This window comes from Microplitis mediator, chromosome 5 (assembly GCF_029852145.1).
Source record: "Microplitis mediator isolate UGA2020A chromosome 5, iyMicMedi2.1, whole genome shotgun sequence".
NCBI classification, from domain to species: Eukaryota; Metazoa; Arthropoda; class Insecta; order Hymenoptera; family Braconidae; genus Microplitis; species Microplitis mediator.
This window is the reverse complement of record NC_079973.1, coordinates 21630529-22769278: the sequence shown is the minus strand read 5'-3', so window position 1 is coordinate 22769278 and position 1138750 is coordinate 21630529. Positions and strand designations below refer to the sequence as shown.

Sequence of the window (1138750 nt, the reverse complement as noted above, 5' to 3'; positions counted from 1 at the left end):
ATATATATTAATATTGTGCTAGTCGAATTGCACTGGAGTAAGGGGTACTTGTAATGAAATAAAACACACTAGTGTAATTAAATTATCAATTGGATTATTCGCAGAAAGTCTTTCTCGAAACTTAATATATTGCATACATATATGTGTTGTTATATAGTAATGCTATGATAATTATTATATCCTATGTATTTACAAAATATGTGCTGATGAATCAACGGATAGTAGTCTGATTTCTCGTAGCACGGTAATTCAACCGTAAAGAGTAAATTGTAAATAAGACTATGTAATATATGAGCATACACTTTACACATCTGAATACCTATAGCTATATCTATACTGTACTACATATATAATACTCATATCAGTATAGATAATAATTTAATAACAATTAATTACAGCAATGATTCTTGTGAAATGTCTTTTCTTATTACTTTCAACCTTTCATTAATTCATTTTATCGTTATTATATTTACTTACCTCTGATAATTATTATTATTATCATTATGTTATAAACATTATTAAATAATTACAATAAGTAAAAAATAACCACTACCGATGCTTATTATTAGCGCAATTAAATTTATAAAAAATAGAAATGAAAATTTATTCAGTTCTCTGTAACTATTTTTCACACAAATAAAAAATGCTCCGGTACTTTGATAGAAAATAAATCGACAGTTGAAATGATTTGACGCGTTAAATAATCATAGTATTTATTGATTTATCGTACAATTAAATAAATACATACTTTTACGATCCACCTGTCATTGAGCCTGTCAAAATTGAGTTACAAAATGTGTGCAAGCTTTCACCTGACTATCTCCTATATTTAATCGTCTTACAGCACAACATATATCACCACAAACTTACGTTACCCATCCTCGACGCACTGCTTACACACACATCCACACATTCTCACTAATATTTTTTTTTATATCAAACAAAACTCCGTTTACCAACAATCATAATTAGAAAGTATTTTTTCGTACTAAACACTAACGACATTATTCCTCATATTTAATATATAGATAATACTCTGCATGCCCGTAAACACACATACATACATATACATATATATGTGTTTTTTTGTATAGTTTCTTTGTTTGCCCTTTTCACCTGACTTCCGTTTCCTCTAACCACGCGTCTTTAACTTCCTTTTCTCACATACCTCCTTCCTCTATATATCTTTTCTCACAATTCCGTCCTTACACGTACACATAAACATACTTACATACTTTTATATATACATGTACTTATGTATGTTCAATATTTTTACAACAAGTATTTGTATTCAACAAGTCTTTGAGTCTCTAAGCCACGCATCCCCTTTTCGTGTCTTAAAACATTTCCCTTTCACTCATGCATTCGTACATACATATATATATGTATATACATATCTTGGGATCCAGTTTGACGGAGGTAAAGTTGTTTGCATCGTTGTCTATAGTACTCTCTTTATTTTCCCTTTCGTTATTTGCCTCTACCTTTATTGCGAATCCGGTTTTGCAAGTCACTATGTACTTCTCATACACTCTTCTCGTCCGAACTATTACTCTCAGCAGGATGAGGACCAAAGAAAAATATATAATACGCATATGTAAACCGCCTGGTAGCGGTTGTATATAAATACACCGACGAAAAAAAAATAATAAAAATTTCCTTATAAACGAGAGCAAGAGTAAAAATAAAAAAAAAACAACGTTCTCTTTTTAAAAATTATTTAAAGATTATTTTTTGCAATAAAACAGTGTATGAAGATCCTCGGAAACACTTAAATGCATGAGAATATACGTGAGAGAGTAAAGTTATAAGTGTAGAGTGTGGAGGTGACGAGAGCCGATACGAGAAGGTGGAGACGGTGGTCAGTTTCAAGGTTGCCTACTCGCGTATTGCAACCGCGCACTGTCACGCGTATTACGTGTAAGTCCGATCTACTGTCTGTACACACCACAACAACACACTGCATACACTAGATATATATATATATATATATATATATAACATATATATACTCACGGTCGTACTGAGTATATAGCAAGTAGTTTTAGCCAGACTTGGGTTGTCTTATTACCTTTACTTAACTTTATTTTATTTTTGTCTTTTTTACTACAATGTAATGTGTATATGCTATATTTAACGTGCATTACATTACGTTTGCTTCCGATCAGGTTTAATGTGTGTGGATGAGGGATAAAGAGAGAATGACCGAGTATGTGACTGAGGGAGATAAAAAAGTAAATGTATTGAAAGAGAAGAATGGGGGCGAGGGGAGTTAAGAGGAGTGAGCGAAAGGCAATCGAGCGAGACGTGATTGCGATCCAATCTGAATTGCTTGTCGAATGTGCGCACATTATTTTCAGCAATTAGCTTTCAATGAGTACGATAATATCGTAGTATTTTCAATTTGCTTGTTATTGAATAGAGTCAAGTGTATAGGCGACATATATATTTCGTATCGTAATCTAATGTTATGAGCATAAGGATTCTATTTGCTTTATTATTTTACGGTCAAAAGTTGCAAGCGTTAACTAATGTATTAAAAAATTCAATTTTTATTTTGAGGATGAATTTATTTATGATTAATGTAATTGATAGCCATGTCACGGTTCGACCATCGATAAATCGATCGTATTCTCTTGAGCTCACTGACATATCAAGAGTGAGACGATGAGTTGATATATGAGTAGAAGGTATACTGAAGGTGGAAGAGCTTGAGAGGCTAGTTCGTAGTGTGTACAAGTAAATTGTCGTACGAAGCGACAATGTTAAACTACTTTTTATCAGTGGCTGTGTGGAGGTTCTCGGAATATCAAACCCACGGCAAAGAAGAGTGTGCTGGAAATTCTGTACTTGCTTGCTGGCGCCTGTCAGTGATTTCTATGAAAAACTTTATGCTCTCTGAGAGTTGCTGTGGATATCTTTAATAGGCGTGGTTTCACGTGTACTTAGAACTTATTCTTTTTTTTTTGGTTTTAAATACTTTGAGAAAATTGAAAAATTTAATTATGAACAAAAAAAAAAAACTACTTAAATTTATTCATTCAAATTCCGCGATCGTTAAAAAAATTTTTAATTATAATAAATTCTCTTGATTTTAATTTATTTGTTAAAAAAAATAAAAGGGTAACAACTCGCCGGAAAATTTGAGAATTTCAAAATTACAATATGGTTAATAAAAAATTTTAGAAATTTCTTAATTACAATAAAAATAGAATTTTTTAAATATTCTATGAGAGAAAAAAATTCTTCAGACTTCTGACTCAATATTTAAATTATATTTCTATTGAATGTATATATGATTCTGATTACAAATAAATTATTGAGTAATACACGTAATATATAAAAAATTAAAGAGAGAGGAATTATTTTTTTATTTCATACAAAATATTTTTAAAATTCAATTTTAAATAAAAAAATCGTATCTTATCCTACTCCATATTTTTAAAGTCAATGTTCTCACAGTAAAACTTGTTCTGTCATATATTAATAATATAAAAATAAATGAAGTTATATTTGTTATAGATATAATGATACTCCATCATTATATTATTACTCGGCAATTTTAATATTTTATATATATATATACACTCTTACGCAATGAAACAGCATAATAACATTATGCGAACATTTTATATATTCGATGTCTCGCACTATTGCAATTTCAAGGTCTCGGCATTGTTGTTTGTGCATCTAGTTAGCGTTGTCGTCGTTCTTCGTCAGCATATCATAGATTTCTCATACATTTGTAGTTATTGCAATATTCCAGGGACACTCAGTGCATACGCCAATATACATATATATACAGATATCGAGACATATGTGTCAATACATGGATATTATCGGGAGAGCCTTCTCTGTCGACCCAAGAGTGTAGGGAAGAGACATCAGACTAGTGTGAAGAAAGTCCGAGGACATATGATAATTTATTTATCACATGTTAACATAATCAAATATATGTATCACTCCATTATCTTTTAACGTGGCTTTTATTGTAAACAAAAAAACATAAATGAAGCAATAACAACTTACGAATAGAGCTGATCATGATAATCATTTGATAAACTTGTGATTCGGCTAGATTTTTTTTTATTTTTTTTGTTAGATATACTTTTTTACTTTTATTTTTTACCCTCTGATTGAACAAAACCAAACAATGAACCTTCATGCCCGGTGAACAGACAGATATGTCAATAAACCAGTGAAAGCGAGTCATTGCGCGAACACGAAAGTTTCAAGGTAATTTTAAAAACCTTTCGCTTTCGATAACACTGCAGTGACATAAATTTAATATATTCTAATATTATTTAATTTTGTTATTTCGATTAACTCCATTTATATTCATTTTTTTGTTTTTAATTAAAAAACAAAATTTCGTTTGAATTTAAGTCATTAATTTTTAAGCTTCGATATTTTATTAAGGCCATTCTCAGACAGTGCCCCCACTTTTTGAAAATTTTTAATGACTTTCAACTGTCATTAGCGTATCAAATTTTTATCAGTTAATTAAAAAAAAATTAAAGCATTAATTGAAAAAAGAACAACGTAGTCGTAATTTCGCTGGTATATAGATTTTTAAAAAAATTATTAACACTTAATGTCAATTAGGAGTTGAACCAAATTCGTTAAATAAATTTCAGTAAAATCATCATGTCAATTTTATAATTCGAATTTTTTAATTTTGGCGGCTAAAATTTATTCAACAAATTTCGTTCAACTCCAAATTAATAACAATTGTAAGTAAATTTTTTCAATTAAGGTTTTAATTTTTTTTTAATTAATTAATAAAATTTTAATACGGTTATGACAGTTGAAAGTCATTGCCTATTTTTAAAAAGTGGGGGAGGGGCACTGTCTGAGAATGCCCTTAAAAGCAATTCTACAATTTTTTAAATAGAAACTAAATAAATTAAAAAATATTATAACGATTTATTGTTGACTCAATTAAGAATTTATTGAACAAAATAAAATTAAAATTCATTATTAGGTTTCTTAAAAGTAAATGACGGTTAAAAACTTCAAGTTACGAGACATTTAAAATCCAACCTCTATTTCCATTGGGACAAAAAGTCTCCGTTTATTAAAAAATTGAAAAGATATCCAAGAGATATGGGCTCAGTATATGCGCCTCTATATACATATTCACAAGCGTATATAGAACGAGGAGGAAAAAAGGGCTAAAAGAGTTGAAGATGTGAAGAAAGGAGTAGAAAAGGCTTAGGTGTCGAGTGGTTTCTGAAAACCCTCGACGCGGAACGCACGAGCCCTCTCGCCTAAACACGTCACAAGCTCACATGAGGCATAACCATGAGCTATGAGGACACAAATATACATACAAGCCAAGAACAAGAATAAAAAGGAAGAAAGAAGCTGAGGAAAAAGACGAGAGGAATGCTTTCTTTCATCTTTGACGTTTAAAAAAAAAGAGAGAAAAAGATGAGCGAGTGAATGAGGTAAAAAAAACATCGAGTGGTTTTACAAATCCTCAGCTCTTATTCACGCGAAGCTTTACAAATTCGTGTACGCGTGGGAAGAGCTCTCTTCGGGATCATATGAGTATACATATCAGCGTGAAAGTATATATATATATATATATATTGATATGAGTATAAGTATTATAAAAGCGAGCAACTATAAACCTATGTGTACATACGAATATAACGCATGTATATATTGCTCTTGCTCTCTGATAAGGCCTTATCGTGTGAAAGCACCGTGGCCTACTTACTTCAATGCATATACAACATCTATGAATTTATATATATGTACATATATATGCTTATGTATCATATAATACACACTATGTGTATTTTATCCGTTTCTCTTTTTATGCCGGCTTATAGTTATATTACACGACACGTGCGTCTTTGTGCCTTCAAGTTACACTACAGTAGTTTTTTTATTTTTTTTCTTCTTATATTTTTCTATATCAAACACATCAAGGTGCTATGCGCAGTTTATATTATGTACCATCACGTAATTTTTCTTTCTTCAGCGGCTCCTTGATGCAACTGCGAAAATAAAAAATATCATAAGACAACATGCTTATTTTTTTCACATTGCATACAAACATTTTTAGTACCAGGCTTACAGTATTCACGAATATAGATAGGATAAACTTTTTTTTACAACTTAAAATTGTGAGTTGATAGCTGAGAAAATTTTTTTATCAAAACGTTGTTTAAAAAAACTTAATTACATAACTCTTATTTTCATTTCTTGGAAGATGATAAATAAAATTCACGCAGAGAATTTCACGGTATTTTTTACATAAAAAATTTATAGAAAAATTACTATGTCATAGTAACATGAGGACAGTATGGAATTATAATACAAATTACCGATACTGTAGAAATTTTTAAAATACATCGAACAGAATTTACAAGGTCCATTGTAATTTTGACAAAGCAACAGATTAAGAAATTTAAATTTCTTGGATAAAATTTAATCTGTTGCTTTGTCAAAATTATAATGCATCTTGTAAATTCTGTTCGATGTATTGCACGCCTCGGAAGCGAAGCGGAGAGGTTGTGCTTTATAACCGACCTGTCAAGGTCACACGATTTCCACTCATTAAAGTGCATATATTTTTTTTCTATTACTCTTACACATTATGAAAAGCACATCAATATAAAGCTGAAACACTAATAAATAATCCTGATACTTTTTCTAATTTGTCTAATATGTATTAATATAAAAAAAAGTTCATTAAAAAAAATTTATCGTGGACGTCCATTAGTCTGTGGTTAAAAAAAATGGCGTGGTACGGATATCTCGAGAGCGACTTGACAAAACTACTTCATTTTTTTTTCAAAATTTTCAGAAATAAGCAAAGAAGGTTCCTTTCGAAAATCACTACTGTAGGCCTTCTCGTTTTTTTAAAACTAAATCATTACGGTTAAAACCGGCAATCTTACATGTAAACAAACACACACTGCTGCCATTTTTTATTAGGAATGTTCTCCTTATTTATTTTTTTTTTTTACTTTTATTACCGTATATTTACCATGGAAATTTCTATGGGAAAAGAGCGGGATATTCAATTTTATTCGAAATTTAACTTTTAAAAAAAAACATAACATGAGCTTTCGAGGCGTGCACTTTTGGATTTTCCAAATTTTTTTAAAAATTTCTACAGTATCGGTAATTTGTACAATTATTCCATACTGTTCTCATGTTACTATGACATAGTAATTTTTCTGTAAATTTTTGATGTAAAAAATACTATAAAATTCTCTGCGTGTAATAAAACAGAGTCAAAATTACACGGAAAAAAATGAACTATGTATTTAGGGGAAGGGGGGGGGCAAAAGGAGGTAGGGTAGGCAAAACGGGGTACCCCCAAAATTTCATAAAAAAAAATTTTATATTCTAAATGGTTTTTAAACATTCCAAAATCACTTCTGTAAATATAATTAAGCGTTACTTTGAATTTTTTTTAGTAAACTTTTTCAAAAATTAATTGTCAGTTGAAAAATATTAATGACGTTTGTTTTATGATAAAAACTATTAAAAATTTGTTTTCTTCTTTCGTCTCCAATAAACATGTAAAATATAATTTTTCTTCACGTAAATTACTTACAAAAAAATTCAACTTAATCAAATTCGTTTAAAATCCAGAAATTTTTTTTTTTCACCTTTTTTAGGGGGTACCCCGCTTTGCCCGCAGAAATGAAAAATTTTTTTTTTCAACGGTAACTGAAAGTTTTTTCTATTTACTTTGAATATCATTAAAAAGTAAAAGATTTAGCGTATTTGAGTCCTCAAAAACTTGGTATTTCCTTAAGTACCTCCTTTTGCCCCTCCCTTCCCTAAATCATGTGAAGATAACTCAATTTAGTTGTGAAAAAAAATTAATAATATATAAAAATATATATTTTGACTATATGTCCAAGAGAGATTCGGTTCGGCGATTGAGATAATAGAGCATAACAAGTGTTTTCTTTTCTGTTACTCGATAACATTGATTGTTCCATAAAGGTATACATTGTAGATATATATATATATAACATACATTTTATTTACGAGTATACTTATGTAGGTGGAACCTTGAGGCATTTTCTATGACGACTGTCGAATCGACGGTTGCGATAAGAAATCACTGAAAAATGTTCTACTTTAAAATAACAATAGTAATGTAACCAGTACTAAAAACTATACTTTCCGTAAAACTGATAATGTCGTCATGTTTATTTCGACATATAAATGTGTACACAAGCGATTTTTCAATTATTTTTAACGGATAATAGATAGCTCGCTGTTATGTGATGCGTAGATATCAATACATATACATTAATATAAATAAATAGCCTTGACTTTTTGTTTATTTTATTTTTTATGAAACATATTATTCACATTATTAGATATATAGTGGCGTAATATTTTCATTTTATCAGCACGAACATCAACTTATACTACATCATATTTATTATTTATTATATTTATTGTTGAGATAATTTAAAGTTATCCACATTATCGCCTAGACTTTTGTCACAGTCTCAATAGAATATAAAGAGAGAAATTACCCAACTGTTTTTATGCACACAACAAACAATAATGTATACAATAGTCACCATTGCTCAATGTGTATTATGTACAGTTTTGAATAAACTTTTCATTAGTGCATGAATTTTCCACGCATTTATGATATTTTATGTTATTTCCTATTCTCGGCGTATTTTTCATTGAGAAACAAAACAAAATCGTTAAACAATATTTTTTTAATGGTTGATGTTGACTAATAAACGTTTAGAGAAACTATCATTTTGTTAAATATCAAGTAGTTTTTTTTAATGCTTCTCATTGTGAAACTGGGCCGAAATTCAGTTGACATAGATTTTTAAGTTTATTTTATTTAGAGGTTTCTCTTGTTTCAGTGAGTAAAATAGACGGATAGCTAAATGTAATTTAATATAATGTATTGTGTAGGTAAATGATAAAAGTCTTTGAATACAGATGCGTACATATCATTTCTTTAATCGGGTTTTCGGTCAAGGTATCTATATCGTTTAGGAATTATTCCATATTCTATTGAGGAAAGAACTCAATGTTAAGTAAATAGAGGATACTCATGAATATATTTACTGTTTTTTTCTTTTAATGTATTATTTAAAATTATACACAGAAAAAAATATTTACTTGGTTCAAATAAAATATTTTCTTCAAAATTTTTTTCTTGAATGAAGAAAAAATCGTTTCTTGATTTAAAAAAATTTTTTTGTTGCTTCAATAAATTTGCATTTTGGTTTGAGAAGTTTTTCTTGTTTCAAAATAATTTTCTTTTTTAGAGAAAATTCAATTTCTGGAATTAATTGATTTGATCTTCATCATAGAAAATGTTCTTCTCTCAAAAAAATTTAGTCTCTTGCTTCAAAATGTTTTTATTTTGTTTCAAGAAAATGTCCTCCTCTCAATAAAATTTCGTGTCTTGCTCCAAAATATTTTTATAAACTCTTAATTTCACTTTTCAATTACTTGCATTAAACATATGGTATTAAAATTTTTTTTTTCAAGTGAAAGTTAAAAATATTTGGCAAATGTCTAATAAAAAAAAAAAAATAAGTAAATACATGGGACCGTAACCTGTCGCAATACTTTTGAGATTAAGTCAATATCTTACATCAAAAGTTTAATTCTGTATACATATATATATGAAGAATTATGCAATTTATCAACAACATATACTCCAAAGAAAGAATTTTTTGTCGACAGTTAATCGAAAAGATCTTCATGTCTATCTACGCATAAAATACACAATAAAATATATATACATTTGAGACTATCAAAATTATAATTCATCATTTCGACACAACTTGACCTATCAATGAATCACCATAGCAATCAATAAATTTTCAATTGACATTTACAAAAAAGACAAAATTTTTTTGCAATTCTTTTTTTTCATATTTAGTAAAAGAGAAAAAAAATATTAGACACACGGCAGTAGTGAGAGAGTTAAAAAAAATATAAAAAAAAGTTGGTGTGTAGATAGTGCTCAAAGTTGATAGATATAAATCTTGTAAAATGTATATAGCCTCGGCCAACTTACACGATGCCATAAAAGACGCAACGCTGACAGTAGTAGAAGCCGTGAATAGAAGAAAAACGAATAGAATATAACAGTCGAGAATAGTATGTATAGTATAGTTGTTGAGAGAAATTTAAGTGGGGATGCTAAGAAGAGTAGTAATGCTTATGTAATCGGCTCAATAAAATTAAATGCAGATGCAAAGATCAAAAGGATGCATTCTTGCATTTGCAATTTATCCTCTGTATCCATTAACAGCTCAGCATTTTTTTATTTTATACTACATTTTATATATTTATTATTATTATTATTATTATTTTTTTTTTTATGTCGTTACGGCGATAATTAAAAGCTATTGTAATTAAATATATCGTTATAATCCCAAGAATTTATTATTTTTATTTACATAAACATAATAAGACAATTAAATAATTAATCGATGCTTAAAAATTTATTTTCTTCAATCTTTAAAAATTAAATTCTCGGAAATTCCAGTATGAGTTTTATTGCTCATTTTTTTTATCGTTTTTAATTAGAGTGATTTTTAATTATCAACTATTAATTAAGTTCTAATTCACAAATAATTAAAAATTTATTTTATACATTAACACCTAAATCTATAATTGAACCATTTCCAAAGAAAAAAATTTTTTACCCTCCGGTGGATTGAGTCACAGTAAGAATGTTTAAAAAAAAAAAACTAAAAAAGGCTAGAATAAAAAAAATAAAATCTGGTTTTTAAATTTATTACTATATAACAGAGTTGCGGAAGTTATCCTTAAGGAGGTCTCCAGAGCATCGTAAAACGTCGAAAAACATTGTCGGTATACTTTGATTGTCTTCTGTATACATATATCTATATATTATTCTATATCTGTATTCAGCGGCAATGCCATCTTCCACTCCACCCATTCGTTTTATTTTGTAACATAATTTCAGAGAAAAGAGAGAATAACCAAGAAAATAAGACGATAGATGCGACCTGCCGGTGTTTAGATGCTTCTGCTGTTTCCTCGAATACCGGAAAACCTCTTCATTTTTTTTATTCTCTTTGCGTGCATACTAACATACCACAGTTTTCATTTCTCGAGGTCACGATATCTCAAAAGCTCTTCTCTCAGAGCCACACGGCATTATGACTTTATGGGGCCTCGTGAAAAATTATATTCTCTTCTTTTGCTCGGCTCCCTCAATGACAATAAGAGATTATGAGGATATTTTTTTTCATTTCTTCTTTTAACTACCATGCACCTACAATCTACAACCTTATACCTACTACCTACTACCCTGCTACCTTCTCTATCTTAAATTCTCTCTTGTCTTCATTTTAACATAAAACAACCTCACTTTGTAGTCTGTGCACCTGAAAATAACCTACACCTCTGGGAATGGGATTTAGAGTTTTAAAAATTTTTTTTTGCATCACCAACAGCTTAAACCCTTTTCAAGTCGACCCGAGAGCCGTATTTATTTTTTCAATATTTTTTTTCGCACCGCGTTTACCCTTCTGCGTTACCTAAGATTTTTTTCTGCCGTAGTTTCACCGGTTACCAAGGACTGTCGTCGTTTCTCTATCCTTGAGCAAGCAAGGATTAGAAATTGGCCTTCAACATGCTTTTATAATACAACTTCCATATTCGTCAGTTTGGCATAAATAGGAATACAAGTTTAAGTATCTGAGGAATATATTTGGGGCTGCAAATGTGTTCAAATAAAGAACACTTCTTCCTTCTTTATTTATACTTGTCCTTCTAAAATTTTTAAAAACAGGACTACTCTCTACAGATTTTTCGAGAGAGATAAAGATTAGACCAGATTTAACTTGGTTTATTTTTATTTAACTAAAAAAATTTAAACACCTTTTAATCATTAGTGAACATAAGGGTGTTTTAGATATTTCATAATTATTTTCGACACACTAATAAATACTTTATGACCTTTTACAGATGACAAAAATTTTTAACGCCTTTGTCTATTAGAAATCACTAATAATTTTCAAAGAAAAAATTCATTTTTAAATATTTAACTTTCAAAAATTCATACTTTTCATCAATCATAACAGTAGTTATATATTTTTTTTAATTACAATCTTAAAAAAGTCGCCAACTGATAGAATAAAAATATAAACTTTAATAATAATAAATAAAAAAAAAAAAGAATAGATAATTATTTTTTGTTAAGTAATAAGTAGTTTGATTTTTTCAAGTATACACGCACACATATAAATGTACTAGTGATGTAATAATATACAAGCGAGCTAAAAGATCGTTGATTGGCATGTTGAATTTAAAAGAGAAGTCTCAGGGACATCCTGATTGTTCTCCTATCGTTATAAAGACTGCTCCTTTTTTTCCTCGATATTTTTTCCTTCAATTCTCTCTCTTCTTTTTTCTCCAAGCCTCCGACTGCATACTTGCATACTCACTCGGTTTTATTATGCCATATGAGTCTCACACAATGACATAAATTAATGCATATACATATATATATATAGACGGCACATCTGAGTAACAATAACAATATATAATATGTACAACCTCTTTCTGATAATCGTTATGGACAACGCTCTTGGTCGATAGTGGCATAGTATTGTAAACCGCTTTCGAGGACGTACGCCGTGTAAACGTAAGAGATTAGGTAAGCACAATAGAAGACTAGATAGACACAAGACCATCCGAAGGACAGGTTCGGAAAATTCTCGATAAAGAAAAATAAAAACTAAATTCTTAAGATTTTACGCAAACAAATAAAAGACTTGCCGCTTACTCTAAGTTGTGAAAATATTTTTCAAATTTACGGGCTTGTAAATTAGCTAATCCGGATTACTCGTGAACCCTTTTATTTTACTTTCAAATTTTCTCAATTACATAATTTTACGAAATGTTTTCTCATGAATATTTCTGATGTTTATCTTCTTAAAATATTTTTCTTTAGACGCCTGAAAATTTTTGGGCTTGAAAATTTTTTTTATGGGTAATACTGAGAGGCTGAAAAATAAACGCTTAGCTAATGAATTAATTTACAAAAGTGTAAGAAAATAATTGCAATAAAGTGAACTTTAAACTGTCATGTACTAAATATAAGTGCGGAAGTGGCCCTCGTAAAAAAACCTTGAAACTGTTTTAGTTGAAACTAATGTTTCCGTTCAGCTTGTGAATAACTTTCTACTTGGCACACTCAAAATTCATCTATATATATATATATACATACATTATACATACGTACATATATACATAAATTAAATGTATATATGTATGTTCTATTATACATGATTATCACGACGAGGAAGGATGTTAATAATGCCGAAATAAAATAACATTGAATATTCATTCGTTCTTGTTAAACTTAAAAAAGAAAAGAAAAGAGTGAATCAAAATCTTGGCATGCCGAGGAATAACTTTATTATGTGTGTGAGTGTGTAAATAAAAAAGTTAAGAGAGAAGAGTTTGGTAATAAATGAAATATATTTCGCGTGCCAAAAAAGCGTCAGCAAAAGCCCTTTCACACTTCAGAGCATCGAAAGGTCGTCTGTTAATCCGAGCAGCTCTCGACCACGCCGATCCAAAATGCTACGACCGACGTCGACATGAGGTAGTCACATTCTATTTGTAAATCTTGCCTCGAAGAGAGAAATGGGAGCAAGGTCCGGAGAGTTAGGAAGAGTCTGCTAAGGTGCAATAGATGGCAGTTGGCCAACGGTTAGCCAAGTTATGTGACTTAAGTAGGAAAATAGAGCATCGTTGTATTTTTTTTTCACTCTGCTATTAATCCAAACAAGCGACAATCGTTAGAACCTACTCTTCAATTAACTATTTATTGCATATTAATTCCAAACAACTTCTACAAATTCGAAGATAAATTACTTAAGTCGGCTCCAATTGAGTTTTGGCACACGAGCGCCAGTTTTCAGCTCGACTTATTCTCCTTTTCCCATTACTTTGAATTGGCTAACAACCTTTTATTTGGTTACCTTACTTTCAAATTTATTTTATTTTATTTCGTCGGCTGCTGAGAGTTCTCAGTTCTCTAGAGCAGAGAGTGTGGATCGGAGAGTCTGTCTTTAATTCTCAAACTTGTCTTGTACAGTAAGTAGAATATACAGCTTAGCAGTAAGAGCTCTTGTGTTGTGCTCCTGCTTGCGCGCGTGCTTACTATACGAGTAAAGAGGTGAGTAAGTAAGCAAGTAAAGCAAGTAACCAAGAGATACTTACGTAAGTATAAGCCAAGTTACCGCCGCCGCCGTACAACAGTCGACCCGACCGTTGAGAGTCGAGTTGTGTCGAAATAATGGTGGCCACTCTTATTATGTACCTTACGGCAGGCACCGCCTCGTCTACTCTACTCTGCTCTACTCTTTAACCATTTGTTTTATTAGTATTCCACTGGGACATAATAAGACGCACCAACTTAAATACAATGCCTCTGATATGATTATTGTTATGTTGTCTTTCGCCGGCTGTTTTATTTTGGTTTTATTGTATACAGATCTCTTGTATACCTGTCCACCTTGCTGATGATAATTCGCTGCCAGCAGCTAGTGTATAACGTCAACTTACTATTCTAACCAATTTATTTTACTAATTTTAATATAATAGGGGAGACTACTAGTATGATTGCCTGAAAAAAAAAAGATAATTTTTGGGAATTTAAAAAAAATCTACTGCATGGAATATTTTAATGTTTTAAGGATATATTTGGGGATATATACACTGTGAAAAATTCCCAAAAAATTTTACTATGGGTGCATAGTAACACCGGACTATAAGAAAACTGATTCAAAATTTACAAGTGTCCCATAGTAAACGTATGCGCATAGGCCACAATTGTGTAGTCTGCGCATACGTTTACTATGGGACACTTGTAAATTTTGAATCAGTTTTCTTATAGTCCGGTGTTACTATGCACCCGTAGTAAAATTTGTTGGAAATTTTTCACAGTGTAATGAATACATGATAAAATTTTTGGACTAAAAAATTCAAAATTCATCGAGTTATTCGCAATTACCTAAGGCTCTAAAAAAGTCCCCACTGTTGCAGTGATAGCAAAAAAAACCAAGAAGTTTATTAAACTAGAAGGTGAATCCCGTACCATGAACCTCGGGCTAAGAGAAAAAATTGAAATTTAACAAATGGGCGCGGTTTTTAAATAAATTTCAAATTTTGCACGAAAGTTTGATGATTTTGGGTCTGCCGAAATTACATTTTTGATTTGATTGGAAAACTGGAGGTTCGTGGTACGGAGAAACACGAATAAAAAAAAGCTGCAATTCGAATCAAATGGATCGGATGATTTGTCTTCGAGTTATATATATATATATAACTGCAGCAATTTTGAAAAATGCATTATCAGAACCGATAAGCGGCTGTTCTTCTGATGGCTGTAACTCAAAAAAACTATTTGAGAATTTCACGGTATTTTTTGCATTAAAAATTTATAGAAAAATGACTATAGTCATAGTAACATGAGAACAGTATGGAATTATTGTACAAATTACCGATAACCTAGAAATTTTTAAAATACATCAAACAGAATTTACAAGGTGCATTGTAATTTTGACAAAGCAACAGATAAAATTTATACCAACTGCATAGTAAAATTTATTAGGTTAAATCATAATATTTAGTATGCAGTTGGTATAAATTTTATCTGTTGCTTTGTCAAAATTACAATGCACCTTGTAAATTCTGTTCGATGTATTTTAAAAAGTTTCTACAGTATCGGTGGTTTGTACAATAATTCCATACTGTCCTCGTGTTACTATGACTAGTAATTTTTCTATAAATTTTTGATGCAAAAAATACCGTTAAATTCTCTATGTGTATAGACTATCGCAATATGCAAAAAAAATTGATTTTTTCAAAATTCCACACTAGTGGTCCCCCTCAAACTGATTTTTCCACAATGAAATTTTCAAATAATTTTTTTTCCCAAAAAAAAAATTACCTTAATGCAGATTCGAACGGCGATCCTTAAATTTGTTAATATGCCACCCCGTAAAAGCAGTTAAAAATAAACAATTTCATCATCATTGAATGAATAAAATAAATTTACAAATTAGCATAATAAGTCGTAGGATCCCTTATTTAAATAACAATAAAATAATAAACCAGATAAAGTACTTATCAGATTATCCAAAAACGTAAAGGATGTTTGTATTAAAATAAACTATGATCACAACATTGCGTAAGAATTACCAGCTTAAAAACGTTTATATGCCGTCACATATTGATAATAATCTATTTGTTAGAAATCGATAGGCCCCGAACATTCATATCCTTTTATTATTACATGTATACATACATTGTACATGTATATAGAGGAAAGAAGATTTAAAAACGATTGGTGAATTATTGCGTTACATTTTTTTATCCAGCTCAACAATCTCTTAAACTTTATTTTTCGCTACGGAAATTCGTTACACCGGGTATTGTGTTTACCCGTGATAAATCGAGCGGCTCTCTCGATATCTCGCGTGTATTATTGTGTACAGGAGTATGTACGTACTTTACATTCAATACAATCCACCGGCAAGTGAAGTCTATCTAATCATTTAAATCTAACAATTTGCGAATAGGAGTCACTCCACACCAACTCAAACTCTCTTTCTCCAAGTATACATCAGTAAAATCTTCTTTTTATCTCATTTTACCTCATGTATAATAAACAGCACAGTACAGTATTACTCTTACTTGTTTTCGTAACTCTTAAACTCTAATATGTTTGCGCTGAATTACCTTGTTCTCTATTCCTTACATTAAACATTATATTAGTGGAGACGGATTATGGATCATTCGGTTCGGGCCCTCTCGTTTCTCGATACAAGTAAATTCCGACAAAAATAATTGCCGCACCTCTACAACATGTGCATATATACGTACTTATATACTGTGTTACCGGCGATACTTATCGATCCCAATCGATTGTTTTCCCGTGATAAATTTATGAGATCGTTTAATGTCGCTTAGCGACTTATCCTTCTATTGAAATAAAATTTTTATATTTTTTTACTTTACTTAACTTAATATTTTTTGTCAACTTAACTGTAAACATAAATCCCAAAGGCACGGCCTTTGATTTAAGCCATTGTCACTTTTTAAAAGAAGTTGAAATTCAGGTGAGGCATAAATAAGAGACGCGACGATCGTATAATGTGCCAGACATTGTTACATTAGAAAATGAAAGACAAGTTGAATTGTCATATTTAAATAAATAATAGCAATATATTTATGTACATGTGTGTACAATAAATATGTGAGTATAAGAGAGATCGAGAGTTCTCGTCATCACATCATCGAGAAAGCAGAATTTTAGATTCTTTCTCTCTCGGTATTGTAACAAAGAGTCCAATTGTTACGGTGTCGTTGCTTCAGGGCCGTATCAACGACATGGCCAAACTAGAAAGTCAGAAAAATAACGAAAAAATTATTGTGATGAGAAATGAAAAAAAATATATATGTATATAAAGATATAATGTAATGAAAGAAACAGAAAGTTTTTTTTTGTGACTGAGGTCAATTGAGTTTGATGATGATGATGATGATAGGGAATGAGAAAGAATAAGAAGACGACTCCTCCCACGTGTATACGCGTCTGTATGACGTTTATGTCGCAATTCCATGCGGTCTCGTCGGCTGTTGCAACTGTGCTGCTTAACCCGCGAACATCGCGGCGGGCCCTGGCCCACTAGTGCGTGAGTTAACCGTATATATATTTTACGTATATATATGTGTAAGTATTTATTCATACGTTTGCACGAATGGACAATAAGTATATACGTTCAAGATGCAAGTTACGACCGACAGTGAATATATATGTATATATTTATAAACATACTACGTACATATATACACATGTGCGATGCGTGTATGTGTGATTTTTATTTATAGAGAGCAGCGCGAGAAAGGAAGAAGGCCACAAAGAAAGCCCATCGGCCCATTTTTTAGTCTCGCTCCTCTTTCTCTTGTTCATTTACTCCCTCATCTGATGACCTGTTTCTTCATACGCTTTGATATCGAGTTATAAGATGATGAGAGTTACGTATTATTATTTTTGTTCATTCAATCCCACGGCATTCTTTCATGTTATTCTTACTTAACATTTTGCTTTAAAAAAAAATTGAATTAAATCATGATTTTAATTTGAAATTTTGAAATGGAAATCATAATATATTGATTGGTACATATATCGTCTTAAGTATAATAATGTTTAAATATAGACCGTAAATGTGTTTGTTTGACATTTATTTTTTATTCTTGTTTTCTATCAAATTTAAATAATCGGACGATTAATCATAAATTTAAATAGTTTGAATAGAAGCACCAAATTTTGATACAATAATAAATAATTTAAGAGCAATCGAAAGTGTAGATTTGTATCTAATTATGACGATGACGGAAATTACGGAAACTGTCATTGAGATAAATTTTTCAAATTTATCTATCAGTGGATTAATGAAAGAATGGCCTGATTTTTTAACATCCGACTTATTCGATCTGAAAATGAAAACGAAAAATTTTTTCAAACCAAGGTATTGATAAATTCGTAAACAAGCCCATTTTCTTATATTATCATCTACGTAAAAATATACACCGGATAATAATACTGAAACTAAACGTTCTTTTACCCCAACCCAGTAGTTCTGTCTATTTAAAATGGCCTGTTGAAAACATGACGCGGCAAATAACACACGTCGCCGATCGTCGTCACACAAGTCACTCGATATTTTTAGACGGAGGCAGAAGGTCACGAAGAAAGTGCCAGGGTCCGTGTTTTTCTTCACCATTATTTTTATTTACCACGATTATCATTGCGTATCATTACTAAAGATATATTCATATGTTGAAATATAAATTTTAACCCTGACACTTGACCTGTTTCTATTGAATCGACCCGATTCTTATTTATTTGCCACCTTTTTCTCGCTCAGAAGAAAATAAGTTAAAAATTTGACCTTGTAATTTTGCATCACACGTGCAACAACTACAGACGTATTTTTACAGATGAAAGAGTGCCGACTCTTTGATTTTTATTGTTCAAATAGAGAAACTTTCACGAGCACAAAAGGTGAACTAAATTTCCACAAGGGTTAAGATAATTTTCTGAAGTGCATACCAGTAACAATGGACTCGGACTTCAATGTCAGTAATAAATTTGCGAAACTAAAATATTTTATCTGTATCTGAATGCAAGTAAACAAAACCAGTGACCTTGTTTCTGGAGCAGTAAGGCTGCCTAAAATGCTTTGCTAAATGCTGAAACGATCTGGCGACTTGAGCGATTGTGAACAACAAACGTTACTAGTAACTAGGGTTAAAATTGATTTAGAAGTTAAAATTTTGTTTAAAAGTAAGAAGAAAGAGTAGAGAAGCAAAGGAAAGTTGTATTGATATATGCGTAAATGCTTGTAAACAGAAAAGTGTCGAAAATAAAATGGTTAACTTTTGAATGATGTACTTTCCCGTAAAGGTGGGTTAAAGTTGTAAATCAAGAGCGCGTGGCTTTGGCGTATTTTCTTCAATATATTATACCCGAGTTGACGTTTCATTTTAACACCGTACAAAACACACTGCAGAGCAAATGCACTTCAACCGAGTTTTACTGTACATTTACTTGCGCCGTAGGGGGTTAATTGTGTTTTGTCGACACAGGTAAATACTCTGATGCTAAATTTAAATGCTACAGTCAAATATTTATAAACATTATTTTTTTTTTCAATTAAATAAAATCTATAAATAAATAACATTTTTATTTTAATTACAAATACGATTAAAAAATTATTCTTGAGGTGAATAAAAATTCTCATCTCAATTTTAATTTAATCAACTGATTAAAAAAAAAAACATTAATTACCGAAAACTAAAAAAATTATCATGCAACAAAAATTAAAAAATAAAACAAACTTATTAAAAAAAAGTAAAAGACCATTAATCCACGAATTACTGGTTAAAATACATCGTAATGTAATAGGTATTAATGATAATAATAACATGTTAATTATGAAATTATAACCGGCGTTGATGTCAATATTCAGCCATACAAGCGGTGTAAAAAATACTCTCTCTCCGTTTTCGTCGTTTCAAAGCCATGTAATATATAATGTAATGTAATGTTTATACATGTACATACACACACAGAGTTATTGCATATAAACATATACATGTTTAAGAATAAAAAGTAGTAGAGGCAGCAGTAGTAGTAACAGCCGCGATAACCAGGAAAGTGATGGTGGCTGTAGCGGCCCGGGAGACTGGGCCGTTTATTTATAAAGTTTAAAGACGTCTTTGGTCTGGTTATAGCCTTCGAATAAGACCGTCGTTGCTGTTGGTGCTGGTATATATATATATCTATATACCTATATAATACAACAACCAACGCGGTTTTATGTGTAGTGAGTTAAGTCTTGTGCATTGAGTCTTGCTGCTGTACTCGTATTATATCGCAGTAAAGTACATTTCCCAGGCAGTATACAAGACAAGCAAAGGCAAAGTGTGGCATAGCAAGCAGAGTATAGTAGAGAGAGAAAGAGAAAGAGAGAGAGATTACTGCAGCGTGGCATGGCTGTAGATCGCCGGCAGCTTTCTTCTGACATAACCGAATGAAGGCGCGGGTTGCTCTTATGCAATTCGAAAGTGCCCGCCTTACTTTGCTTCAAGTATATCTATATACATGAATATATACAACATAACTAAAGATACTCATATTTTTAAGAAAATATATTTATTTTAGTACATTTTATGTCTAATGTCTAATGTCTAACGTCTAATGCACTCTCGAATTATTTACTCGGCATTACTCGACTGCTGATTTAAAGTCACTTGATTTATTTAATGGCTCTGAATATTTTATTCATTATTTATTTAAATATTTATATTTTTTTAGTCCCCTGATATTTAATATTTGTTGGGTGAGGACTGGGGGCAGAGTCAAAGGCCTAGCGATCGAGTGTCAGGAAAGTCGTGCTGAGGCTATTATAGAGGGCACTCCCTTTGTCTAAGGCTCGATGAAGGCCCTAGTCTTTTACTTTTACGCTGTACTAAGAACCACACACACTTACATTAATAGATGTAGAGTATGGGCACGGGTATTGATGTGACTACGTGGATTCCGATGTATAGTGACAGAGAAAAAAGCCACAAGTTGATGTGAGTCGAAGCTGAGAGTTTAATCGGGTCTTGTGGTATTACATACATACATATATATGTATATATTTACACACAAAGAATATAAGTAAAGTAAAGTAAAGGTACATTGCACGGGTACTCGACAGTTACGAGAATCGCGACCACGCACACGCACTTATTCGATCGCTAGGCGACGAGAAATGGATGGCATTCAACGAGTCATTTCACGATTCAAATATTTTTTCTCTTTGTTTTTAGTTTTATACTTAACTTCTTTTTCTTAACCTTTTTTTTTACTTCTACAAGATCTTTTATAGCCGAGTATTATACTACTTGACCATTTTACACGCTTTTGTTTTAGATTTTTATTTTTAAATGCTTTCGCTAAAGGAGAACAAACGGCCGATTGTGCTTGTTCATTACCATTTAATATTTATTCAGTTTTTTTTCTAACACACCAATGAGTGAGTTATTTTTTGGCGATAAATTTATTTTTATTAGTCATGAGGTGGGCGATGAAGGTCAAAATATAATTAGTACATTTTTTATTATTAATTCTGAAACCAAAATTTTTTTTGCTATTAATATTTAAATTTATTCCCAATAATTTGACTCTCTTATAATTAAAAAAAAAAAAATTTTTTTTAATCACTATTTGTTGTGCTAATGGATAGTGAAATTAAAAAATGAACTCAGTGGCTATTGCACATGGACAAAGTTTAAACAATGGGTACTGGGCACACAGGACCCACGACCCACTGGAAGAAGTTGAGTACGAGTGCAGTAGAGTTTAAGAAACGGTGAAAGTGAATGTATACCGACTTTAAACTGCTTTCCCCGCGTGAGCGTGCCGCTCGCGCTTTAGCCCCGGTCTCTTTTAAACGTATGCATTATGCCGTCGTTATGTCATAACCAACACAACGATGACTCACAACACATCACCATCGTTACCAGAAAAACTACGTGCTGGTACACTGGCATGGTTTGTTCCCCACACATTGACACGTAGACACATCACTTACACATATTAAATAATATGAGACTTCTTGATACTTTCACATGCCTAAAGACTTTCTTGGTTGACCGTCAACATGACAAGCCAAGATGTATAATGTATCTCTTGTATTTATGTTATGTAAAAACCTGAATCGGTTATGAAAATTTTAAATATTCATTTATTCCGCGTTTGTTAATTTATACCACAATTATATCTCTTTATTTTTTCCTGCCCGAAAATCTTTAAAGAAAAAAAAATACTCCAGTTAATCATTTTAAATTTTATTTTTTTATCATTCATGCAATATAAGTGCTATCTTGGCGCACGCTCTTTTGTTCGCCAAATAGCTGTTTGCCCATTCAACTGTTTCCACGACATTTGTGTGCGTTAAACGATTATCTGCGTGCGACAAGTAAATTTGAGTGCGACAAGTAAACTTGTCGCACTCAAATTTACTTCTTGTCGCATGCAGATTATCGTTTAACCCACAAAAATGTCGCGGCAACAGTTGAATCAGCAAAAAGCTACTTGGAGAATAAAACAGCGAGCACTAAGATAGTACTTATATTGCATTAATGATAAAAAAAACTGTGTTCAATTCGTGCGGTGTTGTCGATTACCCACTCGAGCGAATGAGCGCACTCACTTCGTTCGTGCGCTCAACTTCGCTCTCGTGGGCAATCGACAACTTACCGCACTAGTTGTACAATATACTATTATCGCTAAGTCACTAAATAAATTGTTTCATTAATTATTAATTAAACACAACGGCTATAATTTTTTCAAACACTAAAACTGAGTTACGTTGTAATTTTTTTTTAAATTAATGAGCAATGACTGTCTAATTAATTAACGATAATTGACAAATAGGAAAGAAGAGAGTAAGAAGGGAACCACTGGGCGCCTGTTTATGTCGCAAACTCTAAACTTTTCACGTAATAAGTATACAAGTTTGTAATACACTCGATAGGTATTGGGACTGAAGTGACACTCAAATATATAACTTAGAAAGTACGTTTTTTTAATTTAATTTTTTTTCTTCGTAAAAAAAATCTTAAATTACCAGGATAAATTTTAAAATTCATTGCGGAGGAAAAAAAAATAATTTATATGAGCGGTAATGAATAAGAGTAAGCTATGCAGTTTAATAAAACTAAAGAGCGATGAAGTATTTAGAGTGATTTTAAAAAATTTATAACATATATAATTCAACGAATGATAAAATAGCTAAGCGATGGTGAAGAATTAAGAAAATGTTGTTTGTATACTTAAACACGTGTAGCATTATTAGAATTTGCAGGCGCATAAGTGCGCTAGTTTTTACATCTCGGTCATGCACCTGCAACTTTTAGTTGAGTTGCTTTGCGTATGCGTGTAAGTAATGTTGTGTGGATATATAGGAGTAGTGATACCAAAACAAACTAGCAATCGTAAGTTGGAGTTGAATCGCGGGTTTTACAGCTGCTGAGTGTATGATACTGTACGCGTGTACTTAAATACAGCAGGAGCAGAAGTAGTAGCAGTAACGACAACAACAGCAACATTTATCACGGCGTGTGGTATAGATACACAGAAGATAAAAAAATATAAGTAAACGAGCAAGTAAATAAGTATGTGTATAAGTACGAGTATAAGTATGTAGATAAAAATCCTGAAGTATTTATAAGAGAAGTGGATAACGAGCGCAACGTGTGCGCTTCTGGATGCTGGTGCAAAAAAGTACGCGAGATGATGATACGCCCTTCAGCGTGCGTGGCACGTCCATAAATCTTCGACAAGTGTCTGGGACAAGTCCTGCCGAGTGTGAGAGACTCCGTATACTATTCATGGCGATTCAAAAAAATACTTATGGATAATGATTAAGGACGTGAACTAATTTCACTTTAAACATTATTATTAATTATAAATGTCTAAGGCTTTACTCGGCTGCCTTGTTTCGAAACCCGGTAAGAGCAAATGTTGACTTTTTCAAAATTTGGTTTAAAAAAAAAATAATCAAGCTAAAGTTTGAAGAAAAAATTCAAATAAGGGACGTTTTTATCAAAAAGGATCAGAGATTCCCATACAAAAGAAAGAATCGGCTCATTATTGGGTCGCGAATGGCTGCTAATTTTCAAGCCGGCCGAAGATCGGCTAAATATCGGATGATAACGGTATGCCAAGCATTGGCCAATCGTGGCAATCAATCATTGGCCAAAGCTTGATATCAAAAGCATTCGATCAAACCGTTGGCCAACGAACGGCGGTTAATTGTGCGCCGTTTTTATAAGCAAAAAGACGGCTGCCTATGATTCACCATGCACGGGCCAGTATAGTTAGCCATTTATTGGCCAATCATTGCAAACCAGGCATCGGCCGATCTATGGGAAAATGTTGAAGCTCGGCGACTTTGTATGGGTTAGGCAAAGGACATCGAGTGTAAAAATTGAAAAAAAAATTGAGTTTGGTTCTTACTGATGGGTTTTGAAATTGCACAGCAGTATCTACTTATTTAGTAAATAGCAATAAATAATTTAATACTTGTGAAAGGATATCAACTTGAGTATAATCAGTCATCTAAAATTACTGAAAATGAAATATTTAAAAGATGACAATAGATTTTCTTATCGACTCGGAATACTAAAAGCTTACGAACTGCTGCCAAGCATAAATAAATATTTATTGCCGGTATTAAATTATAGGGTCCTTGAAAATCAAAATTTTGGGCAATGTATGACATTAGTAACAACAAAGACTGAAATTATTAACTTTATTCTTATCAATTTGTCCTTATTAAATAAATCAGAAAAAACTATAAACAATAAAGAAAAAAAACCATAGTAAAATATTTAAATTTAAAAAAAAGGTCGATCAATCTTCAGTAATTATAATAAAACACCCCAAGCGTGTCAATGAGAAATACTAAAAAAAAAAGTACAATCCAAATAAGCCAGGTTATTTCCAGCCATACATTAACAAATAATGAATAAAATATTTTCCCCACGTTCTTAAACGTCGTGTTATCTATAATCTCATCCTTGTCCCCTCCAGCTCGAATCATCCATTATCCGTGAATCAAAAGATCGCATAGAACAATAAAATCGAAAGCCAGCACAGCGGTCCGGCCGACGATACAAGTATCTTTCTATACTACTCGAATAAGTAACATAACACACATAAGCATGGCATTAATATTGGGCAATCTAACGCGTCCAAGGCTAACCAAGCCTTGAGCCACCTTTCCAAGTTAAAGTGTTTCACTTTATAAAATAATACACAACTATAAACTACAAATACTACTACTACTACCACCACCATTACCAACCGCTCTGGTATATCATAATAACCAACACCGTTTACTTAAGTGTAAAGATGCTTACACTGCTTACTATCTACAACAAATAATTAAAATAAAACCATTTAAAAATATACATCATTACAATGCCATTACTTAAATTACAATTATTAATTTAAACTATAAAAAAGCTAAACGAATTTATATAAATATATATATTTTTTTTACACATTTTTGAATATAAAAGAACAAGAAAGCCGATAAAAGTCTACGTATAATTGTAAAAAATATATATATTCGCCAAGTATACATACACTCATTTGTCCTTATTATCCATATACATGTATGTGCATATATATGTAAACTATAAACAAAAAATATTATGCGATTTTATTTACTGACACCAGTAGTCTGTCCTTGAGAGTCAAATACACAAGTTTTTTTTATTCCACTTAAATATAATCTTTCCTACTCTTTCTCATTATCTTTTTGACTCTTCTTTTTGATACTTGTACACACATTTGCTAATATAACACATTGCTCTCTCGGTTAAGTTAAACTTAACGCTTTGTGTTGACACAGTAGTAGTATAGTGAGATGTGTAAATGTGATAAAAGTGTTAACTATACATATATACATCCACATACACACTGAGGAAAATGATTGCATATATGACAGTAGATGTGCCGTGTAATACTTTTACACGCAGCCAAGACCAGCCCATTTAGTAGTCAAGTTGCAATTTCATCTCTATACTACATACTCTCCGATGTGTAATGTGTAGTGTGTAATGACGAACGTCGATGAATTGCAGTGTAAGAGAGAAGCTGTTTACTAGTATAGTATTTGTATCTGTGTTTTATTTATATTTGTATCATGATGTATGTTATGTTAATGGTGAGTAAGCGAGTGCCGCCAAACCCATCGAGTTACGTAGTATCTGGGTAGGCTATTCATATGGGCACGACTATTAACAACTATTATCGTGACATTCGATTGTTAATATATCTTAATTGGGAACAAATTTTTTTATCATTATTTTATAATAGATACACGTCGGATTATAATGTTATCATATATGTTTTAATGTCACATATATATATTATCTCTTAAATGTTAACATCAATTCTTATTATTATTATTATATAATTATAGACTAATTAACAATTAAATTATGTGTATAATGCACTTGTTTTAAATACCACATTGTTATAAATATATGTGATACAAAAACAGTAGTAACATAAATAAAGATATAATTAAATCTTATTATGTCTCATATATATTATCTACGTGTAGTATTTGTTGATCGAGGACGGACGTATAGTCTCTTACTTTATTATATATATGAATATTATGTAAGATACTTTCGTTGACGCCTCTCACGTTTCTCGACCATGTGCTCACCAAGTGATGCTTACTACACTACATAAACTTATATATATGTATATGATACACACCGATTCTCATGATCATGACCATCGTCACTCAACACGAAATTACTATTATTGTTATTATTGTAAGTATGTAAATTTATTACAATCTTAGTATTATTATCAGCATAATTTACTTGCTAAGTACGTATGCAAAATTGTTTTTAAATAATTATTTATTTATTATTATTATTATTATTATTTAATTTTTATTTATTATGAATAATGATTGGGATGAACTTTAGATGATATTATAAATTATTAAATTTAATTTAAACTTTATAATTTTAAAAATAAAATTATTTAACGCTGGCATTTTGATGTGAAAAAAATATTGAGTGAGTTACAGACCTTTTCACGATGATGCCTTTTCATTAAATTTATCCGCACTTATTTTCATAGTTTAGATATAAATCGAGAGACACACCAACACAAAAGCTTAAATATGTTGTTTCATTGTATGGTAACTAGTGAAACATAGACTTAAAATGTTATTATTACATTTTATAATAAACTGAGCAATAAAATCTCGCAAAGTAAATTTATATTTCGTGTAAATTTATATCGGGGTTTGTTGATATGACTGGCGTGTAGTTAAGCAGATTGATCGTGAGAAATAAAAATGACATTTATGGATATAAATATATATATAGATATTAAACCAATATTGTAAATGAGAAAAGGTGAAAGTCTTCGGGTGGCGTTAGTTTATTTTTATTTAAGTATCATAATGTACTTTAACGGCTTTATTCATCGGTGAAATGGGGAAATGTTTAATTTAAATATGCTAAATGATAACGTCACTTTTAAATTCATTGGGAATACAAAACATAGTTACAGTACTTGCTTTATATATATTTATATCCATACATATATATGGGTATTACATATCAGTATTATGTTGAAGAGAAATTTTACCTTTGTCTTTGACGAACAAAAGACCAAGTACACGGCGATAAATTTGATTAGGCTATCAAATATTATCCGTTTAATAAATTATCAAGAAAGTTAAGTGACAAGAGATAATTTAATAAATTTATTCCTCAAACCAAAGCTTATTAACTTTTCTCATACATTTTAATTTATAGTGCATACCCAATCAACTTCACTCAGAAAATTAAGTAATTGTGTTTATTATGCTAAATTTTTTATTCCAATCGTCTAGAATGATTTGTGTTAAAAAAATTATTCGGTTAAATTTTTTGTGTTGATTTTTAACACAGAAATCTGTTAATTCAACACAAACCGTTTGTGTTATTTTACTTGAACAGATTTTTTATGTTAAATGATTGGAAAATCTAGAATGTAACACATTTCTTGTGCTATTCCTCATACGAAAAAAATATATATCCGGATATATCCGGGCAAATCTGCATATATCAGACATATATTTATATATATGTTGCACATATGCGACATATTCCAGATTTGCCCGGATATATCCGGATATATATTTTTTTCGTATGGGTCAAAAATTAACACAAAATTTGTGTTGTTTGACTAAACGTTCCCGCGCAATTCTTCATTACTATAATTTGTCTGAAGGGAAATTTGGATTATAATTTATTTACAATTAAATATATACATTTTACAATTTAATTTAGATAACTTTCATATCTTTTTGACCCGGTTCAATTGTTCGCTAAATTGACATAAGTTCTACTAAGGGTAGATTAGTATACTTGAGTTGGTTAGGTTATGTGCTTATGTTTATTAGTTGATTTTAACACGAAAAATATGTTAAATTTACACAAATGTTCTGTTAAATGTACACAAATTTTCTGTCAAAAGAACAGATTTTATGTGTTCAATTTTATTTAACATAAAATTTGTGTTAAAGATCAACACAAACGCAATGTGTTGAATTAACACAAAAATTTGTGTAGACTGTTTGCAACACACGATTTGTGTTTCATTTAACACAAAATTTCTAACTGGGTAGTAAGTGTTATAATTTTTTTTAATAGAATTAATAATTATTGGATGATAACTTCTGCACCAAATTTCGTAACAGTTACTGTCAGGATGGTAATATTCACTATCAGGATGATAATATTTACTTCTGCAATAAATTTCACAGCAGTTACTATCAAGATGATAACAATTATAATTTCTGATAGTAACTGTAACCATCTAGATTATAAATATAACTATTTAGAATAATCATAATAATTAACTCTATAGTTAAAATACAGGATCGTAACAATTATTATTAATATGGTGATTATAACAATCTAGATAATTTATACAATTATCTAGATATTATTCATTACTATCGGATTGATAGTAAAAAATTTTGCCGTAACTAGATAGTAATTCCTATTATTTAATTTTCTGAGTATAGATATTTTTTATAAATTATTTTATAATTAAAACAATAATAATAAATAACATTAATGACAAAATAGTTTAGAAATAAGTATACAACAATTATCATTGTAATGAGCAAACAAAAAAATTCAAATAGTTGATTCGTTGGTACGTCGTATTTTACGCTTCGTAACAATGCTCAACTTTCCCCGTCACTTTCGTTTTCGTTGGTCGTACTTGGTTGGGCCGGTTGTCTTTCATCTATATATATATATATATATATATATATTACATTAAACATTTCCCTCTTAAACACTTAGTTAGATTAAGAAATAATGCGTACTGTATTACCAAGTCTTTCATATATATTTTCCCACCACCGCGTACTTAACATTAAAACAACTTAACTTGTTAACTAAACTTATCTTCAAACTCCTTCTTTACTTAAGCAATATTATATACATAGCACAGAGACCTGTATACAGTACATAGTTCAGTAGCAATAGCTATTACGGTTTTAGAAAGGGCTACTTATCTCTTTTCTACAGTTCTTTCTTTTCGTTATATTGTTGTATATTATAATATAATAGTTATAATAACAACATAACATAATGTCTACGCAAACCGAGAAACAGCTAAAAAATTACAGTATACAATTCTGAGGATCAGGATTATATTAGAACTGAGTATGTTTTATGTACATGTTATATACCTCTGGTGTTTCTACCGTTCCAGAGAGATTTGATGAGGAGATAATCGGGGAAGTGGTGAAATTTTGTTTAAGACTTTGAAAGTAGTTCATAGTTGACCGTATTAAATTAATCTTAACTCTTATATGTATACTTTTTAAATCTGCATTGTATATCATATATATTTTTCAACACCTTTAACACCTTTTACCGTTTGATAAAACTTTCTAATGTAATTCAAGCAATAATTGTCTTATTTTTTTTATTGAAACTTTAAAAAATTTTAACATTTAAAATTTTATTTTTAATTTTTTTTTAACAAAATTTAACTTTTTTCAAATTAAGCGGTTGACATCTGAGTGTCGTCATTACATTGATAAATAAATGCACAGAAAAAAGGAAATTTTATAATTTAGTGTTTGAAATTATAACCCGGAACTTAGGTATCGATATAGGGAATTTTTAAATTTCAAATAATAAATTTTATAATACGCCTCATAAATTTTTAACGATCTTGAAGTTAACAGACAGTTAATAATTTTTCCGATTTTTGTTTCAACAAATCAATTATAAATAAATAAAAAAAAAAATAATATACATGTAAAATACGAAAAAAAGTACAGGTGCAGTTTAAAAAATTTTTTTTTTTATAATGTACACGGAAAAAAATGATGCTCAAAATTTTAATAGTTTGTAGTTCATTTTTGACTTAAAATATCAAACCAGGATCATTATATATAACAAAATGGCTATTATTTATATTAAAATTTGATACAAATAGAAGAGCAAAATTTGTAATTTCGTATATTAAAATTAATATGAAAAAGAATCGATAAATTGGTATCTACGGTTATTTATTACTATTCAAATAAACAGAAAAATTAAAAAAATTTACCACTTATTCGATTTATGTATATACTAAATTAATTTATAATAACGAATAAATAACATTTTATATTAATTGTTAGTCGATGAGATAGAATTTTTAGAATAAAAGTTAAAAAATTTTCGGTATTTTTATGAGCAAAAAATCAGTATCTAGTATACTAATTTTTCATTTTTTTATTTACCACTTATTCGATTTATGTATATTGTAAATTAATTTATAATGATGAATAGATGATATTTTAAGCTAATAATTGATCAGTGATATCGAATTTATAAAATAAAAGTTTGTAATTTTTGCAATTTTCTGCTGGGAAAATCAGTATCTAAGATACCATTTCTTAATTTGACGTATCATTACTTTTTAATAGATGTATGCCATAAATTAATTAATTATCACTAATAAGTCACGTATTATACCTAAAAGTAATAATATTTACTTAATTTTTGAAATCATTGATGGTAGTTTTTAGGAATCTACAAAAATTACTAAACTATTTTGCATAGTACATAACAGTACTAATTATTGATAACAGATTCCACTTTTTACTATTATTTATTAATTGTTAATATTCTGTTTTTCCGTGTATCCTTTTAAAAAAAATCCAAAAATTATTAGATGTCGGCTAAATTCACTATTACAATTTTTATTGTTTAAGTTACAATTTTTGAATTTCAAATATTATTTTTTCTTGCATAAACAATAAATTTTAATATTTATGCTATAATTGTTTACTTTTTAATTATAAATGAAATAACAACTATTTAGAACGATAGTATTGACTGATCATTACATTACTTGTCGTTTTTAAATTTTCATAATTCATTATTTCCATGTGGAATAATTAATCAAATAAAATATAAAAATATTAATTTTCAACACGTATATTTTATTTTCCATTAAAAAATAATGCCATACATACATATTGTTATAATATAATACATATACATATACATATACATATATATATTAAGAAATAATAGAATCTGCACAAATCAACTTATTATTTTTTAAATTTAATTAATTCGGCGCATATCACTTTATTATTCGCCATATCAGTTATTTACAACGTACGTGGAACAGTCTTTTTACATATATAATATTACATAATAATAATGATAATAAAAATGTATAAAAATGAGTAAAAATAAATTGTGGATTTTAAATCGATCGAGAAATGGCGGAAGAAAAAATCGGTTACATCCTTTTCTCATCGATTTTATTCTGTTATCTCTCGTGGGATCCCAAGGTCAAGCAGCCAATGTATAATAATACAACATATCATATAATATATAATATATAATATAAAATGTACTATTACGATAATAAAGAAAATAAATAAAAGAAGGGAAACATGCGGTTTCCACATATACAAAGGTGTGTAGCGAAAAAAGTGTGCAGCCCTAAACTACCCTGTTCCTCCATAAAAAACATTCACGAATATCATAATAATAATAATAGTCACTTATAAAATACTTATGTCGTAGTTACAGTTTTGACTTTTAATTTTCATTACTTATTTATATTTTTTTTTAATTTTATTTTTAGTCACCTCACTAGTGATTATACTCAATAATTTTTTTTTTACTTTACTACTGAAGATAAATTTTCGAGTAGGTGGTGCGGGGGATTTAATATCATGGCTTAGCACCAAATGCAAATAAATAATTAAGAATAAAAAAAATTATTTTCATTTATGAAACTTGTTTACCAAAGAATGAAATTTTACATTGAAAAACTCAACTATTTATAGGAAAAAAATTAAAAAAAGTTGCTCTGCGAATTTTTTTGTATAATTAGTCGAAGCCAAAGTGCAGTGATAAAATTTTTCAGAGTTCATTTTTCTGTAAATTTAAAAACAAGTGATAGAGATATCAGTAGATTTAATAAAAAAAAAAAAAAAATTAAACACTTTGCATCCTTGAATTTTGTTCATAGAGATAATAAAACAAAAAAGTGCAAATAAAAAACAATAGAGAAAACCTTGATACAATGTCGCCACACAAAAGAGCAACCGAGCGTGTATTCAATAATCCTTGACTATTATAAACTTATAAATTTTAAATTTATACAAATGCGAAGAAAAATTTAATCACGAAATTACATTTACAATACGGCAGTGTCTATTGAAATTTATTTTTTTGCTTAGAAATTTATTGAATATTTTGCGACAACGTTTTTATCACAAAATTACTTATACAATGGGCAGTGTCTCTGGAACATTAATTTATTTATTTACTTTTTTTTTATCAATAAATTTATAAAGTTACTTAAAATATTTTAATCACGACATTCCTTTTACAATACGGCGGTATCTCTTAAAATTTTTTTATTATAAAATTATCAAATACCTGAAAATGTTTTGTTAAAAAATTTAAATCCCAAAGGTTTACAATCCGGCAGTGTCTTTTGAATCTACGGATAAATTTTTCTTGTTTAAAATTATAGTCTCATAGCAACACCGGAAGATATTGACCGTTGGCGCAAATTGAAATAAAAATTTTCAAAAATTACAATACAAAAATAAGTATTTAATGCCGTAAGAAGGACGGTGGTGATTTGGTTGTCATCCAGGTCATAAAGTACCAGGTAGCGTACTTTGTGGCACTGTAAATTTATCGGACTTGTAGAGCATGGGTTCGAGCCCAGTCCTCGAACTCATCGTGTGCTACGATTTTCTCCGATTCTACGTAAAATTTCCAGTAAATTGGTGTACTTTTTTTTGTTACTGTAATTTACACTGTAAAAAATTAGCAGTGAACGCGGAATAAATCCGGAGCGAATGCGAAGCAGATAACTGTCTATTTATTTAATCTCCTTAGAGTAAAATTCACTCCGAAGGGAAGTTTATTTTAATATTAAAACTTCGAATCAGAGTGAATGCAGATTCAAATAAAATCTGTCATCACTCCGAATTCACTCCCAATTTTTTAGTGTACAATTATTACATCACAAATCGCAAATCAAACTTTCATTGTAATTCGTGACATAATTATTACAAATATTAATTTTTTATGTACGTTAAGATCGGAACGTTTTTCGTGCAACGAAAATAAAAAAATTTATGTAAGTTGACTGCTTTAAGATGACTAAAGGAGTGATTGGGAGTGGCTACAAATTTCGGTTGGCATACTGGCAGTAGATTTTTTACTTTTCATTTCGTTTCTTAATTTTCGTTCCGCGAAAACGTTCCGATTTTCAAGTACATAATTTTTCTCTTGCAATTCTTGAAAATTTTTACTCCAATTTAAATTAGTAGCCATCATAGCCCAACATTACTAATGAAACCATAGCATGAAAACTTAGTGTACTCTTTATGTTCATAAATTTTACCAAATACCTAAAAACGCTTTCTCGCTTTCCGAACTCATTGATACCAGAGAATTCTAGGATCCAATGTCTGTGCGTGAACGAGTAATTAAATATACTTTTACACAATTATTTATAGACTTACAAAGATACGGGTAACTATTAGTTAATTAATCGTTTGCGCAATTATTTATGATATTAAATACTCACAATATTTATGTATATTCATATATATTCGAAGGTCAAACGACAATGTAATTTACAAAGTATGTTCTCTGTTAAAAGAGCTTAACCGTGTTAGCGACGAACGCAAATAAGTAATACTGTGTATATATTTAATTAATATATACATATAGATTTATCTGTATAAATTTAAAATGTTTGAGTTAAGTCTGTTAGAGAGAATAGTAAATCTATCTCTACAGTTGGTCGCCATCATTGTCGTACAGAGCAGTACTGAGTGCTGCTTGCAAATATCCGAGTTTCGTAATTGAGGACAGGCGCTTCGATGGAAAGAAAGATTTACGTGAGTCAAGAGCGATCGAGTTTCGCATTTATTGGCCTCGTTCCCTCTACGGAAATCAACAAGTCGTTTAACAACAACTATTCACTGATTCCACTCTCAAGTGATTTTATCAATTGTCTTTTATCCTTACCCACTAGACAAGATTTATCTTATAACTTATCCTCTTCTAAATATACATCTATATGTATACTTATTTATTTATTTATTTATTTATATACTTATATTTATTTATACAAGTCATTCATGTCATATCGACTTATTTCTCGGCGTTTAAGCTAATAATAAATATTTTTTATGATCTGTACGCTCATTATTATTATTATTACTATTTAAAATATACAAATAACATGAATATATATATATATATAAAGTATAAATGTTTGCGCAAACGCACGGAGAAACTTTCATTAGTAGTGTATTTAATATTTATATACATATATATGTGTATATATTTTTAGGAATCGAGAATCAAAATTAGATAATTTCACTTTTTATATTGATTGGTTATAAATTTATTCATCATTGATTTGAATAAATTTTTAAATTCATCTTTCAGTTAATTGAGCATTAAATTAGTTACGTAAACAAATAATGATAATAATAGTAATAGTGAATTTTAATATAAGTAAAAAAAGTATTTATCTATTTTTGATTCATGAATAAGTATTTATATTAGTTTTCAATTCCGAGCTATTTGATTTATATTATTACTATTTTCTTTTTAATCTTTTTTTGTCAGACTTGAGATACGGTTTGATTAAAGCAGCTCGCGGTTGAGCGTCAATTATAAATAGCACAACTTTTACTTTCAGCGTTTGGAAAATACCACCCGGATTGGGTCAATATATATATATATATGTTTATATATATTATTAGTATATAATGGATTTTGTTAAATAAAATCCTCAAACATCATTTACATCAATATTCCACGTGGATCGTGTCAATTTTTTCGTGCCCAAGTATTTCGCACCTAATCTCCTGACGCCTCTGTATATTTACCAACTCTTTTTTAACAAGTTCGAAAAAAAGAACAAATAAAATAAACTCGACATGTATGGAATTATTTTTGTTTTGCCATTCTATTCTATCAGTACACTGAAAAAAAGATTTATTTGAGCCAAAGATATCGATATTTGAATATGACCAAATAAATATTAAATTCTGAGAAAGATATAATATATTTGAGTAGTTTAATTGCGTGAAATAAGTGATTTATTTGTGGCAAAGAAATGATCCAATTGCTACAAAAAAAAAAGAGCCATCCGGCATTACCCGGAATGGAGAGGTAGATTTCTTATGTAAATACAATAAAGCTACAATAGTGTAATTAATACTTATTTTGTAGGCTTAAACATGAATTTCAAGGAAATGAGTTATGCCTTATCATTTAGAAGTTATTAAAAAACTAAGCTGCAAAAATAAGCTTTTTTTATTTTTTGTTAAATTTTCGATATCATCAAATTGTTAGAAAAGATGTTTAAAAAAAAATCTAGTATTACAGTGAAAATTTTAAGACATTTTTTTACAGAATTGAGTCATCATTTTCGGTTCAAAAGTTATTTAAGGATAAAGCCAGAAAATTCATTCTTATGAAAATCAAAAAAAATTTCAAACACCCACAACTTCCAAACTAATCGACCAATTGGGATCATCTTCGCACTTGATCAAGGTAATCGTCCAATAAATAAGTCTATAAAATTTCATTAAGATCCGTTAAGAATTGCGGGCGCTATCGTGATGACAAGGCGCGTTATATCGTATATATATCTACATACATACATATATAAACTTTTGAGTAGATGGTATTTTTTGACTCTACTAGGTAAAATAAGATATATGGTGGCAAAATTCTTTAATAATTCGATCATGAGACCCATTGCAATAGTCCGATTTCTAAAGAAATCTACCTAATAAGGGCTTCAAATATATGTATAGTATCGCCAAATTTTAGGTTATTTATCACAAATTTAATACCTTTACCACAAATATATCAATTACTTACCACAAATAAATTATATATTTCCGTCAAATTATAAAATTATTTGAATCAACTGTCACGATTCGTTGTACCAAATATATTTATTCGTCATTAAGAAATATTAAAAACAAAGCCACAAATAAATTGATTTATTTGGGACAAATATTTATTTTTTTCAGTGTATCAGCTAAATTTTTGATCCACTTTTTTATGCCTTGTTACTTCTTTGGACCACTAAAGCGCCACTCTCAAGACGGAATTTATAACTCACCCTATTTCGCCATCATCCTTTCCTTTAACCCGTGCCTCTCACTTCTGGCCAGTTGCCGACAACGTGTGCGGTATTGTAGCAAATTGTCTTGAATAAAAAACCGTCAATTCTATTTTTTATTATGTTCTGTCCCCTAGCGCCCGCTTTTCCACTCATCCCCCTTTCCCTTATCCCTCACCAATAAAATAAGATAAGTACCGAGTATCAGACTCGGTAATCTTATGGTTTATTTCGTCTTCGAATAAAATCTTTTGAGCATTCACGACGTGTAGAAAAATAAATAAAATATTATTGTACAATAAAAAGACTAGAGAAAGACTTATCGTTATTTGGGCACGGAACAATCCACATGATCGTTTGTCATATATATATATATAGAAATATAATACAATTATAATAGATACCTATACTATAATTTAATAATAATAAAAACCAAATAGTTGACCCTGAAAATTGAATATTCCTGGCTTTTTATATCAATACAATTTAATTTAGTCCTTAAACCAGTAGAATAGTTTTTAGTCCACTTCTAATAGTATATATATAAACACGATTCTCTCGCCATTCTCGGATTATAAGACACCTCAGATGAATCCACCAAGAGCGTCATGAAATTCCTGGAGATAGGCAAGAAGCTGGGGCATAGTTGGTCTGTCTCGAGCCATTCCCAGCCAGCACACTGCCATCACAGCAAAAAGCTCATCTGGACAAGGGCGGGGTTGCACAAGTCGGTAGCCGTCTCTCAGGCAAGCCATCATTTCGAAGGGATCCACCTCTACGTAGGGTTGTCCGCCCATTGTTGCCAATTCCCAGAGGAATACACCAAACGACCACTGAAAAATATATTTCGTGTTCATTCATACACAGGACGCATTTTTTTTCCTTTTCCTTGGAAATAAAACTTATAATTCTCATTATACTTCTTAACTTAGATTAAATAGTTGGAGAACTTACAATATCTGTGGCAGTGCTGTATTGATTGTGTTCGAGACTTTCCAAAGCCATCCATCTAATTGGTCGGTTTTCATTATCACCAAGACAATGATAGTCTTGCGGGAATAAATCCCGTGCTAATGCTGCGTCTGCTAAACGTACTCGGAAATTATTCGGTTCTATTAAGCAGTTTCTTGTTGCTATATCCCTGTTGTAAAGATAAATAACAATAATAATTTTGTTAGTTAAGAGGCTTATGGAGAACGCAATTTGTTGCAGGTGATGACAGGATCTTACCTGTGCAAAAGACCGCGACCGTGTAGAAAAGCGCCAGCACGAGCCACCTGTACACCGACGTTGACTAGATCGCGGGTAACTGGATGATGAAGGCCATCGGTAAGGTAGGTCTTCAGATTGAGCTCGCTGGGTGAACTGGCGTAAGCCAACAGCGGACATGGACTGTCCAGACACGCTGCCACCAGTGATGCTATGTTTCCGTGCACTAGACCAGCTAATTGGGAACCTTCTACTACCAAAAGTGATGCCTGGTAAGCCGATGCTACTTCTGTTAAATTATTTATTCATCATCATTATAAATTTCAAAATTACATGAGAGTAGATAAGTTATTGTTATGGATCACGGGTTCAAGCACACGCGGTTCCTACTTTACCCTAAGCAGTAAAGTTTGATTATGGATAAAGATAAATTTATTATGAGGTAATGTTCGAGGTGATTTATGACATTACTGTATCTCAGGAGTTAAGCGATATTGATGCAGTAAAAGCTGTAAGTTCACCTGTCACAGTTTTGATGATAACTTCTTGTTCTCGCCCGGCAATATTCAGTGAACCTTTATAAACTCTTCCGAATGTACCTTCTTGTACAACACTTCGGCAGTAAAGTGCCGATCTAGGAATTGCCATTGCTCGGGCTTTATCACATGGATCGGTTGTCTGAAATTTGAAAATTAAAATATGTTTTATCTATTTAAATTTTTTAATGTCAACAAATTAAATGAAAGATGAATGACGACAATTTTTTACGGTAATTTTTTATTAGGGGAACCTCGGGCACGGCGGCCCCCCTCAAAAATTTTGTTAAAATTTTTTTTTTCATTTTCGGTCAAATCATGATACCTCTGATGTTTTAAAGATATTTTAAGCTGATCTGCGATATCTGGGGCAAAATGGACCACTAAAAAAAATTGCTACAGAAAACTTTTTTTTTTTTCTAAACTAAAATGAATTAAAAACAATTATTGATTAAAGCTCTTTTAGGTCAACAGATTATATTGTGGTTAAAATCTAAAAATAAAAATTTCAATAAAACTGGTTATATCCGCTAAATAAATTTTTTTTCTAATAAACTTGAAGTTCATGAGATTATAAAGGTACGGAAATAGTATATTCGTGGTTAAAATTTTTTTTTTCAATAAAAAAACAAACAAAAATTTTTTTTAAGCTTTTTTCGGAGGGGGGCCGTCATGCCCCAAAAAAAAAAATTTTTTTTTGGAGTTTTGGTAAAACCTTAATGGATTTGCTTAAGAAAGGACTAAATTAGGTTGACCTATTGATTAAAAACCATAAAAAATAATTACCGGCGTAAAGGGGCCGTCGTGCCCCGGCCTCCCCTATAATAAATCCAAGCAAAAGATTACGTCTTTTTTGGTTAAAGGATTGGTTATTAAAAAGTTGTATTTTGAATCCTCGGATAGTAGATTGGATTAATTTTTAGTTAAATAAAAAAAAATTCAAGTAAAAGAAGTATATAATAGAGACGTAATAATAATTTTGTTACTTTTATATAAAATCTCAGAAAATAAACCGTAATAACGATAATACGTTATTAAAGCTTCTTACAACAATGTCGTGTATCCAGAAGTATTATTATTTAGTCGCTAAGGCTTCTCAGCAGATACGAATCCAGAGTGTACTGTGTATAGTATATATATATATATATAGTAAAATAAAAGTAAAGCTTCTAATAGTAGCAATAGTACATTTCATCCTCGGAGGATATCAATCCCTCTTTGTTGAGAGCAGACGAGGGTTGTAGTACTGGCATCAGCTTGCAGACCAAAATGAGGAGCAAAGAGTGGATGGGAAGACCTGGTCATTCATTAATTTCAATTTTACGGAGTTTTGCCTTTGGCATCGAGTCCATCAGCATTGACTCTTTCCCTTGACGTTATTCTGTCTTTTGTGCTCTCAACAATCTCCGCTCGTTTCCATCATTCTTCAAGTACACATCTATATACATTTATACATAAATGTTTGTAAACGTTTTTTTTTTTTTTTTTCATACTCTTTAGCTTTTGTAAGAGCTTAAAAAAGTTGAAATGCATTAACCGAGACAGGACAGATGGATTGAGAAGCTGTTATCCATTACCCTCCTTTCGTATTTTGTATGATATTGAAATCAACAAGGGGGATTTTAAATATAATCGAGGGTGAGAAAGCTTCTCTCACCGCGCACTATTCTGTTCGTCACACCGAGATTCCCCTGCGATGCGCGGATTTTTAAGGTGGTTTATTAAAAAACTTTATACGTGATAAAATACGTGCTAAAAGTTTTATCATGTTTTTTTTTCACGTTTTTCAAGTACCCGTTATTTATATTTATTTTTACTTGAAAAACCCATTCAAATATCTCGACATTATTATAATTATTATTATTATAAACATAATGCTGTTTTTTTTTCCTGTTAGTTAGTTTATTATTAATGATTGCACGGAAAAATTGTTCTTGTTTTAAATGCTATACGGAGAAAAGTGCAGGTCAAAATTAAATAATAATTACAATCACAATAAAAAATTTGCTATCTCAAATGAAAAATTACAATCCATAAAATTTGTAGAAAATTAGTTTTTTATTTTAATTATTACTATCTAGATTGTAATTTACACTTATCATATTAATTACAATACAGCTTCGGTAAGTTTTCGTTTGGAAAAAATCAATATTTATTTATTCATATGAAAATAGTTCAATGTTACAGAAAGTAGAAATTGTTTTCAGAATTATTAAAAGTTAGTACATTAGTCGCAATTTTTGTTTCGTAGTTGATGAATATTACATCTCCAATGTAACTCTACGTAGGTTACTGTACATTTAGAATATCGGTAAGACAAATCGCTACTTTAGAAGATAAAATTACTATTTGAGATTGTAAAAATTACTATCTGGAATACATCTTTCACAAAGCGCGTTAACTAATATTCACTAAGTACAATCCCGGGTCAAAAATAGAACTTGATTTAGACTTGGTTTACCAAGTCGAAATTTGGAGCCGTTTTTTACAAGACAAACTCGACTTTTTTCTACGGAGATATGAAATACATTGAGTTTTCGCTTTGGTTTAGACTTAACTGGCTTACTTAGTCACGATTTGAGACGAAAAAGTTGAAATCAAGTCGGAATTGACTTGGTTTAGATTTATTCGACTTAAAGCATAAGGCGAAAAAGTCAAAACTAAGGTGAAATAATTTTTATATATTAAGACGAAATTAAGACTAATTAATAATTTTTTTTCGACTTGATTCAGCAAGTCAAAAGTAAGGTGATTGACTATCGTGCTCGAAGTAAAGACGAATAAGTTCAAACTAAGATAAAAAAATACGAATAAGTTGAAATAAGTCGAAACTACGATAAAAGAAGTTTAAAAAGTTGAAAAAAATTTAATTTAAGTCGAAAAAGTCGAGATCTTATCGAAAAATCGTCGGCAAATCGATAACTTCAAAAGAAAATAAGGTGAAGCGAGCCTGAATCAAGTTTTATTTTTGACCCGGGATAGTACAAATTATTGGTACATAATAATTTTTATTTGTCGTTAGTAAATTTTATTTTGAATGTAGTAATTTTTATAATCAATAGACATTATTATTCTAAATAATATGTTGTAATTTTTACTTTGAGTTTTGTAGAAGTTTTGATTTTGTTTTTAACATTTCAAGATTACCTTCGGATTGTAATTTATTTTTCAAATTTAGTAAAAATTACTTAATTTTTTTCTCCATGTACGGTGTCATAGCAAAGCCGGACTATATTGACCACTTGATATAAATTAAAATAAACACATTGCAAAAATTACTATGACTGTAGTAATTTTTTCAACATATTAATTTTAATTTCCGTCAGGTGGCCAACATTGTCTTACTTTACTATGACACTATAGCATTTAAAACAAAAATAATCTCTCAGTGGTTATTATAAATTAAATACAATAGTCTAGTTGAACAAAGCAGGAAAAAATAGGAGAGTAAATATAAAAAAATAATAGTACTACATAATCGTTTGTTTGGACACAATAGCATTGAAATAAATTGTTAAAAAGTTGCTTGCGGAAATAGATTATCGTTGCTCAGCCCTCCAGGGACTGAATCGTCGAGTGCATTAGCATGAGAATGAGGACGTGGAAAAATAGTTTCAATTTCGCTGTAAAATTCTCGATAGTTGGGTTAACTATAAAAGATACAATAAAAAATATCCTATAAAAAGCAGGAAAAGAAGGGGAGAGGAGAGGAGAGAAAAAGAAAAGGCAGAAATAATAATAGCAGTGCGGGAGAAAAGTGAGTGTGTTGGCAATACGCAATCAGCCGGTCCAATATTGGAATCGGAAATAATTTACGAAGCTACGTAGTAGATTGAACAGAGTAGAGTACAGAGTAACAACCAACAGCACTCGGTAGTTCGCACGAGCTGTCCCGCGTGGCGTCGAAACGCGTTAAATGCAAATACGCTAATTCCACGGGCTTATCGTGGACTCGAGGCCTGTAATTATTAGAGAGCCCTCGTTATGCGCATTCACGCTTATATATTGCCGGACAATATTAATGGACATTTATATGTACGAGCTGTTAAATCGAATAAACACATTTTCATCGTCGTACTCTAAAATTCTACTGAGTGAGACTTATACATCAAACTTTTACGACACATAATTTTTAATGTCAAATTTAAATAGACTAATTTTAAATTTATTAACTTACTTTCCGTTTCTTGCACATCAACGCGTTAGAAAAAATAAACATCGTTAAAGTTTTTAATGAAAATTTTAGCTCTATTGTTGAATATTCTGTGTACATAATAGTATTATATTTTATCAAAAGCAATAAACTCTCGAGACTAATACTCAGTCAGCGTCTGAAAATCATGTCGTACATTTAATAAACATACATACATACATACATAGATACTCACTCATTCACTCACTCACTGGTGCTTGGGATTTTGTTGCGCGAAGCTCGAGAGAGAAAGAGTAAAATACATCAGACTAACTTGATTAAAACTTTGTTCATCCGTCAAGCACCACGGTTTATTCACACATGAATAAAGTAAAGAAAACATAGCACACTAGTGCTGTATCAAATATATAAAAGCAAGGTATACAAATGTCTATGAATTCCCTTGAGACTTGTGAGGTTCGAAGAGATGTTAGAGAATATGCTAGGACGAATGTACTCAGTACTCAGTACTCTGTAGTCTGCAGCCATCATAATACATTGATAAAATCGTCTTGAGTATGCCAAGCGTATCATTTAGCCCGAAGACGTGTAGCATCAAGTAAACAAGTGGATTTTAAGATGAGGGGCGACGGTAAACTGGGGGAGAGTATTTTCTGGAAGGACGATTACGTTCGTGTTTCGGTAGCAAGCTGAAGCTTTACTTCAGAGAAGACGACATCCAAGCTTTGGAGGCAGTATAAGAAGTGTGTGTGTGAGAGAGAGAGAAAGAGAGAGGAGTACAGTAAAGGCATACGCGTATACCCGGTAAATTGATCCAAGATCAAAGCCAAAACAATCACAGGACCCACTTGCAAGCTTCCTCATACCAAAACCGTTCCTCTTACTCTATTACTCGTGTACCCTCTTCTAGTCTCTCCACCCTCTAGCTCTTGCACGACCTCTCTGTATCTCGACTTTCATCCGTCCGTTAGACAGTCTCTGTCGCACCTCTGTACACTGGATTCACGCTCTTGATCGAGGGATTGCTCAAGAGAAGCAACCGCGTGTGTAACCTTCCATCTACCCCAACTCTCTCCACCACTACTATATGTCGGCTACGACTACTACCACTAGCTTGAGAAAGTTCTCGGCTTCTATGGATCGAGTGTACTAAGCTTACTCGGACGAGATGTCCCTCTGGGATCTGAAGCCGTGTAGTCAGTGAAGTAGAGAGTCACAGGATGGCTACAGGTATACTATATACTAAAGACATACAGAGGAGCAGTAGAATATCCAGGATTTTTTTCATTGTTGCTGAAGGAAATTAATATAAAAGGTCTTGGTGCGGTTGGTGTCAGTGCTTTGTCGCTTGAGGAATTGTTGTTGTGGCTCTAGAAGTGTAACTAAAAGAAGAGTGAGAAATGGAAAATAATAGTAAGAAGATATTAGAGATGCTGGAAAAATAAATGCTAAAATGAGAATGCTATTCGGACCATAAGACGCACGTGGTGAGGAAGTGGAGAAAAGATAAAAAAGAACGAGGAAAAAGGGTGGTGGTAGTAGCATTGAGGAACAAGGAGAGGGAGAGGAAAAACGTGAGTGAAAAAAGCAGAGATGAAAGAAATAGTCGTAGGGTGAACTGTAAAAGTAAACGTGGCTTTAGTTTTATTTTATTTTTATATTTTTTGTTGCTTTATTCTTTTCTAGTTGCAATGCTATATACCCTCGACAGAGCATCGTCGCCGCGTCTTTTTGCTGGAAGCCCGCGTATGCTTTTTTTTATTCTTGATCCCATTGCTCGCACGCGGTGCTTCAAAGAGAGTGTATTGGAGAAAGAGTACAGAGTAGTGTGGAGTACTGAGCCAAACGTCCGGATCGCTCGTGGAACTTTGAGAAAAAAATAAAATGGATTTTTATGTATATATGTATACATACATAGGTAAGGTATGAGTATAAAAAAAAGCGAGGTCGAAATTTGGGGAGTCAAAGTTCTAAAATGATAAAAAAGGGTTGAAAAAATCGTAGAAAGAAGAAGAAAAAAAAATCGAGAAAACATATTGACTGGAGTTAGCGGGTACGCTATGCCGAGTGGCTCGTGTCGACGATCGACGGGGGTTGAAATGGCTGAATAAAAGCCGGAAAGTATGCGCCGAGGATGGACAGAAAGAAATCCGGAGTTTGAGATGAGAGAATGCGGGATGAGAGGGAGTGGGGGTAGAGATAAAAAGAGCAAGAGTAAACGAAGGGCAAACGTAGTAAAGGAAAAGTTGTTCGTGGAAAGCGATTCACTCGACCACAAACTCGATAAACTTTTGAGCCACTACTCTACTCTGGCTCGTGGATGTACGTCTCGCACGGTTTCCGCTTCCGGTGCGCACTCAGCAAAGAAAAAGGATCAAGAGACGTTGAACTGTTTGAGAGTTGAGGGCTGGTAATACTACCGGGGATACGAGAGGTAAAGAGCCGAGGAGGCGAGGTAACTTGAGTACAAAAGTTGAGCTCGGGTTAAGATGGAATAAAAGCTCTGGAAGAGCAAAAGCTGAAATTGCTCAGTTACAACGAAATCGGATTTTCCGTTAGTGGAAAACAGCAAACATGAGTGTCTGTTTCTTGCACTTTTAAGCTCCATGTTCTTTTACTTTACTCGGGATCTTGTTCTTGCGATGATACACATCATAAGTAGTAACAGCACTCTGGAGCGCTGAATATTGTAGCGACAGCATGTGTGGTGATAGTACACGAGTAGTGACTGCATTTTAGAGCCACTCAATAATGTACCAGCCATGCGTAAGTAGTCGCGGCCTTCTAGTGACACTAAATATTACAGCACCAACACAGTAACGTTATTAATAACGACAATGCACATATACAAGCATCAGTGCATTCATATATATATATATATAGTAACAATATAACTTTCCTATTACTTAGAATGTCTCTTCTTACTACCCCACATCACGTCTTTCACTTCTAACGTCACTTGGACCACCTTCCGGCATCCGGTATAACGTCGACACCGTCGTCGTACCAATGTAGTACTCAAGAAAACGTCTTTGAGTCTGTGATTTCAATGGCAACCGAGACAACGAGACTCACAAACCTGCACAATAGCTTCTCGAGATATGATACGAGTTCCTAAGTATATATACATACGTACATGCAGTATACCCAGAGCACATAGAGTACCTACGGCGGTACTAGAGTCTTGTAATGCAGTGGAGTATGCTGCAAACCAAATGTGGCTGTTTAAAATTCTGACATTTGCATATCGCGATACCGGGAATGTCTTTTGATAGTGTAGTTAGTCTGGTGTATGAGAGCCGAGCGGAGAAAAAGAAATAAAAAGTAAGCCAGCGGATTTGGTCTTATCTTTGTTCACTTGAACTTAATAATACTGATACTACTTTGATACTTTAATACTTTGTTCTACGAGCATTGTTCGGATAATTATTGTTCTTGGGTAATGATTATTATTCTTGTAGGTAATGATTGTTCTTTGGGTTAATACGGATAAAGGAAGTGGATGCTTTTTGTTTTAAAGTTGTATGCTTGTATGTATGGATGGTTCTCACCTGGCTTATGTTGGTAACGTGACTGGCTGCGTAATAACTCGCTCGGGAACCGCAGGGCCGCGCGTACAAAGGCTCGAGGTCTGCGATAGTCGCGTAACTTCCTGAGTTGGCGCTTCCTGGCCTTGGGTCTACCCTTACCAGTACTGAGCTTCCGGTCAGTCCACCCGTACCCGCTGCTGAGTAGCTGCAGCATGGCAACGTTTTTCTGAAATCGCAAGTAATTATACAACACTTACATATTTTATACTTTATTACTACATTATTATTTTTTTTAAATAATTAAATCTTTTGCTTCTTGTGAAACTAAAAGCTATTTACATAAATTTATTCTCTCATTATTTTATTTTTCTACCGTGTGGCTCATTAAAAATTCATTAATTATATTTTTTACTATTAATCACCCAAAAATAAACTTAAAGGAAATTTTTAAATATCTTTATAATAAATACGTTTTCAAGGAAAAATTAAAAGAATAGAAAAATTTTTCAATAAATCTTCATTGTTGAAAATTATTTTTACGATTAAAAAAAATCTTGACAAAGAATCGCATTAAAAAATAAAAATGAAACTAAAATTTCAGCCATTAAAAATTTTAGGTCGACTAGTTTCTCATGACGTAGTTGTTTGATAAAAAAAAAAAAACTCAACAGTGAAGAGTAGAAATAACCATCAAGTCTTGTAACTATTGAAATAATTATAAAAAAGTGTTAAAAAATAAAAATGTCTTTGACACATTTGGATTCAATTTTAAGCGTTTGACGAGGGAAAAAATATATAAAGAATGTTCATTGGTTTTTAACAATCCTCTTGAATATGGTGATGCACAAGCAGTGGTAGCAGCAGCGAGGGTGGATAAAAAGAAGGCGAGAAAGACAGGAACAAATTTCGGCTCACCCTTCTGTCGTCATCTCCATTCTCGAGCTCACACCCTCATCCATTTACTCATACCTATAAACCCCCACCCAAACATATCTGTACATATATCATATACATATATAAATATACATATGTAGGTATATTATGTTGGATTCGATAAGAGCGAAGACGGTTGTCGTGTGATATTGTCGAGTAATTTGCATATTGCCCCGAGGGTCGGAGATCGCCATAGCAAACGAGATCCCTTGCTTCGTCTCATTTGATGGCTTCAAGTTGCTTCACCGTCTATCCTATTGCTGGCACATCTTCGGGCATTGTCCTCCTCCGACCTCCTTTATTCTACATCCTACATCTAACCATCTACCACAACCATGACCAAACGTCTCTGTATCTCGTGAGTTTCCTCCGTAACGAGGTTCTACACTTTCTCTATCTCTCTCTCTCTCTTTCTCTGTATATACATATATATTCAACGTTGAGGTTGAGATGTAGGGAGAGACTAAGTGGATCCTTAAACACGTTAACTCGTCCGCTTTGTACAAGAGGGGATTGATGCTTATCAACGATGCTTGCGACGTACTTGTGATTAACGGAGATCCAATGACCATAACAATGAATTTGATTTCCCACGAGTTTCACTCATCATTTATACGGAAATTACATACCTCATGCCTCGCATATACCTTGTATAATATATTGTAATGTATATTGTTTTGCGAGACGTTTAATCAATTCGTTTACTAACTTTCGTCAGTCGGAGACAAAAAAAAGTTTCATGAATACTTTTATTTTAGTTAATTGAATTTACATTTTTTAAAAATAATAATCAACGCATTATTATTTATCGAGAATGTGATGATTGAAATTTATTTTTAGTCGTAAAAAATTTGAAAGTTTATTTTAAAGATGGAGCATTAAATATTTAACTATAGAAGTTGTTTAAAATTTGATGTAAAGTAACGTGAAAATTTCCACACTATGCACACTCAAGATCTGTTGAAGAACACTTGTATTTGAAATTACTGCTTTATCCCCTACGGCAGAGAGATTTTCATACGAGGGCTCCCGCGCCCCTAGTTTAGTGCGCGTTTATTGGAATAGAGTGGCCAGAAAGAGAGAAATGGAAGAATGGTACGAGTGAGCGAGACAAATGTCACGGGGGAAAAATGCTTAAAATATTCCGGCTCGTATATATGTATATGTATACACGATTCGATGAGACTGATGGTGATATAAAAAATATAGATATACAGATCTATCTATATGTAATTCATAAAAGAGCGAATTATAATCGATTTGTCATCAGTTTTGGGAGTCCATAAAATCGTTTCGCAGTCGATTATATTGCAATCGGAAAAAATAAAAAAAGATCAAAGGCGTTATGCTGGATTATTACGAGGGAGAATAGTCGTGTACAAATAACTATTACATTCCCTGAAACCACATGGGAAATACCAATAAAAATTGCTCTTCATATCTAAAAAATATATTTTTAAACTTTTTTCATAAAAATTTTTTTTCGCTTTTTAAAAATTAAATTCATATTAACATCAACTAGCAGATCTCTTTAATTGCATAAATAAATTTTTGATAAAAAATGATAACTCATAAAAAATTAATAAATCTCTTAAAAGTAATAACTGAAGCATAACCCTCTATTGTTCTCGGTAACTCATCTACAATTGGATCAAAGACAACTTGAGAATGGCTAAGTACCAATACACGTTGTTGCGTCCGAGGAGATGCTTCATAACAAGTACCATTGTAAAATTTGCCGCTTTGTCGAGCGTACGAGACTGCTGTTCGTTCTGCTCTGCCAGTACTTGTACTTATAGCTCTACCGCTGCCACAACTGCAAGAGGGGTTGCGCATCGCCCCGATTCAGCTAACCCTTATCCTCGTCGCCAGAACCGCTAAGGCGTTATCCCGTCGGCAGAGTCTCAAAAGAGCTAATATATCCCGTGAGAGACAATCGTTTGCTTCCCTCAGCGTATAGCCTACACGGCCTCTTACCACACTTTTCCCATTCTCCTCTCCTCTAACGTTTCGTGAGCCTGCCTTCAACACTGGGGTCTCAGAACGGAAAGTTACTCAACCTCTTGTTCGTCTCCTCACCAAGAGATCCTCGTCCCGTTATCTTATACTTAAAGGCCATATCCTATGGCCTTATATCCCGGGTTGAATCCACCTCGAAATCCGCCCAACAGCATTGCAGCCGTGTAATAAAATGTCGGGAGCGATGCCAGCCGACCGACAGATCACCCAACTTATTGAAAGGATATTTCATCCGCTCGGAGGACCTATCCAGCTTATCCTACCCTACACTCCGCACTTTTCTTACTCCATGCCTGACTGTGTGGCTTTCTTACTCGTTTTCCTAAAATATCTTCCCCCCTGGCCCCTTGAAACTCTTACGCTGCACATGCCGGGCGCTTGGCTCCAGTCCTGGAGAAAAAAATCTAAATCTTCCCCCCATCTCAACTCATATCGGGGTTTCCTTATATTAGCTTTAGCTACTGTACGTTTTCCATGTCATTTATTATTATTTTTTTATTTTTTATTACTGAAGGATTCACAGGGATTCACACCTCTTTTGTTGGCAATTGATTTTTTTCGAAACCTTTTGAAAGATCTCACGGACCCTCTCAGAGCTTAACGGTTTCTTTTTATAATGACTTTTCTTCCTACACTATTTTTCATATATTTTAAATTTTATTTTACCACTGGATCAAAGTATCGATAGAGAAAATTGTTTACTCGCGTTTTATTACCATTTTTTACCCAAGTTTTTTATATTTTTATAATTTTTGTGTCACGGGTAATTACGAAGTTAAAATAAAGATGATAATAGTTAGGGAAATTTAAAATTCTGCTAGCTTATATAATTGTTATAATAATCATTATTACTATGTAATTAAACTTACTGTGATTCTTGTACACGAGCTTTGCTATTACGTATATACAAAGCACTGGCAACACTACCAACAACGAGGATAAACGCACATGCGCAGGTTGCTGCAAGGTAGAGTGCACCTGTACCATTAATGAAAGGGCCAGCTTCTAAACGTACTGAATCGTTACTCGGAGGCGCTTCAACACCTGTAAAAAAAAACAAATTATTTTTATTTGAATAATTATTAAAATTGTCTTTCATAAAATTAAATCAGTTTAATTTCCACTAATTCACTCCCTTAACATGAATCAGTAAAAAGTTCTGCAAATCAGTGAATATTCACTGCGAATCAGTCCCAAGTATATCACTGATTTAATTAGTGATATACTTGGGACTATTAGTGCAGTGAATATTCACTGATTCGACTACTTTTCACTGATTCATTTTGAGAGAGCAGGTATTGGTTCCTTTAAAAAAATGTTTTACGCTGATTTGTGAGTGACATTGATTTAGTTACTTACTCTCTTCAAATGAATCAGTGGAAAGTATTGCAATCAGTGAATATTCACTGCATAAATAGTCCCAAGTATATCACTGATTCAATCAGTGATAAACTTGGGACTGATTCACAGTGAATATTCACTGACTTGCAGCATTTTTCACTGATTCATTTTAAGAGAGCAGGTATTGGCTCCTTTAAAAAAATGTTTTACGCTGCTTTGTGAGTGACATTGATTCAGTTACTTACTCTCTTAAAATGAATCAGTGAAAAGTATTCCAATCAGTGAATATTTATTGCATAAATAGTCCCAAGTATATCACTGATTCAATCGGCGATTTACTTGGGACTATTTATGCAGTGAATTTTCACTGATTGGAATACTTTTCGCTGATACATTTTAAGAGAGTACCCTCTAATAATAAATTAATGAAATTCACTGCGAATCAGTGGGCAGTCACTATTTCTACAGCTATAAGTATACCACTAATTCAACCAGTGGAATGAATTTCACTAATTCATTTTTAGAAAGTAGAGATCAATACTCGTTAGCATGTTTTATTTTAAAATCTGACAGTTAAAAACAAAAATTTCAAATCTGATTAAAACTTTTGACTTTACCTTCGCAAAAAAATACGAATTTTCGAGTCTTTGGAGATATCAGACGTCGATTGAAATAACGCTAACTCACAAAAGTGCGAAAAAAAAAATATTGTTTTGTGTAAGAGCAAGTGAGTCTCGATTTTTTATAGAATTTCTATAGACTTTCTTAGACGGCGATCCTGGCTAAAACCACGGCTTCGATTAAACTCAGAAAATTAGACAGTAATTATTGTTATGATTTAACTACTTAAAAAACTTTGATAACTTTATCAAGAACAAACATTTGATCAATTGGCAGTATCCGATAGAGAAAGATATACTTTATTCCCTTAGGAAATTCAAGGATTTCTTTTTGATATTTTTTTTTCCGTCCCCTAGTGAGCACACTTTTATTCGATATCTCGCTCGAGCTCTGCCAGCCTTTATCCTCAATGATTTTTCCTGCTTTTTTTGTTTCTCATTTTCCTTTAGTTGCGCTCCTGCTCTTTGTTCGGAAACTCAGGGTTGCTGCAGCTGCCCAGCTGCCCGAAAGCCCCGAGAAAGTCGAGGACTACTGTATTATTTTTTTAATATCTATTTTCAGTGGGATAAATACGCCGTAGATAAACCACCGTTGAAGAAAAAAAAAAAATAATAAAATAAAATAAAATAAATAAATAAGAGAAAAATCAATGCAGCGATTTAGTTCACATCAATGACAAAATTATCAATAGTAAATATTGTGTTTTATCTCGAAAAAATATTGTTAATAAAAAAATAAAAATTCAATTTGGTAGAAAAGTTGTCGGGGACAGTAAAAAATATTTCTTTCTACAACTGCCTATAGGTAAACAAACGTAAAGTGGTTATTTTATAAGTAGAAAGAACATAAAATATAAAACAATGGAAAAAGGGTAAGTAGGACCAAAAAAAAATAAATACATAAGACAAAACGGTAGTAAGAAAAGACAAGATAGGTTTGGATAAAAAGTCTAAAGGGTGGGAAAAGGGGAGAAGGCAACAAGAACAAGTTAGCGAGGGCGAGTTTGTTCGGGTGTGATGAGGCGTGTGCAAGTGAAAAAAAAAAAATATATAAAAAAGGAACAAGTTAAATAAATCACCGGGCGGATCTCGTTGTTCGTATTCGGGTAAACTGTTCAGACTGAGGCACATCTCGAGTCTACACTATAGGACACTAGCGCACACAGAATCCAAGCCGAGTAAAGTGTGGCAGGGGATCTTATTTTGTTTATTTACGTCGACTTTCCATTCCAACCCATGTACCCAAGATCTTGCCCGGAAGGCTTTTCAACTTTTTTATTTTCATTTTATACCATCATATTTATTTTTTCATTCGCTTTTTTCCTTCTTATTTCAATACCTTATTTCTATTCTTTACTTGTTCATTTTCTCGCTCACTCTTCAGATATCAGTTTCATGGCAGACGCTTGCATTAAACCCAAGAGCGAGAATTCTTCTTGAGAGCAACTCATTTTTAGTTATAGTGTAGTATAGTTGGCTCCCTCAGTATTTCCACAGGCTTTCTTATTTGTTCCGCTCACTAAGATCTTGTTCGACCGCCTCGGGTGCGGAACTCTTAAGAAAGTTTTCTCGAAACTGTGCCAGCTTGGACGTTATATCGTCAGTTCAGCTCAGTACAGTACAAGTAGACAAGTCGAGGTATAAAGATATTCCAATTCTTCGATATTGTTTAATAATACAAGTAAAAAAGTTTTTCAAATCTTATCGAGCTTCAAACGCGACTTGTTTGTTAACTTATTTGTTCAGTTGCCAAAGTATAAGCTGCGAAGTTAATAATAATAAAAATTAAATTCCCACGATCAAACTTAGTTTTTTTTTTTCCAACTAAAATAATCATTTTTCCGTTTAAATTATAAGTTTGTTTGTTTAAAATTAAAAAAAAGCATCAAGCAAATTGGGGTGGATTTTTTTTAAAACGGTTTAAATGAAAAAAATATAAGCTTTAAATATTTGCATACAATCTGCTGGTGCACTCGTTTATTTTTCGAAGAGGGAAAAGAAAAGTAGAGCGAAATTGGAGCAATCTAATCTCGTATTTTTCATTCTTTTGCTCCTACATTTCTCAGTACTTGTACCTCAAGATCTACTTGAGCTTGTATATCGTCATTTTATTGTCCCGACGCTGGTCTTGATCAGAGTCTTACCTGGCTGGACATTTTGTTCTGAGTACCTACCAGATAAGAGAGTCTTAAAATGTGAGTGAAGCGAGGCGAGGAACGAGAAAAGAAAAGAGGATTCGATTCGGTCGTATAAATTGGAACGAAACTCGTGCGCTGTCTAGCTCATGTGTCCCGTGTACGTGACTCAACTTCACTTCAAAACGAGTATTACAAAGTGCACCGAGACCGATAAAATCCTTCGTTTTCTCAACAAGTCACCGGGGAAAATCTCGTATCATCTGAGACGTGACAATTGACAAAAAAACACAGCAAATAACGAATGAAAATACGATAAAAAAAACTTATAACAACAGTAAAACAAAAAAATTTCAAAAATAAAACAGACTAACTTTGAGAAGTATTGATAAAGTTTCTTTTCCAATTTAATGTTGTTCGAAGTCAAAGGCTGCTCAGCATTTAGTTTGAATACTCGGCAAGTTGTACCAAGATATTGTCAAGTTTCAATACAGAGACAAGTGTCGGGGACAAAGCCAGAGAGGCGTTAAGATCATCTGGGCTGTTACAAGTCTAGTGCGACGTCTGGTATCACGTAGTCTTGTTCCACTTGCACAATAATATTCTCTTTGTCTTCTGCGCTGGTTTATCCTCAACTCTATCTTCTTATTCTCTTTAATCCTCTATTCCTTTCTTATGCTCTCGGACCTGGTCTTTCACTCGACTTGGCCTTTTCCTTTTCCGTCCAATGGGAGTCAGGTTTCCAGCGTCCTCGTTGAATAGCTGGCCGAAGTGCTAGTGGTAACGGCGGTGAGTGGTCAGCCACGATCAAACAGTCACTAACCGAGATTTACGCTTGACCAGAATTAAGTCCTTTGGGATCAACGGCTTACCGTATAAATCACACCGCGTCTCTCGTCTTGCCTTATAGGTGAGTCCAAGTGTTGTGTGTATGTGTGAGAGAGACTGTGTTTCTTGGATCAACTAATTTTCCAATTTACTGAGGATTACTTTTTCTTTCTTACTTTAATAGTTATACTTAATCAAAGATTTTTATTTATTTTTTTAATGAAACTTGTGAAAAATAAAACAAGTTGATAAATTTGATAAAATAATTTTATTTGTACACTTGTGATAATAGGGAATCTTATTATCCGCATGATAAAAAATAAAATTGACTGTAAGCTTTAGAAAAAAAATTTATGAAGGATAATTAGCCTTTGTTCTTGGGTAATTGACCATTGCTTTGTCAATTTGTATATTTTTTTTTTTTATTTTAATGGAATAAATTTTTAAAATGGGGACTGAGATTATAAATTGAATTTTTTACTTTCTGGATATTGATTTAAGTCGAGTGTTTAATTCAATTTTATTTTTTTAAAAATTGAATCAAGTATCGAATGTCATGGAAGATGGCTAGAAAGTGGGAAATGAGGAGACGAATAGAAGAAAAAGATAAAGAGGTAGAAATATAGGAAGAGAGAGAGAGAGAGGACGAGAGAGTAAATAAATAAAATAAAAGAAGTGATTGTCGTGTTGCATCACCCGACGACATTTTTAGCTCGCGAAAGAGACTCAGCAGAAATGGATCCGGTTACAAGGCGAGATGGAACAGGGAAAAGCAATCCGTGAGGTAAAATTGAATCTCGTCGGCGGGATTTAATGAAAGAGATCCGACTCTCGGAGCCATCGAGCATCAAGATCAAGGGGCGTCGTCGTCGGAGATCAAGAGAGCCAAAGCGAGGAATGGAGTACTAGTAGCGGGTATAAGCGTAAATAACGTCGGAACATCCTGGTGAGGGTTAAGACGCTGCCGGGGCAGGAAAAATTTAAGGATTCTTAGCTTTCTGGACCCTACTTATACTTATAGTTATACACCACCGCTACTCCCTCATACACTAAAAGTATCCGGGAATACCCCGGAGGCTTTTGTAAGTAATTGAAAAGCTTCAGATATTTCGGACAATATTTACACTTGATCGATTACCTTTATAAACTTATTCTACAAACTAATAATTCATCTTAAGACTTACCAACTCAAATATTTACTCTTATTATACTTATTACTTATTATTACACTACTCCCATTTACTCAGGCATGCTTTTTTGCTTATAAATAATAATACATTTAATAACTGTTGATCAATAACTTATACATTAATCTTAAGAAAGTGAAAGAACCTAAGGCAAACTGAGACATTAGTTTGGAGTAAATAAATTTCTTTTGTTTAAAAATATCGATGCCTGGAAAAAAATGGGGCAAGTTTGCTACCCCACAGTGCAGCCACTCCAATAATTGTAATAAAAAGTTTTTTTTTTTCGAAGATTTAAATATTTGAAATATTCTATCGATCCGAAATAATCGATTCCGGAGTAAAACGAGCGATTCTAGAAAGAAAAAATGCTGGTACACGCTAAGAAATGCATGGCGTTCAACAGCATGCTGGTATGGTCTCAAGACAGATATTAAAATAGTATGCGAAATATTTTAAGACAGTCCCAGTAACGAGGCCCAGAAGTATGGCGTTATTTACTATACTGTATAGTACTGGAGATATTGTATTGCTCACACGCATGCATAGCAAGCACGGCGAAACAGCAGGGCCCTGAGACCCATACTACAATGCCGAGGGCACAATGCTACTAGTTTTTCCCGCCATAATTTCTGGCGTATCTATCAATGTATACTATTGTATTACCACCAAAACTATATAGATATCGTTAGACTAGGTTTATTGGCCAGAAGCATTGTGAATACGGCAACGCAGTATGGGCCTGACGGCCATAATGACATTGTGGCGTCCGCGACAACTATTGCCAATGTTACTATTCCCGCTATGGTCGAATCATCTACACAGAAAAAAGGATTTTTTGGCGCTAGAAATATTGTATTATGAATTGAAGACAAAAATTTTTCTTGGCTCAAGAATTTTTTTCTCGCCTAAAAAATTTTTTTCTTGTTCCGAGAAAAATTTTTCTTACTCCAAGAAAAGTTTTGTTTTCAGTTTATAATACAAAAAATTTCTTGGGTCAAGTAAAAATTTTCTTAGAACAAGAAAAAATTTTTTGCGCCAAGAAACCCTTTTTTTCTGTGTATGCATATAATTTTACAACGTATAAAATTCATTGATACCATACAGTATGGCGTTCACGCCCATACTAGCATAGTGATATCCACACAATATTTCTTACCGTGTATTCTGTCTTTAATAACTGTAATATATTTTTATCAAATTAATTATTGTTAGCAATTATGAAAGTAAACGAATGACAATAAATTTTTATTTATAAGCTCATTTTAACTTAGAGCCTCTCATGGTTCCAAATTTCTCTATTTTGAAAGCATCTCCAATAATACTGATGATATTAAAAATTTTGGAGTGACCACGTTGTTTAAGGTGCCCAACTTACCCCACCGTTTTCTAGACTGTATAGATATTTTGATGAAAAAGAAAAATTCCTCCAGATATTTGAAGATTTGGTGTTTTATTTTGCCCTGGATTCAAAAAAATAAAAATAATAATATCGTTACCTTTAAGACAAATTTTGTTACGCCTAAATACCAACGTGGTATCGTTGTACTTAGTACCAGGAGGCGCCGAAATATTGAGCCTCAAAGCCATTGGTATTTCAGCACTAAGTAAACCTGAACATGGAATACGAATTCTAAAGACTTGAAGTGTCGTTGGTACTTGGCCTTTGGATGAAACATTAACTTGCGGTCGTAGTAGTGCAACTGCCTCGGGATTACCACCTTGCACTCCCACGACATCATAATCTAGTTCCATGGAGTAAGGTAGCTGTAATAAATAAGAAAAAATATATAAGAATAAGTCTTAGTGCCATGATTAATGACTCAATTAAACACTATCAGAATTTATCACGAATAAAAATAAATGCGGGAAAAAATAGTGAAAAGAGAAAAAAATTTAAAAAACACTTTTTTTATACCCGTATCTCTTTGGCATTAGCACAATACAACAATGGTCTTTATTTATTAGCTGATAAACATGTCGCTGTGATAAGAAAAAAAAATATATATATATATATATATATATATATTTCAGGATTTTATATTTACTGTACGTATACGCAGGTATAAATGTTAAATTACAGAAGCATTCTCTCACATGCTTCAACTATCGCTGCGATTATATTTTTCTACAGTCCTTCGGTCGTAATATAGTACGTTAATTTTAATTTTTTTTTACAAGTCACGTATGAAATAAAACCAGAAGAGATGGAGAAGAAAAAAAATAATTAATGCTTACTGGTTACGAATTGTTGCACGAGTTTATTTTAAAAGTTAAATAAAAATGATTTTTTATTGACGAAACTCGTTGGCTGACTCTTGAGTTTATTACTACGACAACTCTGTATTACGACTGACGGTGGATTGTAATTTATAAATGTGTATATAAATAAGTTGGTACATTTGTGTGGAGAAGAAAATTCACGACGGTTGTGTTGACATCACAGAATAGTCTGAATTTAAGTCACAAGTAAATAAGAAGAGGAGAGAGAAAGAGAGAGAGAAAGTTAACGACGAGTATGAGCTCATGACACGCCACAAGTTTTACGAGGTGACATAAATAATAGAGTTAGGGGTGTATGCTGATACATTGTCAATTCTGCATTCAAATAAAGTCCATGCAAGTCTCCCCTTGTGTGACGTATTTTTTATTATATTTCGTGACGTGTTTACATGTCGAATTGAAACAATGCTGAAATTGTTGGTGATGTTTGATAATGCTGAATTAAATGTTTGCTAGGCTCGGGGCTGATGTAATTATTTTCTTCAATTATGCTTTGATATTGATCAACACGCATTGTGTTTTAATTATGTTCATAATATAATATTGAAACTAAGAGATTTAATTGAAATTTTTTCATGCATTGTATTGGGATAAAAAATACTGGGGGATATCTTGAAAATTTGGCAAGAAAAAAAAATTAATTTTAGTAGGAAATTTTTAGGCAGTTTGCTATTGTGGTGTTTTCATAGTGCTCGGAAAATTAGAGCTTTTTGAAAAATTCAACAAAATAAAACAAATATTATCTTTAGGTACTCAATTTTGCTCGAAAAAAAATATTTTTTTCAGTAAAGATACTGAAATTTTATTATAGATCTGTTCAAAAAACAATACTGCGTACAATAATCAAAATCTGAAAAAAATAGGATTTTCCACGATACCTGGAAAAAAATTTTTCCGATGCTTTTTAGGGTTTTTTCTACTAGGGTCACTACAAAGATTTGAAAAAGTTTATATTGTGTGGAGTTACTTTTTTATAAGAATACACTCTGTTATCTGCTTTAAGTGCGAACGGGTGCCTGTTGTCAGTAGATTAAAAAAAATTTTATTGAGAATTCTTAGGGTTTTTTTTATACTAAAGGACAATATGAAGGATAAAAAATTATTTAGGGGAGGGAGGGACAAAAGGAGGTACTTAAGGAAATACCAAGTTTTTGAGGACTCAAATACGCTAAATCTTTTTTTTTTTAATGATATTCAAAGTAAATAGAAAAAACTTTCAGTTACCGTTGAAAAAAAAAATTTTCATTTCAGCGGGCAAAGCGGGGTACCCCCTAAAAAAGGTGAAAAAAAAAAATTTCTGGATTTTAAACGAATTTGATTAAGTTGAATTTTTTTGTAAGTAATTTACATGAAGAAAAATTATATTTTACATGTTTATTGGAGACAAAAGAAGAAAAAAAATTTTAATAGTTTTTATCATAAAACAAACGTCATTTATGATTTTCAACTGACAATTGATTTTTAAAAAAGTTTACCAAAAAAAATTCAAAGTAACGCTTAATTATATTTACAGAAGTGATTTTGGAATGTTTAAAAACCATTGAAAATATACAATTTTTTTTTATAAAATTTTGGGGTTACCCCGTTTTGCCTACCCTACCCCATTTTGCCCCACCTCCCTTCCCCTATTACTATATGTAGTAAATTTCAGTAGTTGTCACTACTCCCATTAATAGTAACTTAACTCCAGCTGCTGCAGAAACCAAAAATTTTTTCCGGATACAAGCATAATTATCGTTCGAATGATCTAAACTGACAACTTTGCCATTAAAGACAATTTCCGTTAATTTTCCGGCTAGAAATTTATGATGGTAATTAACTTGGACCATAAATTAAAATTATTGAATCAATAATCGAAAATGGTTACGATCATTGATCACTTCAGCCATTAAATTATAATGACAACTATAAAAATGAAACATAACCTAAAACAAGTAATTTAGTATGACGCAAATCCAATTGAATCAGTCTTGAATATCCAATTACCGCAATAGTAAATGATGAATATATAATGGGAATAGCCATTGAAAATTCGATAACTCGTTAGCTTAAATATCGATCGATAGTGAGTAATGTGTCGACTGGTTGAGTTATTATCAACCGAGTATCGATTGTGTTCGCTTCCATTTCCAAGTTATGTATATATATACATAGAGACACACACCAACAAAACCGACACTAAAATGTATTACCCAAGACGACACGTGAAGACGTAAAATTTATATTCCCCGAGAAAATAACTTCTCGAGAAACCTTCAGGTTTCTGTCTCGTTTGGAAAAGAGACAAAGAGACAAACTACTTTTACTAAAAATTCTTTTACATAAAAAATAAAAAAAAGTTTGAACCATATATTACACTTTTCACTCTGGGTTTTTTTTTTGACTTCGTAAGCATTTGTTACAAATCAAATTATAAAGTCATTTAAAATGCTGCTGGGTAGTATCATCACGTATAAAAATTGTTGAATCCTCGAATCGATTTATGGCGAGGAAAAGATTGAAGGATTGCTCGTACGCGCTGCTGGGTGATTTTCTGCAACTCCAAGCGTTTGCTTAATATCCACTCTCGAATTCCAGTAATAGCGTAAAAATGTTTGCTCGCTGAGGGTCCATTCTACTACCACTTTCACTACTGCAACAACTACTACTACTGTACTAGTATTACAACTACTTGCACTTCAACTTCGTCTACTACCTTCTTCCAGTACTCACACTACTTTTATAAACCCTACCTTTTCCGGCGCCCGATGAACAAGCTTTCAACCTCTACTTTCACTTCAATCCCCGCCGCTCACCTCAAAAATTACCTCAACTACCCTCCCATGTTGAGCTTCCTCTCATCCTTTCATATCCATAACATCCCCTCGAACCTCTCTGTTTACTCAACAAACTTCCTACGCTGCACCCAATGTCATTATTGTTATTATTTAATATTATTATCAACTTGACTATCACGGTTTTAAAAGAGACCTTTTAATGAGATAGAAATTCAGCTATTGAATACTCGTTTTATATTTGCTTATAAATTTTCAAATTAATTTAACGTTTAATTTTATATTTTTCTTTTAGCGCAATAGAATTTTATTATATGGAAATTTTTAACTTCCCGCTAAGAAAATTGACGATTTTCGAAAAATTCGGGAAGTTATTGTTTTCACCCCGATTTGCGAAAGTCGAAATTTCATCAAATGTTGACGTTTTGAGGTCCAAGGAAGCTATTCTGACTATTTTCAGAATGATGTCTGAGTGTCTGTATGTATGTGTGTGTATGTATGTAAACTCTTTATAACTTTTTATTTTTTTTTAATTTGACGAAAAACTTGGACTCTTTTTTTTCATTTTTATATTTGCTACTGCTTTAAAAATATATTCAAGTCGTGATAAATAAAGATATAATTTAAACTCAAAATATATTTCCATCGGAAAATTTTGACATTTTAAATTGTAATAAAAATATATTTTTTATCATTCTTATTATTATTATTATTATATTTTTTTTTTTAATAAATGTCACTGACAAACTTTGATATTATTCACGGTAGGAGAGCTTTTAATACGATTTCAGAAAGTAATTTCTGACAGAATGGGATCAGAGCGAGTGAGAGTCTGAGCGGGAGTATGAGTGAAAGCGAGCCGTTGTAGTCGGTAATAAAAAGACCAGAATCATTTTACCCCATTTCGGACAGCGGTTTGTCCGTGGTTGAGTCAAAAAATAAAAAACATACAAAAAAAAAATAATAAAAAGCGTAAAAAATCAAGTTGACAAGGGGGAAGCAAAGGTTTCCCTGTTTTTTTGTTTTATTTTTTTTATTTTCATTCTTTAACTCCCTGTGCAATAACGACATGCCATTGGTTTTTTTTTTATTCTCGTTCTTTGTAAAAATGGAATGAAACTTGCGAATTCACGCTTTGATTTCATTTCGCTCCTTCTCTACTTCCCTACTTCTTCTCCTTTTCGTCCCTCATTCCAGCCCTTCTTTCTTCTTCTTTTTCTTATGCTTGTTCATCTTCTTTTCCTTCTATTCGGCGAGCTTTTACCTACAACTGTAACGCTATGACGACATTCCTCTCTCAGCCCTTGGAAATTTAATCGAGGTGTCTTTGACATAAACGATTCGGAACTAAATTCGACACGCCTGGAATGTGACATTCAATACTTACTTTTACTACTTTACTGTAGTCTTTAAAACTTATTTTATTTTTCATTTTCCTTCATCAAAGATACTCTATCATAAAATATACTTGAAAAATCAACTCACCGCATTTTATTTCCAAAACAACTCAATAAATTACTTATCTTCAGCATAAATATCACTTTTTATAAATCGTAAATTCATAGTAAAAGTTATTCCTCCGTGGCCGCTTAGTATATAAGTGGACGTATATAAATACATATATACATTTTTTTTTATTGATACTGTCAGTTTATACCGAGCTACCTTGACATCCTAATACGCTAAAATCACTAAAACTCGTGTATTATATACATCGCGTGACACATGCGGCCTACGAAAAATTAAGGGAACTGAATTCTCCGGGGCCTTCGTGTGCTTCGGCATCTCTTCGCGGATTGTTTAGGGACACGCGAGAGCTAAGAACGACGTGCATACTACACTTGAACCCTACAATATTTCAATCAAATATTTATTCTTCAATGATTATGTACTAGTACTCGCATTTATATTTTCTTCCACTAAAAAAATGATTGAATTGAGAGAAAAAAAGTCGAAAGTTAATAAATCAAGAAATGCAATAAACAATCCGAGCGGATGTTTTGGTATCGATTAGACAAACGAGAATAGATAAATCATAGAAAATGTATCATACAGTTTGGCAAATAATAATAAAGTTAGCATAAATTATGCGTGCACTGTCCCCTATATCTCGACAGTACTTTATTTGCATATACGAAAATTTCCGGGATTTATTTAGAGTAACCCTACGGGCAAATCAACTGTGACCGCAGTCATCGGATGACGTGTATTAATTATTGTACTTGATACGAGTGTATTTATGGAGGTATAACGAGACCGCACTTTTCGGTTTGTATACAATGTCATTGGCATTGATTTTCCCATCAGGCATTTATATAATCCAATTTATTTTCGAACTTATAGCTGGTACATAAAATATATAAATTTAATTTAAAAATCTAGATTCGTTTGGTACTCGGATTATTTGTTTATATGTACTTATACACGCTGCCAGTGCGAATTTATAATTTCGCAACAAATCAGCTAATCTATATTTACATAAGCTTTAGACTACTCGTAGAGTAGAACTCGATTGAACCTCAATTGCTATTTGAGTCATTACCGTTTGATTATTAACAATAAAATATTCCCTTTGATTATCAGCAACTCTACTCATGTCAGTATAAATAATTAATATTTTTCAGTCATATCATTAATTTAAATAAATTAAAAGCTTATAACGAAACATTATCTGATGAGCTTTTGACTAGGATACAGAAAATTTATTAATTTAAAAAAAAAAAGTTATTCAAGCAAATCGTATCAATAAAAAATAATAAAATGATTTAAAATAGAACGAGACGGATTTTGTGAGATGAAAATGAAATAGAAACTGACGCGCTTCACTGAGTACTTTTAACGGTTTAATTATTAGCTCGACTGTACTCGAGAGACAAGAGGTTGTTTGCACCCTCGGCGCTAACGCAATACACTCGCACATCGCTGAGAGACAAACGCAGGATCACGTGGAGTGTGAGACCGGTTAGCCGACGTGGGAGTGAATCGAGTCTCATCTCCATAGTTTTAAACTCTGTCTCAGTCTTTGTCACTTGTGTGCGTTTACGACTCTCGTTATGTGTCTCTATGTCTACGTCTATGTCTGCATCTACATCTACATTTATATTCGCGTCTATTCTAGTCCTCTGAGGTCGTCTGCAGTCTCACAACATCCCTTCATTCAGCTTGCACACCAGCCTTGCATTGAATCTCCCAATTCACCTTCTCTATATCCTGTATAACCCCGATTTTGGATTCTCTCTCGACTGGCTGTAAGCAAATTCGGTCCTTTGTGGCGACGAACGTACTGTAGTGGGTTAATACGCGACAATCGCAGACACCCCTCCTGGCACACTCGTGATAAGCAATAAGCTGTCGACCAATCATCCTCCGCTCATCCATTCTCTATTTCTGTCTCTTCTCTATTCTCTACACTCTTCATCGCACTCATGAGAATACTCTGCGTTATACCTTTCGCGGTGCAGCACTCACGTTTATATTTATACACACATCCACACATGTACATCTATGTCTGTGATAGTAATTCGTTTTAAATGTAAAGCACGTACGATAAAATTGGGATCGGAAAATCATACTTGCTCAGTGGAATATTAAAATACGGATTTATTAATAGTTCTGTTTATTTGATAATTTTTATTTTGCCGAAAATTAAAATATTTTATTTAAATTGTTTTAATTAACTTCATTATTTACTTAGCGATCGAATACTGAAGTAAAGATTTTTTTTTAAATTTATCTGCTCACTTCTTTGAAATGTAAATTATGAATACACGTGATTTTATGGTATGTAATATCTGTTAAAATAATTCATTTAAAATATATATATTTATTTGATAACTTTACTTAAATTTAAATAACAAAGAGTTAATGAAAACGAGCAACCTACAGTCACTACGTGACTGCCTAAATATCACTATTAAATTTATAAAATACGCATAAAAAAAGGATATCTTGCCGCAAAAAATTTTAATTCGCACCAAGAAATTTTAAGCATTATCAATTACATACAAAAATTGTTTTGGGGCGAGAAAAGATTTTTTTGGTCAAGATAGTATATTACATACCTAGGCCAGTAAAATAAGAAAAGTCTCAGAGCACATGTAATTGTTGGTCGAGGCGAAGCCGAGGCTGACAAACATGTGGTCTGAGGCTTTCTTTTTTACTGGCCAAGGTGCGTATACTATTTTTCTGCTCGACGAAGCCGGAAAGTCGCAACTTCGTTTGGGGCAGCGGCCCGAAAGTTGCCACTTTCCGGCCGGAGGGCAGAAAAACAATTCCTTGTACCAAGTAATTTTTTCTAGTTCTAAATAAATTTTTGTTTCCAATTCATAATGCAAAAAATTTATTGGGGTAAATAAAAATTTTCTCTAAGCGAGCAAAGATTTTTTGTGTCAATGAATCCTTTTTTTTCTATGCACACTTTTTTGGGTTTGAGAAGCTTCCTAAAACCAAAAAAGAGTATGAAAATCTGTCATTTTAGTATAAGTAACGTGATATAAATAATATAGGTACATATTTAGTGACATTCAATCATATTTAGTGACAGAATAATTAAGTATTAATTTATTTAAAGAAAAAAAATACACGGAAAAAAAAATATTGCTCCTCGAACGATCTAAAGTATAGTAACTCGTAGATCGTTACCACAACAATACGTATGCTTATGGTAACAATACCGTATCGTTCCAGTAACTATCTATTAGATAGCTGTGAGCCCTATACGACTTTCCGTAGTCGTCACCTCACACGGCACCGTCTAACCTAACTAAACATCCATTTTCGCGCCAACTTTTGAATATTGTATAATTGTTGCTAGCAGACGTTTAATAAAAAAAAATAGTGTAAAAAATAATTGTGATGTTGAAATATGGACCCACGGGTAATTAATAAATTAACAGAATAGAATCTCCATAACTATGTTGATATATTTATTGATTAGTGTTTTTTTATGCTTTTTGTAATCAAATATACATTCATAACCAAAAATCTAAATATTATATATAGTCGATGTTTTATAATTTAAATGTGATACGTAAATAGAAGAAAAATAATTAATAAACAAATGAGATCTGAATTATTATTTAATTTAAAATTAAATTACTAATAAATAAATTCAAAAAATTAAAAGATATATTTATATTTATATTTAAAATTTATTTAGACTATAACTAACTAATCAATCAGTTTTATAAATTATTTTATTTAATTAAAGTTATTTGCTTATCATTTATTTATGAATGATAAAGGTTTTTAAATATCTCATATAATTTTCAATGTGCGTGACGTCAAATAGGGCTCAGAACGATACAGTATAGGTCTCAGAGCTATCTACCGTATTCTTGTCAGAACGATACAGTAGATCATTGCAGTAACAATCTAGTAGATAACTTTTTCGTATTGTTACTGTAACTATACAGTATACTTCTCAGAACAATATTTTTTTCTCCGTGTACGATCATCTTTTTCCCGCGTAATTTAAATGTAATTCGAATGATATACATCAATCTATTTATCTCAATACTTGACAATTAAAAAGAGTTTAAACTATGAAAAGGTACAAATTCCAGTCAAGACCTATCTAATGATACTTATTTCAATAACATTAACTAATTCTATCATTTAGATATGGCGGGAACAAAATTTTCCTTATTCTCTTAATAATATAGATTATTATTAATTTATAGTTAATTAGTATTCATATGAAATATGGCTTTCGATAATTTAAAATTATTTTAAAAAATGAATCAAATTATGTATTCAGTGTACGCGTTTGTGTAGGTGGATAAAATAAAAAAATTGACCAATAACATTGCGACAATAGATCGATAGACTTAATTACGCAGCTTTTACTCTATTTAATTAAATCCCATTTAACTTTAAACGTAATTAAAATTTTGATTAAATTCGCCGGCAACTTTTATTAAGTGATCCAAACGAGATTTTTTTTTTCATCATTTATTATATTCATTTTGTTCAATTTACCTTGTCGCAGTATTTTAAAAATTAACTACAGCCGAATTAAAAAATATTATTGCTTTTTTAGTTGGTCTATTTGTTTACGTCAGCGATAGAAATTTAATTAAAATAATAATTATAAATTAAAATTAAAATTTTATTTTTAAAATAAAATCATCAAGTAGTAGTGAAATAAATTAGACAGAGAATTTACCAAGTGCCAGAGCATCAGCTCTACGTCTATTGTTTTAGTTAAAAAAAATCAATTAGCTGCTGTCGATAGAACAATTTATTTTTTTTTATTTAAGGTCTGCTGAACTTCTCGCACGATAGTCAATTCGTTGACCCAACTCTCTCTTTAACAATTTTTTATTTTCGTTTAACCGCGATAATGGAAATGTTGCCATGAAAAATACGAAATAAAAAAAAAATACTAGAGAAATACAATATCCCAGTCATGTTATCCTTCGTCAATACAAAATAAAAATAAAATACACGAGTAAAATGGAGTAGGATTGAGTTAACGTTGATAGAGCAATTTACTAGAGTCTATTTGTAAAAGTGTTTTGTATTTTATAGGATAAAACCAAAAGTAAATTAGGACCATAATTTTAGCAATCAATTTACTTAGCGACCTTTTATACGGTTCATTTTATTGTTATTGTTATTATTATTGTGTGAAAATTAACTGAGTGCACTTGGCTGTGGTCTATGTTAGTTAATTGCTGACAAGGGACGCATTAATAGAATGTCATGGGTTGATTAAAGAGGAAAATAAGTGTTGCCGGGGAATTCAAGGGTAGAAAACTCGGTGTTATTTGCTGCGTAATGTGAAAACATTATAGTGGGATACATAAAAGATGTGTGCTCTATTTGTGAGGTATAAATAAAATACTAGTGTACTAAAGTCTCATGTTATATAAAAGTTATTCTAGACTTACAACTTTCAGCTCGCACATCTATCTATATATCTATACATTGCTAGGCATAATCTTTTAATCCTCGTTTCTGCGTCACACAACTAACCCATAGAGATTATGAGTAACACGTATAGTCAATTAATCCACTGGATTTATGTAACTAAATTGAAATCAATTGGTGTTCTCACCTAACCATAACAATTTGAATTTCATTACTTGTAAATCTGTACAAATAGTTTAATTTGCCGGAGGTGATTTTTAAAATAATAATTCTCTAAAGAATATTTATACCACTAAAAATTAAAATAATTAAAAGTAACACACGATTAATTAACTAAAAAGGTAATTATATTTATAAAATAATCAAAACAATCTATTAAAAAAAAAAAAATAAATAAACAGAGATAACTAAGCGACAAAACATCACGCGATATATAAAACACAAGCAGTCTTCAACACACATTTCTTCTCGCACAAAACATATCTCTAAATAAACATCCGTGTCTTATCAAAATCCCGCACCACGAGTCGTGTAATTACTAACACGTATCCTCTTACTCGGTTGCTCACACTCCTCCTTATATTTTCATTCGCATCTCACTTCCGGAAACTCTACGTTATTTCATCTGACTCAAAGCCATTCACACAAACTCACATACACACAGCAATGATGTTAAATATATTTGAAATGGAAGCAGCCAGCGAGTAAGCCAGCCAGCCAACCAGCAGTGTCATATACTGGTAGGAGTGTCATTGTACATATAACTTGGTAGCAATTTATTAAATGCAGTTTAGAAACGTTTATCCTCACACTTACGTACATCTAATACGTTGTGTACTGCAACTGAAGCAGCTACACTAAAGTAACTTTGAATGTACGTATATACGTGTACTGTACATTGCTTTGCGATGAGTTGAATTTAGTCTCTCGTTCAAGTGGCTATGGAGTGAGAGAGAGAGATGGATAGAGAGAGTACATGCACTATATGAGAGATAAAGGATAAGGATCATCGTGTAGACAGTTGGAGTATAACCTGTGAGAGAAAAAGAGAGGGAAGAGTGAGTAGATACGAAAGCAAATTGAATGGAAGGGGGTACGTAGGGCAATTTTCGTGTAATTCGATGGGGTGTGATCGTCATAGCAACCCCCTGTCCATCCTCCCTCGAGGCTGGAGTAGCATCAGCCTGTTCAAACAAGCTCTAAACTCTGAGCCGGGCCAATGACTTTATCTCACTTTGTTTCTGTTCTCAATAATATCTTTTGTCTTTCACACTCGTGTTATTTCTCCTCGTCCTCATTATCTGCAGACACAGACACAGATATATCCAGACACCATAGAGATATGTACTGATATACAAATACTAGTGCATTTATGCATATAAGGTACGGAGAACAGAGTACGCTGTTGTTAAAAGAAGTATAATATGAACTCATGGCGCTTGCCACGTACGAGAGAACAACGCGTGTGACGGCCCCCTGGCGGCATAAACTTGTAATGAGTTGCAGAGTAAAGGTGGGATGAGAGTTAAATAACCTGTATTTCCATTTCAACACACGACACTCTGTTATGTCCAATCGTTTTCGGCTATAATTACGAGCTTGTTAGAGAAAAGTTTCGTCGCCGGCTTTGTTTCCTTTATAGACTATAGAGTACAGAGTATTACAAAATAGAGAGTACAGCGGAGTTATAGAGCACAGAGGAAGGAGGAGACTGCGGTTTCACGTCTACTCCCTCGTTGAGATCTCGAGGTCCAACAGATTTGACCCTTGTCGCTTCGTATGGATCCTTGCGCAAACACGGGGGATGCAAAGTGACGTTGGATTGTTGCCACCTTGCGTTGTGTTAACTGTCACATCTGATAATCCTACTCGTCGAATCTACTCTGTTGTTGGTGATAGTGGTGGCTGTGGTACTAGTGGAATAATAGTTGTAGCCGTAGGAGGACTGTAGTTTGAATTTGACTAAGTCGGGATATTGTGATATTTACTGACTCTAAAGTTTGTTTAACGTCAGTAATTGCTTTTTCATTATTAAATCCTTTGTTTATTTCCGTATTATTTATATCTGCATTAATGCAAACAATGATATTTACCCATGGATTTATTGTGAAATTTCGATAGGTGAAAAATTACGTAAATAAACGATTCAATATAATTTTATTTTAAATTGACGAATTAATGGAATTATGTTGGTGTATTACAACGATACTCATACATTATACACTTACACTATATATAGACACCCACAGTTACATATATATATTGTAACGAATGTGAAACTGATCTTTTAAAATATTTTAATATCTTCTCTTGTTTTATAGATGCGCGACTACACTGTTAAAAATTTCGGTGTTAAAATTGGACCCGGAGGACTTTACACGGCCGTGTAGTGTGAAATGTCGGTGTAAAAATTCACTTGGTGTAAATTTTCCCTCCGAGTAATTTTAACACGGCGTAATCTCCTTTTTTTACACCGTTCCGTGTTACTCGATGAGAATGTGTGCGTTTGTGTGAGTGTGTGTGCATGTGTGAGCTCGCATGTGTGTCAAGATATTTGCACGTTTATACATTTACACGTTTGGCGGTGTAAAAAATAAAAATTGACATCACCTAAATTTTACACGGGATTCGGTGTGATTTTCGCACCAAAATTTTTACACCGAGGCATTTTACACTACACGGGTCCATCAAATTTTTTACAGTGTAGAGTCAGTCAGTCTTATATTGACAACATAACAGCATACATCTGTATTCAATAAACTATACCTTTGATTGCCTTTCTCTTACTGCTGTTAATTGTGGTGTTGTTATTTCTATTTTAAGTGTGTTATTATTGTAGTGTATAAGTGATATTCATTATAAGTTCGGAATACTACAATATATACAGTTTCCGAAAAAGTGTGTATCTAGAAAAGGGAAACTTTACAGCCCTTAGGTACTCTCTGTACCTCTTTTGTGAATAGAGTCAGTGTCTATCTATGCTTCGTATCGGTCAGTTCAGGTCATACTTATAAGTGTGCCGTATACATATACACATTCATAAGGACATTCAGTGTTGTCATTATTCAAGTTCATTTTGCTGTTAAAGTGTATTCATTTATTACTAGTTTCTGTATTAATAAAGTGTCAGTATTGTATTTATTATCAACCTTATTTAAAAAATTCCAGTATACTGTACATTTTTGTTAATTTATAATTTTTTGACCTTATATATAATAATAAAAAATTTATGAAATATTTGATATTTATAAAGCTCGAAAATCTTGTTCGCTCATGAAATATTGCAGTACAGTCTTACACAGGTAAAAGTCATGATGAATGACAGTAAAGCTCTGTGCAGAACGTGAGTGAGTTAAGCTTCTTGAATTTTTAGTGCAAGTCTCGTAGCTGCGCGTTAACTCGAACATTTGAGAGTCTCAGAGAGTCTTGAAGATTCAAAAAGCGGCTAAAATTCAAGCAAGTTACATTAATCAATATGCGACGGTAAATTACCATCTCTTAATACTTTTGACGTTTTCTTTTGACATTATTTATCGCGGCACCTACAAAAGGTCACGGTGACGAACTTTTTTTTGTATTACTTTACAGAAATGAGTTCAACAAAGAGTGAAATAAAATAAATAAAAGAACAAAAGAGAAGTGGTAGGACGTAAAAATAATTATCGCGGTTTTCACGAGGGATTGGAATTGTAATTGGAAACTACAAAATCCGGAGATTACTTTCACAGGCTTCAAATTAAACGGTGCCTTTTTTTGTTTGTTTGTTTGTTTCTTTTTTTTTTTTTTTGTGCATTTTTTTCTTCCAAATAAATACATGTTCTCATAATTTTTTATAATAAAAGACAACAACAAAAAAATTACTAGTGGAGAAAATTTTTCTCATCATTTTATGCTCAATAATACGCGACGTCTCGTCGTTGTGAATTTAATGTGCAGCAAGCCGAGTAAAAGATATAAATTAAACGAGAGTTACTGTACGTTATTTGGAAGGCAGTAGCAGGGCGGGGTTCGGATCCTGCTTAATTATAAAACCGATAAATTTATCCTACCGAGACGTAGGCCAGACATTCAAAATCCTTCAGTTGATAAATGAGCTACTGATCCTGAGGAATATATACTTACATACATATTTATGTATATACCTTTAGATATATGTATATATATCAGCAAGTGCTCTGTTGTTCATCCAAGCTGCAACTAATTTAAAGCGTCTAAATTTTCGCAACCACTCGATTTCCTCCAAGTGCTTCTGTGAACGTGGTTTACCCGCTATTCCGTTTATGTTAACGTACGTTGAAACAGGTGTGTAATTAGATACAGCGCTGTCATGTGGATCGTCAACAGACACTCAAAACTCCAATATTACTTAACTTTCATAATTTGAATAAGACGTAGCGTAATAATTTACGACGTTAATTTTTTTGCAATTAAAATTTAATTAAACATCTCTTTATTTAAAAGAAAGTTATTAAATTGATAAATAAAAATATTTAAATTTAAAACAATTACGGGAACGATATATTTATTAGAACGAATTTTTTCAGCCATTATTCTAAAGAGTGTGAACAAGAACAAGATTTAAAAACTCGTGACATAACTCAAGGTACAAATAAACGTTGTAACAAAGTACGGCACACTATAAAAAAGTACAATAGCCTGGAAAGCCTTGACAAACGCACGCCGCCGAAAAGCTTTTATATAACAAAAATATAGCATCTCTCCCTTCGTCTTACACTCGGTGTGAGTTAGCAAACTATCAGCAAACCTATCGCGGGGACAAATTTCCTCATCTAACTTTCCGTCGCGAGATGAGATGATCGCTCAATGCCACCTACTACAGCGCAATCACCCGACGTCGAGTGCGAGACTACACCCAGCTTGAGTTGAGACTACCAGCACTACCACCATCACCACCACAGCTTGCCTCCACTTGCAAGACCAATCTCTCTCACCTCCTCCCGCCTCAACCCTAAAGTACTCTCCTGAGGAAAATTAATGAAGGAATGCACAACTTTTCTCAAATCCACTCACACTTAAATTTTTTCCTACCCTTTTTTCCTCACAAATCTTTTATATTAACTCGTTAAATTTATTCCTTATTTTCATTTTTATTTTATTTGATATTCAGTAACTTTTTAAATATTAATATTAATGGAAAATATATTATAAATATAAACAAGTAAGTTGTAAAAAATATATCAAAATATTTTAAACATAAGCTTATCTTATTTAAATTCTCGTTACGTTTTGTATAGGACAGAATAAAAAATCGTTCGGTACACGGCTGGCATTTCTTCCTCTCCTTCATCCCCTCTTTGTTTTTTTCTTCGTCTTCGTCTTCTTTTCTACTTTGTAAGGTTGACGTATGGTGTACGACATACAAGGACGACTAAGAGAAGAAGAAGGAGGACGAAGACCAAGACGAAAATCTTGCACGCGTACATGGCATAATGCACCCTCTATTATGTTAAAGTATACGCGGACACCTTCCCGGTGGTGTGGGGCAGCACATTTCTCTTTCTTTGTCGTCTTCTTCTTCTTTGACAAGAGGCTAAAAAGGGAAAGATACATTATACAACGTGGCACGTAGTCGTTGTAGGTCTTACGAGGTTTGTGGACACGCTTGTGTATGCTCTATATACATATATATGTGTATAGATGAAGATAGAGTGGATGGGGCGAGCCTTCGATTACTCTACACGGCTTTGGCAACTATCGAGGACGCTGAAAAGGAAGCATGTGGTGTAGGGGTGTCAGTCGCCACGTAACCACCGATAGCAACTTTAAACAAGAACCAATATTTTCAATTTTCCCGCTGATTCGCTCGGCCTGCCAAAACTATTTTTTTTCGATCCTGCTCTCATTTTTTTTTTTCCACCTTTATTTGTCCTGTCTATCGTGCCGATGAAGTTTCTTTACACAGCCAGGCGTCAACAAAAAAATAAAAACTGCCAACAAAGTGACATTGACGTGAAAAATTAAGGGCAAATATTTTTTTTAATATAACAGCAAACTTTTTTATCGTTGAAATAATTTAAAAAAAAAATTCAATCAATTAAAATTTAATATTTTAAATCCAACAATTATTTTTGATGATTTATTAATCCGATTTCAGGAAACAAATATTTTATACTGGGGTTATTAAAAAAAAATATCGGATTGATATTTTGAACGAGTTTAATTTCAGTATTCACACTCGTGATCTGGCAAAAATAATAATCCGTGATATGGTATTTTAATACCCAGGTATTTGTCGTCTCACACTTGGTAGATAAATTTTAACGGATATTTCATGGGAATTACGCCGAGGTCTCGGGTTTCCAGTGATTATGCTGTATAATCCGTTAGGGTTTTAGGAGCCGGGGGTGTTGAACTGGCGGCGGTGGCGATGGTGGCGGACGACGGCCTCTAGACTATTCGCGGAGGGTCGGAGTAGAGAAATGGCATAGCAGTAACAGAGTGTTTGTCACGGCCACGACGCGGTGTGTTTCACGGTGTCGGGTGTACCGTGATATTCCCTGTTATCCGAAACACGAGGCTGTTATCCCACAGGACTTATCGCAGCTAGCTGCCGCCACGCTGATGCCATCGAGCATCACGGGGCTCTCTAGTCTGCGTGCATTAGCGCCACTACTATACCACGTCCTACTATATTTGTATCTACTGTGTTCGGGGACTATAACCCGTGCACGCATTGCTGTGCGGCAACCTTGGGTGTGTGTGTGTGAGTGCTTAATCTCTATGTGTGTCGTGAGAGCAATGTGATGATGATGGTGGAAGTAGTTAATTAATCACTTTGCGTCACTAGTCGCGATCTCAGTAAATTCCCAATTAATTTCAAATTGCTATCATCATTGCTGACAGTTATGATGATGGTGGTGTAGTCTCGTAAATGTCGAGTAGACACATTGCGGGCTGTAAGCCATAATATTATAGGAGTTAGTAAGGATAATGATGAAGGATCGCAGCACATATGGGCGTGTCTCGAAAGTCTATTCCTCTAGCAATTTAGTTCACTTTGTGCCATTAATATGTCATGATACTGGGCAACTGATTTTCGACTTAACAAATAAAAAATGAAATTTGACTCTTTTGCATTCAAATATTTATTTTTAAAATAATTATTGTAGGGGTTTCTTTTAAAATTAAAAATTAAAATTTTGATCTCAATGTATATATTTAGCGCTATATCCCATTGAAGACGAAAAAGTAAAAGTGTTGAATAAAATATGAGTGATTCATGATCATATGTTTATGATAATCCCTGTGAATCCTCAGAAGTCCTTTTCTTACAAGCCTAATAATCTGCAAGCAGAATAAGACGAGCAAGTAAGTAAGTAAGTAAGGGTGACCCGCCTGAGGGTCCCGTATATAGACAACTGTCAACTGAAAGACACTACTAGGATCTCTAAAGCGGGAGCGTAGTGAATAAGAGAGAGCAAAGTCCTCGGTAATATCTTTTTTATCGAGAATACGCCCCATCGAGTCTCCATCACCGCTGGGGGCGACAGTATTACAAGTAATTGTCGCCGTAGGGTAAGTTAACTCTCACACCACCTAACCATCTTCTCTCTTCTCCTCTCTTCTCTCTTCTCTAGTCCCTTACTTACCATTTGGCCCCCCGAGGCGTCGAAAACACCCTCCTGCTCCACAGCTCGTCTCCGGTTCTCCTTTGGCTTTTCCTCATTTTTTTTGCTCCCTCACCGGCCCCCGCAATTCTCACACGAAAAAGGCCAAGAGCGGGGTGGGAAAATTTACTCCACTGGAAAGTGGAAGCAACTTTCGTCTAACAAGTGGATGATTCACAAATCATCCCCAATTGCTGTTACTCCTCTGCTCTGCTTTGCTCACAGCTTAACTCAGTTCTCCGGTGTCTCGAATAAGATAAGAGAGAAGAACTAAACTAGACGTTGCGAACTTTATTCGCGCCCGTATTCATTTGCCTCTTTTCTATACTAAATGTATACACTCAAATACTCTTATCTCAACATCATATATATATATATATATATATTTTTTGATTTACCCTTATATAAGCGTTTACAATCTCGTTAACGCCTCTATTCGTGTTGTACGTATTTGAAGCACAAAACTTAACTGGATCGTGACGATGTTCAATGTGGGAAAATTAAGGTGACAAGTGACTCACGATGCTGCAGTATCAGAGAGCTTGATTTGCACTACACTAGTCACAGATGTGACAATTGATGGACAGGGGACTTTTTCAGGGGTGAAAGTATATTAAAGATTAATATAGATACTGGTGCCCTTATATTTATATCAAGCAATTCGTTTCTCTTATTTCAGTTTTAGATGGGCGTAGTCGTCTATTAAATAAAAACCACTACGCTCGATGGTAATTACATCAAGTGTCTCAAATAGCTTTTTAAATATTTATCAAGGACTAAACCTACTACACAGTTAGAAATTTTGTGTTGTGTGAATAAAATTGAACACACAAAATCTTTTCTTTTGACAGAAAATTTGTGGATATTTAACAGAACATTTGCAGACAATGCTGCTACAATGCTTAGCTTGGTTATAGTAATAAAGAATCGCGCGGAAACGTTTAGTCAAACAACACAAATTTAGTGTTAATTTTCGAATAACACAAGAAATGTGTTACATTCTAGATTTTCCAATCATTTAACATAAAAAATCTGTTAAAGTAGAATAACACAAACGGTTTGTGTTGAATTAACAGATTTCTGTGTTAAAAATCAACACAAAAATTCAACCAAATAAATTTTTAACACAAATACACAAAATTTCTAACTGTGTGATTGAACGCGTCTCAGTACTCAAATTATATGGAAAAAATTTAATGTATTAGAAATATATGTTATAACTTTTGATGTGCATATGCAGTTTTGAAAAAATGTTATATATTTATTATCTGAAAAATCTTGAGGTATTCAATTTATATGAGTATTGGAATAATTTATCATTTATTATCAAAATAAAAAATTAATCGTCGAAACTGAGTCATAAAAACGGGTTGGAAAATTCATAGAGTAAATATATGAATATCATAAAATAAAAAAGCAATCAATGAAATAATAATAGATGATAAAAATATATGAGAGATAGTAAATATATCAACTGCTTATAAATTGAGATTATAAAAGAATTGAATAAAACTATTGTATTAAATATTGAAATATTACCACACAAAAAAAATCATTTGTATCTGCAAGGAAAAACAGCCATAAATTTAAGATTTTGATAAGATATATTTACAGTTCACAGTCCAGTTGATAAATAAAAATTTATAGACTGTTTATATTTTATTGTGCGTGTAACAAATGCATAAATTTTATATGTCCAGTCATAAAACAATTGATCAAAGGAAGGTCCACTGTCGAATTTAATTTTATTGGTTATGTTACAAGACAGTAAAGTAATTTATCGATACGGGAGATAAGGATGTTGATGGGTACTAAAGTAAAAGGTCGGCGAAGATTAATTGAAGGAATGACTCAAGCTTACTTACTTATAAGTCATGACATGTTATGACTTTTGTTTATTAGGAAACTTTTAAGACGCAACAAATGACGATGACTCAGCCGGATAATCACTTGAAGAATCTTTACCATAATAATAGAATACAAGAAAACTGCTGAATGTTTGTCCCACTATATAAAACTCTACCTATAGATTTATGTGTCTTTTATATATATATATAGATATATTTATCAAGAAAGAGGAATGACATCTATAGTTATCAATAGGGAGAGCAAGAGAAATGGTTGTTTCAGTACTAGTTGTCTGAAAATGTCTACAGGGGTTGTGAAAGTTGCGGATTGATCTTGATAAAGTCAAATAGCTTGTGACTCATTGCAGTTGGCGGTGGCTTTTTCGTTGCTTCCACTTCCACCTCCATTTCCACCGCACTACCGCCGTGACTGCCAGTGAATGTACGGAAAGAAAAATTTTCTCGAGAATGCTAGAAAAGATAATATCGCCAGCTGAATTGGCGGATGGTTTGGAAGATAAACCAAACGCGAGGAATGGGCTTAAGGATAAATCAATGTGGTGTGAGTTAAACCATGCCGACGTGCGAAAGCGCACATACTATCCCCCTTCCAGCTTTTACTTTCTCGAGACGTGCTCGAGACCAAGAATTTGTGAGATCAAACTCGATAAACCTGGGAAACAAATCCCTTTCGTTTATTTTTAACATTTTTTTGGTTGAGGTTTTTACTTCTTTTTGTCTACAACAAGAATACTTGAGGCAATGACGTAGAATAAGCTTTTTGTTACGTTTTTATAGCTTTGAATATAAATGTTGTAAGAAAATTTTGAATTTATTCCGAAATGTATTTTCAAAAAGTTTTGGTACAAATTCTTATTGAGTAGTTTTTTCTTGTGGAATAAATTTCAAGGGTAGCTTAATTTTAAAAACATTTAATTTTAATTTGGGAGATTAAAAAATGTGCGAGGAAAATAATTTTAATTTCTTTAGAGAATAATGTTTGTATACATAAACTACGTATACAGCGAGGATAAGTAAAGCCAGATTATATGCGCCTTGGAAAATCTCCAAGAGACCTATATTTTCCTATTTTCCGAGGCACTTGAGTGTTACAATAATAAACGACAATAATCACACCGATAAATTTATGCTCGAAGCTACAGAAGAAAAAAAAAAAAATTAAAACATCGTAGAAAACACAATAATAAAAGACGATGCGGCAACAAAAAGGGGTTGGTAATAAAACGAATCGCTGCAACCCTCTTTCGTCTTGTCGCGGACAACGAATTGGAAAAAAGTAACGAAAAAAAAAAAAGTAAAAAAAAAAACGAATGCGAGTGACTCGGAGATTACCATCGGAGAGTACTGCGGTGGTCCGGGATTTGAGTTCTGAGCATTTCTCCATTTCTCCCGTCGGACTAACGAACTCAGTTGGAACGAGAAATCCCACAGATAACGGGATGGAAAATGCTCGAATGAAGCTTCAAGCTACTCGGTAGTATCCTGGGCTAGTGGTATGAGAAAAACCAGTACTACCAGAGGTAAAAGAGACTGGAGAATGAGGATATAGATCTATTTCAGTGCAGCGTAACAGCACAGGATAAACATTTGGCTGCTACCGTTGCTCATCTGAACGTCCTTACAAATGCTTTATATATATACGTATATTTATGTGTATACATAAACGTATAGAGAAGAGATATGAGGCAGCAATTGCCATTTTAACCCTCCCATTTCAGCGCCCCTACGCCACGTACGTCCATATATACACAGATCTGATCGAAATTCTCTGAGTGGGCTCGGAAAATTAGAGTAATCTGGGAATTCCGGTGGCCAAGATACTCTCTTCCATTTATTTACGGTCGGCAGCTCTCAAATGCATTTGCCTCGGTGCACATAAAGCCTTTTTAACTTCGAAAATTCGCTGATATCATTGCTTTCAAAATTCCATGCTCGAAATTATATTCATTTCAACTTATTTTACTTTTTTACTCAAATTATGTTCTTCAGTAATATATAAAAAATTTTAGTACCTAAATAAATATTTATAAGCTTTCAAACGGTAATGGCAATGGAAAAATACAATTTGAATCCAAGAAATTGAATTTATTGCACAAAAAAAAATAAAAAGAAATTTATTAGTTTAAATGCGTAATAATTTTGAGTATAACGTTAATTTAATTTTTATCGCAACATAAACCACAAGTCCAGTGAAAAAAACGGTAAAATATATGCCGCCGTATTTTATAATTCGTAAAACCATTATAGGATTATGATAATATACTTTTATAGCTTGGGCTATCGGAATGAAATTTAGCTCGCGGTTTAGTCGCTAAATTTAGGTGAAACCAATAAATATATATATACGTATATATATAGATGAGTATCAAAAACTAAATTTCAACGTTTACGAGCTCCCATTCTGCTCAATTTTTGTGACCAGATCGTGTACAATCCCACTCATTATTTAACCATAACTCCAGAGTCGCATCGTTATTCATTCCATTATCCCCGAAATTCTTCCTGCTACTAAATAACGAGCTTTTCGTTTAAAATTTGCTCACTTTCTCACTCGACCTCGCTTCACGCATAATAAACCCATTTAATAAACTATTTTTATTACAACTACTACTATTATTATTGGCTACATAATTAGCAGTTTTCATAGCAACTACGGAATTTCGATCTCGGCTGAAACTTCCCCCAAACTTTCCCCATACTTGCAATGTCACAACAGTTAGAGCTTTTTTTTCTTTTGTTTTCAAAAGTTACCCTCGCCCTTAAATACGTCTCGTTGATTTTTTCTTGTATATAAAACATTTCAATTATCACTCCCTTTGAGTCCTCGAGCAAATTCATTTTTTTCTCCCTCATCGACTTTCCCCATTCCTCAATTCTTTTCCATCGTTCCTTTTTTTTTCTTTCCATACTTTGGTATTTTCCTTTTTATACTTTAACTGTTTTCATCATCTTTTCTTTATCTCAACTTTCACTTCATCATCACAAGAATCTTACACAGCAGCCCCCGAGTTTTCTTGATCCCCCCACTTTTCTCGGTTCTTTGGCAAAGCAAAAGAGCCAGCTTGTAGCACGATGTAGCGGAGCGTCAATTTCCTTGTCGTTTAACGTTTGATTGAGGGTAAAACGAGAGAAAACGAGTGGTACATTTGCGACGCGGAAGTAAGACAGACATTTGGGGATGGGATAGGGCAGAATAGAGGTACGGGGGTCTTTAGGGTTGACTGAAAATAAAATAAAGGGAATGAGAATTCAAGAACGAGTAAAAGTATTCGAGTTGGAGGAATCCGAAGAAAGAGTGAGAGTACAGATGAATAAGGGACTGAGGGAATGAGGAAACAAGGGATGACGTCGGTTCGTTTCTCTGTGGCGTTACCAGAACGTTTGGTTTCCTTGACGACCGTAGCGTAGTCTGGTGGCAACTCAAACCCTACTCCAACCCTGCCGAACCTCAGCCCCCAAACTAAACCACCGTCACGGCTGTTTGTATTTCATATTGATAGAGTATTGATACTCTCCCTCGACGAGAGACCGACAGGTTTTGCTAACCACCCGATCTCTCACTCGCATACACCCACTTGTACACACTAACTACACGTTAGCCTTCAATTTCAGCTCTCTCAGCCCCACAATCGCTGGTCGTCTCCACACGGTCTTCAGCAGTCTCCAATTTCCAATCTATACCAAATAATCCAGAGCAACAGCAACCCATCAACCATCAATATATACAGACTACAGCAGCTTTTAGGCTCCTTCAGCATCACTTGGACAACACGAACCAACATTACAAACTTTTGTTATACTGTTGTCACAGTCACGTGTTTACTTTGTTTTCCATTGTCACGAGTGTGTTAATACGAACCCTCGTAATATTTTTTTTCTTTCTCTCCCTCACACGATACTCTCACTTTTCACCCCTCTATATTCATGCCATGTGTATATGAGTCGTCTCTATATATAGATTTGAATGACCCGCGAGCTCTATTTTTCCGAGGGGACGATGTGATTTCACGATTGTTTATCTCGCCTCAATTTGGGTTTGAGATTTTTAGGGATTTGAATTCTATTATTATTCTATTTTATCATGCTCACGCCAGACTATTTTATTAAATATACTTTTTTCACTCCCTAAAATAACAACGTGATTTTTTTTTTGCCCAAAAAACAATTATACAGTCGCATCGACAAAAGTTTATTTTATGCGATAAATATTTGAGTGAATTTGGTTATAATTTTTTTGTTCATTAATAATAACGACCTTATATACATAAATAATATATATAAGAGTTTCATAGACGATTATGTAGTTGCGAAAAGTGCAATCAACCGAAGCCAAGTTTCCCCTGAGAGCACTCGTGCACACGCCCCTTAACACGAGCCAGAACCTGCCAGAATCTTCACCCCATCTACTAACCCCACTAACTATATAAATCCAAATTTTTTGCATTATATATTGCCTCTTTATCTATCATTATCTTCGCATTATTTTTCTCAATCTCTCTTCATCTAACCACTCCCCAACTAACCACTACATTATTAATATGCATTAATAATGAATTTACTTACTGGAACACCAGCTAAACTCTGCCAAGAAAATTCCAAGTCTGCAATATTCGCCGGCACAGGAACAACGAATGTCATTGCGTATGCATTCACTACACCTTCTCGTACGTAATATAGTTCAGCTTCCAAACCTGCAACAATAAAATTTAATTTAATTAAATTTACTAATCGAATATTGGGCAGGAAAAAATAAAACCAAAAAATTATAAAATAAATTAACGGACGCTTAAATATCCATTTTATATTCGGTGAATTTTTAGAGCAAATTGCTCTACAACGGGCATTCGTTTTGTCCCATGAAATCACAGTGGAAGATTCGCAGAGAGAATATCAAGTGGGAAATTTAAAGGGATACATTGTCTAGATATAAGGTGTAAAGCTTGATGTTCGTGATAGTTGAAGGTTCAAGAGAGGACAAAGAAGAGAAGAGAAGAGAAGAGGGAAAGAGTGGGAGGCAGGCTACTATCAAGTGTAGATATTTTGAGGGAACGAGTTTATGTATGTAGAGTACAAAAGGTAGATATAAATGATGAGAAGGTGTGTTCATGAACCATCGCCCTTTATACAGTAGCTATCAGTGGCACATCCGGTGTCTGGTCTTTTCACAAGTGCCGAGTGTCTCCGACTGAGTTGTTCATAGCACTGGAATGAGATTTGTAATGCCGATCATGCGAAAATTTCACAAAACCAAGTAGGGAAATTCCTAAGACAGAAATATATTTGAATGTTAAAATGTAGAGTTGAATTTTCCTCGGGATATCTTGGATGAAACATATGGCTTTATGTACACATGTATGTATATATATATGGTATATTTTCATGCTCACAAGTGTCTTCACGTGTGACTACGCAATTCGATATCATGATTCGAAAATGTCGAGCTCACGTGGATCTGCGACAGTCAGACGTTTCTAACACCTCTGGATATATAAAGAGACAAGTTTAAAGAGGAAAATATTTCAAATGGAAAAGAATTGGTATCCTGTGTGGACTTAGTATTTCTTACTTTTTACGAGCGCGTATTTTTTTATTTTAGAATTTTTATTTTTATTTTTCTCGAGATATTTCTCTCGTGAATGGCAACAAGGTGAATAAAGCGACTGGTGGAAGCGCGACAAATGCGAATACTCGAGTCGTATATGCTACTAACCAACTTGAATACGCTACAGTGGTAGTATAAGTACTGTACTGTACTGCTAGGTAGTATGGGTGGAACACACTTCTTGCTTGGTGTACTGAGACGTTCGCTGTCGAGCAGAAAATCGAGTCTGACTTTTCAAGGGGTTGGACTACTGAAAATACTATTTTATACGGATGCTTATATAATACATATCCAATTTACTTTTTGAATGGAAAAAATTTTTAAATATCATTACACGAGGATATAAATTTTATATTTGAATTATATTGTTAAACTCTAATGCACTTTAAATAAATAATAAAAACTTGAAAATTTACGTACTTGTATTTTTAATTTAAAACTAATATTTCGCGTCCCTAATGCCAAAAAGGCATATAAATTTTTTTTTTTTTTGCTCAATCGTTTAGAAATGATTTGAAACGAATATTTTGATAATAAAAAAAATTAAAACCAAAAAGGCCTATAAATATACATAAGCCTTTTTGTTTTTAAGCACAATGATCATTAATGCCAAAAAGGCATATAAAAAAAAGTATATTACCATGAAGTTAAAACCGTGAATTCAAATTTAAATATACTAAGTCAAAAAAAATTTCGAAATTTTTCAGTGATTTTTGAGTAGCTGTATTTATGTGGATAATGGTCGTATTGTGAATTTAAAAAAAAAAAAAAAACATTTTGAAGCTCGACGATTCTAATTTTCAAATTTTTGGTGAAAACTTTTTGGAGCCACTTATCGCTTTAGAATCACGAAATTGATCAAAAAAAAGAATTTTAAATATTAATGCCAAAATGGCCTATAACAGCAAGCATATGCCTTTTTGGCATTAATTTTTTTTTTCACTTTTTAGTTAATGCTAAAAAGGCGCATAAATAAAAAATCATTAAAATATTAAATTCATTTATTTTTTGTTAATAAATATTTAATTGAACCAATTCGTTGATTTTGTTGATTTTTTATTTATACGCCTTTTTGTCATTAGCTAAAAAATTAAAAATAAAATTAATGCCAAAAAGGCATATGCTTGCTGTTATAGGCCATTTTGGCATTAATATTTTAATTTTTGTTTTTTGATCAATTTCGTCACTTTGAAGCGATAGGTGAATTAAAAAAAAATTATATGCCTTTTTGGTATTAGGGACGCGATTTATCAGCCGGAATGATTTTGTTTATTTAATAATTTTAATAATTATTATTTTAAAAATAATTTATTTGCTCTGTAGATCAATTTTGTTTACAGTGTCTGTATTTCAGTAGTAAATCGAATGATAAACATTTTAGTAACACAAATATTGGGATAATGGTCCTTTATAGCGTAGAAATAAATCAATGGGATTGTGTCTCGTGCATTGGATCGATCATCCGCAGAAGTACCCAAGAGGTTGGTGAACAGCCGTCAAGTATAAAGATGGCAGGGTTACGAAGGTCACCCTTACTACTTTACAAAACCAAAGTGCTGCAGCGGAAAGCCATTAAAGAAAGCATATTATCTACCTACTGCTCTCAAGTATATATAATAGTTCCGATCGCTCTTATTCAACGAGTCTCACGGGAATATTTTCTTCTTTCTTTCTTCCTTCCTTTCATTCATTTTTTCTTTATTCCTCCTGCTATTTTATCTTTTTTTATCAATATAACCGGGTCCATCCTATATAGATAGGTATTTGGTGTCGGACGTCATGCCATCATCGGCTCCACGTGCTGGATGTGGCTCCACTGCTAAGTAGAAAATCGTGTCTAGCGTATGAAGAGTTCCTGCCAGAACCAGACGACGCCAACTGTTAATGCCAGTACCAACTACTACTACTACTACTACTATGACTATTGTTATTATTATTATATACTATAGAGTACATAGAACTCCTTAAACATAATCTTGCGCACAAGCACACCCCAATAATACGGCCACACCACTAGCCCAAGTACGTTTCACACCCATAAGCAAATTCAAACTCTGTCTTTGTCTTTATCTTTAGCTGACTACCCAAACTCGTGTCTATTCAAGACACACCTCCACGACATTGGGATGTGAAACTTTGGTAAAATTTCCTTGGCGCACTATGCGACATGCTAATGAGCTGAAATTAGCATCGAGGGATTTCACTAATTCGAAGACGATGTACACACGTGGCTTCAAGCTATAATGCGCCACACTACGATGCCTTCTCTGGCAGTAGAGTTGAGCTCTAAAACGACAGACTAAACTTTCTCAAACTGTTGCCTGACACTTTTATTTCAATTTGGAAACAACACAACCCGGATAAACTTTTCTTAAACATCTTAAATACTTGTTTGATAAACTTTATGGATACTACACGGAGAGAAATTAATTATTGTATCTACAATACAAAAATTGTAATTTTAACTATCGAAAATAGTAATAAAATTTTTCACCGGTAAAATAATTAGTATTACTATTGAAAATGATAACAGTTACAATTGATGATGGTAACGGTTACTATCGAAGATGCTAATTGTATTTATTAAAAATTATAATTGTTACAATAGAAGATGATAACTCTTATCATTTAAAGTTGTAAAAATTCTTAACTAAGAATGTGTGTGTGCATGAGTGTGCTCGCGTGAGTGTGTGCATGTGTACGTGCGTAGGTATATGTACGCATGTGTATGTGTGTGTGTGTGTGTGCGTGTGTGTGTGTGTGTGTGTGTGTGTGTGTGTGTGTGTGTGTGTGTGTGTGTGTGTGAAATTAATCACTTCCCCAGTTAAACAAATTACACATAGACAAGCGTCAGACTATAACGTTTATATTTTAATTTTTTATTAGCTTAGATGGTCATCATTATTTTGGCTGATAGTAACCATTACCATCAGGTTGTTAAGAATTACGATTTTTTATAATAGTAGTAATTATTTAAGATAATAACAGTTATAATTTCTGGTTATCATAAATAATTGTAAACTTTACCATATAGATGGTAGATACTACCATTCAGATTGTTTATTTAATAATTTAAATGATATTATCAATCATAGAATTCAGTTTAAAAATTGTACTATAAATTGATGGTAACTTTTACTATAAAATTCTCTCCGTGTATTTATACTCGTAATTAGATTGTCTATTGCTTATAATTTATGTTGTTTTATAATTATAATTTGAATTAAAGTTTTAATCAATGGTAAACTTAAACACTTGATTATTGTATATACAAACATATTGTCTATATTCCCTTTATAGAGCAAGTATCTCTCTAATCCCTCGGTAAAGGCTAAACGGATCTTTACGACATCGGCAAAACTACTCCCTTTGGCGTGTGTCGACGACACACTAAACACAATCTACGAGATTGTATAGTAAGTAAGTGAGCGAGTGAGGAAGTGAGGGAGTGAGGTAGTAAGGGAGTAAGTGAGTGTGTAAGTGAGGCAAAGAGTAGTGTAGTGAGCTTGAGATCGTAAGGCCGTGGGGGCTATCAAAAGAGCCAGCAGCGGTAGTTCGATCGGGGTTAGAAGCCAAGGTAAATACATTAAGGATACAACATCCTGCGGGAGAACATCCTGTCTAGGGACGAGATTCGATGCGGCTCTGCGGGCTACTTTACTCCGGGCACACTCTCTGTCACTTGCGATATCGAAGGATGGAAAATTTTAGGGAAACTCGACGCAACTTTTACCTTTTATTTATACTATTTTATATACAACACATATACATACAAATATACATATATATACAGCACAGAAGGATACAAAGTTACTGAAAATTTTTCCATCCGGCAATTTTTTATTCGCTCCGTTGAACTTGAAATTGAATCGTCCAATTTAATTTCTCTCATTCACAAAAAAAAAAAACAATTCGTTTAATTTCATATTTATTTATACATATCTCGGTGTATGTGAAATTCCCTTTATATGGACTTTATATTTATTTTTATCATTTAAAATAATAAAACAAAAAATACCACCGCACAAAAGCTTTTGTCTATAAATCTCTTTGTCCGACGTCCCACTTTCATTAGTTGCAGATATTTTTTTATTTTACAGTATAAAATAAAATAAAAAAAATAAAATAAAAATAGTAAAAGAGTAAAAGTAAGATGGAGAAAGAGATAGGATTATTTGTCTTTACGACACAGTGGGTACGTGAGGAGTTTACGTAACACGAAAGGTACCGTATAAAAAATAGCGCCAGTAGAAAAATCGTTTATCACGTTCGATCAGAAACAAGTTTACCCAGTTCACCAATTAATTTCGAGCATTGCTTCTATTTATTTTTCTTTTCAACTGTAAACATAAGACAGTTACAATCTGCGAGGACACTCATGACTCATTTGTTGCATTTAGCAAAGCAAGTAAACATTTTTTTCCCTTTATTTTCCTCTACATTTTGCTTCCACTCATGACCCCTTTGAGTCTTGATATCGAGTGTTGAAGAGTTTCTATACACACACTCTACAAAGTACCGCCGAAAGAGATAAAATTCACAGTATAGTGCCTTGATACTGCTGTAAATTATTTTAAAAAGTACCTTTGTCTATGATATTTTTATATTTTTATTTTCCGGTCTAAGTTATTGTCACCGTAAAAAGTCTCGAGGTGGTTTTTTGTCTCACTAATTTGGGTCTTCTGCAATAAATTTTAAAGCCTTTTTCTTCGGTACACAGAAAATTCCAGCCTCGAGTTTTGTTATAAAGACTGCACATGAACTAGATTTTTTATAGATTAACGTTTTTTTTTTATTTTATTTCATTTTATTCTAAGCTGAGTAAATAGTAAAATGATGGAAGAGGTTGAGAAGAGAAGAGAAGATCAGGAAGAAGAGAGAGTTGAGAATCTCAAAAAGGAGCAAGTAGAACGTATTGTTTTCACGAAGCGGTTCAGCTGGAAGCGCCCGTGAGTTGTAGAAAGATGATGTTTGTCTTTAATTAAAATCAACCCGTTTCCAGTTCGCGATTCTGGTGAGCTACCCTTCTTGTACGAGATAAACCAACGGTAGATTGAGAAAGAGAGTGGAGACTAGAGTAAAAGATAGACAATGGAGAGGTACTACTTTGTCAAGCGGAGTTCTTAATATTCAATTATCCCGGCGAGCTTTTAATCATCAACACAATTTTACCAGCTCTCTCACTCCTCTCGGGTCTTCTGTGTTTATGGTGACACTTGTTTGTTGTTTGTTAATAATGTACTCCAGCTTAATTAATTAATGCTCACCGTGTACGCAAAACCGCTATTATTCGTTACAAAAAAGTAATTAATATCCCAGCTTATATTATCATTATCGTCTCCAGTTAATTATCTATATTTTAATACTAAAGAAGAAATTATTCTCTCATCGAATTGGATTTTGATAATTAATTTTTATTGAAAATTTCATTTATAAAATTTTTATTGCAAATTTTTAAATAAAACTCGAACAGTCTATTTTTTTTTTCACGACAAAAATATTTTCGAATTGAATCTAAATAGTGAAATTTATTTTATATATTCCTTTTCAATCAATCATACACTGCGAGATGAAAAAAAATTCAACGCGAAAATAAAATTGAAGTTAAAAAAATAAAAAAAACATTTTCTGCTTATGGCATTGAAGCTTTATGACAAGTATATATATATATATATTTAAGCATACATTGAACAATTGTGCAGCGAACAATTGACACGTTCGACGTAAATCAATCGCCGTTGAATGCCATTGAAGTGTCAGAAAAGCCCATGGACGAGAAAAAGAAATAAATAACATAAAAAAAAACTAATGAAATAAAATTATCTATAAAAAAGGTACTGTAAAAATAAAATGAAAAACCGTTGAATCAAAAGGGTGGCAGAAAGTTAAACTGCGACGACAGCGACACAAAACGAAACTGTAGCCAGGGTTGCGCTAATTATCATCGGTCTGTTCTTTCACTAGCTAACAAACGTTCACAACCATAGACACTTTTGCACACACACACATATATATATATATACATATATATATATATACTAGTTCATACAACTCGTTAACGTGTACTACTGTGGTATTGCTTGACAGTCAGTAACGACAATTGCACCCGACACCTACGATTGTTTGTCCCACACGATTCAAACAACTGAATATTTTCCCTCGTCCTCTAACACTTCTGCCAACAACAATATCCAACATCCCTTCTTTACTACACTTTTATTTCTCACAAAAAATTATTCTTGTAATTACACCATCACTAAATATAAAAGAATTCTTGGTTTTTATCTTTCAAATGTATACAGAGTGAATTTTTTTTATGATAACCTGGAATTAAAGTTCATTATTACACTCATTTTAACAGATAACATGCAGTTAGAGATGAAATAAAAATTATAATACGACAATTTAAAAAACAGAAAAAAAATAAGAAAAATTTTTTATTTTTTTAATGACATGAATTTTTTTTTAATTTAACGTATACACGTTCTATTAAAGTGGCTTTTATGAGCTGGTAATAACAGTCGGAAACAAACGTTGTTACAGCGGATATAAAAATAGTCAGATAAAAAATAAAATGGGTGAAATGGGTACAAAGGGAGTAAAATCTACAGATGCTTGTTTTTCCAGCAATTGTTTATACTCTTTTATTTTTACCTTACATTATTGCCAGTTAAGAGAAAACGCGTATAAACGAATGGAAGTAAAAAAAAAAATAAAACCAATGGTTCGAGAAACTTGTGGTATCGGAAGTGCGTTCTGTAAAAAGGGAAATACGAGTGTAATTGAATTAGCGAATAATACCCGAGGGTATTGACAGTGAGAAAAATCGTATCGTGGTCTGATTACATTCAAAGGCGCTTACAGACTGATAGATAAATGTTTATGAATGTAATTAATTAGAGAAATAATTAATGATGGGTTGTAAAGGAAATGAAGAACTGCATGAAACAAGTAGTTGATAAAAAATACTCGAGTATTTTTAAATCTTGTGAAATATTTAAAAACAATGAAATAGATTAAATAGACTTGACATGACGTAGTTTTATAAATTTTTCCAAGTGAAATAATCGCGGTTGCTTATTATAGAATACAGGCTCGGCTCATTTATTTACTTGGGTGGTTGACTTGTTTGGTTGAATGTAGAGAGAAAAATAATTGAAAGGAGACGAAAAAAGTAATTGCGACATTATTTAATAAGATGTTATAATGGCACTTGAAGTATAAAGATATTCTTTTTAAGATTTCCGAGACTTATCTGATTTCTTGGAATGTAAAATGTTAAGTTGAAGGTATGAATAGAAGAATTGAGAAAATGAAACGTCGGAGATGAGCTGGGAAATAAGAAAAGAGTTGCTAGCATGAGAAAAATACTTCAGGATTACCGAGTCTCGCTGTAAGAAAATGCGAATAGAATTAAATTAACGGCTCAGACGACGAAATATTTGTATATTTAAATGTGTGATATTAAGTGAAGAAAGATATATGAATGATAAAAACTCCGGGCTTGAGTGATATATATATTTACAGTATTAAATATTATTCATTTTATGTCATATGTATTTTATGCGGTGTTCTGATCTGTTAAAACGGTGTTAAAACAATGATAACCATCTTGCATTAGGAAATTATCATCTCGAATAAAAATGGTTACCATCTCCGATAAGAAAAGTTAACATAAGAGAATGAGAATCTTTCAAATATAAAGATAGAAACACTCGGGTAAAAACATTTGGTCAAAATCATGCCAGAACCATAGAATTTTATTCAAAGAGGCCTAAGTTTGACCGAAATTTCGCTGAAGCTGTAGAATTGTCTTGGACGAAGGCAAAATTTGGCTGAAAACACGTCGAAATCTTATTGTTCTTAATAAACAGGCTGAAAATTGACTGATCAATGAAGTCAGCCTATTTTCGTTATTTTTTAGGCCTAGTTATCGGCCATTTTTCGGCCTAACAAATTTTCAGCCTTGCGTTCGTTACCTTAGGGAATTTACTTCGTTAGGATGGGAAATATTACCACTTTTTTTGTGCATGAATTATAACACAACACGTCTAACACTATTGTACAATTACAAGACAGACACTATACGCCTCTAATTCATGTTGAAACTGCATAGTTTCATAGAACATATTTATATAAATTTAAATTTCATAGATGTTATGCTAGACAGTTTCTATTTGGCGTACATTTAGATCTCATCAGAATACAGCTTATGCACACCTGCTATAGACTCTAAAAATAAATTAGCGAAATTTACTGCGAATCAGAGGATAATCACTATTTCTCTATCAGCTCCACACTGTTTCAACCAGTGGTATACTTATAGCTGAACCCCAGTGCATATTCACTAATTCGCAGTGAATTTCACTAATTCATTTTTAAAGAGGACTGTTTATTTATTCTAGTTTTAAACTTTTTAGGTAACAACTTAAAGCTTGAATGAGTACTTAATAAATGAATTATTTAATAATTAAAGGTGAAATTCAAGATTGTTGAGATCAGTCTTGAGAGCGAAGGATCAAGCCTACGCCCTTAGCTATTTATACTATCTGATATTTCACTCCTCGCGGACTTATTACGGATACTTAGTGAGACTTTAAAGACAGAGTATCTGCTTCATGTCTATCTATATATACTGCTATACCTTGCTATTACTTTAGCTCTTGCTCGTACTCTCGTTCAGCGATTTTAGCGCCAGGCAAACTCGATTACGTTGCCTTCGATCTTCCACTTTACTCAACAATTTTTTTTTTTTTTTCGATATACTCTCAGTGATGTTTTTTCTTATTTTTTCAATAATGCGCGAAATTTTCTGGCTTGATTGAAAATTTAAGTGCACAAATGAAAATCTAATGTTAACAAAAAAAAAGTAAATTCGAATTTTCATTTACATTATATTTTATTTTTATTTCTTTATGAAAAAACAACAAAAAAAAAATTCCAAGCATTATTTTGTTGAAGTGCCCACTTCATCCCAGTCTTCGGTATATATAAATATATCTATATAGATTTCTTAATTAGAAATTCGTTGGCAATCACGCAGCGTACTTGGTCGCATCGATATCGCGTTTAAGAAGGAATTTTTTTATTGAAACTCGCGGGGTTATTTTTTTCTCATTCTTCTTCTCTTCGCCTCCCTTATTTATTTATTATTATTATCATCATTTTTTTTCTTTTTTATTTCTAACCCAAACGACAAAACTTTCCGTTATACAGTATTATAGTGTAGTGCGAGAGCGAACGATCACAAGGAGGAGCAGACTCAGCAGTGAACGGGATGAGAATGCGAGGATGAGGATGAGGATGAGGATGATGAGAGATAGAGCCATCGAAAAACGAAGCAGATGACGATGAAGATGATTGAAGCTTTGCTTTTCCACGGCACGCAGACTACTCAATATTTATTAACTCTTCCGTGCGCAGTGAATAAATAGTGAAAAAAAAAAAAACAGAAATAAAAAAAATATTTTAAATTATCATTTCAAGCAGACACAGGCCGTCGGGAGTTGAAGATACATACAACGATAAATAAACAAAATAAATTAATGAATGAAAATGGATAATGTGAAAATATATAATATTTTAAATTTGTATTAATTTTTCTTTCTTGTATATGCACTTAGGTGCGCAATCCCTTGAGTAATTGCATTTTAATTAAGAGGGTGTTCTTAATTAGAAGGTTCCAAAACACTGTTTTTTCGCGATTTTTCTCGAAGGGAAAAAATAAATCTACCCATTGAATATTGAGGTATATTCCTGTATATATTGAAAGTATATAAAAAATTTTTTTTTGAATTGAAATAATGAATTATAGAAGATTTATTAGTCTATTTTATGAGCGTCTTGCCGCTGCAGTCTTAAATCGGCAAGAAAGATCCAGCTCGTAATTCTAGACTGAAACAAAAGAACCTAAATAGCGGTAAATTGTTACATATTTTTTTTTGGTGAACTAGAAAAAAGCCGAAAATATCGCGATCTTGAGATTTTTTGGGTTGGAAAAAGAAACACTGAGGAGCCATAACAATCATTTAAATAGATTTTTCGATCAACTTTTGTGTTTCACTCAGAAGAGAATTCAATACTGTAGAAAAAAAAACTTCGGTTTGATTCAATAGGTCGTTTAGTTTTTTAGTTATCACACGTAGTAATTAAAAGAGATCGTGAAAATAAAAAATGTAGAAAATGCACTTGAGTTTCAATAGGAATAAATATTAATTTTTAGTTACTCACGCAAATGATCTACTAATCAGCTGTTTTATGTTCCTATAACACTTCCACAAGTAAAGCCACATTAGGATTCAACTCAACGCTTGTATAGATTATAAGTATTGTATTGAAAGACCCTTCAACCTTTTGCAGCTACGAAATTTTGAATAGAAAGTCGGAGAGCGGGAAGCGCTCGCCCTTCTGCTCGACACTTCTCTGCTTTTTACTTCATATTTTTGGAAATATTCAGAATTGGCCTCTGATACTTTGTAAATATATTTTTCGATAGTTTATCTATCTTTAAGCAATAAAAGAAAAAAAAAAAAAACGATTTTTTGGACTTTCCAATTCTGGACATCCTTTTAAATCAAAATTTTTTCCTTATTTCTATTGTATTTTTCCGATCAATTCGACCATCAAAAATTTAAAAAAATATTTGATATAAGAATAAATGACTGACATATCAAATATATTTTAATTACCAATAAAAATAAATAAGAAAATCTTCGAATTATTTTTTAAATCTGTTAACAAGTTTTACAAAAACACAACATTTAAAAAAAAATATCACTGGATAATAATTAAGGAAAAAATTTTATGACTAAGAAAGTTAACGAGATACTTAGTGAATGAATTTGAAAAAAGAAGAGAAAGTAGTTTATGCCGTCACGGGACAAGAAACTCAACTCTGAAATGTGATTTGCATTAAACAGATATTATGCAGACGTTTCTCGCGGTTGCGGGAGTACTCGAGTTATCATCGGCGTAACCGCGCATCGTTACACCTGTAATTGTCGAGCATTTGCATCCCCAAGTGAATAAAACGCTCTGCATCAACAACTTGGTTTACAACCAGTCGAGCTTTTAAATATATTTTCATCAACTACTCAAATAGTTTAATCAATAACTGAATATTTAAACGTTTTATTTAATTCTCGGTTCGTTAATTTTTAATGTCACAGAATAACGTTTTTTTAAATGGTGAATGTTACATCAAATATTTTATTATCTGATCAATTAAAGTCGGAATAAAATAATTATTGTAGTTAAATTAAAATTTATGGTACATTTCGCATTGATTTATAAATATTATGAGTCAATTTTGTGGCCTAAAATAGAAAGTACTAATTTTTTTTTTTGATAAATTTTATTAACCCTTCAGTATTCCCGTGTTTTTTAGTGTCTCTTGCACTGCAGCGACATCCTATAATTCGAATAGTATCCTGTGAGCAAAAAAACAATTTTGAAAAATTTGTCCCTTACTGTGTTTTGAAATTGGGCAGCCAAAATATCGTTGATTTAAAAAAAAAAAATTAGAGTTAATATGACTAACGACTTATGTACTTATGGAATTGATAAAAAATTAATGAAGAATTTTTCGATTTAAAATTTTTTTCTTAATTTCAAAAAAAATTATATCATAGGCAAAAGGGGATAGGGTAGGCAAAACGGAGTACCCCCATAATTTTATATTTTAAATGGTTTTTAAACATTCCAAAATCACTTTTGTAAATATAATTGAGTGTTATTTTAAATTTTTATTGTCAAAATTTTTCAAAAATAAATTGTCAGTTGAAAAATATTAATAACATTTGTTTTATGGTAACTATTAAAAATTTTTTTTTCTTTCTTTGCATCTAATAATCATGTAAAATATAATTTTTCTTCATGTAAATTACTTACAAAAAAATTTAACTTAATCCAATTCATTTAAAATACAGAAATTTTTTTTTATCTTTTTTAAAGGGTACCCCGTTTTGACCGCAAAACTGAAAAATTGTTTCTATTTACTTTGAATATCATTAAAAAAAAAAATATTTAGTGTATTTGAGTCCTCGAAAACTTGGTATTTCCTTAAGTACCCCGTTTTGCCCTTTCCTCCCCTATATATATATATATATATATATATATATATATATATATATATTAGGGTGGGCCAAAAAAAACTTGTAATTTTTTTTTTTTTAGCTACTACGAAAAAATTGTTCAAGATGACGTAAAAAAAACCCTGGTAAAGTTTCAGCCCTTAATATTAATATTAAGAGGTCGCTCATTGTGATTTTTGATTTCCCATTTAAATAACATGGAAAGAAAAATTTTTTTAGTTTGGAATTTTCTACCTCGGCAATGGCTCATTGTACGAATAAGCCCAGCATATATTTTTGTAGGGAATTTAACGCTCTACAAAAAAAGTCTCTTATCATTTTTGGATAAATCCATATGTTCAAAAGTTATTGGAGCTCGAAGTCAAGTTAGAATAAATTTCGAGATTTTTTTACTTTTTCGGCGAAACTATCGGACTTATCATAAAATGTTATTGATACTTTTTTGTAGACAATTTTATTTCCTACAAATTATTGTTGACAAATTTTTTCCAAATTCTGCATTGTTTTCTAGTTATTTCTATTTTAATGCCAAGCTCTTAAAGTCGATCAGAACACTATTTTTATAGGAGCTTGGAATTTAAAAGGAAATAACTCGAAAACAATGCAGAATTTGAAAAAAATTTATCAACAATAATTTGTAGGAAATAAAATTGTCTACAAAAAAGTGTCGATAACATTTTATGATAAGTCCGATAGTTTCGCCGAAAAAGTAAAAAAATCTCGAAATTTATTCTAACTTGACTTCGAGCTCCAATAACTTTTGAACAGATGGATTTATCCAAAAATGATAAGAGACTTTTTTTGTAGAGCGTTAAATTCCCTACAAAACTATATGCTGGGCTTATCCGTACAATGAGCCATTGCCGAGGTAGAAAATTCCAAACTAAAAAAATTTTTTTTTCCATGTTATTTAAATGGGAAATCAAAAATCACAATGAGCGACCTCTTAATATTAATATTAAGGGATGAAACTTTACCAGGATTTTTTTTTCGTCATCTTGAACAATTTTTTCGTAGTAGCTAAAAAAAAAAAAATTACAAGTTTTTTTTGGCCCACCCTAATATATATATATTTGATATGACATAGCAGCATATCAAAATCGTTAACTCAATATACGCGTCATTTTGTATATCAATTTCAGAGCAAACGAGAGCCGTTAGTGCACTCGTGTTCTCGTTGCTTACTGTTGCAAGTGCTGTTGCTGTTGCTGTTGATTTATTCGGTATCGAATCGCTTTTACGATGAAGCGTTCGAGCAATCGATAATTGATATGCTATGATGGGCACTAACGCGAATCAATTCCCCCGAAATCTACCTGGTACTTTCGCTCGACAAATCGCATCGCATATATGCATTCGCTGCATTCCACATTCTCTCGATCTATAAAAAGTTATGCATTAATTTACCGACGATAATCCATAGCAAATATTCAAATGAATTTAAAAAAATGTTTCAATGTTATTTATAGTAACAGGGAACAAAATAAATATTTAATAAAACGGAAATAGCATAATAATAAAGTACAAGAGGCGGGGCAACAACAACAGCAACAACAACAACAACAACAGCAAAGATCTCGACCTTCCCAGGTTTTTAGAGTTTCCGGGGTTCCCAGAAGGGAAGAAAAGCTTGCGATGGAGACATTTATTATTTATCCCCATTTTACTCGGCTCCAAAGCCGAATGAATAATTAACGAGCTCGTGAATACTCGACTTACAGTACATTATATATATATATACATATTATATGCATATATAACTCTTGGCTTTCGTTTCGTATTCACAACTTCTTAAAAAAATATATTAAGTATTAAAGACAATGGAATTTTATTAACATTATTTTTTTGGTAGCAAAAGCTTTTAAATAAAATAAATATGAAAATAATTATAATTATGATTAAAATAAATAACTTTTAAAAATCCAAACAAGAATTGATGAAAATAAATGAAGAGATAAAGGTATAGATGTAATTATAATATGAAAGATTAAAATTTTTTATGAAAAAGTGTAACAGGAGACGATAAATTTAACCGACAAACACACGTCGGAGGTGGTGAGTTAGCCAAATTGCAGTAGTTCGTCGACTAGGGAGATCCGCTCGGGTGATAACGTAAACCGGCGTGGTTTATGGCCTCCTGGACATTTGTCCAGAGCCCACTGCTGTCGGTTATCCTGCTCATCCACCGACCACCTCTTTACATAACTACAAATATCCATACATACATATACACATGTATAAATATATATACAAGCACCTGATCATATATTATATATTCAATACTCACAACAAATGTCTGCTTTCCTATCGAGTTATGTCTCATGACTCCTATATTTCAACATAATCCACCGGTAATAAATTGATCGGGACATCCGTCATGGGATTGACACGAGGACACAACTACGGATCATTAATTTACGACCACTATTTCAACGTCATTTCAATCGTAAATCTAAAACCTTATTTATTAACGGTGATAAAAAATTTTACATATACTGTAAAAAAAACTGGTGTAAGTCCACGCGATCCCGGTGTGAAGGTTATCAGTGTTAAAATTTTTTCCGGTGTTAAGCGGCGCTAAAAAAAAAGTCGTTTTATTTTTGAAGCATCAGAAGTCGAATTGAATCTCGAATGCAAAAAAAAATGACAGATGTCTATTAATGGTCAGGATTTGTCCTAAAACATTTATACTCACACACTCATACTCAAATCGGAGTTAATTTACTCCGAATGTAGACCGATAAGTAGCACCGCTAGTCAATTTACTTTGTACTTAAAAAGTAAATTGACTTGAAAAAATATTACATGAGCGTTCAAGGTTTTGATTATTCGATTTTCTGAATGCTTTTTATTTATGTACCTGAAGATCCGAACATTTTTCGTGAAACGAAAATAAAAAACAAAACGAAAAGTAAAAAATCTGCTGGATCTAAATTTTTGAAATCTCTCGCATGCGCGCTAATATGTCAGCTGGAAATTGTAGGCCACTCCTAACTACCCCTTCAGCAGTCAAATTACACAAATTTTTAATTTTCGTTGCGTGAAAAACGTTCCGTTCTTTAGATACATTTTTATTTATTAATTAAGTGTGGACACTTATAACAATGTCTGTTGGCAAAGTATACATTTATATAGCAAGAGAATGTCTCAGTAGGAGAACTGTAATTTTAGCTTTGATTTGGCTTTTAACTCTGATGTCGACGGTTCTCTTTTACTTGTTACCGCCTCTTTGTGTGTATAATAGTACTGATGGCACAAGTTCCATCGTCTAGTCTAGTCAGCCTCTAGTCACATCGAGAGAGCGTCGCACTTGAACCCTGGTACTGTGTCCATCCAGACAGAGCAAATAGTGACGCGAGTCCAACGTTTCATGATTTGCTCCCAAAGCAAATGAAAAATCAATTCAACTTTCACCAAGTGCTGTCGCCCAACACTCGCCGTCAAATAGATTTTTTTTCTCACTACACACAAGAGAAAAAATTTAAAACCTGAGAGACACATCATTTTTTTAAAATGAATTCACGTGTTCCAATGCAAATATTGCACTCAATTTTCGATAGGGTATTTTTGGTTTTAGTTTTATAAATACACTCTGCTATTCCAGAGCCCAATAGATTGTAATTTAATTTGATTTAAATTAATATTAATTTGATTTATTACCGCTGTAATAATAATCTGTAATTCGAATATCTACATGATAACTCAAAGTACTCTAAATAATTGTGGTGTTACTAATTGGTTTTAGAATCAGAATTACCACATCATTCATCGAGTTAACCACTAAATGCAATTACTGAATTTCAAACATGCCATTATATAACAGTAATAATAACTATAAACTTTTTTTATGATAAAGTTAATTAATATCTGAGCTAACGGTGGTAATTATTAAATACGATATTAAAAGTAAATTTAATCGTAATGGCAATGAAATAAAAAATTTAAATAATATTATTATGAGACTGAAAGAGTTGAAGAGTTTAAAAGTTGAGAAAAAAACTCGAGGGACACTTGGCCGCAATTTTACTTTGAATAGTTCCAATTAATACGTTGAAAAGAAGCAATTTTTACTCAAGAACCATTTTAAATCCTATATATATACACTATAACTAATATTATTTACATTGCGGCGCTACATTAAAGATGCCTCATTTTATACTTTTTATTATTGTTATTATTATTCGTCTGTGAATTACGAGAACGTATATATGGCAGATCCATTCTATGCCGGCGTGGCTCACGATCCATGGAGAAAGAACTTTCCATGGAAGTAAAGTCATTTCACCAGTGCAATCTAAGTTAAGTGACTTCCAAGAGAGACTCCACAGGCTTGGCTGTGTACTCTATATATATATACTCTCCAAAACTCGCTCAGTCTTTGAGATTTTGACCTAGAGTTTAGTAACGAGACGTTCTTCGGACGAATGACTTTCTTTAAATTAAGCTAAGGACATATACCTGCCAAATTACTAAGTAGTCAGTTACTTAAAAATATTAAAATCTATCATGATAACTGCATCAAAAAGGCTTTCATTTACTATAACTTCTATCTACACCCAATCCATTGGCTTCCAAGTAATTAGTCAATTACTAAAATTAGGTATCAGAAAACAAAGCAAACAAACAAAAAATTATAATTGAAACTCAATATAAACTTTATTGTTCAGTTTTCAATTCTCCTCATCTCCAGAGATCAGAGTTACTCGCGCTTGCAAGAGACACGAAACACAAGTCGTGGAAAACTTTTGTTTCAAAATTCATTTCCCCGCTCTTTAACTTGTAACCTGTTAGCTCAATCCAATCCGGAAATTGAACTGCTTTCTACTCTTTGATAGCTTCGATGAAACCCCTAAACCTTTTCCTCCACATCCACGTCACCGCGAACCCAATTTCTTTGCAAAAGCTCACATTACATCTCTACATAGTTAATGATAAAAAACAATGTTTTATGAAAGTTAAATTTTTTTTTGCTCACTAAAATATTTCATTACTCTGATGGATTCAATTCGCGGTATCTGCTTTTACATTTGCGGCTAAAATTCAGGATTAAAAAAAAACGAGTAATAATAAAAAGATGACGAGTTTAGTTTAGGGTGTGTCGGCACGTGCTATTTCAATAACGATATTTTGTTTTCATTTAATGAATAGCTCTCGTCGCTTTAAGTCCCCGCCCTGTGTGTACCTACATACATTTAACTATGAATTATTACCTCGTAAAGTAAAATATACATACACTACTTTATGCACTGTGTTATATGAACATGTATATATGTGTACATCAACACTTACATCTACATGTTTGTATATTTTATTATTATTATATTATATAGTCGAGTAACTGTTGGCTGTTTTGCTCATATCACGCGCTCTACTTATATACACTCTGTTGCAGTCGCTACCACTTCCGACAGCAAAGTACTTCTATCTCAACAATGTTGTACATTTTTTTTTTTCTCGATAATTTTATAAACTTTTTAATGTATTTTCATATATTCATGGAAACTTCAATAGCTGTTACGTATTGTTGCAACTTATTTTTATATATAAAGTAAAAATTTTTTTTAGTCGCTCTTGATATTAAAATATTTTTCATCCGCTCATTTTTTTAAATTTTACTTGATTATTGTTTATGTACTCAAACTTTTTTTTACGTAAAAAAAAAAAATAACAATGATAACTGAGCATTTCTATAACACTAAAGTTAGCAGACATTTGAAATTTAAATAAATTTTTTTTTAACAGATAAATAGTAAAAAAAATATATTTCTAAAAAAATGCACATACAGAAAATTTAATAAACTATAGGTGCAATTTTTCAAAATATTTTTTTTAATATTCGTTTTTTTGTTAAAAGAATCCAAATATTGTTAAATGTCTACTAACTTTATTGTCATAGCATTTATTTGTGTGATTGAGTAATTTGCAACTTAACACAAATTTAAGTCTGTTTTTGAAAAGTGAAAAGTATTTTATTTTTGAAAATTAAATGGACGAAAAAACAGACGCAAAAATGAAAATGAGAAATAGCGATGACAAAATTGAGGAAAAAAAAATTTTTTTCGCACTGCGGCGGAAGTTGACCCGTGACACATACATTTGGCAGTTGTGGTAACGATGGTGGTGATATTTATTGAAAATAAAGTTTTCGCGCGTAGAGACGGATACCCAAAACGTTATTTCAAATGGAACGTAAAATCGTTTTTCTCCCATCCTTCCAATACCATTTTACCTGCGTCCACTTGTCATTCTGTTGTAAATTCTACAGTTCAATAGAAAAAAATTGTTATTGTATTATAATTATTTTAACTTTGTACGACACGAATAAAAGTTATAAAAAAATAACCTTTGGTCAATATATGATTTTTTATATTTTTTTTAAAAAAAGATATTTTATTTTCACGTCAATTGCCATTGACATTTCATCAGACTGTGTTGAAGCGTAAAATTAAAAATAAAAAAATAGAGTGAACGTTAAAAAAGAAAAAAAGTCGTTTAATTTTTTTTTACTTGGCATGGAAACTAAAGAAAATAAAATTTTATCTACATGACGAACTCGGACTAGCCTTTTGCCTCGACGATAAATTAATAAAACAAACGAAGAGATGAACAAACAAGAATCCCGGATTTAATTTTGTATTCACAGTTTGCACAATTCGACGTACAAATCTACAATCGATATTTATAATTGATCAATAAAAATCATCATGGACTATAATCATAATTAATTCCACCTTAATATTGATACCATTGTAAATAATCCGATAAATTGATATTGTCATATAATTTGTCATTATTATTATTATTAAAACAACGTTTACAAAATTGCATCACTTGTTATGTTTAATTATTGAATGCCATGAATTAAATTTCGAACTAATAAATTCAGTTGTATTATTATCTGATTAAATTTTATTCAATTACCTTTGACTCTTTGCGTATCAATACATGTTTTATATAATTAAACATATATATCAGTCAATCATAAAACGTATTATTTATTTAATTAAATGACATTGAATGTTATCACTAATTAATTTCCATAAAAAGTCATCATTATTCAAATTTTTTTGAACAAATCTCAATATTTATTTTGTATCCATTCAGACAAAAGATGAGGAACAAAAACATTTTTAGTATTTATTCAAGATAAATAATTTTGAAAAATAATAAAAATGATAACATAAACTTACCTAATAATTTCATAACTTGTGATTGGCTGATAAATATATTAAGATAGCCATCACTGCACCCAACAATAACTAGAAGAAAAAAAATTCCAAGGCGAAAAATTTTAACGGGACTCCACTGCATTGTCACATCCTTCATTGCCCGATCCAATAAAGGATCTCACCTCTTGCACTTTTTAATTCTGTACACTTACGCGTCCGCATTTAAAACTGTAAATAATCAACCAGCCAAAATTACGTGTCATCTTCACCGTTTTAACATCAATGCATTATTAAATAAAAAAAAAAAAAAACAGACATATATGCTTATATATATTTTTTAAAACAGCGTCTAAGAATGATTGTTGGTAATAAAAAAAATATAAACGTGTCACGTGGTGAAGTAACGTGTGTAGAAAAATGTAAAGGGATGCTGGGAGATTGCGTACAGGTCGTCGACGTCGGTGTCGAGACACAACTGAAACGTCGCCCAGCGTGTGGAGTTTTCGACGGTATCACTTCTAGCGCAGGCGTCGTGATGTATATATGTATATAAAACTACCCTCTTTTCGGTCTCACTCACCGTCCCGCGGACTGGAGTCCGCTCCCAGGGGCAGTTTGGTCGGGGGATGAACGGATAAATGACGAATTTCCGGAAATCGTGCGTACGTGACTTCCCTACTACCTCAACCACAACTCCGACTCCTACCTACACTCTACTATATACCTGCTACTGGATAACCCTAGTCCCACATAAGTCTCTCTAGGTTTGTCATGTCTGCATTGTATACCTTATCAATTCAACCGGGTAATTTATTAAACTTCTGTCAACATTTGTTTCATGTAAAAACTTACTTTTAGTAATTAAATCTCACCTGTTATCAAATCTATTCAACAATAGAGAATGAATATTCAAATTTTAAATAAAAATTTAAATATAAAACAACAAATAATGACAGTAAATAATAATAAAAATAATAATAAATGTGGGAACTTTATAGCCAGCCATCGGAAGTGAATTTAACCAAAAATACGGTCGTCAGTATGGAAAACACACAGTCGTATATATTTTTTATTTTCACTTTATTCATTTTTTTTCATACAACCGAACGTCCACGTGGCGCGCGGCTAAAAGCTTGCGGTTGGGTGTGAACCAGCTGGCAACAAGAGGCGCAATCAAAAAGCATCGCGATTAATGACTGGAACAGAGACACAAAGAGACAAACTATAGATAAATATCCATAAGAGTACGCCAGAGATACGTGAGGTCCAATAAAAATAATAAAAATAAAAATAGTCGCGGTGTAGGTATAGGGGAGGGTGGGGCAGAGCGGCCCCCCTGAAATTTTGATAAAAAAAAAAATTTTTTTTTTTCGACTAATACTATAAATTCGATATGTTTGCACATTTTTACCCCTACGCATGACATTTGGGGCACAATGGACAACCCCAAAATTTTGAAAAAGTGATTTTTTCATATTTTTATCATCAAATTAAAAAAAAATTCGTATAATTCCACATTTCTAGCCCTACCTATAACACCTGGGGCAAAATGGACCAGTCGAAAGTTCCAAAAAATTTTTTTTTCCATATTTTTCGGCCGTTTCTCTATGTAAGAGGCAAATTTGGTCACTAAAAATTTATAAAAATAAAATTTTTTTTTTTAGTTGATAAATTTTTGAAATAAAGTAAAACTATAGAATTGATTTTTTTTTTATTAAATAACAATTATTAATTAAGGTAATCGAGAGTGAACAATTTATTACACTTTAAAAAATTTTTTTCGAGTAATATAAAACCAAAAGTAGTTGTCAAGAGAAAGAAATACATTCTTAATGATAAAAACAATTTTAAAAAAAAAAAAACGAAAAAAAAAAAATTTTTTATCACTTTTTGGAGGGGGGCCGCTCTGCCCCACAAAAAAAAAAAATTTTTTTCAGAATTTTGGCAAAATGTCCATAAATTTGTTCGAAATAGGACAAAAGTAAAGTGATCTTATGGTTGAAAGCCACAAAAAATAATAATTGGCTTAGGGGGGCCGCTCTGCCCCACCCTCCCCTATACATAAATCGGATACATATAAAATATAAATACAGTGGCTGTCGCATTAATTTATCGGACGATCATGGATTTTCAATCTTGCGGGAGTAACGCGCGCGCCCGTAAGCACAAAGGGGTTTACGAATGCCAGAATTTAATTAAAATAGACGCGCGCGATCCCATGGTGACAATCCGTACCGATCTACTTTCTCTCTCTCTCTCTTATCTCTTTGATTTCTATATATTATATAACAGTAAATATATATATATATATATATATTTGGGATAGCATGGGGTATTGAATGTGTATACTCTGGTGGTATTACCCTCAACGATATCCTCTTTCTCATTTAACACCCTCTACTCTACTCGTGATGTTGTGGACAGTTGGATGTGTTTTGTCTGATAGTCTGTCGCTGTATTTGGCTGAAAAGGTCTCTGTAGATACGATTTAGTTTAAATTACTGGCAGAATTATTTTCTCTGAGCAATTGGAAATAGTTTGGAATATAAATATATAGATATGTATAGAGGAAGATGGGAAAGAGACGAACGAGAGTTTAATTAGGATTCATTTGGATAACAATTAACTTAATCAAATTTAATGAAATATCACCAAGTGTCGTCTATACTTGACTGTGATCGGGGAATAATTACCGCTCGTTTTTCTCATTACACAGTCGACAAATTAGCATCCCAGTGACTGGTAAATTGATATAGGTAATGGAATTTGTAGTTTTATTGAGTAACGATGACTGTAAGACGTTTTATAGCATAAAAAAGTTTTATAATTAAATAATATAATAAAATAAAAGGATTACAAACTAAACAAGTTTCCTTAAATTCGCCAATTAGACACGTTAATTTTATCATAAATGAATTCTGTTAAATAGACTCTGTGCTAAAAGTTTAACTTTTACCGGGTGCAGGTTTAAACTTGAGCCACTGGAGTGCTCTGAGTGTATAAAGTAGTCACGAGCTCACGAAAACGAGAATTTACATAAATTTATTGTTTCAATGAACTTAACGAAGTACTCGATAAATTTAGTAAAGTTTAAGATGTTATTTCTTAAACTTTTTGACTCTTAAGTTTTTTGCTGCTGCTTTTGCTTTCCTTTCTCCTGTTATTCGATTCTATTTCATCGACTATGTATGAGACAGCATTTGTCTCCATTCGCGAACAAAAAAAAATAATATAAGTAACATAAATTTATTCATTAGTTATCTTGTGAAAATGTTTCATAAGTATTTTAAATAATAGTGAATTTATTAATCTGAATTTGATGAATATATTAATTTTAATTGTAAATATTTGGTATTTATTATATATATATTGATAGGATCGATATTTAAAATATGCATGTTAATTCAAAGTCATGAATAATTATATGAAACAACATATAAGTAGTAAAGATCAAGGGTGTTGGACAATCACACACTTGTTAGGAGCTCAAAATTATTATAAACCTTTAAAAAATATCGTCAAAATTTTTCACGCTACGGGTAACTACCGTTCTGACAGACCGCTATTCAATGTAACTCCTTAATTTTTCTATCTACGACATTATTCTCTGAAGTAAAAACCGTAATTTTGTCATAATAACTCGGAATTCCTAATAATCATTATTTTAAAAAACACTCGAATCAGTCCGAATATTGTAATGCTATCGACTACATTATTACGTGAGTGCGATTATGATGCACTTCCTATTAAAACGTAGAAAAATTTTTTGTCATATCAACGGCGAAAGTTGAATTTGAGATAGAAACAGTCAAAAATGTTTTAAGTCGTGTAGGAATGTAGAGACAGATAGAGAGAGAGAAGATACTTTTCGATACAAGTTCGAGGAAAGTTAACCAAACTATAGATTGCCAGAAATCGTATAGTTTGCGCCCTCTGCATGTTGCTTGAAAATCCAACTTTCGCGGTTGATATGACAAAAAAAAAATTTTTGTTTGATACTTTATGCTCAAAGGTAGGAACCCTGACAGACTTAAAGTGCAGGCCCGCGTTTGAGGCTACATTCTCATCAAGACCTCGTACTATATCCGGTCTTGATAAGAAAGCGCCCATAGCCTCAAACTCGTGACGTCATTTCAAGCCGTCAGAATCCCTATCTTTCGGCATACGTATCGAAAATAACTAATGTATACGGTATCTACTGGTCTGTCAGATCGCTACGAATTTTTTTTTTTTATTTATTAAATGCATAACTACAATTTATCTATTGACAATAAATAATTGGGATGAAAGAGTAAAACGTGGTGATTAGAGCTTCACCCAATGGCAAAATACTCTAGTGCGGACTACGAATTTGAAAAAATTTATCATCAATTGAATAAAAAATAGAAAATGCTGATTATCCATTCAAAATTAAATAGTTATATAATAATATAAGCTACTAAAAAGTTTAAGTAGATTTCGTGAAATTAAAAAAAGTTCTGGTGACTGAGTTTGATTAGCGGTCCGTGAGACCGTTGTTACTCTTTAAAGGTCAAAATTTATGTCATACTTCAGGCAAAATTTCGTTAAGCAAATATTGAAGACTATTAGGTTTCAAAATAAAATGAAAAAAAAAAAAAAATCAAGTATGAAAGAAATAAAATATAAATCATAAAACAGTGACATGTGTAGACATTGATATCTACTTTCATTTCTATTTTTTTTTTTTATATTTTTTTATTTTTAGACTATACAGTGTATAGAACCACGGGGCTATCGACTTCTTGAGGTCAAAAATACAAAGGACACTCACGACATACATATCGATCAGTTGGCGCGTCGGACAGTCAGCCCTTCGTTCGTGTTACATTAATTATTTAAACTTTTCTCATTAGTCGATAGTCATTGATTCGAAGAGAAGAACAACTACTTCTATGTCTGTGTCTATGTCTACCTCTATTTCTGTCCCTACATCTACATCTACGTCTCGGAAAACTTTTGTTCGTCGACAGAGGCAAGAAAAGGAATAAGGAGTGTGTTACTAAAGATGAATTTCTACTTTGGAGTTTATACAGTCTATAAATTTATATAGTGTCTATATACTATTATCTATATTATTGCAGAAACCCGTTGAAAGACAGGCGAAGAAAGCGTAGAAGAACTAGACAAATTAAATCGACGATTGGCGACTGTTCTACGTAATTTCTTAAATGTGAACAAAACATAAAATTATAAAGGTATAACTGAGTGAAAGTTGTCTTCACTTTTTGCACTTGTACTTGTATTTCTACGCCTTCCTGTTCGTTTTCATCTCCGCCTTGGTTTCCGTCGTCTAGTTTCACTTCCCTTTAATTCCAGAGACAATTAACACCGTCAATCCATCAATTCCACTCTGACGAGTAATCAGGCCAAATGAATAAAATCAACGCGTTGATTAACAACTTTAGCTTCTTTTGATTAATTTATTTCTTCTCCTCCTTTCGTCAATTAACACAAAGAAAAAGTTTATTTCTTTTAATCGTTGACGTTAAATTTGTGGTTAAGACATTTAAATTTGTGTCTCAATTGCGTGTAGTTGTGTATTGGGTGGGTGAATTTTGATGAGGGCAAATGATCAAGCGGATGTAGATTGACGAGTACACGAACAAGGGCTGCAATGGAATGTATACACTTGAGTAGAGAGAGAAACTGACCTTCGATGCGAGACTAACAAGATCCTCGAGACGTAACGTTCTGCATAGCACTCAATCAGCTGGGTCATTAAATTCTATAATTAATATCGATCCCAGATCAATCATCAATTCTAGTAATAATTCCCATTGGTTAGTCTACGGTATGTATGTAATATATGTATATGTATATGTTGATACGATTCAACGCGTATACGTATATGTAATAACATATCCACTAGAGAACATTTCAAACGTACGATAATTAGCCGCAGAATTTCGCTGACGACCACCTGGAATTTGTGGCAACCACGAGCGAAGTGGTTGCACCCACGTTGTTATCGTCGCGTTCCGATTTTCTGGTTTGTAATTATTGTACTCTTTGATACAATTGCTACTGACAGGAATGGATTTTAATATATTTTAATTTAAATAACCATCATATTTAATTTATTTATTTTTCCACGTTCTAATAATAATCATATATTTTTTTTTCTTTTTAAAGCGTTAAATATTAATTAGACTCATTATTTTATTTCTTATATGCAGAATTAGCATATTTTTATGAATATATATATATATATATATATATATATATATATATATATATATATATATATATATATATATATTTAGGGAAGGTATAATGCGCATTATTATTCGACATAAGATTCAACGTTAACGTAGCGTTAACGAGGGTCGAGTGAATTTTGTAGAAAGCGACGGATCGAGAACGTCGAGTTGAGTCCTAGTGTTCACAGATTGTGTTTATGAGTATATGTAGATATAGATGTAGTTGCTGTGAATGTATGGATGTATATTATATATTCTTTCGTCTCTCTTTACTTACTGAAACGTGTGGTACACATAGCTGATGCTGTACACTCCTTGCCCGACGGTGCGAACGACCGCGCGTCAAAGTTTTCCCCGGTGACGTTATATACGGAATGCCATTTAATCGCGCACGCCTCGCTGAGAAAATCGCCTCCAGGCAAAATAAGAGTGGAGAGCTACCGTCGGATTTTCTCTCTCTTTCTTTCATCTCACGGGCAGAATCAAAGCGCTTGTTTTTCCCTCTGTCCCTTTTACTAAGTCTCAAACTACTTATCCTTCATAATGTACAAACCACCAAGAATTAGCACATTTCTACCTCCAATTAATATCTGCCGTCCCGCAACCCGAAGTTAATGAAACTCTCATTTACCCGAATGTAATATCATTTTTGTTTACTTTACTTTCTTTATTAAATATTATAAAACTTTTTTCTCTATTTATTTATATATTTTTAGTGCAATTTTTTTTTAAATAATTAAAACTACTTCTAATTAAAATTGAGGTTCTGTCAAAACTTTTTTTAATAACAGTTTGAATTTGTTTTCACTGATAATAAAATTGATGCCTACTAATTGAAAAAAAAAATCAAAGCTTATCAGAATAAATTTTTGTCAAGAAAAGTTGAATCAATTATTTTGTAAAACTTTATATTTTATTTGTTACGATAACGAGAACAAAGCAATCGCTGAAATTCATATTCACTAGTGCCCCCTGTATTCATTGATGCAAGCTGTCGCTCATCAAAGTTTCGTTCACGAAATGATATATATTCAATTATTTCGTCGAGTGTATAACATACATATCGTTTTATGTACGCTACAACCACTTGAATAGTCTGCCGCTCTATTTCTGTCGCTTTATCTCATATTTATTTCTCCGTCTAGCCTATAGTCTATTGCAACTTCTGTTGATTGATATCATTGCTAGGTAATTAGATATAATTTTGAGTTGGACTGACAACACGTGTATACATAGGAAGAGAGGAAACCAAAGTTATATACAGAGGAGCGACTGAGAGAAATAGATAAATATCAGTAAAGCACAAACCATATGTATATATTTACCATCACCAATACAACGGATACATTATTCTCGTATGCGAACTTAGTTTCCATTGCGACAAATATTTCCTAGTACAGTAAAAAATATTGTGTTAAAATCAACACAATTTGTGTGATAGAGACGATCCACACAATATTTGTGTTATTTTTAACACAGACTTATGTGTGTTATAATTTCAATACGAAATTCGGGTACTACAAGAAGTGAATTCAATATTTTTCAAATGTCAGTGGTGACACAAAAAAGATGTTAACTTTTACATTTTATTTTTGTACCATGGATATTTAGTAAATATAATTTATGTATTATTTTGAGGTCATCAATAGTGACAACATTTTTTATTTAACATTCAACTATAGTTGGATTAGCGAGACTTTGCGTTTCGGATATTTTCGGCATTTTACCCCCACTATATAGACATGTGCCTTGATGGTGGGGGTAAAAATCGGAAACGCAGTCTCGCTAATCCAACTAGGGTAGAAGTACCGTTTTTGGCCACTTTAGGGCCAGTTTTGGACACTTGAAAAATTAAAATAAAATAATTTGTAAAAGACGCAATGACAAAATCAATTTTTAAAATGTATTCAAAGATACTTTTAACCAGCTATTAAAGTGGAAATTTAATTTGATACTTTTTCATTAATTAAAATAAAGTATCAAATGTCCAAAAATGGAGCAGTGGCCACAAATGGTACCTCTATCCTATATTTTTTGACAGTGAACAATATTTTTATCAGAGTCAGGATTTAAAAAAATCACGTAATATTTCATACCAGATGTAAATAGTAAATCAATTAATTGCTTAAAAAAAAAAAAAAGCACATTTTTATTTAGCGAAATAGTATATTACACACCAGGGAAGGAGAGAAGTACATTCCAAACGGTGTGTGTAATTACCTACCTCAGCTGAAGGTGGAGGTGGCGAACACGCGTATTGGAACGTTCTAACTTTCTCTGTGGTGTGTATACTATTTTCCACCAGATCTGCACCTAAAAGTTGAAATTCTTGCCTCTGTTTGCAGAAAGAGTAGCGCATGCGATAATTTTTATTATTCGTTTTCTCACAAAAAGAAAGAAGGACTTTCTTCCCTCTAAACAGGGCAGGAATTTAAACTTTCGACGCGGGTATGGTGAAAAATAAAAAGTTTACTCTGATTAATTTAAAAAAAAAATTAAGTTGAGTATCTGCAAGTTATTTTACTTAAAGACACTGCTCGAAACATCTCGTTCTTTATAAAAACTTCTAATTGTCGATTTTATTTCTTAAAATCTATACTTTACTTCATGGATATGTTTGTTCATGATAGGAAAGAGGATATTAATTTTTTAAACATGATGATTATTAACCGTTAATTCATTTTTTTATTTGTAATACATTTCAGTATTCAATAATTGAACAAATAAAAATTATTTTTTTTTTTTGACAAGAAAATTTCTTGCAATCCAGAATAGGAAACATCAACCGCTTGGAAATATGTAATAAGATCCATATATATTTCTTTGATTACTATACACGGCATTTACCCTCGGTGAGACCGGTGCCATGAGGTGTACATGTCATCGTTCCGCAACATTGTCCTCTTTTCCAATAGTTGCACTGTGATAATAAGAACATAATTACATAAAATTTTTTAGAAAACTGGACATTTTAATTGCTAATCATATTTATACGAATGGAATATATATTATATTGCATATCGTTTTGCAATAAATATAATCCAACATGGTAATTGAAAAAAATTTTTAAAAAATTAAAATTTATGAGAAATCAATTTTTCTTTAAGAGGGGTCTGAACTTTTTTCTCTATCACACTCAAGTCAACAAACGGAACTATCCTTGTTGCACTTGAGCAGTAAATGGAAACTTTGTCCATGTTTTTCTCTTAAACAAATGAATATTTTTCAAAAATCAAAACGTAGACTACTAGTTTATAGAGTAATGCATTGAGCCTCGTTCGTAGTTTTGCGTTTAGAGGTTTAGTTTGAGAGAAAAGTTTGGACTAAAATTACTATGGACCCTCCTCAAGTGGTAAAATGTTTGCCCGGGTCAAAAATAAAACTTGATTTAGACTTGGTTTACCAAGTCGAAATTGGGAGCCGTTTTTCACAAGACAAACTCAACTTTTTTTTACGGAGATATGAAATACTTTGAGTTTTCGTCTTGGTTTAGACTTAACTGGCTTACTTAGTCACGATTTAAGACGAAAAAGTTGAAATCAAGTCGAAAATGACTTGATTTGGACTTATTCGACTTAAATTATAAGACGATAAAGTCTAAATCAAGTCGAAAATGACTTGATTTGGACTTATTCGACTTAAATTATAAGACGAAAAAGTCAAAACTAAGGTGAAATAATTTTTGTATATAAAGGCGGAAGTAAGGCGAATAAATAACTTTTTTTCGACTTGGTTCAGCGAGTCAAAAGTAAGATGAATGACCATCGTGCTCGAAGTAAAAACGAATAAGTTCAAACTAAGATAAAAAAACACGAATAAGTTGAAACTAAGATGAAAAAAGCTCAAAAAGTTAAAAAAATTCAATTTAAGTCGAAAAAGTCGAGATCTTATCGAAAAATCGTCGGCAAATCGATCACTTCAAAAGAAAATAAGGCGAAGCGAGCCTGAATCAAGTTTTATTTTTGACCCGGGTGGTTACATTGTAAATTCAGGCATTAAAAAAGAAAATCCCCTTTTTTCAAAAGATATAGACTATAGAAAAATTATGAATTATGAATTTACCGTTTCATCGTATACTTTGCAATCTTCGGCATTAACAATGAATGCCAATAGTGCAACGACGACAAAAATCAAAAAAATTTTCTTCAACATTTTCAAAGAAATTCACCACCAACTTAAACACACAAAAATAAATTCAAATTATTGTAAAAAAAATTATTTTATTATTATAAACAATTAATTATCAATCAATAAAAAGAAAAAATAATGAACATTCATAATATTACTTACCTATTTATTATAACAGCTTGGAAATTATTTCTTACTACTGATGACTTTATACTCCGAACTTACATATTTATAAGATTCAGTTTTACAGTAACCTTGGATTAACAATGTGACGAATAGCTCGCCGCCATTTGTTAATAACAAAAAATTATCTTCTGCCTTCCAGCACCCGCTTTTTATAATCTCATATTTTTTTTATTATTATTATTATTATTTATTTAATTACCAACACGGAGGTCTCATCACTGATAATTTTTTATTAATTTGATATCGTTTTAACGAATAAATCGTTATAAAAATAACAATAAATAATATTTATGAAAAAAAAAATATATGTATATATTTATGTAAAGAGAAATATAATTAAAAAATATTACAAATGTATACGTTCATATACTCTGTCAAAAATCGAGAGTGAATTCGGAGTGATTAAGGATTTTATTTAAATCCGAATTCTCTTTAAACCGGAGTTTCAAAATTAGAATAAACTCCCCTTTGGAGTGAGTTTTACTCCAAGGAGATTAAATTAATACGCAGTCATCCCTTCGGCATTTACTCCGGCTTTAATCCGCGTTTACACAGAAATTTTTTTACATTATAAGATAGCCATGCAATTAAAACACTTAATTATTATTAGATTAAAAAAAATACTTCCCAAAAAAATGTTAACATATTCAGTGTAATTTTATTTATTACAAAAGAGAAACCCTCTTTTTTTTCACAAAGTTCATAGTAACAAATAATTAAATTTTTAATTAATTTTTATTAAAATGAACATACACCTTTCCAAAAACTGTCCGTTATTTTACATGACATACTGCCGCAGCATTTTCCTCTTACCCAATAATTGCACTGTAAAGTTAAAAAAAAATAACTGATAATGAAGTCACCTTATTAAAATACATAATAGATTGAATATCATATTATTATTATAAATGAAATTTTTCCGATTTAAAAACAATATTATTTACCGTCTGCATCCACACTATGCAATCTTCGGAATTAACAATCAAAGTCAATAATACGACAATGATTAAAATTAATAAAATATTTTTCGACATCTTGAGATAAAATTGATCACCTCCTTAAACGAAAATAATATTATACATACACTGTAAAAGATTTCGGTTTAAAAATGAACCCGGATAACTTTACACGGCCGTGTAGTGTAAAATAACGGTGTAAAATTCTCTCGGTGTAAATTTTCCATCCGTGTAATTTTAACACAGTGTAATCTACTTTTCTTACACCATTTCGTGTTACTCGTTGTAATTTTGATTAATGAGCAACAAACGATCATTGGATATTTTCAACTACTTAATCAATAACTACATTAATTTTATTAAGATATTAAATAGTATTTTGAATTTTTGAATATTTTTATGATTAATTTTATTAACGCAAAATTATCATGAATTGTACATTTACACGTTTGACGGTGTAAAAATTTTAAATTCACACCCACTAAATTTAACACCGAATTCAGTGTAATTTTCACATGAAAATTTTGACATCGAGCAATTTACACTACACCGGGTCCAAAAGTTTCTTACAGTGTATTAAGGGTAATGTAGTTCTATACATACAATTGCAATTAATTTTCAATACATTGAAGAAACAAATTTATTTTAGTAATGTAATAGTTTACTTACTTATTACGGTAGTAGAATTAAGAAAATCATCTGATAGATTTGAAGTACAAGCTGGCGTATTTATAGTAGAGTTTTACTGTGTCTACGCATTATAAAAGTTATTAATAATAAGTTGATAAACTTTATAAATTTATAGATATAATTCTTAATTGTTCTATTTTTTTTTTTTTTTTATTTGTAATAAAATCTTTTCATATCTTAAAATAAACTCCTATAAAAAACAATTTAACAACGGGAATTCCTGAATTTCGATATCAAAAATATTTCAAGTTTATTTATAAATTATAGAAAACAGATTATTTAAATAAATTTGACTACGCTAATTGTGTTATTGTGAATTTATCTATAACGGAAAAAATACTTTTTTTATAATTATTGGATAAATTAGATTCAGTTCATATTGACATTCATTATTTTTAAAAAACATCATTAAGACATCAAGGAATTTGTGATATCGCTCTTTTTGTGAAATCGATTTTTAACGACAAATGTGTTGTATGATATCAAAAAAATAAAGCATTTAAGTATTATCATTGACCTTCGAGCTCTTAGGTATTTATTTTTCTACACAATCGCTTCTGCCACGTACTCCGACCACGTATCACAAAATAGAATCCAGTATTTTTTAAAGAAATGATGAAAATATTATTCGAGCAGTATGAAACGATATATCTTATATTGAAGTTATTTTACTTTACTTCAGTTTTAAATAAATTAATAAATCTGCTGACCTAAAGAGTTTTTGAAGACTTTGTTTTACTTTTAAAAATATAGGAGATTCATTTTATTCATTTGATAGAGCTCATTGTACTTCTTTTCCTTTTTTATCTATATATATATAAATATATGTGTACAATAAAATATTTTTGTATATATATAAACATATACAAGAAGATTTGTACCATCAAGCAGATATTGATGGTTCTCTTGCCTCAATAATATGTAAATATATTCCAAGGTCGAAGAACTCATTCAAAGAAAAATGTTAGACGAACAGCAAATCGATTTTCCGGCGCACACAACATTAAAAGTCCATTACGTAAACTCCAATAATGCTTATATCTATTCGCAAAGATTATATTAGATACAATACTCTTCTAATTTACATTTTTCAATATCGCTTTATTGTTTATCCATTATTTATACTTTGTTACTCTACGACCTCGAAGTTAACAAAATACTCAATTTTTGTTAAAATAAACAATAGAGGTAAGCGAAGGACGAGCAGAAAGGGACCGAGTGGGCATAACAGACCACCCCAAAAATTTGGTAAAATTTTTTTTCCAAAATTGTTAACTGTCATTTACGACTCTCATTATTTTTCTACAATTTTGAGTGTCCCAAAGTTTTTTATCAGGAATTTTTTAGTGGACTCAATGTATTGGCATATTATTGACTACAAAAAATACATGCGGTGTCTCCTTCGCTATATTAAAATTTTATATAAATTATTTATCTTCAATAATTTTATTTTCTGCGTTTTTATTTACTAGTTGAATTGCAAATCTCTTTTTTTAATACAAGAAAGTATGTGTTCAAGTTTGTTTACTTTGGGGGGGGGTCCGTTTTGCCCGCCCAGGGAAAAAATTTTTTCTATTGCAACTGGAAATTTGGTTTAATTACTTAAAATGGAAGTCAAAAAAAGATCCCCCGAATTCAAAAGCACAAAAGTCCATTATTTTCTTAGCGGTCCCATTTTACCCGCCTTCCGCCCACATTAAAAAATTCCAAGTGGATTCTCAATTAAAACATTAAATCACTCATCAATTAAATTCCACTTTTTTTACGCTGAATATAAAATAAAACTATGCCCTGGGGATTAATTAAAGTGATTAAATTTTGAGTCCACAAATTTACTAGTATAAAAATTAATTCACACCTATTTAATTTTCATGTCTCATCAACAGTTCATTTTTGAAACTAAAAAAAAAAAAATATTGATATATTCCGTCTATATTTTTTATTTTTCACAATCAAGCTGAATTTTTTTAGACAACTGAACGTTAAAATAAATATTCATCACATCATATAAATAAAATTGATGAAGATTAAAACTCCTACAATTCTCCCAACGAGTTTCATATTTTTCTTTAAAATTTTTATATTTTTTTATAAATAAAACTCATACACTCGAATGTTTACACAGATCCAAGCGTCGAGCATTTTACTCGTTCGATTCCATTCGATTAAGTTCCCAGAGCGTCTCGACACTCGGGACATTCATTAACCCCATTCATTAGTGACGAACGGCTCGTTTAGAACTGTGTTTGCCCGACTACCACTGAGGTATTCTCCTAGTTATATATATATACACATATACATATACATATACATTAGGGGTTGATAGTTCCGAGAGTATAGGGAAAAGATAAAAAGAACAGATGAGTAAGTGATAGAAGGAGAGAAACGGTACGTAGTGAGTGTGAATACATGTCCAATATATATATATATATTTATATATGTATATGTATAACCACATAGACAGACTTCGATTGGGATTCTGTACGTTAAAGATAAGGGTGGCATCCCTACTTGTACGAAGGATCGGACAATATGCTACCCCTAACACCCCTTAACAATCGAGAGTTCGCTTTCTCCTTTCTCGCGCTGTCAAACTCTATTGCACTGACAACTGCACACATACACACACACGTGGATATAGACTCTCGCGAATTCAATACTCTGTAACACCAATCACACGGACGTAGTCCAAAGATATGTATATATTGTGCGAAATGTGTCTGCATAGACGGAATGGGCGACTGTATTATCGGACAACCCCCTGGTAGGCGCACGGGATAGCTGCCAGGAGTTTCTTATCGGTTTGCGCCACGTTGACTAAACGCCTGAAATACGATTCCGTGATGCTTTGTTTCCTTTATATGTCGAGAGAGACAGATAATTACAAGTGGTATTCTGGACGAGGGTAGCAGTAGTTTGTCTATATATGCATCAGAGCCCCATTCTTCGTTTGAGGGGTTCTGAAAATTGTCTTGATCTTGTGCTTCACTTGGCTTACGTGGGTGGGTATTAATTACTGAACATACGAGTCTACTAATTACTTCTTACTAAAGCTATTACTTGGCGATGCTAAATAATTTATTGCTTATTAGCTTAGAGGAGTAACTAATAGTCGAAATACATTTTTGTACAAGATTGTAATGAATGTATTTTATGAACTCTTTTGACGTTTCATTGGTTTCATAAATATCAAAGTATGAAATCTTCGGAACGAAGTAAAATTTATTAATTTCTTAAGGATTCAGTTATTAAATTTTATTTGTTGAAGGTAAGAGTTATAATATACATATATATTATTTCCATTATTATTCGCATCCAAACCACAAAATTAATATGAAAAATTCTCAGGTAATTGGAAAAATAAATGACAAAACTTAAACAGTCATGTTATTGTTATTATTGCGACGTTTCGACTCTTTATTGAGTCTTCATCAGGCTCTGAAAAATACATATATAAATTTGTAAACAATCCAATTCACTTATGCTCTATTACAATCTTCACAACAACTATAAAAATTATTTCTTACCATAACCAGTACATGAAAGTAGTCAATTAATAGTATATTGTGAAACAAGTGCGACAAGTTGTCGATTGCCCACGAAAGCGAAGTTGAACGCACGAGCGAAGCGAGTGCGGTCATTCGCTTGAGTGGGCAATCGACAACGTCGCACGAGTTGCACATACTATTTTGTATTACAAATGCGGTGATATATGTGGGTACAAAATTGGGGTCCAGGGGCGAAGCCCCGGCAGGGTCCAGGGGCGGAGCCCCGGTGGGGTCCAGGGGCGAAGCCCCGGCGGGGGGTTGGGGGGGCGGAGCCCCCCCAGTCCCTCAAAACAAATAAAAAGTTTAAAAAGAAGAAAAAAATATATTTTAAACAATAAATAAAAATTAATTAATATTAATAAACAAAAAATAAATTTTTTCAATTTTTTAAAAGGACAAAGCCTTTTCGGACCAGAAATAATAGCTGAAAAATTAAGCATTCAAAAAAGTATCAATTAATTACAAATGAATATAAATTTATTTGATCAGAACAAAAAATAACAAGAACAACAACAGCAACATAAATAAGTTACTTTTTTTCAGTGTCATTTAAAAGAACTGAAATGTTTGTGCAGTTCGTAAATGTAATATTCAAATTCATGGCGTTTTTAGATGAAACCTGCTCTAAAATTTCGGATCTTTCATTTTCTTGATGCATCACAGTGATGTTCATCGGTTCTTCAGAAGTTTTTCCAAAAATTGGGTTGTTTGAGTCTGAATGTTCGCGTGAAGTAGATGGTCTCGATGATATGGCACGTGCAATTTGCTCACTAATCCGTTTTTTATTACCTACTGAGTCTTCCACGTAACTTTCAGCAACGGGATTGGATTTCCATCCTCCGTGCCTTTTTATTGTAAGAAGATCAGCACCAGAATCCGCTAACAGAGTAGCTGATGTTCTTCTAAAAGTATGGCCTGTGTAAGACTCCGGGTTTGCTAAATTCAAATATTTCGCTACTATTTTTGGCATGCTACCGAACGTATTAATGCCAATATTTTGCCTCGTACACCTGCCGTTCCGATAACCCACGAAGAATCTCTTGGTAGCTAAGTTTGTTGGGCGTGAAGAAGAGTATTTTTTATAAGTTTGATAAAACGCATCCGTCACGACAAAAGATCTTGCTTTGCCGGTTTTAGTTTTTGGAATTTTCACCAACAACATGTCACCTTTGTCGATTATATTGTCCACTGTTAAATCACAAAGTTCATGACGCCTGCACGCACCTTGAACCCCAAAAATCAAAGCCACCTAAAAAATAAAATAAGTATGAAGTATGTTTATGTATTTATTTATTCAATGATAAAGAGTGATCAAAAGTATTAAAAATAACTAACCTTAATTGCCAAGAATTGATTATCAGGAGCTTGGTTCAAAAATTGATTTATTTGCTCAGCGTCTAACGTTTTAGCTTTTTTTGGTTTAAAACCTTTATTTTGCTGCTTTAAAAAAGCGATCAAACCCGAATAATTATAAATATTAATTTTGTGTTTGATGTCAATCATACTTCGCAACATTGAGTAAGTGGCCCACAAAGTTGACGGTAATTTGGTTTCGGCAAGTTCACTAAAATAAGTCAGAAGAATGGGTTCAGAAAAGCTCTTGACCTTTTTATTTCTTCGCCATTCCATAAACTTATTGTAAGCCGCTTCATATTTGGGTCTCGATACTTGAGGAACTAAATTATTTCTTACTTCATCGGCTTTTTTCAGAATTTCAGGTGGTGTGGATTCGTCGCTCGAACTTTCTGGAGTTTCCGGTATTATTTCCGACTCCATATTCGTTTTTAAACTAATTTTAATTTAATTACAATTTTATTTATTAAATTAAACTGTCAGACGCGTCAACCTCAATTCAGTTTTAATATGTCGATTGTGTTTTTTTTTGTTATTATTTTTTTAATTTTAGCAATTTTATCTAAATTTGCGTGTGCCAAGAATAATTTACGTGCGACAAGTAAACTTGTCGCACTCAAATAACAGTTTTATTTATGAAAAAACTCACGCATAATTTTAAAATGGGCAAACGGCTCTTTTTCAAACGCAACAGCGAGCGTCAAGATACTACTTTTCTCGCATGAGTAATACAAAAAACTATATGTTAAAAAATAGTTGATCACGAAACACATTATATTTCTTATTGTAACTAATTTAAGAAATAATTTTTATAGTTGTTGTGAAGATTGTAATAGAGCATAAGTGAATTGGATTGTTTACAAATTTATATATGTATTTTTCAGAGCCTGATGAAGACTCAATAAAGAGTCGAAACGTCGCAATAATAACAATAACATGACTGTTTAAGTTTTGTCATTTATTTTTCCAATTACCTGAGAATTTTTCATATTAATTCATATATATTATTTTCGCAATTGGAAAAAAATAATTTAGCCGCAAGCTCTGTTGTAAGTGATACCGGAAAAGTAGTACAAATATCTCGATAAATAAAGCGTCTGAGGGATATTAATTTGATAGAGTCGATCTACTCGGAAAGTACTGGATACTGTAAGGACAAGCCAGAGTAGAGCAAGAGGAGAAACAGGAAGAGCAAGAAGATGATAAGATAGTTGTGTTTGCGTCTAAAACTCCCTGCGTGACTTCCTACAACATAGTCGGCTTACTTCCGTCCTCGACCAATCACGCGGGGCAAATAGTCGTAATGCAAACGCGCGTAGAAAACTTCTGACATTCATCCTCCATCGTATCCTCTCTTTTCTTGTACGTCTGCATCTCACTCCCACTTTTGTACACTGAACGTACTTTCGTGGGTGACTCTATACAAATTTCCCCGGATATCTGTATAAACATTGGAAGCAGTTTCTCCTTATGGAGATTTACGAAAACTTGAGTAGTCGCACAGACTGTCGAGACAAATTTCCATTTTCGTTCAATAATCCTGGCTCTACATACACCCAGCTCTCCTCATTTTAGTTTTTTATTAATAAAAATACTCAAGTAAATTAAATGTAATATAATAAACCATGTGATAAAAAATAATAATAATAATTATAATTTAAGAAAGTTAATAAAATAAAAAAATTTAAAGGTCTAAAAGCGCTGGTAGATATTTCTGAAAAGACAAACAAGAGTAATAATAAAAATAAATATATATGCATAATAAAAGCAGTAAACGTAACTTTTTCATCAAGATTATAGCGCGAGTGAGTAGTCGAGGCCAATGGAAAAGTGACTGAGGGTTAACAAAATATCATAAAGACTTTCCCGTTATAGTGTATCCTATACAAAATAGAATGAAAAGGGAAGGATTTATTGTTTATTAGCTCTCGGTCCCAGGCGTATAGGAACTCCGGACTGTTAAGCAAAGTCCATTGAAAGTTGTCCCCCAAACCACCAAATAAAATAGAATCACAGCCTCGTAAGAGTACCAACTCAACAATATAAAAAAAAGTTGTCCGCGTAGCAAAGTGTACAGTGAAATAGCCCTGGCATATATGTATGTATGTATATATGTATATATATGTAAACTGAGATACACATTACACAAGGTCGGAGATGGCTGGTATAGCTTTGGCAAGGGGCGGTTTTGCCGGCAGTTGGGGGTTTTTTTGGCTTTTACGAGCTCTTGGCTCGCGAAATTTGTCTGGATGCCATCGGAGTATCCCTCGTCGCTGTACTGTGATGTCGGTGGGCAATACACTGGTACTATACTGAGAAACAGGGATCTCAGTCTTGGTCTCGGTCTCGTTCGTCTCGGTGTAGTGGCAATAGCAAAGAACGTGGACGACAAAAGGCGACAAGAGTTGTATATAGTTGTAGGAAACGACAACTAAACTTACTAACATACGACTATTACTACGACAACCATTACACCCATTACTAATACTACGACTGTGACTTTTAAAATTCCTCTACCCTAACATACTTGCACACGTTCTTGGCTGCACGTAAGGGAGCTTACCCGCTCGCTTGATCCACGTCACTTGTAAGAGCACACAACTCTACTCACAAATCCTCTCGCCGGACCTTAAGTAACTGATCTTTCTCGTCGTTACGTCTCTCTTGTTTAGTTCATGCCCAGATTTTTCCAAATAATAAACTCGCGTAGCTTATCGTCGAGACGTTTAATAAAAAAAATACCTACCGGTTGTAAACTTTATTCTTCGATTTTTTACTTATCCTCTGGCTAGTGTTTTTTACTTGCTTCCCATTTTTTGTCATACTGCTATTTATGCATGGGCAGCGTTTTTTTTCAGGGTTCATCGTTCAATCGCTATCGCTCATCGGCGAATACTCCGACGTACCCTAGAGGTTGTGCTGCGTTTTTTCCTGCTTACACTTGTGCATTCCGTTTATCTACGAACAAATGTAGGTATACGAAGCTTGGGTTATTATGTTTGTTATCAGTTTTTTTTTGCTGAAGCTCGATACTCCGAAAATACATACTGTATACCATGTCCAATGATCAAGCTACGAGGATTGCATTTTATTTTATTTTTATTTTTCCGTTAATCCAAGAGCGTACTATCTCGTTTTTTCGTTACCGGTTTTTATATATTTTTTTTTAACAGATAGTTCGAGCATAACGATATCCAAATGTCAACTGCTATTTTTTGCAATATTTTTTTATTACACGTACGTATATTTTTTTTTGGGAGTTGAAAAAAAATACATCAATCGAAATACGTCCAACGGTTTTTATTACACTGACCACTTGTAAATATATATATGTTTTTTTTTTTTGACTTGTTAACTTTATCAACCACGAAATTTCAATATGTTATTTTATTTTAGTAGCGGAATTGTATGATTTATTGGGGACTCGTGTGATCATTTTTATTGCGAATAAAACGTGGATTAAAAAAAGTAAACATTCCCGTATGTCGGAGGAGAGTTTATTCTCTTAAATCTCCAAATCGTTCTACTGTTATTGCAACTCTCTGGCTTGGGACTCGTATACCATTTTTATCATCGGTTTTGTGCACTTGGCATACTTCCGAGCATTCAGAAACAACAATAACTAAATCTGCGATTAATAAATGTTTTATACAAAATATATACGCTGAGAATTTTACGGTAATCATGAGGATTACAAGTTGTTATTTAATATACCCTCATATGTCCTTAAATTTACTTATGTATGCCCGGGTCAAAAATAAAACTTGATTCAGGCTTGCTTCACCTTATTTTCTTTTGAAGTTATCGATTTGCCGACGATTTTTCGATGAGATCTCGACTTTTTCGACTTAAATTAAATTTTTTTCAACTTTTTTCATCTTAGTTTCAACTGATTTCAACTTATTCGTATTTTTTGATCTTAGTTTAAATTTATTCGTCTTTACTTCGAGCGCGATAGTCATTCACCTTATAAGGTGAAAGTATACTTTCGTCTTAATATATAAGAATTATTTAACCATAGTTTTGACTTTTTCGCCTTATAATTTAAGTTGAATAAGTCTAAATCAAATCAATTTCGACTTGATTTCAACTTTTTCGTCTTAAATCGTGACTAAGTAAGCCAGCTAAGTCAAAAACAAGGCGAAAACTCAAAGTATTTCATATCTCGGTAAAAAAAAGTCCAGTTTGTTCTGTGAAAACCGGCTCCAAATTTCGACTTGGTAAACCAAGTCTAAATCAAGTTTTATTTTTGACCCGGGTGCGTTAGATTTTTCAGAACTACTAGAATCTGCATAAAATTATTTTTAATACTCAGTTTTTATGGAAAAAAAAAAAATGAATTTTATCCCCATCTCACCCTCAGTTTATCTCTGTACTATTGTGAATAATTCAAACATACATACAGATCCATATATAAGCGTTTATGGATTGCGTAATTTAATGTGTCGAATTAGCAAACGACGCAATCCACTATATCCACTTTATTCATATACATAAATAGTTAACAGTCATTAAAACACGTTCTACCGTGCAATGTGGATGATAATCGCAGGATAGTACGATACGATGTAGCATTCACCGGGTTCAGTGGAAATAGCCAACGGTTTTCACTGATGATCGTGCGGCACGACGATAATGACTCGAACCAGTCATTTGGTTCGGCTATCATCCCGTTTATACATTACATAACATACACACTTATACTATATCCCAGTAGAATTAACATGAATATACCTACAGTATTCATAGGCACATAATACCCACTCTTTACACCGACATACGCGCCAGTGCGACGCTGTTGCCGTAGATCAGGAGCAACGATCCATGAACGAGTGTCCGCAGCTGGAGAAATGGACCGTATTTAATCGTTATTAAAATTTTCGCTTTAAATAACGACATTTATAAACAGATAAAATTCAAGTAAAACTAAAAATTCAGTTAATTCTGATACTACACTGTAAAAAGAGCGGTGTTAAAAATGGACTCGTTTTAACTCCGCCCGGTGTAAAAATGAAATTACACCGGTGTCGGAGGAGTAATACACCGGTGTTAAAAATACCGGTGTTAAAGCGGGGTAACCGGAGTAAAAGCGGTAAATTGCATCCGCTTGAAGTATTAACTTTAAAAATTATTAAACACAAAAAATGTCAGTTCTTTATGAAAATTAATACAAAATATCATTTATCAACTAGTATAGTGATCGAGTAAGTAAAAATATTTACAAAATAAAATATTTGGACACCGGTAAAGAATATCTACACCGGTGGCGGCGTTATTTTCACACCGCTTTCGGGGGTAAATTTAACACCGATAATTTTAACACCTACACCGTTTGGACTTACCCCGGTGATTTTTTACAGTGTATATCTCTATTAGGTAAAAAATATTATGCTTGCTTAAACGTTTAAATTTAGAATGTCATGCTGCGTGATAATAGTTTTGATAAACCCCCCGGAGATGTCGAAGTTTATAACGTAAACTTTGATTAGAAGATGCTGATAATGACAGGAGATCGAGCGACAGCTTAATCGGATATCGAAAACTGTCTAAGCCATCCATTGGATATAAGACATATATGTATAGATATATACTAAGTGGATAGGAATCTTTACAGCTTGGATTAGTATATCAAGCTCAATGAAGATCTCCAGCTTTGAATAATGTCAAATATCTAGGATCTAGTATCTATGAGCGTTGAATTTCAGTCTGGGATGATGTTTGTATGCAAAGAGACTCGAGTTGATGTTGAAAGTCTTATCCTCGGTGCCTAGTGTTTACTATCAAGCTAAAGAGTTGATCCAGCTTAGCATTCTGAGTCTTTCACCCTTTCATTTTCCTCATATTATTCCTTAACATGCAATGTACATAAATGTGCATCCTTTTAAAATGCTGAAAATGCATACACACGTGCGGTGTATACGGGGATAAAGATGTAATGTGATGTGATGGGTGTGTGTGGATGTGTGTTGGGTAAATCGAAAGACTGTCGAACAGCATGTGCAAAGAAGCTTGCGAAATGAAAGTGGAAAAAATAAGTGAGAAAGGATGTACAGTAGGTTTTGTAATAAGTAGATGTAGATGTATAGAAGAGAAAACGCGTTTGCGGACGCAAAATCTCATCTTGGCAAAGTGCTCCTGCTGGTTCGAAGAATTACTCGAGAAGTAGCCAAGAAAGGATATGAGAATAAAGTGAAGAGTGGATGTAGAATAAGCTGGTGGTGGTGGCGGATTTGACGACGGCGGCACACCACCAGTCCAGTGTGTGGAGATAGAAAATGATTACGATGAGCGAATAGAGTTGAGCTGTTAGATTTTATGTTTATCTTTATTGAGGTTCTCGCTATTAGAGTGTCCGGGTCAAAATCGATCGTGATATTGGCTCAATTGGACGCTATAAATAATGGATTGCTAATGATAAAATATTTTTTATGGATTAGTAAGTCGTTAAAAATTCATTAGTTTTATATTGCGCTCCAGAAATTTGTTCTGATAACTATTTATTACGCTAGCTAGCAGAAATTTATATAAAATTTTGGAGGCAGTTATTTGTATGGAAAAAAGGTTTAAATTATTTTAAACTTTAAAATTTAAAATTATTTATAGATAAATACAGAAGTGGTAAATGTTAAGACCTTGTTATTGACATATTTATGTTTGATAATTTTTTTTTATGAATAAAAAAATAGTATGAATGGTTGTACAGAATATCAAGTAATAAAAAATATGATTTGCTGTTGCGTATCAAATATAAAGAGAGAAAAAATACGACGAAGATGTGCAATAGTAAAATATAAATAAGCAAAAAAATGAGTTTAGTGGGAGAACATATAGAAGGAGAAAACACGCCAGAGTGCAAGGGTGAAAAATTCAAACGACGAAAAAATATCCACATGACTTACGATAAAATGCCCAACAGAATTTTTATGATGCACCTTTATCGTGTCGTTATTGACTCAGAAATACTTTTACGGGCGCGTATGATTTTACGATACCGATTCTTCTATTAGCCATTATACGTCTCCACGTCCCGCAGGAAGTCATCCTCGTCTCCGTCGAACCATTGGGTGGTCTGTCTTCCATTATTTCTCATGTATAAAAAGAAAAAAGACCACAACCCTAGGTTACTTCCTTGTGTACCTTTCGCCCCTCTGTTCTACTTTCCCTTCTCTGCTATATACAGTAACTTCTTTTTTACATCCTGCAGTAAAGTGTCCTCTCTTTAACGATAAATTGGTCGCCAAGTGCACTGTAAAAAGATTTTTCGCAAATGTTCCGCCACTATCCGTTGAATTGAACGAATTCTCGTGTCTCTTATTCTTTCTTTATACTATCGTTATTATTATTATAATATTAAATATATATATATGTTTATATATATATATATATCTATTGGAAAGCATATAAATATAAAATTCAACCGCGTGTATAAAGCGAATTTTCAACTGGCCGACCGAGTTATATCAATAAACCTGAAATTGAAAAAGTTTTATTCAACAAAAGTTCTTATCAATATATTTTTAGCATCCATTATCGTATGAATAAATAAAGTTTTTTTTCAGTCCATGATCATTATCATTATTATTGGCATTGTTAATATTATTATTATTATTATCATTATTAATGATATTAAAATACATTAAGAGATGATAAAAGTAAAAAAAGCTGTAAAGTGGATTCCGATTACATGAACACGTCTTTTACGGACAATCTCGGACAGCCGCGAGTCTTGTCTCGCCGCGTAATCCTCATTGGTCGAGGACACCTCCAATTACAGGATCAAAGGATGGCTCAGCCATTTCGCCAAGGACTAGACGCCTGAGGGCGTGAGAGAGAAAAATTATCAGGTGTGTCCTTTACATCAGTTACGCCGCAATTTTCTCTTACCCGGGTCCTCCTCGTTAATTGGACAATTTTTTCTTCTTTATTTTTTGCTCCCAATCTACTCACTTTTTCTCAAGTTTTAAAAGCGTCCTACACACCTTTGCACAATATTCTAAGTGAGAATTTCCCTTTGATATACCAACAAAAACTTTTTTTTAAGTTAATTGATGTCGTTGAAAATATTAATAAAATTTAGCATCAGTGACCCGTTGGGCATCTTGTAGTTTAATTAATTTTATATCATATTTTTAGTTTTATTTTCACTGCTTAATTAAAATATTTTACACAAAAAAAAAAAAAAACAAGTTTATGATTTTATTGTGAATAAAGCTCGGGAATTACGGAAAATAGTCACACGTATGTCGTTTAATTTTGTCAAGACTTAATTTAACTCGAGAAAACCCGTATACACATATTTAAGCTCTGATATCTGATATTAATATTTCGGTATGGTCCTTCTACCATAGCTACGATATATATGAGATATATATTATTTATTAAAATTACACATTCAGCCACATAGCGCAGTAATGGAAAACATAAAGCGGCCTTAGAAAATGAAGTTTTAGACGTCAAATAGGCGGAAAATATCACATTCTATGGTAATGTGTCGCCATTGGAAAATAAAAGATCCACTCGACAACAAATATTACTACTTATACACGGAAAGAAAATTATGGAAATTGTTCCCATAATTTTGTGAAATTTTTTCCTATATTATAATAGGAATAACGACCATAAATTATGGGAGCAGTTCCTATAATTATAGAAATGTTTCCCATAATTATAGGAATAGTTCCTATAATTATGGGGATGATACCCATAACATTATAAGAATGATTCCTCTAATTATAGGAATGGTTCCTATAATTTATAGAATACTTTCTATAATATTATGGGAATCATTCCTATAATAGAGGAAGGGGGGGTAGGCAAAACGGGGTACCCCCAAAATTTGATAAAAAACATTTTATATTTTAAATGGTTTTTAAACATTCCAAAATCACTTCTGTAAATATAATTAAGCGTTACTTTGAACTTTTTTTGGTAAACTTTTTCAAAAATCAATTGTCAGTTGAAAAATATTAATGACGTTTGTTTTTTGATAAAAACTATTAATAATTTTTTTTCTTCTTTTGTATCCAATAAACATGTAAAATATAATTTTTCTTCATGTAAATTACTTAATAAAAAATTCAACTTAATCAAATTCGTTTAAAATCCAGAAATTTTTTTTTTTACCATTTTTAGGGGGTATCCCACTTTGCCCGCAGAAATGAAAAATTTTTTTTTTCAACGGTAACTGAAAATTTCTTCTATTTACTTTGAATATCATTAAAAAAAAAAAGATTTAGCGTATTTGAGTCCTCAAAAACTTGGTATTTCCTTAAGTACCCCCTTTTGCCCCTCCCTCCCCTATATAGGAACTAATCCTATAAATTACAGGAACCATTCCTATAATATTATGGGAATGGTTCCCATATTGGCATAGGAACTATTCCCATAATGCATAGCAAAACTTCCTATAATTTTATTTCTGTGTACCACCTAACTATTACTATACTACTCTACCAAGCTTATTCCCAAGATAAAATATTTTTTATTCGCTATTTCAATTCCTGTCACACATAGAAAAGTGACCGCCGAGTTAACAGGAAACTATTTCTGCGGTCTTATCTGCAAAAACTTTTGACCGGCATCTAAATCTAGCTCCTGTTGGGTGTATATTGTGTTCTATGTTACTGAACTGATGTAGGTATATTATTTATACCCTAGCGGTGAGTTATGGATGACGATAAAAAAATATTAAAGCAAGTAAAGTGAGATGCGTGCACGCACGCATATAAACACACGCATGAGTGCTAAAAGAGTGAAGAAGAGAGAGAAAAACAGAGCAGTAGCGACCCTTTCTTTTATTTAGATTTTTTTGGTCCTTTACTCGACAATCACTGAGAAAAACTATTCCGCACCCCTCGTGATGGCGAAAACCATTCAAATGAGTGCGTAGCAGTTGCCACGGAAAGTGAGTCAGAGTATGGAGTCTATGCCCGAAAGAATTCTCGGTATAAATTATTACATCCTAAAACATAAAAAGATCTATAAATATAAGCTCAACGACTAGCCAGCTCCATCAACCCAAGCACTTTATTGCTCTATATCTTTCTCTATGACGGCGAAGACTGCCATGTGATTAACCTAAAATCTTTCTTCATACTTTTCAGTTATTTATTTTCTTCTTTGTTTGGATACTGGTGTAGTTCGTCACTTTTTTTCGACCTTGATCGTTTACGAGTGATGCTCACAGCCCTCGCGAACCGTTTAAGAAAATGACACGGCTGCTGTAAATGAAACTGCGGTGAATTAAAGTGTTTTTTCTTTTATTCTTTTTGTTTCCCATTCTCGGTTTAATTTATGGTATCGTATTTTCTGATTAAAATTTTGAGAAAATAAATCTATGGAGATACGTTTGGAAAATTTTTAATATTTTAAACAGGTAGAGTGGGTCGATGGAGAGTGATTTTAAAGAATTGAAAAATGTATTCAAAATTTAAGACAATTATTTTGATTTTAATTCAAAAGCAGGAAGTAATTAAAAATCTTGATGCATACCCTGATAGCCGGACGTTCTGATGACAAGTTGTCGACAATTTTCAGCTTTTGTAACTGTTCACTACAAGTTGTCATCAACTCTTTGAGAAAATTGCCATCAACTTATGGAAATGCCAATTTTTGCGGCCAACTTGGCGACAGGTTGTGGCAGGAGATTGTCACCAATTTGCTGCCAACTTGACTATTAGGGTAGAAAACACTTTTTTGACAAACTACCGATGGAAAAAGTGAGTTCATACCCAGATAGCCATTTCGTTCGCAACTTGACGTAAACTTGAAGCCAACATTCCGGCAACTCGTTGGTGAGCGCAATAGTTGACGGCAACTTGTCGTCGAGTTGAATGCCATAGGTGGGCGAGTAAAAAGTTGCCAAAATCTTGACGAACTTTCGCTGTTGTTGCCTTCATATTGTGGCTGCAGATTGTCGCCAATTTGACAGAAAAAGTTGTAGCCAATAGTTGGATAGTTGCGGAGAAACTGTTGTTATCTGAGTATATACAGACGCTGATGAAAAAGATACCTACCGAACGGAGCCTCGATAACATAGAATCTGAGTATCTCATATGTCCTGTGATAGCCAAGATGATGACAAGTTGACGGTAATCTGCGGCTCAACTTTGACGTCATGTTGATTGCAAAAGCTTGAAGTACAAATAGTTGACGCTAACTTGTCGTCAATTTGAAAGTTACTTTTGTTTTTTTTCTGTAAAATTGTCTTCTCAAAGCGGGCGTTGATTTGCGCCAACTTGTGGTTTGTGTTGTCCTCATATTGTAGTCAAAATTAGACAAAGCGAACTTGACGTCAAATTGTCCGTAAACACTGAACAGCAAGCCTTTGAAGAAAAAATGTGGCTACCGGGGTCAAAAAATCTTCAAACCAGAGGTAATCATTTAAGATGCTAATTTTCCCATAGATGAGTTTAAGTAAAGTTGAGAAAAAGTTCTGGCTTCAAAGGAATGGTAGGAAAGGAGTTATTAATGATTAATAATCACAATAAAAATATTTTTTAACGATGGATTTTATTATTATAGATTGAAATTTATTACAATCGTTGTAAAATTGAAAAATACGGTCCTATTTACTTGATATACTGTTATACTAGTATGAAAAAAAAAACAATAAATTTATAAATTCCATGATTACTAATCAATAGTACGATATATTCTCTAACAACTGACTATAAAACTTGCGTAGTCACATGCTAGACTATAAATATTATAAACGTTTTGCATATACATATGTTTGTATAAATATGATTGATAATGATAATATTGAACGTGCTAAAATTCGAAAAAAAAAAATGTATAATTATAATAAATGTGTTAATATTTTATCACTGGGAATGTTCCGCAATGGCTACGATAAATCACGTCTTAAAAAAAAATCATCAACTACCTGATTTTTGGGCATTTGATTATCACACAATATAACGATAGTGCAAAATTAATTTTAAAAAAATAAATTCTTTCGACTTACATATCAAGATCAAAAATTAAATCATTTTTAAATTCCGCTTGATTTAAATTTTGATCACGATTACCGCTGACTTGTGATTTCATTTTGTTATCACACTTATTGTTATAATTATTTTCCTGGTCGGATAATTTATGACTCGATAATTTATCCCGATTAAGAATTGACTTTACATTATTATCTACAATTTTTTCGTCTTTGTTATTTTTGTTAGTTGCGTTTACTTTGTATTTATCACGATCTTCAGTCTCGGAATTTTCACTCTCGCTCATACGTCTCTCGTGTGCTTGCTTCTTCTTACGTAATTTCCGTTGGTTTTTTTTTCTCCGTCCCAGGATACTTGAATTAGACCTACAATTATATTTTATTTTTAATATCAATTATATTAAGGCCGTTTTTAGATAAACCCTCCCTCCTCCTTTTTCCAAATATTCAATGACTCGATTGTCATAATTCTATTCAAATTTTATTAATTAATTAAAATAAAATTGAAACTTTAATCGAAAAAAGGGCAACGCAGTCCTAATTGCGCCGAGATATAGAAAAAAAAATTACTTACAGTTGTGATCAATTAGGAGTCAAACGAAATTTGTTATATAAATTTTAATCCACAAAATTTGAAAATTCGAATTTTAAAATTGACGTAAAGATTTTACTGAAATTCATGTAACAAATTTCTTTTGACTCCCAATCGAAAGCAATTGTAAGTAATTTTTTTAAAAATCTATACCTCGGCGAAATTACTTCTACCCCTGGTAGCCACCTTCGTCAGCAAGTTTCTGCAGTGAAACATTTTCAGCCTTGGCTGGATAATACTTGAGTGCAAGGATGTCAATCTCCGGCCGTAAACTGAATATAATTTGACAGAAAAACTTGCTGTCAATTTGAAGTGAAACTTTGAATCAACTTAACGTCATTATCTGACAGTTACATTTTAAGTAAAATTGAATTCAAGTTATAGACAATCTGCTGTCAACTTAACCGCAACTTTTTGCTCTCCAACTTTTTGCTGTTAAGTTGACTTTAGATTCCGGCCGTAACTTGAAGTTAACTTGCGGTTATGATGGCTATCAGAGACGTTGTCGTTTTTTCAATTAAAATTTTAATACAGTTATGACAGTTGAGTCATTGAAAATTTTAAAAAAGGGGGAGGGACACTGCCTGAGAATGGTCTTAAACTTGCAATCAGCTTTCGTGTTCATTTTAATATTTCTGATAAAAAAAAAAAAAATTACCTGAATAATTGTCGTGATACAACATCATTAAACCTGACCGTCTTTTTCAAACTGCAACAATCAGACTCCGAGTAATGTTCTTGTACCGAGTCATAATTAAATTCGATTGACGATACCAATCCAGTTGTATCATCAATACTCGACTCCGAAACAGATCTAGAAAAATTATCCCGTCTATACTTCAAAATACCCCTCGATTTATTACTTCTTCTGCTGTCTGGAAGCTCATCGCCGCTGCTCTCCGAAATGGACCTGCACTTCTGCAAGCAGTCTCTCTTCTCTCCATCACTCCTCGTCTCCGAGTACTCATCATCCGAATCCATGTGATCTTGATTGCTGTTATTATTTTTAATATCAATAACAACCTGCTTACTGTCGTCATTCCGATTCACTTGAACACTGAGATTATTATCATTTGCTTGCTGCTCCTCATCCTTAGTTCTCAAGAAAGCCTCATATTTTTTAGTAAAAGATATTCTATGCGGCACATCCCGTGCCTCCAAAAACTCTTGATTTAATCCTACAAAGTAACGTGTCATTTTGTCAGCATCCTTCATCGTAATACTGACAATAACGTTGTTATCCCAGGGCTCAACATTGATACTTTCCTCATTAAACGATGACCCACTGTCGAGTTTTAAATACAACGCGTAGTGGACAGGAAAGAAACCCGCACCGATTGATACCAGTACGATATTTATTGCCGTGTTATCATTCAAAAATTGATAACAAATTGAATCAGCGTCGACATTTTTGACATCTATAACTAGTGCTATTGTGTTATCATAAAAATTACAATTTAAATGCGGAAGTGAATACGTAATATTGGTATTGATAATAGATTTAACGGTTTTCGTTGATGTAATCGAGTTATCAGTGGTATTTAAATTTATTTTATCACAATCCACTGATGTGATTTCGCTTATCAAACCATTGGAAGCCTTGATATTATCAACATTGCTGATAATTGATTGAAAGTCATCTAAATGAATCTTTGATTCATGAGTATCGATGCTTGATGACTCGGAAATAGCGGGAGAATTATCGCTCTCAACTCCACTGTCGTCTCTGGTGAGCTCTGTGAGTTTAACGACCTCTCTAATAACTGGCAGTGTTACTGTTAATTTTTTTTTACTAGTATCAAACTTAGCGCTCCCATGATCTGGGTCAACGCGATAAGGCAGCGGAAGCTCTAGTCGATACTGTGCTGGTTTCTCGCTCACTACACTCAGCAACCGTTCCTGTACGTCTAAGGTCGCATCATTTGCGCCACGTAGCAGCGGCAAATCAATTATGATAATCAATTTTTTAGGCGTTGCCGCGTAAATTTTCGAGTCCTTCGCGTTCCTAAAGTCCTGAAGGTCCAAATCCGTCTGGTGTTTTATTAAATATTTTGGAGTCGCGTATTTAGTATCCTCGGAAATTGACGTCTTGTTATTTAAATACTTTGTGGCTGGTGTTGGACGTGAAGGTTTTTCTTGTGCTGATAATTTTTTTTTGTATTTCTCCCGAGCTTCGTCGTAACTCGAAATTAATTTTTGATAAATTTCTGGTTCAAAATCTTTCGATTCCTCCGATTCTGATGATTTTTCGCATTCTCTTCTTATGACACTTGACTGACTTACTCCTTTGAAATTAATCTTTGGAAATCTTATATTTTTTCGATCTAATTTAACCTGATGACAAAAAAAATTTATTTTTTAATTATAAAAAAATAATCGCGTTAAACTCTTGGATTTCAAATCCAAGTTGAAATCGATCAAAGTTATCAATAATTACATGCTCATTACTGATAAAATTAAAAACAAACTGATAAAAAAAATATCAAGTATTATTTTCACGGTCACAGATAATAAAAAAAAATAATGACAGCAACTACATATAGTAGAGAATAATTCTAGAAAATTCGATGGCGGCTTGGCAACGCCATCAGTGCCGGCTCTAAAACTCGTGAGCAAAATCATCTCGGAAACAAGACTCGAGGTCACTCACCTTAAAATTATTTTCGACGCTGTCCAAGGCTGTGTTATTAACAATGTCTCTAAACCTCGGGTTTTTCGATGCCAAATATAGAGTATCGGGATTAAAGACAACATCGAAGACAGTGCAACGTGATTTTTTTTTATCGAGGTCATCCCGCGGCGGGGCAAGAGTATGCGGAATAGACCATTGCAATCCACGGTGTCCATTGTCAACATCATAGGATGGCTGACTTGTCGGCTTGCCAACACACTCGTTCTTACTTATATTTATAAAACATTTTTTATCACCATTTAAACTAGTCTTTATGACGTAACCCGGCTCGGGATTTACGAACGTAACATCAACGCCACGTTCACGTTCGAGTTTTATAATTTCTTCTTGATATAATTTACGGTTTTCGGGTTTTGACACTTCTTCGGCGTACTCGATAAACAGTTTACGAAAATCCTCTTTCTTTAAACACTCACTTAATTTATCAAACTCTTCTCTCGTCACTTCTAACTCGTCCCAATTATCTTTTTGTATGTCACAGGCGTCCATTTTCCGGGTACTGTTTACAAAATATAACACTCAATAACACACAAGTACTGCTGTTACTACTCTTTAAATAAAATGTATAATCGATACCTATCGATATATGTTGCTCACGATTAATCGATTCAGCTGTTTAGCCGCAGACTGCGCACGCGCGGGAATTAAAAAAATCAAGCATTCAAAAATACTCTCAGACTGTAGCTCAGACTAAATAAAATGTTTTATTATATGGGTAATAATGTTTATTTTTAATTATTTTGAATTGGGAATTCAAAAATATTCAAACCACAACTATATTTTGTGAAAATAAGTGCGTTATTTATGACGAAATTTAAAACATTGCTAACTGTCAGCTACATTCGCGCTCATTTTGTAAAATCTTATTGACAATAAATGGTTACAAAGTAAATTTTCAGCAGTAAGTGAGTACATATACTTTAATTAGAATAATAATTACAATACAATGATAGCCGGTAGTAGTGCGGTGGTCAAAGATAAAGACAATGTTTAAAATCTGCGCGTGCGCATTAAGAAGGGGAATGGATAAATGAGTGTGTGTAGCAGACAAGTGGGAATTTAAAAAATTTTTGAATAAATAAATAAAATGTAAGAAGAATAAAAATTAAAAAATGCGTATTTAGGTCAATGAAAAATAAGTACGCGCGTTTTTTTAAATTTCATCATTTCAAGGAGGGTCTATAGTAATTTTGGTCCCAGATTTTCTCTCAAACAAAACCTCATGCATTAATCTATAAACTAGCAGTCTACGTTTTGATTTTTGAAAAATATTCATTTCTTTAAGAGAAACACGTGGGCAAAGTTTCCATTTACTGCGCAAGTGCAACAGAGATAGTCCCGTTTGTCGACTTGAGTGTGACAGAGAAAAAAGTTCAGACTCCTCTTAATTAATTTATTTATTTATTCAAAATTTATAAAATTTCTCATGTCTGCTACATTCTCACTCATGGTGGATAAAGATTTTAAAAACTAGGTGTCTACAATATCTGCTGCGCTGCCAAACAAGTGAAAGTTTATAACCAACACGGCAGTAGGGTCTTGTTCTCAAATCTTTATGTTTAGTGTGGGCTCACATGTCCCACGAAAAAATAAAAATCCATTGAAAATTCATAGAAAATCTATAAAAAAATCCATAGAAAATCTCCAAAGAAAGCGACCATTTAAACGGTCAAAGCGCGCGAAGTTTGAAATTGCCTGCGCATGCTCTCAATATAAAGAAAAGTAAGCGCAACTCTCGGTAACAAAACCGACTAATCCGTCAAGTAATTCAAAAATAATTACTAGATGGCACCACATAATTTTTTATCCACTTTCCTGCTACACTTTTAAATAATTTACAAACACATCCACGTGTGCACACATAAACACACTGACTCTCCTTCCAATTCGCCAGCTCGCCGTGAGATGTCGCCCCTCAGCTGTCAAAAAATTCCAATTGTGTAAACAATAATCTTTCGGCCTGTCATGGCAAAGAAACAGCCCATTGTTTATAAACAAAAGTTAAACAAGCAAATAACTAAAATAACCAAGTGAAAAAACAAATAATTGAACTTTATTACCAACAGTTGAAATAATTAAACAAACGCCAGAGGCGCTGTCTACATGATTAAGTTAGTCCTCGTGGGGGGGAACCAACCATCATACATTCATACCATATACCATCAAGCCCAAAACCCAACTAACAAGTAATATAACAACCAAGTAACCAACCAAGTATCAAGTATATAAACTATCCAAGCAAACTTTCAAGGCCTCTCAAGTTTGTAGAGACCCGTAGAGAGAGACAAGACATCAAGAGAAACACACGAGTACGAGTACGAGTCAGTACACACACAGTTGATCAGAACGTCAGCACTGGGAGCAGGAATAGACACTAGGACATTTTAAATTACCTCCTGGCTGGGTCTATCATCGTACATGTCGTTATCAATTCCTGCGGATACTCTGCCGCTGCTGGTGCTAGTGCATTTAACTGATAGTGTGTGGGGTTTTAATGCGATTATTCGCCATGTGCTGCTCCGGGTGTGACTTGGTGCGGCGTTCACCCAGCATCCAGTATCACCAATGACCAACATCATCTCCGTAGCACCGTCGCCGTCATCTGCAAGCCCGGATGTCATCAAACACCCAAGTGCGCCAAAACATTAGCGAGATTTTTTAAAAAATAGACACGCACACTCACACTCACACACAACAAGTAAACGGAGTTTACTTTTAGTGTTTTTAATTTATTGTTTAAAAATATTTTTTATTGTATCGAGGCTCGTGTGTACATGTCTCAGTTGAGTGTGTGATATCCTACGAGATAGAAACAACGGGGAGATTGAGAGAGGCTGCTGCTGGTGAAGAATATAGAGAACGGACAGACAGCCAGTGTTGTAGAGGCGGGGACGAGGCCCGTGCGCGGTATTGCCCGTCACATTTTATACTGAAACTAAAGAAAAAGGAGTCGAAAATAATTATTCTAAAATATAAATACTCTTGGGCCCTTTTGCGGGTGTGTCGGGCGTGTCTTATATTATATACATATATATGTATGTATATGTATGTTTAATATTACAAACGTGTTTTATTAATGTTTAATAGTAACCCTCATCACGGGTTCTACTTACAAGACGGTCTTGTGTTATTACAATAATTATTACTTGAGTAGTGATTTTTTTACCGTGCAGTGCGGGTGTATAGTTGTGTGGTAGAGATTTTTCGGTAGATATTAATCTAGTGGTAGAAAAAGAGAGAGTGGGAGAGAGAAGAAGTACACTGAGGATTTAACACAACAGAGAGAGTAAGAGAACACGAGTCGTGTATCAAGATGGCGCATAATTTGGCACCGAGCGTTAACTGCTCGCTCGACGACATCGACTTGAATGCACTCAAGGTACATTATATTTATTTACATGACATTACAGATTATCCTGGCTCATTTTACTCTTTAAATCGACTCGGCAATTAAACAATTTTAATATTTAAAGTTCCTCATCTATTTAGATTTTTCCACACCGTAGACTTGCACAGACATTTTCTGTCACTACATTTTTGTTTTTTTTCCTTCAGTATTTAATTATTAGTTTTTATTTTTAATTACTTTATCGGAGTTGTGAGTAATTATTTACGCAGTTATCTGCTTCGGAGGGGAAAGTTTTTTAATTGTTGTGATAGTCCGGTTTTTTTATTTTTATTTTTTGTTTATGTTACGGCTACGCTAATTTCTTATTTAGTTTCATTTATTAATTATATTTGTAAATGGTAATGGTGGGTTTCGTATGTACTAGATACTAGATACGTGAAAACGTCTTAGGAATGTTGAATTTCATCAGTACAGAGTTAAATAAGAATCTGGAGCAATGGTGATGATTGGAGTTAAAGAAGTTGATGGTACTTGCGATCATTGTCATCTGGAATCGTCATTGACACGGATGATTTCTCCTCTACCCGCATTATTATTATTTTATTATTATTATTATATAAATATATATTTATAAATGTAGATATGGAGTATGTTAGAGTGTATATCCTATTCTAGATTAGATACAAAGTCCGGTTATTCACGAGAATTGTCGGTTGAGTTAATCAGAATAATGTAGTAGTAGAATCAAGCAGCCAGGCAAGGCAAGTGTTAAGAGACACAGTCATTCTTTGGTAATGCGTCATCAATATGTCTATGAAATATGCCTCTGACTTGCTGGGATACCATGAACATGCATTTAACATAATAAATATATATATATATATATATATATATATATATATATGGCTGCGTGCATTCATTATGTATGTTAATGTTAACAATATATAAATATTAAAAATAAAATTTGTCCACAGGATCCAGCTGGGATCTTCGAGCTCATCGAGGTCGTTGGCAATGGAACTTACGGTCAAGTTTACAAGGTGAGAATGTCCAATTTTTTTTTTATTAATTCATTTTTTTTGTAACTTATTTATGTGATGCAGTTAGCAGACAATCAAAAATTTTAGGATTTTTTTTAACGAATGAATTACAAAAAAAAAAATATAAAAATATGCACATGTAGAAAATTGAAAAAACTATAAGTGCAATTTTTAAAATATTCTTTGTTATAAATTATTGCTTGGAAAAAAAATTCCAAATTATTAGACGTCGGCTAACCAGTATCGTTAACTATTTAGGTGATCCTGCAGTTAGTATGAGACTGAAATAACCGACGTCTAATAATTTTTAAATTTTTTTTTAAAACGGTAAATTATTTTTAAAAAATTGCACTGATAGTTTTTTTAATTTTCTACATGTACATATTTTTTTTTTTAATTGAGGTATTAAAAAAGAATCCAAAAATTTTTAACTGTCTTCTAACTTCACGATCATCAGTTAGTAGACAATCAACAATTTTCGGATTTTTTTTTTAACGAATGAGTAACAAAAAAAATAAACTAAAAATATACACATGTAGAAAATTCCAAAAACTGTAGGCGCAATTTTTTCAAATATTTTTCGTTATAATTTATTGCTTTGAAAAAAATTCCAAATTATTAGACGTCAGCTAACCAGTATCGTTACCTATTTAGATGATCCTGCAGTTAGCAATCAACAATTTTCGGATTTTTTTTAACGAATAAGTTACAAAAAAAAAATAAACTAAAAATATGCACTTGTAGAAAATTGAAAAAACTATAAGTGCAATTTTTAAAAATATTTTTAAAAATAATTTATTGCTTTGAAAAAAAATTAAAAAATTATTAGACACCGGCTAACTTCAGTATCATCTATTTATTAGTTTCTTTTAATTGTATAACTGTATTAAAAGTATTAAATTGTTATAGTGGTACTTCCGGTTTGTCATACCGCGATATTTTGGAGCGTTTGTGCGTACGCGTGTTAAAAAGTTCCACGAAAGTTGCTTACTACTCGAAAACGTGTCTGACGAGTTGCTTATTATTATCATTATTGTTATTTATTTATTTATTTTTTTTTTTTTACGTAGGCGATTCGCCGGTCGATACAATATGCAGGTTGAGCAGAGATTTTTTTTTATTTTTATCATATATATGTTCTCTTTAGAAGCATTTGTACCGGGTCGTTTGATGTATAAAGAATAAAAATTGCTCTCTATTTACCGCTCGGCTATAAAGCTTTTACGCGAATGTGTCATTCATAAAAAATAAATGCACCGTATGATCTGTGTGTCATTCATGGATGTCGCAACAGTAGTTCAGTGGTATTAAATTTTTTTGCTTATCATTTTTTTATCTTTCGACATTCATTTTAATCACTTTATCTACTCTCGACAAATAAATCGTTCAACAGTTGAATTTTTTTTTTTTTTTTTCCATTAACTTCTTATTTATTAATACGGAGTTAGGAGACAAAATAGACTTTTTTAAATCCAGATTCTAGAGATAATTTTTTGTGTAACCAAGATTTCGTTTGATCGAGCAGTTTAATAAAAAAAAATATAAAATATCGTATTGCCAAGTCGAAGAGAAAAACTCTGGCATGCGGTATAACTCCCACGCGAGTTTAGTACCACAGAGACGCGGAGAGAACAGACTGAGAGAAAGAAAGAGAAAAATTTATATAAAAGTAGCTACTGCTCTCGCACGCACGCATATCGTCGTCGTCGTCATCGTCGTAGTCTTTTCGTTGGCTCTCTTATGTCTTTACTTGCTCTCATGACAGACTTAGCCATCCGTACTAGCGTACCACCAGCACTGGCAGCTGAACCGCGAAACTTACTATCCAACACTACGCAACCAAACACCATTACACCGACTACTTATTATATTACTACTTGAAATCTTGTCTTCCTCAACTTTAAACTGCACTACTGTACTCTAAATTCTACACTCTTCATTCTCATTCTACCGCGAAACTTATGTTTCGTTGGAGACAGTTATTACCTCTTGTTCTACAGTTTCCTCTTCATAATTTTCCTCAGCATGTTCATCCAAAATTAAATGTAGAAAAGAATATCAAAAACGACAGGTATAAAAAAAAAAATACTTTATACACACAAAGAATTTTTAAAAGGCAACAAAGTAAAGCATAAAATAATCGATCGACCTAAAAAAATATAAAAAAATTTTGTTCAAAGGTATATTTTAGTTTTGAGTGTCATTGCGAGTAGAGTAGAGCTTGCCATTGATACTTTTCATATTGTGGACCGCAGCCCACTCACTCTCTTTCTTCTCCTCTTTATTTTTCCTTTCCTTACTTTTCTTTATTCTTCATCCTCTCTTTTTCTCCACTTGTACTCTTACGACGTCAAGTTCGCAGTGCCCGTGGTCGTCGCGTTCTATTTCCGTATATTTGCGAGGGGCAAAATAACTCGCATGCATCGTATCATGTGTGCATATCCACATCACATATTATGCTGCCCGCAGTATGATGAGAAATACAAGAGAAAATTTTCCTCACCCCGACCTCTGCCACCGTCTATTTAATTAAAATCATTTTTTTTATCCATCTACATTTACATACATAAATATATATATAAATTTATATTTATAAACCGTCGTCAATAATAGTTAGTTTTTTAAAATTCCCATCAATGTCAACCGTATATATATTTATAACTAAACGAATGTTCTGGATAATTTATAATAATCAACGGCTAGATATTTTAAATAAAAAAGACTTTGATCGATCGGTTGAAAAATTACGGGGGCGATCATTCGGTCGATGATGACTAATAATGTAAGTCTCATCTGAGGATTAAAAAAAAACCTAGTCTTTCTCACGTGTATTGTGTCGTATTAAAAAGTATATAAAATAAAAAAAAAAATTTATATATGTATAAATTTATTGTATAAGGAATAATATGTATGTGAGGTATGATGATTCACCTTGAAAAAATTCTACCTTGTGCTTCTCGTCCTTGTAATGCGTGGGGACGACTCAATAATATATAAATATATATATGTATATATAAAAGTAAAGACTTAAAGACAGTAGTCAAGTGTATATTGTGCATTGTAAAGCCATTATTCTTAGGGCTTCTTTGAAATATAGCAAAAATACACAAGGAGTTTCACGTTGCACATTAAAATAACAAAAATAATGTCTCAGACGATATATGTGTTTATGACTCAAGGAGTATCTTATTAAATTAAAGAATAATAAGCTATGATAAATTCAAAAAAATAAAGCGTGGGCATAATTCTATTAGTTAGCAAACGATTTACTCGGCGAACATATCATTGGCATGGGTTTTATTTAGTGTGTTGAGAAGATGAATAATGATAATAAGAAGAGGAAGAAATAGCGGAGGTGGTTTACAAGGCGTTTGGGAAAATTTTAAGTAAAACAAAAGTAGCGGTGCCAAAATATAAGTCAACGACCTGACAACCTCTATCCGGTCTATTGAAACTAATGATTGTTCTCAGGGGGAAGTAGAGAGGCATGAGAGAATTTCTCGTAGCTTTCGCTGTACAAGACTTCCGATTTAAAGTAGAGCTCTTTTTTTTTTTTGTCTTATTTTTTTTTTACTCGAGAAGTTTGAAGTTGAGTCAAGGAGTTGATTAATAAAGAAAAGAATGAAGAATATATTTTTTTTCGTGGTTAAATTATAGTACTATGTATTATTAATTTATTCATTTTACTATCAAGAAGATTAAAATTTAAATATTCATATTTTAATATATTCTTGAGTATTAGATATTTTAATCTACTGCAATTTTTTAATTTATCATCAAAAAAAAATTATTAAAATAAAAAATTCTACAAAAAATTTGTATGCTTCAATTAAATGATTTTATTTAATTTCTTTTTTTTTTTTTTTTTTTTTTTTTTTTGAAACTTGTTAATAAAAAAAAATTAATTTATCATTTTTCCTGTATTCAACTTCTCTTTTACATCTCTACACTTGAAACTGCAGGATAAAAAAAATTAACAACGTGGATAGTTGGTGAATATACACTTGAGCCTGAAATGTTTAGTTTTTAAAATAAAACGAGTTGAGACACATTACACATTATGTATTTTATTTGATGATGTGATGTGTAAGTGATGGACTTGAGTTTTACCGCAGTACTCGGGTTTATCAGTGAGGAAAACCGGGAGGAAGGACGAGTAGACGACAAGAGGAATAATATAAAGAGAGAACCAAGAAAATAGAATACGTATGATAGAGCAAGACCAATGGAGAGAAAAAGAGAGAACGTAGGGAGATTGGAGCCCCCCTAGACAGTTTACACCGTCACACGTGTGTGTCATGTGTGCATGGATGTGTGTATGTGAGTATTGTGTAGCTTGGGGCCGATGACACTGTGTAGTGTTTGACGGCAACGAAGACGACGATTCAACGTTATATGTTACCGCGACAACGACAGTGATAGCAAATATATATGTATATAAAATACTTTACATATATATATATGATACTTTGCGCTTGCGCAAACTTTTACACGATTTCATTTATGACACACGGCATTTAGATGCATCGGTATGATATTGTCGGCATATCATTGCACAAAATTCCATATGTACATATAAATCGTTTTAATTAACATACTTTTATCATATATTATAAACATATAGTTTAACGAACGATTAATAATATCAAAAATATATTATTAATAGTAAATATAAAAAAAGTAAAAAGGACACAACGGAAATCGAAGACCTAAAAATGTATCCTCATTTCCTCTTGTTACGCTTATTTGCCTTCGTATATAAAATTATATATGAGTATAGAGTTTATTTGCACATAGATGTATGTAATAAATATATACGAAGAAGGTTTCGTTTTAAAGCAGTGATAGACTGGTATATTATATACATATATGACAGGCTACGTACATTTAAACTCGAAACCGTTGACATACAGGCGCGTCTGACATCATGATGGTACTGAAGAGTTTACGATGAATGAAAACCGATATCACGTCTGCTATTATACGCTTTGGTCATATATTTTGGATGTGTTTACTATCATATACACATATATATTCATACATGCATACTTGTTATTATTCGACTCCTTTCAACTACTCATGCATTTCTGTTTTACATCACGTAGACACCGTTAGATTGGGTGTATATAATACACTGTACCTGCGTTTTATCAATCGTATATATATATATATATATATATATTTTGCTTAATAAAAATATTATCAATCATTTTTTTTTATATTTATTATTGCTATTAATTTTTTTTTTCAGACATTAAATCTAAATTGACAGCAATAAAATTACTAAGGAATTTGTAATTTTTATTACATATTATTGGGCATCATATTTATTATTCAAATCTATTTTATTATTACCAGATAATTTATTTTAATAGAAAAAATTTCTACCAAAAAAAATAAATTTTATTTATCGTTAAAAATTAATTAACTAAAATAAATTTTAAATCTGCTCCAATAAAAAAATGACAATTAATAAAATTTCTATATTTAATAATTATTTTAATTTTATTTTACAGGGCCGACACACCAAAACGGGCCAGCTGGCGGCCATTAAAGTTATGGACGTCACGGAGGTGAGGACCTTTGTCTAACCAATATAATAATATCCAGTCAATGAACTTTATTCCATTTTTATCTCTCTATCTCTTCACCTTCTTAATTACCATTATTAAAACCCCATAAAAATACCGATAATTATCGCGTTTTAAAAAATTAAATCATTTAAATTTTTCCACTAACATGATTACAAACACTTAATTACTTAGTTAATCTTTATTTTATAAAAAAAATTTACTCAAACTAAAATACTAAGATAAAAAAAAAATAAAGTTAAATGCAATTGTATACATTGATAGTAGAGAAACAATAATTTACTGTAATGACCCAGTATATCTGATTACTCATACTCGCGATAAAAATTTCCGAGAATCCCGTGAGTTTGCTGCTGATTACCGAATATCTTAACAGAAGTCGCTTAACTTGCTTTTATGACTCCATTCTTCCCTCCCCCTCCCCCCCTTATTTTTTTTCTCTTTTCTCAGACAGTCTCGATTTCCAATTAATCGCGTGAGATAAAAAAACCCGATGATTATAAAACATCGCAACGGCAATAACGTCTACACTACGATACTGTTGAATCTGTACACAGCGATGACCCTACTTACACATCAAATAAAATATTAACATGAGTGTGCATTTATTTGTATCCGGTATGCGTTTTAAATGAACGATGACGAATTTTATTACGAATCACTTGATCGGAGAGTTGCTAATAACGAAACTAATCATGGCAATCAAAATCGAACACTGAATCCATTAATTATTTGAATTACAGTAACTATTTATTATTAATCCATTTAATGAGATTAATGTAAAATAAATTATCGGGTGCTTAGACATATAGATAAATAAATAACGGATTTAAAATTGTATCATTTAGAGAGAAAAACTAAACTCTTGTTTCATTTTTATTTGATATAACGCCTGAGCTAATCTTGACTCTACTTACCTACTTAACGGTCGATACGCAATATCGTTTCGTGATATTTAATACTACAAGTACACCAACATACATATACATTTTTTCTTTGCTTTTCTATTTTAAATTCCTCTAAAAAAGGCTCAAATTGTCTTGAAATAATTATTAGTTTTTAATAAAAAGTATATATTATTTATAAATCCCGGTCTGTAATTAATGCATCTGATGCTTGTAAAAAAAAATAATTAAATTTTTTAACTTAATTGCAGGACGAAGAAGAAGAAATAAAACTGGAAATCAATGTCCTCAAAAAGGTGAGCTACGAAAAAATTCATATAATGATTTATCATATTAGTAAGCGTTCGATTGATTAATCTAATGAATGTCTATGTTTTTTTTTTAGTATTCAAATCACAGAAATATTGCGACATATTATGGAGCTTTTGTTAAAAAATCACCACCGGGCAAAGATGACCAGCTGTGGCTGGTCATGGAGTACTGCGGTGCTGGCTCGGTTACTGATTTAGTTAAATCAACAAAAGGCCAAAGTTTAAAGGAGGAGTGGATCGCTTATATCTCGCGAGAGATTTTGAGAGGACTCAGCTACCTCCACAGTAATAAAGTCATTCATAGGGATATTAAAGGACAGAATGTCTTATTAACAGATAATGCTGAAGTTAAACTAGGTATGATTATTTTTATTCGTACTCTATAAAAAATCGGGAGTGATTACGGATTTTATTTCAATCCGAATTCACTCTATCGCTCGGAGTTTCGGAGTTTTTACAAAAAATCACTCCGCATGTGGAGTGAATAAGAAGTTTGTTCTTTTATCGGAGTGATTTGGATTTTATTCAAATCTGCATTCACTCTGATTCTGAGTTTTCACTTTAAAATAAACTCCCCTAAGTAAATTTCACCCCGAGGAGATTTTTTACAGTGTATTATTATTTTTATTAATTAATTATTCAATGAATTAATAATTAACTTAATTTAATTTACAGTTGATTTCGGTGTAAGTGCACAGTTAGATCGTACAATCGGTAGAAGAAATACATTTATTGGTACGCCGTATTGGATGGCACCCGAAGTTATCGCTTGTGATGAAAATCCAGACGCAACTTACGACAATAGAAGTGACCTTTGGTCTCTCGGTATCACGGCACTCGAAATGGCCGAGTCACAGCCTCCTCTCTGTGATTTACATCCCATGAGAGTAAGTATTGTACTCTTCAGGTAGTTTTAATTAAATTACAGACAATGGTACACGTCTATGTAGCGATACTTACATTATCAAATTATTACAGGCTCTATTTTTAATTCCACGTAATATGCCACCGAGATTAAAATCTAAAAAATGGGCCAAGAAATTTCACGGTTTTATTGAAACGGTCCTAGTAAAGGATTATCATCAAAGGCCGTATACAGAGCAGCTACTAAAGCATCCATTCATCCGGGACCAGCCGACGGAGCGTCAAGTAAGGATACAGCTGAAAGACCACATCGATCGCTGTAAGAAACGTAAACAAGAGAAAGGTAAGATAGCTTTATCGGTTTATCTATTTATCATAAACCAACCATCCCATCCAAGTCCCGTCTCCATCCATCTATCAGCGAACTTGATAGCTATTGAGTAATATTTACTTGCTGATTTATCAAACAATCACTAGCTCTTGTCCATCATCATCATCATTATTATTATAAAATTTATTCCTTATCAGACTTCATGTTTATCTACTTTTGCTCTTTTATATATTTACTTTATTTATTATTTTATCGCAGAACGAGATGATTATCGATACAGCGGCAGCGAAAATGAGGAAGACGAACCAGCGTTGGCTGGCGAACCATCCTCAATAGTTCAAGCACCCGGTGGAGATACACTGCGTCGTAATTTCCAACAGATTCAAGAGGGTAGAACGTTGACCCAGGACATTCCCCAGCAGCCGGCGCATCCGAACAAAGAAAAACCGTCAAGTAGAGGCCAAAGAGAAATTCCAGAACCCGGCCCTCCAGCACGGCCGGCTATTCCTCACAGACTTATTGGTAAAAAAGAAACGAATACACTCATACTCATTGCAATTTAATGACAAAATAAAAAAATGACAGCATTTGCTGACGGTTTAAATTTATTCGGGTCAAACATTTATTACAATAGAACCACAACCGCCTTCTCGACCTCTACCGCCGACTCCAAGAGACGATCCAAGACAGCCGCACAAAGTATCAACTCCACCGTCTAATCATCATCCAGCGGTTAATTCCGGTGGAGCCGGCAGTGGCGGATCAGGCGGTCAAGCTGCTCCTCAGCGAAATAGTCATATTTTTAAACCTATGGTAAGTAATGCTTGTTCACAATAAATATTATTATTATTATCATTATTATTGTCAACTAGCTATTAAAGCAATACAATAAAAGACAATAGATAAGTTTTTAAAAAAATCAAGGCGACGTTGCAAGTGCACGTTTACTTTTCCGATGCAAACCGCCGAGCGTTTAAATGTATGATGCAGACTTAAAAAAAAAACAATAATCACTATAATAATATGTTCTATGATTCTATCTTTATATTTTTAATTCACACACCTCTCAGTATTTATACGCTAGACAATAAACTTTTCTAGTTTATTTGTTCCTATATGCAGTGCACGACCGATTAAATTCCAACTCTGGCATAATATATAATTAGCGGCTGCATGTAAGCGACTATTTTTTTATTAGAGTTACAATTACGTAGCCCTCGCCACCTTACCCCACTTACAAGCCACATACATTTGCATCAATTATATCTTTTTCTGTAATTGTTGATGTTAAATGTATCTGGCTTTTTTTTTATTGTTTTATTTTCTTTTTTTCCATGTTCACATGTAATCTGTAGCTGCCACCAAGAAGGCCGGAGGTAAGAGCACACTACACTATTCCTCTCGCTTTTAATTATTTATTTTATTAAATTATTTTTACACTGTAAAAAATTATCGGAGTGGATGCAGAGCAGATGTCTATTTATTTTATCCCTAGGAGTGAAATTCACTCCGAAGGGAAGTTTATTTTAATATTTAAACTCCGAATCGGAGTGAACGTAGATTTAAATAAAATCCACATCACTCCGTTGAAAAAACTCGCTATTTACTCCGTATGCAAAATAATTTTTTTTAAAACTCTGGGACTCCGAGTGACGGAGTGAATTCGGATTTAAATAAAATTCTTATTCACTCCGAATTCACTCCTAATTTTTTACAGTGCATTAATACACGCTAAAAAAAAGTGGTAATACTTCCCATCTTAAGTAACTATTCCCATCTGTAAATTTTACTGATTCTCATTCTTTTATGTTAACTTTTCCTATCGAAGATGGTAAGCATTCTTATCTGAGATGATAATCACTACTATCTCGGAAAGCAAAATTTAAAAATTTTTCAGGCATAAGAAATATTACTATCGGCAATAGTAAATATTACTATATGAGAAACGAATACACAGTTAGAAATTTTGTGCATTTGTGTTGAAAATCTATTCGGTTAAATTTTTTGTGTTGATTTTTAACACAGAAATCTGTCAATTCAACACAAACCGTTTGTGTTATTCTACTTTAACAGATTTTTTATGTTAAATGATTAGAAAATCTAGAATCTAACACATTTCTTGTGTTATTCGAAAATTAACACAAAATTTGTGTTGTTTGACTAAACGTTTCCGCGCGATTCTTCATTACTATAACCAAGCAAAGCATCGTAGCAGCATTGTCTGCAGGGAAATTTGAATTATAATTTATTTACAATTAAATATATACATTTCACAATTATATTTAGATAACTCATACCTTTTTGACCTGGTTCAATTGTTCGCTAAATTGACATAAGTTCTACTAAGGATAGATCAGTATACTTGAGTTGGTTAGATTATGTGCTTATGTTTATTAGTTGATTTTAAGGCCATTCTCAGACAGTGCCCCCCACTTTTTAAAAATTTTCAATGACTTTCACCTGTCATAAGCGTATCAAATTTTTATTAATTAATTAAAAAAAAATTAAAGCATTAATTGAAAAAAGGGCAACGTAGTCGTAATTTTGCCGACATATAGACTTAAAAAAAAATTATTTCCACTTGATATCAATTAGGAGTTAAACAAAATTCGTTAAATAAATTTCAGTAAAATTGTCATGTCAATTTTATAATTCGAATTTTTAAATTTTGTTGGTTAAAATTTATTCAACAAATTTCGTTTAACTCCCAGCTGATATCAATTGTAAGTAATTTTTTTAAAATTCTATATCTTAACGAAATTACGACTACGTTGTCCTTTTTTCAATTAAGGTTTTAATTTTTTGTTAATTAATTAATAAAATGTTAATACGGTTATGACAGTTGAAAGTCACTACCTATTGTTAAAAAGTGGGGGGCACTGTCTGAGAATGCCCTTAACACGAAAAATGTGTTAAATTTACACAAATGTACTGTTAAATGTACACAAATTTTCTGTCAAAAGAACAGATTTTATGTCAAACGCAATGTGTTGAATTAACACAAAAATTTGTGTAGACCGTTTGCAACAGACGATTTGTATTTAATTTAACACAAAATTTCTAACTGTGTAGTTAACATAAAAGCATAATAATGATTATCACATACAGATGATAATCATTCCCTATTGCAAGATGGAAATACAGTCGGACCTCCTTATAAGACTATTATTCTTTTTTATAAACCAGGTATCGCGATAGTTTGAGAGAGAAATAGTTTTATAACGAGGTCCTAGTAGTTAGAATTTTTTTAGCGTGTATATTAATTGTCAAAAATTTATCTACAGAAAAATAATTTTAATTATTATTATTATTTTTATTTATAAATCTTTTTAATATGACCTGCATGTTACTAGTAATAATTTATTGCCACGTATCTACTTAAATGTATATAAATTCGTATTTATATTTATATCTATATATGTACGATGTCCACACTATTATCCAACGCTTTATGCTTCGCTCTGTATAAATAACAAAAAAAAATAAAAAAACGGCTTTCACTAACAATTCTTTTAACGATTTCCAATAAACATTTCACGACGTTTTAAATCAGTCACAGCCATGCTTTTTACCTGTTGATAAATTTAAAAAAATATTAACATAACTTGCTTAGCTAGTAGAGAGCTATTGAATACATAATTAACAAGATAAAAAATATATATTGTAATTATTAAATTTAGTATAAATCTAAACTGTTTAATTTTAAATCAACCGCTTTAATAATCAGATGATTTAATTTTTATTATTAAATCAGTTTTACTTAACAGAATATTGCTTTTAAATAACTTTGGCTTTCTACTTTTAAAATAAAAATATGGAGGCGGCTAACAAATATTTTATAAAAATAAATAATAAATCAGTCAATGTGATAATTAAAAATAATTTAAAAAAAAAAATATAAAATTGGTAAAATGACATTGTGACTAACGGGGTAACGTGTGTGCGCGTTGGGTGGTAGGACTTGGACATGCTGTGTGCTCAACTCAACGAGCTTGGTGTGTCACAGGGCCCAGAAGCCCCGCCGAGGCCCAATCGTCAGCACAAGAGCCCCGCACCAGCACAATCGGGAAATGCGGCAACACACTCGGCTCAACCTGTCGCCAATAATGAGCAAAACAACAAACAGATGCCTCAGTCCTCCAGTATTCTTGATCAAGTAAGCAAGCAATACAACAACAACATCAGCAACTGAAAAAAAGAAAATAAATAATAATAATAATAATGATAATAATAATAATAATAAAAACAAAGAAAATGCTGCCCACTACTCGAGACACAAACAAAAAATCTACATCCCATTTAATTAGTTTCTCTTTTTTATTAATACCTTCTTACTATGGTATTTGTTATATTATATTTATATAGATATATCTTTTATTGTTCTTATATGGGTTTTATTTTTCACTGTCAGCACCACTATTTTTAAAAATTTTTTTTGGGTTTCTTGTGGATTATTTGTGTACCTAAAGATCAGAACGTGAAAAAATGAAAAAAATTTGTGTAATTTTACTGGTAAGAATAGTTCCGGGGTTGGGGGTGGCATAAGATTTTTGGCTGAATTACCAGCATCTATAAGCGAGTTATTTTAAAAATCCAGTCATCAGTAGATTTTTTACTTTGAAATTTTTTTTTTCATTGCGTGAAAAACGATCCGATCTTCAGGTACATGACTTTTATTTTTTTATATTACAATTTGTTGTTCTTTGTAAATTCACTATAGCTTTTTATTATTAATTAAGATTATTTATTATCTATAATTATAAATATTTTCACAATATAATTTATGAAAAAAAAAATAGATGTAATTATTTATGGAAAATAAAAAAAGTTATTCAAAAAATTTACAATTTTCAGGCGCTATCTGTTGAGAGTGACAGCGACGACGACTTTGAAGACGCCAGTGGGAATAATGCACGTAATGACGGTACACTATTGGCTAGTGATCCACCGAAACCTCTGTAAGTTTCATATCCATATTCACAATAGTAATGGTGATTTAAATAAAATTTTAAAAAAATTTCATAACTCATCTTTCATTTCTAATCACTCATCAACTGACATTTGACCGACCTACGGCATCGCGTTCATACTATTTGCCGTACATACATCATTGAAAATCATCATTTATCGTCATTGTCCATCGTCTCATCTCTAATCGCCGATGAATTATATATTTTTGTGGCACGTCTACCAGTCCTGAATTTGCTTTCAGACCGTCTTCAGACTCATCCTCATCTTCTTCACACAATGCCCAAAACCACCATGAAGGTAAGACTAATAATTATTATTATTATTATACAAATACAATAGTAACAATAGTAAAATATAAACAACGAAACCATTTACTTTGTTTTACACACTAAAAATAACCGGGGTAAATCCAGGCGGTGTAGGTGTTAAAATTTTCCGTATTAAATTTCAACACCGAAAGCGGTGTTAAAATAACACCGCCGCTAGTGTAAATATTCTTTATCGGAGTTATATCGGAAAATTTCCCAGTGTTGAAATATTTTTCAGAGTTGAAAATATTTAACTTTGTGAATATTTTTACTTATTCGATCACTGCAGTTAAACAGTATTTTTATAATTTAATTAAATCGTTGGTGATTTAAATGCTGGGCTTAAAATTGTGTAATTTTTAAATAAATTACATATAACATAAATACTTAATTGTTTAAATAAGTATATAGCAAAATTTTAACTTCCTCCAGATAATATTCATTAAATTTATATATTTTTTCGTATGTAATATAATTTTTTTCTAATTTCTATACGTGAAATTTTTCTTACACAAATTTACCACCGGTATTTTAACACCACCAAATTACACCGGTGTTATTTCATTTAAAGACTGCGTGGTTTTAAACTGAGTCCATTTTTAACACCGTTCTTTCAGTGCATGATCTGAAGTTTTGTTTTCTAAATGTTAAGAATAAAAATGATCGATTTTCTACCTCTGCCCAAGTAGCACAGAGACAACTTTAAGACGTCATTTAAAAGGATGACAAATTTTTTTTGTCTCAAAGCCAAGTTTGTTTGTATAAATAAGACATACAGATGTTGGTCCTAGAAGTCATAATAAATTTGTCTTCTCTTTTCCATCTTAGAAAAGTCATTTCCTTTAAAAAATGGACTTATTTAGATGACTTATTTGTAATTTACTTTTTGCCGTCACTTGTCTCAAGTCTTTTAACCAGATATTTTTCCGGTGACAAATTTCTGATCGTTTTGTCGACATTTTGGTGGCTTATCGATAGATAAAAAAAAACAGTCTCAAAACTGCTATAGATGCCACAAAATAAAGTCTGCAACTTGGGTATGTTTATATAAATATAAAAACATTTATTATTGTTATTATTTTTAAAGGAGGCGGCGCGCCAAATCGACCGTTACCACCAACTCCAGACGAAGAAGAATCTGGTGACCGTACACTAGTCATGAAAAGAGTGAGTAGTTTATCTTTATCAGTAGAGAGTGCAAGTATAAATTTAATTATCGTAGCTAATTTTTGCATACATATATATGTATATATATATGCACTATTGTATATGTATCGCACTGCAGTGTATCATTTTACACGTTACTATTACGTCGTATGACCGTTTATATACGTAATTATTTTTTATTTACTTTTTTTTATTATTATTATTATTACTGTTATTATTTTAAGTACATAAGTGACGATAGACTGCCATTAAATTAACGGTCCACGAAAATTTCCTCTTTTTTTTTTTTAATACATTGCAAATCATCCAGGCGATGCAACCAGACGCATGACCGAGTATTTGTCATCATATCATGCGTTTGAGAAGCCTTTTTCCAAGGCCTAATTTCTCACGATCATCTCAGATGCCTGTCAAAATTACCTCTTTCTTTCGTTCATTTTTTTTCATTCCTTTACTGTAAACAGTACACGAAAAAATTTTTTTGTTATTCCTTTTACATTCGCAATTAAAAAAATATTAAATTATCATTGAAGTTTATAATTTACCACTAAAATAAATATTACATTAACACGTAGAGTAATAAAATTATTTATGTGAAGTTTTACGTAAATAGTTTATCAAATATTTCAAAACTAAATACTCCAAATTATGACAACTACGAAATTCAAAAGTTTTATTTTAAATTCTTCGAAAATAATACGCAGTTCTATAATAAAATTCCATAAATTCTTTTCAAAGCAGTTTGCTAAATAACTCTCGACAAAAAAAAGTTAATTTTCAGTTACTCAAAAGTATGAAAATTTCATGAATAATTAGTTTCCACTTGATTTAATATTTTACCGATGAAATGAAATAATATTTAATTGGTGACAAAAAAATATATTTTTTCGTGTCGGCTCTTCATACATCACAGTCTCACTTGCTGTATGATACTTGCTCGAGCCTATATGACACTATATATATATTTATATAAATATATATATGTATCACAGTTATTGGCAGATTAACTGCGAGCACTCTACATACATCAAACCACCAGCCACCACTTTATAACCATCACCGGCCATCACAACTCATCCATTAAATTACATTGACTAAAAAAATATTTCGTTGACATGTCACATGTTTAATTAAAGCACTCAACCATTCGCAATTTCTTAAATAAAACACTCTATCCACTCGTTGATATTAAATCCCGACAACTCGTTTACAATAAAACATACGTTAACTAAAATAAAATAAAACAACCGATTGACAAAAATACAATACAGTAATCATCCATAAGTAAATTAAAAAGTTTAATAAAATAATGAAACATCAATCATATAAAACACAACACAAACTACGTATCGTTTTTTTTGTTTCTTTTTTTTTCTTGATCACTGTTTCATTACCCGACCATTCGATTACCGTCTTCTCTATACGTTCGTCGTTGTCGAGTAGAAATTAACACCAATCACCACAATCACCATAACTACAACAACAACAGCAACAACAACAAGTACGACAGCAATGACAAATAGCAACAGTAAGACAACAACGACGACGGACGATAGAGCGGTAGTTGCGAGCAACAGGCACTCCGAGATTGACGAGCAGCTGCTCCTCAAGGAGTGGGACTTTACTCGCTTCTTTCAAGGGTGTAACGAAAGGTTGGATAAAATGAAACAGGAGGCGAGCAGCAGCGGAAAATCTGCTAGTGATGAGAGGTCCTCGTCGTCCGGGGATAGGACATTGAAGCGCTACGAAGCCGCTGGTTCGAGACGTAAAGATCAACAGCCTCAAGCTCAACAACCTCAGACCCAGTCTCAACTTCATCATCAACATAAACAGAGTAGTCATAAATCCTCTCAACAGTCACAGTCGTCACAACTTAAAGCCGTGCATCGACGTCAGGAATCAGATTCGAAATTAGGAAACTCTAGTGCATTTGCACGGGCATTCAGGCGGGAAAATTCTGATTTTTTTCCATCAACGCGACACTCGGCTTATCTGCAAAAGTCCGAACCACGGTCTAGTATATTTTCCAATGGCAATAGACGTGGGAGTGAAATAAGTGTTGCCGGTATATTAGGAAAAAAATCCAGCGGATTGGCTCCTGGTGAACCGGTATTGACCGAATTCTCGTATGGACGTGAGCCGACGACCACGAGCACTAACGCTGGTAGTGGACTACTCCAGCGGCCAAGACGAGAGAAAACAGAGAGTGAAATTGTTTTTGGTAGCAGTAGCAGTAGCAGACAGCAAGACTTTTTACGTGAACGTCATGAGGCTAGATTATTACGCGCTGCTACTGCTGCTGACGACTCGTCGTCAAGAAGACGGAGTTTTAGACCCTCGGGTAGCCCAACGACAACAAATTCGCTGAATGCCACTAATACGACAATTTCTTCCGATGATGGAGGGACTATTAAATCTACGGCTAGTACAACTGCTAGCGAGTACAGCCCGGTTATCAGTCAGGTCAGTCTTGTCGACGAGCCCTGACTGCCTGTCCGTCTGCCAGATCATTGGCTCGTCAACCTAGAAACCTAGTACCTCATCATTTTTATTACTCTTTATTTTTTTATCCTATTTACTTATAAATATAATGCCCTCATTACGCTATACTTTATCTATCAACTCATTTCCTATACTTTTATTTTTTGATAATAACTTCCCGCATCTACGGATATATAATATTTATTTACGAATGACTTTAATATATTAATAGATTATTATCATTATTATTCTTACTTATATAGTCGAGGCAGTACAAGGTAGACGCATTTTATAATATAGATTTTTTTTTTTATTACTGTTATTGAGGAGGTTTTTAATTTAAAATAATTAACAATTTCTGATTTTATTTCAATTTATTATTTTTAGTAAAAAGTTTCAAAAAAAATTTTAATAACTTATTTTTTTACCCAAGTAAAATAATTTGGTCATCATTTATTGGTATTTTATATATTTAAAAATATGTGGATAATTAATAATCAATTTATACTGTAGGTTTAAATTATCGAGAAAAACCTCCTTGGTATGTTAATTAAAAATTTTATTATACGAGTAGTGAAAATTATGGAATTTATTATTAATAATTAAATAGTTTATTAAATTTGCTACTGCTATCGTATCATTTCACTGTCATTTCCATATTAGTTTACTTTAAAATCAATATTATAACTGGTAATTAAGTGCAATACCATATTTATTTAACATTTTAATTCCAATCAATTTAATTTTACTTAAAATTTCCATTTAGAATCCGTAGAAATAAAAAAAAAAAAATGAAACCATTAGACTCTGATTCGTGTATTTTAGCAGTTGATGTGGGAGACTTTTCCATCAATTTTCAATATCATAACCAACATAACAATCTTCAACATTTCACATTTAAAATCCTCTCCATTCAAATCAAAAATAAAATTAAAACGCTGAATATAAATCAATCTCTCCCTCTACTTACTCATTTCCATTATTAATTATACTCTTGCTACTTCACGTATAACCGCAGATGAATGCTGGGATTCGCTTATCGCGATTGTCTAAACTGTAACTAATAAAATAAAAATTTAAAAAAAACAAACAAACAAAACTAACAAAAGTGAAAGCTAATCGCATGAGGTTCGCGATGCTTTCGTGTACGCTAATCATCACTGCACGCATTAACTACTGACAAAGCTGGTGTTTTAATAACGAACGGTGAAAAAAAGTAATTAAAAATCCCTCAAATTATTTGACTAAATTATTATTTCATCCAATTAAAATTTAATCCCTTCATTAAAAGAAAAAAAAATTATAAAAATTATTTTCCATATCCACTAACCAATTTTATTTTTTTGCTTCAATCAATTTGAAAAAAAAAAAAATATATTAAAATAAATGATTTTTTTAATTTCCCAATTATCTTTTTTATTCATACGCGTCGACTGAATAGTCAACGTTCAATCACAAAGTAATAATTATAATTATCATAGCAATGATAATAATAGTAATAATAATTATAACTATAGTACTAAAATAATTAATCTATATTTGGTTAGAGCAGTTTCTCATTCAACTAGTAACACAAAGACTTTTGATTATGTTTCACGAGTGATAAATTAATAACCATGTGTGTATTGTGCTAACATATATGTTCTTCATTCATTCAACCATATGTTCACGTGCCTGCTGCTGCTACGGATATATATATATATACGTAAATAAATATATATATATCTATATATGAAGCGTGCATGAAGCCATTCTTTAACGAAGGAACTGCAACTTGACCACAAATTCACGATTAACTGCCAATAGAAGATACTCTTAAAATAAAAAAAAAAATTACAGCAATCAGTAAAAAAATAAAATAAAAAAAGCGACGTCTGAAGAAAAAGTCTAGTGAGAAGATCAGAAGAAATAGCGTGAATGTGAATTTTTTTAAGGTCTCATCGGCATCGAATTGTTGTAATTGGCGTCTGACAAATGGCCAAGAATAACAATAATAATAACAATAATATAGTTATAATGATAATAATGATGATCGTGAAGACCGTTGCATGACCTGCTTTATTTATCATTTTTTTTTTTAATGCCTAAAAAGACGATGTTATTGCAATTGATTGTTATGTTATGATACAATATACTTTTTCACATCGTCGTCATCTCAACCAGCCATTGCCTTGCTCTTTTATAAAAACATTTTACAACATATATGTATTTATATATATATATGCGTATGTGTGGATTATTATTATATGTGTACATGAACATAAACATGAACATGAACATAAAAGCATGCTTTGAAAACTGGCATGAGGATGACGCGAAATAGTTGCACGTTTTCATTGTGGATGGAGAAAAAAATAAGTATATGTAACAATGTGTATTTGTATTTGCCTCATTTAACGTACTTATACATTTAAATGTATACGTATAGAACGTGATGATCAGCACGTGTATATCAATTTATGTGACGTTATTATACGTTATTGTGTAAAGTAGAAACTTGAGAAAAAAAATATTACATTAGTTTGTTTAAAAAAAAAAACATTTTATCCTACACTTTATACATTTATGTTATTGTTATTATATATTTATTTGTATATTATAATATATACATATATTTTTTTTACATTTATGTCGCCCTTTACGTGCAACCGTCACTCTGACAGTTGAACAAAAATGCACCGCACATTTTTCAGCCTTTGTTGCTAAATTTTTTTTTTGTTGATGTATTTTTTTACTCTGTGTTTTACATGTTAAGTGTATCGCTAGCGCTTGATATGCGCGCTTGTGGATGTTATTATTTTTTAGTTATCGTGTTTGTTTTTTTTTTTAATTTTCGTATCGTTTTTAATTAATTAACTTTTTTTACAATTTAGCCTACAAAATGAATTTCTTTAGTACTGCAGTTTATTACGCTCCTAATTCTACAATTTTTTGTTGTTATTTTTTTCAATTTTTTTTTTTTTATGACCGTACATTTATAGTGACTACTCAATGCAGCGTTGGTATTATGAAAATAATAATTATTTTAATTGTGATATATATTTTTTAGTATACTTCAAATATTGTAGGATTTTTACGGTATTAAATTTTATATATTTTATTCGTTAATTCCAATTTACAGTAGTATTATAACTTTCGCAATAAATAGTTTTATTATTTATGTAATAAAAAAAACTGTTAAATTTATTTACAGGCTTCATACATTTTTGGTCATAAAAAATTTTCATTACGTTTTTTTTTTTTACTTTTACTAAGAATTGGAAAAAAAACTCATAAGAAATTACTAAAGTTTCGCTGCAGTAACAGAAAAATGAGTTTTTAATTTTCAGTCTTTTTTATGAATAAGTTAATTTTTTAAAAAATTCAAAGCCTAGAAAAATAATTAAGATATTCAGTGAATTTTTTATAAAATTCTACGGATAATAAAATATAATTAAATACCTGGGCGAATTAATTTTATGACCGAAAATCCATTAAGTCTGGCGGTATGATGATAAAAAATATTTTTTAATCATGAATGAATTTAAATCGATCAATAAAAAACCCATAGTATCCATATTCATTTATCTAGTGGCGGTTTAAATTTTTTTTTCAATCTTAAGCTAAAATAATTTGAAAAAATAAATTTATTAGATTTGTAAAAAAAAGTTGTTACGTCTGAACTGTCTTAAAGTTAAAATTGCTCTGGCTCATCATGAAAAATGAAATATTCATATAAAATGGTGACAGAGAAGTATAAAATATGAAATACATATTCAGAGAAATGTATAATATTTACGAAGTTTTAGTAGCGACAGGAAAATGGAAATAACTTTAGTAACTCAACTCAGTATTATTTAGCTTCATATCTTATATATGTACTCCTATATATCCTTATAAAATAATACAAGTCATAAATACCAGCATTGGAGTAGTCATTTGCTTCTTCATTTTTTTCCTTGTTCTTATTCTCATATTTATTTGTTCATTTTTTATTTCTTACATCCTTTTTATTATTTATTAATATTTATTTCCCAGTAAATAAAATAAAACCCCGTATTTTTATTTATCATCACGCATATTAAAAATGATAATCAATAAATAAATTATAATTTATATAATTATATATAAATTTACAGAATCGTGAAGGTGAGCGTGGAAGAAGTAGCGGTGGTGAGTTCCAGAGGTCAGATTCGTCACCAGGTTCACGACCGAGCTCAGTACTGCCGGACCTTTTGACCTCGTCACCAGGTCAGCGACAGGACAAATCAACCAGCGAAGAGGTCAGACATATAAGCTTATATATACATATATATTTAATATATATTTTCAGCATTATCGGTCGTTCGTGTATTACCTTATTACCATTTACACCTACACTCATTTTACCCAGACATCAGCCATCAACCACAAGCTCTTTCCTTAAGCTCTTTCCGTCCCATCACTCGCCGTACCTCCTACCAGAAGAATAAGTCAAATCAATTCGTATAACTTTGTTGTATGTACAAATATATGTGCTGATAGACTAAAAAGCTAATACTCTGTGAGTTTAAATTGAAATTTCTATTTTAACGATTTGACTCGACATTATTCTCTGGCTTCACAGATTACACGAACGTTAAAGTTTCATTCAAACGTATTACTCAATCTATTTAATCAATTATTATTATAATATAGACTCGCTAAAAGGATTTTGTACGTTTATTTAAATCCGGAAATATGTCCAGAATTTTAAATTCACGTGCTATAGCTTTTATCATTACGATACGCTCGTAAATCCTTGTGAGTTTCATTTTGTTTTACTTTTTTTTTGTGCATAAAATTGCATTTCATCTGTATTAACTCGATTTATTTCAAATAAAGCTTTGAAGTTTTAAATCGATTGATATTTTACGATACTCGTCAATTTATTCAACATTCAATTCGTTTGTTTTTACTGTTTTTATATTTTTAATTTAAATTGTTTTTTAATTATACTGCGTAGCTTCATATATTATTCTGTAAAAAAAAAATTTTTTTTTTTTTCAATCGGATTTACTCATTTGCAGATTAATGAAAGTATATAATAATTCAAACTTTTATAGAGCGCAATAGCTTTTAATTACGAACATAAGATATTTTAAAATTATAAATGTCATATTTTGAATTGTTTACAAGTCAAACTTTTTTTTGCACACCTCAAGCGCGAAAGCGCTGGTGTGCTTTATGATCGCTCTATTTTTTTTTAATTGCGAAGCCAACAAATTCTTATAATTTTCTGTCATTATGCAGCCGTAATAAAACAATTTTTAGATGATGATTTAGTTGACAAAAATTTTAATGAGTAACAATTAAAATAAGTATTGTTCGACATATGTACATATACACAGAGAATAATGGACTTAAGAAATCTTCGAATTGCACACTTTGAACGCGAAGCGGTCATGCGATTTTCTCACACTAAACTGTATATATTATTTTTATAATACACTTACACGTTAAGAAAAGCACATCAATATAAAGAGGGAACACTCAACAATAAGCCTGATACTTTTGTTTAAATTGTCCGATACGTATTAATATAAAAAATTTATCGTGGACGTTCATTAGTCTGTGGTTCAAAAAAAGTCGCGGTATGGATATCTAGAGAACGACTTAATTTTTTTTTCAAAATCTTCAGAGTCATGTCGAGAAGATTCATTTTGAAAATTACTACTGTAGTCCTTCTAGTTTTTCTACATTTTACATTTTACATGTGAACAAACACACACTGCAGCCATTTTTATTAGGAATGTTCTCTTTATCATATTTTTGTCGTTGACTTTTATTACCGTATAACCATGGAAATTTTTATGAAAAAAACGCGGGTGATTCAAACTTTTTTGAAAGTTAATTTTTAAAACACAACACTAGTGTTCGAGGTGTGCACTTTTGGATTTTCTCAATCTCTCTTATGTTGAGTTGTCAAAAAATTATTATGCTACACTACAATAAATATTATACACTTAAAAATTACTGATAAATTGTAATGACTATCATTTGTCTAAATTAAAAAAAAATTTTAGAGGCTCACAATAATAATTAAAGTGCAGAATAATAATTTTTTGACGACAACTTCCTGTTTAAAGTTTGGTTGGCAGCTTAATAAAAATTCGTATATTTTTTGTCTTCATTTTTATTCTATACATTTTTTTTATCAGTCTGCGGATGCGTAGATAAGATTTAAAAAAACCTGAAAAGATTTTTTACGAGTAAAAATATACTGGCTCGTAAATCTGCATAATTACCAGTTTCTAAAATCTACAAAATCCTTAAGAGTCATGAGTCCTGACTAAGAATAATTAAAAATCGAATTTCTCGCTACGAAAGTTTAATTTAAATAATGTTGTTTTAACATATAAATTATATTAATTTTATAATTAAACAAAAATTTATTGAGCGAGAAATTTAATTTAAAAATAAATAAAATTGATAGACTTTTGTACTTTATACATTATAAAAAATAATATAAGTTATTTAGAATAACGTTCCGCTCTTGTGCACTTAATTAGGTACGTGATGAATATAGTGGGGCCCGCATTAATGTTTTAAAGATTCCATTATGCTTTAAATATATAGTGTGTCTTGTGAAAAGTTTTGTCTTAATTTTGAATTCACTTCAATTAATTGATAAAGATTTTACTCTCTCACTCTCGCTATCACTCTGTCTCTCTCTTCCTTTCTTTTACTCTCTTATCAGGGTCAAAATACCCTCCACCCACCGCTGCTGCTCAAACTTTTCGTGCTTAAAATTAAGATTTTCCAGTCAATTTAATTATTCATACAAAGAACTTACGTTAGAGCAAAAGCGGTTCACGAAATCTTTATTATTATATCTAGCTTTAGTTTAAGCTTCAACTTGTAATGTCTATTTATGTTATACTCGTTATTTTATACCTTTATCATTCATTTATTTATGTTTTTATTCATTTTTTAAAGTTACATTTTTTTTTTATTTTCTATAATAGAATCAAAATTTATCATCTGCTCTTTATATATTTTGCAATAGCAGTTATTTTATAGCTTTTATGTGTAATTTTAAAAAATAATTCGACAAAAGGAAGAACGAAAGGAAAAAATGATTATTTATATTCATTCTCCCTTTTTATTATTCATTAGCTTTTACAATAAAAAATAAAAAATTTATAATAATTTTATTTTATCATCAAGATCTACAAAATAAGTGTCTGAATAATTAACAATCCCACGACTTAATGCCTTAAAATACTCTCGGTATTTTTAAAATAAAACACCGCAATGAGATAATCTGCTCTCAATGCTAATGTAGCCAGAGAAATATTTTAAATTATTCTTAAAACTCATTTAACTGCTTTTTAAAACCTTATAATATCACTTTTTATTTCTCTGACTACATTTAAATAACCATTTATATAAATATATATAAATAAATAAATATATACACAGAAAAAAAATAAATATTGTCAAGACTAGAAAAAATTTATTGACGCAAGAAATTTTTTCTCACCCCAAAGAAAATTATCGTTTTGACCCTAATCCGGTGTCGCTATTTTCGCACCCGTAAACGTTGAACATGGGTCATTAGCGGTCATATTCTGTAAGGAAAAATCTGAATAAATTCGTAGACCTTCTTCGGACTTCTAACTACACGGAAAAAATAATATAGTACACGAAAAGAATTATCTAATAAATTTTACTCGTCAATTGTGAGTAAAACTGGGCCTCGATTAATATTTACTCTTCCGATTCTACTCTCTTAAAATGAATCAGTGAAAAGTGCTGCAAATCAGTGAATATTCACTGCATAAACAGTCCCAAGTATACCACTGATTGAATAATTGGTATATGGACTTCGCTAAGTGATATTTTAGTTGAGTCATATTCTATGATGAATAAAGATTAGATTTCAATGATAAAAAATATTAATTTTTTTTTTTTTTTTTTTTTTTTTTTGTATACTTGGGACTGTTTAAGCAGTGAATATTCACTGATTCATTTTAAGAGAGTAGATAGTGTTCAATTTTCGGGTAGAAAAACCCAATTTTGAGTATTTATTTTGTTTTTGGCCCAGGTTTACTCTAAATTGCAGGGTAAATTTTATCGAAAACTTCTCACCGTGTACTCTCTAAAAATGAATCAGTGAAATTCACTTCAAATTAGTGAATATTCACTGGGAACCAGCTACAAGTATACCACTGGTGAATTAGTGGTATACTTATAGCTGTAGAAATAGTGACTATCCACTGATTCGCGAGAATTTCACTAATTCATTTTTAGAGAGTAGTGGCAACTCTCTGGGATAGTACTGAGTACTTTCTGTAAAAATAAAAATTCAGACAGTACTGTGTGCTATCTAGACTGTATCCACTATTATCTAGATTATATTCATACTGTCCGGGATAGTACTCAGTACTATCGAGAGAGTAGTGGATACAGTTTTAATAGCATACAGTACTGTCTGAATTTTTATTTTACAGAAAGTACTCAGTACTATCCCAGAGAGTTGCCACTACTATATTGTTTTTTCCGTGTATGCGATAGAGTTGTTTCCAGCCCCGAAAATCCCTTTTTCAATAAACATTTTCATCAAAATTCGGAGGCATGTAGGCTGTTTACAGTAGAAAATTTTGACACAAACGACCCGTTCAACCGATTAGGGTTAAATTCATCCTGCGAAAAAATTCTTAGGGCAAATAAAAATTTTCTTGAGGCGAGTAAAAATTTTTAGCGCCAAGAAATCAATTTTTTCTGTGTACATATATATAAATAAAAATAATGATGATAATATTTAATGATATGACCCTTGTTAATAATTTATTACCGTATATATCCATCACGTGTGACTAATTCACGATTATTGTGTGTTGTGGGACACGCGGGAGCTCTAACTTGAACGCCAGGGCCCTATCTACTGACCACCCCCATCCCAATACTAATTACAATGTAAGTATTTATCCATCTACATCAGATCAGTGTCGCTTCCTTATTTCTATATCTCAAGGGTCACTTTTCATAAAACTAAACAACTACATTAACTCAATTCACTATAATTTATTTTTTAAAAATAATAAGTAATAAAAATAAATAAAAATATATACTCTAAAAAGTTTATAAACGGGAATAATTTTTTACTCTCAATTTAAACTATTGTAATTTATCTGGGGCTTTTCTTTTATCTCCGTACTCCCTTTGTAATCAATTTATTTTTCTATTATTTTATTTTTATTAACTATTTTTTTTTTTTTATTATTTTATTTGCGTTATTTATTTTTATATTTTCTTTTGTATTCATTCTATCATAAACCTTGGGGCGAAGGAAAAAATATATACTATTTTCTTATTGTTTTTTTATGATTATTTATACTTTACCGGATGTGTGTACTATTTGTCTTCTGCAATTGGCATGAACTAAAAAATAATAAAAAAAAAATCATTTTTTAATAAATAAATAAATAATATAAAAAAAAATAATAATAATAATTATAAAAATGTAAATTTCGCAACGAGTACTTATATTTTTTTCTAATTATCATACACTGTACATCGTATTTTTTATCATAAGTCATTTTTATTTCTTAAAGTTTTTTTTTTTTATTATTATTATTATTATTACTTATGTGAAGACCCTCCTTATTACTACTATTTTATTTTTAGTGAGGTAGTAATTGCGTGTATAGTGATTGTGTTAATTAAAATTGGTGTTACTGTTATTGGCATTTGTTCTTACTCTCATATTATACTATAATTATTATTATTATTATCATTATGTGTTGGTTGTTGCTTCATTTACGGTACAATGCATACAGTAGTAAACAAAATAAATAATAAAAAAATATTAACAACTTAATTTTATTTTAAAGTTAAGAGTAAATAAAGTTAAGTCAAAAATAAATAAGCTCATGTGCAATTACAGTAATGTAAGAACAAGTACTACTTTTTTTTTATTTTTTTTTTCTCGTATTTAAGTAGAAATAAGTATTGGTGCAACAGCCATAACGCTTTAGAGTGTAGTAATTCTTAAGTAATTGAGTAATCTGATTTTATACTTATTGTTTTTACGCTCTCTCTAACTCGATGCCGAGCTCATTTTTTTTATATTTTTTTTTACTCAGTTTTATACTCCTATAGTATCTTTTGCTCATTCTTATTTTTACGGCATCCTTTATGACATTACCGTGGAACTTGTTAATTCACAAAAGTGACTCTGTTACAGCAGTATCGACAAGCTGTTAAAACACCCGCGCCTCTTGCACTCCAACAGAAACAGCGTTCATTCCTGACGTTTGGTTTTGGTGCCGGTCCTGCACGAAGAGAATCACATGTTAATGTCAATGTTACGCCAACGAGTCACGATTTGTCGTCAGATACACCGGAGATAAGGAAATACAAAAAACGTTTCAATAGCGAAATACTTTGCGCTGCATTATGGGGTAAATATTTATTCATATTTATAATAATATAATAATTGTATTTGAATTTAATTAAATCATGTATTATTTTATTTTTTATTCTGGTGTAATTTTTTCGAATTATAATATTTAGGGATGTGCGAATCGTATTAGAAATTTGAATCGAATAATTTTAAAAAATCGAATCATTTTTAATCACAATTAAAAATGAATATTTTAAATGAATGAAATAAATATTTACTGTTGCTAAGAATGCTATGATGGTAGAGAATATAATTATAGAAAATCATTTTCATTTCCGTGATTATTTTCCGATCTTGAGTTTTTTCCGATATCGAAATTTTGGAAACTGTGAATAGCAAATAGCAAGTAGCAAGTATCAAATTCAAATACCACCGTCCTTCTTACGACATTAAATCATTCAAAAATTTTCAAATTATTCGTAACTTTTCAAATTACTCGATACGAATCGAAAATTCTGATCAGCCTTAAAATATTCAATTTTTATGGAATGGAGAGTTAAGTTATTTAAATAACCAGAAATAATTTTTTCATATATTCGTGTCTGAGCTATATTTACTTCTGACATAAATTTGAATTATTGGAAAAAATATTACAATTTTAAGTCGTTCAAAAAAACTTTTGGATTATTCGAAAGTTCGATCTATTCGATTTTAAGTACAAATCAAATAGTTCGATTCGATTCGATACGAGCAATTCGTAAATTCTAATTATTTTCACACCCCTAATACATATAGCATCGCAATTATTGTCATTTTACTATTTTATTTTTATAATAAAAAAAAATAAATAATGAAATAAAATACGAAAATCTAAATTAAAAAATAATTTTTTGAAAATTTTTCTTAATTAAAATTAATTAAACCCAATATGAAAAATTAGCATACTTATATTATTAGCGAGTAATATTCTTTCCAATAATTTTTAATATAAAATATTATCCTTTTAATAATTTAAATTAGTTTGTTAATTTATTATTTTAATTATTCTTACATTCCGATCGATAATTCGGAAATTAAAAGTTTTTAAATAAAGTTTAATCAAACTTTCAACTCGATTAATTAATATCTGGTATATTATTGACTTAAAACTTGAATTATCATTATTTGAAACTTTGCTTAAGCGGTGTCCAAAAATTTATTAATTATTCAACAAATGGTCATTTATTAAATTAACAAAACCAGAAGTCACAATTAATAATTAATTAATTAATGTTTTTTTTATAGAAATAAATTTATAATTTATATTAGAAATTATATTATAATTAAAAAATATTTACAAAGTCAAAGGTACGGAGTAAAGTCTAATTTGTCGCTTCAGGAGGAAAAATAATTTTTTTTTTCATTTTCATTTTACTATACATATAAATTTTAAATTACTTTATAAGATACAAAGAAAGTTATAAATATAACGATAAAGAGAACGGTAATAATGTAAAGATAAAGGGAACGTTATCAACAGCGATGCGAACTGTATAAAAAAAACCCGTTAAAGCACGAAATTAGTGTCTTTATGGTATAATATTGAGGTAAATATTGATCGCAGTAATTAGTTGTGGCTTTGGTAACCGTGTAAATAACTTATAATTATACGCGTTACCTTTCTCCACAAAATTTGAATTCTCAAAACAATTTCAATGAAATATCCCACATTTATTACCAAAACATATTTAAGCTCTAACTTTATTTAAATTCCATCCCAATACTATTTCATCATGTTGGAAAGAATGATAAAATTTTTTAAATTTATAATTTATCATAATAATTTAAAGGAGATCATAATAATTGCATTATAAAATTTATTATACCGATGAAAATTGAATTAAAATCTCATTAAATAAATTTATCATAATTACTTTTAACAAAATACTGTAATAATAATAATTGTAATAATAATAATGATGATAATTCTAGGCGTGAATCTACTAATTGGAACGGAGAATGGCTTAATGCTGCTAGACAGAAGCGGACAAGGGAAAGTCTATCAGTTGATAAGTAGAAGACGATTTCAGCAGATGGAAGTACTCGAAGGACAAAATATTCTAGTTACTATTAGCGGGAAAAAAAATCGTGTCAGGGTTTACTACCTTTCCTGGCTTAAGAGTAAAATATTGCGGACCGATGGTCACAGCGACGTAAGTATTTACAAATTTAAATCTCAAGAGATGATTCTTGTGAAATAGATCAACATAATCGACTAAATTTAATTTTTAACTCCCCGCTATGAAAAATTATAATTTTCGGGTGGACGTCCGTATGTGTGAGTGTAAACTAATTTTTGTCGTACGATATCTTTAGAATTAATCAACGAATTCGGACGCATTTGGTGGCAATCGAAAGTACTCACCAAGACTTAGATCTCATTAGATTTTGAAGTCGATCGCTCAAGTAGTTTACGAGTTGTAAAAATTTTAAAAAATTTTGTTTTTGGATCTTTCTCGTATAACTCATAAACCACTCGCCTGATTCGCCTCAAAATGAAATCAGTTCTCAGTCTTGGTAAGCTCTTTTGATTGCCACACTGAGAGAACAATTTATTTGAGCCAAATGAGATTTGTTTCAGACAAATAAATCCCATATTTGAATGGACCCAATCTGAATCTATTTGAGACAAAGATATAGTTCATTTGAATTAAATAATGATTTGTTTATAGTCAACAAATCTTTATTTGGATGGTAGCACTGTAGCACCACCAGCCGTAGTGGAATTTTTTTCAACCAAGATTTGTTAACTATAAACAAATATGTATTCAATAAAATAAATGATTTTGTTCAGTCAAATAAATCTATTTATTTGGCTCAAATAAATTGTTCTCTCAGTTACTGTGCACCTTAACTAGGTACAATTTTTTAAATATAGTGAAACCTAAACTCACAATTAACCTTCTCAATAAGACAATTTATAGATAAATTGAGAAAAATATAGATAACCCGAACTGGGAATCGAACCCAGATCATGTCGATATCGCGCCGAGTGCTCTACCAGTTGAGCTATCCGGTACTATACTATATTCCGTTCAATTTGATCTATATTGAGCCACACCGTCCATCGTACGGTAATAAATCAATTTTTAAATATAGTGAAACCTAAACTTACAATTAACCTTCTCGATAAGGTGCACCAAGAACTATCGAATCGGTTGATTCGTTCCAAAGATATCGTTAGAAAAAATTATGTTTTTTCAGTGAAATGTATGTCCCATCGTGTCTAACAGTTTTTTGCTAACGTTCTTCCAAAAGCCTGATACCCGCGAGGTTTTCAAGCATCCATCGGACCCTTTTATTTTGATGAGGATCGCCCTCTAAGAATTCTATAGAAATTCTATAGATAATCTAGACTCAGCTTCCTGAGCTCGAAAATAGCGAGAAGTTTTGGGGTTTTCCCGCAGGGTCAACCGTTTTTCAGATATTTTTTACAATATTTTTTAGATGTAATTCTCTACAGAAATTGTTCAAGTTCTGGCGGTTTATATGAGTGTCGATTTACATTTTAAACTTATCCGAAACACAAAATTATCCCCAAACTTTTCCATAATAACTTTAAAACTAATTAACCAATTTAGATTTATCAAAGCTTATTTTTAACTTTTTTTCAACTTGTAAGTAATAAGTAATTAGTTTTGTTTAACTGAGTTATTAAATTATCACAAAGAGCATTATTAAGAAGAACTTGAACCATGAAAATTACAGAGGGTTTACTTCACGCTTCGTTGTCTCATATTTATTATTTTAAAATTAAAATTCCATAAACTCATGTTCAAGTAGCAGTGAAATGCTTCAAAATCGAAAGCCTCCGTTTATGAACAAAAAAAAAAGTTTTTATATTTTGTTTTCCGTTTGCCGAGAGCGCGCGCTAAATTTTAAATTCTAAATTCAAATACTACATCGATTAAAAAAATAAACGTTATTTATTTATATATTTTTTTTTTTGTAATTATTCAACAGCAAGTAGAACGACGTAACGGTTGGATAAATGTAGGCGATCTCCAGGGTGCCGTGCACTTCAAAATAGTCAAGTACGAGAGAATAAAGTTTCTCGTCATCGCTCTTAAAGACTCGATAGAGATTTACGCTTGGGCACCCAAACCCTATCACAAATTCATGGCCTTTAAATCGTTCGGTGAGCTAGCGCACCGTCCACTACTCGTCGATCTCACTGTCGAAGAGGGTTCGAGATTAAAAGTTATCTACGGCAGCGCTGATGGCTTCCATGCGGTTGATTTGGATTCCGCGACTGTTTACGATATTTATCTTCCAAAACACGTGAGTTTTTTAAATTTAATTAATTATTTATTCACCTCTACGACATGTTTGGCTCCAATTAAATTAACAATTGTTATTACAGACTCAGGGACCCATTTGTCCACACTGTATTGTTGCATTACCGCACAGTAATGGCATGCAATTGTTGTTGTGTTACGACAACGAAGGCGTTTACGTCAATACCTATGGCCGTGTGTCCAAGACAATGGTCTTGCAGTGGGGCGAAATGCCAACTAGTGTGGCATACATTGGTACTGGTCAAATAATGGGATGGGGTAATAAAGCTATTGAAATAAGAAGTGTCGAGACTGGTCATCTTGATGGTGTTTTCATGCACAAAAAAGCTCAACGGCTCAAGTTCCTTTGCGAACGTAATGATAAGGTAAATAATTGATACTTTATAACCGGTCTTTTCATAAAATTATGGATTACCACTGGCATCTGAAGCTCTTGTAAATTTTTTATCTTTTAAAATTACATGTCAATACTTGTCAGCAAGTTTGTTATAATCCTTAATTAAATTCTCGACAACTTTGTAGTTAGAAAACAGAAAAAATATTAAAGAATCATCAAAGTTTTTATGTTACATGAATTTTAATTTTAAATTAAAACTAAAAACAACAAATTTTTTATGCTAAATTAAATTTTAACAAGTTTAACTCTAAAAAGAATTTTTTATATGCAAACTAAACTTGTAGACAATTTAATTATCTACAGTATCTCTATATTACCGAAAAATAAATAGATAAAAAAAAAAATATTTCCACAAGCTCATTTTAACATCTGGTTACTCATAAATAATTAAGTACACCCTGTAATACTATTTTAAAGGGATTTTAAAAAAAAGCTGTACCTGGTAATCCATAAATAAAAAATTTAATCGTAAATATTTAACAGCACGAGTTATAGAGCGTGTTAAATATTTAATGAACATGATTATCAATAATAAAAATATAAAATACTGATAGTAATTAATAATAAATTATTTATTTATCTATCTTAGGTATTTTTCTCGTCAGCGAAAGGCGGTAGTTCATGTCAAATTTACTTCATGACGTTAAACAAACCGGGTATGGCTAACTGGTGATCCCGAATGAGGCCGAGTATGGCCCCATCATCCCACGTGCAAGTACCGCCATCATTAACAACATCATCATCATCGCCACCAGCAGCACAATCCTCATCTTTATCGTATAATTTGCCAAATATCACGGGTTATGGCCCAGAACATTCGTTTATTCGTTCTCCACTGCCACATACGAGTGCCGGGGATGCCCGTGAGTGTACACACCGTACTCCTCATCATCATCAACACCAATATCATTACCAGCAACAGCAGCAGAAACATCAGAAGCAAGACAAACAGCAACAAAATCATCAGTTGTATCACCAACAGCATCAACGTCGTTATTATTATCATAACTACCGCAATAGTAATATTATAGAGCGTAATAACCGTGAGTACTCTGTAAGTTATAGCAGCAATTTAGTGGACAATGATAACCATAATAATACCGAGCAGTATCCAGGAAGTTTGTCCTTACGGAGAATTAGTTCTGGACCTTTGAGCGGTATTAACATCTTGGTAAAACGATTGCTGTGCTTTCTCGCGTGTCCAGCTTTGAGTTCGTCCTCTTCTTCGGTACGTTATGGTCAGGACTGCTAGTGTGTAAACACAAGTTGTGGGAGCGGTCATCCGTTAAGGAAAATAACCGACAAACAGAGATAAAGTCAAGTGAAAAAGAGAAATGAGTCGAGTAGAGTTGAGTTGAATTTAGTTTAGTTTAGTTTAGTACTGAAAAGAAGAGAAGAGTTGAAGTAACATATATATATATTAAGTCTAAGAGTTTATAGTCTGCATTTAAGCTTGACTATCGACTGTTATTTCAAAGCGACCATCAGTGAGTTCACATTCGCGTGAGTGATCCTTTTAACGTTGGCTTATTTTTTTAAACTTCCTGAATCGTAACAGACCCAAACGGATTATTGACTTACTGGCGAATAACTTTAAGTAAACGGAAATAAAAAAAGTATAGACGTATATTTAAAAAAGAAGGACGAGACCCAGTGGTTTTCTCTAGTGTTTCCTAATGTAATTCAGTAATCACAGAGTTAAAACTGATACTCCAATGAGATGGTTTTAAATTTATGGTTTTCAGGGATTAAATTAAACCGTTTCCATCAGCATCGCCATCAGTAATACCGATAGCTAAAGAACCACCAGATGTTTAAGCATTTTAACCAGTAGTTTAAGTTGAGTAACAAGCTGACAGCTCACCATCACGTATCCTTCATTCCAATTAAACTTTTTTTCGTTGATTAAACGAGCTCAGGGACTAAAAACTCGGCTACAGGTGTTTCATTTAAAACACCATCGTCGGTAAATTAAAATAGTAACTACGAGACTTTGGATAAATGAATACATACGTATACATATGCCGCGAGTGTTCAACCGATGCTCAACCATTTTACGCCATTACCGAAAAAAAATTATAAAAAAACGTAAATGAATAAAATAGAAGAGCGTAAAAAAGGATAACAATAAAATGAACCCATTGATGTTCCGTGTTTTACGATATTCGATACGCGTCAGCATGTCAATCAAAGACTCGATACAAAACTCAACTAAAAACGAAAAAAAAATACTATTGTGTAAGCCGAGTAAAGGAAAAGTATGGTAAATTTTTTTTTTCCCAGCGTTTTAACTCGGAATTTTATACGCGCAAAGATTGTTATCGAGTACTGGCGTATATTTTCAATTGGAAACTACTCGTGTATATCTATATATATATATATATATATATATATATACCTGGTAGCATTTTTGGTATTGTTACAATAAAATAGAAAACGATAAACTAACACCTATACTCGACGCAATATTCATATAGATTTTAAAACGAGTAATCGCTGATATTAGTCACCTGTGTAGCTGAGTAATAAATAGTACTCTTTTGAAACAACAAAAATAACAAAAAAAAATAACAGAAGTAAAATTAATCGCGTGTATTGCGAGCTGAATAATGACACTGACAGTGATTGGTGATGATAGTGATTTGTTCTTGAGGAATAATACTAGTAATGATTAATGGTCGATGATAATGATAATGATGATGATGATGTGAGATTAATCGCATTTTTACATGATGAACAAAAATAAAAAAAAATAATTGTGAGCGATAACAAAACGCACGTGAGATGAAGTGGTTTAATGAATTTATAAAAATTAACTAAATCATTTATTTAATTTAAAATAATTTAAAAATAAATACTCCCTTTTTCGTACGTCCCTCTTACGTCTTCGTAAATATTTAACTTTATCCGGCGTAAATGTTATTGAAAGTTTTAAATAACGCCTATTTTTTATCACTCATTCGCTTAATTATTCAAACAAGTGATTTTATTACTATTATTTTTATTATTATTATTATTTTAGTGATTAATATTTTTGTTTAATTGACAACTGGTTGTGCAATATCGCTGATAATTGACTGTACTAAATGACTGCTTTCATTTATCGAGGGCCAGCGATCCGACGACACGATTTATATTCGCGTTTAATTTTTTAAGCTTTCAAATATAAAATTTAAAAAATTGTCGAGTTTTTTTAATACGAAAAATGACTAGTTATAGAGATGAGATGAGAGGAGTTTGAGGCGGAGTAAAAAGGGAAGAGGGATGATGATAATAAAAAAAAGAGATATGTCTCTTTTATTCTCGTGGATTACTTGTATATATCATACTGATATATGTATGAGCACGTAGCGTCGGGACGCCGCGCACCGTAAGTAATCGATCGGAGGCCCATACCTCGATACCTGATACGTAGTAGTAATAGAAGTAGTAATAGAAGATGACGAAGGGGATGAATAAAAATAATAAATAATAATGAAAATAAAAATAACACATCAAGTTTAATATAAATGATAAATAAATAACGGGGAATTAAATTTTAAACTTTTTAAATAAATAACAACTCCAGTGGGAATTTAAATAATTAAAATTTTATAGTAAGTAGTAAGACTCCGTATCAGTCGGACATGACCGGCGAAGTGAATGATTTTTTTTTTAATTTACTATTTAATTAGATGACATTACGTACGTAAAATTATATTTATACGGTGAATATAAATATCGTACATTTAAAAAAAAAATTAATTAATTAATAATTAAATATAAGCGAGCGGAATAAGAGGGACGCCCGGACCAGGGACTCTTATTTTGGTGCATCGATGATACAATGAAAGACTGTTTTATAACGTGAACAAAAAAAAGTAACAAAATAATAAAAAAAAAAAAAAAAAAGAAGTAAAATTAAAATAATACTTTTTGCGCAAATGATTATAAAAGTGGCTCGAATGAGAATTATTGAGGATTAACACTGAAATTATCGTTACAATGTTGTATGTATGAATTACCGTGTAAGCACTATCTCGATTTCCTCATTCAACCCCAAATTCATTTTTATATCGCAATAAAAATAAAAAAATACCTTTATAACTGCCTTTATACGATAGCCAATTACCATAATTTGCTCTACTTTGCTTCGAAACCGATCCCCCGTCCCGTTCCCGACCTCTTCCCAACCTCCTCATCTCAATTACATTATCTGGCCCCGTGCTCTTATTTTCAATGAATTAACTTCATCATCCTGTCCCGTTTGCCCCCAGCATCCTTTAGCTCTTGAAAAAATCTTAAAACAAAAAACATAAAAACGCCTTTTCTATATTATATTCTCCCAAAGATGGTAGTGATGAATTTTTTTATATATTGATTATTATTATTATTATTATTAATATTAAGTTGATAATAACACGTCAATTTATTGAATGTATTATTTTTTTTTATTCATGTGGTCGTTTGTCACAATGAGATATGATTATTATTATAATTATTATTATTATAAAAAATATTATTAATAGATAGAATAAGGTCAAATATACGACGATTCGTAAAATGTGTCGAGTTAATTAATTTACTTAACCCGAAAATCATGAGCCGAAACCACGACAAAAACACTCAACCATTCCCTTCCCTCAACACTCCTCACTATTATATACATTTTGTTAATCTTAAGCTAATAATCTCATAGAGTAACATTCAACCACATGGAGAGCAGTATTTCTCCCGGTTTAAAACCGGTGCACTAAACTACTTGGCTGAGCTAATGAGATATTCGTACTGTAATTTTCGTCCTGCTGTTAACAAACCTTCCTTTGTATTTACGTGTAAGCGTGTTATGTGTGTAAGTGGTTAGCACTGAGTACAATGGAATAGTCGCACGACATTTACTAACACATCTGAATGCAGTCTTTGCTATTAAACACTAGTTGAAGCAACAGCAGCAGAGGAAGAAGAACAGAGAAGTCAGAGGTAGAGGTAGAGGTAGAGGCTACTGGAGGAGTTGCTTTTAAAGTCTGTGTAGTTGAGTATCCTTTTAATAACCAGCGTGATTCGTTAGTCGGCAAGTGGAGTTAAAGTTGGTGTTCGAGTCCACGATGAAGGTAACAGAAGGTAGCAGTAGCAGTAGCTAAAAGGTGGTTTCAGTGGTGGAGCTAGAGTGTCGGGGTGTTATGAGGTCTAGGAACGTGAGACGATAGTTTATACACAGTTGTTGGAAGAAGAACGAGGGGCAGGGGAGGGAGAGAAACTGGTAGAGAAGTAGTAGAAGAAGGCGGCAGTTGAGCTTGTGCACGAGAGTATGCTCGACAAGAAGCGATACACCGATAGCAGCAACCCAACCACCAGAGGGAAGTTTGGTCGACCATAACGGATGTACGAGAGCTTCGGTTGGTTCGAGTTACGCGGGCCACTCTGGACTTGAGCCCGGAGAGACTCCCATGTGAGAGTAAAAGCGAGAAAGAAAGAGAGAGAGGTTGACCTACGGGAAAAGTTTATCGAGTTTATCGTAAGAGATTCGAGCGACCGACAACGACCAAAACATCGTCCAGACGTCCACAAAAGCATTTCGTGAGCTAACAATAAGAAATGCACCAGCAGAGGACTTTAGGCTCTTGTAAAATAATTCATTCCTTTAACTCGATCCGCTCACTCATTTTATCCCATTTGCAATCATCGTTCTTCATCTCTTTTACTTTCTTCACCACCACCACAACCACTACAACAACTACTACTACTACTGCTACGACCGCCGGGAATACCGACTCATTCCACTCCTCAATCACTCGTTTTATTTTAATCCACGAAAACTACTCGAGCCAATTTACCAGGGGTATTGAGTTATGCATCCGCTAATTGCGAGCGACCTTCTCTCTCCTGTAGCAACTTTTTCGATTCTTCATAAAGCCAGAAAGGATCTCTGCCCGAGGCGAGTTTGCTCCGCCAGTATATTTCATTTATTTTTTCATTATTATCATTATATTTTTTTTGGCCCGGATAAAAAAATATATATGTATTCTTTAATTCCCTTTTTCACGGAACACAAACCCCTGCGACAACCAATATATATCGGTAAGCCATAATTTCTTTAAACAACTTTTATTTTTTCACTTTCTTTTTCTTTATTTTATTTTTCGACAATCGAGTAGTCGTTTGTTGAAACAAACGTGGCCCCAGTATCTAAACAGGATCACGGGCTAGTAAAAGGACTTACCGTACTCTCTGCTCCGTCTACACATTCATTCATATATATATCTATATAGATATATTAAATAGAAAGAGCGGATATAGTAAAAGAGAAAGACAGGAAATGAAGTAGAGTATGAGGTGCCTCAAGCGCTTAATGTGCGTATGACGATGGCGATGACGACGAGTCGAGACCAGCACATTCTCTCCCTGCCTGCCTCTAGCTCTAGCTCTAGCTCTGCCTTTGCATCCGATCTGCCTCCTCTGTAGTCTAGTGTAGCCGCTCGTTGTAGTCGAAAAGCGAGTGGTTAAGTGGGGCGAGAAGTGGTAGAGCTGTATCGATGTCCGGGGTTCACCGCCGACGGGGGATACCACCAGCAAACCCAACAGCACCAGTAGCAACACTACCAGCAGCAACCACATGGACATGAAAACCATCTAGACCTTATATATATATATATATATATGTACATGTATTATATTAGATTCCGACATAGACATAGAGTAAGAACAGTAAGTTGAGGCAACGGCGAAGGCAGGGGCAGGGGCCGAGGCTGAGGCGGAAGCAGCGGTATCTATATGAAATGGTATTACGCGCCAACGAGCCAAGACTTTGGCGATGACGCCGAGAGTACAAGTAGAGGCGGTCTGGTTGCCTTATGGCTTTCCACTTGTCCTTTCTATTGAGCTCGAATGTGCGACACATCCGGATATTGGATATGTGCTGGTTATTATTGACGTTGCCACTGCAGCTTCCACAGTTTAGCTTCCCCCACACACCTTTAGAGCCTTTATGTCCCCTCGTTGTGAAAGTGAGCTCATGGATTGTGCACACGACAGCTTAACATACCAAGTGTCTCGAGAATACCTTGAAGCTGTGGAGGTATCGTCGTTCCAGCACCAACATTTTAAGCAATACCATTTAACCACCACCGCTACTGCACATGATATGAGGAAAGAGAGCAAGTAAGTATGAACAAACCCAGCGAACTGGCTTGCTAGCTTTGTAGAAGCTTGGGAATGGCAGTATCACCATCAGTACCACCAGCAGCAGCAACACCAGCAGACGATCACCGCCGATTCGCTGCGGTCAGGAATTTACTGCCGGTACTTGGATCCGCGCACTGAGCAGTTTAATCGCGGCATCTTTTCCGGGTTTATGTATTTACCTTTTCTTTTATTCCATTTATTTTTTACTACCGTTCATTTATTTTATTCATTCATTTTTATTTAACTTTTTTTCATCGCGTTGTAAGTTATTTATTTAATTTTTTTTTTTATATTTCCCGATGTTGGTGTAGGTGTTGGTGTTTCAGTTTGTTTATTTATTTTACCGCCGGTTCAAGTAAGATAATAAAGTTGAATTGAGTATACGTGGATGAAATAAACACAGAGTCAGCTGTGTTTTAATAGGTACACTCCCTCCCTCTCTCACTCTCTCAATTTCTCTCTCCCTTTCTTCCGCACTCTTCACCCGACTATCCACTGTTGTGTAAATTATCTGGTGAATCCATGTTAATTATACATGTCTTGATTGAATGCAATTATCCTTCTATCTATATGTATGTCGAATCATCTCTTGAACTCAATTAAAGCATCAGAGGCTAGTTATAAAGACGCCCAATTTCTGTCGAGTTTACCGATAAAATATTAATTATTATTATTTGTATTACCTTTCACTCAATTTATTGCTTTTAATCATATTACAGGTGAATACTAATTTACTTTACAAGTATTATTAATATTTAGTTTACCGACAGAGTTAATTAGAATGTTTTTCAATCAACCGTCTCAAATATCCTCCATAATTAATTTAAATTTAATTTAAAAACCAACCAATTTATTTTTTTTTTTCTGTACATTTTATTTTAAATCACTCGAAACACAACAAACATTATTTACCCATAAATAATCACAAGAGCAATATATATATATAAATATATATGAATCCCACCGTAATACAATTTTTTATCATTACTATTATTATTATTATTGTATTTAAATATAAAAAAATTCAATCCGAAGGATTCTGAGGCAGAGATGATTACTCAGCTGTTGCCATAAATAAAATCATGATACTCATAAATAAATGCCACCATAAATAAATAGATAGCATCATAAATAAAAATTAATAAAAAAACAAATAATAAACAAATAAATTCTGGATAGACAAAGATATTTTAAAAAAGGGAGGAAGCCGCGAGGGGTGCCCACAAAACCCACTGTATTTTTTTATTATATTTTTTTAACGTCCGCATATACATACTGGGTATAAAAATGCATTGGTAGTTAGACGATGACAGACGTGGGAGACGAGTAGGTAAACAGGAAGCCTCGTGCCTGTCATAGTTGACAGGCCACCGCTGGTCCGAGTGACGTACGACGAGCTAGTGTGGATGGTATACAGTAGAGCAGAATGAGATGTGACTACTGCTGTAGGTGGTATGGTTATAGTGGATGCTAGGTAGTAGTTTGTGGGGGTGGGTATACAGTGCGGCAACTACTGTAGGGTAGTGGGTATCAAAATGACGACATCGCACGTTATATACTTCATTGTCTCTCTTCATCGTGACTAGATGATGAATGTACACTCTATGTATACACATTTATGTAGATACATGTTGTATATTATTGGTTGTATAGGGAACCACATGGTTACACATCGCACTATATATATCTGTATATATAATATATGTAATGTGTATCATTGCATGACGAGAGAACGATTCACTGTTATGTTCAAATTCACGAGCTTCTCCCACTATTCTATTCAGTTCTACCTCTATCGTATGTGTATATATATATATATAAAGTGGGAGAGAGAGAGAGAGAAAGAGAAATAACTGATCAGATAGAGATAGAGTTGGCAGTGAATAGGGCGCGGAAACTGACCAATCTAGTGGGAATCCAACTGTCATACGTAACAGCATTGGCTGCAGTATAAAGCTAAAGCATTCGTCTGCACATTGTTTTCTTAATACTAAAAGCCGAGTTTGTTGCCGATTGCACACCTAGAAGGACCGAAATAAAAAGACACCTCTTTCCTGAGTCGTTTGGCTTGAGGCACTGGAATCGGAAATCCGAATCTCTCCGGCAAAATCTATAATACTCCAATACCCCCGAGCACTTTTGTCCTTTCAAAAGTCGCCTCGTCTTTGACCTCGGACTAACCACACAATGGGCTTCTGTCAAGTCGTTCCCATCGGTCCGGGAAATTGTATATCTCTGAATTCGTGTCGCCAGTCGAGCAAGGAAAACGATAATAAAAAATAAAAAAATAAATAAATTGTAACGTACTGTTCGGCTGTACACTATACTTTAGCCCAATAATTCAATCTACCGATCTATTATCATTTTTCCAATCCGTCTTTTTTAAAGTTAATAAATAAATATCGGAATTTTTTTTTTTTTTAATATCAAATGTATTTAATTTATTTCCTCGTAAATATTTGTCGGGATTTAAAAGTAATTAAATTCATTATTTACCTTAAATTGAAATGTCAATTAAAATTAATTAAAATACTAAATATACATGATTGACATAATCTTTAAAATAGAGCAAGCAGTAGAGTTAAAAAATTATTATTCAACCGGAAAAATAAATCACATAATAATAACAATAAATATTTATGTAGAATAGATTTTATTTTATTTTTTTTTTTATGGTGGCTGACAAAAGTCAGGTTATACTACTTTCTGGTGGTGACAAACACGAGAAAATTGTTACTTGTGGCGTAGTGTACGGGTCTTTATATCTCTGGTAAAAAATTCAATGATAATGCCTGAATAAAAATTCCACTTTGGTTGAATGCATTCTTCTCAACATAGAATGTCATAAATGTGAAATACCTCGGAGCTATCGCATCACTTACAGAGTATTGTTTAGTATGACGGAAAAAAAAAGGTGATAAAAATATATTGGAGCAAAAAGTTGAAATACCTCAGAAGAGCTCAAGATCAGGGGTAAAAAATAATTGGTCAACAAAATAATGGGATACAAAATATTGGATGGACGTTAAAATGTCGGGTGGTATGCGGCCTCGTGTGATTTATCGGCCCTTGGTGCCTCCCCCCGAGGGAGAGCTGCTCTTGGTTGCTCGGTCGCATTGCCGCCCGTTTTCACCAGTCACAGCCTTCCATTCCATCAGTCCGGCCTGTGTTGCTTTACTCTACTACACTACACTACCCTGTGTATGCATAAATAATACTCTCCACTCGCAAGCTTGCTCTTTCGCGGGCAAATGCTGCTGCAATAGTAGTTATCTCGAACCGCTGCACGTTGTTTTATCCGCTTGTTTTACTCTCTTGTGCACTGTAGATTACGTTATTGAATATAACCTACACTCTATTTCTTTTAACGCGATCACATACACAAACCTACTAAAATATTTTTTTACATTAAGCTCCATATTATTTATTATACATACCCAAACAAATCTCTATAATCTTGAAACCTCAGCGTTTTTATATTTTTTAGGTCAAAAGTATCACTATATTAATAATTCAAGATTTTTCATACCCGCAAAAATTGATAAATTATTTATTAATTGCACAGAATTTTATTTTCCGATGACTTTTAAATTATAAAACATTTTGTAGATTTAATTCAAACTAATTAAATTTTTTTCATCAAACATTAATTTTGAATTCATGTGCTAGTTATATGAAATTGAATGTACAGTAAAAATATTTTTATTGAGACTAATTGAATTTAAAGAGTACAATCTTCAAGTTATTATTACAGCTGTCATTTCAATAATTTTCAGTACTCAGAAAATAATTAAACCTGTCTAACATATTTAATATTTTGCTGGATTTAAATTACAATTAAATTCTTGACATCTTGAGAAATAATTCTCATGTATTTTATTTTCGCGATTTAAATTAAATATTAACACAAGTATATTAAATTTTGTAATAGAATATTTACACTGTGAAAAATCACCGGGGTAAGTCCAAGCGGTGTAGGGTGTTAAAATTGGCGGTGTTAAATTTCAACACCGAAAGGGGTGTGAAAATAACGCTGCGGCCGGTGTAAATATTCTTTACCGGTGTTAAATTGAATTTTCCGGTGTTAAAATATTTTACTTTGGGAATATGTGCATATGTGTGTGCGTGTAAGTTTAAGTGTGTGTGTGTGTCAAGATATTTTTTGCGTTTTATAAGCTTTCCAAAGTTAATACTCTGAGCAGACGCATTTTACACTGGTTTAACACCGCCGAATTACGCCTCCTACACCGGTGTAATTTTATTTTAACACCGGGTGGAGTTAAAATGAGTCCATTTTTAACACCGCTCTTTTTACAGCGTATTCGTTTATTGACTAACTGACTGACCGGGAAACCTAAAATAAATAAATAAAAAAATAAAAATCAGCTGCAGTAAATTTGACTGCGAAACGTAAGAAAAAAAATGACGTGAAATAAAAATTTAAACTGGCTGCTTAAATCTGCAAAAGTCTGATTTATTTTTAACATTTATTTTTTTTTTACATTTTTACGTCCACCAAACTTATATATTACAACTTATACTTATATACATATATATTTATATGTATATGGATAGATAGATATATAGGGGAAATAAATCGAGGTAGTTATCAAAGTGTTAGTGAACTCCATCTTACTTCTCAACAGTTTCATGCGGCTGTCCGTTGCAATAGCAGCACTCTCGAGTGCCAATACAAGGAATGGAACCTTTCCAAACTCTCTTCCTCTTCACCACCTTCTTCTTCTTCTTCTTCTTCTTCTTCTTCTTTAACCCTCTCGAGCTCGATCTCGATCTCGGTCTCATCCTCTATTATTCACTCCCTCACCATCAGCCAGATAATTTTGTTCTGTCAACTGGCTGTTTCTCGATAAAATTAACCCACCACAATGTGTCTATACTTAATGAATAAATAATATAAATTATTCCAGAGAGTCCTGAAAGACCTAGAGTGCAGTCCCCGTGAGTTTTCAATGTTAATTGACAATTTAACTTTCACATTTTCCTCAAACCTGCAATAAACTCTCCAACTATATACTCTATTACGAACGAACGAACGGTGGCATGTCCATACTGCCTTGCTTTTCTCTCGCTGTCAGACTATTCCATGGCACAGTCACTTTTTGTCCCTCGTTTCATTAGCTCCGGTGTATCCACAGATATCCATTACTCCCACACATTTATGCTCACACATGGAAATAACGGGTACATAAAATTCGCATTTGGTAGAATTCCACAAGCGAACGCATCCGCAGATATTTCCATGCATTTACATGGCTCGCGCGACCGTAAATCCTCAAGATCGTTCAATTTAAAAAACTAAAAAACGCCAAGCACATAACTAAAAAAATACCGCGCTTTCGTAAACGAACATCGGAATGAGTTGGCTGAAAAAACAGTATAAAATAAATAAATATAAATAATAAAAATAATAGATTAAAAAAAGTATAATAAAAAAAAAATCTGTAAGCTCTAAATTACTTTCTGAAGTAAAAAATGAAACAACAAAAGGACCTGGACTATATTTATGTACTTTCGTTGCATACTCAAGGGACGTTACTGTCCCGTTTTACGATATACCAGTAGAGGTATGTATATATGTATATATGTATAAATACTATACACAAGATATACATCCTCCCGTCCATTCCATTTGGTAGAGCAGCTACCAGCACCTCTTGCTTCCCGTGGCCTCTTCCTCATCCTCTTTCTCCTGCGCCTCCTCTTCCTCCCCCTCTTCCTTTGCTTCTGCTGGCTCTTCTGCCTCATCCTCATCCTACTCGAGCTCCTTCGTTTTCTCTACTCGTTGTTTCGGTAAACGCTGTAGCCTGGGATGGGCTAGCAGCTCGTTTATTTTTTCCTCTCCATTCCACCCAAGCTCCCCCGTCGGGTATTTTCCCTCGTTCTCTCTTTCCCTCTTGCTAAACAACACACAGGAAAGCCTCTCTTCAAGCTCTCTCAGTCACCACAACAACAACAACAACAACAACTACTACTACTACTTCTACTACTACTACTACTATCTTAACTAGTGTATATCTGTATCTCGCTCTACTTGACGCTTGGCAAGCGTAGAAAAGTCGCTAAGCGAGTCCTCGCGCACGAGTGCCGCAGTAACAAAACTAATTCTCTCCTTCTTTCTTTCAACTTGACTCTCTCTTCCTCTCTCTTAAGACTCGAGACTAGAGACTGTATATAGAAAAGGTTGCTGTAGCAGTGGCAGGGCGGTGGTAGTGTACTTTGTTGTGGGAGCGCCGCGTGAAAGATGCCCTACAACGACGGTTAGTAAGTGAGAAGCGAGAAGTGTGCTGGGTATGCTTGGAATGAGAAAGCTCGAGTGCAACTTTAAGAGGACTACGAGGCAGGAGTCTGCGAAGGAGAGAGGGGACGAATTAAAGAGGAGATAGAGAGAGAGAGAGGAGGAAATTGAGAGAAGCTTCCGCGTACTTCAGCTGCTGCCGCTGCTAGTGTTACTGCCACTGGTACTGTTACTGGCGTTACTGCTACTTGGAGCTATATAGAGCAGCTAGCGCTTCTGGACCAACACGTAAAGCACGTACGAATAGGTACGCGCGTAATCGGTAATCGATATTGAATTCTCCACGGAACAACGATAGTCATTACCGCGAAGGTATAAATGCTAGCCCGGGGTTCGTCGTCGCCACCGCTACCACCGCCGCCACCCGGTGCTCGCTTCAACGGAATGCGATTAGGCTGCCGGGTTTCTACTCTCGCGCACGCGTTTCAATCTGACAGTATATTTATACTGGAATGTACATGCAATCTACATACAACTGACAAATATATGTATCTATATAAATATATATATATGTCTATTAATAATACAGCAGGTATGCTATTATCGTTTGAATTATCGTCGTCTCTTATTTTTACCCGGCATCAGCTGATGTATACATATTTAGTTGGGATTACGGAATGTAATAACTAATTTAATGAGAATTACGCTACTCCTCGTTGACTTTCAAATGAAAAGCTATTTAATTTTAAATTTATTAATGACAACATTTACTTAATAGAGATAAAATCACAACAACCAAGACGACGCTGTTCTCATTACAATGTTATCATTTATTTTTAATACCGCAAGCTTATATATTATTTAAAAAATTAGAATATTTTTTTTTTTTTGCTGTTAATAATTATAAATAGCTATTAGCAGTTTTGTATTAAATAGAATTTTGAGCATTCCCGTTTGCTGGAATGTATAAATTAATAGATGTTTAGTGTACAGAAGTGATGGATACGAAGCTCGGGGTGACTCTCGGCGGAGTGGCGGAATGACTTGAGCCAAAAGGGTACTAGTAAGGTGATAACTTGATCGATCGTACTAGTTGATAGATATACCCGATGAAACGACTAGGATTATCCGTGCTTCACAAATAACTATATATATATATATATATATATATATATATATATATATATATATCATCTCATCCACATTGGATATCGAGGTATTTGCTATTAGTATATATATGTATATGTATATTAGTATAACCTCGAAATCAGCCACTGGGATTGTCATTAAATCGCCGGACGGTGACGAATGTTCTGTGGCCCGACGCGTACCATTTTACCTTTCTCGTTCATACATACATACATATATATATATATTTATCTATTTCCCTCTATTACGTATATACATATATATACATGTATAAATATAAATTTACTATCTCACTCTACATTACTCACTATCTGTCTAACTCTCCAGCTCTCCGGTAGTCGCATTTCCATTTCCCCATCTCCGTTCCCGCTGTATCAACGCAAGGGTGCGTTTAATTTTAAATGCTGCAATTATCTACTGAATCGCACAAATTTATTCACGGTACTACTCTCTATCCACTTCATTTACATTTTGTTCATCTCATTCATTTTTCATTTTGGCTTCAGCTTTAAAACAGCTAAAAGTCCAAGAGTCACTATATGCGATGTGCACTTGATACTGCAGTCCTATATTATATTAAATGAAATAAAATAAACAGATACAAAGGGAGAAATATATATATATATATATTAGGGTGCTTTAAAAAAAAACTTTAATTTTTTGTTTTTGCTCTTACCCCCTAAAACGTTAGTGGTTGCCGAGAAAAAAATCCTCCCAAAAGATGGGCTCTCTAGCTCAACTCTAAGAGGTCGCTATTTTAATTTTAATTTCCCATCTGATTAACACGTAAAAATTTATTTTTTTATTCAAAGTGTAATTACTCGTACGCTGCTCAATATTTTTCAAATTTATACATAGACCTTTAAAGCTGAGTCCTCAAGCTTTCCAAAACCCTGTGACAAGTCATAATTATCCCCAATTGAAGCTAGCAAAAAAAAATCGAAAATTAACGATTTCATTTTGAAATACAAACTCGATATTTTTCAGATAGCTTCAATTGACATTTGAATACTGGTAATCATGACTTATCATAGGGTTTTGGAAAGCTTGAGAACTCAGCTTTGAAGGTCTATGTATAAATTTGAAAAATATTGAGCAGCGTACGAGTAATTACACTTTGAATGAAAAAATAAATTTTTACGTGTTAATCAGATGGGAAATTAAAATTAAAATAGCGACCTCTTAGAGTTGAGCTAGAGAGCCCATCTTTTGGGAGGATTTTTTTCTCGGCAACCACTAACGTTTTAGGGGGTAAGAGCAAAAACAAAAAATTAAAGTTTTTTTTTTGAAGCACCCTAATATATATATATATGAAGCAGGTAACGATATTATTGAGAGATAGACGGGTGTCGAGGACATTCTAGAGAGTAATCGTGAACAAAGCAATAGCTCACAACATAGTACGTAATGTACCGCATATCTAAATTAGAGTGCATCAATGGTGAGACCGATGGAGAGGATGGGAAGCGATAAGGAAAGTCAAAGCACAGCTATCAGCATCATCAGCTTACTGGTTGCATGACGCACTAGCTTCAATACACGCTGCACAGATATATCTATCTATATACGCAATATACAAATACGACGGATACCTACGCAAAGACACAGGCGGAAAACACCTACACAATGACGTACAGACACTGTGACCTATGCACGCATTGCATTTACTAGCCGAGCGATAGTAATGCCACAGCAAGTGAGACAACAGACAGGGCTATATCGTATTTTAGGGCCGCATATACATATATGTGTATATGTGCGTGACATAATCGGTAATCGATATCGAAAATTTCCCGCTGAGCAACGATCATCGTTATCCAGTCAGCAAAGTTGGCAACCGACGAAACCACGAGGTGCTTAGAACGACGGAAAGCATCTATACCTATATCTATCTATTCACCTATCCGCCTATTACTGGGAAGCATGGAAGCTACCGCCGAGGGAGGAAAGAGAGACGAGTAGAGGGACATTTGTGGTTAGCATGATAGACGTGAGACAAGGCAAAAGAGAACCAGCGGATGCTAGTTACAGACACATCGTCAACGGTTTGTACACAAAGAGTGTGAGCATGAAACAGATTATTCCCTCACCGTAGCAGTAGCAGTAGCAGTAGCAAGAGCACAAACAGGAGCAGGAGCAGGAGCATAAGCAGTGGTGGTGATATCTACAGTTAAAGAGAACGTCAGAGACATTTCCTGTTCGCGACACTGTAAATTCCGCCATTTGAGAAACGTTATTACGCTTCCGAAATGGAAGCTATGTGGACACATTCAATCCTCGTTCAAGCGTACAATAATATTTACCTGATTGTCGTTGGATTGTTCAAATGCAAATGAATTTGAGTAACCACTCTCCAGAGGGATTGCGACGACGACCAACTTGGATCTATACTGGCATGCATTGAGTTTTAGCCACATGTTGTTGCCTATATATATATACATATAGGTTGTATATATATGTGAAAACAGACAAGTGGCACAGTAGTCGCAATGCAGTTGAGATATACTCCACTAGTACCTGGGCTTAATGTACGATCAAGTTGGATTATGTTGAAGGTAAAATTGAAAATGCAAGAGATACATGCGAGTGTCATTGATCAGACTAACGGTGAGTAGCGAGTTAAAGGACAACGACAACCAGAATGTCGACGTACGACGGATGGTATGCCGCTGCAGACTGTCGTCGTTACTGCCACGGCGGGCACTCTTGATAAAGAGATTAAGGGAGCAAGCAACAGGTATCGATAACGTGGCTTCTATACTACATTCTGTATAGTGTTTAGTGTATAGTAAAGTAGTACAACAACAGTTTGAGGCCTGGTCTACTACTCTACTCTACTCTATCTACTAGTCACTCGTTGGTTGACTGTTACATTACAGTTAATGCAACTGCAACTACAACTGCAACTGCTACTAGTGCGTATACTTGGTACAGAGAGTAACAGAATCATGGCCTCCATCCTGCCGCACGCCATTAGAATTCGCGATGTGACAAGTTCACCTCCGGCTATAAAGCAGCCGACCAACCTACGTCACATTCACTACAAGCATGGAAATCGGGTCGTCGCGCGACTCTCGTAACCCTAAACGAGGATAAATTGTTGCTCGGCCAGGCTACGGAATTCCTAGTGCTTTTATGCAAATATCTATACATTGCCTTGCGTCCATGTATATATAAATATATGTATGTGTGATGGCTTTTTACTAGTTTAAATATCTATGTACATGTGTATGTGTTAAAGTTCCCGCTGAAATCTGTCCTCGAGCCACACAGACGCGGAATAGCTGGCAGTAGTAACTGGCTCAGCATGAAAAATATTAGCCGCAAGGTGTTGTGGTTGTGGCTATCAAAATATTTAATGAGAATTATTATTAAATCATGAGGGCGCTGAGTAGTTTAAACTACAAACTAGACCGAGACCGAGACGATATTACTGCCGGCGTATACCCATGATTTTAGATGAGTTTTATGATAAATATGTGCGAGTGTAATTTTTTTATGTGAAAAAGATGAGGTTTATGCGAGAGGGTGGTGGGGTTAGACGCGATGGTATAGTACGTAGGTGTGTAAGTGTTTTTTATATTGAGTTTGGCGTGGGCGGGCGGATGGGAAAATAGATATCAAAGTGGAATAGTGTGACGACGGCTAAGAGAAAAATTCTATGCATCCTTGAGTGTTTTCCGCTGTGAACTCGGTGTACGGTGGCAAACGGCAGCGAGAAGAAGGCTCTGGCAAGTATGTAGACTGGATTGTGTGTATGATATTATTTTCAAGAAAGCGTTGTGAAGTATAAGCTTGCAGTTCCTTCCAGGTACCAAGTTATAGCAGCTTTGATACATCACAACACGTGTGTGACGGGATGATTGAGATGGAAGAGCGTACCGCTTCTGGGTATTTGTTTTATATATATACGGGTACGTTATGTTATACTATGCTATGTTTTATTCTTTTTATTTACTTTATTGTAGCGATAGATAGATTGTAGGACAAGCGATTGTGCTTTGCAGCAAAGCTACAACTTTCAACACTCTACAGGCGATAGATCATTTGATGAAAGGGATGGTTCGATACGCCAATCGCACTCGCTCGAGCAAAAGAAAATCAAAGAGAATTTAAAGGATTTTTGTAATAACTATTGGGAAATAAGGATTTATATAGAATTATAAGGAATAAAAATGAAAAAAATAGAGAAAGAGGAGGAATAAAAAAATTATTGGAAGAGAAAGATGAAAACTGAAGCGCAATAGCGAGATGGAGAAAGCAGACGAGATATATATCTCGGCTGGATTGAAAAGTTTTATTTCATCGCGACTCTGTATAGGTGTAGGGGTAGAGAAAATTGAGATTTCTCTTTTATTACTTCAACTCAAGTGTCACAACTAATAAGAGAAATCAAAAATTTATTTTTTAACAAATAAAATTCCTCTGTGTCGATTATAAGAAATGAAATAAAATAAATAAATAAACTAAGAGCTTTAGTTTATATGAACAAAAGAAGGAAGGAAAGACGAAATACTTTGACAAATATATTTTTCACGCGATGAGTTGCTGAAGAGTTTCCCCAAAACTTTTTTTTGATTTTTCGTCAAGAGTATACGAAACTTTACAAAGTTTTAATGCCATCTGGTTCTTCCGATAATTTCGAATCACTTGCAACTTTTACTTTTCCTTTTTTACATTTTATTTTTATTTTAACTCTAAAACGTACACTCGAGTTTCCAGAATCGATTCGCCGACATTTTATTGCTTTTCAGAGTAAATGAACTACGATAAAACGACTAACGTCTATACTTCATTATATACGCTACCAGTATTTTTAAAACTTTTTCTTATTTAGAGATTGCAATACTATCAGATTATACGAAAAAATATAAATAAATTTATATACATTAAAATATTAGCGTGGATTTAAATTTAAATATTTATAAAATTATTTTAATCATAACGGATAAAGCTACCAAACATATAACACATAAGCAGCTTTTAATATTACGTAAACGGATATAATAATATTTTTTTTTGTTACTATCAAAGAAGTTGATTTTTTTAGAGATTTCGTTGATGTAAATAAAAAAAAAAAAAAATTGCGGAGTAAATAATAAAAGAGAAGTCTCGATGCGAATAGATATTGAATTTGATTCCAGACATTCGAGTTGATTTAAATAAAAAAAAGAATTAATAAGACTACTAATTAATGCACATATCGAGTCACGGATTGCAATGAATAAAATTTAAATGATATTTAAAATTCATGACGATATTGAAGCTACGAAGTATCCAATATTTCTGCTAATAATTTGACACTTCAGATAAAACTGCAGTTATTAGTCATGGGATGATATTGGATCTTTCTGATATATTTTATTAAATGAAAAACCGAAATTGAATCGAGTCAGAATTTATATGAAATAAATATAGCCGAGTGTAATTTTACTTAATTATTAATTTATGTATTTTCATTGATTTTCTATAGGAGGGTCAGCCCATTGGGACACCAAAAAAATTTCGGGGAAAAATTTTTTTAATGGTTTTCAATTGTAATTTATTACTTTTGCGATTATTTCAAATAAATTTAACCTCCGGAAATTATTTACAGAATTTTTGTTTCGAAAATTTGTTATTTTCGAAATTCCTTTTCAAAATAGACCTAAAATCGTATTTTTTACCGAAACTACCGTAGATATTGCGCTTTTATTAAGACATATTTTTTAAAATCAGCGGAGTGAACGCAGAGTAAATTCGGAGTGAATAAAATTTACTCCAAAGAGGAGTTTAGTTTAATATTGAAAATCTGCTTCGGAGTGGAATTCACTCCTAAAAGATGTTTAATTTAATATCAAGTTTCCGAAGTGGAGTGAATGCAGATTGGAATGAAATTTAGATCACTCCAAAATCCCTCAGCTGAAAAGACAACCTCCCGATTTACATGCAGAGTGATTTTAAAAACTCCAAGTGACGGAGTGAAATCAGATTTAAATAAAATCCGTAATCACTCCGAATTCACTCCCAATTTTTTCCAGTGTAGATTGAACGTACAAGACGTTGAAAACGTACATTCAACCTTTGAAGACGTAAATAGTCGTAAAACGTATTTTGTAGTTGACGAACGAAAACGTAAATAAGACTTGCGTAATCGTCAATCGTAGATTCAATCTTTCAAAACTCGCAATAAAACAATTAAACTATGTCGGAAACATTTCATTGCCAAAAGTCATGTCTAGCAGCTAGAAGACAAGAAATAAAAATTCTAAGCAGCTGTAGAAAAATATTTTGGGCCTTGCAGGAGTTAACTCTACTGATGCCCAGTTTCTCGAGCTTTTTTGAGTCTTACGGACTACCTAGAAGCTTGTAGACAAAAATGTTTCCGATTGTAAGAAGGACACTCTAATATACTTCACTTGCTAGTAGATAGAACCAAATATTTATTTAACAGTTAAACGTTATTAAACCCGACAACTAATCGAATAATATGGACAGTTAATAATGAGTAATATAATATGGGAAAGGGAGAGAGTACAGTCGACTCTGCCTAAAGGTTCCCGCTGTCTATAGGTTCCAGGATACATTGCTTAAAGGTTCCCGGATATTCTCCCACCCGCTTTCTCGAGTGACGAATCACAATTCAGTTTTCGAGCGCTAACTTTAAATGCACGTTTTTTTGAGGTTATGTTTACTGCGCAATGTGTTCGTTTTAGCGTGCGCCTCGGCGCTCGAGGGGAATATATTGTAGGGGAAGTGCTGATGGTGGGGAGGGAACTTTTAGACAGAGTCGACTGTAGCTAGATGACGTTACGTTGGGTCCTCTCGGAAGGCCCCGTCAGAATGCCTCTTCTTCATCCGCCTCAATATCCTTTTCGCCCTTCTCTAGTGCGGGTGATTCAAATCTTGTCACAGGCTGGGGGTAGCTCCTGACGTCAGAGGCTACGGGCCTCAAGATCATACCGATTTAATTGTTTTATTGCCAGTCTTGAAAGGTTGTATCTACAATTTACGATTACGCAAATCTTATTTACGTTTTCGTACGTCAACTACGTCTAAAATACGTTTTACTATTTACGTCTTCGAAGGTTGAATTTACGTACTCAACGTCTCGTACGTTCAATCTACGATTTAAATTTCGACTTGGGTAAGGAGATAGTAAATAATTTAGTGTATTAATGATGAAAAGCGTGAATTTTCTCTTTGATAGATTATTCTGCCGACATTACTATTATTATCATTGAATTATCAATAGTTTAATTATTGAAGCATCAAACACCTGACACCAGCTCGTGAAACTCATGATTTTACCGGCTCTATTTACATAACTGTCAGTTGTCCATTTTAATTACTTACTTTATGTAATTTTTATTACTCCACAACTTTTATAAACTAAATTAGTAACAGCACTGACAGTTAACAGTAAGTTAATAGTTTTCAAAGCCTCTTCACTAATCTCCATTGCTTGATCGTGATAACTACTGCGTCCTGTTAAATGCACTCGAAGTAATTTAAAAATAATCCATAAATCATTTGAAATTTTTGAAAAAATTGTGAAAGTTAATCTATGCTTTAATAAAATTTTCATGGCCGAGCTCAGTATTTCTAGTGTCGAATTGATATAATGGCTTAAAAAACAATAACCTGGAGCGAAATATAAAACGCATTTAAATTTAATAAAATGAATAATAATATATATTGTTATTATTTTTTATTACAATCCAAATATCATGTTTTGACTTGTCATTTTTTAGCTGGTAGTACATACAATTTAAATCCTCATAGTTTCAACCAAATATTATCCTAAAGTCGGAGCAAATACAGCTTGAAAGTGGTCGGTGGGAAGAAAATCAAGTGAAAGAGATTGAGGAGAGACAGAGGATGGAAAAAGTAAGAGAGAGAAAGAGAGTAAAAGCTTATGCTCGAGGAAGCCGCGCCTCGATTCCTCATGTAAATTGTGTCGTTTCCGGTTGACGGATCACAGCCAGCCGGAGGGAAATATATAGTACTATAGACATAGACATAGATGACACAGCAGCAGAAGCGGCAGCAGGAGCATGAAGAGAAGGAGATAAAAGAGAAAGAGAAAAGAATGAACGGTGGGTTGGCGGCTCTTCGCGAGTATTTCAAGTCTTCCTGTGTCTCCACCTTTTCAACCCCTCTTTCACTCTCTGTCAACTCTCTGTTCGTCTGTTCTTCTTATATATCTCTCTGGCATCACTGAGACGTACTTTCAATCGATGCATCCTCTGTGTGTGTGAGGGAGCAGGGTGTGGGGGCTGGGGGTGTTTCTTTTTATCCTCAGTAATCACTCGATCGATATCCTCTCACACTGCCGCCCGGCGAGTGCAATGAGAAGCAAAAAAAACGAAAAGCAAAATAATAGAGGAAGAAAGAAAAAATGTAAAGGAAGAATAAAAAAGGAGAATGTAAAAAAGGTAAACGATGATGACGACGACAAGCAAGAGACGGCTCGCCGGCAGGGCCAACAGTAAAGAGACGAATTCATTGGCAGGTGCGCAGCTGGCTCTCGGAGCTCTCTCTCTCTCTCTGGCTTTTTTATTTTTTAATATATATATATATATATACATATATATGCAGCTCTATAATTTTTCTCTTTTCCTATTATGTATCCCGTCTGGCCGATGAAAAGAACGCCATTTCATTTCTCAAAACAACGAATTTCTCCATTCAGGCTGTCCAAAAAATTAACAAAAAAATAAATGCTACAGAAAAATTTTAATAATAAAGAGAAATATAAAATAAAATGATTGAGGGATGGTCGAGACTAAAATATCCTGGTGGAGCGTAACTCCGCTGGAATAAAAGATTTTTCAATTTTTGTTTTGTCAAAGTTGAAAATTTTTTTTATTTTTCGCTAACAATAAAATTTTCTATATCAACAATAAAACAGAATAATTTTTGATAAAAAATTTAATTACTTTTGGACAAGCTCGAATCAGAAATAGTTCAAAAATAATAATAAATTTATAATAAAAAAAAAATAAAAAAAATGATTCTCTGTCGGGAAAAAAATTCTTCAGCTTTTTATTGAGAATATCTCTGTTATTAATTAAAATTATAAAAAAATAAATTTAATTTTTTTCTTTTGTTAACTGAATCTCTGGGATGATATATCCGTAATACCGCAAATGCTTAATTAATCCGTTCAACTGAATAAATACTCATCTCATCAGACGCCAAATCACGAATGGAGCCTATACATTTCGTTGCCGCAATATAAATTTCCTCTTTTAAATAGAAAATAATAATAAATATCTGTATGAAAAGTTCTATCCCCGCAATTACTTGAGCTATCAACAAAAACCAAACTAAAAAGTTAAAAAAGTAAAATTAAATCACATTCCGAACTAATAACGTAAAAGAAATGAAATCATGAATTATCCCGCCGCGACAGAGAAACGACCCGGCACGTGATATATAGTCAACAGAATTGGATAAAAGGACGTCGTAGACTAAAGCGAACAAACATCCGTACGACGCAAAACAACCTGGCTGGCCTATACCTATTACTATACCTACTTTTGGATGTGAGCGGGAAATGCTCAACTGAAATGTATAGACGTAAGGCACGAAGAAGTTGCTCTGGAAAAGTTTCTTCAAGAGTTTGTCTCCGGTCTTGGTCTTGGTCTTGGTCTTGGTCTTGGTCTTGGTTTTCTTGCCGCATCTACCAACAACGATTTATCCAACTTTTCACGAGGCCACGATATCGTCACGCGATCCGCACCAGTCTATCTATTCATCTTCAACTCGTCCGCGTATACTCTATATATATTTATATACAAACCAAATTAAACCAACTTTGCTTGTACATTTACATCTACACTTTAACACAAATCAAAACCTATATATATATATATATATGCAATAATACAAAATCAATCCGACAATTTACTTCAATACACAACGAACTTTGTATACAAACCAATACTATATATATAAGGGTAAGTATAGCCTGCAGTGTACACATATACTATGACACTTAAATCCCGTTGACTACTATGTGATACGACGAAAACCGGTAACACATGCCCGCGGCGATGTTTTGTCCGATCGAAGCGCAAAGATAACACCGGCAACAACGACGACCTCTTGTCCACACGCCAAATCGCATCTCTCGGGCTGCACACGCATATCCACCTCATTAAATATACAACTAAACCATTGGAGCATATCCCAAGTTGTTACGAAACCGCCGGATGCTGGATACTCGTGATAATATAGGCGACAGATATTAGAGGCAGGACACAAAAGACCCAGAGATGATACAGGAGATATGAGTGGATGTTGAAAAAAAAGTAAAAAAAAAAAAAAAACACGAGTCGAGAGGACGAGACATATAATAAGAGTGCACAATATGGCTAATGCCTGACATAAAAGTCCTTCATTCCCCTCAATTGCGCGCACTTGACTCTCTTTTACATTTTCTATACTCACAACCCCGTACTCCACACTATTTATATTTACTTTTTTTTGTTTATACAGCAATATCCCATCCTACGTCACGACCGACACACGGATCCCCTTATAAAGCGTGACTTCCAGTCCTTTTATTACGAGCTTTCCCATCGACTCGCTTTGTCCCCCGTTACGCTTGCCCATTCTGTTGCCTCATTTTATTTTAAACCTTTTTTTCGTCATTACTACCTCATGCAAACTTTCTCCTCCTCATTCCTAGTTTTGTTTTACTTCTCTCTTTATATCTCTTTAGCTCTCTTTTATACTCATTCGCTACTCTTCTCTTCTCAGCCCTCGAGCTATATGCACATTTAATTTTTTTGCACACCACTCTCTTAGCCCACTGGTATTCTCTTCTTCATACTACTTTGCCACTACCAGAGCTTACTATCCCTCTTTAGCGCTCGTTTTACGATTTAATCTCATCTACATATCGGAATATCTCTCAAGCCGGATTCAAAGCTAAATTGAGATCTGAGGGCGACACACTCCAAGATAATATCAAGTGGTGAGAGTTGAATCACTGAAGAAAGAGGGATAGCCGTTGCCGAGACTGAGACCAAGAAGGCGACGAAGCAGGACTGAGGGCTGGATGATGACAGAGGGTGCGGTCGAGCTGAATACGGGGCTCAGATTACTTTTCCTAATAATTTTAGTGTCCTCAAGCTATATAATCGTTATAGGGGAGTATCTATGTAACAATATAGGTATTGTAGGTATATATAAAATACTTAAACGCCAACGGACGTAGGGTAGCAGTCACCAGTGGGTGATGATCGCCCGGGTGTGCTCTAATTTCAGCAGTCCAACCGCAGCGACACTGCAGCAAAAGAAGCTACTGGTGATACGTGGTCAGGTGGGCGGTTTATATTGACGGCAGTGCTAACTGCTTGAAATAAAATGGATTTAAAATAATAATAATACACTGTAAAAAATCACCGGGGTAAGTCCAAGCGGTGGAGGTGTTACAATTAATGGTGTTAAATTTACCCCCGAATGCGGTATGAAAATAACGCCGCTACCGGTGTAAATATTCTAGGCCGGTGTTAAAATATTTTACTTTGTGAATATTTTTACTTACTCGATCACTATACTTGTTAATAAATAATATTTTTTACTAATTTTCATAAAGAACTGACATTTTTTGTATTATAATCTTTAAAGTTAATACTCCAAGCGGACGCAATTTACCCCGCTATTACACCGGCATTACTCCACTTTTACACCTGTTACCCTGCTTTTTCACCGGTTACCCCGCTTTAACACCGGTATTTTTAACACCGGTGCATTACTCCTCCTACACCGGTGTAATTTCATTTTTACACCGGGCGGAGTTAAAACGAGTCCATTTTTAACACCGCTCTTTTTACAGTGTAATAATAATAAATATAAAACAATTCGCACTAAGTTGCGTATTATTACTTTATAAATGTAAGAACAATGTTGATGATGATCAAGCAGCTTCAAAGCTGAAATGAAGAGTCCCGATGTTATAATAAAATCCTCTTATACTTTGGTCATTTTTATTTTTTATTACCACTTTAGTCCTTTATGTTCTTTAATATCTTTATCCTGGATTGGATAAATGGAGAAATGGGTATGGACGTAAAAAGTAGTGGAATGTTGGAAAACGTATATGTAGACAGACGGAGTTAGAGGTAGAGGTAGAGGTAGAGGTAGAGACAAAAAGGGTGAAGTGAAGTGAAGAGGAAATTTCTTTTATTTAAACTCGAGCGCATTTAGCTAAATTACATTTATAGGATAAAATCACATCTATTGAACGCGACACGCGTGAAATTAACGGCTAAATTAACGTTTTTTTAAAATTAGTATTGTACTAATGATAACATTACTAATAATTGTTAATACTGATAATAATTATTTTTAACTGAGATTAATTACTACTTAAAATTTTTTTATAAAAGTAAAAATGTTTTTTTTAATTTAACTAATTATTTTAAAAAATAACTCAATTATCTTGCAACACGTAAGTAATTAAAAATAGTTTTTGAGAAGAAATAATTGGAAAATAAATAAAGCCTGATTATTTTTTTCTAAAAATAACTCGAGTCTAAAAATAAAATAAAATTTAAGTCTTGATCCTGGAGACTGGACCAGACGCTATAATTATTTATTTACAGATGAACCTTCTTTACTTATTCTCAAAGCGAATTGTTTTACACAGGAAATGGTATCCACTTAAATACATAATAATGTGTACAAAGATTTCATCTCATAAAACTTATTTAGCAAATTAGCAACTGGGAACAGTGTAATAAATTAAATTTATGAAAAAAATGATTAAAAAAATAAAAGCGCTTTGTATAGTTATATATGTATTTATGCATATTCGAGTATAATTAAGTATAAGAGTTGATTATGTATATACACCTGTTAACTTCTTTAAAGAAAAAGTTTATCCAAGCAATTAGATTATTCGATGGTGAAGCAGCAACTGCCTCAGCCTTCTCTTTTACCTCTTCTTTGCTACCTCATTCCATAGCTCAGGCAACTTGCTTCTAATTACGTCACTTTGACCTTATTGAAATTTCAGACTTCATACACCTATTTATCGCAAAGCATCAGAGATTCCGTTGGCTCTACCGAAGTCGCTTAACTGACAAAAAAATAACAACAGTAACAAAAAAAAATATTAAATTGTACACTAAAAACTAAAAAAAAATACAGTAAAACGGGAAATTTGCGAAATTCACTCGCTTCGCCCAGTCATTCGTTTATTCCCGAGAAACGTTGTCTCCTACATAATTGCTCACGTAGACACGATTGCACGCGACTCTAATGCCCAATTAAATGTCTCGTATCTTTCTTAACTTTTCATTCTGCTTCGTCTCGAGTCCGGTCTCATCTCCCTCAGTCTCTATTTTTTTTTTCGGCTTTTCAATTCTCTTTTCAATCCTTTTTAACTCATAACCCCTTTTACTATCCACACAATAAGCTCACTTTAATAACCCGACTCTCATTACACGTATTTCGTCAGAAAGCTCCGCGTCAACATTAATTACGTACATAATTAAATCGGTAAAATGTTATGTTCATACTAGTAGATAATCCGACATCATACTGCGTTGTGTATATCAATTTCCAAACAGAATATTCGATTATATATATGTATATATATATTTATATTTCTATGTACAGCAAAGTGTACTTGAATGTATAATTTGTCGGTACAAGTTGGTGCTTCCCATACACTAGTACACTCTGCTAACTAGCATCATCCCTTGGCAACTCAAACCCTAAACCCTTTCCTCCCGTCCCATCCAATCCAATCCCATTTCATTCTCTTAACTCATTCCATTCCATCCTAGTCGTAATCGTGGTGCTAGTAGCCGTGGTAGTATCAGTAGTAGTCGTCGTCGTCGCCGTAGTCTCACGAGCCGTCTAATCCTCCTTCAGGTGGCACTAGGTATATACTAGGATGTCGTAAAGCTTGGTAGTTTGTTGGTCATGGTTCGCGATCTCACGGAAGGTCGGTCGAAGCGTGACGTTACCCTCTTGTCGTTCCCTCACTTCGTGTTCTCTGTCTATGTACTCTTCTCCTACGAGTACTCTTCCATTCTGGGTACACTTGTGTGTATACACAATATCTATCTATATATATTTATATCTACATACTCTGTAGGATGAATATAACAAGACTTGTGTGTCGCTTAGTAGAGTAAGTAGGTGTATGCACAGCCTCGCGTTAAATCCGTACTCAAACCCCCTGGATTCTAGTTCGGGACGCTGACGCCAGACGCTACAGTATATGCAGTCAAGTCTTGTGACTTAGACTTGACTGGCTTCGAGACTACAAGCTACAAGCTACAAGACTCGGAACGACTTCCAAGCTCACTACTACCTTCCAACACTGCTGTGATGTCACTAAGAAATGGAACTGTGTGGTAGAGTAAGCTCGAGGCTACAGGCAACTCTCACTAACGCCACAAAGACTCTATTTATTATTCCACTCTGTCGTCTCAGTTGCGATCAATCGGGCCCTGGAGAAATGACGCCAGATGGAAAAATACTCCGTGAGTGAGGCAGCCAGTAAGCTATATGCTGATATAACGGCCCGTTTATAGTCAGACTTGTTAGGTTTTGGTGTTTCATGTTTGTATATATGGGGCTTTTACATATTGAGTGTAAAGATGTATAGATGGCTTTTATGCTCGACAGCTTGCATCCTATCAAAGACTGCTGATGATATATATGTATACAGCAGTTGAAGTGAGACAAGCTCAAGACTATTGGATTACAGTTGACAGGGTCTATAATGCAGGCAACCTATCAATTTCAATTACCAAACTTCTCATTGTTGTTAAGTCAATAATAGTGTTGTAAATGTCACCCAGATACAATTGATTTTATATTACAACTAACAGGAAGATGTATATGCATTAAGTAATATATTTATTCATGTATTCAATTTTCTTAATTAATAAATTCACTAAACTAAAATTTTAAAATGATATTTTTAGAGCTTAATATTTTATCGAAAACCATTTCCGGTGTTTGATAAATTTCTTAAGTGGTTTTATATGCGAAACTTTTTAAATAATATCGAGCAGTACTGCTGCAATTATAATATATTGATTATTATTTAATAACGTCTGATTTTTCGATCCCGATTAAGTAACTTTTGAAAAGTTTAACTGGTTCTGGTGACCAAATACCATTTAAATTATCGATGTAACTGATTTACTTATAGGATATTATTTTCGTAAAAGAATTTAAGGTTTCATGGTAGAGCGACTGAGGTAATGTTTAGTTATTTATAAAATGTCTATTACAAAATCTCTGACCCAAATTTGAACACTGATAATTAAATTTTCTATCAATAAAGCGTAGTCCAATCATGACTGAACATAAATTTTTAATTTTTCTAAAAGATTTTAAGATATTAAAAATTTTAATCTATTCAATAGCGTATTGGACTACTGCCTTAGTTGGTATTATTGTTAAAAGTATTAGCCAAAAAAAATATAAAGCAATAAAAAATAAGGTGTCGTGATATAAATTTAACTGGATTGACTGTCTAAATCACAGGAAAAGCTTTAGGACAACAAAGAGATTTCATTGTGGTTTAAAAGTGTAGGTTGTAAAAAAAAGTGGGTTGGGAAACGAGCACGGCATCGCCATCGTATCTCCTAAAGGCGTGTTAAACTAAGACGCCGTAATACAAAGCGATATTGAATGAAGAGGGACAAGAAACCACAGGATAGAGAGCAAAAGCGATAGCAAGGAAGTTTGTGCAAAGCCAGGGCGATCGGCGAGGGCCACAGAGCGGAATTAGTATCGATAGACCGCGAAACTACTTCAGCGGCTTTGTAGAGCTTCCATCTTTGCTCTCCGTCCCGCGGCAGCCGGTCTCAACTCGAAAGAGAATGAACGAGTGAGTGAACAAGCTGCAGAAGAGAGCCGAGCCTGAGGGTGCCGAGGTTGATTCACGAGCGCCGTCTTCCGTTTCCCGTTCAACTCCCGTTTATATTCTCACCAGCTCCTCTGAAGTAAAGGGACTTACACACTTACGAATTCACGTAGATCCCACACATTTACATTTATATTTACATATACATATGAACACATTCCCCATAAATACAGGCGTCTTTCCCAACGGAGGAAGGAAGGAAAAGGAAAACTCGTTATTGGTAAGTTGGTTGGTGCACTAAACTAAGTAGCTGGATGTTTAATGCTGCGTTTTCCTCTGACGAGGATGAGGTTTTCATGCATTAACTGTTGGTATATTCGTCGAAATTATAAAGACGACTCAGAAGTAGAATAAGGGGACAATAGAGTGGAGAAAATTAAACAGCGTTAATTCTAAATAAATAGCTGCTTAAATAATAGTACTAGGAAGAGAAATAATTTTAAGCACTCGATTCCCACATTTAGATCAACGTAAACTTACATCGATAATAGAATTACAAATTTATTGTCTACAATAGTCTTATACACACTCGTACATGTACAATCTACAATAGTCTTACACAGACGATATATACAAGAGCTAAGACATCGAAACAATACAACTGGGGAGGTACCGAGACAGCGGTAGCACATGCAGCTGCTACGATATCAGTGGGTTTGGGTTCGAGGTTCGTAGTTCGGGTTCGAGTTCAACTCGTGTGTATCTTCAATACATATATATACATATATACAGGTATACAGAGAACTGAGTTGAATGTTCCGGTCGGAAAGGGTCTGGCAATTACGATTCTAACAGCGCTTCGCAGTGACCCAACTACTCGAGTTACTCCGCGTCGAATACGACCGTGATACAACTACAGAATTTTCAGTGTATGTTTTGGATGCACATACACATGTATACACTCAAGTCATGGATGTGGATCACAACCTATATATGTACATATATATATATTTGTACATTAATAGATGGCATGTGTGTACAACAATAGTAGAAGAGAGATATTGTTTGCGGAAAAGGAGGGTGTGCGTGGTGGACAGCAAAAGCGAAGAGAAGAGTATCCCACTCGGACACGAGCAATCGGGTTGCTTAATGCCACGTATCGACAATGGAATTTCAAATCCGTACATAGGCTTGGAGCCGGGTGACACGTAGGAATCCATAAGAGAACACGTAGAAGTTGGAACTCTGATCGTGTGCTCGCAGTCCCTACTGCTGGTCACTGTCGTTGCAGAGCTTATGGATTACGATGAGTACTCTATAGGATTTGAGGACTCGATTTATATGGATATACATGTATATGTATAGACAGATAAAGCATTTCCACAGGAATTTAGTGTGTCGAGTACTGTACAGTGTACGTAGGATTTCTGTTGGGAAATGGAATCGAAGCGGATGATTATCTCCAATGTCCACTCTCTGATCTTACGTTCTCGGTAATACTCTGATCGGCTGAGTATTATGGTAGTCGTGATAATGATGATGATGATGAGTGGTGTGAGTTGTGATAGATTTTGTGGGAATTAATGGGTATAATGCCATAAAGTAACAGTCGAGTTGAGTGATAATAGAGTGAAGTGAAGTGAGTAAAGTGCGCGAGTGAGTGAGTAAGTAAGTAAGTGAGTGAGTGAGTGAGTCGTTACTCGTTCGTGCTCAATCTCTTGGACAAGTCAATCTATTTGGGATCGACGTGAACCCGGATACGGGACTGCCAGTCACGACTTCCTTCCTGTCCTCCGGTTCAGTACCAGAACGACAGGATTCAGAGCAAATGAAATAGCGAATGAGTAAAAAAGAGAGCAAGAGGAAGGAACTAAGCTGGCTAGATGGAGAATGGACTTGCATCTTGGACACAACGAGTTTTACTAAATATATGTGTGTGTGTGTGATCGTATGAATGTAGATCGTTAAAGTCAACGCTGCACATTTGCTCGGTGGTTGTGCGATGCTTCGGCGTTACCACAATGACAGGACAACCAGCGAGAGTGTCCTTGATATTCCGGTGAGCAAAAGCATCCGTGTTCGCTCATCCGACGGGTGAAGCTGCTGCTGCTTCTACGATCCTTGACGCCAGCGTTATAAACGTGTAACTTTTGCGGTGGGTATTCTACTGCTTTTGCTGGTGTTAGTGGTAGTCGCGGTAGTAGTGGTGATAGTGGTGGTGGTAATGGCGGTAACGGTGAATTCTCGGCCGCTGCTCGGAGAGATATTCATGAATCTAAATTTTTGCTTTTACTAATTTAACCGAGGAGATGAGTGACTCAGACGTCGGGGGAAATGAATGGCCGTGTCCTGGACGAGAAACCCCGCTAAAGCTGTAAAGCAAAAAAAAAAGAACATTTTATAAAGATGGAGATTAAGATTGTGATAGATAAAATTAGGAATAGGTATAAAAATAAAAATAAAAAAACGATGAAGATGGAGTAAAAGAAGAATAAGTAAAAGTAAGAAAAACTTTTAGATAAAAGTAAACCAAGTAAACGTTTCTAATCCGTGTAAATTCCAAGAATAATTCCCCCGGGAGCATCTCGAACATCATTCTACCTTTCTTTATTTTCCTATTTTTCTCTCCTCTTTATCCAGGATTTGCAGCCGAGACGACGTTAACTCGCGCGGCCGATCGTCAGCCGCGTGTAAGTAAAAATCTCTTACCGCATCGGGTATATGTGTGGGCTAGAACCTCTCCTCGTACTGGGCCCGCAAAAGTAAACCAAGTAAACGTTTCTAATCCGTGTAAACTCAGAATAATTCCCGAGGGATCTACGTCATCGTACAGCGGTTCTTTCTCTCGACGTTTTACTCTGCTGAGAGTCTCCAAGGGAATTTTAACCTGCCGATCCTCGATTTAATTTAGAGTAGTCGTTTAGGGACGTGGGGACGAAAAAAGGCCTCCAGGTTACGTCTATCCCTGTCTATTTATTTTTTTTACTTTTACTATATTATTATATATCTAGATCTGTACATCCATATCCTCGATCGTCTCTCTTCATGTATATATATATATATATTCTCTGTTGGGGTGTTCCAAACGCTCAACTCCTCGCGACCCGGCGTGTCTGTGCGTTGTAACGAAACTTGTTACGGCAGAGAAGAGATTTGTGAACCTGAGAGGAGGCAGCGGTGCCCGGGCATCAGGGCACCATTCCGGGCGCACGCGCTCTTTTCTCTCCTTCTCTTTCATTCTCGTATGTACATACAATATCACCGTCGTTTTAGTAGTATTAGTACAGTAGTAGTCAGCCGTAGTAGTAATAGTAGTAGTATTAGTACCAGTAGTAGTAGTAGTAGTAGTAGTAGTAGTAGTAGTTGTGTAGTGATAGTTGTTAGTATGTAGTAGTGGTTACCGTCGCAAACGTCCAGCGAGAGTTGCTGAGGGTGATAGAGCGAGAGAAACAGACAGCAAGTGGATGCACTGAGTGTGAACGAGTCTGACGCTAAAGCGGTACTACTACTGGCATTAGATAGAGCGAGAGCATCAGTAGCGTGAGCTTTACTGGCGGGACCCAAGAGCTTGGAAGAAGATGAGAGTAAGTTGTCTGAGTGTGTGTATGGATGTGTATGTGTGCTTTGGGGATGCGAGCAAGACAGATGCTAGTGTTGGCGGATAAGAGGGGGAACGCCAAAGGGGATGGATAGAAGAGTAAAGAGAGCTGGTGGTGCCGTCGAGCGATTCGCAGGGGACACAAGGGAGTGGGAATGACAGACGAACGAAAGCGCGAGGCGAGTGGGATCTAGTGGTGGGAGACGCACGGGCATCCTCTCTCTGTACTGCGAGGGTTTCCAGGCAGCGGCAGTCCACGGCCCGGGACAGCGGAACCAGGACCAAGCCTGGCTACTGCGACCAAGTTGTTACCGACACGAGTGTGATTGATACGCGGGTTGTCGGTGGCGCTCACCACGCACATTTTTCACTCAAAAATTAATTTTATTGTTAGTCAACTATCATTTCATTTTAGTTTTTTTATTGTGTTTTCAAAGGATTTTTTTTTTCACATGTGGGTTCTGTGTAATGCCAAAAATTGATGGATTAATGTAGTTTTGAAATTATTTTTTTCGTATGGTTATTTTTTTTATTCTTACATCAAGACGTTGGATGTACGAAAAATGAAAAAAAAATATACCTTTAGTTGGCGGGAAAAAATAAATAGCCGGGATGTAGTAGGTTAAAGAAAAATTGATAGTTACATCCCGTGGGACGTCAGGCAGTGCGGAAGCGTGGATATTATTTGAGTTTTAAAAAAAGTGCGGAAAAGTTGAGCCCGGAAGAGAGTCTGGAAGAACTGGGAAAAATATATGTATAGACACACATAGATATGAGAATAAGAGATAAAATAAAAATAAAAAGACTCGAGTAAGAAAAAAGCAAGAGGGTGGATAAGAAATAAAGGGTAAGAAGGTGGCTGAGGGGTTTGAGAAAAGAACAAGCGGTGTAAGATCAAGCAAAAGTGTAGAAAGCGATCAGAGAACATGAGAGACGTGGATACGATCATCACGAGCTGCGGGCGCACGTGCGCCCCACGAGGAAGTTACTACTACGAGTTGTCGAGGCATCGCTTCATCCGCATTAGAGTGTAGTCAAGCCCCCGAGGTTTCACTCGTTTGTCGAGCGTGCAATTTAAATGATTTCATCATTTATAATTTTACTACCCTTATCAGTGTCATTGTTATTATTTTCATCACCACCGTCTTTGTTTGCTCGCACAAGAGGTTACAGTAATCGTTACCCTCCCACTAAAATTACAACCCTCTTGTCACCGTATCCCGTTGCAGACTTTTGGTTAATTGTCATCAACAAGTCTCTCTGCTTTTGACGACTAAACAAAAAGCTCCTAAGAAAACGTGCCAGTTTATATTTAAAATAAAGAAACAATTGGGATGCAATCACGACTATAATTATCATTATTATAATCATAAGTCATTAAAAATTAAAACTAAAAATATATTTTCTACAATCGGCGGAAAAGTGGCTTTTAATGCACGGACAAGGGATGAGAGACATTCGCCGCGAGGCAGGATTACCGCCGGTCAACAAGACACTCAACGCCGCGGTATTACTCAGACGATCCTTTTGTGTCCTTGTACTTGGCCTTATCGGACAAGCCATCGGATATGGGAGCCCCAAAACCCATCCGTATCAAGGTAAATCTACTCAACTCTACTCTGTAGTTTAAATTATAATCCGTTTTACTTTTAATTAATTTTTTTTTTTAAATAACTGTAATTTTTTTTTCCCAAACACTTTTCCTCGCGAAATTTTTTCTCGTGCTTCGTCTGCTAACTTCTTCAAGATTTTTTTTTCTATCTCATTATTCCGGTAACTAGATGAATGAGTTCCCTTTCAACGGCACTCGCGCGCAAAGTCTTTTTTCCATTTGGATATAGAGATTTATATATTTTTTCCAAATAGATATAGGCAGAGGAGTGTAAGAAAGAGTGAGCGAGAGATAAAGACAATGTCATTAATTTTTAATGATCTTTCCAGCAGGATGATAGCGATGCTTACTATTCTATACTAGTATAGTATCCGAGCAATTCAAACGAGTGAATTAACCCGGTAACATTATAATTATAAATCTACTAAAGTTATCCGTCAGATAGAGCTTTTTTATATAATTTATACTATGTAACTTTATATCTTGATATATATTTTCATACGCAGATTATTATATTACGATGATAATAATAATAGTAATTACTATTATCGTGATGTGTATTTTTTCTTTCTTTCATTATTTTACGCTAGGGTAAAAAGTTGTTGGAGTAAAAAACCGTTGAGGGGAGGGGTATGCTTGGAATTTAGATGATATTAAAAGTGGATTGGATCTTCGTCTCTCGTTGGTTGGTTGTCGTAATTTGTTTTTGCTTTTTTTTTTTCCACTTTTATATTTTTCACTCCCCACGGGTTACACGCTACATTACGTCGACGAATCGTAACTGAAGGGATCGTCAAAAAATAAAACATATCCTCGATTTTTTTTTCCACCCAATTTTTTTTTTCTTTCCCTTTTTCGGGATTTTTATTTTTATATAAGGTATTATATATTCCGATACCAATAGAATTTTATAAATTAAATTTATCCCTCGATATTTGTCACCGACTATTTTTATTTCCACATAAATTTTATAACAGAAAAATCACTGACTAATTTTATATTTTTATTTCCACGTCCAGATTTTTTTTTTTATATTTTTATCTGCTTTCACACTTAATTACCGTTTAATGCATTATTTTATCGAGCTAATGGCTCATCAATATTATTTTTTATCACTTCGATCTTAATTTTATTTCGATAATAATAATAAAAATAAATAAATCTAATTAACATTTTTAAATTTATTCCTCACAACAAATTGAGTTATTATGACAATAATCATAATTATGATTGTAATAATAACAATAATAATAAATATGACTTCACTGTTAACTAGATTACGTATAATGTGAATAATAATCGTATTGTATTTGTAATAACAGTAACCGCTACAATTTATCTCATCACGAAGAAGAATAATTTTAAATTGTGTTTATTTACAAAGCTCATTATGTTTCCAATTTAATAGTAAAACTTTTCACCCAACACAGACCTTTCATATACAATTATAATACCAATTGTGATATTTAACTGTCATATTTACGATATCTCACAATGGACATAGTAAAAAATATAGTGAGTGTGTTAAATATTCTGTGTTGATTATTTCGTGTTAAATAAACACATATTGTGTTATTTGAAAATTACCACGAAATTTATGTTAAAAAAACAATCGATAGTCACGAAAAAATAAAAAAAATGAAAGTGAAACCAACATTTTATTAATGTTGATTTAACTGAAAAATATTCATTATAAATATATTAAATTTACGTTTTACTGAGACCGCACTGAAAAAAAGATTTATTTGAGTCAAAGATATCGTATATTTGGATATGGCCAAATAAATATTTAATTGTGAGAAAGATATAATATATTTAAATAGTTTAATTACGTGAAATAAGTGATTTATTTGTGGTAAAGAAATGATCCAACTGCTACAAATAAATAAGGGCTTCAAATATATGTAAAGTATCGCCAAATTTTAGGTAATTTGTCACAAATTTAATATCTTTACCACAAATATATCAATTACTTACCAAAAATAAACGTTATATTTCCGTCAAATTATAAAATTATTTGAATCAACTGTCATATTTTGTTGTACCAAGCGGTGTAGGTGTTAAAATTTTCGGTGTTGAAAATATTCAACTTTGTGAATATTTTAACTTACTCGATCACTACACGAAGAAAAGAGCAGTTGAAAAATTACAGTTTCGTAAAGTAGTAAAGCGCTCTGAGTCTGAAACTGTAAAAATTACATTTTTTATCCAGAAATAACAAATATTACAGTTTCAAACTCGATATTGTCGATTTAAATTGTAAAATTTGCTGCTTAAAATTGTATTAATTTTATTACTATAATAAATTTCTAAAATTACAGTTTAATTTTTAATGTTTAAAAATTCCGCCCGGAAGGCCTATTTTTACTGTAGAAACTGTAATTTTTCAATTGCTCTTTTTCCGTGTAGTTAAGCAGTGAATTTATTAACTAATTAAATTACTGGTGATTGAACTTTTGAATAAATTATGTACTCTCTAAAAATGAATCAGTGAAATTCACTTCGAATTAGTGAATATTCACTCGGAACCAACTATAAGTATACCACTAGTTGAATTATTGGTACACTGAGAAAATTAAATAATAGGAATTACTATCTAGTTATGGTAAAATTTTTCACCATCAATCCGATAGTAATGAATACTATCTAGATGATTGTATAAATCATCGAGATTGTAACATTCACCATATTTATAATAATTGTTACAATCTAGATGATTCATACAATCATCTAGATAGTATTCACTACCCTAGTAGAAATGTTCAATTTTTTACTCGATTAAGTCTAGTATCTGGCTAGCGTTCATATCTAGTAACTGGCCAGCAATCTTATCCAGTAACTGGCTAGTGAAACTAGGTAAAAACTGGAAGTTGCGCCACCTATAACTGAATCGTAAACATTGGTCACACTGATGTTCTACTTATACTAGTGTATGTGTATGTTTATTTTTTCACTTTAACCTGTAAGTTGAATAATATTTAGTAAACATCAAGAAACAATACAAATAATTAACAAAAAATAAAAATTGTGTCTTTCAAAATAAAAATAATCGGTAATATATTTTAAAAAATGGATGAAGTTAAAAAAATCGACACAATAAACGAATTACGGTTGTGGGCAATCAAAACAAATACTCCAGATTGTCATCTGGACGAATTATTAAAAATTTTACGAGGAGTTATCCCAGATTTGCCAATGTGTGCAAAAACATTTCTAAATAAATGCAGTGTATCATTTGAAAAAAATAAATATCATTTTTATTGTTTTATGTTATGAATGTTTCTCGTTTTATATTTAAAAATATAATATAATAAATTAATAAATAAATTTGATAACTTTTCCGTGTATTATTATTATTATTATTATTATTATTATTATTATTATTATTATTGTTGTTGTTGTTGTTGTTATTATTATAATTTTTAATTGTAATAAAATCAATATTTAAACTCAATAACCTCAAGATCAACAAGAGTCGCCATGTTTTATTTGCTATCTAGTAAAACTGGCCAGTTACTAGACAGTTACTGGATATTATACTAGCCAGTTCCTAGCTTAAGTCTAGTTAAACTAGCCAGTTACTGGCCAGATACTTGATAACGTTTCTACTAGGGTACTATCGTATTGATGGTAAAAAATTTTACCATAACTAGATAGTAATTCCTATTATTTAATTTTTTCAGTGTATACTCATAGCTGTAGAAATAGTGACTATCCACTTATTCGCAGTGAATTTCACTAATTCATTTTTAGAGGGTACACGGACAAAAATTTTGGCTCGAAACCTAGCAATTTTTATTATGCTGTCGACCAAACTTGAAATAGGAAGTGAAGCATCTAAAAAATTATTATGCTCGTACGAAAAATTACTATGCCGCATCACAATTATTATAATGTATGAAAGTAATTGGTACACTGAGAGAACAATTTATTTGAGCCAAATAAGATTTGTTTCAGGCAAATAAATCGCATATTTGAATGGAACCACTTAGTATTTATTTGAGACAAAGATATGATTCATTTGAATGAAATAATGATTTGTTTATAGTTAACAAATCGTTATTTGGAATTTTTTTTCAACCAAGATTTGTTAACTATAAACAAATATATATTTGAATGAAATAAATGATTTTGTTCAGTCAACTAAATCTATTTATTTGGCTCAAATAAATTGTTCTCTCAGTGTATAAAGGCTTATCGATAAGTTTCTCGCGCGTAGTAAGTGTTGTAGTACAGCATAATAATTTTTTGTATGAGCATAGTAATTTTTTGGATGCTTCAGTTCCTGTTTCAAGTTTGGTCGACAGCATAATAAAAATTGCTAGGTTTCGAACCAACATTTTTCTCCGTGTATAACACAGAAAATTATTCAAATAAGTACATAGCAAAATTTGTTTTTACACGGAAGTTTTTGACAGCACGCGGATTATTTTTGACTCAAAATTACCCATAAAATTTGGTACTGTAAGGACATCTAGCTAGTAACTAAATTTTTACTATGTTGTTAGTAGAAATTGCACTTCATTTACATGCTATCGAGTAGTATATTTGACAATGTGCATGGGAAAAACATATATTTACTACATGACCTCAGTATCAAACTTTTTAGGTAGTTTTTACTAAAAATTTCCCTGCGTGAGCGCATGTTACAGTGGAAATGTTAAAGTTGACATTTTTTTGTGTCGCCACTGACATTCAAAAAGTGTTGAATTGACTTCTCGTAGACCCGAATTTTGTGCTGAAATTTTAACAATGATTTTGTGTTCAAATTAAACACAAATAGTCTGTGTTAAAAAAAAAAACATAAATATTGTGTGGGCAGTTTAAAACAAACAGATTGTTTTGACTTTAACACAATATTTTTTACTGCGTATTATTACTTCTACGATTTTTTAATATTTTATCTATTTTTCCTACCGGATATTGATGACGTATTCACCTTTAAAGTTATTTAAAACGAATTATCGATTGCTACATTTAAATAAATAAATCCGTGAAGCTAAAATATTTATCAGATGAACTTTTATTTTACTAGTCTCTGAAATAGAACAAAATTCTTTGAATTTTATTTTAAAATCAATTTCTATAAAATTTATGAAGATGTTGACAAAAAGGAAATGAAAAATTATTAATTAATCGGAGACGTGATTTTCGGAATGGCGGTAAAGTGGTAAGATAATCCCTTTTAATGTAATGACACTCATTCCAACTAATAACTCGTAGCTCAAAAAAGATAATATCATTTAATTAGTGAATACTTGTGTGTGCTTATGTGGCCAGTCATTTATTTCTCTTCTATAAAAAACTTTAATTTTTTTTTTTGAGATACCACATTTAATAATGTGTTATTACAGATGACCAATGTTCATTCGAATAAATCGGGAAGTGGAGAGAAAAATTATCGCCGTTAGTTCGTATGAAACAGAATGAAAGATGGAATTTTCTGTTTTTTTTTTCACACATTAGATTATTCGCCCCAACGAGTATTAATTACTATTATTATTATAATTTATTAATACGATTTGTATAAAAAAAAATACTTTTAGTAAAAAAGAGAACCAACTAAATAAAAAATCGTGAAAATATGTCAGTAATGTTTGAAAATTTGAAAAAAAATTACATAATGTCACTAGATCAATTTTGTGTTACTTGTAATTTATAAATTCATATAAGAATAGATCATTAAAAAAAAAAATCGGTCTATCGGTTGACCCTGCGGGCCAGCTCCGAAACTTCTATCGTGGGAGAAAGAAATGCTAAAAAACGGTTTTTTTCTAAAACAATGGCACACAAAAGTATTTTCGAGCTCTTCGAGCGGGAAGTTAAAAAATAATAATTCACAAATTGCACCGGGAACTTCGTTGATATGATAGTTATTTAAATTAATATTTAAGTTCTCGTCCATGATCAAAATATTTCAAATAACTTAATCTTGGGAATTTTGGAAAATAAGTGAAGATGTTATATTATAAAATTTGCAACGTTTCGCTGATTTAATTCAGCTTCATCAGGCGAACTAACAATAAAAAAAAAATTTTTTGTTCATATAAATAGTTGACATATGAAACAAATATTACTAAAAATAACAATAGTTACTCTTATGGTTAACATCCTTGTCTAATCCTTACAAAGTCAATGGATTTTAATTTTTTAAAATTTTTCAATTTTTTATGTTCTCTAAATTCATATTATTTTGGGGCTCTAGTATTTTTAATGATAATTTTTTATTGCAATAAGCAGACCGAGGCTTGAAATAGATTGTTAACATACAGAGATTTATTGTTCTATTAACCATTGATTGACTGTTACCAAAACAAGATACTACAAATTATCGGTTTCGTTGATATGTATTATGCTAACTATCCAATTAACAGTACTTGCTTTTATATTACCCCTATTGAGTATTACAACAATACTCATAATTTAGTAATAAGCTGTTCTTAACATACTAATTGCTGTAATACCTCTTTATACTTCATATTACAATAGCTTTGTTGAATTGTAATATTTTTAAAAAATATTTTAAGGGCAATAGTAATGCTTTATACGAAGCTTAAAAGTGGTAATGAGAATAAAAAATAATAAACGAGAAGAATTTAAAACAAAACGGTAATAACATATTCCAAATAATTATTGCAAACAAACGTCAGTAATTGCAAAATATTTAAACCGGGAAAGTAATTGGTATTTTAATACTTTAATAACTTATGAATACATACTTTACTTTTGTTATCGAAACTAGAGATTAAAATTCCGAATGAAAATTAATTGTAGATTGAAAAATATAATTTGAATCAACTAAATTACGAATAATTAATCAATGATACAATTTGAAATGCAATTAGAATTTCAAACCTCAGAGCATAATTAGTTTGTCATTTACTAAAATAGGATTTTGGCAGGAGAGCTATCGAGTGTTTAAATATTTGTTATTTATATTGAATATATAAACTGTCTGGGTAAGTTTGAACTCTAAAATTCAATTTTTGATTTGCAAGTTTATGTTTTTCGACCAAATACTAATTCACCCAAGTATAATTATGGTAAAATTATGAAAGCTTTTATACGTCGTTTCGAATGATTGAGTAGGGTAGTAGCAAGTAACTGTTGAAGTATTTAATTTTTTTTATTTTGGTATTATGGTAACGTTCACTGGATTTGAATTTCGTCTGTAGTTATTTGGAGAAGAAAGTTTTTTATTTCAATTGATAATAAAAAAATATGTAATTTCATTTTGGAATCATAAACCGGAATAAATAAATTGACATCTGAACTGATTATCGTGTCTATTCGAATCTACTCAGATCCGTGCAGATTTTCCTAGATTTTGCATTCTCCTTTATCATGATTCGAAATTTCTTTGAACTTTTATAATTTGAAAGTTTCCATTTTAGCTGTAGCCTACATAAGATCCAGAATTTCGAATCTTGATTATTTTTCCAAGTATATTGAATTGTTTCGTGAACTGTAAACTTTTTATGTGACACGGAAATGATGATACTTATAAATAGTCGTCTTAGAGTGTTAATTTAATAGGAAGAGGAATGAATGAATGCCACTCAAATACTAATGGATTATTTGCTTAAGATTTCTATTTTGGTCCAATCTACCTGATAATTGAATTTTCAATCAAAAAATTGGGTTAAATTTTATATACACAGTTAGAAATTTTGTGTTAAATTAAACACAAATCGTCTGTAGCAAACGGTCTACACAAATTTGTGTGTTAATTCAACACATTGCGTTTGTGTTGATCTTTAACACAAATTTTATGTTAAATAAAATTGAACACATAGAATCTGTTCTTTTGACAGAAAATTTGTGTACATTTAACAGAACATTTGTGTAAATTTAACACATTTTTCGTGTTAAAATCAACTAATAAACATAAGCACATAATCTAACCAACTCAAGTATACTGATCTACCCTTAGTAGAACTTATGTCAATTTAGTGAACAATTGAATCAAGTTAAAAAGGTATGAAAGATATTCAAATTTAATTGTAAAACATATATATTTAATTGTAAATAAATTATAATCCAAATTTCCCTGCAGAGAATGCTGCTACAATGCTTTGTTTGGTTATAATAATGAAGAATCGCGCGGAAACGTTTAGTCAAACAACACAAATTTTGTGTTAATTTTTGAATAACACAAGAAATGTGTTACATTACAGATTTTCCAATCATTTAACATAAAAAATCTGTTAAAGTAGAATAACACAAACGGTTTGTGTTGAATTAACAGATTTCTGTGTTAAAAATCAACACAAAAAATTTAACCAAACAATTTTTTAACACAAATACACAAAATTTCGAACTGTGTGTATACTCTGTAAAAAATCGTGAGTGAATTGGGAGTAAATACAGATTTTATTTAAGTCCAAATTCATTCCGTTACTGGGAGTTCCGGAGTTTGAAAAAAAATCACCTTGCACACAGAATAAATAAGGATTTTTTTTTTTCCAGCAGAGTGATTTCGGCATAATCTGGGTTTTATTTAAATCCGCATTATCTCCGATTCGGAGTTTTAATATTAAAATAAACTCCTCTTTGGAGTAAATTTTACTCCGAGGGAATGAAATAAAACACAGTCATCTACTCCGGATTTACTCCGCAAATTTTTAAGTATATCATGTATGTGGCCTTTTTAAGTGTCTGAATTATTAGACTGTTATACATAAAATATACTCTGAGATAATTCCTTAGATTAAATTTATAATATGAGTTGCCACAATGAAAGTTAGCGTGTTTTATTATTTCTTATTTACGAAAACTACTATAACACTCGAGAAACTTTATGAATTTACTAGAAATTTTCTCACGTGTAATTAAAATGAAGAGAATTCACACATATACTGTACATTGGCCGCAACTTTGGTAATTATTCTGATACAGGGTTCATATCATATTGTAACGATACTCGACATACAATATCAGATATATCCTTTCATCTCTTCACACATATTCGAACGCTGTTAATGAAACACAACACAAGGGCCATAAAATATAAATCTGATCGGATGCATCAAATTGAAACACGAGACATATTTATTTTCAAATAATTATCATTGCTATCAAAATATGTTAATATAAATTCAATTATCATTAAGTATCATAAAATAAATATGCCATTAATCTAATTAGTGTATGATCGGGGGGTATTTTCATTTCACCGACTGAAAATCAATTTTATATTCGATTGTTATTTTGAAATCGTCTAAAAGTGAATACATGAATAAGTTTCGAATAATTTAAAAAATAGTTTGAGGTTCAGCTGTAGTTCAATGGTTCAAATAAATTTTTATTTTTTTCTGAAAATATTTTTTTTTACTTTACTACATAGGAAAATATTTTTTTTCTCTCAGTGCAAATGAAGTGGATGCAGCCCGGACTAGAATTTTTTGAATAAACTAAAAACTGTGATTTTTTTTTTTTCGTCGATGTCGAGAAATGGCCCACAAAATTTCTTTTATTTAAAGTAAACGCAGTTTTTTTGTCAATAACGAAATTATTCTAGTTTAGGATATAGCTACAAGTGTTCGGACCATAAATAAAATTTTGTTTTCGTTTCTGACAGTCACAGCCAACTGACAATTCGCGCTGAGGTGGACGAATTTACATAAATTGCTATCGCTTTTTATATTTTTAAGAAAGAGAACACCGTTACTTAACGTCAATAATGAATTAGTATAACGTTATACAATATTTGTAAATTAATTTATTAATTAAAATTAAGTAAAACTCGTTAAGTCAGTACTAAATTTCACCAGTACACGCAAAGTAATTTGTTATGATTTAAAAATTAAAAAAAATATTTTTTTTCGTTAATCCTACAGTCGGTTATTTTATAGTATAATTATTTCAAGCTCAATTACGTGCACATCTCTTGACGCAGGGTTTAATAAAATAGTGAAACGATGTGTAGAGTAGCACTTTGATGATGACAACTCACTAATTCCATCACACTGTACATACATTTAAATAATATACAATATGAATTTATATATATATATATATAAAGATAACTCCAACACAACATAGTAAAGTGAGAGCTAAAGCAGATGGCGGGTAAAATGTTTAATTACGTCGACTAGTTTCGGTAAAAATACAGAGAGTAACTTGACGAGCTAACGATTATCGAATGAGGTCGACGAGGTTTTATCTCCAACTGTTTTATTTTTGCTACATTTATTTATTAAATCGCCGGGTTTTATTCAGAAAAAAACTAAAAAATATAACTGAGTGAGTCCACAGACTCAAGAAGGATACGTACCCGACGTTGTCGTAGTCGGTATCGTTTACAAAAAAACGATTTGATGCGGGCACACTAATGGGTTAAATTCGTTTCCTGGGGAAAACCCCATTTCGTTAGAGTCTCCGTTAGGGGACGCGAAACTAATGGAAAGGTGGTGGCGTTGTACTAAAAGTCCCACTGGGCTTTATCTTTTTTTCTCTCTCCTTCTCATTCTTATTCTCATTCTCGGTCTCTTTATAATTTTTTATATACACTTACCCTTTTTTTCTCATCTCTGTTTTATATACGTATCTGTTTCTCTTTTGTTTCGACGTTACTTTTTCACCTTTTCTATATAATCCCAGTATCTTTACTTCTGTCGGTAAACCCTTTTTTACTTAATTTTATTTTTTTCTCTACATCCTTTCGATTTCATTGCTGAAGGGGTTGGCTTTAAAGAGCGCTCTTTACTTAATACCCAAGACGACATTCGTTGTTACATTCACTAACGCTAAGTGGACGAAATTACACGAATAAAGGCAAACAAAATGATGTCAAAGTCAAAGGGATGAGATTAAAAATAAAAATGAAAATATTAATAATAATAATAATAATGGTAAAAATAAGAAGGCTAAAAATTGGAGATCAAAAGCATCATTTGCAGTACGTAGAAAAGTTACGGACAAAGATACGACAGATTTCAAAGCTTATATATTTGACGGTATAATAATTTATTGATGAATACTTTACCATCACACACTCACATACACAGACACGGCATATATGTGTATACATTTATATATATATATATATATGTATGTAGATGCAAATATATGTGGGCGACATTTTAAAAAAGATAAAAAGGGAATACATCTCTCTCAATTAAACGTGTGAAAAAATCACTGCGATACGAAACGCGCTAACTATGATACATTTTTTTTTTTTTTTTTTTTTTTTTCATAATTACCGCGCTATATGCATTTATAAATGAATTTTTTATGGATTTGTAAAAATTATCCAAGTAAAATATTCGCTATTTCATTTATATTCTGAAATTAATTGATTCAAACTTGACGATAATAATTTAAAAAATTATGAGAAAAAAAAAATAACAAAACGTCAGAGAATCGGATTATTATAATGGGTGCTCTCATTCGTCGGAACAAAAGCTGATAATTTCACTTAACATCAAAGGATACTTTTTTTTAATGCGATTACTTTTTTTTCATTTAAAAAAAATCATTCTAATTGTTTAAATTTTTTAATTTATATATTTATCTATTCACTGTATCAATCGCAAGCAATTGTATGCGGAATTAATTTAATTTAATTTCTGTCCGAATATTCAGATAAATAAATAATTGCACTTTTGTATCAGTAGTCATGAAATAAAATTTATATTTTTTTAATTAAAAACATATTTTGGATTAAACAAATAAATATTGACCGGAATGAATTTCAATCATGAAAAATTTAATTGATAAAATTTAATTTTCCAATTTATTTTTAATTTGTAACAAATTCCGTGTTCATTAAAACGATTTAATATCGATTAATAAAAGATTATTATTTGTCTTTTTTTTTTCATAAAGTAGATAAAAATTTTATTGCGTACCTGATGTTTAATGAACTCGACAATATGATGTGTTTGTTATAGAGCTGCAGTGCATAAAATATAGAATGTAAAGTGAAAATTCCATATGAAGGACATGAAGAGATCCAGTACCCAATCAGGGAACTAGTACCCGATCACTCATGTATTTGTATATCTATATTTCCTAAATTTTACTAAATCGGTTACTAGGTCTTTTACCTTATGGGTTACATTTCGGATAAGCATTTTTACATCATCCAATCACAATCGCGATTTCGGTATCATACCTATAATTAATTAGGATGTTCTCCTAGAAACCTGTGAAGTTTAATCCATTTGTCAGCGACCTGATCAAAATACAGTAATAATGTAGAATACATATATATACTGTAAAAAATCTACGGAATGAACGCGAATCAAATCCAGAGTGAATACGGAACGGACGACTGTGTATTTATTTAATCCCCTTATGGAAATTCACTCCGAAAGGGAATTAATTGTAGTATTGAAACTCCAAATCGGAGTGAATGTGAAATCACTCTGCTGGAAGAACAAACTCCCTATTTACTCCATACCCAGAGTGATTTTGTTTAAAACTCTGGAACACCAAAGAAGTGAATTCGAATTTAAATAAAATCCGTAACCACTTCAAATTAACTCCCGATTTTTCGCAGGGCAGATATTGATTAATTTAAAAATTTATTGGTACATAATTTTAATTAAGCTCTGTCCGAAAATTCCATAATTAATTAACACAGGTATATTTCACGTAATTAAAAAAATAATAATTACTATAATTTTTTCATGCGAAATAAAAATGAAAATTAATACCATGAAAAAATAAAAAAATAAAAAAAAAAAATAAAAGTGTAGTAAATTCAGTGTACGCGTCAGTATTTTTTTCGAGAAGCGGAACAAATTGTTTCCGGTGCGTAAACGCCTGCCGCGGATTTTACTGCGGAATTCCTGTCTCTCACGTTTTACTCACTGCTCAACAAACTCACGTGTCGACTGCAAAAAAAAATAAATAATAATAATAATAAAAATAAAAATATAAAAATAAACTACACAATTTTATTTTTATTTTTCATTCTGTTCTATTCTGCAGCTGAGTCCCGGTAGACGTGTCCGTTTTACAACGTTCTTTAATTAAAGACAATATGACGTCATTATACAAAAATATATAACAAAGCGTTAAATTCGTACTTTCCACAAACTCCATTGTAAGATATATATATATATATATACTCATATATTCAAATATATAGGATGTAACTGCAAAGCGACTAATCAAAGTTTTAACTCTCAGATAAAAATAAATTGCCAAGTAAAAAAAATGATAATTAGTTTTATCTTATTACGTAGTTTGTTATTTATGTACTTGATATTAATTTAACAAATTTTTAAAAAACAAATTCCCGCATTTAATTTCATTTAAAAAAAAAATACTTTATTATTTTTTAATTAAATTTTTTTTCAAACCAAAGCGTTGCCAGATATTAAACATTTTTTTTACTGCAGTTGCAGTTATAAATATCTTCAAAATAAAGTGTTTTAAATGTTTATAAGCTCAAACACTTTTAAACGATTATTAAATTAAACATTTGACAAACAGTGAAATTGATGAAAAATAAAATAAGCTTATTTATTTATATAAAATCCTTTGAACTCGCTTCATTCCACTGCTGCGACTCCGTTTATTATATTTATTCAATAATCTCACCAGAGAATATATTAAGCAATAATATAAAATGCTCCCAGAAGTATTACTCGAGTTTACCGAGAGCCAATTAAAGCGAACTGAAGAAAGACAGAGAAATGACAAAGAGCTAGACGGGCAACTATGGGAAAACGAACCGACACATAAATAACAAAAAAAAAAAAATGAAAAAAGTAAGTAAAGCTTTTAAAGCAATTACAGAGTAAAGTTGTAACGAGAGTATTATGTTAGTGGTGAAGTAGAAAAGCCGCAGTCTATTTACGTAAGATGAAAGGCGATGGAATCAAATGGCTTCCGCTGACTATTTTGTTAGATTTCATTGTTTTTACGGTTGAGCTCGAAGTAGTCGCCAAGTACAAAATTAACGGAAAACCTGTTGCCATTTCATCAAAATCCGATGTTTTATTTTATTTACTTACTCTTTTATATTACACTGTAAAAAGAGCGGTGTTAAAAATGGACTCATTTTAACCTCGCCCGGTGTTAAAATAAAATTACACCGGTGTAGGAGGAGTAATTCACCGGTGTTAAATCAGGGTAACCGGTGTAAAAGCGGAGTAAAATCGGTGTAAAAGCGGGGTAACCGGTGTAAAAATGGAGTAATATCGGTGTAAAAGCGGGGTAACCGGTGTAAAAGCGGAGTAATACCGGTGTAAAGGCAGGATAAATTGCGTCCGCTTGGAGTATTAACTTTAAAGATTATAAAACACAAAAAAAAGAATATTATTTATTAACAAGTATAGTGATCGAGTAAGTAAAAATATTCACAAAGTAAAATATTTTAACACCAGTGAAGAATATCTACACCGGCGGCGGCGTTATTTTAATACCGGTCTAGAATATTTACACCGGCAGCGGTGTTATTTTAACACCGGTACAGAATATTTACACTGGCGGCGGCGTTATTTTCATTCCGCTTTCGGTGTTGAAATTTAACACCGCCAATTTTAACACCTACACCGCTTGGACTTACCCCGGTGATTTTTTACAGTGTACTCCCCTCGCTCTTCAGAGTATGACCTCTTTGCTGTTTGTTACCTCATTCCTAAAATTTTTTTCATTCCGAAATTCCGTAAATTCTATTTGTATAAACATTCATTAACAATGACAAATATTTAGTACTCAGTAATCGATCCAACATCTAGTTGATGTATATCTTTGTGTAATATATTTTAAGTGACATATTATCATAATGATATATAAGTTTAAGTCTTGCACGCAACAGTGCAACACAAATTTAGTTCAACAGAACATACTAGATCTAAAATAACAGTTAACCATTAAAACTTACCAACTTTATGGTAATAATAATAACCATAGCAATAATATTAAAAGTGAAAATATTAATGATGATTAAAACAATAATAATGCAAGCAAACAAGTTTTATAAAAATTTAAGCGAATGCATTATCACGATAAGTCGCTATTAAGTTTAGCGACTATATTTATATCGCAAACATTTTAAATGTTGTATCAGTAGGTTTTACATTAAAAGTATAACGTCTGAGTAAAATAAATATGTACAGCAGGAAAAGAAAATAAAGTTCTGTTATATATATATATATTATATATATAGACGAGTTGGAAGAACAAACAAAAAGATAATCGATCAGTTTCGAAAGAACTGACGTTTCAGTTGTGCAAAAAATATATGAAATGTGGAATAAAGACGTTGAAGATCGCTGAAGTAGAGCTTATAACTTATAATGATAATAATAATAACGATAATAATAATAACGGTAATGATAATAATAAAAGGTAGAGAATAAAAATGAGTATAATAGAAGCTTTTAGGCTTTCTCGAGAATAGAATTGTATCTCTTACGCATATGTATATTTTCCTTTATGGACGTGAGTTATCGAGGGATTTATCGGTTTTATGACTTAGATGCCTCGGTAAGTCTTATAGAATATAGATAGATAGATAGATAATAAATTTTATTCGACCATGAGATCTTGATCACCTGTGGCCGTTCAAAAAACAATATTTACATTAGTTTTGCATGTATAATTATAATATAAACAATAAAAATAAAAATAAAAATAAAAATAAGAATAAGAATAAGAATAAGAATAAGAATAAGAATAAGTTCCACTGTCAACTCGTGTTTTCTGTCTCAAAAAAGTAATTATATACAGCACTGCGAAATTCAATGAACGTAGAGAGAGATGTAATGCTCGGAGGAAGTGTATTCCAAACGCGAATCGCAGATACAATAAAAGATTTATCATAAAATGCAAGATGACTGGTAGGTAGACGTAAATAGTCCTGCCTTACATCTCCCCTACGCAGCATTGGCTGTAGAAAAACTAATTCATTATCGAATAATTTAATATAAAAGGATTTATCGAATAATTTAATATAAAAGGATTTATCGTTAAATCTCAGATATCCTTTTGTATAGTAAATTCACGAGTATTCTAGGACCTAGTATTCCACTACGTCAGTGCTATACTCTCTCGATCTTTATATTGTATAAGTCCTGAGTAGTAAAGGCTACAGTTTAAGTTACGTATGGTAGATTGTTTGAACATATATATATACATATACATGGTTGGCGTTTGCTCTGTGTATCAACCCTTTGCACCGAAGAACTGCGAGGTGCGTCGATGCACGAATAGAGTCCTATATACATACACGTCGGGTATAAAATATATAATAGTGTAGATGGTGAAGATAGAGGAATAGAAAGCTAGAGCTGAAAGAAATAGTGAGATCGATCGAGGCCACTGGAATCTGAAAAATACTCCCAAAAGGGAATTTTTACCTCTTTTTTTTTTTACTTTTTTACTTCTTTTGCTTTTGCTCGTTCGCCGTTTCTTTCTGGTAAAGCATATATGTATATATATATATATATATATATTATACTGACACGTGCATTTACACCTATTCATTCTTTCAACGGCACAACCACTACTACACTTACAACTACATGCTATGTGTACTTTTATGTACATTTCTTCATCCGATATCCTGTGGTTTTTTTCTTTTTATTCTATATCTAGTGTGTTAGAGCGAGAGTATACTGTGATAGTTGTGTAGCGAACTCGCGAAATCCGCGGCATTAAGAATTTTTACTCGCGAGTACTACTGGGAGTAGTGTAGTAAATACATATGTTGAAACGAGACGTAGAAAAAAAAAATATTAAAAAATATGTAAAAAAAAAAAAATAGTAGCAATAATAGAAATAGTAGCGTAGTGTTCTGTAGTGTGGTTTAGTGTAGTTTGGGGTAGTGAGTGAGATGAATGCAATGGAAAGCTGGAAGAGAAAGAAGTTGGTGAAATATCGGTATAGAATTGTGAGTAAAAATAAAAACAACAACGAAAAAAATAGTTGTACGTAACGTTTCTCGCAAGAGTTATTCTCGACGTTATCCCGTTGATTTTTCGAACCGGAAAACTCACGGCACTTTTGACAATATGGCGAAAATCCTTTTCCATCGGTGAGTTTAAATCTTTTTTGACGAGATTATAGTTGTGTAAAGTGTGTGTGGCTGCCGATATTATTTTTTTTTTTACAAATTTATTTTTTTTCGTGAGACCAATGTAACGATTTGAATAAAAAAAAAAAATTGATAAACGTTAAAATAAGGCTTTGGAGTATAAAAATAAAGCTAACAGAGTATGTGTCACGCATTAGATTAATTGGCGACGCGATGGATGTATACTATTAAAAACGGGTAAAAATAAGTAAAAAATTTTATAAAATATTTTTTTGTGACAAGTGTCACGAAAAAATAAATTGCTATTTTTTTTCCTTTGTCGTATAAAAAAAAATTTAACGTTCTATCAATACAATAACTTTTGTAAATATTCAAAGAATCGAGTCTCCACAAATAATTTTTATCACCGTAATTTAGAGTAAAAATATTATGCATTAGTTTTATTGGTTTTATTGATCAGAAATAAAAAAAAAATCTTTTCTTTTTCAACTCCATCCATTATTATTAATTTTAAGATTTCTCTGCTCCACCAAGCCTAATGACGTGTAAAAATGTATAAAATATGAATATTAATGCATATAAATTTAAAAGTAATGAAATGCTGTGTTAAGTGATGCTTAAGTGATTGATTTTTATCGAGATGACATTAAGCGCACGAGAGAGTGAGAGGGAGGGAACGAGAAAGAGAGAGAGAGAATGAGAGAATCTCAGAGAACTCTCGTAGGTACATTATTGTTTCTGTCCAATCCTGTGCATCAACGGGAAAGTTTTATTCCCCCGGCGATTTGTCGTCCGCGAAGCTATCTCGGTCGAGCTAGGCAACGTTAAACCCCTGCACCGAGGCAATTTGGATATTGCTCGTTCTCGGATTTAAGCCGTGCTGTCACTCGTAGCTCGAGGCATGCCTGGTATGCTTCGTGATGGGTAGGTTATAGAACAGTAAAGCATACACACAGTGTATATGTCTGTGTATGCATGTATAGAGATGGCGCATGAGGGTTAGAGAGCATCAGGAGCACCAGTACTGGCACAGTACTGGTAGCTAGTAGGATGAGCAAAAGGATGGGTCGAATGAGGTAGCAGTGGATAAAGAGAAGGAGGAGTGAGAGGCACAGAATACCAACGACTGCCACCACCAACATCGTCCCAAGGGTATGAGAAAGTCGAGGATCGACCGAACGAGCAAATTAATGCAGAAGATGGAATATCGCGCGCGAGAGCTAAGTGTGGGGAATGTCAACGATGCTTCTCTGAGCATTGCTATTTCCCAGGATTTATAAAGCACCCTCGCTCGTATATTAGTGATAAAAAAAATATCATCACATTCTCGACAGAAAAAATAAATAAAAATAAAAACTTTTCTGTTTTATTTTATTTTTATTTTTGTTTGCGTTAGAATTTTATTTTATTTTTTATTTTTGCACAGTCACTTGACTATTTCCCAAATGGCCATTCGCACCTCGCGTCCACATCAATTCCTGCGTAATCGCTCTCAGTCCATGGACTTTTGGATATTGATTGCTGTAATTCATTATTAATCTGCAACCACAGGTGTACAATGTTCATTCACACCAGTTTCATTACTCCCATATTTTACTTTTGAATAAATTTGAATTTCTCCCTGCATATGTATACTGTTAATACAATTCTGTATTTATAGACATTAAATTTTAAATCAACTAGATGACAGCGCACTATATTTGGGCTTTAATCGATAGATTTGCATAATATATTATATATGTATTATAAATAAAGTATTTATTTGCGTTGGCAGGAAGTTAACGTGACGATGTCGTAACTAAAACCGTATTTTCAGCAGCTTTTGAATAAACGTTCGCCGGATATTTTCTTATTCTGTTCTGAGATTTATTAAGAACAATCACGTCCCTGTCATTTATCCCAAGAATTAATGCTCCAAATAATCCTTCCGTAATTAATGTTATTGATTTTGTTGATGAAAGAATAAAAATATGTCTTATATATAATTTATGTCAATTTCAAATATTATTATTACTTTCGATTAAATTCATTTCTAAAATCTATTAATAATTTTATCCAGTATTTATATTAATATATATCATATAGGGGAGGGAGGGGCAAAAGGGGGTACTTAAAGAAATACCAAGTTTTCGAGGACTCAAATACGCTAAATCTCTTTTTTTTAATGATATTCAAAGTAAATAGAAGAAATTTTCAGTTACTGTTGAAAAAAAAATTGGGCAAAGCGGGCAAAGTGGGGTACCCCCTAAAAACGGTAAAAAAAAAAAAAATTCTGGATTTTAAACGAATTTGATTAAGTTGAATTTTTTCTTAAGTAATTTACATGAAGAAAAATTATATTTTACATGTTTATTGGATACAAAAGAAGAAACAAAATTTTTAATAGTTTTTATCATAAAACAAACGTCATTAATATTTTTCAACTGACAATTGATTTTTGAAACAATTTACCAAAGAAATTAAAAGTAACGCTTAATTATATTTACAGAAGTGATTTTGGAATGTTTAAAAACCAGTTAAAATGTAAAATTTTTTTTTATCAAATTTTGGGGGTACCCCGTTTTGCCTACCCTACCCCCTTCTGCCCCCCCCCCCTTCCCCTATATATCATAATATATGTGTCCCATGAAATATTTGTGGTATTTTATTATATATATAAATTGACAGATAAAAATTCGGACGATCAAGATAATTTATAATTTTAAAAAAATATTTTTTTTCAATATTTCACTCACCGTTTCATCCATTTCAGAGTATTGTAAATATTTACATTGATAAATGTTTACATATAAAATCACATAAAAGATTTATAAACATGTATATATTTTTATCAAAAACATATGAGGCATTTATAAGACGAATGGTTAAAAAACATGTGACATATTTTTTTAAATATATTATTCTAAAGCCCTAATACATTAAAATAAAAAAAAAAAACATTTTTCATTCTAAATATAAATATTATTCTTTTCACTTAAAAATAATTCTACAGGATAAAGTTCATCTCCCGTAGCTTCATACCCTACTTTTATATTAATTGAATACCAGACATACCAGACTTATAGCATTAAATCTAAACTTAATAGCTCATTCATCGGGATATCAACGTTCATTCAGACTGGAATACCATTAAAATGTATAATCCATCATAAAGATATAAAGAGATGTCCGGCTTATTCTGTATCCAATTAAATTTTATGATAAACAGACAAACAGACGAACGAACAAAAATTTTCAAAGCCTTGTCCAGATCATTTAATTACTAAAAAAAATATCTGGCTCACTAATAATTTCCTGTAAATCCGTCTAAATAAAATCCGAAAGCTCTCTTTGAACTGACGAAAAAAGTTATATAAAAATAAACAGAAAGGAAAAACTAGGACAAGAATAAATCGAGTGATTTGTTATTTTTAGAGACATTCACTTCGGGTCCAGCATTCGTCCGGCCCGTCGGCAATCAGACAGCAGCAATTGGACGTGAAGCTGTGTTTTCTTGTTACGTCCGTAACATCGGAAAATACAAGGTAAGAAAGTTTAAAAATAAAACTAAGACTAAAAAGATGGTCATCAAAACTAAAAGATAAAAACAAAAGATAATAAAAATACGGGAGTAAAAAATAATAACAAAAAAGAAGTTACTCGACATCAGACATTTCACTCCTTCATCATTTGTCCGAACGACAAGTGATGCCGGGGGCGTTGAAAGAATCCATTATTCCTACTCACAAGCCCGCAAGGTGATACGCTTGGAAAACAAATAAAACCCCTTTTCTTCATCCTTACATCAACAAGATAGCCATCGGGTTAACCCACCTTTAGTCTCTTTTCTTCACCACCATGCTGCTATACTATCATTGTTCCTTCTTACATCATTCACTAACCACCACCACCAACAACAACAGCACCACTTCTCATACCTTTCATTCACTCGGTTTTCAACAATCCTTTTATGAAATAGTCACGTTTTACGTAAACACGCTCTTGTACCGTCAAAGTGTAAAGTGTCTTGTTCACTATCCCAAAAATAATCTCTCGTATGCATGATAATAATAATAATAATAACAGAAATAATTTTATATAATGTACTTATTATTAACAAACATTTACTCTCTTAATAGATTGCAATTATAATAGCATCAGCTGTGTTATTTCTCGATTGTTCTATTCATCAAATATTAGGGTGAATAAAACACGACAGAGTATATAAGCGGGTAATTAATTATTATGGATTTGATTATCAGACAACCAATTACCAGGCGCAATTTATTTTCATCTACTCCAAACAAAGCCGCAATCAATTTATAAATATTTTTAGATGAGAATTTTTATACCAAAGCACGAGAGTGTACCAGAAAAATTATGTCAAGAAATTTCACCTATACACTGCACGCTGATAATTTTATGGTTATGATTATTATCTCATGGTGGTAAAATTAATTTTTTTCTCGCGATATTAATTAATTTCATAATTATGATAAGGTTCAAAATATGATATGTTAATAATTAAAACCCACGATGGCAATAGTTATTATCGCGGGTGTTAAATTAGTATAATAACCATTATCACAATAATAGTAGCTATTAACATATCACATAACAAATATTACAATCACTCGATGATATTTTTCACAATACAGTGATGGTAGTTCGCGATTGTAATCATTACAAATTTCTATGGCATAAAGTCTAAAAACTCAAAAATATTCGACTAAGATACACGGAAAGATTGGAACCCGGCTGATTACTGTTCTGCACCCGACTCAGTACGGTGCTGGAAAAAAATGCTAGATTGTGGTGCAGCACCACACTTATTACTGTGCACTGAAAAAACAATATCTTTATAGTTAAGAAATTGGCGGGAAGTTTTAATAATTTTATAATTACAAGCTATCCGTTTATATAAAACAAGAGCTTGGATTGAAAGTAAATAAGATTCCTAGTTAATATTAATTGATATTTAATTAAATAGAGTAAACCAAGTATATACTCGAAATATATATTTTATTTGAATTAAATACTTGAAAAAATCGTAGTATTTGGGATGACTGTGATATTTCTTTATTGTAAATAAAATATCTTTAATATTAATGTGAACTTACTAAAAAGTCTCAACTCTATTAATATATTTATTATAAAGATATCGTTTTATCAGTGTGCGAAACCTGACTGAGTGATATATGCACACGACTCTGATTACCATCGCGGTATAGTAAACATTGTTACCGAAAATTATAAATATTGCTATCTGTGATGTGAGTGATCACTATTATTGGTGAGAGTGATTTTATTCGGGGATATTAATAGTTAGTATCATATTATGGTTTTTAATAGCATTATTGTATAAAATTCTAAAATTACTATAAAGTATGGTAACTATTAAAAATACTCGCTGAGAATCATTATCATAAAATTCTCAGCGTGTGTCTAAAATCGGGAGTAATTTCAGAGTGGTTTGAATTTTACTTCAATCCGCATTCACTCTGACTCGAATTTTTAATATTAAAATAAACTCCCCAGAGTAAATTTTACTCCAAGGGGATTAAATAAATAAACAGTAATCCGTTTCGTATTCACTCCGATTTAATTCGCGTTGAATCTGAAAATTTGTTACAGTGTAATGAACGAATCTACAAAGAGTTCTTAATAATTCTAATAAAAGTAATTTTTTACAGATCACGATGATGTAACATGAAAAAAATTTCCTTTTAACTGTAAATTTTTTACGCTCTACCGCCTCCTGTACATTAAAATATCTTTCAAATTACAACTAAAACTAAATTTTCAACGGTTATTATTAAACAATGAACAAAAAATCATTGTTAACAACAACAACATTAGTAATTTCGTAAAATATTATAGTTGATAGCACTTTTAACTCTTTCCTGTCATGCATTTGATATTTTAATTGCAAACACCTCGAACTATTTGAATACATAAATAACTCTCTCATAAAATAATAACAACAATAATGAAATAATCAATTAAAGTTTGAGTAATTACATTAAATAAAGCATCTACATCATATTATATCTTAAACTAAAATGCCATTGTAACTTGCACGGTATAACTTTGAATTTACGTAATTGCAATCATCTATTTGCAATCAAATTGTATGCAAAGGAGTCACGGAGAGTAGTAAGAGAGTAAGAGATGTGTCTTCTATATATATGTCTATGAATAAATATAGATATAATAACAGTACCTGTATATATGCGCGAGTAGTAAGAGGAACCGAGAACTGTGTAAATCGGATTAATTGTAGATTATTGGGTGAATGACGAGTTTCGCGGTGAAACACGTTGTATTGAGTAATTCAATAGCAGCACATTTCCACCTAGAGACATTATGGATAGAGTATGAGCATCACGTATACGTATACCCTATATATCTAATATATGTGTGTGTGTGTGTGAGTATGTATATATACCACATAATATACATAACAAATCCGTAAGCAATGTAATGCGGTGTTGAGGGAAATCAGTACAAGTGAATGTGTCTGCTTTGCCTCGAAGCTGGCCTATATCACTACCAGCACTGGCTTTCTCACCGATTGTCGTTGCATATCAAGCTAAATGGAAGATTGTCATGCTAAAAAGTCTTCTCATCACATCCACCCTACACCTATTTACATATATATTTACATATATACACATAAAAAATAAAATATATGTGGGTATAAAAAATGTATGCTCTGTACCCACAAGCTAGCGAGTTAGCAGTTTTTTATTTTTTTTTTAATTAAAAATTTTTCGACGATATTTAATTAAATAGTGCGGTAACTTTTTAGTTTCCTGTACATATTTCGCTTGTAACACATACGTATGTAGATGTGGATACACGATACTCGGGGCAATGGATAAAAAAGTTATTAATATAATATCGTTAATAAATAAATAGCGGAAGGCGTTTCTTGTATGAAAGAGGAGATGAAAATAATAAATTAATGGTCGCTGTGGTTATTTTTAGGTAGGATGGCTGCGAGCGTCTGACCAAACTGTTCTCTCGTTGAACACACGAATCGTGACCCACAATAACCGTATCGCAGTTTCTTATGAAGCCGGTGGTTGTGCTGGCACGTCCAATGGTATCTCTATGGGTTCTGGAAGCACGGGTAGTATTGCCAGTGGTAACAGTGGATCGGTACCAGTAATAGCGGCAGCAGTAGCCGTACCAGTTCATGGCGTGATTGGGAGCAATCAGGTGATAGACGAGGGCGTCAACTGCACGTGGCGGTTGCATATACGGCATCTGAAAAAGGCTGACGAGGGATGCTATATGTGTCAAATCAATACATCACCTATGATCTCTGAGCTCGGATGTTTATCTATTTTAGGTAAGAAATATTACTGACAAACAAAGACAATCAATCTTTTGTTTTGCTTTATCTAATTTATCGTGATTTATTGCGTTTGCTATAAAAACTTTGTAAGAGGAAAATAATACTTTGAGGGATAAATCATGTTTCTGATTCCATAATGGACGATAATTAATTATGCGTCCTCTAGGAGATTTTTTTTTTCCTTTCAATTTTAACTTCAGGTACAAATGCAAAAAATTTATTACTTTTTAAATTATAGATAAAACCAAAATTTTTTAATTTATCAACTAATCTATCTCTCCCTTTCTCTATATATATGTATATGTATATATTTATATACCATTATCAACTTTATGTATGTATAAAAAACAAACAGATTTTATGATGTGCCCTTATGACCTCTGGCTCTATCTGCTATGCCTTTATAACATCAGCAACGCAGAAAAAAATGATAAAAAAAAACAAAGGACGTAATTTTTGAGTAGATAAAATTTTTATGATACACTGAAAAGCAATTTAAAATTTTATGGCTATTGATTTTTGGTTGAATCAAGTTTGAAAAGGAATTTCAGAAATTACAGACCTGGGCAAATATAAAACATTGACAGATTTTATGTGATTCGGACTGAGAGTATCCGCATATATGCATAGCGGTTACTCTCCCGCTTTATATATAGTACTAGAAATTCCAATATATGGTATTCAGTGAGATGGGTAAAGAGAGTGAGAGCATGAACCGCATGAACGTGCAATGAGTTGGTAAGCAAAGGTGTAGAATGAGACAAAATACGAAGAGTAGAGTAGAGAGTAGAGAGAAGAGAGGATCTAGTATGGAGTAGTATGATGTAGATATAAAGGGGGTGCTGCCGTCGAAGCGAATCTGCGACTCACATTGATTGGCTTCGAGTCTTCTCGGCAAATCTCACCAAACAAATATATCCCCTCACTCGGTATGTATATGCACATTGATGTACATCTGTAAATGTCCACAGAAGCATCTCATTCAGACCAAATCTGGCTATTGAGAGTAGAAAGTATGCTACCACTGATAGTAATATGGAATATTTTGTTTGATTGCTATGTCCAAACTTTTTTATTTATTGTTTCAATGCCTACACAGAAAAAAAGTATTTCTCGGCGCGAGAAAAATTTTTCATTATGAAATTATTATTATTATTACTTATTGTTTATTGGCCATGAAGTCGTCACTCCTTGCGGCCATCTAAAACAGATACATTTAATTGTATAGTATACATTAATATAACTAACAATAGACGATTATATACATTTATTTAACATATTTAACACATTAATCAATCTACCCTGGTCAAAAAATTTGATCTGATTTTAGTCTAATTGGACTATTTGATCTGTTTTTGATCTTTTATAAAAATTTTAAGCTGTTTTTGTCGACAGTTAATGAAAGTTTGACAGCCTTATGTTTTAGTTGTCTTGACTGAATGTTTATAGTATTGAATGAAAGTAATTAAATAACTCTTAAAATGTCAAGAAATTTTCCTTATTTTCTGGATAAAATCGAAAATATTTTGGCATTAGAAACCATCAAAATTCTTGTGACATCTTATAACGGAAGCGCATTAGCATATTTCAAATATCAAGAAAATTAAAATAAATTTATGAATCTATATTATTATTATTATTTATATTTGTAAAAAGTCTTGTTTTTGGTCTAAACGCGATTTAAAACAGACTAAATATCATACGAAAATAAGTCTGATATTGGCCTGGATAAGAAATAGTACGGGCAAAAACAGATTTAATTCTTATATAAAATAAATACGATTTATAAACAAATTCAAGAAAAAATATTTGAATTTATCATTTATTTTAAAACAGATCTAATTTTTTGACCCGGATAGTCTCCATCCCAATCATCAAATCGTAATCCACACAAATAACACACGATAATTAGTTATTATGACTCAAAAAATATTCATATCTTGATTTACGGAATTCCAAAAAAGTTGGCTGATGGGTACAATTAGCTGGTAACTTATTCCAAACTCTGATAGCACTAACCAGAAATGACTTATCATATTTAGCACTGTGACTATTAGGCAGCTCGAGATAATCTTGACGAATGTCGCCTCTGCGAAAATGAGGCTCTATAATAGATAAGTCATTTCTAATTAGTGGTTTTTGATTTAGATACATATGAAAACAAGAATTTTCTTAGGACTAGAAAAAATTTCATATCACCCGAGAAAATTTTCGTTTCAATTCATAATGTAAGAAATTTCTTAGGACAAATAAAAATTTTCGTGGGGCGAAATAAATTTTTTGTGAAATGAAATACTTTTTTTCACATTGAGTTGTGCACTTTTGGATTTTCCAACAGTTTTTGTTTGTTGATATTTTTAAAATCAAAGAGCATAAAATATCAATAGGTATATTTTTATTTTAATAAATGTATAGGATTTTAAATTATCCATAAATATTTATGTGGTTTTATTTGATATTGATGTATGAATATTTTTTAATAAATAAAATTTCACATTACCGACAAATGAACTTTGGATACTGTATATTTGTTTGGCACGTATTTACCGTTAATTTTCAGTATTGGATTTAATATTGAATAGTACCACACGTTTCTACATGTGCACATCCTTGTATATCCATATATATATATATATATATATATTCGATAATAATAAACAGAGTCCATACTACCATCATTTCCTGGTATTTAAATTTTTTGCATTTATATTATTAGATTATTTAAAGCGAATGAATGATTACATTGATTACATACAACTCTAAATAAATACAAAATCTCTTTACATTTATATATCTATATGCATATTTAATACCTCACATCATAGCCATGAATTTTAAATAAATATAATTTATTCAGATTCAAATATTTATTTCACAGTTTTAATAATTCCTCAAAAGCTGAAGAGCTACGGAATAAACATTTCAATGAAAATGGAAGTTCAGAGTAATTTATTATTTGTATAAACGATTGTGATTAATGAGTAGTGCGATATTTTAGAATTAAAAATAATGCCTACATTCATATGCGCATTTAAAAAGGTATTATTCATAATACGAACGTCATGTGTCATGCGATGTGTTCATTTGTCTGACAATGGACATAAAATTGAAATTAAAGCAAAAAAGTAAATAAATACAATAATGATATATTATTAAGTAAATTATCTTATCAGTACTGTTGCAATGATTGCAGTTCCACCGGACATTGTTTATGGGGACGAAACGAGCAAGGACTTGTCAGTATCGGAGGGGGAAAACGTCACGCTCAATTGTCAAGCCACAGGGACACCGAAGCCGAGAGTTTCTTGGCGACGGGAGGACGGGCAGCACATCCTCATCAGGAATTCGACCTCGTTCTCGAGTTCCTACAGTTCGTATCTATTGTCTGTCTACTATATACATAAACCGTATACCCTATTCCCTACACCCTTCATCCTACAAATTTCTATATACTACTCATCTGGCTGCACGAAATTTCTACATCAACTAAGCCCCAGTCCAAATCCAAACCCACTCTCTAACCCAGACCAGAAATAGAGACAGATAGCGAGAGGAAAGGAGATAGCAGGAGTAAGAAGATTCAAATCTCTAGCTTTTCAGCCCTTGATTCCCACTCCAAAACATCGAGCAACCCACCGCGTGTTATATTCCAGGTTTACCCCCGTGAGATTTCTAGACGACGGACTAGTAATTTTCGCTTGTCAACAGCGAATCAAATCCCACTACGGGATCGCTATTTTACGACTTACCCATAAGCTTTAGCTCCTTTCCTCCTTCCTCCTTCTCTTTCTTCAGCTCTCTCGCCTTATTTTCTGGCTCCTACATCATTTGGCATCCCGTTACTCGCATCACTACTACTGTTACTACCTACTATACGGCCTCATTCTTCAGCAGTTTGATCTCCTCGTGTCGCGTCTTTACTCTTTGCTCTATTCTACTTGTCTCCGTATATATAATCGAGCATCCTGTTCATACCGCGTGTGCCACGTCGACAATCTCGCTCCATGACTCTCTGGAGTCTCTGCTCTGGCTTCCCAAATGGACCCTCTGCATGCACAATTTTCACCGAGACATTATCGTTATTTTATGGCTGACACGAGACACAAGGATCGTTATATATTTCATTAATGCACATGATGTAGGAAGAGATATATATATTAGTGGTGCCAAAGTTGCCACTCTTGGAACATTTTTCATTTCATTTAAAACATTAAATACTTAAAGCTCCAGTAGTTATTTTATGGTGGGTTTTTTTTTTTATTCCGTGGTCTTAAAACGAGATGTGTAATTTACTCCACGGAACGTATTAAAAATTTAAATTGAGTCTTGGCAGAAAATGTAACACACATCTCATGTTGAGAAAATTTAACCGGAAATATACATATATACATGTACATATGTACTTAAATATATGTATGATAAAAACTCGTCCTGTGTGAATTTTCAGAGTCACTTTGAACTTCTGGACGATTCGCGGTGAGTTTGGGTGCGAACTGCTGCGGAATAGCGTCAAGTTGAGAGCGCGGAAAAGTTAAAAAAAATAGAAAAAAAAATATTAAAAGGGGTTGAAGTAAAAAAATAAAGGGAAGAAGTAAAATAAAAAGAAATAAAATAAAACAAAGCAAAAGGAAAAAGTCGATTGTGAAGAATAAAATAAAAAGACGAAGCAGCAGCGTGTGCCAGAGCGTCGTCGTTCCCGCTGACTCATCGGGCATGCACGGCACGGAAAACCCCGTGCGGTTCCTCTACCGCCGTAGATTTCTCTCTCGTATTCGCCGAGAATAATCGTCGGGAGATCGGTACCACCAGAGGTGTGCACATACACACACACATCCACCTTACCCACATATACATAAACACACACCTTGTCTATTAACAGTACCGCACCATTCGTACTGCACCATTCGTGTCCAGTATACACACAGCATCCATACCTGTATTTATCGACCTGAATTTATATATTATTTTTTTCTCGCTCATCCTCAATCTACACTCCACATCCCTGGGCTTTCTTCTTGTTTTATAAAGAAAAAAATAATAACGACAAAGACAATGACAAAGGCAAAGACGACGAACAAAGAAAAGAAATGGCGTTACCGTTATTGAAGACTCTCGATTGAATAATCCTCAGCAGTCTGGTCGTGCACAGCCAACTACTACGACACCTTCGACATTTTCATCTCCCGAGCCATCCTCTTTCTTTACTCTTCTCTTCTCTGTCTTGCTTTATTTTTTCTATTTCTCGCTCTCTTGAGATAATTGAAAACAAAAGGACGCGCTGAAGTTGAAGATTTTAAAATAAAATCAAGATTAACTCTCTACACTCGATAAATACCCTCTCCCGTTCCACGAAGTCGAGTTCACTTGGTACAGATTGCTGGGATATCTTTACAAATGACGTAAAAATAAATGAAAAACCGGGCGAAGTAATGCAAAACAAGTGAAGCGTAGACGAATTGCAATGTGGGTTCTTATTATATATATATATAAGAAAGTACGATGGGGGTGTAGGCCATAGTCTAGAGTTTAGCAGAAGTCTTTTCGTAATAAGGTATATACATAAAGTCTACTGGTACGTATATATATGTACATACCAGTACAGGAGTAGTATTACATAGTAAGGAGAGTAGATATAACGAGGAACGCGGATGTTGTGAAGTAACCAGTTTCTCTTTGAACAGAAGTTTAGTAAAGAGGAAGCTCCTTATAGGCTGCCTTCCTTCGCCTCCTTGTTCGTCGGCCCAAACGGATTCACTGCGCCCAAACTACTTTATATCTCCTCCCCTTTCCTCTTCTCCTTCTTCTTCTTAGTCTCAGTCTTCATCTTCATCTTCGTCTATCTACTCCCAGCACATCCTCTTTATCCTCAGTAACCTGTACGTGCATGTATACGATCGCCAAGTTTACAGTCGGGGAAAAGTTGGATGTGGAACAACCAAGTAGGAGTAATAGTGGTCTTACTAGATAGTGTTTGGTCGTTGACGTCCACGAGCGAGGAAAAAAATGGGCTGGGAGGGTGAAAAAGGGCTGATAAAAAGGGAAGGAGAGTAGTATATAACATAGAAATACATAGACACGTTGAGTATAAGTAAAGCCAAGTTAACTTTGAATTTGTTTTCGACTACTGCTGTGTACATCCGCCAGCTCTTATTTGGCGTTTGCCTTTACTTACAGTTTCACTCGGGACTGCAACTTACGTAGTGCTTGTACTTATTCCTCGGTTTGTTTATCTTGATCGATCTTTCACGCGAGTCTTGTACTCAACTGAGGCCGAAATAACACTGCCACCGAGTATTACGCTTCAGCGTCAACACTGAGCTCTATAGATGTATGTATGTATGTATGTAAAAGTATACGAGATGAGTAAGTGAACAAGCGGCGAAGTGAAGGAAGTTTAAAGTAGAAAAAAAAAAAAAAAGAACCCGGAGATAACGAGAAAACAGCTCATGGGTAAAAAATAGTTTGAAACTCGTTAACCGACGCATATTTATTTTAAAATTTTTTAGTTTAGTTTCATTTGTTTTGTATAGACGATTCGGTATAAAAGACACGCGCTTATGCAAATGAACAAAGTGTACAGAAATAAAATGTATTTTGAAGGATGTTGGGTATTGAAAAAGACGAGAAGATTTAAACGTTTGTTTGAATATCATATTTCTTTGCCACCGATACGGTTTTACTTTATATATTTTTTTTTTTTTAATTTATTTGTGTCGTTTCAAGAAAAAAAATATTTCCTGTACACTTTTCCGTACTCAAATTGCTGCCACTGCATTTTCCCAGAATACGAGAGACACTACTGCTCTGCTCAAGTGTTTCGAAAAGTTTGCGCTAACTCGATACACAACTGTTGACGCTCCGACTGATTCTTTTTTTGCTTTTGAGATCTTTACTCTTGAGATTCTTGAGTTAATAAAAATAAAATAGTTTACAATGATAATAATAATGACAACGACAGTGACAATAACAATAATAATAACGTTGAAATTGAAATAAAATATAATAAAAAATATATGGAATAAATTTATCGCGGATTAAAGTCGACAAGTACGTACTTGTGTTGATAATAATCTTGACTGTGTGCTAGGTGGAAAAAGCTACAATTTTCAAAAAGTTGAAATTTACAATGAGTCAAAGCTGCATTTTTATCGAGTGGACAGACAGCAAATGGGTGTTTATATGTGTATTGCAACCAATGATGTTCCACCTACTGTCAGCAAACGTGTCGCACTCGAAGTAAATTGTGAGTTGATTTTTATTTCCAATTATTTTTATTTTCACATTTCACTCTATTTATATTTGCACAAGTTTATAGTGACTATTTTTTTACCTCTTTCAAGTATCATTTAGTTTTTTGTTTCAAAATTATTATTTTTATTCGCGTAATATTTTATTCAAAAACAATTAATATAAAATACTTTTATAGATTTAAAATTCTATTCTTTTCATTTTGACCTTTTCAAAAATTAACGTTACTTAATTATAAGTAAAATTACTTGATATATTAACTGACGTTACTAAATCATCATATATAGAAATATTTAAAAGCTTTAATATTTATCGAAAAACTGTCTTTGAATGTCAGTTAATTTTGATAATAATGTTATCAAAAGTATAATTACATTGAATTCTATTTAAATAAAATGAATTAAGTGACTTAATGAGTGCACACTAATAAATTTAGAAAAATTAAACTGAAATAACTTTTAACCTTTCGTTACTCGCGCTTTGAGCGTGATGCCGCCTTTTTGACTAAAATTGCAATAGAAATTACTGTATGGGTATTTGTGACTTTATACTTAACCAATTCTCTTTTTGAAATCTATATTTTCGTTAAATATTATTATTAATTGATAAATGTACATTTTAAATATAAAAAAATTTTAATAAATAAATAAATAAAAAGTATAGGGTAGAGGTACCATTTGCAGCCACTGCTCCATTTTTGGACATTTGATACTGTATTTTAATGAATGAAAAGTGTAAAATAAAATTGCCATTTTAATAGCGGGTTAAAAGTATCTTTGAATACATTGTAAAAATTAATTTTGTCATTGCATCTTTTACAAATTATTTTATTTTAATTTTTCAAGTGTCCAAAACTGGCCCTAAAGTGGCCAAAAATGGTACCTCTACCCTATTTATGTATTACAAGAATGTGAAAAAGTGGCACAGCACTCATTATGTGAGTCAAATCGTCGATTCAATTTTTGTGACCACGTTGCCAAACTTACTGTTGTTACTGTAAGAAATAATTCATTATCGCATTATAATTTAGCAACGTTGCATTTCTTTTAGCATGAGTGGACGCGAGTAACGAAAGGTTAACATTTAGTGAAATTTCTAATCGAATTTCGATAGCAGTACGATGATGTCAATAGCAGTCAAATAAATATTTGATGATATGAATTTCATGTACTGACTTATTATCACTGTTATTATATACTTTTGGAAAGGTTAATTTAAACGCCTGAGTCGTTGTTCTTCAATTATATTCTATCTATTTCTCATCTCGGGGGGGATTCTGTTATACAGTTGCACCGACGGTGCAAGTTCGGAGCCAGCTGTTGGGAGCACCATTGGGTACTCGAGTGCAATTGGACTGCTCTATCGAGGCACATCCTAATACGATAAACTTTTGGGAGAGAAACCGAACGGAAATGCTGGTCGACGGGTGAGATGTGCAGCTTTCTGTGTTAACTTTAGATTTATTTATTTGTCTTTAGAACTCTAATTATTTATCTTGATTTATAGCTGGTTGTTCAAATATTTTTTTACTCGAGAATTTCATTTTATTTATTTAGCGTTTATCAAAATTAACTTGTTTTTATCGTAAAATACTCGTTTTAATTTCAACACTTTCTGTTGCACTTAAATTGGAGATGTAAAGAAAAATGTGATACTTTTTTTTGTAAAAAAGATATTAGAGACTTTAAAGTAGTACCCATATGTGTATAAATCTTTTAGAAAGTAGGTCTATTCAAAAGTTATGTGTGTTAAACTGTTGAAGTTAAAACTTGTTCAAAAATGTGATATGTACTTACGACAAGAAGCTGTTAGTATTCCTATCCACACTTTCTTACTTTATTTCATTTTTGTTTTTATGATAAAAAAAAAGATTTCATAGACTAGATTTACAAAAAATAAAGTTTTAGTTGTTAATTTCTTTTTTGGACTGAGTTACTTTCTTACACTGTAAAAAAACGGGAGTGATTACAAATTTTATTTAAAACTGAATTCACTCCGTCACTCGGAGTTTTGAAGATTTTACAAAAAATCATTCCGCTTACGGAGTAAATCGGGAGTTTGTCTTTTCGCCGGAGTGAGTTCGGAGTGGTCTGGATTTTATTCAAATCTGCATTCACTCCGATTCGGAGTTTTAATATTAAAATAAACTCCCCAGAGTAAATTTCACTTCGAGGGGATTAAATGAATAGTCATCCGCTCCGCATTCCCTCCGTATTTAATTCACAAATTTTTTACAGTGTATAATATTGTCAGTAACCTTGGGAAGAACCAGACAAATTCATTTTTTTTTAATTGTTTAAATTTTTATTAAATTATAAAAACATAAATTAAATTGTTAAAATTATAAAGAAATAAATTTTTTCCGAAATTCTGATAAAAAAAAAATATTTGTGCAGTGACAATTAAAATTTTTTTCATTTACTTCAAACGTAAACGTAAATTAAAGGATATGTCGTAATCAGGATAAAAAAGTTGAATTTTTTTCTTGGCATCCTCATTTGCCCGGCTCTCCCTTATTACTGGCTTTCAGATTTGACTTTCTGATTTTTTAAATAGAATTTAACTGGATATATTTGTAAGACCAGTTAGTAAAAAATCAATAGAGATCTATTCTCTTAAATCCGTTGAATGCCACCGAAAATATTAACGACATCACCAATTTAAATAAATAAAAATTAAAAAACTAACAAAATAATTGATTTTAAATAGGCCAAAGTACGAAATCCATGAAGAACGTTCTGGCTACCAAGTAGTAATAGCACTTGTGATAAAAAAATTTACCGAGCAAGATGTGGGTACTTACGTCTGCATTGCCTCGAACATTTTAGGAAAAGCCGAGGGTACTTCAAGACTCTACAGTAAGTATTATTAATAACCCACCGCCAAGCATCCAACGTACCAACAAACTTACCAACTAACTAACTAAACCTCCTCATATACACATACTTAATTCCACTTACTCATTTAACACCCGAATAAAATAAATCCATTCACAAAATAATATTTTTCAGAAATAAACCTCACCGACGACGTGTCAATTATCGGCGGTAAGTACTCGAAAAACAAATGGATATTTTTTCGCCCCTTCCCACCCTCTATTTGAATAAAAGCAACCAAACAAACAAACAAGTAAATAAATAAATAAACCTCTTTAAAATAATCGTATGAGAGTAGAAAAAAATGTAACGATAAAAAGAACAGTAGAGTGAAAGTAAAAAAAAAGTATTTTTGTTTACAATTTTGTTGTTGTATCAGGATTGGCAGAGGCAGCTCGTGGCTCGAGATCATCATCGAACACACGGCCAAGCAGCCTGTTCTTTATATCACTCGGAGCGATATCACTATTCTCCCATGGCCTCTGTTCACTGCGGTGAACAGAGTACAGTAGCAGTCGACCTTTATTATCCTGATGAAAGTGTGTGCACGGCTGGGGTGCATATCGCGCTAAAACAACGGCCGACTGATCAACCACCGAGTGAGCGAGCGAGGGAATAAACCAACCAACGAGTAAGTCAGCAAGCTCCAAGCTACACTGACTCTACATCAAGAGTATGCACCACAAACCAGCTACTCATCTACTCATCTACTCATCCACCGCAGATAGTAGCTGCTCTCATACATATATCCAGCATCCACTGTAGAGAAAACAAAACAGTTGTGTGCCAAAGATCGATCGGAGCCTCATCATAATCATCGAGGCTCCTCTCTCGTGCACCACCACCAGCACCACCAGCATCCCTTTCAATCAATCGGCATTATATGTATCTCGCCTGTGCTTCGCGCCTTTTTTCTCATCTCATCTATGCCTCTCTTTACGTTACCTATCGTCATTAAACACACACACTCACGCACGTGTTAACACACGCGAATCTATTTATAAACGCATTAATTGCCGTCACACTTTATCAACAAAGATTTTTAAAAAAAGTTATCGACATCAGCATGTGCCAAAGAATAAATAAATAATAAAATAATAATGATAATAATTTAACGACAAAGGATAGAAATTATTTCATATCACGAGACGTATCTTTTCTAAAACATATCGTTTGTCTTACAAAGTGAGTAAATAAATATAAATTATATTATGTTAAATAAATGGTATAATGGATCCTCTTTAACAATCGGTTTATACGGGAGTACATAATAAATATTAAATGATAAAAGTGGTGGTCGGTTTGCTCAGAACTTACGATCCCAGAGGATTGCATTTGTTAGAATAATTTTACGTGCGATTTAACGTTAATACCAAAGCCGCGGAAGTTTATTTGTAGCCGCAATATAAGCTATCGCAATGTAAAAGCGACACATTTTATTAATGTACGGTAGAGTTGGAGAGGACAATATGTATATGTTGCTGTGTAATTTAATTGTATGGATCTGTATTTATGTATGTAAAAATTTTGTATGTTTGTGTTGTATAAGTGCGTGTATATATATACATATAATAATATATAAAATTATTTTACGTTAGTATAATGGTATTGTTTGTATATTTATTGAGCAGAAATCTCCATTACAACGTTATGTTATTTTTCTGTGTTGTATGCTCGAGTATAGTCAACTGATGAACTTTCATATGTATATATATAAACATATAAATATATATATGTATTGATGTTCTCGTTTGAACATTGAGATATCAGCTCTCTATTTTATTTTCGCTTGCCCAGTGTTCGGCATACGATGCACTCGACTGATACTATCAAACTGAATAAAAAAACTATAATAAATAAATAATATACAATAAAGTGAAATAAAATGGAATAATAATAATAATAAATGAATAATATAATAGAATATGGCTCTGCCTTTGTGAGTGATGCTTCTTTTTGAAATAAAAAATAATGAATTAATAAAATTCAGTTGATTTAATAATTTTAATTTTAATAATAATAATAATGATAATAATAATATAAGTATATTTATTAATGTATGTAAAAGAATATAATAATAAATATAAAAACTAACGAGAGGATAGGTATGATAATTAGAATTAAAATTGATGGTAAAAAAAATTAAGATTAAATTTTGAAAGAAAAATAAATAATGAGGATATGTTTATATATATGTATATATTAGGGTGGGCTGAAAAAAAATAATTTTTTTTTTGTAGTTACTGTATTGTTAATATTAAGAGGTGCGTCTTTGTGATTTTTGATTTCCCATTTAAATTACGCGGGAAAAAAAATAGATTTTGAAATTTGGTAGCTCGGCAATGGCTCATTGTACAGATAAGTTCAAGATATATTTTTGTAGGGAATTAAACGTTCTACAAAAAAAGTCTTATCATTTTTTGATAAATCCATCTGTTCAAAAGTTATTGGAGCTCGAAGTCAAATTAGAGTAAATTTTGAGATCTTTATACTTTTATGGCTAAAATATCAGACTTATCACGAAATGTCATAAGAACTTTTTTGTAGACAATTTTATTTCCTACAAATTCTTTGTAGTAAAGTTTTTTCAAATTCCGCATTGTTTTCTAGTTATTTTCATTTCAATGTCGAGCATTTGAAATTGATCAGAGCTACTTTTTTAAAAGCTTGACATTAAAATTAGTTTTTTTTTTTGGCCCACCCTAATATATATACATAGTATGTATATGCAATTGTCGCTTCTTTGGCTTTATTACGTACGTACCATACGGTGCATCTTTTCTTATCCATCGTTGTAATTTAGGTAAAGAATAAAAAATAAGTAAGAGAAAATAATAATAAAAATAGTATTTAATTAAAAAATAATAAAAAGAGAGAGAATGATAATTCAAAAAATAAAAACAAAATAAATCTACTTTTTCCACTGAAAATTTGTGCAACGTTAATTGCGGGTAAACGTAGAATGAGAGGAAAATGTGCCGGAGGAGAAAGAGAAAAATAAAAAAATTATAAGTAAGAAATAATAATAACAATTATGATTAAAAAAGGAAAAAAAAAAAATTAGTTTTTACGGAGTGAAATTTTGAGTGGCGAATATTTTATTCGTTATTTTCTTTAATATAAATAATTGAAATGGACGTCTATAATTGGAGAAAGTTTTCATTGCTGTTATTGTTCATTATAAAATTGTTACTTTGTAATTTGAAAATATTAAATTATTTATTGGTTTGCGACAATATAACGAACAAAAATAATGATAATTATAATAATAATAATAATATTTAAATAATAAACAAGACAATGAATTCATTTTAAAAACTCCCGCCCTATTTTTATTTTTACGTAGACATGTTTAATTAAGTTGCTAAATAATTATTTGTTCAGTCTACAATTTGAAGGTAAGCAAATATTATTCTATACTAGAAAGAAAAACAAATCTTGTAAAAATGAAAAATATACTCCAAGTTATAATTTAATTTTCATTGAGAGTCACACTATTTATTTTTAATTAACTCCACGTTTAATTAATTCATTAATATCTGTTTGGTTTCGCAATTGCGCAAATAAAAATTTAAAAAAACAGGAAAAATTAATTAAAAAAGTATTTAAAAATTAATTATAAGAGACCGGAAATTAAAAAAATTTTAATCAGAGTTCTGCGAACTGCAGCTCTGATTTCGGATCCCTTTTGAATAAAAAGGATCTCGAGGGTTTTTTGTCGCTTGCTCGGTTGGTAAAACAGATCAAGATCTCGTAGATCATAAAATGGGAACCACTAGAGACATCTAGTTGTGGGTGAAAACTATTACGTGGAAACAAGAATTTTCTGCAGATGTCAATGAAAAAACAGAGTCATGAACAGCTGTACAGATTCTACACATATATATCTATATATTAGTACATATATATATATAATATTTGTAGTGCATCTGTCTGTCGTTCAGAAAACATAGTAAACTTTTGTTGTTACAAACTCTAGTCTTTTACTACTCTACGTTATTAATAAACTTAGTTATTAAAATTTTTTTCTCATGCTGTTATTACTATTATTATATTGCAATAATAATAATAATAGTAATTATTACTTTTCACGTGATTCGCAAACTAAAATAAATGTCATTGTGCCAGTGTTGAATTTTATCAAACAATGTGAATAAATAAATAAATATTTAAAAAAATTAATCAATTTATCTGACCTAAAATAAATAATTTACACTTAAATTATGGAGTTTATGTTAATAAAAATATATAAAAAAAATATTGTAGATTGTAGTAATAATAATAAATAATTGTTTTATCAATGACGTCTTTATTGGATTTAATAAAATAATTACTTATCAACCGATTAATTAAAATGGAGCAAAACTCTGGACCGAATCAGAGCCAGTCTACTAATAACTCCAATAATGATCCTGACAATGTCGGAAGGTACGAGTATAAATAAATATTTTAATATATAATTAATTATTTTATCGAATCAAAATGTAGTTACTTAATTAATTAAATTATTGTTTAATTAATTAAAAATTCAATACTATAAATATTTTACAAGGTATAAATTGGAGTAGAAATTTCTTATGTCATTTTATTATTTATTTAATCACTAGTGTATTGATTTAATAAATATTTTAAAGATATTGCTTATGAATTTTATCATTAATACTAATAATTAAATTAAAAAAAAAAAAACTCATTGATAAATTTATGTTGAGTTCATTGAAATGCAATTAATGGATTAAGTAAATTCATTTAACAAAAAGTAAGGACTGAAGATAAAAAATAAACTATTAAAAATATATTTAAAAAGCAATTAACTTAATCTCGCTGATAATAATTATCAGTTAATTAATACGTATGTACATAAAAATAAAAATATGCAATAACAATTTTTAAATTAATTAAATATTTGTTTTTTCTTTTATGTAAGCATTAAATATTAATTAATTAATTGCAGTTGCCTGTTACTACGGTATGCGAGCCAAAATTCACTCGACGAAAGTTCTCAAAAGCATATTCCCAGGGAAAGTGGTAAAGATAAACCACCTTATCGTAATCATCATCATACAAACCGAGCTTTTGACGTGATAAACGCTATGAGAAAGTAAAGAAAATTTTATTTACATTATTATTACCATTATCTTTATTATTATTGTAATCTATATTATCAGCAATACATAATTCATAACAAGTTATTTAAAGAAAAAAAAAAACAGATTTTATTTACTGATCGTATCATCGAAAATTGCCTATTACTTATTTATTTAAAAATCCAATACTGTGTTGTGTTTTATCTGTTTGCGATTAAATATTTTTTACAACCAGTCATTGATTAATCAGCATTTAAAATGAAACTGATTTTGTCGTTATATTATTTAACAGACAAAACCTTCTGTGCGATGTGATACTGGAGGCTGATGGTGGTAACGATGTACCCGCTCACAAAATGGTACTGGCGGCATGCAGCCCCTATTTTTACGCCATGTTCACCAGCTTTGAGGAACGCGACCAGCGGCGTATTAAATTACAAGGGGTTGATCACGCAGCCCTGGAATTACTTGTTGATTATGTCTATTCGGCTGAGGTCCATGTTACTGAGGAAAATGTCCAAGTTTTATTACCGGCAGCTAATCTACTCCAGCTGACTGATGTACGCGATGCATGTTGCGATTTTTTACAAGCGCAATTACATCCATCTAACTGCTTAGGAATTCGCGCATTTGCTGATCTTCATGGCTGCTTAGAACTGTTGGTGCACGCTGACAGTTATATTGAACAACATTTCTCGTAAGAATTTATTTTATTTATCTAATGGATTTTAATTTATTTTTTATTCATTCTTGTGTTCTATTAGATTCATTTTCTAGCCCAAAATACTTTTTTTATGATCAATAAGAAACCATCCCAATTAAATTTTCTGCATCATAAATTATTCGTTTAATTGATACTTATGTTTATATTTTTGTTTTTAGGGAAGTTGTCGAAGGTGAAGAATTTTCAACGCTGGCACCTCAACAAGTTGCTAAACTAATTTGCAGCGATCGACTTTCTGTACCGTCAGAAGAAAAAGTATTCGAGTGCGTAATATCTTGGGTTCATTCTGATTTAGAGAAACGTCAAAACTATCTTGCGCAGTTGATGGAACATGTGCGTTTGCCTCTTCTATCTCAAGATTACCTGGTCCAGCGAGTCGAAGAAGAGCCGCTTTTGAAAGCAAATCTTCAGTGTAAAGATTTTTTAATAGAGGCATTAAAGTATCACTTACTTAAGGGCGAGCAAAAGTCGTTATTTAAGACGCCACGGACGAAACCGCGGCAGCCGCGTGGTCTGCCAAAAGTTCTATTAGTAGTGGGTGGACAAGCGCCCAAAGCGATACGGAGTGTAGAGTGTTACGACTTTAAGGAAGAAAAGTGGTATCAGGTAGCGGAATTACCTACACGACGATGTCGAGCTGGGATGTCAGTTCTAAATGGACGAGTGTATGCCGTAGGAGGGTTTAATGGTTCTCTCAGAGTACGCACAGTGGACGTTTACGACGGGACGGCGGACCAGTGGTCAGCATGTGCCGGAATGGAAGCACGTCGTTCAACTCTGGGCGTTGCAGTCCTCGGTAATTGCATCTATGCCGTAGGTGGTTTTGATGGCACAACTGGATTAAATTCAGCCGAAGTTTACGACCCACGTACCCACGAGTGGCGCATAATATCGTCAATGGGCACCCGACGTAGCAGTGTCGGTGTGGGAGTCGTTAAAAATTTACTGTACGCCGTCGGGGGTTACGACGGTGTCTCTCGACAGTGTTTGTCGAGTGTAGAATGTTACAATCCGGAAAAAGATAAATGGAAACCAGTTGCCGAGATGTCTGCGCGTCGCAGTGGTGCGGGCGTTGGAGTCTTGGATGGTATTCTGTATGCAGTCGGTGGCCATGATGGTCCACTAGTCCGTAAAAGCGTCGAAGCCTATAATCCGGAAACGAATCAATGGACGGCAATCGCTGACATGGCTCTGTGTCGACGCAACGCGGGCGTCGTTACTCTAAATGGTCTACTGTACGTCGTGGGTGGTGATGACGGGACATCTAATTTAGCTTCAGTTGAAGTCTACTGTCCACGGACAAACACCTGGACTACGCTGCCAAGTTGCATGAATATCGGACGCAGTTATGCGGGAGTTGCTATTATTGATAAGCCACAAATACTGGCGACGACATTGTGAGGTTTACAAACCGCTGGGCATGCGAAAGATCAACAGAACGTTAACAGCAGTGCGTCTTTGGACGCTGAATCGTCAGTTGAAGCCGCGCCCAGCGGTCCTAATGCTCCAGCTCAAGGCCAAGTTCCTGCTGATCAAGTGGCACGTTATCGAGCGGGGCACGATTGCGAAGGCTCGAGGTGTGTTTGCCAACGTTACGAGAACGGGGAACTTGCGGTCGTCGCTATGGGACGAATGAATCGTAATGCAAACAATAATAATAACAATCAAGAACAACGTGATGATTATCAAAATTTACGTATTTATCAGTATCCAAATAATCGCGTATATCAAAATAGGCCACCTAATCTGAATCCGCATTATCAAAATCCCGTTGACTTGGTAAGAATACACGAACGTAATCACGGATCTCAGGAAAATATTTATGAACGATTAGACAATGATGAGGACGATGACAATAATAATGATAATAATGAAGCAGACCCTAATGAAAGAGAGGCAGTGGTTGTGAGAAATGAACCAAATGATCAGAACGAACGTGATCATATGTACGAACGCATCGACAATCGTCCCTGGCATCGCGGGGGTGGTTGCGGCAACAACCATCACCATCGTGCGCCAAATAATTTCCCGGCATCCTCAGTGTTTTGGAATGCGATTGAGAGAAACGCAAATCGTTATGATCCACGCGATATTTATTCTTCTAACAACGCATACTTAAACCGTCTAAGTTTGTCGCGCAACTGTTTCTCGACAGACAACGTAGCAATGGCGAGCAACGGCGGCCGTTATGTTTATCATCTGGGTCACAACTGTATGTGTCAATTCTGCATGAGGCTGCCATTTATACGCTATCACATGTGTCAGCAGTGCAGCAGTAGTTTTCATGACAGACTGCGATGTTACGACGAATCGGGAAATCCCGCGGGAGCTTCTGGCACCTCGAGAAACTACATTTATCAAGTATCAAGAAGCTGTCGCTGTGCGTACTGTCGCGGTGGGGATTATTCGTACTCAAGATTTCCCATCAGTGCAGCTAGTCGTCTCGTTGATTCACTGAGACGTGATTGTCATCATTGTGGTAGAAATCCTGCGCAGTGTAATTGCCGAAATAGATTATTAACAACAGCAGCAGCTACTTCGAATTCGGCTATTTATATTGGTAGGATTGATAGAATTGGATTTGTACAGACAGTTAATAACCCGTTGTATGCCAATCCAATGATTTATGTCGGTAGAATTGATAGATCACTAGCCAATCAAGATACAGGTAATGAAGATCCGTCAACTTCGGCTTCTGCTGCTACTGCTGCTGGGGGTGCATCGGCAAGTGGAAGTGGAAGTGGAGCTGAAGGTAATGATAGAAATTTAAATCAACCTGGACCATCAAACCAAGCTAATGACAATGGAGATAATGCTGCTAACAGACAACATACATGTGATGATTCTTGTATTCGGAATAATTCAAATAATGCTTCGGGTATTTGTCAATTTACTAACAGAAATGAAAGATCCAATACCGAGTGCAATAGCGGCAGAGTTTCTTATCATTGGTGGTTTGTCAACAGGTGGTTACCACCTTGGGGATCGCAAAATGATAGAAACTCGGATACTGGTTCTACTTCCAATGGTAATTCTGGTACTAGTACTGCAGGTACTAATGCCGGTCCAAGTACCAGTGCCGCTGGCTCTGGAGGAACTACCAGTGCTAGTGCTAATGCTAGTACCAGTAGTGCAAGCGCTTCTCGAGCTGAGGAACCAAGAGATCCCCAGGGTAGTGACAGTGATGAACCTTAAATTGAAATCTATTCAATGCGGTCTGTCGTAAAAAAAGTTTAATATCAAACTGGGGAAGTAAAATGAATTTTCTTGAAGCAGCTACGGATAAATCATTCCAGTTATTTTTTTGTATGATATTTTAAGCGGTTGAGGATTATGGAAAGGAATGAAAAGGGCAAAAGGAACAAGAAGAAATAAGTTTTTCTTCAATCGGATAATCATTATTGAAATCTACGGAATCAATTTTCAAAGACAGCTTTCGGGAATAGGAGCTTTGTGTTAAGATAAGAATTAAGAAATAAAAAATATTTTAATAATAACATACATTATTCATTATTTTTTTAAAAAACAAAATTTAAAATATTACCAGTTAAATTTATAATTATTTTTCGCTTGATTACTTTATCAGTGACATGAATTATAAATTTAATTTTAAATAAATAATTAAATACAATTTAATTATTTATTAACGTACTACTTTAAATTTAAATAAATGATTAAAGATTGAAATTTATAATTGTTTATTTATAAAATTTTATAGCTTTTATTCAAAACTACTGTGTAATTTAAATTTCCGTACTGAACGAATTCAGCCGCAGGTTCGCTAAATTTGTAATTAATTAGTCCATAATTAATTAGCTAGTTAATTAATAGTGTTTCACTTTATTGTGATTCGGATGAATTTTTAAAAGTGACACTACTGTAAAAAATATGCGGAGTGAACGCAAATTAAACCCGGAGTAAATGTGAAGCGGATTACTGTTTATTTATTTACTCCCCTTCGGAGTGAAATTTACTCCGAATTGGAGTGAATGCGGATTAGAAATAAAATCCAGATCACTCCGGTAAAAAAACAAGTTCCAAATTTACTCCGTATGCGGAGTGATTTTTTTAAAAAAACTCTCTGACTCTGAGTGACTTCGGATCTAAACAAAATCTGTAATCGCTCCCGATTTTTTACAGTGAATTGTTTATCAAATGCAACTAATTTTAAATTAAAATTAATTAAAGACTGTCTAAAGTATAATTAGGATATCAATAAATTAATATTCAGTTAAGATAATAAATGATATCAATAATCATTTAAAATTATAATTATAATAAAAAGTAGCATTTGTACATATAGATAAGAAATTTAATTTTAATAATTAATATCAATTGACAATATCGTTAGTAGTTATGATAATAACTATAAACCAATTAAATAATTTTCATTGGATCCATTATGATCAGTATTAGAATTAAATTAATTAAAAAAAAATTAAATTAAAATAATAAAATATCTTAATTGATTAATTAAATAAATAATTATAAGTGGCTGTGTATGATTATGTATACTTTTTTTTCTATAAATGATGCGTAAAATAAAATTGTGTAGGTATGGAAAAAAACGATGAATAAAATAATGAAATAAAAATTTATGGAAATTATTTAATATACTGTGATGGATTTTAATTCCGAATTTATCATTACGAAGTTATATATGCGTAATATATGATTGAGTAATTAAGTAATTGAATAGTATTGTTGAACTGAGATACTGAAGTAGATCGTTTTAAAGTTTAATTATTCACGTATGCACGCTTGCTTTTGACGTGCGAAATTAGTTTACTTATCAAGTTCATTAAATCTATCACGATCTTAAATAATAAAGGCTATTTATGGCATGCTAATTACTAATAATTTAGTTCACTGTTTTTCGATTAAATAATTAATATAAATTCATAGCTTAACAGTTCACAAAGACGACTAATGAAAAGATAGCTATTAAATTATTAATTAAAATTTTATTTATTTATTTTTTTAACTTTTCGCTGTGAAAATTTTCAAAAAAAGGGAAGTTATTGATTTTGGTCCGATTATCAAAAATTGAGTTTTCATCAGATTTCAACATTGAGGTCCTAGAAAACTTTTCTGACCATTTTTTGAAATACGTCCACCCGTGTGTGTGTGTGTGTGTGTGTGTGTGTGTGTGTGTGTGTGTGTGTGTGTGTGTGTGTGTGTGTGTGTGTGTGTGTGTGTGTGTGTGTGTGTGTGTGTGTGTGTGTGTGTGTGTGTGTGTGTGTGTGTGTGTGTGGATGTCTTTGAAACTAATCGATCGATTTAGACCTGATTGGCGGCAATCGAAAGCCCCGAACGAAAAAAGTATCCATCCGGGATATATACGGGCGAAACTGAACATATATCTCATGTATGCGGCATCTATTCAGATTTGCCCGAATATATACGTATATATACTTTTTCCGTGCGGGGGACTCGCCAAGACTTAGTACTGGTTAGAAATTTTGAAGTCGATCGGTCAAGTAGTTTACGATTTATACAAAAAATAAAAATTTTAAAAAAATTTTTACCCTGAGACTTGACTGATACCCCGAGGCCTTCAAACATCTCATGGACGCCTTAATTTTGATCATCTAGACTCAGCTCCCTGAGCTCGAAAACAGCGGGAAGTTTTGGGTTTTTCCCGCAGGGTCAGTCGTTTTTTAATTTTGATCTTTTTATGGACTAAAAATTTTTTCTTATTGGCATGATTAAATTCCTTTCTTTTTTAATTACTGTCGTAAAAAAATTTTTTGATGTTAGAAATAAATACTTTAGGTGAATATTCAACGGAATCTAATTGTGAGTGATTAGAAAAAAAAATTGATTATTTATTTATATGAGGTAAATTCAATAATTATAGAGGTTTACCTACAAATTAAAGTTAAAATGATTATTTTTTAATACAATTTATTGAAAATAAATTCCCGAGAAAAATTTGGAAAAATGTAATTTTTCAACAATAATTTCCGGACCCTTCCCTATACATAAAATAATCAAATTGATAATTAATCTTACTAAACAAAACCAATTAATCTTACGATTATTACGTAATATAGATTTTTTATTTCACTAATTAAAAAAAAATAATAAATCATTACGATATTTTTCTATCGACGAATGTCGTTTCTTGTATCAATCATCCGTATATATTATCGCTTGAATAGTCCAAAATAATGAGTATTATGTATGTAAAAAATTTAATACCGATTGAAATAAAAAATTAATAACATATAAAATATAAAATTTAAATATCAGCAATAGTTTGAATCTTAAATTTTATTCCACTTCTCTTGTCACATATTACACTTTCACCAGATATAAATCAACGTAATAGTTCGAACGTACGTTTACATCTAGTTTTATCTGAACCTTTTGGCTATTATACTCACAAGTATCGTATGTATATTCTCTCTTATACAAATATGTCTATATATGTATATATCAATTCAAACATCACTAGAATGTGTCTACACAAATCCGTCATTTACATATTATTCTAATGCCTAAAAACCGTTGACTACTTATGTAATATAGACAAATTATATATGTATATATATATATATATATATATGTATGCCTGAGATTCATCCATATGTATTATGCACAATATAACACCCTCTACTATTAGAGAATCCTTATATGACATTAGGCAACGTTTAATTTCTATTCACCTTCAGTTTTATTACTTTTTTCTCACTTTCAGTTCTATTATCCTCAGAACAAATAAGACATAAATTAAATTTCTCAATAAATTTAAGCTTAAAATAATAAAAATTCAATGGATGGTTGAAATATTTCAAACATACACTGTAAAAAATTTTTAATCCGCGGTGTGTGTCAATGATTTAGTGTAAAAACTTTCAACACCGCTGGTGTGAAAGTTACACGACGCACGGTGTCAAATTTTGGACCGTGTGAATTAGATCGTCCTCAACACCGATGGTGTAAATTTATGTTAGTTATTTAAAATTCTTAATTAATTCAACTCTACACTGTAAAAATGGCCTCCGAGAACTTTATACAGCCATGTAGTGTAAAATAACGGTGTAAATTATCCATCCGTGTAATTTTAACACACTGTAATCTGCTTTTTTTTACTCATTACAATTTTGATTAATGAGCAACAAATAATCGTCGAAAATTTTCAACTACTTAATCAATAACTATTAGGGTGGGTTGAAAAAAAACTTTTTTTTTGTTTTTCTTAGCATGGGGGTAGAATTTGTACCTTATAAAAAAAAAAAAAATTTTCAAGAAAAATAAAATTTTTTACTCAACATTTTGAGGTAGCCCACTCGTTTTTAAAATAAATAATTGATTAAACGGGGTAGTTCCAACGAAAAAAATTTTTTTTTGTCCAAAATTGTGGAAAACATCTAATAATTGTCGAATGTGATTTTTTTTTTTACTTCACTTTCATTTTAATTCAAAAGAAAATGCTTTTCATTTTTGAATTTTTTACTTAAATTACAAAAATAATAGGAAAAAATTTTTTTCAACTCCTGACTTTCAATTAGCTTTTAAGGGGACACCCTACAGATTCTAGAACACCATGTTTTTTTTTTCATTGGGACTACCCCGCTTGATCAATTATTTATTTTAAAAACGATTGGGCCACCTCAAAATGTTGAGTAAAAAAATTTTTTTTTTCTTAAATTTTTTTTTTTTTTTTATAAGGTACAAATTCTACCCCCATGCTAAGAAAAACAAAAAAAAAGTTTTTTTTCAACCCATCCTAATAACTATATTACTTTTTTCACATTTACACGCTTGACGGTGTGCAAATTTTAAATTTGAACCGCCTTAATTTAACACGATATTTGATGTAACTTGCACACCGTCATTTACACGACACCGAGTCCAAAATTTTTTACAGTGTAAGTATTTTTTTAATTTTTACTTTAAAAAAACCCGCATGGACATTAATAACGATATGCTACAGCTGTACCCTATAATTATTTGATAATTTTTAACAACTGATTATTTTATCGGACAATATTTGAGCTAGTAACACCAAACGGCGTCAAAGAAAACACTCATACTATGTTAACAGTACACCGCTTGAAATTTCACACCGTGAGTTCACACCAAGCAGACCGTGTATAGTCTTCGGTGACCATTTTCACGCCAAAAATTTTGTACAGTACACTCGACTCTTAAATTTTATAAAAATGCAATAAATGTATTATTTTTAAAATTTATAACTCTAATATAAATTTAAAGATGTTGAAAAATACCTTAAACGCTTAACCAGTGAATCACTGGTATATGTCAGAGAATTAGACACGTGTGACGTTAAGAAATTATGAAATCTCTAGAAACTCGTTTGGTCTACAAGTGATATAAAGAGAGCAATTATTTATTTATAAAAAATGTATCAAGAATGGAACCTTGTCTTATTAAATAAATATCACCAGTTAATAAGACTATTGTGTTATATTGGTGTATTGTATTGGACAAGTGGTGAATAACAAGTTACGGTTGAATTATTATCAGCCGGGGTTGCTATATTAATTGACATAAAGACAGTACATAAAACCTGTAATAAGAATTAATTAGTTTCCAATCCTCAGGTATATGCCGTGTCTCGGATCTTGTTTATCTCGAGCATATAATAGTTTTATTTTTCCTTTTATTGTTATCTCTTTTTAAATAATAAACTCCACCCGCTGATCGACAATCGATTGTGAGCCCCCGACAGTATTATCTCGAGCCACTCTCCACTCTCCACACCCCACACTCAGCACTCAACACTCCGAACTCCATACTCTTTACAAACATAATATAACATTCAACCGGATCTACTTTCATTTCTTTTATTTTCTTTTAGAAATAAAAAGCTTTCATGTCGAGGACACGCACGCACGTTTTGCGACTATGTTCGGCACGTTTTTTTCGCTTTTTTAATTTTTATATTTACCTCTGACAAACCCAGAGGAATTAGGTAAGTGATTAAAGGTGAGTGAAGTGAATTAGTCTTGTTATTATTATTTCAAGAGTACATTTGTTATACTTGTCACTATTATTAATTTATATTGTAGCCTTTATTTTTATCCAGCATGCCAATGATTGATTTTTATATTTATTTATCATGATCGATATGTATCTATATCGACCAGTTTATAAAACCATTAATTTATTTAAATTTAAAAAATTATTATTATTTAATAAAAATAATAATTTATCATTTTATTAACCGAAAAAAAATTGGCACCCGATACTTGAAATCACGTATGAATCTTGTCGTTCTCATACATTTCCTTTTGTTAAATATATATCATATTTATCATGACTAACCACATCTATGAAAAAAATTATAACGGAAATCCTTTTCCATAAATCATTCGATTTATTTTTCTAATAAACGACAAATATTTATTTATGTACTTTTTTCATATATTTAATGGAATTTCATAATCGAAACGAGATTCTCAGGTACTAATGAAGCTGCATACCTTCGATATGGTAGAAAAAATTTTAATTAATATCGAGTAAATACAGTAGCGCAATGCAATTAAATTTGAACAAATGAAAGAGGAGAGTCTGTAGGCACTGGGCTGTTAAGTAGGGATTGGTAAGTTGGAGGGGCCGAGAGTGAGAAGTTTTAACTAAAGGTGAGATAAATATATGTATTTGTATATAAATATATCAGTATATGTGAGTATTATGCCGAGAGACAGGAAGAGGATGGGTATATAAATATATGTGTAGTGATGTGTTCTGCAAAGCCAGGAGCCTGGAAAGTATCTACACTAAAGTTAACTCGTCTTTACGATCAAACGACTCTCTGGAGACACGTCTCTGGGTCTCTCTTATCCCCGTTCGCCGTGGCTGAACTTCCTTCAGTTGTCGTTCGCCATTCGAGCGTTACGGGTTATCAGTTTTGCGGCTCACTTGGCTTATACACGCGATCCAATCACCGTGTCAATCAAATCCCGAGTACCCATTACATCACCGAACAACTTGGCATCTAACAAACATCAACTGCCACCTAAAACCATCAGCCGGCTCGCAGACATCGAACGATTAAAGATCTATTAGGATCAATCAAGGACTTGATTCAATATCCTCGATAGAATTGTGTAAAATTGCTGCTATTGATACACCATTAAGTTTTTTTTTTAATATCATTAATTTTACTGTTTAATTAAAAGACCCAAAAAATATTTAACGCCATTAAAAAAATAATTGAAAGGTAAAAAGTTATTTTTATTTATATTGCATATTTACGTTTTCATGAAATATTTAGACGTCTGGGAAAATATTTAAATGTCTTAATAATTGTCGAGCTATCAGTCAATGCTAAATGTATAAATTTGTTGGGCGGAATAATTTAAATGGGTTTATAAATATTTATGGATGTGTGGACGTAGTAGTAATACATCAGGAATTACATAGGCTGTCAATTGACTGGTAGCTCCCGGTATAATCATTTAGGACTCGATAAATTCACATACAAACGTGCAAAGCGGATGGCGTGTCCGGAGTCGATTAAAAGTATGTTCGAGTGTGTCAAAAAATGTTTAAAGGAAAAATAAGATAACAGTAGACGAGCCGGTGCATGTATGAAAATTGGTCTTTTATGCATAACATTTCAAACAGCAAACAAAGTTGAGGAAATTTTCGTCGACGGTTAAATTTGTTTTTATCGAATCATAATAATTTTTTTTTTAAACTTTAAATAAAACGTGACTTTGAAATGCAAAGTTTAGAGTCCAGTTTGGGTAGGCAAGTCACGTGAAAGGCCTGCAAGAAGAAAGTAACTTACTTCTTATTGGTGATGTGACGTCTACTTATTTTGTCGATGTATTTTATTATACAAGTGGCTGCTCGTGCGTCAAGTACATTTTCAAGATGTATGTAAATAGATCACTGAGGGTTTTACCCATGCCAAAAATTAATATCATTATTATTTTCAAAATAATCATAACAATAAAAACGTTCAAATTTACGACGCTGTTAATGAACTCTTGTATTTTTTAAACAACAAAATTTTATTATACATCTATACTCATATAAAATTTTTTTCAATTTTTATATCAAAGCTGTATTTATTTTGGCTGATGAATTTTTTTTTTCAAATGTTTAGTTGAGTGGACCAAAGTTTAACGAGAATTTAAAAATTTTTAAATGATTCGAGCCAAGATAAAAAAAATTTTTTTACCATCTCTTTAATCATCGGATAAAATGAATCGTAAAAAAAAAACAAATTTATGAAGCCCACAAAATTTTTTCGAGTCGAAATTAGATGCAGCGAAATTTTTCATTCTTCTATTACACGGAGAGAAATTTATGGTAACAATTACAATATATTATGGGCATGGTTCCCATAATGAATATTAACCGTTTTTTTGAAATGTTCTTTATAGGAATGGCACCCATATATATTATAGTTATCATTACCATAATATTATGGTAACCATTACCATAATTCTTTCACATGCGATATGGGAACTGTTACCATAATGATGGGAATTTTTCCCATACTTTTACCAGAGAGTATGGGCCTATATCCCATAATTCCAAGTAATCATTACCATAACAGTATGGGATGATATTTCATAAACGTACTAGGAACGGTTACCATAAATTTATCTCCGTGTATAGACAAAAAAAATTGATTCGCGGGTGATAATTAAAAATACTGAATACTGTCCTAGCAGATTAAAATATTAGACCCTTCCACACATAATATTTTTAAACATTAATTTAACTTGTGCGTCAAGCTCAACCCGACAATGTTCAGCAATTAATTACCATCACAATAATTAATAAATCACGGGAATATTTCTCTTGCCGTAAATATTTTTTTATCAACCATTGATATATTATTTCTGTATTTACATTCATCTGTATTTAAAAAATGAATAAATTAAGCTTTAAAAAAAAAAAAATTAATTTTTTTCATTCACTGGTTTTACAGATCTCAGACGTGGATAAATTTCTGGCGCCTGTAACCGGGGATTAATCTTAATATTCAACAGTCACGATACTTTATAAAATTCAAAATAAATGTATTATGAATAATGGAATACGTGTGAACAAAAAAATTGCCAATGAACTTGCAATTATAAAATTATAATGGAATTTGACAATTACCCTCAAATTTATAAATTTAAATAATCAGACAATTAAGCATTCAAATAAATTTAAATGGCAATGTCACTAGTCTGCTATTAAAGTAATTTAAGTGCAAAATAAAAAAACAAATATTTTTTTATCTCCATAAAAAGAAAGAAGAAAACTTTTAAAACAAAATTATCTAGTCTTCAAAATGTCATTAGCAAACTTTAGCCTGCCATTTCCAGTGGCCACACCGTCGCCTTACTTATACACACCAAGTATTTCTGAGTCTGTGAATAATTTACCATTTAATGGAGTGTTACCGTCACCTAATTTTAATGAACAGAGTAACTATCATAATCAACCATATCTACCACCTGCTTATCAACGTTCACATTATCCAGTGCAATCACAAAACCCAAGACGAACTCAATACTATAACAATATAAATAATAATAATAATAATAATAACAACAATAATGATAATAATAGTAATAATAATAAAAACAATAATAATAATAATAATAAACAGCATCAATATGAAATGCAAACAACTCAAGATTATTTATCCCAAGACAATAATTTTGATGATTACGACCAAGATTATTCAATAACACAATCAAGTAGAAAAAATGACAATAAAAATAATCCACAGCAAGAGATAAGGCCACCCCTGTTAGAAATAAATCAAGACGATAGAATTGCTAATCGTAATGCCCCTCGTACTCAACCACAAGATCCACATAATCCTCAACCTGACGGGTGAGTTTTTAATCAAGCTAATTGTTAATTAAAATAAAAATATTTTATTAAAATAAATAATCGCAGTTTATTTATTAAAAATTTATAAGAAATATATAAATATACGAAATTTGTTTTCCATTATTTTGAGTAATTTAACATTTAATGTTAAATTAAATGGTGGATTAGTAATGAATTGATTTATTATCTATAAAGTATGTGTATGAGAATTACACATGAATTTTATTACACGCGCCGCAAAATCAAGATTGACGTTAATTATTATCGTAAATGTGTTATGCGCTAATGATGATAGACATTCATTATTTTATTTTTTTTTTTGTTGATCTAATGGTTTTAGGTGATTGAGGTTTTCTATCTTTTTCGAACAAATGGTGTGAGCTGCTTTTATACTTTGCCGTCATAATTGTTTTTTATTTTTCGTTATGATCGATTGTTATCAACCTGTAACATTAAGTATTAAGTTAATTAACTAAAAACTTATCAAAAGCGACATTTTGAATTTTTACTGTACAAATTAATAGATTTCAGACACATTTCGAAAAAAACAAATTAATTTGGTGAAAAATATTTACTCCCCGTATTTGGAAGAAATATTTTTGGACAAATAATATTATTTTTCAAAATGGTGTCTTATCTTGCTCCGTTTCTACTAAAAAAATTTCATAATTATCGCATTTATTTCATTCAAAATTATTAAATATATTAATTATTTATTATTAAATAAACAAAAATTTTTGGAACCAAATTTGAGTTTGCAGATTTTTAATTTATTTCTGAGCTCATAAACATATTCAGAAAATAATTATTTTAAATAATGAGCAAATTATGTTTAAATATTAGTTTTACTTAATAAACAGAAATACATTTACGGAAAATATTTGAAAAGGGATAAAGTGAATTCAAAATATCAATAAATTTGAATAAATATTTTTCAATTAAAAAAAACTATGTATATATTATTTAATTATTTATATGAAATTACTACTGACCTTAAATAATTTTTTTTTTTCGTATCGCGGAATTTATCATAACACTTAATAAGAACATATTGACAAAATTTCTGAATAACTGCATGAATTTTCACAACAATCATTTAGTAATTCCATATTCATTTGAGAACTTTCACAAAAATTTTCTAACATTTCAAGTAACTTGTTTTTACAATGGGGTTTTGAATTATAAGGTGGAGCCATTTTCACAATTTGTAGCATAAAAAAAATAGTAATAAAAAATATGATGTAGCTCAACTGTGATACTTTTTGTTTGAACATTTTTTACAGTAAAAGATAAATTCCAATTATTGAAATAAAAAAAATGTTTTTCTAATAATCGATGATTTTTTTTTTAATTAAAAATAACGGAAGTCGAAGAAGTCGATTGTTAGAATGCTTACGATTCACTAAAAACAGTCGTTAAATACTATAGTAAAGATAAGAAACCACTAATATAATATCAATATTACTATGGGGAGGGAGTAGTTTATCGTTTTTCATAAATATTTTAGTAAAATTTTCTTTACATAATATCATTATTTTAACAAAATGAAATAATGATGTAGGAATAAAAATATGACAAGAAAGTATATCGATACAATTATAATTTATTAATAATAATATAGAATATCAATCTCTCTTAAAATTAATCAGTGAAAAGTACTTTGATCAGTGAATATTCACTGCACAAATATATCACTAATTAAATCAGTGATATACTTGGGACTGATTCGTAGTGAATAATCACTGATTTGTAGGTCTTTTCACTGATTCATTTTAAGAGTGTAAATTTGAATCCATACATAAATTTTATTGATTTTTTTTGCAAGTGTAATTTTTAATAAATCAAAATTAAAATAATATATTATATATATTTTTCTATAAATAAATTCATCAATTGAAAAATTTTCCACTCAATGTTTTGCGACGTTTAGTACACGTTAAAAATAGACGTATTTACTGTCAGCGATACAAATGTGTTATTTCAACATTGATCCACAATTGAAATAATTTTTTTTTCTAATGAGACATTTTTTTTTCTTGTGTCAAGTTTAAGAACCGACCTAAAAATATTAGTCTGATAGATTCGTTAATAATTTTCATCTGAAAATAATTGTTCAAATAATAAGATATGAAAATACATTTAATAAATATTTTATTGAAAGCTTAAAATAATAATTAAAATTTTTTTAATTGCGTTCATTTAAAATCTTTAACTTAACATTTCCTTGAGCGCGATCTTTTATAAATGGAATTGTATTGGGCAAAAGCAGCGAGTGAAAGAAACGGGAGTGCCTAATTGAATGTATACTCATGTAATACACAGAAAATTAATTGACAGAAATTTTTTTTCTTTATATTTATTTTTACTAACAGTATCCCTGTAAACTTAAACGCGAACTTATGAAGCTCTTGAGATGTTAAAATAATTGAGCGGTTAATTGACGTCTTTTATATCAGGAATGTCCGGGTCCTTTTTACCTGTTAGTATAAATTTTATTTTTTAAATCTATTTCTCTGAATTTATGCAGGTATACGAAAGTTAATTCGTATGGAACTTCCGGTGCTAAAACTTCAGTCCATGCAGTACTTGATTATGATGACGACGATGACGATAATAATTCCAGCGATGAATACTACGACGAAAATGTTCCACGTGACCCGCGCGTTACACCTATTCAAGGACCTATTTATATAAAAAATGGATCCGTTCCCGTTGTTCCACTTTACTCATATCAACAATATAATAATGGAAGTTTTTTACAAATACCTGTAAGTACAATTTAATAATTCAGTTATTTTACTTACCTCAATATTATCATTGTTATCATTTTTAAATTAATGCCCCTGTTATTTCTTCACGTGTCACTAATCTTTTTCCATGCCCGCAGGAGCTAAATAGATATAAAGATAAATATAAATAACTAATAAATTATTGTCATTGATGACTTTATTTTATTTTTCAATTTCAAATCTTTATATTACGGTTAGATTATTTGAACACATACGTAAATATATATGCAGAAGTTTACGAAAAATATTTTTAGTAAAAATTTTATTTTGATTGTTAGTTTTCGCATAAATAATTTAAAGTTTAGTAGAAAACAATTCTTTTTCAAAATTTGTGGCTAATATCTTTCATTAGAAAAAAAAGTTCTTATGAAAAATAGTGAATTTGAAAAAAAAAAAAGCTAATATGCGCTACACAAAAAAAATGTTTTCTTTTTTTTTTAACGGGGGTGGTTGAGTTGCCTTAAAGTAAGTGAGTATTGTTTGATAAAAAAAAAAATTTCGTCAAAATGGTATTTTATTTCACCACAATTTCCCTTATATACATATATATATAAGGTCAGTAAAAAATAGTGACCATTAAATGTAACTCGAGTCTTCCGTTGCCTGAAGGTCGTAACACCCGATGACATTGGTAAACAAGATCGGTTCTTTGGCCCTTTCGCTCTTTAAACTCGTTGTCGAGATTCAAAATCTCCAGATACTTTTTATTTCTTCGTACAAATAAAAATAATAATGACATTAATAAAACTAAAAAAAATTATATGTTCCATTAATGTCAAGCCGTGGACATAACAAGATATTTTTTATTTTATTTTTATTTTTCATGACAGGAAGGACGTTATTTTGTATGGATAATTAAGTACCAAGTGTTACGGATCAGACATAATTATCTCTTATTTTAAATTCAAATATTTTTTGTCAAAATAAATAAATTTTATAAAATCAATATTAAACAATAGAATTTAGTTGAAACAAATTTTTTTTCCCTTACAATTGATCTTTTTCTTTTTTTACATATTTCTTTTCAAAGATAATAAAGTGTATTCATAAGAAAAGAAAGCGAGTGTGACCTTACTTTTTTTGTACTCATTTTTCAGTAATTTCTCTGCCGTCTCTTCTTCCTGCGCAATATAAAAAAGTTAAATAAAAAACCTTCCATTAGTCTTGGCACGAAATCAGTTTGTATAGAATTAATGAAACAAAAAATATAAATCAAATTTATATATATACTTTTAGTTCAGATTAATTTGAGCTCACCGTTATAATTTTTAAGCAATCATCAATTAAAAAATTTAACAAATACCCATTATTTTATGGGTGTAAAAAAATTATTATGACAAATATTAATTTATGGTTTATTGTCAAAAAATTATTAACGCGTTGAAAGTGTTAAACATTTGGCGCCGCCGATCCCAGATGTCTGAGCGAGTAATAAACTATAAGCAATGAAGTATAACATAAAAATTTATTTATAAATTTATATCTATATCTGTATAGTGATAAAACACGTTGTATAAAAAATATATATATATATAGATCACAAACAAGAGCACGAGAACTACCAAGCAGATCGTCTAATCGGTTCAATGTCGATTTCGATTCCATTCCCGCGCTTTTATCCTTTCACCATTCGGACCAACTTGTAAGCCGATTTAATAGTATAAGCCTTTCTACCTGATATTACATGTATCATATCCACTGATCATATCATTTTCACCAGTGGGTGTTGTATTATGCCTCTACATTTCACTATAATCTAGGGCCGCACACAAACAATAATAGCCCTAACCCACTCGAAATAAATTTTTAACGACTATTATTAATTAATTATATTTTGCATTATTACATAGGCGGGAAAATATATATATGAGTCATTGTTTATAATTTTTTATATCAATGCAAACCCAGGAATGAAAGAAAACATATAAATTTTAATTAACAGACTAATGACCAGATTTATTCATTTTTAAATTCAATTATTCAAATTAAATGTTCAAAATATTGGGGTTTATATTTATTATTCATGCAATAAATTGTGATTATGATTAAAAATCAGATAAATCTAAATTGACAAAAAATTGGGTTTTTTTTTTTTTTTTTTGATTCGATCCATTTTTTAAGGGAATATGAAAAATTCTTGAGAAACGGGTTTCTGTGTTTGAATTATCATTCTTGTTGCTTATTAATTTTTATTTCATTTCTAAATTACCTGATAAGTGCCAGTAGCATATCAGCAACGTTTTTTTTTAATACTTATTATAAAATATAATAATATATAATAGTCTTATTTATTTATTTTTCTTAAATTCGTAAATTATGAGTTGGAATTTTTTTGACTAATATCAAGTGTCTAGAATAAATTTAAAAAATATATAATAGATGAAGTAGTAAACAGAAATAAATTATTCATTTTTAAAATATGAAATGAGTAATATGATTTTTTTTGTAACCAAATATTTAGCCGTTAAAATTTTACTTTTCGAATGTAGACGTGAGATGTTTTTCGATCCATTATAAAAATGGAATTACCCATGGCAGGAATTATTGTATACAGTATAGATATTTTTTAATACTCAATGCTTTTATACTTGTACGGGTACTATCGATATACGTCAATGACTCATTATATATGATGATGAGACTGGATAGATACTTTGGAGTAACATTGATGTATCCCCATGTAAAGTAGATTTGTGATTGTGTACAAGTTTGTTAGTGTAGTGTTTGCATTTGCGTGTAACGTGAGAGTAATGGCTCGCCCATTTATCAGTTTGTACTCCAACTATTAACTTAATTCAAACTATAAATGGCGAGTTTAATTTCTATTACCTTCACTTTGGAACATTCATTATTTTAAAAACTTTTAAATGTCATTTAAATTTATGTTGCGCCATTTTTTCGCAGCGGTCTATACATTTTTAAATTCACTCGCAATAATTTTTATTGTTTTGGTATCATAAAAGTTACATTTAAAATTTTTCTATGCTCGTTTGAACCAAAGTTTTAATTAAAAACTATTTTCAATTGTAAATCAAATTTTTTTGACATTATATTATATTTTAAAAAATAAACATGTTCATTTTAAACAAAATTCCATCTTAAATTAAAGTAGAAACAGTACTTGAGTCTTCATTAAAAAAATTACAAAACGTATTGAGAGTAAAAAAAATTTAATAAAACAATACTAAGTAATAAATATATTAATTTGTTGTAAATATTGTTTAAGTAATCCCACAATGTATGTAGTAACAATTTTTCAAAGGATGTATGCACAATATGCCGCAATATTCTCTCTCAATTTATGAATTCTCTATACGGCAAATGAATCTCGCAATAGGGTCATTAACGCTCGCCGACAAAATTAACCCACCAGTATTTCTTGCCCATCCGTATGTATATATAAATATAAGTTAACATACAGCGCATATTAATGTGTGTATTCAGTTGATGGTAAAAGTACCGACATTTCTATTACTCAAAGTCGAGGGCACATGACATAAGTCTTTCACAAAAACTTTTTTAATCATTTACTTACTTCAGCTATAAATTATGTTTTGAAATTCATTTTTAATACCGATCTTGAAAGATTTTATTATTTATTTTTATTATCCGATCAGTGAACCCGGAATAAATCAACATTTTGTTAAGCTTGATTGACTCTAGCCTTGAAACAACTTGTAAACTTATGGTATATTTACGCTCATTTCTTTACTCGAGGGTCGCATAGGACAAGTAAATATGGATTGTACCTACGTCCATTCATAAATGTCACCTTTATTTACAATAAATTACATTATTTACTCACATATACTTTAAACAATTACTCTTTTCTTATATTTATAATTTATTGTTTCAATAAATTTTTTTTTAGATCCTATGGACCGCATTGTCAGTGGCCTTAGGAGTAGAATTGCATGGTGACGTTGTCAAAGGCACACCTTGTATCAAAAAATACCATCAATTATTTTGCCCAACTGCTGGTAAAACATATCCAAAGTACGATACAGCAGACAAAACCGCAAATAAAATTTAAAAAAAAGTACTAATAATATTATCTTTGTAAAAAATTTTACAGAGCAAGAATTGAACTTTTTATTGATGAAAATAAAGCTTTGATGAAACGTATGTATGGAGACTTTGAAACTGACAAAGATCATGGTCCAGTGACAAGTTCAGATTCCAAAAGAAGAAAAAGATCTTTTGACCCGGGTCTTCCTGACGGTGGACCGATACTTGGAAATAAAAATATGAGAAATTCACAGTTTATCCACGAAGGTGATTCTTATTTTGAGCATATTCGTAATCCTCGTCAGTTGCCAAAAAATAACCATAATGACAGTGGAAGGTAATTTTATTATCTCGTATTAAGGAAAAAAAAACTATAAAAATCTTTTACAGTGAACTTTAAAATTTAAAAAATCGGTCTATCGGTTGACCCTGCGGGCCAGCCCCAAAACTTCCCGCTGTTTTCGAGCTCCTTGAGCTCGAAAACATTATTGTGAATACATTTTCAAGCTCTTCGAGCTCGAAAATACTTTTGTATGCCACTGTTTAAAAAAAAAAAACATATTTTACCATTTCTTTCTCCCACGATATCTCGCGAACGAATTAACCGATTTTGATGGTTAAGGTGGCAATCGACGCGCTTTATTGTGTTCCAGATCTAATTAGATTTTAGAATCGGTCGATCGAGCCGTTTCTAAAAAATTAAAAAAAAAAAAAATTTTTTTTATTGTATTTCTTCAATATCTTAGAGTCTATCTAATCGATCGATCTAAAATTTTCAGGAAAGTTGACGGCCAAAAAACTCTTTCGATTGCTACCTCAACCATCTCAATCGGTCGATTCATTAAAAAGATATGCAGAGTTTACATCCATACATACATACATACACACACGCACACACACATACATACATACAGATAATCGGACATCATCTTGAAAATAGTCAGAATAGCTTCTTAGGACCTCAAAACGTTGACATCTGATGAAAATTCGATTTTCGAAAATCGAGTTGAAAACAATAACTTCCCGAATTTTTGAAAATTTACAATTTTCTTAGCGGGAAGTTAAGAAATAACTGATTTAATAAACGCTTGTGCGTATTTGAATTTCTATATAAACTACTTTCGAGTTCATTCACCCAAACGTTATTTTTTTCAAGTTCATTGTCATAAACATTTTTGTAATTAATTTTTTTACACGTGCAATTTTTTGTAATATTTAATTTTGAATTGGCAAATAATTTATTTTTTATTTTACTGCATTAGACTTGATGTCTGTGAATCAAAAACTGAAGTTGTAACTCCTTATTGGGCAAGTAATAGTGCCGGAAAAGTAAGAGCTGTTGTTAATACACAACATTTTGAACAGGCTATTCATCAAGAAGTTTGTTCGTAAGTATTTGTTTGTAAAAAAAAAATTAATTAAAATAAAATATAAGATAAATAATCGAGATATTTTTGAAATTACAAGGAAAACTCAAACAAATCGTTGCACAGGAGGCTGTGGATGCGAACAAAAGTACAAATGGCACAGACTGCTCGCTTATGACCCGGATGATGACTGCAAAGGTATTTTTATGGACTGGTTTCTCTTTCCGTCCTGTTGCGTTTGTCGCTGTGATCCACATGCCAAGTTTCCCGGTACTGGGACTGACACTACCACTAATACCGGTACAAGCGCGAGCACCAAACTAAATTCCAACACCAAACCCATCACTAATCGAAGCGGTTAATTCGACTGTATTATTCACTTTTATCAACTCCAATTTAAACTTTGGAAAACTTTCAGAAAACGGTTTTCAACCCAAAAGTTTTTCAACTTCTATAATTTCAATAATTTTCAATTTCACCATCACAATTAATTTTATTTTTTTTTTATTTATTTAAGGAAGTAATTAAATACTGTAATTTTTTTTTTTTAGTCTAAACATTTTTTATGCGATTGTTGTCATTGGAAATTATTTTGCCACTGATAACATCGTGATTGCGAGTCGGGAATGATGCAATTAATCATATGCTAGATAATTTGTATTATAATTGTAAGAAATATAAAAATCATCCATATTTTTTTATAAATAATTTTTAAGTAGAAATAAAAAAATTCGAATTTTTAAATAAATAATTTTGTTTTTGTAATTAATAATTCATATGTATATAATTATGATTATTATTTACGTTATTTTGATACTCTAAAAATTTTTGATAAATAATAAAAAGTAAATATTAATTAAAAAACTTTATTTTAATATTTGTTTTTTTTTTTTTTTACCAATGTCTCATTTGCGTACTCAAATTATTGAAGTAAAAGTTTCGTAACTTTTTTGTTATAAAAAAATCTGAAAAACGGTTGACCTTATGGGCCAATTCGAAAACTTTTTACTGTTTTCAGATTCGAATTTTCTTTGCGGTAATCGATGCGGTTTCTTGAGACTTAGATTTGATTCAATTTTTAAACGAATCGGTCACGCGAATTTCGAGTTATGTAATAAAAGCCACAAAAAACAATTTTTTTTTAATATCTTACACAAAAAAAAAAAAAAATCTCGTCTGAAAGTAAATATTTATGATTCAAAATTTTTTTGACAACTTCAATTTTCTCGGATAAAGTAGAAATCTTCCTTGAGCAAATAGTATATTACATACCTAGGCATGTAATTGTTGGCCGAGGCTGACAAACATGTGGTCTGAAGCTTTCTTTTTTACTGGCCAAGGTGCGTATACTATTTTTCTGCTCGACGAAGCCGGAAAGTTGCAACTTCGTTCAGGGCAGCGGCCCCAAAGTTGCCACTTTCCGGCCGGAGGGCAGAAAACAAATTCTTTTGGCTTCAGAAAATCTTAACTTGCGCGGGAAAAAAAGTGTAGCTCCTCGAACGATCTAAAGTATAGCAACTCGTAGATCGTTACCACAACAATACGCATACTTATGGTAACAATACCGTATCGTTCCTGTAACTATCTATTAGATAGCTGTGAGCCCTATACGACTTTCCGTAGTCGTCATCTTACATACCACCGTCTAACCTATTTAAACATCTATTTTCGCGCCTATTTTGTGTATCGGGTATAATTGCTGTTAGCAGACGCTTAATAAATAAATTATTTTATTTAATTAAAATTATTTATTTATCATTTATTCATTAATGATAAAGATTTTGAAACTTCTCATATCATTTGCAACGCGCGTGACGTCAGATAAGTTTAGCTCTCAGAACGATACGGTATAGGTCTCAGAGCTATCTACCGTATTGTTGTCAGAACGATACAGTAGATCGTTGCAGTACCAATCTAGTAGATAACTATTGCGTATTGCTACTGTAACTATACAGCATACTTCTGAGAACAATATTTTTTTCTCCGTGTGGTTCCTGAAAACGTTTGTCTTCCAAAATAATTTCTTGATTCGATAATTTCATTTTTATGCAGAAAATGCTCGACTGATCGATTTAAAAATCGAATCAGTTCTAAGTCTCGGTTGATTCATTTCAAAAATATCACCGAAAAAAAAAAGATTACGCACACACACACGCGAACGTCTATCTGAAAATGGTCAGAATATCTTCCTAAGACCTCAAAAGGTCGACATCTAATGAAAATTCGATTTTCGAAAGTCGGACCGAAACCTTTTATGAAAATTTTAAATTTTCACAGCGGGAAGTTAAAAAATATGGATAAATTTTAAAGTGTCATTACTAGGACACAGAAAACTGTTGATATCAGTAAAAGTTTGCGGAAATATAAATAACTGAATTTATAAAAAGATCAATAACGTAAGAGAAATTGTTTTAAAGTAATTTTGTCGGTATCGAAAACTTGGTCATGTACTCAGAAAATACACTCACGTCTTCGTAACTCAATGAAATTTCAAAGCTCCCTAGAGTCTGAGAAATCATTTAATAACAAACTAAAACTTTAAATCAAAGTGTCCGAGAATAAAAAAATAAAATAACTTAATGATGTAAAAAAAACCTGATGACGTAAGAAATAAATATAATAATTATTGTCGTTAAAAAAATTAACTCGACAATTTTTTCAATGTCATCAAAATTCATCAAGTTAATAAAGTCTGATCTCGTGTATTGTTTTAATACACGGCATTGTATATATTTAATATGTCAGGACATATTTCTGCGTTAGAAGAGAGAGTGATGTGTAAATACCTGGCTGTCAACTCAACAGATGAACAACTGTCAGCATGCCAGTGTAATTTTACGTAGATGCCGACTCCCACGTCAGCATTTGGCTAGCAGAGAGTAGAGTACACACATATTATATATATTATGTGTATATATAGAGATCGTATCAATGTAATCGACGCTATTGCTTTTGCCAGTGGCCTTGGCACAAAAATTATCATATATATATAGATACTGGCTAGACGCGCAATTTCATTTATATTAACGAAAAATTTACAGCTACGATCTATGACAGCAATAAATATCATGATATTTATTATTGCTATTGTTATTATAGAATAATAAATATGAGAAATGTGATAGTCGATTTTTGTTGGCTTGTGTGAGCAAAACTTTTCGATATCTCACTCAATTCAAATTATTACTTAGTATTTAATCTGGAAAGTGCTTTATTTCGTAAAATTTTACAAATATATTCTTATTAAATTATTACAATCCTGTAAATTAATACTTTAAATAAAATTTAATTTATTTAAATAATAAAATAAAAAATTAAAAATAAATTTAAATTATTAGAATTTTTTCTTCGATCCACGGACGAAAAATTATTTAAGAATTTCGTAATTATTTGGCCCGCGGTTTTACTTGGACGGATTTCTGATAAGCCACATTTTTATATATTTTTTATTTAACTTTAGTTTTGTTTCGTTTTATTGGCATGTTGTTTGGTTATTTATTTATTTATTTTCTATTTCACGCATAAGAGCACTTTCATTTTATGTGGTGGCTGTTACGAAAAAGGGCGTCGCGCAGGTGTTGTAAACAATGTCATACGGAGGAAGTATCAAATATACATATATAAATATAAAACAGTCTACAGTAGGGGTGATAATATAGAAGACTAAAAAATATAAAGTTTTATTATTGTTATTATTTAATGTGAAAAAAAAAGAATAAAATAATTGTTGTGTTAAAGTTTGTACCTGCGGTGCAAGTTTGCGCCCATATTTAAATAATAAAATAAATTTTTGGTATATAAACATACATAAAATAATTATTTTTAGTGTCAAAAATAATTTTTTCTAAATTAAAAAAAAATAAACATTAAAATGTACAATAAATTTTCCATAATTTTCTTATTGTAATAATTATAATATATATTCAAATGACGTTAGTGATTAAATATATGTTATATATTAAATACTAGACTCGAGAAAATTTATCTACTAAAAAATATAAATTTCCACAAGTCATTTTTATGAATTTCAAATTTCTTAAGCTAAGTAACACTCGGTAGGTGTAAACGCATTTGGAAAGATTAAAATTTATATATAGAGAGTGACGTTTTTATTTTGTCATTCGTTTAAAGGCTGAATGACTTTAGAGCTGGCACAAAACGAGACCCGATAAAAACTGCTGCGGAAATTAAGAAAACTTTTGATCCAGACAATGAAGTTGCTGAATTGCAGAGATCGGTGCTGCAGATGTGACAAGACACCATGGTCACGTGGCTGTGTGTTGTGTCGTGTGCGACACATTTTCCGTCTTTTATGTCACGTTCTTCCGGTCCGGGAATCTCGCACGATCTACGTACAACTAGTCTTCCGTTTTCTGAACAAAAACGTTATTATTATTATTATTATCATTATTATTATTATTATTATTATTATTATTATTATTATTATTATTATTATTATTATTATTATTATTATTATTATTATTATTATTATTATTATTATTATTATTATTATTATTATTATTATTATTATTATTATTATTATTATTATTATTATTATTATTATTATTATTATTATTATTATTATTATTATTATTATTATTATTATTATTATTATTATTATTATTATTATTATTATTATTATTATTATTATTATTATTATTATTATTATTATTATTATTATTATTATCATTATTATTATTATTATTGAAACAATAACACTGAGAAAAAAAATACTATTTTCCAAACAAGAATTTCTTGGTTCAAGAAATCCGTTCAAAATATTTATTTTATTATTATTAATTATCAATTTCTTGAGAAAAGAGCATCAAATTTATTTTTGTTATTATATGAATTTGATATTATATTATGAGTAAACAAAACAATAGCTTTACTTGAATTAAATAAAAATTATTTCCTTCAATTCTACGAATTCTTGAGACAAAATTATATATTCTTGAAAATTATCAAGAATATAGCATGATACTGAAGTTAGCCGACGTTTAATAATATTTGGATTTTTTTCAAAACGATAAATAATAAAAATTAAAATATTTCAAAAAACTGCACTTATAGTTTTTTTAATTTTCTACATGTGCATATTTTTAGTTTTTTTTTTTTTTTGCATTTGATTTATTAAAAAAAAAATCCAAAAATTGTTAATTGTCTGCTAACTTCAGGATTATAATATATCGAGGGTTTTCTGACGCAACCTCGTATCTCAAAAACTACGACTTCAGGGGAGACAAAAAAACGTTTTATAATGAACTTCTGGCATTTTTTTATCAATTTTTTTTACAAATCTAAAATCAATATAATATATCGTTTTTAGATTTGTAAAAAGAATTAATAAAAACAAGCCAGAAGTCCATTATAAAACGTTTTTTTATCTCTCCTGAAAAGTCGTAGTTTTTGAGATACGAGGTTGCGTCGGAAAACCCTCGATATGTTCTTTTATCAAGTAAATGTTCTTAATAAAAGTATTTTTTTTTTCTCAGTGAAAACTAAAACTAAAAATAAATTTAACAAAATATTTTTTTACCAACAAATTTTAAAATATTCAAAGAAAAATAAAACTAGAATAATCATGTTCCAGGGTGTGGCTGAATCCTTGGGAAGACATTAATTACTAATATAATCTAATGTAATGTACTGATGAGTCACTCTAAGAACGCAATAGTTAGTAGAAAAAAAAAACAATGTGGTTGTGGTTCCGGTTGGATTGAACGATTCTAATTGTTAATAAAACACGAACCTTTTAGATAGGATATGTAGTCTGAATAAGTTAATAATTAAAAATTATAACAAGTGAGTAAGAGATATTATGGAGGATATGAATAAAAAAATAAAATAAAAAATCCATTTTGTCGTAAGCACATACGAGATGGATGCGTCATCCTCGGAATTAAATTTTCTCACGTTCAAGAGCAGTTATGAGACAACTCCCACATAATATTTATTGAGACGTGTTAATTACTAAAAATAGTGGGTTCAATTTTAAAGATAAATAACAAGCCGCGGTCTTTTGTACATATGGAGACATTGTTTACAGTACAGCAAAATTTAAGAATAATAAATTAAGCAGGAAATTCACTAATTGTAGATGATAAATAATAATGACACAAGACATTATTATGTATTAAGTTTTATAGGTTTAAATATTAAATATGATCATTTGCATTGTGAAGGCTAAAGTAGTTACGGCTAAAATGGCCGGACAAATTTATTTCGCAATTATATTTCTTAAGTTATATTTATTTATTATAAATGAAAATATTAATTAATGGTTTTTATGTTCTTTAAGTATCGATAAGTAATTAATTTAATGATTAAAATGATTTACCTCTTTGGACGACTTTTTTGCAGACAAACTTCTCGTTGTAAACGTAAGAATTTTGATTGGCGGTAGAATCGCAATCACGAGTATGGAAAGTTTGATGATGGCTGGTAATATTCAACGGGTCGCCACAGGCTCCAGGCTGGTCGGAAACGCAGCTCCAGCATCGCAAAGACTCGCCTGTTTAGTTTAAAAAAACACCCAACGTCTTAACTTTATTACTTCATCTACTTTATAATTAAAAAATTCTTAACTAAATACATTCCATTGAATGACTCCACGGTTCATAACTTCATTACTATTATTTTTATTATTGTTTTGTTTGGCAAAAAATTTTACCTCGAATTCCAACTATTTATCTTTTTAAAAGTTTAACTTATACTTCTATACACTTTTTATTTTCATTTTATATTATTTCAAAAAAGTAATACGGTGTAAAAATATAATAAAAAACTGTAACGAACAAAAAACTTTGAAATACCCGGTGTTATGCAAGAATGAATACGTCGAATGCAATATAAATTTAGTAGCATATATATATATATATATATATATATATATATATATATATATATATATATATATATATATAATGTGGAAGTCAATAGTTCACTAAAAATCCGGTAAATGTTTATGGTTGAAAATTTTGATATTTTAAGAAAATCATTTTTTCGTTACCTAATAATTAAAATTTATCATTCAAGTATATAAATAATTATGATGATAAAAAATAAAAGGAACAATTGTATAATAATGTCATGTATATTTATACGCAATAATGATGGCTGCATTAAAGTGGTTTACCTTTGCGTAACATTTTTGCGTTAGCTACACCCGATTGCTACGCCTTTGGTATATAGAAATATCTATTATATACATAGATACACATGCACACATAAGTATATATGTGATGGTATATACATATATATGTGAAGAGAGAGATAGAGATAAAAACTATTTCTGCGGAGAAGCAAATTGTCTATGAGTCATATTTATTTTTCTTCTTTAGAAGGTCTACTATTCTTAGTTATTTTTCAGCTTATTGTTATAAATATTGTATATTTTTATATATAAATGTTATTGTTTTATTTTTTGCTTTCATTAAACTCACGGTCTGGCATTTGAGTTTATAATTATATACAAAAATATAATAATAGTTTAATGTACCAAGTATTTAAAGTTACTGTCCTCGCGCTCGATTTACATCAATAGTTTTGTAAAGATAGAAAAAAATGTTAATACACGTAATATATATGGTATAATAGTGAGTAAAAAAGTATATGGTTTTTTTGTTGGCTTTATATATCCAACCGCAATCTGAAGTATTTTATTACTTTTTTTTCCGTTGTAAATTTTCATTTTTCACAGACATTACGCTATGGATTTTTTTGTTAACAGTATTGACTACTTTTTACGAGGATTTTATGATACATGAGATTTATGTTTGAATAATTTTTGAAAATTATATTCAAACTGAATTGAATTATTGTGATTAAAAATAATCAATAAAGATTTAATTTTTTTTTATTGGTTGTCAACTCAACTATTATTCACGGTTAACTATATCAGAATTACGAGTGATGATGAACTGGACGTAAAATAAATCATAATCCAATTAAACAGTAAATTTAATTTTAATTAAAATTTATAATTTACTTGTAAATAAATAAAAAAAAAAAAAAGGATAATTTATCGCCGAACAAAACAATATTTTACAATTAAAATAAATAATGATAGAATGTATAATTACCTGACTGCACAAGGAATGCAAATGCAACGACTGCAAAGATCCAAACGTAATTTGATGCCATTTTAATTCAAAAATGTTTTATGCACACAATAAATATTTAAATAATAATAATAATATTATTATTATTAAATAATCGACTGCAGATGAGACCGAATGTTTAGTAGACAGTGGTCACGCTCGTACTGATGCTATCCGCGAATTTGAACTGTCTGTAACTGGACGCGACAACAAGTAGTATAGTAGCAGAAGCTAAACCAGGGACAGGGATCAGACAACTGCAGCGTGGAGGAAAGCGCAACTCACGACACTCCCTGCCTTCTACGATGGTCATTTACTATTATACCGTAACACATATGGTGGTGGACTATAGTATATCAAACTACTACTACTAAGTTGCTACTACTACTACTACTACTTCTTCTACATAAATACAGCCCCTCTTCTTAGTAATCAACAACCACCACATTCGTTTATTCACGATCACGTTGGCCTCGACACCAACATCTACCACCATAATATAATTTCATAACATCATATTCGTCATACTCTTATATTTATAACAATAATAATAATATGTAGTACGATACGAATTATAAGAATTGTGAATAAAATGTGATGATGGTGAAGAAGAGTCTACACGATTTCAGATATCCGTTGATACGCTGCTAGAATTAACTAGGAATCGTCACTGACGGAGCGGAAATTTTTCAATCGATGCGTCATAACTAAATTGATGATCTGTTCGTTCTACCATCATACTAGATGATTTATGAAATTATAAATTTGTAATTCTTAATGCATTGTGGAGTCGTTTGAAAGAATACCAAGATAATTTGGGTTTACGATTTATATTTTTATTTTTTTATTTATTAAATAAACAGAAAGTAAACGGGAAGAACTGGATGTTATTGATAGCATAAAAAAAATATATTATATATATGTATATGAGTTATTTATGTAGATTGGATACTTCAATTTATATAGAGTGATTGCGCTGAACGGTTTGATGAATAAATTTTGGTTTTATAAATTTTATTATTTTATTTGCTGTAGTAATTAATTTTTAGTGATATTTGTTTGTTTAATTTTGGTTTTCATAAAATTTTAAGAGTAAAAATTATTTTTGATGTCAAAGTTGTTGTCTGAAATTTTTTTATTTATTTTTCGAGTGAAAAAAAAAAGTATTTTGTTTAAAACTGTCAATAACTTTTTTTAATTCACTTGAGTCTGCCCTATCGAATATTAATTAGTTTATGTAAGTCCATTAAATTACAGGCAAGCAATTACGAGAAATGAATAGGGAATAAAATGGGAGTGCTATTGACCTTTAGAACTTTTGTTTTAAAATAGCCGACCTATTAGTACCGCCAGAGTGTATTTAAGTTTGTATGACATTTAATTATTAAACTAAATTTACAAGTTATCGATCCAAATGTTGGTATTCACTGTTAATTAATTTTATTCAGACAATTAATTAAAATAATACTTAAATATTTTCATTTATTTTCCTTTACATTTTTAATTTACATAAAAAAATATTTATCTTTTTATAAAAATTCATAAATTATTATTAAATACTTTCGATAAATTTCTCACATCACGTTAACAATACTACTGACTTTTTGTTTATAATATATAATTAATTAATTAATTAATTAATCAATTAATAACAAAGTACAATACAACAATAAGGATTAAATAAATCACCGAGATTATAGCGACTCAATAAAGTTAATAAATAATTAATAGGAATCAGCTAAATTCGTATACAATCAGTAGAAATATCCATTCATCCCCGATGCTTAATTCGAAATAATTAGACACGTAATACTAATTCATGCGTCGTCTCTCTACTATATTTGACTCCCATACAATTCTCATTTACTCGCTGGCATCCATTAAACTCTCTACCTCACACTCACACATCTCTAGCAGATATAGGCGACTAAGCCCATTAATTAATGTAAATTAATGCACGTAATCATTGAAAAAGATAATAATTATTCAAAAAATTTCTAACCCATTTTTTTGAATGCACTCGTAATTTTTATAAATTAAAAAATAAATAAATAAATAAATAATAAATAAAAATATAGAAAAATAAAAAATAATTTTAATCATCAGTTGGCTATACGATGTTTAGGTCTCAGTAAATATATACACATATATGTATACGTATGTAGAAGTCCTCAGAGAATTAGCCGACTTATATATGAGGGTCACGATGTATTTAACCCTGCAATGTATTATCAAATTGACTTGACCATTTGACCTCTTCTACAGTTTATTTGTGGGCTTACTTGAGAGTTGTCTTAGTTAACTTAAGTTTCTGTATGTTACTTAAACAATAACAGCGTCTTTATCTATTCATCTTCTCTGTCTTCATTATTTTCATTATTATTATTATTATTGCCATTATAATAATAATAATAATAATAATAATAATTATTATTATTATTCTTATCAAGTCTCTACACTTTACTAAACACGAACACAAAACTTGTCGGGCTGTGGCACTCAATTTATAACTCCTGCAGAGTCAAATGGTCTTTCCGGTCTAGCCTTAAATGTCAATACTTTGCTTCCTTCATTATTGACCGATGACATTTAGAACAATTATAAATATAATTACAATTAACGGTTAGTTAAAAAACAACTTTGCATTAAATAAATATAATTTAGGATGTTAAATTATTCATCTCTCCTTCAAGAGAATGATTGATAAAATATTTAACTTGGATAATGTCACAGTTTATGTAAAGTAAAGGTAGCAATGAGTGTCCAAAGTGAAACTATTGTCAGTAATGTTGACAAGGGTGCTTCAAGACGCGGTGATCGATTGCAACCATTTCCAGAACAAAATAAACAAGTGACAAGGGCCCCAGGATGTGTTGTTTCAAAATTACAGTAAGTACTTTTAGATCGTGATGGCACGCAACCTCTTACCGTAGTGTGAATATTTTTATCTAAAAAAAAAAATATAAAGTAAAATCGAATTGGGTGATATATTTATATGTTAGCATTGGGTAAATATTTAATAGATATATGCTATTTATAAGTTAAGTAAGAGGGATAATGTTATTAATGTCTATATGTATATATATATATATATACTTGTATAGGATGTAAAGTAATTTGACTTGGGGATTGTCACGCAAGAGTTTAATATTTACTGCTCGCGTCAACAACACGGAAAAGGAGTGATTAAAATATATGATTGTTGGTATGTTTGTTTTTACTTATTCGTTAGTTCTTGTCAGAAGCTAATGAATAATTACTAACTCAAAACACCTATTTATAATGATAAAATTCATTTTAATTAATTAATTAAGTATTAATATTTTGGTAATTTTTGAAAATTGAGCTGTGACACCTGTCATCTGTCAACTAATTGATAGTGCGCGAGTAAATAATAAAAGTTATCTATGTAGTACAGTGAAAAAATAGATAATTAGTATGAATGACAGAGTTGAGTTTTGAGAAAATGTCATACACTGAATACGAATAAACTTTTATTTTTAACCCACGTTTATTCAAACTATTTTTTCAATGCGTGTTACTTGCGTCACGTAAGAGATAATTAAATGTTACATATGTATATATATATATATATTTAAATATATAATGTTTATCAGATACTGGGGTTCACGATGTGAGATAAATTAAGTTATATATATGTATATATGTGTTATGGAGTAGAGAACAATAAGAAAGAATTTAAAAAATTTAAAACACGTGTATGAAGGTAATTCAGTTGACACTGAACAAATATAATTCTCACTAATGGGAGCTACAGATATGAATAAATAAAATTTAGAACACGTAAATAGTTAACAAAACCTACACTAAAACGAAGTTATAGATATATTAACATATGGAGTAGAAGTGTTGTCTCTTTATCTTCAGTTTGAGTCACTTTGCACGTTGGCGAGAACTAAAGTAAAATATGCAAAATTGAGTAATTCTCTCTTCCCGTTTCACAAACGTATCTTTCATTCTTCATTTTTATTTCCTTATTATATAGTTTTTTTTTTTTTACAGAGTATTTATTTTTCACAACACGGAAGTTTCATAAGAATTTTATTGTTTGTAGATAAAATATTTTGCTAAATTTATAGAGTAGAATTTTCATGAAAATATTTAAAGTTACGACGGATATTGAACTTCTTCCAAAACTCCCACGTTATTTATATTTATAACACTTGTCCATCAGAAACTAGGATGATTAAATTATTACCTGGTTTCCAACTAAAAATTTAATGACACAAAGTTAACTTTCGTTGACACTACATCTAAATAACCCGCACTTAAACTATTAATTTTCTCAAACTACAGAGTAATTACCAAAAAAAAGATTTCTTTCTCAAAAAATTCTTGATTAAAATTTTCATAAATTTTTTTCTTTTTTAAAAATTCAATGCCGCAAAGTAGATAAAAATTAAATTAAAATTACGTACAATATACAAAAGCTTTGAGACAATAGTGTGACTCATTGTCAGGACAAGCGGCAAGATCGATTGATGGTGCTGGAGCGTACGGGTCATTGCAGTCCCTTTTGTGCCCCATCGATAAATCTGCATTACATTTATAACACCAAAGCTTTCCTTCGCACATTTCCTCTACTTGGTTAACAAAAAGACATTTAATTAATTAATGATAAATTATAATTTAGCCAATTACACATACTATTAATTATTCAATTAATTTATATATCTACACGATATATGATTAATAAAAAACATAAAAAATTACTTACCCGATATCAAAAAAAGAAACAAATAACAAAAAGTATAATAATATTCCATACTCTTTGAGTTGGAAGTGAATCAGTTTTGTACATTAAAGAAATAAACACGAAGTGGCGTCTTGTTACTTACGTCGCGAACTGATAAGGTATCACACACTGGTTAATGATTCAAACATGGACCAACCTTCTGACGAGGATAAACAAACACCAGGTGGGAGAATAAAGACGACACTTTAATGTTCTCTGTTCTGTTGTATGTGTAAGTAAGTAAATCTCACACACAGAAGGCAATTTGAAAGTATTAAGTTTTCTCAAGCTTATATACCAATACCTATATATATAGGGAGAGAGAGAATAGTGGAAATCCTCTGGAAATTCCAGAGAAAGTGCAAAGATAACTCCCGCGAGACGTTACAAGTTATTGATAAATGTAACTCGTAATCGTGATTTAAGAATAAAATAAAAATAAAACACAATATCATGGGCATGGGTAACCATTTTTTATTGCTTGATACAATCGTCTCTCGGTACACTCAGTACAATATTGTAATTGTATATATTTATATTTATTTAATCGTTATATTTATAGTTTTATCAGAGTTTCAAAGTTTTATACTCAATAATATATTTTGTTATGTAACTTTTATTTATTTATACATGAAAACTTTATTTATATTCCATTAATTGTTATATATGTACCATCGATCCTTGCACAAGATGTTTTTTAAACGCGTAGGCTATTTTTTAGGCACGTATTTATGTCATTTTTTGAATATATATTTATTATTCTTGGTATTCAATAAATTGTTTACGTAATTTTTATATTTTTGAGTTATTTGTTAACAAGTTTATTATTTTTTTTTTTAGTTATTTACTTTTTTTATTGAATACAAAGAACAGAAAGTTTTACTTTATCGGAGGATATAATGGAAGCTGTGTGTTGCGAATTTATTTGGAAGCATAATTGTTTGCTATTTGATATTGATAATGATAGCGATAACGATAACAATGATGGTGATGATGATGATGATGATGATAATGATTTTTATAATTATTTATTTATTTTTTTTTTTAATGTCTACCTAGTGTAATAATAAATAAGTTTTAACTTATATCAATAATAATACAAAAAAGGTATTTATATATATTTATAAATATCAATATAAAGGCAGGAGTATAATAGTCATATAAGTGCGAAAATATATATTAAATAGAAAAATTATTTAAATGTGAGTATTACGTATTTTAAAAATATTTTTTTGTAAATAATTGTTTAATAAATTTCATATTTGTTTTGTCTGCTTGACCAAAAAAAATTGTTTTTTTTTCTGAGGGAATTAACGATTGTTATGACGCAGGATTATGTAAACAACGTCGTCATAATTTTCGACATTTTGTTTGTAACAAAAATTTTTTTTAGTGATAATAAATTTATGAACGAAGCAAGCACTTTTTTTTTATTTTATTTTTTTTATTTCCAAGTTAACATATTATTGTTGTTGTTATCGTTGTTACAAAGGCTCGTTTCGCATGCTGTTTGTTAAAGGCGTCACAATGTGAAAAAAATTATATGCCGGCAATTAGATGTACAAAGCCAAGTACGAGCCATGGTAATTGAACATGAGTGCGGACAAGAAGCAGGCTTCAGAAATAATATTTTATATTTTTTTAAATGAGCAGACTTCCTTTTAACAGCTTTTGCCCGCATTCATGTACATAATTTTTGATTACTTTTTTTTTTTTTTTTTTCAAATTTTAGTGGTTTAATGGTGAGCACTGATTACGTTACGCCATCCGGTAAAAGAGACCTGTGAGAGTTGAGGCCAAGAGAGGAAGAAATATCGCGATAAATGTTGCCGATTTAACACCAGAGCCGTTGCATTTATCGCCTTCACAAATATCACATGATAATACTGATGCAATATTACGATAATCTTTTCTGGCTTTTTCTTCCATTACTTGACAAGGTTTTACTGTCTCTGTTGGTGCTGACTGGCAGGTTCTCACCATCACATTTTCAGCTTCAACTATTTTTTTTAAAATTAAATAAATAAATAAAAAATATTATGAATTTAATTAATGGAGCTATTGAGGGCATCCATTGAAATCACGTCACTAAATCCAAAAGGACATATTTATTAGGGTGGGTTGAAAAAAAAAAAATTTTTTTTGTTTTTCTTAGCATGGGGGTAGAATTTGTACCTTATAAAAAAAAAAATTTTTTCAAGAAAAAAAAATTGTTTTACTCAACATTTTGAGGTGGCCCACTCGTTTTTAAAATAAATGATTGATCAAACGGGGTAGTCCTAACGAAAAAAATTACATGGTTTTCTAGAATTTGTAGGGTGTCCTCTTGAAAGCTAATTGAAAGTCAGAAGTTGAAAAAATTTTTTTCCTATTATTTTTGTAATTTAAGTAAAAAATCCAAAAATGAAAATCATTTTCTTTTAAATTAAAATGAAAGTGAAGTAAAAAAAAATCACATTCGACAATTATTAGATGTTTTCCACGACTTTGGACAAAAAAAATTTTTTTCGTTGGAACTACCCCGTTTAATCAATTATTTATTTAAAAAACGAGTGGGCCACCTCAAGATGTTGAGTAAAAAATTTTTTTTAGGTACAAATTCTACCCCCATGCTAAGAAAAACAAAAAAAAAGTTTTTTTTCAACCCACCCTAATATTTATACGCCCTTATGAATTTAGTCACTAAGTTTAAAAAACAAAAGGGCGTGTAATTTAAGCTGCATGCCCTTTTAGCTTTCGAATTTTGTTTCGATTTTTAGAAATAAAATAAGTCCACAAAATGATCGGCCATGAAAAAAAAATTATGAGACTTTTTGGAATAGTGACGCGATATTTTTATTTAAAAGTTTACCTTTAAGACGAAGCTTGAGACAAGACATTGGCATTTTAGTTTGTGATCGATGCTGCTGAGGCGTGTCAACCGCGAAAAGACTTGAAATCTGATTCAGTGTCGGATTATCTTGGATCCTTGAATGGAACGCTTTCATTGTTGATAAATCGCAATCCACGACGACATTTTTGTCGTCAGATTTAACTACAATGTCACCCTCACACTCGTCAGTACCTGAACCTACGGCTATACATTCGTAGCATTTTAAGGCTTCACCTGAAGATTAAAAATAAATAATCAGGATAAACTTGAGCGTCTCGGCGAAACCTTAGATAATTTACATCCGGAATGGACGTTTAATAAAAAGACAAAGAAAGATAAAAAAAGTGTAAACAAACCTTAAAAAAAATTAAACCGTTAAAACAAAATATGTAATGTTTTTATGAATTGAAAAAAAATATTTTATAATTTTGATTCATTTCATTTACATCTTGATAGCTTTGCGTGATTACTTTATATCAATTCATTAATGATTATCATCAGCAATTAATAAGGTATATTTATGTGCATACCCATTTGATTGTCACATTTGATAAAATACTCAGGACTGGTGATAAGTGTGGGGTTGAATTATTTTATTTGAAATTATGTATATAAATATATATGTATATTCATTGGTCACGATAAAATACTCGAGTATATTTAACTCATGGTATGAAGTTAAATAATTAATTAATTAGCTAATAATGATATTTTTTTATTATTTTTATTATTATCGCGATTAAAATTATGTTTTGATTTTTTTTTTATTATGGTAAAAAAAGTGAAATTGCATTGGACACAAGACAATTTATTATACTCGGGTTACCGTATAATTACCAAAGTGAAACTAGAGATGTGTAATGTGAATCGCAACAAATCTGCTTTTTTTTTTTCAATGATCATAAGTAAGTGAAAAACGATACAGTGAAAAATTATATCATAGGCATATGGGAGAGCTAGAAATTTTATTTTTTAATTATATTGAAAAATTTTTAATTGCAATGAAACTTAAATTTTTTTTTAATTTTCGGACTAATTGACGTACACAGAAAAAAAGGATTTCTTGGGACTAGAAAAAATTTCTTGATATAAAAAATTTTTTTTCGCCCTAAGAAGATTTTCGTTTTAATTCGTACTGCAAAAAAGTTCTACGAGTCAGTAAAAGTTTTCTCGCGGTGAGTTAAATATTTTTACGCCAATAAATCCATTTTTTCTGTGTAGCCTCTAGCAAATGATATAAATTATTTTTATAACAATTTACCAAAAATGAAAAATGATAAATAAAAAATATACGAAAATAAGCATGTACCTGAAGATCGGAACGTTCTTCGCGCAACAAAAATAAAAAATTTATGTAATTTTACTGCTTAAGGGGTAGTTGGGGTGGCCTGCTATTTTCGGCTGACATACTAGCGCATGTACGAAACATTTCAAAACTCTAGATCCAGTAGATTTCTTATACTTTTCATTTTGTTTTTTGATTTTCGTTTCACAAAAAACGTTCCGAACTTCAGGTACATAAATCAGCTTTGGGTTGATCGAATTGCTTACAAATAATTATCAAAGTAATAAATTATGATTTAAAACCCTTTTGAAGGTAACAAAAAATTTTATTCAAATTTTTGGATACTTAATTCTGATCGGCCCTTTCTTAAATATATATGAACTTATAATAGTTGTTAAGAGTAATAACAATAATAATGATAATAATAATAATATAGTTAATAATGTAGATGACAATTTTCCAATTTACATGATGCGATTACTTAAATGTCAATGAGTTTTAATCCACCACAATAATTGCAGTCCATAGTGTGTGACAAAACCGCACACATTCAATTGTGGTTTATATAACGTGCAAATGTTAACGATTTAATCCATTTTCGGTATTACATATAGCTTAGAACGGTACTTAAAACTGTCTTGCCTAAAGTTAATGGCAATTTAGGGACGTTAAATTACATCTGACAGCGGCCTATTTAAAAGAGCGTCAAATACACGTGAGTGAGAGAGAGAAAGATGAAAAGGGTAAAAAGAAGAAAAATCAAGAGTCACGAGAAATAATTTTTTTTAATTATCGTTATCGATTTTTTGGTAGAATTATTACTGTATGAATTTAAATAACTTTGTAACGATGTTAATCAAGCTACGGGTTATAGAGGTTTTAATATTCTGAAAGGTATTCTTGTTTTGAAAATATGTATAATGGAGAGTATATAGAGAGCAGATTATAGACTGTAAGGTAATCTTTATTATTGTTAAGTAAATATAGGGGAAAATGATATTGTAATGAGTAATATATATATGTATATATAAGTGAGTGAAGATTCGTTCCCCTTTGGCTTTATTTGATATAAAAAAAAAAACAACGCACTCATCCCGCGACCTAAGCTGTCAAATGAGGCCCACGCGAGGGTTTGAACTAATCGATAATGATAATAATCCATACGAGCACTGAAACCCCTGGTCGAAGATCTCACCAACTTCAAACCATATTATTATCGCTCACTTTTCATGTTCGTTAGTCTTTCTATTGTGTCACGTAATTATTTATTTATTTTTTTTTTTTCATTTGAATTTATAATTTTTCTTTACGTTTAATTAAAGATAATTAATCACATCAGGATTCGTTAATGTAAATCTGTTGATTTATATTATAATTTATTCCTGAATTTTTTTGATTAATAAAAATTTTTTTTTCGAGTTAATTGTCATTAAAATAAATTTTGTGAAATTTGTAATTTAATTGTTATGTTTAGAACGATATTTAAATTTATCAAGTTTAATTTGGAATATATTAACGGTAATTTTGTTTCGACTGTTTAATTTATGGATAAATTTGAATCTCACAAATATTTAATTAAATTGATAATTTTGTTAGGAAGTTTATTAACTGACAGCAATAAATTTACTAATCACTTTATTTAAGTTTTCGTGGATAAAATTTTGTTTTAACAGAAAAAATTTATTTTTACAGGTTTATTTTAACACACAAATGAAAAAAAAAATTCAAGCAGCAAATAACTATCAATCCACTTAATATTAATAAAAAAAAAAAAAATGCCAACAATTAAAAAAAAAAAGAAAAGAAAAAAAAATTAGCAAACATAAAATGTGAAAATGTCAGAAAATACAAAAAAAAAAGTCACCTGAATAAACGGCGAGTGTAAACACAAGCACAAAACTGAGTAGAACTTGTGTAAATTTGGATTGCATGTCTATCCTCGTGTATTTCCCACAGTCGACTATGAAACTAGCGTCCGAGTTCGAAGGAGGGTGAACAGCGTATATTCGTGGGCGTCGCGGTGGTGGCGCGGCAAAAAGAGTCTTGGTCGACAAGCCGGCGAGGGGCTGGAAGAGCGGCCGCGGCATCAAGAAGCGCGAGCGTGATAGCAACTGAGAAAGGGAGCCAACACACTCAATAAAAGGGAGAGATGCTGTTTCTTACTTACATGCATATATAAATACATACGTATATATATAATGTCAAATATATAATTCGCGAGTGCTGTCATCGCTTTTCGCAGCTCAAAACTCAAAACTACGCGCCACTTTCCTCTTTTACTAAATCTCAAAATATTTATTTTTTACTTGATGACCGTTATTATAATTATTTTTATTTTTATATACCGCTTGGTATCAATGCGTAGTAGACAAACGAATATTTATATCCAACGTTTTTCACTAAAAAATCTCCCTCATTTTCCCGCTTTCCCACCCGATATTTTTTTCTTGTTACTTACACATCACTAACTTCTTCTTCTTCCTCTTCTTCTTCTTCTTTTTCTTCTTTTCTGTCCATTCTTTGCTTGGACTATTTTTTATTTACATATCAAACATTTTCTCCCCAACTACCACCATTTTTGCCCCATCTACATCCCCCACACATAAACCCGCCTACAGCGGATGCTCTTATAAGCCTTCCTCCGCCGCGTGACTTAACAACTTCAGTATAAACACATAGGTATATGTACTCAGGTGTCGCACACGCAACAGAGTTTATGTTCCAAAATCCACTGCCAACACACTCAGATACTTTGCTCATCAAAATCATACTCATGTTCATACAAATATGTTACACAAACACGAGACACGAAATTATGTACTGGATTTTTGTTAACCAGCCAACAGACTTTAAGTATTAATAAATTTATTAATTTATATCAATTCAACATTTCCATCAGGATTTTTTTCGACATTTACGGGTGGGGTTTTACTCCCAGTATGGCTTTTAATTTTTTTTTTATATTTTATATAGACTATGAAGTTACTCGGTGGTTCTAGTGAAGTCTTAAAAGCCAATAAAAGTAAAATTAGATTTTTAAAATAGATTTTTTTTTATTTTAATAAAATAGTTGATATTAAAGAGTGACTCGGTGAAGAAGGATAATAAAAAGGAGTCAGAAGTGTTTTAACAAAAGACTTTAGAGTAATGCTGAGTAGGGTAGTATAATATATACATCTATCTGAGAAGAAAAAGACCGGAATTTAAAAAAAACAAGGAGCTCTAAGATATTTTTATTCACTAGTTCACTAGACTAAATTTTCTCTAGTACTTTTTAAAATATATGTGGATAGAATTTCTGTTGCTATATATTTTATCAAGCATGTGTATTTTGTGTGAGAATAAAAAGATACGTTGACGGCGCCGGGACGTCCAGCAATCGGAGCGTGACATACATACACACATATGTCGGTGGGTTGAAACGTTAACAAATGACAGAATTGCAGGATAACGTTCATTTTGTTAGAGGGTCGTGCGAGTGGCAATAGTGAGTATTTAATACCGATGGGATATTTTGTTTTACGAGTTAACTTACTTTTGTGTGCCACTAAACTTAATGCACATACGTAAGCACCGGCATAAGATTGCAATGGAACGAATTGTCTTTTATTTCATTTTTAAGAACCCGGTCTTTGTTTGTTGTTCGCTATTGTTTCGTCAGTAAAACGATCAGCGTAGTTCTGGTACAATAGTTACTTTTAAATCTTTACGAAATTTTAAATGTAATGGCGTATGCATAAAAATTTAATTCAATTCCGAGTAACCAGTTTTTGTAAAGTTTAAAATAATGCTTTTAAATTGCTTTACATGAATTATTCATATATATATTTTAATATTTATTATTTTATTTATAAATATTAAAATTAATTTAATTTCTACTTTTACATATAGATGGATTTAAATATTCAACATTTAAAAAAAAAAAACAAATAGATAAAGTTATTTTATATATATAAAATATATACTTTTTTTAAGTGATGAATGAATAGAGTTTGACGAGTGAAAAATAAAAAAAAATTGTTTCATTACGTCTATGTAAGTCTAATTTAGCTGACGGTACACTTCCTTCTGTCAATGAATATTCTATTTTACTTTATCCAAAAAAAAAAAAAATAAATAAAAGTCAGCAAAGGGATGGAAAAAAAAATGGTCAGCTGTCAGGCTTAAATTTGAGTAGTTGACGCCGCACGATAGCTGGTGAGTTGGTAGACGACAGCCGAGCAAGACAAGAGCGTCAATGAAAATTTTATGACCCCTGCAGCTGTTGTCCTCATTTCGCGCGTTTGCAAAACTTAAAAGATCGTTACTTAACTATATCGCGAGCCAAATGAGGACAGCGACAGCTATCACGATGAGGACGAATAGAAAGAGCCAGGACAATGATAAAAGGACAGACCAAGGAGTCGTGGTCATATGGACGAATCCTAGACACGCTGCGGTAATTTAATTTATATACATACTCACATATCTTCACGTATGGATGGATGTATGTACGTATGAAGACATAAGTTTAAAATAAATACCCGTTTAAACAAGTACATAAAGTTTATGTAAACCCGTATCATGCGCAAAAGAAGCAATTACACTCTGAGTTTAACGAACTAAACTACTGTCTGCAAAAGAGTCAACGAGGCTAAAGTAAACTAGTAACCGTGAGAGTTACTTTGGCAAGCTTTCCAATATATAATTTAAAATTCAACTGAAATTATTTATATAAATATATTATGCCAATATTACAAGTGAGCTGATGTGTAAAATATGCATTAAAAAAAGCTGCAGTTTGTCTGAGATTTATACAGAAGTAAAATAAATGTATCTGTACATCCGTATTTATCATTACTTTTATTATGCATTTTTTCCAGATAGCAGGCTTGGAAAAGTAATTCCATTAGCGGAAGGATGATTCATCGAGGGAGGGGTTGTTCCGTACTCCCCTAGACTTCCGCGAGGGCAAAAAATAAGTAAGCCAAAGCCAAAGGGAGAGACGAGACACGAGTCGAGTTGTCGACCTAAATCGAACGGCGATCGGCATTGTTGTAGTCGTTCATGTGTGTATAATATTATTATTACAGTTGTAGTTGATATAGCCGTATAGTAGGGGCTCAATGATGTACAATGTGCTCGTATGTCATAAGGACATGCGAGAAGGGGCTGGCTATGGGTTTGGGTACAAACAGTTTCCATCCCCAAACCTATTGTGCTTTATATAATGTAGATTTATGTGTATATGTGTATTTATATATGTGCGTGTGTATGTTTGTGGGTATGTTTACATGTATAGTTTTGATGATATCACGCGTAACGGCACTCAGCTTGCGAGGGTAGGAAAAAGACTTAGATATATATACCAACTGGCGCCAACGTGACCATTGACGCTGCTATTGGGCGCCGACGCGCTGGACTCGTTTAGTTAGTATTATAGCTATCCTACAACGTGATTTTTCATTATTTTACGAATTTGTCCTTTTAGTTTAACGAAATTAAATAAATTGGTTAGAACTCGATTATTTACTTTTTTATAAACTCTAAAAATAATTAGATTTTTTATGATGTGCTATCACATTTTCACTGGGGAATAGTTATTTTTTTTTTTTTTATGTACGTGGTATAGAGGAATTAGCGGTAAAAGTCAATTATTTGTTTTAGGTTTCATAAAATTATTAGGTAATAAATTTTGAAATTTTTATTGAGGTCTTAAGGAAGTAAGGGGAGAGTCAGAATATTTGCGTAGGATTTGTTTGAAGATCGGAAAATGTAATCTAAGAAAAATAAATTTGATGTATTGATAATAAAAAAATAAAATGATGTAAGCATTCTAGAGCAATATTCTCCAATAAAGCACAATATATAGATATAAATCTTGAACGACAGCATATCAGCTAGACATTAGGGTCGACTATTATTTTTCTGAAGCAATGTCCCTATTGGCCCGCCGAAAACATCTAAATGTTTGGCATCGATTCAGAAATACTTAATATTTGCACCTAAGATGAGATAAATTGCGTCGAAGACGTCGTGTTGTCGTCATATTTTATGCAACTATATAAATATAGTTGTATATATGAAAAATATCGATGGTAATAAAAGTAAAAAAGAATAAATAGAAAATTATAATAATGGATTTTAAGATTAATAAAAAATTTTCAAGGCGACTTAAGATTTCTCAGGGGGATGTTTGTATTGCACGAGTAAAGATGAGGAGACGAGATGAAAATTCTTTTGAATCCTGGGGAATTCAAGTGTGCGCGGTTCTGTAGTGTGGGATATACGGTTTTGTAACAAAAGGGGACAATGAGAAAAATACAGGCGCTGTTGCAGTGGGATAGAGTGTAGAGCGCAGATGACTGCTGAAAAGGGCGGGTTCGAGAGAGACAAAGACAAGGGCGATATCCAAGCGTCGAGACGCTTGGCGCCACATTGCCGCGACCCAAATAACAATAATACCCAATGGCGAGTGCGTCTGAACATCCATGAAAAACTATGAGAAGATAAAATATCAGACATTGTCTTCTGTCGAATCATAATAATATTATTATTTTATCGGTATTCTTCAGTGCAACAGTAACCGAATTTTTGTAACAATAACAATAAGTAGGACAATGACCTAAAGACTTTGTCTACTAACTCAAATATATTTTTTAATTTATTTATCAATTATGTTAATTAAAAAATTTTAATTTTTCATTTGTTGCTACACAAATTTATATAAAATTTTTATACCTCAAGATGCAAATAAAAATTTTTATTATCAACAATTAAATAGTAAATTTTTTTTACTAACGAATAATTTTGAATTGCAGTTAAAAATGAAAATAATCAAATTCGATCAATTGAAAAAAATTTATGCTTTATAATTGAATAGAATTTTTGAAAAAAAAATTTATTCAAAATATTGAATCGGCTATATAGAGGAAGGGGGGGGGGCAAAAGGGGGTAGCCCCAAAATTTTATAAAAAAAAATTTTATATTTTAAATGGTTTTTAAACATTCCCAAATCACTTCTGTAAATATAATTAAGAGTTACTTTGAATTTTTTTTGGTAAACTTTTTCAAAAATCAATTGTCAGTTGAAAAATATTAATGACGTTTGTTTTATGAGAAAAACTATTGAAATTTTTTTTCTTCTTTTGTATCCAATAAACATGTAAAATCTAATTTTTCTTCATGTAAATTACTTACAAAAAAAAATCAACTTAATCAAATTCGTTTAAAATCCAGAAATTTTTTTTTTACCTTTTTTAGGGGGTACCCCACTTTGCCCGCAGAAATGAAAAATTTTTTTTTTCAACGGTAAATGAAAATTTCTTCAATTTACTTTGAATATCATTAAAAAAAAAAAGATTTAGCGTATTTGAGTCCTCGAAAACTTGGTATTTCCTTAAATACCCCCTTTTGCCCCTCCCTCCCCTATATTTTGTGTGAGACAATATATGAGTAAAAAAAAATAAAGTATCTTCTAGTGATAAGATAGAAAAAAAATTCTAAGTAGATGAAACATCGATAAGTCAGCCGGTTTACTTTATCTACTTGCGCCATCTGCGTAACTGGTGTAACTACTGAATTTATGGTGAAAGACCGATAGTAGATACAGAGACAGTAGATAAAGTCTTAATCATCAGACGACCTTACTAATTTATCACTCGTCATAAATCACGTCAATAAAATAAATTTAATTCCCATAATCTCCCATTTATTTGTAATTCATTTTAAAAATAAAAAAGTCTATATTAAAAATTAAGTATTTCAAATAAAAATGTTTACATTTATATTTCAAACTCTTTACTGCTTATCAATTAGCAGCTAGATAAAAAAATAAAAATAATTAGTTAGTATATTTAGCGATCAGGATTTAGCAGTTCTTATCAGATGTCCTTGACCGATATACTATCAATTATTAAATAGCTTTATTTACTTACTTTGCTAACGTATTTCTCTATGGACTGACATTTACTCAGCGATTATTTTATGTCATTTTATAGTTATACAATAAATTATAAATAAATAAAAGGATTTTATAAAAATTATTAAGCAAATATTTCTTAGTCAATTAAATTAATCTGGTTTGTTACTTGCATCATCTTTAACAATAATTATAGTAACTAAAAAAAATACAAGATAAAAAAACTATCTTCAGGCTAAAAGTCGACTAACTTCTGTTTTTTTAATAAATTGATAGATAAAAAAAAGTTATAAGAAGTAATTTACATGGTCATGAGTAAAAGATACCGCGATAATATCAATTGTACAATTATTAGCTCTAGTCTATACAAGATATATCTGGAAAGTTAATTAATATTATTTAAAATTGTAAAGTAAGCAGATTAAACCCGAAAAAACCGGCTAACGTCAAGCTTACTAGTTATGTTACTCAATAATAACCTAAACTGCTTATTGTTTGTATCGCTTATTCTCTACAAAAGTAAGTTATGGTCAATGAAATATGAATTAACAACATTTAAAACTCTATTTGAATATTTATCTTCCAATCTACGCAATTGTTATTTGTATCAATTGAGAGCGCGTCGTTTTTCAGAATTTTTTCATACAGATAAAAATCATTTAGTGAGAGTAGAAGAAAAATTGTCGTCATAACCTTTAATTAAATTTAAAAAAGGTCACTCGAGTTTTGTTTTATTTATTGCAATTATTACTGTCTAAAAATATTTTACCTTTTTATCGATTTGCTGTACAGTTTTTTACAACATAGAATTTTATACTCGAAGGAACTTTGAGTTTCAGAAACCAAAACACCTGACCTAAGTATTTATATATTTAGTTCAGGTGCTCAGATGGGCGTTTAATGCCGGAGTAAATTCGGATTTTTTTGGAGCGGTGATTTCGGAGTGACGCGGATTTTATTTAAATCCGCAGTCACTATGATCCAGGGTTTAAATGACTAAATAAATTTATATTTAATAGAAATAACTGTTAATAAGAAACATTATAATTTTAAAAAGTAATTTTTTAGGTATTAATAATAATAATTGACCATCTTTTTAATTTATAAAATGTTTCAGTAACCCACTAAATTATAATTTCATTTAATACATAGTGAAAACATTAAAGTATTTAATAGTTTTTAATGGGAATATTTTATATTTCAGCACAGTATAAAATGTCAAGTTTAACTTCGTAAGCCAGAAAGTTTTTATTATTAGCTGCTTATAGTTTTTGAAAATTATTTCGCGTGAATATATGAAAAGGGAGCTCGTAATTATTTCCGTACTCAATATAAATCTCAAAATATAGACTAATCTCACTATGTATTAGCAAATTTGTTTTTTAATAATATTTTCCAAAACTCATTCCCGGGTCAAAAATAAGACTTGATTCAGGCTCCCTTCACCTTATTTTCTTTTGAAGTTATCGATTTGCCGACGATTTTTCGATAAGATCTCGACTTTGTCCTCTCTAAATCTGAAACAGTGAATATTCACTGTTTCACAGTTATAAGTATACCAAGTGGTATACTTATAACTGTGAAATAGTGTATATGCACTATTATTCAGTGGTTTTCACTGTTTCAAATTTAGAGAGTCGACTTAAATTAAATTTTTCGACTTTTTGAACTTTTTTCATCTTAGTTTCAACTTATTTGTATTTTTATATCTTATTTTGAACTTATTCGTCTTTACTTCGAGCACGATAGTCATTCACCTTAACTTTTGACTTGGTGATTCAAGTCGAAAAAAAATTATTTCACCTTAGTTTTGACGTTTTCGCCTTATAATTTAAGTCAAATAAGTCTAAACCAAGTCAATTTCGACTTGATCTTGACTTTTTCGTCTCGAAATTCAAGTCGAATAAGTCTAAACCAAGTCAATTTCGACTTGATTTCAACTTTTTCGTCTTAAATCGTGGCTAAGTAAGTCAGTTAAGTCAAAAACAAGGCGAAAACTCAATGTATTTCATATCTCCGTAGAAAAAAGTCGAGTTTGTCTTGTGAAAAACAGCTCCAAATTTCGACTCGTTAAACCAAGTCTAAATCAAGTTTCATTTTTGACGCGGGTTCGGAATAAAATTTACTCTGAGAGAATGGAATAAAAAAACCATCTACTCCACAACTCCGGATTCACTCCGCGTTTACTCCGAAAATTTTTTACAATGTATATTTACATTTTATACATATATATATTTTTTTATGTAGCCTGTCACAGTATTAAATGCTATCAATGCAACAGTTTGGCCAATTTCGACTGTAACATTGCACCGGTCAGTAATAAATATCTGCGAGATTGCCCTGCAATTTTCCATTGTTGCCGCAAAGTAACTTCCGCATGTAATATCACTTATTTAATCACTGATTGAATTAATTATATAAAAAAAAACGATTAATAATTTATTTTTTTAACAACAGTTTATTTCAAAGAACCGACTCAATACGTTACGATAAGAGAATGCGCATTTTTGTTGACGGAAAGATATGGGTGCTACAAAGGAAGACAAACCCAAGGAAGCAGTCAGACGATTTGTGAATGTAAAGACCAAGACGGCTGCAATAAATCTAGTGTTACTTTTTGTAACTTATTTATTATTATTATCATTCAATTATTACTCGTGTTTATTAAATAATCGGGTTAAAACTTTTTTCTAAGTACACTCGTAAAATAAGTAGGACAGATTTAAATTAATTCGAATCATCGCGATAAATTGAGAGCAATATTTCGTACCGTTTATCCAACCCTTAATCTTTCAAACTTTTTTTCGTCATAACTTTCAAGTTCATAGCAATTATAATATCTTATCTTTTACGCAATATATAATAATTATTATGAAAGATAATAAATTTATTTTTTAAAATAAATATAATTTATTTTTAATGGAAATAATTCAATTTAATTTATTAATTATTTCAATTTAAAATAATGCGCATTTTTTTTAATTTATCACTGTAATTGATTAATTAAAAAAGTATATGATATAAATTTAAATAAAAATACTTATTAATAAAATAATTTTAATTTTAATTAATTAATTTATTGCTCAAATAAATATTGAACAGTAATGTTATGATTGCATGTTTCGAGGTCATATTTATATATATGGTACAGAGGGTACATCTTTATATATATATTGTCATATAGTAAAGTATCTACCGGATCCATTTTATTTTGCGTGAGTAGAATTGGCATTGACATAAAAATGAATCTCGGAAGATTATTGTATGTTGTATTATATCTACAATAAGTGTTGGGGGAAAATTGTAGCATAAGTGATTCAATAAAATAATTCAATAAATGATTCAATCATCACAATTTATCATTTTAAAATATAATATATTTACACAACTGTATGTTTGTGTGGCCCGTGAGAGTAAGTGGGAACAACGATGCCGATAAATAAAAAATCAGTGGAAAAATAAAATGATTTGTCGTAAAACCTATAAGTTGAATAATACAACTGTTGATATAATACTGTGACATAACGTAATACAAGACGCGATAAATGTTGTCGGTGCATTCACGGCACTCAGATGAGAGGATCAACGTCGTCGCTTGGTCATCGTCATCAAGTACGCAGCAGTAACAGAAGCATCTAGCCGTCATCGTTGGGTTCCATGTCACAGGAAAAGAAACATTATCCACTCAGAGCTCTGTCGGTTCTCTCTTTCGAGCAACCACTTTACTTTGTGCTCTAGTTTAGTTGTGTATATTCACCACCTACCTATTTTAACCCCTCCCACTCTCTCTTGTCTACTCATTCGTATATATCTATCCATTAACAATTTTCATAATGTCACTTGTCATATACCCATCCATGTATTTTCAATATGATTCTTTTCAAAAAGTATAAATTTTAAAAAATCAAATTTTTTAATCTGCACTGATAGAAGGATTTTTTAGCATTTAAAAAAAATTTCTTAGTATTTAAGAAATTATTTCTTAAACATCATTTTTTTGTATTTAACAAATATTTTTTACTATTTAAGAAATGTTTGTTAAATACAAAGAAATGATGTTTAAGAAACGGTTTCTTAAATACTAAGAAATCCTTCTATCAGTGTATTATAAGAATTATTTTTTCTAATTGCAGTATAAAGCTCAAATAATAAAAAAAAATTCAACGAAAATGTCATATTTTTTTTTGATAAATAAATAATACACTGGAAAAAATTGGGAGTGAATTCGGAGTGATTACGGATTTTATTTAAATCCGAATTCACTCCGTCACTTAAGAGTTAAAAAAATCACTCCTTATATGGAGTAAATTTCACTCCGAAGGGGAGTAAATAAATAAACAGTCATCCGCTACGCATTCACTCCGGATTTAATCCACGTTTACTCCGAAAATTTTTTACTGTGTAAACCATAACTATGTACTGAAAAATAATTATTAGTAATATTTTATGGTAATTAAAATTATGTAATACTACACAAAAGTAAAAAACCTTCTTCAAGTCTTTGACGTACAGAAAAAAGAAAAATTGCATTGACAAAATGTATGTTGTATAGTGCTGGTGAAATGAATATTCATAGAAAGAACTCAAAACAAAATATCGATCGACCTTTGGGTCTGACTTGGTAGCAACGAGATTTGAGATGATCCCCACTAGCAGTAGTAGAAGTACAAGCAGAAGCAGAAGCAAAAGCAGCATAGAACAATATAGTTCCATCTCTTTTACCCGCATTACCTCATCCCAATGTTAATGTCTGCGTCGGTTCCTAGTTCCTGTGCACACACCGTTGGCTGTCCCATGCACATTAGTCCCTCGATGTGGTGTGGGTGTTGGGAAACGTCGGTCGTGGGGTGGCAGAGCGGTGCCAACCAGTGCCGACGACATCAACAGTTCTGTCTGAGCTCTCGAAGTCGTGGGGTCGCTCGGTCGGTAGGTCGGCAACCCCGCTTTGAGAATTTAAATCTCTCTCATTCAATCTCGAGTCTTCAGCTCGTTCTATTCGGTTTTCATTGTGCTACTCTCAAGTACACTTAATCCTCTTGTGATACTCGATACGTCTTTCGTCGTAAGTACAATACTAAACTGTCGATAACACACTCTTTTATACTGTGACAAATACTTTTATTTAACGAAATACGATTTTGTGCTAAAGGGTAATCATGAAGGCCCATACACTTGTCGTGGGCGCCTGCTTCTTACTCAGTTTATCTGGTAAGTTAATAAATTTAAATTAATCTAAATAATTTTTAGCTTGATAATGAAATTGATTTAAAATAGTTGTCGGTGTTAAATCAATTTTATTGTTATTTTCCTTTGTCTTCCGGGTTGCTAAGTCGATGTAGAATCGTTTTTATTTTTTTAAATTCGACTTTTTAATTAACCCACGTACATAATTTAAGTAGGATGTTATTGAGTCTAAAAAACAAAATTTTAATTTCGTTCGGGGTTGATTTTTATCTGATAAAGTTGTTTAATATCTAAAAATATATATTTTAAGTAGTTTGAAATTATGAAATCTGACGTCCCTTTGTCTATATCCGCACCCCTTGGCGACAAGGGCGCAAGCGTCTGTCGGATCGATGACGATGTTTCGTGCGCGCGTCCCGGCGCGGCAAACAGAATAAGACATGTCTGTACCGTATAACTGAAAAATATACATATATGCATACATGTCCTTTTACTCAATATTACATAAATATACATTTATATATATTTATAAACTTCTGTGTCTTTGCAGAGGAAATATTGAATTGCAGACAATGCTCTTGAAATGTGTTATCACATAGATGTTTATTATCACACGATTGTGATTATAAACGATGCAATTGTGCTAACTGGAGCGACAATTACTAATGTAGTGTCTATACTAAACCCAACGGAGATCCATAAGACGGTTAGAAAATAAAACTTACTTATAAATAGACGGAATAAAAAAATGTATAGAAAAAACAAGTCGGGTGGAGGATAAGAGTGGAGGCGGGGATCAAAGAGGGGAAGTAAAATAATCTAAAGCCAATGGTTTTATATATTTTTCATAATACGGAAAAAGTAAAGAGAGACAGAGAAATATCGAGTTTAACGAGAACGAGGCGATCGCTTCGACGTCATTGATATACCGACTATACATTTTCTAGGCCACGTTTGTAGGTATACACCTAGCTACATTGATTTTCAAGCAGACCATGGCCAGGGAATCATTGGTGATCCGGTTCGTTCATTCAACCCTCAACTACTTATTTAAATTATCAATAAATCGTTACGTAATTTTCTTTCGCTGACTAACTACTTTTTTATAGACTAGAAAATTTATACCGGCAATGAGGACTTTTGTAGACTTGGTTTATTACGGGCTATTTTTATCTCGTCGTTTGGGATAGTAAATATTAATTTTATTGCAGGGAAGATTAAATAAGTAAACTCAGGAACTTTATTTGTTATTTTTATGACCTTTTTTCTTGTAATTTTTTTTTTTTTTTTTGTAGGCATTAATGCACTTGAGTGTTACGTTTGTAACAGCTACACTGACAGTCGGTGTGCTGACAAAGAACCACATCCAAGTCTCATTCAAAAATGTGACATGCTCTCCAGTGGTGGTACCAAGTACACGATGTGCAGAAAATCTGTCCAGTCTATTGAGTTTGTAGTAAATGGATGTATGTATTTATATATATATACTTTAAATAATGATCCTGAAGTTAGCAGACAATTAAAAATTTTTGAATTTTCTTCTCAACAATTTAATTGAAAAAAAAAAACTAAAAAAATGCACATGTAGAAAATTGAAAAAACTATAGGTGCAATTTTTTAAAATATTTTTTTTTTCAAATTTATCGTTTGTAAAAAAATTCAAAAATTATTAGACGTTTGCTAATTTCAATATCATCTTTAAATAACCATTTTATGGCGATTGAATGTAATAAATAATTTTGAAAAATTCTAGTACCACCAGAGGTTCGAGTAATAAGAACCTGCGGTTACGACGAATCAAACTACAAGGGCCGATGCTACCAACGAGGAGGTTTTGGAGGCCGACAGGAGGTCTGCTCGTGCTTGACTGACCGTTGCAACGCAGCGACGCCGATCTTTGATAAAGCACCTCACTTTATTTTAATGCTTTTGTGTATTATCGGTAGTGCCGTGCGCACCATCGGCAATTAATTAAACACAGCTCTTGAGCTTGTCGTAAACGGGCCGTCGAGATCCGGCCGATAATGATGACGCCGGACTTAAAAACGTAATGTCATCATCATCGTTTCGGACTCGTAGAAATAATTTAAATAATAATAAAATTATAAATTTAACAACCAGAGTACCATTTAATAATGGCAACGAAAAATATTTAAAAATAATTTTCGATCGCGTCGAATGTTCATGTTGTTGATTGCGTTATTGTTGCCGGCGTGACGGTAAGTCCGCGCCTCTCCTTAAATACAATCTCATTGATACCAAAAAATAAAATATACTAAAATTATAATATAATAATAATTAAAAATTAAAATTAAACAGATAAGATAATGATATTGATATTAAGGAGAGATAAAATGTGTATGTATAAATGACCGTATGAACACGCTTAAAATTATTATTGCCGTATAAAATGCACAATTGAGAGGTGGTTGGGCCCTGGTGGAGTATTCGAGTCATGTGAGGCAAGTGTGCGCAGTGGGTAAGTGCGCCAACCCATGCATTTCCGTCCGAAATGAATGGATTTGCGCGCGCTTACACATCGCGCACACTTGCCTCACCACTCTGTCATCAATCGTCACTATTAATTAATAATTAAATATTAATTATTAATTACGGGCCAATTCGCATGCACGGGGAATTTAATTGTGGCCCCGTTGCCTCGAGCATTACTCACACTGCCTCGAAAAAATACGATTCTCTTTAAATTACTCTTTATTGTTTATTATTTATTTTTATTTTTTCCTTTTTTTACGATAATAAATATTAATTTGTTCTTGATCATCATTGTTTTTATCAAATCGTTGGCTTAGCTGACTTGTTTAAACATACGCGGTAATATAATTATTAGCTTAGTATGTGATAAAAAAAATTGAGTATAATATTTTGTATTTTTTTTTAACATTCCGATGATGCTCGAGAAAAAATTAATGGAAAAAAAAAAAATAATAAAAGTAAATTTAATTTAATAGGGAGTCAGCTCGGGCACTGTTCACACTTTATTAAATAAAAAAAAAAAGTAATGTTCTGTGTGTAGAGCTTAATTAAAATAAAAAATACAAAATGAATGCGTTATAAATTTTAAGAGAGATTATTGATATAAATAAATATAAAAATTAATAAAAGAAATTATAAAATGAATAAATAAAATATAAATATGACTAGAGAAGTCTCCTTGTTCTAGTGGAATCAATGTGTATCGTGGGTATTGTCATCGCGATATCTCATTATTTAATTGATTAAATTTAAAAAGTTCGAACAAAATAAAGAGTATATTGTGTTAATAGATAAATCCTTTAGAGATTAATTTATTTTTTTTTCTAGACCTAATATTTGATTATTTATTTTCCTGACCACTAGTATAAATTTAGTCTCCCAAGAAGCACATTTGCCTTTGTGACATCTATAAGATATCAGTTTTTAGGCTACTTTTTGACGTCAATAAGGCAAGGCACCAATATGTTGACAAAACAATCAGAAATTCATGTCACCGAAAAAATGTCTACTCAAAAAACTTAACACAAGTGATGTCAAAAAGTAAATTACAAATAGTGGTAAAATAAGTCATCTAAATGACTTTTTAATTTAAATAAGACAGGAAAAACAACACAACTCTTCTCTGTCTTCGGAACCAACATTTACATTTCGTATTTATACCAAAAAAAGTGACTTTGGGACAAAAAAAAATTTGTCTTATCCTTTTAAAAGACATCTTAAAGTTGTCTCTGTGCTACTTGGGCTAGTTTAATTTATTTTATTTAAATCCTTGAAGTTGTGGATTCTTCGAAAAAGAACAACGTGATTTGCGACTCAATTGTTTTGTTATTAAAAAAAAAAATAATTTCATTTGTTATAAATTTAAAAACACATTTATATATAATTTGTTGATTGCATAATCTCTGTCGTGTTTTTTTCTCACGCCAATGGGATTTATAATTTAATATCTAGGAATTAAAACCAGGACTCCGCACAAGATCGTGAGAAATAATTTATTCGAATTTAAATATTTAAAAATAAAAAAAAATAAAATCACTTAAAAATTAACTTCCGTACATTTTATGTAAATTGTTTGGCTCAAGTTAATTTTAAACTGAAAATGAATTTTAAAATTACACAGGCGTCTATGAAAACTCACCTGATAGTGAGGTAAATAAAATCCTTGGACTTTTACAAAAGGTTAAATGTCAAGCTGTCAATCGATAAAATAAATATACGTAAGGTAATTTTGACTAACGAGATTTCTCATAGGTTTCTATTATTGCTCTAGATGATTTACCTGTTGGAGTAGAATAGTAGACGATAATTATCGTCTGATAATGGTCTATCCTGTCCAACCAGCCGACTCGTCAAATCGATCGTATCCTAATGAAACTTACGCTTACTGTCAAACTCAATCGCCCTCAATTTTTTTAAATCAACCACAACAACAGCCGCAGCAACAACAGCAACAGCAATTAATTTACACCCATTATAACTCTATTCCAACTTGTACAACATCAACAATCCCACAATATATTACTCATACACGGAAACCTGGATCCCTAAATATACGCGACCAAGGTTAGTTTTCCTGATGAAAAATTTTAAAAAGCATTTCAAAAAATAAAGAACATACATATATATATTTTTTGTTATATTTAGATAATTATCGTGGAATAAAAAACCAAAAATTAAATACTAAAACAGTCAGAATAAAAGAATTGTCTGGCCCTATTCAACCATTAGCTTATGCGCCACCACCACTAGTTATATATGACCCAGTTCAAAATCACATATCATCTCCCCTAACTCCGGTTTACTTTAGTCAATCATCGTGCTTCAATCATGCCCCTTATCCCAGTGAATCATACGGCAATTATAATCACAATGTGGCCTCGCAGCCTTACTACAAGACTTCTGAAGTACAAAATTATTTGATACCTGAGCCGAAACCTCCCGCTCAATTTACCGCAGTCCCACATAATTATTATGCTGCAAATGTACAGAAATCCGTTTTTCCTTGCTCTGTTTACTCTAATAGTATCAGCGAAGCTCAGTGTAAAGCTCCAGGACAATTGTTTACCAGCTCTAGTCTGAATTTGAATCCAAATGGGAAATTGATACCTACATTATCAATCGCAAATGAGGTGACCAAGTATCCGGAGAAAGTATGTCAGGAACATCGTCTTCCTTACACAGAGACTCTTGTAGATAGCAGAAATATTTCTAAGCCACATTCAAAATCTGACGTCAGAGTTTTGAAAAATTTCGGGAATGAAGAAAAATATTCAGATGAGTCATTGAATTTTGATTTTACTATTGAAGCTGAGAAAATGGTGTCTGCTTTGTGCAACACTTCTGCTCATGAAGATAAAGATGAAGATAATAAAGCTAAAAATCAGGATAAATTAATGACAAATGACAGCGAGAGTGATAAAAAAAAATACAAGCCCTGGTATTTAGAAGAGTATGACCAAGAGACAACGACTAAATCAATTGGTACTCAAACTTTTGATTCCTCAGAGGAATCTACTTGTCCAGAGTTCATTCGTAAAACAGTTAATTGGGGTTGCAATGAGGCAGAGACAATCTTGAATGATTTATCAAGCTCACGACAAAAGTGGCTTACTAATTTATCTTCAGCGACTAAAACAGCTCTCGCCAAATCATCAACATGTTTTCCTGTTTTTGCTGGTGACAAAATTTTTTCGCAGGATTTAATAAACTCACTTTTGCGTATCAGCAATGGCTGGCTGATTCTTGATCATTATTTAAACAAACAGCACCATGCTAATTTAAATGATAAATATGACAATGATTTGCTGAAATCCTTCAAAAATTGGGAAATATTTACTGGTGATCTTTTAGAAAATGTTATCAAGACTTTTGTAAAACTAGATTCTAGTTCTAAAAATGACGACGACTTTTCTATGAATCCTAATATGCACTCATTTCCTGGCGATGTTTCTCTATATATAACTTATGGACTTTTTGGTGATACATCTGCTGTTGGTACTAAAAATAATTCTCCTTCAGTAAAATCTGTTAATCGTTCCTCACTTAGGAATACTTTGAATGACAATGAACAGAAGGACAGATTGTCAAATGTTGGCCGTGAAAGTAAATTACGGACAAGATGGACAATAACTGAGCAAACACGTTCCAATGATTGTTTACAAAAATCTAACAAACCTGATTGGAATTTATTTACAAAGGAATTACCGACGCAAATTGATTCATTGAATAGTCAATTGTCGCAGCAAAAATTGCATTACAATTTTTTAATAACTCCTGAAGAATCTACAGACATTCCCACGCAGTTTTTTCAATTTAAACAGACATACGAGAGTCAACCGTGTGTACCAAAATACACATTTGATTTAACTTCCAGTATAACAGAGAGTAGTAATTTAATTCAGCCAATTTTAACAAATGAAAATCGTACATTTTGGAATTCATGTGTTACTCCTACGCCTATTTGTAATACTTTTCCATACAACAGTGGAAGTTTGAGTAATTTAAATAACAAAATGACGTTGTTGAGTCAAATTGAAACTAAAAAAACAGAAGTTAAAAATTTAAATGAAGGAGAAACAATAAATTTGTCTGCTTGGTTCGCGAGTATGAGAAACAAACGTGTAGGAAATTCATCAGAAAATTCATCGAATTCAACATCTAATTGGTGGAAATCCTCAAATAGCATTTCATCAAAATTTCGCGAAGAGGCGGCTAAATGTGGAGCCAAAAATACAGATTCAACTTCAACATTACGAAATGACATTAATCGTCAATTGCGTACACTAAAAAATATGAGGACCATTCAATCTGCTCCATGGACGGCTAATCATCTGCTAGATGATTCTCCAAAAACAAAACGTCACGATGTTTATGACAGCTGTGAAGATTTACGAGTTTACATGAAACCCGGCAGTTACAATGTCCCGAAAAAAAAATATCAGAGTCGCCGCAGTCGTCGTGATAATTCAAAGTCGAGCAATACTAAATCAACACAATCTTTGGAATGTGATGTTGTTAATAAATCAGTTAATAATGCTTCGTCGTCTTCGTCGACGTGCTCACAAGATATTTCAAAAGATTTCGCTTGGAAAGCTGCTTGCGCTTCGGCAGAACTTCTGCTGGATGCCTTAATTGTCAAAGAAAATTCTAAAATCAAAGACAATGAAACATTCTCTGGGCTCGTAAATGACAAAGTTGTTGAAGAAGAAGTTTGTGAAGAAGTTAAAGTTGATAAAATAATTGAAGACAATTCTAATGAAGTTAATGAAGAAAAAATAAATGAAATTGATTATAGAGATAATAAAGTTTCTGATGTAAAGTGTAAATTAGTTGATGCAGATTCTAGTCTTGTATTACAAGGCCATCAAAAGACTAATGTTAAAACAGATTCTTGGTTGATTCGCACCCTGAGTAACGCAAATGAAGCAAAAAATACTGGAGACGAGGGAGAAAAAATGAGTACTGAAAAAAATAATGACAGCGTTGTTTTGTGGAAAAAAGACGACAACAAAGAAAGAAATTCCGATTTTTCACTAGAAACAAGTCATACTATTGCGGTAATGGCTTTGGTTGATGTAGTTGGTAAAGCAACGTACTCAGAAACTGTCAGAAGATTTTCAAATTCCGGTAAACCGTGTGCTCAAACTACCCCGAAGTCTGATGACAAAAAGAAAGCCAGTAAAAATTTAAATGGTGGACTGGGCGTAAGTGATGGGAAAAACGAGTCAGACATTAAGAAGGCGGTGACAGTAACGAAGCAGGAAGCTTTGAAAGCAAGGTGCGATAAAGTAACAAAGAATAAAAAAAAATTAAATAAAAAAGAAAATGGTCAATCCGTCTGGTATAGTTCTCGAAGGAATAAACAAACGTGTAATAATAATACGCCTGGATTTAATTATCCAGTACCACTTGATTGAATACTAGTGAGCATTCATCGAGCGCTGTGGCGGATGGATGTAACTCGTGTATTCTCGGTTATTTATTATTTTTCAAAAGCTTACTGTTGCTTTTTTTCAAATTTTTAGAATTGAGTGTCGAAAACCACCAGAAAGCCGAAAAAAATCAGCTAATCCACCACGGAATCGATGGATACAAATTAAAAAATCATGTTTACTTTAAATTTTACACTTGAGTATTGATAATTTTTATCAATATTTTTATATGATTATTTATTGTTTTTAATTTCAAACGTTATCACAAGGTTTAGATTTTATTTATTTACATATATTGACTATAATTTATTCATTATTTTATCATAATTTTTTATTTTCAGAATGATAAAAATCGATAAAAAATATTTAACTGATGAATTGTCATGAGAAAATTAATTTTTGCCAGTTTAAAATAATAATCGACGATTAAGTTTTCTGTTAAAGTTTTAAATAGTTACAAAAATTATTAAAACTGTAATCACAGTCGGGGATAAAATAATTTTGTTTATCATTGGAAATTATCAGCGACACTTGTCAATGATAATTTATTTAGAATGTGTCAATTATAATATTTATAATTATTAATGTCTTATCAGACAATTCAACATTATTACAATTATGTCGTAGGAAAATTTCTACGAAGTAATAATGTAATTTATTCTAGATTTAAAAAATAAAATATTTAATATAAATATTAATTTTTTATGAGATAAAATGATAACTTATCTCGTGAAAAAATAAAAAAAATTACGACAGAAAAATAAATAATTTAGAATAAAAAATTTTGAACAGATAATTGAAGAGTAAAAATCGAGTTCTTGATTTTTAGTTCGTCTAATTATTAGAGTAATTAATCTATAATTTCCAATCCCAAGGAATGCAGAGAACACCATCACTCATTACTGAGTAGTAATGTGTTATCCAGAGCATTACTCCTTCTAAAATAGGCCCTAAAGTTGACTTATGCTTGAGTAGATTCTCGCAGCACTTGACCATCAGATCAGGAGTAATGCTGTCGTCTTTGTTTAAAGCTAATAACCCTAGTTCTTTAATCGTTCTATCATGCAGTTCACGTTCTACATGTTTTATTCTGCAATAGAATATATTATTTTATATTAATCCATTTACATAAATCAATATATTGAGTTTTAAGTATAAAATAAATAAATAAATTCTATACTTATTGTAATGATTTAGTCTCTTTGTAGCTTCATCTAAATTATCAGTTATAAAATTAACAAGAAGAAATCCAGGACACGATGATGGCACAATAAACTGCCCAGTTGGTGACAACATGAGAGGTCCTGCCTCTCTAAATTTATAATTTTTTTTTTAAATAAAAATTGTTTGCGTTAATTTGCTGGAATTTTTTTTAAAAACTTACGCTTCGATTACTATTTCGTGGGAAGACAAACTAGGAGGCCACGAGCTCGGGTACTTGGATCTACCGCGATAGTCTGATAGTGTTGTCGTCAATTGTCTCAGCTGAGATTCGTACTGGGCGACCATCACTTTCGGCATGAACTTCCTGCACATATAGAGCACTCTGAGCCTTACCATTACTCTGTAATAATTTTAACTATAGTACGCACCGTCGGCCGATTTTAATGTCCAGCAGAACACGTGAGACTGCCTTCTCAAATGCTGGAAGTCGCAGTAATATTGGATCATATTTTTTAACATTTTTTATTAACTAAAAATAAAAGTTTTATATCAATATTTCGTTTCTAAAAAATGTTTTACTCAAAAAATAATAATAAACCTGTAGCTTTCGTGATCTATAATATTTTAATAGACACGTTTTTAAAATTCATTCTTTTAATTTTTCTATCCTACTTTTTTATTAATCAGCCTTTTGATTATTTTATAATCGGTAATTTATTCCAGATACTTTTTTAATAATTACGAGTCTAAAAATCTCTAAGTAAGTTATAATTTATATGTAATTGTTTAATTAAAAAAATTTACATCGAGCCAATTATGTCGGACTTCTCCAGAATTCAACATAACACTTCCTTCCAAACTGATCCCCGTCCCATTGGCAAAAACCAGCGTTCGATTTTTCAAAACATCCATTTGCTCCGGATGATGTCGAGCTAAAGCTTGAAATGCCAGCAAACATCCACGATAGTGTGCAATATTCCACCCGCAATCCCAAGTGATATCTTTGAGACCTAAATCTTGGCACAGTATTTTTTCTAATTTTTTGACTTCTTCTCTGACAGGTCGACATGCTTCCAATTTAATGTGGGCTTCGTTCACATGTTTGTCCACGTATGCCCTTTAAAAATTATATATTAATCAACAATATAATAATTAACAATACTTGATAAATTTAAAGAGTATTATACTTAAAAGTGTCAGGCTCCGCATTTATTTTCCGTCTCATAAATATCGACATAAAAAATGGATCATCTTCTAAATCTGAAAAATTAACCCCATCCCTCTCGACCCGTGGATCGTACCGGTATTTAAATTTATTATCTTTAACCGGGTCTTTTATCTTGTCTACAAACGTCGTTGACAAATTACATGTTTTCAAAATAGATAATATTGTTTTCTTAACATCGAGTTCGTTTAGTTGGATTTTAACCAGAGTAAATTTACCAGCTTTGACTTCTTTTTCATCTTTGGATCTCAAGTAAAATGGTAGCGTTGTAGGTTTTATTGGTCTCTGTTGCTGAAGAGATTCCAACAATAAACTCAATTGTTTCAATGAATTTTCATTGACAGTCTGCAGATAAATTTATAAAAATTAATATCAATAATTGTTAGGGTAAAAGTACCATTTGTGGCCACTGCTCCATTTTTCGACAATTAATACTTTATCTACTCTGTATTATTAAGAGAATAAGGAAAATTTTGTTCCCGCCATATCTATATGATAGAATTAGTTAATGTTATTGAAATTGGTGTCATTAGATAGCTCTTGACTTGAACTTGTGCCTTTTCATAATTTAAACTCTTTTTAAATGCCAAGTATTGAGATAAATAGATTTATCTATATCATTCGAATTACATTTAAATTACGCGGGAAAAAAGACGATCAGATTTATTTTCTTTATATAAATTAATACTTTAATTATTTTGTCACTGAATATGACTGAATGTCACTGAATATATACCTATATTATTTATATCGCGTTACTTATTCAAAAATGACAGATTTTTATACTCCCTTTTGGTTTTAGGAAGCTTCTCAAAGCCAAAAAAGTCTGCATAGAAAATAAAAGGATTCATTGACTCAAAAAATCTTTACTTGCCTAAAGAAAATTTTTACTTACCCCAAGAAATTTTGTTGCATTGTGAATTGAAAACAAAAATTTATTTAGAACTAGAAAAAATTACTTGGTGCAAGGAATTATTTTTTGACCAAAAAAATCTTTTTTCGCTCCAAGACAATTTTTGTATTTAATTGATAATGCATAAAATTTCTTGGTGCAAATTAAAATTTTTTGCGGCAAGAAATCCCTTTTTTTCTGCGTATTTTATAAATTTAGTAGTAATATTTGGGCAGTCATGTAGTGACTACAGGTTGCTTGTTTTAATTAATGAAAAAGTACAAAAGCAAATTTCCATTGTAACAGTGAGATAAAAAGTATCTTTTTATACATTTTCAAAATTAATTGTGTGATAGCGTCGGTTACCAATTCTTTTATTTAAATTCTTAAGTATCCAAAATTGGCCAAAAACGGTACTTCTACCCTATTTAAAAAACAAAAAACAAAACAAATATATTTAAAATTTGTACTCTTTGAGTAGGAAATTGACCAAATAAATCTGGATGAACAGTAAAATAAAAAGGCCGAAGTGCTGTTGAAATTTCTCCAGTACTTAAAGCTCTTACTGCATCATTTCTGCACAAACTAATTAATGAATGTAATTAAGTATTCTCTACTATTTATTAATAATTAGGAAATATTAAATATGACATACCTTTTTTTAAGTCCGCACAGCATTTTATGATAAATAAAATAACATTGATAAGTATAAAATAAATAAAACACTCTTTGTTTTACTAAAACACACCGCACTTGTGTATAAACTGATATCTGAACTGTATTTAATTTACTGAATGAATAATTTTCTTGTTTCAACTGTGCGACGGTTAAAAATAATAATCGTCATACAAAAGAAAGAAATTAAAATTAATAACTACTCATGTAATTGAAAGATACGCGATATGAAACGCAAGACACAATGGATTATCGCGCCACTGTTGAATTTATTTTTAGATGAATACTGAGGATTATTTTGTGTGTGTATATATGTATATATAGATGAATGAAATCAAATGATTGCGAACGTCATCAACAAAGTAACGTACGATTATTGAAATTTTTTAAATTTTTATTTACATAAGCTTACAGTCGATTGGAGAATTAATACTGGATCGAGTTAATTGATGATAATGATAATAATTACATTGTAATTAGTGTAAAAAATACTAATTATCACATGATTAATTACTGGGATTTTAAATATAAATAACCTATACTAATAAATAAAATTAATTGAATGCCAAATTGAGAGGATTTTACTGCTCCCTTTCATGATTTTATTGAACTAGAAATCACATGTTTATCAGCTGATTTACGTCAGCTGAGTAAAGTTTTTTTTTTAAATGTCATCAATGTGTCAAGTTGAATGTCAAATTGATGCTCCAAAAATTTTTGAATTTTTTAAATTCATAAAAAATTTTTTTTTTAAATTAGATTTTAATTACAGGAAATTTTTTGAGATTTTTAAAATTTTTTCTGTCAAAAATTAATATTTTTACTGAATTATACGTTGCCAGTAGATGAAAATATAGCCAACTTTTTGATCAACTCTGAGAAAGTTGTAGAGGGCGCAACTATAGACGTTATCTGTCAGTTTGACAGATAAAAATATTGGAGTATTTTATTTAAAAAGTTTATGGATCAATAATGTGAAGAAGTTTTTAGTATTTTTTAAAAATTAAATTATGTCAAATAAAGCTGATGACCCGGAATATGTTTTGGTTGTTTTAAATTCTCTGGGTTTTATTAATGTCACTGCGGAAATGTTAAAAATGTTTATGAAACGTAACTGCATAATTTATTATTTTGATTTAATATTTATAAAAAATAATCTATTTAATTATTTATCGAATTTTAGAATTAAAGATGCATCGTAAATTAAAAAAAAATAATCATGATAAATGGAAAGAAAAAATGAAAAAAAAAATAATTTCGAAAAATCGAATAGATTTAGAAAAATTTTTAAATAAAATTACACGTGATGATCAGAATTATTTACCAGAGTCTGGTAACGTCAATGAAATTAAAACTGCAAGTGATAAAAAATATTCTGTACCTTTTAAAACAGAACGTCATCATGAAATTGAAGTAAATAAAAAAAAAAGTATTGATAATAATAATAATAATGATAAGTCGAGTTCATTTATTGAGAAAACTATAAAGCAAATCCACCAAGAAGATACAGAAAAAAAAATTTTCGAAATTAGTAGAAAATATACAAGAATTACAATCGACCATAAAATTCCTGATGATTCGCGTAAAGAAATTTCAAGCTCTTCTAGAAAACTTCCATATGAAAAATCGGCAGATCAAAGTAACAAAATATTTCCAGTTGACAAAAATATTTCTGTAAGTAATAAAACACAACAAAATATGAATTTGAATTTTGAAAGTGACGGAGACACTTCTGATTCTTATAAGCAACTTCCTGTAGCGAACAAAAAAACCAGTGTAAAAAATAAATTTAAACCATCTGATGAAAATGAAATTCTTTCGATCGAAAATTTATATCATGATAATTCTGTCAAAAGTAATTCAGATCTTTTAAATTCTTATCAGCAACTTCCTACAGCAATAAACACAACAGCTGTAAAAAATAAATTTAATGCGCCTGATAAAAAAGAAATTCACAAAATAGAAAAAACGAATCACGAAAATTTTAATGAAAACAATTTAGATCTTTCAGATTCTTACAAACAATTGCCTGAAATAAAACCAAGAGACCAACAAACAAACAAATCTGTTCCATCTCAACAGATTCAAAGTCAACGGAATAATGCCGAAAGACAATCTAATGATAATGAAAATTTAATCGACAGCAACTTAAATTATTCAGACTTCTATGGTAATTTATCTAAATCAAACTTCAAAAGTAGTTCTCTAGAAAGAGTTAGTCTGAACAAAACTCCTCCAGAACAATATACTCTAAGAGATATAAGAGAACGCAGCCATTTGTCAAGTAGTTCAGACAGTGACACTGAAACTGATTCGTCTTATCAACAGTTTACACGAGCGACAGTGAAAAAAACTTCAATGACAAATGATAAAGCAGCTGGTGAAAAAAGTCATAGACCGTTAATATCTCGTGGATTCAACGAAGTCAGTAATTTACGGTACGGCGATGCCAGTACCAGTGAATCCAATGATTCGTACCAACAAATACCAGATCCGTCTAATAGACAACCTAATAAAGGAAATTTGATAAATAAATCACAAAGTTCCGCACACAGTGCCCCTGATTTTAAAGAACGGAGTGTACTAAATTTCAATAGTGACAGTAAATCATCTTCCGAACCGCTTTCTCAGTCGAATGCAAACAAGAGAAAGGAAGAAAACACAAAAATTTATAGAAAACCAACTCGCTCTGAACAATTGAAGCGAAACGACATCAAAGAACACAGTGTACTGGAATACTGAAACTGATGAAAAACAAACCGATGGCTTTAGATTATTGATAAAGATTGAAAGGGCTACAAATAAGGATTAAAATTAATAATTACGCTTTTAAATTACTTAAAATATTTACCAATGCAATAAAATGAAATGAGTTAACATTCAAATGAAGTTATTTATTTTTTATTTATTAAATCATTGATATTTTATGCATAAGCTCGTACGCTCTGAAGAAGCCGCAATAGTGCGGCGGTAAATCGTAATAAGTAAAATACGTAACGAGCGAGTGTAGCCTAACAAAATTATTATATCGACACATCGGGTTTCCCGAGTGTGCTGAAAGTACGTTTATTTTTTTTTTTTTTTAATGGACGTTTTCCCCGACTCATTATGGTAAGTAAAATCCAAAATTCATAGACAATTAAATAAATATATAATCTTTACTCAAAATATATCTACTAATTAAATTTAATTGATTAAACAAATTTTCTGTTAGAAAAATGTAGAAAAAATAAATCGATTAATCTTGTAATTCAATTAGGTATTTCGTCTGATTGGGCAAGTGGTAGTTTTTATTTTTTACGGACTTCTAGTAGTAGAGTGTGATGTAATTATTCGAAATCAAGACATCTGTGGTGTCCATAACGGGCGTCGGGTGTACCTGGAGCTCGGGGAACAGGGAATAGTTTACGCTAAAAATGTGTCATCCGTTAAAAATTTGCCAAGACAACAGCAACCAGGTTCGCGATTGTACGCAACAAACAGTTCTCACGAGCAATGCAGCTTGGAGCTCGTGACCTGTCCGTCCTGTGCCATCACCGTGACGTTCAAGAGCCTGGCCTTGCCTCATTCCTGCGGTGACAGTGGCATGATGATGGACAGTCCGTGCAGGTGATGCCCTACGACATTATCATTTCCAACCAGCACCAAGAATATTCTAAACCTTCAACCTTTTCCGCAACCACGACCACGACCACGATAAATTTTAAAGTTTACTTTATTTTAGGTGCGACTATGTCTGGATCTCAGAGCCACCTTACGAAGATATCTCAGGAACACCGTACTGCGGATTGTATGCACCGATCACTTATAGATCCAGCACTCGAACTGTTTCCATTACTCTGCTATATAGTCAGTCACATAATCACGCTTTCACAATTGAATATGTCTCAGAGAGTATGTTTGTTGAAGACTAATTGGTTATTGATTATCCATTTTGAATTACATGTACGACATTAAATTACAGGAAATAGAGTTAATTTAAAGGGCTGGGATCCTACGGTTACTAAAGGATTTAATGGAACTGTTGGTGGTATTCTTACGTCTCCATTTTTTCCTGCTAGATATCCAAGAGATTTAGGAATGGAGTACGTAATTACTTGCCCAACTGAAGCACCCTTTTGCCGGGTCCGAGTACTTTTTAGTGACTTTCAATTGGCAACTGTTTCTATCATCGAGGTAAAAACAAAATAAATATATAAATAAATAAATATGGACATCAATTGATCGTTTATTGTATAACATTGTAATTTTTTTTTGCTGCCAAGTTTTACGATTGGAATGGACAAAGATTGGACGTTAGCAGTGGCGCGAGATTCCGACCACCGATAATTGTAAGCTCTGGACCGTCATTGCTGATAAGATTCTACGCTAACGGAGGAACTGGTCTTGGTTACAAGGCTTTCTATTCTTATGTAATTGGACATAGATATGACAAAGCCATTCAGCCAATTACTGATTGCGGCGGATATGTGGAAAACTTGGGTGGCACTATTACGATGATTGATATGGTAACTGAAGGAGTAAAGACTTATGACTGCGTTTGGCTTATCAGGCCCCCAAAGAATTTTCTTCACATGAAAACACACATGTATCTCAAAGTCATCACATTCGCAGACATGGGTAAAAAAATTGATCTGTTTACTTTATCACTGAAAAAAATAATAATACCTAATTTTCGTTAACAGCTACCGATTTTTTTTCGGTCGCTGGTACCGATATAATCGGTAGCTGTTACCGAAAATTAATCGGTAGCGGCTACCGAAAATTAATCGGTAGTGGCTACCGATTATTTTTTTCAGTGATTGATCAAATAAAATTTATTTTGCTCTTTTTGCAGCTGGAAATACCGAATTGATAATTAGACAAGGTCCGACATCAGCATTGCTGCCGTTGGAAATACTGAGGCACCCAGCAAGTCAACTTCTACCTCCGAGAATGAGGGAACATATTACTCCAATAGTCAATGGGTTCCATGTCAGCTTACGAGGAACGTTTGGCGCTAACTCTAGAGTTGCGATCGCTTACGCAGCTTTTGGTTACATGGGTAAAAAAATCTATTTAATAATTTGATGAACAAATTTTCAGTCAGTTGAGCTTGAAAAAAATTCTAAAAAATTTTAGACTGTTTTTCTGGATCTGATTTTCTATGTCAGAATCATAGATGTATTCAGAGTCAATTGAACTGCGATGGATTTGATCATTGTGGTGACAATAGTGATGAGCCAACAACTTGTCTGAGAGGTAAACTATTTATTATAATTTAATTAACAACCACTAGACTTAAGAGATGAAAATTATTTTTCAGATTGGGGAATAGAACCGCGAGACGGAAAATGGCATATGAATAAAGCAAATTACTATTTCCCTAAAATAGATCGTTATCCAGATTTAAAAACTGCTACACTAGTATTTGTAGCCAGTAGTTTAGGATTAATAATCCTAATTTCCGCACTGATTGTTTTGCTGTACCGAATGGGCGCACGGTCGCGTCAGCAACGAGAACTTCAGTCACGTCTGCAGACAATCAGCGAACTATTAGGTATTTTATATCAAGTAACAATAATATAGAGGACAGTGTTCCAAAGTAGGTGGAAATTATTTCACCCTCAGATCGGACAGTCTTCGATATTGCAGATGGCGCCCGGATCGACGAGGTCGCTGTTCACGACGAACCGCCTGTTTACGAAGCGCCGCCGGGTTACGACGAAGTCATTAAAGTTGGCTTTGAGAACGAAGGGGTTAAATGCAAAAAAATACGTAACTTTTTGTGGGGGTCAAGAAGCAGGAGCTCCCCTCAATGCTCGTAATTTATTACTTTCTATAGATGTGTTTACCATTTAATTGTGATTATTTTGTATTTTTTATAATTATTATTCAAGGCAAGAATTACCTACATCATCAAGTTTGGTCGTAGACCTCGCAGGAGCGAGTAGAAATCGTGAAACAATACCAACAACAACCACGACAGTGGCACCAACTATTACGACAGTTAATCCCGTTGAGAGAATCCCTGAAAGTCCACCTCCACCTTATGTCACACCTCCTGGAAGTGTTCTAGATAATTACAGAATATGTCTATCACGACATAATGTCACTCGTAAATATTAAGCAACATTATTATTACATAATATAGATTCAAGTCTTATAATTCTTTCTTTTTAACACTCGAGGTATTTTAATTACATTAATAGTCATTAAAAAAAAAATTTCAGACACTTCAGTACCACTAAGCGTCCGAGGTGACCATACGCGTCGAGCCTGGAACCGAGCTACTGAATTACGTCGTTCACTACCAGATCCAGACGAAGTGGCGGCATTCCAACCTGATGGATCTATTGACTACGAGGCACTTGGTGCGTATCTTCGGAATTACGCTCCTCGAGGGAATGCCTCTGTTGAACCGTTTGATTCACAGCCGAGGAGCTTGCCAGATGTTGGTCTAATCACGAGGCCAAAATCCAACGGAGACTTCGCAGAGCGAGGGGACGAGGATGCGGACAGAGGCGGGGACGGGGACGTGGAGGACGAAGTAGAAGCAACTAGCTACGACAGTCGTTGTACCAGTCTCAGTCGTAGCAGTGACAGTACCCAATTACATGGATGTTCTTGTCAAGGAGCTTGCGGATGCGCAAATGACCACAACACAGTTGGATCAGAAACCAAACAAAGGAGAGATGATAAAAATATTAAAGCTAAACGTACTATTATGAAACTACTGAAGTCTACATCAACTTCACAGACATCGACGAGCGTGCCAGAAGCTAGTGGACCCGAGCCGTCTACTGAAGAGTTTGAAGGCTGCAGAAGACCTTCAATTTGTTCTGGAGACACTTACTTGTCTCTAGGGACAATGTTTAGCACTTGTAGCAGTCCTTATGAATTAGAAGAACACGATTTCACGTCAGAAACGAATAGTATTATGGAAAATATGAGTATACTTTCTAAAACACCATCTCGCACGCCCGTAAGAGCTACGAGAATCACCATAAATACCACGAGTGACTTTAGATTTAAAACACGCAAGTATGTACGTAAATATGCGAGTTGTGATACTGACAGCTTTTTTGAGAGTGTCAAGGCCTTGGATGCTTTTTTGGAAAGACGTAATACCACAGTCGTGCAACCGAGAAACACGTCTACGGTTGCTACACTCTTTGGCACGCCGGGACATCATCGACGCAGAGCTTTACGATCTCATGGTAACCAAAATGGAATTTTTAATTGCGTGCGCGGATGGAAATCCAGTGATGACACTCGTTCTAATTGACTTTTTAAATATTTATTTAATCGATGGCTTTATTGTTTTAACTTCAACTGAGAGGAAAAAGTAAAATTTATTTTTTGTTTCGAAAAAATCTATTACTATTATTTATTTTTTGTTTAATTTCAATAATTACTAATAAAATATGAATTTATCCCACTATTATTGAGAAACAAATTCAAATAGACTCTACTGTACCTCGAAGAAATAAAATTATAGTTTATTTTAAAAAAAAGTTAATTGATTAATTAATTATATACATTTATACTGAAGTAAAGTAGTGACCTCTTGTAAATTAAAAGGCAACATACGTTTTCACCTTGGCTTCATCTTCAGAAGTTTTCAGTGACTAGCATTTATCTTCACGCTTAACTGTAATTGAATTTATCATTATCCAAATGAAGTACTAATAATAACTATCAACGATGCCATACATTATTATTTATCATATGCAATTAACGATAAGCTTATAATGATAAGCGTACCCATGACAGTTTGAATTACACTGTAAAAGAAATTATTTGAATTTTCAAAGATTGCATATAATGCAATAAACACATACATTTGTGCTTGAAATTTAATTACTAATTTCATATAGAATTTGAAATACACGTTTTTGAATTTTCAAATTAACACTTTAGATTTTCAAATACTTTTTTTTGAATTTTCAAATAAGTATTATGAAATTTCAAATAGAATTTTTAAAATTCAATATATGTTTTTAGAATTTTTAATACTTGCTTTGAAAATTTAAAAATCAAGTATAAATTTTAAGTACGTTTATTAAAATTCGTATTTTTTCCTTAATTTTGAATACCAGCTTGATAATTAAATTACGTATATTAAATTTAAAGCTTTTTTCATTGAAAATATAATTCAAATATCTAGTTATGAAAATTCAATTCCTTTTGTATTGTAATTTTCAAATTATTTTTAACAGTGTACGCACCAATTACTCACAATTATGACCCAACAATTAATTTATTCAAGTAAAATAAAAATATTCATTTTTATTGTCTATCACGGAAGTAAAAAAATCTAGTATTTTCAAATCGTCCTTCATTTTCTTACACAACGATCATAATTACATATTTTTTTATTTATTAATCTCGCTCATTTTTTTTTTCTTTAGTAATTTTCTTTTCCTCTACTCCTTAATAACTTCGCTCATTGTATCCAACAATTTTTATTCATCACCTACATGTGTACATATTTACATATATATGACAGCAATTACGAATGTGCATCAACAAGTCGAGACATTAATCATTAACTTGTAACTTTGACAGTAAATTTGCATTGTATTAATAAATAATTATTTAACTGTTCATTGTTTGATAGTTTTTAAATAAAATAATAAAATTTTTTTTTATTCAAATAGAAAAAAATTGCTATTATCTATCACTTATAGTGTCAATTAATAATTGATTGTATTTAATTTTATCGAGTATTGTAAGATCTTCTATTTAAACAAATAAATAGCTGAGTGTAAATACCACAATATAAAACGTCAGGCCGTTCATCGAACATCGCAATTAAATCGTTGCCACAATAAACGAACGTTCGTGATCAACAATTTTTTTTATTTGCTATCATTATTTTTTTTTCTGTTTAATAATCTAGTGATTTATTTTTTTTTAAATTTTGAATTTATTATTCTTGATGACTGTTAAAAAAGTATACGCCAATGCTGTCTATTTATGAACATAATAGGGAGAGGGGGGCAGAGTGGGCCCCTTAAGGAAAATAATTATAATACTATTCATTTTTTTTACGCGTTTACTTTTTTTTAGACCCTTGATACTTATTTTAACTTCATTATGCTGCGTCCATTAAAATTGAAAAATCGAAAATTAGGGGCGAAGTGAGCCCTCCAAAAAATTTTGGATTTGATATTTTGTAATCTTTACACGTGTGATAATTGCAAATAACTATAAAACAATTGTATTTTAATAATATAAAAGTCATTTTAATAGTCTGCTGCGATATAACTTTAAAAAGTAATTTTATTATATTTAGTTTTCTTAATAAATTATATTTAATGAACAGTTTTGGTGGTCTATTTTAGCCCTCATTATATGAGAAATTTCGATAAGCTTATTGTCCGTCCGAATTTATTGGCGTATAGAAAATTTTGAGGGCCCACTTTGCCCCCATATTTTTTGAAGTTTTGAAAATTTTAAGGGGCCTACTTTGCCCCCTCCTTCCCAATTTAGTGTCCCACGTGCACGGAAAAAAAATATTAGTAAATATTACTGAGATTCTCGTCAACAGCGCGCCTAGATCGAATCTCAGCAAATATTATGGAGTAGAACGTAAGAAATTAATAACAGATGCATTTTTTTGACAAGTGTCTTGTAATTATTGAAGATTTAAGTAGTAATTTTGAATAGTCAAGCAGTATATTTCAACGGTTAACTGTTAATTATAGCAGTTTAAACATTAAAATCATAATTTTACTGATTGAAACGACATTAGTTATTGAACATAACATAAATAATTACAAGTTGAACTACAATTATTGTCAATCATTTTTTTCCGTGTGGTGTCATCACACGGATAAATTATTCTTGTTTGAAATGCTATGGTGTCATAGTAATGCCGGACGATGTTGGCCGCTTGTCAGAAATTGAAGTAAACACAGGCCAAAATTACTATGGCCATAGTAAAATCAACAACGATTATATCACAAATTACTGTAACCATTGAAAATTTTACTATGGTCATAGTAATTTCTGAATGTGTTCATTCCAATTTCCGACAGGTGGCCAACATAGTCCGGCATTACGGTATGACACAATAGCATTTCAAACAAGAATAATTTATCCGTGCATAAAGTATTGGCACAGTACTCATTAGCGCCATTATTACAGATTCATATTTAATATATACTCATATAATATTTTATTGATAAAAATTTTATCACCTCAATCTAATATTTTGTATGTGTGCAATAGCTTAAATGAAAATATATATTTTGTTTAAATTTAATCAGGCAAAACACTGCAAATCCAAGTGTTTTGTTTTAAAACACTTTAAGCGTTTAAATACTTGTAGTCACTTACTAAACACTTTTTAGTGTTTAAAGTGTAGTAAACACTTTAAACGTTTAATTTTAACACACATAAAGTGTTTTAGATAATAAGGCACTTAAAGTGTTTAGGCATTAATACACACTTTAAGTGTTTAGTGTCATTAATTAATAATATAAATATTTTTAAAATAAAAATAATAATTTTTCCATTGAAGTACAATCAATTGAATTTTTATAATAATATTTCTAATATTAAAAATAATAGTTGCCTTTGAATAAAAGTCGTTATTGATTGTTGTCATATCCTGGAATAATATTCTTATCATCAGAAGATTCAGATAATTATTGCATCACACATTCAGCATAAAAGAAGAAATGGAATTTAGTATAAATTAAAAATATATTTGTATTTTTGTCCAAAAAAAAAGCTCTAAAAAATGTTTACACTTGAAAAAAATTAGAAACCATAGAAGTAACTTTAAAATAACTGGTTATTTATTGAGTTATAAAAATCATTCAGAATCTGAAAATATACAGTATAATACAAATAATTAATTACAATAATATAATAAAAGAACTAGAAAAAGATCGTCAACACATTTAATAAAAATTGGTTAAAATTTGAAAAATTAAATAAATAAATATTCATTTTCTTCCATTAAGTGTAACATAAATTTTATAATATTGTTCGAATGTTATTTTTAAATTATGTCCATATTACTGCCATAGCATCTTCCAATTGTGACAGTCCTTACAAATTTCCGCATTTGTTTTATCCATCTTAAGAACTGGAATAGAGATTGAATAGTACCATTAATAGTCATAAAATCTACAATAACAGAATCTTAGGTTGATGAGCAAATTTTATTGTAGAGAAATTAATATTAAAAATTAATAATTTAATTAAATATTTAATTTTCATGATTATTTAATATTTAATTATTTATAAAAAATATTAAATTTGGAGAATAGTCAATATATATTATATATGTACTTTATACAAAATATTATTAGATTATTAATTTTAAATATTTATTATTTTAATTTAATATTCGATTGTAATTTTTATCACAAATTTTGTATTAAATTCATTGATTTATTTTTAAAATATTTATTTATTTTTCCTTAATTGTACAACGTTACGTTTTTTACAGGTTATATCTTACGCATATTTGAATATATTTTTATAATTTTTATATTTATTTTTCAAATATTAAATAATCAATAATAAATATTTTAAATTAATAATTTAATAATATTTAGTAGAAATTAGATTAAATAATACTATAATAATTTATATCAATAAATAATACATACGGATAGTTAACCTTAATTATGTTGGAACACTTGAAAAAGTATATAAGCACAATTTTCTTCACTAATATTTACAAATAAGTAGTAAATAATATTTATCAAAATGTTCAATTTAAATCACTATAGTGATTCAGTATACTGAATATAATTATTAAGCACATATACAATTCGCACTTTTAAAACACGTGTTGTGTATGTAGCAACTTCAACATTTAGTTTTTGTGTAAACCCTGTGCGCGCGCATCGTAAAGATGCGGATCATACATTAACATATATGATAGTACATTTAGTAATGTATGGCCTAAGATTAAAATGAAAATAACTAGAAAACAATGCAGAATTCGAATGAACTTTATTTAAACTAATTTGTAGGAAATAAAATTGTCTATAAAAAAGATCCTATAACATTTTTTGATAAGTCTGATAGTTTTGCTGGAAAAGTAAAAAGATCTGAAAATTTATTATAGATTTGACTTCCAGCTCCGATAATTTTCGAATGGATGGATTTATCAAAAAATGATAAGAGACCTTTTTTGTAGAGCGTTCAATTCTCTACAATAATATGCTATGGACTTATTCATATGACGTGCGAATGCCGAGCTAGAAAAATAAAAAAAAATAAAATTTTTTTCCCATGTTAACTTTGAAGATATAAAAAATGTATTAGTTCAAGAATATCTCTATCGTCGTTTAAAATTAAAAATTTAACATTTATTTTAATAATAAATTAAGATCGTTTAGAATTCATTGGATGATATGAACCGAGTTCAATCATTTGTAAAATTTTATTTTTAATACAAAAAAATACGTTTTGATACATCTATATCGTAATGCATAAATATATTTGAAAATTATTACACTTTTATATTTTGAAATTGTTATTTGTATCATTTGTCGATTGACAAAATTGGTAGAATTTTTTTAAACTGTTTAAGAAATTTAAGCGTTTTATAATATACATGTTTTTTAGATTAAACGTTTTTTCTGAAAAAGTGTTTAATTCCGGTATATCTGTTTTAATTTAAAACACTCGATGTTTTTTTAAACGTTTAATGTAACAGTAAGCGCTTTATAATAAAACACATAGAAGTGTTTTTTTCTTTAAACGGATAAAACGTTTTCGGATTAAACACCTAAGTGTGTTACGCGAACCTTTAAAACACTTTTAATGACTTATGCGATTGTTTAAACGTTTATACCGTTTTACTTCTAAGCGCTTAAGTTGCAGAAAACACTAACGTGTTTTATTTTAACACACTAAGTTAAACACTTGGATTTGCAGTGAAGAATCTTTTAATATTCAGCGAAGTTATTTAGAATTTTATTAAAATTTTTTTTAACATATCACGCGATCTAACCAGCTCACAGTCGATAAATATCACGAAAAAATATTAACTGCAGTTAAATTTATGTGTGTAATAAATTAACAATTAGAATTATTTTTAAAATGTTTACACGGATGTATCTGTGTACTGGATATTGTAATGTGTATGTAAGATGGTGAAGCCAGTGGGATGTATTATTAAATGATTGACGAGTAAATTATGGTGGTTGTTTAAATATTGAGGTGAATTACGAAAACGTGAGTTTTATGCTGATCTAACGTTATACATAAATTTTATAGCAAATTATAATCTTTCAAATTCTATTGCTTTTATTATTTTTTAATTCTGTTCAAATTCAAAAATAAAAATTAACTTTAACAGTAGATTATTAATTTAAATAATTATTAAGTACGAAATAAATTACAAGTCAATTTCAATATTAATTACTACACGAAAAAAAATAGGTGCTGCAACACGACGCAGTCTTGTGGGAGCAACAGGATTTTCATGTTACAGCAACAGGATTTTCATGTGACAGCAACAGGAGAAATCCTGTGAGAGCAACAGGATTTTGCCTGTGGAATAAATAAAATAAGGAATAAGTTTCATGTACTCATTTTTTCGTCCGCATAATGAAATTTCCGAATTTAAAAAAAAATTCAAAGTTTGGAAAAAATAAAAATTTGTTTTCGAAGATGATTTTTTTTTAAATTGAAATTTTTTTCAAATTTTGAAATTTCATTATACGAACAAAAAAATTAGTACATGAAACTTGTTCCTTATCCTATTTATTCCACAGGAAAAATCCTAGTGCTGCAACAGGATTTTGTCCTGTTGCTCCCACAGGACTGCATCCTGTTGCAGCGCCTATTTTTTTCCGTGTATAGGAGAGGGCTGGATTAATTTAGAACTATTGAATTATTTGTGAACTAAATCTTACGACAAAAATTAGTTTACACACACACGCGCGCTCGCGCGGACGTCCACCCGGAAATAATCAAAATAACTTCCTAAGACCTCAAATCGTCGCGATTTAATGAGAACTCGATTTTCGAAAATCGAACCGAAGCCAATAAATTCCCTCTTTTGTTTGAAAACTTTTAATTTTCATATCAGGAAGTTAAAAAAATTTTGTATATTAAAAAATAAAAATAAAAAATATAATTTTTTTAACGTCGCTAATTTGCCCGACCTTCTATATTTTTTTCAGAATAATAATTTATGACCAATTGGTACATATTAAACATTTAAATATTTGAAAGTTCAAATAATTAATAAGACACCTCTATATTTTATTTCGTAATTTTTTTAATTGGTTGTGTAATAAAAGTAATGAAATAACAATTATAAAAATCTATCATAATGGAATTTAATTACGTAAAATAAACTATAATTCATAAAAAACAATTATTCATACTTTGCAAGCTCATCGCTGCTGTATCTAATGGTAATTAAATACTTTGTTAAATATATATACCATTACTTATCGATTACCGATTTCAAAGTATAACTTTCGTGAAAAAAATAATGAATAACGAGCATCTTAGCACATTAATAATTATTAATGCTAATTTATATATTTTTACTCCTGTCATAATTTCATAAACTAAAAAGTATGAAAGAACATATTAAATTAATTAACAATTAATAATTATTATTATTTAATAAAATGTCACAATGATTTAATTTACCTATGTCCTATTATGAAATCATCGTGTATATAAATGTATTATATAAAACGTGAGCGATATATTTACATCTTCGACTTATTTATCGAGTCATTAAATTGCGCCATGAATGAATAGAAGGATAAAAAAGAAGAATAAGTCAAGACGATAAATGGTCAGACGGATTTTTTGTGACCTCAAGTGAGTTTCGGGATGGGCAAACATATCAAAGTAAATATTTAAATATTTTTTAACACATTTAAGGGCTTTGTTGTGTTTCTCAACAAAATATCTACTTTCTTTATTTTACATATCGTCTTTACTTGAAATTACAGTCGCGTTTTAAATTTTTCATGTTTTAAAAAAATAAACGTCATTGCGCAATTGAAATTAAACTAATGGTTTTTAAAAATAATAAAAATTAAACTGTGAATTCGAGATGATAATTATACGCGAGACCTCTTTTAAATTAAGTACTAAATTTATTTTATTACAATATTTATTAAGTTTTTTATTTTTTTATTCAAATGAATATTAATTCCGGAGCCTATGTAGCGAAATATACAAATGACATGAAGTGGAAAAAAAAAAAATAGTTTACCCCGAATTGGTTTCAGTCAAGCTCATGTGGCAATCGTATAAATTAAAAGTGATTTGGATGAGGCTAAGGTTGTTGCTTCACATTCAAAAGATATATATATATATATATATATATATATATATATATATATATATATATATATATATATATATTTTTTCATGTTTGGACCCATCCCAAAATTATGTAACAGGTTTCTTGATCACGCGAATTTTATTTGTAAACACGTTAATTTTTGAATTTTAAAATGAACTAAAAATATTTTATAACACTTTTTTTATGTTATTTATGATAAGTACAATAAAATATAAATAAAATAAATTATCCTTTAAAATTTTAAAAAGGATAATAATTAAGAATATTATTAACTATTACGAAAAATTAATCAATTCGTTAATAAGGTATTTAAATTTATATAACATTTTTAAATTCATTTTATGCAATAAATTATTGTGAGCTAAAGGTATTATATTATTTATTTAAATTAAAAAAAAAAAATTGGCAAATCAATTTCTATATGAAATAAATTATTTTAAGTAAGTATATATTTATTGACCTCGTCGACATTTGTTATTCAGTATTTATAAGAAAATAATTGCTTATCCCATCACAATAAATTTTATTAAATTCGCGGATTTTAAACTAAAAAATATATAAATTTAACCTTCTCAATTTACTGGCCGTCATAGCTGGAGGCTGAAGAGTAACAATTATAATGAGAACGTCTGCTGCAAAGCATCTTCAGTACCTTGCATTGCATGATTATAAGGATTTGATTGGTTTGTTTATAAGGATCAAGTATTATGAGGCACTCACGCACTTTAACGAATCCGTGGGGAGTCGGAGCAAATCTAGTTGACTATGAAAGCTTATTAATAGGGCCAAGATTTTTGCGTTGATTTAAAAATAATTATTAATCAGAGGTGTGAAATTTTTTATATTACGGGGAAAATATTGGTCTTATCAAAAAATTTTTCAAACAAAAGTTGTAGGAAATTTAATTTTCTAAAAAAAATGTCTCTTATAACTTTTTCTTAATACTAATAAGAAAGCCGTAATTTCAAAAATAAGATTTTCATAATTAACAAAATTTTGAATCATTCATTATGAATCTTAATTTTTGAATTACAGTGAAAATATTGATCGCATAAAAAAATCGTAAAAGACATTTTTTTTAGAAAGTTAAATTTCCTACAACTTTTGTTCGAAAACTTTTGTAATAAGACCAATATTTTCGCCATAATATCAAAAATTTTAACAACTCATTTCAAAAATAAGGCAGAAATCTTGTCCCTACTTATAAATGTTGTGATAGATCCATGTATTTATTTAAAATTACCAATATTAATTGATTAAATAAGTAAATGAAATAAAAAAAAATGATAATGAGTACACTGTAAAAAATCGGGAGTGAATTCGGATTTCAATAAAATCCGTAATCGCTCCGTTACTCAGAATTTCGGAGTTAAAAAAAATCACTCCGCATACAGAGTAAATAGGGAGTTTGTCTTTTCAGCGGATTGATTTCGGACTTCTCTGGATTTTATTTAAATCCGCATTGACTCCGATTCGGAGTTTTAATATTAAAATAAACTCCCCGGAGTAAATTTCACTCCGAGGGGATTAAAGTCTACTGATATATATGCCGCGGAAGGAAAGGAAGACGCGTGACAAGCAAAAAGTGAAGCTTGTATTGAGTGAAATTATTATTAGTACTCATTTAATCGACGCAGCTTGTAAATACTCGAACACGAATCATGATACCGCAAATATATGAGTCATGTAAAAAATGAATACAATATACATATATATCAATAAGAGAACAGGCGTGTTTGTTTTATCGAAAGTTAATTTGCCAATAACTTTCCGGTACTGTATATCCAGAGCCGAATTATGTGGAATTTAAAAAGACGCCGACTTCAAACGATTATAAAAATAAATGTAGATGAGAAAAAAAAAAAAGTTTAAAGATAAACCCTTCACTTGAACCGTTACCTTTCGGATATTCTCTGGTATAATGTGGCTGGGGCTTGTACTCATGAGATGAAAGAGAGTCTTAAGAAGAAGAATTGACACGCTCACGCATAATCAATTTTATCCTCATAATTCTTACGACGTACAAGTACACGCGCATATAGAGACACACACATACAGACACACACACACACACACCTGTCATTTGTACTGCGTACATTTATTTAATATTTAGTACACTCTCTCTTTCTCTTTCGCTCTCTTTGATAAGACTTACGACAAATATTTCTTCACAATCACCCAAACTCATCTTTCACTAAATTTTACAATCTTATGAAAAAAATATAATTAATGACCAACTGATTATTTTATTATGCACCGATGAGTAAAAGTTAAGTTTAAATTTTACTGTAATATTTATTTTTAATAAATAAATTGATGTCTTTTAATTTGTTATTTGATGAAGTTTAATTTTTTTAATCATAATTATATTTTCAAATATGTCTCTACTTAAAAATAATTTGAGGTAAAAATGTTGTCAGTAAATAATAAAAAAATATTTTTTAATTAAGTAAAAATAGATTTTAATCGTTAAAATAAACATTTAAAATATTCAATTACACAAATGAATAATAAATGTTTAATAAAACAATACAATAATTTTTTTTAGCAATCAAATGTATAATCCATTAGTTAATTAATTAATTCATTTAGAACCGACGCCCGTAGTTGGGTTTAGCGAAACCCTGGGATACTTGAGGAGTTGGAGCAGTTCTGACAGAACTTCCTGGTTGGAAGCTTCCGCTCAAAGTACCATCGTTTTCTTCAGGGTGAGCTGCGTTGTATTCAAGAGCGCGGAGGATTTCTTCAGGTACTGCAGGAGCCACTGGAAGATGAGCACCTTCTGGGTGGAATCCAGTCTCGTCAGCGGTGTAAGTCACTTGGTAGGGTGTACCGTCAGGGCCGGTGTAGCTGAATGATCCACGGGCAACGATTGCTGGGGTTCCTTCTTCGCCTACTGGTCCAGGTTGTCCTTGTTCGTCAGCGTGGATTCCGTTCTCGGTATCGTAACTGAATTGGTAAGCACCGTCGGGCGATATATCCTGGGATTGACGTAAAATGGCAATAGGCACTGGTGTGACATGTTGGTGTTGAGCAGCAGCTACTGCTACCAAAGCAAAGGCAACGACCTTAAAAAAAAAATTATTATTTAATAATCAATCATCGAATGGATTTTTATTTGCTGATTAATGAGTTTTTTTTATTTTATTATTATTGTCATTAAAATTGTTGGCTAATTTAATAAAGAAAGTAACGACTTTCATTTTTGAATTTAATTTTAATTGTTTTTTTTTAAATCGCGATTTTTTCTATCACGTGTGTCGTAACAGTTTACTTTCTATCCACGTTTATCATCAATTGAGATACGAAACTGTCAAGATTGATAGGTGATAGCACACCCTGAGTACGGACCCAATTGTGAGCAACATTATGTGCAAATTGAGTTCAATGTGTAGAGATCGCGAATGATATTGTCACACGTCTTAACGATTAGATGTTTAGAATTGTAATGATGTTGCAACTAATAAATTATCTATGTCTCTATTATTACAATTTTTTTTTTTAACTCATGACCACAAAAAAAATATTAAATGAATTTTTCTTAAATGACTGAATTATTTTTTGAAAATAAACTCACAAGGAATTTCATGTTGACGATTGTATGAAGATCAACAACAGACTGTGATTATTTTAGCTGCTAAGTCAGGGCTATTTATACAAAAACTTTCTCATAACTTATGAATAGGCGGATTACTATAAAGTCAGAAGTTTTGGGAATGTCACGCATCTTCCCAGATTTACACGATTAACGAGTCTGGTATAGGCAGAGGGAGTGGGAGGAAGGAGTTACAGTAACCACCTGATAATATGAATATATACAGTAGACTATTTTGACATTAAGGAATTTATGCATACGAAATTATCAAAAAATGAATGAAACAGAAAAAGGAGATCAAGTAAAGTTAAGATTTGAGAATGAAAACGAATGCGTTCTTGTTATTCCTTAATTAATTTCAAATTTACGTTAACATAAAATTAAACTTTCGATTTCGCGGACCTATTGGCCAAAACAAATTATTATTCTAAATAGACGAGCTTCATTACAGCTGTAGTTTTCACTTTCAAAAACATCCTTGTTAGTCATTAGTAATTAATCATTAATCATTAATCATTATCTATCGCACTAAATACCCGTACAATTAATGATTGATTGCTGTAATTTTTAAAATGTCAAAACTTATTTGTCCGAAAATAAATATTTAAAAATGTTATTAACATTTAATATGTATTATTTATTATTTATGAAATAACTTAAAATAATTTTACTCCTACCGCGACCATCTCCGACTGTATGTTAATAATTTTTTATGCAATATTTCATAAAAAAAAAAAAAAAAACAAGGTTATTAAAAAATTAACAATCTTATTTTTTTATTTTATTCGTAAAAAATTTCAAAAGTCACTGGGATATTTTTAATGTTACAGGTAAATGCGAGGGTCGTAAAAAATATTCATTTATTTATCAGATGTACCGGAGCCGGTCCTATGATTTAATAAAAGACAAGTAATTATACATACATGTGTATGTATATGTATATGATGATGATGATAATAATAATAATGAAGTAGCAGAGAAAAAAAAATAAAAATTTCGGGTGAACTTTATATAACATCGACTAGATTCTAAAGGTCATGGCAATAAAAAATTCGGCATCCCCACTCTTAGAAAATATCAGATCGCTTCTTTTCGTAGCTGTCTAATTTTAATAAGTCCCAAAAGTGGGGTCCACAGGCTTAGTATAAATAGTCACGGGATTATTCTACGAAATCAATCTTAGTTGAAAACTCATCTTAGTACGGACTTGTTTGCTTTGTAATTTTATAAATCAACATGAAGTTTCTTGTGAGTTTTTTGTGGTTTAATTTTTTTTATTAATTATTATATTTACTCATCTATTATTTTTTTTTTTAAGTTTGTGAAATTTAATTTCTTAACAATATATCGAGTGCAGAATTGTTTAATAATTATTTTATTTGTAATAATAATTTTTAAATAATTTTTTAGATAATTTCATTGGCTGTCATTGCCGCAGTATCTGCACAGCAATACAACCAGCAGAATCAGCAACCGATTGCGATCGTAAGACAATCCCAAGATTCTTCCCCTGATGGTTCTTACGCATACAGCTACGAAACTGAGCATGGCATCAGCGTTGACGAACAAGGACAAGCCACCGCACAAGGCCCAGATGGACCAGCTGTTGTCGCTCAAGGAGGATACCAGTACGTTGGTGATGACGGTGTTAATTACCAAGTGAGATACACCGCTGACGAGAATGGATTCCACCCAGAAGGTGCCCATCTCCCAGTATCTCCTCCAATCCCAGAAGCTATCGCTCGTGCTCTTGAGTACATCAGCAAACACCCCCAACCACAAGAACAATAAACCGATAATCCAATTCTGTAAATTTATTATTGTTAAAATGTCACGTTTAAATAAAATTTTTTTTTATAAAAAAAAATATACATGTCATTTTTATTTATAATTTATTTAATTAAGTAATATTTTAGTAAATTAATTACCTTCTCGCTGGTCTAAATATTTATAATAAATTCACAAACCTTTAGTAGATAACTCACCCATACTTACCATCCATATTCAAGGACACCAAGTTTTTGAGAAACAAAAAAAAACTGGTAAAAATATCGGGTTTTTAAAATCCTCGGCACGCGTAATAAACTGGTTAGTATTCAAATTTATTTACTAAAAATCACTTCCGGGTTTATGGTAAGATCAAAAATAAATTTTGAAAAATTTTGATAGATCTATTAAATATTTAAATGAAAATGAAAATTTAATTTCAACACAAGTATATATATATTATTAATATTCAATAAGAAAAAATAATTTATTACAAATTGTTTCTAACACTTGTAATAAATACTTCGTGGGTTATAATAAGCCAATAAAATATATATACAATATACAAAACGTAATTCGCGAGGAATTCAGCCCACTGGATTATTTGTGTCGCAAGAAACAATAGAGGAACCCTGTACATTATTATGAATTCCTTGTACCTTACGCACGCCACTTATTCTTCATATTCATCAGCTTCTTCGTCTTCGTATTCACATATATACTCTAAATCAATTTGTGTATGAGAGATTTACACCTTTCAAAATTATAAGCCATTATTATAATATTAATATATACAAACGAGAGTCGTCATATAGACATTCCGCCCACGGATTTATAGACATGATTAGAACATCGAGATGTGTATTCTCCATAGGTCATATACACTTTAGAAAAATTATCATTTCCCTCTACCACAGAGTACCTATTAAAAAGTACAAAATAATTTTATTTTATTTATTTATTTATTAAAATTTTAGGCCCTGAAGCCTTAGCTCCTTAAGGGCCTTACAATGAATACAAAAAGATAATTTTCATAATAATATCGTTAATAACAAATAAATAGTAATAATAATAACAATGACAATAATAAGTTACACGGAGAGAAATTTATGGTAACCGATCCTAGTACGTTTATGAAATATCATCCCATACCGTTATGGTAATGATTACTTGGAATTATGGGATCTACCCGAGTCGAAATTTAGAGCCTATATAGGTCCCTCTAGCCCTAAATAGATCCGATTTAGAGCCCTGTAGTCCTGTAGCTCCGACTTTGAACCCGGAGGTCCTAACATTCACTGAGAGGTCCGATTTTGAGCCTTCAAGTCCGACAATATTAGTCCCGTAATAAATTTGGATTCATTATAATTGAATAATTTATGATGATTATTATTAATATTATTATTATTACAATAAGCCAGGGCTTACAGGCCCTAAATCGGACCTAATTTTAATTTTCATCAGGTCCTAAATTGAGCCCGCAAGTGCCGAAAACGGAAATTTGTAGCACCTCAAGGACCAAAATCGGACCTAATTTAACATAGAAACAGACTCTATTTAGAGCCTCCAAGTCCGAAATAGGTCCGACTTTAGAAGGCTCTAAATGGGCTCTAAATTTCGACTCGGGTAGGCCCATACTTTCTGGGAAAAGTTCCCATAAGTATGGGAATAATTCCCATAATTATGGTAACAATTCCCATATCGCATGTGAAATAATTATGGTAATGATTACCATAATATTATGGTCATCGTTACCATAATATTATAGTAATCGTTACTATAATAGTATGGTAATGGTTACCATAATAGTATGGTAACCATTACCATACTATTCTAGTAACGATTACTAGAATATTATGGGAACGATGACCATAATATTATGGTAACGGTTACTATAATCGACATTTCAATAAAACCGGTTACCATACATTATGGGAACCATTCCCATAATTTATTGTAATCGTTATCATAAATTTCTCTCCGTGTACGTTGTCTCAAAGCAAAAACGATCAAAATTATAATTTGCTGAGAACAAATGACTGTAGCTCTTAAAAAAAAAAAAAAATTTTTTTTGAATGTACAGTAATTACAATCATTGATAATCTTTATCTATAAAAACATGTAATATTAAGATCAAAATTCGTTGTAATAAATAATCGTAACAATCTCCTCCGGTAATTTTATAACCTGTTTATAAAAAAAAAATCTAATTATTTAAAAATATTTTTGACATTTAAAGTGAGTGAATGTTAAATAAAAATATTTTAATTCATAAATTTCCTATTCAATAAATTTTATTTCATTTAAAATTAATACACTCTAATAATTAATAAAATATAAATTTTAATTACCCATTAAACATTACAGAGTATCAGTAGCATGTTTTCAAACAAATTATACATTAATGCACTTACATTATCGTCTAATGTACATGCATTAAGATAACCATTGAAATGGACTTGCAATTTATTTACTGAAACGATAGTGGCTGGATTTGAAACGTTATTTATATTAAATTAAATTACATGCAAGCAGAGCACAGGATCTCTTGCAAGATTATTTCTGATGTAGATTTTGAATAAGGGCACATTTGTCTCGATGAGTATTGCTATTGAGTAACCAGAAACATTACTGGGAGGTTACACCTCGCGATTAATATGATGGCTTTTACTCACTCCGCCTCATCGCCATCGGTGGTATAGCAGCAACAGCAGGAGCAGAAGCAGGATCGTAGTTCTCATCCTCACAATCATCATTATCTACATGCTATATAGGATAGTGTAGATGTACCAGCAGGTATGGCCAGAGGAAATACTTTTTAATGTCAAGGCACCTTTTATTGTTGGAGGTTTTTATATTCAAATAACCAACAACAGCAACAACTTATGTTACATACTTTTATAACACATGCAACACAGCTTTGTTTTGTTGTTACTCTGGTCGGGATGTTTTATTTGGCACGCGGGGTACGTCCCTCTGTACTGTACTGCACTAGTACTGATATCCTAGCCAGTTGGATACTATCAAAGCTGAACAAAACACTAGACTACACTCTTTCTATGGAAAATAAATATACACATGAGGCTTTGAGCAATCTCTATCTTTTTATTTAACTTTTTTGAATTAGCCAATAGCTCATGGACCGTGATAAAGTTACTATTTACTCAAGACCGGACATATGAATTCGGAGCCTCAGACAAAAACAATTAAACTGTGATGGTAATCGATGTCGCAAAATTTCATTCCATTGGATTTATGTTTGCGAGATGGCAGAAAAAAAGTTATTTTTTTAAATTTATATATCCCGGAAGGTTGGCGGTCAGCACGAGTATTTGTTTCAACAGTTGAATTGCTCTCGATTCTATTATAAATCGAGAGTAAGATTGTTATTTAAATAAATACGTGATGAGACTCGGGAACATAAAAACTATTCGACCGACCTCGAGGAGGTTTCTCGCTCAAGACAATGGTCGCATGATTATCTCTAGCACGCATCTTGGCTTCATTAACATCGTCTAATCTAATCGTTTGGTTAATTAAAAAATATAATATTATTTACAAATTATTTGCTAAAATAAGTATCGGGTAATAGTTAATAGTTAATGGCCAATAAACAATATGAATGTACGTATTAGTAAGCCATGTACGACAAATTATAACACCTCGTTAACTAAAGGTCACGTCGATGAGTTTATTAATCGGGTGTGTGATGAGAAATAGACACATCCTTTTTCATGTTTTATGATTTGATAAAAAATATATGAATACATTTTTTTTTGTGGATTATATTAATGATTATAATTAAATTTTTTTAATGAAAAATGTTAATAGTGAAAGGAATACGCCCTTAGATGTAGCATCGATCTAAATCCATTCTCGTTGGATTGTAAACGGAAAAAAATAAATAGTAAATGCAACATGATGCAGTCTTGGTAAATAAACATGATGAAATCATGTTGCATCCACATGATTTGTCATGTTTCGGCTACATGACAATCATGTTGCAGTAGCATGAGAAAAATCCTGTGGCAGCAACATGATTTTCATGTAGCCTTAATAGCATAAAATTAAGCTGCAACAACTAAATATTTATGCTTCAGAAAAATGATTCATTATCAAGCAACAATCAAGCAAAAAATCGATTTTTTGAAAATCCTGACTATCCCTAACCCCTTAAGCAAAAATATCATTTCTGAAAAAATCTAGTTGCTCGATAACAAATCATTTTTCTGAAGCATGAATATTTAGTTGTTGCAGCTTAATTTTATGCTATTAAGGCTACATGAAAATCATGTTGCTGCCACATGATTTTTCTCATGCTACTGCAACATGATTGTCATGTAGCCGAAACATGACAAATCATGTGGATGCAACATGATTTAATCATGTTTATTTGCCAAGACTGCATCATGGTGCATTTACTATTTATTTTTTTCCGTGTAGTAAGACATGGTAATTAGAATAGTAATAACCGGGGTCGAGATGGAGATACAGACGCAGACGTGGACATATAAATATAAATGTAGATATAACCCCTCAAGAACCGGGTAATAGAGCTAGATGATATTATGTTAGACGTAAGATTGTTATGTGTGGGTCATAATAATAATGAGCATGCATGGCTCATAAAAGACCTGGGTACCACCTACCAAGCCCGCTTACGTCTCTTACACACAATGTCCAAGGTGCATTTACTGCTGCGTGCACCCCACTTTGAATTAACAACGTATACTTATATGTGTATATTGTAATGCACGTTTTAGTCCTTCCACCTTGTTTTGTGTTGGTTAAATCCCCCACTGTTGGCATAATCGAGCCACCAAGAAGGAAGAAGCTGCATAAGCCCTCGCTGGTATAAATTCCCTACGGATAACCGGCATGAGGATACTTGATTCGCGGTAGCTACTAAGTTTCGTCTCTTGTCGAGTTACTCAAATTTTATAAATTAACTACAGACATGAAAGTACTCGTGAGTGTTACTATTTATTTTTAATCTAATAATTTTTTAAATAAATTTTTTAATTGTGTTTTTATTTAATTCATTACTAAATTTTTTTTTTTAAATATTACATTTACAGTTTGCATTTTTGGGTTTGGCGACAATCGTAAGCGCGCAATTGAAATATCCTCAATATAATCCAGATTACTATGGACGTCGGTACGCAATTCTTCGGCAAAACCACGATCAAAATATCGACGGTTCTTATGCCTACAGGTAATTTTTTTTTTTTTTTTTTTTTACAATATTATAAAAAAAAATTGTTTTTGTAATACGTCAATTTTATTGAGACATTGGACAGTCGCAGATCGGACATAAGATATAGTAATAATAATAATAATAATTATAGTAATGCTCGAAACAATAGTTAATTAATAACGTGTTCTCATGCAATAATCTAATCAATCTTTTCTTCCTGTTCGCGAGCATCATCGTCAAATAATAATGAAAATAATTAAATGCAGTATCATTGAATATTTAACCAGCTACTGTGTAAAAGACATGACACTAGTAAAGACAAATAGACGTAGAGTCATAGATTATTGCAATAGGTGTGAAAAACGTGAGCGAATGAGTTAAGTCTCGCGACGACTTGTTTGTCGCGTGTGATGAATGAACTGTCTTTCACTTTATCCATACAAACTGACTATTCTCATATAAATATCGCATACTCAAAGTGATTTATTGACTTGTTAACAATGTTTATTTGTTTAAATTATCTTGATATTAATTAAATTTTTTGTTTCGTTATTAAGATCTTGACTTTATTTTTTTTTAAATACTAATGTAAACTGAATTTTATCACGATCGGACTTTTTTATCATTTATGGTAACGTAAGTACTTGAATTAAGATTTTAAATTACGTGTCTACACTTATTCACAATACAGTCGTGTGTAAACAATTTTAAGGCGCGCGTCTGTGTTTACGGCGCTATAACACTAACAGGGTAAGACAAGAACGAGAATAAAAAATATAAAAATTGAGTAAAAGAAAAATTACATGCGAAAACTAAAATCAACACCTAGTGTGGAAATAATTAACATTGATGTTAATCATCCCGGGAATTACCGTATGTTGTTACGTAACCTACAATTAACTTCATTCACTAGCCGCTATTTTTGTCTATCTCAGTGTGTTTTTATTTTTACATATTCAAAATATTGCAATCAAATTTATTGCCTGCGAATTTTTTAATTATTATCCCCCATGAAAAAAATTTATAAAAAAAATATATGTTAAAATATAAAAAAATATATATATAAAAATACATAAAAAATATATAAATATGTATAAAAAGTATATTTTAAATAGCTAACTTTTGGCCGATTTTCGTATATATTTTATATATTTTTAATATATCTTTGAATATATAAAAAATACATGTATAAAAATATATAAAAAATATATTTTTTTTTTATATTTTGATAATTAGATTTTTTAAAGATTTAAAATATACTACTAATATATTTTTTTAATATTTTTATACATGTATTTTTTATATATTCTAAGATATATTAAAAATATATAAAATGTATACGAAAATCGGTCAAAAGTTAGCTATTTAAAATATATTTTTTATACATATTTTATATATATTTATATATTTTTAATATATTTTTTTTATATGAAAAATATATTTTTTTTATAAATTTTTTTCACGGGGGATATTAAAATTTAAATCATTGTCTTTATTTTTTATAAAAAAAAAGTTTAATGAATTTGAAAATCTCATTGATTAAAAAAACTACTTTCTAGTAAAAAAAAAAGTAAATTTATTCCGATTCCGAGACATTAAAAAAAACTATTTATCAAACTAATTTGTCAATGTTTAGAATAAAAATTTATCTGTGATTCAAATCTACCAAACAACTTTTCTTTCGAAAGTAACTTAATCATCATTGAATTTTACGATTTAAATAAAAATGAAAAATTTTTAAAGTGATATTTAACAAAAATAAATTAACTATTTGTGTAGTTACGACACGGAGAATGGTATATCTGTAGCAGAGCAAGGGAGCCGAAAAAACTTAGGCGTGGGAGGTGAGGCCGAAGTGGTAAGAGGTCAATACAGTTACACAGCACCAGACGGTACTCCGATCTTAGTGACTTACGTGGCGGATGAGAATGGATTTCAAGCAGCCGGTGCCCACCTGCCAACACCACCACCCATACCCATCGCTATTCAACGAGCCTTGGCCCACAATGCGGCCCATCCCGAAGAGGAAGAGCCGTACAACCGAAGATACTACGGCCAGAAAAAGTAATCCGTCGAAAATGAAATATAAAAAAAAATAAACTAAATAAAAAATAAAATAATAATAAGCAACAAACGACGACAGAGGCAACGACTTATTTCCCGTATAATTTCCGTACTACAATAAATTAAATTATTTTATTAATTGAAAAAAAAAAGTTTTATTCTGTAACATTTATTGATTGGGTTGTAATGAAATTTGTCAATTACGTCTACGGAAAAGTTGAATTAAGTATAATTCAAATTCAAATAACCCGGAACTGATGATTAAATAATTCAAAAGATTAATTTCGCAAGTGATTGTTTGTTTATTTACTGCACACCATTATTACTTATTTATTTAGTACTTTAGTTTGGCATGTCAGGTGTTACCCCACTTCCGTGTCTTATTTTTATTCTACACCCCAAAAATATTATTACAGTTTGTAGGAATAATTAAACGGATTAAAATCCTTTGAGGAAGTGACATAAAAAATATTTTTTTAACGGGTTTGAGTCCTGCTGATGAATACTCCAATCTATAGATGATCCATGAGACAAACAAATTAAAAAAAAAAAAACCAATTACTTCAGTACGGATAAAAGTACGGGAAACTTGTCTTAACGACTTTCTTTAACCGCGGATCGATATAATAATATATCTGATTTGTGGTTACTCTCAAAACATGAAGTAGTGAAGATAAGTGAATATTCACTGATTCAGGGCCAGTTTTTCAAACCGAGGTTATTTTTATCCGGGTTTTAATTATCATTGCTGGTATATCTGGTATATTATTAATATATATATATACTAGCAATATTAATTAAAACCCGGATAAAAATAAACTCGGGTTGAAAAACTGGCCCTCAAAGTGCAAATCGAACCGCTAATTCCAAAAAGTGTTTCGATTGGGACTCAGAATTAGTAAATATTCACTTATTTCACTAATTCATGTTTAGAGAGTAGATTTATACACTTTTCCATCACTATTATTCTCCGATACGCTTGCATATTTCCATCTTATAATAACGAGAAGACTTTTTGCGCATACATAACCCCATGCAATCATCTTCATGCTGTTGCACATAAATTAAAAAATTTTAACCTGCATATATATAGCATTTAATTAATGATATTGATAATATAAATTTACACGAATAACTAAATTATTAAAATTTTTATATTATTATCATTATTATTAGTTATTAGATGCTGGTATAAGGAAGACACTAAATTAAATAATTGGCTTTACATCCACTTGGAATGTAACTCGATTTATTTAAAGGAAGAGGAAGATCAAAATCACGCAGTTCAATCAATATTGCGGAAATAAATTTCCTTATGCTAATAACTATTAAAAAAAAAAAAACACAACCAGTACATAATGGTATATATTTAATAATTATAACAGACTATATTTTTTTACATTATAAAGTATACATGTTTCTTATTGTATGTAATAAATTAATAAATTAATAAATAATCAAATTGCAAATGTTATACTTACGAAAGGTTTTTTTTTTATTTTAGCACTATTCAAACACTTATCTATATTATTAAGAATAAGGAAAATTTTGTTCCCGCCATATCCATATGATAGAATTAGTTAATGTTATTGAAATTGGTATCATTAGATAGGTCTTGACTTGAATTTGTGCCTTTTCATAATTCAAACTCTTTTTAATTGCCAAGTATTGAGATAAATAGATTTATCTATATCATTCGAGTTACATTTAAATTACGCGGGAAAAAAAGATCGTATTTATTTTCTTTAAATAAATTAATACTTTAATTATTCTGTCACTAAATATGACTGAATGTCACTGAATATTTACCTATATTATTTATATCACGTTACTTATTCCTAAATGACGGATTTTTATACTTCCTTTTGGTTTTACGGAGCTGCTCAAAGCCAAAAAAGTCTGCATAGAAAAAAAAAAGATTCATTGACACAAAAAATCTTCACTCGCCTAAAGAAAATTTACACTTACCCCAAAAAATTTTTTGCATTGGGAATTGAAAACAAAAATTTATTTAGAACTAGAAAAATTTATCTGGTGCAAATTAAAATTTTTTGCGGCAAGAAATCCTTTTTTTCTGCATATTTTATGAATTTAGTAGTGATATTTGGGCAGTCACGTAGTAACTGCAGATTGCTCGTTTTTATTTATTTGAGTAAATAAATATCCTTTTTGTTGCGGTTAAGTTTTGTAATACAGTTTTAATAAAAGGATTTAAAATAAGCACGCGTAATTAAATCGATAATAAACTGATGGAGAGATAGATGTATTGCTCATAATAAAAATTAAAATATTTATAAAGTTCTATAGTTATTTTTATGATGGTAAAATATCAAGATGCTTCGTGAGAATCGCAATCTAATGCTCTTAAACTAGCAATTATAATTGCACTGACTTAAACGTCTGGAAATTGGTATTTACATATATATATATATATATATATATATATATATATATATATATATATTTTATTATCATGAGATATTCTTTTTGTATTGGAAATGAAGAAGTAGAATAAAATATTTTAGTTCGATTAATTGTAGAGATTACAAAAAATAAAGTGGAATAGTTTTTTAAAAAAATACACAATATATGCATACATATAAATGTATATACAATTATACATGTACATATATATATATATATATATTATGAAGGTGTGACAATTTTGGGTAAATTTATGGACACTCGAAATGCCAGTGGGATCCACGAATGTTTTAATGGGTAATCGTAATAGTGTATAAAAGGTGAGCTGGTGAAAGCAAAACTTACAAAGCGGCTCTTTTATTCATATATTTATATTATGTGTGTATACAGATGTAAGAAAGTTGTGTAATAAGTGTATGTTGTACACGATACAAGTCATTGGTGATACTATCCCATATCTCTAGGCGTTGTAATGCTAATTGTTTGTGTAATATATGGCTTTATCAGTTTATCTCGCGATTAGATTTATAAATACATTGACATTGCTACTACATTATTTTTTAGCTTTATTTAATTGCAATTATTCGTTACCCAACATCAGAACATTTTTTTTTAATAATTGAATTTTAAAAAATAATTGCTACTAGGCTCTGACCTCTGAATCCTAGTCACTCTTTTTTCTGTCGTAGGCTCAATCAATACTAAAAAAATTTGTTTTCTAAAATAACGAGTCTCATGTTGACATAAAAAAAAAAAAAAAAAAAAAAATGTATCAATAAAAAAGGCCATCTTAAATCATTTTGACGTCTCGGCACACGTCAGAACGCAATAGTTACAAAAAATGAATTTATTAATGATCTAAAAAATACTATGCTGCCAAGGTCTTATTTAAATGTTGTCTATATCTGCGTCAACAAACTCCGAAGATGTGAAAACAATTTTTTATTAGCAAAAAAGTTCAATGTGCCTTTGTCTGACTTTACGCTCCCACATCTCGACATTCATTCAAAATTTAATGTTCAAAAAAATTGTTTATGACTGACAAATTAGGGCAGTCAATGACAAAATAAATAAACAATTTGTTATCTATATTATATATAGGGGAAGGGGGGGGGGGCAAAAGGGAGGTAGGGTAGGCAAAACGGGGTACTCCCAAAATTTTATATTTTAAATGATTTTTAAACATTTCAAAATCACTTCTGTAAATATAATTAAGCGTTACTTTGAATTTTTTTCGGTAAACTTTTTCAAAAATCAATTGTCAGTTGAAAAATATTAATGACGTTTGTTTTATGATAAAAATTATTAAAAATTTTTTTTCTTCTTTTGTATCCAATAAACATGTAAAATATAATTTTTCTTCATGTAAATTATTTTTAAAAAAATATAAAATAATAACAAAATGTATCACCAATCAATGAAAATTATTATTAAAAAAATAAGTATGAAATGGAATAACGAAAATGGTCACGCAAGAAAAATATTGGTCAAGGCGTCAACAAAATAAACACCGGACAGTGTAATACCGCACTCTAATCCCGAGCTTCCGATGTGCTAATAAAAAAAATAAATAACAAACAGCGAAAAATAAAAAGTTGGTCAAAAGATTTTACAATCTATCACCAAATCGCGATATCTGATCTCGTTTGGACTGAATGGAAGTTGCAGAATTTACGGGATACGCCTTTCTTTATAACAGTATTAGACAACAGGAACATCAGTACAAGAGAATGTGCACCGATGCATTATTCTATTCAAAGATATCTTTCTAATCTCGACATTGCTATTTACCATCTTAGTTTGAATCTATCCGTGGAAAATGCGTGGGTCGATTAACATACCCAGTTGACACCGCGGATAAATAATAATCTTCATCGCAACAAGAGTACATTAATCTTTTTAATACTTATTGCCTGTAACTTTTAACTCGATTCGATTATTTATCGTTACTCAAAATAAACAAGGCCACTTTACTCTATTCCATTCAAGAAAATATTGCAGAATAAATATTTTATTATTAATTATGACATTTATGACTTCTAATACTTTATAAATCAGTGGTAAGAACAATAAATTTTTTTTAAACATTTCAAACTTTAAAAAAATTCTAATTAATCATTAAAAAATTTACAGACAATTTCAGAAATAAATTATGAATAAAAATAATGAAAAATTAAAAAACAGATAATTAACACTTGTTAATTATTTTTGATTAATGAGCATAAAATATGTCTAAATGAGTAATATAGCAGACTAAGATGATAGTTAAATTATTTATAGTAAGTTAGATGACTTATTGTTATCAGCAAGTGAAAGATATTTCTGTACTCTCGACATTTGCGAGTAAATATTTTTTTCATCACGGAAGAAAAGAAGAGCCAGCTCTTTGGAACAAAGCTAGTAACATTCCAGCCTGATTCCGTAATCCAAAGCTGTAATATAAATACATATATAAGTATAAGTATATATTTATATTGCTTGACAGAAGGTAGGGTATCCCATTGTAGAGCTAGACTGCATCATCATCATCCATCAACCACGCCTGTTGTCCAACTAAAAATACACATGAGCTGATCTGATCCTTCAAAGAATGTGATAGGCTCATCTAAATAATTACGGCGACTATACTCGCGAATCTATTCTAATCTACCCGACTATTTATTATTCGATAAATTATAAATTAATTTATCACACAGAAGAATGACAAGTTGTGAATGGTCTTTGCATAACTTGACAAATTTATACAACTCTGAATTAAAATGGGTGGTCTACTTTACAAATTATTGTTTTACCGAAATTATGCAACAAATTTATTGTTTTTAATAAATAAAATTAATGATGATGATTTATGAAGATTTTTAGTCCTCCAATTGACTAATGGATGTCAGTAAAAAACAAAAAAAAAAAGCTTTAACAAGAATCTACTCATTATCATATCCGTAAAAAGTGAACTCAATTTAATCATCAAGCGTTAATTTAATCACAATTATTAATTATTTTGAATATATATATATATATGTGATAGTAAATTATAGTAATGAAATAGTGGCCACATAAATTAGACAGAGAATCAGTAGGTCGATGAAAGTAACCTGAAGATTTTATGTAAAAGCTATAAAAGAGCCCGATTAATTGCCTCATCGTTGTATAATCTGGATATTCAATGAATTACGAAGTTTATTTTATTTATATATTTATTTTTATTTCTATTGGTTAATAAAATTCTGCAGGATGACGAGGAGATTTAATTGATTATCGGTTGTCCTTTCGCGTCGTACAAGACAACTTCGATATGATAATTGGCAGTCAGACTGCTACAAGGATTCATTCATCGGAAATTAAAAATAAATGTGTCTTGATGATGCTCTTGCTCATGAATCAATTAAATTAAAAATTTTTAAAAAAACTTTATTGCAAACATTTCACTTTTATTTAATACCAGTATTATTTAAATTTTAACTAATTGATTTGAATTGTCAATAAAAAATTTTTTTAATTTGAAAATAAAGCTGCGGGTGATTTTGTAAATATTTTAAAATATTTATATTTTATAATTTATCGTATTTTAAATTTTTAAATTAATAATTTTAGTGTTTTGTCACGATTAATGATTTTTTAAAATTTTTAGTATTAAATATCAAAATTGATATGATCAATAACTTGAATGGGTTAAAGAACAATCAAAGAATGAAAGGCATGTAACTACAAGTTATACTTGTGAAATTATACAAACTCATGGAGGCATGACAACAGACTTATAACTTAGACTGGAGAACAGACGGTAACGAAGCTCCAGATTATAAAGACAGGCGGTCTATCTCGAAAGTAAAGTCACTTGAACCCGGGGATGACCTTTCTCGTTTTACGGGCACTCGGGCAAACCTCATCTATTATTATGATCGTCTGCGTCATAATCACAATCATACAATAATCATATCATAATCGTAACCATTGTATTAATAGTCATAATAATCATATCACTAACAAACTACCGCTTTATTTTTTTTTGACTCGACGATCTTACCTCACTGTACAATCATCCGATGTACTGTAATATTACATCTTCCAGTTATCGATTTATATCGTATTTATTTTTAAAATTAAATACTGACTCGATTATCGATCTGATCTATACTATAATGGCATAGAAAATCAGGGCAATAGGAAGCATCGCACTGATTAAAAATTAAAACCTGTTACATCGGCAATAGCACGTACAGGTTGTGTGTTAACGCGAAGAGTTCACTTTAATTATAAATTATTACTTGTAGTCATGAAAAAGTATTGGAATTATTTTGTTAAATTTAAATAACTTTTTTTTTTTTTTAATAAAACCTTTCAAAATGTATATAAATATATTTATAAGGAGAAATTATGAATAATATTAATACGTTAGTGTCTGCTGGATATTTTTTGATCCATTAGATAAAGATAATGAGTGATATACTGGGGTTATATAATTATCAAGAAGATTTAAAGTATAATAATTTAGTATACTTGTGAAATAAATAAATGTTAGGATGTAAATTTATAAATTTTGTAATGTATACTGTAGTATGATATTATATTACTGGGCAATCAATCTAATTTAATTAGGCATTTTAGTCAAATAACTGTCAAATGATGAAACAGCCAATGATTAGTTTAAGTATATGACCAAGTTAATGTGCTTGTTATAAATAAAGTGCAAGTTCTATCCTATATATTTATAAATTTTCAAATAATTTTTATTTCTTATTGTTTAAGAGATGATGAGAAATGCGAGTATCCTTAGAACGTATTCTTCCCTCAGGCGAACGCTGATTGCGCATGAAAAGTTCAGTTCAAACATTCAAATCTGAATTATGGGAATAATTCCTTACAAGTTTTTACTTTGTGAAGATCGAGTTTATTTACGCGCGACATCCTTTCATATTTATTTATTATTAAAATTTTACGAATTTTTACCGTCTAACAAATTTATTTCTTTATCTACATGACGAGCCAGTCAAAAATGACCTCGAATCTAAGGTCAATATTCTTTCTAATTCTAAATCGCAAGAGCCCGAACAAAAAAAAAATTATCTATTCTTGTTCCTATAATTTTTATGTCCTACACGTATTCGCTGCTAGACTTTTTTTTCCAACAGACAAATAGACGCTCGTTAAAATATTAATGAGCTAAATATATTATTTTGCTAATGTTATTCAAACATCAATTTTTTTTTATTTTTGAGCGGCAAAAATAAAAAAATTATTAATTATTTAAAATTCGGGGCTAAAAATTTTACTCGTGTATTTATGAAGCATCTCAACCTTTAGTAAATAATAAAAATATATAAATAATAGTGATATAAGTTGTTACTACTTACGTGAGCTGTCTCTCTTACGCTAATCACTCACCCTTGGTACGGACACGTGTCTGAAAAATAATAGATACTTGTCAGCTTATGTCAAGGAATATATATGTATATATATCTATGTATGCATATTAGAAAAAAAAGATAAAAAATGTTAAATATAAATAGCTGCATTGAAATTTTCTTAAGTAAATAAGTAATAGCTCAAAGTATAACCTTATGATCTAGACTCGGGAGGTTTGCGGGAGTATACAGTTTAAAGTAGTGGCAAATAAAAGGAAGAGTGGTATAAGAACACACCAGGGGTGGGGTATGTAACGATCTTAGAACAACTGATCTTTACACGAGAAGGTGCCCGATTCACACACACACACATACAAACACTAATACTGACGACAATCATCATCATCATCATAATCATCATCATCACCAACACAGCTGGCGTTTACACACACACTTGAAGTGGTAAAATTACAGATCCACTGAGTCTGTATACGAGAATGGGAAGGGAAAGATCGGGACGTTTTCGTATAAATGCTGGCGGTGCTCGTCTTCGAGATGCAGATTCTATCTTACCAATTAGACTTGGACGAAGCCACATCGCCATGAAGTTTTTAGTGAGTGCCGTGTTTAATATAATTACTTATGGATTTATAACAAAAAGTTTTATTTGATATTCGAGAAAAATATTTATATTTTTTTTATGATCCTGGAGTTAGCAGACAATTCAAAATTTTTTGATTTTTTTTAAACAAAACAATTACAAAAAAAATAAAAAATAAAAATATGCACATGTAGAAAATTGATAAAACTACAGGTGCAATTTTTTAAAATATTTTTTTTTTATAATTTACCGTCTAAAAGAAAATACAAAAATTATCAGACGTCGGCTAACTTCAGTATCATTTTTTTAAATATTTTTTTATTAATTGAGACTAAGTGTTTTTGTGTAATTACAGATCATTAGCTTTGCTATCATTAGCTGCGCATTCGCTCAGTACGGCGGTGGTTTTCGGCCGTTTCCAAAACCTGCTATTACCCCAAAGCCATACCCGATTCCACAACCGCAGCCGCAATTTCCACCCCAGTTCCAACCTCAGCAGCCTCAGTATCAACCACAAAATCAATTCAGGTAATTTTAACATATATTTATTGAGTAGAAAAAATTTTTAATGTTACAGTTTTAGTCTTTTGCTTCATGATAAAATTTTTTTGAATGTTTAATTTGAACAATAGACCAAGTGGACCAATAATTCCAATCCGTAGTCAATCTCAAGATTCATCACCCGATGGTTCATATCAATTTAGTTACGAAACTGATAACGGAATATCGGTGTCTGAAAGCGGAAGTCCTAAAGGTGTTGCCACTCCAGACGGACAAGCTGAAGTAAATATTGAAATAAATTATAAATATTTTTGTCTAATTTTTGGGAAAAAAAAAAAAAATTCATTTTGATCCTATAGGTTGTCCAAGGACGTTACTCTTATGTAGCACCTGATGGCACGCCAATAACAGTAGAGTATTACGCCGACGAAACTGGATTCCATGCAACAGGTGCTCATATTCCGACTCCACCCCCAATCCCAGAAGCAATCCAGCGTGCAATTGCTTCACTTCCACCCAGTAATGAAGGCCAGTACCAAGAAGAGCAATACAATAATCGCCAATACAACCAAAATCCTGGTGGACCTTTCCGAAGATTCTAATAATTAACGTACTTATAATAATTACTCCAATATACATTTAAAGCACGATCAACAATATGTAAAAAAAAATCTCTTTCTTAGCAAATTCGTATATTTAAATTTTTGTGTCGTGCTCACCAATTAACCTGTGATTAATTCTATTATAAATATACATTTATATATATATATATATATATATTTTTTTTTTTTGTATTCTTATTCTAATGAGACAAAGGATTATAATGCAAATAAATAATATTGCAATAAAAATATTTAGTTTGTGTAATTATTCCATTTTTTTTATCAGTTATAATTCTATGAACCGGAATCATCAAATTTAACACTAACTTCCTGTGGAGATGGAACTGCATCGAATTTATCTGTTCTCCAATAATTGTCTACCACATAAAGATAATCCAATATTATTTTTGTGTACTCCTTAATTTTAATATGCAGTGAATTACAGCCGTCATTATTCATTAAAAGCCCTGTTAGGAGATATTTTCCTGGCGTATGTTGACTTCCACAAAACAACGTACCTCCTTCATAATCCTATGATAAAAAATATCAATTGTGAGAAATGACTAATAGGATACTAATTTTTTTATGTTTTAAGTAATAAATAAAGAAAGTACTTACATTGCAAAAAAATTTATCTGTTTTGACTTGTATAAAGTAATTTGAATCAGAGACACTTATATCTTTAAATAATTTATCGTTATAATTATTATCTTGTATAAATGCGTTATACTGCTTTATAGGAATAGCTTGAAATAAAATATTAATTATTATAAAATAAAATTTTTTTTTTTTCTTTGATAAATAGGTCACGCTTAAATAACCGCGACGAAATAACCGACGACAAAATAACCGAATGATAAAATAACCGACGACAAAGCACACAAAAACCATGATACTGAAGTTAGCCGACGTCTAATAATTTTTGAATTTTTTTTTAAACGATAAATTATTAAAAAAAAAATATTCGAAATAATTGCACCTGTAGTTTTCAAAATTTTCTACATGTGCATTTTTTTATTTTTTATTTTTTCGTAATTGATTTGTTAAAAAAAAAAATCCAAAAATTGATAATAGTCTGTTACCTTCAGGTTCAAACAAAAACCATGATAAAAGGGCGGTTATTTTGTCTTAGGTTGAACTGTTACGCAACCGATAAATATATCATAATTTAAAAATCTTGGTAACTATATCCAAAAAAAAAAGATTTCTTGGCGCAAGAAAAATTTTGAACTATGAAATGAAAACCAAAACTTTCTTAGAGCTACAAAAAATTTTTTCTCGCCCTAAGTAAATTTTCGTTTTCAATTCATAATGCAAAAAATTTCTTAGGGTAAGTAAAGATTTTTTGCGCTAAGAAATCTTTTTTTTCTTCTGTGTACATTTGAAATTAATGAGTGTGAGCGTAGCAGACATCAGACAAATTTTAAAGTATAAATAAATAAAGTAAATAATTAATAAAATTGAATTTTTAAAAAATGCGAATTTAAATTATTTTGAAATTAATAAGTGCTTTTTATACAAATATTATTTTTTAAATTATTTACTCTATTTATTTATAATTTTGAATTTGTCTGATGTCTGCTACATTGACACTCACTTGACACTAGAGTTTTTCAAATTTTTTTTTAATGTCTAATCCACTGAGTAAAATAAGCTACTGAAATAAGAGAAAACTGAAGCTACAGAATTTTTTTTTTACAAACCAAAATCGGTGAAATCCGACTGCAAATTTACCCCTTTTTTATATGTAGAAGATTATATTTACCTTCATTTGTATTTTTCATATGGACAATAACACATTTCTTACTATCGATTGTATCTATTATATCTTGACCATCAAATGGATAGTATAACACAAAGGGTAAATTTTTTTCAATAAGTAAAAATGATAAACTATTTGATCTTTGTTTGTAGTTATTACTATTTGACATTGAATAGTGATAAATTTTCAGCACTCGATATGATTTGAAATTTGAAGGACTTGTTGATTTTTGATCAAGTGCCCAATGGTAAACACGTATTACATAATCCATATTAGGAAGATCACTAGAGCAAGTAAAAAAATGTGGAAATTCATTTATTTTTATTTTTTATGAGTTTGTTGTCAGAATTATACTACAAAATATATATAATACCTGTCTAGGCATGATGAAGGAGCAAGAACGACTTTGTAATGAATTACAATACCTTGACACTTGTAATAAAATAACTTCGGGTTTAATACAGATTGTGAATAGATACCAACTAACCAATTGACGTCATGAATTGGAATTTCTGAATTTCCTTCAGCCAATAAATTAAACCATGGGTTCAATGAAGTGAAAATGAGAATTTTTAAAATTTTAATCCACATTTTTTGAGAAAAATCTATGTTTTAAAAAAAATAAAATAATATTGCTTGCCCGAAAAATATTTATTTTAAAGCTTTAGCTCTCGTGAAATTACTGACACGGCAATATATACTTGCAGACGATAAAAAGAATTTTAAATGAATAAATGACAATCTCAACTGTTCTTCAAAATCTTATATTCTTACGTACAAAAAATTAAAATTCATAACGCGCAATTCATCTCGAATATTTTTAGAAAAAAATAATATTGTTTTACTTCATATCAATCGAAACTCGTGACTGGGAATAAAAAATAAATAATTTTTCTAAAATTTTCATTGTATAATATCTATAGATAAATACATACACATGCACCTAACACATTCATATTTTTTCTTCTCAACTCTCATTTTCCGAGTATTTGATTTTCATATCTGACATGTAGTTTTTTTTCTGAGAATCTTATGAAAACATTTAGAGATAATTACAACTAATCTTTAGGGAAACGATAAATAAATAAATTTATTTGCATAAAAATTTTAATTATGCAATAATACTGTCAGTATGAGCAATATTTCGAAATTTACAATTTTAATGTAAAGATAAAGATTATGCCATTAAAATTGAACTGATTATAATAAATCTGATATATCTAATAAAAATTTTTCGACGTCATACTAAATATCTATTATCAATTACTGCCCGAGTCAAAGAACAAATTCTATTTTAGTCTTCAAAAGCCTCAATCCTTTTGATGTTTTATTTGCCGTCCAGAAAGTAACTTTACTTTAGTACTCAAAATCCTCAATGAGAACTAAGAGGTCTAAATGCGAATAATTTATCGATTTTGAATTATAATTAAGACCTCAAAATCCTCAACGAATGAAAAGTTATACTTCGGACTTTGAAAAATTTTAGATAGAAAAGGGAGGGGAGAGACTTTTGAGTCGAATGAGTCTTTTGAGATTCTAATGTGGATAAAATTATTCCTGTATGTTTGAGTATTCTGAGGCTCAAATCCAGATTATGTTATTCTAGTTTAGTCCACAAAGTGGTAAAATTGGTCGTAACTACTACTTTGAGGACTAAACTAGAATAACTTTCTGTACTGTTGTAGATCTTAAAATTCTAAATTGATCCTCAAAAACCTGATTGAGAACTTTGAGACTTAAATCCAAATTTGTTTTTTGACTCAGGTGATTATTCATAATTTCAAATCAATCATTTTTTACCATCAATGGCTGAAAAATTATCAATGAATAAAAGAAAAATATAAAATTAAAATTACACGAGTAATTAAAGAAAATAATATTAAGGGGGATAGCCACTGTGAAATTTCAAAAAAAAAAATTTTTTTTTTTTTATTAAATCATATATTAAAGTTTATATGTTCAAAAATATGTATCTAGAGTTTTACATAAAAATTCCTAATATTTTTCAAGTTATAGTCATTCTTGTGACAGCACGTCAACTGACCGTTGCATCGACTAAAAACTTTAAACGCGTTTTTCTCGAAACTACTTTTTTTGAACTGGTGTTATCTGTAATTTTCATAAATATGAACCGATTCGCAACTTTTTTTTTTTTGTATTCGTCTATTCAATAGCTAAAGTTGCACGTAGGGGATTTTGAAAATTTTGATTTGTAAGATTTTTTAGGGCTGTTTGAATCCAAAAAAATGAGAAAAAAAAACGAAAAAATTTTTAATATATCGCCATTTTTTTTCAAATCCAAATTTTCAAAATCCCCTACGTGTAACGATAACCACATGCATACAGATTAAACAAACGCCGTTTGGTTTTTTTGTTTCTGATAATCCGTTTTTAGTAGAGTTAGAGATGACATCGTGGTGGGGGAAATTTTTTTGGTGCTCCACAAAAATGCTTATAACTTTGTAACAACATGATATTTTTTAATAAAAATTTAGGAGAATTATCTTCAATGTATACTTTAGAAAATAAAAAAAAACCGATCCCCAAATTCCTTTATTATTCCAGTCAAAAAATTCCCGAAAATCACCTATTTTTCGATCCTCACAGTGGCTATCCCCCTTAAAGTGTAACTTTTTTTTCACAATTCATCAACTAATTACAGGCTTTCTAGTCCAGTTAACTAAAAATTACATAATCTTCCAAGTCTTGAATCTAAAATTTATTTCCTTTACTCTCGACATAACTCCTCTATCGACTTACTCTGCTATAAGAATAAACCAATATATCGATACATACTATCGCTATTATTATAAAAAAAAATATTTACCAGGTCATAAAATAACCAACTGACTAGCCAGCAGGTCATCCATTGGCACTTATGATTAACTCTAGCTTTCCTTCGCAAACCAATTACCAGTGTATGTTTCTATCAGAAACATATCTATACATCTATACACATATATCTACATTTATTTATAACTCGTAATCCCAACTTCAACTTGACTACCATACACTGATACTTTACCATTACGTTTGGCAATTTATCTAACGTTTAAATTGTGGATCCAGCCAAAGGAGGTCCCAAAATGTCAGTGAGCTACTAAATTGTATACATCACTACAAATTAAATGACTCACGCAATTCAGACCTTTTGAAATAATTATTAAATAATAGTTATAATAACAAAGTTGTTAGAAAATTTCCAATTATTATTGATTATATCTCTATAAATATTATGAGTAATACATCGAACGCACACAAACAATTAAGAATTTTAATGATGGATTTATTTAGAGTTAAAAATTTATTTAAAACAATGCATCGGGGCAATAAATAGATTGGTATTTTAATTAATTTGTTTCATAAATAATAAATAAATAAATATATTGTTAGACCTTATAATTAATATTTAATTATAAATATTAAAAAAAGTTGTAATGAAATTAATCGATTTTAAACTAAAGTCAGTGTACCGGTACAGCTCATCCTGGCTTAAGAAGGCGTAGCTTGGATTGACGCGTGAGTAAAAGTGATAGTGAACATAATATCGTTTGGATAATATACGAAATAGCCTATTGGGGATGTGCTAGTGGCATTTGCCATGCCCTGGCATCTCAGACACTGCATTGAACGACGTAAAAGGGCTATTCTCACGCACACAGACGAATATCAATGACGTTGCAATAAAAAAAAACATTTGTCGTCATCAAATGTCATAATGCGTAACTCGGTCATTGGTATTTTTTTTTTTTATTGTTATTCATAATTCTTTGTTCACCTGATTAAAATTCCATGCTTGGGGCGTAGTGTAATAGGATCACAATGTACTGATGGAAGTATAATATACAGAGAGAAACAATGGGATTGGAGGTAGTTCTGCAATAAAAGTTGACGCTATCTCACGATGCTCTGGTATTAAAACCAGTTAATTATTGTGAAAATACCACACCTTTAATGGGCTAATACTTATCCTCCTTAATTAATAGAGCATTTAGTTTTTTTTTTTTTCATTATTGTGACGTATTGTAGTTAAATTTGGGATTCAATTATTTACTTTTTTATAATCGTAATCGAATTATCAATCGTTTAATTTTTTGAGCCGGGTTTAAATTTAATTTAGTTGATAAATTTCTAAAATTAGCACAGAAACGAGAACAGGGCGTAGAAGGTAAAAGTGCACTACGCATCCTGACTATCTGGCTGTTTAGTTGTTTTTTAAATTTCATATACTGGTCAAGGACTCGAGGAGAAATATTATATTACTCGATGGTAAATATAAGTAGGCGTAGGCAGTTACCTATATTATGTATAATAATATATATATGGAGATACAAATAAAAGGTTATTGAGCAATCTTTCAATAATTTAATTTTTATTCTGATTTACTCCCAGTAAAATCTTTTGGCGCGACAGATGATGCACCACACGTACCACAATATAAAACTGACATTTGTAAAAATAAAATATCTCAAGCTGGCCTTTCAGATATTGTTCTTATATGCCTACTGTCAGACAATGAAACATTCCAAACTGTCTGTACTACTGATTATATTATTCTAATCTAAAAATTTTCGAGATACGAGAGATCTCGGGGAGAGCTGAGCCTTGGGAGCCTGCCGGAGCCTATCATCAGTGTCGTAAACTGTCGGATTTATGAGCTTTTAAATTATTGAGATTAAATATTATGGCTTATGACAGATGAATAGGGATATTTTTATTTTTTATGGCTTGCAGAAAATTAAATGTCGGCTGAAAGGGTAGATTTTTATTATTATTATTATTATTTTTAATGGCTAGATGTAATCTTCGGAGGTTTAATTGTGAGTTGTAACGATACCTCTTTTTATATCAATCGTCTTTCTACTAATCATCACATCATCAAATTTAATCACCAATAGTTTGTTTTTTATTTTAATTAAAATATACAATTTTTATTTAATTGATCACTCTGTCCATTAAATAGAATGAGAAAAAAATTAATTTAAATTATTCATTGATTTTAAATTTAAAAAAAATTATGAAAATACGTAAAAACTAACAAAAAATTGTACTATTGTGTGTAGTTATTCCCAAAACGGGCAGAGTTATGGACTACTGTGCATGGAAATAGTCACAGAGTGTCTAGAGGACGAAACTGGACGAAACTCCGACTGTCACCCACCCGAAAAAAATTAATTCTCTGGAATTTGAGTTTTTCCTGCTAGAATACGTCAAAACTAACAAGAAATTGTAGTATTGTGTGTAGTTATCCCCAAAAAGGGCAGAGTAATGGACTACTGTGCATGGAAATAGTCACAGAATGTCTAGAGGACGAAACTAAATAATACAGTAGGACCTCGTTATAAGACTATTAGTTTCTCTCTCAAACTATCGAGATACCTGGTTTATAAAAAAGACAGAATAATAGTCTTATAACGAAGTCCGGCTGCACATACACAATACAAGAAAACAGAAGCTGCGCACTGCCTGTGGCAGTGCCCTCTCTCTCACTCACTCTTTTTCGCCTTTTCGTTGCATTTTTTCATGACGTTTCACTTTTTCTTATCAAAAGAAAAAAAATCTTTGTCCTGCTGATTTTTGTACTTGAAAGTTCCCTGCCGCCCAGAAAGATATGAAACATAAATTTCTCCATTTATCACCCCATCAAAAAATGACTGCTGCTAAAAAAACCATAATCATTTAAGCCCGAATTTAATTTATTCAATTATAATTCGTAAATTTAATTCATTCCACTTCATCTCTTTCTAATTATCAATAAATAGCTTTCTCTTTCAAACTTAAAAAATTCAAAAAATACCGCGTCATTTAATTAAAAATTATTTCAATCACCAGAGCGCGCTCTAGGATCTTTCCCTCCAGGTGTCTCTTAGATCGCATCATTTTCGCTTGTAATGAATAAAACGTTTAACCTTAAACACTAAAAAACATCCGTGTCATTTACTATCAATCGTCAAAAAATAAATTTATAATTATTAATAATTAGTGATCCAATAAATAATTCAAAATGCCAGACCACTTAGGAGACGATATGAGAAAGATAAAAGAAGAGGAGAAAGAAGAGAAAGAAATAAAATGTAAGTAAATTAAATTAACAATTACAACAATAACAAACTCATTTTAATTTATTACTTTTTTTAAATTATCCAGCTCTTGACGAAGGAGACATTCAATTATTGAAAACTTACGTAAGTCCAAAAAATGAGTAGTAAAAAATTAAACAAATTCCCGGTTGTAAAAAATACTTTTTTTTATTTAGGGTCAAGGGCAGTACACAAAGTCTATCAAAGGAGTAGAAGAAGACATCCAGACAATAATCAAACGAGTTAATGAACTTACTGGCATAAAGGAATCAGATACAGGACTGGCACCTCCAGCTCTATGGGATTTGGCTGCTGATAAACAGACCCTGCAAAATGAGCAGCCGCTCCAAGTTGCCCGCTGCACCAAAATCATCAACGCGGACTCAGATGATCCCAAGTACATCATCAATGTCAAGCAGTTTGCGAAATTCGTTGTCGATCTCGCGGATTCCGTCGCGCCAACTGACATCGAGGAAGGAATGAGAGTCGGCGTCGACAGAAACAAATACCAAATTCATATCCCACTTCCTCCCAAGATCGACTCAACTGTCACCATGATGCAGGTCGAAGAAAAACCTGATGTCACTTACAGTGACGTCGGTGGCTGCAAAGAACAGATTGAAAAACTTCGAGAAGTCGTCGAGACTCCTCTATTACACGTAATTATTTTTTTTTTTTTTTCATCTATAATTTAGAAATTCTTTTACTAATTTATTTTTATTTAAACAGCCTGAGAAATTTGTTAATTTGGGTATCGAACCACCAAAAGGAGTTTTATTATTCGGGCCACCTGGTACCGGTAAAACTTTGTGTGCTCGTGCTGTCGCTAATCGAACTGATGCTTGTTTCATTCGTGTAATTGGTTCAGAGTTGGTTCAAAAATATGTTGGAGAGGTTTGTTATTTTTCAATTAAAAAATTTTTCATAAAATTACTGCCTTTTAAATACTTAGGGCCAGTTTTTCAAACCGAGTTTATTTTTAAGCCGAGTTTAATTATCATTGCTGGTATATCTATATATTATTAATATATAGATATACTAGCAATATTAATTAAAACCCGGATAAAAATAAACTCGGTTTGAAAAACTGGCCCTTAAAATTTTTTAAGAATGGAAATTTAAAAGGTAGTAGTTTTTATTTCGTGAGTATGAATGTAGCAGACATCAGACAAATTTAAAATTACCAATAAATAGAGTAAATAATTTAAAAAATAATATTTTTAAAAAATGCACTTATTAATTTTTTAATTTTTTAAATGCGCATTTTTTAAAAATTTTATTTGATCAATTATTTATAATTTTGAATTTGTCTGATGCCTGCTGCATTTACACTCATTATTTAAATTAAAAAAATTTTACTAATTATTAATTAATAATTAATTACAATAGGGTGCTAGGATGGTGAGAGAACTATTTGAAATGGCAAGAAGTAAGAAAGCATGTTTGATTTTCTTTGATGAAATTGACGCTATCGGTGGCGCAAGATTTGATGACGGAGCTGGTGGTGATAATGAAGTGCAACGTACTATGTTAGAACTTATCAACCAACTTGATGGGTAAGTTTACTTATTTATATTCAAATACTTAAGAATACAAATATTTATTTATAATATTTGCCCTCAGTTTCGATCCACGTGGAAACATAAAAGTACTGATGGCAACAAACAGACCAGACACTCTGGACCCGGCGCTCATGCGCCCGGGACGTCTCGACAGAAAAGTTGAGTTCGGTCTACCGGACCTGGAGGGCAGGACCCACATCTTCAAGATCCACGCGCGGTCGATGAGCGTCGAGCGCGACATTAGATTCGAATTGCTCGCGCGTCTCTGCCCCAACAGTACTGGAGCCGAAATAAGGTCGGTCTGTACCGAGGCTGGTATGTACGCAATCCGCGCGAGACGTAAGGTCGCCACTGAAAAAGATTTCCTCGATGCCGTCAGCAAAGTCATTAAGTCTTACGCTAAATTCTCAGCCACTCCTAAATATATGACTTACAATTAAAAACTCACAAACAAACAACACATTATTATTATATTATTTTATTCATAATTTTTGCTACATTACTGAACATTCATTGTCATTTAACATATAAAAATATATAACAGTTCACGTGATTAATTAATTATTGTTTCTTGGAGTAAATTGAATTTTAATTGGTAAATCTGGTTTATTTATTAACAGTGATACGTTGTCAAGTAATCCTCCATCCCATTTTAAATTATATTCTCTAAATAACTAAAAAAAAAAAATTATTTGTCATTTTTACTGCCGTGCTAAGCGCAGAGGCGGTAACTTGTATAGGAATACCATAGTAAGTTACCGCTTCTGTGCTTAGCACGGCAGTTTAGTAACTAGATTTTTTTATGTTCCTGAAAATCATAACGTTTTTCGCGCAAGGAAGAAAAAAGTTGGAAAGTAAAACATCTACTGGATGACTAGATTTCTTAAATGTTTCGCAGATAAATGGGCGGTGTTACAATTCTACTCACTCACAACTTTACTCAGCCTCAACTCTACTCACAGTTTTTTTTATTCAGGTTTAACTCTAGTCTGTTATATTTTTCCTGATAGCCAGAGTTTCTGATCAGAAAGTTGGTGTACATGAGTTGCGACCAATTTGACGACAAGTTGTCGACAACTTTCAGCTTGTGTAACTGTTGACTACAAGTTGCTCAGAAACTTGTAGGCAACAGTTACACGAGCTGAATGTTGTCGACAAGTTTTTCGGAAAGTTGCCGTCAATTTATGGATGTGCCAACTTTTGCGGCCAACTTGGTGACAGGTTGCCGCCAACTTGACTATCAGGGTTTACTCAGCTACAACTCTAATCACAAAGAATTGCTTTTTTATCGATAGACTAAAATACGTAAGTAGAGTTGTAGCTGAGTTAAAGGGTGACCAATCAAAATATCCATCATAAAAATATCCATCGTAAAAATATCCATGAAAAATGTCCAATGCAATAATATCCATTGAAAAAATTATCCATTTATGCAGAACATTAATGACTTATGGATATTTTTGCACTGGATATTTTTACATTGGATAATCTGGCCTAGAACCGAGTAAAGTTGTCGCTCAGTCTAGTTGAATTTAAGTAAAGATATATAACTGAGTAGAGTTAAACCTGAGTAAAAAAAACTGTGAGTAGAGTTGAGGCTGAGTAAAGTTGTGTCAGCCGAAAATCTTAGGCCACTTCCAATCCCCAGAATTACTCCTCAAGCAGTCGAATTACATGAATTTTTTTAATTTTCGTTACGCGTAAAACGTTCGGATCTTCAGTAAATTTTTTTGTAGTATTGTAATTTTTTATTCTTTCTACTTTACCCGTAAGAAGACCATTTGAATATTTTGTTCAGCCAGTCTGCGTGCGATGCATGATCTAGGACCATGACCGAATGGTAAAACCAAATAAGGATTTACAGAGACTCCAGTATTTATTTTATTCATATTTGACCGTAACCACCTTTCGGGTATAAATGAATCGGGATCATTAAAATATTCTGGTAAACGACAAGTTACTTGATTTTGTGTGACCACAACTGTCTGTTGATAAAAAACAATTTTATTAAATTAAATTTAACCAATAGATTTTAATTTTTTAAAATTTTTTTTACTCCAGCGGGAACGTGGTAATTATTCAGCACAGTATCCGCAGCTAAAATTCGTCCAACACCAACGGATATTGGGTTCATACGAAAAGTTTCTTTAATTACAGCCTTGGTGTAAGTGGCATCTCGCAGTGTAGTTGCGGTTATCGGATCATCGTTGGGGAGAAGCCTCGAAGCTTCGCTCTGAAGTTTTTCTTGTACATTAAGATTTTTTGCCAAGTGATAAAGTCCAAAGGCAACGCTGTAACTCGTCTAAAAGTATAATATCGAGGGTTTAAGAATAGAGAGCATGTTAAAATAGTCGATTAAGATTATAAATTTAAATAAATTAGTTTTGTTTTTTTTTTTGTTTTTACTGTATCAACTCCAGCTAGTAACATATCGCAAGCCATTCCCACGACATCTTTCACGTCTAAATTTTCGTTCTTAAGATAAATTTCTAACAAAGATTCATTTTCAGACGCTGGTTTACTCTTCATGTCATTTATTTTTTTATTCACCAATTCAATAGCAACTCTGAAAAAAAATTTTATTTTTACTTACATATGGAGATAATTGATGATACTAAAGTTAGCCGACGTCTAATAATTTTTGAATTTTTTTCAAACCAATAAATTATAAAAAAAAAAATTTGAAAAAATTGCACCTACAGATTTTTGAATTTTCTACACGTGCATATTTTTAGTTTTTTTTTTTTTCGTAATTGATGTGTTGGAAAAAAATAAGAAAATTATTAATTGTCTGATAACTTTAGGATCATTGATAATCAAACCTACTCTTCCATAAAATTTTGACTCGAACACAATTTTTTATACAGCGGAGTATTTACATATCTCCAAAGCTGCAATCCATTGTCTAGTTTTAATATTACGCTGTTACTAGTCAATGCCGCGTCAATTAATTTAGAACTACGAGAATTTTCCTTCATTTCAGCCTCGGAAAAACTGTTCATCGATACGTCAAATGCAACTAAACATGTTACTAGAAAACAAAATCATTATCATCAATAATTACACAAATTTAATTAGAGATCAATTTTTTTACGACTGATGCATAATTAATAGACCGGTAATTTACATTCTAGAAAAAGACGTGATATTAATGGTAAAAGGTCATCGTATTTTTTATCCCCGCATAATTTAACAAATTGTCTTACAATATCATCAATTACATTGACGTAATTAACGATATTTTGTGGTTTACTCAAAGCTTTTTGAAACTCTTTCCTTATTCTCCACCACTCCGACCCATTTCTATGTAAAAAAAATTTTTTGTTAGCAAAAAATAAAAATGTTTATTAATTATGGTAAGTAACAAATATATTAAATATAAATATATAATTACGTTGGTAGAAGACCTCCAGAATTATAAACATCACTTCTGTCTTTCCTATACTTTAAAAGCGCTAAATGACTGCGCCGTTCTGGATGTTTTCCACTTTCAGATTTAAATATTTCAGCAATATCTTCCGGTCGGTAGACCCAAACAATATTAACACCAGGTAATATTTCTTCTTTTACCAACGGCCCGTACTTATTTAATTTTTTAAAACCGTTTTTATGCAATTTAGTAAAATTGTATTCACCTGGTAATTTTTTAAATCACAATTAATTTAATAAACTTATTAATTTTTTAAATTAAGAAAAACAGTACCTATGTAAGGTAAATATTTGTATAACGTCCCAATAATGGGCAGTGATTTTGGTCCAGGAATATCCTTAAATGGACGAGGATTTAATTTAAAACCGGTTGTAGTACACGAGCTGTAATTTTTCGCTCTACCGAATAATCGTTGACACGAGCGTTTTAAATGCATATTTAAATTTAAAAATTTGAATGTTACTTAACGTATACACTTTTTATATTATTTACACGTATGTAATTATTTATCAATAAAAATTTATCACTATTGATTTGAATAGTTATATAAAAAGTAACTAAATTAAATAAAAAAAAAATATTAACGTAACTAAGATGACTCTTTTCTGGTCCTCTCAGATCAAAAACTCAGTGTAGAATGAACGAAATTCAAAATAACGCAGGTAAAAAAATACCCCAGGAAAATATGCGCTTACATTTTAGATTTTAAAACTCGATACGAACTAAATTCCAGTATTATCTGAACTGATAGAAAATACAGTGGTTCGAACGTTTTAAAATTTTCGTCAGCTAAAATTTTATCAGTAATTTTGACTTTTGGAATTATTATTATTTACATTTATCGCTGCAATTAAATTTTATTTTATTAATAGAATTTTTATTGACAAACTAATCGATTAAATGAACGGGTTAAATATTTTGCTGTCATCAAATTTTTTCTAAAAAAAAATGATCGAAATTTGGATTTATGAAATAAATAAAGTATAGTAATAATTAATAAAAAATATATATTTTTTGAATCAATACATGACATACATAAGAGTAATTTATTTATTTATACCAAAGATTAATGTCAAGTTCTGCATGACAAACTAGTACAATAATAACTTTAGTATATATATATATATATATATATATATATATATATATATATATATATATATATATATATATATACATATATATATATATATATATATACATATATATTAGATATATTTGTTTTTTCAAATTCTTTCGTTCAGAAAAAAAATGAATAGTAATTATTACATAATTGTTTATAAGTAATTAGTAATATTTTTATAAATGAAAAATATATTAATAGATAAGGTAAGGGCCTGTGATTGGAGATTACTTTCCTGATGTGGTTTTCCCCTTCTAGCAAACCACGAGGAAGCGAACCACTGGAAACCACACAATCAACACTTGGTTAGTGTGTTGACCATTGACGTTGCCACAATCCACAATCCCATAGCCATAACATTTATAAACATCTAGCCAAAGCAACAAACCTCCCACCCGGTACATTGATAACGGTACTCAGTACAGCAAGCAATTCTTATTCCTTCATTACATTAACAAGATATGTGCAGTGCAATATAACGGGTTTGTAAATAATAATCTTTCTATGACAGTTATGCTTGTAAACTTTTAGTTGTCAAGTATATCATTGTCACGTACATCTAAAAAATTTTAAGTATAATAATATAATAATTTATATACTGTAAGATACAAAAAACGGGATCAAACCATGTGGCCATTTAGCCGTACATGCCAGAGTAAAGTACGTCTCGTTGGTAAAACTGTCGTTATCACTGGAGCCAATACCGGAATTGGCAAAGAGACTGCGCGAGATCTTTACAGAAGAGGTATTTATATTTATTTCATTTTTTTAAATAATATGTCGGCACAAGATCTTTGATCAGGACATTTTTAAATTTATTATTTATTTTATCTATCATCTGATATTACATTGACTCTATTTTAAAATTCCATGACTAGATTTCAAAATATTGAGACTAAATCAGATAAATTTTAAATATTTTATGAATGATTAATTATGTTTTAGCAAAGATTAATGGTATTTATTGTTAATTGTTCAAGTGCTTATTGCAACACAATACACAATTTAATGCCTGGAATGTCATGTTTTTTTTTGTTGGATCAACCAAAATTTAATTTACACTCAATCAATTATTCAAATTAACGGATACATTTTTAAAATTAATATTCAACAGAAATTATTATTATTTTAAATATTTAAGAGTGAAAATAAATTTTTTAATTACTTTACATTATTTTAAATGAGTAGAACAAATGAAACCGGGTAGCAAATACGACCTTGAAAAATGTATTGAATTAACTACCGGCAGTAGCGAATGAGTGTTTAATTAAACTTCTGCTTATATTTTAATCACGTCTTGAATTATTTTATTTTTTTTTTTTATTTTCCGTACTGTGTTACAAAGTACAAATAAAAATATAAGCAGCTTTTATGTAACAAGTAATTAATATTTTTTTTATTATTATGGTTACTTGAGGTGCGAGAGTTATTCTTGCATGCAGAGATCTCACCAAGGCCAATGCAGCTGTTGAAGAATTAAAAAATACTCCGCCTTCGAAGTAAGTATTTAATAAATTTTTTTTTTATTTTATCGTAAAATTGAAAAAAAAATTTATTATCATCAATGAATACTTAATGAATTTACTAGGAAGTATTAATAAATTTTTTTAAAAAAATAAATTGACGTAATTATTTTTTAAAGGCCGGACCGAGAACAGTTTCAGGGAGAACCAGGTGAATTGGTCGTATGTAAATTAAATCTATGCAGTTTTTCAAGTGTAAGAGAATGTGCGAAAACACTGAACGACACCGAGCCAAATATTCACATTCTTATAAACAATGCCGGTGTTATGATGTGTCCATTTGGAAAAACAGAGGACGGATTTGAAACGCAGCTTCAGTCTAATCATCTTGGTCACTTTTTGCTTACACTTTTATTGCTTCCAAAAATAAAAAATTCAACTCCTGCGCGAATTATAAATGTTTCCTCTATGGCGCACTCTGGTAAAATAAAATTTTCTTTTTTTTTTTCATCATAATAATAATTTTTAATTTGGAATGTCGAGGTGACGCTGGCTTGTATGCGGTAATGTAATTAACATCATGTCATTTCAATTAACTTTACTCATTGTTTAACAAACCAATTGATGTTATTATTATCATTAATCACAAATCATTGGTTATTGTAATTAACTATCATTATTATCATAATTATGATTAATGGAATCTCAAGTGTCCTTAGGAAAATTGAAATTGAATCCAGCAGACCTTAGACATTTTTTTTTATCGATGGACTTTTTTTTACAAATCAAGTTCTAGGTGGCGATATTCATTTCGATGACATAAATTTGGAAAAATCTTACAGTCCATTAAAAGCTTATGGGCAGAGTAAATTGGCCAATGTTTTGTTTACTACTGAACTTTCCCGTCGATTGAAAGGTTTGGAATTTTTAATAATTTTAAAAATCATTTATTTGTACACTGTAAAAAGAGCGGTGGGAAAAATGGACTCATTTTAATTCCGCCTGGTGTTAAAATGAAATTACAACGGTGTAGGAGGCGTAATTCGGTGGTGTTAAACCGGTGTAAAAGCAGGGTAAACTGCGTTCGCTCAGAGTATTAGCTTTGGGAAGCTTATAAAAGCAAAAAATATTTTGACACACACACGCACTCAAACACACGCACACATTCCCAAAGTAAAATATTTTAACACCGGAAAATTTCTTTTAACACCGGTAAAGAATATTTTCACTGGCGGTGGCGTTATTTTCACACCGCTTTTGGAGTTAAAATTTAACACCGCCAATTTTAACACCTACACCGCTTGGACTTACCCCGGTGATTTTTTACAGTGTAGTAGACTGGGTATTTAAATGATCATTTATAAATTTTTAGAAGCTAAAATAGAAGGAATTACTGTGTATTCACTACACCCAGGTGTGATTTCAACGGAGCTAGGTCGTCATTTAGACACGGCATTTGTTCGTGGAGCCCGGGTCTTTTGGAAATACGTATCAGCTCCTTTTGTAAAAACTCCGGAACTCGGAGCACAGACTACGCTACATTGTGCTTTGGATGAAGCCGCCGGTAAAGAGACTGGAATGTATTACAAGTAAGGATTTAAATTTACATTGTTAAAAATTAAAAAAAAAATTTCTTGTTTGTTCGTGTAAAATAAAACTTTGATTTTATTTATGAAAAGGGAATGCGCGGTCACTACTCCATCGGCACGAGCTAGAGATGCTGAGCTAGCACAGAAGCTGTGGGATGAAAGCTGCAGAATGGTCGGCTTAGAGCCGAAAGAAAATTTAGCTGAGATGATGGCTATGCTTGGACGTGATGCTTCTGCTAAATAAATTTTGATATTTCAGTATTTACCTGCATGGACTTTTTAAAAAAAAATTACAAAAGTATTTTTGACTAAAAACATTTTTATATTTTATAATTCCATATTTTAATATAAACGCACAATTTTTTTTTTTATGATTTAAAATATTTATATAATAATAATTTTACTGTCCAATTAAATTTTATTTATCTAATTATCTATTTATCTCAATTTTTACAACTTTATAATTTTCATTATTTTATAACTTTATTAAAAAAAAAAAAAAATGAATAAACTCCAACATTGAAAACTAGACATAAATTGTCAATAATTTATCCATATAAATAAAATATATTTTTTACTCAAATTTTTGTAATAAAAAAATTTATTTTTAATTATTAAATTTTTTTATGAATATACTTTTTTTAATGATAGATAATTTATCATCAAAAGAGGGTCTAAGTATTGTTAAATAAAAATACAACAATAAAAATATTTATACAGGTAAAAAAAAAAGTAAAATAATTACTGTATTGTTGAAATAAATTTTTAAAGGAATAAAAGATAGATAAAAATTTTTCACAAGCGTTTTTTATTACGTGATTTGTGAAGCCCGTATGTATGTAATGATTTATTAGATTTCCGAAAGATTCGTCGTGTCAGTTCTTCAAAAGAGATAAACGTTTCTCGCGATGATGATGCACAAGGCGTTCTTGAGTTAAAAGTGAGACTGAAACCACGGCCACCCAAATCACAAGAAAGATCACGCAAGCTCTCAAAGGTTTCATTTCATCTTTTTAATCTTTCTTTTTATTATGATGCTTATTTTCTTCTTCTTCTTCTTCTTCTTCTTCTTCTTCTTATTCTTCTTCCTACTTGGCTCGTCACAGACTGGGTAGAGACGTCAGCAAGATCTCGACGGATAATAGTGGGACATTAGGGAGTGGATAAAACGGCGAATTCACTAAAAAGGTGAGTAGAGGTGCAACGCGTGTTGACAGGACCGTCTTACATCTGGTAACACTTTTGAATAAGTTCACATTTAAATGATGACCTCACAATAAAAGTTAACTCACGCTCGGAAGTTTGAATGATGATATCATGGGAAACTACATAATCAACCCTCATTAATCAACAAAAGGATTTTAAAAAGTTATAAATAAATTTAAAAAGCTCGTAGGTCACCTACATTCATTTTAAAAACCGTTATCCTACTTCTTTAGTCCTCGCGCATTTAAATAAAAATAAATAAAAACAAATTTATCCGACCATCTTAGAGTCAACGAACTATATTTTACGAAGGCGGAAATATCTTGCTTTTAAACTGTTACGTCCTTTGATTTATGAATTACAATTAATTAACACCCAGTTTCACGGGACAATCCGTTAAATTTTTTATATTTTTTTTATAAAAAAAATAATTATCGTGTAACTGTTGTGTCATTTTTTTAGTGTAAAAAAATAAAAAATTTTTATTTCTATTGTGAGATGCCTTTTTTTATGCCTAATTGAATAAATTTATTTTTAAACTATGACACTACACTGTAAATAATTTTGAGTGAATTCGGATTTTATTTCAATCCGAATTCACTCCGTCACTCAGAGTTGAGAAGTTTAAAAAAAATTCACTCTGCATTCGGAGTAAATAGGGAGTTTAATTTTTCAGCCGAGTTATTTCAGAGTGATCTGGATTTCATTCCAATCTGCATTCACTCCCATTCGGAGTTTTGATATTACAGTAAACATATTTTAGGAGTGAATTTCACTCCGAGGGGATCCCGGGTCAAAAATAAAACTTGATTTAGACTTTGTTTACCAAGTCAAAATTTGGAGCCGTTTTCATAGGACAAACTCGACTTTTTTATACGGAGATATGAAATACAATGAGTTTTCGCCTTGATTTATACTTAAATGGCTTACTTAGTCACGATTTAAGACGAAAAAGTCTAAATTAAATCGAAATTAACTTATTCGACTTGAATTATAAGGCGAAAAAGTCAAAATTAAGGTAAATGACTATCGTGCTCGAAGTAGAGACGAATAAGTTTAAACTAAGATAAAAAAATACAAATAAGTTGAAACGAGTTGAAACTAGAATAAAAAAAATTCAAAAAGTTGAAAAAAAATTAATTTAAGTCGAAAAAGTCGAGATCTTATCGACAAATCGTCGGCAAATCAATAACTTCAAAAGAAAATAAGGTAAATCAAGTTTTATTTTTCACCCGGGATTAAATAAATAAACAGTCACCCGCTCCGGATTTACTCCGCGTTCACTTCGCTAATTTTTTATAGAGTAGACGAAAAAAGCCATTTAATAATATATATATAATCCACAATGTCCGGTCGCGACGAAAGTACATTGGGTCGCTTTCTCTGTGGGTGATACAGTCGTCGAAAGTAATATAATATAATATTATATTATATCGGCTGGGATCAAGGAGAGAAAGACGATCACCTTGACTTGAATATTTTCGCATCGCACTTTGTTTCCTTGTAAACACTGCCGCCCACAACATAAGATGAGGTGACAATAATAATGATTATAACAATAAATTATCAAAAAACAAAAATAAAATTGCGCTTTTTTTAAGCCCAAAGCTTTTTCTGTAAAAAAATATTTCATTGCATTTTTGAGCGAAAAAAAAGTCGAATTCTCGAGAGAATTTTTTATTTTAACGCAATGAAAAATTGGTATTTTTTTATTTATATTTTTTGTATATTGTTTTTGTTATCCTGCTGAATGTTTTATTATATTATGAGTATTCTGCACAATGAAAAGATGATAAATTGCAGTAGGTTTTGTAATACTTTCGACACATCCTTCCTCAGTTGGCCACATGAAGGCATTGAAAATATTAATTTCAAGTACATAGACCAGTTATGTAACTCGGGGTTTCTATTTATTTATTCAAATATTTTCTTGTTCAGATAATCAACTCATAACTAGTAGCCAATTGCTTATCATTATCAGTAATCAATCATTACTAAAACCAGATTCTTATAAATTTAAATATTTATAAAAAATAAAATAACAAAAAGACTTCCGGCTGAAAATACTTCCGTATAAAATATTGTGATTAAAAAAATCAGTTTCATCATTCGAAGTTACGATTGTTATAATAGGAATTATTATTTTTTTGTTGGGATTAAAAATTGAGATGTCCGCATAAGTCGGCACAGACGGACAATACCTGAAGAGAGACATCACACACTTTATTATTTGTCTGTTTATTTTTATTGTTTTTTTTTTTTTTTATTTTAACTTTAAACTGAAAAAGGAGAATTGCGAAGGCGTGAGGCCAGTTCGGCCCTCCTGCCAACTACTCACTCACTGCCCCCGTAAAAGAATCAGTTCTGCAATCCGGCTTTTAATGTGACTAGTCTGTTCAGTGCTTCAGTACGATTAATCCACCATATGACAGCTTCTCATTCTTTAATAATTCCCCAATCATATTTTACCGAAAGTCTTCTCAAGTGTCAGTTTAAAAAAAAAAAAATCTCTATATAAATAAATAGACAAATAAAAGTAATTATTTTTATTTCGAAATAAAATACGTGTTAATATCAACTCAAATGTTCAGACAAAAAATTAATTTTCTAATTATTATCATTTGATAAATTCATATAAATTCAAACATGTATTTTTTTTTACTTCTGGTAAGTGATTTAATTTTTTATTGACGATAATTATTTTTTCATTGATACATCTCTATTTATATTTATATGAAAAATGGGTTAATATTTATTCTCACGCTATTGCACTGAAGTACAAGAAGAATTTTATTCTTTATTTTCTGAGACTGTAATCCTAATCGACGGATGTAATCAATGCTCAACCTTTCGTCATATATACATCTATGCACAACATAAATATATATGAACTTGAGAATTTTATTGCAGATCATACCCGACAATAATTTATAAAAATAATAATACACCTTCTGAATACGCAACACATAAATAAAATTATTAATATGTGATTGTAATGACGAGTTTTTATTATTTTATATCGACGCGATGAAAACAATCGATTTATGTTATGTAATTTATAAATAATAAATAATAAATTATTTTTCAAAGGCTTCGATAAGAAAAAAAAAACGGTAATAGGTAATGGGTGTGAGAAATTATTTTAATCGTAGAAGGTAAAAATATATTTAACAGAATGGACTTCTTGGTATTTATATCACCTTACAAGTCAAAAACTACTTTTATTTAGGTCTGTGCTCCCGTGAGGCCTGAACATTTTAAAAGACACACCCATTGGTTATCCGAACATTCGAATAAATTGTATTTATATATAGATATATATATTGAGAAGTGCACCTGTACCTCTCAATTATATTGTGTCAGAGTTGTATCCTACAAATCAAATGTACATGCATTGTCGTGTTGTTTGGTATGTCATTGTTTGAACATCATTTAAATTCGGTCAAAGGTTCATATTCACTATAATACGCGTGACGTACAACCGATACGTCTATTGAATTTAAATCAATCGCCAAAATACTTTCAAATTTATTTTTAGATTTTTATAAATAAAAATTGTAATTACAGTTTATTTTATATGGGAAATAAAATTCATCTTAAATTCACTTGAGATCAATTCAATTATTTTTTTATATATTGATGAAAAATACTTCAATTTTTACTCAGAGTTTTCTAATTTGTATATGTGACTCATAAATAAATATAAGAAAAAATAAAATTCCCATAACATAAAAGACTGATTATTTAATAACTAAAAATTACACCAATAATATGTATATATACCCAATGTTTAAAACTAAAACTTTCTCTAGATCAAGATCACAAACAATCTCCGATAATAAATATAGCAACAAAGTATGTATATTGACCACCCATTAAAATTAGTGAATGTGAAGCTTTCTTTTTGTCAAATTAAATAAATGTCATAATAAATACCCTCGGGTGTTACATTTAAATAAAATCTTGCAAAGTTTGTCTATACTTTAGAAAGATGCCGAAAAATAGCAAATCCTGACATTGCGATACTTTTGAGACCCAAAGCAACGGCCTACTACTGACACTGTGTAGCATGTATCCGCAGATTGTATATCCGGCGCCTCGTTATATTTCTCCCAGCATCTACACAGAGTTTAAGTTTATTCTGCCGCTCGTAAAAGTGAAAGCAATTTGGTGTAAGAGTATATATATGCTGTAGTAAACGAAGGAGAAAATATGTGTGCAGAACCACGACGCACATGCGTTACATCAAATGTTTTTTAAAAATCCTTGAAAATAAACAAATCCTCCCGAGATGCTGTTACCGATCCTTAAAATTTTTAAATTAAATTTATTACTCATTTAATTCATTTTAAATTTATGTCCTTCCCGCTATCTTCCGCTTCATCATTTTTACTGCGGTAAAAAAAATAGATAAATAAATAAAAAGTGCAAGGAAACAAGTTCCAAGGGTTTTACGATCGTACATCGGGTACACGCGTGCACAGTTTCCTGCAAGCTAAAGACAACTCGTGGGTTTCGCTTGCGGCTTAATCGTCCCCGTACATATAGGAGTCTAGTGTTGTTGCATAGACAACACTAGTGTGGTGTAGGTCTTTGTTTAAAGAACAAAATAAAATATCCAAGAATCGAGCACACTCCCACGCGTCTTGCGAATCTAGCGGATAACATCACTAACCGTTCTTTTACTTTTTATTTCATTTTTTAAATTTTATTACGTATTTTTTATTATTTTTTTCCTATATAATCTTCGAGATTTTCCGCAAACTTCCGCTTTTCATTGCATTATAAATTACGCACGCTTACTGTTGCTAAATGTGACCACACTATCAATAAAAGGTGCGTCGCTATTTACTAGCACTATTATCATTATAATTATTTTTATTGTTAATGAAAAATAAGAAAAAAAATAATTGAAAATTTAAATATAAAATTAGCACGCGATATAAAATATAATTTGCGCACATTTAGATGTATAACGTTGGTTAGTGTATAAGTAGGTATGAGTAAGAAGGTTATGACGACCGAAGAATAAAATACAACAAACACAAGTTTCTGCGACCACGTACCGGATAATAAGCGCGAAAGTTTATTTAAATGCGTACTCTTTTACATTGTATTCAAAAGGGCGTGTATAACTGTCTGTTTAATTAAATTTTTAATCTTATAAAAAAATAAACAAACAACTTTAATAACTTAATTAAAGAGCGTTTAATCAAAACCATTATTCAAATATTTAACCTTCATAATAAAATTATTTCCTCACATTAAATAAATGATATAATTAATTATCAATTAAACGCCTTATAAGTCCTTAAGCACGAATAATGTACAATCATTTGATGATGACGAAGTCAAAAAAAAAATCTATGATCTAATCAAACGCCTGAGATGCCCGTGTTCTTGGAATATAATGAACGTATGTGACAGTTTGAAATACCGACAAGGTAACGCGTCGACTTAGTCATTAACCATCTAACTCTTTTAATTATAATGCTCGTCACTTGCCGTATCATTTTATTACAAATAAACAGTCTACTTAATTATTTTATTCCGCCATTTAAATTTAATAATTAAAAATAAATATCACAAATGCTCTATTAAATTTTATATAAATAATCGGTAAAAAAAATAATATACTGAGTATATGAGTATACTAAAATATATGAAAAATAAATAAATAATGTTACAAATAGTTGCCATGAACTCTCGATATTCTTATGGCCAAAGATATGCTCCATAAGCAATACAAGGACGAGCATTACAATTTATCATTTACATCACTTATAATTCATTTTTATCTAATTGTTTTGTCATTATGCTTTTAATATCTATCAGAGTAGAGTAGAGTGGCTGTGAGAATTAAAATTAATAAAGTAAAACTATCGAATGTAAGCGTAGGCCGTAATCAGAGGACACCTAATGTAGTGTAATGTAATGTAAGCATATTTATTTATACACTTCTATCTATTTCTTGGAGTCAGTTATACACAGAAAAAAATTGATACTGAAGTTAGTCGAGGTCTAATAATTTTTGGATTTTTTTTCCAACGGTAAATAATAAAAAAAAAAAATATTTAAAAAAAATCCACCTACAGTTTTTTTAATTTTCTACATGTGCATATTTTTAGTTTTGATTTTTTTTTTAAATTCGAAAATTGTTAATTGTCCGTTAGCTTCAGGATCATGAAAAAAAAGGATTTATTGACGCAAGAAATATTTTGCACATGAATTGCAGACAAAAATTTTCTTGTCTAGAATTTTTTTCTCGCGCCAAGAAAATTTTTGTTTTCAATTTAAAATGCAAATTTCTTGGGGCAGGTAAAAATTTTTGGCGCCAAGAAATCCTTTTTTTCTGTGGAGGTATAAATTAAAAAAGAAAGGGATTAACTTTGCTGGTATCGGACACCCGGTGACTTGGGTTGCTGACTGGTATGGTACCAATGCCCATCTAGTTACATTATATTACACTCTAGAGTCTAGTATATACATATATAGCACCGTAGTAAGCTGGAGACCAAGAAGCGAAGGTGGAGGCAAGCTAAGTGTGCAGCCAGCCCAAGTGATAGCGAGGAAACGTTGTCGTACCTCAGTCTCTCTCGGTATCGCATCCTCTCCTCGTGCTACCACTTCAACATAAACTTGTAACTCTATTAACCGGTAGCAGAGCATAGACTACACTGTGTTATTATTTATTTATTTTTTTTTTTTTTAGTGCATTGTTTGCTTAGTTCTTGTGTCAAATTTAATTATTTTTATTATTTTATTTTTTCTCACCAATAGACTTCCTCGTGACCGCTGTACAAAAGAGAAACTTAACGGTCTTATTTTGAATTAAGAATTCGCGGAGTTTACTCTGCATTGGTATTGATAATAGAAAAAAAAAAAAAAGGTAACTGAGGAAACGATAATCATGAGATTGATTTATTGTTGAAGAAATAGAACACAAAGAAGAAATATTTCTGAGGCCAGTGGGAAATTATTTTGTGAAATGTCGAAGGTTTGGATAATTGCGGCAATTTATTTAACTAGGGTGAGATTATTATTTTAATTAATTAATTATTTATTTATTAAGTTAAGAAAATTTTTAAAAATTAAATTTCTGGAAAATATTATTTGTAATAATTTTTATATTAAAAAGTAAAATCGTTTGATTGTTATAGTAACGAGACATTGTCTCTCACAATTAGTCACGCGAGAATAAAAACTTCTACTCTTACTCTTCAACACTTAAAATATCCGTGCTCAATCTAGTCTGCTCATACTTACACTCGTGGTTTACGGTACATCGATTACAAGTCTATGAAAACTTGATAACCGTAATTACAATAATTAAAAATTTTTAGTCCCTCGTAAACAAACAACCAAGTAAATAAATAAATACACAAGTGCATAAAGTAAAATTACTCGGTGTAAGTACAATTAAATACATATTAATGGGCTGTATTTTATCTGATAGAATCATAGGTATCAATAAAACCGATGAAAGACGACATGAAATAAAACAAAACGTTATTGAGTTTAAATTCACGTGAGATCGTGTTCACTTTGAAAGGATCAAATTCCATTGCCACACTGATTTACTGATCTCACTTCATTATAAACAACGATCGCCACTCTACGCTAGACAAATGCATGAGAAAATAATTCACGTTTAATAATTGAGAGTACACCTATAATTTATAAATTATTATTTTAATAGAAAAAATTAACCCTGTATTCAATTATGCAAATTTCAAATAATTATTTTAGAAATTTTTTTTTTTTTTAATCAAACGATTATTTTTGGAGGCTCACGTGATAGAAATATATTCAAAAAATCGGTCTATCAGTTGACCCTGCAGGCCAGCCCCAAAACTTCCCACTGTTTTCGAGCTTCTTGAGCTCGAAAATACTTTTGTATGCCGTTTTTTTCGAAAAAAAACGATTTTTACCATTTTTTCTCTAACGATATCTCTCAAACGAATTGACGATTGAGACTGTTGAAGTAGTAATCGACGCGTTTTATCAATTTCTAAAGTTGATCAAGTTTTAAAATTGATTTATCGTTTTTGAGAAATTTCAAAAAAACTAAAAGAAAAAATTTTTTTTATTTCTTTCATTAACGGTTTCTCTTAAACGAATGAACTGATTTCGATGGTTAAGGTGGCATTAGATGCGACTTATAAAGTTTTAGAGTTGAATAGATTTTGGAATCAATCCATCGAGCACATTAAAAGTTATCCAAAAAAAACATTTTTGAAAAAATTTTATTTTTGGAATATCTTCGAACGCACCCTACCGATCAAGCGCAATTTTTCACAGCTTTTAGATATTAACAAGTCGCGTCGAATGACACCTTGGCGATCAAAAACGGTTCATCCGTTCAAAAGTTACAGATACTTACATACGTACGTACATACATACACTCGGACATCATCTTGAAATAAGTCAGAATAGTTTCCTAGAACCTCAAAACGTCAAGATCTGATAGAAATTCGGTTTTCGAAAATCGGACCGAAACCAATGACTTCCCTTCTTTTGAAAATTTTCAATTTTCTTAGCGGGAAGTTAAAAAAGTTATATAATGATATAGTAAAATCTAAATTAATTTAGCTCGTCGTTTTTAATTATGACATAAAAAGCGTGACTTAGTTGCTCGAAAAAAAAAAACTAACTATCATTATCGAGTAAAATACAATCATTATTTATGTCTCGTTAAAAAAAAAAATTGTTGAAAATCGTAAAAACGTACTGCAGTAAAAAACCGAGTGATGGTGCGTCTGTGGCCTTTAATTTTCTAAACTGACAGGTTTATTTTAATGGGGTCTTAAATCTAGTCCATCGCATCGCGAATTTGCAAAAAGATTCATGGGTATGTAGAAGATCGTGTATGAGTTTACTCGCTGTTGGTACTTGAAAATATACGTGTGTTGTATTGGTTATTTGATGTTTTAGTCGAGTAGTAATGCAAGAACAAGCGATCCGAGCACTCTGGTATCGTTCCTACCTCGCGTAACCCTTGACCCTCTATACGTTGACCGGCAGTAACATTTTTTATTGCCGATTTACGGCACGATTTCTGCCGCATACCGTTGTTATTATTTTTAAGTTTCCTACCACTAAAATTGCCACCGATCCTCGGTCTCTATTTGCAAATACAACCGGTCTTTTATTTTTATTGACAGTTTTTTGTGATGTCATTTTCTTTTTATAAATTCCTCTATGCCTGCAAATAAATAATGACCGCGGTAATATTCTATTTAGAAAAATAATTATGATAAAATATCGGCAGTTTATTTAAATTAATGAGGAAAAATAATTATTGTCAATTAAAAATTAAAAAAAAAAATATTGGAGGCGATAAATCACATAAATTTTTAAATTTCGATAATACGTTCAAGATACATAAATTTATTTATAATGATACGTGTACGTCTATCCGCAAAATAAATAAGACCTTAACATTGAACTTTAAAAAAATAAATTCTCTGAATCTTGATAGTTTTTCAAGGTCTTTAAAAGTAAAGCCTTTATATTCAAGAATGTGAATTAAATGCAAACATATCAGGCAATTGCGCCGGCTGACCGGTAACTGACCTCGACAATGAATTTTATCCTCTCGTCGCGTGCCTTCTCTGAGTAGAGGGCTCTTTATTTCCTTTACAACAGCATATATATCTCTATATTTATATGTACACTTTTCTTTATACATCCTCTCGTCTTATTATTGTGCAGTATATTTGAACCCTTTCTCTCTCTTTCTATACAAATATCTATATCTATATACACATACATTTATGCCTAAGACATAATACCGTGGATCTACAGCGTGACGATTCATGATCGTAAATCACGCTCGTGAATCTGAATGCCCTGGGCAAAATGTTGAGTGCATACTTATGTTTAGAGGTCGACGGTGTTACGTACTGCTGCAGCATCAACAGGACCAATCGCAAATCTACTTGTATGTACTTTATACATATACTTAAATACTGTATAAAACGGACACATTAACACATATGCAAAACGACTCGCTCACTTCCAATTACGGTTAGGCCGTTGCAATCGAGAGTGGGCTTTCAATGTATATGTTACATATATATAAACAAATATACATACATATGGTCTTTTAGTCCATGCTGAGTCAGAGCACATCGATTCAATCGATTAGCAATCAAGTACCTTTACTTTTTTTTTACTCATATTATTTAATTTGCTATCCCGAAATTAAAATTAAAGATATAAATTTTTTAGTTCAATAATAAATTGAATGAACAATAAAAAATTAATTTAAATAAGGATTGAATGGCGACATGAATTTAGTGTGTGAAAAAACGGATATAAAGGAGCGATGGATTTTATCTCGTTGATTGCACAGCGAAATAAAAAATAATGCTTTTAGTGCATCCAAAGATGGTGATTATGATTTACAGTCTTTTAAAAGTGACAGTAAATGATTCGGTTTTGCTAAAAAGCTATCATTTGTAATTATCGGTTGACAATAGCTATATAATTATAAACATCAAACGTGTTAATAATTATTTCAGAAAATTTTTTTTTTTTAATCAAACGATTATTTTTGGAGGCTCACGTGATAGAAATATATTTAAAAAATCGGCCTATCAGTTGACCCTGCGGGCCAGCCCCAAAACTTCCTACTGTTTTCGAGCTCAAGGAGCTCAAGGAGCTCGAAAATACTTTTGTATGCCGTTCTTTTCGAAAAAAAACGATTTTTACCGTTTTTTCTCTAACGATATTTCTCGAACGAATTGACGATTGAGACGGTTGAGGTGGTAATCGACGCGTTTTATCAATTTCCAAAGTTGATCAAATTTTGAAATTGATTTATCGAGTCGTTTTAGAGATATTTCAAAAAAACTGATTGCACAGCGAAATAAAAAAAATGCTTTTAGTGCATCCAAAGATGGTGATTATGATTTACAGTCTTTTAAAAGTGACAGTAAATGATTCTGTTTCGCTAAAAAGCTATCATTTGTAATTATCGGTTGACAATAGCTATATAATTATAAACATCAAACGTGTTAGTCGCTGAAACACGTAATGATATTAATAAAAAAAAAAAAAAAGTAAAAGGAGATGTGAAAAATAAGAGAAAAAAATGAAAAAATGTGACACGTAATAATGAGGCGTAAAAGTAAGATAAGAGTAAATTGTACGTAGATCTATTTATGTATACGTCTTATTGTGATTGAGACATAAGAAATGTATTTTCTCATGATGAATTATTTTTTTATTAATGTATAAAGGGATAGTTATCGTCAATTATCCAGCTTACATAATCATTTGATTATTTGTATGTAAATGTGTGAAAGAAAATAAGACATAAGACTATTTAAAGTCTTAATCATTAGCACAGTATGATGATCATGATTATGATTACATTATTTAATGTATATTACAAGTACAAGACATGCGCAATACTTGATTCGTTAGATTGGATTTTATGAAATAAAATTAGCAGATAAATAGAAATAGATTTATAATGATGAGAAATAAATTATTTGTAGATTTGAAATATTTACATAGATATCTTCTGTCATGTAAATAAAAACAATAATATAAAAAACTATCGTGATTTAAAATTGTTATTCTACCTCGGCATTCACCTTAACCTGGAAGCCACTTCACCTCTAACAGCTACGTAATAAGCAGTTTAGCTTTTTTTCGCTGCACTAGAGTACAGCCATTCGGTAGTGGTTTTGTCAGATAATAGTCTCAACAAAAGAGAAATCTTACGGTGCTGTGACTTCTAGGTAAATCGTTTTGTCATTTTCATCGTATAGCTCTTCACTTCTCCCGCTCGCTGATTTTACTACTTGACTTTTGATTTACTGACGGAAGGCGTTGCTTCAGCAAATAGGCAAACTTGTCATCTCAAGCTGTTTAAAAATTTTTTTTACTAGTTCGTGATGTCAATTATTTTATTTAACAACAAATTACTGTAATTTTATGTTTCCGGTTACTTTTTGTTTTTAAAAGAATCTAAAAGTCATCGAACGAACAATTTTTTTTAACTAGACAAAGAAATAGTTCGGTGTGACCAAATATCCCGTACTTTTAAAAAACCCTCCGACAAACGAACTTATAATCCGTTCATTTTTATTGAACAAATTTTTTTTTTCTCCATGATGGCGCACTTTTGTAAAAAAAATCGGTCTGTCAGTTGACCCTGCGGGCCAGCCCCAAAACTTCCCGCTGTTTTCGAGCTCGTTGAGCTCGAAAACACTATTGTGAATACATTTTCGAGCTCTACGAGCTCGCAAATACTTTTGTATGCCATTGTTTTGTAAAAAACCATTTTTTAGCATTTCTTTCTCCCACGATATCTCGCGAACGAATTAACCGATTTTGATGGTTGAGGCGGCAATCGACGCGTTTTGTCAAGTTCTAAAGCTGATAAAATTTTGGATTCGATTTATCGAGTCGTTTTTGAGATATTTCAGGAAAAATAAAAAAAATTTTTTTTTTTAATTCTTTCGACAACGGTTTCTCTTGAACGAATGAACCGATTTTGATGGTTGAGGTGGCATTCGACGCGGCTTATAAAGCTCTAGAGCCCAGTCTATTTTGGAATGAATCCATCGAGCACATTAAAAGTTATCCAAAAAAAACATTTTTGAAAAAACTTTATTTTTGGAATATCTCTGAACGAGCCCTACCGATCAAGCTCAATTTTCTCTCGGCTTCAAGATATTGACAATCCGCGTCGAATGGCACCTTAAAGTTCAAAATCGGTTCATCCGTTCAAAAGATACAGGTATTTACATACGTACGTACGTACGTACGTACGTACGTACATACATACATACATACACTCGGACATCATCTTGAAATTAGTCAGAATAGCTTCCTAGGACCTCAAAACGTCGACATCTGATGGAAATTCGATTTTCGTAAATCGGACCGAAACCAATAACTTCCCGAATTTTTGAAAATTTACAATTTTCTTAGCGGGAAGTTAAAAATTTGAAAATAAACCCGGTTTGGCATATAGTAAAAATGTTGTAAGCGATCAGCCGATCACTAATTAGTTAATTAATCAATGTACATAAATTTGACATAAGACATTGATATATTCGTGATAGTAACAAAGGCCGTGAAAATAAATGATACTAATTTATTCATAGTATTATGTTTTACTTGAGAATGCAAACTGACACTGTACGAATGAAACAATGAATTGATTGCCGGAAATTAATTAATTGTTCAATCGATCTTCTTGCACTCTATTGAATACAAAATGACCTAATGGCCTTGAGCCAATCATGGGTGCACTTCGTCATACTCGAGTTACGTGCTCACATTATATATATATATATTCATGCTACGCAAAATACTAACAATAAAATGTGCTAAGTAACTAATATTAATCATTTCGATAACGAACAGACGATAATAGATTACAACGAGTGATTGATTTCAGTTAAAAATAGAAATTTATGAGAAAGATATTTTAATTTTAATCACCAATAATTTTCTTGTTAAAATTTTTACTTATTTTATTCACTCCCTTCGGAGTGAAATTCACTCCGGAGAGGAGTTTTGAAAATATTATTAATAAAAAATAACTCCACTCAATAAAATCGAAGTAAAAACTCGCGTATTACATTATTGATCAGTTGATACGCACACACACGCACACACATATTTAGACACACACACGCACACGCAATCGCGCACTCGAACACACACATACACGCAAAGACACACTCGCACACACACACATTGTTTAACAGTTTAATATAAGTTAATATAAATTTATTTAAATATTAAAACTCCAGACCGGAGTGAATTGAGAGTGAAATAAAATCCAGGACACTCTGAGATCATTCCGCTAAAAAAAAACTCTCAATTCACTCCGAATGCGGAGTGATTTTTTCTAAACCTCCGGAACTCCGAGTGGCGGAGTAAATACGAAGTGAATTTGAATTGAAATTAAATCCGGATTCACTCCGGATTTTTTACAGTGTATTTGTGAGTAAAAAGTTAAAAAAAAAATATACTGTCATATGGAAATTTAAATAATTATGTTGTGACCAAAAACGTATCATATTCACATTAGTGTAATTTGCATAACCAGTAGTTTCATTCATTCATTCACAACCAGATTTATTCAAAATTAATTTGTAGCTAGTTTTTTTATATAGAAGAAAGTTTATATGATAGATTTTAAAAAAATTATATAACAATAAATTAAGAAAAGGTCAAAAAAAAATGTTTTATTAATTTTGAATGATAATAAAATTTCTCGTATTTAAATAATTATAATAATAATAAAAATTTCCCACACAGAGAGTAAAAAATTTGATTAAATTTTTACGGATAAAATTGACGATTGTTAATGATTGTTGAGTTACAGAAAAAAAATAAATAAATAAATAAATAACAAGATTTATGATGAATGAGGAAAAATAAAAAAGTGATGAATGACAAGACAGAAAAGTATTTCTATTCGACACATCTTCCATCAAGTGCAATGAAAGCGTGTCTACATAATCACAATCTCAATTGTCAGCATTCCTAAATCTTGTCTGTCTACTACACTCTCGGGCGAGTTGCTACATCCCGTTGGTTGTTACACTCACTCAGTTATTCCGTCTAACCGTCTTAGTCATTATCTGTATAATTATATTATACCGGTGACAATAGTCTACTTCCGTTTTAGAAAGTGAAAACATTATCAGGCTCATCAGAGCTACTTACTGATGTCAAAATATAAATAAAAACAAACAAATAAACGTATTAATTTTATCTCAATGTCATTTGAAAAAATAATGATTTATAAAAAATTATAAATTTATTATTTAACACCAGAATTTTTTTGCCTCAAATGTTTGGAAAAATCCGAAAAAAAAAATTCGATGCAATGAGATGCTGAAGAAAAAAAAATCTATTTTTAAAAATTAATATAAAAAACGTGAGTTTAAGAATTCAGAAAAAAAACTATTTTATAATTATCAAGAAAAAATATGTGTCCGTTACCTAACAACGTCAGTAAATCATCAGAAGTAATGTAATCATTATCACCTAAACCGCAAATACGACCCTTTCTCTTGATATAATACACAATAATTCTTCATACCGGCAAAGACTAAGACTGAAAAAGTAAAAGATTGAAGTCCAAAGACTATTCCATGCCTTTATAGAATGGTCGTGGGAAGTGTTCAGGATATTTAACCACCCACGCTGGCGTCAACCGCTCGATAATGAAAAAAATAAATAAATAAATAATTTTTAAGTCTCCGCGCCAAATGACAAACCGTATAATGGATAATCATCAAATGATGAGACCTCTTCGAAGACCAACGACCGCGTAATTGACAAGTGTTTTTTTTTATTCTTAATTTTCTTCCTAGTCATTCTCTATTTTTAAAATGTGACATTTTTTCCATCCACCGTTTAAACTTAATCACATACTTGACGTCATAAACAAGAATATGTTAGTGCATTTAAAGGACTCAAATATCCTGAGAAACCTCATATATTTTTATTTATATCACCGTTAACCCGCCTCCAGATGATAAAGATAAAAAATAAAATATCTCAATAGCTCAGCCAGTAGCAGATCACAGATAGAATATTTAGTACACTATTTTCTCATGTAATACTTTATCTAGATAATAAACATCATAGCATTCATATTTTTTACACATATATAGCAGTCGCGATGATGAAAACGCGATAAAGTAAACAAAAACAAATGCTCGATATTTTTTAGATCTGATATCATCAAAAATTCTAGACATCAAAAAATTTTTTTAAAAATGAAAATTTTTATTTAGTTACTTATAGAACGTTTAATCTAGATAACAAATCTCATAATATTTATATCATTTATACAGATATAGACGTGATTATAACAAAGGTGCGATTAAGTAAACAAAAATAAAAACTTGGTAATGTTTTTTTTAAGTTTAATGCTACAATTAAACTTTTTATAGAATTAAAAAGTACTTTGCAGTACATTATAAATACTGTAAGAAAGCTTCAGCACCTGAAGAAAAATTAAATTGATAATTTAACATTATTAGTAAATGAAAAGTAGAGGTACCGTTTTTGGCCGCTGTAGGGCCAGTTTTGGATACTGCAATCATTCAAATAAAATAATTTGTAAAGTACGCAATGACATAATTAACTTTTTAAATGTGTTCGGAGATACTTTTATCCCACTGTTACAGTGCAATTTTTTTTTCTTAATACTTTTTATTAATTAGAATAGAGTATTAAACGTCCAAAAATGGAGCATTGGCCACAAATAGTACTTCTACCCTAAGTATTTAAAAAAATTAAAATACCTACATTCGTAAATGAATCGAGTGACAAATCAATAACGTATCCGCAAGTAAAATAAACTGGTTTAAGTGTGTATGACATCATTATCACAATCGATTTTCTATTATGATTATCGGTAACATACCACAAGCTATGATAGAGCGCATTAGGAACGCCTTGAAACTATCAAATTAATTGATTAAAAAAAAAAAAGTTAGAATAAATTAGGAGTAAAGCAGGAAAAAATTTATTAATCCGCATAATGAAAAATATGTACCTGAAGATCGCATCGTTTTTCGCGCAACGAAAATGGAAAAAATTTATGTAACTCGACTGCTTAACAGGGGTTCGCACTTATCTTTCTGTTACACACAAGTCCACGAACGGTACTATCTTTGTTGCACTTGTGCAGTAAATGGAAACTTTGGCCGAGTTTTTCTCTTAAACAAACGAATATCATCAAATAATTGAAGCGCATTTTGCTAGATTAGACAGTAGTACATCGATGTCCAGTTTGTATTTTGTATTTAGAGATTTCGCTTGCGAAAAAAACTCAGCCAAAAATATTTGATAACTCCTGCTAAGGGCAACTTAAGGGGTAGCTCCGGAAGTCGGAGGTGGCCTTAGATTTTCAGCTGACATACCACACTCAGAAAATTAAATGATTGCAGTTACTATCTATTTATGGTAAAATTTTTTACCATCAACCCGATGGTAGTGACAACTATCTGGATGATTGTATAAATCATATTTATGGTAACTGTTACAATCATGTATGTTAATTAGAGATAGTTACAGTTATCATTTTAAATAGTTGTATTTACGATCTAGATGGTTACAGTTACCATCAGAAATTGTAGTAGTTACCATTAAAGATGATTAAAGTTACCATCTAAGACAAGTAGACTTTAAACATCAAATTATGGATTTAAATAATTGTAAAAAATAAATAATTGTCATTTTTTTGTAAAAATTTTATAAATAAAATTTAAGTATGTTTGTCATCATATTTGTAATCAAAAATTTATAATTTTGCACCAGTACTTGAAAATTATTGAATTTTTGATCAATTTTTTTTATAGCATTTAATAATTTTTTTTTTTCTTTATCAGTGTTTTTATCAGTGATAAATTATCACTATCCTTGATAGGAAACATTATTATCCTGATGGTAAATATTACCATCCTGATAGTAGCTGTAATCATCTTAATGGTTACTGTTATCATCCTGATGGTAACTGTTACTATAAAAAATGGTAACTGCAATTATAACAAATTGTAGCACTAACCATCTTTACACTGAAAAATTTTTTAATCATCCTAGATGATTGCAGCTACAAATTTAGTATGATAACTCCAATCATTTATTTTTCTCCGTGCAGTATCTATATGCGAAATATTGCAGAAATTTAGTCATGCAATCAGTAGATTTTTTACTCTACAATTTTTTTTCCGTTCCGCGGAAAACGTTTCGATTTTCAGGAACATTGAAAAATAGTAATAAACTATCACCTCGAGAGTTATTTCATTACATGTGATACAAATAATAAATAATTCAGTCATCATATTTAACATGTACAATATAATTGAAAAAAAGTGCGCTGAAAATAGTTCAACTTGCAACACATTGTAAGCACTTGTGCAGAAAATAATAGATCCCACAGAATACTGATACAGCATTATAGATGAAAATAAATCTTTTACCGTATTGAACAGTCTAAGAATTATTTCAATTTTAAATCACCGTAAAAATGGATAATAAATAAATTTATATATTTCGTGAATAACAATACCTTCTTATAGAAAGATACGTTTCAACGCAATCATTGATTGTTTTTTTATCATTTTCTTTTTTGGATATACATCGTCGTTTATCATTGCACGAATGATAATATTCATCAGAGAATGTTATTTGTAAATGATATTTAAATATATTTATATGAGCACATATATTAAACATAATACCTGAAAATAGTAAAATAAAAACGGTATAAATAATGGTAAGAATATATATTGTTAAAACTTGTCCTGTTGTTGTCATCCAATAAGCCATGGGCTGTGAATAATTATAAGGCAGCCAAGCACGATAAAATAATATATGTTGTGATATATTTTGAGAGCTTGCTACGTAAACCATTAGAGAAACTCCAAATAATGCAGTACATAAAAAGGATCTATTCATGAATCTTAAACAATATACATATGTACATATATATATTGATCGATAAATAAAACAAAATACTTACTTGATCAAACGAGTATAACGATCAATAATAATAATCTCTTCATTGTCCCTAATCTTCGATAAATATATTTTTAAAACATCAATAATATCGGTAATTATTTTACGATGCCTGATAATAATAATTGTTTTTATGAAGCTTGAAATTACCGCCGACATCATAAAAATATTGTTCGTAAATTCGACAATATTACTTGTGACGAAAATCAGATCCATCACTTCAGTTATCAAAAATGTGCTCGCCATTATAACAATACAACTTGTATACAAAGTGTATAGAATGGACTTCCATCCGTGCCAAGTTGCTGGCTTCCATAGGCCCACGTAAAATAATATTGTGAAGATGTCTTTTAGAACAACCATTTGGTGACAATGGCTGTCAAGCGAATGTAAAGACGGTCGGTTGATACGGAGTTCAAAAAACTATTCTGAAGGGTTGCGGTACCTTTACGTTTGCAGTTAATTGTTTCTTTATTATGCACCTGGTGTAATTTTGTAAATTGCAAACGTTTATGTTAATAATAGAGAGTTTTAGGCACAGAGTAAATACAACAGAAATTGACTTCAGGGAAGTCCATTTTGAATTATTAAAATAATAATTACGGAAAATTGTTTTGCTAGAGAATATGTTGAAAATTGTCACGTGCATTATTTATCCCTTCCGCTATTAGAGTTTCCGATCGATTTTGAATAATAAAATATCTACTAAGGACAGTTTTACTTGTGCTCGTACAGATAGTGAATCTGTCTAAGGGTGACTTTTTTTTTCTATACTATTTTTTTGAAAATTTGTATTTAAAAAATCGTGAGCGAAGATAACGAATTGCGACGAAGTTAATTTATCAACGATGTCTTGTGAAAATGATATATTTAAGTACGCAAAATAATTACACGCATAACTTTCCACCGCTGTGTTAATTTCTGATGCATTATAAATATTGATATCTTTTCAAGCGTAAAATTAGTAAACGTAACGAGGGTACGTGCAAAAATTAGTGCAATACATCATTTAATATATTTTATTATGTATGTCTCTTGGCATCGTAAGCCAACCAGGTGATATGGGATCTCTTAATATGGACCGGAGGCCAGAGACTTTCCCAATCCCACGCACGCCTATCGTAAAGAACCCGGAGAGACGTATAGTAGTAATGTAACATAACATGTAAGTTCGTATTCGCTTACTCAACTTTACCGCCATGGAAATACTATAGAAATACATACATAAATACGTATGTAATATATGTATACATAAATATAAACTCATACGAGTACAAATGAAACTCAATATTAAAACTCCGTGATGTGACTTCAAGACTTAAGATGGAGTAAAAAAGAAAATAATCACTGTGTTCTCGTAATTTTTTTTTTTTATTTATTACCCTCAAATTAAGTCAATCTTTCGTCATACACGAGGAGCAATACTTAATAAAGCAATGAGAGAAATCATCTTGACATTGTTTTTTTTTTTTTTGCATTCTTGACATCAATCGAAATGCATTCTGAACTTAATTTGTATTGCGTGAGATAATTACAGAAATATAGATTTAATGAAAAAAAATTCACACATAGGTTCGTAATATTAGTTCGTTAGATATATCATCTAATATAGATGACCTTGAATTAAATAAAGGACGTAGAATTTTTTCATGATCGAATCAAGGTAAATAACATTTATTATAATTTCGAGGTTTTTCATACGCCCACTAATTTTTACGAGTCAAATTAAATTATGATACACCTACGAATTGTCTCCGATATTTATGTACATATTTTTTTAACTTTGTAAACACCTTTGAATGAATAATTTAAATAAGCGCGTGCACTTGATCTCGATACAATATTTATTAAGATCGATTCTTGTTGACGCCTCTTGATGATGATTCTCCTTGACTTAATGGAACAATCGATGCAAACATAAATATGCTGATTTTTAATAAAATCATCATCGTCATCATCATCAATAATTATTTATCAGTTTTATATTAATAAACTGTAAGGTAGACAAAATGTTGGCATTGATAAGTCCTCAAATAGTCGATGACATTGTTATGTCACATTAAATTATTATAAAGATATCAAATTTTTTTTCCATCCCACGTGTCTAAAAAATAGACTTAGCTTAAATTCATAAACTTTTTCACACCCAGTTGAATATATAAATAAAAAGTATATTAGCATTGAATTTAAATTCAAGGTGATTCATAATGCTACTGAATACCTGAATTAATTAAGTTTTTTGTTTCAGATTTCGGTATTTTGTCTGACACCAGACGAAATCGAAGCTCAAAGAAGTGGCTGGAATGTAAATCCAAATACCCAATATCACATTCAAACTGACGAGGGACCAGAGAGATACTTTCGATTTCAAACACTCAATGGGCAATTTCGTAAAGAGAAAAGACTTGAAGACGGTACTGTTGTCGGTACTGAAGGATGGCTTGATCCTCTAGGTTATTTAAGAATTAAAGATTACATCGCCGATCGCGAAGGCTTTAGGATACTTAAGTAATTTTTTTTTACTGTATAATTTATCACTCAATAAATTAAAAATATCTTTCTGTCAAATCTTCAATTACCTAATCAACTTTAATGACAATAAAGTATCTATAATTTTTAGCACACGTTATTTGCTGGTCATTAAGGTCACAAATTACCACAAAATAACCGCAAAACACACTGACTAAATTACCGTTACAATAAAACAAAAACTGTTATGAAATACCTTGGGTTTATTTCCGTAGGAAGACAAACATTCTCGTTGTTATTATATTATTATAGTCGTTTATTACTGGTCATTAAACACTTAAATTATATACGCGACCGTGACGAGTAAAACAAGCAACTAGTTGGCACAACAAGTCTCATTAAATACAAAACATAATTATATTTACCTTAATAATTTGAATATTTAGTTAAATTAAATTTTTTATTTCAGGTCTAAGACGGTCTATGTAGGAATAAATAGACCTATTGAAGACGCTGTTGCTGCCAGTAAACGAGTACCACCTACAAGTGGAATTCTAGTTAAACCACGGCGACCTCCTAATCCATTTAGGTATGTTTTAATCAGTACACGGAAAGAAAATTATGGAAAATGTTCCCATAATTTTGTGAAATTTTTTCCTATACCATCATAGGAATTACGACCATAAATTATGGGAGCAGTTCCTATAATTATAGGAATGTTTCCCATAATTATAGGAATAGATCCTATAATTATGGGAATGATACCCATAACGTTATAGGAATGATTCCTCTAACTATAGGAATGGTTCCTATAATTTATAGAAATACTTTCTATAATATTATGGGAATCATTCCCATAATATATAGGAACTATTCCTATAAATTATAGGAACCATTCCCATAAATTATAGGAACCATTCCCATAACATTATAGGAACCATTCCCATAAATTATAGGAACCATTCCCATAACATTATAGGAACCATTCCCATAACATTATAGGAACCATTCCCATAACATTATAGGAATGGTTCCTATAATAGTATGAGAACTATTCCTATAATATTATAAGAATGGTTCCCATAATGGTAAAGGAATAATTCCTAAACGATTACGGGAACAAATCCCATAGTATTATGGGAACCATTCCTATACCAATATCGGAACCAATCCCATAGTATTATGGGAACAGTTCCCATACCATTATGGAAATGGTTCCCATAATGATATTGGAATGGTTCCCATAATACTATAGGATTGGTTCCGATATTGGTATAGGAACTATTCCCATACCATTATGGGAATGGTTCCCATAATGGTATAGGAATTGTACCCATACTATTATAGAGTTGGTTCCCATAATATATGGGAACCATCCCTATAGTAGTATGGGTACAATTCCCATATCATTATGGGAATTATTCCCATAATGAATAACAAAACTTCCCATAATTTTCTTTCCGTGTACTAATTAATAAATAAACAAAAATTGAATAATTAAATCGATTTTTAGACAACCAGCATTACAAGATTTTTCGAGCAACAGTATTGAAAGCAACACAATAAAACCATATCGAGCGTATTCACCATCAGAAAATTCGAGAAGATTCATTGTACCATCAACAACATCCTATCCACGTTCAAATTATTACTCAACGACAATAACACCAATAGCAATTGCCAATGAATTACCAAAGCCCATAACAACGAATTATATACGACCGTATCGAGTTTATAATCGATCTTACAGAAGATCTCATCCTTACATTGGATCACCGACTGTCGAAATACAGCCGCCAGAAGATCCTAGTAATAATCTTAATGATAATAATAATAATAACAATAACAATAACAACAACAATGATAATGACGAAGCAGTAAAAGTAACTCCAAAGTCAACTTATGGACTTTATCGTCTAGATAATCGAAGATATCGCGCAGCCCTCGCGTCAGGACGTTTTAACACGACATCAAGACAAATACGCACCCGTCGACCCAATTACACAACTGAAAAATCTGACAGCCAAACAAAAGAAACATCAAGTCCCGTTTACTACAGTCTACCAGCGAATCCTCGAGCTCGACAACCTCGACTTTCTCAGGGTATTTCGTCAGCCCCAGCAGAATACGAATTTCCACAGTACGACGGGACTCACACAACAGCTGATGGTTTTCAGTATTATCTTAAGACTCACTATCACGAAGAAGAACAACAACCTGACAAAAGTATCGGGTCATTTGGCTACGTAGATCCGTTTGGTATCAGACGAGTCGTTTACTACAAAGCTGACGGACAAAACGGTTTTGTCCATAAAAAAAATAATCGTTACGTAGGTTTCGATGCCACTCCATACGATCCCGTGCCACCTAAAGCGAACTGATGTGTTATTAATTAATAATTTAAAAAAGTAATTATTTTGTGAATTTTTAGTCAAGAGCCTTCGTCCTAGATGCCTTACTCATAAAAATTAACTCGGCGTGCCAGTCGATAGTTTTACGGTTGAGTTTGAACGACAAAATGTGTGAATGTGGTCCATTTATATTTAAAAAATAATTTAATAATCTACTCCTTTTTTCGCTTCAACTTCACACAATCATTTATTTATACGGCTTCCATAACTTCATAATTATTATTATTGATTTTAGTCAACCATCTTTAAATGGAGATTAGTATGAACGAAAAAAAAGGTGCTCCAAGTCTTTTGATGTCATTTTAAAAATACTGACGTACCCAAAAGTTAGTTTGACACAAGCGTACATAGCGCGAAGTAAACGTAACAGGATTATCAATTATTATATTTTTTTTCGATCAGGTAGAAAGATAGTTGACAAGTAACAAGTAACAAGTAACTCGACATTCAATTCCTACTTGTCAATTTTTTTTTTTACACGGCTACTAATTTTTTTTTAGTCAAATATCTGACAAGGAACGCGATTGAGTGCACGTTTGAAAGGATAATGAGTGTGAATGTAGCAGACATCAGACAAATTTAAAATTATAAATAAATAGAATAAATAATTAATAAAATTAAATTTTTAAAAAATGCGCATTTAAAAAATTAATAAGTGCATTTTTTATAAATATTATTTTTTAAATTTTTTACTCTATTTATTTATAATTTTAAATTTGTTTGATGTCTGCTACATTAACACTCATGAAAGGATAAACGTTTAAAGATTTGAGAATGGAATATTTTATAATAACTCATAATAGACAGAGATTCAATTGTCTTTAATGGAAACTCGTAACATCCGGATAATAATTATTGCGTGCGATTTTCTCTTATGTATATAAAAACACCGGAAGACTGGTATTTCCTACGCACATATTTATTTAAGTAATACGCATTGTTTTGGATTAGTGACCTAGTAATGAGAAAAATTATTTTATAAATATTCCAAACATGTCGAAACAATTGACATTTATTTCTCTACCAAACTTTCTTTCAAACTGGACTAGAGGTTCATTACCACTACGTGCTCCTCATTTTTATGAGACTTTATGACGTTTAATTTTTTTATTCAAAAAAAATGTCAATTCAAAAATTTAAAATCACTCGATAATTAATTTTAATCATTAATTATAAGTGTGAATGTAGCAGACATCAGACAAATTTAAAATTATAAATAATTAATCAAATAAAATTTATAAAAAATGCACTTGTTAATTTAAAAATTTTTGAAATGTGAATTTTTTTCAAATTTTATTTTATCAGTTATTTACTCTCTTTATTAATAATTTAAAATTTGTCTGATGTCTGCTACATTCAAACTCATAATTAATTGTGTATGTGATGCGTATCAATTAATATTTTATAAGTATTTAAAAAAAAAATTAATCAACAAATTTACAAGATTTAATTGTAAATTAAATAATGCTATTAATCAATATAATTAATAATTAATTAATTGATTAATAAGGTGCTGTCGTTGCCCTGATGATCACAGTGCATTTACTTAGTAAACAATTTACGCATTAAAATAATTAATAATAATAATAATAATTAACTAATTAAATATTTTAATGCACTTTGTTCGCAGGGCATTAATGAAATTGTGTACCGGTAAATTAATTACAATGTATACTTTTACAATTAGGCAGCTCTCTCTCTCTCTCTTTCTCTTTCTTTCTTTAACTGTCTTTGTTTTGTTTTACTTTATTTAGATGTACTTACTACCTCTTCTCTGTACTTAATATTAATTAATTTGTTGGAGAAATCAAAATTTTTTTTTAAATAAAAATATTTTTTTTTTTTAATTAATAAGCGATCTCGATCTCGTTATACGGGAAAAAAATGTATCCGATTCTTGTAAGTTAATCTTATCAAGATCTCGTATAATAATAATAAATATGATAGTAAAAACAATAATTATTATAATATATATTTAAAATTGTATTTAATCGAGTGGATATAGATACTCACGCAAACGTTTTATTCATTACTATCAAGATTTTTAAATCTAAATAGATTTATTTACGCTCGTGCGCCCAATTTTTTAGTTTAGTTGAGGTAAATTAATTTTTTTTTTAATTTATAATAAAACCCGTAAATAAAACGCTTTATAAAATATATAAGATATTGTTGATTTATTTTATTACTATTATTTATGTTTTATTTTTTGATACCGAAATTAACCGACGTCTAATAATTTTTTTATTTTTTTTTAAACAATAAATTATAAAAAAAAAATATTTTTGAAAATCGCATCTGTAGTTTTTTTAAATTTTCTACATGTGTATATTTTTAGTTTTTGTTTCTTTTTGTAATTTATTTTTTGGAAAAAAAAATCGGAAAATTACTAATTGTCTGCTAACTTCTGGATCATTTTATTTTATGAGTTTGAATGTAGCAGACATCATACAAATTTAAAATTATTAATGAATAAATAAAATGAAATTTTCAAAAAGTGCGCATTTAAAAAATTTTGAAATTGATAAGCGCATTTTTTATAAATATTTGATTTTAAATTATTTACTCTATTTATTTATAATTTCAAATTTGTCTGGTGTCTGCTACATTCACACGCATTTTATTTTTATATATTTAAGTAAAAGGTAAGTAATAATTTTTTTTTTGTTTTTCATAAAACTCTCGATATATGAGAACAGTATTGAGTTTCAGAGAATAATAAAATCAGGATCATGATCACTTTTACTGATTTCTACTTTCAATTTAACGAAAGTGATATTACAATATCCAAGTATATGAGTATAATTATTAAATTTATAAATAGATTGTTATGAAAGCCGGTAACTTTGGTCGTTTTGTATCGTTTTATCGGTTGATAGAATAATAATAATGATAATGATGAATAAATAAAATCTTACTCACCGGTCGCTGGTTTTTCCTGGTAACTGCAGTGATGATAAAGTCGTTGGTTTCTTCAGGTAATCCATTAAAAAGGCCACTGAGCACTGAACACTTGTTTACTTATTTAGTTTTTTTAATTAAAATTTGTCAATTATTTGAATTCAAATATGCGATTAAAAATTTTTTTTAATAAATAATTTTTTTATTTTCATGGCTAAAAAATGGATTGTAACTGAAATTTAGTGGATAAATTAATATAGCAACTCAATAAACGTAAAAATAAAACAATTTTTAATAAATTATTGGTGCAATAAATGTAATTAGTAATAGATAAGTAATTGATATTTTGTTTATTAAATTATTATTGTACTCATGAAGCCGCTAAGAACTCAGTCGTCATATAATTCTGCGGGATTCATAATTTAAATTTTGAATTCAAAACTAAGATTTAAAAAAAAAAAATTGATTCTAAATTATACAGCCCAAATTCTTAATCACTCTCTATAAATTTAACAATTGATTTTTCTTTTCAAACTGTACTTAGTGAAGACAGTATTACAGCTATCGAGCAAAAGATAAATAAATTTTGAATTTACGCGGTCATTATTTAGCAAACAAGTTATAGAAGTTAAAAAAAATAATTTTGTCTTTACGTTTAATTAATTGTTGCTTAATAATTTCTTTATGTTATCACTTAAATTTGATTATCAATAAGTACTGATTGTAAGAAAAATAAAATAGAAAATAAAAAAACGGTTATTTATTAAATTCAAAGATGGCGATTTGTCTCGGCGACAAGTTCCCGCTTTTTTCGCTACGCGTAAAAATTTAATTAAACACTTTTACACACTGTAAACATTTCACTATTCAAAATATTCACTACACTCACTTGCACTTATTAATTTGTATGAAATACTACCGGTAAAAAAAAAAAAAAACCAATAAATGAATTACCGGGAATTAGCACTGACACTGCACTTATCACCACCACTAACACTTTTATTTTTCTATAATTTACTAAAATAAATTCACGCACTTAATTGTCATTAAATAGTAACTATTTATTATATAATTAATTTGATATATTATTTATTCCAACATAGAAATGTTCACTTCGAAATCTAGACCATGACTAGCGTCTGCTAAAATTTTAGTTCTCCCAAAAGCCACCAGAGTCGGTTACAAATTTTCAAAAACTTTAAATTTTATTGGCAGAAATTTCACGAATCTGAAGTTAGCAGACAATTAACAATTTTAAAATTTTTTTTTAACAAATCATTTACAAGAAAAAAAAAATCAGAAGTTTGCACATGTAGAAAATTAAATTAACTATAAGGTAAAAGATCTCGCACCCGACCAGAGAACTAGTACTCGATCACTCCATGTATTTTTATATCTGTAGGTAGTAAAATTTAGTAAATATAGATAAACAAATACATGAGTGATCGGGTACTTGTTCCCTGATCGGGTACTGGGTCTCTTACCTTCGATGCAATTTTTAAAAATCTTTTTTTTATAATTTATCGTTTCGAAAAAAACAAAAAAATAATTAAATGTTGGCTAACTTCCGTATCATTAAATTTCGCTAACAGATTTAATAAGAAATTGATTAGGTCATTTCAAAATTTAAAAAAAGGAATAAAACGAACAAATGAATTACCGGGAATTAGCACTGATGCCAGCACTCATCACCATCAACACTTATATTTTTTACTTTTATTTGTATCACTAATTCACGAATAAATTCACTCACTCCACTGTCATCAGATAATCTCTAATTATTCAATATCTTATTTAATTCAACATAGATCAGTTACAATGTCTTTAAAAAATTACGATTGCCCGAAATATTCACTTCGAAATCTACACCATGACTAGCGTCTGCTAAAATTTTGATTCCCCCAAAAGCCACCAGAGTCCGTTACAATTTTTCAAAAACTTTGAATTTTATTGGCTGACAAATCGCTAACAGATTTTCTAAGGAATTATTTGATTGGGTAATTAAAAAAATTTTAAGCCAATCACTTCAATAGAAATTTAGAACTAAAAATATTTATCACTCACTTGCATTTATTAATTTATTCGAAACACTATCGAAATTTAAAAATAAAACGAACAAAAAAATTACAGAGAATTCGCACCGACTCCGGCACCTCTCATCACCAACACTTATTTTCACTTTAATTTGTATCACTAATTCACTCAAATAAATTCACTCTCTTCACTGTTATCAGATTATCACTTCTTCGACAATTAAATTCAATATTTTATTTATTTTAGCGTAGATCAGTTCCAATGTCTTTAAAAAATCACAATTGCCCGAAAGATTCACTGCGAAATCTAGACCATGACTAGCGTCTGTTAAAATTTTGATTCTCCCCATCGCCACCAGAGAGGGTTACAAATTTTCAAAAATTTCAAATTTCATTGGTCGAAACTTCGCTACAGATTTAATAAGAAGTTATTTGATTGGGTCTTTTCAAAATTTTTAAACCAATCAGAGGCTTTGTTCAAAAGAAAATTTGCCAAAAAAAACTAGATGCTTCTCCTACCAAATTCACTATTATTCTCTAGTCATTAGTGCATTTTCACAGCCATTGTTCGCGTCTACGTGCTAGTTTCATTCAAAATAATATTAAATAATAATTCAATGGCATTTTAAATTAATGAATACACTAAAATTCTTTTTTTTAATTGAATTAATTAAAAATGATGACATATTATTAAATAAAATATAAGTACAGTGTAAAAAAAAGTGCGGGAAGTAAACAATAGCTTCCAAATTTTAATATAAAAATAAAGTGTTAAATAATTAAAAAGTTTAAAAAAAAGTGATATTAAATCAAATAAATTATTAAAAAAAAGTGTCAGTGAATTAGTGAAGTAAAAATTTTATTTTATTTTAGCGACTAAGTGAAGTAAAATCGATCGATAAATTCTTGGAATGAACTGGAAGTTTAAGTTCTCGGAATTTCTTTCTTCTCTAATAGTTTTATTTTTATTTTTAACTGCCTCAATAATAAAAATAATCAAATGAATTTAATCGTTTATTTCTAAATCACAAATACATTAATACTAAATATTTGTTTAATTTTTTTTAAATAATTAATTAATAAATAATGATTGTGAAATTAAAAGACAATTAACAATTTTTTGATTTTTTTTCAATTAATCAATTAAAAAAAGAACTAAAAATATGGACATGTAGAAAATTTAAAAAACTATAAGTGCAATTTTTTGAATTATTTTTTTTTTATTTTGATATCAGACTAAATTAACTTACGCATCAAGTTCTACATTCTTCGGCCATTTTGTTTTGTTGAAAAATATGATCCTGAAGTTAGCAGACAAAAATTTTTGAATTTTTATTTCAACGACTTAATTTTAAAAAAAGTAAAAATAAAAATATACACATGTAGAAAATTCAATAAACTATCAGTGCAATTTTTTCAAATATTTTTTTAAAAATAATTTATTGTTTAAAAAAAAATTCAAAAATTATAAGACGTCGGCTAACTTCAGTATCATGAAAAAAATCAATACCTCAGTTTGATATTCAAGATATCGGAAATATTGGAATCAATATTTCAAAATCGCCATAATCGTTGTGTTTAAATAAATAAAATACAAATTTAATGAAATGCTAAGTAAATATTTATTAGCAAGCAAAGTGTAGAAAATGAGTAGTGTCATTTAATGATAAGTAATAATAATAGAGAATATTAAAAATAAGTAAACAAGTGTTGAGTGTTCTCTTATATTCGACTTCTTGAAGAAATCAACAATTTTGTCAACAACAAGACAAGTCATCGACCGGTGAGTTAATTTTTAAAAATGAATTAAAATAAGACGAGTGTGAATGTAGCAGACATCAGACAAATTTAAAATTATAAATAAACAGTAAATAATTTTAAAAATACACTTATTAATTTAAAAATTTTTTAAATGCCCATTTTTTTTTAAGTTTTATTTTATTAATTATTTACTCTATTTATTAACCATTTTTAATTTGTCTGATGTCTCCTACATTCACACTCATGAAATAAATACTAAGCAATATTAAAATATAAGATAATTGCTCTTCATAATCCAGTTTATTACTATAAAAAAAATACATTACAAAATACAATACATATACAGTAATAATAATATAAAAATAAAAAATAGCCGATTACAGATTATTATTCAGTACCATCATCTCAATAGATGAATTAAAAAGACGTAAAAAAATATGATACTGAAGTTGGCAGACGTCTAATAATTTTTGAATTTTTTTTATAACGACAAATTATTAAAAAAAAAATATTTGAAAAATTGCACCTACAGTTTTTTGAATTTTCTACACGTGCATATTTTTATTTTTTTTCTTTTGTAATTAATTTGTTGAAAAAAAAAAAATCCGAAAATTTTTAATTGTCTGCCAACTTCAGGATCATAAAAAAATTAATAATCATAATGATATTTACCATCACAATATTAATAATAGTTATAAAAAAATATTTATTGAAATCGATCTGATAGTCTGACTATCGTAGTCTCCATCTCGCTCTATTTGATAAAACAATTTAATTATTTAACCTTATCATTAAATTTATTAAAAACGGTATTTTTTGTTGTCTTCTTGTCGGTCGAGACGTTGTTGGCTCAAAAGTTGCGTTTCTTTAGGTGGTTGCTGATCATGTGCCGCTTCCTCCTGTCAATCAGCGACAAAAAAAATTTAAGTACCGTAAAATCGAGCAGTATATAATTTAAAATAAATAATGTGGAATAATAATAACCTGTTGCTTTTTGATACCAGCGTAAATAAGGTCGAGTCCTTTTTGGATTTCTTCACTGACAGGTGGTGGTGTTGGGATATGATCACCAATCGCATGGAATCCAGTTTCGTCAGCGGTGTAAGTTACAGAAATTAATTGACCTTCAGGACTTGTGTAAGAGTAACTACCCGACTGTACAAGAGTATCAACCTTGTCTTCGCCCTCTCCTGTAGATCTTATGTATCCACTCTCTTCAGCAATTATGTTGTTGCCGGTTTCATAGCTGAGTAGATTAGATAAAAAAATTATAAAGTCAATAGGTTACTTCAGGTAACATGTAACATAAGCCGAGTAATGAGTAAAGCTTATGTCGGTTTGTACGGAGATAGGGATTGTTTAAGCTATAGTTCAAGGATCTTCTCTTCTTTTACATACAGAGGAGTGGTATATAAACAAGTAAAAGAAGAAGAAGAAGAAGAAAACACACCCATTGACTTTTACCTTGTTCGGTATGTTCCATCATGCTCCTGCTCTTTGTTCCACTGCAAAATTGGAATATAAGTTGTTGTAGAATATTGCCTGTCATTTATCTGTGACCTTTGTTGTTCATCGTCTTGATATTGTTGTTGCTGTTGTTGACGGCCCTGATTTTGGTACTGATTTTGGGCTACTGCTGCACCAGCAATTACTAATAAAATCTAAAAAAAAAAAAAATTTATTGAGTATTCTGAAATTATTTTATGATACTGAAGTCAGCTGACGTCTAATAATTTTTGAATTTTTTTTGAAACGATAAATTATAAAAAAAAATATTTCAAAAAATTGCACCTCTAGTTTTTTTAATTTTCTACATGTGCATATTTTTATTTTCATTTTTTTTTTTAAATTAAGTCGTTTAAAAAAATAATTAAAAAATTATTAATTGTCTTAACTTCAGGATCATAATTATTTTCAAGCCTTCTGGAATATTCGTAGAGAATTAATAAATAAATTTTTCGAAAATGAAAACTACTTAATATCCACAGCACTATTTATTTAAATTTGAAATATTTAAAATAATAATAATTAATAAAATCTACTTAATTTTATTACCAAAGTTAACTTGACGTAATAAAAATATAATAAAGGGAAAGTTAAAAATAAAAATATTTTAAAAGCTTTAAAGAAGATTTCAAAAAATGAAAGTTATTCTTGATGAGTAGTTCATATGATCATAAAAATATGCAGAGGGGTTTTAAAAAAATTTATATGTAATATATAATGTTTAAATTGATAATAAATAACGGAGATAAATAAATCCGCTCGTTCGCGGATTCAGGAAAGCTCAGCTATATACTGCACTGTATTAAACAAACATAGTAGAGGATATATAATAGGATTATGTAATATACATTATGGAATACAAAGTATATGGCATTATAAATGTTCCGCGATGACTCGTAACCTCCTACTATGACTTCCCGGTTGAGTTTGGGTAGTGCAGGGTATTAATCTCTGCAGGCCACACCGGAGATGAGTGAAAGTTAGAAGTAAATGCCAGCGTGGGTCATTTAACTCGTGACCCGCTAACCCATCGGCCCATAGCCATACAAACATACATCCATTTAAATTGTCTTGTATTTACCCATCCCTTTTGCTGAAATATTTATTAGCTCGTTGTTTTTTTTTAAATTTAAATGGCTCGCCGCGTAATTCTTATCTCATTACAAGTCTTGTTAAACTGTTGCCACTTAAACCTCTAGATAATATCAAATACATGGATTTATATAAGAGAATTGTATTTGTATTGAGTGTGATTTATTAATGGAGAAATGGACGAAGTTATCACGCGAAACCATCTCCTTTAATCAAACGCCGATCTGTATGTTCATTTACATTCTATTGTTTTTATTTTATTTTCCCTATTTTATGTATCGGATTTATGAATCTATTCTTGCTAACTCTCACTTTCTTTACTGATTAATTATTTTTTTTTTATTAATAGAATATTTATTTAAATTTAATCCGACAATTAACAATTCATCTAGTGTTAAATTAATTACGACTGTTATTTAATTGAATTTATAAATTAATCAACATAATTATTAAGTAACAAATTTATACAATTGATTAAATTTTTTTTCGATAAATAAATAGTATTTTTTTTTGTAATAAATTCATACAATTAATTGAGTATTTTTTTTTTAATTAAAATTTTAGTTGAAGTCAAATTTTTTAGTTTCAATACAAAATAATTTTATTTAATATGAATAAAATTAAAAAAAAATGAACTTACAAAGAATCTCATAGTGTATCCTCAGAGCTTGATCCCACAAATTAAAAAAAAAGACCGTGAGTAGGCTGTAGTAAAAATAAATAAAACCGTGAGTTGATACGAAAGATCAGTTTCGTAACAAAAAAGTAACCAGCGAACTGCAAAGAAGCAACACTGAACTGTGTTTTTGATCAGGAAAGAAATCACCTTTTATACTTACTCTCACTTTATCCCTTCTTCGGAAGATCCATGAATTACGAAGGTAAATGTATATGGATTACATAGAGGTCGACGCCTATGTGTGCTCTTCTCCCATCCCCGGGTTATCCCTCTACTCTTATATTCTCATCCTAGATGAATAATTTTAGCCATAAGGATAAACGCCTCTGTAATTTGCAGCATCATCAGTCCCAACATAAACAGCAGCACAAATATTTATCGTTACTCCAACGCATACTTGCAATACTTAGCATTTTCCAGACCCGACCACCTTTAGGCGCATCAAATAAAATCCATCGTCAATCAAATGTCTCGTTATTATTCTACATCATTTACTTTCATATATATATGTATATACATATAACTCCATTTATTACTTATGTCTAAACCATCAATTAAATACAAAAGCTTAAAATTCTATAGACTTTCCTCAGCATCTTGTACTCTATTACATTTAATTAAAGGTCACTTTCTTTTACATCTTTAAATAACGTCATTAATTAGCTATTAAATAACTAATTAAAAATTCATAATCAAATAATTATAATGATGCTAATTAAACATATTTACACAAATTATGAAATTTAATGCCAGACATAGACATTAATCATTAAAAATTTAATATGACATAAGTAAATTTCTCTAAAACTATTCAGATTTTATTTGACTTGTCATATATTTTTTATATTTATTTATAAATAATATAATGTATTGCGCAGTCATTACAGATTCATGTCGATGATTATTCTATTGATGTTTTAAACATATAACAGTTAGGTAATTATTTATCAGCCATCTTATTTTCCGGCACAATTTCCTCTGTAATAATCATTATCATAATTTAGTATTTCAAAAATTAAATTATCATTCAAAAAAACATTTTAAAAGTTAACTCATCATCAACTCATTTATTATTTTTTAAAATTTATGTGCGTGTGAAGTATCAACAGAACATAAATTGTGAAAAATATGTGAAAACATTTCGATAGAATCAATTAACTCAGCAACGGAGATGACCTGATGGTACCAAAGCAAAATGAAGCCTTTACTCTCAATCAGTATAATGGTCTCATCATCGAATACCATATATATAAATCATATCTACCTTTCCACAAAGGTTCAGTACACTTAGTCACACCGTAATAGTCGTTGTCGTCTTGTTCGTAATATATGTAATGATATTTCGTAACACCGACGACGATGCTGAAGAACTTACACCAGAGGAATTGAGTTAAGTGCGAGGAAGCGACCGTTACTTTCACATGGCCTTCGTAAATGTGGATCCATGGAATTCAGAAGCTGACATAAATGACTGATCCTCGGGTTCGCTGATACCCTGGCCGACTGATACCTATTGAGTATCTATATTTATAGATTTTTTTTTAACCTGCAACGATCCTCTGCTAATAATATATCGTTTGGCGGCTTCAAATCTCCCGCTTCGTTTCGCTTCACTTAAAGACTTATATTTTTTTTAACCCTTTATTACACAACATTTATAAGCCTGTTAAGCCTCCAATCTTCAGCTTGGCTTTTTCTTAAAAATACTTTTTTAATTTATTCAAATTTTATTTGTTATAAAAAAAATATGTATATTTAAGTATAAAATATAAATGGATAGACAGCAATAAATATTTATAAAAAACTTCATCCGAGTCACGACGAACATGCTGTAAAAAGAAGTTTTTAATAATAAATGTAATTATACTACATATATTTTTTTTTATTTTGTCAGTAAAAAATGAAAATTATTTACCTGCAACACAATAAGAATGTGGAGGAACATTACGCGTATCTGTAATTATTTAAACAATCAGATAATTTCAAAAATGAAAATAAAAAGTCGACCAGAAATTTAAAAATAAGCTGTTTAAATTTTACCTTGACCCATGTCTGATGGCAATCGAGGACAGGGTTGGTCACACGGCAAAGCCTCTAAAGTACCTGGAGGTATGTAACTGAAAGTTCAGTTCATTTTTAAAATCATTACTTTTTACAATAATTGAATTAAAAATAATAATTATTAAACAATTTATCACTTGATTACAACATGAATAACTGAATAATAAAAATAATAAATCTAATTGTCAGTGGACAAGTTGAAAAAAAAAACCTTTGGTTGTAAATGGTATTGTCTTCCATAGATGTGAGAGGTGGGTGATACTCAGTACGTTGGGCCCACGGTTTTTTTCGCGGTAAATAGCAATCCACTGGCTGGTAACTCAGTCGCATGATTGTTTCACCTTCAAAAGGAACATCGGGCTGCCGATATCTATTTTCCACTGGGGGTTTGAATGATTTATTTTTCACCAATCCATTAAGATCATTGGGATAGTACGACAGTTTATGTGTAGTACAGCCTACGAAAAAATTTATATTAAATTTTTTTTTTTTAAATTAAAAACCAAAAATATTCAAAATTACACTCGAGGGGCATAGATGAAAATCCAAGATTATCTTCTGGTTTAGAAGCCATTGGCCCAGGTTCGCTGCACTTCCATGAAAAATCATTTTTCTGAGTCGTTGAATTCTGCATCGGTCCACTTTCAAACCAATTTTCAATAGAGCTACCAGGTATTATTGGTTGCTCTGGTTTTACTCTATAGTTTCCCAAATAACTCAACTAAAATATTTTTTTAAAAATAATTTAATTAAATTCCCTAACAAAATTATTTAGGGGAGGGAGGGGCAAAAGGGGGCACTTAAGGAAATACCAAGTTTTCGAGGACTCAAATACGCCAAACCTTTTTTTTTTTAATGATATTCAAAGTAAATAGAAGAAATTTTCAGTTACCGTTGAAAAAAAAAATTTTTCATTTCTGCGAGCAAAGTGGGGTACCTCCTAAAAAAGGTAAAAAAAAAAAAAATTTCTGGATTTTAAACGAATTTGATTGAGTTGAATTTTTTTATAAGCAATTTACATGAAGAAAAATTATATTTTACATGTTTATTGGATACAAATGAAGAAAAAAAATTTTTAATAGTTTTATCATAAAACAAACGTCATTAATATTTTTCAACTGACAATTGATTTTTGAAAAAGTTTACCAAAAAAAATTCAAAGTAACGCTTATTTATAATTACAGAAGTGATTTTGGAATGTTTAAAAACCATTTAAAATATAAAATTTTTTTTTAATAAATTTTGGGGGTACCCCGTTTTACCTACCCTACCCCTTTTTGCCCCCCCCCTTCCCCTAAATAAATAAAAAAAGTACTTTATGCACAGTGTCATCAGCCAAAGGGCTTTTTGATAATTCACTGGGTTTAGCGACCGGTTTAATTGGTTTTCTCTGAACGTTATCTCCGCACGCAAAATAGCTGAGCTTGTATGTCGTATTTTCGTCAAAACCTTGCCCAGTGTTTAATAAATTATTCGTTTGTCTAGCTGAATGGCTGAATGGTTTTCTGACACGCTGATTGTTGGGCCAGTAACTTAATTTATATATCGTAGAGTCATCCAATGGCGTTAAAGGCTCGTGATATTTTATTTTTTGATTCCATGGATGAGTTTCCTAATGAAATATTAATTTAATAAAATAATAATATATTACAATTCTCATTAATTAAAACAGAATATATAAAGATAAATCCAAGTATAAATACTTTGCAAGGTGTTTCGTAAGGCCAGTAACTGAGTTTATAAGTGGTGCATCCATCCATTGGAACGTCACTCTTGGTGTAAATTTTCTTTGGCTTGAAAGATCGCGATACTGGAATGCCACAGCCTGATTCGTAATAGCTTAACTTGTATGTTGTATTATCTTGAGATATAAATAAAAAAAAAATATATATTTTATTTATATTAGACGAGGAAATTTAATGGTCGAAATGTCAAAGCCACGTAAAATGTCAATAATATAAATATATTTATTGAAATGTACATAGAAAATAAAAATTTTATTGGCGCAAGAAATTTTTTTACGCCTCAATCAATTTATTCTTGGCTCAAAAAAATTTATTTCTTACCCTAAGAAAATTTATATTTTCAATTCATCATACAAAAATTTTTTGCGCCAAGAAATTCTTTTCTGATATTTTTTTTTTTTACTTTATTTGATAAAGATTTTTTTTTTTATAATTAAATTACCATCTATAGATGCGCAAGGACAGTACAAGTTGTTAGATACTTTGAAAGGTTTAGATCGTGCAATAGACTTCCATGTATAAGCATCTTTACTTGTTGTATTATCTTGCATTGGTCCTGTACCTAGCCATTGTTCGACTGTTCGCCGAGGCGCAGATTCATTTTGAATTTCCCGCTTCACACACCAGTTGCCTATATAACTCAGCTTAACAATATAATTAATTAATTAAGTCATTAATTAATTAACTACTTCATTCATTGTAATTTACTTTGTGAACTGTTTCATCATTAATGTTCCCATCACCAACTGTCAGAGAATCTTCGGGTAAAATCGGCTTGACTGAATTTCCACTCGGTGTCGGTCCATCCCAGTAAGATAATTTATAAGTTGTGTTGGCTTCAAATGGAATATCATTTCTCCAGTAATACTATTGATTATTAATAAACATATCCATATAATTTAAATTTACAAATAAATTAATTATTTTAAATAGTTAATTATTCATATTACCCGAACGGGTTTGAATGATTTTGGAACGGGAGGTTGAACATATTTCTAAATTTTTGAAAAATGTTTGTAGATAAATAACGTAAAATAATTGTTAGAGAAAATGTATTTAATGATTTACAAGATATGCCGGTTGAGGATTGGAGCAACAGCAACAATTGCAAGAGTCTTCGTGACCTAACTGCGTATGAAAAAATAAATAACTAATTAAATTATATATATATTGAGAAATACTTTTTTTAAACTTACGCAAATCGTATTTTTTATTGTAATTATTGAACGGGGAATTTTAGATCGCGATACTCTGTAAAATAAAATTATTTTATTTTATTTATATATTGATAATTATTTATTTAATTAATAAATAATTACGCTGGAGGACAAATTTCCATATTTAATAAATTAAAGTAAACTTTTTACTGAAAATAAAATATTTAAAAAAATTTAGGTGTTAGAAAATCATAATTGACAATTACTTGAAGTGTTCGCTGATTTGTTCACATAAATTATTAATTAAAATATTAAAATAAAATAATACTGAAGTTAGCCGACTTCTAATAATTTTTGAATTTTTTTAAAAACAATGAGCGTGTTCAGAAATACACTCTGGAGATGAAAAATTACCTATCCAGGTGTGATTAGTACCTTTGTAATGTTAAATCGCATCCCTGGTTCTACCAGAGGACATTTCTGAACGCAGGAGTTGAATATTTCTCTTCCAGAGTGTGTTTCTGAACACGCCCAATAAATTATAAAAAATCGTACCGATAATTTTAAAAATTTTCTACCCCTTATTAAGAAAAATAATTTGATCCATGTTAAAAGTATATTTATATATTAGTCAATTCAAATTGTTTTAAATCATTTCAAATCATATTCCTTAATCAGGGACGTGCATATTTTCAGTTTTTTTTTTTTTAAATTAAAAAAAAACAAAATTCGAAAATTTTTAATTGTCTAATAAATCCAGGATCATAAAATGAGTAGAGAAAAACAATCTCATATAAAAAAAAATTTATTGTAGAATAATTATACATATTTATTAATGAATATCATTAATTTGTGATTTTAAAAAGCTACCAGCGCATATTTACATATAATGAAATTTATCCCCGAAGTAAGTCCCTGTATATAAATATTATTTAAAAAATTTTTATTAACTCTGACGGCAAACTTTTTTTTTTAATATTTTTTTACAATAAAAATTTATCATCACAATAACATCACCTTCATATAAAACTATCACTCAGCATCAATAATAATTTAAATAATCACATCATTAGTATTTTTAACTAGATATATATGAGAGCATTAATTTAAAATTAATTTCCATAACTAAAAGTATTTTATTCACAGCGATATTATTTAAAACCATTCATTCATCTTAATCATTTAAATAAAATAGTATTATTAATTATATTTATATTTATAACTATAACAGTATTAAAATGTTAAGTAAGCGTAAGTCCGAATCGTTGCGCAATTTGTGGTGAATGAGTTGTAGCAACAGCAAGTAAAAGTGGTATATCGGCAGCATCAAGGTCCAGAGTATTTGTTAAATTTGACAAGTTCATATCGCATACATCTCCAGTCATTAATACTTTAGCCAATGCTTCACTTCTTAACCAGATTTCACGCATTTTATTTTCCAAAATATTCAGACACTAAAACAAAAAATAATAATTATCGGATGTAGATTCGGAGTAATTACGGATTTTATTTAAATCCGAATTCACATGTACCTGAAAATCGGAACGTTTTTCGTGGATCCAAAATAAAAAGTAAAAATCTACTGGATCTAGATTTTGGGAATGTTTTACTTAGGTACCAGTATGTCAGCCGACAATTACAGCCACCCATATTACCCCTTAAATCACCTTTAAATACTCAAACTATGTAAATTTTTTTCATTTTCGTTGCGCGAAAAACGTTGTGATATTCAGGTACATGAATTAACTCCATCACTCAGAGCTTAGGAGTTTTTACAAGAAATCACTCCGTATACGGAGTAAATAAGGAGTTTATTTTTCAGCGGAGTGACCTGTATTTTATTTGAATCCGCATTCACTCTGATTTGGAGTTTTTACATCAAAATAAACTCCCTTTCGAAGTAAATTTTACTCTGAGGGAATTAAATGAATAAACCCGCTCCGCATTTACTCCGGATTTAATCCGCATATTTTTTACAGAGTAACATCAGTCAATTAAATAAATGAATAAATAAATAAATTAAACATATATGTAAATACTTACATGACCAGGTGATTGATATTTACTCCATAAATAACCAAATGCCTCAAGCATATTAGATACCAAAGCAGACATACCAACTGGCAGCAAAGGACTCTTGATCGTCGAGTTATTCGATACTATTCCAACTTGCCAATTATCAACATCAGCAAGTATACACAATGACTCCGATATCGCGTGATCAACCATTGAAAATTGTGAATTAATACTTATTTCTTCTCTCAACTCATCAACCAAACAATATATTTTTCTATCTCTTTCACCATTAGCTTCACGCTCTTTACAGTCCTCTTTTTTTCTAACTAATCCCTGTATGACTAGACCAGACGTGTAACCCGAATCAAATGTACAATTATTCATAACTTTAGTGACCGTTCTACGTAAAAGTGTATCCGTAAAACCCGTAACTTGTTCAAAATTATAGCTATTGTTTGATTTATTTGCATTTATTATTTTTGATCTCGGCATCGGTAGTTCAATTACATTATTAGCTTCTAATAATTCATCGAGCGTATAAATTCGTTTTGGACGGGCCGCAGTTGCAGTTGCAGTAGAAGCTTCTCTACTATTTCGACTATTACTGCTGCTGCTACCAGCACGTGTACTAACAGAGTTACCACAAGTTCTCAAAACTTCAGTAGCATTCGTAGGCGTTTCTAACAAAAGTTTACTGCTCTCATAATTACCACTTCCGCTGCCATTGCACTTTGGACAGGAGCCAAGTAAATTAGTACGATCTTTGTACCCAAATGATGTACCTGGTTGCCGTTGCTGAATACTTTTTGATGACTCTGGAAAATTTCTTTGCAAAATTTTACGCAATACGCCCTCTGGTAACTGAGCTGAGGTACTTGGTACCCGATTAAATGCAAGTGAACATTGACAATTATTATTAATGTTAATATTATTATTATTATTATTATCATTACTATTATTATTAAAACTAATATCTGTACAAGAAATATTGTCACTAGTTGTCTTATCTTCACCGCCAAGTGTAAAAAATACTTGGTTTTGTTTATTGTCATCTTGTTGCTGTGTATACTCGACCTGCGAATAATAGACTTCAGTTGTCGCATTAGATGCTGCACAACTTTCTTGAATACTATTGTGTAAAAATGAAAATTTGTGTGACAATGACGTCGATTCGGGATCTCTCCAATCATCTTTTTGTTCAAAATCATCAGATCCCAGCAACAATCCACTGGATAAATTTTTATCTGCATCCAGTACATTAGTTTGCGGTGCGATTTCACTGACGACTATTTTAACCGAGTTTGAAGTTTCTTCTTTGTCAAAATCATTTGAACACATTGTAGAATAATCAGCCGCTAAATCATCCTGAAATGACTCGAGCTTCAATGGTAGTTTAGTTGAATCGGTCTTTAAATAATTTGACAGATTTGAATTAAGATTTTTGTGCAAACTAACGGTTTTACGTAATTTTGGAATGTTCAAATCAACACATGTTTTATTAATACTTTTACTAGTGTTAGCTTTTACTTCACTGGCAAGTGAACTATTTTTAGAGCCATTAGAACTCAATAGCTGAGATAAATTATTTTTTTTACTACTTTTGGTTGGAGATTTTCTTTGCAAAATTTTTATAGCGTCTTGTACTTCTTCTTCAGGTGAATAACGCACTTCATAACGCTTTTCAACTATTGCGCTGCGTATGAAGTACGACAGAAATGTCAGTATTGCATTTATTAATGTTTCTTTTTCGGGGTCACCAACAATTACCGTATTGACGAATTTAACTGGATTGCCTAGTGTTCCATACAAATCACCTAATTGTGCCCACAGTGGATTGTACGGATATTTCAATTTAATATTTTCTATCTGAAATAAACCAATAAACCATTTATTAATTTACTTATAATAATATAAGTTAATTAAATAGATCAAATTAATTAACAAAATTCCATAAAAAATCTATCAGTGTAAATTCTTTTTTACTATTTTTATTCATCTCAAATAATTATCTCATATTAATAACTGTCATTAAAAAAAAATTGGATGTGGGGTAAAATGGCCCATTGAAAATAATAAAGAAAAAAAAATTTTTTTCAATTCACAATTCATTTATGCAAAAATACGAAAAAAATTTCTACTAAAAATTAAATCATTAAAAAAAAGGCCATTCGTCATCCGAAATGGAAGTAGATTTCTATATATATATAGTTTAATAATCACTTATCAAAAATTTTCAAAGATAAACAATGGCATTATCACCATAACACGAGTCAATTATGTGACTTTGAACCCTTAATAAAAGTGGAACAATTATCGTAAAACAATAAATAAAAAAAGGAAAATATAGCTTTTTCTATCGGCTATCAAGTTTTTTTTACATAATAAGGATATATATACTCGTCAAAAAGTTATTTACGAAAAAAACCGAAAAAGTAGGATTTTTTGTTATTTTTGGAATTTCAAATGTCCACCATTTCTAAACTAGTTGACCGATTTTGCTCATCTTCGAACTTAACCGTGATAATCGTTCATAGAATAAGTGTGCCAAGTTTCATTAAGATCCGTTAAAAATTGTGGCCACTATCGTCGGAACAAAGCGCGTTAATTTACATATATAAACTTTTGAACCAATGGTATTTTTGGAGCCTACCCGATGAATTATGATAGATTATGGCAAAATCCTTCAAAAATTCCACCATGAGGACAAATGCAAAAGATAGATTTCTACGACATCTACTAAAAAATTGAGTTGTCTGAAGATTTGAAAATTTTTCATTAAAAAGTGGCCCAACTTGCCTGATTTTTTTTTTCTTTACAAACCACTTGTATAAATTATAGATTAAATGAATGAGAAAAAAAAAAGTTTTATGTTACCAATTTTTTCATGGTAATAAATATAAAATTTTTTAAAAGTCATTACCAATGTTTTATCACGTGATGACATTATTGTATTGACCCAACCAAGGTGATAAGTTAAAACAGCTGTTACAAGTGTACTGAGAAAGCTAAAAGCAATAAAATAGTTTTACTTTTATTTTTTATTTAATATTTATGACAAATAACAATTCTAAACCAATATAAAAAAAAAAAGACTTACAAGTTTGTAGATTTAGTGTCAATTTTATTTAATAACAGACACATTTGATGGAAACTACGACACAACATATTAACTCGTATTTCTCTACAAACAGACGAGTTTAGCAAAACGTGATGCCATATAGATGGTATTCCAATGTTGTCTGTGGTCATAAGTAACCGCAGTAACCAGAGTGTGCACCGTAATGCGGTCTGATGAAGTCTCACAGTCAGTCCTTTACGTTCTACATTCATTTTTCTTCTCGTCGGTTTGATGCAGGCGTAACACAATCGGTTTAACATGGCCTCAAGCTGCGCCGCATGCTCCAGCAGTCTTACTTCCATCAATCTGCTCCCAAAAAAAATAAAATTAATAAATAAAACTAGTGCACAAAAATGATATTTAATATTTATAAATATATACCGTTCTTGGCCAAGTGTTAATTTAATTAAAATAGCCAGCCCGAGTCTTGTTTTGTGTCTCCGTGTATTAAAATCACAAATGTCACCGGACGTATCACCGCACGGTTGAAATCCAAATATTTCATCTGACTCAGTGATGCTTAGGGACGTCGACATGGCTCGTAGCCATCGTCTACGTAGACTTGATAAACTACTAAAACCTGACGAGGAACTGCTGTCTATTGACTGAGAACCTGTTTTAAATACAAACAATTAAATAACTCATATATTTTATTTATAAATAATAACTTACTTCCCAATAGAGGTACATCTATATCCCATCCGCTACAAGTACTTGAACATGTTGAACTTTTTCTCAAGCTACCCGATGAAAAATTACCTGAACTCGGGAATGAAACTAAAAAATTTAAGAAATAATTAAATAGTCAACAAAGAATTTTTTTAAAAATAACTAAATAAATATAAATACTTACGAGTATTGCGAGTACTTCCGTTGCTAGAATTCGAGTCATGATTTGACGTACCGAGAGCTTCATCTGACAGAGTCCCACTGGATTATAAAAATAAATTATTTATTTATTTATGTAAAATGATTATCGAGTTTAACAATTGATACAATAAAAATATATTACTTTTGTTTATGGGGATTATGGTCTGAAGCAGGGAAAACTTTGCAACACATAATACATTTTGAAGTGTCAAAAGTATGTACTTTGAACAAAGGACCTCTGTATGTCATAGCCACTGTGCCGAATATCATTTCGCTTAAAAGACTCACGTTATCACAAGGATCCTTTTCACTCTAAATTAAGTAATAAATTTAATTAGTCAAATTAATAACTCAGGTAAAAAACCTCGTATTCGATCAGGGAACTAGTACTCGATCACTCCATGTATTTGGATAAATACTAGCAGATCCCGCCTGCTTCGCGGGCAATAAAAATGTATTATATATATGTATATATAAAAAAATTTTTATCAAAAATATTGTCTGCCCGACAACACAGTTTCTCAAAATTAAAATTACTGTCAGACATTTAAAATAAAATTGTTTGTAGTTTTAAACAAAAATTTAATTTTATGATGATAATGATTATTATTAATAGTATTTTTAGTAGTTTTTAAAATATTAATTAGAAAATGAAATAAAATTATATCAAGCCAAAAAAAAGGACAGACTCATACATTATGTTCTTTTGTTTCATTTGAAAAAAAAAAAGAACAATATCTATAATCGATCAAATTTATTAAAATGAAATTTAAAAAAATATACTTTTTATGATCAAAATCATATTAATATATAGATAAAAACCTTCTTTGAAATACGCAGAATTTTGAGGTATAAATTTAATGTCAAAATGTTCAATACTGTTTACATGATGCGCGTTCAAAAAAAAAGACCTATCATTTTATAGGTATAGATATTTAGTAAACATAGATATAAAAATACATGAGTGATCATGATACTGAAGTGAGCCGACGTCTAATAATTTTTGGATCTTTTAAAAAACGATAAATTATGAAAAAAAAAATATTTTAAAAAAATGCACTTGTAGTCTTTTAAATTTTCTACAGAGCATATTTTTAGTTTTTTTTTTTTCTTTAAATTTAATTGTTAAAAAAAAGATTCAAAAAGTTTTAATTGTCTGCTAACTTCAGGATCGTGAGTGATCGGGTACTGGGTCTCTTACCTTATCTGATTATTTAAATAATAATTAATAATAATAATAAATTTTTATTAGCAATCACTTTACCTCCTGAGGTAAACCATTTCCGTTTCGCGGACATGAACTGTCATCATGACACTTGATGTTATTTCCGTCATTTTTAACAGACACTGAATCGAATAATAATTTTCTTCCTCGCCACTCGCACTCACGGAATAATAAAATTCTCACTTGATCGGCTCCAAATTTTAATTTATTTTTGCTGAAGTATAAATAATGAAATATATCAATATCAATATCAATTATTAATGACTTTTTTGTATTTTTTTTTTTTTATTTCAAATATACATCAATGTGTTGAGATAAGGCAGTGACATAAATCAATGAATACGAAACATATGAATGAGATTTAAAGATAACTTGAGAAGTAATAAAAATAAATGACTATAGTAGTATGGAGAGTATCGTCGAGCTAAATATAACAATGAAAAACTGTATAAAGTAATGCATAAATAACAAGATAAATTAAGCAGACTGATGACAAAACTTGATGTTTAAAAAATAGATATATACATATATGTATATAATATTTATAATTCTTACCGATCACGAGTAGCAAATTCAATCTTCAGCGGTAATAAATCATCGAAATTTTTGCTGTTATTTTTTTTACTCGCGAATAATTTATCGAATAAAGTCATTATAAGTTAAGGATAAATATAATATATTAATTAAAATTCCGCATCTCGTTATCAAATATTAATTTACGGTCTATCACCGCAGCAGGAAACTGTCCCATACATATTCACAATTTATAAAGTCAACTGTAAATAAAGTCACGTGCATCACAGTCATATGATTCTCACGAGATGATTACATTACTTTCAGATAATATTACCACCACACTTTCGTTTTACTGGTGTAAATTTTAAACCACCAGATAATTATTTATCTTCTGATGCTGACGTCATCAGGTAAAAATCAAAGTACTATTCACGTGATTTAATATCTCTTGAGTAAACGATCTGGGTCACTTTATTTTATTTTATATACACATGTCTGTATAGTAATACAGATATATATTTTATATGTGTATAAATAATACGCTAATAGTTATTATGATTTAGGATGGAGTATAAATAAAAGTAACTGTAAAAAGTATAAGGCAATAATGATTACTCCTGAGGCTTCTGCTAGTACAGTAGGTTTTATTCGTACCGAGTGTTAGTACAAATTAATTTTTTTAATAAATATAATTTTAATAAAACGGTTGTAAAAATATCAGGTAAAATTTTCACGATCCCAAAGTTAGCAGACAGTTAAAAATTTTCGGATTTTTTTTCCAACAAATCAATTACGAAAAAAAAAAAAAAAAAAAATATGCACGTGTAAAAAATTTAAAAAACTACAAGTGCAATTTTTTCAAATTTTTTTTTTTTATAATTTACCGCATAAAAAAAAATCCAAAAATTATTAGACGTCGGCTAAATTTAGAATCATAAAATTTTCCTCACTAAAATAATAAATTGATGAGAAATAAAATTAATTTGATGTAAAATAAAAAATTAATGGGCACTGACAATGTTTTTATCTAAAACTTAATTTTTTATTTTTACATTAAATTTTTTTCATAGAATTAAAATTTAATGGTCAGTAAAAATTATTAGGATAAAAATTTTAATTTAATAGTTAATAAATATGTAAGTACATTTAAAAAAAGTATTAGGGTAGAGGTACCGCTTCGGCCGGTTTTGGAAAAATTTAAATAAAATAAATTGTAAAAGGCGCAATGTCATAATTAATTTATAAAATATGTACACAGATACTTTTATCACACTATTGCTATGAAAATTTTATTTTATACTTATTCATTAATTAAAATCAACACGGAAAAAAATAAACTTTAAAAATTAGTGTTTGAAATTATAACTCGGAACCCGGATGTCAATATGGGGAATTTTAACTTTCCAAATAATAAATTTTATAAAACGTATCGTCAATTTTCTAGGTATCAGTTACAATTTTTAAAGTTGAAATAGTAATTTTTCTTACATAGACGATAAATTTTCATACTTATCCGGTAATGATTCACGTTTTAATCATAAATGAAAAAGTTACTATTTAGAATGATAGTATTTACTGAACACTATCATTATATTACTTGTCATTCTCAATTTATACAGTTCATTTTTTTCCGTGAAGTATTAAATGTCCAAAATTTTAGCGGTGGCCACAAATGGTACCTCTACTCTACACTATTTTAAACTCTTGAATTAATTGAGATAAAAATTCTTAAATAAATTTTTTCATAACTTTTTATTGATTTACACAATTAATTAAATTGATAAAAAAATTTAACTTGTATTTTTACGAATTGGAATATTATCATCGATACTTTTTAGTGATCGATTGGATGAAAAAAATTTGTCTGAATATTTATCATTATCATTATTGCTGTTATTATTTTCTTGATTAGTTTTTTCGAAAGCTTTTTCAATATATTGTTTACTTGCGATCGGTAAATAAACTGGGAATTCAATTTTAAAATTTATTACAAGGTCACCGCGTTCTTTTATATTTTTTACGAGGGGCAGTCCTTCGTTGGGTATGCATTTCCGATAGTCTGGCCTGTAAAAAAGAGAAAAAATTTTCCGGCACTTTATGACCCTCGTAAATTATTGAAGCGATTCAAATAGATCAAAGATTCGCTGTTATGTATTTTATATCAATGCACTTAAAAAAAACAAATAAAAAAATTTTATTTCTCTAAAATAAATAATTCATTTTTCATACGTTATTATCGATGTTATCGGCACACGAATAGTTCTGTCGTCTACAGTATTTACAGTAACAACAGTACCAATAAGTGCATCCTTTAAAAAAATTTCAACCGTCATTAACAAATTATCACCTTCTCTTCGGAATATTTCGTGAGGGCTGTCTTCAGTGACAAATATTATGTCCGCTGTAATAAATAATACAAGTCTTAGTCCACACATTACTCGTGTAATCTCAAAAATAAAGACCACAAGTAACAGAGATAACAAAAATTTTTAAGTAAAGCTACAATCACTTGTACCCACACTTCGAAGGTCAAAAATGATTCTTAAAAAATTTAATTTAAATAGTTTTTGTTGCATATTCCAAACAAATATAATTTAATTACCCGGTAATCTATCAACGCTTTCATCACCCTTTTCCCGAAAAACAATTTCCGTTCCTGTCGGAAGACCCGGTTTTATAGGTATTGAAATAATTTCTTCTTTAAAAACTGTATTCATTTTTTCCGAGTCTACAAATACCTTTTTTTTTATTTTGACTTCTTTTACACCGCCAAAAAATATCTCAAAAATACATACAAACATGAATAACATTTTTAGAAACAAACTTTTTAAAAATATAAAATAAATAAGTACTTCTCGTAATGTCAACAACAGAGATTTCTTAATAGGTTCACCTTTGACTTTATTTGCTGTATGCATTTTACAAATAATTTCCATTGTCTGAGGGTCACTGAGAATATTAACCAAATCACCGTAAGGATTATCCGTTCCAAAAAAATTTCTAAAATATTTGCAATTCAATTATCACCAGTCACATGAGTGTTACATGACGGCTTAATGTATCAAGTAGTTACTTATACGTAAAAAAAAAAATATATGTACGTATGTGAAAGTGTAATAGCCATGAAAGACGTTAAGATGTCGTTACAACCCATAAAAATATCTCACAAGGCGTAACAGCTTTTATAGAGTTACAATAAAGAGAATAGAATGAGAGCGGAGTTTAGTCATAAAAGCAAAGCTGAGTTAAAGCTTGATACCTAAAAGTACGTTGCGGTTCCCCGTGGAATACGTAGGGCGGTATATGGCCATTTGGTCCTGAGATTCCTCTTTTCAAACCCGTCTCACCGTACTGGTCATAGATAGCTCGCTTGAGAGGATCCGAAAGGACTTCGTACGCTTCGGCTATCAGAGCTAAAACTTCTTTAATATTCTCATTCCTCTGTCTCGAGGGATTCTGATGACGTATTGCCAGACGACGGAAACTAAAAGAAAATGTTTTGTTTTTAAATATTTTTCTTTTAATTATTCCTTTCTTCAAAAGATAAAAAAAAGTGTTAGTGAAAATATTTTTTTAATTTAAGGGCATTCTCAGTCAGTTCCCCCCACTTTTTAAAAATATTGAATGACTAAATTTTAATACGGTCATTCAAATTTTGATAATTAATTTAAAAAAAGGCAACGCACCCTGTTTAGAAAATCTCATAGAATTCAATAGATTCTCATAAATTTCCATAGAGATTTTATAAGAATGAATGAGTTTTATGAGAAGTGCTATAGTTAAATATAGGGCCTTATATATACAGCTATAAGAATCTATCGGATTTTTTAAGCAGGGCAGTTACAATTTTGCTGAGATATAGATTAAAAAAAAAACTATTTACAGTTGATATCAATTAGGAGTTAAACGAAATTTGGTAAATAAATTTCAGTAAAATCTTCATGTCAAATTTTTTAGGCTAAAATTTATTTACCAACTTTCGTTTTAACTCCTAATTGATGACAATTGTGAGTAATTTTTTTTTAAATCTATCTCCGCGAAATTGTAACTGCGTTGCCCTTTTTTAAATTAATTATCAAAATTTTAATACAGTCATAAAAATTGTCATTTAATATTTTAAAAAATTGAGGGATCCTGTCTGAGTATGGCCTTAACAGAAATTAATTTTCATAAAAATATCATATAAAAATTTAATTGGACATGTATTGTAGCAATTATTGAACATAAAAAAATGTAAAACAAAATTAAAATTCAATTGTCATTCATAATAAAACACAATGTTATTTACGCTTTTTTTATTTCCAAGTCATCGCAATCTCTATTCAACTCTAATACCCCATAATAATCCGTTTCGAATGTCGGTTTAATATTCGCGGCGTTGCTCCTGTGCATTGTGTCGTCAAAAAATATTTTCCATACACATTTTTATTATTATTTTATTACACAGCCATAAAACGTAAAAACATAAAAGTTTGATATATATAAAAAAAAAAAGAAAAAAAAAAGGCTGCCGTAAAAAGACAAAAATAGAATTGAACACAGCAGCATCATAACTACCGACAATCGGCAGTCCTTTGTCGAGAACAATCGGAAGTGTAGCACACAAGAGTGAGATACCTACAGATAGACTGAGTGAGATGGAAATATTACGGAGAGCTTTTTTTTTCGATAGTACAGAGAAAAACAAAAGAGACATTCGACGTTAAACACAGAACGCTTGACAACCGAGAACGATCCATTGATTTCCTCGCGAGATTGTTCAATATTTTATAACAACCGCGGATTATTATTTGGATCCACAGTTACATTTATCGTCATTTAAGTATATACACATACATCTGTCAGTAATAACATCAATTAATATATTTTTCTATTATTATCTATAATAAAATATTTAATCAATTGTTATTATTATAAGATATATTGGACTCATTGTCCCAGTCCATACAAAATTAATTGAACTGAAATCAACAACAACAATAATGAGTAATTATCAATTTGTCGTATTCTCAGGAAAAAGTGAGTATTTTATATAAAATTAACCGCTTAATATTTTTATAAATGGATAATAATTAATTGTTTTTTTTTTTTTGTTTATAAAAAGACAAAAATAAATCAATAATAAAACAAGAGGACGTAGAATCAGAAACTGACGAGTTATTATCAGAAAACCAGCGTGAGGTAGACTCGCCATCGTCCTCATCCCTATCAATAGCCTCATCGTCGACTTCATCAACGTCTTCCCACAAACAGCTGATAGTTTTAACGACGTCATCAGACAACGTTAGCAACCGCGCAACAATTGAATGCGACTCGACGAAACGTAAAACTAATAATGTTGAGAAACAGCAGGCGTCCTCATCACGCAAACGTGAATCATCCGGTAATATTTTCCAAGTTCACATCGGACAAAATCAACTATCTGTCGACGCAGGCGCTTCTCAACTTGGCGGGAAGTACACCAACAGTAATGCACCGGGTAAAGCTAAAATACCCCGTCCTGCAAATGCGTTTATGCTATTTGCCAATGAATGGCGAAGAAAACTTGCTAATGAAAATCCACGGGAATCTAATAAGGATATCAGCGTCAGGCTAGTTCCCTTAATTAATCCTTCTTTATTTATTACTCCTTTACTCTAACGGTATTTAAAAAACCTTAACCACTATCCTTAGCCGTCCTCTATTATCCTTGATCCTTTGTATTCAGGTTGGGGGTGCTGTGGAAAAATATGGAAAAAGATGCTAAGGAAAAGTATTTTTCTCTAGCACGTCAAGTTGACGCGGAGCATAAAAGAAAATATCCTGGTAAGAGTTTTCTTATTAATACTTAATTTTAAAATATTATTTATGGGTAAGAGTGATAGTAAAATGGAGTTAAATTACGTTAAATATTTCGTAAAAAAAAGAAAAAAGCTTTTTACGGTTATTGAAGAACTTCTGTGCTTAAAGTATAGATAAAGACTAAAGAGCAGAATAGCCAATGGAGGTGTATCAGAGGACAATTGGGTCGTTCGACAAGCCGGAGCCGTGCCTAGATTCCGAGTCATGCGTTATCTGTACCAGCAATATATATGTATATATGTATTTTGAAACGTGCGCGCGGCGAAAAAATCGATAGGGACATGAAGAGGAATAAAACGCGGTTGCTCTTTCAAAAGCTCAATGAAAACTACAATAACATCAAACTATATCTTTAAATCTTATTCATGATCTATACCGAATACCGCCGTAGCATACCGCGATAGCGGTTTATCGTAAAAAACGTTTGGACTCATTCCAACCGATAGACATACATATAGACAGTCAGCAAAAGTAAAAGGATAAAAAATAAAAATAAAAGTTAAGTTTAAATTTATTCTGGGATAATCACGTGTGAAAAAACATGAGTCTGCGTGAAACTGAGCCCCTCATATCAGTGGTGTGGATAGCACTGTCTCCATTGTCATTAGAGGAAAATCCCTCGCGGATCACCGATCAAGGCGGCGATGAGACATACAAGACTCACTAATGTACAAGCGAGACAAAGACTACTATACGATTGAGAGTAAAAGAGCAAAAGAGGGTTTATCGACACACAACCGACACTTTAGGGTCGCCAGGCTGTTTCCCCACTTGCGCGCGAAAACCTTTTGAAACCCTTTACCCTTTACACATACACACACACCCATCCGCGGTGGTGTAAATCGAGTTAAAGGGACCGATCGATTTATTTATCCCCAAACTCTGTACCCACTGTGACGTGCTTTTAATAGTCCTGCCGTTGTTCCACCGTTAAGCAATGTCACGGCCTCATTCCTCGTCGCAGTCGCCTCCCCAAACTCATCAAACTCTCAATTGAAATACTCATCACGTTAATAAATTTCGCCAAAAGGACAAAGCTTAACAAAAATATAAAAACTCACTAATTGAAAGTAATTCCATTCAAGTATCAGTATAAATTTTATCAATTGATAAATAAATAAGGCAATTTTCTGGGGTAGTTTACAAGCAATTGATGTGCTGGCCCGTCACCAAGTAAAAAAGTATTTTGAGATATATCTCCCCCTTCTCTTTCTCTCTCTCTCTCTCTCTTTATATATAAGGGATGAAAAGGTTGACGGCAGACTGTTGCCGTCGTCGTTTAGTTTTCTTCCTCTTTTCTCTGTACATTTTGCGGTGGCGGGTATAAGAATAGACGAGATCGAACGCCGAGGGAGTACATCCACGGTAGTGAGCATGTATAGTACGTGCACGGCTCCAGTGAACAAGCAGAAGTTAGCGGGAGGGCGTAGATGGAGGCTAAAAGAACCAGCACACCAGTACCAAAGTACTGTGAGTATAACTCAGGCGGGTGTAAAGAAGTAAAGTGGTGACGAAGAGTGTGTCGTGCAAGGTTTTTCGAGGGCCGTATACAAAATAGTAGAGAGGATACAAGGAAAATGGCATGGAAGAGAATGAGAATGAGAATGAAAATGCAAGAGTAGGGGCCGTTCTCGAGGAGATTGGCGGCTTGCTGGCAAGTGCGGGATAGAAAGAAAATAAAAAAAGCTAAATAAAAATGAGGCAACAAGAGGGGAAATATTCTCTCTCGCAGAGAGGCAGAGGTTGTCGGGTGAGTGACGGGGGTCGGGGACCAGAGGTATTGATTGCGACGCGACTACGGTCATGCTACTTCTCTCTTCTCACTCAGTAATTCTCCTGCTCGCTCCTCTGACCGACAACTACCAGCTACACCATATATAACAGGGCCAGGCGCTCGATGTGGCGGGCACGATAAAGCGCGAGCGCGGTGGGAACACGTTGCTTTCCATCACTGCACTAATATCCACAATACCTCCAGGTGTTGTTTTACAGATGGATTTTACACCTACTGAGCCTATATACTGTCTATCTTATATTCATCTAAGTCACACATATATATATACCTTACTAATGTGTACTAAAAATCTAAGCAAGAGTACTAAAGAATTTTAAATTAAATTATTGTGTACTTATATTATAGCATTACGGTAGATATTATAGATGATTGACTTGCACACAACGGTAACTGTCTCCTCGAATGATGGATTAATATGAAGATCAGCCCGAAAGAGCTGCTAGGGATTATTATATATGAACCAACAGAGCCAGTATAGCCAGTAGCTGTAAATATACATGATATCAGGGACGATGAGCGATCGGTAGAGCAATATAACACATGTATATAGATATAGATATAGATAGCTGGATAGATGACCGGGGATAGGTGAAGTAAGGGCCGGTGAATATATTATTGGGTGCTAGGCTAATATACGTGTGGTGCGATGCGAAAAGTGAGAGACAGACGGAGAGAAAGAGAGATGGAAAGTTTCATCGAACAAGAAGTAAAGCGCGACGGCGCCTAGTGTAGCTTGCCATTCGATCTGTCTTGACTTCTCTCTCGCGCCGATGCAAAAGCGCATAGACTACAGTAGCATTCTCATATATGCACTCGGTGATATGTATACAATTGCATATGCATATATATATACAGATAAATAAATAGATATAGAGTACACGCGGTGTACCAACGGCGACAACGCATCGTCGTCACTGCAAGTGAGAGAGTGTCTGCTGACACTGGCCGGGCAGTATGCCCCGTATGGTTCTAAGCCAGTATAGTAGTCTACTCGTGACAGTGCTGTCGATCGAGCAAGAAAGAGGTGTGTATACAATAATGGATGTTAAAGCTAAACAAGTATAGAACTACACATGTATTATACTACCGGAGATAGTCCGAGTAGCGGGACAGAATAAGAGAGACAAGCAGAGAGTTCTACATGCATATAAATATAGGAATAGAATAGAGTGAAAGAGTGAGGGAGTAAGTGAGGGGATCTGGCGCGTCATCGTCAGTAGCGGCGTGCATGCGTCGCGACGGTTAGACATTGGCGAGGTAGAGGTAGAACTGGTAGAGCAGAGGAGAGTAACGTGGCGGGCTGCGGGCAGCAGAGTGTAAGAGTAGTGGAGAGAGAGAAGCCAGCGAAATGTCAGGAAAACTACCAATGTCCTCCTGGTTGTCTTGGTCGTTGTCGCGCCACGACGGAGACGAAGGTAGTGGGCGTTGTTATCACAGCAACAGCAACATCAGTACCAGTAGCTTGTTGTCATCGTCGTTGTCATCATCTATATCGACGGCGACATCATCATCATCATTATCGCCAGCGGTGACCGTTCAAGCGAGAGACTGTCGACTTGCCAGGACGTCAAACCCGAATTATTTTGCGGTCGCGGTGGAGAGAAGGTGTCGTTGACCACCATCCCACCGTACACTACATCACACACTGATGAGAGACAAGATGGGAATGTCGATCTCAATGTTCAGTTATCGCTGGCCGAGGCTTCGACATTGATCGCCTATATCACACATCGCACATTGCCTCACATCACTCAGTATTAGCTGTACCACCACCATCGCTGCGACCAGAGCAACACAACAATAACAATAACCACGAGTACGTTACCACGACGAGTTTGAATTGTAGACGAGGTCAAAGATTACATCAAAATAAACGACCAGTGTGATTTGTATATAAAATGAATAAATAAATAAAACGGGATATCGCGAATGAATAAAAATTTATAAAAAAATGACACAAGTAAATTACATACTAGAAATATTCTGTATGTGTGATGACTAAATTAGACTACTGAACACCTCAGCGGTTATCGTTCCACATGTGCAGTGTGTTGTTGTTGTTGTTGTTGTTGTTGTTGTAATAGAGAGGAAGAAGAAGAGAAGGGAAAAAGACATATCAAGTAAAAACAGCGATTGAGAAATAAAGCAGATCTTTAACGGATTGATTCCAGCCAATGACATTCCACGTCTGCGACAAAATATATAGACCTTCTGTCGCGGGAATTTGGATTTAAGTGACTCCGCGCGTGTGTGTGCCGACATCCTTGGATATAATTTATTTTTGCTTGGTCTTGGTCTTACTGTTGGTGATCTTGGTCTCGGTTGGCTGTAGCACCTCGTGTGCGGGTTGTTCACACGGAACTCTCGTGACGACGGGGTTAATCCTTTGGACACAAGCAACGCGACGTCGTTGATCCCGCCACCGTTGACCTCGCGCAACGCGGCTACAGCATCTGGCTGGTGGCTGGCTGGTTGGCAGGCGAGAATACCACGCAGCCAGCTCTGAGGGATTGGAGTAGAGGGAGATCGATGCCTCGAAGACTCCTACTGCCTAGTTGAAGAGAATCCACCACTCGCTCTCGCGTCAATCTGTCAGGCGTTGAGCGCCAATTCACATCTAAACATCTAAGTGTGATAATGATCCGTTGGAAAATAATGCCGCCTATTTTTAAAAACATTATTAGTACAAATAATAACAATAATAATAATAATAATCATTATCATCATAAAATAATTAACACTGCAATAAAAACAATAATTATTACATCAAAAACAACAACAATAACTGTTATTATTTAGTTTTGGCGGGTTAATTTAATAAAATGCCGGTAACAACAAGTCTTACCCGCGTGTTGTAACACCAGAAAACGTGATAATAATTTTAAATTATTTAAACAGGATATTAAAAACAAACAAAGATAATAAATAATAATAATAATATCGTACAGTGGCCAATTTCCTCGTATCTTCCATTGATAAAAAGTGTTCACGGATACGGACGTTGGAAACTGTATACGCACTTCCTGTGTTAACGAACAACAATAATAATAAACAACAGATAAAACAAAACAATAACAAAGAAATACCAAGAGCAAGTTTAAGGTTTATTATAAAAATAAATAATAATTGAAGATAAAGTTTGTTGTTGTAATACAAGAAAGATGGATTGTTGTAATTACGTGCAACCGTATCACCCTGGACACGGTCATTTTTATCAGCAACAGCATTTTTGTTATGACAACATGAACATGAACGGGTACGCGACAACGTCGACGGCCTATGCCACAGCTCCGATTTCCGATTCGATCGAAGCTAATGCCCGATACGCCAGACTCCAGGCTGCCTATCCGACAGGTAGTACTACACAACATTATCAATAGCATATATTATATATTCGCATAACAACTCCTTACTTATGTTTGTTTTACTTGGTCTTTCTACTTAAAACTTTATACTTCTCAAGCACTTGGTGCCTATACATGTGCGATAGTTAAAGCTCTGGTACTAAATAGTAAGTTATTAGTAAGTAGATAAAGTCGGTAAAAGACAGACAGACAGAGGTATAGACAACACCTCAGGGCACTTGCATTTAAATCGCAGTATAGTTATGTGTACTTTGCTACTTTGTTAACGTTTACTTAATCTATCGATCACTATTTTACAGTGTGGACATAATTTAATTGTTATATTATTATTTTATGTATCATATATCCTATGAAATCCAGAAGTCCGGCAAATGTTTAAATAGTTTTAAATTATATCTACATTATTGTCGCTATATATATATATTTATTTAATACAATATATTTAGTTATTGTATTGATGAAGGAGTTAACGATAAATAATAATTCTAAAATCAATATCTTTTAATACAAAGTCATGGAAAATTTTAATTGTTAATAAAAAAAAAATATATATATATATATTTGTATGTAATTACTTTTTTATCGATTTTGTTGACAGTGATAATGATTAATATTAATTTTGTCGGATAATTGTTTAGTGTTAAAGAAATAAAAAGTAGAGTAGTGTAGTATAGATATAAGTAATGATCGATTTGTTGAATAATATTTTACAGACTACGTGTACAATCCAAAGGAGGCAAGAATTCGAAAAGCGATGCGTGAGCAGTGTCGTGAATTGTCGCGGCAATCTATTCTTCAGAGTACAGTTACGGCGACGAACGGCGATGCCTCGGCAACTGGTGCAAATAGTACTAATGGAAATGTTGAAAACATTGCTGGAGAACGTGGAGGTCCAGGAGCTGGAGGAAGAGGAGGAACACCAGCAGGAACAGGGGGGAGAGGGGGAAGTAGAAGTGGAAGCGCGGGAGGAAGAGCCAGTGACGGCGGTGAGATTAGGACGGGTAATTTTCTAAGTCATCCAACGTCTTATGCGTCACCGGCACCTGCAGCCACCAGCTCTTCGTTGCCTTCAACTTCAGGTTACGACAGCAGGATCATCAACCCCTGGTTCCCGGTCGGTCACACGCCACCTGCTAATCACCCAATACACTCGCATCGGGTCAGTTTTATTTACTCATTACAATTAATCAATACTTTTTTTTTCTCAGTTAAAACTTTTTTTTTCGACTGGAAATTAAATTTTTTCGTTGCAATCGAATTTTAAAAATCGAAAATATTTTATTTGAAAAAAATTGTTGCGTTGATAAAAAAAAAAGCCAGTAGTTTTATCTAGTAAATATATATAGCCCGTTATCAGTGCGATTCCGTTTGAACGTTATAGGAGGTTTAATATTAGATTATCGATTCCAGGTCATGCAGGCCCACCAGCGAACGTTCGATAAGAGCGAAGAGGTTTTGAGAAAGCGAGCCAAGTGCGCCGGTGCTTTTTCCGCAGCCTCCGCCGCGGCGGCGTCGAGTTACCCCGGTGATTTTACTGTTCACGGAGCGCCCACGCAAGCGGCTAGCGGCACGAGTGTCGGTGGCCTCGAGAGCAACGATTATCGTGGTGGTGGCGGCAACGTTAGCGGTATCGGGGAATTCTCCGATGCCCAGAAGTGGCATCCTTACCAAGTGAGTGCCACTAAAAATGCGAATATATCGATTCCATTGACATCATTATGTATTACTAATCCTCTTTCTGCTTCTTCACTCACTCACTCTGCACTTTTCGCTCGCTCACTCACTCACTCATCTACAATAACAATAATACGTCACTCGCTCAACTATTTATTTATGTTTTACTTAACGAAATTCAACAGAATGCTGCTGCTGCTCATCATCATCCCAGGATACCACTGACTAGAATGACAAGTCGTCATCCTATACAGAATATCAATCCACAAAATCATGGACCCTGGAATCAACAATATTTCGGACTTCCATTGTGTGAGATATTTTTTAAATTTATTATTAACTGTAGAATATCAAGCCTCCATACTTTACTTGATTATTTACTCATTGATTTATTGATCTTAGGAGGTTTCCACTTTGATTGCTTTATTTTAATTATTGTTTTTTAATTCCTTTGCAGATCCTATGGCTACTCAGAACCAGATGGTTCGCAGCCCGAGGCACGTGGTCTTCGTTCAAAACCAACAAGAACGACACAGTGCTGGATATCCTGATGAAATGCCGATGAATTATATGACTAATAGAATAGAGACTAGTCACCGATTGCAGCCTAGTTATAGCCAAAATAATTACCAAGTAATTACTTAATTTACTTACTCTTTTTTTATGTGAGACTAAATAATTTAAATTTTACTATTTAAGTTAAATTTAATATAAAGTTTCGAGCTTAAATTTTTTATACGTCAAAGATAAAAAAAAGTAGCATGGAAAATTGCAGTTACAAAGTTTAACATTTAATAAAAAAAAAGTCTATCAACTAATTTATTGTTGAGCAGCAGCATTAATTTTTAACAAGATAAACATCAAGATTTCTTAAGCTAATTATAAAACTTTTTTATTTAAAGTTTAAACTCTTTTCCTTGTAGCGACCTTTGAAGTCTAGTCAATTTTCATGTAAACTTTTTGTCTATCGAAAAAAAAAACGAAATAATTTAATAAATAAAATAAAAAATCAGCGAGGAAATAAGATAATGAATTTAAAAAATTATCAGGAAACTGAAAAATGCATCGAAGACGCACCGAGGTGGGAACAACCGTCGACTTCTGCCGAGCCGCCGATAGCCAACTTAGTGACGTCTCCTCGCGAACCCGAGCGAGTTAGAGAAACGCAACCGCCGAAAAAAGAAGAAACTACCAAAGAGTATCAGAAGAACGTTGAACCCCAACCAAGAACTCAAAGTAACCAACGTCTGCCGGGTTTCCCTCAAGCATTTGGTTCAACAGAGATCGGGAGATTCTCAAGAACTCATAATTTCGCAGACATGGTGGTCCCCGACAATAACGTCAGCGACGGGAGTATTTGTAGCAGCAGTGGATCTGGAATTGTTCCTGGTAATAGTAACGGAGTAAGTAGGAATCGTAATTTTAGTAACGATACGTCATCAGACATCAACAGTCAGTCATCACGAGTTGATTCAATTGATCTTGAGTCGTTATCGAACCCATCAGATGACGTTATTGCGAATGACGATCTTGATAATGCGTCAACGGATAATGTTAACAGCTTGTCCAGTCTATCGACGATGACGAGCCACTATGACAGTGTCAGAACGACTATGCCCAGGTGGCACAGTCCCTACGTCAGTGCTGTAGGTAGCCAAATTTAATTGTCATTTGTTAAATTATTATTATTAATACGGCTATGGTGGCGTTGAAGATAATAATAATAATAATAATATGGTAAGAGATGTAGTATAAAATTTATGCATATTGCATTTTATTGACATTGATATATGAGTTGTCTTATGTATCCTAGACTTCTCATGCTAACATAAAACTAAGAAATAATAAAATATATATAAAATACTGTCTTTCTAGACACGGAACTGTGAGTTATATCATGTGAACTCGATTCCAATTAGGTGATACAAGGAAATATATATATATATATATATAAATATATGTTTCGTTGAAAGTTTATGTGAGACAGACAAAACTTATATTAAATATAATTTTATTTAAAGACTTTTATTTTATATTTTTCATTGGAAAGTAGGAATGAAAATAAAAGATTTTTATTTTTTTTAAAATTCTATTCTGCCAGTTAACGAAAAATAGATTATCGAAGCTTTTTATCTCGGCTGTAGAGCTTTGACTCGGAGCTTTCACCAAAGATATTTATCAACTTTTATTTTTTTTTTCAAATAGAAAAAGCCTTTCAATATTTTTTAAGTAAAAGGCTGATTTTTATTTATTTTAAAATTAACTCGGGATTTTTAGTGACTTTTTGAACTCGATACGAGGTTGTGAGTGTTAGAAAAAAATAAAATTTCGTTATAGTAAAATTGGTTATCAAAATTGTGCCTTTCGATGGACTGGATATATAACTAAGTATTAACGATAGTTAAGGTGAAAAAAAATATATATGAAAAAAAAAAATGTTTAGAACAAAAAGTAATTAACGAAAAAATAAATAAATTATCATTGTTTTTTAAAAATAAAATGTCTGTCGTTCGTTTGGTGATTACACTTGATTTTAGTTACTGAAATCTATACATAAATAACATATAGTTATTCAATAAATCAAAGAACGTGAAAAAAGTTTTGAAATATCAATTATCACTATTAATATTTGTCTTTAGATGCTAGTTATTCTGAGTAATGACTTTTTCATCGCGCCTGATTAATTTTTAAATATTTAAAAAAAAAAAAGTATATAAACCAAATAAAACAAATTGCTGATGTTGAAAATATATACAAATATATTATTTTCGAGCAGCAATCTAAATATATATATATATAAATATATGAATCTATATGTAAGTAAATGAATTAGATAGATCAATTACGATATCTATAAATAAAGTGGATATTTAATTGAATAATAAATGAAATTAGAGCCATTGGGTTTCTCTGTCAAGTGATGTCTATTATATGTGATCTTTTATTAACCATAACATAAAAAAATATCACGATAAATTATAAATAACACGTAAGGTAAGACCTAGTACCCAATCAGGTAACCAGGACCCAGACACTCGTGTATTTGTATATATATATTTACTACGTGTGACTAAATATAGATATTAGGGTGCTCTGTTTGAAGAGAACATTTCTTTTTGTTCCCCATCAAAAATCTTATACATGTAGAAATAAAAATTCAGTACGATTTTGAGCTCTTGATATAAATTTTAAGAACTGGAACAACGTGCTGAAGTTTTCCTATGCTAAAAGCATGTAAGTCGATTTTTTTATTTTTATTGAATAAAACTCAGCCCCATATTAATGTATTCTCATTGGTTCAAAGTTTTATCTGAAAAGAACTGTGTGCTCTTTGAAAAAGCCTGCACGTGCTTAGCGATACTTTCAAGTACAGTCCACGTGGAAGCCTTGCAAGTCTGATTTCCTGTGAGATTGCTGGTTTTTTGTTGTTAACTTTCAAACAGTTGACTTTTAAGAAAGAAGGGAATTCAGTTTTCTACTAAAAAGTTCACATAAGTCGAATCTTGGAAATCAATATTTGAAATTTATATGAACTTCAAGTATTTAAAATTCAGAATTTTAGATAAATATCGAAATTTTCGGATAAAAATTTGAATCAATAAGAAACTTTAATATGGAGCTGAGTTTTATTCAATACGTTGTTCCAGTTTTGAAAATTTATATTAAGAGCTCAAAATTGTACTGAATTTTTATTTTTACATGTAGAAGATTTTCGATGGGGAACAAAAAAAATGTCCGTTTCAAACAGAAGTACCCTAATGTATATTTAGTCACATTTAGTAAATATATATATATATACAAATACATGAGTGTCTGGGTGCTGGTTACCTGATTGGGTACCAGGTCTTTGACCTTAAGGAAAAAAAATTGCCAAAATTATGAGGTAATTTATAGAAAAGCATATCGAATAAAATTGGATCCATTAACTAACGACCAATAAAATTAATTATCTGAGAAAAACAAATAAATTAGAGAAAAAAAATTAACGGAGGAAACAAAACTTGACATGAGAAATTCCTTGGTGTTATATTATGATTAATTAATTAAAAAGACAGCATGAGTCTGGTTCAATAAAATAATCAAAAATATTAAATTCGGAGCATCATATTATATATAAATAAATATGTTAACAATTTATTATTGTTAATAAGTTTAACTAATATTTATTATCAAAGAATTAAATATGTGATAAAAAAATATAATTATAAGTATACTTATGAATATAAGTCTCTATATATATATATATATATATATAAATTAGCAGAACAGACGAAGAAAATTTTAGAGTGAATATATAATATTAGCGAAATGTTACGTGCATAGAGAGCGGAAGGTGAGAGGGTAAAAAAAATCAATTTTACCTACTTTAGATGTAGAGTATCATTATAAAATATTGATTTCAATTCTGTATAACCATTTACGTTCAATAACCCATCGTCTACTTATAATGGGACCAACTTTTTTATTTACGTCTGTCGCTTCACCATTTATAAATCAATAAATAAAATTTAAAATTTTTAATATATATATTTATTAAAATAATAAAATAATTGATGGATTTACTCTTATTGGCAATTTTATCGATTGACACGAGGGCACGTGAAATATTTTTTTTTATATCTACGAATGAAGTTTTTAAATAATTTATTTATGTTTTATAGCAGTAGTTATTTATTTAAAAAAAAAATAGACAAAGTTTTAAAAACTGTAACTTTGATTTTAATTGTCGTATCAGAATTTGAAAAAATAAATATCAGCTTTGTATTTTTATTCTAAAATATTTTCAGTTAATTTAAGAAAAATTTGTAATTTTATTTTTAGGCTATTGCCCCGAGTCGAAATTTAAATCGTAGATTGAACGTACAAGACGTTGAAAACATAAATTCAACCTTTGAAGATGTAAATAGTCGTAAAACGTATTTTAGACGTAGTTGACGTTCGAAAACGTAAATAAGACTTGCGTAATCGTAAATTGTAGATACAACCTTTCAAGACTGGCAATAAAACAATTAAACTATATCAGGAACATTTTTGTCTACAAGCTTCTCGGTAGTCCGTAAGACCCAAAAAAGCTCGAGAAACTGGGCATCAGTAGAGTTATCTCCTGCAAGGCCCAAAATATTTTTCTACGGCTGCTAAGAAATTTTATTTCTTGTCTTCTAGCTGCTAGACATGTCTTTTGGCAATTAAATGTTTCCGACATAGTTTAATTTTTTTATTTAACGTTTTAAAAGGTTGTATATACGATCACGCAAGTCTTATTTACGTTTCCGTACATCAACTACGTCTAAAATACGTTTTACGACTATTTACGTTTTCAAAAGTTGAATTTACGCTTTCAACGTCTTGTACGTTCAATCTAGGATTTAAATTTCGACTCGGGGCTTTATAATAAAAAAAACAAATTTTAAGAAACTCAGGAAAAAAATTTTTAAGTTATGTTTAAGTTTCAAAAAATGAATTGAGTCTCCATTTGGAAATTAAAAAATAACTAATAATTTTTTTTCTTTATTTAATTTATCAAAAATTAGACGTCTAATTTTAGTATCATTTTAAAAAAATTTCCTAAAATTGCGATACGATGCAATAATTTTAACCAAAGTTACAGCCTTCGAAAAATTGAGTAATTTTTTGAAAAATAAAACTTTTCTTTTAATTCTTGATTAAGTAATTAAATCATAATTGCAACATAATAATTATAAAAGCTCAATATCAATCAACGACCGTAGAAAAAAAATTTCTATTCCAGATTTAAAATAAAGTCGAGCTTTTACGAATTTAAGTAAAGAAATGAATGAATAATTGTATAGTCTGTATCCAATCATTGATAAAAAAAATATTAATACAAATATATAAAAATAAAATTACCCAATATATTAAATATCATATCAGTCGCGGTTTTACAAAAAATATATATAATTGTGATACGTGATGTTTTTCGATCGTAAATTAATAAGTAACTCAAATATAAAACTCATAATCAAAATTTTTACAAATCTACAACTTAATTAAAAAAAAAAAGTTTTTTTTTACTCAAAAAAATTTATCTTACAATACGTAGCCTCGTGTGAACGATTAAAAATATTTACAAACACAAAATTAGAACCGAATTTAAAAATAGTAAAACATTTCGATTTGCAAATTAATAAATCTGCTTAATAATCATAAAGATAAAATTAACAATTAATGGCTTTTATTAAGAATAAAGGTGGAGCTAATGGACTACCTGAGGTGTCCCAGCATTAAATATACATATACATAAAAGAATTATTATTCCTCCGATAAAAAAAGTATCAGAACAAATTGGTGCTGTTTAATTTTTTTCAAATTTGATATTAAATTCAAAATAATTACAACCAACCAATTAATAAAAATTTAAGTTACTTTCGTTGTGAGTTATTTTAACAAATTATTTTTACCGGTCGTTATAATAAATATATTTCTCTTATCATTTATTATTATTGTTAATTAAATCCTAATTACACGATCTATCCAATGAATTTATAAAAGGCGCATGACGCATTAATTATACATATAGATAAATGAATGAATAAATAATTAAAGTTAAAGTAAATAATAATAATAAAATGAGAGGATAACCTTCCTCCAAATCCGTCCAGTGTCTGATTTGGAGCAAGGATTGATTGGAAATTTTGAGCGGCTATCAAGAGATCTTCCATAGATTAGAAAAAATAATAACAATAATTAATAAAATTTTTGTTGGCAATTATTTTTAAGGCCATTCTTAGACAGTGTCCCCACTTTTTTTTAATTTTCATTGACTCAAATGTCATAAGCGTATCAAAGTTTCATCGATTAATTAAAAAAAAGTTATTTACGTACAGTTGATTTCAATTTGGAGTTAAACGAAAATTGATAAATAAATTTCAGTAAAATCTTCGTCAATTTTATGATTCAAATTTTCAAATTTTGTAGACTAAAATTTATTCAAATAAATTTCGTTTAACTTCCAGTTGATATCAGCTGTAAGTAATTTTTTTTTTTAATTCTATATCTCGACGAAATGTTTTAATTTTTTTGATTAATTGATAAAATTTTGAAACGCTTATGACAGTTGAGTCATTGAAAATTTAAAAAAAGTGGGGGCACTGTCTGAGAATGCCCTTATAATAAATAAATAATAAATTCAATTGTCAATAAGCACAATCGAATGTTTACTTAAAATAAAATGAAATTTTTTGGTGCCACAAATTTAAAAAATAAATTAAAAAACAAATTTATAAAATAAAAGGAATAAAAATGTCATCGTTGCTCCCACAATTTAAAAAAAGTATATATGTAACAAAAGAAACTATTTAATTATTGAATATAGATATTCAAAATAATACAGCCTAGTTTAGTGTCTCAAGGAAAAATAATTAAAACTTACGAGTCCAAATAACAGAAATAATTATCGAAAGTTAAGATAATAAATAAATTAATTATAAAAATATGAAAAAATCTACGTCACTATGTCATTACTGTTTGTTTTACTACTACACAGTCAACGATATAATTGTGACAAAATATCAAAATAAACGTTTATATATAATATATATAAATAATATCAATCATTAAAAAAAATATATATATTGTTTACTATAATTATTTTGAAAATATTTTCCCCGTCAGTTGATACCCGATGGATACATTCCTGTTTCCATGTTTCCGTTCCATCCTGCCTCCTCTAATAATTTAAGAAGTAATGTCCCAATTACACGTGGTCATCCGTCGGCTAAAGAAATTATTTTGCCTAATGATTACTACTGGATTGCACAAAATATTGGATACCCTGTCACTAATATGTCTGATCCTAATTCGGTAATTATTATTATTATTATTATTTTTATTACTATAATTAGCATTATTATTATTAATAATAATACTAAATTTATTTGCCATATATAGTAACATTAGTAACTTTTTTTATAATTTTGCTCTTTATTTTTTATCGTGATCTTATCCGATGAAAAAAGATTTTATACAATTGTATAAAATTCTATATAAATTGGATAGAAAAAATGGCCCGGTCCAATTGTATACAATCGTACATAGTTATATCTAACTGTATACAATCATATACAATCGTATACAAATTGTATACAAATAGGGGGGGGGGGGCAAAAGGGGGTAGGGTAGGCAAAACGGGGTACCCCCAAAATTTGATAAAAAAAAATTTTATATTTTAAATGGTTTTTAAAGATTCCAAAATCACTTCTGTAAATATAATTAAGCGTTACTTTGAATTTTTTTTTGGTAAACTTTTCCAAAAATCAATTGTCAGTTGAAAAATATTAATGACGTTTGTTTTATAATAAAAACTAATAAAAATTCTTTTTTCTTCTTTTGTCTCCAATAAACATGTAAAATATAATTTTTCTTAATGTAAATTACTTACAAAAAAATTCAACTTAATCAAATTCGTTTAAAATCCAGAAATTTTTTTTTTTACCTTTTTTAGGGGGTACCCCACTTTGCCCGCAGAAATGAAAAATTTTTTTTTTCAACGGTAACTGAAAATTTCTTCTATTTACTTTAAATATCATTAAAAAAAAAAAAGATTTAGCGTATTTGAGTCCTCGAAAACTTGGTATTTCTTTAAGTACCCCCTTTTGCCCCTCCCTCCCCTATATACATTTGTACATAATTTTATTATTCTTTTTTGCATTTTTATATAGAATTATATACGATTGTATATAATCATATAAAATTTGTATATAATGATGCATCACCTCTATCCAATTGTATATAATTGTATACAGTTTTATAAAATCTTTTTTCATCGGGTACCCCCTCATTGTACGTTACCGTACCCAATTCGGCACCACTCAATTTTTATCCAAGTGTACTTGTGTCTGTCAATATTTCCCACTTCCCTTATGTATCTCGATGATTTTAATCTCGTACTGTACATGGAGCTTAAGATTCTCACATCTTCCTCCGTAATTATTTTACCCTGAGCATTTGAACCCTTCATCTCGCCTTTCCGCAATTACTCTGCTCTCTTCTTTCCTCCAAATTCTTCTAATCACTTAATTTCTACCACAATCTTTTCAAATGTTTTTCCCTCTTGGATGGCCTTCCGTTCAGAATTCCCATGGATTTTTGCTTGAAGCAATTTTCGTCTACAGTTTTTGCTCTGCATTTATAACGTGTCTGTTAAATATTTACTCGATCTTTTTTTGAGAAGCATCCTTATGTTTTGTATGCCTGCTTCATTTCTCCATAAATATTTTGGCATATTCTTTGCCAGACCCAGTCCCAGTGCTGCCTTACAGTCTCTGTTATATGCTGCCTCTAATTCCTTGCTTCCTTCCCAATAACGTCTCTCCCTTCGATATAAAAGTTTCTAACTTCACTGGCGTATTAACATACATTTTATACCTCAACATACTTCTATTCGTTTTTTTAACGAGTCTCTAAACTGCGTTAAATGCTTTTTTTGCTATATCTGTTCTGTTTCTTCTCGCTATTATTTAGTATTATTATAAAATATATTTTTATTCAAATTAATGATCCTGAAATTGACAGACAAACAAAAAAAAAAAACTAAAAAAATGCACTTGTAGAAAATTTAATAAACTATAAGTGCAATTTTTCAAAATATTTTTTTTTTTATAATTTATCGTTTGAAAAAAAATTATTAGACGTTGGCTAACTTCAGTATCATTCAATTTATCGCTAATATTTTATTTGAACAAGTAAACATTGAATAATACCAAATTTATTTTTAGAATTACGTAACATTTCTGGAAGTACCGCGAGTAAACTGTGACTGCATCCCTCATTCAAATCCAATACAAGTGTCTCAAAATTTTTCAACACCGACTTCAACAGAGCGGCCGACTTTTATATATCACGATACTCAAGTTCCAGGAGGATTGAGACAAGCCAATCAATCACCCGAGAAAAAATCTTCCGGTAGTGACAGTAGCAATTTAAGTGCCAACAGTTTGACTTATTCAGCTTCCACAGAATTGAAGCCCGTTATAAATAAAAGTGCTGAAGTCGGACTAAAAGAAACTCAAGTGAAAGAAGAAAATGATAATGATGACGATGAAGAAGAAGACCAAGACGAAGATGAAGACGAAGACGAAGACGAAAATGTCGAAGACGAAGATGAAGAAGAAGATGACGATGAAGATTAGCAAGAATATTCAATTAATATTAAAACTTAATTTTATTTTATTTATTATTTTCCTCATTTTAAAATAATATTTACTTTTATTGCATTATATTTGTTCCATTAAAAATAAAAATAGTTATTTTATTTTATTGTCTCCAATACAAACGTTACTTTGAATTTTTTTATTTTGTTTCTAAAAAGTTTGTGATTTAAAATAAAAGCCGACGGCCGAGTCATCGGCCACAAGGAAAAGACGATAGAGGATTTTATATGATACGGCGGCATACTTCAAATAGAATAGACAGTATAAATGAAAAGTTGGTTATAGTGCCCACCCATTATCATTTAGAATTACAATCATCAACGACATTATCATCAGCATCGAAATATACAACTGTTAGCTCCAGCGACGTCTTAATATATATCAGTTATCTCTGTTTAATACATAAAAATATAATATTATACATTGAAAAAGAAGACCGCCGTGGGTCGGTCAGGTGTTGTAAAATTTTACTCGGGCACTGCGTAACATTAAACACTGATTAACCCAAGAATTTTTATTATACAAGCCGAAAACCCACCGTATGCATACACAATATTGTGACGGGTTTATTTTTTCTATCTATGCACAGATAAAATTTTTTTATGTTTACTTTGAAAATTAACATTTTAATATTTACCATACAACAGTAATAATATATTTTTATATTTTTCGAATTTTTAAATTTAAAAAAAACTATCAAGTATTTTTTCGTTAATTTTTTTTGTTTAATAATTCGTGGAAAGTTTGTAATATCACTGCGATTTCGTAAAATTTCTAAATTACATGAACAAATATGAGGGTACAGTTAAAAAAAAAAATAAATAAATAAATAAAAAATAATTTTAACCAACTGGTCACGGCCAGTCAAACATCTAAAAGATACTTTACTTATACTTAAATTTAATATTCTGTATGTTGATTTTTTTCATTTATTTCCTAAATTTTTTTTAATTCACTTTTTTACTTCACACTTTTGTATTTTTTTAAAATCCCAATACTCATTTTTTAGTAAATTTATTTTTGAAAATACGTCCGCTCATTTTTTTTATTAAAAATTAAATAGTTACTTTACTTACTCATCATTTTTTTTTCTTTTTTTTATTATATAGAAAATTTTTCAACACTCGTCACTGACTCATAAGTTAGTTAAATAAAACCGAAATAAAAATAGCTAAGGAAATATTAAAAAAAAAAATATGAATGAATCTTATTCACTAGCTGACGAGTTTAAACTGCGTAAGACCAAGAAAAACTGTCAGCTAAAACAAAATCTCCAAGGTAATAATTTCTTCTTCATCTACATATCACTTTTTCGCGAAACTTGTACGCAAAATATTCTCACACATGAAATCCACAATCCATCAAAAAACGCAATTCTCTATTTAACAAACATATATTCGCAGAGATTTAAAAAAAGTAAAGTTTAAACTTAAACATCGAGTTAACTTAATATCAGTAAAGTAACAGTAGTAAAATGGGCGGTGACCGGGACTTCCTGGTTTATTTTTCCTAGTACCTTTGCAAGTAAGTTAGTTTTTGTAACAAAGTATAATCCACAGGTACTTTATTGGTTAAAGTTTAAGAGTAGAAGGCGTGTCAGGTTGCCTGTTAAAACGATCTTTCATCCAATCCAAATTCCGTTGAGTGTAGCAGCAGGTGAGGACCAATGGTCTAGCAGGTCGGCCATACACGCAGGCCCTAAATGATCCTAATAACCGGTAATTATCACCTGTGTATCTCGGTCTCTCGGCTTAACTTGACGATCCCCAGAGTGGGTGGCTGATTCAGTGAATATGACACGTCGTACGATCTCTTAGACTACTCGGGAGTCGTCGATTGTTCACCAGCTAGTGTGAAATATCACGACCAAGTGTTACAAGTGTATCTTGGTTTATATTCCATCTCACTTGGACTCGTTCTGTGTTAATAGTTACTCTCGACTTTTCTATATACGTTAAAGCGAGTCTTTCATCTTCATCTTCATCATCATCATCATCATCATCATCATCACCATGATCAACAACATTTTGTGATGTACTAGAAGACATTACTTGTTGATGATGCTCACTACCACGTACATACCCACACATATCTATGTATAAATATATATATATTAAATATATTTTAACAAAGTAAGCGACAACTGAGGAGTAATTATTTTGTTTAGTCAAGTGTTAGTGTCTTGGCGTAAAACGAGCCCGCAGGCAATTATTAAATCACGTTTCTAATTGATAAATTCATCAAATAATAATATTAACATTATTATTATTATCATTATTATTATTATTGTTGTAAGATACGTAATATATGTGACTTATCATTAAGTATATAATTGTAAATATACATTGATAAGAGATATTTGTAAAAGAGGAAAAGAAAAATAATCGTGGGTGTGGGTGTTAACGTGTGAAAAAAAAAATATTTATATATAACAAGTTTTTGAAATGCAATCGACAACTTCGACGTTAGATCTCGATGGATCTACGGGGAGGTCGTCTGGGTGCTGCGGTGATGCTGATCATCATCGCAATGGTGAAGATGATGAAGAACGATCCGAACGATCGAGATCGTGTCAATTATCTTTGTCGTTGGAAGATCGTGAACTGTGGACTAGATTTCAGACCATTACTAATGAAATGATTGTCACTAAAAATGGAAGGTATTGATGTTTTTTTTTTTCTACTCTGTTACTATTAGTTTAGTTTTTGTGGCTGTAAAAATGTCGAGTGATAAATATTTTTTTAGGGTTTATGAGTTTTATTTAGTGAATGTGTTATTTCTTAATTGCAGACGAATGTTTCCAGTCGTAAAAGTTGTTGCGAGAGGTCTAGAACCCGCGGCAATGTATACTTTGCTTCTGGAATTTGTACAGATTGATCCGCACAGGTAAAAAATATTTTAGGATACTTTTTATTATTTTAGAAAAAAAAAAAAAATATCAGGAAAAGACAATTTGCCACTAAAATTTTTTAAATCTTTAAAATTTTTATTTTATCCGTATTTGCGATTTTTAATTATTCCTTTTTTGCATCAAATTTATTACGGTCAATTTTTAATTGCCGTATGATTCATTTGCTCATGAACTCTTTGCAAACTTTTAGAATTTTAATCACACAAATATATTTGAACATCTTTAAAAATATTAACTGATAAAAATTACAAATTTAAATTCAAAATTAATAACTAACTTGTTTTAAATTTCAAGTGCATAAGGTTTCGATAAGAACTGAAAAAATAAATTTTAAATTATAATTTTTATTCATTTCGATAATTATTTTGAATTTAATATATATTGTAAAAAATCGGGAGTGAACGTGGATTAAATCCGGAGTGAAATCTACTTCGAAGGGGAGTTTATTTTAATATTAAAATTCCGAATCGGAGTGAACGCGGATTTAAATAAAATCCGTAATCATTTCGAATTTACTCTAGACTTTTTACACGGAAAAAACAGAATATTAAAAATTAATGAATGATAGTAGAAAGTGGAATCTGTTATTAATAATTAGTACTATTATGTACTTGATGCAAAGTAGTTTACTAATTTTTGTAGATTCCTAAAAACTGCTATCAATTATTTCAAAAAGTAAGTAAATATCATTACTTTTAGGTATAAATACGTGACTTATTAGTGAAAATTAATTAATTTATGGCATACATCTATTAAAAAGTAATGATTGGTCAAATTAAGAATTGGTATCTTAGATACTGATTTTTCCAGCCGAAAAATTTCAAAAGTTACTAACTTTTATTTTATGAATTTGATATCACTGATCAATTATTAGCTTAAAATATAATTTATTCATCATTATAAATTAATTTACAATATACATAAATCTAATAAGTGGTAAATAATAAAATGAAAAATTAGTATACTAGATACTGATTTTTTGCTCATAAAAAATACCGAAAACTTTTAACTCTTATTTTATAAATTCTATCCCATTGACTAATAATTAATATAAAATATTATTTATTCGTTATTATAAATTAATTTATTATATACATAAATCGAATAAGTGGTAAATTTTTTTAATTTTTCTATGTTTATTTGAATAGTAATAAGTAACTGTAGATACCAATTTATCGATTCTTTTTCATATTAATTTTAATATACGAAATTACAAATTTTGCTCTTCTATGTGTATCAAATTTTAATATAAATAATAGCCATTTTGTAATATATAATGATCTTGGTTTGATATTAGTATACAAATATACTAATTTTAAGTCAAAAATAAACTACAAACTATTAAAATTTTGAGCATCATTTTTTTCCGTGATGGCTTTGATCAAAATTTCAACCATTTTTTAAGTTAAATACGAAATTTAAATATTTTGAACTCTTGAATAAAAAAAATCAAAAATTAGCTTTAATTTCTTGTTTAAAAAATCTAAAATAGATGGAAATATGTCAATGGTGAATGGGTACCAGGTGGTAAAGCAGAAGTAGCACCACCAAATCCTATCTATATACATCCAGAGAGTCCAAATTTCGGCGCGCACTGGATGAAAGAAGCAATATCATTCGCTAAAGTTAAACTTACCAACAAATCTAATGGTAACGGTCAGATAATGTTGAATTCTTTGCATAAATATGAGCCCCGAGTACATTTAGTTCGCGTAGGTGCCGAAGAACAGCGGACTGTAAGTTTTCAAAAAAATAATCTCAAGATTAAATATTTATAATATATAAAAAAATTAATATTGTCTCCTTCGTATACTTGTAGGTCCTAACATACAGATTTCCAGAAACTCAATTCATTGCTGTCACCGCGTATCAAAACGAAGAGGTCACAGGACTAAAAATAAAATACAATCCCTTTGCAAAAGCATTTTTGGACGCTAAAGAACGCCCGACTGATCAGCAAACTTATCCGCAATGTATTTTAATATTTTTTATTAAAAATTATCTATCAATTAATTTATTCATTGACATGATAAATATTTTATTTTATTTAATTTAGATACAAGCGCTTGGTTTCTTCCGCAACCGGCAATGAGTTATGAATACGCTCCACCGTCGGCAATAGCAATGACTCAAAGTCAAGTATCTAATTCATCGTGTAATCTGTCAAATACCTGCACAGTATCACCAGGAAGTCATAAAAGTTCATGTAGAACATCACCTTATACTATTAGACATAAATATCTCCAAGAAGGTATTACATTATTCATTTAATCTTCACATTAATAAGTTTTTTAAATGTTTTATGTACAAATATATCAATTAAAATTCACAGCCGCTGAAAGTATATTAAATCAGCGGGAAAATTTATATCTATAAAACTTGAAATTTTTTTTTTTTAAAATGATAATTTTTTTCTTGAATTTTCAAAAGTAAAATTTTATAAAAAATTCCATCTAAATTCTGTGACATTTTAATAATTTATTTAAACTTATTGCTCATGTATTTTTTTTATAAATATATAGAACAGAGCCGAGTAAAATGGGTCTCTAAAACTAAATATCAATATTATGGGTTTAAAATTTTTCTTACTTTTTTTCAATAATTAAATAAATACTTGATATCGATTCTTTGCAGTCATAAAAAAAATTCATGTGGGGTAGAATGGGCTTTTAAAAAAAATTTTTTATGCACAAATACACTAATATGAGCAAAAAAAATAAGAGCTGATTTGATTTAAAAATTTTAATAAAATTTTGTATATTTAGAAGAAAATGTCGATCCATATGGTACAGTACCACTACTTCATTCAGCGTACGTAACAAGTAATTGGTCACCACGAAGTCCAGAGCCGCTGCCTGCATTAAATCCATCATTACCACAAGAATGGCCAGCATCGCCGCTACCATCACCAACTTCATCGTCACCGGCACCTTACACTCACTTGTCGCCACTTGGAAGACCTGGTAATTCCTCAACAGTACCAACAACCTGTACATTCTACATCCCCCAAGCTCCATGCAACACAACTCATGACCACGAATCATCGAACTGGCTGCATCCCGGGATATCCGACCAAGTGACCCAGCAGCAGTCATACTTGAACCTAAATCTCCATCTGCACCATCAGTTACCTACTTACTCACCCCGCGGTACGACTCTCCAGGTGCTTCAGCAACCCAACGACATCACGCAGCATCCAGTCCAGGAGCACGGATACGATCATCACGGTTACCATCAGTCTCCTGATCATACTCATCCAGATCAGACTCATTTGCTCGAATTACATTCACATAGTGAAGCAACGTCGACAGCACCCACTGATCAGTATGACCCCAAGAGCCAGGGTCACAATCACAGTCACACTCTAGCTGTGTATCAAGACACCCAAGAAACTGAGACACGAGTCGGCGAAGCGAGACGTTACATTACCAGTGTTATTGATCATCGTCATTCAATCGTTTCCACTACGACTGCTGCTGCAACTGCTGTTGGCAATCAAAGAGATCCTAATGCTGGAGACAATCAAACCTGGACTCCACTTACTCCGCCACCAGTCACACAAAACACCAGTATTTGACGGAATAATAAATATAATACATTACAATATACTGTTTTGTGTTTTTAAATAAAAGTTTAAACAATCAAGTTGTAGAAAATTTCAATATATATAAATATTATTTTTTTTTGGTCAATAATTAATTGTAGAGTTAACTGATCTACATTCCGTCCGTTAAAGTAAATATTAATAATTAATAAATAATTGTAGTCTTTAAGTAGACTTGTACATAAAAATAAGTAAAGCAATAAATAATAGTGCGTTATAATTATGAATCACTTTAATTATTAATTTTAATAAAATAAATAATTTATTTTCTTATAAATAAATTTTTTAAAAAGATTTAAGTATTTTATTTAAATTATTAACAATTAATAAATTATATTAATTAAAGTAATTAAAATTAACCGAACCAATGATTCCCCATACAATCACGAGTCCAGGGTGTTTGGCACATCCAACACCACTGAAAGCCACATCCGGCGCGTGTGCAAACCATGTGCATGCATCCGCCTAAAAAATAAATGAAAATTTATTTACCATAAGTAAATAAAATAAAATATAAATAATTAATAAAGCGGCAGAGGCAGCCATTCAGCACGCTTGTGACTTGGGCGATCATCAAAGTTAAGCAGCGTCGATCATGATTCACCGCTTAGCCACGCGTCGGGCTCGAACGGAGGTCTCTGTTTTAGGCGCGGGATGAAGATCTAGTGATCGGTAAAATGGGAATTTTATCGATCACTAGAACTTCGTCTCAGCCCTGACTCAGCCGCACAATGAAGGCAGAAGGGAGAAGTAAGCAGTTTGCGAGATAAAAGGCAAAAGTGTACAAGGCCAAAAAGGCTATACACTGCAACTTCTGATATATATATTAGGGTGGTCGTTAAAAATTAAATTTTCTCAGGCGCCCCATAAAAAGCTTCTCTTAAGTGAAAAAATACGGAGGGAATTTGGTTTTTTCGGTTTAAGTAAAAAGAACACGTGCCGAAGGACGATCAAAATTCATTTTTCGATACAATCGCGGTTTTTTTCAAATATCTCATGAAATATGCAGATTTAAGGAAAAAGTCATAAAAACAATTTTGTAGGAAATTGAATTCTTGATAAAAAAGGTCATGTTAATTTTTTTAATAAAACGTGTATTTATGAAGATATTTTAAAAGAACTATTTTTGATTTTGTGATGAATTGAGCGTTTTAAGGATTACAAATTTCGAAAATAATATTTTTCTAAGTATATAAAAACTGTAACAAGCATTAATGATTGATATGTTACGAGTTACGAAGTTGTCTATATTTAAGAAAAAACGTTATTTTTAACATTCGTTATCCTTAAAATGCCCAATTGATAAGATCTAGAAAAGTTTTTTTAAAATATCTTCATAAATACACGTTTTATAAAAAAAATGAACTCGACTTTTTTTGTCAAGAATTTAATTTCCTACAAGATTGTTGTTTTGACTTTTTCCTTTAATCTGCATATTTCATGAGATATTTAAAAAAAACCGCGATTGTATCGAATTATGAACTTTGATCGTTCTACGGCACGTGTTTTTTTTACTTCAAAACAAAAAACCAAATTCCCCCCGTATTTTTTCACTAAAAAGAAGCTTTTTATGGGGCGCCTGAGAAAATTTAGTTTTTAACGACCACCCTAATATATATATATATATATATATATATATATATATATATAAATAAGTAATAAGTACCATCACGTTCTGTTGGTGTACGACATTTAGGACATGGCTTAGTTGATTTTTGAATTGTTTTTGTACTTGCGTCATCCCATTTAGCCTTTAAAAAATTTTTAAAAATATTCAAGTATAGATTTAAAAGAAAATAAATAAAATCAAATAAATAAATAATTTAAAAAAATAAATTTTACATCTTTGGCTCGCGCGGGATCAATAGAATAACCAGACCGTGACTGAGAGCTGGAAGCAATAGATTGCTGGGTATCACATTCTCCAAGATGATAACCGCTTAAACATTTCATACAAAATACATATCCACAGCCGCCGATACACTGAATTTTCCTGCAGTCTTCTTCAGTTAAATGATCATTTGGAGTCGGGGGTATTATTCCCATACCGCAGTCTGGCTGCGGACATAAGAGACCACCAGCTCTCAGTACGTATTCTTCAGCTCCAAAACGTTGATACTGATCATACTAAACAACAAAAATGGATTTAGATTTTTAAAAAACATTATTAATAATTATTAAAATTACTTGAGCTGGTGTTAATAATCTAAAGTGATGAATTTCGCGTATAAATGAATCATCACATCCAGCAGGACACGGTAGCGTATAGTAACCGGTACTATCGTCAAAGTTAAACTGACGTTCTGATAGTTTAACATTACAATACTCTTTGAAACAATCCAGACAAGTGACATGAGCTGCTTCGCAAGGAAATACCAGCACTGTTTCTCTGTTAAAATTCAAAGAAAATTGTTTGATAATTGAATGCTTTAAAGTGCAAGTACAAGTATTCAAGTAAAAAATATTAATAATTAAATGGAGCACCTTACGTCAGTGCAAGCGAGACAAGGAATTTTTCTGAGATTCGGTCTTATGAGATAAAGAGGAACCGCTTCGTCAGTTTCGCCTCTGCTGGTGTGATTCGCGCACTTGAAATAAAAGTGCGCATACGGAACTTGATTGTCAGAATAATTATTCGGTCTATCTGTTATACAGTTGTCGTTTTCGCAGTGGACTGTTATACGATTTGGTTGCATTACATCCGGCCATGACTGAGGGTCGCGATCTACTGTGACAGCTCCACTACCACATAAAGCACAACGCACACGTAATTTTCCTGCTTCTACTGACTTACAAGGTGTCGAACAAAATACGTAAAAGTGGGCACGTTTTCCTTGATGCTCTACAACAATAATTAATTAAATTTAATACTTGATTGTAAAAATATTAAATTGACAGCCGTTAGTATTTTTTTTTAAATCGTTAATTAATTTTCTGTTGATTCGATGATTACTTAGTAATAATTAAATAAATTTTAAATAAATAAACTGCGTAATAATAAAAAATTAAATTTTAATCACAGGGTAAAGTACCCAATTGTCAGCTTTTAAATATTTAATTAATAAAATAATTGTTTGAAAAAAGTTGTTCAGAAGTTTATAGAAATTTGTAAAAAAACTGGAGACTAGGTAATTTACCCTAAAATAATTATTAACAAAACCTTGATCTGAAGACTTTGATTCAACTTTATCCCGATCATTTTGATGAATTTCGTTAAAAGAAAGATCTGAAAGTGTTTCGTTCATTGGTTTGCTGCCAGTGTCATCATCTAACTCTTGAATTGATGGATTCACACCATTGTTATTAACAGGCTTACGATTTCTACGAGGTGCTTTTACTGCATGCAGAATACTCTGCTGTCCTAAATCACACTCCTGTAAATTAGTTTAAATAATAAGATAAATTGGTTACGTGCTTTAATATCCCCGACAAAATATCCCTGCGACAAAATATCCCAGGAACAGTATATCTCTATGACGAAATATAAAAAAAAAAAAAATAGTTTTAGTATTAGATTCGGTCCATTGCATTTTAGGTCCAAGATGGGAAATTTCAGGGATGGCCTGCAGGCTTTTTTATTTTTATATAAATAAAAAATTTTTAATTAATTTAAAACATTAGTAGAGAACATTAATTAGCTTATTATCGTGCTGTGCCCTTTTTTCACGGATTTTGTGTGTGTTTATTTGAAAATAGGCCAACACATAATCTTGTTATCGTGCTGGGCATAATATTTTGTCGAGGGGATATTTTGTCGGAAATATTAACGCGTGTCACCGATAAATTATATGTTTATCATTAAAATTAATTATAATTATAGTTTTAATAACCACCTCAATAATTGTCGAATTATGTAATTCCTTGCCAGCAAATATTATTTTTATATCCTCAGCTGGCATTCCCATCTGCGGCGCCAGTATTTCCTTAACATTTTTTATGTCCCATTTAGGATCTAAATCAACAGTCAGTGTACTTCCAGTATTTGTTTTTATATAAACACTCAATGAATTTGTTATCTTTCGTTTCCCGAACCATATCAACTCCAACATTTTTAATATCGCATTTCTTATTATTGACAATAAAAAATTCATTATAATGTCACTTATTTATAAATTATTCATTGCTAAATAATCTGTAATAAAAAATTTAATTACCAAATCAACCAATAATAATAATAATTACGAAATTAATTATTAATAATTACCAATAATTAAATCATCCTGAAGTTAGCAGACAATTAATAATTTTAGAATTTTTTTTAAACTAATTAATTACTAAAAAAAAAAAATTATAAAATTATACACATGTAGAAAATTCAAAAAACTGTAGGTGGAATTTTTTTAAATATTTTTTTTTTTATAATTTATCGTTTTTAAAAAAATCAAAAAATTATTAGACGTCAACTAAGTATCGTATAATTAAATAAAAAAATAATTGTTTTTGTAAATAAATAAAATATATATAAACCTTAAGATATATTTTTATGAAAATAATACATAAATTCTTATTTACAATTCATGATTATTACGATTACGTATAAATATATATATATATATATATATATATATATATATAGATTTAACAGTTGACGTAATTTTAGAATAGACAGACAATTCCACTGTAAAACAAAATAATTAAATATTATTTAAAAAAAAAAAAAAAACACGTATACACTCAACTAATTATCTAAATAATAATAATAATAAAAGTAATAATAATTTCTAAATATCACATAAATAACTTGACGTTTGTAAACAAAAAAAAAAGTGTTACGTCGACTTAGAGGTTATTTGTAAAAATGTCTTTCCATAAATGACAACTGAAATATATGATTGTAATTAAAGAAATTATTTTTTATTGAACCACACGATACCTTCATTAATATAATTATTATTGTCATTGTTTGTTATTATTTAATTTTTTTAAAATGGCATCTGGTGCTGGTAAGTTTTTTTTTTTTTTTTATTTATATTACATATTTATTTACTTAAACAATTTCATGACATAAACATTGAAAAGTATTATAAAATTAATGATTAATTAATAAGCTGTGGTTTTTTTATTACAGAAAACACAACTGATGAACGTACTGAGGCAGTGCCAATTCAAACTGTTAGTAATTCAAGCTCCGAAACTGGACATGTATGTACTTATATTTATTTGCTTAAAGACAATTAATTTAAATTAACTACCAGTATCCAGCTGCTTTTTTCTTCTTATATTTATATTTCATTAATGAAATTATTTTAAGACAGGTGATGACGTCAGTAAAAAGTTTTACTCCAAAATTTTGACAGAATTATTTTTTTACATTTTTTACCTCCAATTGTTATAATTTATATATATATGTATATTGTTTAAAGATTTTATTTGAAATTTTATTCATAAAAATCTCCGCACAAAAATTTTCATTCCCAACACCACCAAATTTAAGAGGACCAATACCGCAAAAAAATTTCAAAAAAATTTTTTAAATTTGCCTGTTATGTAATTAAGTTTTATCATAAGCAATATAGTATATTTATATAAGATCAAATTTTTTTTTACAAGTGAAAAAAAAATTATTTTATGGCTCGGCAATATTTTAAAAATTGGAAATTTTCTCCTGAGGCCGTTAGTACTTATTGATAATAATAATAAAATTTTTAAGGAAAATAAAATAACAAATTAATGGTTAAAAATTTGTTATCGTTAATGCAGCGTTTCAATTTGACAATTGAAATTTTATCAACCTCTAAGAGAAATTTATCAATACCATAACTGATAACAATATTAATAAAAATATTCACAAAGATGTTACTACGATTTTTTGTACCCTCTTGTTATTATATATATATATATATATATATACGTAATGATAGCAATTAATGTTAAAGGATATAATCATGTCAGTAAGTGAATTATTTTATAATTAATTGTACGTTTTTATAGAAAGGAATTGGAGATAAAGAAACTGAATTGAGTGGATCAGTGCAAAAAAAATCACGTGCTGAAGTTCAATTATTACCAACGAGACAGTACTTGGATCAAACAGTGGTACCGATTTTGCTACAAGCATTGTCGAGTTTAGCTAAAGAACGACCAGAGGATCCAATAAGTTACCTCGCTTCCTACTTATTAAAGAATAAAAGCCAATATGACAACAGTGGCTCACCACCAGCCAGCCAGTGAATAAATAAATAACGATTACGATAAAAATAACGATAACATTGACATGTTAAATTTGAAAATAATATACATACATAAAAAACTTATTTATATTCTTGTATTAAAACTAAAAACTTACCGTCTTCTAACCACTCAACTGATTAAAGGTGATTTTTATTGCCGGTAATTGATAACGATAATAATAATAATAATGAAATAAAACTTGTTGATTAACTGTATTAATTATTTTTTTGTCAATTTATATACATATACATATACCTTAAGATATATTGTGATGCGTAAATAACTAATTAATTGAAGTAAAGTGACTTGTTTATTTTACTGATGGTCACTTCATAAATTATTTGTGATTTAGTTTAGAAATCATTTTTTCCAATAAATTTTTTTAAATTAAAAAACCGATTTGTGAATTTTAATTAAATTTTTTGTATTTAAGGTAAAAGCCCCTATACCTGCTCACCTTTTATTGGAGTGAGATTAAATCACTCAATATAAATTAATAAATAAAATGAAAAACCATATTTTCTTTTATAGTTATGTTTTGAAGTTTCGAGTATTAGAATAAAATTTAAGTTTGAAGAATAATGTTGATAATTAATTATTATTAATTTTTAAAATAAGGTCCTTGAGTGTACCCATAGTCGCTCACTAAAAGTTGTGATGTACTATTACTCGATCAACACATGGCCCTATAGTCGCTCAAAGACAATATCAATTAAACTATGATAAGTTTATTGATTTGGACAAATAATTTATAAATTATACTACTTTATTCTTTCATAATATAAAATTTCATAAATTTTAAAAATGTATTTAATAAGATATATTTATAACAACGTTCAGAAAATTTAATGTAGCCTAAATTTAATCTAACGAATGAACGTTTAAGTAAAAAATGCCCGGCTGAGCGCGATTTTGAAAACAGTCACTTAATTTAAATTTATAATCTATTATAAAATAATTTGATACATCATATTTTAATATATTTAGATTCACAAATAATTATTTATCAATAATAATATTTTTAGTTGTAATTTTTTTTTATAAAAATTATAAAAAAACGCCTTAAACAGTTAAAGTGAGCGACTAATGGTACTGAGCGGGTATAGGGGTTTTTACCTTATGTGATAGTTAATTAAAAATAAAGTTTTTGAATCTTGAAAAGTAGGTTCTGGGATCTTCACAACAACAAGTCTTTGAAAAATCTCCGGGCATCCCCTCCGAGTGTTGACTGGTTACTTTTTTTTTTCATTCTAGCTTCAAATATTCATTCCACGAAGGTTTTAAAGTTCTTCCAAAGTTAGATAACAGAAAAATTCTCATTGGCCCTACAACCTTCACATGAATATATATATAATTATAATTACACACTTAAATATTTTTAAAAATTAATCCTTTATGCACATATGACATAAAATTCTGTATCTTACAAATATAGCGGCTTTCAATGCTCATTTTTCATTATATTTAATCTTGTGCTATATGTAAAAAATGTAGACAGCTAATTGCTTAATAATACTTTGCGATCAGTACGTAATTGCTATCATATTCTGCCGCCATTTTATTTTGATTTTGGTTTTTAATTTTTCTCCCATTTCTAATAAGTTGTTTTTCGAATATCTAAATTTACCGCGCAAGTAATAAGAATAATTGGGGGCCAGAGCCATTGTCCAAAAGATATTCGTTCGATGCGAAATCTCTGAGATGCGACAAGTTGTCGAGTAAACAATCTCGTCGAAAACAACTATCTATGACTAAACCAAAAGTTTAAAACTTCAAATCTGTAACAGTATAAATTTACGAAACAGAAAATTATCGAAAGAAAATTGTAAAATATAAATCACATCGAAATATGATTTACATAAAATAATTAGTATTAGAATAATAAATACTTGAATTGAAATAAATGAAAACATTCATTGTCATCGAAACAGAGTATATATAAAGTTCTATTATCTACAGATCGATTAAGTTCTACATTACCAACTTCCGTGGACAGTCAATAACACCAAAAACTATAATACCGACGACAGTTAATTGTACTCTTTATTGTTAGCAAAAAACAAAATCTGTTTTGAAAACAGATTGCTGTAATTAAAAAAGAACTAATTAATTAAATTTGTAAATTAATTGTGTAAGTTTATTTTAAATTAATAATTTAAAGATAAACCCTGGTACACTGTAAATACATTTTTTTTCTGTTTTTTTTTTTTTAGTTGCGATTTCATGTGTTTTAAAAAATAATATCATATATCTAACCATCTCTTCACATACAAATGTGCACTGAGTGTGCCAATACCTTATTTTAATTCAACTAACTATGTTTTCAAGTTTATTATTTAATTTCCATTTTTTAATTATGTGTAATTATAAGCACGAACATTTGGTCTTGAAAAATGTTTACATAAAAGAATTTTTATAATAATTTTCTAATGTTCAATTTTTTTATGTATCTGATTTATTGAGAAAAAAAAATATCTACAGAATTTTGTATTGATCATTTCTTATGCGATAGAAATTGTTATAATAAAAATTATCTTCTCTATAAATCTAATTGAATTTTTTCATTATTTAAACAAATCAATTAGTTAGATATATGATATTATTTTAAAACACATGAAATCGCAACAAAAAAAAAAAAAACAAAAAAAAATGTATTTACAGTTTACCAGGGTTTATCTTTAAATTATTAATTTAAAATAAACTTACACAATTAATTTACAAATTTAATTAATTAGTTCTTTTTTAATTACAGCAATCTGTTTTCAAAACAGATTTTGTTTTTTGCTAACAATAAAGAGTACAATTAACTGTCGTCGGTATTATAGTTTTTGGTATTATTGACTGTCCACGGAAGTTGGTAATGTAGAACTTAATCGATCTGTAGATAATAGAACTTTATATATACTCTGTTTCGATGACAATGAATGTTTTCATTTATTTCAATTCAAGTATTTATTATTCTAATACTAATTATTTTATGTAAATCATATTTCGATGTGATTTATATTTTACAATTTTCTTTCGATAATTTTCTGTTTCGTAAATTTATACTGTTACAGATTTGAAGTTTTAAACTTTTGGTTTAGTCATAGATAGTTCTTTTCGACGAGATTGTTTACTCGACAACTTGTCGCATCTCGGAGATTTCGCATCGAACGAATATCTTTTGGACAATGGCTCTGGCCCCCGAATAATTCATAAATTATTAGTGAAAATAAAAAATTTCGCGCCAAGATGGCGCTACTGCGTGTCACTGTTCAACGTTCAGTTCAAATGTTTGCTAAAGTGGGGGCGGTCGAATGTTTACAAAATCGATTGCTATGTATCGACTGGCGGTCGAATAGCGGCAGTCAGTATCATCAATGGCAGTAGTGGTCCAGATCTTTTACGTTTGAATTAAAATACAGTATTGCAGTTAAGTCGTGTAAAATTGTGCAGTGATTGTAAAATTTATCTTTTATTAATTTAAATTGTGAAAAGTGTCTATAGTGTAGTTAAGTGTTGAGTGTTCAGTACTAGTGTAAAGTGTCAAGTGATCAGTGCTAGTGTAAAGTGTTGCGAATGGCTGATGCTGATAATTTCCAAGTTCCTGAGCAAAATCATCTGGCATCGTCTGGTGGGAAATAGCAGTTAAGTGACGTTTTTTAGCTGGGATACACTTGGAGCAATTTAATTTAAATCTCTAAGTGTATTAGGATACCCTTCTGCATATTATTTCCCCACCAAGGTTTGTTCAAACACTTGCGTGTTTTTTTTTTATTTTTTAAATATTTTTCTATCATATTTTGCCGCCATTTTACTTTGACGTACGATTGTTAGTTTTCTCCAATTTCTAATAATTGATTTTCCAAACATTTAATAAAGGAAACATGTAAGTAGTAATTATTTTAAAAATAATTACAATAAGTACCATAAGTATTCATGGTTGTAGGGGTTGTGGGTACTCGTTCCAGAAGATTATCGATTTCCTACATCTTGTCAATATATATAATAATAAAAAACTTCTTATAATTGCAATTAAAAACCTTTAAAAAATATTTTTGCACATATTGGAAAATTTTATTTCACTAACAAAAGTAAGTCATTTGTAAAGTTTACATAAATGTCTGATATCTGCTTCTTTCATAATCATAATAGGGTAGAAGTACCATTTGTGGCCACTGCTCCATTTTTAGACATTTAATACTTTATTTTAAGTAATGAAAACGTATTTAAAAAAAATTTTCATTGCAATAGTGTGATACAAATATATTCAAACACATTTCAAAAAATTAAATGTTTTTGTGTATTTTACAAATTATTTTATTCAAAATTTCTAAGTGGCCAAAAACGGTACTTCTATTATACCCTATGTCTCAACAAAAAATACTCTTGTCATTTCAACGTATTTTTAAAAAAGTCAACTGTAGTCTGATTTTTTTTTATCACTTGCAAAAAAGTTCTGCTTTTTTCTTTGTATTCCATCGGAATTTGTCTCGAACAAGACTTCCGATATTAAAGACTAATTATATTTTTTTAAATTTATTTATTATACTAGGAAAGGATTATAATGAATTAAAATATATAAATAAAAACAATTGTTTTTAATTTCCGAAATTTATTAACAGTATTATATATATATATCAATTATGCAGTAGTCATTTTTTCTATATTCGTTTACAATAAAAATTTAAACTTTTAATTTACGTCAATCATTAATTTTTTTTCTGTCTAGTTTAAACATAAAATTTTATCGATTTTACATACTGTAATTGCTAAAATATATCCACTCAACATAACATAATATATATACTTATTCCTATATAACATTACTTTACCATTAATATTTATAAATTTTCATATTTTTTATTTTAATTAATAAATCTTTATAGATTATTTCCATAACTTTAGATAGTTAAAATAATATCCTCGCTATATAATAACTATTTCATTTGTATATCTCGTAATCAGATCTTTGTAGTTAAAAAAATTCAAATTACATTTGTCATTATTCATTAATAATTGATATCATTTTTTTTTACGAATCTATAATATTGCCACATTGTATCCTGCACTCACTTTCCACAATGGTACGCGCTACTATTTATTATAATTATAATCAGTGAACAATATAATTATAATTATATTGCTCAATGATGTAACTAATAATAATAATAATAATAATAATAATTATCAATACGATAATCGACTATTAACATATTTAACATCAGTATTAATAACCGACATACGAGAATCATTAACGAAATTGCCCATTAATTATTTATATAAATTTAAGATGTTACTTTATTATATATCTATTTATATATAAATATATTTATATAAATTTTTCTTATTAATTAACATTACAAGTAATAATAAACTTTATTATTATTATTGCTTAAATTTATTAAACCAAACAGAATTATATTCTACGATTTGGCTTAATTATTAACATAATATTATGATGACAATTATTTATTGATGTACAATTCAATTTATTTATATACTTATATCATTAATATTAAGTAAAAATTATCAAGGACACTTTTCAGATCTGCTTTATATAAATTTATTGTTTTTCTTATATATATTAAATAAAAGTGCTGTTACTTTATTATGAAAAATTTTTTTTTTCAAATTTTTTGTTTGAATTTACAAGCAGATATTTTTTATAAATATATATTATATATACCAAACATTGTTTTAAGTAGATTGCAGAACACTTGTTTGTTCACGATACTTATATATTATTTAAATAATAATTATAGTAGTAATTTATTTATTAATTAAATCAAATGTTGTTATATACAGGCAACACGAGTTACAATTCAAATCATGCCTAAAAGTTTCAGTTATATAAATTATATATAATAGTATTTCGTTAATTCAACGTAATGGGCACATGATTTTACTTGTTTTTTTTTTTTTGTTATTATTAATCATAATTAAACGTATAAATATAATTCTTATAATAATATATATGGCAGATCTAAAAAATAAACGAAAATATAATTTAATATTTTTCATTCTTTGTTTTACACACATATATATATATATTTATATGTATGTAATGAATTAATGATAATAATCATTTAGTAAATCTCTCATACAAGCTCTCATACATTCATTTCTTATATTCGTTTAGTATATATGTATATATATGATACTAAAGGTAACAGACATCCTACAATTTTGATGTATTGCTATCGCCGACATTAATCGATGTGAGATAGAAATATTGGAAGAGAATAAATCCTCAATATTTAATCATTTTTATAAAAAAACGTCTATAAATAAACAATTTCTATTGAAATTAATATTTCCCAAAATCACATTCAATTGCATAATAATACAATTTTTAATTGTATAGGGTAGAAGTACCATTTGTGGCCAGTGCTCCATTTTTGGACATTTAATACTTTATTTTAAATAATGAAAACGTATTAAAAAAAAATTTCATTGCAATAGTGTGATAAAAATATCTTCAAACACATTTACAAAACAATTATGTTGCTGCGTATTTTACAAATTATTTTATTCAAAATTTCTAAGTGGCCAAAAACGGTACTTCTACCCTATATCTGATTGTAATTAATAATTATGAATGTAGCAGACATTTGAAAATTATTATAATTTTTTTATAAAGGGATGTAATATAAATCGAATAGTTTATAGAAATAACAAATATATGTATGCTGCTATCCAAGTACTATTTCTAAGCCTGACAGGCTAAAATAAAAGAAAAATATATATATATATAAATCGAATAAAAAAAATGCATTATTTATAATTTATATAAATAAATTTTTGAAATTTTTATAGACGCATTTTAAATTTTTTTCCTCAAAGGATTTAATTTTTTTATTTAAAATAAAAAAATGATTAATGTTCACTACTTTCAGTATCATATATACGGATGTACTCTAATAAATTTATGATTAATAATTCTCGTATTGCAATAAATGATAACAACAGATTGATTTTTTGCTCGCAATAATAAGCAATTAAAATGAAATCGTGATGATAACTGTCATAAATACTAACAACAGATCTTTCCTCTTATATTTATTGTTCATTTTATTCAATTATTATAATAAATGTCGAAATTTATTTATTTTATAAAACACTTCACAAAACGTACATCGAATTTTACACGATAATTTATTTAATTATTTATTTATCTATTAAATTATGACAGATAATTCCACTAGATTTTTAAAAGACAAAACTAATCAAAGAATGTCATTTATATTTAAATTAATAATAATAAATGATTGAATAAAATAAACGTCTAAATATAATTACAATAACAAAATTATTGAGAGAAAACTCAAGTGAAAGAAAGTGGATATTTCTTTATGAGTTTTTAAACAATATTGCACTTTTTACCTCAGCCATATTGCTGATCTATCCTCAAATAGATTTATTGACAAATAGATTTTATATTTCATTAGATAATTATTTTAATTATAGTTACGATAATTATAATATTAATGAATTAATAAAAATAGCACTGGCTAATTTTATTAATACCTCTCTTAATCGTCTTTGTAATTTATATACGCAAAAATTGGTAATATATTTATTATCTATATAAAACTTATTTATGTGTAAATATTATATATTTATATATATATCGCCTCACTAATTCCAAAAGGACATATTTTTATATGCACATCTGGTTTTGGTCACTAAGTTTAAAACCCAAGGGGCGCAAATTTTTTTTTTAATTACTAATCATTTTGTAAACTTATTCTAAAGCTCAAATTTTTTTTTAAATTTTCAGTTATAAAATAAGTCTACAAAAAAAGATCCTGAAATTAGCAGATGTGTAATAATTTTTGGATTTTTTTCAGACGATAAACCATAAAAAAAAAAAATATTTGAAAAAATTGCACCTGTAGTTTTTAAAATTTTCTACATGTGCATATTTTTATTTTATTTTTTTGCAATTGATTTGTTGAAAAACAAAAATTCAAAAATTGTTTAATGTCTGCTAACTTATGATTATAAGTTAGCAGACAATTAAAAATTTTTTAATTTTTTTTTCAACAAATCAATTGCAAAAAAATAAAATAAAAATATGCACATGTAGAAAATAAAAAAAAAAACTATAAGTGCAATTTTTTCAAATATTTTTTTTTATAATTCATCGTTTTGAAATAAATCAAAAAATTATTAGACGTCGGCTAACTTCAGTATCATTACAAAAAGATTGGTAATGAAAAAAAAATTATACACTTTTTTGGCTTTAGTCGCTAAGTTTAAAACCCAAAGGGAGAATAATTTTTTTTAATTCCTAATCATATCGTCAACTTACTTAAAGCTCAAAATTTTTGGCTCTAAAATAAGTCTCCAAAAAATTGGCATGAAAAAAAAAATTATACGCCTTTTGGCTTTAGAAAATTTCCTGAACCCAAAAGGGCGTAAAAAAATATGTCCCTTTGTAATTAGTAACGCAATATATAAATATATATAAAGAAAAAATATAAGAAAAAGATATTGTAGACGCCATATACCCAGTTGAAGTGTAGCTTATCCACATCAAGACTTGAATGGTATGAAGATTATGAACTCGAGCCGATTTAAAAGTTGTACTTCTTGACGTAATTATATTTTCAATTATTGTTAATATTTAAACAAATTATTAACTTGCTGCCATTTTTTATTTATATATAAGTACTCTAGGTCGCATTTACACGACCTAATGATTTCAATATGATTCTGATAATTCGGAGCCAAATAATTAATTGGTACCAAAAAAATAATGAATATTAAATTTATATGCATTATTTTTTTTTTTAAATTTAAATTATTGATTGATTGATTGATCTACTGAATAAGTTTTAATCAATAAAATCATATATATATGTTTGATTAAAAATATATAAATTATCTTTAGGAGACAGGATGGATAAGCTTGAACGAAGAGGGCTGGTGACGCGTGGACGGCGAATACTCTCAGCTGGGTGGCGAACCATTACGCGGATGCTGTGTCCAGAGTCCAGGTGTTAGCACGGGGCGAGTGGATTCCATTGTTAGCACTCCAAGCCTACAGGCCATCGACAACCAGGGTTAACAAGAAAGAAAAAAAAAGAAAAAAAAACAGTATTGTTAGTAAATTATGATTTTATTGAAACTATTAAATATTAATATTATTGTTTATTAATTTATTAATTAAGTATTAATATTTTATTTAATATTATTATCACTTTGTCTAATAGCTTGACAGCTTGAAAAGGAATCGAGTTAATGAGAAGCAATGATTTGTAACATAAATGCTTATGGACAAGATTTTTTTTTTTTTTTAAATTAATTAATTAACAATTAAATAAATTTGTACTTTTATAAAAATGCATTGCTTTACACTATTTAATTATTAATTAGTGTGAAGCAATTTATTTATATTTAAATATTTATAAATAAAAATAATGAAAATTTAATATTTTTTAAAATAATTAATTATTATTAATAATAAGACCTGCATTAGTTACTTGTGTTTAGCAGGATTTAATAAACACAATGAACAGTAATTGATAAAAAAAAAATTTGATTATGGCTCGTGTACCCTCCCCGCGCATAGGACAGGCAAAGAGACTAAAGAATATCTAGGCTTAGTTAGTTAATAAAAAAAAAATCTATTATTATTATTTATAAAAATGATTAATTAATGATATAATTGAGAAAAAAATAGTAAAATAAATAGTGTCATTCGTGAATATTAGATTTATAATAATAGACTTATCTATGAGCTGCATCCAGCTCACAAATGGATGCATTACGCGATATTATTCAGTTTTTATAAATTTACATAAAAAATTATTTTTTTTAAAATTAATAAGAAGTGATTTTAATTGAGACATTGTTATTTATTGAGTTATTTATAGTTCCGAATATTAAATAATTAATAATTTTATTATATATGTTAACCACCGAATTATCCACCGATTTTAGAGGCAGCTTGGGTGTGCACCTGCCACCAACATAGCAGTGCTATATAAGTGACATATTATTATTGTTTAATTAGACATTAATTTAAAAATTGTTATTACCTACAGCACATATTATTAATTAAAATATTAATTGAAATTATTAAGATGATAAATACCATCAGCAAGCGGTTGAAAAAGGCTTTCATAAGACACGTGCCATGTAGGACAGATTTATTATTATTATTATCATGTATTATAATTCAAGTTCCAGGCATTTAGAAGCGTAATTTTATAATTATTTATTAATAATAACATTGTTTTTTAATGAGAAAAAAATTATTAATAGTTAGTGTCAACTTGGCCATGTGGAGCATTTGTTTGTTAGTGTAAATAAATAAATTTATTAATTATTATATATATATTATATTAATAAATATTAACATAAAGATGGTGCTTTGTGCAGTTAACTAATTTATTTAAGATTAATTTATATATAAATATATGTGATCTATGAATGATAATTACTTGCGTCTATGATTATTTAAGGAAGTAAATGAATAATTATTAATAATTTATAATTTGTTAGTATAATACGTTAATTAGGATGGGACGCCAGCTTTTAACAACAGCATCAAACAGCTAAAAAAAATTTTTCTTTTTCATTAAACCTTTCACTCTTCATCAATTAATCATTAATTTGATTAATTATTTTTACAACTAAATTATTTATTTATTAAATTCTAAAAATTTTTGCACTATAAAGTGAAAGCAAAAATTTTCTTAGTGATAAAAAAATTATTGTCAAAAAATTTTTTACAGGCATAAGAAAATTTTTTCTTTTCAATTTCAAGTGCAAAATTTTTTTTTCCGTGTAGTAGAGAATATTAAATTAATTTAAAATTTTTATTTAATGTACAATTCTGATTGTTAGATATATATATATATATATATATTTGTGTAAATAAATCAATAGTGGTAATACATACATGATTAATTGATAAATAAATAAAATGGTTGATCAAGTAAAAAGAAAACATTCGCGTCACACCACGTAACCATCCCTCTTAAATCTGTTTTATAAAAAACATTTTTTTTTTTTTTTTTTTTACTAATGTATTCAAAATAATTCTTCATCATTAAGTATTTTTATTTCATATAAATATTTATTCAAATATAATAATCATATAATTATAATAATAATAATAATCAATAATGGTAAAATATTATTATGTATATAAATTTATATATATATACAAATTAAAATAATGGAAGGGCAATAAGTGTTCCACAGGCACAAGTTGCCAAATAATAATTAATAAAAATAATAATGATAACAAAAAATGCAAAATAATATTAAAGATATCCTGGAAAATTTATTATTTTTTAAATCTTAAAATAATAAGCACCAAATAAATATTATGTTCTGCCTTTTTTTTATACACTGCCCAAAATAATTTAATTGTTGGTAAATAAATAGTATAATTTAAAATTTAAATAAAATATCTAAAACAATAATTTTTTGTTGAATTAATGGGCAGTGTTGGATCATTTAGTGGGGGAGGTGCGCACCCACACGCAAAATAATCCTCGTGACAACCTTTTGTGTATATAATAATAATAATAATAATAATAATAATATAATTTTATTATTTTTAATAAACGTTTTCGTCTTACGGTGGCGGTAAAAAAACAAAAGCTAATAATCGAATGACCTCTTCTCATACATCCTAATTAATTATTCAAATAATAATAATTAATTGATAAATAAAAATGAATTGCTTAGACCTAGGAGCGGGGAGTTGCGCCAAAGTACGATAAATAAAAAAAAATCTTGTGTTGTTAAATATTTATCATTTTCATAGTAAAGATCACTAGTATTCTCAAGTTTAAAACACCTTCTTATAAATTTAGCTTTCCCAATGTATGACTTAAAAAAACTTATCATTGTATCTTCTCAATCTACAACATTATTTAAATAGCTATAGTTTTATCGAGAAGACTCAATGGTTTGAGTTATCGCGAGCAATAAAACAAAAATATATGTTTTTATATAATTTTTTGTTAATAACGTAATACTGCTGGCAACCGACTCCCGGACGTTATCAACCATAGAGGAAGCTGTCCTTAATTGTTTTTTTTTTTAAATTAAAAACTGACAGCGACAGGTACACAAACGTAGTCCAAACTCTTTTTAGTTTAATTACATGGAAATAATTTAAAAAAAAAAAAAAAAAAAAAATAGAAACAATAATAATTATAATATTTCTCACGCTTGTAAATTATTTACTATGAGCATTACGTAAAATTTTTTTTGTGTGAAATTTTATTGCCAACAAAAAAAATATTTTAAAAGAGTGTTCGAAGTCAATAATTAAGTGTGAGAATTTTAAGTGTTTCAGAATATCAAGTGACTCATTTAAGTATTTTAAAAAAATTTTTACACAACTATTTTATCAGTGCGAGTGAGGACTATCTCATACATTGGTTAAGCGAGTATGAAAAAAAAAATAGTAATCATATATATATGTATATATATTATATAATCTATTATCTATTGTATAAACATAGTAACATATTATAATGTATAGGCTTGTGCAAAACTAACCTTTCCCGCGGTAGGCGCGACTCTGTGCTCAGTATTCACGAGAGAGCGCCTGCCCTTTGATAAGGGTGCTCGCGAATTTGACCAAGGTGCCTACGCTGCTTTGCAGCGGCTGCTGCACCTGTTCCCAACATACAACATCGTCAGTAATTTTACACGCATTATATATGGCCTTTTATTTATTATTTTGTCCATTGCTGGTCGGTAGAGCCGCAATCATGCACTGGATAAACTAAATCCTCTTTATTTATCATAATTAATAATAATTATTATTATTATCATTATTATGATTTTTTTTTAAATTAAATTTATTATGCTTGTGGATTATCGCTAATTGCAAGAAATAATTATTTTTTAAAATAATAACTGTAATTATTCTCTTGCAGTTCGCTGATAGCTAGAATACTAACACTCATAATCTTAGAAGCGATACTTTTATAATTAACAACTTAAATTTTTGTTTGAATACTGGAATTTTAAAAAAATGGTAATTGTTAAATATATTAATAAATAGTATATGCTGTAGTTTGATATCGCTTAGAAAATATGAGTGATAGAAAAATAAAAAAACAATTTATTAAGTCAACAAAATATTTTTAAAAAGTTATAAATATAAAAATCTATATAAGTAGTGTGATGTTTAAATAAAAAAAAAATATCTGCTGCATATTGCGGTCTCACTTATATTTATGTAAAGTATATGGCTAAAAAAAAAGATAAAACGTTTGAAATGTCTCCTATATATTTTGATTCTCAAATGAAATCAGGTAATTCATAGTACGCAAACTTAATTTATATAAATATATATGTATATAACCAGCCATTTACACTCATACGTAACAATAAGTATTAAAATAAATTTTCTATATCCTGCACTATAACTTCAGTAATATAAATACGTATATATGTATACATACATATATACATATATATATACTTATTTGATTTTTATATTTATTACCATAAATTACTGACGTTAACTTGAATTATAAAAAATAAAATTAAATATATCTATAAAATAATTTACATATATATCTTGCGTGATAACGGTACATATTTATATATTATAAATATATATATTTGATTTTTATTTATATACCGTCAAAGACTAATGATTAAAAAAAAATCTGGTCTAATGAGTATCATCAATAATTTGTCGCTTGCTCATATTTTTTGTTTATTAAATATACGCTATAATTTCAACTAAAAAAAGAAAAAAATATCGACGTGAGCGTAAACTAATCAAGTCTTTCGGATTATTTTCACAAGATATCATCTTCAACGTCTAGTTTTCGTATCGATACATCATATATATATAAACACCTACAAGTATGTGCTAGAACCACACGCAAAAAAATAAATGATAAATTTTATTCGGATTTTCAATTGATTTTAATTGTTTGAACAATAAACCCACATCAAAGAAGGTAATTCATAAATAATATAATATTGAAAGCGAAAAAGTATAAGAATGATTCTCTAAAATATATTGATATGAAAAAAAAATAGTCACTCTTGGTCTTTAAATTTCATTGTTTGAAATGATAAAATACGTCATCTTGCCATATAGATATAGCCGCGCATCAGTAATACTTTGGGTTAATTCTTTCACATACATTAAAAGCTTACAAACACAAGTAAAATATTATTGTTTCAAACTATAAAAACTGATGCGCTTAAGATATACTTTTTAACAATTTCAAGAAAGTAATAATTATATACCGTACCCTGATTAAACAACTGAATTCGATCGAATTAAACAGAATTAAATTTTTAATTCTTCTTAATTCAGATAAATTCTGTTAATTCGGTACCTAACTAAAAAATGAATTCTGTCTAATTCGGCAGGAAAACCAGAATTTGTCCAAATTAAAACGAATTTAAATAATTCTATTCGGTTTAATTCTGATTAATTCGGAAATAATTCTCCAATTTCTGGTTCTGAATCCGAATTAAACTGAATTTGAAATTTTTAAATCAGTTTTATTCTGTTTAATTCAAATTCAAATTTTCAATTCAGTTGAATTCTGTTTTGTAGAATTCGACGGAATATAACAGAATTACAATTTTTAATTCGGTCGAATTCAATTGTTTAATCAGGGTAGTACATAAAATCAATTGTTAGACATTTAAAATTTTATTTATCATACTGAATATTTTTTTACTTTTTTACTATGAACTTAAATGATCCGAACATCTAATGTTGAAGCTGAAACGTTAAATTATTATAATTTCATTTTTTTATCTACCAAACAGTAATTTCTATTACTTGTAACATGATTTATTTACATACAAACTTGAAATTTCAATATTTAAATTAAGATTATTATAAAATATTCAATAAAACCACGAAATTACTGTTTGAAATGATATTAAATTATGACCACATTCTGAATTTTTAATTATCAATTACTAATTTTTATAATTCATTTTTTTGCGTGCATCAGTCCTCATAATATTAACGCGTTTTTAGTTTTTTGTTTGGTCCCTGGGTATCCTTTATTTATTTATTTATTTTTCCCACCTACACCTATGGTTTGCCTAAAACCCTACGTACAGCCTACCTATCACCGACCGATTTATATATTTATATATATTTTAATTTAATTTATTTATTCATTTAAATACATTTTGTCTCGGTCTCTCGTATCGATTGCGTTAATACTCAAATAAAATCTCGTTAAATTTAACAATTAATATTTTTTAATCGGGATTAATTTAATTAAGAGAGATTATTAATTATTTTGATTAATTTGGTGCCGGCATTTGTATTGTAGTTTTCTTATTAAAAATTATTAGAGCGGACAGCAACGTGGGCAGATAAAGTACAGAGATTTGGTAATTAAAATAATACAAATTAACTGTAATGTTAATTAATTATCGTTGTTGTTATTAGGATTATAAAAAAAAAAAAAAAATTGTAAGGTGTAAGCAAAAACGCGGGGTCAGAGTCAAAGGCGAACCAATAAAGTTAGTCATCGTTGTTACTTTTAAATAAATTACTTATTATTTTTTTTAGTCCACGTGTTAGACTAAACCCGGGGAGTTCTCACTCGAGATTCTAGTTATTACGTTGTAGTGTTAATTCGACGCGTCTTAGAAAAGATAAATTAAAAGAGCTACAAAATCGCGTAAATACAATTAATTAATTAATTAATTTGAAAAAAGGATCAAAAATTTATCAATTAAAAAATAAAAAAAATAGAGAATGAAATAATAAATTAAACTTTAAGCGGAATTTTTGTTTCAAGGCAGGATTAATTTATTTAATTACCTAACGAACATCTTTAGTTTTAATTAGTAACGGAAACGCGAAGATAAACTGTAAATAAAAATCTATAATACTCTAATATATACTCGTAATCTATATATCTCTGTATTTTTTTTTAAAATCTCATTAATAATTAAAACATAAAACTATTTAATGTCTAGCTAACAAAAAAAGTAAATTAAAATAATAAACAATGAATGGCCTTTGATTATTGCATTGAGTAATGCACGAGAATGTGCCACATGACTGGACGCCCCGCTTGTGGATATGTGCGAGGATCCGTTAGAGAGAGTATATTTTCGTTTGGTATGTTATGTTAAAACAACGTACTTACAGTTACGATGTAAGTATGCGGACGCGTATAGTGCTTCTGTGTAGAGATTGCTTAACGGGCTAACGGAATACTTTATACTATTATATCTTACTACATTTACATATATATTTATATATATAAATGTATGTGTCAGAGTGTGTAATGTGCTCTACGCCGGAAGAGCAAATATTATATTATATATATATAAATTTAACTACAATATATTCACAACTATTAACTACTATTAATTCAATTTATACTCATACTTTACTTTCTTTATCCTTAAAATAATTCTGGCTCTATTTATTTTTTTTATTTATTTCCTATCCGTAATTATGCTAGAATGCTAAAAATTGTACGATTGCCTAAAGTATTCTGCTGCCCTCGTACGCACATGGCAACTTCACGATAAAACAAAAAAAAATAAAATAAATAATAAAATAAAACAATTAAAAAAAACTTTGCTCTTTTTTTCGACTAGTATTATCTACATCCTCGCAACAACATTCACGAACACCTGGGTAATGTGTGTACCGAGTGCAATAAAAGTTTATTTATAATTCTTATTGATAATCGAAATAATAATTAGAAATATAATTATTTATTATTAATAATAATAATTATAGTAATAAAAAAAACTAGCGTCTTACGTGTCGTCAAAAATTGACGCTCAAGAGTGAAAAAGAGAGCGAGGGTGTATAAAATCTCTAAAAACAATTACGACGCGACTAGTAAATGACTGATCCAGCTATTTTTGTTCAATCCTACGTACTACGCCTACGTCCTAACGTAAAAGACACAATTAAATTTAATAATATCATTTTAAATTTATTCGTTATTATTTATTCTTTCTTCTTTATCTACTGCTTATCGCTATATGGCCCACTCGTCATCATTATCATCATCATCATCATCATTATCATCATTTCTGTACCGATTTAACTATTATACACAGAAAAAAATGTTATCTTGATTCAAGACAATATTTTTTAAGACAAACGTTTTCGGGAACTGTCAAGATTTTCTTGAGCCAAGAGAATTTGTCTTGGTCAGAGATTTCAGGAAGTCTACGGTTTCCGTAGCGCCGCCAAATGACCGCGAATTCTTGTAGAACTCGATGAAAAAAGACTTTTTTTCAAATATCTATAACTTCTCCAAAAATGCACCAATTCAGACATTTTTTTTTTTCAAAATTTGCGTCTTTAGTACATCCCAGAAAAAAAAAAAATTTAAGACATTAAATTCTATGAAATTTTTCAGTTTTTTTTTAAATCGAATTTTTCTCGAAATCTAACCGAGATATCGAAAAATTTTATTCTCTAAAAAGTATTTTTTCCTCGAGTTCTTTTCCCCGAGATTTCTACTTCATCCGAGGAAATTGCGGTTTTAAAAAAAATTTTTTGACAAGAATATTGACTTTCACTCGATAATTTTTTTTTCTGTGTAGTGATAAAATAAAAATTTATCTATCCTTATTAATTAATGCGCGAGTAATAATCAAACAATGACGATGCCGGTAGTGGATTAATAAAAGCTAGATAAAGAGAAAGAAAAAATAATAATATAATTTAAATTAACATAAGAGTGCAGATAATATTGATTTCTGTTTAAAAAAAAATTTAACCGAGCTCGTGGCCTAGCGTCAGCGAGCAAACAACCCACCAGAATGGTCAGCGTACTCGGTGAGAAGAGGTGATGCTGCCAATGCCGCGTAGTTTGCGTAATCAGCGTAAGGTGTGTAAATTAAACCATGTGGATCACCAGCAGATAATATTGATCCTGGTGGCCCTGAACCATTTAATAGTGAGGCTGCTGTTGTCGGGACGGATATTCTTGGCGATAATATTAACGGAGCACCTAGTGGTGCATTTGGTGATCTCATTTGTGATCCTAAACCAGGAAGAAGACGTTGAGTTTCAGCAGCTGCTGCTGCGACACGTCTCCACTCTTCGTCACACGCTGCAATGTCAAACGCTGAAATTTTAATTATTAGAATGTGTTCTTTGTCTTTTTCATTAGGCTGGATATTATTATTATCAATAATATTATTTTAAATCAATAAACATCAACTGTCTTTCAAGTACACTGGGCATTAGTGTTTTATTTCTTCTTAAAACAACAACAATTTTCAAATAAATTAATCTCCAATAATTATTAACAATTTAAATTACAGTAAATTTTTAAAACATTGGAGGAAAAAAAATTTATAGATTACATGCATAATGATCAAATATATATAGATATATATTTATACTTATGTGTATAATTTATTGGGCTTTCATCAACAGAAGTACTGTTGAAAGTAATGTAATTTAAAAGTTTTTAAAAAAATTAAACGGTTTATGAGCTTGTTTGGGTTCACGTTTCACTGAAGCTGAGCGCAGTATACATCAAAAAGTCTAAAAGTCTAATGTAAGATTAAATTTGATTTAGACGATAGACTTGGCAGCGTACTTGAAGATTGCGTGTACAAGTTAAGCCTGTAAAGCAGCAAAGTCTAGCTAAAAGTACTCTGCATCGAACTCACCGAGGGCATTTTAATGAAATAGAACTGTTTAAGCTATATAGAAAATGTGATTTAGAGTTTCGCGACCGCTTTGGCACTCTTACAACTCACCATGTTGCTGTTAATGAATCCAAATATATTTTTATTTTTATTTATTTATATTTATATTGTCATTTATTATAACGTCATAAATCTTCAGCTAACTAACAGTATAATTCAATTATCGGCGTCTTTGAGAATATTATTAGTACATACGTACGAGGAAGTTGTGTATCGGTAATAAAAATAGAAACAGAAAAAAATACGATTCATTGAACTTTTAAATGATTTTATATGCGGTAACTACTAACGATAATATACTACCGTTGATACAGAGAATCTCTATTGTTTTCTGGGTTTAAAGATGCGCGGTTACGTTTTTATGTCTTGTGTAGATGTATCTACATGGCGCATAGCAGTGGCTCGCGAATAATTTACCATTACATCAAGAGTATCAGTTTCCCATAGTGTCTCTAGTCTATATCTATAAACGTGTAGTTTCCTCGTTATCGCCCGTGTAATCACATTATAGGAACACGAGGTTGGATAAAACACGAGCCAAGTAAAGAGAGAAAGGCTGGCACTAACGGATAATAATATTCTCTTGATATGACAATCGATTTAAGAGAGAAATAGGTGTGTATTTAAGTTATGTCAAGCAAGCTCGTGCGTTTCTCATTGATAAGATCTGTTATACACTTAATTTTATATCGTGAGGCACAGATAATGATAAATATATAAGTATACATTGTCTTTGATTTTGACAATAACTGCAATGTACTGATTTCTATATATATAAAATAGTAGTAATGAATAACTACAAGTAAGATAAACATGTTATGTTGTTAGATGATGTTGCTGTTGTATTGTTGTTTATTAATGCCCAGTGACTTAAGAAAGACATCGATGCGACGTGTCGATGTACCTGCTGCTGCTGCAACTTTTGTATTTGAGTCTCGATAAGTCCCATTTATTATTGCAAGCTCCATCAGTTGTCTCTTCTTTAATTCGTCCTCCCCTTCAGCCTGCTAACAATCGATATTACCGTCAGTATCTAATTTACATATTTATCGAATAATAATTAATATATTTATATTATTTATTTTATCTTTCTCTCAGGATTTTTAATTACACATTAAATATTTAATTGTTCAGACGTATTATTATTTAAAGATTTATTTTAAAATCTATTTATAAATTTCAACTGACAATAAATTTATCGTGTCCTAATTTATTTAATTATCAAATAATATTGTCATCATAAATCTATTTTATTTATTATTAAAAATTAAAAATTTTAATTTATTTATTATGTACTATCAGTTATACTATTATATAAATAAGAACGTGACCTCGTGTCGACTTAAATTATCAAGAGAAAAAAAAATCAGATTGTAAAAATATCACGATTGCATTATTTTTAACTTTTTAAAATGAATTATTTATTAATTTATAATTTATAATTGATAAATATGTTTAGAGAGTGAGTTTTCGAGAGTAAGATTAAGTAAATATTATAAATGTATATAAATAATCAGAACTCTCTCACCACGGGCACTAGAAGCTTTTTAACTTCCTCAACAGCACGGGCAAGTTTAAGTGTCGCACGGTTTTCAGTGTCCTCGACCGTCAGCAACACGTGCAACTCATCCGTCAAGTGTTCCCAGTTTGGCTTGCCTCGATTTTGCTCCTCCTGTTTAATTTATTTACAATTATTTATTTATTATTTTACTTATTTTCTACTTACACACAAAAAAAAAAAGGATTTCTTGGCATAAAAAATGTTTACTCGCCCCAAGAAATTTTTTCAATTATAAATTAAAACCAAAAAATTTTTTTAAGAGAGAAAAAATTTTTTTCAGTCCTAAAAAATTTTTAACTTCCCGCTAAAAAAATTGAAAATTTTCAAAAATTCGCGAAGTTGTTGGTTTCGGTACGATTTTCGAAAATCGAATTTCTAAGAGATCTTGACGTTTTGAGGTTCTAAGAAATTATTCTGACTAATTTCAAGATGATGTCCGAGTGTATGTATGTATGTGTGTATGTACGTTTGTGATCATCTGTAACTTTTGAACAGATGAACCGATTTTGATCGTCAAGGTGTCATTCGACGCGGCTTGTCAATATCTAAAAGCTGTAAAAAATTGAGCTTGATCGGTAGGGTGCGTTCGGAGATATTTCAAAAATAAAATTTTTTCAAAAATGTTTTTTTTTGATAACTTGTAATGCGCTCGATGGATTGATTCCAAAATCTAATCAGCTCTAAAACTTTATGAGCCACGTCGAATGCCACCTCAACTATCAAAATCGGTTCATTCGTTCGAGAGAAACCGTTGTCGAAAGAAATAAAAGAAAATTTTTCTTTTAGTTTTTTTGAAATATCTTAAAAACGACCGGATAAATCAATTCCAAAATCTGATCAGCTTTAGAACTCAATAAAACGCGTCGATTGTTACCTCAATCGTCTCAATCGGTCAATTCTTTTGAGAGATATCGTTGGAGAAAAAATGGTAAAAAACGATTTTTTGTTCGAAAACAACGACGTACAAAAGTATTTACGAGCTCGAGGAGCTTCACAACAATGTTTTCGAGCTCAAGGAGCGAGAAGTTTTAGGGCTGGCCCACAGGGTCAACCGATAGACAGATTTTTTTCTTCAATTCATAATGCAAAATATTTTTCGCGCCAATAAATCCTTCTTTTCTGTGCAAAGATACTCAAATGTCATTTATTTAATGAATAATTTTATTATAAATACATATATAATATAGTATACATATTACATATATTAACAACATAATAATAAAATTTAGCGACTCATTTTTCATAGAAACTGATAAACCAGCAAGGCCATGTAATAAATAAAGTAAATAAAAATTAATCATGCATTGGCTAAGTAAAATATAAACATTAATAAGACAATTATCATAAGTATTGTAAATATAATAATTAATAACACATATATTATAATATTGTGTGTAAATGTATAAAGAATATAAATGCATTATAAATAATTATTATGCTCAATGATTAACAATATGAATTTGCGGTAAACTTATTACATAAAATACTTACAAGAGCTTTCACACGATTGCCATAAGCGCAGCTTGAAAACAATTATTTATATTTTATGCATGTAATATTTTATATTTAATATATATGGTGTTTATTTTATCATTTTTTTTCTTTGTTCACTATATTCTGTTTTGATCGAGATTAAAAATGATGAATGAATTAAAAGTAAAAGTGTATGTGATGAGTGATGGTTAATTTTCAAAAGCAAAAGTATTGCTGCTAATTCTATTACGCATCTTCAAAATTATTACTTTTTTTTTCACCTTCAATCTTAACAATATTGCAGACAAGTAAAAATAAGCAGATGTATATAAATATCTGATTGACGTATGCTTAATTTTTCTTTTAAATTTTAATATTTTTTTTTTCTCGTACGTTCAATATATTCGTATTCAAAGTGATGCAAAACATCTGTCCCTCAAGCGAGATAGGTTTGACGTTGAAAAAGAGGCAATTTGTCTGATTGACAAGACTTATTATAATGATTTGCAAAAGATCGTGCTGCAGTACTCATACATATAATATATATATATATATATATATATATATATATATATATATATATATATATATATATATATATATATATATATATATATATATATATATATATATATATATATATATATATATATATATATATATATATATATATATATGAATGATTACTTAGTTGTATAATAAAATAAAATAATGAATTCCAAAGCATAAAGTTTTATGATAATAATAATAGTAATGATGCAAAAGTAATAAATAAATGGTTACCGGTTATTAGTATGGCAGAAGCTAACATTTATGTAGGAGGGGGGCAAAATGGGTACTCAAGGGAATACGAAGTTTTCGAGGACTAAAATATGTTAAATCTTTTTTTTTTTAATGATATTCAAAGTAAATAGAAAAAATTTCAGATACACGGAAAAAAAAAATAGTAGTAGCTACTCTCTGGGATAGTACTGAGTATTTTCTGTAAAAAAAAAATTTTAGACAGTACTGTATACTATCTAGACTGTATCCACAACTATCTAGACTATATCCACTACTGTCCGGGATAGTACTCAGTACTACATAATCTAGATAGCATACAGTACTGTCTGAAATTTTTTTTTTACAGAAAGTACTTAGTACTTTCCCAGAGAGTAGCACTACTATTTTTTTTTTCTGTGTACCGTTAAAAAAAATTTTTTTTGATATTAAATAAATTTAATTAAATTAAATTATTTTCTAAGTAGTTTACATCAAGAAAAATTCATTTGCATAGTTATTGGATCCAAGGGAAGAAAAAAAATTTTTAATTGTTTTTGTCATATATCACTGAAAAAAAAAAAAAAATATTTGTCCCAAATAAATCAATTTATTTGTGGCTTTTTTAAAATATTTCTTAATGACAAATAAATATATTTGGTACAACAGAATATGACAGTTGATTCAAATAATTTTATAATTTCACGGAAATATATCATTTATTTGTGGTAAGTAATTGATATAGGGTAGAGGTACCATTTGTGGCCACTGCTCTATTTTTGGACATTTAATCCTTTATTTTAATTAATGAAAAAGTGGAAAATAAAATTTTCATTTTAATAGTGGGATAGAAGTATCTTTAGACATATTTAAAAAACTGATTATGTTATTGGGTCTTTTACATATTATTTTATTTGAATTTTTTGTGTCCAAAACTGGCCCTAAAGTGGCCAAAAACGCTACATTTACCCTATTTGTGGTAAAGATATTAAATTTGTGACAAACAACCTAAAATTTGGCGACACTATACATATATTTGAAGCCCTTATTTAGTTGTAGCAGTTGGATCATTTCTTTACCACAAATAAATCACTTATTTCAAGCAATTAAATTACTCAAATATATTATATCTTTCTCACAATTAAATATTTATTTGGCCATATCCAAAAATACGATATCTTTGGTTCAAATAAATCTTTTTTTCAGTGTAAAACAAGTCATTAATATTTTTCGACTGACATTCGATTTTTAAAAAAGTTTAACAAAAAAAATTCAAAATAATGCTCAATTATATTTACAAAAGTGATTTTTTAAATAAAATTTTGAGGGTACCCCGTCCTCTGTAAATTTTTTTTAAAAATAATGTATAATGTAATGAGAAAAAAAATAGTTGAATCATGAATAGACATTTAAAGACATCTGAGTGGTTTAAAAGCCACCCAGAGTATGGTTCTAGACTAGGAGTGCGGATGGGTTATATAGAGAACCGGAGAATCCATAGAAGGATTACACGACAGGGATATAAAAAAAATAAAAGTACTGAAAGTCAGTGACCACTTAAGTTTGTTCCTTCTCTATACTCTTGATTCTCTTCTCTTATATTTTATCCATTACATTAATACACTAGTCTTGAGTACAGAGTATAGAGTAGTTTAAAGCAATGTAATGTTAGGTAGTGAAGCTCGCCTTAACTGGCAACATTTTCCTGCGACAGGTATGATGAGATTTTATATGGGATATGAGATATTTGTTTGCCCATGTGATCACATGAGTATGAGCAAAAGTATGAGTGTTTTGTCCGTATCTAGCAAATCAGCAGATCAAGTATAAGTCAGCAGCTTTTGAGTGTTAATCTTTTATGTATACTTAGAAAAGCAGCACAAAACCCGAGCGGGTCATATACTCATACATGCGGGTACATATATGTGTATTAAACTACTGTATGCAGCAGTATTAGAGTTGCATCAAGTTGTGTCGAGTGTTTAGGCCTCGATTCCACGAGCATTTAAAACCGAATATGGTCTTAACTCAAGATTGCGACACTAAAAATGTTGATAGATTTTAACTCCTGGATTTATCTCAGGCATCTGGAATAGTGATCTCACGGTGTTACGGGTATAAAACTTTGTTGCCCTACCGCTTAATTACGATGTCATGATATTTTATTTATAATATAGGTAAGGTAATAGGTTACAAATAAATATATATTTTTTAAAGTTATTAAGAGATTATATACTGAATAATAATAATAAATATATTATGGGCGTGGTAAATAAACATTTATTTACCTTTTTCTTATCCCTCATGGAGCCTTTTCCGCGGACCATTATTTTACATCCTGTCTCTTGCTCCAGCTGTTTAGCTGTCATACCACGTGGGCCCAGAATCCTTCCAACGAAATTGAACTGTAAAAAAAAGTAAACCGTCAGTTATATTGAGAATGGATGAGTGCGTGATAAGATTAGATTGTGGGTGACCAATGGACATTTTTAAATATAAATCAGGGATGTCTTAAGATGAGATAAATTTTATCAGTCCAATAAAAAAATTTTAGATAATTGATAAAAATCACGTTAAGTTTCGATTTATATATTTTCCATTTTTAAATATCTGAAAGTTTAAATATGTTATCGGATAGGTATTTATATAGCATACACTTGACACAGAGTTTAAAGAAAGTCTTTTCAACCCTGAGTTATGTAGTGAAGACATTTATGGACGACATAAAAGGCTAGGTATATAGTTCCGGACAAACGAGTGGGTGTGTCGTCGCATTTAACGGTGTTTCAATACACAATATCTACGCATATATGTATATGTATATATACAGAAGAGGAGTTTCAAATATTTTTCTACCTATAAATATTGTATAGTTGGTATAATTCATATGTACGGATGGATATACACATATTTGTAGTACGTTTGTATTATAACCGTTTCCCTTTTTGCCTCTTGTTAAATATTTTGCGCGACAAATGTACACGTTCGATTCCCACACGAAGCCGGACACGGGCCGATGCGTAGGAAGATACGTAACTGCGTCCCATTCAGGATGTGAAGTAAGGCTCGCCGACTCGCGAGGCCAGCTTTGAAAGAAGGAGCGCCCGTTGTCATTATAATAGGTGCCGCCGTTGTGTTCCTTGCTTGGAGAAATCGCGCGACCGCGAGCAGCAAGCTTATAAATCAAATCAACTCTCTGTGCATATAATACTATGGCTAAACCGTCATTCTTATCGCCTTCTTCACAATCTCCAATGCATTACTCTATGTCTGTATGTAACAGTATAGTATAGATTGACCGTAACGTAATATTTTAATAACTCATTTTTTACTCCCTTCATTTACTTTATTTAGTTTTTATAACTAAATTGTTATTATTATTGATGGTTATACTGTGCAATTATACAATCATTAATAATAAATTTCATCTCGGAACATTAAATCGTGCTTAATGGCGGCATTATTCTGATTGGTTCACATCTTTTCATAGATCATTTGTCACTTGGCCTTTTTATTTATTTCTCACAGTTAAAATACCTGTTAGATTGTATTTATTCAAGTTTTATTACCTACTATAAAAATGAACCAAGAGCACTGATACGAAATTATGTGAATTCAATTATTTTATAGCTCATGGAAAATACTCTTTTATTTTTCTAAAATTTTTAGGTTATAAATTTAAATTTAAACTTTAAAGAAATTTATTCTACTGTTGTATTAAATGTTTTTTTTTATCCTTTTAGTATTCATGCATGAGTTACATATTTATGGTTGCGAAAAAAAGTACATCGGAAAGATTCGCAATCGTGACATCCGGTGTAAAATATATACTGCCCTTTAGTAATTGCTAACGTACAATTAACGGACTGAGGGTTTGAATTTGTATATATATATTTTTAAAATATTCTTTTTGCAACGCATAATAAATACATGCATATATGTCTATGTATATATAATAAATATTGTAATATAAACTTTAAGAATAATGGTTCACTGGGCAATGCATGTTAAAGGAAACTAGGGTTGGATAGTTATTTTAGTTTTAATACCCAGTGTAAAATGTTTTTACAAAACAATTAAGTTTGCTATTTGAAATACTTGTAACTCGTTCAGGCGTTTCTCAATCACTGGAGTTAACATAAAGAGAATTCCTCAACGAGTCTCTGTCGTAAAAATTTTCGATCTTACACAGTACGCGCCGATTACTTTCTAAGTGGTTTCTTATATATGTTACGTAGGATTTAATACTTTTATACTCGATATATCTTTCTTACACAGAAAAAAGGGATTTCTCAGCGCAAAAAATTGTACTCGCCTCAAGAAAATTTTTGCATTATAAAATGAAAACTAAAATTTTCTTGGGGTAAGAAAAAAGTTCTTGCACCAAGAAATTTTTTTTAGTCCTAAGAAAAGTTGTCTCTTCCCAGGTCAAAAATAAAACTTGGTTTACCAAGTCGAAATTTGGAGCCGTTTTTCACAAGACGAACTCGACTTTTTTTTACGGAGATATGAAATATATTGAGTTTTCGCCTTGGTTTAGACTTAACTGGCTTACTTAGTCACGATTTAAGACGAAAAAGTTGAAATCAAGTCGAAATTGACTTGGTTTAGACTTATTCGACTTGAATTATAAGGCGACAAAGTCAAAACTAAGGTGAAATAATTTTTAAATATTAAGGCGGAAGTAAGGCGAATAAATAACTTTTTTTCGACTTGATTCAGCAAGTCAAAAGTAAGGTGAATGACTATCGTGCTCGAGTAAAGACGAATAAGTTCAAACTAAGATGAAAAAAGTTCAAAAAGTTGAAAAATATTTAATTTAAGTCGAAAAAGTCGAGATCTTATCGAAAAATCGTCGGCAAATCGATAACATCAACAGAAAATAAGGTGAAGTGAGCCTGAATCAAGTTTCATTTTTGACCCGGGTTCAATTCATTCATTAAATTCATAGTGCAAAATACAGCTGCCCAATTTCAAAACACAGTAAAGGACAAATTTTTAAAAATCAATTTTTTAGTATTCTCAGTTCCAATGGAGTCTTGTGAACATGACTCGATTCATATTTCAAAATTTTATTTTTGTAAGTTACTGTGTTTTTAAATTGGGCCGCCAAATATTTCTTGCATCAAGAAATCCTTTTTTCTGTGTAATATCTATTATCCATTTATATATATATGAATACACGTGCTCAACTGATATGTATATTTAAATAGTGTACATGTGTGCATGTAGCATGGACAAAAATGTATATGTGTGTATGAAAAGGATTAAATATAGAATTTGTAACAATAACCAGCAGCACATGAGAGTATGAAGTGTCTATAAGTCTTGAGGAAGCATTCTGGGAAATCTAAAGATGAATAGAATTTAAAAACGTTTAATATATCTCATTATCAGAATATATTCCTACCATCTGGATCTACATACATTTAAAATAAACTAAAATTATTTTAATAATTTATTGTAATCAATATTCATGATTTAATAAATAATTAAATTTAAAAGTAATAAACTAAATTTTATTTTCTTACTTTAAACTATAAAATGTATTTTTAAAAATAATAATAATTTTTACAACTGCATCTGCAATAAACCGCGTAAAGTCACCGGGTAAAGAAAGGGAAACCCGATCATGTGGAATCCAGTGTAGCTTTTTTTAGAATAGTTCCACACTATACAAAAATAAAACTCGTGAGCTTCTTGAATTTATTTCACTGTTTATTTAAGAATTTCAAAATAAAAAAAAAAATGTATTTTAAAGTTAATTTAACTTTACGGAATTTTAAATTTTTATTTTTGATATCGGATTTTATTGTGTCTGAATAAAAAAGTAAACTATGTATCTACGGATTTGGTTAATTTAACACAAATCTCCGCCAGACTTGGCGTAATTATTTTCACTTGTGATACTGCGTTGTATTTTAGAGATTAAATTGTGTGAAGAAACACGAGACGCATGTTTTTATCTTAACGTGATCGTCGTCGCAGCCCCGATCTGACTATTTATGAACAATAGATGAGGTGCGCCACCGTCCGAGCATTAACCCAAGAAATTAATGGACCGTATAGGCTTCACTACATATAGTATCACCCAAAATGTCTCGGTTATTTTGAATTCAAATCTTCTACGAGAACTACAATTTCTACACGAAGAAGAAGTATAGTAAAAATTACAATACTATAGTAAAATTTACTAACAGATATGAAAAAATACATTTTGTATTGTAATTATTACTAAACGTTTAGTAAAATTTACTAGTTAGTAATAATTACATAATAAGATATTAAAAATTACTATACGTAATGTATTTTTTGATAAGACGATTATATTTTTTGCTATTTGTATAGTAAATTTTACTATCAAGTAATATTAATAAATACAAATTTAAGAAAGTAAATTTTCTAATACAATATAGGATTTGTTACTTTACAAAATATTAAAAATTACTATACCCAATGTATTTTTTGCTAACACAATTATATTTTTTTACTATCTGTATAGTAAATTCTACTATATATAGATAAAATTAAAAGTTGGTAGGAATAGCATATGCAAAGATGTATTACAAGTTCTGAACCTTTTGTTCAAAGGACACATCGGGCCGTCAGACATTGGAAAGGACTCGCGCGCGGGAGATCAAGGTTCGAATCTCGGTTGAATCAAGTGATTTTTTAAAAAACAAAAATCCACACCAACACCAATACAGATGACAAAAATAATAATAATAATAATCAATAATAATAAAAAGTTGAAAAGCTTATAAAAGTTTAATTTAATTTCTTTCCATTCTAATATAGTAAAATTTACTAAACGGGATAGTAAAATTTACTAAACTAGAATAGTTAAATTTACTAAACGACTTGTAAAATATGCTAATCTGTTTATGAATTTTTCATATAAATCATAAGCGATTCAAAATTACTATCCAAATTTAGTAATTATTCTCATATTTTTTAGTAAAATTTACTATATTTTTTTCTCCGTGTAAATAAAATTAACTAAAAATAAAATACATGTACAAGACAAAAAAAACAAAGAAAATTCTTAATAATCCAAACTAATGAGTTCTGGGTTTAAACGAAACTAAACCAATCTAATAACTACATGTAGTAGATATATATCATTTGAAACGTCATGTTTTATATCATCAATCAATGCGTTATTTATCTCTACTGTATTAAGAGTAAGAGAAATTATTCACGTCAGAAAATCTCTTGTAGTGTATTAATTAAAATGCTTGGTATATTATGTATATACTTGTATATAATGAATGGTAATGAAAAATAAAAAACAAAATAAATGAAGATTGATTAATCATTGATAGTTGTTACCGCTGCTGTTGTTGTTGTTAACGTGTGTAAAACACCGGGATATTATGTGCTGCTCTGAATATTGTGATTATTAATAATACGCGTACATATATATATATGTATGAACGGAGTAAATATAAATAAACAAATGGCCTGAATGCATGTATGCGTAGGTGGGAAAATATAATACAGATCTCGGAGCTTATGACCAATAATATACAACACATTGGGTTAAATTTCATGACAATAATAAAACAACGAGTGGTGTTCTATCTTGAGGAAAGTAAACGAGGTCGGAGTAATAATTGCAAGATGAAAATTTATTTAAAAGTAAATATATAAAGTATAATATCATATTAAAGTGTATCGCTAGCTGACGTGTGTATATATAACGTCCAGTAGTGTGTCCAAACATTAACATCCTGCTGATGGTAAGATGAGAGAAAGACATTCGGTGTAAGAGCGAGAGATGAAAAGTCTACGGCCTCGTTATAATAACTTGGATGCAGAATACACTACAGGATATGTGTCTATATATATTTATGAGTATATATATATATGCATATGTATGTATGTATGTATGTATTTAGGGATATGAGGAGGTAGTGCGTGTTGTACGGCAGTTCTCGGGATCTATTCTCGGCATAAGACTAAAATAAACGCCTGGCTGTACACACATTTCTCTTGGATGCTGCTGGCTCTCCTTTTCGTTTGCTCTCATCCCCTTGTTGCTGAAGGCTACTAATGCACCTTTGAGAACCTCAAAACCTCGATCCTTATTATTTATTACTTCTAACATTTATCTATGTCCCTTTTATTTATTTTTAAACTACTGTTTTATGTAAATCAAATTATATTTTTAAATATATATGTATTGTATGTATCGGTAAAAATTTGTTACTAGAGATCCCGAACATGGAGAAAACTTATTGCAAGTATAAAAATAATTTTTTGTGTCAAGATGAAGAAAAAAAAGTTGAAAATTATTTATTTGGTTTCTTCTGAATGATCATTGAGGCGTATCAACATGAGGATTATTATCGAAGCGATTACTAGAGACGGCTTCAATATTCTACACACTCGTAGGCGGACAAGTATCCAATCACCTAGACTTTTTTTTTGTTAATTCATTTCATCTTACATCAATTACAGTTTACTGCTGCTGCTAACTCTTGATAATTTTTTTTTCAGCTTAGATCAACTGGTATTATTTGAACCTCTATTTCGCTTCATTAATTTTATTATACGCGTGAGTCAAGCTGATAGAAAAAAATCTAGGGGAACCAATTGATTCAATTTGCGACGGTCTTATCGATTATTAATACTCGTGATATTAGCCGTATATGGTGATAATTAATTTATGATTGAAAAAAAATTTTGAATTATAGTTACGATTAAACATTAATTGTAATAAAGTTAAGTAAACTAGTGGGAATTATTATTTTTAAATAAATTTATAGTACTTACATCTGGATGTTCTTTTACTGGTACATAAACTTTTTCTGTGAGTGTAATAATATCTCCTTCTGGCTCTGGTAATGTCAGTGGCTCTTTCTTGACACCACTTATTTGAAATAAACTTGCTCGTACTTTTGCAATTTCTGCAAACAAAAAAAAATTTATATATATTTATAGATTTTTTTATTATCAATTAATTGTAAATGAAATTTTAAAAAATTTATTTTTATATTTTAATTGCCGGGGTAGCTGCAGTAATTTTGGAAATTCAAAAATGCACACCTCAATCGCTTAGCATAATTTTAAACTTTTTTTTCATTATTAATTTTTACTAAACATTAAAATTTTTCAAAAATATTCCGCGTTTTTTTTATTAGACGTCACTTTTTTTTTCCCAACCCCACTGTCACACTAGTGCTGCTGCCAGTAGTTGGTGGAGAAAAAAAAAAGTAGAAATAATAATAAACAAAAAATAAAAAATGGCTGCTAAGTTTTTCGTGAATTACCGGTTTTGTTTTTTATTAATTACAATTGAACGAAAATTTGTCATGTACCTGAAGATCAAAACGTTTCTCGCGATACCGAAATAAAAAAACACAATGATAATTAAAAAAATCTACTGGATCTAGATTTCTGAAATGTTTCGCACAGGCGCTAGTATGTCAGCCGCAAATTTCAGTGACCCCTAATTACCCTTAAAGCAGTCAAATCACAAGTTTTTTTCATTTCGTTACGCGAAAAACGTTCCGATCTTCAGGTACATAATTTGTCTTTGTACTAGTATACAATTTAGCCCATTTTAGTCCAATCAAAAGAGTGCAGAGATAATTTAATGTGGAGAATTAACCAAAAAATAATTTCAATCAACGCACACAGCGCTTGTGTTTTAGGTGTGCAGTAAAAAATAAGTATTTATAACTATAATTTATGCATAACGGTGCAGCTTAATGAATTAACGAGATTTCATTCAATGATCCGAGTCAAGATCTCAAGTCACATGTCAATTAATTTCAAACATATATTTATATAACAGATAATCTATAAGCCATGTCAATAATGTATAACAGCTTTCATGTGTAATAAATAAATGTCTGCGTACTCAATTATTTATTCAGTTATTTTGAGTCAAGAGCAAGGAGAAAATTCAGAATGCGATGATTTTTCCAGTTACGCTATTTTTTTATTTTTTGTTATTATCCATTTCACGCTTGAAGCCGTATAAAGTCGACCAAGATAGATATGAGTAACGCATGTCCTTGACACAATGCTTCGTGCATTTTTGCAGGTGCAACAAGGTGTTACGTGTTTAGATTTATGTCGATTACCTCATTGTAGGCATTTTAAAAAAAATTTTTATAAATAAATACATATGTTAATTGGTTTTAAAAGAAAATATCTCAACTGGTTATCATCTAGATCACAAGTAGATCATTGAAAACATTTTTTGTCTCGTTATTTACGAACATAATTTTTTCTTAATCATTAATTTTTTGATTGACAACAAATAATAATTAATCTAGTGGTTTTTGAAGTACATAAAATTTAAATTAGTAAAAGATTAAATTTTTGTTTTATCGACTGGCTCTGAAAGATAAGAAATTTTATTTCTATAGAACTGTCAAATTTTTCTTCAATTTATTAATAACAATCAGACAGATTTCATTTTGAACTTCGACAAGTTTCTACTCATGAGTGATTAAATCTATTGAAATAAAAATTGACAATCAATCAGATATTTCGATCGTTATCGCTTTTACATGCATTCGAAATAACGAACAGAACAATGACACCGAAATTAAACAATTAACTTTGAATTTTTTAAATTAATTAACTTGAAATTACATACATTTTGTTTATTAAAATGTTTTCGGCAATAGTTTACTTTTTACATCTGTTTCCTGTGGACTATATGGTCTGTAAACACATCTTACAGCAAGTGCAGCGCGTTTCGCGGGGATAAAAAAAATAAATAAAAATATACAGGACAAAATTAGTTTGTGATTTTCACGCAAACGCGCCGACAAGATCGCGTCATATATTCAGCGAGGGCGTTTCTGTAATACTCAATTTCTCAAACAGTAACCATCGCATCATGCATCATCACATCTTGCTTTCTCACATTGGCTTGCTATTATTTTTTATTCTTTTTTTACACTGTCTCGAGACTGCGCACGAGAGGCCTTGCAAATCTAATGACTGGGCGTGGTCCGTAATGTACCTAGACTCGTAATCGTGGAAATTTCATGATACTGCAGGTCTTAAGAAACCGTGGAAGTCACTTGTTCTCATACCAGACAAATTACATTCATACATACCCATATCTATCATCTAAAGCGTATAAAAAAAATACGTTTTTTTTCTTTTTAATTTTAGTATGCAAAAAAAAACAATTATTGTTTCAGATTCGTAAGAAAAAGTTAAAAATAAATGATAATTAGTTGAATTTATGATAATTACATCTTTTGTTACTGTTAATGACCTCCGGAAGTTGTTTTATATTTAAGTATAAAGAAATTAGGTGCTTTTAATGACCCAAAATTAAATTTAACTGCAGTCTGACGTTATTATGATGTAATGATAAATTTAAAGTTACTCATACGACTACTGATTTATTTGCCTAGACTGAAAAAAAAATGACTAATAAAACTCACTATTAATTATTAACAATTAATTTTAAAATAAATAATTAAATTTTACCATTTGTACTCAATTACTCAGTCAAGTTATTTAATTTATAAATTTAACAAATTAATTTTTTTATACTCATACAATTAATAATAATCAATTTGGCATTCGATGGTAAAAATTGTAACTGTTTTTTTTTTTAAATTTATCTTAATTTAGTTCATGTCACACATGACATGTGCGACAGTCTACTCTAGACTCTAGTGTAGACTAATAGCACACGTTCACGTGTGTGTAGATCAGCACACAACCCACAAGACTACGCTACCACCAACAAGATAATATTACAGCAAAGGTTAACGTTTCTACACTGCCCCACTTTCTCGCATGCCTGACCTCTTCGTCCCGTTGTTGTTGTTGTGATAATGTTTAATTTGAAAATATTTATAATATAAATAATGAACGTACGTGAAAATCCCTCCGCGACAATAGAAATACTTTTACTACACCACCATAAATATATCTGATGGTAAATTAATTTACCAAGAAAAAAAAGTTTCTCTTCTTCTATTCATACGTGTAATTAATACGTACATCTATTTTAAGAAATTAATTATTTGCTAACAATTTTAATTAAATATCTTTGTGATTCAATCTTTTAATTGATTAGTCAAAGTAATCAAATAATAAAGATTGAAAGATATAAATAATATAAACTTTCTCTTCAGTATGTATACTGACCCCGATGGTGCCCTGTATATAGATATACATACTAATATTATTATTGTTGTGGGATTGTGGAGTACATAAAGATATACAATATAACCTTATCGCCATTTGTCCCCATGGATGCGTGACTACAAACAAGGAAGTGGATTCGCGAAGGATAATATACGCCGATGGACCCAGCTAGATAATGACCGGCAAACTCAACAAAGATTCGTGACTCTTGACTTGACTCTCTACTCGATATCATGTCCTCGAGGAAGAAATTTGAAGCTCACGAGTATTCACTTTATAATAACAAAATTAAAACAACAACAACAACGACAAAGAGACTGTAACAAAAACATATTAACCGTCAAGTTTGATCGCCATTGGCTGACCTCGAGAGAGAAAGTCTTGTAATAGTCCATAATCAACAATACATTATTATACATTTTTATATATATCGATCAAGTTTCAAGTAATAGAAAGAGTTATTTGTGGAATTTTTATTTTAAAATTAACAAATCATCATTTTCATTGGGTTACTTTAAAAGTAATAGCTCAATTGTCTAGTGAGTAAAGGGTAACAAAATAAATAATAAAACGGAAAAGATCATAGCTACATTTAGCAGATAAAACTACTGCGATAAAATAGGATAGAATACTGTCATCTGAACTGAACGAAGCATGACATCAGCTGACTTACTCAGTACCACACTGATCGTTGGCTTTTTTCCTCTCGTCTCTCCTCAATATATCTCTGGTTTACTCTGCCCTACTCTACTCTTCTACATATATATATATTATATATATGTATATATATATGTAGAAGAGTATATACTTCACTCCCTTTACTTGGCTCAATAACAAGCGCATCATGCCGACCTCCACTCTCTTTATATTATGTCTGCACGAGAAAACGAACACACCCGTTGATTGTGACAGACGCCTGGCTGACTATCATTGCGGTTTTACCTAACACACTCCCACATCTATGCAAACTGACATATGTCATTTTTTGATGCTGTATAATTAATCATCTGAAACTTTTAACACAGCCTTTAATGATCTGTTAACTTTTTTCTTAGTAGTTATAAATAAAATATTTTCAAAAACACGTATTGTATTTCGTCCTATAAATACTCTAAGATATTTTATTGTTTATGGTAATTAACTAAAAAAAACTTTTAATATATGTAAAAATATTTTATATGGAGAATTTAAAAAATCAATTTATAGAGTAGACTAAACTATGACATGCTTAAAGTATTTTTTTTTATTTTTATTTTTATTTATTACGTCACTGCTATGCGAAACTACTTAAAACACATTTAACTCTTTTTAAACTCGCTGCTTGTGTTGTTTCATTCATTTTATTTTATTCGATTTGGTCTCTGGAGGCAGACGTCTGGACCCAGTAAACCGTGTATAAACGAATAATGTAAGGATGAGTTTAATCGATAAGACCAAAGACGACCATCGGGACTTCTGAAGCCGAGGCTTTGGACACGAGGTAAATGGCCCCATTTATTAAGGAATTTTTTACCGAATATTGATGTAATGATAAAATATTGTCAATTATTATTATTTTTTCTACCGGTAATTTTAATAAATTCATTTTAGAATATATATATTTTTTTGTACACGGAGAGAATTTTACGGTATTTTTTGCATCAAAAATTTATAGAAAAATTACTATAGTCATAGTAACATGAGGACAGTATGGAATTATTGTACAAATTACCGATACGGTAGAAATTTTTTAAATACATCGACCAGAATTTACAAGGTGCATGGTAATTTTGACAAAGCAACAGATAAAATGTATATATCAACTGCATAGTAAAATTTGTTAGGTTAAATCAGAATATTTAGTATGCAGTTGGTATGAATTTTATCTGTTGCATTCTGTTACTTAAAATCACCGGGGTAAGTCCAAGCGGTGTAGGTGTTAAAATCGGCGGTGTTAAATTTCAATTCCGAAAGCGGTGTGAAAATAACGCCGCCACTGGTGTAAATATTCTGTACCGGTGTTAAAAAAAATTTTCTGGTGTTAAAATAACGCCGCCGCCGGTGTAGATATTCTTTACCGGTATTAAAATATTTTTAAAGTTAATCTTTAAAGTTAATACTCCAAACGGACGCAGTTTACCCCGCTTTTACACCGGTTACCCTGCTTTTACACCGATATTACTCCGCTTTTACACCGGTATTTTAACACCGCCGAATTACGCCTCCTACACCGGTGTAATTTCATTTGAACACCGGACGGAGTTAAAATGAGTCCATTTTTAACACCGCTCTTTTTACAGTGTATGACTATAGTAATTTTTATATAAATTTTTGATGCAAAAAATACCGTAAAATTTTCTGCGTGTATAAAAATTATTTATAAATTTGAATAATTAAATTAATCTACGCATTTTTAAGATTTTATTATCTTTAATGATTCACTCTCTGAAGACGCTTGAACAAAAGATATTACGTATTTATATTATAATTTATAAATAACTATATATATATATATATATATATATATATATATATATATATAGTTATTAAGAAATAATTGTCATGTATTAGGTAATTTGTGAGGTAGTAAATACATAACTACTAGTCATAAATGCTTTTAATTTATAAATCAGAAGATTATTGAAAAAAAATAAAAGACTTTTACTGCAAAATATTTTTCAATGCATTAATAATTACTAAATTAACTTTAATTACTGTACTTATTTATTCCGAGGTTTTTTATGGCTGCTATAAAACTATATTGAGTCAAAGTATAATGAAAAATTATTTATTTATACCTTTTAAAATTTTAATTGTAAACGAGAGCATTAAAAAAAGATATATGGTCTGAAATATATTAATAGTTAAATAGACTTGAAGTAAAAAATAATGATGATATAATGATAGAAAATGGTAAGTCATTAATTTGTACTTTTACGAGCGATTCATTTAAACTATTCCTTATTTTTCTTGTTTTATTTTATCTTGTTATTTATTTTTTTTTTTTTATAAGTTTAAATGGAAATATGTGTGTGGTAATGATGTAGGAGTAAAAGATCAACGTGAGATCATCGATTTCATAGTCACGAGTAAAGCGGCGTGCCGTGACACAAATGCACGTTCAATTTTTCTAACCAATACTATTTTTCATGTTATGTTATATTATATTATTATATTTATATATTTATTATTTATTATTAAATGTAAAAAAAAGGGGAAAAAGTTTATGCGTAGAAGAAAATAAAGAAATTGATGGTAAGATAAAGTCAATCGGTACAAATTGCGGTTATATATCATCATCATAAATATATGTTATAAATAAAAAAATGTAAGAAAAAATGATGAAAGATAATACTTGACTGAATAACTTGAGTTCTTGTTGCTACGCAAAGCATTTTTATATTTATATTTTTCTTTGAGAAGCAGGAAACGTTTCGAATTCTTCATGTACTTGGTGATGTTTTTAAAACTACTGTACCAAACGTTACTGAGTTGTCGTATGACATAAACTAATTTTTAAATAAAAAATTAAAATAATGAGATAATTTATAATAATAATAATGACAGCAACTGGATTGAGAGAGAAAAAATATCTGAATATTCAAAAATGGATAATATGATACGTCTGCGGGGTTTTATGTCTGGATTTATTTTTACGTTAGTCAAGTATTTTTTATTAGACTTTAAATAGACTTTTAGAGAACGGGAATTTAAATTTAAGTTTAAACACACATCTATTAGATTAAAAAATAGTCAATTAAAAAGCCTATTAAGAAACAAAATTTAGCTAGAAAATTTAATAATTTATTATCTGTTTCTTATGATCGTTAAAAAAATCTCCGCGCCATGTTTTAATAATAAAAATATTAAATTTTATGTTAAATATATAAACTGGAAAAAAAATAATTTATTTTTATACATAAAAATAAATCAATTTTTAAGTTAATAAAATCTAAAATTAATATAGAGTTTTTTTCCCCCATAAATCATTAAAATATTTTTCAAAGTATTTTTTTAACGCCATCTAAAAATATATAAACATAAGTACGCATGTACATTTAAAAATAAAAATGAATTTTGAAAGTCATTGTAAAGTGAAAGAATCCACTGGCAGGAAAATATGTATTTAAGTTTTGTCACCCTTGTAAAACAACTGGAAAAACCGACAGCTGTAATTAAAATCGATGGTGGTGACAAATGAACAGTAAAAGAAAAATAAAATAAAAACACAGCTGAAGAATGAGTATAAGGTACAAGAAGAAAATAAAACTACACATACACGTGGGTGATGCGAGAAAGATTAATCGAATGAACATATGTATAAGGATTTAGTGCACGTTTGAGAGTTGTGTGTACGTCGTAAAAATTGCGTCACGTTTTAGTTCTTATACAATAAGGGAGATATTTTATACAGTAAATATCTCGGAGGTTAATTGGGCTCATGAGAGAAAAAGATAGATCGTATTGCCTTAGTCGTGAACACACACCTGAGTGAAATTATTTTGATTTACTGATATTGGAGGATATAGTTATGTAGGAAGAAGAGAAGATGTGCTCGTTTGGTCGCGAACAAACTCGAATTACTAAAATTGATTCTCCCTTAAGCATCAATTTATTTATTACTACTCGGCCTGATATCAATAAATATTAAATATCTCACATTTATATTCAATTTAATTTAATATTTATTATTTATTAGATGAAAGGGATATGGATTTTTATTTTAATAATATTCATTAATTTATTACCTTCATATGAGTAATGCATCTATTGTATAGAGATTCAAAGAGATTTATTGCCATTAATGTTACTGTGATTATTATTATTGTGATAAGAGGCCAACAAAAGTTGAAAAATCTAAACGTGCGCAAATCACGTGCTCATTCAAAAAGTAAAAATAATAATATGTAATTATTACAAAAAGCAAAAACTTCCGTATGTTCATTAATAAAAAAAAAAAAGTTGGTATAAAGAAGTGATCAATAGATGGCGCTCCTATGTAAGAAATGATGAAAATCCAAATATATATATAAACTTTTGAACCAATTGTGTTTTTGGAACCTACTCGATGAATTTTGATAGATTATGGCAAAATTCTTTGAAAATTCCACCACGAGGACAAATTCAAAAGATAGATTTCTATGAAATCTACTAATTAAACAAGAAACATTTGGATAGCGATTTTCAAAATGGCTCTTTTATTTGAGAATTTAATTGTAAAGAAAAAAAATATGTCGATTGGTTATCTTATTTTGAAGTTATTTTGTTTATCAACATCCGTGCAGATTGGCGGCTATCACAGGTTTTGTTTACAATTTTTTTGTTTTCAATCATTATTATTAAAAAATTTACTTAAAATAATATTCATTTTATTCCCTAATGAAGTATCTTTCAAATTATACAAATTTCGTTCTAGTTGAAAATATTTGAACGAGTGTAACTATGTTTTTTACGTGGGTAAATCAGCTGGGACCGCGTAAGCGTTAGTAGAGCACATCAATACTTCGCGATTAAGTTGTGCAATTGATGATATAAATAAAAATTTACTCTCTAAACATGAATAAGTGGAATAAATGAATATTCACTAATTTTGAGTGCCAACCGAACCACTTTTTGAAATTAGTGGTTCGGTTTGCACTTGGAATCAGTGAATATTCACTTATTTACACTTATTCATGTTCAGAGAGTAGTTATTTTTGAATTAAAAATTTTTGTTCTGTCCATAAGAATATTTTATAGATAAAACTGTATAATTTTGTTTTTAAAATTTATGTTAATTTAGATAATAGTCTGATATGGAGAAGTGCTTTTCCGAAATCTAACCAAAATAGAATTTAAAATATTCAATTGTCAACAAAAGTTTTGAATTGGCCTGTTATTGTTGTGTAAAAAGTATTGAGATATTGATAGTGGATATTTTGAATGTGATTTGAAACCACAGTCTCACGATAGAGTAATGAGTGTAAGCCGCAAAAATTCGAATGAGTGGGAAAACAAACCTCAAGGTAATACTTTGATGTTGAATAATTTTAACAAGGCGATAAAAATCGTGGGAAATTGTGATACATTTGTAAATATGTTTGTTGAACATCGATTCGGTAGATCAAAAATGCTTTTAAGATACTTAACATTTTTATTTTAATTATAACAGGTTGTTAGATTACACAGTATTTATATCAAAAGTAATATATGTATCATATATGTAATTTCCGAATAAAAATCAGGTTTATATATTTGATACTGCAGCAATTAAATTTTAATTTATTACTGAATTGTAGAGTGGTAATAAAATTTTTATTACTTTATAATTTATACAAATTATTTTTTTTGTACTCAAGTTGAAGTATTTTTTTTTTTTATGACAACGTATTTTTCATTTTAATTTAAAAAATATTAAAAACTGTCTGTAAGACTTTTCAACTTCAAAGTTTTTGTTAAATAAAAAAAGTAACGTGTCTATTTTCATAAACTTTAGAGAGAAATGCTTAAGTAACGATTACTTTATTTTCACCCAGTGACTCAAGATTCGTATTTATAAATCCGTTAGTGTGTCTGAGAATTCTGCAAAGCTCATGTGCGAATTTTATTCTATCCTCTATTAGTTCTTGTGATCTTGACGGAAGCGGAACTAGTACATTGTAAATTATTTTTTTAACAAATTGTTAAGTAAAATTTAGTTTTAAAAAAATAAACTAAAATGAGGTTGGATATTTCTTTAAGAAAATAATTTATTCTAATGTAAATTTATCGAAATAAGTATTAGAGCTTCAATAAAATTGTGGAAAGATGCAGTATAAGTTAAAAAAAAAAAAAAAGAATAAAAAATACACAAGAGGAATTTCAAAAGGGGGAAAGTCAGATCGAATAAAGTTGGGTGAACATTCGGGCAGGTCCAAAGAATTCCTAACAGGTTTACACTTTAAACCACAATTGCTGGTTTCTCAGGTGCCTCGCCCTCTCGACAGGTCCCATTCATTTCATTCCCTATGGTACCATAATATTATAAGTAATACACACACACATATATATGTATAATGTATATATAGATATAAATACATATACTTGCGTGAACTTGTATCCCTATTTATGTGTTAGATATAACCAGTCGCATATGTATACAATATCTATGAAGAAAAGAACCGAGAAAAATACCCTCCCATAAATGTAAGCGGTTTATCCGATGATATCTCAGTTCAAACGTCAATTTTAATACTCAGGAATACATCTAATCACAAACTATAAAAACCTGCATCGATGTAAAATAAAAATCATATTTTCCCACGATTAAATACATTAGCCATAAAATTTTTTTTTTTTTTTAAAGAATATTTCGAAACTACTGGTAGATTTTTTTTACTTTCATCACTCGTTATGCTGGTACTATAAATTTTTTTTATTTATCGATTCTCTTATATACTTATTATGTACGTATATTATTTTTCAAGAGCAGTTGGATTTATGGTGGTACATGCGTAGTCACACTAAACATACGAGTAATTAAATTAACCGTAAGATGCATCGTCACTAAATTTTATTTAATTTAATATTTTTAAATTTATTAATAATTTAAATTTAACGATTCATTTTCACGTTATTGAAGATAATTATATTTAATTAGTAAGTTAAATAATTATTTAAGAATGGATTTTATTATTTATATAAATTTTTTGTTAAATTAAATTTGTTATTAAAAATTACTTGATGTCACGAAACGTGACAAGTCTATAAGAATAATTATTAAAAAAATATTTAATTTATAAATTATTATAGTTGACACAGTAAAGTAAATATATACACATGCGTAGATCAAAAATTAATGCCGTTTTATTATTTATTATTATCAGTTTGTGGACAGTGACAGTAGCAGTGATATTTGACCTGCAAACAAATTATAAGATAATACCAATCATAAATCCAATCTTTTGAAAAATACATATATATGTGCAAATAAATCTCAACTCATAGGACATACATTTTAAAATGAATAAGTAATATGAATAAATATGTATATTATTTAAAAAAAAAAAGTTATTTTTAGCGAACAGAACTAAAAACTCACAAGAGAAATATATATATATATATATATTGACGTAAGTATAGTGTTAATTATCTGTCTTGGTATATTTATCTGCATATTTATCGTGTATCGAGGGTTCAAAACCGGTAACGTCTTGTCTCTCCTCAAACTTAACCAATTTTGTAACGGCATATAGTGAATACTTGACTATTATAATACTCAGAATTAAAAATAACCGTAAGAAAAAATTAAATAATAAATATTTAATAATGAATTTAATGAAGCGAATGAACGAAATTGAATATATTATTTTATTTATACTTTTTATAAGTATACCCTAAAATTTTTATTTTGAATAATTTCTCTACTATAAAAAAAAAACATTTTAGACTTTCCAAAGGTCAAGAGTTTATTTTAAAACACTTAATTGAATAATGAATTTTTCAATTATTAAAATATAATTATAAACTTTGCTTTCTCCAATTATTCTCATTTGCTTTTCAAATTTAAAAAAAGTTTTTTTTTTTGCTTTTATAAAATAAAAAAAAGTTAATCTTGTAATTATCTAGTTCCAAGAATGAACAATTACCGTTGCAACATCTCAACTATTCGTATAATCGAAAAACTCGTCCCTACAATCCTGAACACCTTGAAAAAAATTTTAAATAATAATAATAATAGCAATAGTAATAAAAGGTACTAAATAAATATAAATGTCCCGTATGAAAAAACAATATATAGTTAAAATATATAAAATCATTTATGTTTGCAACAAAAAAATATATGATATATTATATTGTATATTATAAAAAATCATATAAAGATTTTCGCCAATTTAATATAAAATTATATACAGTAGTAAATATATGTATTCCATATATGTAACATATGTTTTTTATATTGAGATGTATATACATTTGCATTTACCTTATAATATATTGTATCGATAGATTTTTTTTTATATTCAAAAAATATAAAATTTTTATATGAAATGAAATATATGGTAGCATATAATTTATATTATATATGGCACCATATATTTTCTTTGTTATATTTAAGCATATATTTTATTTGGTCTATGTATATGTATATGGGTATATATATTCGCATTGAATTATCCGATTTTGAAAATTTTAACTGCTATTTAAAGAGTATATCAAAATTTAAATCTGATTCAGTTAGAGTTGGTCATAATAGCAAAAAATTTTTTTTACCATATATATTTTTATATTTAATAAAATTGTATTTTTCTTATATGATAGAAATATATATTTTATATATGCTAAACATATACGGACTCGTATATGATAAATATTATACTCTTTAATATAAAAAAAAAACATCAGAAAATATAGTTAAATTGGCCACATATATTTTCTGATATTTATCATATATTTTGACCATATATATCATTTTCATACGGGGTTTGAATAACATTTGTAATAAAATTGTAAATGTCCTTTTTTTTTAACTTAAAAGGGGTCTGCAATTTTTCTCTATCACACTCAAGTTGACCATCGATACTATCCTTGTTGCATTTGCGCAGTAAACGGTATCTTTGTTCACGTTTTTCTTTTAAACAAATAAACATTTTTTAGAAATGAAAACGTAAACTGCTAGATTATAGAGCAATAGATCGAGCCTCGTTCTTAGATTTTGTTTAAAAGAAAAACCTGGACAAAAATTACTATAGACCCTCCGTAAAAAATATTGACACATTTTGAACACGTGGTATTGAAGTGGAAAACACATTTTTCAAAGCAGATCCCTGAGAGTTGCAGTATTTTCTCATGGTGATTAGGAGATGGAATAAACGTTTTTGAGAGTTGTAGTATAGAGAATATTTATTGTTAAATATGTGTAGGTATTTTAGTATACATATGTATATAGTTCTGTACAACGCCCTTCAGAAATAACAAACATGACACGCGTGAAGCACATGGTCTTTTTACATGAGTGACTAATTTTTAAAAAGAATTTTACTAATCATATCAGTCTCGTCAAAAATTAATAACGATTAAAATGAATAAATAATAATTTGAACAATAAAAATAATGAAGAGCGTGAAAAAAATAAATTTTTCTTTAAAATTTAGAAAAATATTCTCAATACCCCACGTGATTTTTCCAATGATCCGTTGGCATAAGGACCAAACGAAGGGAAAAAAGGGCCTGAGGTATAAAACATTCAAAAGAATGAAATATATAATAAGAAATACAACACTGTTGTGTGTTTAGTTTTTAAAGACTTCTGCCATTGGTTGTTCCCTTCTGGTTTTAGCACCCACGCATTTCCCCCTCGAGGATTGCCTGAAGATGGTACCAAGATAGAATTTTAAGGCGCGTTCATGGTCTCTCTTTCGTTTATACAGCCTTATTTAACTCAACTCTGCGGGAGCAAACACTATCATTTTAAAAGTAAAACTATCCCTTTTAACAACAATGAAATACTATAAATATATTATATTTACTCCGAAATCTTTTAAAAATCGTCAGAAAACGCTTGTTAATTAACGTATAACAAAAAAAAATTAATTAGTATAAGATAAATAATTGAATCTGTAAATTGATATATTTACTACTAAAAAAATAAACGATAATAAAAAATGAACCGTGAATGGAACGAGGAAGTGAATCTCAACGAAAACGTCTTCGGGGTTCTTGGAAGATATAGAGAAGCAAGGGAATAATTGCGGTTTCAAAGTAAAGGTTGTGCATCGAGCATCAGGCAACAAGGCAAAATAAAAAGACGTAAATAAAGAAAATAAAAAAAAAATTTAAGAGAAAAAGGGAGAGCGAGAGAGAACGATTGTAAGTAAGTAAGACGCGAAAGATGCGAGTATTGGTTAATGTAATGTAATGTAAAAAACAGAATAAAAGAACTTTTCCCTTCTATGTACATGAACTTTTATACACACAACTATATAGTATTCCTGTGCACATACATATGTGTATATATATAAATGTATAAAATAAAAGGGCGCGAGGGAATCAAGTACGAGAGAATGGAAGAGAGCTACGGATGGGAGTTTACTCTTTACTCGTATTGTGTATGGTATAGAAGATAGTCGGCAAAGTTTGCTGTCGCGGGTCAGCACGGTCATCGGCCTCCAAGGGCCCTCTTCTGCTTCTTCTCCTTCTTATTCTTATTCTTCTTCAACGTCTTCTTCTTTTTCACCGTATCGTCTTCACAAGCCATCTTTTTTTCTCTTTATTTTATTTTATTATTTTTTTTGTTCATTTTAACTTCGAGGGCCATGATGCCATTTACCAACCGCGACTCGTTTCACTCGTTTGCGCCACTCACACACACGCCAGCCGGCTCAAATTTCCCAACGATATTCATCATCACTGACTTTTACTTTTTACTGGAAAAAAACAATGTATATTTTGTTTTCATGTGTATATTGTATTAAATACATATTTATATGTACATGTAGAAAAATACTTTTAAATTAATTATTTTAATTAATTTCGTATACTGTATTTTATTTTCGTTGAATTTTTAATCAAGAATATTTTAATTTTATATATATATATACATACATATATATTATTTGAGTGTAGAGAGACTTTTATGTATTAGGTCTGTAGTATAGTAAATGTGAAACGTTTTTTTTTATTTTTATTTTTTTCTCAATCAACCGCCTCAGGCAGTACGCTCGAGCATTTCCTTATTTAGAAATGTGCTGGAGAAACGTCTACGAGTCTGATGCCGGCACCGCGAATAAAACGCACCTTAACCAATGGACAACGGCACTCAACACTCGACTCTATACTGGTCGCAATACAACCGATCGACCATTGATCGCCTATATGGCTGGAGATAGACAACAAAGTCAACAACATAATCACTCGCTAAACCGTTTTATATATGTATGTACTTATATAAAATTAATTTTATCCACTAGATAAATAATATAAATATATATAAGTACAACTAAAAAGGAGTTAAATAATTATTTTTACTCTAAATAGTCATAGTACAATATGAATGGATGTAATTACAGTGACATTAAATTGTTGAGCTGAGAAATAATTATGAAATCCATTACATTAAAACATTCCGGAGTAAAATGTTTTTTTTTTTTTCTCAACTTGCTAATCATGGTGTAAAAGAAAAATGTTAAATATTTTTAAAACAGGTAAAAACAAGCGGAAATTTACGAAATTTATTGAGGACCTTTTTTTTTTTAGGTGAGAAAAATGTGTGTCAATTTTCTGAGGAATGTGGCGTAAGAGAAACGGAGACCCAGTAGGTGCGACACCAACTTTTTAACGAGGATTTTAAGAGAGTTTCTGTAGTCTTGACGGTACATTAACTTACACTTTAAAATTTACAACACGATTTCAATGGTTTTTCTAGTGTTTAAGGAAGTTTATGTATGTATACATATATATATATATATATACATATTCTATATATGTGTACATAGAGTAGAGTAGGTATTCCTTGAAAGAAAGTATGCTGGTGTAATTGCTGTGAGAGGGCACTTAGTTTACTACTTTAAAAGAAACTTAAACTTCTCTTTCCTATTTTATGTGTACGCTAAGAGTTGAGAAAATTTTTCCGGGTGGGTCAAGAGATACGAGAACATAATTCACCATCTTTTATAAGTGTTTACATTGTATAAGAGAAAGTTTTTTAAGTATTAAATATGTAATGCTAAAAAATATTAAATCAACTGAAGAAAAAAAAATACATTACAAGTTTACGCTAAAAAAATTCAATTTACGACTGATTAAATTTTTTTTAAATTCATTGTAATTTTCACTGAATTTATTTCTTACTTTGTAAGAGTCGTAGAAGCAAAAATATGTTGAAAAAAAAAATTAAATATTTATAGCAGTAAAAAATGACCGAAGCCTAATGTGATTTTAATTTTCGTCATCATTTTCATCGGATAACCTTCTTTGTATGTACACTGATTACATGTATTATTGCACACGATTAGTCTTGCCCGAGTGTAATCAGTGGTAAAAATATAATATGTGCAATAAAAATAATAATAATAAAATAAAGAGAGTGAGGCAAAGGCAAAGGGAAAAAAAATTGGTTAAGCAGTTATGACAAGTAAAATCGATTCCCAGCAAGATGAAACGAGACCGTGCGAGTGCAAGATGAAGAAGATGATATTAAAGTTGTTATTTTGCATCATGCAACCGAGTGTGTTTGGTATTTGTGCCTCGGGCACGCCACCAACCGAGTGGGAAACGTTATCAGCATCGTTGAAACACTCAATAATAGTTACGGTTCGTCGATCCACAACCGTCCACGATAGATAGATACATTTAAAATGATATATAAAAACATATGAGTAAATAACTGCAACATAATTATCTTCGTAAAAAAAAATGTCAATTTTAAATTGATTGCTTGTAATAAACTTCAACTATAGTTTCATCATTATTTATATTTTATCACTGACAGTCAGTAATAAAAATTATTTGACTATCATACATAATATAAAGAGACTCTAAAATTTGTCGCGCTTAGAATGAGAAACTAATTTATTCGGTCTCGTTAATATTAATTTCAAGCCGCAGAGGTTCAAGGAGCTGGCAAGTGTACGTGATCAGACTTTAACTAAGAGTACAATCTCTTGATTACGTTTGTATGCACCTACACATTGTATATATATATATATATACTTTCTTTTCTCTACCATTGAAGATACATATATCTATCTATATATATATGGCTGGTTAACTCCCGGTGCTCATGTGTCTTGTCTCTTTGCACTTATAGCTACCGTTCTCTTTGAATCTTCCGTTCTCGAGGTTCACAACAATGTATTAAAAATTCATTGGCCCGAAACAAAAAAATTATTCACATAATTATACTTATTCACTTTTTAATTTTCGTGTCCATATGAAATCAATTTCATCCATTTTTATATATACTGTAAAAAATTTGCGGAGTGAATGAGGATTGAATTCGGAGTAAACGCGGAGCGGATGACTGTATTTATTCAATCCCTTTGGAGTGAAATTCACTCCGAGAGGGTTTGTTTTAATATTCGAACTCTGGTTCGGAGTAAAATTTACTTCTAAAGGAAGTTTATTTTAATAATAAAACTCCGAATCGGAGGGAATCCGGATTTAAATAAAATCCGTAATCAATCGAGTCCACTCCCGTTTTTGACCGGATTTTTTAATTTATTTATTATTATTATTATCAATAAATAAATAAATAAATATACATATTCATAACAAGAAAGTCAACGGTATTTAACGCCCACCGAATATTCATTCATATATATTTTCAATAATGTTAATGTGACAACAATTGCGTCAAGAGTGCATATAAAATACACATATACATATTTTCTCTTCACCTTTCTCATGTATATGAAAGACAACACGAAAAAAAATGAAATTAAATAACAAAAAAATAAATAAATACATAAAAATAAATATTTTAAGAAAGAAAGCTCATAAGTGAAGAAAATAAATATAAAATACAAAAAGAAACAGGCTTACAACCTTTTAGGGTAAACTACTGTACCGCTGCCAGTTCGTGATAAAATTCGCAAAAGTTACCGGTACCAAATTATCGGATTTTTTTTTTCTTTTCTTTTTATCCATCCTTTAATTCACTGCCCATTGAGCGTTTATTTTATCATTGGTAGTAATAATAAGTATAAGAATACCATCAATATTTATAGTGAAAAAAAAAAAAATCCAAGTAAAATAGTTATAAAATAAAATGAAGTAATAAACATGCTGAGATATGCTTTAGTAAAAAAGACATATCTTGAAAGTCATGATCAGATGATGTTGCGAGGAGCACACGAGTTGCTTTTGCCTGTCCAGGGGACATCATATATAACATATGTATAATGTTAAGAGTATATATGAGGGACGTACAAATACACTTGCGTGTACGCGTGGCAAATATAATAGTTGGGTGTGTGCCTTGGTTACACGACGATGGCGGGAGCGCTGGTACTTACATTACTGCGCGGCATACACACTCTTTCTATACATAACATACTCGCCAGTGGCTCAACCTCAACCGGCCTCGGTTTATTCTACACTAGCATACACTAGCAATACAAGTAAAGGGAGCCACACCGCGCCGTTCACGAGCAACAAGGAATGCGGCCGCGTTGGCAGGGCCAACCTCTGTTAAGTTATACAGCTACAGCTATATAGATACACTACTAGTATATTACATGTATGTATATATATATATATATATATATAAATATATATGTATGTTGAATGTGTCTGTGAGAGGAAAGGGACCGACCAAGTCTCCTCCTCTCCGCAGGGGAGAAAAAAAACGACGCGATGGTCTGGACGGTGAGTGAAGGGACCACGTGAGAGGGGTAGGCACTGACTTCTGGACATGACATCCAAGGGTACATATGTGCTACAGATACTTTTGTAATCAAATTTTAAAGTCATTTTTCATTGGATAGTCAATGAGGAGTAAATTTTAAAATTATTTACACTGGTACCATTTACGAGCAATTAAGAGATGGTACTCACTTGTAAGTGTACTAAACTCACTTGAAAGTAATACTGTAGTATTCCAGTGGCAATACAATGCTATGAGGATCACGCGTGTGGACTTGATAGACAAATTACTCTGTCGGGACTTTGATAGGGACCAAACGTACACTTGACATTCGCCAAATTCATCGCAAGCGCTTAGTCTTCTTTTTTAAATGGTTAATTTGATCCACATGCGTACATACATACATTGATGCATATGTATATGGATGTATGTGTGTATGTAAAATCGTCTCAATGAGAGTTAACGAGAGATCCTTGATAAAATTTTAAACATAATTAATATCGTACACAGTTATAATCATTCGTTTAACTGCTAGTAAAAAATTTTTCAAATGAGTTTTTTAAATATTTTATAATTTTTGTGAGTGATCAGAAAAATATTTATGACAAAATGTCACAAAGTTGATTTATTTAATTCTTGTTTTAAGAGAAGACACATCGAGATAAAAAAATACCATTGCTGAGAGATTTTTCTTGAGACAAGAATATAGACTTTCGATAATCATCAAGAATGTGTTTTCTTGTCTCAAGAATTTATAAACTTGATACAAATAATATTTGTTTTATTCAAGTTCAGTAATTTTCAGATTTATCTTAACATGTGAACTTAGTAATCATTTTCTTCTCTCAAAAAATCATGTACATGAAGATCGTAACGTTTTTCGCCCTACGAAAAAAAAATTTGGATAGAAAAAAATCTACTGGATGACTAGATTTCTAAAATGTTTCCCACCTAGATGCTAACATGTCAGCCGAAAATCTTAAGCCAACCCTCAACTCCGAAACTACCCCGTAAGCAGTCAAATTTCATTATTTTTTTTCATTTTCCTTGTTCGAAAAACGTTCCGATCTTCAGGTACATAAGAAATCCTACTTGTGAAAAAATGTATGTATAGTTCATCTAAGAAATTATTGAATAAAGAAAATCTATTCTGAGTAATAGTAATTTTTTCTCAGTGTAAAAAATTATATAATATGGCGATAAATTGTATGAAAGCAAAAATAAGTTTCCAAGGTGTATTATTAAGAGAGAGCCTATCAATTTAGGGCGTTACACGGACCTCCAAGCACATCATGATAAAATGCATCACAGTATAATATTTGGGAGCGATGCCAGAGAAATACAGTTTAATATTCTGTGAAGGCAAGTGGCATTTTTCGCGCTATATAACTGCCACTTGGCGTAAACACCAGAACCGACCATGATGAGATATTTCCGGGCACTAATTTTTATTTTTTCATCAACTCCCTGCTCTCTTTTTTCTACAATATACATATGTACGTTAAAACTATGGAACTATTTGGCTCATCTTCCTACACATCACCGGCCCTAGTTTATAATCTAAACCGTAAATAGACCGTATTTAATTCTATTATATTATTATTGATAATAATTAGTGTTGACATCAAAATAAGATATATAAACTATACACTGTAAAAAATTTTTTGGACCCGGTGTAGTGTAAATGTCTCGGTGTCGAAATATTAGTGTGAAAATGACACCAAATTCGGTGTGAATTTGAAATTTTAACACCACCAAACGTGTAAATATAATTCATGATAATTTTGCTTTAATCAAATTAATCATAAAAATATTTAAATGTTCAAAATATGAGTGTGAATGTAGCAGACATCAGACAAATTTTTAATTCTCAATAAATAGAGTAAATAATAAATAAAAATGTGCATTTGAAAAATTTCGAAATTCACAAGTGCATTTTTTTCAAATATTATTTTTTTAATTATTTATAATTTTAAATTTGTCTGATGTCTGCTACATTCACACCATGTTCAAAATACTGTTTAATATCTAAATAAAATTAATGTAGTTATTGATATTCCTGAAGATCAAAACGTTTTCCGCGCAACGGAAAATGAAATTGCAAAGTAAAAAATCTACTGGTTGCATGACTAAAATTATGAAATGTTTCGCATATAGATACTGGTATGTCAGCTGAAAATCTACGGCCACCTCTAACTTTCGGAGCTACCCCTTAAGTTGCCCTTACGCAGTCGAATCACATAAATTTTTTCCAATTCCGTTACGCGAAAAACGTTTCGATCTTCAGGTACATAGTTATTGATTAAGTAGTTAAAAATATTCAATGATCGTTTGTTGCTCATTAATCAAAATTACAACGAGTAAAACGGAATGGTCTAAAAAAAGTAGATTACACTGTGTTAAAATTACACGGATGGAAAATTTACACCAAGAGAATTTTACACCGTTATTTTTTATATTATACACGGCTGTGTAAAGTTCTCCGGGTCCATTTTTACACCGAAATTTTTACAGTGTATAGTAAAATAATATAAATGTAATAATTTATGTCTGAGTAAATTGCTCATTGACAATTTATAAAATACCCATATTATTCTTAAATCTCAAACGTGAGAATAAAAGCCAAAACAATAACAGTGTGTCATATTTGTAAGTAAGAAAATACAGATTAGTTTGAACTTATTTAACCTTTTTCATTGTAGATAAAGTTAAATTGAGTGATAAAAAAAAATCAATTAAGTCTTTGCATTATTAATAACTATAAAATAAAATAAATTAAGTTTTATTATTTTAAAAATTAAATCCTTCATCTGTTAAATTTTTTAAATATTTTTTAAAGAGACAACTTATGTTGAAAATAATATTTTATATTTTTATGCTAATATTTATTCTTGTGTACAAAGTGATTAAATTAAAAAAATTAATTAAAGATGATATCATACTTTTTTTTTTCTAAATGAATATTTGTTATTTTAATTGAAAGTGACTCTATTAAAGACAATAAATACATTGTATATAGTAATCTGTTTTACTAATAATTGTTTACGTTTTATATATATTATACAATACTCAGTCATGATTTTATGAAAGAACATTCATGTGTAATTAATTCTTATTTAATACTAAAAAGGTAAAAAAAATATAAAAAAAAACTTTGTGTAAAAAACGCTCAAGTTTAAAAAAAAAGATTAAGCAAAGCCAGGTAGCACCTGTGACGTTTCCTCACAAGGTGTATATTTACTGAGTACACAGACATTTCTAACACAAACGAACCATGTCGTCCATATATTCTCCAGCCTACATTACCTATCATACATTAAATTCAAATAGACTTTAATTACCAAACCGACTTAATAATTTAAATATCTCTATCGTTATATATTATATATTATTAATAAAGTAAATAACTTTTAAATAAAATGATAAATTTAAATCCATGGTAATAATTCTGAGTGCACGTGACTCGAGGCCAAGGTTTACTGCTGGGCTTCGACACTTTTTTACAACTTTTTATTTTTTTATTTTATTTAATTTTATTTTAACCGACGTTGCGGACGACCTTGTAAGCAGATTCTCTACTCTCTCTTTTTGATGGAATTCTCATCTTGCTCCGAGATTTTCACACCCAAATAAACGCCATTGATATAAATATAAATATAATTGTAAATACTAAATAAAAACCACGTGACTTTAAATGATAATAACCGAGTCGTGATGACGACGACGACGACAATAGCACGTTAACGATAGTTGCTCAATGACTCACAACAAAACCATTAAATGTCTTTCTTTTAAATTTTTTTTTCTTAAATTATTTTATAAATGCATTACATTGGGTTGTAAAAAATGAAATTTTAAATGACTAATTGTCAATAAGAGTAATTACTCTTACCATTGACCTTGAATTAGCAAAATAAAATAAGGAACGTAAAGAAATGTCTAGGACACGACCACGTGAGAGTTTCACTTACTCCAAAATCACAAGTCAACTGATAATTTTATAAAAAAATAAAAAATTGAATGCACACTTAAAAAATATCGACTCACTTGGTGATTCCTCGTACGTGTAATGTCACATTGACTATTATCATAAATAAAAATAATAAATTAACGAGTATGTAACTCACCTTCATCTAGAAGCCGTTCGACATGTATAAAGACATTTGGAAATGCCGCAAGTTGTTTTCTGTCTTTCAATAATTGTGACAGATAGTCCGCAATACTCTGAGTGGTTGGATTGGTAGTATCACACATATTTGCTGTTTATGTTTACGTCAAAATCACGATTTATTTTAAATTTCTCTTTACAGAGAAATTAAACCAACAAATAAATTATATTGCTTTAAATTTAAAATCCACCGTGTATTGTCACTTGTGTATATGTATATATATATATATATATATCTATATATGTAGTTAATACTAGCCGACGATTACGTATATAGTCTCTTGGATATGTAGTCGTTGGTGCGCAAATAACACGTCCGGCGCGCGTGTGGTCTATCCTCGTTTGATACGTAAACTTTATCTTTATCTATCTTTCTTTCTTTCAGTTGGCTCGTTTTTTTATAACTTATTCTCTCCGGTATTTTTTCTCCGCGATTCGCGAGTAAAACGGACGGAATCGTTGTGTCAGAGACAAGAGACCGAGGGCACAAGTCCCTCGCTCGCGCCTCTTGTTGACGAAAAAAAAAAAAAAAACCTCCAAATATTTTTTATTTTCACAACTATTTCTTCTTGCTCTTCTTTTTTAATTATTTTTGACTAAATAAACCGCCACGTTCTGCAAAAGTGACACCGGGTTGTCTAGTTTATGATAAAACAATTGTTATAACAAGCAGTATTACAAACCAATCACGTTTTAAATAATATTTTATGTTTTACGAACAAGTAAATGTGTAATTAACAATAAAAAAAACAGAACACACACGCACTACCGGAGTATCGAGTCTCAACTGCACCGCTCCGCGTGTACTCGATCGTGCCGACCTGTCGTCTTCGTTATTTCTCCGTGTCTCGAGACCCTCTTTTTCTCAGTATACAACACAAACTTATTTCTATACTCACTGGTTTACTCTTTAATCTTCCTCCTCCACTACCACTACCACGTCGTCGTCGGCGTAGCGAAGTCGTACCCGTTTAAACTTTTCTAACTATATCCACCTCCACTCACTTACGAAACACTGCTGCCGCCGTACCAGCGATTGCAATTCTGTGACGTCGCGCCTCACTATTGCGCACGCGCGACATTCAAATTGCACATGCGCGCCACCTAAATATGCGCGCCTGCGCTGTAGATCATTGAAGGCGCATGCGCATGTAAATAGTGCGCAAGCGCGCAATACAAATTACCCGAGATATGCAACACACTTGAGAGAAATCTGTCCACCATGTCTTCCCGCCCACTACCATATACGGCCTCCGCGTGGCTACGGACCGTGATATGTACAAACGATGGTATAGACACAAATACAAATATACTTGCTGCTGTTAACGGCGAGAGTGAGACAGAGGTAGATTGTATGGGAAAGAAAAAGAAGAATAAATAAAAATAAATTTAAAAAACTGGTGAGTTTGAGAGTGTGAAACTAAACGGAATTCATATGTGTGCTGTGAACTGGGATTCCTCTGCAACGATACCCAACATAATGAGAAGACTTGTATATATAATCTGCACCAGAAGAACTGAATAACTCTTTAAACGACCTTCAAGTACTCTTTTAACTGTACAGCAAAATTATTTAATTACTTTCAAGCCTGGAGGAGCAGCCGTCTATTAATATTTATTTATAATTTTATTTTATATAATCCAGAGCATGTAATTGTTATTTCAGACGTTTAATGTTAATAGACAATTATAAACCTCTTATCTTGTTGTAAAAAGTATTTGTTTATAAATTTGGGAAAAACTCGGTTGATAAGATAATAAATATTTGCACAATTGACAAAATAAATTTAAAAATTACATGTTTAGATTGTTGGTATGCTTTTTAAATGGAGATTAATTTTTAGTCAATTAATATGCCAGCGATAAAAACCGATGGAAACTGGAAATGAGATAGGAGATGGTCCAAATACATAAATATCAAATGACCGTTCATATAACATATTACATATAGATTGATTGCATACAGTACAGCACAATTTTAAAAGAGACGTATATATCTCACGGTCGGTGAGGCGTGACGTGCCGGTACTACGCTTGTTAGAAAACGAACGCGAAACATCCACGTAGAAATATAATATGGATGATGATGATGATGATAATATAATATTGAGGATAGCGAAGGAAGCTCCCGCCTTTGGATGACCCAAATCTATACCGATAAATGATGTTTTGTTTCCTCCTACATAACATCTTGCAGACTCCACCTGTAGTAATATCACGTGTAGTGTTATAGGTATATATATGTAGAAGAAATACGAGGTGAACATCTCGTAAGATAACGCGAAAGTACTTTATTTCACAATTTCATACCACTAGTGTTATATGTACATAGATAATAAATGATGACAGTGATAGGATTGCACAAGCAGTATCTAGGGTAAATTGTACGTATAATTATAATTTAATATTTTGGATGAACGTCAGCATAGATAGAATTTTTAAAAAATCTGTAAATTAATATCCGTGTAAATTTTCTCAAGCTGTTTTTATGGTACCATAAAGTTGTTCGCATTTATCTGTAAGATGATGTCATGACATCTACTACTTTTAGTTTGTATATGCCGTTAACTATTTTTGCAGTTAACTGTGGAATTTATTATTAATATTACATCAACGCACATTGCACTTTTAACCATAAGTTAATTTCTTTCAGTGTAATAAATTATTATTGTGTTTAGACTTTAAGTTAAAATTAAAATACGAAGATAGAGTTTAAGAATTCTTGAAATGACAATTATTATTATTGTAATTATGATAATGATGATGGTAATGGTGATGAAGAAAAGGCAACAGGATGATTTGTCAGAACAGGTAGAACCCATTGAGACGACGCCCGTAAGTTTTTCTCGCTGGAGAATAAAAATCTAAATGCCAGAGTCCTTGATTATTCTTGAATATATTACTTAACGCACTGTTGTGTAGTACCTCATCATAATCACAGTGTGATATGTTTCAACATGTATTATTCATAGAGTCAACCTACTCATAAATATATACCAATATATATTTATATACCATTTGTGTATACATATGGATATGAATGCATGCGTGTATGGAAATACAGCATACATTTAATACAGAATTTTATTTAAACCCGTCCGAGGGTGCACAAATAAGTAGTAAGTACGGTCACCATCATGTACATATAGCTAACAAAACAGACACTGAGACAACGTCAAGTCGGTCAACAAGCGAAGGAATTTGCCATTTCTTCATGTAATGCACACTCGATTAAATTACACCGAGAATAAATTTACTTATACGTATGTATGTATATGTACAAATAATAAATATGAGCTGAAAAATTACCATAAGAAATTACATACGGAGAAAAATAAAAAAATCTTAAGTAATTTTCCGGATTATGTCGCTGAATGCCGATCATCAGATCGGTCAACTAAAATCACCGCTGAGCAATTGTACCCATATATTGCAATACAATGATAGTTAAAGATCTATATGACTGACTAACTGACTGTCTGTCTTTCTACCTATTCGAGTGAATGATTTAAATGATGTTTGATGTTTTAAAGAGGGAAAGGAAAATGAATTACTCGAGTTTCTAGATTCGGTGGCATATAAGTATAGATATAGTGATAAATTGGAATTGATGCTGTGTATAAAACCAATACTAACGTACTCAGTCATTCGACATTAGCAATCTAGTCAACATTTTACCTTTTACAGCTATTGAAAACTATATAATAAGAACTTACGAGATATGCGTGGGCACTTGCCGTAGTCGCAGTTGCCGATGTAGTTACGTATCTATAGGTTTTTTTTTTATTTTTTATTTTCAAATGAGTATTATCCTGAGAAATCTGTCTAAACTGTTAACTGTACTGCGCTGCTGAGCTCTGTTCCCTTCGAACTTTTTGAGAAATGACAATTTTCCGTTATAGTACATGTAGACACTTTACTAAGATTAGATTCATTAAGAGACGTGTTTTCTACATATTTATCTGCAGTTGTAAGTAGCAGTGTGTAATGCTTATAAGCAAGTACCTTAAAGTAACATCCGGCCAATCCAGTTTTACTTAACATCTTGATGCTCATGATTCTTGTGTCTCTGTATGGTATGACCTCAATGACTTTGCTCTTCATCGCGTTAATTTTATTATTAGGTATTGCCGTTTACATATATACGTATATATACAAACGGCACATATATAACTCATCAAACTCATCATTACATTACATTATTATATTTTTTATTTCATCATTTCAACTAATCGACCGCAACTAATGTTTCATATTAAAAAATATATATACATATATTTATGTATAATAAATAATCAAGACAAATGATTAATGTATAAATGATTCATTTTGTCGATATATATTTATGAATAATTGCAAATGTATAAAGTAATTAATAAACTTAATGAATAAAAAAAACTTGAGAATTTTAAATAGAAAATTAAAATATTATCTTTTGATTAGCATTTAACGATGCAATTTGTATAAATGCACGTGTTTATGTCTCAGCACATATTATTTTATCAAGTATAAACGATTACTCGTTCAGCCTTAAAAAGAAAAGTGATATTAAATATTTTCCACTAAACGACGAGTCATAAAATAATAATTATGCAACAGTATCTTTAAAACATCATCTTACTTCTTAAATATATGAAATAAAGAGTAACAGTCACTTGCAAAAAAATATTATGAATAATGTTGAGATCACCGACCGCATTATCCTGCACACTACCGTCATCATCATCATACAATTTGCGCATTACCATACGCTAAATTTATTATATTTAAAAAATAATTATAAGCAATGACAATAATCATAAGCAGTTCTTTCATGTCCATGAAATTCAAAGTTGCTGATTATTTTTATTTCCACATTCCACACGCAGTAAAATACCAACTTCAAACTTTGCTCAATGCACACATTCATACATATAAACATATATATGCAAGAAATTCAAAACTTATTATATTGCCAAGAATATTCAATCAAGTATGACAATTAAACCGACCAAGTGACTATTGCCCTACATACAAAACTGATATATTGTCAAGTTGTTTTGATACTGTCATAAAATAAGCCCGATACCTTTCGCTAATTATGGCCGGAAACAATTCAAATATCTTATATATAAGATCTATATATCTTGTACACATAACTAAACATTTTGAAATAATAAATGTCGAAAATCGGCGCCAGATAAATATTCTATCAGTGCCCGTGATAATAAATAAGATTAGTAGCAATATTAATTTGAATATTCCAACATGATTAGAATATTATATGCGCCGCAATAAAACGTCGTAGTTGTCGTGATTCAGGCTGGTGCCTTTACCTTGGGTGTCTTCAATGATCATAACATCATAAGAATAAAAAGAGTATGTAAGTAAGTAAGTAAGTAAGTATAATAAGAGCCATATATATATGTATAATATAGCTCCGCTCTAAATCGCACATATAATGTGCGTGTGTATATTACTTATACATGATATGTAATTCACGTAGTGTAGAGTATGTAGTTTAGTTTAGTAGATGCATGTGGGCATCGATTGAGCCTGGTTGATCCTTGAGAACCGCCTCGGTAATATCCCACGGGCGTTACCTTCTATGCCCCGTCCGGCGCCTACACACATATTGGTTAATGTAAAGTTACGTTGACGTCACATTCTATGACCGTAAATGGCTGGCAGTAAGACCACGTGGGCGCGACTACACCAGGCATAAGTTATAAATTATATGCCTATTTTCCTAAACGACATTCTCTTACTTTATATATTTATATACACTTTCTTTCTCACTCACTCTCTTTTACTTTCACAGTACTTGTTATTTTACGTATACATATATAACAATAATAATAATAAGGTGTAATAACTTGAGTTAGTCTCAAAACGAATAGAAGTAAAGATATTTCCTCAGAACTCTGATCGTATCTGATTGAGCCGCGTGGGTGCTCGACAGTCACTTAAGCCACAGATTCTTCACTTAAAACTTTCAATTTCCGTACTTGTATACTTTACTCACAAGGTGTTAAATGCAGATAAGATTAATACGTGTAATTAAAAGTAAAATCTGTAATTATGTGTTTGGAGGATGATAAAAAAAATTTCTTATAATTAAAAGGTGATAAGTTTAAAAAATAATATTTCAAATGAAATTACAATTAATTATTTATAAAATTTAGTTGTTAAAGTATTTAATTGTTTTATGCATAATGAAATTATTCGACTACAAATTAATACCTTGAAAATTTTTTCGAATTATTTTTCTTTTCTACTTGACGATATATTTTACTCTTTGTTACTTCTCGTCCGGCTTTTGGGTTGTTCATATTATTTAAATATCCATATCCACCACCGCCGAGTCGTTTCCGTGGTCTCGATGCTTTACTCACTCCCACTTCTATAATAAAGTCGTTAAGGAAAAAAAAAAAATAGTAATATGCTGAAAAAATAAAACTAAAAATAAAATATACGATTTAAAAATACAAAAGGAAATTTTTTATCTTATAAAATATAATTTGCGCAAGTTCATGGTGAGAATTACCAAATTTGGAAGTGCCCACACTAAAATATCACTAATAAATCAACTAAATAAATGGCGCAGCGCTATCTCGATGATATTATTTGAATAATAAACGAAAATCATGAGATTAATATATTAATGTGTGACTATAAAATAATTTAAATTAATGTAACAAATAAATAAATAATAATGTGAATAATTGTACGATTGTTTCATGGGTTTTGGCAAATATTTTGGCACTGATATCAATAGCTATTAGTTTAAATGAACGGTGCGCAACGACTTTGTCACAATGCATAAGCATTATTTAAAAAGGATACTTAAATCAACTGCAGGCGGTGTGGCAAATCCAAATGATTTGCCAACTTGGAAGAGATCCAGTGTTTCTACGTCAAATATCTGTTTAAGATGATGTGAATCGTAAGCTCTGACGTACGATTTGAATGCTTCTTTAGCCGAACAATTCAAGTGATAATTCTTCGATATTATTTGCTCCAACTGAAATTATAAATAAACAAACAAACAAATAAATTAATGATTAAGGTCAAGTACCTGATTACTAGTCTCTTTTGAATATCCAATTCTCATATATAATTCCATGACTAAAATAATTATATCAATCAAACTGTAATTGAATTGATGTAAAATCTAATAAAAAATGTCTTAATTTTTTTGAAGTAGAAATAGTATATTGTGTGACAAGGGATGAAACAAAACGATTTCAGTTCAGAGTGAAGTTGGCCGTCCGAGTTGTAGGTAAGGACTGACCGGCAGTCTAAAATCGTATTTTATTCTTATCTGTGTTACACACAATATTTTTCATGACTACCTGCATTGGAGCTTAAAGTTTCAGTGCCAGCAGTCAGTCGGAAACAAGTTAATTTAAGACCAATGGTGTGATCAACTATTAGCGTAAGCGTAAATTGTCATTTGCGATTTATAATTAAGCAGAAATTATAAATACCATCTGCCATTTACACTCATTTTTATAAAACTTAGGGCCAGTTTTTCAAACCGGGTTTTAATTATTATTGCTAGTACACTGTATATCTATATGCTGTTAATGTATAAATATACTAACAATATTAATTTATACCCGGATAAAAATAAACCCGGTTTGAAAAATTGGCCCTTAATCAGAAAGTGATAACTGTCATTTACGCAAGTAAAATTGATGGTTTGAAATTTTTATTGAACAAATGACAAGTATCAGAGTTTAGATTACGAATGCCTTCAGTCAGCTGGTAGAAACATATCTTCACCATACCTGCACCGAAAGTTTAAATTCCTGCCCTGTTTAAAGGGCAGAAAGTCGTTCTTCTCTTATATAAGAAAACAAATCATAAAAATTGGCGTATGCGCCATTCTTTCCCCTAACAGAGGCAGAAATTTAAACTTTCAGGTATAGATCTGGTGAAAAATCTTATATACATCACGCGTGTTTGCCTTCAGCTCGGGTAGACGATTATACACGCGGTTTAGAATGCTCTACTTTTCTCCCTTGGCGTGTAATGTACTACATGTTTCTGCTCGCTGACAATGTATTCGCAATTTCCGCGTTTTCTATTTGTTCGCGGCGTTGGACGGAAATTAGCTTATTTCGACTGGCTGTAGACACTAAAGCTTCAAGTTTCGATGCTGTTATTATGAAAACTACTATATTATCCTGTATGTAAAGCATATGACATATTATTATTATTAAGAAGGATTGTTTGTATTCCTGTAAATTAATTCAGTAGATGATGAATCTCAACACGGAAGTAATTCGAAATCCAAATGCGTACACACGATGTGCGGTTGCTCTTTTACAGCTATCAAGTCGTCAAGTTACACGGTTGAAATATAAATCAGACGAACTGTTATCACTATACAATAATTCTCTTTATAAGTAGGTAAAAAGATAAAAGATACTACAATATTTGCATTAATAAATTTTCCATACTAGCAGCCGATACAATAAGAATTAATGATTCGAATAAAAAAAAATGAGGTAAAAAAACTAATGAATAGTTATTGAGATTAAACTAGATTTATCACGTGTTTCGATCGCTTACAATGTTAGTAATTTATTCACAAATAACGATTAATACATTCTCACGTAGGCTGTTAAATCCTTGTGGTTGTCTAAATAATAATAATAACAGTAGTAAAAATACATTTTTTTTTCATTATTTAAATAAACCAAAAAAAAATTACGATGTAAAAAATATTCAGTAGTTTAAAGTACTGTGTACCCTACTAAAACTACTAAATAGAAAAACTTTCACGTGAGAAAATCACAAAACTTTCTAAATAATATTATCAATATAAATATTAACTATCAACCGCATATTACAATTTATATATTTATTATTAAATTTAAATTGAAGCCCTTGTATAGAAATATATTTTCAACCGAATCAAAAATTGTTATTGTTTTACTAATGAATGATTATTACTATAAACGAAATGATAAATATTTTAGTGACAGATTTAAAATAATTAAATCTGTCACTAAAATTTTTTTTCAATAAATTTGACTACATTCATATACAAAATAAAAAAACGCGTAGTTGTAATTTTAACTAACGATTTTTTTCAACACCGTGCATTAATTTGACTATAAATTGATTATTTTAAAAATAAATATTTATGAAATTGAGTATAGCTATTAGATAAAAAAATTCCATGTGCAAATATATATATTTGACAACCAAGACTACGAAGAATGAGAATAAAAAGGGGAAAGAGAAGACAAGAAGAAATGAGATTAACAGTTAGGCAAGTACTCTGACAAAGTTGACCGGGATATTTGTGAGATATATGTCGTGAAAACGCATAAATATTCTTAGCTATCTCGACTTAGATTAGCATCAGTTGTGCAGTATATCGCGCAATTCATAAATTGGCCTTTCGCCGAGAGCGGCAAAATAAAAAAACAAAAAATATATATATATATAAATATATAAAGGGAGGTAGATCCAGTGGAACCGGTAGCTTGCGGGTACTGATTTCACATGTATTGGTACCTCGTCAAGTACCATCACACAAGTAAATATATACATAGTCTACAGAATACAGTATGCGTAAAGTAAAAAAAGAAATCGAACAAGAAGTGGATCATGAACGGATCTTCACGTGCGATCGCGAGGCAATATAATCTGATCCTCGGGCTCAACTCGACTCAACTCTCTGCTCAAACTTTACTCAATCCGTATCGTCTTTATACGTTGGATGGATTATGTGTGTTGATTCTAGAGTGAATCTGGTGCATTAAGTGAAGTAGAGGGAGTGGTACTATCTTCTTACTCTGTTACTTATCCAGCATACAGTGAATCATTCGGTATACCGTGTGGGCGCTATACTCCTCTCATCGAATTTTCTTAAATTCTCATTCTTCATCTCTTATCTTAACTTTGCTTCACTTATTTTAACCCATCATCTCATTTACTGGCTGGCTAAAACACGAGACACTTCTCGGATAAAGCATAACGCAATATAAAATTTACTTACGCCTCGTTTTATCTAAATCTTAAAAATATTAAAATAAATTCCACTACACGCGTATACATTTTAACACTTGATCGCTGATTCATTACTATCGTATACTACGTACACATCAGTAGTAAAATCTATTTGTCTGTCATGATTGCTTTTGGCACGCTGACTTTAAATATCATTATATGTTTTGATTACATTAAAGATTATTCACTCTTTCATATAATGATCCTCAGTACGATGTGCAACATGAATAATTTTTATCTCTCTAGTAATCGATACTGTTCATATTAGTAACGGACTACTGTATAAAGTATTACTACTTATAAACATTGTTTATTTTATTTTAATTTAATTTAAAGATTCACGATTACGTTATATTATTTATATAAATTTCAACATTCTGTACAAATAAATCTTTTATCAACATGTGGATTAAATTTCAGCGTGTTTAACTTCATTTTTGGCCGCACATGTTCCCAATTTAATGCAAAACCAATAGAACAAAAAGTTTTAAAACGTATATATATACATATATTGATAATTAAAATAGTAGTAATTGATGACTGTCTTGCAACACATGCCTTTTAAAGAATCCTTTATTTTCTATTTAAGTTTACAAGTATTTATTTATTTTACTCAAGCTTTTATCCAGTACACGTGCCAGTAAAAGCTGCGGCAGTAAGTGCACATTTATCCAATGAAAGAATCGATTCACTCATTACGCGGTTACTCTCCCTCTGCATCGTAATTAACGCATCCTCATGACTGCTATCAATTAGACACCACTGGCTAATAAGGTCAACTAACTCTCCGTTGGCAATGAATTTACTTCTTCATTTATGTATATATATATTATATTATACTGTATGTAATCTTACTCATCCAACATCCAACATCCTCAAAGTTAAATAAATTAAATACTCAGTTGTAATACGCAACAGATCTCTTGCCTATCACTCTATTAGTCCATCAAACTGTACATAGGTACTATAAAGTAGCATTACATCATTAAGATTAAATATTATCAGTAACTGGTCATCTCAAAACGCTTCCGCAGACTGAAATAAGGCACGTGACTTTTACTATTCAACAACAAAACAAGTATGTGCTGTATATATAAGTATGCTATCATTACATGTGAATATGTAATTAGGATAATAATTTATCTTTATATCAAAACTAGAAATAGACAATCTGTCTGTTTTATTTTATTTTTACCGGTAATAGAAATTCAAGAAAGTACTGTAGCAATAGCGGAAACAAATACATAATAACAAAATTGAAGATACAATTTCAGGTAATAAATTTTTAAATTATCTCTAATAGATTTTTATAAATATTTTCTAATTTCTCGCTATGAAAATTGAAAAGTTTAAAAAAAGGGATAATTGGTTTCGGTCCGACTTTCGAAAATCGAGTTTTCATCAGATCTCGACGTTTTGAAGTCCTAGGAAACTATTCTATTTCCGAATGAATGTCCGGCCGCGTGTGTTTGTGTGTAAACTTTTCTTGTCCGACGGTATCTTTGAAACGAATCAACCGATTGGCGGCAATCAAAAGAGCTCACAAAGACTTAGAACTGCCTAGATTTTGGAACGAATCGATCCGTAGTTTACAAATTGTACAAAAAATAAAAACAAAATTATTGTTGCATAACTCGTAAATCGCTCGACGGATTTGTTTCGAGCTCTCTGAGCTCAAAAACAGCGGGAAGTACTTGGGGCTGGCCCAGGGTCATCCGTTTGTCAAATTTCTTATTAAAATTTTGTAAATGCATTCAATGTAATTTTTGCCTCTGACTTTATATATTTACTGAAACTTAATTCAAAGATTGCAACAAACTGTCACATTAGATCAGACATTATTAAAGTTTATGTTTATTATCCAGCTGCTGCTGTTGCATTAACGAGCTTCCTGAGTAATGCGAAGAATTTAGATATATAAAATAAGACACATGTGAATATATTTGTCCACTCTATTCGCGTTGATTTCAAGGATAAATACTTAACTCAGCGCAGTATATTTATTTTTTAGAGTGTAAGTGTATAAATATATTTATAAGTATGTGTTATGAATTTTTGATTAAGAAAATGCGTAGTATTGAGCTATTGTGTTGTCTATTTAGTAATACCTGACAATGACGAATGCCTAATTGAATATATCGATTACTCAATTAAGAATACTTATGAAGAAATTTTAAATGCTAATTAATTTATCTTATATTGAGTACTTAAAAGGTAAATTATTATATACTCATAACTTGTATTAAATAAAGTTACGACGTAGTAATTTAAAAAATATAGGGGTAAAATAATAATTATGTTATTGCAACAAGAATTGTTATACTTGTGACTCAGGTAATAAAGCGTTGGCGGGCTTGGTATGATTTACTGCGCTTGTTAATAAATTATTTAAGTACTTAGTATTCATAGGCACGCATTTGTGTGTTGGAATATTAAGTAAGTAATATTTAAATAATTAAAATTATAATAATGTAATAAAAATTATTACTCACTTGGGGTTGGATGTTTGCGATTTTGTTCCACGAGAAATCAAATTCGTTTACAATGACACGGGCTTTCTTTAGATAACGAAGAAAACCAAGTTCTTCAGGACGAAGAATTAAGAGAGCACGACCACTGCTTCCTTCACCACGTGCTGTACGACCAACACGATGAATGTATTCCTGGCGGATTAAATTAATTCATTTATTTTATTAATTACTAAATTATCAATAAGACTCAATCGTAAATATCTTTGATATATAATATGATAAATTACCTTGGGATCATCTGGAGGATCATACTGTACAATCCAATCAACAGAAGGAATATCAAGACCTCTTGCTGCGACGTCAGTACACAAGAGAATTCCTTCTGTTGCACTACAAAATTGGTAGAAGGTAGTTGTACGTTTTTGTTGTTTCTGTTTACCGTGAATGCACATTACGGGTAAATCGATATAGTTGAAGAGTTCATTAAAATATTTAACGGCCATACAGGAACTGAAGAAAACCATTATCTTCTTTTTAAGATTTTTTTTCAAGAATGTAAACAATAGAAGGTTTCTTTTTTCGCTGGGACATATTACGTAACCCTGCTCTAAACCATCAACAGTTGCCTGGTCTTTGTCATCATCAACACCAATATAAATTGGCTCTTTTTTCAATGCCAAAGCTGTTAGTGTTTCAGTTTTCTTTGTTTGAGTTGCACTGAACAACATGGTTTGTCTTCTTTCTGTAGTAGTTTATTTAAATACTCAATTAATATTAAAACAAATAATAAACATAAATATATGATCATTTATTTATTAACTTACTCGGTAGGATGTTAATAATTTGTTTAAGATCTTCTTCAAATCCAATATCAAGAATACGATCAGCTTCATCAATAATAAGACACTGAAGATTTTTGAACAGAAAATCTGGAGTATTTTGTAGATGATCAATTAATCTACCGGGTGTTACTACTAAAATATTTACTCCTTTAGCGAGTTTTTGTGCTTCTGCTTGTCTGCTGGCGCCACCCATCAGTAAACCATAAGTATGGTGATGATACTTCATTAATTCTTTGAGAACCTCATATGTTTGTATTGCCAACTCACGTGTCGGTGAAATAATAATGCATCCAGCACCTTAAGCAATAAATTATTAATAAAAATAATACATATAAACAGCGATTTATTATTATAATTTATAAAGCTATACAAACCATTTCGTGGCATGAATTTTAACTTATATATAAGTTCTAAAGCAGGAATAAGAAACGCTAAAGTTTTTCCAGAACCAGTTTTGGCAGCACCGACAAGATCGCGGCCTTCAAGCAGAGGTGGAATTGCTTTGGCTTGAATTTCTGTCATATTTTCAAAACCCATTTCTTTTATAGCTTTCAAAGTATTTTCACAAACTTTTCCAGTTAACGATTCGAAAGATTTGTCATTTAAAACATCGAAGCCAACTGAAGAACCTGGTACTGTAAATTTTAAAAACAAATTAATCAATTGCTTGAGTTTTATTAATAAATTTTAAATTTATCTTACAGCTTTTTGTAGCTTGGTCATCTTCAACATCACTGTTATCTTCTTCTTCTTCTTCATTATCATCATCATCATCATCATCATCATCATTACCACTATCATGGTCTTTTGAATTTGAATTATTACCATTTGTAACTTTATTTATTTTTTTCTTTTTGGTTGTAACTTCAACCGGTACTTCATCCTCTTCTTCATCATCATCATCCTCACTCTCGCTTACCCTGTTCTTTTTTCCTACAAAACAAAAGCAAAATGATCATAAAATATCAAAACAATTATAAATCACCTGTATTTGAATAAATATAACCTAAAAGACACCATGTGGTGCTAATAATAAAATTCTTACTTTTCACTGAACCATCTTCAGTATGCGATCTTTTTCCAGCTCCATTAATGTTATGCGTCACTTTTTCCGTTTTTCCAATACTAATTGCCTCTATAAAAAATAATAACTTAATTAATTTCAACACATTCTGTAGTTAACTAACCAACAACTATAATTTACCTTTCAGCTTTAACTTTTTTTCATTCAACACTTCTTTTTTACGTTGAATTTTTTTATTTATTTTACGCGTTAAATATTTATCGGGACCAGACATCGTGATAATTTAATTTTTAAAATTTTGGATTATTCAAACAATTATTACACAAAACAATTACAATACATCACAATAATGTGATCATACACATAACCACCAATAACCACGTGTGAAATTATGGAATGGAGAGAATATGGACATGGAGTGAGAATTTTTTAAAAATGTTTCTATAGTGTACCAACATCAAGTGAATTTCCCTATCGTCTAGTGATTTTTTTTTCTATTAGTGTCATTTAAAATATTCATTGATTTAAAATCAATTCAATAATAAATAAAATATTTTATTCGTAAGTTGCACTAAACTTTAAAAAAAAATCTTTACGTAAAAAATTATTTATAAATTTACACATACATTTGCTGTGATGATAAATTTTTAACTTCATATGTCTAATTAGCAATTGCTGGCCCATACTTTTTATTAAAATTAACATAATTTTGATTTTCAAATACGATACTGAAGTTAGCCGACTATTAAATTTTGAATTTTTTAAAAATCCATAAATTATAAAAAAAAAGTATTTTAAAAAATTGCACCTGTAATTTATTTAATTTTCTACATGTGCATATTTTTAGTTTTTAAATTAAATCGTCGAAAACAAAATTTGAAAATTTTTTATTGTCTGCTAACTTCAGGATCACTTTTTAAACGAGTTCTGAAAAAATTTCAAATTTTTAGTTTTTAAATTTCGCGCCAACTTGGCGTCACCATTTGAAATGTACTGAAAAAAATAATGGCAATCGATATTTCTGTAATTAAAAAAAATATTCAAATAAAAATAAAAATAAATTAGGCAATATTTAAAAAAACAACATTTGGCGCGAAAAATTATTTGTAAGATTAGACACAGACGATGTCATTGTTTATTTTTTTTTATCATTATCTGTTGTTAGAGAGAAGAAAAAGAGGCGTGATTGCAGATAAAAGTTATCGAATCACGTCGGAAGTGTGTGATTGTGTCTGTGTACATAAAACCAATACAACTAAATAGTTTATGAGTTGTCAAATATCGTACTCGTGTCATACTCATCACTTTAAAATCATACTATTTTCTATAAAACAATTAAACAATTTTATTTAAACATTATGGAGTCTTACGAGAGTGTGCTTTTAGTTAAATCCGAGGTTTTTGTATTTAAAATTCCTCCAAGGGCATCCAATCGAGGTCACAGGTAAGAAAATAATGCTAAACATTTGTTGAAATCGTAGATTTATTATTTCTCTATAACACAATCGTAAAAGCATTAGTTTGGTGACCCATATTTACTTTAATTGCCAGTGACTTGTTTTTATTGATGACATTTTAAAATAAAAGAATAATAATCATAAAAATTTTAATCGCGATTGTTTGAATTACTATAGAGCAGCAGATTGGAATCTCCAAGAGCCATCATGGACAGGAAGGATGCGTTTGGTATCTCAAGGTGATACGATAACGATTAAACTAGAGGATAAAATGAGTGGGGAATTATTTGCCAAGTGTCCTATTGACACTTATCCTGGTGCAGCTGTTGAACCAGTAACTGATTCATCGCGTTACTTTGTGCTGAAAATCCAAGATGACAATGGCAGAGCAGCTTTCATTGGTGTAGGATTTTTAGATAGATCTGACAGTTTTGATCTCAACGTTGCTCTGCAGGATCACTTTAAGTGGCTAAAAAATCGTGAACAAATTGAAAAAGAAAAAGAGCAACCTAAACCTGAACTAGATCTCAGGTTCAAAGAGGGAGAAACTATTAAAATAAATATGAAAATCACCGTAAGCACTACTACTATTCATTGTTTCTTTTTTTTTTAATTTAATACAATAATTTATACCAATTACTTTTCAAACAGAAAAAAGATGGTAGTGAAGTTTCATCAAAGTCAAAGCGTCCTCAAGTAGGATTAGGTCTTCCCCCACCTCCAGGAGGTGTCAAAATAGCACCACCACCACCAAAAACTCCAACTTCCTCACCGGCTCATAAACCAGCCGGAAATGCACAACCAGGTTCTGAATGGGGTGAATTTGCTAGTGCATCACAACAACAACAGCAGCAGCAACAGCCATCAGCTGCATCTCCAGGTTCCGCTTCCAATGCCAGTTGGGTACAGTTTTAATAATTCCAATGTACTAACAAAACATCGTAACTAATGACAAAATATTATAACAACGCGAACGTTATCTAACGCTAAAAAATACACATGTGTGTTACACACTAATAGAAATATCCAGTACATTAAAACGTGTTCGCTAGTTGATGTATATACTTATTATATATTAGCGAGGGAATAACGATTTACGATATGCGTACTTTTTTTTTATTGGATTGGGTACAGATTGACGATAAACTTGCATAGTTTGAATTTAATTATCAATCAACTATCTACTTAGTTAATTAACTAATTAAATAATTATTGTTATTATAATTATTATTTTTTTATTATTGTTGTTGTGAGCATGACAATAATTATTTACGTCCATGTTGTGCATTTTTGATAAAGAGTTATCAGTATTAGTTTTAATTAATGTTTTAATGAACAAGAGAGTAGAGAAGGATATCGATCTATTGATTGCATTAGTTTTAATTATTTTACGTCCGTATTTTTTTTTTAATTATTACATTGTTGAATGTATTGTTAAAGAGACATGCATGTGTGTCGAGATAATTAAAAAGACGTATAATTATTATATTAAATTTACTGTACCCAGTCTAATTGCTGTGAAATAATGTTGTATGTAAGAACTAAAACTTTTTCTCATTGCGCAAATTTACATTTTATTTAAATTAAGTTATTACTAATTATTATTTTATTTTATTTCCGGTGATTAAAGACTTCTTTTTTTTTTATTTTTTATGGTTTAATTTTTAACGAACAAAAATATGATCTTGAAGTCAGCAGACAATTTACAATTTTCGGATTTTTTTTTCAACAAATAAATTACAAAAAAACGAAAACTAAAATATGCACATGTAGAAAATTAAAAAAACTATAGGCGCAATTTTTTGAAATATTTTTTTTTTATTAATTATCGTTTTTAAAAAAATCCAAAAATTATTAGAAGTCAGCTGATTTACGATCTTGAAGTTAGCAGACAATTAAAAATTTTTGGATTTTTTTTAACAATTAAATTTGGAGAAAAAAAAAAAACTAAAAATATGCACATGTAGAAAATTTAAAAGACTATGAGTGCAATTTTTTAAAATATTTTTTTTTTATAATTTCTCGCTTAAAAAAAATCCAAAAATTATTAGACGTCGGCTGATTTTAGTATCAGACAAAAATTTATTTCGTATTTTTTTTTTTTTTTTTAAATGATTGAAGGGAAAGAGAACGTGATTGCATTGAAATTAGATTGAGTAGATAACACACGTCGTAGGGCCTCAGTGAAAACTGGCACTTGTACATAAATAAATTAGAAGCAGTAATTAGCTTCTAGATAAAAGCCTAATAAAATAAAAAAACATACAAAGAAAAATATAAAAAAAAAAAAAAACAAACAAACAAAATGTAAGTTATGTTAAATTTAAAATCTTAATCTCAATCAATAGTTATTATAATTATTGTTATATTTTATTTTCAATATGCAACGTAATAGTAAAGAAAAAGTTAAATATTAGATATATATTTTGAAAGCGCATGCTTAGGTTTTGCCAATGCAAAAAATACTTTGATTTTTTTGTAAATATGATGTAATATTTCATTGCACTTGAATTTATTTTATATTATTATTAATATTATCGCGAATTATATTGTTGATTATGATGACGAACGTAATTATAATTATAATTATGATTAATAAATTAGTATAATAGATCAGAGGTTGCGTGATAGGATCGTGAATTACTAATTTATTTTTCTAATTAAAAAACTTCGAGCAGTAAAAAAAATAATTATCGGAAGCAATAAATCTTTTGTTGAAATTTAAAAAATCAAAATATATTTTGATTGATTTGGAATTAATATATAAATTAAATAATACTTTAAATATAAAATAAAATATTTTAATATTTTAAAATTAAATGAATAAAGTTTTCAAAACAATTAACTTACTGTTCGATGAAAATTAAAAATACTTAAATTGATAGTGCAATTAAACAAGATAAAAAAAAAAGAGATATTGGATTATCATTAAAAAATAATGACCGGCAGTTCACAAAATGTTATATCATTCTCATGTATATTATTTTCGAATAAACAAAACGAAATATTTAAATAACAACTTTATCATTAATAAATTATTTAATTATTATTTAAATCATCACCTTCCTCATATCTTTAAATAAAAAAAAAACTGTCTATTTAAAACAGTAATTAAAAATTAAAAAAAAATGTATTGTAAAATTAAATAAATAGAAATATTTTTGTTAATTGAAATACAAAATAAATGCCCCCATATCATATATCCTATTTTTGAATCGATAAATTATTAGATCGTCACTAATGTTGAATAATGAGCTTAACAAATATATTAATGGCATAGCCAATACTTTGTGTATGTAAATAGATTTAATCGATCTCGTTCAAAATAATTAAAATAAACTAGTATCAAATACTGTCAGTTAATCAACGATACACATAAAGTGTACAATTTAAAAAAATATATATATATTTATCGTCTATGAGATTATATATTTAGAGATGTATAAATAATCAAGTAAATGGAAAATGTAAAGTTATAAATGTTTAAATAAATGGTGGATTAGTGAATGGGTTTAAAAAAATAAATAATAAGAGTATTATTAATTGCTATCACATTCTATTGTACTGTATTTTTGGTATTTTCTTTTTTCCATCATAGCATTGTTAGCACACTCAAATACATAAGTCCTTACTTATTATATAAACTTAGTTTACGAGTCACGGCTGCTCAAAAAACGTTTTTATTTCTATCACAATCATCATTGGGTAATTAAATTCCCAAACGTAATATCATTTAAAGCATGTTCAGAAATTAACTCTGGAGGAGAGAGATGCTCTGAGAAAAAAAATAACTTTCGTAAAAACAATATCCTCTTGAGTAATAAATCGATATAAATTATTGCATTATTAATTTCATATCTAACGCGAAGAATCATTTTCTTGACAGAATAAAATCAAAATCAATTTACAGTTTGGAGCATTAATGCCTGGTCTTTGGATCTAGTCTAATAGACATTTTAAAGACCTGACATCAATTCTCCAAGCTGTACACTATTGCAAAAAAAATGAAGATCATATCTTGAAATAAACTTGGATTACTTCGATTAAGAAAATTATTTTTAATGAAATCTTCAAATTTTTGCGCCAAAAATATATTAGACTTAAAATATTTTTCTCCTCGACGGGCGGAAAGCGTCAACTTTCGTCCCGCTGTGCAAAACGAAGTTGGCGCTTTCCGCCTCCGTCGAGGAGAAAAATAGCATACACTCCTCGGGAAGTAAATAAGAAAGCCTCAGATCACATGTTTGTTGACCTCGGCTTCGCCTCGGCCAACAATTACATGTGATCTGAGACATTTCTTACTTTACTTCCCTCGGTGTGTAATATACTATAGTATAATTTCTTGCGGTAAGACTAGACAATGATCGGAAAATATTTTTTTTCTCTCAGTGTCCAACTTTTGGGTTAATAAACATTATCTGGTTAACCCAGAGGAACAATTCGACTACCATAGTGCCTTTATAAACTCTGCGGAAGGTAAATGCAGTATCTTCCGTGCCTCTAGTTTTAATTAAACCACGTGACTTTTCATTTACTAAGCACCTGGTTAGATATTTATCACTCTCCAGAGTGTTTTCCTGAACACGCTCTTGAGTGATTAATTAATAATTTATTACTAAAGAAACAAAAAAAAACAGTATTTATATATTATCAACAACAAAATTAACAACGTTTATTGCGAGGTACGTTCAAACGTAGACTACGCATTGATAATGTTCGATTGAAATTACGCTGAACAGGTCGCTGAAGCTGATCACTGTTCAGTGTTATATTATCATCGCATTCTATAGTACTGAGTACTACGAGTAGAACGCCCAAAACCTACGAAAATAATTAACGCGATTAAACAATGAATTTTTTTAAAAATAATTCAGACAATTAAAATTGATAACTTCTCTTACCAAGCAAACAATTATGAGCAAAGTATACACATGTATACTAGCAGTTGGTAGCGATTCAACTTCTTTGAGTGCCTCTGCAGCGTCTATGAGGTCTGGCTTTAATTCTAAAGCGTGTCTTAAATGTACAGCTGCTTCTTGAAAATGTCCATATGCCTAAAAATAAATAGTCATTTTAAATTACAATGGTTTTTAAGTTTAATCAGCTGCCCTGATAGCCAAGTTGGCGAGAAACTGGCGTCAAACTAACAGCCACAACTAGACGCCAAGTTGGCCACAAAAGTTGGTACTTCCAAAGTTAGCAGACACTTTTTGAGAAAGTTGGTTACAAAAGTTGACAATCCATAAGTTGACGGAAAGTTGCCTTGAATTTTCTCAGAAACCTGCTTTCGAATTGCGGCTCTTCCCTGGCGTCAACTTTCTCAGAAAGTCGGCAGTAACTTGTAGCCAAAAGTTGCAAAAGCTAGAGCTGTCGTCAAGTTGGTCGCAAACTAATGAATACCAACTTTTTTACGAGCAACTCGTGCTATCAGGGTGATTAAAGTAATAAGTAATGAGTTAAATTTAATAATTAGTACCTTAAATATTTGTCCAAGTGTAAGATACTGTTCCCATGCATTACGATCAGGTGGTTGTAGTTCTAATGATCGTCGTGCTAAGTACGTAGCATCATCTAAATACTGTAGAACCATCAGTACCCTTGCTAAATTCAATAAAACTTCAGCATTGTGAGGTGAAACGGCAAGTGCTCGTCTAAAACACTCGATTGATCGCTCAGCATTGCCCTTTATACGCCAGAAATTACCAATTTGATTGTACAATTGAACTGACTTTGGTTTCTAAAATAAATTTATCATAATTAATTAAGTAATTAAACTTTTAATTAAATACAAATAAAAATTTACCTCTCGCTTGGCTTTCTTGAGTCGTCTCTCCAGTAAATCAATATCAACATCCTCGACTTTAGTGCTGCCCTTTTTGAACATGAGAGCCACATGTGGTTCTGGTACCAGCGGATGTTTATTGCGATTAGCAATGCCAACAAGATTGTCGTAGTACGTGTAATTAACTGGCTTCCCACAATCCAATACAATGTCCTCGCACTGCTGGCCAGCAGTGCACACAATCTGTTGCTCCTGGGATGATGTTGATCCAGCAGCAGAGGTCAGTGTGTCCGTTGCGTTTGGTGGATCCGCCATGGTGTAGGAAACAAAACGTCTGCACGAAATTTAACGCTGTCATAATTGCTGTAATGACAACAGCAAGCCACACACAAACACTAACTACGGGCAAAAACAAATATACTACTATTAGAAATAAAATATCACTAATTACCACACAGCATTCTCTGGACAATTTTTTAAAAATTCTTTAACTAAAAAAATTTTTAAATTTACTTAAATAAAAAAAACATCAAGCCAATGAACATCAATGCATATAATATTATTTTGCTCAGCTAAAAAAAGCACAAACATTTATTTATAACACAAATATTTAAAAACAAACAAGCTATTGATGATGTCATACATAAAACATAACAGTACTTGTGAATTAAAAAACAATTAACACAAAAAAGTGTGATACTGAAAGTAGCAGAGTTTTAAAAAATTTATTTCTTTTAAGTAAACAAATAAAAAACCGAAAAATATTTTTGCGCATATTCGAAAAATTTTATTTCACTTACAAGTTAATTGTTTAAAAAAATTAAAAAATTCTGATGTCTGGTACTTTCAGTATCATGAAAAAGTAACATCATGCAATAATGAATAATAACAATAGTTTACCTGTCATTATTGCTTGTTATAAAGCTATTGAATTCATTACAATAAACTTGTAATTTTTCTTGATTGTCAGTTGACGCACTTTTGCTCCAACCCTGTCCATTAGATGAACTCACCGTCGAAGTGAGAATTTCAAAAATCGGATCATCTTCAACGGGTGATGCGAACTGTGTAGCCTTCACAACTCCATCAGCACTTAGTCTCCAAGAAGTCCGTGAATTAGACAGCCGTACTTGGAATACCAGCAAGCAAATAGCATAGCTGGCTATACGCCTGTCAGTCCACATGACACCTATATCTTTTATATCAACAATTGCTCTCACTTGTAATTCAATATTTTATTTATTTTACTATTTTAATTACCAACTTTTTTTTGACGTAACCTTACCACCGACCTCAACAATACTAATGGAACCACTGAATAAAAACAACAAAGATGGAGATTTGGATTCCAGGTGACAACAGACATTGACTACATATCCTGAAGACGTCTCTGCTGTATTGTTTTGAAATTTTCAACTTTGTCTACTCTCTTGCTTATCAATTCATGGTAAAAATGGCTGACGTATTAACTGAAGACATGTCACACTTCCTTGATCGTCTATTAAATTTTTTTCTACACACAGGCATCTATATCTGTAATCATAAAATCGCTCTCGTGGCACATATCGTATCCATTTAATTAAACCCCGAGAGTGATCATGTATTTTGGCCAAAGTTTATTTTATTTTCTCTGCATTTTCACATTTGCAAATGCCGGTGGACGTACACTTGTTCTCCTTGATAATCTTGGAATTAAGGAAACACATTCAATATTTTTTAAATGGCTCCAAGGTAGTTTTATTTATCATTATCTATCATACTCAGCTTCATTTATTATTCTAATTAATATTCATTGTTTATTTAATTAACTTATAATTAATTAAAATAATACATAAAGATATTTATAATCTGTCATAATTATTTATATTGTTGAATTAATTCATGAGAAGTAAATTCTTTGGTATACTGTAACCTACAATTGACATAATCGTTGAAAACAATTTTGTTTCAGACCGTGATTACACGTTGACATACAAGCTAGCCGATGATGCTAATCTGGTTCTTTCAAAGTATGGAAATTATTCGTACGAGCATTTAATTATTTTTTCACCGTCAGTTGAAGAATTCGGGGGAGCATTAAATGTTGAAACGATAACTGAATTTATTGACAATGGCGGTAATGTTTTGGTATCTGGTTCATCTCAATCTGGTGAAGCTCTGAGAGAATTAGCAAGCGAGTGTGGATTTGAATTAGACCAAGAAGGCGCCAGTGTTATCGACCACTTGAATTACGACGTGACTGACGATGGACATCATACAAAAATAGTCGCGGACCCAGAAAATCTTATCAATGCTCCGGTTATTGTTGGAAACAGACAAGTTGCTCCATTGCTTTATGAAGGAACTGGATTGATTGCTGACCGGGAGAATCCACTAGTTCTCCGCTTACTCACAGGATCCAGCTCGGCATACTCGTACAATCCTAAGCAGCAGATAAAAGATTATCCCCATGCTGTTGGAAAAAATACTCTACTAATTGCTGCACTTCAAGCGAGAAATAATGCTCGTGTTCTATTTACTGGCTCCCTTTACTTCTTCAGTGACGAAGCTTTTACTAGTGCTATTGAAAAGGCTCAAGGTAAATTACTTTACTCTAAATTAAAACCTTTAGTTTTATAAAATTTATGTATTAAATTCATTTATTTATTTATTATTTTAGATGGTAAACGCTATGAAAAATCAGGTAACGAAGAAGTTGCTAAAGCAATAACTCAATGGGTCTTCAAAGAAAACGGTGTAATTCGTGTATCATCTGTTAACCACAATCGTATTGGTGAACACAGTCCACCAGCAGCTTATACCATCATGGATGATGTTATTTACACAATTACCGTTGAAAAATTAGTGGGTGAGAAATGGGTACCCTATGAAGCCAATGATTTACAGCTTGAATTTGTAAGAATTGATCCATTTGTCCGTATGACCATGACACCATCTGGATACGGTCGTTATGAAGCGAGATTTAAGATTCCTGATGTCTACGGTGTCTATCAATTCAAAGTCGATTACAATAGAATTGGTTTGACTCACTTGTACAGTACTACCCAAGTATCAGTACGTCCACTTGAACATACTCAGTACGAACGTTTTATTCCAAGTGCATACCCATACTACGCAAGTGCATTCTCAATGATGTTTGGTGTTTTCATATTTTCATTTGTATTCTTGCACTACAAAGACACTAGCAAAACTAAAGCTGAGTAAATTTATTATCCACATTTTTTTTACCTACAATTTGATGTACAGACTGAATTAAAATTACAGTAAAAAAAAAAAAATGTGTGATTGCATTCCTTTTTTTTAATTTAGTATGAGCTTTCATACTTTTTAAAATCAAATATTTTGTAATTGTTAGGAATATTTAATGAATAAAGAATAAATTTTTGTCTAACATTTCTTGATATTTTTTATTTTGCAATCGCAATTTTTTAATTAAATATAAATTATTTTTAAGTAGAATAAAATTACGCGCTAATTTTTAAATTAAAATTTTAATAATTTGATGGCAGTGAATGCCTGTTCTTACATCGTACTTCCTCTTACTGAAGTCAAAAATATTTTTAATAAATTACTTTTTTTAATATTTATATGAAAGATGTAATTAAAATGATTTGATAATATTTTGATGAATTATAATGAGTCAGTTTATTAATTAAAATCTTAGTAGCAAGTGATTTATCTTTAAATAAAAAATTTATATGGAAGTAATTTTACTATTTTGAGGTTCGCTTTTTTACCATTTTCGTCGTTTTGTCTTTACGTTGATAAAGAACATGACGGTTTTGGCGACCCGTGCCTGGCTAGCTCAGTCGGTAGAGCATGAGACTCTTAATCTCAGGGTCGTGGGTTCGAGCCCCACGTCGGGCGTTTATTTTTGAATTTTCCCACAAAATTTATTTTTTTTTTATTTAAAACAAATAGTAAATTATCCTTTACAATTATTTACTGAAATTTTTCACAATTAACTTATAATTACTTAAAAAATAATTATTTTATTCACATGGGATCTGACATCTGTTTACTTGAACTTGCACTGACAATAAAGTTAGCAGACATTTAACAATATTTGGATTTTTTTAACAAAAAAATAAGTATTCAAAAAAATATTTTGAAAAATTGCACGTTTAGTTTATCAAATTTTCTACATGTGCATTTTTTTAGAAATAATTTTTTTTTATTATTTATCTGTTAAAAAAATTTATTTAAATTTCAAATGTCTGCTAACTTTACTGTCATGAACTTGCAAGTGATTTTCATTTCCAAAATTCTTAGAAATAAATTATAATTACCCAAAGAAAGTAGCGTCTCATTATTAATTAACTTCTAATGAAGTTCGTAAAAATCTTCAATTAATTAAACAAATGCTTGATTATTAACTAAATGATGTCATTAAAATACTAAACAAAGTGACAGGTGTCGTAGATCCGAACATTTAAGTTGGTAGTGAACTGAAAGAAAAAAAAATGGTTTTAAAAAATAAATAAGATGTAATTATTTTTAAACTTTGATAATTTAAATTTTATTAAACCAATTGATATTAAATTTTTTAATTTCATGTTTTAATTTCTTTTTATACTTGAATCCATTTTGTTGAGGTTACTAGAAAATATATATAGTGAAAAAAAAATTTAGAAATTTAATTTCCATCAAGTTACTGAACTTTTTAAGAACTGTGCCAAGTAGCCAATCAGGAGTATAGTTTTTAAATTTGAAACTGTAGCGTCCGTTACTAGGACAGTCAGTTGCCATCCGAAAAGACGTTAGTGAGAGCTCATAGTTTGTAGCAGCTAAGAACATTCCGAAAAATTTTTAAGTTGTTTACGTTATTAATGTGTTTTTTTTGTTAGTTAATTATTGACCACCATAACTGACTTGTCTTGAATTAAACTTATTTACTATAGTTATTACTTTGTTATTTAAAAATTATTTATTGCTCAGTTGTATTGACAACTTTTTTTTATCCCAAAGCATTTACAAGGTAAAAAAAATATTTTCTTTTGAATATTTCATTCATTAATTTTCTTTGACTGACAAAAAAATAATTGTCATATTAATTTATGAAATTACAGTTTTTTTATTTGTATAATAGTATTTTTAAAAGTAAAATGCAGGTTATATATCACGCGAATTATTTTTATTTACTATCATTATTTTTAAAAAGATTTATCATGTGAGAATTAAAGAAAAAATATATTTGTTTTATAGGTACGAAGTAACTACTAGGTTATTACATAAATTGACAGAATGAGTGGATTACCTACAGCAAGCAGATACGAAACAAGTGCCCCTCAGTGGGTTGATTTCGATGCTATAACTCCGAGTGCATGCCCTGATGACGGTTACTTTGACCACTTCCATGATGACCTTGAATCAACTCCTTATCTACGCCAAATGCAACCTGTTACTCCGGATGATAATACTGAAAAATCGGAAAGACTTCGCAGTGTCAAAGCATCATCATTATTTTCTGACATTGATGATTCCTCAGGTGATTCAAATTTTATAAATGACATCAATCAAATGTATATATCACCGATAAAATTGAATTCACCGCGTTGTAAAAACCAAGATCCTGGTGTACTCCAAGAATTGTCCGTCGAAGATGTACTCAACGACGCTTTGAAAGGTATGGAGATAGCATCGTCTATTACAAAAAAACGTCAAACTCCTAAATTAAATGCAACAGCGTGTGATACCACATCAACAACTCCAAATAAGCGCAAGATTCGTGTTTCGAAATCAATCAATTTCAATGGAAATAATAAACAAACACCTGTTGCTGGTTATCGTCAAAGCGCAAGACTCAAAAATACCACCGATAATTCAGAAAAAATTACAACTGATGGAATGTCTGAAGATCAGATGAATCATTACGTCAATGAAGATCAAGATGAAGATGTGAATAAAGGAGTTACTGCAGGTACAAATAAAGGCGGAAATCGATGCGTCGTTGCTGTGAATGAAGAGTATAAAGAAAACATGGTCAATGTTAAAGTACCAAAAATAAAAATAGATCAGTTCAAAACACCGACTAAAAATGTGTTATCACATCATCGTACTCCGTCAGGTCGTACGGCTATTAAAATAATAACTACTCCTTGCCGTATGAATTTACAGAACTCAGCGACACCATCAAAAAATACTGAAGCTTATGATGTTGGTATAAATGAACGAGAGTTTGATGCTGATAACACAATGATTGCTGAAGAGGAATTGGAAGATGAGATTGATGAAAATATTAAGTACCAAGAAACAAAGAGTCCTGGTAAACAAGTTGATCATACAAAGGTCCAGTCTGATGCTAACATGACGATATGCTCAGACAATAATTATAGATCTAAAGAAAAACGTAAAATACGATTATCAAAATCTCTTCATCATCCGTCTCCGTCTGCTTTTCGTAAGCCGAATAAAATAGTGATGACACCTTGTACTGTTAAACTTGAAAGACTAACGACACCACTGCAAAAAATAAAAATTAATAATATACATTTGTTTGATAAGAGTGTAAAAGACACAATGGACATTGATGATGATTTGCAAGCTGAAATTGAATCGGCTAATAAAGTTTCAGTAAAACAAGAACTTATAACACCAGCAGCTGCACATACAGAGACTAGAATCACTGATGAACAGCCTGGATGCTCAAAGAACATTCAAGATTACGATGATAATGATGGGGAAAACCTCGATGTGGATCAGGTGAGTCCTAACAAATCGTCTACATCCATTGAAGCTCCGGCTAATATCAGCATTGAAGAGCAAGATGATGATGTATTTGAACCACTTGAAGATTTCCGTAAAAAGCTCGACGGTGAAGAAGATCAAAAGTACTTTAAAGTCCATCATAATCGTCATCCTATGAAACGTCAGTCTTGTCAAGTCAAGCCAAAAGTTTTAACAGGTACGGCTCGAAGACGTAGCGACCAGTATCAACCTTTTAATAAACCCAACACCAAATATGTGAGTCTGGCAGAAGGGGTCTCGACATTCCACCGCAGTACACCAACGCGTTTCCACACAGTGAGCACGAAGAAAGCAGACACTAAAGCCGGGCCAGTTCAAAAAATAAAGCAACAAACTTCCAAGCGAACTATTCCAGTATCACCTGCATGGCACGGTAGAACACGCACAAGGCAGCCACTGCAAACGCAATCAGAACGTGAAGAATTAGCTCGTCAGAAAACTAAAATTCGCGCTAATCCTATACCCAAGGGGATTTTAACAGCTCCAAAAGCATTGAAAGCTGTTCCTAAAAAACCCCCTACTGAACCAAAGCCGTTCCAATTAACTGGAACTAGAAAAGTTGCTACTAAAAAACCCACTAGTACGTCAACAGCAACCACCAGTACTGTAACTTCAGCAACATCATCAGCAGCTTCCACGTCAACAGCGAATGTTTCCGCATCACGAGTTGCTTCACAAACAAGAAAAACAGTTTTAACACTTAATGAAGATGGTGTAGCACAGCAACAACAAGTTTTACACTTTGGAATACCGGTTGTCACTAAAAAAAATATAAATGTCACTGGAACGAAAAGAACTATACCACAGCCATTCAGTCTAGAAGCGCGTAATCAAGAATTTTTAAGAAAAAAAGAAAGGAAATTGGAAAAATTACGGGAAGAAGAAGCTAAAAAACTTAAAACTGGTTTTCATGCTCGACCAGTCCCTAATCTTGTTAAAAAACCAATCAGTCAGGAAATAAATAAAGAAAAAGTTAAGAAAGCTCCGGCAACGTCCAAAGTTATGCCATTTAGTTTTGAGAACCGCGATAAGATGTTGGCTAAAAAGAAAGAAGAGTTACGTAAAAAAGCCGAAGAGGAAGCTAAAAAAGTTAGAGTATTTCATGCAAATCCTGCACCAACATTTAAACCAGTTACCGTGAGGACAACTTCGAAAGAAAGTATCAGAAGCGAGACCCGTGAGAATGCGGAACTTAAAGTAAGAGCTCCAGTACGGACAGTGTCGGCTGATCGTTTGATACGCGGGAATTCAAACGATAAACTCCAGTGTCAAATAGGCGCTCGTGGATTGTCTGCACAAAATTTGAGATCTAGACAAGACAGTTTTACAGCAATAAATTTCATCAAAAAACCACTTGGTTCTTCTAACTCATCCATCAAAGACAGTCAGCTAGATCAAGAAAACGATTCTTCCAACGCACCTTCTACTTCATCAATGCCAGCAATGAAGCAAAATTTAACGACTCTGCCAGTGGCGCTACACAGCGATCGCAGAGCTAAAAAACGACGCGAGTACGATGATAAATTAAAGCGTCAAACAGAACAAGAAGAAGCGTTTCAGCGAATGGAGCAACAAGCTATCCTAGCTAAAGAGCAAGCTGACGTTGCTAAATTACGTAGAAATGGAGAAATTAAAGCCAGACCAATGCCCGTTTATAAACCGCTCGTTGTTGTTAAATCCAGTAAACCACTTACTGAACCATCAAGTCCGGCCTGGTCTCGACCTAAACATTAATTTTTACTTTCCTTATGTTTATTTTTATTTAATATATAATCTATTTTTATTACAATTGTCATGCAGCTTGCAGTTTTTTTATTGTTATGAATTCAATATTTCTCTATATTAATTAATATTTAAAAAAAAAGTTACTATTTAAAATTTTCATGTTTATCGTATTAATTGTTGTATTGAAATAAATTTGCTTTAATTTTTCGCTGGATTGTACGATGAAACCCAAATTTTTTTCAATAAAAAATACTTAAGTGATTCCATAACTATAATAATAATAATAATAAAAATTTTATATCATTAATTAGTTAATAATATTTTTTGATTGTATTTCTATTCAACCATTATTTTTAAATAAAAATTATAATTACAATTAAATACACAAATTTTTTTAAATGATTTACAATATCCAGAAAAAAAAGTATATTGCAAAGAAAGTGTAAAATAAAAAGATTTAAATTAAAAATCTAAAAGAAATGCGTTAATAATTTTTTAATTAATTAATTAATAATAGTATTTATGATAATTAAAATTACAATAGAATTTTTTTGTAATTGTAAAGCGATTAAACTAACAATTTATTTATTATTTATTTTTTTATTTGTTTTAGAGCCACATTGGTAAGTAATAAATACGAATTAAACAAAGTTAAATGCACTGACCAATTGAAAACAATTGCCGATATTAACATATTAAATATTTCCTTTCCCTAATATATGTATATATATTTATATAAATATGAAAAAAAAAAATTTGTTTCAATTGTATGGCAATGAATCATCTTCAGCATTATCTCGATTATAATTTAGTAATAAATTTTTTTTTTCTTCACTTTTATCATACATTCAAACTTTGTTTGATTAAAAATATTTTTTTTTACAAAAAAACTTCAAGTCTTGTATCTTATAAATGTCCATAAGTTTTTTTTATAAAATGCTTGCAATTGAGAGTATTAAAAAATTTTTAACAGACAAGACTTTTTATTCAATTGCACAACTAAAAAATAAAATAATTTTTTTTTTATTTTATTTATTTACATGATTCTGAAGTTAGCAGACAATTAGTAATTTTCGGATTTTTTTTCCAACAAATAAATTGCAAAAAAAAAATAAAAATATGCACATGTAGAAAATTTAAAAAACTACAGGTGCAATTTTTTCAAATAGTTTTTTTTTTATAATTTATTGTTTAAAAAAAAATCAAAAAATTATTAGACCTCGGCTAGCTTCAGTATCATTTATTTATTTTAAATACTGATCACGTGTTCTAATATCATTTGTACGAGTTGAAAATCTAAGTACGCACCATTATATAATTATATTTTATAAGACAATTAATAAAATCATATTTTTTTATAATAATAATAAATAACATTTTAAAAATTTACACATCTGTTTTAAAGTTGGATCTATTGTTAATTCGATGTCTGTTGTTATTATAAATAATTAATATATAAATGTAAATGTAACATAACATTTTAAATAAATTTTGAATATTTATCTTTAGGCGACTGAAATTTATGATTATTAATTATTCAGTAATATGCATATATATAATTAATAAAAATTTTATTTTATAAATTTTCATGCACAAATCACGTAATCATAATTTGTTGTTTGTGTTTCAAATACAAACGGTTCAATTTTAACGACCGCAAGGTCTCAGTACAAAGAACCGTCTAATTATTTATAAAAAAAAAGTCTATTCAGCTATTTTGATATATATAATATATTTGTTGTATTAAAAAAAGTCTGAGTATATTTTAATTCATGCTGATTAAATTATAAAAAAAAAAAAAAAAATCTAACGAAATAACGCGTAAGATGGTGCTATCAACTGGTTGCACAATGCCAGGGTATGAATTAGATAATTATTAGACGATTTAAATAAATAAATCTGATTGTTTTCTTCTTTTTGTTTCACTTGTTTTTCAACAGATTACGAGTTAGTGAAAAATGATGATTTTTATGTTTTGTTTTGTTAGTTATTATATTTTTATCATCTTTGTATGAAAGGTACAAACCACTAGTATCACCTTAATTGTTGTAGCAGAAGTAAAATAATAATTTTATCCGGTCTCGCCGGGATTACCGTCGCGTCAGAGTTCTTTTAACAACGCGGACTTTGCATTTTTTAATTTATCTAATCGTCTTTGTAAATGTGAATTTGCTGTTTCTAATTCTTCAACACGACCCTGTGACTCTCTTACCTATAAAATTAAATTTAAAATGATAATTAATAAATAATAATGAGAATAAAATTTGAAATTGAATTTAAATGACATACTTCTCTCTGCAATTTTCGTTTCTCGACTTTCAAGTCGTCTTCAGCTTTTTCAGAAGCTTCTGCCGCAGATTTGTAACGGATAACTTGACTCTCTAATCTCGCGACAGTCGCTTGTAACGTCGACATATCTTGCTCGGCTTTTTGTAATTTAAATTTGTAATCCGCCAATAATTTATTCGCTTCCCTTTGGACGTCTTCTGAGTCTGTTAATCCTTAATCACATTAATAAATATACTAATCATATAATTTAATTTATTATCAAGGGCATTCTCAGACAATTCCTTCCCCCTCTTATTTTTTAAACATAGTCAATTATTTATTTAAAAATAAAATGTTTGACTACCTATTAAGTTTAGACTTTAAATGAAAGTAAACAACAATTTTTGTAAATTAGCAAATCATAAATCAGCTTAGAAATTGGATTATACAGTAAGAGTTAAATCATCTATTAATATTCCTTTACAAATTGTGACTTTAGGTAATTTTTTATATGAAGAATTGAGTCATACAATGGAATACGGGATTGTTGTGAGTTGGGATCGAACCCAAGCTCTCAACAATCTGACTCTCGTGTACAAGTACATAAAGTTCCCGACCTGAAACTTTATGACTTAGATGAACCTTTTCTACCGCCACCGTCCATCTTACGATATCAAATTAAAGGTAATTTTATGTAATAAAATTTTAGGTAATAAAATTACTTTTGTAAAAAATTATATTAATGTATGAAATTACCATTTGGTCTGTGCCTTGGCATAAAAATTAATAAATAAATAAAAAATAATAATAAAAGGCGAAATTGTAACGAAATCATGACAGTTGAAAGTAATTGAATATTTTTTAAAAGTGGGGGGTATTGTCTGAGAATGACCTTAAATAATAATAATAACGATAATTATTTTTAAAACTACCTAATACTGATCCAGACGATCTTTCGGATCTTAATCGACTTTTGGCTTCTTCCAATTCTAATCTTAGGTGTCGAATTTCATCTTGTAGTTCTTTTTTTTCCGCACCAAACTTTTTCAACCGAACATCTATGAAATAAATATATTAATTAATAAATAATACGTGAAAATATAATAAGTAAAATTAAATAACTGGACTAACCCAAAGATCCTTCACCAGCATTCTGTAACAATTCAGCAGCTTCCGTACTGACTAGTACTTTTTTTTTACGATTTACAATTCCATTGGACGTTCCTGCATCTTCGTCATCACTGACCTCATCCTCAATAATAACCAACCCATTTTCCTTTAAGCAACAATTAATTGTCCAATTAACAAAAAATTTAACGAATTTATTTTTTTATAAACTAAATAAGTTAAATAATTACTTCTATAAGTCTATCTCTTTCCTCCAGCAATGTTTTGCACATTTCAAAATCCTCCTTCAATCGTTGACAATCGCGCTGAAGTAACTTAGCCTCACTAGTTTTTTCCCTGAGTTCTCGCCGTATTGTAGCAGCCGATTCTTCCGATTCTTCTAGTTGATCTTTCAATAAGTCCACTTGATAAACATAAGACGACTTTTCATTATCAAGTTGAGCGTTGGCAATCATTGCTTTCCTAAATTTCTCTTCGAGCTCTTTAAGCTCTAACTATTTTATAAAAATATTGTTAACAATTAATTTAAATAATTATTTATCTTAAAATAAATATTTGAAACTTACTCTTAAATCTCTACTTTGACCAGCATCCTCTAAGGAATCTTCGGAAGACCTACGACTTGACTGAAAATTATTTGAATTTGTTAATAAGCGTGAAGCCCTTACAGGATCTGGCGTTACCCTCATAGTCCTTGTTCCATCAGCTAAATAATTAATCATTTATTCATTAAAATATCATCTAATCAATCAATTGATATTATTTTCATGATATCAGCATCGAAACTCAGAGCTTCAGTCTCTACAGCCAGTCGAAACAAGCGAATTTCAGTCCAATGCCGCAAACGAATATTAGCAAAGCGTAAATTGTGAATACCTTCAGCCACCGGGCAGAAACAATAGTGCATTACATACCCTGATAGCCACGCTCTAAATACAATTTCTTAGCAAGTGTTTGGCAAGCCTTGGCTGGATAATACTTGCGTGTAAATCTACTGCCGTCATCTGAATGCAATTTGACAGAAGAACTTGCCGTCAATTTCAAGTGAAATTTTCAATCAACTTAACGTCATTGTCTGACAGTAACACGTGTAGTCAAATTGAATTCAAGTTACAGACAATTTACTGTCAATTTAAAGGTAACTGCTTGCTCTCCAACACTTTCCTTTAAGTTGCCTTCAGAATACGGCAGTAGCTTGAAATTAACTTACGGTTAAAGTGGCTATCAGGGTACCTAGGCCAGTAAAATAAGAAAAGCCTCAGACGACATGTTTGTCAGCCTCGACCAACAATTACATGTGATCTGAGACGTTTCTTATTTGACTGGTCTAGTTATGTAATATACTACAGTCGGAGCTCGTTATAAGACTACCATTGTCTTTTGCATGCCTTAAGCGCAAGCGTAGGTATGCTCTACTCTCGCCTAAATTTTATAAACCAGGTATCGCGATATTTTGAGAGAGAACTAATAGTCTTATAATGAGATCTTACTGTATTACGTAAATAACAGTTCTGACTGTGATTAAATTTTTAAAAAATTAGTGTGAGTAATAAATAGTATTTATAGTTTCAGCTGAATTATAAATTGCAAATGACAATTTAATAGTTGATCACACCATTGGTCTTAAATTTTGTTTCTGACACTGAAACTTTAAGTTCCAATGCAGATAATCATGAAAAATCTTATGTGTTACTCAGAATAAAACACGATTTCAGGCTGCGGGTGATGTCAGCCAACTTCACCCTGGTCTGAAATAGTTTTGTTTTATCCCTCGTCACACAATATACTATTAATTTAATAATATCTACCATTACACATATCATAAACACGATCAGCGTTTTGTTCAGCTTCTTTCTGCTGTTTCTCCAACTCTCTCATTCGTATTTCTCGTGCTTCAGCTCTGGCTTGTCTTCGTGCTGCTAATCTCTCACCAGCCTGTAAATAATCGTAGCAAATAACATCAAGTTTAAAGCAAGTAAATAAAATGAAAGATAAATATTTACAATTTATTCGAATCACATAAAATACTAACTGTATATGTACATTTATATTGACGCCGTTATGCCTTATTTTGGAATCCACGAATAAAAAAAATAAAATAAAAAAAAAAAGTATCTAGTACATACACAATAATATATATACAAGTGACAGTATCGTAAATACAATTAAATGTTAGCGTTTAAAAATAAATAGCATACCTCCTTTGCTATTTGATCAAGAGCCTGATCCTCAGCAGAATGCCGACTAGCAGCACGTCTTCGACCAGTTATCGCTGACTCCATCGTATTCATTTTATTATTATTATTATTATTATTATTATTATTAATTAATTAATATAGTAATTATCATATAATTATATATTTATCTTTTATTTAAATATTTATCTCTGATTTATTCCAATAACAACACGGATGCCCCTTATTTCACCCAACTTCTCTGTGACCTCACAGAGACGTTAACCACCAACACTAAAGACAAAAAAATACACAAATATAAACAATACATTTCAACATATACATAAAATATCAATTATTAATTAAGAGAGTTAATTAATTGGAAGATAGATATGATTTGAGAAACAAAAAAAATTAAAAGCCATGCGATTAAATTAAAAAGCTCTGATTAAATTAAGTTTTAAATCACACACAGAAAAAAAAACTCTAACACTTAGTGTCCGAAATTATAATCCGGAACCTGGGTGTCAATACACGGAGTTTTTAAATTTTGAACTATAAATTTTATATTGTCAAATTTTTAATGTTCAAGTTACGATTTTTAAAGTTCAAATGTTAACTTTCCCTGCAGAGATACATTTTGATAATTATCCTGTAATTATTTACGTTTTAATTATAAATTTAAGAATTACTGTTTGGAAGGACAGTATTTATTGATCACTTTATCATTATATTACTTGTCGTTTCTCAATTTAGTTCCGTGCATAAAATTATTTTTACTATTTTTGGAACAAGTGTTTTTACCAGGTCTCTGTACAGATGACTTTCCATCTCTATAAGTGCAAATATATATATTTTTATATGTATGTATTTATATATGTTTGTATCCTGGTAAATAAATAAATAAAAAAAATCTTATTGGATAAAATTGTCGGGTGTAAATCTAATTATGAGTAACATAAGTTGTGATGAAATCAATTAGATAATTTATGACCATGAAAGTAAGCAAGTCAAGTTCATATAAATGGTTTTTTAATGAACTAATTAATAAATCATTGTAGTAATAATTAATACAAATGATTATTAATAAATAGATCATTAAATAAATTCTTAGAGCACTTGAAGCAATGGCTGGTGATAAAAAATGAATAAGAATGTTAATTAGCTGGATAATTTTAAAAAAATTACGTTATCAGACTGGATAGAATAAAAAAATAGTTGGATATTAAAAGCAACACATTTTAATATTAAAATATTTTTAAATGCACAACACACCCACACATTTTGACGACTAGAGATACGACATGCGAATAAATGAGTCACAAAAAAATGAAAAAAAAAAAAAAAAAATGAGTAAGAGAAGTAGTTGACAATTATTTAAAATGCGATACATTTACTAAACATTAAATAAGTTGTTATAAATAATACTTACTAAGAAAAAAAAAATGAAAGAAAAAAAAAAAGAAACAAATCCTCAGCCGGTAGTAGATTGCATTTTTATATCTTTAGTCTTGTTAAATGTAAAAATAAACCGGGATAAACTATAAATACTATCAATGGAAATTGGATGACTTGATATTCTCACAATGATGATGTTGACGATAGTGATGATGATGATGATGATAATAATGTTGATGATAATAATAATGTTCATTGACCATCTGTAAATTTTAATATATATATTATGATAATTAAATATTTACAGTGTTAATTTAGTCTTTCTTTTTATAAATAATTATTCACAATTGTTTAGTGTATACGCGTAACCGTTAAGCCGTAATATTATTTTACAGGCACCGTGCCACGATCAAAGTTCGTGAAATCGCACACGAACACGGTGCAAGATCCATTTTTCGATCGAGTAACTCACTCCTCACTGCTTTTGCCATATATACCTATATATGTATTCTTATATATGTGTGAATGTATAGGCACATAATTTATGTAAGCATATACATACTTATATAGATGTATATGTATGGAGACACATACATGTGGGGGACAATTGTAAGCAAGCAGCAGACGGCAGGTACAATATCGGTCATTAATTCTTGCGCGGTAGCATAACATCGGGAAAAAAAAAACTTCTCTAAAGGAAAATATGTATCACTTTTTTATACAAATATTATCTATAAAAAAAAAAAATTGTAAAAAAAAAATACAATATTTAAAAATATATCTATATTAATTAAATGTAAAATTATAAATATGAATTGTAAAATAAGTGAATAAAAAAAAGTCCCTATAAAAAAAATCTCTAGATTTATAAATCACTAAAAAAAAATTACAATAAAAAAAAAAATTCCTACAAAGAAACATTTGCATATCTAAACATCTACTTAAAAAAAATATATAAAAATGAAAATCTCTACAAATAAAATATCTATAAAAAATCGGCTGTTTTGGAAAATCTCTATAAATCATCACATGTACAAATAAATATCTGAATAAAGTATAACCTCGAGAACTGGAAGCATTGCCACCACGTGCTCATAATCATGAATAAGTTCGTGTTGTAATATATAAGTATAAATAATAATAATAATAAAAATTATGGTTATTATTATGTTATTAAGAAAAATATAATAAATAATTTTAAACTTATAATAAGTGACTTCGAAAAACGTGAAAGATTCAAATCTGATAACTCCAAAGCACTGAGCCTGTAATAATTCATATAATTTTAATTTTTTTAATTTTATTAGTTAAACTTTATTTGAGAATATCATAAAATTATTATTATTTATTTTATAATTTTTAATTTTGTTTGACTATCAAGCCGTATGCCAGGATTCGATGAACGGCCAAAAATCACTTTTCTTTTTTAACTTCCCGCTAAGAGAATCGACGATTTTCGAAAAATTGGGAAGTTATTGTTTTCACCCCGATTTTCGAAAGTCGAGTTTTCATCAGATGTTGACGTTTTGAGGTCCTAGGAAGCTATTCTAACTATTTTCAGAATGATGTCCGAGTGTATATATATATATATATATATACTAATGCAAAAAATTAAAGGAGCAGAAAAATTTTATAAATTTTTTAGTGATTTTTGGAAGGCTGTAACTTGGTGAAAAAAAATCGTATCGAAAATTTAAAAAAAGCATTTTATAGCTTGAAATCTCTAGTTTAGGTGTATTTTTTCAAAATTTTTTAAAAGCTCCGATTATTGCGCAAACATGAGAAATACCGCGAGCCAAAAAATTTCTAAATTTTTTTTTTTTTTCGAAGAGCCCACGGACCGCGGAAAAATTCTTTCAACTAAACGAATGCATACATCGTTTAGCAAATTTATTCAGCTTCAATTTGGTTTTTTTTTTAACCTCGTAGGTCGATTTGTCGCAGAGATATCAGCCTTCAATTGATTATGATTACACAATTAAAGGAACAAAACTTGCTCCTTTAATTGTTTAGCTAAACGTTGATCGATGATTCCCAAAAAACGGTACGATAGATCAATTCAAAAATTTACAGGGGTCTTGGGGGTACATTAAGCTAAAAAAGTCCCTGGCAACATTATTTTTTTTATCGATATATGCAGAGTAGCGGTTGATTTACTAAAAAACCAAAAAAAGTCATTTTTTTGTACTTTCTTCTAATGGATGTTAAAAATAAAAAAAAATTTTTTTTTTTAAAAATGATGACAGGATCTTGTAGGGAATTTATTCAAGTTTTTAACGCCACCCTTCAACTTTCTGTGCGATCATTGGTACCTGAAATATCGAAGATCAAAGCCAAAAGGATCACTTTCTATTTGAAGGCTGATATCTCTGCGACAAATCGTCCTACGAGGTTAAAAAAAAAACCAAATTGAAGCTGAATAAATTTGCTAAACGATGTATGCATTCGTTTAGTTGAAAGAATTTTTCCGCGGTCCGTGGGCTCTTCGAAAAAAAAAAAAAATTTAGAAATTTTTTGGCTCGCGGTATTTCTCATGTTTGCGCAATAATCGGAGCTTTTAAAAAATTTTGAAAAAATACACCTAAACTAGAGGTTTCAAGCTATAAAATCCTTTTTTTAAATTTTCGATACGATTTTTTTTCACCAAGTTACAGCCTTCCAAAAATCACTAAAAAATTTATAAAATTTTTCTGCTCCTTTAATTTTTTGTATTAGTATATATATATATATATATATATACACTCGGACATCATTCTGAAATTAGTTAGAATAGCTTCCTAGGACCTCAAAACGTCGACATCTGATGAAAACTCGACTTTCGAAAATCGTCGATTCTCTTAGCGGGAAGTTAAAAAAGAAAAGTGATTTTTGGACGTTCATCGAATCCTGGCATACGGCTTGAAAGTCAAACAAAATTAACAATTATAAAATAAATAATAATAATTTTATGATATTCTCAAATAAAGTTTAACTAATAAAATTAAAAAAATTAAAATTATATGAATTATTACAGGCTCAGTGCTTTGGAGTTATCAGATTTGAATCTTTCACGTTTTTCGAAGTCACTTATTATAAGTTTAAAATTATTTATTATATTTTTCTTAATAACATAATAATAACCATAATTTTTATTATTATTATTATTTATACTTATATATTACAACACGAACTTATTCATGATTATGAGCACGTGGTGGCAATGCTTCCAGTTCTCGAGGTTATACTTTATTCAGATATTTATTTGTACATGTGATGATTTATAGAGATTTTCCAAAACAGCCGATTTTTTATAGATATTTTATTTGTAGAGATTTTCATTTTTATATATTTTTTTTAAGTAGATGTTTAGATATGCAAATGTTTCTTTGTAGGAATTTTTTTTTTTATTGTAATTTTTTTTTAGTGATTTATAAATCTAGAGATTTTTTTTATAGGGACTTTTTTTTATTCACTTATTTTACAATTCATATTTATAATTTTACATTTAATTAATATAGATATATTTTTAAATATTGTATTTTTTTTTTACAATTTTTTTTTTTTATAGATAATATTTGTATAAAAAAGTGATACATATTTTCCTTTAGAGAAGTTTTTTTTTTCCCGATGTTATGCTACCGCGCAAGAATTAATGACCGATATTGTATGTAACCAAACTCCATAGGAAAGACCGTATCGCACTCGCACACATGTACAATTACACACTTTGCGCCGCCGCACCTTTACGAATAATCAACTAGTGTCATCTATTGATCATTTTTTCTTTATGTTGTCAGTAGAATATCATTCAATTGACATCTGTCATCAGGCGATAAAATTAAACTCAATGACAAATAAATTATCGACTTTAAGGGTCGGCAGTACTAAACGAATTTTCGAACTTTACTTTTCTAATTACATTTTGAATAATTACGTCACTCGAATGATGAAAACCTTCCGAAAAAGTTTGTCTTTCACATTTTTTCGGAAGCTATAAAAATTTATGTGATGACAATTGATTAATAAATTAAAAGAAAAGTAAAATTCAAAAATTCGTTTAGTACGGCCATGCCTTAAATTATATGAAATTGTAGCATGAGTGTGAATGTAGCAGACATCAGAAAAATTTAAAATTATTAATAAATAAATAAAATGAAATTTTAAAAAAGTGCGCATTGAAAAAGTTTTGAATTGAATGAGTGCATTTTTTGTAAATATTATTTTTTAAATTAATTACTCTATTTATTTGTAATTTCAAATTTGTCTGATGTCTGCTACATTCACACTCATTACTTTATGATCCTGAAATTGACAGACGATCAAAAATTTTTGGATTTTTATTTAAACAAATTAATGACATAAAAAAACAAACTAAAAATATATGATCCTGAAGTTAGCCGACGATTAAAAATTTTTGGATTTTTTTCTTCAACAAATAAAATAAACAAAAAAAAAATCTAAAAATTTACACATGTAGAGAATTTAAAAAACTATATGTGCAATTTTTTGAAATTTTTTTTTTTTTATTATTTATCGTTTCAAATAAATTTCAAAAATTATTAGACGTCAGCTAACTTCAGTATCATAAAAATATGCACATTTAGAAAATTCAAAAAACTATAGGTGCAATTTTTTCAAATATTTTTTTTTTTTTAATTTATCGTTGAGAAAAACAATCCAAAAATTATTAGACGTCAGCTGACTTCAGTATCATATTACTTTAGCTAGAAGTGTGAATGTAGCAGATATGAGACAATTTGTAAATTTTAAATGAATGTCAGTTAAAAAAAACTAAAAATATGCACATAGAAAATTAAAAGAACTACAGGTTCAATTTTCTGAAATATTTTTTGCACACCTCAATCGCGAAAGCGTTATTGCACACCTCAATCGCGAAAGCGTTAGGTGTGCTTTACTGTCACTCTCTTACTCTCGGCCCTTTCACTGACTTAAAATCCTCTCTACTTTCTTTATAGTACACCAAAGTTGTTAATGATATATACCATTTTAAAGGAAATTTATTAAGGAACATTTTTCAATGCAATCCTTATTTGATTAATGATGTGATTAATTTAAAAAAAATGATTTAGTCCGAAGCCCTCAGTGCGTCAATTGTGGTGTTCGGACTCGTCTAAACACGATAACTTTCGAAAAACAAGACTTATCGACTTAGTTTTTTTTTTATTATCTGTGTATTTCTGATCACAAGAACCCTTTCAAAAATTACTATCTGAATCCTTTTTGTTTTGGTGTAATTAATAAAAAACGTGAAAACTGATTCTTCGTGAAAAATTTAGCTGCTATTTTTACTGTTGTTATTATTTTTTTCATTGTTTCTCTCTATCAACTACTGGTGGCAGCACTAGCGTATCAATATGTTTGAAAAAAAAAGCGACATTTAAGACAAAACAAGGCGGGATATTTAGAAAAAAATGTTAGTAAAAAAATATTAAACTGATATAACGGTGGGCCCTGGCTACTCCGTGTCTAGTAGCCACGGACCACAGTTAACTTCTAATTCCCGGTCTTTGTTATTTATTAATTTTATTCGCGATCTCGTTCGATTATCGTTGGTCCTGAGACTCGGGAACTTCGAATTCTCGGGGGTGAGTCGGCTCGTCCTGAGCCGGACACGCGGCTGAAAATAACTTAATTCTAAAGGACGCTGGTGATAGTTTATTAAATAATGCTCAATTAATAGGAACTAATGTATTTTATTTAACCAAGATTCCCATTTTTATGTACAATATTCCCCTTTTACTTTATATATGAGTATAAGTATGATAAGTAGCTTGAGTAAATTTATTTAATGATATGCGCGGGAATGAATGTCAAATTAGATGAGAAAAATTCACGGGAATTGCCGCGTTGAAGAGAGAGAGAGACATTACACAACATTATAGATTATATATATATTTATGTGTGCCAATATCTGGACTTACTGCTGGTATCGGACGACGTTGCATTCTCGTAGCCCTTGGGTGATCCACGGTAGGTGAAAGATCCCGGTAAGTACAGCCGTAAGCCTCCTTAGGTGGAAAATCAAAAGGCAGCACAACACTTGGTTTATTTAACAACCACAACCACAAATGGTACAAATCACTGGAGAAGTTAAACTTTGGCAAAGTAGAGAAAAGAAAAGCGACTAGTCGTTCAGCGCACTAGAGCACAAGTAAATACTTTTGCAAAATAAAAGTAAAAGAAACGACTGATCGGTTTGCAGTCTAGAGTTCAAGTGTCGTCTCTTGATTAATTGTCTCGGGTCAACACCTCGTGTTGACCCCACCTAATTATGCGCAGTGACCGAAAATCGCTCACCTGCTGCGCTAAGACTAGCGCTGAGACTCAGCGGAACTCGCAAACGAGAAAATTATACGAGAGAGAGAGAGAGGACAAATAGAAGCGAGAGAGCCTCACTCTCACGTCTTAAAATCGCTGTTGCACGGTTACACTCCCCGTCGCCAGACTTGAGATTGGGGCTCGGAAGCTGAAAAAGATTAAATAAATTTTCCATTGACTCGGCGGTCACTCTCTTCTCTTGGCAACAAATTAAACGGTCTTCATCAGCCTCTGACTGCGCCTGGGCAATTTCAAATCTGGTACATAATGATTGCCCAAAATTTTCCCAGTATCTGATTTTAACTCAACAACTAAAGGGCTGATGATTTTATTGACAATGGCTGGTCCCAAGAATTTGTTAGCCAAACTAGACGAATATTTATCAATTTTCTTACTCAATTTTCTGTTTGGGTAATATACCGAATCACCCACTTGTAATTTAGGTGGCTCTTTAAGTCCCTTATCATGATATACGGCTTGTTTCTCACTCTCTACTTTCATTATAGCTTCTATTTTGTGACGTAACTGATCAAGACGATTAACCCGATCGCGCCATGAATTATCATCTGAATCTAAGTCATCTATTTCTAGTTCGGTTATTTTACCCGACAGCCGTGGTTCTTTACCATGAACCAAATAATATGGCGACATATGTAATGAAGCATGGTAACTACTATTGTAGGCGAGCTGGAACTCACCTAAGTGCTCATCCCACGACGTCTGATCTTTCGAAATAAATGCCCGTATCATTGGTTTCAGAGTACGGTTAATTCTTTCAACCGGGTTACTTTGCGGGTGCGCGATCGCTGTAGGTACAGATTTTATTCCCGTTTCCTTCAAATAATCTTTAATTTCATGATTAATAAATTCTTTTCCATTATCTGTGATTAAAAATAGTGGATATCCCCAACGTGAGAAAACGCGACGAAAACTTTTCTTGACATTTAATCCAGTCTGCTTACGAAGCCTAAAGACCTCAATAAATCGCGTATATAGGTCTTGTACTATTAACACATATTGATAGCCCGTTTTAGATCGCGGAAATGGGCCAGTCACATCAGCTGCGACTATGGCCCAGGGTTCAATTGGTTGTCGCGTGCGCATCGGCGCTTGAGACGAGGTCTGTTTATATTTGACCTTTTTACACGTCTCACAATTATCTACATACTCGCCGACATCGCGATACATACCAGGCCAATAATAACGTGTACGTATCCGATGGTACATTTTATCGCGACCCAAATGTCCCGCATCTGGCACATCATGGTTTGCCTTCAAAATATCTGGAATCTCGTTTTCAGTTAAAACCAATTTCCACGCGTCTTGATCATCTATACATTCTTTTAGATAATCGGGTTTATAATATTCTAGTTTATCCTCATTATTTATTCGCCAATCAACAAAATTTTCCGGGTATTTTCTAACATTTGCTTTCTTTACGTCGTACCACGAGCGGACTTGAATATGTACAAAATCTACACCTTTATTTTTAATTTCATCGAGGACTTCGGACCACTCCACGGGCTCCTGGTCCTCGTATAAGCGCGATAAGGCATCCGGGCCTTCGTTCTCGGTCCCACGACGGTGTTCAATCGTGATCTGGTGGGCCAAAAGTTCCATTGCCCAACGGGCAAGCCTACCGTTCGGGTTTTTTAGTGTATGGAGCCATTTTAACGAAGCGTGGTCAGTAACTACGACAAATGGAAATCCTTCCAAGTAACATCTTAATTTTCTTACGGCCCATACAACCGCCAAACACTCTTTCTCGGTTGTGGTATAGCGTGTTTCGGCGCCTCGCAACGGTCTACTTAAACATATAATAAGAAACTCTTTCCCGGTATCTGGTTCTTTTTGAACCAAGAACGCGCCTAGACCCGTATCACTCGCATCGGTGTATAAATAGTACGGAAGATTTGGCTGAGGTACAGCCAACGGTTTCGCGTTAACAAGAGCTTGTTTAAGATCTTGGAAAGCCTTTTCTTCCTCATCTCCCCACTTCCACTCAGTATTCACGCTACATAATTTATTTAGAGGTCCTTGGACCTTCGCGACGTTTTGTAAATGCCTGTGGTACCAGTTAACTAATCCGCAAAAACTGCGTACCTGTTTTCTAGTCGTCGGACGCGGGAAATTCGCGATAGGTGCTATTTTCTCAGGGTCAGGTCGTAGACCCTCCCTATCTACTATAAAACCAAGAAATTTTACCTCCGACCTCGCGAATTTACATTTACTTGGATTTATTAATAATCCAGCCTCGCGAAATATTTCAAAAACTAGAGTTAAAATAGCTTTATGTTCGCTATAGGTCTCGCTTATTATTACCCAATCGTCCAGGTACGCGAAAACTTTGTCAATCCAAGACCTCGGTAGATTACTTTCATGTACTCTAGCTACAAAACGTTCACGGAGCTTATCCATCGCTTTTTGAAAAGTCGATGGTGCACCCGCGAGCCCATAAGGCATACGGACCCATTCAAATTGCCCCCTACCCTCTACGGAGAAGGCAGTGTAAGGAATGGACTCCGGTGCCATTAAAACTTGATGGAACGCCTCCTTGAGGTCCATCGTGGTTATATATTTCGCATCATGTAAAGCACTTAGAATACGTAGCATATTTGGAAGAGGGTGAGCGGGTAAAATAGTATATTTGTTGATTGGTCGATAATCGACGCAAAAACGCCAATCACCTGAGGCTTTGGTCACCATGACCGGAGAACACGACCAGAAACTGTTACTGGGCCTTATATAACCCTTCTCGAGCAGCTCGTCTATTTGTTTATTTAATTCCGCCGATATAACGGGACTACGCCGATATGGACGGATTTGTATGGGTTTTATTCCCGGCTGTAAAGTAATCGTATGCTGCACGAGGTCAGTTAGACCTTGGTTCGGTAACTCCGCGAATTTTGACATTTCCGATTTTAAAAATTCATCAAAATCTTTTTGTTCATTGGAAGTTAGTGATTGACAACGGGTTTTATTATCATTACAATTTATTAATTGAAAAGGATGACTTTCATCAGTGCCTTTAAATTTCCAAGTTTTATTAGCACAATCGATCAATAAGCCAAATTGAAGAGCAAAGTCCATACCCAGGACTACTGAATAGCTCAGGTCCTCGAGGACACTCAGATACTGCTCTCCGGCTATCGTACTGATTTGAATAATGAATGGAGCCCCGCCGATAGTTTTACATTCGGTGTGATTCGCGAGAAGAACTCCCCGACGGTTCGTATCGTCTGATTGTAATTGACCAGAGCTTAGCTCACGTATTTGGTCATAAACTCGCCGATTGATATAGGACCTTTCACTTCCCGTATCAATTATACCGTTTACTTGCACCCCGAATATCCAAATAGACACAGGTATTCGTGCTGTAATTTTAGGTGGCTCTGGACCAGTACCGGAATAAAATTTGGTCCGAGATGCAATACGATTCGCGATACGTGAGGGTAATATTTTATTTTTAAATATATGTGGTAAATACGACGCGCGTGGGGATGAAGGACAAGATGGTGGAGAGTCAGTTAACGCTGGATCTTCAGGTTCAAAACCTGGATCCAATTCTTCCTCCCACGTCTCTTCGGTCTCCTCATCATTTTCGAGTGGCTCCAATCCACATAAATATGGCATCCCAGGAACATTAACGGAACCTGGTTCCTCAGATTCATCAGAACCAATTGACTCAATAAAATCACTAACTTCAAAATTTTCCAAAAGATTTAAGGGGATTTCGTAAGAATCATCTCGATTCAAATTTTCATAAATATCTTCAATTAAATTATTAGAATCTGGTAAATTAACCGTGGGCTGTGCTTCTTCCCTCAAGCCTTCCCATCGGTTAATTTCGTCAGTATTTAAAACAAATAAATTATCTAAAATAGGGCAATCTTTATTTAAGACGGACAAATTATTAAAAACCGATAAACCGTTTACGTTATCGTATATTTTACAGAATTCCGAGAAAGTGTCTTCTTTGGCACACTCGTTCTCAATTCTATCATCTTCATCCTCATTCTCGAAGCTAATTAAATCTTCTACCTCTAAATTAGAATTATTTTCGACCGTAACTGGGTCGCGTAGGTCAATTAGATCGACCTCAGTCTCAAAATTATTACTATTAAATATATCGGAGCCAATGAAATTTAAATTTTGATTTTCTAAAATTATATCACCAATTTGTTCACCACTGGTTAGAACAACTTGACCGACAGTACTCTCTATGCTGTCAGGTCTTACAATTAAATTTTTCTCAATTAAATTTTCCTTAATAATTTCCTCAAACGAACCGACAGTACGCACCGAGCCGCCGTCTGGTTCTAAATTTAGATTTATTAAATCTTGTAAATCATTTTCTTCAATCGGGTCGACAGTACGCACCAAGCCGCCGTCTGACTCCGGATTTGAGTTTATTAAATTTTCAAAACTAAGCTCTTCAATCGGGTCGACAGTACGCACCAAGCCGCCGTCTGACTCCGGATTAAAATTTATAAAATTTTCTGAATTAAATTGAACATTCGGACCGACAGTACGCGCAAAGCCGCCGTCTGATTCCGTATTTAATTTATTTTTACTATTTACAGTATTCTTAAATTTATTTGGTTTGTTTAACCAGTTCGCGTGTGAATTATGGCTACTAGGACTCCGATTTCCCCATATTATTTGTTCCCTAGATCTTCTGGATTTCGCGCCCTTTCTCCTCGGGGAATAGGAGGGCGAGATTAGTTTTTTGACGACTGAGGGTAACTGGCATCGCCAGCACTGGTCGACTGAACTTCGACGCAATTAGAGGGGTTATTATGACGATTATTATTTAAATTATTATCGCCTTGAGAATGAGAAATTGCCCGATTATTCTCATGAAACTGATTACCGATATCATTACAGTTTTCATTTACTCTAAAATTACCCGGGATAAAATTCGGGTTTGATCTGTTCGCGTTATTAAAATCAGATTGCCCACGATTTTGATTAAAATTATTTCTATTTACATACGAATTATTATTATAATTATTTCTATTTACATTTGAATTATTATAATTATTTCTATTATTATTATTATAATTATTTCTATTATTATAGTTTACTTGGGCAGGACCATTCGACCGACGGGAATTAAAATTTTGGTTAAACCCTTTGTTGGGTGAACCACCGTTTGCTTGAAAGCAGTTTTGTTTAATATGCCCTGCTCTAAAACAAAAATTACAGACATCAACTCTAATGTTGTTACACTGGTCAAATGTGTGACCATTTTGTCCACAATTGTGACAGAAATCTTGGTCTAAATTCCGACCAGCAGTAACTTCACTATACGAGCGCGGTGCGACGTTAAAACTACCGTTGTTACTCGCGTTATTTGAATTTCGCGCTCTATTATTTTGAGGACGATAGGATGAAAAACTTTGTTGAGGAGGTTGTACCGTTGCTGCCGACGCGCAAACAATAAATTGACCGTCCTCACCCTCACGAATTTCTTCAATAATCAGTGGTTGTTTCCCGTTCATCATATCAACCAAAATAGAGTTACGCGGTGACGTATGTACTGCTGAGAAACGCGATTTTTCTTTCGTTTTGGAACTCGACTTCTCGGATGACTCTAACGTGCGTTTGTTCTCCTCTAATAATACGGCAGCTTCATGTAATACCGATAACAGGTCATCATAATTATTTACTAGCCTAGAAAATACCAACGTTGATAAGTTTCTAGGTAGATGGTTACGTATACACGTCACCTGTTCAGATTCGGGAGGAGGGTTGCGCATTTCACCGTATTTCTGTTGTACTCGGAAAACAAAGTCGGTTGAAGATTCACCGGCTTCTGGTCTTAACTGACCAATTTCCATTAAGAGTTGCGTATCTGTTTTATGTGAGCCAAATGCTCGTAAAAATTCCCGCTTAAAATGGTCATAATCTATCCAATGCCTACTGTAAGTATCGTACCATTTATTAACTTTACCGACAAAAATATAGCCGAGGATTTTTATTAAATCCGTAATTAACCAACCCTCGCGAAACGCCATGGCTTCAAATGAAGCCAGAAAACTATTGGCGGATAAATCGCCTTGCGGGTATCGTACAGGCCAAGATCTCACGATTTCTCTTATATCCCGCCATTTACGTAACGAGACCGCCGCGACATCTGGTAACGCTAAATTATTCGCTCTGGGTTGCTCGAAAAACCCTTGGTATCTCTCACTGCCATTATTATTTAAATATCTGTCATGGTAGCCACCGGTTCCTAAGTTTTCCCCCAATATATCATAATTATCATTACCGTTATTCCCGTAATTATTCATCGGGCGATAATTATTATTATTTCTTAGTTCGCAATAATTATTATCGTTTACATTATTAATTTGTGGCCCGATCGGGTGATTATTGTTGTTAAAATTATTATCTACATTAATATTATTGTTTAAATTGTTGTTTTGTGGTGGGTAATTATTTGGATTTGCATTCGAATCAATATTTGAATTATTATTTATATTATTATTTATTCCTGCTAAGTTACTGTGGACATTCATGGTTCCACTGGTACCAGGTTGTTCGTACGCCGGGAGGGCTGAAGACGTCATAGCCCTAGTATCTTGTGTCAAGTGTCCTGTACCACACTCCCCGTCGCCAAAACTGTGAGTTACGGTGCGAACAGTTTGTGTGTTAAGTTGTACAGGCACTTGTAAAGTATTTTCCCGCTGCGAGTTTAAAGCAAGGGTCAAATTTTGGATGCAACTCATAAGTTGAGTTATCGCTGTTTGAGAAACCCCTTGTTCAGCTTGTGCGGAAACTGAAGCGGTGCCAGGATAAGAAACGAATCCCGCATTAGGCTGAATCGGTGGTAAATGTACCGGTGGGGGGTTTTCAACAAATACCCCGTCCACAGACGCTTGTGAATTATTATTATTTATTCTTTGGTTTATTTGCGCATTCGAATTTATTGCCGGTGAATTATTCGTTCTGACTAACCCCGATACAGTAGTAGTTGTTATCGGTGGATGTATTGTTGTAACCGGTGTAGTTGTTACTGTACTCGGTGTGGTTGTAACGATAGTTGTGGTCAACGTGGTGACCATTGACGTGGTACTTGGTACCGTCGCTAAATTATTTCCTAAACTACGCCTGACTGGTGGTCTGTTTTGCAGCGGCGTGCCTGCAGTGACAACCAAGCTTGGTATACTGGGTACCGTGGGAGGGGGAACCGACATTGTCGAGTTCGCGGACGAAACGGTAGTACTCGAAGGTGGTGAATGTACTACCCTGGATTGATTACTCTGGTTCGATGAACCAACCCCGTCAAATATTACCTCCCCGCTATCCTGCCTATTCTGTTGTTTAGAATTTTGGCGCGTCAATGGTCGCGTATTACTCATTTTCTAACAACTTAATTCTCAATTATTTATTTTTACTCGATGGCTATTATCAGCTTACGAGCCCAAATAGACTTAAATTTAAACAAATAATGACGAAGCACAATTATTAATATATACACGGATAATTTTTATTTCCGGATTAAAATTTTATTTTATCTAAACCGATGACTAATATTTAATCCCCAAATGACAGCTTTAGTTTTATTTGTTCTCAAGAAAATTTATTATTTTACCGGAATTAACTTCCGGAGAACGTTTATCCGATTACTTGGATAATTATTGTCAATACTAGGATGACAGTATTGTCTTTATTTTAATTATTTATTTTATACTAAATCTAATTATTCTTTTAGAATAAACTTCCTCAAACAAATATCTTAACGACTGTTCTCGACCGGTAATTACTAATTTTAATTTATTATACTAGAATAATTTATTTATGGTGACTCATATGTCAAATAAATTCAAATTACCGGTTACTCGAAAGAATGATTTATTCTAAACCAGTATAAACTAAATAAGTAATGATTTATTTATTTAAGATTTTATTTTTGAATAATATTTTCAGCAAAATTTTATTTATTCTTAAGATTTTATTTTGACTGACACTGTTACCAAAGAAATTTTTATTTTCTTTATTAATTTACAAAAGAATAGCTTTATTTTATTTTCTTTTATTTTCCGGTGTTTACTGTTTGTCTACTTGAATTTATCGATTTCTTTTTTTTTTTTTTTTTTTTTTTTTTTTTTCGTACGCGTTAAATTTTGAATTTTTTTTTTTTTTTCCAATTATTTATCTTGATTTTAGTAATATTGTATAATGTTTTGGGCAACCAATGCAATTAGCACAATTTCTGGTTGCAAAAAAAAATTTCTCTCTTCAACGGTTAATAAGGGAATATATAGAAGAAAAAATTTTCCCGAACTTCTTTGTACTTTTTATAATTTTTAAATTAATGACTATCACCAGGTCTCAAAATTTCAGGACGAGGAACACGAGTTGGGCGCCAAATATAACGGTGGGCCCTGGCTACTCCGTGTCTAGTAGCCACGGACCACAGTTAACTTCTAATTCCCGGTCTTTGTTATTTATTAATTTTATTCGCGATCTCGTTCGATTATCGTTGGTCCTGAGACTCGGGAACTTCGAATTCTCGGGGGTGAGTCGGCTCGTCCTGAGCCGGACACGCGGCTGAAAATAACTTAATTCTAAAGGACGCTGGTGATAGTTTATTAAATAATGCTCAATTAATAGGAACTAATGTATTTTATTTAACCAAGATTCCCATTTTTATGTACAATATTCCCCTTTTACTTTATATATGAGTATAAGTATGATAAGTAGCTTGAGTAAATTTATTTAATGATATGCGCGGGAATTAATGTCAAATTAGATGAGAAAAATTCACGGGAATTGCCGCGTTGAAGAGAGAGAGAGACATTACACAACATTATAGATTATATATATATTTATGTGTGCCAATATCTGGACTTACTGCTGGTATCGGACGACGTTGCATTCTCGTAGCCCTTGGGTGATCCACGGTAGGTGAAAGATCCCGGTAAGTACAGCCGTAAGCCTCCTTAGGTGGAAAATCAAAAGGCAGCACAACACTTGGTTTATTTAACAACCACAACCACAAATGGTACAAATCACTGGAGAAGTTAAACTTTGGCAAAGTAGAGAAAAGAAAAGCGACTAGTCGTTCAGCGCACTAGAGCACAAGTAAATACTTTTGCAAAATAAAAGTAAAAGAAACGACTGATCGGTTTGCAGTCTAGAGTTCAAGTGTCGTCTCTTGATTAATTGTCTCGGGTCAACACCTCGTGTTGACCCCACCTAATTATGCGCAGTGACCGAAAATCGCTCACCTGCTGCGCTAAGACTAGCGCTGAGACTCAGCGGAACTCGCAAACGAGAAAATTATACGAGAGAGAGAGAGAGGACAAATAGAAGCGAGAGAGCCTCACTCTCACGTCTTAAAATCGCTGTTGCACGGTTACACTGAAAATAAGAAATAAAAATAAAAAAATCAAATTGATAATTTGTAAGTTGAATAAAAGTTCATAATAAAAAAAAATATATTAATATTATATAATAATAAAAGTAATGATTAAAAATAAATTGAGCGATTGAGGTGTGCACTTTTGGATTTTCCAACATTTTTTTTTTTTATAATTTATGGTTTTTAAAAAAATTATTCGACGTCGGCTGACTTCAGTATCATCAGCAACTTCACTTAGAGTTAACTGACGTCTAATAATTTTTCGATTTTTTTCAAAACAATAATTTTTACAAAATAAAATATTTTTAAAAATCGCACTTCCCTGATTAAAAAAGTGAATTGAAAAGTATTGAAAATTATCTCAATTCTTTTCAATCCCTCGGCGGTTTTGGAAAGTATTGAATGGAATTGAAATTTCGATCGTTTGAATACTTTCCAATTCCAAAGTGGAATTCGAAAGTATTGAAAAGAATTCAATCTTTCATCATTTCAATACCTTCCAATATGGAATTATTTAGGTATTGAGAAGGATTCGGAAAGATTCAAAAATTTCAATTCATTTCAATCTTTTTCAATCCCACACTTGATCGAAATATCGGATTATTTAGGTATTGAGAAGGATTCGGAAAGATTCAAAAATTTCAATTCATTTCAATCTTTTTCAATCCCACTCATGACCCGAAATGTGAAATTATTTAGGTATTGAGAAGGATTCAGAAAGATTCAAAAATTTCAATTCATTTCAATCTTTTTCAATCCCACACTTGATCGAAATATCAGATTATTTAGGTATTGAGAAGGATTCGGAAAGATTCAAAAATTTTAATTCATTTCAATCTTTTTCAATCCCACACATGACCCGAAATGTGAAATTATTTAGGTATTGAGAAGGATTCAGAAAGATTTAAAAATTTCAATTCATTTCAATCTTTTTCAATCCCACACTTGATCGAAATATCAGATTATTAAGGTATTGAGAAGGATTCGGAAAGATTCAAAAATTTCAATTCATTTCAATCTTTTTCAATCCCACTCATGACCCGAAATGTGAAATTATTTAGGTATTGAGAAAGATTCAGAAAGATTCAAAAATTTCAATTCATTTCAATCTTTTTCAATCCCACACTTGATCCGAAATGTCGGATTATTTAGGTATTGAGAAGGATTCAGAAAGATTAAAAATATCAATTCATTTGAATTTTTTTCAATTCCTCGGAAGTTCTGAAATTCTTTTATTATTTTGGGATTGAAAAGTATTCATTTTATGTCAAAATGAATTCCTTGGGGGATAGAAAGTATTCGAAAGGATTCATTTCTCATCGTTTTCAATCCTTTTCAATTCACTTTTTTAATCAGGGAATTATGTTGAAAAAAAATCGAAAATTTTTAACTGTCGAATAACTTCAGGATTATTTAAGAATTATTGTTATTTTTAAAGAGAAATGTCACAATTTTCTTTCTCATAAAAGAAATTAATGGAACTTTCTTTGTTTCACTCATACAATAAAAAAAAATTTCTTCTGAAACGGATTAAAATTTTTTTAAAAACTAAATTAGCTTTTTAGGATTCCTCTTTTGATGGTTCAAATCTTCGTAATGAATTGTCACTCCTTAAGTCTAAGGTGAAAGAAAGACGAAAGAAAATAAATTTAAACACTACAAAATGCTCAACTTCTTATTATCAATAATAATTTAAATACTTAATTAAAAAATATTATTAATTCGAAAAAAAGTTAAATCACATGAAGATCTTTTTGATCATCTTGACAAAAATTACATGCCTGTAAAATAATAATAATTAATTTAATAATTTGCATATAATTTACGAAACTGAAATTAGCCGACGTCTAATAATTTTTGGATTTTTTTTAAACGATAAATTATAAAAAAAAATATTTGAAAAAATTGCACCTGTAGTTTTTAAAATTTTCTACATGTGCATATTTTTATTTTTTTTTGTAATTGATTTGTTGAAACAAAAATCCGAAAATTGTCAATTGTCTGCTAACTTCAGGATCATATATAATTTATTGTTAAAATTTTTTATATGTAATAAATTGCTTTACTTTAAATCCAGATTGATAACATGATTTATGACAAGTATGACCGCACCCTAGTTTACGATGTTTTAATTTCGACTTAAAATTTTTTCCACATACTGAGCACTTATTTTTTTCAAGACCTGGTTCGTAGGGTTTACTAAAAAATTTAATCGATTATTACTATCAAAATATATAATATATATTTGATAAGTTGTATACCTTTTGTTCTTTGATTTTTTATTTCTGCTGATTAAGTGGTCTATACTCAAACATACGACATTAATAGCGAGTTCAATTACTAAACCACCCAGATGATGTGCCATTGCAATATTTATTTATCCCTCAAATTATTAGTATTGTTAGAATATATTTTGAATTATTAATAAGTCGATACTTTCAGTAGCAAATAAAATTATTAACTATTGCAGATTGACATTGAAAATAAACTCATCTTACTGACTCATGTTGGAGCAGCAGTTAAATGTTTGATGGTAATTGTAAGCAAAGTTAAAAATGTTTTATCACAACGTGCAATTTATTTATTAGATAATATATAATATATATGAAAATATATGTTATTTTATCCGTGTAACAAATCGTTATCTATAATAATAAGTTCTTATTGTATAGTGAGATAAATAGAACTTAAAAAATTCATTATTTTCTATCGCTCATAATAATTGAAATAAATTTATCTTAAAGTTATCTACATTCTAATCAGACAATTAATTATTAATTATTGGTCGTGAGATACATGTGACGGTAATTCCGTTTCGTCTGCAGAGTCTGATGAGTCACCATTAAGATTACAAGTCCGGCACTAAAAAAAGTGAATACTGAGTAAAAATAAATAATAGTTATTAAAATAATAAATTTAATAATACCTTTAATAATTCATAAAAACTTTTCATGCACTTTTCATGTGCATAATGACGACAATTTGGTAATTGTTTATTAGCAGCAAGATTTTCTATTGGAATTCGACAGTACGCACATTTCGAATCTTTTGTTGATGATTCAAAACCAGGTGATGGAGTTTTAACTTCAGTAGCCGAAATATTTTTAGTTTCACTAGATGTAGTCGGACTACCAATTGGTTGCGTAGTTTCCTGTAATCGTGAAGTTGATGATCCTGAGACTGAACCTGATGTTGAAGTTTGTATCCCAGGTGTCAAAACGTCTCCAGTTTTACTAGATCGAGCTGTACGATTAGTTCGCTGTCTAGTTTCTTCATGTAATCGAGAAGATGATCTTGATACCACTTCATCTTGATTATCATCGTGACAAAATGAACAATTCTAGATAAATATAAATTTATATCAGTTACAAATACATAATGACCAATGTTTATTGATTTAATTATTATACGTACATTTCTAATACTAGGAGGTCGACTTCTGAAACAAATTACATGACACAAGTGACCACATGCTAATGGATAATCATTGGCTACTGTTGGCCGTCCACAAAATGGACAAGTAAGGTTAACATTTCTTGCTCGTTCAGATTTTTCACTAAAATAAAAAAATAAAATCAGTTCAATACATAATAATTGATATAATTAAATTGATATTTAATTACTATCGATTGTTGTCATATTGATATCTATGATTATTGTGTTCCTGATTTCGTCTTATGAAAAATATTGCAGATGCTGCTACAACTCCAACAACAGCACCCAACACCATTATTGGAATTCCCATTGGCACCATATTTTATACTTTCAAGAGTTTTAAATAAATTAAATTACGAGCTATAATATTTTTAATAATTTTACTTTTCTAGACGATGCACTTGGCCATTTTAATAAAACTTGGGCTGTCACTTGTCGTTTTTGTTTTATGTTTCAATTCAGAACTAACGGGCTTAAGTTGTTGTATATAAAATTATTATACATAAAAACGAAGGATTCCCAGAAAGGTATTTTGTCAATAAACATTTTATATATTTATATATAGATCAATACCTTATCAGCTGATGAAAAGTATTTACTTCAGCGCTCCAAGTGGATTAAATGACACTTCGGTAATTTAATTTTGAAAACACAACAAACTCACATATAACCTACAATTTTCAACGTTTGTATGTAATTGCGTTTGTGTTAAAATAATTATAATCATCAGTGATTATTAATAAATAAAATGTCTGTAGTTATTGAGACAACTATAGGCGATTTTACAGTTGATTTATTTACTGATGAACGTCCGCAAAGTGAGCATATTTATTAAGTTTTTGTTTAAATTTTTAAGTACAAGATCCAATTATTGACAGAGTACCGATTATTGATGATACTGAAAATACCAGACATCGACAAGTTTTTTTTTTTTTATAAATAAATCAAATATTATTTGTAAAAGTAATAATTAAACAAAAGAGTAATTGCGAACTCTAGAGTTTTTATGGCCTACCAATAATTTATGAGTGCGAATGTAGCAGACGAGAGACAATTTATAAATTTGAAATAAATGAATTAATTAAATGAAATAATGAAATCTGAAAAAATTCATGTACGGATTTTGAGTTTATCTAAATATGCATTTTTTAATTTTGACTTTAATTAGATTTTATTCATTTATTTTACACTTTAAAAAATTGAAAATTCTCTGCTACATTCACACTCATAATAATTTACACATTAGAGGTCATAGGAAATTTTATATTTTTAATGGAATATTATATCTATTGACAATAAAAGCGACTGATATAATTAGTAGAAGCGCAAAATCAAAGAATGGGTTCAAAAAATCTATTTAATAATGAGTGTGAATGTAGCAGACGTCAGACAAATTTAAAAATATAAATAAATGGAGGAAATAATTTAAAAAATAATATTTGTAAAAAATGCACTTTCTAATTTTTAAATTTTTTAAATGCGCATTTTTTAAAAATTTTATTTTATTAATTATTTACTCTATTTATTTGAAATTTAAAATTTGTCTGGTGTCTGTTACATTCACACTCATATTTAATTTCAATATTAAGTACAAATAAATTTCTATATTTATCATACTTTTTTTGGTGTCAATAATTGGAACTTTTATTTTAATCGAATAATTGGCAAAATATAAATGACACTGAAGTTACCTGACGTCTTATAGTATTTTGATTTTTTTCAAAACGACAAATTATAAAAAAAAAATATTTCAAAAAATTACACCTTTGGTTTTTTAAATTTTCTACATGTGCATATTTTTAGTTTTTTTTTTCGTAATTGATTTGTTGAAAAAAAAAATTCGAAAATTGTAAATGTCTGCTAACTTCAGGATCATAAATTTAATTAAATTTTTTGGTAAATAAATTATACTAAATAGTTTGATATTTTTCAGCATGCAGAAATTTTCTGAAATTATGCAAAATAAAATATTACAACTGGAGTTTGTTTCACACGATAGAGAGAGAATTTATCGCGCAAACTGGTGACCCTACAGGAACTGGAAAAGGTGGAGAAAGTGTCTATGGAATGGTGCTAGGTGAAAAAGCCCGTTATTATGAAGCTGAACAGATGCCGAAAATAAAACACGACCGAGTAGGTTTGTTATCGATGGTAAATTGTGGTGATAATATGCTCGGCTCGCAATTTTTTATCACTCTTGGCCGGAACCTCCAGTCCCTTGACGGAGAACACTGCGTTTTTGGTGAAATTGTTGAAGGGATTGATGTGATTTTAAAATTCAATCAGGCCATTTGTGATGATATAGGCCACCGTCCTCTTCAGGATATTCGTATCTCTCATACTGTTATCCTGGAGGATCCTTATGATGATCCTAAAGGTTTGGTTATTCCTGATCGTAGTCCTGGACCAACGGAAGAATTTTGTAAGAGTGATCGCATTGGTGCTGATGAAGCTATAGATGATACAGCCGGAATGACAGCAGAGGAAATCGCTGAAATGAGAAAAGACAAGGAAGCTAAAGCAGCAGCGACTATTCTTGAAATTGTTGGTGATATTCCTGATGCTGAAATTGCACCACCTGAAAATGTTTTGTTTGTCTGTAAATTAAATCCTGTAACTAATGATGATGATTTGGAAATTATTTTTAGTAGATTTGGAAAAATAGTTGGGTAAGATATTTTTTAATATTATTTTTTATTTTGATTTGTTGTAAATATGTATCTCATTAAATATTTTTAATTAAATAATGTAATTTATTTGATTTTCTGTGTTATAGATGTGAGGTAATTAGAGATCATCATACAGGTGATTCACTTCAATATGCATTCATTGAATTTGCAGAACGTAAGAGCTGTGAAGATGCATATTTTAAAATGGACAATGTACTGATTGATGACAGAAGAATTCATGTCGACTTTTCTCAATCGGTATCTAAAATGCGCTGGAAAGGAAAGGGAAGAGGATTTTTATACAATAATGATGATCGAGCGGAAAATCGTAAAAATAAAAATGATAATCGTGTGGATAACAAAAAGGAAAATAGAAATTCTAAACCGGTAGAAAGGAAAGCACGAGACAGGAGCCCAGTCAAGGATAAAAAACGAGCAAGAAGTCAAAGCGGAGAAAGAAGTGAACGTAGAAGAAGTAGAAGTAGGGAAAAGAGAGAACGCAGAAGAAGTAGAAGCAGAGACAGAAAAGAAAGACAGGAACGCCGCAGAAGTAAGAGTCGAGAAAGAAACGAACGTAGAGAACGGAGTAGAAGCAAAGAAAGAAAAGAGCGTAGACGAAGTCGCAGCAGAGATCGACGAAATAAATATGCTCATAAAAAAAAACATTAATCATTATAATAACTTTGATTAATAAATTTTTTATAAAATTGGAAACTGATAGAAATATTTTGACGTCAACTCTTGATTTTTTTTTGAAATTTATTATCTTTCAATATGATCCTGAAATTACTAGACAACTAACAATTTTCGGATTTTTTTTTCAACAATTTAATTAAAAAAAAACAAACTAAAAATATGCACATGTAGAAAATTAAAAAAACTATAGGTGCAATTTTTTCAAATACTTTTTTTTTTAAATTTATGGTTTTAAAAAAAATCTAAAACTTACTAGACGTCGGATAATCTCAGTATCATATTTCAATTAGAAGTGAATGAAACAATTGAAAATTATTAAATAAAAATAAAGAAATTTAAAAATTATTTTTATAAACATAAAAAAAATTAAGTGATAGTCTAGTATCACGACTGGTCTTAATGTTACATGTAAACTGTCTCCTTTTAAAAATATTGCTTCCGGATTTTTACTAGTATTGAACTATAGATTTTTGTTTGTGTATTTAAATTATAAAATATCAATATATATTATACTAAAGGACGCAGTGATCTAATGAAAACTTTTTATTTCCACATCAATGACATTATTTTCCATGTACATTAGTACCAGATCAGGCTGCAGCTTCGTCTCGAGTACTTCTTCAACTCCCCAATAAGGACTTTAGATAAACTCTTCTTTAGACTGTCCCTAAGTTTCTAATATCTAATTTTATAAAATTAAAAAGTGACCAGTCGCGATTATAAATTATTAAAAACTTAAGTCGGTTTAAATTATTTAATTTCAAGTTAGGATTTGCAATAAGTGCATAAGCAATAGATTTTATTGTTTTTTTGTTCGTTTTAATATTAATAGTAATTTACAGTCGTTATACATCACTCGACAAACCATCAATGTTAATTTTAAAAAATAATCAGAATAAAATCACTAAATTTCGTTCATTTATCACAAAGCTAACAAATATTACAGGTGATTTTTTAAATAAATTTAATTTACGTAAATAATTTATATTTCTTTAGCTCTAAAACAAATATATTATTGACAATAACCACAGGATTAGTGAAAAGATTAATAACTAAATGATTATGAAACATTTAAATTTACACGGTTGGACCGCTCAACACTTTTCAAGTGCCACAACACATCTGCCCTCGTCGTCCACTCAGAAGAATAATTACTTTAATAAAAAAATAAAGCATAAGCAATTGAATAATAACTTAATCAAGTACGTAAAGCAAAGCTGATATGTCAGTCACAATTTTTAAATGTACGTCAACTAGAAACTCAATTTACGCCGATGACGTTTATTTATTATTATTATGATGATTATTACAGATGATGTTAATAAATAATAATAATAATAAAATTATTGATAAATATACATGTATATACATAAATTTCTATATGCATTTTAGTTATAAGACTTCACTTCATCTTCCTTCACTTAAAAAAATATAACTCGACGAAATATTCATTAGATAAATAAAGTTACACTCTATATAGCTTTAGTTTGTTTGTTACTTTTTTTTGTATTTATCATTTAGTAGATAAAGGGCTATTAAAAAAATACTATTAAATTTACCGATATTTCATCTCGGTATCATATTTTTTATTATTTATCAGTCATCCTTGGCTTAGCATCCAATATTCTTCATCTGAGTTTTTAATTCTACTTTGTTTAGTTTATTTTCCTTTATTTTTATATATTATTTATAAACAAATTTAAGTTAAGTATCGAAGAAATTAATTGTCGTTTAGCATTTGATCGAATACTTTTTTTTTTTTAATCATTATCGTGAGAAATAATGAATTTCATGTGTGTATTAATTTTAAATGTTTAAATATAAAGGAAATAATTTCATTAAAAAAGATATGAGATTTTACATTTAATTTATAGCACAATTATTATATATATATAAATATATATATAGATTTTATAATCTTTAAGATATTAAGAAACAGTTTTTTTTTCAATTACATTTGGCGTACACGGACAAATAATAACTTTAATTTAAGACGATTCTATCTCTTTAGCTGCGTATTTTTTTGTTTGTTTTATTATTATATTACCACATATAATAAATTAAACAACGAGCTTTATTATTTGAATGAATACAATGCAAGATAATTTTAATTAAATGCATATATTTTTTCAGCGGCTAAAATTAATAAAAAAGTTAACTACTTTTATACTTAATTTATATTTTAATTTTATATAAATTTCATTGACAAATTCAGTTGCATTGTATTCTTATATAATTTCACAGAGGTATATGTAGTATGTTAAATGTTTGTAATAATAATTAACGATTAAAATAAATATAATATGATTTAATCACACGACACGTACGTCGAATTTATTTTTAAAATTAAGCCCTTCCTAAATTCTATAGATATATTTTTTGTATTTATAATTTATATATATTAAGTTATATATTATATCAAACCAGTAATTTTTGGTAATTGTCTTGGCGCTAATATAATTAATAATATTAAATATTCAAAATTTAAAACAGTGCCATAAAAATTTTATATTCTTTTCGAGTATCAAATTATTGTGCGTTTTACACTAAAATTGTATGGTGTTGAAAATAATAGTCGAGTTAATAAATGATTCAAATTCAAAAAGTATATAGAGCAAACCTTGAATGGAAGTAAGTTAATTACTGTGTATACTCAAAGTTAAATGGCCTTAATTAATAGATTTTAGCCAACCCATAGGCATCCTTTGATCTAGATAATTCTATTATTAACGTAGTTAGAGCTTGTATGTCGTTTTGCTTATAGGTTTCATTTGATTATAAATTTTCCATATTAATCATGAACTAGTTTACAATTTTCGAATATCTAATTAACTCTATATGACATTACTGTTGTTGTAAAATAATATTGTTATAATAAATTCATGCTGTCAATAGATAAAATGAAGTTAAAACTCGTACTGTGTCGTGTGAAATTTTAATCCAACTAATAAATTAAAACAAAGTTTAATAATTAACTTTTATAATAATAAATAATAAATTATTTAATAAACGTATACTTAAATTTTGTAAATCAGTCATATCATTTACTTCATATATAATAATTTGTATATTTTTTAATAATTAATTAGTAACATGAATGTATTTATTCATTTCTTGATCCTTAGTCTTTCTTCCAAAAATCACGTTATAAATTTAAGACACACCATATAAATATTTTTTGTAAACGTAATGTTTTCAATCTTATTTTAAGTCAGAAATCTCCAGAGCCGCGTTATCATTTTTTTTTACATTGGTAACGATAAATGAAATTAAAAATAAAATATATTATTTGTTTCTGTATAACTTGTTAACGTTAATCTGAAGATACCTGGACTTATGCAAATGAATCATAACTCATGACCATTATTTCTTGTTTCTTGTTTCCAACAGAATCGTAGAGTGACGATTAATTGAATTAATAAAGCATGCGTTGAGGATAATTGAGATATCTTTGAGATAGTGAGTTCATCATCGGGGAAAACCTTACGAAGTCATCGCCGTTGTGACCGGTATAGAAGTCGTTCCCCTGAAAGATTTATTATTTTTATTGATTTTTGCTATTCCTGATTAGGGTAGAAGTACTATTTGTGGCCATTGCTACATTTTTGGACATTTAATTAATGAAGATGTATGAAATAACATTTACATTGCAACAGCGTGATCAAAGTATCTGTACGCGTTTGAAAAATTAATTTCATTGTGTCATTGCGTCATTTACAAATTATTTTATTAAAATTTTTCAAGTGTCCAAAACTGGCCCTAAAGTGACCAATAGTACATTTACCCTATATTAATATTGATTAACTCATAAATATAATACCCAGGAAAAATATAAGCGCAGATTAGAATTTTTTAAATCTGTTTATATTTTTATAGCAAAATTTTTGTTGAAAAATATTTTTTATCTTAAAAAATATTTCCCGCCCGAGTCGAAATTTAAATCGTAGATTGAACGTACAAGACCTTGAAGACGTAAATAGTCGTAAAACGTATTTTAGACGTAGTTGACGTACGAAAACGTAAATAAGACTTGCGTAATCGTAAATTGTAGATACAACCTTTCAAGACTGGCAATAAAACAATTAAACTATATCGGAAATATTTTTGTCTACAAGCTTTTAGGTAGACTGTAAGACCCAAAAAAGCTCGAGAAACTGGGCATCAGTAGAGTTATCTCCTGCAAGGCCCAAAATATTTTTCTACAGCTGCCAAGAAATTTTATTTCTTGTCTTCTAGCTGCTAGACATGTACTTTGGCAATTAAATGTTTTTGACATAGTTTAATTTTTTTATTTTACGTTTTGAAAGGTTGTATCTACGATTACGCAAGTCTTATTTACGTTTTCATACGTCAATTACGTCTAAAATACGTTTTACGACTATTTATGTCTTCAAAGGTTGAATTTACGTTTTCAACGTCTTGTACATTCAATCTACGATTTAAATTTTGACTCGAGCTAGTACAAAAATTCTTATCTTCACCACATTCTTAATAGAAATTTCTGTATTAATCCATGCTTAATTTATTTATATGGGGGGGGGGGGCAAATGAGGTACCTCTACAATTTTCCAAAAAACCTTCGTTTTTTAAAATGTTTTTTAAACATTTAAAAAATCCCCCCCCCCACACCTCCCTAAATAAATAAAAAATAATTAATGTATTTATTATACCACAGAACGTTTCCGTGCGACCATAAACCTTTTCTCAGATGGGTAATAACTGTGTTGAGGATACAATGAACCATATTGAGCTGCTCCGTACTGCGTATTCTCATAGGGAGGTACATACTGAGTGTTGTATTGCTCATAAGGATTAACTGGGTGAGTTCTTGGTATTCCAATTTCCGAAGCTACAGCATCTGAGTTAAGATTAAAGTGGTGCGGAGAGTAAACAGGTTCTTCTAACCATGTACCAGCTAAAAAAACATTAATTTAAAAACTAATTAACATCCGCACTAAGATAATGAAATCTAAATTTAATTATATAAGTAATTACATCGTGGATCTTCATCATCCAGCCCCGCAACGCTGCCATCATCTTCTATGTTTTCGTATTCATCATTGCCGTAGTTCCTCCAGTTCCTAATGCAAATAAAAGAAGAAAAATAATATTATTTTATGTTCCCAGACCTTTTAGTAAAAGATATAACAAAAAAAATGTTAAAAAAATGGTAATTTTATTTTATCTCATGATAAATTGTGATAAGAAAAATTAAACAAATATTATTTTACCTGTTACGGGAGCTGTTTTCCCAAAGGGACAGCAAAGCTAAAAGATCTTCACGGTCTAGAGCTCGTTTATACCTTAATTCTGAATAAACAGGAGGGCTGTGAATAAAAAAAAAAAAAAGAACATATTAGAAATAAGTAACAACTTTCTTATTTATTTTTTATTTTAAAAAAATGTACGACTATAAAAACTTTATGTCATTTATATTTAAACTTAAAAGTTTCTTGTACATATATATATTATTTAATAAAACGTCAAACAGACTTTTAATGTATATTTTATTAAATAAGTTTTAATATATATTTATATTAAAATAAAAATGTCAAGACTAAGCTGAGTCTTAAATGAAAGTTATAATCACATATTAATCTTTTGATATTTTTCTAAAATAAAAACAAGAAAATCTTATAAATTTTTATCTACAAGAGCTAAATTAATTTGCAAAGAAATAGGAAATAAACTTTCATTCTCTCTGGCGACTTAATATATATGGATATTCCCAAGAGAAAGATTTTCCAATAACGATTTGTTGCATTAAGCAAATTTTAATGGTGAAAATATAAAGACAGAGCAAACGAGATAATATTAATGCATTTAGGGAGAGAATAATGCAGTACTATCTAGTATCTAGCATCATCTAGTTTATAGTTTGTATAGAAAAGCTGTAGAAGAGGAAAATTGGTTAATGTTGTTATCTGGCAAACTGCCGAGTCATCAGTAGTTCTCCTCTAACTGTGACCTAGTTTCCCTGGAAGCTCCATTCAGCTTTTCGCAGCAGACCATCCAAGTTCTATATAGCAACGAAGCTTAAAGCTCTCTCCTATTTTCCCTTTCTCTCGTTCTATTTCCTTTGCGTCATGAGTATCGAACGCTCAGCCGCAGTATGCGGACTCAAACAGGATTCTATATACCTGTATACATCTGTATGCATTACAGCTACATAGCTTTCATTCTGTGACGAAGTTATCGAGAACAAGAGTGAGAGAGCGGAAAAAAGACCGAAATAGAGATAGATAACGTAAACATTCATATAATAAATTTTACTTTACTGTTTCAAGTATCAAAGCCCACTACATTACATTCAATTTACTACCATCCTGGACCTGGTTGATGATGAACTACTCCAAAACTCTAGACGAGTTTGTCATCAATAATATTCGACAAAGTAATTGGATATTCAATTTTCATGAATGACGAGCACTGCGGCGCGCCAAGAAATTGACTTTGTGTAGTAGAATATATAGCGTGAAACTGATGAAATATGAGATTCAATTGAACAAGGAAGTAAAAATGATTGATAAGTTTACCCACAACCCCACGAGTATTATTCGCAGTTATTTCTATTTATATGTCTGTTGAATTATTAAGCCTGACCTCCTGTTGACTTACTCTACGTGTCTCGTTGTCTCATGACGACCTCCCTGATGGGATGTTAAACATCAAAACTATCGAGTTGTCATTATATAAAATTATACGAGCTGATATTTTTAGAATATAGTAATAAATAAAAATGTTTGCATTGATGAAATAAAAAACGATGATTTGATAAATTATTGTTATGGGGGTGAATAAGTCTGTCGAATCGTCATCGTAACTTTAGTAAATGTCATGTTGATTCACAATATTGTTTTGTCAGGATATTAGCTGGTGTATTGAATAAAAAACATGTGGGAAATTCAATGGACTGACTTCAAAGAGAATGATGAAGGAAAACAAAGATAGAGTTAGAGTTAGAGAGAGAAGGTTGTAGTAGTTGACACAGTTGACAGATGATACGGTCAAAGCGAAAGGGCGGTGGCAGTAAGAACAGATCAATCGACCTCTCTACAAATTCAAACGACCGTGCAGTTGAATGTCAATCTACAGGTGGGCTTCTGCAAAGACTATTTTTACTTGACACTTACTAAGCATGACAGTAATGTTCATTAACCATAAATGAGATGTCGTTGAGAATAAAAAGGAAAAAAAACTCTTAATGGCTTTTACTTTGATTCTTATTTAATAGCTTTTCAAATTAATTTCCCTTGGCTTTTGAGGCTTTATTATTATTATCATTATCATTGCCGCAATAAATTTTCATTTTTTTTACTGTATAATGTAGTACATAAAAATAAGTACTTGGCAATAATGCCAAATGGAATAACAAGAAAAATAACTTACCTTCGTTTCGCTTGAACTAAACTGGTACGCTGAGTACTCCGGGTGGTTGCGGGTGGAGGAGAAGCTGTTGTTGCTGATGAAGGTGGAGTTGATTGCGTTGGGCGGACTGTAGATGAAGGACTGGAGTTATTGTTACTTCCGGTTTTCTCGGATCTTTTACGACGGTCTTCGCCGTAGTTAAAGTACCGTGGGTACGGTGGAATTTCCCAGTTTCTTGGTAAATCATCGTTGACCTCGTTCATCATTACCTTGCCGTATCTTTATTAATTCAGCAAACAACAAATAGAAAAACGATTTATTCAATATTAAGTCTAACAAATCAAGTTAACATTACAAACAATAATATTCAATCATAATATTTACAGATAATTTTTTTCGTAGGGTGAAAGATTGTCACGTTCAAACAGTGGGTTCAGGGGTTGTTTGTAGTCACTGAATCCCTCTTCATCCGATAAAGCTGCCTTTACATCTTCAAATCCTGAAGCTCCAAGTGTCCCTAAAAGTAAATAAAAAAAATTCAATTTCATTTTATACTCTCAGCTAATTATTTAATTAATTAATCAATTAGTCAACTAACTTTTTTCGACATTTGCTGACGATGCTGCTGCTACATTGTCGATTCGTCGGTTTTGTTGGTTTCCGAACATCAAAATTTCTTGCGTTCGCTTTGCTGTAATTCGTTATACAAAGACATTTAATTTAAATTAATTAATCATCACTGAGGATTATTATAAGCTGTTCTGAAATAATTACCTTTAGGTCGCATAATTTGATCAGCTTTGGTAACATCTTCCAATAATCCAGTAGCTAATGATTCAACTGCTACGACAACGATTCCCACGCAGAAAAGCCGCGTCCAAGAGAAGGTCATCTACAAAATAATTCATTAAGTTTTAAACGTATTTATAAAAAAAATATAAAGTCATATTAATATATATCATGAATAATGAATAACGATGGACAAACAATATGTTAAAGAATTCTCTTTGTTTTTGTATTCATAATTATAATCCGTTTTAATCTAGTGTATTTAACATTCGCATATATTTTATATTATTCAGAGAAATATTGAGATCAATGAACCGACTCGAAAAAAAAAATCGTACGAGTTTAAATGCAAAGCTTGAATTCAGACACTTGTTGCCTCGAATAAGCCCATAGGCAATTGCATGAAAAAATTATTTACGAATGACTACTCGGCTAAAAAAAAAATCAATGAAACTTTTATGAAAAAAATAAATAAATATTTAAAAAATAATAAAATGATTAATAAATATGAAAATAAATATAATAAATACCTCGTCGAGTTTTCTGAAGAGTAAAAACTAAATAAAATATTAGTTTTGTTGTGATACTTGTTTGGTTAAAATTAAATTTTGTCGAGATCACTGAGTAGTTGGTGGAGTATCTCCGTATTCTACGGTGGACAATCCAGAAGTGAGCCAACACCTCTCGTGATACAAGTCCCGGGTAGCAATGGGGTGCTCAGGGCAAATGAGAGGCGGAAGCCGTGTAGGTGGGTACGGTCGATCAACCATCCCTACTCTGATATCCCCTCCAGTCACCAGCATTCATCGTCATCCCCCTTTTTTTCTATTTTATCTCAATTTTTTACTTTTTTTTTAATTTTCTTTTTGTTGATATTTTTTTTTCTATATGAAAAGAATGTTAAGAATAGCGAGAAAAAATACCAATATATATCCTTGACTTGGTACAATTCTATTGTATTCTTTCAACACTTATCATCTTGGTACATTCGTATGTCAAAAAAAATGGATACGAGATATAAAACATTTTTATGATTAATGTATTATAAATATAAGTAATCGCACTTAAAAGCTTTGAGTGAAAAAAAAAAAATGCAAAGGCTTGATTTTGAAAGTTCATTAAAGCAAAAGTCAGCAATTAAGAGTGCATATAAAAGGCAATGTATAAAGATCTTGATTAAAAACTGCAGTGTAAAATTATTTTTCACTCATTTTATGGCTACTTAAGCTGGTAATTATGCCCATAACTAGAGGCATTAATAAAAGTATATAAAAGAAGAAATATTGCGATCAATTAAAACTGAACTAACATTTTATTAAAAAATTATAGCATAACAAATAAAATTGCTGACGTAATTCAAGTCAAATTGAATAAATCTTGTTTAATATGAAAACTATGAATTTATGTGATTTAAAATTTGAATATGAAACCAGTGAGAAGGGGGGATAAACAGAAAAGGAGGGAGATAAATTGATTCAGGAGTAAAAACAAAGATTTGACCCGACCTGAGTTCCCCTCAATCGCTTTACTCAGTATACCGAGTTCTACTTGTCTTGTTTTGTAAAGACTAGCTCTCTTTATCTTTTACTCCCTTTTTATGTTTCTTATACCGCCTAACAGTAATATCACCTCTACAGTGAACTAAACGCCCACGTGACTCGACACACAACTTTAACGCCCACGTTGTCGCCACTCTGTTCTCATGAGCCGAATTCGGTGTACATGAGTACACAAGTACACATATCAAGAGAGAAAAGCTCCTATTCTTTTCCTGTACACCACGACAGCACATACTTGTTTTTTCATTATACATGTACACCATTTTTTATTGTTTTCTTTTTCATTGATCCTTCTTGATTAACTTCTCCCTAAATTACTTTCTCTTGAGAATATTCTTGAAAAAAAAATTATTTTATCATTTAACTTTAATGGATAAAAATAATTCAATATTCTCCATTATTTAATTTGCGTGTTAATAAACGATAACTACCATTAGTTAAATTTAATGAGTATTAATTTGCATGAACAAAAATCATGCAAAATAAAAAGTCATAAATAAAATTAAAAAAAAAAAATTGAAATTATCAAAACATTATCAGAATAAACGAAAAGACTTTAGTGGGTATTATATAGATCATGTGATGGTCTGCAACAAAAGATGAAAAACTAAGAGGGAAAAAATGGGGTGAAAAAAAGCTTGTGGAAATTTTGTATCTCCTGATTTCCCTAGCATCAGAGTAGCATAGCCCAGTAGTCCCGGTCTTTGCGTGGGCGCAAGCACTACAGAATACGCAGGTGCGAGGAAGAGCAGAAGAGAAGAGAGAGATAAAGGGAGAGACGATGAGCCTGAATAAGAGAGAAAGAGTAAAGTTGCGTGGGCTCAGGGGGTTGTTGAGGAGAGTTGAGAGTGGAGGCCAGAGGGTAGACGGAGAATGGAAGAGGTCGTTGGATACGAGGGGTGAAGTAAGAGGTAACCATTGACGTCACCCGTTGAATTGTTGGGTAGCGAATCAACGTTGCCACATGTTTTGTATTACTTCAAATCATCTTTGCTCGTCAAAGGACTCTCTTTCTCCCTGATGCTTCATTGTATTGTTCGAAGGGTGCGATAGGTGAAGGTAGCGATGAAAAGAGTACCTTGGCTATATATTTACTACCGTCTTAAAGGCAAGAGGAAATAAAAAAGACGTAGGAGTATCATCTGTAAGACGATATGAGAGTTTACTTGAAGGAGCTTGAAAATGTCTTTCCTACAGTGACATGATCCTTTAGTAATTTTTGTCGACAACTATACGACATTTTATTTACCCTCTTACTCTAAAGGGATCGTAGTTTACGTATCTCATATTACTGTTGTTTGACACGAACTTGACGTGGTCATTTTTTTTTTATATTGAATTCCACTACTCTGTTTTATGACATTCCCTCTTCTCTTAGACTTCCGTATTACTTTTATAGGTTTAATAAAACTATATATAATATATTTTTTTACTTTTACCTATACTTCTACCTGCATTAATTTTATTCAGTTTATATAAAAAAAAAAAAAATTAATAAATATCTTTACTGCTTATTTCTCTCTTCTTTTTTTATAAGCTATAATTGAATACTTGGGCTAATAACTTTTTTCTTGAGCGGATAAATAAATAAATTTTTTAAAAAACTAATTGAAAATATACTGGTCGCAAAATAATAGGAAAATATATGGTTTTGGAAACTCGTGAGCTTTTGTTGTTCTCATGAGAGTTGTTTATAGTTGAATATTTCTTTGTATTATTATTTTTTATCTTCTGGAGCATAAAGTACAAAATGTAAAATATAATGAAGTAGAAAATTTTCCAAGTACTTGCGCACAGTGTACATTCATACTATAGATGTTAAGTTTCAACAGCCATGTCAGATGGCCTTTGAACGTCAGCATCACCAGCAGATCGATGAAACAGTCCACTAGCTCTCAGGCTGCGTAGTAAAGGCCGCCTGTTGATATGAGGGCTGGGATTCATTCATAAAATACTGTAAAATCCTCTGCCAATTATTTTGCGTCTTATTTTCATTTTATCATGATTAATAGCTTTTTGTTTACAACCATGGACCAGTAAACTTTTCATATTTGATGAATGTTGAAAATAAATAAAATTTAAATCTAGGTCAACAGAAAAATATTATTTATTTATTTTCATAAAAAAATATTATAATAAAAAAGCAAACAAGAGTGGAGAGCTAAAACCGGATGTATTTTCAAATGAGATATGCTGATATGCTCTATGTAAATGCTAAAAGTTTTTTGTTCATTTTTATTTTATAAAATGACACACGCTTTAACCTTATGAATATATATAATATATATAATGTTGGATATTCATATGAAAATGAAAAATGAACAAATTTTATTTCACGAATAAAAATAACATTTTTTCGTTTTTTTTGTTGTACAATTTTATTATTTACAAAATCGAGGTTCTTTTTACTCGTGATTGTTGACTTATTATTGTTATTATTAATTTTTTTTATTTTTCATAAAAGTTTATTTAATGTATAGGTTTTTATGACACAATTTTCTAGAAAGCTAGCTCTCGTATTTTTTAATGAATTACAATAAAGTACATATATATATATATATATATATATATATATATATATAAATAAATTGAGTTTTATTTGCACAACCTTTGGTTTTTTACAAAATTTCTACAATAGTTTATATATATATATATATATATATATACATAAATTGAGAAAATGTGAACTGTCTTCTTCGTCCTCAGCTTTGCGGTTCCCATTTTTCCCCGTCTCGTTGCCGTCTGAAACTACACAAGTCGTAGTGCCGTGGTCACATTCCTGCTTAAAAAATTCGATAGATTCTTATAGCTGTATGTATAACGACCTATACTTAACTATATCACTTCTCATAGAATTCATTCATTCTCATAAAATCTCTAAGGGAATTTATGAGAATCTATTGGATTCTATGAGATTTTCTAAAAAAGGTTAAAAGAAGTGGTTTCTTACGTGTTTCAGGGTGGGGACTATCGCATGGAAATATAATCGCACTTGGCAAGACCCCACAATTTGCTCCAAAGTCGACCAAACCCGAATGATCGGGATGATCATACACTATAAAAAATCACCGGGGTATGTCCAAGTGGTGTAGGTGTTAAAATTATCGGTGTTAAAGTTACCCCCGAAAGCGGTGTAAAAATAACGCCGCCACCGGTGTAAACATTCTGTACCGGTGCTAAAATAACACCGCTGCCGGTGTAAATATTCTAGACCGGTGTTAAAATAACGTCGCCGCCGGTGTAGATATTCTTTACCGATGTTAAAATATTTGACTTTGTGAATATTTTTACTTACTCGATCACTATACTTGTTAATAAATAATATTCTTTATTAATTTTCATAGAGAACTGACATTTTTTGTGTTTTATAATCTTTAAAGCTAATACTCCAAGCGGACGCAGTTTACCCAGCTTTTACACCGGTATTACTCCGCTTTTACACCTGTTACCCCGCTTTTACAACGATATTACTCCATTTTTACACCGGTTACCCTGCTTTTACACCGATTTTACTCCGCTTTTACACCGGTTACCCTGATTTAACACCGGTGAATTACTCATTCTACACCGTTGTAATTTTACTTTAACACCGGGCGGAGTTAAAATGAGTCCATTTTTAACACCGCTCTTTTTACAGTGTAGTAATGATCGGGATGCGTATTATCTACCTCGTTCATTTTTTAAATTATTTTCTATTGTGTTCTTTTATAATTTCTTCGAGCTAAAGCTTTTTCGTTTTATAGTTCCAAGCAATTTTCTACCCTCCATTTACGTTTTGGTAAATAATATCTATATCTAAAATCTGATTCGTATATACGTTTGCTTATAATTAGATTTTTCAGTATTTAAAGTAAATCATGCATGAGGATGAGCTTTTTTTGTGACAGTTATCGCCCTCTAAATGCTGGAAGCTAAAGTTAGGAGAGCAAAACTCGTCTGATCAGTCAATGGAGATAACTCGAGTAGAGGGTTGTTTTCTCGGCAAGTAGATAAGGTTCACTGTGGTCAGACTAGATGGCACTGACCTTCGGGCACTTTTTAATAATGTCCTTTTGAAGTTATAGTTATCATTTTTTAATTACTATATCAGAATTAATATTTACTATTAAAGATATAAGTTATTCTTATACAATTATAGAAATGGGGCAGACAAATTGGAAATTTTCAAGGAGATTTAACTTTTATTATGAGCATACTTATAATTTTACTTTACGTTTTTATTTAAAAAAATTAAAAATATGAGGTCTCTGAAGCTCAAACTATTTAAAATTCATTAATAAATTATAAATACGATTTAAAACTTAAAAAAAAATGTTGGTAGCCTTTTTTGTCAGGCCATTTTTATATAAATAATTATTAAAATAAAATACTATGACAAAAGATAAATATACATATATTTATCTCTAGAATAGCTTAAATTTTAATTTATAATTATGCAATTAAAGTTATGAATTAGTTTTGAATACACTGTAAAAAATTGAGAGTAAATTCGGAGTGATTTCAGATTTTATTTAAATTCGAATTCACTCCCACTGGGAGTTCCGTAATTTTTAATACGATCATTCCAAATACGGAGTCAATTAGGAGTTTATTTTTCCATCGGAGTGATTTGGATTTTATTTCACTCTGATTTGGAGTTTTAACATTGAACTAAACTTCCCTTCAGAGTTAATTTAACTCCGAGAAGATTAAATAAAAAAACAGTCATCTACTCCAAATTTACTCGGGATTTAAACTCGGTCGTACCTAACAAAATCTCAAATTTAAGAATTCTAATTACTTTGTGAATATTTATGGGACTCGGATGATGAAAATCTTTCGAGGAAGTTCGGCTTCTGCTTTTAGTCGGAAGCTAAGAAAATTGCTGTTATGATAATTATTTAATAAATAATTAGAATTGTTAAATTCGAGATTTCGTTAGGTGTGGCCCAGCCTTCTGCTTTCACTCCACTTTCAAATTTTTTCCAGTGTATTAAAAAGGATACTAATAATAAATAACAAATAGAACATTGAAAAAAATTTTAAACTTGACGTGTTAATGATTTATTAACTTATTTTTTTATTTTCACATACAATAGTATTATGCGTGAACGATCAAACATTGTATAAACAAAATTTACAAAATAAAGTATAAGTCTTTACAGCTAAAAGCTACTAATTAGTAGTAGATCACATAGCTTCATACTTTTTATTTATTTATTTATTTATCATTCTTTTCTTTATATCTGCGTACGACTCACGTTTATCGCGTCCGACACACTCAATCTAATTTTATTCATTTAAAATTTATTTTTTACGCTCTAAACCTTAACTTCTGATTATTAAATAAGGTAGCCTTTATTTTAACTAATTCATCTAGTAATATATATTTTATATTTATATATTATATAAATTGTATGTAGAAGGGGTGGGGGTTTGCTTCTTTTTTTTCTTCTTCATTTTACACCAGTATATTACACTCATTATTCATTATAATAATTAAATTAATTTTTTTTATATAATCGTCTACATGTAAATATAAAATTATTTATCGTCATCTCTTATCATTACAACATTTGATAATTCATACATACATATGCATATGTATATTTATATATAAATATCTATATCCATATATATGCATATATCATATGTAAAATTGGTTTTAATCATTACATATTTTTATATTTCACTTAATTATGTACTATATATATATATATTTATTTAATTCAATGAGTTTGTCATGTTTCTAGATATTAAATAGTTTTTTTTTTTTAATGATTTTAATTATTCACTGTAAAATATCTTTGCACTACTTTTAATTATTATGAATTATTTTTTTATGGCTCATATTTATTATTAATATGTTTGTAAATATTATTATTAATGTTATCTTCTTTTTATTACAATCATTTGTTGTCGGAAAAACTCGTCAATATTTTTACTCAGACGTCCGTCCTAACTTTTATCTTAGAGAAAAAAAAGGACAATTGGTTGAAATTTTTTAATAGTTTGTGAAATAAGTGGGTATTTAATTATGTGATAGTTTCCAAATAATTTACTTCAATTATTACCCAGAAAAAAAATGATTTTTTGACGCAAAAAATTTTCACTTGCTCTGAGAAAATTTTTATTTGTCCCAATAAATTTCTTGGGGCGGAAAAAAAATTTTTTAAGGGAAAAAAAATCTTGCGGCAAGAAATCATTTTTTTCTGTACACTAAGAAATGAAATAAAAATTTTTAAATTTATCAACGAGATTGGAGTGCGTATTTATTAAAAATATTATTTATTATTCATTATTTGTTATTGTTATATTTATAGTAATTATAATTAAAGTATACTATGATTATTACTAACTCTGATCAGTTATTTTAAAGTTTATCATAAAAATCACATGCAATTGACTTGAGGTCAGTGATAATAATTATATATTAAAATCATTGGAATAAACTATCGTACTTCCAATCTCGTATTTTTAATTCGTTAAAACTTTTCATTTGATATTCCGGTTAAAACGTCTGTTTTACGCAGCTATTAAGGCGCATCAATTTACATTTCTTATAAATAAAAATATGTAGAAATACAATATTCAAATTTGTAATTTTTTTTAAAACGTTTGATTCTGATTGCATATATATATGGTGGCAATGGCATTACTTGTTATTTTTTTTCTTGAAATAAAAATGTTTTTTTTTTTTTTCAAATTAACAAAAGTTTGTACAAAAGAATTTGGCCGGACGTCATTCTAAATTAAGAAAATTTTGTTAATAAGGAAATTTACTGATATTTCCCGGCGATATGTACACAATCCATTTATTCTTGATTTAATAATTACTTAATTATTAATTTTAAAAAAAATTTACCGGATTAGCAATAAGCAATAATTAATAAACGAGATTTTTGATTTTTATTTTTAGATTAATTCTTTTAAATTTATTTACAAATGCGCTGATAAGACTGTAAATTATATAGTAATTTAAAAAAATATATAATTAATCCTTTATGGTCACTGTTTTTTTAATCATGACAAATAACATTTGACTTACTCTAATTACTTTGTTTTTTTTTTTTTTTGGGAAACTGAACTAATTATTTTCTTTTATTTTGATTAAGTTTTTATCATCTACCCAACATCAATACTAGAGTAAGTAGAAAAAATTTTCTAAAAAATTAAAAAAGGCTTCACACAATTGAAATTTAAAAAAAATTCTATTTCCTGTCTATTTATACTCTGGAAAACTTCAGTAAATTACATTTTTTATATAAAAATAAAACATATCTTGAAAGTCAACATAAAAAAATTATTTGAGATAGTGACCAAAAAAGGATTAATTATTAATTACATAATAAATTGTACAGTGGAAGTAAATTTTTGATATTAAATTGTTTATTGTCTGTTATATGTTGATGTAAGCCAAGATCCGGTGTACCGTTTATTTAAACTTTTTAAATATTTACTCAGAGACTTGTGCTCCGTTTACGATAAATCTATTACTAGCACCATTGTATCATTTTGTCATAATTATTTAAAATTTTAAATTACTCAATTTAAATTTATATTCTCATACAAATAACGCAGAGCCAAATTAATTTCCATTATTACATTTGCTTTTTATTTTGTTTGATTAAGTTTATGATTATACGATATCCATTTTAATTTTTATTTTAACTTTATTCTCAATAAAAAACCTGAGTCTCATTTAAGTCAATTAAAATTGTCCACGCATTCGCTACACGAGATTGTAGTCATGCAGGTCTAAAATTATCTGTCATCATTACTATTATTATTATTATTATTATTATTATTATTATTATTATTTTATGTTTACAATATTAATTATTATTTATCCATTTAATTAATTATTTAATAATAATATTTTAATTATTGGTCATCAATGATCGTCTGAATTTCTCGTTACTATTCGGGTAAATAATTGTGTGCAAAAATATTATCATTATTAGTTATCAATTATTATAAATATTATTATAAACATCATAAATATTAATTCGTTTACTCACGATTATTTGTGGGAAGAAATGAACTGGCAAGACTCGAGTAATCGACTATTGTTAATTTAATTACTATTTACTTCATTTCAAATAATTAATAAAAGTTTTTTATTTCAGATTAAAATTAAACTAATAAAAATATAAGTGATAATTATCGTCAACGAAAAAAAAATAACATAGTCCTTAATAAACAGTATATATAAGGGAAATATGTTGATAATTAATAAATAACTGCGATCGTAAAGGAACAAAATTGTCGGACATAAAATTCAAAATAATTAATTTATTTATTTATTCATTCATTAATTAGCATTCCATAAAAATACTATATGTTACCCATAAATTATGTCTATAGGTTTGGAATAAATTATGCGCCTGTGGTACATAAAAAATGGCTAAATTATTATGCTTAATTTGTCGTTAATTAATTATGTTAATCTTCATTAACTAATTTAATCTATGCCATTTTTTTCGTTACAAAAACTATAGTGACATGATTATTCAGACTTGACAGGAATATACGATTGATTGATTAATGATTGATTAAAGTTACCATTTTTGAATCCTCTAAAGCCCGAGGCCTATTATTTTTTTACTCCATTTATTATTAATTTTTCCTTTAATTTTATCAGTTATCATTATCATTGATATTATTATCATAATCATAGTCATTACAATGAATTAATTCACAATATATATTACAAGTAACGTAATCACATAAAAATGGGAAGCAAGAAGTGCAAGAAAATTCATCATCAGAATTTTCAAATTGCATTTTATAATTTTATTTATAATTCTACATAATAATAATAATAATAATAATAACAATAATAATAATAATAAAATTGGTCAAAAATTTTGAGATACAAAATGAATTTATATCACTGTATTTTAAATAACTTTTTTTATTATTTATTAGACTACTAAATAATAATTATTTATTAATAGATTAATAATTATATTAATTAATCAATAATTAATATTATACAAACTCATAATATTACAATAATATTAATTATATTATTAAATGATAATATATATTTACAAATACAAATATTAATATCACCCCCACCCAATTGTTCATTATCAACCACAAAATTTTTATTTATCATTTTATTTATTTCGTGAGTATTATTCCCATTATACTAACGGAATTATCTCCTTTACACTTATCTTAGTTCATTACCATAAGAATAATAATAATAGTAGTAGTAATAATAATAATATTAATGATAATGATAATAATAATAATAATATTTATCATTATTATTATTATATATACAGTTTTAAAAAAAAGCGTTGAAATAAAACGCACTGATACACAGAATTACGTTTATATTATTTTCCGTAGCAATAATTATAATTATTATTTGTCAATAATTATAAATTATTAAAACTGTTATTGATTATATTAATCACCGACAAGTCGGCTACCGTTTGCTGCTGAGTTAGCAGATTATTTTGTTACTTTTTTTATCTTGATTCAAATTTTTGACGTTGCTTGAAACTGACGATGCCTTTGATGATCTTGCGCTCTGTGCAAATTGTTTTCGAATTTTATTTGGAGTATCTATATCACTTATGTGGTCCAATTCGGCCATGGCTTCTTGAATCGCATTCTCCAGCTGCATATTCAGTTTACGATTTCTATAGAGAGAGAGGTTTTCAATCATTTTTTTATTTTAATACCAAACCTTATTTATTTTAATTGATATTCAATTATGTCTAAATATATAAATCATACATTTATCAGAATGCACGACAAACACGACTACTGATTTGATAAATTCAACTGCAGGTTTTATTATAAATGCTATACGTTAGAAAAAAAATGATAATTTTAGCATTTGAATATTCAAATTATTAATTATATAATTGGGAATATTATAAATTAATTATTGGAATATTCAGAGAAGCAAAAAAAAATAGAGACTACGATAAAGGCAGGTACAAGAAGCTGTTACAGTTACGAGTATAGCATTTATAAGTGTGTTAGTATAGATTTTTATTTATATTATTGTGAATATTAATTGACGTTACTATTAATTTAACTAAAGGAGTACATAACTTCAGAGTTACAACAAACAACTAACTTTAGAGACCTTATCAGCGGCGAAATGTTAATTAGTCTTTGACCTATATTTGAAAATAATAAATTTTTTTTTTTAATATAATTACTGTACCGAGTTGGTTGGAAATTTCCTTCTTCAGATCGGCTGCCTAATTTCATAACACAGTAAGGGATACATTTTTCAAAATCGATTTTCTAGTATTTTTAGTTCCAGTGGAGTCTTGCGGACATGATTCAATATAAATTTCAAAAATTGTATCTTTGTCAGTTACTGTGTACTGAAATTGGACAGCCGAGATGACTTGAAATGTATAATCAGAAAAAAAATATTAGGGATAAATTTCATACATTTCTTTTTATCAAAAATGAAAAACTAAAATTATTAATTTTTTGTAAAAGTTTGAATTCACGCGGTCAATTTTTCAAAAATTTCTACGAAATTTAATTTTTAATATGAACCTCTTAATGCTTAACTTGATTGGCCAAAATAATAGACAATTCGATTAATGACCGGTGATTTGGCCTAAAATGTCTTATATACGGAAAAAAGAATAGTGAAAAAATCAGTTTCAAATATCAGCAGTCCCTCTACTTCAAAACTGTAAAAATTACATTACTTTTGAGACGTAGTAATTATTACAGTTTCATATCGACGTTCTAATTAGCAAATTGTCTAACTCCATTCCAGAAAATCCTCCATTTATGAGAAAAAAAAGTAATTCAAAAATTTTTTTTCATCTAAAAATCAATTCCACATCTAGTATATGTATAATATTTGTGTCTAGGTTACTCAAATAATATTTTTTCTGACTATTATCATCTGAAAATTGCACATAATCACCTACTAAAAAATATTAAGTTAGACAATTTGCTAATTAGATGGTCGATATAAGACGTTTTCCATAATTAAGTTTCGTTCAACTACAAACACATTAGAAACTGTGAAATATGGTATCTATACTTTTGTAATAACTTTATTAAAAGAAGTAGTCTCAATTATGACAGTGCAATCTGTAATACTTGAAGTTTTTCATACGAGGGCCCTGTTTTTACACTACACGGAAAAAAGAGCAGTTGAAAAATTACAGTTTCGTATGGTAGTAAAGAGCTCCGAGTCTGAAACTGTAAAAATTACATTTTTTATCAGTACATTTTACACTAATAACAAATATTACAGTTTCAAACTCGATATTGTCGATTTAAACTGTAAAATTTGCTGCTTAAAATTGTATTAATTTTTTTACTATAACAAATTTCTAAAATTACAGTTTAAGCTTTAATGTTTAAAGATTGTTGCCCGGAAGGCCTATTTTTACTGTAGAAACTGTAATTTTTCAGCTGCTCTTTTTTCCGTGTAAAAACTGTAATTTTTCCACTGATCTCTCTCCGTGTGTACTATCCCTGATTTCTAAGCTCGCTAAAGATATGTACTCCTCTAATCAACTGATCTATTAAAAAATAGATCTAGAAAGATTGATCATAAGATCATCCCTGTCGGGTATGCGACTCACTTCCTAAAACGTTTTCGTGCTCGGTGATGTGCTTCTAGGCCGTCGGATAGGGACTTGAGATTCTTGATTTCGACATTGGTTAAGGTCTCACCGGCACCGTACCACCTCACACACACGGTTAAACTTCCTGGTGGTCCAAAAGACTCGACTTTACCCGGCCACGCCGGACTCCCCAGCGCCGCACCCCACACAAGTTCGCCGACTTTCACTTCCCAGTTTCCTTTATCTCCCTCAGACTCCGATACTAATCCAAACAATTCAATAAACATTTAGCTTTCTAACCCTCATTTATCATCATCATCACTTATCAGACAAATATTTATCATCTCCCCTCAGTTATCCATTCAATTTAAAATATACAATTTAATTACAATGATACTATTTTAATGATTAATGATTCATGATAAACCTTTGCCCCATTACCGTAATATACACGTATTATTCATTATTTCATGATGAAATATTTTTTTTGTTAGATTTTTATTTTAGTGTTGTTATTAATATTTAAACAAAGCTATTATTTTTCTGTGCTATTTATGATAAATTTAAATATATCATAATTATGATAATAAATAAATATCTCATTCAATTATAATGAGATAACGTTTCAGTGCACAAGCAAGTGCATTTTGCAGTGGAATTATTAAACATACATATTATTTATTATTATTATATTTCTTGAATTTATTACGCGATCAGTCTTATATATTTTTTTGAATAAAATGAGTACGGCTTTACTGATCTACTTTATTGACACGAAATTATTCCAATATGGTAACATTTTGTTAATTGTTATTAACATCTTAAGACCCAACATCTAAATGGATAACTTACCAATATTAAGTTAACAATTTTTTTTACAAAATTATTTTCTGATATGTTTATAGTTAAGTTGTATAATTGACGTCACTTGTATGGTGTAAGTTTAATAGTTTTCACTAACCAAATTTATATATGAGCTACTTAACGTCTAAAAATTGTTAATGAGTTGTATTGTTAGAGTTTCATAATTTTTAAGTAGAATTCTTTATAGATTTTTTATTATAGTCTTATAAGGTAAAAGACCTACTTTCTGGTTATAAAGTATTGAGCCTAAATTTAAAACATAAAAAACTTGTGTTTAAAAAAATCGCATTAAAACGTGAAACATATAGATCGTTAGATTAAAGTCTCTTCTACTCCTATCCAAAATTTCATGAACCTGAACAATTTTTTGTCCGTTATAAACAATTAAAGGTTTAAAAACGTGGTTTTTGAGGGGTATAAATTCAAGCAACAACTTTGATTGTGTATAACTTGGTAAATAATTGTTCTGTTGCTATGCTGATTTTTTTGTGTATAGTGAATCATTTCCGAATAGAATTCACGGAAAAAAAAAATTTTTTTTTACAACTCATTGTTATAATTTATCGTCACGGACTATCTTGGGATCTAATTAAGATACGAGTCTTTATGACCAGATAGTAGTACCCGATCACTCCATGTATTTGTGTATCTATATTTAGTACAAATTAGTAGATATAGATATACAAATACACGAGTGATCGGGTACTAGTTCCCTGATTGAGTACTAGGTCTCTTATCTTAGGTGATTTAATATAAATATAAATACTAATAGTGTAGACTATTGATAAAATTTAATATTCATATTGATACTATTAATATTGTTTATATATATTTGCTATTCGGCGTAAGCCTTGGCATCAGAGTTTAATAAATAAAATAAAATATAATTTTTACATCTTTTATTGTATTTCCGTTTAGATATTGGGTCTGAAGATGTTAATAATAATTAACAAAACTTTACCCATATTGTAATAAATTCATGTCAATAAAGTAAATCAGTAAATCCATATTTCCTTTATTCAAAAAAATTATTATTATTATTAAATTTTTTTCATGCGACTTTAATAATTTATTTTAAATTCCAACATACGTGTAATATTTATATACATAAAAAATAAAAGGGTGAAAATGATTTGTGAGAATTGTGAGCCACACCCCGACTGAAATGAACGCAGACCGAAGCAGATCCGCGATAACCCAATTAATGTCATAATATAATTAATAATTACAATTTCGATATTTATTATCACCTCAAAGACTCATGTCATGATGTAATTAGGCGTAATACTTAATTATTTACATACGTATTTACATATATGTATATATATCTATTTATACATTATAATTAGATGTTATTAATTAATAGTAATTTATTTATTTGTTCAAATTTAAAAAAGCGGATGACGTTAACTGTGTGAATGTTTTAGTGCATAATTTACCTACCTGATGGCATTAAAAATAAATTAACGGTATTTATTACCAAATAAACCGCTTACTTGGTTTATCGTCATATAATTATAATATGAACATTTAGTGGTAATAAATACATACTGCACACTATTTACAAGGCTATAATTATAATTATAATTGTTAATAATTACAATTGTTTATGATACTGGCAATTGCAGTTGTAATTATAATTAACAGTGAAAACCATCACCCAACAAGCGTTTACGCAAATTAAATGAGAATGATTCATGCATGTAAAGTGAGCGTTAGCATGCTACCGCGAGTGCAACGAGTACGTTTAATGCAAAGCTTATGTATGTACATACTACGTATATATACACATATTACATTATATTGCAGTTATCGATAGTACAGATAATTAAATGTGAATTTAATTAATGTATAAAGATATGGAAATTCATAGAAAGTATATGCCTGTATTTAATGCGAGTTGCTCATACAATTCATTTTATTATCTTGTATTTTTTGATAGAACAATGTCGTTTTTTTTTGTTTTTCTCAATTTACGCTAATGAGCAGATAAAATTGGAAAAAAAAATTTGATAAACGGTTAACCCTGTGAGTGAACCCCGAAACTTCCCGCTGTTTTCGAGCTCAGAGAACTCGAAAACGTTAGTATTGGTAAACTTTTGAGCTCTTTGAGTTAGACCGAAAAAATATACATTTTGATGAAAAAAGTAATTTTTATCCGACGGTATCTTTGGAAAAAGTTGACCGGCTTGCACGTGCTTGCGGCAATTAAAGAACTTGTTGAGACTTAGATTTGATCAAATTTTTATTTTTAGTATAATTCGTAAACTACTCGACCGATCGACTGCAAAATTTGAGTTCTAAGTCTTGAGCCCTTTTAATTGCCGCCAAAAATGTCCAAATTGGTCGATTCGTTTCAAAGATATCGTCGGGCAAAAAAATTTTAGACACACACACGGAGAGACGGACAGACGGACGTCTGAAAATGGTCAGATTATAATTCGACATCTGATGAAAATTCGATTTTTGAAAATCGGACCAAAACTACTAACTTTCTTTTTTTAAAAAATTTTCAATTTTCACAGCGGGAAGTTAAAAAAAAAAGAAATATTAATAAAAGTCATGCTAGTAATTTTTTATGACTAGAAATAAGTAATCATTTGAATAATGGACAATTTAATTATCAACAAATAGTTATTTTTTTAGAATTAAAAAATGAATTTATCAATAACAATGAATGCGACTTGATAACCGACATTGGAACTTGTATAAACAAAATAACCGCAATAAATTAAATTGCAAACAATAGTATCAGTGGAAATTGTAAACCGAAGAGGATGTTTATTGTCGAATAGTTTCTATTAACCGTAAACGTTATTGCGAGTGATATATTTGGATTAATGGTAAATGATTGTAGTGGTCGATAGAATAAAATTGATTTTGTAGTGAGCAACACGCATTGAGTTAATGGCTATATAAAATACAATACAAAATACTGACCATCCTGGTCTTCATGCAGAGTCGAGTGCATAGAGTGGATGGAGTCCAGCTTTCGTTTGATTCCCTGACCGAGGGTATGCTCCCTGCCCTCACACCTCACCGTGCTCACCACACCCTCGGTTTGCTTCAACGTCTCTGGTGTATAAATCTAACAAATATAACTTGGTCAACTCATACTATACACTCAAACCATATACATCTATATATTTATATACCGATAGTATTAGTATCTATATATTTATGAATTACTGATGTGTAAAACGCATGCCGTTTCTTTTATTTTTTAATTTATTTAAGGGCATTCTCAGTCACTGCCCTCCCCCGCCCCCACTTTTTTAAAGCATTCAAAGAGTCAATTGTCATGATTGTATTAAAATTTTATTAATTAATTAAAAAAAATGGAAGCATTAATTGAAAAAAGGACACCGTAGTCGCAATTTCGCGGATATAGATTAAAAAAAAATTAATTACAGTTTTTATAAATTGAAGTCAAACTAAATTCGATAAATAAAGGCCAGCTTTTCAAACCGGGTTTAAATTAATATTACTAGTATATCTATACATTAATAATATATAGATGTACCCGTAATAATAATTGAACCCGGTTCGAATTTGAAAATACGAATCATAAAGTTGACATGAAAGTTTTACTTAAAAGTATTAATTGAAAAAATCTAAAAACAATTGACCCTGCGGGAAAACTCCAAAACTTCAAGCAGTTTTCGAGCTCAGGGAGCTGGATCTAGATTTTCTGCAGGCTTTCTTTGGGATTTCTGCACAGGATCCAATAGAATTGTATTGGTTTCTACACGGCTTTGGCCCATATGTGAATTCCATAGAAACTTTTAGATAGGGAACAAAATTTGTTAAGAAATTTCAGTAAAACCTTCATGTCAATTTATGACTCGAATTTACAAAATTTGTATGCTGAAATTTATATACCGAATTTCGTTTAACTCCTAATTGATAACAACTGTATTTTTTTTTTCAATCTATTTCTTGAAGAAATTGCAGCTACGTTGTCTTTTTTTCAATTAATGCTTTAATTTCTTTTAGTTAATTAATTAAATTTCAATACCGCTATGACATTTAGTCATTAAATATTTAAAAAAGTGGCGGGTATTATCTGAGAACGTCCTTAAATGTAAATGATTGTTGTCTGATAGAGTTAAGTTTATTTGAGTATCCAATATGCAAGTAAAGTTTTCAAGTATTGATTGTAGTAATTTGTAATTGTAGTTGTAGTTGTAGTAGAATTTATTTGAGTTTTAAATGAAACAAAATTAATTAAGTGTGAAATTAATTTTTAAAGAACCGTTAACTCTTTCATAATAAAAATTTACCGGAACACTATCGAGATTTATTTTTCTTTTTAATATTTAATATACGGAAGTAATTAATTGCTGATATAAATATAATCAATGCGTAACATCAGCGGTAATTGATATAAAATATTTTTAATCAGTTTATTTATTAATTAAATTTGCTTCAATAAACTCAAAAAAAATAGATAAAAATCCACGGTAAAGAAAAAAATGAAATAAATTTAGAAAAAAATTTCATGCAAAATCATTAACCAATTTTTTAAAAAAACAAATCACGTTCACATGCTCAAGAAGGGCCGCGAGCAATAAAAGTTTATCTGAAGGATAATTATATATTTTTTGAGCATGTATTTATTTATTAATTCATTTATCCATAATAATAATTAATAGCTATTAATTTTTTAATTAATAATAATAATATCAATAGATTGAGTCATTTTTTAAATTCCCCGTCACTGGTCTAAATTACAGAGTACATTTTTTTTTTCTCCTACAAATTAAATCGAATGAAAATAAAAAACTTATTTTAAATAAACATTTAAATGTTAAATAATTACAAACTTAATCGCTAATGAAAGTATAAAAAAAGTTGTCTCAATTATTGATGACAAAAAATAATATAAAAAAAATTACAAACAATTTTTTAAAATTTCTCTAAAAAATATTAACGTATGAGAAATTTATACAAAAAAAAATAGTACGGTAAATAATAATATTTTATATAAATATATATATAACTGTATATATATTTATTAAATATCACGTTGATATTACTCGTCATCAGACGAGTCATCGCTATCGTCCTCAGACAGATCATCATAATTGTATTGATTATTATTACCAACAACAAACAACGTTTTATTATTAGGATTAGGATTGTGGTGATGATAATGATGATGATAGTCAACAACAGCAATGGCATTGGGATCAGACCGGCAATTTACGTCGTACAAGTGACGATAAAGACCTGGGGTGCTCGAACTCGGAGGAACTCCCTCGACATTGTTAAAGTTGATAACTTTCTGACTGGTAACAGTTGCCGGCAATAAATACGTCTCCCCATTGCTAACTACTGTATTACGGCTCATACTATTCATGTTCCCTAACTGTCTTTGCTCCAGCAAGTTTTGCTGCTGATGCTGCAACTGTTGCTGGTGGTGGTGATGCCGCTGCTGGAACTGGTGATGATGCTGGTGGTGAAGCTGCTGGTGTCTGGTATCATTTCTAGATTTGTAAGACTGAGGATTAAGCTCGAGAGTAAGTTCACGCGGACCCTCAACTTCCATAACAATTGTTTCACCCTCAGCAAATGAGTTTAGCGAACGAGGAGCTGAAGTTTCTTGAATTTCCCGCGTCAATTTATTTCCACCCGGTAAAAGCGTATAGTCTGCGTGGTCTGGCACCAATACCTGCTGCTGTTGTTGTCGGTATACATTATCATTATCAGGGGGGACAATATAATTATGTTGGTGATAAATAGCGGAGTGATAATGCCCGGAGTTGTTAATAAGCGAGTGATTATTATTATTCGTTGCTGTTGTTGTTGGTGTTTTGGTAGTAACTGTTGTAGTATCGGAGGAGTGGTTTGGTGATGAGGTGTCCATGTTCTCCTGAGAGTCAACGTAAGTTTTTTCGAGGTGTGTCGTATCTGCTGGCTGGTGCATGTCTACAGTTAAGCGATGAGTGACCGGTGATACGCGGTGATTACCAACCTGAATCCCAGTCGTTACTGTCGACTCGACGTAAGTCTTCCCGTGCTGCAGACCGACCTGACTCATGGCTAGTTCTTTAGTCGTTATTCCTTGGATTCGCCAGTCGTCATTGGGGTTCTGGATGTCGCCCGAGTCCGGTTCGCTGCTTGAGATACAGTGAACCATTGGCTAAATATTTAAAAGTACATTAGTACATGAACATGAACCAGAGATTTTTAATTTTAGAATAAATATATAAATAAATATAATAATTACCGTTGATGAATGATGTCGCGCAGAAATAGGCGGCGCAGGAGATGCCGCTCCGTGGGAGGTGGTGTCAACAGCTGGACTGTTAGACCGTTGGCTATTACCTGGACTGTGTGTGGTAGTATCAGGCGGAGATCCCTGTCTCATGATAGCTGATTGAGCATTGTTAGCCTGATTGCCAGCCGTCTGAGTGGATACTGAATGCCTGACCATCGATGGACTCAGCTGATCAGCTTGCTGGCCATTCTGATCAATAATAATACCAACACTACCACTGCTACTATTATTATTGTTATTTTTATTACCACTTGTACTAGTCAGACTGAATTGCTGCTGCTGGATTTGCTCAACACTCTGCTCGGAGGACGGTGAGCTTATCGTACTTTTTGGCGAAGACGGCGATTTACCTTGTATCATTCCCGCGCTCAGTATATACTGGTTGTGGTCAAGATTCAACGACTGGTCGACATTCCCGTTGCTGGTCGCGACCGACTGAAAGTCCGGAATCTGGTTATTGGAGACCATGGTCGTCTGTTGTTGAACGATTGTCGTGTTCTGCTGTACAAATGTCGTGTTCTGCTGATTAGAAGCCGACGAGACGGCGATATTTTGGGCCGTACCACATGGTACCATCAGCGTCTGTCCGTTCATTTGTATAAACTCCTGCTGGCCTTGAATATTCGACGGCCTCACCTGCGACGTATTGAATGTCATCTGCTGATTAGGGCTCACATTAGCGACTATCGGACTCAGTTGGTTGCTAAAAGACGTCGTTCCATTCACTAAAAACTGTCCGCTGTTTGATGACAGAAACTGCGTGCCGGGACTGTGCTGTTGGATTAGTTTACCACCCGCAGCTTGAGGCGCGCGAATTACCATCCCCGCGGGGCCCGCGGCAAGAATACTTTGACTGGGACTAAAAATTCCACTGTGACTTTGTATAGGCGTCAGTACGTTTTGTCCATTTACGTTTTGAATCTGCAACTGCATGCCCAGATTGCCTGTATCTTGGAGTAAAGTCGCAGTGCCGTCAGCAGACATCACCATACTGCCAAGACCAGGTACAATAAATTGCTGGATAGTCGGGAAATTCTGTACCATACCTGTAGCACCGTTCAATAAATTTACGGGCTGCAGTAGATTGATCTGTTGTGTTGGCTGAGGATTAGTTATTATCTGCTGGGTATTGAATTGCGCGGAAGTGGCACCTGTTTGTCCATTCATAACCAATTGGGCTGGCGCGCCGCCTTTGCCAGGTACTATTGTCAATGCCTGTAACATCGGTCCGCCGATGCTCTGAGTCTGGAAGTTCTGCTGAGCAAAGTTGGACTGACTCTGCATCAGCATCCCGGTGTTTTGTTGGGACGAAGCGATATGAAGCATTGAGGCAACTGTCTGTGAATTATTTTTACGCTTCTTGTAGACTTTTTTCTTGGTGATAGTCGACTCAGGACTCAGGAGATTCGCCTGTCGGTTAACGATATTCTGGTTGTTAGTAACAGCGCGGGTGACATCTTGATTAGCTTCAAGTATTGATTGGGCGTTTTGTAGTACGTTGCCAGTAGCGACAGTTAAGTGAGGAATCTGTACATTTTGCCCGTGAATGCTGTCCATAGTCATCACACCGGGTTGTATTAGTACGGGAGTTTGAATGGTATTGACCAGTACGGTGGGCTGTCCGATAACTTGTTGCGCTACTCCAACAGCTGGTATGACTTGACTTACAGCCCCAGTCACACTAGTTACCATTGGCGACACTGAGAGAGGTGGCATAGAACTGCCATTTGAAATAATTTTTGGCGGAGGTGGTGCCATTACGCCGCTTATACCAGAACCCGTGCTGGCCATTATCAATTGTCCACCGCTGGACACAAATATATGACCCGGCGGTAGAGTTGAACCGCTCGAGTGCTTCAGTACTCCACCAGAAGCAATGACGTTGTGTACTTGAACGTTGGACTGTTCTTGATGATTATGCGGCAATGAAGATCCAGTACTCACAGCATGAGGAACTTGGATACTACTCACGACGCTCTGCACCATTTCCAGCGGTGACTTGGACACCATAGTTTGAGACTGACTGTGAATTATTGGGGTCATGTTCGAATGATGCGCCGACGAGACTACAATGCTCGCTGTTGGTGTTGATAACGTGTTACTGTGGGACTTGCTGGACAAAATATTTGGTATCACGGAGTTATGAATCCCAGAAGGCGTGTTGATGGACACTGTAGCTGTATTAGCTCTACCCGCAAGCACGGAAGTTATTGTATTTGAGCTAAAGGTATGCCCACTTGCCATAGTAGTGATTACAGTCGGGTTTCCACTGTAGGGGATCATAGAAATCCGTTGAATTGAATTTATCGTGTGAGGATGGGGCGCGTAACCTTCGGGTGTCGTCGATTGTCTCGTTTGCGAGGCTGACTTGTGACTGATCGAGTGTGATGTGCTTTCAGCAGTAGACCCTCCTCCTAAAATAGACGTCTGAGAAGGCGATGAACTCGGTGATATTGTACTTGATGCTGTTGTCATCGACAGACTTGATGCTTGACTTTGATCTTGATTTATGTTATTGCTATTATTAGCACTGGTGTTATTTATTGTAATAGATGATTGCGAAGGCTGCTGACCGGGTGTCAGTGACTGCGGTGGCGGGGCCTGAGAGTGTGAGTGAGGCGTAGGTGGCTGGGAGTAACTATGCGGTGTCGATGGCTGTGACGAAATAAGACTCTGCGGTGTCGCTGGTTGTGACAATGACGACACCGGAGTTTCCGAGTTCGCCGGACTGTTGATGCTCACCGGTGATCCGTGACTTGTGCTGATAGTCCCGCCTTGTATTGGCCACGAGTCCATTTGTTGATTCGCCGCGAATCTGTCCCCGTAAGTAGACGACGTCACCGGGTCATCACGCTGATCTGAATGCATGACGTACTGCCGGTGAATTTGCTGGTGCTTGAACTGATCGGTCATGTAAGGCTGAGTATCTGCACTTGTCACACATCCATGGCATGACCCAGTGTCGGAATCATTTGCGTTGCCTATCGACGTGGGCGTCATGCTGCTGTGCACTACAACCGGGGAAGTTGCGTGATTTTTACCCGTGTTACAAATCGACGAGCTTGTTGGACTTGTCGCCGACGAGGGCTTTTGATGTATAATATAACTACTATTGTTTCCATGAACTTGTTGAGATGGCATTTTATTATTATTATTAATATTATTAATCATTATTTGACTACTACTAACACCTGTTTGTCTTGATATTGTACTATTTAGTAAAGCCGTTTGTTGGGCAAGATATCCACTGGGATCATCAAGAAAACTAGGACTACTGTTATTGTTGATGCTATTATTACTACTAGTATTACTATTATTATTATTATTGTTAATGTTATTATTAACCGTAGATCCAATTTGATTAGGCTGTGATTTATCACTGAAGTCATCTTCGGAACCGGGACTGGGCTGCTCGATGCTCCTGATTTCGGCCATATGATGACGTTGCTTTTTAGCCAGAGACTTGCTGGGCTTGGCTTTTTTACGTGCGACTTCGTCATTCCAGGCGGCCGCGGGAGGAATGTGGTGATGGAGCGGCGGCACGCGGTCCAAACTATTGCACGTTATGTTGTGGATAGTCGCCGCGGGTGATGACTGATGTGAAGGTACATTAGTACGGGTTTGTTGACCCCACATCTGGTTCCTTTGGTTAAAGAGATGGCCTGGCTGCCCATTAGTGACTATTGATTGAGTATCGATGCTGTTAATATTTGTGGGACTCCTTCCCGCTTGACTGACCAGCATATACTGCTGCTGCTGCTGTTGTTGGTGTTGTTGCTGCTGCTGCTGTTGTTGCTGATGGCCACTCTGTTGCTTCTGCTGTTCTATTGTAATTTTATTGGGATCACAGTTTCGTGTAAATTGTATCTGGTGCTGATACATTCGTTGCATACTGTCATGATTTATATTTTGCATGTTGCTATTTTGTACGTGATGCCGCACGTTGTGGTTATGCATCATCAACTGCTGCTGCTGATGTTGTTGCTGTTGTTGTTGTTGTTGTTGCTGTTGCTGAGACAACTGTTTCGCATTCATATCATCATCAGCACTTATTGACGGAGTGCGATGCCTTTGATGCTGTTGCTGGCCATCGGAAGTATTCATTGCCGAAATAAGTTGTCCATTCGACTGCTGCGCAATATCATTCAAGTGATGCGTCATACCCTGATGATTGAATTGCATTGGCTGCTGGCAAACCTGAGACATCTGTTGCTGATGTTGCTGCTGCTGTTGTTGTTGCTGCTGTTGTTGTTGTTGCTGTTGCTGCTGCTGCTGTTGAAGCATGTGAAACTGATCAATCTGATTCTGCATCATGTGCTGTTGATTCGTTTGCTGCTGCTGGTATTGCATTGAATGCTGATGCAGGGGATGCATCTGCTGATGCATCTGATTCTGTGAATTTTGCGGCTGGATGTGATGAATAAATCCATCGTGATGGGCATTAAAATTAACTTGCTGATCCTGATTGTGATGCTGTGTGTGCTTTTGCATTTGAAGATGCATCTGCTGCTGCTGCTGCTGGTTGATGTGTTGCTGCTGCATCGCCTGCACCGACTGATCATTCAGCTGGTTCAGTTGGTAGTGCGGTGACTGCTGGTGAGACAACTGATTAGCAAGAACATTTTGATGATGTTGTGTCATATGTTGCTGCATCAACTGCTGCTGCTGTTGTTGTTGCTGTTGCTGTTGCTGCTGCTGTTGTTGCTGCTGCTGCTGTTGCTGCAGCATCAACTGTTGCTGCTGTTGTGTCATATTATTGATGTTGTTAAAATTATTTGTTTGTTGATTCATGATCAACGGGTTGCCCATCAACATACTCGTCATATTGTGGGAATTTAGTCTCTGCTGTATATTATTATTATTATTATTGTTGTTGGTATTGTTGTTCCTCAGAACGCAACTATTAGTGTCAATATTTTGTGAAGAGGAATTGATTAATTGATGGCCAATCTGTTGGTTATTCTGCTGAACTGGTATACCAGTCATCGGCCAAACCTGCAGTCAAATGATTTATTAATTATTTTATTATAAAAATAATAAAGGCTTTACTGAATATAAATAAATCTAAATTACCTGAGAGCCATTGGGTGACGGTAAACCATGGACTCCAGTAGCGCCTGCAACTGCAATAGCTCGTTCACGTTGTGCAATTAATTGTGATACTGAAACACCTGAGTATACGTTTCCCACACTACTGAGCTTACGTTTTTTCTTTTTACTCAGGCCATCTGTAAGGATTATAAAATTTTAATTAATTACGTTATATATTAAATTATTATTTTTATTGTCAGCGAGTCTTTGTTCAAGGGATGAGTTGGCAAGGAGTTATATTGAGATAATATTCTCGTTGGTATTCATAGTACATCGGAAAAGCCCTTTGGTGTAATTAAGTTTACGCATAAACTCTGGAATAATCGAAATTCCCAGCGCCTTGAGAGCTACCAGCCGCACGTACTGTAATTCTCGGTCCATGTTAAAATCACGATCCCACTTTATTGTATATAATACAGGATGGTATCTAGCACACCCTTGTATTCCTTGTGTCTCCTGTACCACCCTTTTGTCACCGCCATTCAAACAATCCCCAGAGATTAATTAGACTCCGAAAGACCTGGCGATTCGTGAACGCCGTATAATTAACTCAAGCGACAAAATTACAGGACAACAGTGGCTTATAATAATAATTACTACTTCCGAATAACGAATTTATATACAGCAAATACTTAACGACACTAATTAATTGGCTTAGGTATTTTATTTTATATAAATTCCACGAAATAAAATAATTTCATTCTCTAATTAATTATGAAAGCTCTCGAGTAAACTTTTAAATAATTTTTAATTAATAAAATTTAATTACTTAAAGTCAAAGTAAATATTATGAAACAATAAACCAATAAAGTGAAAGAAATTAAATGAGGCTTTATTTTATTGATACAGTTAAGTCATTTGAAAGCGATTATTAAAGGCTCTAAAGACCAGTTGAGTGTCGACACTAAAATGAAGAGGATCTTGATAAGGTATTTGCATGTACCAACTACATCTACTACTACTTATACTACTACTACTACTACTACTACTACTACTACTACTATTATTATTATAATAATACGTAGAGAGAATGAGTAACAAGAGGGAACTCAACGGTATCAGGGGAAAGTCGTCTTTTATCTGGCAGCCTACGGCGAATAATTATTCTCCGATGTGAAAGGGATGATAACTAAGAGCGAAAACCGGGAGTCAGGAAAACCTTGTTGGTAAAATGAGGGTAAAGCTCAGCGTGAGAATAAGGCGATAGAAGTGGAGGAGAAGGAAGAGGAAGAAGAGAAGGAGGGAAAAGAGGTTTTTAAGGAAAAAGGGGGAGTAATGAATCTCGTCAAAGAGGTACAACGTCATCCGTACTCAGTTTTCTCTCAACGAAATCTAGCTTGCGAAAGCAACCCTACCTCACTCAGTAGTATTTCTCTGGGGTTAGTAAAGATTTACGTTTAATCTTGGGACCAATTTGTGGCCTGACATTAAACGTCTTGACTCCGTTATAATAATAAATTAGTAAACAAACAGTCGGTTGGATCTTCGAGATGAATTATTAATTACTCTTCAACACACACTTTAACTTCATTATTTTTATTACAATAAACTTTTTAAATAAATAATTAATTGACAAAATAAAAAATAAGCTACTTATTAATCACATTGTTTAACGTTAATTAAAAATTATGGTATCATTTTAAAGTTAAAAGAAAAAAAAATAAAATCGAGTGGAAAATTAATTGGATACTAATTCGAGAGTAAATATTTTGTCGAGCTCCATGAGTTAATCGTATAACAAGTGTTATCCTGATGATGCGGTGGTTGAGACTGAATGAAGGTAAATGCGAGAGCGCAGGCGCGTAAATCGCGCACGGAAGACGCGCAGGAATCACAACTAAACCAACTAAACTGATATGAACACATAACACCAACAAAAGTGCCGACTATACTGAGTTAGCGTTGAGTAGGAGGTAGGAGAACTCTCGTATGTTTTCGTCCAAGCATGTCCATCCTACAAACGACTTGCCTTTTCATCCTCGGCACCTACACCACCCGCTCACCGGCTTCTCGAACCCTCTGTCTCTCTTCAGTTCGCCCGCCAATGCCAACGCCAACCTTTTCAACCCTCGCCTCAACAGCGCTCCCACCCGAGCAACCCTCGAGAGGATCACCATCACTGCTACTGTAAGCTTCAACGCTGCTCCTATCCAAGTACAAAATTAACCCTTATCATCGTGTCTTGTCACCCTCGAGTGACTCGAGCGTCTTTACAAGACATTCACTTTTCTCCAGAGACTTTTTTTATCCTCTCTTTCAATTACTTGTCTCCAAAACAGTTTTTCATTTTGTTTACAAACATCGCTAGCAAATAATAATATATCATATAAATTTTCATAAACTACTGATTCGATATCTTGTGTCATCATTAAATTTAATTTTTAATAATTCGATAAATTATGAGCGGATTAATTTTCGATAAATTAAGAGAGAAAGAGAGAGGGAGAGAAGAATGTGATTAGATAAATGAATGATAAATGATGTCAAGTGGTAATTGATACGCTAATAGTAAAATTAATGAGTTACTGATTAAATGAAACCACAGACACATCTTATTCTGTCCGACCAATTGTCAGGACTGGAACAAAAAGGTTGTGAATACGCATGCGTTTAGTTTAAGCGCGCAGAAAACCGCGCGCAGGAATATGGATAACTACGAGAACCGGACATGCGGCAACCGCACACTGGCACTGTAACTCCGGCAAAGCTAAATTACATTACATGTACCTGGGCCACATATACATACAAGTGTATGTAGTAAGCATAATATAGTATTGAGTGTATGACTATCATTCTTTCTATTCCCCTGGTTCAGTTTTACCATCCTCTATATCCATTTACCCACACAACCTTCGGCGCAATGGCACTTCATAAGGCTCAACGACGCTCATATTCTCCTACAAAATTAACCTTTATCAGCGTATCGTGGCCGGACTGTTCTCTCACCGAGAAAATCTCCCACCTATTACTTCTACTACACCCGCTACTGGCTGGCGCGGTATTTGTGTGAGGGTGTGTGTGTTCAGGAGCAATCCCTTCTCTGTAATATGTTAAAAGAGGGTAGAGTAGCTACTTGATCCCCCGCGGAATCCAGCGTTCACCGAGTTGAGTAGAGCGGATTCCTTCCTACTCCCGGGACTTATTGATCGCCCGGTGCGATAAGAAAACGCGAGCTGGCTGATTGGTCTCCTCGCCAACTGGCAAGATGTGCGCGGGGGTTGAAGGTGGAAAGGGACCGCGTTTGCTCTGACTATGACGACAACGTTACTGGTTTGGGTGGGTGGATTTATATCTCTGTATAAGTGAATGTGAATGTGGATGTGGATATGGATGTGGATAGAGGGATGGAGCGACAGAGAACGAAGAGTGTAAACGGTGGATAAGGTATGTCGAAGAGCAAAGAGGGATGAGTGCAACGGCTTTTGTGCTAGATGTATGGATGTATTCAAGTGCCCCGTAAAATCCAACCGCCAACTATCGACGTTGAAATTGAGAGCCCCGAACAACGGGATATGTGAGAGATAAGAAAGATCTCAAGGGGTGGAATATAAACGGACAACCGACAAAGCGATCCGATAACGGGTGAAAGCTTTTCATGAATTTCCTATTATAGAAAAATAATGTCTCTTCTTTTTTGTGTTGGAGTACATGTTAAATTGATTTATGTTAATTGAAATTTTATTTTATTTTATTATTGTTATTATTATTGATGTTTCAAATTCTTATTAATTTTATGGAAAGTAAATTTAATTTGGTGGATAAAAACAATTACTGATGTTTGCCAAGGATTGCTATTCATTCAATTATTTTGTTTAATGAAACGCTAATTTAATTACGTAAGAGATGAAATCCAGCGGAATTTAATTAACAACGACAGTTAATTAAAAGTAATAATCAAGTCAGTGTCATGTTCATTATAATATGAAAATATTTTTAATAATAAATCTATATTTGTCAGTGTTTTGGAATAAAACTTTGAAGAATAACTGATTTTTAATTACAACCTATTAAAACTGAACGAAGGATATTTAATTAATTAACCGCTTTTATCGGGAATCAATAGCTGAAGAATTTAATTAAAAAAAATACTTTAACCCTCTAGTTATTCTATTAAATGTTTTTTTAATGCAGTTATTTGTTTTAACAAATTTTATAGTTTGTGACAAAAATATATTTTTTATTTTTGCAAACCTCAAACACGAAAGCGCTGAGTGCGCTCTGTAGAAACTCAATTTGCTTAGGATACTTTACTCACTATGCTTTCAATTATCTTTACATTTTATATAGTGCGTTAAAATACTTGTGGCAGCACCAGTAGCGTGACAGTAAGATTAAATTTAAAAAAAGGGACATCTAACAAAATACGTGGGGTTAAAAAGAAAAACCCTTGGAAAAAAATTAATAATTTGAAGGTAAATAGAAATTGATAGTAAGAAGAAGATAAACGTGATGATTAAAAAATAAAGTAAGAAAAATTGTGTACCTGAAGATCGAAACGTTTTTCTCGCAACGAAAATGAAAATAATTCATATAATTTGACTCTAAAGCTGACTTAAGGGGTAGTTGGGGGTGTCCTACAATTTTCGGTTCACATGCGAAACATTCCAGAAATCTAGGTCCAATAGCTTTTTCACTTTTCATTTCTTTTTTTTTCATTTTCGATTCGCGAAAAACGTTCCGATCTTCAAGTACATGAAAAATTATGAGCGACTGAGGTGTGCATTTTTGAATTTCCTAAGTTTTTTTTTTCTTTATCATAAAAGTGTATGAATTTTTTATATTTGTTTCTTTAAAATATGAAAATTCTAAAAGAGTCATCTTCAGCAGGATCTTATGACGTGCAAGAGTTTTCCGTTCGCCACCGCAGCGGCTGATAAATACAGCAACCGTGTGCCATAAAATGGCATAAACCGCTTGTCCTCTGGCTTTTATTTCACCCGTTGTATTTTTCTGAAGGGAAAACATGAAAACCCTCGTGCTCATAAGTAGTGTGTATACATTTCATTCTATCGCGTCAATCCTCTTTTATTTATTTCTATTTTGCTCTCACACTTTTTACTATTATTATTTTTTTATTTAACTATTTTTTATTCTCCTTTATTACTCTTTTTCTTTCACTTTTGGCTCACACAGGCGTGGCCAACCGGGTTTTTTATATCGCCGGGAAATTGGAATTGAAGCGACAGCGGAGTGAGCCCCGAGGGCACTCGGTAAAAGTTGAAACGAGCCCATAAAACATCGTAAATACTGTCGCCACTACTTTATACTGTACACTAAACTGCAGTACGTTGTTATACATATACATACATCTATATATGCACCTACTATTCGTGTGAATAATAAAGTGTTACCGTCATATAATAAAAGTATAAAACTAAGCGTTCTTTTTTTTTCCTTTAAATACTATGGCGATAAATTTTTTTTAACTGATAAATAAATTGTGAATGTCTCTTATCAATTACTGAAAAAAAAAAAAAAAAAATGAATGTAAAAGTGATGGAGGTAAATAAATAATTAAATAAAATTTCAAAAGTAGATTGAAATGAATGAAAAAAAATTTGCGTAGGTGTGAGAAGTAAAAGTAAAATGTGTAATTAAAAAGTTGTAACGACGTGATAAATCCCCCGAGAACTTTGTGTTTTAATAGTAGATTCAAGCATGACGATGAAAAGGATTTGTGAGAACATTTAGTGAGCACTTTTGAGAGTTTAACTCTGGCGGTGGTGTCCTGGAGTTAATCGACTTGCCAGTACGGTCACTTAAGCTCACTCAATTTATATATCTATATATATTTAAACAAACCTCTATTATTAATTGATATATATCAATACAAGACTGACGGAAAAAATATGAGATAAATGCTTATACTAATATTTATATTCGTAAATGAATGAAAGGCATAATTAATTAATTATATAGTAGTATAATAAATGAACAGACAGTTTACGGGGAGGAGATTTGTGTAAATGATAGCGTGATGCAATATATAATCTCTCAGGAGAGTTTTGATTGAATTAGCGGCGTTTAAAGTAATTACTGGTATTTAGCAATAACGCGGAATAACCTTTTCCGTTGGCGGGTTGGCAAAGGCCGAGTTGGGAAGGAAGCTGAAGAGGGAAGAAGAAGGAGACGGAGATAGAGGTGGAGAGAAAATTAAAGCAATTTCGAGGATGGCGTAAGGTAGTTACAACATTGTTGGGGTAACACGGCGGTCGAGTGCGAAAGTGACTATGTGGCTGTACTCTACTGTTACTACTACTCCTGCTGGTTGTTGCTGTACTGCTTCGGCAAGCTAACGACACAGCAAAGCTATACTAAAACAGCTAAACGTTTAATCGAATCAGTAAATGTGAATTGAAACTTTAATTAATCTCCTAATCTCACTTATACTCTTGTACTAACGTTAATTAGTGTCGTTAAATAAAAGATTATTTTATTATTATTAATATTACCAGAAAAAAAATAATCATTTTTTGCTTCTTAATGACTGTTAATTAAATGAAATTATCTTGGTTAGATTAGGCGGTTCGTTCTGTAGAAAATGATAAGTTAATTTATGACAAAGAATGAGTTGAGAAAATAATTTATTAGTTTTGAATGGTCGTTAATAATAAATTATAATTATTTAAGTGCAGAGGGGAAAAAAGTTTTTAAATGGCAGTATCGTTAGAGATTGGAAACAGATGGGATTGATTGAAAGCAAATTAAGAGAGTATAGAATTTGTGGAGGTAAGTAAAAATAAATGGAAGAGAGTGGGATGTAGGTGGTTTGGAGTGAGCATTTCGCAATGGAGAAAAGTTTGGCTGACTGCCTGATACTGCTGTTACCGGTGGTACTGTCGCTGCCGACCTGATTGAAAATAAAAATGAAATAATAAAAAATATATAAGGGAAAGAAAAAAGTTGAGTAATTTCCGACCGCTGAATTCTATCGGCACAATAAGGGATAGGATCGAAAGACTGGGAAAAGAAACGAGAAGAAATTACGAATTGGATTTCCGTTGATCGAAGTATCCATTATTCGAACGGCGTTGGGTGGCTATTCAATCTGCAGTTATCAAGAGCGACGAACTAAAGAAAGGTCGCTAAAGCGGAATCGCGTGGAACGAGTTTACGCTCCTGATGATCGTTGTAGTAGTAGTGGAAGTAGTAAAAGTAGTAGTAATAGTGGTAATAGTAGTGTTGGTGGTGATACGATGAGTAAAAAGTTAAGATAAGGGGATGAGGGCCAAGGGAACGGTGGATGTTAAAAAGAAGTGCCTATGGATAAAGAATAAAAGGGAATGGAACCAAAAGAGAAAAAAATATTTCGTGAATTAGGGTGTACGTTTAAAAATACTTTTTGGCGTAAGAACCGAATTGGGATGTCGACTACTTACATTTCTTTACCTTTTTTTATCTCTATCTATTTTTTATTTTTTGTAACTTTATTTTTTTTTCTCACTTGCCCCCAGTACGCCCAGTTTCTCTTCTATCGTAATAACATTATGACGCGATGAAAGTTTAATACCGCTCGGCCGGAAATTTAATATCCCAGTGCTCTTCTTATTTTTCTTCGTTACCGCACACTGGAAATTACGAGTGATGAATAGGATTTTTACGGATAAAAATCCAGTGAATAAGAGAATATGAAAAAGATATTATTATTATTTAAAAAAAAAAAATATAACATTGAAATGTCTGAATGATGAAAAATTGAAGACTACTCAATTTTCACTGAGTCAATAAAATTATATTTATATTCATCACTTTTATTATAATAAGCTTCTTTTCAAAGAGATAAAATTTTTTATACCATATTTAAATTTAAAATTTTTTCCATAACATTTATATTTAATATTCTCTATTAAATTTAAAAAATATCACCGCTCTCCAAACAGTTTAATTTATGGATTTTTTAATTAATTAAAATTAATAAAAAAATTTAATTTTATGGAAATATTTGCAGCTTTTCATTTTTTTTCATAAAGAGTATTTATATAATAAAGCAAAGAACTTTTTTCGCTGCTCAACTGTGGAGTTTAAAGTTAAAAAACGATTACCCAAGGCAATTCGATGGCACGACGATCAACTTCATAAATTGTACTATACCCTCATGAAATCACGAGGGCGTTTGTTAAGGAAGTTTAAAGGGTCTTTGCGTAAAGCAGCTTTACTGAAAGGTGAAACTCCGAAGCTTGCTGACGTTTCGTTTGCCACAACGACTACATACTTCTTAAACTACTACTACTACCACTTCTATTGCAACCAACCAATTCAAGGCATACACACTCTTTCAACTCAACTTAAAAGCGAACCAAAGAATATAACCTGGCGACACGCGAGGGCTTTTCCCTGCTGCTGCTTACAATTTCTTTCAGATTACACGCGCGATGTCCTGAGGCAAGGAAGTAATATAAGAAAAAAATATAAAATACTGGGTCAAAAGCAAGAGGGTTCGCTCCAGCGCTTTTTCATAAATTTGTAACGTGGGACGACTCATTCTACCCCTCGGCGCGTTAAACAACATCAAACATTACCCAGTCAACGCTCATAAAAGTTTACCTCTTACTATAAATTCTTCACAATTTATACCGACTTTTTTATTTTAAATAAAAATTACGTTACTTGATTCGTTTTGTTCCTTTCCATTCATTCTATAGACTCGAAAAAAATCTTCGCTGGATTTTTTATCTGTAATATAAACATTTTTTGCAATAAAAATGTAATGAGCATTTTTTGCCGCATTGATTTACGAGTACGAGTGGTTAAAAAAAATATAAATCATCCACCGAGTTTAATGGGATCGCGGGGGTGGATGCGAGCAGTCGGAAGTGAAAACGATGAGGGGTGAAGGAAAGGGACCAAAAGCTGGTGCAAAACCACGACATGCCCACATTTGAGTACCATATCGTCACTACCACAGAAGTTGTCGCTAATGCCGCCGCATATTCCCTCGATCCTCTTTTTTTGTCTACAAAACTTTAATTTTTTTTCTGTGTCTTTTCTTTCCCTTTTTCTCAACCCCCCTCAGTTTATTCAACTTTTTTCCCCAGCCGTGATTACCAGAACGTCCTTTCCGCGGTGCGACATCCGTCGGACTGTAACTTTTGGTCCTTGTCCAATAAAACTTGGCACATGGGTTCTACCGATGGCGGATAAATGTCCGGAAGATTATACCAAACGACCCTGAAACATTTCTACAGAACGCCAAATCCTTTATTTCAAGTCCATCCACGTCGTTTTCGTCCTGGTCCTCGTCTTCGTACTCGCAGTTCAACGGTAATAGTAATACATACCTAACCCCCCAACATTACATAACTTAAATAGTAAAATGGATACTCTTACAGTTGAAATGTCTGAAAAAGTTACCCGCTGAAGTGGAGATGAGAATCATTGAGGAGTTGATCAACCTTAGACTCTAAAGTTTAACAACTACCGCTTGCTAACCACTTGGATTAAAGCCATATTTTCGCCTTGAATTATGTATACACACAATTGAATAAAACAGTTTCTGAGTGTATAAAATTGTTGAGAGTTTTGTTAACAGAGATAAATGGACTGAAAGTTGTTGGCTGGTCGGTTGGCGGTAGGGATGGTTTAGTTGGTTGGTTTTGAATTTAAATAATGGGAAAAGTAAATGACAAGTCTGTTGTGTGTATTTAGTTAACGTGTTTACTGTTTAGTTGCTGCGGCTTTTAGATAAATTACCAACCTTTTTTCGACTTGTCTGATGAAGTTGGCGAGTCAGCTCGTGCATTAATTGCGGGCGGTCCTGGCACAGGTAAAGTTGAAGATGAGACGACAGGTGTACAAGAGGCAACTGGACTAGCCGCGGCAACGGGTAACAAAAGTTTCCTCTTATGGTTGCACAACTTTGTCATCTCCCGTGTCTTCCCCTGCTCCGGACTCCAAGGTCGTGTCACTACCTGCAACATCAGACAAAAATTTGTTAACAATATTATTTATAAAAAAAAATAAAATTTGTTATTTATTACACAGAAAAAAACTGTACTTGTTACAACAGTATCTGTAGTTGAGGTTACTACAAGTTGGAGTAACCTCAACCACACTGTAAAAAAATTTTTGGACCCAGTGTGGTGTAAATGTCTCGGTGTTAAAATTTCAGTGTGAAAATTACACCAAATTCGGTGTTAAATTTAGGCGGTGTGAATTTAAAATTTTTACACCCTCAAACGTGTAAATGTATATAATTGATGATAATGTTACGTTAAGAAAATTAATCATAAAAATATTTAAATGTTCAAAATACTGTTTAATATCTAAATAAAATTAATGTAGTTATTGATTTAGTAGTTAAAAATATTCAATGATCGTTTGTTACTCGTTAATCAAAATTACAACGAGTAATACGGAATGGTGTAAAAAAGTAGGTTACACCGTGTTAAAATTACATGGATGGAAAATTTTCACCGAGAGAATTTCACACTACACAGCTGCGTAAAGTTCTTCAGGTCCATTTTTACACCGAAATTTTTTACAGTGCACACATGCAGTAACGCCAACTACAATCATCAATGTTTACTACAATATGTAGTTGTCTGTACTATTTATGTAGTATTTTATACCACATATAGGAGTACTCGCTACTACAATGTTTGACTACAATGTTGTGGTTGAAAGAACCACAATTTTTGTTCCGTGTAGCTCATATACAATAAAATTAAAAATTTGCGGAGTGAACGCAGCTTAAATTCGGAATGCGGAGCGGATGACTATTTATTTATTTAATCCCCTCGGAGTGAAATTCACTCCAAAGGGGAGTTTATTTTAATATTCAAACTCCGAATCGGAGTGAATGTGGATTTAATTAGAATCCAGGTCCTTCTGAAATCACTCCATTGAAAAGACAAACTCCATTTTTACTCCTAATGTGGAGTGATTTTTTTTAAACTCCGGAACTCCGAGTGACGGAGTGAATTTCGATTTAAATAAAATCCGAATTCACTTTCGATTTTTCACAGTACATTTATATAATTTTAATTAAAATTATTAAAAATGATTAAAATTAATAAATAATGATTAATAATAATTTAATTGTCAGATTATTTTAATCTTTATCGTTTAATTAATACTTTAATTTATTGCATATTATTAATATATTGTTATTTTATTAATTATATTCATAAATTTATTTATCAGCATGATAAGAATACTTTGTGCGCATTATTAATAATAATTGTCATAATTATTATTCATAAGTTGGTTATAGTTATCGCGTAATACAAACTCAGCAATGCAAAACATAATAAATATAATCATTTATGATAACAAATATTATGAATAATATTATCGCTTTGTGGTTTTTTTTATGACGCTTTAAAAATAATAATAAACCGACAACATTTTTTAAAAATATTAAATAATAAATTTACTAATGTTATCATTTTATTGTACAAATTGTTTATCATTCACTGGAATTTTAAGAGTTGATAGCTTTTAAATTCAAAATAAAATTAATTATAAAATGTATTTATCCGCGAGATTGTTTGAATAATTTCATAAAGTTCTGAGATGTATAATTCATGAGTTCTCGATTTAATAATTCTAGTTTATTAGCGAAGTAGTTAAATTGCTACTAGAATAATAGGATTTAATAAAGAAAGAAAGATGAGATAGAGATGGCCAATGAGAACGAGAATAGAAGAGGTAAATTGAGAGCAAGTACGATCAAATTAAATTGCTTGTCTTCCGGGTCTTCAGAATAATACTCTGACTTGTACAAGTGGATTTTAAAGAGAGATAGTAAATAATACGAATGGATTTCTGTTAGTGCAACTGAAAACCCGTCTGTCTGTCACTCGATTCATGAAATGCGATAACTCGTCAAGTTTATTTATATTATTTATATTTATAGGATGGATAGATGGATAAATAAATAAATAAATAAATAAGTAATGGGAGAATGAAAAATAAATTAAAAAACCTGAGCACATATATATAAAATATATAAGACTACAATAATGATCAACTGTAATTGGCAGCCAGACTCGTGATTCTGAGAGCTAAGGAATCTCTCACGACGGTATACTCTCTCATGAATCTCATGATCGATGCGCTAACTTCTTTGATCGGCTTGTCGGTGGATACACACGCAACACCCCTGCCATTTCGTACCTTTTTACTTTATTTTAATTCTTACTTGTTCAAATATTTTCTCGTTTCAACTCGTTTTTTATCTCTACGAGAAAACATTTCGCGCCAATTTAATACTTAATCATGATCGTTATCCCACAGCTAGTAGAAAAGGCTCTTAAGAGTCAGACAATACATAATTACATAGTATGCAATTATTTTTAAATAATTTACTGGACTAGTAATAAACAGAACAGGAAATTATTTGTCAACAGAAAATATACTCACATAAAATCTGAACCCTTAACTTGTAATCCTATTGTCGGATAAATAAACCGTAATCTTGATACCACGACCTTACTACAAAGCTGGTTGCTTCTGAACTGACCTTCAAACCTACCAAGGGTTTACAAGCCCCCTTTTTCATCCCCCAAATATTCTCTGCTGTGATTGGTCCGTCGCTCTTCTCTCCCTTCTTATAATTTTACATAAAGTAATTAAATTTCAAGTGTTTCTTATAAATACCTCTTATTTGAACTTGTCCTATTCAATTTTAATAACTTTATATAAAACCATTGAGAAAATTACTGACCAATCAAAGACAGCTTATAGAGATGGAAAAAAAACAGGCACGATTTTAAGATCGCAGTGGAATTTAATTATTATTAGTGATCTATCAAGTAATTAATATCAAAAAAATCGATATTAAGTATTTACTGCTGATATTTTCAAAACTATTTGAGAGAAAAAATCAATTATTTTTTTTGATGGATTGAAAAACAAAAAATATCAGATGAAAAATATCTATATAATTTAAAAATAATTTTATTTACAATAAAAAATTGATTACTGTAACAGCCGGTTAAAAAATATAAGACTGCGATAATAAAAAATTAATTTGAAATGTTATAAAACATTATAACGATGATTGATTAGCGAAAAATCAAGTAACTATCGTGCACGTCGTCGTCATGCATCGTTAACTTTAATTTACCCAAACATTTATATCACATATCAGTAACAACACTGTGTACACGTACATTAACGTCGATCTTTATTGTTCCCCAGTACTTTGGTAAGAATTGCAAGCACGTAACGAGGTCGTTTATTTCTTCGGAGGCTCTTCTTTTATCTTTAACGAAGATGAAGACACGTTGACGATCCAGACAATGCGCAAGACACCAACAACTCTACACAATCTTACTCAACTCATTTAACTCTTTTTATTTTTATTTTCTTACCATAAACTTATCCGCAATACCGTAAATCTACGGTCACAAGATTTCTAATTAACGCAACACGCGAGTCTGCTCCATCACCGCAAAAACATCCAAACAGCTCCAATTAAAAAATTAAAATATAAAAATAAATTCACCTGCTATCCGTCTTATGTTCATTGTATCGATCGCTCCCGTAAACAAGAAAAAAAAATAAAAAACGAAATAAATTCCCACGAAACTTCCAGTGATGACCGTAAGCTCTCGCGTTCTTATTTATTATTTTTCCAGGGAATTAACTGTCAGTAAAAAATGGAACGAGGCGATTATTTAGTTACGCGTGGGTGCTCTCATAATTTTATCTCGAGGTGTATAAGCCAGCAAACTTTCAGAGAGTAACCATATTTTCTTAAATGAAATTGAAAATAAAAATAAAAAAATGAAATAAAATAACTAAGAGGGATTAAAATTATTATGTGAATAGGAGGGAAGAAAAGATGCTCCAGAGAATGAGAAGTACGTAGAAGACAACTAATGTAAGGACTACGATGGAAGTGGATACGTGCCACGATGTTTTACGATTCTCATTAATAATTCGAGTAATGTTTCGCTCAGTATGCGCCGCGTATTCGACCTATCCATGTGTACGTCATTTTGTCGTCTCTCTTGTTCCCTTGTCTTGTCTCAATATTATCATCTTCTCCTTTTCTTCCACCTTCTCTACCTTCTTTTTCTTCTCGTCCATCGCCTCTCTCTCAACTCCTAACTCACCATATCGACTTGCCATTCTCACATTATACGATATTGCTTGCAAAGACGATCGCATTAATTATTATGAGCAATATATACAATAATTTATCGCTTTTATGCCTTATGCGCAAATAATTTTATCCTCCTCAATATATTTATTTAAATATATGTACAGACGATAATAACGTTATCGTAAATAGTTTAGCGATTAACCCATAATTAATGCACTCGATAAAGTTAATTATACATGTATTAAATACCGTACTTGTTGTTTCAAATATTAATATTTATGTCAAGCTAGGTTTTGTTGCTTTGAAGTTTATACGAAAATCCCGCGCTTTGTTTGTAATGATAATAACTGTGAGAATTTGTCATGTGGATTAAATAGGCATACAATTATTACAGAACACTAATTACAAATGCGTGAGCTGAGCAAGTTACGAGTATTTTGTTCTGTGTTCTGTACTCTATCTATCCTTTCCTCATATTAGTATTGTTATATTTGTCTGAGCAGTGTGAGTGTAGCAATGAATTCAAATGACATAAATTAAACAATTCACAATTGAATCATCGGTAGCACCCCCACGCTATTTAGACGGTTGCTTGCGTGAGCATGCTAATGAGCCACGAGTAATTTACATGCTGAAGATGATAAGCCAGCGACGACGAGAAAAAGATTGCGGGAATAAAAAAATGTAACATTACTAATTACTGTGTGTGCTTGGTAATTTATGCCACGAGGACTTTTTTTTTCTCACTCAATAAAAATATTACTTATGCTGTGATAGACTAGTTGGGATTTATAGTTTTTTCTGACTTGTAATTACATTTATACATGCAAATTTTTTTTTATTTACGAAGGAAATTAATTTTATTACTCGTGGAATCGCGCAGTTATTATCACGAATGAGGTCTAATTGATTCGAATTATTAATATGAATTTTTTTAATACTTAAAAATAATTACTGACAGTAGAAAAAGTATATTAAGATAATTGTTTTTAATGGTATAATTAAATTATGTTGAATAATAAATTTAAATGATCATTTTTTCTGTTTTAATATTTCATAGATTATTGCAATGAAGTAAAAAAAAAAAAAAAAAATTTATGATTTTAAAAAGTTCTGATGGAAAAAAAGTGTTCTGAATCGTATTAATTTCATTAGTCGGTATAACATTGAATCCACGTTTATTTTAATGAATTTCCTGGTTAACGAAATAAAAAAAGTAAATAAACAAAAAGTTAATACACGAAGCTCGCGAGAGTGCTGAAATAATAAAATAAAATAATAAAACGGATATATAAAAAAATATTGCACTGGAATATATACTTCTGTGGAAATGCGGGCGATGAGTACGAATAAAAATCAACAAGAGTATGAGAGAAAAAAGTTAAAACAGAATAACGCATGAGATATTTTATGCATTCACGTGTACATCGGATAATCTGAGATTGCCACGTTAGTTTATTATTTTTTCAATTTTCTTTAATTATTATTTTTTTTATTTTATTAGTATGTATAGATTTAAAATTCGCGAGGAGTTTGAGCGCAGATAGAAGTGAACTAAAAAAATAAAATGTGAAATTGAAAATAAAAAATTTACATGACGGTCGTTATTAAGTTTCGCAGTGAGGTCCTGTGAGTTACGAGAATTGGCTTTACTCTGCTCGTATGACCATTTTTATATATGTCCAGAAACTTTGGAATAATATCGACCATAAATCATGGACCGTTAGTAACCAATGACGAGCTTACTTTCCATTACGTATTTTGAACAATTATTATTATTATTATTAATGTTATTTATCTGTTTTTTTTTCCCATGCAAATGAGAATAACATTTTTAAAATTTATTTGAAGGCATTATTTTATAATTCACGGATGAATTATAATAATAATAATAATAATAATGAAAATATAATTTCTGTACAATACAACAAGCGAAACATAAATCTGTGTAAATTAAAACGAGATACTCGTTAACTCCGAAACGAGTCGTCGTATCTCGTGACAACGTGTCTTATGCGCTCGTGCATTACATGCACCAGAGAGATTCGAGGTATTGCACACACCATAAATTCATGATAAATGTGTGTACAATTCAGGACTTGACCCAAGTAATGTGCGAGACCACTATTTTTTCATGATACTAATAATTATTTGTAATTAAATTTTAATGATAAAAAAAATTTTACTACAGAAAAAAATAATTTCTTGGCACAAGAAATATTTTGCATGATTAATTGAAGACAAAAATTTTTTTAGAATTAGTACAAAATAAAAAACAAATTTAACCAGTACTTGTCGTCGAGTGAATAACACAATAATGAGATATGGAATAGAAAAAGAAAAAAGATGGCCAGGAAACATAGTTCTCAAAAGTTTAGAGTAGTTTGTTAGTAGTTTGTAACCTAAAGACTATGTAATGTAAAATATGTAAAAACTAGCGTACATGTTTCGCGCGCGAGTAATTTTTCATATATTTATTTTAATGTATATTTTCGTGTCGTTTGCATATATTTTTTTGCTTTCGACCAATCACGTTACGAATAGTTTGGCTTCACATATATTTCATCTAAATTTTATTATAGGAACTAAAAACTGTAGAAAACGGAAGTTATACATGTAATATCGAAAATAAAAAGAGTGTACGCGCAAAGCGAAGGTCATCGGTTAGTATTAAGTCTAGTTGTAAGATTCTATGTCTGGAGTGTGGGAGTGCAAGAGAGAAAGAATGAGAGTGAGAGAAACAGAGCAAGAGTAGATGCGAGGTATTTTAGGTATGATTCTTGAGGGAGGCAAGTACGAGGAGTGGGAAAAGGGATGAGTGTCGAGGGTCAGTTGACCTGAGTGTGAAAATTTAGTTCTGTACGAGCATTTGACAAAAGACGTGCCATTTGTCTTGTAATACATTGTTTAATAAACTTACAATATCTTTAAACCTGACCAACTACTCATCACCTCTAGAAATAAGAACCTTATCCTATTTATTCCTGTAGGATATCACATTTTTGGGGGCTCGTCCGGGATCTAGAGTGCAGTGACAGTTTGAGTGTTAAAGTTGAAAGTTTTGACAGTGTAACCGGGGTAATATGGCAGACAACGGGGTAGCCAACGGAGGGGTAGGTTTAACTGATGAGGAAGTGGCCCAGATGACCATACCAGAGCTCAAAGCTGAGCTCAGAGGAAGACGCCTCAGGTTATCAGGTCGAAAGCGGGAACTTCTGCAGCGGTTGATGGCCGCGTTGAGATTAGAGCGGGAGCACGGTGCACGGGACGACGAAGAAGACGACGGCGACGACAACGAAGATGAAGACGAAGAAGAAGAAGAGGAGGAACCCCAAGGCATCCTGGAAGACGCCAGGGCTGGCCAGGAGGTGAACCCTCGAGACAACGACGAAGTTGGAGCTCAAGGAGACCGTGCAACCCCAGTAATCCGACGACCAAACAGACCCAATCGTACGCTATTGCTCTTAAAAGACGTGGAGAACTCATTGGAGAAGTTCAGTGGGGATGATTTATTAAATGTTTCCCGTTGGATTGAAGATTTCGAAGAAATGGCAGAAGTATGTGGGTGGACTGACGTGCATAAAGTCGCATTCGGGAAGAAGATGCTGACGGGTTCAGCGTTGGCTTTTGTGCGGCAAGAAAGGTGTGCGAAGACGTGGGCGAAGCTCAAAAAAGCCCTGAAGGACGAGTTCGAGGACGAGGTGACTGACCAGCAGATTCACCGAGAGCTGGCGCAAAGGAGGAAAAAAGCTGATGAGACCTTGCAACAGTACATGTACGCTATGCGTGAAATTGCGGGGCAAGGAACAGTGGATACACGATCATTAATTGAATATATCATTCAAGGTATCCCCGACGAAGTAGCGAACAAAAGTGCACTGTATGGTGCCAAAACGATGCAGGAATTAAAAGAGCGTTTCAAGCAGTACGAAGCGATGAAAAGAGATATGAAGGCGAAGCCAAAGCTTATCGAGAAAAAGGATGACAAGACGAAAAAGCCGGAGGTGAAAGGTCATCCGAAGAGGCGAATAGCTGGTGAGAAAAGTGACAAACCGAAGTGTTTCAATTGTGGTGGTGAAGATCACGTAAGTGCGGGGTGTCCTGATAAGGAAAAAGGTGCGAAGTGTTTCAATTGCAATGAATTTGGGCACATCGCGGCGCGGTGCCCAAGCAAGAAAAAAGAATCATACGTGATATCAAGACCAGACATGAAGAAGTACACTAAGGAAGTGTCAATAGATGACTCTAAGTTTGTAGCGTTAGTGGATACGGGGAGTGATTTAACGTTTATAAGATCAGATGAGTATGCAAGATTGGGGTCACCACCATTAGGTAACCGCAAAATTGAGTTTGCAGGCGTTGGATCCACTGGCAATGAAACTTGGGGTGATTTTTCTAAGGTAATTAATATTGATGGGCATAAATTGCCCGTAACTTTGCATGTAGTATCTAATAAAGTTTTGACAAATCACGGTCTGTTGCTGGGTACTGACTTCTTGGACCAGGTAGAGGTTAGAGTCAAACGGGGCGAAGTTACTTTTTTGAAGTTAGACGAAGCTGAGATTAACGTAGATGCACCCGAGATTTTTAATATAAATGTTGTAGATAAGACCAAGGAGGTAGACTTGTCTCATATCGAAGATGAGCATTATCGAAAAGCAGTACGGGATATTATTAACGGGTATAAGCCGGAAAAGACGCGAGATGTTGGTTTGACAGCTAAAATTGTTTTAAGAAGTGAGAAGCCAGTAGTTAGACGGCCGCGAAGACTGGCTCCGTGTGAAAAGAAAGAAGTAGATGATTTAATAAAGACGTGGATTAATGAAGGCGTAATAAGACCGTCAAATTCTGAGTACGCGAGTCCGATAGTCGTAGTAAGAAAAAAGAATGGCTCTATTAGAGTTTGTGTCGATTTTCGCGAATTAAATGAGCTTATTGAGTGTCCGCATTTTCCATTGCCGTTGATTGACGATATTTTAGACGCGTTACAAGGGTTCAAGTATTTTACAACGCTAGATTTAAAGAATGGGTTTTTTCATGTGAGAATGCACGAGGACAGTCGTAAATATACGTCCTTCGTCACGCCAACGGGACAGTATGAATTTTTAAAGTTACCATTTGGTTTAAAAATTTCTCCCATTATATTTCAAAAATATATTACTATGATTTTTAAAGAGCTTATAGATAAGGGTATTGTTATAGTTTATATGGATGATATTGTTATTCTTGCGAGAAATTTGAAAGAGGCATGGGAACGTTTACTTATGATAATAAAGATAGCCGAACAACATGGGTTGGTAATAAACTGGGAAAAATGTCGTTTCCTATTGACAGAAATCGAGTATTTGGGATACGTTGTTTCGGAAAACACCATAAAACCGTCTACTCATAAAACTAAGGCCGTGGCTAATTTTCCCAAACCAACATCTGTTAAAAAGGTTCAAAGTTTTTTGGGTCTCACGGGGTATTTTAGAAAATTTATTAGGGGTTACGCGAAGATTGCTAAGCCGTTAACAGATTTGTTGAAAAAAGATGTAAAGTTTTATTTTGGGGACAAAGAAACCGAAGCGTACGAGGCCTTGAAGACAGTACTTACCAATGGTCCTGTGTTAAAATTATACAGAATAGGGGCTAAAACTGAGTTGCACACAGATGCGTCTATGGAAGGGTACGGGGCAATATTGATGCAATTAGACCCAGATGACGGGAGGTTTCATCCGGTTTATTTTGCCAGTGGAAAAACAACTCCTGCGGAGTCTAAGTATACAAGTTATGAGTTAGAAGTGCTAGCTATTGTAAAAGCATTAGTTAAGTTTAGAGTGTATTTGTTGCCTATACCATTTACTATTGTAACTGATTGTCAAGCGTTTGCGATGACGATGAGAAAGAAAGATTTGTGTTTGCGTGTGGCCCGATGGGCATTGTTGTTGGGTGATTTTAAGTATCAGGTACATCATCGGCCAGGTAAAAATATGCAGCATGTTGATGCTTTAAGCCGAAATCCATTGCCGAGTATCATGTATATAACTGAGAGTGAAGATGGGCTGATTGCACGTTTAAGAAGCACACAAAACAAGGACAATGAAGTCCGTAAACTTATAGAGGCCGTAACGTGCAGCCAGGCCAGTGGGTATGTAATTAGGAATAATATTCTGTACAAAATCTGCAAAGACGATTTGTTGATTGTAGTACCTAAGGCCATGCAGACTCAGGTAGTCAGGCAGGCACACGAACGTGGCCACTTTGGGGTCACAAAAACCGAAGCAATTGTCAAGCAAGACTTCTGGTTTAGGGGACTGCGAGAAAAGGTCGAGCACGTAATAGCAAATTGTTTAGACTGCATTTTAGCTGAGCGAAAGTTGGGTAAACAAGAAGGGCATTTAAATCCGTTAGACAAAGGAGACACGCCGTTGGATACGTACCATATTGACCATGTGGGCCCAATGACGGCTACAAAGAAAAAATACGCGCACATATTTGTAGTTGTGGATGCGTTTACAAAATTTACGTGGCTTTATCCTACTAGATCTACTGATGCAGCAGAGGTATTAGACAGATTGACGAAGCAAGCCACCGTGTTTGGGAATCCAAAACGAATAATCTCTGACCGAGGAACGGCGTTCACGTCCAATGCGTTCAAGGACTATTGCACCGAGGAGAGTATTCGGCATTCCCTAATCACAACAGGAGTTCCTAGGGGGAACGGGCAGGTAGAGAGAGTTAACCGAACTCTCATCCCATTGTTAACAAAGTTGACGGCGCCAAATCCAGATGATTGGTATAAACATGTAGAAAAGGTGCAAAAGTTTTTGAACTCTACGGTCAACCGAAGCACTGGGAAGACGCCATTTCAGTTGCTTATTGGAGTAGATATGCGGCTCAAGGAGGATGCGCAGATCAGGGAGTTAATTGAAGCAGAGTGGACGACGCAATTTGAAGAAAACCGGTGTGTTTTACGTGAGGAGGCAGCAAAGGCGATCACCGATGCACAAGAAAGAAACAGAAGAAACTACAACAAAGGAAGAAAGGATGCTAGGCAGTATGAGAGCGGTGACTTAGTGGCCATAAAAAGGACACAGTTTGGAGCGGGTTTGAAGCTGAAAGGTAAATTTTTGGGTCCGTATCGTGTAGTGCGAGCGTTGCGGAATGACCGCTATACGGTTCAAAAGGTTGGGGAGCATGAGGGCCCAAACCAAACATCAACGACTGCTGACTTTATGAAGCTCTGGGTTGACAACGACGGGGACGAAGATTCAAGCAGCAGCGAGGTAGAAAATGACATCTGAGGGCAGATGTGCATGCAGGGATGGCCGAGTGTAATATCGAAAATAAAAAGAGTGTACGCGCAAAGCGAAGGTCATCGGTTAGTATTAAGTCTAGTTGTAAGATTCTATGTCTGGAGTGTGGGAGTGCAAGAGAGAAAGAATGAGAGTGAGAGAAACAGAGCAAGAGTAGATGCGAGGTATTTTAGGTATGATTCTTGAGGGAGGCAAGTACGAGGAGTGGGAAAAGGAATGAGTGTCGAGGGTCAGTTGACCTGAGTGTGAAAATTTAGTTCTGTACGAGCATTTGACAAAAGACGTGCCATTTGTCTTGTAATACATTGTTTAATAAACTTACAATATCTTTAAACCTGACCAACTACTCATCACCTCTAGAAATAAGAACCTTATCCTATTTATTCCTGTAGGATATCACATACATTTATGATTGCAACAATTAAAATTAAAATTAAAAATTAAAAAACAAATTTGATAAATGAAAAATCCTTGTAAATAATATTTAATAATAATTTTATTGACTTGTGTTGGGACATATGTAAATTTAAAATAATGTTTTATTAAAATTTTATTCAAACATTAAGTACATAATAATTCATTCTTGGCGAGTTATAAAAGAATGTAGACACGAGCCAAAAAGCAAAAGAAAATAAGATTGAGAGGATTAAATAAGTTGAGTGCGCAATTATGTGACGACCAGAGCTCGTAACACAAACTATACAAAGCGAAATAAGTGACGGATAAATGATGTTAAATTACATCTCAACGAGGGCTATTCGTTTGGAAAATGACCGCGATACGTTAAATTGGGAGTGACGTTAGTTTTAACGCCTCTGGGTCTGTTACGTTCTCTCGATATTCGGAGAAGGTGAACGTCTCCTCAAGGGGACGGGAGATTACTTGCTTGTGCAACAATTTATAAAGTACTTGGCGAAAAAATAAAATAACTCGAGGAAGGGAAAAAAATTTTTAATAAGAGACAAAAAAAAATAGATGGAAGACTGCTGAAGCTATCAATATTTGTCAGGATCGAAAAAGCCACAAGGGAATTAAACCAACGATGAGCTTCTGCTCTCCATCTTCTACTGCTCCGTTTTCCACGGACGGTCTAATTAAATTCCAGGAGAATCCGTGTCAGACCAATAGAAGACTCGTTGTTGTCGTCGTCGCGTGGGATCTATTCCCTGCAGACTTTATTCTTCATTTTTTATGTGTGTGAATGTGTGCGAATGATAGCTGAGTTATACACGTGTGAGAACAAGAACAAGAGAAGTGAGTTAGTGGAGAGACAGGCGAATGTCGTTAATAAATTTTTAAAACAATGTATCAACCCTCGAAGGTTGTGTGTACTCTTGTTGATTGGCAAGAAATCGTAGCGTCACCCGGATGTCCGAAAAACCAGACTCGGCTGCATGAGACACAATGTTAATGCTGTGTCGAGTTTGATGATGGAACGAGAGATGAAATCCTTGAATGATCCACGTCCAACTTGGACTTCTTGGCGTCCGGTTCTTTTTTTTAGTTTTAGTTTTATTTTTATTTTTTTGTTTTTTAGTTTTGTTTCTTGATCTTTTTTTGTCGTACCACATATGCAACCACGACAGGCGGTTCTCGCGCATTTGTCGCGCTCCGAGAGCAAATCATTCGCATAACTTTGTGACCGTTGTCAACATATCATTCACTCTTAAAATAAATGCTAATTTTTGATATTTTATTCTCAAGCCAATTTAACTTTTTACCACAATAATATTCGCTCGTAAATTTATTAATAAACTAAATATAAAAAACTGAGACAGATAAAAAATTATTTATAATAAAGTAATTTATTTATAATGAGATTTCATTTCAATAATTTTTTTTTTATTTTTAAAAACCAACTGAAATATCTCTGGTGGCATTTCAGTATGAGTAAATTTTATTCCCGTCACTTGTTCCAAAAAGAGAGAAAGAAAGAATAACTCTTTACCCGGCCAGACTGCATAATAAAAACTTTAAAAAAAAAAAAATCAAGTAAAGAGAGAGTTAAAAAAAGGGGTGTTCGGCCGGATTGCGCGAGTATATATATATATATATATATATATATATATATAAATATATAATATATACATTCCCATCTCCTCGTTTGCTACTACCTCGGTTAACCGTTTCGCCGACTTCACATTTTGCGAGCCAACGTCGGATGAGAATCCAATTAATTTAACCCCTATTTTAATTTTACGCGCAATGGTTTGGCCAAATGCCCCACCACTATCATCACTACTACCCACCATTGCTGCCGTCCTTTCTCCATTACCGGAATTTTTTTTTAATCTTTCCTTTTTCCAATTTCTCTTGGCAAAACAAATTGTGAGTAAATAACCAACACAAGGCGGTTCCATTCACTCTTTGTAGCAGTAGTAGTAGTAGTAATAGTAGTAGTAGTAGTAGTAGTAATAGTAGTGGTAATAGCAGACGGAGTAGGAGTAGGCTCGACTTATGTTGCTCTTGATTTATATCAATTAATTAATCAAAAGTGAATTAAATTAAATTCAATAGACGTTAGCGATTCTTAATGAGGCCGTAAGTTACATTATCAAGTGTTGGATTCTCAATATACTGGCGTGGATAAAATATCTTACGGCAATTTAACCGCGTGCGTGCAATTAGCAGTTTAGCGTTCACAGCAGCAGCAGCTCAAGTGCGTCGACATCGACTATTAAACTGCATCGGGAATGGAGTTATCGGCAATGACCGGTTGTTACCACGATGTGTTCCTATTTACACTGGGGTCTCTTATTGAACAAGCGGGGCTGAGAAAATATCCAGGTATCCGCAACTCTCGAGGATCAGGAACCAGTTACACTGCACAATACACTAGTACAGAATAGTGTATATAAACCCAAGCAACCAAGAGCCAGCGGATGTTGCAGGCGTAAATTGTTGGCGAATCGTTTTATTGCATCCAGCAAACGTATTGCCGAGTGCAGCAGTACAGTAACAGCCATCGAGAGAAATAAAGTAAAAAAGTTAAATAAAAAAGTATAAGAAGAAGAAGAAGAATATAAAGGAAGAATAAATAAAAGAAGAATGAGAATAAATAAAATGGGTATATGGAGAGGAGAACTAAGTGGAAGCAGTTTCGAATGAGAGAAGTGCACACGAGGGAGGTGAAGAATCTGCTGCTGCTGTTGTGTACCAGCATCGCCTTCGTGAGCATAACTTGCGAGTCTTTTCTCTCCTCGCTGGTGCTGCTGCTGATGCTGATGCTGATGCTGAATCCCGAGTGGAGAACTTGGTACAGCTATACCACTGACGATGTAAACCTTTTATTTCTGTCTCTCCTTTTCTCACTCATACTTATATACTTATAAATACATATATATATGTTTATGTATATGTACATCAACTTGCTATTCTGTCCTTTTTGCTCACAAATGTATACAGAACCACGTAGCAATATCGTGTGGCTCTGCTGCTGCTAAGGAATCTCACTCTCCAGTGGTACTCAACCGTGTGTATATTATTGCAAGGCAAAAAATAATGACAGCTTGTCTGGGTGTTTGGATTATAATGAAGACATTACTTCATAGATCTCAAGGCTCTTTAGTTGTCAGAAAAAAAAACTAAGTCTTTTTTTTAATGTCAAAATGATTATATCTGATGAGTAAGTTCTGTGAGAATAAACTATTTTTTTTTAAATTTAAGTATTAACTTTTTTCCCGCAGCCTGTGAATAAGGATTTTTTGTTTCTTTGAATATGTTTGTTTTTTATTTACGAGAGATAGTTGGTGTTTTTTTATTTATTTTTTTTTTTTTTTAGGGTTTTTTTGAGGAGATTGTGCGGGACACATAGGCACTGCGAGAGCCATAAATATTCCCAGAGAGACGGGCAGAGAAAAGACTCGAGGCGTATGTGCGTGCGCGATCGGTCTCGCTCAGGGCGGCGTGCCACACGCATCGTTGAATTCGAGTTATGCGCGAACGTGCTAATAACAAGCTGATTCTGTTTCTCTTAAGGATTCTGTCATTCTATCGTATCGTATCGTATCGTATCGTGGCTGAATTAAATGCAATGGGGACACTCGCGAGCTCGGCACAAGTTAACACTGGGCTGGGAGTTGGGAGAACAAGAGCAAGACTCGGATTGTTTTAAAATTTATGGAACCTCGGATTTAAAAAGTTACAATCTATAAAAATGTTTGCCTGGTGTTCGTATGTATGCATAATTATTATTCAAATTTATTATTTTTTCATTTATTTTTAATATTTATCAGGCTGTTTCTCATACAATCTGATATTAAAATAATAATTTTGTGTATGTAGGTCGAGGAGAATATAAAGTATCGGAAACCGATCGCGTTAGATTGAAATTGAGGATATTATTAAAAAAAAAATAATAATAAATGCAGCAAATAAAGATATCGCGAACAGAAAAACCCGAGATTGATTTTATCGACAAATCACTAGGCCATCGGGTTGTTATTAAGCACAAATTGTTATGATAAATGGCGGCAATATGTTTTGTCAAGTCACATTAAATTTTAGCGTAATCATAACACAACTCGGGTATATTTCAAGAGGACTCACAATAATGACATTTAAATGCCAGCACGTGAAAGAAAGAATAAACATAAAATCCACTGCAGCCAATGCGAATCTCAATAACCAGGTTTATGATATATAAAAGAAACAAATAAAAAAGGAAACAAAACCGGCTATCAAATGTAATAATAGCACGACAGTTAAATTAAATGACGTGAAATTTAAAAGAGTCAAATAAATGTCACAGCCCGTCATGAGTTTACTATATTTAGCAATACGACAGATCTTTTATTTTTTATATTTATTTAATTACCTGCACTCTGAGTTGATTTATATTGAAAAATATTTACGCATATAAATTCATTTTTCTTAAGCTTTTTTTAAAGCCTAGTTTTAAGTTTATAATAAAAAATACTTAAACTCTCGAGGTTCGTAACTCGGGATGCATAAATGGAACCGCTTAAAAAATTTACGAGCAATACAATTTTAAACACTTAAAATCTATTGTAAAAGCAGTTGGTAAAAAAATGGTTACAAAGTAAAGCGGTTACATATTTTTGATAAAAAAAAAATTTAACGGCGAATAAATAAAGATATACACTGGTCACAAAAATTAAGGGATATAAAAAAAATTCCAAATTTTTGAGTGATTTTGAACATGCTGTAACTCGGTGCAAAATGGTTGTAGAGTAAAAATAAAAAAAGCAAATTGTAGCTTTAAGTTTCTAGTTTTCAGATCTGGACAAAATTTTTTATCATGCACGGTTCCGGAGTAATCCTAAGAAAACCGACGCAAAAAAAATTTTCCAAATTTTTCGTCTTCAAAAAAGTTTATGGGCTTCAATAAATTTTTTTTGATAATCTGACCTTATGACTCTTCTAGTAAATTTTATGCCCTTTAATTCGCCGCCTTCAAAAAGTCTCTACGACGATTTGGCGCCGAGTTATCATTGATCAAAGCAAATTTCACCGAGTTACAACATGTTAAAAATCACGATCCTGAAGTTAGCAGACAATTACAAATTTTCTGATTTTTTTTTCAACAAATAAATTACAAAAAAAAAAAAAACTAAAAATATACACATGTAGAAAATTTAATAAACTATAGGTGCAATTTTTTAAAATATTTTTTTTTACTATTTATCGTTTTTAAAAAAATTCAAAAACTGTCAGACGTCTGCTAACTTCAGTATTATTAAAAATCACTCAAAAATTTGGAATTTTTTTTGATATCCCTCAATTTTTCTAACTAGTGTATATTTATAACTTATAAGCTGTTGACAACTTCTCAATATCACGATCATTGACCTTTAAGTATTTTCATTTATTCAAAAGCACAATACTGTTGGTCATAAATTAAAGATGTGCGCATAAAGGTATGAATATAAACATATTGTTAATGCATTGAATAGACATTTCGTTAGACACTCAGTGGCTTGTCGCATGTCCCGACGTGTCTATTAGCACCTAATAACCCGGCCTCAAGTACACTGAACACACGTGTGGGTGAGCAGGTTTCTCTCTACTCAATGAGTAACTAAACATAAACTCTCGTGTCATTCGTAAAAGACCCATGTGATGAGCACAATGTCCATAAACACACACACGTGTCCCGTTCGTTGGCTCCATCGCCCGTAAAATATTTAAATTAAACACACAAAAGAAACTTACTAACAATTCTGATTATTAAAAAAAAGTTATAAAATTACCACATGCATTATTCTACATATCTTTGCTTGCTGGTGAATCCTCAGATGACCTTGAGTCACGCATGGACGGCTGAGTTCTCGGATGAGCCAAGTAGAGAGAATAAAAAAAGTTTAACCAAAGGGAAACCAACGAGTATAAGATAAAATATATATAAATACGTGTATAGTGAATAAGAAGAGGCATTCCCTTGTGTAGTGAATGCACACACGATACTCTGAATATTTTCTCGAAGCACTCTTTGACGCAGTACATATACGACGACGGCATTTATGATGCACCCAGCTGCATAAATGGACATGCAAAAATCAAAACATCCATCCAAATGATATTTATAGAGATATACAAGAGCCATCATCCGGCTCATCCTTCGCGTTGTATAAAGACGCATTTGTACACCCACTCGCGCATATGTAAACATCATTTTTATTTATCGAAATGTAAACGTATTTGTTTGCTTTGTCAAATGAGAATGAAAAAATAAATATACATCATGAAATATATGAGTAACCACCCTCGGCAAACGCGCACTCGCATGCTCGCGTTTGTATCTACAATAAAGCTTATTTTATTTTTCAATATATCTGAGCCGTTGGATAGTTCACCGAGTGGAAAAGAACGTCAGTACAGTGAACGAGCATAAAAAATGTGAAAAGTGTAATCATGATGGAGGATCTTGGTGGGAAGATCAGAAAGCTATCATCAGTGTCGTGGCAGGAAAACGAGTCAGCGAGTAAATGAGGGAGTGAGGTAGCGAGGGATAAGAGTAGTAGTACTGGTATAGAGATAGAACGGGCTTTTTCTCTCGTGAGTTGGCTATGAATCATGTTTCTTCGTGAAACGACTATATACCTCACCTTAGACTAAAACTCGACTCAACTTAAGCTCATACTGTTTATTATAACGTATAAAGTACTATTACTTGTCCGAATACTTGTACTAATACTGCCAACACTGATACTGCCGTTGGTTGTGCTGGTACGAGCTCAAGAGCTCGATTCGCGTAAGTGCTTGAGTCCTAATTTGGGCTGTAGGCTGAAGACTAATGCCGTAAGGCTAATTGAACGCGAGTAGACTTTGCCGTAAGGAAATAAGATTATTCTTACGGTTAGTCCTCATGCTAATGCCTGCTGCTGGTGCACTTTCAGCACTGGTATGGGTACTAACCAACGCGCTGTATACAATACGATATACAATGCTATAGCATACCATACTGAGAAGAAAAACGTTTCATCTTTAATGGCGGCTGAGGCTCTTGTTCATTATTTTATTCATTTAATTTCTTTTCTTCCTTTTAGTTTTAGTTATTATTATCACAAGTATTTTTCTCTTACTTCCATATCCTTTACTCTGGCATTTAATTTTTTCAGCATTAAATAACTGATCCTTCACTCAAAACACAGAATTACTCCTGCAGTTGAATGAAAATCACCGGCGGGAAAGTCATAATTTTATAACATTTAAAATTTATTTTGCGTTACTACTTTTATAACAGTAATAGTTTTTATATTTGTTCTTAACTGATTGGTAGTTGAGAGTTATTTTAGCAATAAAAGTATTTTAAAAGTGTAACAAAAGTGTAGTGTAGGTTTAACGACTTGGAAAAGGAACATTTGAACTGGGTACCATTTAAGAATCGATCCGTCGCGCAGAGGTATAAGCAGTTCAGCAACCTGCTGTGGCAGCAATAAACATCGAGTTGTTTCGATAAGATCCGCTCACATATAGGAGCATACTGTCTTGGATGTAAGAAATAAATAAAAAATAAAAGAGTTTAAAAATTTAAAATAAAATAAAGCTCAGTTGAGCATGTCCTCACATAAATTTGCCATTCTTCGGTGATTTACAGTTCCATACGTAACGAATGTCGTGGTGAATACAACCTCGGGACTTAGCTGAGACCAAGACCAAGACCAAGACCAAGACCAAGACGAAGACGAAAACGACGGCGAGATAGTCACAACGATGTCGTTTTACTGCAGTACACTCGATTGTCGTTGTCGGCATTCAAGAGACAGCGACGCTCGGTGGTGCATTAAAGACACTCGGTGGTTCACTTGATCGACTTTACTTGAGAATCGTGAGCTTGTACATTAAACACTGTACGTCTTCTTGCTATCAAAGAGTTGACTCAAACTCTGACGACGACGAGGGAGACGACAACGACTACAACGATGACTGTAAGTAAAGACAACGAGTAGTTTAAAGACACGATTTCAAAGCCAAGCGACTTTGGCATCCACACTGAATAACCCTGCACGTGCACACACGAGACACACACACACGCACACACCGACGAGAAACAACAACATCAATACACCTTAAATCTACATCATATATACAATAATACGTGAGCAAGGAAGATGCAGCACATGAGTAGGCTACGGAACAGTGGAATGCAGTCGTAGTGGCGCTCAACTCGATCCCTTTTAATTCACACGTTCCGCGTGTTCATCCTCGCCACACTAGGCTATCCTCCATCATCATATTATCTCAACCGGGACGGGCTTCTTCTCATCATCTGTCGATTATCAATATATATATACATATAATACATACTTCGATCAATGTGATTGAAAGTCATACATACCAATCATTCCACCGTTAATTAATAACTACATTGATTATGTTATTATGACCCACTAGAATTATTTAATTATCTAGTTAATTAAAATTCTATTTACGGGGTAAAGTTTAATTTTGTTGATAGAGTAGTTGATAGAAATTTTGAATAAAAGTTTTAATCAACGAAAATATATATGATGGAGAGTCCATGCATTATCCTTGAATTGTGACTTGGAGCTCAGTTGTCGCGGTTTACTTTGAGTATCTATACTAAGGAAAGGACGAAAAAAAACAAGTATAAGAAAAAGACAAGGAGAAGATATGTTTAAAGTACGTGTTTGCTGCGTGTATAAACACGCGTTGAGCTTTGCCGTGGCCGTAGCCTGCGCGATCACATCCGTGTCAGCAACCCTTCGAGGACGTTTTATTTCAATTTTATTTAATTAAATTGAATTAGCTTCAGTTATATAATTTTTAATTACTCAATTAATTTGTTTCTTTAATAAAAGTTAAATTTTTATCCCGTTAATTTTTTTCTCTTTGTTCTTTAGTATAAAAAAAAAAATTTCGAGAGACTGTTAAAAAGATCGCAACAATTTTTCTTGGCTGACGAAAGAGTACAAGTTGTTAAGCGAATCGCCGGCTTGGTGTCGCTCAAGTGAAGCATAAATAAGAGGAAGTGGAAGATGAAAAAGAGGAGACGGATTGAGGGGGGCGAGTGAGGTAAGGGGAAGAGCTTCTGGCGGAGCTCGGTAGAATGTCGTCGAGCAAGATTAATTTAGCACGTCAGCGTGCTCGGTGACACGGGACTAATACATTAAACCTAGGCGTAAATCGGATGACAATGTAGAAGCATAGTTTCCAATCATGTTGCAGTACCAGCAGCACTACCGGAGTATGCATATACACTATCGCACACTGGAGTTGCTGTCCTGATAACCACGCTAATCGTGTGCCAGTACCTCGACCTATACGCTTAACAAGTCCAATCCGTATACCTACATCGATTTAATTAAGACGAGGAATGCAAATAGCTTATGTTCACCGACACACTGGAGCGATCGATCGATCGGTCTTTACTCCCGCCCCACTGATCGCTACTTCGCCTGCAATCTCCTCTATGAGATTAATTGCATAAGCTTACATTACATTATGCCGTTTTGCTGAGCACGATATAATATACTGTGCGCTCCATGTCTATTAAATTACCACATCAAATGCCCATGTCTTGGGGTTATTTTTATTAAATTGCTTTCAAACAATATATCAGGCCACTAAAATTTATTAAATTATCTCATATCGGTACTTTGACTTTTTGATATTTTATTTTTTATATTAATTATAATTAGTAAAGAAAACTGGTAATTATAGATGGCGTTAGTCTGCTCGAAACTGCCTTAAAGTTGCGATCACTGCTGCCACAAATACCACGATAATACCACACCAGCAAAGAGCAAGGTTAATTGCGGGGCCATCGGGTGAAGCAACTATCCGAGAATATATACCGCAGTATATATATGTATATGTGGATAAACTATAGCTATCATACAGTGAGTATACCGAGTATTGGTGTGTTTGCCGACTTTGCGCTTCCACTTACTTACTTCGCTCCCCCATCGACTCATCATCATCATCTCCACGATCATGATCATGATCATGACCATGATCATGATTCTCATTGTATAGATATACGAGCACTCGGGCGTTTGTTCAGCAGATCGCATTGCGAGGGAATATCTGGTGGACGAGTATGCATCGGTCCGCACGACTGAGATCTGTGGGCAATCACGGCCCGTACCCGTGATCGCACAAATTGCTCTCGAGTTGCCGGTTATCTTCGAGTCCTTTTGCTCCGAGCTTCCTATTATCCATTTCACATGTATACATAAATATACAGATGTGTAAGAGTCATTAACAATTTACCGTGTTAATTGATTCTCGCAATCATTAATTAACATTGCAAATAAAAGTTTAACTGAAATAAATTCGCGGAGAATGGAATAAATAAATTTAACGACTGTGATAGTTGAGGATAAATTATTACTATTGCTATTATTATTGTTATAGTCAAAGGACATTTTATTTTTGCTCAAATGATTTATTCATCTTAAACGAGAAATTGTCTGTCTCTGAATGACGTGACGCCAAGTCGTTCGCGGTTTGAACACGAGATCGTTTTATTATTTCCGTCTGACGGGCACACAGAATCCTGCGGTCGTGACTTGCCGAGACTTCTTACATTTTTTTTTCTCCTTACTTTACTTTATTTTATTTTCTCCTCATCCTCTTTCCCTTTTCTCTTTTCTGTAATATTTTTTTTTATTATTTTTCGTCTCCTTTTGACTTCATTATAAATATAGAGTATTGTGCATTGGACGGGTGAACAACTCGAGAGTCAGCTCGGGAGTCGGAAAAGAGACTAAATATATGTATATGTATATGTACATGTATATATAAAAGAGACAACGAGGACAAAGACGAGCAGGCAGGAAAGAAGAAGCAGAGACGCGTGTCGAGAACATCGTCCCATCGCCTTTCAAATCAAATGCCACGTTTTTCCATCGAGACTCGAGTCAATGTTGTTCGTTCGATTGGCGAACGAACGAACGAATGAACCAAAGAACGAACAACCAGTAGCAAACGTCGTGTCGCTTTTACGAAAGAGCTTGATAGGGGAGCCGCAACGACTGAATAATGGATGTTTGTACGTGCGTTAAAACTCTTATAAGAAAATAATGATAAATAAAAGAAACGAATTCATAGCAGCACAAGAAGAAACATTTATAAGAAAATATATATTATACACACATAAGTAATGGAGAAAACAGAAACGAAATTTGTACATGAGAATGATAATAAAAAAATGAGATGGGTAATTTTTTGACATGACGTTTGTAAAAACACTGAGCGGCTTTTTTTACTCATATCGATTAAATTGAAGGATTGGAGGAAGTATGTCAAGATAAAAAAGGGAATTGGATTGAGAGTTGAGAGTCGGGGGACAAAATAATGGGGGTAAAGGGATACCCAATGAATATATTTTATTAGAGCGAGTGTGGAGAATGATGAGAAATGAATGGCAGAACTCATTAATAGCCGGCGTCGAAATCCAATCGCCGCACACACTGAGAATAAATCAATTGGACAGTAATTAAACGTGGATAGGGTTTAAAAGGGTGAGTGGGTGAGCTAGTGAGTGAGTGAAGTGGTAAATTGAGTTTGGAGTTATGTCCAAAGAGCAGTCAATATACACTATAGTATTTAACGAAAAGCAAACTCATGTATTCACAATTGTACTGCTATTTCATTTGTACATATATGTATATATGTTCGCGTAATAGAGAAAAACGTTTTTATTATATGCGTGTCGATATAATTCCTTTTTTTATTGTTATTATTATTATTATTATTATTATCCAATCAATCATATAAATTGAATTCACGACGTAATATTTATTATTTCCTACACTGCTGTACACATACATTTTTTTTTATTTACGATCACAGTTATTGACATGTGTAGACATCAATCATTGGAAAAATAATATCTATTATCGTTTCACAAATACTTTTATATAAAACTATTTTTACCAGTAAAATTCATTTAATATTTAAATTAAAGTATCGAGTATTTTTTTAGTTTAAATAAAGTTGAGTGGTTGATGATAAAATAATTTAATAACTTTATCATGAAATAGAATTACCGTCTTTACACTTGATAAACTTTTATTAAGCTACATACTCTATTATCAACATTGTCTTTATGATTATTATATAAGTACAAGTACACAAGTATTAAAGTATGATCGATGGAACACGACGTACTGTAATAAAAAATATAAAACCCAAGTACACTATTTCAAGTGATTATCGATCGCTATTTAAATATAACCACAATTCCCGTCTATTTCTTTGTTTTATAACTCTTTGTAAAATAATACGTTTCTTTATTCTTATCTACATGTATAAAAATAATAATAATAACAATAACAAAATGAAATAAAACAAATTTCATTTCTATTCAAAGCGTACTCTGCAATCAGATAAAAATATACCGTCTTAAAGAACGTACAAAGTATAAAATAAAAGACTAAAGCTCCAGAAAAAACGTAAATAAAATAAAAAAAAATAAATAGGAGCAATTTATAAGCGTTGCAGCTGGTCGTAAGTTGATGATAGGATGCAGAAGCGTGCTCTAGCACTGAGACAAGGGATCATGGCTGTGTAGAGATCGAATAGTGTATAGAAATGGGAATAGTGAGGGTGGTGGTCGGAGAGGAAGTAAAAGGAACCGGCAGCAGGATGAAACAAGGATGAAGCAAGGTGGGAATCGGAATAAGCGAGACTGCTGTGGCACGTGGGGCGGGTGCCAGTGGTACCGGGTCTTCTATACAGAGCTAGTATAGTAGTACAGAGGGCACAGTCTCTCTGGTGGCTCTATACTACACTAATACCGTATTCAGTTCGGTTCCGGAGCGTGAATCGTTCTAATATGCATTGAGAACGGCTCTGAAATCTGAATGGGGTATCTATCTTGATGCAATAACCATCTGGCGCTTCCAATATGGCTTTTCGAGCGCGAACCCGTGTGTGCATCCGTAATAGCTCCGCCGCTTCCGTCCGATTATCGAAGAAATGCTGTTGCTGTTGCTGATGCTTCTCTTCTCTGGTGCCTCTCTGTCCTCACACTATTTCCTATCTACTATGAAAGAGAGCAAGTATTCCAGGCATCAGCAAAAAAAATAAAAATAGATATGATGTATATACACGACGGGTTGCCATGGATTTATCGGAAAACCGATTGACAGCGAGAACGACATGAACATGAAATGGAATTGAGGAATCAGAAAAGTGAAATATTACTATCTGACTTTGACTATTTATACTCACATGAGCCAAAATTTGTACAGTATATATGTAATATTTATAATATTTAATCAATTTTTTACGTACCATCCTGGTGGTATTAAGTGCAGGTTAGATTTATTACAAGCTTACCATGACAATTGATCAATTGGCTAATTAATCAATCAGCATTGAATAGGTACTAATGTGGGTTGATAGACAGGTTAATTCACTTACCTGTAACAATAAAATAGTGGTCATGAGTTAATTAAAAAGTAAAGTGTTGGAAGATATGATTAATGATATTAAATAAATTACAAGTTATTATTTATTATTAAATGCTGATTGATGTAAATAGATAAGACATGTAACACGTAGATGTCCGATGCATGATTAAGGTCGAGTCGAGTAAAGTGTAATGGTAGCTAACAATGTGTTCGATAATTAATGAACAACATTAACGGTTGACAGAGTTTAATAATCTCGAAAGGAGTGAAGTAGCAATTGACACAAATCTTTGGTCCACGGGGTTCAATAGGGCACACACAAAGGTCGAGTATCTTGCTGAGTAATCTTAACAACTACCCTCACTACTTTACTCGATACCTCACTAGTAGCTTATTTAATCGCTCTCTATCTTACTCATGAAAGAGACAAAACCTATAGATTGTCTTTCTTGTCTCTCCCTCTTTCTCTTTATCTCTCCCTGTCTCTCTATTCCCTTTACTGGCAATTAATCTTCACGTAATTGCGCGAGTTAATTAATGATATTGAGCGCAAGCGACGAGGCCTCTGACGTGTAACACTTAGCTCCCGTTATCTTTACGGAAAACTATATATATTATTTAATATATTACTTTGCGATTCGGTTTCTGATCAAAAGGAATTTATCTTTTGATCTTATCTATTTCTTTCAACGATTAATTACTTTTAATAATTTATTTTTCCGCTTTATTATATACATATATGTAGGTTAGTCGATAATTAAAACTTTTATTAATTAAAATACTAATTAAAACATTTTCACTGACAATAATAATAGTAATAGAAAAAATAATAATGGCTTTCAATAAATATTTAAATTAAAAATAAATTGAATAAAATTTTTTTTGTTCAAACTAAAGTACTATTTAAAAAGTACAAAACTAATTATTTATCACTGATAGAATTTACGTCATGTATCTCGCGAGTTTAATTAAATACGGCTTGGCCACAGTAGCGCGGTTGATCATTTTACTCATTCTCTTTTTCACATACACATACATATATGTACACATACATACATACATACATTCATTGTTGATTGGACTATAGTATTAAATGTACGGACAAGTGCACATTTCATCCTCAACAAATACACTAGTGTGCAAGCACATGTACTAGTATACATTTACTATTTGTGAGACCACATATTGCTCAGCCACGTACGAAAGCATAAACACACATTTGCGGGTGTGCACATCGACGTGCCGGTACGTACCAATAAAGTTCAGCGGTGGCAATTGCCAATAGGTTTGAGAGAATCGAATGGACAACTACGGATACAATACACATATATGTATATCACTAGCAGCAGCAGATGCCCAAAGGGAGTAGAAGATGTCAGTATACATATATATATAGGAGTGTGATAGAGAAATGTGCTTTACATCACTCTCTGTACTAACTGTATTGTGTGTATGTATCTAGTAGTTCAATACCGCAGGAACGTCACCCGCGCCGCCACTATTCCACTCAATTCTACTCTCTGTTGGTCAGTCTATCCTCTGCCTTCAACCCTCAACCCTCAACCCTCAACCACTATCCCGGGAACCCGGGCGATACCACACACACTGTGTTCCAGGCGTGTTCGATAATTCGATTGCCACTCGACGAGCTCTCTCTATCTCTCCCTGGTGTTTCCTACTAATTCCTTTATTTCGCTATTGCTACTCTCAAGTTACGACAGTTACGATGCACCAGTGATTCATTTATTCATTTTAAAACTCTAATCGAATTTTTTTACTGTTTTCGTACTGCGTTATAATTTATCGTCAAGAAGAAATATTTTCGTTGTCAATTATCGAGGACGAAATTTATTTTGCTGAAAAATAACCTAAAGAATTTTTGCAGCGACAGAAACGAACGAATGATAGCTACTTTAAATATATAAAATAGAATTATAATAAATTTAATAAGTATTTCTTTGACGGCTCTATTTTCTGTACTCCGAACATGAATATCATAAGTATTCGTATCTATGTAGGATAGATTTTCATTTACATTCTGCGTAATGTTATTCGTGATACATGTTCGTACATATATATATGTATATATTTACCCGTAAGAAAGCGATAAGAGAGCTGCGACTGTTCAACCACAGTGAAAAAGTATAAAAGATGCAAGAATAAGCGGAAATACTTTTTCTGTCATATATATTGTAGTGTATATACGAATATACAGTGTATAATATAAGATAGAAAAAGGAGGAGCAGTAGGAGTTGCAAAAGTATGGGATAGAAGGTGAATCGAAGATATTCCCCGGGCACAATGGACTAGTCGAATATGCGAAAAACGTATATATTGAAATATTCCTCAAATATATATGGACGAATATAGCCTGTCAGCGGCTTTCACTATATTGTATTTATACCGCACATAAATATATACATATAGATTTTTCACGATAACAAAAAAAAGAATTTATAAAAATATAGTGTGTAATATACGTTTTTCAATCCTCATACAAATATAAATTTTCATCCACAAAATATACAACAAATATTACATTGTCGGTTTATTTTGTTAAGTCAACATCAATGTCTCCGTATATATATAAATAAACATATAAATATTTATTTATATTAATAAAACTATATTTGTTGTTCGCAGATAAATAGTGATACGCTATGGGATTTAAATTGAATTTAAATGAATGACAATATGATTGTTTAATCCGTTTTACATTTAAATTTACATTTGGAAATACATTGAATCCACTTGGGGGTTTCCCTCATCTCTGTTATATTCAGCTCTACGGTGTGTATACAGTGTAACAATAAACTCGGAAATTTACCATATTTCTAACGAAGCTTCACTCGGAAAATCAACAGTCGCCAAATTGTTACTCATGCATACTTACGCCATGCACACCACACTCGGCCAGTGCACACCCATCGAGCAATTCATCGTCCACCCTCAGTCGTGCCGTGTTGCCGATGTCTGGCTCCTCATACATAACAAAAACATACGGAGAGACATGATAAAATAAACATGTACGTATGCATACACGACAAAGATCGTGGCCAAGTTCTCTTGTTATGTGGTCGTGGTCATTCTCCCTATTTCTCATCTCTCTGCTCGTTTACTCACTGACTCACTCACTAAGTTGTGTTTTCGAGTGTGTATGTTGTATAGAGAGGAGATGGAGGAGAAGAGATGAGGCATCAGTGCCGAGAGAACATAAACCCACAATGTACAGCCGTACAAGTGCATAGACGTGCATAACCAAGGCGTTTGACCTCGACTTTGGTGTGCCACGAGAATTTAGCCGACGCGCGGGTTATTTACACGCGCATACTTCATACTTCACTCAACGTATACATACATTTGTATATGTATATTTATACATATTAAGGTATGTTGTATATAAATGAGGAAGGTATGTACACAAACACATGTGCCTAAAAACACGTAACCGAGAGCTGCTTCAAGTGGCGCAAAAGCAAGTGGTTTACGTTATACGCTCAACGTTATTCTCTGCTGTTATTATTCGTGTTTCCCCAACGTTACTCACTTTTACCAAAATAACATGAGCGAATACACAAGCCGGGTTAATCCACTGTCGACAGAAGACGAGGACGTCACTCAAGTAATAAAAAAATAATTTTGGGGCGAACAAAAAATATATTAGTGCGGTAATTAAATAATAAAAAATCCAGAATATAATAAAAGCAAAAGTTGGAGTAGAAGATAAGAGAAAGAGGTTAAAGGTAAAGGCTAAAGAGTATTAGACCTTTGATGAAAGGAATTTTCTATGAATGAACGAGTTAAAATTCTGGGTGAGAGGATAATATATAAAGGATAAAGGATTTGCCTATTGATCGTCGACGACTTTGTCGCGACACAATGCTCGTCGACGACGTTCGTCGCTGGTTGTCGTCGTCTCGACATTTGTGTCTTTGTCTTCTTTCTCTTCAATTCCTTCAAAGTCGGCTGAGAATTTCTACTGTACTACTGAATGTTCTACTATTTAACCATTTCGCTCCCTCTCTAAGTTAGTCAGTGAGTCTGAAATGGCATTGGCAGTGCCATTTGTATGGAACATCACTCACACCCTCGCACGTTCTGTTTCATCGTCTCACGTTTTACGCTCAAACGACCGCTCTCTGTATCCTTTACTTCTGCATTTTACAGTACGGTACTGTCCTTGTAGTCGTATTGAGGGTCCTTGTGTGTACTCTGTATCTAATGTCTACGAGTGTAAGCCACAGCCTTCAATTCATTTGTCTTGGTATACTACCGATGCTTGTACACAAACTACTGTGTATATGGAGCTGCACTACACTGCTCTAGATATGGGAAAGGGAACAGAAGAGTGAATAGAATAGAATGAAAGCACGAAACACCCGCAAATTGAATAGGTCGACGAGGAAATACCAACATAAATGAACAACTTTCTGAGGATTTATTGCTGCTGAGCTTAATGCCGCCATAAATATACCAAACTCTTTTTATAATATTATTATTTGTATACAAATATGTCTATCAAATGCTAAATTTTATTTTATATTTCATACGTCATTTAAATACGTCTGGAATTATTTTGCTAAATCAAAGACTTTAGAGTTTTTTATATAAAATTTAAATTGACAGTTTACAAAAGTATCAAAGTGAATAATGCAAATGAAAAGTAATTTATTTATAATGAAAAAAAAGCCTGGCGAATGTTATTATTAAATGATGAAAAGTATAAATGAAAATAATTACATTTTCTTTATTGCTTTCCTTTTAATGAGAAAAGAGAGTGAAGTTTAAAAAATGTATATTTACAAAGCCACGACATTTAATTCTAAATAATTTTATATCTGTCTGGTTTGAATTAACGATGAGAGACGGTATAATTTAACAGTGTCAAAGAATCTAAAGACTGTGAATTTTTTTAAAAAATAACGTGAAACAAAAAAGTTGAATAATATAGAGCGGAAGAAAAATGCAGCCGCGGTAGAACGAGGGAATTGAAAAATAAAGAATAGAGTTGATGGAAATGAGAAAATGGAGAATGTCTGTCCGTCGTTGGACAAGCTTGGCCTGGCCTCGGCGACCGTGGCTCTCTGGAAAGAGGGAAAAAGCGTAGAAAAAACAATAAAGAAATGAAAGAAAGAGCTGGAGAAAATAAAAAAGAAAAAGAAAGAATGAAAGAAAGGGCTTAATATCGTGTAACGTAATTTAAAAATGTAATTGCTCTTGTCATGGCTACACGTTGCTGAAGTAGAACGCGCGGGCGTATTATAACAATGGCACACAGTGTGCTGCTGTTGGTGCTGTTGGGTGCCAGCGAGCAACCGGGTGCTACTGTGCGGAGCTGTAATAAGTTTTCATGTAAAGTGAACGAGGATTATCCAACCGTGAATGTGCAGGGAATTATATTTCACAGCGGAAGCAGACTGTTACTGTTTCACAGTCCTACTCTCTTCATTTAAATTCTCTCTGTCTCACTCAGCTCCTTTTCATTGACACACCTATTTCATATGTATATTTTAATTCCATCTCTGTCTCTCACTTGGGCCCATCGTAAATTATCTCAGGCATTTCAGCTAGACCAGGCCAAGGGGACTTAGTTCTCGACTTCTCTCACCAAGCGGTTGGAACACGGATCTTTCGAGCACCAGCTTTCTATATACCACACTCTCTTTATGCCAACCTCTACTACCACCATCACCGATACTCATACGCCATCAGATTATACAATACCCAGTGAATCACCATATAACTAGAACCACGCGAGAAAATTTTCACGTTTAAACGGGAACACGGGTTCGCGGTGATTTATGCAAAAACGATGAGAGAGAATCGGATAGAACCCTCACCCTCGCTCTCACTACTACTACTGCTGCTGCTACTTTTACTACACCACCATATCAGCAGCTCTGTTTTTCTCTGCTTGTTTGTTCGCGTGAGTAGAGAGTGCTTTGAAGACTGAATTGAGCTTGGAGAGAAAGTTTTTGGTAAATTCCATGGCTGTTGAACTTACGGATGAGCTGGTGGAATTATGTGTACATACATATATAATATAAGGCTATGCAGATAATAAAATTAAATAGAAAATATGGCTGTCGAAATGTTAAACGGCACTCAATTAAATCAGTGTACGAATTGCCTACTCACTAGTGATAAACAATTAGCGGGTCTTTGCTGCGTAAACTTTGCAAGAGCATTGTCTAAATTCTGCTGTTCATCATGATGCTTGTATATATATTTAGATTTATGTCTGTGTATATGTATTTATTATGCAGAATATATAGGTAGGGGGTAGGTGTATGTATAAACTTGACGGAAATGTACGGCACAAACTTCTCGGATATTGTATCGTCGCCGGGTTCGCACCGGATTCCGGGCCGAGGTCATATTGTTCCAGACAACCCACTAGATTGAAGACGAGTCTCTGTCGGGATAGGGATGAGAGAAAGCGCAGCCAAGGAATAGAAGAGCTCTCTATGTAGTAGTCTATGTACATATATAGGTATATAAATACTGAGCATGTACTATTGTAGTTGCACATATGTACTGTATCCAGTCGAATGAGCGAGAAAGGAGAGCGAAATCCAGATGAAACCGGAAAGGGGGTGCGAGACACTGACAACTTCGTAGGAATGAAACGTTCGGGGGGTGCAGTGATGGCAGTATGAGGATTTCTTGAGAGTACGCGACGGTTCCAAGCTGCAAAGGGTAAGACGAAAGGATACCGGCGGATGTTACATCAGCATGCAGGTGCAGGCTAAATCGCAGTTGTGTAGATAAAAAAAGAACGGGAGGAAGAAGAAAAACGAAAAAAAGAAAACTAAAGCAGTAAGAGGTAAGAGATGGAGGAATAAATGTGGGTGGGAGAGCATGACAGGTTGCTAAAACGACACGAGAAATCGGACGAGTTGAACCGTATGAAACAAATGTCGTCTTGAAGAAGACTGAGAAAGATGAGATAGTTTGTGAGCTCGGGCAAGAGCAGGGGGTAGATAAAAGAGAAAAAGAGTTTGCTAGTTGTAAGAGAGAAAGAACCATGAGAATGAGAATAAAAAACATACACAAGGAGTTTTAGAATGCAAAAAAAAAGACTTGGACAAATAGAGAAAGCTGGTAAATATGGTGAAGGGGTGAAAGACGTGTGGGGAGTGAAAGAAAGACGTGGTGGAGCTAAGGCGTGTAGGGGGTTAAAGGGGCCAAGGGGATGAGGTCGACGGCTCCAGCGAGCCAGGTCGATATCAGCCTCGAGCAAACCAGACATCTACCGACCATTCGCAAAACATTCACCTCAAGTGTCCCTGGCAGTACTTGCTCGGGTTGCCCACCGTTTTCTATTCCCCTTTTAAGCTCTCTTCCACCCCGGCCGCAAGTCTCATCCCCTTTCTTCTTTAGCTGGCTCTCACTTGACTCTCCACCGCCTCGATACGCTGCAATGCGCGTCGCGGCATCACCACCCGAGCTTCTACTGCTACTTCTACTCTCTACTTTATTCTCCTTTCCAGAAACCGGGGAGGAAGCTCAAGCCAATCCGACTTGATCCACTCCAACCAACCACCCACCACTAGTGAATAGCTGCACCAGAAGTGAATCCCTGTCCAAAATCGCGACATTCTCAGATGAATCTTCAGCTTGGGATAAAATCGTATTAAAGACTTTCTTTAACCATTTATTTTTTTGACATCACCTCTTATTCTCCATTTCATTTTATTATTTCTGCTCGGTCTTTTTTCATTATTTGCGACAGTAGGGGAATCTCGAGTAGCTGTGCGAGACATTTAACGGAGATTCGATTGGAGACAGTAAGAGAGAGGAAAAAGGCGGTTATTTGAAATTGAGGGTTGGTTATTTAGATTGCAGGTGACACAAGTCAAGAATTATTCCGTAGCTCGAGGGGTTTTCGTGTTTAGCATGAATAAAATAGACATAAGTCATTGAGAGGGATTGAGTGAGTGAGTGAGTGAGTGAGTGAGTGAGTAAGAGTGGTATGAATGAGCACGATTGAATTGAAGGGGATTATGTATGAGCATTTCAAGTTCGAAGGTTCTGTACCAACCAGCCACACGAGAGATAAATAAAACCCGCGAATAACGAGTGAAGGAATGAGTGTTATTGCATGCAGCTTTATGTACGGATTTATTTGTGCTGGGGTGATGCATAACATGTAGAATCATTTCGATACCGTAATTCTAATACAAACACCACCACAATTTGAGTGTGTTTCATATATATATTTATATGAACCAGCAATACCAGTATCCTTATTCAGCTTACACACAATCGTATTAAGGTTTATAAACTTTGAACGTATTCGATGCCATAATTCAAGTTAATGAGCGCAATAAATTTATACGTCCCAACCGGCCGACAAAGTCTGCGAGAGAAAGAGCAATTGGATGTGAATGAGAGGCTGAATAAATGAAAAAGAAAATAATAATAAAGTGGGAGGTGAGGCCAAAGAGTGAAGAAAAATAATTCAAGCAGTAAGAGAGTTTATTTAATTTTTTATCTCTGTAGTAGTAGTAGATATTCTGTGTATCTGGTAGTATGGTCTGAGTTTGCTTTTGCTGTATCGGGGGTTGAAATAAAAAGAACAGAAATAGATATAAGGAAGGAAATAAGAGCGTGAAACCAGGCGATACAATTTTTATCAAGAGAAATTCAATTTCAACAGCAGATCCAAGTTGTTCTGCTACCGAGAGCTACTCTCTTACTATACGATTCTCAGCAAATCGAATTATCTATTGAATTATCGGAAGTGGTGAATGAATTCATGAGAATACGAGTTAGAGAGAATACCTGCTCTCACGACTTATTTTATGTCACTGTATATTATTATTATATGTACACTTACACACAGTCACACATAAAATCATGGATATAAAGAAACAGCAAGTGTTGTGACTTGAATATTAAACATGCTTTCTCGGCTACTCGACTTAATCCTCTGGTATCCTGCCGCCTGGTAGATACTTCTTTTATTGTTTTATCGGAAAAACCTGGTTGCATAAATTTTCATTATATTATAAAATACTCAGCAATTAAAAATACTATTCACTTTTGTTCGGATCTTAAATTGCAGGATATTTTAATGTGCTTTTAAATTAACACTCGAGTCAGCGCCAGGAGTATTTTAAGATAATCATCATATTTTTACGGGGCTCGTTTTTATGTCATAATTTTTATCCAAGTGTCATTAATAAAATAATGAGCATTAGTGAGTGTACTTTAATTGACATATTTTTATAAAAATTTAATTATTTTAAAACAAGTATTATAAATTCACGATTGAATTATAATATTTTCATTAAATATGAAAAGAAATTGAAAGTAAAGCTTTGAAAAAATATAAAATATGAAAATATTTTAATAATAACAATTTAAACTGGCTTTGTGCTGAGGAAAATTATTTCAAAGAATTTTATTCCTTATAAAGGAGTACATTAAATACCTCGATAGTTATTTATCCAAAGAAAAATATTGAGATGAAGAAGAATTCGTTTTAGCTCTCATCGGAGATATAAAAAAGCATAAAATAAAGGGGAGTAATAAATAAAAGTGAGGAAACAAAGATGAGGACAAGCGTGTAAATACTTGTAGCGTTCATTTGAGTCTATACATCAAAAGTTTTCTTTCTTTTTAGATCATCGAGTCTTTTTTAGTCTTCTTACCAACAGTAGTGCTAGCAGCAGTCGAAGCACCAGCACTTGAATGCTATTCATTGTCGGGTGTGTGCCAACCCTCGCACAATTACAAAGGGTCGACGTCGTATACTTTCAGAACCCTAAAAACTCCACTCGATCTACGTCGCGGTGTCCTCGTCTTCGTTGTATTATAAACCCCAAAGGCTTTTTTTTTTTTTTTTTTTATTTTCATTCCCACAAACTCCAGCGAAGTTGAGATCTTCTTCATTCTCAAATCCGATTGCTTCGTGGCAAACTTTCGACGCTTTCGTCCAAGTTGATTTCTTCCGGACTTGGTCCGCTAGATTACATCTCTTTTTCCGAAAATATCCGTAAGTCGTTTCGCCGTCGGCAATTGATGTCTTTTCCTCCTCCATCTTCTTCTTATCCTATTTCTTTTTTCTTTTCCCTCACTAGCCCATTCTTTTCTATTTTTCTCTCAAGTGAGAGACTTACAGTCAACAAAAACCCACACCAAAAATAAATCTTCCTCTTCTTCTCTGGCGTTTATTATTCTCGGACAATAAACATAAAAAACACACAACTCTGTCGAACAATTTTCGTAAAGTTTTTCCAATTATATCCCACAGCTGCCCATAAACAAAATTTATTAACTTTCTCATAAACCAACAACTTATGATTATACTTTTTTAAAAACAATCCATCATTTCTTTTTATCAAGTCTCCTCCCTAGTTTATATTTTAATAAATATATCTATATTAATATATGTATATATATATAGATTTTTGAACCTATAGGGCAATAAAAAGCCATGTGTCACGCAAACAATCCATAACTTTGAGCTAATGGCAATAAATAAAGCGGATGCTTAAATGAGCCGAAGCACAAGAAGAAGAAGAAGAAGAAGAAGAAGAAGAAGAAGAATGAGCACAGGCACCATCAGCAGAATGGGAAGCAGGAGGTGGATACGACAAGAAAGAGGAAGAGAAGGCGAAGGTGGTTGAAAATCCAAATTAAAAATACGATATCTCCATCATCGATCGACGTGATAATTATTTTAAAAATAATAATGTGCACCTGACCAATAAGCAACCGCAGAACCGGGCATGCCAATTCGTATTTATAATTTTTTTTTCGTACACACGATGCAGATGTTACCGGGTTATTTTATTAAATGTAATGTAAGATCGTTCCGGGGATAGTTACGGTGGGGTGATTGATGCTAAAGAACTTTGGTACCAGTTAACTGTCCGGCGAAAACTAAATAAAATAAAATGAAATGAAATATAAAAGGGCCCACGGGCGTGGGATGTCGAGTGCCGGATAAATGATAGAGTCGTAAGATTAACATAATAATGTATGTGATGTTTTATGTGGTGTGTAAAGTGGAATAAAGATTGTTGATCGCGTGTATATAGGTATTGTACAAACAAACAAACAAACGTATGTATAAAGTGGGTTGAGCCACCCGGGACGTTTCAATCGGTCGGCTCACTTAACTTTTAAATTTCATTATATGTTATTCGTTTTAAATTTTTATTTTGTTTGTTCTCTCAGTTTGTTCTCTTTATTATATATTTTATAAATGACTGTGCCGGAGCAGAGATCCCCTTATCCGTTTCTCGCTCTTTCCATGCCCTCGTCGTCGATTTTCCCGGTCTGTCGAGCATCTTGTTTTCATTGTCCGTAACCGCTGCCAGTCGAGAGGATAGAATGGACAGTATGAGAGAATAAGAGAAAACCCAACCAACAGTTGAGGTACCACGTAGCTTTGCATTGCAGATTTGTGAGATTTAATCGGTGAGATGCGGTGGTGGAAAAGGCTGAAGGGATTTTATGTATATATACGAATATATTTTCAGAGAAAAGTCTCGTGCTATAGAGCATGAGGAGGATGAGGGTGGAAAGCATCAAGCGGCAAAATATTCACTCACAGCTACTCGTTTTACGAGTCAAGACACTTGTAACCAACCGAGCCTTTCTCACATCCGTGTGCGCAGATATTCAAACACACAATCCACCGGAATTTGTCCGCGAAAACGTGACCACTTGGATTTACGAGCCCAGAAACTAGATACCAAATCAGAGTTCCGTTTATGTATCTCTATATATTTGGTTTAATATTGTTATTTAGCTCCCGCTTGAGAATTTGTACAGGACTATTGTACAACTGAGCAAACCCTGGAAGTCACGTTATGATAATGCGATGACGCTGATGGTCGTTATACTGTTAAGCTAAGTAAGAGTTATCGTTTTGTTGTAAGTCGGCTGTAGCCCACCGTTTTACGATGTCTTAATTGTTACCCTCTGACCGGATGTTTATTTTCGACAATAAATATTTTCGGGCATTAAAAAAGTATCTTTATTTGCGTCATGACAGGCAAAAAAATAATAAATGTACTTGGCTTATTTATTTGCTCTGAAATATTTTTGGCAAGCATTAGTGCTCAGCATTAATTAAAATATTATCGTGAGACATTTTTATGACACGGTGATGCATTTGTCATGTGTAAGAAAAAAATATATGCTTTCTTCTATATAGAATTATATCGGTAGCCCTACGTTATGATAATGTAATGACGGTACGGTGTAGGTCGTTAAGAATAATCACAGTGTTGCCAATTATAAAGCTTTACGGCGGTTTAATTGGTGCTCCCTGACCGCGCCGGACGTTATTCTCTTCATCTCGGCATTTTGTATGTACTTGTATATATATCTACTGGTATAAAATGTTACAGTGCCGCGCACATGACAATAATTCATTTGGGATGAAAAAAAAATTTATGCATTCTTTTTCTCCAACGACCAGACAAGAGTATGTGTGCGAGTGTGTGGATAGAGAGCAGGTGCACAGACAATTATACGCTCTCTCGACGTCGTCGTCGCCGTCGTTGTCGTCTACGTGGTGCATAAATGAATTTTTTCTTTCTTCCATTCTGTCTTTTTATCATTTCTGGGTTCACATTTTTTTTTTTTTACAACTCGCTCGCTCATTCGCGATTTTTTTTTTTTTTTTCATACTCATCTCCATTTGAGAACGATTTGGTGATTCAAACCAGAGAGAATGATACGACTACGGAAATTTTAAAGATACCTCACGTTCCCATTTCACATTCATTTAATTCTCGAATCCCCAAGTGAATTCCCAGGTATCTCCTCCTCCATCTAGTTGGCTTTCTCTAATTCAGTGTAATTTTCTCGATGGGATAAAATAAAGAAAAGAGAAAGACAAATTAGCAGGAAGAATGAATAAAAAAGAAATAAATATTTCAAAGAAGGAAAAAAATATAATTTAATAGCTCTGTGAATAACCAGAGTTCACACATGTCACGATCATATTGAAATAGTTCCACATATCTCCATGGAGATTTCTCTCGATTATAGAGCAGAAGGAAGAGGAGCTCGAGAGAGTCGATAGCATACTGCTGATTTGCCGGATTTGTCAATTGATGCATGTAAAACCACGCTCGGTCAGCCTCGCTCTGCGGCTTAACGCTACAAATCGATTATTATCGCTATACAGCTCCGTAATTCGCGTTCTGGTTATAAATATATATATGTATATTTGTGTCGTTGTGTATTGTACCGAATATTGTAAATGTGATACATATTGTGTAAAGTCAACTACTGCTGGCATCGTAAAGCGTGTCAGGCTTATCACAACATGACAGTAATTGTGCATTGAATCCTTATTATTAAAATACCTCACTGTGTACCTTATACATATGTCTATATATTTATTTGAATGTATGACTAGTATAAAACCAAGGCACATCCTAGGTTAGTCAATTTTGCAATGTTTGGCCGATGGTTTATGTCACTATTACGTTTTTAGATTGACGTAATGTAAGTTAAGATCAAAGTGTTTTTTTGATATTTACAGAGTAAATTAATCAGCATTTTTATTGTGAGAAGAATGGATGTCAACTATAGGGATAAATATAATGAGTGACTTACCTTGGGATCGAAATTGAAGACTTGTTCTGGTCTAAGCGGGCACTCGAGACCGCACTTACAAGTGCCCGCAGTTGTCAGGTACTCCTTGAGCTGATCGAGTGAGCCCAGCGCGGTGCTGCTTGGACTAAAACAAACAAAGGAAGGCAAAGTTTAGTTACTCGGAAGTATATTATGTGTATTATGTATGTATCTATACATCTATATATTATTGAGTGGAGGATAGTGGAGTATAGGGGAGAGGAGAGTAAAGTTACCGGCATTAGAGCAGTTATAATACGATGGGGGATTTCACGACGTTAAATCGAGTCAAGACAAGTCAGGAGTCCCGGTAGTAGTCTCTGAGCAGAGTTTATTAACCAAAGATACGGTGGTCTTGTCCCAGCTGCCAGAATAAAGGGAAGAGGGTTTTAGATCCTGTCTGGGATCATTTGCGGGTGGAGTTTGTGGGGTTAAAGTCGAGCTACCTACGATCGCGGGACAAGGAGATCGAATAAGGATAGAGACCAAGAGAAGGAGTGAATTTTACTCGCATATTGATTACCCGTGAGAGATGCCGTCGTTGAGACAGAGACTTTGTTTCAAGGTACTTTACAGTTGCCTCCTAAACTAATAACCCGGGGCATTTCATCCTTCAGCATCGCACAGCCTGATTTTACCTCCACTTTCTAATTTCCTCTCGTAGTAGTAAGGCAACCCCAAGCCGAGCCGAATGTATATCGACTCGCTGCTGTAACTGGGGGATGATTCCGAGCCAGCGTTAATTATCGGACGCGATGATAAACCGTCAAATTCGTTGGCTACCTACCGTTATGGTAGTTGTAGTAATAATAATACTAGTAGAATACTAGTAGTAAAGTTCTATTGGTCTCTGTTCTCTCTTCAGGCAGTGCAGCGTCCGCCGCGCTTGTACTACTACTACTCTTATTCGTTTGTTAACTCGGGAGCCAATTATCTCGGACCAGCTCGATTCAACCATTATTTGGTCTTGCTTCTCTCATTCGTAAAAATAAAACGACGACACAAATCCCGAAGAAGAATATCGAGCCAATTATCGGAGACCCACTATACCACCACTGCTATCACCAGCAATACTTTTACTACTACTACTGCTGAAGCTCATTCTCACTTACTAGCAAACTCTTTAATGTTTTCCTTTTTCCATCCTCTCTCGCACAATTTACCCTCTACTATTTGGTAATGACACATGATCTCTCATCCATTTTAACACACGTTTTTATATACTCCTTCTCTCCAACTGTCCATATATATTTGGCGTGTATATCGTTGTACGAGAAAAATTGCCCGGGCAACTGATAATTCTCATCTCTGGATTTTTATTTCACGTTTTTAACAGCCAAAAATAAATAAAGAGGTAGAAAAAAGAAAAAAAAAATGAACAAGTCCAATAGGCCATTTCTGCTTCACTCGCCTCGCGTAGTGCGGCCAGTCCATTTTATTCTGACGAGCGATTCAGAGCGATGAGTGAGAGGGTGAGTGAGGAGAGTTGAGGCAGCAGCAGTGAAGGGTGAGAAGCGATGTCGACTCGCCCCATTTCCGCCACACCAGCAACGCTCGCTTTTCCGAATCCGCATATACAGCTGTGATTCCATAAATAACGCTGTGCACGAGCTGTACTCTCTCCTTCTCTCTATATTTATCTCTTTCTCTCGAATTAGATAGGGTGAATAAGAGCTAGAAAGAGAGGATGGGTTGTATAGAGTAGATAGTTGGTTAGAGCGATGAATTATATTTAGGAAGGGCGTTCCTAAGCTGCTTGTCCCATCCCAGCACAAAAGTAAAGTACTCGTGTAGCTAGCACATAAATGACATAGACATGCTAGCTAAAACAGCACGACTACTACCATCAACAGACACAACCGATGTAAACCCTTTTTTGGTTCCAGTCTCTCTCATTTTCCGCGACTTTTCAAACGCTATAAAGCTTATTCACCACTTGCTTTCTCTTGATATTTTATTTCTTCAGAGTCTACTGTCACACTGATTCCACACAACTGTAAGTTCTTTTGCCCTTGCCATCTCCATCGCCGAGTCTCACTCCACAACGACACGACTCATCTCTTTACTCTCGCGGAATTATGTAATCATCCTTGTCCCAGACTGCTCCGGGTCGTTTCCCTCGTCTGGGGGCCATTCTTCTTCACTCAGTCGTCCGTCTACGACGTGCAGTATATAAAACGCCTCCAAGATTTTCACCCTAACCGGCCTTCATTAATCCAGCAGGGTGCCAGCCAACCAACCACTGCCTAACAATTAAATTATGCAACTCAAAGGCACCACCAAGAAGTAGTCTTGTGACTTTTAATCAACCTCAAAGTGTCCATTGTCGTGAGTTTAATTTCATCGTATAATTTATCATATATTTTTTCTTTATTAAATTCATTTTCTCTCAAACTCTTTAGCTTTGATATTTAAACCTAAAAATTTATAAATGTTTAATTTTATTTTAATTCAATTATTTTTCCTTTCATTTTTATTTTTTACTATTTTTTAATTCAACTCAACATTAATTAATCGAGCTTTAATGCCATCACGTTAGAGATAAAACATCGCTGTCAATTATCTCGCCTACTTGCCCGCCAGTTCGCACAGCTATCGCGCGCCGACATTATCGATCGTGTCTATCGATCGGTACACGCAGCGAGCAGACATGCATCACGAGCTGTATATATGTGCAAAAAGAGTGAGCAAGCGAGAAAGATAAAATAACTTACGGCACAAGCATTTATCCTCCTCGCGACCACCCAATAACATTACATTATGCGATGTTCACCAGATATTAAATCTGTCAGCGCTCGAGATTATTCTCTGTACTATCGATACGTGAGGATTAGAAAGTATGTACACTAGGAGACTTACTCATATATTTTTAGGTCCATATAAATATATACATGTTTAAGATATACTGGTACATGTACAAAGAAACAAGGCACGTTCCAAGTGTTTCTGATATATCGAATTAGATTGAACGCTCGATTTAATGCAATGTAACAGTTGAGTGTGTGCGCGAAAAACGCGACTTGCATACATACACCGCACATGAGATACATACACGCTTGTATTTGTCGAGTACGGGTCCCAACTAATGTTCACTTCTCACAAACTTTATTCTATTCTATATATATATTTACACATATAAAGTTTTCTACTAAAATACTTAAACCACGAGCAGTCGATCGACAGTATATAAATATACGTTTTCGAGTCGGGGAATGCCGACGTCGCGCGAACTATACTTATCTGTTGGTCATAGTTATTCGCGTGCGCCTTTAGACAGTTTTTTTTTTTAACTTTTATTTCAATTGCATGTGATATGTTATCTCGTAAATTATACATTGTTAATATTGAAATAGATACAGCGTTTAGAAAGACACAGTGTAAATACTGATAAAAGTAATATTTCAATTTTTTTATACCTCCCCATGATGAATAAATGTTTAATGTTGCAATTAAAAAGCAATATGATAACAAACGTCATAAATAAACCTTTAATGAGTATTTTAAATATTTAAAAATTAATTATTCAACAATCGCGATACATAGTTTTAGTTAATAGAAAAAATTGTAATATAAATTTCAATTTTAATCTCACGGCAATCATAAAGTTCAGTTTTTCTTTTATCTGATGACATTTTTCATTTTAATCACTGGCTTTTTATTAGGAAAAACTTAAAATTAAACGGTATTCATTAGATCATTATTTTGGGTTCGGGTTATTGGTAGATTTTGTTAATGGTGACAATGAGAAGATCACGAGGGAGAAAATCGAGTCGTTAAATTACCGAAATTGCGACCAGGCTGTTGGCATTACCTACAATAATATAATGTAGATATGCTATTCAAGTACTTGAATACACTCAGAATACAGGACGAAAATGCCAATTGAAACTGTCCCACATACAACTTGCTATCCAATGAATTCCGATGATAAATATTACCGCGCACAATAATTACCAATCGAAGATAAATTTATGACAGCAATAATTTTCACCGTTATGTTATAAACGAGAAATGCCATGTTAGTGTATATTTATTAAAGTGTATATATGCATATATGTATGTGTGTGTGCATGTGTGTATATATATTGCGCAGTTGTGACAGTATGTTAGCGTATGACATCAACGACGACTACGACGGTACACAGGACGATAAATGCCAATCGAGCGTAAAACGCGATGAATCGAGACGGTTTGAGCGTGAATTCTAAAATGTCGATCTATAAATTTAACCGATGAATCGCTTTGCCGATCCGCCGACATGTCAACCAACATTTACCATTTATCTTATTTATTTTTAGCGATTCCTTTTAATTTATTTAGTACACTATAAATGTATGTATATTTATAGATTGATAAATTACATCAAATAATCGTATCAGAAAATCGATTTGTATGCAGATAAATAATTGATTTATTTTTTTTAAACTTATAAATCGCTTTAAATTAATAGGTCGGCGTAATTATACTAAACAAGATATTATTTCTCGTTCAGGAAATGATTTGTCAACTTCAATTATTAAAACTAGAATCATTTAAACTGGATACTTGAAGCTATCACCGACAACTGGAAACTCATTCACCAGCAATCTTAATATGATTTACATTCATAATATGTATATATATATGTAGAAGTGTCAGTAATTAGCAGGCGTCGAGAGCAAAGTTATAGTGATAATTATTATGAGATTAGAAAGTGACTTGGCGTCGTCTTCTTCTTCTTCTTCTTCTTCTTCTTCTTGAGTTTAATAACCGGATCAAAGTGTTATGTATATTAAAGATATGCATATATCTACAGAGTTGAGAAATAAGGATACATATTAAAATATCTTGCAAAACGACAAGTTGTACTACTGAGAGTGAAGGCAAGGAATAAGGAGAGTAATATTAAAGCCTCATGGCTGACTATTCGCACTCACAGAAATGGATAACACTATCGCTTTTATGTTCTCCCGGCACAGATAAGCTTGTGTGAGACTCTGCCGTTAAACTTGCTCGACATTACATACATTTATTCATCTACATCTACATACATACAAGCATAAACATATGCATATACATATATATCTCGTGCTCGATTGTAGGTTATGCAAAGTACCTTATTCGTACGTCGTTTCGATAAGACAAGATACAATTTGAATCACCGTTGTAGAGTTAGTTAATACGATATTAATGCATGTCAGAAGCGCGTTTATCATCGAGTTAAATTCGTGAATGTGTTTATCATTGAGTTTAAATTTTAAAATTACACACCTCATATAAATTCCGGTTATCACACAACATATACAGGGGATTATGCACCACAGATACCGACAGAGTTAACGAGTGAATTATAGATCTATCAGCGAAAGCAACAAAACAACAACAACAACAACGGAAACCCTGGACTCGAGAGTTATTTGTACTTAAACGATAAGAAAAATCAGGGAAACCGGTTCTCACGCCGTCAAATATACAAAAGTCTCTCACGAAATCTAAGAACGTTAATAATGACGATTTTCGATTCCCTAATTTTTTTATTTTTTTTCTGGTTGGATAATTTAAACTCTGTTGTTCTTCAACACATGTATGTACTGTACACACATAACGAGAAGCTAAAAGTGAAAAGAATAAAGATTGGGGAGATGAAGGAGAAGATGGATATCGTAGAGAGAAGAAGGATCATCGTGAAGGTTAGCAACGAGCAGCAAGTCGGCACGAGTATGCGTTTCATCAATAATCAAAGTGAAACGGTCACGCGAGAGCCAATCGGCCAGACCACAAATTACTATCCAACACGATTCGGGTCTGCGCCACTACACAGTAGATTGTACAATACTGGCAGCATAACAGTGTGTATCGAACTTGACGGCGTGCACGAATGACCGCTGTTCCACAATATATGATGTTACGTACATCACTTGTCCGCCGTCTATCTCTACTTTGGCTGTTATCCGGTTCAGCTATCGGGCTCTCGGCTCGCAACCTCTATTTCCTGGTGCCGATGAGCGATGTATGAAGGGCCAGGGGGCCATCAGTGAACATGACCAACACCGGCAGTCGATTCAACGACTCAATGGATGCGCAACCTGGAACAAGAGCAACCGCACCGTACCGTCCGTACCACTCCACATATCCCGCCACACAATAGACACGTCGTTATTCAAAATAACACCCGAAACGTCAAAATGTCCGGGGCTAAACTGCCAACAAATACAAACTCACTATTATTCGATTCAATTAAATTATCACCATTCAGATATTTATTATCATATTATTTTGATATTTTTCACTGAGGGGAAATTTTTAGGTTGCCAAAAGGAGTTTTAGTCTGATTGAAATTGGGCTAATGAAAAAGACGGAGAAAAAAAATTCAATCAACCATCGGTGATTGAGTCTCTTACGAAATCCCTGACGGCTGTATTAGTGTTTGTTCGTATAAATGTGAGAGTGGAGTTGAATCGATAATGAAAGGTATTATTTGACATCACAGAGGCTTCGAGTGAGTAAAACGCGCGTCGGGCATGGTCCTTTTGTTTTTGGAAACAATAGAATACACGTCCGAAAGCCTACAAATGAGCGTCGTTTACGGGATATGTTTCAGAGAGTAGAAGAAGAGGTGGGGAGAAGAGAGATGGGAGAAGATCAGGCCAAAGAAGAAGTTGGTATGCTGATGCTGTTAATGGTGAATCGTACAAAGTTAATTCCACATAAGTACGATCGTAGCTTTTGACGAGTTTTCCTCCCCCTAACACGTCTTGTCTTCCTCTTTCGTTCCCTGTTATTACTGATCCAGTGTTTTGTTGCAAACGAACAGAGACGTGATTACGGGTACTTATTGTCAGTGTTAAGATGTTTTACTTTGTGTATTTTTCAGGATAAAACGTGTCTGGAGGGAACAAAAATAGTTAACTTGCTAATGAGAACCCATGGTAACCTTTTGTGCTGTTATCTAATAAAAATTTCTATTTTATTTCATTCGTCATGTCGTTTCTCGATATATGTATACGCGTATAAAAATATATCGATTTAAAAGTTAGTCTCATCGCCAAATGACATCGAGCAATCGTCCATCAAATAACAGTGGAGCTTTTATCGGTATTTACTGTCTGTATCATGCTTTTTATAAAATCCATTATTCATAGTCGTAAATTTACAAATGGTGGTATTTTACATTTGAAATGGTTCAATTTATATACACATATATATTTTTTTTTGTTTCAAATATGCACTGCTGTTAACTCTGCTGATTGTTTCATAACTATTGATCTTTTGTTTCAAATTTATGCTAATTTAACACACAGAAAATTTAATATACTCGTGTCGAGTTTACAAAAATAGATATTGGCAACTTTATATTTAGATGACTGAAATTTCGATAAAAATAAATTGGAAATTGAAAGCGATTGAATTTTTATTTTATTACCATTCGATTCGAGAATGTACATAACGTTTGCTCGAAAGTTTAATAAATTTATAGTTAAATAAAGTAATATCATAAATATTATAAACTTTCACAACACATTACATCTCAGATTGTTGAATTCAATATATATATGTACTTAAAGTTTGAAATCGTCAATTGATGGGTGCAAGTAGCCTGTTAAGAATGAGTGAGAAAGCATTTATTTCAAGGTAAAAACCGACGATTTCTGAAAGGGTCATAAAGTTAATGGAAGGATTGCGTCCCAGTTCTCCCAATATATCTGAGGCGACCAACAATACAACAGCAACAACGACAACAAAAACAACGGCAACACAAATGGATTTCGAACACTTGGTAGGAATAAAGGCGAAAAAAATAAAACAATGATACCCGCAAAAAAGCAAGCAAACAAACAAACAAACAAACAAACAACTATAAATTTAAACACATTCGAAAATAAAGTAAAGTCTGAAAACTGACTGTTGCAACGCATTAATGGATTACGACACTTATGTACACGATTACGTGTCATTTCTCGGTCAATGGGATGTGAAATACAATAAAATTTAAACCGAAACCCGAGAAAGAACGAACGGTAAATATATTCAGCTTTCTGGTCTGCCAACAAAAATAATTATGTTGAGAGTTAAGTGAAAGCCATTTCAATTTAAATCGATTTATCTGATCTACAAGATATACATCCTTTATATATGTATCGATATGTATGTATGTATGTATGTATGTATGTATTTATTTATAAAAAATGAAATGAAATTTCCTCCTCAAAGGTACTATTACACTATCATTTTATCTAATCTATGTTGTCTTATCGGGTAAATTAGTATTCTGTCAATGGGTACATAATGTGAGAACAATATATTCCCACATGGTGATCAGCCAACTTGTTGATGCTGATAAATTAATGAAGCGATAGTTATAATCCAACCGGTAGCTGAATCGTAAGCAGTTTAAGTCGTTGGTGAAGCCTACGGTCACAAATTATAACTGTAAAAAGACTATTGAAGAGTTGACGCACACGAGAAAACCTGTTTATACTTGATTCTCTTATCGGCAAATCAGCAGTATCCGATGAAGGAGAGAGTTAACTAGTCGTAACTATTGGACTACAATCTAGTACAAAGTGAAACATGAAAAATGTAACCGCAGTAACTTTATCCGATAAAAACCCCCATCCTTATCATTTGCGTCCAGTTTGTACATTACATTGAGTGATTTTTAATGAATAAATTGAGCCCATTCACTGCTAAATACTTAAATAAAGTATAAATTAACCAAGTGAATTGTAATTTATGATAAAATATTTTTATGTTAATCATGTATGACAAGCGCGATGACAATTATGTTTTAAATTTCTCGTCGTCGGAATATAGATGCGTTATATTTTAATTTCCAGTCGGTTTAAGCTTACGTTTGTTAGTTATATAATAAATTTATCATATCTGTTTTTATTATTATCATTATCAATATCATTACTATTCAGATTGTTCAATTTGACAATGGTGAAGGGGCTCTTGACGCTGATGAACGGATAGACCAGCAACACCAGCTGCTGAGGGAATAAGTAATGCGAACGGACAGCCGTGTAAAAAATAAATAAAAATAAATGGTGTAGAGGTGCAAAAAGCCAACAGTGATAGTGAGATTGTGGCGATGGTGGTGGCGGCACCAGTGACGTTGGTATTCGGCACCAGGCGTGTTATGCGGGATCCATGAATATGGATCAAGACGCTCTAGATCTCATCCTAGTTCTACATTCTCAACCCGACCAGCGAATGTTTATTCAGTAACTTATATATCTACGGATAATAGAGACCTCACTGTCTAAAAATCTCCAAGGATATCACGGTCTAATGATCTGCAGCATCATGAATCATAAGCAACAATAATAATAATAATACTCTAATGTTTGAATAAATTATGGACTAATATACATATATTATTATTGTTAAGCAAATAAAGATCTTGAGTGCGCAGGTGAATGGTTTGGCCATCGATCGACTGTCCAACTGGCCCACTGAGGGTAGAAATAACCCAATAGATGGAATGATACTGCTGAGGAGGAGGAAGTACAGGAAGGAAGCCACTGAGAACGTGTGGTAGCCACAGAACAATGCATCGAGCGTGTCCACCACCGGCTCGGCTTTGTTGTATATTCATGAATCTTTTCACCCTCTTTGCGCCACCAGCGCTGCAGGATCCTCTTTGGTTAGAGATACGGTGTGCCTTCTCTACATATTTACGAGCACAACTGTTACCTCAGAGATCCTTTATATACTTTAACCTAGTCTGCTACATACTTCTGTTGGATGTCACGGGGGGTTGCTGCACCAGCTTTATAACATTTTCGCGTCTGCATAGCTATTAGCATTGTACTAAGTTACTTAGATTTAACATGTACACACGTACCAACTCAGAACCAAGACAAGGAGATTGTCGTGGTGCAACTCATTCGCCCGAGACTACTGTATACAATTTGCATTATAAATATATAAATCATGAATTTCACGATTCCGAGAAAACCACTTGGGTAACTGTGATAAAAGTTTAGTTTTGAGAAGTAATCCCAAGACAATCTGATTACACAACTATAGCTCCTAGTACAACTACAACAAACAATGCCAGCATTTATTCAAGTGTACTGTACAGTATTAGTATTACTCTTGGTTCTTGCTGCTTGTTACTCACTCGAGATATTGTTGGTGTGTATACTAAATTTATTTCCACCATGTCTGCAAATGTTTCATTGCTGCTACTGCTGCAGTTGCTACGATTCCCAACGTAATTTCTCAACAGCTCAAAGTGAAACATAAACGATGCGGACGTTTAATTATAGTTGAGATCGAAAACGAGGAGTTTGCTAGTATACCGTAGCGATGCTAGTCGCCGTTGTCGTTCCATTTCGTTTTGTTTCATTTATAGAACGAGATAGGGAGAATTAACAACCATTGCAAGAAGTTTATACAATACAGGGGGTATATGTATACGTATATGTATATATATATATATGTATATATAATTGAGTAAGGTGGGTTTTGGATATTCAGGATAAAGTTTTGGATATAAAGTTTGACAGTTTCACACTGGGCAATATCATTTGTAGAATATCTAGGTATATATATATTTATATATTTCAACAGCGGTAGGTAGAAGAAGAGGAATTCACCGAGAGGGATGATAAAGGGAGAATGAGTTATACGAACTAAGCACACGGGGTATAATGCATATTTATGGGGTCTGGAGTCTCAACGGTAAAAGACAAATGAAACAGATTGGTTTCCGTCAAGGCTTATACACAAACGACGACGACGACGGCTACGGCTACGGCTACGACTACGACGATGGGGTTATAGAGTATATATAGTCTATAGTATATGCGCAAGTCAGACTTGTGACGTTACTCGTCGTCACTGACGAGGTGGCAGCTGCATCAGCACCAGCACAACCGGGGTCGGGGCTTCCTCGTATATATAGTGTTTGTCACAGAAGGCAGGAAACGCTTGCACCCGTTAATAACCCAATTAAAATGGACAGGAAGCGCGGCTATATCCGTCTCTCTCACTAGTTGTGCTTCATATATGCATAAGTATATATATACACCTTCGTAATCGTGGCAAGCACCAGCAGTGATGCTTGCACGCCGTCACTGCCTCGTAAAAGCTCATTTCACTTGACTACATTAAGCGCGTCATGTCCAGCATAATCTCCTGTCGTATAACTTTGATTGATTAAATTTAATGCCTTTTTTATTTTTAACTTTTATTTTAACTCTACCACCTCGCACATAACAAGCGTCTCTGACGAGTCATTAACGTCCCAGAGTGCTCGTAGTGGTAGTTGTTCGTGTCTTTAAATCAATAGTAATGTGCGCTTGACATTTAACTAGTCGCGGAATATATTACTATTTAATGTATATACGGTGTCATAAAGAATTCACATGGTTGATGATGGTGTTTATACATAAATTACGTCATTTCCGGGTGGCAAGGTCTATTGCGGGATAATAATCGGCACATTAGTTGCACTTCTGTGTTTCAAATGTGCACGTACAAATAAATAAATACATGTGTGTATGTATATATTTTTATATTTGGTGCAGAGGGTTCGTTTGGATACGGCAAAACGATAACGCACGTGATACGTAAATATATACATATATATTTGAAAATAAAAAATACAAAACTAGGCGGTGGCTGACTAGCAATGCGAGTTAGAAATGAAATATAAAAGTTGCTCGGTCAAAGAGAGTGTCGCGAAATGGTCACGACTCTGTTTTGATCGCGTGAGATAGGCTTTTGGTGACTGAGTCATGTGTCAGAGTCCACGTGCTACTATTACTATATGTATGAATAGGGAAGGAATAAGAGCTCGAGTAATGCTTTACTAACCACTTATTATTTTTTATTTATTTATTTTTACCAACAAGTTTAATACTCAATTTTTATTTTATATTGTTTATGAGTACAAAGACTTGATTTGTGAGACTTTAATGGTCTTTTATATAACGACTGTTTTTCATTAAACCGTGGTCTTTTAACCGCGACTAAAACAGCTCAACGTGAATATATGATGTAGAAAATCAATTTATATTATTTATTAATTGCCGGTGTCTTGTTCGACGACTTAAATTGACTATTTTCAATGTATAATATCTTTAATTATCATTTAAATATCTCGCGGATAATTATTCATTCTGAAAGCTGGTTCGCTCAATATATTTATGGAGTGAAAATTTAATTTTATTTATGTCCTCTGTACGTACCCGAGGAAGAAAAACCAACAAAATGTAAATCAGTAGAACGCGATACGTTATCAGATAAAACAAAATGAGTTATGGTTAAGGTGCAAGCAGTGAAGTCGTGGGCTTGCTGGTGGACTAAACCGGCCGGTCATATATGCAGTAGAGCAGTGAGTAACTCTCCCACAATTTATCGAGTGGTCGATACCAAGAGTAACAAAACGTAATAAAAAATTTAAAAAAAAAAAAAAAACGATCTGAGTATATAGAGTAGAGTTAGTTTGATTTCTCGACTAAGACATAAGACACAAGGCGTTTCCGTGTGAAGGCCAGAGGCTTGTTAGTTACGGACATCTGACAGGACAAAGCCCAAATGTCATGGGTTCGAGTTTTTTTTTCCACATCACATTAGATAGAGATATATATTTAGAGGTACACAAATATATATACTTGAATTGTAAATAAAATATTTATGCGTGTATATAAATTGTGAATGGATAGATAGATAGATGGATGGATGGATGGATGGATGAATGTATGTCTTGGAAGCACTTGAGTTCTCAACAGTGAAGATGAACCGAATGGATGTATGGTTGGCTGGTAGTCGGCGGCGTCGATCGGCATCCTATCGCAACGCGAACACAATTGCCCTCGAGATGTCTGCTGCCACCGACGTTGAAATGGACACTTGACAAGTCCGTGGGGACGTTAAAGTGCGGATGTTGCGAGGAGTTTTTGTATTGTCATGGCGTAGCAGGTAGTGCCTAAAGGCCCTTGGAGACTTCATTAGTACGAGACTTGTCATTACATACCGATTGATCACCACAAACATCGATCCTTTATTATCATCATTATTCATATCAAACGACATTTGATATTTATTTTATTATATTCTTTTCTTGTTATGAATTTATATTTATTTTTTTGCCTGCTTGTACATTTATTTAATGCCAAGTTGCCTGCCGCGAGTTTTCATATTTTATTTATGATCAAGATGGAAAAGTTTTAATAGCGGATGCTGTATAGAGTTCTTTGTTGACGGTATACATATTTGTGTGATGAATACCTAAAGAGTTAGTAGTTCCTCCTCTTGTGTTTGTGTATGTACGTGTATAAGAGTGTGTGTTTATTTATTTATTTATTTTCCTCATGGTGAGACACGAAGCGAAGCCACAAACTACTCGAGAATCATAAAACTTTTAGCAGCCCGGAGATTTCATCACACCCATCTACAAGAGCTAAATATAAAAATTATAATTTTAAATAAAATATGAACTGAATTTTTTTTTTACCCGCGGAATAAAAAAGAGATTCATTAGAAGGAATAAAAGGGAAAATTATAGTAAATTGAGGATGAATAAAATATAATTTTAAAATACTCTGCAGACGCCGACACTTTTACACATCGGAATTTTATTATTGAATAAAGAAGAAGCCGAGAAAAAACCCGACTGACTAATTCACGTAAATGACATCATACGGTGTGTTGTCAGTTTGTCATCGAGTGAAATGGACGAAAAACATAAAATTTAAATGAGCAAGAAAACGTGGCTCTGGCGCATATATTTTTGGACATATCGACCGCAGAGCTCGACTGATGGAAACGTTAAACAGCTCATCGAGACTCGAGTCATCGTTAAAGCCCGCATCGGCTCATAATCCGCTGGCAAATTCAATGAGTGATCTTTTAAACATGAGACTCGCCACACTCTTTCAACCATTTAACATCAGTCTTCACTTATTATCTTGTTTGCCTGCTTACTTGCAGATCAAATGATAAAAACTTGAATAAAAAAATAAAATAAAGAGGATTTACTAAAATGAATTAGCGTTGACTTTAAAAATTTTGATTTGTTTTTTTAACATGCGACCTCATTTTGACGGGCAGTTCACACCGCTGTCCTCAATTTCTGTGCTGCAAGTTATACACTGCGGCACAATGAGGGGTCGACGAAGGTCGAACTTAAAGAAATGAAATTAAATGAAGAGAGTAGTCAACTGGGACTGTCTCAGACGGACACTCCTTGAAACAGTCTCGCGACCTTACATTACATTGATCCAAGCAGAGTCAAGTTGATTTGAGCCGAGTCGGGCTGAGTAAAGTTGACTTGAGTTGGGTTGAGCCAACTTTTAAAAGCAGATATGACAAAGTATGGTACTTTTTTTTCGTCACGCGTCAGAAACTTGTGTGACAATGAGGTGCGAGACTCTGGGGAACATTTCTCATTTAATTTCAATCGTTCTTTTTATTTTATTTTTACTGCCTTTAATACAGTAGACTCGAGGCACTTGGGAGAAAATGTTACGCTCCTCGCGTCAAGCAGAATTAAACTTATGACTTATAACTTTATATTACGTTACCTCGCTATAAATATGGGAAACATTAAACAGGTAAAATGAGTCAGCCTGAAATAATGAAATGAATAAAAAAAAATAATAATAATAAGAATTGTGATGATGATGAAATGAAAGTCAAGGAGAATGTTCATTTGTCGGGAGAATTATTGTGGAGGTTGTTTGTCGGGTGTAAAAGTACGAGCGTAAAAAATGTGTGCGATGTAGGGACAGTAGACCCGAGTGAAGAGCAAACAGTGACCTCAAAAATAAATGAAAGGACAGAGAGGACAAGGGAAAAGTTTCAGTAAGACAAAAGGTGGAAAAAATGTAATGTTGTGGACGCTAATTTATTAGCGCTTGAGCTGAAAGGTGGCTGATGTCGGCGCCTGGTTATGTTCTTTGTCGTTTTAACTTATTTATATTTATTTAGTTTTTATACCCATTGTTTTTGTTTATTGTTTTTTTTTTCGGTTCAAGCCCTCTTTACCCTCGACTTTGGCGTTGTCGGTTGCTGGTGTGTGTTGTTGGTCGTCGGACAACCTAAACGCATTAGTCACTGGTTCATAATTTGTTCATTTCTATATTTAGAGCCGGCATTTTGCGGACGACACGCGCGGGTTAACATGAAAGTGAGACACGCTAGCAGACAATTGATCACCCTTTGATCTTGAAATAGAGATATTAAGACAATTCCTTAGTGACTCGTTTAAATTATTCTCTAATTAATTTGCCTTTGAATTCTTTATTTTCAACAAACCCATTTTTTATTTTTCTCGGGTGATATTAATTTTTTTTCTTGTAACTTTTTTTTATAATATGTATGGCGAAAAAATGAAATTTACGATAAGCTTTTGTCTGATAAAAAATTTATAGATCTAAGTAAAAAGCTTTCAACTTTTCTAAAGTATAAAAGCTCAATTTTTAATAAGTTCTCTGCCTCGAATCTTTTCTTTTTCTTGGTTTTTGGTTAAAAGTTGAAGACTGTTGTTGAACGCAAATGGAAAAAAATGATTTAAAAATAATAAAAGTATAAAAATTCTTAGATCGATTTTTTAAAACGCAGGCTATCAGAAACTCTTTCTCTTCCTTAAGTCTTCATTCGGAGTATAAAAATCCCGTCAAGCTGAGATTTATTCGTTTTTACAAGAAGGTATCCTGAGCGATAAATTCCTCAGGAAAGCCTCGGAAGACGAGAGAGAAGACGAGGACGAGGACGAGGACGAAGATGGTTTCTCGAGGATTCCCGGAAAGGATAAGACTCCGTACACGTCCTCTTTTCTTCCTTGAGAAGATCGACAGGGCTCTTCTGAGTAGAGAGCAGAACGGATCGAAAGAACAGACAGACGGTCGGTCGGACGAACGGACCAAAAAAAAAACGAAAAAGATAGATATACAAATACGAGCGTGGCTCTCGCGCGTCGATCTCGAACGATAAATCTCGTCGTGTCGAGGGTACTCACCGCCTCCACGAGATCGGACCGCACGTTCGTTCCCCGTATTCAAGACGGTAAACTTGCTCGTGATCGAGCGAGCACCCACCCACGCGCGCCAATAGCTTATTTTATTTTCTTCTTTACTTTTCCACTATCTCGCTTTTGCGTCTTTACTTGAATCCTGTCCCATCCCATCCCATCCCAGTAGTAACGTCGGTAGTCTTGATCGGTGCGTGACGTGCGTACCAGTATACCAGTATACCTTTTACCAATCGATGCTCATCTCGTGGAAATAGCCTTTAATATTGGCTTATTCTTCCTTTCTTGCTTCTTCCTATTGAGGGAAAAATATTTGCTGATTCATTCGATTAGTGCTGATCGCTACACGATTTATGTTTCCAATTCAAGATTATTTATTTTTATTATTTTTCCTACCAGACGTTCGATAAACAAACCAATAAATACTTAAGTTACGAACGAAACAAGTAGCAGAAATAACAATTTTTTTAATACAACTAAATGTCAATAGAATTTATTTTCACCATTCTGTACCGATATTAAAAGCTTTTATTATTTAAAATTAATCATCAAACCGTTTTCGTCGGTTATTTGCTTTGACCATGAGCTGTTTGATGTCGGGCACCCGTCATTTTCATATGTGAAATGATTAAACCCTTCGAATACATTGAAAATATATATTTTACAGTATCGTCATTTATTTACTCACGAACACAGCGCGTAGGGTAATTTATTTGATTGATTGACAACTAAAAATAACGGTATTATATAAACTCGTCATCCAATAAACAGCGGATGTTAAATATGTTAATAAATAAATGGGAGAAAATAAATGAATTAAATAAAATAGAATAAATAAAAATAAAAAAAAGGTATTTTGAGATAAAAAAAACGTTAATGGAAATTAGAGTGCTTTATTGGCTGTAAAAATAAATGAATTACTGTCTTTGGGATTTCAATTACCGCGAGTCATTTAATTTGTACGATAATGGACTACTGCCGTCGCCGTCGCCACCACCACCGTCACTACCACTGCGCCACGTTTATTCAATTCAGCAGTCGTCGTTTAAAGCCGATACCATTATTACCGACGATTGATATGTATCATCACACAAATAAAATTCACATTATCATTATCCTGTTATTTATTGTGTCTATAGATACACACATACACTGGATACAAGGGACTAAATACACAATATCAATTACACACAACATTAACAACATAAATATACGACAGCTATCAAGCCATATCAATCTACATTGACAAAATAACTTAATAAAATTCTCATCACAGTCGCTGTACAAGCATTACTATAAACATTAATATTATTATCGTCATCGTCATCATCATCATTATCATCAACATCAACATCAACAATATATCCTCTCTACTAACTGACGTTTAGTATTCATGTGCTGACAATTGCCCATGTCAAATTCAAGCATGACACGACTAAATTCATTTACCGCATTTGAATAATGATCTCTGATGTGAAAAAACTGCCTTTTTAACTTCCCGCTAAGAAAATTGTAAATTTTCAAAAATTCGGGAAGTTATTGGTTTCGGTCCGATTTACGAAAATCGAATTTCCATCAGATGTCGACGTTTCGAGGTCCTAGGAAGCTATCCTGACTAATTTCACGATGATGTCCGAGTGTATGTATGTGTGTACGTACGTACGTACGTACGTACGTATGTACGTACGTACGTACGTACGTATGTATGTATGTAAATATTCATAACTCTTGAACGGATGAACCGATTTTGATCGTTGAGGTGTCATTCGACGCGGCTTGTTAATGTCTTGAGGCCGTAGAAATTTGAACTTAATCGGTAGGGTGCGTTCAGAGATATTTCAAAAATAAAATTTTTTCAAAAATGTTTTATTTGGATAACTTCCAATTTGCTCGATGGATTGATTCCAAAATCTAATCAGCTCTAAAACTCTATAAGCCGCGTCGAATGCCACCTCAACCATCAAAATCGGTTCATTCGTTCAAGAGAAACCGTTGACGAAAGAATTCAAAAAAAATTTTTTCCTTGGTTTTTTTGAAATTTCTCAAAAACGGCTGAGTAAATCAATTTCAAAATTCGACCAGCTTTAGAACTTGATAAAACGCGTCGATTGCCACCTCAACCATCAAAATCGGTTGATTCGTTCGCGAGATATCGTGGAAGAAAGAAATGCTAAAAAATGGTTTTTTACAAAACAATGGCATACAAAAGTATTTGCGAGCTCGAAGAGCTCGAAAATATATTCACAATAATGTTTTCGAGCTCAGCGAGCTCGAAAACAGCGGGAAGTTTTGGGGCTGGCCCGCAGGGTCAACTGACAGACCGATTTTTTTTTCTTTTTTGGTCGTATTTCCTTCAACCACTACACGGAGAATTTATATTTGTATTATGTATGACGACTGATGACTGACGTCAGACGTGATGAGTGTACACAAGAGGATTGTACTCAATGATTATCAAACAAACTACTTCTATTACTGGTACCTACATCTACAAGAGCCTGAGCTGGTGCACAGATTGAAGGGTCAAAATTTAGTACGCGCAGAAAACGGTGGGATAACTGACGTGCCTCGGTGACTAGACGTGACAGGAAGTAGAGCGAAACGACGGGCATGCAGAGGGATGAAGTCGCCGGATGGAAGTAGTAGTAGTTGGCAAAAGGATAAGGGATGAGGCTCCACAGAGAAGCCGTTTATAATTTGCGTCAGTAATGAGACACAATGCTTAATATGTAATCGAGTATACAAGATCATTAAAATGTTTTTGAAACATAAAATTGTTGTATATATGCTGTTATTATTACTATTATTATGACGATGGTAAATTTAGTTTGCAATCACGTTACGAGTAATAATAAAAGTTCAAGTATCAGAGTATAATCTCATTATAAATTTATAACTAGTTTACACGGCGCTGCTCACTGGTGCATTTATAATTTCCTCGTATGACATATTTTTCAATCTCACTCACTGAAAGGTTAAATTAAATTACACGCTATTAAGGATTTAATGCTCCACTTGGCACGATTAACATACTTGCGAATAAAAATTTCAATGAAATCAATAAAAAAGTGTTTCAATAAACTAACAAAGTCTTTATATATATTTTAGAAACAGTGTTGGGAAAATGCAACGATACGGTTACCGAAAATAGGGTTTTATGACCCTTTTGTGTCCTCTGAACTCAGAGGTCCACCAGAGAGGCCTAAATAAGCCAGTATCCTTCTGACAGTTTTGATGATCACTACTTCAATATACAGTCTTCATAATTATTGTTTTCGCACAGTAGATTAATAATTACTGCTTATTTAATAAAGTGACTGCCTACGTAATAAAGCTAATAAACTTGAACCTTGAATATCATTATTCTCTGTTCCACATACTCCTGCTACATACAGTCTGATGGAAATGATGATAAGTGTTGATGTTAAGTAGCGTAACAGCCAAGTCAAAAACTTTTCAATGATAAACTAAAAAGATTTCATAGAATTCGAAGCCACCTTTTGGGTCGAAAAATTAGATCTGTTTTAAATCAAATAAAAATTTTAAGCTACTTCTATTCAATTCTACTTCTTTGCATTTAATTAACATAAGGAATTTAATAAAGTTTTGCCCGTACTATTCCTTATTTAGACTATTTTTAGATTTGTCAATAATTTTTGAGAACAAGTTCAAATTTTAATAACAATTTAAGATCGACTAGTTCAAATACAGACCAAGTAGTTCAAATACAGTCTAGTTAGACTAAAATCAGATCAAATTTTTCAACCCGAGCTATGTACCTGAAGTCGGAACGTTTTTCGTGGAATGAAAATAAAAAAATAAAATGAAAAGTCAAAAATCTACTGGATCTAGATTTCTGAAATGTGTCGCATAAGTGCTCGTATGTCAGCCGAAAATTTTAGGCCACCCCAAACCTTTGGAACTAACCTTTAGGCAGTCAAATTGTATAAATTTTTTTAATTTTCGTTGCTCGAAAAACGTTTAGTGCAACGAAATAGACAATAAGTTGAGTTGAATTCAGTAAAGAAAAATGACACTTGCTCGAGAACGACGTAATTATTCTCACGCCTTGTAATATCCTTTAGTTAGTTTACTTGGATTGTTATATTCGTATTAAGCGCGATAGCCGCGAGTAAATTCTCCAGCAGTTTACTTACACGACTATACCTACAACAGCACCAGCACAGAAAATAATGACGACCTGACTCTTTTCCTTTTTCACCCTCTCACTTATACTCTCTTCTCTTAGTTATTAATAACGCAGAACCTCTACTAAACTTCACTCTACCTTTACTCTGCCTCTGCACGCTTGACTCTCGGTCCGTTGTTACTTGCCGCGAGTATAACGTGATATAGCGCGCTTCGTCGACCGTAATAATTCATATACTAGGGAAACATATAAAACACGTATCCCATACGGTCAACTGTCCAGTAATATATGATATGACTATATACACCGATATAACACGTACATCGGTGGTAAAATTCTCAAGCATTTATCTTCCAGCATCCTCAACCCCTTTGTTCTAATTTTTTTCCACGATTTTACTTTATTACGTTATTTTTTTTTCTTTATTTTTAATGACGATAAATTGCTCTTGAATTTACCCAAGAAATTTTTATTGACGTAGAAAATTATGAGATTAAAATTACCCTACTACATATTTTTTATATCAGATATTAATTATTTACGATCTATAAAACGTAATTATAAAAAAGTTTGCTCGATAAACTTTCGTTTTTAATAAAAATATTTTTTCTATGAATTAGAAAAAAAATTTTATTTTTAAATAAAATAAAGTATGGAATAATTTTAGTGAAATTATTTGTGAATAATTGAATTGCGTTTAACAAAAAAATTTCTCAAGCACAACGAGGAAAATAACGTGTATACGGTATAGGTTTAATTGTCTGATTGACATTATTGATTGCCGGCGTGTCAGGATATGTCGCTGGCCTTCGCCTTGAAACGTTTGCGTCAGTGTCAACGACCCACGTGGGCCCTAAGCGACGTACAACAATACGTAGGCGGAGACTAATAGGAAAGTATAACAGTTCTATAACCATATACACACTCTCCGTGTATACAGACATATATAAATATCTATTAGTTAATACTACTATATATCTCCTTCTCTCCCCTGTCCCTCCCCATGTATCCATTATCGCTGGTCACGTATTTCTATTCTTCGCAGGAGGACTATACCATAGTGGGTCTGATGGCCGGATCAACCGAGCGTTTCAATGATATCACTCGACACACAACTTCCGGTCCCTCGGTAGCTTCTCTCGGTAAATTGACCTTGCCAGTAATCCGAGTTTATCGACACAGTATTATCATCACGAGTGCTTACTTAACAAACACCCAGCACACCATTTAAAGTAATGCCCACTCATGTATTTATTATACAGCTATTATGTACAAAACATATATTTTTGGTCTTGGTCAGTGAAATAATAAAAGTCACGCCTGCTGTATTGGTATGATGAGACGGCTTTTTTTGCTACCGAGTCGAGTCATTTGGGCGGTCAACGCAGGAGACAGAATACATAAAAAGAATAACGAGGGGCGAGAAAGAGAGATGAAGAATACACTGGAATAATTGCACGGCATTCCACAAACTCTTCTCCGAGGATCGTTGCACCTGCACTCGTTCCCGTAGACTTATACACCAGGTGCATAAAGTGCATAAACGCGACTTCTCATTCTCTTTCAAGACCCACTGACGAGCTTGTGATGATGCTGAGATGAAATAAACTCTACTCTATTATAACTGCATGTATGTTTATTTTTAATAAGATGAGGTCTCAACCTCAACATCATCCTTTTAGCTAAATACTTGCAATCTTTAACCAACATCTTGATCTTAACTTTATTACTTTTTTTATTTTATTTTATTTGTATTACCGGTTTTTATTTAATATAAGAATGAGAATTCATTTTGTGTTTTTATTGCCCATAAATATTGACGGAGAAACAAATTTACCATCCGATTTTCCATTTTTATAATCCATAAATATCGTTGTGCTTAAAAGGAAAAAGGGAATAGTATATAAGCTACTTGATAAATATTTTAGCTTGATTCATGCTGTTTATTTCCGCTTGACAAGCTGCAATGATTCAAGGCCGTCAGTGGAAAATACGAGGCCGATTATTTAACCACAACGATGATCGAGCTCGGTAGGAGACAGCCGGTCTCGCTAACAGGGTGGTCCTCAACTCTTTCTTCTTACTCTCATTCTCTCATACTTTTTCACTCTATCTCATATATATCGCCGTTATTCGTTGGTACTCGTCGACTGGCATCCAAGCGAGATAACTTGGGCCAGTCACGCTCTCAGAGTTCCATACCGAGCGTCTGACGCGATTACTCTTGAACACCCTCGTGCTCGGGCGCTAATCAACCGCAACTGAACCCGTCACTTAGTGGCATCCACTCGCTATTTATTTGTACAAAATTGCACACTCATACTATTCACACATACACACATTCTCACTCACATAATGTAAACCGATATTATTAATAATAAGTAATCATAAAATATCCTTTAGTGGATTATCCCCATTTAATTTAACATTTATCAATTTTTTTTCTTTCATCAATAGCAATATTAAATTTCCCATTTATTTTTAAACTCGCAATTTAATCTACCAGCTGTCATACAAATCAACTACCGACATATGAATATAACTCGTGGCTGCCACTCACACTATAAAATATATTACTAGGATAGTCGTCAGTGCATAACCAATTAGCAACCGGTGCCCTTGTCTTTCTGTCATCACATCGCAGCAGTCGAGAAGAAAATGCTACGCTAGTTAACGACGCTAATATCGTTTTCTACTGACGGCCGTGAAGTTTTAAATACTCATAACATAACACAAACTCTTAAGTATCTCTACGATATTTTGCTTGTCTACTTATACCTCACTACTACTGTTTCTGTTATTATCATGATTCATAATTCATAATGATAGTCATAATCATCGTCATAATTATAGCCGTAATTTCATAAATATTAATATTATTATTGAAATATATATAATAATAAAATGCTGACTAATGTCGCAATAAAAAATTTATTATACACAACACGATTAATCCATTTTACTCACACAAAACAAAAATTAATGACGAGGAAAAAAAAAAGAATAAACATAAATAAAAGAAATATTTAAACTTTCGAAAGGCGTATAAGCAGTTAATTGAAAATAATCGGTGAACCGGTTCTTCGAATCGGAACACACGGGACTGGGCATAAATCTCCGGTTATTCACCACAGCGAGTACAAAGAGAAGCCGCTGTGTAAGGATAAAATGATACTACCTACAACGATTCCTCTTGCTGGCTGCCCAAAGACCCTCGATTTATATATATATATATGTGTACATAAGTTGTAAAAAGTAAGATAAAGAACGCAAAAAGGAGGTTGATCGCCTACCGCGCGTGGGTGTGACGATTCTCATCTCTGCTGCTGTTACCCTTTTTTTTATTTAATTTTTTTCCCTCCACTCACTCTGTTATGTTGCCTGTTATGTTACGTTTTCATATAATACTTGGTTTAATATAATATATTATACGCATTGGCTGTTGGCTCACACCACCAGCGACCGATATCATACCACATTGAATACTAACGAATCGATTATACGATCCTACCGGAATATTGCCTCGGGAGCATTGCTCTACTCCCAACGCCGGCATTCCCGCACCTATGCCGCGTCAAATATACCCCGTGATAAACATCAAATAAACGCCACAACGTGTACGAAAAAAAATATAAATATAAGATAATAAAATAAAAATAAAAATAAAGAAATTACTAATAATAAAAATAATGTATACGTCCCATCACATTTTTTATGCCCATGAATTAAATCATGCAAATTTATCGATTGAATCTGTAATGAGATCTTTCTCAAGTTGAATCAGGTTTCATCACTCCTGTTTTTTTATTTTTTTATCAAGGTCAGCTTTTTTGTGGTTATCAATATTACAACTTTTTTTTCATTGCCTGGATTATTCAAATGGATTTTTTGCTGTTGTTTGGAGGGTTTAGCAGCTTTTCTTGTTAGATTTGTTTCGGTTGACGCGACACGTGAGGCAAAATAAACATGTCTGTCCATCACTTGGAACAGATTACTGCTGATAAGTTGTTGTAATTAGTAAGCTGGATATATCAAGCGCGTTAACGCGTGTCACCGTGTGAGTTGTCGTATTAGTAGCTGATTGTCTCTCGAGATACACAACATTGTACAGTGTATAGCAGTGATGTTTAACTATACGTGCATATGTAACACCAGGTAGACTTGCACGCTTTACTTGCTCCGCGGAGTCATCACCCAGTGCAATCATTTTGTTAGGATAACCGTCTAGTCGTGCTTGCTTGCTGCATTACGTACTTCTATTACCTTTACTACCATTATCATTATTATAAGTAACAACTCCAATCAAGTTATTCTGTTGATCGTGACATAACAGATTGCGCTTGTTTGTTTAATACATAATTTGCTTCTCTAATAAATTTACATGTAAATTATTTTTTTTATTTTTATCTCCGCCATTAAATCGCCCAGTAAATATTTGATTGATCAATAAAGATTTCAAATTAAAAACTGATCAAAGTTATTTGTACGGTTTATTTTTAATGCTGATTAATCTCAAATATTGTGGGATATTTTTTGTTCAAGTGAATGGTTACGTAATTGACCTATAAAACATCTCGTCTCTCCCAATCGCACAGGTAATTTATTTAAATAAAATCTCGATGAATGACATTGAATGACGTGGTACATCTAAGAGAAGACGCAATCATAATAAAATAATGAAATCGTTATGTATAATATTACGGGTGTATAATATAACTCTTGTCAGTTTAGAGGTAGAGTCTAGACTATAGAGTGGAGTCAAGAGGGTATCAAAAAATTTAACAAGTCAGAATGATGGAGGTAAATAAATGAAAAGTAACGATAAAAAACATATGTTGATATACATATTCTTTTTTTTTGTTTCCTGATATGACATGACGGACCAATCTCTAAGCAAGAATAAAAGGGATATATTTTTCACGTGAGAATAGCTGTCATGTTGATTTTATTATATTTTTCATTTGAAATCGTGAGGCCACACCCCCGTCATCTCTCGTCTATATCACCTCGTTTGGAGTGATCTCTTGGCATCGGTGGGTAAGCGAAAAAATTGCCACGGCGTGCACGCGTGACTGGAAGCGACAAGGCGCAAATATCTCTTTCACGGCGACATAAAAAAAATGGTGAAAAAAAAAAAAAAAATAGAGGGAAAAATGATAAAAGAATAAACGACATTAGAGTGGGTGAATGAGGAGGAGAAACGGTTGATGGAGGAGATGATGGAAAAAAATAAAAAATTATGAGAGGTAAAACCATATTGCTTTCATGTCTGTGTGTATGTATATATATATACAATATAACTTTTTATCCCCGAGAGTAAACCACTCGCTGAGCTATAAACATCGACTCTCACAGCGATTTAATTTTATTATCTCTGAAGCATCACAACTGCGCCGATTATATTCGCTCGATAATTTCCCCCTCAGATTTTAAACCATAAGCCCATATAATGCACACATACTCATACATATATTGCTATATAAATAAACCAGTATAGCAGTAATACATGTATAAAACAACAATATCATGAGCATGATCGCAAGTAAACCATACCAAGGCCACCAGACGTTTCTCGCCTTGTTCACTCTGTCCTCCGTCACGACTAACGATTACTCCTCGTCTCTGCTATACCACCGGCTATTTTTCTTAAACTTCTCATGTGTCGCAGGATAGTATACACGTACATCGTAGGTACTCATGAAAAATTAAATTATCAAGGTCTAAAGCGAGGCCACTTCTCCGTGCCAACTTCATGGGCACTTTCTCGGCATCATTATTATCATTATTATTTTTTTCTCTTTCACTTGGGCTCTAAAAAACAACTTTGAATAAACATAAACATAAACATGAATGTAAACATAAATATAACACGTAAATTAATTTTTAACGTGGGATTAAATTTATTTACGTGTTGTAAAATGTGTGAGGTCATGAGGAAGTTGGTGAATGGCTTTTAGTTTAATAAAATGATGTACACAGTATAGTCCATCATCGCATAAGTTAAAAGCACAATTTGTATCGGGCGATACGGCTGTGCCAGCGATACAGGATAAGCCGTAGATCCTGTTGGCTCGCGGGTAACTTTTCTTGGCGTTATAAGATAGGAGATGAGGGATGAACAGAGAGAGCTGGAGATAAAGAGTAAGAGCTTTGGAGCAGCAGACGAGATACGATCGAACCTTAAGATATACGGCTCACGATTGGCATGCACCGAGCGTTACCACTTACGGATGAGCCATTTCTTCTTGTACTTGTATCTCTTATCCATAGCTCCCTTCGACTCTTTCATTTTATTTTCCCTACGTCTCTTTATCCTTCTCAGTGTATACTCTACTCAGTTTACAAGACTACGTTCGGATTCCCTTTCCCCCTGGCTGTCCTTCGTGCGTAGATCACGCGAGCGAGATCAAACTGCCTGAAGGTTATAAAACCCCCGATCAACGAGATTGAATCGTTTCATCTTGATAAATAAAATTACGATGTATTAGAATATCAAGCGATTTATGTACTGTTCAACTTGGATAGAATATAATAATAAAAAATATATATATTTATATTTTTTGTTCACTGATTCGTGTCAGTCTATACTTGCTCCCCTTGTTAGATTATTTATTTTGTTGTTTTTATTACTTTCTTTTTTTTTCGACTAATTTTTCACGTCAACGCAGCTGGCGAGTGGGTTTTGCACCTGGTAAAATTGAATTAAACAGGCTAATAAAGAAAATGGAATGAGAATAAATGAGGGGTGTAGGACTGGTGAAAAAAGAGGGTATAGTGTAAAGTGTAGAGACAGGAAGGGCTATAAGACTATGACGATGATGGTGTCACGTGCCGCAGCCCATAAGCCACAATCTACCCCAGAACTGTTGTGTGCTGGTCTGTTTTGGTCTCTATAAGTTTTAACGTGGTGATGTCGTGGTAGAGTAGGATACGAAAATGAGGAGAGCCAAAGGGCAAGGTGGAACAACGACGTAACACCGCCACCGACTACGACGTAATTACTCGTATCCAGGAGTGCCCCGATTCCCCTTGTTGACGATGTTGTAGCTCGGTTTTTGTGTCTTGTTCCAATCACTCGGCCGGGTGTGTCACCTTTTTCTATAGTTTTTTTTTTGCTATAATATTTATTAGCAGGTTATTTGATGCTTGATTATGGGTGACATAATCCTTAATTTATTTCTCGTGGTTATTTTACTACCAATTTACATAAAGATTTTATAATGAGATTTCATTTTTTTTTAAGTTAATTATTTTTAATGAAAAATTTTAATTATTCAGAGTAAAAATAATTAGCAGTTTATTATCGAAATTTTTTTATTGACTCAACTATTTTTTTTCCACGCCTCTTAATTACTTTTAAGCACGGAGAGAAAATAATGGCAACCATTTCTGGTAAGTTTATGAAATATTAACCTATAACTTTATGGTAATAATTAATTGGGATATACGCCCATAGTTTCTGGAAAAGTTTCCATAACTATGGGAAGAATTCCTATAATTATGGTAGAAGTTTCCACAGTCACATAGGGACAAATCCCACACCCACATTGGAATGGTTCCTATGACATAGAAATTATTGCCAAAATTTTATAGGAACTGTTCCGGTCTCGTATAGGAAAGAAGCCCATAGAAAAAAGAATGGTTACCATAATTTGCATGGGTGCCACTCCTATAATATATCACAGTTGTTACCATGAATTTATTTCCGTGAACTGCATTAAATAATCGTATGCATAAATATATATATTTTTATGCTGTCAAATTGACCTGATATTAGGTGTTGAGACCACGAATTTCCGCAAGTTTGACCCAAGAGGATGTGGCGAACCGCAGCAAGTGCCCACTAAAACCTCATAACCGATTCTCTAATGATTTATTACATAAACTAATACACATATGCTCCATATTTTCATTTTCAACACGTTATCCTTTGAGAGCAATAGCCTTTGACCCTTTTCCGACCTCATGCTTTATACGTTTAGTGCATAATGAAATAAAAAAAAGTAAAATAACATAAAGAAAATAAAATGAAGAAAAAAATGTATATAAAATAAAATAAAAACGGCTTATCGTAACAATTATAATGAACGATAAAATAATTAAGCTAATTAAAAGGAGGAAGAGGAAAAATAAATAGCCGACGATAAAGAGGTAAAACTTGGTTATACTTGAGTTGGATATAACTGCAAATGACGCGCAATTAGTAGAATGACGCAAGCAAAATGGTTCCGCGTGCAATTTCACAGAGAACAGTGTGTTTGTTTAACTATGTACTTGTATACATACATATTTTCGAGCACAAATCGTGTATTCACGTGACCGAGTTGAAAAGTATATACTGACATATATATATGTATATCGAAAAATAACAATAATTCTATTGGTTTATTATGCTTCTGCAATACGTACTAACAATGGCATTGAGTGGCTCTGCACATTATAATCACAGCATTGGATCGATTGCATCTACAAGTAAGACAATGCCAATTATCTCCTGAATGACGATCGCGAGCTATTTTCAACCATTCAAAACGAGTCAATTGATGTCTGAATAAAATACTACATGCTTATTATTGTTATGATTATTTTACCCTTTTTTATCTTTATCTTTTTATTATAACGTACGGATCGTTTCAATATTAATATATAGCCCGTATTGATTCTTCGGGCTTGTGTATATAATCATTATTATTATATTTATATTTATAGTTGTTATTATTATTGTTATAACCGTAGGACACGATGCATTTCAATCTATAAACTTTGTAGCTACTCTATCATTTCAGCGTTGGATTGGAGAAGTTTATGATCCGGAACTTGGATTTCAATTCAATTGGAGAAAGAGCGGGATAAAAAAATATGAAATAAAAAATAAACGAGCTCTAAGTCAAACACGCAGTTTATTCACGAGGAAATTCGTTTCATGCACTCAGTCGATAAAATATGCGGATTTATTTGCTGTTTAGTTCAATTCCACGTTATCTTTTAGTTTTGGCCATAAAGATAAATATAATACTTATTATTTTTGTGGGTACAAAAATATATTGTTTCAGGATATTTCAATATCGGTTTATTAATAAAATAACTGCTGAATTTCTTATCAATATTTTTTATTTCATTTGACTTACTCTTTGGTGTAATTATTTTTATTTTATGAAACGGCGGAAGAAATTTAATTTGTCACAAAAGTTTAATATTTAATTGTTTAAGGCCATAAAAGATAAGTTTATTTGAAAAAGTGGCATTAAAAGTTTAATGGCAAAGTAAGTGTAAGAGATGAAAAAAATAATTTCTTATTTGGCGCTATAACCTTTGGCATTAATAATGTAATATAGCTGGCGTTAAATTTAATGAGATAATTTTGAAAATTAGCGCTTAGTTACGAGACACAAATGAATAAATGAGAAAGACAAGAAGATCAGATGGGTCTACTTATACTTATACTCTGTACTCTTTACTGGTATAGCACTATACTGAGTGCAGAGTATAACGCGTTGTTGAGATGAGAAAATGAAGAGGCAAGAATGAACAAGGTGCTACAACTACTATGTACGTGTTACCATGGTATCCAAGTTGAGTCTCGACGAGCTAATGGGCCATTTATTTTCACTCGTTGACCCCCTCGGAGACTAATGTGTCTCAGCTCGCCTTTTCGCGTATATATATATATATATACATTCCCTTTTTCGCGATGATACATTTTCTTGAAAATAAAAGCCACCGCGAAAACGCGAGCTCGCTCTTGTTCCTAGTGTATTGTCAAGAAAATATAATGTAGAACAACAACATCACCTTTTTGTTTTTATTATTATTATCATTTCTTTCTTTCGTTCTTTGTGCATATATATTTTATATTTTCCTTTTTTTAGTTGTTGTCATTTTTTGTAGCAAGAGGAAATGATTAAAAATGTAAAAGAAACTTCAGGTATTTTACTGAGTTCCCGAGTAGCGAGTTTCCCCCGGGAACTTGAATGGGGCTTTCTCTTTTAGCATTCTCGACACCACTGTCATCGCGTTCTCTCGTGTGTACATCGACCCTCTGCTGTTATCTCGACAAGGGTAAAAGGGTAAAAAGTCACGAAGGGTAAAACGAAGAGATGAAAGAGCGGGAAGAACCAACCTCGAGGATAAAACGACAGCCACATACGACTATACACCCACTTACTCTCACGTACATGCATATGTACTACATAGATTTATGTGTGTATTGTACATGTCTTTTCATCTACCACCGAGTCGTCATTTTCCGCCGAGTCACCAAGAGTGAGCGCTTATAGCTCCTGGGAAACGTTTGTGCTTGCGAACTTGAGTCGCATATCTCAGTGTACTTTAGTTCATACTCGCTCACATATTTTTTTTATTATATATGTAGATATGTAATACATATACGAAGTGAATGACTCGATTGCACCCTCTCAAGTTCTTTTTCCGTACACAGAACATCAGTCAACCATCTTTGGAATTTTTCTTCAGTACTTATGTACACGTCTGGTTGATGGCATTCGCCAAATAAACTCTCCATACGTCTTTTTGACATCCATTTCTATTTTCTTCTCTTCATGTTTATTGATATTGAATAAAAGCAAAAATAAACATATCTCATACATTAAATTCGTATTCTATCTTGTGTACAATATATGTGAGCGATATAAATAGATGTGGACTATTTGTAAAATATATATGAACCAGATTTAACCAGTCATGCGATGTCCATTGAACGGAAGATGAATTTCAGCAAATCAAAGATGGGAAAACGGAGTAAAAATAAAAAACTGCTGTCTGTTCAATATCCAAAGTGGACAGTCACGAGGGATTGGAAAACAGGGTCTTGAGGTAAATCTAAACTAAAATATATATAAATAATGTATCTATATAGATGTATAGATTTATATATATATGTATATATAAAACAGGGGGTATATAAAACCGTATTGCACGATAAATATTCAGTGGACGATTCATCTTCTCCCTGTGTAGCTTCTCTTGGGTTTTTGGCGCCGCAACAAAAAAGGATCTTACGGGTTGGGTTTGAGTTTGAGATACTTTCGGGTCTATATTCACGGTATGAACGGAATCTTGGCTTTGATCGTAAAAATTGGTTGAAACTCAGTGCGATAAAAGAACGAGAAAAAATATAAAGAAAAAAAAAATAAAATGGAAGGAGACTCTTGGGAACAAATTGTATATACTCTCACCCTTTTTTCACTCTCTGAATTCTTCCCTTGCAAGCAAATTCTCTCCCATCTACACAAGCTCGCCCACTCAAAAATCGCAGAGACCCAGGCATCAGGAGAAAAGCATCTTAGTCGTCGACCGAGGGGATGGAGTCGAGAATTGGCAGCACATTTTTCTCCTCAACGTGGTTGAACCCAAAAGGGTTGAGTCGAGAAACGTTAGTATTACTGTTGGTGGTGGTGGTGATGGTGATGGTAGTGGTAGTTGTATTAGTAGAATCGAAAGAAGTTGTGAGAAGGGTTTTCGTGGATTTAACGCGGAGAAAAGCCGTACACGGTTGTTCGGTTGGAAGCTGGCCAAATGCACTTAGTGTTCTATCAGTTTGGGGATTTTGTATATAAGAGTTCACATTCGCCAAAACAACCGTTGCATTCGCAGTAGTAACAGCAATATTACTCCTACCGTACCATACTCTCACTCTCTTTCTACCATCACAAAAACAAACTATGCACATACACACACGAACTAGAAGAAACCGGCAGACTATCCAATACCAGTAGCAATAGCATTTTACCGCGCCACGAGTCTAGATAACCTTGTATTTACTGCCGGAGATACGAGGATCCTGTTACTCCCCCAATCTCGCTCGCAACGCGTAAACACAAAAACAAACGAGTATACTACGTGTATATATACGTATACACCCCTTATAAAAGCTTTTTTCCGGCGGCGTAACACGGACAATCGGCCTCCCGTCGCTTCCGAAAGCGCGAGGAGCTTTTGCACACGAAATATATTTTTTTTGTGTTTTTGTCTGGCAACTCTTTCTCTCATTGCGTCTACTTTATTTTCTCAGTACATTTCTATTCTATTCTGTTCTGTTCTATTCGTGCTGGCGTCTCACAAAATCGTTCCATTATATTCGTTGGATGATTCCGTGCCAAGAGAAATGGTTGCTCTTGTTTACAGTGAGCGACTGTTGGAATGACAACAAAATGGCAAATGCCCTATGTCTGATTTAAAATTTAAATTGTCTGTGGACCAAATGAATCATTAAGCTAAAATAATACCGACTATTTCCTGAACATAACTATTCTCGGTTTGACTTAATTTTTATAAGCTTTTTATTCATCTTCAATGTCTTTTAATTTATTTTATCCATCTCATTTTACGTTCTTTGTTCTTCGTTACTTGGGTTTTAAATTAGCCCCGATTAAACTCACAATCTCTTACAAAAACGTCGTTAAACGACGGCAAACCTTAAGTGACTCAACGCGATGTTTTTATCTCGATTTTCACGAGGACCAATTTGAACCGAACTACCCACTTGTCCTCACCCTCAAACTCATTCTACTACTTTTCCTTATTCACTCTCTACCCACCCGCAATACTCTATTCCTCCACTCTACCTCTCCACTGCTGCTGCTTTTACTCAACACTACACTATATACTCTTTTCTTCTTTATTTATTTTTTTTTTTATTCCTCATTCCTTTTACCGACGATTTATTTAACGGCGCCCTACTACTCTACTCTCATCTCTTTACTTGTGGATGAGGAATTCAGTACATTAGTATATATACATACCTATATATATGAGTATATAAACCCCGAGAATGAGTGAGTAAAAAGAGGAAAAGAAAACGGGACTTTGTTATGGGTATTACCCGGACGACTCTTCCGTGTAAAAACCTCTTCTGTTCCCAGAAACTGAAGGAACGCTGAGAGGGAATAAGAAAAGCGGATGGCAAATGGAACGCGACACTTATAATCTTCCTAGCATCGTCAACTCAGGCTACTTCTTCTTCGACCCGTCTGACGTCAACGGCGACGGTGACGACGATGACGAAGAAAAAGACGAAGGTTGGGTAGCGCTGTGCCTTCACTCACCCACTCGTTGTCGTTTTGACGGAGATAAAAAAAAATTTTAACCTTATTTTTCCTACCCTCAGAGCTTTCCTTCCATCAAAACCTACCCCTTATCATTTTTACTCTTATTTCCACGTCAAGAGTTTGTTTTCATTAGTTTCATTCCCTCGTAAATGTAATCTCGTTTATTTTACTTCCTTTTTTTATCGTCTTTACTTTATTTTATATTTCTCTTATTTTGACCTCTACCACCACCGCTACCACTACTATCTACTTTATATGTTTATTTTTTGCGGTCGCAAAAACTAACTTGGTAACGTGGTCACGTGCGAAAATTACCGTCGGATAAAAGCATCTTCGAATTTTCCACCGGCGATTATGTTTTAGATACGTTACCCCCTCTGATAAGCGTGAGCGCTTTTCCTGGAATTGGAACTCGTTTTTTTTTGTGAGCTGGTGATACATACCTGGAAGCAGAAAAAAAATAAAATACATTAAATAAATGAATACTGCTCTCTAAACAAAATAATAATGATAAAATCAGAAGAGAAAAAAACATAAACGATTATTAAATTGTCGAGTACAAATGAAAAAATGATTATTTGTACAGCCTTTGTGTTGACGAGAAAAGCATAAGAGCGTCGAGAGTTGGAAAAAAAAATAGTGAATGAGGTACAAGAGCACGAAAGGGTGGGGAGGGCGGGGGTGAAAAAAGCAGCGTATAAAAGCACAATAGCGTTGAGCGTGAAAAATGAAAATTAAAGCGAGAAGTGGAAATAAGAAGGAAAGCCAGGATTCGGGAATTGTACTCGCTAACATTTCTCCAACTCTTCGTCGCCCAATTCACCGCTGCTACAATCTCCAACGTCAACCCAACCTCTTTGGCCCTCTACTTCTTTTCCAACAACCACTAGTACCTCCACCACTACCACTCCCATTTACATTTAAACTCCCCAAACTCAGCTTCACCCTCCATCCGCAACCCATTCCCAGTAAAGTGGAAAATCTCTTTTGTAAGCCGTTGCATGTTTCCGCTTCTCTTGCTCGCTCATTTTAATATTCGAGTAGACTCCGTGGACCTCCGCTGAAAAAGCGCTGAAAGCACTACTAAAAGGAACTTTACTCACTCCTTACCCTTCTTCAATGTACATCCACCCCTTTCCCTACTCCCTGTCACAGCCCAACTGCTGCTGCTGTCGGTGCTTCTACTACCTCAGGTTTATACACTCGCTGACGTGATATTCAACGTAAACTACGTACCAATGTACCTATCAACTTTATTACACTTAATTCACTCTTTCAGAGCAATAACAGCAAAAGCACCAGCAAAAAGAGTTCATTTAAAAATGCGATGCGATTATATAGATGTATATATAAAAAGTAATCAAAAAGTTGGCATTTAAAATTTTTTTTGTCTCAACTCTAGAGGAACGTTTTATCCACTTTCTTTGGCATGACGTTAAAGTAAAGTTAAGTAGCAGTAGTATTATTATATATAGCATTCCGACAAATTGAAATGGATGGAAGTAAAAACTGTTTTACTTCTTATATTTATACGTTTAGTCATTTTTATTTAGTTTTTCAAACTCACTGAAAACAAATTCCACAGGTGCACTTTAGAACTGCATAATGCACAAGTATTTAATAACTCGAGAAGTACGCGGGAATGCGGAAACTCTTGTAGTAAACAAAAAATTTGAAATATGTATTATAGTGAGTTTAAGAAAAAGTACTAAAAAAATATGCAAAATAATAATAATAATAATAATAATAATAATAATAATAATGATAATAATAATAATAATAATAATAATAATAATAATAATAATAATAATAATAATAATAATAATAATAATAATGATAATAAAACAAGAGAATTGAAAATGTGAGGAAGCTAAGCAGACGTGACTTTAGGATGGTTCGGAAGCTGCCGCAGATCCGCCTCGAGGGAAATTCCGAGATCCAAAATACAACTTGTTAATTGTTGAATGAAGATGAGTAGAGTGAGAAGAAGCCGGAGCAATGTACCAGCGGTAGTAAGAGTAGTGGGTATTCCAGATTCAACTTGGCTTATCCTGCACTGTTACCTCTACTACTCCACTCTATCTCCATCTCATCGTACCAGTACGGGTGCTGCTGCTCAGTTATTGCTGCCAACTTCCGCCTAACTTTGCTCTTACTCTCTTGAGCGCCCGTTGTCGCTCTTTGCCTCAAACTCTGAATATTCAAGGAGATCCCTGGAGGGTGGTGTGCAAAAGGGGCCATGATAAATGCCAGCTTCGTTCATTCTACTCCTTCACCATCCCACCGTCCGACCATCCATCTCCGCTGATGCTGCTGCTACGTTTTATATTTCGTACTTTTTTAAATTAAAATAACATATTATTCTAGCGCCCAGTATACGCTATATATACTCATTCATCAGCAAATAAAAACATGCTAATGCGTTAATTCAATGAACGTCCTGCTGAATAGGATTATTTATTTCTTTCCTGGTATCAACCATTTCTGCTTACAAATAAATATTAATGAAAATGTTGGGGGATGAAAGAGCTATATAAATTTAGAAAAAAAAAAAGTAACTGTATATATATTTAAAAAAAAGGGGGGAAATTTAATAAGACTATAATGGACATTGAAAAATTTGCCAGAAGGTTTATCTTGTTTTAATTCGCATCCTATTGTTGTGCGAGATTACCCAGCGGATAAAGCTCTATATCAACTCCCTTCTGTCGCTTCCGTATATACCACCATCGCACTATCACCATCACCGGCTAGTAGCTAACCAGCCGACCACCACTTTAAACTCTCCAACACAACCGTATCTTTCTTTTTGACCATCACACACACAAACACATGGACACACATACACCACCCTAAATGTTAAAATATATATAGACCATTGAAACGAAACAAAACGAGCGGCAGGTGATTCACTCACTCGACTTCCGGCAAACCGTTTGGCCATCCAATTCAGCACACGATGGAACATCACGAAAATGGCAAGAGAGAAATGTTTTAAATGAAAGAAGAAGAGAGTTGAAGGCTTACTCGTGCCTTCGTCTGCTGCCCGGTTGCCGGTATATATATATATTGCCGACAAAACTCTCTCACAAACGAGCCAGACCGGGAACTGCACAATTTAATTTCGCTTTTGTACTTTAGTTTGCTGTTCGCACTTGTGCCTTCAAATTAAAGTTTACGCTATATTTAATCCCATGGCTTTTCCTCGTGCGCTTACATTACTTTTTATTTTATTTCAATTCATTTTACTTTTTTTTATTATTCCTAAATTCACTTTGTTATTCGTTATTATTTATCTTCATTCGCACGCAACGACGATATACTTTAGCTTATTCGTTTGTGTTAATTAATGCCAAGCAAAAATAATTAAGCGACTGTTAGATGACGGGACGTTAAAAAACCAGATTAGAGTTACTAAGGACACATATTAATCGTTTGCGTTAAGTCACGTATGTAGCATTTGACGCACACGTAATCCTTTTTAGCTTCTCTTCTCTGTGTGGTACTGTCTGTTTTTGTTGTTGCTGTAAGTCTTAAGTGTGCTGTATGTAATATATTTAAACATACGGATACAAAATGAGGCGGATTTAAATACGCGTATCGCAAATATTACGTATCCAATCTGAACAGTTGTTAAAGTTAATCGTGCTGTGTCACGTCGTCGTTATGAACGATAAATCACTCAAGAAGTCTTCTTCTTCTTTATCATCATCATCATCTTCTTCATCTTCGTCTCCGTCTCCGTCTTAGTCTTGGTCTCAAACGACTTTTACTTATTCTTCATTATCTTGTTTTATTCTTTATACTGTTGAACGCCCGCGTGTACGTACATAGCCCATCTTGTTCGTTTGCCAGTTGGCAGTTGTTGCCAATGTATAATATTAACTATATATATTATATAAATCGATGTACAGATGTATAGGTAAAGAGAAAAAATTGAAGAAAAAAAAAGAAACAAAAATAAAAAAAGCAACTTTGAGATTTAACGTTTAGCTGGAGATATGAGACGAGAAAGAAGCTGCGGACTTGACGATGGGTAGGCGTTTATACGACCGGCTGAGCGAACACGCATCTCGTTAAGTTTAAACAAGCGCGAATCGAGCAACCACGACCACTACTACATGAACAAGATTATATCTCTTGTACAAGCTTGACGTTATTATCGTGAATATATATATATATATATATATATATATATATACATATGCGTCGAGTCATCAAATATTTCAAGATCTGTCAAATTAATTAAGTCAAATTTTTAGACCTTTTTTTTATTTTCTGTCCGACCAAGAGCTGGATGCATGAACTTAATAAAAATAATACTCGGACTGTCAACTCGAGGAAACGATTATTTTATTTATTTCACGTATTAATTCGCAATGGCTCGTCAATTATATTTAAATATTCACAGCACGTGAATTTTTGAATTAACTGAGTAGAGCTGGATGTCTATATATCTGTTATGTACATATATATGTGTGTGCACTTTAAGAAATTTCCATCTTCAGTTCAAGGATTAATAAACCCAGCTATTAATAAATTTTTAAGTTGAATTTAATTTTAAATTATTGTTATTATGGCGACAGTTATTAAAATTTTATTTGTTGAAGTGCGTTAATTTATAATCATGAAATGTTATTTTAATTTTTACCCATAAATTTCCATGGCTTGTAATTCTTGTTTATTTATTATTCGTATTTAATTATATATAAATATTTTATTGAGTAATAAATTTAAAAGATCTCGAGTACTAATTTTTTTTTTATTTACTTTAATATTGAAAATATATTTATAAAAGCTTATATTAATTTAAAAGAGAGCTTGGAGGGATTCAGTTTATTTTATATGCGCGACTTGCAGCAGAAAATAAAATAAATGTTGCCGTAGCGCAGATCAAAGAGGGACGGGAAAGATCGAAAAAGAGTGAGAGGGCAGCCTGAGAAATCGAACGCGCTCTTGGCTAATTAATACAAACGAGCGACTTTGGGTAAGTCCGATAGCCATCTTTGCAACAGCAGCAGTAGCAAGAGTAGTATAAAGTAGAGTTAAGTATAAGCATTAGTATGTATTTTTTTTTCCTCACGAGTGGCGAGAGAACTTCGCGGCGAGTTGTCGTCCCAGGAGACGGCACGTTCGGACATTGTCCGAATATAATAAAATATGAACGCGCTGAAGTAGAGGATGTTCTTTCTTATGGTTCATTTCACCCCACGAGCTTCTATTCGTTGTCCTGTGCTGTGTCAGATCCCGCTCTCACCGTCACCTCGCGACTTTCTTCAAGGTTCCGGAGAACTTCACTCTCAAATTTAATTTAACTCCTAATACACTTAACTATATGTATATATATACAACCTCTTTCCCTCGTTACTCGTTTATTCCGTGCACGACGCGGTAACGTGCCGCTTGCAGATTAATCGAAATTCTTGTTACCACAAAAGGCTATGGGAGTGATTTTAAATCCGTACTCTCTTTTATGTATTTATTATTATTATTATTTCTATTTTTTTTTTTTTATCTTTCTTTCCTTTTAGTCCGGTTTTCTTCACTCGTGAATGTCCGCGGTGACAACAAAAACATGAACTTGGAATCGAAGTGAATGTCAGGAACGCCGAGGACGACTGCAAATATTTATGAAAAGCTGTTGACAGATGGTCACTTTATATAGCTATGCCGACCTATGAGGAAAAAATTAAAGTTCTGTACCCTCAATACATCGGCAGTGAGTTATAAAAATATTTATTACGTCTTATATCCATTTCCATGCCTTATAAAGACATTCGTCGATTTATAACTTTTGGTAAATGATAAATTTTCGGTTTAAAAATTCTAATAACCGAAGAATTGTAAAAAAATTTTTTTCATTTTTCATAAATTCAAATATTTTTGTTATATATTTGCCTGTGTACTATGATACGAATGTTAAATAAATTGAAATTGATATTATAGAGTACATGTTTATTAATAACGGACAGAATAAATATAGAAGGAAAATATATATAAAAAAAAAAGTAAATATCAATATTTGTATTCGATGAAATGAAGATATAGGAGTACGAAACTGGCGTAATGTAGGCGGCGTTAAAAACAATGAATGATCACGTGAGGAAATTTTTCGAGAGATAAAGATCTATACGACTGAGAGTATCAAGAGTTGTAAGTAAGAGTAAGAGTTAAAGAGTAATACAGACGCGACGAGAGACAAGCAAAATGTCTGGTAAACAAGAGTTGAACACGCAACGCTGTGAATATTCAATTAATTAACACGATATAACTACGATGATTAGCATAATGCTGCGACTGTAACACCAACAGCACCAACACCAACAGTTGTGCCAGTAGCCACTGGACTATGCAGACCAATGAGCAATCAACACTTATATGGACTATAAACATTTTGTAACATATATATGTGTACGTATATATAATTATAAATATTTATACATGCACAATTAGCTGGGTTAATATATCAGACCTGGATCTCAAACTCTAAACTACTGTAAATATATATGCATGAATAGTATATAAAAACACAAGTCAAGTCCAAGTGGCGCAATATCAAGCAGCGAATTTTTTTCTCAAGTACCTCGTTAAATTTTATCATCGTCGTCCAATCATCGGGACCAGCCATTTGAGACCGTGTATAGTAAGTATATCTACACACTACTCATATATTTTTTTTTTTTTTTATATAACATTATACTTTAATGCACACTTAAAATATCCCCTCCCAAATTTAATCGTTAATAAACTTTAACGTCGAGCGTAAATTAATTAGAGATAAAAGCGTAAATAATTTGAATATCATCATCATCAAAATAATAATTAATGTCAATATTTATAATATATTGCGAGTAATATTCATCAGAGTATAACAGTGAGATGTTATTATGATCGAGCGTATTGCGTGTAATTACGTAGTAAATAGGTGAGTGAACAATAATAAATGGTTTTGGATGATGCTGATCAGCCCTGAATAATTCCATGCCCCGAAGCGACTAATCGGACTATATCACCCATAATACTGCAAGTGAAACGAGATTACTATCGATTGTAAGATCTCATCTCGGGAGTAATATCAATTTCACATCCTGTCTTTAATAAAACCACAAGTTATTAATTATATTTTTTGAAAATAATTTTAAAATTGAAGCGGGAAATTTAAAATTTATAAAGTTTAAGAATATATGTTTATTTGTAAGGTAGTTTAAAGTTTAGATAGATTGCCTAAGTGAGTTAGTTGAAGGAAACAGACAGGCGGAGGATTAGACAGTGGAAGACAACAACGCAAGTAGTTATATACCCAGGGGGGAAGAATACGAGTTGGCGGACTCAACTCGTCCTACGCTCCTCAACGACTCGGAGCGGATAATGTGGAAAGGGAAAGGAAAAGGAATAGTGGACAGAGGGTGGACGGATCCAATTATACCCTTTACAATGGGATTAGAGTCTCCGCTTTCTCTAGCGAGCTGGCTGAAAACGTCTACTTGCATCCCCAGTGGGAAAAATACACCACTTTTACTTCTGTTTCAACTTCTACTTACACTACCAGCTAGTAATGTTAGTATTACTTCTGCACAGTTATAGTTTTAGTGGTATAATAGTGTTCACGAAGAGACTCAACCTATCGTCGTTCTCAACGGACGGACGGACGTACAGACGGGTACGACGTAGGTCGTTGTCTTATCGCAACGACTCCGTCGAGATCCATTACCTTCACGATTCGCCGTTGTGATTAGACAATCCTTTTTTTCTCAGCGTGACAACCCCCGAGAGATCGTTGAAAAGTTTCTGCGAAGCCGGAAATTCGACAATTAAACGAGGATCAAAATGACGTTATTTTTTTATAATTTTCCAATGAAATTTATCCCCGTGATATAGTAAGCGGAGGAAAAAAATCGATATAATAAATGGAAATATATAAAAATAAATATGTCGAGGATGTCAAGCAAACGATAAATTTAATAAGTTATTTATTATTAAACTGCATTATGTAAATTGCCGCGTAAGCAACGACCGCAAAATTGGCGAAAATGTCGATGTAGATTGTGCAGTGAATCATCGTCATAACGATTTATGTTTTCGCAGCGATAGTTCCTCCTCCTGTTTCTTTTTCGTTGCAGAAGACGGAAGATCTCAACGAGAATATATCTCACAAAATATCTACTACTCGGTATCTGGACAAATGCCAAAGAGGCATAAAGAAAACATTGAATGTCTCAGAAAAACTTTTGGATCGTGGCTTCCATACGCCTTTGACTTTTTTTATTTATAATTTTTTATCAATCCTAAATCTCTTTTCACGTTAATCGCAGTGAGATTTTAAATGCCAATAGTACAGAGAAGCCTGGAACAAGTGCAAGCGGCTTCGTTGAGACTTGAGACCTGTTATTAGGATCCGGTATGAAGTTTAAATGTTTTTAACCGTCATGCTTTTTACGATAAACACCGCGTGGTCCGCAGACAAATATCCACCTTTCGGACCGACAACGATTAAATCTCTGGCTTTACTCTACACTACTTTGTTTGACTCTATATTATATATTTTATTTGTTCTACACACCCTGCAGTTTTATGCGACGGTGCACTCTACATAATACACTTAAGTGCATCACTGGCGCACATTGATGTAGATGGCTTCCGCCAAACAACGATCCTCGATGATCTGAATGTACGCGGTAATTGCCGATAATCACACCCGTCGCCGTTAGGCCGCCAACGTGCCAGAGTAATTCAGTCAGTATAGCAGGCCACTGAAGAGAAAGATGTAATAAAAAGTGAGTGTATAAGTATCAACGGGGGAAGGAAAGAAGGGAAGAAAGAAAGCAAAAGGGATGAAGAGGAGAACACACGCCTGGCAGATGCACTTTTTTTTCTCGATCCCATTACGCATTTTCTGGCTGACGGCCGTCCAAACGGAGACCAAGGAATGGAACCTTCGCCTTGAGGCTAATTGTAAAAACTCTGTTTCAAAGCCCACGGTTGCTGGTACAACAACCACTGACGACAACGTAATATACTTAATATATTTTATTTATTTTCTTATTCTTCTTCTTCTTCACTTTTCCCGTTTCTCAATTTCATGCACTTAATTTTTATCCGCTTTGTAAATATATATAATGTATAAACAATGGAAAGAAAATAATTCCGTAAATATTTTGAGTAACTTTATTCAATGGAATTCCATTTGGTTTATTTCTCATTTCACTAATGTAAAGTGTACGTCTCTTGTTAAAGTGCCTCGTTAAAAGTTCACGGAGTTATATTTAATTGGATTACAGCACGCGAAGGGAAAAATGAAAATAAAATAAAAGAAAACAGAGGGAAGTAAAAAAAAGTTAAATAAAAACAAAATATAAAAGAAAATAAAAAATAAAGAAGGGAAAGAGAAAACATTTTTGTGGATGGGCAAAGATCTCATTATACTTTTGTTTCTATTCGCTGCGTCAACAGATAAAGACAACTACTCGAGTGCAGTTGCTTAATGAGGCGTGATATGAATAAGCGTCGAGTCCACCAAAGTGAATGTCATTAAAAAAAAACTAACAATCCAGATAAAAAATGGTGGGTAGAAAAAAAGTGCTGAGTAATACGGGTCTTGATAAAATCATTAAATCACCGTGTTTAATTATCTGGGGCACATTAGCGTGATTTTTCTCAGTTACTAATTTCAGGTATAGTGTACGGTGCAAAATATATTACGTGGATGAGTTGTTAGATATTATATTGTTGGTAATATATCAGCCTCGATTCTACTCACGATTAGATCGAATCACAGCGATGAGTTTACCCGGCAGATAAACGCGTCTTTCCTACTATTACACACTACTAGTGTAAATAGCTCTTAAATAAACACGAGGACAGCTCCCGGTGCGTTTCACGCTCAATGATTGCCCGCATAATCGCCACGTGATTAATATCTAATGACACAGCAATAGCTGCAGCCAGACAGGGCGAAATGATATAAGGATTCCATCGGGATCCATTAAAACAATATAATAATCCAAGTGGATGGAGTATAATAATAATACTAAAATATTATTTCCATCATCATCATCATCATCATCATCGTAGTCGTCGTCGTCGACGGCTTCAGACTCATTACGACGAGGAGTAAACATAAATGAAAAAACAGTATTAAGTGGTGCAGAAGATGCAATAGCTATTATCATTTAATGTAGGAATATACAAGAGTAGCTGAGCAGAGGCTATAATATAGAACCTGATTACTAAGGGGCAATTAGTCGGGCCGATTAAATGCTCTCGCGAGACAACTCTGCAGCAGGGTTGAATCGTTAGCTAAACCAGACGTCGACGAGAGCTCAGTATTGCTGTGGTACTCACGGCTCCACTTGGCAATTATATCACTTCGAAGAGGGATGAAGGAAGGTATTATATATAGTGCATTGTATATATATATATATATATATATATATATATATGGATATTAAGTGATACCGAGAATCGCTTATTCACTAATTGGAATCTCAGTAAGAACAATAATCTGGTATAATTATTTTATTGCTCTACTTAAGCTATTAATCTTCAATACACCCAACTTTCTATTTATGATAATTATTGTATCGCATAATTTATTACTGTAAATATAATTATCTTTTTAATGACAAGTTAAAAAAAATGTATTTTTTTTTTGAATTATTTAAATAATGTAATAAAATAAAATGTTTTGAGAATTTGAAGCGTAGTTTAATAGGCTGAATAAATTTACAGTGGGCAATAATCTGTGGGAGAGACGACAAGCGACAGCTAAAATCGTGACAAGCACGGGCGTGAGCTCAGATAAAACCTGTTTCTTATAAGGTTTAACCGACCTCGTGTTCGATGAGGTTCCCCATTGCTTTATTGGGCTACCAGTTATTATGATAATACCTACTCGAGGACGCTGAATCGAGCGTGGAGTAAAAAAAAAATATATATGTATATATATACGCAAAGAAACGAGACTAAACCTGAATCCGATTGTGATACAACGACTTTTGAAACTGGGAGATGAGATTGTCGTCGGTCGATTGTGTCCTGTGAAAGGGTTACTAGTAAACGGTGCTTCTCGACCATACCGGTTTCGTTGGAACCACAAAAAATTTTTAAGAAGTATACGAAAAAGACTTTCAGGCACCAGATTGTTTTATGTATACATTAAATATATTTATACATACGTATACATGAAATCATAATCGCGTTTTCCATCTTACAGAGACCCCGCGGTAGTACATTAATCTTGTTCATTGAATCGGGCTCATTAAAGAAGAATCAACACCTTTAGTGAAACTGTATCCCAGCAATTAATTTACAAAACAATTACGAAGATGTTAAACTATGTGTACCGGGGACAGCGATAGTGAAAGGATAATTAATTATTAATGAAACGCGAAATGTCGTCTGAATTAGTAAGTGTGTGAGTGTAAATGTGTATCTCATCTAAAAGTTAGGGCTGACGATGGAGAATGGAAAGATTGTATGATTCTCCCCTGGATGTCTTAAGTTGTCTGACTTGTCTGCTGTTTCTCCTGGCTGTTTTAATTCTAATGGAGCTACGCGATTGTGCCGAGTCGGAATGGGATCAGATAGACCGCCCGCGGGTTCTCCTCACTGGCTTACAATCACAAATAAATCCAGACCCTTATGTGTACTATACATAGATAAATATATATATAACAATTTCAGAGAACCCGTTCACTCTCGCCAGCAAAAGTTGTCGCTATTGGGGGATCTCGACACGTTCAGCATCTCACCCTGTCCCAGCATACACCAAAGTACCACAGATATCTTCCAGTTACCATCGATCCTTTTTCTTCTGGTTCTTTTAACATTTTGTCTGGTAGACCTGAAGGTTCTACTGAAGCTTCCACTTCTTCAAGAGCCTGCTTATTATGCAGCAATCGCAGACGAGTACGTTTTTCCCGTTGGTATATCGCATAAATGCTTAGTCATCACTTGTACGGTGGGATATATCAACTACAGTAGCAATGCAAATCGTTAAAGCAGCATCACCTCTGACGCTACTTGTACTATAGTTGTCCACATTGTCATGCAGAAATTTAGGGAACGCTGAATCGATTGTTAAAGCGATAAAATGTTTCTGTGTGTGTGTGAATGATGTGGTCACACTGTGAATTATTTATTTAAGAGTCTTTATGGATAACATGGCTGATGTTGAAATGTCACACGTCTGAGGCAACGGAAAACTTGATGGGCTGGCAGTAAAATTTTTTTTATTTCCAACACGACTTTGTACTCACGGTGATAATACTGTTTGAGCTATTACTAAAGCTGGTGCAATGTATGCTATTCAAACGTTCAGACGATGATTGCAGTGGTTAGGTGTGTGTGTGTGTGTGTACGTGTGTGCAGTCTGTTTGTAAGCCGTTTGGAGAAATATGTGACAGCTATTAAGCAACCTATTGACACCGACCTGTCGTTGGCTGGCGTGTTGTGTTGAACTGGTGCTGCTTGTATTGGATCCCGGAGGCGCTTGAACTAACCAAAGAGTGAATAGAAGGAGTGAAGTGTAATCACTTGACGAGAGTGCTCACATATGTTCACTAACGTAATGACCCAAATACATCTGATCTGATCCAGGATGCCGTGGAAACCTGATACGAGTGTCGGGTATACTGCTGTAACTTGAAACCCTCGACGCACGACCTCAGTCTACACTTACGTTTTTTTTTATTTTCATTCAATGGTTTCATTCTAATCTTTATTTTTAGACTGTTGATTAACCTCCAAAGATACTTGTTACACTGGTTAGGTGTTACTTAATTAATTTACCCGTCACTAATTGGAATAAAATTAGTATCTTTTGTCTCCTAAAAAGCTACACCGGAATTTGAACTCACGAAATTCTGGAGTTTATCTGTGGGATGTAAATTATTATTTTTTCGTTGTTTATTTTTAATTGTTATTCGTGTACAAATGAACAGAAAGAAGGAGGTGAATTATTTGCAAGAATGAAAAAAAATAATTGGAGGCGGAGAACGGAAGTACTTGATTTGGGAATAGCCGTGGAACGATGTACTTTAAAGTTTCGATGGTGCGATAGTATCGTAAATAAGATAAAGATCGGGTGTATAATATGAAGAAGCCAATGGAAAATAAGTTCGTGAGGTTAAATTAAGTACGAGAAGTAGGTAGATATAGAGTGAGAATAAAAATAAGGTAGTATAGGTGTATAGTTAGTTAGGTAGGTGGGAATTGGACTGTTTAAGTCGAAATGTACAGGTGCGAGGCCCAAGACAAAGGGAGAGGATCAATTAAGCGACTATCCTCTTGTGAAAGGAAAAAAAGGTCTAAAGAAAGGCGAAAACCCCCCGAAAGATAATAATCTCTCCATCCGAGCATATTGCCTCCGCTGTAATTTCCAATGAAATTCTCATGACTTTTAAATTACACGAGAATTGAATTACTTTAAGTCAATTACACACAATCAATTATTTAATTGGGTTTGTCGGGTGATTTAGAAAGTTTTTTAACAACTTTATTTAATCTTTGTACACCTATACAATAGTGTACCAGTTTGTTGAACATGTTTACTTATTTTTAGTACAACTATTGTTATTATTATTGTTTTTTTTTTTTTTCATCTCTAGGTGTAATGACCGATTAATTCGAGAAATCTAGTATCTTAAATTACTCAGTGAAATTACAAACGTTGAAATAGCATTATTTTTATTGCTTCAACAACGAGACAGCAGCAAATTATGCTGCGGAAATTATATCCCTGCGGTTCATTACATTCTCACTTCATTCTCTCTTGTTTTATGATCGTCGCGTGTCAGACTAATATGACGAGACGAGACTAGACTCTGCTTATATTAGTTTAACTCATATATCTGCCGAGCTAAACTGAGCTGAGCAACACTAATCAAACTATGATTCTCTCTTCGCTATTTAAAATAACATTTTTTTTTTTTTTTTTTTTATTTCATTCCTCTAACAAAAAATTACCAAGCTCGTTAAACTTAATCACGTGCTATAGAAATACTGTTGACTCATTTAAGTTTCACGATTTTCCATGAATAAATTTAATACTTTATCCATGAGAAAGTTTAAGTGTGTAAGGGGCGATAAGATAATAATGTGAATATCAATAAAAGTTACACATACTTGTCGTTTTTTTCTTTTTTTTTCTTTTCATTATTCTAAGCTATTTACCAAAGTGATGATTATATATCATTTTGTGAATGTGCGGGTGTGCGTCCCTACTTGCAATGGTTACAAAACAAATTAGTACTTTTTTTATATTCCCCTAGCAAACGAAACCTGTAACTTAAAAGCTATATTTATCTTTCTTATTGCCTCTGCTTTTTTAGTTCAAATACAAACGACGTAAAAAACTTTAAATCGATTGAATATACAAAAACTATTTCAAAGTGCTCTCTAAATACTGTTTTAAATAATTCATACTATTTTTATAAATCAAGTGAATACATATTTAATGAACATTAAAATATAATTATCCTAATTCCCGAGTAAACTTTTCTTCTCTAAAGTCCTAAATATACATTATTATTTATGTATTTATAAAAAAAAATTACAAAAGTACTTTTTGATGTGTTCAATTTTTTATGTTTTTTGTTTGCGGTAATTAAAAATAATTTTTTTACAAATTGAGGTGAATATAAATTTTTTTTTGTGGTTTATGAAGTGACTCATAAATCTTAAGTGATTAATAATTGTATGGCCATTCACTACGGCAAATAACAGTCATGATATTACATAAAAAAAAAGAAAATACGGTGAAAGATAAAAGAAAGTAACCCACAGTACCATGCAACAAATCTCTCAAGTTAACACCTACATATAGTAATATCATATGACTTGTCACGATAGATTTGTGATAGCTCAACAAACGAACCGGCGTGCGATCATATTTATCTATAACCACGATGTTTATCCAGGTGTATGAAACGATGATACCCATACTACATGCCTATCCACACTTTACCCGTATATTTATCAAGTGACATACATATACTTGTATCAATCTAAAGAGTCCGTGATATATTTAAAGTTGAAATACAGACATTCTGAAACTCGATCACGGAATATGAAGCACAGAAAATAAAAGTAAGAGATAATTTTAACTCAAGTGTGAAACGAATTTGTCTTGTGACAGGATACCTATACTATTTGTGACAAAGAAGAATCGATAGTTCTCGAGAGTTTGCCAGCCAAGCAAAACTACTCTGTCGAGAGAAGACCGACCAGAGATGTATATAGAGATAGAAAAAGAGTGAGAGAAAGAGAGAAACAGAAAGATAGAAATGGTGGGTTATTGGCCTCGGGTGAATGAAACATAGATCGGTGACACGGAGTAACTGATGGAGTTAAATCGCCGTAGGCGTTCGTTCGGATCTATTGGAAGATACAGAATTCAAACCTACGCTATGCATACTTGATCAAATTTTTACATTTACATTTTTTTTATTATTATTATTTGCTGTGTAACAATATAACTTTTATTTATTATTGTTATCTCATATATCTGATACTTTGTCGTACAAGAATTATACCGTTGTCGTTTTGTCCTAATGCTTTTATCCAACGACAAATCACGATTAGATTTATAAACTTTTATTTGCAAACTCTTTCTAGTTCGTGCGGTTGTTTAGTTTTCTTTTACTTTTTTTCCAAGCAGCATCAGTGACATGGACAATCTTTCTTCCTCCAAGAAGAAATCTTCAAACTTCAAACTCGCACAACTTGTATTGAATTTGTATTTTATTAAATTTCCATTGGCTTGCAGCAGAATGATTTAGTCTCAGACTCTCACAAGTTTTGTCGTGTCCCATGCACCGCGGGTGAACGTACGACGATCCCGGTAGACTCCAAACGTAACGGATTTTCACCGCGGCTAATGACTCATGGGTCTCTCTATCCTAGTATAAACTAGTAGTATAGTGGCTGGTTAGAGTGCAGGAAAGTATACAGAGGCGAAAGGAGCTAGGCGAGACAGGAATGCGAGCGTGTTTGCCGATCGATCGCGAGTCTATGGCCGTGGGATAATCGCCCGCAATTTCAGGGCAGATATGCCAGAATATAAAATAAAATGAAATTTTATCTAATGCATAGAATAAATATCGCGAAAGCAAACACTCGATTTATAATATAAGTTAAGTAAAGAAAGCTTTTATTAAAATAAACTCTTCGACACTCTTTGTACTCGTAAATTTGTTTTTAATTATTTTTTTTTCTTCTGCTCTACTGTGTTTATTTAAGCTTTAATTTTTTGTTGGCACTGGGATATTGTGTAATCCGTTGGCGAAGAGGGGTGCAAGGAGAGACTGCGACAATAACGAAAAACGGGAACGATATAACGAGATCTATAAGCGACGACGAGTGCTGTATACAGAGGAGTGTGAGGAATGAGTTTGAACAAGAGCAGGAGCAGAAGCAAGAGCAAGAGTTAGAGTAAGAGGGCGACTCGAGGTAAAAAGAAAGATAGAGTAGTATATCGAGGAAGAGAAGAACGGGTGAATAATAGGAACAGAACAATATTATCGCGTGATACGATCTGAGATGGCTCCTCTTGCCGGGCTCTTGGGCATGTCACATCGCGAACGGTGGACAATGAGACTATTGTTGGTGCATAATGGCCGCGAAGCAAGCTCTCGACCTTACGCTACTCTGCTTTGGCCTCTACTTTCTGCCATTCGTATTCCTATTATTATTATTATTATTATTATTATCATCATTATTATCATTATTATATACACTCCCTTTTGCTGTCGGTATATAGGTACCTCTGCTTGAAGCCTCCAGCTTTAGTTATAGCTGTAGCTTATTCACTTGCGGTATTGGTATGTGGCATATAGCATCATCAACACAACACGAGACTCTTTACTTAAGTTGGCTAGCTGGCTGGCAGGCAGGGCACTTGGACCATGACCACCGACGTTAAACTCGACGTACATATTTCCCTTGTCTCTCACTCTACTCACTGTCTATCTATCTATATATCTATACATCTATCTCGCTGTCATGTACTTAAGCCGGTACATATAATACATAATGTGGTTGCTTACTACAGAGAGAGAATTGTGAGTAACGACGACAAGGGCTCTTGAACTTGGCCGTAGAATGAGATCTCTTATGAGTTGTTCTTGAGCTCCACTATAACCACTACTACTACTATACAGCCACAATACTGAATCCCAAATGACTAGTTTGTGTTAACTAAAATGTTGTTATGACGTGACGTGACTTGACCTTTTAAAAAAATAGGAAATAGAGATGTGTTAATAATTAAATGTATTAGTCAAACATTTATCTTGATATCTTAATGCTTTGGTAAATATTATTTTTAAATTTATCCCGCGGAAATATGTAAATATTTAAGAGGCTGAGTTATTAATACTATAATTAAATTAACGTCCAGACGTGTGAAATGACGTTGGAAAAAATTTAATTTGTTTTAATGGAATTTTAAACTTTTTCTTGTCGATCAGTTATTTTAATTCAAACACAATTTCGTATCCCGGTGCAATATTAACGTCATGGTAATTTAATTAGCGACATCTCGCCTGAGAACGCATTTCCGGGAAGAAATACATCTAGGTTGACTCGTCATCGTTCACGGTCTATAAAAGCACGCGACCGAGTATAAGCAAGAAACGTGCCAGAGTGAGTTTTGTTTTACGACATCCATTAAAGTGTTTGTCATTTACTCAGTCTCTCGGTTATTTACTTGAGCAAAAGTATTGCGGTGACTGCAGGATATTCGATGAATGCCTATGACCGCTTTCTTTTCTGTTCTTTTCTATTATTGTATTGTGGAGTTTATGTTACTATTCATCCGTGAAACAACAATACAATACACAGTATACGGTACAAAGTTTACGATAAGATTAAAATACTATAACAAACATATATTTATTTAAATGAAAATACTCTTCGCTGTTTATTTATTATTCTGTTTAACCGCAAAATAAACCAGCAAGTAAATTATATTTTCAAAGGATTAAACTCTTCGTAAATTTTCTACCATTAATTTACATCACTTTCAGTGGGGTGTGACTGAAGAGCAACATCAACATCAATATCATCAGCATCGACATCAGCATCAAGTAACTAATGTTTCCTACGGAACTTTCAATTGCTAATGGACCCAAAGAGCATTGCTGAGCAGATGAGAGCCAACTTTGTGGAACTGTGATTATGCACCATCGACTCGTCGCGCCCTATCGAGCACCCGGCACTTTGCGGTAGACCATAATCCGGCTTAACGGGCTCTGGTAGTGTAGAGCAAAGTATTCCTTCTTTTGCAAACGTTGTATCGCTTTTTTACATTTCACAGCAGCACCAACGGCGATGGTACTGGTGGATAGTTTACCACTGGCACACCACGATACTCAATAGGAAGCAACCGTATTTTACTTCCTTTTTTTTGTTATATATTCACGCTCGTTAAATTTCCCTTTTTGTCATCTTGAGTGTTTTTACTCATTTCTCTTGAACCTTTTTTATTTTCATAAATTTTTTGTTCCCATTTGAATAAAACCAACTGTTTCATTTTTATTCACGAGTAGATTTTTATAAACGTGAGCTATACGCCTGAGTGTACTCGTAAGATTGCCATTTTATGGAAATCTCCGTGAGTTTATGGTAAAGCTGTAAGCGAAATAAAGGGGACGTCGGTGGTAGCAGTGAACTAAGGGTGGGTGGGTATAAAAGAGTGACATAGAGCTCCGTCGCAGGTGGGCTTACCCACTTGCCGGATCGCGGTAGATTCAGTGGCTCTCTCGGTGTCTCGATGTCGGGTTTTCCCTTGCTTGCTTGCATCTCTTCAGAACGGTTCTTCTTGTCTCGGGGGTTGCTTGGACGCACTCGTTCGTCGTTCCTCGGCCCCCATGACGTCGGGGCTTCTCGGGGAATTACTTCGGTAAGCCTGACTTGGCAAGTAGATCCCGTAGGTTACAGTTAATTGGCTTCTGGCCGACCGCACACGCAGTAAGGAGGATATGTCCCTACTGTGTGTACTTAGCTTCTCGTTTAAAGAAGCTTTGCTACTCATTTATGTCGTCGTCGACGTGGTTATACTTTATGCCAAGGGAAGAAGGTTTTATGACTAAGGAGTCCCTTAATGTCCGAGATTAAAAAATTTTTTAATCATATTTAACACATAAATTTAATTATACAGCCTGTTTTTTTTTATTACTTCATTTTAAACTGTTTTAAAATGTTAATAATGATTCTCATTATATATGTAAAGCCTTAATAAGGTATTTTAGAATGGCTGTTAAATGTGTAGTATTCATTTAAATGGTTCGTGGCAATTTGTGTCGTGCATCGACAGTGCAATCGTGCACCGATCTGGTCGACTCGCATGACCGCAGAGAAATCTCGAGAGATCTAAATCTCTACTACCACTTGAATATAAATATATATATATCTATGTATATATGTACTAAGCAATCTTATAAGCCACTTGTTAGATTTATATCCCATTAAAACGTTTGATGATTTACAAAGAACTTGATTTCTCCCAATTTGTGTAATGCAAAATCTACTGTGGGAGCTGTTGACTGCCGTTAATGCTGTTAATACTGCTGTTGCAGTTTGGCTTATAAACTCTGTTATGTCTGTATACAAAGGTGCATGCAGAACTGCCAGCCAGCACCTCTCACTTATTCCAATAACGAATGAATTTGCGTAACTATAACTGACAGGTTTTGCTTTATCGACGCGAGCATATACATGCATATATACAGCTGATATAATTGCCATACAATGTATTTGTGAGGATAATTTATGTAATTGAAGAGATGGATTTGTGAGCAACAGAAAAGCCTGTTATGCCTCATACAGACCTATGAGTGTGTATTAGTTGTTTTTCATACTGATGTTGGTAATAATAATAATCACGATAGTTCATACACGTTAAACTTTTAACTTAATACAATAAGTCACATGATGGATTTAACTTGAGGGCATATAGAAAGCGCCGCGAGACGCGATGAGAAATCGCATGAGAAAGCGATTGGTTTTCTTGCATAAACTTTATACATGTATATATATATATAGACGTTTTATTTACTTGGTTATTTCGATGTGAACTCGGTAATTGAGGCATCAGAGAGATCGGACTAATTTCGTTTAGTAAAATTATCGGGATATAAAATAATCATCAAGACAATTAGCTAAAGGTCAAATGAAATGTAACATCATGTTTGTTAAAGTAAAAAGTTGCAGAAGCAAAAAAATTAATTGTTGCAATAAAAAAAATTACAATGGAAGCAAAGAGTAAAAAATTGAAATGTCAAGGAAATAAAATATGCTGATGTTAAAAAGAGAAAAATTATTGCTGGTATTGATAGTTGGCTACTGACTTGGTTATAATGGACCGCGACAGGAAAATTAACGACCGGAAGTGGAACAAGGAAAAAGAGAAATTCCGGTACACGAGGCAGAGTCGATGAATCAGCGGTACGAGCCATTACCGCTCTTTTTAGTCAGCTCACTACTACTATGTGCCATTATATACACATATTTTATGCAGTACACACTTGTGTGTGAGCGAGAGAAAGAGAAATATATACAGCTGGATATTTTATAGAGACGGTTTATTATTCGTGTTGTAGCAGCAAGCGATTCCTTTTATGAGGCTGTTAGGAATCAAAATGATGATACACGTAGTCTATTACGACGGCGTGGCATGATCGGTATCTAAATGCTTTAGCATTATAACTCCTTTTATACTCATTGCTCTTCTCTGTCTCGTGACTGCCCGTTTATGCTGAAGGAGAGTGAGAAGGATAGCGAAGCAGATTAAATGAATATAGAGGGCTATTTCGCGTCCCTGTAGAACGAAATGCAGCAATTCGCGGGACAAATGTAGAGAAACTGAGGCTGGACACTGGGTTGAGGTGTATTACGACTGTGAATGTACTGGTCGCGGGCGTTTTGTCGTAGTGGTGAGGCCATACGTGACCGGCGATACGCTTGAGAAAATACTACAGAGATACGGCGGGCCAACTGGGACATCGTGGAAAGTCGACGAGACTATTTTGCGGTTCGTTAGCAATCTCAGGTTATTAATCTTCAGATTTAGTCTCTCATGAGAAACGTAAGCCAGTTTATTATTTTCAGCTGCGACAATGTATGCTAGTCATATGAATGCGTTTATTTGATTAATGGAGTTTACATTCAATTTTATTTGTACCGTTCAGAGCAAATAAAAAAATTTTACAATTTATTTTTTATTTTTTCACTTTACCAACAGTTAGAATATTCATCTGTTAAAAATAAAACCGAGCTGAAAAAAAATTGCTTTGCACTTTTGATCACTTTATAAAAATAAATAGCCTTTATAAAGAAATTGTTTGAGTGTTAAAAAAAAAATTAAAGGTCTGTAAAACTCTACTGTGGTTTATAGATTGGAAACAAAAATACAAAACAAAAAAAAAGAAAAACAAATAAATAAAAAAATTGTACTTTGTGTAAAAATGTTTTTATATGAAAAAAGAGAAAAAAAATAAACGAATAAAAAACGCGAGTGCTTACACACAGCGAGCGGAAGAGTATAAAAGTTTTTTCAAATATTGCTTTCGCGGTGGTTGTACGTTTTCTTGATCGCGGAAAGAGGATCAAGCATTCCCCATGACGACAACAACAACAGCAAACTCGTACACAGAAATCGGGTTAGAGTTATAGTAAACCAAAATGGGGGATAAAAAGAGACACAGAGACATAGAGAGAGAGAGAAACAGTGAGTCGAGTTTTCCCCACTTTGAAGTAATCCACAAAAGTTAGCAAAGGGAGGAAATCCATTTAATGGGTCGCCTCGGTGAATATTACGAAAACAGGAAATAGTATGTTTGCGTTAGCAAAGCGTGCCACGCGCACATAAATAAGTACGATAAGTATAATAGTACCGATACTAGTAGTAGTAGCAGTAGATGTTTAAGTTTTCATGATCGATCATATTACACACAATTCTTATTTTTAAGAGCTAAACTTTTCAACTGGAATAATACTATAGTATACTTTTCGAATGGTCTTTCCCATTCTCAGGTTGTGACTGTGCTCATAAATAAGCTCAGAAAAGGTGCCGGGTCTTTTGGCAGCTCGCCTCTTTACGATTTGCACTAAATTTTACTCACATAAGTCTCCACTAGCGTTGTCGTAATCTATTTACTTCTCATTCAATGCTCTACTATTTCAAAATTAAACGTTATAACAACTTATACTTTTTTTTTAATCATTTTCTCTCATTACATTAAACCTAACAACTTTAACATTTATTTTCAACACTCCCAGTAATTCTCGTAACGATGTAATTAACTTATATTACGTTCTTCAAGAGAAAATAATTATCCTTCCCAGAGATAATCCACTCTCTCATAAGGCTCAAGAGAGAAAAAAATTAATTTACATTAAGTGCATGCTGACTATAGCTACATCTGTAGTACAAACGTTCAAAACGTTTAACATTGACACCAAAAAAACCGGGTATTAAAAACTTAGAAAACTAGAGACCCGGTGGAGTGAAAATAACAAGTGATAGGATGATAACAATGACGAGGAAGAAAATGATTATAATGGCGATGCCAGGTTGTAAAGCAATGACTTACACCAGAAAAAATTTTCCATACGAAATAGCAGTCGAGAGTATAAATGTTGGAGTAGACAAAAACAATGTTGCCCTCGCGGTATTATTGCTGCGTTATTGATATGTTTTGTTACGATACGTGAAGTTGAAATTGCTGTTTTCGACTGCAATTCTACCACTGAAATATACAATACAGCTCCTCGACCTCCTAAAACACCAGTACCATCTAAAATTTTCACTGTTATCCCGGTCGTTCTTTCCACGCATACCAGCCAATTCACCGTTTTCCGTTCTCGTAAAGCTCGCGTATGGCACTTTCCTTTTGTTACCATTTCTGCGCCATGATTTTCAATGGCCATTGCCAGTAGCGCATAATATGAAATAAAAGACAAGACCAGAGAATTAAAAAGAAGTAGAAAATACTCTTCAGTGAATATACGCATGATGAAAACGATTATTCCATTTAGTTGTTGACACCCGTTAACAATGTGAGCAATTCATGCGGCAAATGGTCTTTAGCGCATGTCGCGACAAAATGTTTCATTGTGATGTATAAAGCATACATATACATATACATTTATATAAAAATATCAATCAATGATCAAGGTACGTCTATAGTAAATGCAGTTGCAATTGGGTTCTATATAATGATAAAAATATTATAAAAGTATAAAAGAGAATAAGTATATAGAAGTGGATCGATTCTGCATTGAAAATGATGTATAGTGAGAGAATCATAAAAGACGGCGATGAATAAGGCATTGAGGGCAAGACAAATATTGATAGAAGATAGGTGGAATAAAGAGTGATATATACAAAACGTTACGTTATTGATAATAACAACAATGATAATGGTAATAAGGCGAATAAATGGTTCGAGGGTAAGAAGCACGAAGAGGTTAAGGGAGGAAACGATGGGGGTGGAGAGGCAACGGTAAAGCCTTGAAAGAAAAATAAAGTGGCTGTGTACCCCGACGGTGCACGTACATTGTTCTATCGATCATTGAGATAGAAGTAGGTTAACCCGGCGGACTACTCTCTTTCCCTACCGCCACCGTTACAATTCCACCCGCGTTACTTACTTCCCCCCGTTCGCCGCCTCGTTTCTCTTGGCTTTAGTAGTTGAAATGAAACTCACTTGATCGTTTTTACGGTGCAACGAGCAGTCTCACAAATCTTCTATTGGATTTTGCGGTTGGCTAAAAACGTCGGAGAATTTTTAACAAATTTTCAGTTTAACTCGACAAGTATAAACCCACAATACCGGGTACTTTTTTTCATTTAATGGAATGAGAAAAGAATCAGTTTTTTTTTTTTGGATACTGATGTTTTTTTGATTATTATTTTTTATTATTGTTGGCGTTTTTTTTTTTTTATTTTATTTAGTTTAATTCAGAAGCGAGTTTGCGATTTTAGAGAAATAAATGCGCTATTGAATTTCAATGAAGCACACAGAGAAACTCATCGGCTATATAATAAATTAAATCATTTATTTTGCACGAGCTGGATTGAATATTGTGTGTTGTTGAAAAATTCAATTCATCTGTCTATATCGTGTGACATGGAGAATATATATGTATTTATAAATAAATACATATTTATTTATTTATGTATGTATGTATGCATGCATGCATATATGTATGTATGTCTGTATTTATTTACTAATAGCGTTGGATTGGTTGTAGAGTATTGAACTAATTGAAATTCCATTATATCTGTCGATAAAGGATGTAACGTACAGCCACGACGCATGACCGATCACTGTGCTCTGCTCACGATAAATTAGCGCGGCTAGCCAACCGTAAAAAATGTAGAATGATGTACAGATTGATGAACTCTACAAGCTATACTCACATTTATATATATAAATAATACAGCAAAAATGAAAAAGGGGAAACGCGGGGGAGAAAAAGATAAAGAGGAGAGAGAGGAAAGTAAAACGTCCATCAAACAGATGGAGAAACTAATAAATTAACGGTGCATGCACTTACGATCAAATGTTATTCTATTTACATGTGCGAATAAATTAACACTGTTGTAAATAACGCGTACGTGTAAATACATTTATATGAACACGTGTACTCGTAAATATAAAACGGATGAACGATAAAGCTGAAATTATTAGTTTATTATTAAATTGTCAGTTTAAATGCAATCAAATATATTATTTGTATTACGAGGGATGATAAATAACTTTTGAGTACGTGCATTATATACTGAGTATAATAATAACTATGTGCCTATTATATATATATATATATATATCAATAAATAAATAAATTCAACAAAAATATTATTTGACAGTTGAATGAAAAATTTAAAAAGTTGAAACGTAAAATACACCCAAAGTGGACATCGAATCGGTAGACAGAGATGTATGCAGTATAGGTTGGTGGTGAATATATAGAGTGGTATGAAGGTGGAAGTTTAAGAGAAGGGGTTTACTGGAGGATAAAGTTGAGAAAAGGTCTGAATCACTTTGCCACAGAGACACGTCACAAGGGTGTTGTATTTTCGTATCCAGTGGCCTTTGGAAAAACCTTTTCTCATACTCCAGCGCTTTAAGAATAGGGAGTAGTGAATCCTCGAGAAGAATACACACAGATAGTCTTGGAACGTGAGACAAAGTTTTAACCACCCCCGAATGCTCTTCATCTTCATCCTGTCTCTCGGAGCTTTTTTTTGCTCTCTCAGCTATCGCAGTAACAACTAGTCGAGGGTCGACGGCCCTTTTCTGGAATCTACTTGGCTAACTTTTTTTTATTCTTTTTTGTTCCCAACTCAACAACCATACTGTCTTGCTTTCTCTCTCTCTTTTTCTCTTTGCTTGCCAACAAAAGTTGCTCCGATATGTCTATTTAAATAATTTAATTGAATATAAATAATGATTGACGATAAAATGAACCGGATAAGTAAGTAATAAAATTTCGGTAACAAAGTATATAACCCTAATGGATCATGTACATAAACATGCTAACGTGGATGTTAGCTGTGTAGCAAGACAAAGAGAGTATGTATAATGTGTATAAGTAAGAGTGATGAATAGACATAAGAAAGTTAATTTAGCGTTGAAAAATCCCCGTCGCATCACATCATCGTATCCCTTGAGTGTCGTAACCGGGTTCTTGAAGCCCAACCACCACGTCGATCGGGCAATTTCACTAGGGACAAAGTTGATCTTCGATCGTCTCCTCCACGTCGGCCACCCTCATTGTTTTTACGAGGTAACACGCCCAAGAGTAAGAAAACCGAGGCAAAGAGAGAGAAAGGGAGAGAGTGAGTGAGTTAGTTAGTTAGTTAGACGAGAATACGAGAGAGACGTTGAGAAAGACGACAAGAGTGTGGGGTGACGGTGGTCTCAGCTCACGATGTCGTCTTCGTCATCATCTTCGTCTTCGTCTTCTTCTTCGTCTTGATGTTCGTAAACGACGACATTGTTGAGGGAGCAGGAGAATCGAGACGGATAGCAAAGACGATGGCGTCAGTGGCAACAGGAGTTGAGTTAAGTTGAGTTGAGTATAGTGGTATTAGAGTGTAAGGAGGTAGAGGCGGCAGACGAGGGGATGGTGACGCCACGGCAAGAAGTTATTGATTACCAGGCAAGTTGAGAGAGAGTGAATAAGAGTGAATGTCGGGGTAATGCTACGAAGGAACGAGACGAAGGTGGCGAAGGAGTTGGAGATAAGACAAGGGTGGCGAAGCGAGCCAAAGTGAGCTGGCACGATTTTGTCGCAGTTGAGACCAAGTCTCAGTCGACTGGTGCGGTAAAGAAAACAGCAAAGGGATGAGAAAGAGAGCGAGAAAGTTAAAGCTGGAAAAGAGAAATGTGTTTGCTGGTTGAATAAGGTGGAAGAGTGGCGCGGAGAGGGAAAAGTGACGACAAAGTCGTGGCAAACTGAGTAGTTGAGAAAGACAAGAAAAATTGAAGGCAAGAAAAATTGAAAGAGTTACTACCCCTACTGCCGCTGGAACTGATGTGTGTAGAGAGGAGGAGTAAAAAGAGTTTTGATGTTCGTAGAAGAGAGGAAAGGGGTTTGTTGGATGGAAGGATAAAGATCAGACAATATTGTGATTCAAACCGGGACGCGAGAGACCGTAGAAAAGATTAAATAATAAAAAAAAAATAAAATAATAATAATAGGAATGATAATAATAATGGTGTTATATATTGCTCTGGTGTATTGTTGGCGGGCGTTGGCTTTATGAATTTTGCGGGAGTTTCACGCGAGGTGTGTGCGGTTGTGCATAAGCTGAGTCAAGCACGATTGGAATTACGGTTGTCGAGTCGCGATAAAGGGAAACAGCGGCATTGCTATACGGGTGGAAAACGCCCGGTGAAGCACGTAGTATCCTCGTTCGATATAATAGAGGTGAGCAGGCGATGCAGGATGCAGAGGACGGGGACAGGGAAAAATAGAGAAAGAGAGATGAGTGTATAGAATAGAGTGCGCGAGCGGGCCACGCCAATGATAAAGGAGCACGAAAATACTCGGCTTTACTGAAATGCCGACTGGGCTGGCTGCGAGGGTTCTGCACGCCAATTTTTTTTTCTTCCACTATTTTTCTTTCCTTTTCAATTTTTTACTTTTATTCCTACGTACACCCACGTTCAGCTGAGTCGCCGTATATGGTCTGCAGCGGTAACTTGACGTGCAGCCAATACTTGTCGTTTTCTCAAACTTTCGTCTAGCCTTGGGTCGTACTGAGTACAGCTTACGACGAAAAAAAGCTCCCTCAGGATATTTCTTGAAAAGCACAATTGAGTCTCGACATTTTACACCAAATCATTTGAGAAAACGAGAAACACCGAGCATCGCTCGTAGCTTTTATGTTTTCTGGGAGTTTATTTCTTTATATTATTATCATTTTTATTTTTTTCTGCCGAAATATTATATCTCTGGAGGGTATGGTATGAAGTGTGCTGTTATCAAGGTGGCAATTTCACTGATATTCAATTTCATAAAAGTCAACTCTCGTATTTCAGAGTTTTAAAATCTCATAAAAATCTTTGTGTGTTTGCTGAGTCAGCATTTTATTTAAAGTAACACTTCTACTGTCTCTATATACCGGTCGTTGTATTAGATGAAATTTAAACTGAAAATAAAAGTGGGTAGTTTTTATATACACACACAAATAAGCAGGCATCTAATGCGACGTGTATACCAAGAAAAAGTATGAGGACAAAGACGGCGATGAAAACAGGCATTCGAGCTTGCGATGGGATTTTATCGACGTGGTTCTCGGCTGCTACTACTACGTCTGCTACTACCACGACTATTACGAGTATACTTTTTAAGAGAAGGGTAGCAGGGTGTTTCCCTCGAGCCACGCGAGATAAGCGCGCGCCCTGTTTACCAAAGGGTCGCTCGCCCTTCTTCATACCAAGACGATTACGTCCCTCCTCACCCACTCCACTACCCTCTTCTCATCCCGATTTCTCAGCGTGATATTTTTTATCGGATTCGACGCAGTGGCTTGAAACAAAAAATACAAACACACACACACACACACACACACACGTATCAAGTAGCAAAGCGTGAGCTGGTATTAGCACGACAAACAGCAGCCAGGTGATGATTCATTGAGGAATAAAAATAATTTCCAAGCCGCATTAACAATCTCCCCTATTATTATATTATTTATTATATTTATGTCCGGTCAAAAAATATTTTTTTTGTTTCCCCAACAATAATTTGGTAGATTGTATCTCAATGTTTGGCTAGTGCAGAAAAAAGTGTACGGTAGATTAAAAAAATACATTAAGAATGGAGAGAGGAATAACAGGCGATTAAGTTGTTGGACGTCAAACCCCTTAATGGAGGTGAAAAAAGCTCGCTCAGTCTCTGCGTGATGTAGAAGTAGCAGGTTGATAAATAGCATTGCCAGCGTTAATGGATGTTCGCGGTCACTCGCACTCAACTCTGGCGATAATTAATCCTCCATGATTCCATTTGGGCCAATAAAATCCACTTGGTCAGCTTTGACACCCCAATGAAATAAGTCACGATCTCCTTCTCGATCGACTGGTTATTATTGTTACTTGTTTACTTAATCTTTCCGTCTGGCTTTACGTCTTGCCAACAATTCCCCAGTGTGTGTCATGTATAGCGCAGCGGGATTTCCCATAGTCCTCAGCAAACGCCCTCCGTACAACCCGAAATCTGCTAGCAAGTTACATCCGACCCGGATACTATTACCAGTCTGCATGTAGGGGTTGACCAGAGATACTCCAATGTCGATCATTGGTAGTAGAATAGTAACATCCTATTAGTAATAGTAATACTAGCCATAGTAGTAGTAGTAGCAGTTGTAGAAGTAGTAGTACTAGTAGTAGTAGTAGTAGTAGTAGTGACGAGACTGAGACACACAAACTGTCCTCGAATCCCGTGATAGCCATTTGCATGCTTCCGGCAGTAGCTTTCGGGTTCCCAATTGCCATCGAGAGCTATCGATCTCATTGCAAACCCAATACAACTCCCTGGTGAATACAAAAGTATGCTTTCATGACATTCGACAATTGCAGATTGACAAATTGCAATGAGAATTGATTTAAAATACCACCGTCTATGACCTTTTTATCCTTCTTCGTCGTTGACGTCAGCGTCGTTATCATGTACAACGGGTAGTTTTCGTAGTAGTCGTTTAATCATCGAAGAACTCTATTAAGCAGATAAAATATTTAAACAAGTCACCACCGCTGTTTTTTCCCTCTTCTGCAATTCATCGAAATTAAATCTTTGACGACGATAATAATAATTAACAAACTTTGACGTTTGGAACAAGAAGCGAGAATCTGGAATGGGCTCCAACCCCATCGCAGTAACCAGCCATCAGAACTTCGGTGGTCCGTATCTCATTGTATTAAAATGGGATAGACACGTAGCGGAGCGTTGTCCTCTATTCACTAATCGATACGACTCTCTGGCTTCGAAGCGACGAACAAAGGAGCTTTCTTGCTAAAACTCTGTCTCGCTCATTTTCATACTGCTGCTGTTAATCTCGTTCTTTTTCTTGCCGCCAGGCATTAAGTGTAGTGGATAGAGTAACAGACAAGGGGAGTAAGAAGAAACCGGCAGGCTCTCGCGAAACGGAGGATAATTACGTTAAATAATCGAGCCAAGTGAGAATGAACCGAATAAACGGCAGCTCGTGTCTCTTTTACTTTCCTTCTTATTCTTTAAAGTTAAAACAAATTCAGACGCGCGAACAATGGCTATATAGTACAACCCCAATAGATCGGACGGTGTGTCGATGAGTACCATCAGGATCAGTACCTATCCATCAGCTATTGTACTTTTGTTAATTAAAAGCCCTTGTGCAATTATCAGCTTACCCTCTCCCCAGCAACCAACAACTACATATATATTCGTATATATAATGATGATGGAATTTAAACGCTGATTGCTTTTCTTCATTCGTGAACTTAATTCTTTCTCTTTGTTTGTATCATTTATATCCCGTTTTATTCGACGGTGAAATAATATATATATATAAAGCTCGTTGAGCAATTCAGAGCCATGAAAACCCAAGAGAAACTGTTCGGCAGAAGTGAAATATATATATTGGCAAAGCGAGAGCTATTTTAAGGATAAGGTGGTGTGTACTACCGAGGGTTTAGTAGAGAATGAAATAAAAGGGCGTAAAGAGTTATCGATTCCTTACGCTATGGAGTTTAAACTTTCAGGCAATTTACAGCGAACCAAGTGGTCGAGCATTACGAGCTACCACGCCAGCGGGTTATTCAGTAGGATGGTAGTGAGTGAAAGAGACCCAGAGTTTAGTAGGTAGAAGAGAAGAGAACTGAAGAAGTGGTTGTGGTGGTAACACCGGAATAGTAGTAGTAGTATCAGCAGTGTATATAAAAGAGAAAGAGTAAAGAAGGAAGATTGGGTCCCGCGAGTTAGTTTCAAGCCCTAAAAGGCCAAGTGTTTGCAGCAGGATTACGGGATAACGAGGCAGCGGGTCGGTTCGTAAACCCCCAACCGCAAATGCCTTAACGAGTTTCCAAATTGAATAAGACACCCCGGAAAACTCGATTCGCGAGACAACTGAGATCAAAGATCTCAGGGCAATCGTGCTTCTCGTGAATTGTTGAATAGACTCACGATAACTCTATTCTACTGACTTGATTTCTTTGCATTATTTTTTTTCTATTTAATTTTTTTTTCCCGGCAAATTCTACCTTTGAAGAACCAAAGCTGATAAAAAAGTTAACAGCATACACTGAGAGATGAAAAATGATAAGAAAGGTTTTTATAGCATCGTGGATAGCAGAGTTGCTCGTGGTAATTAGCTTGTGGGATATCTTTCGGCTTTAATTGATGGGTAATTTTATCAAGCAGCGATAAAAATGAAAAATGACTGTTAAGCTCAAGGGTGAGCGAAAAAGAAGGAAGAAAACAAGAGAGCGAGAGAGAGCTTCTCACTGATGGCAGAGTGACTTGCTTAAACGTTCATTGTTGTTGTAAGAATGAAAGTAGATATGGTGGTCTGATCGTTGATGGTTAGGACGATGGATGACCTAGCACAAGCTAGAAAGCTGAAGCTGTCGGCTGATGACCGGGGGTAAAAACCGACGGGTGAAAATTACGCAAGACTACTTCACTTGGTTTTCTGTATGTACTAACTAATATAGAGCTGTATAGAGTGCACATAAAAGAGGGTACCTAGACTAGATCCAGAGTCTTGACGAGCCAGCACGTAGCTCGAGTGTACAGAAGGTGGTGTGTTGCACGCAATCTTATTTCAACGTGCAAGCCCTGCCGTGGGGGGATGAAGATAAGACACGAAACGCTGGCGAGTGGTCTAGGTGTTGGATAATTTGCATACGGAGAGCGTGATGGGATGAGTGCGGGTTCCGAAGGCCCTCTACCTCTTGATTTTCATCCTTTTCTTCCTTCTTCTACTTCTACTTTCCCGTCGTGCTCTGCACACTTGGCTTATCGCACGCGTTTTAACACGTCGGAAAGTAGAAGTAGAAGTAGCAGTTAAAAATAAAAAAAATCTAAAGAGAAAGATAGAGACAAAAAGAGGGAGAATTAATTGAAACGATGATAGCTGTTTGCAAAATGGCTTATCATAACAACACGACATAAGAGTTATTGAAATCATCTTCTATTAAATGTATGAATGTGTTGTGTGTATAATGTTAACAAACGATGTAGGCGAAGAGCAGAGATTAATTTACACGCGAAACGATTGCATTGTGTTGTTGTAGCCACGCGAGTGACCTGGATCCACTAATCACAACGATGTGGACAATGACATCAAACTCGAGCGTGACCGCATTTCTCGCTCGTACACGTATCATTACTGTTATTATTATCATTATCATCATTATTGTTGTTATTATAACTGCTGCACGTATTTAAATATCATCAGTAGTAGTGGTAATGCGGTAGTTGTATTCGTATCATCAAACTCGAGAGCTCTCGTTTGCAAGCTCATAACTCGTCTGATTGCATTACAAACATTTTATTCTGTTACTCATTCCAACTGGCATATTTACACTCACATAAATTAAATGTCGGTATGTATTTGTTATGTATAGGTAAATGTGTATGTACACCGAATAAACGTATCTCTCTTTACCCATGAGTAATATATAATTTTCGAGAAAATATCTGGCTCTACCCCGAATGTTAAATTAAATAAACAGCACGAGCAAATTCTCAGTAATTGAATTGGAATGGAAAAGTGAAATAGACGGGAGAATTTATCATTGCGGCGTTCCTTCGATAAATCAGCTCGTTGAGTGCAACCGAGCAAGAGAGGAGTGCCGGAGCACACATTCACACACAAACACACACAAGATATCTTGAGGCAAATTGCTGGATGTATCATATCAATGTACAATGTGACTCTGGCGATGTGTCTGTGTCTGTGTGTGTGTGTATGTGCAACGACTAGTGAAACTTGACTGCAAATCCATTAACTGCTGGTTAAGAGCCAAGTTCGGGTGTGTAGCCTGAATAGCAGCTGGTTAATAATCCATAAGAGTAGACGAGGCCCTTGCGGCAACCCCTTGGTCATATCCGCACACCGTTCCTTTGACCTCTCTAACAGCTAAACGCAGACACCTACTAATGTAAGCCCAGAAATTATACGTCAGGGTGACTATCATTTACGACTTCTATATCCTCAGTCTAAACTAGTATCCTTTATCTACACCGTATTATCATAATAACTGTAAACCTCGTCAAGATCAAGGGTGCTGTATACCGATAAAATGTTTTTTATAATTTAGCAAGTGGCACTGGTCGATGAATTCCCTTCCAGCGATGTAGTTATACCATCCCATTCACCACCATCATTATTATCATTACCACTACCCATGTGTATACTTTGAACAAAAGTGTTGGTGTAGCATTAAACGACTCAAGTTTAGCTCGTTAGCTAACTATAGACCATAAAATCATAAGTCCTCATAACTTATAAACTTATAGATCTATATCTATGTATATGTAAATGTATTGAAATGTGGGTATAGTTATAGGTTTTTAAAATAACTAAGCTGAAATAATATGTATATTACCCGATGTATATCATCGTACTGTGTAGAGGGAATGTTGAAGTGTGTATACTATATTCAGAACTCTGTTAAAGTTATCACAGTAATTTAATCAAGTAGACAAATTGAATATAGCGTATGAACAAAAGCTGTTTGTGATACACGCGTTCCAACCTGATTGAAACTCACTCAAATACCTCCTCTTTCATATCAATACGTATGTATATGTGTGTATATGTATGTATGTAAGTACGTAAGTATGGAGGGTTTAGGATAGTATCGACACGAAGAGAAGTAAACCGAATAAGGGCCCAGCGGGTTAGTGTGCTTGGCGCTGGCTTGCTTTCAAGCCCCGTGTAATCTCTTCACCAGTAGTGGAATAGTATTATACACATATACTCAGACGATTTCTCGCGTTGTTGGCCGCTGCGCCACCGATCACGGGGAACTAATTCCCTGTCGTAGCAAAGACCAAACAGAATCAGGTCGGTGAGCTTTTCTGCAGCACCCTCTCATGACCCTTCATATATCTCGTAAACGTCGAACCCGGTCAACCCCTGCTACGCACTCGACTCGGTTCGACTCGACTCGACTCGAATCGACTCAACTCAACGCAACTCCCCAGTGAGCGTATCGGCACTCGCTCACTCACTCTCATCGTATGTTCATCCTCTTGATGCCTGAATATATCCTACCCAATGTGTTTGAAGGGAAGCAAACATGTAGTATAACCCCTGTCTACTACTCTTCTCTCTTCTGCTTTTGTGCTGCTCACTCAGCTCTCTACCCACTGTCTATCTGCTGGTCTCTTTTCACTCTTATAAGCTCTACTCTGACTGCCAACTCCGTCCTTCGGGCGTGTAAAGTTTTTCAATACCTACAAGAGTCTCCCTCAATTGTAAATCTGAATATTTACCCCTAGGAATTATGTCAGGGTTGTTTGGGGAAAAAAAAAAATATATATATATATATAAAACACTAAAAGGAAGAGGGAAATATACCCAAGAGTTTTTTATACACCGAGTGAAATTTATGCTCAGAGGGTTAAAGCAGGCGAATCGATGAGCAAACAAATAATTGGATGTGGCTCGTTGATTTTCATCGCCGATACTTTTTGCTTATTCGAGTAAATAAGGGCAAGAATTGTCGTTAATATACTTAAAACTTTGATTGCTACAAGTGACTAAATAATTTTTTCTGCAAGTTTGTGACGTTTTCGATGCTGTTGGTCCTTCATAAACTGAAGTGGATGTCTAAGAGAATTGCCAACTTCTCGCATATTTGTAGACTATTTTCCTTTGTTTGTTTTTATTTTGAAAGCTCGATGGCATATTCTCGTCTTCACTTCCTATTACCGGGGCCACGTCATGTCGACGCCTCAGGACCTACAAGCGAGCCCCTCAAAACGCTCAGCCCGTCTTGAGAGCATTGACTCAAGGACTTTGAAGTAGTGGCAGCAGTAGTGAAAAAGAAGTTGCGAGGGGATAAAAAAAGTATCGCCGTGATAGAATGTTCCTTCTTTGGCTTCGGGTTAAAAAAAATCCAGATTTTATATTCTTTCTTTACAATGTAAAAAAAGTATAAAAACTTTAGAAGTAGTCTAATTGAAAAAGAGCTTGAGGATTCTATTTTACCATGAGTCAACAGTAATTCCTATTACAGTACTTGTGACAAGTAAAAAAAAAGTTGTTTTTCATAACGCTTGAAAAATCACACAATTCCTTTGATCGTATTATTTATCTTGTTGACTCTGAACATGCGTACTCTATAGAATGCTTAATTAAAACCCGATGATTCGAATCCGCGTTAATCTTGATTTACGAAGACATATCCATGAAGAGAGTTTATTTATGGCGCAAGTGTTAGTTCCAGTAGCTATAGAGTGTGGTATCTCATCCTAAAGAAGTAACAAGGCTTTGAGTACCCGCCACGTCATCGATCTTACCTAAGACAAGAGTTGTTGCTGCTTCGTCTTTTTCTTCATCTTATTTTTCTTCTTCGTCTTCACCTCTTTAGGTGTATACTATATTACCCTATCGGTACGGACGGATCGCAATATTCCTGAGTTTTACTCAAGTCTCTCGACAACAAACCAAGACAAGGAATACGACATGAGGCCAATAACACCATAGTAAAGTCAGGGTTATTTTATAGTTAAGTGCAATAAAGTAAACAGCCACCAGCTGGATGATAACTTTTTGAAAGTTTATCACCAGACTTATTGCCAAACTCCTTATTCTGCGCATATCTTCTTACATATTCAATTTGTCTTGAACTTTTCCCTTCTCTTTATCATTTTTTTTATCAAAGTGATTTATTTGTTTACTTTGTTGGTTTATTTATTTAAGCTAGATAGAGACATTGATTTTAGTCGGGCTTTCGCTTTCCATTTTGCTCGTTCCACGGTCATGCTTCTATTCCCACGGTCGCCGAAGCGATTAAGTGACTCCTCCACTACCACCACCATCACCGACGCTGGATATCAGCCAAACTACCAGGTATATAGCGTAATCATTAACATGGTTACTGATAAAGTCTAGTGAAACCTTCAACTAGAGCCATATGCTTGTATGCTTTTATAGCTGCCATTATTATCACTATTATTACGACTGGTATTATTGTTGTTATTAATGTTATAATTACTTGTAGTCGGTATTGTTGAATAACATGTTGTGTATTTAGTTGATAAATAATTCATGAATAAAGTCTCACCTACTTAACAGACGGCTATAAATTTAGCGATTAAAAAGTAAACGAAACAGCCAAGGAATTTAAAACAATATTTATGTCGATAACTTTGTTTTAAAAATCTTTTTTTATGCAGCCATTTGTGTCTATAGACTCGATTAAAAATTCATTCATCAATCACTGTACTTTTGTTTATCAAAAATCCTTGTATACATAATTCATAAACACGCTTTTATATTATTAAATAATGAATGAAATAAATTTAAAATGTCGGTGAAATTTAATTAATACTTGTGAATTTATTGTGTGTTGCATAATAAAAAATAAATATAGTAATAATTCAAAGTGATACTAAAGAGACACTCTATTACTGTGAAAAGTATTTCCTGCGATGAAAAGATACTTTGGTTTTTCGACGCAACATGACATCCGGTCGTTATAATCTCCTTGCAACGATAACGTAATGACTCGTAAGTAATTTAACTTAGTAGTCTCTCAGTAACCCGCTCGTTGCATATATTTACGCTCGAATAAAGCGCAAAAGGAGAGTACACATTATTAATATATATGCATATATAACTAATGGGAGTAAGTAGGTATTAATAAATAATGTAGGTAGGTAGGAAGGTAGGTAGAGTACGTTAAGAAGGTAGGTAAATACACGATTGAAATAATTATGTAGGATATACGCACCGGGAGAAGGATTGATTCGGTGAAAGCGCGACGACCAATTCCGTTCCGCTCAATCGCTTCGACATAATGACATTAATGGCACGTTGTATGCAGCTAAAATTTATTTTAAACCTTCTCTCTTTCCCTTTACACCTCATTCGCCGCGTCTACCTCACACTTATAGTCGTTCGCGTTTCATTCTCAAGACTCCCAGGAATTATTTTCTTTCACTTACATACAAACTCGCGGGTAAATAATCACGTGAGTTAACTTGTATACGTCAATTACCAATCGACAGCAATAATTCGAAAAGGTCAAATGGAACAAACACTAAATAATTATTGATATATTTCCTCATTGTCTTCAGCTATCTATTTATTTATTGTACCGTAAATTGATTGATGATCACTTGCATATTTGCTCATTTTATTTTATTATAATAAAGAGGACAAATAACGCGGCAATTTGATAATTGCACGATAATCATTATTTATTTTCTATAATATATAGGAAGATATAGATATATATGTATATGTAGTATATACAAGTAATAGAACAGTGGTGGCTCGGTTAATATTAACGGCAGTTGTGATGTTGGTTAATCGTCGACCCGAGAAATCATGACTTGATGATCTCGAGAGGGCACATTGGTCAAACTCATCGCTCGTATATACTCCTCGAATTTCCCAGACGAACTTGTCGTGTTGTACGGTACATGTCAGCTAGTTACTGCGCGAAATGTCTACACAGCAGTTGCCATACATACACATGGAGGTATCGCGTGTATGTGTAGATGTATGATACAAATAACTCTCGGAATCGTGATTCCGATTATTGTGAGGATTCGTAAACATGAGAGAGTACCAGTAGTAGCAGATTGGTGAAATCACGGCTATGTCAGAGAGAAAGTGGCCCGCCAACGGTCGCGAAAAAGGGGGCAAATAACTGTGTGTGGGGCCCATCCGCATGTTCGACAACCAGCTGTTTGCGTGGGATTCGTATCGCATCGACAACTCTTTCAATTCATATATATTTATATATATATATATATATATATATATATATATATATATATTCCCCTTTATTCTCTTTTACTCACTTCACCCGTCCACCGTTATTATATTTTTTTCCCGACTGTTGTCGTCAGCGACATCACAAACGTGATATATGCTTCAACATATATATTCACACGCTCTTATTTTCAACAATTTCATTTCAACTCACATATATATGTAAATTCATAATTAAATTACGTAAGACAAAATTTCAACTGTTACATAAGTATACGAAAAAAGGAAAAAAAATTAATTGCCAATGATTGATACATAAAAAATCTTTTAAGATGTAATTTAAATAACATATATACTTGAATGAACGACTGAAATTAAATGAAAGTAATAAATGATAATAAAATTTATAATGCTTCAAAACCGCTTAATCAGTCGCAAGCTTTTAAATTAACGAATTCTGTCAACTCACTCGTGATAAAGTAAAATGAACGATCCGATTAATTTTCACTCAATTCTAAATTGAATATTTGAAAAGGATTAGCAGCAGCGGCGAAAGAGCGAAAAGGAGGTGGGTGACGGATGAAAGGGGGAGAGGAAGGCGCGGAAGAGTCAAAGCAAGAGATGATTATAAAGAATAGAGATGGAATGATTATTCTGGGACAGGCAGTCAGATATTGCCGCAAATCGAATGAACGTGAGCCAAATGAAGCGATATTGAAAGGCGATATCGTCGCTCGCTCGTTCGCTCGACGCACAAATTCAATAACGAACCGCCTGCTCTTCTACCCTGCACCTACGCCTTCACTACTCGCTCATTCTCTTTATCTCTCTCTCTCTCTCTCTCTCTGTCTCTCAGTCTTGCTTATTCGGCTTAAACCCATACCTACTGCAATGCAAAAGGGCGGGAGAGCGGGGCTTCGCGCGTTATAATCCCGCATCGAGTAAACGAGACAGGCTTCCAACCCGACGCTAGTATATAATAATAATCGACGAGCATACAGTCAAGTTTAACTTCCGTCTCTCTCACTCATCCTCTCTATCTCTCTCTTTCTCTACCTTGGTTTGATTCTCAATAGACTCAACGCCATTCCGGGTGACGAACCCCTCAAGCAATTGCGGTGATACTAAGAAATCCGATTGGATAATCTTAAAGGGCTGCTTCTGCCAGCTTTGTAAGACAGATTTTCAACGATTTAATATAATAAATCCGATGATTTAATAAAATGTTATTTGGCATTACAGTGTATCTACAAATAACCTACAAGATATTTACGTTGATGGATGAATTGGTTAATTTTTAATTATAAAATAACATGTAAAATTGGTCGTCGCAATGCAGCAAGAATGGGGCCAAGTTAACGCCGCAATGAATTGCATGCACGACTCAAATATGTTATTGCTTAAAGGAATTGGACGTCAAACTATTGCTGTGGCATGTACACTGGCTTCTATTGTTATAACATAAACTATGACTTTGATGTATAGCATACGACACACAGCTATTAGTTCGCGGTGATTGTACAGACTTTTAATAAAATTCAATTACTAATTCACTCATACAACAAAGTTATTAACACAGTGAATAATATATTAAATACTTTACCTCGGGTTTAAAATTCCTCGCAAGTAAAGCAATTCAGCGAATGGATTATTTATCGTACATACCTGAAACAAAAACAAGTCAGCGATTAAAAAAAAGTTATTAATTAAAAGTTATGGATTGGCTGTTGGCAAAATTAAAGACGATAAATAATTAAATAAAGTTTATGAATAAATGAATACAGTTGTATCGCTTTGATGTGTCGCGGAAAGTGTATCGAGGTCGTTTTAATGCAAATATCAGATGTCACGTAAACGCATTGATTATTCAAAGCAGCAACTATGTGTGCAACTACTTCTAGTACGGCTCGATACATCTAAGTTAAACAAGTTTAAACTATTTTTGAATTCATGCTGTTCGAGCACGAAAACGTTTGCCAAAGGCACTTGTAATTACATTGAGACGTATAACCATCATCAATAACGCCAGCTTAATTAGCTTCACTGCATTCACGATGCCAATGACGTCTATTTGTAAATTTGATTTTAACTTGGACATTGCTTTGATCAAAATATACGGAAAAAAAAATGATGCTCAAAATTTAAATAGTTTGTAGTTTATTTTTGACTTAAAATTAGTATATTTGTATACTAATATCAAACCAGGATCATTATTTATCACAAAATGGCTATTATTTATATTAAAATTTGATACATGTAGAAGAGAAAAATTTGTAATGTCGTATATTAAAATTAATATGAAAAAGAATCGATAAATTGGTATCTACAGTTATTTATTACTATTCAAATAAGCATAAAAAATTTAAAAAATTTACCCCTTATTCGATTTATATATATAATAAATTAATTTATAATAACGAATAAATAACATTTTATATTAATTATTAGTCAATGGGATAGAATTCATAAAATAAGAGTTAAAAATTTTCGGTATTTTTATGAGCAAAAAATCAGTATCTAGTATACTCATTTTTCGTTTTATTATTTACCACTTATTCGATTTATGTATATTGTAAATTAATTCATAACGATGAATAAATGATATTTTAAGCTAATAATTGATCAGTGATATCGAATTCATAAAATAAAAGTTAGTAACTTTTGCAATTTTTCGGCTGGAAAAATCAGTATCTAAGATAGCAATTCTTAATTTTACCAATCATTACTTTTTAATAGATGTGTGCCATAAATTAATTAATTTTCACTAATAAGTCACGTATTTTTATACCTAAAAGTAATAATATTTACTTACTTTTTGAAATAATTGATAGTAGTTTTTAGGAATCTACAAAAATTAGTAAACTACTTTGCATTAAGTACATAATAGTACTAATTATTGATAACAGATTCCACTTTTTACTATTATTTATTAATTTTTAATATTCTGTTTTTTTCCGTGTAATACATAACGTAAAGTTAAATTTAATTTAATGGAAGAAAATTTAAACTGCTGTCAAATACACATTTTATCGGTTTTTTTTTTTTTTTCATTGAGACGGCAATCTATTTCTTTTTAAAACAAATAGCTGATTGCAGTCTTTATGTCTATATATTTATACTTTTTTAGAATTTTAACTTTTCTGTTCGGTTCTTTTTACGCGCGGACAAAAGATTTCCGATGAATAGAAAAAAAAGCTGTGAATATAAAATTATCGAGAGGTGGTTGGAACGTAATATGGAGGACAATAGAAGGTGGATTAACGATCGATCAAGTTTTTACACTTTTATATTCTGTCGGTGCGCGCACATTTACGATCGTATTGGACGAAATATATATGCGTATTCAAACATATGTTTGAAGATGGACGTATAAATGGATAAATGCTTGTGTATAGATTTAAATGTATGCGTTTTACAGTACGGTAAATGTCCGACAACGCACGTAACCGCAAAACTGCACACGCAATCCTCAGCTGGCATTTTTATGCTCATCGTTAAAAACAACGGTACTAATAACAATGGACCTTATCGCTCAACCGCTTCAATCTCGTACCGTCAAATTACGCAACCTCACACTTGGAGAAAAAATTTTTTAACGATCAAATAATTATTTTAATTCCTCGTAAAATCCATAAAGAAATTGCAGGGAAAATTTAATTTTTTTGACAACTAAAAATTTTATGGCGCGAAAATTTTAAAAAATTGAATCATAAAAAAATTTAATCTCTTTTACTTATCATTGGAATAATTCAGATAATTAATTTATGTATGACAAAATAATTTATAAGCTTGCAGTGCATAAATGAAAGGTGTGTAATGCGTGCATTAATAATGAAACTTGACAAAAGAAAGATTTTCCCAGTAACCCGATGCTAAAGTGCACCTGAGAGGTTGCACGACGACGCCGACGAGGGATGTAGGTGTACCTTTACACGACTGATCTACGTTCAAGTACACGCCATGGATAATCGACACTTGGCAGCGTGACTCGACGCGAGAATAACATAAATTTTCCCCTCACCCATACATATATAACACACAACACGATATTCTTTCTCTCCACATTTACCTCTACTTTACTTTACTTTATATTATTTCTACCCGTCTCTCCGCACCCTCTACCTTATTCACTGCAACGTATTTGCGACACGTAATTCGACTCTATCACACTCTCCTTTGACTCGCGCTCAGGTGAACTTCCCCTCTCGTTGAAGCAAATAAAATACTGCCGCTTACTGTCAGCCTCGATCTTTACGATTGGCTTTGACGTTCCATTTAAAACTTTGTAACACGAATTCATTTTTTTTTCACTCGCAATCTCTCCCTCTCTTTCTTCCTTACCTTTTTTTCTTTATTGCATTATACTTTATTTTTTTATTAACCAAAAGATACAATCCATTATATTTAATATTTAATGTCACGTGTAAACCCAAAAGCTCTCCTATTATAAGGGTGATATGACCCTCCGCACCAAAGGGGCTACATGTCACCCTAAATGCAAATTTATCAGATTATCTTAGAGATAATTCTATTTCGAGTACACATAATCATTATTATCATTATTTTTTTATCGAATCAATATCAATTACCCTAACACTGAAGCGTAATATTTAATTGAACACCAAGTTTTTCAAGTGCCAAAAAAAAAGATAAAACGAGTACATAAAAAAAATATATGCAAGTTATTTTGAGAATGCATTAAAGTACACGAGTTAACATCAATAATATTTGTTAGTCAAGAGTCCTTTGGTCCGACGACGTGTTTTGTCACGCAATACCGCGCCCATGTACACATGTTCACATGCACACAGTGCGCACGCAATGTCTGATGGATAAAGTAAAGGAAGAAAATATGCACATGTAAAATGTAGTAACTAAGAGAGTAGACATATATAAGTATGAGTAGAATAGAGAATGGTCGGCGCCGCGACGCCGCTTTGCCTGGTCGTCGCCCGACGGTGCATAGAGTTAACAGACCAATACTCTCCTATATCCAATGCATTGGAGGGCTAGAGGCAGAAGGAGGCGAGGAGGTACGTGTCGACCACGACATTGCGCGCGTGCTATGAATAGTTAGAGGCGAGTTAGCGGTGATTACCGCTCGTGCGATACTTGCGTGTCCAATGCAAGTGGTTGCTAGCAAAACCATATATATGTGCTAGAATACTAGTATTTTATATGCTGTAGTTGTAGTTGTAGGTGTAGTTACTACACTGATAGCAATAGTAGACTACGTACGCTTAAATTTTACCAGACTTTAACGAACTAATGCAGTAACTCGCAGTCGAGCAAACGTGCGCTCTGCTCGAGCTGGGTTACATGTTTTAGTTGTATGTGCTATAACTTAAGTAAATGAATGATATATATTGTGCATGAGGTTGACACAATCACAGTTATTAAATTATGAGTTGTTGAATTATTTCACCGATAAATTGCTGCACTGCAATACTGGCAGTACGTAATTTATTTAAAAAGTAAAATAATATATAATATAATTGTAATGAAGAGAATTAAACGTTTAATTAAATAAGAGAAAAGGTGAAACGATGGTTATGATGATGATGATGATGATGATGTGAGAGAACGATGAGAATCAAATTATCTATCGCAACGAGTGGTCCAAAGCGATTTGGGTCAAGGAAAAACCGGTTTGAGAATCCAAATGAGACTGGATTTTTATTCAAGGCTAAAAAAGTTACTCTCAAATATTTCTCGAGTGTGCCTTTTAACAGTTATAAAATATACCTTTTTATATAACATATTCAACGAATTTTTAATAAAATAAATTATATATATGTATTTTTTTTATCTCATTATACCGAAAAATAATAGTTGGCATTTTAGTCTGACACGAAAGCAAAAATACTTTTGAGAAATCCGATATTTTTATTCTTTATTACAAATTGTATTATTTTTAGTATCTTTTGTACTAACGAATAGAGATTTATTTAGCTTACTTAAGGTTAAAATTTACCAAATAATGATGATAACAATGAATAAAATGTACTTTAATCAAAGACAAACGTCTCTTGTGTATTTATACAAAGAAGGAATTGTTGTCTTGCCATCAGTAAGTAATAGAAGTAGTAGAAGTAGTAGTAGTAGTAGTAAAATCTTTCGATCAAAGCAAGATAATCAAAGAGAAAACGAAAAGAACTCTTTTCCTCATTTCTCTTAACCGTCTTTATGTCCCTCCTCTGGCAAAGATAGATGCTGCTGCCGTAGACATGAAGAAGAGAAAAAGAGATACTCAAAGCGAGATATTCGACAATGTTAGTATAATACTCAAAGTCACGGAAAAGTATACAAAAGAATTTTTTAGGTAGTAAAAGTATAAAATAAAAACTAAACTGAGAGCAAAAGGAGCAGAATAAGCGATGGATGAACAAAGTATAAAGTATATAAAGTCTTTCTTCAGTGTGTTCGACAAGGCGACTCCAATTACAGGAGACCGAGAGAGCTCAAGGCACACACAACCGAGTAATACGATCGGTTGGCTGCTTGTATTCTCGTTAATAATTACTGTACAAGAAGAGTTAATGCACAGCATGATCATGGTTATAATTAGTGGCTGATGCCGTTGTCTTTATATATATACACACGTATTACTCTTATTTGCTATCTAAAGCATACGCCCCGTGTGCTCACATACTACACACACAAGTTGGCTAAGAACAGTAATGAGTTTGCGGGAGTCGAGCTTCGAACAGTCAACCTGTTCTTCCAACCAGCCCTTTCCATCGCTCACAACCCCTTTACCTTTATCTCCACTCTCAACTCTATTCTCTGCACTCCTATATCCCATTCTCTTCTATTTTATTCCTTTATACACTTCCTTTCATTTATAGTTGACGCATTCTCATTCACCATGCAGAAACACCAGTACCTACAGTGGAACCAGCATTTCTCTTCCTCAGGAAATAAATAACCCTTAATTCTGTGCTCCATTATACTCACAACAGCAGTGGAATGAAATTGTTAATCCGATTGCTATGACATAAGTTTCGTTAATTGAATTCTTGTGAAAAAAAATAAAAATAATAATAAGTAAATAAAAAAAAGAGCTCATAAAAAACAATGACTCGGTGTATGTAGGTATGTGTTTATGACATAACAGCAAACAATAAAAATAAACAATCGGCATTATATTATTGGTATTATTAGCGGTGAAATAATTTTGATGAACTGACATGGCAGGTTGTCATGTGATTTAATTACACAAAGATTGCCGCTGATGATTACATTATGTATGCACCGAGAGACCGAGACATATTGCAAACATACATACACACAAATTTAAACAAACGTCCGCATTAATCCAATCAATGTTACCAACTATTTATAGCTGTTGCAGTCGCGGCAGTAACGTCCATTATTTTTCTGCCAATAAAATCAGTCAATTTTAAAAGTAATTTTATACTATAAAACAAAGTTTTATAGCATAAAAGTTTAAAATAATGAAATAAAAAATGTGTGTATTACCACATCACAACATCCAGTTTTTTATAACTTTAAAAGTAAAGTTAAGAGCTCACAATACAGTAGGAGTAAGTAATTAAAACCTTCGAGACTTGTTAGTTTCATTCTCATAAATTGATCAAATGTACTGAGAGCCAGGTTAAAAAATAATAAAATAAAATAATAAAGAACGTGAAGAAGAAGAATGATGATGATAATAATAGAGTTAAAAAAGTTGAATTGTGTTTGCTTGTCTGGACCTTATTACTATCAAGCACCATAACCTGTCATCCGCTATTTTTCTCTTTCTCTCTTTACTCTCCATACTCCTCTTGCCACCAATATATAATATAACTCTCCTTCTCTCTTTCTCTCAATGTCGTTTTAGTTTGCCTCGTCTCCATTCCTTCGTCGCACAACGCATAACCGAGGCCGAGACACCGTTATTGTTCTTCAAAACAATTTAAACTTTAATTACCTCGGTGAACTGCTGCAGCAACGGGCGTTGCGACAGTCTCACTGTTTGCCATCGTAAAATTAATTGGCTCTTCTGTTTTACTCTTCACCGTTTCTCCATCACCATCACCACCACCACCAGCTCCACCTCTACCTCCACCTCTTTCGCCTCCTGCAGCACCCGTTACTTTCCTGACCCTGCAATTCGCCGCAATGTTTTCACCAATTCACTTAGCTGTATCTCTCTTGTACTCTCGTGCTTTATTGATCATGCTGTCTCACTTGCTCTTTATGTACCCACCATTCATTCGAGCAGTTTCAGTGCCTTGGAGTTTCCCAGCAATTGAAACACGGTAGACCAAAGCTGTTTCCCGGCACCCTGGCATGTAGCTTTATATATATATACATATATAGGAATGATCCCAATGCAATTACCAGGACCCGAAGTAGCATAGTAAAGCCGTCCGTCACGCTTGGTACCAGACTAGACTAGGACGGACGTAGTGTGAAAGAGATGCATCGGGAAGCGAATAGAGCAGAGTGCAAAGAGCGAATGTTCAAAGCCATCTTTGTGTTGCAGACCAGGTACTCTCTAGATTAGACTAAACTCATGTACAACTATACGTCTCTATCTCAATGCCTGTATATAGACGATGATGCACACCAATTCACACACACACACCCACCCACATAAATAGATTCAGCTTACTGTATACATATATGTATTTATATACAACTCTGTAGCACATAATGTTAAATTACGAATTTCTCTCGTCGTTCCATCGCTAACTGGAATATTATTATCGCTCTGTTGGACTAAAATTCACGGTAGCATATATGACGCATTAGTTTGCGTGATCTATCACTCTGACGATTGGACTATTACGAGCGAATTAACACATACTGCATCATTCACAGAATTGAATGATATGTATTGTATTGATGAGTAATACCCACAACAACAGCTACTACTATTATTAATTTCCTACTGACGTAACTAATCATTTCTCCTGTATTGATGATGTTTAATTAATTTGACTGTTTCATTTCACAATCCTTTGTTTCATTTAAATTAACATGGACTTTGAATGCAGTAAATTTCAATTGATTAATTTATATTTCGTTACTCGGTTAACCAATCTTAAAAAGCACATCTACTGGGCTGTACAACTCATCAAAATAAATGAATGATTTATAAAAATCCACTAGAACGTAGTCAGATATTTACTCAAGTACAAAAATAAAAAATCTATATAAAGAGTATATATCCAGTAACTCTTTATCCAAGTTAATCGTCGCGTCAATGCGCGGAAGAGTGCCATAACCAACCGGATGTTATCAAAGGGAAATTAATGCGCTCGAACGAGCTCAAAGATCCCCGGGATTGAAGAGTCGGTAGTATACAGCAGAAGCACTCGAGGAGTAGAGGATGAGTGAGTGAGTCAGTTGGAAATGTACAGAAACGAGGGATGAAGCAGAGATGAACGGTGAATAGCGAGATGTTTCGTTTGGAAAAACTCCATAATCCCCCTTTTTAACCACTTCGCTCTTCTACTGCTTCTTCTTCATCCTTCTCATTCCTCAACTCTCCTCCCTTTCTGTCACTCCTCTTTCGCTACTCACGAGTGTGTATAAAAAACCGAGTGTGAAAGCCAACTCAGGCCACATAGTGGTGGATATTGACGCTGCTGGTGCATCGATCGCCATCAACTTGTCGCATATATATCAACCCCATACCACCCTTTTACTCATACACTTTGTCCTTATTCGATAACGCAGTCGTCGAACCCTCAGTACTCACAATCCACCACTTCCTCCCTTAACTTCAATATATCCGTATAAACTCCCACACAACTATTATTACTACACAAGTAATATTACCAGCTCTTGCTCTCACTCCACCTCCACCTCTAGCTCTACCTCTACTTCTACATTTACCTTCAATTCTGCTACATGCTGTTGTATATTGCAGTGCTGCCATGCGAAAGTTTACTATAGCGAACGAAGGGTGTGTGACGCGACGCAAGAATACGCGATTTGCTGCTACTCGTATCGTATCCTATCGTATCGGGAGTATGGATATGTATGTTGGGAAAAGCTTGCAGCATAACCACTACCAGCATCGCCCGGTATTACTAATAGCATATAGCGGAGTAAAGTAACAGTAGCTTGGAGTAGTAGCAACGTCACCATACACAAGCACACAATGCAATGGTAATGTGGTCTTGGCCCCGGTGCTTTATCGACCAAGCTTGCGGCTTTCCGCTCGAGATAATGGCCATCCTCCAGGCGACAGCCTTCGTATATACCACCGCGACGTGAAGGACATCAGACCCGTCAGTTACCTTTTTCTACGCTCAATTTAATGCACGGATATAGACGTGATCCATTTTTTTTAAATCGGACCTTTTTTCCACGTGATCTACTTTTTTTGTTATCAAACTGAGGAAAATTTATTTTACTTTTTTTTGTTTAACTAAAATTAGTTATTTGTCAATGTCAATTAATTAATTAATTTTATTTTATCATTATGTCAAGCGACTGATTAAAATATAATTCATAATTTTTTTTTATGGAAGGCTGGTAATTTATAAAATTAATTTTTTTTTTTTTTTTTTTTTTTTGAGTATCAGGGCACTGATTTAATTTTATAAAAAATTTGTTTGAGTAAAAAATGAAGAATATTTCTTAAGGACAAAGTAATTTTATGTTATTATTATTTTTAAAAATTCCAAGTACTCTGAAAAGTTAACACGTCTCTTGGCGTCATGCTAAATCGAATCTGAAGAAAGAAAAAACAAGAATAAAAATAATATAAAAATAAATAATGCGACGAATACTGGTGGAATTCCCGTGGCGATGTTAGGTACGCGAGGATTGCTGGCTTCCATTGTCGTCGTCGTCGTAGTCGTAGCCATTTCTCGGGTTTTCTTCGTCTCACTCTCTTTTGCCCGTCATATACCCTCACTAATGTTTCTTTAGCTCCCTTGCGACCTTGGGAAATCGCGCACGACGCAGAATAGTCTCACACAGAGATTTCGTACGATTTAATTCAAGGATCAGAGGTCGAGGACGCTCTCAATTTGCGTATGCATAAACACACACATAAAAAAAAAACAAAATTCAACTTAAAATAATAACCGAGATAGATAAAAAATAAATAAATAAAAGCGTATAAAACGTTAGACAGATAAAAAGTTATTACTGGATATAAAGATGAAAAGAATATCGAAGTGGAAAGATGATTCCAGCTTCCACCTCAATTCAATTCCCGTTTATGTCATTTAAGAGCGTTAGCTTTTTATTGTATACAAAGCTTTCAAACATAAATAAATCTCTAAATAAATGTATATTAAATCTGCTGACATTTTAAGGACGTCTAGAGGACGATATTTATTATCATATATTTGTTTATTTATTTTTTTTATTATTTCCTCGGCATATTATGTCAAAAAAAAAAAAAAAAAAAAAAAAAAAAAAAAAAAAAATTAATATTTCGAAACAATGAATAAGAAATTTACTACTTCTAAGTACGAAGATGGGTGGAGATGGGTGAACATTGGGGGAACTTTGGGGAACATTGGTGAGGATAATCATAGATTTTCATATCCATTTCCATCATTATTTCTCACTTTCCAACGTCGGAAATTGCAAATTGTAAATTTCAAATTCGACTCCGCCGTCCATCTTACGGCATTAAATAAATTAATATTTCGAAACAATGAATAAGAAATTTACTACTTCTAAGTACGAAGATGGGTGGAGATGGGTGAACATTGGGGGAACTTTGGGGAACATTGGTGAGGATAATCATAGATTTTCATATCCATTTCCATCATTATTTCTCACTTTCCAACGTCGGAAATTGCAAATTGTAAATTTCAAATTCGACTCCGCCGTCCATCTTACGGCATTAAATAAATTAATATTTCGAAATACGGTCATTTATGCCGTACGGTCATTTATCATAATAGAAAAAAGTTATATCGGCATTAATACCAATTAATTATCTGAAGATCCAAGTGATTAAAGTGATTACTAAATTACTCGAGCCTCGAGATATAATGGTGGAGGCGTCGGAAGCAAGCGGAGTACGTAATGTATAGTAGATAGATAGACATACAAGGCGTCGGCGTTAAAGGTTGCAGGTGAAGGCGCCTAGTGCAAGTGATGAAGGTGAAGGTGAAATCACACAGTACCAGTAAGCCGTATGTGGAGGCGTTACAGCCAATAAATATCGTAATAAATAAAATAGCAATCTTATGAATAGTAAGTATTCAAGATTAAATAAATAACCGCCTTTAGCTGCTAAATGTTAAACACACATGCGGTATTACCAAAAAAGTATTATTTATAAATTTATATGTGAGATCGAAACGATTTTGGCTACCCGACGTGACTCAGCCAATGCCTTTTATGCTCTTTAATATATTATCGTTATATATATATATACATATATGTAGTCTGAATATGGTGGAGAAGTTGGTTGTGACACGCGTTGCGAAAAGCCAACGTGACAGCAAGTGAAAGATCCGTATGTGAGATGCATTTTATATACTCGTGATGCGACATTCGGTGAGCTTCTATACTGATACTTGATATATACCAAAACCCATTTTTTTTCTCTCTCATTTTTATTTTACTTGTGTACTCTCACGACTACGTATAGTAGTATTGCTCTTCAATCCATTACTTATTCATTTCGGACTTAAGATTTTTTTTTCTTTTCATCGATCGCAGAACATAAATCGCCTGTGAATGCGCATACACATGCTCGCATAAATATGTACACAAATGAGAGAGTATGGCATGCATAGCCACGTTAAGAATACACTGAGGAAAAATATATATGTATTGATGAGCAGAGAAAATCGTGGAGGGACATTTTGTCGAGCAAATATATATGGAGAGTAATATAACAGATACATATATAAAATAAAATACATGCATATAAAAAAGGTATACAACATAAAATAAGGCTTAGTCGTGAAATCAGTTTCACGACTTGAGACTTGACTGGTGTTTGTATCGAGATAAAAGAAGTAGTAGGAGGGGATAAGGTTTGCATTGTAGTTGTACGAGTAGGCCGCGAGAGGTCGAGAATGCCAGTGGCCCATGACCCCGAGAGCACCTGGCCGCAAGCAAGAAAACCCAGAGTGGAGTTGGTGCAGACATAAATACGATCGAGGCCTCGTTTGTCTTTTGAGCCACTTCCAGCTCGCCGATCGCTTGCTTTTCTTACATTATGCACGGCTATATGTACTCTCTGGTCGTTTTAAAGCATTTATATGTATGTATGGACCAATCTGAAAACAATAACCGGATCGAATGCGCCTGCGGAGACCTCCCGTCGTTATCGACGAACCTCAAATAGCCATTGCTTTTACATACATATGTATACAAGAGTCGGTTCTCTTTTAGATTCTCTTTCTCACACTTGCACAGCAACCCCCGAGTTACCTAAAGCCCGAGACGCGGTCCTCGATTATTTACGAGCTGCCGAAGGATATAAGTTTTATTTTATAGAATCAACAGGCAGAAATTCTGTCAGAAATTATTTTAATGTTTATTCTCCAAATTGCTGGATGATTTCGCGCATTTTCACTTTAATACTTCTCGTGCGCTATATTAAACGCAGATAAATTAATTCTGTAGCAGCCGACGTTGACGTTCATACATGCTTTGACAAAAATGTCATGTGCAGAATGATGAAAAAAATACATATATGAAAAAAAAAAAAAAAAAAGAAAAAAAATGTGCGTCATTTGGCTTTTATGAAGACGAAGATTGCTCGTTTATTTTCAGAATTTTGTCTATGTATGTGCGTAGAAACGAATGAACCAGAACACGACGGAATGGAGCAGAGCAGAGCAGAGTCACGTGACAGGCGTCGCGATGCGTTACGTATTTTCATAGTACGGCGTCACTACACACTACACTACTGTAGATTCAGTATGTAGTGGCTATAAAGGGAGAAGAAGAAGATGGGTAGTGTTGGAGTGGTGTATGACTGTATGACTGTACGCGGTTCGCAATGAGTATTCGGATCACTGAGCTTGTTGCAGGCGGCATAGAATATAGGAGCACAGAATTCGCTCTGCCCAACGTTACATACATACATGTATGTATGTACGGATAGATAGAATAAACGGATGGATGGATGGATGGTTGGATAAATGGGCAAACGGATGGATGGATCGTTGGACCGACGAGCGGAAGAGCAGCCGAGGTACTCTGCAGCCTCAAGTGTGTATGTATCCACGTACGTTACCTACAAATTCAACAGACACGACGAGTGTGCAATCAAATACAAGTCGTTTTTGCATATATATATCGTCTAGTACCTGGTGACAGTAGAATTACTCGCATTGTCTGGGTCTAGTTGTATATTTGAGATAGGAAACGAAACGAGAACTATTTCTCCTCATTCACTACTACTACTAACATTGCTACTGCAAACATACAGACGTTACTCTCAAGGACTATTATACTTTTGTATATTATTTCTTCTTTACTTCTTCTCTACTCGCTTTTCATTTTTCCCAATCTGCTCGACGTCTCTCTCGCTCGACTAAACACTACATCGATTTGATCCCCTTACACACTAAATGTATTGAAGAGAATTTTATCCACCCTCAGAATAATCGTGATAATGAGTCACGCAAAATGCTTTCACTGCGGAAATACATTCCGGAAAAGAAAAAAAAAATAAATATAAATGAATTCAAGTCTTATACTTTCGTTATTTTTGTCTCGATTACGCAACATCTATTCTATCATTCATGTGGATCAAAAAATACTTTGCTTATTGTAATGAAATGTTTTTTTACAACACTACGTGCTTGATTTTTGTAAATAAAATCTGGTTTATTTCAGTGAAATTTAATTTATACATAATAAAATAGCAGATGAGTATTTCAATGGCCTAGAATAAGTGATTTAGGGATCCATACAACGAGCGATTCAATTATAAATAACCGCATGCACGTAAGTATTTCATACCGCCACACTAAACATAGATTTATGTATGATATGTATATGTATGTATAATAGGATCTTTGTGTTTATCGTTTTCACTCAATCCTATATCTATAGCTACCAGAACTTATGGATTTTATAGATTCATGTGTCAAGATACACCAGCATAATAGACGTGTATATACTGAGCCGAACGATCGTATGCTCATTCGTTCTCCTTTTACGAGCAACCAGAGATGCTATTCCATATCTTTGTGTTTGTCTCGCCTCGGGTCTTCTTCTCGTCTTTTTTCCTCTTATCTGTCTCGCCATTTTTCCTCTCTTTTTATCGTACTGCAAACGCGAGACTAGACTCAGCTCTCATGTTATATCAGAATGTAGCTCGCGCGTGCGTTCACTCGAGCCGCTACTACTACTATACGTTTTGTCGTCCTATTCAACGTCTCGTTTTTCTTCTCCGTCTGTCTCACACCCTCTACACTATTTCGTGTCACCTTTTACTTATTTATACTCTACACTAGTCTAATATAAGAAGTAGTAGTAATAGTAGCGAAAGTAGTAGTGTCTACAATACAGAGTACAGTGAAATAACCAGCTCTGTGTGCGCGCTTTGCGTCAATAAATATTTATCGATGCGCGCGCACGACCCCAGAGGCGCATCTTGGAATAAAGTATCTACAATGTACATAATATGCCAAGTAGAGCTAATGTATAAGTAGAAACATGCGTATTTCACCCGACACGAGCTTTATTATTCTCTTCTTCTCCTCCTTTTTTTCACTACCGCTTGTTATTGTATTGTTGTTATTTTTCATTCGTATTCTTATTTTTCTTCATAATGCTGTTGTAGAGTCCTTTATGTTATTCATTCCTCTTCATACATATGTACAGGGTAGTCTCATCCAGGCAATAGAAGAGACAAAAAGAAAGCCAGTTAAGTCGATTGTTGGCAATATTGTCGCTCAGGGCTTCCTATTTCATACATTACATGTGTACTATTCTGTCTCTCTAACACACTATACATATATATGAATAGAGAGAGAGCTTATTGACTACATAGTGTATCCGGAACGAAATTACATCCCCGGCACGGATCACGTTCTGCCGAATGCACTTCCGAGAATATCGATTCACTCAATTCTACACTGACTAGCTCTGAATGTATATAGTTATGCCCATAGATAAGTATGTGTTTAATGCTATTGTACAAGATTCTATGTATGTATTAAGTGTAATTTTGTAAGTGTAGATGAGAGTGTTTACAATAAACTGTTTAACTCTGGAGGGTATGATAGTAAATATATGTTACCGTCAGATATCGATTCACGCTCTTCGTTTGCCGAGTTACCGACCGCCTATCGTTCATTCCTCAATCACATCCGTATTTTCATCCTGTCACTTATATATATGTATATATTTATGTCACATGTGTCCATTGTAGATGTGTGACATTCGAATTCTCATCCAATATACATCACAACATCGGAACTCATAAATCCTCTTTGATCTCTAAATATATCTCTGTGGTAATTTGGTGGAAATTTTCATTCGATGGTAAATTACGTTCAGTAGCTTTTTAAAATTTTATAAATATATTTACTGGAATTTTTTGTATGTCGGGAATATGATGGAAGAGAACAAGATAAAAATGGTGAAGATGTTTTTTTTTAGAGTCTGACGTAAATAACAGAACACGCGTTAGTAAATAAGTGCGGAAAGACGGTATTGACGAGATAAAGTTTTGAGAAAAGATGAAAAGAGCCAAGAAAAGTGTGCTCTGATGTACAGATATATATATATATATGTATATATAGATAAAAAAGGAGAAAAAATGGCAAAGTGGCACGTCGAGATCCTCGAATGATTTACAGCCACGCTGATGCTGGGGAGATGTGCTCTGACACAAAGAGCCATTCAAGTGACGCGTGACGCGTAGGAGTAGGTGAATAGTCGAAAGAAGACGAGAATAGAACTGACCGGAGGGACACTGAGTTTACTGGAGATTGTAAAAGTGCCTCGGGCTGGTCTTAAAAAAAAAATAATAAAAATAAGATAAAAAAGTTAAAAATAAAAAAATAAATAAAGAATAGAATTGTGAGGAAAAAATCCAATAGAGAAAATCAAGAAGACGGAGAGAATTCTGTCGAGACACATGTCTGCAAATGTCTAATTCTAAATGCTGAAATGTTGAAAGAAATGACAAGTGTAATAAAGCAATTCACATTCTAAATTAACGTCAAAGCGTTAAAATATTCAAACGAATATTGTGTGAATGCCAAAAATTTAAAGCTTAAATTTATCAAACTCTATTTTCAATTCCATCCTATTTATATACTTCAATAAAGTTATTTTATATTAAAAAATTCAAAATGTTTTTTTATTACTCAATTAAATTTTATGATGAATAACTTTTTTTTTTTCATGAATCTATTGATGTAAATTTTTTAGTAAAAAAATGGATGAAAATCAATTCAACGTTGAGACAATAATAGTGTTGCGAAACTCAGTCGGAATAGCATTGTATCTGAACGTTGAATCGAATCTCGTGATTGGTACATATATATGTAGAAATTTTTTGTTGCAATTTTATTTATTTGAACATTTTTTTTGTTGCCCATAATAAAAAAAAGCCGAGAACGAGTTATCAATACGGATGGGTGAGTGAGCGTTTTTGATAACTGGTAACATCCACCTGGGCTTCCGCCGAGTGGCATCACTGTAACCCGTTCACGAATCAGGAAATGCGCCATATTTTTATTGGATAGAATTGTGCGCAGTGGCGTGTGTAACGATCGATAGATACACACACCGCGACTATAGAACGCGATGTATTTACCCATCAGCAAAACTCCATACATAAACCACCACCCACCACCCATCACCACCACTAACATGCATACATCTCTTCCTGATACTCTATATATCAATATCGGCGCAGCATTTGACGTCGAAGACGTCGATCGAGTGCAAGCGGTGAATTTTATCGCAATGAACTCTCGTTTCCCTGCCTCACTCCCACTCATCTACTCACTCACTCTCACCCTCCAATTCCCATCACTTTATAACCTCCCTAATCCCCCTCCAACTATTCACCTCATCTCAATCGCCCTTCATTGGAGCTCGAGTACCAGTGCGCGATACGTCGACATTCCCGGGAAATAAACAGACGAAAAAAAGTTTAAAAAAAAAAATGTGCACACGAATCTCTCGCTCGGATATTCACTCGGCCGCGTCGTTATCCGGCTCTCACTACAACTGCATAGCATCACTTGCATATAGTTGAATCTCTTTGTCATTGTGTATTGGTTACGGTGAGGATATTACACCATTTTCGCGTTTCACATTTACCCTCTTCGTCACTCTCATATCATTTGCATCGGCATCACCCCACAGTGGCCATCCTTTATTCATTCTCTCTTACTCATTCGCCCTTTTCCGTAGCACCACCAGCACTCAACTCTATCTCTATTTGCTTGTATATCCATCCATCCATCCATCCATCCAACCCACCCACCCACCCACCGCACTAGCACCAGCAGCACCATCACCACTGGCACCGCCACATCACTAGTCGATCCATGTGTTTGGTGCCCTCTCTCTCTTTCTCTCTGCCCGCGGTCTCGCTCTCCTTTACCAACCTCAATGGTCTGTACGCGCCACGTCTGTGTCTGTCTCTCTGGTCGCCTATTGATTACGAGGCGCACTTGCCAATTTACCGGCAACACAAAACACAGCGGTACAGAGAGAGAGAAAGAGAGGGTTTACAGTACAGTACTACAGAGACAGCAGCCACGACAATGGGGGAGGAGAGCAGGAAACCTCGATTTCTCGCAATCAATGAGCGCTTCGAGTCGACGCTTTACTCTCAACTCTCTATATATATAATACTAGCCTTCATATATATCTTCTTCTATTTCGTCTTCCACGTCTTCTTCCTTCTGAGTATTATTCCTTCAACACATTACCCTTCTCTGTTTTATAAATGCATTTGTGCATCGATTAAACCGGATTTTTCCAATATCTTTGTCTACTAACCTCGGGATAATATTATCAACGATTGGCTGTACGAACCCACAGCCACGTCATCGCCCGATTCATTAGCAATACCCGCGGGTGTTGGTAATTGTGGATAATCACCATCAACTGATCATCAGCTCTTTTTTTCGCTTTTTCTTCTTTTCTCTTCTTTTTTATTGAGGTTCCGCAGCATAAAAATCAATCGTTTGAATCTCGAGGTAAATAATTGGAGCATGAGCTTGTTGTCGTAGTTGGCATTATTATTATTGGTATCATTATAAATGGCAGAGAGTAAACTTTTCGATTAGAATCTGTCGTTATGTGACCCTGACAAACAGTAACGGGGGGACGTAATTACGTTGTAATTACCAATCGATCAACAGCGCAAATACGAACGCCCGTAGAGAGGGAAAAGAAGAAGAAAAAGAGAGATGAAAAAAAAGTGAGATGAGTAAAGCGAGGATTTTAATTGGATACGGACAGTTTCGACGGCAGAATGACGTGTCTCATGGTACATACACTGATGATGGCGATGCAGCAGCAGAAGCGGCAGCGGTGGCGGCGGCGAAGGACTGGTTTGCGATAATAACAGTTGGCAGTGGTGTGAGTTGCGATATGGAGTATACGTATATCTATATATATATCTATATATATAGAATACAGAATACAGAGTGAATAGCGAGAGACAGAGAAAGTCCGCATCAGAGAGATTAAATGCTTCTCTCGTGTCAGTTGGACTGTACACGCAGCGTAATTACAATTAATTGCACCAACTCGTTAAATACACATTTGTGTTCGAGAAATTGACGTTCACTTCGATATCCAGACGTTTTAAAAAATAATTGAATAAAAAATAAATTAAAAAGTTAATTACATTTAAAAACTACTTTTTTCATATTAATCTTTTAATTAGGCCTATTTTTTTTCCTTGAGAATTGAAACATTTATTTCCGTACTCCAGTCAGATGATAAATTAGTTTTAATTAATAATTTTTTTTATTATTATTCGAAATATATTTAAATTTAAATTTGACTTAAAAAAATCAATTTTTATATTTATCTTTATTTCACTGCTATATAATTTGCGTGTGTAAAAAATAAAAAAAGAAATTTAATTGAGAATAAGGTTGTGAATATTTATGTGTATATGCAAATGAAAGAGTGACGTAGGGAATAAGCCGGTACAGCTAGTTGACGAAAGTGGTTCGTGTTCAACGAGTCGACCTTAAGCATTTTAAAAGATCACAAGAGACCTAAAACACTCGAGTATATACATACGTATGTGTAATAAATATATATATTGGAAGGCGTAGTATACAGTAATAGTAGTAGTAGTTGTAACCTGGATCAGCACTTGTGACGCCTAGATGTGGGGAACTATGACGACATCAGCGACGTAGTGGATGTCAAGAGACGTAAAGGACTTTCTGGGATAGCACGTGGAGAAGGCAGGAATAAGAGGCGCTGAGGAAGTTCCTGGGTATTTTTACTAATAACGATGACGACAGGCAAGCGATGAGACAAGGAGCAGAGTGAAGAATGAAGAAACATGCCGAGACGTAGTTGAAAAATAATAAAAAATAAAATGAGGATGTGAAAGATGAAAAATAAGTGTAAAAAGAGCAGGGAGCAAAATCCACAAAGCTGCGTATACGGTGAGTAGAAACTCTTACGAGTGGCTGATGCTCTAGGTGGCCCCTCTTCACCCGGCCGAGACGGAAAAAAGTGCCGACACGAGTACAGTGTCCCATTTTACTGAGTACAACAACAACCAAGACTCATCTGATGGGGTCGTCCCCTTTTCATACTGTCCCTTTTACTTTTATATACACGTACTTGGTTACTATGGTATTATGGTGTTTTGGTATTTGTATATAATGTAGATGTAAATGTGAATGTCGAGACTTGGAACCCCTCGGCCCTTTTCCTGCCACGTTTAAATTCACAGTCGCGATCAGAGACGATGCTTGCGTGTTATAATATAAGTCGTCGTACAATTTTCAAACGAATACTAATACTTCTACTACTACTACTACTACTACTTCTGGTACTGCTACCACTATAAAACGACAACCACCAGAATGAGAAAGAGGACAAGGAAGAAGAGAAATATCAATGGAATTTACTCTCGAGACTCTCGAAGAATTTCGTTTCAATCCCACTGGAATTTGTCATTGATTTTACGTGCGATTTAATTGCGAAACCGTATAGAAATTGATTTTTCAACTATGAGGAATATTTTACAAGTCAAATTATTTGGGTGCTAAGTTTTTTTTTATTTTAATACTTCTGTAGTCTGATAATTAAGCGTATAAATAGTTGAAAAGGAATTTAAAACTGACAAATAATAAACATATTGATAGAAAATTAGTCATTCGACGACTGGAAAATCAACTTTCAAGCTGAGTCAACAAATTATTATTATTATTATTATAATTTCAAATAAATTGAAATTTTATGTTTTTTTTTTTTTTTTTTACCATAATCCGTTCATGAGTAATCTAAAATAAGTCAGCGATTCATACAGAATATACAATGATTAAAAAATAGTTATCTCAATAAATAATTAATGATATTTATTTTAAAAATTAATATTCAATTTAAAGATTTATCGATTGACTTAATTACAGTCTTCGAAGCAATTGATTAATTGACAATAACGAATAATTTATAAAGTCAAATGATCTTCCATTATATGAATTTTTTAATCCCGTCATAAATTATAATCACTCGTCATCAGGAATGTGATAATTATAATAAGTTGAAAAATGAGTAAAGCGAAATTTAAAATCAAACATAATATGACGGTAAAAAATGTGAAAAAAATAAATAAATAAATATCACGTTAAATTGAATATCAATTGAGGTTGTGAAATAATTAGTGGATGGGTTAACCGCATAAATTATACACACGCAGACACACCGATGAAAAAGTAATACATCATTCGCATCAACAATATTGTTGGTGTATTACAACGATACTCATACATTATACACTTACACTATATACAGACACCCACACAGTTACATATATATAGTTTCCGAAAAAGTGTGTACCTAGAGAAAGAAAACTTTACAGCCCTCAGGTACTCTCTGTACCTCTTTTATGAATAGAGTCAGTGTCTATCTGAGCCTTGTATCGGTCAATTCGGGTCATACTTACAGTGTACCATATACATGTAGACATTCATAAGGACATTAAGTTTTGTCATTATTCAAATTCATTTTGCCATTAAAGTGTATTCATTTATGATGAGTTTCTGTATCAATAAAGTGTCAGTATTGTATTTATTATCAACCTTATTTAAATAATTCCAGTATACTGTACATTTTTTATATACGCCAATTCCACACGCAGATAATTTTACGGTATTTTTTGCATCAAAAATTGATATAAAAATTGCTATAGTCATAGTAATATGAGGACAGTATGGTATTATTGTATAAATTATCGATACTGTAGAAATTTTTAAAATACATCGAACAGAATTTACAAGGTGCATTGTAATTTTGACTAGGCAACAGATAAAATTTATACCAACTGCATACTAAATATTCTGATTTAACCTAATAAATTTTACTATGCACAGAAAAAAAAAATTCTCGACTGAAGGTAAATATTCTTGATTCAAGAAAATTTTTTTGGAAACCTAAATTTTCTCAGATAAAGTAAAAATTTTCTCCAATCAAGAAGAATTTTTTTTAACCAAGACAAATTCTCTTGACTCAAGAAAATCTTGACTTGGTTCCCGAAAACGTTTGTCTCCCAAAATGTTTTCTTGACTCAAGATAACTTTTTTTTCTGTGTGCACACGGAAAAAAAAATACTGTTGCTGCAATAGGAGGCAGCCATATTGCAGCAATAGGAAAAAATCCTGTTGCAGCAACAGTAAATTTTTTCTGTGCAGTTGGTATAAGCATAGAGAGAGATTCAAAAAACGTTTATCGGGTTAGTTATTGTATAGTGAAAAATGTTTTTCCAGCACTTATGGCTAATTTCCCTGTATAAATACCAACAGAATCTCATATTTTCATCACGCAATCAGTATGAGCGTCTATTTAAATGTAATATCAACTATAAATGTTACCAATAATCACATATACACGTCAAACATAACACATATGAACAAATAACCACGTAAACGAGAGCGAGAGAGACGAAATTTATAGATTTGCTTGGGTGTTTCGCACACGTGGGGCCATAATTTGAATTTAAATGAATACATACTATCAATTCGTATCCGGATATATCAGGATTTCATTAAAATTAATAGCCTCTATTGGAGAAATTAATCAAGGCCAAGGTATTAAACTAACCAGCTTATATATTATATGTTAGTTAGTATTTATATTATTATTATCGTCATGTTAAATCGTTTGTTCCGATTATTTAACCACTGATATACCTATTTGCTTTCACCAACGCTAAATTTCACAAACGTTTGATCCACTACCGCAAAAACTTTCACCTATCATATACTTTCCATCGTCTGTCTTATACATTAGGTTTTTTTGCGCTGAGTCCGACTCGATTCGACGATATAAAGTAATAAAACAAAAAAGTTATAAATAAGGCTTATTTATTTAGTATCTATAGATATATATGTTCGCATATATCTTGAGTTATCGGTCGATGAAAAGCTTTTGTGAAAGTTGATCGATTTTAAGTAAGAATAATGTACTGACATTACAATTATTTTTACTTGTCAACTGTACGAGATTGATTACTTTCTCTACTTAAATAAATATAAATGACACTTTGGTAATTATACTAAGTGACAATAATATTGTTTTTTAACGTTTTAATACTTATTATTAAATAAAGTATTAGGAGAAGAGAAATTTGTTTTTTTTTTTTTTACCATAAATTAATTTGACGTCTCATTAATTTTGAATTGAAAAAATAAAAACGACGGAAATTTATTCTAAAGTGACAGTGTCAGAAAAAGTTGTCAGAGGAATGAAGAAAAAGAATAAGAAAAAGTAAAATATAAATAATGAAATTAAAAAAAAAAAGAGGACTTTTATAAAGAGAGAAAAAGTGAGAAAGTTAAAAAATATTTGAAAAAGTAAAGAGGGTGCGAAGGAAAGTTTGCATCGTTATTTCAGGTTATTAAATAACGTGACCCAAAGCTGATTCCCTTGAGCGCGAGTGAGCCTCGATAAAGGAAACAAGAGAGCAAGTTTTCTGGCGGGGTGGCCGCAAGAAGTGAACGCCGACGAGCCGCAAAATTGCTGTCCCCGCGGGGGTCATACGTGCCTCCAAACCGGAACAAAATCCCACCCTCGCTCTGCGCAATATATATATAAATATACCGCTCTCTATTATTGTTATTATTTTTATATTTTTAACAACGACAGTAATATTTTTATTCTCCCTGCTTTCATTTTATTTCATCCTCTTCTCTATACTTTACATATATTTTATTTTTTTTTCGCTTTATTTATTTTATTTGGTATTCAACCCCCACAATTCGATGCAATCAACGACGCAGAGAAATAAAACTCGCGCTGCGAACGCGTGCACTGTGTGATTAATCGCTCCATCTAAATTATTTTCATTCGCAAGACTTTTGATTGATGTGAATGTGACGGTAACAAAATAAACAATAACAACAACAACAAGATTCGAAACAATAATAAATATCCTGGGGAATATGAAAGACTCAAAATTCCATAGCCTTAATATTTATTTATAAATAAATAAATATATGAACATAAGTAGAATGGGTCTTGAGAGACGATTCCGGAGGATTGAAAATAAAAAAGAATAAGAGCTCGAGTGTGCTCGAAGGTGAAACTGTCGTTAAATCGGAACAGGTTTGTATCGTTCAAGGTTTTCATCGACGTCCTTCAGTCGTGCCTGAGTAGTCTCTGTCCAAGGTTTTATAACCGTGGTTCGTTGGTATGGTACTTGGTTATCACGGCACCTCGAGGCGAGAAACCCAGCATGAACATTTCGTCGTACACTGAGACTTACAAACTATAAGTACCCATATAATCCTCAAGAGCAAGTCATTTACTCAGCTCAAAGTAAAATCAGGCAGAAAGATAAAATAATAAAATAAATATAAAATATATATTACAGGGAAAGATAACTATAAAAAATTAAATTGATCAATTTAGTGCAAGTTGTGGATTTAAAAGACAGTATTTTATATAAAATTAGCACAGAAGTATGTCTTGTCTACAATTACACGCTCTCATAAAAAACTAAAGCTTGATAAATTTATGTAAGATAAAGTTGTTGTTGTTTTTTTTTTTTTTAATTTAATAATAAAAATGTTATCTTACGACACTAGTTAAGATGAGAGACAAATAAGTGAGTCTGTATCATTTTAATGTCTGGTGTAACTATATATTAGTAATGTAATGTAACGTAATAAAGGGGAAAAAGATGTGAAATGACAGCCGTTAAAATGACTATTTAAAAATTTACAAGGGATCATTAAAAAAATTTAACAGCCTCTTGAATATATTATTTAAAGCCCTCTTTTGTAATCTTTCTTTGATACACCGCAATTATTATGAATATAAATATATAAAGACATAAACCTAATAGTATCCTATACAAATGTTTTGAGTAAATTGTCCGAAACCTAATCCCATCGTTTGGCAAACAACCTCAAGTATGTTTACTAACTTTACTCCGTCAACAACCGGCTACTATACACACTAATATATATATATATATATATATATAACTATAGTGAACCGTAAAAATAATAAATGACTTTCAGTGAATTGTGCTTTTACTGATACTATTGATAAAATAGCCCGTCTGTTTTATCAATAGTCACGCACGCAACTCATAATTTATGAGAAAGAAAAAAAAAATAACAGTGATTACAATAAGAGAAAAATAAATAAACAAGTAATTAATTAAATATTGATAATGATAGTAGTTATATGTAATCAGCAGGTCATATATTATTAAGAGAATCCACTACTCGGCAAAGAGGAAATCTTGGCATGCTGAGTCAGTCGATAAATCCGTTTATAACCACTCGAGTAGTAGCTTGTGTTTATATGAATAATCATTTATCGTTGTGATGTGTCAGTTTTTTATCATTGAAATATCGTAAAAATTAGTGTATTATTGATTACCTTTTTGAGGATAACAAGATGATAAATGAAAACAAACCGCGTATCAATTCAACATTAAGCATTAATAGTATAAAGATAAATGGGTAATTGTTTTTGTGGTCGATTTAATAACGATTAAAGCAGAGCTTAGGGTAATGAGAATCGGGTAATTCAAATTGATGATGGGATTTAAAGATCCTAGGGTAGACCCTAAATAAGGTGAAGGTATCACTATAATTGGTGATCATTATTTTTGTACAGTAATGTGTTGTTGTTGTTGTTATTATTCTTATTATTGTTGTTGTTGTTGTTGTTGCGGATCAGTGTCTGAATGCATAAGAGAACCGCAGAGCAAAGGAGAAGATTGCAGAGACAATCCATCCACTGGTTGGTTGATTCTACAGTGGACTGTATTTACGTGGGTAGCTCGTTATCAGCGCAAATTACCTTTTGCTCCTACGCGTTTAATTTAGTTCCACCGCTGACTGTGCAATAATAACGTACTTGTGTGTATTTGTGTGAGTAACCTAGATGGAGATGGAAGTGGAGTATAGTAACCTATACTACTCCAACTCGATGTATTCGGTCGTGTGCGCGATCGATCGCTCAGTTACTTCTCTCTACTCTTCTCTCCTCTCACATATACATGTGTACACCCATATTTATATATACTGCACTGCAATTTTGTATTTTTCCACTTAACCTCCATTTATTCACCAGCCACAATAAAATTATCACAATACGAATCCAGGCTTTTTATTTTTACTTTTTTAGGCCTTTGCTACATTTTTTTTTTAGCTTTTATTTACCACGATGTGATTTTTTTTTTTTTTTTTTTTTTTTTTTTATTAAACTCGTAATGAAATTTGCAGGCGATCATGTAGAAAGGTGATGGTGTAATGAGTAAATTGATCAGATTTAAAAGCAATTACGTTTAGGCACGTAATACCCGACTGGCTTTATATGTATATATACATACATATAGTACAAATATATATATATATAAATTGTACTGCTGATGGTTACCTATATGGATATCGTGGTGCTGATGGTGATGGTGTTAGTGGTTCATACACACGAGGAAGATCATTTAACGATCTAAAGCGACGACAATTGGGAGAAGCGCTGAGTTTACAATGATTATTAGTACGGGTGTTGGCTCTAGTATAAACCACTGACAATGAATAATTAGCATTTTGATAAACACTATTATATATATACAGAGTTTGTATGTACACTGATGGTAATGCTTTATACCAGTTCGTGTTATATCAAAATAACTATTAAGCCTTATACGTGTGCTTTGTTTATCTCTATTGTTTATCTTGGATTATTATTTAATTAAACCAACGACACACGCACATTTACACTACACTAAAATCCGGCATAAATATTACATAGAAAGATAGTTATCTTCTTACTAATTTATTTTTTATTAACTGAGAATAAATTTGAAGGATAGATAATAATATGTATATATGTATGTATGTATGTATTTATTATAATTGACAGTATTAAATTATAGAGACAAATGACTGGTATAATTGTGTATTTAGTAGTTGGTTAATTTATAACCGTGATCCTAAATTGAGAAATAAAAAGTATAAATTTATCGAGGATGAATAAAATTTTGATTGGAGAATAGTAGAATATTGCGGGGAATGAATTAACGTCAATTTATTGATGCGCTTTTTAGAAATATTTATTTACATTAACGTGTATATTTATATAGATATATAAAGATGTAAATGTAAATATAGATATAAATATACATGTTGATGTGGATGTAAATGTACACGGATAGGATGAATACGAGAACTGTAAAATTAGCTCATTACTCAATAGGGAATGCTGAGAAAGTGACTCAAGGACGTACCGAAAATATATCGTGCGGGCGTTCGTCCGTAAGTTAAATCTTACATTAAATTATTATATATATATATTAACTTTATACTAGTGTAGTATGGAATTGTATATAGTTTATGTAGCAGAATATGTGGTGTAGTGTGGGTATAAAATCGAGAACGCGATGTCGAAGAGACGCATGCACGCAAGCAAGCTTGAAAAACATTTCTGATTCGACGGTAATTGAAACGTAACGACCGGATGCCAACAGATACAACGATAAAACAGCGCCACGTTTTCTATTCGAAGGTTTCAGTCAATTACTCGGCGAACAATGCCAGTAACTGTGTATATATTAAAATTTATATTTATATATATATGGCACAAATAGAATCGTGTGTGTGGTGGACGACTGCTTGTACTACTGCTGAAAATCGTAATCTAGGCGAATTTGAATTGTTAAATAATGACTAATGACAATTTCTGTAACACACTAATATTATGTATAAAGAAAGAAATATCAGACTGACTGGGGCCTTATCGGCCCTCGATCACTGATACGTGAGGATTAACTCAACCGAACAAATTTATTTTACTGACTTTAATTGAAATATAAACAACAACAGGGAATTATAAAAACGATACTACTCAATTAGACACTGAGAAAAAAAATCTTTAGAATTATTGTGTAGGGTAGAAGTACCATATGTGGCCACTGCTCCATTTTTGGGCGTTTGATACTTTGTTTAAAATAATGAAGAAGTATAAAAGTAAATTTCCGTTTTAATAGAGGGATGAAAGTATCTTTGAACATATTTTTAAAATTAATTATGTCATTGCGTCTTTTACAAATCATTGTATTTTAATTTTTCAAATGTCCAAAACTGGCCAAAAACGGTACCTACCCTGTTCTTACCACAAGAAATTATGCTATTAAAAATTTTCAATCTAATATATTTTTGGTGCAAAAATTTGAAAATCATTCCCTTAATCGAAGAAACTCAAGTTTGTTCCATTATTCCCAGGTATTTTATGATCCTGAAGTAGCAGACAATTAAAAATTTTCGTATCTTTTTTCAACGACTTAATTTAAAAAAAAAAAAAAAACTATAAATATGCACATGTAGAAAATTTAAAAAACTTTAAGCGCAATTTGTTGAAATATTTTTTTTTTTTTTTTAATTTATCATTTCTAAAGGAATCCAAAAATTATTAGTCGTCGGCTAATTGCAGTATCATGATATTTTGATCTTTTTTTGCAATGGTGTAAATAAATTTTGATTTTGTTCTGTCAAAAAAATAATTTTTCCCGTAAAATACGAAATTAATAGTGCAATAATTTATATCGATTTATTACTCGAAAAATTATTGTTTGTACAAAATTTATTTTTTTTCTCAGTAAATTAAAAAAAAATAATAACGAATCTTTCTATCAATTTCAACTAATAAATATTTTATATTAAATTTTAATTAATTAACTTACAAAAAACGAAATCAAGATAATGAATCAAAAAAATTTAGCCCTCAGTCATATATCTCAAGGTATTGTCAGAGTCAGATTAGTCTGAATTGAGTTCCACTACTGCTGAGCCGCAAAGCTCATTGGTGTGGCTCGCAGATTAGACTTCAGTAGCCAGTCCACGAAACATCTCATCGGAACAAACGGCAACGACCTCAGCTAGTGTAAACTAACATTGTTTACAAGAACCAGCTTCCTAGGCTATTGTATCCGTAAATTCCGCTATTTCTGGTATTCCGCAGTCCAGTTATGAACTCGTCCGTCTAGAACGTCTAGTGACTTTATCTCAGACCTTCCCGAGGCTCTTTGGGTAACACACAGATCTGTGGTACCCGTAGGTATGCCTCTAGCTGCGAGATTGACTCTGACGTTACCCTGAGATCTTCATCATTGGGCCATCATCAACCACCACCACCGTCACCAGAGAAGAATTGATTTCAAATCAAGAGCAGGAAAGCAGGATGCTATTGAAGAAGAGTGCAAAGAGAAAATGAGGAAATTCAGATGAAAAATGACATAGAAGGAAAGCAACCGTGACCGGGATTCGAACCCTGGTCGTTTGCGTGCCATGCCAACGACCAACTGGTTGCCCCAGACGAGTCACTTTGCAGCTACCAAAGAATATAATCACTCACAACATAAAATAACCACCAGTGCTATAGACTCTCCCAACTTTAACACATACATACATGAATACCAATACTATTGCAAAGATATATATATATATATATATATACCTACTACTCCATGTAGACTACCAGTCGCTATTATCTACTCGTGAATACATAAAGTACCGACTCTTCTTTATCATCACTCGATGAATAAATTTACATGATAATTATATTTTTAAAATCAATAATAAAATAATTTTATAAAAGATTTTTCGTTGCACGTAAATAAGTGATCTTGGTCAAGGACGTCAATTTATGAGTTTACGTTGTAATAAATAAACATCAAACATATTATGAAAAATATATATATACATATATGTATATATGTAGTCAAGTTTTATGTCTTAACTTGTGATAACCACGTGACGAACGTCGCTGTGGTTGTCGTTGTCATTCTGTCAATCGTGTCACCGCGCAATAATATAACTAAACGGTTGCTCGCGCATCTGGGACACAATGGAAAAACAATTCCAAGAAAGTTGTGTATATATGATAAGTATTATAGGAGGGACAAGGTTGTCAGCAGATGAGCATGTGAATAAGTAAATATGTATAAGTGACTGTTGCCGTTGCCTTTATGTATGCATTATCATTATTGTTATTATTATATATATATTTATATTTTTAATGTTTATATGTAAGTGCGCGGGCGTAGGAATCGACAGTAGTTGCGCAACTGCGGAAAATTAACAGCTTAGTCACGCAACGATGCACCTGTAGCGATTTTCGTGACGTCCCGGCGATTTGGCGTGTTTAGCAAACGACCCGACGAGTCATTAAACAGAGAACACAAGCAATTAATTATCGCGTTTACGTAATCGCCACTACTCTCTGGTCTGCCGGCAACGGCACCATCACTACTACCAACAGATCTAGTTGTTGTTGTTGCTGGTAGAAGTAATAGTTGCGCAACCATACTCACTTAGGTTTTCCCTTTGAATGGGTTACACGCGGACCCTCGTCGAAGAGGCTAGAGGTCCAATAGTGTTACACACTAACGTGTTTTTCTCTTACTAATGTATTTATTATTATTATTATATTTTATTACTGTGTATTTTACACGATTAAATTTGGTTACGGCGGCTTAAACGAGGTCGTTATGTTTAAGTTAAAAAAAAAAAATAAATAATGATAATAATATTAAATTATGGAATCGTTAACTTTTTTTTTTAGTAGCTTATCTAATAAAATTTTTTATCTTTTTTAATGAGATAATTAAAAGTAAAAAAAATTTCAAATTTAGTAAATATTTTTTTGTATACAGCATTAATTATTTTTTAACTCTTGTAATTTAATATTTTAATTAATTACTAAAAAATAAATAATATTAATTTACGATTTATTGATTACGTGTATAATTAGTTGGACAAGCTATTTGAATATTAATATGGGACACTAATGATTTTTAAAAATTCCCGCGATTAAAAAAATTGAATTTCAAATTTTTTTTCTATCATCTAAATGAGAATTTGTGAATGAAAAAAATTAGTGGCAACCGCTTGCGTCAATAGCCAGCTCTGTTGCTCTTAAATGTATGGGACAACGTCCGGTCGATCGGTATGTTTACGAGAGAAGGCAAATCTTCGAGCCCCCTTTTTTTTTTTGGTAAATAAAAATAATACGACCCGGTGTCAATGGTTTATAGCGTATCTGGTAGTACAGCGGAAGAATAAAAAAATAAATATAAATGAAAATAAAAAAAAAAGAGCGCCTTGGAAATAATAATAAAAACGGAGCAGAAAAGAAGACAAAAAAAAAATAAGTAAAGGAAAAAAAGAAAAAGTCTCATCCATTCCATTCTGTATGGTTTTACTACTGTATTATGGTACCGTACACACAATGTATACGCGAAATGGTGACGCAAGAGAGAACATAAGGGAGCGAAGATACACATATAGAAATAAAAGGGACCAGAGACACAAGGGATATCGTATACGGCTATTATAAATCAAGGAAGAACTCTTGAGAAAGAAAAGGAACCGAATGAGTCGTAGTGTCGTGCTATGTAGTCGTTTATATATAGGTAGTAGTTTGTAATGTAAGTTGTTGCTGTTGTTGCTGTCATTGGTGCTCTTGGAGCTGCTGGTTCTCCTGTTGCTGGAGATAGATACGAGTGAGAGAATGAGAATGAGAATGAGACCGAGCAGAGATGGGGAAGCTGGAGGAAATGCTGGCGCTGCGGTCATGGTCGTACATCACCAGCTGGTATTTACAACTACTATAATACGCACGCACCATAATAAATCAATGATCCATGGATTGTGTGTATGCAAGTTTAACGAAATTCCTCGTCAATTGTCTTCTTATTCACTAAAACTCAACGCCAACCATATTTCCCTTTTCTACAAATCATTCGCATTTAATTTCTCCTGTCCGGCACCAATAACCTCACCTTCAACTATCGTTGTAAAAGGGTCTTTTAAAAAAGTCAAAATTTAAAAAAAAAAAAAAAAAGGCACTGAAGGATTTAGATTTAGTGTACGCAAGTTAACGGAGCAAACACCTCGGGTCTTTCTTCTTTTCTTTACATTACTTCTAAATCTCGGTATTGTTTGGCTGTACAGCCCTTTAAATGCCCATTTAAACCATGACTCCGGCCACCCGCCGTTCATACCGTTCAAGCGGAAAGGATCGTTTTAACGAGGAGGCTTAGGTATTCTGCTATATGCTAGACCAGGTCAACACACATACACCCAACATCCTATTTCATATCCTGACCAGATCTCTAGACTCTAGACTACCGATGAGACAGTCAGACAGAGGGTTTATATACGATTTCATATATACCAATGCAATACTATTCTTATATTATATTTTATTTCTACTCTATATGCCAACGGTTATATATATATTTGGAGAAGAAAAATAAAAAAAAATATCATATGGGACACAATATGCCGTTGCTTTTTACGCTATATTAGGGGATTTGAGATCATGTGTACCACCCGTGGTTTTACGTACAAAGAGAGCTATCTCTCGCCGCACTGTTAATTTACCATGATCCGTTTATTAATATTAAGTTACGTAAATCTCGGAAAAATTACAACCCTGAAATGTACCTAAAGATCGGAACATTTTTGTGCACGAAAATTAAAAAAATTAAACGAAAAATAAAAAATCTACTGGGTTTAGATTTCTGAAATGTTTTACACGTCAGCCGAAAATTGCAGGCCACCCCCGCCTTTAGACTCAAATTGCATAAATTATTTTCATTTTCGTTGCGTGAAAAATCTTTCGATTTTCAGGTACATATTCTGAAACTGTTCGTTAAAAAACATTCTCCAAAAAAACCTACTGATTTAATTAAAAAATTTACCACTAAACCGATAGCATATGAATTTTTATTTTTTTTTTTTTGGAGCAAAGAAACTATTTATGAACAATTTACTATAGACAGAATGATAATTTGATGAGGTATATTCCGGTAAATTGTTAACAAAGAAGAAGGTTGTGAGGTCACACGTGTAACGTTTTGAGTTATTCTGAACGCACACACTACAAATACTGTGCTACTAGTATAGGGGGAGAAAGGTATTCCCTTTTCACGTTATAAGAGATATATAGTGGCGTCGAATACCAGGGATCACTTGTAAACTTGTAACGTCTGCCTGCGGGTGCTCTTGTGTTGCTGCTTATGCCTGCCTCTGCTCTGCCTAATACTAAAACGGTTTATCTGCTTTGAATGATGCACAGCACAGTAGCAGACATACAATATATATGTATATATATAGAGACACAAGGATGTGGTTGTGTTGTTATGCCTGCCTGGCAATGGTGTGAGTTAAGTATGCAAATGCTAGACTTACGCTGTTGTCTGTTATGTGTAGCATGATACACAAAAGCCCTTTAGTAGTGATTGTATTGAAATAACTCAATACATTTTTTTCCGAGTTTAAAGTATACCACCACAAAAGCCTAAATCTTTTTAAATTTAAGTTTACTCAACTCCATTATTCAGCTGACGTTCGTAATAACATGACGTCCTTGAAGATATTTTGATTGCGTCATCGCGTGTTGTATTTTTTCTTGTTACATATTTATTTTTTGTTTAATTGAAATAATACTGAGCAATGTGTTATTGTTCTAAGGAGCGTAAAAAAAAATGAATAAAAAATTAAAGACGATGCGTGTGATAGTTGGGAACAGACTCATGACCTGAAAAATTCCTGACTAACAAAGCATACAGACAAGAGAGCAAGAGAGGTAGTTAGGTAGGTAGGTAGGTAGGTTGGAGTTTGGTAGTCGAAAACAACAATGTCGTAAGGGACATGTTATTCCTTTCTCATGGGAATTACCATTGTCTCTTGAAGCTGTCAGAGAGAAGTTCCGGTCGACACGACTTACGGCGGCGACGACGACGATCATACCATACCAGCTTGCTGCTGGTTGGTGATATGTACTGCTATTATATATATATGTATATATGTATATATAACAGACTAGAGCACAGTAAGCAGTAGTCGAGCGTAGAACCGAGTACAAGGGAAAAGAAACACGAAACCTTTTAGTTACGAATTTTGGCATGACCCGAAACGCTCATCGCAACCGAACCGTGCCGGTGTAACACACCCTTGAACTTTTAGGAAGGATCCTACCGTGCGGTAAACTTGCCTTCTTTCAATTCCCAATGGATGAAACAGCACATCCACAACAGCTTTAAAAGTAAAGCAGTTTGAAGAAAAAAAAAGAAGAAAATAGTAACAATAATAATAATAAAGAAATTAAGTACCACGATGAAAGATGAATTCATTTATAATGTTGAACAAGTTTTGTAAGATTGATCACTTTCTCGTCAGCTCATAATAAGTGTATAATAATGTAACAACCCCATGGGATCATTTGAAGAGCTATTTCAAGGGTATGTGAGCATGCAGAGGAAAAATGATGTGGGTATATTTTATAATAAGGAAATAAAGGATAAAAACTCACCTGATATAAATGATGACCCCGTTGGTGCATATTCTCTTCCATCCACGAGGTACAGCGATGGACGCCTGTTGCTGCTGCTGCTGCTGTTGTTGTTGTTTTTGTTGATGCTGAGCCACGACACTACCGTTCATAGTCAGCGCAACATTGCTGCTGTGTTGCGCGTTATTGTTATTATTAATAACAAGTTGATTTGACACCAAATGTGCAGCCTGCTGCACACTACCGACACTATTATTACTACTATTGTTAACCGAATCGTTAGATTGCAAACTCTGGCAGTCGGGGCTGCTCAGGCTGCTACTGTATAGAGATTCCGCGGTATCTGAACGCACTGATTCACAACCCGGGTCCGAGGTAACAACAATAACATCACCACCCCCACAACCAGCACTACCGGCACCGACACCGACACTATTTCCACTTATACAGGTTCGATTAACGTCCAACAAGTCTTGATTTACGCGACCCGACTTGCACGATTCCCGTTGTTGCTGCTGCTGCTGCTGCTGCTGAGCATCAATTCCACTGAGAAATATATTCGGCACAGTACCACCACCACCACCAGCATTGCTATTTGACCTAACGTAAGTTAACCTAGAATTTTCGTCCAGAGTGCCGGTAATACCGGTCTCGTTACCGGCGTTCGTGGACTGATAATTTTCCGAGCCCGTTAAACGAGTGATAGGTGAGGCGGAATAAACGCCGGTGGTATTGCACGTGACTTCGTACTGATGTGCCACCGGGAATGTCTTGTTACTTTCGTGTTCACCACTTCCACTTCCACTGTTACTGACAAGAGCCGCGCTGCTGCTCGGCAACGCAGACCTAGTGGCCGCTGTCGCAGTTGCAACAACACCCGAGTCGCTGGTTCCACTCAAACTGTCCGCATCACTCTGCGCTGGACTTATCGCGCTGCCAAGACTACTCCCAGGGATGCTGTTTGTCAGGGTACCAAGATCTATTTTACCCACGTTACTGGGCGATCCAGTCGCCCTACCGTTTGTTAAGCCCACCAGGGGATTTCGATAAATCGTTGTATTGTAATCCTCTTCGTCCTTGAGCTGTTGTTGTTGTTGTTGTTGTTGATGACGATCAGCGACAACATTGCAGGCTATCAGCTCAATTGATTTTCCAAGACAACAGTCGGCAGTCTGGTCAATCTCACTGTCTACCAGCTCGCTGTTTCCAATATTGTAGTTTGTTTTGGCGGAAAATATTGCCTGTGTTGCCACCTGAGGCAGCACATTGGAGTACGGGTTCTGGTGTTGCTGATGATGCTGTTGCTGGGCGGGTTGATAACCCGAAGAACCGGCATTATGTCCTACAGCAGTCGCGTAGGCAAAATTATCCCCGGGAACATAAACCAACACACTGTTGTGCTGAATGCCTTGAGCCTCGTGATGATTGATGTGCTGCTGCTGAATCGACTGGTGATTTCGACGGGCTTGTTGATGCTGAAGATGTTGCTGTTGCTGCTGCTGCAAATGGAGCGAATGATGCTGATAATGCTGCTGATGAACGTGATTTTGGGGAGCAGGGTGAGAGATTGGCTGCTCAGGCTTGCCGGCCATGGTCCAGGTCCAGCAGTGCTAAGTGCCGCGCCACCGACATCACTGGAACACACAGCGCACGCCTCCGATACTCCACTAGCCCGTGCGGCATCCTCTTAACAACATAAATAAACAAACAATCAATTATACATATTAGATTACATTTAACTCTGTGTGTACACTACGCGATTGCTTGTTTGTGTGCAACAAACATCTAAGCAATTAATATCTGTAACTTAATCCTATACAAATGTCACGTGATAACAATAAAGTACTTCTATATATATAGTCGCTATTTAAGATACGATAAAATCGAGAACAAGGTCACGTTCGATCAGCTTACACTCATATTTTTTTTTTCATTTTTTCAAATGCAATTCCCGGCGGAATATAAATATAATAATCTACTTTATGATATATTAAGACCGATAATCAGAGTCAATTTATAATTAATTTTTATGATCATTGTTATCTATATATATAAGTATATAATTTAATTACCTATGGCGTAACAGCTTGTACCGTGCATTGGATGCATATGTACGAACTGAGTCGTGTTCAGCGAATCCCGTTGACATCACACACGCGAGTGTTTTAATCCTTAGTATGTTATTGCACTTATATATTTATATATTTATTATTACTGTGCTCAACACCACACAGTACAAGTACTGTCACCTTAAACACGTTAAATAAAACTACCTATCGTATTGCTTTATAATTTAAACTCAAGCACTTGATAAAATTTACCTCAAATTATATAATTACATAAAAATAAATTTATAAAATTCACAAAATGAAATAATAAAAAACAACTGGTCGCACACGACGTTTTATTAAAACGGATCGATGCCTCCTCACTCAAGGACGCAACAGCGACATACTACCGGTATGTTATTAATGAATCCGAGTAACACACACGTTCCACTCATCACGGCTCTTATTATTTTATTTTATTTTACTTTACTCTGAGGTACGCAGAACTTGAAACACTCTCTCATAAATACAGACATCACCGCGCGAGTTAAACGTTTTAATAATAATGAATTTTTTAAAAAAATAAATTAACAAACAAAAAAAAACTCACAGACGAATAAATTGTCGTGGTGTTATGACGTCTGTGTCATCGTCACTGCACTAGTAATATCACACAACTACCACCGACACAACCATCTCCATTCCACTCAACTTCTACATCTACATCTACTATCTCCACTTGAATTTATATATATATATATATATAAATATATATATTAGTAGCACACTGTCTCACAAGTATTAAACTAGAATAAGTAATGAGTCGTCTCAGTCTCAGTCGTCTTAGTCTTCGTCGCCGTCACCTAAAACAAAATAATTATATATATATATACATATCCAGTTAATTATTACGGGTTTAAATTTTTATCAAGTTTCAACTGACTGTCGTACAAAAACCAACACCTGCGCGGGCCAACAGCGCTCCAACTTTTTTATTTTTTATACTCTTTTAAATATTTTATTTTTTTTATTATATTATATATATGATACCAACACACACTTTTTTTTACTAAACTTGTACACATATATGCTCATATGTGTACTGATATATGTATATATACATACGTATGTATAATAAGTGGAGTTGAATCTGGTAGATGAGAATAATATTCACAACGCGTTAACGTATTAAACCACAGCACAGATATTTTTTTTGGATTATTAAATAATAATAGTGTTATTTGTTATTGAATATACATGGGGCACCTTTGTTAATATTATTAAATCGCGTCAAGGCCACTACGGGCCTCGCTGCTGTTACACGCGTTCTACCGACAATCGCAGTGCCAAGAGCCGATAAAATAATATCCCATTCCCATCCCGCGAATGCTATACGTGCGCTCTTTTCGCGTAACTGATATTGGAAAAATATGGCTCCCTCTGTATACCCAGAGATCTTTGCGGCATCTTCTGTACACTAAACACACACAGACCGGTCTATTGCTCGTGTTGTTGCTGCTGCTGCTGCTGCCACTGGTTCTTCATTCGACACTCACTACCACTCAACTCATTATTATTTAATAATATAAACTATTGTAAAAACATAAGACTATTTTAACCCGGTTGTCACGCTACCTGTCGGCTCTTTTTTTGTTCAGATTCAAGTGCCGGGCGCATGCGCGCCGCGCGGTGGCTGCGCGCGGCTGAGCGGGAGATTTGAATTTCAAAGGAATGCTGGTTTGTGAGTAGGAGTGTGAATGCAGACAAATTTAAAATTATTAATAAATTGAGTAAATAATTTAAAAAAAAATATTTAATAAAAATGCACTTTCTAATTAAAAGGGACAAGATTTTTGACTTGTTTTTGAAATGAATAGTTCAAATTTTTGATATTACAGTGAAAATGTCGGTCTTAGTAAAAAAGTTTTCGAACAAAAGTTGTAGGAAATTTAATTTTATCAAAAAAATGTCTCTTATGATTTTTTTATACAATCAATATTTTCACTGTAATTCAAAAATTAAGATTCATAATGAATGATTCAAAATTTGATTAATTATGAAAATCTTAATTTTGAAATTACGGCTTTCTTATTAGTCCTAGGAAAAAATTATAGGAGACATTTTTTTTAGAAGATTAAATTTCCTACAACTTTTGTTTGAAAACTTTTTTAATAAGACCAATATTTTCCCCGTAATATAAAAAATTTCACATCACTAATTAATAATTATTTTTAAATTAACGCAAAAATTCTGGCCCGACTAATTACAAAATTTTTTAAATGCGCATTTTTTAAAAATTATAATTTACTAATTATTTACTATATTTATTAATTATTTTAAATTTGTCCGATGTCTGCTACATTCACACTCATGAGTTTATGAGTGTGAATGTAGCAGACAAATTTAAAATCATAAATAATTAAAAAAATATTTATAAAAAATGCACTTGTGAATTACAAAATTTTTTAAATGCGCATTTTTTTTTTAAATTTTAATTTATTAATTATTTACTCTATTTATTAATAATTTTAAATTTGTCTGATGTCTGCTACTCGTTTCATAGAGATTACTGTAAGTGAATAAATAAAGGAAGGAAGTGATGAGATGGACTTAAAAATTAATTGGTAATTAAAAATCAAAGTTGCATTGACCAGTTTTCTTTACTTGACACTTAAAATAATAAACAATAGCAATTCACCTATTAAAATTAAAATTTAACTAAACTAATTTGCGGTTTATAAATTTTATGAATGTATAGAATTATGAATAATTAATTGCTAGTCATGTATAATTAAAAACGAAAAAAAAAAGAATGTAATTCATGATTTAATTTTATAGATCATAAATATTTTACGGATCAAGATTGATGCGCTGACGTAATTGCGCTCGATGGACATTCGTGAGTCATGTTTTACGATTTTTAAAAATTATAATATACGTATTGCAGGCATCGTTACATATTTATGGGCTATCAAGATACTCAGTGTATAAAAAGAAATTATATAAAATTAATTTTTTTAAAGTGAAAGATAATTACAAATTTAAATTAAATTGTACTCAATAAATTTGGGGTTGGCGAACCGTTTAAATTGACATCAACTCAGTAATGTCTCAATTGTATATTTATTAACTAAAAGACATTTTATCGCTTTATTACGACTGTTTTTATTATGCGATATCCACTGTAGAGTTGTACAGAATTTTATTTCATTTAATCGTCGTAATTTTAAATTATTTATTTAAGGAACGTCGTACAGGCAGATGATTTTTATTAATTAACTAGATTAATTTATTTAAATGGAATCCAACGGACCTTGGAATGAGTTAATAATTGTCGTGTATGAAAATCTAAATTTTAATTTAATTTTATAAATTTTTTTGGTCACAGTAAGCATTCCTATTAGATCGATCTAATTAAATAATTATTAGATAGAAATAATTCATTATTACAAATAAATATTCAAGAATTAGTGCAATTGATAATTAAATAAAACTTCCATAATTTATTGTAAAAAATCAAAACCTCAATTGTTTTCATTTTTATAAATTTATTAATTACGATTAATCATTTAATGTGAAGCGGGAATCTTTAAAAAACAGCTTCAATGGAGCTAGGGTCAATCAATTTACGGACATAATTCAGCTAGTTCGACCACTTTCATTTTATTATTATTATAATAACCTTGATTTTCACTAATATTATTATTTCAATTAATTAATTTATTGTTATTAATGTTCATTATCATTTTAGAGAGCGCATTGATTCATAAGTACAATTCGCTCCGTTTCCAATACGGAAAAAAAATAATAAATAAAAAAACATCAATTGTGGACAAAGGCGCATCTTTTATTATTTAATTTAAATTTCAAATATGTAATTCAATATTATTGCGATTTATTTTTCATTATCAAGTCGAATTACTTTTATCACGCCGTTAATTTAATGAAAACCTAAAAATGATTCTTACGCTACTGCCTAAAAGATCACAATGATGTTGATGATGTAGTAGCAGGGACGTAAATTTTATCATCTTGTTATTAATATTACCGTTATTATTATTATTATCAATATTATTATTATTATTATTATTATTATTATTATTATCAGTATTTAAATGTTTTAAGAAATAAAATAGTAGTGGTTCTGATTATTTTGTTGTCCTGTTATCTTCACAATTATGAATTTATAAATTAATAAATTTATTTATTTATTAATTAATGTGTAGCACATTGTACACGAGATGAACCCTTATCTTCGTCATATGCTTCACCACCTCGTTCGCGTTGTTGCTGTGCATCTAACATAGGGTCAAAGTCTTCCAAAATAACTTCTTCGGCGTCATCGGGGATCATTGTCTGTTCACGTGGTGGTAACAGACTTTCTAACTGTGGAACAATGGCCGGATCAATTGATTTTGGATAATCGACAGTGAAGTGAATCGTCAATTTTCCTTTTGTAAACGGATCTCGGTACAACGGCATACCTTCCTCTGGTATGCACTTAAGATCGCCGTGTTTTATAACCTGTCCAGGTAATGAAGTTATCAAAAGATCTCGGTCGTCAAGGGTACGAATTATTTTTTGGAATCCACACAATGACTCCGTTAGAGATAAAGTCATCGGTAGAATTAAATTATTTCCGGCTCGCCTGTTAAAAAATATTATTTGCACATTAATTCGAAGTTCTGGTAGAATAAAAGACATTTAAATAATTATAGTGATAATAGTAGTCATTGAAAACTTACTTGTATACTGGATGTTCTTTCTCATCAAGTAGAATAATGATATCACCAGGTTCAAGACCGGGTTCTTGATCACCTTCACCGTTGAAAACAATCTTCTGACCGTCAACCATACCCTTATCAACGTGAACTTCCAGGATCTTTCTGTCGCGAATTGTTTTCTTGCCACCACAGTGCTTGCATCGATCTCGCTGATTGATACGTTCACCCTGGCCTTTACAACTTGAACACTTTGATTGGATTTGCTGAACAATACCTGGCGCTAGCTGTTGAATCTGCATTACCATACCAGAGCCATGACAAATAGTACACTGTTCTGCCGATCCTTTTTTACCTCCATATCCTATAGATAAATTTCATTCCATTAAATAAATAAATAAATAAATAAATAAATAAATGAATATGTATCAGTACTAGTACGAGTATTGAAAAATATTTTACCTTCACATTTTTCACAGATAACGTTCTTCTGTAGAGCAAGTTTTCTCGTAGTTCCTTTGTACAATTCTTCGAGTGTAACAGACAATTGATGAACAACATCCTGACCTTTTCTTGCCCTACGTCTTGAGCTGCTGCCAAAAAATACATCAAAGAGATCCATGGGGGATGTGAAGTGGCTGCCCATTCCTCCCTCTTTCAATGCTTGCTCACCACCAGTGTCATAAATACGTTTCTTCTCCGGGTCAGATAATACCTCGTAGGCTTGTGATATTTGTTTGAACTGTAAATGATAGAAAAGAAAATTTTAATTTAGTTACTTGGAGATTAAGTAAAAAAATAGTATATTACATATCTAGGCCAGTAAAATAATAAAAGTCTCAGAGCACATGTGGTCTGAGGGTTTCTTTTTTACTGGCCAAGGTGCGTATACTATTTTTCTGCTCGACGAAGCCGGAAAGTTGCAACTTTGTTCAGGGCAGCCACTTTCCGACCAGAGGGCAGAAAAAAATAATTAATTAGTAAATTACCCTTTCTCCTTCATTGGGATTTTTATCAGGATGGTATTTGAGAGCAAGTTTTCTGTAAGCTTTTTTGAGATCGTCCTGTGAGCATCCAGGTTTAACGCCTAGGACATCATAGAAAGTCGTCTCCTTCACCATCTTGTTTCACGTGTTCACTGGCCCACGTTAAAATCAATCGCTCAGATAAATAACTTTCCTGAAATTACAAATAAATAAATTTTCAAAACATGGAATCAAACAAATCAATAATAATAATGACCAAAGTCTCATTATCTATTAAATAAAAGAGTTAATGATAAAAAAAAAATGTATACATAAATCAAAGCAATTTTTAAAATTTAATTTCCCGCGAGATTCAAATTAATAAATAATTATTCCGGTAAAAATAAACGATGAAGCCATTGAATTATTGAAATAGAGTCTAAATAAAGGTGTTTAATTTAAAAAAAATAGTGAACAAAGATACTATGAGCAAAATGGTTATATTATAAAAGCAAAAATGGCGGTCGTAGCGTCGGAACTTGCGTCGATTTTTCACTTCCATTATCCACCACTACGATAAAATAACTTACGCTCCCCCATTAATACCGTAATTTATCTCAACACAAAGTAGTCGCTAAAAAAACTCGATAAATAATTTTAAAATTAAGTTTTTAAATATTTAAAAAAAACTAAGTCATTTCATGTCCACGTGACAAGGCAACTTCTTGTCAAGTAATTATTTTTTAATAAACTGAGCATGCTTGTAATTTAAAAAAAACGAGGAATATTACTTGTACTTTTTACTTACGGATAATGACAAAATGAATTTACGAAAACTGTTTAAATAAATTAAATAACATTTACTAATTACGTTAGATTTCACCGAGTCTAGAAATTGCTAGAATGATGGTCAGTACTGTGCAGGTAACAAAGATTAGCAATCAGTACAAAGGTTTTGATGAGTTTCCATGAACGAATAATCTATTTTATCATTTACAAATTGTCTTTTTCAATACATATATATATCTAGATATATATGTATATATTTAAAATGAATTAAAATGGCCTGGCAACCTTCGAAATAAATTTCCTAGGTATTATTTGCAATACGGTTACGAAATAACGTTCATGGACAATATATATGTATATATATTTAATTATATGTATATATTATTTAGTTATATTGCATGTATATCTACATACATATATGCTGAGTAATATGTAGATTGTAAGCTGGTAAACGTATTAAAAATTAAATCGACTATCGATCGCAGGATTTTAAATAAATTCTACTTTTTGACGGGTAAAAAAAAAAATTAAATTGTCAAGGGTTTTTTTTTTTTTTAACGCGACTAAATCGTAATGGATGATTGTGTGCTTACCTGGTTTAAATGAAGACAATCGTAGATGCTGATTTTGACAAAAAGATTTAAAGAAATTTAGCTCGCACGAGCTGGAGAATAAAATAGAAAAAAAAATGGAGAGTAATATGTACTACGACGTACACTTGAAGATTACTACTAAGACTCGGGATTGTACGAGACAGAACACAGCGTTTCTCGAAACTTCCTAATGGCCTAGTGATGTAAACATGGACGTCAGTTCTGCCCCGACCAATCAGAACTTTAAAATTTACGCGCGCGGCATTTTCATGAGTCTGGAAAATTTGAATATTTTTAATTTTGTTTTGGTGAATTTTTTATGATTATCAATAAGTTTTTATGAAATTTTATTAATTTTTTATGAATTATTGGATTTTTTTGACTCAGTAGTCATCTGATGAGAATTTAAATCGGGATAAATTTGAATGTGGAGATAAATGCGCTGACGGATGTCGGCGGCTTAAGGCGCGATCTCCATGTGACTGCTGGTGACGCAAGTCAAAATGTTTTTTAATTTGCGATTTTTTGTGGATATTAATAATTCGAACTGCGAAGATGTTGGGTCATAAATTTATATACAAGTGCGAGTTTATTTACTGCGGTTATATTTTTAGTTAATATGAGCAATGAGTTTTGTTATATCGGAATAATTTGACGTATTTTCGTATGAACCGGAGCGACATCTGAGATACTTTTTTTTAATTAAATAAATTGTTAAATATTTATTGATGTTTGGCTGAATATTTGCATAACAAACGAGGGTATTAATAATTCGCGTTTTGAATATTGTTTTAATTTCGTGGTTTTTGGACGAAGATTTCGAAAAATTTTTAATTAAATTCCGAGGCTCATAATTTTTTTTCTAATCGTGACGTGACTCTAGTAGTAAATTTTGAATTTCCGGTGGTCTGCTGTTTTTCGATATAAATTTTACGTAAGTTTTGTTTTTTCTTTTTGTTTAATAATTAATTTGGACGAGTAATCTACAGTCACTACTAAATATTATTTGAATTTGACTGTTTATTAAAATCTATACTTTAAAATTAACTCTACAATCTTTTGTTTATTTTTATTATCGTTGAAATTCAATGACACTGAAGTTAGTCGACGTCTAATAATGTTTGCATTTTTTTCGAAACGATAAATAATAAAAAACAATATTTTTAAAAATTGCACCGGTAGGTCATTAAATTTTCTACATGTGCATATTTTTAATTTTTTTTAACCTCCCGTTATGAAAATTAAAAATTTTCAAAAGGGGGAAAGTTATTAGTTTCGGTCCGATTTTTGAAAATCGAATTTTCATCAGATCTCGACGTTTTGAGACCCTAGGAAACTATTCCGACTATTTCGGGGTGGATCACCGTCTTAGAAATCCTAGAGAAATCGTGATGCTGAAGTTAGCAGACGTCAAATAATTTTTGAATTTTTCTAGAAAAGATAAATTATAAAAAAAAAAAAAATTTTTTAAATTGTACTTGTAGATTTTTTATTTTTCTACAAGTGCATTTTTTTTTTTCTGTAATTGATTTGTTGAAAAAAAAAATCCGAAAATTTTTAATTGGCTGCTAACTTCAGGATCATGAGGAATCCCATAGAAATTATGATCCTGAAGTTAGCATACAATTCAAAATCTTCGGATTTTTTTTTCAACAAATCAATTACAAAAAAATTAAAACTGAAAGAATGCACATATAGAAAATTATAAAAACTACAGGTGCAATTTTTTTTATTTTTTATAATTTACTGTCTGAAAGAAAATCCAAAAATTATTAGACGTCGGTTAACTTCAATATCATTAGAAATTCTATAGAAAATCTAGACTCGGAACTTGGTGCTGAGAGAAAAAAATGTTTACCTTCACTTCTCTGTGCTAACGTTCGTCTAGAAGACTTGCCTGATACCCCCAAGGCCTCCAAATATCTCACGGTCCCTTTAATTTTGATCAGGATCTTTAGCCACCAGTATGTCAATCAAACTTTTTTTTTAAAGTTACAATAGTTAATTTTTGTAACTTTAGTCCGTTAAGACAACGTTATTCAGCCTAAAAAATAAAATTTAAGCATGCCAAGTTTTTTTTAATGCACGTAATCAACAGACGATTTAAAATCCAAAGATACCCAAATAGCAGAGGACTAAAAATTTCTAAGTTTTTATAATAAAATCAAAAAATTATTCAAAAATCTACACGACAAAATTTTGAAAGGGTACTAGTATTTATTGAAAAAAAAAAAACTAGTGTTGGTTTTTCAGTCGCTCACGTGAATAAAAAAAATTAACGAGTGTTTGCCGCTCTCATTAACGAACTTGTTGTACTTACACCTAAATCGAGTTGAATAATTTGTGATTACAAAAATAATGAACACTCAGTTCCAGTAATTGCTAAAAAATTAGTCTGAAAAAATTAATTGAATTACAAAGAAATAATACGAAATTTATATTAATATGGATTTATATTTATTTCCACATTGCTACACAGTTTATAGTATCGATATGAAATAATTTTTAATTTTTTTATTTGGCAAAGGCCAATGATTTATAATTGCACATAAATCATCATTAATAATTAGTAATTATATTTATGATAATATAATAAAAATTAATAGTCTATTTATTAGTTAACATAAAGTAATAGAACCATTATCAATAGTAGTTTAAATTGCACGTTTTGTCGCCTGAAAAAAATAACCGCCAAACATAAGTGTAAATAACGTAACAACAAACTAACAAAAATATTTTAACAGCAACAGATAATCGCAATGCGTCGCGTACAACAAAATAATTGAATCCGTAAGTTGAATATCGTACGGAATTTTAAAAGAACAAAACGATAGTAAACAAAAAAAGTACGTGAATTAATTGAGTTACAACAATTTTATCTTTTGTTAATATGTAAATGTAAAAACAAAATTACTCGTTATATATAATCACTCTCACACTCTCTTAATATATTATTTACGCTCAGTGAAACACGTACCTGAAGATCGCTAAATTTTTCGCGGAACGAAAATACAAAAGAAAAAAATCTATGAGATCTAGATTTCTGAAATTTTTTGCACGTCAGCCTAAAATTGTACCCCCCCCCCTTAATTATCCCTTAAGTCACCTTCAAGCACTCAAATACGAGTGTGAATATAACAGAGATCAGACAAATTTAAAATTATAAATAAATAGAGTAAAAAATTAAAAAAAAAATATTTATAAAGAATGCACTTATTAATTTTAAAATTTTTTAAATGCGCATTTTTTTAAAATTTTATTTTATTAATTATTTACTCGATTTATTAATAATTTTAAATTTGACTGATGCCTGCTACATTCACACTCATAAACTCGTGAGTGTGAATTTCGCAGACAGCAGACAAATTTAAAGTTATAAATAATTAATATAATGAAATTTGTAAAAAATGCACTTACTAATTACAAAATTTTTTAGATGCGTATTTTTTTTTTAATTTAATTTTATTAATTATTTACACGATTTATTAATAATTTTAAATTTGACTGATGCCTGCTACATTCACACTCATAAACTCATGAGTGTGAACGACGTAAACATCTGACGAATTTAAAATTATAAATAATTAAAAAATAAAAATTTATAAAAAATACACTTATTAATTTCAAAATTTTTTAAATGCGCACTTTTTAAATTTTACTTTATTAATTATTTACTTGATTTATTAATAATTGGAAATTTGTCTGATGTCTGCTACATTCATACTCATGAACTCATGAGAGTGAATGACGTAAACATCAGACGAATTTAAAATTATAAATAATTAAAAAAATAATATTCATAAAAAATACACTTATTAATTACAAAATTTTTTAAATGCGCATTTTTAAAAATTTTCATTTTATTAATTATTTACTCGATTTATTAATTATTTTTAATTTGTCTGATGTCTGCTGCATTGACACTCATCAGGCAAATCATAAATTTTTTTCATTCCGTTGCGCGAAAAACGTTCCGATCTTCAGGTACATCAGTGAAACTCATTCTGGCTACAATAGATTTTCTAGTTGTTATACATATTATATTTGTACTTAACATACATAATAATATGTATTTATTTATACAAAATATTTGAAACTATTATTTTTATTCCAAAGCATTTTTGGATCTCCATTGCAATAAATCATCTAATTGATCTCTATAATTTCATTTTCGCTTCAAATATTTAATTTTTTTTAAATAATCATCATTTTTGCATTGTCAATTTTCCGTTAAGTCTGTTATCTCAATTCGGATTAATATTTTTTTTTTTACGTGGTTCCTGTAACTATTTTCAGGTACATTAATATAAACCATCAACAGATGATTCACTGATTAATTATTATAAATTTTAATAATTTATCTTTTTAATTTAATAATGATCAACGAAAAACAAATGCTCACGAACGTAATAAAGTAATATAAATAACTATAATTACATTACAGTGGAAGGAATTAATTAAATTAAATAAATAGCTGGTAATTATTTATCATCAGCACGTGTTTCGTAGCAATCAGCTTTGCCAACCGTAGAATCGATTCCTTCCGTAAGATTATCAATCTTGAAGTCTCCTTGTCGAGTTTGTTGGTCTGCTTTGGTGATTGTGGTGCTCGTGAGTTGGGTTTTATTGAGCATAGAACTGAACTCACCAAATTTAAGTATTTCGTCCATTGCCGACTGCTCAATAGGAACCTAAAAAAGTCCAGGATAAAAAAAAATGATTTAATATTATTAAATGCAGTATTAATTACTCTCGCGATTGTTACCAGTCGCAGTCACGATCTGACGTCGCCAGCGGGCTTAAAAGTCGTCACGTCCTGCTGGCTGTTCAAGAATAATCGACGGTCTGGCAATCGTGTTCACCTTTCTCGGTCGTCCGCGTTTTCCTCTTCCGGCCATACTGTTAATGCTCTGCTGCTGCTGATGCTGCGGATCACCCAGTACAGGCAGAAGAGCTTTTCGTCGTGGCCACTGGAGATGTGAGTCCAAGTGCTGCTTCAATTTGTCTTGACGGGCAAACATTCGCGGGCAAATACTGCAGGCAAACGGCCTTTCGCCCGTGTGGACTCGTCGATGCCTCGCCAGGTGAGATGCTCGGGTAAATGCCAAAGTACAGAGATCACATGGGAATGGTTTATACTGCGCTTTACTACGTTGTAAAATTGTTTTACGGTCTTTGGTATTGCCAGTTGACTTTTTATCACCTTCTAAATTATTTTTTACTTGAATTAGATTCCTTTGAGACTCTCCCAACGATTCACTGCCCATTAAATTCTAAAATAAAAAATATTTTATGTCTTTAAATCAATCCAAAGTGTTTATAAATAAATAAATAAATAAAAGTATAAGTTACTCGTGATTGATCAGTTGAATCATCCATTTGAATAGCCGGTACTGTTGGATCTCCATTGCCACTAAAACTGTGATCTAGTTTATTACTCTCAGACCCATTGTCAAAAGTTTCTTCATTAGTTGGATGTCTTGGTGACACGTCCAACTGACGTCGTGACAACTCATTGTCTCTAATTGTACGACCAACTGGTACGCGTTTCTGTCCATCGTAACGGGTATTGTGACGTTTGTACATTGGCGGCGGTACATGTCTCTATAAATAAGTTTATTTAATAGAAAATAAATAAAATTTCATTTATTGATTTAAATAAAATATCTGTCCTTACAATTTGTCCCTTGGACACTGGCATGGACTCGTAACTATCGTCGAGTCCTTCCATCACCATAGGATCGTCTTCAACTTCGATATCCTCGGTTTTAATTTCCCCCGCGGCGTTATCGCAGTTCTGATTTGACAAAAATTCGGCTTGAGATTTTCTGTAGTCCATAGACGAGCGATGTCGAGTGTCATGACTAGGCTGCAAACGTGTTTCGACACGTGAATTCGTACTATTACTTTCACTTCTGTCACCGGACAGTCCACGAATCTCCAAGTCTGTTGCGGTTTTAATAAGCGAGGGAAGATGGTCCTCCGCGACGTTTATGGAGCCGCGATACATGAAATCGAGGAGACATTCCATTTCCTCAACTGGGACACCTACAAGAATATCAATTAATTATTTATCAATTGACGGATAGTTAAAGTCTGAGTGTTATGACAGTACGTCAGTATTGTAAGTAATTCAATAGCTAGTTGCCAATTACTAAGAGCCAAGTACTAATTACCTTTGAGTATGAGAATAGGTTGCTCGCCATAGTGTTCCTTGAATACTCTCTCGAAGTAAGGACTACATGCTGCCAGAACAAGCTTATGAGCACGTAGCATTCCACCTTGACAAGCTAGAGTAGTGTCTGTCAAGGATCCACTCTTGTAGAGGCCTTCGAAGAGCCCCGAGAGGTTGGCTAAATGATTGTTCCATGTTAAATTAAACGTCTTTTCTCCCATTTTATTATTTTTTCTTCCTTCCTTCCTTGCAATCTATCAAGAAACAGTTATATTAATTAATTAATAGACTTGTTTACGTCTGTTGATTGATGAAACTGAATTAAATTGTAGCTATTAGTGGTGCAAACATCTTATGTATGGGTTTATAATTGTATGGCGGTAGACACGCTTACAGACTCGTGTAAATGTGCGAAAATATTTAATAAAGAAGAACATAATACGCTCGAGTTTCGGTGTGCTGTATAGTATAGTTTCTGTTTGTAAACTTAACTCTTGGGGTCGTAGGTGGGCAAGTGGGCGGGTGTAGAGGACATGGCCCAGGGATGCGGGTGAAGGTACGGATAGAAGTTGTAAGGGGAATCATATACGTGGTAGAGCCACCACATCCACATCCACATCCACATCCACATCCACATTTATAATATCTACCACCATACCTCCACCTTGGGCTTTAGCTTCCCAGCAGCCACCCAGGAGGGTTTACGTAGGACAACTACCATGCGATCATGCGCAAACGAATCCATCCACCAGCCGATCCATAATTTTGTTGTTGCCCTCTTACTCAGCCACGACTTTCGTCTATCCTCTAGACTTTTCATTGCGGCCTATATTTTTTCGGCCTTCTTCTTCTTCTTCTTCAGCTCATCTTCGTCTTACATTTAGCAGAATAGAAAGACCCTATCCTACAGTTACATCAATTATATCATCTGTTAGATTCAAAAGAGGAAAAAACTAAACAAACAAAGTACTAATAGTCTGAATGATGAGATTTACTGCAAAGACTGGGTGGAGTCTTACAGCCATGTAATGAGTCCAAGGATTAAATGAAAACTAAAAACATGAAGTAAATAGAAAAGAAACAGGTCGATAACAAGTACACGAGAATAGCAATTAGAATTATTACGATGACAGTGACGACGAGGCTTTAAGTGTCAGAGCTAGTGTTAGTTTCTAATCATAATAATAATAATAGTAATCATATGTCGTGTGTATGCCAGTATCAGTTCATTACACGAGACTTTATAATTATATAATAGTTAGATTAGGTATCCTGGCGTCTATAATTAGTTGCAGTGATGCATGCACATTCAGTAGACAACTTTAAAACTGATCCGAACCGTTCCGGCAGACCAAAATAATTTTAAAAAATATAAATTAAGTCAGTCGATACAATGTTTATAGTCATCAGTAAGTTATCGTAAATTCATGGAACTATTACTTCATATCTACTTAAATTAACGCCGTCATGATAACTTTATTTATTTTTTTTTTTTTTATTTATTTCAGCCATCGCATTAATACGTCGTATTATATTACTAATATAAGCAGTATGCATGCAAAGACGAGTTTTGTTTATTGACATTAGCCGTGAATCCAAACTACGGTGTTATGGGTTACTCGTATTATATATATACAGTCTGTTTAGTGTAGACTGTAGCTCGACACAACGCATACGCCAGTATAAACCCAAGGTTTAATCATTTTTAATTGACGCGCTTTCTCAATCTATACATAGATATATACATATATATTTACAACACATATATATACAAGAAATGATTTAAGCAAAGCAAACTAAATCAACTTAGTGCCCCCATCCTTGGGTTTTAGACCGAGTAGTGCGCACAAGAGGACAGCTAAGCCGTCTATTAATACCGCGGTTGGCACACGCTCTCGCGATACGACATCCACAGCTACTCTCGTCTATATTATACCGATGCCACAACACCAATAATATACAACAATATATATAATGTACATAAAAACTTTTAGAGAATGTATTATTAATCCTTACCTGTATTTAAATTCCTAATGTATGTCGTCACTCTTAACTTTTAGATTATTTTTCACACGCACATACACACACTCCTCCGCTAAAGACCCTAGACCCTTATGATGTCAGTGTAGTTGAGAGATTTCTTCTTTATATTTATATTTTAAACGACTTCTTGCTCCTCTTGACGGATTCTGTGGAACGAAAGTTAAATTAATCTTTGTGTTGTGAAATTTTATTTCGGAGTAATGTAACTAAAAGTGAATGAGAAATAATAAAACTCACCGGCGATGAAGTGAATAGACGAGGGTACGCAAATAACGAATTGGAAATTGAGTATCGAGTTTGGAGTACTAGTCCGCGGAATACTCGCGAGCGAATGGGAAAAGTCTTCAGGGCACGTGAAGTACCAGCAGCGGTGTTAATATGTAGCGATCTGAGTTGTCCAGACGTTTGTGTTTGAAACACGAGGGGCACACACGCAACGTAGTGCTCCCTCGCCGAGTCGCGACTGATATCAGTGCAGGGGGACGACGACTAGGGACTGTCGGGGGCCGAGGGAGAGGCAGCGAGCCGAGCCCCACGGGGGGGCGGTATCCCTCCACGTCTCCTCGTGGCGGCCTCGCCTGCTGCTGCTGCTGCTAGCTGCTTCTATATACTCGAGCTCGAACTATGCTGCGGCTCACTTTTTGAACCCTGCAAGCTAAAGCTTCGTGTGCTTCTTATATTATATATACATATATATATGTATGTTACTTTTACAATGTTGTTGTTGTGTGCTTTAGGTATTGGTTACATGAGCATGGTAGGATTTACCATAGGACTATATGTGGGGGACGGCTGGACTACGTCATAACTTCCGGCTCTTGTTTATTTCATTTCATCATACAATATTTCATATTATTGTTTCAATTAAGAGAATTAACTTTATTTAATTAATATTTTGGAGTATGTTCTATTATTTTTTATCAGATCCTTGCGGTTCAGTTTACTAGTGACCTCTTGAAGAAATTTTTTTGAATTAAAAAACTTGAGAGTATTGTTCAGATGTTTGAATTATTTTTGGAAATGGAGTAAGGATGCAATTAATTATTCAGAAAATCAATGAGAAAGCTCAGCGATCTATGAAAGAATTCACTAGTTTCACATTAAAAAATTACGACAGTAACCGTCTCTGGGAGTTAAATAATAAAAAAAATACATTGTGATAAATATGAGTACAATGTGTAGGAGATAGATCATTACATTAATTTTGCTCTCAGAGTCGGAGGTACAGTACGTAGTAAATCAATATCATGGAAGATAAAGAGCTTTAATTGAATTTTACTCTAATTGGCTTATGTTCCTTGATAACGTACCGAAAGAATTAAAAAAATTCAGCCATGCTAAAGCAATACGTGGAAAAAAAATAAAAGTTGTAGTGATAATAAAAAAATGAGGGAACAAAAATCGAAGGCCGAATGCGAGCAGGCTGACGCATATTTGTATCAGCTCCCTCGGCCCTCGGTTAAATTTTGTGCCTGGCGGAGTCTCTTTCGGTCGTCGACGTCGTATCGTTATATAGCCCAAGCTTTTCTTTCTCCTTCACTCTTTCCCTCCACGTGGTAGTAATATACCAGCGTTGTTCCCTCGTCGTCTTTCATTCTCCGTCGTATTCCCCTTTTTCGCGCTTAGCTTCCCGACGGGGACGGACGGTCGCCCTCGTCGCCCTATTTCACTACGTTCAAACCGACTACTCGGTACTCTCTGCAACGACGTACAGTAGGCAGTGGATATGAGTACTATGGTATCAAACGCACTACGTCGTTGTATCCCTCGCTGCTTCTCTTCTCCGGCTTTCCCTTCACTTCTACTCCATATAATACTTTACACATATATATTTATACCACGAGAAGGGAGACAGAAGAAGAGAGAGTGTTGAGAAAAAATTCAAACCGACAGAGAAAAAGAGAAAGAGAGACAGAGCGAGCTAAAACAACCCCCAGCAATCTACCGCCCTGGGTTTCCTCCTGGTCGTCAGCGAAAACCGAGGGCTGATATTCCAAGTGTCTCGCTATGCGTAGGTCCCGGACACTCATTCCGATCGATCTTTCTTTATACCATACACACTTAAATTTTTTTTTACACTAGTTCTATTTTACATGACTTATTCTTCCCATTCTATTTCTGTACCCCCCTCACTCAACACGTGTTATTGATATTTTATTTATTTTTTATCCTTTTCTACTTCCTAATGAGTGTAGGTAATGTGATTAGATACAGATGTCTTCATAGTTTTAATAATCTTAGGGGTACTACAATTATTTATGTCGTAATTACTTGGAAAATATTTTAACTCTCCAATTATAATTGAAAGTTTATGTATTTATTTATTTAAAAGGTGATCGCAATTACTTTTATTTTAGTAGTCGTTCAGGATAAATTTATCTGGTGACGAGGAAGTATCAAAGAAGAGAAACCCGTGAGATAGACACTGGTATTGTGTAGAGTTTTAATTTAATGTCAAATAGACAAGCCGCTTTTTTAAATTTTTTATTTCATTACAATTATCGCCGTCGTCATCGCGAAACGTGCGCTGTATGACTGCACTTGAATTGCGCAATTTAAATTGGCAAATTACCAGAAAATTATATTTGTCACTCTGAAAATTTATCTCGCTAGTCTTTTACTGTAACGATTAAAAGTAGCCTTGAGTGTGAGGATTAGAAATGCAGCGAAATAAAAATAAAAACGGGAAAGTTGAGAAGTATGAGTAATAATTTTATCACTCACTCGGCTGTATTATTATAATACTAATGATAAAATAATTGTTTTTTCATTTAAAACTTATCAGTTGGTAGCCTTAAATTACTAACCAGCCGATACGGGGCCAGGGAGCACTATCGATTCGTTATTTTTAGGGATAGTCCATCGCTATGGTCCCCCACCAATAATATCCCGGGTTCAGCTTTCGGAAAATTCAATATCATCATCGCTGACGTTGTGTCAGTAAATTTTTTTTTTTTTTCTCTTTACTAACCGGCGCTGAATTCAATTATTCAAATAATACGACGGCTCTGAGTACTTTTCATGACAATGATCATTTGCATTGTAATTTTGAAAGGAAAATTTTGCAATGTTTTTTAAATAAAATAATAGACGAAAGACAATTAAAAAAAATTTATTAAATTGTTCGCGAAAAAAATTGGGTACATTTTAGAAGATCTTTTTGCATAATAAATTAATTAATTATAGAGTATGTATAATTATTTCATAAGAATCGGCGGGTTTTTTTGTATGACTAGACTATTGAAATAATTTATATTCTAATATTGATTTTAATACGATTAATTAATTACCTAATTGAAAGAAACAAAGTATTAAATTGTATACTTTTTTCATTTTCATTAAGTATCAATAATTAAATACTAGAAGTTGCGAAGAATAAATTACAAAAAAAAAAAATTTTAATTTAGATGTGATGATTTTTTTTTTAAGGAATTTAAGGCCACTCTTAGAAAGTGCCCCCACTTTTAAAAAATTTTCAATGACTCAATTATCAGAAGCATATAAATATTTTATTAATTAATAAAAAAAAAAGTTGAAACTTTCATTGAAAAAAAGACAACGTAGAAGTAATTTCGCTGAGATGCAGATTTAAAAAAAAAATTACTTACAGTTGACATCAATTGGGAGTTAAATAAAATTTGGAAAATAAATTTCGGAAAAATTTTCATGTCAATTTTAAAATTCGAATTTTAAAGCTGTAGGCTAAAATTTATTCAACAAATTTCGTTAAACTTCTAATTGATAATTCTATATCTCGGCGAAATTACGAATACGTTGTCCTTTTTCTAGTTAAGGTTTTAATTTTTTTTTATTTAATTAATAAAATTTTATTACGGTTATGACAGTTGTCATATTGTATTTTTTTAAAAAGTGGGGGCACTGTCTGAGAATGCCCTTAATGTCCAAAAGAAAATTTTGAGTTCCTGACTCATTCGAATCGTTCGTTAAATAAATAGAGAATTAATTTTACATCCTAAAGTACAAGACAACGTACCGTTTGTTGGCGAGTCGATCGATAACTTACAGCAATTAGGGTAGAAATCGCTAGTACCTACTTAGTAGTATGGAGAGACGAGTAGTTCGCGATTATCACGTGCGCGCGGTATTTTTAAATGTTCAAATGAAATATTTTACATATGAGGTGTAGAAAAATATGATTAATTATTAGCAACATCACGACCAAGTGTATCCTTCACTCGAGTACTTGAGACTTTCAACCACTTTAATGCGCGTCCGATCTGAGTTGCAGAAGTGAGATAATAATTCACCAGTCAAACCACAGTCACTTAAATTTTCTTTACCAAATACACTTTGTGGTTTGTTTTCATTTTCTTTGTCTTCTGTTGACGATTCTGCAATAAAAATATTTGTTTTACTATTATTATTTATTTTATTACATTTAAAATTATCCATGAAATTCCATTAGAAAATTATTTTTACAATAAAATCTCTAATGGAGCAGGACGGGCATAATTTTTTACTCTAAATTAATTATTAAATAAAAAATAATATCAATTATTACCTGATCCGTGTTTCGCATCTGTAAATGATTTAGTAGAACTTAATTGCGCGCAGCTCACTGAAAATTTCTCAAGTTGACTAGATCTCATAAGGAAACAAAGTGACGGTAGTACGTGCGGTAATATCGGTCCATTTATTTCCAATGAATAAAATTTATCATTCTCAATTCTGACTATACTTTCTCTGACCTACGAAAAAAAAAAAAAAAAATTTTATAATTAGTAATAAATTAATACATAATTAAAATCATGATTCGGAAATTGACAATCAAAAATTTTCGGATGTTTTTTCAACAAATCAATGAGAAAAAAAAAACTAAAAATATGCACATGTAGAAAATTAAAGACTCTATGGGTGCAATTTTTTGAAATATTTTTTTTTCTAAAATTTATCGGTTTAAAAAAAATCAAAAAATTATTAGCTGTCAGCTAACTTTAGTACCGTTTTAACAGGGGTTATCAAATATTTTTGGCTGAGTTTTTTTCGCAAACAAAATCTCTGAATACAAAATACAAACTGTCCATCGATGGACTACTGTCTAGTCTAACGAAGTGCGCTTCAATTATTTGATAATATTCGTTTGTTTCACCCGTCAGCACTCCCGTGATTTTTAGTGTCTCGCTTGCGCGACAGCGACATCCTATAAGTTGAATGGTGTCCTGTGAGCAAAATGCTCATAACGGGAGTGCTGACGGGTTAAGAAAAAAACTCGGCCAAAGTTTCCATTTACTGCACAAGTGCAACAAAGATAGTACCGTTCGTGGACTTGAGTGTAACAGAGAGATAAGTGTGAACCCCTGTTAAATAAAGGAAAACTATTCATTGGAATGAAAATACCTTAAGAGGTTTGAGAGTAGCGCCATGAAAGGCGACAGGAGCCAGAAGTGTAGGAGGTACTCCCGCCAATGCTCCAGTAATAGCTATCGCAGATTTACAATTAATCAAAAAATTAAAGAGCGCTTGTGCCTCGACGCCTTTTACAAAAATAAGAGACTGCTTCGACGCATCAACTTCACTCTCCTTGTCCATAACAATTCTCTTTTGGCATTTATTTATTCTTTTTATTTCCGAGTCCTCAATCCCTAAACTCTCTAGGAGATTATCTTTAGCATCATCATCGTCATTGTCATCAGTATTATAGTCAGGATTAGCATCTTCCGGATTATAAGTAGTTGAGTCAAAAGTGTCACACCCGGAATCAGTTACATCAGAGCGTCTTTTGCCTCCCATACGCAGTGGCATCGTGTACTCAATATCTTGCTGCTTAAGTGACTGTCTGAATCCACGTGTCGTGGGTGTCAGTAATGCGTGCACTTCCGAAATCCCACATATTCCCGCAGCGCGAAACAGAACCGTGAATGTATTAGCACATACATAAAAGTACGGGCACTGTCCTGCACGCAGTAGATGAAAGAGCGAACGAAAGCTTTCGCTCCACTCAGAAAAAAGTGCGTCTTTTATGAACTGATTATTCGATACCGCTGAATTACTGGCCAGTGAGGCGCTCACTTTTCCTGCCGATCGGGGATACAGATCTAGCCAAGGCAACGATGGGTGTTGCCATACTAGACAGCATTGATGAAACCTACGATTAAATCATTATTAATTATATACATATTTATTATATATTATCATTGAAAATTACTGTGATTTAGTTTGTTGTTAGAATCAATCAAATGTAGAACTAGACCACTTGTACCAACGTTATTTAATTTGTGAAAGCAATGGCTTGATATTAACATGCAATAGAATACGCTTCGATACAAAAAATTAATTTAGATGAACTAATTATCAAATATTGATGATTTTTAGTGAAAAAATGCCTGAATGATTTGATTGATCAAATGATTTGTATGATTCGTGTTGAAGTATCAAGGCCATTCTCAAAAAGTGTCCCCACTTTTTAAAAATTTTAAATGACTGTCAATTCGGCTGTTAAATTTTAAAACTGTAACTGACAAAAATAAAATTTTTGAAAAATGAACTGGATCATGTTCACAAAACTTTACTGGAACTAAAAATCCTAAAAAATCGATGTTGAAAAATTTGTCTCTTACTGTCTTTTGAAATTGGGCAGCCGAATTTTTATAAGCATATCAAAATTTAATTAATGAATTGAAAAAAAATTGAAATTTTATTTGAAAAAAGGATAACGTAGAAGTAATTTTGCCGAGATACAAAATTTAAAAGAAATTGCTTACAGTTGATGTCAGTTGGGAGTTAGACTAAATTTGTAATAAATTGTAGCCTACAGAATTTTAAATTTCTAATTCAAAAATTGGCGTGACGATTTTACTAAAATTTATTTAACATTTGATATCAGCTGTAAATAATTTTAAAAAAATTTTATATCTCGGCAAAATTGCTTCTACGTTGTCCTTTTTTCAATTAAAGTTTCAATTTTTTTTTTTTTAATTAATTAATTAAATTTTGATATGCTTCTGATAATTGAAAGTCATTATAATTCTGAAGTTAGCAAACAATTAAAAATTTGAAAATTTTTTTTCAATAAATTGTTTACAAGAAAAAAAACAACTAAAAATATGCATATGTAGAAAATTTAAAAAACTATAAGCGCAATTTTTTTTAAATATTTGTTTCTTATAATTTATCGTTTTGAAAAAAAATCCAAAAATTATTAGACGTTGGCTAACTATGATCCTGAAGTTGACAGACAGTTAAAAATTTTTGAATTTTTGTTTCAACGACAATTTAAAAAAAAAAATAAAAATATGCACATGTAGAAAATTTAATAAACTATACGTGCAATTTTGTCAAATTTTTTTTTTTTAATAACTTATTGTTTAAAAAAAAATCCAAAAGTTATTGGACGTCAGCTAACTTCAGTATCATGGCTAACTTCAGTATCATGGCTAACTTCAGTACCATAAAGTCATTGCATGTCTTTAAAAAGTGAGATATTGTCTGAGAATGTCCGTAAATATGCAAATATTTTTAAAAAATACAAATAATTTGCTAACCGTGCATTAGGACTAGTATCTAACGTAGTTTGTTGCTCTCCAGTATCCAAACATCTGACGAACCCAGTGGTACCAGATGCCTGTTCACTTGTCTTTAGTTTACCATTCCAGGCAAATGGTTTCGGTGACATGAATCTCATTTTAGTATTTAGAGTCCAGTCCATCGGGATATAGGGTTCACCTTTAGGTACTTCAGGTTCTGGAACCCTTTCATGAAGTTCCAGTTTAGACAGGACACTGGAAAAAGACAAATTCGAACTGGAATCCTCATTGTGTAGAAAAACTTTTTTACTCTCCGGTGGTTTAAGTTTCATCAGTTCAAAAAGAACAGAATCGCAACTGGCATCCAGTTCTGGTGTCACTTCTTCACGAGACCGCTTAATGCTGTCGTTTTTAAGAAACGGATTTTTACGTTTCTGCGACAGTGGGCTGTCTGACTTAGAAGGTGACTTTTCAATTGATATGTTCAGTGATGGTTTGTCGTGGTCAACTTTACTGCGGTTCATCCGCGCCTGAAGAGCGCGTTTCTTCACCTTTAAACGATGCATCTCCATTATTTGGTCCGGGTGGATCCATTCTGGTGGATCTACTGGTTTCGTATCAGTCATTTTGCTCCTCTGAAAAAATTACTTGCAATTATTATTTACTTTTCTTTATAATAATTAATGGAATTGAGGTTACAACTTAATACTTACCGAGTTATCACCTCACTTTTAATAAATATTAAATTTTCATAACTAGAAACAAAGTTAATATAAAATAATTACGTTTCATAAAGGAAAGTAATTTATAAATAAATTTTGAAAATAATTACATGTATTGTTTTACTGTTTTGTGTACATTTGTCAACAAACTGTGGAATCTGTTTTATCATGAAATACTAGAGACATCTAGTGTTTAGAATGCAAAGCTGATGACAAAAGTAAATTTAAAAAATATCTATACTCGATTTAAAATATAAAAATTGATTGGTAATTTTTTTTGAAAAAGGTAAAATTAGGAGTCAAAATAAAAAAAATCTCAATATTTAAATTTAATTTTAGAGAAAAGTTTATGAGTGTGAATGTAGTAGACGTCAGAGAAATTTAAAATTATAAATAAATAGAGTAAATAATTAAAAAAAAAAAAATATTTATAAAAAATGCACTTACACATTTCAAAATTTTTTAAATGCGCATTTTTTTCAAATTTAATTTCATTAATTATTTACTCTAATTATTTATAATTTTGAATTTGTCTGATGCCTGCTACATTACGAGTGTGAATGTATAGCAGACATCAGACAAATTTAAAATTATAAATAAAAAGAGCAAATAATTAAAAAAAAAATATTTATAAAAAATGCACTTATTCATTTCAAAATTTTTTAAAAATTAAATTTTATTAATTATTTACTCTATTTATGTATAATTGTAAATTTATCTGTCTGCTACATTCACACTCATTACAAATTTATGATCCTGAAGTTAACAGACAATTAAAAATTTTCGGATTTTTTTATTTCAAAAAATAAATTACAAATAATACAAAATAAAAAATGCACATTGAGAAAATTAAAAAAACTATAGATGCAATTTTTTTAAATACTTTTTTTTATGATTCATCGCTTAAAAAAAAATCGATAAATTATTAGACGTCGGCTAACTTCAATATCATACAAACATCAGGATCGTAAATACGAAAGTGAGTAGGAATTAGTTTAGAAGAATTAATTTCGGGCAACAGTTGGAAGTAGAGATCATTTAAAAATAATTTTATCTAAAAAACTTATTTAACTACGAAAGAACAAAATAATTTAATCATTCAAATATATTGAGGTTATGTGTAATAGATAATAAATTTTTAAGTTAGTGTTTCAAAATTCGTTTATGTTTTTTATTCAAACGTAGACAGACAGCGATTTGGTTGTTGGTGGCGTGCGCGCGCATACTAAATCAAACATGGCGACTGCGTAGTAGCTAGTTAACGTTATACGATTTTTCTAGTGATTTTTATTAATTTTTAGATAAATATCGGGATGATTTCTTGTGACAAGTAAATAAATAAGTATTTTTAATAATAATTAAGCGTTAGAGTAATAAGTTTAGATCGAGTAGTACTTAAAAAGTGTTAAAAAGTGATAAAAAAAATTTTAGTGAGCATGAGCCGGTTGATGGTGTCTGCGTCTTTTAGAAGCTCTTTGTTTTCAATGCGCCTACACATTCAAATGCGCGCGAAAATTTTTATTCAAGGTAAGATTCTCTGAATTTGAATTTTATCAATTTTCAATTAATTACTAAAGTGAGTTGATTAATGATGATACTGAAGTTAACTGACATTTAATCATTTTTTGATTTTTTTAAAAACAATAAATTATAAAAAAAAAAAAAAATGTTTAATATTTTCAAAAATTGCATCTAAGGTAAGAGACCCAGTACCTGATCAGATACTAGTTCCCTGATCAGATACTGGGTCTCTTATAGCTTTTTTGAGTTTCTACATGTGCATTTTTTTAGTTTTTGTTTTTCTTGTAATTGATTTGTTAAAAAAAAAATCTAAAAATTATGAGTGTGAATGTAGCAGGCATGAGACAAATGTAAAATTATTAAAAAATAGAGTAAATAATTAATAAAATCAAATTTTGAAAAAATGCGCATTTAAAAAATTTTGAAACTAATAAGTGCATTTTTCATAAATATTATTTTTTTAATTATTTGCTCTATTTATTTATAATTTCAAATTTGTCTGATGTCTGCTACATTCACACTCATATATTTCAATAGCTTGTATTGAACGAATCGATCCGATAAAAAATTAAATTACGTTTATATGATAGTCCACTATAATATACATTTAATATATATATTTGTATTTATCTATCTTATGCAATTAAATAAAAATATATTGTTTAACGTTTGTGGTTTTTCGCAGTAAAAATAGTTTGATAATAATGAAATAACTGTTTGCGAAGGTAATCGAGCATTTTGTTTTGAATGGGTGGCCAGTAAAGCGAGTGGTTATATTGCGCGATGCCTGAGGGAAAAGATGGCATTTAGGCAATGCGTGAACTCACAAAACATTGCCGTGTAATAGTCTATGTACTCCACACACGGATGTTCGGCTTATATCTCGTTAAAAGTATCCACGTGTGCAGCAAATTTACTCACATATACACCCGCGCTTATATATAAATATATGTACACAGTTCAGAATTCAGGGTAGACTATAAAGAGATAGGCGTGTATTTGTATCAGTTGCTAGGTAGCTTTATCTCTACACTTTTGCGTCTGTTATGTGTGGGAAGTGCCGCCTGTTGCGTCTATCGATGCGGAATTGCAAAAATACTGTTTTTCGTGGCCCAGAGCTTATACAGATATAATACATATCCTGTATCCAACATTCATATAGTCCTAAATATATTACTCGCGGCAAACTTAAAAACATTTGATTTCATACATATACATTATAAAAATCGAGAATTTTAATTGGCAGTTCGTTTGCTTACACAGAAAAAAAAGGATTTCGTGGCGCAAGAAAAATTTTTCATTATGAAATCAACACAAAAATTTTCTTAGGACTAGAAAAATTTTTTGACGCAATAATTTTTTTCTCACCCCAAAAGATTTTTTCTTAGATCACGAAAATTTTCGTTTTCAATTGATAATGCAAAAAATTTCTTAAGGCAAGTAAAAATTTTTGCACCATTTTTTTTCTGGGTAAAGTTACCAAGTTACTTATTAAGGAAAATATTAATCAACGTTCAAAGTCATTACACATGACTCATGATATATTTAGAGTTGTTCACGTTTTATTCTTCACTGCAGTATAGATGCTCTCTTTAAATGAATCAGTGAAAAGACCTGCAAATTAGCGAATATTCTCTGCGAATCAGTCCCAAGTATATCACTGATTCAATTAGTGATATATTTGGAACTATTTGTGCAGTGAATATTCATTGATTGGAGTACTTTTCACTGATTCTTTTTAAGAGAGTGAGTAAAATAGAATTTGAAAGTCACCCGTTAGTTACCCCTAAGCTCAAAAAATTTGCTTGAGTCAGATCGAAGTCGCCATACTCTCGAGATTTTCATATACCTCGGAGCTCCGGGGGTTGAAGCGATTTTCATATACATTCTTGAGGTCTATATGAAAGATATGTGGCATATCCAGAGAGTATGAGGCAGTTATTTTACTCATTTTATTTTTTTTTCTATTAGACTCCTATAAATGTATGCACGACAATATTTATTTAAGCATCTGAACTTCATCGTGTTGCACTATATATGTTTATAAATATGGTTAAGCTAGAAATAATTTACATAAAGTTAAAAAAAGTTACCGGTAGCTGTTTTAATGTATCATATTTTTAACTTTATGATAATTGATAACAAATTATTTATGATTGGGTTGGCTCACATGGAATATTCTACGCTTCTAGAGTTCGTTAGATCTATGAGACGACTGCGCACTTTACTATTAAGATGTCGCGGGGTTTAAATAAACTTTTTAGGCTTCAGAATCAGCGTCACGAACTATCTTTGATTCAAAAAAAAATTCGGAAAAAATAAAAATGTTCATAAATATGTAAAGATACATGGAGAAGAGATAGATGTATGTACGATTAATGTAAGTAAAGGTTCGACGGGAATATATTTATATATATTGATGTCGGGCGAGAGTGCAAACTACTTTCAACGACAAATAAATATGCTAATGACATTTAACAAACTTCAAATGCCATGCATCTTCGCCTCTTTGCGTGGGACACTGAAGAACTAAGTTTTCTTAACTTTTATATCGAAGTACTGCTCTGCTGAGTAGGCTCAGTGAGTGAGAATATGAGGTGTGTGACACGAGATGGGTAGTACAAGATGTTTTACAGTGTAACAGAGAAAGAAATAAAAAGGAGAAGGGTGGCGAAGATAAACCGGTGAAAACTGGGTGATGTAAAAGAGAAGAAAAAGCATTCTCTCAAATAATATAAAATTCAAGGGGAAGTTGATAAGCCGGTGCGAGTAAAAACTTTTCACTCTTGGAGCTCTATTTCTTATTGTAATTAATGCATATCGGCTTAGCTGGAATTGTAACCGGAGGTGAAACCCTTTTTCACGTCTGCAGCCTTGAGTCTTCTTTGGATTTAGACGAAATAAGATGCTATATCCCTTTCACTTATTTTATACTGGTGTTTGCGCTTTCTTCTGGATACTTACGAATATTTGGGTATCTCTATATGTATATTCAGTCTGTGTAAGCCAAACTTTTTTGTGAAATCGATATTAGATTCAAATTTTTAATGTACCTAAAGATCAGAACGTTTTTTCGCAGAACGGAGTTAAAAAAACGCAATGAAAAGTAAAAAATCTACTGGATCTAAATTTCTGAAATATTTCGCATCGGTGCTTAGAGGTCAGCCGAAATTTGCAGCCACCCCCAATTACCCTATAAGTCTTTTAAGCAGTCAAATTACATCAATTTTCCATTTTCGTTGCGCAAAAAACGTTCCGATCTTTAGGTACATAATTTTTGAGCGAATTATGAGATTTAACGAAACCATTTATTAAAACTTTGTTTTTAATTTTATCTTAAAAAACGCATGAATTAAAAAAATTTAAGTTTTTAAATGAATTTGTTTTGTATAACAAAATTATTTTTATCATCTTTGGACGGCATGAAAGAGTTTAGCAAAAGTCATATGAAAGTTCTTGGTTTGATTTTTCCAGCACCAGCCGGCTGTGGGAATTATGACATGACATTTTGGACCGTCACTGGCATATTGTGCGGATCAAAACACCACATGCCGTCGGCTGTCGCGGTTTGATTTTGCCCGGAAACAGACCGCGCACACGAGGAGGCCACATACGTCAGTGACAGCCAAACAGACAACATGATAAGCGCCAGCAGTCCTTTATTAGTATTGCATGTCCTTTATGGAAATCCAGGATCGCTATGGTAAGTACTCAAAATCAACAGCTTGACAGTATTTGCCAAAATCGTCATTGAAATATATACAACCAATAGCATTGTTTCGGTGTCCAGGTCATATCTATATACCTGAAACATTGATCACATTCGTAAATCTATTTGATCTATCGAATCATTTGAAATAAGCCAGTCCCGTATAATTGAATATGATTCTAATGACCCCACTCAGTCGAAATTTCAAACTTTATATTGATAAGTACGAAAGTGATTCCAAAACTTTTTATTGGTAACTTTTAAAAACCGATACATCAACTCATACTTGGCGGTTTTATATTAATGATCCAGATGGAGAAGTAAAAGTAAAGAATAAGCTAAAGAAAGAAGATAAAGAATAAGTAGGAGGAGATAGAAATTAAAAGCCAAAAGACAAATGGCCTTAGTAACGTTAAATCATCGCGAAAAACTTAGTGTAATTTAATAAGCAATTTCATGTAAATTCTGGGGGAGCAGGGTAGCAAGGGCGTTATACTGTGACTACGGTGGCAGTGGCACACGGGAAAATGCCGATCTCATAGCCTCGGCTCAATTTTGAAGTGTTTGCATGCGGCACTCGGCATCACCATCGCTTTTACCGTATTTTTATCTCTTTTTATCTCTCGTCGCGACTGCAGCTCTCGCGTTTAGCTATTCGCTGGCGTCGTTTGCTCTCATAGTGGTTACGAGGACTGAACTGCCGATTAAAGAGAGGACCAACCGATTGGATTTTTGGCGAATAAAACTACCGATGGCCATCGGCAGAGAGATTGGGTGAGAGGCTTTGATGTTTTTACTTGCTCGTAGATGTGTTTGATGCAACATTGCCTTCAGTAATTAGTTGGCTCATGGTCCGATATGTAATTACTGTCACTGCATCGCGTTGACGTTGAGGTAGTTTCGATTTCCGACTTTTCAATAAAATCAACCGTGCGTAATACCGACTTTATTTTTACATCACTGGATAATTAACTTTTTTTTCATTATTTTAAATACTTTCTTTATTGGAGTTACGTATTGACAAAACATTTCCAATACAAATGTTTCTCAGAGACATACTTTTATAATTTATTCGCTCAAATTATATTCATTCAATAAAAAATTCATCAAAAAATATTCTAATAATTATCATTCTTCAGAATTTAAAAATATTTTATTTACAATTTTGAGTTTTCATTTGAGTAACTTACAAATTTTTTTAGTCTCGAGAATTAATTGATCATTTAATCTTTTCCGTATTTTAAATATATAGTATTCATTTTCAAAATAAAGAAAAATTAAATTATATAGGGTTGAGGTATAGTTTTTGGCCACTTTAGGGCCAGTTATGGACACTCGAAAAATTTTAATAAAATAATTTATAAGAGACGCAATGAAAAAATTAATTTTAGAAATGTGTTCAAAGATAGTTTTAACCTGCTATTAAAATGTTAATTTTATTTTCTCATTTTTCATTAATTAAAATAAAGTATCAAATGTCCAAAAATAAAGCAGTGGCCATAAATGGTACCTCTACACAGTTAGAAACGAATCGTCAAAGTGTAAAAAAAGCGTGTGTTAAAATTCTAAGTGTTGAATTTTCAACACTTTTGTGTGTCAATTTAACACACACTATTTATTTTGTTTGAACTGTCGCAATCGATTGATTTTTTAACACACAAAAATTTTATTTTATTCGAAAGTAACACTTTTTATACATTACTGTAAAATCCACACACAAAATATATTAAAAATAATGTCGACCATTACAAAAAAATTCTTGGAAAATTTTTACTTTTAACATATACGTGCGTAACTTTTTTTAACACTCACATGTTAAAATAACATATAAGTAAGTGTGAAACGTTCGTTTTACACATGATGAGTGTTGATTTTGACGAACCCTTTTTTACTGTGTACCCTACTTCCAGGGACTTATGAAAATGTCAAAAGAAAAAAAAACTTTTTATGAATTATTATTGTCATATGATATTGTATCATTTTTATATTATATTCTATTTCTTTTTTATTATTTTTCCAAAAGTATATCCGGGCTTTGGAAGTCCCGCGGAGATTTCGGCGATCGGCACACGTCACTATATATCTCATAAATCTCACCAAATGGCTAGTCAGAGTTGGTACAGCCTTAGACCGTGAGCTGCTGTCTGTGATTCGCTTCAGAGCGTTTTCATTTTCGTCTTTTTTTTTTCGCACATAAACCAAAAAAATAAAAAAGAGCCAAGTGACAAGAGAGATTTCAGCTTTATGCCCTAATCCGCATATTACATAGCACGCACACTAAATTCGTATGTGTGGACAGGGTGAGTTTTTTATGCCGAGGGAGTATTCACGCTGATGGAGAAAATCCCGCGACAACGTGCATTACACTCGAGTGTGTATCGAGAGCTGAAAAAATAACGACATACACATCAGTCATCCTCCCATCTCCTCTATATGATGTTTGTACCGTAACCACATCCTTAGAAATGAGAGACGTGATCATATGATTGCCAATCGTCCAATATATCTGTCTTAGCTTTACTCAGAACCCATCACGATATTGCTCACGTGTTATATTAGATATCTCAGAGTATACTTAAAGTCAAAGAGATTGACTCGATAACAAGAATGCCGATCAGAATTTTATCTCAAGATTCTCGAAATGAAAAACAAACTTCCTCATTCGTATATTTCTGGGTGTTAAAATTACATAGCATAGAATTTTTTATTTTCAAAAATAAATGTATGAGAATAGTCAACCAAATTTTTTCGTGACATGAATTTAATAAAATAACTGTTATCATATAATGTAACCAGGAAGATTGTACGAGTGCAAGAGCTTGTGGTGCGATAATGTACAATATTTAAGTGGCGGAAAGTGTATTATAAAAAGGATGAAGTAGGTGAGTGTATAGAAGTATAAAAGATATGAGTAGATGCCAAATGCTGGTATGGAAGGTGTTGAAAGTAGTGAGGAAAACGTGAGAGGCAGGGTGTGAGGTGTGAGATGTGGATCTCAGTTACTCACGGGGGTTGTTTGTGAGTCGAGGTGTCTGTTGTTGATCCTCGGTTGATGCGACACGTTATCCCAAGGGATCGACAATCGATTCATCATGACTCGCGAGAGACGTGTCTGTGTATAGCTAAAACGAAGGAAAATGAGGAAGACGCTGTAACCTCTTTAATGTATATAAATCTTGGCTAAATGTGTTGTATAAAATATATAATATGTATAAGAGTGTATTATACTATACAAGCTCATTCACATGACAAGATGTTTCCCTCCCACACACACACACACATATATCTGTAGATACTTTTCAAACGAGCAGTCCATATCATCGAAGGATGACAAGCATCGTTATGTCGACAGCATACTAAAATACTCTTTATCTTTGCGTTGAAAGATTGCTTTTACTCATACGTTTTTTTAGTTTTCCTTTTATATTCCTCGCTTTAATACACTTCGCTTCAATTAATTCTCAACGATAAAACGAGGGGTTCTAAAATTAATTACTGGAAATATATTTTACCTGTCAACGTGTCATAAAACCTGATACGTTTAACCGAGGTTGAATACTTAAACTCAACATTTTCTCTCCTCTCGTTTCTTGAATTTTGTCCGAGTGCTACTTCATTATCACAATGGATCTGACTTGGCGTTCTCTAGGTCGTAAGATATATATATCGAGTCCATTAAATGAAACTACTTGGAACCCTCGTGCAAGTGCTCAAGAAGCATCTCCGAGGTCTTAAACCACTCAGAGACAGCCCCAGGTACTTTGCCACCTCGCAAGGAATGGAGTCTTGAGATTTATGTCTTTAAAGATCTTTGTTGCACTTATTTGTTCTGTCAATATACAACAGTACTTAGATTTCATCGAATCAAAACACTTTCTATTTTAAAAATCGTTTAATTGAATTGGATTTTAATCCAATTATAATTAATCCAATCGGCTTTGAAATTTTTTTCGATCCATTTCTTTGATGGTGATCAGATCGTTTAGCTTTTGAGAGTTATTGGTTTATAAATTTTTTAAAAAACAAAGGTAATAAAAAATACAGATATTTTTTTTTTGGTTTCCAATCACTTGAATGCGGGCAGTTGAATTGTGAATTTTTTTATAAAAGCTCAGAAAATGTTGATCCTATATATAAATGGCCGTATAGTCTAGCTCTTTTCGGTCGTCTAGTGCTTTCCTGAAAAAAGCAATATATCGATGTTTAGCAACCAATAAACGGATCCCTCAAAGAGCGTTTTTTACGGTAAAGCGGTGCTTTGCCTTGGGGACTCAGAGAGCAGAAGCTTTTATATATATACATATAAACAACAGTGTAACGGTGCCAACTGAAGCACGCGGCTTTTACGGCTCAAAGTAAACGCATTTATAGAGTCGTTTTCCTGCCTCCTCGGTCCACTTGGTTCTGCCATCGTGTGAGCATACCAACAACTTTTCGTTTAACGCCCCTTTTATGATAATTTTATCAATAAGCTCACGGTACTTTACATCATTCTTCTTCTCTTTTTATCTCTATCTTCCCACCGCTTTTTTATTTCTCCTGTTTCATCCTCATTTCATTTTATTAGTCTTTACTTTATTATTTTTTCCCCAGACTATTATTATTAAATGTTCATGATTTTTCCATTTCGCATGTTTGTGACAATAACTTTGTCATCTTTTTGTTTGTCCAAGCAAAATGGGCGCATGAACCGTTAACGTAAATGCTACTAGAGCTGGAGAACAAAGTATGTGATAGAAGACAGCTGTATTATATGAGATAGCTTTTATATAGTGACGTTGCAATGTCACTTGCACGCTGGGATCATATTTTTTCGCTCGAGTGACAAAAAAGTTACGAGCAGATGAAGTTAAGAGGATATCACTTAGAAACCCGACGTTGTCATTTTCTCTTTACAGATCACCGTTATCATTATTATTATTATCGTCATCATTACTATATGTAAATATATATTCATATATATATGATTATCATCCGCATTATAATTTTTATTACTCTTCCCCACATTTAACCATACCCGAGTAAAATGACAAGGACATTTTTTTATTCATAAAACGGCAAAAGAAAAATACTTTGCGAACTTTCTTGTGTTTTATCAGGTGTGATCTTGATGATAAGATGGTATACATCACACGCTCGACTGGTCACTTCTATCCTCAGAGCGTAACAAAGTCTTTGACATCGTGTGTTACACTTCTTTTGCCACAGCGATAATGTTCCATTTATATGTGCCGTCGTCACGACACTTTTTCTTCTTATCAACTCCTTTGAATGTTAAACTAAATTTCAAGCCTTTACATCCCATTACATAAATACATAGTTTAAATTTATTTATCACCTATCCATTGCAAAGTATAAAGTATAAAATAATACAAATGTTTTTTCCGTAGCACGACACTAAATGAAATTCAAGTACTACAATATATTTATTTTTATTTCATTTATTACATGAAAATAAATATAAATATAAAAAAGTATTTTCTCATAGAATAAATTTATCATGGCAATATATAATCTCTCCATAGATATTAGATTGGATGTATCTATCAACGTAATAATAGCAAGACGTAGCCCTTGGGTGGAAAAAAAAAAGAATATATCTATCTGAAATAGGTTTTATTCAAAAACAGTTGGTAATCCTATTGCAAAAGCTCTTTTTACCCAGTGGCCGTAAGACCTTAAATCATCCATGGACTCGAGTAAAAAGGGAGAAAGAATCTTCTTTTCCGGCAGGGTTGTGTATTTTCTATTATCCTTATTGGCGACAGGAGGACGCTAAAAGAAGAAGAAGAAGAAGAAGTAGCACTGGTAGTAGCAGTAGCAAGCTTTACCAACTATAGGAAGAATAAAATCGAAAGAGCCGAGAGAAGGGGGAGAGGGGTCGCGGAGATGGCAATAAAAGAGACCTCTTGGTCTAGGGATACACAGTGGGTGGGTTCGGCTGATCTGCGGGAATATGGTACGATAGTTTTACTCGTTCGTTCGGTGGGCAGTGGCGTTTGCCTGTGATGTATGTGTTCTCGGACCCGCCAACATCTCTTTACCCCCTGGGACGCCGACGCCGAGCGAGTTTTGTGTGGGGGGTGAAATTGAGAAAATCTGAGACCAGTGCGCCATTGGTCGGGCTCCCATCCAATCGACGTTCTTCCTGATAACACAAGCTTTCGAGCATTCTCCGCCTCTTCAAGACGCTTTTCTCGTCCTAGTCTCTCCTTCTAGTCTCCCCGACTACCCCTTTTAACCACCCACTGGAGTAGCGAGCACCTCATGCTCATGATTTTCCTGGTTCTTTCTTTGGTATCCACAGAAGCCCTGGATTCACCCGGTAGTCTGTGATATCGAAGATAAAGCTGTAGGACTTAAACCTCAATCCCACAAGAATTTATATATTCAAAATGTCTTTATACATACCATACAATACTTAACATCATTTTATTTATTTATTCATTTTTTGCTTTACTCTAGCTATCCAACCATCAACTAAAAAATCTAATACTGGAAATACTTTCCTAGTGTGATTATTTCCAGCAGGTGTTTTTTTTACAGCCGTACGCACTTCAGTATTACTTATTCACCATTCATTAATATATTATTTATTTATTCGAAGAAAAAAAGAATGCGTACAATAATTAGACTTACAAGTAGTAGCTTACACGGCAGGTGTAATAGAATAATTGCAGACAATTATAATTGTATAATTATATAATACTTGTTCTGTATAGATAGGAAAGGAGCGTAAGCTAATGTACATGAAGCAAAAGCCAGGAAACAGACAACCTGGTGAAGATGATGACGGCGATGATGATGATGATGATGATGATGAGTGGGGCAAGGTAGCAAGGGGGTTCGCATTTAACATTGTTACTTGAAGAAAGTCGTTTCTCGCAGTTATAATGTGCATACAACAACGTACGTAGCGAGTAGAATATAATATAGAGGAGCAGTTGACAAGATAAAGGGCGATGATAAGGGTCTCTTGGTTCACGATGAGGAAACTCTGGGTGCGTGACCGCCGCGGAGCTGCGTGACGCGTGTAATAACCGTAGCACTGTTCTCGCACGCACCCTTCTTACTATTGAAATGCCGCAATCAACCGTTCTCCTTGTAGGTTTTAAATCGCTAGCGGCATAGCAGGTGCCTAGGTGCCTCCTTATTTTATGATACTCATGTATCCTTATTAATTTCACATACCAGCCTTCCACAGTAACGTAAAACCCTATAACTTTGCTGTACCACTACTGTGCAGAAACTACTGTGGTATTATTTTGATAGCACTATTTCATCATCTATCATCATCGTATCCGCTTATTTAAAAGACTAAATTATTACTGCCAAATCAACCATCATCATATATATCCTATGCAACATACCATCTATCTACTATGTACGTATATAATAACATCCTGTGGATTACCGCGAGGAGATAATCAGTAATTATAAACGGTATCTACGATCGCGATGAAAATCGATTGATAGTTTATAAACATGCGTCTATCAATGATTAATAAACCGGAAAATGAGCTGCTGCTACTGGTGGTGTTTTAGAGTACAGATGAGACGTGATTTCTGAACCGCATATTCCAGATTGCTCGTGACCATTAGCCACGGGCACTAATCGGACACATATTTTACGGCGTTGTACACCGGATTACAAGGTTAATTAACATGAGATTACATAATTAATTGGCTGATTAATGCGACCAAGCGTAACGTCTGTTCGGTGATCCGCGTACGCCGTGGCATCATCCTCACCCGCGGACATGCCGATAAAGACGACTGCCGATGGCCTACGTTGCATATACCGGGCATATATCAAGTATATATTGATGTGGATATCCTCACCATCTCTTGTCATTATTACTGTTGTTGTGTTTGTTATCATTATCATCGCTGGTAGGCACTGCCCACGGATATATGTTCAAATGATTGAGGCTGCATCACGAACGACTATTTGACGTATATAGTATATAGTATAATAGTGAAATAGGTAGATGTGAGTTGAATTCTCATCAACGTATGGATCATTTTGCATTTGGTTCGGCTCCGCTGACTACGTTTGTTGTCCACGCACTTGTATCCGCATAGTATATTTACTGTTCGTAGACGCTAGATGCTCGATGGGAAGTATACATATATGTATATATATATATGGGTACAAGTATACTGAATCTAGGAAATCGTGAGGGAATTTGTTTGTGATTCGCCACACACCGTTGACGTAAACAAATCACGCAAGCTAGTTCGCTATCTCGTGTCGCCGTTCTTGTTCCTGCTGGCACTGTCGCAGCCACACTACCGATTGTGTGTCCTTCCTATTTATACTATTGTATTGTGGTGATAATTGATTGTGATCACTGGATGGTGATTAGGATGCGTTAACATAATTTGTCGTACTTTGTGGAAATAGTAGTAGTCGAGTTGTCGGTACTTCAATGGCTTTGTTAGGCCAGCCAGGACTTTGACTCGGTTCACTGATTACTCTGTTGTGTAGAAATTAGTCTAATACCTTTTTGACGTACTTCATTACTTTAAAATATTCATTAAATATTCTACACTGAAAAAAAAAAAATACTATTTTCCAAACATGAATTTCTTCGTTCAAGAAATCCGTTCAAAATATTTATTTTATTATTATTAATTATCAATTCCTTGAGAAAAGAGCATCCACGGAAAAAAGAGGTTCGTTCTCATAACAAAAGACGGGATAACGAAAAATTTTGTTATAATGACAAACATGATTAGCTTACGGTAACAAATCAATTTGTTATAATAACAAATGAAATTGTGTCGTAATTAAGAAGCCTATTTGTTATGAGAACAAATGATATCAATATCATCGTATTTCAAAGCAAGCATTTGTTACTCCAAGTAATCTTAGCTTGTGAGGACAAAAATTTTGTCAGTGCTACAAATTAATTTTGTTATTTTAACAAATCACTTTTTTTACTGCAACACAACAGTTTTGCTGCAGTTACAAACCATTGCTAGGCGCAACAAACGATTTGCTAGCGTTACAAAAACATTGTAGTCATAACGAATGCTTCGTTATCCGTATATTAAGGCAGAAATTTGTTACTGTAAGTTATCTTATCTTGCGGTTACAAAAAATTTTTTTCCGTGTCGAATTTATTTTTGTTACTATATGAATTTGATATTATATTATGAGTAAACAAAAGAATAGCTTTACTTGAATTAAATGAAAATTATTTCCTTCAATTCTACGAATTCTTGAGACAAAATTATATATTCTTGAAAATTATCAAGAATGTATGTTCTTGTATCAAGTAAATGTTCTTGATAAAAGTATTTTTTTTCTCAGTGTATGAAAAAAGAGAAAACATTTAAAAAACTGTTTTAATTTTCTTCGGCATTTAATATGTACTCAATGCATTATTTATAATTATGATTAATTTTTAATCTATCAAGTGGTAGGTATGAGATTTATAAACAAGAAGTAGATGGAAAAGCTAAATCGATTTAAGAAGATGTAGTCTATTGAGTAACGTCGATTTTATTCGACTTTATTCCATCTCGGCAACAGCTCGTGCTTCGTCTCAGTTTTATTTTTTGGCCCGCGAGCTACAGAAGCCGCATCAGCGGTAGTAAAAGACGTACAGGAAACTCCAGTACCTCTGGATTAACATCACTGCGGTTTTTAAGCAGCCAATTTACTAATTCAGTAGATCTAGTCTGCTCCACAATGAGATTTATCGTCTAACCTACCGGTTATTCGATCTCTCGTGATTTAATGCCTCTTAATATATTATCCTCCATCACTATCCTCATATATTTATATATATATATATGTAGCCCTGTACCATTTTTTCCCCTCGAATTACTCGATTACCACAAATGCAATTGATTCATTTTATTTCTTATTTCTCCAAATAAAAAAATTTATTACGTATTACAGAATAGTCACCAAATAATATCTGAGTGTTTTATAACCCGTTACGCTCCATAACTGCTTTTACTCAAACTCAATAGCTGTTACAAGTTACTGTTTATAAATAATAAATACAAGTGGATATAGTGAATGCTAATATGAATTTTATCATTTAACATTAAAGTGAGTAAGGGTTCCTGGATCTTTTATCTTCTTTTTTGGTTTTGCTTCGTCGATTTCCTAACTAAACACATCAGCCCTAAACTAAACATCCCTAACGTCCCTCATCGTGAACGTCGTTCTATCAATCATCCTAAATAACAAACGACTTCACAAGGTACACTTATGTGTCACTTTAATCATTCCACCGTGACGATATGTCATGAATTATCTAAATGATTTGAGGCTTTAAACGTTTATAAATTTATTCAAATGGATTCCAGGCCATTTAAAAATCTCAATATATATGTACGTGATATTTATATTTAATTAGTACTAATTATTTATTACTATTGATAAACTGATTTTTTTATTGCCAAGGGTATAACTTGTTATGGCGAAAACGATAGTCGTGGGAGTTAACGAGAGGGGATGTGATTTTACGACGGGGGTAGAAACTCTCCCGGCATATCGGATAATGGCGGGACTTGCAAGTGGTAATGGCTGCCCTAGGGACAGTACAGCAGTAATGTCTTTACGTGGAAACGATCTTGCTGCTTGGGGTGGTGGGTTTTCTCTCTTTACTTCCTACTATCTTCAGGACTCACCGCCAACGGTAAAGGGCACTCCTCGAAACACTCGTTAGCACCTCCTAACTTTCCCAGATCGACTCACTTATGCTTTCTATCTTCCATTAACTCTCTCTCTATTTATCTCCATATACCAACTCCTCTTCCTTGTACTCGACAACTGTCGCTTTAATTTTCCAAAACTCAAGAGACACATCTTCACACTCTGATTACATTTTCTGCACCCAGAAACATATATACATGCATATATTCTCTCTCTGTTCGTGTCAACTCACTGCATCGCTGTGTAATTGGGTTTCCCTTCGCCTCAGTGAGTGACTGGTGACATTTAATGTTGTAATTCGAATATTATGTCTCAAGTATTTAATTTTTAAATAAATGTCAAGACACCAATTAACAAATATATAGAGACATATATGTATTTTTTTTTTTTTTTTAATGACCATAAGATTGAACTATTATTAAAGATTATTAAGTGTATAAAATAAAGGTACTTGTCTAAAGTACAAGGGACTACAACATCGTCATTGAGGTCTTGCGTGTTGCTAGACGATTGCCGTCACAGGGTGACTATTACATCCAACGAGGTTGGAGATTGCGATAGCGTCGAGTAACATACGTAAGCCGCGTATCCGACTCCCGGTGTACGTAACTTGGTTCTAGTGTGCCAGAAACATACACCCACCTATGTTTTATACATATAGATATTGATATAGGTATACTACAGGTACACCCTAGAAGTCTTACCACGTGTGACTTCGTGACAAGGAAAACCCTTAGCTCAAGTTAGGCCGGTTCCTCGTGTTGAGGGCTGCACATACAGGGACAATAGCTAGCTAACAAGGTATCCTACACTCTAGCGACTACATTCACTATATTTACAAATACTTATACTAATTCAAAATGCCGTAGAGAGCTGTATGGACGTAGCACATCATCACATCACACAACACAACCCAAGCTACATAGCAATATGTATTATGCTAGCCGGTGTATATAAAACGACGTTACGTGTTTCATGAGTAGGCCGGAACGGCGTTTTAAAGCCAATCTCAGCCGTCACTGGCCACTTCGCGTTTCCTCGTCCTGCCAGTTGGCCTTTTAATTCTCCTCATCGACCCTTTCTCGCGTTCTACTCCTAAATGATAAATTACCGGCCTCCATCGTGCCACGGAATTCCAAACGACGTAGTGTGCGGTTGACGATGGGGGTCATAAGCATGTATTTGCGTGCTACTATTGCTTCTGCTACTGATGCTATACGAAAACCCACTGCGTGATACGCGCAGGAGTGTGAGAAGGAATTGTGTAGTATATAGTTTATATGTATATATACTTCTTGCTTGAAGGGGGTTCTTAAAATACTAACTTGAACAGGGAACAACTCATTGCTAAAACGGATATTCCGTGTACCACGGCTACGGCATTCCGTCTTGCTTCCAACTACTACCATTTGCCATCGGGGATGAAGGTTTCTGATAGGAAGAAGCGTAAAGAAATCATGGAATAACTAGATTTATTGCTTTTTAATTTTTTCTCAACAGTTTTTTTAGTTTTTATTGAGGTGACATTTTTAAATAATCAAGTATTTAGTTTTAATTTTAATTTTTTATTTCTAAAGGCACTTAAATTATATTATATGTTATTGAAATGAAAGATTTAAAAATATCATAAATTAGTCATTTTCATATCGCGTCACTAATTCCAAAGGACATATTTTTAAACGCCTTTTTGGCCTAAGTTTAAAACCAAAAGGGCGTTTAATTTTTTTTTGAATTGCTAATCATATTGCACAGTAAAAAATATTGTGTAAAATCAACACAGTTTGTGTGTTAAAAACGGTTGTCACGAAATTTGTGTTGAAATTTCGACACAAACTTTGTGTCACCCCTTTTCAACACAAAGATTATGTTGAAATATCGCCACAAGAGGGCGCAAGAAAATCCACAATAACACACAAAATGTGTTAATAAAGAGTGTATAACACATTCTTTACGTTACAAAATAAAGTGACACAAACTTTGTGTTAGCTTAACACACTACAATTTTTAACACAAACCGTTTTTGACACAAATATACAATATTTTTTACTGTGTGTAGACTCATTCCAAAGCTAAACATTGAAAAAAAAATTTTTTTGAATACTAGAAGGGCGTATAGTTTAAGCTATATGCCCTTTTGGCTTTCAAATTTTGTTTTTAATTTTTAGTTATAAAATGAGTCAACAAAACGATTGGCAATGAAAATAAATTATATCGCGTTACAGATGCCATAAGGGCATATACCGGCAAAAGGTCCTGGTGAAAAGCCATAAGGGCATATAAAAAATTTTTTTTCGGGAATCGACGTAGTTTTGTCCGAAATGTGGAGAAATGCTAAAAAAAAATTTTATATGCCCTTATGGCTTCCGTGACCCACTTCGGATGCCAGAAGGGCATAGCAAAAAAATTTTTTTTCGGGAATAGATGTATTTTCATCCGAAATGTGCAGAAATGCAAAAAAAATATTTTATATGCCCTTATGGCTCCCGGGACCCACCTCGGATGCCATAAGGGCATATAAAAAAAATTCTATTATTTTTTCTAAGTCCAAGAAAATTTTTAGTTAGGCAAAAATTTTGTTTTTGCATTTCTACACGTTTCATACAAAAGTACGTTGATTCCCGAAAAAAATTTTTTTTGCTATGCCCTTATGGCTCCCGGGACCCACCTCGGATGCCATAAGGGCGTAGTAAAAAAAATTTTTTTCGGGAATCAACGTACTTTTGTATAAAACGTGTAGAAATGCAAAAAAAAATTTTCGATTAACTAAAAATTTTCTTGGACTTAGAAAAAATAACAGAATTTTTTTTATATGCCTTTATGGCATCCGAGGTGGGTCCCGGGAGCCATAAGGGCATATAAAAAAAATTTTTTTCGGGAATCGATGTATTTTCGTCCGAAATGTGCAGAAATGCAAAAAAAAAATTTATATGCCCTTATGGTTCCGGGGTGCCATAAGGGCATATAACTTGTTATATGCCCTTATGGCATCTGTAACGCGATATGCCCTTTTGGCTTTAAAAAACTCTCTGAAGCCAAAAGAGCATAAAAAAATATGACCTTTTGGAATTAGTAACGCGATATTTTATAAATTCAAATGAATTATTAAAATTGAAATGATTATGAATTATCGTTATCAATTATATGGAATTAAAAATGCATCGACCGAATTGTTGAAACAGCAAATAGGTTAAATTAGGCAAACCTGGCATTGGAAATCATAGTCGCCGTTTATGCAGAAATCATAGGAATGATTTTGATTTCTAGCATTTGGAATATATGTTATGTAAGTAACTGTATTTGTGAGTACACACCGTACTAGACTCTTCCGTGTACGTGTGACACGGTATGTTATAATTTGCAATGCAAATTCGTTCCCCGCCCACCTCTGGACGCCGAGGGGGTGTGTTTGGGCCAGAGCCATCGCATGCTGGTGAGTCACACGGCGGATCGCAAAAGCAGAAAAGACCCGCTGATGCTGATGTTGATGCTGATGCTGGTGGTACTGAGAGAGAAATAGAGATGACAGTCGAGCGAGATATATAACTAGAAGCCACACAACCCCCACAGGCTTTTTGCAACTAAACCACACACGCATCAGGAATATGATCAGCTCTTGTTCTTCGCCCGGGGCGAGAACTCAAATCGTAGCGAATTGCATCCATTTGCCATGCTACTCATTCGCAGTGTCATCGAGTGCATCATCTGCTTCACTAAATCTTTTGGAATTAATTATTTTTTTTTTCTTACGATTAAAAAATGTGTTTCTGCACTGATAAAAAAAATACTTTTATTAACAGGGGTTATCAGATATTTTCGGCTGGGTTTTTTTCGGAAACAAAATCTCCCAATACAAAACACAGACCGCATTTTGATGCATTACTGTCTAATCTAGCGAAGTGCGCTTTACTCGTTTTATAATATTCGTTTGTTTAAGAGAAAAACTCGGCCAAAGTTTCCATTTACTGTACAAGTGCAACAAAGATAGTACCGTTCGTGGACTTGAGTGTAATAGAGAGAAAAGTGCGAACCCCCGTTTAGAAAATTTACTTGATACAAGAACATATATTCTTGATAATTTTCGGGAACATATCATTTTGTCTTAAGAATTCGTAGAATTGATGAAAATAATTTTTATTTGATTCAAGCAAAGCTGTTCTTTTGTTTACCTATAATATAATAACAAATGCATATAATATCAAAATAAATTTGATGCTCTTTTCTGAAGAAATTAATTATTAATAATAATAAAATAAATATTTATAATTGATTTCTTGAACCAAAAAATTCTTGTTTGGACAATAGTATATTTTTTTCTCAGTGTGAGAGTTTATTTATCTTTGTCAATGATGAAAATTTGATTAGAAAAAGACGAATTATAATTTATTTTTTGTCTTACAAATGAACATTTATCAAAATCCTTTGTCATTAAATGACAAAAGTCTACAAAATCATATTCGAGCAAATAATTCGTTAGACTCTTGTTTCAACGAGGTGTTCGTTAGTATAATTAAAATAAATTCAAATGACTTTGAGTTTTCCCTTTGGTCTTACTCCCTCTCAACTATAACTCACTCCCTCCTTATTCTTTTCTGAATTTTTTTAGTCTCAATCTTCTTATCCTTCTTATTACACACCAAAGTACTGAAAAAAATGAGATAAAGAGTGCAAGTGTAGCCCAGTCTCTTTCTACAACTGATTCAACCGCCTTTTGGAGACTAACGGACTCGCTGCTGATGGCCCTCTTCTTCTACTCGCAAATCCGTTGATTAGTGCAAAAATCCGCTTACAAATTAAATAAAGCCTCTGGTAAAACAGTTAAAAGAGAGTGAGAGTTGTAGGCTGTCTTCGTTCCTCGTTCGTCGTTCGTTATCGTGAAGGCCAAAGAAAAAGATGAAAAGAGTAAGAAGAATAAGAGTAAGAATAAGAACAAGAGTTCGGTTGTTGGTGTATACGTTGGTGTGGGGTGTCAGTGGAAGTATTGGAGTAGGTAAGAAAATGGCAGAGGCTTTAATATCTTAAGTAAACCTGGCTGGGTGGAATAAAGAAAAAAGTAAGCTCTTAGCCAGCCAGACACAAGTTGCGAGGAGGTATAGAGGTAAGGGGAAGTAGCCAACACAAACAACCAATTGAAATGCGAATTTTAAATTTTTAAGATGTAAATACGTCTTATATGCTAACCTTGTTTTAAAATAATAATATTTTTGTTTGCCTTACATCTATTTATTATTAAGTGAATAATCCAATAACTCGTTTTTTTTTCCTGTTGACAAAACCAAAACAAAAAGTTATGCTCAAAAATATATTGTATGTCCAATATGTCGAAAATTAATTTGGGCATGTAATGGATTCGAAACCAAATTGATTAAATAATTATATAGTTTCTAATGAATATATATATATTTTTTTAAAATTAATGATTTATAAAATAGTATTTTTTTGCTTCTAATTACAGGTTTGCTGGATGACCAGAAGGCTTATGTACGAACATGAAACGAAAATGGAACGGTGGAATATAATGCGCGATGTTTAATTTACACGGGATGGCTGTTGGCGAGACAACTAGTGCGGCGAGTTGGCAAAAAGAATCGTATGTGATTCTCTTAATGAGAGTACAGAGTAAAGCTTTCTTTGGGTGATGCGAGCGGTGGTTGTGCCAGCCGCAAAAGACGTATCAGGCGAGCTAAACGCAACGGGCGGTATTCTCATCCTTTATATACATTTATATATATGTATATACATAGAAACATCGTCATCTATACCATGGAACCAGTAGCAGCAAAGGCACCAGCATCCTGGTGAGTATATTTTTTTTGCTGTCTCCACGGGCGCGCCAGTTGCCCTGAAATGCTTCTTGTGTAAGTAAAAATCTAAAGTGACTACCGAGATCTAAGTTTTAATTAGTTTATCTTGGCCGCGTGACTATTGAATATTTATAAGCCCATCGTTCTGCCGGAGAATGAAAGAGTGAGTGAGTGAGTGAGTGAGTAAGAGAGAAAGATGAAAGTGGCAAAGGATGAGGTGGTCGCCATCAGGGGGTTGCCCAGATGAGGAGGTTCACTTTGCCTCGAGGGTGATCAAAGAGTCGGTGGGGGATCTCTTTTGCTTTAAACTCGACATCACCAGCCTGCTCATCTCCACCAGCAGTCTACTCTTGATTTTGACGTCTTTCTATTCACTCTCAATCCTTTTTCAAGCGAAACGCTGATTTTTCATGTGTCAAATAAAAATTCAAATGAAAATTCCTCGACTTTTTTTTCTCTAACAAAGTCAGATTATTCGGGGTCGAATTTGAAATTCCAAAAAATAAGAATTGGCGTGCATAAAAGTCGTAAATTTTAATATTTCCAACGACCGTACATACTGAGTTGAGCTTTTACATACACACTGTGTGTCGCAATATCAAAAGGGATTTTTATGCTTACTCTCGTGTACGAGGATGCATCTAGACGTAGAATTACGACATTTTCTTTTCTTACTTTTTTTTCCTCTTTACTTAAACACACATATATATATAAACACATTCACACACATATGTGCACATGCTCAAACGAATTCAACTAAAATAGTGTTACTCGGGGATTGTGGAGGAAGGACAAGACACAAAGACACTTGTGATAAATTTATCGTATTCAGAAGACCTTTTTCGCGTATATAACTTATATTTGTAGAAACTCGAAGCGACCATCGGGCACCAGATCCTCCTCACTACGCCCTACAATAATAATAATAATAATAATAATAACAGTAATAACAATGATAATTCTTAAAGTGAGGGCAGACCAACGTGATGTGGGATATCGCGAAACAAAAACAGATAAAAGGAAACGAAAATGTGGTACGTGGTAGCATATATACAGTGACAGAGAAGACGTAGGAGGAGGAAAAGGACACAAGGGTGGTTAGAATTGTGAGGGTGAACACAGCGATGAAGAGGCTGTGTAGCAACAGCAGCCGCGAGAAAGACGAAAGTATATACAGAGTGGAGAAGTCGACAGCAACGCGGAAAAGAATCTATGAGTCCATAAATCTGGGGGTGGAAGAACCTCGTAGATGCCAAGTAAAGCGTAGAGAGGCATCGACGGCATAAATTTATGGTTTCGTCATAAAAAGTTTGGGAAAAAAATAAAAAAATAAACCATGAAATCTTTAAGAAAAATATTCAACCGCCTTGGGTGCGATGTTAGTGTCGCGAGCATCAAAAAGATGTTGATGTTGACAAAAACTGTTATTAATTGCTGTTTGAATTGTCGTGGATATGACAAAAAATAAATAAACTTGATTTTTTTATCGGCGAATGGAGAATAATAATATTTGCGAGGGTGATAGACGCGTGATTATTAAATGGACGCTGGCTCTTGATCCCTCTGAATACTCGGGCGTCATCGTCCCCCACCTGCCCTCTTGATCGTCTGTATTATCGAGTTTTGGTCGTCTGTGTGTGCCGAGGACGTGTGGTTGGTTTTGGAGGTTGATATTGGCGGTTGATTATCAATTTTCTACCAATTTGGTTCCACTTGTAACGGCTCGAGCTTTTGTCCCACTAATCATCCCTTGGGTCTCGTTTTACCCTCTCTCTTTCCTCGCAGTTTGTACATTCGCAAGCACACCAGCAACCCCTTTATAATGCCAACCCCTCGTAGTTATATTCACGTTTTCTATCTTGTTCCCTCAGTATGACGATCTCTTCTGCAGCATCGTCGCGATCTGTTTTGCATACTACCACACAATATCTCGTCCACGTACAAGCATTCGCCGTACTTTGATTTCTCTTTTATTTATATCCCGTTCAACCATCTCTTTACTTTTTTTTATATTTACTTTTTTTAAACTTCAGTTTAATTGTCTTTGTCGTAGATATTTTAATTTGGAATAAAAATTAGAAAAATATAAATATAAAAAAAAAAAGAGAAAAGGAAAAAGTGAATGAGAAGACAGTGGTAAGATTAATAAAACAGCATGAGAATTATTTTGGCAGTCAAAAGAACGTGTGTGGTCCGTTTGCGTATGAACTCGTTTCCCATTTTGGTAATGACTTGAATTCCTCCCAAGAAATCAGATCAAAAGTCTTCCCAAATAAATAAGTTAAGTAAAAAAGTTGAGTAAAGTAAAGCAAAATAAAATAAAAGGGGAGTAAGTCTTTGATGGTGTGAGAAGAGGTGCATGAATTACCAAGAATTATGTCGTCGTACGTGGGTTTTAATTTGACGTTTTATTATCGGTGAGTTGAGTCGTGAGTTTGATCTGATTGCGGAGATACGTTGAGTGTCGTATGAATAAGTCGATCCCTGAGAATAACGCCGGTCCACTTTAGTGTCGCTTTGGCGGGTGTAGATCGAGTGCTATAGACAAGGAACTGCGTTGTTATTGGACTTATGACGTTTTTTAAATTTTTTATTCTTGACAATCTATTGAAGCTGCGTAGTAACGAAGGAGGAAGAGAATTTTCATACCAGCGAGCACTCTTGTGCACATCCTCTACGTATACAATATCCGATAACGATGTGAATAAAACAAAAGAATAAGAGAGAGGCGCCGCGCTCATGCTGTACATATCATTCATGCCTAATTGGGTGGATAAGTTTTTACTACAGCCCGACGAGAAGAGAAGAGCTGAAAGAACGCGTACGGTGATTTAAACTGCGATGCCGTAGATGCCTGATTTAATTGGCATATCTTCACGAAATGAGATATATACTCGATACTCTTGGATGCCACGTTTACGTTCACAAAATTGTGGTAATTGATTGGGAAAATAGTCGAAAATTTAAACTAATGGTTCAATTCTAAATCTATAATAAAAAAAGAAAAAATTTCAACTAAAAAAAAAAAACATTTTCTATTCATTTCGTTTATTTATAAAGAGAACAAAACATAAAAATTGGAGGTAAAAATTTTATAAATGCCCTGTGGTTTTATTATAAACAAAAACGATTGAACCAAAAGCTCGAATAAAAAACTAAAAAAACGATTTGAAAAAATTTTAAGCTCCTGTACACTTTTTAATCTATCGTACGGCTCTGTGAATTATCTGCTGGCAATGCAAACTGTGTATTACATGACGCGAATAACGAATATATATTGGTGCAGCGAGGCAAATTCAACGTAGCAGCAGTAGCAGTAACAGTAGCAGAGAGAACAACACAGCACAGGGGGATGAAACGCCGGCCGCTTATAGGATCAGTGATGTGAAAACGCGATGTTGTTTCAGGTGAAGCTGCTCTCACGCATCGCCTGTGTGTTTCATCTCCACACACACACATACACATCATACCCCTTCTCTTGCACATCCTCTTCCTCCTCTATCTGATGCTTTTGCTGTTCCACGTAATTCATCCATTTAATCAAAATTGCAAAATTTTATTTCGAACTATCGATTTTCGGATCATTCTCATGAACTAATTAATTTTTGAATAATAAGTTAATTTAAACTGTATACATCATAGTAAACAGGTGATCAAATCCCGCAGCATAACAACAACAACAGCAAGAAAATAAAAATTAGCTGCCTCGAAATTCGGTTTTGTACCGGAGAAAATAATTATTATTCCACGTACGATTCCTGAAATTATTTTAATGGAGAAGTGAAACTGTCGGCTCGGAAAAGGGACAGAAATGTAAAAGAATCTCCTCTTTTATCTTCCTCACCCTTGACTACCTTCAGCAGCTTCTCATCCTCAGTGTGACCACATTTGAGATGAAATAAGCGAAAGAGAGAATGAAAGAAAGAGTTCAAGCGTCATTAGTCGCGACTAAAAGTGTATCCCGTTAACCGAGACGAATGGGAATTATGATAATAAACCGCGCGACATTTAAACGCGTCCCTTAACGCAGACCGGAGACAGTTATCGCGGTGAGCAAAAGACAGAGATACGAATAATGAGATAATGTCATTAGCCGGTTGACGAAGAAGCTCGCGCTGCATTATCACACTACCGTGTAAAGATATTATAATGTATACTATACTATACTAAATAATAAAAAGCTTATTCTTTAAATACGCTTTCATTTATTATGTGCACCTTCGTCAACTTTGAATTTATATTCAAATGTCTTTTATCTGTCTTTTTAGATTAAATAATTTCACACCTACAGACCCACATACTCACGTCATTCACGTACCACTCTAGTCAAGAAGCTTTTTCTGGACATGTTAAATGCCTTTAAATTAATATTTCATATTTCATATCTTCATTTTCTTATTACAATCACGAATATTATTATAATAATAAAATAATACTACTGGCGTAGCGTCGTAGCGATTAAACGCGACGTGCAAACGGCGAAAATTGCAGGATACTGTTCAAAATTCAGTCATGCTGTCGGCAATAAACACTGTATCACTCCGTTACTCAGCCGCATTAAATGGTTTTCGTCGTCCGCAAGAGTCCGTAAACGTCCTGTTATCTTTACCCAGAAGTCTATCCACCAAAAGTCACATTAACCTGTTACTTAACGATAATATAAAAATCCCTCTTACTCTATTAAGCAGGTAATCATGACATATACCAGCTATATTTTTTTATTTAATAACTGGAAAAACATTTTAATGTGTATGAATAAAAAAGTATTAAGTGAGAGATGAAAAATAGAGAAATGAGACAGAGTTTCATCATATCCTGCATCGAACGCGTTGACGGATAGGGGGGAACAGACGGGGGTGTGTAATGGGAAAGCCATGCACGCTTCGAGTTGCCCGCGTGCTCTCGCCACCCGCATAAAATTAACCTGCACGTTCGTTCGTTTTAATTAACGAAACACCGCGGGAGCCGTCGGATGTTCCACTAGCGAGTGACTGAAAGAGAGAAAGAGAGAAAATGAGAGAACTAACCAGCCAATGAACCAGCTAGCCAGCCAGCCAACTAGCAGTATGTCCGGTCATCGGCACGATCCATCGTATATATATCGTGCGATCGCGAGAGGATACGTGACAATTATTGCGCGTCGATTATTTACCACTCTTGTTTTCTCGGATTCAGTGAGTAGGAAATCCCGGTATATACGTATGTACTTTTGTTCTGTCATTTTCACTTGATGTTTAATTTATTCCGCATCTATTTACTTTTTATTATTTTTTCATTCTGTCTATTTATTTTCATTTATACTCGTTGTTCGAGGTGGAGGTAACTCTGAAAGTAAATTTTGTTTTACACAATATTTATTTATTTTTTACAATTATTTATAACAAACACAATCACGATCAATTTACATATCATTATCGCTACAGTATTTACTTTTTATAAAAATCGTGTGGACTTTCGTCCCGAAAAATAACCGGAATACCTGATGTACAAGTTTGTGTACATCAGCGAACCGAGAGTCCAGGTTAAACTTTACTCCCGGTGACCTCTTGGATAAAGTGGAATAACCTCGGGGACCGTGGCACGATGATGGCTTTATCCATTGGCGAACTTGTCTCTCTTCGTGTTCCCTTAATGTCCGTGGTTATGTGTAGGCGCCCGCGGAGGCGCCATATCCACCAAAAGGTAGGCCAGGAGACTAGGGAGGAGGTGAAGCTGAAGAGTAAGTAGTGGCATGCATGCCGTTGGGACTGCTCGACGACGATCTCACGGGGTCATCCAGTCACGGAGTTAATTAGACGTTGTGCTTCCAAGAGCTCACGTGGCACGAGCTCCAGATATCAATCGGTTCGATGAGAAGAAGAAGAAGAAGAAGAAGAAGAAGGTGGACCTCTGGATGTGTGAGACTCTCCTCGGACTCGGGTGGGTCCACCACCCGATCGCTCAACAATCTCCCCCATTCTACGAAGTCGTGTATTACCTGCAAGTAAATAATTCGGCTTCTTAATTTTCTATATCCAAAAAAACTTAATGATAAAACTTGGGGTAAATAATTTGTTTGGTTTGTTGTTGTTATTATGGTATTAAAAAAAACTATATATACATAGATATATATTAGTAACATTACATTAGCAATTTTATCTCATCGGTTTTTTCTCTTGTTACCCTCATAGACACATTTTAGGAGTCACTTACTTATTCACCCTCAGTTGTAAGAACCAAACGACCTTAGCCACCCTGACGATCAGTCTACAAGAGTCCTTACACTGCTATGTATCTCGTTCACCTTTCACGCATCAATTTACGCCATTGACGATTATTTATTGACACTCTGAAGAGTTCATGGAAAAAAATACTATTATACTTTTGCTTCTATGCTAAAAAATACTTTAATTATACGGATACAAAAACTTGATTAAAAAAAGCTCATTGACTTGGCTCGTCCATCAAGGCCACTTTAAAACTACTGTACGCCCAGCCACATTATCCTCTCTTCAACAGTCGCAACTTAAAGAATCTTACTCCATCTGCAATTAGCCAGTGACATTTATACGACTCAATTACGCCCACTCGCAATCGTTAAATTTAAAAGTCTTCATTTTCATTTCTCTCCCTCTTGATTTCAGTCCTCAAAGGAGAATAAAAATGTAAGCTCGATGTATCTACAGCGGTCTTGAATAAAACGTTATTTAACCAAGAATAAAATAAACAAAATAACTTTTATAACGCGATGTAGTTCTGATGCCTGTGTGAAGATATGTCATTACAAGTTGATAAAGAGTTGTGAAGAAGGACTTGTGGGACAAATTGCAGGTTTTTACAAACACATAATAATATAATACTATATTCAGTTCTCTGTACTTGAGTTAGTTATGTACGTGTATGAGAGGGTGAAGGTAACGAGCGAGCGCGACACGATTTAAGGGATGATCTAGCTCCTCCAGCACTTGACTCGAATTCGCTTTGCCGTTAAGGACTTGTACTCATTGTTTTGTGTCTATTGTGTGTGTCTATGCACTCATACACCACTTGAGTCATACATGCAGTTGGTATACGCGTGCATATATAGATAAAGAGAATGAGAATGAGAATGAGAAGGAGAAGTGAGAGTAGTCTACCAGTGTAGAGCAAAGAGAGGTCTTCGTGCAGAGGATTCAACCCCCATCTCGTTGGTTAGAGATGGAAGCAATAGGGATCAACTAGTATGCAAATCGCATGTAAATATCGTTCCTCACTCTACACCGAGTCCTCCTCCCCTTCATCTCCACATCCACCTTACTCTTGTATCTCCATCTACCTCGTCTTTAGCTCAGCAATACCGTGATTTAACCTCTCTGTCTCCTTTTCGATTGTCTCTCACAAACGTGTACCCAAGTAAAGAGAGAAGAAATCAAAGCCGCGGGGACAAAGCGAGACCTGAATCGTCTCATCCTCTTTCCCTGCCGTTCATCGTTTCTGCCCTCTTTCGAACATCGCGTAACCATCTTCGACCACCTCTGCCTCTAACCAACCACCCCCTTTTTCACCAGCACCCTCTTGTGTCCTCTGCCACCGCTGCCGCCGCGACCCAGACGTTTTCTCATTCCTCGTATCTTTTATTTTATTTTTTTCCTCTCGTTCATACTCTCAAACCATTCTTTTGTGTATCTATACTCTTTCTTTTGCTGGAGAAGAGAACTACGAAAGAGCTAGCCTGCCTACCAACCAACCAACCAACCAACCCTTGGTAAGCAGTAGACTTTTATTGCGTTCAATTCCCTCCAATCGAAATGACGCTGCAAGTGTCTGTCGTCTGTGTCTCTTTACTTTGCTTCTACTGAGGTTCTCGTTACACTTGCTACTGCTTTATTTATATAGTCAAGGGTGTAGAAGCTTGATGAGAGTGTTAGTCAGATGTATGTAGGTCTACTTGTGTCTCATATAAGAGGTTGAATCAAATTTGAGGTCTGAGGTGATGTAAGCTCGGGTTTGAAAATGGAGAGCACTCGCTAATTGGGAGATTAACATCGTGCTTTGTCACATGGCTTTAATACTGTTAATGTATACATTTATTTTATAAATATCAAGAAATAAAGTTTAACTCTATTCTTTTTGTAAGTATTAATGCATATGAATCCCCGAAATTAATGCAAATTACTCGGACGATTTTGAACAAGTCAGATCAGTTCGCTGGGTTCTTTGTCTCAAGTTTTAACGCCCAAGTATTAGTACTCGGTATTATATAGATATAGACATAAAGATCTGAGGGGCTGTCTCATTTGCCAAAGCTCGGGAATTGTCGACGAAGAAAGAGAAAGTCGAAGTAGTAGAGTCTGCTGCGGTACGAGTAAGACCTCTCTTATTCTAACTCCCCAGGTATTTTCATCTTATATTCCTCAGTCCCTCTGATACTGCCGGGATTACTTCGCAGTCCTCGAAAACTTGCTAGGTACATTTATTGTCTCTCTCTTCTTATTAATGCCACTTTACTTTAGTCATAGATTCCAAAAATACTTGCTCTTTACCCACATGCTCTCTATGTTCTTTAATTGGATTGTTTTAAAACATATCATTGATATTTATCTACTTTTTTTTCATTGCTTAAACATTTTTACTTTCAAATGCAACAGTTTGAAAAATTTAATAAGTAATGGTTCGAAATTACGAGTTAATTTTCTAAAAAGAACATTTTTTAATAGAGTGTATAATTGTTTTTGTCGATTAAATTATTTAATAGTTAAAGAAATAAGTAATAAGAAGGATGTCTGAGATGATTATACTTATGACTGTGAATCCGAGCATCAGCTTACTGAGGTATTCTCTATGCAAAAGAGTTGGAAAACGGATAACCACAACTGGCGTTGTGGAAAAGAGAACAACGAATAAGAACAAGAATAAATACAACCCAACGAATGAGTATATATGTATAAATATATAAAGAAAATCTAGTTGGGGTTGGTTGAGAGCACGTTTTAATAATGTCTTCTCTCTTTCAACTGCGTCTACTCAAAACGAACAAGTAGTAGAAACTGAAGCAGAAGAGGGTAAAGAAGAATAAGAATAAGAATAAGAATAAGAATAAGAATGAGAAGAAGTGGTAAAAGTTTAACAAAGATTGTGCCAGATACTTTTAATTGCTATTCCTCCAGCCATACTCGCATTTCTCTCACTTATTTTTCCACCACGGACCCAAGTTCTCAAGTACTTTGGTACCTTGTGAGAAATCATAGAGAACAAGAGGGCGCCAAGTATATATATATATATATATATATCTATATCTATCTCTATATACACACTTGTATACTTCTTTACTCTTTACTCATACCTGCAAGTGGAAGACATTATTGTCATCAAGAAAACCTCACACTACTGTGTGATTTTATCGCTTCTGTATCATCTTGACTCGGTTATAGAGCACGAGTGTATATAAGAGAGTAAGACTAAGAAGAAGCTTTGTTATCTCGTGCTCGAGAGAAGATCGCGTCACCAACTCGACAAAATTAATGGCACCGACACGACGAGTAAGCGCTCCTTAGTCTCGTCAATTAAACATCCTTATACTCGTTTTTATTTTTACCTTTTACTCCTGTCTCTTTTGAGTATTCCACAGTTATTTGTCATATTTCTTTCACTCGACTTCATGGCCAAAGTCTAACAGTTGCTAAATATTTAACTTAATTTATTTTATACCAATAAATTATTTCTTCAGCTCAAGTGTTAAACATATTTATCAAAGTGTCAATGAATTTATTTCATTTATTGTGACGAAATTATATATTATTAATGATATGTACAGTGAAATAAAAAGTAAACGCTGGGGGCTATCTGGCACCTTGAACAATTTAAGGTACACTATTTATAAACTCAATGGTGTATGTACACGAACGTTCAGCAGACGTACTATGATGATGCATCGTTATTGAAACTCACACACAATATAACATCGAAGGCTTATAAACCGGGGCGCGGATAAAATTTGGAGTCTAAAAATCAAAACACATTAATCTCGGCCACGTGTCGACGATCGTGTGCTCGTAACAAAACACGATGCTTTGTTCTCCCGACTACATTCAACTGTAGTGTGTTTTACCCTACACACAAAACATTAGACTAGAAAAAACATGCGGGTCGCCGTCCTTGATACCGACTATTCACTACTCCCACTCCGATTTTTAAACTAAAAAAATATTAAATGAAATATAGTCATCCGTAAAAAAAGTAACATTTGATTCTTAAAAGCCTAAAGTTAAAAGAGTCATTAAATTCAGGATTGCAAGCGAGCGTATAAGTTTGTCGTGTCATTGGAAGTTTATCTGGACGATGACGTAGAGATATTTATACTTTTGACATTAGAAAAGTCATAAAGAGAGATATAATAATCGTTCAATCATTAAATGAAATATTTCTGATAAAAGGTGGATTAGTGAAACTTTTCATCTTCCTCTGAATTGTTCATCTGGCATGATCGATTCGGCACATGGAACGGGGTCGTGCCATGACCGGTCTGATGCTACTGCTGCTACTGCTGCTGCTGCTGATCGTCAATCAACGATAAATCGAGACTACACGCGTGGCCTTATGACGGATAAGATCAATGAGCTTTTTCTGGGTGCTGGAATACTCGATATATATATGTTTTCTATACTCTCTCTTCTGTCTAAATTTAGAAAGAATGGTGTGATGTGCATTATTATAAAGAACAATCTCAAATCCCCCGGTCATGGATTTTCGTGTCCCTCTTTTTTTTTTTTGTGGAATACGTATACTATACCATTGATGCGTCAAAGGGTATTTAGCAATGGAGGGTCAATTTATCGGGGTGTGATTTCCAGTCATACGAGCAGCAGGAGTAGCTTGTACAGCCAGAGACGTGTGTTGTCCCTGGGGCCAGCTCGTCAACGCTGTTCTACAGTCACTCGGGGATTTATTCCCGTGATGGACATGATAAGCAAGATTTTTTTATTTTACACATCCATAATTACATCAACTCTTTTTATCGCTCATTTTTTTAACACTACTCTACAATTCATTCCATATTTTCAGAAAATGCTTCTAAAAAAATTTTAGTCTTTTTCATCTTAAAAATTATGTATTTGAAAATCGGAACGTTTTTCGTGGAACGAAAATAAAAATTGAAAATCTACGGGATCTAGATTTCTGAAATGTTTCACACGTCAGTCGATAATTCCAGGCCACCCCGTACTACCCCTTGAGTCACTTTTAGATTCAAATTATATAAATTATTTTCATTTTCGTTGCGTGAAAAACGTTCCGATCTTCAGGTCCATTTAAAATCTTCAGTTTTCGAAGTGTAGTCGAAAATCGAAATGTTTAGATTTTGAAACGGAAAAATAATTTTTGTTTTGAAATATTGTAGTAATATTTTAACTGATGTTTTTTTCATCTGTGGGAGAGTGCAGGGAAGTAAAGTATCAGAGGATGTAAGAGACGTATGAAGAATAAGTTAAAAGTAAATTTAACATGAAGACGCATTGCTCCTAGTTATCTAATTCAATTTGGCAATATCATCCCCTATTGAGAGAATAAATGATTACCGTGAAGATATGAAGTTATCTGGTCTCGCGGGACGCGTAAATTGCCATTACGTTACTCTACGAGAACTTGCGTAGCATTCATATCGGCTCAACAGAGAGGGAATAACATTTACTCGAAATTTAAGTATCATTTCACTTTTCCCCTCTTTCTTTTCATTTTCATTGAGCTACGAGCCCTCAATTATTAATTACATAAAGCCTCAGGATACATTATCGCGTATAACCATCACCACTATAATAATAATATTTAATAACCCAAAAAAATAAAATTAATACGGGAACAATTCCTCGAAAAAATAACAATAAGATGAATAATCTTATCAATTCATTCATTATTTTTATCAACGCATCATTAATTTTCATTGGTTATTTCATTTAAGGTGTGCGTTATACCCAGTATATATATACATACATAATAACTAAGAATATATAAGCGTTGAGAATAAGTTTAGCATTGAAATTTTACTTTCAATCGACTTGTCACGCCGTCTCACATTTAAAATCAACCAAGGGGAACGAATAGGAGAAGAACAAGAAGTTGCGGACATCGAGTTTTAAAGATCTTCTTAGAGAATATATAAGAGTCTGCTGATGGTTCTTAAAAACTTTTCTACTTTGGACGTCGATGTGCTTCGCACTCCTTTCTCATTCTCTTCCTCACCTCTATTCTAAAGAATATTCATTTTCACAAGAAAAAAAAAAAAAAATAAAATAAACCTTCAATGAACAGGTTTTATTCTCATATATATATTTTTTATTGCTTTCGAAGAACAGTAGAAGAAGTTACAGATTTGTATGCGATGTATATCACTGCTGCACTTGAGGGGACAAAAAATAGGGGTCGTATTTAGATCTATGAAAAATACAAGAGCCATTGTATTTTTTCTGTGGCTAATTCAACTCTCGCTGTCATATCTCGACTGGTTACGGTTAAATAATATTTCTTGTGTTCATACATAACAGATACATGTACTATAAATATATATATCTGTATATTTTTCTAAATAACTTCCTTCTTAACGTGAAGTATAACTATGACTGCAACTAAAAATATTATTTCTTTCGGGCAAGTAAAAATAAATAAACAAGACATCAAAGTATACGTCAGTAGATGTTACTCGAGCAGAGTCGTGTAATGCTTGGGGAGGCATTTCCTGGTGGCCGATCTCCGTGGGAGCCAGCGCAGTCTGTCTGATCCTACGCCATCATCTTTCGTGATCTAACTCGTCCTCTCTATATATATATCTATACATATATACGACAGTAGCAGTACAGTAAGTAACTTAGCTTCTCCCTAATTCTCTTCCCTTTCCCTCCAGCACCTCATTCGCAATGACAATTTGCGAGTCGTGCAACAGTAGATTTGATCTTTGAGCTCGTAACGTTTCTATAAATCCGCAGATTAAGTCTTATTCACCGGCGGCTATTCATTTACAACAGAATTAAATAATATAGTCAAACTACACAAGAAAGCAAGACAGAGTGACTTTAAAACATTTAGAGTCACTATTCTCAGAATTACCATCAACAACTCTTTCATTTAACAAACAGAAATACTACTACTACTACTACTACTACTTTTACTACATTAACATTCATCAACTTTGTTAGCAAATGAATAAATAGTCGTCAATCATCAGTCACCAGTCGTCAGTCGTCATGTCATCAGTAATTTCATGCAATCGATCTTTTAGTTAAACTATTATTGTGATGCATAGTTCGCTGAATATTTTTTGCTGACAGTGACTTTACTTTGCTATTATAATTTTCTCTTTCAGATGATATTCTGTGCTATGCTCTATACTGGGCACTCCTGGAGCGCAGCTTTGGTCTCAGCAGCCAGAGTTGGAGACCAGTGGGGCAGAAATATATAGTGCTAGTAGTTGTTCTTTTGCTGCGTCCGCCCTTACCCTTTTATGCTGACATAAATATTGCTTATGCCGGCGTGGTGTCGCTGTTTTGGTAACCGATAGAGTATTGTGCTCTGTGTACTAAACACTGAGCCGTGTGTACCCGGCAAACACGTGGGCCACGTGCCCACGTTGATCCCGTGCTCCTTATTCCTGTACTTTGTAGTACTAACTCTCATGTCCTCTCTGCTCATTTTTGCAGCCTAACCCTCACGGGAATTACGCAACCCAGTACTAGTTTTAGTTTGTCTGCATCTGCGTGCGTGTGTGTGTGTGTGTGTGTGTGTGTGTTACGGTAAATGTCAGAAAGCTACCGGTCACGCAGAAAAATCTATATCTTGGTGACATCGCGGTCGTTTGGTGACTGTGTGATATAAGTATATAGGGTCGGCGATGAAGCAAAAGTCCGGCTTTCATTCAAAGCCAGCAAACACACGTGCATCACTTTTGCGTCATCAAACTTTATATTTATATATATTTATAAACATCAGTTCTGATTGATACTTTATAAGTAAAATTAGACTAGATTTGTGGTTAAATAAATTTTTTTCTACAATAAATATGATACTGTATCGTAAAAAAATGACGAATGCGTTAGAATCTTTTTTGGCAGATAAAATTATCCATGACCGAGGGGTTTGTCGTTTATGGCACACGCCATTACCTCAAATGTCGGTGTGAGACCATCCAAAAATCGTCAAAGTGAATGTTTCCTTGTGTGTATTGATATAATAATGCCGAATTGTTATAACTGCTATAGAGCGATCGATGAAGACGTGTAGAGCTAAACTAGTAGAGTATAATAGTGTAGGAGAATAAGTGGATGATGATAAAGGTGAGGGGGATTTACGACGACGCCCTTCATTCGAAAATAAAAACTGCATTGTCGGAGCGTTGACGTACGGGGAATAATGTCTAGCGTATTATATTCGCGTTAGCAACGTAGGTGGCTCATCGAATTCGTACCAGGCCGTGGTCAGCCCCCGGCTGATGCTCGTCAAACTTGGACCATCAATAACCGGTTTGACAGCACCGAAAACCGTAACGCGAGAGAGAGTAGTTGATACATTATTACAACCTTTCCATGTGCAGGAAATTCAACTTACCCACACCCCTCTTACTTACTTTCGTTTTTTTTTTTTAATTTAAAACTTTTTTTTTTTTTTTACAAGTATAGAAAAAATATATAAATAAAATAAACAACTGTGATTGCTGCTGATTTAATAATGTACATGGCAAATTGTTCATTTTTTGTTGCTACTTAAATTCTTTAATGGAGAAATGGATGAATAAATTTTTTACTACTTAGTCGACAGGTTTGCTTTTTATTTAAGGATGAATTCTTATGCAGATCTTAGAGATTTCTCATTTCTACTTAATGAAAAAAAAATTCTGTAAGATTTATTTAAGTGTTACAGCTAATCTCGTTATTTAAGATGATGAATCTTAACGGGTTAAAACGAACCATCGATCAATTTTTAAAAACATTCAAGTATTTATCGGCTTTCACTGTTTTTTGCAAACTCAATTAATTTTTGTTTCAAGTAATTAATGAGTACTGTACTTATTTATCTGATCTGTTAATATTCTCAATCTTTATTTTTTTAACTTCCCGCTAAGAAAATTGCAAATTTTCAAAAAAGGGAAGTTATTGGTTTCGGTCCGATTTTCGAAAATCGAGTTTTCATCAGATGTCGACGTTTTGAGGTCCTAGGAAGCTATTCTGACTATTCCCGGGTGGACGTCCGTGTGCGTGTGTGTGTGTGTGTGTGTGTGTGAACTTTTTTTTGTCCGACGATATCTTTGGAACGGATGAACCGATTTGATCGTACTTGGTGGCGATCGAAAGAGCTCACCAAAACTTAGTCTTGATTAGATTTTGGGGTAAATCGGCCATGTAGTTTACAAGTTATACAAAGAATAAGAATTAAAAATTTTTTTTTATTTTAGTTTTTTATTGATTTCTCAGAAACGACTTATACGATCAACTTCAAAATCTAATCAGCTCTAGAACTCAATAAAATACGTCGATTGCCGCCTCAACCATCAAAATCGGTCAATTCATTCCTGAGATATCGTGGGAGAAAGAAATGCTAAAATCGGTTTTTTTTTAAAACAATGGCACACTAAAGTATTTTCGAGCTCGAGGAGCTCGAAAACAGCGGGAAGTTTTGGGGCTGGCCCGCAGGGTCAACCGATAGACCGATTTTTTTTTTAATATTTAAAGTAAAATTAGCCTAGAAAAAATTTAATTGATCTTTGAACAATAAAATTAATTATTGTTTGATATCTTAATTGGACTAACACTGGAATCCACAAATAAACTGGAGTTAATTAAGTCAGCCATTCAAATATCATGTTTTTAAAAGTAAGAGTTGAATAACGATTTCGTTTTTTTAAAAATAAACTACAAAGATTTATATGGAACGATAATCAGAGAATGAAAATTGTTCGTTTGGAAAATCGCTGAAGCCACGAGACGCCGGCGAAAAGAGTGCGCGACCTACCCCCTAGTCGAAAAGTTTTGATATGAAAAGTGAGATATCTTGCACTGTTCTTCGGACATATTCGCCGACGACAACTACAACTACAAGTAGGATGTGCCGTATGGAGGCAGCTCGAGATTGTCTGCGCCACCGACTTCGAAACTTTGTTGATCTATTGGTTTACTGCACACAACTCCAGAGTTTGTGGTACCCCTGGGTACCACACGACCCCGACGACCGGTTCCGCGCTTCCTCAGAGCTTCGCTTTACCAGGAAGTTCGGCAATTTATTCACCTTTTTTCCTCCCTCTCTCTCTATCTCTCTCTCGTTCTTTTTTGTATCTGCGTCTGTCCTTCGGGCATTGCGGATAGCTTTTTATATCAATATGCCAGTCGATTGAATAGATATAGGGTATCATCTCCATTTCGGAACCTCCCACTGGTCTCTCTCGCTCTTGTGTGTTGATTTCCCTTTTTTATCTTTTCCTTTTTTCGACATAAAACAGCCAATGAAACTTCCGACAATACGCGAGTCGTTCCGGCAATCGTCTCTCGCCGTCGGCGGTCGCCAGCATCCGCGCACGCTTTCCCATATTTTTCTTTCTTTTTTTCAGCATAACATACAATACTCTTTTATTTACTTTGCTCAATCTTTTTATAAGTATCAGCACGCTAAATCAATGAAATATTACTTTTTAATCTCCGATTTCTTTTTTTTTAATTTCCAGCCCTCATTTTTTTCACGGAGATTTCTTCATGCGTTCGAGAATAAATGAGATTAAAAATTCTCGATTGAAAATCAATACCAGGGGTTCCGAAAAGATACAGAGATAGAGCTTAAAAATACACGTGGTTTTGTGCGTACACATGACATCTATCTTCATCCATCAACGATAGCCACTAGTGAATTTACTTTGATGCCTTTGGTTATAAAATCTAGATTAATTCCCGAGTCGAAATTTAAGTCGTAGATTCAACGTTTTGAACGTTGAAATCGTAGATTCAACGTTTTGAACGTTGAAATCGTAATTTGAACGTATTGAACGTTGAAATCGTAGTTTGAACGTATTGAACGTTGAAATCGTAGTTTGACCGTATTGAATGTTTTAAAGGCGGCAACTCAAAAGGTTCAAACTCTTTCCAATAAATATTTACAAGTGGGGCCAATGATTTTAATTTTAATTTTTTTGAACGAAATTTCTATTTGATTTTATTGATATATTTTTTTTTCTTGAAAAATACATAAAAAAATGAACAATTAAAAAAAAAAAAGTTGATTATCACAATTTTTACAAATTTTCAAAAAAATTTATAAATTTTCAAAAAAATTTTGATATTCAACTAGAAATTGTGCACCAAAAATGAAATTGCCTACTGAAAAAATCCATAAATGAGCTCCAAATCTTCAACATATTTTTGAAATGCAAATGAAAATCAATCTGATAGTTTTCAAAAATCTCAAAATATCAAGATTGAATAAGAATTTGACTCTCAAAAATCAATCTCAATTTAATAACTTCCTTAGTTCCAATCATCTGTGATTTTATTAGTTGATTGAATAAGCAAGTATCTAAAAATTAACTCAATCAAACTTTAGGAAAAGCTTTTAGCTAAATTTAGCCCATAGGTTATTTTTTACGCATTGGTATATGTCATTTTTTCGTAACTTTTAATTTTTACTATGGATCATATATTTTTTTTAAACAGTTGAATCTATATTTTTTACGTTCAATACGTTCAAATTACGATTTCAACGTTCAATACGTTCAAATTACGATTTCAACGTCCAATACGTTGAATTTACGATTTGAACGTTCAAAACGTTGAATCTACGACTTAAATTTCGACTCGGGAAGAGGATGAAAATCTACGGCGCCTGGATATGGTGAGTTATTTTAATTTACTTTTAAAAAATATTCTCCGTTCGAGGCTCGAAAAATAGTTCATTATTCACTTTAAAAGTCGCAAATGTTCGTTATATTTATTATGAATGAGTCATTTGGAAAGAAACGAAAAAAAATGACAATAAAAATTCTCATTACTGTCGCAAGTGCTCACCTTTACTGTACATCAAAGCAATAGTGTATACGATCGGGCACCACCTCCTGACGATCATTAATTTCCGGACAATAAAACACAAAGCCCAGTGTCGCGTCCACGGCGTGAGAGAGGCACGCCCAATTCTACAAGGGAGTAAATGTCATTTTTATCCTCGTCTCACACTGAATCGTCGACTCATTCGTGTTTGCCTTTGGTATTTTAGAGGGGGCGCGCGCCTCAGTCATTCCGCGTATAGTTAAGTATCTGAGAACACGAGAAAGAGTCAACGATAGAGATAAAATTATATAACCATTCAAAATATATGACTGGGACAGAAATACGAATGGCAATTGATGATGCTGGATATATAATAGGGAAGTCCCTATCATTGTCCAGGCCACGTGTCGAGGTCCGAAACAATCCCATACCCTTATCTTCCTTTCTCTCTCTTGCTTGATCGTTCGCCGGCACTCGCACCGTACCGCGAGCTTGTTTAATTGATCTGCGTGATCCAGCATCCACTATCGGGTAAAAAAGCCAACCAACGCAATCTCTAAGCACCGTGGAAACACCAAAGGGTTCATATGTATGTATATAAGTACACAAATACATCCATAGCATTCAATAGTTTCTCCCTGTTGGGAATTGACAAAAGAGTCTATTGCCTACTATACACTAAATACACTTCGCTTACGCTTCAATACACCGGCAATATATATTTTGATTCGGGACAATAACACATCGGCACGATTCATCGCTATTAGAACGTGTGCCTGCTAAATTTAGATCCTAACTATTGATGGTAACCAATCGCTGCAAAATATGTGCGACACGTTGCACCAAAACACGCGTGTCCAACGCGTGATGTAGACGCAAATCGCAAGCCTTTAATTGGATGCAAAATAAGTGATTTCTTTTTTTTTAAAGCTTATCAATTAATATCTTCACGGAAAAAAATAAACTTTAAAAATTAGTGTTCGAAATTATAACCCGGAACCCGGATGTCAATATGGGGAATTTTAACATTCCAAATAATAAATTTTATAATACGTGTAGTCAATTTTCTAAGTATCAGTTACGGTTTTTAAAGTACAAAGAGTATTTTTTCTTGCATAGACAATAAATTTTTATACTTATTCTGTAATTATTCACGTTTTTTAATCATAAATGAAAAAAAATTTAGAGCGATCATAAAGCACCCTCAGTGCTTTGGCGCTTAAGGTACGTGTGCAATTACTATTTAGAATGATAGTATTTACTGATCACTTTATCATTTTTTTACTCGTCGTTCTCAATTTGTATAGTTTATTTTTTTCCGTGTTCTGATAAATGACCTTTCAAAAATTTTGTTGACCTAAAAATTCTACAATTGAAAATTTCAATTAATTTATAAAGTCATATTTAAGTAAATATGAAAAAGATGTAGTGTCAGATAAAATGCAACATCGAATATTTCGCGGCGACGTGTTATGTGGCCATACGATTGGAAACAGGTTCTATGAGAAACTACCGATTGTGTCTCCCGATCCTGATCAGCAGTAGCGATGCAACCAGCAGCAGAGTGTGTTGATGGTATTCCTCCTTGGGGATACATCGTGCAACGACTTTTTCATACTATATACGCACAACAATCAAGGTTGTACGTTTGTACGTTTATACATATCGGTTGGTTTTCCGTGTCCCGGTTTTCGCCTCCTCTCTATTCCACATCTGTATCTTTCTTGATTGCTCCAATGTTCTCTCCTTCATTTCTTCCACCTTCTTCAGCTCCTCGGGCTTTCGCTGTTGCACCATGGTATATACTTTATTATACGTATTTTTAATTCCAGTCGCGTGCTTTGGAAAAACGCCCGTAGTGCACAACAACAATTTAAGCTAAATCACTATTATTCAATCTCAACGTCCGGTAAAATAATTATTTATTGCGATGAAGACTTTCGCGAGTAACGAATTCCTTTTTTTAGTTTACGACAGCCATAATGAACACAGGTCAATGATAACAAACATTTTTCTGAGGAAAGTAATTCATAGAACTTTTTTTTCATCAATTCATCCAAATACACATTAATTTATACAAAGAAAAAAAAATCTCGACTGAAAGTAATTATTCTTGATTCAAGAATTTTTTTTTGAAAAACTCAATTTTCTCCAATAAAATAGAAATTTCCTCTGATCAAGACAACCCGGGTCAAAAAAATAACTTGATTTTAATTTTTCTGACTTATTTGACTTGCTTTTGACTGCTATAATTCTTTTGACTTGAATATGACTTTTTTAACTTAAAAATTAAGTCAAATAAGTCAAATCCATGACAACGAGACTTTAATTTGATTTGGTTGGCATAAATGGGTACTAAGTAAGACAACTAAGTCAAAACCGAATGAATTTCCGTATCTTAAAATATGAAAACACATTTGATTTTGACTTGCTTTTGACTAAGTTGTCTTACTTAGTACCCATTTACCATTTACCCCAACCGAGTCAAATTAAAGTCTCGTTGTCTCGAATTTGACTTATTTGACTTAAATTTCTAAGTTAAAAAAGTAATATTCAAGTCAAAAGAATTATAGCAGTCAAAATCAAGTTAAGTAAGTCAAATAAGTCAGAAAAGTTCAAATCAAGTTATTTTTTTGACCCGGGAAATTCTCTTGGCTTAAGAAAGTCTTGACTTTGTTCCTGAGAACGTTTGTCTTCCAAAATATTTTTTTGACTCAAGATGACTTTTTTCTGTGTACTTTTTGTTACATTTGACTTGAATTATTCCGACTAGATGTCTTTAGATAATTCACTCTTTTTTCTTTAAAATTTTGGTATTTCTATAAATCAAAAATGCTCAATAAATAGACGACAAAAAAAATATTTTCCATCATTAAAATAATTTTTTTTCAGTCCTCTTTGATATTTTCTTATTAAATTTCATGAACTCATCATAACTTTAAAAGTTTTTGAGTTTGAATTTTTATTTTTGTCAATTCGATCGATTGCTATTTTTTTTTCTTTTACTGTGCATACAAAATATTTTAGACTAGAATTTAATTAAACAAAAAGAAAAAAAAGTGTAATAACTAAAAACATCTAAAGATTTATTTTTTTAGTAACATTCTCTCTCTGAAGTTATTATAAAAATAATCAAAGTTTCCTGATGGCGTGGATTGGCCGGAGGTCTCTTCTCAGAGTATATACACGACATCAGGTCGAGAAAGTCGTCGCGACAGAGAAAAAGTGAGTAGAGGGTACAGAGTATAGGGTGTAGGGTGTAGGGTGTGTAGGTGGATAAGGGTGAGTCTCTCATCGTCCTCGTTGGCGGTAGATGGTAACTCTGATGCTTACGAGAAGGGTTTTCCTTTGGACTTTAATTCGCCGTGCAGAGGCTCGCCTCCGATCTCCCAGGCCTCGTTACGTTTGACAATTATGCGTTAATTTGCACCTAGCGATACTTCAAACGGTTTTTATTCATTGCGCGTCGAAGCGAGTTACGAAGAAAGTAGTTTCGCTATGTAATACAACTCTCTGTTGCGATGTATAAAGTGTCGAGGCCAGTCATCTCATCACCTCCCCGTGTCCTCTTCTTCGCCCCCTGATGATGCTGGTAGCGCCTCGAGATGAGATAAGTCTCAGAAATAAAAAAATAAATAATAAATAAAAAGCATCACGTGAGAATGTCAAGTACTGTCTCTGCACAAGATTTCTGCATCATAAAAACATTAATATATCACACAAACTCCCACATCACCTCACGATGTTCATAATTCTCATCCTGTCAAAGGACCAATATGATAATAACGAGTCTCGTTGAATGTGTAACGACTCTCTGCAGAGAGACCGGACTTTACGTCATTAACTTTAATACGTTCTTTTGATTTAAAAATATACATTTCATCCATCTTTAAATACATCTCTTGATATTTGGTGAAAAAACATGTAAATACGTTTCCGTTACAATTTTTTGTCATCATCACTTTTGATCCTACTTAAAATATTTACGCATGTATATTTTTTTACTCAACTCTACATACATGCATACATTTTTTAATTTAAAAAATAAAAAATTCAAAGGCATTGTTTTTAAAGTGAAAATAAATTCATTGCCCTAAAGCTTGACAGCAAATAAATTTGCGTTGATTTTGTCAGTGAACTAATGAACTCCAAATCCGATTGCTTTATCCCTTCGAATAACACACAAAGCCGCGACAAAAAAAAGACAAAGTAGCAATGAGCATTTAAAAAACGACAAAGCTCTGCAGTGTATACAGGAGAGACTAGAGTAGAGTGAAGCAGAGTAGAGGTGATAATCTTGGATAGTGCGAAAAAGTAACAGATTGGAAACCACATATATATATAGACAATGAATTCGGTCAGGGTCTTTTTGGTGCTCGCTTCACTAGCGTCACATTAACGTCCCCCCGCGCTGTACTATCCGAGCTATTAACTAATGCCACCCTTGTTAGAACGGGTCGTAACGCCATACGCCGCGTGGTTGGTGTGTAGTTGCCAGTCAGTAGTCACCAATCACCCATTTTTAGCTATCAGAGTGTGCGAAGGTGTGGATATGCCCTACGTACGTATTACTGGATGCTTTGTGTACATACGAGTGTGCAAGCAGCCAGCAAGGCAACCAGGATATCCCCAAATAGAGGACAGTAGTTTAAGCCTTGATATATCACCCGTCGACACTCCCAACTTCTGTCGCCGTTTTGTACCGCTTTTTTGTCTGTCCCTTTCACCGTATAACACCACGAGTACGACGACTACGATCTCCTCAGCTCCACACTGACCATATGTCCACGCGATACCGCACCACATTTCAAACCCTCAAAATGCTACAAATCGGTTTATCCTTTCTTCTCTTTTTCTTTTTTTCTTTTTATTTATTACGATCGCAATTTAACGATAAAAAACAAGAACCATTAAATAAAAGGATTTGTCTTGTAAGATTAGTCCTTCTCGGTACTTAATTTAAATTGTCGAGAGCAAATTGCTTTAGGCGAATTTCAATTTTCTTTTTTGATCACTCGTTAGAAAAAAAAATTCTATTCTACATGGAAAGAAATTTTCTTCAAAAATTACCGTTAAATCCACTGTAATCGTGGGACATAATGCGGCGCTTTTATTTATTATCATTTTTGAAATAAAAATTACGAAAAAATTTATTTATTTTGGGGTAGACTTCATAAAATTTATCGAAAACCGAATAAAATTTACAGTAGACTACAGTAAAATTTGTTGAAAAAAAGTTAAAAATTATCTCACTTACCGACAAATGATTAGGTCATATCATTCGTCCCATGATTACCGTGAATATAACGGTAACGTTTAAAGAAAATTTCTTTCAGTGTAATAAACAATTTATTTATTTAACTTGGTTACCCGAGTCGAAAAATCCACCCTCATTTCAACCGCCTAAACCTCACAACTAGTGAGGTTTAGGCGGTTGAAATGAAGTTTAAATCTGAACTCATCAAATGTAATTTTCAACCTCATTACAACCTCCATGCTACATTTATTTCCCTTTCTGCAGGTAGGAGGTTGAATTGAGGTTGAAATATAATCTCAATTCAACATCTTTAACCTCAAGGTCGAGATGGCTTTGAGGTTAAAATGAGGTTATTTCAACCTCATTTCGACTTTATAAACCTCTATCACAAATATCAAATGACCTTTAGCTTGCTCTTCATAATAGGTACGATTAATTAATTTATTGATAATGATTAACTTGGCTGTTTTTACAGATGAATAAAAAATATCAGTTTATATTTTAACGAAAATTAATTAAACTAATATATTTGTAAGAAAATAAACCGATATTTATTATTTATCTGTGAAAAACAGTAAAGTTTATCACTATCAATAAATTAATTAATCGTACCTATTATGAAGAGCAAGCTAAAGGTCATTTGATATTTGTGATAGATATTTAAAAATCCAATCTTACCATATTATCGAGTTATGGGATATAAAAATTATAGGAAATAATTGAATAATTAAAAATGACATTCCCGAAAAAATCTTCACTTGTTTATTTTTATTAATTCAATATTATCTGATGCTAAAACATAAAAATTAGTACAGTAACGAATTACATCAAATAGTTGAAAAAAAGCCTGTATACACACATAAATAATAATAATTATAATTTCTTAAGTACGATCAATTGTTATTGGTATTATTATTATTATTATTATTATTGTTATTATTATTATAATTATTATAATTATTGGTATTACTTTCAATATTACTAGTTTTATTATTATCCAAATTAGTTGATCGGCTCAATGATCCAATGATTAAAGGTGATTCTGCAATCACTCGAGCAACTATCTAAGTTGAATTTTTCAACGATGTTTATTTTATTTTTTTTTTTTGCAGCATTAGTCTTCTGGTATATTTAATAATATCACTCGTAGAATTTTTTGATCCAAAATCTCTAATGTTTCCATTGGTGTCAATCAACATTCAAAAGATTTTTTTGATCACCTAAAGAATTAATAATACCATTAATAATCATGAGCGTGAAAGTAGATGATTATTGAATTAGCAGACAACTAATTTTTGAAACTTTTTGGATATTTTTTAATCAAATAGTTTAGAAAAAAATCTAAAAAATTTCATAGGAAAAGTTTTTGAAATTTTACATGTGCAAAATAAAAAACAAATTTTTATATTATTATTTTCATAACATGTAAATTCCCTGATTAAACAAAACGACTCACTCAACATTGATTGTATATCTATATAGTAGTAGAATTGAATCGTTTTGAATTGTATTTAATCGTTTCCAATCATTTTAAATCGTTCCCTTCAATCAGGATTGTTTTTTATACATTATGAAAATAAAATTATTTTTATAAACATTTTTTGCAATAAAATTAAAATATCTCATATTTAGTGTCTACCTCATTAATAAAATATTGTTAGTTATAGCAAAAATATTTATTCATCACAATAATCAAAGCAAATGTATCACCTTCATCGATGTTTAAAATATACCTCAAATAAAAATAATAGAATTAACTTTGCAAAAAATCATTTGCTATATAGATATATATAAAAAATTAACGGTGAATTTTAAATGCTTTTTTCAAATTAAAAACATATACTCTGATTAGCTATTAATAACTTCAAATCAAAAGATCGAGAATATTCGAGAATACAATACTTGATCCTAACCTCAAAAATTTAAATTTATTGCAAACATAATTTTTATGTATTTGATAATACTAATTTCTTAGACAGTATATTGTGAAATTAATAAATTACTTACAGTTTACGGTTAAAACTCGGATTCTCCTTTTAATACTGATATTTTTTTCTCATTTTTAAATTGTAAGCAGCGTCCACTTTTTGTTTCGTTTTAGGTAACCTCGAGGTAAAAATAATTTTTGTCTCTTCATAATCAATTCACCAATTAATGCAAAGGGAGGACTTGTTTTGGATATTTTTCACAATATTACTTTTATTAATTACGAATCAGTAGCAATTAAAAAATATCCATCAGGCGTCACTTTCAACCATATTTTATTTCACGTCTTTATGTCGTAAACACCGGAAACCAATGCGCCACATGTGGCGACTTGGGGCACTAATTTCTTCGCCTTTACCTATATATATATTATCGTATGAAACCTATTAGTTTCAATAATAATAATACTGATAATAATAATAATACGAATTATTGTAGTGAGGTTATTCAGGTTGAAATGATGTTGAGAAATGTATAAAAAATAAAACAAGATTAAGATATGATGAGGTTATAGAGGTTTGTTTGAGGTTGAAAGCAGTTACAGCGGATCTATGAAGTTCTTGAGGTTGAAAAGCGGGTGAGATTCTCAACTCGGAATTTATAAAAAATAAAACAAGATTACAATGACAAGGTTATAGAAGTTCAATTGAGGTTCGATAAAGTTATTGAGGTTGAAATTAGGTTCATTATTCGACTCAGGCAAGTTATACAGGTTCATTTGAGGTTTCAACGCGGTTATGGAGGTTCAGTTAATGTTCTGTGAAGTTTTTGAGGTTGAAATGAGGGTGAATTTTTCGACTCGGGTACATTTTTTATTTTTTGAAAAAAAAAAAAATAAAAGGGATTTAGGTCTGCAATAAAGTAATTGTGGATTTGATACATTAGCACTTGCTGAGTAGTTTCGTCATGCAACCCCATTGTCTGCAAGGCCCGAGGTAACAAATGATGCCACATGTTCATCGCATCTTGACTCGAGCGTAACCCGCGGGCACGGGGTGAATTCAACTCCGTTAGACGGGTACAGAAGCCTATAGCTGGGAATATTGCACGGGTCGACGAGCTCGTTCGCGTAATTTGTACATTTGGTACGAGGACATTCATTTGTATGTACTCGTATACTAAATATATACATACGATATGTGATGTTTAGTGTAAATGTACAGACAGAGTCGAGGTGAGGGAAAATAAAAAAAATTCATAAGAGGGAGCGTGAAGGGATAACTGCCGCAAAGGGACTATTTTTAGTATGTGCGAATCGAGTGGTCTCGTTTACTTATCTGCTAACAGCTGCACCTTATGGCCAACGACTCTTAACTTTCTCAATGACACATAATCCTATATATGTACATATATTTAAGTAAATTGTCCTTGTCATTTATTTTTGAAAAAGGCGCGAAGGAATAATTTTTTAAATATTTTTTCATTATCATTTAAAGACCACCATGAATGGTAATTTTTCAATTTCTATTTTAAAAATTTATTTTATATGTAATTTTAATAAGATGACTGCAATTTTTCAAATTATTGTCGAAGCGTTACCGAGAAAAAGAAAACAAATAAAGGGGGCAAGGCCGAAATTCATTTACGGAGATGTCTAAATGCTGGAGATATTTTTTAGAGACATGTGACATATGTCATAAAATTTTTAGACAATATATGAAAGTGTAAGGTGGTCTATAAGTCTGAAGATCATAGTGCGTATAGTAAAGAATTGACACCGAGCACTTTTTCTTTTTTATTTTATTTTTTTCAGAGGATATTTTTTTTTTATGTTTGCTTTGTCGCTTGATTGAGAGCGGCTATCAGTTAGCCTTTTAAGCACGCCACGACGAATCTTCAAGACGGTGGCATTTACCGATGACACGTATGAGTGTATAATAGGTCTTACAAGTGTAGAATATAATAAGGGGAGAGTTTTTAACGTAAGAAAATAAAAAAATAAAAAGTACATAAAAAAGTAAACGACAAGTGAAAGAGAACTAAAGTTAAGTGGACGTAAGAATATAATGAAAAATAAAATGAAAGGGACTTATGCGTGTGTGACTGACCGCTTACTGAATACCTCGAGATGTCCTCGTGTTGGGAGGCGCCATTTGTCGCCATCGGTTCCGGTCTTTTCAATACCCACTTCTCACTTTTTAAATATATCTATATATATATATATAGATATACAATAATAAAGTATCACCTATTCTCAAACATTTCGTCAGGTGAAAAATACGTCTTTATACTTTTTTTCTTAACGAAAAAAAATCATCGATAATTTTTCATTCATTTTCATTCATGCAATTGGTCATTCACCTTGAAAAAATACGCGGGTTTTATGTTCTGCGAAAAAATTTTCTGTGTAATTTGTATCGTTTTTTCATTAATTACAATCAAATTTTTTAAATTTAAGGTAAAAGCCCCTATACCCGCTCAGTACCATTAGTCGCTCACTTTAACTGTTTAATGCGTTTTTTTATAATTTTTCTAAACACAAATTTCAACTAAAAAAATTGTTATTGATAAATAATTATTTGTGAATCTAAATGTATCAAATTATTTTATAATAGATTATAAATTTAAATTAAGTGACTGTTTTCAAAATTGCGCTCAGCCGGGCATTTTTACTTTGACCGTTCATTCGTTAGATTAAATTTAGGTTACGGCAAATTTTTTGAGAATTGTGGTAACTATATCTCATTAAATATTTTTTTTAAATTCATGAAATTTTATATTATGAAAGAATACACGGAGAGAAATGTCAAGTAAATATGTCTATGGAGGCATAGTAATAATTACATTACTCTATAGTTTGTATAAGCAGTCAAATAAGAGCGACGTGACACAAACTATAGAGCAATGTAATTATTACTATGCTGCATAGGCATATTTACTTGACATTTCTCTCCGTGTAAAGTATAGGGCCATGTGTTGATCAAGTAATGGTACATGACAACTTTTAATTGAGCGACTATGGGTACACTCAAGGACCTTATTTAAAAAATTAATAATAGTTAATTATCAAGATTATTCTTCAAGCTTAAATTTTATTCTAATACTTGACACTACAAAAAATAACTATAAAAAAGAAAATATGGTTTTTCATTTTATTTAATCATTTATATTGAGTAATTAAATCTCACTCCAATGAAAAGTGAGCGGTCATAGGGGCGTTTACCTTATATCGTATATCGCCACCGTCCATCTTACGGTATCAAATAATTATATCAAATTAAAGGAAATTTTATGTAGAATGCTGTAAGCAGACGAAACAATTGATTGCTTTGAGTTGGGTTCGAACCCAAGCTCTCAACAGTCCGAATCTCGTATACAAGTACACAAAGTTCCCGACCTGAAACTTTATGACTTGGGTGAACCTTATATCGATACCTTATAAGTATTGAAGGTGAAAATATTTTTTATCAGCTTCTGCCAGCATTTTTTTTCATTTCCACGGATAGAAAATTAAAATTGTGTGTATAAATTTTTTTTTCTCGACCTATTTTTGACTTTTTTCCAAGAACTAGGTCATATTAAAATAGAATAGTTATTTGGCAGTTATAAAGGGGTAGAAATTGCGAAAAAAATCACTCTGTACATTTTTTTTTTACGGAACTCCTTTCATCCCCTAGCCCTTCTTAACGAGGATTTCATTGAATCAAAAAGAATTAATTTGTAATACGGCAGAAAAAATAATAATTGACTTCGATGTTAATAAAAAAAACGACGAAACAATTTTGAGCTTGAAATTTAGTATCTCTGTTGACATTGAAAGAAGAAATGAATAAATGAATAGAATAAAAAAGCTGAAGGTAAAATCGGGTACGAATGTGTCATGAAATAAACATCAGGCATATCGATTGGATTCGCGTATCCGTCCGCGAAGTAGTTACTCCACTTTGGCCTGCGCTGGGTAGTACAGGGAATAAAAGCGAATAATAGGATGGGAGAGACAGAGCTGGAGGAAGTGAAAAGGAGGGTAGTGGAGTGGAGAAGAAAGACAAAATAAAATAAAAAATGTAGGTGTGCAGAGGGAAAGAAACGTAGTCAAGTGTGCAGAGGTTCCACGAAAATTAATCATCGGCCGGAAACAGGCAATTTTTTTATACGCCAGTCCAAGATTGCCCTCAGTCTTTACACATTGTACTTTATTTTAATATCTTTATCTACATAAAATTAGATGTAGCCGAGTGGTTTGTGGGCGAGATCCGTTCACAAACTTACACCCAGACTGTCGCTACATGTCGAACTGTCTTCACTTTAAATTGCCGGCTTGTTTGGGTTGTGGGTATTGCATTTATGTTTGTCTCAGTTTCACGCTGCATGAGCATACTCTTGAATATACAATATATATTAACTACAATAACATTTACAATGACAACGACAATGGCAACGACAATAACAACATGTGGGAACAATTCTATTGCTCGCGAGCAACCAAATTAGCCCCTCACTCCGGAATTGAATCTCGGTATGTAAATTTTTCCGACACGGATCTTTAGTCACATATGACACATTTTTTTTTTTTTTCATCGCCCTTACGAACTATTATTTTTACTTTTATCGCTTTTGATTTACATCACAGAAAAAAATGATTGACAAAAATTGTAGTTCAACTTGTAATTATTTATGTTATGTTCAATAACTAATGTCGTTTCAATCAGTAAAATTATGATTTTAATTTTTAAACTGCTATAATTAACAGTTAATCGTTGAAATATACCGCTTGACTATTTAAAATTACTACTTAAACCTTAAAAAACTACAAGACACTTGTCAAAAAAATGCATCTGTTATTAATATCTTACGTTCTATTTCATAATATTTACTAATATTCGGTCTAGGCGCGCTGTTGATGATAATTGCACGGAAAAAAAAACTTTAAAAATTATTATTTGAAATTACAACCCGGAACCCGGTTGTCAATATGAGGAATTTTAACATTCAAATAGTAAATTTTATAACACGTGTCGTCTATTTTCTAAGTATCAGTTACGATTTTTAAAGTTCAAATAGTAATTTTTCTTACACAGAAAAAAAAAAAAATTCTCGACTGAAGGTAAATATTCTTGATTCAAGAAAATTTTTTTGGAGACCTAAATTTTCTCAGATAAAGTAGAAATCTTCTCCGACCAAGACGAATTTTTTTTAACCAAGACAAATTCTCTTGGCTCAAGAAAATCTTGACTTGGTTCCCGAAAACGTTTGTCTTCAAAAATATTTTCTTGACTGAAGATAACTTTTTTTTCTGTGTACATAGACAATAAATTTTCATACTTATCCTGTAATTATTCACGTTTGAATTATAAACGAAAAAATTACTATTTAGAATGATGGTATTTACTGAACACTTTATCATTATATTACTTGTCATTCTCAATTTATATAGTTCATTTTTTTCCGTGTGAGTATTATTTACTAAAATTTTTTTTCCGTGATCATTTTTTATTAATAATTAAATATTTCTTATTTTAAAAATTAAATTGAAGATTAGTTTGAATTTTTGTCCATTAATAAAATAAAAAGTATTCAAAATACGGGAATTACAACACAAGGATCTATTCAATAAATAAAGTTGAGCAATTTCTCAAGATTGGCTGTAGGGAAGAAAGAGAAAAAAATTCAAAGACGATATAGAAACAAGTGGAGTATTAAATAAAAGCTGATGTTACTTTGGTCTTTGTTTTCTTGTTGTAATCTTGATTGGAAAAGAAGGTAGAAAAGATTGATGGATACACAAAGTACCGGAGTAAGAGAGGGAGAGGTATTGGTAAAGTAGCAATAGCTGAGTGTATATGTATAAAATGTAGAGTGTGTATATGGAGCAGTATATAGTCTCCCTAGGTTTGTTTTCCTCGATTACCTAATGCCTTAGCCATCCCTTTCCGTAACCTTGCCTTCGTGCATCTCGAATGATCTAACCCGAGAGAGATCAACCCCGTAAATCCATTTCACTGATGTCAAGCTGTATCAGTGGTAAAGTACAGAGCTGAGTTTAGTTGAGTAGAGTAGAGTAGAGTAGAGTAGAGTAGAATAGAGGGATATACGTAAACACAAGACGTTATCTAATAGGGAGATGGCTCTCACGACCATTTCGGGAAATTGACGAAAGTAATTGTACCCAATTTATTATTTCCATTATAATATTAAGACAATCGAAGAAATTGGTTCCACGTATGTAGAGAAATCGTGAGTGTGTGGTGTATCTGTGGTTGTATCACATTTAGATAAAATGATAATATCTCGAAGAACATCTCGTTAAAAGCAAAAACTACCAGCAAATTGTTATTTCCGTCTGAGTACTTTAACAACTTTTATTTTATTTAACTTCACTTCCGATACCATGTAATTTATATAAATAAATTTATATTCAATAAAATGCTAGACAGATTATTGGGTTATTTTTATTAGATGAAAAAATATAATAATAAAATAAAGTCGTAACAATTGTGTAAAACTTTGAGAATCATGGTGATTGGTGGATCTTTAGATTTTCTCGGTCTCTCTTATAAAATTCAAGTTCTCTTTCATTTCTGACGTTGCACTCACTCCCACTGGCGATGAACTCAATACCTTCCAACCCTTGTCATTAATACCAGGCGACTGTTACATATGGATGAGAATCCTCGGGTCGGGCTCCGAAGAGGAATGAGAGCAAGCATGCTGTGGACTTTGCGTGGAGGCAAAAGAGAACGAGCAGAGAGGACAGGAGAGGTGCGCGAGGGAGTGTAACGGAACGCAAACTGCTCAGGACACAAGGGGGTAAAGGGAAACTGAACTCATCGACTAAAAGCATCCGCGCTCACTGCTGAAGAACCAAGTCGCCTCGACTTGATTCTTGAATCCTCAATACGACCAGAGGGAAAACGACGACGTACTTTCCACCAAGTTTCCTCTTGTGGCTTTTCTCTCTCCTTCTCCCTTTTTCCCTTTCACTCTTCCACTCCGCTTTCGTAGTCGGTTGTTTCCACAATTCCGATATTCTCTTGTTAAAGAAATAAAACGACCATGTTAAACTTGGTTATTGTTACGAAAAGTGTTTGTACTCATTCTTATCTTATTGTCGTCTAAAGCAGATGTAAAAACTCCCAGAGAACTATTTTTTTATATTTAAAAAAAGTATCAATGTTAAAATAAAAAATAATTTTAAGTAAAAATAAATTTATTTTTACTATAAATTTTACTATCTTGGTTATTTAATTCCGTATAGTAAATATATACATTTATATATTTACGTATAACTGTATAGCAGTCTCACATTATTCCAAGGACCATAAATCTGTCGACGTGCCGTATATCTCGCGAGAGTGTACAGTAGCGTAAACGTAATATAGATAATGTTCCGGCTGGCTACTTAACAAATTGCTACAAATTGCGGTGAGCATTTAGCCCCTACATACTGCCAGTGTGCCGCACAGAGGACAGTAGAGAATAGAGAATATATACTCGAGACAGCATTGTCGGGTGGTGAATCGCGCGGTGGACTTGGTGACCGCCCTCACCGGGCCTTAGACGAGGGGGCTGAGGGTGAAGCTGCTCTGAAGCTTTCCATCGCGGTTTCGCAGTGGCCACATGGTGTTCCCATATGTCCAGCGGCAACTCCCCTAATACTAAGTGTCCACTGGAGTAGACAAATCTTGTAGGCACTTTGCTCAGAGCCAGTAGAGCCTACACACAACACCACAGGAAGACAGAACAACTCACGTTGTCCGTATTCCCGGAATGAGGAGGCGGTCGAGGGTTAATTCTGTATACTGTGGGGTAACACACAACTGGATCCTTACTACCAATATGTGTGTACTACGTTAACTCATGTATTATCTTTCCTCCTATAGCTATTGTGTATAAGTGTGACGTTAAATGTTCCAACGTTTACCCCAAAATACGTTTGTTTACCGGACTCGTTAAATCCGATTGCATTTGAGCGGACCATTCAATTCGTCTAAATGATACTCTCCAATTTATCCATTTCCGTTGATTCATTTTTATACTAGAGAATTTATTCACGACAAATTACTATTTCGACTTACCACAGCTGCTATGAGCTTTCATATTAAATAAAATTATTTCGATTGCTTCTTTTTTTATAAATATTCTATGGGCTTTTTTATTTTATTTGGTAAAGAATAATTTATTATGCATGCAATTGTCGCTGACATTTTACTCATTCATTTATCATTACGGAGTAAAAAAATTGAGAAAGTGAAAAAAGCAAGACGAATTTAGTATCAAGAAAAAAAAGTTGATCATTAGAATATGGGCCGAGTGTGTCCACATTTGGGTGAATCGATCCGCTGTGTCAGTTAGTCATCAATCGTGAGGTCCACGTGAAGGGCATTAATGACACTTTGAAAGCATCGAGAGCTCCAGAGGCAATCAACGATATCCGCCGGTTAATTTCACGCACATTTAAGGCGTCTCGCTTCATCCTAACAATGCTCCTTGATCAACGACAATGTTAGTACGGATTTATTTCAGCAGACGTTTGCTGGCACGAGGCTCTCGTTAGTGGCTTCGATCCACCTTTTGTTCATTCCGTTTATCCGATTTATTTCGACTATTATGTTATTCTTAATTTTTCAATTAGAACACCAGAAATTTATTTTAGTAAATTTTTTTTTATCAAATATTTCATAGTTGAGTAGTCAATTTACAGTTAAATTTAGGAATCATATAAAAAAACAAAAAAGATAATGACTAAATGAACATGATGTCATTTTTATTAATAGACAGTGATAACATTTTTTGTTTTTTTAAAAAATTATTTTTTATATGACCTGATAAGTATAAAAAGATCGTATTCATTAAAATTTTAACAATTATCATCTGTTGACTTGAGTGAAGCTATTTCTACAGAAGATTATTATTTATTCAATATATATTAATATATAAAAGGTAAGTAACACTATTTAATTATCATTAATTATAATTACAAAATAACATGAATTTTTTTTTATTAAAAATCAATTATGAATTTTAATGCCATATTTTTTTTTTTTAATATTTATTTTCCTTTTTGATATTTTTTTCAAAAATTAATTTCGTAAGTACTTAAGACAGTGACTATTTTTATCTCTTTTGAAGCGATATTAGTCTTCTGCTAATAAAATAAATTAATAAATAAAAAAAAAATTATTTTGTTACAGAAAAAAATCACAAAATGACATGGACGCTTTTTTTTTTTGTAGTGATCACTGGATTACTTAAGATACAAATCATGTATGCCTGTGGTCCTTGCGGCCCATTTACAAGTTATGTAGGTAATGAATGTAAATCTGTTGAAATTCCACCATAAGATTCAACCAAAAAAATGATTGAAATTTTAATCGTCTGCAGTATATTTTTTATTTTCAATAGTATTCATATTTTTAACCAGGATGTTAATTAAAAAATATAAAATTATAAACATCTATGTCAAAATTTTAAATATATACGATAGCAAAATTTATAATTGGCATTTTAATATGAATTAGTACCACTTATTTCATTAATGTATATTAATTTACTAGCTGTTACCTACCCGCTTCGCTGGGTATTTTGTTATGTTAAATGACTTTACATTTTTTTTCATTATTGGTATCAATATCCTAGCGAAGCTAGCGGGTGACAGCTAGTAAATTATGTTATTTACTACTATGTAATAGTAATGTTAAAACTCCGAATTGGAGTGAACGCGAATTGAAATGCAATCCAGATCACTCCGCTGAAAAACCAAACTCCATATTTACTTCGTACACTGAAAAAAAGAAATATTTGTCCCAAATAAATCAATTTATTTGTGGCTTTTTTCAAATATTTCTTAGCGACAAGTAAATTATATTTGGTACAACAAAATATGACAGTTGATTCAAATAATTTTAAGAGAGTACAGAAATATATCATTTATTTGTGGTAAGTAATTGATATATTTGTGGTGACGATATTAAATTTGTGACAAATAACCTAAAATTTGGCGATACTATTCATATATTTGAAGCCCTTATTTATTTGTAGCAACTGGATCATTTCTTTACCACAAATAAATCACTTACTTCACGCAATTAAATTACTCGAATATATTATATCTTTCTCACAATTAAATATTTATTTGGCCATATCCAAATATACGATATCTTTGGCTCAAATAAATATTTTTTTCAGTGTATGCCGAGTGATTTTTATTTCTCCGAAACTTCGAATGGCGGAGTAAATGCGGATTGAAATAAAATTCGTAATCACTCCGAATTCGTTCCCAATTTTTTACAGCCAATTAATAATAAATAAAACTCTTTAATTTTAAATGTTCTGGTTTTTTCGGGAATGTGAAATAAATATATCTTTTTGTTTATAGATTAATGAATTAATTTTGTGTTTTTCCATGTTATAATCGTCAAATTATCGAGAAACAATAAATATATAAATAAAACAGTATTTTTCTTATTTAATCATATTCTGGCGTTTGCTATTGTAGATTTCTTTATTTTTAATGACTTGACAAGACGATCCAATGAAAGTTACTTTTATTATCTTTAACTAAAATTAATTACATATTTTTTAACAGATAAGTTTTTTTTAATTAAAAAGTTAATTTAGATAAATAAACAGTATCTGCAAGCATTTATATATATAAATTTTTTCTATAAAAATAAAAAAAATATAGTATTTACAATTTAACGTATATATTTTCTGTGTCACTATTTGATGTGAAGTGATCACTAGAAGCCCAAAAAATTTTATACTTGAAAAGTGAGTATTTTATTTTTATTTTTTATCAAACTTTCTACATACTACGCAGTAAAAAATCATGTGCTTATTCATAAAAGTGTTAAAATTGACGTTTTGAATATACCATATTTTTGTGCATTTATTCAATAAAACTAGATAATTTAATATGATTATTTTAATGGTTTTAGAAAAATTTAAAATATGACCAATTGGATTTTCATCTTGATGGCCATAACTATTTTTATTTCTGTCCTACAAATGACATATGCCTGCGGTCCTTGTGGCCTATCTATGATGGAAACAGAGGATGGATGTAAATATTACGAGGCTCCAGTAGTAATTTATTAAAAATTATTTCCATTATATATTTATATAACTTGTAATTAAAATATAACAATAAATGAATTATAATTGTTGATTATTATTTTAATTTATATCATAAGTAAAACCTGACATTTTATTTTAATTTTCTAAAGACCTGAAGTAAATTACTGTGTAAAATCTGAAAACGCAGATAGAGATAGTTGTGGGTGGATTTTGGAGCGTGAATATCTAAAGCCGAGGGCGTCGTCCGAACAATTCAGAATAGTCAGTCCCAGCGTGCGAATGTTGTCAGCCAATTTTCTTGGCCAGTGCCTCCAAATGCCGCAGATTTCCATCTACCCCGTATAGAGTAGCCGGGCTGTGTCACTGCAGTAGGATAAATATCCCCGGAAAGCCTCATCCCTTTCTCTTACTCTCTCACTCTCTCTCGCTTGCCATCTCACCCTTTCTACAGTAAACCAAGTCCGTCTATTCCCTTTCCGTTTATCTCTACTACTGGCTAACCACAACTCTGATTATAATTCGCACAGTAGTAGCACCCGTTGACGCAGTGCTCGCGTGCGTGTAAACGTGTGTGGCTGCTGCTGCTGTCTCGTCTGTATACACCAACTACATCAGGAGCCCAAGCCCACCCTAACAAGACACTATATATACATATATACATAGAGATGTACACGCAGACTGGAGTCGTAGGGCAAGCAGGAGGCTGTAAAGGATTATGTACGCGGATTTAACTGATGAATCACATTGTCGTCTTGATTCGCGGCGGCGTTAATTTTCCGGACCCTGGTCCGTCGACAACGAGCGTTCTGGTGACGAGGATCTTCCGCTTGTTGCATTCTCGACGGCTCTATACGCGAATTTACGGATTAGAGTCACACCCAGGGGGATTTAAACGTGTGTTCGTGGTGGTCCATTCAAATACTTTTTAAATTCATCACAATTGAGCTTTAACATCTAAATAAATTTATTTCTCCACGTCACTTTATTATTTTTATTCCCATCCACCCTTTTTGTACTTCAGTATACAAGAAAAAAATTAAAAAAAAATCTATATTAATTACGATAAATTTTGTGATTGAAAATAATGATTTACTATCAGCCGACATGTTTTCAATTATTTAGGAAAGACCACATTTAATAAATTTAACCGACAATTGAACACTTGTATTGTATACATATATCATTCGACACTCGATTCACTGAGTTTCAAAGAGTGGGTGATAGATTGCCATAATAATATAAATGAAGAGAAATAAATATAATAGAGTGAGAAAGTAAGTGTATTGCTAGAGTGAAATGGTGGATAAATGAAAGACGAGGGTTGTGGCTGATGAAAGTAAACCAAGAATTAGCTACTAACAATTTTGACAGACCGCGTACGCGTCGATCTCTCTGCCTCTCTTCCTATACACTAGCTTATTAATTTTACCAATAGCAATAGCAATAAGAGAGTTTATGCAGCATATATATATATATATATATTGTGAAGGGGGTGGTTGGCACAGATGGTACATCACAAGTCAATATATACTTTCTACCACGAATCTATACAACATCCCTTGTAAGGATAATCTGGGCGTTATGGATACACATCATACACACAACTTCTACACATCATATAATATGTTGGGATATAATTTAATCGAGGTGCATGTGTGCAAAGCGCATGTCATAAAAATTATAGGTAACTGGATTATTTATAATCAGAGAGCATTGTTTAATTACAGAAGATTGTTTAAATAGTTCTGAAAATATAGATATAGATATATATATTTTTGCCGTGAGTTTTATGGGGTCGAGGTCTTCTAGCTGTCTTATACCGGTATTGAGAGAGTTGGGACACAATATCATGGACTACAGGTTGCAGGCTGTGAGCTGGGAGCTGAGATCGGAGCGGAGGGACACTGGAGCGAGGGAGGAAAGAGGAGCGCACCAAAGTATCAGAGACCCCGTGTAGCGAGAGGAGGAGAAGTCCCCTCTCTTCTTTTCGCGGTGACTCGAACGCCCGCGATATCTCGACCAATCGAATCACGCCGTCGGCTCCGCCTTTTATCATTATTTTACTTGTTTTTCCTTTACTTCACCCTCATTGGATGACATTCTACTCTCTGGACCCCTTGGTTGCTGAAGAAAATAAAAAACAAAAATAAAGTTAAATAAAAATACTCGCGTGGAATTCTTACCTCCATCTCTCATCTCCTGTACTATATCCACCTTAAGTTTCTCTACTTTACTATTTCTTTACTCTTTTAAATTTTTTTTATTTTTCACTTCATCTCTATCTCTCTTTCTCCCTTATTCCCTCTCTCTCTCTCTAGTGCTTTTTCTTTTATCCTCCAGTCCAAGTGCAATCCAAACGACGTTCCGCACTTATCCTCATCGCATTATCCGCAGCAGACTTCTGATGGTTTAGAGACCATCTTTTTCCAAGTAAAGATTCACACTCGGATTTTTATTCTTACCCATTCCGACTCTATTACTCTGACGCTAGTGCACTTTTCTTTATACTCAAATAAAATCGTAAAAAAGCAAAACAAAAAAAATTAATACCAGATGTGTTTTAATTTCCAACAATTTTAATTCAATATAGAATTTATTTTTTGTCTCCACTCTAAAACAATTTTTTCACCAGATAAATTCGATGGAACCGATCGGTTGGCTTTGATACATATATAGCATACCCTAAACCAAAGAGAGAAAGGTAAAGTTTCAGCAAGGCAGTCACAGTTGCAGTTAGTACTATTGGTTATTTAAACGGTTTACAAAAGAGAGAAAGAATAAAGAGAGTCAGTGGTCGGTATAAAAAAGCGAGCTCGACACGCCGGTGGTTTGATCTCTCGCATTGCATAGCATTGTATGTATATCGGGTGTGCCGCCGGGAGTTTTTTAAAACCCGCGGAAGGCCGAGACCGAACAAGCGTAAGACAATGTAAAGCTCTTCGGCACGGGCGCAGTCAGTGGATCGCATGGATCCTTTACATACACATACCCATACCCATACAACCTGTAAAACAATAATACACACACTTAAGCCTTTAACCTGCAGGTATGCTTCTAACAAAACGAGAAAGGGCGCCGATGAGAATGGAACTGGCGAGTTAAAGAGAAAGAAATCAGTGTGCGATGCGGGTGCGGGCGCGGGTGTCAGCCAGTATAGGTCCGGGTGCCTTATATCCTGGAGATCGCGCCGGCGATGTCGACACTCCGACACGCTCCTTCGCCACGTTCCAACAGGGTGTCCGCTTCACGCGACGCTATACTATCTTCTCTGAAACTCTGCACACAAACACACGCACACACATTGCCACCACACAATGTTCTATGCTAATTCATCGCGCTATAATCTCTCGCTGTGAAATCACTCGGCCGCAGTTCATCTTGATATATATTCTCACCTATTTTTCAATTATTCTTCCGCCCGCCGGCCTTTCATCTGTCACTTTAATACCTGCTATCGTCATCATCATCATCATTATTATTATTAATAACGTATACTAGTGTGGGTGCATTGAAATTATATAAATAAATGTTTCGGATGTAGAAATCAAGTAACAATAGATGAGTTAAATATAAGCATCACAGTTACAGACAGATATAGGTGTTGTTGGAAGTTAACGGACGAATCGGATAGCGATTAGTTCTGAAAGCAATATAGACCCGTGGGCGGTTGTGGTTCGAAAAGAGAGACAGAGGAAGGTACGCGCGCCCTTTTCAACAAAATTTGCATGAGGTATTAAAGCACGGTGGCTGGGTTTCAGTCGACTGAGTCGATGTTTGCCAACAGCGACTGCCACGCGATCAAAGGATCCCTCGTTTCTCCTCTGGCCCCTCGCACTCAGCTATATACCATCACCAGCATCACTATCTGCACATATATATATATATATATATATAAATGTATATATAGATATGTGTTTAACTATCTGACTGTTGGTACTCTGGGGAAATGGTTACATGAAACCATCAATGGCTCTTATAGGAAGTAACGTGTACGTAATACGAACTTTGTCTTCTTTGGTTCTTTGTGTTCGAAAATTGTCTTATTCTGCAGTGGCTGCTGCTACTGAAACAATCGTAACTCAAACTCTAGCAACTCAGCCGAAGAAAACACTAACGAGAAATGGAAATACGACAAAGGGGATGTTTTATCCCTTGGCTGACTCTTCGGTATTGTCCAAGTGTTTTAATTATTTTTCTTTCTTTTATAAATAATTGTTTTTACTGAGTTTAAATCTCAGTTTGATTTTTAATTCAAAGCTTTGACTTATACAGATTACTAGTTTTGATTTTTGAAACAATCTATTAATTTCCTTAGAAAATATTTCTCGCCTAAAACTCACGGTCTCAATATACATGAACATGACAGAATTAGTGGCACAGTAAACTGCTTTCACAAGGCAGATAAATAATTTGAAATAAAATAAATAAATAAATAATAGAAGAACATGTTATTCAACATCAATGTCGGGTAATTAATCATCCAGTGTAATAAGGATGCCAGGGAATTTTAAATAAAACGATTATCAAATTCCAGAGCCACGGGTATAAATCAAATTCCTAATTAGCACGACTGGGATGATGACGAGACGCAAGCACGTGCCGCTAGTGTCCAGTTTGATGGCTCCCCATTACATCTTATAAATCCTGTGCGGTTCTTTACTCGGTATTCACCCGCGAGCCCTCTCATCTGAACGAGCCCTCTCTGGTTCAAAACAAAACCAAAAAAATTTTAAAAACGAGTTTATTTTTTTTCCTGCTTCTATTAACTGATGAATGGGACCTAGGACCCATCTTACTTATGCGGTCCGTAGCTTCGTCGGCATGCATCACTGCCAACCATAGGCTTGCGTTTTTACGTGGTCAATGAAACCCGAGGGAATATGATTACGCGCGTTAACATTCTCAAGACGAATATACATATATACACATATATGTATAAAACCGTGAGTGGTCTGTGCGTTTGTCTGTTGGTTTCATCGTTTGGTCGTTTGTCTTGTCGAGGACAGAAGCGACTGAATATCCACAAATATACAGATTTATCCGTACGTGTATTTGTGTATACCTGCGGTAACATTTTATCTCTCATACAAATACTCATATAAATATATATAGACAGGGCATATTGAATAAAAGAGCGAGCGTGTATTCGCGATACGCGTACGAGTATCATATCGACGAGGAGAGAATCGCCGACTGCGACGATGTATATCTGATGTATGATGTTTATGGGTACGCGCGTGCCTTCTGGACTTTTGCGAACATAAAATTAACGACACAATACAATCATCGATATTCACAATCCTTAAACTTAGATCATAATGATTAATTACAACGGTGTCTTTGACGGATTTCACCTGTCATTTTACCCTGAGGATATGTCGGCATAAATTCGTCTTTGCGTAATAAATCTGACGTAAGTCTCCAGCACCAGTCGCTTGTGTATTTTTATTTGATCTTTATTTAGCTTTAAATATACACATTTAACATCTCAGCACTGCAATAAAAGTAAAAAGTATAAAATAATAAATAAATAAGAGACAAATAAATTTTTTTTTTTTTTCACTAATTCGTGCCGCGAATTTACGAGTGATTCACGAGCACGCTCTTGGAGGGTTGGGTTGGGTTCTTGGACCGCATTTTACGCGAGCTATCCATACCACTGCACTTTGGCCCGCAAGGATATAATTTGGGCATCGTTTAAACCAGCGGATGGTTTAGTTGAATGGAGAGATATACAACTACCAGGACAGTGACTATATATATATATTTATAAAGTGGTAGTAGCCGTTACGGAATGCAAAAACCCGTGGGGTCTGTTGCAGTAGAGCCTGGTAGGAAGCAGGCCGCCGCGAGTATCCCGTCGCGTTTTACAAATTATTCAATTAGCCTCAGCGAATTAAGATATACATATTCATCGTTTTCCCTGATACGGAAAGCTAGCTTTGCTATATAGTGTTGTAGTGGACGAACGTGTACACTTTCATCTGCATTCAGGGTTTATGTGTTTGTAAGGGTGGGCGGGTGGATGAGAAGAGTAAAGAGGAGGTTCTGGAGGTAGCATCTTTTCGGGAGGATATGTAGAGAGATAAATATATATACAAATATATGTGTGGGCACATAAACTCATGTGTTGACGTAAATATAAACAAGTCGGCAAGTGGACAAGCGCGTTAGATGTTTAAACAAACACCAAAGAACGAAATTAATTTGCAAATGCTATAAATGCTGGTATTCCATGCTCCGTCGAGAAAATTTTTTATTCGCAACGCCCTGGTAGCTTGTTTAAATGAAGGAATTAAAATAATTTATACGCTCACTTTATTATCTTATATTTTTATTTATTTTTCCTGGTTATTTATTTTTTATGTATTAACTTAATACTGTAGTACATCATTAGTTCAATGGATAATCGTTTATCTGATGTACGTTGCCGACATTAAATCACTTGAATCAGCGTGTAATGAGTAATGAGTAATGAGTAATGAGTTACAGGATTATATTTATTTGTATTACGTTTAAACTTTTTGAAATACAGTTAATAAAAAATGAACTTATTATTTAAATGAGAATATTAATTGGAATTACACTGAGGAATTTATGTTTCGTGTAATGGATATTACGCGCTTGGTTGGCTAAGAGAAACAAAAAATTTTTAATAGAACGTTATTTCGTAATTATCGATACTAGTTTTTTTTTAAACTTTTATTAATGATGTTATAGATTATCGACGTTCCAATTAGCAAATTATCTAATTTAATATGTTTGAGTAGGTGATTCTGTGCAATTTTCAGATAGTGATAGTTAGAAAAAATATTATTTGAGTAACCTAGACACAAACATTATACATATGCTAGATAAAGAATTGATTTTTAGATGAAAAAAAAATTTTAAATTACTTTTTTTTCGCATAAATAGAGGGTTTTTTGAAATGGAGTTAGACAATTTGCTAATTAGAACGTCGTTAAGGGAAGGGGGGGGGGGGCAAAGCGGGGTACTTAAGAAAATACTAAGGTTTCGAGGACTCAAATACGCTAAATCTCTTTGTTTTTAATGATATTCAAAGTAAATAAACAAAAATTTCAGTTGCCGTTGAAACAAAAAATTTTTACTTTTGCGGGCAAAATGGGGTACTCCCTTAAAAAGGTGAAAAAAAAAACAAATTTCTATATACTAAATAAAATTGATTAAATTAAATTTTTTTGTAAGTACTTTACATTAAAAAAAATTACATTTTACACAATTATTGGATGCAAAGGAAGAAAAAAAAATTTTATTGATTTTTATCACAAAACAAAAGCCATTAATACTTTTTGACTGACACTCGATTTTTGAAAAAGTTTAACAAAAAATATTCAAAGTCATGCTCAATAATATTTACAAAAGCAATTTTGGAATGTTTTAAAAACATTTAAAAAATAAAATTTTTTTTTATAAAATTTTGGGGGTACCCCGTTTTGCGCTCCCCTTCCCCTATATGATTTTTAAATTTAGAATTTAATTATTTGCGGTGCAAAGTGTTGGACTAAATGTGATTGAAATTGAGAAAAAAAATAATAATTAAAACAAACAAACAAACAAACAAACAAAAAATAAAACGTGTAGGTATTTTAATGGAAACATTTAGCTGGTGGGTCCATGGGCCAGAAGCCAAAGGAGTAACATACGTACCGGTATATATATATATATATAATACGAGGCAGTAGCATAGCAAAGAAATGCACATTTTAATCGTATCGTCTATTAACACCGAGGCGTTTATAAGCTTGGGCTGTTTCTCATGAATACGCATGTTTTTTGCGGGCTGTAACAACTACTAGATTAATGCGCAATGAAATCACCATAATATTTAAGTAATTTCATTTGTTATGTATCACTCTTAATACGACGAAAAAAAAAATATAAAAAATTAATCTAATAAAATATAGCACAGAAAAAAAAAATTATAAATGAATAAATGCAGAGAAAAAAAATAAATGAACAACACGCTCGCGTGCTCGTTATAATCACTCAATGTAAGTGAAAATATATATACATATATAAGAGAATAATACTGATAATAATAATATTAACAACGCGCGAGTATATTCGAACACATATGTACACATATCGCGAGTTCGTGATGATCCAACGCACCGGATGTATATTTTTTTTGTTATCTCTTGAATCGCAAACGGTGTGAGACGAGACGTACACGCTGCTGGTTTTTCTTCAATAACGGACTCATACTCTACAACTGGTGTATGTACATCAGCAAACCATTACACTTATATATTACTATCGGGTGTACAGACTTCCCGGCGAGACACAGACGAGGACTCGAGTTTCCCATAAAAAAAGAAATGCGCTAGGTCACGCTATGGATGAAACCGGGATATTATAGATTAATGAGCAAATAAATAAATATTAAGTGAGTCTACGTCTGGAATTTAAGTGTCCCAGACAACTAAAATTATCCAGTCAATCAAATTTACTCCTCATTATTCAAATTAAATCATTTCGTTTTATAATGGAAATTTTTTTTTATTCATTTTCGTACGAAATAATAAATCACTTTATTAAAAATTGATGATAAAATTGATTTATAGATTGCAAAGATTAATTTAAGTGATAAAATATTGGTTCAAGTAATTAATTATGCAGCCTCATTGATATTTATATTTTTTATTATGAGCATCACCTGTCTCATGGCAATCAAAACAAAGCACCTTGTATGCAGAATGTCGAACAAGAAAAAGACCAACTGGCCGAAATGTCGCACTCGTAATTCCCGTTAATGTTTAATATGACGGTGTCTTGTAGCCCGGGCTGTATACATAAAAGCCGGAGCGATTTTTACATAAAACGCGCAAATGTCCTTGTGTTACGGCGTTATTATGCGGATTTGAGTCTACACTGCGGGATATTGCCGAAAAATAAAGCCCGTAGCTCGCGAGACCGGCAGATGTCCACGATTATAGGTATATATCTAACTAACAACACATACATATATACATATATACAAACATACGAGACAGCATAAAACGAAGCTTGAGCCAGAAGACGATGTGCTTTTGAGACGTAGTCCCATTACGATCTTAAGTTTACGAGGGAACAGAAACACGCGGTTCTAGTTCTTTGTGTCCTGTCTCCTCACTTACACTCCTGACTTCTGACTCTTGTCCTCCTCACTCAGCAACCAACGTCCTGCTGTAAAAGTCCGTCGGCGCGGTTCGTTAAATGGCAAAATTATTCTGTGACAATAAATTTTGAGCATCTCGATCTCGCGCCTGCCGATCATTTTCGTTCGACTTTGAATTTTTGTTAAAACTCTTGAAAATACACACGAGTATTGAATTTCTGAGAAAGCCGATACGTTTTTTTAAATTCTGAAGAAAAATAAATTTATCGCACAACTTTTTTTTTAGCCATCGAATTAATAAAGGTTTTAAAAATTGTAAGAAAATAATTGCATTATGCAAAGTATTTTTTAAAAGCGTGATATTAATACATAGTAATTAAATGCAACCCTTGCGCAACGGCACTTTGAAGGCTCTCAGCGAGTGACGTATTTTATCGCGGTCGTTTTATTATAAATAACAACAATAAAGTTTTTGTAGCAATGGCGCATCAACGTCAATTAACGCAATTAACCAGCAGAAGCATCACCAGTGAGTAACTAATTCCCTCGCATAATTATCTATCAAACAGAATTATTATTTTTTTTATACACTACTCGCGCCTCTAATGAATGTTATTAATTACTTTATGATTTTCCGATAAAAACAAACACGCGCTACTTCAACACAGAATTTATTATTGTTATTAAATATTATATACATATCGCATATATACTACACAATGCTTATTATCCCACGTCACGTTGCCGGTTATGTCTTCGCTTATCATCAACTTCAACACTAAACAGCCCATTTATAAACAAAAATTGCTAATAACAATAAAACGGAAATTCATCTATATCTATACTAATATATAAATCTATAGGCTCTGTCTGTACATTGTGTTTTTATTTCGAATTATGGGTCAAATATCATTTTTATGACCTACTCATACATAATCTACCATTTTTAGAATTTTTGTCTGTCTGTCTCTCTGTCTGTTTGTACCTTTATAACTAATCAACCACTTATCTGATTGAGATGAAATTTTTTATACATATACAAGATGCTGTCACTTAGAATATAGGCTACTTTTTAAATCAATTATAAATCAGAATTCGGGTATATAAATTATTTTTCTAAAAGTACAATAAAAAAACAGTTATATTACAGCCATCAATTGTTTTCATTTCATTAGCGTCAATTGTTTTTATTCCATTGGCGTCAATTGTTTCTATATAACGCATATCAATTGTTTTTTATATTTTTTTTCATAGATTAGATTTTGTTTCATTTATCAATTGTTTCTGTCAATTAAATTGATAGGTTATCTCAATGCCTTATTGAAGAACTAACTAACCTTATTAAACAGTCAGAATAAGAGTGTCTCATCTGACTTATTTGTAACTAAGTAAGAATGTAAATCTATTTAATTTATTACTTGAATTTTTTTTTTTTTTTTGTATGATATATAGGATTAAAAAGACAAAATAACATATTTTACACAATATGTAAAATAAATGAAGATCATAACCTATAAATAATCATTTATATTATTTATCAACCGTTTTTGTGCATTAACTTATAAAAATAATTTGGTTTGAAAGATAAGTACTTGATTTTGCTTAGTTATTTAGAATAATTTTTTTATTTTTGTATGCTAAGTTAACCAAGATTGATCAATTCAATATAACTTATAGTGATTAATAATTTTATATTTTATATCTATATCTATACTAATATATAAATCTATAGGCTCTGTCTGTACATTGTGTTTTTATTTCGAATTATGCGTCAAATATCATTTTTATGACCTACTAATACTGTATTTACCCTTTTTGGAATTTTTGTCTGTCTGTCTCTCTGTCTGTTTGTACCTTTATAACTGATCAACCACTCATCTGATTGAGATGAAATTTTTTATGCATATACAAGATGCTGTCACTTAGAATATAGGCTACTTTTTAAATTAATTATAAATCAGAATTTGGGTATATAAATTATTTTTCTAAAAGTACAATAAAAAAACAGTTAAATTACAGCCATCAATTGTTTTTATTCCATCAGCGTCAATTGTTTCTATATAACGCATATCAATTGTTTTTTATATTTTTTTTTCATAGATTAGATTTTGTTTCATTTATCGATTGTTTCTGTCAATTAAATTGATAGGTTATCCCAATGCCTTATTGAAGAACTAAATAACTTTATTAAACCGTCAAAATAAGAGTGTCTCATCTGACTTATTTGTAACTAAGTAAGAATGTAAATCTATTTAATTTATTACTTGAATTTTTTTAATTTGTTGTATGATATATGGGATTAAAAAGACAAAATAACATATCTTACACAATATGTAAAATAAATGAAGATCATAACCTATAAATAATCATTTATATTATTTATCACCCGTTTTTGTGCACCTTTACTAATATATAAATCTATAGGCTCTGTCTGTACATGGTGTTTTTATTTGGAATTATGTGTCAAATATCATTTTTATGACCTACTCATACATTATCTACCCATTTTGGAATTTTCGTCTGTCTGTCTCTCTGTCGGTTTGTACCTTTATTACTAATTAACCACTTATCTGATTGAGATGAAATTTTTTATACATATACAAGATGCTGTCATTTAAAATATAGGCTACTTTTTGAATCAATTGTTACTCAGGATTCGGGTATTTAAATTATTTTTCTAAAAGTATAAGAAAAAAACAGTTAAATTACAGCCATCAATTGTTTTTATTCCATTAGCGTTAATTGTTTTTTATATTTTTTTTATCGATTAGATTTTGTTTCATTTATCAATTGTTTCTGTCAACTGAATCGTATATCACAGTTTATTAAACAGTCAAAATAAAAGAGTCTAATCTGACTTATTTGTAACTAAGTAAGAATGTAAATCTATTCAATATAGTATCTCTGGAACTATAAGGCTTACGGATTTAAAATTCAGCGTGAACGTTTGTGATCCCGGGAAAAAATGATTTTGCCTAATTATATATAATTATATATAAGACCTTATATATAATTAGATCTAAAAATTGGCCAGGTCTAATTATATATAATTTATATATAATTATATATAGGTTATATATGATTATATATAATACGTTATATATAATTAGATCTGAAAATTGGCCAGGTCTAATTATATATAATCATATATAAGTTATATATACTCATATATAATTAGATATGATTATGTATAATACATATATATATCATATTTTATATATAATTAGATCCGAAAATTAGGCGGGTTTAATCATATATATGATTATGTGTAATTTATATACAATTACGTATGTTCATGTACGATTAATATTGAAGAATTCAGAGGGAAGTTTATTTTTTAATTATACGTTCGCAATTATTCATAACAAATTATATTTCCCTCAAAATATAAATATAGAGTATAATTAACGACTGTGCTACTACATATATTTATTTTTGTTATATAACATTTTATTATGTATTTATAGATAGATAATATAATCATGTCATTAGACTATTAGTACTTACAAACGTAAATTACTAGAGTCATTTTTACTAATATATTAAAGAAATTAAATATATTCTATAAATAAAATATTAACTTATATATATATATATATATATATATAAATAATTAATTTATATTTGATTATATATAGATCTAAAGATCTAAAATATAATAAAAATTACTATATATGGGTCTATATAGGTCAGGTCTAATCAGATCTAATCATATATAGACCTATGTATAACTATATATAGGTATATACTATTATATATACTATTATATATATTCCATATACAATCATATATAATTAGGCAAAATAATTTTGTCCCGGGATATAATTAGATCTAATGATATATAAGGCTATATATACTTATATATAGGTCTATATATAACCATATATATTTTATATATAATCATATATAATTAGGCAAAATCATTTTTTTCCCGGTATAATTAGGTCTAATTATATATAAGGCTATATATACTTATATATAGGTCTATATATAACCATACATATTCTATATATAATCATATATAATTAGGCGAAATCATTTTTTTCCCGGTATAATTAGGTCTAATTATATATAAGACTATATATACTTATATATAGGTCTATATATAACCATATATAATCATATATAATTATATATAATTAGGCAAAATCATTTTTTCCCGGGATGTCATGTAGGTATTCTTCATAAGGGCTTTAATAAAATTTACTCCTAACAGGGTTTGCGTGGGCTTCAAGCGTTAATATGCTTCCGTTTTTCAAATACAAACGTTACAGTGTTGAAATTCGGCATGAACGTTTATTATGTCATTTAGGGATCCCTCATGAAACGACTTTAATAAAATCAAAACTCCTAAGAGGGTTCGTGGGGCGTTAAAAGTTAATATGCTTCCGTTCATTGAATATATATGGTACAGAGCTTAAATTCGGCATGAACGTTAACTTTGTCATGTACACAGAAAAAAAAATTCTCGACTGAAGATAAATATTCTTGATTCAAGAAAATTTTTTTGGAAACCTAAATTTTCTCAGATAAAGTAGAAATCTTCTCCGACCAAGGCAAATTTTTTTTTAACCAAGACAAATTCTCTTGGCTCAAGAAAATCTTGATTTGATTCCCGAAAACATTTGGCTTCCAAAATATTTTCTTAATTTAAGATAACTTTAGTTTCTGTGTAAGTATCTCTCATAAATCGGATTTAATAGATTCAACTCCTAAAGGAGTTTGGGGGAGTGTCAAACGTTAGTGTATTCCCGTTTTTTAAATATATGTGTTACAGAGTTTAAATTAAGTATGACGATTAATTGTATCGTCTACTTATGTACTATACTGAAAAAAAAAAATGTTCCCAAGTATAAATACTTCATTTAAAAAAATATTTACTCGGCACTATACAAACAAATAATATTCTTAATCATAGAAAATATGTACTTCAACCGAGTAATATTTTCTTGATTCAAGAATTTCTATACTTATTTTAAGAAAATATACTTGATCGGAGTACATTTTTACTGAGATTAAACAAATATTCACTCGGTATGATACAAGCATTTATATACTTGAAAAAAGTTTTTTTTCTCAGTGTAAAATGGGTTTCAAAGGTACGATATTAATTTTTTATACACCCCGGGAAAAAATGATTTTGCCTAATTATATATAATTATATATGATTATATATGGTTATATATAGACCTATATATAAGTATATATAGTCTTATATATAATTAGACCTAATTATACCGGGAAAAAAATGATTTCGCCTAATTATATATGATTATATATAGAATATGTATGGTTATATATAGACCTATATATAAGTATATATAGCCTTATATATAATTAGACCTAATTATACCGGGAAAAAAATGATTTTGCCTAATTATATATGATTATATATAAAATATATATGGTTATATATAGACCTATATATAAGTATATATAGCCTTATATATCATTAGATCTAATTATATCCCGGGACAAAATTATTTTGCCTAATTATATATGATTGTATATGGAATATATATAATAGTATATATAATAGTATATACCTATATATAGTTATACATAGGTCTATATATGATTAGATCTGATTAGACCTGACCTATATAGACCCATATATAGTAATTTTTATTATATTTTAGATCTTTAGATCTATATATAATCAAATATAAATTAATTATTTATATATATATATATATATATATATATATATATAAGTTAATATTTTATTTATAGAATATATTTAATTTCTTTAATATATTAGTAAAAATGACTCTAGTAATTTACGTTTGTAAGTACTAATAGTCTAATGACATGATTATATTATCTATCTATAAATACATAATAAAATGTTATATAACAAAAATAAATATATGTAGTAGCACAGTCGTTAATTATACTCTATATTTATATTTTGAGGGAAATATAATTTGTTATGAATAATTGCAAACGTATAATTAAAAAATAAACTTCCCTCTGAATTCTTCAATATTAATCGTACATGAACATACGTAATTGTATATAAATTACACATAATCATATATATGATTAAACCCGCCTAATTTTCGGATCTAATTATATATAAAATATGATATATATATGTATTATACATAATCATATCTAATTATATATGAGTATATATAACTTGTATATGATTATATATAATTAGACCTGGCCAATTTTCAGATCTAATTATATATAACGTATTATATATAATCATATATAACCTATATATAATTATATATAAATTATATATAATTAGACCTGGCCAATTTTTAGATCTAATTATATATAAGGTCTTATATATAATTATATATAATTAGGCAAAATCATTTTTTCTCGGGACCCTTTAACTGAATTACTTCAATGAATCTATGTTAAAGAAAAAACAAAAAATAATTACATTTCAATCAAAATATTATAAACTCCGTCTTTTATCCGAGATCTGATAAAGGAGACGCGTATGTTTTCAACTCAAAAAAAAAAAAAAGCAAATAACATTTTCGTCTCATCGTTATGATTGTGGTGTAATTATTTCTAATTGCATTTTGTCATTAGTTCTTTATAGCTTACTACAATAATATCAATACAATTGCCGAGGAAGTCATCGGTCAAAGCCATAGTTATAGAAATATTCTTAATCATGAAATAAAAAAATCATCACTTAACTGTAATTTACGCCCAGCGAAGCGGGCAGGTAACGGCTAGTACCGCTATAAATTTATCAAAGCTCAAATCGTGATAATTAATTTTTTTTATCAAAATTCTAATTATGCTTTTTTCACTTTTAATTAATAATATTTTTTTAATTAACAAATTTTCATTAAAGTTACAAATTTATTCAAAAATCCAAATTCTGCGAATTTAATTGTAAATCATTTTTTAAAATTTTTAATTGAGAAATTTTTTGTCATACCCGTGTTTTAAAAATTGTTAAAAAAAGGTTTAAAAAAAAAAGTGTTGATTATTCTAAACTTTAAAACGTGACACAACGACGAAATTTTTTTGAATGTTTTTTAGATTTTTGAAAATTCAAGAGAAAAATCAGTACCGGTAAAAAATCGGGAGTGAATTCGAAGTGAATCCGGATTTAATTTCAACCTGAATTTACTCCGGATTCACTCCGCCACTCGGAGTTCCGGAGTTCTAAAAAAAATCACTCCGCATACGGAGTAAATTGGGAGTTTTTTTTTAGCGGAGTGACGCAGATTTTATTTCACTCCTAATTCAGTTCAAGCCAGAGTTTTAACGTTTAAATATTTTTACTTACTCGATCATTCCAGTTAAACAGTGTGCGTGTGTGCGTACACGTGTGTCTGCATGTGTGATCGTGTGCGTATCAGCTGTGTCAGTAATGTCATACGCGAGTTTTTATTTCGATTTTATTCAGTGGAGTTATTTTTTATTAATAATATTTTGAAAACTCCTCTTCGGAGTGAATTTTACTCTGGAGAAATTAAATTAATAAAAATTCATCTACTTCGCGAAAACTCCCCTTCGGAGTTAATTTCATTCCGAGGGGAGTAAATAATTAAAAATTCATGCACTCCGCGTTTACTCCGCATTTACTCCGCGATTTTTTTACAGTGTAAATGTCCTAATGTTATTAAGATATGCTAATACGAAAAACGTTCAGAAACAGTTGGAAATCAGTTTTTTCTGAGCGTATTGTGCACTGAAAAATTTTAATTTGTATTATCAAGTCGATTGTTGTTTTCTGTGTATTTTCAGAAGTTTGAAAATCTTTTAAAAATAGTTCGTCATTGTGTCACGTTTTGAAATTTAAAATAGTCAACATTTTTTCAAAAATTTTTTTTACACGGGTAACTAAATAAATTTTTATTGACAGTAATTTTTTATAGACAACTTTGTGCTGATAAGTATAAAAGTTTTATAATAATAATTAACTATCAAAACCTTGAAAATTGTTTTTTAAAACAGAGTATGACCTAAAAGGTTAATTAACGTATTTTAATTGCACGTTTTCTTCAATTCTTTTTATATATTTATTCTAAATGTAGGATAATCAATAACAAAGTATAAAGGTGTCAAAGTCCAACGGTCAGTTTAACGAGCGTGACTTATAAACTTATAGTTAAAAAAAAAAGCTAGCCGGAAGTTGTTTTTCCGCTGAACGAGATCGTCGCAGATATAATCCGAGTGTCACGGAACATTCTTCGGTATATTATTCGGTAGTTTGTATTAAAGTATAAACATATAATAACAATAAGTATATGTAAGATATAATTTGTGTGCAGGGAAGAGTGAGAGCGTCGGGCAGGTGAGAGATTTTCGGGGCATCACCATTCCTTACTAAGCCATTAACAAAGTTATATGTATCCCCCTAATAATAACCGTGCACGTTGTCTTGGTTTCTTGGTTCGTCTTCACGACAGCGGTCATTCTACCTCGTCACGGCCACTTTTGCGGTTTGTCTTTACACTCATACACACCCAAACAACGTATTATATTTTATCTCATCTTTACCCTTGACTCGTTATCTTCTTACCGCATGGCAATTTGATAGATCGCTGATAGAACTCAGATAAAATAATAAATGCCGAGGCAAAATGTGCGCGTTTGCCTCATACTACACCCTCCTTATCCTCCCTATCCTCCTCCCTCTTTATTTTGCCAGTAGACAGGTGTATTCGGACATACACAGGGTGTGCCGTCTGCTACTCACCTCAGATGCAGCTGACCACATTCTCTCACTTACTAACAAACGAATTATTTCCTCCGCATTTTTTATCTCCATACCTATTTGACTGTAATATATTGTCGTTTTATTAATCTAGGGGGATGTCTTTTTTTTTTTTATTGAATTAAGTAGAAAAGGAAAAGGCGGAAGAGGAGGAAAGAAAGGAAAAAAAATTTATCATTGGACATTTTACAGTTTTAAAATATTTTTATTCCTTATAAATTAAATTAAATTATTAAACATAATTTCATGCGATAATTAGTTTGAATTTCAATGTAAAATTATGCGTGAGTTAATTATGAGGTTGATTTGCATGGTGTTTACAAAATTCATTTTTATGAGATTTAATCACGAATATCGTACAACTCAATTTATTCAAATATCTGTTTAATTATATAATTATAAATATTTTTTTATACATCAATCTCTAATTCATTGAGTTATTAATTAATTACAATGTCTATATTTGTTTGAAAAAATTATTAAATATTTTTTTTTATTTCTCGGGTTGAAAATAAAAAAAATTATAGACAAAAATATCAAATGGAGTGGGTCGGAAAATAGATAAATAATTAATTGAAGGAGTATAATGAAGTAGAAATAAAAAAAAAATTATTTATTTAAAAAATGACAATAAATCTTTCAAAATGGTTTTCGAAGGGATGTTGACAGCCAGGGGGTTCGTCGGGGCCCGCTGGAGTTTAGTTGGATCTCGAGCGAGCGAGATATATAAAAACAAATAGAGATAAAGCGAGACAAAGAGAAGGGCGAGGCCCTCACGGAGCGAATACGTGCGCCGGTAAGAAGGTAAAAAACCACGAACCCGAAGACGAACGTGACGCGACGGAACGTCCGAGCCTCGACCCATTCGCTCTCCACAAGTACACTCGCAAGTGACACATGCAGACTTGTTTTCCATCTCTGTCTTGTCTTGGTCTTCGTCCTCGTCTTCGTCAGTGTCTTCACTCAGCTCTCAACTCGGGCTGTCTTTCTTTGCTCTCATCCTGACGAGGTTCGCCCACGACTCCTCCGCGCCGCGTACTAAAAAACAAACCGACACGCGAAACTATGCATTGTCCTGCCGAGGAGTAGTCCTGAATTATAATTCAAGTGTTCAGCCGGACTTGGATGATCCCCAGTGCAGCCAGCATTCCTAATTTTCCTACAAATTCTACACTCAATACTCGATATTATAAACTATTATAAACAAATGTCTTTCTTCTGCGCACGCAATTAAATATCTCAGTTTTTATGAACAACAATCTACAGTTGAAAAAATAAACGAAAATTAAAAATAGTTGGTGGTCTTAGACATTAAACCAGCAACAAAGTTAGATGGCCTGAGTAAATCTAACTGATGGGTACTCGATGTACTCGCGAACTGGCCTCGAGCATGAGTTTCAGTGCGTGCGACAACCCAAGTTCCCACGGGAGCTACGATCCGGCTTGCTTTGCTTCTATTCGTATATATCGTGTGGGCTCCTGCTCGTCAGCGAATCACCCAGCCGGTGAATATCATCCTCTGACTACTATACATCAGGTACATACACTACATACCCTAGTGTATGTATAACTACACCCACATTACATCTAATGCAGTCAACAGTACTTACATGCCTTTGGTAGTCTGGTCTTCCAGCAGACAATACCACACATCCGAAATGACAATTAACTAGATTAGCTGTTAATTGAGTCAAAATAATTGAGATAAAATGGTCATACTTAAAAATCGCTACACATTTTATTACTAAAATTTATTTTAAAATATTCAAATTGTAATTGCATACATGAATAATATTTTTTGCATAGCAAACATTGTAATTAATATGTAATTACAACTATAATTACATACATCAAAATAATTTACTTTTTATTGATAATTTTATATGAAAAAAAAAATGGGTATTTTATTTAAATGCGAATAAAAATCTTGGAGTTACGAGTAGAGTTGAGTCTTCGGGATAGATTAGAAGAGTTTGAGTTTAGCAGTTAGCTTACATTCTCAAGACTTGTCGTACACTTGCGTGTCTTATCCTACGTGGAGGTACAGACGGATGGTACCCTTGGTACGTGATCCACGACTACGTGATCCATGTCCTCTTGGTGCTAGACATTTACGACCTTGTATGTCTTTTAACAGGAAACTAAACGTCTTCTTTCTTTCTTTTCGTCTTTATATTATGTATATATTTTGCCAAAGTAATCGGCTTGCTACTAAATCTTGATAACTTTATTCTCTGTAAAAACATCCCAGCTCTTTTAATTCCCATGCACACTTCCTCAGCTCGAGGATGACGTCAAAAATCATGAGGTAACTTTTTATAAAAGCAAAACAGAAAAGTAAATTGGAAAATTTGGTCGCGGAGTTGGTTATTCGAGAGTCGCGGGCAATAAATTTGTTTCGAAGGTGAGATGACTTTGGTTGTTGTCGATTGGCCGTGTCTGGCCGCAACGAGGACAAGAATAGCTCGAGCAGAAGTACGTGATTCTCATTGTTTTAGTGTTGACCGGTGACATACGTGATACGAATATTGTTGTTATTATTATTATTGTTGGTTTAAATAAAAAATAAATAACCGTTGAAGAATGTCTTGGTTCTCAACATGGTGTCAAATAATAAATGCTAAACTCATCGTCCTCGTGATCATGATCATGATCGAGGCTGATATTGACAAACTATTTTTTCTTACAATTGTTCCAATTATTTTACCGTATCATTATTACCTCAGTCTACATAAATTCACTCATACTTATTTAACTTGCGACGAATCCACATTAAACTCTCATTATAATGAAACCGATGATTTTAATTCAGATTAATTAATGATATTTTTTATTGAAGGTTAATCGTTTTTGTCTGTATATAGGAGTGACAGGTAAACGAGTCGCAGGAGCTTGTCACGTCACTGATTCCCACGATACCGCGACGACGGATCCAAAAGAAGTTTGCTCGCGAGTGTCTTTTGACTGCTGTCGCTTGTTCGTTAGCTCTCACGTTGCCTCACACTCAGTATATCATTTCCATCCTTATTCACTAACTCTAAACAAACAAAAAGTAAATTTAACCAATTAAAAATAAAAAATCCAAACTCAAAATCCCATTAGCAAAAAGTCCAAGTAGAAGCTATTGGCTAAAAACACTGAAAAAAATATTTATTTGAGCCAACTAAGATTTATTTGAGTCAAAGATATCGTACATTTGGATATGGCCAAATAAATGTTTAATTGTGAGAACGATATAATATATTTGAGTAGTTTAATTGCGTGAAATAAGTGATTTATTTGTGGTAAAGAAATGATCCAATTGCTACAAATAAATAAGGGCTTCAAATATATGTATAGTATCGCCAATTTTTAGGTCATTTGTCACAAATTTAATATCTTTACCACAAATAGGGTAGAGGTACCGTTTTTGGCCACTTTAGGGCCAGTTTTGGACACAAAAAATTCAAATAAAATAATTTGTAAAAGACCCAATAACATAATCAATTTTTTAAATATGTCTAAAGATACTTCTATCTCACTATTAAAATGAATATTTTACTTTCCACTTTTTCATTAATTAAAATAAAGGATTAAATGTCCAAAAATGGAGCAGTGGCCACAAATGGTACCTCTACCCTATATCAATTACTTACCACAAATAAATAGTATACTTCCGTAAAATTATAAAATTATTTGAATCAACTGTCATATTTTGTTGTACCAAATATATTTATTTGTTATCAAGAAATATTTAAAAAAAAGCCACAAATAAATTGATTTATTTGGGACAAATATTTATTTTTTTCAGTGAATGAATCTTTCAATTAGAAAAAAAAATAATTATGCCATTGACTGAAATTAAGATCCGATCGAATGATAATTAATGAGCAGATGATAAGTAGTGTAAGTCTGTACACAGTGTAATTGTATTATTCGAGTGTTTGTTATTCAGCGTAATCGCGAATCAACAACAACAATAACACCAACAAAACACGTGGATTCAACACCGTTTCCTAATAGTATGTGCGAAACGTCTTATTCATTAATGTTGTATCGGTATATATACAAACATATATCAGTACAGCAATGTAGTATAATATGTAGTCGTCGTCGTAGTAGTTGCCGTCTGGATACGAATAAGTAAGTACAAGACAAGACGATTTACACGAATACGTTTGGGGTCGCCGACGTATAATTACATATGCCGCGGTTGTGCTGTATTTATACTACGGGACTTGGTGAACGAAATGATCCAGTCATCGGGGCGTCATGTTTAATGTATTCAGAGCGATCCAGGCGACGTCGCAGACAATGGGTGTATGGGCGCGTCGCGAAAATGCAAATTGTCATGTGCCCACCTACGGTACACTCGCGATTACTTTTTTTATTTGTCCTTCATGTCTATATTTATCATGAAAAATCCACATTGTCGCTAGATTTTCTAGCCGTCAAATCGCCCGGGACTATTTTTATTTTCTACAAGAAAAAATTTTCCATTTGGAAATCTGTAGTAAAATGAAACACCTGGCTGTGGTCTTTTAATGGAATTAATTTATTATTTTTCGGTGAAGCATTTTTTGGGTCTCACCTTAAATAAGGATTATGTTAATATAATATTATATTAAGGAGTAAATGCCCTTCGTTAATTCCTTTATAAAGCTATTAGACGATCATCTTGGATTATCTGACGGCTCCAGGTTTACCGAGACAACTTTTATAAGTTTTCCTTTATATTATACTCCCACTTGCTTTTTTACGACAAGACTAGTCTTGTCTTACTGTCTAGTTTAAAATTACTTATCCACAAGTAAATATTATATTGTATCTTTGTAATGTTGATGGTACAGTTGGCCAGCTCATAATGCTTACGAATATAAATAAATTTAGTGCGGCATGTTGGTCCTAGACTGAAGACTCAAGACGTACAGGATAGAAACCTCTATCTCTACCTAGTCGATATGAAGTACAGCTTCGACTACATATACTTGGTGCCTATAAGTCGTCCTAATTTAACGGCCGCAAAAGACGAGTTTTACAGAGGCGTTATTTTATTACGTTCATACTTTTATGATCGCTCAACCAGTCTCTGAATCTGTGTGGGCCGGAGTACAAGCTCTGGTCTATTGCCTATCGCAATTTATCTAACATTAAAGACGTAAAGATAAAAATATAAAATCAATTTCAAAAATTTTTCGATCATCGTCTAACGTCTGCTAATAATTTAAAACGCCTCAGTTTTCTCCCTTATCAAAACATCATCACAAGAAGCTAATTATTATCGCACAAATCGGTTGTGTCACGGCATACTTTTTTAAACCCACATTATCACACAGAAAATGAGAACCAGGCAACTACTTTTTATTTCCTTATCTTGGAGGTATTTATATTTTAATTTACAATTTTTTAGTGGGTTCTTAAGTTGTCCAGTAGCCGCGGGCCTTTCAGGTTTGCGTAATTACCCAGTCTGTGTCCTGCACGACTTAATAAAAACCCCGAGACGGTAGATAAGACGACGAAAAGGATCGCAGGATTTTTATAAATGTCTCCGGTCTCGCTTGCTCTGCGTATTCTTTTAGATATTATCAAAACAGCTTGTTGAATAAACTCAAGCTCTTTTGCTGTCCCTCCTCTCGTTTCTTTCTTTTATTCATTTTTTCCTTCCGACTTTTAAGTAAGAACTCTGACCACTCTTCCTGCCGTATAACGATCTCTTCCTCGACAGCTTAGCCATGGTGCTCATCGTCCAGTCTGTATTGGTGTCAAGGTGCATCCTGTTGTCAGGAGTCACTAAAAATACCCATTTTATTTTAACTCTTTTTTTATTTTGTTTTTTAGTAAACTCGTATACATACGCATCAAACTGGTTCTGTTTTATCAGTGCAAGCTACTTTTACGTCTAATTATTTACCGTAATTATTATTGGCTGTTATGTATAGAGTTATCAAAGATAGATGAGGCATACTTTAAGTAGCATAGATTTAGTTTTTTTTTTGACTACTCGCGTATATTTTGTCTTGTGTGTATTTTTCAGCGGTTATCTCAAGAGTTTGAGAAGCCGTCCCAACGGAGCGGGTTTTGCCGGTTGATTTATACTTCCGACAGGCGTAACGAGGCATGAAGTTCAGTCTCCAGGGCATCACGAATTTTTCACGTGACTCGCGATATTGCCCTTTTGGTACTCATGACGATCGCCTCTCGTAAGTCGCGACTATGAATCACGAGACTCACGAGTTTGTGAATTTTATTTCCACGGTTAAATCCTAAATTTGTTGTAATGTTACTTTATTGAGTCGACCAATTAGTTAATTTCCCATGCGTAACGTTTTACAAACTTCGAAAGCAAAAAAACGGGCCAGAGGATTTTTTAAATCGCTGATTAGATAAGTTAGAAATTATCGCAGATTTAGTACGAGTATGAATCGGTTAACAATTCCACGCTTCGTGCGTAGACAAACGCAGACTTGGAGATATATGATTTAGATCTCTACGCTAGCCGCGGCCAAAGAATAAGCATAAGACCAACAAGAAGAATATATGTAAGCATGTATACTTAAGACAAAGAAGTAGGATATCTTGGCAGAGTGGAAAAGGGGTTAAAGTAAGAGGAAAAAGAACGAAAGAGAAGACGCGATGTGCCCGCGTGAGCTCTGTACTGCTAAGAAAGCCCGTTGAGATTTATTTGCCCTGCCGTTTTCAGCGGCAACCTATTCCCCTTGCCTGCGCCGCTCCCGAGATGTCCGCTGAGATAGAGAGTCCAAGAGCAGGAAGTGCTGTAGACTCTGACTCTCAATGAAACCAACTCAAGCAGTAGTAGTATATATATGATAATAATAAAATATAGTTTTTGACCTTTTCCATGGCTTTGTCATAAAAATGAATTCAGCATAGAAGACGAAAAAAAAAATAAATAAACCGATGACACAAGAAATAATAACTATCGATTCCAATCAAACTCCTAACAAATCCTCAGTTATCTACAGCAAACTCACTGGAATCGTTTATAAACACGAGGGATTTGATTCAAAGGAGAGTCGATAGTCGTCACTGAGAATACCTTGAGCAAATCCAAGCCCAAGTGAACAAGACAGCTCAGATACACGCTCACATACGAGTGTATCATCATCCATAAGACAAAGACGGGAGAAGAAAGGCAGTACGTTTTTTGCTCTGGATCGCGCCGAAAATCTTTTATTTGGGCCAGACAGGAATTCGGCTAAATGCATTGATTAAACTCCTGACATCGTTCGAGCGGCCGGTGGGCCAGCGCGTCTCCGGCGACGTTTTTTGCCATCACATGCAGTAGCATCAGCAGCAGCAGACTCTCATCTCATCTCATCCCGAGACCCGATCAGCGACGACAACCAGCAGTGGCAGGATCTGAGGAGGACCAGCAGCAGTCACTCTTCTCATTCGCTTTTCTCCTGCTGTCGTTTGATCGTCCTCATCGACCGATCACGGATCGACGATTCTCAATGCCGCGGCTGCCGTTGATGTCGATGCCAATGCCGACGACTACGATGATTCCGATCCCGCTATGCACTCTTGTAACTAGCCTGTTGTTAACAACGACCAACAACAGTCAGAGAGACAAGGAGACCGAGCTGAGTCTGTTATATATATCCCCGCGGGTCTTATAAGCGTTCACATTTAACTGCCGGTATCTGTCGTCATGCCCAGACTAATGGGGAGCACTCGATTCGGATTCGGACGATTGACGTCTAATAAACGACTTTATCAAGCCGACAAGCTAATGAACCTCTTTCCAGAGCATTTATTCTATCTTATGCTTCTTCCTTCTCTCATAAAATAGACAACATGTACTAGCACACAGCCATCATCATTATTCATAATCATAATTCATACATATCCTATATAATCAGGTATAAATTTATTTTAAAATAAATAAGGTGGATTTGGGATCCTTTAAAAAGTGTATTATGTATGTTGAATACTCAAGAAAGGTTGGTTTATAACCGAGTATCTTTTATGTTGAACGAAAGCACGAGTTTGGCATGCATCGCTCACTCCTCGGAGCAGCCAACAGCCATCTATGGAATTACCCCGATGATTAATGGGCAGGCTTCGTCGGATGGGGGCACACTCGCGTATTTCTCCCGCTCACCGGACCCCACAACCGCCTCCGCCGAGAGCGACGGCCCACCTTGGGGACCGTTGCTGCAGACTCGTCCAGTGTACGCTCGGCAGTCAGTTAACTTACCTATACGAGTATTATCTTTTAAAGTGTAAGAGAGGAAGAGAGAAGGAAGAAAGAATTGTTCGGCAGACGCGTAAAAAAGCTCGCGACGTTGAACTCGTCTCAACATTGATGCTGTTGTTGTTGTTGTTTCTGTAGTCAACGTTGTTCCTGTTCGTCTACGTCTCGTCCAGGCTGACTGGCTGTCTCCATGTCCATCTCGCTTGCAGACGGGTTCCTCTCTACTCCGTCCCTGATCTCCAAGATCTTCGACGCTTTCAGATAGATACACCACAAATTTATTTGCGTCCTGGCGACATTCGTTGAATTTATTGAATTAATCCAATACATTTTTGTGCTACTTTATTTCTTTTATTCTTGTTTCTATTTCTATATACTTGATACTGCTGATACTATATAATACTTACTTACTTGCTTACTTGCTTACTCGGTTATAAATATATACTGATGTTGATATTTATTGTTTCGCATTTGCGATGATATATTTATGAAAATAAAAAAAAAAATACCGTCAGCTGCGCAGTAGTTACTAGCGATCTCGGGCTATAAAAATTTAGCTATCATGGTTAGAAAGATGCTTATCTTCCGTAGGTTTAATCCAGCAAGACAATCTTGCGGCGCTATTTCTGCAGATTTCATCGCCGCCGCGACGACTTTTGCCGGAATATAACGGAATTTTAGCACGAACAAACCAACTCAGACAAAAGAAAGGATTGAGAAAAAATGGGAGATTAACAGAGATAGGGAGAGAAAGGGAATGAGGTCTCGAATTCAGATCGCATGTCAACAAACACTAAGACCTCCCAAACTACCCCGACGGGGAATCCTAGCTCGCGAATAGCAGTGATTCGCCTGGGAAATGTGCAATATCTTCCGTGATTTGGTATTATTACGACGTGATTGCTAGTTCGATCTAGGCTAGTACGCCTGGCTTGGGGCCAGGGGCCCCGGGCGGATTTCCACGTTATTCCTGCTTATTCTTATCCTCATCCCCGCAGACGTATATATAATATCTCATATATAGCTTCTGATACTTTTATTGTGCTCGCTTCATACCGGCCTTATAACCTCATCAAAACACAGACGTCAGCCAGGATCTCCTCATGCGATTCGTGACGATCAACTTCTAAGTGGCTCTAATCTATACCAGTCGTGGGAAACAAATTATTTAGTTACCTATTTATAAGTTAGTTAGTTAGTTAATTATTTTTATTACATTTAATGGCCGTCAGTAAAAATAAAAATAATTATTTGGAATTTAGCCCAAGCGTAAGTTGCAGAGCAATCGGAATTCTAGGAACACTGAGAAATGGGTCTGTCGTAAAACGAAGTAAAAAAAAAAATAGGTGTGATTTAAAGAGGAAAGCAAAAGTGTTCGCTAACACATCCGACGGAACGGCTATACGTATAATATAATGGGCACGAGAGCGATTAAAGCTCGCATGTAGATTTGCACTTGGATTCGCGTGGAATTACCGCCAGCATGTACTTATGTTATTACACATTAAAAAAGCAATGAAAATAAAAAAAATTAGAAAAATAAAAGGAACTGGTACGAAGAAGAAAGGTCGAACGAAAAATAAAGATTACTCGTCGAAAGGCGCGATGTTTAACCGCATTGCGGAACGTAACATCTTTTAACGCGTTATTCGCCAATAACTTATTCTTAGAATATGTTTTATTTTTATTGCCATCATTACCATTGTAACTAATAGTTAGCTGGAATTTAAGATATACCATTGTTCCAAACGTTGATCGAATGATGAATGAGGTAATTTATAAACAAATAATCCTTATTGACAAGTCGCATTGTCTCGGGAAAGTTCAATAAATTGGGCAATTGTAAAAAATTATAGACGTCTCATGAAGGCATATGTGACTCGAAGCTAGAGAATGGAGCGAAGTCTCGAAATTGAATCATCAGTCATAAAAATTAGGTGTCTCGGGTGACTCGATCGTCAAGCGGCTTTAAATGAAATTGTCCGTCTAATTCCAGCTCGACGTGCGGTATATGGACTATGGGCTTTAAAATGATGGAAGGTCTCGGTGGGATAAGCGGAAAGGGCTGCGGTGTCTGACGGCTGAAGACCATCCAGTTGAAATGCTTTACTTACCCAACTCTCTGTAGTGTGTACATAAAGTGTAAGTACAGATAGTGTAGGTATATATAGAGTCGAGTAACAGTGTGGAGGTGGAGGTGGGTTTAATAAAGGGCCTCGATGTCCCGACGGGTGAGCGACTGTAGCTCGTTCCGCGGTCTTTCAACCCCTAAAATTCAACCCCCGTTCTTTAGAACTCCATTGTCGGTGTTTCTACCCCATCTGAATGCATCGGCCCGACTTTTTACGCCCTCCAAGTCCAAACGAGTTGGAACGAGACAAAATAAGTTACAAAAAAAAAAAATTATTCTCTTTACGGGCTCGTGTTTTCTTTTATTTTTTAACTCGGTAGTTCTTATTCTTCTGCTCCTTCGTGTCATTTCGAGTGGGGAACGAGTGAATAAGAGACTTGCGTTGATTATAGGATGGAGATTAATTTGATTGTAGTAATGAAGCGGTAAAAGTGATTGCAGTGTGCCGAGAATAAACTTTATTTTCGCTTTTTATTATATTTTTTTATTTATTATCGACATTTTTGTTGCCGGTATTTTTATTATGAGATTATGATTCTTGCGCGAATGTTAGGTTCCGCTGGTTATCCACCGGATCGGTGGGTTTGCGCGTTAATTATCCCATTATGTACCCTGGCAAATAGCTTCCGCGACTGTGAATGAGCTAATGTAGAGTAGACTATATACACATATATATACATAAGCCCGCGTAAAGCGTTTTAACTTGAAAAAAAGAAAGAAGAAATAAAATAGAGCCAAAACCTTCTACGCTGTCAGAACTAACAATACAATAATTTTCCTTTTTTTAAAAGCAATGAATCACTTTTTCGGGAGTTATTTTATAATTTTTACAGCCATGTTAGCAAGTTGGTAATAAAGTAGGTGTCTAAAACTGGGTATTTCAATAAAATCGTCCCATGGGCACTGGACCCCACTGTGTGATTAAAATTTACGTACTCTCCCCAAGCTAATGTCACGCACTCCGCGGGGGGTTGATTGTCAAGAGGGGGTTAGTGCGATAAAGTACTATACGCAATATCAGTTACCAAACTATGTCTCACTCAATGCCTACTTAAATTAATATATCTAATATACTTTCTATTACTTCAATTTATCTCCATTTAAAATCACATTAATTTGACTTATTAATTAAAAAACATTTATATCAATAAATAGGAATGTAAATGACATTGAACTGTCTTAAAAAAAAAAGTATCATTATTAATCGCTATAAGCCTTGTCAGCATTTCGACATTTCTTATCGACAAAGTTGTCAAGGTTTTAGACCTTAACTTTTAAGTTGATGCTTTTTCATACATCCAAGATTGATAGCTTATCATTTGACTTAATCTATTAGCATATTTTGTTGTAGAAGTTGTGACAGTAGTTGATAAGTGAGCCTCAGTGTGTATCTAACGTCTATGTGTACAGATTCTTAGATGTTTTGCAGTGAATAATTTTCATGTCACATGAACGATCCAATAGAGGAAGACAGTTGCATAACATTTTACATTGACGCCGATTGCATTAGTCGTTTGATTTATCGAGGACAACTGGTATACTAATACTTATTTATAAATATAATATATATATACATATATATCGATAGTAAAGTACGTTCGATAAGGTACCTCTAGCGTCGCGTAATCATACTTAACTTGCATATTAATTACACAGATAAGTCTGACATTCATCGCGAATTTACACGCGGTGGGATTTTTTTACGATTATTTTTTTGGGTCAGTCATTTAAGGGGTTTCAGTTTATATATTTTAAACACTTATTGTGTTATTTAATTAAATAAGAGGAAGAATGAAATAAAAAGTGAGTTTAAGTCATTTAGCGAGTATACAGTGTGTGTGTCAAAGTGATTGTCAGAAAACGATATATATTGTCGCACGACGATTATTATTCATGCACGACTCGCCACCTTAATTAAATAATGATTTATGTAATTTATTCGGCGCACTATGCACTCAACCACTACTACCACTCGAGCACGACGTTTCCTATGACTGATCCGTTCGATATCTCTAATGCAGTAATGCAGTAAATGATATACTTTTTTATTTACTGTGTTTTTACTTATGCCACTTACTTATATTTTGTACTTAGCGTTTCGTAGTGGGATTACATTTTTCTTTAAATGATAAAGAAATAGCTTTTTTTTGAGCGATTGTTTATTTATGGTAATCAACTCTTTCTCACATACATTAAAAGTTTAAAAAAATTTATTGAACTAAAACTAAACCAAAAATGAACAATTAGATTTTTTATAAATTATTTTTATTAACACAATTATTACAGGATTAAATAACACAAATAAAATTTACAGTCAGTAAATAAATTAAAAATAATTATCCAGAATAATTTATAAGCGAGTGTATTATTGGTGCATGTGTTATTATATATAAGTATAGTATGAGTAGATCTTGGTAAATGTTATAATAAAAATTAAAACTCAGGAAAGTTGGATTGCGTTCCATCGGAATTCCGACCTGGATACGTCCGCCCACCCGTCGCATGTTTGTAAACCAAACTATCACGATTTTAGAACGTCAGTTCGCGACTTTAACGGGACTTTTATCGAATCACGCACAGCTTGTTTCCAAGTACTATCGCCTATTGTATTTCGCGGCGACCTATATCCTGAGCTATTTTTTTATTCAAGCATCAACGCCCCCGCACTATTCTTTATACTTACTCACAAATCTATAATCCAGCACCCAACGATAAAACTATAAATAAATATAAGCACACACATACACACACACTCGGTTCTTTTAAACTCTCTAAATCTTAAACACTATCTACACTCGAATGGTCATCAGCTCTTTATGAAATCGCGTGTACCCGTGACGTCAACTATAACATCTTGTTCTTTTTTCATTTATATTTTTTATTATTTATTATTTCTCCGTCTGTTTATTTTTTCTTGTGTTTATTGTCGTCATTATTGTACATAAACCTGTCTACAATTTTTTTTTCACGATTCTGCTAAATGAATAATGTCCCTACAAAACGCAAAAGGACAACTAATAACGTAACAATATATATCTATACATATATTTATTTATTTATTTCTCATTCCTTTCACCGTCTAATTCTCAACTTGCCATTTCCGTCCAACAACAGACGAAAAAAAAAAAAATCATGTGCCAGCTAAATGAATTATCCGAAAGTTTATTTATAATTTAGTAAATTAAAAGATCAGATATTTACACCCACATCTCAAAGACGTAGAATAATAAAGCAATTAAAAATGAAAATAAAAAAAATGAATTAAAATTACCAATAATTGGCTACGTTACTCACGACTTGGTCGTCGTATTTATCGTAAATATAAAGAAAGCAATCAAACTAACGAATGAACGACTTTTAGTATCCTCGTTAAAAAAAAAAAGCATCGCCATTACGTGGGCGGCAATGACACGTAATAATAACGGAGGCAACGCATCGCGTGCGACAACGAATCGTAGGGAATCGTGGGCCGTCTCCTTGACAAGCGGGTGTTTAATTGGCGTTGAAATCAACGGTGTGACGGGAACACACCATATACACTTTCTGTGTACCAGCATGGCCCGAATACCTTACTCTTTAAATATATATAAACCAACCAACCTACCTACCTATATATATATATATATATATATATATATAAAGTCTACTCTTTGGTATCCATCGAACTATGAGGGGATTCGCCATCACTAGTAACTACGGAGAACAACTTCATAATTACAACGGGCACGCAACTCTATAACTTCACCATTACATATATTATTTACCTCTGTGTATATGTATATATATGTATTTATTTGAGTGCGTGCACGCAGTACCTGATTTGCCAGTCAAAATTTAAATGCTGGTCACTTAGCTGAATATATATTCATTATATTTTACCGATTGCTAAGGACACATTGAAGTGTGCGTCAAAAAAATCTCATTAATCAATACCCAGAGCAGATTTTTGCTCAATGATCATTGGTCCTGATACAATTTTCAATCAGTATTATATTAATTCTATAGGTGTCTAATGATAGGTTTGTTATGATACAGTTTTACGAATAACATATGATGCGGGTATAATTACTGTGTTTAATAACTTGTCGGCTGTTATTATAAACTCTTATTACTGAGTAGTCTGAAAGTACAGAAGATAAGTGCGTGTATGTTGCCACGCGAGGTGACAATAACTTTATTGAATTGCAAGTACGGTGAGGATCATACGGGCTCATTTGTAACAATTTGTATCACACTTTTCACACTTATCAATGATATTAATCTGTTATTATTTTAAATTGAAATTAAATGTCTCTTAGTAAATTATAGCGCCATAAATTTTAAGTGTGAAATGCGTTAATTGATTTTACGCGTTTTTTTACCGTAAATTGAAAAACGTTTTCCGGTTTAAATAATTGAGCTGAAAAATAAAAACAGCTGAGTTTATTTTTCTTCAATTTACTTGACTCCAAGAGGAATCCGTTAGCGTACAACCAAGTCAGAAGAGTATATATACTATGAATATATATGTATATGTATATGTATAGATAGGAAGAGAATGAAGAGGACGGAATCCAGTTGTATCTACATACACCCAATTATTCACGAAAACGGATTACCATAAATCTTATTGGCAGCCACGAATACCCGGGGGTATTCATGCAGAGCTTCGAGTATCTCGCGGAAGTAAAAGAAGAAGAGCCCAAACAAAGAAAAAGACTCTCGTCGGAGTCTCTCCAATGGAGGATATAAACGCTGAAGAATAGACCGCGGAGGAGGAATAGGACTTGGCACAAAAAAAAGAAAAAAAAAACACAACACAACACAACTCGAGACCTAAAAAAGACTCAGATAGAACAAGATCCAGAAAATAATCTCTAGAGATCCACATTACGTCTATCGTCGTGATGAAAGTACTTTTTCTGCAGCAAAGATCCACTCAGTAATCGCGTGGACCAGTAGCTCTTTAATGTCTCGTGGGAACGACATCTCGTTTGATGAAACGTCCTTATGCTCATCAACTCGGCTCAGCCCGACTGTTTTGCTTGTATCTACCTTGTACTAAAACAAGTGCTAAAAAAAACTCCTGACGTTTGTAAGACAGGTTACCGTGTGTGCACGACGCCAGTGTAACCATGCGGGTGACAATCATCTGTCAGCCCTTTTAATTTCAATCACGATAATTTTAAATTAACATTTAGCATTAAACATCATTCTGTTTTCGTCATAAGTTAAGATTTGCCAGGATCTCAAACAAGATTTATCACCAACACCCTTATATATAGTGTATACTATATATATTATATCCCGCATATCCACATACATGTATGCATACTTACACATTAAAAAAAGTTTTTAAGTTTAGCTCGCCACCTTTCGTCGAATTATTTTTCATCGCCACACACGGCATATAAACTCGTGTAGACACCTTGTAATGTACAGTGCTAGCACATGCACACACCTGATATGCGTATAATAATGTCCACAAGATTTATATCCACTCCAAAAAGAGTCCACTGGTTGGTGCATGCATATACACGCGTTCCAACATCCAATATCCAGCATCCTCCATACTATATACTATATAGTATATATCCTATACTGGATACTCCATGCACTAACAGTAGTCGCGTACAAGAGTGTTATACACAGGATAAAATAAAAGTTGCCAAGACATACCCGATTTGGCTGGCTGGCGTGCAAGCCTTTGGATTCCAAAGAGATACTCTTTGGAAATTAATGTCCAACGCCTTCGTGTTTACTATAATGCTCTGCCTTTTTATTTTACATACACCAGTAGGTATGTGTGTTTATAATATATTTATATTCTTTTGACTTTTTGTCTTTGCTACTGCAAGACTTATTGTACGAACAATAACAACTTCCTTGTTCGGAGTATGCTCCTCTTGAAATTACGGTAACAGTCTACGGAAAAAGACGTTATAATGTGAGGGTTTTATTTTTAACTCAATTAAATTCATAGTAAATTGCGCGGGAAAAATTATTATTTTATAAATTATTGAAATCGAAGTATTTAATTGCCAGTGAAATTTTCTCATGACCCCGCCTGCAGTAGTGCAGGAATAATTTATTTAGTAATTACTATTCTTAGTTATGATTGCTGATTAGTATTCAGAGTACGAAGGTGTACATAAAATACGATTGGATGAGGGAAATAAAAAAGCAAGTCATCGTGGATAAACGCAATTTTTTTATATTTTTTAATGTAATGTAATAGTATTAATAGCAGAAGTATAAGGAAAGAAAAAAAGTAAGAGTCACGATTAACTGTTGCAGGTGGACTGTGGGGCTCGGGTGGAGTTAATTAGCGTTTAAAAAAGTACTGGGAATTTTTAAAAGAACGCTAATTCAAGCTGTAGCAGTAATAATGTAAGTAGTAATTGTTATAGACGTTTTTTTTTCTTCAATAGTTGTTAACGGTAGTAAGAACAGCTATCTAGCTGCTACTAAACAAGCATGAGCTCTAAGTAGATTTTAGGGAGCTTATTAATTACCTTAACTTATCCGGAGTTGGGGACTAAGTTGGAGGCGATTGTAGCGTCTCGCCCCGAACGGGGTAAAAGGCACTTAGAGTGTAAGAGAAGTGTGTATATTAAGTGTACAAATCCGGCTGGCTCACCCTCTCCGTGTTTCCTGTCTCCTGCGTTGGCGAAAACGAATAAAGCGCCCATGGTGAGGGCGAGAAAAAACCCCGAGCCATGGGAGTCAGAGAGAGAGGATGAATGTAAATAAACGAAGATGCCAGAGATTGAGACTGGGGAATATTTAAAAAGTAATATCAATTACATTTGCATATTCACCATCCATCCGTGGCTCGGCCACGAGCGACCGGTACCCGACCGGCTCTTCAATGCTTTCCATGGGGGTTGCTTGTATATATAGACAGAGAAAGAGAGAAAAATAGAGTTTTGTGTTGCCCCAAACTAACACCCTGCCCGTTGCTCATTGTACTGGGGATGAAATTGCCGAATTTCAGAGCCAATTCCGCAATCTCTTTTGATCCTCAACATCACTCGATCTATTTATCATTTTAGCCAATTCATTTTTTTTTTTTTTTTTTTTTTTTTAAATAAAATATATTTTTTTTATTCTATTTATTTTGTTTTTATACATTTCGTGGTGTGATTGATTGAATATGATTAGGTAAAATATTTAAATGATTAAATCTTGGTAAATAAATATAAATAAATGAATAAGTAAACAGCGATGGAGGCAATAAATATATAAAAATAAAACCAAGTGTTGAATAAATCTGCTGGTCACTCTAATATTATTTTACGTAACCACAATATGTATATATGTTAGAGCGCAAGGAAAAAATAAAGCACAGAGAAATAAAACGCACGTAAGTCCGGACATTGAGGCGCCGCAATACGATAATACGATAACACCCCACCCGAGCCTCTTCTTTATCCGCGAGTAGCGCGTCTTTCCGTAAAACCTCCAGAGGGAATCTTCTATTGTACCCGTTTCGATTGTTACTCCGGAGGCGTTAACATAACAATACACATAGTAGAATACCCAGTGAGTCGCGTATACAGCATTTAGGTTCCACTATACAATTATATATATGTATATAAAATATATAAAACCCGCAGCAAGCGAAGTAAAGCAGAGCACTGTGTACACCAGCTTTACTTCTCCTCAGCAACTCTTCTTGCTCTGTTATTGTCACTCATTCTGACGGCACGACGACACAACAGCATCACGACAATCGGTCTTATGACACTCTGAACTCTCACGACCCCCTTGCAATGACGCAGATGCGACCCAGCTCACGATTTGAATTTTCCCGAGCTGCTTTTGCGTAAGACTTCTCAGGCAAGAGTGCGTCCTATAATCCGCTTTCAGACGACACACATATACTCTGTTGTAACGTGAGTTTTAAAAATGAATGATCAACATTTCCTACACTTACACACTGTAAAAAGAGCGGTGTTAAAAATGGACTCGTTTTAACTCCGCCCGGTGTAAAAATGAAATTAAACCGGTGTAGGAGGAGTAATACACCGTTGTTAAAAATACTGGTGTTAAAGCGGGTTAACAGGAGTAAAAGTGGAGTAATGCCGGTGTAAAAGAGGGGTAAATTGCGTCTGCTTGGAGTATTAACTTTAAAGATTATAAAACACAAAAAATGTCAATTGTTTATGAAAATTAATAAAAAATATCATTTATTAACAAGTATAGTGATCGAGTAAGTAAAAATATTTACAAAGTAAAATATTTTAACACCGGTAAAGAATATTTACCCCGGTGGCGGCGTTATTTTAACACCGCTTTCAGGGGTAAATTTAACACCGATAATTTTAACACCTACATCGCTTAGACTTACCCCGGTGATTTTTTAGTGCATTAGTTAAAATTTTTTAAACAACTTATTGGATTAAATCACGCACAAGTTTGTGTGCTGAAAATTAAATTAAATTGTTCAGAAAAAAAACATATCAAATCTACATGCAGTATCATGTTATCATCAAGTTAATGGATCGCAAAATAAAGTGTGTAGTACAAGCATCGGTATTTCTCGGTAACAATCAACAAGACCGTTATACTCCCTCGTATAAATTATATTTCCCTCGCGTAAGTTGCATAACTATCTTAAGACTTATGTGTGCACTGCATACCATACTATAATATAATACCATGAACATTTAAAGGCACTCTCCAGCTCAATAATATTACACCCCACGTCATCAAATAAATTTATTAGTAATATTTTTGTTGTTGCTGTGGCAGAGTTGTAGCAGTTACTTCTACTGCTGGGGTTTATCATTCGTCGGCCATTTCCCGACGTGATTGTTTCGCGTGTTGGCTTAAATCACAACCGATCTCTAGCTCTACCACAAAAAATATACTCTATATTGCGTATATATATTATTAAATAAATTCTAAAAAATTAACAATCCACAACGAAGTGTATTACTCATTCTTTTATATTATTGCAGACACGACTCGGCAGGTAGAAAACAACGCGTACAGTTGTTAATCAGTGTCGTCGTAATAGTCAAGTAGAATAAATAAAATTAACAAATGTATACAGTATATTATATATATATATATATATATACGTATACATACATATTGTAAATAGTTATATGTATATTATTGTATATGTGGATATAAAATGAAAGAAGTAAAGAGAGACCGGGAAATGGCGCAGTACTACTACTATTCTACGACAACGATGTTATATTAGCAGAATGAGAATAAAGTCTGAGCATTAAGCGTGGCTAATTGCTTGAATCATTAAGAAAAAAACACGAATAGTCTAAGCAACTGAAGCCGCCGACGACGACGAGTTGCCTGTGTGGATGAGCATCAGACGCCAGTGAGAAGCGGCATATGATAACGATCGAGGCTCTTTATCCTCCTCTACTCGCCAGAGCACTCACTCCTGAATCTACTCGTAATGAAAATAATCACCTCGACTTTTATATATATATCCATAAAATGATATCTAGGACTTGAAGCGTTAGAGTAATCGTCAAAGCGTCATCAAAACAAAGAGAAATCCTGATCCACTCATCCACACAACCTGCAGTAGCTCTTTTTTGCTCTGAACTAAACAAATCCTGGGAATTATTTTCATTCGTTTTTGAATTTTATCATCTAATTGCACACTTAACTTCATTCTCCGTGATGTTAACCTCAGATAAATGGATTTAAAAATTAAGTACAACTACTGATCATACAGGAAATCTATGGAGAATAAAATTACAAATAAACAGTGGGTTTATTTTTTTTCCCGCTTTGGTTTTATTTAAAAAAGAGAAAGTTTATGGATATCCAGCAGCTGTAAATGTGCTCGTTTGTCACCACCGTGGTGTAGTAACTGAAGTAACGAACTTGAGGCTGCCGACGGGCCTGCGTGTTTTATTATGTGAGACTTATAACCTTCCGGCTGTGGGTGTACGGGCAGTATGCTAGTAAGTACGTGGTATTGCCGTCGGATCAAATGAATTAGCCATTAAGGTATCTGTATGTATATGTATATATTTACAAACACACAGTACGCGGCTGTAACAAACGTTTAGTTTAGGAGCACACACAGCCGGTGTAGATGATGATGATGGTGTTGTTGTGTGTAGGCCTACGCAGCCTGCAGGTTCAGGTGGCTCTGAGCTAACTACTGTGCTGTATAGTTCGTCGACTCCATCCATCAGCTCAGTACGCTAACCAGGGGTGCATACATTATATTTTCGTTCGCCTCTTTAACCCCCTGAAAACTAAAGTATCCAAGCACCGTGAAGAGACAGGTGCCACAGTACACAAGTCGCTGATGTATCCCACACCCCATTTTAAACTCTCATGTGAGCCTCCGCTACACCCGAAATTTTTCATACCGACGTTTATTAACTGCGCAAATTACTTTTTGTTACTTTTATATTTATGTCGCTGATTAAATTTTCACTGTCGCGGAATATGTTATTTTATGTACACAATACAATAAGAATTGGTAATTTTATTAGGCAGTGAAATAAAATAATTTGAAATATTTTAGCGAGATAGCAATGACGGAAATTTTTTATTATTGTAAATGATGATTAGGCCGTATGTATACAGTGTATTTATTTAAAATTGCCGGAATAAATTCATATAAATACATAGGTATGGCAACAATATACGTCTCTTATGTGAATCGCGTTATAGACAGTGACTGTTGGTTTATTTAGATTAGTGTTTTGTAAAAACCTTGTCGTAGTACGTGATGGCACGCACATTCTTGGAAATACCCCGGGTGGTTCAGCCTCTTCTTCGATTTATTTAGCTTTTATTTTTTTACTCGCGAGCGTCGTTTCTTCTCTGGTGTCTGTCTCATCGAGAAACATTCAAGCTATCACTGAGCAACCGAGTCCACATCTGAGACAAGGCGATAAATCTACCTATCGGACACACACGCGTGCCGCGAATGTTCACGCTTCTACATCGACATCACCACCAGCACCATCATCATCATCTTCCTCATTGTTATCATGATCGTCATCGTCATCGTCATCCGAAGATTCCGATGTAAAAAATTCTTAGGGATTCGGCAGATCAAGGGTGCAGAAAACAGTAAAAAAGAGTAAATAATACCGTGGATTTGACGTGCGGAGACGTTCATGGAAAAAAGGAGGAAAAAAATTCAAGACGGAGCTTGTAAATCAGAGCCCGTCATTGTTAGTTATATATCTTTGAGAGATCGTCGCAAGGTATCACTAGCAGCAGATATCCTCCCCTTGACTTCACTCATTCTTTCTCGGTAGGTTTTCGAGATCGCGTAGGCGTATACCAGGATCTGCGATGAGATCCAAGCTTATACCTACCTACTCTCTGTGACACAAGAGCTAAGCGACGGCGAGGACGACGCGGTATTGTGTGAGAAGGGGAGCCTAATATGGCGGCCATCTTCGTCGGTATTCTGATCGTCGCGGGCACGACAGAGGCGGGCGCGGCCGACTCTTGAAGGTAGTTTTCAATGCCAGTCATCTCACGGAATGCCAACATACACGTATACAATAATACCATCCAGCAGACTCAGACTCAAACTCAGCTCAGCTCAACTTTATTCATTTTGTATTCAATCCCAAGTTTGCGGATGGTCGAAAGTCGCGAGCGATTCACCTTACCAGTATTTTCGAGAACGCAGTGCGTTGTTAAATAATTTAAAATAAGAAAGCTATTGATTATCATCACTAATTGTCATTGAGGTTCAAAACTACTTTCGTGCATTCTCAGAATCATTTGATGCGCGTAATATTCTGGATACACTATCACAGTAACACACAACAGTACCTGGAATACCTTCTTTGTCATGACGGACACTTGAGCCTCCATTATGCCAGTACCACGTGGTCAATGACGTAGTCTGGATAAACAGTAATGTACACCCTACCTCCGAGGTCAGTCACCGTGAAGAGTTTACTCGTCATGCTGTGGTGCACTCGCGCGACACAAAATGGCTTCCCATTGGCTTCATAGAAATTTTATGAGCCCGTTAGTAAAACAAACAACAACAAATAATAATGAAAAAATATACACTGTAGATTAAATAAATCAGAAATGAAATATTTTTGAACGTCACACGGTCAATTCATTGTAAATTTGACAGTTACTCCCACTATGGTACCTCTCGGAGTCACGTGATTTGCACGTGGCCATGAAGCGCCACCTGTTATGTTAACACGGAGTTTAATATCAAAAGTAAATATGTCTGACAACAATTGTAGTAACGTCTTGAACAACTCAAAACACTTAACAACTCCCGAACAAACATTTAACACGGAGTTCGTCTTCACCACGGCACTGTCTTGGTAAGAATGCACCACAGAAAATGGCGTCAAAATTTAAAATGGTAAGTTACCAACACAAAGCTCCGAGTACGCACGATACCAAACGAGAGCATAAGAACCCGAGTAGGAATGTTGTCTTAACAAAGATCAGAAATTAGTGTTGTTTTGAGAAGACGGTAGTCACTGTTAGCACCAGTCCGAGTGCCGTATTATAACTATTAGCGAGTTAAGGGTGAACTTGGTACGAAAGGAGAAAGACACGTTGTGAACTACGTTGGTTTCGTAACGGCGACGTAGACGAGGATGATGACGAGGCCACAAGAACGACGAGAGACAGGGCAGGTTCCTGGCAGACAGGGAGAGGAATACGAACTAAGGGGGTTCTATATTCATCCAAGTAACGGAGCAGAGTTGAGCTGTGGCATGCTATAGAATAGCGAGCGAAAGAGAAAGAGAACCGTCAGAGTAAGGAATATACCGGCAACCCCGGGTAGGGGTAGCCGACGTCCGTCCCGGAGTCTTTCCTCATCTGCAAGTCGTATAACCGAGCTAATTATCAAGTTAATATGGCCATTCTGTATGGAGGGCCCGCCGGGAGTTGAAACGGGCGCGAGTGATTCAACATAGAGAAGGGGATCGAGAGACGTTGTTTAATGTTTAAGACGAGGATAAAGAACTAAACCAGAAGCAGACGAAGAAGAAGTAGGATAAGACAGTGTGGGGTCCGCTCAGGCTCTATACATATATTGCGGACGGTAGGGGTAGCGGCGCCCCGCGAAGCGAGCAAGCGAGACAGCGAAAGTACATTGATATTATAAGTTGCTTCAATCGCTGTATTCATTTGTAAACTAACCAGGCTAAATGTATTCACCACTGCACGCCGGCGTACCGATATAGGCGGAGCCACAACTGACGTTTTCTGGCCCACCTCGGCACCCTTCCTTCCTTCCTTGTATTTCTTCCTTCTTCCTGATATTATAATATCTGCTTTCTTTTAGTTTCCTTATTTATTCCCACTTGTTTAATCGCCTTCTCTATTGAGTCTTCTTCATCATCGTCCCGTTAACCCCCTTGCGATTTCATCAAATTCATGCATCTTTCATGCCAATCTGATGCTTCGACTCAGATAACCTCAAATTGTTTAGGTATTTAGGCTGATACGAAACGCTAATATTCATAAAAATAAAAAAAATAATATTTCTAATCTTCCTGACTGTGGCATTAAAAATATTTTATATTTTCCGTTTAAAGTTTTATTTACTTTTAGTTAAAGTAGGTGTAGAACTCTTGTGGAAAAAGCTCAGCATTACATTTCATGTATTCAGATTTTTTATTTTCACTAGCTCTGAAGAAACGAAGGCTTTATTATTATTCCGTGGTAACTTTGCTTGCGCCCACCTCCCTCACTCAGTTTCGTAGTCGTAGTTGTCGTGGTTGCTTTTCAACCCTCGACTTTCTTATAGACCGTGGAGTAGCGCAGCTAAGTTTTTCTATTTCTTTTGCACTTTGACTACTACTTCTTCGCGTCGAATAAGTAACCGCACGCTCACTCTGCACCACTGGAAACCGCCGTCGTCACCGCGGAAATATGAATGCATAAATGCATAAGTGCTCCTACCCCTGACTGTACTTTCGTGAGAAAACCAGCGTCTTTTGCTCGGTTATAACTTCAGAGATGCATCCGGATTTATTTTCCGAACCACTCTAATGACATTTACATATTTTTAACTCTTAGATTTATTTAATTATAGTTGTATCATTTAATAAATATAAATAATAATAATGAGTTTAATTTTTGTCGGGCAATAAGTATCAAGATTAGTTAACAGTTTCAGTTTTACATCTTGGAGAAATATTTAAATACATTTAAAGGACATGAAAGAGGATAAGCGAGACTATTTATATAGAGTGTGGGCGGCTTATTTCGCGAACGTAAACACAGCAGTACAAAGTTATCTACTGTGACTGGAGTGTTGCCGAGTTTGTCGGAGTCTCCAGTGTAGTGAGCAAAAGAGCCATCGCGGCAGTAACCGCCAGTGGGGACCGACCACGGGGTCGTTGAGATTAAAATTAAAATTAGCATAATGCGTGCATGGAACCGTGGCTGCTGCTAGAGCCCACCAAAGACCGCAATCTGTCTTCTCTGTCTCGTTAAATTTTTATTTCTATCAGACGTTAATATAAAAAATAAAATAATTAATTAAGGGGTAAAAAAATGACGTACATATAGTGAACTGGTCATCAACCCAAGATCGATAAATTGTCTGTTGAATATAAAACTAATAATAACTTAAATAAAAATTTAATCTATTCCTTGTATTTTTATCTTCACCAAATGAGTTTAAAAAAAAAACGTTTTATCATATTTTTTAGGATAGTCAAATGTAATATAAAAATGTGTATTTTTTCTGTTTAAATTTTAATCAACGTGATGATCGCCCACTTATGACGTCTGACACATCTCAGTTTATTCTCGAGCTCAAATGCTGGCGGGGTGAATGCTGTCAGATGGTTTTGTGTCTGTAATAGAAATGGAGCACACGAGATGGGAGGGAACGATGCAAATAACACGTTTAATAAAGTGTCACGCCCGAGCCATTTGAATATTGTAGCATATTCACTTTTCTCATCGGAGCAGATGGAGCTGTAGATATGGATAAGACCGAAAGAAAGTGTATAATAGTCAGTCAAGATAGTACCAGTCTTTAGAGAAGAAGAAATTGAAGCTGTAGTAGAAGAAGAAGAAGAAGAAGAACGAGAAGAAGTATTAGGATAAGAAATGGAATAAAAGTAAAACGTGGGTACGAGATTGGACGAGCCACAGAAAGACACGAGATCTACTAGGTATAGAAGATGGTAGTGGTAGCGAATCGCACACCTTACCGAGACTCATGCATGATTCAGCCGCAGTATCTCATTTCATCTGCTCTTCCACTGTTAAACTATATCTATCTCTTCTAATGGTAATGCTATTCCACTGCACATATCTCTTATATTACGTTGCCGGCTGGTGTTCCATAGCTCACTCCGCTGTATCTCCAACAAACCAACTAACCGACCGAGGCAGCCAACATCTTTCGCTTCCTCTGCCAGAGAAAATGTTGCCGGAAAATTTCGACTACCCTACACTATATACTAAACTAAACGAAACTCATTTCTTCATTCGAGCCGAGAGTTTGTGCCAGTTAAACGTCCGAAGATCTAGACCAGTGAAAAGATAAAATGAAAAAAAAGTAAAAGAATAAGGAGAAGAAAAAAATAAAAGACATAAAGAAAGAAATTGTTAGTTCTCGCTGTTTTAAATTACCATTTATTACGACACGTAAGCCCAAGTAAAGAAGTTTAAGAGATCCTAAAGTCAGCCATTTTGCTTTACTGGGCAGCGAAAAATTCTTGCTATCATAGAGTCAGTCCGAATATAAGAAAACCATTTTATTTATTTTTACCCACAAAAATATTATTCCGTTTGTCTCGTTACCGTTACCCATATCCACTTTTTCTTTCTCATCATCATCAGCATCATTATTTTATTCCTCACGAGGGTTGATAAACTCACGTGTATATAAGGATGATAAAGCTTTCTTCTTGTTTTTCTTCAGTAATGATCATTACCTCCGGTATTGTGACAAGTGACTCTTCTTATATCTGTGCGTGGAGGACGCGGGTGCAGGAAATGGCCATAGATAACGCTGTCATGGCAACTCTTATATTATGACGAATGGATCATATTTTCTTGCGAAATGGAAATAGGGTATTTTTAGGACGAGATGAAGCTTCCCTTTGTCAAGATCTTCCTACAGATTTCAAGTATAACTTTTCCTCACAATTATTATATTTATTTATCCAATGACTAGTTCATTTTTATTTTTTCTGTAGTGTAATGTTTAGACAATAGATTCGATGATCGATGAATTTTTCAATGTATTTATTATCCTATAAAGCCCATCACTGGTATTACTTGAATTTCCTTTGTAAAATATCAATATATTTATTCGTAAAGCGTTTTACGGTAATAAATATAAAGGGCCGTGGTGCATTTTTCTAAACTACTTCAATTCCCTTAAATATTCGTATATATTTTTGGATGATGTAAAGCTGATAGGAGTAGAGTTACCAATCGTAAAGTTCCGGCATAACAGCTAATATACATATATATGTATATATATTTTTTTTGTGGAAGGTAATATTCTTTTCCGGCAAAAGCTCTTTTCCTAGTGCCTGGGACTCAGTGGCACGAAGGTCGAGGCTCTTGGCCAGTCTTTCATATATTGGCTCTCGTGTGTGGTGTATAAAGAAGACGAAAAAGAACCACCGAAAGGAGAAGCAAAAGTATAAGAGAGTAAGAGCTGGTGGTATGGGGATGGTAGCTCGTCTATGTGGAAATGCGATCACTTAGAACCGGCTTCGGTGTATAATTTGGTGCTCTCGATGGCAGCCGAACCGAGTGGTATAGTCCGGCATACACAAGCCTTGATCGTACCGGTCGTATATTTTTTATTATTGCCCGTTGATGCTGTTCGCTCCCAGGGGGTTGGAAAAAGTTGTATGAAAAAAAAAATAGAAAAATATGAAAGAGTGAGTTAAGGGCATTTCGATAGCTGACCACTCGATTCGCATCTTCTTCCTCAGAAAGTAACCACCCCTTATGACCATCACCCTCCTTGCTCACTCGCTGGAAGACCTGCCGAGACTCGCGATATATGTATGAGTATGAGTTTCTGTGCATGTGTGTGAGTGTTTATTTTTCAGATGCTACTAGAGTACGGGAACGAACGTATCTAGTTGAGCCAGGGGTCGTTTTATTGAGTGTGGACGGCAGAAACGATCCTCATGTTTTTACATCGAGGCAATTTTTCTATCTCGCCCCGTTGCCTCCGTGTCTTCACGTGGAACCTTTTTTCTCTCTTATATATATAACCATCATCTCTCTGCACTTTACTTTAGTTCAATTCCTTTTTCTTTTATATTTCAGCTGGTTCTTCTTCGCTTCTCACGCTTGCCCTCGGTCATCTTCTTGCTTGACTGGAGCTCAGTAGCATTGGTTACTCGCAGTATTTTCAGCTTCACAACTGATACAACTTAAACGAAAAGAATTGGTAATGTGGCATCAGATAGCTACAAGTTCTCAAGTGTATGGCTTACATAACATAAATTCAGAAAAAGTAAGTTTTCACTTTATATAAGTAGTCACAGTCCATCTTATGTAGGACATTTTCTCTTAATTGCTTTCTCATCACTTAAATCCACTAATCTTACGATTTGTGCTACATCACAAATAACTTTTTTCGTTAATTAAAAATAAAAACAAACAGACAGCTTGAAAGTTGGCAGCTTGCTTAGCAAAATAAATAAAAAAAAGTAACGAGGCAAGCAGTTAGCAGTTAGTTGCAGTCAACCACAAGTTACCGTCCCTCAAAGAGCGTAGATCAGGTCACCCCACACACACTGTATAACATTACAAGGGATTACGTCGTGTCTTTCTCTTTCTCAGCCACCACATCCTGATTATTATACGTTGACCTAAGAAAATCAGGCTGTACGGCAGAAGCTTCCTTCTACATCTCAGTGCCTTTCTCTAACCACAAAGGTTCATCCTTCATAGTGGAGAAGAAGCATCGAGACCATATTATCCGCCCCCGCTTCTCATCCTCTGCCATCGGCAAACCCTCCATCCAAGAGAGAATGCGGTGAACTACCGAACCAGGTGGCTACCTAACCAAACCTACCCTGTCTCACCCTTCCGCCGCAGACGCTTGCTAACCTCCAAGACCTCCGAGACCACATTTGGGCTGTGCCAGGCAACATAGTGTAGGTAACTCATCACTTATGGATACTGATGACTCGCGCAATGAACTTAGACTCTGTATCCTTCTTCTCTTTCACTTTCAACATTGCTCAGAGTCTCTATCCCTCGTATTCTTAGCTTCAGCTCCAGCCCCAGCCTCGGTCCCACCCCCAGCCCCAGCCCTAACTCGCTTTCATTTCATTCTCTGTGTCTTAACTTCTCTGATATACCATCCATAACGCTGATAAGTTGAGGTTAAGATATTTCTTAGAGTGAAGTAAGAAGCGGAGGTAGGGGTAGAGGTAAAGGTACAAGCCAACCGACTTCTTTCGTTGAATGTTCAATAATATTTTCCTTTTTCAAGAGCGTAGGAAAAACCACGCTTCATGTATCTCACGGTACTTTACGCTCGACGAGTATAGTGGAACGCGCGTATGGTGCCTGGGTATATGTGGATGTTACGCGAGAAAAACTCAACCAAGAGGGGTAACCCTCGATCAGATAAGACGGGAAGTTAATAAGAAAATGGGGAGCGTGACGACTTTGTAGGGAGAGAGCTCGAGTACTATTTTTTCTTAACTTTTTTTTTTTTTTTTATTCTTCTTACGTCAACATAAAGTACTCTGTTTAAATTCTCCACTATGAAATCTTATTATTCAATTTCAGAAGTTGAGAAAAAATTTAAATAATAAAGAATAATATTGTATTGTATAAATGTGGCGAAACACACCAACGTACCACTTAACCGGTTGAAAAAAAAATAATTATTTATTCTTTTAATTGCGGCATTAAAAAATACTTGGACGGCTTCAGTTAATTGGCTTAAGAAAAAAAAAGATCTCAAAACTTAACAAGTTATATTAATTTTCCATTTCACAAACGTTTAAAAATTCTATTTGCCGTAGTCCTTATAAAATTTTTATGCCACTTATTTTTGTTATTCTGTATATTCTTTTAGCTCTTTTATCCACATTCGTTTCTATTATCACCCGCCGAAGGTGGTCTGGTTAGATTTATTTTCACTCCGTGGGTATTTTTTTTTATAGCCAAAAGAGTGCGGCTGCTGGTTGCTGTCATGAACGACCACGAGGACGAGCAGCGACAATGGTGGTCGCCGATGTGTAAGAAGAGATGGACGTGGAGGAAAAGAACTTTTGCGCCACGCGTCTTGCTCTCCACCATGCCACCGTCCTCGCCAATAACCATCCTCCTCCATTTACACATACGTACGTATACCTATATCTATATATTTATATACACGTCCATATATCTATATATTTGGTTCGCTGTGTCCGTATAAGCAAACTGGATACCCGTCGCTGTTGTATAATAAACCCATAAACACCCTCAGCATAACTACGACAACTACAAGTCAGGGTCCAACCCCCACGTAGGTAATACATAAAATGCCGTGCACACGCTTTACTTCTTTTACTTTCATTCTATCCTCCAAATGCTACTTCGATACAAACCTATATATATACTCGCGACGGCTTTTTGCCGGCTTTCGCCTGGATTTTACGGCTCAACTTTTTTTTTTACGTGTTATCCTCTTTGTCTCGTCTTCAGTTCGCTTGCCATCATAAACTTAAATCTACTACTACTACAACTAAAACTATAATAATACGAACGAAATCTAAAACTTTTGTTGGAGTTTTATCGATAAAAATAAAAAATAACTACATAATACTAAATATTAATATCGTACTAAATTGATAGGATTTTTATTGTTATTTTAAATCAAGATTATACTTTAGAGAAAAGTTTACACTTACTTAACTCCTTAAATTCAATGTTTATATTCTCAATGTGCCCTACGTAACCGCGGTAATTACATACTGTATAGTGGATAATAACTATAATTAAAAATCGGGATTGATGATTAATTAATTACGATGCTGAATATTAAAAAATAAAAATAATAAAATACGGGAAGAAGAAAAAAAAACAATGAAATTGGAATATGATTGATTAAATCATACTAGAGTAACCTTGCGTTTATATTAAAAGCGCATTGTTTCAGCAGCCGTGAGTAAGTGTAACAGCAGTAAAACTACATAAAGAGCATTATATATAGATAATAAAATGAATTATATATGTATTAATGTATGTACAGTTAGAATAACACTATCGAGTATTACACTAGAGTGTGGAATGAATCTTATCAGGCGTGCCATCGTTGAGATCTACAATTGATAGCCTTTTAACTTCTTATGTACGTGTATATTTTACCTTGGAGGCTATGCTAGATTACTTCTTGCTTGGCACATGCACCAATTGCTTACACTCTTGCTTGTAATATGTACATATATATCGGTAGTGGTTGTATTATGCAGAGTTTGTGAACATAAGCAGCTTGATATGTCTGTGTATAGAATATCAGATGCACGGGCATTTGAACATAGTTACAACAACAAGTTTGAATAATCTCAAGCTAATCAGCCCAATCAACATATTCAATTATTCACAGTTGTCGTGCTTTCTTACTCTCTCAATGATCTTATGTCTTATTATTTGAGTATTTAGTAAATGGATATTCTCAATTTTTAAACTTCCTGCTATAAAAATTTAAAATTTTCAAAAAAAGGAAGTTATTGGTTTCGGTCCGATTTTTGAAAATCGAGTTTTCATCAGATGTCGATGTTTTGAGGTCCTACACGGGAAAATATAAACTTTAAAATTTAGTATTTGAAATTATAACCCGAAACCCGGGTGTCAATATGGGAAATTTTACTATTCCACTCTCTAAAAATGAATCAGTTAAATTTATTTCAAATTAGTGAATATTCACTGGGAACCAGCTATAAGTATACCACTGGTTGAAATAGTGGTATACTTATAGCTGTAGAAATAGTGACTATCCAATGATTCGCGAGAATTTCAATAATTCCTTTTTAGAGAGCAAATAATAAATTTCATAATACGTGTCGTCTATTATCTAAGTATCAGTTACAATTTTTAAAGTTCAAATAGTAATTTTTCTTGCACACAGGAGAAAAAATTCTTGACTGAAGGTAAATATTCTTGATTTAAAAAAATTTTTTTTGGAGACCTAAATTTTCTCAAATAAAGTATAAATCTTCTCCGATCAAGACGAATTTTTTTTAACCAAGAAAAATTCTCTTGGCTCAAAAAAATCTTGATTTGGTTCGCGAAAACGTTTGTATTAAAAAATATTTTCTTGGCTCAAGATAACTTTTTTTTCTGTGCATAGACAATAGATTTTCATACTTATCCTGTAATTATTCACGTTTTAATTATAAACGAAAAAATTACTATCTAGCATGATAATTTTTACTGATCACTTATCACTTTATCGCTATATTACTTGTCGTTCTCAATTTATATAGTTCATTTTTTTTCCGTGTAGGAAGCTATTCTGACTATTTCCGGATGGACGACCGTGTGTGTGTGTATGTAAAATTTTTTTGCCCTACGATACATTTGGAACGAATCCACCGATTTGAACTTCTTGGCGGGAATTAAAAAGGCTCACCAAGACTTGAAATTGAGTAGATTTTGGAGTCGATCGGTCGTGTAGTTTACAAGTTTCACGAAAAATAAAAATTAAAAATAGTCTCTCTAAACATGAATTAGTGAAAATAAGTGAATATCCACTAATTTAGAGTGCAAATCGAACCACTAATTCCAAACAGTGGTTCGATTAGCACTCAAAATTAGTGAATATTCACTTATTTCACTCATTCATGTTTAGAGAGTTTTTATTTCATGTAACTCATAAACCATTTGTCCAATTCGCCCCAAAATGTAATCAGTTCTAAGCCCTGGTGAGCTCTTTCGATTGCCACCAAGAACGCTTAAATCGGTTGATTTTTCAAAAATATCCGACAAAATTATTTTCCTAACGAAAGTAAACTGTAAACTCCATAAAATTTATAACATATGCGCATATCTTTCTCCATATAAATAATAAAGTATGCATACTCAAATATGGAGTATAGTAAAGATCGAAGGCATTTCCTTTCTTCCACCGATTAATTAACGTGCCTGAATATTCTATCTCTCAATTATTACATTACATACATTAAATTACACTACATTAGCAGGTTATAAATACCAAACGTGCGTAATGTGTGCAAGTTGTAATTGAAACACGACCTTGGCACACTTAATGAATAGGAATGACTTGATTTAACTTCATTTTGTAAAGATTATGGGGCTTAGACTTTATTTTTATGGCTCAATAAATTTTTTTTTATGTTTACGTATTTTTTATAATTTATGAGCTATCATTTTTAAAAATTAAATATTTTTTATGTTAAACAAGTTTTTTATCGCAATGAAATTATTTTTCTATTAATTTTAAAAATCAAAAATTTTTATATTTTGTAACGGGATTAGAGTTTTTAACCACACGCGTATATTTTCATCCACATATATATTTATATATGTATACACGAGTATCGTAAAATCACTAGGACCCCTTCTACTTCATGTTTATTAATGCCCCATCGATTCTCCGTTTCACTCTCGTTTGCCCTGGTATACACAACAACACACTAAGATAATGAAACTGACCTAGGTTTAAGCGTTAGGCCATAGCCGCCAAATGCTTAAAATGCTTAATAAGTAGCTATCACACTTCGTCGAACATCACCAATCCAACACGCCTAAAATACATAAATACATTTATAAATAATCCCAAGCAACTTTCATACATTAATGTTACACTGTAAAAATAGCAGGGTTAAAAACGGACTCAATTCAACACCACGCGGTGTTGCAATGAAGTAACACCGGTGTAACTTGGCGGTGTTAAAATACCGGTGTTAAATCGGTGTAAAAGAAAATTCCACGCATAGAAATTAGAAAAAAAAATCAAAAATGTATTATATATAAAAAAATACATAAATTTAATGAATATTGTCTGAAGGAAATTTCAATTTTGCTATGAAGGGGAGGAGGGAGCAAAGTGGACCCCCTTAAAATTTTCTATACGTCAATAAATTTGGACGGATAATAAGCTTATCGAAATTTCTTACATAATGAGGGCTAAAATAAAGCACCAAAACTGTTCATTAAATATAATTTATTAAGAAAGTTAAACACACCCTCTAAAAATGAATTAGTGAAATTCACTGCGAATTAGTGGATAGTCACTGTTTCTACAGTTATAAGTATACCACTAATTCAACCAGTGGTATACTTCTAGCTATTTCCTAGTGAATATTCACTAATTCGAAGTGAATTTCACTGATTCATTTTTAGAGAGTAATAAAATTACGTTTTAAAGTTATTTCGCGGACTATTAAAATGATTTTTTATATTATTAAAATACAATTGTTTTAGAGTTATTTGCAAATATCACAGGTGTAAAGAATAAAAAACATCATATCTGAAATTTTTTGGAGGGCTCAATTTGCCCCTAATTTTGGATTTTTCAAGTTCAGTGGACGCAGCATAATGAAGTGAAAATAAGTATCAAGGGTCTAAAAAGAAATAAACGCGTAAAAAAAATTAATGATATATAATATTACTTTCCTTAAGGGGCCCACTTTGCCTCCCTCTCCCATACTTATTTAAATAATTATTTATGTTATACGTATTTTATTTAAAAATTACACAATTTTACTTCCACCGTTTCAATCACCAATAATTTAATTAATTAATAAAAACACTGTGTTAATTGTAGTGATCGATTAAGTAAAAATATTCACAAAATGAAGTACTTCCAACACCGAAAAATATTTTTACATCCGTAAGCAATATTCAGACCAGCGACGGTGTTATTTTAACACCGAAAATTTTAACACTTACACCACCTGGACTTACTCCGGTCTTTTTTTTACAGTGTATGATTATGGAATACTGTCCCTTTTATTTGTTATTGTTTCAAAGCACAAGAATGCGGTAATGGACTCGTTAATTATTAATCAGCATGTTTAATTCATCATGCACACGCGCTGTAGTTATGTTTGTTTTCTCAATATGTGACTGAGGTTTAAGTATTGGAATAATGTGGCGTATGGCATAAAGCTGAAATTGCTGCTGATAATAAATTTCAAAATACCGTTTTAAGATTTTACTATGAGACGGGTGATGGATATTATATTATGGTTATAATTTACAATAAAGTGTGTAAGTAAATATGTAAAAGGTGATGCACTTCCTCTGCGCATCAGGCGCAAGGCCGTTGATTCAGTCTCATACTTACTAAATTTAATCGCATTACTTTATCCTCCGAGTTATCTGAGAATATCACTATAATACGGTGCTCATAAATTCATCAAAATCACCGATTGCCACGGGGAATAATCCGTTCTCTCGGCATGTTTTTACTTTTTATTGCGCAATTTCACGTGCCAGAACAGAAGCGATGCCGATAGTAATATCTTTACGATCGCGTTAAATAAATCATTCTTCTATACACACAATTTCTATCCCATTGAAAGAGTATTTGAAATATTCTAAACCATTTTATAATGTAATATACAGTTCTCTTATTTTCAATATAAAAATGTTACTAAATTTTTTATTTCAACTTTCATTTAACAAAGATAATAAATTTTTATTTATGGCACTGTAAAGTTTCGGGAAAAAAAATCTTTTAGAATTTTTTTTTCTTTTTTGAAATGCGTTAAAAATAACCATGACCTATTTTAGACTTTTTAGATACAAAAAAATATTTAAATCACACTTTTGTAATTTTAAATTCCAATGGAAGTAAGTTGTGAGATTTAACCGGCGCTTGAAATCGGTTATTAATCAGCGAAAAAATTTAATTAGACTGTTAGCTTTTTTTTTTGTTTCTGAATAAACCCTTTTTTGAGCGAGTGAATATCCAGAGAAGCCATAGATGCAAGTAGATGTGTGCAGGTATAAGATGTAGTAGAGAGCATCAGCATGATAGAATAGGATAGGATAGAAATATAAGAAGAATAAGGTTTAACGAAGTGTGCGACGCGTGCGGTTAGGCCGGGCGCACGTTCATTCGCCGACTCACCTGCCGCTCATTAGAAGCCTTATCGCTAATTAATCCGTACGGCGGCAGCGTCACGGCTTTCGTGTCGTCCATTCCTTGGTTTCCCTCTTTTACGTGGCTTGCACTTCCTGAACTGCGCGCCCGCGAGGCCCACAAACTACAAGTATCTGCCACGCAACCGTATATACTTTACTCTCCTTTATACCCTCCTTTGACTGCTCGAGTGTTTTACGAGCCGCGGAATTCCCCTTTCTCCTCTTCGCCAGCCAAGGGTTCAGAGACCGTGACGTTAATTATCACGACTTTGAGGTATGAGAAAAGAACTCGCGAAAAAATATAAATTTAATTCACTAGCAATTACAAGAAAATACTTTTTTATTTTTTAATGAAAATTTATCGCTGATTTAGTGACGTTTACAGTTTTATTTTATTAATTTTTAATTGTCTCACACGATTATTAATTTTAATTGCGCATCAAAAAAAATATTTTTTTTCGAGTTACTTAAATGTGTGGTCGTTATAGAAAAGTTGAACTCGAAAATACGCACGTACAATTCGAATAGTGGGCCACGTGACATAGGCGTGAGCAAGGTGCGATGGAACAATGCCATCGGACTTCTTCGAGAAGGAATGTCGCAACGGCGCACCCATCTTTTCAATCTGCTTGTCGACGACATCTACGACGACCAGTTGAACAGTCGACGACATTACACTTAACTCAAAGTCTTTAAAGTAACATCAGACATTGAGGCCTAATTTCCTCCGTTAATCCATTAAATTTCCATTCTTATTTCTACTGACCTTGTCTATCTCTCTTTGAAAAATTACACAATCATTTTCTCAAGAAATAATGAATTATCAGTACGTAGATTTGACGAAACTACAGAAATACATATACAAATAAAATAATAATAAAAAAATTTCAAAGAAATGCCGATTGGTTGCGTTGCCGCGGTATAGAGTCGATATACATAACCGATACGAATCGATCGCGGCATCCGGTTTCTCATGTCTACGTGAGCAACCTAAGTATTGTTTGTATTAAATCGCTCGTCCCGAGTTATTGTCAGTTTATCATCAAACACTCCATAAAAGTAATGTGTGATAAGTCCGACTGCGTCATAATCAAACACAAGTTTTATTGAGTCTTTACGATATTTTTATCGACATTAAATATTATTGAACTACTTCTCCAGTTGCTGTTTGTCTACTATGTCTACATGCATTACAATTATACAAATTTGCTAAAGACAAATAACAAATAAGTAAACACTATATATATATATATATTTTATGATTATGATTGGGATGTTGATCGCGATGCCATTGTGTCGGTTTATTTCGTTGGCGTGTTGCGTGCGTACACATATACATATATATAGAGTGTTGACTTTAATGTAGAGTGTCGTTGCTGGCGTGACCTTATTCCTGCTTGAAATAATACGCGACCGGCGTACCGAAACAAAGAATATAAAACGACGACCAACCACATAACACAGAAGTGATCGCGGCCATTGTATACGACTTTGCTCAACACTCATCGTACATACGTACGTGTAAAATGAAAAATACTTTTTTTTTTTCAAGACACGAAAGTAATCATCAATAATATGTATATACTCATATATATATATATATCCTACTTTGACGTGTATAGTTATATAAAAATATATATTTATTTTATTATTTTTTTTTAATCCGCCTCGATCACACGCATTGAAAAGAAGCAGTAGCCATAATATTTACATTAAACCAATTTTATGGAGTGTAATTAAAGTAGAGTGGAATTAACAGGTGACGAAGGGGTAGCATAAATACAAAGTCTACGAAGACTAGCTCTGGAGCTGGTGGAACATTACCTGCCGTGAAAAAAATAAAGCGAAAAAATAAAAAAAAAAATTAAACGGCAAGAAAGAGGACGGGGAAGAGGGTTTTATATAGACTCGTGAATATGCATAGGTCAGAATGGGACGACGAGCTGCACGATAAGGGCTGGGTTTTAATATTTCTTTTTTCTCCTTTTATGTATACACACTCTTTATAGCTCTTATAAATTTTATACACTTGTATTTAGTATTTAACTTTCGTGCTAACTGCCATCGCTGCCATTAACCATCTTTATTTTCCCTATATATTTTATTCATCTGTTTTCTTACACCGGTCCTATCTAGTCCAAGGTACAAAAATGAATACTAAGTTTAGAGTTTTATTTTATATTTTTTTTTTATAAATCGTTTAGTGATTAGTATGCGCCCGAAATCATCGAGTTCTAGGGGCTGCGGGCCAGGTTTTTATTTTCTGTAGCCTGTTTTATTATAACTTCCGACACGACCAGTAGTTGTAGTCGTAGTATAGGCAGTATTATAAAACCAGTGGGTATAAATGACTTGACGACCTGCAGAACTCACTTCCTTTTTCCCGCGATGCCTGATCAAAAAATCATGAATATTCATTGCACACTCGCACACACCCGACACTGGGTCTACGAGTGTCACATATGTTCCTACCCACCACGTAATGATATATAGACAAATGGTAAAAGCGTTAAAAACTACACATAAGCATTTATATGTTGCTTTACTCAAAGGGAGAGCACAGCAGCACACCGAGTGTGTGAAAAGTTTGGCTGCACTCAGAGAGACGGAGGTCAACGGGCCGATAGCAGAGCTTAGTAAGTCAGGTTAGAGTAGGCGCTTTATTATACGACTAAGGGAGTGAGGGAGTGAGTAGAGGGTTTAACACAGACCGATGCGAGTACTGCCAAGGGCCCGGTACCGTGGATTATCGATGATGGTCTGGTTTCTAGTTTGCGGTCTGGCTGGTGTGTTAAACCGACACCGCCGAGGTTACGAGCTTATTCGACTAATGGGGCTGCGCTGATGGTAATGGTAATGCCGATGCCGATGCCGATGGAAATGCCAGAGGGCGTATCACGTCTCAGTAATAATAACGAATACTCAGGTGTACGTGTTACAGTACATAACGGGCTCTTAATTCACTACATTGTACAATATTTTCCGTTTGTGATTGTCATAAGACGATAAGCCGTTCTCTCCTTGACCCAAATCTCATGATGGATTTTCATTACTGCCACCAATCGTCCCAACTAACATACGAACCAACACGTCAACCAAAGCACTAAATAATTCACAGCTTTCAGCCGTTCTTTATGACTTGCTATTTATTATTATCATCATTGCTTTTGGTCTACGATTAGTCTTGCTTCCAGTGAATGTCTTTCAAATCCGAACCATTATTTAGAAAATTTTTTACTCCAATTATGTGCCTTGTATATTTAGTATAATGAATAGTTAATTAATTTATATAGATAGACTGGCTATAAAGTAACGTTGAAATTCGACATCTGTGATGCTGATGTAAAAAATAAATAGTGGCGATTAATGTTGGGAGGTAGCTTTTTAAAATATGTACAGACAACAACAGCAACAGTATAAGCAGAAGCAGTAGCAGCAGACACACTTAACTTCCGGGGGGCCCCCGCTCAAACTAATGCACCAATGTAATGTAATGTAAGGAAGGAAACGCGAAATAAATATAGTAACGCGCGGCGAGTCGACGGTAAATGGAGAGGCGAGAGAAAGAGAGGCTTACACACAACAAACACACACATGGACTCACATACACACCGGGAACTGGAACTGGAACTGGACGGTAGCCCAGCCAGAAAGATACATATTTTTAAATATTTTAGTCACGGCTCCGCAATCGCCCCGTCACGCAGCCTTGCCACCTACCGGCTTATTACGTCCATACGTCTATATATCTATACATTAAACTTAACTACTTTACTAGACCAGCTAGACCGCCAGTGCTTTCGACTTAATATTTTCACGGTGAAGTATATTTCTGATTATTTCTGACGCTATAAATGTATACATATACAAATACATGTACACTTGTATTATAGCTTTTATCCAGGATAATTTAACTTGTACTTAAACTTCGGCAGTTGCTACGGACAATACTGCGGCTTAGCTTCAATTCGGCTTACACATGCAACGTCGGCCATTATATTATATTGTTTTATAGATGTAAATAGACACATGTATTATATGTAGGTTGTCGGTTGTCGGTTGTCGGCTGTAGGCTCTAGGTTGTAGATTTCACATGGACATTATTCGATGAGGATGTGCAGTAGTAATTCAACTGGGAACTGCTGCTGCAACGGCCACAGCAACTGCTCACTCACCACGTCGGTGGTCAGTCGTTGACTAATTTATTAATCAAATTCTGCAGATGCGACATTCCGAAGCTTGTATGTGTACTGTGGCTAAGCCTGTTCTACGTCTGCCATTTTATTTCGTTTAGACTCTTGTTTTTTTTTTATTGGAATTCTTATCATTAATATTGATAGGATTTATTATTGTTATATAAATTATAAAATTATTGCCATTAATTTTTATTTTCATTAATATCGAATATTATTTATTATTTTTTCGAGGCACATAAACGTTCGTTTAACGCGAAATATATTATTTTATAATAATAGTTGAATTAATTCATCGCGTGCCGCGGATTACGGGACAACGTGAACCCTATTAGCATAGCATAAACATAACTTTGCATACGTGAACAGAGGAGATTCTTTCAATCAAATCATTTGTCTTGAATTTATAATAAACTCACAATCTAACGACAGATCTTTATTGACATTTTTATTTATTTACTCATTTTTATTTTTTTTTATAACATCAGTAAATTATTTCTGTTTTTATTTGATTATTCAAAAGGTGTTAAATTTTTATTTTATTATCATACTTTTATTCACTAATTTACTTGGTATTTTTTATTTAATTGGACGATGATTTTTTTTTACGCTTCTAATGTTGATTTTTTTTTTTTTTTATTTTAAAAAGAAAGTTTATTTTCAAATTTGTCATTATACATAAGTAAGTAATAAATTTTCTTGTAACAACTTATTTTTTAACGTGAGAATATTTGGTGGTGGTCTTCTCTTTGAAGCTTCTCTCCACTAGACTTTTATGAACATTTAACAATAAAAACAAATAATAAAAATTTAAATGTTAATTAAATACAAACATTATTGAACTTATGCTATGGAAAAAATAAAATTAATTAAAATTAAAAAAACCATTGCTCATATAAGTTGTCCATTGGTCATTCTAATATTGATATAGGGTAGAGGTACCGTTTTTGGCCACTTTAGGGCCAATTTTGGACACTTAAAGAATTTAAATAAAAGAATTTGTAACAGACGCAATGACAATTAATTTTGAAAATGTATAAAAAGATACTTTTATCACACTGTTACAATAAAAATTTTATTTTGTACTTTTTCATTAATTAAAATAAATCATTAAATATCCAAAAATGAAGCAGTGGCCACAAATGGTATTTTTACTCTATTTAATACATATATTTTATAATTTGTTTGGAATTTAGGTATGGTAATCGTGATTGAAACAAATCAATTTATTAAACAAATGAAAATTATTTCTTTTTATTAAAATACGCGCTCTAGGGTATGTCTTCACTCGTAAGAGATTTAGCTTAGACTAACTTATTCTTTTAATATTATTTAACACTGAGGTCTAACAGCCTCTCCTCTTTTTGGATAACAAAGATGTCTAAGTTCAAAATATATATATGGGTCCAAGTGAAGAAAAACATATTGCCTTGCATCTACTTGGAACATGAGTATCATTTCTCTCGTCGACTCAAGTACCTAAGGTCATAAAATTTGATCCATGATAGCTTTCTTTTCTTTTAGTAAACATATACATATTTTGAACTTAACTTAAATATATATATTACGATGTAAATGCAACACTGTTTGAAGTAATATTTCAAACAGAATATTTAGTGAAGAGAAATATTAAATAGAATATAGGGGAAAGGGGGGGGGGCAAAAGGGAGTAGGGTAGGCAAAACGGGGTACCCCCAAAATTTTATGAAAAAAAAAATTTTTTTTTTTGTCTAATTAGTATAAATTCGATATATTTGCGTACTTTTAGCCCTATGCATGACACCTGGGGCAAAATGGACCAGCCGAAAATTTTTAAAAAATGATTCTTTCATATTTTTATCGTCCAATTGAAAAAAATATAATACACTAATTCATTTTTCGGCTGATTTGTTATAGCTGGGGCAAATTTGGCCACTAAAAATATTCAAAAATAATATTTTATTTTTTTATTGATAAAATATTTTAAATGCAAATTAATCTGCAATCTAAAAAATCAAAAAACAGGTCTTTTGGGTTCAAAATAATGACAAATAAGAAATACAGAATTGTTTTTTTTTTATTAAATAGCAATTAGTAATTAAGCTAATCGAGGGGAAACGATTTATTACACTTAAAAAAATTTTTCTTGAGTATTATAAAACCAAAAATAGTTGTCAAGAGAAAGAAATACATTCTTAATAATGAAAACAATTTAAAAAAAAAAAAAAAAAATATCATTTTTTTGGAGGGAGGCCTCTCTGCCCCAAAAAATTTTTTTTTTTTGCCTTCGTGTCCACCAATGATGTGAAATGTAATTTTTCTTTATGTATATTACATATAAAAGATTCAAGTAATAAAATTTAATCAATTTTCAGAAATTTTTTTTTTTCAACTTTTTTTAAGGGTACCCCGTTTTGCCCGCCAAAAATAAAAATTTTATTTTTTAACGGCAGTTAAAAATTTTGTCTATTTACCTCGAATATCACTAAAAAAAAAAAGATTTAGCGTATTTTAGTCCTCGAAAACTTAGTATTTCCTTAGGTACCCCATTTTGCCCCCCCCCCTCCCCTATATCAGAATAAAGATTGATTTGTGTACTGAGAATCCAACATAATTAAAAAATTATCGAGTAAGATTTTTGAACTGTGATTTAAAAAATCAGTATGATAATAACAGGTGAACGACACAAGAGTGAGAGTTAACTCGTGAGAAGTAACGGTTATCCGTCCGATACCCGACGACATTGTCACCGGAAGTCGTGGCCCATCTTCACATGTAACCTCTATACTCTATAGTCTATACTCACGACCACGAGAAGTTACTTTAGTAGATACCAAGACATGCTCACGTGATTCTTTTGTTTTAAACTTTTATATTTCTCATCATCCTCTATCATCACGTTTTTAAAAGCAGCGTTAAATAAAATAATAAATTTAATTGTAAAAAATGGAATTTCTCTGGTATAGAAATAAAAAAAAAAATTCACATGACGTTTGATTCCTAAAATTCTCAACTCGAGTTAAAATAAAAATTTTATTGAGCTGACAAGCCTAAAGATTCCACTAGTAATGAGAATAAGTGAAATTCACGTGCGAATCTGACACGATACGAGTTTAATGAGTAGACGGTTCATTAAGGATGACGTTAGTAGACAGGTTTGCAGATATATTTATATATATGTAGAGGGAGAGAGAGAATTTAGTTGAAAGGGTGTGAGTAGTTGGGTGGGCTGATGAAAAGAGAGCAGAGAGCAGAGTAAAGTACGAGAAAGGAGCAAGAGGTGCTCGCACATGAACCTGGGATGTAAACGGAGGCAGTCTCTCCCTGGAAAAATGCGAAGCTCCGTCTCCCCGAATATATTTCCATACATCAGCTTCGTCTCCGTATACCAGGTCTCTCTAGCGAGCATAAGAGCGAGCACATTTTCGACTACTGCTGAAAGATAGAGACAGCTGCACCAGCGAAAGAGAGAAGTGAAGAATTTTCTCGCATTTTATGAGAGAAAAGAGACTAAAAGAGATGAGGGGGTTGGTCGGGGCCACAGAATAAATCCAACTAATTAGACTAGGAAAAACCGCGGATTAATTACCCGACGCAGATCCTGCTCTCTCTCTTTCTCTTGCTGTGGTTCCGCTGCCGAGCACGCTGCATTTCCACGGTGAAATTATTTTTAACATTTTTCGTTAAGAGGATGGATGAGAGACTCTCAAGTTTTGTGGTTTAATACAAAGTTTACTAGAGGTTTTTATCCATTAAAACTTATCATTTTTTTTTCTTTTACTTGAAACAGTTGGAAAAATAATGAAACTAATTTTCATCAAATAATGATGATAAAAATGTGGTTTAAATTTAAAATGGATTTCGTATACTTTCAATGGAATTTGTTATTTGTTGAGATTTTAAAGTTAATGGTAAACAAGAGGTACTTCCATTGTATTTTTTATTCCAGTTGGGTGAGTTTTTCAACGCAATCACGAAGAATTGTTCCGTCCTCTTGAGTTTGAAATAACAACGTTATTCTTGAGTGCATTGATCCCCAGAAAATGCTGATGCCCTTTAGAATAAAGCGCTCTGAATAGTGAACCCGAGTGAATATATATATAGAGATAAGAGTGAGGTGTACTACTCTTTACTCTCAACTTGGGATAGAGCAAATACTCGGCGACGACGACGAGGATGAGGACGAGGATGATGACAACTACGGCTACAGCCATGGCTATGAGTCTGTCTGCGGTGAGAAAATAAAACGAAGAAAGAATATAGTGGAGCTGAATGTTATGAAGACTAGTAGAAGAGTGTAAGAGCGTGAGGATGGGGGTTAACTATCTGTATACTCACCTTCACGAGCGAATAGAAACGAGTGAAGAACTCTCGGGTACAAGCCCAGTGTCGCGGACAGAGTGTTTGCGAGTCGCTCGAAAGCTCTCTCGGCAAAGTACTATATATATATATATATATATATATATATATGAATAGTACGGTAGCAATAGGACGGATAGTGAAATAAGGCAGAAATGCAGATTTCTCGTGCGACTCTCATCGAAGCCCTCGAAACTGAGTCCCCTCGATCTCCATTCCCCAGCTAGACACTAGACAACATTTCAAACCTTACATTACCTACGACTGCTGCTCTCTGCAGGCTCTGATTTGGCGCTCACGCTTAAACTCTTCTTCGAGAACTCTCCGGTCCTCCTTTTTTCTCCGCTCTTCTTCTTTTTTTCCATCCCAATCTCTTGTTATTCTTCATCTCTATCTCAAATGCATCCTCGGATTATGCACATTTTTTAGCCCTGAAATTTAAATAGAAAAATAATTTTATAAAAATATTATCACATTTCGAAATAAGTAAAAAAAAATAATTTTTATACGAATGTGTGTTTAGGTCTGAGTAATAAAATCAAATTTATAAATTAAAAAAATATTCAATTCGGTTTATTTTAAAAAAGCGATTTATTTACAAAGAAATATATTAAGTGTTAGACAGCAGAAACTTTTTTTAGCGACATTATAAAAGTTCTTTTTACCATTTATGACAAAAATTTATAAACCGGAGTGGAGTGTACGGTAATCTATATTTTTCAGCTTCAACAAGCTGTCTAATAATTCACTTTATGCAAATAAAAAAACCCGGGATCTTGTGGCAGAGTCCGCATACGCAGCCGGATATATCAACCAGCCAGCTCTCTGTGTACGCAATATACACGGGTCACCATATTTTTCCCTAAAAATTTTGCATAGCCCACACCAATAAATCAAACTGACCGTTACCACAAAAAAAATAAAAAAAAAAAAGACAAAATAAAGAACTAAGCCGACATCTTAATCCTGCGGTTTATTTAGCATACATATGTATCCAGCAAGGAGTGTACACATACAATAAGTATGTCCATATCGCATTGGCGAAATGGATTTCTATAGACTACACTTAATTCCGAGGAAGAAAATGCGGTCAGTGTATTTTGTATGCAGTGTCTGCTTCTTAAACAAAGCGATCAGTCACGTTAACACGTTTCGACGGTCACTCATTTTACGCGTCTGACACTTTGGTAAAAAAAAATGTCATCCTATAAACGAACTAGATTTCATCAGAGCCAGAGCGTAAAAGAGAAAGCGTCCTTTTTCTCCGCAGCTGAATAATATATATATGTATATATATATAACAGTAAATATTGCATATATAAAATAAAGTGAAAAACAGACAGAGATGATGAATTGCTGAGCTAAGAAAGAGGGGGTTGGGTAGATAACGCCCAGTACCATCAATCAAAGTTCATGCCCGGCAATGACGCAGCCTCAAGACTCTTTTCTTTTTACCACATCCTACTCTCCTTTTTATTAACTTATTTTTTCCAGCCACCTCGTTCTCCTCCCCGTAACCTCAACCCAACTGCTCGTACACTCTCTTAACGTCAGTTCAATGACGTACAGCCTTTTCCTTTACTATTTATTTTATCTTAAACAATTTTCTTCCATTATTTTCTCTTATATTTTTACTTCCCCAATGAGAAAAAAAACCTGGTCAGGGGATAAAAACCGTCGACTGTTGAATAATTATACGGAGCGTCCATATACTCTCTCCTTATCACTTGAACCGCGGGTAGAGAAATAAAACGCTAATTGTAGGGTCTCGGAAGTTATTTTATGCAGTACACAAAAGTGCTTCCAGTAAAAATGCTTTGGGAGTTTTGTTGGGAGTCGTTCGCGAGCCGAGGGTAATTTCGAGAAGCCTGCGATAATCTCAAGCTGATAAGACAGGCGGTGGTGGTTGTTGTGGGCCCTGAAGGGTTGTGTCAGCGTGACGGTTACAGTCACGGTCATACGGTTCCCCTTTTTAATACTGTACACACACCGTGCAGTATACTGTGCACATAGAGTAAACCAGCAGAAGCATCTGACGTATTCGATCGAAAAGGCTTTGCTCGCCTTTCCTCCAGCACGTTCACCACATTCACATCGTCCTGGGCTCTTTACAGATTTTATCTCGGAGGTCACGGTGCTTATGCGCCTGCCGCTAACATATTTTTAAGTACCGGCGTTGACTCGCGGTGCCCGTGTACGGCATACACACACACACATCGTTTGTTTTATATCTTTGTCTGTATTTTTAAAAATACACACACACTAAAAATACATGGAAGAAAAAGTAATAGTAGTAGTGAGTTTTATTACAAGCAAAAACAGCCGCTGGGATGATGGCACCTGCCGCGCAAGGTGTTTCCAAAAACTTAGTCTCGTCCTTACACATCACAATATTACGGCATCTCAACGTCTTTCACTTGTTGATGATGATCTTGGATCTTGAATCTCCTCAGGCGCCGGTGGTTCACTTTCCAACAGAATGTTAAACTATATAAAAGCTTGGTACGTCTGAGAGTGATGATTTTTCAACCGATGGGAGGGCACTTTGTCAAGTAGCCTGATTGATCTACACTATACTCTTCTCATCGTTTATGATGTGTCCAGCGTGTCCGCGATGACACGGCTATTTTTTAGGCCAACTGACAGCTGATGTTGAAACCTAAATTATTGCTAATAAGCGGAAAATGTATATACTCAGAGATTAGTTTTTTAAGTGGCTTTTCAAAACAGGCACTTAGTAGCTTATCTGATGACTTTTTTGTTACGACCTGTTACAAAACATCTAAAGCCCTTATAATTATCCTAATACTCTTTTCTGCGTTCGTATACCGCTTAGACTAAAAATATACGTCTGTTTAATTCGTAATATTAGTACTCGCAGTACGTTCGATTATTTTCACATTGAATACTTTCACGTGGCACGCGCGCAGGTGAATAACTCTGCAGGTGAATCTACGAATCCTCCAGGGATATTTCGTGGGACGATTCGCTGTTGCCGATTTCTCGCAGCGATCGCTCTGATCCGTACGAGCGTACGAGTGTTTGTAGCACCTGCAGCCTTATTGTCAATTTAAACTTTTTATACTTAAGTTACGATCTGGTCTTGAGCCTGTAGCCTACTAAAATAAAAACCAGCTCGTTAGGCCTCGACATTTATATCGAAAGATGACAATAGCTTCAGGTCAACGCTTGCCCTTTTGCTTATTGACGATTTTTACTTTTTTTTTCGAGCTCAGTCAATACCTTTTGGATACGGGTAATTTAGTTGTACGTAAATTATATATGATTAATAACGGTTCCGATCATCAGCTGAATTACTTGCTAATTTTCGCTTCATTCATGTCTCAACTTTTTTTACCGCACCTGGTAAATGTTCTACAAATTGCCGCGCATTTAAATTTGAATACTAATTTATCGTGCAAACTTTATGTATTATTTGAGTTTGTAAAAATATATAGAGGATAGAATTCCCTCTGCGAGTTTCTACTTTATCTGTAGAGCTGAGTGAGTCTCCTCTCAGTGGGTTCAGTCACGGGATAAAGTAACAACTGGTGCAGAGAGTAGTTGGACCTCTACTCGGGAAAACTCGTTCCCTCTGCGTGAAAGCTGCTCGGCGGAGCTTGCAAGCGAGTTGCGCGCCTTGCTTTGGCGACTTCCGGCAGCTGGGCTCTTTTCCCGGAACTGAACCACCGAGAGTTATTCCGGTAAGTCTCGAGATGTCTGCCTTATCGATGGCACTATCGTGCCTTCATGTTCAACATACTTTTGACAAAAGATTTACCTGCTTTTGCACGATACCTCAGCAATTATATTGTTTCGAGATAACTTCTAAATAAAAATTAATTACTTTTTTAACCACATAATTTATAATTTATGTAATCAGCTAGTAATAATATAAATTTATTCAATTATATGCAAGTGCTTAAAGTGGATTATTCGTAGCACGCACATCCGTCGTGGCTTAAATAATGTGTGCGAGTAAAGTACATTTTTTCGCGGGAAAAATATTTATATAAATAAAATTAAAAAAATAGAAAAAGAGGAAATTAACTGAGCCACGACGATGAGATGAACACCGCTCACGTACGCGACTTGCTGTAGGACGACAGTTGTTCTATCGTAGGGACAATCGACTTACTCAGGACACATGACTCACGCACACTTGATCACTAAGTTGTTGTTGCTGTTGTCACTCTATCACACACAGTAAGACTTTTTACTTAAACAAAGTAACTTACTTTTAAATACAATGCGAGACATATTCTGCGGTCACTCGTCTTGTTTTTTTTTATTATATATATACACGTCAACCCATGCTACGAAACATTAAACTCTTATTTTTACAAAATATAGCCGTTGATGCCTGATGTATGTATGTACAGTCATATATGTTGGGAACTTGATTATGTATTCCGGTAGAATCATCAACTTCCAGTGACGTACGTGTGTGTGAATTTCATTTTATACTCAGCTCCATAATCAGATCTGTAGGTTTGTAGGGCTTTATTAATTTATATTCACTTGTAAATGAATTAAATAAAATATTATTATTGTTATATAAAATAATTAACACAAGTCTGGGTTGATTGTAACATAAATGATTTATCGTAACTAATTTTTTTTTTATGGGAGCGTAATGGCATCACATCGAAACATAAGTAAGTTTATATAGGTGTTTTATGATCCAGTAAAAACCTGTTAAGTAAATTAATTTGAATAGGCTTTTACTTTCGTTGAATCCCATAAAACAGAGTGTGCTTCGTGATGTGCATTCAATTCTATCCGGCAGACTCTCATCGACGACAACGACGACGAGATCCAGATACTCTGTGGATGAGTTTTAGTGAAACATTCGCAAACACGATGAACGTTATACAAAGTAGAGTAGTGTGAGGGTGAGAGAGAGTATCAAGAGCTCGAGGAGTGCAGTATATTGCAAGAGGGACGGATATCGCAGCTATTGAGGGGGTGTGTATTACTCTCTAGGTCCGCGAGTGAGATAGCGGCTGCGGGTTCGTGTGTGAGTGCAAAATAGAATAGCTTCGAGCGACGAATGGTGAGCGGGATGTCAAGAGAGAGAGAGAGAGAGATGGGAAGATCGGGGAGCACGGTGATTGATTTTTGTCGTGGCTTTGCTTGTCGCTGCTATCCCACTATCCGCGATTGTGCAGAGAAACCAGCAGTTCGCGTACTATAGACACACACATACGCACACAGACACAGTTGTCGACGTCGGCGTCCCGACGCCGTCCACCGATTGGCGGTTACCACTCCCGAGAGGCGGCGCTAATCACCAGACCGTGCACAGAACTTGTGAGTGAGTAAGTCTATTGCACTCGCTTCAAAAGCACTTTGTGTGCATCCAGATGTTTTCTCTTTTCCTCTTACTCTTTTAACTCAATTGCGACCTTCGTCGCTCTTGTGCACAGAGTTACGCAGTTTTTGCGTTAACCTGACTCACACCAAATGTCGCTTCATCTTCAGCTCCGTGTCTAAGTGAGAACAGAATGTTAACTGACGACTCCAACGACCACGAGAACTAAAATCTCGTCGTGTTATGTCCCATTCGTTGTCTGTGTCTTTAGTTCATGTTCTCATTTCTCACTCTGTCTCTCTCGCTCTTTATATTTCTCTACCTCTCTTTCTTTCGTTCTACTTCAGTCTTTGTCTCATGATTTCTATTCCTCTTTCTCGTTTGACTCGTATATTTGGGGTTAGAGCTCTCGAGAGTCACGAGCAAGTCTCCTGAGTACTCGAAGATTTTTAATTAAAACTTGAGGAGCCTCCTGTGCCAACAAAGAATCTTGATGAACTTCTTTGAGTTTCTCGAGTTTTCTTTTTTCATTTTTTTTTTTTTTTTTACTTAGAAATTAAATTAAATAAATTTTATAAATTAATATCTGAAATTTTTTTCTGAAGAATAGTTTTTTTGTAAGGCGTAAAAATAAAATATCATTCAGTAGATGATAGAGTAGTCGTAAATCCCAATGGAAAATTTAACATATAGAGAAAAGCACACCACCATCTATTTCTCACTCAGTAGCAGCGGCAGTAGCGGGAACAATATCCACCGTTCGGCGGCAATGTAGTTGATAAAGGCCGATAAATCGCGGGTAAAACGGAGTGATAATATCGTGTGGCAGCACGCGGACCATGCTGGTGATGCTGCTGCCGGTGGTGGTGGCTGGTGATAGTAGTGTTGATGGTGGTGGTCGTCCCTCGGTCCCGCGAACGTGTTTCTTGATAGTGGGAGTCGGAGGAGTAACAATCGACAGCGGAGAATCTAAGAGGGAGAGTTGCTCAAAGCTCAGTAGTGGGGGCGAAATTGTTTCGTTGAGGGGATTCGCGAAATCTCGTGGAAGGGGAATTCGCGAAGTAGGGAGTAGTCGGTGTGTATTCTGGGCTATATAGTACAGAGTCAGCTCGCGTGAGGAGAAATTGGATACGAGTGCCGTGGGAGGGACCAATGGACATGCGCGGGTGTGACGCGACACAACGGCGACCTTCTGGCCACCTCCAGAAACAAAATGGCTACTTGCTCGTGCAAGCTCGACCACAGATGGCAGCACTGCCATCAGTCTGTTCATCGCGAAACTCTTCTACTTATTTATTTATTTAAATTTTTATTTATTCACATTTTTTTCCCCACGTGGTCTTGAAATTCGTCGCGGTTATTAAAAATTTATCGATTTTATTCACGAGATTATAAAAATAATATTTTTAAAAATGGGTAATGTTGGCCGATAGAATGCGTAATTGATGGAATGGCTAGTGAAGTAGAAAGGGAAAGTAAAGGTCAGTCGATATTACTTTTAATAGATAGTTGAGTGAATTTAATGGGGAATAAACAAAATAACGGAGTATTTTTTTATTACTTTTTAAATCCAACTTCTATTGTTATTGTCGTTATTTTTTTATCCTTGTGATTATTATTAATTTTAGTATTACGACAGGTGGCACATAGACGGCCTATAAAATGTATAAAACAGTAATATATACATAGCTGGTTGTAAATTTATATGTGAGTATGTACGAGCGTCGTCAAATAGTAAAAAAAAAACATTTGACGATTTAGTGTGCGGTGATGGATAAGCTCCCGAGCTTGAGAGTCGTTTCTCGGAATAAGTACTTGGGTGTACCCTATTCATGCGGTCAGGTTGTCAATGTAATCGAGACAAGTGAGAAAAGGAAACAGTATTATAGAGTGACAAAGGTAGTGGTTGTGTGCGAGCTACCAGAGATTTATAAATTGAGCTGGAGGTATATCTTTACCACCGGAAATTTCACAATACTACGATAATAAGTACGTCGCAAAACTCCGCAATATACATATACATAAATATATATAGATATAGACATCCACCGTGGTTTACGATTTGTTGCGGTTATCGGAAAACCACGATGCGTTTTCCGGGTTACCGTTCCGATACTGTGTACTATATACATATTGATGTTTGCGAATATTTCAATGTTGGATATTTCAATATTTCAATGTGCATGAGAGTTATGAGGGATATTACGCCGGGAACTTTATTATCTGAGTGAAAGGAAAATTTGATTTTAAAGGTTAAATATTCTCAAGTGATATTTATTTCATTTCGACATTATTTTTTGTGAACTATACATTTATAACTAAATTTATATTTATACTAATACGCTTTTTATTGATTTGTTAAGAAGTATGCGAAAAATTTTGGAACTTAGTAATAATAATGCTTAGATTCAGTCACTCAAACAATCATCGAGTCACAAATTTTTTGAACTGGAATTAAATTTTTGAATCTGACACAAATAAAATTCGGTTCGATTACAAAGTTGTAGGCAGAGGTCAATCAAAATGTGTACTCGAAATTTTTGGTAAATCATTTTTTTTACAAAAATGTAAATTACTAACAATGATATTTACTTGAATATTCTGAAAATAATTTATATTCTTATGTTCGAGTAATTTTAAAGCCAAATTTTCACTCTGACCTGATACCCGAGACGAAAAATTCAAGTCTCTCGGAGTCTCTGAGAGTCTCTTGGAGTCTCTGAATGAGAGACTTATTGTAGTCTCTGGGAGTCTCTGTGTTGGCAGCCACAGAGACTCGTAGAGACTCGATCTCTACGAATCTCTCAGGAAGAGACTTCCGAAGACTGTTTTAAAGTAATAGAAGTCTCCGAATCAGAGACTCTGCGAGACTGTTTCAGAATCTCCGAATGAGAGACTCGGCGAGACTGTTTTAGAATCTCCGAATGAGAGACTCGGCGAGACTGTTTTAGAATCTCTTAATGAGAGACTCTGCGAGACTGTTTTAAAGTCTCTGAATGAGAGACTGAGGATCAACTCTTAAAATATTTTTATACAAATAATTAAAAATACAATATAGTTTTATATTAATAGTTTTTATTATTAAATATTACATTTAAAATTAATTTAAATTTTCTTATACAGGAGTATAATGCATTATTATTTTACTCATTACTTACACTACTATTTGCTTTTTCAATAGATACTTTCTGATAATATATAGTTTTTAAAAATTTTAAAACGTGTTCCATACACATGATAGCCTATGCAGTAACTAATGCTAAAATAAATAAATGTATGAAAAATTAAAGTGAAAATAAACAATAATAAATTATTGTTATAGAAATGAATGCAAGTACTTACTTACAGGTAATGATGAACAAAATTCGCACGTGGTACTAATACTATTATCGGAAACTGAAATATAACATGATTTACTGATTTCATCGATTTCTGATGTTTTATTGTCATCTCGAATTGTATCGGCTACTATCTCATCGTCATCTGTGTAATTATCTTTATCTTCGCAATTTTTTTCAAGTAAACTCGATAAAAGTTCTTCATTATAATATTTCTCAGTTTGCTTACAAGCTTTTTGAGATAATAGTTTGAATTTACTAAAACTTTTTTTCTCTGCAATATTTTTGTTGAATTGTTTTTTTTCGAGTTTCTTGTTGCTTTATCAATGATGTTCCCATCTTTCCCCAACATTTATTTTTTCTAATTCTTCTTTAGACCCTATGAATATGAACAGAGATTTCATTAAATATATAGAAAAAATAGAGAACAAAAAAAATTTTTTTAATCTTTACGAAGTTGTGAAAATTATTTTGTTATATTACAAGTTTTACTATTTTTAATAACTTACTGATGTATCGGAGAATCTTTGTTTGAGACTTCGATTTTCCCCATTTCACTATAGTACAATATCTCCTACTTCTGCTGTAACGTCTGGGCTCGATGGAATGCAAATGTCTTTTTCGTTAATAACAGACTTTTGCAAGGTTTTAATCCAAAAAACTAAAACGAACATTTTTTTAACACTGTGAAACACAACACGATATCCACTGATATTTCAAGCAAACTATCCGATCCGAAGGTTCAGTTCGGAATGAATCTTTAAAATATTATTTTCTGGACACAAACCTACAAATTTACACCAACCTACGAAAATATTGTACGTGTAAAAATATTACTGCCTAATGTAGTACCAATTTTATTATATGTACATACACTATCGTTTGTAGATAAACGTACCCTACTTATAAAATTTTTGTTACTGTTTGGTCTTGTTGAAGAGATAAATTTTAAAGCTGTTGGGAAATTCCCAGTTTTTAGTCTCTGTAAGTCTCGTGTTGGGAGACTAAATGTTTGCTGGGAAATTTTACAGTCTCTAGTCTCTCCAAGTCTCGTGTTGAAAGACTACATGTTTGCTAAAAAATTTTACAGTCTGTAAGTTGTCTCTTTAAGTCTCGTGTTGGGAGACTTAATGTTTGCTGGGAAATTTTATAGTTTGAGTCTTCCATAGTCTCTGAATGAGAGACTCTGGGAGACTCAAAGAGACCATGTGAAACACGATTGTCTGCTGGTCTTTAAAATGGAGACTCAGAGAGACTCAGGAAGATTCAGAGAGACTCAGCAAGACTCAGCGAGCCTTCTAGAGACTCTCAGAGACTCAGAGAGACTTGAATTTTTCGTCTCGGGTAATAATAAGATTACACTGTAAAAAATTGGAAGTGATTACGGATTTTATTTAAATCTGAATTCACTCCGTCACTCGGAGTTTAGAATTTAAAAAAAAAGCACTCAGCATACGGAGTAAATAGAGAGTTTGTTTTTTTAGCGGAGTGATTTCGGAGTGGTCTGGATTTAATTTAAATCCGCATTTACTCCAACTCGGAGTTTTAATGATAAAATAAATTCCGTTTTGGAGTAAATTTCACTCCCAGGGAAATAAATAAATAAACAGTCATCCGCTCCGAATTATCTCCGGATTTAATTCCGCAAATTTTTTACAGTGTAGTAATAATTAAAACACATCTTTAACAAGCCGTAAAAAATAATAATAGTTTTTAAAAATATCTATGCTCTGAAGAATTATTGTGCATAGTTAAAAAAAAAAAAATGATTACCCACATAAATAATAAAAGCAAAATCAGAGTTGTTTTATAAAGCGAATATGAAATGGTTGATCGGTCGTTAAATACTTGACAGGTAGATATTCGGTACATGGCATTAATTTGTCGAAAACACTCGCGTCAGTGCGCGAGAGTGAATATCATTTGAATGCATTATAGCTTGAGTGTTTGGCGTTAGTGTTAGTGTTAGTGGTACTACACATAATATATACATGATTGTTGGGATGCGTACGCACGGCACACGCAGTTCACAGAGCCTTCTCTCTTTCTCACTTGCACTCGGACAAAAATTATTTATCTACATATATTACATTAAAAGTAAAGTAACCCGGTCTGTATAAATTGCCACCGAGTGGTTATTTGCAGTCTGAATAAAATGAAAGGGAATCCCCGCGACGATATCGAATAGCAGCAGATCCTCTTCGTTTATTCTCAAAGATATCACCACTTGTTTACAGCACTCTCGTAACTCCACTCTCTTCAACGCTGCGCCTCCCCACATAAGCCGCACACTCTGCACTTTGCTATGTCCCATTTGATTAATCGCCGTATGCGTAATCAGACTCGGCGTTGTACGCAAATAAGACACGGTAACGTGTTGTGTGCCGCGACTAAATATTCTCTGATATGACTTTTTAACAACCAGCGACCAGCGAGCAACAACACACACACATCCATATATTTATAATATATTATTTACATGTTGGTATTATACTCTTGTACTTATCGACACGCCAACTAATTTTATTATTGCTGATTTATTATCCGCGATACTGCTTGTAATTAAACACAATGTCGGAATGTTAAAAATCCGGCATTAAAAGGTAGAAATTACTCTGTGAATTATTGCACTCCAATGAAGTAAAAAATATAAAAAAATAAAGTAGTAATAATAAAGATAATGATTGATGTCTTGAGAAAAGTTTTTACCGAGGACAAAAGAAATTCTCCTTTCTCATAAATTAAATTGTCCCCTGATGGTTTTTCTCTCAATGAAAGCGGAAGGGATGCTTCAACGACTGTGGAATTTACTCCGGAAATAATGAAGACGCTTTGTGCTTACGACGAATTCACTAAATTCCCTATTTACTCAACAATATCATATATTTTTTTCCGTCTTAAAAAATACCTTTTTTTTTACTGTAATAAAAATAATAATTAGTTCCAACGAAAAAAATTAAATGCAGCAGTTTGTGATTTACATAAAAGGAGACATTGATCGTTGACGAATAGACGGTTACGAGAGAAAAAAAATATAATATACAATATATATAAATGTATATACATAGGCACGCACGTCCAGGGGTTGGCGGCTCGCGTAGTTCGACCGGTGGCTGTCGGCTGGTTCGTTGTTGGCTGACTCAATGTTTTTAGGACGGAAGATAGCAGTCCGTAGCTTCATGCATATTCAACGGCACTCTCAACTCCTCCGTCACGGAGGGAAAGAACACCCCATATCTCCCAGCATTCTGGGCACCCACCACCCCATTTTCACCCTCTCGTCATTCCCTTATTCTCGGTTCCTCCTCACCATCTCACCCTCCTTACACTCCGAGAGCTCTATCTCGCGACAGAGAGAATAAGGGAGAGAAGGAAACGCCAGCCCGCTCTTGAAAAGAACTCCAAGTGACTGAGTGAACACAGTCAGATACAGCGTTCACGCTTTTCTCTCTTTATATTTTTTATGAATCTGCGACTACGCCCGCTCACGACATGCAATATGATATGACTGACAGAGACAGTTAAAGCCTCTCATACAAAAAAAAAATTTTTTATAAATCTCCTAAAGTTCTTAGAAAAAAAACGTTAAATAAAACCCTGATTTCATTGCCGCCACGTTGACAGCTGAGTCATTATTTACCCGATTAAATCTCTTGATGATAAATAAATGAATAACGGAAGCAGTTTTCAAAAATCAAATTTCGGTGCTCATTATACCCACTGTTCTAAAAATGAACCATTTTTTTTCTCAAAGAGTAGAAATGAGCCAAGTACAAAGGTGAAGCGTGCAGTAGGGTCGTTTGTTATCGGAAGGAAGCAACGCGACGTCCGAGACCAAAGTGACCTCGTGTCTATCGGACTTCTGCGACTTACTACCAGTACAATCTAATGCTGTAATGCTGTATTATTGTACTACGAAGCTTACTGCAATGCTATGCCAAGGTAGTTGGAGCATTGTAAAGCAATTGCAGTTGCTGCGGTAGCCATAGTTTCAGTAGTAGTAATAGTTGGAATACAGCAGCCGATTGCGTGGGCGCAGTACTTGTACTAGTTCTAGTACTAGTACTAGTACTAATAATAGTAATAGTGAGTTGTACTGGTGCAAGTACCAGTAGGGCTGAAACCTGGCCTGCCTTGACCTCACGTGCTGTTTGATCTTAACCCAACGATAAGATAGGGGTGTATACCGTGGAAAGGGCTGTACTACGAGGAATAGCTTACGACGTTCTTCATTTCACGGCTGGCTGTACAATATATTACTTTGTCACGCAATACACTCTTTATATTTTGTTTTATATTAATGACCGACAATTAACGCGACTGACCTTTTTTTTATATGTCATTATTATTGTTAGCTCTCTTAAAAAAGGTTAAGCTATAGATTTTATTATACTTTAATATATATTATGATATTTGAATATAATAATATTGAACGATGGAGTTTAAATTATTTATGGTAAAGTGAAGAAGGCGAGTAATAAATTTTGAGAGAGTAAATTATAATTTAACGGCAGTAAATAAAATTATTGGATTTCATTTCATTTGAGATATATTGCGAGAAAATATAATATAAAAGTAGTTGATCTTTGGGTAATAAAAAATCGATGTCTATCAATCACTCGTGAAAATATATATCGCGGTATGTTAACGGTCGTTAAAATCTGCGGAAATTGTCAGGCTCAGTAAGTGAAAAGCGTAAGTGAGGTTGTGTTATGTAAGAATATTTAGTGCAGCCTCGAGTGTGTGAGAAAAAGTCTCGAGAGTAAGGATCGAAGAAAAATGTATGAAAATGAGACAGTGGTGTAAAGGCGAGAATGGAAGAAGGAAGGAAATGTTCAGTTACGACCGCGATAAATTTCGGAACGGGGGATTTTCGTCGAGTTCAGAGTAACTGCGAGAATTCTCTGGCTTCAAGAAAGTTTGAGCTAAGGTTTGCTCGGGATTGATATTTTACTTCATTGGTTTTCTGTTCTGATAACTATTTTTTTTTTTTTTTTTTTATTATTTTGTTTTTCTTGTAGAGAAATAAAAAAAAATTGCCGATCTAATTATCAGAAATTAATGAATTATTAATAACTGATAGATGTTTTGAACTTTTGAGTGTCCTATTTTCAAGTCTATTTTAAAAGTAAAATTTTTTTTTTTTAAGCATTTGAAACTGGTTCTTATAAATATTTAAATCACCAAAGTTAGTTATTGATAATAACGTCATCCAATTATTTGAAATTATTTTCAGGATGGCCACTGGCCATTTTTAGGAGTGACACTTGATATTTGGAAATTATTTATTAATTGATAATTGACAATTTCCACGACAATTATAGATTCATTAAAAGAAAATTTGCATGTATTAAATTATAATTTAATGTCAGGCAACTTTCATGATATAAATTGATATATAACAAATTTTAAAAATAAAACTTGATGAATTAATTAAAAAACTTGAAAATTAAGTTTTTTTAAATATAAGCCAAGTTTTATGTTTGTAATAAAAAGATTTATGAAATTAAAGTGTAATGGTTGAATAATAACGGCAAACAAATAAATTTTAACAGCAAATCACCTTGATGAGTATAAGTAATAAAAAACGAGTGATTGTTTTGTTTCTTCTTAAAGTTTTGTATAATGGAAATGTCACTCTCAGACCAATTATGCAAATGATATGCGGATTTTACGGGACTTGAGAACAGTGAAAAAAAAAATAATAAAAATCTAAACATCTGTTAATTTAATTATTCAAGTGCTTAAAATATCCAATTAATTATCAATATCATGTTCATGTTCTCATCATAATTTTATGATAATACCAATAGTATATAGCCTAATATTTATGATAAAATAATTAAGTATTTAATTTAATATAAAATTTTTTAAGAATGCACTGAAAAAAAAAATATTTGTCCCAAATAAATCAATTCACTTGTGGCCTTTTTTGAATATTTCCCTGGGTCAAAAATAAAACTTGATTCCGGATCGCTTCACCTTATTTCATTTTGAAGTTATCGATTTGCCGACGATTTTTCGATAAGATCTCGACTTTTTCGACTTAAATTAAATTTTTCTCAACTTTTTGAACTTTTTTCATCTTAGTTTCAACTTATTTTAACTTATTTGTATTTTTTGATCTTAGTTTGAACTTATTTGTCTTCACTTCGAGCACAATAGTCATTCACCTTACTTTTGACTCTCTGAACCAAGTCGAAAAGAAGTTATTTATTCGCCTTACTTTCGCATTAATGTGTAAAAATTATTTTACCTTAGTTTTGAGTTTTTCGCCTTACATTTTGAGTCGAATAAGTCTAAACAAAGTCAATTTCGACTTGATTTCAACTTTTTCGTCTTAAATCGTGACTAAGTAAGCCAGTTAAATCTAAACCAAGGCGAAAACTCAATGTATTCCAATCTCCGTAAAAAAAAGTCGAGTTTGTCTTGTAAAAAACGGCTCCAAATTTCGACTCGGTAAACCAAGTCTAAATCAAGTTTCATTTTTGACCCAGGTCTTGATGGCAGATAAATATATTTGGTACAACTAAATATGACAGTTGATTCAAATATTTTTATAATTTGACTGAAATATATCTTTTATTTTTGATAAGTAAATTATATATTTGTGGTAGATATCAAATTTGTGACGAATAAGGGAAATTTTTGCGATACTTAACATACATTTGAAGCACATGGCCCAACTAACATTTATGTGCAGCAATTGAATCATTTCTTTACCACAATTAAATACTTATTTGGCTATATGCAAATATATGATATATTTGGCTCAAATAAATCTCAGTCAGCTCAAATAAATATTTTTTTCAGTGTGTGAATTCTTCATTTACTGAAATTATATATTTTTTTAATTCTTTCAGCGGCCTTAGAAATAATTGCACTCAAAACTTTTTCGTGTTTTCATTTAAAACTTTTTTTTATTTTTGTTAGTTACTTTTTGTTTTATTTTTTGTTTCTTCACGACTACGTCTACTTTCACGATCTCCTTTTATTCTCAGAGGACGTGGCGGCAGCGGACAATCAATATCGCCGTTGGAAAGAGAAGAGGTCGAGGGACTACTCTTACTCTGCAAGAGCCTCCAAGGGTGTCAGGCTGTGTAGTTGAGTAAAAGAGAAAAAAGAAGCAAAGAAGCTGAAGAAAAAGAGGATCGAGATTGTAGAGGGTAGAGAGTAGTTGGGTTGTTGGTTGGATTCGGGTAATGGTAGTGGTAGTATTTGGAACAGCGAGGACGCGACGACGACGACGACGACGGGGATGATGAGCACGACACGACCACGAGGAGATGGCGCCTCATATTTTGCTCATTAGCGTCCCGGAATAGCGCAGAGCAGTTCTCCCTCTACTAAGTCAGTGTGAGTTAAGGGTGCTGAGGAGTCATCCATCATCTTGTCGTACACTTTCACCCACTGGTTACCCACCTCTGTCATATTCTCTTCCCCATATTTTTTCCCTCTGAGCTTCTTCAGTCTCCACGCTTCTTTTTCGATCTTTACGATCATTTTCGCTCATCGCTCTACACATATATAAAACTGTCATATATACATGCTCTGACAAATCATTTATCACTTACGCTATTAATTTTTTAACAAACAAATTAACTTTTTATTAGAATCTTAAAACACAAATAGTTTTTAATTAAGACATGAAATACAAATTGCCTAATTGACGTAAATATTTATTGGCTCATAAAAAATAATTTTATTGTTTCTAATTTTTCATGGAAAAAAAATTATAGCAATTTATTTTTATGACGAATTTTGATGAAGAAATAATACATATATGGGATTTTAAATTGGTCTACTTATTTAATTGGAATAAAGGAGTTTATATTTCTAATCGCCATAAGAAAAAAAATTTGTCTTTGTAAATTTCACTTTTTTAAAAATATTCATCGTTCAGCTTATACTGTACGAAATCAGGAGTGAATTCAAAGTGATTACACATTTTATTTTAATCCGCATTCACTCCGATTCGGAGTTTTAATATTTAAATAAACCCCCCTTCGGAGTAAATTTCACTCCAAGGGAATTAAATAAATAAACAGTCATCCGCTCCGAATTTACTCCGGACCTAATCCACTTCCTCTCCACAAATTTTTTACACCGTATAACTAAATTACTATTACCATTTATTATTAATACTTTTGACAAAAAACTTTCATTTTTTTTCACAATACTGTCCCTTAAATATTCAACAACACACGGAAAATTTTTTTTATCCCCAGAAATAATTTAGCTTTGAAATTGAAAATAAATAAATTTCAATAGGATCTAAAACATTTATTATACATTAAAAGTAAGTGTATAGTGCGGTTAAAAATGACATTAATTTAACAGTAACATAGTGCCGTGTGAAATCTGTTTTTAGCGACAGATCGTAAAGCGATTTATGCGTACGACTGGGTTGTAACGTCCGTCAATAAACGGTAAACACACGCCGAGCATATAATCTGACGACTGAACTCTCCACGGAGCGGTTAAATTCAAACGTTAAAGGGGTTTATTACAGAGAATAGTAACACACCTTTACTCAGCACTCAAACACTCATCCTCTCCCTCTTTTTCTCTCTTTCTCTTCTCCTTATTCTTTTACCTCTCCGCCAAGTTATGCATCAATAGAAATATCATAAAGCGAGTTTAAATTTTTATTCACGGCACAATTGCACTTATTTCACCCCAACAGCTAATGCTGTTTATCTGCATTGGATTTTCGTTATCGTTCGATAAATTTCCAGGCCACCTACTTCCGCATTAACGGAAGCGTACACACTGCACGCTTTTACACGCGCGTGACTTTTCCTTTCACTCTTAAAACTTTTGTTATTTCGAAATTTTATATAAAAACATTTTTTCTTTTCTACAACAGCAAATTATATTTTTCAGTTATTATATATATATGTACATATATGTGGTATTCGCGGTAGACTCCAGAAGTAATATTTATTTTTATGACAGCTCACACAGACTCAATGCAGGAGTTTATGTCAATGCTTCGAATAAATATAAAAATAAAAAATATGACTTTCTTACGATATACCGTCTTATATATTGTACCTCAGATGAAATAAAATAATACAGCAGTATAAGTATATTTAATAGTGGAAGTACATAATATGAAAACTTGTGGGTATATCAACTCTATTTTCCTCGGCATTTCCGGTGCGACTTTCACGACTCCCAGAGTACCAATACTACGTTTTGTGTCGTATCTCAGTTGGTAGTTCGTATCGTAGTCGATAATAAGACTAAAATCGGCTAAATCGCGTACTCATAGTTCTCAGTGAGCTTTGACAGAAATTGAGTCGTCTACAATAACGGCATTGGTACACTGGTTGTTGGGTGTTTTCCTATTAGATGCATACATAATGTACGCTGGTCACGCTCACACGTACCAAAATACACGACAATATATTTAAATCCTCTCGTATATACTCTGTACGACCATTGTATTGTATTATTTGTACCCATTCTACTTCTGTATACCAACATTACCGGTAATGTTTGCTTAGAATCGATTATTATCGACGATTTTTATTCCTATCGGCTGTTAATCTTCTGATTGCAACCAAAATCGTCGGCCAGTTTTTTTTTTTTTTTTTTTTTTTTTTTTTGTTAATTGGTCTGAAAAATAATTAATTGTGACAATAATAAATAATTAAAAAAAAAATTAATTAATTGACTATTTATTGAATAGTTTCGGCTGAAAGGGAAATAAATAAATAAATGAAAGCAAAATATCTCTTGAGATGATCTGGAATAACGGGTGACTTGCGATCGCGGCGTGTTAGTGTGGAATTGAAGATTCGAGAGGCGGAACGGGTGAAAAAATAGTAAGAGGGTGGATCGCGTTGTGGTGCACACACAGAGAACCAGGGCGCGGTGTACGAGTAGTGACAGAATGAGATGGAGTGACTAAAGGGGCGGGTGGTGAATGCGGGACAGCAAGACTATATGTACTAGTATTATATGGGTAGTAGTGGATCGAGGGTGCAAGTGAGCTCTACGCGGAGGGCAAAGGAGAATAATAGTGAGGGACGAAGGGCAAAAAGACCAAAGAGAGAAAGAGAAAGAGAGAGAGAGAGAAAGCAGGCAACGGAATCGTAGTGCGATCCGATAGAACGGGGAATCCCCGCTCGCGGGGGCGTATAGTCAGGGTGTCCATGGCAACGCGCAAGCGCCCTTATCACTCCCGGGCGTCTGACGCGGCCCTTCGCACTGACTCGATGTATGTGTGCTCGTACTCGCGATGCCTCTCCTATATCCGGCGTATCACCCTCTCTCCTATGCCTCACTCGTACCGTTAATACGCACTAAACACCCCATGGCCCGTACGCGAGGGCTTTACGGTCGTACACGCGTGTGTTTACTCCAAACTGCTGAGCAAGTTCTGATGAGACACATTGGGCTATGGGATATGCTCTAGACATATATATGTCTACCATACAGCACTGCTGCTGTTGTGTATATATATTAAACTTTTAGCTAACGTTTGTACAAGGTTATAGCTTTTGTAAGTACTTTTGGGTAATTTATCTGTCGTTAAGGGATGGCTGAGGTTTTTTATTGACGATCGTTATATTTTTTTAATAGATCTAAAATCTGTTTAACTTTTTTTTTATCTGAATTTTTAGTTAATTATTAATTTGAAAAATATTTAACTTGAGCTAATTATTTTTAAAAAATTGTAAAATGTCATGAAGATAATTTGTTTTTTAAAAGTATTCAAATGTAATTTAAAGTAAAGAGAAAATAAAAAAGAATTCAAATCCATTTTATTGACGTTTGTTTTCATGACAATTGACATCCAACCACGATTATAATTTCTTCTCTACCTGCCCAATTAGCTGGATAATTGATTTATACTGACAAAAAACTCGGTCGTGGATGGCAACATTTTTCTTGCTCAACATTCGCTACAAGTCATGTCCGCGACTCCCCTATCGATTTATCGGTCATTTTTTTCCAATTTTTATCTCCTTTTCTCCCTCATCAGTGTCTCTTATCTCGCTCTTACCTCCAGTACCGCTGTCAACTGCCAGATCACCCGACTCATCTTTCCCTCACTCTTTCACTTCCTCTTTCTCTCTCGCGAAACAATCTGTCAAGCACAAGATGGCTGCTGCGTTCACCGTCGCGGCATAATATTCCTCGAGAGATATTGGATCTTCTCATCTGCCGGGCAAGCCCAAAATGGCCGGACAGACTGTACTTTGAATATAATATATATACATATATATATTTTGAGTTCAGCCGAGACAGAGTGAGGCGGAGATAAATATTCGCCAGAGATGGAGATCAAGTCCAAGGGGTCTCAGGCCGCCCTCTTATCGTTCACATGGAACATAACCGTCGACTTCTGGTTATGACAACATTCTGGATCACAAAAACTCTCGGGTCGTCATTTAATATCATACCTCAGCCATCGTAATCAATCCAAATATGTAATATTTATGTGAACAAAAATAAAAATTAATATACAAAACAAATAACCCTATAAATAAATTAATTTATCTAAATATTTCCGATTCCTGAACAAAGTACGAAGAAAACAATGTGGCACGTAGCTTTTATCTGTGGCACATAAGCAAGATAGACCCATAAAAATGCTAATCCTTATCGACCGGCAGCACGGGAGCCGCTCTCACTGCTTGCATGCCATTAGCCCAGAGACCCTGCTAACGCAACCTTACGCAGAGAGCATTGCAGACAAGAATATACCAGACAAAATATACATCTTCCTACATAAATGACGCAAAACTTTAACGGTGATCTGGAACCCCGCTCGATTTAACAATCCACTCCATTCTACATACAATTCCAGATAACTTTCTCAAAAAATTCATACACTTACCCCATTATTTATTTATCAACAAACTCTGACCGATTCGCCATTGAAATATTTTCGAACAATATACGTCCTGCCGAATAAACAACAGTTTATAAATTGTTATGCTGTTAGACAGATTGGCATACTGATTGGAAAAGACAAATATACATACGAAAATGGCAGTAAAGTGACAATAGAAGCGAGACTAATCTCCGATACGCGTTGAATCGGATCCATCAATCTAGATTATAATTAATTGATAGTAGAACCACCCCCTGCGGTAGGTGGTGACGACAGCTATCCTAGTGTATCGCGTGGAGACCATCCTATATACCATAAATATACGTATACATATACATATACCTAGCCAAAGTATCGATATATAGCGCTGGGGTTGAGATATAGTCTAGCGTAGTGGTACAGAAACGACGTCGTTGGTGTATTGCACTGGGTATTAGGGGGTGCAGGGGTGACTGTCGGTCTGTCTGTTGTCGACTCTTTATCGCGCCCCCGGTGAGTCGTCTTATGCATCTTTCATGAGCCAGCAGCCATCCAAGGGGTCCAAACCATCCGACGACTACGGTCCGTAGTACTACTCTCTTCTCAGTACCACGTCACACAGCACACAGCCAACTGCCTTTCAACTTGTGTATCCAGCTCACTCTCACTCTTTTATCCTCATCTTTTTCTTATCCTGCCTCTTCTTCTTACTCTACTTCCTCTTATTTTTATTTTCCTTCTTAACCTTCTTGATGCATCTCCTTCTTATATTTTACTTGTTCCTCTATTTCTCTATAGCTGCTGAGAAAATCGACACCGAGCAAAACTCATGGTACACCAAATTCTTTCACCGTATTTCTATTCGACTATCAAGATTATACCTCAGATAGTACAGCAGCAGTAGTAGTAGTAGTAGTAGTAGAAGAAGAAGGAAAAGTAGGATTGCTATCACTTCCGTTTTTCTCATTTTCTTCTGCAACTCATTTTATTCTAACACCATAATACTCCAAAGTAATGTACTTTTACGAGTACTCAAAGGTTCTCCAGCAATCCACCAATGACGACCTTTGGAGTTTCAGCTCGGAATGAAATTGTGACCTACCACAAAATCTAGCACAACAATCAAGACCAAAATACGCGAATGAAGACGAAGACACGTGTAAAGATAACAATAGTGACTCAATATCGTGTGACTGTACGTGCTGATGTAGGAAAACTTTGACTTTAGGTAATAGTTGATGAGGACTGTCTGGTATTATGACGATAGATTATGTTTTATTGCGATCGATGGTGCCATTGCTGTGTTTAGTAGTCCGAGAAACCGGAAGTGCGTGTTTCAGAGTGAAAATTTCCATTGGCCGGTTATATACATGCTCTAACTGGATTGGTTTAGAGTGTGAGGTATAAAGTGCTTATGTAAAGGCAACAGAGAAAGATGTATTACAGTTGTGAAACCAGGGACATTATGGACTGGATGATTGGGCGAGACCTAACGTTCAATTACCTTATTACTCCTACGATAACTTGGGGTTATTTACTATTGGAGACAGCAGTTCTGTCTTTTCTTTACTGAACTATTACTATTACTCTTGTCCTTATTTTTTCTCAAGTCTGAGACGTTTGTCGCTGCGTGTGATCCGGTATTAACCTTTCGTTACTACGAAAGCTAGAGTAGAAAGGGCATCGATTTGTATTTAATTTTTCGTCTTTAGAAAAATTGTTTTACTATTGATATCAATGATTATTTAAAATGAAACGTTAAAAAATTCTCATGGTTTATTTGGCCGCAATTATTTAAAAAATAGTTTAGAGTTGAGATATATCGAGATAGCGTGAAAAAATAGTGAGTATGGTGGACAGTTGGAACGTGGAATTTTTATTTTGTTTTTTATTATTCTCGTTTTTTGTTTGTTTTATTACATATATATATATATATTTTTTTTTTGTATTTTTTTGGTGCAGGGGTTTGTGGACGGCGAATAAATGGAGATGGAACAAACCGGGGGGTGGTGGGTGAAAGAAGCTGCGAATGAAAATGGAGAGCGAAGCTTGGTATCCGAGTACGCTCGGGCGAGGATGAGTTACCGCCTCGCAGATTCCGCCAACGCCACACCCGGCCCTGGAAAACCGGCGGATGTACCGCATTACGCAAACGTATCACGCTATGTGGTCCAACGAAAACAAACAGAGCTTCAGGAGTTTCACTCTCTCTCTTTATCCTCGTTCTCTTCTTCTTCTTCCTCCTCATTTTACTCCTTTTCTCTTGCATAAAGACCGCGCATAAATAAATGTACATTATGTGAATTAGCCCCCTTATACTTGATAATTTTGACTTTATTCTTTTCAGAAAAAAAAATCAAACATGTATCGTGTTTTTAAACTTTATAAAAATCTCCTCTATATCAGAGCTGTTTTGTCAATCAAAATGTTTTTACATAAAATGAATTTTTTTTGTTAACAAAATAAAAAAAAATGTATTTAAAGTACTGTATTGTATTTGCAGAAAAAAATTACGTATCGCCCGTCAATGAATCCAAATAATCGAGTGAATGTCTGGATGCTGGCGGGCGTGCATTCAAATTAGCACACTCGGCACACGCTCGTTTCACCTTTCGTACAACCATGTAGTTACTTTCAATGCACCGACAATCTATACACACAAACACACATCTGTACACACACTAACCCAACTGTATATATAAACACACCTTGGTTAGTCAGTCCGAGGGACATTAAGTGAGACTTACGTACTCTGGCAAATGGTGTTAAGGGACGCGTATTTACCTCGTAAAGAAGGAAAACGAGAAAGCATAGCATAGCAAGTCTTAAAGCAATTTTAAAGGCGCCTGCAAACGAGCTTCACCAGCAACAAAAAAAATCCCAAACAAACAAAAAAAACTAGCCGATGGTTATCATCGTTCCGGTCAGCTTTTTTGCCCCTTTTTTTCATCCCCAAAACCAATTCACGTATGTGTAACTTTTAAAGAGAGTATTGAAAAAAAAAAACAAAGTTTAAACTTTAACGATCGCTGAATCACTTTCATCAACAGGGTGATGTAAGAGATATATGGGAAAAATAGTTTACGAGTGTACAACAACAGTGGAAGTAGTATAAGTTAAAGCAGAAGCATAACCAATAGATCCAGCGAGGGTGCGAAAGAGAGAGATGTCAGCGGCAGACTGAAAGCACGCGGGCGGAGGGTAGACCCAGTGCGATCGATGGAATACCCTCCGTACTCTACAAGCCTCCGACTCCGAAACCCCCTTTCGAGCGGCAACCCCCGAGCAGAGCAGCCGTAGTGGTGGCCGTCATGGCGGCGCATGCAAATCAGCATGGCGCCGAGACGCCCTCCCAAAACTCTCCTCTCTTGTCGTCACTCCTCTCACTCTCTTTATCTCCGTCTCTCTTCCACTCATACTCTTTGGCGTCCCGGTTGTATCCCTGCACGTCTACCTATACACCCCTATACACATTTATAGTATACATACCCGTAACTACACTACGGACGAAACCAAACCATCGACCGAACGACAGACAGGCGTACCGACGCTTACACCACACGGGACACGAGCTGGGTATTTTGTTCTCCCTTGTCTCTATACTCTTTCGATGTTACTATATACATCCCTTTACCACCTGTATTTGCCACCCTTAACTCCTTCTTCTTCTTCTTCCTCTTCCTAATTCCTTTTTTTCGCGTTTTATCTTTACATTTATTTCTCTTTCTTTTTGTAGTCTACGCTAGTAAAAAATTCAAACCTTTGTTCTCCATACTCCAGACTTTTTACTTACACTTCTTATTTTTAAAACTTACTTTTTTTTCTAAAGAATCAACACGCAACAAAAAACAATAAATAAATAAATCAATGAATTTCATTACTTGCAAAAGAATTTAGAAAATAAAGATTAGATTCGCGGAAGGATAAATCGCGTTCCCATCGACAGTAGGATCAATGTGGGGACAAGAAAAGAAATATCAGTTATAGCGTAAAGTAGTAAATATAAATATATGTGTATGCAGCAGCACATACGGATAAAATAAAAAAGTGTATATGCGTTGAAATTTTTTACATCGCGACGACGATCGCGTCTGAGATGTCCTTGAATATCTAATGTATTTTTATCGGCGAAGGATCTGACACACGCAGCGCGAATGGATAAAAAGAATAAGAAATTGCGTTTAAAATAAGCGGATTCAGCAGCAGAAGCAGCGTGAGCGGTGAACTGAAATCTCCTGAGACGCGACGAGAACCCGGATTCCATGTCAACGTCGTCGTAACTATTCCGTAATCGAACGCGCAATTTTATCGAACATCCAATTAGCTGCGCGGCTCAGGAGCCTCGCAAGCATAAACCGAGAAATCATTTAAAAAATTCCACCAGTGTCATGTGAAACATTGTACATTAAATAACAGGACGTATAAATACTGCATATGATTTCGTTAATAAAAAAACATTTATTTTGTACACAAGAAAAAAAAATCACGCACACGAGCGAGAAAACGCGGCCATCAATTTTATTGCTAAAAGTCATTAATTTTAATTTTTACATTCCACTTTACAACTCCCTCCGTAAAATTGATTTAATTCAGGTGTCGGAAAAAAACAAAGCGCATAAAAAATTTTAAAAATCCATTCACTAACTTAATTACTCTACTATTTTATTACACAACGCAACAACAAAATTTTCATCTATATCAATCTGTTAGCTACATATTTATTTAACGTATATAAAGTTAACATAAACAATTATTTATGCAAATAGTCTATTAATATCCATTAAAAACTTGTGTAAAAAAATTAGACGTACATTTAAAATAAATTATGTATAATGAAAAGTTTATTACGTCAAAGTGAATATTTATAATCCATAAATTTAAAACTAAAATATTTAATTGTATCAGTTTCAGTTGTAGTCTAGTAAATGCATCAGAGTATTGTTTATGTGTCTAACACGTTCGCTAAACAACTCTTACGTGGAAAATGTTCTGTGTACATATATGTGGATGTAGAAGGGTGTATACAAGTGAACGAGACAACGGCCTCGTGCGCGGCCTGGTGCATTTGAATGCGCGCGAATAAATGCATAATAATTAGGTCAGTTTTACTAGTCAGCTGATTCGAAGCTCGTGAATACTTGGGGCTTCGGAATGCGTATTAAACAGGCATTTTCTTCACACGTACACGTACATCCTATTCGCTGTAATTTAATACACATTTAAGATATTTAATATCAAATAAATAGGATCGTATCATGTCAGAATTATTAGTATGAATAAAATATTTAACGCATGATAATTAATATGAAAATAAATAAATAACAATTTAAAATTTTGATTTGCATTGACGTGTAAATAAATAGACAATAAATTGTGTTGTAGCGGTATGTGATACATTAATTAATCGAGTTGGTAATCAACTAGTGGATGTTGTAAAAAAAATAAAAAAAGTTGAGAATAAATTTAAAACAGACAGCCGAGGGTAGGAAAACGAACGAGCGATCGAATGAACGAATGAACGAACTACCACAGTGTCGTTGGGTATACGATTGACGAGGACCAGTCGTCCCCAGGATTTTTATTTCAGTTTAATTATTTCGACGCGGAGTAATCGGGACTGGCTTCGTCCTGCTCAATCGTGTTCCTCGTTTCCTCTCATCCGTCCTACACTTCGCAATCCAGATAGCCGCAACATATACAAGATTTTTTTTTTTTATTGTATTTTTTTTTTTTGTTATTGTCTCTAATATTTTTTATTGGAAATACTTTTTCAATGCCGAGCATCTTGTCTGCCTACGCGATCCGCTCACGGCAAATAAGACCGGGTGCCTGCTTGAGACGACTCGCTGCCGATTCCCATTACGATATTATATTTATGACGCAATTACCCGTACGTAAGTCTAACGAAATAATAATGCCGAGAGAGACATTGCTTGAGATATCTCTGGTGAGTTGGCTGAGATTGCGTCCGGAGGAATGGAAAATGTCATGAAACTGGTCTTACAACTTAAACCGCAAGTCTTCTCCATTATTTTTATTTGAAAAATAATAAAAAAAAAAAATATTAAAATTGATAAATTTATTTTTCAATGAATAAATTATTTTTTTAGTATCAATTGATTCAGTTCTATCGATTTTATATAAATTGATTGGCTAAAAAACATAACAAAGAAAGTGTAAGCGCGGCGTGAAACAGTGGTGACCTGGTGAACGTATTTTTTAGCAATGTCAAGGTCACAATCCGGACATCCCGGTGGTAGAAGGTAGTCCCAGTTTTAGGAGAAAGGAATAGAGGGAAGTCGTATAGTAGATTCTGTGAGAGCGACAACTCGGGAAAGCGTCGGATAGCATGCAGAAAGCAGAGTGGAGTAGTATCTATATAGAGTTTGAGTTGAATTTGAGTCGTGACTCACAAGGCTGGGCACGTAGACCGGGCGCTGGCGTTGGCAGCATAGCAAACGCCCGTTTCTACAGCGTAAGCGTGCTTTCGCACTACAACCGAACCTACTACTCGCGGCTTCATCGCGACTAGTCCTCTCAAGTAGACTCTCTACTGGATGCAACTACCTCTACTTTTATGTCTACGTCGACGAGCTGCAGTGCTCAAGGTGCCAATGCCAACAACCCCAGCAGCACAACTATTTAAATGGGAATTTTATGCAGACACTGACCTTACTGCTGTTCTGCAGCCAAGATAACGGAGAAAGTTTTAAATTTCAGTACAAGGCCAGCAAATCTGGGACTCATTTATTATTTTATTTAAAAATAAAATTTTTAAAATTGATTTGCTGAAACAAAAATGAACTAGAGAATGTATACGAAGGGATATAGTACAGGGTATTGATTCGGATAAAGAGAACGAGGACGAGGATGGGGATGAGTTAAGCCGAAATAAAAAGTCAAGTATCTCAGAGAATCGGTGGCGGCAGTAGCGAGAGGAGCATTATAACCGGCAGGACATTAGCACACAATCGAACGGATCTTCCTTGAACGGGACCAAAGTGGAATACTCATACAAATGTGAATGTGCCGCGGTGGTGCTGTGGCGAGGTCGTAGGTCAGACCGCCAACTTGGTGCCCATTGTGTCGCCGGCAGTTCTCAAGTCCGGGCATGCCGTACGCCTCGTACTCTCTTTATAACCATATACTATAATAATACACATTACATTACATATATACACATATAGATATATATATATATATTTCTAGCAATACAATATCGCGAAGCAGAGTTGACCCTCCGCCGCGGGAGCTACCATTGTTCCGCGGCTTCCACTCTTACGAGTCAGTTTAGCCACGAGTCCGCACAATTCCACTTGGTCATTCCACGTGCGTTTATCGTCTTTTCTTTTATTATTATTATGGTTATTATCATTTTATTTTTTATTCTTTCGTTACCCTGCACTGTCCGGCATGCCATCTGAACACTGCAACTTTATATTCCACCGGCTATTGAAATATTTTCCTTTGATCCTCCTGCACTGTTGCTTTGTGTACATTTTGCATTAGCTCTAGATCTAAATAAATAAATAAATAAATAAAAAATATAAATATACGTTGTATGATAGTGGATCTTGATTGGATGCAATTTAACAAAATGTCGAGTCCCGGATCAAAACGCGACTAGAATGAAGAAAGCTCGAGGCCGGAAGTGCAACTTGGGGCAGAGTGAACGTGACATTTATTTATCTGTAATCAAAGTTCAGCTCATCATTATTTTTTTTTAATAGAAAAAATATATACTTTAATTTATGTTGTACTCTAAGGGGTCACGTTCGATGGATGGAACGGATCGAAACAAAGTAACAGACTGGGATTGATCTTCTTGACAGGACAAAAAAATCGTAAAACCGGCTCTGTATATTAATTTGTTAAAAGTCTGGGTTTTTACATCGACGAAAGTTAGATCAGCCAACAACACACGGCCACACACATCGGATCAATTATTATTGCCGTGTGTCATCGTCCGCAATCCGCGAATTACATGACCGGCGATTGACATTTCACAGGAGCATTTATTGATCATCGCAATTTATATGTTTATGTCTATCAACGCACATTACTTTAGAGTTTTTATTCAATAGTCAAGCTATAAAAATATTTATTTTAAAAAAATCTAAAAATGTCCAACACTTGGAAGTATTTTCAATTTCCGTTTTCATTGGACATTGGACGAGTGACATGGGTAGTATAGACAGAATAAACTGTTAGTACAGCAGCCAGGATTGATAAATAAAAAAAAGCTTCTAGTAACGCGACGAACAAGTGCGCGGTGATGCGTAACAAAAAAGCCGACATCGACAGGCCCGAAAGTGGGAGAGGGAGAGAGAGAGAGTGATGAGATTCGTTGAGTAGTGATGCAACGATGGGTGGTGTCGACCACCCTCGAATCCGCGAACGGGTTTTTGCTCTGCATTAATTGGCTCCGCTATAAAACGTAAGCGCATCCACATAGTCTATGTTGTACCCTGTATATATATATATGTATACATAAACAGAGCATGTATATTTGTACTATAGATGTATATATTGATACATGCACACAACCGCCCACAGTTGCAACACAAATTCTCAGTTGAAGCCCGAATGAAATAAACTTGATGGGTTCGATGGTTGACCGGTTGCAAAAACTCGTCTCCGACTACAGACTACTACTGTCGAAGGCATCAATCCCTCGTATCCCCATCGTGCTTCTTGGGCAACTGTACGCGCTTTCTGATGTCCAACAGCGGTGCTCGATTTTACTCATGTAAGATTGATTTAAGTTGATCTTGTGGTTGTTGCCGGTGATACTGCGGTTCTTGTTATTGTTGTTGTAGTTAGTAAGAATCTCTGGGCCTGGATGTGTAGATTATTTTTCAGCGATTAAGAAAACAAAGAAGGTAGAGCTCCGGTTTCAGCTTTGCTAGCTGCTCTCTGTGCATCGATATGGACTGCCTTGCATTGATAGACATGAGCAATGGCTAGCTGGGCGATTTGGTTCTCATTCTCTTGCTGATACAAAAATACCAATCGCAATCGATTGAGCGAAATCAAAAAAATCAAGTCGAGAAATAAAATAGATGTTACCTCAGTATCGACGGTGATTTTAGTTCAATTTTAGATACAAAAATTATTTTTTCTATTTATTTAAAATATTTTTAGTAAAATGTCATTGTCTCTGAATTCTATATTCAATTTAGTTTATTATTAAATGGTATAGTTACAAAGTTTATGACTTTTTACACTGGGTTATGTAAAAATAAATATCATAAAATTTACTAAATTATGCAGTGGGTATTAAAATAATATTGAAATCGTAACTGAGTCAATTGAAGTAATTTAATTATTTAATACATCATTCGAGTTTAAAATATATGTTAATATTTCAGGCGATTTGCCGAGTGAATTAAACAGTTGTAAAAATAAAATTTTGATTATTGATATAGCCATCGAATTTGCGGTAAATTATTCACGTTTATAACTCGTCTAAAGATTTCAAAATTAGAGTGAATTTTAAAAGTATCAGAAATATAAATTTTATGAATAATTAATTTTTCTTTAAATTGTTATTTTCATTTCAATTAAATATTCACTCTCGGTATTAAAAATAATTTTATTTTTTATAGTGTAAAATACGAGTTCGACGAAAATAAATAGTAATGAAATGGATAAGGGTTCAAGAAGAATAAATTTATGATATATTTTTAACTGAGGTCGATAGCTAGTAACTATTTTCTCAATATAATTTTCCTAATAAATAGAAAAAATTGTTAGAAGAGGGAGGGGCAAAAGGGGGTACTTAAGGAATACCAAGTTTTCGAGGACTCAAATACGCTAAATTTTTTTTTTTTTAATGATATTCAAAGTAGATAGAAAAAATTTTCAGTTACCGTTCAAAAAAAAATTTTCATTTTTGCGGGCTAAGTGGGGTACCCCCTAAAAAAGGTAAAAAAAAAATTTCTGGATGTTAAATGAATTTGATTAAATTAAATTTTTTTGTGAGTAATTAACATAAAGAAAAATTATATTTTACATGATTATTGGATACGAAAGAAGAAAAAAAATTTTTATAGTTTTTATTATAAAACGAGTCATTAATATTTTTTAACAAACAATTGATTTTTGAAAAAGTTTAAGAAAAAAAATTTTAAATAATGCTCAATTAAATTTTCAAAAGTGATTTAGGAATGTTTAAAAACCATTTAAAATATAAAATTTTGGGGGTACCCCGTTTTGCCCCTCCCCCTTCTCTTATTATTATGATTAAATATTTAATTATTTTTTTGTACTAAAGCAAAAATAATTTAAGATGTTGATAAAATATTTTTGTTTCCGATATAAAAAAATTGATGGTTAAAAAAAAATTCCATGGTTTGAGTACACAGGCATATTGAATTTGCGGTTATGATAGGCGATAAGTATAACGATTAAAAAATATTAAAAGGGCCATGAGTATTTCAGAGTGTACTCTTTTGATATCAGCGAAGCAGTAGCAGGGCTTTATATATAGTACACAATAAATGGGCGGTGAAGTGCGCGGGGTCGGCTGTCTAAACAGACTTTAAAGATTTGAAAATGTAATGGCGATGGGCTTTGGCCAGATTTGCATGTCACGAGCGCGCATCATATATCTGGATTTAACGCACCACCTCTCTCTCACTCTCTCTCATTCCCTCTCTTACTCTTTTTCTTGTTCCCCCTTGTGTCGTGAAACCACGCAGTGATTCCACGGCATCGGCAGAGGGTAAAATCGCGCGCGACTAGGGGCGCAGCTTTCAGGATCAACCTAAGATCTCAGTGCTTTCGTCGACTACGAGTGCGACTACGGCACACACTCGCTCTGCCACTGAAACATTTTAGTCTACTGAGTACAGATAGAAAGAGACGATAGACTGTTGAATACACGGGAACATTTAACACCATCGGGCTTACCCAATGAACTTGAACGTGATTTATCGAGTAGAAAGAGATGAATAACTTCCACCATAAGCATTCACTATTAAAGGGTCTCTTTTAAATATTTAATTTATACTCTAAGGTTTGTACAACCATTAATAATTATTATCTCAACAATGCCATTGCTTAGTGGGTTTTAATTATATTTATATTGATTCATATAAATATATTCAAAGCTAAAGTTCATTTGGCATCCATAAATATATGTATATAATATATACATGTATAATATCTACGAATGGTTCCATGGTCGTGATGGGTCAACATAAAATCCTAAATGTCATGACTCTTGACGACTCAAGAGGTTTAATAAACAAACTTGATATGTATTAAAAAAATTATTACAACATAGAGAATTTAAATTATGAATCAGGTTAATAAAAGGGGAATGTTATGAAAAAATAAGCTACTCTTTTGCTTGTGGTTATGTTAATTTTCTTAGTACTGACTTATATTTGACGAAAATCAATCGCATTGTTAATTATTTGAACATGATTGTCGAACTAATAAGCTATGATTTAAATACATTTAGAAAAAAAATAGTATATTACATACCAGGGGAGAAAAGTGGGACATTTCAACCCGCATGTATAATTGCCCACCTTCCTCCTGGTATGACTACAATTTTCCACCAGATCTGCACCCGAAAGTTTAAATTTTTGCCTCTGTTTTTGGGAAAAATCTATTACTATCTCTAGTTTTGGGTACTCGATTTTGCCTAACCTTCCTTTAGGAGGATACGCCATCTATTCTCTTTCTCGCACACATATAATCAAACGAAACAGACCTTGTTGCACTTACATTAACAAATGGAAATTTCAAATCAGCCGTTCTCAGATATAATCTGAAATTTCCGAACAAGAAGCATTTCATTCGATAAATAATAACTTTACGCATCGAATGAAATATTTTATTTAATGATTTGGGTCTTTATCTATGAAAACGGTTCATTTGAAAATCACCTATTTCACTCTCTTAAACATAAAAATATGTTCAAAATTAATAGCTGCTACAAGTACACAATTTCATGTGTGTCATGAGTACGACAATAGATGCATCTACTGTCTAGTTTTATAGCCAAACGAGATAATCCCTGGTACATTTTTGCTTTAATACCAGTACACTAGACTTGGAACTGGGACCTGAAGATTTTAGGATCTAAAGTTTCACAGGCGCGGAAAAAACAAGAGATGCATTGTCTAAATACGAGTATGAAGCAAAGCCTTAAAAAAGTAGGAGAATGGACGGACCGTTTGAGCATATTGACAGACTAACGATCGCAGGGAACAAAGGCCAGTTCGTTCAGCGAGTCAGTCACGTGATGACGTGATGAACCGTTTCCGGCGGCGAATCAACCCCGTGCTCGCAAAGCGGGCCCAAAATAACGCTTGAAGAACTGCGACAACCCAGCACAAGACAGACATCAATCAGTTAAAGTTTAACGTAACCAAGTTGGTGCCTGCTTCAAAGCAGACCAGGACCAGGTGCCCTATACTCTTCTTCTTCCTTCTCCTCCTTCTCCATTATTTGGGACTGGCGGATGCTGAGATTGAGACTATAGCTGGTAGATGATCAAAGAAAACGGCAAACTTTCGGTTGAGAAAGATATGTTTGGTGAGGCTGCCGCGTAAAAAACGTTTATGTTGATGAGGTATCTGCGATATTCGATCGAATTCCTCGGATCGAAACGTCGCGTCGTAGAATTGAGGATTCGAGAGCTCGTTGTTACACAGTCGGGTCGTTAAGGGATGTCCAAATAGTAGGCCCAGGTAAATTGAAACAAATAAATGCTATAAAAATTAGTGAAGCATTTTAAATGATAAACGGTTAATAGATTTAGCGCAGAGGTTCTAGTGACGTGCTAGATGATTTTAACGAGGCCTTGAGGGACTTGGGAAGAAGTGAACGTCGTCGTTGTCGTTCATCTGGCAAGAGGGTGGAATATCGTCGCCTGGGGAAGTTGACACGACATTCACCCCTTTTAGTCAACCGAGAGTGCGGTGCAGGGTTTATATACTACAGACTGTGTAGACTACAGACTCGTGGACGGAGAAGAGAATAAGTGAACGAGTAAAGGCGCCATTGGTTATCTGATAAAGGGCGGAGGACTTTCTCCGGCGGTATTCGGATGGAAGAAAAGGGTTCGTTAGCTAGTTTGGACTAGTGGTTGCTGGGTAGGCGTTTTAAATGCATAACTAATGAGACAGTTGTTGGCCCTGGTGTTGGACGCTCTTATTTTATTTAGTCCACCAAACTCTCGCCTCGTCGATCCCACGTGTCATCGATATACTTGCGCCTTTAAGTCATTAAATAGTTATTCGACTTCACACATTTATTTAGTATTTTCAAAGTATTATTTATAGTTATTATGCTAAATTAATTTTCACGTCGAGTTGGAGTATTAAAGCGACAATATTTGTCTGACGATAACTTTTGAATACAAGTGAAATGTGTCTTGGTAATCGATGAGAATTTGCTTTGGACACAAAACTCATCTTCAATTAAACCAGCAATAATAATAAGTGACACGTGAATAATAATTATGTAAAAGTTACAGTATAATTTAACGCGGTCATTTAAATGTGAAAACCTGTCGTCGATGCTCAAGTGTCAATAAACATTAACAAAAATGTCAAAATATATTTCCAAGTCGTACTAACTTTTAAAAGCAAATTCGTGTTTTATCAGTTGTATTTATAGTTATACTCATATTATATACGTATATTTGTATATAAGTTTATATATATCGTAGGTTGCAGGTAAGAGTTAAGTATCATTGGCGTTTAGTTGAGGAGAGAATATTGCGGTTCGCCAACACCATCAGCCTGAAAAGTCTTTAGTAGTTTCCTCAAGCTGGAAAGTAAAAGATAGTGTGTTGTGGTTAAGACGAGGACCTTATGGATTTGTTGTGGCAAGTATTATGAAGGATAGGAAGCCAGTAAAGATAGTGGTAGTTGAGGTAGGTGCTTGAGGTTGCGAGCAAGATGAGTTGAAGGATGTTGATGGGGGAATCGTGGTGAACAAGGAGTTGCTAATGAGACCGTATGTAATTAGGGAGCTCTCGCGGCCTAATGAAGCGCTTATACCTCAGCTAGTAACCCTCTAACACATATACGTATATATGCAGACACATATATTATGGATACGTACTACAGATAGCGCATGCTCAGTATGTAACTGTTTCTCACATGTTCTTAAACTTAGAAAATAATCTGATTACACTGAGGCTGCGAATAGGATTCCTCTGATGAGCCACACAGAAGGATGGAGCTAATACTGAAGGTAGATCACGGTGACGGGACAACTTTGGCAGCTACACTTAGTTTAGCGCAGTGTTGATCACGCTTGCAGAGCAAACTTGGAGGATCTAAAGGGTCTTGAGATTCGAATGAGCTCAAGTTGAAGCGAAAGGAGAGCAAGGAGTAGAAGGGGGAGGGGGTGTAGACGCTGAGAAGTGGAGAAGAGATACACCTTCGCACGACACGCTCTCGCATCTCTCGGAGCGACCATTACAGGATTAACCTTTCAAGGATATTGAGACCAGCACGAGCGAGATTATTCGACGAAACACCAGGAGCCATTAGTTGTAGGCCCCATTGCTTTAAGTTGATACATAAATTATCAGTACATTCAGATTTACTCTTCTTATCAATGGAAATATATTTTTTTTGTCCTCCGTTTATTCGACTCTAAATATTTTATTTTTAATAAGGATTTTTTTAATTTGAATCGTTTATTTAAAAAACCCCATAAGTCATGTTTTTTACGAAATTGGGTTTTTTGCATTTTTGGGTTCTTTGGATGTCCCTCCATAGAAATCAATCAAAATATGCAGCAAATCAGCGTTTAAAAAAAAATTAACGGGGTGACAGCAATTTCATTTAATTGAGAAACCCCATAAGTCAATGACTCAAATAAACATATGCAGTTTTAGTTTTACAGAAATAACTTTCTTTTTTTTTTTATTTAAATTTCGCGCTTTTTTGGGAAATTAATTTCAAAAGTTGTTTTATTGTTGACTGTTATATGACTAATTAAAATGTTTAAATTAATTATAATTTTTTGTAATTTCTGAGTTTCAAAGTTCAAATACATATTTAATACTTCATTTTATCAGTGTAATAAATTATTTGAGTACAAACATTTAAAAAAACAATGATTTTATAACTTTTTTTTCCGTTTGGTTGAGAAACACCATAAGTCAACCAACTTTAAATAATTTTTTTAAGTAGTTTCAGTTAAAAAATTAAATTTTTCTTATTGGAATCTTTTTGAGAGACGCTAACATTATTGTACTCAATTATTTATTGATTATTTTAATGTCAAGTTTTTCCAAAAAAATTTTTTTTGTGTTTCCTGAAAAGTTTTGTTTTCTTGACTTATGGGGTTTTTTAAATAAACGATTCATTTATAGTTTTAAATAAATTTTTGTTGCGTATGATTAATGACAGTAAATATTTAAAAAATATTTTACATAACGTTTAAAAGCGAATGTTTGAGATACAAAAAATTTTATTCGTTTTTAATTTATAAAATTCTGAAAAAAATAATAAAAAAAAAGAATGCTTGGAATTATAAATGTAGGCTGTTATCTCTCAATTCACTCAAGGGAAGCTGAAGAGCAGGAGCAGGAGCAGAAGTAGATGAGCTGAGCAGAAAGTGTCTCTTTGGTTCGTGCTGGTTAGCTGGAGTGGCGGCATGGAAGAAACGCGATCAACTCTTTTTTTTCTCACTCTCTTGCTCTCTTTCATTCGTTTATATTCTTATTTTTATTTTTATTCTTATTCTCATCTGTCTTGAAGCCACAGGATCGTGTGGCATGGAGACACACCAGGGAGGGAAGGAGAGTGAGAAGCAGTAGAGACACGGCTACTGGAATCACGACTTAGTCGTCTCCACTCTTCACGGATCGAGCCCGTTATCTTTGCCGATTTGCATATTAAACTAACTCACAACGCGCGGCATATTTCAGGGCCCAAGTGGATATGTAGTGTGTGCATTCGTGTGTGCCCTTGTTGCCATCAACCGGGATCCACGAAAAGGACCCTGTAACCGAGACTGTCGACTGGCGAAAGAGGGCACACAGAGGATGCAAGATAAAAAAGCATTCTGGTATAGAATGGCTAAAATAAAACCTATGAAAAATAAATACATTCAGGCGGTTGCTGATAAAAAAACATTTTTTTTATTTATTTATTTATTTGGTTTTTAAATCGACAAGTCTCAATGACTAACTTGTTTCCAATATGCATTGATAAACCCGTTTGTAGAAGGTGCCGCGGGATTCGATTACACTGATGCACCTCCATGAGAAATGCGACTCCTTAATTGCCTAAAAGAGACATTAGGCTACTAGCTAAATGCTAATTATAATTTTAAATATATACACTGTAAAAAAAAAACGGGGTAAATCCAGGCGGTGTAGGTGTTAAAGTTTAAAGTGTTAAATTTCAACACTGAAAGGGATGTTAAAATGACACAGCCGCCGGTGTAAATATTCTTTACCGGTGTTCAATTATTTTATTTTGTGAATATTTTCACTTACTCGATTACTACAGTTAAATAGTGTTTTTATTAATTAATTAGATTATTGGTGATTGATATAGTGCTGTGTAAAAAATTTTTTGGACCGGTGTAGTGTAAATGTCTCGGTGTAAAAATTAAACCAAATTCGGAGTAAAAATTTAGGCGGTGTGAATTTAAAATTTTGACACCGCCAAACGAGTAAATGTATAATTCATGATCATTTTGCGTTAAGAAAATTAATCATAAAAATATTGAAATGTCCAAAATACTATTTAATATATAAATAAAATTAATCTAGTTATTGATTCAGTAGTTAAAAATATTCAATGATCGTTTGTTGCTCATTAATCAAAATTACAACGAATAAAACGGAATGGTGTAAAAAAAGTAGATTACACCGTAGAAAAATTACACGGATGACAAATTTACACCGAGCGAATTTTACACCGAAATTTTTTTACAGTGTGGGCGTAAAATTGTGTAATTTTTAAATAAATTACGTATAACATAAATAATTATTTGAATAAGTATACAGCAAAATTGAAATTTCCTCTACACGGAAAAAGAACTATTGCTGCAACAGGACTTGGCTCTGTAGCAAGTACAGAATCTATTCCTGTTGCAGCATCAGTTCGTTTTTTTCGTGTAGATAATATTCATTAAATTCTTTTGTTTTTTTAAATGCAATAGTTTTTTTTTCTTATTGCTATACGTAGAATTTTTGTTGTTGTTTTATATCAATTCACCACCGGTATTATGTAGTTTTAACACCGCGCGGTGTTAAAATTAAGTCCATTGTTAACACCGCTCTTTTTATAGTGTAATAGTAGATAGTGTTTAGAAAAAACAAATATGTATTGCTACACCTTTTTCTTTATTCGTTCTAGAATTTTATCATTGTGATGGCGATTTTTATAAACATGAGATTTAAAATTTGATAATATCTGGATTAAATTATCAGTATCGTGACCAGGAAAAGGTCATTGTTGTGTTTTAAAAGTGATAGGCGCAAAAAAACATTAAATAATGTGATCAATCTTTCGAATATGCTTCGACACAATCAAGTGTAATAATAAATTGAATCGAGTTTACACGGGACAATGAAAAGAATTTTATCAAATGTTAAATGCTAAATTATTGTTGTATCACGTTCTTGATTAGCTGTCGTGTTTATAAGTTACTCGGGATACATTAATATTGTGCATTCGACAGTATAATTCATTTGAGTGCATTCATTTAAACTTTAAAAATTTTTTTAAATGAAAAACTGCAGTTTCTTTATAATTTTATTTGTTTCAATAATACTACCATTGAAAAATGAGTCTGAAGTAAGTACAATATTTTTTACAATATAATATTTATTGGCTTTATTTAAATGATCATAATTTCTGAATTAGGCATTTACACTAAACGATTGGATGTGCTATTGTTTAATGAATAGAAAAATTACTACTACTTCAACCATAAGTACTTCAAATTCTGTGACAACAGCTATTATTTCTCCAGATTCGTTACCTACAACTGCTATTTCTCCAGATTCGTTACCTATAACTTCTACTTCTCCATATTCGTTACCTACATCTTCTATTTCTCCAAATTCTGTACCTACATCTTCTATTTCTCCAGATTCTTCGCCAACAACTTCTATTTCTCCAGATTCTGTACCTACAACTTCTATTTCTCTAGATCCTTTCCCTACTTTTATTTTTCCAGATTCTTCGCCTAAAAGTGCTATTGCTCCAGATTCTTTCCCTACTTATATTTCTCTAGATCCTTTTCCTACTGTTATTTTTCCAGATTCTGCGCCTACAAATTTTATCCCTCCAAAAATAGCTGCCTTTCGTAGTACAACTTCTGTGACTCCATTCCCTTCAACTACGACTGATGGTAAGTTTTAGAATGAATGTTACTCAAAATAAAGTCTACCAATATTTTGAGTATCATCTATCAAGTAATTCTACAAAGACCTTTAATACTAATCAGTATTAAACATTTATAAATTAAAATACAGCATAAATTTTATATATTTTTGTCAGATGATGATAGTGGTGATGATGATGATAATGGTGATTTTGGCAGTGGTCATGGATCTGATGACAATCGCGAACTGTAAACTTCGAATATCTTTAGCTAAATTACCATGAAAGCAATAAAATCTGAGAGTATTTAAACAGGACGACAGTAGTAAATTCAAACATCGGAAACTGCTCCAAAGTGACTCTTCTAGGAGTAGTGTACCTTTTTTTCCAATAAAAAGATTTTATTAATTAGTTGTTTAATTTTAAAACCTACACCAAATTCATAACTCATTCGGTCATGACACATAGTATGCAAGGTCCAATTTTCGATGACGCCTTATTTCCTTATCTCCCACACGTCCTTCATAAATATTCACAGCCGATCGTTTTCACAATATTCAAATGCCTGTAAAACAAAAAAAATAAAAAACGATATCACAATCCCCATGGAAATTAATGCGTTGCACGTTATTATACCGCAGTAGACAGTCTAACAATAAAAAAAATAAAAATCCAAATAAATAAATAAATAAATAACAGACTGAAAAAAAAAAATTAAGAATAAGAATACAAAGTCTTCATCATAGCCCGACAACATCTTAATTCGTGATAAAAGGTATTAGGAGACGAAAGCTGTTTGGGTGGCTCCTTTTCGCACTGGCGGGCTCAACAAAACTCTTCTTTCATTTATATAGTCTTCCTCTGAAGACTCGTACCTCTGCATCAGCTCTTTTCTTCAGTTATATACCTCCAGTGTCTAGAGGATGCTCACAGAACACGCAGCCTTCTTCTGCTTCTTCTTCTTCCTCTTCCTCTTCACCTTCTTACTCATCTTGTTCGTTACTCTTCCGAGTATCCGTGGACCGCGACAAGATTAACATCATCCTCTTGGTTACACGCGAATAAGACAACCGACCAATAGCAAACCGGACTACTGGCCTTTCCTCATTAGTAATTACCACCTTCGAAGCGAAAGACCAAAAAAAATTTGGATAAAACGTTGACAAAATAAGAGAATAAACTACCGAATCAAGATCGTTCCGACTCACACCACTTTCTTCTTCTGTATTCAAAAATATTTTTGTTTCATTCTATTTAATTCGATAGCTTCGGAACCTCCGTTGAACGTCGCGGGAAATTCACCCATCCTACAAAAGTGTTTCCCTCTTATAATTATTATTTATTTGTTTTAGTTATAATTCATTAGAGTGATGCGATGTGTATTGTTAATGCAACGCACGTTTGATATTCTCGTGACTCTCATTAGTCATTAGTGCCACGAAACTCGTTGAAGCGCAAATCGGCATCGGGATACTGGCCGAGTGCCAGTCTGTTGATTCATCTTCGTTAGCATCTTCAATAAATGCATTCAATTTTATATATTTATACTTACATACTTATATATATATATAGATATCGATATAAAAATCAATTGAATAGAATGACTGTTGAATTGAGCCGTTGAATATAAAATAATTGAATTAATCGCGTGACTCAGACTGTGTGAAAAAAAATAAAACAAAGTCAAATACCGGATACGGACACACTTGTGTTGAGTGGAACCCAAAAGTTCAGGAATGGGGTCGTCTGTATATTTTTTATGACGTGCTGTATATATAATTAAGTATGTTATGGTTATAGTTATAGTTATAATATTATTTATGATTATAATGTATGTGTTGTATTGGCTGGAATAGTTATTGACATGTTGATGATAAGTTTTAGGATTTTAAAAAACTAACAACGGCAACAGTTAAAATGAAAATTAAATATTACAGCCTTAAGTATGTATTATATGTGTGATGTTCAGGTATATATGTATCGACGAAGCTATTAGTGACGCACGATGCTTCAAACGTCGGCACGTGTTCACAATATTATTTATTATTTATGCTAAATTATGCAGAGCCGGTCCACGCGGCCACTGCACCGGCCAGCTTGCCTATATCTGTTCTGCTATATCCCCGCACACTGAATGCACATTTAACATATTTTATATATAATACATACATACATATATGTATTAATCTGTCCGAAGAGTTGTAAGAGTGAGACGCGACACAATATTTTGTATATCCCGCTGTCAGGTATGCAACCATATTTATATCAATTACGTGTCATTTCTGTAGACTCTGCTAATTGTAATGTAAATGTTACACCGAATCCTTTAAAACTACTGTCGTAATTACTAATTTTTAATATTTGGAAGGTGTGTTCATAATTAAACAGTAGGAACAGTTAAATTTTTGGAGGGACAGACGTGTGGGAAGGGTTTTAATTAAGGTTAGAAGGAGACAAAAATGAATGGATTGATAGCTGGTATCTGGAGGTTTTTCTTCAAGTGTTAGTGGTAATTAAGTGAAAAGCCCCGAGCATAGCCGCAGGCATCGACCCCGAGCCGACGCGAGTAGTTGGGTTAACTTGGAGTCTAACGAGTCTGGAGCAGCATTTAATTCTTCATTAGTGGAGGCCAGTCGGCCGTGAAAGAAATGAAAAACGATCAGACTTTCAATACCTTCTGAGAGTAAATTGCTTTTTGATAGTTGTAATACGCTGCTGTCTCTATCTTTTATCCATTAAATCCTCTTATTTTTCACCGTCTGTTTCTTTTCAAATTATTTTATTTAGGAAATTCATTTAAATTTCAGTGAAGTAACTGTGCGAAAAAATAATAACCCTGTAAAGTGTTAACAGCAAGACTTAACGAACGTAATAAAAATAAAAATGTTGTGAAAAATCGTATAACAACACTGTCTATATACATATTACATATATATAGGTATAAATGTATGTAGATATGGGAGGATGGGAGTGCGATAGAAGGGGTAGTTGGAAAGCAAAGTTACTGACGGCTCGTTCGAGGTCCCAACGGCGCTTTCGGGTTTTGATAAAACGCCTAAACATCAATCGGACTCGAAAACTGGCCTGTAATTCGAGTTCTATTCGGCGCACGGGAAAACAATCGTCCGTAGTCTGATAGGAAGCTAAACGTGCTCGTCGGGTCAATAGATGACCGGTCGAGATACATGTTGGAGGTCGGGTGATGCATCCGCTGAATATGTATGAGCCCGCGACACCCCATAGCACAGAGAGACCGAACCACTATCTGTGGGTGATAGTGGGTATGCTGTATGTCTCGCTGGGGTCTACCGGGCTGCGAGGCAAGGGGGTTGATACATCGAGGGTGGATACTGACTGCTACAGAGGAGTCTAGCATGTGTAAAGGAGTAAACTCTGCAGAGAGATGCTGGATCCCATACGAGTAAGCGAGAAATAGTATAGTGGATCTGTGTGTGCATGAGTGCAGAGCGTGGAGTAGACGCGGGAATTGGAGCCAGATAGACGGAGAATACTCTACAAGAGACAGAGAGAATGAGAGCTTATATCGCAAGAACCACCCCAATGGAAACTCGAGCAGAGTCTCACCCATCATACACACTCCTCTGTCTCCTCTGACTCCTCTGATGCTGCCACACCTCGTAGTCATAGCAGCTCGACATACACACACACACACACACACACACACACACACACACACACACACACACACACACACACACATCAACGAACCAACCCACCAAGGCACATCCTTGTGTGCTCACCTCTCAGCTACAGAGAACTGTCGCGTTATCTTAGGAGACAAAGTTACCTCGTAATTCCTTCGCGAACAGATGCCGATGGTTGCCGCGCGTGTAAGACGATGGTTCTCACCTCAAACTCTGCTCTTTGCAGTCTGCCTGACCTCGCACTTAACTTCTTGTCGTCTGTTTCATTGTCAGATCACGCTGATGCTCAGAACCTCCGTTAATATCTGACTAAATTTATTTTATTCTCATGATAATGTTATTATTTTATTGTTGTGTATGAACACGCGGATTCTCAGTTGTCAGTTGTCAGTTATGAATTATTACCAATGGATTATTTTAAATTGATGATGATACTGATGATGTACTTATGATAATACTACTGCTCGTTGCCGTCCGGTTGAGGAAAGAGGTTTAGGAGAAACGGTTAAAGATATGCCGATAATTCAGCTTTCCGAGGGAGCATCAGCGAGGGCTAAAGACGAGTAGTTATTTGGCAAGGGGTTGATCTGCCGATGAGAATGCTTTAATATATATGATCCACTAAATAGGGACGACGGTTCTGCGTGAGCGATGAAACCCACAAGACAGCATGATATATATATTGCTGGGATTAGGGCACGTTATAGTTTTAAGCTCGTACCATCAGAATGCTCATGGTTCTCAATTAGCTTAATATCCCTTACAATGCCTGCTATCAAGTATTATTAATCGCGCAATTAATATCGATAAATAAATACACTCAATGACAGCTCGATTGTTATTTTTACTTGATCACCGTGAAGATAGCATAAATAAAATACTTAACAGCTGATTGGTTTAATAGAGACAGTTATTTTTCTAATAGCCAATGTATTATTTAATGTTAACCCTTTTATTTTCGTGTGAACTCGTGCACAGTAGCACGCCTCGTTGAGCGCCACTGTAGCTCTTGAGGGTGCTAAATCGCCGCAGTATATATATCTGCATCTATATAAATATACATGTTTGTATCTATATATATATGTATAGGCGTGAGGAAGAAGGGTTGATTCGAAGGAGAAATGCCATGAGATTCTCGCGGGGTTTTACGCGATGGTCCGCCGCGCGGATGCTTTCTGTGGGTGGAGTTGAGGGTGATAATACTCTGCTCTTACTGCCAGAGAGCTATAAAATATATCCAAAGCAATGAGAATAAGCTCCGTATTGCTGCTGGAAGTAAAGGAGTTGAGGGTGACGACTTGTTTAGCCGGGAGGGAGCACCAGACGCTTCATTACCAAGTCCAACTTCATTTCTAACCCCTTCTCTCATATAAATATATATATATACAGCCATGAAAATGGGGTTACACTTGCAAAAAAAATATCCGATGATAATTAACGAGGGTTTGTCTTGACGCTTGATGACTTATTTAAAACCAAAATATTATTTTTATCCTCTGGTAATAATTTGGCTGGCAGGTTAACAAACTGATCAGACATATTTTTTGTTTGTTTATTTATTTTTAAGTCGTTTGCAGTAAATTAACAATACGAGTAACTTACGAGATTCTTAGCAGGCATTTATTGTGGCCGCGCCTTGTGTATGTTTACCCACTAATTACGCCTTAACCGAAGGACTCGGGCGGTTTTTATCAACCGTCTATCTCATAAATGATGCATCGTGAATTACGTTCCTGTAATTTATTTTTATTTTTAATTTTAACTATAGTAAAAAAAAAAAACTGAGCTGTGAGATGTCTTGCAATAACTACAACTAGTTAGTGATTTAATTTTGTGCTCACCTTCGGTATAATTATTTTTTCACTCGGTCTTTATTGCTGGGAAACTATTCTTTAAATCTAAGCTGTAGTTTTTTTGGCGAAACGAGATACTGACCAAAAAAAAAATTAATATGCGGTTTCCGGGCGTAGAATAAAAAAAGGAATTAAGATCGTAAAACTTAAATGTCGGGAGTCGTTTAAAACACTAGGCTGGGAATAATAATTATTTGTTTTTTAAATAAATAGTGTGGGGGCTGTATAAAGTTATGTGATGAGCATGGTGTTTTTGCGAGGTGGATCACGTGTGATACAAGAATGAAAATAAGTTTATAAAATCAAAATAGCAATGAAGCACTGCGGCATACATAAGAAGAGGGAAATAACGCGGTAGTTTATGGGATTCTAAAACTCTCGTAAACTGTCGTACGTCAAACTTTTCAATTTTATGTTTCGGCATTCGAGTTTTTTATTTTTTACAGTTGTCATGTCGGTCGTTTCCACCGTTTAAGGAACTGAGCGCATGGGCTGAGGTTTAAAGTATTTTTTTTGTGGTGAGAACAGTAATAAGGAATTGCAAAAAAGTAAGAACGATAGCATATTTTTCATTTTCTTTTTCGTATATAAAATAAGGGACTTTATAAATTATTGCTGGTTTTCAGGTGAAATATTTTCTCTGGTTATTCTATCAACGGCACAAAAAAAGTTTTATAAACTGAAGTGAAAGTATAGATTTTATCAGGATAAATTCCAAGCAGACATATGTCAAGAAAAATGTTTTCATCTAATACTGTCGTACAGGAATCGAGAGTACATTAGGAACCCTCATGAAAGATCCAATCTCGATAGTATGTTTGTTAGAAATACGATTAAATTTATAGAAGAGGATGCAATCGGACGCTCGTTCACACGTCCGTCATTAAGACCACCAGAGCTTCTTTCACCCCACGTACGTGGGTCCTTGTGCGCCTTAAACACCAGATCGCGAGCCAGACAATTTCGTGTGATACTTGCATCACGTTGCCGATAACATCTTAATAGAGATCAGCGGTACTTTGAGAAGATAATTTGGTTTTCGATCCGGACAGCTGTCGTTGGCGGTCCGGCGATCTCGATCCTCATTTCGGGGCTTAAATTTCTACACGTTATTTTAGGTGTGATCAACTTCTCCTCGCCATTGATGACACTGATAAGATCTCTCAAGAAAAGCTGAATACATTATCATTATTATTATTATCGTCACGACAATAATAATAATTATTTCGTATTATAAATTTGCCATGTAGCCTTTTACCATTAAAGTACATTAAGAATAGCCTCTGGCTGGTAGATCTACATCATCGTGTTTCCCATTCCCATCGTCAGTGGTCTTGTAGACTCGCGGGCATGCACAAGTACCAGTAGCTCAAGTGCCGTACTTAGCGAACCGAGAATCAAGTGGTCTTGAGTGAAGCATTTGATGTGCTTAGGCAAATGTGCCATCACCCACTCGCTGCATTTACAATCTACAACACCGGCTGGCTATAAGTGAGTGAGAAGATTATCAGAGGAAGCCTGTCAGTATAGTTTTCGTGAATGCATACTATCGGATGATTTAGGTTTTGGTGTAGTGTATGATATGCATGTATGAGAGGGAGGGGGGGGGGGTGATGTGAGACACTAGAGTATCAGGGCCAGAAGGGCGTGCTATGTTTTTGTAAAAAGGTGTTGGGTTGGAACTAAGAAGGCCCGTGCCCCGGGGGAACATGAGCAACGGGCCAGCAGGGAGAGGTTACAGATAAAAGAGAATTGTATAAAATGGGGTGCAAGAGAAAATTTTAGTAGGTATGTGTGTGTGGGTAGTGGTAACACATCGGTGTTGAGGATAGTTGAGGGAAAAAGAGAGAATATGACGAGGTGGAGAGGGTGGCTGGCTGGTTGGAAACAACCCAGAGATGGAAAAGAAAGAATTGGTGGATGGTTGATGCCCTCGGGTGATGTAAAAGGTGCTAGAGGCAGTCAGTTACCATTTTCCGAGGCTTGACAGAATAAAAATATTAAAAAAATGTCTGAACTGAAATTCTGTATCTTAAAGTTAGAGCTCGGATGAGCGGTGTGATAAAAATAAAAATATAAAAAATGAAAAGTGTGTGCCAAGTGGAAGTGGATTTTGTCGGAGAGTATGGTGTATGTTAGGGAGAAAAGTCGAGAGTCGTTCCTATCTGTCAAATTTCATTTCACGCTTCCGAGAGTCGTCTGGACTCTACCACGGGGGTAGATATAGATCTCTGGTGACACCTCCGTAACCAGCAGTGAAAGACAGTAAAATTGAGATTGTACTCTTTTACTCAACATCATCTGGGGTGACACTTTTTTTTTTTTTTGGTCGGATAATATTGTTGTTGAAGATAAAAATCATAAACTTGCTCATGCTTTTTGAACTTTATATATCTGTGTATACATCAAAGTTATATAAACGTGTCATTTTTAAGATAACGTTAAATAGATTAGGGTGGCTATAAATTGTTAACTTCAGTAGATTCAACCAGTAATTTTAAGTAGACTGAAAATAAAAAATAAAAACGTTTTAGGATGATGACCGGCAACATGGTCAGCAGCGTATTTCAGTTAAAAGTGGGTATCGATCGACGGAGACCTTGATGGTGTATCATCCCCATGTTCTCTTCTTCCATACACTGAAGGAACTTTTACACTCAAAGCACGTACTCGGGGGCAAGGACCGCCGCAAGCTCTTCTCCTTTTCCCCGTGCGTCTTTTGGAGGAGCTTTGCACCAAGTCTCTCATCCAGTTTCCTTCGCTTCCCTTTGAGCTGATCCGCCACCTTGCCCTTATTCTTAAACTTTTTATTTCTTCTTTTCTTTCTTATTCTTTCTCTTCTTTCAGTACTCTGTCTATTGTATATTACTAAGCCACTCTGCTATCTATTTCTTCAAAGCTCTTACCTACTAACGAAATTTGTTTTTAAAAAATTTTTTCCAAAAAAAACAACAATAACAACAACCGTCATCATCATCATCATAATTCTTGAGTGCATGCGCCAGGAAAATTGCATCCTGCTCAATCACAATTCCAAAGTAACCTACCAGTCAATGCCTGAATAAGTGCGTCGACGTGATTTCATATATAACGTCTAGCATTGTAAGCGTGGATGAGTCGATGGCAGTGTCGAGCGGAAGTTATCGACAGTCAGACAATGAGCCGAATCTATGCAAGGAACAATGCTCATTCTCTTATTGCTTATTGCTTCTCCAACACATCATCAAGGTGAACCGATTATGGCGAACAATTGTCGAGAATCAAGGCCATGTCAAACACATTTGTCTACCGCATTTGGTTTGTCATGAATTCCAAGGTAAATTTTCGAGTCCAAGACATTCAGCGCGATCCGTTGGTGTTGATGTTGACTCTACCATTGACTTATCCCGAATTCCAAGTCCCGGAATGTCTTGAAATACCAGAATAATCACTGAAATACAACAATGGAAACCGAAAATCGAATTAGCCGTTAATCATTGGCCAATAGCCAATAACTGTTCCATAACCAAAATTATTTTCCTTTCTTATTATTTTATTTTTCCTCCTTTTGCGCCTCATAAATTGGTCCCTATTCCCACGGGACAAAGTTAAATCTATCACCAATAGAAATAATAATAGTAGTAGTAATAATAATAATAGGGCAATATCGCGAAGGAAAAAATTACCCGTGCATTAGCTTAAGGGCCACGGGGGTCGCTGGTGTTTCCGGGTGGGTCATAACTATCAGCAGCAAGTAGATTGTAGCTTGTAGGAAATATGATGGCGTATATAGTCCAACTAGTTAGTGTATCTGCGTGTGAGTGTGTGTGTGTGCGTGTGTGGGCTAACCAGCGGTCCCTGTTGGGCAATAATGCCCTTCTTCGTAACATAGTAGCACAATATCGTCGGTTCTTTATGCGAGTACAGGGCAAATAGATCACATTGCCGACTAATAAGCCGTTTGGTGTGTGCCGGCCAACCCCTCTTTCATACGCGCCCCAAAATATATATACTTTGTCTCTCGGTGTTTTCTTCCAAGCCAGTTTTACTGACTTATCTGGACTTTTTTTGCCACCCCTCGCACAAATGTATATAGATATATATGATTTTTTTTATAGGTATGTTGTCGCAGTCACACTCACACTTCAGAGCCGCGTCCCGTCGAGTCACGTTTCCCGTTTTCCTACGAAATTCCAGTCGTCCATCAATTGTGTTAGGCATAGCGCGTCGTCGTCGAGGGGCGTCCAGCATTGTCATGGTAATACGTGTAGCAATCGATCCGCCTCATTATGTCACCCAAAGAGACCCCGAAGTCACACGAAACCTCGTGCCGGATTTTTCTTTTTACCATTTTTTCATGGGAAACTATAGGATATAATAAGTAGTATATATACATATATGTAGCACATTGTTGGCTGATCGTTCAATCGCGTTCAATGAAAAAGAATAAAAATTCAAGTGGATTCATTTTTTGCAAGCCAATTGACTGGATTATTATTGTAACTTGAACCGCTTTGTTACTTACGTGCCAAATAAAAAACTCACTAAAAAGTCGTTGGTAGTTTATGAATACAAATAATTTTAAAAAACAAACGGACACATGTTTTCAAGTAGTTTTAGAGTTTCTGTCGGTAATTTTGGCTGTAACAAAGATAATACGTATAAAATGTTGAACTAGCTCGATTACCCGTCTAATTATTTAGTGGTACGATAGGCTAACTTCATCTCGTTTAGACAAAGTCTGCGGTTCTCGTCTCATCCGTTGTGCCGTCTACTCTTCTCTACTTCGGCAACCCTATAGACGGTCATTGTTACCTCGTTACCGTACCCTTCAACACGATCTTCCGAGTTAAATAGAAAGAGCGATGGGATGAGAAAGAGAGAGAGAAAGTGGGTGTAAGTGTGAGTATTGCTGGCAAGTGTCTCTGTTGGTATCGTGGATGCCGACCCTCAACTACTTCGATCAATTCAATAAATGTCGAAGAAAGCCAAGATTGCTTTTCTCCTCAAGCTTCAGCAAAATTGGAATAAACTAGGTGTAAGATAAAATCAGTTCTTCACCAGCCAAATATTATTACTATCATATATATATCTTCTTATAAATTAAATAAATAACTCCAGTATTTACTGAATCATCGAATTGCTGTTTGAAACATTGTTTTATTATTAGCATTGGCGGTGATTTTATTTTCCAAGCAGATCATTGATCAATAAATGTTTTGTGAAAAAATGGGACGAAGAATATTCACAGTAATGGCATTCGAAATCGGAAGTAGGTGTTTCAGAGATATGTGTGTGAATAAGACAATAGGGTGGAGATGGTCGACAAGCTTAGCTAGGCAGGCTTGCAATCAATACTGTTTCGGTATTACGATGGAAACACTCTCGCTCATGCTCTCTCTCCGTCCCTGTCTCTGGAAATGCCTATGGGTTTCCACACGGGCGTGTAGGTGAGACGAGAGAGGTTCAGCCAAGAGGAAAGGACACAGTAGTGAACGGGGAACCGAGACAGTGTAGAGTATAGAGCATAGAGCTGTGTGTACAGCAGAGAGTAAAGGGAGGACTGAGAACGGAGGACTGAGGAGCAGAGGGTAGGATCGAGCTCCGTGGTCCGCATACTGATGTCGTCGTTCAAACTGAGAGTTTAACGAAAAAAATAAACCGAAACAAAACTAAAGGGAATGACGCCAGCAAAACTGAAAACAAAACTCGATTCTCGAGATGTCCAAAAATATCTTAAACAAGTTAAATATAATAATAAATAATGCTTTCAGAGCAGAAACCAACAGAATGAAATCAAGTAAAACCTGAGGCTGTTGAAAACGATCTGGACTAGTTCTAAAAATCGTCCAAGGTCTTGTTCGTAAAAAATTATTTACAAGTTGGCTTTGAGTGTCTACAGAGGTATTATAAATCTTTTCACACGTATGCTGATGATAATCTGTCAAAAATAATTTTTCAATTCTCGGTATGGACGAGTGCAAAGTAGTTTATTCTAGATGGAGTTAACGAGTGAGAGTATACCCTCTGTCTAAGTTAAGTCAGGGTGCGACTCTCGAGGACAAACGATTGGCCGCTCAGGGCACTTTTTGGACGATTAGCTCTGGGTAAAAGATTTGCCGGAGCAGAAGGTATCCATCGTGTGTGCATCAGCAGCGGCAGGATGAGGAAGAAAGGAAGGAATATAGAGGACGAATGGAGGAGCTCTAGTCCTAGCGGGTGCCAGTTGTTGTAAACTCTTGTATGCGCAGGTAGCCTCGAGCGATATGTGTATACATCGTGTAAGAGGGCGTTGGAGTGTAGGAGAGTAGTAGTAGAGGACGACGAGAAGAGTCTCCTTCATTCTTTCTTTATTATATTCTGCAAAAAACGCAGCAGTTCCAGTAAGTGGGTACTTCTGAATTGGCTCCCCCTCGTTCCACTCAGTGGATCATCATTCGTTCGCCGAAAATTCGATCATTATGATTGCTTATGATGTAAATGATGCCCGGAGGCAGCAATTGTTTCCAGTGGAACGAGCCCGTTGGCTGCTCCCGGCTGCGGGCCCTCCTCGCATACCCCACACGTACCAGTCTAAACCAGCCTTAGTGCCAGGAGGCACTAATCCAGAATAAAACCTGGACGCACTTCTAATCCGCTCGAAATTCGCTGTTTCAAGGCAAAGGTCGATTCCGTCGACTCTTAATCGCCAATGCACGAGTACTTGGGACACCCCCTGGGGCTTTTTCTTCCTCTCCGTCGTACCTTCTTTGGCTCTTTTTCCTCATTCACCTCCCAAATCCCCCTTCTAATTTGTGCCCGGCGTTCCCTTTTTTTACGACCGTAATTTTGAATTCTCCGCTAAAAATCGTCGAAACTGTATACGTAGTTGTTTTAGGCCCTCGGACTATTATGAGCAGTAGTAGGAGCCCCGAAGAAATTTATCCAAAATGAGAGAAGTGTAACATTCGTTACACGCGAGTATGTGAGTATCTTAAAATAGGTGGGTGTTTTTGGTTATTATATATATAGTATAGAAGCTTGTGCCATGTACGGATATAATTTTATTTTATATTTTTTTATATATAAATTTTTTATTTTTATTATGTCGTTTTTTTTTGGTCTTTTGGTTGAAGGTTGAGTTTTGTGCGGCCCATCATAACCATTATAGTAATTTCACGGTACGACGTCTATTCCACGCGCTCAGAGAAGCAGGACTAATTTCATTAGGGATAAATATCATCATTACGTCTTGCGACCGTCCCGAAAATTGGCAAGGTTCGTCCGGCTAAGATTTTTTTTATTTTATACCGGCATTCACTCATACAAATATATATATAACCCGTCACTTTTTTCCCTACCCCGGAAGAACTGACCGCACCCCATCACATGTGTGCGTATACACATATATACTAAGGCCCACTTTAAATCTACTTTTAAATAATATCAAAAAATTATATACATTTGAGCTCACAAATTAATAGTGTCCCTATATCCCTAATTTCATCGTTGATGTTATAGTTATAGACAGCCTGATATATTTTTTGACTCTATAGGCTCATTGTTGTTATTATTTATTGCATATTTATCATATCTATTATGTATATTAAACGATGATAGATAAATGTAGTATTTGATTGGACTGGTGATGAAGTGGACGAGGTGTGCGTGTGAAAACAAGATTGATTCAGTGATGTCGCAATCAAGTCACTTTAACGGTATAACTAGTGCACAGTATATATATATGTATATAGTATAGTGTATAGAGCTAAATAGTGGAAACTCTCCGCAATTGAGAATTGAGTTATCGATATTCTCGACACGCGAGAGATCGAGTTGAGTCGCGCGAGAGACGAGTAGAGAAAACGCGAGGAAACGATTATCTCCATTATTCGCACATGTAACACACCGGATTAACGGATCAATATAGAGCTATGCTCTTCTTATCTCAGCATACCGAGGATACCGATTGGTATATCTTGAAATACATCGAGTTTTAAAGAAAAAAAACCAAGAAAAATAATAATAATTCAGAGACCAGTTACTTGGAGTATATCTGTCACTTTGGCGCTGCCGCGTAGCGTAACAACCGATTGCTGATACAGCAAGACTAATTGTTGCCGCTAATTGACAAAGTTCTCAGGCTCGAACGCGATTGATTCTCAGTATTAGCTGTTTGTAACAGCTTACATGTTTTCATTTTTTTTTTTGCCTCTATGCATTACTCGGGGACCAAAGCTGCAGACTTGTAATAACGCCAATAACTTAAATCTTGACAATTTTAAATCCGTGAGAGTTCATTACGGGAAATTTACGATTACTTGGGTCAATTATGTTTCCTTAAATAATAGTCAAACTTATTATTATTTTTAATTAATGGTTTGAACTAAATTGTGGAAAATTTTAATTCTTTAGGCCTTGAACTTGATGACGTATTTTTCGAATTCAGTGACACCGAGCGAAATAAGGGCGAGTAAGTTTTTTTTCCCCTGTGGAAAGTCGAAGACAGAGAGTCGACCACCGGGGTAAGTAAACGTGCGTATTGCGGCCGACAGCTGTCAAATAAATGTTAAAAAAAAAAATATAAAAAAAGGAGAGAGTGAAATAAAATAAAAAAAAATAAAAAAAAGAAACGAAAGCGCTAGCCGAGCGAAATTTCAAGTGGGTCGCGCGCGAGCAGGGGTTGCGATCACCCCCGGGGATCGTGAGTAGAGTGCCCTCGGGACCATATCGAGGCCGTGAAATCTTTTCGACTGGGAATATAAAGATCTGAAGATCCTATCGCGCAGTCGTACGGCTTCATAAATCTATAAATTGATATCGCAGAATATTATTTTATAAATTATTATTATATTAGTTTCATGTATTTTACTTTACACCATTCATTTAACTCTCGATAGATAATTCATAAATGTTACCAACAGTCGTGACATTTATTGAATAGAATATCAAAATAAATAATTAAATCCATTAAAATATCTCAGTTAAGTTAAATTTGTCGTTTTTACTATCAATAATTAACAGTCTACTAATTTATAATTTCATTCATAGTATGAGATTTCGTACCATTTATTGCTCGATATAATTATTCAAAACTTTTACTGAATGTCTTTCCTTTAAATAAATTTTTTTAAATAATCATGCAGTAGAACATTTAACATTTAAATTATTTATATAATTGTCCAACACAAAAGAAAATTTACATCAAAGACCCAAATGCAGAGTAAGATGTAGAAAATTTGCTTTGAACGTTAAATAAAGTAAGTGAGGAGATGCGACTTGAAAGCCTGCGCATATCACGCGTTGTCTTTAACATCACCCTTGACTCTTGAACACACTCGACAACTCTACTACTATTCCGTACTGTGCAGTACTATACTGTACTCTGTCAGGGGTTGGCTGTGCAGTGGCCGGAGGGCGTCGAGGCGCGTCGGCGAATTTTCGAGGGTGGTTTCGCGCGTCAATGGTTTATCAAGAAGCACTTGTTTAAAAGGCACCCTCTCGTCATGTTGCATCGCATCGCGCTGACATGTCCCAAAAGCCAATTCGTCTGTCCAATTCATACATATATACCATCAACTTACCCACACACATGCCTAGATATATTAAACTTAAATTTTCAAATGCGGTACGAATGAATGAACAAATGTCTGTGTAAAATAACCTCAATGCTCTCGTCAGAGGGTTAGAATATTGGTTATATATGTATGAAGAATGTAGATAGATACACAGGGAGAGAAAGAGAGTACGGAAGAATATGAGCAGGATAAATGTATTTGCGTTAGCCTCAAGCTTTTCAAGCGTACACGCGTCGTTGACGTCGCCGTCGCCAGTCGTGTCTCGGTAATTGAAGTTATTGCAATATTGTGTCCTGTCAACGAACCCTGTCCATCCACGTTCATTTTCCTAACACTCTACTGTGGATATATGTAGTATATACATATATACAAGCTATTATATAGATGGGTATCAGTATTAGAGTACAGAGGAGTAGAAACGAGGCCGTAGTGTGATATGGCGGCTTGAATGTATAACCGAAGAGACATTAGATGAGAGAGTGAAATGTTTGAAGGGAATTGTTGTTGCCATTGGTACTGTAGAGATGTGTAGAGGAGAGTATGGATACACAAACCACGTCAACTTAGTGGTAGAGACAAATTATTGTGTAACATTTGTGCAGAGATCGCAACAGAGTTGCACATCCTGTTTGAATTCTGTCACGAACTAATACGCATCAAAAACACAGACATCCACTGGTGTCATGACAGACTAGACACAAAACCGATGTGATGACGATGAGAAATTCATGAAATTTACTCCACTTAACTTTTGCGAATCGATTGCTGTTGATACTCAGCTTGAGCGTTTGATTGTTTTGCTGATGGCTGATGCACAGAGATTTTAGGATAGCAGGTGAGTAGGTGACGGTACAAAGTTTTTTTTTCTTTTTTGATCGACGGGATTTTCACACCGTTGAATATTTACGAGCTACCCATCATCGCTATCAACCTCGTACGGGCGTATTTCCGTTTTAGTCGCTTTTTGAATATTATTCAAAGCAGAGTACGCCGATCTAAGCGACTGCGATCATGTTTAAAAACCGTAACGCTTGGATTATTTTTATTTCGAAAAATAACTTGCGGAAATTTTGTAACATTATTTTGAGCTTACAAAATATTTTTACGACAGCGATAATTTAAGAATAGTATTGATTTTTGGGAAATAAAGAAAGGATCAAATGAACCCCTTGATTCGTGCGAAAATGAAAATAACTACAGCCCCAAGTAATCTAGAGACATAATCGTCTTATTCGTTCCATGGCTATCCCTTTGTTCATATTCGTGTGTGTGTCTATCTATCCGCTAATGTATGCACCGTTTTTAGAACGATTCCAGGCGTGTTGGAGTCCACAGCCTTATATTCCCCCGATGAAAACGCCGGCGGGTTTTATAGACGCAAGTACAGGGAAATAAAAGAGACTGTGGTGCAGAGGACCTCGTTTGACTTTATTGAATTTTGGGACCGTACCGAGTGGGAAGTGAACGAGCACTGAAGTAAAATAAAAAATACAAATTACGAAGGGTGTGCGATCTCTGTCTATTTGTATGGACAGAGATATCCATTCATATATATATATATATATATATATATATATATACGTACTTGTGTAGCGGAGTGGGAGGTTAAATTAATTCACATCTCGTGGCAATGCTTTTTATGATGTAACTGCGGTTTGTTAGCCGTTATTCAACGCGTCAATTGGATTTCGTGAGTCGCCTACTCTATTTTTTTTCTCTTACATTATTACAATACTTTCTCTTTCAGTTATTTTACAAAACTAACAATATGGCATCATTAAATATGTATGTTTATTTATAGAGTAAAACATAAACAAAAATATTTAAAAAACTTGGCAGTACTGCGCGATGTAATTGACGATAAATTTGTTTGCGTGTTTATTTATTCAGGTTCGTTGTTTGTTTTTGTAAGTAGGGAGACAAATGTCGGGAATGAAAATATAAAATACGTGCAAGGTCACGTTAGTTTAAAAATATTATTTATGAGTAAGTGTAAGTATAAGTGTAGAGAAATAAAAATAATGTGGAGTATAAATCTGTGCTTGTGTGGGTGGGTGCAGTTACAGAGAACAAGAGTATAAAAACCACCAGTTAATGGACCGTTTTCATTGACACAAAAAGATTTAAAAAAAAAAAAAAAACGAAGCTAAATTCCTGCATGCTCTCGTTATAGAGGGAACGATAAAGCACACCGCGTTATCTCGTTGTACAGTCAATTAGCGTCTGTGCCAAAGTCGTCTCGTGAGTGCATTTTAATGCATTACCGGCGAGAAATCCACCGCCTTATATCTATTATTTCGATACATTGCTAAAATATATATTTGATAAATCATCCACTTTTTAGCTGCGTTTCGATGATAATAATAATTAAATAAAAAAAGCTAATTTTATATTTATTAAAAAAAAAAAACTTACCAAGACCGGAAAAAAAAGTTAAGCGTCTTAATCTCCTTATAGTGTGGGTCCCACCTCCAGGTCTCTGCCCACTCACTCTATCTCCCACGAACTCTTAAGTTTGTTCGAATTGTTGCCGACAGAGCGACACTAAGCCGAAACCCACGTGACTAATATCACACACAAAATAACTTATACTAGCCCGGCACGGTGCGCACTTTGTTTGGGTAAATCTCCATCAGACGTTGGTCAAGCTCATGCTGCCCACTCTTTCAGCATACATGTATTCCGGGTTTTCATCCCTTTTATCTTATCCGTGTACTCAATTCAATGGACTCTTACCCTCAGGCTGCTCACAAAGTTAATTACTATCCCTTTCATTGAAATTATTTTTCCAGATTTACCCTTTGTTTACTTTAATTTTCGCTAATTTTTTCTTTTATTTATCCGACTCTCAGCATTAAAACCACAACCTACTTTTTTCTGCAGTTCTCTTTGTTCTCATTTCCTCTCTGTCTTTATATAAATAATTTTTTTTCCTTATTATTTTTATATTCTAAGCGTACTTCCACCTTGTCTCCGCTAGATTATCTTCCGTTCAGACTGTCTTGTGTGATCGTGATCACACAAGTGAGTACTACTGAACAAAGACAGAAACAAAGATGATACAAAGCTACTGAGGATTGCAAAAGGTATAAGTAATACATAGGAAGACAAAGAGAGAAGTATATACGTCTCCACGTGTTATAAACTGCTTCTTATTATATTTTTTGAGGTACAAACCACGTGCAGGAAGATATAACAGCAACAATAATAATAAAAACAATAACCAATAAACAATACAACAGCAGAACAGACGACAGAAGACAATCCAATAGCGTCTCAGTTTCTGTACTCTTCCCTGAGTATATTTTTGCTTTACTTGTTCTACCGAGAAGCAACGTGCGTTAGCGACTACTATCCAAAGCTCAGAGCAACGCTGCGAGGAGCTGCCACGGGGACTTTAGTGTGTATATACCGGGAGAGTATGGTAAGTAGTTGCACCCCTGCCAGCTCTGCTACCGCCATCGCCACCGCCACCGCAGCAACTCAACGCAGAGCTATCGTCTCTGACCTATGGGTACTTCTACACTCCTATACTCCTCGTAGTTCTGCCACGTTGCTCTCTTCCATTCCATTCTATTCTATTTTATTCCATTCCATTCTGTTCCACTCCACAATCCCCACCCACACCAGGTCTACTTTATCCCCCGTCCCGTCTCTCCCCTATATCCTGAGGATCGCGCTCGTCGCCGCCCCTCACGTGCCAGCTTTTCATATTCTAATACACATCAGACACTTGAATTATTTTTTTACGACTTTGTACGACCACACATATTTTTTTAATCTGTTTTAATTATAATTAGTAATGAAAAAAAAAAATAATAAATTCATTTTTTTAATAATTTGTGGTAAATAATTTGTTATATCTAACTATCGAGTATGTATCGAGTTTGGTGATCTCCGGGCACATAACCCGAGGCCAAGAAAAATACGGCATATAGAGTATTTTGCCTTATTAAGCTCTATCTGTAACTTTAATCTTACTGTTTAATAGCAAAAGTACACAGAGACTTAGCCTTGTATGACCCGTGAGAACCTTACTGAAGAATATTACTGTCGTGTGTTTAAACAGACATTGCACATATAAATAAATTCTGCATAAATCGTGTGTACTCTTGCTCTTTCTCTCCCTCATTTTCCTGTTCACCAGAGTCCTCATGCCCTGTACTTGTAAAAATTTTAAGTACCAGAGCACCAGCAGTGTGCCAACCCAACGGAAGTCTTAAGCACACCCTTAACCGCTTTGAGAGTTTTAACGTACATTGAGTCTATCTAATGACTTTATACACTGTCAGCTGTCATTTTGAGTAAAGTTGATATTACATATTTGAATGCAATGTATGCATACCAACAACTATTAATAATTATGATAATTATTTACTTAATCATTTTTCGTGATCGGCCGGCGAAATGATAGCCCTCAATTATATTATTTGCATTATTGTTGAATATCATTAGTGTGTGGAAAGAGGGGGCCGTAGAAACCAGCATGACCAGAACGGTAATGAGAATACTCGACCCCCGGTGTCCCATAATCCACATTTACCATTTATATCTTTCTCAGTTGTTGCTTATCTTTCTCTAACGTTTTAGTTTAGCTGTTGGTGTTGCTGTTACTACTGTTACTGCTGTTACTATTGCTACTGCTGCTGTATTACCGCATTGAGCAATAATATATGAGGCACGAGGTTCCGCTAATGTCGTCACGTTAGATAGTTACAGTCATCCGGTTCGGTAATAAAAGGGTTGGCGCATGCGAGCGCAACCCTGCCGGTTTTACTCCGACATAAAGACCAGCCCTCGTTCATTGAGGGTGTACCGTAAACTAGCCAACCACTACTCGAATCCACGATGATATTAGGGTGATTGCGTGACATACTCTCAGACAGAATGTTTGCTTTACCTTATAATTTTTAAATATTTTATGGCAAATCAATTTTCAATCATTTCTTCTAACTTAAACTGCTATCATCATTATTACTATTAGTATCATATTATAGGATATCAATAGAATGAAATGTATGTTTTTTAAACGGGCATTAAATAATATTGAATTGGCTAATGTGAAATGTATCCCTATACTCAATCCATTGTTTGCTCTCTATAATTTCACCCCCGCTATTGTTGGGATGGCAGTATGCAGTTATCCACCCCTTGTCAAATCGACGTTAACACGAGGCGAAGGACTAGCATACAGTCATATAACACGAACACGAGCCGCAGGGAAGGATTTTAACTTTAACTTGAACGTTAGCCTATCCTGAGCTTTATCTATTTTGACAGCGCGGTCTGCCATGCGGGAAGTACGTTTGCCTATCATCAAGGCTCTGTGGTAACTGCATTAACTGTACTGGGATAATTGACTTAAAAATTAAAAAAAAGTTAAATAAGATTGGGGTTATAAAGCTGAGTTGAAACTGATTATCAAGACAGCAGTTATTGAGAGCGATAAGACAGAAAAGGATGCGAGATTGATGGCTGATTTAATATTGAGTTGCTGAGGCTATTGGCGGATGAAACCGAACGCAATATGGCCCGACGTAATTTCGAGAACAAGCCAAACTCGTCCCCGTGGTCGTCGTCGCAGTTGTCTGCCAATGCAAACAACCGCTATTGGGTTTCCAGTTAATGAACCGAGGCCCAGAACGTCTTCGGAAGCACTTTTTACCAGTGGGCACGGCTTAAATTGAACCTCTTTTCTACCCCTTCATCCGGTTCACTTCCTCTATCTTCTATACTATTTATTAAAATTTTATCCTTATTGATTCTTTATTGATATTAATAATATTGTTTATTTTCAGCTTCTAAAAGTATTTTTTTATACATGTCTAGCTATTTTTGGTGCACGAAAAATATTTAATACAAAAACACTTTTGAAATTAAAAAGTACCCAGATAGCAAAATGACGTCTTGATGAGTTCTGAATGAATTCCTATTTATGATTTGGACGTCTCATCAACATCTTAAAGAAGTCTCTAAGAAGTTCTCAACATATTGAATGAGCCACCTAGCGAACTCAGTAAGACGTCTTTAAAAAGCGTTCTTTTTTCCGTCTTCGCAAATATGACTTCAGTATGAATTTACCATGACGTCTTTAAGGAGCTCCTAATTTTGACTTTATAAAGAAGTTTAAAAAAGAATACATTCAATCGTCACAAAACTGACGTCTTATTTATGGAGTCTTCAAGAACTCTCAATTAAGAGTTCTTAAAAATGACGCCTTTGAGAATTCATTATAAGACTTCTTGAGGACGACTTTAAAAAGACCAAGTAAAGCAGTCATTCCAACTTGAATGCTGTCTGGGTAGTTGTAAATTGAATAAAAAATTTTGATAATGATCGATAGTACTGTTACTTGAGGAAGCGGAAATGGGTTTCTGTAATAAATAAAAAAAATAAATGACAGAGTAAAGTATTAGGTGTATGGCTTGGTATCATGGATGGTATCGCTGGCGGACGCAAGTGTCCAGTTCACTAAGCGGATCCCCGATAATCCGGATTACCTATTTGCCCGGTACGTTTCTGCCTGCCATCTCGATTTCTCGTGTACTGTTCTCTCTGGTGAATCCACTATGGCGTATTTGCCTCGTGGCAACAGCATCGTCTGGTCAGGTAATCTGTCCGTTTAACACTCCGCAAGTGGTTCCTTCCTGAAAAGGTTTTAGTCCTCCACTTTGTTCTCAATTCATCGGCTCAATTACCAATTACTTTCTGTAAATCGAGTTCGTATATATATACATTGCACAACAAATTAAGCAATTAAATTATTGAACCCTCGAGTGTTATCAATAATCTAACACGTACGTGCACATTAGCCTATAGATGTTCACAGAAAATGATAGAAAAGAAAGATTGTGTATATAGTGAACGGTGATTAAATGCATATGACGAAAGAGTGGTAGCATTAGCTGTACGTGCTGTGCATACTGATTCGCGGCTGATTGATTGGCCCTCATTCCACGAACGTTCGCTCTCTTTCCCTATCGATATAAAATATAATTCTGTCTCGATCTGTTGTTTCTTCAACCCCTTGCTGGAATAGTTGCTATACAACTACTGAAACGGTCTCACTTTTCAAACAAACTAACATTCTTGATATCAACTACATGGTTCACCATCGATTTAAAATTTTTTATCAATCATATGTAGATTTCAAGGCACTAGTATTGTTAATAATTTCATAGAGAAGTAAAACAAAAAATGTAAATATAGAAATTAAAAGACCGCAGACATTTTAGATCGATCTTCGGTAGACTGAATTATTAAGACATCTCAAAATATTTTTTATTTCAATTATTAGTCAGCCTGAAAAACATGTCTTACTTATTCAGAAATATTTTTCCATATAAATATCATTTATTTATTTAACTCAGAAGCTAATGCAATAAGATGTTTTTTTTTGCGTCAGTCTGTTAATGCGATAAAATTCGGTAACTCTAAAAAATTTTAAAGCTGACAAGAGCGAATGTAAGAAAGATGTAGTCAGACATGGAGAACGCTGTTTCGTCGACTGGTGACAAGGATCGCGCGAAATATACAAAGAGTAAGCACACAAGAAATCGTTGATCTGTAATGTAATTGTTTTTGACGCGGTAATTTTACAGTGTCATGGGTACACGTCTATGTAGTAGTCGCGAGTTGCTGCATCATCAGATCCCTTGTGTATTTCACTCATGATAAAACAGAGCTGAGCATGTGCATCATTACGTTACACACATATCGTCACAACTTTGGTACGTGGTCTCTAAACCCTCCTTGTTACCCATTTTCCCTTGGCGATACTCTCCAATGAAATCACGAGTTCTGCCAAAAGTTTAGCTTGGTATTTACTCCCCGAAACAGCTCACATCGAGAGGTACAAGCAGTGGAAGAGGCAGATTGACAAAACAAACTAAATTCGTGCCAATAGTACTTCCAAATTGCTCGTACGATCTGGTCGCTGTTTACTTTGGTGTCATGGTCCAGCTCAGTCGCGCACTTTGTCTATCGGTATCAGATCTATCCCACATCTTTTGCACTATTATCTCAAAGTATATGATACACATAGCAGAGAACCTCAAGTTTATATCACTGAACACTTAAGAAAACGAAAAAGCATCGTATTATGAGACCAGGTTACAGATTAAAAGAAACAAGTAAAGCTAAGCGCTACGTGAAATGAACAGGAGAAGCTGCACCGCCTCGAGCTACAGACTGCGCTGCTGCTCTTTTCATTCTTTCGTTCGTTCTTAACTTTTTTTATTATTTTTTATTTTTAACTCAACCTCATTCGTTCTTTATTTCTCTCTCTTTTCACTTGACTTACGCCGTCAACCACTCCACCACGTACGTCTCTCATACATACGCCCGAAGCTCGACGAGTAGACCCAAGCGACGTTAGAAGAGAGAATTGTTGTGAGAATAAGGTACCGCCGAGGTTTTTAACAGCCAAGGAGTCAAGTACCAGAGGTAGGATCCCAACCACCAAGTCTGCCGCATTTTAGCCGGGAGCTAATGTAATATCAGCTTCTCTTGCTCTTCTTTTTTTTTTTTCTTCTTCTTCTTCTTTTTCTTCTTTCGATGATCCTCCTAGCTTCGTCCAGCATCCCTTGAATTGCGTACTCCGAATTGCAATAATTACAAAGCTAAACTTAAATGGGTACCAAATAATAACGTTAAACAGTATTTTCTTGGGTGGATAAAATTTCTTGTTATTAGCAAAAATAAATGATGATGTGGTATTTCTTCTTGGATTATTTTTTAGCTGATATTTGTAGCTGGAAGGGCACTTTGATTGCCAACTGATGGGATATTCCTGTTTACTGGAATAAGACCCGCAGGTGACAAGTGAAATCTCCGATGTACATGGATGTTGTTGATGATTGTAAGACAGCGGTATGCCCACACCTGGCAAAGCGGTCATCCCGGTGCTCGTTCATCGTCGTCAGACTCGTGTATGACTATTATCAGTTTGCAATTCCGGTAAGCGAGTGTGTGTGTATGTGTAAAGACTGATGAAGGGAATGAACGGCAGCATTACAACCATCAACTTTCTCGAGACTATGTACGAGCTATGTACTCTTGACGATCCTCTGCCCCAGGGACTTGTGCTCACTTGATCCACTGATTCTGATCCCAAACGTCATTCTGACTGCACCCCTCCCGGCTAAATTGTGTGATGCTCATTCTAAGATCACGTGGACGTCACTGCAGAATGAAGAGGAAGTAGTAGATTGCGAAGAGTTTACTTTTTTTTTTCTTTTTATAAAAGAGCATGTAAAGAAAATAAAGCAGTTATCTCAAAATTTATATGACCTACACTGAGAGAACAATTTATTTGAGCCAAATAAATAGATTTATTTGATTGAACAAAATCATTTACTTCACTCAAATATATATTTGTCTGTAGTTTTATATAAAATTAATTTTTTCATTTTGATAACGATTACACAATTTAAGAAACACAACTTGTTCCTTTAATTGTTTTGCAAAACTTTGAGCAATCGGACCGGACAAACAGATTAATAGATCAATCTGAAAATTTCCAGGGTTTTTCAGAGTATATTAAGCTGTAAAATCACCTGGCAACATTGACCTTTCCATCAATATTTGCAAAGTAGCGATAAATTGACTAAAAAACCAGAAAATGGCCATTTTTTGTGGGTTTTTCAAATTGATTTTAAGAATAAAAAAAAATTTTTTTTTTTAAATCGAAAATGGAGCTTGTAGGGAATTTAATCAAGTTTCTCAAACTGTCCTTCAAATTACTGTGTGACCATTAGTTGCTGAGATATCAATAATCAAAGACAAAAGGATCCTTTTTCATTTGAAGGCTGATATCTCAGCAGCAAACTGTCGTACAGAGAAACAAAAAAAAAAAAAAAACAAATTGTAGCTGATTAAATTTTCTAAAAAAACCATGAATTGGTTTTTTCAAAAAAAATTTTCCCGGCCCCGTAGATCTAAAAAACAAAACTAAAAAATTTGGAAAAATTTTGTCTCGACCTTTTTTCTTATGATTCCGCAAAAACCGTGGCTCAAAGAATTATTTTGCTGGAAGATCTATAAACTAGAGATTTCAAGCTTCAATTTGGTTTCTTTGTTTTTTCAATACGATCGTTTTTCACAAAAATACAGTCTTCCAAAAATCACTAAAAAATTTATAAAATTTTCTTGTTCCTTCAATTTTTTGGATTAGTGTATAAACAAATCATTATTCCATTTAAATGAACCATATCTTCGTCTCAAATAAGTATTGATTGGGTCAATTCAAATATAAGATCTATTTGCCTAAAACAAATCTTATTTGGCTCAAATAAATTGTTCTCTCAGTGTAGTGACGAACTGGTTATTTAAAATATTTTCTACTACTTGGGTTGCATCAAATATTCTAATAAAAAAAAAAAAAAAACTAAATCCTTCTCTTATGTTTTCAACAAAATTAAAAAAAACATCATACAATGGATTCAAATTACATATATGATTATTTATGCTCAAAAATTTTGGTTAGATACCTCATTTGTCGGTCACTCTCTATAGATATATCTGATTGATATTTTAAAATTTAGTTTTAATAAATTTAATAAATTTTAATTTTTTTCTTGTACGGTAGAATGAATACTTAACATACGCATGTAGATAATTATTCATTGAATTTATTTTATCGTCTAATTGATGGTAACAAAGAACAATGTTATACGTCACATTCTGTTTCGATTAAGAAGTCATTAAATACTTGATAATTAAAGTTTATCAGTAAATAATTGGAAACGTTCTCTTACTGTACACAAATAATCTATGTTTCTATGATAACAGTAGATACTGAAACTTTATTCGAGTACAATTTGTTACCGTAAAAAAAAAAAAATATTCAAAATGAATTTTGTCAACAATTGTTTGTTTGTGTTAATAATCGATACATTATTATCATGCTCAGTGTCAGGAGATGTTACAGACGTAATTATTACAATTTTTAACCATATGAAAAATATATTAATTTCGATTTAAAATACGTATTGACGTGCGTGTTAATGTGCCTTGATATCTTTTCAGTCTGAAATCAGTAAATTGTGTAGTCAACATATTTGTTTCGATCCAAATTCTTACTGTAGTGTAAAAAATAACGAAGCTTACTGTGAATGCTACCGATATTATGAAAAAGATTCAAATGATGTGTGTGTTTATTCAGGTAAGTTATGAGCTCATATTTTAAAATATTTATTTTTAGATATCTAAGAGTATCAACTAATCCATTATTTCAAAAAAAAAATAGCTGCTGTTCTAACTGAACTATTATCTTCAAATAAAGCCAAGGTAAATTTATTTTCTTGTATTGTTACCGAAAAATTACATAAATTGAAACATTGTTTGTTTCGATACACAGGAAGACGACAGAACTCGGTGTGATGAATTATGTGGATTTAATAGTAAATGTTATTCTTCGGATGAAAATTTTTATTGCGTATTGCAGGTGGGAAAATTATTCGCTACAACTTAAAAAGTCAACATTGCTTACAATTAATAATATGCACGGAGAGAAGTTTACGGTAACAATTATAATATATTATGGGAATGGTTCCCATATCGTATGATCGCAGGTATTTTTAAAATATCGATTATAGGAATGGCAGTTATACAAATTATAATTAATATATGGTAACCATTCCTATCGATATGGGTTTCATTCCTATACAATATCGTAATAGTTCCTATGAAATTATGGTAATGATTCCTATGTCATTAGAGATTACTATGTCCATAGTGATCGTTTTTATACTACTATGGTAATAGTTACCATAATGTAATGTTACCGTTCCAATGTTGATACAGGATTTATTCCTTCGTGATAATGAAAACCATTTCTATGAGTATAGTATCCATTAGCATTCGATACACTGACTTTTACCATAATTAAGAGTCTATGGAAACTTTTCCCAGAAATTAGGGGCGTATATCATATATGGGCGTATCCCATAATTACAAGAAATTATTACCATAATTCCATGGGTTAATATTTCATAAACGTGTTAGGAACAGGTACCATAATTTTCTCTCCGTGTGATACATTTTTTTATATCTATTAATAGTTATTGATTTCAGAGTAATCAATGTCTTATTGACAAAGACTGTCCTTACGGTATGGTATGCAACTTGCAGTTACTGAGATGCCAAGAAACGTGTGATGTGGGCTCAAATTTAGAAAAACGTTGGCCCTAAGGAAATTACCATCTGGAATAATGTAACAGGTCATTATTTTTACGGGAATCTATGATAATTATTTAATGATCTATCTATGAAATTGAAGCCTCTCAATACAAAATTGCTATTTATATTTTTATACTCAGTATTAAATATTTATTATTTTTTTAAATAATAATAGTTCTTTTACTCTTTAAAATTTTTCCAGAATATTCTTCGTGTTTAGTTATAGAAACGTGAAGAAATAAAAGTTATCTTTTATGTCTAAACATTAATGATTACTGATTTATAGCGGGAAAACCCACATTGTGTCATTACTCATTAGATAAAAAAATAATAACTGTCTTTAATATATAAATTTATTTATTCCATTGATAAAATGATTTCATGAAAAATTGAATTATATTAAATAATAAATATTAAAGTCAATCATCAAAAGATAAATATAATATATACTTAGAAAAATTTCGTCATTTCTATTTCTATTTATAATATTGTTATCATCAATTACAAATTAACAGAATGGGTTCATCTACCAACGACAGAGTGTGTTGCAATCAATTTAAACTCATTAATGATCGAAATTTAATGAGTAAACTTATTACTTTAACTACCATCGTTAATTGTATATGTAATATAACGCCAACAATAATAAATCGCAATAACCTTTAAAAATTTTTTAAAACGCATTTTTCTACGTCAGTTTATGTTCGAACTCTGCAATGAAGAATTTTAAGATTTCATGGACAACCATACTGCTGTTCGTAATTATATTCTGGTCTTTTTCAAAGGCTAATGAGATAAGAGTTGTAAATATATCTATAAGAATTATAATACAGTAGTTTATTTAAAAAATATTTGTTTTAAAAAATTAATTTTGACATTAAGAAAAAAAATGATCCCTGCAATGAAGAGTGTGAACCTACTAAACATTGTCTCATCATAGATAACAACAGAAAGTTCTGCAAACCAACGGTATGATACTGAAAATAAGAAGAATATTAAATTTTGATAGTTCAGATACACTAAAAAAATTTAGAGTGAATTTGAAGTGATTATGGATTTTTTTTCAATCTGAATTCACTCCGTGACTCGGATTTTCGGAGTTAAAAAAATTACTCTGCATACGGAGTAAACAGGGAGTTTGTCTTATTAGCGGAGTAATTTCGAGGGGTCTGGATTTTATTTCAATCCGGATTCACTCTAATTCGGAGATTTAATATTAAAATAAACGGCGTTTCACTCCAAAGGAAATAAATAAATAAACAGCCATCCGCTTCGCATTCACTCTGCGTTCACTCCGTAAATATCTACAATATATGTATTATTTAATTCTTCTAAAAAAATCGTCATTGTTAATTTTCAAATTCGATACAGAGCTCAACACCCGAAAATTTTATAAAATAAAAATACCAATTAGGGGAGACCGGGGTACGAATGCCCCCTTAAGCCGGTTTTTTCTTGTCGTGACTATTGACCACCAGATTCGTTTATATTCCGTCGATTTCGGAAGAATTAGTCGAAATTTTGTAAAAAATAAAAAAAAAAAAAATTTTTTTTATTTCCCGTCAAGTTATGACCACTACAATTTTTTATCATATTTTAGGTAAATATGTGATATATGGGGTAAAATGGACCACTCGAAAAAAAGAATTGTAATGAAAAAATGATTTTTTTTTTATTTTCCGTCAAGTTAATTTTTTCGTTACAATTTTTTTTTTGAGTGGTCCATTTTGCCCTACATATCACATATTGACCTAAAATATAATAAAAACATTATAAAGGTCATAACTTGACGGAAAATGCAAAAAAAAAATTTTTTTGTTATAATTTTTTTTTTCGGGTGGTCCATTTTACCCCACATATCACATATTGACTAAAAATGTGATAAAAACATTGTAGGGGTCATAACTTGACGGAAATCAAAAAAAATTTTTTTACGTAATTTTGGAGGGGGGCTTTCGTACCCCAGGGGGCTAAAGCACCCCGGTCTCCCCTACTACTCTCTAAATCTGAAACAGTGAAAAACCATTGAAAAATAGTGTATATACACTATTTCATAGGTATAACTATATCACTTGATATACTTATAGTTGTGAAACAGTGAATAATCACTGTTTCAGATTTAGAGAGTAATGATATTATTAAGCACTTATTATTTTATTTATTTATATTCAAGGAAATCCGGTGTCTGAAACATTCAGATTGTCCTAGTAATTTGAACTGTAATCGAAGTTCGTTTTCATGTGAGGATCCATGCATTCATGTCAATATCATGTGCCGTTATAAACGAAGAAAGTGCATTGTGAGACGTCATATTGCTTTTTGTGTACGCTGATAATGACATGAACTTACAATAAAACCTAAGAAATAAATATCTACTTGTCAATTAATATAAAAATCAATGAGTATTGTCTGGAGGAAATTTCAATTTTGCTATATATTTATTTAAATACATATTTTACTAAAAAAAAAATTGATAAAAATAATCGCATTAAATCATCTTCCAACTTCAAAGAATTAGTGCATCTATAAATAGTGCAGTAAGTATCGAACTGCTTAGTGCATAGTTCTTATAGAAAGTATTTTGAAAACATGTTTCTATAGATAGGTATATGTACAGATAGTAAATAACTGCGTAACATATATTTCAAAGACAGTTATGCTTATCTAGCTATTAGGTTCTTCTTGATGATAGTTTTTTATCATACGTTGAGCTCTAAGCTGTAATGGACATTTTTTATTATCACATTAAATGTTTGATGATATTGTTTATGATAACTATACATATGTCGACAACAATAAAAACTTTTTTTTTTTCAATCTATTGTTTAATCTCTTCTTTTGTCTATTAGTAAAGCCTGAAAAATGTATTCTTTGTATTTATATTCTTAAAATAAATTACGTTGTTTTGGATAAAAATAAATTAAAATATATAAATAATTTTTAATAGTCACATCCGTCATTGTCGTCATTGACTTAAGGTTCTTAAATTGTAGACTTTTTGATAACACTACACAAAGAACTTTCAATCTTTAATCTTCAGTCAGTATAGCCACTGACACAATATAGTCTAAAACCCAAGAATTTGTACTACAGTTTTTTTTGTTATTTACAACCATGAAGTATTTCGCTATCTATATTTTTGCCTCAATTTTTTTATTATCGTTTTCGCTAAAAGCTGATGTAAGTATACTTATTATTTACAATATTTTCAAAAGTATTTATTATATAATCGTAAAAATATTGAATTTAGGCGTATGCGATTTTCGATCCATGTCGTCATTTTGAATGCGGGGAAAATGAAAAGTGTATCATATCTCGGACAAATTATTTAGGCAAATGCACTTGCATCAAAGGTTTTCATTTGGATAAATTCGACAATTGTGTATCAAATTATTATTATTACTGGGATTTCAATACTAAGATAAAAAAAAATTCCAGAAACCGAAAACCTTTAAGATAATAAATTATTTATATATGTAATTTTTAAATAGCAATAAATAAATTTTCTAAATAAAACTGAGTGAAGTCTAAAACGATTCCTATTGTTTTTCATCTAGAGAATATTTTTAAAAAAATCAGAGCAAACGTGAGGGTAAAGTGTCCATCTATATTTATATGCCGTATCATACATACCGACACGCACACATATATTTGTATATAAAGTAAATACGGCAGCGTGACCAATGGTATTGTGATCGTAAAGAAATTAGAGGGGCAGTAATGGTTTCCGGGTACATTGGCTTCCGTTTGGCATACATCTTTTCCAGCTTGTTCTCTGGATCATGGACACACTTTATATCGACATACATGTGGCCGCTACACAAACACACGAAGCATTACAGCCCTCAATAATCTTTAACCGGAAATTCCGTTACTTCCGTTTCACATTATTGATTTTTGATACATAACGGAATTACGGATCATCGATAATACTATTAAGTTTGAATTAAATAGCTAATTCAATTATCACTTTCGATTTACTTACATCAACTCGATGATTGAAATAAAGATTTATGTATATATTTCTCTTAGTTTTAAAAATGAAGCTTAAACTTTGTCAACATGGATGATACAATGATAAACAGAAGCAGCAAAATTTAGACAATCTAAATTGTACGTTGATGTGGAATAACGTAGTATACAGACTGTCATCGTAGTCAAAATGCACAGCAAACAACGTCGCAATCAGCGCAATACCGCGGCTATCCGGCTGTACCATAAATGCACGTGAATCCGCGCAATATACAACTCTTGTATTTTATGTAAACGTGTTGGGTTGATATATATACATATACAAATACATACAACTACACGTGTATAAATGTATGTCTACATGTCTATATGTATAGCTGTAGGTTATATACGATGTGATCACGCAAATATATATCTACGCTTCACTGAACTTGGAGACTCACTCCCTGATCATCACCATGCCATACTGCTCTCACTCAAAATCGTATAATTAATAATTCCACGGATTACGGGTACACTAACTGAATACATTGAATCTTCTACTACTACCTAAACAAACCTAACAATTTTAATATTCACTATTATCTTAATTTTTTATTCATTTTACCAGATAAGTGACCTAATTTTCGCATACTTCTATTCGTAATCATTTTATTTTCAAAGTATGTCGTTGTTTATTAAATTTTTTTTGATTAATTAGTGGAAAGTAACGTCAAATGGTACTCTCTTAAGTTTTAAATAGTGAAAATAATGACTATTCACTGTTTACTATTGAAAAGTATGTCACTACTTCAAATAGTGGTATACTTTTCACTAGCAATAAGTAACTATTCACTGCCAAATAGTGATTGTCACGTGGTTTTCACTGATTCGTTTTTAGAGTGGAGTCAAAAAACAAATTCTAGTTTAGTCCTCAAAAGCTTCACCACTTTTGATGTTTTATTTACTGCCCAGAAAGTAACTCTACTTTAGTACTAAAAATTTTCAACGAAAACTATGAGGTCTAAATGCGAATAATTTGATAAATTCAAACTTTGATAAATTTTAGATACAAAAGGGAGGGGAGAGAATACGTCAAATGAGACTTTAGAGGTCCAAATACGGATAAAATTATTCCTGTATGTTTTGAATATTTTGAGGCTCTAACCCAGATTATGTTATTCCAGTTTAGTCCTCAAAGTGGTAAAATTGGTCGTAACTACTACTTTGAGGACTAAATTAGGATAACTTTCTATATTTTTATCAATCTGAAAATTCTAAATTGATCCTCAAAAACCTCATTGAGAATTTTGAGACTTAAATCCGAATTTGTTTTTTGACCCGGGACAGCTTATTTTCAACGATAAAATATTGAATAAAATTTTGACTTTGAAAATTTTTCTTTTGTTCGAGTTATGATTTTAAAAGAGAGAGAAAACATCAATAAATAATTAAAAGAGAACTATGGGTTTGTGTGCTGATTGATCAACATTGTTGGTGAATTAGACTCTAGCGAGATGGGCATATTGATTGGCAATCAGTGTCGCCCAAACTCAACGAAACAGCCGGTCCGGGAAATCCCAACAAACTATATAAACTCTCTATCCTCTCTCCCTTGCGCTCTTTTGCTCTTGTCTCCAAATGACGTGCAGCAGCTGCAATGACAGGGATATGCAGTCACGCGGAATGCTGTTGTGTGTTGAACTCTGGAAAATTACTCCGAAAGAATTCGAAAAAATATAACCAATTTAAAAAAAATAATAATAACAACATACAATACTACACGGAAAGAAAATTATGGGAAGTTTTCCTATGCATTATGGGAATGGTTCCCATAATGGTATGGGAACCATTCCCATAATGGTATAGGAATCATTCCCATATATTATGGGAACCATTCCCATAATAGTATGGGAATGATTCCCATACCATTATGGGAATGGTTCCCATAATAATATGGGAATGGTTCCCATAATGGTATGGGAATGGTTCCCATAATATTATGGGAATGGTTCCCATAATATTATGGGAATGGTTCCCATAATGATATGGGAATGGTTCCCATAATGGTATGGGAATCATTCCCATACTATTATGGGAATGGTTCCCATATTAGTATGGGAACTATTCCTATAATATTATGGGAACTATTCCCATAATGTTATGGGAACCATCCCTATAATATCATAAAATTTTTTTTTCGCGCAATAGTGTAGAAATTTCCCTCGTGATATCGGGAGATTCAAATGAAGCTTCTTCGACGCTATATTTGTATGGAAACACAAAATTTTTTTGTGTTTTCGGCTAATCGGCACATTGAATTTATAACGTATACACTATACTTGAATATGATTGGTTGCAGCATCTACGAGCATGCGCAACGAACCGCGAAGAAATTTAAAATTTGAAATTTTTACACATAAAGCATGAAGATAAAGTGTGAACTGCTTTTGATTAAATGTTAAAAATGATAATATTAATAAACTGTAGATAATTATGATCCTGAAGTTAGCAGACAATTAAAGATTTTTGGATTTTTTTTTTTTCAACAAATCAATCACAAAAAAATAAAAAATAATAATATGCACATGTAGAAAATTTAAAAAACTACAGGTGCAATGTTTTAAAATATTTTTTTTTTATAATTCATTGTTTAAAAAAAAAATCCAAAAATTATTAGACGTCGGCTAACTTCAGTATCATGTCAAATTAAAATTAATATAAACTTTTTGAGAATTTATACAAAAAATTTCAATTTTTGAAAATTTGAGATTTTATCAAAATTTAAATTTTTATTTCCAAAATTTGAATTTTTGTTTTTATGTTTAATAATATTTCTGTGTATTGTAGAAGTGATTACCACACTTTTCTTTAAATTAATTTTTTCATGATAATATGGGAACCATTCCCATAATATTATAGGAATGGTTCCCATAATGATATGGGAATGGTTCCCATAATATTATGGGAATGATTCCCATAATGGTATAGGAACCATTCCAATTGCATTATGGGAATCATTCCCATAATATTATGGGAATAGTTCCCATACTATTATAGGAACCATTCCCATAATATTATGGGAATGGTTCCTATAATTTATGGGAATGGTTCCTATAAATTATAGGAACCATTCCCATAAATTATAGGAATGATTCCCATAATATTATAGAAAGTATTCCTATAAATTATAGGAACCATTCTTATAATTATAGGAACCATTCCTATAGTGTTATGGGTATCATTCCCATAATTATAGGAACTGTTCCTATAATTATGGGAAACATTCCTATAATTATAGGAACCGCTCCCATAATTTATGGTCGTAATTCCTATGATGGTATAGGAAAAAATTTCACAAAATTATGGGAACCGCTGCCATAATTTTCTTTCCGTGTACGTATATATTTTTGAATAAAAAATTCCCAAGACTCGTGTCAATTTTCGGATTCAGTCTACCAGATATTATTGTCTGCTCTCCATTTATTAAATTACTCGAGATGGGTATTTTTGAATCCCAACGAAAAATAACAAAGCAATAAGTGGGTGTAATAAAGTGTAGAATGTCTTCTGTACTTGTACTGTGCGTTACTCTGAAAAATAATAGAAAACTTTTGAAAAATATTACGAGCCAATTTGTTTCGAAAAATGCTTCTGCAGGATCATAAGCGGCGCAGATGAATCAATCGGTTAAATTCTTTAAAATTTGCGCGAACCAATAATCAGTAGGCCGGAAAATCGGTGGTTCCAATCAGTGAGTTTAAGGACCAGAAAATAATAGCAAAATATTTTCTCGCGAATCCAGACGAGAGAAAGAGTATATAAATTTATTTTTCTATATATATTTATTGTACATAGAAAACAGAGTATGGGTATTAGTCTTGGAGTAACAAAGTAGAGTTTAAACGACGTGCGAATGCCTCGTGACCTACGAGCGTAACGTGGAATGCTGTTGGCTTCTCATCCTTATGCATCACAATATGACGTTCACTACACTGCATTTTCAGCTGCTTTACTTCCACGGATCCCGACATTTTGTTTTATGGTTTTATCTATTTGGCTTTTGAACCCGCGAAAATAAACTATTACACCTTTTTGTTCTATAAATATAGAGATATATATATTTTTGAAAGTTCCTTTGCTATTTCATTTTTGTAAAAAAAAAAAAAATTCCAGTGTCAGCTCGACTAGTAAACGCAATTGAATTTTCATTAAAATAATTTTTTCTGATAGGAAAAAACAGCAAGATTTGTATCTGAGTTTTTAAAATTTTTTTTAAACGAGCATGGAAATTTTCTAAATGAAATAAAAAAATAAAGTCAAGTACAAAGAAAGTTTATCTTTTAATGAATAATGTTAAGTGGTACATAGAGTCTATTGACATGGTTCGTTTCACGATTCGAGAAAAGCCGTGAAGATTCGAACGAGGAAGTATTAATCCCTCGCGAGCCCTGAGGATATACAGCGGGGTAACAAAGTACCCCATTAACTCGAATACTCACAGAGCCCGAATAAGGTCGTTTCCACCCTGGAAAACTCGCACTCATTTACTCTCACTTATATAAATACTTTCTATCTCTATCGTGCTTTTCTCTACCAAGTATTTTTGAATCAACTACTTTTGGTGGTCTGAGTCCTTTATATCCGCACACAAAACTTTCTCTCTTTCGTTTTCTCGTTTTCTAACTTTAATAATCCCCGGCCTAATCAACTTCTCAGCAATCATTGGTAGAAAAAAACTTTTTTTGCAGCTCAATTAACCAAATAAGTTGATGATTATTTTTAAAAATATTTGGACTGTAACGTTATTGAAAAACGTTGTCACAAAAAACAGACTCATGGGTTAGCTAAAAATAGCGACTGAATTTGACGGCAATCGAGTTGATTTTACGAGACAATTTGGACCCTCTGGATCTGTCCGGATGAGTCAAAATAAGAGTACGAGGGTTTAAGTAACAGAGGGTCAAGACTTTACTTTTATTCTCGATAAGCCGAATTCTCGACCCCGTGTCCGATCTTACCGATAACCTGACCTTCCGATATATACGTCAATGAGGATCCTTTTATTCTTAAGCAAACCTTTTTGTACCGAGTGGTATTTTGCAGTAAGAAGACTATCGAAAATCCTCAATTGCTTTTCTGCCTTCAGATCCTCATCCCTTTTTCTTAGTTGACTTTATTTCCCACGGTCGAGCACTTTTGGCTTCACCAAACAGACATTTCGGTTGCTCTTTATGGCCTGCTAAATAGAGTTTTCCGCTTTTATCACTTGCCCAAGGTCACTAAGTCTTTCATCTACTCGTAACTTTCTCTTTCTCACGGGGAAATTCTGATCTACACTTGAGCAAAATTATTTTCCCATAAACAAATGATGAAAAATAAAATAAAATCGAATAAAAAAAACAAGAGTGGAAGAAAATAATATTTTAAATTGTTTACTCGGTAGTTTATATTAATGATTAATTTGAGTGTTGGGTATTAATGAGTTATTGCGTATATAGAAGCAAGCGGTGCAATATAAAATAACGCCTGGAAAGCATTTGTATAACTGAGAAGGTGATTAACCCGGGCGCGGCGAAGAGATCGTCCGGAGCCGGTAATTAAAGCAGCACTCGCTTAGGATCGCCGTCGGTGAAGCCGCGGGGTAAGGAGAGCTAAACTAACGACAAGTGGAATGCAGTTTTACCAAGCGAAAAAGAGACACGAGAAGGCCGCGAGGAGCCGAGAAGAGACCGAGCTCCAGAGCTGAGCTCTAAGAACGGGGGCTACTTCTTTGGACCATAAAAAAAAGTCGAGTCGAGCAAAAGCAAAAACAAAAAGAATTGAAGTTAAAATAAAAAATACAAAGTCAGACCCGACGGTGGATGCGAACCAGCCACCGATGAGCAAACCAGCAACCGGCGCGTATATATAGCATCACGAGAAAAAGACGATAAAGAAAGAAAAAAAAATGATTGAGTGGTAACGGGGATCGAGAGGAGGCAAAGGGGTTGCTCTGCCCGGTAGCACTTTCCCAAACGTTCGCCATTAATAACCACCGAGATTATACGCTGTTACTCCTGCTTCTGCTCCTGCTCCTGCTGCTGTTGGGCTTGAGTTGCCCTCAATGCCGATACAAGTAGATCCATGCATCGTTCTTTTGTGGCCACAAAGATTAAAGAGTATTGAGTTTGTTTATTTTCTTTTCGTTTAAGCGGATACTTTATTAAATATTTGAATTTAAAATTTATTTGTTATTTGAATGTAAATTTTGGCTAGTGATTCGATTTAGCTGTTTGCGAAAAACTCCTCAATGGACCGTGTTATAGCGACAGATCAGTCAGAAAGTGTCATATCTTGGAAACTCGATTTGCAAAACGTTCAATGCAGTAGATCAACTCCATTCTCTATTTTCTATAAACTCAAACTCAAAAGCTTTTTCTCTTTTAGTGTGTATATATATACATATATATCTATATATTTATAGATCCTATCTTATATAGATTTAGCACTGCACTATAGCAAGAGCTCTTTCAATCTCTCGTGAGAGTAACAGCAACTCCTAGGAATAACGATAGCGTTGATGTCCTTGGCACGGATTTCATGCATCCAAGTTCTTCGACACGTACGGGGTTACTCGTTTATCAATCGCACGTTCGCGTGACATTTTGGCTGAGTTATCTTTCGTTTGTGGTACGAACGGCACTCGGTCAGAATACTAAGCTTACGATCCGCGTGCATCATTTCTCGTCGGCGCATCATCTCATTTTATCTGTACACACATTTATGCGGCCATTCACGTTTTATCCGTCAATACACTGTATTATTATGTTTTGTGCCCCTATCTATTTAGTTGAAGCACCAGCTACTGGTAACCAGTTACACAGAATTAGCCTGCTTTGAAAATTGATTTTTTGAAAAAAATGCGATGGGAAAAAATGAAAACAGCAAATTGGTAATTACAGCGCTCGATGATCAATGGCATTCAATCAGCAGAATTTCCATTACAAACAACAAATTGAATGACGGTCAACTTAAAAACGGAAGCACATATAACAAACATTGATTTATCCGAATGACTCTCTGCCAAAACTGTCACGTCAATTTTGTCCATTTTACATTTGTCATTTTATATTGGTGATGCTAGAATAATTCTATTTTTTTTTTTTTTGTTTTTATTCGCTCTCATATATTTTTTGTACACTGGGAGGCCTACAGAGCGGACAATCGTTGAGCAATGACTGGCCTCTACTCTCTGGCACGTCATCTATATATCCCAGTGGTTGTGTCATGTCCAGAGTACCGATGAATCCCCGGGAGCTATATGAGTACACGGGAGATCGGTATGCATGCGTATGGTTCGTGCAACAACTATAGGCTTTACTGGATGTTGTGATGGCCAGTGGCGATATTTGGACAGCCTGTCAAACACTGTCCAGACAAGCTTTCTGTCTCTCTTAAATAATAAAATAACCATGTGCATTAAATCAGTTCTAATACCAATAAAATAATAAAAAAAAAATATATAAAATGAGTTTTCAATTGAAACTCTCGTAATAAATATCACGATGATATGATTAATCTTATTGACAATTTTTCTCAAGTTGATTGCAAGATAAAAATAAATTTCGAGTCCTTTTTTATGTCCTGCCGGACAGTCAATCAACGTGATTCAGTTTGCTGAGTTTACGGAGGGGGATTGGTGTAAGGAGTGCCCAGGCACGGCAGTCTGATGATCAAGGAAGGTGCAGGCAAGTCCGCAAGAACGTGGTGGACGGTGGTTTCGGATAAGGACGTGAAAAAAAATGTCCACTAGTCTGTAAGAACAAATTGAAGGGACAAATCGATTCAGTAAAAGAATAAAACGAGGATGAACTTACTGATAGATGCTGAGTAACATACGACTACGACCCATCACCTAACCCTGATGAAGACTATCGACGACCCGATGACCCACCATCGACACTCGACCCTCGGGCTCACGAGGGACACCTCTAATAGCCAGATTATCTATCCTACACTTTACCAACTCGGGTGTTTTTTCTCGCCGTTTCTCCGTATAATAAGGATAACAAGGAGTCATTTACGATAAAGAATTTTTCTTATTCTTTAAACTTACTGGCTCGGATTCCTTCTCGGGAGAATATTTCAGTCGTTACTTTTATCCATAATTATGTCTTTTAAAAAATAAAATAAAATTGTTACATTCCGTGGGATCATTATCTTAGCATCGATCACAACTACCGGGATCTCTTTTACCTTGGATTTAATCCGGTATAAGATGTCTATCAAACGCTATTATCAGTCCCGGATACTCTGTTAAACTTTCTACCGGCGCTCTGCCACTGCCACTACTGCATATGACCTCTAACTTCAGTCATCCAATCATCACGAGAACACACCAGTCTATTTCATGTTGCATTTATTCATCTGGCAATTATCTTTTTCATGTGTGTACTGTATACATTCATATATACATATATCAGTGTAGTCTTCCTTGAAAAGACGTTTTAAATTTAAAAGCGCGCGCAATAAGTGCCGTGAACACATAAACGATTGATTGCTCCTGCAATCGGATGAGAAACTGGAGCGTCTAAGCTACTGGTGGAATGAGTAGTTCGAATAATGTATTGTCTTATACCTCTTACAGCGCAGTAGCATCGAAACATTGCCTACAACAGTAGCAAAGGTGGCATTAAAGTGTAATATGAAGAAGAATAATGATGATTAAGAACTACTGGTTGCAGGAACGAATCGCAACTTATGACTTTACAAAACACTTTTAAAAGCTTCACACTTTAATCATACACTGTCACTGCAATACGCATTTTACATTTAACAACAGAAGCGCCGTACTCTTTCGCAGCAGCAATTTCTTCACGCTTTACGGGTGGTTCTAAATTCATTAACGCATCCACGCATTTCAGATAATTTATTTTATTAATACATTTGTCCCGTAACAAAATTACGTCACGGGTATTATTTCGACGTTTAAATTAAAACAAATCTGTCATATACTAACAGAGATTTTAGTTAATGCGAAATTAGAAGCAGTCGAAAAACTAAATCAGTATTAAAAAATACATGTATGATGTGCTCTAGTCTGGATCTCTGTGTTGGACTAACATTCCAGAAGTCTGGTGCGCGTATGGGATTTAAAAAATGAGCAAAAACGACGGGCCACTAAATTGATGATAATTTGATAAACATTTTGATCGAGCCAGACAGTCTGTGTGGAGGTAGGGAGGACATAACCGTGCCATTAACTGAGACTGCTACCGAGCGACGAATTACTTGTATAGTGAGAGGTGAGAGATTCCTGGTCGCCGTTTGCTGGTTCTTAAAGTCTTATTATTCTTATATGTAGTATAGTATATTATCTACAGAGTCGGTACGTCTGCTGGCCAAGCATCTGAGAGTCTGGAGGTATAGGGGGAGACGTACGGATACCCTCAGCTCCCTCGTATGATATTAAACACTATAATTATTATTTAAATTCCAGTAGGATGGCTCCCGGTGTTGCTTCGTCCCCCTCATGTTTCGCCTTTCCTCTTTGCTTTTATCCTTACATATATATATAAATATACTCAAGAGAGTGGGCTACGAGACACTTTTCCACTTTTTTTGTTCACTGACTCTTATATCGTTCTTGGGATTTTAAATTAGCTTTGGTTTAGCGTAGGCGCGTCGTCCTCCAGCTCTGGGAAGGTTAGCAGCCGATCATCCTGCTCTTCTCAAGAGGATGCTGCTGCTGCTGATGCTGATGCTGATGCACACAAATAAAGAACGGGGAGAAAGAGCGGGAGACTAAGAGAAGTGGCCGCAGCACCATCACCAAGAGTGGTACGGCCACCGTGGCATGGTTTATTGCTGGGACCTGACCCCATGTAATCACTATAAACTATACCTTTTTCTTTTTATTCTTCTTCTTCTCCTTCTTCTTATTCTTACTCTTATTTTATTCTTACTCTTTCTACTTCTTCTACTTGTTCTTATTTTCATTTTTATTCCTCAACTTATTCTTTTTCTTATTCGTCTTCGCGGTGTCGTATATACCAACGTGCCCGTATTAGGTGCCATTACCAGCGTACGGAAGGCTGCGCTTCTTCACCATCAGCATCTTCCTCCTTTTCATCTTCTTCCTGTCGACATTACACTTAACTTTCTTGTTTTGCTCCACTCGATTTCTTCAGTACTGCGTCTAGCCATTGTATTCTCGCTCCAGATTTTTTTTACTTCATTTTTTAAATCTTTAAATCACTGGAATAAATGATGAAACTATTTGAAGAAGCATATATATGTATGTGTATATATATATATCAAGTTATTTTATCCGGGACTATATAATCGCGACAGTAGCTACAGCTCGCATATCCTGAGGCATTATATATGAATGTATGTATATATAAATGTATGTATGTATATATGGACAAGTCGGTGGCTCGAGATGCAAATAATCCTTTCCGTATACTCATGACCGGGGCAAAAACAATGCGCTGGATTCAATACCGGTAGCAAAAGCGCTCGCGGAGAGATCGTGCGTTGTGGGTGGGCCTGGTCCGACCGGCAATGACGGTAGTACTGTTTCTCGGTGGTTGCATTGCACGGTCTCGTGGCCAGCGGCTTGCTGACTTGCTTCTGCAACTCCTGCTGCTGAAGAAGTTAAACCTTTAGGTCTCAGCTTTGGACTCCGTAGCAGCCTCTATGGGAATATGCAATACATTTATGGAAGACGAACGCACGCCAGCTATTGCTTCAAGCGGCCTGCACAATCGTCCTGGAGTTAGAACTCCTCTCCAACCGTCTCAACTTCGACTCCTTGTTCTGTGAATTCTCCAAAAGAGTCTGTGTTAAAAATAATTTTCAGCCATAATTACAAAACCCACAAAAACCATTAAGTTGTTGCTCAATTTTAGGTTTAATTTACAAGGAACCAAATTGTACTTATAATAATTGAATGCTTTAGGGATGGATGCCAGCTATTGTGGGAAGATTCGTTGTGAAGTGAGCTTAAGCACGTAGCGTGGTAGCCACTGCTTTAAAAGAAATGCCTCTCATTTCTTCCTCTTTGCCCCGACATATCCGAGCAGGGCAAACGGCAGACTACTCGGGCTTGTTATTATTTGTACTATTGTTGGCTCGTGACTTGCAGCTCGGGGCTGGTGATCTCTCGCGAGGCCTTAACCGAGAGGACCCGCTCTTCGGTCACGGGACCGAGACCCGCCCACCAGAAAACAAACACACCGCTAACTCTCTCAACGATCTTCACCAGTCAACTACTCTTCTCCATAGTAGTTATGACTTGTAGCGATGGGCCCAGAGGTGACTTTATGCTGCGGATTCCGTGTCAAGGTGCCCAGACTTGTTGCAGACAATCTGCATAGCTCTCAACGATCCTCGCTAAATTTTTAAATCCTCCTATGGTGATTATCATCATTATTGTAACTTATGATTCTTGTCGAATGCTGTTGGTAAACATTACTGAGACCATGTTTTTCAAGTGGTAGCTAGTAAAAATATCAAGATGAGTGGATGAAAATACTTGATTCAATGACGGTAACAGCGACGGCGATGGCGATCGTGATTGAAGAGATGAAATAGCAAAAATTTTATTACGCTGTTTAGTTTCTACAACCGGTTTTAGGGATGCTCATGATTATTATTATGATAAAGGAGGTTTGGAAACCATTCTATTAGTCAGTACCACGCCTAGTCATCGAGCACGGTGAGATGTAATTGATTTTACACAGTTATTTCTTTCGGATTTAAATGCCTAGTACACACCCACGCAATGTTTATAATATTATAAAAGACTGTGACTTCACTTAATTCTGGTGTCTCATCAAGATTGCCTTGACTCATGTCACCTTTTTTACACTACACGATTATAAATATTACTTATATTATTTATTGACTGCACAATAACGTCTCAGAAAAGTCGGTTGCAGGTTGAAAATCAAGTGAAAGTATTATGTGTAATAAGTGACATACGTTTCCTGGTTGGATATAATATACTTTTTGACAAGCTCGTAAGCTACTTCAGATAGCCATGCACTACTTATTTGTGATCAAATCTGATGACATATAAAATATAAATATGATCCAATACAGATACAGATCCCACGCAATTTCTTTTCGCACTTACGTCTGGTCGTTGATTTTAATTGAGTGTTATCGGTTAAAACTCAGTTCTGCCTTGGGTTGTATCGATAAATCCTATCACGTTTGTATCTTGTCCGCGTATGAGCTGTACACTCAGGAAATATATATATGTATATAAAAACTTTCTCTGTTAAAAAACATGCGGAAAGAAATTTTATTTTGTTTATTTATTTATTTATTTGTTTATTTTCTTAATACACTTGTGACAATTTTATGATTACTAACCTGTTGAACAAAAAATTTAATTTTTATAAAAATTATTTGCACTGTAAAAAGAACGGTGTTAAAAATGGACTTATTTTAACTCCGTCCGGTGTTAAAATGAAATTACACCGGTGTAGGAGGCGTAATTCGGCGGTGTTAAAATACCGATGTTAAACCGGTGTAAAAGCGGAGTAATACACTGTGAAAAATTCCCAATAAATTTTACTATGGGTGCATAGTAACACCGGACTATAAGGAAACTGATTCAAAATTTACCAGTGTCCCATAGTAAATGTATGCGCATAGGCCACAATCGTGTAGTCTACGCATACGTTTACTATGGGACACTTGTAAATTTTGTACCAGTTTTCTTATAGTCCGGTGTTACTATGCACCCATAGTAAAATTTGTTGGGAATTTTTCACAGTGTACCGGTGTAAAAGCGGAGTAAACTGCGTCCGCTTGGAGTATTAACTTCAAAGATTATAAAACACAAAAAATTTCAGTTCTCTATGAAAATTAATAAAAAATATCATTTATTAACAAGTATAGCAATCGAGTAAGTAAAAATATTCACAAAGTAAATTATTTTAATACCGGTAAAGAATATCTACACTGGCGGCGGCGTTATTTTAACACCGGTGAATTTTTTTTAACACCGGTACAGAATATTTACACCGGCGGCGGCGTTATTTTCATACCGTTTTCGGTGTTGAAATTTAACACTGCCGATTTTAACACCTACACTGCTTGGACTTACCCCGGTGATTTTTTACAGTGCAGGAATCAATTATTTGAAAACATAATAAAAAATTTATTTTTTATTTCTTTAAGACGATAGCAATCATTCATACGCGACCCGAGATGCCTTATCTCCAGCACAATATAATACCGCCCTATACACCACAGCAAAATGATTAGGGCGTGATTTAAGCGATAAACTATAGTCCTCAGTACATAACTACAGTCATATAGAAGGCGTTCACTGGGACACCTAAAAAGATCAATAATATTAAACTCCTCTTATTCTTCCTTTTTATTCATCTTCGCCTATTTTTAACTTTCGCCTTCACTTCCATTCCTCAAAACGTCCCAATGCTCTCTGTCATTGTGCACCCGTCAGTCAAAAGCGCTGCCGGGGTTCCAGCCCTCGGTACCGGCCACCAAGACGCGTCACACACTTTTTCTTATACCGAACGTCAATAATCATTTATAACCTTAGATAGAGTATTGAGCGCAGTGTCATAGCAACAACGATCGCGAGATCAATTGCCGATAAATGCCCATCCAAAGAAAACTTTCACGGTGGTTTTATTTATATTTTATTTATATTTTCTCATCAAAAATCACTCGAGCCTCAAACCTTCGATACAATGGACCCGGTACCTTAATTTTTATTGTCACCACTATCTCTCTTTCATTCTTACTCTAATCTTTTACTCTCCAGCAACAAATAGCGTAAAAACATTTATTACAAACACACGCACCAGATAATAATCTGTCTTAATATCGACATAATATTTTTATATTTAATATAATAGAAAAATGTCAATCTTTGATCACTCAATCATTTATTATCATATTTCACATTATATATAAAGTAACATTTGTGTCATCTTCATCATCATCATCATCTTCTTCTTCTTCTTCATTCTTCACTATAAATATACATCTACATAATATTATTGTCAGTCTAAATATATACAGACGAATACAAATAGCAACACATTCTCATAGTGGTCCCATAATAACCTCAACTATCACGACGACAAATCACAGATCCCACATGTGATGATCCTGGGCCACCTTTGTTGACGATACAGCGTACCCACTTGAAAATAAAATAATAATTACACAATTGAGTTATTTTTATTCCAAGAATCCCTTAACGTGCAGCATTGAACGAGCGGCCGATTCACGAAATGAAAAATAAACGAACGTAAAAATACATAAGAATTAAAAAAAATAAAAACAGCAACAACAGGTTGCTAATAATAAAGTACAAAGGAGTGGAACTCGAAGTTTTTGACGCGTAGGCGAACGGAGTTAAGACGCTCGCCTCGCCCTTTTTCTCTTCTTCGTTTCCTCCCTAGTCACCTACTCACTGGCCATTTCTTACACACCATCCACTTACATATCTACATACTTTTCTCCCGTGTCTGTATGTGCCACTAACCCATAATTAGAGGCTTTTGCAAATTATATGCGCGAACGTGTGTCCCCTCGGTAAAATATCGGCTTAATAATAACAGTTGGAGAGCACTGGTAATTATGAGGACCCGCGAGGTGCATCAAGGGGACGCGCTTACTACTCCCTTCTCTTTTCATTCATTTATTTTATTTATTTGTTTTTTTTTTCTCTTTATTTCGTCTTCTTTCGGGTTATCGCGCAGCGACTGAGATCCATACATGCTCACACTCCCCTAAGATGATACTCTTTCTTGCCAGGAAGAGGAGGAGACCGGAAACGACGTGGGTGTCGAACTAAAGTCGTATCATAAGGTGAGTCAAATAAAAAAAAAATAGTTTATCTCTACGTCATGAAGTCTCTCAAAGTCTTGAATTAACCTTTACCCTTTGACTTTATCTTTTTAAAAAAAAATATTTTCAAATCCCTGACTGTTTTTTTTTGAAATTTACAAAAAAACTCAAACCTCCAGAATTATTTTGATTGCGGATTTGTCTTGTGAATAAAAAACATAAACACAACAATTCCCTGTCGCCCTTTTAAAGCAGCATTACGAGTGATGTTTTGCCGCTGGTAATTATACAGGCTTGTTTTTCTCACCCAAGCGCTTCTGTGGGCACATGCACATATATCTCTTGTACTGTGATATGTGTAAAGTGCAAGTAGAGGCAAGAATACTCGAGTAAAAAAATATAAGAAGCCGAAGGGTTTTGCATGGAAAAAAAAAAAAACGCAGAGGTATAAACGCGAGAACGCAAGCCCATAACGCGCGACTGCAGTTGCTCTGCTGACTGGTGGGTTTTTATTGGCTAATTGGTAATTAAGCCGGGTTAAGCAGCGGTCAGCAAACGCTTTCTTGCGCTACTCACAGCACGTCGCTAGTCGTTCCGCGAGACGCTAATTTAATTTGCGGTTTCGTCGCGTTCATCCGATCTTTAAACGCACCTCGACACTCCCTATCTTCACTCTCTCAGAGACTTCGTTCAACTATATAGATATGCCTCTTATCTGTTCTTCAAAGCCATCTTACCACCAGTCATTTATTTTTTGCTCGTTCTTCTTCCTTCTTTATTACCCGACCGAGATTTTTATTACATCAGTGCGCTTTTTAATAAACCATTAATTATTATTTATCTTTTAAATAAATAAATATATTAGTTAATTAAAATGCTTCTCAAAGATCTCATAATTATTGAGCTTCAGAGTGTCGACCAAAAATGACAAATGGTTTTTTAAATAAAACAATTAAAACGTTAAAATTGTCGAATCATTATTATATATATAAGCGAGGATCCTATAAGCCTGTCGACCAATCGTTCCTCACTCAAAGAGAGATCCCGCGGCGCGTGTTTAAATTCAAATATATTCACCCGTCCATTCATGAACCAAAACCATCAAGTTCATTCACAATTATTAAATCTACAACTGTACACAATTCTTCACTTCCTCAGATCCTGTATTAGTTTTTACATCATCAGAGAAGGCTGACAATGTGCACACGCCCTTTTGATATTTTGCAATCAAATGACTTCGCGAAATCTCTCAAAGACTTACGTGATGATCGTTATCTAGAAATTTTTTACACTGACACGGTTACACAGGCATTGATGGGCGTACGGTACATGCGTGGCAAATTTGATGGTAAATTACATAATTTGACGTGAGGGTAAAAAGAGGTTTAATGAAGACGAGGAGGTTGTGGAGGTCACAGAAGATGGAAGAGCTCGTAGACCCGAGAGACCGCGATTTATTTGTGTCGCCACACCTCCAACGGCATGACAAAAAAAATAATTGTCGAGTTTACAAAGTGGGGTACACTTTTCTTCTCTTGATTCCTTCAGTTATTATGTGTGTCTCTTAACTTTGCGGTTCTTTATATCCGTAGGAGTAGGGCGTACACATTGTAAATATACTGGTAGAGAACTAGGAATGAGTAAAAGATGTTTATGTGAGCTTGTGAGTGTGCTTGTATTTTAAAACGGAACTACACGTCAAGATGTAGGTAGTTGGTATTGTATATACAAATATATAACCGGTCGCGGTTGATCGTCGTCGGTAGACGTCGTGGTGCATAAAATCAACTCCAAGAGTTGCCGGTGTAACTCTTATAATCTGTTGGCGACGAGGGGAGAGACACGACGCCCACGTGTAAAAAAATTAAATAAGAAAATGATAAATAAAAAATAGCTATGGAACCCTTTGTTCACCGATCGCTTTGTCGTTAAACAATGAAACGACCGAGAGAAACTCTAATAACCTCGCCTCGGCAACGTACCTACGAAGAATCGTAATCAAGTCACCCTCTTATGTCTACTACTCGACGTATATATGTGTCTTCAGCACTTGGCGCACTGTTGAGACCATTGCTTTTACACTATTGCTATTTATTTTTTTAACGGTCAATTGACTTGTTACACTTGGATTCGTCTTCACCTCGAAATTTACAGTTTTCAAATAAAAATTATTTGTAAGTAAAAATTTACGACGAAAAAATGGCAGTAAAAAAAATTGAAGGCAATAAAAATAAAATTAAAATATGTAATTTATGATCAAAAGTAAAAAAATATTTACATCACATAAAAAATAAAAGTAAAATTAGAATTAAGTAAATCGGTGTGAGAACATCCCTCGGATTTAAGGTTCACCCCACTGGACGATAAATAACCCCGAGAAAATGAATAATGTATTAATGCAAAAGGTGTGCTCGCGATTTAGGAATTTAGCCATGTGGTATCTGTCGATCCGTAATGACGGGTAATTACTCAAGAGACGATCAAAAAGAGCCTTCACTCTAACTACCACCAGCAAGTTTTTTTTTATTCTTATTCATCATCTCCATCTTCATCATCTTTTGCATCTTCTTAATTTTCTTATTATTATTTTTCTTCGTCTTCTTTTGTTGTTGGTTGTTCGCAACTACAACTACAACTACTAGCTTTCTTGGAGCATCTGGGTTATATTATCAAACTCGAGACATAACGATCCTCGGTTCTTTGGAGTTAATAAGCAGTAAGAGAGAAGACTGTTTAGCCAATGTTACCTAAACGACTGCTTCCCCAATCTATTTTAAGACACTGCTACCGTTCTTTACTCTCATCGCCATTTTCATCTCCACTTTTACCATCTTACACTCTTATTAGTCTCATTCTGCTAGAAATTCCTGAGAATCTTTATCATTTACGCACACAATCCGACCACCTCAACTCACTCACTCACTCGCATTTTCTATCTCAACCACTGGCGAATTTTTTCACCCTCAAACGAGCACTACATTGAGTATTACACTTATATAAAACGAGTCTAATACTAAAGGCATTGCGGAGCTTAGCTATAAAATTGAGATAGAGAACAAGTTTACAATAAGAAATAGGGTGGTATGCACGAGTGCGCCGTTCCCGATGGAAAAATTAATAGAATCATTTTCTCAACTCGGTTGCTTCGCTCGTAGGGAAAATAATATAAATATATATGTTACAAATAAAATTGAATAAATAACTTACAGACTATTTCTAAATAAATTTTCATTTTATTATCATTAGATTTATTTTTTAAATTTTGATTCAACTCTTCATTATTAAATTATCGGCTAAAAATTAATTCAATAATTTGTATTTATGTAAGAGTTTAAAACTAAGACAGACAAAAATGTTTATAAGAAAAGCCGTCAATATTAAACGTACTTTAGATCATATTAAAAATTGAATCTTTAATTTTGCGAGTATCGATTGCCGGTGAATTGAGCTTCAGTGTCAGTGTAAACTAAAATTCAAATTTCATTATACTTAAGTATCTCCTAATTACTCCTCTGGTCGCTTTCCACCCCTGGTTATTATTCAAAAAATTTTCGCTATCATCTTTCCTTCAAATTAAAATTTTTTTATGAAAATTTATCAAGTGGGAAGCGAACCAATCATGGAGGAGACTTTTAAGAGTAAGAGGAGTTATAAGCCTTTAAAATGAGTTCCGTAAAAAACCAGCCTCATATTAGTAACTACTTGTTATACTCTATATCTAAAAAGAGTAATCGACTAGTTTAATTTAAAAAACAATGAAAGATTTGCTTGAGCACCGATTTAGTCGAAAATCAAATTCAATTACTATTGTAGATAAAGAGTATTAACTCTCGTCTTTATGACGTAAAATAAAATATCAAAATTAATGAACTACAAGAACTCTTTCATCGCTTTCATCAGGGAAAACATAATCTCTGAGTCCATTAATCAACTTGTTTACAGAATCACTTTGCATACAGGAACAATTATTTTCCCACCGCTAAGTACACACTTTTACTTGAAATCATATTTTTTAAATAATCATCTCGAAGTTTTCATTATCGTATGATAGTACGAGAAAGCAGTGTGCGATTTAGTCGCCATAAGTGAGAGCACTCAAACAATACTTAGGTTGACGGCAGTGCAGCGTAAAAGCTCTCAGGAGGATTTATTTTCGATGAAGCCTAGCAGAAAATAGTGTTGTGCAGTAATACATGAGTACTTATCCTTATGAGCGAAGGAAGCTGCGTAGGTAGCTCACTCTCTCTTGTCGATGCCGAATGGTTTAGTCTCGTCCATGCTATGACTTGTGACTAGTGTCTAGTCGTATATATGTATATATACAAACCATAAAGTAACGTTGAAACGATAGAATGATGATTCGAGCGCCTCGACGAACGTTCGTCGCGTCTTATTCCGAGGCATGACCCCGGAAACAACAAGTTATTTCTATAGATATATATCCTCGACTATCGTGGCTTCAACTACACTGCAGATGTCTGTCTTACTGTCTTTCTGTCTGTCTGTCTGTTGTCTGATGTCTGATGCCTGTACAGTAGCTGCTAGATCTTTCAAGTAACGACGACGTCGGATGCACCAACACATTTTATTCCATCCTTTTTCTTTCGTCTCTCATTTCTTGTGATTTTTTTTTTATTTATTATTTTTGCTGCTTTTGCGCATCTATATATCTATATCTATATCTATATATATTTCGTTTTGCTGCTGTGAGCATCATGCTATTATCCTTGCACTATTACGCCGGCGTCAGCGGTAAAGAAAAGACGCTCAAGGCGTTACAACTAAAGAGAGTTCATATACAGAGACTTCTAAATATATATATATATATACGTTCATTGCGGTTGAAACATCAAGTTGCCTTTTGTTTCTCGAATTTTTCTTTTTTCTTTTTATCCGCCATTTTTTTATTTTTGTTTTCATTTTTACTTTTTTTTGACTTTATTTTACTTAACATTTTGTTCGTTCTGCCGCGAGATGAGAGAAAGAACACACCAAGTGACCGCCCTATTGTTTCTTATCTACACCATTCATCTTAAAATTCAGTTAAAATAAAAAAAAAATAAATATACTCTCCCCTGTAGCATTCGACGGGACTTTTAAATAAATGTTTTTCTTTCTTTGAGTCATATAAATGCCAAACTAAAGTGAAAAATTTTTTTACACGACAATTATTTATGGATCACTTGACATCCTTCTATATTACTATTTAGAGTTATAAATTATTTCAGTTCCGTGGCATAATTAATTTTTTTATTGATAACCCAAGTTAACAATTTCGTTTATTTTCAGAATAGTCAATTTCTCAATTATGATTTTTATGCTAAACACAAGACGAGTTAGAAAACAACTTTGGCCTTTTTGTGAAATTGACGTATAAAAATAAAGACTCTTTGTTAATAATTATCATAGCATATTCTACTTAACGTGAGTGTTACTAAGTAATATACAACCTCTCAGCATGCATTAACGTAGGTTTTATACACAACACCACACCAGACGTACAACATACAGCCGCGTGCATTGTCCACCGTATTTTTTGTTTAACTTGTCACCATTCATTTGTCCCACCTTTCTCTCTTTCTCTTTTCGTTTTAACGCCTCGAGTTGGCTCATCTTTTTTTATTATTTTTTTGTCGCCTCTCCATTACACTCACTCACTCACTCTTGTCCTAATGTCCATCTCGCGGCATACACTCGCACAAACACACAAACAATTCATACGGGGGTCGTTATGTTTTATGGCTAATTGTTTTATTATCTTTGACATATTTCCAGTTTACAGCCGCGTGCTTCGCCGTTTTGTTTCATGGCTGTCTATTGTGTATGATGAACGTGGCTTTATGTTCCGCGCCATCATCCTCGCTTTCCTCATCCTTCATCCTTCATCTTTCTCTGCACACCGTCTACTCTCAGTACATACACGTGTATTATATACATTAGAGAGCTTCTGAAATCGAACACTCATTCACGAGCTACTATAAAAACAAAACGTACTTCTGTCGGTGGTTAAAATTCAAATAAGCAAAAAAATTTTATTTTTATACTCAATAACATTTTTTACAATCACTTTTTACATTCCTCAGTAAATTTACGACCTTTAACAATGGCCCGAAATTAATTTTTAGTAGAGAAAAAAAAAAAAAAAAACAACTGTCCCTTTAAGAAAAAATAATTGAAAAAAACGTATCATTATTTGAGAATTTTCTACTTGACATTAGACGTTAGGTTAAAGTAAAACAAGTGAAGCCTAAATTGATGTTGTCACCTAGATTAGGGTTCGCATATCCAGGGGATGTGTGCTGGACCATCTTGGGATGAATGCCGATGCCAAGTGTACAAGAACACATCGATGAGATTCCATCACGAGCGGGCGCGGGCGTCTCGGAACTTCCGCAAGCATTCCAACTCCAAAAGGACATCTATCACCGTCCGGATAGTTTGCCGAGCAATTGAGAGCCAAACTCTTTGACTTCCTTAACTTCTTCCTCGCGCATCTGTCCGCACGCTTACTCGTATATCAGTACTATATACATAACACGTAAGTCGGAAAATAATCCCGCGCCCTTCATTGCACGGATAGACGCACGCAAGCCCTCTAAATTCTTTTCCTCGGTATGCCAATATTCTCTAGTCTCCTCTTATCTAACTTGTTTTCACTCTCTCTCCTCAAAACTTTAAGAAGATTCCGGTCAACATCTTACACTCATACGTGACGCGCTTCCTGCAAGAATCCCTTCTATATAACTCATACTTCCCCTTATTCTATTGCCCTATTTTAAAACCCGTCTTAAAATAATATCAATCACACATGTCCATTTACTTTTTTAATCAAAATTCTTTGCCAATACAACAGTAATAATTTTAATTTAATCTATAAATCATTAAAAGTAATCGGGTTACTCTTTTTTATTAACTTCTGAGTCAATTGGGTTGTTTACTTAGGAAACGTTCGAAGCTTGAGAGGAATTTTATTGATTTACTTTCGAGGAAGTAAAGTAACCTTCGTGGTAATGACTACCGTGAATGTGAACGTCGTGTCAGGACGAGGAGCGATCCTCAGCTTGGAAAGATCAGTATAAATCCCGGAATTCTTAGTAACTAGCTCTAGCTCGTAGTCACTATTGCGCCCTTTCCTTATTTTGTTAAACCACAAGCTTACGATGTATGCATACATATATTGGCTTTCCAAAGGTATAAATCAATGTCATTGCTCTGCAGTGCACTCGTATAACATCCACTGTGCAATCAAGGCACCTGAACAATGATGAGGTTCGCACGTCCATAATTTTCTTCAACACCACGAGGTCAATTTGTTCTGGTACTCAGTTTTGATCATAATTGAAACTAGGCTAGCCTTGTCTTTAACTCAAACAGTCTGCGGAATATTTGAGCGATATGAGCAGGTTACACGGCTGGAAAACTACGGAAACATTGAACTTACTCGGCATCGATAGGAAGATAGAAAAATAGAGAAAATCAATGGCTCGGTATAGATGAGAGAGAATGTGAAGTAAAAGCGACGAGGGCGTAGTAACGCAACCGATGTTCACTTATTGGTGGCATGTCTGCCGGCATGGTGCACGACTACGGGTATCCCGAGAACGCAAACCCGAACACGCGACTTTGCTTCAAAATCCACCGTCGTTGTAGAATATAATACTATTACTACCGCAATAGCTATTCTGTTCTTCTCACTCTCGTCTCTTGGAAGCTATTTTACTGCGAGAGATTTGTCGGAGAGGGTCGTTGATGGAATACGTGGTGGTTGCTAGTGTGTAAGGAAGAAAGAAAACTCAAGAGTTGCCCTCAGAGCATAGGAAACAGGTGGCGTTGAAACCGTGCACTTGTGGGTTTGTGGTCCATGTTGCCTGTCAAATATTGTGGGTTGGTTTTTTTTATAATCGATTGCTGTCGATTTTTTAACATTACTTTCGAAAGTTGGATTCGTGTGTAGCTTTTTTTTGCTGCAGTGTGATAAAAAAAAATCGTCCGTTACTATTGAAGAACATTTTAAAAAATTAGTTTTATTGAAGAATCCGCTTATTTTTGAATGATTAATGAGAAATATGAAATATGTTAGTTATTTATAGTGAAGACTAATATTAAGACAATAAGTTTAAATGCAGATCGTAAAAATTTATGTAATATGTCTGTGTTGATAAAATTAAATTAAAATTTCTTGAGTTCATCATAAGCCGGAGTATTCTGAGATTGATTTGAAATAAAACGTGTATTTACTCTCTAACAAGATATTTTATTTAAAAACAAGATAAAGATAAATAACCTTGAGTGGATTTACCCTACGTTTGCTCATTAGACAATTAAAAATATGACACACTTCAATTTATAGTTGATGATTCGAAACCGCGTTGATTTCGTGCAAGAAAGAGTCTGCAGACATCTTTGAAATGAAAGAGTTGAGCGGTATTCAAAGACAGCTGGCTTAAAGCATCATTGGGACAAGAATATAAGATGATAAAGAAGATGAAGAAGAGAGCTTTTAACTTGTGTTCAAGCAAACGTATGTACGAAGACCAAAAGGGAAATGATCGAACCCTCGAGCTGATAAACTTGGCTTTCCTCAAGCAAGAGTCATCTCAAAGTCAATTAACCCTTTCTTCTTACTACTTTCTTTTTATTTTCATTGCTCTCGCCTTCTTTTATTTATTTATACTCAGCTTATCTTCTTTACGTTTACAAATAAAATTTTGAATCAGTTTCTAACAAATTTTTAAATCATACTAAATTTATTTAGTTGTCAGTTTAGGTCATACAGAAAATATATTTTTTTTAATTTTAGTGTATACATGAAATATTTTTACTAAGAAGTGAGTTCATAATTCATACACACGGAAAAAAAAATATTGCTCCTCGAACGATCTAAAGTATAGTAACTCGTAAATCGTTACCACAACAATACGTATGCTTATGGTAACAATACCGTATCGTTCCAGTAACTATCTATCAGATAGCTGTGAGCCCTATACGACTTTCCGTAGTCGTCACCTCACACGGCACCGTCTAACCTAACTAAACATCCATTTTCGCGCCAACTTTTGAATATTGTATAATTGTTGCTAGCAGACGTTTAATAAAGAAAATAGTGTTAAAAATAATTGTGATGTTGAAATATGGACCCACGGGTAATTAATAAATTAACAGAGTAGAATCTCCATAACTATGTTGATATATTTATTGATAAGTGTTATTTTATGCTTTTTGTAATCAAATATACATTCATAACCAAAAATCTAAATATTATATAAAGTCGATGTTTTATAATTTAAATGTGATACGTAAATAGAAGAAAAATAATTAATAAACAAATGAGATCTGAATTAATATTGAATTTAAAATTAAATTACTAATAAATAAATTCAAAAAATTAAAAGATATATTTATATTTATATTTAAAATTTATTTTGACTATAACTAACTAATAAATCAGTTTTATAAATTATTTTATTCAATCAAAGTTATTTGCTTATCATTTATTTATGAATGATAAAGGTTTTTAAATATCTCATATAATTTGCAACGCGCGTGACGTCAAATAGGGCTCAGAACGATACCGTATAGATCTCAGAGCTATCCACCGTATTGTTGTCAGAACGATACAGTAGATCGTTGCAGTAACAATCTAGTAGATAACTATAGCGTATTGTTACTGTAACTATACAGTATACTTCTGAGAACAATATTTTTTTCTCCGTGCAAAGTTTTTGGGTTAAATTATATAAAATCATTTAAGAAAATGATAATCTATTGACGTTATTCTGTGATTAGCTTTTTAAGTTAAATTTTGCTTTGAATAAAAAATTTAACCCAATAGATTAATTTGTGAATTTTGATTCGAAAACTCATAAGTAATTCCTCCACGCTTGTAAAAGAAGTGAAGGTTGGGCTTGAAGCACTGCACTTCCTGCTTTGAAGAGAACAAATCTCTTATTCGAATACATTCCGTAAATTCAAAATCTGGGAGTAGTTAAAATGTCACAAAATTAATGTTAAATATTATATTTAAATAATTTCATATTAAAGAGAATAGCTTATACTTGTGCATTTCCATCCACCCCATCTTTTATAAAGACATACTTGATCGACCGTACACGGTGCACATAGAACATCAGGACTTATGAACCATGATAGTATTGTATTCCAACAGTCCGAATCAAAAGCCTTGAATTTTAAATTAATTATTATTTTTCGATATTTACACAGAGAAAAAAAATGTATGTAAGGTTTTATCATCAATTGGGGCTATTTAATTTTTTAAATTAAAAATTGAAAAATAATTATTAACTCTTTGGTACATATTTCTAGATATTAGACAAGAAATTAAATGGCTAGAAAATTAAACTCTCTATTAATTTTAATTTAGAAAAATTACAAAAGTATGTCTTTTCCTCATGTTCTTGGAGTTTTTTTAATGTATAATTCAAGAAAATGATTATTAAATGTTAATTATTAACAAGTACTTACATTAGCTTTTCCGGAAGGTGAAAATGAGAACAGTACAATGACTTCTACAGTAAAGACAAAGAGCTTCATGATTGTTTTATGTTGAAATTTTTCAGGTGTAACACTCTTAATGACACTGGAGTCTACTGCAATTAGCAATTTACATTCGATTCATATACTATTGGTGCATTATCAGAAACGTGAATGCGTGTCAAAAATGAAATTAAAGTTGTACAATAACATTCTTTCGAGCAATAAAATATTTTAATAATTAAATAATCGTGTCGTGGAATTTAACGAAAAAAATGACAAACAAGATAATTCATTTCAGAAATTATCAAGTAATTTATACAATTAATAAAGAATATATTAATTTTTAAATTCTTTGTGTAGCTGCGTAAAAGCAATATAAATTGATAATAGCTGAAATAAATTATCTTGTTTGCCATTTTTTTCGTTAAATTCCACGACACGATCATTTGGTTATTAAAATATTTCGTTGTTCGAAAGAATGTTATTGTACAAATTTAATTCCATTTTTGATAGTCATTCACGTTTCTGATAATACACCAATAGTATATAAAGCGAGTTTAAATTGCTAATTGCAGTAGACTCCAGTGTCATTAGGAGTATTACACCTGAAGAATTTTAACATAAAACAATCATGAAGCTCTTAGTCTTTACTGTAGTAGTCATTGTACTATTCTCATTTTCACCTTCCAGAAAAGCTAATGTAAGTACTTGTTAATTATTAACATTCAATAATTTTCTTCTTGAATTATACATAAAAAAAAACTCGAAGAACATGAAGACAAGACAAACTTTTCTAACTTAAAATTGATAGAGGGTTTAATTTTCGAGTCATTTAATTTCTTGTCTAATATCTAAAAATATGCGCCAAAGAGTTTATAATTACTTTTCAATTTTCGGTCTGAAAAATTAAATATGTCCAATTGATGCTAAAACTTTACGTCCTTTTTTTCTCTGTTTAAATATCACAAAAAAAAATAAATTTACAATTCAAGCCTTGTGTCTGGGATACAATGCCATCAAGGTTTATGACTCCTGATGATTCCCCGGACCCTGTAATATGTAGCATGTGTACAGCGCATCAAGTATGCCTTTCAGAAGAAAAGCGTGAATGGAAGTGCACAAGTATAAATTATTCTCGTTAATATGACATCATTTAAATATAATATTTAACATTAATTTTGTGACAATTTAACTACTCCCAGGTTTTGGGTATGCAGGATGTGCTTGGGCATCAGATTGGAACTCTTCAGAGCGGAAAATAAAGTGCAACAAGCCAAATACTCACGTCTTTTACAAGAATGGAGGATATACTTTTGATTATGACAATAGAAATTCACAAATTAATCTGTGGGGTTAAATTGTGTATTTAAAGCAAAATTTACCTTAAAAAGCTATACACGGAATAACGTCAATAGATAATCGTTTTCTCAGATGATTTTATGTATTTTAATCCAAAAACTTTGTATGAACTCACTTTTTAATAAAAATATTTCATGTATACACTAAAATTTAAAAAAATATATTTTCTGTATGACCTAAACTGAAAACTAAATAAATTTAGTATGATTTCAAAATTTGTTAGAAACTGATTTTCAAATTTCATTAGTAAACGTAGCAACAAAACTGCAGCAAAATAAAAACTATACAAGAATCAAACTTTTGAAAGTAATGTTAAGAAACCGACAGCAATCGATTATAAAAAAAAAACAACCTACAATATTTGACATAAAAATCAAATTAATAATTAAAAGTTGAATAAAAGTTTATATGTAATAAAAAAAAAAGTAATAAAAGTAAAATGAGTGATTGAGGTGTGCACTTTTGGATTTTCCAACATTTTTTTATTTTATAGTAGAGTTTATACTTTTCTTCCAATGAGTTATTTGAGTTATTATAATAACTCAATTATTTCAATTTCTGACAGGTGGCCAACATGGTCTGCCATTACCATGACACCACAGTATTCCAAACAAGAATCATTTTTTCGTATATTTATTACAGTATTCACAAAATTCAAATGTCTCTTCGAGATTTATAAATAAAAACTTTATGAATATTATCTGACAAATATGAATGTATATTTAAAATAATTGTTCTTAATATTGCTTTACTTCTAATACACTATAGAAATTAAATATTTATAATCTATCGTCAACCACACTGATAGAAGAATTTCTTAGTATTTAAGAAACCATTTCTAAAATACTAAGAAATCTTTTTTAAATGCTATGAAATCCTTCTATCGGTGCACAATTTGATCGGGATTTTTTATTTTAAAATATGTAATTATAAAAAGTACACAACTCGTTCATGGAATACTTTATACTTTTATTTGCTTGTTAAAATTCATAAAAAAGTAAATTTTTTTACAATGAGTTACATGCATGCTATAATTTTTTAAGAAAATGCTTAAAAATTAATATAAGAAAATGTCTACCAAAGTTATTCTACTACTATTTCATTGAAATTAAAGGAGGTTAGTAACTGATGTGCCAGTTTAATTAGATAGAAATTTATATTTTATGTGCCTCTGACGTCACTATCCATTGCCAATCAAAATTGTTATCACATGGTATTTTTACAGCGTGTGGTACAAAGAAAGTATCACAAATTGAATCGATCTAATATGATGTTTTTAAATAATTTCGCATTCAAAATGGTCACCATCCTAAATAACAACGAGGATCCCATCCGCAACTAGAGAATGACTTATCTGAAAAAATAAATATTTCATGTAACATTCTTAATTTTATAAATAAGCAAATTTATGTTGTAGTTTTTTTTATTTACCTTTCACTGAAGAAGTACCGCGTTGATTTTTTGTAACACATGTCTCATTAGCTTGGCATGTTATTGAACCGCATAAGATTACGCATATTGTTGCATCTTTTGAACACGACAAAACGTCAGTACAATCGTTATCAGAAACGCAGGGTATTAGAAGCCCTGATGGTGACAAAAACATGATCGAAATAAAAAACCTTGGGTCCTTGGGTGGATTTACCTTTCGGTTGCTCATTAGACAATTAAAGTCATGTTACATTCCAATTTATAGTTGATGATCCGAAACTGCGTTGGTTTTGTAGAAGATAGAGTCTGCAGACATCTTTGAAATGAAAGAGGCGAGCGGTATTCAATGACGGCTGGCTTAAAGCATCATTGGGACAAGAATATAAGATGATAAAGAAGATGAAGATGAGAGCTTTTAACTTGTTTTCAAGCAAACGTATGTATGAAGACCAAAAGAGAAATGATCGAACCCTCGAGCTGATAAACTTGGCTTTCCCCACGCAAGAGTCATCTCAAAGTCAATTAACCCTTTCTTCTTACTACTTTCTTATTATTATCATTGCCCTTGCCTTCTTTTATTCATTTATATTCAGCTTGTCTTCTTTACGTTTACTAATAAAATTTGAAAATCAGTTTCTAACAAATTTTGAAATCATACTAAATTTATTTAGTTTTCAGTTTAGGTCATACAGAAAATATATTTTTTTTAATTTTAGTGTATACATGAAATATTTTTATTAAGAAGTGAGTTCATACAAAGTTTTTGGATTAAAATATATAAAATCATTTGAGAGAATGATATTCTATTGACATATAAGTGAATAGCTTTTTACGGTAAATTTTACTTTAAATAAAAAATTTAACCCCATAGATCAATTTATGAATTTCTATTCCGAAACTCATAAATAGATCCTCCGTTCTTGTAAATGACGTAAGTATTTGGCTTGGTGCACCATAATTCCCGCTTTGAAGAGGACCATCCTGGTGCCTTAACACATCCTGCATACTCAAAACCTGGGAGTAGTTAAAATTTCACAAAATTAATGTTACATATTATATTCAAATAATTTCATATTAAAGAAAATAGCTTATACTTATGCATTTCCATCCACCCCATTCTTTATAAAGACATACTTGATCGACCGTACACGGTTCACATAGAACATCAGGACTTATGAACCATGATAGTATTGTATTCCAACAGTCCGAATCAAAAGCCTTGAATTTTAAATTAATTATTATTTTTCGATATTTACACAGAGAAAAAAAATGTATGTAAGGTTTTATCATCAATTGGGGCTATTTAATTTTTTAAATTAAAAATTGAAAAATAATTATTAAGTCTTTGGTACATATTTCTAGATATTAGACAAAAAATTAAATGGCTGGAAAATTGAACTCTCTATTAATTTAAAATTAGAAAAGTTTGTCTTGTCCTCATGTTCTTCGAGTGTTTTTTTATGTATAATTCAAGAAAATGATTATTAAATGTTAATAATTAACAAGTACTTACATTAGCTTTTCCGGAAGGTGAAAATGAGAATAGTACAATGACTACTACAGTAAAGACCAAGGGCTTCATGATTGTTTTATGTTGAAATTCTTCAAGTGTAACACTCTTAATGACACTGGAGTCTCTACTGCAATTAGCAATTTACACTCGCTTTATATACTATTGGTGCATTATCAGAAACGTGAATGCGTGTCAAAAATGAAATTAAATTTGTACAATAACATTCTTTCGAACAACGAAATATTTTAATAACCAAATAATCGTGTCGTGGAATTTAACGTAAAAAATGGCAAACAAGATAATTCATTTCAGAAATTATCAATTAATTCATACAAAAAATAAAAAATGTGTTTATTTTTAAATTCTTCGTGTAGCTGTGTAAAAGCTATATAAATTGATAACTGCACGAAAAAAAGAAATGTTGTTGCAACAAGAACATTCCTGTTACAGCTACAAGATCAGTCCTGTTGGAGCCACAGGACTATTCCTCTTGCAATCACAGGATCATTCCTGTTGTAGCCACAGGAATAATCTTAAATTCATTACACGGGTAATAATGGAGTTGAGGATCAATGACGGATATATATTGTTTTTTCTGCACACGCACACACATCCATGCATATGCACACACACATCCACGCATACGTGCATACACACATGCGTGCATACACGCGCACACGCACACATGTGTGAGTTCGTATATATAGGGGAGGGTGGGGCAGAGCGGCCCCCCTGAAATTTTGATGAAAAAAAAAAAAAATTTTTTTTTTTTCGCCTAATTACTATAAATCCGATATGTTTGCGCATTTTTACCCCTACTCATGACATTTGGGGCAAAATGGACAAGCCCAAAATTTTGAAAAAGTGATTTTTTCATATTTTTATCGTCAAATTAAAAAAAAATTAGCATCATTCCACATTTCTAGCCCTACGCATAACACCTGGGGCAAAATGGACCAGCCGAAACTTCCGAAAAAATTATTTTTCATATTTTTCGGCCGTTTCTCTATGTAAGAGGCAAATTTGGTCACTACAAATTTATAAAAATTAAATTTTTCTTTTAGTTGATAAATTTTTGAAATAAAGGAAAACTATAGAATTGATTTTTTTTTTTATTAAATAACAATTAGTAATTAAGGTAATCGAGAGTAAACGATTTTTTACGCTTTAAAAAATTTTTTTCGAGTAATATAAAACCAAAAATAGTTGTCAAGAGAAAGAAATACATTCTTAATGATGAAAACAATTAAAAAAAAAAAAAACGAAAAAAAAAATTTTTTTATCACTTTTTAAAGGGGGGCCGCTCTGCCCCACAAAAAAAAAAATTTTTTTTTCTGAATTTTGGCAAAATGTCCATAAATTTGTTCGAAATAGGACAAAAGTAAAGTGATCTTATGGTTGAAAGTCACAAAAAATAATAATTGGCTTAGGGGGGCCGCTCTGCCCCACCCTCCCCTATGCATATGTATTAGACCGGTTCAAAAAAATCGACTATTTTTTTTTTTTCAAAACACGCAGTGAAATATCTTCCTAGTCATGAAAAAAGAAGCCTGTGGAAACGGGAGCTCTTAATATCAATTTTGAAAGGTCGCTCATCGTAAATTTCTATTTTACGTTTAAATAACATGGGAAAAAAAATTGTTTATTTTTTAATTTTTCTAGCTCGGCATTCGCACCTCATATAAATGAGTCCATAGCATATTCTTGTAGAGAATTTAACGCTCTACAAAAAAGATCTCTTATCATTTTTTGATAAATCCATCCATTCGAAAGTTATCGGAGCTGGAAGTCAAATCTATAATAAATTTCCAGATCTTTTTACTTTTCCAGCAAAACTATCAGACTTATCAAAAAATGTCGTAGGATCTTTTTTATAGACAATTTTATTCCCTACAAATCATTTTAATTGAAGTTCTTCGAAATTCCGCATTGTTTTATAGTTATTTTCGTTTTAATGCCAAGCTCGTAAAAATAATAGTCTTCTACTCTATTCTGAGAACTTAAGATTAAAACGAAAATAACTAGAAAACAATGCGGAATTTCAAAGAACTTTATTGAAAATAATTTGTAGGGAATAAAGTTGTCTATAAAAAAGATCCTATGACATTTTTTGATAAGTTTGATAGTTTTGCTGGAAAAGTAAAAAGATCTGGAAATTTATTATAGATTTGACTTCCAGCTCCGATAACTTTCGAATGGATGGATTTATCAAAAAATGATAAGAGATCTTTTTTGTAGAGCGTTAAATTCTCTACAAGAATATGCTATGGACTCATTTATATGAGATGCGAATGCCGAGCTAGAAAAATAAAAAAATAAAAAATTTTTTTTCCCATGTTATTTAAACATAAAATAGAAATTTACGATGAGCGACCTTTCAAAATTGATATTAAGAGCTCCCGTTTCCACAGACTTCTTTTTTTATGACTAGGAAGATATTTCACTGCGGGTTTTGAAAAAAAAAAAATAGTCGATTTTTTTGAACCGGTCTAATATGTATATGTATGTATTTATATATAATAAATATAAATATATATAATAAAAAAATATTTTTATCGGGGTTGATTTCCAACTCCATTAATTCACTCATATTATATATTTGTCACGACTTCAAGACTATTCCTATAATTGCAACAAGACTGGCTCTGTAGCTGCGACAGGATTATTCCTGTGGCTGCATCAGGAATAGGCCTGTGGCTGCAAAAGGTCTGATCTTGTGAACACTACAGGACTTTTCTGTTGTTGCCACAGGGCCATGTCCTGTTGCAGCAACAGTTCTTTTTTTTCCGTGTGCTGAAATAAATTATCTTGTTTTTTTTTTTAAATTTTTTTCGTTAAATTCCACGACACGATTATTTGGTTGTCAAAATATTTCATTGTTCGAAAGAATGTTATCGTACAAATTTAATTTCATTTTTGACACGCATTCACGTTTCTGATAATGCACCAATAGCATATAAATCGAGTTTAAATTGCTAATTGCAGTAGAGACTCCAGTGTCATTAAAAGTGTTGTACCTGAAGAATTTCAACATAAAACAATCATGAAGCTCTTAGTCTTTACTGTAGTAGTCATTGTACTATTCTCATTTTCACCTTCCGGAAAAGCTAATGTAAGTACTTGTTAATTATTAACATTTAATAATCATTTTTTTTAATTATACATAAAAAAAAAAACTCGAAGAACATGAAGACAAGACAAACTTTTCTAACTTAAAATTGATAGAGAGTTCAATTTTCGAGTCATTTAATTTCCTGTCTAATATCTAAAAATATGCGCCGAAGAGTTTATAATTACTTTTCAATTTTCGATCTAAAAAATTAAATAGGCCCAATTAATGCTAAAACCTCACTAACATTTTTTTTCTCTGTATAAATATCTCAAAAAAAAAAATAATTAATTTTAAATTCAAGGCTTTTAATTGGAAGTGTTGGAATACAATAGTATCGAGTCTTATCACGCCTGATATTCTATGTCATAAGTGTACGAACCATCAAATATGTCTTTCTGAGGAAAAGAATGAATGGAAGTGCGAAGGTATAAGCTATTCTCTTTAATATAAATTTATTTTAATATAATATTTAACATTTATTCTGTGACTTTTTGACTATTCCCAGCTAATAATTATGCGGGATGTTCAGTTCTGCAAACAAGTGGTGGTTCATCTCTATATCCGATATTTGATTGCAACAAGCCAAATATTGAAGCCTTTTATAAGATTGACGGGAAGTATCATTATTACAGTTCGCACTCTGTTCGGAATAACATATGGGATTGCATTTTTTCTTCAGAGTAAAATTTAACTTAAAAAGCTATTCACATAATAACGTCGATAGATTATCATTTTATTAAATGCTTTTAAATATATTAATCCAAAAACTTTGTATGAATTATAAACTACTTCTTAGTAACAAATATTACATGTCTACACTGAAATTTAAAAGAATATATTCTGTATGACCTAAACTGAAAACTAAATAAATTTAGTATGATTTAAAAATTTGTTAGAAACTGATTTAAAATTTTATTTGTAAGCGGAAAGAAGACAAGCTGATTATAAATGAATAAAATAAGGCGAGAGCAATGAAAATAAAATAAAAGTAGTGGGAAGAAAGGATTAATCGACTTTGAGATGACTCTTGGGTGAGGAAATCCAAGTTTATCAGCTCGAGGGTTCGATCATTTCTCTTTTGGTCTTCATACATACGTTTGCTTGGAAACGAGTTAAAAGCTCTCTTCTTCATCTTCTTTATCATCTTATATTCTTGTCCAATTGATGCTCTAAGCCAGCCGTCATTGAATACCGCTCGCCTCTTTCATTTCAAAGATGTCTGCAGACTCTTTCTTGTACAAAACCAACGCGGTTTTGGATAATCAGCTGTGAAGTGGAATGTAACATGTTTTTAATTGTCTAATGAGCAACCGAAGGGTGAATCCACTCAAGGTTCTTTATTTCCATCTTGTTTTTAAATAAAATATCTCGTTAAAGAGAATAAGTACATATTTTATTTCAGATGAATTCAAGAAATTTTATTTCAGATGAACTCAAGAAATTTTCATTTATTTTTGCCAGTGCAGACATATTACATAAATTTTTACGATTTGTATTTAAACTTATTGTCATAATATTAATCTTCACTATAAATAAGTAACATATCTTATATTTCTCACTAATCATTCAAAAATAAGCAGATTCTTCGATAAAACTAATTTTCAAAAGTTTTTTTTAAGCAACGGATGATTTTTTTATCACACTGCAGCAAAAAAAAAACTATACACGAATCAAACTTTTTAAAGTAATGTTAAGAGACCGACAGCAATCGATTGTAAAGAGAAAAAAACAACCCACAATATTTGACAAAAAAATCAAATTAATAATAATTTGTAAGTTGAATAATAGTTTATATGTAATAAAAGTAATGATTAAAAATAAAATGAGCAATTGAGGTGTGCACTTTCGGATTTTGTAACATTTTTTTTAATTTTATAGTAGAGTTTATACTTTTCTTCCAATGAGTTATTTGAGTTATTATAATAACTCAATTATTTGAAATTCTGACAGGTGGCCAACATGGTCTGCCATTACTATGACACCACAGTATTCCAAACAAGAATAATTTCTCCGTGTATTTATTACAGTATTCAAAAATGCAAATGTTTCTTTGAGATTTGTAAATAAAAACTTTATGAATATTATTGAACAAATATAAATATCCATTTAAAATAATTGTTCTTGATATTGCTTTACTTCTAATACATTAGAAAATTTATATTTATAATATATCGTCAACCACAATTAGATCGGGATTTTTTATTTTAAAATATGTTATTATAAAAAGTACACAACTCGTTCACGTTATATTTTATACTTTTATTTGCTTCTTAAAATTCATAAAAACTTGAATTTTTTACAACGGGTTACATGCATACAATAATTTTTTTAGAAAATGCTTAAAAATTACCATAAAGAAAATGTCTACTAGAATTATTCTACTGCTATTTCATTGAAATTGAAGGAGGTTAGTAACTAATGTGCCAGTTTAATTAGATAGAAATCCATATTTGTTATGCCTGTGACGTCACTGTCCTATGCCAACCAAAGTTGTTATCACATGGCATTTTTACAGCGTGTGGTACAAAGAAAGTATCACAAATTGAATCGATCTAATATGATGTTTTTAAATAATTTCGCATTCAAAATGGTCACCATCCTAAATAACAACAAGGATCCCATCCGCAACTAGAGAATGACTTATCTGAAAAAATAAATACCTCATATAATTTTCTTAGTTTTATAAATTAGCAATTGTACACTGAGAAAAAAAAGTACTATTGTCCAAACAAAAATTTCGATTTAAGAAATCAGTTACAAATATTTATTTTGTTATTGATAATTAATTTCCTCGAGAAATTAGCATCAAATTTATTTTGATATTATATGCATTTGTTATTATATTATAGTTAAACAAAAGAATAGCTTTGCTTGAATTTAATAAAAATTATTTTCATCAATTCTACGAAGTATTGAGACAAAATTATATATCCTTGAAAATTATCAAGAATATATGGTCTTGTATCAACTAAATTTTCTTAATAAAAGTATTTTTTTTCTTAGTGTATATTGCAGTCTTTTTTTTACCTTTCACTGAACAAGTACCGGCATGATTTTTTGCAACACATGTCTCATTAGCTTTGCATGTTATTGAACCGCATGGATTTACGCATCTTTCATCTTTTGAACATGACAAAACATCAGTACAATCTTTATTAGAAGCGCAGGGTATTGGAAGCCATGATCGCATCCATCTCCAACAGTCGTCAGTAAAAGCCTTCAATATTTATAAATATTAATTTTTATAAAAATATATGAAACAAAGTATGATTAATAATTACGTAAGCTTTTCCTGAAGATGATGACGAAAATAGTACAGTAGCTACTACTGCAAAGATGAACAAGTTGCTGAGCTTCATGGCGATCTTCTTAATTCGGAACTACTGGATTGTACACTCGAAATAAGTTTAAGATTTAATGGAATTAATCGTTGTCGCTGCCGCTTTATATACGCCCGAGTTATCAAAAACGCGCGTGCCGAAATCAAGAGAATCAACAGCACGCCGTTAAATAATAAAATTCCTCTGATTTATCACTTTATCACCAAATGATATTTATCAACAGCATTCCGAATATTCGTGAACACAAAAATTTTCATTTATTTTGCATTCTCTTAACTTGTTGTGAAAATGATATACATAAATGGTAATTCTTGATTAATACTCTTATCATTATTATATATAATCTTATATTGAATTGATTAAATTCTTAGTGTACTACCAAATACCCTTTTGATAAATGCCAGCTAAATTTATACAAGAGCGTTTTTGGTATAATATAAGGTAGAGGTACCGTTTTTGGGCATTTCAGAGCCAGTTTTGGACACCAGGAATTTGAATAAAATTAATTGTAAAATAACAATAACACAAGTAATTTTTTAAATGTCTTACAGATGCTTTTATCACTCTCTTAAAATGAATCAATAAAAAGTATTGTTAATCAGTGAATATTTACTGATTGGAGTACTTTTCACTGATTCATTTCAAGAGAGCACACTTTCACAATAGAAATTTTTTTCATACTTTTTCAATAATTAAAATAAAGTATCAAATGTCCAAAAATTAAGCAGTGACCACAAATGGCACTTTTACCCTATTTGTTGCATAGTAAACCGGCGAATATAACGATAGCAACTAAGATGACAGAATAAAATATTCCGACTACACGCTGAAAAAAAAATGCTAACTATCACCATCTTGTTATAGGGAATGATTACCATCTGTATGTGATAATCATTATCATGCTTTTATGTTAACTATTTGTTTCTCATATAGTAATAATTACTATTGCCGATAGTAATAGTTACCATCTCGATAGTAATATTTCTTATGTCTGAAAAATTTTTTAATTTTGCCTTCTAAGATAGTAATAATTAACATAAAAGCATGACAATGATTATCACATACAGATGGTAATCATTCCCTATTACAAGATGGTGGTAGTTAGCATTTTTTTTTTCAGCTTGTACAGTGACAGTCTCAAAATTATGAAAAAATAAAAGACTCCAAAAATTCTTTTATTTTCATGTAGACGTGCGCGAAAATTTATAAGAGAGCATCAATTAACCTTTTCTTTGGTCGTAAGTATCTCTTTTCTTTTTTTTTTCTTCTTCAAGCGAGCAGTATTATGATTTCCAACATTTCAATTCTTATCTGCACCGCATGTGTTTGAAAAACGATGGATTGCAGTAATAGCAATAACTTTTTTCCGTGGATAGTTAATATATAACGGGTTTAATACGATTATAAAAAAGATGATTAAACACCAAAGTATTATTTAGTTTTTTGGCTTCACTACACTTTTAATCTCAAACAGAGCAGACGACATGGCTCTCTTATAAGCCGCACATCCCGCGAAACGGAAGGATTTGCAGAAGCCCACTGTGAACAAGATAAGAGGACTTCTCTGGTGCTACTCACGAAGTAAGTAAGGACAAAAAATGGTAAGTGGGACAGGTAACCGTGCGATAAAGCGTACGACACCTGAAAATTATGCACGAGCACGCACCAACTTTACTCAAGGGGGCTCTTATTCGCGAAAAAAAAAAAAAAAATAAAGAAATAGCCATAGCCGCGAAATAATGCCACGACCATGCACACAAGCCTTACTATTGTCCTCTCGCGAGAATTGAATTCGCTCTTTGTATGAGTAAAGAAGACTACTTCTGCTGAATAAGTGTCTTTATTTAATTTATCGTTCGTTTTATAAAAATTTTTCCTTTATTCCTACTTTGGTTCGCCTGGATATGAAAGGCTGGAAATAGCTTACAAGTAAATAGGTTTTTTTTTTTATAAAAACAGTAAAATTTTCTCTGAATAAATCTATCGAGAAATTCATTATTATTATACTTTTTATATACGACAATGTCTCAATTACATTTTAAGCAAAAAAAATTTTTAAATTACTATAAAACTTACGGAATGAAAGAAGATAAAAATGTATATTGTACAATATAAGTCTAAAAAGCGAGTCCCCAAGTTGATATTAGACATTACGCGAAAAAAATCTTATTTATGACCAACCGGTGGACCCGAGTCTCCTCATTCTAATATATTTAACCACAAGCTTATTATACCTATATAACCAGAAAAATTCATATTCATGGATGTATATCTTTTGTAAATCTCTTTACACCAAAAGTTAAAAGCTACAAGTTTCAAAAACTCGCTCCAAAATTGTCAATAAAAAGAAACCTAATGAAAAATATTAAAAATACCATAAAAGAAGGATGAAAATAAAGTCAACCGTTAAAAACGACCAAAGTTGATCGCTGAATCATTTCCAAAATCCAAAAAGCCGCGTGCCGTTTCCGGCTCGGTTTGTATGTTACGTCTGCTGATGGTTATACAAAATAATCCCACCTATAACTGTTCAGAAAAACTGTACGTTAAAGAACGTTATAAAAAAAAAGAAAAAAATGAAATGAAATAAAAAACGTTGTAGTTTAGAAAAGAAGTGAATGAGCCAGCAGGCCACCCGTGGGCTTATGACTCTGTCTATAGGGCCGCTTAAGCGTCTTGCACTTTTGTGCGAACACGTACCAGCAATTATTATTATTTATTACGTATTTCTCAGCCACAGCCACTGACTTTTCTTATGCTGCCATTGCACACATAACCCAACACTCATTTTTTTTATTTCTATTCATATATTTCCCTGTATCCTTCAGTATCAAGAGCATTTGTCATCTTCTGAGAGAAGAGTAATAAGTTGGCTGTTGTTAATTTTCATACTCTTAGAATTTAAGTCCTTGAAAGAAGCTACGCCAACTGTCGCTCTATAGCGGTTACTAAATTATAAATCGTTCCTACATGTTATAAAACGTTGGATCCCATCATCTAATCCTTTCTAACGAGTCCAGAAAGAAAATAAAGAACAAATCGATCGGTAGAAAGACTTGGGGCAAAATTAGACACCTTCTAGAATGAAGAGTAGATTTTTTTTTATCGAAAATGTTTATTTGAGAAAGAGTGGGACAAACGTTTGATAAAACACAAAATTTTTTTTCTCCAAAATTGTGTTTTATTTTTCTTCAGTGTCTAATTTTGCCCTGGGTTCCTCTATAATGATAAGTATTGTTTCTGAATAGGATGTTTTAGAGATTCATCATACCTGCGCGTACGGTGTCACCCTGAATCTTTTTTTTTTTAACCACACATGTCCAGTAAATTTAATGGGCCCGCTGTATCTATCAAAATTGGCACCAATTATCAATCAGGGATTACCGAGATTATTTTCGAATTTATCGTACAAATAGTCGTGACTGTATATATAGATACAGTTAATTGGTTGAATGTGGTCCAAGGCGGACAACCTTGGTACACTACAATGAATAGAATCGGAAATCATGACATCTGACCCCAGTTGTCCATCAGCAACCATGAACTCGGTTCGTCACCTCGCCGCCACCTCTAACTACTTTTTTCTCATTATTATATATTTAGTTGTGTGAGTATGTACAATAATAATATACACACACGTGTGTCTCGTGACGAGCGTCATTGTTTTACGATGCATTTATTCCTCGCTCGCCTGGACACCTTTTCCCGTCGAGCTTATACACGCTTCCGTCCTCGGGGTCAACTCGGGACAGGATATCGCTCGTACGAATAATGTTTCCCATTTATTGTTTCCATGCTAATTTTTTTTATATCGAGCCTTAGATTAATTTTTTTGTTTCAAATACTCAAATATTTTATACTTTATTGGCTAATGATTTTTTCTCGTATTCAAAATTTTACTTTTTTAACGGATATATATTTATTAGAGGAATAAAATATATATTATACATACTCTTCATTGATACCTTTTGTAAAGTACTAGTGAACGTAACAAGAACAGGCGTTTTCTCGGCAAATTCAACTTATTTCCGGTAAATTCGATTAAACTTTCCCTATACTGCACTGAAAGAAATTTTCTTTAAAAATTACCGTTGTATTCACGGTAATCGGGGGACGAATGGCACAACATAATCATTTGTCGGTAAGTGAGATAATTTTTAACTTTTTTTCAACGAATTTTACCGTAGTCTGTTGTAAATTTTATTCGGTTTTCGGTAAATTTTATGAAGTCTACCACAAAATAAATAAATTTTTTCGTATTTTTTATTTCAAAAATGGCAATAAATAAAAGCGCCGGATTATGTCCCACGATTACTGTGAATTTAACGGTCATTTTTGAAGAAAATTTCTTTCTGTGTGGTTTTTCGTGTTAGAAAAGGTTCTTAATAACTTTGACCGGTCACAGTTTCGATCCCATCACTGGGTAAATGAACTTCCGGATTTGATTTTCAAATTAAATTAAAACTATGAATTTTTACAGTTTGATAATTTGCCATTTTTGTAAATACCAGGATTACTTTCTTTCTAGTAAATACAAAAAACCAGTCACCTATAAAATAAAATTTTTTTGGTATAGGTCATCAATAATTTATGTTTAAGTTCACTGTTATATCTAAATAAATATAAAAAAAAATAGCATCAGTTTCAAAGAGACTGAGATACTCGCGATTTACTATTCACATATAGCTACATCGAAAAGTTATCCCCGTGAGGTCTTTTTCGCTCGAGATTTCCTGTACTACATGTACAAGTAGACTCCTCTCCTCTGCTCTCATTGGTCTTAACTTTTCGTCCATCTTATCCAGGTTCTCTTGCACGGCTTCACCTCTTCCCCAAGGCAACAGCTTAATAAACCTAGGGACTTTCTTCCACGCTGCATTAACTCGAAACGTGACCCACCGACCAGTTGTTCATTCTCTCCTGCATTTTATTTGCGATTCCTCTGCCGCTTACACCCTCTCTTTCGTATCCTCCAAAAGTACCATAGATTTTTCTTACGTGCATACTCGATTTATCATATTATAAAAATATGAAATTAAATTGAGTTTAATCAGGAGGTAAATTATTGCCATACTTTAAATTTCTTTACAATTGAGTCATAACTATGCTGAAGAACAAGGCGTCTAACCCTTTTTATTCTTAATATACATTTAGAACCATAAAAAGGGGTGATAAAAAGCTCAAAGCAAATTCCATCAAGTCACACCTCGTTAATTCGTTAGTGGTTAAATTAAAATATATATAAATTAGTATTATATATTATCAGTAACTTTTCAAAGCCAAGTAAAATTTGAACATTATTTTGCAAAATTCTTATTTCCTCAATAAAGCAGTTTTTTTTCTATAATTCATTGCTATCTTTTTTAATACGGAATAAAAAAAAAAAAAATCATAAGTATACTGTAAGAGAAATTAAAAAAATGTCTCTTTCAATGAACATAAAACCGCATTCTTCATAGAAAAAACTAAAGTAGTAAAATGTGTTAGATGTAGAGAGAGGGAATGTAAAAAATAAAAAAAAAATTTCGATGGAAAAGAAGACGAGAGAGAGTATTGATCTCACCCTACGGAGTAGCGACTCCCTAGCTGGCCTAACTCACCCCTTGTCCCTGTAGAAGTCTCTCCCGCCCCCGCTCGTAGCTTCTTGTGTGTACTGCATACCAATTTGCTTGATTTTTTTCCCTCTTGCCTCCCTTATAGCTTTCTTTCTTTATTTAATACACACAAATACAGAAAAACTGTAAACATCTACACATCTATGAGGTATTTCCTGCCTATCCTTATACATCAGGCCACACAGGTCCTGCCAGGCTCAAGACATGATCAATAAAACTGATACATCGATACATATCGTCTTCGTCTAGCCGCGATCCTCGACGCTACTAGTCACTTAGACGTCGCGACGTTACCACCAGCATACTAGGACAAGTGACTCGAACAACAGAAGCAAAAAATTCTTTGTGTAACTTGCCGACAATCATGTTTAGTATAGATTTTCTTCTTCATGAAAACTTGTTTAACGCACGAGAGAAATTCATTCGCGGAATTAATTTTTTTAATTTTTATATATTATTTTTTGTCGCTGCTAAAAAATGAATTACAAGTGACTTTATGTTTTCTCCATTAAATATTTATTGATACCATGTACTAATAAATAATTTTTTTTTTTTTTTTTCAATAGCATAAATATTTATATGTAAGAACATACAAAAATTTTCTCTATTGCATATTTATAAATATAAAGTAAAAACATAAATGCCGATATCAATGACCGAGTGCATATTTGTCAGCAAAGTTATTGTCAGTTCTCGTGTGATTTAATTAAAGTCGGCAAAAGCTATCAACTCAGTGTAAAAAAATACGACTTTAATCAGCAAGTGTTGATACTTACGACAAGTGAGAAAATTTTTAAACAGCTGATAATACGGCCAGCTGTGTACGTACAAATATATAAAAGTAAAATATATAAGCGAGTATATAAAACAAACAAAGCTGTGTATAAAGAAAAAATTAGTCTGTACCGAGCAGATCAGAGGGACGTGTATGTATAGTGGTGAGGAAGTATACAAAAAACATGAGCAATACAGCTAACAAGACGACAGCATCAGAGTAAATGTGTCAGGTAAGAGTGTAAGTTGAGAGAGATAGAAGATAGACAAGATAAAATTCAGAACAAGAAGACGAGGAGGATGCTGTGCTGGTTGGGTTTAAACCGAGATAAACCTGGCCTCGCCTGGAATCTTCTATTAGCAATTACACTTGTAATTGTTTCCTGCAATATGCATGGAAATAGTGGAATTATTTAAAAACCACCCGGGAAAAAGCCTCGGTGAGCTAGAGGTGACTCTTTCGAAAGGACTCTCTCCCTTACACACTTTTTTTATCTCACTCTTTTCCTTATTTCCCTTCCCGTCGAACTCGCGTTTTTCTAACCCACTAATACAATTCTTTTTCGACCCGTTCGTTCTTAGCGTATTCTATCTCCCTTTCTTATTCACCGCGCGGGGTTTTAACGACGGAAATCTGCGAGAGAAAAGATTGTTAAAATCAAAACCAATCGAGCCAATGATGCATTTAATCGTCCGGATATTATTGAGTTTGTTTTTATTGTGCCATGGCAAATTATTAACATTTATCCGTTTTAATTTGGCTCTTAAAGCTCTCTTGATATTTTTTATCCTCGTTTATTGCCGTTAATTCATTTACACTGCAAAAAATCCGGACCGAATCCGTATTCACTCGGTCACTCAGAGTTCTGGAGTTTCCGCATGCAGAGTGAATTGGGAGTTTTTTTTCAGCGGAGTGATCTCGGAGTGACGCAGATTTTATTTCACCCTGGTCCGGAGTTATAATACTTAAATAAATTTATATTAAACTGTTAAAAAATGTGTGTGTGTGCGAGTGCGCAATTGCGTGTGCGTGTGTGTGTCTAAATATGTGTGTGTGTGCGTATCAGCTGATCAATAATGTATAATACGCGAGTTTTTACTTCAATTTTATTGAGTGGAGTTATTTTTTAGTAATACTGTCAAAACTCCTCTCCGAAGTGAATTTCACTCCGGAGGAATTAAATTCATAAAAAATGACTCTGAGGGGAGTGAATAATTAAAAATTCATTCACTTCGCGAGTTTTTTACACTGTATGTACAATTAACTGTCCAATTTTTTTTTGTCCTCAATAGCTCGTAAGTAATAATTAAGAAAAAAAATTTATTTAAAATTCGTGGCATTAAGGACTTTTACAGAAGCTTTATTGCTAAATTTTATTATCAATTATTATTATTCAACAGCCATACAGAAAAGATTATTTAATTTAACTGTCATCGCTGTAAATGAATAATAAATAAATAAAGGAATAAATGGACACAAGTTACCTCACAACAATAAAAAAAAACCAACAGTAAAAACAGAGATTTTTAAAAACAAACTAAAAAAGTAATTATGAATTCAAAAGAGTTAACGAATGTTGCGTAGTTCAGTAGCTATTGCATTATCATAACCGCATTCTTGGACCGCGGATCGACCGCAAACACCCTCAACCCCCTCTTACTGAATACCAATTCAAAGCCTATAAGATTTCTTACGTCACATCCTTTTTATAATAACAATCTTCTTTACTTCCTTACTTTCATCCTTCCCTACGTTTTTTACAACCGTTTCATTCAAATATATAGATATATTTGTACCCATACTTTACAAACGGAAAAACGAAAAGCTTTCGATACGTTTCGACTTATGTAAACTTTACAAGAACATTTTCTTTCGAGACGAAAAAAAAAGTTTTCTCTTCGTTTATCTTAGAAGATTCTGGATACCGGGCTTTTACTCTAGAATATGTGCGGTGCGCGAATATTATTCATGTATGCAAAATTATTTCCGACAGCCTTTGAATATAATGCTACGTCGCAAGTACTCTGAGGGTCTGTGACATAAAGATCGTATTCTCAAAACGATTCAATTGTTACCGATGACGCTGATATTTATAAAACCACTTAAACACACATATATGTAGTATATTTTATAAATATAAATCGATGTCTCGTTCGGTAAATACATAACCGTCATATATATATTTGATAAATAAATGGGAAAAAAGAAATAGAGTCATCAACATTTTCTAATAAGTGAATTGAAAGAGTGAGCAGCGACGAGAAACCGCGAGTCCACGGTGCTCGTTAACGGGAATAGACGCCAATCGGTATGTGGGGTACAATGCGAGCAATACTTGAGGGACGTGAGGTGTATATGTGCTTATATACCCGTACTAACTTGGTGTACAACATGTCACCATTCCAACCGAGTGAAATCAACGTTTTTCTAAGTTGAGTCGCATAAAAAACTCTTGAGACTATACTCGAACACCACCAGTTTTATAACTACATCAGCACTTTTTTTTTGTTAATAAATTTATACTTTGGATTTAATTTTTTTTGCTTTCCTGATCATAACTCACTAGATTCTAGGGACTGAAAGTTTTGCTTTAGTGTTCGTGGTCCTCTGGTTTGCGATCTCGCTAAATTTCTATACCGATCTGGAGGATCGAATTGTTTGCGGTTACAGTCTTGCAGTGACTGTTTAATGTAATACACAGTATCGAAAACAAAAACGAACAAATATATAGAATGAGAATTGGAGGAGACCCCAGTTAGACGATGAAAATACTGTACAATCGAACATCGAACCGTGCACGGTTTTAGGTCAAATCGTGCTGCGAAAGCCAATTACCCACCTCCACTTTGTATTTCACTCGGTATATACAGTACACTTACTCTTGATACTCGGAACAAAATACCTAAAACATTTGTCTATCGATTATTTCATTAAATCGATCATCTAATAGCTCAGATAGCCGCTAGTTTTTTGCTGCGCTTTTAATTGATGCAGATTACAAAGAATTTTTTTTTTCAGGTATCTGTAGATTTTTTAATTTTATGGAAAAATAGTTGACGTAAATATCTCACGATCGCGAATTATTGTCTAGTCGTAAATCATTGTATAAGTCAAATAACATAACTAAAAAAAGTTTATTTGCACACGATAAATTATTATATATCTTTACCGCCATCAAATGAATCGTTAATGAATTTTTTTATTGTAATAATAACAATAATTAATTTATATGTATATATATATACATATCAGTTTTCAGTGGTAGTGCCGATGGGAATGATTCAGACTGAATATTATTGCCGCTTACAACGCGATGCCTCTATTAACGCAGTCAACAAAAAAAAAATCACTGGATTATTATGTCTATAGACTATTGATGGTTATCATTTACCGTATGCAAAAAGTAAACATCAATTAACTTGTGTCAAGTGGGAAAATCATAGAAGCACTTTTTTATCCAAGGTTTCGCCATACGAGTTATTTATAATAATAATAATAATAATAATAATAATAATAATAATAATAATAATAATAATAATAATAATAATAATAATAATAATAATAATAATAATAATAATAATAATAATAATAATAATAATAATAATAATAATAATAATAATAATAATAATAATAATAATAATAATAATAATAATAATAATATTAATAGTAGTACTGTAATAAAACTAATAATGAGAATATTTAAAATTGAGTCAGAATAAAGTAGAGATTAAAAAGTTTAAAAAAAGTTAATCCTACAAAATAAAATTTTTATATATCAGGTTTAACAAAGCACACACATTTATCGACATAAAACGCTTTAAGTTGCGATGGTTGGTTACGCAACAAAGTGACCGGTGTTGTGTGTGTTATGAGCAAAGCGAAGGACGTATATGACAGGATCGGCTTCGGAAATTCTCTGGCCTTTGCTACATGTATTTATACATGTGTGATATTCTGGTCTGATGTTTTATATTTATCCATCTCCGTCTTATATTAGTTGTGTCTTAGTCTCATACCTGTATACATCATCGGTGTGTTTAATACGGCTCAAAGTCTTTCAATCCAATCGGATCACTCGCGTGGAATGCGCGCTCGACAGTGTGTCGCTCAACCGATCGAGAGTTTCGAGATCGATCAGCCTAATGGGCTCTGCTCTACCCGACAGAGACGAGAGTAAAAGATTTTTGTCGTGTGTCAAACCATGACGATAATGCCACTAGCTATAATGGAGACCACCATCATGTTAAAGTCATCTCTCGTTCCTATTTACAGACTTATTGCCAACGAGTTAATTTCTATTACTGTTATTGCTCATGCTTATTAATACATTCAATTTTTAAAAGAAAATATTTACTGTATCGTCTATCATATCACCGACAATCGTTTCTTTGTTTTTGTTTTTTATCTCAAATCTAAATATCAAAACAAATTTAATCATAAACTTCGTACACAGAAAAAAAAGTTATCTTGAGTCAAGAAAATATTTTTGAAGACAAACGTTATCGGGAACCAAGTCAAGATTTTCATGAGCCAAGAGAATTTGTCTTCGTAAAAAAAAATTCGTCTTGGTCGGAGAAGATTTCTACTTTATCTGAGAAAATTTAGGTCTTCAAAAAAAATTTCTTGAATCAAGAATATTTACCTTCAGTCGAGAATTTTTTTTTCTGTGTAATCAATTCTGAAAAATTGATACCATTTTTAAAGTCCATTTAGATTTGAAAAAAAAAAGACAAATTCATAATAAATGATGACGTAAAAAGGAATCAAGACGAGTGTATATATAAATAAAAACAATAAAAAAATAAGCGTGACTTTTACGAAGACCCAAGTTGACATCTAGTGAACGGGATGCAGGTATACGGGCGCGATCGACAAGCTATAGATCCTGGTATAGTGTCGTACGTGATTGGTTATATTTTCATGTTCATCGCCAAATAAAATTGTGTAGCAAGTATAATACCACATCTGCAGAAAACGTTTACTTGTGTCTCTGTCTACATACTCACATATACATAAAAATATCTGCAGCTAACTAGATATCTATAAATTGCAATTAAACGTTATTATTGCAATTAAATTTACACGACTAGTGTAATGGGAAATAATATATGTGTTGAACACGCAAGATCCTTTTATCCTTGCTCTGGATCCTTTTAATCGTGTGTGTAAAAAATTATATAATATTAAGTATTAAAAAATATATGTTGTTTTTTATGAATGTGACAAGAACGAAGACATGATACGTCAGCGACGGTGTTGGTGAAACTATCCGGTAGAAAGTTCAAGGAACAACTCTTTAGCAGGTCACTCATAGTCTTGACTGTTCGACGTCGATCGTGCAATCGATAAAAACAACTTCCCAAGACAGCACACTTGTCACAAATGTCTCTGACAGACTAAGAGCCGTTTTAAAATGTATATTTACTTTAAATAAACCCATTTCGTATTTTTATACTCAAAGTACAAGGTCTTAATAATAATAATCCTATTTATTACAAGTGTGGTGAGTAAAAAATTTTAAAAATAATAAATGATATAAAACTGTGGAGTGATCGAATGCTAAGAGAATTTATCCGAGACCTTCGCCGACTTCCAAGTTGGTCCATCGATAGTCGATCGGTTTCTGTAAGATACTTCTGCGTTGTCGTCAGCACTAACAGCAATACAACAGTCAGTAACAGTGAGAAGCAGTATAGCTCTCGATAACGTACAGCGGACGTAACGATCCGAGACCAAGACCAAGACCAAGACCAAGACCGAGATGATGGGACGAATACCGGTTTCCTCTAACAACGTCTAACGACAACCGCATCAATCAAGGGACATCGGATGCTTCCACTTTACCTTGCCCGTAGATCGGTAGATCGACGGATAAAAAAAAAAATTTTAATAATGATAATTGTTTTAATGCGCAAAAGAGACTCCGGATTTGCAACTGATAGAGATCGTAATTTGAAATCTTTTTTTCATTTGAAAAATATTTTTACACTGTAAAAAATTCGTGGAGTGAATGCGGATTAAATCCGGTGTGAATGAATTTTTAATTATTCACTCTCCTCGGAGTGAAATTCACTCCGGAAAGGAGTTTTCAAAATATTATTGATAAAAAATAACTCTATTAAATAAAATCGAAGTAAAAACTCGCGTATTACATTACTGATCAGCTGATACATACACGCACACGCACACAAACTTGCACACACGCGAACTCGCACACACACACGAAAAAAACAAATTTCGTCCTGATAACAAAAGACGGGATAACGAAAGATTTTGTTATAATGACAAAAATGATTAGCTTACGGTAACAAATCGATTTGTTATAGTAACAAATGAATTTGTGTCGTAATTGAGAAGTCAATTTGTTATGAGAACACATGATGTTTATTATAATAATATCTTCGTATTTTGAAGCCAGCATTTGCTACCGTAAGTAATCTTAGCTTATGATTACAAAAATTTTTGTTAATGCTACAAATTCATTCTGTTATTTTAACAAATCAGTTTTTTTATTGGAACAAAACAGTTTTGTTACAGTTACAAACCATTCCTTGGCCCAACAAAGAATTTGCTAGCATTACAAAAACATTGTAATCCCAACGAATGCTTCGTTATCCGTATATTAAGGCAGAATTTTGTTACCGTAAGTTATCTTATCTTGTGTTCACAAAAATTTTTTTTCCGTGCACACTGTTTAAAAGTTTAATATAAATTCATTTAAATGTTAAAACTCTAGACCGGAGAGAATTGGGAGTGAAATAAAATCCACGTCACTCCGAGCTAATAAAAAAAACTCCCAATTCACTCCGCATCCGGAGTGAATTTTTTCAAAACTCCGGAACTCCGAATGGCGAAGTGAATGCGGAGTGAATTCGGATTGAAATTAAATCCGGATTCACTCCCGATTTTTTACTGTGTATTGCACTTTTTTTTAACTATGTCTAATTTTATCGATAGCCATGACGCTGCCACGAGACTTTAGTGGCGTAAAATGCCTGAGTGAATTTCGTTATTGACCGAGGCTAGTGGTTGCGGTGTGTTAAAAAAAGTGTTAAATCAAATGCTGACACCACATGTTAAAAATTGATGATAAAAAATAGTTTTTTTTTTTCATTACAGAGAATTGGTTTTTTCTAATACTTTGAAAGTATTAAGAAAAAAAAAAAATAAAATTCTAAAGATTTTGGATAAAGGTCAAGATACAATTGATAAATTGATTTAAGATATTACAAAATAATAATTACGTGATTTAAATATCGAGATTCTTTAGTTGATTTATTTATTATTCTCGTTTGCTCAATACCACATTCTGGCACCCAAGTAAAATTGAGTATACATCTGCTGGGAATAACGGACTCTGCATCTAGTCAATTAATTAATTCGGTATAAATCTATATGAACACAATAACGGAGATATCCATTAATTTCTGCTTTTATTTATTTTTTTTTGTCTTTATTTCGGCGAAGTTTGTTATAAATCTTCATATTTTATTTAAACTTACGTTAATGAGCTTCACTTACAAGTCACCAAAAAACCAAAAAAACTATTGAATTTATTTGAACTTTGAATAAAATTTATCCCATCAAATAATTAATAATTTGACAAAATATTTATTTTTAATGATTTATTAATGCCTTGAATCAGTAGAAAATTATTTCATAGTTACAGTTATGATTATAATTATAATATATAATAAAATTACCATATGAATAATAAAAAAATAATAAATAATGCTAAAAATTAGTCCACGTATATTATAATTAATTGTTAGCATTAATCTTATCAATAAATTCAATCAAGTTAATGAGACAAACGACATTAAATTTAAAACACTTGTCAAAAAATATACAGTTGCAAAAGACCCAGTACTTTTATAAATATAATAAATAAATTATAATGATTAATCGTCATGTAAACTCAGTAGCGCAGTAATATTTAATCGGTTTTTATTTATATTATTCGAGTTTATTCGCGGCGCAACAGGTACAACGTGTTTCGAACTTGCGAGTACTCAGTTACTCAAAAAAGTAAATAAGTAAATTTTAAATAATAAAAAAATATATATAATTATAATAATAATAATAATAAATAAAATGACATATAATCTGAGCTGGTGTATTTGTCGAGCTCGCATGACTTCAAGTCCAGAGCTGTATAGCCAACATCTTGAATTAACAGCATGCTTCATATATATATATATATATATATATATATATATATATATATATATATATATATATATATATATAGTCTTACTATACAGTAATCGTTATATTTGCAAGCCTTTACTTTTGCTTCTGCTTTTTACCTTGTGTTGTTTGAGTCAAAGTCCGAGTTGTCGTTGGTATATCGTATCAACTCTTTATGTCAGGGAATATCTTTTAACGAAACTTAAAGGTAAACACAGAATTAAATTAAATGAAACGGTAGGTAGGAAGGTAGGAAAAAATTAAATAAAAGATACAGTATACTGTATATGGATTATATACACTCTCTTTCTCTATACATATGTATAATACGCGAATGAGAACAAACTCTTTACTGGCATCGAGCTGTCGAGTATTCGAACCGACTCGACCATAAACTTTGCCCGGTACAAGACACCATACCAATATCATGTAGATACTTATATGCTTATGCGCACCCACACATGCTCATCATTTTGTTCATTTTAAGTTTTTAAACTCTATATATATGTATATATTTTACTAGATTTTTATTACTGATATGGGTGTATGGCTTGTGAATAAAATGAAATAAAAGTGGCTGATCAGAAGTTAAATATAAAATTATTGACTGTTTTATTTTATGATCCAAAAAAACAAAATACTTCAAAAACTGGTTTGTAATAAAAGAAAAAATAGATTTGTTAACCGGAAGTTTGTGAGTATTGAGTTAGACATTGAGCAATGTAATTGTCCATTAGTGTTGAATTACGTGAGTGCATTATGCTGCACATATTTTTTTACTGTGTCTATGTATCTATATCTATATATATATATATATATATATATATATTTCTTATTTTTTTTTATGAATATTATTATTGCGCGGACTTCATCATCTTTTATTGTCAACAGTGACTTAACGCATTTTATATATTAACTTTTAATTCATGAAAAAAAAAATATCTGACTGTCATTGCTGGCAAATTCCTTCTTAAAGTCACTGGGTAATATACTCTAATTATAGCTTTCCTCAGATTATAGCAGACATATAAAAAAAGTCTTTGGTGTAAATAGATAAATTCAAAATTTTTGAAAAAATATAAAAAACAATACAAATATCTTTCAAAACTAAGGGAAAAATTCAAAATTTTTGAACGACCAAAATTGAAATCGACGTCTGAACATTAAAAAAAAATTTTACAATGTTTATTAAATAATTTCAAGCACTAAAAATTTTGCTACGAAATGACGGAGGAAAATATTTAAGTATGTAAGTATATATTTAAAGACTTAGAGAAAGAGGAAGATAAAATGAATAGTACTTTGTATTTTAAATTATTCGCGGTAAATGTGCACGGAAAGTACTTACTAAGACGAATGATCTACACAATCCCACTGTAATTACCAAGTTACTGATACACAAACGCTAGTGCAAGTGTACTAAGTACTTATCCTTATTCGTAGTAAATAACTTAATGTTAAACGTGTTTAACTTATGTTTTTTGTTCAAACAAACATCTGTTTATTTTATTGTTATTCCCGTTATTTAATTAGCCATAGAACCCAATCGATAATATCAAAATTCAAGAAAAATTTACAGTTTAAAAACAACTACCAAAATTATTTCTCAATTGGAAAAAATTTATAATCAATTAATACTTTTTATATACTTTTGTAATTTTTTTGTGGCCATAAATTATGTTTATATTTATAAATAATAAATATTTATAAATATAAAATGTCCAAAAATAAAAGTTACTATTTTATTATAATAATCAAAAAAAATTTTAATCACGTACTTAAAGTTTAAAAATATTTGTCGGTGTCTATTAAAAAAATCATAAAAAATTTTTGATAGCTGTTTAATATTCAAGAGTGTGACATTTAAATATAAATAAAAAAAAAACTATCTATAAATGACAAAAATTGATTATCCGTAATCGGGGAATTTTTTCCATCATGTAAAAAAAAGATCAATAGAATTGATGTCAAAATGAGTTTATTTGTCAATTGCAAATAATAATTGAGATACATTAATTCAATTAAATGCAATGCGCGGTAATAAAGATATCATGTAGGGAACAAAAAAAAATGTTCATTGAATGCCGAAAGAAATGGGAAGTAAGCCAAGTATATCGAGAAGTAAGTTTGCAGAAATGTATCGAGTAATTGTAGAATCTACTGGTAGGATACGAGTTGTCGGTGAGTTTAACGTGACGGGCGTCTTCACGTTCGTGGTTTGGGTTTCTCTTGGGTTCTTGTCGTCGGTTTATATGTGCGGTGCAATGGGACATGGGACACACTAGTGCAGATAAGTTGTAACGAGAAACAGAAAATCGTGTGAAGGCAGATGAGAGCATGAGAAGGGTAGTCACAGATCGGAGTTGCCCAGAAGCTGGCAATGCAAATACAATCTTGTGTATATGTATGTAGTATATATATGTCCATATAACAGAATAAGAGAAAACACAGCGAGCTGAACGCCAGCTGGACAGAAGTAAAAGCGTCCGCACCCTTTGTAGCATCCTCTTGAATCATAGCTTCTGATCTTTTGAATCTTTTGCATGCGCCATAACCATCCCGTTGTTGTATGGCCTTATCCGTGTATTTCAGCGGTCTTCTGCGGCATTTATATACTTTAATCTTTTATTTTTCTTTTCATTTTTTTATTATTTATTTCACTGAATGCTCTTTTACGTATATGTGCTCTTACTCTTGCTTTCAGAGTACATGCGCGAGCCCTGTCAGCCGCGCACGGCAAGCGACAATGCCCGATGTGAGATAAAACGTACTGGAACTTATACTTACTGATCGAGGGACAACGAACAGAAGCCCAAACGCCGTAAGAGAATGGAAAATAAAATGTGTATAAGATTAAACACACAACGAAAATAAATAAAAAGTAATTTTGATATTTTATTTTTCATCTCTACTCCAAATAATTTTTCAAAAATTTTTAAATAGTTATATAATGATGATGATATCGGTTAAAATTAAAAAAAAACAACAACAACAAACGGTGAATTTAATACAATTCGATGAAACCGCCAGGAGAATTACTGAAGTGGGAGAAAGCACCTTTTTTCGGTGTCACCAAAACTCGTTTTCGCCACAAAGTTCGATGTCTTGAAATCCAGGGTGTTTTTTTTTTTTTTTTTTTTTTTTTCCTACTAAATTCAGCACAAATATTTTTATATACATTTGTGTATGTTATTACATAAAAAGCGATAAATATTTTCATAATATATAATATATATTATAGTTTTATATATTTTTTATCTACAAACCATAGAGTAATATCCTAATATTTCATGTGTCGACGGTCGTAGCTCCTCGTGACCTCTCGCGACCCCGATGAAGGACTCTCATTTTAATTCAACTGTGTTGCGATAAATAAAACCATTTCGTCTGGCGCAAAATTATTTTATATATATATACATATATGGATGTATCTACAGTATTATATAGTAGACGGTCTTATATACAACGGTGAGCATATTTACATGGAATTTAGCAAGAAAAATTAAAAACCGATGTCTGGCCGATTAAAAACTTACGCGACAGTTTTATCTTTTATTGATTGGACTAGTGAAAGAGAGAAGTTACTCCATCGCGACCTTTCCATAATATCTCACCGTTAAATAATGATAATTTTATGCGCCAAATTCATCTAATTAGTTTTACGACCGAGCATTAAAAAATTCAAGATAAAAACTAAAAAAAAATAACAAACAATTTACCGCTTATTAATAAAACAAACGTATAATAATCCGTAATGACAAATCACTAATAAATGCAAGAAAAATCATCAGGTTAATAATAAAAAGGCTGTTCAAAAAACAACAGTCAGATGAATCGAGGTAATTATCATCTCATTTTAATGTTTTACTCCGAGTTCGATGCCTCTACATATACTCTTATACATACATATATATATAAATATAAATAATAATATATACACAATATAACGTGTGGCAGCACGCGAGTATGTTATATACGAATATAACAGGCTGACTAGAATGAGCGTGAACAATCATTTATATCTGTGTATACATAATTAACAAGCCCCTGAGTGTTCATGACTCGAGTTTAAATATTTCCTCATTTTACACTTGGCCTCATAACTTTATGTATACCACTGATACATAAACATACATATACTAGCTACTTTATTGCTATGTATACCTTCAGCATATGTTTGTATAAATCCTTTCCTAATATAAACTAATACTTTCTATTTTATAATTCCATGTATATCTTATACTTATACTTATATACAGATATAATACTAGTTTAGTGTCTCCTTGATTCCCAGAACATTTATATATAAGCTTATACGGCTCTAATAGTCTTGATTCTTGAACGTTGGGCTCATTACACCTGGGGGTTAACATTTTCATTAGCATTTTCTGACCTAAGACAACGGTCAAGTGTACCAGCAGCCACGTAATACACTAATGTGTGGAAACAGATCAAAATTTTGTTAAATAATTGAAAGCATTATTTTGGCATTTTATCTTTATCGCGAATCATAGGTGCATGTGTGCATATTTTTTGCTCATATGTACCTACCCGAGTCAAAAAACAAATTCTAGTTTAAGTCTCAAAAGTCTCAATTGATTTGATGTTTATTCGCCGCCCAGAAAGTAACTCTACTTTAGTACTCAAAATCCTCAAGAGAACTATGAGGTCTAAATGCAAATAATTTATAGATTTTGAATTATAACTAAGACCTCAAAATCCTCAACGAATGAAAAGTTATATTTCGGACTTTGAAAAATTATAGATAGAAAAGGGAAGGGAGAGAATACGTCGAAAGAGACTTTTGAGGTTCAAATGTGGATTAAATTATTCCTGTATGTTTTGAGTATTTTGAGGCTCTAACCCAGATTATGTTATTCCAGTTTAGTCCTCAAAGTGGCAAAATTGGTCATAACTGCTACTTTGAGGACTAAACTAGGATAACTTCATATACTGTTGTCAATCTTTAAATTCTAAACTGATCCTCCAAAACCTTATGGAAAACTTTGAGACTTAAATTCGAATTTATTTTTCGACTCGGGATATATATGGTATTATTTAAAGGGATATACATCGTATTATTAAATTGAGAGCGGGGGTTGATGAAAGAAAATTAAGCAGTGAGTCTCTGATGATGATGCTGGATGATAGTTTATTGTTTATTGTTCGCTGTGCAAAGATAGAGATAGATAATGGAGAGAAATGAAGAGAACGAAGAAATTTTAATGTCCCTTTTACGAGCCTCTAAAATACCGGCGGTTAATCGCGGCAGCGGCGTGCTGTTGTCTTGGCGTATCACCGGCCGGCGCTCGGTCTGTGCTTTCTCTTAATTATTTTACGAGAATTCCGACGGCAATGCTCCTCTGAGGCAAAAACAAGCGGAAACAGCGATGCAACTGAGAATGAGACGACACTGGGTGTAGTTTATTGGTGGTGGCTGCGGTGGTGTAGGAACACACTCTTGGGAATTAAGCTCAAGTAAATCGGAGGTGAAGAAAGACATCGGATTTCACGTTGTCGTTTGTCGGTTCTGTTTTATTTACACATTAAAACCGATTATTTTATTTTATTAGTATATAATTAACATTTTATTCCTTTTTATTGTCGATTAAAAAATTTTTACGCTCTGTGCAATTTAATTATTGAGCGGCAAAATATTTTTTCAAATCAAAGTACTAGAATTATGTCAATTTTTTTAAATGTTTAATAGAAACATAAAAATTCTAAGATTTATTTCAACAAAATTGTTGCCCAGATAAAATTTAAATGCAAAAAATTTGTTAATATTCACGAGATCGACGGCTAAATAAACCTGACATACAATTTCACCAGACAAACGTAAGTTAATAATTTCTTGGCGGATTCGACAGAACTACTGGAGGCAGTCATACAGACAGAGATCTTGAAGCTTTTGAGTAATCCACGCACACTAGTTCCGTACAACTTTGTAATATACCACAGCACATAGTTACTGTAGAGAACACAGTAAACTAATATATGTGTAATATAACTGCAAGCGTGAAAGAGAGACAGTATAAAGCAGTAGGAACAGCATCAGTAGAATCTAGTCTGTCTGTTCGACCGACATTTCCGCATCGGCTATCAATATCGAAACGAACGATGGATTTACGAGGAAATTCCATATTCGTGCTTGGATGAATGACGAGGGATTCGCGCATGAATAATGCATTGACCCCGAGACGAAATAAATAATAGCAACTCTCTCGATCCGATGTTCTGCGACCGGTACCCCGCAAGTATTTACTACCAGCCACGAGACTTATTTTTTAACAGCTCCCTCTGTTCTCTCGCGGTCGTTTTTATGCTTCAGTTCAATTAATTTCTCTCCGCATCAAGTTGTAAGATTTTTTAACTTTAAGTTTTCTCATATCGCGGACAGTACTCTGATTAAAAAAATATATCACGACAAATAACGACCGCTTTTGATACAGTCACGCCCATAGAAATCGTGTCCCTTTTCTCAGTCGACCTTCAAGTTCCCCTTGTCAAATGAAATGAAAAAAAATATATATATAATATAATATATATGTATGTATACATATAGATGTATACATTGGACCAAAACTGAAACCCTTTCTCCTGACCTAGTGAGGCACTGAAAAACACCAACGCTTATAAAACTAAAATACACTAGCAAGTAACCAGAGATGGATTCACACGCTCCTAGAAATATCCAATAGCATATGTATATAAAAATGAAAGATAAAAAAATATAAAAAAAATTCTTAAAAAGACACACTTGCGCAACTAAATATGTAGACCTACCTACGATATGTTTAACGTTTTTTTTCTCTTTATTTAACTTTTTTTCGTCATTCGGTGATGGAACTAGTCACACGAGCTGTGGCTAGAGTCGACGACGACCGAGAGATTGTAGATGTTACTTACAAGTGTCTGGATGAAGTGAATAAGCAAACGATCGAGCAAGCGGCGCATCAGCTTATCGACTCGATAAAAAAAATTTTAAAAAAACTCAACGGAAATCAGAAGGTAAAAAAAATTCCGCTGGCCCAATTAAGGATTTTTTCATGCATTGCATCGAGATATTAAACTGCTTAAAATATTGCGACAAATAAAAAGAGTCGAATGTCAGCGAAATTCCAAATAAGACCACCTCCAGTCTGTGAGTGATACAAAAGTATTTTTAAAATTAATAATTGAAGTAAAAATACACAGCAAGTTGATTTGTATATTTTTATTGTAATTTAACGAACTTTAGACTCTAGACTCTAGACAAAATAAAATAAAGGGTTTGGAGTGAATGAAAAAAGTATAACAAGTAAAAGAAATAAAAAAAAATAAGAGACAAGCAAGCAGGACGAACAGACAGACAATCTCGCCTCGTTTATCAGAGTGGCATTGTCGAGGCATCGTTGCGCCGCGACACCCTCTTTGTTGTTAGTAACATCCAGGGCTCCTCCGGACTACTCAATCCTTTCTTTCATTCACTCACTTATTCTTTTCATTTTTCTTTCCGACACTCGTTCCTACATACACACGCACACACTCATACACACACACTTGGACAAATCTTCATCACGGACCATCACCGACTCGTATTATATCTTCATACTTGCCTTTATTATTTAACCATACATACATAAATAATAACAATAGTAATAAAAACATTTAAACCTTTAGGTTGTAAATAAAAATAAAAAGTAAAACCTCCGTCAAGACTCTGACGAAATGATAACTTTATTTGTCACCAATGATTTTTCGATTAGTCTCGGAAATAATTAAAAAGTCATCTGGCATAAATCATTTGGACACATACACAATAGACGAATGTTTTATATATTTTATTTTATTTTATTAAATGTATCCAGCTCATCTCATCCCGTGTGTGATGTGTGTATGTGGGTGACTGCTCACTATCTATTTAAAAAGCAATTCCACTACCCATATAGTTACAATGCCTGTATGGATGACTAGGAGAAGAAAAAAAATGGATGTCGCTATCTGAAGCGAGTATCTATCGCCCAGGGACCGTGAAGGCTGAAGGCTCCGAAGACTCGACTTATAGTGGGTACTATTGGAGGAAGGAAGAAATGAAGGGATGATAGGTGGTGCACGAGGGAAAATATGTTGGAGTATTGTATAGCTAGGGTATGGTATATACCATGGTATAGTCGAGTTTGTGTAGTAAAAGAAAAAAGAGGGTAAAGAGTGAAGGTAGAGGGCAAACCTGGCGCCGGAAGTTGAGAGTACGGAGATGTCCTCCGCTGGAATAAGATGAGCGGGTTCGTGCGTGCAGGGTGAATCTGCGATGAAGAAAAGTACGTGATACACCCGACTGAGAGCTGAGAATAGACTTGGATATGCCGTCTTACTCGTTCGGTGGCTTCTTACTCTCGGTATTTTTATTTCGTCCCATTTTTCTTCATAAGGTTTTTAATATATTATATTTATGAAATTATTTTCAATCGTATGCATTTATTATTTTTCCGTATAATTTCACGTTTTGTAATTTAATTTCAGTAATTATCGTATTACTTGTTGTTTTCGAGTTAACACCAAGTTTCTTACGTCTTACTAATTTATAATTATATTAGTGACTAGCCGTCACCCGCAACTCTACCTGTGTAGAATATGTCATATTCATTGTTGTTGAAAATTTAACCGAAAGCCCCCTTCGAGTTGACTTTCATAAAAATACCAGCAATGGTAAGTTCTCGTAAGTGGAAGGAACAGTTTTATCAAAGTCCAAATCTGTAGGTCTTATAGTTTTTTTTTATCCTTTTTTGAGGTCTTATAGTTTTAAGTAACAGGAGTATTTCCCTTTCTGATTCACCCGCAAGCCTCCTCGAAGTTAGTTATCGGTAACATACCACACGGAAAAAAATAATCGGTAGCAGCTACCGATTATTTTTCGGTAGCTGTTACCTATTATTTCGGTAGCTGGTACCGATTGCCAATCGGTAGCTGTTACCGAAAAATAATCGGTAGCTGCTACCGATTATTTTTTTCCGTGTAAAATAATATTAAACATAAAAATAATTTTTGTTAATCGGTGTTTTTTTTTTTCTAACTACTAACTGCAAGCTTAAAGTTTTCCTTTCGTTAGCTATTGTGTTGTTAGTGAGAATTATCATTCTCTGGAAAGACATTCAAGTTTGCAAATGGTTAATATCTTATCTATATAATTGCAAGACAAATTTACAATAACCTTCGGATATATCGGTTCAACATTTTTTTTTAAATATCGGTTTCCATTATTTAATTTATATACATTCAATGTATAAAATATAACTACTGAAAATATAAATAAATTGTAAATATTAATTATTTTTTACATGAAGTCATTTTTCTGTAATTATTCAACATGATAGTTATTCTCCTATACAATTGTTAAATAAATACTCAAAGAGAGTTTAACATATTTTCGAAATATATTTATGAAAATAATTATTTACTGGTTTGATTATTTTCAAATTATAGAAATTCAATAATTTCACCTTTTTTTAAGTAAAAAATCTATTTCTTTAACTTCATCTAAAAGTTTTCCTTTTCATTATCGCAATGTCACTACCGAAAGGACTAAAAATATGAAAACTTTTGTACGCGAAAACTTGTTTATTAAATTATGAATCGATTACAGGATTTTTACTGACAAAATAAACAATAAATTAACAAATTGTGCTACACATTTTTAAAAATAATAGTTGAAATAAAGTGACATTCACTGACGTAAATATATGTAATAAGGAAACTTTTCATAATTGACATAATATTTATGACATTTAGTAATATTTATTAAATATTCATATAATAAAATTTATTCATTAGTTATTTCGAAGGCTTGTACTTCCCAAAAATTCTGGGTTTGCGATCATTTAATGGTTGCACGGGTCGATTATTGTGATCATCGCCATCAATTAGATGAATGAACTGAAATTTTTCTATCTAGAAAAAAATATATCTATGTATAACTATGCAATATAAATTGTAATTATTTACTTCATAAAAGACGTTAATTTAACTGACTTGTTCTCTTGTAGCTGAAAAAACTTGATCACTTATCAACCAATTAACTGACTCTAAGCAAGATGGTGATGTCTGAGAGCCATGATATACAATAAAGCTATTGGCATCCTTTTCCTGCAAAAGATCATCGATTGCAAATGGTTCAATTTCAGTTTCTGTTCCTGAATCTATAACATCCGGAATTTTTTCAAGTATTTTTGTTAGAAATGCCGATTCATCAGATTCTACTTTCTAGAAACGAAACATAATGATAATAATAAAATTATATGAATTCAATTTTATTGACTGTATTGATTATTGAAAAGTTTAAATGAGAAATTACAAAAAATGTAGAATAGATCGTTACTCCTTTCTCGTAGCGTTCAGCAGCCTCAAGATTATCAAATTCAAAGTCGTAGTGAATTAGTTGTAACTCAATTGGATAACTATAAATATTGAAAGGTAATAATATTAATAACATTAACAATTATAATAATACTAGTAATAACGATAATTGGTATAATTTCTTTTTAGTCAGTATTACCTCTTGCCCATAAATGTATGCTCACTTCCTGAATTAATATCGGGACCCCAATGAAATTCTAGTGAATGAAAAATATATTCAGATTCAAGAGGGCCCCCGAAAATCGTAGGTATCTTAGTCTCACCTTCAGCCCATTCAAACATTATTTTTACTTGAAACAATAATTAGTAATATATTGTAATAATAATGTACTTATGTGAGTTTTATAAATGTAATTAGAATGGAAAAAATTAATAATAAATTTTACATGAGTGGCCGTTATTTTTCATAGTCATTTTCGCAGGTACGGTTTTATAATTTTGTAACCATATTTTAGTATACACATCTTCGAAATTTTTTCTCTTAATCTGATTTAAAACTGTAACATCAATGGGTGATTGCTCCGAACCACCACAGTGTGGGTATTGTTCTTTCCATGTATCGGGATCTTTGTAGTTATAGTCTGTATAAAAATATGTCATTATTCGAATTTCTAAATCGATACTATATTTAAAAAACATATACGATTGATTGAGACACTTATTCACAATCATTTGATAAATATAAGAAATAGCCAGAAAAAATGAAGACGCTTAGGTTTAATTAAATCAAGTGAATTTTTGTAAAAAAAAAAAATATTTTTCTTATTGCTTTTTACACAACTCAATAAGCGTGATAAATTAACGTTTAAATTAAAGTGAGAAATATGATTTTCGACACAAAATATGACGAAATACAAAATAATTATTTTTTCCTAAATTTTGAGGTACTTTTGGCCCAGATCTTACTTATAATTTCAAAATAAATATTAAAATATTTTAATCACTTACCAGCTGATATTACTAACATACGTAATGAAACTAAAATGATATTAAAGATAAAAATCATTTTTGTTAATCGGTGATGTTTTTTTAACTACTAGCTGCAAGTTTAAAGTTGTCCTTTCGTTACCTGGTGTTTCGTTAGTAAGGATTATTATTTTTTCGAAAGACATTCAAGTTTGAAAGTGGTTAATATCTTATCTTCATAATTGCAAGACAATGTTAGAATAACCTTCGGATGTATCGGTTCAACATTTTTTAAATATCGGTTTCCGTTATTTAATTTATATACATTCAATGTATTAAATATAACTACTGAAAATATAAATAAATTGTAAATATTTATTATTTCTCATCTGAAATCATTTTTATGTAATTATTCAACATGATAATTATTCTCCTATACAATTGTTAAATAAATACTCACAGGGAGTTTTCCAAATTTTCTAAATATATTTATGAAAATAATTATTTACTGGTTTACTTATTTTTAACTTCCCGCTAAGAAAATTGAAAATTTTCAAAAATTCGGAAAGTTATTGGTTTCGGTCCGATTTTCGAAAATCGAATTTTCATCAGATGTCGACGTTTTGAGGTCCTAGGAAGCTATTCTGACTAATTTCAAGATGATGTCAGAGTGTATGTATGTACGTATGTACGTACGTACGTATGTAAATACTGTTATCTTTTGAACGGATGAACCGATTTTGAACTTTAAGGTGTCGTTCGACGCGGCTTGTCAATATCTTGAAGCTGTGATAAATTGAGCTTGATCGGTACGGCTCGTTCAGAGATATTCCAAAAATCAAATTTTTTCAAAAATGTTTTTTTTGGATAACTTTTAATGTGTTCGATGGATTGATTCCAAAATCGATTGGGCTCTAAAGCATTATAATCCGCGTCGATTGCCACCTCAACCATCAAAATCAGTTCATTCGTTCAAGAGAAACCATTGTCGAAAGACTTAAAAAAAAAAATTTTTTTAATTTTTTTCTAAATATCTCAAAAACGACTAGATAAATCGAATTCAAAATTTGATCAGCTTTAGAATCTGATAAAACGCGCCGATTGCCACCTTAACCGTCTCAATCGGTCGATTCGTTTGAGAGATATCGTTGGAGAAAGAAATGGTGAAAAACGTTTTTTTTCGAAAACAACAGCATACAAAAGTATTTTCGAGCTCGAAGAGTATGTGAGAAATGTATTCACCATAATGTTTTCAAGGTTCTTGAGCTCGAAAACAGCGGGAAGTTTTAGGGCTGGCCCGCAGGGTCAACCGATAGTCAGATTTATCAATCGATATTACCTTATTTTGCCAAATGTATGCTCACTTCCTAAATTAATTCCAATGAAATTCTAATGAATGAAAATTGTAAAAAGATTCAAGAGGGTTCCAAAAAAGTGAGGTATCTTAGTCTCACCATCAGCCCATTCGTACATTATTTTTACTTGAAACAATAATTAAGAATATAGTCATAATAATGTTCTTATATGAGTTCTAGAAATAAAATTAAGATAGAAGAAATTTATAATCGATTTTACATGAGTGGCCGTTATTTTTATAGTCATTTTCGCAGGTACGGTATCGTAGCTTACAATTAACCCGTACAAAGTTTGGAAACCGGCCCTTGAATGGCCCGTCACCGGGCGAAATATGATAATTAACGGTCAATCATTGACAATTTTTAATGGCCAATGAACGGCTGAATATACAAATGATAACCCCGGCCCATTAATGGCGCTCGAATATCGGCTGATTAATGGCAGCCAGCAATCGGTCAACTGACGGCATTTTTTCCATTATCGGCGACTTTGTATGGGCAATCGCATGCTCTTTTGGTATCTATGATTTCCATTTAATTCGGTCAAGCTTTTCTCAAGTTATAAAAGAACATATACACAAACAGACGGTCAGTCAAAAATTGTATAAACAGTAGAGTTAGCATCGACGGATTTGATCATAAAATGGATATTTGACACAAAATTTCACGAATCAATCGAATGTACAGACAGCAGAACCTACAGATTTATATGGTGTAGTATAGATAAATTGTTTACCTTTACTATATACATAAATAAAAGGTAAGTTCAACACTATATAGTGCAGCAAACTTAGAATCACTTCAAAAATTCAATAATTACACCTTTTTTTTAAGTAAAAAATCTATTTCTTTAACTTCATATAAAAGTTTTTCTTTTCATTATCGCAATGTCACTACAGAAAGGACCAAAAATATGAAAACTTTTGTACGTAAAAATTTGTTTATCATGAATCGATGATAAGATTTTTACTGATACAATAAACAATAAATAAACAAATTGTGCTACACATTTTTAAAAATAATAATTTAAATAAAGTGAAATTCACTGACGTACATATATGTAATGAGAAATTTTTTCGTCATTGACATTATGTCTTTATGACATTTAACATATTTAGTAATATTTATTGAATATTCATGTAATAAAATTTATTCATTAGTAATTTCTAAAGCTTGCAAGGCCTTTTTTCGGCCTATTTTCGGCGAAATGTTGTCACCTGGTCGCCCTTTGCAAAAATTACGGGTACGCGATCATTTAACGGTTGCAAGGGTCGATTATTATGATCGTCGCCATCAAGTAGATGAATTGTCTGAAATACTTGTATCTAGAAGAAAATAAAAAAATTTATAAATGTATAACTACGCAATATAAATTATAATTATTAACTTCATGAAAGAAGTTAATTTAACTAACTTGTTTTTTTGTAGCTGAAAAAACTTGATCAGCTATCAACCAATTAACCGACTCTAAGCACGGTGGTGATGTCTGAGAGCCATGATATATAATAAAGCTATAGACATCCTCTTCCTGCAAAAGATCATCGATTGCAAATGGTTCAATTTCTGTTTCTGTTTCTGGATCTACAACATCCGGAAGTTTTTTAATTATTTTTGTTAGGAATCCCGATTCAACAGAGTCTACTTTCTATAAACGAAACATAATGATAATACTAAGTTATATGAATTCAATTTTAATGATTTTATTGAATATTGAGCAGTTTAAATAATGAATTACGAAAAATGTAGTATAGATTGTTAATCCTCTTTCGTAGTCTTGAGCATCCTCAAAACTATCAAATTCACTGTCGTAGTGAATTAGTTGTAACTCGATTGGAAAACTATGTACAGTAAAAAGTAACAATATTGATAACGTTAATGGTTATCATAATAATAATTAGTTTGATTATTTTTTAATTGATAGTACCTGTCGCCGCTAAGTGTATGCTCACTTCCAGAATTACTGTCGGGACCCCAATGAAATTCTAGTGAATGTAAATCATAGACAGCTTCAAGAGTGCCCCCGGAAACGTGAGGTATCTTAGTCTCACCTTCAGTCCATTCAAACATTATTTTTACTTGAATCAATAATTAGTCATATATTGTATTAATAATGTACTCATATGAGTTTTATAAATGTTATCAGAATGGAAATAAATTAATAATAAATTTTACATGAGTGGCCGTTATTTTTCATAGTCATTTTCGCAGGTACGGTTTTATAATGTTCTAGATTTATTCTATAAGCCGAATCCGCGAAATTTTTTCGCATATCATAATCTGTAACATCAATGGGTGATTGCTCTGTACCACCACATTGCGGGTATTGTTCTTTCCATGTATCAGGATCTTTGTAGCTATATTCTGTATAAAAATATGTTATTATCCGAATTTTGAAATCGAAACGGTTCACTGCGTTTTGGTCCCAAAACATTTCATCCCCGACAATTCATCCCCGTGACGATTCATGACAATGACAACTTACACTTAGACAAATAATACCCGATATTTTATTTGTTGGACAATTGATACTTCAATAAAAATATTAAATACAATAAACCAACTATAAATATTTTCAATTATGAACAGTTTATTATTTTTATTATTATTATTGTTGTTGTTTAAATTAAATCATCGGATTACTAAACTCAAAGTTACATAATATTTGGTTGATGGAAAAAAGTATAGATAATTTTTTTCATGGATTTGATGTGCTCGATAATACATGGTGGCCACATTTCTGGAAAGCCTGGAAATGTCAGGGAATCATAAATATACTGGAACAGTCAGGGAAATGTCAGGGAATTTCGTCACAAAGCTGGAAAAATTTTCACTTTCTTTTTTTTGACTGAAAAAATCCGACAAATTTAGTTTTCTGTCAAAACTATTCAAAAAGTAACGCGGCGCGAATGTGCTTGTAAAACCATCTTGAAAAAAAATAAGTAGAAATTGATTCCAATAGCGAAAAAATCAAGCAGCTAGAATTAAAAAGGCTGTTAGAAAAAAAAAGTTTTAGTAGAAACCAACCGCCAGGATCTTCAAGCTATTAACATCCATATTGACAAGTTAAATAACTAAAAACATTAAATGCATACATAAGTAATGAACTAATAAGTTTCACTATATTTATTATTCGCGTACTTGATTAATACTTTATTAATATTCTATGAAATATTCTTATTTATAAAATTTATTCTAGTGAAAATGAAAAATTTATTTATATTTTATTATAGAGTAAGTTATATAAAATCATGGATTTCAAATCAAAAATAAAAAATTATTCATTTAATAAATAAAAAAAAAACAATGAACCTTCACTAATAATAATAAAAAGCTTCATTTAACGACAATGATTAATTAATGATTAAACTGATTTATACCATTTTATTTTAAATTAAATAAATATTTCCAATGATTTAATATTACTACACATAGTAGTCAGGGAATTTTTGAATTGTTTGACTGTAATACCTGGAAAAGTCAGGGAATTTCAATCTCAAATTTCGTGGCCACCATGTAATAGTACAAATATTGATTAAAATAAAAATTGATTAGAAATAATTATCAATATAAGGTAGATTGTCGTGGAAGATGTCATACGGTGAACAGTCGTAGGGATGAATTATCTCACAGATATATTGTCGAGGATTAATTGTCCGAGGATGATTAATTCCGCGGATAATTTGTCGGGGATGAAATGTTTTGGGACCAAAACGCGTCACACCATGTGAAACTGATCTTTTAAAATATTTGAATAGCTAGAAAACAAATGCTTTCTTCTCTTGTTTTTAGATGCGCGACTAGAGTCAGTCAGTCTTATATTGATAACTAAACAGCACATATCTGTATTCAATAAACTATATATATTGCTCTTGCTTTCTGTTACTGCTGTTAATTGTGGTGTTGTTATTTATAATTTAAGTGTGTTATCATTGTAGTGTGTAAGTTATATACACTACAAAGATTTGAAACGATCGTGTTTTTTATATGAAAAAAGACATAAATTCAGAGATCAATTGAACGAGTTTAGTGACAACATTTTTCTTAATTTATGCTTTATTGCGTGTGTGAATTAAAATAAATTTGGTGATAAACACAAATATAAGAAAGAGCCAGAAAAAATGAGGACGCTTAGGTTTAATAATCAAGTGCATTTTTGTAAAAAAAAAAAAATATTTTTCTTATTGTTTTTTACGCAACTCACTAAGCGTGATGAATTAACGTTTAAATTCAAGTGAGAAATATGATTTTCGACACAAAATATGATGGAATACAAAAAAATTATTTTTACCTAAATTTTGAGGTACTTTTGGCCCAGATCTTACTTATAATTTCAAAATAAATATTAAAATATTTTAATCACTTACCAGCTGATATTACTAACATACGTAATGAAACTAAAATGATATTAAACATGAAAATCATTTTTGTTAATCGGTCATTTTTTTTTAACTACTAGCTGCAAGTTTAAAGTTGTCCTTTCGTTAGCTGTTGTTTTGTTAATAAGAATTATTATTTTTCCGCAAAACATTCAAGTTTGAAAGTGGTTAATATCTTATCTTCATAATTGCAAGACAATTTTACAATAACCTTCTGATATATCGGTTCAACTTTTTTTAAATATCGATTTCCGTTATTTAATTTTTATACATTCAATGTTTTAAATATAATTACTGAAAATATAAAAAAATTGTAAATATTTATTATTTCTTATATGAAATCATTTTTATGTAATTATTTAACTTGATAGTTATTCTTCAATCCAATTGTTAAATAAATTCTGGAAAAGAGTTTTACGTATTTTATAAATACATTTATAGAAATAATTATTTACATAAAATGAAGTTAACTGATGAAATGAATACAATAGAAAAAACCAGCAGAACATCGATACTTAGCAACGATTATGTGATTGCGTAATTTTAAGAAGGCCATTGCTTTTTTTTTTTTTTTATAAACCGAATAGAAAAAAAACGCTTAATAAGTTTGTACAGGACAATAAGTAATTAATAAGTTCATTTATGGATCTTCAATTTTGAGAATAAATTGCATGAATATCTGAAACAACAAGTTAGGAGTTGAAGATTTCTTATAATATACACAGAACACTTGGGTCCAAATTATAAGTTAAAGTACTTATAGCACTTATCGAGTGTCATTAGCTATAGATAAGTTGTTTATATTTACTACATCCACAAAAATAGCTAAGTTTAACACTATACATAGTTGAGCAACCTAGAAGCACTTCGAAAATTCAGTACTTTGACTTTTTTTTTACGGAAAATATTACTTAGGATATTATTAAAAAAATGCTTAACTACTGTACCAACATTTTAATGAAATTCGAATTTCCTTATTGTGAATTCGAATTTGTTTATTCTGAACTATAATCATCGACTACAGAATTTTAACTAATACAATGGATAACAAATTGTGTTACATATTTTGAAAAATGATAATTAAAATAAAGCGAAATTCACTGACGTAAGTAAATGTAACAAGAAAATCTTTTATAATTGACATTATTTTTTAAACATTTAACGTTTGTACACTTATTTATAGAATATCCATGTATTAAGATTTACTTCATAGTTTTAGTCCAGGACTCCTTTCTTCACATATAATTTAGGTACGCGATTATTTGCTGGTTGCGTGGGTCGATTATTATGATCGTCGCCATTAAGTAGATGAATTGTCTGAAATACTTCGATCTAGAAAAAAATATATAAATGTATACCTACGTACTGTAAAAAATGTTTGGTGTGAAAATGGTCCCCGAAGACTTTACACGGCGTGTTCAGTGTGAATTGACAATGTGAAATATCAAGCGGTGTACTTTTATTACGGTATGAGAGTTTTCTTTTACACCGTGGGCTTGAAATTTTCTACAGTGTGCAATATGTTCTAAATACTTATTTCATAAATACAGTTAATTTAACTGACTTGTTCTTTTGTAGCCTCAAAAATTTGATCAGATATCAACCAATTAACTGACTCTGAGCACGGCGGTGACGTCAAAGATCCATAATATATATTAAAACTATTAGCATTCATTTCCTCAAAAAGATCATCGATTGCAAATGGTTCAATTTCTGTTTCTGTACCTGGCTCGATAACATCCGGAATTTTTTCAATTATTTTTGTTAGGAATTCCGATTCTTCAGATTTTATTTCCTATAAATGAAACGTTATGGTAATAATTAAATTCGATGGATACAATTTCAATGATTTAATAGAATAATGAGCAGTTTAAATAATAAATTACGAAAAACGTAGAATAGATCAATATTCCTTTTTCGTAGACTTGAGCCTCCTCAAGACTATCAAATTCAGAGTCGTAGTGAATTAGTTGTAACTCAATTGGATAACTATAAACAGTGAAAGGTAATAATATTAATAACATTAACAATTATCATAATACTAGTAACAGCGATAATTGGTTCAATTATTTTTTAGACAGTATTACCTCTTGCTCCTAAATGTATGCTCACTTCCTGAATTAATATCGGGACCCCAATGAAATTCTAGTGAATGTAAAGTATGTTCAGATTCAAGAGGGCCCCCGAATATGGTAGGTATCTTATTTTCATTCCTACCCCATTGAAGCATTATTTTTACTTGAAATAATGATTAAGAATATATAGTTATAATAATGTACTTTTATGAGTTCTAGAAATATAATTAGAATAGAAGAAATTTATAATAAATTTTACATGTGTGACCGTTATTTTTCATAGTCATTTTCGCAGGTACGGTTTTATAGTCTTCAACATTTATTTTCTGAGCAGGGAGCCAAAAATCATCGATCACATTATATGCTCCTAAATCAAGGGGTGATTGATGGAAGCCACCACATTTTGGATATTGTTCCTCCCATGTATCAGGATTTTTGTAGCTGTATTCTGTATAAAAATATGTCATTATTTGAAATTCGAAATCAATAACATATGTAAGAAACATGTACGATTGATTGAAATACTTATCAAAATCATTTGACAGATATAAGAAAGAGCCAGAAAAAATGAAGACATTAGGTCTAATGATAAAGTGCATTTAAAAAAAAAAAATCAATAAACAAAATACTTTTCTTATTGTTGTTTACGGAACTCAACAAGCGTGATGAATTAAAGTTTGAATTCAAGTGAAAAATATGATTTTCAACAAAAAATATGATAAAATACAAAAAAAATATTTTTTACCGAAATTTTGAGGTACTTCTGGCCCAGATCTTACTTATAATTTCAAAATAAATATTAAAAGATTTTAATCACTTACCAGCTGATATTACTAACATACGTAATGAAACTAAAATGATATTGAATATAAAAATCATTTTTGTTAATCGGTGTTTTTTTTCTAACCACTAGTTGCAAGCTTAAAGTTGTCCTTTCGTTAGCTGTTGTTTCGTTAGTAAGGATTATTATTTTTTCGAAAGACGTTCAAGTTTGAAAGTGGTTAATATCTTATCTTCATAATTGCAAGACAATGTTACATTAACCTTCGGATATATCGGTTCAACATTTTTTTTTTAAATATCGGTTTCCGTCATTTAATTTATATATACATTCAATGTATTAAATATAACTACTGAAAATATAAATAAAATGTAAATATTTATTATTTCTTATATGAAATCATTTTTATGTAATTATTTAACTTGATAGTTATTTTTTCAATCCAATTGTTAAATAAATTCTGGAAAAGAGTTTTACGTATTTTATAAATATATTTATAAAAATAATTATTTACTTAAAATGAAGTTAACTGATAAAATGAATACAAGCGGTTGAAAAAAATGGCAGAATGTCGATACTTAACAACGATTATGTGATTGCGTAATTTTAAGAAGGCCACTGCATTTTTTTATAATCCAAAACTTTTTTTCATTATTATTATATGAAAACTGTAAATAAATTTTATTAATTAATCAGTCACCATGGCTGACAGGTAAGTAGAGTTAACGCTCGAATTTAGTAACTAGCCAGGCGTAGATTCAAATCCGAGTGTTAGCCGAAAAATATCGGTTATCTGATTTCAACAGTTTATAGTCGCTAAAGACCCCGGCAGTAAAAAAGCGACTTAAAAAAAAAAAAGTAAAAAAAAAATTATTAAGAAAATGTTTTTGAAAATGATGTTCTCTACGAAAAGTAAAATTTATTGATAAATAATTTAAAAAAGCCATTGGTTGTCGTCTGATTACTGAAAAGAATCTATAATTTGCTTAACAAAATGATTCCCAGGATGAAAACTCCGGGTGCCTTAATTTTGGCCCTTGCTGTAAGATGTTCGACAAGAGTGTGAGACCTATTGTGCGTAGGAGAAAAGCAGCGCTCGTAAAATATACTCTTTAGCATACGTTACATTTCCGACCGAGAACTACATATATATGTATTTAACCGTCATTGTGTCGTACGACGTAACAACCGGTGTCATAGGGTCACAGTATCGATGCCTCATGTTTATTTAATGCTTCAACCTACCGGTTATATATCCAAGTTACGTTTTGTTATTGCCACGATCGATAATAACTAGATGTATATTCTCCAGATCGTCGTCGTCATCATCATCATCATCATCATCTACATAAAATCCTATAGAACACGTGAGTTCTAACCCGATTGCTCCTTCACCTGCTCCCTTTTCTCCTTTTCGATACCCGTAAGGTCGTGGGATCTTATTCTTATTTTCGACTGATACATTTCCCACATCGCAACACTGTTTCTTTTCAAGTCTACATCGATATCTACATACGACTTACTACTTGGAAATCTTCCACTTAAAATTATAAAATATTCAACTGAAAGTTTTGAAATGAATTGATGTGCCTTCAATTATTATTTTATATTTTATATTCAATATATATTATTGGAGGGTTGATTTTGTTAATTTTCATTCAATAATATGTGGGAAAAATTTATGTCCACAAATGTACTTCTGAGAACTCTTTTTGATATTCAACAGACAAAATGCTAACAAGTGAATTTAGCTCTTAATAATGAAAAATAATTTTTACGAACTGAAATTAAATATAAAATAAAATCAATAGATTGTAAATAATTTTTAAAAATGTAAAGCTATTGGTCGTACACAAGTAAACATCCTGTTACAAGTAAACGTAAAAGCTATTTACGTAGGTGTTATATAATTCATGAGAGTTTACTTGTCACACATAAATATAAAAAGAGTTTAAACTTGGTAATGTTCAAAATAGTAAAACACCCAAGTGCTTTTAAGAGAACACCATCGACATGGTCATTATTTTTCTTAGTATAGAGCAGAGGTTTAAGATTTTCTCTTTTATATTTGCCTAATCGATGCTATTGAAAAGTTGTTTTATACTAACAATTCAAAAACAACATTCTACATATATAGTACATACCTATAAAGTAGAGGTGTATATATTTATATATATATATATGTACATGAAAGATAATAGATAATATTACGTTGTACACAAAGTCCACCGGAGATTGATGATCTTTTATGTTAAAATTTCTCGGAATATAAGTCTGCTATATTTTTTTCTTTTATTTTCTCAGTACATATATATGTGACACCTTTTTCCAGAGCACGCTGACTCATAGGTATCGAGGTGCATCTTTGAAATGTCGAGATGAAACGACTGAAGACGCACTTTCTGACGTCAATAAGTGGACTTGTCTTGTTTTCAAAGCATATATAGATTTTATTTTTTATTATTTTTATCAGCTCTTTGTAGCTTTAATATTTTTAGTTCTGCACTATAGTGCAGATTTGAATTATTGATATTGTTTGTAACTGCTTTGTTTTAAGCCCAAAAATTAAAACATATTTTTTGGATATTTTTAAATTAAAAATTCATAATAATTCAGTTCTTGAATATAGACATAGAAATATGCGATGTAAATGTCCTAAGAGTTCAGAGACGACTGATTTTCTATTATATTTATACCAAGGAATTTACTTTCAGAATTTTCTTCAAGGTTTAATAGTTTTATGTCTAAAACTCTATTTGAAAAAAAATATATGTGTCATGTTCCTGCACATGTGGCCAATCTTTTCGGAGAAAAGCAAAAGTTAACTAAGTCGAGAATTTTAACATTTTATTCTTATCTACAAATGAAACCTAATTTTTTCTGAGTCCCAGTTTAAAATCATTTTGCCTTAAATAATAAATAAAGCTAAAATTATTTCCAAGTCCCAATTTTGAACGGATTTTGTCCTCATAGAATGATATTCACTTTGAGAGCAAAATGAGACTTAACCAATTAGTTAAGGTGTTGAGGCTTAATTGAGACAAAAACTGCCGAATGAGACCTAAATGAGTCCAAAATCCACTGTTAAGGCCAAAATCCGGAATTATTTTTTGACTCGGGTACATCTGAAGCTAAATCTACATTTTTAGATAACATTTGAGCCTGACAATTACTGCGTAAAGAAAAAAATATCATGTGTTAAATTTGTTTTTAAAATTAAAAAATATTTCATTTTTCTTTTAGAATTCTACAAATTTATTTTATCCATTTGTTCCAATTCCAAAATTATAAAATAATTATGTCAGTCATTGAAAATATCACTTCGGCTCTAGACAGTCAAAGCCAATAATTCGCTCAACTTCATTACTATTTTATTACTTTTATTTTCTTTTAATTATTCAAAATGCGCTTTAAGAAAATTTAAGTTTCACTGGTAATTTATGACTCCCACAGCCGGTCTTTATACGGCGCGTTATCAAAAATAAGACTGTCGAAAAAACAAATAAATTTACGTCAACATACTAGTGGACGAGGAAATTTTGATTCATTGAAAACTATCAGCAAATGCAATTCAACAATGAAAATTCTAAATTATTTCTAGTTATTACAATAAGTAGTGATGCAACAATTGACTGTGATAACGAATTCACTATCTCGATAATAAATATTTAATCTACTTTACTATTCATTAAATGAATCACTGACTGAATAACGTAATTAATAATTTACTCTCAGTATAAATTTCACTATGACTGTCTGCTTTATTTCAAAAACATTAGAATATTTATAATAAATAAGTCCTTCCTCGTTTTAATCTATTAAAAAGTAATTGAACAGACGCAAAAGTATATGATTTTCGGTAAATGTATATAGGTACATATATAGAAGGGACAGAAAAGTCTCATTGGTTAAATTAAACAGTGTAGATTTTTTTAAGCCAGTTGATGGTTGACGCGGGCTGATGTCCATTCGCTGGGTGGATTGAAAGAGAGCGACAGGTTGGTATGCGTACAAAAGTCCACCGGAGGGGCCCTTATTTATGCTTATTTTACACACACATACTGCAAGTAGCCAGCCAGCTAGCTGTTATGGTGTGTCTGAGATGGCGGACGGCTCGCGCCCCGAGGATTACTATCTCAGGATCTCGGGATCTTCCTCGCCGGCGGCGTTATAACGTAATAATTTAAGCCGACGAACACACTGGAATCGTAAAGCCGTCCGTCGGGGGCGTTTAACTCGGTTTTAATGAATCCGAGAGGCGCGGACATGCCAGCAAATTCAAACTCTCCTCGGCCGACCGGTCCACTCGATTTTATTTAGACGCCGTACGAATAAGAAAATTGCTTTCATGTCTTACAGTCTCTGTGACTCTTTCATTACTTAACACTCAACACAGATCACCAGAAAAGACCAAAAAAAAATTTTTAAAAACAGTTACTCCAAATATTTGATAAATTACCGAAATTTTGTCTTTTTTTCAATACGTACCGTAAAAAATTTTTTACTAATGTCCAACAAATTTTTTTTTACTAGTCATAGCTTGAGAATTTTCTCAAAAAAAAATTTCAAATAAAAGTTTTTTTTTAAATGTAACATATAAATATGTATATATGTACATCATTGGAAAGTGTAGGCAATAATTTAAAACCTTGACAAATGTTTAAAGAATATTAAGAGCTAGATAAAAAAAGAATTTTGAAAAATTCATGAGCCTGCACTTGCAGCGTAGCGGTACATCAGAAGGGTAGTGTATGTGTACAAAAGAATACGTTTAAAATAAAAAAATAAATTCCATACTGGACCATTGCACAACCTCTCAGTTGTCATGTCCAGCAGCTAGAGCTCTGACACACGCGTTAAAATTTCCCACGCGATCTTAAACCGAGCATAAATAACACACCTGAAATTATTTTTCGCACGTTCGAGAAAAAATTATACAGCATTCGAAGAACCCACCTGTGTGCAATAAACGAAATTCTTAAAATTACGAATCGGTACCTGCAGAATACGATGCTACCTGTCACTTTATGATCTTCACTCTCGAGCGTAAATTTAAAGACGCGAGAGTAGTAAATGGAAGATGGGAGATGCACACATCTGGTCGACACGTGGTCCCTCAGGTGCGTAAACTAATTCTCAGTGTCAACTGAGGATTGCTGAGGGTAAGTTTGTGTATTAGACCTTGAGAAAATATTCGGCTATTAACCACCGCCTACAAGTATTTTTAGATGACTGGATGGTCAGGTGACCCAAGCAAGTGTATCTTAAGGGTACGGCAGTTTCTCTTGATGCATGTGTACATATTTTACTGCATTGTACCGGTATACAACTATGCTGGTAAAATTAATGCAACTATTGAGGTACACTTGCTTTCAAATTTCACAGAGACCTGTACTGCATATATAACTATGGGAAACACTTGCTTCTTATTTCGGATGGTGTCTGAAAACGTGGGAAAGTCCGCGGGGAAAAATTTACTTCTAACTTTTAAATTATTTTATTGACCAGCAGGTTCATTTCGTCTTTTCAATGCAGATGTGTCCAATACTCAGCACGACGGGGATATTTATTTTCAATGTGACGAAAAATATTTCGGCATTTTTTTAATATAATCATTTTCTCATGAAGTATTTTTTTTTCAATGATAAATTTTTTCTGCACAGAAAAAAAGGATTACTTGGCACAAGAATTTTTTACTCGCCCCAGGAAAATTTTTTCCCAGCTCAAGAAAGTTTTTGTATTATGAATTGAAAACTGAAATTTTCTTTCAGCGAGAATTAATTTTCTCAGAGCAAGAAAAAACTTTTTGAGTCAATAAATTTTTTCTCGTCCCAAGAAAATTTTTGTGTCCAAAAAATTCTTTTTTTCTGTGTGAACAAGTAAATTTTTTAAAAAATAAATACACTTGTAGGAAATTTCCATTTTTCTATTTAAAAAAAAAATATACATATATATGACAACAGCGTTATTAAAAAATTACGAAATGTTGATTTAAAAAAAAATTATTGTGAGAGATAAAATTTAAAAAAGCGTCTAAAAACTAAATAGAATCCAAATAAATCTGGGTAATAATGTTTGCTTCCCACAATAAAACAAAATAAAAAAAAAGAATGAAAACAAAAATTTCAACAATTAAAGTCTACAATTGACTATTGCCTATTGTCGTTAGAAAACCAAAAATTACTGAGGGATTTTCCCACGTACCTAGGCCATGGCGTCCGAATAACTTGTAGGTTCGTCAGAAGAATCTGGGGTATTCCCCAACTATGATTTACAATCTGAGAATCAGTGAAAGTAATGACACTAATGCCCATAACATCTTCTTCAAGTACCGAAGCAAAGTGTGTATAATAAAAGAGTACCTTGTCAAAAACAAGTTACAAGCGTTTATAAATACGAGAAAGGTGAAGGCGATTGTCTTTTTCGCTCTGGGTCTCTCCTTCTCTGTCTAGGGTCAAGCGTGGGTCAGTGGTGCTGAGTAAGCGTCAGACTACCTGCTGATACAAGTAAATGTACCACCAGTAGTTGCAAGTAACCAACAAACCGACCATGCCAGCAGGTCTTGTCGACATATTCATCAATACTCACAACGGCCCATGTTATTCGCTTCAAGATCAATAGACAATAAACTACTTTGGTTCTTCAGCCGTTTGTTTACATCCCTCAAGCCTCAAGGATTTTATTTTTATAATCTTCGAGCTCTTAGTTAAGTCCCAGGCTTAAGTATATGGCTGTCAAATATTTTCCGGCTGGTTTTTCCCAGCTAATACAATAGTCAAACACAATAAATACAACTACAGCTATTTTCTTAAGCACTAAATTCCCATAGTATTATCTGGGTACAACTTACAACTCTAAGTACATTATTTTAGCTCAATAGTCATCGTTTATTGTGCGAATTGCTCTAAAAGTTTAACTATTTTGTCGAAAAGTTGATAATCGAGACATTTAGCTGGAAGTCTTGACTGTTTTTTAGTGAAGAACAAGAATAAGTTTAAAAATAAAAATCGGATGATTCTAATTCGTAGTGTCTCTGTATTTAAAAGAATATAAGACTTTGTGTTTGGCCGCTGAATCTGTATTCCTCGGGAGGATTTGAAACGTCGCAGTAGCTGGTTCTGGGTTTTATTAGTTTTAAACACGCGTTAAATAAAGCGAGACTAAGCCCAAAATTTCTAGTGTAAGATCAGCTAGCACTTTAAACCTTAATCGTTCCCGCGAGTCTGCTGCTGCTCATTTTACGTTTTCCTACATCCCTTCGCCTTTCATTTTCGCTTCACTTTATTTCGTCCCCTTGTATAGCACAGAATCTTCACAAAATACTCGACTGATGCTGCTGGTGCTTCTGTTCGCGTCAGCAACTTAAGTCCTCCAGTGATCCACTTTGTTGTTTACGTTATCAAAATTAGACTTTAATGTTTACTTTATGAAATTTAACAAAATTGCGCAGCTTATTTTAATGGTAAATTAAATAATTTAACGGGTTTAGATAATTTGAATTAATTAGGTATTTATTTATTATTATAATTATTTTTTTTAAGATGAAGAAAATATATGTTGCTAAATTCTCAAGAGATTAAGAATAAAAACGACTCTAGAGTTTACGTTTAATTAGATACTTTAGTTATTTTTTTTTCTCCTCTATTTTTTTAGTCTAAAGGCCCCCGGAGAGTGCGAGAAAATCATGAGGCGCGACCGAGTCATTTTTGTTCTCTCTTTCTGCATCAATTTGTTCCCCGAAAACTCAATAAAAGTTATAAAATAAATTCTTTTTTTAATTTAATTGCTCGGAAATTTTTAAGGTAAAATAAAAATTACTAAATTAATCCCACGGTTTTGAATTTAAAATATTAAAAAATGTTTTTTTAAAAAGATTAAAGCCAGAGTAGTAAGAGGCTTCCGTTATTGGCTAAATAAAAGACTTTTGATTACGTACTTATAAAAAAAAGTGAAAGCATACGGCACGTTCAGTCAACTCGCCCCCAAACCTCTTAGCCACACTCATTCTCTGGTGTTTTTGTAACTGCTTATCACACTAAAAAACCCGCACCCTATAGCCCTCACCGCCTAAGTCGGATCCACGATCGGGGCCAGCACACCCCGTGGAATTGCGCAACGGCTGCGCTGCCACACGTTCCGTGCCGTCGAATGAGTGCCCATAAACGTAAACCGTGTTCTTTTTAAGTGGGGCGCCTTTAAAAAATAAAAAAAATCCGGTCCGTATATGATGATCGTGAGGGCGAGAAAATAAGCGTCGACGAGCTATAGCTATTCCTCTTTTTCTCATTCTCGTAATAAAAAGACACCCAAGCGGTGGGTGTTGTGTGTAGTAAGGGAACAAAAAGGGGCGAAAAAAAATAGTGTAAGCGAAAACGAGAGGGAGCGAAATAAAGGATAAGAAACGAACTGAAAAGAGAGAGTGGATGTGTATAGATATAGGTATAACAATATATAATCTTGAACCCCCAAGAGAAGGCTTACTGCAATAACCCTGCGGCTCAAACTCAAAAACCCAGCGCTTTACTCTACACTCTACACTATATACTCTCACTTTATATATATTATATATCTCTGTTACTCTCGAATAACGCAGAGCTTGCCTTTCTATGCCTCTTTTGCTGTACTACCTAACTCACAACACACCCCCGCGCCACCCTCGGGCCTCGTAGTGCTCGACAATAAATCTTGAAGCACCTTTAAAATAAAAGCGCAACCACGAAACCCACGTCGTCGGGCCACTTAATCCGATGACTTCCCCTTTTAAGGTAGTCCATTTCATTGTTTACAGTGTGGAAAAAAATTTACTCGCAACTATCAGCGAACCTTTCATATTATTTATAAATAGGGGAGACTGAGGCACGACGGCACCTCTAAGCCGCTAATTATTTTTTGTGACTTTCGAGCATCGGGTAGGAGTATTTTTGATCTGTTTCGAACGAATTCATCATAATTTTGTCGAAAAAAAATTTATGTTTTTGAATAATTTTCGTGGAAATTTGTCGTACCCCGAGAGATTCGTTGTGCCCCGGTCTCCCCTAAAATACTTTATAAATTTATTCTATCATGCTGCATGTATTTTTTATTTAAATTATTTAACACCACGTGCGTTTAAAAAATTTTTTTACCAGTCCAATTTGGTTTTATTTTTTTTTAATGACTGACTTCTAATTGCCAAATTTTTATTTGGAGACATAAATTTTTTAAGCCGAATGAATGAAGCTAATAGCAATTTACTTTTTGTTTTATTGGATTTCGGAGACTACCCGTATAAAAAAAATGGTTAAAAGCTTAAAACAAATTTATTTACACTTCTTATTTGACATCAGAGCCTTGACAATCGAATGCTCGCGTATAAATCGTCGAAACATCTCGGTTGCAGCAGCTGATACTGAATAAGACGAAGACGAAGACGAGGCCAGGGACTATGAGGAGGAGAAAGAAAACAACAGCAAGTGAACGAATAAGAAGACTGTTACAGAAGCATACACACCCTTATATACATGCCGCGGGGCCATTTACTCGCGTTAGAGTACCAACTACACATTTATTCTCAACAGTCGTTTCTCTCGCGCTGGAAATTAGTAGTGCGCCAGAGTATAAGTATAAGAAGTGAGGTATAGGTATACAGTTAAACGCAAGCCGGGGAAAAAAAGATAAAGAGAGAGAGAGGGAGCGAGTGATCGAGGGTCGAAAAAAAATTGGCGGCAATAAAAATAAATTACATGCATCGTAACGCTCGGCAGTAAGAGGAGTCGGGTAGGGGGAGTTGGAAAGGAATAAGGAGCGACAGAGGGTGGCGGCGGGGAGGCTAGAGGCTCGCAGGCATTTATCCTACTTGCATACTTCGAGTCCTGATTAAAATTGGGGTGTAGCGATTGGGTTGCCTCGGGCCGTTCCTTCGGGATTCTCTTTCAAAATGTTCCTTTTTTTACTCTTCCTTCTATACGTTACTTTTTTATTTTTTTTTTTTCGTATCTCATTCTTGCTTGAACGTTTCGTGGTCATCGTCCAAAGTGTCCACTACACTTTTTGCACTTTTTCTATACAGAATCTCTCGGCATCTTCCTCTCTATATCTTTTACAATTTTCTTTAGTCGCGCCATTCACCGGCGTCAATCCTCGGTTTTTTGTTTTTTTTTTTTCGACAACAAAAGCGGCGTTTCAATTATAAGTGGACATGAGTTAGGTCAGCATCACTATATATGTCTTGACTTAAACAAATTATTTTTATCTCTCGAAATTTTTTATTTATTTTATTACAACATCGCACTGTTATTTATATTTAATCAAAATATTTATCAAATAAATATAATCAGTAATTTAAAAATTTTTTTATATTCATTGAAAAAAGTTTTAAATTTATTTATTTTCTTCTACACGTAAGTATTTAAAAAAAATTAAAAATTCTAGTAGGTGTAAAAATTCGCAGTACTGCGTCTCAAATATCTTGGTGACAATAATAAAATAAACTGTACGTGTACACTTGTATATACATATATATATTGTATATATTTCTTCTTGCATTTATTTAAGAAACAAGGACATCTAGTCGCGTCGTGGCGGTTTTATCGCCATCGTTGCTGTCGTGGTCGTTGCGGCAAAACAGTTTGAGAGCAAAGTGCCAAGATATGTCCTCGCACGTGTAACAACGAGTACGACAACTATCCTCCCCTCTATAGTATAATCCACGAATACAACTAACATCTAGACCACAAAATAAATTTATAAAAGACTGCACCAGAAAGCGTGAGATTATTTATTATTAAATTTACAATTATGTAAAACATATTTAATTTATTTGATTAACTAAAAACAATTGAAAATGACACTAGGCATCAGTTAATGTTTGTCGGTCACTCATTAATTACCCGCACAATAAATCCTCCTGATAATTACCCCAGGATCAAAATTATTGAGGATATCAAACATTTAACGATATAATCGCGTTAATTGCTGTTATCTACTGCAGTATTGTCTGAACAAATGATTGTTTATGGACGAAATACTAATTCAAGCCGAAATTTTGTCCCGAGATCGATATTATGCATCACCAATTTACCTGATATTTATAAATATAAATACAAATATAAATAATTAAAATACATAACCACTGACACCTGCATTAACAATAATTTATTAATTTATTTTAATTTCATTCGATTAGTGTATTTATATATTCAATAATCACGATCGCAATTAAAACGATTTAAATTCCATTCGAATATTTTCAAAGATTTTTTTTTTTAATTATTTACTTATATTTTTTCTGAATGATCTAAAAAGACACGAGCTTGGATCCAAGGCTTTTAAATATTATTATCGAAGATGATTGGAATGAGTGTAATAATTTAGCGAATTGAATTGCGGAAAAATCAAATGCTTAAATGTCGAAACGACTCAGTCGATTTCTGGTACATAGTTGGATACAGCAAATGTGTAATCTTGTGCGTTTTATTGGAAATATTTACAATATTACGTGGGTGCAGGATCGATAAATAGTGATCAAGAAAATATTTACATTGGTACAAAATGTTGGAATTATTTTTATTAGAATTCCATTAAGAAAGTTATTATATCTATAAATAGGGAATTCATTTATTTTTACTAAATGATTTATTTTCAATAATTTATATGACGAAACATATTTATTTAAATTACCGTAATATTTAGGAAAAAAAATTATTTATTCGAAAAAATAAAAAAATTGAACCGTTCGATTTTTTGCGATGGGTATAAATGAGAATTAATAAAAAAAAAAAAAATCCACACATAAATCATTAAATATTGTCATTAAACATCAGCTTAATCTTATAAATCGTGTAACAGTAGTGTAACTAAATCCATCAAAAAAAATAACGCGCAGTCGGGGTTCTGAATTTTATTAACGCATTCTCGCATGCATAAACTTAAAAAAACAGCACCGTGAAGAAGCACCAGCAAATTCAGCTTATCGTATTCAGTAGCCTGTCGAAAAGCCACGAGTAAACGCAATATTAATGGCGCATCCAAGTACATAAACATACACTTTACGCAAGAATATTATCGTTCAATAAATCCGTGCGCATATCGTAAGTCGCTGTGTGCGTTTAGTTATCGAGTTCTATATCTTTTCACGATGACGCCTATCGTAGATCACCGCATCTTGTAACACTTTTACGAAATTGCTACTAATAACACCGAATGTCCTCTTTGTTGACGTTCTTTTATACACAGAAAAAAAAATTTATTGGCACAAGGAAAATTTTATATTATGAAATGGAAACAAAAATTTTCTGAGGACTAGAAAAAATTTTTTCTTGGCTCAAGAAAAGTTTTTCTCACCCAGAGAAAATTTTTCTTTTCAATTCTTAATGGTAAAAATTTTCTCGGGGCAAGTAAAAATTTTTCACACCAAGAATTCCTTTTTTTCTGTGTATGTCAAATTGTCAATGCAAATTTTTCAAATTTACTTGGTTGAAAATTATCTTTACATTCAAGTAAAAATTTATGTCTCTTAAAAAATGTCAAATTTTTAAAAATAAATATTACAATTGAGAAAAATTTCAATTTTTTAAAAACAAGTATCAAAATAATTAAATATAAATATTTTTTTTGTTAAAATTGTGATCTAAAATTTACATTTTTCATAAAATAAGTTTTTTAATTTAAAATTTTGTAACCCAACTTGCCCCATCAAATTTATATTGTAACCTTGTACTTTAGTTAAGAAAAATATTACGAGAATCGTTTAGCCCCTCTCTTTCATAAGTTGCATTAAAAATATTTATTCCGCGATCATATGGAACTGTCATAAATTTTTTTTTTCTTATCATTATAAACATTTAATATCTCTTTATATTTACGTCAATCTTTTTTCCAATTATATTTTTTACCCAATGTGTAAGTTGTTATTGCAACATTAACTTGTCATTTATATTTTAATATAGATGAGTAAAATAAACAGCAACCTGATGACGACTATGATCTAACGGTACTTCAATAACACAAGATATTACACTCATACATGTATATATAAGTGATATGATCCGGGATTTATATAATCAGTAAATGCAATACAGTATCAAGACTTAATTTAAACTTAATGCTGTGTCTTAATCAAGACATCATCCCTCTGTCATTAGCATGCCAGGGACAGTGGCAACATTTCAGACACATCATCATCATCATCATCAGCACCATCATCATAATGAAAGATAAGGACTGCAAACAATCTCAAGCCAAAGCTGAAGAGCTGAGCAATAGTAAAGGTCACGACATTCAGGACACGATGCCGGTAGATGGAAAAAATAGTCAATGAAGCAACAGTGGCATTAACACTTTCGTCTCACGTGTCTAGTCCTTTTCTGGGGCGCGCATTATCATGAGATGCGATGGAGAGCGCGTGCTCGGGATGCGCACCTTCCTCGACGGTGTAGTCGGGGAACTGCTGATTAGCATCGCACCCCAATCCGTAAGCCGTGCGAAGGCCAATGGCACCCTGGCTGGCCTTACACAAGCCAACGTCGAGCGTCGATGTGCCACAGACTCTGGGGGTTGAAATGTGTACAGGAACGTTGGTGTAGTTGGAGTAGAGTACTCATGCCAATGGTGGTAGTAGTAGTGGTAACGTCGGTGGTGGTTTTGCAGTGGTAGTTGAACAGTGCGCGACATAAATATGTATGTATCATCCGCTGGTGCTACGACCTGCCCCACTGGCCCACTGGGTCAGACTCATGCTTCATCACAATGAGCATACCTTAGCCTCATTTTATCCTACATACATTCTATCCTTATTCTACGTTCCTCCCTTTAAGCTAAACTCAACTAATTATTTTTTATTTAATTTATTATTTTTTTCATGATTTTTGAAAGATTAATTTTTATTTTTGGTGGCGTGATTATTTAAATTTATAGGCTGAGATAAAAACAAACATTGGAAAGGAAATATTTTCTTGACTCAAAAACTATGAAAAATATTTTCATGAATGCTTTTTTTTTTAATTAGTCACTGAAAGTTATTTTTACAGATTCATATAAATTAAAGAACAATAATTGTTAATTAAAAAAAAAGTTTTTTTAATAATTTTAAAAATCCTTAGGAAAAAAATCCATTTCTTAGGGTCATCAAGAATATTGATTTTTTAATTAGAAACCATACTCCGATGAAAAGCATTTTTATTCTTCAGAGTAAATATTATTCGTAATGTAAATTTAAAGGTAGAAAAACAAAAATATATATATTTTTTCAGCTTATAGATTAGATCAGTTTGCATGTAATTTTTCTAGAAGTGACGTGTCATGTTTACAAGCTGTAAGTTTTTGTTACTGTATACCGGTACTGGAGCTAGTTCATATGGTTCATGTGATTCTACTCAGGCGCAGTATAGATCCAGAGAAAGACGCGGATAGTAGCGATGACTAGAAGATGCTGAAGTACGCTCGACACGGAGCAACTCCATATTTATGCCACGTTTTACACACTTCTACTCACTGTATCGACCGCATGGATACCACGTGACTACCGCGAAGCAGCTGATCTTGCGATAAATACAATAAAATGGTTTAAAAGTATTTAAATTAAATTCACGAAACTGAAACAATTATTTTGTCGAGCAAAAATGAATAAATAAAAAATACGAGATGGCAATTGCAATTGTAATTCCAAGAATGCCTTTGTAAGTGCTACAACCGGAGTCTTGGAGTCACAGAGATCGAGAGAGTGACAGACAAGTAACCGGTGGCAATTTGCATACCCGACACTCGCGAATTCACTGGATGGGACTTGGCATCGACAGGTATGAGGTTGAGTCGTTCCTCCAATCCGTTGTAAGAGAGTAGTCGTAAGAAACAATTATTGTCGCCGCCGCGACCGCAGCCACGGGCAAGCGTATCGACTTCAAGGAAATGCTGTGTGATAGCATCTTCTCAAGTGCTTTGATCTTATCCCAAAGACGTCCAGGCACTTTCAGAGACATCTAGGTAGCTCAGCCTATATGGTCTTCAATATACACATATACATATATAAATATATATGAGCAAAAGAGCCAAGAAGTTACGGGTACGCGTGTTGTCACGACCTATGCAGGATGCGCGTGTCTTCCCTTTTACCACGACAACTATTTCAATACTAAAATAAAAAAACACATTTCTTCTCATTTCCGGTAACTTTTAAAAACTCATACTTTATATTTTGTGTAATCCAAAAAAAAAATTATTTATCGAGTATTGATTTTTTGTTAGCGGTTAATTTGTGCGCTCATTCGTTCATCGCCACTGACATGCAGCAATTACTGCTGTTATATTGTTGTACATTATTTTGAAAATGAAAACGTCCGGGGATAAATACCATAAAAATATATGGACACTGAGTTAGTACATAATATCTGCTGATTAATACTGCACTGGGTACTATTTTGTGAAATAGTTGTTAATTACATGAAATTATTGTACATTACTGGTGGTATTTATTATTGTTATTGGTTTTCAGTTTTATTACTTTGTTAATCTATCTGTTGTTACATTTAATAATTAAATTGTACATTGTACAACGACATTACACATTTAATTTTATCAATATATTGTAATTTATTTATGATTTGCTAATAAAGGTTTTTTTTTCAAATTCTGTAATAAGAGTAAAAAAAAGTCAAGTGTCAAGAGGTCAAGCAGTGACTTTAAATAAATTTATTGAAGTTTGATATCCAAGATCTAATTAATTTGAAATACACTGTCAAAGGAGTACTCTATTGTAGGGTTAAGTAGTGAGGAGAAAAGTTCGCGAGGCCTTTGCCACGGCTTCAAGACTCATTTCATCGTAATTGCATTATTGCAGCTTGAGTAAAAGAGTGTACTTGAGCACGACACTGCCTGTCAGGTTGCTTTAGTACATATATATATATTATATTGTGGAGTATACGACAGAGAATAGAGTCTGAAAACTACTCAGGATTATTTGATGTGACGTCAGAGATCACTTTTTTCCTTTCTCTCTTTTAGTTCAGATAATTGTCTTCTGCACACTTTAATAATTACTACTTATCACATGCGGCTGCGTTTTCTGTGATCTTGTTAAGTGGAGTTTGTTTGTACCCTTTCATTATTATTAAAGTAATGGATTGTGGGCTACCGAACGTCGAATTACCACACGATCTAAATCATCCCGGGTCAAAATATCTACACTGAAAGAAATTTTCTTTAAAAATTACCGTTATATTCACGGTAATCGTGGGAGGAATGGCACGACCTAATCATTTTTCGGTAAGTGAGATAATTTTTAACTTTTTTTCAACAAATTTTACCGCAGTCTACTGTAAATTTTATTCGGTTTTCAGTAAATTTTATGAAGTCTACCACAAAATAAATACATTTTTTCGTATTTTTTGTTTCAAAAATGGTACTAAATAAAAGCGCTGCATTATGTCCCACGATTACAGTGAATTTAACGGTAACTTTTGAAGAAAATTTCTTTCCGTGTAGCCTCAATCTAGCCTCATCGAACCCAAGTAAGCCTCAATCCAGCCTCACTGAGTAAAAAAAGCATTTTGAGCCTCAAATGATGTTCAAAAATCATCAATGAGCCTCAAATAATGCTCAAAGAGCCTCAAATGGTGATTAAGGAGCCTCGAATAATACTAATCGAATTTAAATTACATAGTCGAGTGGTAGGTTCATTTGAGGCTCCCCGAGTCGAAAAATAATACCGGATTTTGGCCTCAACAGTGGATTTTACGGACTCATTTAGGCCTCATTCGACAGTTTTTGTCGGATAAGTCTCAATTAAGCCTCAACAACTTAACTAATTGGTTAAGTCTCATTTTGCTCTCAACGTGAATATCATTATATGAGACCAAAATCCGTTCAAAATTGGGAGTTGGAAATAATTTTAGCCTTGTTTATTATTTAAGGCAAAATGAGTTTTAACTGGGACTTAAAGAAAATTAGGTTTCATTTGTAGATGAGAATAAACTGTTAAAATTCTCGACTTAGTAAACTCGACTTAGTAAATTATTGAGGCTTTTTGAACATCATTTGAGGCTCAAAATGCTTTCTTTACTCAGTGAGGCTGGATTGAGGCTTACTTGGGTTTAATGAGGCTAGATTGAGGCTAGATATTTGGACCCGGGTATTCATCGAAAATTATATTTTTATTTATCATTTAAATTTGAATCGATGATATATGTAATTGATATTTCGTATTGAGGACAAAATAAAATAGTTGGGAGGAAGGGGTTCAAGAAGTATCAAAAATATTGACAGGAAGTGTGTATTGGAATCGGGATTAGTATTGGTATATATAAATATATATTGTTGTATTGAGTGTATAGGTATGTACTTATAGGATTTTAGGTCTAGTCGACGTGAGAGGGAGGAGAGAAGGAAAGCAAGTAGAGAGTACGAGTTGCGAGCCAAGCGTGCAGAACGCGAACCGGGTAAAGCGCTCGACTGCAATTTTTCTCGCCACATACGTGACGAGAATGAAAATGTTAAGAAAAAAAATAACGCGGTGAGTGTGAAGGAATGAGAGGTAGTGATGTAGGTGGGTTGGGAAATGAGGAGCTAGAAGTAAAGATGGAGGTGAAGGCGGAGGAGGACAAGAATGATGAAGGGCGGAAGTACAAGAGCCGAAAAAAGGCTCGATGAATTTTCGGAGGTGCGAGAGCTGTGTTAGCTAAAAAAAGGACCCGGTGGATTATATTGCTCGCTGGGGAGTTACTAACTTCAACTACCCTTGAAGACTATCATCTTCTTACAATGTTGGCTTGTATCTCTTAGCTCCATTATGTTTTTTATTTTTTATGCTGATTATTACGTTTATGATGTAGGGCTCAGAAAACATTTAAGATGATTTTTAATTAATTAAAATTATCAAATAAAAGAAATTATTTTTCTAAATTAAATTTCCAATAGGGGAAGGGGGGCAAAAGGGAGTAGGGTCGGCAAAACGGGGTACCCCCAAAATGTGATTAAAAAAAATTTTATATTTTAAATAGTTTTTAAACATTCCAAAATCACTTCTGTAAATATTATTAAGCGTTACTTTAAATTTTTTTTGGTAAACTTTTTCAAAAATTAATTATCAGTTGAAAAATATTAATGACGTTTGTTTTATGATAAAAACTATTAAAAATTTTTTTTCTTCTTTTGTATCCAATAAACATGTAAAATATAATTTTTCTTCATGTAAATTACTTACAAAAAATTCAACTTAATCAAATTCGTTTAAAATCCAGAAATTTTTTTTTTTTACCTTCCTTAGGGAGTATCCCACTTTGCCCGCAGAAATGAAAAATTTTTTCTTTCAACGGTAACTGAAAATTTCTTCTATTTACTTTGAATATAATTAAAAAAAAAAGATTTAGCGTATTTGAGTCCTCTAAAACTTGGTATTTCCTTGAGTACCCCCTTTTGCCCCTCCCTCCCCTACATATTTTTTAAAATGTATTGATCGCTAAAATTTATTTTTGTAACAGACACTTGAAATGTACGACATTTAGCGCCTATAGTTGGCAGCTAAAAATATTAGATAAGACACAGCTGGTAAAAAAGATACCTAATCGTTCTAATCGTGACGTCATCAACGAATCAAAAAATATTTTTTGGTTACATGTGCGATAGCAAACGACCAAAAAATATCAAAAGAACTCAATGAGTCATCTTGTGACAAAATTTATTATCGTATTAATTCATACACTTACCGACTTCTCTCTCATTTTTAACAAATACTCAAAACAATTTTACCAAATAAATAAACGCGGGTTATAACCTGCCATTTAACGACCAAAAAAATTAAAAAAAAGAGGTCGAAATAAAGTGAATCAATAATAAATATTGTTATCGTTAAATTATTATATTATAACTGATTCATATAGACATTAATCGTGCCTTTGGGAAGTAAAAGAAAATATGATTACTTTTATTTGGTCTTTGTTGTTTAAGATGAACACATATATTTCTCGCGAACTAACTCAAGGGTAGGATTAATGCCACCCTCGGGATTATACCTACATACGATACCTCCAGCCTATTTTTCTCGATAATCTTGATACGATGCCCGAAGTATCAACGTAAAGTAAATTTTTATCACGAAAACAATTTAAAGATAATTTCAAAATTTATATATATAAATTTAAATGTTAAAATACCCATATACTGTAGATTTTCGTGTTTAAGTTTAGGCATAAATTTTAAGCTCGGTTATGTTATCAGGAATCAAAGGTACTTATCAGTGATAGAAACCCAGTGACACTATCGCCGTAAAAACTGCAGCAACAGTGAAAATGTTTAAAAAAAGACACAAGTGTTTTTATAGCGTCACGTGCAGAGGCACTACCGTGGTAAGCTTAATATATATCAGTCTCGCGTCAGAAAGGGGCCGATGTCGATATCCCCCGATCAATCATTAATAAGATCCAAAACCCCAAATATATAAAAGCCAACTACACTCTCTACATCACATTCACCCTACTAGTATACAAGTTTATATATATTTATTTATATGTATATATATATAGAAAAACTTGCCCGCGAATCAAAGCGAGCAGAACAAAAAATCAGTAGAAGAAAAAAAGGGAAAAAAATTTATATTGCCCAGTTATATATTACACTTTGATGGAATTTTATATTTTACTACATCATTTTTTTTCATATAAATAAAGTTTTGATTCCCTTAACAAAAAATACGCCCTACCATTACGAGCTTGAAAAAATCTAATAAATATTTTGTTTGAAAGTAAAAATAATAATTTCGTTTCAAAGTTTTTTTAAGGTTTTGATGTCGATTACGACAATGATTTGACTTGAAAAAAAAAATTTTTTTTTACTAATTGATGCCTGCCATTCCAAGAGCTTTTCGTGTACAAAAATATATTTTGGAGTAACGAGTAAGTCTGATCTGACAGCTCGGCACTTACACGTTTTGGAATAGCGGGCCTCAATTATAAAAATAAAATTTATAAGATTGGAGTATAAAATAAATATAAGATTTCTTTTATTTTTATGACGAACATCAGTGTCACCCCTTCTCAATATACGAAAAATAAATTTCTATCTATGTATAACAAGAAATAAAAAAAACCCCTTTCCAATTTAGTGGTAACCCCGCAAGTGGGCCAACGGAGTATCTCCGACTCCCTGATCGTGCGGCGTGTGGCGCTGACGATCCCAAAGGGAACCCGGACTTGTACGTGTAGCTTTTGCGTAGTGTGCGAGGGATGATCGGTTCGGCTTGTTATGTCTTATAAAACTGAGAGATATCGTTGCGGTTTAAAGCATCGTTCTCTTTAGTTGGACCATTGGCAGGGTCGTGTAGACTGTTATCTTATCCTATTCTATCCTATATTGCCGGCACTGAGTTGCTGTACGGTAGCCTCTGCGACAACCCTTGTGTCAACTCGAAACTAGGGATTTCTCGTGGATCAGCAAAAAACCAACTCCCTTAAACTTTAAATTTTTTCCCTTCATATATACTGTCCAAAAGTTACTCGAGGTTTTTTTCTTAAACGTGTGCCTTGAATATCAAATCCCAAATATTTTTCAACACTACAATCATAGATTTAATTTATTATTTAAATTAATTTATCACACACTTACATTAAAAAAAAAAAAATTTGAAAACCACCTGAACCTGCTAGCCAGCCCCAAAACTTCCCGCTGTTTTCGAGCTCCGGGAGCTCGGAAATATTATTACTTGTACATTTTTGAGCTCTTCGAGCTTACAAATTTGTTAGGCCGATAAAACATACCTTCACTAAAAAATTATAATTTTTGTCCGACGATATCTTTGGAACGAATGAACCGATTTGAACGTTCTTGGTGGCAATCAAAAGGGCTCAACAAGACTCAAAACTGATTACATTGTGACGCGAACCGGGCAAGTAGTTTATAAGTTAGACGCAAAAAACCAAAAACAGCAAAAATTTTTAATTGTTATTTCTCGTATAACTCATAAACTACATGACCGATCTACCCCAAAATCTAATCAATTCTAAGTTTTGGTGAGCCCTTTCGATTGCCATCAAGTACGTTTAAATCGGTTGATTCATTTTAAAGATATCGTCGGACAAACAAATGTTTACACACACACTAACACACACACACATACACACACTCATACACACGGACGTCCACAGGGTTGCCAGAAAATTTTTGTCTTAGTCGCCACATCTATGATCAAAAGTAGCGAAATATTTTGACAAGTCGCCCAATCATTTTCAACTTTAAAATAATAATATTGGCTCACAGTTTATTCTTTATTAGCCAACACTATAATTTACCGCATAAATTGAAATTAATTTTTTGAAAAGTATTATTGTAATCTTTTTTTTTTTTTTTTTTTTTTTTTTGTAGTAAAAAATTATAGGCTATTTTTAAGACAAATTTGATGAAAGAATAATGTAAATGTCCATAAATAAACACAATATTTATCAATGTACATACTCTTCAAATTAAGTTTGATTCAATTCATTAGCAAATGGAAATTGAAATAATATTTAAAAATAATGATTAAGATTGTTCCGAATGTTGAAACATTAAAAATCGCCCAAATTGCGACTTGTAGCCCAAACTTTAATTTAGTAGCAAATGCATAGAAAAAATCGCCCCATTCACGATAAGTAGCCCAATCTACCAACCCTGGACGTCCATCCGGGAATAGTCAGAATAGCTTCCTAGGACCTCAAAACGTGGACATCTGATGAAAACTCGATTTTCGAAAATCGGACCGAAACCAATAACTTCCGTTTTTTTTGAAAATTTGCAATTTTCTTAGCGGGAAGTTAAAAAAATTAAATAGCCAAAATATATGTGATGGAAATCAATAAATTATAGTTAAAATCGTAAAGTATAAAACGTAACATTGGATCCTGCCTGGAATATTCTGGTCCGTAGTGGCCTAAGGAAGACAAACGTCTGTTCGACGCCATCGACTATACACTAGACGTTGCATCATTGATGCAACCCTATTCCCAGGACGCCGGTATAATACATCCAGTAGCACTGAGAATCATGGTTTATCTATCCCATAACTGTGAAATATACTTGGTACGATGGATCCTGATTGGCGTGATGCATCCCAACTGCTTTATACTATCGATATATTGTCTGACTCGTTAACGCGATACGACAAATAATTATTTCTACCGTCAACTTGCTTACTGAATAAATAAATATTCGACATAGTGATACTTATTGATGATATCTGATTTAAAAGTAACTTTAAATATACATAAAAAAGTTTAAAGAAGCATTTGAATTTGACAAAATTGATCATAAAAAATCAGAGGAATAATTTATATATACGTATACGAGACCGTCGATGCCACGGAGAGTTTTCATTGTCTCTGGTGAACGTGCTAAAGAATGTATACATATATAGCTCAAGAGTAGCGAGTTATTTATTTCATTCTTCAGAAGATCGATCGTTATCGTTTGGGTATGGGTGTTCGATCGGGTTCGCTTCAGCCTCGCAGCCCAATTCTTTGGCTCCTTTATCTTGTGTCCATAGGCAATCGGGTGTCGGAGGCAGCCAAAAAGAATAGAAGGCAGAGATAAAAAAAAGGGATAAAAGACCAGAAAGCTAGCAGCCGGTACGTGATGACGGTAACCAGGCAGTAGCTGGGAAAAAGAACCGAATTCGAGAGCAGCCACGAGTCGAATAGTTTCCGTTAAATCGATCGATTGAAAAACAAGGCTTATAATTTATAATATATAATAATAAAATTAAATTAAATTATCTGTATAAATAAATAATTGCGTTTTAGTTATCACACATATCATTTACTCTGTGCCTTCACTGTGTCCATTAATGCCACACATTAGAACTAGACTAAAGTATTAGACTACACTAGCAGAACTAAAAAGTTTTGTTTATTTGACTTGAGTATCAACAATTTAGTTATGATTTAGAATCGGATCCTCGACTTGAGTTTATGTGGACTCGAGTCCAGTCTCGATTTATTTACAAGGAATAAAAAAGGATGAGCATCAGAAATAGTAGCAGAGGCTGATACTAAAGTTGGAGTTGGAGTTGGAACTGGAACTGGAGCTGGAGCTGAAGCTGGAGAAAGAAGAGGTAGAATAAGACGAAGAACTGTAAGGTGGCGGAGAACGCGACAAAGTGAGGATCCGTGAGATGGCGAAGGGAGAAGAGGGCGGAACGGTCCATTAGGCGGTATCGGGACCATCGCACGGTAGCACCACGCTCTCTGCATCTCAATGCCTTGTTCCTTATTCGTGGGCCAATAGTCTATAGGGCCGAAGTTAAATTTGCGAGTGCCTGCACTTATTCACAAGCTTGCTGCTGATGCATTTATTATTGATGATAATCAACCTCTTATAAATTAAAAAGGCGACCATTTTACAAACATTTCTTAATAATTTTAAAGTTGTTTACTTTTTTTTGGTTGTAATTTAAAAGCTTCAGTAATACCAGTAGCTCAAATTGTTTTGTAATTCACGGGAGGGCACAATTTTGCATCGACTGTTCTTATTTTTTTCCTCTTGCAAGAGAATCCGGTTGATGATTAGGTTGGCTGAAAATTTACCGATACATACATGTATATATATATATATGATTAGAGGCGTTGGAATGCGGGTAGCTGATGGTAGTGGGCACATTCCAAAGATTCGAGGACGTCGTGGCTGATCTAAATGCCTGAAGCCTTCCCAGCCAATCAGACTAAGTGAGATCTGTTTTAACGGTGTTGGATAATTATAACTGAGAAGTTATAATGACTAAAACTAAAACCAATCCGTTAGGTTTATTAAAATGATTGCCATTGTCGTTAATATTTTTAATCAAAGTAAGTGAATGGAATTGATTTAAAAATAGATCTTGTAATGAAAATAAAAATAAAAATAAAAAAAGGGAGAATTCAAATATCGCGGAGCGAAAAACGATTGAGGATGCGTTAATGGTTGGCTTAAACGGATTATAAAGAATTAAATTAAGGGAATTGTGTGTTGTTTCGGTCGTGCTGGCGCACCTGGATCCTCTCTGGAACCGGGGAGTGCGAGAGCGTAGTCCAGTAAACGAAGTATCTGTTGAGTGTGAGGTGGATAAATAAAAATAAAAAAAATAAACGACTAAAACTCATTGACTGTCTCTCCTGTGTAGTGACACGGTCTCTCCTGGCCTCGTGTCTGACCTCGAGGAACCGTTTCTACTCTCCAGACAGGTCAACCAAGGTTATCGCACCTACTACTACTTCTTCGTCTTCTTCTCGACTTCCTATTTTATTTTATTCCATTTTTTTATACATGTATATATATATATTTATCATTGCTATTATTATTATATGTTTATTTCTACGCAATAATTCTGTCTCCCAAAATTTCTGAATATTCTAAACACTGACGTAACATTTACTCATCGTCTCTGCTCATTCCATTCGTTTACATTCGCTAACTCTTAAATTAGTCCCACGATTTAATACCCAGTCAATACCATTAAATTAACTGAGCAAAAAAAAATAAACAGGCATTAAAAAGCTGTTTATCAACAGGTTAATTAACATTCATTTTATTTATCATTCTTAATTTTTCATTTATTATTTACTTATATTTTTTTTATTTATTTATAAAGCATAGACAAGAGAGCTTGTATCTGATGCAGGCTCACTCGTATCTAAAGTGATGGTGGCGTTACGTACATATATAGCACGGCGTCCAAGTCGAAGGACGTCGTAGGAAATATACACAGCGAGACTCAATAAGACGACGATGAAATAGCTCTAAGCACCACAGTAGTTGAGATACAGGTATAGTGTAGGTGAGGTAAACCGAGCCCAACGCTGGACGGTGACTAGATTTTCCTGTCAATAAATCAACTCGGTCCACACACAGCTCGCGGGGAGGCGGCCTCGGCATTTCTGCGGACTCTCTATACTTCATTGCATGACTATGTCACCGCCGCCGCTCCCTGCTTCCTTATAATCATATACAACTTGCCAGCAATTTACGTGAATCTCACTAAAAATTCTACATCGATTTCAGATAAAATAATCCCACAATTACCGATTCTATTGAACTGAAAAAGTTTTTTATCGAAAAACTATTGAGAATAAATATTAATATTAAATGATCCTGAAGTTAGCAGGCATTTAAAAATTTTTTAATTTTTGTTTTTCAACAAATCAATTGCAGAAAAATAAAATAAAAATATGCACATGTAGAAAATTTAAAAAACTACAGGTGCAATTTTTTCAAATATTTTTTTTTTATGATTTTGTCGTCTAAAAAAAAAATCAAAAAATTATTAGACGTCTGCTAACTTCAGTATTATTAATATTAATGGATTTATTTATTTACTAGACACTACGATAAATAATTAAATGGTATATTATTCAATTAAATAATACATTAGCAAAGTGTGATTTTAATCTGTGTAATGAATGTAATAAAAAATAATTTTATCGATTATCTTCATAACGCGTTGGACATTTCTTGATTTACCCTGAGGAATCAGATGCCTCTCGCTGTCCTAGTGGACTCAGTGTACTTACAGCGATTAGCTAAAATATAAATATAAATATCGCAGTATACGTCATGCATGAATAATTCCGCGGGGCAGATGCTGCTTAGGATTATCTAAACTTGTACGTCTATCTCTTTTACCTTTCTCGATATGCGTAATATAATAGGCATAAATAAAAGTATGGAGACAGTATCAAAGGACGGTTCGTCGTTAAAATGTTGAACGATCGTCCTTCGATAAATTCCTACTGTCGTCGTAAGTAATATAATCGATAGTGCGTTGTTGTTGATGGCTGCACAATCCAATGCTCGTGCGCAATATACCTGAGTGTGATAAAGTGAAACAGCGGCACATTTAATTGAAGCACAACCACCGGTCTCGCTGGCATTAAGTATGATGTTGCGTTGAGTTCAATTAAAATGGAAATCGGGGATAGCCACCCCTGCTGTCTCATTCCCACTCAGCTCTCATTCTCTCTGCTCAGTTACTACTACAGCCCTCACATTCTACACACCTTCAGTTATTTGCTATACTGATATGCTTATGTTCCCTCTATCTCACTTGTCCTGGTTATTTCATATATGTAACTTTACATATATATATACACACACACACACACACACACACACACACACACACACACACACACATGCACACACACACACATGCACACACTATACTTTATACTCTCTTATAATTCTCGTCAAATTAACAAGTACAAAATCACAAACCCGTAAATCATCAGAGCTTGATATAAATTTAAATATTTATTACAAAATTTTTCGATCCAAAATATAAAAAATAATTTAGCTAATAAATTATTTTCTTAATGAAATAAAATATTACCGGTAAGTAGAGTAAATAAAAAATTTTAATTAAACATAAAAAGAATTTAAAATTAAATTAATAAGTAATAATAATAATTTTTTTAATGGCAGTTACGGATTTTATGAATGTTTAAAAATAATGACTTAACAATTTACCACCGGGACTGCGACTCGATACTGTGTATATCAAGTACACACTTGTTAACAAGTAAAATATACCTCATGATGAACTTTATCGAGAATAAAATCAAAATAGCTAATTAACACTCCTTTAGCTGGCTGATGTTAATGACAACGTAATAAAAAATAAAATAAAAACGGCGCCTGTAATTCAACAGCAATCCTTAAGCTCAATGTGTAATTACAATCACGTACTCGGAATATTTATTATGACTTTATGCATCAATAAATACTAAATTCAATCTTCTTATATCGGGCATTAAAACCGACTAGTCCAACACCTTTTCATATTAATAAAATTTTTTTCCTAATCGGCTAATCGCGGTCATGATCGTCATCCTATCGATAATCAGTGGTTAGTAATCAGTATTATCGGGTATCTCATCGAACGATCTAGCTTATTTTGGTCGTTAATAAAATTTTTTTTTTCACGTACTCTTCCTCGCGTTAAACTTTCCTCTCTCTTTCAGTATTCCCGTTGGCATCGACGCGCTTCAATGATCAGCTGAATCGAGACTTAATAAGACATCGTGACTCGGCGCACACCGTCGAGCCCTAAGTGATCGTTTAATTGTACATTAAACCATATATAATGCAATTAAATCATATAAAATCGATTAATTAACGTTAAAAAAAACAATAATAATAGTAGTAATGATAATTGATTCAATAAAATCAATTAAATTACACATCTAATATTTAATTATCAAGTACAGATAACTTCTAGAGACTCGATATTACCTTTGCTAAGAAGGCAAAGGTCGAAAAAAAATAAAAAGCATTAAAAAGCTGATGGTAAAATGAAGACGTTAGTCTGTAATGAAAACTCCGAGGATAACAACAGTAAGGATCGAGGTGCGGGTGGAAGTTGAGCACGTGAGTGGTCTTGCAAGCAGGAATAATCGTTCAATCCGAAGGAGCTGGAGGTGAAGCGGATGATAACGATGCTTCGGATGGAACCAGAAATTCTCTGCAATACGAGACGGTCACGAGAGCACGTGCGCTGACACCGGATCGTTTATTAACCGCAGGTTAATTCACCATTTAAACAAGACTTGCTTATACCTGGAGTGAGTTCACTGGAGCTGTAGCTGCAGCTAAGGCTCTACCAGTTGGTAGTCTATCCACTCTGCAACTCGAGAGAATACAAATACAGATATACAGGTATGCTTGCATTGGATACCCGATGATGATCATCATCCCACGATAGAGATTCATTAACCATCGTTAATTAAGACATTATCACGTCATAATGATCTACCACAGGGCCCACATATATACTTTTAATGAATGAAACACGCCTCATAAATAATTAATCTGTCGATTAAGCCGTGACTATGCGCCCGCTGCCACCGCTGCTGGATGGATCTCTCTATCTGGATGAGTCTTTAGAGTCCTCTCAAGTTATTTAGTAGCCAGCAGTAGCCACAGCGACTACTATAGCGATTAAGCTGCTACTCTTAAACTCGTGACCAGATCGTGACGAGAGCAAGGGAGATATTTCAGCTGGAAGAAAAGTGTCTTTTTCACAAGTCAATGGCTTCTGATCTTTGTCCTCAGCCTCATCACCGGGTTGCCCGGCCTCTTATGGTGCTGATCACCATGTCCGCGTAATGATGTGACTACGAGAACAACTATCATACCGACGACCATTTAAATATTTTTAAATTAATGGACAGTATGCACGAGATTCTGGATTATTTGCATGAGATCTAGAAAATCCGGAATTGTTGAGAGATTATTGTTGATAAAATGTTTAATACTTGTGTTGACTACTTGGAGCACTTGAGAAACTAGACTTGGAAATTGTTTTTTTTCTTTTTTATGACGATGTTGAGGAGTTTGAAAAGAGTAATTTTGCGAAAAAAAATAATAAAAGATTGCTAACGCGTTTCGGCAATCCGCCGTTGACCTTCTACACTATGATACTAGTTGTGTAGCATAAAACATAGCGAGAGACTACAAGAGACAACACAGGACTCTTGTGTCTATATATATGTATATATATATTATGTAGCATATAGTGGCGGCAAATAAACCAGTTTGACGACGCAGAACGACGCGAACAGACGCTGCCAGGTAGGTTTGTGAAGTTTAAACGTGAAACGGTACCCGAGCTAAAGTCTCTGGACACTTGTATTCAGGCATCTTCGAAACAAATATGCCTTCTTAGAAAAACATTTTAGATTATTATATTAAAAATAAAAAATAATAAAATAACAGCTCAATATTCGAAAAAAAATCTTCAAGACTAAATACTTTTACGTAAGAGCTTTTAAAATTTTAGCTAATAAAACAGGATGAGTTATGGATCTTGATGTATAAAGTTTAAGGCGACAAAAGCCTTTGTCGTGATTCGAAAATCCTTAACTGACAATATTTTCGGCAAGCGACTAAGCAACAAACGTACCACCTTTCTTACAGGATTACCATACAATCTGCATATTTCTCTGTTACGCTGTGTTTACTTTCCGCAGCCGCAAATAATCGCCCTGTGAAGTTAAGGGATTCGCGATCTATATCTGTATATATATTTACAACTACTTGGTCTGTAAAACCTGCTCGCATTTTAAAAGATTGCTTATTTCTCGCTTAAGGCGTTACAAGTTTAATTTTCCAATCCATAAATTTTTTTATCACTGATAAGTGAAAAATTATGATAAAAATTGAAAAGTCTTGTAAAATTAATATTGTACAAGTACAAAGGTATAAATATGAAATATTAATAACGCTACATAGTGTATGATGCGTGAAATACACCAATCATCCACGCTTGCCCACGACATTAGTCGTGTCCCCACACGTATTGAATGCAGGTGTGATGGCTGTCGTTACGAGTAAATATAAGTGAATTTCGCTCTCGCGAAAGGCACACCCAGGTCCAACACTCGTATCTCAGTTTGTCACCGTCAAGATCGGCTATACCTCGTGCTGCACAATCTACAACGCACGCGTATACTAACTCTTTATATATTTAATTCAGTGGCTCTCCATTTGAATAAAATTCGCCTTTACGCACACACGCATGCGCACACTTACGCCGCGACATTTTAATCTATCGCGCATGCGCATCAGTCACACCAAGAGAAGCTCACCACTACTGTCTGTCAACAATATATATATATATATATATATATATATATATATATATATATATGACTACCTCCAATGGCCAATAATTTTTCACTGTCATTATCTCGCGACACGGAAAAAAATTAAATCGCCGTTTATTACTCCTATAATTTAATGAATCACGTAATTTTCATCCTTCCGTATTATTTTTTTTTTCCTTTTTTTGTTTTTATACATAATACATAGTATAATATCACGACTCATCGCACACATGGTAAATTTTTTATAGATACATGATATTTTACTTTTTATTTTTCTTAGCTGTCGTTCTATAGACAGAGGTTGAGAAATCCACGAGAACCATATAACAGCTCTCTTAAGTGCCTGCGCGAGACAGCCAGCAGCAGTCAAGGATGGTCGGGTTTACGCGAGTAACGCGTTGCCTGCGTCTCGTGTGTCGCAACTTACATTTGACTACGTCAGCACTGCCAAGCCTCAGTGTCCATAATGAGCGACCTATCATCATCCTCATCTTCATGATCATGATCATCATCATCAACTATCATCATAATCTCAATGTACAGCCCACTCGATGTCTCCAATCTCCAAATAGTTTTATGAACGCACAAAGTATCTTGGATTAATAAATTGATAACCCAATTAAAGCCAATAAATTGAATGCTCGTCATCATAAAAATATACCAAGCATCAATAATTGAAACAAAAAAACGCAAGACAGAAAAAAAAGGCTTAAGCATCATTCTCTTAACATATTATAAGCCGATGAGAGTAGAGTTGCGTCAAAGATTGTGTTTGTTTTATTAATGCGCGGCAACCTTCGAGGCCTTTACATACAACAAGAATGGAGTAAGCCTCTCTCACCTTGCCATATCTCGCCCTTTAGCCTTCTCCTGACGTCACACTCTTCAAGTACCTGCTCACGCAATGGATCATCATATCACAAAGTGCTTTGTATTCATTGACTCGAAAAAAAATTTTAAATAAAAAATAAAACTCCATGACTTGCTCGCGGCGTCATCAACTGCTCAAGTAATTTAACTGAAGGCGCTTAAATATTTTTTTTTTAATTCCATCAGGTGTTTTTATATTTTTATTGATAGCGACATCAAGCATGGGAACAGGTGTAAGTGAAGAAAGCGTGTTGCGTTGTTGCCTTCCATAAGCTCTTAAGACAGCATTGAGAGATACGCAAGCCTTGGAGTCTCAGCAGCATTAGTCCTCTACTATCAACTATCAACTACCATGCACACAATCCTATCCAATCTCTTATTGGGACTTTGGAAATTTCCACGAGCATTTAAAGAACCAGCGGTTTAATACTCTTATGTATATACAGGTCTACCAACTCTGCTTAACGTCTCAGGGACACTATCAGCCGGATAAATCTCAAAAAAGTCACGAGAGGTAGTAGAGAGTCACGTCGATCGGAAGTCTATTGCCTCGTTTTATAAATAAGATACTCGCGGAGAAAAGTCCATGTCAATAAAAAACAAAACTGCTTATAAAAATATTGAGATAAACATGAACGTATCGGGAATGATATGAGAGCGTTGAAAAATATAAAAATGAAAAGAACGTATAGGACGCATAATCTACCTACCTATCACGTGTATAAATGGACCGGACCGCGATCCCGCTCGCCTTCGTCGCGTTGCGGAATTACGCAATCAGTCCAAGTTGTTCGCTCGCCTTCGGCTAGTCTAGTATACACAGTGTACACTCTATAGACTGGTATTGCTGTTTCTTTTCTCTATGTTATGTTATGTTATTACTTATACTACTGGTAGACGTTCCTGCAGCGTGTGCTACAGAGCCGATCAGCCGTAACTACTGCGAGAAAAGGAGTAAAAATCTCTAGACTGAATTATAAGTGGAGAGAAGTCCTCGCTTCAGGACTCGCGAGTCAGATCTTAGATTTTTTTTTAAATTTATATTTTAAGTGCACATCATTTTTTTTTTTACAGCAAAAAGAAATCCTAGCTGACTTGAGCTTCGTGAATCATGGCGCTTTAGCTTTTTTTTTTTTACTCGTCACTCTTGACTGAGTCATGGTAACCTTCCCATGAAATTTATGATGAGCGAACACTTAATTTTATAAACATAAGATTTATTTAAACGTGCAAAAGCTTCGTATAGCAAACAATCTGCTGTGAGAGGAAGATATTTACTCGACATTAAATTTAACGCGTAATTTTTTTTCTTACGCTAAATTACAAAACTTAAATTTCGTACCAAGTACAACTGACGTATTAATTTATTCCCAAGTTTTATAAGTATAAAAAAATTGTTCAATTATTTAAAACAACTGTGCTAACAATATTATGATAGTTTGATATAGATAATGATATACATATATATCAGATCAATGGATTGGCAAATGATAGTCATTAGAGTTATTGCGCGTGCTCGAGAGAGCATTGGAACGGGACCAACACGAACTTGAGACAAGGACACATAAAAGAGAATCGCGGCTAACGAGACCTGTACGTATATATATATACACATGTGTGATATATACATGTATGATATAGTAGTCGCAGTAGCAATGTAGAGTGTGTATATGCAAGTTTCGCAACGTAACCTCTATGGAGGAATGCGTTTAACGGCTCGCGACGCCTACGGGACGCCTCTATACGCCGGCCCCCGGAACCTTGAAGAAGAACATTGCAACACGATCCTTCGAATCTTGGTGAGCTGCCAAGTCTTACCTAAATGCACCTACTATTTATTTGTCCACTATTCTTAAATATATTATAAAATAGTTAAGCTGCAGAAAACAAAACAAATTTTTATAGCCGCAGAATACACATTCCTGGGGATTTTGTATGGGCACATAAATAAAGGGTCCTTTTGCAGAGGATCAGTGACTGTCGATGCGTCTATAGAGTCAAAGCTATAAAAGTCTTCGAACCCTTATATTTGCTGGTGAGTTGTATTTAAACCTCGCGGCAGAGACTTGGACCTAGTTAACAACACTCTGGGGCACTAGATCAACGACAACTTTCGGCGTTCGGCTTTCAAGTGTCCGCGCTCGATTGAAGAAGGTTCTCTTCAGCTCTCTTTCTGCTTCTTTTCCCAGTTCTTTCAGTGCCCTGAATGCCGCTGTTTTTAATTCAAAAAATACAAGACTCGCTTCTCTTTTCTTCTCTTTCTCTTATATAAATGTGTATATATTATCTTTTTTATTTTATTTCATTCCTCTTTTTAAAAATAGCCCATTCATCGTTGCACCAAATAAATCATTACTTTTATTTTCTTACCACCAAAATTACATATATAAATTGATTATATTGTGACGGTTGATAATTTTAAATATAAATTTAAAGCTATGAAATTATTGGCAGAAAAAAATGAGTTTTAAAGTGGGAATAAAAGTGCTAGAAGTTTACGATAAAAAAAAAACCCAAAAGAGGAGATACAATAAAAGTAAAGGGACAAAAGACGATGCATTGCCGTTAAACAGCATCAGCTGGATAAAATACCGCGACTGGAATTTAACTGAAGACTGTAAATATTATAAAGTGACGGTACGCAGGATAGAATGCAGGAGCTCTATCGGGCCATTTCAAAGTAACTCGTCTACAAACTTTCTTCCTCCGAAAATAATAAATTTTTAGTAATTTTTTTTTTTTTTTACGACCAAAGAAATAAATATACAGTAGACTGGGACAATACTGACACAAAGGTATCTAAAAACCAAAAAGTTATATTAAAAGTCTTGAGAAACATCCAGTCACCAGCAGTTCAAAAGATTAATTATTATCAGAAAAATTATACTTGAAATTTCAAAAGCAAGCCGGTGCGTCGAAAAAATATTATTATATCTAGAAAAAAAAATAAATAAATAAAAAACGGTTACGAAATATTTTTATAGAAAAAAACAGGTTCCATCGCGTTAAGATAGTGTCACAATGATGACTCTTCCAGGAAAATAATTTAAAATTACATATATTACACTAGTCTAGTAAAATATCAAGATTACTTACCGGTTTCGTAGCACCTGAAAATGTCCAAAGTGGCGCTATTAATGTTGAATATATATATAAGTATTGTCCACATACCTGTGGTGTACTGCTTATCTTGCGTCATTGTAAATGCGTGTACACGCCTTCTTTACCCCATCGTGTGTACGTGCAAACGAGCGCGTGTCGCGTAATGCAAGAAGTATTACACCATGACAATGTACGAGAATATCATCGTTGATTGTAGTACAGTAGAACCTCGATAACTCAAACCTCGATAAGTTCAAAACCTCTGTAACTTAAAAATTTTTTTGATTCCCTTCCCTTCACAGCTTAAAACCTCTATTACTTAAAGTACAAAACCTCGATAACTCAAACAATTATTTTGAGCATTGCCCTCGATAACTTAAAATAATATTTTGGTGACCTCCATAACTTAAAGTAATATCATTGAGTCATCGTATTAAGTATGTATGCAAACAAAAGGTTTCGCCAAAAGCTTAATTGATTTTCACTTTAGTCTTTCACTTAATCGGGAACTAGGGAAATAAAGGATAAAGGGGAGGGGGAGGACCTTTACTCAGTAGGAATTTTCATATAAGAGTAAATATATATGTATAAATAAATAAAAATCTATCATTTCTATTGAATTATATGTATCTTTTTCACACTCAAGTTTCCAATCAATAAACCTCGTTAAGTTAAAAATTTTACTTTAATAACCTCTCTAACTTAAACTCTCGATAAGTAAAAAACTCGATAACTCAAATTTTTTTACGTTTCCCTTGAATTTTAACTTATCGAGGTTCTACTGTATATATTGCTACTACTGCTGCTGCTGCTGCTGTTGTTACATTATTACTATTATTATTATTATTATTAGTGATGTTGCCAGATGAAGCATAAGAATCGGTAAAACTCCGTGAAGAGAAAACCGCGAACCACAAAGCATTTAACGTTGACTGCCTTAACGCACTCGGAAGCCTTACAGCCTTGAATAAGTTTATGTTGTTTAGTGCTTCAAAGTGCTGTCTTGATGACTTAAAAATATCATACACTGATAGTTTCGAGTGAGCAAGACAATAACTGTAATTTCAAAATCCCACATCTTTAAAGAATTCCAATAACAGTAATGGGATGTTTTTTTTTCTACAGAAAATTTAAACCGAAAGCGGCACTGTGTTATCATTTAAAATTAGACACAATTAATTTGGGTCTGCTGATTACAGTTATTTAATTTGATTGCAGCATCAACCGAGAAGTTAACCATAATGTTGTGTGGAGTCATGTCCCATAGGAGAGAATCTACTATATCTACTTTCCACAAAATTACTCTCTAAAACGCATTGAAAATCACGTGACAATCACTGTTTGGCAGTGAATAATCACTTATTGCTAGTGAAAAGTATACCACTATTTGAATTAGTGACATACTTTTCACTAGGAAACAGTTAATAGTCCCTATTTTCACTGTTTCAAATTTAAGAGAGTACGCGGAGAAATTATTCTCGGTTAAAAAGCTATGGTGTCATTTTTTTTTTTTTTTTTTTTTTTTTTTTTTTCAGTATATATATGTATATATTAAGGCCTTGGACATACCCAATCTAGCCAATCGAGTCAAATTCATAGACGAATCAAATTCACACCTTAACCAAATTAAATTCAGTTTTGAAACCAGATCGAATTCATGGATCGGCGACGAGACGAACCTCAGGACCGAAAGACCTCACATTCTTTGTGTAAAAAATTCTTTCGGCAACCGCTGGGATTCGAACCCACGCCTGGCCAGTGATCAAATTCGAGAGGCCTACGTCTTACTATGGTGTCATAGTAAAGCCAGACGATGTTGGCCATCTAACGTAAATTTAAATAAACACATGCAAAAATTGTTATAGCCCTAGTAATATTGCCAAAGATTACATCAAAATTACTGTAACCATTGTAAATTTTACTATGGCCATAGTAATTTTTGCATGTGTTTATTTAAATTTACGTTAGGAGGCCAACATGGTCAGGCTTTACTATGACACCATAAAATTTTAAACAAAAATAATTTCTCCGATTACATGCACAATGTCATGTGCCCGTGTCTGCCTGACGTCGATTACGAAAAAAAATAAATTCCTTATAGAGCATTCGTGTTTTTTTCTACTAAAGAACATCATAAAGAACAAAAAACTTAAATGTTGTGTGGACTTATCTCCCATTTGGAAGATGCGTGTTTTAAGATGCTGATTCATCCCTCGGCGCGCGTCAAGTCAGTTAAGCTGTATTTAGAGCATCATGCCATCAAACTACTCGGACGTTAGACACGTGCTTCTACAAGAGATGATAATTCGTCTAGATTTTTAGTTTACCTTATTTCAAAATTTTATAGATATTAAAGCGTGACACAAACGTTATAATTTAACGTAGACTGGTTTCTTAGACGCGAGAGTAATCGGCACGCGAACCGTTTCGCTAAAACTGATGCCGCTGGAACGTGATCGAGTTCTTGGAATATAAGTGCCCGGTGGCGAACGACCGATGGCCAGCACACGCCACTCAGTGGATTCGACATTCGTGATGTGCTTCACAAACAAATGAAACGAAAAAAAAATATAACAATTCTACACTGTAATTATGACAGATTTCGTACACTTCAACATCGGGCAGAGACGAAAGAAAATGCAAAAAATATAAAAATAACAAACAGGTTTTCATATGATACGATGGTATCACTGACACCGCATCAACAACAGGTCTTTTGAGTTTAAAATAATTTTAAAAATCAATCTTCAAAGCTAATCTCACAAAAAGTCATTTTGATAAATAAGGATCAATTTTTAAAGCCGTCATATTCATTTGTCTAATCGCAAAGCACAAAACATACGACCGTAACCGTGGTGATGGGGGCCTATAGGCCCTGAAAAAGGAAAGTGGACCAGCCAAACAAGGCGCTAAAACCTATGGATTTGTGTTTGGTGTAGGAGACAGTAGAATTTCATGATGTGGCTCAGGCCCCGCAGTCTATAGAAAGAAATTAAAAAAAGAAATATATGGTTAAGAAAAGAGAGAACAAGTTGTGCCTCGAGGAGCTCATTTCGAGTGGTGTGTTTGGGTCCGTCGTACCGGGTATAGGGACACCAGCGGATAGAACTGAGTGGGCCCATCAGACTCGCGAGAAGAGAGGGAGGGAGAAGACAGGTGATGCTGTGGGCCTAAGAAGATACCTTCTTGCGACTACACTCTTATGCCCGCGCTCTACCGAAGGTTTACGCGTCCTACCTAACACTCACACCATCATGAAAATCCTGTGACGCTGATTCCGTTTTGTGTCTCTAAGTTTTAGAGTATACGTTAGAACTCTGTCTCATTCTCGGGTAAGACTACACAGCCGATGGTTTTTTTTGTGAGTCCGTTACGTATGCACACCATTCTGTGTAACAATAGATAAAAATTTATAATTAACAAAGAATCTCTACTGACCAAAGACGGCTGCCGTAAGCTTTAAAAAAATCAGTCAGATTTTGTTGATATCCGTAAATTTTTTTTGAAAGAAATGTAGGTGAAGTGTGGATTACGTTATAGAAAGTAAACGAAGGACATGAAGAGTGGGTAAAGCAGACATTTTGACTTGATCATGTGGGTTTCGTTGTATGCAATGTGTGTTGTAGGTGTATGTAGATGCGTTTGTGTGTATGATAGGTACTAAGTATTGAGTATGTATATAGGTAGGTCGATATATATATATATATATATATATATATATCGGTTGTGATGATGGAATCAGCAAACAGAATGCCCATCTATTTACATGTGCATACAAACAACAGACTTGGGAATATATATATATATGTATATATTTTAGATGAGATATAGTTATGTGTGTATGGATATGATAAACAACATGTGCGGATGAGAGTGAGTGAATAATATGCAGAAAGGGTGATGATACTTGTTGTATAACTGACAAGTGCGTATCACAATAATCGTATTTATACTTTGTCGGATATTTTAATTACCCAATAGGATTTTATTGCATATTGTAAATTGTATATATTTATGTATGTACGTATGTATAATGAGAATATAATACGAGAAAGATGAAAATAATTAATTAATAATACTTTGGTGTATGTATGAATTACATTAACATGACTGTAAATATTGAAGCTGGGGTTCCAGGGCATGTTTGCTGGTGTTCTCGATCCTATTCCCGTCTCTCTTTCTCTCAGTGGATATTGAGCTGAGGATCACTAGTAATATTATGAAACTCTGGATAGGATATGACATATAGGCCTCCAAGGCAGATGCTGAGGAGCTTCGCGAGACGAGAATAAGAAACATCAAAATTGATTTTGATCATTAAAAAAAAGTTGGTTCACCGATACTGTAGTAGACACAGGCACGCAGAAGCGACAGATCGCTTGTCCTCGTCATCTTCTTTCGTTTATCCTCCATGTTTATATATATATATATATATATATATATATATATATATATATATATATATATATATATATATATATATATATATATATATATATATATATATATATAGCTCATGCTCTGGAATTCGAAGACTCGAAAAATAAAAAGCTGAGATATCCTACTACTCTTAATCTTTATCTTTCTCTCTACTCTCATAACATGGAAGATGAAGACAAGCCTTCGACTTTAGATTACATGCCAATTTCATCTGCATCGATAACAGTAGAGATAAATTATTCTTTTAATGTTTGCAATAAAAATACAAATTAACTGTATGATATCTTACGGAAATTAACTTTTTAACTTTGACTATAGCTATATATTTATTTTAATATTTTTGTGAGGGCATGTCTTCGCCGCAGGTATTACACCCTGATACGGCGCCACGCTTATGAAAAAAAAAAAAAATACGATGAGTCTTCTTTATAATATATAAATATAAATATACTAATATATACTGCAATCAAATACCACATCCGCTGTTACTCCTAAAACCACAAACCACATGCGAGTGTCACAATTTATTGCATTATTCACACCCGAGTTGTCAAGATTGTTAAATCCTTTCAATCATTCAAATAGTTTAAAAAATATATTTCTCATATCTTTTTATTATTTCTATAAAAGTTCAAGTTTTAAAATCTATTTTATAAAAATTAATTAAAGTTTTATATTTTTAAAACATTTCTCAGCGCGTCCGTCTATCCAGCTATTGAATTTATTACAGAGAAAGGTAAAAAGATAATAAAATATGAAATAAAAAATATTTTACACTGGAACAGTCGGCAGAGAAATTGAGTAGAATAAAACCGATATTATAAAAATAGTAGATACAACTTACTGAAGGCGTGAGATCAATTACTCTATCGCCATTGAATAATGACGATGCAGCAATATATGTATACACATGTATATACTACAGTGAATAACCTGCAATGTACTGTGAATACAACTCACACGCGCCAACAAGATTATATTCATTCGGAAGAGTATAAGGAGGAAAAATATCCAGCATACAGAGTTCCAGCTCAGTTTCTCAGATGCATTCAGCAGAATCAGTCCTCACTTACACTGATGCTAACTTTGTACATAATTCGTCTTTCTCTCTTTCTGAACACGCTCACGCGCTAACTTATGTCTGTATGTGTATGTATTTATATATATATATATATATATATGGCGCTGAAGCCGTGGTGCAGACGAAATAGCCAGCCAGCATCAGAACCACGTACACACATATTGCCATCAACCATTCGTATTCATTCATCGGGGCCCAATGAATGGTGTATAGCAGAGGTATTACTTACAAGTATCAGAATCAAGAAAGCAGACCATGTTCGAGATATTTATTTAAAATTTATATTATTATATTAAATAAAATATAAAACGTTTTATTGGCTTATTGCCTTGACTGCGTTTTGAGTAACAGATTTATTTTATTATACTATTAAAATTTATTTAACTTCATAAACACTTAACGTGTGCGCCATTAAGACATGCATGTAGATCATATCTTATTTATATTACTGACTGTTGCTAAAAAAATATACATTTATCTTTATAATAATAACATTTCGTAAGACAACTGTCTTTATACATATGTATCTATATTTGTGTATAAGTCCGTATCTACTGTATTGTGCGATACAAAATTGTGTGCTACACATAAGACGAAATAGTATTATATATATTTATATATAGACCTTGGCATTGTTTTCCCGTAACGAGAGATATCTCTAACGAACCGGTCTCGCGGTATTATAATCAGCTTAAAATCTAAATCCGATGCCCGGCGACCGGCCTCGTCGTCGGGTTATAACACAGAACAACGAGTATAGCAGTTGTAGGCCCCAAAGAGAACCTGTCTGACCTTTTCCAAAAGGCAAAAGCCGGCAGTATACGCGGTCACGACGAAGACGACGAGTTAAAAATAAAAAGAATAAAACGTCGCTGATTTCGATAAAATTTAACCGGATTTTTTCATCACTTTTTTAGAAAAAAAATAATATATTATTTATTCCACTGAACCCAGTGGAGTATTTTATTGAATATGAATATGAATTATTGTGATTCGAATTATGCAGAAATCTGCATTGCCAGGACAAAAGATCGATCCGTTAAAGAGTACTGCGATACAGCATCCTGTAATACCTCCATGAAATTTTGACAATCAAAATTTCCTACTCGGTTGTTATGAATGTTATTTTTCTTGTAAAGAGTTGCACCCGTCGTTACCCTTAGATGGGTACCGATGTCGACGAGAACATCTGGATCTAGCTCTCTTTGTTGGATCTTAAGCCTTTTTATTAGCAGCATCTCGCCCCAATTCACATCAAACCGTCTCATATATCCTCGGTTAAATACCTAAGGTATGAACTTTTTTTTAAAACCCAAAATCATCACAGATGTCACTATAAGTATGCTGCTGCTACTTATTTTTTATTAAGTCTCAATAAATTGTTGGTGTACTGGTTGTAGACGTCGCTACTCGTCGTAACTTAAAAACAACTTGCGTCACAATTGAGTAATATGATGAGCAGGGTCATCAAGCCAAGGACTGCTTGCAGTCATCGAGAACAATCACATTTTTTTTGCATCATCTAAAACCCACTACGATTAATTCAAGACACCCACTCGAAACCCGAATTCTTTATAGTATTTTTACATAAATATATATTAATATAGCATCTATTCTATGTTAGCAGGAGTGGGTCTCTGATGCAACCAACTTGACCCAGTCTTTAAGATTATCCCTCGTCTCCTGACCTCGCCCTTGCAGCGAAACGCCATAAAAATCTACCGCAAAAACGACCGCCGTCACCACACTATCAGATTACACTGATAACTTTAGCCACGTCCAGTTGCCCGCTCGTCATTCATCATCTTCTTCATTTACAAACGCCGTCTCTAAACCAAAAACTCTTTTCCTTTTTTTTTATCCACTTCACCTGCTTCGGAGTCTATTTTAGGATATCTCTGTACTTTCTTGTGTTCCAACTGCCAAACTCCAGTTGCCAGCGTCATTTATTTAATACCCGTCAATCGTATGACGATGTAACGTTTTTCGTGACGGTTAAAAAAGCTTTCGGGGTTTCGATTTTGGATTTAGTCTCCGAAGGAATTGTATGCGATCAAGAGAAAATTCAAAGTTAACCATACAAAAAGAATCTAAATATAATAATAAGAAATAGGAACAACCGTGGCCTTTTGGATCCGGGCAATTACCTCCAATATTGTGACGTGGATTAGCGTCACCGCTCAACCCGGGATTTGCATCGTATTTGCATAATTTTTCGTTGCACTAGCGCGTCCCGTAATCCTTTTCCGTGGCTCAAGAACTAAACACACAGACACGCACACACGATTCAACATCCATAGGTATTGTTATATTACAACACACACATACGATATATTGCTTCTGTCATGACGTCACTAACGGCCTAAGGATTCAAAATGAAATTCCGTGGGCGAGACACAACCAAACGAGTAGTCAGCTTCTGGTCTTGATCTCCAGCAATGACAATCCTTTTTTTTACTCTTATACTAGTCACTCTTTGTTACTGAACAATATGATCCCGTTATATGTCATTACGGAATTTAATTTAGACCGCAGTGTTCAGCATCAACTATCGCTTTATATATTATTGTTATTAATAATCTTATCTCAAAAATATTCGATCCTTTTCAAACACATTACAGTTTATTTTGAAACCACAATTTTAATGTTTATTTTGACTCGTTCATTCATTTGTCATTATTATTATTATTATATATATTTTATTTGTAATTCACGAAGAATTTTTTTAGAGAACACATCAACGACCCAATCACTGAGTTGAACGAGCAGTCAGCGACGGCGATCCCCTGGGCCTGATGTCGAGAATGAGAAATTTTTTTTTTGTTTATTTACTTTTTTTTTTTGTTGTTGAGTGTACGTCTCAGATCTTGTTGCTTTTCTGCAGTGTCTACACAGTCGTCTCTCTCCCCTGGTCTCTAGTCCTCGTTTTGGCTTTTAGCTCAACTCGGCATCGTCCTCAGAGGGCCCGTGCGGCCCACGCGCTTGTAGCCACATAGGCTCACAATGAGCTAGTGTGTGCAGGGTATAGCCGTGGTTGGTTCTTTCGCGGGTCGCACAACTGGTTTTTTAACCGTGACTCTGCCGGCAGAACCATCACTACACTCTTGTCCATTCTCCTCGGTCCTTTTTCACTCCATTCTTTATAATCGCCAGTCCCTTACACTCCTGGGGGACTCTATAGGGTATTCTCGCTCGCCAGCCCGCCGACTCGCAGCAGAGACCAGAGAAAAGTTAAAGACGAGCCGCTTACTTGGCTCTTTATTTTATTTTTTTTTATTTTTAAGTTTAACTAAAAAATAGCTATTTTATATATATTTAGTTTTGAGAAAATAAAATGTCCAATATAAAGAAAGTTATAATAAAATTATATAATTTATCTGCAGCTGTAATTTAAACATTTGCAAACAAAGGAATTATGGTTTAACTTTTTTTACTTTTTTTTTTAGGTGGAGACTATAAACATTTTTGGACACACCTTGGATAAATAACTATTCTATGAAAGTAGTTTTAGTTTAAAGGATTAAACTCTCTATATATATACTCACATATACATATAATATATCAACGGAAATGTAGATCTCTGGCGGCATTTAATAAAAGAATAATCTTTTTAAGACGGACGTATTATGATGAATTGTTTCTAAAAAGCTATGATATTTGGCTGGATTAAATTAATCTTGAGACACGTGTGCACGTGACCACGATCACGACTACAGAGAACATCTCAGAGCATGCATTATACATTGATATATGTATACATAGATTGTGTGTTTGTGTCGTGAATAAAAGCCGGAGGCGTGAGTATAGTCTGCTGGTTAACCGGAAGCATCTCCATGCGTGCTCGCAGACTCCTCCAAAGGTTTCAAGGGCCAAATTAGCGGTCTATTCAATTATTGTAATTTACTTCTCAAACAAAACACAACACAGCCGGCAGACTACTCGCACTAGATCCTCATTCACACAAGAGCCAGTTACACTACACTACTGTCAAATCCTACAATCTCTACTACTCAACTATATGTACTTCATTTGCTTCATGTGTGTACTTATTCGTACTGATGCTGTGTTCCTCATCATCATTTGCTTGTATTTATACGTGTTTCAATTAATGCTCTGACAATGACAAATTAATCCATGTAAACAAATTTTATCTAAATATAATTTAATTATAATGAATTTACGTCACAGTACAAAGGAGGGCTCGGCAAAATGAGTTACCAGAAAATTAAAACGGAAAAAATTTTTTTATTTACTGAAAAATGGAGAAAAATCAACTTCTTAACCCTCCGTCCCTCGCGCGGTCTCGCCACCCTTCGTTCATCGCGCTGCGGCGTTCCGCTGAAATGTATTTAATATTTCGGTGTTGCCAAGTATCATAATTATGATTTTTTAAAATTCAAAACACACAAGCTTATACGAATAGTCAATTGTAATTGTTTTTAGAATTTTTTTATTAAAACAAAAATTTTTTATTGAATAAAAATATAAAAGAAAGAGATGAGTTAAATGAGCTGGAAATGAGCCACTAGTGGTAACTGGCGACACTGCGCAGAAAATCCGAACAAATTAAACGTCCGAGTTTACTCGCGTCAGCGGCAAATAGCCGCGTTTCTCAGGTTTTCCAACAAAAAAAAATTATTTTTTAAGTATTTAAAATATCGGAAAAATAATCATCATTGATTCGTTCGATTCTAAAAAGTATAGTAGAAGAACTCTTAAAAATTCAAAAGACTAGGAAATTTATTTTTTTCTAAAATAATCTTTTAATAAAAATTGCGGCGCTGCGCTCATAGCGTGACGGACGAAGGGTTAATGTAATCGATAGTTAATATTTTAGATACAAGTGAAAAGAACAAGATGGACGTAGCGAATTCAGGATAAAAAAGTGCATATTTTTCTTAATGCCCGATCTTGCCCACCCATCCCCAGTAAAGATATTAAATAAAAATAAAAATTAGCAATAGGTTTGAATGTTAACGCCGTGGATTAATAAATTCTGTTTATGATACTCACGGCAATTTTTTTTCCCGCGGTTTTTGCACACATATATATGTATTTCTAAGTATGCATATAAAAATAACAATAAACATCTATACATGAGTATGTGTGTATATAGCGTGCGTGGATCCGTTGCATCCTCCGTCAACGAACTTGGTGCTAATAAAATATGCACACCCGATCCCCGTTTATCCGAGGTATCGATCTGAACAGGCAGCTTTCGCAGCTACTGCTACACTGCTACTGTTGTGTTGTTGTTGTTGCTGATGCTGATGCTGCTGGTACTGTTACTGCCGGTTTCTCTGTTAGCCACGGCCAAGATCATCTTCCGGTATGCAAACCCAACGTGTGCAGAAGTTACACTCTTCTTTTTCTCTCCCGTCAAGCGATTTGAGACTATACCGTGAAGTATAAAACCGTTGGTCCTGCCGAAAGCTGTACCATCAGATCCTTTTCTCAAAAAAATTAATTCACCGCTCGTTACATTCCACACTCTAAACTCTGCATCATACAATATACTGCATAAATTATGTATTTAAAAGGATCGAAAAATGATGATCGATTTATGAATGCATACGTTTTATCGCGTGCCACCTCACGTCCTCGTCATCATCTCACAGCCGTTTTTTTACTCCTTCCTTCATTCTTTCTTTTAAATATTTTTTTGTCGGTTACCTCGTTTACATAACACTAGAGAAATTATTTCCCTAAACGGTTTCGGCTGCAGGTCATATCGCAAGCCATTATATTATTTATATTCACGAATAAATATATATTGCATAATAAAAGAAACATATTAACGCACGACAGCTCTTCGACGGCGTAAAAATTTTAAATTACTATACGAGTAAGAGTGAAGACTGATGGTTTATAGTGACTGTGGCAGGGACAGAGACCGTCAAGGTGGTTTTTTTTTTAATACTTTTACTTTCCCTTATAATCTTTGCTGTACATATAACAACAGGGTGAATATGATGGTTACAGTGACGGAATATATTATTTAAGTACACGGTGTTTTGTGGCGGGGGCTTGAAGAGGGTTGCGCTACTGTGAAGTGCAAAGGGCTGATGCCCCAGCCTCTACCTGCTGGCACTGAATCTCGTACCTGTTGGATCGGTGTCACGGACCCCACGACAGTCTTTCCTATGCTTTAAATACATTTCTCTGGATAGCAGCCGATGCCAGCTCTCCCCAGTTGTAAACTAAAAATATATCAAAGGATATAAAGAGATGTGTATTCGGTAGAATTCGAATGATCTGATGGCATTGATGGGAATAATAGAATCAAGTATCTGTCGTTGACTACTTTGCTCATCTGATTGTGCTCTATATGGAGCAACTGAGGTACTGACGGAGACAAGTGACCCCGATTTTATTTTCTGTGTTGCTTCCAATATTTCAAAAATATTTTTTTTCAATGTAGAAATTTAGTTTGTCGAGAGTGAAAAACTATGAGGTCAAGTGACAAATAAGTGTGTTATTGTAGAGGTTGATGGTTAAAAAAATAAAAATAGTGTTTTGAATGCAACGGTTCTTTGGAGAGTGTCATCAAGGAAGACACCAGAGCTAGAGGGAACGCGGTTGTCGTACGTACGCGAGTAATAGGCACGCGAGTGTCAACATTCCTCAGTATACAGATAGATAGGTATAAAACTGAGAATACGAGTAGAGTATAAGGAGTATGGTATCGTAGCTTGAGGCTCTAACCGTTAACGCACACACGCACTTACGCCCCTTGAACAATTTATTAGATAGCCTGGGATAACAGCCAATGCTAATAACGCCCGCTGGCCCGCCACCACGGTTCTTATTTTTTATTCTTCTCCATCCTCGTCTTCATCTTCTTCTTCTGCTTTAATCTTTTTATATTTTTATTTTACTCCACTCTTTATTCTATATATAAAATACGTATAAATGCCACCGGAGGAGACCCGATAAGAGACCCGTCGACCTCCTTGTTTCCGGGTCTTGGCAGTTTCTCGAGGATCACTACCCGCGTGGGATCAATTTATTACTCCCAATGACATTTACAATATAAAAAAAAATAGAAAAAAAAAATCAACCAAATGTTAAGTAATAATAAATTATTATTTTTTTTTAATAGTTAATATATTAAATAGCTGAGTACTCCCTAATTTAATTTTCCTATAAAATATTACAAAACTTGGTTTTAAATTTATTAGCTCAATAAAATGTTCAGTGTCAAGTTTTTGGTATTGAGTAAAATGTGAAAGTTTTTTTCATGTTTATATCTAGATTTATTAACTCGTTGAAAACGCCGAAACGAAATTATAAAATAGAGAAACCTTTTAAATGTAAAATCCACTAAATCTTTTTTTAGAAAACGCTTTTCTATTTTCAATTACTGTGACTACTATCTACGAAGATGAATAAATATATTTCAACAGAGAGGACCGCGAATGCGTTTAAGATGTACAGTATTAACACATAGGCTAGTAATATTATATAGAAAGACGTGTGAACGTGAAGGAGAAACGTGAAAGGAAATTAAAGAAATGAGGTCATTGCCCTGGAAAAAAAAGGGGACGGGCTACTGTACTGGGATTTCTCGTATTTCGAAAAAGAGAATAATCCCGCACCTGTAGCAACAGCATCAATAAAGCGTGAGCAGAAGTAACAGCCATAGAAGCAATAGAAGAGCGTGGGCCTACTCTTTAACTCGTCAAGTTGCTCTTACACACTTGAAAAATCTTAAAACCAGAAAATTACCTGTGGTCGTTGCCCCCATTGCAACTTTACCTCAGCACAATAACACTAGTGCTATTATTGTTATTATAACGCAGACATAACAAAACATTTCTATATATTTATAACCCTAGAACATTCAAAAACTATCATGTCAAATTAATTCTAAAATTTAAATTGAAAAAACACAGCGACCCAGTAAACAGGTGACGATCTAAACAGGTTGGTCAATTAGCATAATTATGAGTACCCGATGAATTATTTATCTAACTCGTGAGTCAAGTATAAAAAACCAGAGCAAAAAAAATTAATAATGTATTAAAAAATGTATAATAATGTACAAGTGGATGATGCAAAGAAAAAAAAAACGTAACATGTAAACAAAAAATTTTATTCATAGAAATAAACAAGTGACACACAGGCACACAGACACACACTTGATTACTATTAAGGTTTTTATTATGTATGCAATTCTTTTTGGCCACACTTGGCCGTTTCCTCGTGGCATCTTGGCTGGCGTGCGCCACTCGTCCACATATTTGCATATTACTACGGCTGGTTCACGACTTTAGCCAACTATTTAGGTAGCCCCCAAGTTGTTCGGCTTCTTATTCGCGTTGCATTCATTAATTTTAAATCCTCATTATTTTATACGACACCATCAATCCAATAAATTATTTTAATAAAATAACTTGCGCGAATTCGAACAGACATTTTGTTTAAAAAAAACAAAAAAAAAGTTTATCAACTCTAAAAATATTAAACCTCAAAACGTTGTTGTAAAACTGCTCGCAACGGTTATTTTTTTGCGTTGAACCTCTTAAGCATGAATTGGTTATGCCTGATAGGCAAAACAGTTGCCGCGGTGAGGACGGAAGCGATTCCGATTATTTTCCCACAGTTTGCTGGTGGTTATACGGCGTCGCATATGTGTACTATAATATATGCGAAGGAAAGTAAAGGTGCCACCTTGCCGGTCTATTATAAATCTCAAATGATCGAACACTGGAGCCGGGGTGGGGAGGACAGGGTGTTTGAATAGGAAGAGCTCAGGTAATGTGTACAGCGCATTTGAATATACCTGGTGGTGTACTGCAAGGATGCTGGTCCTTCCGACGGCCGGTCGTTGCATATATTTAAATTTAGGGGTGATGGTGGACCCGCTACGGGGATCCTATCCAACCCTTGCTTCCTTCCTTCCTCATATGTACGATCTGGAACAATGGAGTAGTGAGTCGAAATATAAGGGGTGAAGTCGTAGGAAGGACTGGGCCCGTGGACCCAACTCGCTTACCCCCTGTTCCCTATCTCTCTCAGGCTTTAGTTAGCAGAGCACACAAGACCCAACACCAAAACTAAAACCCTTTTCCGGTCTCTCTCGCACACCTTTCCTTTCAGGTAGACAAGCCCGCGATTTTGCATAGATCTCCATATGTTATGAGTATGTCCCCGGTTTTCTATGCTACACACTACATTCTATATAGTATATACTTTAGCTTCCTCTTATATTTTTTTACCACGCTCTCCCGCGTTTAAAGGTCCAGGTAGAGGTCCGCCAGCCGGTGTCATCCTCATGGGAAAATATATGCAAACCATTGTGACCCCATACACTAGAATATGTTACGTCGTGCTGAGGTATAAGAGAAAGAATTAGTGAAGGAGTGGGGGAAAAAAGATCACACCCCTGAGATATAACCTGGTGAATCCTATTGCTTATTCGGTAACCCTTTATGCAATGTACCACGCAATGCTCTTGGGTTATTTTCACTTCCTTTATTGTATGCATATATATATATATATATTATATACAGATATGTGCTGTGATGATGTCGATCCTCGAACGTGATCCTGGATCTGCTGTATCCCTACCTCCTCTCTTACACGACTTGTTCTTTATGTCTTATTAATGCATACTAAAAAAATTCGATGCGTGTATCTTGACACAGCTACGATTATTCTCATGCCGATGATGCTGACGGAGACGCGAGGACCGCGAGTAAGCCGAGCTCATGAGATCCTATTGTTAACCAAAAGAAGCAACCGTCACTACGCTACGTGGATCACTTTTTTTATCCAACCGTTTTTTGCATCATTATTTCACTGACTGTCTTCTGGATGTAAGAGTTGGTTTGCTCATCTTGAATGCACGTTACCGGTCGCCCAGCCGTGATTGTTATAAAAAAACGACCGTTGGCGGCAAAAAATCAGGCAGAAAAAAAATTGATTTAAAAAAATTGAAATTTTTTTTGATTCCTATCGTGATAAACAACAAATTGAATCATATTTTTTTTTTTTTTTGTTTTAATTATTGATTATTTTGAATGGTGTACATAAATAATACTCATATTTTTATTTATTAGTCTGATTAATAATATACGAAATGAGCGTAAATCAGAGAGGATTTATATCGACGTGTTATGCAAATGTAACTCGACTTAAATTGATACGTTCCTCCAAAAGCTGGCCCAAGGATTTCTTATTCCGTAATGAAAACAGAAAAAAAAAATAAAAAAAGAGTTTAATTCATACTAATATACTACTCGGGAGTACTCGAGGGAAAGAGAATAATCATGAATGAAACACAGCAAAATCTTTGAGTATGACGTGGCACACGTGCTCGTGCCTAATTATCATCAGCCACAGAGAGAACCACCGCGTCGGCACCTCGTAAAATTTAAATAAACTTACTCATCTCATTTTCATCTTTATTAGCCAGCCTGGCGCCACGGAATAAAAAAATTACCGAAATCGTATGATTATACATTACACTCTCTAACGAACGGTTCTCACATCCATTAGTACAAAAAAAAAAATTATAATAACCCATAGCAATAATAGTCATAGTAAATGTGTAATAAAAAAAATTAGTCTAGCCTTTCTCTTTCTCTGTCACTCATTATATGCACATATATTTATTATTGCTCACTATACAGGTCGTTACGTCGCTCAGTTACACACTCAGCTCTGCAGGTGCTCACGCGTTATAGAACACCTGATGAAATTGTAATAAATGCAGTCATCTCATTTTCATCCTCATTAGTATACGACGATATCAAGTGGGCCAGCTACTTCCTAAGCCTGCAGAGAAGCTTATTTACACAACTTATAGTATTATACTTTTTTTATATCTGTATACATATATATGCACACGTTTGATTATACAGTCGTCTCGTTCGCTCATTCATTCATACTCGGAATCCCGCATAACATTAAAATCCTCAAAAACAAGAACGTTAGTCACACTTTTTTTCGTATTAACACTTGGGTAAAAAAAATTATAATAATAATCCTCAGTAATATTATTTTAATTCATTTCATAATTTATTAATTAATTTTAGAGTCATTTAAAAAAAAAAATGAGTATAGGTTTTTATTGGATAACTTTTGAAATGAGAGTGTAAAAATTTACACTTTTATTTTGAATGCAAAGTGGCGTGCAAAAGTTTACTTGCGTATAATGATTAGTCGCGTGCCAATGGGATAATTTTCTAGTCAGCTGTCTAACGTCAAAAGATTTTAGCGTAAAAAAAAAGTCTTGTGGTTTAAGTTATTGGTGTTATTGGATACGATTACAGGTTTTAATATAGGCTTTTAAAAATTATTGAATACTTTCACGTCGCGTGTGTCCAATTGGCCCGTTAAATTGTAGTCCTCCTTTCCAATATTTTAGAAACGATGAGAAAGAGATACTTATACATGTACACACATACACCCAAGAATTTTTCGAATCATCGTAATTTTGAAGACGGGATTCGTCAGTGGTGCAGGTGCGTAGAAAATAGAAGAGACTAATGACTGCTCCATGGAGAAGCTCGAGAACGGCTCGCAGGTCAACTAGGTTTAAAGTATAGTTTTGTCTTGCGTGTATGGGTCACTACACTGATAATCATCATCATCATCATCATAATGATAATCACATCTACTTTCGTCTGTAGCCCAGGGCTAAAAAATCTATAAACAGTCTCAGGACTTTACTTGCTCGTTTACGTTTTTTTTACCATCTCATCATCTCTGCTCATCCTTACACACATAACTCGAAACGTTGAAACCATTTTTTGTTCTATAGACATTTTAAACCGTGTAAAGACTCATTATTTTCACATTACAAGTGAAATTAATAGACCACTTGAGTCTCGTGATTTATTTATTTTTAATTCTCTTTATTTCTTTCCTAATTTTTTTTAATTTCATTTTTTAGTCAACAAAATTCCACATTGCCAGTAGCTCAGGCAACTTATTAAACACGTCCTTTCATATTCCACCTGGCGCACTAAAGATATCACGTTAGCCTTCGAATGTATGTGCATATATAAAGTGCAAGGTATATGGATATATGACTTTCAATTTTTTAATAACAACAACGTGGTCTCTCGCAAAACTCGTCGCTCTCGTATGCGACGGGGCGTGAAGACTACTGATAATCAACAGTCGAAAGGAACATATATATGTATATTTATATATTTATCCAGGCACATAAGTAGCATACATTCCAATCCTGCTTGTTAGCTCGTAGTTTGCTGCTTACTCGATTACTGCTTACTTATTTATGTACTTATTAGTTATTACTTGCTGGATAGATTGATACAGTCATTGCAATTGGGTTACCAGGTTTTACCCATACTATCCAACAAACTTGTCGAGATATTTATCTTAAATATTAATAATCATATAACTTTTAAAAACAAATACTACTGCTCAAATCAGCGATATCCAATCAGTCATAATAAATCTGCATTGCTAATCATCAATCTGACATTAATGAAAAATTTCATTCATTAATAAAAATGAAAAGTTGGAAATAACTTTACAGACACGCCTTTAATGTTCGTGTAATAAAATGTCAATTGAAAACTACGAAAAACTGTGTAAAAAAGTCCGTTCCAAAAAGATTTCAAAAAAGTTCCGCATGTGGAACTTCTAAACATGAGACAGATTAGAAATTTGAATGGAACTTTTTTGGAACGTTAGTAATTTTGATGTCAAAAAAAAAGTTTTTATGAGCAAATTTAGAGTCAAAAAAGGACTTTTTTGGAACTTTTTTGAAATTTTATATGGACATTCCAAAAAAGTCCCAGAATCACCACTTTTGAATTTTTTATGGACTAAAAAAGGAATTCCAAATCGGTCCAAAATCAATACTTTTGCATCTTATGAAGACTACACACAAAAAAAAAATTCTCGACTGAAGGTAAATATTCTTGATTCAAGAAAATTTTTTTGGAGACCTAAATTTTCTCAGATAAAGTAGAAATCTTCTCCAACCAAGACGAATTCTCTTGGCTCAAGAAAATCTTGACTTGGTTCCCGAAAACGTTTGTCTTCAAAAATATTTTCTTGACTCAAGATATCTGTTTTTTCTGTGTACAGATGTTCCAGAAACGTCCATAGAACAAAAAAAAACTGCCATAAAAAATTGCAAAAAAGTTCCAAGAACGTCTTTTTTTGACTTTAAATTTGCTTATAAAAACTTTTTTTTTACCATCAAAATTACTAACGTTCTAAAAAAGTTCCATTCGAAGTTCTAATCTGTCTCATTTTTAAAAGCTTCACATGCGGAACTTTTTTGGAATCTTTATGGATCGAATTTTTTTCACATGGGAAGTTAAAATGATCATTTTTAGATTTTTATTGCTACTTTTCTTTTTAATTAAACACAAATCGCTTAATTAATATTTTATAAGAAATTCTTGTTTTATCGAGCATTAAATTGCATGTGACTATTAACAAATATTTATTACTCTAATGCATATTGCGTACTTGACAGATACTATAACTAACCAAGTAAACTGTCAAACTCGTTATATTGGAAAATGATTAATAATAATGAAACCGCTAAGATTGTAATCATTTTTTCCATAGAGTCATGTTTTAGAAATGACCTTAAGTTAATGAAAAAAATCTAATTCAAGTGGTTGAGTTCTTTTGATCGAATCGTGTTTACGAACGTACACGCAGCGAGCAGACTAAAAATAAATTCAAAGCGATAACGCATCCATGGAAAAATTAAATTCATTTTAAAATAAAAAGTATATTTGCATACTATATTTAAACAATTCTTTTATACAAATATAGTGAGTCCTCTTAGGGTTTAAGTCAAAGTCTCAGCCATGTATAGGAAATTACTGTGTTAAATAAGAGAGTAAATAAAAATGAGTCAACGTAACGTCTAAACACATGAACAAATTGACAAGACGGGACCACGCGTTAACGTTTTATGTGCAAATATTGCATTGATAAATATTTCTGCTTCTGAATAAAGGATTCTGTGTAGTTTGTTCGGCCTTCCTTCACACGTCTGTCATTTTTATATTTACATCGACGTAATCTTTGTTTCTTTTCATTTTTTCATATAATAAAAGACAAAATTATTTTCAAAATCATCCTCAACAATTCAATTTACGTTTTAGCATCTAAACATATATGTATATGTATATATACATATATTTGTGCGTGTATACATACATATATATTTCTATTATATATTGTAGATGAGAAACCTGTCAGAGGTACATAATTACAGACAATGAAACCACTGACTTTGATAAATCTAGTGATGTGACTATGATATTATATATGGAATATTATAAATTATAAATATGTTAGCGTAATGTTTAACTTATCGTATTTTTTTTGACAAGCAGTAAATAATATTTTTTAAAGTCTTTTGCGCAAATATAACATGTATTTATACACGTATGTGTACATATAAATGTATGAGTATATAAAGAAACAAGTAGTGTCAATCGTGCCGAAATTCAATGAAACTCAAGAGTTGTCGTGACAAGTATATACTGGTTCCAACTTTATGGTAGACCGGTTGACATGACTTGCTTGCTAAAAATACGTGTCTAGTGCGTTACATACAAACATTATAAATATTCACTTTTTTTACCTCCAGATTATGAAACCCAAGATCAGAGTTTTTTAATTAACCGTTATTGCTACACGAGCGGGTGAAAAAATTAAGTGTCATCCAGCAATATCTGATGCTACATTTTAAAAAATAAGTCTATTACCCTTTGATTGAAAGTTAATTAGAGATTATTCAGTGGAAGTTGATTTTTATAAAAATCTAAAAAATTTCGACTGCCCTCGAGTTCCAAACTAATCAACCGATTTTGCTCATCTTCGAACTTGATCGAAGTATTCACTTTAAAACCAAGTGTCTTACAAGTGTATAATTTTTAACATACATTAAATGTGTTCTATGTTTAAGCGTATACGCTACCGGACCTTTTTCTCACACTCAGAAAAACAAACGGGACTATCTTAGTTGCACTCGTAGAGTAAATGAGAATTTTAGAACAATTTTTCTTGGAGACGAATTAGAATTTTTGAAAATACAAAATTTCTAGCCTTCTATTGAGGTTTCAAAAAACGCTAAAGACTCTCTATTTTAGGTTTCCAGTGTTTGCCCGTGAATTAAATTTAATTGAAAATCGGTTACTGTTACCCCTTAAGGCCATAAGAAAAACTATAGTTTTTTGTCGTCACTTGAATCAAATTTTACGGTGTGTTAAATATCTATGGCTCACTTATGGCGTTTTAATGTTATTTGGCAAGTGTGTTAATTTCGACTACACACTTGGGTTTCGAGTGATCGCCTAAGAAATAAGTATATAAAATTTGATTACAATTCAATAATAATTTGGCGCACTTTGTGGTATTTTGTGACTATAATAGTATATTACACACCTAGGGAGGAAAGTAGGACATTCCGACCCGCGTGTGTAATTTCCAAGCTGAGCCGAAGGCGAGGGTGGCAAACACGCGAATTGGAACGTCTTACTTTTATTCGTAGTGAGTAAACGATTTTTCACCAGATCTATGTCTGAAAGTTCAAATTCTTGCCTCTGTTTGAAGGAAGAATGACGCATGCGCTAATTTTTATCATTTGATTTCTCATAAAAGGAAAGAACGACTTTCTTCCCTCTAAACAGGGCAGGAATGTAAACTTTTGGCGCAGGTATAGTGAAAAAAAACTGCCTAAAAAAACATTTACTTTATAATGTTGATAAATTTAAAAAATTAGTGCGTAATGAGAAAAAATAACAATTTATTAATATAACTGGAATGGAAAAGATTAAATTAATAGATTGTCTGTGGAGCTTATATTAATCAGTAACAATTATTTGTAATTAATTTTCTTCTCTACTCAACAGCATTATGATCATCTGATAAAAGTTTAAGTTATTGATTTCAACTGCTAACTAACTAATATCTCTACATCTCTAATGAAAAAGTAAATAACTCACAGCATCTACGATCTCTACAACACCACATTAAATAAATTGAACAAAAAAATAATAATAATAAAGTTTTTTTTAAACACAAGACATAAAATAAAGTCCGACCTTTCACTTCTAACTCAAAAATTCCTCATTAATACTCTGCATCGGTAATAACTAAATAAATGAGTGTAATAAATAAAATGTATAAGAAGATATATATGATTGGAATTTGATGAAATACGGCGTAAAATTTAAGCTACCAGTATATCCGTAAAGGCTCATAAACGTCTCGAGAGTTATTAAGATAATTACACCGCGCAATCATATACGCGGCGGGTATATGTGTACGCACTCATAAATCAACGTGTGCGGGCAAACTGTTGTGTATCGTGGATCACAAAGGTCGAGCCAATATTGCACGATTGGAGCACTACTGTAGAAGCTGCTGCTGCTGTTGTTGCTTCTGTGTAGACTTGAGTACAGACGAAGAGAGGAGAGTCGGAGAGTATGTACGGCGTTCGAGGCGAGCTGCCCCCAAGAGGCCTTAAAACTTCTCGACGAGTCCCCTCGTTGCGCCTCGGGCTATCTCGTCGGGCCCCTCGGGCTTGCGTTTTGCACCGGCCGCTTGAAATAAGTCAACTACTTATAACTTAGCTTTTATTCTTGTCTCTCTGTTTTATTCTTTATGGCCCAAGTATTCGCCGGCCGGTCGGCGAATGCCGCATGTCTGATGATGCATTTTACGGACCACAATCTGTATGTTCCTCCAAAAGACAGATACAACTTGTGCATCTTATATCTATATATATATAAATTAAAATCAACGAGAATGGGAAACAGCGAAAGACATGAAGCTAAACATGGAGCTCGTATTTTGGGCCTTACTTGTTAGACAGTTTACACGGTACATCATTTTATGCGCATTGGTTTATTGTAAATTAAAATATATCAGCATAAAAAAACATAATTCCTCGTGAGAACGAGTAAAGGATACATGTTTGAAATTAATATCGCGATCAGTTTAATATTACCAACGGTTTTTGTAACTTTAAATATCATTGGGAGCCCAAGGCCCCATTGATGCCTCTGGTTGATTAAAAAATATTCATAAAAAATATTTAGCATGAAAATGTATAGCATTGATATAAGAAAAAAAATAATGTGCATTTTAGCGACGCAGTAAATCGATAGTATTTATTTAAAGGATGAATATAAATAAATTTGTATGGATCGAAAAATAATTGTTTAAATTTTTGGCAGTACTTGAAACACGTTTGTTGGGTCTGTATGTTAGCTGTGTTACGTGCAGGTTTTTTCGTGTGACGAGGAGGAATTGGGCCTGATGGGACGCCCTTATGGGGTCCCAGGTATCCATGGGTCCAGAGAACAGGCAAGGCTGCTGCGTGACTCTCACGGGGAACTACTACGTTAATAATATGCACGCAAACTTTATTTAAACACGTAGATTCGTACCCTACGGGTGATGTTATTGTAACGTATATACATTTGAGTTTTTAGTTTAGCTGAGAGAAGAGAAGGTGAGTAGAGCTGGGTGTAAAAAGTGTATAGTGGGTATTATGGAGAATAAGAGAAGTAGAAGAGACGACTACGACAACCGCGGTGAGACGTTTTGCGTTTGCATGAAAATGCCCGGGTGATTGGAGACTTTAGAAAATTTGAAGGCTATAGATTACGAACGTGCCACTGGGGAAACAATGTCCGGGCCATTGCTGCTGACAAGCTGCTAAAGAAATTTTATAACATTTTCATTTGTATATATATATATATGTATACATATACATGTGCATAAAGTAAGCTTCTGGCAGATGCTGGTCCGTTGAATTAATCATACATTCATCTCATACTTATTTTTTGTTAATAAAAAAATTTCTTTTTTTTTTTACACTCAAATATTGGTTAACTATTTGCTACTTTTTCTAACAGCAAGTTTAAAAATTCTAATAAATGGAGTTTAAATTTTTATGCACACCTTTTAAAAATGGTGTGCACATCGAAAAGCCGAAAATAATTGAGTTTGCGGGAAAAAAATACTGGTTTGATAGGAAGAAATATGATTTGAAATAATATTATGACCAGAAATAATCAGATAGCAAAGTGATTGCTCAAGCTATTAAAGATAACAATAAAAAAATAAATAAATCCATCCGGTGTATTGAAGATGATTATCAGATAATATGGGAAATTGAAAGGGTGTCTAAGAAGGTGTCTAGTGTAGATCAGAGCAATATAAACGGGGGCGGGCATCTCCCTGCGGGGTGGCTATATATCTGTCCATCTATCCATTTATATCTTATCCTCGGCTCCTATCCAACCTCTCGAGTCTTATTCAGTCGTCTTACTCTCCTGACGACTCATGCGGTCGCATTTACAGAGCACTCGGACACCCACACAGAGATCCTCGGTCGCCGATAACCGGTGTCTTAGGTGGATAATGGTTTCCCCGATGCTTTTCGTCGGTGGCAAATGCTCGGCTCACACACACCCTGCAACCCAGTGGACCTTATCTGCACACCCTCGAGACCTACTTATATGTAATATAAAATAAGATGCTTCTTTTCTTTTCTCTTTACTATAGTTTTTATTTTTTTCTTCATCCTCATTCTCTCGATCCTCTGTAATTTTTTTCCTGCCTCGGGACTAAAATTTGCGTGTCACTCACAAGACAAACAAAATATTTATGACGCTTAAACAAACGCAATGTCTGTTATTTGATGTACGAGCAGTGAATAACAGTAATTTAGACGGGAGCTTGAAAATCTTGAGTTTACTTTTTTCTTAATAGAAGGATGGCAGAGTACTTTGGTAGAGTGTACGGATGGGCGGTGGTTGGATGGATGAGATTGAGGAGGATAAAAAAAATGTTAAATTGAAATAAGACTGAAAAATACTGTCATCTTGGTCAGGTGCATCTTTGAGAGGAGACTCAACTTGTATGCTTTATAGTCTACGATGATCACTATCTACCAAATCACTATCAATCACCGGTGTGTACTTCTCCGGTAACCGGATGCCGCATATGCCGGTTCCACTATATTTATTTATGTACCGAAGTAATATATTTTTTAAAAGACGGAGGCAATCTCGTCTAAGCTACTTTGTGCGATAAATAAATTACCAAACGATCCACGGTCACTTTAACGAGACTTTCTGCTCCTTATATCTATCCACACACATAGACAGAGAGTTTACTTTTATATTTATATCGTCAGCTCTATCTTTAAAGCCTTTAAACACTTATATAAGTCACGGAGTTTTATTACTTTACAATATTAAATCGATCAATCATATATTTTTTTTCTTGTGTTAATTCAACGTGACGTACAAATGATTTTTTTTTTTTCTTTTTTTTAGATTTTAACGGCAGAGTAATTTTGTTGATTCTTAAAATGGATCTTTCAGAATTAAACTTTTTAGAGCCCGACTTTTGAGATGAAAAGTTTTTTAGACGGAGCAGAGTCTGTCGTACACGCAACTTTTTAGTATCAGAGATTCGATGAGAGATCCAAAACCTGATTTCCATTCCCATTCTCATTCGGCGGGCTGAGAAATAGTAGTGGGCTCGCCCAAAAGCCCGGGGGAATCGAGAGAAACTAAAGCTGAGGCTAAAGAGAAAGAAAATATTATATCGTTTGTATAAATATATATAGATATAATATGTCCATATGTGTAATTGTATAGAATCCAAGACAAGGACGAGTCTTAGTGTCGGAATGCACATAAAATCGCGAGTTTAGCCTCCCACTCGGATATATTGCATCCTCGTTTATTATTTTACGCCTTTTACGCACCTTTATACCCAACTGCTTAGCTCGGCTCTCTATATGTACGCTCACCTTCTGACAGGCTTTAAAAACTCGTCCAATAGCCCTCCGAGATCGCCAACGATAAAGACGATCGGAAAAAAAATTTAATAGGAAAAAAATTGAAGAAAATTTTTTACAGACAAAAAATGAGGTTTTTTTTATGAAATAAATTTTTTTCATTTTATAGTTGTGAAGCAAGGCTAATCTTGACATATGGATCCAGAAAGTTACGTAAGACTAAGACACGAGGGGAAAGAGAAGCCTGAAGCCATGACTTGAGTTCCCAAGTCCGTTTTTTCGTCATCATAATCACAGTGATCGTCAGTATCGGCATCGGCATCAACATCATCATCTTCTTCTTGAGTGCACTCGAATTAGAGGGAGACAGAGAGTAAAAAATGTAAGAAATAAAAGTGGGTCAAAGTCCTACCCGTCATAGATGATAGAGACGGCTGATAGAGTAGATCGAGATTGTGTTTCCTGAATCGATTTCTGTGCGATACCGATTCATCTCACGACAACTCACGAGTCAGTGGCATTGAGATGTATTTTATTCTCCGATAGTTGGTGTCGTATAAATCATTTTTAATTGACAATATGCCTTTATTGATTATCGTCCGCTCTACGGCTGACTAATTGCGCAAAATATGTTTTTTTTTTTTTTTTAATTTATATTTAATATACGTGTCAGCTTAACTTTGGGAACGGTATTGAAGAGATAGTTGGTTTATTGCTGCACTAAATATTTTTAAAAATAAAATGTAATCTGAAATATTGTCACGGGTATTAAAACAGCACCCAGAGCTATTGTTATATGTTCCATTTATAACTTCTCCCTCATGTAAATCCTGGCAATGAGGATGAGCTTGTGGAAGGAAAACTTATTGTTTCGTTGGCAATGTAACAATATCACTTTGTATTTATCAAATAAATTAAACCCCAAAATAAAATATCATACGAAAAATTTCAGATACCAAATAAAAAAATAATTAATCGAGATGTAAAAAACGTTTAAGTACAAAATAAAAATTATTTACAACACTACACAATCTAAAGTACATCTCACTTAAATTTTTCCGGCATATCCGAGTAAAAAAATAAATAAAAATATATATAGAAAAAAATTTAGCTCCCTCGCTCGAGCTATTCTTTTTTATCCTCTTGGCAAGATCGGCGAGTGTGCGCGAGTATTATACTACTATAGTATAGGTTCAAGCTATTTTGGAATCTCCCCGAAGTTCTGCTGCGAGAGTACAGCACGGGGTGTCTCGCGATTTATGCAAAATGGTACGTAGCTCCCTCGGGAGCTCCTCAGCCAGCCGAGTAGTCTACGGACTCTATCTAACACGTGCGCAATGCCCGAATGAGGAGCCACACAAAACCAGCCCCCGTGAGAGAGCTAGAGCATCATCCTGATGCTCTTGGATCACATGGAGGGTGAGTATACTCACACACACACATATATATATGAACGCAAAGACATAGTACGGCTTAAACATCTATATACACACACATATCTATACATGTATATATATTTATGTAGAAAACTACATCAGAGTAATACTAGTCACAGTAGTGCAAATGCAAAGGGATTCAACGTCTGATATACTGCCAGCGAGTACTAACTCTGCCTTACAGATCTTCGCGCTCTTGTGTAGTCGCAGCTGCACCCTGTCCTATATTATATCACTATAGTACTTTTCTATGTTTGGTTATTCCGAAAATTTTATTCGATTCTCGATAACATTCCCGAGACCATTATTTCAACTACGTGTTTCATAGCTTTGTTTATACACGCACTTAAACCACAAATTCTACGTACAAATGTTTAAAACAGAATTATGCTTAACGTTTGAGTCAGTAAAAAAAATTTTTACGGGTAGAAATGAGTATAAGAGAATATATGAAAGTTTCAGATACAAATGGATACTTACACTTGGCTCAACTTGATGGTAGAGAGATGATTGAGGGCCCGTGGATCATTTAATTTAATTACCTCAGTGGGGGCTAATAGAGGAGATAAAAGTCGGTGCACTTGCTATCTCGCTCCTTAGTCAGAGACATTATTAATACACGTGGCCAGACGTCGGTTATAATAGTCCAAAAAGGGATACAAGAAATACAATAACAATAATAATAATAGTAATAGAACAGAACTAAAAACAAATTTCTACAGCCCTCTATTATAAAGCGAGGGTGAGACTTTCCTGAAAGATGTATCAGTGCCATTTAATTCACTTCATTACCCAATTATCTTTATCATCTATCTGGTAATAGATCGCCAAAAATAAATAAATCCAGAGTTAAAATTTCGCGATGCAACGAACCTCTGTATTATTTTCTTTGAACAAAACAGAAAATAAAATTTTTTTTGGTCAATTTAAAATAAAATTTTTTCAATATTTGAAGTTTATGGCGATGGCTAAAATTTTTTTAAAGCCTCCTACGCTTTCTTTTCCCCTGCAAAACTGCCGAGGGAAGAGGAGAGAACAGAGGGGACAAACGTTAGTCGTTCGTTTCGGTCGCCGAAGCCGATTTAATTTCATAAACCGCAACTGTTGCCTCTATTCTGTTCGAAATGGGCCAGCACTAACAGTTATGATCCGCGGTGCGTAGCTAAACGTATACGACGTACTTTGGCTAGCTATAATACTACTCTATATAATATATATATCTCGTCTTCTCTTTCATTACATTGCCCTCCTGGGTTCTTTATCTTTATCCGGTCTATACATTTCTAAACTCTGATGGATCGTAGTCCTTTAACGCCATAAAACCATAATATGGACATTTAACTAAACTGCTACCCAATAATACAAAAACAATCATTTTTAACCCCCATACTATAATCTTTCCCTTCATTATTTGATTTAAAATCCATTTAAATTATGATCATTAACTATTAAATCAAATTAATAATTTATCATCTCATGAGTAATAATGAAAATTAAATTTTTATATTCAAAATTAATTTTTAACTCAACACCGTTTAGTTACTAATTACTAATTACTAATTAACTGACTGAATAATATAAAATTAATACCATAAAATTGTATTACCCTACGCCTACTTATTTTTTTTTAATTGGCTGTACTGCGGATAAAAATTATCGAAAAATTTCAAAGCTGGAGTTAATTAAGAGGATTTAAAAAGTTGGAAATTAATAGACAACTCGACCCTACACATTTTTGTGGAGAGTTTAAATTTGCCAATTATTTTTTTTTCACGGCCAGATAAGCTACGAAAAAATTGAACTTCTGAAGTTCAATAAAATTTTTTAAAAATCAAAATCAGTGGATCTTGAGATCCGTAAATTTGTCATAATTTTCTTGGATAATCAGCCCGGGTCAAAAAACAAATTCGAATTTAAGTCTCAAAGTTCTCAATGAGGTTTTTAAGGTTCAATTTAGAATTTTAAGATTGACAACATTATAGAAAGTTATCCTAGTTGAGTCCTCAAAGTAGTAGGTACGACCAATTTTACCACTTTGAGGACTAAACTGGAATAACATAATCTGGGTTAGAGCCTCAAAATACTCAAAACATACAGGAATAATTTTATTCGCATTTGAACCTCAAAAGTCTCATTCGACGTATTCTCTCCCCTCCTTTTTCTATCTAAAATTTTTCAAAGTCCGAAATATAACTTTTCATTCGTTGAGGATTTTGAGGTCTGACTTATAATTTAAAATCGATAAATTATTCGCATTTAGATTTCATAGTTCTCATTGAGGATTTTGAGTCCTAAAGTAGAGTTACTTCCTGAGCGGCAAATGAAACATCAATAGAATTAAATGATAGTAAAGTTAGCAGACATTTGAAATTAAAAAAAGTTTTTTTTAACAGATAAATAATGAAAAAAAAATATTTCTAAAAAAATGCACATGTCGGAAATTTCATAAACTATACGTGCAATTTTTCAAAATATTTATTTTATTGTTTCAAAAAATCCAAAAATTTTTAAATGTCTGCTAACTTTATTGTCATTAGAATTAAGGCTTTTGAGGGATAAACTAGAATTTGTTTTTTGACTCGGGAGTTCACTTATAAATTTCAAAACATAAAAAAACAAGTTGTTTAATAATAAAAATAAATAGTCAATATTAATATACTAAAATTTATGAGTTTCAAAAATAAATAAAATATGTCAAAGTATTAAAGACAATATGTTCGCAACTTTTCTCTCCTATTATTAATTCAATCGAATAAATCCAGCATAAATATTACAATATTTCAATGAACGTCGAAGACGAAATAATAAAAAATAATAAACTGATGGACGGTTATAGAGTCTCGAGTCTGTTGTGAGTCTCGTCTCCGAGTAACGTTTATTTGAATAGTCGATCTATGTGTCTGTGTCGCGGAGTATTGTATGCAGATGAAGAAGGCAGGGCGACAATGACTGGGTCGTCACCGGGGCAGGACCTCATTGAACACCTCTCACCTCGTTCCTCATTCGTGAAACCCGTGTCTAACTATAGGAACAAACTCTTCCTTTATTAATTCTTGATCGCTCGATCGCGTCTCGAGCATAAGCTCATACTCTGCTCAAGGAGTCAGCTCCTTCTACTAGTCTACCACGTGGCTTTTTCATCCACACCTCAATACAAGTCCCCATATCCAGCACATACAATAACTACTCGATCATCAAGCACTCGATGTGCGGGATATTGCACACGTTACAAGACATCTATTATATAGCCAGAATATCACGTTATGCATGCTCATAAATTAACATGTTATCGAACACGACTCCGAGAGCTCTTGCACTTGAACTTGTAATTTATCAATTCAACATCTCAATTCAATCTTTTTGCTGCTGGCTAAATGTTAAATTAATAAGATTATACTTTCACATTATTAATGATGTATTCCTTTATAAATATATACTGATAAGTTGTTGGTCTTAATCACCAGTATATGTAATTTTATTTATTATTTATACATTATATATATTTAATTATTTATTATTTTTAATGTTCCGTGTAACTGAACACTAAAAAAATCCATCGATTTTTATTGAAAAATTTTTACTCTATAATTTATAGTCCGGTTTATTTTAAGTAAAAAAAATTTTTCTTTTGTAAATTAAAGCTCATAAAAGATTTATTCCTAATAGTTTGATCAAAAATTAATGAGACATGTAATAGTATGTCTTCTTGTTCCTTTGATCTTTCAAACGAAACTCAAAAAAAAAAAATCTGGATAACGTGTATTGTCTATATTTTTAACGAAAAGTGTTCAAAGTGGTCGTTTTAGTTTCCATTTAAAAAATTATTCAAACGTAACGGTTAGCTATAGAATTCGAGCACTATAACAATAGTAAAAAAATTCAATTGAACAAAAAAAAAGAGGAAATATTTGGTCAACTCTCATTTGACGAGTTTTTTAAAAATAAATGTAAGAGATAAATTTTGAATTTGGCATTGAATAACAGAAATATGAGTAGAGAGGCAAACGTCGACTCACGGTCGATACCAAGAGCACGGAATTCCGTGGAGCTAAAAGGGACTGCGGGGATTGAGAGACGAGGGGGTTGTTTGGCGGACGTACACACAGGTATAAATGTGTATGTATGTATATAGAATGATACAAGAGAGAGCGGTGTGAGTACTGGCGTTGAGTACGTGACAGAGGGAGACAGAGGAGGAGATTCACGGAAGAGAAGCAGAGAGAAGAGAGCAGACTAACTGATCGCGTGGTGTGTAGCGGAGAGAAAGAACACGGGGATTGGCAAACTGGTCACGTAGTGCTCCGCGATGAATGGACCCGGCGAGTCGAGCCCAGAGCCGGCAATTGGCTACCGGGCATACCGCGACCACCTACCCCACTGCGTCAGCTCTCTACTGATGCCAGCCACCCCACTGGGGAAGAAAGGTGGAAATGTGGATCCGAGTGAAATTGCCAAGAGGTGCTCAAACACCCAACAATCGCTACTGTCGAGCCACAAAACCCGATCTCTCTTTTTATTTTATTTTATTTTATTTATTTTGCGAAATCATTCGTTTTATTTTTTGAGGCTGAAAAAATAATATTGCTGGTATTTTATTTTATTTTTTTTTACTCTTTTTTTTATTTTAGTTTTTAATTAAATAGAAGGCTCGTTGTTGTAAGTTTGCTTCGGCCGAACATGTTAAATGAAGTGAATTTAGATGGAGAGAAGTTGACGCGTGGTATTTACGAATATAGAGAGAAACCCGGAGCATATAGTGGATCGTAAAGGTCAGCGATATCTCGTATGATCAAAAATAAATCGTGTGACTGCGTCGTAAAACGTAACGGTACTCACCGGATACCATCGATGTATTTTCGAATTATTCATTTCGCATTTGTAAATACACAAATTTTTTTGCGAATCTCTTTTGATTAACCGAGCAGTAGTTGTCGCTGTAGTAGTATACATATCTGACTCTATGTTATGTGTTTTATTTTTTTTTTTTGCGAATAAAAAAATTTAATTATGGAGAAATTTATTTGCGATTTTTCGATTAAATTTTTTTATGTGAATTTTTAATTAAATACTCCGCTAAAGTATTCTATATATTAAGATAAAAATATGTATATGTAATTTTTTTCTTGATGTTTTTTAAAATATATACTATATATATTATTTTTATAGCTTTAGAATAGGTATCCAGATACATGGAGAAACTCGTTGTCACCCTCATTGTGAAAGGGATGGCCCTTTAGAGTTACGTGACACCCCCGCGACCATAATCGAGGGTGGCAGGCCAAAGTCTCACATAGTGCGATATACCTATACCCCTCGCAAGCCTCTGATCAGCCATAAAGTCATTTCATAACCCATCTAAGGGGGTTAACTAGCCCCCAGTCCCAAATCCCGAGTTAAGCGCGCATCAACCAGTCCCATGACGTTTCTCTCCCCATCTCTTTCCTTCTCTCAATTTCTCTTCCTCTGACCTCACAACACAAAGCCCAAAGTCAAGCATCGTTATATGTATACACGTGTGCACACACAGCCCTTAGAAAAGCCGCTTGGTGGTCCGATAAATGTTTCACTAAATTATCTTTGCTTCCGATGAAAAATTGTCCCACATTTAAAACCAACCCCTTCTCTATCCTATTAAAAATACTAAAGTTTATCTTAACCCCCAGCTGTTTGTGTTTCTGATTCTCGAAAAAATTTTATCTCAATTCATATTTTACGAATATTTAATATTAAATAATAAAGTCAAGGAAAAAAGTATGTAGTTAACTCAACTTTAAACGTAAATCAAATACACTGTCATCGACTACAGTCGACGGTGTTTAAGCCCAAGACCAAGGGATTAAAGTGCTGAAGAAAAATGTCTGGCGAAAAAAAAATCTCATGAACCCTTTTGTTAATTACAGAATCACAGATGTTGAATATTGCGTTAAATTTATTTTTCTCTTTATTTACCCCCTTATTAAACATTTTTCACCAATTCATAATGTCAAAGACCTTAAACCCTTTTTTTAAATAATTTACTGTTGATAATTATTTCATAACGTCCCATAAAATTTTCACGGCTTAATTTTATTATTTATCACGATTTGAAAATTTGAAAAAAAAAAAAAAATTACGACTAAAAATAATTATTAGGTAAAATAACATTTTTATTAAGATGTCCCATTTCCTTACAGCAGTTTTCAAAATGTTGACACAATATATATAGTAGTTTACATTACATTATATCTACTTATTCCGTACCCAATATTTATATGACAAGATGATGTACAGCTAACGACTCTCACACAATATTTTACGCACTTAATTTATAATTATGTTTTGTTTAAAAATGTCTTTTTCATTTTTTATGGTAATTTTTTGTTGTCTTGCATGGAACAAGTACAGAGTCGCAAAGGTATTAACAATAAACAGCGACAATACAGCAGTAGCAGAAGTCTCAGACGACAAGTAGTCATATTTGTGGCCACAAGTTGTGTTTCTTTAACCGTTTATTTAATTCGCTTATGGCGTCAATGGTTGTCCACTTGCTTATGACAACATGTCGGACGTCGACGTCGCTGCCGCTGGATGATGAGTGCTTTACCTGTAACAAGCAAGACGAGAAGTGATTAAATGACAGACAAAGAAGATTGAGAGAGATTAATCGTCCATCGATCTTCGACAGCAGACACTGCGCGTATCATCCTCGATCCGTTAACGAACGGCAACCCGGCTCCCCGCAGCCACTACTAGGCCACTTGCGAAGCTATTTTTATTTATTTATTTTTTTTCCATTATACCCGGCAATATCACTTTCGCAAATCACTCGATACTTTTATACTGTATCCGTACATTATTAATCATCATGACTTCTAGTCATGGCCTAGCTTTCACTGCGATTAGAAGATTTTTTAAAATAAATATCGTTTGAGAAATATATATATGTATATTTTTTTTTCCAATTTAATTAAGTCGTCATAATAATGACTAGACTTTTTTTTATTAATTACGTAACCATTGACTACTAATTTATTTTTTAAGATTTAATCAATTTTCTTAAATATTTTAATTACCGGATAAAATAAAAAATGAATTTAAAAAATTTTTAAGTGTCATTAAATAAAAATTAATTTTTTATCCGCTTGAAAATTTCTTCCAGCAACTAAAATATATACAAAGTTTAAAAATTTTTTTATAATATCATACAGCTCGAGAGAATGTTGCAGTAGTGGTAGTAGTAGTAGTAGTAAAAAATCTACAATGGCACGTAATAAAAGAGAGAAAAGAGAAAGATTATTAATTGGTTACACGATAAAACGGTGTTGGTTTGTACGGAGAGAGCGTCGTCGTGTAGACCCCCTGGTTCTTCGTAAAGATATGGGGCCACGCGACTTGTCTGTTGCACTCTATCCCGCGTCTTCACCCTCTCATCTACCTCAGCCGCTTCTATATGAACTCGGGACACCGCTTGCGTTCGTGTTAAACGCATTTGCGTGCGTGTTGCCGCGAGAATCTTTAAAGAATTTCTAAAGTACATCCTCCTTACATCTACACACGCGCAGATACACACACATGCTATCCACCAACAAGATTAGAGATGTATAGGTAGAAGGAAGATGGCCGGAAATATCCTGCACGCGTACCAATTGCTTGTGTATACATATTCCCTCGGCCGTGTAAGTTAAACTTTTTTAACGAAGCTTATTTATTGGCATTGCCACACCACCCTACAAATATCCATGCACACCAATACTTTTGTTCAAAACTGTGTGGGCCTCATATGCAACATCAGCATGCGTGGTTATAATGCTTGATCTGCGTTCTTGTGTCTTGTTGTTGTACGTTGTTATGTTGCTGTTGTTGCTGTATCTTACCTATGGTTTACACCGCGTGTCTTATTCGAGTGCATGGTATAGGGGATTGTATAAAGCTGAGGAATGGGAAATTATTGTTACAATGATGAAGGATCTGAGATAAAAATAATAAATATTTTTAATTTTTAATGTAATGAAATATACTCTGGAAAAAAATTCGCGGAGTGAATGTGGATTAAATCCGGAGTGAATTAATTTTTAATTAGTCACTCCCATCGGAGTGAAATTCACTCCGAAGGGGAGTTTTCGCGGAGTAGATAATTTTTTATTAATTTAATCCCTCCGGAGTGAAATTCACTCATCAGCTGATACGCACACACACGCATACCCACACACTTACACTTACACACATACCCGCTGCCACGCACTCGAGCACACAGACACCCATTGGCACAAACACGCTCTCGCACACAGCATCCGCACGCACACGCACACACACACACACACATTCGCACACATTCACTGTTTAACAGTTTAATATAAATTCATTTAAATGTTAAAACTCCGGACCGGAGTGAATTGAGAGTGAAATAAAATCCGCGTCACTCCGAGATCACTCCGCTAAAAAAAAACTCCCAATTCACTCCGCATGCGGAGTGATTTTTTTTAAGACTCCGGAACTCTGAGTGGCGGAGTGAATGCGGAGTGAATTCGGATTGAAATTAAATCCGGATTCACTCCCGATTTTTTACAGTGTACAGGTTATAATTTTTTTAAATTCAAAAATTGATTAATAGATAGATTTTTCACAAATTATTTCAACAACAGGAAAGTATAATTTCAACGATTACAGTTAATTTTTAAGAGTCATCTATATACTGAGCTGAGAGAAGATTTTTGACTGCGGCGGTTCTCAAAAAACAACAACACACTGAACAGCAAGTATGAGCGCCATGGGCCGTAAGGGCTAACAAGGCGATTACTCACGATGCCTTCTCCCTTGTCTTAAGAAGTTACAAGCCAACTCTTAAGGTTTATTGCGGCAAACGCCTAAATTTGTACTTTACTAACGATCGAGCCGTCATGTCATTTTTTTTTACTCTTGTATTCAATAAATTTTTTTTTTTTTCATATACGTATCAAAGCGGGCTCACAAAAATCTCCGAGACGGACAAAGTATTTTTTTGAGAGCAAAAAAGTACTGGAAATTTTTTTTTAGGTGTAATTTACAAAAAAGAGTTGATAAATTTAATTAAGACAGCTAAAGGTTGCGTGCACAGAGCCTCTACGGCAAGTCATCTGACCTTCCACCAATTTGTCGGATTTTAAAGAAAATCTGCCAGACATGGCAGCGCAGGTCAGAAAGCCAGTAGCTTCTCCGTCAGGTGATAAAAGAGCGCTGTACTCAACCCTAAAGTTGAGGTCTTCGCTTACCAATTACTACCTATATGTCGCGGTCGCTCATCAGAACCATTGAAATTCAATGGTCCCAATTTTTTCATAACTAACAAACCACTGTGTATATTTTGGCAAATTGCATAGTGACTTCTTTCAACGTTAGTTACGTTTACATAAAGAAAAATATAAAATAATAAAATAGTAAAAATTTTGGTGTCTTTAGTTACACCTAGTACAGCTAGCGAATTGATAAAATTGATTCATTGGGGCATGAAGGAAGAATCGATGTGTACAATTCTGAACTCAACAAACTGCAATTTAGTAAATTGAGGCCCGAGCGACGGTCGTTTATTTTTTAAACCTTTTTTTTTATTTTACATTTAATTTTAGGGTCAAGTATTGGCAGTAAGAGGACGCGGGAGGGTGGTACGGACCCTAAAAATGTGCACGAGCATAATCCAGAGAGAATAATGTGTTTGAATAAAGGAATGAAGGAGAAAGAAAGAAAGTGAGTCGAATGGGTCTGATGCTGGTGCTCTTACTCTAAGTTCTTGAGCTCGCAGGTTCTTCTTTTGAGGGAAGGTCTAATTAGATTTTAAGTGAGAAATTGAGCCTGCCGGCAATTTTAAGGAAGCCGAACGCGCCGCCCTGATTAATATCATTATACGTTGTTCACTCTTCACGATATTTCTCTGATACTTCAGTACTCTCTCTCACTCTCACGTATGTGTAGTGTCTTCATATATACGTACACATATCTAAAAATACCTACATACATCTTGAGGAATTTAAACCGCCGTCTCAAGAGTGCTCACTTTTAAAACTACCTGCCTAAGAATCTCCGATACGCTCGATTATTTTATAAAAAATACTTTCTAAATAATAAAAAAATAAACCACAAATTATTTTTGTATTTAAATGAAAATATTATCATCAACCACAATTAAAATCTATACTTAAAACCAACAAGAAAGAATAAAAAAAAGTTGTTTCAAATATTCAAATAACCCATTCAATATTATTAAACCATTAAACTATTTAAAATAATAATAACGATTGTAACACTCAGTATGTTCAATGGGGACAATAAAAAGCAACTTTAATAACTACAATTGCTAACCTGCTTCTCAAAAAAATCAACTTTTTCTTTTATGTATAATAATATAAATATTATTTTTTATTACACATTATTATTATTCGGAAATTTTTTGAGAAAAATAACGTAGTAACCCTTTCGACGGACGACACGCAGATCACGCGATGTTTGAAAAATATCTCGATGTATGTTACGTTACGAGTTTAAATAACCGGCGGTCCTTTTAAATTTCAAATATCCAGAATCACATAACAAAGTAAGCAAATTTAAGTAATTTTCAGGCACGTAAAGATGGTTCTCCACTTATGTAATCAATAATAATCATAATAATAATACTAGTTCCATACATTGTAGCATTTAAAAAACATAATTATTCTATTCTCCACAACACCAAGTATCAAATATATTAAATACATAAATTTGAAAACATCAAAAACGGTAATTGATCGTTATTATGAAAATTGAATTTTTTTAAAAAGTTTAACACGAAGCTTTTTTATTCATTTCGGCAGACCAGAGCGTCAATAACGTTTAGTACAGCAAGACGTGATGTATGATGGAACGTACGTAGGATGTAGGACGTTGTGTAAAGACGTAAAGAGCTACAATACGTTTTTATTCGGTAAATATAACTCGAGGATCATCTTTTAAACTTCTTTGCTCTCTTTCGTTACGCCTCTCGATGTATCAAGAGCAAGTCCGCTTCCTACTACGATTAACGTCAACGTTAATGGCACTTCTTGTCACTCTTGATGACTGGATCGCTCGAAATGAATGGAGGGTATCGTCCCTCACGTATGTACATATGTTTATCTCGATGCTTTCTCATTTACAACTTTACTACGCGCTTAATATACTCGGTAGATAAAATAATATATATTATTTTTAAAAATAAATTAGTATTTGTAGAAATATATTCCCACAAGAGTGAGAATATAACCAGACCCCCTTGTCTTTTCTAGCAACAATCGGCGAGCTCAGGTGTTGGGTAGTTTGACAGGCAGACACAAAACGTTTGACCGTTAGTATATATGTTGCATACTACATAAAAATTTGTACTTGTGTGTATGTATGTGTGAGTGCTGTGCAACAAACATAACAATCATAACATAACACACAGATCAGCATCTGGAGGACTGGGAGAGTTCCCAAGTTGCAACTCCCAACTTGCGCACTTAAACCGCCATCAAGTTGGACCGTTTTCTGAAGCTGTTGCTAGCTTATATTATATCTATAGATATAGATATACTGGTGAAATAACCACTGGGCTCGTAGACGTACATGACATCGGGGTCGAGAGAGAACTCGATTTAAAAACTGGATTTTCGATCCCGTTCGAGAGGTGTCAGGAAACTCTGAAAATTTTATTGAATTATAAATTTGAAATTTATTTACTTTTATTAATTATTCATTTATTGAGCAATTTGCCAAAATTAATATTGTGAAGATAATAAATCAGTAGTTTAATTTTTTTTTTTAAATTATTTAAATAAATAATAACTCAACTTTTTAAACAAAATGCCACTTGAAAAAATATTTATTTTTATCAACGTTTTATTCATTTTTAATAAATAAATTTATTTTGATACTTGACTTCTTCTTCGGAAAAAAATATGAGGTTGTAAAAACTTTGCGTAAAGTATTTTTTTTACGAGAAATATACCAGCAGCCTTGAAGATAATGTCGATGATGAATGATTACTCCAAGATAAGCCGGAGCGAATCAGCGGCACCAGCGAACCAACGGGTCAGAAACAATTCCCAAAGGAGTTAAAACTCAAATATCTTCTCATATTATAGCAAACTAGCGGTCTGTATGTATATATACATATATATTTGCCGGCAAAAGGAGTAAGGAGCAGAAATAAGGAGTAAGGAGTAAGGAGTAGCATCTCGAAGGCTAGAGACTCCTAGGGAATCTCGCGGTAAAACCGGTCGAGTCGGATCGAGAGCACCCGCTGACCGGGCGTCGACTAGAGACGTTGAGACTCTCTTTTACCTGCTTCTCTCACCGCCTTATCTCACTCTCTCTCTTACTCACTAATTCTTAGTCCACAACATCTACAATACCCACAGTCCAGCTCTCTTATTTTTATTTTCTCATCTCTCCTCTATACTACTTCCTCTCCCAATCTCTCGTGTGTCCAAAAACCCAAGAGACTTACAAACTAACCCGGGAATTTTAATGGATATCTTGGCCCGGTAATTACCTGATTTGTTAATCATCCTGCAATTTTTTTTATTTATTTTTAATTATTTTTTTCGGACACCGAGAATGGATGAAGATTGGCTAAAGGTCAGCTTCGAAGATTGAAATGTAGTGAGGTCAAACGAGGCCAAATGTTCGATTTGATTAATTAAATTGGACTTGACTGATTTGATGTGTGTCTTCTTTTAGATCTTCGCTTGTGTGCGTGCGTGAATGTATACGCGGACTTGTGATGATAGATAGTCATTTTCAATTGATGACAATTGAGTTAGTAAGTTATTAGGATAAAAAAATAATTCCTCGGCCCAAAGGAATATTAGACAGTAGGCAAGAGGCAGAGACAGAGGTAGAAAAATGACGTATTGTTCACTATTACTACTGTATACGCCCTCTTTCGGAAGTCTTTATCCTTCTCTTTTATTCAAAAAGCCACTGGTCTTGTGTCCGCTGTCCGGTGACCCCCGTGACCTACCATTCCCCCCAAGATCGATCGCATGTCATGATTGATCAGTCATCATTATTATAATCATTTTCTTTCATAAGTATTCTCTTTATTGATTATTATTTTCGTAATAATATACACACTCATATGATTGACAAATTGTCAGCTACTGATAACTTTTATATCATTTTTCATTTTAATAATTAATACTTAAATTTAATTCTACTCCATTTAGAATACACGTGTAATTTATTTTCGTTTTCTTCAGATTATTTAAAATTTCATTTTCCTAATGACTTTACTATGTTAAATAATATATATTATTTTCAAAATTTATTTGAATCAAGTGTGACACTGTGACTAATAGAAACCTATAGAAACAAATATCAAAAAAAAAAAATATATATGTATAAAGAAAAAAACGCCGCACGAGAAAGTTTTACCGTAGATTAACTTGACTGCGTCTCGAAATTCCACGATCACTTTTGAAGTAAAGGTTTTAAAGCGGATACAACCAAGTATATATATATGTATAAAATTCTGAGAGCATCAAAAAAGAATCCGTGCCAGGCAACGGAGTCGAAGGATTACGTTTCCCCCGTGACCTCGCTTCAGGTGTTGGTCTCTTTTATTAAACTCCATTTATATATATTAGTTCTTTCGCGTCATCCGGATATTCATAACTAAACTGTAATTCTCAATAGAGCGACCGAAGATATATATGTAATTGTAAGTTGAAAAAAAAAAAAAAATTTATTCATGAAACAAAAATACGTGATCGTCATGACATAAAATCAATTTTAAAGTTTGGTCACACTTGAAAGAATGCAAAAATATTTTTTACAAAAAAAAAAAAAAATTATAAGGCCATCGAGATGACCAAATCTTGTTCACTCATATATATATATATAAATTTTTTTTTATACCCGTCTGATATGTATTCGATTCACGAAGAATAAGTGACGACGTTCCACTTTGGCACGAGACGAAAAACGTTTTAATGATTGTCATCTCATGACAAGAATGTGTACATCAACTCTCATTTCTTTTCGATCTTCTTCAAGTTTTATTACATGTGCTATTATTATTATTACTGTCAGTATATATTTTTATTATTTTATTTTCTTATTCATGGAAATAAATCACGACGTCGATATTGTATTGATAGTGGGCATCAAAAGTACCAGCAGTAAATAAAAGCTTTGTAGAATTATATTGCGATAAAAAATGAAAAATGTAACGTGGAATAGAGCAATCGAATAGTGGCTTCCGTGGGATCGTAATGAGACATAATTGCACGGGGGACTCGTATCGACGGGTATATATGGATGCCTTCGGAAACACCGCAGACTAACGCGATAATTACCGCTATTACCGTCAGCAATCCTCGTATTTAACTGCTAAACGTTCCTTGCTTACTAATCGAACCTACAAGAATCACTGTACTAGTACACTCGATATACTGTACCATTATTTATATACGCATGTACGATACACATTCATATATATATATAAATACACACAACTCTATTCAGCATTACCGGTCTATTAAGAAAATCAATTATCTTCAATAAAAAATTACCCACTTTCGAACATCAGTAAATTTTTGTTATTAATTACAGCGACCCCCACACGAAAAAGTAACATATCCTGGCAAAATAGTATGTATGCGATTTTATCTTAGGTATTGTTGTATGAAAAAAAAATTTAAGTTCTACATATGCTCGCTCTATCCTCACAGTAAAAAAGGATTCGTCAAAATCAACACATATCGTGTGTAAAACGAGTGTCTTAAACTTATTTCTACACTGTAAAAAATTCTTTGGACCCGGTGTAGTGTAAATGTCTCGGTGTAAAAATTTTGGTGTGAAAATTACACCAAATTCGGTGTTAAATTTCGGCGGTGTGAATTTAAAATTTTTACACAACAAAACGTGTAAATGTACAATTCATGATAATTCAGCGTTAAGAATATTCACCATAAAAATATTAAAATGTTCAAAATACTATTTAATATCTAAAAATATTCAATGATCGTTTGTTAACTGTAAAAAGAGCGGTGTTAAAAATGGACTCATTTTAACTCCGCCCGGTGAAAAAATAAAATTACACCGGTGTAGGAGGAGTAATTCACCGGTGTTAAAGCGGGGTAACCGGTGTAAAAGTGGAGTGAAACCGGTGTAAAGGCGGGGTAATCGGTGTAGAAGCGGGATAACCGATGTAAAAGCGGGGTAAACTGCGTCCACTTGGAGTATTAACTTTAAAGATTATAAAACACAAAAAATGTCAGTTCTTTATGAAAATTAATAAAAAATATCATTTATTAACAAGTATAGTGATCGAGTAAGTAAAAATATTCACAATGTAAAATATTTTAACACCGTTAATGAATATTGACACCGATGGCGGCGTTATTTTAACACCGGAGAATTTTTTTTAACACCGGTACAGAATATTTACACCGGCGACGGCGTTATTTTCACACCCCTTTTGGGGGTAAATTTAACACCGCTAATTTTAACACCTACACCGCTTGGACTTACCCTGGTGATTTTTTACCAGTGTTACTCATTAATTAATATTACAACGAGTAACACGGAATGGTGCAAAAAAAGTAGACTACACCTTGTTATTAAAATTACACGGATGGAAAGTTTACACCGAGAGAATTTTACACCGTTATTTTACACTACACGGCCGTGTAAAGTTCTCCGGGTCTATTTTTACACCGAAATTTTCTACAGTGTACACTATTTTAACATGTCGTGAGTGTTGAAAAAGTTACACGCATATATGTTAGAAGTACCAAATTTCCCCATAATTTTTTTGTGATGGTCGAGATTATTGTTAACATATTTTGTGTGTTGATTTGACAGTAAATTATAAAAAGTGTTACTTTCGTATAAAATAACACTTTTGTGTGTTAAAAAATCGATCGATTGCGACAGTTCAAATAAGATAAATACTGTGTTAAATTGACACCCAAAAGTGTTAAAAATTCAATACTTCGAATTTTTACACTTTGACGATTCGTTTTTTACTGTGTAAGTTTTAAAAAAAACGACAACAGAATTGTTTCAATGTCTCAAAAAAATATTTATCATTATATAATAAATTTATGCCCTCATATTTATAATCGTAAAGAAAAACTGAACATAAAAAAATAAATAAATTGAAAGAAAATCTTCTCAAATGATATCCAATTAATAGTTAATTTAATGGAAAAAGTTTTCCCAATTTTTCTAATAATGATTTTTAATAAATAAAAAAAAATTTCAAATAGTTGTTTCATAAGAGTAAAGTAAATTCACACGATGAGGGTAAATTTTACCTGTGCACTATAGTAACTCAACATCAACAGTAAGTAGTATATACGTAAACGTAATCCTGTAAGCAGCTCCCCTTATTACGCTCCGCAGGTTCCATTGTCGTGTGATCTTAACTTCTACGGATTATAAACTGTTTCTTATTTGGTATTAACGTTGCTGCTCTAAGCTAACACATAGAGTCATATATATATACTACACACGTGTATATACGGATAAAATGTATGTATATATATATATAATATTGAAGGTAAAGGCACTTTGTATCGGCATATAACATATATATGGCCTCCCGCTGAGCGAGCCATCTTCTATTTTCGCTCGAGCACATACGTGAATTTTTTCAAAGCTAAAGCTCTCAGCAGCCATCACCTAAATTTATTAAAATCTGCTTGGCTGAAGTAATGTAACGATCTACTACTTTTAGGATTAACCTCCAACAAAATCATTAAAAAATTTATTCACTAAAGGATTATGATTCTTCTTTTTTTTATATATATTTTTAGAACTAAGTATCATATTTTCTCTTTCATTTTTCCTGTTGGAAAAAATATTGGGGAAAAAAATTAATCGTCATATCTGACCTTGTGACCTAAAGTAAGTCGGCCAATATGTTTTGAAAAATCCCCCATGATGTAGGAAATGCGAAACGTCTGTTCCTTATACTGCTTATATTAGTGCAGAGAAAATCTATATGAGATAGATCATGAGACTCGTGACCAGCTGGCTGGGTTTCCGACCCCCACGGGATGCCTTAGGTGCTCAGACTCCACTCAATCCTCCCGTACTTTGTATTACTTTTATTTCGTGTATTATTGTACACTATATTATGTATATTATACTATATATATTTGTAAACGTTTTAGACGGTAGAGCCTGATATGAGGAGTAAGAGCAAAACGTGACAGTAAAAGTACATACAAAGCCATCGAGGGATGAACAAAAGCCATGCACAAGCCTGCATCAGTCTGTATACATGCATACAATGACACATTGTGATGGATCTTTTTACGATACTGACAAGCAAACATTTAGATAAATATAACAAATGGAAAACTGGAAATATTTATTTAATTATTTAATTAATTTCCACGTAAATTTGAACAAAATTTTGATGTTCAGATGATCAAATTGACATAAAATTTAGCAAATAAAAATTTTACCGCAAAGTAAAAAAATATGAAACCCTAAAATATAAAATCCATAAAATAGGAAAACGTTCGATCATGTCCCTCAGTCACCACACGCGTTACATTCAGCACTAAGTGCAAACAAAAAAAAATAAAAAAAAATTTTAGGGGTACTGATTTCATCCCCTCGACACAGAAGCTGCTAATGCGTCGCAACAACAATACAACCACGTCCACATTGCACGCGTCCTACCGCTAATTCTCTTTACTTATTTTTTTTAAACACTCCCTTTACTTTTTTTTTCGTCGCTTCTGCTGCAACCCCGCTATGTCCCCGAAACTGGAATTGAATTTCAGGAAGTAGATACACTACAATACGTTCTTTTATTATCATGCTGTAGAATTTTTGCACTTTTATACTGTATATACAGAGCGTGTGTGTGCGCGTGTGTGAGTGTATTTGTGATGAAACTCGCGAGTTCTAAATAGGACAGCGTGTCCCGTTGGGCACCAAGTGCTACGCGCAAATGGAAATACCGGAAAGAAAAAAAAATAACACGTGAGTACGTAGGCGTGATTATTGTATAGTTTATAATAGGAGTGTCCGAGAGACCAAATAAAAATGCGTCTCATGTTTTAAATCTTTGTTATAACCTTGGATATGATTTTTTTTTTATTTTTCATTTAATCATCATCTGACTTGCCATCTGTGAATCAATCTCCTATTAATTAATTTTCCAATACTCTTATATTTAAACATCAAAATTATGACCCTGGTTAGCAGACGATTAACAATTTTCGGATTTTTTTTTTCAACAATTAAATTAAAAAAAAAATATGCACATGTAGAAAATTTAAAAAACTGTTGGTCCAATTTTCTAAAATATTTTTTTTTTTTAATTTATCGTTTGTAAAAAAATCCAAAAATTATTAGACCGGATGATTTAAAATTGATCATTAAAAATTATGATTCTGAAGTTAGTAGCCGTCAAATAATTTTTTGATTTTTTTTTCAAAGCGACAGATTATAAAAAAAAAATATTTAAAAAAATACATGTGCATATTTTTAGTTTTTTTTTTCGCAATTGATTTGTCTGCTAACTTCAGGATCATTAAAAATTTAATCTTCATACCATCAAATAAATTATTTTCAAAATTCAATAGAACATACATACATTAGAGTTGAAGACGAAGTAATTCTAGAGCAAAAAAAAGAGGAAAAAAATATTTAAAGCTTGAAATAATATCAATTGAATCAGTAATCTTATTTTTACGACTCGCTCTCTACATCTCATTCAACTAACTCAACACTACTAACCTCACTCTCTTTTCTTCGCAGACATTTGCATGGCATTAACATCCGATTGTCGTCGCCAGCGCAAGTACACCATTTATATATGTACTTCATACATACGAACATACATACATACAGACACTCAAGTGTAAGTAAGTACAGTAAGAGAGATGACAAACCATTAAAATTACGTTTGTCAAGCGAGAGTAATTCAGCGTAAAAAAATTTGTACTCAGGGTGTGAAGGTCAGGACCATGATAAAAAAATTAGCTAGAGTATTTTTAGCTTTCGTTTCATATCAATTCACATGTATAATTTAGTTTATTATTTTTTATTATTATTATTCTTTTCTCCATGTCATCATCATCTCGTCTCACTGTTTATCCATGTGTCAAGACACCTCTGCCACGGCATCAGAGAAGAGTAGAACGAAACCAAAGAAGAGACATGCAAGCAACAGCAGCAGCAGCGCCAGAGATACCAACATGATCTCCAACCAAAACATACATATCCAAAGGCTATGATAAAAAAAAAATTCACGTCACGACTTGAATTATTCAAAGACCTTGACCTTCGAAGTCTTCGGGGAATACTCGGCTTCTTTTCTGCTCCGACAGTCTAATGACATACAAACTACTCATTTTTTGTTCTTTATTTTTTTTTTATCAACAATAAAGAGAAAAAAATATTTTTCCTACGTTTAAAAAATTTTTTTTTGTTTCCGTTAAAAAAAATAATTTTTTACGTTCTCTAAAAATTTATTTCTCGTGGCATTTATACTAAAAATATGTCAGTCACTGTAACAGAACGTAGTTTATGACAAGTGTAGGTATGTATGGCTGGTATGTACCTGCGTGTATATAATATTTATTATTATCATTATTATTTATATATAAAAAGAGAGTAGAGAGTAGCAGAACGGTAGTCCAGTTGCTGTCAGACACGCTGTGATAACGATCACGCGAGAGTATAAAGACAGATAAAAACTTTGCGCTCCATTGATTTGTATATTTGGACACAAGTCCAACATTGAATTAACTGTATGCGTTTATCTTGACATATTATCTGACTTATTTTATGCCTCGTTATGTAAATTCAAATTAATATTTTTTTGGTAAACTTTCGGAGCCATAACTCGATGATCTAGAGTATGGTCTAGATCATCGGGCGTCCAGTTACAGGAAATAAAAATAATAATATATAAAAACAACCAAGTAATTGATGAAAAAAATTTATGGGCTGTACGTGGTAATGAAGAAATCAAGAAATAATGCAGCACTTTATTTGTAAGTGTGTAGATAGACGATAATTTTTTTGCTGGAGTAATTTTTACGCGATAAAGAAATCTTAGATCAATAGTTAACGCGAATGCGTTAATTACTGTATTAGTAGCTGAAGGATGGATTAAAAAAAGTTGATAAACCAGAGTAAGTACGCGCACAACACCCAAGCATGTATTTATAGTGTGTATAATAGCGTAATAGCGGATCGAGAAACCGCGGAGAGGAAAATACGTGCTTCTAATCGCGAACGAGCGACAATCCAATTAGGCATACTTTGGCGTTTCTCGCTCACCTTAACGTCAACCAATTAACTAAGAAATTTGCAAACTACGGCGCCACTACTTACTCTTTGATCTGACAATATATTACCTACTTAGTATTATTACGTTGTACTTATTACAGTCTTTGTCTCGTTACAAAACAGAATAAAATTTTCAGTGAATCGATTAAAAGTAGAAAAAAAGTTCATTCATTAAATTAAAAATTTAAATATGAAAACGAAAAGTTGTATAAAATTTTTACAACAAAAAAATTTGATTTAGTAATTAGACAAAAAATGTAGAAAAATGCGTCCTCAAAAAAAAAAAATTAATTAAAAAAAAAACTTGACAAAAATAGGGGAGGGAGGGGCAAAAGGGGGTACTTAAGGAAATACCAAGTTTTCGAGGACTCAAATACGCTAAATATTTTTTTTTTTAATGATATTCAAAGTAAATAGAAGAGATTTTCAGTTACCGTTGAAAAGAAAAATTTTTAATTTCTGCGGGCAAAGTGGGGTACCCCCTAAAAAAGGCAAAAAAAATCGGTCTGTCAGTTGACCCTGCGGGCCAGCCCCAAAACTTCCCGCTGTTTTCGAGCTCGTTGAGCTCGAAAACACTATTGTGAATACATTTTCGAGCTCTACGAGCTCGCAAATACTTTTGTATGCCATTGTTTTGTAAAAAACCATTTTTTAGCATTTCTTTCTCCCACGATATCTCGCGAATGAATTAACCGATTTTGATGGTTGAGGCGGCAATCGACGCGTTTTGTCATGTTCTAAAGCTGATAAAATTTTGGATTCGATTTATTGAGTCGTTTTTGAGATATTTCAGGAAAAATAAAAAAAAAATTTTTTTTTAATTCTTTCGACAACGGTTTCTCTTGAACGAATGAACCGATTTTGATGGTTGAGGTGGCATTCGACGCGGCTTATAAAGCTCTAGAGCCCAGTCCATTTTGGAATGAATCCATCGAGCACATTAAAAGTTATCCAAAAAAAACATTTTTGGAAAAACTTTATTTTTGGAATATCTCTGAACGAGCCCTACCAATCAAGCTCAATTTTCTCTCGGCTTCAAGATATTGTCAATCCGCGTCGAATGGCACCTTAAAGTTCAAAATCGGTTCATCCGTTCAAAAGATACAGGTATTTACATACGTACGTACATACATACATACATACACTCGGACATCATCTTGAAATTAGTCAGAATAGCTTCCTAGGACCTCAAAACGTTGACATCTGATGGAAATTCGATTTTCGTAAATCGGACCGAAACCAATAACTTCCCGAATTTTTGAAAATTTACAATTTTCTTAGCGGGAAGTTAAAAAAAATTTCTCGATTTCAAACGAATTTGATTAAGTTGAATTTTTTTTTGAGTAATTTACATGAAGAAAAATTATATTTTACATGTTTAATGGAGACAAAAGAAGAAAAAAAATTTTTAATAGTTTTTATCATAAAACAAACGTCATTAATATTTTTCAACTGACAATTGATTTTTAAAAAAGTTTACCAAAAAAAATTCAAAGTAACGCTTAGTTATTTTTACAGAAGTGATTTTGGAATGTTTAAAAACCATTTAAAATATAAAATTTTTTTTTATCAAATTTTGGGGATACCCCGTTTTGCCTACCTTACCCTCTTTTGCGCCCCCCGTACCCCTACAAAATAAACATCGAAAAAATCCGTACTAAATTTTTTTTACTTTCACTATATTTTTACTCAAAACAAATAAATAAATTTGAAGAAAATTTTTGAGAATTGATTTTAGATTTAAAAATTTTAAGTGGCTCAATTTGCCCCATCATGTGCCCCATTATGGACTCTTGTATTACAGCATCTATTAAGAAGGGTCTACAGAGGGTCTACAACTAAACTTCTAAACGCAAAACTAAGAACGAGGCTCAATGCATTACTCTATAAACTAGTAGTTTACGTTTTGATTTTTGAAAAATATTCATTTTTTTAAGAGAAAAACGTGGACAACGTTTCCATTTACTGCGCAAGTGCAACAAGGACAGTTCCGTTTGTTGACTTGAGTGTGATAGAGAAAAAGGATCAGACCCCTCTTAAGAAAATTTTCATAGTAATGATTTTGCCACTTTCCCCTAAATTTTCTCTGAGTCATCAACATACGATAAATTTTCGTAATTAAATCAATAAATAAAATGAATATATCTAATAAAAAACAATGATTTGCCCTCGAAAATAAAAAATAGTAGACTATAGTACACAATAACACAACACTAGTACTAGTACAAGTTGGCACGTGCACCAAGTGCAAGATTGCATCGCGACTGCGTCGATGGGGACTATCGATAAAATTGAGAATGAACAGTTGGCTGAATCCGGGGTCTTTTAATGAATGAATGAATGAACGTCTCGTGAATGTGGAAAGCCGCGTGAGAGTTTAGAGAGTACTAAGTAGCATATCTCCAATCACACAGCAAACAGTTGCGCGCCCTTATATTACATAAATCAACTAAACATACAATTTTTCTCCCTTCCTTTCACTTCGAGCTCTAAAAAAATCAAGTAAATTTTTTTCATAATTACACAGATTAAAGTCGCAGACTGAGGACTTAAGGGCAATACAATACAGTGATACACGATGAGTATTGTGTACAAGTGCGCGCGCGTCAGCAGCACACATAAACATAACATAACATAGCACAGTATAGCAGAATGTAGCCTGCATTACAGTGGAGATCTACATAATGTTTATTATGCTAACCTAGGCCAACGCGCTTGCATCAACAAGTGTTATATTATCATTCAAATAAAATGTTTTAATCTGCATACGTTTTATCGCCCTCTCGCGGCATGCGGAATGTGCATGCGGCACGAGACACGTTACAGACACAACACTTACAGAGGGACGTTCCTTGCGTGCTTTGTGTCTGTATACATGTACTGTCAAAGTTCTGTTTTAATGTATATTTTATATATATATAAATATATAGATGTCTGTATAAATATATATATGTAGATACATGCGTGTGCGTGTGTTGTGTATATATATGTGCACACCAAATAACATGACACGCACGCGACGCGACGCGGCACGTGCAACGATCCTGCAGGTTCATCTGATCCAAGATGCTGCTACTCCTGATACTTTCTGCAGCATGTCTGTTGCACTGACCACTCTCTGGACTCAACTGCACTCTCATAAAATTGCTTAAAATTTTTTTATTTTATTTTATTGTGTCAGACTCATCGTATAGTTGTAAAACAATTTTATAATAATTATAATTATCATTGTAGACATTTACGATAAATTAATTGTCCAGAGGCTGTGTCTGTTTGCTTTTTATTCCGTGAGATATAATATGAATGACTCGACCGTGTGTAGATTATGTATTATATATAAAAAAGGAGTATTACTCAAGTACGCCTAATAGGGACAAGAATAATCGTTGGGCTTGTCTAAATGATCTTACGTGAGGTTCAAGATCGAGCGTGATTGCTGTCGATTATACGTATTTATATATATATATATATAAATTAAAAGTAAAAGTTTTACGTGAGAATTATAATTGTTTCGTTTAGTTTTATTGATAAATATATTCCTGTACTCCATCTAATTTAATGACTAAAAAAAATGTTTATGTATTTATTTTTTTAATTATTAATTTATCCAATAAAATTAATGATACGTAATTAATATCATTAAGTAACATGGTTTAAGTTAAATTAATTTAGTTTTTAATGTTTTGTTTGAAGTTCGTTAATCATATAATTTTTTTGTTGGGCGACGATATGAAAAGAATGAAAAATGGGATAAAAGATGAAAGGAAAAAAATAGTATTTGACTAGACCAAGGTTTTAAAAGCTTCACTAATATAGACTAATGTTTTCGGACGAGACAATAGCATTTACATTGATAGTGGACGTTTGCCCTCAATTAACTTTATAAGTGAGTAAGGAGGCGTGTGCGCCCGTTGCTCTTTAAGATCACTCGTGCTCTGTATAACGTAATGTCTCTCATTGACTACAAGTGCCAAATCTTGTGAACAAGAGACACTATATACATGCATATATACATCCATACATACATAAATATATATACATATACATAAACCTACATATCTATAAATACATGATTCGTTTTCATAAACGGACATGTGTCCATACGGAATGCTACTGATGACCATCACTTGATGAGGAGTGTGTATAGGCCTTTGCACCTGCTCTATCAATCTACCTATACCTCAACCGTATACTCGATAGATACGACGAGGCGTTTATGTATTTTTCTTATCCGTTGTTGTACGTTGGACAGTTAGACAGTGTACAGGGTACCTCAAGTAGAGATTCCTGGTATAGTAGGATAGGAACAAGTGGACAGCAGCCAGCAGAGAGAGTAAAGTGAACGTTACAAGTCACAATAAGACATGTATAAAGAGAAAAAGATCGGGATCTACGACGTCGTTATACTGCTACTGATACTGAAGCTGACAGAACGCGGTCCAATATCTTATCCCTCGGATACCAATAACTGTAACGAGTCGATTGATCGATGTATGCTGGTTAAAAAATTTAATGAACCTGTCTGACCTCATTAATCATTTTTTTAATTGTACGTTGATAAAAAAACGTTCGTTTTTTTTTAGATTTTGAATTTGAAGACTCAAAGTTTATGTTTGCTGATGAGTAGGGGAAGGAGGGGCAAAAGGGGGTATTTAAGAAAAAACCAACTTTTCGAGGACTCAAATACGCTGAATATTTTTTTTTTTAATGATATTCAAAGTAAATAGAAGAAATTTTCAGTTAGCGTTAAAAAAAAAAAATTTTCATTTCTGCGGGCAAAGTGGGGTACCCTCTAAAAAAGGTAAAAAAAAAAAAATTCTGGATTTTAAATGAATTTGATTAAGTTAAATTTTTTTTGTAAGGAATTTACAGAAGAAAAATTATATTTTACATGACTATTGGATACAAAAGAAGAAAAATAAATTTTTAATAGTTTTTATTATAAAACAAGTCATTAACATTTTTCAACCGACAATTGATTTTTGAAAACATTTAACAGAACAAATTTAAAATAACGCTCAATTATATTTACAAAAGTGATTTTGGAATGTTTAAAAAGCATTTAAAATATAAAATTTTTTTTTAATAAAATTTTGGGGGTACCCCGTTTTGCCTACCCTACCCCCTTCCCCTATTTAAATTATTTAGCGTTAAAGTCCAGGCTGGTAAGACGAAATAATTGTTGAGCAGGTGTTTGTTTGAACAATTATAAATAAATATATAAACGACGATAGTTAAAAGCAGTATAATGCTGATGGAGAGTTTACGTAAGTCAATGGTCGATTAATACGTAAGATAGATGGTAATTTTGTACACACCGCAGATGATTACTCACATTAAGTCTTTCTCTTAAGCATTATTATTTTTTCAGAATGTTAAATCACTCTTAAACACTCTTAAATGTATATTTATCGTCGCGATATATTTATTGGAACGTGCGCCCTTGATACAACTCTTTCGCACATTATAAACTCACATACATATATATATATACAAACGTAGTCTGATTATTCTGATGGCAGAAGCAATCGCGTGACGAGGTAAAATTCCTTCGAGATTTTCTTATTCGATCGAATCATTTGCATCCAAGTGCCAACTAGCCCCAGCTTCGTTAATAAACTTTTAAAATTTACGCCCATCATTTAATTAAACTTACTCACGTGCATTAATTAGCCAATTATCAATTATATGTTATTAATTATTAATTTTATACTCACTAAAAATTAATTTATAATATCTCGTGCAGTTTTTAATTCATTAATTATAATTTATTTTAATTAATATTTTAATCCATTCGTAAAACGTTTCAAATTAATCTGTAATATCAATTGGAATCAATAAATCATATTCGAACCTAATATACATATTATATGAAAAAAAAAAAATTTCACAATGAAAGTGTAATCAAAAAATCAATACCCAATGATAAAATAATTTTATTATTTGAAGCTTATGATAATTAATTGAAAATGTAAACGCAATATCAAAGTGTAATAAGAAATGAGTAATGAGAATAATAATGTCCAAAATATAAGTTAATAATAAAAAATATATGTATATTTATATATAAATACATGTGTGATGATGTAGACTCAGTAAGTTTCACACACGTGCTCACATCGTTTACTCAGCCAACGCCATACCTGAGTTATTTATCTGTCTTTTGCCCGGCAGCGCACATGCGGTTATACACACATTTAATAAACATACATAATATACCACGACTATATATATATATATATATACATACATAGTAGTCATATAGTAGTAGCCTAGTGTATTGTTGCTCATGGCTCCATCAATACATATATCTATACATCAATACATCTTACTTTGTTACTCGAAGAGTATTATATGAGAGACAAAAAATATTAAAAGAGTTTAAATATATACACGAGAGCAAGAGAGAGAGTAAAAAAAAATAACGCGTGGGTCCCCGCGAGTTCCGAGTCGTTCAAGGCCTACCTGGTTAGAGACAGCCACGATTGGTCGTGCTACGACTGCGCAATACGGAGGTGCGAAGTTGTAGAGAAAAAATGCCGGCAAACTTGAGTCTACATACTCATATATGTATACAGATGTATATACATATCAATGTTAGTATGTATATATGTATGTAAGTAGAATTGTGGAAAAAATGGTGAGGATAAAAATAAATAAATAGAAAATGTTTATCGAAGTTAATTTCTCGGTTGCTGAGATCGAGTACCAAGACGATGGTGACATCGCCGACCGGAATCACCACGAGATTTATCCAAGTTTTTTTTTTTGCATTCTTTATGTACTTATTTTTCCAACATCATGGCAAGTTAGAAGTTTTAATAAGAGGAAAAACCTTGACTTGTCTTTACTATATAAACTAACACACGTTTATAGAAAAAAAAAAAAAAAAAAATTAAAAAAATACAGCTGATAAATTTTAATCTGTACAATTTAATAACTTTGCGCTGCAGAATCTAAAAATATTAACAAGAGATTCATTTATTTTCTAATTATTATTAAAAAAAAATAAATGGTTGTTATGAAGACAATCAAAGTGAATTTCGGATGTCAATGAAGATTCGAATGTCGAAATTAGGTTTAAAAATAGCAGTTTAATTTTTGGATTAGATAAAAATAAAAAAGCGCACACTAGACTCCCTTGAGATAGTGACGTAAACTTAACCGGAAATGGAATGTAGGTAGCAGCACTTATTAAAGCTTACATACATTTGACTAGTGGATAAAGTGAGCGAGAGATATATTTAATAAAAGTAAGAGATAAAGAGACGAGAGTAAAACTAGTGGCAATAAAGACAGCAGCCGCAATTGTTTCCTCCGCACACGCGTGCCACGTATACATGTTTTATGTACGCGCGGATGTGCTTCTCGTCATTGTCAAGTCGTTCAGCGAATATATATATATATGACATAAGTTTACTACCAAGTGTGGGCATTGGCTATTAAATCAATGCGCACAAGTGTTGAAGCTCTTCGCGCCTCTGATGCACCGGAAAGTACTTCCTTATTCAATTAAAAAAACAAAATATATGTATATATATATCTCATATTTATCAATAAAATGAATTTTAAAAATAATAAACATTAACACGTGTTAAATTAAACCGAGTAAAATTTATGAAAGATCAGATAAATATTATGCTAATAAAAAGTCTCTTTAATCAATACATTATAATAATAATTGATAGTATAAAACCTGACATTAAGTGATAGATATATATCTGCGGTTATAATAAAAATATATATTCAATCAACCTATTGGACTTGAGTTGATCTCAAGTACAAAATATTAATATGTAATGAATAATAAAAGATACAGGTGTAAATTAACTGAAATGTCTCGTGAGCTCGGTAGCCGATTATTCGGAAACTTGATATATAAACTGTCTTAATCGGTATTCAATCGAGGGTCATGTACCTCTATTCGCGGTAAACCAATAAAACTTGTACTCATGTTTTATAAGTAGTATATTTACGCGCAACCGTGTTATACATTACCAATATTGTTTTTAAAAATGATTAAGTCAATAAATACATACGTTCACTTGTGTTTAATCTACATACATATATTTATCCTACTATTATACTGTCTTTATATGTGTGTATGTATATTTGAACATATTGCATCGTTCATTATATTGTCATTCTTCCTTCCATTTTAATTATCAGACGTCGACATTTTAATGCGCACGCAAGCGCCGATAATTTCGGTAGGTGTTAACATTTTCGTATTTCAGATATCACGTAAGTGTATGCTGTACAATACGTACATAAGAGTACGAGTGTAGGTGGAGAAGGACACGAGGCTGAGTGAGAGAGAGAGTGATAAGCAAAGACTAAAGCGCATGTTCAGAGAGAGTGATAGAAATTGTCAGCGCAAGCGTCGATTCACTTTCATCCCTACTATACTTTTTAAACTCATGTCTACCAATATGACATTTAACAATCAATCAATCAATTAATTATCAATAATTCATCAATTAAAATGATAAAATTTAATATTTATTTTAATAAGTTAATGACTTTGGTGGTTATTTTTTTACGATGACGTTTCGTTTTAAATTTTTCCTGTACTCGTGCGCCCGTGAACACGTCGCTCTGATTTCTTTTCATCCCTGCACGTCCCGGTCACCCTTTTAGCGATGTATGCTCATTGTTTGCGCGTGTCACGCGTCCTGCGGGGAAACCGTCCGAGGATTTCCTGATGACACCTGGTTCCACTCGTTTTCTTTATATTTTTTACCGCCTCTACCGCTATTGCTATACATTTTTTTACACACACTGTGATCTCTCCCCTTGCACGTTGTTTCGTTCTCGATCTATCTCACACTCTTTGGTTATTACCGTGCGGGTTGTCATTTTATTTCAACTTTTTTTTTAGATTTGCTGTTTTTACTTTTTTTAAACTATACTACAACTTCAGACCCCTAGTGTCTACAAACAATGTTACTTTACATACACAGATTTGTTTAGATGTTTTTAACTTATTTTTAAAATAAGATTTTGTTGTTTATAAAATATTTTTATTTTAATGTTGAGGATCCAAAGCAAAATGTATTTACTCGGGACTGAACTTAAGAAATGATCCAGTACAAAAAAATGTCAAAGAATTCTTATAGCAGAAAGTAAACTTCTGGTTACTGGTTTGTCGTCGTCTTCGTCGTCGTTTCAAACCCGGAGATTACTACTATTACTATATATTACTATGCCTACTGTATAATACACGAGTAAAGTCTCAAGCTATCGAGGCTATCGAGACATGAGAGCACATGCTCATAAGCTGTGTAGTCATAACTAATATCGTCTCAAACCACCAACCGCTTTACTTCTCATTCACTTAGCTTGTATATAATAATATATATTTACCTATATAGCGAACATATAAGTATACTCATATTATATATAAAAACATGAGTATCCGATCGGGTGCAAAATTTTAAAACTATAAATTATATCAGAGTTTGAAACTAATGTGATAGATAAATAAGACGGATAGATGATGTCGCGCTCATGTCAAGTGTTACAATTAAGCAACTCGATTTCACTCAATCAACCGCTCTTGCATATTTACATGCTACTTGTATATAAGTATTTATACGCTGATGATGACTTCTGTTTTATTATATTATTTTATATACTATACACTGAGTTTATCGTGTGTAAACGCATAAACACACTCCACTAGTTGCATTTCTACTCTAAATTAATCTCACGCCAGCACGCAATCTAATGCATCACAATCAGTACAGTCTTAACTTTTATCCACGTAATTATTTTTTTTCTGATGTATAACGATCGCATTTTTTAAAATCTGAGTATACACTGAAAAATTTCGGTGTAAAAATGGACCCGGAGAACTTTACGAGGCCGTGTACACAGAAAAAAAGGATTTCTTGACACAAGAATTTTTTCCCAGCCCAAGAAATTTTTTGCATTAAGAATTGAAAACAGAAATTTTCTTACGGCGAGAACGAATTTTCTCAGAGCAAGAAAAAACTTTTTGAGTCAATTAATTTTTTCTCTTCCTAAGATAATTTTTGTGATCAATTTAAAATACAAAAAAATGTTCGTGCTCGGAAATTGTTTTTTTCTGTGCAATGTGAAATAACGGTGTAAATTTCCCATCCGTGTAATTTTTCTACGGTGTAATCTACTTTTTTTACGCCATTCTGTATTACTCATGATAATTTTGATTAATGAGCAGCAAATAATATTGAACACTTTTAACTACTTAATCAATAACTACAGTAGAACTTCGTTATAAGACTATTGGGTTTCTCTCTGAAACTTATGGCGATACCTGGTTTATAAAAAAAACAGAATAATAGTCTTATAAAGAGGTCCTACTGTATATCAATTTTATTTAGATGTTAAATAGTATTTCTGAACATCTCAATATACTTATGATCATTTTTCTTAAGGCAAAATTATCATGATTTATACATTTACACGTTTGGCGGTGTAAAAATTTTAAATTCACACCGAATTCGGTGTAATTTTCATACCAAAATTTTTACACCGTCATTGACACTACACCAGGTCCAAAAATTTTTTTTCAGTGTATAGTTTTATCGATAAAAATAACAATATATTACTGGAAAAAATTTACGAAGTTTATTAATACGATTGTTTATTTATTTAATCCCCTCGGAGTGAAATTAACTCCGAAGAGGAATTTATTTTAATATTAAAACTCCGAATCGAAGTGAAATAAAATCCAGACTCCGAAATCACTCAGCTGTAAAGACGAACTCCGTATGCGGAGTGATTTTTTTAAGCTCCAAAACTCCGAGTGAATTTGGATTTGAATAAAATCACTTTAAATTAACTCCCGATTTTTTCAGGGTAATGTTAAATAATAATTTTGAATTTTATCATGTGAGCCAATACTTAAAAAAAATATCCACTGATTATTAAATGTTCCCTTTGGACTTTTAATTACTTTTTAATTATAAAAAAAGTCTGCAGCTGAACTCTGTAGCCTTCATAAATTAAATTTCTTTATTATAAGATAAAGATAAAAAATAATAGAAAAAGATTTGCTGATCATGTGACACAGTGAAAGTATTCACCGATGTCTGGCAAACCATCTGCGTGATATCTATATCTATTTCCAAAATCACTTGTCACTTGTATAAATCAATCTTATGGTAATTTGATTTTTTTTAATGAGCAGATATATATATATATCCACATACATTTTTAAGAAATCATACAAGGACGTTTAATATATCCCAAGTCACATCAACGACTTATTAATTTTATTTTAACACTAATAAAAACAACAACTAATAATATATATAAAAACTCTACTTAAAAAAAATGTATATTAAATTTGATATTGTGATTTAAATAAAGAGCATGCAATTATTTGAGACAAAAAATGATTGAATTAATTTACTTATTGCACAGATCACTAAAAATAAATATTTATAATTATGACAAAGATTAATAACCCAATGATTAATAAATAATTATGAATAAATTGGAGAGAAAAGGTAATAATGGAATAGAGGATATATAAATAAAACCTTAGTCATTGAATTATTGTATACTTTCATCTCGTTTATTAATTAAAATTCAGTAGTAATTTTCTGCCATTCTAACAAAACGTGTTACCACTCGCCTGCAGATTTTATTTTGTCATCTTTAATATTATTTTACGTTAATAATAATTAATAATTAATAATAATAATATTTAATAATATATAATAATAATAATAATATACAGGGGAATTGGAATGGATTTTTCTTAAGTGACCTTTTGTCATTTTCTGTCTTTTTTGCACATATCTCACATACGTCTACTCGCATACGTCGCACTCGTCTCAGTTATTCTTAACTTGTGTACGGATTTCAGGTAATATGTACAAAGAGAATACGGGTTCTATTGGCTAATTTATATTTTCGCTGTTTAATTATTTATCATTAATTAATTTATTAATTAATTTTAAAAAATTATTATCTTTATAATTAACCTCACTCCCCATCCAATCATAACGTTATATAATTTATATATTTTTTATTATTTTAAATTCTCTTTACTCTCAATTCGCTGTACACACGTTTATTTATTTATTTATTTACCTAATTATTTATTTTAATTATTAAAATAACAAAAACCAAAATATGCAATAATTAAACAACGCACCGAGCGATCGGTTATCTTTGCAATAATTCCGCTTTCATTATAATTTTAGTTTTTTTTTTTATTATCAACGTAATACCCAAATATTTTCTCAAAACATTTTTTTATCTCTCCCTCTCCGTCAGTTTTATTTTAATAAAAATAAAAATCAACAATTTTTACACGCGCTTACGAGAAAAATAATAATCGGTGGGTAATAACAATGACAACAATCGTTTAATTACAATAAAATTAATAATATTTATAATGATAATAATAATTATATAATTAATAAAAAAATAGTGATAATAAAGATAATAAGTATAATAATAATAAAAATACCTTAAAATAATTTACATATCATATATGTATCACCAGAAAATCCGATTCATTTTTTTTCTCGTTTAAATAAAAATCCATGCGTAAAATATTACATCTACTTTTTTATACAAAAAAAAAAAAAACCTTAAAACATATTTATATTAAAAAAGAAAATAAAAAAAATTATGATGCAGAAAGCGCAATTATTGCGTGTAGTCACCAATCCTCGAGAAATGAAAAAGTGGATTTTCAGTAATAATATTTATAATTTTATAAATAAATCCGCTCTTTTTTTTTAAATTTAAATATTACAGTACCGCGTCAACGCGATTTTCATGCCTTTAATAACTTTAATTTAACAATATTCGCTTAAAAAAATTCTTTTGTTAAAAAATCTTTCTCTCTCCGAAAAATGGTCTAATCGCATACGTAATTTTTTTTTTTTTTTTAAACTCTTCGTACATTCAAATAAACCTTACGGCCACTTTAAGACCTAGTCACTTGGGTATTTTAGATCCTAGTATTAACATCAGAACAAAATTTTACTCATGTTGAGATAAATCCACTGCAAGCATATATATACATATATCACAAGTAAAAGTAATATATGTATATATATATTAAAAGTAATAATAACCATAATCATAATAATAATAATAATAAAATAATAATAATAATAAAAAACCCAAGACTTAGAATATGTAGGAACAATGCAAGTAATACTAGTATTACACAAAAGTATATAATAAATATATATATGAAGATGATAATACGCTTTGTTTTATTCTCGGGGCCAGTTGCACAGCGAGCGCGTTTATATACCGGGTTTATTATTATTTACCATTATTGTATTATTATATATATTTAAACACACATTATCCAATTCTGTTTGCTTGTTTACAATTATTAAATACCCTTGAAATGAAAAATATCGCGACAGCCCATCCCCGAACAACTAAAACCATATATGTATAAATATACATGTACATTTTCCAAATCATTTCAATTTTTCTCCGATCGGTATCAATGAATAAAATGAAAAAATTTTAAATTAATAAAATTACACTCGTTTAACATCTGGCCACAAGCGTTTTACAATAATTTATTAACTAAACAAATTAACAAAAGTTATGAATAAAAATAATAGTCGGAATTATTCATTTTTACAATAAAACGCGGCAATTATTTTTGCTTTGTTTTTTTTTTTTTTAAATAATTATGCGCTCATAAAATTAATATAAATTATTAATTAAGACTTTTATTACACGTTCTTTCCTCATTAATTTTTTTTTTATTTTTCAATTAATCTCCTCCATACTTACTAATAAAACTTATCAGAAAAATAATTTAGCGGATAAAAAAATTATCTGACTTCAAAAAATACAAATTTATAATTTAGTTTCTCCTGTTCATAATAAATTTAATTAACACACATTTAAAAATTTTATGTACCTGAAGATCGAAACGTTTTCCGCGCAACGAAAATGGAAAAATTTATGTAATTCGACTGCTTACGGGGTAGGTCCGGAAGTTGAAGGTGGCCTTAGATTTTCAGCTGACATATCAGTAAATATATGCGAAACATTTCAGAAATCTAGTCATACAACCAGTAGATTTTTAAATTCACAATTTTTTTTCCGTTGCGCGGAAAACGTTTCGATTTTTCGGAACATAAAATTTGCGCTCATTCCAAATGTATATACATATGTATATATACTTATCAATAATGTTGAATTTTAAATTTTTTTCTAAAAAAACGGGGGGTGGGCCGTAGGATAATTACGCCGATGACGCGCGACGCAGCATGCTTACATACTTAACTTACGATATTTATCTGTTACATTATTTACAGTTGATATTTACGTATGTTACATCACCCGGTGGATTTGCACACGACAAATTCCACACGCTCGCAAAGCACTCCCCTATCCATGCACGTATGTATATAAATATACATAAATAAATACATACCTGCATGTATAGGTAATAGTAAAGTTTGCCTGTATGCGTTCGTCCCTCTCTCATCGGTGCGTCTACGCATAGATCTATTTTTTTTACTTTTTACCAGGTATAGCCCAGGGCTCAATGTTACTAATTTAACGTCTACGATACATATGACAAATATATATGACCGCGTTTTAAAAATTTAATCTCGGTGTGTGTCCTCACAAAAGTTGTAATTTAAAAAGACCGCGTCGCGATTTTAATTGCGGGAAAATAATTTACTTTGCAATTTGTAATAAAAAAAAATATATAAGCGCAGCAACTGCCGTCGTAGGGTGGGTGGTATTTAAATTTTTTTTTTCTGAGTATGCAGTACTCACTCTCACTGGAACGAGAGCCAGTTCTCGGGAACGCTTGAAGAAGAAGAAGAAGAAGAAGTAGAAGAAGAAGTTACATTTTTCGTTCTTCTCTATTTTCTGGTTGGGTTGTATGTGAGTAGTAGTAGAAGGTAGCAGTAGTATTAAGTAGTTGTAGTTGTAGTAGTAGTAGATGTTATTGTTGTTGTATCATTACTATTTATATTACTATTAAAATGTATGTTGTGCGGTCGGTTTGTCTCTTGATGATGTGATCCCTGCGCGAGAGATGTTTAATGAGTTTTAATAAACTATTCGTGGTTTGGACAACACACCCGGATATGAGTACGAACAACAAAGGGCGAACGGACATATTTTTTTAATACGACACTTTTTTTAGCAATACAATTTAACCGTGAAAAATTTTTTTCTCTTTTTAAATTTAAATTATGTCTACGTTTATGATGATGATAATAGGGTGTCTTGACGTAACCAATGTGTTACTGCCCGACGGCGAGTCACTACGCGAACGCCACTTGGTCGAGAGAGACACACGTCACAGAACAAACAAACAACAATTTAATAACAACAACGTCGGTACGACGAAGAGTGAGGTCCGTAATTATAATAATAATATTAATAATAATAATAATTATATTTATATTTATATTTATATATATATATTATTTGTTACAATAGATTGTCCTTAAAACTGTCATTAGTTTCTGGCAGTCCTTAACTTAATAATTGTATTAATAAACGTCCTCTTCTTCGGCGAGACACAATGTACATTGATTTATATTTATTTATTTAATTTCTATTTAAAATTTAATTATTATTAGTATTTCGTTGCCGCGAATTTAATAAAAAGAGTTCATATATATTTTTTTTATTAACAAAAATTAAACTCGCGGTAATTCGTATTGTCGCAGCGCGAATTGATCGAGCTGGACGTACGGCCGACGGCCTCCCCGGTGCTCCGACGAGGCCTCGCTCCGTCTCACATAATCGAACGCAATAAATTCCTCTTCCGATGGCAGCTGATCGTTGTCATCATCGTCGTCAATAGCAGCAGCAGTTGGCACTTGCATACCGCGGACCAACTGACGATGATGATGGTGATGTGGCTGGTAGTGATGTTGCGGCTGCCACTGCAGCTACGAAGCACCGTATCCGGTGGTTCGCGCCTGGAGGTAGTGATGATAGAAGGGTGGCAACCCTTCAGGGCTGGTTGGGTTCGACTGCGAGCTGGTTATAGCGAGGCCCAGCGGGGGAGGCCCTGGCGAACGCTAGTGGGCCGCAAGCGAGTGTGCCGTGAGACCCTGAGGGCTCAACATTGGTGGGCTATGGCTGTGGCCCATCGGCGAGCCGTGAAGATGATCCTGCGGATGGTAACCCTGGTGAAGACCACCCTGGCCTTGGTGTCCTGGTGGCATACCCTCCATCATACCGTCGCCCAGCGTGTTCGGAGGTGTCATCCTCTTTTCCTTTTGCCGACGGTTGCAGAACCACACCCTCACAACTTCTTTTTCCAGCTGCAAACTGTCTGCCAGGGAAGTTATCTCCTGAGCTGATGGCTTAGGCTGCTTGTGAAAGTGCTGCTCGAGGGCACCCTTTACTGACACCTCGATTGACGTGCGCTTTTTTCGTTTCCTGCCCTGGGCCGCGATCTTGTCGATACTCGTAGGCGAGCCCGTCGTCGAATCAGCCTCTTCCAGCCACTTTTGAAGCAAAGGCTTGAGTTTGCACATGTTCTTAAAGCTCAATTGCAGTGCCTCGAACCTGCATATCGTTGTTTGGGAGAACACATTGCCGTATAAAGTACCGAGCGCAAGACCAACGTCTGCTTGAGTGAAGCCGAGCTTGATCCGTCGCTGCTTGAATTGCTTGGCAAACGCCTCGAGGTCATCGGACGTGGGAGTGTCTTCCTCACCGGCACTGTGATCCCGATCAAGCGGATGTCCCGGATGAAGCGGATGTCCCGAGGGTGGACTGTGATTGTGGGCCTCTCTCAGGTGATGTGGCAGTCCCGTTTGGTGGTTATGGAGCTGGTGTGGATGCTGGTGTGGGTGCTGATGAAGCATTCCATTCATTGCAGCGTGATACTGCTGCAGGGTAGTCGGTGATGCTGCACCACCGCTCGGATTATAGTGTGCCGACGGGACGACCGGTGCGTGCCAAGAGTGAGGTGATCCCATGCCGGGTGACTGATGTGGACCCCGATGATGCATACCCTGGACGGAGTCCGTGGCCGTCGCCGCGGCGGTGAGAGGTTTTACATCCAAACTCGAGTTACCCTGGTGCGGATGGTGATGAGGATGGTGAGTTGTATGGTGCATCCCCATGGATGCCGCCCAAGGGTCGTTTCCTGGCTGCAAACTGACCCATGGATTTGCCGATGACAAGCTCGCCGGATGGGACAATCCGTTTGGCGACGGCGACGACGACACCTGGTGATGGTGGTGATGGTGATGATGGTGCTGCGCTGCCGACAAATATTTCATTTCTCCGGCATCGGCAGCGCTGCGAGGCGAACCCGATGAGTAGCCGCTTACAGCAATATTCATCCCGAGAGCTGTACCTGAACCACCGTCCAGGTCGGCCGATACTGCGCTACTAATCGGCATGTACGTGGTAGCTGCCATCTACTCCCTGCCCAGTCAACGCGAAGACTGTCCGCCCTCGTAATTGTTTACAAGTCCGAGTAGCACCCACTAGATTGTAGCAGGATACCACTTTTCGGCTTATCAAATTTCAACTCAACTACAACTAAGGCCCTTATTTGTATTGTTATTACACACACTCTCTAGAAGTAATATTATGTGTGTGTGTGTGTGTATGCCAACCTGTCGGCAATCCAATTGATCGATTAAAGCACTTGCCGAGATTGGGTTCTAAGGGTCTAGGTACTGGGTCTTGGGTATACAGAGTTGCAACAACCGTGGGACTCGATTCGATTCACCGAATCCAAGGGTTAGCACAATTACTATTATTATATTACTATAATAGTCAAATAATGTTCAATAAAACTTGTCCTTGTCTACTTTATATTTATTAATTATTATTATTTATTTTTATTTTCATTCATTGCCAATGTTCGGCGGTGGATTACACGATTTTACTATTTTCACTACATCTCTTTCCGAGTTCTTACGCATTTTTGATATATATTTATTTATGTCACTTCAACACCCAATTATCAAACAATTTTTATTTTATTATTTATTTTTTTTTTTTTCACTTATTATCAAGCGACAAATGTGGTCCCGTGTGTTAAAGTCACGCACTATCACCCATGACTACATTCGTCGAGTTATTCACTTAATTTTGTCCCGAACAAATTTATCAACTCATCAATATCATTGATGGGGACTCACTCCCAATTTATCGGCGCACTTGATCCACCGTTCGTTAAAAATATTTTTAAATTTTTTTGACGTAAAAAAAAAAAAATAATTTCGACCGTCGCACAATTTTTTTCGTCTGTCAAGACAGCGGCAAAATAAAATTTAAATTATTCGGACAATGCTGACTCGAGTCCGCGAAAGTCGCGAGTAAGACTTGAACTCTTTGACGAATATTTTTTACACTGGAGTAAAACACCCGTACAAGTAAACTATCAAGTGTAACTATAAAACTTTACTACTTAACTTTACTCAACTCAACTCGGCTCGCGGGACAACGACTGCGACTGTACACACGAGGACACGAACGAGAGAGAAAGAGAGATAAAAAAGAAATAATAATAATATATAATAATAATACGGGAGAGAAAGATATCTTGTTGGCTCTCATGCGTTATGCATGTCGTAGCTGAGAGCGACTGACTGCCTCGCCTCGCAGCTCGTCCGAGGTTCCCGAGGTTCCAGCTCGGTTCGCGTCATGCGCGCGACCCTTCTGTCTCTGCCCCCACCACGTAACTTTCAGCCGTTCATTCGTCCGACGGGCAAGGTGGCCGTCGGTACTACGTCACTATTGGGCGGTGCCAGCTTACCAGAACCGCCTGTCAAACCCCCGACTCTCTGTAGCTTCTTTTTACCCCTCAAGCGCTTTTCTCTGGCTGCCTGCATGCATGCATGCTTGCAGCCACCAGCACCAGCACCAGCACCAGCAGCAACCTTATTCACAATACTAAACTCCGACACTCCGAGTTTATCCGCCGACTCATATCAACTCTGTAGCTACTACTGATGCCAGTAGATAAAGTCTCAGAGATATAACCAGAAAGACCATCTGAACATACCAGCTTTTACTACTCATATGCTTTGTTTGAGATATCAAACAAAATTACCAACACGTTTGTATTCTTACAATACACTTGTGGCTCGAAACTTTCGGCATTAATGTGTGTCACTTTTTTTTCGAGCAACAGGTTACTAATTATTTAATGCAGAATTGTAAATTTATGATGAATAGTTAAGTAAGAAGAAGAGAAGGGCGAGCGAGTGAGTGAGGGAGTAAGAAAGAATAAATTTAAAAGACCCTGACTACCGAACACTGGGATAGACTGAGACGGTGTCGGATGATGATGTCGCTAGAATTTGTAAGTCAGTGTCTAGCGATCAGCTGTGGATATAATATTCATATATATAGATATATGTTTTGTCGAGCATGATGTATAGATGAGGCAAACTAGAGCTAGAGAGAGCGCAAGGTTGTCTTTATATTACTTATTATTATGTATTATACCTCACACTACTCGAACTCGTTGAATATCCATAATGGTATATCGTTAGAGTGAATTTTCATATTTTATCGCAATGGGATTGTTACGATTTGATTATACGGATGAATATAATAATGTTAAAGTCGCGCAACAGGTTAAGAGACTTCTGTTACATTCAACTTTTTAACATACTAACAATTTATTTTTATTTATTTTTCAAATCTTAGTTCAATGCGCGCCATAGGTAATAACTTTTTTTTCTAACTTTAATACATATACATACAAGTAATAAATCTAAGTACGTTAAATATGAGTATTGCCACACGCGTCTTCGCGGATGTTTCTTTTCTTTGGTAGATTGTTTGAAGAATGATAATAATGGTTAGTACATGGCGCCAGTGAGACAAGCTGTGCACATAAATTCACGTACGCGAATTTTTTTATGCCGCTAAAAGCGACACTTTGTGTTATAGAGTAGTAGAAAAGTATATTGTACATATATGTAGATATACATGAGTATAAAGTCGTGGCAGACTGCCTGGAGATGGATGTTTGGATGCTGAAATGTGTAATATAATGTATATATACATACATACATATATACTGACTAAAGGCACTACGTGATATATTTTAGAGGGGATGCAAAATTTTATGAGCCCTTTCGCTCGAAGAAATATTGTTAGAGCGATTTTTTTTATGCATCCACGAGAATCAACAGTTGTATAAAAATGAAATTAATGCTCGTTGCAAGCCAATACCCAAATCCTTTTAATCTGCAATCTTTCATTCTATACTGCTTATTGAATTGCATTAATAAAACTGCCATAAAAATATATATGACTGTAATATGTGTTTCTAAAGAGACTAGACCACTCGTTAAACAAATTACAGTTTATATATATATATTTTTTAGAATGATCCTGAAGTTAGCCGATGTCCAATAATTTTTGGATTTGTTTTAAACAATAAATTATTTTTAAAAAAATATTTGAAAAAATTGCACCTATAGTTAATTAAATTTTCTACATGTACATATTTTTATTTTTATTTTTTTTTTAAATTACATCGTTGAAACTAAAATTCAAAAATTTTTAACTCTCTGCTAACTCCGGGATCATAAGTTAGCAGACAATTGAAAATTTTCGTATTTTTTTTCAACAAATCAATTATGAAAAAATTAAAAATATTCACATGTAGAAAATTTTAAAATCTACAAGTGCAATTTTTTCAAACTTTTTTTTTTATAATTTACCGCCTAAAAGAAAATCAAAAAATTATTAGAGGTCGGTTAACTTCAGTATCATTTTTTTTTTAATTAATTTGATTACTAGTATTGCCTTTAAAGGCATTAACACTATAGACACGCATAACTATATACATATGATATATGTATGTATAAATATATGAGTGTGGCGCAACGCAGAGCTACAATCGATCGGCTTCCACGTCTGTTCCTCAACCGTAATGCACCTTTAATTCGATTTCTCGTAGCCCATTGTGTCAAATTGGATTGAACAGCGCGTGAAATATTTGCTTAGGACCGACAGGTATTGCCGACGGGCTTCCAACATCATTCTATATTATTACACATACATATATTCTTGACCTTCACACACATATCCGTGTGTTTTTAATTATTTACGATTGAAAGTGAAATAAGAAAATGAATATAAATGGAGCCTATTTTCTTAGCGTATTTGTCTACCTCAAAAACTTTTATACAGTCTAGAGTTTTTTTTTCAGATTATTCTGAAAGGAGCAAACGGTTGACTACCTGAAGGACCAAAACTGTGCATACACTTTATAATGGGCACAAGCCGTGTTTCACGAGCAATTTTGTCCCCTCATATATTCTTACTGAGCATTACAAAACACCTAATGTATATAAGTGGGATGTGGGACCCTCGTGAGCTGGTTTTGGCTCCTGAACTTACAAATCCTGACTACTATGGACCAGTTCAATGGTGGTCTGCTCTGCTTGCAGTACATAGCATTGCTTGGTTTAGTTACTACTCAAGAGGGTGCAAAAATATTTGCCATAAACATCAGAACGTCTGCCAGGTCACTCGTACTAAATATACTAAACTCTATAGATTATCTCTCTTATATATTATTATTATATAATCTCTCTTAGGTTTTTGTTTACTGTATGGACTAAAAACCAGAGATTTCGGTGAATAAATAACAGATTTTATCTTTAAAACCTCTATTATTTACAGTACGTATTACGCAATTAAGATTTTAAAATAATAATTTTTTTAAATCTTCAAAGTACATTTTAATATTTGTAAATAATTCAATTTCATTCACAGTAATTTAAATGCCGCAATGATTTAATTCATTTGTAATGGTAATGCTGATGATAATAATGCTCATAACAATTATGTCTACTGAAGAAGTTTAATTAGGTATTAAGATGAATACATTACGATGTAAAGTAAACAAAAATTATTATCAAATGTAAATAAACATTAATGGGAATGAAAACAAATATATGTACAGTGTCACTATTTACAAAGGGTTTTATTTGATTGATTTAAAATATTTTTAAACGTGCGGTAGGTCGGAAAACAGAAGGTTTTACATATATAAAAAAAAGTGTATGTATTATCTAGAGTCTAAAAAAAATAAACGAAAGAATAAAAAAGAGCGAAAGAAAAACGAAAAAGCGATCAGTGTACGCACGCTTGTACGTGAATGGGGAGTTAACCGTCGTAATTTGACCGCTTTTATAGTAGTGAATGAATATTTTAATATTTTAATACAAAACACTATGAGGGATTTTACGTCGTCTGCTTTCCCTATTGTACGATCACGAAAACTTGTCTTTCTTTCATTATTTTTTATTTTGAATATTTTCCTGTCTATGGGTCTAGTGCTGGTGATAGAGCTCTAGAGCATAGATGAGCACTAGTATATGTAGGTCGTAAATGTCCCTTGGCTCATCACCGAGACACTGATGCGCTGTTCACCGGTTGTAGTTTATAGTGGACGGACGTGTGTTTTATGATTAAGACAGTGGGGATGAAATATTAGGGATGAAAGAGGGGATTTCATTTTTTGAAAATAGAAGGGAATTTTACGGAGAGCTGGTGTGCGGTGGAGGTGACGGGGATGCGCGATGGGGGGTTGGTTCATAAGAATATAGTGGGAGACTTTAGTGTGAGGATTTGATACTTGGGGGCAGCACTAAATGGCTATGGATGGGTAGGAAGCAAAAATTTTGTCGACTTTAGATGTATAGCGGTTACTTTGATGTTTTATTATTGACCAGAGCTGGGTTCAAGCATACTGGCGACATCTGTTAGATAGTTTGTGAAGTAACATCAGGCGTATTCAATAAATAAACTTAAAATATTTAAATAAATTGCTAGTCAGTGAAGAATCGATAATTTTAAATAAAAAAAATTTTATTATAAAAATTTGAAAAGTTTAAATACTTGTGAGACTGAAGCATTTACTCGAAATCTCTAGATTTTGAGTTTAAAAATAAAGAAATAAAATTTTTTTCTAGGTACAGTATAAAAATAAATCTGTCCTAACTATTTTAATCTCGTAAAAATCAGAGTAAAAAGATCAAAACTAAGATTGAGTAGAAAAAAATATTTTTTCATTCAGTTCGTTATGAAAGCAGATCTAGATTAAAATAAAAATAAATTTCCTTTTTTCACCGAAATTTATAAGTACCCTTTTTGGCGCCTCTTTTATTTTATTTATTTAGCTTTAAATTTATTATTTGTATATATTTTATAAATTAATGAAAGTTAAATGTGAAGGTGTGTGAAATTCGTGAAAATTTATGGAGATCAGATAAGAAAAATTTTCCATTGAGGAGTTTTTTTTTTTGTCCGTCTATATGATGAAAAAATATGTTTGACAATTTTATTTAGTGTTATATCTCATTTGGAATCAATGACCCCGACGTGGAGGTGAGAGGACACGTATAATTCAACTTGAGAGAAGGACGAACGACAGTGGTTTATTTACTATCGTAGTTTACGTGACTTGAAATTTTATTGTCAGTGGGCCAAGTCTGGACTGCGATTCTTCAACGTCTTCATAGTCCTATTGTATTATTATTTTATAGATGTATACATATATAACTTTGCAAAATAATAAACATTGAACCGTAATATTTTGATAAAGATCTAACTCAAGTTTTTTTTTTGGAAAATATTTCTTATCATCACTCTACATATTACCGCATAATTTGTTTTATTTTTAACTCATTCGATAAATAAACCTTCAGATATTTTAAATTCATAAATTGTTTACGAGTTTTTATGTACAATGCAATAGTCAAAACAAAATAATAATATACTAGTGATTCTAAAATTATTAGATCAATCACGTAAGATTTAGTTAACTGTAAAACAAAATTTTTATTCCATTCGAAATTTGAGATCTCAAAACTATCAGTACCAATTCGTAATATTCTAATTTTATCAATACACAGAAAAAAAGGATTTCTTAATGCAAGAAATTTTGATTTGTCCCAAAAAAATTTTTACTTGCCTCAAGAAATTTTTCGAATTATAAATTGGAAACTTAAAATTTTTTTGAGCGAGAATAAATTTTTTTAGAGCAAGAAAAAATTTTTTGAACCGAGAAATTTATTCTTGTCTTAAGAAAATTTTTGTTTTCAATTTATAATACAAAAATTTTCTTGCGCCGAGAAATTCTTTTTTTCTGTGTAGCCACTGGAATTGAAAGTTAAATCAACTAAATACATTACTTGATATGAAATAGTATATGCATGAAACACTGGGTAAAAAAAATTAAAATTTGAAGAATACTCTTGATCAATTTTATCGGAATATTTTATCGGAATTTTTAACTATTCAGGGAGTAAGATGTTGATACACTCGATTAGGCAAATAACAATTACGGTAGCTAGAGTTGTAGTCGACCATAAGGCCCGGAGGGAATAATATTAGGGAGCAGTTGGATCTCTAGCTACCTCAACGACACGAGTAATGAGGACGGATTACACGGGTGTGGTGGACTCGACACTAACTTCTGGTACCACAATCGCGGAATGTAATGGAAGAGACCTCGAAACTACTCAACAGAGCTACAGCTGATATGCCGGTTGTACATTAAATTTGACTTGAAAATCGCTCACAGCACCCACAGCTGGCAATTGGTTAACGTTGACAGTTTAACACTATATATATATAAAGAGGAAGCTCAAACTATTTAACCCCCTGTGCATCAGCGCGTCTCTCACTTCGTTAATATAACT

General features: G+C 32.8%; 57 protein-coding genes, 4 long non-coding RNA genes and 1 other non-coding gene across 114 annotated transcripts; 28 read left to right on the top strand and 34 right to left on the bottom strand.

Moving 5' to 3' along the window:
* Positions 1–31607: 31607 nt before the first annotated feature.
* LOC130668783 (tyrosine-protein kinase Drl) lies at positions 31608–102055 on the bottom strand. 2 transcript variants are annotated; one of them, XM_057471248.1, is made up of 9 exons: positions 101619–102055; positions 81298–81425; positions 56808–57075; positions 50070–50244; positions 46270–46474; positions 38551–38707; positions 38051–38318; positions 37775–37961; positions 31608–37653 (listed from the first exon to the last, which is right to left on the bottom strand). In XM_057471248.1, the coding sequence occupies exons 1-9, from the start codon at positions 101752–101754 to the stop codon at positions 37405–37407; spliced, it is 1773 nt and encodes a 590-aa protein (XP_057327231.1). In that variant the 5' UTR covers positions 101755–102055; the 3' UTR covers positions 31608–37404. The 2 variants fall into 2 exon arrangements, with proteins under 2 accessions (XP_057327231.1, XP_057327232.1); XM_057471249.1 differs by lacking the exons at positions 81298–81425; positions 101619–102055 and adding an exon at positions 67259–67412.
* A 10740-nt stretch (positions 102056–112795) lies between these two features.
* On the bottom strand, positions 112796–113809 carry LOC130668696 (uncharacterized). The gene is made up of 3 exons (XR_008990068.1): positions 113758–113809; positions 113077–113189; positions 112796–112957 (listed from the first exon to the last, which is right to left on the bottom strand). It is a non-coding gene; the product is annotated as an uncharacterized LOC130668696 (long non-coding RNA).
* A 3976-nt stretch (positions 113810–117785) lies between these two features.
* LOC130668096 (uncharacterized) lies at positions 117786–119360 on the bottom strand. The gene is made up of 2 exons (XM_057470169.1): positions 118662–119360; positions 117786–118575 (listed from the first exon to the last, which is right to left on the bottom strand). Exons 1-2 carry the CDS (start codon positions 119100–119102, stop codon positions 117856–117858), a joined length of 1161 nt encoding a protein of 386 aa, XP_057326152.1. The 5' UTR covers positions 119103–119360; the 3' UTR covers positions 117786–117855.
* Positions 119361–130178: 10818 nt separating this feature from the next.
* On the bottom strand, positions 130179–134471 carry LOC130668058 (protein kintoun). The gene is made up of 3 exons (XM_057470057.1): positions 133872–134471; positions 131880–133555; positions 130179–130995 (listed from the first exon to the last, which is right to left on the bottom strand). The coding sequence occupies exons 1-3, from the start codon at positions 134400–134402 to the stop codon at positions 130644–130646; spliced, it is 2559 nt and encodes an 852-aa protein (XP_057326040.1). The 5' UTR covers positions 134403–134471; the 3' UTR covers positions 130179–130643.
* A 1439-nt stretch (positions 134472–135910) lies between these two features.
* LOC130668588 (serine/threonine-protein kinase mig-15) lies at positions 135911–174222 on the top strand. 12 transcript variants are annotated; one of them, XM_057470941.1, is made up of 21 exons: positions 135911–137292; positions 138237–138302; positions 143819–143875; positions 145050–145094; positions 145184–145466; positions 145785–145996; positions 146088–146316; positions 146563–146826; positions 146939–147117; positions 147660–147680; positions 150263–150460; positions 151159–151262; positions 151499–151572; positions 152671–152750; positions 154194–155213; positions 159350–159493; positions 165469–165637; positions 167551–167771; positions 169582–169899; positions 169982–170281; positions 170903–174222. In XM_057470941.1, the coding sequence occupies exons 1-21, from the start codon at positions 137227–137229 to the stop codon at positions 170984–170986; spliced, it is 4134 nt and encodes a 1377-aa protein (XP_057326924.1). In that variant the 5' UTR covers positions 135911–137226; the 3' UTR covers positions 170987–174222. The 12 variants fall into 12 exon arrangements, with proteins under 12 accessions (XP_057326924.1, XP_057326923.1, XP_057326926.1 ...); XM_057470938.1 differs by having other exon boundaries at positions 135912–137292; positions 165424–165637; XM_057470937.1 differs by having other exon boundaries at positions 135912–137292; positions 165421–165637.
* A 30137-nt stretch (positions 174223–204359) lies between these two features.
* LOC130669187 (protein amalgam-like) lies at positions 204360–243621 on the top strand. The gene is made up of 9 exons (XM_057471955.1): positions 204360–205904; positions 226329–226438; positions 229884–230250; positions 233450–233626; positions 237344–237499; positions 238792–238930; positions 240214–240362; positions 240516–240551; positions 240760–243621. The coding sequence occupies exons 1-9, from the start codon at positions 205739–205741 to the stop codon at positions 240876–240878; spliced, it is 1419 nt and encodes a 472-aa protein (XP_057327938.1). The 5' UTR covers positions 204360–205738; the 3' UTR covers positions 240879–243621.
* A 559-nt stretch (positions 243622–244180) lies between these two features.
* LOC130669186 (ring canal kelch homolog) lies at positions 244181–247597 on the top strand. The gene is made up of 4 exons (XM_057471954.1): positions 244181–244808; positions 245335–245481; positions 245760–246164; positions 246350–247597. The coding sequence occupies exons 1-4, from the start codon at positions 244735–244737 to the stop codon at positions 247590–247592; spliced, it is 1869 nt and encodes a 622-aa protein (XP_057327937.1). The 5' UTR covers positions 244181–244734; the 3' UTR covers positions 247593–247597.
* LOC130667362 (probable cyclin-dependent serine/threonine-protein kinase DDB_G0292550) lies at positions 247596–250684 on the top strand (the record flags this gene model as incomplete). Its single annotated transcript, XM_057468875.1, has 1 exon — positions 247596–250684. A coding segment is annotated over one exon (1791 nt), but the record flags the coding sequence as incomplete, so codon positions are not given.
* A 5217-nt stretch (positions 250685–255901) lies between these two features.
* Positions 255902–268031, top strand: LOC130669185 (protein spaetzle 3). Its single transcript, XM_057471953.1, has 7 exons — positions 255902–256386; positions 258115–259016; positions 261544–261784; positions 265677–265801; positions 265881–266150; positions 267076–267201; positions 267281–268031. The coding sequence occupies exons 2-7, from the start codon at positions 258466–258468 to the stop codon at positions 267540–267542; spliced, it is 1575 nt and encodes a 524-aa protein (XP_057327936.1). The 5' UTR covers positions 255902–256386; positions 258115–258465; the 3' UTR covers positions 267543–268031.
* A 2822-nt stretch (positions 268032–270853) lies between these two features.
* Positions 270854–275574, bottom strand: LOC130667444 (uncharacterized). The gene is made up of 3 exons (XM_057469017.1): positions 275265–275574; positions 273521–273694; positions 270854–271553 (listed from the first exon to the last, which is right to left on the bottom strand). The coding sequence occupies exons 1-3, from the start codon at positions 275323–275325 to the stop codon at positions 271306–271308; spliced, it is 483 nt and encodes a 160-aa protein (XP_057325000.1). The 5' UTR covers positions 275326–275574; the 3' UTR covers positions 270854–271305.
* A 3531-nt stretch (positions 275575–279105) lies between these two features.
* Positions 279106–286764, bottom strand: LOC130667442 (uncharacterized). Of its 2 annotated transcripts, XM_057469016.1 has the most exons (5): positions 286060–286764; positions 282890–283144; positions 280021–282038; positions 279722–279883; positions 279106–279512 (listed from the first exon to the last, which is right to left on the bottom strand). In XM_057469016.1, the coding sequence occupies exons 1-3, from the start codon at positions 286280–286282 to the stop codon at positions 281797–281799; spliced, it is 720 nt and encodes a 239-aa protein (XP_057324999.1). In that variant the 5' UTR covers positions 286283–286764; the 3' UTR covers positions 279106–279512; positions 279722–279883; positions 280021–281796. The 2 variants fall into 2 exon arrangements, with proteins under 2 accessions (XP_057324999.1, XP_057324998.1); XM_057469015.1 differs by lacking the exon at positions 279106–279512 and having other exon boundaries at positions 279719–279883.
* A 10168-nt stretch (positions 286765–296932) lies between these two features.
* On the top strand, positions 296933–300406 carry LOC130667637 (uncharacterized). 2 transcript variants are annotated; one of them, XM_057469364.1, is made up of 4 exons: positions 296934–297157; positions 297245–297303; positions 298575–298745; positions 299033–300406. In XM_057469364.1, the coding sequence occupies exons 2-4, from the start codon at positions 297252–297254 to the stop codon at positions 299248–299250; spliced, it is 441 nt and encodes a 146-aa protein (XP_057325347.1). In that variant the 5' UTR covers positions 296934–297157; positions 297245–297251; the 3' UTR covers positions 299251–300406. The 2 variants fall into 2 exon arrangements, with proteins under 2 accessions (XP_057325348.1, XP_057325347.1); XM_057469365.1 differs by having other exon boundaries at positions 296933–297303.
* Positions 300407–300545: 139 nt separating this feature from the next.
* Positions 300546–306017, top strand: LOC130667635 (uncharacterized). 4 transcript variants are annotated; one of them, XM_057469358.1, is made up of 5 exons: positions 300546–301422; positions 301544–301836; positions 301918–305140; positions 305298–305473; positions 305546–306017. In XM_057469358.1, exons 2-4 carry the CDS (start codon positions 301593–301595, stop codon positions 305389–305391), a joined length of 3561 nt encoding a protein of 1186 aa, XP_057325341.1. In that variant the 5' UTR covers positions 300546–301422; positions 301544–301592; the 3' UTR covers positions 305392–305473; positions 305546–306017. The 4 variants fall into 4 exon arrangements, with proteins under 4 accessions (XP_057325341.1, XP_057325342.1, XP_057325343.1 ...); XM_057469359.1 differs by having other exon boundaries at positions 300546–301452; XM_057469360.1 differs by having other exon boundaries at positions 300546–301836; positions 301918–305050.
* On the bottom strand, positions 305858–309638 carry LOC130667636 (T-cell activation inhibitor, mitochondrial). Of its 2 annotated transcripts, none has more exons than XM_057469361.1 (8): positions 309141–309638; positions 308956–309070; positions 307556–307938; positions 307173–307485; positions 306797–306897; positions 306589–306750; positions 306385–306516; positions 305858–306294 (listed from the first exon to the last, which is right to left on the bottom strand). In XM_057469361.1, the coding sequence occupies exons 1-8, from the start codon at positions 309161–309163 to the stop codon at positions 306060–306062; spliced, it is 1464 nt and encodes a 487-aa protein (XP_057325344.1). In that variant the 5' UTR covers positions 309164–309638; the 3' UTR covers positions 305858–306059. The 2 variants fall into 2 exon arrangements, with proteins under 2 accessions (XP_057325344.1, XP_057325345.1); XM_057469362.1 differs by having other exon boundaries at positions 306589–306732; positions 309141–309636.
* A 448-nt stretch (positions 309639–310086) lies between these two features.
* Positions 310087–311902, top strand: LOC130668221 (uncharacterized). Its single transcript, XM_057470391.1, has 2 exons — positions 310087–310270; positions 310344–311902. The coding sequence occupies exons 1-2, from the start codon at positions 310171–310173 to the stop codon at positions 311900–311902; spliced, it is 1659 nt and encodes a 552-aa protein (XP_057326374.1). The 5' UTR covers positions 310087–310170.
* A 235-nt stretch (positions 311903–312137) lies between these two features.
* Positions 312138–316648, top strand: LOC130668220 (uncharacterized). 3 transcript variants are annotated; one of them, XM_057470390.1, is made up of 11 exons: positions 312138–312271; positions 312420–312769; positions 312885–313054; positions 313125–313336; positions 313426–313780; positions 313998–314204; positions 314282–314401; positions 314466–314699; positions 314795–314963; positions 315040–315257; positions 315373–316648. In XM_057470390.1, the coding sequence occupies exons 1-11, from the start codon at positions 312269–312271 to the stop codon at positions 316425–316427; spliced, it is 3093 nt and encodes a 1030-aa protein (XP_057326373.1). In that variant the 5' UTR covers positions 312138–312268; the 3' UTR covers positions 316428–316648. The 3 variants fall into 3 exon arrangements, with proteins under 3 accessions (XP_057326373.1, XP_057326372.1, XP_057326371.1); XM_057470389.1 differs by having other exon boundaries at positions 314780–314963; XM_057470388.1 differs by having other exon boundaries at positions 314771–314963.
* Positions 316649–326892: 10244 nt separating this feature from the next.
* On the bottom strand, positions 326893–328175 carry LOC130668131 (endocuticle structural glycoprotein ABD-4-like). The gene is made up of 2 exons (XM_057470244.1): positions 328033–328175; positions 326893–327523 (listed from the first exon to the last, which is right to left on the bottom strand). The coding sequence occupies exons 1-2, from the start codon at positions 328042–328044 to the stop codon at positions 327044–327046; spliced, it is 492 nt and encodes a 163-aa protein (XP_057326227.1). The 5' UTR covers positions 328045–328175; the 3' UTR covers positions 326893–327043.
* Positions 328176–329151: 976 nt separating this feature from the next.
* LOC130668133 (endocuticle structural glycoprotein SgAbd-8-like) lies at positions 329152–329917 on the top strand. Its single transcript, XM_057470246.1, has 2 exons — positions 329152–329298; positions 329461–329917. The coding sequence occupies exons 1-2, from the start codon at positions 329287–329289 to the stop codon at positions 329839–329841; spliced, it is 393 nt and encodes a 130-aa protein (XP_057326229.1). The 5' UTR covers positions 329152–329286; the 3' UTR covers positions 329842–329917.
* A 4713-nt stretch (positions 329918–334630) lies between these two features.
* Positions 334631–338538, top strand: LOC130668132 (endocuticle structural glycoprotein SgAbd-2-like). The gene is made up of 4 exons (XM_057470245.1): positions 334631–334786; positions 334896–335032; positions 336794–337078; positions 338255–338538. The coding sequence occupies exons 1-4, from the start codon at positions 334775–334777 to the stop codon at positions 338259–338261; spliced, it is 441 nt and encodes a 146-aa protein (XP_057326228.1). The 5' UTR covers positions 334631–334774; the 3' UTR covers positions 338262–338538.
* Positions 338539–345302: 6764 nt separating this feature from the next.
* Positions 345303–346700, top strand: LOC130668379 (endocuticle structural glycoprotein SgAbd-2-like). Its single transcript, XM_057470643.1, has 4 exons — positions 345303–345458; positions 345801–345973; positions 346078–346228; positions 346306–346700. Exons 1-4 carry the CDS (start codon positions 345342–345344, stop codon positions 346546–346548), a joined length of 684 nt encoding a protein of 227 aa, XP_057326626.1. The 5' UTR covers positions 345303–345341; the 3' UTR covers positions 346549–346700.
* LOC130668378 (uncharacterized) lies at positions 345801–349037 on the bottom strand. The gene is made up of 4 exons (XM_057470640.1): positions 348684–349037; positions 348314–348594; positions 347167–347294; positions 345801–347079 (listed from the first exon to the last, which is right to left on the bottom strand). The coding sequence occupies exons 1-4, from the start codon at positions 348899–348901 to the stop codon at positions 346843–346845; spliced, it is 864 nt and encodes a 287-aa protein (XP_057326623.1). The 5' UTR covers positions 348902–349037; the 3' UTR covers positions 345801–346842.
* A 5164-nt stretch (positions 349038–354201) lies between these two features.
* On the top strand, positions 354202–356552 carry LOC130667698 (26S proteasome regulatory subunit 7). Its single transcript, XM_057469485.1, has 6 exons — positions 354202–354384; positions 354458–354495; positions 354567–355049; positions 355120–355284; positions 355780–355946; positions 356014–356552. Exons 1-6 carry the CDS (start codon positions 354315–354317, stop codon positions 356390–356392), a joined length of 1302 nt encoding a protein of 433 aa, XP_057325468.1. The 5' UTR covers positions 354202–354314; the 3' UTR covers positions 356393–356552.
* Positions 356499–360164, bottom strand: LOC130667697 (cytochrome P450 302a1, mitochondrial). Its single transcript, XM_057469484.1, has 8 exons — positions 359656–360164; positions 359347–359587; positions 359080–359255; positions 358779–358983; positions 358359–358518; positions 358009–358254; positions 357719–357937; positions 356499–356626 (listed from the first exon to the last, which is right to left on the bottom strand). The coding sequence occupies exons 1-8, from the start codon at positions 359816–359818 to the stop codon at positions 356510–356512; spliced, it is 1527 nt and encodes a 508-aa protein (XP_057325467.1). The 5' UTR covers positions 359819–360164; the 3' UTR covers positions 356499–356509.
* Positions 360165–360796: 632 nt separating this feature from the next.
* Positions 360797–363909, top strand: LOC130667699 (retinol dehydrogenase 11-like). Of its 2 annotated transcripts, none has more exons than XM_057469486.1 (7): positions 360797–360987; positions 361111–361250; positions 361923–362004; positions 362148–362449; positions 362759–362884; positions 363341–363557; positions 363648–363909. In XM_057469486.1, the coding sequence occupies exons 2-7, from the start codon at positions 361133–361135 to the stop codon at positions 363799–363801; spliced, it is 999 nt and encodes a 332-aa protein (XP_057325469.1). In that variant the 5' UTR covers positions 360797–360987; positions 361111–361132; the 3' UTR covers positions 363802–363909. The 2 variants fall into 2 exon arrangements, with proteins under 2 accessions (XP_057325469.1, XP_057325470.1); XM_057469487.1 differs by having other exon boundaries at positions 360798–360987; positions 362765–362884.
* Positions 363910–367149: 3240 nt separating this feature from the next.
* LOC130668660 (putative uncharacterized protein DDB_G0289963) lies at positions 367150–388661 on the top strand. 2 transcript variants are annotated; one of them, XM_057471047.1, is made up of 4 exons: positions 367150–367430; positions 385525–385784; positions 386215–386334; positions 387259–388661. In XM_057471047.1, exons 1-4 carry the CDS (start codon positions 367410–367412, stop codon positions 388124–388126), a joined length of 1269 nt encoding a protein of 422 aa, XP_057327030.1. In that variant the 5' UTR covers positions 367150–367409; the 3' UTR covers positions 388127–388661. The 2 variants fall into 2 exon arrangements, with proteins under 2 accessions (XP_057327030.1, XP_057327029.1); XM_057471046.1 differs by lacking the exon at positions 367150–367430 and adding an exon at positions 371319–371793.
* On the bottom strand, positions 380560–383894 carry LOC130668664 (odorant receptor 43a-like). The gene is made up of 5 exons (XM_057471057.1): positions 383281–383894; positions 382828–383220; positions 382547–382751; positions 381063–381218; positions 380560–380757 (listed from the first exon to the last, which is right to left on the bottom strand). The coding sequence occupies exons 1-5, from the start codon at positions 383637–383639 to the stop codon at positions 380707–380709; spliced, it is 1164 nt and encodes a 387-aa protein (XP_057327040.1). The 5' UTR covers positions 383640–383894; the 3' UTR covers positions 380560–380706.
* A 6060-nt stretch (positions 388662–394721) lies between the features above and the next one.
* LOC130668653 (uncharacterized) lies at positions 394722–434668 on the top strand. Of its 3 annotated transcripts, none has more exons than XM_057471040.1 (7): positions 394722–394873; positions 422551–422996; positions 423248–423508; positions 423697–423823; positions 423969–424144; positions 424561–424914; positions 433246–434663. In XM_057471040.1, the coding sequence occupies exons 2-7, from the start codon at positions 422592–422594 to the stop codon at positions 433657–433659; spliced, it is 1737 nt and encodes a 578-aa protein (XP_057327023.1). In that variant the 5' UTR covers positions 394722–394873; positions 422551–422591; the 3' UTR covers positions 433660–434663. The 3 variants fall into 3 exon arrangements, with proteins under 3 accessions (XP_057327023.1, XP_057327022.1, XP_057327021.1); XM_057471039.1 differs by lacking the exon at positions 394722–394873 and adding an exon at positions 416551–416641 and having other exon boundaries at positions 433246–434666; XM_057471038.1 differs by lacking the exon at positions 394722–394873 and adding an exon at positions 420649–421826 and having other exon boundaries at positions 433246–434668.
* On the bottom strand, positions 395130–398254 carry LOC130668669 (endocuticle structural glycoprotein SgAbd-2). The gene is made up of 4 exons (XM_057471064.1): positions 398090–398254; positions 396316–396512; positions 395836–396097; positions 395130–395750 (listed from the first exon to the last, which is right to left on the bottom strand). Exons 1-4 carry the CDS (start codon positions 398099–398101, stop codon positions 395652–395654), a joined length of 570 nt encoding a protein of 189 aa, XP_057327047.1. The 5' UTR covers positions 398102–398254; the 3' UTR covers positions 395130–395651.
* On the bottom strand, positions 399199–403371 carry LOC130668656 (uncharacterized). 2 transcript variants are annotated; one of them, XR_008990065.1, is made up of 14 exons: positions 403254–403371; positions 403131–403185; positions 403003–403062; positions 402885–402929; positions 402643–402801; positions 402377–402578; positions 401893–402050; positions 401505–401801; positions 400712–400910; positions 400401–400647; positions 400169–400245; positions 400044–400082; positions 399393–399957; positions 399199–399304 (listed from the first exon to the last, which is right to left on the bottom strand). XR_008990065.1 is itself a non-coding variant. In XM_057471043.1 (13 exons), the coding sequence occupies exons 1-13, from the start codon at positions 403271–403273 to the stop codon at positions 399944–399946; spliced, it is 1572 nt and encodes a 523-aa protein (XP_057327026.1). In that variant the 5' UTR covers positions 403274–403371; the 3' UTR covers positions 399224–399943. The 2 variants fall into 2 exon arrangements, 1 of the variants encoding a protein (XP_057327026.1); XM_057471043.1 differs by having other exon boundaries at positions 399224–399957.
* Positions 403949–411292, bottom strand: LOC130668651 (folliculin-interacting protein 1). Its single transcript, XM_057471036.1, has 10 exons — positions 410876–411292; positions 410360–410534; positions 409238–409407; positions 409079–409155; positions 408898–409002; positions 408607–408838; positions 408205–408531; positions 408028–408112; positions 405135–406973; positions 403949–404545 (listed from the first exon to the last, which is right to left on the bottom strand). The coding sequence occupies exons 1-10, from the start codon at positions 410971–410973 to the stop codon at positions 404333–404335; spliced, it is 3321 nt and encodes a 1106-aa protein (XP_057327019.1). The 5' UTR covers positions 410974–411292; the 3' UTR covers positions 403949–404332.
* Positions 412516–415295, bottom strand: LOC130668663 (dnaJ homolog subfamily B member 13-like). 2 transcript variants are annotated; one of them, XM_057471056.1, is made up of 6 exons: positions 415125–415295; positions 414096–414320; positions 413689–413836; positions 413439–413616; positions 413066–413237; positions 412516–412900 (listed from the first exon to the last, which is right to left on the bottom strand). In XM_057471056.1, exons 1-6 carry the CDS (start codon positions 415226–415228, stop codon positions 412627–412629), a joined length of 1101 nt encoding a protein of 366 aa, XP_057327039.1. In that variant the 5' UTR covers positions 415229–415295; the 3' UTR covers positions 412516–412626. The 2 variants fall into 2 exon arrangements, with proteins under 2 accessions (XP_057327039.1, XP_057327038.1); XM_057471055.1 differs by having other exon boundaries at positions 413439–413836.
* On the top strand, positions 415412–416487 carry LOC130668668 (putative transcription factor capicua). Its single transcript, XM_057471063.1, has 2 exons — positions 415412–415855; positions 415941–416487. Exons 1-2 carry the CDS (start codon positions 415819–415821, stop codon positions 416474–416476), a joined length of 573 nt encoding a protein of 190 aa, XP_057327046.1. The 5' UTR covers positions 415412–415818; the 3' UTR covers positions 416477–416487.
* A 361-nt stretch (positions 434669–435029) lies between the features above and the next one.
* On the top strand, positions 435030–440404 carry LOC130668655 (T-related protein). Its single transcript, XM_057471042.1, has 6 exons — positions 435030–436339; positions 436471–436566; positions 438084–438327; positions 438411–438564; positions 438648–438842; positions 439357–440404. The coding sequence occupies exons 1-6, from the start codon at positions 436125–436127 to the stop codon at positions 440166–440168; spliced, it is 1716 nt and encodes a 571-aa protein (XP_057327025.1). The 5' UTR covers positions 435030–436124; the 3' UTR covers positions 440169–440404.
* A 5-nt stretch (positions 440405–440409) lies between these two features.
* On the bottom strand, positions 440410–444554 carry LOC130668657 (E3 ubiquitin-protein ligase parkin). Its single transcript, XM_057471044.1, has 8 exons — positions 444400–444554; positions 444029–444327; positions 443356–443569; positions 442680–443037; positions 442383–442584; positions 442038–442322; positions 441862–441946; positions 440410–440660 (listed from the first exon to the last, which is right to left on the bottom strand). The coding sequence occupies exons 2-8, from the start codon at positions 444284–444286 to the stop codon at positions 440551–440553; spliced, it is 1512 nt and encodes a 503-aa protein (XP_057327027.1). The 5' UTR covers positions 444287–444327; positions 444400–444554; the 3' UTR covers positions 440410–440550.
* Positions 444555–444793: 239 nt separating this feature from the next.
* Positions 444794–446673, top strand: LOC130668670 (protein dpy-30 homolog). The gene is made up of 3 exons (XM_057471065.1): positions 444794–445138; positions 445264–445337; positions 446127–446673. The coding sequence occupies exons 1-3, from the start codon at positions 445123–445125 to the stop codon at positions 446364–446366; spliced, it is 330 nt and encodes a 109-aa protein (XP_057327048.1). The 5' UTR covers positions 444794–445122; the 3' UTR covers positions 446367–446673.
* A 7806-nt stretch (positions 446674–454479) lies between these two features.
* LOC130668666 (protein held out wings) lies at positions 454480–501394 on the bottom strand. 3 transcript variants are annotated; one of them, XM_057471060.1, is made up of 8 exons: positions 500386–501394; positions 477601–477734; positions 471111–471227; positions 466561–466701; positions 465934–466033; positions 464126–464437; positions 458883–459000; positions 454480–455397 (listed from the first exon to the last, which is right to left on the bottom strand). In XM_057471060.1, exons 1-7 carry the CDS (start codon positions 500510–500512, stop codon positions 458918–458920), a joined length of 1014 nt encoding a protein of 337 aa, XP_057327043.1. In that variant the 5' UTR covers positions 500513–501394; the 3' UTR covers positions 454480–455397; positions 458883–458917. The 3 variants fall into 3 exon arrangements, with proteins under 3 accessions (XP_057327043.1, XP_057327041.1, XP_057327042.1); XM_057471058.1 differs by having other exon boundaries at positions 454482–455397; positions 465934–466036; positions 500386–501391; XM_057471059.1 differs by lacking the exon at positions 454480–455397 and having other exon boundaries at positions 458511–459000; positions 465934–466036; positions 500386–501392.
* Positions 501395–506533: 5139 nt separating this feature from the next.
* LOC130668654 (probable ATP-dependent RNA helicase pitchoune) lies at positions 506534–515180 on the bottom strand. The gene is made up of 9 exons (XM_057471041.1): positions 514952–515180; positions 514793–514882; positions 514450–514680; positions 514122–514382; positions 513730–514044; positions 513193–513647; positions 512927–513097; positions 507252–507429; positions 506534–506808 (listed from the first exon to the last, which is right to left on the bottom strand). The coding sequence occupies exons 1-9, from the start codon at positions 515043–515045 to the stop codon at positions 506642–506644; spliced, it is 1962 nt and encodes a 653-aa protein (XP_057327024.1). The 5' UTR covers positions 515046–515180; the 3' UTR covers positions 506534–506641.
* A 703-nt stretch (positions 515181–515883) lies between these two features.
* LOC130668667 (NECAP-like protein CG9132) lies at positions 515884–519692 on the top strand. The gene is made up of 3 exons (XM_057471061.1): positions 515884–516215; positions 516406–516802; positions 516880–519692. Exons 1-3 carry the CDS (start codon positions 516130–516132, stop codon positions 517141–517143), a joined length of 747 nt encoding a protein of 248 aa, XP_057327044.1. The 5' UTR covers positions 515884–516129; the 3' UTR covers positions 517144–519692.
* Positions 519693–519764: 72 nt separating this feature from the next.
* LOC130668661 (uncharacterized) lies at positions 519765–523391 on the bottom strand. Of its 3 annotated transcripts, none has more exons than XM_057471049.1 (6): positions 523271–523391; positions 522911–523199; positions 522032–522344; positions 521705–521965; positions 521130–521282; positions 519765–521049 (listed from the first exon to the last, which is right to left on the bottom strand). In XM_057471049.1, the coding sequence occupies exons 1-6, from the start codon at positions 523374–523376 to the stop codon at positions 520891–520893; spliced, it is 1281 nt and encodes a 426-aa protein (XP_057327032.1). In that variant the 5' UTR covers positions 523377–523391; the 3' UTR covers positions 519765–520890. The 3 variants fall into 3 exon arrangements, with proteins under 3 accessions (XP_057327032.1, XP_057327034.1, XP_057327033.1); XM_057471051.1 differs by having other exon boundaries at positions 523296–523375; XM_057471050.1 differs by having other exon boundaries at positions 523275–523356.
* A 117-nt stretch (positions 523392–523508) lies between these two features.
* LOC130668659 (dolichyl-diphosphooligosaccharide--protein glycosyltransferase 48 kDa subunit) lies at positions 523509–525401 on the top strand. The gene is made up of 3 exons (XM_057471045.1): positions 523509–523741; positions 523962–524588; positions 524670–525401. Exons 1-3 carry the CDS (start codon positions 523609–523611, stop codon positions 525212–525214), a joined length of 1305 nt encoding a protein of 434 aa, XP_057327028.1. The 5' UTR covers positions 523509–523608; the 3' UTR covers positions 525215–525401.
* A 403-nt stretch (positions 525402–525804) lies between these two features.
* On the top strand, positions 525805–525877 carry Trnak-cuu (transfer RNA lysine (anticodon CUU)). The gene has a single exon. It is a non-coding gene; the product is annotated as a tRNA-Lys (tRNA).
* Positions 525878–526728: 851 nt separating this feature from the next.
* On the top strand, positions 526729–530804 carry LOC130668652 (targeting protein for Xklp2-like). Its single transcript, XM_057471037.1, has 2 exons — positions 526729–526988; positions 527216–530804. Exon 2 carries the CDS (start codon positions 527255–527257, stop codon positions 530489–530491), a length of 3237 nt encoding a protein of 1078 aa, XP_057327020.1. The 5' UTR covers positions 526729–526988; positions 527216–527254; the 3' UTR covers positions 530492–530804.
* A 1626-nt stretch (positions 530805–532430) lies between these two features.
* Positions 532431–537952, bottom strand: LOC130668662 (leucine-rich repeat flightless-interacting protein 2). 3 transcript variants are annotated; one of them, XM_057471052.1, is made up of 10 exons: positions 537796–537952; positions 537485–537713; positions 536077–536346; positions 535687–535813; positions 534445–534584; positions 534109–534372; positions 533882–534026; positions 533683–533808; positions 532772–532983; positions 532431–532694 (listed from the first exon to the last, which is right to left on the bottom strand). In XM_057471052.1, exons 3-10 carry the CDS (start codon positions 536167–536169, stop codon positions 532584–532586), a joined length of 1218 nt encoding a protein of 405 aa, XP_057327035.1. In that variant the 5' UTR covers positions 536170–536346; positions 537485–537713; positions 537796–537952; the 3' UTR covers positions 532431–532583. The 3 variants fall into 3 exon arrangements, with proteins under 3 accessions (XP_057327035.1, XP_057327036.1, XP_057327037.1); XM_057471053.1 differs by having other exon boundaries at positions 532772–532974; positions 537485–537947; XM_057471054.1 differs by lacking the exon at positions 536077–536346 and having other exon boundaries at positions 537485–537947.
* Positions 537953–554600: 16648 nt separating this feature from the next.
* On the bottom strand, positions 554601–557078 carry LOC130667686 (uncharacterized). Its single transcript, XM_057469454.1, has 6 exons — positions 556765–557078; positions 556556–556697; positions 556068–556481; positions 555403–556003; positions 555208–555340; positions 554601–554922 (listed from the first exon to the last, which is right to left on the bottom strand). The coding sequence occupies exons 1-4, from the start codon at positions 556893–556895 to the stop codon at positions 555920–555922; spliced, it is 771 nt and encodes a 256-aa protein (XP_057325437.1). The 5' UTR covers positions 556896–557078; the 3' UTR covers positions 554601–554922; positions 555208–555340; positions 555403–555919.
* Positions 557079–557197: 119 nt separating this feature from the next.
* Positions 557198–560122, top strand: LOC130667683 (peptidyl-prolyl cis-trans isomerase sig-7). The gene is made up of 3 exons (XM_057469451.1): positions 557198–557394; positions 558510–559245; positions 559353–560122. Exons 1-3 carry the CDS (start codon positions 557325–557327, stop codon positions 559912–559914), a joined length of 1368 nt encoding a protein of 455 aa, XP_057325434.1. The 5' UTR covers positions 557198–557324; the 3' UTR covers positions 559915–560122.
* A 1145-nt stretch (positions 560123–561267) lies between these two features.
* On the bottom strand, positions 561268–568836 carry LOC130667684 (prohormone-2-like). The gene is made up of 9 exons (XM_057469452.1): positions 568629–568836; positions 568084–568201; positions 567908–568000; positions 567694–567826; positions 567331–567588; positions 565173–565268; positions 564937–565022; positions 564612–564856; positions 561268–563467 (listed from the first exon to the last, which is right to left on the bottom strand). Exons 2-9 carry the CDS (start codon positions 568199–568201, stop codon positions 563357–563359), a joined length of 1140 nt encoding a protein of 379 aa, XP_057325435.1. The 5' UTR covers positions 568629–568836; the 3' UTR covers positions 561268–563356.
* A 9090-nt stretch (positions 568837–577926) lies between these two features.
* LOC130667315 (homeobox protein 5-like) lies at positions 577927–751439 on the bottom strand. 5 transcript variants are annotated; one of them, XM_057468825.1, is made up of 10 exons: positions 749902–751437; positions 747851–749515; positions 642240–642363; positions 603145–603358; positions 593433–593587; positions 588309–593354; positions 588054–588221; positions 585017–585164; positions 581231–581474; positions 577927–579295 (listed from the first exon to the last, which is right to left on the bottom strand). In XM_057468825.1, the coding sequence occupies exons 2-10, from the start codon at positions 749419–749421 to the stop codon at positions 579097–579099; spliced, it is 7869 nt and encodes a 2622-aa protein (XP_057324808.1). In that variant the 5' UTR covers positions 749422–749515; positions 749902–751437; the 3' UTR covers positions 577927–579096. The 5 variants fall into 5 exon arrangements, with proteins under 5 accessions (XP_057324808.1, XP_057324809.1, XP_057324805.1 ...); XM_057468826.1 differs by lacking the exon at positions 581231–581474 and having other exon boundaries at positions 579140–579295; XM_057468822.1 differs by lacking the exons at positions 577927–579295; positions 581231–581474; positions 585017–585164 and having other exon boundaries at positions 586614–588221; positions 749902–750740; positions 750821–751439.
* Positions 751440–752518: 1079 nt separating this feature from the next.
* LOC130667314 (dnaJ homolog subfamily A member 1) lies at positions 752519–757119 on the bottom strand. Of its 2 annotated transcripts, none has more exons than XM_057468819.1 (5): positions 756946–757119; positions 755588–755777; positions 755061–755340; positions 754623–754962; positions 752519–754525 (listed from the first exon to the last, which is right to left on the bottom strand). In XM_057468819.1, the coding sequence occupies exons 2-5, from the start codon at positions 755717–755719 to the stop codon at positions 754093–754095; spliced, it is 1185 nt and encodes a 394-aa protein (XP_057324802.1). In that variant the 5' UTR covers positions 755720–755777; positions 756946–757119; the 3' UTR covers positions 752519–754092. The 2 variants fall into 2 exon arrangements, with proteins under 2 accessions (XP_057324802.1, XP_057324803.1); XM_057468820.1 differs by lacking the exon at positions 756946–757119 and adding an exon at positions 756372–756520.
* Positions 757120–759390: 2271 nt separating this feature from the next.
* On the bottom strand, positions 759391–765807 carry LOC130667313 (protein tramtrack, alpha isoform-like). Of its 4 annotated transcripts, XM_057468818.1 has the most exons (7): positions 765401–765807; positions 765137–765309; positions 763122–763374; positions 762623–762993; positions 762298–762549; positions 761808–762218; positions 759391–761636 (listed from the first exon to the last, which is right to left on the bottom strand). In XM_057468818.1, exons 3-7 carry the CDS (start codon positions 763339–763341, stop codon positions 761427–761429), a joined length of 1464 nt encoding a protein of 487 aa, XP_057324801.1. In that variant the 5' UTR covers positions 763342–763374; positions 765137–765309; positions 765401–765807; the 3' UTR covers positions 759391–761426. The 4 variants fall into 4 exon arrangements, with proteins under 4 accessions (XP_057324801.1, XP_057324798.1, XP_057324799.1 ...); XM_057468815.1 differs by lacking the exons at positions 765137–765309; positions 765401–765807 and adding an exon at positions 763779–763955; XM_057468816.1 differs by lacking the exons at positions 765137–765309; positions 765401–765807 and adding an exon at positions 763779–763955 and having other exon boundaries at positions 761496–761636; positions 761711–762218.
* A 3203-nt stretch (positions 765808–769010) lies between these two features.
* On the bottom strand, positions 769011–773534 carry LOC130667312 (protein downstream neighbor of son homolog). Of its 2 annotated transcripts, XM_057468814.1 has the most exons (6): positions 773480–773534; positions 773361–773402; positions 772666–773282; positions 770522–771269; positions 769686–769872; positions 769011–769515 (listed from the first exon to the last, which is right to left on the bottom strand). In XM_057468814.1, the coding sequence occupies exons 3-6, from the start codon at positions 773271–773273 to the stop codon at positions 769337–769339; spliced, it is 1722 nt and encodes a 573-aa protein (XP_057324797.1). In that variant the 5' UTR covers positions 773274–773282; positions 773361–773402; positions 773480–773534; the 3' UTR covers positions 769011–769336. The 2 variants fall into 2 exon arrangements, with proteins under 2 accessions (XP_057324797.1, XP_057324796.1); XM_057468813.1 differs by having other exon boundaries at positions 773361–773517.
* Positions 773535–774627: 1093 nt separating this feature from the next.
* Positions 774628–812394, top strand: LOC130667310 (uncharacterized). Of its 2 annotated transcripts, none has more exons than XR_008989823.1 (4): positions 774628–774896; positions 778365–778593; positions 794730–795072; positions 811733–812394. It is a non-coding gene; the product is annotated as an uncharacterized LOC130667310 (long non-coding RNA). The 2 variants fall into 2 exon arrangements; XR_008989824.1 differs by lacking the exon at positions 774628–774896 and adding an exon at positions 776843–777891.
* LOC130667311 (uncharacterized) lies at positions 800509–950650 on the bottom strand. Of its 3 annotated transcripts, none has more exons than XR_008989827.1 (3): positions 949288–950650; positions 893272–893444; positions 800509–801055 (listed from the first exon to the last, which is right to left on the bottom strand). It is a non-coding gene; the product is annotated as an uncharacterized LOC130667311 (long non-coding RNA). The 3 variants fall into 3 exon arrangements; XR_008989825.1 differs by lacking the exon at positions 800509–801055 and adding an exon at positions 850903–852156; XR_008989826.1 differs by lacking the exon at positions 800509–801055 and adding an exon at positions 891743–892882 and having other exon boundaries at positions 892993–893444.
* On the top strand, positions 860832–932172 carry LOC130667309 (mucin-2-like). 4 transcript variants are annotated; one of them, XM_057468808.1, is made up of 7 exons: positions 860832–860982; positions 865724–865816; positions 876692–876881; positions 878551–878730; positions 930847–931287; positions 931357–931846; positions 931996–932172. In XM_057468808.1, exons 5-7 carry the CDS (start codon positions 931219–931221, stop codon positions 932070–932072), a joined length of 636 nt encoding a protein of 211 aa, XP_057324791.1. In that variant the 5' UTR covers positions 860832–860982; positions 865724–865816; positions 876692–876881; positions 878551–878730; positions 930847–931218; the 3' UTR covers positions 932073–932172. The 4 variants fall into 4 exon arrangements, with proteins under 4 accessions (XP_057324791.1, XP_057324793.1, XP_057324792.1 ...); XM_057468809.1 differs by lacking the exon at positions 860832–860982 and adding an exon at positions 861121–861250; XM_057468810.1 differs by lacking the exon at positions 876692–876881.
* Positions 950651–986072: 35422 nt separating the features above from the next.
* LOC130668166 (uncharacterized) lies at positions 986073–988432 on the bottom strand. Its single transcript, XR_008989961.1, has 3 exons — positions 988312–988432; positions 987885–988008; positions 986073–987804 (listed from the first exon to the last, which is right to left on the bottom strand). It is a non-coding gene; the product is annotated as an uncharacterized LOC130668166 (long non-coding RNA).
* A 477-nt stretch (positions 988433–988909) lies between these two features.
* On the top strand, positions 988910–990100 carry LOC130668488 (uncharacterized). Its single transcript, XM_057470809.1, has 3 exons — positions 988910–989023; positions 989316–989445; positions 989526–990100. Exons 1-3 carry the CDS (start codon positions 988955–988957, stop codon positions 989678–989680), a joined length of 354 nt encoding a protein of 117 aa, XP_057326792.1. The 5' UTR covers positions 988910–988954; the 3' UTR covers positions 989681–990100.
* A 1683-nt stretch (positions 990101–991783) lies between these two features.
* LOC130668006 (uncharacterized) lies at positions 991784–992771 on the bottom strand. The gene is made up of 3 exons (XM_057469979.1): positions 992627–992771; positions 992208–992331; positions 991784–992127 (listed from the first exon to the last, which is right to left on the bottom strand). Exons 1-3 carry the CDS (start codon positions 992693–992695, stop codon positions 991991–991993), a joined length of 330 nt encoding a protein of 109 aa, XP_057325962.1. The 5' UTR covers positions 992696–992771; the 3' UTR covers positions 991784–991990.
* A 2850-nt stretch (positions 992772–995621) lies between these two features.
* Positions 995622–996738, top strand: LOC130668353 (uncharacterized). Its single transcript, XM_057470599.1, has 3 exons — positions 995622–995738; positions 996040–996163; positions 996244–996738. The coding sequence occupies exons 1-3, from the start codon at positions 995670–995672 to the stop codon at positions 996420–996422; spliced, it is 372 nt and encodes a 123-aa protein (XP_057326582.1). The 5' UTR covers positions 995622–995669; the 3' UTR covers positions 996423–996738.
* Positions 996739–997959: 1221 nt separating this feature from the next.
* On the bottom strand, positions 997960–999167 carry LOC130668225 (uncharacterized). Its single transcript, XM_057470397.1, has 3 exons — positions 999020–999167; positions 998766–998955; positions 997960–998382 (listed from the first exon to the last, which is right to left on the bottom strand). The coding sequence occupies exons 1-3, from the start codon at positions 999095–999097 to the stop codon at positions 998330–998332; spliced, it is 321 nt and encodes a 106-aa protein (XP_057326380.1). The 5' UTR covers positions 999098–999167; the 3' UTR covers positions 997960–998329.
* A 24272-nt stretch (positions 999168–1023439) lies between these two features.
* LOC130667925 (carbonic anhydrase 2-like) lies at positions 1023440–1025160 on the bottom strand. 2 transcript variants are annotated; one of them, XM_057469857.1, is made up of 6 exons: positions 1025000–1025160; positions 1024438–1024632; positions 1024191–1024341; positions 1023990–1024092; positions 1023668–1023898; positions 1023440–1023586 (listed from the first exon to the last, which is right to left on the bottom strand). In XM_057469857.1, the coding sequence occupies exons 1-6, from the start codon at positions 1025055–1025057 to the stop codon at positions 1023470–1023472; spliced, it is 855 nt and encodes a 284-aa protein (XP_057325840.1). In that variant the 5' UTR covers positions 1025058–1025160; the 3' UTR covers positions 1023440–1023469. The 2 variants fall into 2 exon arrangements, with proteins under 2 accessions (XP_057325840.1, XP_057325841.1); XM_057469858.1 differs by having other exon boundaries at positions 1023440–1023582.
* Positions 1025161–1027184: 2024 nt separating this feature from the next.
* LOC130667797 (carbonic anhydrase 6-like) lies at positions 1027185–1030830 on the bottom strand. Of its 4 annotated transcripts, none has more exons than XM_057469642.1 (6): positions 1030677–1030830; positions 1028485–1028673; positions 1028237–1028360; positions 1028048–1028150; positions 1027727–1027957; positions 1027185–1027637 (listed from the first exon to the last, which is right to left on the bottom strand). In XM_057469642.1, exons 1-6 carry the CDS (start codon positions 1030732–1030734, stop codon positions 1027506–1027508), a joined length of 837 nt encoding a protein of 278 aa, XP_057325625.1. In that variant the 5' UTR covers positions 1030735–1030830; the 3' UTR covers positions 1027185–1027505. The 4 variants fall into 4 exon arrangements, with proteins under 4 accessions (XP_057325625.1, XP_057325626.1, XP_057325627.1 ...); XM_057469641.1 differs by having other exon boundaries at positions 1027187–1027637; positions 1028237–1028387; XM_057469643.1 differs by lacking the exon at positions 1028485–1028673 and having other exon boundaries at positions 1028237–1028387; positions 1030677–1030809.
* An 805-nt stretch (positions 1030831–1031635) lies between these two features.
* LOC130667922 (carbonic anhydrase 6-like) lies at positions 1031636–1033745 on the bottom strand. The gene is made up of 6 exons (XM_057469853.1): positions 1033585–1033745; positions 1033023–1033211; positions 1032776–1032926; positions 1032575–1032677; positions 1032253–1032483; positions 1031636–1032020 (listed from the first exon to the last, which is right to left on the bottom strand). Exons 1-6 carry the CDS (start codon positions 1033640–1033642, stop codon positions 1031904–1031906), a joined length of 849 nt encoding a protein of 282 aa, XP_057325836.1. The 5' UTR covers positions 1033643–1033745; the 3' UTR covers positions 1031636–1031903.
* A 66199-nt stretch (positions 1033746–1099944) lies between these two features.
* On the bottom strand, positions 1099945–1132761 carry LOC130667526 (POU domain protein CF1A). 2 transcript variants are annotated; one of them, XR_008989854.1, is made up of 2 exons: positions 1128864–1132761; positions 1099945–1100403 (listed from the first exon to the last, which is right to left on the bottom strand). XR_008989854.1 is itself a non-coding variant. In XM_057469159.1 (1 exon), the coding sequence occupies exon 1, from the start codon at positions 1131482–1131484 to the stop codon at positions 1130129–1130131; it is 1356 nt and encodes a 451-aa protein (XP_057325142.1). In that variant the 5' UTR covers positions 1131485–1132761; the 3' UTR covers positions 1125636–1130128. The 2 variants fall into 2 exon arrangements, 1 of the variants encoding a protein (XP_057325142.1); XM_057469159.1 differs by lacking the exon at positions 1099945–1100403 and having other exon boundaries at positions 1125636–1132761.
* Positions 1132762–1138750: the final 5989 nt, after the last annotated feature.

Bases quoted from the DNA above. Each gene is read 5' to 3' on its own strand.
- LOC130668783 (XM_057471248.1), bottom strand. From the start codon at position 101,754: ATGAAGGATGTGACAATGCAGTGGAGTCCCGTTAAAATTTTTCGCCTT. The intron at 46,475-50,069 runs GTAAGTTTAATT...TTGCGATTTCAG, and splicing joins GCTCGTGTACAAGAATCACA to AAAAACGTTGCCATGCTGCA. The intron at 37,654-37,774 runs GTAAGTTCTCCA...TATATTTTTCAG, and splicing joins ACAGCACTGCCACAGATATT to TGGTCGTTTGGTGTATTCCT.
- LOC130668096 (XM_057470169.1), bottom strand. From the start codon at position 119,102: ATGGAGTCGGAAATAATACCGGAAACTCCAGAAAGTTCGAGCGACGAA. The intron at 118,576-118,661 runs GTTAGTTATTTT...TTTATTTTTTAG, and splicing joins ATCAATTCTTGGCAATTAAG to GTGGCTTTGATTTTTGGGGT.
- LOC130668058 (XM_057470057.1), bottom strand. From the start codon at position 134,402: ATGGACGCCTGTGACATACAAAAAGATAATTGGGACGAGTTAGAAGTG. The intron at 133,556-133,871 runs GTGAGTGACCTC...TTTTGTCATCAG, and splicing joins GCGTCGAAAATAATTTTAAG to GTTAAATTAGATCGAAAAAA. The intron at 130,996-131,879 runs GTAATTTTTTTT...ATATAATTGTAG, and splicing joins GTATCACGACAATTATTCAG to GTCTAATTCAAGTATCCTGG.
- LOC130668588 (XM_057470937.1), top strand. From the start codon at position 137,227: ATGGCGCATAATTTGGCACCGAGCGTTAACTGCTCGCTCGACGACATC. The intron at 143,876-145,049 runs GTGAGGACCTTT...ACTTAATTGCAG, and splicing joins AAGTTATGGACGTCACGGAG to GACGAAGAAGAAGAAATAAA. The intron at 159,494-165,420 runs GTCAGACATATA...ACTCTGTTACAG, and splicing joins ACAAATCAACCAGCGAAGAG to CAGTATCGACAAGCTGTTAA.
- LOC130669187 (XM_057471955.1), top strand. From the start codon at position 205,739: ATGCACGGACAAGGGATGAGAGACATTCGCCGCGAGGCAGGATTACCG. The intron at 205,905-226,328 runs GTAAATCTACTC...TGTTATTTTTAG, and splicing joins CAAAACCCATCCGTATCAAG to AGACATTCACTTCGGGTCCA. The intron at 238,931-240,213 runs GTGAGATGTGCA...GATTTTAAATAG, and splicing joins ACGGAAATGCTGGTCGACGG to GCCAAAGTACGAAATCCATG.
- LOC130669186 (XM_057471954.1), top strand. From the start codon at position 244,735: ATGGAGCAAAACTCTGGACCGAATCAGAGCCAGTCTACTAATAACTCC. The intron at 245,482-245,759 runs GTAAAGAAAATT...ATTATTTAACAG, and splicing joins GTGATAAACGCTATGAGAAA to ACAAAACCTTCTGTGCGATG. The intron at 246,165-246,349 runs GTAAGAATTTAT...TTTTGTTTTTAG, and splicing joins TATATTGAACAACATTTCTC to GGAAGTTGTCGAAGGTGAAG.
- LOC130669185 (XM_057471953.1), top strand. From the start codon at position 258,466: ATGTCATTAGCAAACTTTAGCCTGCCATTTCCAGTGGCCACACCGTCG. The intron at 265,802-265,880 runs GTACGATACAGC...AAAATTTTACAG, and splicing joins GCTGGTAAAACATATCCAAA to AGCAAGAATTGAACTTTTTA. The intron at 266,151-267,075 runs GTAATTTTATTA...TTACTGCATTAG, and splicing joins AACCATAATGACAGTGGAAG to ACTTGATGTCTGTGAATCAA.
- LOC130667444 (XM_057469017.1), bottom strand. From the start codon at position 275,325: ATGGCATCAAATTACGTTTGGATCTTTGCAGTCGTTGCATTTGCATTC. The intron at 273,695-275,264 runs GTAATTATACAT...TAAACTAAACAG, and splicing joins TGCATTCCTTGTGCAGTCAG to GCGAGTCTTTGCGATGCTGG. The intron at 271,554-273,520 runs GTAAATCATTTT...GTTTTTGTTCAG, and splicing joins CAAAAAAGTCGTCCAAAGAG to AAAACGGAAGACTAGTTGTA.
- LOC130667442 (XM_057469016.1), bottom strand. From the start codon at position 286,282: ATGCCGCGGCCGCTCTTCCAGCCCCTCGCCGGCTTGTCGACCAAGACT. The intron at 283,145-286,059 runs GTGACTTTTTTT...TTTAATCTTCAG, and splicing joins TACACTCGCCGTTTATTCAG to GTGAAGCCTTAAAATGCTAC. The intron at 282,039-282,889 runs GTAAACTTTTAA...TAAAAAAAATAG, and splicing joins TCTCAAGCTTCGTCTTAAAG to TTGAAGCTGAAAATGTGATG.
- LOC130667637 (XM_057469365.1), top strand. From the start codon at position 297,252: ATGAAGGCCCATACACTTGTCGTGGGCGCCTGCTTCTTACTCAGTTTA. The intron at 297,304-298,574 runs GTAAGTTAATAA...TTTTTTTTGTAG, and splicing joins CTTCTTACTCAGTTTATCTG to GCATTAATGCACTTGAGTGT. The intron at 298,746-299,032 runs GTATGTATTTAT...GAAAAATTCTAG, and splicing joins TGAGTTTGTAGTAAATGGAT to TACCACCAGAGGTTCGAGTA.
- LOC130667635 (XM_057469358.1), top strand. From the start codon at position 301,593: ATGGTCTATCCTGTCCAACCAGCCGACTCGTCAAATCGATCGTATCCT. The intron at 301,837-301,917 runs GTTAGTTTTCCT...TGTTATATTTAG, and splicing joins CCTAAATATACGCGACCAAG to ATAATTATCGTGGAATAAAA. The intron at 305,141-305,297 runs GTGTAATAATAA...TCAAATTTTTAG, and splicing joins TCTCGAAGGAATAAACAAAC to AATTGAGTGTCGAAAACCAC.
- LOC130667636 (XM_057469361.1), bottom strand. From the start codon at position 309,163: ATGCTGTGCGGACTTAAAAAAAG. The intron at 306,751-306,796 runs GTGCGTACTATA...GGTAAGGCTCAG, and splicing joins GACATTAAAATCGGCCGACG to AGTGCTCTATATGTGCAGGA. The intron at 306,517-306,588 runs GTAAGTTTTTAA...TTATAAATTTAG, and splicing joins CACGAAATAGTAATCGAAGC to AGAGGCAGGACCTCTCATGT.
- LOC130668221 (XM_057470391.1), top strand. From the start codon at position 310,171: ATGTCAAATAAAGCTGATGACCCGGAATATGTTTTGGTTGTTTTAAAT. The intron at 310,271-310,343 runs GTAACTGCATAA...ATCGAATTTTAG, and splicing joins GTTAAAAATGTTTATGAAAC to AATTAAAGATGCATCGTAAA.
- LOC130668220 (XM_057470388.1), top strand. The intron at 314,402-314,465 runs GTAAACTATTTA...ATTATTTTTCAG, and splicing joins GCCAACAACTTGTCTGAGAG to ATTGGGGAATAGAACCGCGA. The intron at 314,964-315,039 runs GTAATTTATTAC...TTATTATTCAAG, and splicing joins AGGAGCTCCCCTCAATGCTC to GCAAGAATTACCTACATCAT.
- LOC130668132 (XM_057470245.1), top strand. The intron at 335,033-336,793 runs GTAATTTTTTTT...CTATTTGTGTAG, and splicing joins GACGGTTCTTATGCCTACAG to TTACGACACGGAGAATGGTA.
- LOC130668379 (XM_057470643.1), top strand. From the start codon at position 345,342: ATGGGAAGGGAAAGATCGGGACGTTTTCGTATAAATGCTGGCGGTGCT. The intron at 345,459-345,800 runs GTGAGTGCCGTG...GTGTAATTACAG, and splicing joins ACATCGCCATGAAGTTTTTA to ATCATTAGCTTTGCTATCAT. The intron at 345,974-346,077 runs GTAATTTTAACA...TTTGAACAATAG, and splicing joins CAACCACAAAATCAATTCAG to ACCAAGTGGACCAATAATTC.
- LOC130668378 (XM_057470640.1), bottom strand. From the start codon at position 348,901: ATGTGGATTAAAATTTTAAAAATTCTCATTTTCACTTCATTGAACCCA. The intron at 348,595-348,683 runs GTATTATATATA...TACTTGCTCTAG, and splicing joins CCTTCATCATGCCTAGACAG to TGATCTTCCTAATATGGATT. The intron at 347,080-347,166 runs GTAAGTACTTTC...TTTTTATCATAG, and splicing joins CAGATAAATTTTTTTGCAAT to GATTATGAAGGAGGTACGTT.
- LOC130667698 (XM_057469485.1), top strand. From the start codon at position 354,315: ATGCCAGACCACTTAGGAGACGATATGAGAAAGATAAAAGAAGAGGAG. The intron at 354,385-354,457 runs GTAAGTAAATTA...TAAATTATCCAG, and splicing joins AGAAGAGAAAGAAATAAAAT to CTCTTGACGAAGGAGACATT. The intron at 354,496-354,566 runs GTAAGTCCAAAA...TTTTTTATTTAG, and splicing joins TTCAATTATTGAAAACTTAC to GGTCAAGGGCAGTACACAAA.
- LOC130667697 (XM_057469484.1), bottom strand. From the start codon at position 359,818: ATGCATTTAAAACGCTCGTGTCAACGATTATTCGGTAGAGCGAAAAAT. The intron at 359,588-359,655 runs GTACTGTTTTTC...AAAAATTACCAG, and splicing joins CAAATATTTACCTTACATAG to GTGAATACAATTTTACTAAA. The intron at 358,984-359,079 runs GTAAATTACCGG...TTTGTTTTCTAG, and splicing joins ATCACGTCTTTTTCTAGAAT to TAACATGTTTAGTTGCATTT.
- LOC130667699 (XM_057469486.1), top strand. From the start codon at position 361,133: ATGTGGCCATTTAGCCGTACATGCCAGAGTAAAGTACGTCTCGTTGGT. The intron at 361,251-361,922 runs GTATTTATATTT...TGGTTACTTGAG, and splicing joins GCGAGATCTTTACAGAAGAG to GTGCGAGAGTTATTCTTGCA. The intron at 362,450-362,758 runs GTAAAATAAAAT...TTACAAATCAAG, and splicing joins TTCCTCTATGGCGCACTCTG to TTCTAGGTGGCGATATTCAT.
- LOC130668660 (XM_057471046.1), top strand. From the start codon at position 371,752: ATGTCGAAGGTTTGGATAATTGCGGCAATTTATTTAACTAGG. The intron at 371,794-385,524 runs GTGAGATTATTA...TTTTTGTTTCAG, and splicing joins CGGCAATTTATTTAACTAGG to ATTTCGGTATTTTGTCTGAC. The intron at 385,785-386,214 runs GTAATTTTTTTT...TTTTTATTTCAG, and splicing joins GAAGGCTTTAGGATACTTAA to GTCTAAGACGGTCTATGTAG.
- LOC130668664 (XM_057471057.1), bottom strand. From the start codon at position 383,639: ATGGTTGTTCTAAAAGACATCTTCACAATATTATTTTACGTGGGCCTA. The intron at 382,752-382,827 runs GTATTGTTATTC...AATAATTCTTAG, and splicing joins ACGTATCTTTCTATAAGAAG to ACTGTTCAATACGGTAAAAG. The intron at 380,758-381,062 runs GTAGGTATTTTA...ATTTTTCTTCAG, and splicing joins CACTCGATTCATTTACGAAT to GTGCTGAAGCTTTCTTACAG.
- LOC130668669 (XM_057471064.1), bottom strand. The intron at 396,098-396,315 runs GTAAAAGTCAAT...TAATCTACTCAG, and splicing joins GATGGAACATACCGAACAAG to CTATGAAACCGGCAACAACA. The intron at 395,751-395,835 runs GTTATTATTATT...GCTGATTGACAG, and splicing joins CTGGTATCAAAAAGCAACAG to GAGGAAGCGGCACATGATCA.
- LOC130668656 (XM_057471043.1), bottom strand. From the start codon at position 403,273: ATGGAAATTTGTCCTCCAGC. The intron at 402,930-403,002 runs GTAAATCATTAA...TCAAAAATTTAG, and splicing joins ATCCTCAACCGGCATATCTT to AAATATGTTCAACCTCCCGT. The intron at 400,911-401,504 runs GTACTTTTTTTA...AAAATATTTTAG, and splicing joins CTGATGACACTGTGCATAAA to TTGAGTTATTTGGGAAACTA.
- LOC130668651 (XM_057471036.1), bottom strand. From the start codon at position 410,973: ATGACTTTATTCGATAAATTATTCGCGAGTAAAAAAAATAACAGCAAA. The intron at 409,408-410,359 runs GTAAAGTGATTG...TACTTAATTTAG, and splicing joins GAAATGGTTTACCTCAGGAG to AGTGAAAAGGATCCTTGTGA. The intron at 408,532-408,606 runs GTATATATTTAT...TTTTGGGAGCAG, and splicing joins TTAACACTTGGCCAAGAACG to ATTGATGGAAGTAAGACTGC.
- LOC130668663 (XM_057471055.1), bottom strand. From the start codon at position 415,228: ATGCACAGGAGCAACGCCGCGAATATTAAACCGACATTCGAAACGGAT. The intron at 414,321-415,124 runs GTAAATAACATT...ATTTTCTTTTAG, and splicing joins GACTTGGAAATAAAAAAAGC to TTTCCGTCGTCTGGCAATAC. The intron at 413,238-413,438 runs GTAATTAAATTA...TATTTATTACAG, and splicing joins AAGCGTTGATAGATTACCGG to CGGACATAATATTTGTCACT.
- LOC130668668 (XM_057471063.1), top strand. From the start codon at position 415,819: ATGAGTAATTATCAATTTGTCGTATTCTCAGGAAAAA. The intron at 415,856-415,940 runs GTGAGTATTTTA...GTTTATAAAAAG, and splicing joins TGTCGTATTCTCAGGAAAAA to ACAAAAATAAATCAATAATA.
- LOC130668653 (XM_057471038.1), top strand. From the start codon at position 421,634: ATGGATTGTTGTAATTACGTGCAACCGTATCACCCTGGACACGGTCAT. The intron at 422,997-423,247 runs GTCAGTTTTATT...TATCGATTCCAG, and splicing joins ACCCAATACACTCGCATCGG to GTCATGCAGGCCCACCAGCG. The intron at 423,509-423,696 runs GTGAGTGCCACT...GAAATTCAACAG, and splicing joins AGAAGTGGCATCCTTACCAA to AATGCTGCTGCTGCTCATCA.
- LOC130668655 (XM_057471042.1), top strand. From the start codon at position 436,125: ATGCAATCGACAACTTCGACGTTAGATCTCGATGGATCTACGGGGAGG. The intron at 436,567-438,083 runs GTAAAAAATATT...AATCTAAAATAG, and splicing joins GTACAGATTGATCCGCACAG to ATGGAAATATGTCAATGGTG. The intron at 438,328-438,410 runs GTAAGTTTTCAA...GTATACTTGTAG, and splicing joins GTGCCGAAGAACAGCGGACT to GTCCTAACATACAGATTTCC.
- LOC130668657 (XM_057471044.1), bottom strand. From the start codon at position 444,286: ATGAATTTTTTATTGTCAATAATAAGAAATGCGATATTAAAAATGTTG. The intron at 441,947-442,037 runs GTAAAATTTATT...AATTTTTTAAAG, and splicing joins ATCCCGCGCGAGCCAAAGAT to GCTAAATGGGATGACGCAAG. The intron at 440,661-441,861 runs GTACTTATTACT...TTTATTTTTTAG, and splicing joins TACACCAACAGAACGTGATG to GCGGATGCATGCACATGGTT.
- LOC130668670 (XM_057471065.1), top strand. The intron at 445,338-446,126 runs GTATGTACTTAT...ACGTTTTTATAG, and splicing joins CAAGCTCCGAAACTGGACAT to AAAGGAATTGGAGATAAAGA.
- LOC130668666 (XM_057471059.1), bottom strand. From the start codon at position 500,512: ATGTGTGATACTACCAATCCAACCACTCAGAGTATTGCGGACTATCTG. The intron at 466,702-471,110 runs GTAAATAAATGT...TAAATTAAACAG, and splicing joins CCATGAGGGATAAGAAAAAG to GAGGAGCAAAATCGAGGCAA. The intron at 464,438-465,933 runs GTACATCGACAC...TTAAAATTTCAG, and splicing joins AAAAGTTGCAGCAGCAGCAG to CGTTTGACATTGCAGCGTGT.
- LOC130668654 (XM_057471041.1), bottom strand. From the start codon at position 515,045: ATGTCTGGTCCCGATAAATATTTAACGCGTAAAATAAATAAAAAAATT. The intron at 514,883-514,951 runs GTAAATTATAGT...TATTTTTTATAG, and splicing joins AAAAAAGTTAAAGCTGAAAG to AGGCAATTAGTATTGGAAAA. The intron at 514,681-514,792 runs GTAAGAATTTTA...TTTGTTTTGTAG, and splicing joins TGAAGATGGTTCAGTGAAAA to GAAAAAAGAACAGGGTAAGC.
- LOC130668667 (XM_057471061.1), top strand. From the start codon at position 516,130: ATGGAGTCTTACGAGAGTGTGCTTTTAGTTAAATCCGAGGTTTTTGTA. The intron at 516,216-516,405 runs GTAAGAAAATAA...GAATTACTATAG, and splicing joins GCATCCAATCGAGGTCACAG to AGCAGCAGATTGGAATCTCC. The intron at 516,803-516,879 runs GTAAGCACTACT...CTTTTCAAACAG, and splicing joins AAATAAATATGAAAATCACC to AAAAAAGATGGTAGTGAAGT.
- LOC130668661 (XM_057471049.1), bottom strand. From the start codon at position 523,376: ATGTCTGTTGTCACCTGGAATCCAAATCTCCATCTTTGTTGTTTTTAT. The intron at 522,345-522,910 runs GTAAACTATTGT...AATTTCGTGCAG, and splicing joins ATAACAAGCAATAATGACAG to ACGTTTTGTTTCCTACACCA. The intron at 521,966-522,031 runs GTAAATTTTTAT...AATTTATTTTAG, and splicing joins TCAAGAAAGCCAAGCGAGAG to AAACCAAAGTCAGTTCAATT.
- LOC130668659 (XM_057471045.1), top strand. From the start codon at position 523,609: ATGTATTTTGGCCAAAGTTTATTTTATTTTCTCTGCATTTTCACATTT. The intron at 523,742-523,961 runs GTAGTTTTATTT...ATTTTGTTTCAG, and splicing joins ATTTTTTAAATGGCTCCAAG to ACCGTGATTACACGTTGACA. The intron at 524,589-524,669 runs GTAAATTACTTT...TTATTATTTTAG, and splicing joins TGCTATTGAAAAGGCTCAAG to ATGGTAAACGCTATGAAAAA.
- LOC130668652 (XM_057471037.1), top strand. From the start codon at position 527,255: ATGAGTGGATTACCTACAGCAAGCAGATACGAAACAAGTGCCCCTCAG.
- LOC130668662 (XM_057471052.1), bottom strand. From the start codon at position 536,169: ATGAATACGATGGAGTCAGCGATAACTGGTCGAAGACGTGCTGCTAGT. The intron at 534,373-534,444 runs GTAAGTTTCAAA...TTTATAAAATAG, and splicing joins GTCAAAGTAGAGATTTAAGA to TTAGAGCTTAAAGAGCTCGA. The intron at 533,809-533,881 runs GTTAGTCCAGTT...TTTATTTCATAG, and splicing joins TGCTGGTGAAGGATCTTTGG to ATGTTCGGTTGAAAAAGTTT.
- LOC130667686 (XM_057469454.1), bottom strand. From the start codon at position 556,895: ATGGTGCCAATGGGAATTCCAATAATGGTGTTGGGTGCTGTTGTTGGA. The intron at 556,698-556,764 runs GTAATTAAATAT...TTTTTATTTTAG, and splicing joins CAATATGACAACAATCGATA to TGAAAAATCTGAACGAGCAA. The intron at 556,482-556,555 runs GTACGTATAATA...ATATTTATCTAG, and splicing joins GACCTCCTAGTATTAGAAAT to AATTGTTCATTTTGTCACGA.
- LOC130667683 (XM_057469451.1), top strand. From the start codon at position 557,325: ATGTCTGTAGTTATTGAGACAACTATAGGCGATTTTACAGTTGATTTA. The intron at 557,395-558,509 runs GTGAGCATATTT...GATATTTTTCAG, and splicing joins TACTGATGAACGTCCGCAAA to CATGCAGAAATTTTCTGAAA. The intron at 559,246-559,352 runs GTAAGATATTTT...TCTGTGTTATAG, and splicing joins AGATTTGGAAAAATAGTTGG to ATGTGAGGTAATTAGAGATC.
- LOC130667684 (XM_057469452.1), bottom strand. From the start codon at position 568,201: ATGACCTTCTCTTGGACGCGGCTTTTCTGCGTGGGAATCGTTGTCGTA. The intron at 567,827-567,907 runs GTTAGTTGACTA...ATTTACTTTTAG, and splicing joins GTCAGCAAATGTCGAAAAAA to GGACACTTGGAGCTTCAGGA. The intron at 564,857-564,936 runs GTAATTACTTAT...ATGTTTTTTTAG, and splicing joins GGATGATGAAGATCCACGAT to CTGGTACATGGTTAGAAGAA.
- LOC130667315 (XM_057468823.1), bottom strand. From the start codon at position 749,421: ATGGCCGGCAAGCCTGAGCAGCCAATCTCTCACCCTGCTCCCCAAAAT. The intron at 593,588-603,144 runs GTTGGTAATTTA...TAATCCTTACAG, and splicing joins ATCAGACAAGTCGAAAAAAG to ATGGCCTGAGTAAAAAGAAA. The intron at 593,355-593,432 runs GTAATTTAGATT...ATTTGACTGCAG, and splicing joins CGTCACCCAATGGCTCTCAG to GTTTGGCCGATGACTGGTAT.
- LOC130667314 (XM_057468819.1), bottom strand. From the start codon at position 755,719: ATGGTGAAGGAGACGACTTTCTATGATGTCCTAGGCGTTAAACCTGGA. The intron at 755,341-755,587 runs GTAATTTACTAA...TATCATTTACAG, and splicing joins ATCCCAATGAAGGAGAAAGG to TTCAAACAAATATCACAAGC. The intron at 754,963-755,060 runs GTAAAATATTTT...ATTTATCTATAG, and splicing joins TATCTGTGAAAAATGTGAAG to GATATGGAGGTAAAAAAGGA.
- LOC130667313 (XM_057468815.1), bottom strand. From the start codon at position 763,940: ATGAAAAGTCTAGAGGATAGACGAAAGTCGTGGCTGAGTAAGAGGGCA. The intron at 763,375-763,778 runs GTATGGTGGTAG...GTTTCTTGATAG, and splicing joins AGCTAAAGCCCAAGGTGGAG to ATTGCAAGGAAGGAAGGAAG. The intron at 761,637-761,807 runs GTGAACACGATT...GGACTTTTTTAG, and splicing joins AACGCGGACGACCGAGAAAG to GTTCCTATTGAGCAGTCGGC.
- LOC130667312 (XM_057468814.1), bottom strand. From the start codon at position 773,273: ATGACTGATACGAAACCAGTAGATCCACCAGAATGGATCCACCCGGAC. The intron at 771,270-772,665 runs GTTAGCAAATTA...ATTTAATCGTAG, and splicing joins GATACTAGTCCTAATGCACG to GTTTCATCAATGCTGTCTAG. The intron at 769,873-770,521 runs GTATTTTCATTC...TTTTTTTCGTAG, and splicing joins CTACTCTCAAACCTCTTAAG to GTCAGAGAAAGTATAGTCAG.
- LOC130667309 (XM_057468810.1), top strand. From the start codon at position 931,219: ATGAAAAACTGCAGTTTCTTTATAATTTTATTTGTTTCAATAATACTA. The intron at 931,288-931,356 runs GTAAGTACAATA...TTTCTGAATTAG, and splicing joins CATTGAAAAATGAGTCTGAA to GCATTTACACTAAACGATTG. The intron at 931,847-931,995 runs GTAAGTTTTAGA...TATTTTTGTCAG, and splicing joins CCCTTCAACTACGACTGATG to ATGATGATAGTGGTGATGAT.
- LOC130668488 (XM_057470809.1), top strand. From the start codon at position 988,955: ATGAAGCTCTTAGTCTTTACTGTAGTAGTCATTGTACTATTCTCATTT. The intron at 989,024-989,315 runs GTAAGTACTTGT...TTACAATTCAAG, and splicing joins CACCTTCCAGAAAAGCTAAT to CCTTGTGTCTGGGATACAAT. The intron at 989,446-989,525 runs GTATAAATTATT...AACTACTCCCAG, and splicing joins GCGTGAATGGAAGTGCACAA to GTTTTGGGTATGCAGGATGT.
- LOC130668006 (XM_057469979.1), bottom strand. From the start codon at position 992,695: ATGAAGCCCTTGGTCTTTACTGTAGTAGTCATTGTACTATTCTCATTT. The intron at 992,332-992,626 runs GTAAGTACTTGT...TTAAAATTCAAG, and splicing joins CACCTTCCGGAAAAGCTAAT to GCTTTTGATTCGGACTGTTG. The intron at 992,128-992,207 runs GTATAAGCTATT...AACTACTCCCAG, and splicing joins GGGTGGATGGAAATGCATAA to GTTTTGAGTATGCAGGATGT.
- LOC130668353 (XM_057470599.1), top strand. From the start codon at position 995,670: ATGAAGCTCTTAGTCTTTACTGTAGTAGTCATTGTACTATTCTCATTT. The intron at 995,739-996,039 runs GTAAGTACTTGT...TTTAAATTCAAG, and splicing joins CACCTTCCGGAAAAGCTAAT to GCTTTTAATTGGAAGTGTTG. The intron at 996,164-996,243 runs GTATAAGCTATT...GACTATTCCCAG, and splicing joins GAATGAATGGAAGTGCGAAG to CTAATAATTATGCGGGATGT.
- LOC130668225 (XM_057470397.1), bottom strand. From the start codon at position 999,097: ATGAAGCTCAGCAACTTGTTCATCTTTGCAGTAGTAGCTACTGTACTA. The intron at 998,956-999,019 runs GTAATTATTAAT...TAAATATTGAAG, and splicing joins CATCTTCAGGAAAAGCTTAC to GCTTTTACTGACGACTGTTG. The intron at 998,383-998,765 runs GTAAAAAAAAGA...TTATTTTTTCAG, and splicing joins CGGTACTTGTTCAGTGAAAG to ATAAGTCATTCTCTAGTTGC.
- LOC130667925 (XM_057469857.1), bottom strand. From the start codon at position 1,025,057: ATGATTTTTATCTTTAATATCATTTTAGTTTCATTACGTATGTTAGTA. The intron at 1,024,093-1,024,190 runs GTAATACTGACT...CAATATTTATAG, and splicing joins CATACATTTATGGGCAAGAG to TTATCCAATTGAGTTACAAC. The intron at 1,023,587-1,023,667 runs GTCAGTTAAATT...ATTTTTTTCTAG, and splicing joins TTTCAGCTACAAGAGAACAA to ATAGAAAAATTTCAGTTCAT.
- LOC130667797 (XM_057469641.1), bottom strand. From the start codon at position 1,030,734: ATGATTTTCATGTTTAATATCATTTTAGTTTCATTACGTATGTTAGTA. The intron at 1,028,388-1,028,484 runs GTAAAATTTATT...TATTGATTCAAG, and splicing joins GAAAAATAACGGCCACTCAT to TAAAAATAATGTTTGAATGG. The intron at 1,027,638-1,027,726 runs GTTAGTTAAATT...ATTTTCTTCTAG, and splicing joins TTTCAGCTACAAAAAAACAA to ATACAAGTATTTCAGACAAT.
- LOC130667922 (XM_057469853.1), bottom strand. From the start codon at position 1,033,642: ATGATTTTTATATTCAATATCATTTTAGTTTCATTACGTATGTTAGTA. The intron at 1,032,927-1,033,022 runs GTAAAATTTATT...CATTATTTCAAG, and splicing joins GAAAAATAACGGTCACACAT to TAAAAATAATGCTTCAATGG. The intron at 1,032,678-1,032,775 runs GTAATACTGTCT...CACTGTTTATAG, and splicing joins CATACATTTAGGAGCAAGAG to TTATCCAATTGAGTTACAAC.
- LOC130667526 (XM_057469159.1), bottom strand. From the start codon at position 1,131,484: ATGGCAGCTACCACGTACATGCCGATTAGTAGCGCAGTATCGGCCGAC.